The sequence below is a fragment of the Eubalaena glacialis genome, chromosome 1, assembly GCF_028564815.1.
Source record: "Eubalaena glacialis isolate mEubGla1 chromosome 1, mEubGla1.1.hap2.+ XY, whole genome shotgun sequence".
NCBI lineage: Eukaryota > Metazoa > Chordata > Mammalia > Artiodactyla > Balaenidae > Eubalaena > Eubalaena glacialis.
In genome coordinates, this window is record NC_083716.1 from 29,459,199 (window position 1) to 30,582,944 (window position 1,123,746).

General features: G+C 40.6%; 7 protein-coding genes and 1 long non-coding RNA gene across 24 annotated transcripts; 4 read left to right on the top strand and 4 right to left on the bottom strand.

Moving 5' to 3' along the window:
* Positions 1 to 1,563: 1,563 nt before the first annotated feature.
* On the bottom strand, positions 1,564 to 52,240 carry CNNM1 (cyclin and CBS domain divalent metal cation transport mediator 1). The gene is made up of 11 exons (XM_061194577.1): positions 50,677 to 52,240; positions 30,044 to 30,187; positions 27,031 to 27,171; positions 24,462 to 24,631; positions 22,371 to 22,470; positions 21,971 to 22,018; positions 10,800 to 10,963; positions 3,819 to 4,002; positions 3,516 to 3,665; positions 2,725 to 2,826; positions 1,564 to 1,693 (listed from the first exon to the last, which is right to left on the bottom strand). Exons 1-11 carry the CDS (start codon positions 52,238 to 52,240, stop codon positions 1,614 to 1,616), a joined length of 2,847 nt encoding a protein of 948 aa, XP_061050560.1. The 3' UTR covers positions 1,564 to 1,613.
* LOC133094067 (ATP synthase membrane subunit K, mitochondrial-like) lies at positions 23,050 to 23,382 on the bottom strand. Its single transcript, XM_061194565.1, has one exon. It carries the CDS (start codon positions 23,316 to 23,318, stop codon positions 23,112 to 23,114), a length of 207 nt encoding a protein of 68 aa, XP_061050548.1. The 5' UTR covers positions 23,319 to 23,382; the 3' UTR covers positions 23,050 to 23,111.
* An 85,090-nt stretch (positions 52,241 to 137,330) lies between the features above and the next one.
* HPSE2 (heparanase 2 (inactive)) lies at positions 137,331 to 769,450 on the top strand. Of its 3 annotated transcripts, XM_061194590.1 has the most exons (12): positions 137,331 to 137,620; positions 140,522 to 140,679; positions 192,832 to 192,993; positions 509,153 to 509,326; positions 521,684 to 521,855; positions 543,804 to 543,851; positions 600,915 to 601,008; positions 617,045 to 617,151; positions 621,210 to 621,324; positions 743,125 to 743,270; positions 750,208 to 750,354; positions 769,285 to 769,450. In XM_061194590.1, exons 1-12 carry the CDS (start codon positions 137,331 to 137,333, stop codon positions 769,448 to 769,450), a joined length of 1,779 nt encoding a protein of 592 aa, XP_061050573.1. The 3 variants fall into 3 exon arrangements, with proteins under 3 accessions (XP_061050573.1, XP_061050582.1, XP_061050587.1); XM_061194599.1 differs by lacking the exon at positions 509,153 to 509,326; XM_061194604.1 differs by lacking the exons at positions 192,832 to 192,993; positions 509,153 to 509,326.
* LOC133094096 (uncharacterized) lies at positions 671,746 to 783,325 on the bottom strand. 4 transcript variants are annotated; one of them, XR_009701363.1, is made up of 4 exons: positions 783,149 to 783,325; positions 781,823 to 781,857; positions 779,028 to 779,063; positions 671,746 to 671,781 (listed from the first exon to the last, which is right to left on the bottom strand). It is a non-coding gene; the product is annotated as an uncharacterized LOC133094096 (long non-coding RNA). The 4 variants fall into 4 exon arrangements; XR_009701360.1 differs by lacking the exon at positions 671,746 to 671,781 and adding an exon at positions 718,647 to 719,226; XR_009701362.1 differs by lacking the exon at positions 671,746 to 671,781 and adding an exon at positions 725,773 to 725,854.
* Positions 783,326 to 783,445: 120 nt separating this feature from the next.
* Positions 783,446 to 806,913, top strand: HPS1 (HPS1 biogenesis of lysosomal organelles complex 3 subunit 1). Of its 7 annotated transcripts, none has more exons than XM_061208187.1 (20): positions 783,502 to 783,715; positions 784,987 to 785,175; positions 786,803 to 786,919; positions 790,331 to 790,468; positions 790,689 to 790,831; positions 791,212 to 791,320; positions 793,626 to 793,786; positions 794,294 to 794,396; positions 795,028 to 795,123; positions 795,322 to 795,391; positions 796,829 to 796,884; positions 798,166 to 798,333; positions 798,428 to 798,607; positions 799,707 to 799,768; positions 800,260 to 800,394; positions 800,481 to 800,545; positions 801,565 to 801,710; positions 803,798 to 803,911; positions 805,552 to 805,634; positions 806,143 to 806,913. In XM_061208187.1, exons 2-20 carry the CDS (start codon positions 785,098 to 785,100, stop codon positions 806,303 to 806,305), a joined length of 2,187 nt encoding a protein of 728 aa, XP_061064170.1. In that variant the 5' UTR covers positions 783,502 to 783,715; positions 784,987 to 785,097; the 3' UTR covers positions 806,306 to 806,913. The 7 variants fall into 7 exon arrangements, with proteins under 7 accessions (XP_061064328.1, XP_061064170.1, XP_061064249.1 ...); XM_061208266.1 differs by having other exon boundaries at positions 783,502 to 783,704; XM_061208345.1 differs by lacking the exons at positions 783,502 to 783,715; positions 784,987 to 785,175 and adding an exon at positions 783,446 to 783,492.
* Positions 806,914 to 808,831: 1,918 nt separating this feature from the next.
* On the top strand, positions 808,832 to 840,440 carry PYROXD2 (pyridine nucleotide-disulphide oxidoreductase domain 2). Of its 3 annotated transcripts, none has more exons than XM_061208762.1 (16): positions 808,832 to 808,982; positions 813,355 to 813,374; positions 815,824 to 815,917; positions 815,999 to 816,072; positions 821,291 to 821,446; positions 823,409 to 823,562; positions 825,372 to 825,433; positions 825,526 to 825,623; positions 827,925 to 828,066; positions 828,451 to 828,585; positions 829,836 to 829,908; positions 830,171 to 830,327; positions 830,698 to 830,852; positions 831,569 to 831,675; positions 833,199 to 833,319; positions 839,876 to 840,440. In XM_061208762.1, exons 1-16 carry the CDS (start codon positions 808,856 to 808,858, stop codon positions 839,956 to 839,958), a joined length of 1,758 nt encoding a protein of 585 aa, XP_061064745.1. In that variant the 5' UTR covers positions 808,832 to 808,855; the 3' UTR covers positions 839,959 to 840,440. The 3 variants fall into 3 exon arrangements, with proteins under 3 accessions (XP_061064745.1, XP_061064803.1, XP_061064881.1); XM_061208820.1 differs by having other exon boundaries at positions 839,879 to 840,440; XM_061208898.1 differs by lacking the exon at positions 839,876 to 840,440 and adding an exon at positions 834,069 to 834,820.
* A 90,852-nt stretch (positions 840,441 to 931,292) lies between these two features.
* LOXL4 (lysyl oxidase like 4) lies at positions 931,293 to 951,295 on the top strand. Its single transcript, XM_061209001.1, has 15 exons — positions 931,293 to 931,398; positions 935,695 to 936,009; positions 936,592 to 936,770; positions 937,694 to 937,899; positions 939,327 to 939,365; positions 939,539 to 939,758; positions 940,588 to 940,771; positions 940,946 to 941,100; positions 941,866 to 942,033; positions 943,087 to 943,249; positions 945,484 to 945,727; positions 946,802 to 946,917; positions 947,600 to 947,736; positions 948,117 to 948,228; positions 950,313 to 951,295. The coding sequence occupies exons 2-15, from the start codon at positions 935,730 to 935,732 to the stop codon at positions 950,378 to 950,380; spliced, it is 2,271 nt and encodes a 756-aa protein (XP_061064984.1). The 5' UTR covers positions 931,293 to 931,398; positions 935,695 to 935,729; the 3' UTR covers positions 950,381 to 951,295.
* Positions 951,296 to 954,682: 3,387 nt separating this feature from the next.
* R3HCC1L (R3H domain and coiled-coil containing 1 like) lies at positions 954,683 to 1,045,804 on the bottom strand. Of its 4 annotated transcripts, none has more exons than XM_061194641.1 (8): positions 1,045,748 to 1,045,804; positions 1,025,338 to 1,025,446; positions 987,868 to 989,675; positions 970,636 to 970,811; positions 964,661 to 964,731; positions 963,682 to 963,777; positions 963,036 to 963,176; positions 954,683 to 955,170 (listed from the first exon to the last, which is right to left on the bottom strand). In XM_061194641.1, exons 3-8 carry the CDS (start codon positions 989,659 to 989,661, stop codon positions 955,103 to 955,105), a joined length of 2,346 nt encoding a protein of 781 aa, XP_061050624.1. In that variant the 5' UTR covers positions 989,662 to 989,675; positions 1,025,338 to 1,025,446; positions 1,045,748 to 1,045,804; the 3' UTR covers positions 954,683 to 955,102. The 4 variants fall into 4 exon arrangements, with proteins under 4 accessions (XP_061050624.1, XP_061050634.1, XP_061050643.1 ...); XM_061194651.1 differs by lacking the exons at positions 1,025,338 to 1,025,446; positions 1,045,748 to 1,045,804 and adding exons at positions 991,668 to 991,735; positions 1,045,208 to 1,045,246; XM_061194669.1 differs by lacking the exon at positions 954,683 to 955,170 and adding an exon at positions 961,591 to 961,648.
* Positions 1,045,805 to 1,123,746: the final 77,942 nt, after the last annotated feature.

Below are 1,123,746 nucleotides of genomic sequence, written 5' to 3' on the forward strand. Positions count from 1 at the left end.
ACTCTGCACTGCAGAAACTCTGGGCTGAAAGTTCCACTAGTTAAAATAGTGGGTTTTAACACTTTGTGGGTCTGAGACCTTTGAAAATCGTATGAAAGCTTTAGCCCTCTGGAAAACACACATAAGAACGCAGACACTAAATTCTGACAGAGTCAGGGGTTTCATAGACCCTCTGAAGTCCAACAATGGACCCCCTGGAGCAATGGACCCCAAGTTAAGGACCCCCTGAGTTAAAGGTTCCTCTGGGTATTTTCTTTTGAGATGCAAATGACCCAGAGGAATTATCAGCCTCCCCACTCCCCATGTGATTATTGATTGAATGGGTGGGGGGAGGTGAGGGTAATGGTTTTGGAGGAAGGGAAGGGAAGCCTGAATGGTATACCCCAGAGAAAAGTTAGGGAATGGTTTGGAGATCAGCAGGTAGCACTGGATCACTGGATCCCTGATCTAGGGGTGGGATATACATCAGAAAGGGGGGCAGGTGTCCCAAAGACAACCTTCACTTACTTCCACATTTTCCCTAAGGCTGGCTCTGTGGTTCCGGATCAGAACGAGTTTATTCTTCAAGTAGGTCTGTGCAGTCATCCTGCCATCTGGTGGTGATGCTTGGAATTGCACCTGCCCCAACATCAGGTGAAAAACCAGAGATCTAAGATCAGTACGTTCTTAGAATAAAGTACACTCAGCTGACTTGCTGGAGTGGAGTAATGGGTGGGGGTGGGGGGAATGGATGAAAAAAGAAGAGTGATTCTTCAGTGTTCCAGTGTAATATACACTGAAGTTCCATGAGAGCTTGCATCCTTCTTGGCCGACCTGGGCACTCTTTGGTTTGTCATGGCTAAAAACTTTCCACATATATATATTTTTTGAACTTAAAACCTGAAGTTCCATCTCTGGCTCCCAAATGGGGTTCTCTGCTCCCTGCTCCTCCTCTTCCAGAGCAGATTTATCGTTGGATTGATGAGTACTGATCAGGAGCCAAAACAGATGTGTCCCTGGGAAATAGTGACTTGAGGTTCCATCTCACATTCTTTCCATTCCAGCTGAGACACACCTCCCAGGCTGCTGGAACCCTTATCTAACAGGAAACTGGTCACTGACAGTTTTCTGTCCTGTAACTTCACATGCCAACGTGACTGTCCCGCTGCTCTAAAGTTCTGGAGGAATTCTTGGTGCATCTCCTGAACTAATCTTCCTATCTGCTGCTCCAGCCTCCTTTGTGCCCGTCTGCCAGTGGCACCTTTTGACCTAAGCTAAGTATGAAATATGGTGCCAGGGGACACCAAAGAACAAAAAAGGACATCAGGGATCCTCGAGTGGCACTGTCAGCCTGGGGTCATTTCTTCTCCAGTCCCAGACTGTGCTGTGGATAAGACCATTTCTAGCATGTTCCACTGAGGCACCTCCTTCCGTTATGGCTACCGCAAGGCTCTGAGTCAAACTGGAGGAACGAGGGAAAATCTGCCAAACTGACAGCTAGGGGTGAAGAGGTGGTAAGGAAAGCGGAACGCTCTGTCACCTGTGGGAGGCCTTGGGGAGAAGCAGATGATGGGAGGACGGGTTCTCCCCAAAGCTCTGGAATCTCACGCACCCAGCGAACGCTGACTGCCCTGTCATGTGATGAGAGGGGTTAAGTTGGAGTTCTCCTCAGAGGTTCTGTCTCCATCTGGTGACCTCTTCCTTTTTCGACCACCTGAAAAACACACCTTGTAAGGATCAATCTTCAAGACTGGGAGGACACTGATACTCTCTCGGTGGTCTAAGCTTTCTTCAAAATAGAAGCAGGAATGGAGACAAAGCCCTTGATAGTTTGTCAGAAGTAACCTGCATTGTCTCCTGGTGCTGACATCAGCATATTTACATCTTGAAGGATTAGGATGCACCTTCCACCTGAGATGACATCTCCAAAAAGCCACACACCCAGGCTAGTGCCAATGGAATGGAGATTTCCTGGAGGAGACTGAGCGAAGCCCACATAATGCCTCAGGATCACGCCTCCCCATCCCCAGCTCAAATGACTGCCAGACACCCTCTGAGAGAGGACTGGTCTCACGGACTTTGATGTCCCTGAGCCAGGGGTGGTGGTTTGGTTGGGAGTACCATCCTCCCAGGGACCTACATTCTCTAGATCAGAGGCAACCTCCCTTCTGCACTGGGGTACGTGGGGGTAATTATATAACTGCCCTCAAGGATGGAAGGGCACTCTGTTCCCAGCTCCATTGTTTTTAGGAAGGAGTATTTTTCACCTTGTTCTCTCTGCCATGGTCTTCCTTCCATGGAGGATATTGCTTTCCTTTTTATTGAGTGTCCCAAACACCAATTCTTTCCTTAAAGGACCAGATTGTAAATATTTTAGGTTTTGAAGGCCATTTGGTCCCTGTTGCAACTACTCAACTCTGCCATTGTGGCCATCAATAACAAGGGGGTTCTATGATCCAGTAAGTCTTTATTTTTTACAGGAATGGGCAGGGGGGGGAGGTCAGGATTTGATCTGTGGCCATGGTTTGCAGACTCCTGTCCTAGACGACCACCAACTAAGTGGGACAGTTCCCCAAAGTATCAAAGGTGCAGTACCGCCTGAGCCCTATTATGGGTTTCCACAATTGTACCTCATTAGGGTTCCCAACAGGAGTCAATGGTTCCTCCTCCAGGAATAAGATCGTAACATGTTTTTTGTACTAACCAGCTGGTGGGCCGTTTTCATCTGGGTGAAGAGCTACTCACTCAAGGTTCTCAGCAACTTCTGGCCCATGGTTTCCTCAAAGCTGCTACTGCAGCGGCTGGTCTCTGTGTCCAGGTTGATATGACAACATTCACTATCTGATGCTGAGAGAAAGGAAAGAAGAAAGAACACAAGCCTTTCCACTTACACACCCAGGGATCCAGGTAGGGTGTTTTGGTTGATGTTCCTCAGCAAGTGAAAGTTCAAAACCAGCTTACTAGCTAGATTCTGGGGCCCAAAGGAAGGGACGAGCCTTGTCAGTAAGAGTGATGGCTGACCTCAGTTTCCTAATCTGTAAATTAGGCCTAATAATAACTATTGATACCTAACATTTAGGGAGCATGGTACCAAGTACTATGATGTGCCCTCCTGTAAATGTTATCTCATTTATGCTCAAAGCTACTTCATGAGCTAGCCACTGTGATTTATATCTACTAATATAAGGAAACATATCTATTAAGATAAGGAAACCTAGTCTTAGGTTAAAGTAACTTGCCTAAAGTTGCAGAGCTCCTAAGTGGAGAAGCCAGGATCTGAATCCAGGTGGAAACCTAGCTAACAGTGTCCTACACACAGTTTTCCTAGGAGAATGGATTAAGATGGGTCTGACGCATGGTAGGTGCACAGTAAGCCTTAGTTTCCCTTCCCTGGTGGAATAAGGAGGTGGGAAGTTTTACATGGGGACAGGGGTCCCAGACTTCCCTCACATGGCTCACCCTGGGCCATCCCAGCACCTGGTGGCCTTGACACCCACCCCCACTTGTTCCTGCAGGGCCCAGTTTCCCTCCCTGACCTGCTCTCATGGGAACAGCTGCAGGAGACAGTGAGAGTTGCTGTGTGCTCTGCTCCTCGAAGTCTGTCATCTCCTCCTGGGTGAAGGCCATCTCCTCCATCCTCAGGTACACGACCTCACCGGGGCTTCTCAGCCCATCTGAACGGCTGCCTGGGGAGGACAGTGCGTGCGTCACCTCCCTGCTTTGTAGAAGACCTGGGGCCCCATGAGGACAAGATGGCAGCTCTGGGCAGGGCTGAGGAGGAAGGCAGGGCCGTCCCTACCCCACGGTAGCCCGGCCCAGCATCCTCCCAACTGACTTACACGGCAGGCTGTTCCTGTTGCTCAGGAGGGTGACAGCAGGGTCATCCTTGGGGGTCTGGGGCGTGCCCCGGGTCATGGGGGCCTTGGTGCAGTCCCCGTCAGCGAAGGCCTCCATGTCGGGGGACTGGGGTGTGCTGTCCATGCGGCAGGCGGTGAGCGCATTCTGGTACTGCTGCCGCGTGATCTGGAAGGAAGGGGCGGAAGATCCGGAGGAGCTGGGCAGAGCCCTCCCTGGATGTAGTCTGCCTCCCTGAGCTCAGAAGCAGCCCCACTAAGGTGCTTGGGAACCCCCGGCCTTGGTGGCCCGGGATCCATGATCTGGGGGCCTTACCCAAGTTGTAGCAGCCCAGCAGTTAAGGGACAATTAGGGGACCCTTTTGCTTGTTTGCCACCAGAGTTCCCTCTGTTCATTTTTATTGGCTCTGGACTCTGGCGGAGCCAAGCCTTCTCCCGAGACCCAGGAGAGGATGGAGGGCATCTTCAGTTAGCAGGGTGGTTGCCCACTGAGAGGTTTAAAACACAGGCTTATACTGTTGCCAAGGACCCTCTTCCTAAAGGGCAGTCAGTGGGGACTCGGCAAGAGCAAGACCCCCAGCTTGTGTCAAGGGCTGAAATAAGAACCCTCCAAATGAAGAACATAAACTCTGGCAAAACCACCGATGAAGCCAATTTATTACTATTATTTTTTTCTGATGCCTTCCATAGTCATATAGGAATCCATCTGATAAATCCTTTATGAAATTAGTGCCAGGAATAAGCTCCTTTCTCTAGATGAATTATATACTTTCTTATATTGGATGAGAACTCAAATATCCACTAGGTTTCTCCTTTTTCCTTTTATGACCAGGAAGCTCACAAATAAATTTATTTACTTGCAGTAACAAACTCATTCCTGATAGCGTTTTCATGAAATTGGTTTGCAATTTCTTTTCAATTTTTTATTTAAAACATCATTGGGTTATTTCTTTATTTTTGGAAACCCTATATATTACTGAAAGTTCTACAAATATCCAAAAGAGATGGAACTGATGATTAGATTTTCAGACGCTGGTGAAAGCTCTAGTGCTAGTGTTACCCAGGAGAGCTTGCTTTTGCAGACAGATGTTGGGATATGAGGATACAGTGCATTATGGCTCACAGAGCACTTAGGAATGTGTTATCTCCTTTGGTCACAATGACTGCATGGGGTAGGCATGAGAGGTCTCGTGATGCCCATTTTACAAATAAGAAAATGAGGTCCAGAAAGATGGGGGACTTGCCCAAGGTTTGACAGTTAGCAAGCCTTCAGAGTCCCAGCCATGTGATGTGTGTTCTGCCTGGGAAAGTGCTATTCATTCTTTGGGGCCAGGGAGATGGAAGATGAAGTGGGAATGTGGAACTCCAAGTTCTCAGAGGGGAAACTCCAGGGTCTGATAATGGCGCCCCTTGCAATCTGGGCATTTCACTTTAAAGGGCCTTTACTCTTGCTCTCCAGGGGAAATCATCTGAGCTCAGCTCTGTACACTGCAAACACACCTGGCTGCATTAGGCTGCCTTTCACATGCCCATGGAGGCTGCCTTTCACAAAACTTTAGGGGAGGTCCCCCCAAAACTGCTGTGTTTTTGGGGGGTCCATAGGCATCAGATGACTGCAGAGAAGCTGGCACATGGTCTGAGCCAAGGTTATCATCAAAACTCAATTTTCTAATGTGCCCACGGGTTTATAAAGGTGAAGCTTTCTTTGGAGTCTTGCAGGTTCTCCTGGCTTGAACAGGAAAATTTCCTAAATGACACTTCATAAGCCCAACAAAGCACTTGATATTATTGTTTGGGTTCTTTTAACTAGTTAGTTTAGATTTGGCTTCCAGTTTAGTTAAAGAAGACCCTTCGCCTAGAAAATATGGTGTGAAACACACTGCCTGTTCAAGACAAAGGCACTGCCCATTGGTTACCTGCTCTAGGCATCTCACAGCCTTGCTTTCACACTGCTTCCTCTTTTTAAGCTAAAAAAAATATCACAAATACCATGTCAATGTGTCACCTTGAAAGAAATTTGAGAAGGCACCTCTCTGGAAATGTATTCAGGGAATCTCCCCAGCTGCACTTCTAGATTCAAGCATCACTTTTTGTCAGTTCCCTCCCCTTGTTCAACTATGAAGCCTTTTCTACATACTACAGTACTGCCCAAGAGAAAAATAATGTGAGTCACATAGGTAAATTAAAATTCTCTAGTTGTCACATTTTTAAAAGGTAAAAACAAACATGTGAAATTAATTTTAATAATACATATATTTCATTTGACCCAATGTACCCAAAATAACTTCACTTCAACATGTCACCAATATAAAATAATTAATAAGGAATCTTACATTCATCTTCGTACCAAGTCTTTGGAATTCAATATGTATTGGGTTGGCCAAAAAGTTTGTTTGGTTTTAAGTGCGACTAAAAGACACATTTTTCATTTTCACAAAGAACTTTATTGAACAACATTTTCACTAAATGAATGAACTTTTTGGCCAAACCACTATTTTACATTTTACCAAACATCAATTTGGATGAGCCACATTTCATGTGCTCATCAGTCACACGTGGCAACTGGCTACTGTAACAGACAGTGACGGTCCAGCAGATCAACTAAACGGCTCTGCCCAGTTTTGATAATACAGCCTTGCATGGCCATAGTGCCCCACTGCTTGCCAGTCAGAACCACTGGTCCAGCTCAGCTCCTCTTTCACATTCCTTGAATGCGCCATGTTCACTTGCCTTCCATACCCCTATTTATCAGTGTTCCCTGTTCCTCGCTCTTGGCATGGCCTTCACTCTCCTCTTATTCTTTCCTGATTCTTAAAGGTCCAGCACATTCTCCAGCCAAATTAGTGCTTAAAATAAAGTGCCATACGATTTTGTAATCAATTAGATACTACCCTGCATCGCTTACTGTCATTTGACTTACGTTTCTTCTCCCCAACTGTATTTCTTGAGTATTGGTCATGGTGCCTAGAACCAGCCTTAATGCTCAACAAATACTTACTGATTGGCATTGAGGGAATCTAACCACTGTTCAAAAGACAATATGTTCTTATTCTTTTTTCATTACTGTAGCTACAACCATTTCTTAACAGTAGCTTGAGTTAAAGTTGCCTGATACTCTGGCCAGTTAAGAACTCAAGCATCCTCTAAATTACATAGGAAATGGAGACCTGTTTATCTTGAAACTAATAGGAGTTAAGGGTACCCTTTGGGACATTTTGACTTAGCAGTCAATGTGTCCAGAAGTTAACCTTTCAGCCAGTGTGATGTTTCCAATCATTTTATGATGTTCTGTTTACATTTTCAACTTTCAGGTGGTTTATTCATCCCTCAAAACAGGATTCTGCAATTTAGAGATTCTGCCACCGGATGGTGATGGGGCATCTTGGCCACGGTTACACAATTCAGTCTATACAACATCTGCTAAATATTCTTAATTTAAAAGTGATACTTACAGAATACATTTAAAAAATTCATAAGGATTCTTTGGTACCTTCATAACTTATTAACTACTATTAATCATGGCTTTAATACCTTTCCCAGATACTCATTGGATACACCTTTCTTTCTAATTTTATCTTGAACTCAAATTACTCCTGGACTTAATGAACAGTTCTAGAACTTAGTCTGTTGGACAGAAAAAGCCCTTGCAGACAGTCACAGGGGCTTTGGCCAGTGAAATCACCCCTTGAGCTTCCTCAAAAACTCTCTTCATGTTAAAAAAAGGCGGGTTTGAGGAGGTGAGTAAAAGAGCAGCCTGAACATGGCCCTAAAAGTCCATTCAGTCAGGAGGAAAAAATCTCAGCGTCAGTTGACTGTATCATCTTATTGATAACTTACATTAAAAAACAAAAGAGAAAATCAAACCCTTGTGTTAAACAAGAGCTTGAACTCACAACGTCCCCTTCTGTAGAACAACCCATTGCAACTGAAGTTTTTAAGAGACTAGAGCCACAAGTTGAAAGAGGTTTCTGAATTATGCTTTAACTGTTTCTGTCCTCCCCTCAACTTCTACTTTTGACATGTAGTCTTCTCAATTTCAAAATATCTAGGTAGAAAAACAGACCATGTGCTGTGATGCTCGGCTGCCCTAGTCACAGCAAGGTCCTCTGGCCTGAGAAAAAGGACGACACCTGCACCTGAGAATTGACCTCAGATTTGGAGTTCTCAACACCTCACTGGCTCATGTCAGGAAAGAGATTTGCCTTTTATGCTCCTTGTTATTTATAGAATGTTCCCTTTCTTTATGTTTTAGGGGTGGATATATGAGATCAACTGTAAGTTTTAGGAAAATCCTTACAATCTTAGTGTTAGGTATTCATCCTAACATTCCTCTTTGAGGAGTTGCCAGATCCAGCTCCTGAAAGTGCCCTCCAATCTATGCACTCCCAGAGATGTTTCAAAAAACTCTGGGCTCATCACAGTTGCTCATTAAACACCACTCCTCAAAATCTCATTCACTTTTCTCCTCAAAGCCTCATATGGATTTTCTCAACTTAAGATATAAATGGTGTTATGGACTGAATGTTTGTGTCCCCTCCCAAATTCATATGCTGAAACCCTAACCCCCAAGGTGATGGCATTAGGAGGTGGGGGTAATTAGGTCATGAGGAGGGGGAGCCTTCACGAATGGGATTAGCGTCCTTACAAGAAGAGAGCCTTCTTCCTCTCTCTCTCCTCCCCGCCATATGAGGATACAAAGAGAAGACAGCCATTTTCAAACCAAGAAGTGGGCTCTCACTAGACCAGAAACCACCTGGATCTGCCAGCACCTTGAACTTGGAGATGCAGCCTCCAGAACTGTGAGAAATAAATGTTTGTGGTTTAAGCCACCCAGTTGATGGTAATTGTTATAGCAGCCCAAATAGACTAAGACAAATGGAAAGACCTGAGAAACAAACTTAACAAAAATTCCCAATGCACTTAAAACAGAATCCAGACACCATACCCTGGCCTAAAGATTCCAGGCAATACTGCTGCCAGCACTCCATTCCCAACTCACATCGGCCTCATCTTTGCGCATAATGTGCCAGAACAAAGATCCTCCTTGGACCACCAAGCTCTTTCCTGCCTCTGTTGTTTCTATCTTGAACATTCTCTCCACATCCCCTTCCAGGTCTCAACAAAAGAGACTTGCTCTCTCAGCCTGCTCTGATAACCATTTCTAAAGCAGCCTCCTTGCCAACTCCGCCCAATCACTGTTTATCCCATGATCCAGTTTATTTCCTTCATAGCCTTCATCACTCCCCTAAATTACCTAGGTTATTTATGTAGTTACTTGTTTATCATCTTTCTCCCCCTATGAGCATGGAAGCTCTAGAAAGGTAGGAGCTTGCTGTCTTGTTCACCATGGTATCTCGCTGATGCCTATACAGTGCCAAGCACGAGCAGGTAGTCAGTAAATATCTGTTGAACCACTGACTCATATAGCGACATTCAGTTTCTTTTCCCACAAACCATGTGCCCAGTACTACAAACCACTAAGAGTTAGTTTAGCAGAATTTCTCTTCTCCCATTTTTTCCTACCTCCACTTCTGAGGAAGGTCTGCAATGAGAGGGCTTCAGGGCTGGAAGCAAGAGGGAGGAGAATCGTGGGCTGCGGTTTTCTGAGGTTCATTCTCACTGTCACGATAGACTAGTTAAGTGTCCACAGTCACACACACCGTGCGTGCTGTTGGGTTAGTGCCTAAAGCGCTTCTCCCGGGCTCTGTCAGCTCCGATTTCACTAAACTCTCCCCAAAGCCCAAGGACTCGAAGGCTTGGACTCTGGAGACAGAGAGACTCAATCTGAAGTTTGGCTCTGCCACGTCACAGCCACGTGACCTTATACTCCTCAAGCTCCCACGTCGTCTATAAAGTGGGGATGACACAGTACCTACCTGTTAAGGTGGCTGTAGGACTCAGTGGGAAATTCGTTCAAGGACTTAAAGTGCATGGCACACAGCACCCCACCAACAGTCATTGTCCCAGCCCACCCCCCAGGAGTGACCCCTCTTCTCCATGGTTACTTTTCTCAACGCTCTTGAGTTTTAATTCAGGGTGTTTGCAGAGCTCTGGAACATAGAAAGCCAGCCAGCACACACCACACTCAAATAATCAGGGTGAGTGTTCTCAACAGAAGGAAAGGACGTCCTCCCACCTTTGTGATTTCCATACACCTCTCACCCGGCCTGCAACTGGGATGACTGTTACCAAGTGAGCACGTTGGGTGTTTAGTTGGACTCGGGTAAATGGGTTCCCTTCTGATCTCAGGCCAAGTGTGTAATGGTTTGTGGAATGCTAGCAAACAAAACAAACAAAATAAAACCTATCAAAGCAAGAGAAAGGAGGGAATCTTAGAATGTTTCTGTCCACTACCAATCTCAATGAGGGGTATGAAGAAACAGCTCTCCTCCTTAATTACAAGGCGATAAGCACTGCTGCCTCTCTCTACTGCACTTGCAAAGCGGCTCTCTTCAAATAGCTCAGTGACAGCAAGGGGGTATAATAATATTTTCAACGACAAAATATTTTCAGCTAACATACAGACTGAATTGTGTTTTAGACTTTAAATATTAATACGTAAAATCTTATCCACATGTAAAATCATAGCATGGTTTCTTCTATACCCTTGGTTTATTAATCACCTGCAAATTTATCTTGAATAAACAAAATCAACCTGGTGCCAATGGCAGGGCATCCAAAGGAAACAGTTCTGCCGGCAGCTTGTCTCAGGCAAGCTAATTCCCTATCGCTTCGTGCCTCAGTTTCTCCACAATGAAAAATGGGGATCAGGAGATCTTAACGAACAATCATGGTTCAAACGAACAAAGGAACAATAACGGTGATAAATAATGAACAGAATAAAGCTAACCGAAACCAGGGCCTTTAGAAAGCCAGGGAGCAATTGCCACGCAGCATTATCTTGGAACAGGGGGAACAGGATGCTGCTGGCTGGGAGTGAGGGGACAGCCCTCCCTGCGGAGCTACCTTCACGAACTGCACGTCGCTGAGGATGTGGACTGAGTAGTCGGGTGTGTAGAGGTTGTTGCTGCTACTGCACAGCTGGGTGTTGCTTTCCCCAAAGTCGCTGCGCTCACGGCTCGGAGACTCGGAGCGGTTCAACCCGCTGCAGCGGGAAGGGGACCGGTTTACTGCAGAGGGTGAGAGAGAGGAGAGGGAGAAAAAGGCAAGGAGGGAGGGGTAGGGAGGAAGGAGAGGGGAACAGAAAGAGGGAGAGAGAGATAGGGGTGTCGTTTACCGAGGTCTCGCAGTACGTTCAGGTGATGGCAACACCGGGCGGCGGATCGGGCCCTCTCCCCTCCCACCAGAGCCCAGGAAAACGCCTGGCTGTTCCATTCACGAGGAGCAAATACCTAAGGCCTCACGGCTCCACTCAGCCCAGGCTCCTCCTGCTCCCCACGGCCTCCACCAGCGAGAAGCTGGGTGGGCCACTGCCTTTCTCGGTTCTGGGGTACGTGCAGGAGATGAGGACCCTTCTGTGAGTGCGGGTTGCTACCCCAGACCATGAGACCCTCTATTGGGGTGAGTTCTTTTATATAAACTCCATTCACAAACCTTCCTTTAGAAAGGCTGAGGCCTTAGGTTTGCCCTAAAAATCACCTGTCACAGCACAGGTAAGCAGCCCTCACCGTGGTGAGGCATTTCAGAGGGGATGACGCAGGCCCCAACACTGGCAGGGCCGGGGACAAGCGGAGGCCCATAAACCATGTGGATAGATATTTAAATCACATCAATAAACTGTTAAAATATGTTCTATCCTTGTCTTTGACAAATATAACTTCTTAAAAACCTAGCAGGCCGGATCAGGCTCCTGAAGAGTTTTGTGCTGGAAAATGGGCTGTAGGGGGAGAACCAGCTCTGCCCTAGGGCTTCCTGGCCCGGTCTCCCAGAGCTGTTTGGGTGGGGAATTCAGGATTCCCATATCTGAAACGTGGTCTAGAAGGAAGAACACAGCTCTGGGTGGTACATCCCTTTGGCTCTGTGAACTACTCACCCCACAGAGAGGCGTGGAGCTGAGGAGGGCCAAAGTGGGGCCCCCTAAAGGGTGGGTCTAGGGCAGGGCTCTTTCTAGGCTCAAAGGCTGGAAGCTGGAATAACCCTCCAGGCCTTCTGTCAAAGGCCTCTTAAATGTTCAGAGCCGGCTTCTTTTTCCATTTTCAAGAACCACTTCTTGAGAATGTTCAGTTAAGACCACATCACTTGGTTTCAAAGTGACCGTGTGAACTGCCCTCCCAGGATCAACAGAAGAGAAGAGAGGTTCTTAAGGTGACCCTAGCATTATCTCCACCACAGAATAACCCTGAATGAGAGACCGCAAAGCCCCTCCCACCCCTCTGCTTCCCAGCTGACGCCACTCTTCATTTCTTCCCAAAAAAAGAGAAATGGGAGGCTGTCAGCCTCTCCTAACACAGATTCAGTTCAGGGGCTCCAATGAAGAGTCTGATTCCTCAGAGATTCTGCTCCTTGGTTCTTTCAGGGAAGAACCTTGGGAATTTAATTCTGTCTCTTAAGATAATGCTGCCGTCCATCAAAATGATTAGCTTCTATTTGGAGTGACTTCTGGAGGTCTGTCAATCTGTTTAGCTGCCAGGCTGTTATTGTTGTCTGGCAAACCATGTAGCAGTGGAAAGACTAAAATGACAGTAGGTTGAATCATTTTCTCATTAGAGCCAGAATAATCACTGCCTTGATCGGATTATAGAATTAAGGGTTCCACCTCCGGTGTTCCCCTTCTCAGTGTCATTCACATACATGCTGTTACTTAAACCAGAAACCTGGGAGTCTCCCGTGACTCCTGCCAATCTGTCAGCCCCACATCAAGTCTCCACTTCCCCGACATAATAAACTCATCTGCCTCTACCTCTGTCTCCACTCAAGTCCCAGTTACCATCACCCTCGCCTGGACCACAGTCTGGTCTCCCCAGTTATAATCTCATAATCTGTTCTCACCTCAGCTGTCAAAAGCACATTTTAAAAACACAAATCAGCCTCCTGTTGAATCTCAATAAAATCCATACTCCTTGCTGTGACCCCTAAACCCCCTATGACTTGAGCCCTGCTTTCCTGTCTGATCTCATCTTGGGGCTCCCTCTCCTCGCCTGCTTGTTCCGCTCTAGCTTACTGGCCACCTTGGGGATCCTCAACCATGTAAGCATACCCACCTCAGTAGATGCCACTTCCCCTGCTCCCCTCCCCCCATTTTAGCACCATCCCCACCCCTGCTCTCACTTCTCAGTCATTAGGTCTCAGCTGAAACACTGCCTTCTCTGAAGACCTGGTCTGGCCACCGTAAGAAGATTACCCCTATTTTCCTCTATCACTGTCCCCTGTTCATCCCTTTAAAGCACTTTTCACAAGTTTTAATTAATTACATGTTTGCATTTATTTGTAATGTCTACTCAGTTCAATGATAAATTCTATGAGGGCAAAGACCTTGTCTTTTCTGGTCATTGTTGTACATCTGGTACCTAGCACAGTGCCTGGCCCAGAGTAGGCACTCAATAAAAAAGTACAGAATGAACAAATCAGCACCTAAGAATTCCTGAAGGAGTTTTTATTTAGAATCTAAATTTTGTTTTAAAAAGGTTTCAGGGCTCTCAATCACCCTGGAATCAGAAGGCTTTCCCCCTGCAACCTAAGTCATTTTAGGGAAGCTGACTTCTTGAAGTGAGGGGTGGGTAGAAGAACACTCCAGAAATGCACTGGAGCATTAAATAGTGTGCAGTGAGAATGCAAGGGCACCAAGAAGCCTCAGGCCTTGGCCCCATAACTTGAGGAAGAGGCCGCAGGGGGCATCAAGACCTTCTGTCTGTCTGTCCATCTGTTTAATAAGAGCACGTGAAACAGGGGGTCCTGGAGTCAGGTCTCCTACTTATCCGCTGGGTGACACCAGAGTGACCAGGGACCGAGAGGGACAGTGATGGTGCCGTGGAGAACAGAATGAAACACCAAGATGACTGTAAATAGCAGTAACATTGGGCAGAAAAATACCCATTTCACGTCTGGTCCTGATCCCTTGAAAACAAACCGACGAGGTCTGGCTTGCCTAGGCCCACTGTGGCTGTTCTGAGGTGGTGACTGACTAAGTAAGTCGGTGGTGTTTCCTCAGGGCTGTTTGTTGTGGAAAAGAGGGGCAGGCAGTCCTGCAGGAGTGCAGCTTCTTTGGTGTGACCAGAGTCTGGAAATCACACCTTGATCCGGTGGGTTTTATCCTCAACTCAGTTTGGAACAAAGAGAGTGTGAGCAGGTGTTTGTGGTTTCAGTTACCCTGAGGAATGAACATTGCTCCTTGATAATCCTCCACCTTGCCTGGTGGGACATGTGCTTCACATACCCCACATCTGCTGTTCTACATCCTCATCCCTTATGTCATAATTCAAGATAGGGTCAGGGAGGCTGATAGGGAACCACAACCCTATTGTATCTACTAAACAACTTCTGCCTGAATCACCTCTACTCCCTGTTGGAAACAGAGGAAACAGCTTCATCCCTGATCTCCCCAAAGCACTCATCTTCACTGGCACCCAGCACAAGCGTGTCACCCTGCTGTCACTCACAAGGACCCACATGTCAAACACAAGCGACATCCCTGTTGTGCTGGGAGGAAAAACATGTCTTTTTTTTTTCTTTTTAAAGTAAAAAAAATGCTATTGAAGCTTTATTCATAAAATCCCAAAGGATTCCCAACACCAGAAGATACAACTGTCTTACAAAGGTCGGGTATATAAAAGCAATTTTTAAATGAGAAAGGAATCCTCATTTCATGACAAAGAAAGTCCCAGCTCATCTGAGTGTTGTGCAAGATCAATGTTTTTGTGTCCCAGAGCCTTGCATTCCTCAACAGGTAGGATGCTGATGACTCGGCATTTTGGTAATTGTGCACATACACTCAGAGGTTCCTGAGCAAGGGAAATGGAAATGCTCTTCATAAAAAAAAGAGAAGAAATCAGTAACAGACGAGTGTCCCAGCAGCATGGCAAACTAGTTCAAGTTGTATAATTCTCCCTGGCATTTCCTAAGAGCACAGAGGCACAGCTTGGGGGAGTGAAGAGAGAAGGAGAATCCCAAGCACAGTGCAGAGAGGTCTAAGAGGCGACAGATCAGCGTGAAACTGACCACAGGACCCCTCAACAGGGCCCAGGACAAGCTTCCGACATATCCCTTGCCCACTCTTGCTCTTACGTCATACCCTCAAGCTGGCCCTGGAGAGACTGGCAGGAGGGCAACCCTGGGGGAGGGCAGGGTTTCCTGCTCTAGACCCCCAAGTGCTGTGGAGAAGTGTGGCAGACCTCATTCCTGCAGACTTCACATGGTCAGTCTGCAAGAGATATCTGTCCTGGATGGCAAGTTGGAGTTACTGAGGTTGGGTGGAGAAGACACTGGGGTAAAATTGGGTCGGGGTGGGAAAAGGGGAGGAAGAGGATTTTACACTGCAATTAGGACTGGATGGAATCTCCCTTCATTGTGCACTGCTAGGCAGGGGTCCTGAAAACCTATGCACAGCTCCGCTTTACTCATGACACCTGTGTCTGGAGAGCGTTCGCAACTCTATCACAGGAGCAGGACCCATGATACAGAAGAACATCCCACTCCCCTTTTCAGTCTGGGGATTTGAGAGGAGGTAGGGCTCAGCAGCTGCTCGCTTACATCTTTCAAAGCATCAGTGAGGGATGGGGAGCAACAGCTCACTTCGGTCATTGTCACTGTGCCACGGGGCATCTGTGTTCTCTAAACTGGATGGGGGAATTTAATTACATAGGCTTATAGGATTACAAACTAGGATTATTAAAATTCATCGTTCTGGGGTAATATTCAACATCAGACAACCAAATGCCAAAAGCTCTCTGTCAAAGCTACAATGTGAACTCTGCAAATCAGCCCAAGTTAGGAGTCCAGATGAACTCACTCACGTTACATGGAGCTTTAATGGTTCCCAAATGTTTACTATGCAAGAGTCGACCCAAAGGAATATTTCCACTTACCACATTTCACAAAGTAAAAAGATTATTTTTAGGTACTCCCTTTATGTTCTGGGAAAAAACTAACCTCACTGATCTCAAAGTACATTACAGATGGACAACTGGGCATTGAAAAAGGACCCTTGCTTGCGACCTCTCTCCTGCCTTTGTGCTTTTGTGGAAGGACTGTCATGGGGAACTTGGAATCATCTCCACCACTGGGAGAAGAAAAAAGGGATGAATCTGGGGAGATCTGCAGTGGGGCCGTGTACTCTCAGCAGTTTCATTTTAAAATGAAAGCACCTGCAAATCTGGCTAATTACACCACACTCTGGAGGTAATCCACACACCACTCTGCTCTCCTTATTTCAAATAAGGCTCAAATAGAAGGAAACTGCCTATGGGTAATGGTGGCAATATTTGGTGTAGGGACCAGCGGCCTCAACCCAGAGGGAGCACCTTAGTTCATTAGCACAGCTGTTTTCAAAATGCAAACAAGTCACAGCCCTCTAGAGGGCACAACACGCCCACGTTCAGAAGCGCAGCAAGGTCCCGGCCTAGAACAGGACCTAAGAGACTTGGAAGCCAGTCCTCATCCCTCTACCTTCTTACTACACCTTTGACAGTGACCCAACGGCTTAATTTCTCAGAGCTGTTTCCTTACCTATTGTTGCCCAGCAATAATTCCTAACTTCCAGGGTTTATCTAAGATGGGGGTAAGACATAATATACGTAAATTAATGTATCTGGATCATAAATCAAGTATGGGACCAGAGTGTGCCCAGAACTGCTTTCCATAAAAATCCAATGACTGAGGCTTCTTCTGCTGATATGGAACAGAAGCAAGAGCGACTGAGAAATACCAAATTACAGGTCCTGGGGATGTCACCCGGTCGCTAGGAAAGCTTGGCAGTTGGCTACAGAAAGAGATGAGACAGAAGGTGGGAAGAAAAGAGCCGAAGGAGAAGCAGAACGTTCCCAACTCTCATTTTCTCCTGCTGAGCCCATCACTGCTCCACTCTGCAGAGTTAAACCAAGGGTGGGAATAAGCTGGCCTTGCTCTCCCCTGCCTCCTATTGGGATGAACACACACAGTCATGGAAAAGCGGGGGAAGGTTAAGAGATCTCTCAGGAGCACATGGCACCAGCCAGAGTTGGATTGGAAGACTCAGTACCTCCTGGGGGACTGCACAGCAGAAATGAGTCACCTTAATTTTCATAATAAATACCGATGAACTAGAACTAACCTTCTTCTAAGTAGGAAGTTATAATTAACTAGGTTGTCTGGTTAACTGAGGGTTAATTAAAAAAAAATATACTCCTGCTCTCATGCTTTCATTCTTTTTTTCTTTTCTTTTTTTTTTTTAATGCTTTGATCCTTTTCGTTGAAAATCTTTTAAAAATGTACATCTTTCCTTTCTGCTGAAACTTCATAGCACGTTCTTCATTCACCAAGATTCCTCACATGGTAAGGATCTTGAAGGTCCACGATGTGGTCATTTCTAATTTTACGAGCATGTGGGGGTGACCACTTAGCTGGGGAGGGTACCAGACTGGCATCTCCCATTGATAGTACTCCTGTAGTCATCATGAAGGCATGAGCTCTCACAAAGCAAGAAAAAAATTTATTTCTTGGTGGAAAATCTCCACTAAGTAAGAGAGAAAACTTTGGTGAAATTTGAGAAGGTGATTAAGTCGTCTCGTACAGATAAACATGGGAACCAGATGGTTTTTGATGGAAAAATGTGATTTGTGAGAAAGTAGAAATCAACATAAGTAGTTCTGAAGTTGCAGATTTGGGGGTTTGAGGTCTCAGAACAGAGCCTTTTGAATGTTGAGGGTCTACTATACAGACAGTGAAACATAACTGGATTCTTGATGCCTGAGGCTATGGTGGGGCCTCAGAATCATCGCCAAAGTGTTGGGATAAGGGAGACAGATGTAGAGGGTATGGGAAATTGGGCTGTGCTTTAACTTCAAGGTAACTTAACAAACAAATTCTTAGTTTGGTCATTACTTGCTCCATGACCCTAAGAGATCAACGTCTAGGGATGAAAACAATATAAACACTTAACTGATTGTTCAGATTTATTACATTCTACTCAATCCTTGAGTTACTGTGTGGCTCTGTGAGGAGCTACTTTACCTGATTAAAAAAAAATCCAGTAACTTTAATTAACAAGAGAGGTTAAGCCTGATGAAAAGTTGTTTTGAAATTTTTACATATAGCATCCTTTGTATGAGCAGAGCTAGAGAGAATATGGTCACTACACAGTAACATTACTAGAAAGAGAGGGGTTAGTAGGTTAGCTAAAGGCAGAGACCACATAGAAGAAAAGATGGAGGAAAAATAGGAATAAAGCGTAGTCTTCCATTGTTTCTTCCTATTTTTCTTCTGCTGCACCCCTTATCCCTCCATTCTGCAGTCAGACAAATGATAAGGAAAAATTCACACCATCCCTCACCCCACCATTTCTCCATCTACGTACACAGATGTATCCTTCGGGGCCAAGTTCACAAGTGACACCATTGAACCAGCAATGCCTGGTCAGTAAGTACAAGTGAGTGTTAGCCGTGCAACGTGCTATGCCTTAGCCTGGGAGAGACTAGTTTTCATGTGGGACAGTGACAGAGACCAAAGGCCTCTTGCAAACCCCATGGATCTATGGAGACCAAGACCCCATGCATGTTTACCTGGGGAGCCTGCCAGAGAGTCCCCTCTGCTGAAGGCGAAGGTACGAGACACAGAGACGGGCACTAAAGAGTCAAGGATTTGTGAGTTGCGTAAGGGAAGATAAACATAAAAGGAGAGAGACAAAGAGCAAAGTGTGTGAGACAGTCTGTTCCTGGATCTTCACAACATCACATTTCTCTGCCAAAGTGAATCTTGCCTCTGGAAACATGGAAATTGCATCTTCTCACAAAGTCACTCTCCAGAAAGAAGAAAATAAAATAGACTTTGCTGAAGGTCTTCCAAAAAGATGCACAATAATTTCTGAGGGGATCAGACCCGCCAATGACAAGAACAGGCAGTGCCCCAGCAGGGAGTGTGTGTGGGCAGTGTTCTGTCTGAAGTGCCTTTTGGAGCCAGCAAATGTGCTGGGAGCTCAGCACTGCATTCCCGCCGGGCTCTCCCAGCTGCCTCAGGTCTCCAGCTCACCTGTGGGAGGGCTGAAAGCAAGCGCCTGCTCCTGCTAGGGGCATCCTCGAGGAAGCTGTCTCCTGCCTTGGCCTCCTAGGAGCTCTCTCTGTGGTCATAGGGCTGGGGAGGAACTGTGCGTGGCTAGAGCCTTGGGACACAGGAAGGGCAGCATTTCTAGCAATCTTAACGTAAATCAACTTGATACACTAAATCAGTCATTTCTTTGCAAGTACAAGTGCTTCAAAGCACCTCTCTTCCTATCCCCCGTTCCTTCTCTCTCTTTCCCCCCAGAGTCTGAAACGGTGCTGGCTATCACTGGGGCCTGGGTGGCGTGGAGTGTGTAGCAATACTCCAGTCCTTTCCCGATCCTGACCCTGATCAAGGAGTGTCTCTGCATGGGAATCTGTTTTCATCTCTCTTATCTGGTCATTCCCAGAGTCCCTTCCAAGGAGCTAAATGAAGTCAGAGTGCAGGTGACAGCACACTGAAAGAGGTGGCTTCCATAGTCTTAGCTGCTGAGCCCGAGGACTTGCCTGAAATTATCCAATAGTACAAAGGAGTGGGGAGGGGAAAGCCTTATTATACCTACCTGCTAATCATTTGCTTTGTCAAATCATCATATTCTTTGTCAAAGAATATTTTAACAGGCCCCTAGTGTCACGAGACACACTGGAATCAGAAACCCCATTGTCTCAAGAAGAATCCTAGCACTTCTGGGCCACAAATTAAACGTATACCCAGCCAAGCAGATAGGAGACTTGTTCTCTCTCCAATTGCACACCCCTGTGGGCATCTGTTCTGGTCACGCTGAGCTCAGGCCCCGTTCCTCCAGAGTGCCAGGCTCACCACGGTCCTCCTGGGTTCCCTGGCAATCAGAACCAAGACAAAGGAGATAGTGCTGACTGTGTTCCCTTTGCCCTGCACAGGAAAACCAGAGGGACTTACCTGTAACCTCGAGTTCAACTTTGAGGCATTGGTCACAGGGCCAGTGTTCTGGCAAACTCATTGTCTCCTTTATTACCCTCAAGGCTGACAAAGCTCTAGGCTGGCATCAAGGACAGGGGTAGTTTGGTAGACTGAGACCCTACAAGAGTTTACTGCCTTGTGGCTCAGCTTAAGTTCTTCCTCAACCTACAGGTGAGGTCCTTGGCCAGTGAAAGATGCTGGGTGACCTGGGCTGAGAGTGGACCTGGAACAAGGTGGGGCAGGGGGTGGTGGTGGTGGTTTTTGGAGTTCTTCACACTTCGCTGTATTAGGTAAGGAGGGCTTGGGGGGGAAGATGGAAAATGTCTCCATACCCCTACAGGCTAATTTAATTTCTTTTTCCTCCTGAAGATTGAGAAAGATGCTCAGAAGTGTGGGGAGGGAAAGAGAGGTTAATATTTCTTTTTAGTTAACCAGTTTTGAAGGAGAGATTAGTGTTGCAAGTTTACTGTGTCTCACGTATAAAATGGAAGGATTTTGATAGAAAGAACTAGAGACAGGAAGGAAGGAAAGGAGGAAACCAGATAACATCTTCCTACTACTTAAAAGACTTTTTTTAAAAGAAAGAAAGTCATCTAAATCAGATGGGCTTGGGAGCTTTAGGTAGCTCTTTTCCCCTAGAGTTCCCACCTCTTTTGGTCTTGTGGAAGAGCCAGAATAGGGCCAACATGTCTAGGTAACATTTCATATCCCAGGAGTTACTCTACCATGAGCAATCCCCAATGGGATGGATGGTGGAAATCTCCTTTAGAGAACCAAGGTTTACCGGGTCCTGTAGACCATCCCTCTCCCATCTAGACTTCTTGTTCTGAGAACTGACGCTTCCTTCATCAACCTTAATTGAGATTTGTTGGTTTATATAAGTATAATAATGTACCAGGATTTTTTATTTTACAGCTCTCCTTCAACTCATGTTGGACCACCCCTTGGGTGTGGGCAGCTACTTCAATTTCATTTCAGACATCTGCTGGGCTAGGATGTGAAGTTACACTGCAAATTGTTCCAATATTTCCACATAGAAATTACATTCTGGAACATGATGGATCTCAAATCTCTATTTCATTGTGCTGTGTGAACTAGTCAGGACACCGGAATGCATCTAGGTAAATCACCAACCTGCTGGGTGATTTGGAGCAAGTCATTTCTTTAGTTTCTCTGTGTTAAAATGGTATCTACTTTTCATGTGCCAGGGATTGTGATATCAAGCTTTGGGTCCCTCTGATAAATCCCAATATAAAGCACTATGTAAAATCTTTTTTATGATGAGAAAAAACACCCCTTTGGCATTAAAATGGCCACCATAAACACTAAGAGCTGAAAGCAATGCAAAATTCAGACTGGTGAATCAAAGAGAAATCTAGAGAAATAATGCTTTCTGGATCACACTTATATCACAATAAATGCCATGCCCTCTAAGCACAAGTGCAATAACTTATGCAGGAAACAGAGAGAAGGTAGAGCACAGAAGGCGCAGAAGACAGCCGCCAGCAGCCCCGTGCCAGCCCCCACCAGCATGCACGGCCAGCTGCAGACACTTCTCCACCAGCTGAGATGTGGTAAACGAGGAAAGAGAAGCAGGTAAGCAACATACGCACCAGCCTGGGACTTACATCCTAAGATCTTGCAGTCACTTCTTACTAACCGCCACAGACACAATAATAGCGTATTAGGGTTTGCAAGTAAAGGACAGTGGGTGAATTATCACAGCAGCAAAGGAAAGGCTGAACCTCCACCAGAGCACACAAACCACCTGCCTGCATTCCCTGGCAGGTGACAATAAATGGTGCCTCCCCTCACAACCTCCCTCCCGCGTCATTTGTCATTTGCACGTGAGCAGAGAAGCAGCAGAAAACATTCCAGACACGCAGAAACTAAGCCCCCTGTGGTCCGTGGGTACCTGGCAGAAAGCAGTGTTCCTGGCAGAGCATACAAAGAGGCTGCCAGCATTTGTGTTAGCCCTAGCCCAGGCTGAGAGTGCTCGGTCCAGGTCCCCAGAGTGGGCTGAGGCAGGACCACAGCAGGGAGGATGAGGGAGGGGTTTGAGAGATACATACGAAGGACAGAGGATCCAGCCAGACTTCCAACCTTCCGCACATCGTTATCTAAGGACAGAAGGATGCAGTGTGTTTCAGAGGCAATTCAGAAAACACACCTTCTTAAAGGAACTCTCCCTCTTCCACCCCACCCACAGCACCAATCAACCCTGTAAAAACAGGGCAATCAGGTGGAAGTGTAAAAAGTAAAATAAACTTGTCTTTTCATATTGAAAATTACCACTATCCATCCCTAACACTGGGTAATGTTACAGTCTACCATGTACTTCCACATCTAAAGCCCGGGAAGGTAAAAGGTCTTGTCCAGGGTCCATAACGGGAGTCACAACTTGAACCCAGATGCATTTTCTCCACTGTCCCACTGCTTCCCCAATAAACTATGGCTTGGAAACTGGAATACCTGAGCAAGCAGTGGTCATGATGGCTGGGACACCATAGTAGGTGAAGGCTCCGTTCTCGAAGCGAAGGCCTTCCTTACCAACCTCCACCTCCACTTTACCCTGGAGAAAGAAGGAAGTGTACTAAGGGTGTGGACAAGCACTTCCAGATCTACTAGTGACTACGACCCTAAGCACTTCTGCTTGGATAATAAGTGGACTTAAAATCTTATCACAGGGAAATGTGAATTCTGTCTGGATATGTTTCAGAAACAGCAACTCCAACTTCACAAGGCCTTGGCGGTAAATTACTTGCTAGTTCATAAAGCAGCATCCAGTCATGTACATCCAAGCTTTCCTTGCAGACTGTAATGGCTCTTCCATGAGGCGGGTCCAGGCACCAGCTAGCCCAGAACCCCGTAAACTGCCCCACTGGTGTAGTCTGAGACTAGACCACCTCTAAGTCTGGCTGAGATAAAGCTTGATTCTGTGAGAAGCTTGTGCATATAGTGTGCGTCTATGGGCCTGAAATCCACTGCATGGATCCGCCCACACCCTATGAGGCCTGTACTATTTTTATCCCCAGTTTATAGATGAATCAATTCTGAGGCTCAGTGAGGTTAAATAACTTTGTCAAGGTTAGTTAGACTTTAAAGCTAGATCTTTCCAATTTCTTTTTTTTTTTTTTTTTCCAGGTTCGTAATTTATTGTACAAATTGAGTATCACATGATGAGTTGACATTAGCTTCTTTAGGCATGGGAACTTAACAGATGAGGTACAGTTGAGAATCCATGTATGTTGCTTTCACAGCTGGAGTTTTTTTAGACCTTAACTTAAAGTATAAAACTATCAAAGCAATACCTCCGTATGTGGCCAGTACACAATTCATTCTCCCTGTGAGAGTGTAAGAGTTGAAATATTTTTTGATACCAGTGAATTGGTACTGGGCATCAGTTTCCGGACCTGCCATGATTTCAATCTTCCAAAACGCACAGACCTCGCTGCAGGTGTCCTTCAACTGACGAAGCTGCCCCTCTCTCCAATTTCTGAACCTATACTCTTGCCACTACATTTTACGCCTCCAAGATTTATTTGAAAATGGTTAAGTTTATATTAGGCATAAGGCTCTATGTGTTCCTTGAGTTATATAAACGATGTAACAGGATGCTTCTCCATTTCCAACAGTAAAGAATGCAACTCCATTTCTGGAGAAGAGAGGGCATTTCATTGAGGCTGTCTGGAAGGATGGGTGTGAGGCACACTACCAAGTCCGAGCAGACAGGCTGCAGGGGGACTGTAACAGAGAGGCCCTTTCTAAGTCAATGTGAGTTTAATGACGATTTTAAGACAATCACTGTATTTAGGGTTCACCAGATTCTCTTGGAAAGAGACAGGGAATAGGGACAGAGCTAATGGTGGAGCCAGGCCAGGACACCAGCACTACCTAGTGCTGGAACCATGTCTGACACTTACAGGCCTTTCCAGGCACCCAGGACAAAGGGTGACTGTACTCCTGTGAGTACCGGGAACATGCTGCCCCTCTTTCATTTGCTCGTTTATTCCCCTCCCAGTCTTCTTAAGGAGGAGAAGATTAAGGGACTGCAAAGGCTGAAGTGTGGTAGAGAGAGCAGATGTGTTCTGTGCACTTCCAGAGAGCAGAGCAAGGACCAGTGGGTGGAAATCAGAGATGGTGAGATTTCAGCTCAACAGAGAGAAGGGCCTGAAACAAGAAGTGTCTGAAGTTTGGGAGGCAGTGCACAGTTGCATTCCCGGGCATGGCCAAGCAGAGACAAGGAGGTGTTAGGGATTCTGCAGGGCAGCAGGTTTGGAAGTTCAGCGGCAGAACCCCTCTGCTGGGAGGTACCCACTGCATCCCACCACAAACATCGCTGATGTCAGATTAAATGCCATCAAGATCCCACCACTCCAGGATGCCAGCCAGTCACACCTGTCCCCTCTGAGCGTCGCGGACAAACACCCACACCAACTGGCCTTGCTCCCAGGGCAGCCAGCCGAGCCTTGGAACCTGGCACAGAGGAGGCATGGCCATTCCTCTCCAGTCTAGAGAGGTCCTGTCTTGCCCTTGGGGGGGGTCCGTGGCTTTCCCACTCACCTGCAGAAGTAGCACAAAGTAGTCCACAGGGCGGTTGCGCTGGTACAGGTAGTGTTCCGGGGCCTTCTTGTTCTTCTCATCACACTTCAGCTCCTGGATCACGTTGGGATGTTTCAGGAGCCGGAGCAGGATCTTCTCCGAGAGGTACAGAGACTTAAACGGCTCCACTTCTAGGGGAGACCGGGAGGCAGGAGGAATTGGCAGCTGGGAGGAGTCAGGGTGGGCACAGCCAGGGCCATTCATGCTCCCGGGCACCAAGCTAGCAGGATTCCTGCAATTCCCTTGGGTGGGTGGGGGTCTTGAGCCCACGTGTGTGTCTCAGGCCCTCTGGGGATGTGTGTCCCTGCACTGGCACCTCGGGAGAAACAGGTCACCATTTTGGCAATGTCAGTTTTGTTATTATTTTTCTCCTTGATTTTATTTAAAGCTGCACATAAACTTAAAAAAGAAGAAAATCCTGACATTTGTGACAACATGGAGGAACCTGGAGGATGTTATGCTAAGTGACATAAGCCAGGCACAGAGGGACAAATACTACATGATACCATTTATATGATGAATCTAAAATAGTAAAATTCACAGAAGCAGAGAGTAGAATGGGCTGGGGGAAGGAGGTAATGGGGAGGTATTAGTCAAAGGGTACAGAGTTTCAGTTATGCCAGATGAATAAATCCTAGAGATCTACTGCACAGCCTATAGAGCCTAAGAACAATACTATCCTGTATACTTAAAAATTTGCTAAGATGGTAGGTCTTATGTTAACACACACACACGCAAAACTAATAATAACAAATAAAGAGGGTGGGAGGAAACTCTTGGAAGTGATGGATATGTTTATGGCATAGATTATGATGATGGTTTCATGGGTGTATGCTTATCTCTCCAAGCTCATCAAGTTGTATACATTAAATACCGTTTTTTTGTATGTCAATTATACCTCAATAAAGTTGTTCAGAAAGCAACAAGAGGGACTTCCCTGGTGGTGCAGTGGCTAAGAATCCGCCTGCCAACGCAGGGGACACGGGTTCAAGCCCTGGTCTGGGAAGATACCACATGCTGTGAGCAACTAAGCCCGTGCGCCACAACTACTGAGCCTGTGCTCTAGAGCCCGTGTGAGACAACTACTGAGCCCATGTGTCACAACTACTGACTTGGACATGGATAAGTAAGCCATGTAAACATGGCTAAAAAAGTTTTAATGCTACAATCAAATGAAATACAGAGAATTTAATCTGACTTATTTGTATGATGTGTATCTGTTGAATGAAATGAAATTTCAAGTTAACAGGAACAGTTAATTATTTAAGTGGGAAGTTCTCAATAATGAGAAGCATCGCTGTATCATATTTACATATTAATAGATATTATTATTTATATTGTTATGTTATACTATACTATTATGGTATATCATTATATTAACAGATACAGCTGTTTTGTTCTAGGAAATCAGACAGCCAGTAATTAAAAGAAATCTGTATTTAGAACTAGATAACATGTTGAAAACCCTAAAGAAGCTCCAATTTATTGATGTATTTGTTTATTTATTTATTTATTTTCTTTATGACCTGAACTTTTAAAAAAAATTTTATTGGAGTATATTGATTTACAATGTTGTGTTAGTTTCTGCAGTACAGCAAAGCGAATCTGTTATACATATACATATATCCACCCTTTTTTGGATTCTTTTCCCATATAGGCCATTACAGAGTATTGAGTAGAGTTCCCTGTGCTATTCAGTAGGTCCTTATTAGTTATCTATTTCATATATAGTAGTGTGTATGTGTCAATCCCAATCTTCCAATTTATCCCTCCCCACTCTTACCCCCTGGTAATCATAAGTTTATTTTCTACATCTGTAACTCTCTAAGAAGCTCCAATTTAAAATTTTCTACTTTTTAGTAACTGGAACAGTACTAGCACTCATTATATACTCAATAAATACATGTTAGATTAATTAAATATTGAACTTAGCAATGTGTGTGATCATTCTAGGTCAGCACATTAATTAGGTATGGATGAGAAGGTTAGATGGTTCAAAGACAAACTTTACTTTCTTCACAAGAAGAAGTTTATCTTTGGATCCTCTCTTTTTTTTCTTCCTAAAGATTCCAGTATTCACAATCCACATCTGTATTTGAAGAACTCGTAGCTCACAGGCTTACATGGCCCCTGGAGGGTCTGGGCCCCAGGGCCTTTGTGGCTGCACAGGACATCACCTGTCCCTCCCTGATGAACCCTCTGGGGCCCACCAACTCCTGCCTTGAAGCAGGTGGAGGAAGGGAAAGTGCAGTGGTGAATTCCTCAGCCCTTTTCTCGAGTAGAAGAGAGAAAAGCAGAGTTGCATTATGCTCACTTCCCCACCTAGAAGATCAGGCCTGAGGCTGAAAATGACAGTATGTGGAGTCCTGTCGCCCCACCTAAGATGACCTCCTCTCCTGGAACAGTGGTTCTCAGTCCCAGAATTGGAATTAGGTCGTAAGGTATTAAAAGTGATTGGTGCCTGGGTCCCACCCTCCAGAGCTGCCTCGCCTGCCTGGGGTGGAGATGCGGGCGGGCAGAGTCATCATACCTGTGGCCATGAAGCGGTGCGTGGCCAGCAGAAGCTGTGGAGAGATCTTCACCCTCATCTCCGAGTCAGAAAGCTTAAACAAGGAGAAGTCGTGCCGCTTCCTCTCCCTGTGTGGAACCCTCTGCTTTTTCCGATTGTCGGCTGTCGGGACAGGGGACAGATTGCAGCTATCTCAGAATCGCTAATGGTTTTTGGAAGTTTCACCATAGTCACCTGAGACAGATAGTTCCTTTGGGACCACGGGGGATTTCTGGAAAGTGTCAACTGTAGGTGACATCGCAACATCTCCTTCCCAGAGACTGGAAGGATGTGGATAAGGGATAGAAGGTGGGAGCCGCTGCCATGTCTCAGTGTTACTTGCACTGAAGTGGTGAACAGTGGAAAAGGGGAAAGGCCAGCCTGGGGCTCCCAAGTTCAGGCTTCTAGGGCTGGCCCCCCTGCTTACAAGCTGTGCAACCTCTCTAAGCATCAGAGTGTTTGTGTGTTTTAATCTATACAATAAGGTTAGTGATTAATCATAATTTTTCTGCTCATCTCAGGAGTCTCTTATTATGAGACTCCAATCAGAACCTATCTGTGAAATGCTTACAAAAAGGCGTTCAAACACGAGGAACTTGCACTCTTAGCATCAAGGACTTTGGCAGGGCCCAGGGGGTTTCTGCCTCTGCCTTTCTCCTGTCCCCAGAGCTGAGCTCACCTGGTCTCTTCCTGCTGATTTAAACCACACTCTGAGTGGTACCTGAGGCATGCCACCCAAGGGAGGAGGGCAGTCACCCCCTCTTCCCACTCACAATTCTCTTGCTTCAACCCTGGCCCCTCCACGGGGAGAGAATTGGGGGAAATAAAGGAAAGAAGGAGAAAAAATGGAAATAGCTCTGTAATCCACAAAGGTGTGGTCTCTGGGTGGCGGCCTCAGGCAGGACTATTGTGAGTACTGATTGAGAAAATCTCTGCTTTTTCCAGTTTAATTTTTTCTTCCTGCTTTTTAAAAGCTTGTCTCAAAAAACATGCTTAGGGGGTAAGGGGAATGTTTTCTTTGGTCATGTCTCTTTTGCTTTCCCTTAGTATTGAGTAAAATTTTGAAACTTTAGCCTATCTTAACCTGCGCTAAGGGGAGCAGAGAAACAGATTTGGGTTTTCTCCAAAGTTGGTCTAGAGAAAAACAGGGCTGCAGGGAACTTTCAGTGCAGGCTGAGAGGACACAGTGGAAATGAAAGGGAATGAACTCCAGGGACAGGCGTTCCTTTGGACTCTCCCCCTCCCTTTGGAGCTCACTCCACCACACGATTGGGTTCCCTTCTAGAAGGGAGAAAGTGCCTTCCACCGCACTGCTCTCTTGTGGGCCTGCCTTGGACTCTGGGCCCTGGCTTTAACACTCCTTGTGTCTGGCTGCCACAGTGGTGAGATCCAAGCCCAGCTGCCCTGAGGGTCAGGGTCCGGGCAGAAGCAACACAGTATTCCTGGCTCCTTGGCCCTCTCAAAGCTCTTAAGGATTCATGCCAGAAGCTTATTTATAAGAGTGGGAAAACCCTCTCCTTTAGAGAGAGGATGGTTAGGCAAGACAGCAGCAAATATATGTATCAGACCAGTTCTTTTGTGTTACTAGTGAGTAACCTTCCGATTTGCATGACACGTTTGTCTAAATATCCCCTCTCCCTCCTCCATCAGAATGCCACCGAACAGTTCATCATTGGAGAATCAGTCTTCTGATCTCCCTCTTCATTCCTTCTATTTTATTAGTGAGCATTTGGAGTATTAGGTCGTTCAAACAAAGGCCCTAGGAAGAGCTTACTCATTTAGACCCCTGTCACTACTCTCAGCCACTAACACTTTAGTGTGAATGTTTTCACCACTATATCTATTGAAACACTTGGGAATTCTAAATCAGGAGCCATGGGCAGAGGTGGAGAAGGGAGAAAGGAATGGGGGAGGGAGAAATTAACCCCTAACTCAAGAAGATGAGCCCGGCCAGGGCTCCACAGCAATAGCAGACACTGGGACACTCCTGCTATGTTTCATTAAGGCCTGACCCACCTTTTAGGTCTGCTCTCCTCTCACCCCGAAGCGAAGCACTCTTTCTGCACCACTCACTGCTTTAGAGTCTCAAAACCTTTTCTACAGGGAGCTAGTCTCTGAACAGCTGCCTCTAGCAAACTAAGGATAGGGGTCCGGAATCGGTTATCTGAGGGGAGGAAAAGGGACTGCTGTCCTAGGTGATGATATTCATTCGGGAGGAGGAAACACTTCCTGGCCTAGGGACTCCCATGGATTTAGATAACACTCCCACCCCTGAGGAAAGCAGGCCTTTGTAATGTTTGCAAGCAAAGCTGTGATAAGGCTCAGCAACCGAAAGCAGTCACTATCTGCAAGAAGGAGTCCGTGTTGTTCCTGAGGGGGAGTGGGGAGGAGGGGGAGGAGGCCAGAAAGGAGGGAGCAGGGACCAGAGCCAGGGGTGGGAATGGGGGAGAGGGAGAAACCAGGCGGCAGGGCTGAAAACGCACAAGGGACAAGAGCGACTAAAAGGGCGACTTCAGGTTTAGCTTAAGTTGCGGTGGGTAATCTCATGAGTCTCTACGGCACTCGGATGTTTTGAATGAGTGGATCCTGAGTGGAACCCCAGGGGGTGCTGGGGTCTGTGTCTAGGTGGACGAAGAGACAAACCAGGAACAGCACGGGGGACAGAAACAAGGGCAGAGGGGTCATCCGAGGTGCACTTTATTTCCTTTGGTTCCTTTTCCATCCAAAGGCCAGGAGGTCTCCTTTTCATAGTCTTGGCTGTGTTCCTGAAGGTTCCCTCTGGATAAACATTTAGCTAGCACACTCTCAGTGACTCAGGGATGGTTCAAGTCAGGGCATCTTGCCGTGCCAGCTCCTGGCAGGAGGGGGCTGACACACAGCAATGCCTGGGGCTTGTTCTGACCCCCTTTTACACTGTTCACCAAACTAAGCCAGCTCTGAGAATCTCAGAGAAAAATATGATGGCCTTGGACAAGAGCCAAGGCTGTGCACTTACTGTAGAGGTCAGTTTCATCCAGGATCTCCGACTTGATGATCTCCTCTATGATGTCCTCCAGTGTGACAATGCCCATCACCTCATAGAAGGGGTCCCCTTCTCCCTCATTATTCACCCGCTGGACAATGGCCAGGTGAGACTTTCCTAGAGATGAAGGAAGTCACAGTTAAGCATCTGGGACATTTTCAGAGAACTTTCCTTGTGAGAAAATTATACTAAGTTGACCTCTGACCAGTCTTGGGACTCAACCCACCCCAGGACCTCTTTAAAATATGAAGTTTGTGTACAAGTTCTTATAAATGCAAACTTTATACTTTTACATCACTGTCTCTTCTTAAGAAAGTTACCTAATATACACAATGTCATTTAAATGTTTTTTTCTGTAACTTTCTTATGTTACCAAGTATATCTAAGCTGAAGGACGATGAATAATCTGAGAGAACAAGAATTTGGAGTCAGAAGAATTAGGTTAGAAGCCTTTTTCCTCCAGCAAACTTCCCTGCACCCCACCCCTTACTATCCCAGTGACTATCTGTGCAACTGATCCTGGATAAATCATTAAACCTGTACTGAGCCTCAATCTTCTCATCTAGAATTAGGGGATAATACCAGTATGGTGATTTTCAAACACAGCCCCCAAATTCTTTGATATGCCTCCCACTGAGGGGTGTGGTCTAATCCCTTCCCTTGAGTCTGGGCAGGCTTGTGACTGCTCCAACCAACAGAGAACAGGGAAGTGTCTGCTATGAGGCTTCTGAGGCTGCGTCATAAAAGGCATGTATCTTCTGCTGTAGAAACACTCTAAGAAGTCTGACAACTATCGTGAGGCCACCATGGTGCAGAGGTCACATGTAGGTGCTCAGGTGACAGTCCCAGCTGAGCCTGGCCTTTCCGCCATCCCACCAAAGTGCCAGACAGGTTAGAGAAGAAGCCATCTTGGCAGTGGATCCAGCCCCACTGCTGGTGTCCTCCCCAGCCATCCAAGACGTCTCCAGCTGGGGGCACAGTCACAGAGAAGCAGAGATAAGCAACTCCCACTGTACCTTGTCTGAATTCCTGACTCAGGAATCTGTGAGCATAATAAAATGGTTGTTGTTTTATGCTTCCAAGTTTTGGGGTGGCTTGTTAGCAGCAGTGGTAACTAGGACAACCAATATCCATAAGGTAATTGTGGAACTCAAATGACCTAGTGGATGTGTGAAAACGCTGTGTAAACTGTGATGTGTCATAGGCAGTTAGTTAACTGACTGCCCAACCACTGAATAATAGTTAACATTTATTGAGCTCTAACTACGTGCCAGGTACTATTCGGAGCACTTTATATGTATCAGTTCATTTAATCCTCTTAACAACCCCTGAGACAAGTACCATTATTATCCCTATTTTACAAGTGAAAGAACTGAGGCACAGATTGGTTAAGTAATAAGCCTAAAGTTACACAGCCTGTAAGTGGCAGAGCTGGATTGTGAACCCAGGTAACCGGGTTCGGTCCTAATCTAGCGACTGAGTCTTACCTAACAGTCCTGCTTCACCTTGATTTGTTTTCATCTGCTGATAGATGCATTTCCTGGATCTGTTTCTAAAATGTCAATCTGGGTGGTTCTTTTCCTTGGCTAAGAGAACATCTCCTTAAATTAGGAGAATATCTAGGGTACTGACTCAGATGTTATTCTTGCCAAAAAAAAAAAAAAAAAGGAAGTTCATGCCTTATCATTACTACCCTTTATAAACTTTTGCTTGGCCATTGCTAAAAATATCAGATAAGAGGAGTAGTCAGTTTGCCAGAGGCATAATTAACCATTAACATTTAAACAAATGAATTTCTGTATCAAATACCTCAAATCACAAGATAGCTACTTAGTGGGATTTTTAATGGGAAAGATGGTATCCATATCACTCAAGAATGGTCTCTAATTTCCTCTCTACCTTCAACCCATCTTTCAACTTACTCCCAAACTGATCTGATCAGGCCACTGCCCTGCTCAAACACCCGCCAAGGCTCCCTAGTGTGCACAAAATCAAATCTAGGCTCCTTAGTTCGGTATTATCAAGACTGTAAAATGTAGCTCTTCCCCGTCTTTCTGACTGCGTGCCCTGCTGCATCCTCTAATCATCCTGGACTCCAGGTGCACCAGGTTACCTCCAGCTCCTCAACTTCCTCCACTTCCACTCTCCAAGTCCACACTCACACTGTTTCCTTCTCCTACTCTGTCTCCACTGGCCCTTCGAGTTCCAGCTCAGGTGCCAGCTCCTCAAGAAAGCTCTCCCAGGTTTGCCCCATTTTGTATCTGAATCAACCTCTCCTTGCCTGTGTTTCTAAGGCCTTGATAACTCCATTAGCGCATTTATCACAATTTGCCGCTTCTCGTATCTTGCAATGTGTGTGTCCTCTACTGGACCACGTTTCCTCCCCAGATCATAAGCTTCTTCAGGACAAAGGCTCATACACTTAGACAGGGTTCTCTCCATATAACAGGCAGCCAATAAGTGCCTGAGGAACTGAACTAAAACTGAATAAAAATCCATAGTTGATGTAATAGATGGTATTAAAACCAGACACTAAAACCTTTTTTAAAAATAAAATACGATGTGTTTAAATTAACATTTAAAATGCATCAGTGGTTCTAAAATTATCCTTTGAAACAACTACATCCTGCCCAGTTGGACTGAAGTGTTTTGTAGCTTAAATTAGATTATGTTAACTGTTAGGATGTGCTCAATTTAAAGTTGTTTTTTTCAACACATGTTCTTAAACTTCTGCCACCTGTTCTCACTTTTCTGCTAACATGTGCTAGCAGATGACAAAACAAATGACTACCATAATGGAAAAAACTGGAAAAGTGATTTCTTAAAATTATTTTCTTTTTTTCTTATTGGGGTATTGTTGTTTTACAATGTTGTGTTAGTTTCTACTGTACAACAAAGTGGAGTTCCCTGTGCTGTACAGCAGGTTCTCATTAGTTATCTATTTTATACATATTAGTGTATATATGTCAATCCCAATCTCCCATTTCATCCAAAATTATTTTCTATAATTGGATAATTTTTGTTATGTGGAGCCCAGAATATACATAATATAGCCATACTTCCTGCCACTAAGAGATTAGCTCATATAATGGGATTAAATAAATTAACATCTTACGTTGTTTCACAAAGAGTGCCATAACTTCCATGTGAAAATCCACCATTTGTCTACATAAGGTCAATTTGAGGACAAGCTATGTGATCACCAGGCAGTAGAGATTTTAAGTCCTAATTGTAATATTCAAGACAATGTACTTATGTAATCTATTTAGAAACATTTTAAATTCATAATCAGCCTTTATGATTCCCTCAAATGCCTGTAGAGACCTACAAACAAATGAAGGAAGTCATTGTTTCTTGGGGACAGACTGGAACAGGAATCAGCAATCACATAACCCTGTTCTGAGCTGACACCGGGACAAGAAAACCAGCTGTTCCCATGACACACATACCCGAGGTCCTTCCCTCAAAAAGGCTGGCCTTTAAGAGACCTACCTCCTGGTACTCCTTCTGTTCCTGGGCCCCAGAACTGTTGGGGAGCTGTGGGCCCGGGGCATAGTAGGTTCACGGCTTTATCAGAGATCTTATCAACCCAGAGGGATGACTTACGAGTATTTAAAACTGGGGCAGTGGGGGCTCAAATTTCCCAAGTGTTTTCACCTTTTTCTGGGCAAAAGCTGGTTTCTAATATGCATTATTTCTCCTCCCACGGATGAGTGTTGCATTTACTTCCTAATGGCGTACTTGAGGGAGCGGCTTAAATCTTGGCTAATCCCCTCTTCTGCCCTTCCATGAGTTTCTGTGAATGGGAACTGTGGCCTTTTCTGCTGAGCTGTCCCTCTACAGACCAGCAGAATTTTTCAAGTTCCTTCTCACGACGACTAGTCTATTGATTTCAGTTTCCTTCCAACTTAACTAGAAAAGCGGGATGTCTGTGAAATAATTTAGGCTGACAATGACGATCACTAACATTTATATAGAACTTAACAATTTGTTAAGAGGTTCCATACAGGGTATAGGAGAGTCATAGAGATTGTGAGGAGATGCTCCTGAGAATTGTGAGAAGCTCTCATTTTGTGAATTAGAAATGTCTGGCCAGGTCCCCAGCTTTCTCCAGAATCTACTGAGAGACAATAAGAACTACTGTCTTATGCATGTTTCTTATGCATATTCTTAAGCAAGGTAGCCTCTTTTTCAACTTCCACTGAAGGGTGCTCTCTCATTTGGTGCCCACTTTCCTTGAAGAATTAAAAAAGACTATTTCTTTAGGAACATCACTGTAAACAAGATGGAAGGCGGGGAACAGCAAAGCTGCGTTGAACTGCTGATGTCGAGGAGCTGCTAAGTGGTTTGCTCTGCACTTCCTCAGCCCATAGGTAAGTCCAAAGCAACTGGGGCCCTGGAAAAATCACGCTTCCATTTGCTAAAAAAATCAAAGTGATAAACTTTAAGCTTGCTAATTCCAAGGGCCTATTGGATCTTATTAAGATATAATGAGGCAAAAGGTAATTTTTAAAATAGGAAAGTCGTGAATGCTACTACTTTATGAGGTATTTTTACATGTTCCTTGATCATCCTGCTGTGGTACTGAACACCAACAGATGGAAAATCTCTGGGCTGAGATGAAAGATAAAGAAACAGTGGCTTTTATGGCAATGCACTTTCTAAAAATTAAGGCGACATCTGTCTCTGTTGTAAGAGTATATTTTATTCTGGGTTCACTGGTGTTCTACTTCTGAACTGGTAACTACTGACTCTCTGACCTCTGGCTTGAATCCCTGCCATGTTCCTGGTATCCAGCCTCGGCGGAAGCCCCAGCCCTGTCCTGATGGCTTGGCCTGTTGACAAGCCTTTCCTGGCTTCTAGCAGCTGTAGACTCCTTAAGCCTTGGTTTGCTTCCCTGTAGCCTACTTCCTCTCAGCCTCTGATTTACAGTCTCCAGCTCCAATGCTGTCTACAGCCTGATGAGACACAAAGTGAAGAATACGCACCTATGGCTTGAGCCTTGTTTGGACCACAGTGTTAGGATGATTTTGGTTGGAACCGGAGAAGTAATCCTCAATGAAGCATAAGGGGTCAGATTATGGGAGTAAGTCATATTACACCCCTCCATTAAATAGGTAGGGCCACCTGGTGAGACCCTCCACCCCAATGCTTTGGAATACATTTCACCTAGTTCAATGACTCTCAACGCTGGCTGTACATAAGAATCATCGGAGAAACTAAATCTACTCTAAAGACTGGATCCCATGCCCAGAGATTCTGATTTCATTGGTTTGGGATGGGGCCATGGCATCAGTAGTTAAAAACGTTCCCCAGGTAATACCAATGTTCAGCCAAGGCTGAGAACTATTCTTTGGTTTATAGTAATGGTTCTCAAAGTGTGGTCCCTGGACCATCAGCATCAGCATCACTTGAGAACTTAGTTGGAAATGCAAATTCTCTACCCCAGTCCTAGTAAATCAGAATCTCAGGGGGTACAGTCCAGTGGTTTAATAAGCTTTATAGCTGGTTATGATGCAGGCTAAAGTTTGAAAACCACTGGTTTGTGCGTAGGCTCTATAGCACTCTGGTTATTTGTCTCATGACCTATACTGAGGAAGAGAAACAAGCACTGAGATTTCTAATAAAATCCTCATCCTTTTGGTGCACCTGGTTTAAGTCACAAGATGCTAAGTACTCATGAAAAGATAGGAAAGAACCTCCTGGAACAAAGGGTAGTTGTATGGCAAGCTGATGAATACTTTCTCTCATATGATGTTGTAGTTATGGTATTTTGTTATAGGGCAGAGAATAGTAGTTGACTGCTTAGTGCTGAGCTTGGAAACAGGTTTCTTGTAACTTTTGTACCAATCACCTCTGAGACAAGTTTGAAGTACCACACTATCTATTAGGCTCTTGGTATATCTGAGGTCAATAAAATTTCCCACTACTGAAAGTCAAACTAGTCTTTTCTGTTGCCCCAAGAATCCAAAGGGTGGTCCTAGTACTGGTTACTGGTAGTGCTCTATCTTATCACAACCTGGCATCAACATACCCAAACTACAAGTCAGATTTCTTAGAAGGGTGACTAGGTTTTCAGACATTGCTTTTGAAGCAGTTGTTCTCAACTGGGGCTGATTTTTGCCTCCCAGGGAACATTTGGCAATGTCTGGAGACAGTTTGTGTTTTCACAACTTGGGGCAGGAGATGCTATTGGTGCCTAGTAAGAAGAGGTCAGGGATGCAGTTAAACATCCTATACGACAGACCCACAATAAGGAATGTCAGTAGTGCTGAGGTTGGAAATCTTGCTTTAAAGAGACAGAAAGTTAGAAGTGGCAGCAACATTACAACTGTACTTTGGTACTTGAAGAAGTTGAAATATCTTCCAAAGGTCTTTAATAACTATAGCTTCTAGATGGTTTAGGCACATCCACAGAGAAGAGCTCCCGAGGACCCTGTTAGCATACCTCCCATGCCTTGAAAAAAAAGCAAATAATTGATCTGCTTTCTCTCTCTTTCAAAAACAGCTACAGCACTTTGGTAAGGTAATTGTTCCCAAGATAAAATATAGAAGCTAGGAGGAAAGCTTATTGCTTTGGAAGTACAGAACCAAGGAAAGCAGAAATCATTTTATGGTTTTATGGTTTCTGCCTCACTTATGACCTTCACCTTGTAAAATGTAGTGGCTTTTGCTACGTTCTTATTCTCCCTGGTATCCCTACAGCATCTCTTATTCATTTGGTAGACAGTATTGAGTGCCTCTTCTTTCTTACCTTGGTCTTGGTGACTCTCTACCACTTGAAGTGTGTCCCTTGGACCAGCAGCATTGCACATCACCTCGTTCAAAATGCAGGTTCTTGGGTCCTACTCCTGACTTACAGAATCAGGATCTTGGTGGGTGAGGGCCAGACAGCTGCTTTAATGATATCCCAGGTGGTTCTTATGTACACTAGAGTTTGAGAAGCACTGATCTTGACACTTGCTATGCAGTCTGGCCCTTGGAGCAGGCATCACAGGATCACCTGGGAGCTTGTGAGAGATGCAGAAGTTTGGCCCCCATTCCAGCAGTTTGAGTCAGGATCTGTACCTCCTCAAGATCTCCAGGTGATTCTTATGCACAGGTGAGTATGAGAAGAACTGGCCAAGACTACCCTGTTTTTCTTTCCACCAGTATGACTGATATTTTTCTGTTTCCATTGTAGATTCCTTTACTTTATCCTCACCTAATGGTAAATATATCTTAAAGAATCTAGCTCAGTGATTCTCAACCCTGGCTGCCTGTGGGAATCACCTGGGGAGCTTTAAGACATATTGATACCTGTGTCCCACCCACAAAAGTTCTGACCTAATTGGTCTGGGGTGTGGTTCCGGCACTGGGATGTTCCAAACTTCTTCAGGTGACTCTGAAGTGGGCAGTTGCAGTTAAGAACCTCCACTCCAGTCCTTGATCCTCTGCTCTTCTCTCGCCTCTCGATTAAAGATCCCAGAAGAGCCCATCACGTTAAACATCACATCACCTTTTTCCTGAGAACTAAATTTATATCTTAACATCAGTGTCTATTTTGAACTCTCATCCTGTTTTAGACACTGTGCTTGAGCTGTCCCCTTGTCTTGTCAACATCACTTATCCAAATAGGAACACACGATCTCCAAGACCCACTATCCCCACAGTGCCTCCCTCTCCACCTCAGTAGATGGCACCATCAGCTCTAGTTACCCAGAGTCATAACCCAGGAGTCAGTTTTTACCTTCTTTTCCTTTGCTCCTATTTAGAAAAAAGATCCCCACATTCTTCCAATTCTTCTTTTTTCCCTTCATTCTTTCAACAGGTATTTATTGAATATCTACTATTGCCAAGCACTCTTCTAGGCAATGGGCATGCAGCAGTGAACACGATGGACAAAATCACTTTCGTCCTGTAGCTTACATTCTAGTACATGGGGTGAGGCATAATAAGGCAGGTAAATACGTAAAATCTATAGCTCCATGCTATGGGAAAAGCAAAGCAGGGAAGATTGCTGAGGGAGTGTGTGGAGTGAGTGACCAGGTAGTACAGTTTTAGGCAGGGGAAGTCAGGGATGAACTCCCTGAGAAGGTGGTGTTTGAATAAAGATCGGAAGGCAGTGAGGTAGGGAGCCCCGTGTAGAGCAAGATGCAAAGGCCCTGAGTTGGAAGTGTAACTGACGTGCTTGAGAGGAGCAGCAAGGAGGCAATGTGGTGGCTGCAGAGTGTGAGAGAGGACAGTAGTAGGGGCCAAGGGCAGGGAGGTACGGTGTGGGGTGTGTGCCACTTTGATAGAGCCTGGAAGGCATTTGTCAGGACTTTGGTGCCTACTTTGAGTGAGGTAAAGCCATTGTAGAGTTTTGTGTTTGTGTGTGTGTGTGTTTGGTTTTGGCAAAAAAGTGATATGATCTAACTTATGTTTTAAAAGGATCTCTCTAGCTGCCGTGTTAAGAGCGGCCACAAAGTGGGCAGAGGTAGAAGCAGAGAGACCTCACGGAAAGCTCTGGCACTCATCCAAGTGAGAGATGGCTGGTGGCCTGGACCGGGATGTGGTGGAGGTAGTGAGATGTAGAAAGATTCTCTACATATATTTTGAAAGCAGAGCCCACATGAGGGACTGGATGTGGGGCAAGAGAGAAAGAGAAGTTTTGGCCTGAACAACTAGAAGAATGGAACAGCAATTTAGGGAGTTTGGGAATACTGTGCAAGGTGTAGGTTTAGCCAAGAGAGCAGAAGTTCAATTTTGGATAGTTTTAAGTTTGAGATGCCTTTTACACCTCCAAGTGGAGATGTCAAATGGCAGGTGGAAATATAAGTTTGGAGTTCAGGTTGGTGATCTTTGGGAGAATGAATGAAGTAAACAAGGGCGTGAGAATACACAAAGAGATTCATTTCTCAGCCCTGGGCACACGCAACATTTAGAGGTTATAGAAATGCAACATTCATGCAACAAATATTTGAGCGTCTGATATGGGTAGGTCCTGTTCCAAGTGCTGATGATATATCAGTGAGTATAACATAGGAGGAACAGTAAAGGAGACTGAGAAGGAGTTCCAGAAGGTAATGAAGTCTCATATTTCCCTCCTTCCAATTTTGGGTGTATAGTTCTTAATTTCCATGCCCTCATTGTATCCTGGATGACTGCACTAATATCCTAACCAGTCCTCCTTTTGTTTTTTTTCTGTCCTAAGGCATACTATCCACTAAAACCAGATTGACTGCTCCCAAACATTGCACTTATGAAGTTATTCCCCATCTCAATAACATGGACCAATAACCACGGAGGATCGTTTCTGAACTTTTTCCTGCCATTAGAGGCCTCCATGGTTTAGGGTATATACCTTGCCTTCTTTCCCACTACTCTATCAAAATATAGAGTATTTTGAATGCTTTTGAAAATATTTCTGAATGCTTTTTCCCCATTCAGAAAATAACTGGTCCAAGGATACTCAGCCAATAAATGGTGGAGTCAAAATGGGAACTCAGGGAACTGAAGAGGACCTACCCAGCTAGGATTTGTGGAAAGCTCTGAGACAAACTAAACAAGACTGGATATTTTAACCTCAGGCCTTTTAGGCACAGAACTGGCCTAGGAGGCTGCCCGTGGGGCCGGTTTGACTCTCTCCAGGTTCAGGCTAAACATAACCAGGATCCCCTGCTTAACAATCACCATTGGCTAAGCTTTGGCAGATGGTGTCATTCTCAGGCCACAAAGCAATCTCAGATATAAGGAGGATACATGGAAAGGCCTTTGTTGTCCAGCAGATCTATCAGTTCTGAGCCAGCCCAGGGGCTATGGCCAAACTTGGCTAGTCTCTGGGAAAAGAGAGAGATGTGGCTCTGGGGGCCCTATCTGAAGGAAGCCAGACACCTGAGGTGGCCTGAAAACCCGCCATTTTGAAGGTTCTCATTCCAGGTGAAGACCGCCTTCAGCTACTCCAACGTTCTCCAGACTGCTTCTGATCTAAACCAAGCTGATTCCTGAGAGCACAGGTCAACATCCACCCGATTTTCCAGTTTTTGCCATGGTGGTGATTACCATACCTACTGTAAACTGGGGTCATATGTCACCTCTGGTCTTCACCATCTCTCTGCAAAATGGGGATTGTTATTACTAATATGAAGATGAGGAAAATGACACTCAGAAAAATAAGTGACTCGCTCAAGGCCGAGAATGAGTACGCCATAAAGCCAGGAAACAACTCAGATCCGTCTGCCTCCATAGCCTGTGCTTCGCCCAGTACACCTTGCTGACTCCACATTTCAGGCCAGATCTCAGGTTTCCTGTCCCAAATGTGTTAAGAGAAATGGGAACTTATTTTGTAAATGGCTGAAAGTATGCAGAACTAATGCCCAGCACCTCACAGAGGCAGAGGAGGGCTTTAGACTGCGAAGGGGAAAGGAGGAATCACTGTCCCCCCACTCCCCGGCACAATACGTCTGCCTTCTGGCTCAACCCTTCCCATGTCCAGCCTGATATTTCATTTTGTGGGCTGCTTGCAGCTTTAAGGGGTTTCATTGATCTGGCTGTGATATTTGTTTGTAGGTTAGGTTTTTTTTTATTTGCCTGGGATGTCTGAGGAAGGGCAGAGTGATGCAGGAGGAAACCAAACTGATGACAGGATAAAAGAAATGTAAGGAAATTTCCACAAACAATTTTGGTCTCCTGGGCCCTATCCAAAGTAAACAGCTCTCACTTTTATTTTCTTATTATATACAATGACTTCTACATGGGCTGAATCAGAGAAAGCACTTGTCATACAAAACAACTAGCTAGACAGAATTCATTTAACTAGATCAGTGAGGTGAGAGGCAAATGGTGGAATGTCTTAAATGCTGTACAAGCATTATCTTTAGCCTTTGCGTTAAGCTTACAATGTAGGATCAATATTGCCATTTTAAGAAGAAGGAAGGTAAGCCTCATTCAGAGTGGTAGAGTGACCTGCCCCAGTCACACAGCTAGTAAACAGATGAACTGGGCCCAGACTATCTCTGTCTGTGGCTCCACAGTCTGAGACAGCAAGTCACAGATGTGGCTTCCTGTTCTGCCTCAGTCACTAACAGTGAGCAGGACACTTGTGTCTCCAGATTCCATGTGCCTCATACAAAATGGGGATAAATTCTACTGACTTCACATGCATGGTGAGCACAAAATGAGTTACTGTTTGGAAAGATCTTTGCAAAGGTAAATGCTTTGCAACCATAAGGGATTATCATCGCTATTTTATAATTTGTCTTTTCTGGGCCTCAGTTTTCTCCACCTTAAAATTAAAGGATGGGATCAGGTGATCTCCAGCGTGTTTTTTTCTGGCTCTAAAATTCTATGCTTTTATAAGGCTAAACAGTCCCGGGCTACAAAAACAGTTTGGCTGAAAAGGACGTTTCTTTGTGATGATGTATGACATACCAGAATTTTAACAGTGCCAATAGTTACAGCCTCTTGAGTTTACAAAGGAGCTTGAACTCCTAATGTTTGTACTTTAATTTTAAGAATAAAATGAGAAAAATTACCTTGACACATGCTAGACTTTAAAAAAAAATTTATACAATCAAATCAAATCACTTTCTATGAAATCAGGAAGAGAAACACAAAAAATGTTATCCTACCAGTCCTGCAGCAATCACCTTAATTTGGAAAAACAAAACAGTCCCTTTCTCTAGTTTAAAAAAAAGGCTGTACTTTGTAGTAATCCTGCTCTACTTCATCAGAAATAGAGTAATCAATGCCTTTATCACCAAAAATTTCTCAAGCCACTAAAAGGCAATTATAAAAAAAGCCAGGCACGTCACCCAGAACACCATGGTAACCAGCATCACCAGGGCATGAAAAAATAGTTGTTAGTCACTAGACTCTAAGCTGGTTGGCAGTTTGGCTTGCTAAGCAACACTGCAAAAATAGCAGAGTAATGACCCATTATCTGGAGGTCTGACTTTGCATGGTCTTGAATCTGGTTCCAGAAGGAACTATCCCAGGTCTATATATCAACCCCATACCTGAGGCTCCCAGTCAAAGCCTAATTAATAATTTATTCAACAAATATTTATTGAAGCCTATTGTACACCAGGCACACAATTCCCAACATATGTATTTACTTGGTTTCTCAGTTAAATAGAATTGACACAGAGTGGTTTTGTGATGAGTGAGGTGAGGGCAGGGATTTGCTTGAGGCCGACTCAAAGAGAACTAGCAGCTGACAGCCAGAGGACAGAGAAAAATGTAAAAGTAGATGGAGAACTGCTTTATAATACAGCATAAAATAACTACACTCTCATGACCATGATCATGCGTCATCAAGAAAAGATGGTTATATTTAGGATCCTTTGTTAAGGAAGGCAGGAATGGGTATAAAACATTTTAGAAATATCATCACCAAAAATGGTTAAAATATACAGTTTCGGCACTTGGAGGGAATGTAAATTATGTTTGACAAACGCCTCAATCTGCCTAGCTCCCCATTTAGCTGGAAGAAAAGCAACATTATAATCACGGTTTTACCAGCTTTTGAACGTTGCCTCGGTTCCCTTTCTGCCTTTAGTTTTCTAGCTCAAGCTCCCGCCTCAGCTAGAATGCCCTTTCCCTTCCTAACTGCTTATCAGAGCCCCTCTTCAGTTACTTCCTCAGAGAAGTTTTCCCAGGTCCTTCCAGGGAATTATTTCTCCCTTGCCCCCTCGCCCATAGATGTTGTCTGGATGCCCTTCCCTGTACCCCAGGCTGCTCTGTATCATTTTCGTCCCTCTTTTCAGCTCCTGGATATTTATATCCATGTCCATCTCCCAGAGCCCTGGTAGCCCAGGACTCAGATAATGTCGGCAGAGGGAAGGTTGGTGGCGCTTTCCCTAATGGGTGTTAAATGGCCTAGGAACCCTGCATGGCACGCACACGGCCCTCTTTTCTCAGAGCCTTTGGATGTCTGTTCCCTTCTCCCGGAAAGCTCTGGCGAACTCCTTTCCAGGAGTTTATCCTAACCTATAATACCAGGTCAGGCCCCCCTATTATAAGCTCTCATAGCTCCCTATACTTTTTATTCAAATCACTTGTCTTCATTTGTAATTATTTATTGATTCGTGTATATCTCTCTACTTGACTGTAAGCACCAGGAGGGCTGGAGGCCTCACACAGGATAATGTCACATGGAAGGAAGGAAAGGAGGGAGGGAAGGAGGGAAGGAGGAATTGAGAAGAATCTCAGTTTGGAAAGGAATAGACAACAGAAAATAGAGGATTGAGAGTTGTTATTGAAGGTCCAGGGGTGGCTAAACGTGGGCCTAGAGGTAAACCAATTTGAGAGAGTACTAGGAAAATCCACAGGCCCCCTGCCCTGAGACACCAAATGCTTTAAGGGAGCCAGAAACACAACCAAATGTATTTGGTTGTTAAAAAATGGAATTGAGGTGAGCTACTATATTCTCCAAATAAAAGAGGACTCACAAAGCATGATAAAAAGAGGAAATGGAATTTGACTGCAGTATGTGGGATTTAGATTACATAAAAAGAGAGTCTGATAACAAAGGCTGTTATGCCCTGGAAAGGATAACTAAATCTAAAAAAAAAAAAGTGTGAATTAGATTCTCTCTCAGGTTTTTCAGTGCCCCTTCCAGCTCAGATTCTCTTGTTACCTGGTATTTCTATTGCCAGGCTAAGAAAAAAACAAATATTGCATAACAATATTACAACAATCATAATGAAAAATTGTAAAGAAAGAAATATAAACCAGCAATGTTAGAACCTTGTATAATTTATTGTTTTTCACTTTTCCTTGTTTCCTTTTGTTCTTCCTCCCTGTAGGGGAGCATGATGGAGTATGCTTTGCTTACTGTTTATTCTAATTATTGTTTAGAAGGTAAACATCTCATTCTAAATTTTACTAATTATTATTTAGCAATGTTTAACACATTTTAAAGCATATTACATCTAATTATACCAGTGAAATAGAACTTTGAGTGAAATAACTTTTTATTTTCTTTTGTAGAAGACAAAGAATGCAGCACTAATGTTTTGGCAGCTTTTTATAGAATTAAGCAGTGGGAAGACTTTCTGCTAAAATACCTCACACCGGAATTTGGAGTGATAAAGCAAAACACTGACTGAAAAAGTGGTCCACATCAAAAACATCTTTAAAAAAAAAAATCCCTCTGAGGATTAGAATGGGATATTTGATTTGTGGAAGAAGGCAAGACCATAGGGTTTTTCTTTTTTTTTTTTTTTTCTGTTTAAGAATTTGATTAAGGTTGTTATTGCATGCAATATATTTTTAACATGACAGAGTATTAGAAGTTATTATTTCAGGACAGTGGGATGATTATCTTCAGGTGATTTTCATATTTTGTTCTATATTTTTCAATTTTCTATAATGAATAAATATAGAAATTTATAAACTTTACTATAAATTTTATAAAATAACCCTATCATAATTTCTCTCTTCTCCATGTTCTCATTGCATGTTAGTATTTCTATTATTGCATGTTTGCTTTAATGATTTATGTACCAGTCTGTCTTATCCACATTCTTATATGCTGAGCTATGACTTGTGAAATGTAACATTGTTGGAAGTTGGGGGGAAAGGTGAGTCCAGCCTGCCTTCTAGCTTTATAAAGGGGAAAGCTATTCTCCCATTAGGCTGAAGGCTCTTTGGGAGCAGGGATTGTGTCTCATACACCCAACTCTTAGCACAGTGCTTTGAAAAGGGCTAAATAATTGTTTCCTAAAGAAGTAAAGAAAGATAATACATAACACTTTTCTTCTAACATTTAAAATTTGACTTTGTCCTTCTGCATGGTCCAAAATGATTGGGCTGGAGATAATGAATGATTCATTTACTAGAGCTCTGCAGATCCCTTCCATTATATTAAAGTTTAACCCCTTCCAGTCATTCATTCAGTCATTCAATAAAGATTTATTGAAAACTTACTGTGTTACGGGCTACAGCTACAAAGGTAGGTAAGACAGCCTCTGTCCTCCAGGTGCTCATTATATGGATGGGCAGCACTTTCCAACACATACTAATAGTACAGCCTGTTAGTTCAATAATAGAGATATTGAACAACTGAGTTGGCCAAAACTGGGGTTTATAGGAGAAGTTTCGCAGAGGACGTGGCCCCTGTGCTGATGTTAAAGGAGGGGCTAGACTAGGGATTAGTCGGGTAATGTATATTCCTGACAAAGAGGACAGCATGCGTAAAGGGACAAAGGCAAGAAATAACACAGTGTGGCTATGGAGTTCGGCGTTGCTGGAGCATAAAGCTGTGGTAGTGATGAGTGATGAATCTGCAGGGGAGGGCGGGGAGCAGGTCATGACCGCACAGCTTAGACTTTATCCTGCAGGCAGAAGTGTTTGAAGCAGGGGATGATGACACCAGGGATTATTTATTGGCACCGGAGAGGATGGATTTGAGGGTGAAAAAAACTGGAGGAAGTAGAACTTCTCAGGAGGCATTTGCACAAATGAGTATGTAACAGATGTGTGTTCATATTTAATAATGAAAGCTAACATTTATTTAGCATTTATTATATGACAGTTACTAAATAAGCAGTATTATGCAATATTGTCTTAATATTTCAAACAACCCTATGAGTAAATACTATTATTACCTGCATTTTACAGCTAATGAAGCAAAGAGTTAAATAACTTGCCCAAGGCCAGGATGCAACCAGAGCAGTCTGGTACCAAAGCTTATGCTCTTAATTTCTATCTCATTTGTTTAATTTCTGTCTCCTGTATTAGAATGAAAGCTCCATTCAGACAGGGGCCCTATTGGTGGTGTTCTCCACTGTGCCTACACAATAGGTGTATAGTAACTATTTGCTGAATAAAATTAATGAATAACCTAAGTGGAAAAAATAGCAGACTAAGTTATGTATCGGTACAAGAAATATGCAATATTGGCAAATTTTTTGCAGACTTTGTTCCAAATATTTGGCCGACTTTGGAGATTATTACGGACTGAATATTTGTGTCCCTTCCCCTCTCCAAATTGACATGTTGAAGCCCTAACCCCCAGTGGGCCTCTAAGATTAAATGAGATAACAAGGGTGGGGCCCTAATCCAAAAGGATTGGTAGTTCTACAAGAAGAAGAGAGACCGGAGCTGTTTCTCTCTCTATGCTTGTACACTAAGGAGAGGCCACGTGAGGACACAGCGAGAAGGTAGCTAGCTGTCTGCAAGCCAGTAAGAGAGCTCTCATCAGAAACCAAATCAGCTGGAATCTTGATCTTGGACTTCTAGCCTCCAGAACAGTGAGAAAATAAATTTCTGTTGTTTAAGCCATTCAGACTGATACTTTGTTGTGGCAGCCCGAAAAGACTAAGACAGTGATTAGTAGGATGAGGGTGGGGAGTGAAGGAGAGGTTTCTCCCTTGGTAGACTGGGGGGCGCAGGTGTGCCACTAACTGGGGTAGATAAACTGGGAAGAGGAAGATTGATTATGGTCAATGGAACAACACTAATTATCCTGTACTTAAGGTTCACCTCACTCAAACATAGAAATACAATTGAAATTAGCTATTTAAGATCACTTGTTCAATAAATATTTATTCATCCTCTAGCCGTCAAGGTCACTGTGTTTGTCCTGAGTATACAAAGTAAGTAAGATTCATTCTCTGCCCTCAAGGAACTCACAGTCAGGTGGGGAGAAATATTGTTCCTTTTTGTAAAGCTAGCATGCTTGCTTTCCTTTTCCCCTACTTCTAAAGACCTGGAGCTCATAAGAAATATATATATATATATATAAAATCCCATATGGATAAGAGCTTTGGAATCACAAGACCGGGACTTGAATCTGGGCCTTGGAATATACCAGGTGAGTGATGTTCTTAGTACAAGTAACGCTTCTGGCTCTTATGGTCCTCACCTATACCTGCAGAGTTGTTTTAAGAATAAGAGAGGTAGGTAGGAATGTTTTGTAAAATGCAATATGCATGTTAGCAATTATTGTAATTATAAAAAGCTATATTTCCAACCTGCAGAAACTGAAGGGTAGCAAGTCATGGGCAGCAAGTCAGAGGTGAAAGGACAGCTTTGAACCGTCTGGGTGGCAGGAGTTTTGGGATGGGAGATGGAATAAGACTGGTGTGGTGGAAAAAAGAACAGGCTTTGGGGTCCTGTGATCTGGTTCAAATCACAATTCAGTCAGTTATTAGCTATGGAAAGTTGAGCAAGTCATGTAATCAATCTGAGCTTTAGTTTCTTCATCTGTAAAATGGAGGTAATAATACCTCCCCAGGAGGGTTGTTCTGAGTATGTAAAGGGCTTGGCGTTGCGCCTGGCAGGGCTGTTGCTCAATTAATGGTAACCGTTGTTCCTATTAAAATTACCATTTTCCTCTCCTACCTCCTAAGGGGTTTGTTTAGGTGGTTAAGTTACTTGAAGTGCAAGGAAATGAGGGAAATGGAAGGGCTATTACGACTTGCTTAAAACGTTATTTTTAAAGGTAAAGAAAAGTAATTCAACTCAGCTTTCCTCTCCTAACCTATGATGCAAACATAACTCTTATAGAAAATGACCACCGTATTATATGGCTTCGAGCCAGAGAACACCTACCTTGATAATTATACCTTGTATTTATTCTATTCTAAGTTAATCTACCAATCATTGTTAATAAGGGTCTCTGAAGACAATGCTTCTCAAAATTTAATGTACACATGAGTCACTTGAGGGCTTGCTAAAATGCAGATTTTTATTCAGTGGATTTAGAGTGAGGCATGAAAATCTGCATTTCTAAAACGGTCCCAAGTGAGGCCCATGCTGCTGGTTCACGGATCACACTTTGAGGAAAGAGCAAGGCTCTACAGGGGTATGGAAATCTCTTGGTGTGGTGTGATAGCCTGCTTCTCTTTAGGGATCTACCTAATTGCAAACTAACCACTTACTGGCAGAACATGACCGTGCCTTTTTTTAGACCAGATTTAGAAATTCTGCAACAGGACTCATTTCTGATCAATAGTGACTTTTTCCAGCAGCCTACTACATGCGAGGCACAGTGCAAGGTGCTGGAGATACAGAGGTTAGTAAGACACAATTTCTGCTTCAGAAGACTGCCTTTATTCTAACACTGTCCACCCTTGTAGACTGTTAATTTTTTCAGGGCAGTCTTATTGTTTCCCCTGTTGCTTAGCACTATATAGATGCCAGTAAGTACTAAATGAATGAATGAATGAGTTCCCAGGAATTTCATTAAAAATGTTGTCTGGCAGAGAAAAACAAATGCTGTATATCACTTATATGTGGAATCTAAAAAAATAAAACAAACTAGTGAATATAACAAAAAGAAACAGACTCACAGATATGGAGAACAAACTGGTGGTTACCAGTGGGGAGAGGGAAGGGGGAGGGGGCCCAATAGGGGTAGCGGACTAAGAGGTACAAACTACTAAGTATAAAATAAGCTACAAGGATATATAGTACAACACAAGAAATATAGCCAATATTTTACAATAACTGTACATGGAATGTAACCCTTAAAAATTGTGAATCACTAGGTGTACACCTAAAACTTATATAATATTGTACATCAAATATACCTCAATAAAAAAAAATCTTGTCTGGCAGCACGTGATAGTGAACTCTATCTTAGCTATCACGTGTAAGAGGTGGTTAAATTAAAAAGGGGCTGATAGGGTGAGCCTTAATCCAATCTGACTGGTGTCCTTATAAGAAGAGATTCAAATACAGAGAGACTCCAGGGCTGAGCACACACACACTGAGGGGCAACCATGTAAGGACACAGCAAGAAGGCAGAGCCATCTGCAAGCCAAGGAGAGTGGCTTCAGAAGAAACCAAACCGGCCAACACCTTGATCTTGGACTTTCAGCCTCCAGAACTGTGAGAAAATAAATTTCTGTTGTTTAAGCCACTCAGTCTATGGTATTTTGTTATGGCAACCCTAGCAAACTAATATAGATTTTCACAGCTTTTATGCCCAGAACCAATATTCCCTTCTGTAGGGTACACAAAATGTAAGAAAAATGCTAAAAGTGTATGGATGAACCTCTGAATGCAATGGCAATGAGTCGTGGAAGGACTGGGGGGAGACAGACAGAAGAGGGTGAGACAGTAGCCCAGACTGGGCTAAAACAGCTGCAGTATATATACATTTCCTTCCCCTTCTCATGATATCAACACAAAGCATAGGGCTGTTCTCTCCCCAAATCTGAGACTGAAAGTAGCTTTTTGACTTTTTCCCCTTTCTCAGGTTACTTTTTGATATTTAACACAATTTCACTTGTCTAAAAATATTGTGGCAGGAGGAAGACCCCAGATTTCTCTCTGTATGCAAAGTCTTTATATACAAAGAGTACCTGTGCTGATAATGAAATGAGATTGAATTTTTGACAAACAAAAAAATGTATCAAAAACACATAGTCAAATGAGATTCCTGCTGGCCACAGGGAAGCTACATTTGAAACCTGATTCTAAAGTCAGGGGATTAATTTTTTGCTTTGTTTTGTTTTCAATAAACATGCCAACTCATAAGTACAGATGAATGCCTCTTTCAAAATAGTTATTCTGGGAGGTTCTACACTTATTCTAACCATGTCACTGTTCTCAAATCATTTCTGGAATTGCTTTCAGGGTCTGTGAGATAGTTTTCTGAACGCTCTCAACTGTGATTCTGGAAGGCAGATTTGATTTTCAAAAACAACCAAGGGTCCTTCTGGGTCAACTCTGGTTACTAGGGGGACCAGTCAAACTGTGTAATGTCAAGAGGATCAACCCTAAAGTGTTCAGGCTGATTTTTCTGGAGTGAATTGTTCTCAACCTCAGAAGACAGTTTCCAAAGGCAAACCCCAGAAATGGAGTAAACATGTTATAGGCATGACGTCAAGGGCAGGGGATGTGACCGCTCTGAAGGAAGCCCCATTCATTTGGATATGCAGGTTTTTTAGTGATTCCCTTTACCAGAATATTTCCTCAAGTCTAGATCTACCTTACTTCATGGGACCAGAGCTCCCAGAAGTACAAGGACCTCACTGCCTTAGTCAACTTTTAATCTCCAACCTGGGTACTTGATGTGTGTCCAAGGCATAGTTGATGGAAAGATGAATATGGGGGAAGAATGGCTAAGGTGTCTGGGGCTTACTCTATGTAATTCAAAGGGCAGAACTAGGACCCACAGAGAAGCTCTGGAGACATAAATTTCTGCTCCTTGTAGGAAATACATTTTCAGCAGCTGGAGCTGTCCAGCAATGGAGTTTGCCCTGGAATTGGAAATGGTGAGCTTCCCACCGAGAGAGGAAGCAAAGACTGCTTGTTATGGGAACCCTGAGAGGTACCTCCTGCAATGGGGAGCTATGCAGTGCCCTCCAAGGGCTATCTCCTGAGTCCTATCCGCACAATACCCAGCAACTGGTAGGCCCTGAAAAAATACTGGAATGCAATGAATGAGGAATGCGGTGCATCCTGTGAGCCAAGTAAAGGGGAAGAGGCAGGGACTCAATCAGCCTCAAGGAAGGTAGGGAGAAGTGAAATGAAAAGACCCAGGGAGCCAATGAGATAGGGCCTTCCTTGAGTTTTTGGTACCATAGGAGAGAAGCTGCTTTGGGTACCTGAAGACTCACGTGTTTATGAGAGGGTAATACTTTTTAAGGGGGTAGGACTTGAGGGAGGAGATTAGACCACATGCTCACCCTTCTTAAACTCCTCCAACACCGTGTCCAGCCGGGTATCATTGAAGACGCAGTGCAGGGGCCGGTTGTAGAAGCGGGTGACCGTGAGAAGCGGCGTGCAGTCGTCGGGGTCCACGAAGGCCAAGTCCTTGACAAACAGAATGTCCACAATGTTGTGCCGCTGGTCGCCCTCGTACACGGGGATGCGAGTGTAGCCGCTGCGCAGGATCTCGGAGACAGTGGCGAAATCCAGCACAGCGTCGGAGCGCAGCATGAAGCAGTCCCCAAGAGGGGTCAGCACCTCTTCCACCACCTTGGTGCGCAGCTCCAGGGCGCCCTGGATAATGTTGAGCTCCTCTTTCACCAGGTCGCTGTAAGGATCCGCGGCCCGCAGCGTCTCCAGCAGCTTCTCCCGCGTGTAGAAGGTGCTGATCTCCTGGCGCAGCGCCCAGTCCAGCAGGCGGCTCAGCGGGTAGCACACGGGGAAAGCGGCCGCCATCAGGAGCCGGGTCAGGCACACGCTGTGGGAGGCGATGGCCAGCCCGTGCCGCGAACACACCGAGTAGGGGCAGATCTCTGCGCCCAGGAACACGGCGCCGGTGCACACGAGCGCCGGCAGCCAGGGGAAGTGAGTCCCCGCGTCGCCGTAGTCTTCCCCGGTGCCCCCGACGCCCGGCGGCAGCGAGGCGTACAGCCAGCCCGCCAGGGCCGCGTTGGCTCCGGCTTGGCCCAGGAGCAGGGTGCAGAGCAGATGGGTCCCCCTGCCGCGCACGGCCTGCACTCGGCGCGCCTGCTCCTGCTCGGCGGCCGAGCCGCTGTTCCGCAGCACCCGTAACTCCACCGGGTCCAGCGAGAGCAGGCTCAGGCGCAGGCCGCTAAACAGGGCAGACAGGGCGAGCAGCAGGAGCGCTCCGAGCGCCCGCAGCCACGCGGGGGGCAGCAGGTACCCGCCCGGGCCATAGAGCCGCGGGCGTACGCGCAGCAGGAAGCCGCCGGCGGCGCCGTGGTGGTGCCAGGCGCGCCCGTCCCAGGCGCACAGAGAGAAGAGCTTCCCGCCACCGCTCGTGCCGCCTCGCTCTGCCTCGCCCTTACGCAGTTCCCGCACCCGCACCTGGACTAGAGCTGAGCCCGCCACGCCTCCGGGGCGCAGGGGCCCCAGGACCTCCACGTCTGATGCCCAGTCGCTCTGCTCGCGGCAGCGCTGCGACCCCGGGGGGCGCGCGGGGACAGCGCTGGGCGCCGCGCCGCTCCCGCCCGGAGGCTCCTCGATAAACACGAGCCGTGGAGCCCAGTCGCCGGTGCCGTTCTCCCCTGGGGAAAGGGTGGGTGTGGGCACCGGCTCCACGGGCGCCGCGGGCCCGGGCTGGAAATAGACGCGCAGGAGGAAGCTGGTGCCTTCGGCGGCGCGCAGGGTGCCCCCCTCCAGGGACACGCGGCCTCCAGCGGTGTCCTCGGGCCGCAGGCCCAGCAGCCAAGCGGCGGCGGCCGGGGGCCGAGGGGACAGGGAAAAGAAGAGCAGGAGCACAGCGCTCCTGCTGCAGCAGTCTCGGAGCCTGACACCCACCGCTGCTGCCGCAGCCGCCATCCTGCACCCGGCGCGGCTGCACGTGATACTGCAGAAAGCCGAACAAGAGCTGGAAGGAGGAGGAGCCGAAGCCGGGAACCCGGCCCCAGGCAGGTCACCACGTGTACGCACCCCTGCGCGCGTAAGCTGGAGGCGGTGGGGGTTCAGACCCTGCCCGGGCAGTGGGTCCCGGCGGGAGGCTGGAGATGGTCACGCATCACTGCACGGTGCGTGACCCCGACGCACGTGGGTACAGCAGAGTTGCAGCCTCAGGCAGGCTTGTCTTGAAGCATGGCCTCCTATTCCAGCAGTAGGGCGCCCCTCGGCGAACTCCTACCGGGCAGAATTTCCCTTCTGGTCCTCCACTTCACCATTGGCCAGGGAAATTTCCCAGCATTTCGCCTCTCCTCCTGCCTCTTGCGTTCCCCCTTCTGGTCAAAAGATATTCTGGAGACGAGTCCTGAATCTGTGCTTGGTCTCAACTCCAGCTGACCTTTCATGTTTTAAAAATTTACAAATTACTTAGGTTAAATTCCTTGTTAAGATCCAAATATCCATTAATAAGAAACTGTTGAATTAAGTTATGATACCACTGTGCGATGGAATACTATGCAGCAGAAAAAAATAATGATGTGGATCCATGTGTTTGTGATATGGAAATATCTCCAAAGTAATAGCTGCAAAATATAAAGGTGCAGAACAGTGTGTATAACATGCTACTGTTTGTATTAAAAGTATGTAAGTATAAATGTATATGTACATATATATATATATAAAATACTAGATTTAATATGCAGAGCATACACAAGAAATTTGTAATAGTGTTCACCTCTGGGGAGCAGGCCTATTGTACAATGCCAAAAGCAGGAAACTGGCATTGGTATAATGTGTGTGTATAGTTTTGTCTCATTTTACCACATGTATAGATTTATATAATCATTGCTGCAATCAAAATGCAGAACTATTCTATCACCATAAAGAGCTAGGAGGGAGACATTTTACTGAATTCCTTGTATTATTTGAACTTACCATGGGCCTGTTACTTTATTTTTACTTTTATGCATTTATTTAAGAAATTTATATAGTAAAATTCACTTCCTGGCGTACTGTTCTATGAGTTTTGACAAATATTCATGTAACTATCACAATCCAAAATAGTGCCATCATTCTGCAATATCCCCTCTTGCTGTCTCTTTGTGGTCAGCTTTCCCCCCATTTCATCCTCTGGCAACTATTGATTTGTTCTCTCCCACAGTTTTCCTTTTCCAGAATGTCGTATTAATGGAATAATACAATACGCAACCTTTTGGCTCTAGCTTCCCTTACTTAGTTAGCAATATGCATTTGAGAGTCATCCATGTTGTGTTTATCAATAGTTCATTCCTTTTTATGGCTGGGTAGTATTCTACTACATGGATATATCACAGTTTATCCATTTACCAGTTAAAGAATTTTTGCGTTATTTCCAGTTTTTGGAAATTATGAATAAAGCTGCTATAAATGTTTGTGTGCAGGTTTTTGTGTGAACATATATTTTCATTTTTCTTGGGTAAATTTACCACAGGTCTGTATTACTTTTTAAAATAATTTTATTTATTTATTTATTTATGTTTATTTTTTGCCCGCGCTGCATGTGGTATGTGGCACGTGGGATCTTAGTTCCCCGACCAGGGATGGAACCTGCGCTGCCTGCCTTGGAAGCGCAGAGTCTTAACCACTGGACCGCCAGGGAAGTCCCTGTATTACTTTTTAAAATATAAAAATAACAATAATTAGGCATACTACCTTTGACATTTCTGACTAATTTTTTAAAAAATCATATGTGAAATCTTATTTTTCATAGAACTCCAAAGATATTGACTGAGAAAGACTTGCAAAGGATAAAGCTCAATACAAATGGTCCCAGCTAAAAGTTACCTTCTTTTCATAACAAACTCTTATCATCCAGAGTGGAAATAGCCCCTTCCTAGTTTGAGACTAAACAGGCCTTAGTGGGTTGCTGCTCACATAGGCTGCCTTTCACACTTTCTGATGGGAGTGTGAAACAAACCTGCTACTGCCTTAAAATACACCAGATCTTGTGCACTACAAGCTGCCTCTTGCATGGGCTGCTTAAGAGACAGAAGGAAGGTTTAATCTAGAGAGGGAACATTGAGGCATTTATTGGAAATGTAGGGGAAAGAGTGAAGAGATGTCAGGCATGTGATTGTTTCTGTTAAGTATTGGCAAAAAAATATTCTTACTTTTGTCCTGACACTTAGATGTCTCTCCTCTCCTAGCCTAAGCTCCTCAGCACAAAGGTACCTGTTATCCTAAGGGTTTTCCCACCTCTTTTTGGTCACAGGACTTAATCATCCTTTATCAAGGATGATAAAGGATCTTTATCAACCTAACACCTTTATCAAGCTTTAGAGTTACAAAGGGATTTCATATCTATTGCTTCATACACACACACAGAGCCCTGTGAAGCAGATATAATAATAACCATTTTACAGATCAGGTGAAATGACTGGTAAAACTTCTTTGGACTCTAGGTTGATGCTCCCTCACTCCACGGGGTTGACCTGTACCAAAACAGAAGCTTTCAAAAATATTCAATTAGGAATTTAAAAACCTAAATTTCTGATATAAAGTATTACATTCCCATTGAAAATAAAGTTTTAATGCAGAAAAGCTTACATAAAAATAAACTACAACCCCACCAACCAGAGATAAACACTGTTAATATTTTGACACATGTCTTTTTATCTTCTACATAGATAACCGAGAAACACACACACACACATATATAATTGAATACATATTATGCATACAAGTTTAGTCTGCTTCTGTCACTTAACATATCAAGAACATTTTCCCTAATGTAATAACAGTTCTTTCATAAACATAATTTTTTTTTTTTAAACAATGTATTTCATTTTAAGCAATATTTTTATTTATTTATTTATTTATTCATGGCTGTGTTGGGTCTTCGTTTCTGTGCGAGGGCTTTCTCTAGCTGTGGCAAGCCGGGGCCATTCTTCATCGCGGTGCGCGGGCCTCTCACTATCGCGCCCTCTCTTGCTGCGGAGCACAAGCTCCAGACACGCAGGCTCAGCAATTGTGGCCCACGGGCCTAGTTGCTCCGCGGCATGTGGGATCCTCCCAGACCAGGGCTCGAACCCGTGTCCCCTGCATTGGCAGGCAGACTCTCAACCACTGCACCACCAGGGAAGCCCCCCATAAACATAATTTTTAATGACTGATGCTGTTACATTATTGGATATATTATATTGACAGAGAGAGAACTGTAAGAATGATATCATTTCTAGTTACACCAGCTCTATTATTAACAATGTTAGGCTTTCAACTCACTTTTCTGGACCCACTTCCTTATCTGTGAAATGAAAGACAGTTTTAAGGTCCCTACCCTTTCATGAGTCAGTGAGTAAGGACTAATGTACACCAGGTGAAGATAATCTAGAGAGACTGAGTACTTTTCCTTTTCTGAACAGGAGGTTCTGGAAAAGTACTGGGTTTCCAAAGCTCTACTGTAGCTGAAAGGATTCCTGGGGACAGGTTCAGGCAGTGTGATTCTAGTAAGGAAGAGCTGCCAAAAACAGCTCCCCAGAATCTGAATGTTGACTATCTTCCTAGCTTACAAAATGAGCAACTCCTCACTTCCCAGAGAGATGAAGGAAATGACACTTGCCTTTAATCTCATGACTCTGCTATTTCAGAACGTACGTATTTAAATGCTTTTGTTTATTTCATTATCTGTTCATTCATCAATAAATACTTGTTAGTCAAAAAAGGGCCAGGCCTGTGCTAGATGTTGTACATAGACAGATACCATCCTTGCCATCACTGAGTTTAGTTTCCACTGAGGACGACAGACGTGAACCAGAAACTGCCTACCTATCTAATTAATTAATTACTCCCATGAAAGAGATGTCAAAGTGCCATGCAAGTATATAATCTGAGGACAAAGAGGAAGGTCTGGGCAGACTATACCCAAAATGAAATGAAATGAAAATGGAAGAATTTATACATTAGGAAGAACATGAAAAATATATTTTGTACCTTCTATTCTTTTTTGTAATACTTTTAAAACTATGACAATGTATTAATAATATCCCTAATAATATAACCTGTTGACATTTATCAAGTGCTTACCATGTGCCAAGTATATTATCCCTTTTAATCCTCACAATAGATGAGAAAACTGAGGCTCAGAATGGGTAACTTTGTGAAAGTCACGTTGCTGGTGGGTAGTGGAGCCCCGTTGGATACCCAGTCTGAATCCAGAGACTATAGTTTAAAAAGTTAAGAAAATAATGCCAGCTAACACTTACATAAGGTTTACTATGTATTAGGCATAAGTCAAATCATTTAATTCACATAAGAACTTTTGGAAGTAGCTGTTATTATTATTTTCACTTTATATGAGGAAGCTAAGCTACAGAGAGATTAAGTACCATGGTGGCCAAGATTATGCAACCAGTGGCAGAAGCACTGCCACTATACCACACAATTTTACATGATACTGTACTATAGCTACCTGTCATATTTTTGCCTATTTACATACATCATCTTACATAGTTGCACACATAATATTCCTAAAACTGTAGTATTCTATTTCTTTTCATTCATCATTATAGCATGGTTTCCCTCATTAAAACTATTCGTGAACATGTTTTTCCTTTTTTCTCCCCACCCCCATACTCTGTTGTTATTGTTGTTTATTTGTTGGTTTTATCACAGGCACAAAGGATTGAGTTAATCATCTTCCTCAGTTCATGGGCTTTGAAAAGGCCTCTTCCACTCCAGCCTAATCCCAATCCCATCCCCTCCCCTTTCAGGCAGCCATTCCAACTTTTTGATATGTCCTTAAAACAAGTATACAATATTGGTTTGTGTGTATTTTTTCTTTTATTGCAATATGACTCACATACCATAAAATTCACCCTTTTAAGCTATACATTTCAATGGTTTTTAGTATATTCATAAAGTTGTGCAGCCGTCATCACTTCCTAATTCTAGAATATTTTCAGGCACCCCCAAAAGAGACCCTTACCCATTAGCATGCTTCTCTTCCCCTGACCCAGCCTTTAGCAACCACTGATCTACTTTGTCTGTGCTTTTAATTTTCACTTGTTCTGTTTATCACATTTTCACTCAACACTATGCTTGTAAAATCTGTCCATGTTGCTGAATGTACGCCTGGTTTGATGTTTCTAAATGCTGGGTGGTCTTCCACAGTGGATAGCCATAACATTAATTTCATCCATTCCCTTAGAGATGGACACTTAGATTGCCATCAGCTTCCCACTACCACCAACAAAGCCACAGTGACATCCTTACCATTCCCTACTGGACCAGTGGGGGATTCCTCTGGGATGTACCCACTGTGGGACTGTTGGGTCACAGTGTATACATATACTTAATTTCACTCAGTACAGCCAGATTACTCTCCACCAATACTGCCTGAAGTTTCCTGTTTTCCTACATCTTAGCCTACACTTAGTATTATTCACTTTACAAATTTGGCCAAGCTAATGGGCATGAAGTGCTATCTCATTTAAAAAATTGGAATGTCTCTGATTTCTAACAACTTTGAGCATGTCTTTATATATTTGTTAGCCTTTCGGGTGTGAAGTTGAATGGAAAGGGCTGAAGTTTGGAGCTGGCATTAAAAGTACATCTGCTCTTTTATAGGACATATATTCAACAGTGCTTCATATCTGAAAACGTTAACCCATGCTTTACTCAGCTTGAAGCCCTGGACCAACTCAGACAGAAGCATGGAGATGGAGCGTCCTGATAGAGCAAGGGTAAAACAGCCTGGACTTGTTAATGTCTACAATAAACAGTTAATTGTGGGGACCTCCCTGGTGGCGCAGTGGTTAAGAATCCACTTGCCAATGCAGGGGACATGGGTTCGAGCCCTGGTCCGGGAAGATCCCATATGCCGTGGAGCAACTAAGCCCGTGCGCCACAACTACCAAGCCTGTGCTCTAGAGCCCGCAAGCCACAACTACTGAGCCCGCGTGCCACAACTACTGAAGCCCGCGTGCCTATAGCTCGTGCTCCGCAACAAGAGAAGCCACCACAATGAGAAGCCCGCGTGCCACAATGAAGAGTAGCCCCTGCTCACTGCAACTAGAGAGAGCCTGCGCACAGCAACGAAGACTCAACGCAGACAAATATAAATAAATTTTAAAAAATTATATTAAAAAAGCCTACACAAAACAGTTAATTGTGTGCACAGCATTTCTCAGATATAGGCATTTCTATCAGTTAATAAGAGAAGCTCCTGCCCAGGGCAGGGAGAGTTTTTTTCCCCAAAAAAGGTCAAGAGCTTTTTAGGGGAATGATTACTCTCTAGCATCTGGGCAGTCAGAAGCTTGGTCCCACTTTGGTCACGAACTAATCAGTTCATTCAACACCTGAATCAAGAAATCCAGTGGGGGGTACCAGCCTGGGTCACAAAGAGTTGAACGCGAGGGCAATAACCTCCAGTCAAACAGAAAAAAAAAGCCCACTGAAGATGTTTTCTTTACTGAGAGGGGGTGGGAATTGAAAGCTATTAATATGTAATTGGCTTGTGTATTGTTTTCCAGGATAATTTGGTTCTCAGATGGGTAGGAGAGAAAGTCAGTCTTATTAAGACAGTCTTTAATTCAGGCAAACGTTAATTTTTTTCTTTGTAGATCAATGATTCTCAAATTTTTTATGCATAAAAATCACTTGGGAGTTTCTTTTTTTTTTTTTTACAGATTCTAGAAGGATACACAGGAAACTGCTAACAGTGGTTGCCTCTCTGAAGAGAAACTGGTAGTTGAGCAACAGGGATAGAAGAGAGACTTTTCCCTTGTTTTTTTTTTTAAATAAATTTATTTATTTATTTATTTATTTTTGTCTGTGTTGGGTCTTCGTTTTCTGTGCGAGGGCTTTCTCTAGCTGTGGCAAGCGGGGGCCACTCTTCATCGCGGTGCGCGGGCCTCTCACTATCGCGGCCTCTCTTGTTGCGGAGCACAGGCTCCAGACGCGCAGGCTCAGTAGTTGTGGCTCACGGGCGTAGCCGCTCCGCGGCATGTGGGATCTTCCCAGACCGTGGCACGAACCCGTGTCCCCTGCATTGGCAGGCGGATTCCCAACCACTGCGCCACCAGGGAAGCCCGAGACTTTTCCCTTTTGATCTTTTAAGTTTTGTACCATTAACATACATTTCCTATTCAAAAACAATTTACATTTAATTTTAAAATGCACATTCCTATCTCTATTTTGATTCTGTGGATCTGGAATAGGACCCAAGAATCTGCATTTTAACAAGCATCTCGTGTGGTTCCAATACAGCTGACTATTGGTTCACTTTTTGAGAAACAATGATATAAAAGAGTGGTTTTTAAACTTTTTTGGATTTACACACCCCTATGAATTTCTAATGAAAGCTATGGGCCTCTCCCTAGAAAACTGCACATGTACTCAAGGACACAATAATGTGAACATGTTGTGAATACAATTGCAGGCATTCATGCCATCCAGTGGCATCGTGCCCATCCATGATCCTTATGTTAGGGGCCCCTGATATAGAGATTTTGTTCTATATAATGGCAAGGAGTTTGTTTGCTTTTTTTTGTAAGCGAGGGAAATTAATAGAATTGAGAAGATTTTTAAGTGGGTGAATGCGTGTGTGCATGTGTGTGTGGGTGCATGTGTGTAAGAAAAGAGCACAGGCAATTTCTACTTTTGATGACGGGGTTCCTTCTCCATTTCTAGAACCAGTTCCTAATTAATAAAGGAACAGAAGATGGATCCCTCAACAATTCCCTTCCAGCTACATCCTGTCCACAAATATGCTAAGGAAATTTGCAGATGACCCCAAAAGAGGATACGCTCCAAACACCAGGAAAGCCAAAGAAATTACATAAAACATTAGCAATATGGCAAAGAGAATGACACTCAACTTGGAAAAATTTCAAGTTGAGGCATCTGGGGAAAAGTAATTGGAAAGAAAATTTTTCATGGGGAGGGCAACACCTGGAAAATAGTAATGTCTGTAAGAGGCCCAAGGGTGATGCTAAATGGCAAATTAGATACATGTCTGTTGTATAATATTGTGAGAAAAATATAGCAGTGACCTTTTGTCACAAAGCACGGAGATAATGGCTCTTTCTGTTTGGCCCTAGTAAGATAGCACCTGGGATGCTGTTTTTGGTTTTGGACACTTCATTAGTGGAAAATTGTTGATTAGCATTTGGGAATTTGGAGGCAAGAAACAAGAAACAATTAAAAGCATACATTTGACACGATTCACCCATTCAAACAACAGCACAGAGCGAAAGAGGAAAAATGAAACTCCGCATTTAAATTGTGTTGCTGAGAAATCAAAGAAATCAAAAGTCTCTTCATTTCAACTTCAGCATAGAACCACTGATTGTTGGAGCTGCGAGGGACTTTGGAGATGAATTTTGCTAAACTTTAATTAAGTTCCTTTAATTAAGTGTCCTTTCATTTCAGCTTAAAGAAACCACTTCAGCAATTCTTGCAAGGAAGGTCAGTGGTGATCAATTCCCTTAGCTTTTGTTTGTCTGGGAAGAGATCCATATGTATATAACAGAAATCTGATTGTATCAATCCTCTGCTTCCAATGGCTCTCTATTGCTTATGACATGGCTTATCAAAATCCTTCTCGCTGCTTCATCACCCTGCTTCTCAAGGGTGGTAAGTGGCAGAGCTGGGATTTGAACTCATGGTGGTAAGTGGCAGAGCTGGGATTTGAACTCATGTAATTGACTTTCAGAGCCAATATTCTTAACTGCTTGCTTGCATTGTCCCAGCAGTCAGCCATATTGAATGTCCTTCATCGTCTCCCATGAACTATGCTTTTTCATGTCTTTAGGCTTTGCTACATGCTGTAGCTTATGCCTGGACTTTTCTCTGTCCACTCTTTTGGCTTGGAAAACCCCTCCATATTTATCTTTCAGATCTTAGCTTTGAAGTTTCTTTAAGAAGCTTTACGTGATTACCCAAGTCTGAGTCAGAAGCCCCTGCCCTATAGTCCTATAAATTCTTTTTCTTCCCCGACATATAACTTATTTGTTGTATTATAATTGCCAGTTTATTTACTTACCTCTTTGACAAGAATTTGAATTCTGTGATTTCAAGGACTGTGATTATTTTATACATCATTATATCCCCAGTGCATACAGTAGGCACTAGTAACATATTTGTTGTATAAACGAACAGAAGATTCCATTCTGCAAGTTTTAGAACTTAATACTGGGGGTTGGGAAGAGAATACTATAGTCATCTTCCTGTTTGGATCTCTTGCGGGGGTGATTCAAAGCACAACCTAAGAAGAACTCAAAGGCAGCGGAGATGCTCAGGAGAGATAGAAAAAGAGGGACCTGGGATGAGTGGAACCTGGTGCTGCTTTGCTTCTATTGTTTTCCTCTCCACGGCCCTTCTTTGCAGGTGTATCAAACCCCTATCAAACCTATTTGGGGTGGGTGGGGCCAGCTGCTTCCTCACAGCCGGGAACATCTCGCGGTGCCTCATCATCCGCGAGAGCGGTGTGGAGCCGCCTAATAGCCCCGAAGGCTTCCGCGCTGGGTCATTGAAAGTTCAGGAACTTTCCGTAGGTCGTCGAATGTGCAGTGACCTCCCAACACATGTTCCGTCTCTGCTTGACTTTCTGTGGGGCCCGGAACACGGGACTGGAACCGACGAAGCCTGCGGAAGAATGGTGGTCGCCTGACTGGAGCCCCCTGAGGGGAAGAACCTCCGCGAGTGAGGAAGAGCCGGCAGGGCCTAGCGGGCGTTGCCGGGAGTGGCCACCCCAGGCCCGATGCGGGCCTGTGCCCTCTGACAGGCGGAGGAGAAAAGGGAAAGCCGGTGTTGGGGAGCGAAAAAAGAGGCACCCAGGAGGGGAATATTTTTCTCGGTCAGCAGTGGGGAAGAGTCCCAGGTTCGATGGACAGAGGAGGCCACCGAGTCGACACATGACCCTGGGCTGCGGAACCCTGGGCTGAGGTCGGAGAGCAGCAGGCGGCGGCTCAGAAGACAGGTGAGCAGCACCCCTTTTGAGGACTCCTGGAGGAGCTAACGTAGGAGGGGGTATCCCGAGAAAATATGGACTTCCTGCTAATGAAGGGGTAACTGAGAGCACAATATTTGGGGTATGGCCCTGAGGGGATCAGATTTATGCTCACTGTACTGGAAGACCATGGAAAATACTGGTTGTATTTGGACCTAGACATGATGCAATCGGGTGACCCTTTATGGGACTGAGCGGGTGGGACTCAGCTGAAGAAACTACTTGTTATAAAATGTAAATATAAAATCACCATAGAAATAACTCCAGCACTGGTTGCGAATCTCCAAGCTTATTTGCTTAGTTTGAGTCCAGAGATGTAGCTGTATTTATTTCTTGCTCGCCCTCATTCTATTCTGTCCCCCTTCCCTTCTTCCCTTCCTCTTTTCACTCCTCCCCTTGCTTCGTCTCCTTATCACTACCTCCTTTCTTCCATCAAACCAGGAGTTCTTAACCTTAAAATTATGGTGGTCCGCGAACCACAATGGAAAGAAAATCATATTTGTTTAACATCTAAATAAAAATTTGCGTCTTCATCAATTATGAAAGTGATCGTAAACCACAGGAATATTAGCAGTACCCATGACTCATCAATAGAAATCAAGTGGTTTTGACAGTACCTGTACCTTTGCCATCAGAGAAATCACAGATGTCATTCACATTGTGGTATGTAGAAATATTTTTGCTCATTGCTATAAAATTATGTTATTTGATTGCCACCTGATGTTTTATTTAGTGCATTAACACTGAAGTATACTATATCATTAACTTAAAAAAATATTTTGACAACTTAGTACAATATAATTCATTTTCTTTGCATACTTCTTATCCATTCCTTATTTTGCTATGGTGCATTGAAGGAAAACTGGTGCTGATCTTGAGAAAGTGAATGACCCAAATCACTGGGCCACAAATCTTTTTCCAATTTAGGTGGTTTCCAGTTCTTTCTTTCAACAAAATAGAAGGAAGACCTAATGTAGTTTTTAACTGATAGATAATTAAAAGTAATTTTTAGTAATAGGTCAGTGTAGGATTTTTGGCACATAACTCTGGAGATCAAAGAACTATGTGCTGTTACCATAACAAAATGATTATTCCTAATTACTTACTTATGTAAACAAGCTTTCTCAGAATTTATATTTAAAAATAAATAAATATAGGAAAGGGATTGATTTTGTACATTTACTGTCAGTAAAAGCATGGATCCATAAAATAAAAGACACATTCCTCTCACTAAGAGATATGATGTGAATACGGTTTTTATTATTTATTTATATAAATTTATATAAATTTATATAAATTTTATTATGTTTACGCTGTTTTGCCCAATTGGGTGCTAATACTAATTATAATGACAGTGCAATTAAGAAGAAATTTTTTAATAGTCTGAGCCTCCAGAACTATGAGAGGATAAGTTTATTTTGTTTTAAGCCAACAAAGCTATGGTAATTTGTTACAGCAGCCAGAGGAAATTAATAATAGGGTCTATAGTGTATGCACTTGTTCAGTTTTAGTAGATACTGCCCAATAGTTTTCCAGAGTGGTTGTACCAATTTACACTCCCAGTAGCAGTGTATGAAAGTTCTGGTCCCTCTACATCAAGGGTTGGGGGTTAGATATTGAAGAACCAGATAGTATTTTAGGCTTTGTAGGCCGTATGGACTTGTGGCAGTTACTCAGCTCTGCTATGGTAGCATGAAAGAAGCCATAGACAGTGCATAAATGAATGAGAGGGGCTGCATTCCTATGAAACTTTATTTACAAATAAGGTGGTGGTGGGTCTTATTTTGCTGACCCTTGCTCTGTGTCTTCTCCAGCACTGTAATTTCTGTCCTTTTCATTTTAGCCATTCTTGTAGTGTGTAGTGGTATCTCATTATGGTTTTAAATCACACATCTCTGATGACTAATGAGGTTGAGCATCTTTTCAGGTGTTGACCACTTAGATATACTCTTTTGTGAAGGGTCTGTTCAAGTGTTTTGCTAATTTTTAAAATACAGTAAGTCCCCTACATGTGAACCTTCAAGATGCGAACTTCCAAAGATGTGAACGTGCCTGCCAGCCCCTGTATGCCAGCTGTTGTACTGCACTATTGTACTTTTCAAGGTACTGTACTGTAAGATTAAAAGTGTTTTATTTTTTGTGTTTGCTTGGTTTTATGGACGAATTATTTGTGTGAAAAGTATTGTAAACCTATTACAGTACAGTACTATATAGCCGATTGTGTTAGTTGGGTACCTAGGCTAACTTTGTTGGACTTAAATTGGACTTACGAATGCGCTCTCAGAATGGAAGTTGTTTGTATGTAGGGAACTTACTGTACTGGTATGAGATGTAATCCACATACTATCAAATTCGTCCTTTTAAAACTATACAAGTCAGTGGTCATAAGTATATTCACAGAGTTGTGTTACCATCACCACTACCTAATTTCACAGCATATTCATCACCCCCCCACAAAAGAAAACCCCATGACCATTAACAATTACTCTCCATTCCTTCTACTCCTAGCACCTGGAAACCACTAGTCTACTTTCTGTCTCTATGAATTTGCTTATCCTGGACATTTCATATAAGTGGAATCATAGAATATGTGATCTTTTGTGTCTGGCTTCTTTCACTTAGCATAATGTTTTCAAAGTTCATCCATGTTGTAACATGATCAGTACTTCCTTTTTTTTTTTGTTTAACAATTTCATTGGAGTATAATTGCTTTACATTGTTGTGTTAGTTTCTACTGTATAACAAAGTGAATCAGCTATACGTATACATATATCCCCATATCCCCTCCCCCTTGCGTTTCCCTCCCACCCTCTCTATCCCTCCCACCCTCTCTATCCCTGCCCTCTAGGTGCTCACAAAGCACTGAGCTGATCTCCCGGTGCTATGCGGCTTCTTCCCACTAGCTATCTATTTTACATTTGGTAGTATATATAAGTCCATGTCACTCTCTTACTTCATTCCAGCTTATCCTTCCCCCTCCCCATGTCCTCAAGTCCATTCTCTATGTCTGCGTCTTTATTCCTGTTCTGCCCCTAGGTTCTTCAGAACAATTTTTTTTTTTTTAGATTCCATATATATGTGTTAGCATATGGTATTTGTTTTTCTCTTTCTGACTTACTTCACTCTGTATGACAGTCTCTAGGTCCATCCACCTCACTACAAATATCTCAATTTCGTTTCTTTTTATGGCTGAGTAATATTCCATTGTATATGTGTGCCACATCTTCTTTATCCATTCATCCGATGATGGACACTTAGGTTGCTTCCATGTCCTGGCTATTGTAAATAGTGCTGCAGTAAACATTGTGGTACATGACTCTTTTTGAATTATGGTTTTCTCAGGGTATATGCCCAGTAGTGGGATTGCTGGGTCATATGGTAGTTCTATTTTTAGTCTTTTAAGGAACCTCCATACTGTTCTGCATAGTAGCTGTGTCAGTTTACATTCCCACCAACAGTGCAAGAGTGTTCCCTTTTCTCCACACCCTCTCCAGCATTTATTGTTTGTAGACCTTTTGATGATGTCCATTCTGACTGCTGTGAGGTGGTGCCTCATTGTAGTTTTGATTTGCATTTCTCTAATGATTAGTGATGTTGAGCATCCTTCATGTGTTGGTTGGCAATCTGTATGTCTTCTTTGGAGAAATGTCTATTTAGGTCTTCTACCCATTTTTGGGTTGGGTTGTTCGTTTTTTTGATATTGAGCTGCATGAGCTGCTTGTGTATTTTGGAGATTAATGCTTTGCCAGTTGCTTCGTTTGCAAATATTTTCTCCCATTCTGAGGGTTGTCTTTTGGTCTTATTTATGGTTTCCTTTGCTGTGCAAAAGCTTTTAAGCTTCATTAGGTCCCATTTGTTTATTTTTGTTTTTATTTCCATTACTCTAGGACGTGGGTCAAAAAGGATCTTGCTGTGATTTATGTCATAGAGTGTTCTTCCTATGTTTTCCTCTAAGAGTTTTATAGTTTCTGGCCTTACATTTAGGTCTTTAATCCATTTTGAGTTTATTTTATTTTTATTTATTTTTATTTTTTAACATCTTTATTGGAGTATAATTGCTTTACAATGGTGTGTTAGTTTCTGCTTTATAACAGAGTTAATCAGTTATACATATACATATGTTCCATATCTCTTCCCTCTTGCATCTCCCTCCCTCCCACCCCTCTAGGTGGTCACAAAGCACAGAGCTGATCTTCCTGTGCTATGCGGTTGCTTCCCACTAGCTATCTATTTTACGTTTGGTAGTGTATATATGTCCATGCCACTCTCTCACTTTGTCACATCTTACCCTTCCCCCTCCCCATATCCTCAAGTCCATTCTCTGGTAGGTCTGTGTCTTTATTCCCGTCTTGCCACTAGGTTCTTCATGACCTTTTTTTTTTTCCTTAGATTCCATATATATGTGTTAGTATACTGTATTTGTTTTTCTCTTTCTGACTTACTTCACTCTGTATGACAGACTCTAACTCCATCCACCTCACTACAAATAACTCCATTTCGTTTCTTTTTATGGCTGAGTAATATTCCATTGTATATATGTGCCACATCTTCTTTATCCATTCATCCGATGACGGACACTTAGGTTGCTTCCATGTCCTGGCTATTGTAAATAGAGCTGCAATGAACATTTTGGTACATGACTCTTTTTGAATTATGGTTTTCTCAGGGTATATGCCCAGTAGTGGGATTGCTGGGTCGTATGGTAGTTCTATTTTTAGTTTTTTAAGGAGCCTCCATACTGTTCTCCATAGTGGCTGTATCAATTTACATTCCCACCAACAGTGCAAGAGTGTTCCCTTTTCTCCACACCCTCTCCAGCATTTATTGTTTCTAGATTTTTTGATGATGGCCATTCTGACCGGTGTGAGGTGATATCTCATTGTAGTTTTGATTTGCATTTCTCTAATGATTAATGATGTTGAGCATTCTTTCATGTGTTGGTTGGCAATCTGTATATCTTCTTTGGAGAAATGTCTACTTAGGTCTTCTGCCCATTTTTGGATTGGGTTGTTTGTTTTTTTGTTATTGAGCTGCATGAGCTGCTTGTAAATCTTGGAGATTAATCCTTTGTCAGTTGCTTCATTTGCAAATATTTTCTCCCATTCTGAGGGTTGTCTTTTGGTCTTATTTATGGTTTCCTTTGCTGTGCAAAAGCATTTAAGTTTCATTAGGTCCCATTTGTTTATTTTTGTTTTTATTTCCATTTCACTAGGAGCTGGGTCAAAAAGGATCTTGCTGTGATTTATGTCATACAGTGTTCTGCCTATGTTTTCCTCTAAGAGTTTGATAGTGTCTGGCCTTACATTTAGGTCTTTAATCCATTTTGAGTTTATTTTTGTGTATGGTGTTAGGGAGTGTTCTAATTTCATTCTTTTACATGTAGCTGTCCAGTTTTCCCAGCACCACTTATTGAAGAGGCTGTCTTTTCTCCACTGTATATTCTTGCCTCCTTTATCAAAGATAAGGTGACCATATGTGCGTGGGTTTATCTCTGTGCTTTCTATCTTGTTCCAATGATCTTTGTTTCTGTTTTTGTGCCAGTACCATACTGTCTTGATTACTGTAGCTTTGTAGTATAGTCTGAAGTCAGGGAGCCTGATTCCTCCAGCTCCATTTTTCTTTCTCAAGTTTGGCTATTCGGGTTTTTTTGTGTTTCCATACAAATTGTGAAATATTTTGTTCTAGTTCTGTGAAAAATGCCATTGGTAGTTTGATAGGGATTGCATTGAATCTGTAGATTGCTTTGGGGAGTATAGTCATTTTCACAGTGTTGATTCTTCCAATCCAAGAACATGGTGTATCTCTCCATCTGTTTGTATCATCTTTGATTTCTTTCATCAGTGTCTTATAGATTTCTGCATAGAGGTCTTTTGTCGCCCTAGGTAGGTTTATTCCTAGGTATTTTATTCTTTTTGTTGCAATGGTAAATGGGAGTGTTTCCTTAATTTCTCTTTCAGATTTTTCATCATTAGTGTATAGGAATGCAAGAGATTTCTGTGCATTAATTTTGTATCCTGCTACTTTTCCAAATTCATTGATTAGCTCTAGTAGTTTTCTGGTAGCATCTCTAGGATTCTCTGTGTATAGTATCATGTCATCTGCAAACAGTGACAGTTTTACTTCCTCTTTTCCGATTTGGATTCCTTTCATTTCTTTTTTTGTCTCTGATTGCTGTGGCTAAAACTTCCAAAACTATGTTGAATAATACTGGTGAGAGTGGGCAGCCTTGTCTTGTTCCTGATCTTAGTGGAAATGGTTTCAGTTTTTTACCATTGAGAACAATGTTGGCTGTGGGTTTGTCATATATGGCCTTTATTACGTTGAGGTAAGTTCCCTCTATGCCTACTTTCTGGAGAGTTTTTATCATAAATGGGTGTTGAATTTTGTCAAAAGCTTTTTCTGCATCTGTTGAGATTATCATATGGTTTTTATCCTCCAATTTGTTAATATGGTGTATCACTTTGATTGATTTCGTATATTGAAGAATCCTTGCATTCCTGGGATAAACCCCACTTGATCATGGTGTATGATCCTTTTAATGTGCTGCTGGATTCTGTTTGATAGTATTTTGTTGAGGATTTTCACATCTATGTTCATCAGTGATATTGACCTGTAGTTTTCTTTTTTTGTGACATCTTTGTCTGGTTTTGGTATCAGGGTGATGGTGGCCTCGTAGAAGGAGTTTGGGAGTGTTCCTCCCTCTGCTATATTATGGAAGAGTTTGAGAAGGATAGGTGTTAGCTCTTTTCTAAATGTTTGATAGAATTCACCTGTGAATCCATCTGGTCCTGGGCTTTTGTTTGTTGGAAGATTTTTAATCACAGTTTCAATTTCAGTGCTTGTGATTGGTCTGTTTGTATTTTCTGTTTCTTCCTGGTTCAGTCTTGGAAGGTTGTGCTTTTCTACGACTTTGTCCACTCTGGGTTGCCCATTTTATTGGCATATAGTTGCTTGTAATAATCTCTCATGATCCTATGTATTTCTGCAGTGTCAGTTGTTACTTCTCCTTTTTTAATTTCTGATTCTGTTGATTTGAGTCTTCTCCCTTTTCTTCTTGGTGAGTCTGGCTAATGGTTTATCAATTTTGTTTATCTTCTCAAAGAACCAGCTTTTAGTTTTATTGATCTTAGCTATTGTTTCCTTCATTCTTTTTCATTTATTTCTGCTCTGATCTTTATGATTTCTTTCCTTCTGCTAACTTTGGGTTTTTTTTGTTCTTCTTTCTCTAATTGCTTTAGGTGTAAGGTTAGGTTGTTTATTTAAGATGTTTCTTGTTTCTTTAGGTAGGATTGTATTGCTATAAACTTCCTTCTCAGAACTGCTTTTGCTGCATCCCATAGGTTTTGGGCCGTGGTGTTTTCGTTGTCATTTGTTTCTAGGTATTTTTTGATTTCCTTTTTGATTACTTCAGTGGTCTCTCGGTTATTTAGTAACATATTGTTTAGCCTTCATGTGTTTGTATTTTTACAGTTTTTTCCCTGTAATTAATATCTAGTCTCATAGCGTTGTGGTCAGAAAAGATACTTGATACAATTTCAATTTTCTTAAATTTACCAAGGCTTGATTTGTGACCCAAGATACGATCTATCCTGGAGAGTGTTCCATGAGCACTTGAGAAGAAAGTGTATTCTGTTGTTTTTGGATGGAATGTCCTATAAATATCAATTAAGTCCATCTTGTTTAATGTATCATTTAAAGCTTGTGTTTCCTTATTTATTTTCATTTTGGATGATCTGTCCATTGGTGAAAGTGGGGTGTTAAAGTCCCCTACTATGATTGTGTTACTGTCGATTTCCCCTTTTATGGCTGATAGCATTTGCCTTATGTATTGAGGTGCTCCTATGTTGGGTGCATAAATATTTACAATTGTTATATCTTCTTCTTGGATTGATCCCTTGATCATTATGTAGTGTCCTTCTTTGTCTCTTGGAATAGTCTTTATTTTAAAGTCTCTTCTGTCTGATATGAGAATTGCTACTCCAGCTTTCTTTTGATTTCCATTTGCATGGAATATCTTTTTCCATCCCCTCACTTTCAGTCTGTATGTGTCCCTAGGTCTGAAGTGGGTCTCTTGTAGACAGCATATATATGGGTCTTGTTTTTGCATCCATTCAGCTAGTCTGTGTCTTTTGGTTGGAGCATTTAATCCATTTACATTTAAGGTAATTATCGATATGTATGTTCCTATTACCATTTTCTGAATTGTTTTGGGTTTGTTATTGTAGGTCTTTTCCTTCTCTTGTGTTTTCTGCTTAGAGAAGTTCCTTTAGCATTCGTTGTAACTTTTGCTTGTGTGTAAAGGTTTTAATTTCTCCATCGAACCTGAATGAGATCCTTGCTGGGTAGAGTAATCTTGGTTGTAGGTTTTTCCCTTTCATCATTTTAAATATGTCCTGCCATTCCCTTCTGGCTTGCAGAGTTTCTGCTGAAAGATCAGCTGTTAACCTTATGGGGATTCCCTTGTATGTTATGTGTTGCTTTTCCCTTGCTGCTTTTAATATTTTTTCTTGGTATTTAATTTTTGATAGTTTGATTAATATGTGTCTTGGCATGTTTGTCCTTGGATTTATCCTGTATGGACTCTCTGTGCTTCCTGGACTTGATTGACTATTTCCTTTCCCATATTAGGATAAATTTCAACTATAATCTCTTCAAATATTTTCTCAGTCTCTTTTTTTTTCTCTTCTTCTTCTGGGACCCCTATAATTCGAATGTTGGTGCATTTAATGTTGTTCCAGAGGTCTCTGAGACTGTCCTCAGTTCTTTTCATTCTTTTCTCTTTATTCTGCTCTGAGGTAGTTATTTCCACTATTTTATCTTCCGGGTCACTTATCCGTTCTTTTGCCTCTGTTATTCTGTTATTGATTCCTTCTAGAGAGTTTTAAATTTCATTTATTGTGTTGTTCATCATTGTTAATTTGCTCTCTATTTCTTCTAGGTCCTTGTTAAACGTTTCTTGTATTTTCTCCATTCTATTTCCAAGATTTTGGATCATCTCTACTATCATTACTCTGAATTTTTTTTTAGGTAGACTGCCTATTTCCTCTTCATTTGTTTGGTGTGGTGGGTTTTTACCTTGCTCCTTCATCTGCTGTGTATTTCTCTGTCTTCTTATTTTGCTTAACTTACTGTGTTTGGGGTCTCCTTTTCGCAGGCTGCAGGTTCATAGTTCCCATTGTTTTTGGTGTCTGCCCCCAGTGGGTAAGGTTGGTTCAGTGGGTTGTGTAGGCTTCCTGGTTGAGGGGAGTGGTGCCTGTGTTCTGGTGGATGAGGCTGGATCTTGTTTTTCTGGTGGGCAGTACCGCATCCGGTGGTATGTTTTGGGGTGTCTGTGACCTTATTATGATTTTAGGCAGCCTCTCTGCTAATGGGTGCGGTTGTGTTCCTGCCTTGCTAGTTGTTTGGCATAGGCTGTCCAGTACTGGAGCTTGCTGGTCGTTGAGTGGAGCTGGGTCTCCATTGAGATGGAGATCTCTGGGAGGGCTCTCGCTGATTGATATTACGTGGGGCCGGGAAGTCTCTCGTGGTCCTATGTCCTGAACTTGCTTCTCCCACCTCCGAGGCTCAGGCCTGACACCCGCGTGGAGAACCAAGACCCTGTCAGCCATACGGTGGATATATGATCTTGGATGACTTATTTCACTTCTTTCTTCCTCACTTTCTTAATATGATTGTGGAGGCTTGGTGAATCCAAAATCTGATGTAGTAGGCTAGTAGGCCGGAGACTCTGGGAAGAGTTGCACCCCAAATGAAGGTTGCTGGCAGAATCCCCTTCATTCCTTTTTATGGCCAGATCATATTCCATTGTTTTGGATACACCACATTTTGTTTATCCATTCATCAGTTGGTGGACATTTGGATTGTTTGCACTTTTGGCTATTTTGAATAAAGCTCCTGTGAACATTCATGTACACATTTTTGTGTGGACATATGTTTTTAATTCTCTGGAGTATATACCTAGGAGTGGAATTGCTGGGTCATATTGTAAGTTTTTGTTAAACATTTGAGGAACTGGCAAACTGTTTTCCAAAGCAGGTGAATCATTTTACAATTCCACCAGCAATGTCTGAGGGTTTCAATTTCCATTAAGAGAATTTTGTAAAGACCAGAATAAATGGAAATCTGAAGATGCGACGTCTGGTGAATATGGCAAATGAATCAGAACTTCCCAGCCAAGCTGTAACAGTTTTTGCATGGTCATCAAAGAAACATGTGGTCTTGCGTTATCCTGATGGAAGATTACACGTTTTCTGTTGACTAATTCTGGATGCTTTTCGTCGAGTGCAGCTTTCAGTTGGTCTAATTGGGAGCAGTACTTGTTAGAATTTATTGTTTGGTTTTCTGGAAGGAGCTCATAATAGAGGACTCCCTTCCAATCCCACCATATACACAATATCACCTTCTTTGGATGAAGACCTGCCTTTGGTGTGGTTGGTGGTGGTTCATTTCTCTTGCCCCATGATCTTTTCAGTTCCACATTGTTGTACAGTATCCGCTTTTCATCACCCATCACAATTGTTTCAAAAATGGAATGTTTTCATTACATTTCAGTAGAGAATCACACGTGGAAATAAGGTCAAGAAGGTTTTTTTCGCTTAACTTAACGTAGAACCCAAACATCAAAGCAATTAACATAACCAAGCTGGTGCAAATGATTTTCAGTGCTTGATTTGGATATTTTGAGTATGTTGGCTGTCTCCCATGTGGTATAACATTGACTGTTCTCAGTTGATGTCTTGATTTGATCTCTATCAACTTCATCTGGTCTACCTGACCATGGAGCATTGTCCAGTGAGAAATCTCCAGCATGAAACTTCACAAACCACTTTTGACACGTTTGATCAGTCACAGCACCTTCTCCATACACTGCACAAATCTTTTTTTGTGTTTCAGTTGTGTTTTTACCTTTCTTGAAATAATAAAGCATAATATGCCAAAAATGTTGCTTTTTTTCTTCCATCTTCAATATTAAAATGGCTTCACAAAAAGTCATCAGTTTTGATGTCTTTTTTTTAAATGTACGCTGAAGTGACAACTGTCCTATACAATCTAACAAAATTGTTTCAAATGAAGTTAAAGACAACTAAGTGCTACTAGAGCCATCTTACGGAAAAAACGAACAAACCTTTTGGCCAACCCAGTATATAAGAAACCATTGACTAATCCAAGGTTACAAAGATTCCCATCTATATTTTCTTCTAAGAGTTTTATAATTTCAGCTTGTACATTTAGCTGTTTGACCCATTTTGTTATTTGTATATATATGGTGTCAAGGAAGGGCCCAACTTGACTCTCTTGAATGTGGGTATTTAGTTGTCCCAACATTTGTTGAAAAGACTGTTCTTTCCGCATTGAGTGGTCTTGGCACCACTGTTGAAAATCAGTTGACTATACATGTATGGGTTTATGTTTGAATTCTCAATCCTGTTTCATTGGTCTGCATGTCTGTCCTTATGCCAGTACCACACTCTCTTGAATACAGTGGCTTTGTAGTAAGTTTTGATGTCTGGAAGTGTCAGTCCTCTAACTTTGTTCTTTTTCAAGGTTGTTTTGGTCCCTTGCTTGTCAGGTAATGCAAAAAAGACAGCTGGGATTTTGATAGGGATTGAATTGAATCTGTAGATCAGTTTGGAGAGTATTGCCAACTTAACAATATGAAGTTTTTCAATCCATGAATATCAGAACAGGGGATGTCCTTCCACTTATTTAGGGCTTTTACAATGTCCTTTAACAATATTTTGTAGTTTTCAAAGTACAACTCTTGCACTTCTTTTGTTAAATTTACTCCTAAGTATTTTATTCTTGTTAATGCGATTGTGGATGGAATTGTTTTATTTTCATTTTTAGGTGTTTATTGCAAGTGTATAGAAATACAATCTATTTTTGTGTGTTGATCTTGTGTCCTGCAACATTGCTGAACTTGTTTATTAGTTCTAATTGTTTTTTATTGGATTTCTTAGCATTTTCGTAGAATTTCTTATTTATATAAGATTATCATCTGTGAATAGAGATAAGTTTACTTCTTCCTTTCAAATATGGATGCTTTTAAATTCTTTTTCTTGCCAAATTGTCCTGGTTAGGTTAGAACCTCCAGTAAAATGGTGAATAGGAGTGGTGAGAGCAGACATATTTGTCTTGTTTCTGATTATTAGGGGGAAAGTTTTCAGACTATCACCATTAAATATTATGTTAGCTCTGGGTTTTATGTAGATGTTCTTTATCATGCTGAGGAAGTTCCCTTCTATTCCTAGTTTATTGAGTGCTTTTATTATGAAAGGATGTTGGAATTTGTCAGACGTTTTCAACTAAGATGGTCATATGGTTATTGTCCTTTATTCTATATATATGGTTTATTTCATTGATTTGCATATGTTTATAATATTTTTTATATGTTGCTTTTTGCTCATTTTAAAATTGAGTTTGTGGATTTTTTTTGCTGTTGTTTTTATTTATAGGAGTTCTTTATATCTTCTCTTGGTGTTATAGCACTCTTAATGATGATGTACTTTAATGAGCAAAAGTTCTTATTTTAATATAATCCTGTTTACCTTTTTTCTTTATTGTTAACACTTTTTGTGTCTTACTTGAGAACTCTTTGTCTACTTCATGATTATGAAGATGTTTTCCTATGTTTTTTTTTTTTTTCTGAAAGCTTTGTTGTTTTACTTTTCACATTTAGATCTGTAATCCATCTGGAATTGATTTTTAGGTGTTAGAGGACAAGGTTACTTTTATTTCCGTATGGACATTCAATTGATTTTTTCCTTACTGGACTGTCGTCTTTTTTTCATGAATTTGGTGGCCACATATATGTGGGTGTGTTTCTGGCCTCTCTGTTCTGTTCCAATAGTAATGAAAAAAAATGTTTTTTAATTCTTTATGCATTCAGTTCACCTTCTGTATTATTTCATGGCCACTCTTTCTAGTTTAAAATTATTTGTCATAATTTTAAAAGTTAAGGTGATGGGCTTCCCTGGTGGCGCAGTGGTTGAGAATCTGCCTGCCAATGCAGGGGACATGGGTTCGAGCCCTGGTCTGGGAAGATCCCACATGCTATGGAGCAACTAGGCCCGTGAGCCACAACTACTGAGCCTGCGCACCTGGAGCCTGTGCCCCGCAACAAGAGAGGCCGCGACAGTGAAAGGCCCGCGCACCGCGATGAAGAGTGACCCCCGCTTGCCGCAACTAGAGAAAGCCCTCGCACAGAAACGAAGACCCAATGCAGCCAAAAATAAATAAATAAATAGATAAATTAAAAAAAAAAAAGTTAAGGTGAAATTTACATAATATAAAATTAACCATTTTAAAGTGAATGAAGGCTTCCCTGGTGGCACAGTGGTTGAGAATCTGCCTGCCAATGCAGGGGACACGGGTTCGAGCCCTGGTCTGGGAAGATCCCACATGCCGCGGAGCAACTGGGCCCGTGAGCCACAACTACTGAGCCTGCGCGTCTGGAGCCTGTGCTCCGCAACAAGAGAGGCCACAATAGTGAGAGGCCCGCGCGCCGCGATGAAGAGTGGCCCCCGCTTGCCGCAACTAGAGAAAGCCCTCGCACAGAAACGAACACCCAACACAGCCATAAATAAATAAATAAATAAATAAAATTAAAGTGAATGATTCAGTGGCATTTAATGCAGGTGTTATGTAACCACTACCCCTGTCTAGTTCCAAAACATTTTTATCACTCCAAAATAAAACCCCATACCCATTAAGCAGATACTCCCCATTTTTCTTTTACCCTCTTCTCTTGAAAACTATCAATATGCTTTCTGTCCCTGTGGATTCACTTTATGGATCCATTCCAGATACTTCATATAAATTGAATTATAGAAAGTGTTACTTTTTGTGTGTGGCTTCTCTCACTTAGCACAGTGTTTTCTACTTTTATCTGCATTGTAGCATGTATCATTACATTAGTTTTTATTTATACTTGTACAAATATTACACTGTCTTAATTCCTGGAGTTTTATAACAGGCCTTGTTATCTGGTAGTTCTCTAATTTTATTCTTTTTCAAGATTACTTTACTATTGTTGGTCCTTTGTATTTTCCTACACATTTTAGAATCAGCTTGTCTATTACACAAACAAACAAAAAACTCCGAACAAACAACAACAACAAAAAAACCTGGCCAGATTTTAACTGGGATTGCATTAAATTTATAGATCTGGCTGGGGAGAACTGACAGTTTAACATTTTAACAATTCCAACTCATGAATATGGTATATGTCTCTATTTTAGTGTGTAACAGTCTCGCATGTCTTTATAAAAACTTATTACTAGGCATTTGACATTTTTGATGCTGTTATAAACAGCACCTTTTCTTAAAATTTCATATTTTATTTGTTGCTGGCATATGGAGATACAATTGATTTTTTAAAAATTTAGTTTTATTTATTTTTTTATACAGCAGGTTCTCATTAGTTTACAATTGATTTTTAAGATAGTGACTTTGTATCCAGCTACCTTGCTAAATTCATTTTTTTTTTTTTTTGGGGCCGTGATGCATGGCTTGCGGGATCTTAGTTCCCTGACCAGGGATTGAACCTGGGCACTTGGCAGTGAAAGTGTGGCGACCTAACACTGGATCGCCAGGGAATTCCCTAAATTCACTTCTTTTTTTTTTTTTTTTAATAAATTTATTTATTTATTTTATTTATTTTTGGCTGCGTTGCGTCTTCGTTGCTGCACGTGGGCTTTCCCTAGTTTCAGCGAGTGGGAGCTACTCTTGGTTGCGGTGCACTGGCTTCTCATTGCAGTGGCTTCTCTTGTTGTGGAGCACGGGCTCTAGGCACGTGGGCTTCAGTAGTTGTGGCACACGGGCTCAGTAGTTGTGGCTCGCGGGCTCTAGAGCGCAGGCTCAGTAGTTGTGGCAGACGGGCTTAGTTGCTCCGCGGCATGTGGGAATCTTCCCAGACCAGGGCTCGAACCCGTGTCCCCTGCATTGGCAGGCGGATTCTTAACCACTGAGCCACGAGGGAAGCCCTAAATTCACTTCTTAATTCTAATAGTTTACCTGAAAATTCCTTTAGATTTTATACATCACAGTCGTTTGGTGAATATTACAACTTTATCATTTCAATGCTTTTGCTTTCAATCCTTTTGCTTTTTAAAACTATTTGATTAATTAACTAATTTAGTTTATTGCATTGACACTGTTGAATATTTTTAGCTGGCATGCTTATTCATTCCTGATCTCATGAGGAAATGTTTCTCCATGCTCCTATCGGCTATGATGTTTACAGTGAATTTTTTGGATTATTATTCTTATCAGATTAAGGAAATTATTTTCTATTAGTAGTTTTCTAACAGATTTATTTATGACTGTGTATTAAATTTTATCAAATTATTTTTCTTCAACTATCAAGATAATCATATGATTTTACTTTATTCTTTTATTCTATTAATGTGGTGAATTACCTTGATTCTTATTTGCTTCTATTTTTATCTATGTTTTATTGAGGTGAAGTTCACACAGCACACAATTAACCATTTTAAAGTGTACAATTCAGTAACACTTAGTGTATTCACAGTGTTGTGTAACCACCGGCTCTCCCCAGTTTTAAAACCTTTTCATGACCCCATAAAAACAGCCTGTAGATTAAATAATCACTCTCCATTCTCCTCTCCTCCCAACCCCTGTTAACTCTAATCTGCTTTCTGTCTCTATGGATTTGCCTATTTTGGATATGTCATATAAAAGTAATCATACAATATATGACCTTTGTGTTTGGCCTCTTTCACTTAGTATGTTTTGGAGGTTCATCCAAGTTGTAGCATGTACAAGTACTTTTTTCCTTTTTATAGCTGAATAATTATTTCATTGTATGGCTGTATCACATTTTGTTTATCCTTTCATCCATCGATGGACATTTGGGTTTTACTTTTTGACTATTATGAATAATGCTGCTAAAAACACTCATGTACATGTTTCTTTGTGGAAATATATTTTCATTTATCTTGGATATATACGTAGGAGTAGAATTGCCGGTTCATGTGATAATTCTGTGTTTAATTTTTGGGATCCTATAGACATTAAAAAGAAAATTGAAAGATACTATGAACAACTTGATTCCAATTAATCTGAAAAGCTGGATAAAATAAACAATTTTCCTAAAAAACGAATACTCTGTAATCAAATATATATATATATTTTTAAAATTTATTTATTTTATTTTATTTATTTTTGGCTGTATTGGGTCTTTGTTGCTGTGCGTGGGTTTTCTCTAGTTGTGGTGAGCGGGGGCTACTCTTAGCTGTGGTGCACAGGCTTCTCATTGTGGTGGCTTCTCGTTGCGGAGCATGGGCTCTAGGCGTGCGGGCTCAGTAGTTGTGGCTCCCAAGCTCTAGAGTGCAGGCTCCGTAGTTGTGGCGCACGGGCTTAGTTGCTCTGCGGCATGTAGGATCTTCTGGGACCAGGGCTCGAACCCGTGTCGCCTGCATTGGCAGGCGGATTCTTAACCACTGTGCCACCAGGGAAGCCCTGTAATCAAATATTTTTATTTCATTTTCTCCTGTAGTAATCTGTTAATTATGTATTCTTTTCCCATTTCAATTCTAGAGATTACAGCATACATTATTGACTTTATATAGTCTAATTAAACTTATTGCTTTTATCCTTTTTCTAATGCTCGAATCTCTGGTAAATAACACTTCGTATGTGTTGGCACAACTTGTTGCTGGAAGAATTAGGTGTGTCTTTTGTGACTCCATGGAGAAGGTACTCTTGGGAGCTTGCACCTGGTTTCCTCTGGACTTTGCCTCATATACCATTTCTCTTTATTTTGCTTTGAATACTTCTGCTGTAATAAATTATAGCCATGAATATGACTATAAGTTGAGTCCTGTGAGCCCTTCATGCAAATCTTTGAACTTGGGAGTGGTCTTGGGGACCCTCAACACAGATGTTGAGACTGGTGGTGGCATACATGATCAAGAGGGTATGAAAAGAATTATTACTTTCTAGGGGGCTTTCTAGGCGGAGCAGGGCAGGCTCCCAACAGGTCCAAAAATGACTTGAGAGAACAAGGAGAGGTGATTGTCTTTTCTTGTGATTAGGGGGTTGGACTGGAGTGAGGGATCTCAATTAGCCTCTCTGCTAATGGGTGGGGTTGTGTTCCTATCTTGCTAGTTGTTTGGCATAGGGTGTCCAGCACTGTAGCTTGCTGGTTGTTGAGTGGAGCTCGGTTTTAGCGTTGAGATGGAGATCTCTGGGAGAGCTTTCGACGTTTGATATTACGTGGGGCCGGGAGGTCTCTGGTGGACCAATGTCCTGAACTTGGCTCTCCCACCTCCGAGGCTCAGGCCTGACACCCGGCTGGAGCACCAAGACCCACTCAGCCTCTCGGCTCTGCCTGGGGGCAACCTCGGAGAGCGTCCTGCGTCCCGCGCCGCCTCCCCGGTCTCCGGGGCGCCACCGAAGCCGAATCACCAGCCCAGCTGTGTCTCAGATGTGCGTGCCTGGCCCCAGCCGGCCTCCCCTCGGAAGACCCCCTCCCCCCAGTGCAGCTGCCTGCACCCCTCCCAGACCACTGCTTCTGGGTGGCTAAGCTTCCTAGCTTTAGCTTTTATTGTGGAAATAGTGTGTGGATGGGGTGATAGTAGTTACCCATGGGCCAGGTCTTCTGTGGTTTGGAACTTCTTGCCAGTGCCAAAGCGGGGAGCATGCAGGCTCTCTAGCTGGCTTGACTTTTTGTGAGGCACGAAGGTAAACAGGAGCAGTAAGGCTTGAAAGCTGCCAAAAACGGAGTCAGACTTTTTATTCTAGTGGATCTTTGATCAGTTTTAGAACATCCTCCATCATTATCTCTTCAAATATTGCTTCTGCCCCGTTTTATCTCTCTTGTTTTTCTGGAGCTGTAATTACATGTGTGTTAGATCTTTTGACTGTGTTCCACATCTCCATGTTCTGTTTATTCTTTCTCTTTCCCTTCATGTTCTCTTTCTCTTCTCTACTACCCCCAGCAGTCTTTTTTCTTTTTGTGCTTTGGTTTAGATATTTTCTATTGATTTCTCTTTGAGTTTACTTCCTGAGTTTGGCTAGGTAAATTTACTTTTAGACACATCCATTGAGTTCTTACTTTCATATATTTTATTTTTGGTTTTAGAATATCCGTTTGATTCTTTATGTAAATTTTACTTTGTTGAAATTTTGTGTCTTTCACCTCTTTGTCCATCTTTTCCTTTCTTTTATTTAATATATGAATCATTTAAAGTCCTTGTCTGCTAACTCCAATATCTAGATCACCTATAGCTCTGCTTCTATTGGTTACCAGTCAAGTGGTTATGTTTTCATATACCTAGTAATTTTTGTTTGAATGTCAGATGTTTTATATTAAAGACACACACACACACACACACACACACACACACACACACACACACACACACCAGTAACAACTTTAGAAGCTTCAGATAATGGAATCTTTTACCAGAGAAGTAAGATTTTAAGACGGTGGAATGGGGGTTACCTTAATCCTGTTGTAAACTTATTTAGGTCAAGACTGGTTTGCAGTTTTGGTCAGATCTAGTCCACCTTTGTTTTCCTTATTCCTAGGACATGATCCTTCATGGTTTTTCACTGAGAGCATGAGGGGAAGGGGGGAGTCCTCTGTTTAGAACCAAGACGCTGAAGAAGTTTTCACTCTACTTTCCAGAGGTATTTGGATTAGCCTTACACCCCGTGAAGCTTCAAAATATCTCACATTTTTGAGGAAGACACTGGCTGTGGGCTTGAGGTCTCTCAAGTCTCCAGTTTTGGTGCTCTGGTCCCCCACAACTGCCAAGACTACTGGTTTTTCTATTTTCTAGGAGCAGCTTTCTGAAGCCTGAATTCTTAGCCTCTAGCTGTGTCCATGTTGGAAAATGCGATGAGGAAAAAAGTGATAGTAGATGGCAGCATTAATCTATCATTCCCTCCAGGGCTTTTACCTCTCACTGGCTATATTCAAGGCCCTTTGTCTCCTAAGTATCCACAGACACTAGAAAATTCTACTCTGCTTTCTGGAAGTTTTGGCTTATCTTCAGAATTCAGCAAATACCTTGAGGAAGAAACTGGCCTTGTGTTTGAGACTTTTCAAATCTTCACTTTCGTCACTCCATCCCAAGCAATTGTCAAAGATTTGGCTCATTTCTCTGCCCTATAGTAGCATTCCTGTGCTTGCCCCAATTCCAGATCTCAGCCACTAGCTTGTGCCCAGAAGTGACAGATGCCCCCCAAACACCGTAGATCCTAAGATTACCTCTGAATGGTTCTCTGCTCTCTGAAATTTTGTCCCTGATATTCCTTATTGTCTTTGCAGCTCTTTTTTTTTTGTTTGTTTTTGGCCGCACTGCAGGGCATGCAAGATCTTAGTTCCCTGACCAGAGATTGAACCCGTGCCCCCTGCAGTGGAAGCTTGGAGTCCTAACCACTGGACCGCCAGGGAAGTCCCACCTTTGCAGCTCTTTGATGCCTTTAAATATATGATTTTTGTAATTTATCCAAATTTTAGTTGTTGTTAAGCGCTAATATTTACCTGACTCAGACTACTTCATCCTACATGGAAACATAAGTGTTCAGAGGCCCATATTTAAAAAAAAAAGTCTTTTGGAGGGCTATGGAGCAAACTTTGGAAGATCACTAAACTAGAAAGTGATTAAATAGATAATACTGTAGTGTGGTAAGTATTGTGACATGTTTAAGGGAGTAAGTGCTACCTAAGCCAAGGTTAAAGGAACTAGATTTGGGGGGTCAGAGGACACTTTCTGGAGGCAGTGTTGTCTAAGATGATAACCTAAATATTAAGCAGGAGTTAGTCAGACATAGTTGAGGGTAGATTTTTTGAAAAATTTTTGGGATCTCTTACCTTAGCTAACAGACTGCATCTGGCCAATACCTCAGACTTTCTGGATAGTTAGTCCTTAGCACTTGGAAACTGTATACCATGCTTTCCAGTGTTCTGAGGTCTGGATGTACCCATATCACACTTCCTATCTGCACAGTTGACCCACCTTTCCTAAAATCCTTATTATCTGACATAAATTTAGACATAAATTCTTGGAAACAGTGCATTTTAAATTGGATCTGCCAATGGATTCAACTTTGGGTTCTAATTCCACGAGCCTAAGATAGCATTATTTCAAAGGAACTTTACTTCCCAGTGGAGTAGTTGAGTTTTGTAGGACACTGGAATAAGGAGAGGAAAGGTTTGCTAAGGTCCCTTACCTGACCTTTGCTGTGTCAGAGAGGATGCAGCTTCTTTCAGAAGTCTGAGAGAGTGAAAGGTGTTTTCATAGTCCTTGAGGCTGTGAAGTTGAATATGGTACCTGGGAAGGTTTGTTTGTAAATCGGCTTTTTCTATATGTTCAGATACCTGTGTTCATCTTTCCATGCTTACAAGTTAACTGGGATGGCCATAGGTAAAGCTGTTAAGTCATTAGTAACTTCGATGCCAAAGACCTTCCTTCTAAATTCCTTTCTCTTCTCAGTTTTACTCTTTCACCATAGAGATCAAAGAAAGGAACAATAGCTGTCTTTACAACCAGGTAGCCCACCAACACTGATAAAGCATTTTCATGTATACTTTCTTTATAATCATCTTGTAAGTCTGGCATTTTTCTAGTGCAAAACAGCTCAGAGAAAGTAAGGGACTGCTTAAGGGACAATGATGGGCTTTTCTTTGTGTCCTTAGTAGGCCCAAAGTGGTCTGGTGGAGTCCAGAATATTTTAGACCCCATTTGGAAGATTTACTTTCATTGTAGTTTCTCTTATTCTGCCATTCCACAGGCCAGTGTTCTTAATGCATCTCCTACTGCTTTAAACCAAAGTTTGATCTGCTATCAGTCATTTATGAATTTGAATATGCTGGCTCAGCGGGGACTATTAGAGATCTGTTCCCAGAAATTACTTGGTGAGAAGACCTTCTGTAGATTTTAAACTGTTTTATATTTGTTGGTGTTTTTATTGCAGTCATACACAATTTTATCAATGTGGATCGACTAGGAGTTAACTGCCCATTTACGTTTCTGTACGAAAATGTATTTGACTTTAAAACAAACCAGTGAATACAGTTTATGTGTAAATTTTAAAGTGATCATAATTAAGGTTTTTTTTTTGGTTTGTTTTTGGTAAATATCTTGATTTCTAATGGGGATGCAGAGAAGGCTAGGGGAATTATGATCCTTGTAATACTATGTTGCTAGTGGTTAGGGTTGAGAAGGAGGAAGTAGAGGTACTGTTTGATACACAGATAAAACCTCAGTTTGGCTGATGTGCAGATCACTTTTCAGGATTGGCATGGTGGGGATTATCTGGAAGTGGGAGAGAGATCTCTTGGGCTTTGAGGCCACTGAACTAGAGAAGTAAAAATGGGTTCACATAGGGAAAGAGGAGAGAGATTTGCAGCTCAGCTTACTTGGAGAGGAGGAAGAAATACCTTGATCAAGGCTAGTAAATAATACCAAAATTCTTTCCAATTTATTTTCACCTGAATTATCTTACTTGACCTTCACAGTACAGTTGACCCTTGAACAACATGGGTTCACTGTGTGGGTCCACTTATGTGCAGATTTTTTTCAGTAAATATGTACTACATGATTTGTGGTTGGTTCAGTCTGCAGATGTGGAACTGCAGATACAGAACAGAGGGCTGACTGTAAAGTTATAGGCAGATTTTCGACTGGGGTAGGGGGGAGTTGGCACTTTTTATTTATTTATTTATTTATTTATTTATTTATTTATGGCTGTGTTGGGTCTTAGTTTCTGTGCGAGGGCTTTCTCTAGTTGCGGCGAGCGGGGGCCACTCTTCATCGCGGTGCGCGGGCCTCTCACTATCGCAGCCTCTCTTTGCTGCGGAGCACAGGCTCCAGACGTGCAGCCTCAGTAATTGTGGCTCACGGGCCTAGTTGCTCCGCGGCATGTGGGATCTTCCCAGACCAGGGCTTGAACCCGTGTCCCCTGCATTGGCAGGCAGATTCTCAACCACTGCACCACCAGGGAAGCCCCGGGAGTTGGCACTTCTAATCTCCAGTTGTTCAAGGGTCAACTGTAATTGTAGGATTTGTTTATATTCCCATTCTACAGATGAGACTGCTCTGCCTTGAAGGAGTTAAGTGAAATGTTTCAGGTTTTCCAGCCCAAGTCTTTCAATTCCAAAGCTATAATCTTTATCTGCTCTACCTTGCTGCCTTATTATTGTTATTTTTTTTTATAAATAGAATGTTGAAAATAAAGTATATCATTGGGATCTCTCTCTTTTTTTAAATTTATTTATTTATTTATTTATGGCTGCGTTGGGTCTTTGTTGCTGCATTTGGGGTTTTTCTAGTTGTGGTGAGCGGGGTCTACTCTTCATTGCGGTGTGCAGGCTTCTCATTGTGGTGGCTTCTCTTGTTGCGGAGCACAGGCTCTAGGTGTGCGGGCTTCAGTAGTTGTGGCACATGGGCTCAGTAGTTGTGGCTCACAGGCTCCAGAGCGCAGGCTCAGTAGTTGTGGCGCACGGGCTTAGTTGCTCCGTGGCATGTGGGATCTTCCCGGACCAGGGCTTGAAGCCATGTCCCCTGCATTGGCAGGTGGATTCTTAACCACTGTGGCACCAGGGAAGCCCCCTCATTGGGATCTGTTTTAAGTAGAAGTATGGGTGTACTTTACAGTTGTCCCTTGTTTCAAATAAAAACTTAAATACAGTATTATAATTTGGAAAATATAGAAAAGGAGAAAGAGGTAAAAAACCCATCTTTAATCTTTTTTTCTTGCCTTTTTTACATAGTTCAAATAATAACTGTGAGTGTTTATGTATAATTTTATTCTTGCTTTTTCCACTTAACATTACAACATAAACATTTTCAAAGTTTTAATAAACCATTCATAACCTAATTTTAATGGCTATTTGATAGTCCATTGTGTGGATATACCATAATTCCATTTTGCTGAGGGACAGTATGTATAATGGTTAAGAACACAGAATATGGATTACTTGTGTTGTAATCCTGGTTCTACCACCTTTTAGCTGTCTGTATGACCCTGGACAATTTAATTTAGGTACATCAACTTCTCCATATTAGATAGAGAATATCTAATGGAGTAATGGAATATACTTTTATTTCATTAAAAAGAATGAAATAATGCCATTTGCAGCAACATGGATGGACCTAGAGATTATCATAAGCGAAGTAAGTCAGAAAGAGAAAGACAGATACCATATGATAGCACTTATATGTGGAATCTAAAATACGACACAAATGAACATCTCTATGAAGCAAAAACAGACTCACAAATATAGAGAACAGACTTGTGGTTGTCAAGGGGGGTGGGGGAGGGAAGGATTGGGTGTTTGGGATTAGCAGATGCAAACTATTATATATAGGATGGATAAACAACAAGGTCCTACTGTATAGCATAGGGAACTCTATTCAGTATCCTGTGATAGACCATAATGGGAAAGAATATGAAAAAGAATGTATATATGAATAACTGAGTCACTTTGCTGTACAGCAGAAATTAAACACAACATTGTAAGTCAACAATACTTAAATAAAATTAAAAAATTTTCCATTTTAAAATTTAGAACATAGTATCCACCTGTTAGAGGATTAAGTAAGTCAACACATGAATAACCCTTCAAATATTGCCTAATACAAAGTAAATGCTATTTAAATAAGGGATATTATTATCATTAATTTTCTGCTGATAAATATTTAGCTTATTTCAGTTTCTCATCTGATAAATAATGCTGTTACAAACATCTGTTCTTATAGATTTTTGTGGGACTTTGATTACTTAAAATAGATTGGATTGGAATTATCAAGTTAGAGTATATATATTAAAGTTTTGGTAGTTTTGTTGTTTATTTATTTATTTTATTTATTTTCGGCTGTGTTGGGTCTTAGTTGCGGCACTCGGGATCTTCATTGAGGCATGCGGGATCTTTCATTGTGTGCGGGCTCCAGGGCGCATGGGCTCTGTAGTTGTGGTGTGCAGGTTCCAGAGCATGTGGGCTCTGTAGTTTGCTGCACGCAGGCTCTCCAGTTGAGGCGCACGAGCTCAGTAGTTGTGGCACAAGGGCTTAGTTGTCCCGCAGCACGTGGGATCTTAGTTCCCTAACCAGGGATTGAACCCGTGTCCCCTGCTTTGTAAGGTGGATTCTTTACCACTGGGCCACCAGGGAAGTCCCCGGAGTGTATTTTTTAAAGCTCTTGAGACATCTCATCAAATTGCTTTCCAAGTGTGTTGCTAATTTACAATTAACCCTCCCACTTGCAGTGTTAGAATGGTTGTAGCTCTGCCCTGTGAGTGCTGTTGGTAAAATGTAATAAATATAGCACAGCTTTTCCTTGACACACACACACACACACACATTTTTAATTAGATTTATCTTCAATTAGAAATACAGCCCCAGGAACTATCATATATATATGAAAAGCCATTCTCTTGTAGATAGACTAATGTAGAAGCCATGTTTTCTGAGCATAGACCCAGCAGAAAGGGAGTTGATGGACAAAACAAATGTTTTATGTCACTAGGCTGATATTGCCTGATATATCTATCTCCACAATGGGGATCATCATGTCAGTGGAAAAATAATGATAATAAAATCACATTGAGCGCTTACTGGGTGCAGGCCCTTTATATATGATAAGTAATTTATACCTATTGTGTTATTTGAGGCTGTCAACTTTAATAATATAATAGCTAGTTATTTTACCACCAAAAGTGAGTCTATTTGGAAATAGCCAGAAGAATTACATTTCGGGATATGAGAACTATGGGGACCATTGGCAAATCCAGAGAACAAGGAAGGGGAACTTGCTTTTATAGGAAAAGGGGGGAGTTGGGAGGGGCTGTAATAACCAAAGAGTCCATTAGAAGAAGCTAGGAGTCCAAAGTATGGAGAGGCTTCTCATTGGTTAGGCTGCTACAATCTCTGGCTGGACTGCCCTCTGGTGGAGAGTAGTTTTCTTCCTGCTTGATAGTAAAGTAGGCAACACCTTCCTGTCAGAGATGTAAGTATACCTCTCTTCCTGTTTGGAGTAGTTGATCTTCCTGTTTAGAGTAGTTGATGAGGGGCATGAGAGCTCCCCCTGCAGGCCAGTTCTGACTCCAATTTTTAGCTGACATTTCTTTAGTTAATTCCACAGGACTACAACAATTTATGAGGTAATATTATTACCACTGTTTTACACATGTGTAACTGAAGCTCTGACAGGCTGAGTAACTTTCCCTGCAAGTGTAATGCCCGTATCTGTATTCTTTACCACTACCCTATTTTGAGTATTGAAAATTGTTAGTTAAGAAAATTGTTAGTTACTCTTATTTGATATAATTTAAAAAACATAATCCACTGATCAGACAGTACTGTTGCATTCACCTGCGAGAAATATCCCTAGGGGTATTCTTGCTCTAAAAAATTTTGCCAGGAGGTGAAGACTAAGAAGGAAACCTGGAACCTCATTTGGAGTTTAAGGTGTTAGCCTTGCCCATCAGCAGTGGGCCTGGACAAGTATTTGTCCAGTCATATTGGCAAACGTTTTGGCTGGTGGACTTGGAAAATCACAGGGATAATCAGGGTTTGGACTGAGAGAGTAAGACATTGTTACGTTTCTCTGATCATATTTCCTTCTCCTTTCCATTTCCTGTAATTGGCCATAATCTGGGGCTGAGGTTTAAAAGATCATAACTGTTATATTGTTAGTTAAAATCTAATTTTCTGTTTTCTTGATCAGTTTTTCAATTATTCTTCTGTGGCTATATACGGTTTTACATTGTTTAAAGATTAAAAAATACTTTTCCAGTATCTGTGTTTTCTTTTAAAATCGGAAGCTGTAAAAAAAAAAGTTGTTTTTCACTTGAGCATGACCCTTAATTGACTCCCCGCCTCCCTTACCCCTCTTTTTATAGGAGGAGCAAAATGTTCTTATCCCCTTCCCTGAAACATACTTTAGGACTGGGTACACAGTCTCCTCAGATTTTTTAAAAATACCTTTTAAGTCATGGCTTGCTCAAGTTTTCACATTACTATTTTTGTATGACAAAGGCAAAGTATTTTAAATTTTATTTCTATGTGCATTATTCATCTTTCAAGACACAGTTCAAGTCCCATTCCCTCAATAAAGCCTTGCCTGACTGCTCTGGCCTATCCAATATTTCTCAATCCCAGCTCAACATTTGCTGTATAATCATGCACTGCTTTGTGAAATAGTTTACATAGTTTGCCTTTTTTTTGCTATTTACATCCTACAATAGTAGCACTATTTTATTTTATATTTGTGGCCCTTTAGATTTAATGGTGGCTCTCAGATAGGTGTTGTATCTGTGTGTGTTGGTAGTGGTGGTGGATGGTAGCTGCTTTTCAGAAGAGGGTCACATCTTGGAAAAGCATAGAACTTCTGGCCTCCTGCTTTAGCAAGTAAAGTAGAGATTACCAAATGAGTGGGGATAGACAGGGAAAAGTGAAAATGGAGAGGAAATTCCTCCTTGAACAAGGGTAGGGGGGAAGTGGGAGCAGGGAAGATACATATCAGAAACTTCAGAGGTATGTGAGATATTTAGGTTTATGGAAAGAAATTTGAGAAGTATCACTTTAGAACTCTACTCTTCAATAAGGTAGCTACTAACCAACCACATGTGGCTTTTGAGCACTTGAAATGCACTTGAAATGTGGCTAGAATGAATTGAGGTGTAGTATAAGTGTAAAATAAACACTGGATTTCAGACAGTATGAAAAAAAGAATGTCAGATATAAAATATCAATAATTTTTATATTAATTGCATGTTGAAGTGATAATATTTTAGATGCATTGGGATAATTGTATTATTAAAAGTAATTTTAACTGTTTCTTTTTACCTTTTTTTAAAATGTGACTGCTGGAGAATTTAAAATTATATATGTGACTCATATTTGTGGTTCTCATTACATTTCTATTGGGCGGTACTGCTCTAGAATGCAAATTCTGTGCGTACAGGGGCTGTCTCATTCATCTCTGTAATACCTAGCACCTAGCACAGTGCCAAGCACATGGTGAGCACTCCCTGAATGCTTGCTTAATCATATGTCTTTCCCTCCAACTAGATTACAAGCTTCTGACAACTCAGGATTGAATTTTAATGTTTTGAATACCTCCCCATAGGCTTAGTAGAGTGTTATACACATAGTAGGCATTCAGAACATATTTATTATTAGATGAATGAATAAAATAACGCTTTCTGATGGAAACTTCCCAAATGTTCACTTCCTCTGGTATTAGTTGGTTCCCAGCTGGTTTTCAAAAATTTCCAATGTGATATGTCTGGCTACTTGCCCCTTTCCTTTCCTCTCCTTTCCCCTTTCTTCTCCTTTCCCCTCTCCCTGTCCCTATAAACTCTTCTTTTTTTGGACATCTTCCAATCAACATGGTATGTAGGTCCTGACAACCTTTTATTTATTCCTTCTAAAGCCATTTAGTCAGCCCCCTCCTGTTTCTAGATTTTGTTCCTCCTTGCAAATTTCAATTAAAGTTCACTGAATCTTGCCAAGGGCTGAGAGGAGGATCTAGCTTTCCTCTCTCTCTGCCCAGACACCTGCACAGGCCTTTCTCAGTGGAGCTCACTACAGTGTGATTTACTTGGCAGCTTGGAACCCTCTACAGGCCATTATCTTTTATAAGTAAATAACTAAATGGGACTGAGAACAAGAGAGAAAAAAAGAGAGAATGTGAGCCAAGGAAGAAAATGCACACAAACACACAGATAGTCTGAAGATCTGGGTGGTGGTGCCAGCCCTAGTCCTTACTAGGCGTGTAATTTTGGGGAGATCTCTTCTCGGAGTCTCAGATCTTCATTAGAAAAAATTAAGGTGATAGGGTGATTTCTGTGTTCTCTTCTGGCACTAACACTCAGTGATTCTCTAACCACTAACCAGAGAGGGCAGAAAGAGAAACAAATGAAGATCAGACCATTGTGAATTCAGGATGGGAACTCCATTGGTTGACCCACCTTTTGTGACTTTGTGTGCTATATTATTCTAACATCCATGTTGTAAGTTCTCTTACTCTTTAATCCTACTTGTTATTCTTTCCTCCCTAGTATTACTTCTGGAAACAGAATATCTCTAAGAAGGGGGCTCCTCCAGGGTTCACTTTAGCTCTAATTACTTATGGTTGTTCCACAATTGCTTTTTTTCCTCTTTTTAAAAAAATTATGTTAAAATATACATAACATCCTTTTTTTTTAACCATATTAACCATTTTAAAATGTATAGTTCAGTGGTATTAAATACAATCACATGGTTGTGCAGCCATCACCACCATCCATCCCCATAACTCTTTTCATCTTGTAAATCTGAAACTCTGTACCTATTAAACAGTAACTCCCCATACTCCCCTCCCCCCAGCCCCTGGAAACCACCATGATACTTTCTGTCTTAATGATTTTGACTACTCTAAGTACCTCATATAAATGGAATCATACAGTATATTTCTTTTTTGTGACTGGCTTATTTCACTTAGTATACTGTCCTCAAGTTTCATCCATGTTGAAGCATATTGCAGAATTTCCTTCCTTTTTTTTTTTTTTTTTTTTAAACATCTTTATTGAAGTATAATTGCTTTACAATGGTGTGCTAGCTTCTGCTTTACAACAAAGTGAATCAGTTACACATATACATATGTTGCCATATCTCTTCCCTCTTGCATCTCCCTCCCTCCCACCCTCCCTATCCCACCCCTCTAGGTGGTCACAAAGCACCGAGCTGATCTCCCTGTGCTATGCGGCTGCTTCCCACTAGTTATCTATTTTACATTTGGTAGTGTATATATGTCCATGACACTCTCTCACCCTGTCACATCTCACCCCTCCCCCTCCCCATATCCTCAAGTCCATTCTCTAGTAGGTCTGTGTCTTTATTCCCATCTTGCCACTAGGTTCTTCATGACCTCTTTTTTTTTTTTTTTTTTTTTTTCCCTTAGATTCCATATATATGTGTTAGCATACTGTATTTGTTTTTCTCTTTCTGACTTACTTCACTCTGTATGACAGACTCTAACTCCATCCACCTCATTACAAACACCTCCATTTCATTTCTTTTTATGGCTGAGTAATATTCCATTGTATATATGTGCCACATCTTCTTTATCCATTCATCCGATGATGGACACCTAGGTTGCTTCCATGTCCTGGCTATTGTAAACAGAGCTGCAATGAATATTTTGGTACATGACTCTTTCTGAATTATGGTTTTCTCAGGGTATATGCCCAGTAGTGGGATTGCTGGGTCATATGGTAGTTCTATTTTTAGTTTTTTAAGGAACCTCCATACTGTTCTCCATAGTGGCTGTATCAATTTACATTCCCACCAACAGTGCAAGAGTGTTCCTTTTTCTCCACACCCTCTCCAGCATTTATTGTTTGTAGATTTTTTGATGATGGCCATTCTGACTGGTGTGAGATGATACCTCATTGTAGTTTTGATTTGCATTTCTCTAATGATTAATGATGTTGAGCATTCTTTCATGTGTCTGTTGGCAATCTGTATCTCTTCTTTGGAGAAATGTCTATTTAGGTCTTCTGCCCATTTTTGGATTGGGTTGTTTGTTTTTTTGTTATTGAGCTGCATGAGCTGCTTGTAAATCTTGGAGATTAATCCTTTGTCCGTTGCTTCATTTGCAAATATTTTCTCCCATTCTGAGGGTTGTCTTTTGGTCTTGTTTATGGTTTCCTTTGCTGTGCAAAAGCTTTTAAGTTTCATTAGGTCCCATTTGTTTATTTGTGTTTTTATTTCCATTTCTCTAGGACCTGGGTCAAAAAGGATCTTGCTGTGACTTATGTCATACAGTGTTCTGCCTATGTTTTCCTCTAAGAGTTTGATAGTGTCTGGCCTTACACTTAGGTCTTTAATCCATTTTGAGTTTATTTTTGTGTATGGTGTTAGGGAGTGTTCTAATTTCATACTTTTACATGTACCTGTCCAATTTTCCCAGCACCACTTATTGAAGAGGCTGTCTTTTCTCCACTGTATATGCTTGCCTCCTTTATCAAAGATAAGGTGACCATATGTGCGTGGGCTTATCTCTGGGCTTTCTATCCTGTTCCATTGATCTATATTTCTGTTTTTGTGCCAGTACCAAACTGTCTTGATTACTGTAGCTTTGTAATATAGTCTGAAGTCAGGGAGCCTGATTCCTCCAGCTCCATTTTTCGTTCTCAAGATTGCTTTGGCTATTCGGGGTCTTTTGTGTTTCCATACAAATTGTGAAATTTTTTGTTCTAGTTCTGTGAAAAATGCCAGTGGTAGTTTGATAGGGATTGCATTGAATCTGTAGATTGCTTTGGGTAGCAGAGTCATTTTCACAATGTTTATTCTTCCAATCCAAGAACATGGTATATCTCTCCATCTATTTGTATCATCTTTAATTTCTTTCATCAGTGTCCTATAATTTTCTGCATACAGGTCTTTTGTCTCCTTAGGTAGGTTTATTCCTAGGTATTTTATTCTTTTTGTTGCAATGGTAAACGGGAGTGTTTTCTTAATTTCACTTTCAGATTTTTCATCATTAGTATACAGGAATGCAAGAGATTTCTGTGCATTAATTTTGTATCCTGCTACTTTACCAAATTCATTGATTAGCTCTAGTAGTTTTCTGGTAGCATCTTTTGGATTCTCTATGTATAGTATCATGTCATCTGCAAACAGTGACAGCTTTACTTCTTCTTTTCCGATTTGGATTCCTTTTATTTCTTTTTTGTCTCTGATTGCTGTGGCTAACACTTCCAAAACTATGTTGAATAATAGTGGTGAGAGTGGGCAACCTTGTCTTGTTCCTGATCTTAGTGGAAATGGTTTCAGTTTTTCACCATTGAGGACAATGTTGGCTGTGGGTTTGTCATATACGGCCTTTATTATGTTGAGGAAAGTTCCCTCTATGCCTACTTTCTGCAGGACTTTTATCATAAATGGGTGTTGAATTTTGTCGAAAGCTTTCTCTGCATCTATTGAGATGATCATATGGTTTTTCTCCTTCAATTTGTTAATATGATGTATCACGTTGATTGATTTGCATATATTGAAGAATCCTTGCATTCCTGGAATAAACCCCACTTGATCATGGTGTATGATCCTTTTAATGTGCTGTTGGATTCTGTTTGCTAGTATTTTGTTGAGGATTTTTGCATCTATGTTCATCAGTGATATTGGCCTGTAGTTTTCTTTCTTTGTGACATCTTTGCCTGGTTTTGGTATCAGGGTGATGGTGGCCTCGTAGAATGAGTTGGGGAGTGTTCCTCCCTCTGCAATATTTTGGAAGAGTTTGAGAAGGATAGGTGTTAGCTCTTCTCTAAATGTTTGATAGAATTCGCCTGTGAAGCCATCTGGTCCTGGGCTTTTGTGTGTTGGAAGATTTTTAATCACAGTTTCAATTTCAGTGCTTGTGATTGGTCTGTTCATATTTTCTATTTCTTCCTGGTTCAGTCTCGGCAGGTTGTGCATTTCTAAGAATCTGTCCATTTCTTCCAGGTTGTCCATTTTATTAGCATAGAGTTGCTTGTAGTAATCTCTTATGATCGTTTGTATTTCTGCAGTGTCAGTGGTTACTTCTCCTTTTTCATTTCTAATTCTATTAATTTGAGTCTTCTCCTTTTTTCTCTTGATGAGTCTGGCTAATGGTTTATCAATTTTGTTTATCTTCTCAAAGAACCAGCTTTTAGTTTCATTGATTTTTGCTATTGTTTCCTTCATTTCTTTTTCATTTATTTCTGATCTGATCTTTATGATTTCTTTCCTTCTGCTAGCTTTGGGGTTTTTTTGTTCTTCTTTCTCTAATTGCTTTAGGTGCAAGGTTAGGTTGTTTATTCGAGATGTTTCCTGTTTCTTGATGTAGGCTTGTATTGCTATAAACTTCCCTCTTAGAACTGCTTTTGCTGCATCCCATAGGTTTTGGATCGTCGTGTCTCCATTGTCATTTGTTTCTAGGTATTTTTTGATTTCCCCTTTGATTTCTTCAGTGATCACTTCGTTATTAAGTAGTGTATTGTGTAGCCTCCATGTGTTTGTATTTTTTACAGATCTTTTCCTGTAATTGATATCTAGTCTCATAGCGTTGTGGTCGGAAAAGATACTTGATACGATTTCAATTTTTTAAAATTTACCAAGGCTTGATTTGTGACCCAAGATATGATCTATCCTGGAGAATGTTCCATGAGCACTTGAGAAAAATGTGTATTCTGTTGTTTTTGGGTGGAATGTCCTATAAATATCAATTAAGTCCATCTTGTTTAATGTATCATTTAAAGCTTGTGTTTCCTTATTTATTTTCATTTTGGATGATCTGTCCATTGGTGAAAGTGGGGTGTTAAAGTCCCCTACTATGATTGTGTTACTGTCGATTTCCCCTTTTATGGCTGTTAGTATTTGCCTTATGTATTGAGGTGCTCCTATGTTGGGTGCATAAATATTTACAATTGTTATACCTTCCTCTTGGATCGATCCCTTGATCATTATATAGTGTCCGTCTTTGTCTCTTGTAATTGTCTTTATTTTAAAGTCTATTTTGTCTGATATGAGAATTGCTACTCCAGCTTTCTTTTGATTTCCATTTGCATGGAATATCTTTTTCCATCCCCTCACTTTCAGTCTGTATGTGTCTCTAGGTCTGAAGTGGGTCTCTTGTAGACAGCATATATATGGGTCTTGTTTTTGTATCCATTCAGCCAGTCTGTGTCTTTTGGTGGGAGCATTTAATCCATTTACATTTAAGGTAATTATCGATATGTATGTTCCTATTCCCATTTTCTTAAATGTTTTGGGTTTGTTATTGTAGGTGTTTTCCTTCTCTTGTGTTTCTTGCCTAGAGGAGTTCCTTTAGCATTTGTTGTAAAGCTGGTTTGGTGGTGCTGAACTCTCTCAGCTTTTGCTTGTCTGTAAAGGTTTTAATTTCTCCATCAAATCTGAATGAGATCCTTGCTGGGTAGAGTAATCTTGGTTGTAGGTTTTTCTCCTTCATCACTTTAAGTATATCCTGCCACTCCCTTCTGGCTTGCAGCGTTTCTGCTGAAAGATCAGCTGTTAACCTTATGGGGATGCCCTTGTGTGTTATCTGTTGTTTTTCCCTTGCTGCTTTTAATATGTTTTCTTTATATTTAATTTTTGATAGTTTGATTAATATGTGTCTTGGTGTGTTTCTCCTTGGATTTATCCTGTATGGGACTCTCTGTGCTTCCAGGACTTGATTAACTATTTCCTTTCCCATATTAGGGAAGTTTTCAACTATAATCTCTTCAAATATTTTCTCAGTCCCTTTCTTTTTCTCTTCTTCTTCTGGGACCCCTATGATTCGAATGTTGGTGCGTTTAATGTTGTCCCAGAGGTCTCTGAGACTGTCCTCAGTTCTTTTCATTCTTTTTTCTTTATTCTGGTCTGCAGTAGTTATTTCCACCATTTTATCTTCCAGGTCACTTATCCGTTCTTCTGCCTCAGTTATTCTGCTATTGATCCCATCTAGAGTATTTTTAATTTCATTTATTGTGCTTGTCATCGTTTCTTGGTTCCTCTTTAGTTCTTCTACGTCCTTGTTAAATGTTTCTTGCATTTTGTCTATTCTATTTCCAAGACTTTGGATCATCCTTACTATCATTATTCTGAATTCTTTTTCAGGTAGACTACCTATTTCCTCTTCATTTGTTAGGTCTGGTGTGTTTTGACCCTGCTCCTTCATCTGCTGTGTGTTTTTCTGTCTTCTCATTTTGCTTATCTTACTGTGTTTGGGGTCTCCTTTTCACAGGCTGCAGGTTCGTAGTTCCCGTTGTTTTTGGTATCTGTCCCCAGTGGCTAAGGTTGGTTCAGTGGGTTGTGTAGGTTTCCTGGTGGAGGGAACTAGTGCCTGTGTTCTGGTGGATGAGGCTGGATGTTGTCTTTCTGGTGGGTTCGTCCACGTCTGGTGGTGTGTTTTGGGGTGTCTGTGGCCTTATTATGATTTTAGGCAGCCTCTCTGTTAATGGATGGGGCTGTGTTCCTCTCTTGCTAGTTGTTTGGCATAGGGTGTCCAGCACTGTAGCTTGCTGGTCGTTGAGTGAAGCTGGGTCTTGATGTTGAGATGGAGATCTGTGAGAGATTTTCGCCGTTTGGTATTACGTGGAGCTGGGAGGTCTCTTGTGGACCAGTGTCCTGAAGTTGGCTCTCCCACCTCAGAGGCACAGTCCTGATGCCTGGCTGGAGCACCAAGAGCCTTTCATCCACACGGCTCAGAATAAAAGGGAGAAAAAATGGAAAGAAAGAAAAAAAGAGGATAAAATAAAATAAAATAAAGCAATTATAATAAAAAATAAGAAAAAAATTTATTAAGAGTAAATTTATTAAGAAAAAAATTTTTTTTAATTTTTAAAAATAGATTTATTAATTTTTTATACTAAAAATAAGAAAAAAATTATTTAGAAAAAATTTATTAAGAAAAAAAATTTTTTAATTTTTTAAAATAAAAAATATGAAAAAACTTATTAAAAATTTTTTTAAAAATAGAAAATAAGGAAAAAATTATTTAGAAAACAAAAAAAAAAATTTTTAAGCCAAAAAAAAAAAAAACGGACGGACCTAACCCTAGGACTAACGGTGAGAGCAAAGCTATACAGACAAAATCTCACCCAGAAGCATACACATCTACACTCACAAAAAAAAGGAGAAGGGGAAAAGTTAATATATCCTGCTCCCCAAGTCCATCTCCTAAATTTGGGATGATTCGTTGTCTATTCAGGTATTCAACAGATGCAGGCACATCAAGTTGTTTGTGGAGCTTTAATCCGCTGCTTCTGAGGCTGCTGGGAGAGATTTCCCTTTCTCTTCTTTGTTCGTACAGCTCCCGGGGTTCAGCTTTGGATTTGGACCCGCCTCTGCGTGTAGGTCCCCTGAGGGCGTCTGTTCCCCGCCCAGACAGAACGGGGTTAAAGGAGCAGCTGATTCGGGGGCTCTGGCTCAGTCAGGCCGGGGGGAGGGAGCGGTACGGAGGAGGCGGGGCGAGCCTGCGGCGGCAGAAGCCAGCGTGACGTTGCAGCAGCCTGCGGCGCGCCGTGCGCTCTCCCGGGGAAGTTGTCCCCGGATTACGGGAGCCTGGCCGTGGCGGGCTGCACAGGCTCCCAGGAGGGGCGGTGTGGAGAATGACCTGTGCTCGCCCACAGGCTGTTTGGTGGCGGCAGCAGCAGCCTTAGCGTCTCATGCCCGTCTCTGGGGTCCGCGCCGATAGCCGCGGCTCGCGCCCGTCTCTGGAGTTCGTCCAAGTGGCGCTCTGAATCCCCTCTCCTTGCACGCCGCGAAACAAAGAGGCAAGAAAAAGTCTCCTGCCTCTTCGGCAGCTGCAGACTTTTTCTCGTGCACCCTCCCGGCTAGTTGCGGTGCGCTAGATCCCTCAGGCTGTGTTCCCGCAGCCAACCCCAGTCCTCTCCCTGGGATCCGACCGAAGCCCGCGCCTCAGCTCCCAGCCCCCGCCCGCCCCGGCGGGTGAGCAGACAAGCCTCTCGGGCTGGTGAGTGCTGCTCGGCGCCGAGCCTCTGTGCGGGAATCTCTCCGTTTTTCCCTCTGCGTCCCTGTTGCTGTGGGATCCGCGCTGATAGCCGCGGCTCGCGCCCGTCTCTGGAGCTCGTTTAGGCGGCGCTCTGAATCCCCTCTCCTTGCGCGCCGCGAAACAAAGAGGCAAGAAAAATTCTCTTGCCTGTTTGGCAGCTGCAGTCTTTTTCCCGACTCCCTCCCGGCTAGCACCGAAGCCCGAGCCCCAGCTCCCAGGCCCCGCCCGCCCCGGCGGCTGAGCAGACAAGCCTCTCGGGCTGGTGAGTGCTGGTCGGCACCGCTCCTCTGTGCGGGAATCTCCGCTTTGCCCTCCGCACCACTGTGGCTGCGCTCTCCTCCGTGGCTCTGAAGCTTCCCCCCTCTGCTACCCGCAGTCTCTGCCCACGAAGGGGCTTCCTAGTGTGTGGAAACCTTTCCTCCTTCACAGCTCCCTCCCACTGGTGCAGGTCTCGTCCCTATTCTTTTGTCTCTGTTATTTCTTTTTTCTTTTGCCCTACCCAAGTACGTGGGGATTTTCTTGCCTTTTGGGAGGTCTGACGTCTTCTGCCAGCGTTCAGTGGGTGTTCTGTAGGAGCAGTTCCACGTGTAGATGTATTTCTCATGTATCTGTGGGGAGGAAGGTGATCTCCGCGTCTTACTCTTCCGCCATCTTGCCCCTCCCTCCTCCTTCCTTTTTTAAGACTGAATAATTTTCATTTTATAAACCACATTTTGTTTATCCATTCATTTGTTGATGGACTCTTGGATTGCTTACATGTTTTAGCTATTGTGAATAATAGTATTGCTGTGAACATGGATATGGATGTACAAATATCTCTTTGAGACCCTGCTTTCAATTCTTTTGGGTATATACCCAGAAGTGGAATTGGGGGTCATATGGTAATTTTATTTTTAATTTTTTGAGGAGCCCCCATCATATTTTCTACAGTGGTTGTACCGTGTTACATTCCCACCTACAGTGAACAAGGGTTCCAGTTTCTCCACATCCTCAGCAACACTTGTTTTCTATATATTTTTTTAATATTAGCCATTCTGATGGGTGTGAGGTGGTATCTCACTGCAGTTTTGATTTGTATTTCCCTGATGATTAGTGATGTTGAGCATCTTTTCATGTGATTATTGGCCATTTGTATGTCTTCTTTGGAGAAATGTCTATTCAAGTCCTTTGCCCATTTTTGAATCAGATTGTTTTTTCATTGCTGAGCTTTAGGAGTTCTCTAAATATTCTGGATTTTAATCCCTTCTCAGATACATGATTTGCAAATATTTTCTCCTATGCTGTGGTTTGCTTTTTTACTCTGTGGGTAGTATCTCTTAATGTACAAAATTTAAAAATTTTCATGAAGTGCAATTTGTCTCTGTTTTCATTGGTTGACTGTACCTTTGGTGTCATATCCAAGAAATCATTGCTAAATCCGGTGTTGTGAAGCTTTCATCCTGTGCTTTCTTCTAAGAGTTGCATTGATTTAGGTCTTACATTTAGGTCTTTGATCCATTTATCCATTTTGAGTTAATTTTTGTATATGGTGTTAGGTAAGGGTCCAATTTCATTCCTTTGGATGTGGATGTTCAGTTTTCCCAAAACCGTTTGTTGATAAGACTGTCCTTTTCCCATTGAATGGATTTGGCACCCTTGTAAAAAATCACTTGACCGTATATGTGAGGGTTTATTTCTGGGCTTTCTGTTCTATTCTATTGGTCTATATGGTCTTTATTCCAATAGCACACTTTTTTGATTACTGTGGTTTTGTAGTAGGTTTTGAAATCAGGAAGTGTGAGTCCTCCAGGTGTGTTCTTCTTTTTCAATATTGGTTTGGCTATTTCTGGTCCCTTGAAGTTCCATATGAATTTTCTGCAAAAAAATTCTGCAGAAATGTCATTGGGATTTTAATAGGGATTGCACTGAATCTGTAGATTGCTTTGGGTAATATTGACATTTTAACAGTATTCATTCTTCCAATCCATGAACATGGGATGTGTTTCCATTTATTTATGTTTTCTTTAATTTCTTTCAGCAATGTTTTAACTACAAACCATTGTAGTCAAACATTGTACTAGTCTTTCACCGCCTTGGTTAAGCTAATTCTTAGGCATTTTATTCTTTTTGATGCTATTGTAAATGGAGTTGTTTTTGTAATTTCCTTTTCAGATTGTTCATTGTTTGTGTATGGAGATGTAACTGATTTTTGTTTGTTGACTTTGTATCTTGCTATTTTGCTGAATTTATTTATTCTAACAGCTTTATTGTGGAGTCTTTAGGATTTTCTATGTATAAGATCATATTAAGAGCAAATAGAGATAATTTTACTGCTTCCATTCCAATTTGGATGCTTTCCCCCCATTTTTCTTGCCTAATTGCTTTAACTAGAGCTTCCAGCACTATGTTGACTAGAAGTGGTGGAAGTGGGCATTTTTTTTCTTTATTCCTGATCTTAGAGGGAAAACTTTCAGTCTTTTACCATTGAGTATTATGTTTGCTGTGGGTTTTTCATATATGGCTTTTATTGGTGTGGAGATGGTTTCCTTCTATTTCTATTTTATGTAGTTTTTTAAAATTAATTAATTTATTTTTGGCTGCTTTGGGTCTTTGTTGCTGTGCGCGGGCTTTCTCTAGTTGCAGCAAGTGGGGGCTACTCTTCATTGTGGTGCGTGGGCTTCTCATTGCAGTGGCTTCTCTTGTTGTGGAACACAGGCTCTAGGTGCGCAGGCTTTAGTAGTTGTGGCACGCAAACTCAGTAGTTGTGGCTCGCAGGCTCTAGAGTGTGGGCTCAGTAGTTGTGGCGCACGGGCTTAGTTGCTCCGTGGCATGTGGGATCTTCCTGCACCAGGGCTCGAACCCATGTCCCCTGCATTGGCAGGCGGATTCTTAACCACTGTGCCACCAGGGAAGTCCCATGTAGTGTTTTTATTACGAAAAGGTGTTGAATTTTGTCAAATGCTTTTTCTGCATCAATTGAGATGATCATGTTTTTTTTCCTTTCATTTTGTTGATGTGATGTATTATTACATTGATTAATTTTTATATATTGAACTACCCTTGCACACCAGGAATTAATCCCACTTTGTTATGGTGTATAATCCTTTTAATATGCTGCTGAATTGTGTTTGCTAGTATTTTGTTGAGGATTTTTACATCATTGTTCATAAGGGGTATTGATCTGTAGTTTTCTTTTCTTGTAGCGTTTTTGTCTCGCTTTTATATCAGAGTTACGCTGGTCACAAAGAATGAGGTAGGAAGTGTTCTCTCCTTTTAATTTTTTTGGAAAAGTTTGAGAATGATTGGTATTAGTTTTTCTTTAAATGTTTGGTAGAATTCACCAGTGATGCCATCAGGTCTAGGGCTTTTCTTTGCTGGGAGATTTTTGATTACTGATTCAGTCTCCTTACTAGGTATAGGTCTATTCAGATGGTCTATTTCTTCATAATTTAGTCTTGGTAGGTTTTGTTTTTCTGGGATTTTTCCATTTCATCCAGGTTATCCAATTTTTTGGCATACAGTTGCTCATAGTACTCTCTTATAATCCTTTTTATTTCTGTAGAATTGATACTAATGTGCCCACTTCCTGATTTTAGTAGAGTCTTTTCTCTCTTTTTTTTTTTAGTCAATCTAGCTAAAGATTTATCAATTTTATTGAAATTTTCAGAGTATCAACTTTTTGTTTCATTGATTTTCTCTGTTGTTTTTCTGTTCATGATCTCATTTATATCTACTCTAATCTTTATAATTTCTTTCCTTCTGCTATCTTTGGGTTTAGTTTTTTCTTCTTTTTTGTAGTTCCTTCAAGTTGTAAAGCTAAGTTTTGGTTTGCGACCTTTCTTGTTATTTATTTATTTATTTATTTATTTATTTATTTTTGGCTGCGGTGGGTCTTCGTCGCTGTGCATGGGCTTTCTCTAGTTGCGTTGAGTGGGAGCTACTCTTCATTGCGTTGCGTGGGCTTCTCACTGCAGTGGCTTCTCTTGTTGCGGAGCATGGGCTGTAGGCATGTGGGCTTCAGTAATTGTGGCAAGTGGGATCAGTAGTTGTGGCTTTTGGGCTCTAGAGTGCAGGCTCAGTAGTTGTGGCACACGGACTTAGTTGCTCCACAGCATGTGGGACCTTCCTGGACCAGGGATTGAACCTGTGTCTTCTGCATTGGCAGGTGGATTCTTAACCACTGCGCCACCAGGGAAATCCCTTGTTTTTTTCTTTATTTTCTTTATTTATTTATCTTTATAGAGCAGGTTCTTATTAGTTATCTATTTTATACGTATTAGTGTATATATGTCAATCCCAAACTCCCAATTCATCCCATCCCCCCACTTTCTCCCCTTGGTAAGTTTTGGTATGTTGTATTTTCATTTTCATTCAAGCCTAAGTATTTTCTATTTTCCCTTGTGATTTCTTCTTTGATCCATTGGTCTTTTAAAAGTGTGATGTTTAATTTCAAAATTTTGTGAATTTTCCAGTTTTCTTTATGTTATTGATTCCTAACTTCATCCTGTTTTGGTCAGAGAAGAAACTTTTTATGACATTTATATTTTTAAATCTATTGAGACTTAATTTGTGGCCTAATATATGGTTTGTCCTGGAAAATATCTCATGTATACTTGAGAAGAATGTGTATGTTGCTGTTGTTGAGTAGAGTATTCTGTATATGTTTGTTAGATCTGGTTGGTTTATTGTGTTACTTAAATTCTCTGTTTTCCTTACTTTTGTTTGTTCAATCTATTGTGAGTGGGGTATTGAAATTCTGTCAGTTTTTGCTTCTCATATTTTGATGGTCTGTCATTAGGTGTATAAATGTTTATAATTGTTATATCTTCTTGCTGAATTGAACCTTTTATTAACATATAATATCCTTTTTCTCTTGTAACCTTTTTGACATAAAGTCTATTTTGTCTGATATTAGTGTAGCTACTCTTGAACTCTTTTGGTTACTATTTGCATGGAGTATGGCTTTCCATCCTTTTACTTTAAACCTTTTGTGTTTTTGTGTCTATAGTGAGTCTTTTATAGACAATATATAGATGGATCATGTATTTTTTAAATCCATTCTGCCAATTTCTGCCATTTAATTGAAGAGTTTAATCCATTTGCCTTTAAAGTAATTACTGATAAGGAAGAGCCTACTTTTGCCATTTAGCTATTTGTTTTTTATGTGTTGTATGTGCTTTTCATTCCTTGATTTTTCCACATACCTCATATTGTGGAGGAAATGAAAGTATCATGGTTTTAATACATAAAAGTACTTTTGGAATGTATACACATTATATGATTCAGTACCAAGGTGAGAGAGACTAGTTATCAAATGTTAAGTAGTCTTTAAGGGAAGTGGAACATTCTTGAAAAAGATGAAGTTATTTAAGAGTTCATTTTAAAACAACAATTTATTAGACACTTAATATTTACAAAATACGGTGCTTGGCTCTGTTGAGATATAAAATAAAATAATAATGACAGCCTCCATTTGTTTAGCAAACACAAGCACAACGTTAAGCCATTTAAAATGTGAGTTTATTTGATCCTTAAAATTATCTTTTGGCGTTAAGTAGTGTTATTATTCTCTTGTTCCCTCACTACATCAACCAGTCTTCTTGGCTCTACACTTCCAAAATATATCCCATTTCAGTCTACTTCTTGGCATCTTTACTGCTACTACTGTAGTCCAAGCTCAATAATTTCTCATGTGACCTGCTGATCTCCCTACTTGCATTCTTATCTCCTTGCTATGATTCTCTCGCCACATAGCAGTCATCATGAACTCCCAGTAAGTTTCTATAAGGTTATGTCATTCTTCTGCTTAAAACCCTTCAATGACTTTCTGGTACATGTAGAATAAAGTCCAAACTCTTTACCATGATCTACAGGGTCTTATACAATCTGTTCCTTGCTATCAATCTTAATTTAAATGAGACAGACTTTTTAAATAGGGAATCAAACAGAGTCAAAAGATTTATTACTTTAATGATTTCCTTTAATGATAAAGGAAAAAAAAAAGGAAATTCCAAAGCTCTTGTTCTTACTTAAAAAAGAACTCCCCAAGTACTATACTTTTCAGAAAACAGATAACAATTCACATATTATTACAAGGGCAATGAATTATTAAATGAAACAATCAGAAATGGAGAATTTTAGAACTTACAGGTTACATTCACAGGACAAGGGAACAATTAACTGGTTTCTTATGTTTTCATGAGTGATACTTTTATAATAACAGAAAACAGATGATACTATATATTTTCAAAGTCTCACAGTAGATAGCAGAGTAAGTTGGATATATATATTTTTAAATTTATTTATTTAATTTATTTATTTTTAACTGTGTTGGGTCTTCGTTGCTGCACGTGGGCTTTCTCTAGTTGCGGCGAGCGGGGGCTACTCTTCATTGCAGTGCGCGGGCTTCTCATTGTGCTGGCTTCTCTTGGGGCATGGGCTCTAGGCACGCAGGCTTCGGTAGTTGTGGCTCGCGGGCTCTAGAGCACAGGCTCAGTAGTTGTGGCACACGGGCTTAGTTGCTCCGTGGCATGTGGGATCTTCCTGGACCAGGGCTCAAACCCATGTCCCTTGCATTGGCAGGTGGATTCTTAACCACTGAGCCACCAGGGGAACCCTAAGTTGGATATTTTTGTGAGTGTTCTCAATATAACACCTTGTTAAATATAGTAATTACAAAAATAACAACAGTGATAAGTAACTTAGGTTATGTGCTGGGCACTATTCTAACTTCTTTATATTTATTAACTCTTAATCCTTCCAACAACTCATGAGGTAGGTATTTTTTTTTTTTAATGTGTTTAAAATTTTTTTTATCGTTTTACAGAGGATAAACTGAGGTAGCACAGGGAACTCTACTTCACCACGCTGTACAGTAGAAACTAACAAAACATTGTGAAACAACTATACCCCAATTTAAAAAAAATAAATAAAAGAAAGTTTAACTATATAGATTTTGTAATAGTTTAGAGCCTTCTTGTGGCTGTAAGGTAAGAGAGAACACTTTTCTTTATTGACTTTTTGAGACTTCCTTCTCAAGTAGTTTTGAGGGACCATAGCTTCAAGGCTAAGCACTGGAATTCCATTAGAACTGAGAGAGAAGAATCAGATAACTCAGACCTGAGAATTGTAAAACTGTTGGTACAGAAAAGGGCAGAATAGAATTGTAACAAATACTTGTTGAGTGAGTGAATGGAATCTCATTTAACAGATAAAGAAATAGAGGCTTAGGGAATTTTAAGTGCCTTGTTCAAGTTCTCAGAGCTATTAAGTGCAGGAGTTTGGATTTTGAATCCAGAGCTGCAATTTTAACAACTGCCTAGCTTGCAACATGAGAGTGGTATACTCACAGTTAACCATAACACAAGGAGAGAGGGATGTATTACATATGCAGGGTAGATAGTGATGGTAGGGAATGGTTCCTTAATTTGGCCAGAGGTTCTTTGCTTTTATGCTTCAAATTGTGGCTGTTTCACTGTTCCCCAGAGTCTGGGAATGGTTAAAGGGAAATTTTGTCATTGTTTAACTGCTGATGAAAGATGTGAAAGAGAGGTTGAAGTAATTATTAGATAGTTGAGATTTTGGAAATGAATCTCAAATATCCATTTTGTTTCTTTTCTGTATAACGGGACATTTGAGGTTCTACTGCAGATGTTAAATAAATACAGGTGTGTTTTAAAAGATGTGGTGGCATTCAGTACCCTGGCGATTTTGCCAAACTTCCCTTTTTGTCCATTTCTTCCATTGTTACCCTTCTTCAGATGATCTGGTTCATTCACTGCCTTTCTAATAGACCTTTCATTTTCCCTTCCCAGAGCTCTTGCCTAATGGAGACTATAATCTCTCTTGTGATAAATCTGGAATATTCACAAACTCACCATCTTGGAGCTGGAAGGGACTTGGAAGAACTTGTGATCCAGAAAGCTGAAGAGACTTGTCCATCCAGGGTTACACAACAGTTAATGGCAAGGCTAGTCAAGAACCCAGTTCTCCTGAACTTGCAGTCACAGGCTCTGTGCACAGCTCCACTCTGCCTCACTTCTGGGTTGCTAGGAGCAGTCTCTAAAGAATATGCTGAGAGGGCCTCTGGGCCTCCTCTGACATCAACTTCAAAATATGTGCCAGTGTGATTTTCATATACAGAGTATGGGATTTTTCAAGAAAGTCACGTCTGTTTTATTTACTCAGTGTAGTCCCTGACAGCAGTATGCAAATATAGAATTTATTTAGTCTGCCTCCTCTGGTGACTTGCCAGTCGCTGAGCGGGAGGAACACATTTCATGTTTCCCATGGGTTTTGTTTGTCATAGCCTGATTTCCCATAATGAAAAGAGCCCTGGGTAGCCCCATATGGGATGAAGCTGGAGATTATTAAATGCTTCTGTCGTATGTACATTGTGCATTCATATTTACTTATGAAGTTCCTCTATGTATTAAATTTAGAACTTGCCAAAATCTACCACTCAAAAATTGGTTTCTTGGGTATTCTGATGAACCACAGTATTTGACAAAGGAAAGTTTGCCTTCTAGTTACAGTGTAAGCAATTGGAACCTGGGTTTTATTTGCAATTTAGGAATCTTTCTTAGCGAAGTGTACTCCCTTGGGTAAAGAATAAAAGCCTTGATTCTTATTGAGAATTATGAATATTTTTACCTCTGTTTTTCCAGTACCAGTATATTCTTTTTCAGAATGGATGTTCTTGGTCCAAAAGTCCAGCATCATCCTACCTTTCTGTAAGTTGCTTGCAGCATTTCTCTAAGAGAGCTCATTTACGTGCTGTCACTTTCTGTGGTATCAGTAAAGAACAATGCAACCTTTTCATGAAAAGAAGCCATTTCTTCCTCATTTCTAATTGGTTCTGTCATTTATCAAAAAGAACAACAATTGCAACTCTGTTGTTCTGAAATGAGACTTTTTTCTGATGATAAACGAAGATCCAGGGAATTTATATGAGTTCAGTGACCAGGAGAGAAATAATGGTTTTTATAAATTGTGATTTTGATGACTTAATCAGTTATCTTTGGTATTTTGAAGTCTGGAATCTAAACAGGCATTTCTTTTTTTTCTTTTTTTTTTTAAAAAGGGAAATAAGTGCCTAGAACATAGTTTCTTTTAAACATTACAGTATTACTCTCTTCCCCTTTTGCAGAATACCTACTTGGTACTTCAGTAGAGGAATTATCTGAACCTTTCATATATTGAACACTACTGTGTGAGAGCCACTTTTACGTACTTTAACTCATTTAATCTCCTCAACAACTTTATGAAGTGGTTATTTTTGTACTAATTTTTACTGATGAAGAAATAGATGGTTAGAAAGCCCAAGTAATTTGCCTAAGTTCACATAATGTGATAGAACTGGGGTTTAAACCCAGATTTGTTGATTTCTGTGGCGGTGAATGCTAATTGCCTATTTGGTATTCATCCTCTCCTCTTTCTTATAAACAGAACCCCAACTTTATATGAAGCGGCAAAAGACTGTATTTTTCAGCCTCCTTTTCAGCTAGGAGTGGCCATGAGCTATAAGTGGAAATTGTTGGATAGGACTTCCAGGAATGACTCAGCGGACAGTTGTCTTTTCGCTCTTCTCATCTTTCCTGTCTAGAAATTAGATGTGATGGCTGAAATTCTAGCATGAACATGAGGGAACCTTGAAAATGGAAGCTACTTGCCAGTGCTAAGAAGTGGAAAAACAGAGGAGTCTGAGACCCTGATGACAATGTGGTGCTACCATAACAGCTCTGGACTGCCTACCTTCAGGCTATGTTAATGAGAGAGAGAGAGGGAAAAAAACCCATTTGTCAGATCTGTGTAACAAGCAGCTGAATGTAGTTTCCTAATTAAGACAGACTTCAAGAACCATTCTACATTTAGTACACTAGACCAGTATGGCTGGTCTGCCTGCCATTTTTTGAATAGCTGAGTGACTAACTTTTAAAGTTCAGTACAGTCCAGTGTCTTACTATTCAAAGTGTAGTGGGTGGACTAGAGCATTGGCATCACCTGGGAGTTTGTAAGAACTGCAGCATCTCAGGCATGGACCTATTGAATCAGAGTCTGTAGTTTAAGAAGATCCCCATTTGTATGCCTATTAAAGTTTGAGAAACACTGGTTGCCTTATGGTCACAAGAAGTTCTTAACGGAAAGTGAATTTGTAAAGTATACTTACAGATATGCCTTGATTTATGCAACAGATGTATTTATGGTAAACAGTAGGGCAATCAAAGTTTTGTAAATTAAATCATATTAAATACACCAGGACAGAGGGGCAATTCCTTTAAAATTTTTTTGGCTTGATATACTACTATGTGACAATTACTTGCATTAGTTCTTAAAACAATCCAGTGAATATAGGTATCATCATCATCATCATCATCACTACCATTACCGTTTACAAGTGAAGAAACTAGAGATTTGAAAGTTTAAGTAACTTGCACACTCTCCAACAACTAGTTTATGGCAAAACTGGGGCTTGGATTAAAATCTGTCAGATTCCAGAACCTGTATTCTTAAGCATTTAAAGTGATCTCATGGTGTAGTCCTTCGTAAGATCTCTCTCTTTTTAAATGAAATGCCCTTTGATCTTTTTCCTTACAGATTTTGATACACTGAAGCAAGTTATGTAATAAATATAAGAATATAATAATGCCATTGTTTATTAAACATCAGTTATTATGGCATTAACAGCATTATTTCTGCCAGAACCCTTTAATTGAACTTATATACAGTAATAATGATAATACTCAAAATAAAATCTGCATTTTGGAAGTTCCTAATTATCCTTCTTTGACCTTATAATTTAAATTTTATTTCTTTAAAAAAAGAATATATATATTTATTTATTTATTGGCTGCATTGGGTCTTAGTTGTGGCACGTGGGATCTTTCATTGTGGCGCATGGGCTCTTCTTTGTGGTGCATGGGCTTGTCTCTAGTTGTGGTGCGTGAGCTCCAGAGCACGCAGCCTCAGTAGTTGTTGGTGTGCGGGCTCTCTAGTTGTGGCGCATGGGCTTAGTTGCCCCGTGGCATGTGGTATCTTAGTTCCCTGACCAGGGATCGAACCTGTGTCCCCTGCATTGGAAGGTGGATTCTTAACCACTGGACCACCAGGGAAGTCCCTAAGTTTTATTTCTTAAACGATTATTTTTTCTGATTATGGAAGTAATATGTGTTTATTATAGGATGTTTTGGAAATATAGAAAATAAAAAGAATAACATAAAAATGTAAACCCTTGTAAACCCAGAAATAGCCACGTCTACCTTTCACAGTTTTTTTTTCTGATATTTGTATTGTTTTACACATATTCATTGTCAAAGTATTGTGAAGAGTCTTGCTGTTCCTAGTTTATTAAGTTCGGAGTTTTTTATATCAGTTTTTCTTAAAGTGAGATGCACACATATTAAATTGTATTATATGATAGACTTCTTGAAGATTCATCCTCTTCTTAGGAATTTGAGAATTTATATTTCATTGTATTGTGCATATGGCATTTACACTATTAAGAGTTAGCTAACTGTTCCAAAAACTACCAGGATTCCCAAGTGGTATTTCTATTATTAAATGTCTTAGAACATGGCGAATGGGGGTGGTATCTAAAGTACCCTCAGAAGTGGAAGGGCTTGTAGGGACTCTCACCTAGTGGGGAACCAACCCCCTTCCATTATCGTGTCTTTTCATGGTTTCATCCAGTGAGACTGAGCTCACTACCTCAGAAGGCATCCATTTCATTTTTGATGAACAACTTTGCTTGGTAGATTTTCTTTAAACTGGGCCCAAACCTTACTTTCCTTTGTTTTATACCCAATGGTCCTAGCTCTGCTCTCCACAGCAAAAAGAAGTACTTCAGCTTCTCTCTGATTTTTCTCAAAGTGGGGTGCAAGCATCTCAGGAGAATGAGATGATCTACCTTTTTATTTATGTTTTTGCATGCTTTTAATGTACATTCTTTGGTACAGGAATATATGTATATAATTCATAAATTAATAATGTATATTGATCTGTTAAAATATGGTCAGAAAGTTTAGAGACCACTCTTCTATCCTTCCAATCTCAGAAGTCTCTCTTTTATAGTCCTTTTTCCAGTTAAGTCTCCTGGGGCCTTTCTTCAACTGACCTTCCTAAGATGCTGATTTTAGACTTCTACCACCTGGTTTCTCTCCCCAGAAGGTCTATAGCTTATCAGTATCCTCCAGATGTGGCCTACCCTGGTAGAACAACATTTTGTGAGGATAGACTCTAATATTACATTGTACCATGAATTATTTAACTATCCTTTTATTGCTAGACATTTATGTTCTTTCCAACTTATGAATAATACTCTGTGCTCATATTTGTACTTGAATTCTTATGTATCATTCTGATTATTTCCTTAGGATAGCTTCCTAATTGGAATCATTCTATTAATAAATAACTATTTTAGGCATTTGATATATATTGTCAAATTGCTCCCCAGGGAGATTAAATCACTTTATTCTTTCACTAGAAATATGAGAGTATCCAGTTATTATAGTCTTGGCAAAAATTAGTTATATTCCTTGGCATTAATATTTTATTTTACTATTTTCTAATTAAATGGACAAAATGAAATTCATTGTTGTTTTATTTTTAACTTCTTTGATTCTTAGTGTTCTAATTGTTTCTGTAATGAATTTATATTGCACCAAGTTCTGTCTCTTCTGTACATCATTCTAAAAAAATTTAAAGTATTTATTGCATTAGACAGTTTTTTTCCAAAATTTAACATTTTAAGTTATGAGATTGTTATAGCTAACTTGCTGTAATGTTCATGGTAGCTAAGTGATACAATTAGAAAAATATTTTCAAACACCAGTTTCCAGAAGTCTATTTACATAGCATGAGTTTCTTTCCAGAAAGCAGTTAAGATCCCATTTGTTAAGATGTCAACCTTACCTTGAAGGTGGTGTGCGTGTGTGTGTGTGTGTGTGTGTGTGTGCATCTGAATATCAGCTATGTGTTTGTATGTTTTAATATATGCAACACATACACATTTAATATGGCTTTTAATAAAAGCCATAGCAGAATACTGATGGCTTTTTTTAATTACAGAAATTATCACAAAACTGGAACACTTGTTTTTTTTCTTTTTTATAATACTTTTCAAAAATTGCTTAATTTTTAAAGTTTGACAACATTAAACATGTTTGCCATAGGACAATTGCAAATCACTGTGTGATATAAAACGTTTTTATATTCATAACCCATGTTTCTTTTCTATCCCATTGTGACTTTTAAATTAATTTTATTGACATATAGTTGATTTACAATATTATATTAGTTTCAGGTGTACAACATAGTGATTCAAAATTTTTATAGATTATACTCCATATAAATTATTATAAAGTATTGGCTATAGTCTCTGTTCTGAAAATTATTTGTTCTGAACATTATTCACTATTTGTTAAATACCTTTTTTCCTTGATTTAATTTTTGGGCTAACAACAAATAAGTGAAAGAGTATTAATTAAGGCATCTCATAGAAGTAGATTTTGTCTCTGTAGGAATAAGGAAGAAGAAGCCTAGTATTTGCAGGTTTGAATCAGTTTACCCATGATTTTAAAGTGCAGATTATCTGAAGAGAAGTGCAGGAACATTTTACTGCTGTAAAGTCGGGGTTTACTTTCTTCCAGGATCCTACCTAGCAAAATTGTTTTTCCCTTTGTCACAATACCACCTTCTTCTTCTTTTTTTAAAAAAATTATTCGAGTTGCTGTGTAAGCTTTGGGTACGTGTGTGTTGTGTGTGTGTGTGTGTGTGTGTGTGTACTTTAAATGCCATAAAATGATAGAGATGATTGTTTTTATGCTATTTCTCCTCCCACCTCTTGGGGGATATCTTGGTTTGAATGGGGGATGAATTAACTTCCAGCAGTTTCCCAACATGTTTGCTTTAAATATTTTCCCTGTAATTAGATAAAAACTTACCAGATGATAGTCACTATCCATTTCTCCCTCTTTGTCTTAGTCTTTCAGAACTGACTTGGTGACTTAAAGGTTATGATTCTGGGTAATATAGTACCATAATTTAATATTTCTATTCCTAGCACATAATCTTACAATCATTGTAAATGGTTGTAGTCGTCAGTTTTGGCAGGTGTTAGTACATATATCACTGTCACTGGTTTAATAACCCCTGTAGAGAATAGAACTCAATATTGTTTCTTTTCTTCCTTTACTAACAGCAGTTATCCTATTTGCCAGTTATGGAATTTTTAAGACTCTAAATACAGATCAAAAACCCCCACAGATTTAAAAAAAACTCTGGAATGCATAAATGAGCATTATAAATATAATTTGGATGAAGTTATAAATGCTCAGGTGAGAGTACAGGGGAACAGAAGGAGCTAACAGGTTAAGACATACATATGTTAAAGGCATTAGTGTGTAGTGAAAAAACCTGGACTGGAAGCAAAATTCCTTTCGAAGTTATGACTAGAAATTGTGCTACACAAGTGCCCAATTATGAAATTTTAACACTTTTTTGGGGTTTTGTATGCCAATGAAATAAAGGCATTTAGTGATACATAGACGAGTTCTTGGTTTGTAGGTAAATAGGCATTACTATGAAGCACTGAGCATGGTGTCTGGGTCATTGTAGGTGTTAGTAAATGGACCTTTTATGATTATTGTTCTAAGTAGTAATATTGTTACATATATGTGGTAAAATAGTTCAAAAATTAGTTTTATTCATTTTCAACAAATATTTATTAGACATTTATTGTAGGCAAAGTACTACATGTGATAATAAGATGAATAAGATACTTTATTTTGGACATACAAGCTACTGTTACTAAAAATTACTTAATAAAACAAATTTTTAGTGTCTTTTTTTTTTAATATCTGTGTTCATGATACCATGAACTAGTATTCAGTCATTAGCATTATGCACATAGACACACACCTTCCATCCTATAACAATCTATTCCCTTCACTTCCAGTAAAAGGGTTCTCTTATAGTCTCATGTCCTGAGAGATATTCTGGTCTGATGGAGCCTATTTGGGCTGGTACCTGGGATGAGGTTGGTTGTTCTAGGGGCAACACTACAGTCATTTCGCTGGGGGAGAGAGGATGAACACCCAGGAAGGATGCTGCTCAGCTGGAAAAAGGCAGTATTTTTTTTTTTAACATCTTTATTGCAGTATAATTGTTTTATAATGGTGTGTTAGTTTCTGCTGTATAACAAAGTGAATCAGCTATACATAAACATATATCCCCATATCTCCTCCCTCTTGCGTCTCCCTCCCACCCTCCCTATCCCTCCCCTTTAGGTGGACACAAAGCACCAAGCTGATCTCCCTGTGCTATGTGGCTGCTTCCCACTAGCTATCTATTTTACATTTGGTAGTGTGTATATGTCCATGCCACTCTCTCACTTCGTCCCAGCTTACCCTTCTCCTTCCCCGTGTCCTCAAGTCCATTCTCTACATCTGCGTCTTTATTCCTGTCCTGCCCCTAGGTTCTTCAGAACCATTTTTTTTTGAAAAAGACAGTATTCAAAGTGAATGGGCTTTATGTATCCCTGGGATGGACCCTAGGAGCAAGAGGTGGGAGATGAGGATGGGGAAGATGGAGAGGAGGGGTTATTAAGATGGGTCAGGATTAAATAAAGAAGAAAGGAAGGAAGAGGGCTGTCCCTGGGATCCTTTCTGTGCCAGAAAATCTAAGCAGGTAATTATTAGTAGGGTGACCATAATACATTACAGTTTGTCCAGAGGAGTCCAGTTTATACCTTGGTCCTTGTGTACTTATTAATAGTATTCCCTTAGCTCTAAGTGTCCCAAGTTGGGTGATAAACTATATGGTCATCCTAACTTTAGGATGCTAAGGTGTAGGTGTCAAGAAATTTCTCATGGCTCATGCCATCTACAGGACCACCTACAGAGAGAACAGAGACATACTGGGGGAAATGATAACAAAAAGTTAACTGCAGTCAATAAGGTAAACTTTAAAGATTTAACTTCAACTTGTCCTCATCTCAATAGGAAAAATTAATTGAATTCAAAAGTGCTCCAATTCTTCAAGAACCATAATACTGGATTTTGGAGGAACTGAATTCTAGATCTAACTCAGTAACTTGCTATATGACTTTTCCTCTTTGGCCCTGCAAGAGCCTATGTTTCCACATCTGTAAAATGAAGGAGTGAATTAAAGAATTTCTTAGGTCCCTTGCATTTCTGATATTAAATGATTATTTTTTCATGAAAAGTGAACTGGAAAATAGTCCCCTTGCAGAATTTTGTTCTAGTTAAAAAAGTTATATCCATGTAAGTGATATCACTAAGTCAGCTGTTGGTGAAATATATTCCCCAGCTGAGTGTTGTGTGGTTTGACTTTATACTATATGAAGACTTGCTTCAGTTTGCTTTGTGGAAATTGAGGAAAAAAATTGTTTTTCAGACAGTGCCATCCTTGCTAGAGAATTTCATTACCTGCATTTAGCCTCCTAAGAAGTGATCTCAGACAGAAGGGAAGCTCTGAAAACATCTGGCTGCTCCCAGAGATGTTATCTCTTGCCAAGGCAGTTCTGATGAAGGAGGTGAAAGCCCCCTTTCTGTTTCCATGTCCATTGATTGATAGATTTCAGCTCAGGAGCTCCAAGCTTAGTTTCTGTTCCTGTCTCCTTGAACTTCTTGCCTCATACTGTTAAAAGGCGTTTAGCTATACTTTATACAAACGGTGTCAGAGAAGTTATATGACCCCAGATTGGTTAATGATCTGTTTGCCTTTATTTTCTATAAGGGCTTGCTTCAGACTGCATCTTATAAGTCATGTCCCTGGCATCAGATATAGTGCACATATCCTCACTGGCCAGAGCATCATGGCTTCCTTTTTGTCCCTGCCATTAATGGTTACTCCCTCACTCTGTAGCATTCATTTTTTAGAGGGTCAGTTACTGGATCATTTATCTGACACTCCATCCATCCATCTATCCATCCACTGGCTATCCGTTCACTTGCCCATTTTATATGTGCCCTGCCTAAAGATCTGTGTCAAGTAACTCCAGGAGAGAAAACTTACGTCCTTTGTTTCTCTTGGAAACTATTGGACCTGATTCTCCCAGGTTTTAGTGCCTAGATTTGAACCCTATTTTCTTGGATTCTTTGGATTTTCTTTGTCTATAATTTGTTAAGCATTTACCTTTAACCTGCTTTATGGTCATTAGATATTTTTAAAATTTTATTTTATTATTATTATTTGGCTGCGTTGGGTCATCGTTGCTGCGCGCGGGCTTTCTCTAGTTGTGTTGAGCGGGGGCTACTCTTCGTTGCCATGCACGGGCTTCTCATTGCAGTGGCTTCTCTTGTTGTGGAGCACGGGCTCTAGGCATGTGGACTTCAGTAGTTGCAGCACACGGGCTCAGTAGTTGCGGCACGTGGGCTCTGGAGCACGCGGCTTCAGTAGTTGTGGCATGCAGGCTCAGTAGTTGTAGCTCACGGGATTAGTTGCTCTGCAGCACGTGGGATCTTCTTGGACCAGGGGTTGAACCCATGTCCCCTGCATTGGCAGGAGGATTCTTAATCATTGTGCCACCAGGGAAGTCCATCATTGCATATTTTAATATTTTAATTTTTTTCTTTTTACTTTAAGAAACCTTTTAATGGAGAGTTTCCAAAAGATTCCCAGAATAGAATTATATAATGAACCCCATGTATCTATCACCTAGATTCAATAATTACAACATTTTGAGAATATTTTCAGCTATCTTCCCTCTCTCTTGTTTCTTCTAGAGTGTTTTAAAGCAAGTCCCAACATGAAATTTTACTTATAAATACTTCAGGATGCATTATTAAATCTGAGGATTTTTTTCGTTTTTTAAACATTACTATGACAGCCTGAGTTTTGTTCCATCTTTGATGTTCTAGTTTTTGCTTAAAGGGAACTTTCATAATGGGAAGAGTTTAAAGAAGGAATGAAGGGGAAGTTGGAATGTATATGTGGGGGCATGGGAGAGTAGCAGCGAAGGTCAGAGTTGTTGTTAAAGGGAATTTAAATCTGTCTTTTAAAATTAGATACAGGTGATCAGATGATTCAAACCCTAACTGGTTACCTGATATCACCATGTTACAGTTATTATTTAATCTCACTTGTAAGCAGATGCTTTTCTAGGGCTTCTCAACACTGGTCCAGAGCTTGATTATATTTTAATACATATTCCATTATGTACCTCTAAAAGATAAGGTCTTAAAAAAAAACTATAATTATATAGTTATATCACCTATAGAACGATATCACATGAAAGAATTAACAGTAAGCCATTAGTATCAGCAAATAACCAGTTTTCCAGTTATCTCATAAATACTCTGGATTTTTTTCATTTTATTTGAATCATGTTGTGATTGGTTTATTTATGTATATTTATATATATGTGTGTCTGTAATTGAAGTATAGTTGATTTATAGTTGTAAACTAATGTTACATTAATTTCAGGTGTACAACATAGTGATTCAATATTTTTATATATTATACTCCACTTAAAATCATTATAAAATATTAGTTATACTCCCTGTGCTGTACATTACATCCTTGTATCTTATTTATTTTATACTTAGTAGTTTTACCTCTTAATTTCCTTCTCCTATCTGGCCCCCCCCAATTTCCTTCTCCTATCTGGCCCCCCCCATCTCCCCACTGGTAACCACTAGTTTGTTTTCTTTATCTATCAGCCTGTTTTGTTAATTTAGTTCACTTGTTTTATTTTTAAAATTCCACATATAAATACATGTTTTATTTATTTTTAAAATTCCACGTATAAATGAAAATATATAGTATTTGTCTTTGTCTGACTTACTTCACTAAGCATAATACCCTTCAGGTCCATTGGATGACATATTTTTTGTCTCCTTTAATCTAAAGTGCCTCCCCCTTTACAGTTGTGTGTGTGTGTGTGTGTGTGTGTGTAGAAGAAACTAGATCATTTGTCGTGTAGAAAGAAAACTGAGTCTGGATTTTCCTGTTTGCATTTCCTTGATGTTTAGTGGATTCCTTTGCCCTCTGTATTTTCCTGGGAACTGGTAATTGAGTTTGGAGATCCAGGTTCTTTTTTTGTTCCCTCAAGACTTCTTCATAGATAACGCTGTGTTCTTCTACCAGGTGGCACATCATATCTGACTGTCTTTCTTCTTGTAGTGATATTTTCCCAAGGATCCATGATTCCTCTTGGTAGGGAAATCTTTGCATTAAGGGTGCTCATTCCTACTGGGTTGGTCATTGTTTCTAGGCTAGTTCAGTGGATAGAACTAGGAAATACGATTTTTAAAAAAAAGATAAAATACATCCTGAATTCTTAGTAATACTTCTAGTTCAAATTCCATACTATAGGATTTTTTACTTAACCTCATCTTTTGTTTGTCTTTTAGTATTACATGATATTCTAATTCTTTTTCCTTCTTTGCTGAGAGCTCTGGTTCTCATGAATGCTGGATTTGATAGAATAAAATAGAATATTACATGAAAGTTAATTTGCTTTATCCCACATTACACACATAACAGTCTAAGAAGAATAATACCAACACTACTGCCAATGATTATGACTACTATAGATGTATAAATTACTGGGCTTTAAAGTCACTTGAAATAGTTCCTCTGTGTGTAGTTATATCCCTATGTAGATACCTTTTAGGTTGCTTTGTTTCATTTTATTTTCAGTTTTTAATGGTTGCTTAAATTTTTTCTTTTATAATTAGATAAATTATTTACATGGTTCTAAGTCAAATCAGTAAAACAAGCTAATTAAAAAAGTTAAGAGAGAGCGATCAAGATGGTGGAGGAGTAGGATGTGGAGCTCACCTCCTCCCACAAATACATCTACATGTGGAACAGTTCTCACAGAACATCTACTGAATGCTGGCAGAAGACCTCAGACTTCTGAAAGGGCAAGAAAATCTCCATGTAACTGGGTAGGACAAAAGAAGGAAGAAAAGTTAAAAAGAGAGAAAGGAACCATGATGGGACCTGAGCCCCTGGGAGGGAGCTGTGAAAGAGGAAATGTTTCCACACCCTGGGAAGTCCCCTCACTGGTGGGGAGATCAGCCGGGATGGAGGGGGAGCTTTGGAGCCTTGGAGGAGAGCGCAGCAACTGGTTTGCAGAAGGCAAAATGGAGAGAGACGTGCACAGACAGTTGGTACTGGTGCCCTGCGCTCCCCAGCCTGAGATGCTTGTCTGCTGGTGCAGGCGGGGGCTGGGTGCTGAAGCTCAGCTTTGGACGTCAGACCCCGAGAGAGGACTAGGGCTAGCTGTGTGGAGACAGCCTGAAGGGGCTGGAGTGTGGTGCAGCCACAACAGAGGGTGTACGTGGAAGAAGCCTGGGCCCATCAGAGAGGCATGTTGACATTGTTGGGGGACACATGAGGGGAGGGACAGGACCGCCATAGGAGCTTCTTTACCTAAGCACATGCGCTCAAGCAAGAGGATACTGCCTACATGAGCTCCAGGGGCAGGCATGAGCTGCTGCTGCTATCACGAGCCCCAGAGGCGGGTGCAGGCTCCCACCATTGCTGAGAAAACCAGGAGCGAGTGCTAATTGCTGCCCTAACTGGCGCAGGCCCCAGGAGCACACGCAGGCCGCTGCATCTGCACACCCCCTATCAAGGGGATAACAGCCACCACATGGTGAGGAAAGAGGTGGAAAGCATCCAAACTAAAAACAGCCCTTGTGCCAAAAATGTTAAACCCACACAAGCTATGCCAGAATGCTCCTGCATATAAATAGCCTTCCAAGACTACAGTAGATAATCGTTTCTCCTAAACTCACAGAATAAGAGAAATATAAGTAAAATGAAAAAGCAGAGGAACCACTCCCACTTAAAAGACCAAGAGAATTCCCCTGAAGGAACAAAAAATGAAACAGACCTCTTCAGTCTAATAGACACCGGGTTCAAAAAGGAGGTAATGAAAATACTGAAGGAATTAAGAACGGCTGTCAACAGAAATGCAGATTACTGTAAAAAGGAACTAGAAACTATAAGGAAGAGCCAAGAAAAATTAGAAAATCCATTTGCCAAGACAAAAGCTGAGCTCAAGGCAATGAATAGCAGAATGAATAATGCAGAAGAAAGAATAAGTGACCTGGAAGATAGACTAGTGGAAATTACCCAATCAAAACAGCAGACAGAAAGCCAAATAAAAAAAATGAAAGCAATATAAGAGACCTATGGGATAATATAAAGCATGCTAATCTATGCATAATAGGGATTCCACAAGGAGAAGAAAGAGAAAAGGGGATTGAAAATGTATTTAAAGAAATTATGGCTAAAAACTTCCCACACCTAAAGAAGGAAACAGATATCCAGATACAGGAAGCACAGAGGGTCCCAAACAGACCTACGTCAAGACATATTATAATCAAGATGGCAAAAATTAAAGAGAGGATGCTAAAGGCAGCAAGAGAAAAAGAGTTAATTACAAGGCAACTCCAATAAGGCTATTAGCTGATTTCTCTACAGAAATGTTGCAGGCCAGAAGGGAGTAGCAAAATATATTCAAAGGCTTGAAAGGGAAAAATCTGAACCTAGAATACTCTACCCAGCAAGATTATAATTTAGACTAGAAGGAGAGATAAAGAATTTCTCAAACAAAAACTAAAAGAATACAGCAATACTAAAGCTATCCTATTTTCTCAGACAAGCAAAAACTAAAAGAATACAGCAATACTAAACCTATCCTAAAAGAAATATTGAAAGGTCTTCTCTAAATAGAAAGGAAGCAAGAAGATATAGGAAAGAGGAAATCACAATTGGAAAGTAAATCACTTAAATAAGTCAGCATACAGATCAAAAAGAAAAAAAAAGTATTTGTGAAAGTGATGATAAACACAAGGAACAGCAAAAGGATAAACATGAAGATGTAAAAGAGGACATCAAAATCATAAAATGTGGGGAGGAGAGTAATAAAATGTAGATTCTTCTTTTTTTTTTTTATAATGTGTTTGAGCCTATATGACTATCAGTCTAAAGCAAGCAGATATAGAAAGGGGTTAACATACTTGAGAAACAGGGTAACCACAAATCAAAAACATACAATAGATAAACAAAAATCAAAAAGAAGAGGGCACAAGCATAAAATAAAAGGAAATTATCAAGCCACAAAAAGAAAAAGGAAGAAACAAAGAAGAAACAGAATCAACTGGAAAACAAGGTTTAAAATGGCAATGAATACATATTAATCAAAAATTGCGTTCAATGTCAAAGGACTAATTGCTCCAATCAAAAGACATAGAGTGGCAGACTGGATAAAAAATGAGAGCCTATCATGTGCTGCCTATAAGAGACCCACTTTAGGGCAAAGGACACACATAGACTGAAAGTGAGGGGGTGGAAAAAGATATTTCATGCAAAAGGAAATGACAAGAAAGCGGGGGTTGCAATACTTATATCAGACGAAATAGACTTTAAAACAAAGGCCATAAAGAAATATAAAGAAGGAAACTATATAATGATGAAAGGATCAATACAAGAGGAGGATTTTACACTTGTCAACATATATGCACCTAATATAGGAGAACCCAAATACATAAAACAAATACTAACAGACATAAAGGGAGAAATTGATGGGAATACAATAATAGTAGGAGACTTTAACACCCAACTCACATCAATAGATCTTCCAGACGGAAGATCAATAGCAACAGAGATCCTAAATGATACAATAGAACTGTTAGACTTAATTGATATTGTCAGGACATTACATCCAAAAAAACCCAGAATACACATTTTTTTCCAGTGTACATGGAACATTCTCTAGGATTGACCACATACTAGGGCACAAAACAAACTTCAACAAATTTAAGAGTATAGAAATTATTTCAAGCATCTTTTCTGACCACCACAGCATGAAACTAGAATCAACCACAGGAAAAGAAATGAGAAAAAAACAATTACATGGAGATTAAACAACATGTTACAACTCACTATGGAGAACAGTATGGAGGTTTCTCAAAAAATTAAAAATAAAGCTGCCATGTAACCCAGCAATCCCACTCCTGGGCATATATCCAGAGAAAAGTATAATTCAAAAAGATACATGCACCCCAATGTTCATTGCAGCACTGTTTACAATAGCCAGGACATGGAAGCAACCTAAATGTCTCAACAGAGGAATGGATAAAGAAGATGTGGTACATATATACAATGGAATATTGCTCAGCCATAAAAAGGAATGAAATAGTGCCATTTGCAGCGATGTGGATGGACCTAGGGATTGTCATACAGAGTGAAGTAAGTCAGAAAGTGCAAAACAAATATCATATAATATTGCTTATATGTGGAATATAGAAAAATGGTACAGATAAACTTATTTGCAAAGCAGAAATAGAGTCACAGATGTAGAGGACAAACTTATGGCTACCAAGGGGGGAGAGGGGGATGGGATGAATTGGGAGATTGGGATTGACATATATACACTACTATGTATAAAATAGATAACTAATTAGAACCTACTGTATAGCACAGGGAACTCCACTCAGTGCTGTGTGGTGACCTAAATGGGAAGGAAATATAAAAAATAGTGGATATATGTATACGTATAACTGATTCACTTTGCTGCACAGCAGAAACTAGTAAAACATTGTAAAGCATCTATACTCCAGTAAAAATTAATAAGAAAAATAAAAAAATAAAAAAAGACATGAGACATAATATATACATCAAATGATCTATATGGAGGGGAATTGGACTTCTAGCTTGCTGCCGCTCCACATGAATGCCACTTGTGTATAGGGCATTCATGGGCACAGGTGTCCACTGGCAAAATGAGTCCCAACCTGCTCCCCAACAGGAAGCGTGTAATCTAAAAAAAAAAGGTGGAACAAAAGGAAATGACCTGAGAAAGAAGTGGTAGATAGAGTAGAAACTGAGAGACACTAAGTTAACCACAACTGCACAAAGTAGGCATTCAGTAGCTGCTTGATGAGTTGATTATTTGCTGAAAGCTTCATTTTATTTTCAGGAACATTTACTCCCATTTAGTTGGTTTAAATGAGTCTTAATGTAACTGACATTAAGCTATTGAACCAGCTAGCGGAAACAAACTCCTGCCTGTGTGCTCTGATGGATGAGATGAAAAAACAGCATTCCTAATTAACATTTCAAATTCCTGAGTGAAATATTCAACAAACTGTAATAAAAACTATTAAAAGAGTTCAAATTTCTACAAGCAAATTACCTCTTCTCTTGACCCCCTCTTTTAAATCAGGAGATAATAACTTTCTGTTTTTAAAGTTATTTTTTCTTGCATTTCTCACTCTGTAACCCAATATCCAATACTTGCTTTTCTGATACAAATATTGTACAGCTCATATTGATTTTACACCAGGAAAGGCGTAGATAATATTTACCAATTTGGCAAAACAAACAACTGAAAACATCAGTGGAGGTAAAATGGATAGTATAACACACTCATCATGTGTCTCCTTTATTTGGAGCGTAGGAATGGGCATATGCTTTAGGTTTTCTTGTAATGTTTTGTGGGTGAGGGTACTAATCATCAACTATCCACCTACTTCCATTTTTCAAATTAGGCTTGTTAATGGTTTGGTGATATATATATGTTATTTACAATGCATTTCCATATTTTGAAGAAGTGACTTGTGTCTCTTTGGAATTTGAAGTACTGATTTGAAACAAAGATTTAACTCTCTCTCTCTCAAAAAAAAATGCTACTAAAAAACCAATAGGTCAATGAGGAAATCAAAAAGGAAATGAAAAGATACCTTGAGACAAATGACAATGAGAACACAACCATACAAAATCTATGGGATGCAGCAAAAGCAGTTCTTAGAGGGAAGTTCATAGTGATACAGGCCTTCCTCAGAAAACAAGAAAAATCTCAAATAAACAAGCTAACCTACCACCTAGAAGAATTAGAAAAAGAAGAATAAACAAAACCTAAAGTCAGCAGGAGGAAGGAAAAAATAAAGATTAGAGAGGAAATAAATAAAATAGAGATTAAAAAAACAATAAAACAAAATCAGTAAAACCAAGAGCTGCTTCTTTGAAAGGGTAAACAAAATTGACACCCTTTGGCCAGGCTCACCAAGAAGAAAAGAGAGAGAACACAAACAAAATAAGAAATGAAAAAGAAATACAAACTGATACTGCAGAAATACAAAAAGCAATGAGAGTATTATGAACAATTATATGCCAACAAACTCGACAACCTAGAAGAAATGGACAACTTTCTAGAAACATACAGCCCACCAAAATTGAATCAAGAAGAAATAGATAATTTGAATAGACCAATCACTAGAAGTGAAATAGAATCTGTAAATAGATTGTATGTTTCTAGGAATTTATACATTTCTTCCAGGTTGTCCATTTTATTGGTGTAAAGTTGTTCATAGTAATCTCTTATGATCCTTTGTATTTCTGTGGTGTCATTTGTAACTTCTTTCTCATTTCTGATTTTACTGATTAGGGCCCTCTCTCTTTTTTTATTGATGAGTCTAACTAAAGGTTTATCAATTTTATTTATCTTTTCAGAGAACCAGGTCTTAGTTTCATTGATCTGTTCTATATTATTTTAGTTTCTATTTCATTTATTTCTGCCCTGATTTTAATGATTTTTTTCCTTCTAGTAAATTTGGGTTTTGTTTGTTCTTAGTTTTCTAATTCTTTTAGGTGTAAGGTTTGGTTCTTTATTTGAGATATTTCTTCTTTCTTGAGGTAGGCTTATATCACTATAAACTTCCCTCTTAGAACTGCTTTTGCTATATTCCATAGATTTTGGATTGCTGTGTTTTTATTTTCATTTGTCTCTAAGTAATTTTTGATTTCTCCTTTGTGTTTTCAGTGATTCATTGGTTGTTTAGTAGCATATTGTTTTTCCTCCACGTTTGTGTTTCTTATAGTTTTTTCCTTGTAATTGATGTCTAGTTTCATAGTGTTATAGTCAGAAAGATGCTTGATATGATTTCAGTGTTCCTAAATTTACTGAGGCTTGTTTTGTGGCTGAGCACATGATCTATCCTGGAGAAAGTTCCATGAGCACTTGAAAAGAATGTGTATTCTGCTGCTTTTGGATGGAATGTTTTATATTTATCTGTTAAGTCCACTTGGTTTAATGTGTCATTTAAGGCCAGAGTTTCCTTACTGATTTTCTGTCTGGATGATTTGTCCACTGATGTAAGTGGGGCGTTAAAGTTTCCTGCTATTACTGTGTTAATTTGAATTTCTTCCTTCATGTTTGTTAATATTTGCTTTATGTATTTAGGTGCTTCTGTGTTGGGTGCATATATATTTACAATTGTTATGTCGTCTTGTTGGATTGATCGTTTGATCATTATGTAATCATTATGTAATGTCCTTCTTTATCTCTTGTTACAGTCTTTGTGTTGAGATCAATATTTCATCTGATATAAATATTGCTACCCCAGTTTTCTTTTTGTTTCAATTTACATGAAATGCTCTTTTCTATCCCCTTACTTTCAGTCTGTATGTGTCTTTAGATCTGGAATGAATCTCCTATAGGCATCATAGATATGGGTTTTGTTTTTGTTTTTGTTTTTGTTTCCATTCAGCCACTCTTTGTCTTTTAATTGGAGCATTTAGTCTTTTGACATTTAAAGCAATAACTGATAGGTATGTACTTACTGCCATTTTGTTCATTGTTTTCTGGTTGTTTTTGCAATTTTTTGTTCCTTTCTTCTTCTTTTGCTCTCTTGTGAGATTTCATGACTATCTTTAGTAACACTAAAGATTTGGATTCCTTTCTCTTTTTGGTGTGTATCTATTACAGTTTTCTGGTTTCTGGTTACCATGAGTTAGATATATACTTGTATTTATATTTGTATTTAGTTGATGATTTCTTAAGTTTGAATGCATTCTAACAACCCTGCATTTTTACTTCTCCCCCCTCACTCCAATTTAATGCTTTTGGTCTCATATTTTACATCTTTTTGTTTTGTGTATTCCTTACCTTCTTATAGTGGGTATAGATTATTTTACTACTTTTATGTTTTAATCTTCCTCTAGTGTTATAAGTAGTTGATCTCCTACCTTTACTGCATGTTTGCTTTACAATGAGAGTTTCCTTTCATAATTTTCATATCTACTTTTGGTCTTTTGTTTTCCACTTAGAGAAGTCCCTTTAACATTTCTTGTAAAGCTGGTTTAGTGGTGTGAACTCTTTTAGCTTTGTTAAAAGTAAAATTCTTTTTTTAAAAAATATCTTTATTGGAGTATAATTGCTTTACAATGTTGTGTTAGTTTCTGCTGTACAACAAAGTGAATCAGCTATATGTACACATATATCCCCGTATTCCCTCCCTCTTGAACCTCCATCCCACCCTCCGTATCCCACCCCTCTAGGTCATCACAAAGCATCGAGCTGATCTCCCTGTGCTATGCAGCAGCTTCCCACTAGCCATCCATTTTACATTTGGTAGTGTATATATGTCAGTGCTACTCTCTCACTTTGTCCCAGCTTCCCCTCCCCCTGCTGTGTCCTCAGGTCCATTCTCTATGTCTGCATCTTTATTCCTGCACTGCCACTAGGTTCATCAGTACCATTTTTTTAGATTCCATATATGTGCGTTGTCATACGGTATTTGTTTTTCTCTTTCTGACTTGCTTCACTCTGTATGACAGACTCTAGGTCCATTCACCTCACTACAAATAACTCAATTTTGTTCCTTTTTATGACTAATATGCCATTGTACATATGCGCCACATCTTCTTTATCCATTCATCTGTCAGTGGACACTTAGGTTGCTGCCATGTCCTGGCTATTGTTAATAGCGCTGCAGTGAACATTGTGGTACATATATCTTTTTGAATTATGGTTTTCTCAGGGTATATGCCCAGTAGTGGGATTGCTGGGTCATATGGTAGTTCTATTTTTAGCTTTTTAAGGAACCTCCGTACTGTTCTCCATACCAGCTGTATCAATTTACATTCCCACCAACAGTGGAGGAGGGTTCCCTTTTCTTCACACTCTCTCCAGCATTTATTGTTTGTAGATTTTTTGATGATGGCCATTCTCACTGGTGTGAGGTGATACCTTATTGTGGTTTTGATTTGCATTTCTCTAATGATAAGTGATATTGAGGATCTTTTCATGTGATTTTTGGCAGTCTGTATGTCTTCTTTGGAGAAATGTCTATTTAGGTCTTCTGCCCATTTTTTGATTGGGTTGTTTGTTTTTTTGATATTGAGCTGCATGAGCTGCTTGTATATTTTGGAGATTAATCCTTTGTCAGTTGCTTCTTTTGCAAATATTTTCTCCCATTCTGAGGGTTGTCTTTTCATCTTGTTTATGGTTTCCTTTGCTGTGCTCTAGGAGGTGGGTCAAAAAGGCTCTTGCTGTGATTTATGTCATAGAGTGTTCTGCCTATGTTTTTCTCTAAGAGTTTTATAGTGTCTGGCCTTACATTTAGGTTTTTAATCCATTTTGAGTTTATTTTTGTATATAGTGTTAGGAAGTGTTCTAATTTCATTCTTTTACATGTAGCTGTCCAGTTTTCCCAGCACCACTTACTGAAGAGGCTGCTTTTCTCCATTGTGTATTCTTGCCTCTTTTGTCAAAGATAAGGTGACCATATGTGCGTGGGTTTATCTCTGGGCTTTCTATCCTGTTCCATTGATCTATATTTCTGTTTTTGTTCCAGTACCATATTGTCTTGATTTCTGTAGCTTTGTAGTATAGTCTGAAGTCAGGGAGCCTGATTCCTCCAGCTCCATTTTTCTTTCTCAAGATTGCTTTGGCTATTCATGGTCTTTTGTATTTCCTTACAAATTGTAAAAGTTTTTGTTCTAATTCTGTGAAAAATGCCACTGCCAATTTGATAGGGATTACATTGAATCTGTAGATTGCTTTGGGTAGTATAGTCATTTTCACAATCTTGATTCTTCCAATCCAAGAACATGGTATATCTCTCCATCTGTTTGTGTCTCTCCATCTTTTATTTCTTTCATCAGTGTCTTATAGTTTTCTGCATACAGGTCTTTTGCCTCCTTAGGTAGGTTTATTCCTAGGTATTTTATTCTTTTTAATGCAGTGGTGAATGGGATTGTTTCCTTGATTTCTCTTTTATTTTTAGTGTACAGAATGCAAGAGATTTCTGTGTATGAATTTTGTGTCCTGCAACTTTACCAGATTCATTGATGAGCTCTAGTAGTTTTCAGATGGCATCTTTAGGATTTTCTATATATAGTATCATGTCATCTGCAGTGACAGTTTTACTTCTTCTTTTCCAATTTGGATTCCTTTTATTTCTTTTTCTTCTCTGAGTGCCATGGGTAGGACTTCCAAAACTATGTTGAATAATAGTGGCAAGAGTGGACATCTCTGTCTCATTCCTGATCTTAGAGGAAATGCTTTCAGTTTTCAACTTATTTTCATATTGAGTCTTCCTCTGGCAAGAGCAGTTTTTGCCTGTTTCTCAGCCTACATGGTTTTGTGTGCTTACTCTTCCTCTTTAATTGTATGACTTTGTTTTGATTCTATCATGGCTTGTACACAGTGGGTACTAGGTAAATATTTGATAACTTTTTTTTGTCTTCATAGAGTATGAGTAGCACATTACTTGTTTTTTGATTATCTGGTTAAAGCTCAGGTGGACCATGCCTAATTTTGTTTTCATGAATCTCCTGATTTTTACCACCTGGACATTCAGACTTCTCAGCAACTGGGAGTTTTTCTGAAGCTGGTGCTGGCTGTTGCTACGTTTGAAATTGCTGCTTCATCTATCATTACTCTCACAAAGATGCGTAGACATATCTGTATAGATTAATTTTCATGATATTTCTGATTGGTCTATTCCATATTTTACAATTGCTTATTCACCATCAGTAACAGAAACTCTGTAACTCCGTATTGCTTGTAGTGTTTACTCAATTTCTATGTTCTTTGGCTTTGGAACTTCATTTTATTAATGACAGTAGTATCATATTTTCCTTTCTCCCTTCTTTCCATGGGCTATGTTAAGTGCTCTGTGTTATGCATAGATGAGTTTTACTAAAATTTTAAAGAACTGAAGAAGTTTCAATACTTAAACATTAAAACATAGATAAATTTAGCCAAGAGGAACAGAGCAGGGCTAGTTCTGGCAACCTCTCCTAAAATAATGGAGCTCAGGTTCTATTTGCTGTCCTGTAGAGTAATGCTTCTCAGACTTCAAATGTGAATTTTAATCACTTGGGGAACCTGTTAAGATGTAGATTCTAATTTGGTAAGTCTGGGTGGAGCCCGAGATTCTACATTTCTAATTGCTCCCAGATGCTAATGCTGCTGGATCTGTGAACCACACTATGAATAGCAAGGCCTTAAAGCAGAAGTATGATCTTCCTAGATATCCACTGAGCTATTAAAGCAAGTTTTGCCTTCCATTTACATTTTTATGGGAATTAATTGTATGAAATATCTTAGAGGCAGCTGATTATTTATATTAAATATAAATATAAAATGTAAATGACAGGAAGGTCCATTTACACTTTTTAGCTTCATTAAGGATGGATTAAGAAACATTTAAATTAGTATTAGGGGTTTAGTTTAGCTGTTAAACATTTTTCTGACATTACTAAGCATTTTATTGTTACATGTACTCCACAAATTACTGTAATATCCGTGTAAATTAGATTACTGTTTTTTTTTCACATATAAAGAAATTGAGATTCAGGGAAGTTGAACTTAAGGCTTCTTAGTAAATTGTAAAGCTGAGATGAATGTAAGTCTGACCTTGAAGCTCATTTGTTTGGCACTGTAGTAAGCTGCCTTCCTAAGATTGTTTTCCTGGGAAATGGGCTTTATATAAATGTTTAAACATGTCTTACGGACCCCTCTAAAGGAGTTTATATGTTTATCTCTTTGGGAAAATTAAGATAGTTTAGCTTTGTGAGTCTTTACAAAGTTCTATGAAGCTCACAGAGGTGATGAAAGAGGTATGTGAAAATGCACACACACACATTTACCTTAAATGAAATAAAATCTTGTAAGGAGGTATTTTCTAATCTCTAAATCAAGGACCTGAAATAGATGATCTCTAAGATTCCTTCAAGCCCAGATATCATATGATATGTGTGACATTTTTGTTTTTTAAAATGTATTGTAAGATAGATGGGGGACTATAAAACATTTCCACCAGCAGATGGCACTCCAACATTTCTACAGCAGGCAAGCCTTAGCTATTCCCAAAGTAGAAACTACACAATACTAGGAACAGATAAAGAGGAAAGAGGGAAAAAAAAACCCAAAACCCCAACTCATTAAAGTATGATATATTTCAGTCATTATTATGATGGAAAATTACATATACATTAAGTAATAGACCCCTAAATAAACACAAATTAATGTTAAGTCATAACCTCTTATAGTACTCCACGGCACTTTTCACCAAACTCTATAGGACTTACCAAATGGATTTTTGTTAACTTGTTCATTTTCCCAACTAGCCTGTGAGGTTTCCAAGGGCAAAGATATTCTTTGGATCCCAAGGTGGGAAGGCCGACAATACTACCTAGCCTATAGTCAGCACTCAATAAATATTTCTCCCTTTCACTCTCCAGAAAATAGGTTAAGAATGGCCTTGAATGCAGGAGAAGGTTTGTGAACATTGGTCCATGCAAAGCCTTTTGTTTTATTTTCCTCTTTCAGTGATTACCTTATAGGCATCAACTCTAATGTGTTTGATGTATGTCCTTTGATATTTTTGTATGCTTGTAAAATATATTGTTTCATGTGTGTGTGTTTAATTTGCACTAATGTTATAATGCTATAAGTATCCTTCTGGGCTTTTTTTTGGTTTGTTTCTCATGTATCATTCTGTTTAAAGCCCATCCATGTTGTTGTATGTACATTTAGTTTGTCACTTCTAACTGCTGCCTTCCTCATTTTACCTGTCCATTTCCCTTGTGCTGGACATCTAGGTGCCTGAAATTCCTTAGTATTAAAATCAGTGCTTTACTGACCATTCTCATTCAAGTCCTTTTATGAGCCTTTTATGAGTTGTTTGGGAATTTATGTCCAGAGTGGGATTGCCAGGTTGTAGGGAATACACATATGTAATTTCACTAAATATTGCCATATCACTCTCCAGAATGGCTCAACCAGTTTATACTCCCATCAGCTTTCAAGAAGTTTCCCATCTCCCCACATCCACAATTAGTTATCCAATATTCACATTTTGCCAATCAGATGCTGTAAAGTGAAAAAATTTCTTTAATGAAGGAATAATTAGTTGAGAATCCACTAAAGCTACTAGGATATATGGTATTTACTTGCATAATTTTCCCCCTTTGAGGATGGACCCTCCATATCTGAACTTGCATTGTCTAAACTAGGAACAGAATAGATTCAAAAATTTTTTTTTGAATTATCCCTTAGTATTTGAACTCTTGCTCCTCATTATCTGAAACCTAGAAATCAAATAGATTCAAATAATGTGGTATGCCTTATCAACTAAATTTACTCCCCGAAACTAGAAACCAAATAAAGTTGTATAGCAAGGTATCCAGAATATGCTGAGGCCCCACTCCAAATCAATTACCAGAATATCTGGGGGTAGGCCCAGGCATGAGTATTTTTAAAAAGCTCCTCAGGTGATTTTAATGTGCGGCTGAGGCTGAGAATCACTGACCTAAACCCTCAAATTGATTTTTATATCTTTCTGAAAGGGAAAAACATTTTTAAGTTTTTAAACATAGTATTATGATGGCTAGGCTTCAGAAGGTCAAAAGAGAAAGTTAAAATTTAAGTGTCTGATGAAAATGAAACATACTTTCTAAACGTCACGGCATGTCAATGTCTCTAGGTGACCAAAAGGAGTAGAAGAATTGGGAAATTTGTTGACTGTTTAGGTGGGTAAGGTTTAGCATAACTGGCATTCAATGAGGAAGGACTTGGATCTGCTTATGTGGGGACAAAACTACTCCAAAGAATTAGGGATCTAGATGTTAGTTCAGGCAGAGGCAAAATACTCAGCTGAGTAAGTATGTATAGATAGAGTGTATCAGCTGATTTTGATTATTGAGGAGTGAACTGAACCTGTGGTAGGCTTTCTATTGTCATTATTTGTTTAACTCCCATTATTATGAACTAAGCACATTAGGGTATTTAAAAAGGTCAAAGTGTGCCGTTAGCCTAGGGACAAAAGAAAATATAATCATAACTATTTACTTATGTGACACAGTTGTGTTCCAGGCAAATGTTTTATTACAGGCTCAACTTCTCAATGTTGAGACTAAAATAGGAGGTATATTGAGATAAATATATATGATTTATATATTTCACTTCTTTAGAAATTTTCTTTAGCATTAATTCTTAGGACTGTCTCACTAAGAAAGTGGTATAGTGGAAACTATATTACTCAGCCATAAAAAGAAACGAAATTGAGTTACTTGTAGTGAGGTGGATGGACCTAGAGTCTGTCATACAGAGTGAAGTAAGTCAGAAAGAGAAAAACAAATACGGTATGCTAACACATATATATGGAATCTAAAAAAAAAAAAGGAAAAAGGTTCTGAAGAACCTAGGGGCAGGACAGGAATAAAGATGCAGATGTAGAGAATGGACTTGAGGACACGGGGAGGGGGAAGGGTAAGCTGGGACAAAGTGAGAGAGTGGCATGGACATATATACACTACCAAATGTAAAATAGATAGCTAGTGGGAAGCAGCCACATAGCACAGGGAGATCAGCTCGGTGCTTTGTGTCCACCTAGAGGGGAAGGATAGGGAGGGTGGGAGGGAGAAGCAAGTGGGAGGAGATATGGGGTTATATGTATATGTATAACTGATTCACTTTGTTATACAGCAGAAACTAACACACCATTGTAAAGCAATTATACTCCAATAAAGATGTTTAAAAAAACCTTATAGTTATTTGAAGGTATGTATAAACAACTTATAATTAATGAAGCTATAAAACATTAGAAAGGCAATTTGAATTTTTGTCCTGGGACATTATCTGTGAAAGTTCTCAGGTATTTTCAATAACAGACGTACCAAAAGTGTAGTTTTCGGTCAGTAGAGCTGGCTTAGTCTCAGGTTCTTCAAGAAATGGCATTTTGAGTTTTTTGACTCTCAGTTTCCTTACCTGAATTATGAGGATACAGCTTGTCCTTCTATGCTATGAGCATAAAATGGGATAGTATATAAATAAGTTATTATAGTATTTTGAAACCTTAGATTTCAGGTGTAGGTGTATAAATTTCTTCCTACCTTATCCATGAAAATTATATTTATTTCCACGGTGAAACCCAATTAGTGACATTGATAGTTGAGTAGTAACTGTGTGTCAGGAACTAATACCTCATTTAATTCTCACAGCACACATGGAGGGAAGTGTATTTATGCATATTTTATAGATGGGGAAATTGGGGCTCAGCAAGAATAAATGACTTATTCACCAAAGGTTCACATGAGCAGACAGTAAGTTGTGAACTGGGTTTTAATCAAAGTTGTTTGAACTCCAGAGCTGGTACAATTTCCAGTATCACATGATGCTTTTCAGGACTTACCTGAATGTACAAAAGGCAGACAGGACATCTCTTCAATGAGTGTGACTAAGGACATGAATAATTTTAATGTATTTTTCTGTTACTTGGTTTTTTACCTATAGCAGTTTCTCAAATATCTGTCATCCCTACCTCCAAAAATGTTAAGGGATTTCAAACTGAACTCATTAATGAGTCAACTACATCTATTATGGTTATGATCTTCCTCACATAAGTTTACTGCTTGATGGTAACAGTGGGAACAAAAATCATCCAGCTCGAGTTTCTTACATAATAAGGTAGAACAATCATAGAGTTATAAATCCTCTTCCCCTTCAACTTTCCATATGGAGAAAGTGTTGCTATCCCTTGCTCCTCTAAGCAGGACAGAGAACACAGTCTTTCTCATTTCCCAGTACTGTCCTTTTTCCACTCCTGTCTCCCCTCTCCCAGTGGAAAATTGAAGGAGGCACATAAAACCTACTTAACTTTTCTTCCTTTGTCATATGCTAAACACAGGCAGGAGAGCCTGCAGGGTTAAAATATGTGGTACATACTCATTTTATTACTGCATTTATTGACATATTAGGTAGAGTTGACCTTTTGTTTCAAGTTTATCACTAAGTTATTTATATATAGCTTAATTCTTGCTCCAGTTTTCAATTAAGGGAATATATCTGTGGCAAGTGTGGGAGAAGGAATAAGAAATAACAAGAAACAAATAGCACAACTGTATAATATTTTAGGATTTATAAAGCACTTTCTCTATGCATAACCGTATTTGATTCTTACTCTAAGATATTAATTTTACAGGGTAGGCAGCTATGACTTAGAACAGTTAAAAAAAATTACCTAAGGTAACAAAGCTAGAATCTGCAAAGATAGGACTTAAACTCAGGTCTTCCAACTCCTATTCCAAGGTTTTCCCATGAAAAGTTGGAACAAGTTGACAAGTTGTTAGAGGGAATGCAATATTTTAGCCTAACAGTAGAGTGTGGTGGTTAAGACAGACATAATCTTTGGAGTCAGACAGCCCTGGGTTTCAATCCTTGCTGCCACTTATTAGCTGTGTACCATGAGAAAGTTGCTTAACAAGTCTGAGTCTCCATTTTCTTATATGTAAACTAGATGGTAATGAATTATAATATTATAATTATAATGAATTATAATTATAATAATTATAATTATAATGAATTATATCTACCTCTCAGAGTTATTCAAGAAGATCAGTAAGATAATGGTCCTGAGCACCATGCCTGGACCATAAGATCTCAATAAACAGTAGTCATCATGGACAAATACACAGGCAGCAATGACACAGTGGACTGGCTGCTATAGCTTCATGCTTCCCAGTCCCAGTTATGGTGGAAGGAATTTTTTTCTAGCTATTAGACATTTAGGTATAGTTCTCTCAGAAGGGGAAAGCGGGCATAGATATAACCATGGCTTTGAATGTTTAATAGAAGAAAAGGGAGTCAATGAGTTTGTGACAAGCTAAAAATGAGAAAAAAGCATAGGAGAGTGGAAAGAAATTATTGTAGTCAAGATGACCATCATTAAAAAGTATGTACACTGTATGCTACAAAGTAGAATTTGGCCATAAAAACAGGATATATCATTAGTCCCAGCCACCAGTCCTAGTACCCATGTTGGTCACTGGCATATTTCCACTGCTCTGAGATGAAATGATAAAACATTATAGTGATTTTTCATGAAGCTAAATTTATTCAGTTTACACACTTGCTCTTTATTTTGACATATTTCAGCTTTTTTTTTTTTTGGATGTTAAAACGTTCTTTTGGGAAAAAATAGTAATAAGTAGTTGACAGATTTAAGGTCCTTACTAGACAAAATAAAAATTTGGCAAATATTTGTCAGTTCTTCCACACTGATACTTATTTTGAAATCCTATTGTCTAGAAATCACTGGACCAGTTAATCTTCAAGATTTCTTACAAATCTGGGAACTTAGACTCCTAGATATTAAAAGAATTTATCTATAAGGACCATTCAGTAACACCAGGCAGAACATTTCCAAGGAGACTTCAGTGCATCTAGTTCCAACTAATTCACATTTTATACAGAGGCCTGATTCTTGTCCCCTAGGAAATTACAATCTAAGGCAGAACAGAGGTACAGATTGTTGTCACCTGGCACACAGAAGATAGGATAGAAACATCAATCTAATATACACAATAATAAGCTACTAACAGAATATAATTTAGGGTTAGATGAGAGGAAGACAAAAATCATGATATGGGGAGGGAGGTCCTATTTGTAAAGAGTAGCCCAGTGGAGAACTATACCCAAACCAGACTAAAGGACAAAACAATCAGGTCATCTCAGAGTCAACCAGGGCTATCTGGAACTCCTTAAATGTTACTGAATCACTCTATTTGCCTCGATGTCCCGAGGCTGGACATGCCTATAGAATTTCAGTGACCAGACTAGAGAGATGGTTTTCATCAGGAATTAGGAAAAAAGCACTGTTTTATTGGGTTTGATTTTTATACTATATACAGGTTCTGGTGAAAACGTTAAATACTGGTTAAAGTAACTTAACTAGGCCACCAAAAAATTACTGAATGGTTAAGTTAGTAGCAAAAACTGTGGATAAAATTCATAATTAAGCAGATTCTCATTATACCCAAGTTCATTCTTAGTCACAAGAGTAGGTATTTTTGAAAGGCATATTAACTATAGACATCTAGTGGGTGAGTGATGTCTTTATTTCATTCAGGTGGTCTTCCTCTGGTCGCAATTAATGTGGCTTCTAAAAATACATTCAGTTGTAATCCAGAGGGTGTTTAGGCCCTTGGAAAATCTGGCTCCTTGTTAAAAATATGTAATTAGTTTTAATTTTGAATATAAGCAATGAACTAATGGCTTCTGAATTTGCAAGATAAGTATTTCCTAAAGGAGATAACCAGGAAAATGCTAATAACTGGGAAAACAACTTACTGAACAGAAACCTAACAGTTTACTGTGACAAATAAAAGTATGTATTTATTGTCACATTCTTCTTGAGAGCAGTATATGATTTTAGTGTGTTGAGCATGATTTGATTTACCATTAATTTAGCTCACTGGCATTTATTGAATGCCTACTAAGTGCCTGGTTCTGGCGATACAAAGATAAATAAAAACCTTTGTTCACCAGGCTGTCACCATCTCTAGGCGGTGCTCAGTGCACATTTAAAAAATACAATAATTTCTATTGAAACTCACACCATACCACACACCCCTACACAGAAACGCACACATATTTTAGAGGATCTAGGTATGTTAGAAATTTTCAGAAATTGAAGGAAGCAGGCCTTAGGGCCAGAGCCCACATCTAATTCTTCAGTATATTAACATCTTGGTTTTAAAAATCATTAAATAATATGCTTTGGGTTTTCCTTCTCCTTTGGCCTCATTTTATGGAGACCTTTTAGAAGGTCTTCATGGTGCTTCCCAGTCTAACCCAACCTAAGCTCTGTATTTCCTGGTTGCTTAGTTTGGTAGAAGCTCCTCCGGGAACTTCAGTTGAAAGTCATCTACTCCAGTCCTTTTCAGATTCCTTAATCCTATCTGAGGGGAGGGAAGGAGAGGCAGGTTGCCATTTCAGTGTTTTTCTGTGGCTGTGATACTGCCCTTGGCTCACGAACCCTTGGGGGAAACCTTGGCTCTGCATTTTAAGAGTTTTGCCTGTTTGATATCAGGAGGCCCTGGGAGGCTCCTGCGTACCCACACTGCATAAAGTAGTTCTCTTCATCTGCCAAGTAGAAGCCCCATTTTGTTCCAGAAATAAGCTGAAAGTGGAGCCCGACGGTGTGACTGCAGCAAACCAGGCCTGGCCTCTTTCCCACGCTTTAATTGGGGACCCAGGGCTCGATCTGAGAGGTGCTGTGGGTCGGGGATCCATGAGCTAGGGCGGGTGGTACATCGCGCGGCTCCTGGCTGTTCTCCAGCATCCAGGAGCTACGTGCGGGCAGATTCTGGCTTCGGCTCCGGGCCGAGTTTGAAAACCCGGTCACTCTGTTCTTCTCCAGCACCAGAAAGGCGCAGTTCCCCTCGGGAGGGATAAGCCCAGGGTGACCTAGAGGAGGGTCTGGAGGGGTAGCTCTGCTGTTGCAGTGGAGTAGAGTGGGCAAGCAGTGGCTCAGATGGGCGCAGCGCCGCCCAGACTAGCCAAGCACAGACAGGGTTGCTTTGACTTGGCCTAAGTCAGCGTGTATAGAACCCCCAAGACACTTTCGCCTCAGCTGCAGGCAGAACGGAGCCACGCGCAGCCTGGGCCCTTTGCCCCTACGGGCGGATAAACCCTTTGACCTGGTCACTCTGTGTATTCCTTCTGGGACCTATCAGGTCAGAGGCGGCTTCTGTGTTGCTGCCCAGCGTGTCGCAGAGATCCATACTTGCGTCCGTGGAGTCTCCGTCTGCCCTTGGTGCTTTGGCAGGAATCACAGTCGCCACCGCAGGACCCCTCTGCAACTTAACCAGCCTTGCTATCGCTGCTTCAACCCAAAGGGAAGGGCCTGGAGCGGACGACATTCCTTGACGCTGTCAGGACAAACAGGCGCGCGACTGGTGCAGACCCTACTCCAGCACGCCCAGGACTGGCGCAGAGGCTTTCGCGTCGGGGTCGCAGCTAGAACTGCTCTCCCCAGGGCCTTGCCGGGAGGGAAGTAAAAACAAGACGTCCCGCCCGGTACCCCATATGTTACAACTGTACAGTTTCGATCCCTCCCTCCGCTTCCCGACCCTAGAGGGTTAAATAAGGAGGGTACAACGCCACCCCTTTCTCCTACTCCCCCTTCCCCCGCCCCGCCTCACCTTACCTTTAAAAAGTTAAAAAATGTCTGCAGTTGAAATCTCTTAAAGGGGCGGTGCTGGTGAACGAGTACTCTTGGCACGAGTCTCTGAGAAGGCTGGCTAGGGGCGTGAGTTCGCTCCACCAGCACCAAAACACTGAAGAAAAAAAAAAAAAAAAAAAAAAAAAAAAAGCGAGAGCGAGGGGGGGAAAAAGGAAGGGAAAAAAAGGGGGGAAAAAGGCAGACAGACACACACTTTAGATAAGGACAATTAGTCACCAGCGAGACCCTGTAGGAAGAGAGGTTTAAATCAGAGGGATTTAATGAGGGTGCTCTGTGCCTTTCCTGAAGCCATGCCCTCCAGCAACTCCCGCCCCCCTGCGTGCCTAGCCCCGGTGGCTCTCTTCTTGGCTCTGTTGCTCCATCTCTCCCTTTCCTCCCAAGCTGGAGACAGGAGACCCTTGCCTGTAGACAGAGCTCCAGGTTTGAAGGAAAAGACCCTGATTCTACTTGATGTGAGCACCAAGAACCCAGTCAGGACAGTCAATGAGAACTTCCTCTCTCTGCAGCTGGATCCGTCCATCATTCATGATGGCTGGCTCGATTTCTTAAGGTAAGGCAGGGGCTTCAATGGATCATTTTTTAAAAAAGTAGCAACCCCCACCCCTTCCTATCCCCCCATTCCAAAGGGGGAAGAAGAAGAAAATAAGCCAAGCGGATCTCTCAAAGAGAAGAAAGGTTTTCCTCCTCCTGGAATATTTGCTGTGAGGCTGTAACTGGTGATTGAGAAAAGCAGTGTTTTCTATTAAGATGCACATGTTTGCAATGCAGAAGGCATTTCAGAAACTTACCAGTTATGACTGAAAAAATGTTGTGCTTACATATATCCACAATTAGCCTCCCCGTCTACTTCCGAAAAGAAACAAGAGGTTCAGGGCAGTTACAAAAGCGAAGAAAAAGGTCTCGAACAACAAAGACCCGAGAGGGATGGGTGGGTGTGTGTGTGTGAGAGAGAGAGTGCCTGTCTGCGTGTGTCTGTGAGTGTTTAAGCGGGGATCGCACGAAAGTGGAATTTTCCACGAAAGATCGTTTCGTCAGTTCTCTCCCACTCCCAGACAGAAAATGAATCTAAGCAGAGGCTTGAGTGGTGAGCAAGTTGGTTCGGATTTTTAATTTTATATCCTCCTCTGTCCTTTCCAGACTTCAGGACTTTTTAAGATACTTTTTATAGACCGAATGGTCTCCCCAGTCCCTTCTCCTTAAATCTCCTGCGATAACTGCATAGTTTAGTTTTTCTTTAAAGAAAAAAAAAAAGTCCTCGCTCCGGTCATAGCGTATATAAGAAGAGCGGAAAGTGTCCTAGAAATACTCCTGGGATGTTTCGGAGATCTGAATCCAGCACTGGTGGATTAGGAAGCCGGGAGTTTTGTGATCATGGACCCTGCATTACTCTAGGGCTTGGACTCTAATTGGGCTCACCCTCTCCCCAGTTGTTACTGTTCAGCAGTAAGGCAACCACGATCCCTTCCCAACAGGGACAGAGTTGCAGTGTAAAAAAAAAAAAAAAAAAAAAAAAAAAAAAAATTCTACAATGTCGAATCCAAGTGTTGAGTTTAAAAAAATTCCCTCCAAATTGGAGCCTTAGCTGTGGGCTCCCTCGAAGAGCTCCGAGCGCTCTCAGTCTCACTTTTCTGTCCTGAGGCCGCGTCCGCCGTGCCTTTCCTGAATATCTTTCACTCTGCGAAATTCGAGTTTGCTTCTCGCGTGCGCCATCCCCTCAGCTCTCCAGGTCTCCCCTGGCCTCGGCCAGGTCAGCGGACGCGGCAGGTAGCGGGAGGCGCTGTGTGGGGCGCTTCTTCCACGTGGAGCGAGCGTTGCGGGAGGACTGAGTGGTTGCTGTGGCCGCCGCCGAGGCCGTTTCGGTTCCTGCCCGCGCCTCCGCTGGGAGGGCGGGAACAGCTCTGCGCGGCCGGATTCCTCCTCGGAAGCTCTTCCGTGCAGCAGCGCGCGTCTGTGAGCTCGTCCGGGAGGTGGGGGGCGACTACACGCCCTACTTGCATCGCGCTTCTCTAGCTACGCGGACTTCTTCGGGGTTCTTCTGCTTCTCACCTTAAAAGGAACAACAACAAACTTTCATGTTCTCGCTGAATGCTTGTCGCAGAAAAGATCGGGGAAGGCGGCTTTTCGGGGAAGAAGCCTTGGCGGGGCGCATTTGCATTGGCTGTGCAGGCTTCCGGCTGGAAGGTTGTTGGAAACGCCGTTTCTGCGGGGACGGACTCGCGCGGATGTCTCCTCGCCCGCTGTGGGCCCACACGACGCCCGATTGCGCCTGCCGGGTAACGCAGTGCCGGAGTCCTCGGCCAAGCGATCCTTCCCGCTACTGGACTTCTCCGGCGGCCACGACTTTTGTTAGAAACTCTAAAACTGGAGTCTCTGTTTTTTTCTTTGTTTTCTCCTATCCACCGCCTTTAAGATACTCTTTAGTACCATTTGGATTGGATATTCAGAACCTGAAGCAGCAAAGCGTTAAGAATAACGTAGAGACCCGGAACTTAATAGCTGATGCCCTTAGCATTAAGAGCATCTGATTGCTCCTTCTCTACCCCTTCCCGAATTAGCAGCGTTTGGCTTTTGAAAAACCTATTTATGGAAATCCTGAACCTAAATAGGTGTAAATGGTATTCTGATGCCCCTCGAGTCTCCTACTACGCGCAGGTTCCACATTTCGGCAAACTTCATTTTCCTCAGAGCTTCTAAATGGCCCCAAGTGGGAAGGAGAAAAGATGGAGCCCAACCCGGGGGGTGGAGAGGAGAACGTTACCTTTCCTGAGATCGGGCTGATTTATTTAAGGGGCCAAAGAGGCATTGCTTTTACTGTGCAAGGCGGGGCTGGGGAGTGTTCTCAGAAAGGCAAGGATTTACCCCGGGAATTTCTCTTGCTCAGGGATTTGGAAGATGCATACAGTTGTTATAAGGTAGTGGAAAAGGAAAATCAGCTTTGGCATTAAAAAAAATCAACTTGACCTCAGGTGCCTGCTCTGAGAGAAAGAAGGCGGGTTTCACCTTCTCCATGGAGGTTGCGATGCCCCTGGGGCAGAGGAGGCATATCCCGTCTTTCAGCCCAGAAGTTTGGCAAAAATCGGAGCCCGGGGTCCGTGCGCTGCGCGTCTCCTCCAGGAGAGCTTTTCGGGCAGGGGCAGAAGCCCCGCAACTGCGCCTTAGTCCCGTGTTCTCAGCAGAAGGGTACCCCCCACCTTATGCACACACTGTTAACAAACACAGTCTAACTCTTTGTAAATACTACCTTTGGTGAGCATCGTCGGGGTGCCTGAGGGAGGGGGCCACGACCAGTTGGGCGCCGGAGGCGTAGCTCCCGGAGCCCCACGGCCCAAGACTAGGCGGGCTGGGGCGCCAGGCACAACTCCACAGAGAGTGGGAAGAGGGCCTTGCTGGTGCCCCGCGCCCTCTCGCTTGTCCTCCGGATCCTTTCCATTCTCCTTCTCTATCCCTGCAGCTCCAAGCGTCTGGTGACCCTGGCCCGGGGACTTTCGCCCGCCTTTCTGCGCTTCGGGGGCAAAAGGACCGACTTCCTGCAGTTCCAGAATCTGAGGAACCCGGCAAAAAGCCGTGGGGGCCCCGGCCCGGATTACTATCTCAAAAACTATGAGGATGGTGAGAAACTTGCTCCCCACTCTTGTGGGGTGGGGGAAGTTTGGGGAGTGGGAGCGAGCAATCGATATGTGTGCGTGTGGGGTGCAGATTTGGAGGAGCGCCAGGTTGAAGCTCACCTGAAAAACTGGTAGCTGTAGGCGAGGGGAAACTGGAGTGCGGGATTCCTGACGTGATTACACAGAGGGGGCTCATCAGGTTGTCCTTGTCCAGGCTGCCGGCCTTTCTTGGGCGGCTGGGTCTCAGAGGCCAAGAACTAGTAGCCAAGCCTTATGACTGGCTAGTCCTATAGGGAGAAGGTGCAGTGGGTTTCTTGAGAAAATCCAGTCAGGTTCATAAAGGGGCAGGGTCACGTTTCCTTTCTAAAATTAAAGGAAGTGCCTTCTTGTTTTTCTTATTCTTTGCTTTCCTGAGATGAGGCTACGGAGGGCTTCAGCCTTTTTTGAATCCCACTCTAAAGTTTTCTGGAATAATCCTTTTTAGATTGGTCCATTGTTGGGAAGGTTTGAAACTTTTCACAGTGGGTTCTTCTTTAAGACTGCCTAATCTCAGAGTCGCACTTTTTTTTTTCTCAGTTTCAAAATGGGATTATAAATGCCAGCCTTTCCTGCCAGGATCAGATGAGTTAAGTGTTGGAAGGGCTTTTGAAAATGCCAGATCCTATTCCAGTGTGAGAGGCCAATCTTTTTACATTTGAACAGTCTCATTTTTACTAGGGAAAAATGAAAATGGTATTTAAGAAAATTGTTTAGAGGGTTTGGTGTTAATAACTATGAACTTTCTGTATGGGTAGAGGAACAGAGTTTCTTTCAAATGGGCAAGATGGCAATTGATGGGTCTTCACCCACTGAGGTTGTTTAGATTGGGTAGAAGAGGCATTAGTGTCCATTCCTGGAGAGCTATCTCTGCCCTGTTGTCCCTTCTCATAAATGAGCTACAGTTTTATTTTTAAAGGGCTCAGGGACATGTTCTCAGAGCTTCCTGGATTTTGTTACATCTTGTCCTTATAAATCAGCAAAACGAGGAAAAGCCCTTGTATTTTCTGGGGCTTTCACTGAACGGGAATTCTGGAGAGTTTGGATCTATTTCAAGGTTGGCTGAGAAACCTTTTTTTTAAAGTGCCAGACTGGAGAAAGAGGGCAAGGCTGAGGCTTCTTGAGTTTGAATCCTGAATTAGACTTACTCTTTTACAACATTGGCTAAGAGTGTAGGTGTTTAAGGCTACATCTTTTCAAAGGTAAATATCATTGCTATAAAAATGTGGGTTGCCAGTAGATTTTGCTGTCACTCATCATAAAATGCTGAAAGGTAAAAGATAATCCTGAACAGCAGCTCTAATGGTAATTTGACCTGGGGCTTTATAGCTCCCAGGGTCACTGTCAGCTCTGTGTTCGGATACAAGAAAGGAGAATATTAATGGTTTTCCTGATGAAACAGCTCTTCTTTGAGTCCATTTGAACTACTTCCTCTTTAGTTTGTGAAAAAACTTGTAAGAGCCCCAGGAACTACTGTGGGAAAAATAAAAGACTATTATAAGTTTAGGAATTAGCCTTTTTCTCCCAAACTTGTACCTAGGATTGTATTACCTATTCATTGAGAGTGGGAGATATGCTTAAAATGAAGGATACAATTTGTTTCCCTTTGTACAAGGAGAAAGCGGGCATCATGGGGAGAAAGGATATTGGCAGAAGGCCGTGCCCCATAAAACTTCATAGAATTAGGAAAAAACCAGAAATGGAAAAGATCTAAGAGGTCATCTTCAATCCTCCCACCACTTCAGGGTTCAGTACAGGATCATTCCATATGGAATCCTTTTCTTGTTTTGTCCAACATGGTATTAAATATCTCTAGGAGTGTAGTTTTCACCACTCCAGTGGGAGAGAGTTTTTTTGCCCCACAGGTTTTCACTGGTAAATTTTTCCTGAATTTTCCCTTTATATTCTCTAAATATTTGATTACTCCTCTTTGCATTTTTTTAGACATTTACCTTCAAAATAATTTCTTTGTTGTGTCAGCTTCAAAAAAAGGTTTCCTCATAGCTGTTTTTTATCTAGACTACCTGGATTTAATTCTTTTAAAACTTTCTTTAAAGTCAGTCCTTCCAGACACTAATCTGTTTTATTGCTCCTAGCTGAACTCCTTTTGATTTATGTCTCCTTGGTAATAAGATGCTCTGAACTATATCAGTATTTGAGGCCTTAGCACAGTTAAAAGAGAGTAGGAATGCCCTGTTTCTGCCCTTTGATGCTCACGTATCCTTAAATCACCCGTAGTGTCTTTGTTGTTGCATGTTGCATTGCAGAATTAAAGGCAAAAATGGTTTTTGTATAGTCTCAGCAATTTTGCAAATGTTATACTTCAGTTGTCACTTTTAATCCAGTGATAACTGTCATCATAATGAGCCTCTTAAAATAATTAGGTCTTCTCAGTAAACAGCCCTGTAATAGGCATTTTGGCATAAGTACCTTATTTTTTAGAAAAGGGATGTATTGGCTTAAACATAATATAGAATAATAACATACATTTTGAATAATTAGATACAACTACTGGCACATTATGAAGTTGAGTGACATAGGGAATAGCATGTGGAATTTGGACTCAGAAAGCCTGTATTTCAGGCCTGGCTCTATCACTTATGAATATGTGGCCCTGGGCTTGCTGCTTCTCTGTAATATATGGATGTGATAATACCTGCTCTGCATTGCTTCTGTGAGGGTTCTGAGAGGTATCTGTATAAAATATTTTGTCAACCGCAAAGCACTATGAAGGCTAAGTATTCCTACTTTTATTAAAGGCAGCTTCAGGAAATTTATAACATATATGTTTAATATTTTAAAGTGGGTTTAAAGAGTGAATAAGATGTGGTAGACCAAAGTTTATACAGAAGAAAGGAGATAGAATTAGGGAATTGTTTGAGAGGATTAAGAGAATGTAGGGAGAATTTTTAGGGAGAATTGTCTTTAAGGGAAGGAGGTGGAGAACATAGGGTGGCTATTTTTTGTGTGTGGTAATGAAAGAAGAGACTAATCTTTAGTTTTGTTATATACTAACATTAAAATGAACTGATAGTTCCAGCTTGGGTAACGTACACTTTTCTGGTTAATTCATTCATATTGCTACCTCGATGTGATTTTTTGTTGTTGTTTTCCCCTGAATTAATAGGGCAATTAACAAGTCATGTGGCTTATATTTTCCAAAAACTTTTAAAGCATATTAATGCAGCTGCATTTTCTCTTTCTAAAGTCACTGTTTGCATAAACTTTGGGAACTTCTCTAGTTAGTCCTTTAATACAGTTACCTATTCCACTCTTAGTGTAGGCAACTTGAACTTCATATAAACATGATGATGATGGAGGAAATAAAAAATAGGATTGTTCTTCATATTTTGGAGTCTTACCCTTTGCCTCTCTATGGGATGTTATGCTTTTCTTGCTCCTAACAAAGAAATCTTGGGTTAATCTTTTGTTCTTAAGTTTATTTTGCTACAGTCTGCCTCTCTTTGTTGTATATTCAGTGTGCTTTATTTGTATGCCTGTCCCTTTACTGCCATAACCATATCTTTAATCAAGATATATACCATTTATTATGCACATCAAAAGCCAGCTTAAAAAAAAAGCCAGCTTAATATTTCTAAAATATCATATTCATCATGTCACTTTTTTGCTGGAAAAATTTGATTATTTTTGGATTGCTTACAGAAAATGTTCAAACTCCTCACCTTGGCATTCAAAGCCTTTTTAAATCTCAGCTTACCTTTTGTACCCTATGTTTTCATATAACTTTTATTACAGCCCAGCTTGATTTTCACTGTTTCCTTAAAACACCTTTATCTCAACCCCCTTTGTTCAGCCATTCTATCTCTGCTTTAAATGCCTTTTTCTTGGCTCTGTTAAAATCTCACCACCCACTCCACCCAATTCTTGAAGACCCATTGCAAATGCCGCTTATTTTCACAAGCCTTTCCTGAACAGGTCATTTCATAGTTATCTCTTCTTTCTCTGGACTATTGCAGTTCTTTCTCATTATGTTGTTCTTTTGGCCCCTTCTGCCTTGTTTTGCTTTTTAACTTTTCATATATATATATATATATATATGAAAAGTTAAACATATATATATGTATTTTTGTTTTACCTTTTCAATTAGAATGCAAATTCTTTATAGGAAGGGACCATATCTAATTGTTGTATATCCTAAAATGTCTAGCATTATGTATGACACATAGTAGAACTTCCGCAAATATTTTTGGCTGCATACTAGGTTAAGAGCCTGCTAAAGGCACTGGAAAAATGGAGGTTACCAATGAAGAAATGAGTAAACACATACATAAAGATTCTATTCATTTTTCACCTTCAATGCATTTTCCCACGAAGTCCATTCTTAATATTTATTTTAATGACATACTTCATTATTTTAACTATGTACTCTTTATCTTTGGTAGTCTAAGTGTCTTGGTTTCATACTGTGCATTAAATCAACTTTACCACCTGATTTAAAGCCTTGCACTGGACCCACACTATTTTTTATTGTATCTGTTTCTTCTTTGCCTTTACTTTTGCTTTTCTTGGTTAGCCTTACGTAGTTTCTACACCTAATTTTCCAATTCCCAAATTAATAGTACCTTTTCACAAATTTAAATGTTTTTTCAATCTTTGTCTCCTGAAAATTTTCTCTTCTGAGAGCTTCTGAAATCCTAAATAATGAATGTGGAGTACACTTTGTAAACTTTAAGGCACTATACAACTATTATTACTGTTTTCCTTTCTCCGGGAAGTTTTCCTAGTTTTAGTAGAGGTGAGGTAGTTAATTCTTTATCTTTCTATTTCCATTCCATCAATCAAGACATATGACATAAGAACAGCACAACTGCCAAAATACATATTTGCCTTGAACTTATCCACCTTTCATTATCTCACTTTATTTTACATAAATGTTTCTTGAAATCCAATTACATTTAACAAGTGTTTATTGATTACCTGCTCTGTGTTTAGTTTCATGCTGGACAAAATGCAGATTATCAAATAAATAAAAGATACAGTCCTATATCAACCTTAGAGCACAACAGTAATCATTGCTGTAGGCAAGATCCACTAATCAGTGTTAAAATAAGTAGGCGAAGTTTAAGGCAAAGCAGGATATTTGCATAGCCTCAAAGCATCTCTCTCATAATGTTAATTAATTAATTAATTATTGTGGTGGTTTTAGCATATGACCACCAATTCTTTGATACTTTTAGGATGTGGAACTTCTGTTTTCCCCTTGAGTGTGGGCTGGATTTAACAACTTGTTTCTAAAGAAGAGAGTCTATAAAGCAGAAAATAGTAACTTTACAGTGGAAAAGCTGTCAGATACCATTTCAACAAAGTGATCAAGGTTAACATCAGCAGATAGGTCATGTTGATATCATGTATTCCCTGATATCATGTGATGAGAAGAGCACTTCACCTTTGTGATATTCTTTCCCCAAATCCATAACTCTCTGTAAATATGAGAAAACACTAGTCAAATTGAAGGATACTCTACAAAATACTTGACTTTTCTCCTTCAAAAGACACTGTCTCTGCTAGCAATGATCTAATAGCTTGTTAGTGAGATAACATTTATAATGATAAAACTGAAGAGTAACACAAAGACAATATAGAATGAAGTGCTAAGTGGAACAAAATAGTTTGCCAGGATGTGACAGGAAAAGTAGAGATGAATACTGGCCAGACTTAGGTGGGAGTTAGGTTGGGCCTTGTGAAAGATACCTAGACTTTGGAGAAGTAGAGATGAGAGAGGACATTTCATTCAAGGGAAAGAGCATGAGGCAAAGCCTAAATATGTGTTTGGGCCATAAGGAGACCACCTGCCTAAATAGAAGGTACATGTTAGAAATTATATTAGTTCATGTTGCTAGAAGCATAACAGATTCTTTTTTATAGAAGCCTATTTGCATATTTTTTGTTAATTCAGTAATGTTTATAATTTTAAAATTATGAAAAGCACATATTAGAAATTATTCTAAGAAAAGCTCATATTTCTAGAATTATGTCTAATTTGAATTTTAAGAAGTGCTAATGTATTTTTGTTAGCTCCAAAATATGTAATTAAAAAAGAAGAAAGTACATGTGTGAGAGTAAAGGTTGGTTGGGTAAATCCAGATCAGATGATGAGAATGTTGAATTTTAAGCATAGTAAAATGGAATTGGCCCTATAGGAAAATAGAGGCTAAGTTCTTTTACTCCATTGGAGAGGGGAAGGACATGTTTTCAACATGGATAATGACCTTGCCCTCTCCCATTCTTCTTTTCCAAATCATTGCACACATTCATATACTCTAGCTAAAGTGTGTTATAACTGAACTTGATGAGGTTTGAGTTATGAAGCATGTTTGAAGGACAGATAATTTAAAACTAAATTATTAATTTGTTTCTTATAGGGTATATAAAATAAAGGTTTTAGAATTTGCTTGATCATTTTTGTTACCCTTCCTTCTTTTACAGAGTAAAAACAGGCTACTACTTTGTAATATTTATTCATTCATGAGTTTACTCATTGAGCAGGCAGCTAGCTCCAGGCCCGTTTGATGCTGAGGCTGGGAGGATGAATGAGGCCCAGCTATGGTTGTCAAATTACATACTCCTGACCTCTTATCACTTCAGCAGCATCAGTCAAAAGCAGTTTCTAGAGATTTTTAGGCCAAGAAAAGCCTCCATTCCAAGGCCACTATTTGGCATTTCATGATTTGTCTGCCAGCAACTTTAGAAGGATTTGACACAATTTAATATTGTATTAAAGGGTGTCAGAAATCACCTGAAGTTTTATATATGTTTTATTCTGCCTTTTGGAAACAAAGTGGGTGCATTTTCTATAATGTTTGAAATTTGGTACCAGGTCCTGAGTGCTAGTTGCAGCTCCCTGTACCCCTGTGAATTTGAATGTGGTATCTAAAGATATAGTTATCATGCCATTTAGTCACAGTTTAGTCATTGTGGATCTATATAGTGCTGGAAGTGGTAGAGAGGAGATCTGGAAACTCTGGTCTACTGCTTGTAGAGGTGGCTTAATTAACTTCAGTGAATCAGAAAGTCTAGTAAATAGGCCTTTCAATCACAACCACATTTGTATAATTTATCACCTAATCATTGGGGCTAAAGGTAATCCACAAACAGTTATGTGTTCCTGTACAACACAAATTGTGCTGCTGTTGCCAATACCAAATATCACTGTTTCTCTTGCCGTATTTATTTATATTCTCTCTCCTGTTCTCCCAAGGCCTCCTGGTGGGATGGGTACATCATGGAAGAAAAGAAGTTTCTTTCAAAATTCCCTGGGCCTGTTTAGCCTGCCAGTCACATGGTCTGGGCTCGTAGTCAGGAGCCTCTTCTGAGAATCCTTCATCAAAATGGATTAAATGTTAAGACTCTTAACTTCTGTGCTTCTTAGTACCTTAATCAAGTTTTCAGCTGTCTAGGTCTATGAGGCAATGGACTGGAACTCTGAACAGTGTGTGTGTGTGTGTATGTGTGTGTGTGTGTGTATGAGACAGAGAGAGAGAGAGACAGAGACAGAGCATATGAATATATTAGTATGAAAGAATTTGGTGTGTTTTATTTTTCACACTTGTCCATGGTGGTGATGTAGGCAAAGTAAACACAATTTGTAGACTAGTGGTTAGTACTATAGAACGTATAGATACCTTGTTGAACTCCTGTGTCTTTTGGTTTCATGATCAGTTTTCTTCACTTTAGTACAGTGAAAAGCAGTGTAATTTTGCTTAATTCAATGCATGTTTTTAAAATTATAAACCAAATGCCAAGTTTAGTCTAGATACTGGGGCTACCCAAGAGGAATAGAACATGAACTGTACTCTCAAAGTGCTCTGGTCTTACATATTCAATAGAATTTCTCAATGGTCTTGAGTATCATCACTCTACTTTAGTCAGACTAATCTTTGCTAAGTATTTCCACTTTGCTCATAGTATACCCTCTACCTTGAACACTCATTTTCTGTCTTGAATTAAAATTTTTACTTGTCCTTCAAAGCTCTACCCAAGTCCCCTGTTTCATTAAGCCTTCTGCTGAGCCAATCCTCATTAATCCTCTCTCATTCTCTAAATTTTTCTGAAATTCTGCTCTGAATACTTGATCTAATTTAGTCCAAGTGCCCCAGAATTTATGTTTGATTGACTTAAGCAGACATCATTTTTGTCTCTAGGAATTTACAATCAAAACACACTGGGATTGACATACACATAAAAATCCATATAGATAACCATCATCACATTGCATGGAACAGACACATTAAGTCAAACAAAAATTTATGTTATTTACAAACCTTAATGCATGTGTTTTGTTTTTTGTGTGGTGAAGAATGAAGAGTGAAAAATATAAGCTGCATATTTAGAAAAGATGGGGTACATATCTGTATCTATATGTTTGTATTGAGGGAGTTGGGGATTAAACCAGTACCTTATTTTTTACATGTTCTGGAAAGGCAAAAACACCTTGAAAGATGGAAGATGAGAATGCAAAAGTTAAATTGCTCAGATTTGGGTCATTATCTTTGAAATACTATGGAAGAATGGATGTTCCCCCTGCAGCTTAATAATAGTAATAATATAATAATATTACCTAACATTGTTGGGTGCTTCTTATGTGTCAAGTACTATTTTAAGGAATTTACATAGATTAACATTTAATCCTCTTATCAACCCTATGAGGAAAGTAATATTTTCCCATTTGACAGATGGGGAAACTGAGGCACAGAGTGGTTAAATAACTTGCCCAAGGCCACCTAGCTAAAGAGTTGGGGAGCAGGGACTCAATGACATCACCCATTAAACCTGAAGGCTTAAGCGGAGCCTGTGTTAATGAACTTGTTTTTCTACTAACTAAATGTGTCATTGTGCAAGTTGTTAACCTTCCTGAAGCCTTCCTTATCCATAAAATGAAGAAAATGGACCACATTGTCTGTTTGTAGCATCTAATTCTGAGATTCTGTGAGTCAAAGATCTCAGACATACAAGGCATGTAGGAAATAATAGCAATGGGAACAAGATAGGATATATTCAAAGGTTAAAGGATGTAGAACAAGCTGTAAGGGCTATAGAAGTTCAGAGAAGGAGATTAAGTGAGAGCTGGAGTAGTCAGGACAGGTGCCTAGGAGGAGGGAGCTTGACCTGGCCTTAAGGGTAAATAATAATAATGCTAATAACAGCTACTGTTTGTTGAGTTCTTACTGTGTTTTACATATGGTATCTCATTTAATTCTTAAATCAATCTGTTGACAAACGTGTGAGCATGCACGTGTGTATGTGTGTGTATATGAAGAAATAGGGACTCAGAAGAGACATGTGACTTGCTTAAGATCATAAGATCAGTAGTTAGTACAACCAGGATTAGAACCCAGTCCTGTTCTCTCTTCACTGTGCTTAGATAAGAGGGATCCAGTCTTTGGTTCATTCACTATTTCATTTATTCATCTATTCATCTATCAGGCACTCAAAAGCCCTATACTAAGTATTGTGGAGCAGTAAAAAAAAATGTGTGCCATAGACCCTCCCTCAAAGGTCTAGTGGGTTAGGACACAAAATAGTTGTTAGGAAAAACAGCAAAAGAATAATCACAGGGAGACACATGAACAATTGAAAGAGATGATTGTCACACTTTATGACATTTGAAGGAATAGGACAGAAACTGATCCAATGGAATAGAACTTATTAGTTCTATCCAATGGGATAGAACTATTTTGGAAGCAGATGAATTGAAAAGAACACTAGAAATGGATCAACAGTGTCATTGATGTAAGGGAAATGGCAGGAAAAAAAGCAGAAAAATAAGAATATTTGAAAAAGTTGTTGGAAAGTTACCATTAAATTATTGGGCAATTTTAGAATTACTTTGTTTTTATTTATATACTAGAACCATACTCTGCATTTTTCTTCTTTCAAGTTCTGAGGCCAGAGAAACCTTGTGAAGGATAAAGGGAACTGATAAGGGTGAAGTTTCAAGAAAACCCTTCCTTCATACCTCTCTTCCTTATCTTTCTCTTTGAACTGAGAGTTTGTTAAACTCAAGTAGAGATCACTTTTATAGCCATTTAAAATGAAGAAACTATGGAGCAAAGAGGTTATATATTCTACACAAAGTAAGTAACTGTGCTGGTAAGTGGCAGAGCTGTGGCTGGATCCAGGACAGTCTCACTCTGAAGTTGGTGATTTTCACCACCCCCATTATAGCATAACAGCACAATATTCCTCATTCTTCTACCAAGACAGCTTCAAAGGCCTTTCCTCTAGGGGTTTATATTAACTTGAGTCTGATTTGAAAGTTTGAGAATGGGGCTAAATGAAAATTATGATTGTTTACCTCATGGCTGTTTGCATCTGGTTTGGGCAGTCTCCGTCTCCCATCTATTCTGTCATCTCTCTCTAAGGAAAATGGGTTCCCTTTCTCCAGCCTCTCTTCATCCTCCTGCCTCATTAATCTTTCTGAAGCTCCATGTTCTCCTGTCACTGCCTAGCTAGAAACCTTCAGGTTTATCCCTTGTCTAACTTAAATCCTCCTCATTCTCCTCCAGTTTTCCAAGGCCCTCTAGAGTCAGCCCACCTTCCTTGGCCAGCTTCTTCTCTCCTCTTCCCCACAGGAACCTGAGTTTATTCACAAGCAGATGGTGTAGCTTCCTGTCACAGAGCTCCTACTCACTCTGCCATTCTCTTAATTTCTAACCCTCTGGATTTCTCACTCCATCATCTGTCTGCCCACTTTTTACCCACTTCTAAATTTTTCCTGCCTTTCAGAACCCTGCTCAAATTTGTCCTCCTTCTCTATGAATTCTTCACGATCTCATTTATTCATTCATGAAGTGTTTATTGAGCCTGAATTTCCAAGGTATTTGTTGTATAAAAATCATTCTTTTGGCTATTTTCATATTCTGCCTCAATGTTCTCAGGTGTCTTTTTGTGTATGTTCATGTAGACTTGGCTCAACCCCTAGATTATAGGTCACTGTGACAGTAGTGATTTTATCATTTTTGTTGTTGCTACATCTAGTAGCTGTCTTTTGCCTAGTAGTTCTTCAGTGTATACTTGTTGACTGATTATTTACCATTTACTGGGTAGCTTAATACACTAAAAAGAATAATAGCTCTTCCATTCATTGTTTCTGCTTTTTAAAAAATTCATAGTGTATTTCTGGTTAATGCTTAACTTCCTTATTCATATTTTTACTTTTAAAGTTTTAGGCTTTTTATTTATTTTATTAATACCAATGAAATGCATGCTCATTAATATAAATGTAATAATACATATATCATAGATAGAACCACTTTTAACAGTCTGGCATGTACCTTTTTAGACCTTTTTCTGTGCATACATATGTATATAAAAATTTAAATGTGTAAGTGGAATTGTATTTTTGTACAACTTGCTTATCTAGATAACCTTTTAGTCAGAAATTATGGGCTGTTTTTCAGTGGCTAAAGAATAATCCATATGTGGATGAGTTGTAATTTAACCATTCTTTCTAATTCATTGGTACTTTTTTGCAAGAACTTCTCTGTTTGCTATTTGTCTGTAGTTTCTAACAAAGCAGTGCTGTAGAATCATATCTTTTTCGTATTGGAACTTGATCTAAATTATTTATTTTCCCCAATGTCTTTTTAACCACCCTTATCCATTTTAATCCTTTTAGCTATAATGCATTCTTTGAGCAAATGTCAAGGAAACAGTCACAGCAAAACTAACCCTGTGCATCAAAGTACAGTTTTCTTTTGTAAAACAAGTGATTTTAAAAGTTTTGGATACAGATAGAAAGTGACACTAAAAATATTTTGACTTTTTTGTTCAAATAGTATATCACTGTGTGATTTGAAAGAAATCCTAGCTGTCACTCATCTTGTTAAAGCTACTCTGTGAATTTGAATACTACTCATCCAAAGAAGAGACATTTATAAAGACCTCACATAATGTTTTGTGAGAAACAGACTAAAGAAGGCAGAAGTAGCCATTTTTGAATAGCTCCCTAATCAGTTTGCAGGAGAAAAATAATCACACTTTACATTTGTAATGTTCTTTAAAATTTAAAGAACTATAGAACTATAGAACTAAAGAATAATAGAACTATAGAATTATAAAAACTCCTCTGATCCTCACAGGAGCTGTGTATAGTAAGTTTATTTTAAATTTTGGCATTTCTATGTTATAAATGAGAAAACAGACTCAAGGAAGTTGCTCAGAGTAATACAGCTTTTAAGTGGCAGAACTGGGGTTAGAACTCAGTACCTCTGTCTTCAAGCCTGATACTCTTAAATGAGGTATACACAGCTAATGATAATCCCTCCACTCTACTTCAGTGAACCAGGTGGGTACTTGTGTTCTGCAGTGTTTGGGCCAATCTGAAATAGGAAGGCTAGAATGGGCCTGTTGTTTCTTTGTGAGAGGCTGTGTTTGCTTTTAGGTGTGCTAGGCTCTAGTTTAGTCCCCGATTCTTTTTGAACTGTTCTTTATTGACAAACTTCTGGACAGGCTGCAGGATGCCATTTTTGTAGATTTGACACCTGAAACTCAGACTCATTTGAGACTGGAATCCAAACCCAGGGTCAGGTTAGAACTAGTCCAGAGAATGGCACAGAGGGGACTTTTGAGAGTACTCTGTGGATGCCAGTATCACTGAGGAGACTTCCAACAAAGAATTTAAAAGCCTTTTAAGTTCAGACATTCATTAGCTATCACGGTGCATCCAGTGAGAGGGTTTCATTTACCACAGAGGAGGCCCATACTGAGTTAAGCAGAGGAGCTGGAAATAGAACATGAGCTTTTGGTGATAGTCACTAAACCATGCACACTTTAAACAATGTTTGTAATCACCATTGAGGTGAATCTTTGTGTATCTCTCGGTGCCCTAATAGGTACACTCTTTTCATCTGGGTGTTTATTTCTTTGCAATTGTTGAAAAAAAAAACCAGATTGTGGACTTATTTCCCTGGCCATTATGAATCCTCTTGGAGGAGTAGACTCAGGTTAAATTCACTGAGCTGTAGATTCAAAAGAAACTGTAGTCCAGGCTTAGCCAAGTTAAAACCCATAGGTGAAACTAAACATAACTTGAAACCATTAGAAAAATAAATGCTGTTGTTTCATAGAACAATTGTAGAAGCAAATGAATGATACCCCAGTCCAAAGGTCAGGATTTTCAACAGCTTGCAGCAGAAAACTTACACTTATTAAATGTCTTCACTAGGGGTTTTTGTGTTAGTGGATGAGTGAGGTCTTTTGTTTCTTCTGTTTCCCTCATGGCAATAAAGTTGAAATTTAGAAAGCTTTCAAAATGAAATTTCTCATAGAAGTTATAACCACAGGTTTTAAGTTTTCATCACCTAAATGTGGAACAGAACAATCAAAAATTTGGAGGGAGGGGAAAAGAGGTTTGAGGACACATGTGGTGTGTATCAAGAATCAGTGTAAATCAGGAAGGTGTGGTAAGGGGGATTTCCTGTGTTACAGAACTGCTGAAATAGTGCTCCCCCACCCTCCATCAATACATTCCAAATTAAGGTGCTGGCCTTTTCTGACACCTTGCAGAGATGGTGCCCCTTACCTGACACACTGTAGTTTCCTTGAAGCTTCAATCAACAGTTGGTTGCTAAGAGAGCTCATCCTGGGGATAATGAGTTCTTTGGTTGTGTCCTTTCTTTTGTACCTCATGAGTTTGGCAGGTACCTACCTGTAGGACGGGGCCAGACTAGTATTTTGAGTCTGTTCTTTTTTATCCCTGCTATAGGACAATTCATTTCCAGTTTTCCAGGTCTGATAATAATAACTACCAATTATCGAGCACTTATACATCCCAAGTACTGGGCCAAAAGCTCTTCAAAGGTGATCAGATTTTTTCCTCACAACCCCTTGAAGCAGGTATAAACTGTCCCATTTGATAGAAGCTTAGAGAAGTTAGTGATTCTGGCTGCATTCCCCTAGCTAGGGGAGCTTTAAAAAAATGTTGGGTCCTAGGCTAATTAAATCAATCTCTGGTAGAGCCAAGGCATTGTGATTTTTAAAAATCTCCCCAGATGGTTCTAAAGTGTACACCATGTTAAGAATCTCTGGGTGAAGTGATTTGCCTAAGGTACTTCAGCACGTTTGTTGTGGAGTTCAAGTCTAGACAGTCTGAATCTAGAGACCAGGTATAGCGAACTCTACTGAAGTAAAGCCTAGACTTTAATGTGCATGTGAATCGCCTGGGGATCTAGTAGTTAAAAATGAGATTCTGCTTTTCTAACAAACTCCCAGTCTTGCCATGCTGCTGGTCTGGGGACCACATTTGGAGGAACAAGGCTTTCCTACTGGTTACTAATATTAATACTTACGGTAGCCAGAAGGGGGAAATGTTCACTGAAAGGCAGCAGCAAGATCGGGAGCTGGGAGGGGCTTCTCATCCATTTTACTTTAGTAGTGATGGCAGGGATCATGGGTTGATTATGTAAACTTTTCAGGGTTTTCCTAGGGCTAAATAACCTGTTTCAGGTTATTTCCCTGTTCCTGAGATCCTTGGAAGTTTAAGACTGTGGCAAAACTAGTAAAACATCACTTGTTGAGGTGTTTTCATTTGTTAGTCATGTAGAGATGTGGGTTGTAATTGTTCAATTGGTCACCTTTCAAAACCCTCTCCTCCTCTTTTTTTAGGGAGGCCGAAACAGGAGTTCAGGCAAAAAATCCACGAATTTTCAGTTAAATGCTCAGTCAATAAACATTTATTAAGCACTTACTGTGTACGAGCATTGCAATATGCTCTCCCAAAGGATACAAAAATGAATGGACATAGTCCTTGCTCTGATAGAACTCACACTTTAGTGGGAAAAATGTCATATACAATAGATAATGATGTGATGGAAATACAAATAGATAAATTACAGAGGAAGAAGCAGTAAACTTCACCTGAAGTAGTTGAGGAAGACTTCATTGGTATCACCGTTATTATTTCTGATTGTTATAAATGTTATTATTTCTGATTGTTTTAAATATTTATAGGAGTTTAGGTTATTCGACCATTGCTGAGATTTCTTAACGTTTCCTCTGTATTACATAATGGTTTTATAATTTTGAGATTAAGGGTGTAGATGATTCTCATCAATTACATGCATGAAAAAATTGACATTAAATGTATTTTCTTCTGGAAACAACAATATTAGTAACATCATCAGCCTCCCTTTATTGAGCACTTCCAAGGTGCTATAAGCATTGTCTTATTTAATCTTTTTAAAATAGCTTTATTGTTATATAATTCACATTCAATACAATTCACATACCACTTAAAGTATACACTTCAATGGCTTTTAGTATATTCACAGAGTTTTGTGACCATCACAATCACATTTTCATCACTACAAAAGGAAACCTCACATCCTTTAGTTATCTCCCCCAATCTCCCCCATCCCCCAGATGGAGGCAACCGCTAATATACCTCTGTCCCTGTGGGTTTGCCTATTCTGGGTATTTCATATAAATGAAATTACACAATAGGTGGTTCTTTGGGAATAATTTCTTTAATTTAGCATAATGTTTTAAAGGTTCATCCTTGTTGTACATATATCAGTACTTCATTTCTTTTTATTTCTGAACAATATTACACTGTATGGATATACCATATTTTGGTTATCCCTAAAAGAATGTTTCTTTTAGTTCGTGAGTATAATGAAACCTTTTTTTTTTTTTTAACATCTTTATTGGAGTATAATTGCTTTACAGTGGTGTGTTAGTTTCTGCTGTATAACAAAGTGAATCAGCTATACATAAACATATATCCCCATATCTCCTCCCTCTTGCGTCTCCCTCCCACCCTCCCTATCCCACCCCTCTAGGTGGTTACAAAGCACTGAGCTGATCTCCCTGTGCTATGCGGCTGCTTCCCACTAGCTATCTATTTTACGTTTGGTAGTGTATATATGCCCATGCCACTCTCTCACTTTGTCACAGCTTACCCTTCCCCCTCCCCATATCCTCAACTCCATTCTCTAGTAGGTCTGTGTCTTTATTGCCATCTTACCACTAGGTTCTTCATGACCTTTTTTTTTTTTTTCCCTTAGATTCCATATATATGTGTTAGCATACTGTATTTGTTTTTCTCTTTCTGACTTACTTCACTCTGTATGACAGACTCTAGGTCCATCCACCTCACTACAAATAACTCCATTTCATTTCTTTTTATGGCTGAGTAATATTCCATTGTATATATGTGCCACATCTTCTTTATCCATTCATCCGATGACGGACACTTAGGTTGCTTCCATGTCCTGGCTATTGTAAATAGAGCTGCAATGAACATTTTGGTACATGACTCTTTTTGAATTATGGTTTTCTCAGGGTATATGCCCAGTAGTGGGATTGCTGGGTCGTATGGTAGTTCTATTTTTAGTTTTTTAAGGAGCCTCCATACTGTTCTCCATAGTGGCTGTATCAATTTACATTCCCACCAACAGTGCAAGAGTGTTCCCTTTTCTCCACACCCTCTCCAGCATTTATTGTTTCTAGATTTTTTGATGATGGCCATTCTGACCGGTGTGAGATGATATCTCATTGTAGTTTTGATTTGCATTTCTCTAATGATTAATGATGTTGAGCATTCTTTCATGTGTTTGTTGGCAATCTGTATATCTTCTTTGGAGAAATGTCTATTTAGGTCTTCAATAAGTGGTGCTGGGAAAACTGGACAGGTACATGTAAAAGTATGAAATTAGAACACTCCCTAACACCATACACAAAAATAAACTCAAAATGGATTAAAGACCTAAATGTAAGGCCAGACACTATCAAACTCTTAGAGGAAAACATAGGCAGAACACTGTATGACATAAATCACAGCAAGATCCTTTTTGACCCAGCTCCTAGAGAAATGGAAATAAAAACACAAATAAACAAATGGGACCTAATGAAACTTAAAAGCTTTTGCACAGCAAAGGAAACCATAAACAAGACCAAAAGACAATCCTCAGAATGGGAGAAAATATTTGCAAATGAAGCAACTGACAAAGGATTAATCTCCAAAATTTACAAGCAGCTCATGCAGCTCAATAACAAAAAAACGAACAACCCAATCCAAAAATGAAACCTTTTTGATGCAATGCTAAATGTCCTTCCTGCCTGTTTGACTGCCTTTGGTATTTCTTACTTTTCTTTTGGTCTTACTGTTGCTGTCCTAGTCTAGACCATCTACTAAAATGGCAATCTCTTTTTTTTTTATTATTAAATTTTACTGGAGTATGGTTGCTTTACAATGTTGTGTTAGCCTCCACTGCACAACAAAATGAATCAGCCATACACATACAGATATCCCCTCCCTTTTGGACTTCCCTCCCATTGGCAATCTCTTAATTGGTGTCAGTGGCCCTAATTTCTTTGAAAGAAAGACAATAAACAGTTCTTGAGCACCTACCCTCTGCAAGGCACTTTATAGTATATCTCATTTAATCCTTACCAGGCAGGTTTTCTCATCACTTCAAGTTGAGGAAGCTGAAGTTCAGGGAGGTTAAGTAACTTGTCCCAGCTTTACAACTAGGACTTGACAGAGTCAGAGTTTATGATTCTAAAATCTATGTTTTTTCAACAATACGTGGTTGCTTCCAGTACATTTTAGAATTTTATCATATCTAGTTCAGTGATGAGTACATAGTGGGTGGTCAAAAATGCTTGCTTACTTGTATTGAATTCCTGTTTTAACACATCCTTACCGCATTTAAAAGCCAGAGAAGAACTAATGATCCTCTTACTATAAAATAATGATGCCTAAGGACTCACTCCACACTTCATCTTAGAGTAGACCTCTGTCCCTGGTATCTCTGCCCTTCAGTGTGTGGTGGTGTTTTTTAAAATCACTATATACCCTGTGCCAAGCACAGGCCTGGCACATAGTAGGTGCTCGATAAATATTTGTTGAAAGAATAATGAATGAGTTAGGTTGTAATGGTCTCGAATCCATCAAAATTGAAAACGAAGGTCTTTAATTCACATACCTTGAGGGTAGTTGTCCTTTCAGTGGTTGTTTCTGGATCTGTGTTTGCAATCACCCCAGAGACTACAGAGAATCTATGAATCTAATGTAATAAAATATTCACATGCAGAAAATAGAGATCTTGAGGAGTTACAGCTTGCATGTGAAGAAGGAGCCCTCACATCTTGAGAGTCTTGCTGTCTTAGAGCAAGCTTGTTTACTCAGAAGGAAAAAAAAAAATACAGGGAGAAACTAAAAACAGACAAAAGCTAAATGGACAACTCTTAGTAATGGGATCATATCCTGGATTCTGTTCCCAGCCTGGCAGCTGACTTACTTGGCTGCTCCCAGCCCCTAGCTTACTCCCCCAGTAGTCTCATTTGCTTTACTAGTATAGGAGAGGGCTGTGGTGAGGGCATGGAGTGAGCATTGTGAAACCTTGATGACATTGGTAGGCTGATGAGTTACCACCATAGAGACCAGTGTCATGCTCATCCTTTGGCAGTCTTGGTGTTTTGGAAGTTGGAAGGGCTCTGGAAATACCTGTGAGCATAGTTTGAAAAGTGAAATTTTCTTGAGAATGAAGGAATATAGGGTGGGTTTTTGTTTTATGAATATTATCCGTTGATCCCTTTTCTGGGGTTTTTAGTCATGGTCAGGAGTATTTGGAGATGAAGGAATGCTATTCTTTTATCTTTTGTTTGTTTGTTTGTAACTGCTTAATATTTGGGAATTGATGAACTAAAAGTAATGATTATGTGCCATTGGGCCAATACCATTTCCAGTATACCAAGGCCATTTGGGAACCAGTTGTAAAAGGCATTCCTTGAGAGATGAAATTGGATTGGGATTTGGGATTTGATCGTCGAAGACAATCTGAGAGTTAACTTGAGAGTTAAGTCAAGGAGTTTGGGTTTTATCCTTTAGATAACAGAGAATCAAGGAAAGATTGTGATTAACAAAATTATATGTGATATTTTAGGAAGATTTATTTCATATCTCCTTACAGAACAGAACAGTGGTAGATTCCTAGCTGCAGAGGGACCAAGGAGAGGCTAGTGAAGATATCCAGGAGTGAGATGGGGACAGATTACATTAGTGAAGCAGCAGTGGGAAAGAAAAGGAATAGTTAGGGAGTCATTACAAAGGAAAAACTGACAGGACATGGTAATTGATTTGATATGGATAGTATCCTTTGCAATTACTTTGTGCTGTAGTTCTAACATGAAAGGGAGACTTTTTTTTTTTTTAAAAAGAGATTCATTGGGATCAAACAGTGCTTATAAACTGAGGGATTAATAGCGCTGGCATGGGCCAAACTTAATTTTAAAAAATTTAGTCAATGCAAAGCAGGCTTTTGGTTGTCAGTTCAACCGGAAACAATCCCCCTTTTCACTTCTTTTTTTTTTTTTTTTTTTGCCTGACTTTTCTTTCAAAAGTCAAATAAAGCCAGACAGTTGGATAGTTGAGGATGGGGTTAAAAATGTTTTCTAAGTATTTGTACATAAACAGAAAGCACTTTTGTATTTTTCAGCCTTCCCCAGGTATTTGTGATGTATCTGTGTGACAGTTATGAATCTAGTTAACATATAGGGGGAAAATCTTTCCTGTAGGTAATCTGCACTCTTAAACCTGCCCCGTTGTCCTACAGTTATATATTCTTGCTTATAAATAGGGACTAGGTGAGTGAGTGGATAGCTCAGTTAATTGTCATCATCATCATCGTCATTGTTGTTATCATCATATAGCTATTTTTATTACTAATGACTTGTATTAAACATTTAATGTGAGTCAGACATTGTACCCACATTATAACTACTATTTTATTTAATTCTTATAACCATCTTATGAGGTAGGCGCATTTTTATTATGGGCACAGATGAGGAAACTCAGGCTCAGAGTTGTTAAATAACTTGTTCAAGATCACACAGCTAGTAAGTGGCAGAGTGAGGACAGGAAAAAGAGATCACTTTAACTCCAAATCTCTATTATACGTGCCAAAACATTTCCAAGTGCATCTCCAGCAGACATGTGGGGAGCATCAGTTTTAGAGCTAAAAATCAACAGCATAATATTATTATATCTCCTAAAGAGAAATCTGGTTATAGGAGCAAGGAATTATTTACAAACTGTTTGACATCATTTTTCTAGGTGCCTATCACTTTGCTATATAGTGAACACATTTCAATAAGTCAGTGACTAATAGTAATGAGTTACTATCTGCCCAGGTAGGATTTAAAAAAAAATGGTAAAAAACATATAACATACAATTTACCATCTTAGAGCTAATATATTTGAATTTAGTAAAGTTGAAGAATACAAAATCAACATACAAAAATCAGTTGCATTTCTATACACTAACACTGAAGTATCCAAAAAGGAAATTAAGAAAACAATCTTATTTACAGTAGCATCAAAGAGAATAAAATGCTTAGGAATAAACTTAACTAGAGAGGTGAAAGATGTTTCACTGAAAACTACAAAACATTGATGAAAGAAATTAAAGACACAAATAAATGGAAACGCATCCTGTGTTTATGGATTGGAAGACTTAGTATTGTTAAAATGTCCGTACTACCCAAAGTGATCTGTAGATTGAATGTAATCCCTATAAAATCCCAATGGCATTTTGGCATCTATTTCTATATAGAAATAGAAAAAACTGCCCTAAGAGTCATTTGGAACAACAAGAGACCCTGAACAGCCAAAACTATTTTGAGAAAGAAAAGCAAAGGTGGAAGCATCACAGGTCCTGATTTCAAAATATATTGCAGTAATTAAAACAGTATGGTACTGGCATAAAGACAGACATATAGACCAATGGAACACAGTAGAGAGCCTAGAAATAAATCCATGCATGTACAGTCAACTAATCTTCAAGAAGGGTGCCAAGAATACACAATGGGGAAAGGATAGTCTCTTCAACAAATGGTGTTGAGAAAACTGGATATCTTCTATCCATATGCAAAAGAACAAAGTTGGACCCTTATACTGTAAATAAAATAAACTCAAAATGGGTTAGAAACTTCTGAGTAAGACCTGAAACTGTAAAACTTCTGGAAGAAAACATAGGGGAAAAGCTTCATGAAATTGGTCTTGGCAGTGATTTTGTGGGTATAACACCAAAAGTACAGATGACAAAAGCAAAAAGAAAAGACAAGTGGGACTACATCAAACTAAAAAGTTTCTGCAAAACAAAAGAAACAACAGGGTAAAGAGGCAACCTACAGAACAGGACAAAATATTTGCAAACCATATATCTGATAAGGGGTTAATATCCAAAATATATTAAAAAAGTCCTCACTCAATAGCAAAAACCAAACAACCCAATTTAAAACTGGGCAAAGGACTTGAAAAGACATTTCTCCACAGAAGATATACAGATGGCCAGCAGATATATGAAAAGATGCTCAGCATTACTAATTATCAGGGAAATGCACATCAAAACCACAGTGAGATATCATCTCACAGCTGTTAGGATGGTTATTATCAAAGAAACAAAAGATGACAAGTGTTGATGAGGATATAGAGAAACTGGAACCCTCGTGCACTGTTGGTGGGAATGTAAAATACTGCAGCTGCTACAGCTGGAAAATAGTATAGAGGTTCCTAAAAAATTAAAAATAGAACTATCAGACCTTCCAGCAATTCCATTTCTGGGTATTTAACCAAAAGAATTGAAATCAGGATCTCAAAGATATTTTCACTCCCATGTTCATTGTAGCACAATAGTCTAGATATGGAAGCAACCTAAATGTCTACTGATGGATGAATGGGTAAAGAAAATGTGGTATATACATACAATGGAATATTATTCAGCCTTAAAAAGGAAAGAAATCCTGCGATATGCAACAACATGTATGAATCTTGAGGACATTACACTTAAAATTTTAAGAGAGTCGATCTCATAAAAATATTTCCATCTTAAAAATATTACAAAACCCTAAAATTTATTATATGAATACATTAGGGTTTTAAAGTGTTCTCTGTGACTATTTTGGCATCCTTACTCAATTGTAAGATCTATGAAAGTGGAGCCTATGTCTTTTTTTTCTTCCATACCCCATGCTTTTAAAATGGTAGAGGACTATACAGTAGATAGTTAATATTTTGGTTAATGGCTAGATTTATTAAATATGAGGAAGGTAAAGACATTCAAACTAATGGAAACTGATATTTTCAAACATTTACTGTGTGCTAGACAGTGTGCTAAATGTTTAGTATAGTTTGTGTCATTTAATTATTTATAAAATTCAAGATGATGATGTTGATAATGACAGCAACAAGGATGACGGTACTGATTCTGGTGACAGTTAACATTTTTGGGTGCTTACTATGTACCAGGTCCTGTGTACTTTACAGGTATTTGCTCATTAACTTATCATAACTCTGTGAGCTAAGCACTTTTATTTCCTTATTTTCTGTGTAAGGAAACTGAGGCTTAACTTGTACCATAAATCAGCTATAGTCAGGTCATGAGTGGTGATTTGGTATTTCAATAAAATGACACCATTACATTAAATTGATGATGGTAGTTTAAATTTTATGGATTTTGGTGGGGGGGGGTTCTTTCTATTTAACTTATAAATTTGTTTTTTGTAGTCGTTAAGAACTATAGGCAGAAGCTGATTTTTATGTTTTTAGATGTTTAAAAAAATGATGATGAAAATAATTTAACTTAGAGAGTGGTCCATGAGCGTTTCTTTTCTCCCTGTTTGTCTTTAAAAGGAGAGATATGTCTGAAAGACACTACCAGGAAACGTCATAGATATTCTGACATTCTGTCCTCTGTCACAGCAGCATGCTACTCTCTGGGTCTAGAGATTAAAATAGTGGACTCCCAGCTTTTTTGACAGTGTACTTCTGTTAGTAAAAACTTTTGAGCACACCCACAAATTTTGTTTGTGTGTTTATTTATTTGTAAATTATATATTTGTATCATTGTATTAATTATATGCTATGCTAATGTATCATATCAACAAAAACAGAAATTAAAACCAATTAAAATGAATAAATAGATGTCACTTTATTTTATCCTCACATTCCCGGTGCACACATAATCCATTATGGAGATTTTGGTGTAGAAGACAGAGTGTTTAACTACGATTCAGAAGACTGGGTTTTATTCCTGGCTCTTTTGCCTCAGCCAAGTAATTTATTATTTCTGGGCCTCTATTTATTCTTAAAACTTGAATGTCATAAACTGTTTTTTTCTGTAAACAGGTTATAACTTTGCTCTTTCTTACCATAGAGTTGGTCTAGGATTGTAGGTAATAACTAGGGTACTTACTATTTGTAGAAGTCAAGACATTTGAACATAATTCTTGCCAACAGTACCCACATTTTATTTGTGATGGGTTAATTCCTTGGGTTTTTTGGCAAAGGATGGTCCCATGATCCTGAATATCTATGAAATAAAGTTTAATTGTCAAATATCTTTGTCAAACAGCAGGTTAAAGCAAGTTAAATAGGTATTTTAAAGGAGCTTTTAATATACTAGTGTGCAGTGTAAATCTCGGAGAGAGGGATAAAATACGTATTTCATGAGGCTAGTGTTCCACAGAACATGCTTTGAGAAACTTTGGAGTAAATGTGGTATAGCAGTTAAGGATATTGACTTTTAGAGTCAGACCCATAACTGAACTCTAGCTGTATGATCTTGAAAAAGTCATTTAATCTTGCTAGGTCTTAGTCTGTATATCTGTAAAACAGAAATAATAAATAGCTAACATTTATTGAGCACTTCATTTAATCTTCACAGAAATTCTGTGAAATAGATTCTCTCATTATCTCTACTTTATAGATGTAGAAACTAACGAACGAAGAGATTATGTAACTTCTCCAAGGTTACTCAGCTTATAAATGGTGAAGTTAAAAAATCTAGGTCACATAGTCTGACTCTAGATCCTGTGATCTTAATTATTACTCTATACTGCCACATTGTGTTATTGTGTATGACATGATATTATGTCATAACATTAAATGGGATGATATGTAAAGTATTAGCATGGTGCCCAATGCACAGTAGATACGTGTAACAAATGGTAGTTACTCTCTTCTTTTACATGAGTCATTACATGATTGCCCCATTAAGGGATCTGTGGCAGGAAGGACTCTGTACTGAATGAAGTTAGAAAAAAGTCCATAGGGAGGCAAGCATTGGGGGAAATAAGGGGTAACAGAAACATCTACCTAGGCTAGTTCTCAGAGGGTTGGAGGTACTCTCTTTGCTTCCTAAGCTGGCCAGAGCATCTCTTGAGCCTTCTGTGACTAAGAGAACAGTAAGAACTCCCCATCAGGCAGTGTGGTCAGTTAATTCAGAGGAAGGCAAGACATTGCTAGGATATTTCAAGGGTTTCCCTCTATCTCAAAAAAGACCCACATGCTACTCCCTTTAGAGCCATAGTCAGAGCTCATTCAGAAGAATATTTTCAATATTAACAAAATAAACAGGCAAACAAAACAACAGAAAAAATCATGCTTGACATGGAATTGGTTACCTGTACCATCAGTCAAGTCAGTTCTTTCAGGATACTAACTTAGGTTTAAGCTGCACTGTTCATGTGGGTTTGATGTCATTTTGTGTATAGGCCTCACTAGGCAATCATCAGACATTGCAGCAGAGAACATTTTATTAGAATCTTCGCACAATGTTTTTTTAACAAGGGCCTCTCCTCTCCTCCCAAACATGGATCTTTTCTTCCTCAATTGTCTATCTGATACGTAGAAAAGGAAAGGTAGGTGTCTCTGCCTTTTGGGGAAATGGAGAATCTACCATTTAAACTTGCTCTCATGTGTGTTTTGCTTTCTTGGCCTGTTTATACAAATATAAGAAGCCAGAAGCTAGTGAAAATAAAAGCCATGAAGCTATCCATGGGACATGAAGAAGCAGCCCCCTTGAATGATAAACAAGCTCAGCTGCAGGAAGATCTGTGGTCTGATATTCATTACTGAAAAACTTCCATTGGATGGACAGTTTGTCTAGATGAGTTAATTTTAAGAGCTCTCTGTCCTCTTAGAAATATACCATTCCAGATTGGCTGAAAACGTGTTTACTTTGAACATTCGTCAGTAATTCTGGGTCAGCCACCCCACAGCTTGGTTTGCTTTGGTGCCAGCTGCATGTGTCAGAAAAGTTAGTTAGATGGCTCTTGTTGCGTTAAAAGGAGGAAAAGTCATGTGGGGGAACAGGACTCTTGAAGAGAGAAGGGAGTGTGGAGTTTTCAGTTCTCCTCAGGATTGGGATGCTATGAGGGAAGACTAGTCCATATTAATCTGTAAGAAATTCAGGGGCTTTTTCCAAGGATAGCTTCTCATCTCTGCAAATGAACTTCCATTTTGATATTCCAAAAATATTTAAACAAATTATTTCACTTGTTCAAAGGCTCTTTTTCTACCCAGATTTACTCAGCCTTCCAAGTCCTATTTGAATCCTACCTTTACTCCTAAGTTTTCTCTTACTGCAGTGGCTTTGTTAAGCCTTCTCTTGTCTGAAGTTCTGAAGCAGTAGGAGATAATAACCATTGCTCTTTTCCAATGTATTGTACTATTTGCTGGTGTTTCAAGTGTATTTAGTAGGTCTCTCAATTAGATTTAGGTGAGGAATTACCTTGCGAGTGGGTAGAAAAAGTGACAGCCTTTGCAAATGATTTTGTAAAAAATGTCTTCTTCCTGCACCTCCTCTCTATCCCCCTTTTTGGAGATTCATCAATGCTGTTCCATTTTTCAGTAGTTTGTTCCTTTTCAGTCTTTTTTTTAAATTTATGTGGTCAGTTTTTTTAATTTGAGATATTCTAGTGAATGTACAGTGGTAACTTATTGTGTTTTCATTTGCATTTCCCTAATGACTAATGATATTGAACATTGTTTTATATATACTTATTCACCTTATATATTTTCTTTGGTGAAATTTCTGTTCAAGTCTTTTGTCTTTAAATGGGTTGTTTTTCTTATTAAGTTGTAAGAGTTTTAATATATTCTGGATACAAATCCTTTGTCAGATATTTGTTTTGTAAATATTTTCCCCCGTATCTAGTTTGCCTCTTCATTTTCTTAAAATGTGTCTTTTGAAGAGTAAAAGGGTAAAGGGGGGGGGGGTCAAAAGATAAAAATAAAAAAATAAAAAAATAAAAAAAATAATAACAGTAAAAAAAAAAGCCATGCATCCTTCAATTAGTTGAATTCAGGTACACATCACAAGGTTCCACTTTTGCCTTGAGGACAACAGGAAGCTCAGAGCCAGATTCACTGCTAAATCATACTAAGCCATCCTTTCCTTAACTTTTTGGGATGATCCATGTGCTTTGTGAGGGCAAGTGCTGATTGTGTTTTTGTATGTATTTTCAGCATGCCTGGTACTGCATCTGGTAATAGTAGTAACATTTATTGAGTGCTTACTACATGATAGGCAGTGTGCTAAGCATTAAAAAAGAAGTTTTTAATTTGATGAAGTCCAACTTATTTAAAAGCTAATTTGTGCTTTTTGTGTTCTAGGGTTTACAAAATGCATTTTAAGTGGTCAGAATCTACTTTCAATTAATATTACACAGTTACATGCATGGTGCAAGTACCATATTCTCCTTCCTCTCCCTCATGCCATCGATATCATAATTTCATTTTAATATATGCCATGCACAAAATCTGTTGTTCCTATTTTTCCTTGAATCATTCAGGTATCTCTTAGAGTAACTAAAAATATTTATTCCTTTTCTGACACTCATCAACTGTTTTTTTACATCCACTTTGCTTTTTTTCCTTCTGCCCAAGTACTTTCTTTAACATTTCTTTAAGAGTAGGTATGCTTACAATGAGTTTGAGAAAGTATTTCTCCTTTACCTTTGAAGGATATTTTTGCATAGTGTAGAATTCTGGGTTCTGGGTTGACCTTTTCTTTTTTTCTTTTAATACTTTAAAGATTTCAATACATTTTCTTCCACGGTTTCTGATGAGAAGTTTGATGTAATTCTTGTTCTTTTTTTTTTTTTGACCATGCTGCACAGCATTCGGTATCTTAGTTCTCTGACCAGGGATCAAAGCCGCGCCCCCTGCAGCGGAAGCGTGGAGTCTCTAACCACTGGACTGCCTGGGAAGTCCCCGTAATTCTTATTCTTATTCCTCTGTAAGCATTGTATCTTTTTTTTCTAACTGCTTTTGAGATTTTCTCTTTGTCTTTGGTTTTTAGCATTTTGACTTTGATATGCCTACGGGTGTGTGTGTGTGTGTGTGTGTGTGTGTGTGTTTGGTTATTGTTATTTATCCTGTTTAGTGTTATCTGAGTTTCTTGGATCCAGGCCTTGGCTTGTTGTCTGTCACTAATTTTGGAAAATTCTTAGCCATTATTCTTCAGCCCTGTTGTTCCTTTTTTTGCCTTCTAGGATTCCAGTTATGCATATAATATACCATTTGTTGTTGTTCCTCTGCTCTTGGGTTCTCCGGTTTTTTCGTTGTTGTTATTGTTCTTTTTTTTTTTCTCTTTGCATTTAATTTTGGTAATCTGTATTTGACTTGTCCTCTCTTGCTGGCTTGCATTGTTTCTGACAAAAAGTCTGCTGTACCTAATGTGTCTTTTTGCTCTACCTTTAAGATTTTCTTTTAATCTCCGTTTTTCAGCAATTTGATTGTGATGCACTTTGGTGTTGTATTCTTCCTGTTTCTTCTTTTTAGGGTTGTCTGGGTTTATAGTTTTCATCTAATTTAGAAGTTTTGACCATTATTTTTTCAAGTATTTTTTCCTTTTCTTCTCCCATCCTGTTTTGGCACCAGTTACTCAGAGGTTAGGCTGCTTAATATTGTCTGATAGCTCTGTGATGCTCCATTAAAATTTTTTCAGTCTTTTTTCTCCTTATGTATGTCATTTTATGCCATTAATTTTTTGCAGTGTCTAAGTTACTGATAATCTAATTCATATGCTTTTCATTTCAGTTACTATATTTTTTATTTCTAGAAATTAAATGTTTCTTTTTATATCTTTTATATCCCTCATTTTCACTCCTGTGCTTTCTTTTATCTTCTTAAACATATTAAATATACTTTTAAATAGTTTTTTCATATCTTTGGCTACCACCTTAATCATCTTTCTCATTTCTGTGTCTGTTTATATTTATTGATTTTTCTCCTGTTTATGGGTTATATTTTCTTGTTTCTTTATATGATAGTAGTTTTAAACTGGATGTCAGACATTTTAAATTTTACGTTGTTGGATGCTGGATATTTTGATGTTCCTTTAAATATTATTTGTCTTTTTGAGAGATGAAGTTAAGATCCTTGGGATCAGTTTGATTTTTTTTCAAGGCTTTCTTTTAAGTTTTGTTAGGGTAGTCTATGGCTAATTTGGCTTCTCTATTGTGGCAATACCTTTCTGAGGCAGTACTTTCTATATCTATACCCTTCTTACTCAATGCCTTGTGTGTTATGAGGTCTTTTCGTTCTGGCTGCCCAGAACATGAATTATTCCTGGCCCTGTGTGTACTGTGGTGATTGTTTTACTTACTCCTTCCTGGTGGCTCTTTTCCTTGCCTTGGTAGTTTTCTCACATATGCAAGGATGGCAGGAGACTCCACTGCAGATCTCTGGAGCTCATGTTCTTTTTGTAGCTCCTTCCTCTCCGGTACTCTGTTCTGTAAATTTTAGTTGCCTTGGCCTCTCCTAGCTCTGAACTCTGTCTCAACAACTCAGGAAGACTGCTGAGTTCTGTTTGGGTTCCCCCTTCTGTACTACAGCCTGAAAGCTCTCTCCAGGTTGTGAGATCAAGCACGATAGGGCTCACCTTGTTTGTTTTTCCTTCTTCAGGAATCACTGTCCTGTGCTTTATGTTTTTATGTCTGAAACCATTGTTTCATGTATCTTGGTCCTTTTGTAAAGTTATTTAAGGTAGAAGGGTTAATCCGGCTTCTGTCATTCTAACATGGCTGGATACTGAAATTTGTGATATGATTCTGAGTTTCCCAGAATGTCTCCCTGTCCCCAAATATCTTCCTTGCTGCCTTTCAGGAGGCTTATAATTCCACTGTTAACTAATCATTAATTTGGATCTTTAGGTATTTCAATATTCTATTAAGATACAAACATGTCCCATAGAAAAGGAAGCATAACAGCACGAGTAGCTCACTAAATATATATGGGGCATCTGAAAGCATAGAAATGTTATGGAAATAGAACTCTGGGTACCTGACCTCAGTCTGAGATCTACCATAAACTACTTGTGAACACTGGCCAACTTATTTAACTTGTCTGGGCCCAGTTTTATCATTTGTAAAATATAAGGGAGGTGGATTAGGTGATTAGTTGGAATAAGGATTAGTTGGCCTCTGGCTGAGAGCAGAAGTAGGCCAGTGCCTTACTCCTTAAGGAACTTAAATATAGTTGGAGAAATACAACGAAATTACCTTAAAACTCCAGCAAATCATAAAGGACAATGTAGTAGAATATTATCTATGCTAAGTGCTATGAGAGTTCAGATATGTTAACCTAAAAGGTTAACGTGTAAGGTCTGAAGGAGTAAGATAAGGCTTTGTGGCAAAGGTGGAACTCAGGTTGTTCCTTGAAAGATGGATATTTTTGGATAAGTCAAAGGGGACAAAAGTAAGGGGAATAAGATGTTCACCTTTGCTAGAAAATTTTCATTGTTTAGAGAGAGTTTAATCTTCTGAGACTGGATCAATTTCAGGATGTTATTTATGAAAATGGAAGTGATTGTTCTTTTTCCTATATCACTAAGAGATAACAACAATTAACATTTTAATAGTGGTTATAACTCGATTATTTTGAGATGGTTATAATTTTTTCAGGGTTAGGAGTTTTGCAGACACTTCCTAGTGTTTCTTAAACAGATATTAGATCTAATTTGTACCCCAAATAAAATTTACTAAAGTTCCTCATCATTACTCATCCTCTTGACTTCTCCTGTGTTCCGTACCTTGGTTAAAGGCATCACTCTCTACCTTGTCTCTTAAGGAAAACTTTGAACTATTTTTTGTTCTTTTCTGAGTCTAATCTCCCATATTCACTTGGCCATCAGGTATAGTAGTCTTTAACTTAGGTCTTTAACATAGGTATAGTAGTCTTTAACTCTGGAATCCTCTTTCTTGCTACTGCTGTGCTGCCAGCCCTTACCTTTCCCTTGGAATATTATGACATATTAATGGTCTCTCTGCTCCCCAGCTCCACTAATACATTTTTCATACTGCTATCAGAGTTATTCTCATGAATAACCTTCAATAGGTCACTTCTCTGATTCAGAGCCTCTGACATCTCTTCAGACTCTGGAAGATAAAGCTAGAACTTTAAAGGCACTTATAAGTTTGGTCCCACCCTGTTTTTCCAGATTTCTTTCCACCCTACTGTACTCTAGTCTTAGTATTCTAAGTATGATATGTGGAAAAGGGGGAATATTCCAAACAGGAAGTGGAATTAGCAAAGGCATGAAAATATATATGTACTTGGATTCTCTAGCAGATAGACTTCTGCTTATCCTTTAGTCAAGACTTGGCTAAGAAGTCATTCCCCTTTATTACACACTCCTGACTTCATCCTCTTTCCCTATTTATGCAGATTATAAGTGCTTACTACATTGTTTCAGAGTTATTTCTATTCTTACTTCTTTGCGTAGTAGGCTGTGAGTTCCATGAGGGTAGGGACCAACATTTATTCATCTTTGCATTCCTGGTGTTTAATATAGTGTGTTGAGCACATTGTAGGAGCTGATATGTTTGTGTGAATTGATCACCAACACACATAACGAACACTCTTTCTTGAAAGCCTGGTCTTTTCCAGGACTCGAGTTCTGTAGGTCCCCTGTGGCTGCCACTAGGCGGCTCCAAAGCCATCCACATGAGGAAATTTGGTTTGCTTCCAAGTTAGGCAAGGAACTGATGATGCTTGACAAATCCTTATCAAAAGTTCGGATGTTTAAACCTTTGTTTTGATTTCTTTAGAATTCTGTTTTGTTTTTTGGTTGACTTTGACATTTAGCAGCTTTGGATTACACATTACCCTTTGGAGAACTTAAACCTAAATGATGTAAGCCAAGGATATAAACATTCTAGTCCTAGTTAGTCTACCCATACCATGGGGGAAGTCAACTTTCAAAGAAGCTAAGTTAGTTTTTCCAGGCACAGAATGAAGGCAAGTGCTACTGACTCTATTCTAGTGCCTAATTATTTCTTCTCTTCATCAGAAAGCATGCATTAAGTGTAATTGTTGGCATCTGTCCTTGCCTGTCATTTATTTAGCTCAAAAGATTTGAATATATCAGATTCCAACAGAAATTGCCATCTAAGATTATTACTGCTCAGTGACCAAATATGCCAGACCATTGGCTCTTACTGGCATCATTACTGCTGCTTTGGTGCAGTAAATTCTAAATCATTTCTTAGAAGGTTATCTCTTCAGGCGCTTCTTGTTATTGGGATAACCTTAGAGCTTCTGAGTGGGTTTTACTGTTTGGATATGAGGAGGACGAGAGGAGCCCATTTGTACAGAGCTACATTGATCTCTTCATGCACCTCTCCCTTCTGTTTCTACATCTAACTTCTGTCTGTTCTTCATGCCTGAGTTCATCTTCTATGAGGGTTTCTCCAGGATGTAACATTCTCTCTTTTTTTTCTTTTTCTGAATTTAGACTAACTAAATCTTAAGAGTTGGAAGAACTTTAGTTCATGTAGTCCAGTCTTCTACCCAACATGTGAGTCATACCAAGTGAGGGTAAAAATGGCCCCAGATACATTGAGTAAACCAGCAAATGTCTTGGTTTTGGCCAAGGCTGATTATGTTGCTCTTCTTGTCTAAACCCAAGTCCTTTTCTGAGAACAACTGCTTTACTTCAAGCTGTGTGTATCACTGCTAACAGCTACTTATTATTACATAGTTCTTCCATGAGGCAATTTATTTAGCACTTTTGTGAAAAATCAGTCAGGCCAAACAAAATATCTTTGTGGATGTAATCTTAGCAATTGAAGATGAATGAAAAGTAGATGTTATATATTCTTATACTTTGTATAGATTAATATTAGATCCAGTTCTGCAGGGACTCTCACTTGAAAATAGACTTCAGGTTGATTGGGTATGAGCCCTGTTGTGCAGATGAAAAATCAGGGCTGTGGTCAATACTGTGAGGATAGACTTAGAAATATCTAGCAGATGAATGATTTATGCTGAGTTATTGTGGAAAGTCTCTGCTTCTGGGTTCAACCTTCAACCCAATTGTATTGCATGTTTTCATGAACATTCTTGGAATGGAACAATGGTGTTTTCATCTGGGAATGATGTAAAACTAGAGAAACACTGCACACCACAGAGGAGGGAGACAGCTGGAGCAGAGACTTAAATATTCATGGACATCTGCCAAGTATCCACATATATTTGCATACATTTAGTAGAAATGGATAAAAATACTTGCTGAGGCAGATTCTGCCACGGTGTCATTTATTCTGTTGGGTGACCTAGTAGGAAGAGCACCAGCAGTTAGGAGGCCTGGGTTCTAATCTTCGCTTGGTATAAAGTGCTGTGAAATCAAAATGCTGGAGAAATCACTTCATCCCTGACCCCATTTTCCTTATCTGTGAAACTTGAGGGATGGGATCTACCCATTCCTCTAGAGCAGGAGTCAGCAAAGTACAGCCTGAAGGCCAAATCTTGCTACCACTTGTTTTTGTCAAGTTTTATTGGAACACAGCCATGACCATTTATTTATGTATTGTCTACGGCTGCTTTTGCATTACAATAGCAGACTTGAGTAGTTGCAACAGAGGCTGTATGGTCCACAAAACCTAAATATTTGCTGTCTGGCTCTTTATAGAAAAAGACTGCCAACCCTGGCTCTAGAGCACATTTGAAAAAATTGTTGTGGGAAGAGGGGGTTCAATCACTGAGACTAGGGATGCTACTGGTATCTTGTTGGTTGAGGCCAAGAATGTCAAATGTCCTGCAGGGCAGGACATAAAGAACTGTCTTACATGAAATCTCAGTAGCTCCCTCCTAGGGATTTCTTTCCTATTTTTGATTCTAAGGAGAGCCACTTTTGAAAGCTGTGTCTCAACTCTTTTTAGGCCACTAAGGCAGCAGTTTCCCAAGTTAAGTGGGTTAGGAATTTTTTTAACCACTTCTCATAACATGAAAAAGAGTATCCACCAAGAATCTAAATCAATTGTTATGCTTAATGGTAAAGTGTTAGAAGCATTTTCTTTGAAATCAGGAAGAAGACAACAATGCCCGCAGGTCACCATTGTGCTGGAGGTTCTAGCCAGCAGAATAATGTCAAGAACTTTGAAGGTTCTGAAGTTTTAACCTACTTGCAAGCTAACAAGGTAGCCTGCCAGTTTCATGGATGCTGGCAAAAGATATGAAACTCCTGTGTCAGACACAAAGGGGTTTATTTTTTACAGCAATAGCAGTGGCCAGAGTATCAGCAAATCTTTTGCATTGCTTTCTTGAGTCCCATTTCCCATAGGACAACAGGAAGACTGCTAGGTGATACTTGAACATGCAGTGGGTTATATAACAGGAGGGTAACCCTGAAATTAGGAAACCTGAATCGTTTATAGTGAGAAGTAACAGGCCTGCCCTTTATTCTGGAGGGAAATATTATCTTTATTATATTGGACATTAAGCATGCCTCCTCTTTGCTCTGAAGGGAGGCCCTATCTCTATCTTCTAAGACTGTTTAATATACAAACATCTTTGAAAAAATAACCTGGAAAAAAGGCAGCCAGTATCTCTGATTGTAAGGTAAGCAGAAATGCAAGAGTTCTGTGTCTTCCAGCAAATAAGAAAAGTAAATAAATAAAATATATACGAATTAAAAAGGAAGAAGCAACCTTGTTTTTATTAGCAGATGTGTAATTGTTTACCTAGTGAATTCATAAACTTCAAGTCACAGATGTCTAGAAATAATAAGAGAGTTCATCAAGATTGTTGGATTCAAGCTCTATATAGCAAAACCATTTGCATTTTTATAAACTAGGTACAAAAATTAGAATATATGATAAAAATGGTACTCTTTATAAAATTAAAAGCCATAGTACCTTTGAACATATTTAAGAAATGTTGCACCAAATTTAAATAGAGGATATTGTAAAGCTTTATTGAAAAACATAAGAGAAGGTTTACATGGAGATGTAAAATGTCATGGGTAGGAAGACTAAATATCTTGAAATTGTCTCAAAATTAATTTATAAATTTAATGCAGTTTAAACTCCTAAACTCCTACAAGCTGTGTGTGTGTGTGTGTGTGTGTGTGTGTGTGTGTGTGTGTGTGGTGTCTAACTTACTTAACAGGTTGATCATCTCAATATATGTAGAGAAAGCATTTGATAAAATTTAACATTCATTCATGATATAGGCTCTTGGTAAACTAGGAAGAGTAAAGAACTTCCCTAACCTGATAAAAAGCATCTATAAAAATGCTACAGTAACATCATTCTTAATAATGAAAGACTGGAATATTATCCATCTGAGATTGAGAAGGAGGCAGGATGTTCACTCTCACCACTCCTATTCAACATCATACTTGCACGTAGTGCAATAAGGCAAGACAAAGAAATAAAAGGCATGCTGTTTGGAAAGGTAGACGTAAAACTGTCTCTATTTGCAGATAACATGATAATCTACATTAGAAAAACCCAAAGAATCGATAAAAAATTTCTAGAACTAACAATGAGTTTACAAGGCTGCAGGATAGCATGTTAATGTACAGAAGTGAATCACGTTTCTGTAGTAGAATGAACATTGGAATCTGAAATTTCCAAAAATACCATTTATAATAGCACCAAAAGGTATAAATCTGACAAAATGTATGCAGAATATTTATGCTGAAAACTATAAAAGAGAGGTGAAAGAAGTCAAGTAAATGAAGAGAGTGATAACATGTTCGTGGATTAGAAGACTCAATGTTGTTAAGACATCAATTCTCCCTAATATGTGATCAATATATTCAACTCAGTATAGAAAACCAAAGAAAACTCTTCTATAGGTGTATGTGTGAATGTATATATATATATATACACACACACACACATATATATATATATAATAATCTCTTGTCAAAATAAAGCTACTTAGATTAGCTGCTTTCTTTTCCAAGCCTTTAGTGTGGTTGTGTCATTCATTGTAATAGATTCATTTGTAAATCTACATTCCATCTTTATATATATATATATATATATATATACACACACACACACACACACATATATATATAATATATGTACATATATATTCTAATACACACAGACACACACAGGAATTAGAATAGGCAAAAAAATTCTGAAAAAGAAAAACAAAGTTGAAAGATTCACATTACCTGATTTCAAGATTTATTATAAAGCTACAGTAATCAAGGGAGTATGGTATTGGTAAAGGAAACACACAGATCAGTGGAACAGAATAGAGAGCTTAGAAATAGATGCACACAAATGTTGTCAACTTATTTTTGACAGAGGTGCAAAGGCAATTCAAGAGAAAGGAAGTCTTTTCAATAAATGGCACTGGAACAGTTGGAAGTTCTGCGAAAGATGAACCTTGATATATATCTTGTACTTTATACAAAAGTTAACTCAAAATTGATCCTATACTTAAATATAAAACACAAAACTTATACAATTTCTAGAAGAAAAAGTAGGAGAAATCTGTGTGGCTTTGGAATTAGTGAAAAGTTTTAAAATAACAATATCAAAAGTATGATCCATAAAAGAAAAAAGTTGATAAATTAGACTTTATCAAAATCAAAAACTTGCTCTGTGAAATACCCTGTAAAGAGAATGAAAAAGTGAAGCCACAGACTGGAAGAAAATATTTTTAAAAATCACACATTTGATAAAAGAGTTACATCCAGAACTTATAAAGAAGTCTTAAAATTAAAAAAATTAGAGACTGAATTAAAAAATGGACAAAAGATATGAACAGATACTTCACCAGAGAAGATATTTGGATGGAAAGTAAGTATATGAAAATATGTTCAACATCATTATCATCGGGGAATGGAAATTAAAACCACAATGAGATACTGCTACAAATCTATTAGAATATCTAACAAACAAACAAAGCTGACAATACCGAGTGCTGTTGAGGATGTGGAACAATAAGAACTCTCATACATTGCTGGTGAGAATGCAAATTAGTATACCCACCCTGGAAAAGAGTTTGGCAATTTCCTATAAAGCTAAACATACACTTATCATATGACCCTCTAGTCTTGCTCTTAGAAATTTACCCAAGTCAATTGAAAACTTATGTTCACAGAAAAAGCCGTATGTGGATGAATGGGTAAACAAAGAGTGGTACATCCATTCGGTGGAATACTGTTCAGCATTAAAGAAGAATGAACTATTGATTCACAGCAACATGGATGAATCCTAAATGCATTTTGCTAAGTGGATGGAGACATATCCCAAAGGCTAAATATTGCATGATTCCATTGATACGACATTCTGAAAAAAACGAAACTATTTTGGTTTTGGGACACAAACCCAAAACCAAAAAACAACAGATCAGTTTGCTAGGGGTGAGAGTGGAGAAAGGGATTGATAATGAAGGGGTGGCATGAGGGAGCTTCTTGGGTAATCAGACTGTTCTGTGTGGTGATGTGCTAATGGATACTTGATTCTATGCAATTGTCAAAACTCATAGAAATTTTATACCACAAAGAGTGAATTTTACTGTCCTCAAATTTAAAATAATCAACCAGGATGTTGGGAAACTAAAGATGGAATGTGGATTTACAAGCGAATCTTAATTCTGTTACAATGAATGACACAACCACACTAAATGCTTAGAGAAGAAAGGATTTTAAATAAGAAGCTTTCCTTTGGATTCTGCAAGGCTAATGAAAAAAGTACTGAACAGAAACACTGTACTGTAGTTGATAAATTTGTTTTTCATAGGAGTATGGAATAGCAATTCTGAAACTGCATTTTTTTTTTTTACTGCTGTTGAACAAGTAAGTAAATATAATTGATGACAAGCAGGTTTCTCACTATTATAGAAAGAAATGACAAGCAAATGGGAATTCTAGAATGAACCCTTTGGTACTGGATTGGATTTGGAGACGTCAGTATGAACTAACGTATTCCGTTTTTTCCTCCTTTTAATGATTATACAGATAGATACAGAAATAAATATAGACACGTGGGCATATATCAGTTAGTATGTACATATACACCTCCTATCTGTGTCTACTGAGAGGACCTAGAAGTAGTGATACCCTGATAGCAGCAAGCACATGTTGTGCCCAGATCTTGATTTTTAAATACTATTCTCAAAAGGAACCAGGGCTCCTTGGAGAAGTGTATGATTCCAGAACTGGAGCAGGGAAAATACAAGGTGATCCTGGAACACTTGCAGTGTTAGAAAGTAAGGAAGTGCTTTAAAAAAAATGATGGGAGGACTTGAAGGGAAAGGGAGAGAGAGAGGAATACAAAGTGAGTGGGGATCAGAGTCTAGAATATTAGGAAAATATATGGTTGACTAAGTCAGGGAAATTAAAGGACAGGCCAGTGGGGGGGATATGAGGGAGGTAATGAATACTTTGGCTTGGGGTTCCAGTCTCAGCACAGAGGCTCTTCTAGCATCTGTGAATCTTTTCAAGGGAATAGTTAGGATCTTCAGAATAGTTAGGATCTTTCTTTTCCTGCTGCTGTTTATAGTGGCTGGATTGAAGCTAGGAGGGGAGGGAGTGTCTCTAGTCTTACCCTTGGTCAGTTTGTGTGAGAACAGCCCCCATTTTTTTTTTTTTTTTTGGTATTTTCTGTAAATCTCAAACTCACGTTCTTTTGCCTTTTTCTTTTTCTTCCAAACTAAAAATTGGTCAACTAAAAAAAGAAGAAGAAAGGCCAGAGCCACAGGCAGAGCACAGGAAATACACTCATCGTCCCCCCCGCCCCCCCGCCCACTTCCCTCCCTCCGGTCTTGGTTTGGAAGCGGCTTCATAGTCTTGTTATGGAAGAGTCCTTATCCTGTCCATTCTGTTTGTGGTCTTCTGTTGCCTATGTCCTGGGCTGGATATGCTTGAGGGACTGGATTGTGACAAAGCTAGGCTGCTGTTCTTCAGGCCTGCACCTTACTCTTCTGGATCTGGCACTGCAATAGCAGCATACAAAATTCTATCAAAGCTGTGATATCTAAACTCATATAATCTACAGAGAAAACTGAACATGGACTATATAACAATAGCTTTGCAGTCCCAAGGTTTTACGGTGACTCATGTTTTGTTTTAATTTTTGAAAAACCCTATGTTTCTGGTTATTTTTATTACTTAAAAATTTCTAATTGTAGTAAAATACACATAATAAAATTTACCATCTTAACCATGTTTAAATGTACAATTAAATGGTGTTAAGTACGTTCACATTGTTGTGCAACCATCACCACCATCCATCTTCAGAACTCTTTACATCTTGTAAAACTGAAACTCTGTACCCATTAAAAAATAACTTCTTGTTCTCCCCTCCTCCCAGTCCCCTGGCAACCACCAATTCTACTTTCTGTCTCTATACATTTGACCACCCTATGTACCTCGTACAAATGGAATCATAGAGTATTTGTCTTTTTGTGACTGGATTATTTCACTTAGCATAATATATTCTAGGTTCATCCATGTTGTAGCATGTATCAGAATTTCCTTCCTTTTAAGCCTGAATAATATTCCATTGTATGTATACCACATTTTGTTTACTTATCTGTCAGCGGACACTTGAGCTACTTTTACCTTTTGGCTATTGTGAATAATGCTGCTGTGAACATGCTAGGGGTGGTTTTGTTGGGTTGTACAGTAGGTTTAAATTTATCTTTTTAAGAAACTGCTAAAGTGTTTTCCAAAGTAGCCATGGCATTTTACATTCTCACCAGCAGCGTATGAAGGATCCGTTTCTCTACATACTTGTTAACACTTGGTATTGTCAGTCTTTTGGATCACAGGGGTAGCACCTTGTTGTGGTTTTAGTTTGCATTTTCCTAATGACTACTGATGTATAACTTTTCATATACTTATTAGAAATTTGTATATCTTCTTTGGTGGAATGTCTATTCAGATATTTTGACCATTTTAAATTGGGTTGTTAATTTTTTTATTAAGTAGTATAATATATTTTATTGTATATATGATTTTCAAATATTTTCTCTCAGCTGTGTCTTTTCATTTTCTTAAAATTTTTTTTAAATTGAAGTATAATTGATTTACAATATTATATTAATTTCAGGTCTACAGATAGTGATTCAGTATTTTTATAGATTATACACCATTTAAAGTTATTATAAAATATTGGCTATATTCCCTGTGCTGTACAATATATTTTTGTAGCTTATTTATTTTATACATGGTAGTTTGTACCTCTTAATCCCCTATCCTTATTTTGCCTCTCCCTCTTTCCCTCTACCCACTGGTAACCACTAGTTTGTTCTCTGTGAGTCTTTTTCTGTTTTGTTATATTCATTCTTTTGTTTCATTTTTTAGATTATTCCATATATAAGTGATATTTGTAGTATTTGTCTTTCTCTGTCTCACTTATTTCACTTAGCATAAAACCCTCCAGGTCCATCCATGTTGTTGCACTATTAATTATTAATACTGAGTGGTATAAACTACTTATGTATTTTGGATATTAACCCCTTATCGGTCATATCACTTACAAATATTTTTTCCATTCAGTACGTTGTGTTTTCGATTTAGCGATGGTTTCCTTTGCTGTGCAAAAGCTTTTAAGTTTAATTAGGCCCCAATTATTTATTTCTGTCTTTTCATTTTCTTAATGATGTCTTAAAGATTAAAATCTTTTACTTTTGGTGAAGTTCAATCCATTATTTTTTTTTCACTGTGAATTGTACCTTTGGTGTTATAACTAAGAAATCTTCACCTAACCTAAGGAAGCAGACTTTCTTGTACATTTTCTAGAAAATCAATAGCTTTAGTTCTTATATTTAGACATATGATCCATTTTGAATTAACTTTTTGTATGTGGTATGAGGTTAAAAAGACTAAGCTCTTTTAAAACTTTATTTTGAAATAATGGTAGACTCATAAAAATTTGTAAAAATAGCACAGTAAGTTAACTAAACTACAGACTTTATTTGTATTTCACCAGTTTTTACACGTATTCATTTCGTGTGTGTGTGTAGTTTTATGAAATTTTATTACATGAATTTCTGTAACCAATATAACAATCAGAATACAGAACAATTTGCACCACATGAAAGCAACAACCTCATGCTACTTGTTTATAGTCTATTCTCTATTACTATAATTTTGTCATTTTGAAAATGTTGTATGAATGGAATTATACAGTATATAACCTTTTGAAATTGCCCTTACTCCCCTGGTTTTGATAATTTGTGTCTTTTTACTTTGTCAGTCTAGCTTAAGGTTTTCCAATTTTGTTTATTTCAGAGAAGCAGTATTTTGTTTCACTGATTTTTTTAAAAAATAAATTTATTTATTTTTTATTTTTGGCTGCGTTGGGTCTTCGTTGCTGCACGCGGGCTTTCTCTAGTTGCGGTGAGCAGGGGCTACTCTTTGTTGCGGTGCACAGGCTTCTCATTGTAGTGGCTTCTCTTGTTGTGGAGCATGGGCTCTAAGCATGCCGGCGTCAGTGGTTGTGGCTCGCGGGCTCTAGAGCGCAGGCTCAGTAGTTGTGGCACATGAGCTTAGTTGCTCCGCAGCATGTGGGATCTTCCCGGACCAGGGCCCCAACCCATGTCTCCTGCATTGGCAGGCTGATTCTTAACCACTGAGCCAGCAGGGAAGTCCTTTGTTTTATTGATTTTTCTCTGTTGTTTCTCTGTTTTCTATTTCATAAATTTCTGTCAGAAAAGAAATCAATAGAAATACTTATTATTTTCTTCTTTCTGCTTGCTTTTGTTTAATTTTTAATTTTTCTAGCTTCTAAGTGGGAACTTACATTATTGACTTGAGATTCTTCTTCCTTTCTAATATAGGTGTGTAAAGCTATAATTTTCTCTCTAAGCATTTAGGCGCTGTTCCATAAATTTTGATATTTTGTGCCTCCACTTTCATTCAGTTCAAAATATTTTCTAATTTCCCTTGTGATTTTTTGACCCATACATTATTTAGAAGTGTGTTGTTTAGTTTCTTAGTATTTGGGGATTTTCTAGAGATTTTCTGTTATGGATTCCTAATTTAATTCCAATGCTGTCAGAGAACATACTTTGTATGACTTCAGTCCTTTTAAATTTATGAGATGACTTTATGGCCTGGCATAGGAATATCCTGATTGTTTCATGTGTGCTTAGAAAGTATGTGTATTCTGCTTTTGTTTGGTGTATTCTATAAATGTCAGTAGGTCAAATTGGTAGATAGTATTTTTCATACCTTTGATACTCTTACTGTTTTTCTGTCTAGTTCCATCAAATACTGAGCGGAGTAGTGAAATCTCCAACTATAATTGTTAAATTCCCCTTGCAATTTAGTCAGATTTTGCTTCATGTATTTTGGAATTCACTTGTTATGTGTATATACATTTATGGTTGTTATACCTTCCTAATATATTGACTCTTTTATCACTATGATCTGTCTCTATGTGTCTCCAGTAATATTACTTGTCTTAAAAATAATTTTGTCTTGCACAGCAAAGGAAAGCATCAACAAAATGAAAGGCAACTTACTGAATGGGACAAAATATTTGCAAATATATCTGATAAGGGGTCAATATCCCAAATATATAAAGAACTCTTATAACTCTATAACAAACAAACAAACAGAAAACCCCCCAAAAATCTGATCAAAAAATGGACAGAAGATCTGAAGAGACATTTTTCCAAAGAAGACATACAGGTGGCCAGCAGGTACATGAAAAAATGTTAACATCACTAATCATTAGGGAAATGCAAATCAAAACCACAATGAGGTATCACCGCATATCTGTTAGAATGGCTATAATAAAAAAGAAACAAGAAATAACACTGTTGGTGAGGGTGTGGAGAAAAGGGAACCTCTGCACTTTGGTGGGAATGTAAATGGGTGCAACCACTGTGGAAAACTGTATGGAGGTTTTATGAGGAAACTCCATCCTCAAGTAGCTCTTTTCCTTATAGGACAGCTTCTGTTGCTACAGTTTTCTTATGTGTAATTGAATAGTATGTCTTTTGGTTATTCCTATAATGTTTGGCTTTCTGGATTTATACAGAATAAGTCTCTTATGTATGAAAGCAGGTCTTCTTTAGTTTTTTCTTTGCCAAGGTCAACACTCTCAGTTTTTTTTCAGCTATTTGAAAAATAAAATTATTTCCTCTCTTGGTGCTTTTCTTTGGATGCACTCCAAACGATTAGTATACTGCTGAGACTATTACAGCTGGAAGTGAATAATACCACAAGTAGCATACTAATAACAATAATAATACCTACCCTTTATAGAGCTCTTATTATGTTGCATGCATAGTGCTAAGTCTTCTACATCTCTACAATAACAGTAGATGAAGAAATTGAGGCTTACAGAGGTGCTTTTGTCTGTCACTTTTGCAACTAACAAGTGACCTTTATGCCAGAATTTGAGCCTAGGTTTGTTTAACTCCAACTCTTCACTATGCTGCCCTTGGCTGGCATAGAATGCAGTGTGGCCATGTTACCTCCTATATTCTGGATATTCTAGTTCTATTAATTTAGTCTGATTGCACTAATCCTGATTACAGTAATATCGTATTTGGTAGCATATCACTGACTTGTATTAAGCTTATATTCAACTAAAACCTACAGATCTTAATAAGATCTTAAATATTCAAACTTCTGTCTGATTTGGTCTTCCCATCTATGTAATTAACTTTCAGTATAAATGCAGTACTTTGTGTTCATGTCTTCACCCTACATTTTGGAGATTTCACTCTTAGTTTCTAGGGTCCCAAGATAATTTTGAATTTTGAGTCTACTGTCTATGATATTAGCTCTTTTTCTGGACCTGTGGCCTTGTACATCGTTGATAAGTGTCCTTGCTTTGTGCTTATCTAGTCTTTAATACAATTTCAAACAGATTAGGGTTGAATAAAGAGTCTATAGGGAGTTTGACCAAGATGGTGGAAGACCCTGAGCTCACCTCCTCTCATGGACACACCAAAATCACAACTATTTACAGAGCAACTATTGATGAGAAAGACCAGAATCTAACTGAAAAGATCTTCTGCAACTAAAGATATAAAGAAAGAACCACAATAAGATGGGCAGGAGGGGTGGAGTTGTGGTATGGTCAAGACCCATACCCCTGGGTGAGTGACCTATAAAGGAGAGGATAAATAAAATAGCAGAGGTTCTTCTGAAGGAGCCATGGGTCTGAGCCCTTGCCTGAGGGTCCTGTACTGGGAAGATGAACCCCCAGAATGTTTGGCTTTGAAGGCCCGCAGGGCTTACTTTCAGGAGAACGAGAGGGCTGTGGGAGATAGAAACCCCACTCTTAAAGGGCACACACAATATCCCACACCTTCCAGGACCTAGGGCAGAAACAGTAATTTGAAAGGAGCCTGGGTCAGACCCGCCTCCTCATCTTGGAGAGCCTCTTGGAGAGGCAGGAGGCAACTGGAGCTCACCCTGGGGACATAGGCACTGGCAGAAGCCATTTTGGGGAGCTCGTTATACCATGTGGACACTGGTGCTGGCAAATGCCAATTTGGAATTCTCCCTCTAGCTTATTAGCACTGGGACCTGGCCCCACTCCCAGCCTATTGGTACCAGTACTGGAATGCCTCAGGCCAAGCAACTAGCTGGGCAGGGACACAGCCCCACCCACCAGCAGGCAGGCTGCCTTAAGATCCCCTAAGCCCACAGCCACCCTGGGACAAGGCCATGTCCACCAGAGGGCTGAGAACTGGGCCTGACACACCCCTGTTGCAGGCACTAACCTTGGGACACCCAGGGCCCTGCAGCCAGAGACCCCGGGACCAAGCTCTGTCCGTCAGTGGGCCAACAGCAGCCCCAGGGCCACTGCAGCCCTGCAGCCTGCGTGGCAAGACCCAGCCCACCCACCAGCAGGCTGGAATAAGCTTTGGGACACCCTGGACCCTGCAACAAGCCCCACCCACCAATGGGCCAATACCAACTCCAGGACCTCCAGGGCCCTGCTTCCAGATATCTTGGACATGGCTCCATCTACCAGTGAGCCAACATTAGCCCCAAAACTCCCAGGGCCTTGGCCCCACCCATCAGTGGGCTGACACCAGCTATAGGACACCTGGGCCCTTCAGCCAGCGACCCCAGAACTCAGCTCTGCCTGTCAGTCGGCTGGCTTTAGCCCCAGGACCCAGCTTCACCCACTGATGGGTGAGCACCAGCTCCAGGATCCCCTGGGCCCCAACTCCACCCATCAGCAGGTGGACACCAGTCCCAGGACCACCATAGCCTTGCAGCCTGCTGTACTAGGACCCAGCCTACCCACCAGGCAGCCAACCCCAGCTCTGAGACACCTGAGGCCCCTCAGCCAGCTGTCCTGGGATCTGGCCCCACTCACAAGCAGGCCACAAGCTTTGGGACACCCTGGACTTAGCCAGATGCATCAGGAGCTGGCTGCCTGCCAGTGGGCCAGCACCAATGCCAGGGCCCTGCAGCCAGAGATCCTAGGAGTCGGCTCTGCCCATCAGTAAGCCAGCAGTCACCTCTGGACCTCCTGGGCCCTGACCCCATCAACCAGCAGGCTGATACCAGCCCTGGGATCCTCTGGGCCCCAGCCCCACCAACTAGCAGGCCAACAGCAGCTCTGAGATACCTTAGACTCCTCAGCCAGCCACTTCATTATCCAGCTCCACTCATCAGCAGGCCAACACCAGCTTTGGGACACCCTAGAACCTGCAGCCAGTTGTGTCAGGAACCAGCCCCACCCACTGGCAGGACACACTAGATCCAGGAACCCAGGTCTCACACCTATCAGCTCCAGAACCTGGCTCTGCCCACCAGTGAACCAGCACTAACCCCAGGACCCCCCAGGGTTCCACAGACAGCCACCTTGTGACCCAGCTCCTCAACCAGCAGCTAGCAACCTCCACGTAAGGCAGGGCCTGGCAACCAACTGAACTGTGGATAGCCATGCCTACAGGACTGCCCACAGCAGTCAGCCCTCCACAACAGAAGGACCCTTGCGGCCCACATAGGAGGCATGCCTAGAGCATACGGTTCTGGTGACCAGAGGGGAGTATGCTGCTGGGATGCATAGGCTGTCTCCTACAAAAGGCCACTTCTCCAAGGCTGGGAAATGTAACCAACCTACCAGATATATAGAAATAAAAACAGCAAATTAGGCAAGATGAGGCAACAGGAACAAGTTCCAAATGAAAGAACAAAATAAGACTTCAGAAGAAGAAATAAGTAAAGTGGAGATAGGCAATCTACCCAATAAAGAGTTCAAGGTAATGATTATAAAGATGGTCAAAGAACTCGGGAGAAGAATGGCTCAATAGTATGAGAAGTTTGAAGTTTTAAACAAAGAGTTAGAAAATATAAAGATGAACCAAACAGAGATGAAGAATACGATAACTGAGGTAAAAAATACACTAGAAGGGATCAATAGTAGTTTAAATGATACAGAGGAACAGATTAGTGAGTTGGAAGACAGGGTAGTGGAAATTATTGAAGCTGAACAGAAAAGAAAAAAAAGAAAGAAATGAAGACAGTGTAAGAGACCTCTGAGACAACGTCAAGTGTATTAACGTTCGCATTGTAGGGTCTCAGAAGGAGAAGAGAGAGAGAAAAGGGCAGAGAACACATTTGAAAACTTAACAGCTGAAAACTTCCCTAACCTGGGAATGCAAACAGACATCCAGGTCCAGGAAGCACAGAGAGACCCAAACAGGATCAACCCAAAAGGACAACACCAAGTCACATTGTAATTAGAATGGCAAAAATTAAAGATAAATAAAGACTATTAAAAGCAGAAAGGGAAAAGCAACAAGTTACATACAAGGGAACTCCCATAAGGCTGTCAGCTGAATTTTCAGCAGAAACTCTGTAGGCCAGAAGGGCATGGCATGATATATTTAAAATTATGAAAGGGAAAAACCTGCAACCAAGAATACTCTATCTGTCAAGGGTTTCATTCAGATTTGGAGAGATCAAAAGTTTTACAGACAAGCAGAAGCTAAAAGGGTTCAGCACCACAAAATCAACTTTACAAAACTGTTAAAAGGACTTTTTAAGTGAAAAATAAAAGGTTATAACTAGAAACATGAAAATTATGAAAAGAAAAAGTTCACTGGTAAAGGCAAATATATAGTAAGTGTAGTAAGTCAACGACATACAAAGCAAGTGGGAAGATTAAAAGACAAAAATAGTAAAATCATCTATATCCACTATAAGTAGTTAAGGGAAAAACACAAACATGTGGAAGGTAAACAGTATGCTACTAGACAAGCAATGTATCACTGAAGAAATCAAAGAAGAAATAAAAAAAATACCTGGAGACAAGTGAAAATGAAAACACAATGATTCAAAATTAATGGGATATAGCAAAAGCAGTTCTAAGAGGGAAGTTTATAGTGATTCAAGCTTTACCTCAGGAAAGAAGAAAAATCTCAAAGAAACAAACTAACCTTACACCTAAAGGAACGAGAAAAAGAAGAACAAACAAAACCCAAATTTAGTTGAAGGAGAGAAATCATAAAGATCAGAGCAGAAATAAATGAAATAGAGACCAACAAAAAATAGAGAAGCTCAATGGAACTAAGAGCTGGTTCTTTGAAAAGCTAAACAAAATTGATGAACTTTCAGCTAGACTCACCAAGAAAAAAAGAGAGAGGGCCCAAATCAGTAAAACCAGAAATGAAAAAGAAGTTTACAACTGACACCACAGAAATAGAGAGGATCATAAGAGATTGCTATGAACAATTATACACCGATAAAATGGGCAACCTAGAAGAAATGGACAAATTTCTAGAAATGTACAATCTCCCAACTGAATCAGGAAGAAATAGAAAATACGAAACAGACCAATTACCAGTAATGAAATTGAATTGTAACAAAAAATTCAAGACCAGATGGCTTCATAGGTGTATTCTACCAAACATTTAAACAAGAGTTAAAACCCATCCTTCTGAAACTATTCCAAAAAATTGCAGAGAGAGGAACACTTCCAAACTTATTCTATGAGGCCAGCATCACCCTGATACCAAAACTGGACAAAGATACCACAAAAAAAGAAAATTACAATAGTTAACTGTATGAACATAGATGCAAAAGTCCTCAACAAAATATTAGCTAACTGAATCCAACATTATATTAAAGGATCATACACCATAATCAAGTGGGATTTATCCCAGGGATGCAAGGATTTTTCAGTACTTGCAAATCAAGCAATGTGATACATTACATTAACAAATTGAAGAATAAAAGCCATATGGTCATCTCAATAGATGCACAAAATGCTTTGATAAAGTTCAACATCCATTTATGATAAAAAATCTCTAGAAAGTGAGCATAGAGGGAGTATACCTCAACACAGTAAAGGCCATTTATGACAAACTCATAGCTAACATCATGTTCAATGGTGAAAAGCTGAACACATTTCCTCTAAGATGAGGAACAAGGCAGGATGTTTACTCTCACCACTTTTTTAAAAAAATTCATGTTTATTGAGGTATAATTACATATAAGGAAATTCACCCATTTTATGTGTACAATTCAATGAGTTCTGACAGACCTATATGGTCATGTAACTACCACCACATAAAAATATGGCACATTCCATCACCTCCCGCAAACTTCCCTCATATCCCTTTGTGTTCAATAATCTCCGTTTCTCTTGCAATCACTGATCTGATTCCTGCACAATAGGTTTGCCTTTTCCAGAATGTCACTGTGATGGTTAATTCTATATATTGACTTGTGTGGGCCAGAAGCGTGCCTAGATACTCTCACCACTTCTATTCAACATAGTTTTGGAAGTCCTAGCCACAGCAGTCAGAGAAGGAAGAGAAATAAAAGGAATCCAAATTGGAAAAGAAGTAAAACTGTCACTGTTTGCAGATGACATGATACTGTACATAGAAAATCCTAAAGACACCACCAGAAAACTACTAGAGCTCATCAATGAATTTGTTAAAGTTGCAGGATACAAAATTAATATACAGATATCTTTGCATTTCTATATAACAACGAACTATCAGAAACAGAAACTAAGGAAGCAATCGCATTTACAATCACATCAAAAAGAATAAAATACCTAGGAAGAAACCTACCTAAGACCTGTACTCAGAAAACTATAAGACACTGGTGTAAGAAATTGAAGATAACACAAACAGATGAAAAGATATTACGTGTTCATGGATTGGAAGAATCATTATTGTTAAAATGACCATACTACCCCAGGCAATCTATATATTCAATGCAATCCCTATCAAAATATCAATGGCATTTTTTTCACAGAACTAGAACACAATTTTAAAATTTGTGTGGAAACACAAAAGACCCTGAACAGCCAAAGCAATGTTGAGAAAGATGAACAGATGCAGAGGTATTATGCCCTGACTTCAGACTGTACTACAAAGCTACAGTAATCAAAACAGAATGGTACCTACACAAAAACAGACACACAGATCAATGGAACAGAATAGAGAGCCCAGAAATAAACCCACACATTTATGGTCAATTAATCTATGACAGAAAAAGCAAGAATATACAATGGGGAGAAGCACTCTCTTCAATAAGTGGTGCTGGGAAAACTGGACAGCTACATGCAAAAGAATCAAACTTTCTCACACCATATACAAAAATAAATTCAAAATGGATTAAAGACCTAAATGTAAGATTGAAAACCATAAAACCCCTAGAAGAAAACATAGGCAGAACACTCTTTGATATTAATCATGGCAATATTTTTTGGATCTATCTCCTAAGATAAAGGGAAACAAAAGCAAAACTAAACAAATGGACTTAGAAAGCTTTTGCACAGCAGAGGAAACCATTGCGAAAATGAAAAGACAATCTACTGAATGGGAAAAAAATATTTATAAATCATATGACCGACGGGGTCAGTCACATGTGAGATTATATATATGTGTGTGTGTGTGTGTGTGTGTGTGTATATCACATCACATCTTTATCCATTCATCTGTTGATAGAACAGTGGAATATTACTCAGCCATAAAAAGATGAAATCTTGCCATTTGCAACAACATGGATGGACCTGGAGGGTATTATGCTTAGTGAAATAAGTCAGAGAAAGGCAAATACTATATGTTATCACTTATATGTAGAATAATCTAATAAACAAAAGAATGAATATAACAAAACAAAAAGACACAGATATAGAGAACAAATTAGTGGTTACCAGTAGGTAGAGGGAAGGCGGGGAGGGGCAAAATAGGGATAGGGGATTAAGAGTTACAAACTACCATATATAAAATAAATAAGCCGCAAGGATATATTGTACAGCACAGGGAATATAGCCAATATTTTATAATAACTTTAAATGGAGTATAATCTATAAAAATATTGAATCATGATTTTGTAGACCTGAAATTAATATAATATTGTAAATCAACTATACCTCAATAAAAAAAGATTCTATATTGCAAATCTATGTTTTCCCCAAACATTGTTGAAATGTACTTTTTAAGTCTAGGACGTTTGTTAGGCCATGCCCATTGTTTTCTTTTCTTACTATTCTTAATATTAGGTAATTTGTTCACTTTATTTCAAGGTTCTGGCTTAAATGACGTTGAGGATATCAGTTGTAATTATGCTTCTTCTACCTTCTGCGCAATACATTTGTTAGATAGGAAATAGAGAGTTTAGTAGATATTCTACCCTTTGAATTAGACTTCTATTAGAAGATATCAGGATAATTGAAACCTCTTTTTCCTCTTTGTAGTATATTTTGGTACGAGTTTTGAAATGTTTTTTGGGAAAGTATCATCCATATTTCTTTTCTGGATAGATCAGCTGTGGCATGCTACTGTATAGTATAAAAAGGTTTTCTATTTCCTCAGTTTTACTGTTTACCATACTTTACTATTAAGTTCTTGAGTTTCTGTATAGGAGTAACCTCTTGTAAGATCAGTGGATTTGGCTTTGAAAATTTCTGGATTTGGGGACTGACCATGATATGTGAACTTGAGCAAGTCACTTATGCTTTGTGGACCTCAGTTTTTCCATATATAAATTAGGGATAATAATATTACTCATTATCATTTAGGATTACAAAACAGATTAGGATTTCAAAAATAGATGACTATTAATGGTTCATACAAATAGTGCCTTTATGTTACATAACAAGAAACAAAAGATAAGCAGTCTAGCACAAGTATGGTAGCTCAATAATGACGTTAGGGGACTTAAGCTCTTCCCATCTTCCTGTTCACCACCCTTAGTGCGTAAGACCTTTCCCCTCTTGCTTCTTGATTCATTGCCACAAAATGGCTACTATAACTTTGTTTGTGTTTTAGGCATAAAGAATAGGAAGGACTAAAGGGCTGAAGGAAAAAAAACTGGTCTTAGTGAAGTTCTGTCTTTTAATTTGGCCAGGGAAGTCCTACTAGGGATGTGTGCCTGCAGCTCATTGGCCGGAAGCATGTTACATGGCCACTCTTTGCTTCAAGGAAAGCTGGAGAATTGTATATTTTAGCTCTTCAGTCTATGTAGTAGAGGAAGGCAAAGGAGAAGGGATTGTGTTTAGGATTTGGCTCAGCTAGTCAACAATGTCTGCTTTCATCGATGGTTGGAAGGATTCAATGATACACTATATTTAAAAAATTTTACAGAGTGTAATTTAAATAGATGTATACTGTATTCATTATTCCTCTTACCTTCTATTGATGATCTTATAAACTAGAGTGTATTCTTAAATTTATTCTAATTTTGTATTCAAGGCTCAGAAAATCTATGAGATTATTACTTACTTGATTGTTAAATGAGTGCACCTTATTGCCTACATCCTAGAAATTAGTATAAATATGTTTAGGCATAAATATTGCATTATTTCCAACCAGCTCCTCTATTTTTAATCTAAGAATGAGTGAGGACCATTCTTACATCTGGCTAATCTTTGTCAACCACACATCCTAATGCTCAGAAGGTAGAAGTTGTCATGGGTTTGTTTTTATATCTGATCTTCCCTTTTAGGGCTCTTTTGATGTGTTTGAAAATCTTTTGCACAGAATGATGATCAACCCTTCATGTCACATGCCCTATTTTCTCTTAGGTGTCATTGATATTGCTTAAAGAGCCAAATCTTTCCTATTGGTACCATTGACATGGGCGTTAGTTTTTCTTTTCCAAAGCCATTGGTGTCAATAGTGGCAGAGCAGTTTTTTTATTTTTAGCACTTTTTTTCCCTAAAATCCTTCAGTTTGTTATGTAAAACTTGAAAGTTTCTAGAGTTGTCATTCCGATTGCTGCTGATAATATCATTTGTCCCTATGATAATCAGCTGAGTTATCTTTTAATTTGTAAAAATAAACAAGTTACTTCAGGACATAAAAGGTCCCTGCTTTTTGGGCAGCATTCTAGATGAATGTTTGTTTTTGAGAAGGGCTGTTTTCTGGAGAATTCATATGCTTTTAGTGAAAATCATATTGAAGTGTGAAAGGCAGCCTATCACTAATAGGAAAATAATTGGGAAAGAGGCAGTTCTCCAAAGTGACTCTAGCCCTACTCTTGCTTTCTTCAGTGACCAACAAAATACTTTTATATACTTTATATATTTAAAGGGCAATTAATGAGTCTGAGTATACTCAGAGGTACATGAAAAATAGCAGTAGAAGTCCTAAGCAGCTATACCACAGAATGGCAGCTTTCATTTGAGCTGAATGGGCTGGCTGGGGGATAAATTTGAAAACAGGCCAAGTATCCTGAATACACATGCTGGTGCTATCACCCAGTCCTACAGCCTGAAGTAGAGGGAATGACCTTCATAGTCACTAGTATTCAGGCAAAGTCGTATTATTTTTCCCCATGGTAAAAGATGTTAAGAAAAGGGACCAGGAGGCACATAAGTCCTGGATGTGAGCTGAGAAGGGGAATGGAGGAGTGAGAATCTTAAATGAGGTCAGAGAAAGCTAAGAAACAGAAATCTCCAGAGAATTTGGAAATGACCAGAGAAACTTGTAGGATGCATCATGAAGTAGGAGACCCTTCAGGTTTATTATTTCTGAATCTCTTCACTTTGATGAAAATGCTGGTAGTTTATAAATTCTGTCATATTGGGTGCAACAGGACTTTGATGTGTATATGGCTTTTGTTTTGTTTTGTTTTTTGCTGCCTGTCTTCTTTCTTTCTTTTTTTAGACATTGTTCGAAGTGATGTTGCCTTGGATAAACAGAAAGGCTGCAAGATTGCCCAGCACCCTGATGTTATGCTGGAGCTCCAACGGGAGAAAGCAGCTCAGATGCATCTGGTTCTTCTAAAGGAACAATTCTCCAATACTTACAGTAATCTCGTACTAACAGGTAAGGTTATTGGCATCGGCTGGAATCTTAGAGCACTGTAGATTGATGGTCTCCATCAGTTAGCAACTTGATGCTTGGGAGACACTAAAGTGGGATTCAGATGAGCTGCATCTGTCTGTCTTTTCCCACTTATCCCTTTTAAAATTGTGATGACTCTTATATTCATATAAAAATATTTATTACATTTTGCAGATGTATTTTGGCTTGAGGTTATGGGCGGTTCAGCATGTGTGTTCTCAAAAGAGAGAACCAATGAAAACCTAATGAAGCCTTGTAAAAATATGACTTTTTAGATGTGTGCCAATAGATTTGAGAAAATTACTAAATTTGGTGTCTAAGAAGCAGCTATTTTCCTCTTTCTGTGTATGCCCTTTCTGTGAACCCAGTGAATATAAAGATGAAATGTAAAAGAGATAATGATCCACAGGCAGAGCTGAGAATGTTCTATTCTTGGTGGAGTTTGAAAATATCTAGGGAATTTGATTTTCTTTTTAAGAACAAAGAGGCTATGAGACTGAGCCATACTCCTTTACATCCTTGGTTCTAGGAGGGAAGTGAATATATGTGAGAGCTCAAAGGAGAAACAACTTTTTGCAGGGCTGCTGCAGACTTTGCTGGTAAAGAGCATGTGAGTTGCATGCCTTTGTCAAGCTTTGGAAAAAAATTCTAATAGCACACTCTAATGTGAGAATCATGTAGGACTTGGATGAACTAAGAAGAGCAGTCTGAGTTACCTCCATTTTCTTAAGGGAATGCAAGGCAGATCTGCATTATATTGATTCAAATAAATTTTAATAAACCAAAGTGTGTGTTTTCCCTTGTGTATGAATATTAAAAAAATAAAAAGATGGAATGCCTGACAGGCTGTGAACATCTCACACTTATTTTTGTAAACTCCAAGTTAGGAAAATTTAAAAATTTTTTACAGGCTTCCTGGCATTTCACCAGGTTGCTTCCAGCAACCAGGTTGTTTTGCTTTTGAAAAAGCACAAGTCTCTTCTGACTCTATATCTGTACCTGGTAGAAAACTCAGCAGCATGAGATGAAAGCCAGATTTAAATGTGGCTTTGGAGAGCAGAGAAGAGGATTATAGATTTCATAAGTATAGGCCCTATTTTTTGTTCTTTGATAGGTCATTAAGGAAGGAAAACTTAAAAGTGATTTATGGCTAATAAATCCTAAATTGGTTAGTGAAACTGTGTTTAAGTTTAGATGTTTGGGAAGAACATATTTTTCTCCAAATTTCTTCAGTCTACCTCAAATGTACAAATAGTACATGTATATAGTATTTTCCAATTCAGTTATTGGAAATGCAGTATTTTAAGTTATCCTTATTCTAATATTTTTAGGCATACATTAGAGATGTCAGACCCTGTGTTCTTTAATGTGGCATAGAAAGAGCTTAGGGTAATTCTGATCCTAAACTGTGCATCCAGAGTGTGGCTTGAAGGCATATTATCTTTGAAAACACAAGTGCTCTATTGAGTTCAATGGAATTTTTTCTATTTCTCAGTAACATAATCCCTTTGGATGTTTATTCTCAGTTCAAACTGTTGGAATCAACATTGTCAACTTTTACCCTGACAACTTGCTTACTTTCTACTAAACAAACTTACCCTAGAGAAGAGCCTCTTTCCTGCTCTCACTTCTCCCAAGCTGCTTCAAAGAGCCCTCAGGCATTTTCCACATTTTTCACCCAAATGCCTGTTGCAGAGGTGGTACCTTGCTGCAGACAGAGCATTTGGTGTGCCCTGGGTTGTTTACGTGAAAGTTCAAAAGGTTTTGGTGCCAGGTGTTGAGAAGGGATGGAGTCATTTCATTTTAGCACCAATGGTAAAACTATTTTAATATCCTTTAACTAAGTCTTTGATTTTACACAGTGTAGTTTTCTAATTGTTATGAAGTTTAATCCTTGATTTCTTGTATAAATTTTGAGAACATGGTCTCCAGACAGCTAAACATAATATTTAAACATAACTAAACTAACTTCTGTAAATATTTCCCTTTTCGGTGATGAATGTATATTGGTAAGGAGGGTGAGGTTGAAGGGGCAGAGACCTCTCAAATGAAGTGACTTTCTTTACCAACATGTTCAGAACACCTACCCTAGGATTTCTGCTTGGTGATGTTTTACTTATTTTGTATAACTCTGGCATAATGTTTGAAATGTCTGCCATGAAAGTATGTGGGAACAGGATGAGGAAACTGGGCCTCCAAAATCTCAGAAAGAGATCACTTTTTAATGTCTCTGCTCTCCCCTCAACCCCTCTCCCCAATTATTTACAGAATTTCATGTATATGTGTAGAAGTGTATCATGATTGTTTCCTGTTAGTGGTATAGTCTTTATTTTTAAATTGGACAACTAAGTTAACAGTAGAGGAAAAAAATTAATAAAGTGATTGAAATGTCAGTATAGTAAGAAATTAATAAAGTGATGGAAATGGCAGCTGCTTAAAAGCTTATTAAAAATGATGGCTCTTGCCCTTCACCTCACAAGCAAGCCCTCATTCTTTCTTAGGTGTTCCATCTTTAGCTGATCTGACTGTCAGCATTGAGGTGAGAGGTATGCCTTCGTATTCTGCATTCTAGCTTGTGATCTCTCTTAAACAGCCATCCTTCAGATGAGGGCAAATGATATTCTAGCTTTGAGGATCTTCTGAACATTTAATAAAAGGAAAACAACTCTACAGTTCTAGTGACAACCCAGTTAATGGAAACAAGTGGTCCTCATTATATAATATTTTTTAAAAAATGGATTGTATTTTTGCATGATATTAAACATGTCTTAATATCTTTATGTGAATGATTTACATGGTATTGGAAATAATGTTAGCCTCACCTAATCTAGAAGGTTTTTGAAGTAAACTCTAAGGTTATGTGAAGGTGATGGAGGAATTCCAGGAGAACATCAGTGATAGAACTGTTTTAAATATGCTGCAGTTTTTCACACTGACTCACCAACACATGCATGTAATCTTGTCCTGTAGCTTCTTGAATCTGAGAGTGTTAAATGTCACTGTGCATGTTACTCAAGGGATGATAAATGAAAGGGAGAGTTTGGTTGGTGACTTTAAGAAAGAACAGTGATCATGTCTTCTGTATCTTTGTGCTCTCATGATTCTTAATGTGATAATGCTCTATAAGTTTGTTGAAAATGTTCTGCTGTGTACACATTGTAAGTTCACTCAAAGACTACTTTTTAAGGGTTAATTTGGACATCTATTAAATAATTGTTTATAGGTATGAATTTAGTTATTTGTCTCCCCTCCCCTGGCGAACACCCCTCTTTTGAGGTATAAATTGAACTTTTGTGGCGGATGCCTGTACTAAATCAAATGAAAAACAGAAAATAAAAAGTTAAAAGCCAGCCTTAAGGGGCAATACACTTTCTAGGATTTTCTTTAGAACATAAACTCCCAGAAGGCAAGGAATATTATATTTGTGCTGCATTCTTCATAGTAAGTAGAACATAGTGTATGATCCTGTAATGAAGTCAACTTTTAAAAAATTTGTGTTGTGAAGTCATCTAGTCAACTCTTGTTTCCAGGTAGCCTGAACCGTATAGCTATTATAAATGGATGGCATTACTCAAGATGCTTTCCAAAATTCCTTTATGAGGAATTTATGTTATGTTATTGTTATTGTCTGCTACTTATGGTTTTGTACCTCTTCTTTCAGTCATTAGATTCCAAAATATACTGAGATTCCTGTGGTTAGCTTTATTTTATTGTATTACTGTGGTAAATGAATTGAGCAAAAGAGGCTCATACTTCCCTGTTGTGGCCAATCTTTCTAACTTCAGTCGAGCAAAGGGCTCAAATAAGTGTTCTTTCAGTTCTCAAAGGACTATATCCAGGTCTGTTTAATTATTTGCATTATATTCCATAGTATTGAATGTAACATACTTTATTTTACCATTTCCCTATTAATGTATATTAATTTCTATACATATTTACACATTTATTTCTGTAGAATAGATTTCTGAAAGTGGATGTCTGGGTCAAAAGATACATATTTTTAAATTTTATGAATTCAGGTTTATTGAGGTGTAATTTACATTATAGTATAAATAAATTCGGACAGGTTAATATATTATAGAGTCATATAACTGTCATCACCATCAAGATATAGAACATTTCCGTCACCCTAAAAATTCTTTTGTCTCCCTTGGCAGTCACTCTCCTTTCTCAACCTCCAGTCCTTAGCTGTGTCTGATCTGATATTTGTCCCTAAATGTCATATCAATGGAAAAATAAATTAGTTGTGTGTGTTTGATTGTTTTCACTTAGCATGATTTTTGTTGCTGAGTAATATTTCATGTTAAGTATATCCTACAATTTATTTATCCATGCATCTGTTGATGGACATTTGGTTTATTTCTAGCTTTTGGTGATTATGAATAAAGCCATTGTAGACATTTACTCTCAGATCTTTGTGTTGACGTATGTTTTCATTTCTCTTAGGTAGGTACCTAGGAGTTGGATTGCTTGATTTTATGGTGCCTGTTTATAAGAAACTGTCAGACTGTTTTCCAAAGTGGCTGTACTATCTGGCATTCCACCAACAGTGTGTATGAGTTCTAGATACTCCATATCCTTGCCAATAATTAGCATTGTCTGTCTTTTAAATTTTAGCTATTCTAGTGAGTATGTAGTAGTAGTATCTTTTGGTTTTAATTTCCAATTTACTTTATGACTAATGATATTGAGTATCTCTTCTTTGCTTATTTGCTATCTATATATCTTCTTTGGTGAAGTGTCTGTTCAAACCTTTTGCCCATTTAAAAAAAATAATGACTTTTGTTTTCTTACTATTGAGTTTTGAGAGTTCTGTATATATTTTGGGCTACAAGTCCTTTATCTGACATGCAATTTGCAAATACTTTTTTCCTCTGTGACTTGTCCTTTTATTTTTTAACAGCTTTTTTCAAAGAGTAGAAACTTTTAAATTTGATGAAGTCCAGTTTTGCTTTTATGGTTTGCATTTAAAATTTTAATGCATTCTGCCAGATAATTTTCAGAAAAGATTGTAGCAATTCCCATTCCCACTAGCCGTGTATGAGAGCAGTTATTTCCTAGCATTCTCATTAGCGCTGGGTATTAGTGCTCTTTTCAATCTTTTCCACTTTAACAGGTGAAAAATATTATCTCATTGTTGCAATTTTCTGGCCATAGCCAGGGCGAGTATATTTTCACATATTTATTGGTGATTTATATTTTCTGTTTTGTGAATTACCTATTCATATCTTTGCCTTTTAAAAAATTGGGTGTTAATCTGTTTCTTATCAGTTTATAAGTACTCTCTGTGAGTTAGGAATGTTAATCCTTTGTCCTATGTATTGCAAACCATTTTCTTCCCTGAATGTCATTTATTTTTCAACCCTTTTTAGTTTAGAGCTTTAATCTTTTACTATGACTGGAATTTATGTTTATATATAGTGTGATGTAAGCATGTAACATTGTTTTCTTCCAAGTAGCTAGCCAGCTTTGCATACACTGTTTTTTTTAAAATAAAACATTCTTTTGCCCCTGAGTTGGAACATCATATATGTTATATATTATACTCCCACATATATTTGTACCTATTTCTGAACTCTACGTTATGTTATTTTTTTATTCTTTATTTTGTGCCAGTGTTATACTGTTTTCATGTCTGGTAAGGCTTATTAACCTTTGTTTTTCTTTTCTAAGGTTTTTACAGCTATTCTCATATAATTACTTTTTGAAATGAACTTTCATTTTCTCTAGTTAAAGAAAATTCATTGCTGGATTTTGATTGGAATTATATTCAATCTGTATCCTAATTTGGGAAGGATTGATATTTTTCTGATGTTAAGTCTTCCACTTACGATGATATATCTTTTCACTTGTTCAGTTCTTTTTTTATGTTGTTTGATAATATTTTATAATTTTTCTGTACCTTTCTTGTTAAATATATTCTTTACTATTTTATACTTTTGTTGATGTTGAAGGTGAATTTCGTTCTCTTTATAACTTATTTCCAGTATAAAGAGAAACTATTGATCAAAGGCAAAGGTAGATTTTTTTCCATTTTCTAAATTTTTACCTACTGTTTTCCTTTTATTTTCTAAAAACCTCCCCAAAATATTGAAAGATAGTGGTGATAGCTGCTTTTCACAAGATTTTAATGAAAATGACTTCACTATTTCATGTGTATAAGCATCTGAATATCCACTAAAACCAATCCCTTGAAAGTCAAAATATATTTTTTTCAAAATGAGAATGACTTTATTATTATTTATCATTATGATAGAGGAAAGATATTTTGATTAACATTCTTCTAGGCATCTCTCTATCCATACACACACATATACATAAGCCATAAATGTATAGGAAACACACATATAATTTTATACAAACCAGTTTTATACAATATACATGCCTGTTATTTTGTAACATCCTTTTTCTTCCTTTTTTTTTTTTGGTAACATCCTTTTTCTTAACAATATTTTGTAGATGTCTTTCTATATCAAAGAACATAGGTTCATATTCTTTTTAATGGCTACATTAGAATTGCATTATTGTATGAATATTTTGTAATTGTTTAACTGATCTTCTATTGATAGACATCAGGGTTGTCCCTAATTTTTAATGATTATAAATAATGTTGTGATGAACAGCATTGCATATCTTTGTGCAATTCCTGTAAGTATGAGCGCTATGTGAAAGGAATACACATTTAAAATTTTGATGCATTTAGTAAATGGACTTTCAGAAAGGTCATGCCAGTTTATACAGTGTATGAGAGAACTGACTTATCTTGTCTTTTGCTCATGCTGATTATTTCCATTCTTTTATCTGTGTTATTGTAATAGACAGTGATTGATACGGCATTGTTTTAAATTACATTTCATTGCTTACTAGTGAGGTTAATGATCTTTTTACATTCTTTGCCATTTTTATTTCTTCTGTGAATTGTACATTTCTTTAGCCTTTTTTTAATTACGTTATTTGTCTCTTTCTTATTCAATAATAAGATCATTTTATATATTAGGGATAGTAATCTTTTGTCATGTATATTGCCAAAAATGTATTCTTGGGCTTTTAAAATTTGTCTTTGTTGTATTAATAGTTTAGTTGTTAAATATCGTATATTAACGCATGTATGTGGAACCTAGAAAAATGGTACAGATGGACCGGTTTGCAGGGCAGAAGTTGAGACACAGATGTAGAGAACAAATGTATGGACACCAAGGGGGAAAAGCCGCGGGGGTGGGTGGGGATAGTGGTGTGATGAATTGGGAGATTGGGATTGACATGTATACACTGATGTGTATAAAACTGATGACTAATAAGAACCTGCTGTATAAAAAAATAAATAAAATAAAATATAATTAAAAAAAAACCCACTAATACTAAACTTTCTTTGGGTTATTTGTATGGAAATATGTTAATATTAATGTTTCAGACATTACATGAAATTCCTAAAAATCAAAAAAAAAATAGTTTAGTTGTTTTTCCATTTTGTTTTTCTTTTTTCTCTCTCCCTCCCTCTGTGCTTATCCTGCCAGGCTACCAGTTTGGAGATTGTCTCTGTCCTGCCCTTGGTGTTACTATTCTAGAACCAGGTATTATAGCGGTGTTTGATTCTGCTCTGTGATGGTATTTGGGGTGTTGTACATCTAGTTCCTGGGCCACAAGGCCTGCCTGAGTCCTAGGTGTCCTGTAATCCCTCTGACTCCTTCTCTCTGCTACTTCCTATCAACTGTTGCCTCTGGCCCTAGGCCAGCAGTGCCTTTTTTTTTTTTTCTCCCATTTAGTGAATCTGACTTTAGTCCTCCATCTCTCCCAGGGCACCTTTTTATCTGCATTCTCTGTAAGTAGTTAAACTACTGGCTGCTACTGTGACAGTGATGAGGTTGGCAGGTTTGGAACACGGTGGTCCCTTGGTGCAGAAATGTGCAAGTGGTTAGGCAGCTTTTAATTCCACCTACTGTATTGATTCAACATGTGAGTTTTGGAATCAGACAGTCTGAGTTTGATTCTAGAACAGCCACTTATCAGCTCCCTTACCTCGGGAAATTTTTTTTATCCTCTCTTTAGCTTTAATTTCCTCAGGTGATTGTATCTTACATACTTCAGAGAATTGTCTGAGGGTTAAATGAAGTTTTGTACATAATTCCTTAGCACAGTGCCTGAAACACAGTAAGTATTCAATATATGTTAGATTTTATTATTGTGATTAATCTTACTATGCTTTCAAATGCAAATGTTACTCTTGGGTAACTTAGTTGCTTTTCTGGTACTGAAATCTCTCTGCTTTAAGACCTCAACTGACACAGTGTGGTAAGATTAAAACCAATCAGAAACAATTAAAAAAAATTTTTTTAATATCTTTATTGGAGTATAATTGCTTTACAATGGTGTGTTAGTTTCTGCTTTATAACAAAGTGAATCAGCTATACATATACATATATCCCCATATCTCTTCCCTCTTGTGTCTCCCTCCCACCCTCCCTATCCCACCCCTCTAGGTGGTCACAAGCACCGACCTGATCTCCCTGTGCTAATTTTGAACTCTGCTGTTAGCTTGTGGTAGTTTCATGATAAATCTCCCAACCACTCTGAACCTTAGATTTCGTAGTTATCTAGGATGTGTGTAAGAATTAGTAAAATAAAGCATGAGTCACTAAGTCCCCTGGAAAATAATGGTCTGAAAATGTGTCATGTGTGGGAAGCATTGTTCAAAATTTTTTGGTCAAGCATTTTGAGTTCCTTGAAGGCATGATATTAACTAGATGAATATTAGTTGGTATTAGAATTATTCCTGAACACCCTAAAATGAAGATCTGAGGCTGAGCAGCACGTAAATTAGATGATATTTTACAGATTTAGAATGAGCCCAATTCAACATGTGAGTTTTGGAATCAGACAGTCTGAGTTATTAGCAAAACAGTGAAACGTCTGCATAAAAGTCAGTGGCCATACACAAATGCATAGTCATGAGGTTATATAGCACATGACTAGCAGTTCCCCTTTTCTCCAACTTTTGGTTTTAAGTACAAAGATATTTACTCTGTTACTTGTAAGTCCTCTTATGAACCATCACATAAGTGAATTTTTCTTCAAACTCAGTTCTTATCATATTCAACAGACATAAAATTACATTTCAGTAAACATGATCAGAAAAAAAGATAACATGGGAGAAAAGGATATAATTGCAAAAACTTCATTTTGTACATTAAAATCATTGTATTGGCAATAGTATAGAGAATCACTAAAGAATATAGTTTTTTAAAAATAGTGGTCATGTTCTGCTTCTCTCAAAATTAAACTTGGGAACATTGATTGATTTGTTTCAAGTTGACGGAATCTTTGTCTTTATGAATCACAGAATGAACTTCCTTGTTTTCAGGAGTCTGTGTTAGGAGACTTGGGGAGATGATGATTACTTCTTGCTTTTCACCCATACTCTGCAGAAGATGACATTGGAAGGAGTCCTTTGAATTTATTTATACTTTAGCTCTCCTATTTTCCACTATGAGAAGCAGTTTCTCATAAGTTCCTTCAGTTAGGTTGATGACATCATATCAAAACATAATCGAATAAAAGCAATTTTTTGGACAGTGAATTAAGTACAGACAACTCTCTGCAAGTCTGGTTGAGTCCAACAGTGGATTTTAGAGTATTTAGCTAAGTGATATTTAAGGTCTATGTGGGTGTGGGAGAGGATGTATAGGCACTCCAGGAGATGTGCAAGGAAATCCATTGAGTGGAGGAGTTTTGCTGATTATTAATTAGACAGTCATCTTGTCAGAAGATTATTAGTTTTGTACATTTTTTATTTATTCTGAGAATAGGGTGAGATTTTTCCTAATTGGGAGGAACTGACAATGTACCATCATCTGTTAATTTATTTTCAGTGTATTTAAACATATTGCAGTTCACATGTGCACAGACAAGTGGACTTAGAGGGATTTTTGAAAAGAAACTGGATTAAGTATAATTCTAATAATGCCAGCACAAAGGAACAACAAGAAAATTGAAAAACCGACAGTTTATCTTTTAGTAAGAAATCTCTGTCAGCCACATAATGCAGTAAAAATAATCTTACAAGATGTCCAAAAAAATGCCTGAATTATCAAGAAGACTATTTGAAAATTGAAGTTGCATGTTATTTTTAACAATGTATCTTATTGAAAGTTTATATAATGCCCAGACATTATTATTAATACTATTTTAAAAATAGGAGCAAAAAGGTTTTGAACCATTATAAACAATAAATACAATTTAAAAATATTGCTGAGTAATTTAAAATTTCTATTTTGACCTCTGTTTTATAATGTAACTAAAATATTACTGCAGTAGGTGCATATATAATATATGTATGTATTACATATATGTAATTTTATGTTATTATACATATGAGTTATGATAAAAATATTTTACCGATATGCAATAAAAAAATTTAGGGACCAGAAACCTATGAAGTCCTTGGTTCCTCACAGCAGCGTAGGAGAGTAGATATGAGCAGGAACTTCAGGGTTCAACAGACCGAGGTTTTGATCCTACACTTACCATGTACTAGTTGTGTGAACTTGGGCAAACTACTTAATTTCATTCCCATTTGTAAAATAGAGAAAATATTATCTTACATGGTTTGTGAGACTAGATTAACTAATGTTATGAAGGGCTTAATAGAAAGCCATACACTCAATGAATGTTAGCTATTTTTGTTGTTATTATTTTAATTATTAATAAAGAGATTGTCCTTTCGGCAATCTTCCATAAATAAGCTCATGTCTCAGGTACTATCACAATGCAAAGTGAGAAAGAACTAAGTAGATTCCAGAAAGAGCTAAGTCCTTAATTTCATGATTATTGTCAGAAGTAAAGTTTTCCATGCATCTGTTTTGCATGTGTGTGTGTGTGTGTGTGTGTGTGTGTGTGTAAGGGTCTAGTTTTTGGAGGAAGTAGAGAGTTTATTGCAGAGATTATAGGGGCAAGAGCACACAAACACACTTGCCCACTTGCCACACTTCTTCCCCAGAGCAGCTCTTGTCTCTGTCAGGGTTCTGAAGAGGAGAAATGCAACCATTCTACAATTTCTTTAGTCTTTGGACCATTTCCTTTGAATGTAATGGCTTCAGCCCTTGTAGGTTACCTGTTCCTTTTCTTAGTATGAAGAAAAGTTGCAGATTTGCAGGTAAAACTTCATGCATTATCTGGGTAAGTGTGGAAGTATGGTGGGAGTAGTAAGTGATAAATTGTACTATGCAGCAGGGAAAAATAACAGTTTATTCATTCGAATAGACATTTGATTGTCCTGTGGCTTATATTGTAAAATATATTGCTATTACAGTGATTGATGGTTGATGTATTAGGGAGAAAATTTCAGAGTTGAGAGATCTGGATTTCAGGTTTACCATTTGCTTCACGTGTATCCAGGGTAAGCTTCATCTTTCTCATTCATAAGTTTGGAATCACAGTATCTGCCTTTTGTCAGTATTCTTTCAACTCATATCTGAACACCTATAATTTGCTAGCACCATGCTAGCCACTAGGGATATGTAGACGATAAGACTTGATCTGATACCTACCCTCCCTGGAAGTATAGTCCAATAAGGAGATAAACATGCAAACAATTATAGCTCACTGTGATTAGGGCTATATTAGAGGAATAGGAGTGTGAGTTGACCTAGGGGAATCAGAGGGGCCTTTATGAAGGAAACGGTGCTAGTGATCTCTGTTTCCTACTCTTACATTAAAATTCTGGTTAGCATGTGTTTCAGAAATTAAGGACCCTTTGGCAAACTAAAAGGCATAGGCACAGGAGAAGTTTTCTTCAAATTTGTTGGTAGCCTTTGATGCCTTCAGAAAAATGATTTAATCCATTTTGAGTTTATTTTTGTGTATGATGTTAGAGAATGTTCTAATTTCATTCTTTTACATATAGCTGTCCAGTTTTCCCAGCACCATTTATTGAAGAGACTGTCTCTTCTCCATTGTATAGTCTTGCCTCCTTTGTCATAGATTAGTTGACCATAGGTGCATGGGTTTATTTCTGGGTTTTCTATCCTGTTCCATTGATCCATATTTCTGTTTTTGTTCCAGTACCATACTGTTCTGATTACTGTAGCTTATCAGTATAGTCTGACATCAGGGAGCCTGATTCCCCCAGCTCTGTTTTACTTTCTCAAGATTGCTTTGGCTATTCGGGGTCTTTTATGTCCCCACACAAATTTAAAAAATTAAAAACTTTTTTCTAGTTCTGTGAAAAATACCATTGGTAATTTGAAAGACCTAAATGTAAGACCGGATACTATAAAACTCTTAGAGGAAAACATAGGCAGAACACTCTTTGACATAAATTGCAGCAATACCTTTTATGATCGATCTCCTAGAGTAATGGAAATAAAAACACAAACAAATGGGACCTAATTAAACTTAAAAGCTTTCAGACAGCAAAGGAAACCATAAACAAAATGAAAAGATGACCCACAGAATGGGAGAAAATATTTGCAAACGATGTGACCGATAAGGGATTAATCTCCAAAACTTACAAACAACTCATGCAGCTCAATATAAAAAAAAAAAAAACAACCCAATCAAAAAATGGGCGGAAGATCTAAATAGACATTTCTCCAAAGAAGACATGGAGATGGTCAACAGGCACATGAAAAGATGCTCATCATCACTAATTATTAGAGAAATGGAAATCAACACTGCAATAAGGTATCACCTCACACCAGTCAGAACGGCCATCATCAAAGTCTTCAAACAATAAATGCTGGAGAGGGTGTGGAGAAAAGGCAACCCTCCTACACTGTTGGTGGGAATGTAAACTGGTACAGCCACTATGGAAAACAGTACAGAGGTTCCTTAAAAAATTAAAAATAGAGCTACCATATGATCCGACAATCCTACTCCTGGGCATATATCTGGAGAAAACCATGGTTCTAAAGGATACATGCACCTCAATATTCATTGCAGCGCTGTTTGCAATAGCCAAGACATGGAAGCAATCTAAATGTCCATCGACAGATGAATGGATAAAGAAGGTGTGGTACATATATACAATGGAATATTACTCAGCCAGAATGAAATGCCATTTGCAGTAACATGGATGGACCTGGAGATTATCATACTAAGTGAAGTAAGTCAGAGAGAGAAAGACAAATATCATATATCACTTATATGCAGAATCTAAAAGAAAAATGATACAAATGAACTTATTTACCGAACAGAAACAGACTCACAGACATAGAAAACAAACTTATGGTTACCAAAGGGGAAAGGTAGGAGGGGGTATAAATTGGGAATTTGGGATTGACATATGCACACTACTATATTTAAAATAGATAACCAACAAGGACCTAATGTACAGCACAGGGAACCCTGCTCAATATTCTGTAATAACCTAAATGGGAAAAGAATTTGAGAAAGAATAGGTATATGTATATGTATAGCTGAATCACTTTGCTGTACAACTGAAACTAACATAGCATTGTAAATCAACTATAGTCCAATATAAAACAAAAATTAAAACAAATAATTAAATAATTTATAGGTAAGTAATATAATTTTGTTTCTGTACACTAAGTTTAGAGATATTACATGTAGGTACCTGCAGATATCATTTAGAATTAAAATTGTTGAGCAACTTGGAGGATCTCAACCTTTCTTCATTCTTGTTCTTTTTCTTTATCTCTTTCTTTTGCTTGTGTGAGGATGTACATCAGGGCCTCATCCTCTGCTTTCTCCCTTCAAGTTTTTATCCACCCTTATGGCTTGAACTGTCAGTAGAGGTGGGTCCTGATTTTGTGGGCTCTGTAGGTTATAGAATTTTATTTGCCCCCCTTTAAGACAAAGGATACAACATTATAAACTCAAAATTACACACAAAAATTTATATGGAAAGGCAAGAGACCCAGAATAACCAACACAATACTGAGTAAGAACAAAGTTGGAGGACAGATACCACCTAGCTTCAAGACTTGCTATAAAGCTACAGTAATCAAGATAATGTAGTGTTGGTGAAAGAATTGACAAATTAGGTAATGAGATAGAATAGAGAGCGCAGAAATAGACCCATACAAATGTCAATTGTTGAGAAACGAGGAAAGGTAATTCAATGGAGAACGAGTTGGTCTTTTCAACATATTGTGCTAGGACAACTGGACCCTTCACCTTTCACAGAAGTTAACTCAATGAATCATAGACTTAAATGTAAAACACTAAACTATGAAACTTCTAGAAGATAACATAGAAGAAAATCTAGGTGACCTTGGGTTTGGTGATGAGTTTTCAGATATAACATCAAAAGCATGATCCATGAAATAAAAAATTGAAAAGTTGTACTTCATTAAAATTGAAAGCTTCTGCCCTTTGAAAGACACTGTTAAGAGAATGACTATGTTGCTTCAGAAATACTCTGAATTCTTTTTTTTTCAATTTTTTTTTCTTTTTCAATTAAAAAAAAATCCTTATTGGAGTATAGTTGCTTTACAATACTGTGTTAGTTTCTTCTGTACAGCAAAGTGAATCAGCAATGTGTACACATATATCCCCTCTTTTTTGGAATTCCTTCCCATTTAGGTCACCACAGAGCATTGAGTAGAGTTCCCTGTGCTATATAGTAGGTTCTCATTAGTTATCTATTTTATACATAGTATCAATAGTGTATATATGTCAATCCCAATCTCCCAATTCATCCCACCCCCCACTTACCCCTTGGTATCCATACGTTTGTTTTCCACGTCTGTGTCTCTATTTCTGCTTTGTAAATAAGATCGTCTCTAATTTTTTCAGATTCCACATATATGCATTAATATATGATATTTGTTTTTCTCTTTCTGACTTACTTCATTCTGTATGACAGTCTCTAGGTCCATCCACGTCTCTACAAATGACCCACTTTTGTTCCTTTTTATGGCTGAGGAATATTCCATTGTTTATATGTACCACATCTTCTTTATCCATTCCTCTGTTGATGGACATTTAGGTTGCTTCCATGACCTGGCTATTGTAAATAGTGCTGCAGTGAACATTGGGGTGCATGTGTCTTTTTGAATTATGGTTTTCTCTGGGTATATGCCCAGTAGTGGGATTGCTGGGTCATATGGTAATTCTATTTTTAGTTATTTAAGGAACCTCCATACAGTTCTCCATAGTGGCTGTATCAATTTACATTCCTACCAACAGTGCAAGAGGGTTCCCTTTTCTTTATACCGTCTCCAGCATTTGTTGTTTGTAGATTTTCTGATGATACCCATTCTAACCAGTGTGAGGTGATACCTCATTGTAGTTTTGATTTGCATTTCTCTAATAATTAGTGATGTTGAGCAGCTTTTCATGTGCCTGTTGACAAACTCCATGTCTTCTTTGGAGAAATGTCTGTTTAGGTCTTCTGCCCATTTTTTGATTGGGTTGTTTGTTTCTTTAATATTGAGCTGCATGAGTTGTTTGTATATTTTGGAGATTAGTCCTTTGTCCGTTGATTTATTTGCAAATATTTTCTCCCATTCTGAAGGTTGTCTTTTCGTCTTGCTTATAGTTTCCTTTGCTGTGTAAAAGCTTTTAAGTTTCATTAGGTCCCATTTGTTTATTTTTGTTTTTATTTCCATTACTCTAGGAGGTGGGTCAAAAAAGATCTTGCTGTGATTTATGTCAAAGAGTGTTCTTCCTATGTTTTCCTCTAAGAGTTTTATAGTGTCCGGCCTTACATTTAGGTCTTTAATCTATTTTGAGTTTATTTTTATGTATGGTGTTAGGGAGTGTTCTAATTTCATTCTTTTACATGTAGCTGTCCAGTTTTCCCAGCACCACTTATTGAAGAGACTGTCTTTTCTCCATTGTATATCCTTGCCTCCTTTGTCATAGATTAGTTGACCATAGGTGCATGGGTTTATCTTTGGGCTTTCTATCCTGTTCCATTGATCTATATTTCTGTTTATGTGCCAGTACCATGTTGTCTTGATTACTGTAGCTTTGTAGTATAGTCTGAAGTCCAGGAGTCTGATTCCTTCAGCTCTGTTTTTTCCCCTCAAGATTGCTTTGGCTATTCGGGGTCTTTTATGTCTCCATAAAAATTTTAAGATTTTTTGTTCTAGTTCTGTAAAAAATGCCACTGGTATTTGATAGGGCTTGCATTGAATCTGTAGTGTACTTTGGGTAGTGTAGTCATTTTCACAATATTGATTCTTCCAGTGCAAGTACATGGTATATCTCTTCACCTGTTTGTGTAATCTTTGATTTCTTTCATCAGTGTCTTATAGTTTTCTGAGTACAGGTTTTTACCTCCTTCGGTAGGTTTATTCCTAGGTATTTTATTGTTTTTGTTGCAATAGTGAATGGGATTGTTTCCTTAATTTCCCTTTCTGATCTTTTGTTGTTAGTGTATAGGAATGCAAAGGATTTCTTTGCATTAATTTTGTATCCTGCAACTTCACCAAATTCATTGATTAGCTCTAGTAGCTTTCTGGTGGCATCTTTTGGATTATCGATGTATAGTATCATGTCATCTGCAAACAGTGACAGTTTTACTTCTTCTTTTCCAATTTGGATTCCTTTTATTTCTTTTTCTTCTCTGAGTGCTGTGGCTAGGACTTCCAAAACTATGTTGAATAATAGTGGTAAGAGTGGACATCCTTGTGTTGTTCCTGATCTTAGAGGAAATGCTTTCAGTTTTTCACCACTGAGAATGATGTTTGCTGTGGGTTTGTTATATATGGACTTTATTATGTTGAGGTAGTGTCCCTCTATGCCCCCTTTCTGGAGAGTTTTTATCATAAATGGGTGTTGAATTTTGTCAAAATCTTTTTCTGCATGTATTGAGATGACCATATGGTTTTTATTCTTCAGTTTGTTAATATGGTGTATCAAATTGATTGATTTGCCTATATTGAAGAATCCTTTCATCCCTGGGATAAATCCCACTTGATCATGGTGTATGAACCTTTTAATGTGTTGTTCGATTCTGTTTGCTAGTATTTTGTTGAGGATTTTGCATCTATAGTCATCAGTGATATTCATCTGTAATTTTCTTTTTTTGTAGTATCTTTGGTTTTGGTATCAGGGTGGTGGTAGCCTCATAGAGTGAGTTTGGGAGTGTTCCTTCCTCCGCAGTTTTTTGGAAGAATTTGAGAAGGATAGGTGTTAGCTCTTCCCTAAATGTTTGATAGAATTCACCTGTGAAGCAGTCTGGTCCTGGACCTTTGTTTGTTGGAAGATTTTTAATCATAGTTTCAGTTTCGTTACTTGTGATTGGTCTATTCATATTTTCTATTTCTTCCTGGTTCAGTCTTGGAAGGTTATACCTTTCTAAGAATTTGTCCATTTCTTCCAGGGTGTCCATTTTATTGGCATAGAATTGCTTGTGGTAGTCTCTTATGATGCATTTTATTTCTGCAGTGTCCATGGTAACTTCTCCTTTTTCATTTCTAATTTTACTGATTTGAGTCCTCTCCCTCTTTTTCTTGATGAGTCTGGCTAAAGGTTTATCAATTTTGTTTATCTTCTCAAAGAACCAGCTTTTAGTTTTATTGATCTTTGCTATTGTTTTCTTTGTTTCTATTTCTTTTATTTCTGCTCTGATCTTTATGATTTCTTTCCTTCTACTAACTTTGGGTTTTGTTTGTTCTTCTATCTCTAGTTCATTTAGGTGTAAGGTTAGATTGTTTATTTGAGATTTTTCTTGTTTCTTGAGGTAGGATTACATTGCCATAAACTTCCCTCTTAGAACTGCTTTTGCTGCATCCCAGAGGTTTTGGATCATCGTGTTTTTGTTGTCATTTGTCTCTAGGTATTTTTTGATTTCCTTTTTGATTTCTTCAGTGATCTCTTGGTTATTTAGTAATGTATTGTTTAGCCTCCATGTGTTTGTGTTTTTTACGTTTTTTTCTCTGTAATTTATTTCTAATCTCATAGCATTTTGGTTGGAAATGATGCTTGATTTCAATTTTCTTAAATTTACCAAGGCTTGATTTGTGACCCAAGATGTGATCTATCTTGGAGAATGTTCTGTGGGCACTTGTGAAGAAAGTGTAATCTGCTGTTTTTGGATGAAATGTCCTGTAAATATCAGTTAAATCTATCTGGTCTATTGTGTCATTTAAAGCTTGTGTTTCCTTATTGATTTTCTGTCTGGATGATCTGTCCATTGGTGTAAGTGAGGTGTTAAAGTCCCCCACTATTATTGTGTTACTGTTGATTTCCTCTTTTATAGCTGTTAGCATTTGCCTTATGTATTGAGGTGCTCCTATGTTGGGTGTATATATATTTATAATTGTTATATCTTCTTCTTGGATTGATCCCATGATCATTATGTAGTGTCCTTCTTTGTCTCTTTTAACATTCTTTTTTTTAAAGTCTATTTTATCTAAAATGAGTATTGCTACTCCAGCTTTCTTTTGATTTCCATTTGCGTGGAATATCTTTTTCATCCCCTCACTTTCAGTCTGTATGTGTCCCTAGGTCTGAAGTGGGTCTCCTGTAGACAGCATATATATGGGTCTTGTTTTTGTATGTATTCAGCGATCCTGTGTCTTTGGGCTGGAGCATTTAATCCATTCACATTTAAGGTAATTATTGATACGTATGTTCCTATTACCATTTTCTTAATTATTTTGGGTTTCTTTTTGTAGGTCCTTTTCTTCTCTTGTGTTTCCCACTTAGAGAAGTTCCTTTAGTATTTGTTGTAGAGCTGGTTTGCTGGTGCTGAATTCTCTTAACTTTTGCTTTTCTGCAAAGCTTTTGATTTCTCTGTCAAATCTGAATGAGATCTTTGCCGGGTAGAGTAATCTTAGTTGTAAGTTCTTCCCTTTCATTCCTTTAAATATATTGTGCCACTCCTTTCTGGCTTGTAGACTTTCTGCTGAGACATCAGCTGTTAACCTTATGGGAGTTCCCTTGTATGTTATTTGTCATTTTTCCCTTGTTGCTTTTAATAATTTTTCTTTGTCTTTAATTTTTGTCCATTTGATTACTATGTGTCTCGTTGGGTTTCTTCTTGGGTTTCTCCTGCCTGGGACTCTTTGTGCTTCCTATTTCTTTTCCCATGTTAGGGAAGTTTTCAACTATAATCTGTTCAAATATTTTCTTGGGTCCTTTCCCTCTCTCTTCTCCTTCTGGGACCCCTATAATTCTAATATTGATGAGTTTAATGTTGTCCCAGAGGTCTCTTAAGTTGTCTTCATTTCTTTTCATTCTTTTTTCTTTATTCTGTTCTGCGGCAGTGAATTCCACCATTCTGTCTTCCAGGTCACTTATCCGTTCTTCTGCCTCAGTTATTCTGCTATTGATTCCTTCTAGTGTATTTTTCATTTCAGTTATTGTATTGTTCATCTCTGTTTGTTTGTTCTTTAATTCTTCTAGGTCTTTGTTAAACATTTCTTGCGTCTTCTCGATCTTTGCATCCATTCTTTGTTGAGGTCCAGGATCATCTTCACTACCATTATTCTGAATTCTTTTTCTGGAAGGTTGTGTATCTCCACTTTATTTACTTGTTTTTCTAGGGTTTTATCTTGTTCCTTCATCTGGTATATAGTTCTCTGCCTTTTGATTTTGTCTGTCTTTCTGTGTATGTGGTTTATGTTCCACAGGCTGCAGGACTGTAGTTCTTCTTGCTTCTGCTGTCTGCCCTCTCATGGATGAGGCTATCTAAGAGGCTTGTTCAAGGTTCCTGATGGGAGGGACTGGTGGTGGGTAGAGCTGGGTGTTGCTGTGGTGGGCAGAGCTCAGTAGAAGTTAAACCCGCTTGTCTGCTGATGGGTGGGGCTGAGTTCCCTCTCTGTTGGTTGTTTGGCCTGAGGTGACCCAGTACCGGAGCCTAGAGGCTCTTTGGTGGGGCTAATGGTGGACTCTGTAAAGGCTCATGCCAAGGAGTACCTCCCAGAACTCCTGCTGCCAGTGTCCTTATCCCCGTGGTGAGCCACAGCCGCCCCCCACCTCTGCAGGAGACCCTCCAACACTAGCAGGTAGGTCTAGTTCAGTCTCCTATGGGGTCACTGCTCCTTCCCTTGGGTCCTGATGCACACACTACTTTGTGTGTGCCCTCCAAGAGTGGAGTCTCTGTTTCCCTCAGTCCTATCAAAGTCCTGCAATCAAATCCCGCTAGCCTTCAAAGTCTGATTCTCTGGGAATTCCTCCTCCTGTTGCCAGACCCCCAGGTTGGGAAGCCTGACATGGGGCTCAGAACCTTCACTCCGGTGGGTGGACTTTTGTGGTATAAGTGTTCTCCTGTTTATGAGTCACCCACCCGGCGGTTATGAGATTTTATTTTACTGTGATTGCACCCCTCCTACCGTCTGATTGCAGCTTCTCCTTTGTCTTTGGATGTGGGGTATCCTTTTTCGTGAGTTCCAGTGTCTTCCTGTCGATGATTGTTCAGCAGTTAGTTGTGATTCTGGTGCTCTCGCAAGAGGGAGTGTGTGCACGTCCTTCTACTCTGCCATCTTCTCAGGAAATTTTTGGAAGACATCCACTTCACAACATATAATAGTAACTGTTTCTCGCCTGCCCGCTGCCGTGCCAAGGGGAGAGGGCAGGTGGGCGGACTGGTGGTGCTGTGTGCTCTGAATTTTTCTAATATTGCCATAATAACCAAATGCCTCTTAAAAGGTAATATAGGCTTTGTTTACTCTGTAGGGATTCAGGTGCTATATAAGTTCTTTAATCAAAGAAGGATGACTTTCTTTCCTATGGGAAAGAAAAACATTTTATTCAAGTTTCTACAATTTATGAAAAAACACAAGTACTGGAAAATATTTCAATGTCCCCAGTATGGATTGTCCCTGAAGGCAAAAGTTTGATCAGTTAGCCCAGAAGTGATACACTAAGAAGTGTGTAAAATCTAGACTATATAGAAGGATGAATTAAGTAGAAGGGGACCACATATTAAGGGCATTCTTAGTTTTAACAAGAAAGTTATTTAGCAACGCTGGACCTTATTTTTTCATTTGTAAAATAGGCAACAAAATATTACCTACTCCACAGGATTGTTGTGAAGAGTAAATAAGTAAAACACTTAGAAAAGTGCCTGACACATATTAAGTACTCCATAAATTTTAGTATTATTCAAATTTAGTATTATTTTCATACTAAAATAATATAGTAGTGTGCTGGATAAAAGAACAATCAGATTTTAAAATTACATACTATTTGTTTAATTATTCAGTGGAGTGTTCTGCAGCTGTTAAATTCATGGGCTTGTTTTTTATGAAAAGAAAAAATACTTATGGTATGATACTAAGAAAAAAAGCACCATATACAAAACCAACTGTTGAATGATCTCAACTTTGCTTCAAAAAGGAATGTATATAATTTTGTGAAGATTTCAAGAAGATAAAAAAAAATACTGTGTATATCTGAGTCGTACATTATGGGTGATTTTAAATTTCTTCTTTATGTTTTTGCTTATGGACTTTAGTCATCCATTAAGAAAATATTGCACCATAAGGCAAAACCACATTATGTTGTATACAAGAAAAGTATTTTAAAATGTGATTCAGAAAGATTGAAAATAAAAGCATGCAAAAAGTATACTAGGATGTCCACAGAAAAACTTGTACACAAATATTCACTAGTCATAATAGTTAAAAAGTAGAAACCAAAATGTCCATCACGTGAGGAATAGATAAACAAAATGTGTTATATCCATACAATGTAATATTATTTGACAATTAAAAAAATGTTTCATGAACTTTGAAAACATCATGCTAAGCTAGTAACAAATGGCCACATTATTGTCTGAGTCCCTATATAGGAAACGTCCAGAATAGACAAATCAACAGAGATTAAAAAGTAGATCAGTGGCTACCTAGGGCTGGAGGCTTTAGAGAAAATGGGGAGTAACTGCTCATGAGTACAGAGCAGTACTTTTTCGGGTGAAGAAAATGTTCTAAATTCGAATGTGGTGATGATTGCATAATTCTGTCAATAAACTAGAAAACCATTGAACTGTATAATTTAAATGGGTGAATTTTATGGTATGTGAGTTATATCTCAATAAAGCTGCTTAATACTAGGAAAATAACAAGAAAAAATTAGGAGACACAATAGAAGTACCAGGAAAAAGGAATGTTAGGCTAAAATTTATTAAATGAGACAAAACAAACGTTATCATTCTAATAGATACAAAATGCAGTGACAGTTGTGAATGTCTATGTACCAAATAACCCAAAACAGTTTTCCTAAAGCAGAAATTTAAAAGACAAGAGATTTAAGAGATAAAAGGAAAATAATCAGAACATTAGCATTCATGACCACCTTTCAGTTCAACATAGATCACATAGACACCAAAAATATGTGTGGATATAGAAATGTGTATGTATATGTATACACATACACTTTTACTTTGAAATAGAGAATATATCATCTTTTGAAGTGCCCCAATGAACATTCTCTGAACTTGATTATAAAAAGTTCACAAAGAAAATCTCAGAATAGTCCCTAAAGAATAAATAGTATATAATGCAATAAAACTAGAAATTAACAAGAACAACAACAAAACCCTGCCCCAATGTGGAAATTAAAAAAAAACAAAACAAAACCCAAGAAATCTCTTTTAAACAATTTCTCAATCAAACAGAAAATGCGACCAAGCTAAAATTATAAGATTTCCAGAAAACAATGGTAATGAAAATACTAGATGTCAGAAACTATGGGATATAGCTAAAGCCGTGCTTGTAGGAAAATTTGGAACCTTAATTATCTCAGTAAAGAAAGAATGAAAATCAATGTACCAAATACTTAACTCAAAAAATTCAAGAAAAGAAAAATATATCTATACACTTTAATAATAGTATGTATTTGCATAAAGAAATTAAAAAACAAAACATAAGAAACAAAAGTGATTAGAGATGGACACAGGCAGGGGCATGGGATGAATAAAAGATAGAGAGGGAAACTTTATATGTCATTTATGATGTTTTGTGTCTTAAACTATGTGAATGCATAATTTATTCAAAACTTTAAGGAAATTTTAAAAGTTTGTGTTATTAGTCTTTTTTTTTTTCAGGAATATATTTTCATGTAAAAACTCTAACAAGACAACTATGATGAATAGCTAGTTAATAGATCTGAGAGAGTAATTCTTGAGAGGTGGAAAGGGCTGTACTTTTAAAGAAACATCCTTTTTGGGACTTAACCTTGTGGCACAGTGGATAGGAATCCGCCTGCCAATGCAGGGGACGCAGGTTCGATCCCTGGTCTGGGAAGATCCCACATGCTGTGGAGCATCTAAGCCCGTGTGCCACAACTACTGAAGCCTGCGTGCCGCAGTACAGATTGGAACTTCTAATGTTTACCATATAGTAAAGTCTATGGGATGTTTTAGGTGTTGAGTCAGGGGGAAAATGTTGCATGGTTAAGCTGGTTTGGGAAATACTGAGTTAAAACCATTTTCCACTGAAGGACTTACCAGAGCCTTCAATGTGCTTATATACATATGAATTTCAATGAGGGGATATTGATTATGGTTTTCCCTAAACTTATTTAACCAGTAACCCTTTCTCTACCCTCTTCCTTCCCACTTCCTCTACATGTCTTGAGACTTGGATGATCTGAAGAATGTACTTTCAAAAATACCATCTAAAAGTATTTGTTTGGAAACTTCAGGATTCTTAGCATTTGAAGCGCATGCATGTAACAAAGATGAGAGCAACTTTTGAGTTAAATTAAAGAGCCTCTAAAAGGAAAGCTCATAGAGAATTAAAAACCCGTAGTGAATTTTGTTTTAAGTTAATGAACAAAGTAACATTTCCTTTATTGAAAGCGAATATGATAAAAGGACCAGAAAAAAAAAGTTGATATGGCAGAACTGTGACATCAAGAACATTTGAATTAGGGGACATAGTAATGACATTCACGCCCCCATAAAAAGGTAAATTAAAAACATCTGGGGCAGAGGAATATACTGGCAGAACTATCAGGAAACATCACAATAGGGAATGGAGCACGGAATACCAAATGGAACATGTGTAGGAGACTTTGTGCCCTTCCTTTTTAAATTTTAAATTAGAGCAACTCCACTTTATAAGGAAACAGAGAATTGGGCCAAAATTATAAGCAAGTAGTGGTTGCGACTTTAAAGAATTTTGTTATTTATTGATCGATAAAATAATCATGGAGTCGGGGGTTTAGTTTTTGCTCTGCAGGTACCAGCGAAGTGATTCTGGACAAATAACATAATGTTATTTACCCTTATTTCACAAGGTTCAGGGTCAGTGAAGTAGTGAATGTGATTCTCTGTGCTACATAGTAGGAGCTTATTAAATTTAATTGTAGCTCTGTGTCTCCTTGAGTACATAAAAGTAGGTTAGGGTATTTTAAAACTTCTATTTCATTTTCTAATTTTATGGGATATTACAAGAAGCTGCTAAGGACTAATAGTTTAAACGGAACAGTTTTGTCACTGATAGAAATGTTGGTCAGTAGATAACATCTCTGAAGGATTATTACCATCAAAAGAAGAAAATATAGTTTTGGTTTTTTAATCCCTAGTTAAAGTAAAATCCAGGTGTTTGAAATAAAAGATCATCTTGATTTAGGGAGAGTGCCCTGGGAGGGAGGCTGAGACAGATGGCTGCAGTGGGTTTTGAGGACTGATGGATTAAAGCAGTAGTTCTCAAACTTAAGTAACCATAAGAATCTACTGGGGAACTTGTTAGAAAAGTACAGATTTATAGACCAGAGCCCCAGAGCTCTTGAGTGGAGGCGGGAAATTCCATTTTTACCAATAAACACCTCAGATGTTTTTTTATGCAGATAGATCTTTGATCACACTTTGAAAAAACTGAGCTATAGCCTGTATAAAACTGTCGTAATAATGGTGAAATAAGATACAATAATGATGTACAAGTGAAAGGATGGTTTTTAGAAAATTTATTAATATTTTTACATATTTGATCACCATGTTAAATTCTTTGAAATAGTTTTCTTATGCTACTCATCTATTTATTGATTTATGTATTTCTCATTGAAACATGTATACTTAAATATTGTGTAGCATTTATAGATATTTAAATTTATGCTTATGAAGGGAGATTATTCTGGTAATGATTTATTGCTTTGGGGAAGTCTCGTTGCAATAGAATTTCCCAAAGGCTCCAGGTTCTTGAGCAAGTTCCCTCATTTATTCAGAACATATTTATTAGGGATTCAGTATGTGCCGGGCACTGTTTTAGTTATTGCAGAATATAACAATGACCATATTAGAAAGGAAGAGAAAATAAGCTAAATGAATAAAATATATACTCTGTTAGACGGTGATAAGCGCTATGGAGAAAAATAAAAGCAGAAGGGAGCTAGGAGTGCTGAGATAGGTATGCCATTTTAAGCAGGGTGTTGAGAGAAGAACTCACTGAGAAAGTGACATTTGAGGAAGACCTAAAGTAGTTGGGAAGCAAGTCATACAGGTAACAGGGGAAGAGTGTTCCAGGCTGATGGAGCATCATGGGCAAAGACCCTGAGCCATGAGCATGTCTCCTATGTTCCAGGGACAGCCAGGAACCCAGTGTGGCTGGAGAGGTGTGAGCAAGGGGAATGTAGTAGTAGTGGGATATGTTCAGAGAATTAATGAGAAGGGAGGTTAGGGAATTAAAGGATGGGAGGGGACAGTTAATTTATGGTCTTGGGAATTTTTCAAGTTAAAATAGTGATCCTAAAATAATCAGAAAGCATTGCATTATTCTGAGTAGGTTTTAATAATCTGGTTTGCCACACAAGATCGTTACTGCAATAAAATAATTTTCAAGGGCACATAAAATGTCTTATTCCTCTTTGAAAATCTAGTGCCTGCAAAGTAAGCATTTAATAAATATTTTGTTGAGCTGAATTTCTGAAATGGCTTGTCAGAAATGCAGTTTGGGATTGAGATCTCCACATGAAGACTTTTTAGAAGAAATTATTCACAAGTTGATTTTGATAATAAATGCCAAAGTTCGTCAAGTTTTGATAATCAATTCTTGATGTGAACTCCTGGTCCTCAGATGAGTTAATTCAAGGCCTGCACAACCACAAAAACATTCCTTTTGGGTAAAAGATATGTCTTTCCCTTAGTAATTTTTTTTTAAGGGAATTTATTTATTAATTTATTAATTTATGGCTGTGTTGGGTCTTCGTTTCTGTGCGAGGGCTTTCTCTAGTTGCGGCAAGTGGGAGCCACTCTTCATCCCGGTGCGTGGGCCTCTCACTATCGCGGCCTCTCTTGTTGCGGAGCACAGGCTCCAGACGCACAGGCTCAGCAATTGTGGCTCACGGGCCTGGTTGCTCCGCGTCATGTGGGATCTTCCCAGACCAGGGCTCGAACCCGTGTCCCCTGCATTGGCAGGCAGATTCTCAACCACTGCGCCACCAGGGAAGCCCCCTTAGTAATTTTTTAAACATTGTGTTTATTTTAGTTTTTAAATTATGTTTTGTACCCATTCTACCAAACAGCATGTTTATGATCACTCAGGTTTGTTTTTTTTTTAAGTCTGGAACTTAAAAAATTGTAAAGAAATCAGAGCATAATTTTGAGTTTCTAAATCTTATTGAACTTGATGAATGGGTTAGTAGAAGGACCTATGTAACTTTATTGATTTTGCAGTTTGAGACAGTTCAAATAATGGACTGTTAGATATTGCCTGAAGCCAATGGAAAGCCATTGGATTATATTCATGAGAGTATCATTCTTAGATTTAGAATTTAAAAGTATCATTCTGCCACCTGTGTGAAGAATGGATAGTATTCAAGATAGGGGGACAGGAGGCCAGAACAATGAGACTATTGCAATTGTTTAGGAAACAAATGAACAGGGCTAAAGATAGTGGAGCTGAAGAAGAAGGGAGAGACTCAAGAGTTAAGGAGATAGAATTGAGATGTCTTGGTGACTGAATGCATATGTGTTTGTGTGTGTGCATGGGGGGGGAATGTGGGTAGGAGATCAGGCTAGGAAGAGTAAGGAGTATAGGATGAGTCTCGGGTTTCCAGGTAGTTCCAGTTTGCCACTTTACCAGTTTGTCTCCATTTGTATGCAGTTTCATAAATGTCCTGGAATTATTAGCATTTACAGTTCAGTTCAGTGAAAAATAAATAAAAAACAGGAAGACTATAACAACTTAGTAGTTAAGACGATCAAGTTTTGGAATTGAGTGCAGCTTTCATCCTAAAACTCCTAAAAACTGTTTTTAAAATTATCAGCATTAATTGTAATCTTAGTTTTTTTTCTCTTTAACTAGGACATGGGTCTGGAAACAAATCTTCCTTTGGGCTGGTCTTCAGGGTAATAGTACACCAGGGAACGTAGAGGACTTAAAATCTAGTTCTTTCCTTGGGTCAAAAGGCTACACAGGAACCCACCCGGCTCTGAAGCTCTTCATTTGATCACAGCCTTCATGCATCATTTCTGGTGTTGTGTGCACATTGAAGAGAAAGAGAGCCAAAATCAAACCAGTCTTAACAAAGAGAATTTCAGCAGTCACATTAGGAGTATGCAGAGGACCGTCGTCTGCCCTCAGATGCATACCCAGAATTTCCATTGACGTCAGTACTTATTGCTCACACGTATCCAAGGGCAGGATCTGGCCCTTAGAAATTAAATTAAATAATTCCCTGTGTGGGATGCCAGAAAGTATCATAGATCTGCGGAGAGGGACAAGCTACAAACCATGAAAGGGAACTTTTTCTGTGGTAATGTCAACATTGATGGATTAAGATGGCCCAGGGATGCAAAATATGGGCCTGGCTCATTACTGTTTAAGTTTACAAATATTTATGATCTGTAAATGTGTTTTCAAGAGTATACATGAGTTTTCAAACATGCAAGAGATGGCTCTAGTGAAGTTTTGATCCTTTGCCTGTTGTATGCTTTTAAATACAATGAAATTAAAATTCTAATCCCAAACATTCCAAAATCATTCTCATTTTATAATTGAATTGGAATAATACAGAGAAAGAAAACTAACCATTCTCCAAACAAGTGCTACATTTCATCTCTTGTTAGATGTATTTTCTACAATGAAGGTGTCTAGAGTTCGAGAATTGCTAGGGATCTTTTGGACTCTGGGAACAAAATGGGAAAATGGTACTCTGCATGGAAAATGGGAAACTGGTACTCTGCACGATCTTCTGATTTGCAGGTTGGTTGGAGATTGAGCTCTTGTCAACACTCAGAAGGAGAGAAATTGTCCTTTTTTTTACATAGTAGTAAATAGAAGGGAGTTTTCATTTTGTGATACAGATACAAAATGTGGAAAACACATTTGTTCTTTGAATGAAGGATTAGATTAGGATAATTTGTTTTCTGTAAGAAATTCAATTCAAATATGTACAGAGGTCACCATTTAAACTCTTCAGATGAAAGTACTCTTGTATATTACCATATTTAAGCTGTTTAATGCTGATTAATAATACTTCCTTTTCCCCAAATCTTCAATTCAGTTAAAGAAACATTTTTTGTGTGACTCCTTTAGGCCAGTCGCAGGGCTGGTACTCTGGGCTGAAAACCCAGTTCCAGCTATCCAGGTACTTAGCATCTGTTGATGGGGCAGACACAATACACTATGCACAGAAGACAAATGTGGTAAGTTCTATAATAGACATATAAACAAAATTCCAGGACAGAATTAAGTGGGAGGGGAAAAGTTCAATTTGCCTGCTGTTTTGGAAGGGCCTCAAGTAACTCTGATCATCTGTGATGCACTTTGAAAGTAAGTGTGGTTTTCACTGATGACAGAGGTGTGGATAGGATAATGAGAACCGTGTTCCAGGTGGAGTGATAAGCCTGAAAAAAGAATTATATGAGTGCTTGATATGAGTATCAGGGAACAGTGAGGCATCTTGTGTGGTTAGAACACAGGGTGTATTGAGTAGTTATAGTAGAGATGAAGTAGTTGGGACCAACCTTTGGCCCCTGAATGCCAAGCTGAGGAATTTGGATTTTGCTATGAAAGCACTTCACATTTCTTAGTGTTTTTTTCCAATCTCAGTCCATATCAGGATAAAATTCCAGTCATTTCTCTTAATAAAAATATTTCAGATGTTATCTTTAAGTCTCTTCTACTCAATCCAGTTTATATTTTCTCTTTTTCTTTTAATACTTTTAATAAATGTGATTCTCTACCCATTCAGGAAAGTTTTAATATTGAATAAACAGGCTTATGAACCAGGATGATGGATATCATAGAAGGGATTCAAGGTGAAAACAGTGATGTGAAAATCTCTGGGTGAGAAAAAGAGATGCATGATGCAAGTAGAAACAGATTTCAGCTCTTATCTTCTCATTTTAGAGATGATGTAGATTACTAGCACAGGCATGCAACTAAGCTCCAGCCTGGCATACTGTGGTGCTGGGAAATAATCTTGGGCCTCTGTGTTAGCCCCAGTGCACACACTTGGACAAATTACTCCACTTCTCTGGGCTTCATGTTCCTTATTTTGAAAATGAGGAGTTGGTCTAAATATTCTCCAGGATCCCTTTCTCTGCCATGATTCAATACTGAACAGTCATGTAGCAGTCTGTGTGTATGTATATAATGGTTGTTTTAAGTTTCTGGTCTCTTAATTTCAAATGCAGTTCCTTTCCTGCATTTGTACTCTCCTCACGGTTGCTGGTTTTGAATCATATTTGTGTGTGGATGATTTCCTACTTTTACTGTATGTTTACCTATACTGGTGAGCTTTCCCATTTGTGATTTTCTTGTTTCTAGTTGTGTTCTCTCTCTCTCTTTTTGCCCCCCGCCTAGAGAAGTTCCTTTAGCATTTGATTCAAAGCTGGTGTGGTGGTGCTGAATTCTCTTAGCTTTTGCTTGTCTGTAAAGCTTTGATTCTCTGTCAAATCTGAATGAGAGCCTTGCTGGGTAGAGTATTCTTTGTTGTAGGTTTTTCCATTTCATCACTTGAAATATACCATGCCACTCCCTTCTGGCCTGCAGAGTTTCTGCTGAAAAATCAACTGATAACCTTATGGGGATCCCTTGTATGTTATTTGTTGCTTTTCCCTTGTTGCTTTTAATATTTTTTCCTTGTATTTAATTTTTGTTAATTTCATTAATATGTGTTTTGGCGTGTTCCTCCTTGGGTTTATCCTGTTTGGGACTCTTTGTGCTTTCTGGACTTGGGTGACTATTTCCTTTCCCATGTTAGGGAAGTTTTTGACTATAATCTCTTCAAATATTTTCTCAGACCCTTTCTCTTTCTCTTCTTCTTCTTCTGGGACCCCTATAATGTGAATTTTGGTGCGCTTAATGCTGTCGCAGAGGTCTCTGAGACTGTCGCAGAGGTCTCTGAGACTGTCCCCATTTCCTTTCATTCTTTTTTCTTTATTCTGTTATGTGGCAGTGATTTCCACCACTCTGTCTTCTAGCTCACTTATTCGTTCTTCTGCCTCAGTTATTTTGCTATTGATTCCTTCTAGTGTATTTTTCATTGCAGTTATTGTGTTGTTCATCTTTGTTCTTTAACTCTTCTATCTCTTGTTAAACATTTCTTGTATCTTCTCGGTCTGTGCCTCCATTCTTTTTCCCAGATTTTGGATCATCTTTACTATCATTATTCTGAATTCTTTTTCAGGTAGATTGCCTATCTCCTCTTCATTTAGTTGTTCTTGTAGGTTTTTATCTTGCTCCTTCATCTGCAACGTATTTCTCTGTCATCTCATTTTGTCTAACCTATGGAGTTTGCAGTCTCCTTTCTGCAGGCTGCAGGATCGTAGTTCCTCTTGCTTCTGGTGTCTGTCCCCTGGTGGTTGAGGTTGGTTCAGGGGCTTGTGCAGGCTTCCTGGTGGGAGGGACTGGTGCCTGCCCTCTAGTGGGTGGAGCTGAGTCTTGTCCCTCTGGTGGGCAGGGCCACGTCAAGGGGTTTGTTTTGGGATGGCTGTGAGCTTAGTATGACTTTAGGCAGCCTGTCTGCTGTGTTCCTGTCTTGCTGTTGTTCCTGTTGTTTGGCCTGAGGCATTCCAGCCATGGGTCCTGCAGGCTGTTGGGTGGGGCTGGGTCTTGGTGCTGAAATGGGGACCCCCGGGAGAGCTCATGCTGATTAATATTCCATGGGCCCTCCACTACCAGTGTCCTTGCCCCCACAGTGAGCTACAGCCAACCCCTGCCTCCCCAGGAGACCCTCCAAGACCCCTAGATAGGTCTAGCCCAGGTTCCTATGGAAGTACTGCTTTTTGCTGGCTTCCAGTGCATGTGAGACCTTGTGTGCCCTCTCTAAGTGTGGAGTCTCTGTTTTCCCCAGCCCTGTGAATCTCCTGCACTCAAGCCCCACTAGCCTTCAAAGCTAAATGCTCTAGGGTTCTTCTTCCCAATGCCAGACCCTCAGACTGTCTTGGAGGGCTACTTTTATGTGGGAACATCCCTGTGTAGCCTGCGTGGGTTTAATTATTTTTTTTATTTGGTGTGAGGGCAGTTTTTAGTATGGATGACTGTCACCTCTTACCTCAGTGTATGCTGGCCATTACCCCCTTGATAAGGGGTTTGACTGGTATTGTGGTGAGCAGAGCCTGCCCTCCTACACTGTTGGTGGGAATGTAAATTAGTACAGCTACTATGGAGAACAGTATGGAGTTTCCCTAAAAAACTAAAAATGGAGCTACCATATGATCCAGCAATTCCACTCCTGGGTATATATCTGGAGGAAACCATAATTTGAAAATATACATGTGCCCCAGTGTTCATCGCAGCACTATTTACAATAGCCAGGACATGGAAGCAACCTAAATGTCCATTGACAGAGGAATGGATAAAGAAGATGTGGTACATATATACAATGGAATATTACTCAGCCATAAAAAGAATGAAATAACGCCCTTTGCAGCAACACGGATGGACCTAGAGATTGTCATACTGAATGAAGTAAGTCAGGCAGAGAAAGAAAAATATCATATGATATCACTTATATGTGGAATCTAAAAAAAATGATACAAATGGACTTATTTACAAAACAGAAATAGAGTATCAGATGTCAAAAACAAACTTATGTTTACCAGGGGGGAAAAGGGGGAAGGAGGGATAAATTGGGAGGTTGGGATTCACACATATACACTACTATATGTAAAATAGATACCTAATAAGGACCTACTGTATAGCACAGGGAACTCTAGTCCATACACTGTGACGGCCTGTGTGGGAAAAGAATCTAAAAAAAGAGTGGATATATGTATATGTATAACTGATACACTTTGCTGTACACCTGAAACTAACACCACATTGTAAATCAACTGTACTCCAATAAAAATTAAAAAAAAAATACTGAGCAGTCAAGGCTGCATCTAGCAAGAGAGAACCCCTTCTTGGATTTTTCTTTGCTGCTGTGGGCAGTGCTGAGGCACATTAGCATTTCACTCTGGATGCACTCACAGATCCCTGCCTCTGGCCTGCTCTGCTCCCTCCCCTTGTCTCATACCTACAGGCCAGGAAGGGTGGTGGAGAAGATGGGAATGAGACATCATAGAGAGATGTTGTACTAGACATAGAGAGGAAAATTGGTAGTCAAGGTGTACTTTGAGCTGGAGGTGTGAAGGATATGGACTGGTAGAGAGAGAACTACGAAATAGTTCTGATCTTTCTCACTGCTGAGTATGTTCCTTTTTAATGTACCTTCTGTGTGTCAGGCAATATTGACAGGGGCTGGTGGTGGGGGAGAGTTTGTCCACTGGCTTGTTTTTGCGGATTCTACTCTCAACTGCTTTGTATACAATCTGCTGGCAACCAAAGGCATGCATTTATAAGAGGTGCTATCTCTGGGGTTACCAGTTTTTTGTTTTTGTTTTTGTTTCCGTTTTTAGAATTTTGGTCCTTGAGAGATAAAATTCAAATGGTTGGCCTCATTCAAATCAGTTTCTAACCAGTGGGGCCAACCTGCCCAGCAAAAGTGGTTCCCCAGGGAGGCTTAGTTTTGGCTTGTTTGCAGAAATATCTAACTTTAAAATAACCCCCTGAGTAAAAGGGAAAACCCATGCCCTGTGAACATTTGGATCCTTCTTCTGTGAGTACCTTTGACCTACCTGGGAACTAATGGGCACCAAGTGGTTTGTTAGTGAAAGGGGCCAATACATATTTGCATAGAAAAAAGGCCACTTTATATCTTAATTTCCTCCAGCATTTTCCATATGGGGAAAAAAGCCTGAAATCATTGTCATTGTCCTTAGTTCTTTGGAATTAAAAATATGGACTTCAGTGCTCTTAAAACACGGGTTACCAAGAAAAGCAAATGCTTCTCTGTGGCATTCTGTTGACATTCTAGAAACATTACTCTGCTTAATATTTATTTCAGGATGAGGAGGAATCGAGTTTTATGGTCCTCTCTGCAAAGGGCATAAGCCAAACAAATCTCAGACTTCTGACCTGGCTGTGAATGGCAGCCTTTTCCCAATAGCTGTACCTTATGTTTCAGATTGAAGATAGGGTGACCAGGCCTGAAATGACTGTTGGGAGAAAACCTTGAGCAATTATTAAAAAAAAAAACCTTTTGCACATTCCCATACAGCTTTGCAGGTTTTTCGTTCAGACTTGCAGATGAACAATGCCTTCTGGATCACAGGCATTTTTCAGCCTTTCACAAATGTTCTCATTGTCTTTGTCATTTGTTATTTTTCTTTCCAGAAAAAGAAAAAAATTTTTTTCATTATTGACCCCCAAAGCGTATTTTTTGGAGAAAAAGAAACTCAGGGTCCCTCTCAACAAACACCTCTTTCCAAGAGAAATGAATGACAAGATAGTTGAGAAGGGATGGAGGGCTTTTCACTGCCTTCTGCATTGCCCATAGTGCACCCAGGAATAGTGTTGTCTGAATTGAGGAAGAAAAGATCTTTACTGCTTTTTAGTGTTCTCTGTGCCCTGGTCTATGTATCTTTGCAGTCTTTGTTCTTCTCATACTCTGTGAAACTACATTGTCCCTCATGTATGAGGCCTTTGTGAGTTCCTGAATCTAGGCATATTTAAAACCAAGACTTCTTCTCTCTTCCCTTCACCCTCTTTATCCTTCAAGCTTAGGCAGGAAACCTGGGGTACCATGTCATAATAAAAATAGAGAGGTGAAATAAATGAAAGTTTGCTGTAAATTGTGAAATGCTATTTAAATGTAAGATCTTATTAAAAATTTAATGGAGGGTTTGAAAAAAATCTCCTGGACATATTGCGTGATTTACTTTAAGTACTTGGAAATGCCCTATTTTTCACAGTTGCTTTTTATTCAGAAATTCTAATAGCGACCTTGAAGTTATCTAGTTCACACTTTCCTTTGGCCAGAAATCCACTTAAGTAATCTTAGAAAGATGGATCCTCTTTTCGTCAAAGCCTGTAGAGTACAAGAATCCATATCTCTTTTGGCAGCTTTTGCCAGTGCTTCACATCCCTTGAGATATGAATTCTTATCTTCAGTCTGAGGACCTTCTGCTCTAAACTGAAGGCTGTTTCTTTTGTCCCATTACAGTGGAAACAAGACAACCACTCACCATTATTAATGTAATATTCTTTTACATTCTAGAAGACTCGCTTCTCTGGATGAAGTATATCTATTTTCTTTTAGATTTTCGATATAGTGGCTGTTTCCAAAACTTTATTCTTCCAAACATGTTCTCAATCTCCCAAATCTTATTTTAATTGCAGAGCCCCAAAGTAGAGATCTCTAATTAAAGTCATGATATGTGCTGGAAGATTAATTTATTTCTTTGCTGTTCTTTCATGTGTGTTTCTATGTATAACAATCATATATATATATATATATATTTTTTTTTTTTTTAATATATATATATATTTTGCTACCAACTGATATAATGTAGTTTCTGACATTCAGATATTTTTCTGTTTTTCATGTTAAGGCCTTAGGATCTAAAATATGAACTTTGAGGTTCCTAGGAAATAGGGTGGAAGTAATGATATAGCTAATAGTATTTACACTCCTGTGAATTCATTTTTTAAATTCATTCAACAAATAATGTGTATTTAGTGTGTGCCAGGCACTAGAAATTTAGCAATAGACAAAGATGGAAAATATCTCTGCCTTCCTGGAACCAACATTCTAGTCAATAATTTCTCACCCCCCAACTTTTTCAGTTGAAATTTGTATGGGCTAAGAATATAGCTGAGACTGGATATGTAACGTGGGTGATAGCAAGTCACCTGCTCGGCTATAATACAGAATATAACACAGAATAGCTAAGGAAGCAATGTCAGTTCAACTGATTGCCCAATATTCAGGAGCTTAACTGGAGTGTTCAGCCTTAGCAAAGACATCAAATAGGCTGTGCAGTAATTCTTTAGTTTGCAGAATGATAGGCCCTGTTATTGTTTCTAGTCTGAAGGGCTGTGGGAGAAGGATTAACCATGGCCTTTAGGGTCTAGGGTCTTATGAAATATGATTGATGCAATTTAAAGGGAGACATGCTTTAGTTCACTATATGGAAGGGCTTTGTAATAAAGCTGCCTGAAAATGAATGGGTAGCTTTGAGAGATTGTATCATCATCATCATCACCACCATCATCATCATCATCATCATTATTTTTTTAAGTAGAATAGTACTCTCGTAGCTACTTATTGAATGACTGATATGTCCAGGTAGTGTCAAACCATCTTGTGAAGTATCATTATCCCTATTTTACAGTGAGGAACATGAGACTTACAGATTTTGTGATTTCCCTATTCTGCATCTAGGCTACATGGCTGATGGTGATGTTGTAGGGAGATTGAAGCAGTACATGGGAGGAGGTAGACCACTATTCATATTTATATTGTACAATATGAGTTTTAAATGCAAGTATAAGAGCATTTAACTTGTAAGCAGAACCACAGATAGTATATGATTTGTATTTCATAGCTCGTATATGTATATGTATTTTGATCTTACTGCAACAATGGAAATTCTGTGCAGTCCATCTCTACAGTTTTTCCTTCACTTTCTGATAATGCACACATTCTACCAGCATTCTCTACCTTTGGCTTACTGATGAATAAGGAAGAACTAAAAGGAAAAAGAACTGTAGGCTGTCCTATCTTTCCCTTTCTTTCCATGTCATCATTTTCATTGTAAGTGGTTGTATGTTAATACAGGGAAGGAATATGAGAAAGAAAGGATAAAATAAGCTTCCTTTGTTAGAGTTTCTTAGAATGCCACCTCCTTCTTCCTGCATTCAAAGCAGGTTCTGGTTTGAATGAAAAGTATGACTTCTCAAGGCTGTTAGTGCCTCCACTTAACTCTATCGTAGATGTAACATGCTTACTCTGGACTCACTTTGAGTCTTCCTGAACTCCCACATATTGTGGGTCCATCTGGGTTCTGTACTTGTAGAACAGCATGAAGGCTATATGTGGGGTGGCAAGGGATGGCGAGAGTTAGGGGTGGTGTGTGTGGGTTACACATATTGTGCTCTACTCGTGCACATACTGCATTGTCCCATGGACTTCACTTATAAAACACAAGTTCAAAGATAAAATTATTAAGAATTGGTAAGAGTAGAGGTTAAACCAACCATAAGGCCCTCTGAGTATGGGCCCTTTGTGACTGTTTAGGTTGCATGCCTGTGAAGCTAGTCCCGGATTCTTCACTCGCATTTATGATTCCTGGGATGGGATGACTCAAAGGTTGAACTCAATGGGGCCTGTTGACTGAAAGCACGTACATGTGGCTTCTCAATGTGAATTAGGTTTCTCCCAACATGGCTGTTGGGTACCAAGTGGTAGAGTTCTTAGAGGGACCTCTCAGAGGACAAATATTCCAAAAGAACCAGGTGAAAACTTTTTGGCCTTTACTGACCTCATCTTGGGTATCACATATCACTTCTGCCCTATCTATTGGTAGAAGCAGTCAAAAGACTCCTCTGATTCAGGGTAAGGGACATAGAGTCCACTTATTGATGGGAAGAGTGTCAACAAATTTGGGATCATGTTTTAAAACTGCTTCAGTACTTAAAATTATCAGGCGCTCAGGTGTTTTAATACTCTCCTTTTTTCTCTCCTCTCTGTTCCCATTTCTTCCCATCTAGGTCTTTCTCTTTCTTCACCTCTCCTCCTCCTTCTTTTATTTACTCTCATTGCACCACACTTTCTCTTATCGTTGAATAGGAGAAAACAATCAGAGAGTTGGAGAGAATCATGAAAGTGGGTGAGAAACTAAGAAGAAGAGAGAAAGTGGGATTAGCACTTCTCTCTCCATTTAGCTATGTGAATTTCCAGCAGTATTTTAAAATTCCAGACATGTAGGTTATTTCCCTTCACTTCATCTCAGTCCCACCTTCATTTCAAGAAAGGTTGGTGGTTACACACATTTCCATTTCTTACCATTTATTTCTCATCTTTTTGCCTTTGAATGTAAGTACTTCTGCTATCCCTGGTCTTGTGTTCTCTGCACTTCACTTCTCTCTCAAGTCTAATTACATTTCTTGACTCTTCTAGAATTCAAGAAATGGCTTCAAATATTCTATAACTAGCATTATATAAAAGAGATAGAAACTTATTCTAAGTAAACTGAAGCAAGATGTGGCTACAGGAGGAATTTTGGCCTATAAATGTGAAAAAAATCTCATTGTATATTCTAAAAGAATGCATTTGGCAAGAACATGGACTTCAGTGGAAACTGATAGAGCTGGTTTGTATAAAGCATCTTTAACCCATCTGCCACTTGAATGATGGCTTCTGACTCAGTCTCCTTATTTCAAAGGATACCACTTGAGTATTGCCTTAAATCTCAAACAGCACTCATAAAACAGCACTTTGATTTGCTAAATGGAACTAAATCAGAAACATGTAGTCTTGGCATCACTCAGATTTACGAAACGATTGAGCAGTATGAGGATAATGCCAAGTAAAACAATGTGATGAACTCTAAACATTATTTTCTCACATACCTAAGAGTACTTGGTTCCAGGCTCTCCAGAATCAATGCCAAAGATACCCTCTCTCTGACAGAATCTATGGCTGTAAGAAGAAAATGTATCATGGTGTTTGTCCCAAAAGCCATTATTTTCCACATGCGATAGGCCCAGTTTTTATTGTTTACTAGGTAATTAAGAAGCAACAAAAGCATTTCATCTTGGATTATTGTTTTTTTGGGCCAAGATAGTTCAACTAGGTACATTAAAGTTGTGTTCCATAAGGTACATTAGGCTAACAACTTAAAATCCCAATGAAATTTTTTTCCAATAAGAAATTATCTTTTATCTCAGCAACCTTAGACAAGTATTTTCATTTTTGCTGTATTTAGATAATTACAATATCATGTCCTTACCATTTTGTATTTCACTTTTCCCATGGATTATAACAGTGAGAAAGAACGTTAGCTTTGGAGCCAGACAGATATGGATTCAAATCTTGGCTCTATCATGTACAATCTCTATGGGTATGGTCAAGTTGTTTATCCACTTTGGTCATCAGTTTGTTTATCTATAAAATGAAGATGACAACTGACACCCAAATATAACTCTAATTCCACATGCCTAGTCTCTGTGTAGTATTCTATTCAAAGAAATAGCAATTTAGCAGAAAATTGTAACCAAAAGTAATTAAGATATTTAGTCTTTAAAATACAAAATAAAAAATTTAGTGGTTTATTGATATAAGTAAACATTTGATATACAATAAACTGCACATATTTAAAGCATAAAAGTTAATAAATTTTAACATTTATATACACCCATGAAGTCATCACCACAATCAAGATAATGAATACATCTATGTTCCCCCAAAGTCTCCTCATGCTCCTTTGTAATACCTTCCTTTCGCCCCACCCTGGCTCGCCCATACCTAGGCAACCACTGACCTGTTTTCTGTCATTATACATCAGACTGCAGTTTTAAAAATTTTATATAAATGGAATCATACAGGATGTACTGTTTTTTTGTTGGCTTCTTTCATTCAACATATTGTTTTGAGATTCATCCATGTTACCTTCCATTAGTATTATTGTATGGAAATTCTAATTGCTCCACGTCCTCGTCAATACTTGGTCTGGTCAGTCTTTGTAATTTTAGGCATTCTAATAGATAGGTAGTGGTATCTCACTGTGGTTTTAATTTGCATTTTCCTAATGAAAAATGGTGTTGAGCATATGATTATTTGCCACCAGCATATCGTTTTTGGAGAAGTATATGTTCAAATATTTTGCCCACTTAAAAAATTGGGTTGTTTATTTATTATTGAGATTTGAGGGTTTTTAAACATATTTTAGGTAAAAGTCCTTTATCAGATACGTGATTTGCAAATATTTTGTCTCAGTCTGTTGCTTTCTTTATATTCTCTGGACAGTGTCCTCCAAAGAGCAAAAGTTCTTGATTTTGATGAAGTCCAGTTTATCATTTTTTTCCTTTCATGGGCCATGATTTTGGTGTTTGTTACATTCTCAATGCACAGAAAAACTTTAAAAAAAGTCTTTAGACATCTCTCTCTAAATTGCTCTGGACAAAAGTACTGAAAAACCTTGCTCTGTACTTTCCCCAAATTGCCTCAATACCTTGATATGCAGATTCTTTTGTTTCTTTAGCTCTACCCCACTTTCCCTGTCTTTATTATGGACAAAATGTCCCAATTTTATTTGTCCAAGTAAGCATAGATTTTTTTTCCAGTTTACCAAATAAAAAGCTTCTACAGTTACAGTAGTTGCAGTGTCTACCTAACCCTCTTTAGATGAGAACAAACATGGAGAATGTGAGCATTATATGAGAAGATACATGACAGCGCTGAGTACTAAGTGAATGCTTGATAAGGCTATCATTATCATTGCCATTTTATGCTAATTTAGCTAAAGACTTTTCAGTATCACAACTGTGAAGTTGAGTATTGGTACTATATACCTATAACTATGGTGTACATATAATAAATGTACACATAAGAAGGAAGGAAAGAAAAAGTTCTTTTTTTGAAACATACTCTTAAATATAAGTTTTTTTTTTAAATTGGAAAATCACTTATTTTCCATAGATTTAGTAACCTTACATATGAGATGTCACCTAAACCAATAAGAATGTCCAAAATCTATAAAGTGATTGAGAACTGAGAGGTCCAGCTCTGGTGACTTGATCCCAATATTGCCCTGCAAGCTAAAATATTTCAGTTACTAACTTTTCAGGGCAGAGACAGGAAAAAAAGTTTTCTTTTGGCCTTTTTAGGTAGCTATTCTCAATTTCCCCATGAGATAGCCTTAAATATTTAAAGGACTTTTGAGATCCAGGCTGGTTCTAGAGCTTTCTTAAGATGTTCTTGGATGACATTTCTAGCTTCTCAGATGGCCTTAAGAATCCATCTAAAACCCAGAGGTATCAGAACTAACTGAGGTCTGTGATCCTGGGTTCTCTTCAGACCAGGTTTAGAGAGTACTCTCAGGGGAACACTAGCCTCATACAATCAGTTGGGAATTATTCCCTCTTCCTCCATTTTCTGGAAGAGTTTGTGAAGGATTGGTATTATTTATTCCTAAATCTTTAAAAGAATTCACCAGTAAATCATTTAGATCTGGTCTTTTCTGTGAGTAAAAAAATTTTAATTACTAATTTAGTGTCTTTACTCATTTATAAGTCTGTTCAGATTTTCTATTTCTTCTCAAGTCAATTTTGGTCATTTGTGTATTTCTAGGAATTTGTTCATTTCATCTAAGTTGTCTAATTTGTTGACATAAAATTGTTCATAATACTCCCTTATAATTCTTTTGATTTCTGTAGGATCAGTGGTGATGTGTTCTTTTTCATTCCTTATTCTGGTGATCTGTCTTCTCATTTTTTTTCTTAGTGGGTCTTGCTAAAAGTTTGATAGTTGTTTACCTTTTATGAGGAGCATATTTTGGGGTTTTTTTTTGGTTTTATTTATTTTCTCTGTTGCTTTTCTATTTTCTATTTCATTGATTTGCAGTCTAAATTGTATTATTTCCTTTCTTTTCTTTGCTTTGGGGTTGAGTTTACTCTTCATTTTCTAGGTTCTTAACGTAGAAGCTTAAGTTATTGATTTGAGATCTTTTTTCTAGCAGAGGCATTTAAAGTTATAAATTCCTAAGTATTGCTTAGCTGAAAATGGACAAATTCATTGCTGGCTATTTTTTTTTTTTTTTAAACATCTTTATTGAAGTATAATTGCTTTACAATAGTGTGTTAGTTTCTGCTTTATAACAAAGTGAATCAGTTATACATATACATATGTTCCCATATCTCTTCCCTCTTGCATCTCCCTCCCTCCCACCCTCCCTATCCCACCCCTCTAGGTGGTCACAAAGCACCGAGCTCATCTCCCTGTGCTATGCGGCTGCTTCCCACTAGCTATCTATTTTACATTTGGTAGTGTATATATGTCCATGACACTCTCTCACCCTGTCACATCTCACCCCTCCCCCTCCCCATATCCTCAAGTCCATTCTCTAGTAGGTCTGTGTCTTTATTCCCGTCTTGCCACTAGGTTCCTCATGACCTTTTTTTTTCCCCCTTAGATTCCATATATATGTGTTAGCATACTGTATTTCTTTTTCTCTTTCTGACTTACTTCACTCTGTATGACAGACTCTAACTCCATCCACCTCATTACAAATACCTCCATTTCATTTCTTTTTATGGCTGAGTAATATTCCATTGTATATATGTGCCACATCTTCTTTATCCATTCATCCGATGATGGACACCTAGGTTGCTTCCATGTCCTGGCTATTGTAAACAGAGCTGCAATGGATATTTTGGTACATGACTCTTTCTGAATTATGGTTTTCTCAGGGTATATGCCCAGTAGTGGGATTGCTGGGTCGTATGGTAGTTCTATTTTTAGTTTTTTAGGGAACCGCCATACTGTTCTCCATAGTGGCTGTATCAATTTACATTCCCACCAGCAGTGCAAGAGTGTTCCCTTTTCTCCACACCCTCTCCAGCATTTATTGTTTCTAGATTTTTTGATGATGGCCATTCTGACCGGTGTGAGATGATACCTCATTGTAGTTTTGATTTGCATTTCTCTAATGATTAATGATGTTGAGCATTCTTTCATGTGTCTGTTGGCAATCTGTATATCTTCTTTGGAGAAATGTCTATTTAGGTCTTCTGCCCATTTTTGGATTGGGTTGTTTGTTTTTTTGTTATTGAGCTGCATGAGCTGCTTGTAAATCTTGGAGATTAATCCTTTGTCAGTTGCTTCATTTGCAAATATTTTCTCCCATTCTGAGGGTTGTCTTTTGGTCTTGTTTATGGTTTCCTTTGCTGTGCAAAAGCTTTTAAGTTTCATTAGGTCCCATTTGTTTATTTGTGTTTTTATTTCCATTTCTCTAGGAGCTGGGTCAAAAAGGATCTTGCTGTGATTTATGTCATAGAGTGTTCTGCCTATGTTTTCCTCTAAGTGTTTGATAGTGTCTGGCCTTACACTTAGGTCTTTAATCCATTTTGAGTTTATTTTTGTGTATGGTGTCAGGGAGTGTTCTAATTTCATACTTTTACATGTACCTGTCCAATTTTCCCAGCACCACTTATTGAAGAGGCTCTCTTTTCTCCACTGTATATGCTTGCCTCCTTTATCAAAGATAAGGTGACCATATGTGCGTGGGCTTATCTCTGGGCTTTCTATCCTGTTCCATTGATCTATATTTCTGTTTTTGTGCCAGTACCAAACTGTCTTGATTACTGTAGCTTTGTAATATAGTCTGAAGTCAGGGAGCCTGATTCCTCCAGCTCCGTTTTTCGTTCTCAAGATTGCTTTGGCTATTTGGGGTCTTTTGTGTTTCCATACAAATTGTGAAATTTTTTGTTCTAGTTCTGTGAAAAATGCCAGTGGTAGTTTGATAGGGATTGCATTGAATCTGTAGATTGCTTTGGGTAGCAGAGTCATTTTCACAATGTTGATTCTTCCAATCCAAGAACATGGTATATCTCTCCATCTATTTGTATCATCTTTAATTTCTTTCATCAGTGTCTTATAATTTTCTGCATACAGGTCTTTTGTCTCCTTAGGTAGGTTTATTCCTAGATATTTTATTCTTTTTGTTGCAATGGTAAACGGGAGTGATTTCTTAATTTCACTTTCAGATTTTTCGTCATTAGTGTATAGAAATGCAAGAGATTTCTGTGCATTAATTTTGTATCCTGCTACTTTACCAAATTCATTGATTAGCTCTAGTAGTTTTCTGGTAGCATCTTTAGGATTCTCTATGTATAGTATCATGTCATCTGCAAACAGTGACAGCTTTACTTCTTCTTTTCCAATTTGGATTCCTTTTATTTCTTTTTCTTCTCTGATTGCTGTGGCTAACACTTCCAAAACTATGTTGAATAATAGTGGTGAGAGTGGGCAACCTTGTCTTGTTCCTGATCTTAGTGGAAATGGTTTCAGTTTTTCACCATTGAGGACAATGTTGGCTGTGGGTTTGTCATATATGGCCTTTATTATGTTGAGGAAAGTTCCCTCTATGCCTACTTTCTGCAGGGCTTTTATCATAAATGGGTGTTGAATTTTGTCGAAAGCTTTCTCTGCATCTATTGAGATGATCATATGGTTTTTCTCCTTCAATTTGTTAATATGGTGTATCACATTGATTGATTTGCGTATATTGAAGAATCCTTGCATTCCTGGGATAAACCCCACTTGATCATGGTGTATAATCCTTTTAATGTGCTGTTGGATTCTGTTTGCTAGTATTTTGTTGAGGATTTTTGCATCTATGTTCATCAGTGATATTGGCATGTAGTTTTCTTTCTTTGTGACATCTTTGTCTGGTTTTGGTATCAGGGTGATGGTGGCCTGGTAGAATGAGTTGGGGAGTTTTCCTCCCTCTGCAATATTTTGGAAGAGTTTGAGAAGGATAGGTGTTATCTCTTCTCTAAATGTTTGATAGAATTCACCTGTGAAGCCATCTGGTCCTGGGCTTTTGTGTGTTGGAAGATTTTTAATCACAGTTTCAATTTCAGTGCTTGTGATTGGTCTGTTCATATTTTCTATTTCTTCCTGGTTCAGCCTTGGCAGGTTGTGCATTTCTAAGAATCTGTCCATTTCTTCCAGGTTGTCCATTTTATTGGCATAGAGTTGCTTGTAGTAATCTCTCATGATCGTTTGTATTTCTGCAGTGTCAGTGGTTACTTCTCCTTTTTCATTTCTAATTCTATTGATTTGAGTCTTCTCCCTTTTTCTCTTGATGAGTCTGGCTAATGGTTTATCAATTTTGTTTATCTTCTCAAAGAACCAGCTTTTAGTTTTATTGATTTTTGCTATTGTTTCCTTCATTTCTTTTTCATTTATTTCTGATCTGATCTTTATGATTTCCTTCCTTCTGCTAGCTTTGGGGTTTTTTTGTTCTTCTTTCTCTAATTGCTTTAGGAGCAAGGTTAGGTTGTTTATTCGAGATGTTTCCTGTTTCTTGATGTAGGCTTGTATTGCTATAAACTTCCCTCTTAGAACTGCTTTTGCTGCATCCCATAGGTTTTGGGTCGTCGTGTCTCCATTGTCATTTGTTTCTAGGTATTTTTTGATTTCCCCTTTGATTTCTTCAGTGATCACTTCGTTATTAAGTAGTGTATTGTGTAGCCTCCATGTGTTTGTATTTTTTACAGATCTTTTCCTGTAATTGATATCTAGTCTCATAGCATTGTGGTCGGAAAAGATACTTGATACGTTTTCAATTTTCTTAAATTTACCAAGGCTTGATTTGTGACCCAAGATATGATCTATCCTGGAGAATGTTCCATGAGCACTTGAGAAAAATGTCTATTCTGTTGTTTTTTGGTGGAATGTCCTATAAATATCAATTAAGTCTATCTTGTTTAATGTATCATTTAAAGCTTGTGTTTCCTTATTTACTTTCATTTTGGATGATCTGTCCATTGGTGAAAGTGGGGTGTTAAAGTCCCCTACTATGATTGTGTTACTGTCGATTTCCCCTTTTATGGCTGTTAGTATTTGCCTTATGTATTGAGGTGCTCCTATGTTGGGTGCATAAATATTTACAATTGTTATACCTTCCTCTTGGATCGATCCCTTGATCATTAAATAGTGTCCTTCTTTGTCTCTTGTAATAGTCTTTATTTTAAAGTCTATTTTTTCTGATATGAGAATTGCTACTCCAGCTTTCTCTTGATTTGCATTTGCATGGAATATCTTTTTCCATCCCCTCACTTTCAGTCTGTATGTGTCTCTAGGTCTGAAGTGGGTCTCTTGTAGACAGCATATATATGGGTCTTGTTTTTGTATCCATTCAGCCAGTCTGTGTCTTTTGGTGGGAGCATTTAATCCATTTACATTTAAGGTAATTATCGATATGTATGTTCCTATTCCCATTTTCTTAAATGTTTTGGGTTTGTTATTGTAGGTGTTTTCCTTCTCTTGTGTTTCTTGCCTAGAGGAGTTCCTTTAGCATTTGTTGTAAAGCTGGTTTGGTGGTGCTGAACTCTCTCAGCTTTTACTTGTCTGTAAAGGTTTTAATTTCTCCATCAAATCTGAATGAGATCCTTGCTGGGTAGAGTAACCTTGGTTGTAGGTTTTTCTCCTTCATCACTTTAAGTATATCCTGCCACTCCCTTCTGGCTTGCAGAGTTTCTGCTGAAAGATCAGCTGTTAACCTTATGGGGATTCCCTTGTGTGTTGTTTTTCCCTTGCTGCTTTTAATATGTTTTCTTTATATTTAATTTTTGATAGTTTGATTAATATGTGTCTTGGCGTGTTTCTCCTTGGATTTATCCTGTATGGGACTCTCTGTGCTTCCAGGACTTGATTAACTATTTCCTTTCCCATATTAGGGAAGTTTTCAACTATAATCTCTTCAAATATTTTCTCAGTCCCTTTCTTTTTCTCTTCTTCTTCTGGGACCCCTATGATTCGAATGTTGGTGCGTTTAATGTTGTCCCAGAGGTCTCTGAGACTGTCCTCAGTTCTTTTCATTCTTTTTTCTTTATTCTGCTCTGCAGTAGTTATTTCCACTATTTTATCTTCCAGGTCACTTACCCGTTCTTCTGCCTCAGTTATTCTGCTATTGATCCCGTCTAGAGTATTTTTAATTTCATTTATTGTGTTTTTCATCGTTGCTTGGTTCCTCTTTAGTTCTTCTACGTCCTTGTTAAATGTTTCTTGCATTTTGTCTATTCTATTTCCAAGATTTTGGATCATCTTTACTATCATTATTCTGAATTCTTTTTCAGGTAGGCTGCCTATTTCCTCTTCATTTGTTAGGTCTGGTGTGTTTTGACCCTGCTCCTTCACCTGCTGTGTGTTTTTCTGTCTTCTCATTTTGCTTATCTTACTGTGTTTGGGGTCTCCTTTTCACAGGCTGCAGGTTCGTAGTTCCCGTTGTTTTTGGTATCTGTCCCCAGTGGCTAAGGTTGGTTCAGTGGGTTGTGTAGGCTTCCTGGTGGAGGGGCCTAGTGCCTGTGTTCTGGTGGATGAGGTTGGATCTTGTCTTTCTGTGGGCACGTCCACGTCTGGTGGTGTGTTTTGGGGTGTCTGTGGCCTTATTATGGTTTTAGGCAGCCTCTCTGCTAATGGATGGGGCTGTGTTCCTGTCTTGCTAGTTGTTTGGCATAGGGTGTCCAGCACTGTAGCTTGCTGGTCGTTGAGTGAAGCTGGGTGTTGATGTTGAGATGGAGATCCTTGAGAGATTTTCGCCGTTTGGTATTACGTGGAGCTGGGAGGTCTCTTGTGGACCAGTGTCCTGAAGTTGGCTCTCCCACCTCAGAGGCACAGCCCTGATGCCTGGCTGGAGCACCAAGAGCCTTTCATCCACACGGCTCAGAATAAAAGGGAGAAAAAATAGAAAGAAAGAAAGAAAGAGGATAACATAAAATAGAATAAAGCTATTACAATAAAAAATAAGAAAAAAAATTATTAAGAATAAATTTATTAAGAAAAAATTTTTTTTAAGTTTTAAAAATAGATTTATTAATTTTGTATAATAAAAGATAAGAAAAAAATTATTAAGAAAAAAATTTATTAAAAAATTTTTTTAATTTTTTAAAATAAAAAATATGAAATAACTTATTAAAAATTTTTTTAAATTTTTAAAAAATAGAAATTAAGGAAAAAATTATTAAGAAAACATTTATTAGGAAAAAAAATTTTTTTAAGCAAAAAAAAAAAAACCAAAACCAAAAACGGACGGACCTAACCCTACGACTAATGTTGAAAGCAAAGCTATACAGACAAAATCTCACCCAGAAGCATACACATATACACTCACAAAAAAAGGAAAAGGGGAAAAATTAATATATCCTGCTCCCAAAGTCCACCTCCTGAATTTGGGATGATTTGTTGTCTATTCAGGTATTCAACAGATGCAGGCACATCAAGTTGTTTGTGGAGCTTTAATCCGCTGCTTCTGAGGCTGCTGGGAGAGATTTCCCTTTCTCTTCTTTGTTCGTACAGCTCCCGGGGTTCAGCTTTGGATTTGGACCCGCCTCTGCATGTAGGTCGCCTGAGGCCGTCTGTTCCCCGCCCAGACAGAACGGGGTTAAAGGAGCAGCTGACTAGGGGGCTCTGGCTCACTCAGGCCGGGGGGAGGGAGGGGTACGGATGCGGGGCGAGCCTGCGGTGGCAGAGGCCGGCGTGACGTCGCAGCAGCCTGAGGCGCGCCATGCGTTCTCCCGGGGAAGTTGTCCCCGGATCACGGGAGCCTGGCCGTGGCGGGCTGCACCAGCTCCCGGGAGGAGCGGTGTGGAGAGTGACCTGTGCTCGCACACAGGCTTCTTGGTGGCGGCAGCAGCAGCCTTAGCGTCTCATGCCCGTCTCTGGGGTCCGCGCTGATAACCGCGGCTCGCGCCCGCCTCTGGGATCTGCACTGATAGTCGCGGCTCGCGCCCGTCTCTGGGGTCCGCGCTGATAGCCGCGGCTCGCGCCCATCTCTGGAGTTCATTTAGGCGGGCTCTGAATCCCCTCTCCTCGCGCACCAGGAAACAAAGAGGCAAGAAAAAGTCTCTTGCCTCTTCGGCAGCTGCAGACTTTTTCCCGGACTCCCTCCCGGCTAGCTGTGGTGCGCTAACCCCTTCAGGCTGTGTTCACGCCGCCAACCCCAGTCCTCTCCCTGGGATCCGACCGAAGCCCGAGCCTCAGCTCCCAGCCCCCGCCCGCCCCGGCGGGTGAGCAGACAAGCCTCTCGGGCTGGTGAGTGCTGCTCGGCGCCGAGCCTCTGTGCGGGAATCTCTCCATTTTTCCCTCTGCACCCCTGTTGCTGTGGGATCCGCGCTGATAGCCGCGGCTCGCGCCCGTCTCTGGAGCTCGTTTAGGCGGTGCTCTGAATCCCCTCTCCTTGCACGCCGCGAAACAAAGGGGCAAGAAAAAGTCTGTTGCCTCTTCGGCAGCTGCAGACTTTTTCCCGGACTCCCTCCCGGCTAGCTGGGGTGCGCTAACCCCTTCAGGCTGTGTTCACGCCACCAACCCCAGTCCTCTCCCTGGGATCTGACCTCCGAAGCCCAAGCCTCAGCTCCCAGCCCCCGCCCGCCCCGGCGGGTGAGCAGACAAGCCTCTCGGGCTGGTGAGTGCTGCTCGGCACCGATCCTCCGTGCGGGAATCTCTCCGCTTTGCCCTCTGCACCCCTGTTGCTGCGCTCTCCTCCGTGGCTCCCGCTGGCTATTTTTTACTTCAGAAGATATAGTAGCTGTTTTTAATCTTGGTTTGGCAGAGACTATCCAGATATTTGTTCTGTTTGGACATTGGGGTTGAATATTTACTGCTCTGCAAAAGCCACAATCTTTAGGGGCATATACACTGTTGCTGGGAATTCTGTTTTGTCCCAAACATTTGTCCTCCAGAGAAAGTCTTCAAAGCCATTTCTCCAGCTGTCTTCCTATACCTATTCACTTTCTGCCCTGCATTTGTGATTTTCTGTAACTTCTCATTTTACTAGTTCAGTTGTTTGCCATGATAATTTGAAGCTGAAGAGAGGAGAGGAAGTGAGGGATATAGTGTTCCAAATGATGAAAGGAACTGGAAGTTAGAAGACTTGAATTTTGTTCCCAACTTCACTAGTCACCAGGGTCAGACATTTATTTTGGATGGATGGGGTGACGTGATTTCAGAGGTGTCAAGAAGGCATTCTTCATACATTCATTCCTTCTTCCCACCCATTTTTGTCTGGTTGATGCCCCCTTACTCTTAAATCCTTGGCTTAGATATTTCTTCTAGAATTTCCCCACCCTTTGCACTTGGTGAGACCTCCCATCTTACAACACCATGTCTTAAATCTATCATAGCAGTTACCACACTTCAGTGTAGCTGCTTGTTTATTTGTTTTCCATGTTTTCTGAGGACAGGGCCCATCAATTTGGTTCACATTGTATACAGTACCTGGCAATACTGGCTACTCAAGTCAAACTTTAAAAATCAGTTTCTGAAATTTAGTAATTACAGCTTTATTTCTTTGTATGTTTTTCACTCATCAATGTAAATTTGTTTTTCAGATCCTTTCCTGAAAGCAGGCTTTGCTGGGAGGGAGCTTAGGGTGCCTTGGGAAGCAGCACCACAGGAGAACTGGGCACAGAAAGGGGTAAAGGGCACACTAAAGGTTCCATTTGCCTCTGAGCTTAACATGGTTTATTGGAATTCTTGTTTTTTGATAAATTTGCAACATTTTTATATTACCTTCAATGATGAAATGGAAGGTGCGTGTGTTTGCTTATCTAACAGAACTGAGCTGGTGATCTTGTTGTACATCAGATAAATATATTCAAATTTAAAATGATCTGACAAACTGAGAAGAGGGAAGATATTAAAAGAAGGGAATTTCAGTTTGGGGTAATTACTTTAGAAGACAAGTAGGTCAGAGATGGCGTCATGTTCTAGGAATAATATTAATGTCTGTAATATGCTTTAAGCATGAGAATAATAGTAAAAAATATAAGAATTGCTAAAATTTACAAGGACATTTTTCTCTGATTATACCCTTTTTAAAGAGAACTATAATTCTATACTTTAAACCTAGAGTTACCACATTTTTAAGCATATGGAATGCTTGACAACTTTTGTTTTCTTGACTTGAAAATAATTTTAAGTAAGAAATTTGGGTAAGAAATAATAACACTACATGTTTGTATATCACCTTAAATTCTTTTTGGTTGATAAAGTGTAACTTAAGAATCATAACACCTATAGGTTGCTTTCTAATCCGCAAAACATTTTCTTTTTTTGTCTTTAAAAATTATGAAAGAAGTTTATTTGGTTGGAGAAAATTATAGGATATACTGTTCATATATTTATTATATATAAATATATATAAAGTATATATATTATATATAAGTATATATAAAGTCTTTTCTCTATGTTCTCCAATGTCACTTCCTTGGAATGGATACCATCAACAGTGTGTAAACTTCTAGATCTTTTTCTAGTCACTATTTATACATACTTACATATGTGTATATAACATATATAGCAAAGGAATAAATGTAAAACATATATATATATGTGCACATTTATTCACAATTAATTTAGTTATTTTAATGGACATCCTGGACATATATTTTTAAGAACTTATGACAGTGTTTGATATTGATAGTTTACTAGCAGTATGATTGCCAGAGTAAAGGTTATTCACATTTTAAATATTACAGGCAAATTGTCTACCTACAAGGTTTATACTGTCTCCAGCTGTATGAGAGTACCCTATCCCCACACCCTTGCCAACATGGGTATTATCTTTTTACCTTTTTTTTCAAGTGGAAAAGTGGTATCTCCTTGTTTAGTTTGCAATTTCCTGATGTCTAACGAAGTTGAACATCTTGTATTTCTTTTGTGAATTGTCTGTGAATGCCTTGCAATTTTTTCTATGTGTGGGTCGTTTGTAATTTTCATATTGATTTGTAGAAGTTTTAAATTATTGGGATATTAACATTTTTGTTAAATATTTGTAATGAATATTTTCTCTCAGTTCAACATTAATCTTCTAACTTTGTTTATAGTGTCTTACAAATAATTCATTTAGATTTAGTCAAATATTCAAGATTTTCATATGTATTCTCATACAATCCTTAAAACAAATCTATAAAGGTAAGAAGCACTATCATCATTGTACACATGAGCTAGCTAAGATTCCTAGAGCTTAAGTGACTGGCCCAAGGAAGAAGGGATTACATTTAAGCCCGTACTGCTAAAAATGCACACCACAAGGGAAATTGTAGACGATAGGTGAATAGGCTAAGAAGCCACTGAACAAAGAAGTAGCCACAGAACAAACGGACTGCTCTTCAGGGCCCAGCCATTTGAGCAGCAATCTTTAAGAAGGCTATGCCTAAAGCAGCAGTAATAGTTTTGCAATGGCCTCTAGTTGGTTATGATGGTACGAGGTGTTTTTAATTCCTTTGGCTTAGATTTGACACCCATTTCCCTTCCTCGACTCTCCTTGCCAACTTTGTTTTATGGCTCTTGGCTCAGGTCTTGGACATTAACTTTGCTTTACTTCATAACTTCTGGCTCTGACCATTGGCTGTGCCTATGGACAGATTACTGGCTGCAATCTCAGTGGATCCCCTGGTTCCAGATCTAGGATTTTGCCCCTAATTCCAGGCCATGGTGGTGATACTGGGCTCTTAGATCTTTATATTAGTGAATGACAGAGAGATGGAGAGTTGCATTGGGGAAAATGCAACAGAAAATACTTTATTTCAAAATGCCCTCAAAATGTTTAATGAGGAAATTCAGCTACCAGATACCAAATATTAGTGAAGAAGTGGGGGTAGGTTGGAAGTGTGGTACATTTCATTCTTCTTTCTGACTGGAGAGAGCTCATTATAGGCAGTTTACTCTCTCAGCATGGATTGAAGTCATATAAATTCTCCTTAATCATTCTGTCACCTGGTGTTTGAGAGGAACAGGGGGACTAAAAGAAACTGGCATGCACCTCCTAGCCAATCTGAAATTTAGAAAGTAAAGTAAGTTATTGTCAAATAGAAAGCAAACTATGGAACATTGTGCATAGTATAATCCTATTGTTATAAAATGAAACGCTACCTTAGAATATTAATATCAGTTAGGATTCTAACTCATAAGCAGTAAAATCCAACTCTGGCTAACTGAGGCAGAAAACCTCTTGATAGGTATTTTGGTGACAGATTGATAGAAGTCCTGGAGCAATTTCTGCCCATTTCCCCTCCCAATCCCATTACCACCATGAGCTTACTATAAGCATATACAATCACTCTCTCTCATACCCATCAATGGGGAAAAGGCAAAATTTTCACCCTAATACCTCCCAGCAGATGGAAGTTTCTATCATGTAAGTTAATTTTTGTTAACAAACATTTCTATTTGTTTAGATATTGTTTGCATACAATGTCTCATTTAATCCTTACAACAACCCTATTTACAGATAGGGAGTGTGACACACAGAGTTTAAGTAATTTGCCCAAGCTCACACCTAGTAAGTGGCAGAGCAGGGGGCTCTAGAGTCTGCACTCTTTACCATCTTAACTGCTAGGCTGTGCTGCCTGTAATGGGTGAAAATATGGGAAAGGGTGAATGTTTTCTTTAACAATAGCTACCATTTATTATAGCTAACATTTATTGAGTGTTTATTGTATTTCAGGACATGTACTGTATACTTTACATGTAAAATGTTACTTATCTTCACAAAGTCCTTTGTGGAGGCATTATTATGATATCTGTTTTATAGATGTAAAACCTGAGGTTAGAGAGGTAAAGTAACTTGCTCAAGGCCGTACGATCAGTAATGTCAATGATAGAATTGAAGCGTAGATCTGTGTGATGCCAGGACCTATAATATTAGCAGTTCTTTATACTGATAAAAAACAAAACATAAAACCTAGCTGCATTTAGTCTTCTAAGTATTGAACTTATACTGAAAGGCAACTTTCAGAAATTTCTGAGAGAGTAACAAGAATGGACACACATCACTTAAGGACTTGGTGTGGAGGCAGTGTGGTGCAATGGACAGCATACTGGACCATCTGCGAGATAGGATACTAGGGTTGGAAACTTAGGCCTGCCACCAACTCATTATGTGAATTTGTGTAAGTTAATTTACCTCTCTGGTTTGAAGACTTATATATGAAATTAATGCATAGGATTAGATAATCTCAAAGGATCTAATATTCATTGATTATTACCACACATTGATTATAAAGAGATATTCGGCTATCTTACAGTTTGGTTTTGCTTGGCTCTCCGTTTGGACATTATACTGTCTGGGTCCTTTGGGGGTTATTTTCCAACTGATGGACTCCCTTTGCCATGGGCAGGCAGATTTCCTTCCTATCCAAGCTCCCTTCCTCCATCACCCTGTCTCTGGTGCACCACCCTTCCTCTGAACATTTGGGTTTCATTTGTGCTAGGATTTATTTGTAGGACTACTTTCTTCTGTAAACCATTACCCTAGTCCTCAGCCTTCTCTGAATTCCTGGATTATTTGTCATCTGTACCTCTTACCAGATACTTAGTTACCTTGAATTATTTATTATTACCCATGTTGGCATTTTCTCTAGAATTTTAAACACTACAAGCTCAAACTTTTAAATTCACATTTGACTTTCAACATAAAAGTATGTCCCCCAATGTATGCTGCTAGGACACTCATTTATGTCCATATTATTATTTTATTATGTCTTTTGTCATTTATTTCTTATATTTTACTATATTTGTAATGTGTTCTCTTTTTCTTTGGGGATAGTCCTTATTTTTTTATCCATAGTTTTTTTGGGGGGTGGGGTGGGTGGGTAGGGCGTTTTTTACATTTCATTATTGCCTTTTCTGGCATTTTTCTAATTTTGTTCTTGTTAAACAGGAAGTATTTTTTAAATATATTTTGAGGGTGGGGTTTTTCCTCATATAATTTCTCTAAGCTTTCACTTTATTATATCTTGTGGGACTCCATATTGCTATACATTTTCATATATACTGAATTATGTGGAGTGATGTGGTTATTATATTACTGTTTTGTGTGTCTCTTATGTCTTTACAACTAGATTGTAAGTTTTTGAGGGCAGGACCATATCCTTAGTGTCAGATCCTGACCTGATACCTTTATCTTGGAATGGTCCCTTCAGTGAAAACTCTGTGAAAAGTGCTATACCAAAACTTATAGTTATAAATGATAAACTGTTCCTGCCTACTTTTATTTGTACCCAGAAATTTTTCCTCTTTGAAAATGAATTTGTGATTCTCAGCAAATAAGTCTACAGTAGTAGAGATGCTAATTTATTTGGGTGGACATGTAGTGTTTTCATTAAAAAGAGAGAGATAAGAGAAAAGAAATGTACTGATATCTATACTAACCTTTATTATCACCAAAGTAAAGCACTAGTAGATACTTAAAAATGTTTGAGATTGTTAAGAAACTACCCTTTCTTGATGCCAACAAGAATGAAAGAAGATGCATAAGAATAGGCAAAGTAGAAAATTCTTGAAAGTTTAAAAGTGGAGAAGGAATTTATTTTAGATATACATTTATTTAGACCTCTGGCATGCTATACCTGAGAATGAAAAGTTTACCACAGCTACTCATGGTAGGATGTAACACTTCAATTTTTAAAAAATCTACTCTGAGTAAGGAATCATGTGAGATTCTTGCTGTAACCATTGCGCAGTTCTGGAAATGAACCTGGAATAATGGTCTTTATTGGTATTAAACAGGGATTGGCACACTATGGCCTATGGGCCAAATTTGGCCCACTGACTGTTTTTGTATGGTTTGCAAGCTAAGAATGGTTTTTATATTTTTAAATGGTTGAAAAAAATATCAAAAGAATAATATTTTGTGATATGTTAAAAGTATATGAAATCCAAATTTTGGAATCCATAAATTGAAACAAAGCCATACTCATTCATTTACATATTGTCTATGGTTGTTTTTATTCTACAATGACAGAGTTGAGCAGTTGTGACAGCACCTGCATGACCCACAAAGCCTGAAATAATTTCTATCTGGCTTTTTACAGGAAAAGTTTGCTTTTATACTCCTGGTTTAAAGCAAGATAGAATAGGAGACTAAAAAAAAAGTTGGTTGGGGCAGAAATGAGGATAGAAGATGGAGGCATAATCCCTTTCCTCTACCTTTTATTCCTTCCTTTGCCCTTCTTCTTCCCCAGCAAGCTCTATCTCTTTCTTTCACCCTCCCTTCTCCCATGCACCCCACTTCTGTTTTCACAAACATACATGTGAAAGAAAGAAAACCAAAGCCTTTCATTATTTTGAGGGTTTGCAGTTGCTCTTAATTTTTTAAATTATATTTTCCTTTACTGTTTTACATCTGGAGTTTGGACCATCTGGGAAAGAAAACTGGGGACCTCAGTATGTAGGCTCTCCATTTGGCAACAGCTAAAAGTAGTGCTAAGACTAGTCAAGAGGAGTGAAAATGAAAATGAAGCTTTGTTGGCCTGTATTGAGAAATTTGGACCAGATCCTACAGTTGGAGCACCATTTTTGACCATCGTGCTGGGAATCCTGTTTTGTTCCACTGCACAGAAAACCTTTGGGGTTAAACTCCTACATTCAATTCTTTGTGGGGAACAACAATGCAAAACTAGGGGCTCAGTTTGGAGGAGAAGTTGAAACTGATTCAAACAAGGTTTCATTAACTAATTTGGGGAGAATTTAGAGCTGTTCTGAGCTATACAATTACTCCTTTTCTCATCTCCACTGGCACTCTGAGAATCAGATCACCTGGGGAAAGCAGATTTAAAAAATTCCAGATGGTGTGTGCGATGCTCCAGCTGTGGAGAATCTCTCCCAGTCAGGCAATCTGCCTTTCTGCCGGAACCCTCTAAAACTGTGCTGCCCATTTGTCATGCTTCTCCAATTGCAGCCTTCTGGATAGCTTCTCTTTGCCTTGTCTGATTCTTCCTTTCCAGTTTTTATCATCCCCCTCCATGAGCTAATGTAGTAACATCTCTTCATTGGCTATAAATCCATAGAAGAACCTGATATAAAATATGGTTTTGTGAAGGAAAATTGGAAAACATCTGTTTTTTACCCATAAGATTCAGTGTTCACTTGTCTCATATGACGACGTGACTGTTTGTGCATGTGTGAAAAAGAAAAGAAACAGGAAGAGCAGAGGGAAAGGCTAGCATGAGGGTGAGCAAGAAAGAATTCATGCACATGTTTTTGTAGCCAGCTGGGCAAAATAAGTTAATCTCCTTGTCAGCTTGATTAGAATCCTGGGTTAATGTTGAGAAAGATCAGTCTCACTGACTTGAATGACCTTGATGGGGCTACCAAAGAAGTGAGTGCTTGTGGATTGGTCCTGGATATTGTCTTGATGATAAGCTTTGTCTGGAGTTATTCCTAGCTTATGGTAGCAAGGCCTGAAAGCTTATGGGCATCTTTTGGGCTCCAGAGGGTTCAGGTGGGCTTTCCTTGGAAGTTGGACCCTGTGGAGAGATGAAGGGAAGAAGCAGATAGCAGATGAAACTCCATGTAGTTGGCTGCCTGCTCTCTTTGTTGTGTCTTTCTATAGTGAATATGCCTTTCCTAATCTGTAGAATATTAGGTGGGTAGATTTTGGAACCTTTCATTATATCTATGTTATAGTTGATAACTGGGTTCAGGTAAGGTGCATGGGTCACTTGAGTTTTATTTTACTTGGTACAATACTTGGTACCTTTTCAAATCTAGATGGAAGATTACATCAGTTGGCAGGAACTGAAATTCCTTTTTCCCTATTGTCACTTAAAAAATTGAAGTAAAATTTATATATCATAAAATGCAAAGGTCTTAAGTGTACAATTTGATTGGTTCTGATAAAAGTATACGTATGTGTAACCACCACCTTAAACAAGATCTGGAACTTTTCCATCATCCAGAAAGTCCCCTATTGTCCCTTTCCTGTCAATCCCCATCTCCCAAAGGCAACCACTGTTCTGATTTCTATCACCATGGATTATTTTGCTTGTTCTTGAACTTCATATGTACTCTTTTGTGTCTAGCTTTTTAGGCTTAACATAATGTTTCCAATACTCATCCATGTTGTGTGTATCAGTAGTTCATTTAAAAATTTTTCTGAGTTATTTTCCATTGTATGAATATCCCACAATTTATGCTTTCTCCTGCTAATGAACTTTTAACTTGTTTTCAGTATTATAGAGCAGAAAGTTTTAATTTGGTAAGTTCAACTTATCAAAATTTTCTTATATGATTAATGTTCTCTGTGTGCCATTTAAGAAATCTTTTGTCTACTCGTAAGGCCACGAAAATTTTATTCCATGTTTTCTTCCAGACATTTTATAGTTTTAGCTTTTACACTGAGGTCTATGATCCATTTCACATTAATTAATTGTGTCAGGGAGAGGTTAATGTTCATTTTTCCTTATGTTTATCCAGTTATTTCATTAGCCTTTGTTGAAAACACTGTCCTTTCCCCACTTGATTATACATTTGAAGAGTTGGGTTGTTGGTCTGTAAATTTTTATTTTTGTAATGACCTTGTCAGATTTTGGTATCAGAGTTAAGCTGGCTTATAAAATAAGGTGGACGCATTCTTTCCTATTTCTTGAGTTTGTGTAATATTGATATTAAGTCTTCCTTGATTATTGATAGACTTTACCAGTGAACCCAGCTTGACCTGGAGTTTTCTTTATATGAAATTTTTATTATAAATTTAGTTTCTTTAATACATATAGGACTATTCAGTTTTTTTATTTCTTCAGTCATTTTTGTTGTGTGTTTTAAAGAAATTTTTTAAAATTTCATTTAAGTTGTTGAATTTATTGGCATAAATTTTTTCATAATATTACCATATTAATGTCTGTAGGATCTGTAGTGATGCTTCTCTTTCATTCCTGATATTGTTAATTTGTGGGGTTTTTTTTTTTTTCTCTTTTTTTCTTAGTTATTCTTGCTAGGTGTTTATTAGCTTTATTAATCCCTTAAAAGAAAAAACTTCTAGCTTTGCTAGTTTTCTCTATCGTTTGCTGATTTTTGCTCTGATCTGTATTATTTCTTTCTCATGACTTACTCTGGATTTAACTTGCTCTTCTTTCACTGGCTTCTTAAGGTGGAAACTTATAATTAATATTAAATCTTTCTCTTTTCTCTAATTTATGAATTTAAAACTATAAATTTCTCCTTCAAGCATTGTTTGCCTGCATTCCACAAATTTTGATGTGTCATTATTTTTCAGTTTGAAGTATTTTTTAATTTCTCTAGTGATTTCTTCCTTGACCAATGGGTTATTTAGAAATGTGTTATTTAAAGTCTAACTACTAAGAGATTTTCTAGATATCTCATTATTATTGATTTCTAACTTAATTTAATTTTTTTTGTTGGAGAACACACTGCATAAATTTTCAATCTTTTAGATTTACAGTTGGTGTTTTTCATTAAAATTGTCAAGTTTTGGGTCATTATTTCTTCAAATATTTTCTCTGCCCCAGTCTCCAGGACTCAATTATATGTATGTTAGATAATTTCATATTGTCCCAAAGATCCATGAGGCTCTATTAAATTTTCTCAAAAATTTCTCCTCCTTTGGATTGGACTGAGCATATATATATATATATATTTTTTGCATTTTATGACAAATACTCTTTTATTTCTGTCAAACTGAATATACAATTATTGTTCCCTAGGCAACCAACGTTTGCTTATAACTACAATTTAATTTCATGTTAACAAAACACAGACAGTGAAAAGACAACAAATTGGATTATTTTTATTGCTCTGTCTTTAGGTTCACTGCTCTTTCTTCTATAATCTGCTCCTTAGCCCATCTAGTGAATTTTTCATTTCAATTCTAAAATTTCTATTTGCCTCTTATTTATTTATTATTATTTTTTGCAGTTTCCATTTCTCTACTGAGGTTCCTTATCCATTAACTCATTAAAACTATATTTTCTTTTAACTCTTTACATATTTATAATAGGTGATTTAAAGTCTTTGTCTGCTAAGTTCAACATCTGGCCATTTCTGATCTGCTTTCTATTGATTAATTTTTGTTGTTTATTTATTTTTGACTATGGATGACATTTTCTTTTTTTTAATGTATCTGGTGATTTTTAACTGAATACTGATACTGTGAATAAAAATATTGTAGTGTCTGGATTCTGTTATCTTTTTCTGAATAGTATTGATTCTTATTTTAACAGACAATTCAATTACTTGCTGGCCACCTTAAACTTTTGTAGATTTTGTTTTAGCTATTTTCAGATCTGTGGAAAGTCCAGGATGTTTCTCTACCTTGGGAGGACTTGACTTTCAAACTCTCTCTCCCTTGTAGATCTCATTAGGACTTGGTTTCAGGCTTTGTTAGTGTGGGTCTAGAGTAGGTCGTACACTAAAGCTTCGTTTTTACTCCTGTGGTGTGGCCTTCTGGTGTCTCAACTGAATGCCAGGGATATTATCAAAGTATTAACAGTATCTCTCCACTCTGAAGCATCCAGGAACTCTGCTTTTCCTCCAGCATTTCTTGTCCTCTAATATCCCTAGTTCCCTCTTAACTCCATAGTAATTGCTATCTGGTAAATCTTGTATGGTCTCACTCTGAACATGAACAGTCTCGCCCTGGGTCAGAGATTTACATAGGACCTCCCACATGGACTCCTGAGGTCTCCTCTGCACAGCCATCCTTTCCTCTGTTACCTTGCCTCATAGATTACAGCTACCTCAACCAACCTGAACTCTGATTTCTGCCTCCTCAGGTCAGTGGAATCAATCAACTTGACCTGTTCAGCCTCCAGTTCTCTGCACTGCAGTTGGGAAATTATATACAGTTAGAGAGCTGGGTGATCATGGGGCTCACCTAATGAATTTCCTTTCTCTCAAGGGTCTCAGTCATGTGCTGTCTGTTGTCCACTACCTTAAAAATGTTGCCTCAAATAGTTTGTTCAATTTTATAGCTGTTTATGTCGGGAGGGCTGATTTACTACCAGTTACTCCAACATAGTTGGAAGTGGAATTCTAGGCCCACAATTTTGCTGTTTGTTTTCTATTTGTCCTGCCTTTTTCCCCTTCTCCCTTTTATCTCCTTTCCTGTTTTCTTTTGGATTAATCAAAGTTTAAATGTTTCATTTTAATTCTTCTAATGACTTTTTAGCTATAACTTTGTATTATTTTTAAATGACTTTACTAGAGATTACAATATGGATCTTTAACTTATCCCATCTTAGAGTTAATATAGTACAATTTGCAATAAAATGTAAAAGTTTGTAATACTACAATTCCATGTACAGCCCTATCCTTTTGTGATATTGTTGTTATATATTTTTACATCTACATATATTATAATCCCCATAATACAAAATTACAATTTTTTCATTAGGTAGTCAGTTTTTTTTCTTTATTGTGGTAAAAAGCACATATAAAATTTATCATCTTAACTATTTTTAAGTGTATAGTTCAGTAGTGTTATGTATATACAATCAGTTGTTTTTTCCAGAAATTAATAGAAGATGGAAAATATCATCTGTTAAAATTATCCACATATTTACCATTTCCAGTCCTTTTTATTTCTCCTTGTATGTATAAATTTCCATCTGATGTAATTTTTCTTCTGCCAGAGAATTTCTATTAGCATGAAGTGTGTGCCCTTTTGAAGACAAATCCTCAAATTTTGTTCATATGAAAATATTTTAAATTATCCTTCGTTTTTGAAGGATACTTTACCAAGCTATAGAATTCCAGGTTGATAGTTTTCAATTTTTTTAATTTTTTGTTTTTGTTTGTTTTTTTTTGGTTTTAAAAAATATTGTTTTACTTTCTTCTGGCCATCATTCTTTCTGTTGAAAAGTAAGCTTTCATTTGTATTATTCTTCCTTTATATATAATGTTTCATTTTGCTGTGGCTGCTCTCAAGATTTTTTTATTACCTTTGTTTTTCTGCTCTTTTACTCAGATGTGCCTAATATGGCTCTCTTTATGTTTTTCCTGACTTGGGTTAGGTGAGCTTCTTGGATCTAAAAGTCAGTGTTTTTCATCAGATTTGGGAATTTTTCATCCACTATATTAAAAAAAAATTTCCCCACAATTTCATGCTTCTGAGATTCTTATTACACATATGTTCAACTATTTGATATTTTTCTATGTAGATACCTGAAACTCATTAATTTTGTCTGATCTTTTATTCTCTGTGTTCTTCAGAGTTAATACTATTTATTGCCCTGTTTTTCAAGTTTGTGATCTTTCTGGGGATGCCTCCAATCTTTTGGTAAGCACATCTTTTGAGTTTTTAAATTTCAGATATTGTACATTTCTAGAGTTTTCATTTGGTTCTTTTTTATAGTTTATATTTTTCTGCTTAAATGTTCCATCTTTTCATCCAATATGATCGTCTTTTCCTGTAGTCCTTGATCATATTTATAATAGCAGTTTTAAAGTACTTGACTGCTGTGATTTATGTCAAAGAGTGTTCTTCCTAGGTTTCCCCTAAGAGTTTTATAGCGTCCAGTCTTACATTTAGGTCTTTAATCCATTTTGAGTTTATTTTTGTGTATAGTGTTAGGGAATGTTCTAATTTCATTCTTTTACATGTAGCTGTCCAGTTTTCCCAGCACCACTTATTGAAGAGACTGTCTTTTCTCCATTGTATATCCTTGCCTCCTTTGTCATAGGTTAGTAGAACATAGGCACATGGGTTTATCTCTGGGCTTTCTATCCTGTTCCATTGATCTATATTTCTGTTTTTGTTCCAGTACCATGTTGTCTTGATTACTGTAGCTTTGTAGTATAGTCTGAAGTCAGGGAGTCTGATTCCTCCAGCTCGGTTTTTTTTCCCTCAAGATTGCTTTGGCTATTCATGGTCTTTTGTATTTCCTTACAAATTGTAAAATTTTTTGTTCTAATTCTGTGAAAAATGCCACTGCCAATTTGATAGGGATTACATTGAATCTGTAGGTTGCTTTGGGTGGTATAGTCATTTTCACAATGTTGATTCTTCCAATCCAAGACCATGGTATATCTCTCCATCTGTTTGTGTCATCTTAGATTTCTTTCATCGGTGTCTTATAGTTTTCTGAGTACAGGTATTTACCTCCTTAGGTAGGTTTATTCCTAGGTGTTTTATTCTTTTTGCTGCAGTGGTGAATGGGATTGTTTCCTTAATTTCTCTTTCTGATCTTTTGTTGTTAGTGTATAGGGATGCAAGAGATTTCTGTGCATTAATTTTGTATCCTGCAACTTTACCAAATTCATTGATTAGCTCTAGTAGTTTTCTGGTAAAGTCTTTAGGATTTTCTATGTATAGTGTCATGTCATCTGCAAACAGTGACAGTTTTACTTCTTCTTTTCCAATTTGTATTCCTTTTATTTCTTTTTCTTCTCTGCAATCAGTCCTATGGCTAGGACTTCCAAAACTATGTTGATTAATAGTGGCGAGAGTGGACATTCTTGTCTTATTCCTGATCTTAGAGGAAATGCTTTCAGTTTTTCACCATTGAGAATGATGTTTGCTCTGGGTTTCATATATGTCCTTTATTATGTTGAGGTAGGTTCCCTCATGCCCACTTTCTGGAGAGTTTTTATCATAAATGGGTGTTGAATTTTGTCAAAAACTTTTCCTGCATGTATTGAGATGATCATATGGTTTTTATTCTTCAATTTGTTAATATGGTGTATCAGATTGATTAATTTGCGTATATTGAAGAATCCTTGCATCCCTGGGATAAATCCCACTTGATCATGGTGTATGATCCTTTTAATGTGTTGTTGGATTCTGTTTGCCAGTATTTTGTTGAGGATTTTTGCATCTGTATTTGTCAGTGGTATTGGTCTGTAATTTTCTTTTTTTTCATAGTATGTTTGTCTGGTTTTGGTATCAGGGTGATGGTGGCCTTGTAGAATGAGTTTGGGAGTATTCCTTCCTCTACAATTTTTTGGAAGAGTTTGAGAAGGATGGGTGTTAGCTCTTCTCTGAATGTTTGATATAATTCACCTATGAAGCCATCTGGTCCTGGACATTTGTTTGTTGGAAGATTTTTAGTCACAGTTTCAATTTCATTACTTGTGATTTGTCTGTTCATATTTTCTATTTCTTCCTGGTTCAGTCTTGGAAGGTTATACCTTTCTAAGAATTTGTCCATTTCTTCCAGGTTGTCCATTTTATTGGCCTAGAGTTGCTTGTAGTAGTCTCTTATGATGCTTTGTATTTCTACGGTGTCCGTGGTAACTTCTCCATTTTCATCTCTAACTTTATTGATTTGAGTCTTCTCCCTCTTTTTCTTGATGAGTCTGGCTAAAGGTTTATCAATTTTGTTTATCTTCTCAACGAACCAGCTTTTAGTTTTATTGATTGTTATTGTTGTTTTCTTAGTTTCTGTTTCATTTATTTCTGCTCTGATCTTTATGATTTGTTTCCTTCTACTAACTTTGGGTTTTGGTTGTTCTTTAGTTCCTTTAGGTGTAAGGTTAGATTGTTTATTTGAGATTTTTCTTGTTTCTTGAGGTCAGATTATATTGCCATAAACTTCCCTCTTAGACTGCTTTTGCTGCATCCCAGAGATTTTGGATCATCGTGTTTTTGTTGTTATTTGTCTCTAGGTATTTTTTGATTTCCTCTTTGATTTCTTCAGTGATCTCTTGGTTATTTAGTAACATGTTGTTTAGCCTCCATGTGTTTGTGTTTTTAACGTTTTTTTCCCTGTAATTTATTTCTAATCTCATAGGGTTGTGGCTTAAAAGGTGCTTGATATGATTTCAATTTTCTTAAATTTACTGAGGCTTGATTTGTGACCCAAGATGTATTCTACCCTGGAGAATGTTCCGTGTATACTTGAGAAGAAAGTGTAATCTGCTGTTTTTGGATGGAATGTCCTATAAATATCAATTAAATCTATCTGGTCTCTTGTGTCATTTAAAGCTTGTGTTTCCTTATTAATTTTCTGTCTGGATGATCTGTCCATTGGTATAAGTGAGGTGTTAAAGTCTCCCACTATTACTGTGCTGCTGTCGATTTCCTCTTTTATAGCTGTTAGCATTTGCCTTATGTATTGAGGTGCTTCTATGTTGGGTGCATATATATTTATAATTTTATATCTTCTTCTTGGATTGATCCCTTGATCATTATGTAGTGTCCTTCCTTGTCTCTTGTAACATTCTTTATTTTAAAGTCTATTTCATCTGATGTGAGTATTGCTACTCCAGCTTTCTTTTGATTTCCATTTGCATGGAATATCTTTTTCCATCCCCTCACTTTCAGTTTGTATGCGTCCCTAGGTCTGAAGTGGGTCTCTTGTAGACAGCATATATATAGGTCTTGTTTTTGTATCCATTCAGCAAGCCTTTGTCTTTGGTTGGAGCATTTAATCCATTCACTTTTAAGGTAATTATTGATATGCATGTTCCTATTACCATTTTCTTAATTGTTTTGGGTTTGTTATTGTAGGTCTTTTCCACCTCTTGTGTTTCCTGCCTAGAGAAGTTCCTTTAGCATTTGTTGTAGAGCTGGTTTGGTGGTGCTGAATTCTCTTGGCTTTTGCTTGTCTGTAAAGCTTTTGATTTCTGCATTGAATCTGAATGGGATCCTTGCCAGGTAGAGTAATCTTGGTTGTAGTTTCTTCCCTTTCATCATTTTAAATATATTGTGCCACTCCCTTCTGGCTTGTAGAGTTTCTGCTGAGAAATCAGCTTTTAACCTTATGGGGATTCCCTTGTATGTTATTTGTCATTTTTCCCTTGTTGCTTTAAATAATTTTTCTTTGTCTTTAATTTTTGTCAAGTTGATTACTATGTGTCTCGGCGTGTTTCTTCTTGGGTTTAACCTGCCTGGGACTCTGTGTGCTCCTGAATTTGGGAGGCTATTTCCTTTCCCATATTAGGGAATTTTTCAACTATAATTTCTTCAAATATTTTATCAGGTCCTTTCTCTCTCTCTTCTCCTTCTTGGACCCATATAATGCGAATGTTGGTGCATTTAATGTTGTCCCAGAGGTCCCTCAGGCTGTCTTCATTTCTTTTCCTTCTTTTTTCTTTATTCTGCTCTGTGGCTGTGAATTCCACCATTCTGTCTTCTAGGTCACTTATCCGTTCTTCTGCCTCAGTTATTGTGCTGTTGTTTCCTTCTAGTGTATTTTTCATTTCAGTTATTGTATTGTTCATCTCTCTTTTTTCTTTAATCCTTCTAGGTGTTTGTTCTTTAATTCTTCTAGGTCTTTGTTAAACATTTCTTGCATCTTCTCGTTCTTTGCTGCCATTCTTGTTCCAAGATCCTGGATCATCTTCACTATCATTATTCTGAATTCTTTTTCTGGAAAGTTGCCTATCTCCACTTCATTTAGTTGTTTTTCTGGGGTTTTTATCTTGTCCCTTTACCTGGTACATAGTACTCTGCTTTTTCGTTTTGTCTTTCTTTCTGTGAATGTGGTTTATGTTCCACTGGCTGCAGGATTGTAGTTCTTCTTGCTTCTGCTTTCTGCCCTCTTATGGACGAGGATATCTGAGGGGCTTGTGCAAGCTTCCTGATGGGAGGGACTGGTGGTGGGTAGAGTTGGGTGTTGCTCTGGTGGGCCAAGCTCAGTAGACTTTAATCCGCTTGTCTGCAGATGGGTGGGGCTGAGTTCCCTTCCTGTTGGTTGTTGGGCTTGAGGCGACCTAGCACTGGAGCCTAGAGGCTCTTTGGTGGGGCTAATGGTGGACTCTGGGAGGGCTCACACCAAGGAGTACTTCCCAGAACTTTTGCTGCCAGTGTCCTTATCCCTGTGGTGAGCCACAGCTGTCCGCTGCCTCTGCTGGAGAGCCTTCAACACTAGCAGGTAGGTGTGGTTCAGTCTCCTATGGGGTCACTGCTCCTTCCCCCTGGGTTCTTACTTTCATGCACACACTACTTTGTGTGTGCCCTCCAAGAGTGGAGTCTCTCTTTCCTCCAATCCTGTTGAAGTCCTGCAATCAAATCCTGCTAGCCTTCAAAGTCTGTTTCTCTGGGAATTTGTCCTTCCGTTGCCAGACTCCCAGGTTGGGAAGCCTGATGTGGGGCTCAGAACCTTCACTCTAGTGGGTGTACTTCTGTGGTAAAATTGTTCTCCAGTTTGTGAGTCACCCACCCAGCAGTTATGGGATTTGATTTTTTTTTATTTTGCCCCTCCTTTGTGGCTTCTCCTTTGTCTTTGGATGGTGGGGTATCTTTTTTGTTGAGTTCCTGTGTCTTCCTGTCGAAGGTTGTTCAGCAGTTAGTTGTCTGTTTGTAGATTTTTTGATGATGGCCATTCTGACCCATGTGAGATGAGACCTCATTGTAGTTTTGATTGATATTTCTCTAATAATTAGTGATGCTGAGCATATTTTCATGTGTTTGTTGGCCATCTGTATGTCTTCTTTGGAGAAAAGTCTCTTTAGGTCTTCCGCCCATTTTTTGATTGGGTTGTTTGTTTTTTTGATGTTGAGCTGCATGAGCTGGTTGTATATGTTGGAGATTAATCCTTTGTCAGTTGCCTCGTTTGCAAATATTTTCTCCCATTCTGAGGGTTGTCTTTTCATCTTGTTTATGGTTTCCGTTGCTGTGCAAAAGCTTTTAAGTTTAATTGGGTCCCATTTGTTTATTTTTGTTTTTATTTTCATTACTCTAGGAGGTGGGTCAAAAAAGATCTGGGTGCGATTTACATCAGAGACTCTTCTGCCTATGTTTTCCTCTAAGAGTTTTATAGTGTGTGGCCTTACTTTTAGGTCTTTAATCCATTTTGAGTTTATTTTTGTGTCTGGTGTTAGGGAGTGTTCTAATTTCATTCTTAAACGTGTCTTTTGAAGAGCAAAAGTTTTTACGATGAAATCCTGTTAATTTTTTTTCTTTTATGGTGTTTATCTGAGTATATCTTTATTTTACCTTCACATTTATAGTATAGTTTTGGTGGATATGGAAACTTTGGTTGGTAGTTTTTTTCTTCCCAGCATTTTATGTCATTCCACTTCCTTCTGTCCTCTACTGTTTCTGATTGGGGTCACCTTTAATGGTAATTTGTTCTTTATATGATGGATAGTTTTTCTCTTGATACTTTGAAAATTTTCTCTTTGCCTTTGGGTTTCAATATTTGACTATGGTGTGTCTAGATTTATGTGTTTATCTTACTTGGGTGTCCTTGCGCTTTTTTGATATTTATATTAATGTATTTCATCATTTGGGGGCCCTTTTCAGCTCTTATTTTTCTGTCCCTTTCCTCTTTACTCTCCTCTGAGGTTTTCTTTACAGTCTATTGATATGATTGAGGTTGTCTTACAGGTCTCTGAGACTTTCCTCACCTGTCTTCAATCTTTTTTTTTTCTCTCTCCTTCATATTGGATAGTTTCTAGTGCTCTGTCTGCTAGTTCACTGGTTCATTCTCTTGCTATCTCAAGTTTGCTGTTGAGCCCATTTAATGAATTTTTCATTATAGTTATTATACTTTTCAACTTTAGAATTTCCATATAGCTATTTTTAATATTTTCTATTTCTCTCTTGATATTTTCTGTTTGTTGAATAATTATCCTCATATTTCTCTTGAACTTCTTGAATAAACTTTTCAAAAATCCTTCGAATATATTTATAATTGTTACTTTGAACTATCGTCTGTACATGCCTGTTGGCCAGGGATATGTGATGAGTTTATGTAGCTCTTCAGTGTCTCTTTCATTTCCAGGCTAACCTTGCTCAGTTTCTGGCTAGTCTGTCACTTGCATCAACTGACATTGCTTTTGGGGGAGAGTGTTTGCTGATCTCTTTTCCCACCATAGCTGGAAGCATTACTTGTCTTGATGTTTTAAGATCCTTATCCATATTACTGAATTTATTCCATTCTTCTTTCAGTCTGTAGGTTTATGTCTGCAAGATATTTTAAAGGTTATAGTTGAGTGAATTATTATATTAGTCCATGAATATCTTCCTGTTTTATTTACATACGAATGACAAGTTGACTTGGTATAAAAATTTGTGATCCCAGTCATTTCTCCTTAAATTTTGTAATATGTGGCTGTCTTGCATTTGGTGTTGTAGAGAAGAAATATGACTTTTGTTTCTTTGTATAATTTGTTATTGCTTAAATGATTTTATTGTTTGTTTGTTTGTTTATTTATTTATTTATTATTTATTTAGGCCATGCCACATGGCATGTGGGATCTTAGTTCCTCAACAGGGATTGAACCTGTGCCCCCTGCAGTGGAAGCATGGAATCTTAACCACTGGACCACCAAAGAAGTCCCCTTATTGTTTTAATTTCAAGCTAGAATACATCTAGGTATAAGCATTTTAAAGTTAATTTGGTCTAAAACTGAAATAAATTTAATCAGAAAGACATGAAATCTAAATTTAAAGAACAATAAAGTTTTACTGAAGTTCATAAAACTAGATTTGAATAAAATATAAGCACACCATATTTTTGGAGAGGAAAACTAAATGTTATTTCTTCCCAAATGCCATGTATTTCACCTTTCACCATATTAGGTGACACAAAATGATATGTTTGTCCCACCATTAGTATGACAATTATAAATCTGAATCCCAAGAGGGTTTTGGGGGATGAAATTTGGCATGTTGATTTTAAAGCTTATTTATAATAAGTATATGAGAGTATCTGCGAAATTTATAATGGTAAAAATTTTAAAATACCAGATAGGTGAAGAAGATCAATGGCCTAGAAGAAGAGTCTAAAAAAACAAGTAATTGTATATGGAAATTTAATATATTGAAAAGGTTGTGACCTTTCAATTCAATGAAGAATGATAGAGTTAATAAATTGTACTGAATACCGGAGTATGCAACTTGAAGAAAATAAATTTAGAGTTAATTTTATACTTCATATAATGTACAAAAATAAATTCTAGATGAATTGAAAATTTAATATAGCTCCTTTTGTAGCTATAGAAATGTTACAAAAATGTGGAAGAATATTTTTACAATTTTGGGTATATCTCTACAACTCATAGGACTTATTGCTAATAAAGGAAATGATTGGCAGATTTCACTACATCAGAATACTTTTGTCTTACAAAATACTATATAAAGTTAAAAGATGAACAATAGATTGAAGAAAATGGATGTGAAATAAAAAAGGCAAGAAGTTGATAAACATGTGTGAAGATGGACACTGCTGGTAGGAATATAAATTGGTATAAAATTTAAGAGGCACATTCTTAGCAATCCTAAATCCAGGACCCTATCTTAAAGAAATAATTCCATGAGTATTTAAATATATATTTTCTTTGTACCATAGTTTAAAATAGCAAATTACTAGTATATGCACATTAATAGAATGATTAGATAAATTTGGTACATCTATTCAGTTGAAATACATACAGCTATTAAAAGGAATGCAGTAGAACTATATGTGTTGGTACAGCAAGATGCCTGTGATACACATTTAAATGAAAAATGCAATTTGAAGAACATCTGTAAAGCATGATCTAATTTTTACAAAAAGAAAAATATATATGTGAATATATATGTATATATATATGCATATATATATTACTCAGGAAAATATTGTGGAAGAATACATATTTTACAGTTAACAACAGTTGAATCTAGTATATGGTTTTTAAAGGATGGAGGTAGACATTTACACTTGAAAATCATTTTGAAGAATAATTAAGGATAAGTAAATATATTTAAGATATAATTAAAGTGTAAAAAGTACAACCCTGACTCTTTAGTTTTTTAGTTTGGCCAGGTCAGAAATAAGACAGCTGGTTCAAAGAGCCAACTTTCTTCCTTTTCTTTTATTCCTTCCACTCTTAGCATTAACTTTCCTTTTCTATTGTTTAATTCCAGGACTCCCAGAGCGCACTTCCATTGAACTTGCTCCTTTTTTCTGTGCTGCTGTCCCTAGCTTGGACCTGCTATAACCCATAGCAATATGATGATCTTGCTAAAGCTATAACCCATAGCAATAAGATGATCTTGCTAAAGCTAAAGCTTGCTAAAGCTATCTTTCTACTTGGAAAGGCCAAACACAGACTCATGGCCCAGAGTACCTGCCACTTCAGAGAGGAAATGGGAAATATATGTATTTACTGTCTTTCATTTGTATAGATTTTACATGCACTGTCTTGCTTGATTATTCCAATAGTTCTGTGAATTGGGAAAGGTAAGTATTCCCATTTTAATAGAGGCTAGACATGGTTGATGTGTTACTTGAGACAGCAAGTAAGGGAGTGAAACATAGATCTAGATATTTACTCTGTTAGAATGAGAGAATGACTGACACAGGAGGTGAAATAACTCTGAAGAGTAGGTAGAGCACTGGCTGGAATCAGAAACCTATGGCTTTGAACATTTCATTTTAACACTTCAGATCTCTGCTTCACACTATTTGAAAAGATTAGTGAGAGTGGCAAACTCAAATGTCTTTAAGGATTAGACAAGCATTTAAATGAATGGAGCACAGGGCATAAGATTATAAAGGAGTAGAAACTGGTGAACTAGAGCTCATATGCTCCCGCCAAAGACTTTGAAATAAAAAAAAAAATTAATACTGTTAAATTAAAGCAAGTCTGTTGACCAAATCCAGCCCATGGGCTTCCAGTTTATAACTCCTAGATTAGTTGATTTCTTTTCAAGTCTAGTATCATCTTGTAGCATAGAAAAGTGATTGAATGAAAGATGGGGAGCAGTTGGTAGAGGGTATTGAATTTATGATATGATTTGATTTTTTTTAAACATCTTTATTGAAGTATAATTGCTTTACAATGGTGTGTTAGTTTCTGCTTTATAACAAAGTGAATCAGTTATACATATACATATGTTCCCATATCTCTTCCCTCTTGCATCTCCCTCCCTCCCACCCTCCCTGTCCCACCCCTCTAGGTGGTCACAAAGCACCGAGCTCATCTCCCTGTGCTATGCGGCTGCTTCCCACTAGCTATCTATTTTACATTTGGTAGTGTATATATGTCCATGACACTCTCTCACCCTGTCACATCTCACCCCTCCCCCTCCCCATATCCTCAAGTCCATTCTCTAGTAGGTCTGTGTCTTTATTCCCGTCTTGCCACTAGGTTCCTCATGACCTTTTTTTTTCCCCCTTAGATTCCATATATATGTGTTAGCATACTGTATTTCTTTTTCTCTTTCTGACTTACTTCACTCTGTATGACAGACTCTAACTCCACCCACCTCATTACAAATACCTCCATTTCATTTCTTTTTATGGCTGAGTAATATTCCATTGTATATATGTGCCACATCTTCTTTATCCATTCATCCGATGATGGACACCTAGGTTGCTTCCATGTCCTGGCTATTGTAAACAGAGCTGCAATGAATATTTTGGTACATGACTCTTTCTGAATTATGGTTTTCTCAGGGTATATGCCCAGTAGTGGGATTGCTGGGTCGTATGGTAGTTCTATTTTTAGTTTTTTAAGGAACCTCCATACTGTTCTCCATAGTGGCTGTATCAATTTACATTCCCACCAGCAGTGCAAGAGTGTTCCCTTTTCTCCACACCCTCTCCAGCATTTATTGTTTCTAGATTTTTTGACCGGTGTGAGATGATACCTCATTGTAGTTTTGATTTGCATTTCTCTAATGATTAATGATGTTGAGCATTCTTTCATGTGTCTGTTGGCAATCTGTATATCTTCTTTGGAGAAATGTCTATTTAGGTCTACTGACCATTTTTGGATCGGGTTGTTCGTTTTTTTGTTATTGAGCTGCATGAGCTGCTTGTAAATCTTGGAGATTAATCCTTTGTCAGTTGCTTCATTTGCAAATATTTTCTCCCATTCTGAGGGTTGTCTTTTGGTCTTGTTTATGGTTTCCTTTGCTGTGCAAAAGCTCTTAAGTTTCATTAGGTCCCATTTGTTTATTTGTGTTTTTATTTCCATTTCTCTAGGAGCTGGGTCAAAAAGGATCTTGCTGTGATTTATGTCATAGAATGTTCTGCCTATGTTTTCCTCTAAGAGTTTGATAGTGTCTGGCCTTACACTTAGGTCTTTAATCCATTTTGAGTTTATTTTTGTGTATGGTGTCAGGGAGTGTTCTAATTTCATACTTTTACATGTACCTGTCCAATTTTCCCAGCACCACTTATTGAAGAGGCTGTCTTTTCTCCACTGTATATGCTTGCCTCCTTTATCAAAGATAAGGTGACCATATGTGCGTGGGTTTATCTCTGGGCTTTCTATCCTGTTCCATTGATCTATATTTCTGTTTTTGTGCCAGTACCAAACTGTCTTGATTACTGTAGCTTTGTAATATAGTCTGAAGTCAGGGAGCCTGATTCCTCCAGCTCCATTTTTCATTCTCAAGATTGCTTTGGCTATTCGGGGTCTTTTGTGTTTCCATACAAATTGTGAAATTTTTTGTTCTAGTTCCGTGAAAAATGCCAGTGGTAGTTTGATAGGGATTGCATTGAATCTGTAGATTGCTTTGGGTAGTAGAGTCATTTTCACAATGTTGATTCTTCCAATCCAAGAACATGGTATATCTCTCCATCTATTTGTATCATCTTTAATTTCTTTCATCAGTGTCCTATAATTTTCTGCATACAGGTCTTTTGTCTCCTTAGGTAGGTTTATTCCTAGATATTTTATTCTTTTTGTTGCAATGGTAAACGGGAGTGTTTTCTTAATTTCACTTTCAGATTTTTCATCATTAGTGTATAGAAATGCAAGAGATTTCTGTGCATTAATTTTGTATCCTGCTACTTTTCCAAATTCATTGATTAGCTCTAGTAGTTTTCTGGTAGCATCTTTAGAATTCTCTATGTATAGTATCATGTCATCTGCAAACAGTGACAGCTTTACTTCTTCTTTTCCGATTTGGATTCCTTTTATTTCTTTTTCTTCTCTGATTGCTGAGGCTAACACTTCCAAAACTATGTTGAATAATAGTGGTGAGAGTGGGCAACCTTGTCTTGTTCCTGATCTTAGTGGAAATGGTTTCAGTTTTTCACCATTGAGGACAATGCTGGCTGTGGGTTTGTCATATATGGCCTTTATTATGTTGAGGAAATTTCCCTCTATGCCTACTTTCTGCAGGGCTTTTATCATAAATGGGTGTTGAATTTTGTCGAAAGCTTTCTCTGCATCTATTGAGATGATCATATGGTTTTTCTCCTTCAATTTGTTAATATGGTGTATCACGTTGATTGATTTGCGTATATTGAAGAATCCTTGCATTCCTGAGATAAACCCACTTGATCATGGTGTATGATCCTTTTAATGTGCTGTTGGATTCTGTTTGCTAGTATTTTGTTGAGGATTTTTGCATCTATGTTCATCAGTGATATTGGCCTGTAGTTTTCTTTCTTTGTGACATCTTTGTCTGGTTTTGGTATCAGGGTGATGGTGGCCTCGTAGAATGAGTTTGGGAGTGTTCCTCCCTCTGCAATATTTTGGAAGAGTTTGAGAAGGATAGGTGTTAGCTCTTCTCTAAATGTTTGATAGAATTCGCCTGTGAAGCCATCTGGTCCTGGGCTTTTGTTTCTTGGAAGATTTTTAATCACAGTTTCAATTTCAGTGCTTGTGATTGGTCTGTTCATATTTTCTATTTCTTCCTGGTTCAGTCTCGGCAGGTTGTGCATTTCTAAGAATCTGTCCATTTCTTCCAGGTTGTCCATTTTATTGGCATAGAGTTGCTTGTAGTAATCTCTCATGATCGTTTGTATTTCTGCAGTGTCAGTGGTTACTTCTCCTTTTTCATTTCTAATTCTATTGATTTGAGTCTTCTCCCTTTTTCTCTTGATGAGTCTGGCTAATGGTTTATCAATTTTGTTTATCTTCTCAAAGAACCAGCTTTTAGTTTTATTGATTTTTGCTATTGTTTCCTTCATTTCTTTTTCATTTATTTCTGATCTGATCTTTATGATTTCTTTCCTTCTGCTAGCTTTGGGGTTTTTTTGTTCTTCTTTCTCTAATTGCTTCAGGGGCAAGGTTAGGTTGTTTATTTGAGATGTTTCCTGTCTCTTGAGGTAGGCTTGTATTGCTATAAACTTCCCTCTTAGCACTGCTTTTGCTGCATCCCATAGGTTTTGGGTCGTCGTGTCTCCATTGTCATTTGTTTCTAGGTATTTTTTGATTTCCCCTTTGATTTCTTCAGTGATCACTTCGTTATTAAGTAGTGTATTGTGTAGCCTTCATGTGTTTGTATTTTTTACAGATCTTTTCCTGTAATTGATATCTAGTCTCATAGCGTTGTGGTCGGAAAAGATACTTGATACGATTTCAATTTTCTTAAATTTACCAAGGCTTGATTTGTGACCCAAGATATGATCTATCCTGGAGAATGTTCCATGAGCACTTGAGAAAAATGTGTATTTTGTTGTTTTTGGGTGGAATGTCCTATAAATATCAATTAAGTCCATCTTGTTTAATGTATCATTTAAAGCTTGTGTTTCCTTATTTAGTTTCATTTTGGATGATCTGTCCATTGGTGAAAGTGGGGTGTTAAAGTCCCCTACTATGATTGTGTTGCTGTCGATTTCCCCTTTTATGGCTGTTAGTATTTTCCTTACGTATTGAGGTGCTCCTATGTTGGGTGCATAAATATTTACAATTGTTATACCTTCCTCTTGGATCGATCCCTTGATCATTAAATAGTGTCCTTCTTTGTCTCTTGTAATAGTCTTTATTTTAAAGTCTATTTTGTCTGATATGAGACTTGCTACTCCAGCTTTCTTTTGATTTGCATTTGCATGGAATATCTTTTTCCATCCCCTCACTTTCAGTCTGTATGTGTCTCTAGGTCTGAAGTGGGTCTCTTGTAGACAGCATATATATGGGTCTTGTTTTTGTATCCATTCAGCCAGTCTGTGTCTTTTGGTGGGAGCATTTAATCCATTTACATTTAAGGTAATTATCGATATGTATGTTCCTATTCCCATTTTCTTAAATGTTTTGGGTTTGTTATTGTAGGTGTTTTCCTTCTCTTGTGTTTCTTGCCTAGAGAAGTTTCTTTAGCATTTGTTGTAAAGCTGGTTTGGTGGTGCTGAACTCTCTCAGCTTTTGCTTGTCTGTAAAGGTTTTAATTTCTCCATCAAATCTGAATGAGATCCTTGCTGGGTAGAGTAACCTTGGTTGTAGGTTTTTCTCCTTCATCACTTTAAGTATATCCTGCCACTCCCTTCTGGCTTGCAGAGTTTCTGCTGAAAGATCAGCTGTTAACCTTATGGGGATTCCCTTGTGTGTTATTTGTTGTTTTTCCCTTGCTGCTTTTAATATGTTTTCTTTATATTTAATTTTTGACAGTTTGATTAATATGTGTCTTGGCGTGTTTCTCCTTGGATTTATCCCGTATGGGACTCTCTGTGCTTCCAGGACTTGATTAACTATTTCCTTTCCCATATTAAGGAAGTTTTCAACTATAATCTCTTCAAATATTTTCTCAGTTCCTTTCTTTTTCTCTTCTTCTTCTGGGACCCCTATGATTCGAATGTTGGTGCATTTAATGTTGTCCCAGAGGTCTCTGAGACTGTCCTCAGTTCTTTTCATTGTTTTTTCTTTATCCCGCTCTGCAGTAGTTATTTCCACCATTTTATCTTCCAGGTCACTTATCCGTTCTTCTGCCTCAGTTATTCTGCTATTGATCCCATCTAGAGTATTTTTAATTTCATTTATTGTGTTTTTCATCGTTGCTTGGTTCCTCTTTAGTTCTTCTACGTCCTTGTTAAATGTTTCTTGCATTTTGTCCATTCTATTTCCAAGATTTTGGATCATCCTTACTATCATTATTCTGAATTCTTTTTCAGGTAGACTACCTATTTCCTCTTCATTTGTTAGGTCTGGTGTGTTTTGACCCTGCTCCTTCATCTGCTGTGTGTTTTTCTGTCTTCTCATTTTGCTTATCTTACTGTGTTTGGGGTCTCCTTTTCACAGGCTGCAGGTTCGTAGTTTCCGTTGTTTTTGGTATCTGTCTCCAGTGGCTAAGGTTGGTTCAGTGGGTTGTGTAGGCTTCCTGGTGGAGGGAACTAGTGCCTGTGTTCTGGTGGATGAGGCTGGATCTTGTCTTTCTGGTGGGCACGTCCACGTCTGGTGGTGTATTTTGGGGTGTCTGTGGCCTTATTATGATTTTAGGCAGCCTCTCTGCTAATGGATGGGGCTGTGTTCCTGTCTTGCTAGTTGTTTGGCATAGGGTGTCCAGCACTGTAGCTTGCTGGTCGTTGAGTGAAGCTGGGTCTTGATGTTGCGATGGAGATCTCTGAGAGATTTTCGCCGTTTGGTATTACGTGGAGCTGGGAGGTCTCTTGTGGACCAGTGTCCTGAAGTTGGCTCTCCCACCTCAGAGGCACAGCCCTGATGCCTGGCTGGAGCACCAAGAGCCTTTCATCCACACGGCTTGAGACAAAGAAGCACAGATCCTGGTGTCAGCTCTGCCACCCTCCTGGAATGATGAAAGGAACAATATTTGTTGAGAGCAGAGAAAATGCAGTCCCCAAAGCCAGGCTGAGCTCCAAACTCCGGAACAGCACACTCCAAGGACGCTCCGTTTGAAGTGCTGCCTCTCCGCTTCTGCGGAGTTCCGAGGCAGAGGCCCTGCCTCAAGCTTGAATGTTGCCCCGCTTAGGCCCCGCCCCACGCTCCTGATTTGATTTTTAAAAACCTTTCATTTGAAAAAATTTTAGTGATTAATGATATATACGAAGTTGCAAAGGTGGTACAGAGAGGTCCTGGGTACCTTTCATCTAGTTTCCCCACTATCTACATATTACATAACTATAGTACAATATCAAAGGCAGGAAATGGACATTGGTGTGAAGTGTGTGCATAGTTCAGTGTCATTTTATCACATGGGTAGATTTGTGTCACTGTCACCACAATCAAGGTACATAACCATTCTATCACCACAAAGATCTCTTTGTGTTACCCCTTTATAGTCACACCTACTCCATTGTGCCACCATGGATGTACCGTGGTTCGGTTAATCATTCACCTATTATAGGACATTTTGGTCATTTCCAGTTTTTGGCTATTGCAGCTAATCTGTGAACAATTGTGTACAGATTTTTTTGTGTGGACATAGTTTTCATTCTGGGATAAATGTCCAGGAATGCAGTTGCTGGGTGATATGGTGAGTGTACATTTAATTTTTAAAGAAACTACTGAACTATTTTTCAGAGTGACTGTACCATTTTATACTCCTAATGGCAATGTTTCTTTGCATTCCTGCCAGCTTATAGTAATGTTACTATTTTTATTTTAGCTGCTCTAATAAGTATGTAGTGATATCATCATGGTTTTAATTTGCATTTCTCTAATGGCTGGTGATAGTGAATATTTTTTCATGTGTTTCATGTTTGCCATCTATATATCTTTCATGTCTTTTGTTCATTTTTGAAATTGGATTGTTTGTTTATTTTATTGATGAGGTCCCTTGGAACTGTGAATATGTCATCTTGTATGGCAAGGGAGAATTTAAGTTGCAGATGGAATTAAGGTTGTTAATCTGTTAATCTTAAGATAGGGTAGTTGTTCTGAATTGTCTGGGTGGACTCAGTGTAATCATAAGGATCCTTAAAAAAGGAAGACCAAAGTGCAGGTGTAAGTCAGAGAGATTAGATGTGACCTACTGTTGTTTGTTTTGAAGATGGAGGAAGGAGTTTATGAGCCAAGGAATGTGAGTGGCCTCTAGAAGCTGGAAAAAACAAGGAAGTGGATTCTCCTGTAGAGCTTCCAGAAAGGAATGCAGCCCTGTTAACACCTTAATTTTAGCCCAGCGAGACCCATTTCATATTTCTTACTGCTAGTAATATAAGGTAATAAATTTGTATTGTTTAAGCCACTTAATGTGCAGTAGTTTGTTACAGCTGAAATAGAAAAAGGATGTAAGTGGCAAGATAATTCTTCTACATCAATAAGTGTTCATCCCACTATAGAATTTTTAAAAACTTTTAAAAAGCAGAGACATAAATATATGTTAAAATAGGTAAACATGAATTTGAAGTAAATGGGAGAGAGAGTATGTGGGGATACTGAGGTACTTAAATGAAATCCTTAAGGTTCCATGGTATTCACTTTGAAGATTGATTTTTAATGATTAGAGAGTGGTGTGTTTTCTGCTTTTGTAAACCCAAAGTTTCTTATGTGCTGATGTATTTTTTCTCTCTGTCTTATTTTTCAAGCAGTGGGTGAACAGAATGGGGACCTCATGCTCTCAAGAAGTAATGGGACAGGTTGAAGACATTTTCTAAACATTGCCCTATGTGCAAATGTGTGTCTGCTGAATCTAGATATAACAGCTGTTTCTCACTTTCTTATGATGTGCTCCAAACTTTCAGCAGTATCTATGAAAAACACCTTTAAAATGTCTTATTTATGATGTGGCAAGTGGAGATTAAGATTATTGTGCTTATACTTCAGCCAGATATATGTGGTGTGATTGATGAAGATACTCAAACTAAGGCTAAAAGCCTAGGTTGACTCGTGCATATTTTGTGAATGTTGTGATTGCTCTCATACTTAATAAGGTACTGGAAATCACAGGAACAAAAATCACCAATACCTTGCCATATTTGAACTTCTGGCATTCTCTACATAAGCCTAAAAAATGCTGAGCCTATTCCTATTTCATTGCCAATATGTCACATTTACCTTAGAGAATGGACCTAGTGACTTAACTACAAATTGTTTAACCTTGGATTCTGGGACTTTCACAGCCTTCCCTGTTTTGCCTCCCAGTAGTACCCTATAAATAATCCAAGTATTATCAAAACTGGTTGTTTTCTGGTCCATACAACTGGTCCATACCTTTTCCTTTCTATACCTACCTCTACTTAGAATTCGCTCCCATCCTTCCTCCATCTTAGCCTACAGAAGTTTTAAGCATTTTTCAAGTCCCAGCTGAAATTCTGTCTCCTTACATGAAGTGTCCTCTTCTTATTCTTGGAAGGAATTTGTCACAGAGAGGTTAAAATACCGTGTCATGTATTATGGAAATTTGAGTATTTATAAACTCCTTATGATAGGGACTTTCTGAATTATTTTTCTAATTTCTTTAGGACCTAGTATAAATTTTAGGTTCTCAGGAGATATTGCATAAGGTTATATGAAATAACTGTTGGAGTAGGAAAACTAGGACAACTGACATGGTCCACCCACGTGGACAGTTCTTCACATTTGAAAACCAGCTTTTAGCATCTTATTTTCCGTGTTTATATGTGAGCCTTTTATTTTGCATTAATGTATTTTTACTCCTAACACACTGGTTTCATGTTTTTGACATGCAGAGTTCAAAGAACTAGACTATTTAAGAACAAATAGTATATTAGGTTCCTTGGTGATGTTAATTTAGAACAAAGAAGGGGACTATGACTATGCTACGTCTGAACTCATCTTATAATTGACGAATGCCCAAGAAATTATTATTCTTTCTTAAGCCTTGGACGGCTAAGAGGGGTAAAAGATGAAAATTCTTCCAAGGGTTCTTGTCCTATTATGGGCAAATTCGTTCTTGTTAAACATATTCTTATTTCTTCCTTCAGCTTCTCTAATTAACCAAAAACTAGCTTTCGAGTGAAACCAGATATATCTTCTACACATAACTCTCATTACCCCACTTCTATATATTCAAGGGGAAAGAATGGAGGGTTAGCCTCAACTATATTAATTCAACAAATATTCATTCAACATAAATGTTTATCGAGAACCTAGAACAGTGTCTAGCCCATATACCAGTGACTAAGACAAAGTCCTTGCCCTCACAGAGCAATCATGTTGTGGGGACCTTTTCCAGAACATTTTCTCATTGAAAGTCCATGCTCTCTTATCTTCCTATGCTTTCCAAATCTTTGCTGACTTCAGCTACCATACTGGACTTAATTCTACCTTCCTTTGTTAATTGACCTTATTTTTGCCATTATACTGCACTTTAGAACCCATGTTATCTAGATTCCCAACACTCTGGCCTCAATTCACTGTCATTCTTAATCTTCATTCTTCGTCACTGTTCTTCATGGTCAGAACATGGAGCTTGCTATCAAAAGAGATTGGGGACTTCTGCTTTTGACCAAGAGGGAGTAATAGGGACTGGATTTATCTCCTCACCTGAAATATCTACCGTACCAGGCAAAATACATGAAAAAAAAGTTATGAAGACATAGCACATCAGGTAGCTCAGGACAGTGATCTCTGACAAAAGAAAACAAAAGAGATAAGCTCTATAATTGCACCAGCTTACTGCTTGTAGAGAGTTTCCAGTCTTCAGTAGAAGGAGCAGGAAACCTCCCTCTTTGGTTTCCCTGAGATGAGGAGATTGAACTGGGAGTCCAGGAAGGCTAAGGTGGCTAGAGTTTACATCTGTACACAGAGATAGCTTCAAAGATATTCAGAGTGTCCCCACTGAGTTTTCAGCTGATTACTGACCAGCACATGTATGTGCTGAAACTGTCAGAAGCCAGGAATATCTACCCAAAAGAAGCAGAAGGAATAATATGTGGGGTTTACACAAATCTGGGAATAGTTAGTATTCTCACCAGCCATAGTTAAAAGCCTCATAATTAATGGGACACTGGATAAATTACTCATAAGGGTATTCCCTCATTGGTGGGGTAAAATCAGTATTGGATCAAAGGTTGCTCTGGTCCTGCTCAACAAAACTAAAAAGCAGGCATCAAAAGAATCAAACTGGTTCAAAGGGAGGGGCTCAGGAGAGTAACTGAGTTATTTATGTGCTCAAAGGCTCATCGCTGAGCTGGGTATTCATGAATCTGATCCTAAACACCATATTAAAAACTATCGGAACTGAACTGAGAACTATACCACTGATGCAGTACTGTGCTTGTCAGAGGGGCTGGGGAGGCACACATGCAGAATATATTAAATAGCACTGTAAAGGCTTTGAAAACAGAACTCTCGTTGAAACCATAACCTATGGAGGACTGGTTTGGACTCTGGCCTGAACTCATCTGTGTTGATTGACTACTAAAACAAAAATATCAGTATTTTCCATAGAACTGAACAAGACCCGGAGTCTTATATCATATTATTCAAAATGTCCAGGATATATCCAAAATTATGCAGCATACAAATAACCAGGAAAATCTCAACTTGCATCAACAGATGCAAATGACAGGATGACACAGATGTTGGAATTATCTGACAAAAACTCTAAGGTAGCTATTATAATAATTCTCCAACAAGTAAAGGTGGACACTCTTAAAATAAATGGAAATATAGACTGTCTCAGTGAAGAAATAGAAAATATAAAGTAGAAGCAAATGGAAATTTTAGAACTGAAAAATATACTGACTGAAATAAAAAACTAACTGCAGAGGCTTAATAGCAGAGTGGAGATGACAGATGAAAGTATCAGTGAATGTGAAAATAGATCAAGAGAAACTATCCAATCTGAACAAAAGAGATAAAAAAGATTGAATAATAATTTAACAGATCCTCAAGGATCTGAGGATCCCAAAGTGTTTAACATTTGTGTCATCAGAGTCTCAGAGGGAGAGCAAGAGAAGTGTAGTGCAGAAAAAATATTTAAAGAAATAATGTCTGAAACTTATCGCATTTGAGGGAAGACATAATCCTGCAGATTCAAGAAGTTCAGAGAACTCCAAACAGTATAAACATAAAGAAATCTATATGTCTACATCATAATCAATCTGCTGAAAACTTAAAGAAAGAAAAAATCTTCAAAGCAGCCAGGGGAAAATTATATATTATTTACAGGAGAACTACAATTCAAATAATTGCAGGTTTCTTATCGGAAACCATGATGGCCAGAAAGAAGTGGAACAACATTTTTAAAGTGCTGAAAGAAAAGAACTCTCAACTCCAAACTGTATCAGGTGAAAATATCCTTCAGAAAAAAGGTGAAATAAAGACATTCTCAAACTAATGAAAATAATTCATTTCTTGGAAACGTCTTAAAAAACTGCTACAGTGAGTTCTTCAGACAGAAGGGAAATGGTACCAGAAGGAAACTTAGAAGATCAGAAATGGAGGAATAGCAATAGAAATGATAATTTTGTTATGCATATTTTACCACAAAAAAAGCCCTAAAAGGATGGAAAAAATTACAGTCATTCCCAGTATCTGAGTGGTTCCAGGACCGCCTGCACATGGATACCAAAATCCAAGGTTGTTCAAGTCCCTTACAGTCAGACCTCTAAATCTGCAGGTTCTGTATTCTGTAGATTCAACCAACTGCAGATTGTGTAGTATTTTCAATATGCAGTTGGTTGAATCCGTGGACGCAAAACTCATGGATATGGAAGGCTGACTGTGTATTGTGAAAACACTAATAAAAAGAAATTTGCAGAGGCACATTAATATCAGACAAAGTAGATTTAAGAGAAAAGAAAATTACCAGGGATAAAGAAGGATATTACATAGCGATAAAAGGATCAATTTACCAAGAAAATATAACTATCCTAAATTTGTATGTACCTAATAACAGAGCTTCAAAATACATGGAGCAAGAAATTACTAGGATAAATTTATTATTTAGATAAGTTACATTAAACATGATTCTATTTATGGAAAATTGTACAAAATGTAGACTAATTGACAGCAACAGAAATTAGATCAATGGTTGCCTGGGTACAAGAGAGTAGCATTACCAAGGGGCACAAGGAAACTTTCAGGGATGATGAATATGTTCATTATCTTGACTGTAGTAATGGTTTCTTATATATATACTTATTTTAAAATTTATCAAATTGTATACTTTAAATATATGTTGTTTATTGTATATTGATTATGCCTCAATAAAGCTATACAGAAACTTAAAAGAGATAGACTGGAACAGCTCCAATCTTCCACATTTGCCTAGTTCATAGACTCTATATTTCTCCCTATTCCTACTCTTCTTCCCTACCAAATCTTCTGTTTATCTTTTTTGGATCTCTGGTATCTTGACCACTTTAAGTTCCTTCTTTGCTTCTTAGGATAGCCCCTTTCTGGGCATACATCAAAGAAAGTCAAGGGACTGAAGGAAGTTCTGGAATGTCTGACCTTACCATTCCAGCTGAGAAAAGAGAACCTAATCTAAGGGGAGAGGGTATGGGAAGGACCGATTGAAAAAAATTTTTTTTTGTTTTAAGATCTTGGATCTTGAAGTCACAAAACTGCCCAGTTGTTTATAAGCTTGGTCTACTAGAAGGAACCAAAAAAAAAAAAAAAAAACCCACAAAAACAAAAATACAAGCATATTAAAAGATGCTCAATATCATTAGTCAGTAGGGAAATACAAATAAAAACCCCAATGAAATATACTTCACATTTACTAAAGTGGGCATAGTAATAATAATTTTTTAAAATGGAAAATAATTGTTGGCAAGGATGTGAAGAAATTGGAATTTTCATACAGTGCTGGTAAATTGTATGCTTATGGTCTGAATGTGTGATGTGCTATCTCTGGGATATGATCTGTAGTTTGTTTGAGTTTGTGTCATATGTGCTTGTATTTGTGCTCATTGAATGACTGTAGAAGGACTTTGTAAATAAGTGCTGTCTTTAGGACATTGTAAATTAGGGAGTAATGCAAAACAGAGGGCCCAGACCAGTATTAGGACTCTAGAAGAGTCCTGGAAAGGAAAAAGTCTTCATTTCAGAAGATTATAATTAATTGGAAGAGTAACTTGTATAGCATAGAATATTAATAACTAATTAACACTTATGTGGATATTCTGAAATTTGAAAAGCATTTTACCATATATAATCTCACTGGTTCTTATAATATCTCAGTGATGTAAGTGGCATAATACTTATTTCACGAAGGAGAAAACTACTTACATTTTAGTGCACTTAAGGCTAACCTAACGTATTTTTTGCTGGGTTAAAAATCACTTAATGCTGCCATCAACAAGAGATGATCCTTTTCCTCCTAAATTTTTTCCATTCTTTGAAGGGTAAGGTCCCTTCCTAGAGCTTTTGCAGTTCAAGGCAAACACTTGTCCCTAACCCCTTTCATCCTTTGGGATGAAGAAGCAATTGGATAGTCAGTATTGATTTGAAGACTACAAATACTTGCAGGGAGAAAATAATGCTGAACCAGACACCCTGTGGCTCAGTGAGAGAGCTCTTCAGGATAGGATGTATAGAATTCATGGACAGGCAATTGTGTGTATCCATTATGATGTGTACTATGTCAGGTATAGAGATTTAGAGACAAAATGCTGTTGGGAAATGTGAACTTGTTGATATGGATGGTTTGATAGTAATCTTCACTCTCTGTGTAAGCCTTGGATATATTATTCTAAGTTGATGTTTTCTCGTCTATAAAATAGAGTTAATAATAGTGCCTACCTCAAAGGGCTTCTCTGGAGGATGAAAAAATATCATGTGTACAAATCATTTAATATCAGACCTGATGTGGGGTAAGCAATCGACACTTATTAACTATTAATATTAATAAATTTTCATGATGAAGACAAAGATTACATACTCTAGTAGTAGGAAATCTTTTAGAGGACACTTGGAAATGGAAGGAAGACTGTCATAGAGAACACCTTTAGATAGACAAAAAGGACTTGGAGGAAAGAGAGACTCACCCAGGGAAATCTCCATGAATGGACATAAGGACCACCAGCAGTGCAGCCTGATCTCAACTAAAAGGTCTTGGAAGAATAAGGGAGAAAAGATCTCTACTCCTAAGCAATCATGAAAGCAATGAGGTAGAGTATTCCCTGGGCTTGGGAATGGGACTTGAAGCAAGGGTGGAATTAGGGAAGGAAGCAACAAACAACAAACATCTTATCAGTGCATTCATCTTTGCCGGGCTAATTTAGGTAGTGAGATTCTGTACTTGAAAATCATTTATTCTAGATCATCAGACACCACTGTAATTAAATAGAATCAGAATTTAAATAAACAGACGTTTATCGAGCACTTCTTACTTGTAAGGCAATTTCTTGTGTAACTTTGTTACTCTTGATATGTTCAGTATAAGACAAAGCCCATGCTCTTCAGGCCATTGCTTAAATGAGCAGATGAGTATGCAATGCAGGTGATCAGTTTTGGATAAGGAGTACTGCGAGAATTGACAGGGAAAGAAGTTCTTCCAGCAGCATGGTCTAAAGAAGAAAAAATACTTGAAATCACTTTTGAGTGTTACTGGTAATAGAAATCAGTTAGGACAAAGTGCTTGGAGTCTTTGTTTTGGGGGACTGCCCAATTTGTTTATTCATATGCTTTCTATGTTGGATATAGCTACACTTTGAGCACTATATTGGTTTGCTGTTATATAACAAATTACTCCAAAATTCAGTGTCTTTAAACAACAAATACTTATTATTATTCATAAGTCTGAAGGTGAGCTGCCTGGGGATTAGCTGATCCTAGACTTGGCTTGGTTTAATCACTTCTGCTCTTTGGACCAGAGAAATAACCTGGGTATATTCGTATGGTGATGGTAGAATACAAGAGAGCAGACGGAAACATGCAAGACCTCTTAAGGCCTAGATTCAGATATAGGTCACTGTCATATCAGCCTAATTCTGTTGGCCACAGAAAGTCACATGGCCAACCAAACCTAGGATTGACTCATGGAAGTAGAGGACAGTGAGTGAAAATTTCTGAACAGTTATCTAATCTGTCAACCATAAGCTCTGAGAACACTGACAAAGGCTCTTCAAAAACCCAAATAGTTTGGGGCCCATTACATTGATTTCCATGATGTAAGTTATGCCCCTGGCTAAAATTGGAACTTTGAACAGAACTTTCTATTTGCATGCCAAATTAAAATTCACAGAGAACTTTCACATGTGTTATTTCAGAACTGCTTATTAATATAAGAAGAGATTATCATTCCTAAATTAAGGATCAGAGACATGAAATGGCAGTCCCAGGTTAACAATCTCTAGGGATGAATAGACAGGAATGGTTTCCACCTGATTTAATACAGAAGAAATTCTGAAGCATGGGTAGTTGCATACTCAGGAGCCATCTTGGGCCGTTGATGCAGCAAGTAGTCCTTTGTCTTCTGATCAAGGGCAGAGAGATTGGAAGAATGGCTTCTACATCCTTCCTTCTCTTTGTCTGGCGTCTGGACTCTAGACTTAGAGAGAAACCATGTTTTTCTTTCTGTGACATCAGATAGGTGGAAACATTATTTTGGTTGCTTCTACAGTTTCCTCTCATTCCAAAAGCCTAGAAGGTTGGAATTGATTATTATTTTGCCTTTGAACATAACTAGATTTGAAAGCATTTGTCAACTAGTATTTGGCAGTGGTTAGAAAATACCTCAGTTGATATAATTCTAGTTTCACTTAGGATTGGTTTGGGTATGTGGCAGTTACTATTAGTTTTCTACCCAACAGCCATTCCTGCCCTTCTTCTTGTCTAAAAGAACCTCACTTTTGTTTAGGAACAGGCAGCTGTATGCTTCAGGGGAAGCCAATTCCTTCTCAACCTTAGGCAGGTGGATCTTAATTACTTTAAGTCAATCCTGGTAATTCTAATCTCTTTACCAGTGATTGATTTGGGAATGGCCAATGAGGTAAAAATGGAAATCTACTGGGGGGTTTCTGAGAAAGGTTTCTTCACTTTTAAAAGAAATGCACTGAGGAAAACAGTCCTTTTTCTGCCTCCAGACACGACTGTGTGAGGAGTGCTGCTCCTCACACAGAGCTCACACAGTAGCTGCTGCAGCCATCTTGCTACCATTTAGGGATATGCCTGAAGACAAAAGCCAACACTCTAAGGACAGCTGAGCAAGAATTGGAAATGATTTACATCATAGAAAAATATCACTGAGCCATGGAATTAATCAACCCTAAAAACACCTTACTTTAAGATTCCTCTTTTTATGTGAGATACTACATTTACGTAGTGTTATACTACTTTGTTCTTGTTGTTTGCTGCTGAGTGTGACCTAATTAATTGAAAGTAGGACCCTGTAGTGAGGTACTCTACATCTTGCCTTGCCCTGACCCTCAAGGAGGCAATAAATATGGTGATCAGCAGCATGAGCTTTGAGTGTATTAGACCTAGGTTTAAATCCTGGATTTTGCCTTTTATTAGCTGAAGAACCTTGGGTAAGTAATCTAACCTCTCTAAGCTTCCTTTGTTTTCTTATCTGTGAAATGGGAATAATAATATTAGCTATTTTATAGGGTTATTAAGATTATGTAAATTAATGCATTCCAAGTCTTAAAATAGTATCTGTTACAAGCTATAAGTGCTCAGTAAATTTTTCTTATTTACTAACGTTTGCAAATGCAGATTGATGCCACTGTCCACACAAGGACAGCTTGCTTCTCACCTGTGGAGACAAAAATCTAAGCTGTGAGAGGAGTTATATTTATTGGAGAAAGTTTTAGAGTTTACAGGAAATTGTAAAGCTCTTAATGGAGGGATTGGATAGCTGAGAGTTCTTTACTTCCATGTCCTTTCCTTCTCCTCTGAGAAGGAGGAATTGGACTACCTGATCCTGCTACCTTGACTTTTGAGGTAATGCTTCAGAGGGTCCTGACTCTGCTCTCCTAGCCAAGAAGCATTGTCCTGTGCCATAGTTGGTTGTTCTGGTTTGCCAAGTTATGTTCATGGCCTCTGTGTTCCCTGGCCCTTTAAGCTGAGCTGAGTCACCATTTTCAGCCAGTATTTGAGAAAGAAGCTTGTAGTTCTTCTAGAAAATCACTTAGATTGCCTCCCATCACCTATCCCCAGGTATATCTCTTTTTCCTGTGGGGCAGGTTATCCTGGTCCCCCAAGAAACGCTATGTAGGCACTGCTGTCTTCTACTTTCACTAGTGTGGTCTTGGGTGTTCTTCATAACAACTTAGGAGACCTCCATGCTGATGTCACCTCTAGGTACCCTGCCCTCAACCATGCCTCCCAACACGCAAACATACACCCTCCTTGCCCTTCCTCCAGGTATGCCTTAGCAAAGAGCAAAGCATTTTATAGTTGTAGTAGAAGGTAAAAAGCTTGGAAAGCCCTGCTCTAGAGAAGCTGCTGTGAGACTGTCTCGGAAATAGAATGTCAGATCATCTTTCAGTCCAGGGGAAGAACTGTGAAATGCACTGGGGTATGGCCCGAAAGAGAACTGGGCTGGGAGCCAGGAGACCCGTTATTCTATAAAAGACTTACTGTGGGATTTTAGGAAGTCACTCTACCTTTCAATGTCTATTTACTCATCCTCAGTTAATACCTATACATTAACTGAATTAACTTATTTAATAAGTATGAATATTTAATTTATGAATTATACATTCATTTGAATAATTACTTAGTTAATGTTTTATTATTTAATTAAGTGCCTGCAAGAGATCAGGGACCATGTCTGGTTCTACTCATTATTGTAACTGTTAGCACAATTCCTGACTCAGAATAAGTGATCAAAAAATAATTATGACTGAAGAAATGAATCTATAGTAGAATAGGCTCTGGAAGAGGATCCCTAAAGTCCCTTTTGTTCTATAAATAAAGGGAAAATTATATTTCCTCATGCCCTCCTTAGTGTAAAACTGAATAGTGCTTCTTTGAGAAAGAATATAAATGCCAGTGTATTTGAGGGGGGAACCATCTCGGTCCCTGAAGCATCAAGATAACTGGGGCATTTGAAAGAACTTTTGAGGAAAATCTGGCTATTTTAACTTGACAAGAGTGAACTTGGCAGGGCTAGAAAGTATATGCATGCATGCACTTATCTTAAAGACCAAGGTAGGATCATGTAAAAGTAAGACCATTACCTTGGACTATCTGGTATCAATCAGAAATAAGAGAAAGTCCAATTCCCCATGTGTTGAAATAAATTTGGGAGCTTCTATAAGAGTAATTGGGAAACTGAAGAATTCTGTAGAAGATATCGACCCCTATATGTGAGATGCCTCTGATGCAGAGGACATCTTGAAGTAATATACAACACTGATAACACTTCTTCAACACTTAGTAGATCTGACCTTTCCTTTCATCTGTCATTTTGCTGAATCACATGGCCTAGCAAGCAGCTAACACACTGCAGCCAAACTTAACAATTGCAGGCTGGAAACATATGCTCCCTCAGATTGGTTAGTGATATTACCAGTGTTTAAACCCATTTCCTGTCACCTTGGAGGATGGAGGTTACTTGACAGGAAGTCATTCTGCTGTCATCCAGCAGGGCTGCCAGTGCAATTGTTTAAATTTGTCGGTGAGTGGAGAGGCAGCCGGCTTTACTCTGGTCTAAAGCTTTTGCACATGTTGAGTAACATAGCATTTAGCATATCATGGAAGCACCTAGTTTTGATACTAATGGAATGTGCATTTCCTTCAGATTTCTAAGTTCTCAAAGGTTTTGGCAAATGCTGACATGGAAACTGTTTTAGTTTAAAATGAGCCTTATTTTGTGCTTGAAGAGTCATTTTGCATTAGCTGTGTCTTGAAGTCGATTTTGAAAAATCACCTCTTTTGGGAATGGGCAAAAAAGAAGTCCCAAGAGGCAGCACATTTCCTCTAATAAATTCAAGCAGTTTTTTCTTTGTATTGAAGGTATTATTTGTCATACATTTTCCTTGTCATACTGAGCATTCCCAGACCATCATTTAAAACAGATTGGTAATTTGGCCCTTAATTTTGGCACCTGTACATCTTTTAAAGCTCTGGTCAGTGTTTGGATACTTAACTACTCTGTAAGTTAATACCCTTTTAGGGCCTGAACACCACCATTAACAGCAAATTGGCCTCCAGGATTCTGGATAGAATCATTTTTTTTTTAAACATCTTTATTGGAGTATAATTGCTTTACAATGGTGTGTTAGTTTCTGCTTTATAACAAAGTGAATCAGCTATACATCTACCTATATCCCCACATCTCCTTACTGTTGCATCTCCCTCCCACCCACCCTATCCCACCCCTCTAGGTGGTCACAAAGCACCAAGCTGATCTCTCTGTGCTACGTGGCTGCTTCCCACTAGCTATCTATTTTACATTTGGTAGTGTATATATGTCCATGCCACTCTCTCACTTTGTCCCAGCTTACCCTTCCCCCTCCCCATGTCAAGTCCATTCTCTACGTCTGTGTCTTTATTCCTGTCCTGCTCCTAGGTCCTTCAGAACAATTTTTTAAAAAATATTCCATATATATGTGTTAGCATACGGTATTTGTTTTTCTCTTTCTATTTACTTCACTCTGTATGAGAGACTCTAGGTCCATCCACCTCACTACAAATAACTCAATTTCGTTTCTTTTTATAGCTGAGTAATATTCCATTGTATATATGTGCCACATCTTCTTTAGTTCATTCATCTGTTGGTGGACACTTAGGTTGCTTCCATATCCTGGCTATTGTAAATAGAGCTGCAATGAACATTTTGGTACATGACTCTTTTTGAATTATGGTTTTCTCAGGGTATGTGCCCAGTAGTGGGATTGCTGGGTCATATGGTAGTTCTATTCTTAGTTTTTTAAGGAACCTCCATACTGTTCTCCATAGTGGCTGTATCAATTTACATTCCCACCAACAGTGCAAGAGGGTTCCCTTTTCTCCATACCCTCTCCGGCATTTATTGTTTGTAGAGTTTTTGATGATGCGCATTCTGACAGGTGTGAGATGATATCATTGTAGTTTTGATTTGCATTTCTCTAATAATTAGTGATGTTGGGCAGCTTTTCATGTGTTTCTTGGCCATCTTTATGTCTTCTTTGGAGAAATGTCTATTTAGGTCTTCTACCCATTTTTGGGTTGGGTTGTTTGTTTTTTTGATATTGAGCTGCATGAGCTGCTTGTAAATTTTGGAGATTAATCCTTTGTCAGTTGCTTCGTTTGCAAATATTTTCTCCCATTCTGAGTTGTCTTTTCCTCTTGTTTATGGTTTCCTTTGCTGTGCAAAAGCTTTTAAGTTTCATTAGGTCCCATTTGTTTATTTTTGTTTTTATTTCCATTTCTCTAGGAGCTGGGTCAAAAAGTATCTTGCTGTGATTTATGTCATAGAGTATTCTGCCTATGTTTTCCTCTAAGAGTTTTATAGTGTCTGGCCTTACATTTAGGTCTTTAATCCATTTTGAGTTTATTTTTGTGTATGGTGTTAGGGAGTGTTCTAATTTCATTCTTTTACATGTACCTGTCCAGTTTTCCCAGCACCACTTATTGAAGAGGCTGTCTTTTCTCCATTGTATATTCTTGCCTCCTTTATCAAAATTAAGGTGACCATATGTGCATGGGTTTATCTCTGGGCTTTCTATCCTGTTCCATTGATCTATATTTCTGTTTTTGTGCCTGTACCATACGGTCTTCATTACTGTGGCTTTGTAGTATAGTCTGAAGTCAGGGAGCCTGATTCTTCCAGCTCCGTTTTTCTTTCTCAAGATTGCTTTGGCTATTCGGGGTCTTTTGTCTTTCCATACAAAGTGTGAAATTTTTTGTTCTGGTTCTGTGAAAAATGCCATTGGTAGATTGATAGGGATTGCATTGAATCTGTAGATTGCTTTGGGTAGTATAGTCATTTTCACAATATTGATTCTTCCAATCCAAGAACATGGTATATCTCTCCATCTGTTTGTATCATCTTTAATTTCTTTCATCAGTGTCTTATAGTTTTCTGCATACAGGTCTTCTGTCTCCTTAGGCAGTTTTATTCCTAGGTATTTTATTCTTTTTGTTGCAGTGGTAAATGGGAGTGTTTCCTTAATTTCTCTTTCAGATTTTTCATCATTAGTGTATAGGAATGCAAGAGATTTCCGTGCATTAATTTTGTATCCTGCTACTTTACCAAATTCATTGATTAGCTCTAGTAGTTTTCTGGTAGCATCTTTAGGATTCTCTATGTATAGTATCATGTCATCTGCAAACAGTGACAGTTTTACTTCTTCTTTTCCGACTTGGATTCCTTTTATTTCTTTTTCTTCTCTGATTGCTGTGGCTAAAACTTCCAAAACTATGTTGAATAATACTGATGAGAGTGGACACCCTTGTCTTGTTCCTGATCTTAGAGGAAATGGTTTCTGTTTTTCACCATTGAGAACGATGTTGGCAATGGGTTTGTCATATATGGCCTTTATTATGTTGAGGTAAGTTCCCTCTATGCCTAATTTCTGGAGGGTTTTTATCATAAATCGGTGTTGAATTTTGTCAAAAGCTTTTTCTGCATCTATTGAGATGATCATATGGGTTTTCTCCTTCAATTTGTTAATATGATTTATCACTTTGATTGATTTGTGTATTTTAAAGAAACCTTGAATTCCTGGGATAAACCCCACTTGATCATGGTGTATGATCCTTTTAGTGTGCTGTTGGATTCTGTTTGCTAGTATTTTGTTGAGGATTTTTGCATCTATGTTCATCAGTGATATTGGCCTGTAATTGTCTTTCTTTGTGACATCTTTGTCTGGTTTTGGTATCAGGGTGATGGTGGCCTCGTAGAATGAGTTGGGGAGTGTTCCTCCCTCTGGTATATTTTGGAAGAGTTTGAGAAGGAAAGGTGTTAGCTCTTCTCTAAATGTTTGATAGAATTCACCTGTGAATCCCTCTGGTCCTGGACTTTTGTTTGTTGGAAGATTTTTAATCACAGTCTGAATTTCAGTGCTTGTGATTGGTCTGTTTATATTTTCTATTTCTTCCTGGTTCAGTGTCGGAAGGTTGTGCTTTTCTAAGTATTTGTCCATTTCTTCCAGGCTGTCCATTTTCTTGGCGTGTAGTTGCTTGTAGTAATCTCTCATGATCCTTTGTATTTCTGCAGTGTCAGTTGTTACTTCTCCTTTTTCCTTTCTCATTCTATTGATTTGAGTCTTTTCCCTTTTTTTCTTGATGAGTCTGGCTGATGGTTTATCAATTTTGTTTATCTTCTCAAAGAACCAGCTTTTAGTTTGACTGATGTTTGGTATCGTTTCCTTCATTTCTTTTCATGTATTTCTGATCTGATCTTTATGATTTCTTTCCTTCTACTAACTTGGGGTTTTTTTTGTTCTTCTTTCTCTAATTGCTTTAGGTGTAAGGTTAGGTTGTTTATTTGAGATGTTTCTTGTTTCTTTAGGTAGGATTGTATTGCTATAAACTTCCCTCTCAGAACTGCTTTTGCTGCATCCCATAGGTTTTGGGCCGTCGTGTTTTCATTGTCATTTGTTTCTAGGTGTTTTTTGATTTCCTCTTTGATTTCTTCAGTGATCTCTTGGTTGTTAAGTAGTGTCTTGTTTAGCCTCCACGTGTTTGTATTTTTTACAGATTTTTTCTTGTAATTGATACCTAGTGTCATAGCATATGTAGTCAGAAAAGATACTTGATATGATTTCAATTTTCTTAAATTTACCAAGGCTTGATTTGTGACCCAGGTATGATCTATCCTGGATAATGTTCCATGAACACTTGAGAAGAAATTGTATTCTATTGTTTTTGGGTGGAATGTCCTATAAATATCAATTAAGTCCATCTTGTTTAATGTATCATTTAAAGCTTGTGTTTCCTTATTTATCTTCATTTTGGATGATCTGTTTATTGGTGAAAGTGGGGTGTTTAAGTCCCCTACTCTGATTGTGTTACTGTCGATTTCCCCTTTTATGGCTGTTAGTATTTGCCTTATGTATTGAGGTGCTCCTATGTTGGGTGCATAAATATTTACAATTGTTATACCTTCCTCTTGGATCGATCCCTTGATCATTATATAGTGTCCTTCTTTGTCTCTTGTAATAGTCTTTATTTTAAAGTCTATTTTGTCTGATATGAGAATTGCTACTCCAGCTTTCTTTTGATTTGCATTTGCATGGAATATCTTTTTCCAACCCCTCACTTTCAGTCTGTATGTGTCCCTAGGTCTGAAGTGGGTCTCTTGTAGACAGCATATATATGGATCTTGTTTTTGTATCCATTCAGCCAGTCCATGTCTTTTGGTGGGAGCATTTAACCCACTTACATTTAAGGTAATTATCAATATTTATGTTCCTATTACCATTTTCTTAATTGTTTTGGGTTTGTTATTGTAGGTGTTTTCCTTCTCTTGTGTTTCTTGCCTAGAGAAGTTCGTTTAGCATTTGTTTTAGAGCTGGTTTGTTGGTACTGAATTCTCTTAGCTTTTGCTTATCTGTTAAGGTTTTAATTTCTCCGTCGAATATGAGTGAGATCCTTGTTGGTTAGAGTAGTCGTGGTTGTAGGTTTTTCCCTTTTATCATTTTAAATATGTCTTGCCACTCCTTTCTGGCTTGCAGAGTTTCTGCTGAAAGATCAGCTGTTAACCTTATGGAGATTCCCTCGTATGTTATTTGTTGTTTTTCCCTTTTTAATATTTTTTCTTTGTATTTAATTTTTGATAGTTTGATTAATATGTGTCTTGGTATGTTTCACTTTGGATTTATCCTGAATGGGACTCTTTGTGCTTTCTGGACTTGATTGACTCTTTCCTTTCCCATATTAGGGAAGTTTTCAACTGTAATCTCTTCAGATATTTTCTCAGTCCCTTTCTTTTTGTCTTCTTCTTCAGGGACCGCTATAATTCTAATGTTGGTGCATTTAATGTTGTCCTAGATGTCTCTAAGACTGTCTTCAATTCTTTTCATTCTTTTTTCTTTATTCTGCTCTGCAGTAGTTATTTCCACTATTTTATCTTCCAGGTCACTTATCCGTTCTTCTGCCTCAGTTATTCTGCTATTGATTCCTTCTAGAGAATTTTAAATTTCATTTATTGTGTTGTTCATCATTTGTTTGTTTGCTCTTTAGTTCTTCTAGGTTCTTGTTAAGTGTTTCTTGTATTTTCTCCATCCTATTTCCAAGATTTTGGATCATCTTTAGTATAATTACTCTGAATTCTTTTTCAGGTAGACTGCCTATTTCCTCTTCATTTGTTTGGTCTGGTGGGTTTTTACCTTGCTCCTTCATCTGTTGTGTGTTTCTCTGTGTTCTCATTTTGCTGAACTTACTGTGTTCGGGGATCCTTTTTGCAGGCTGCAGGTTCGTAGTTCCCGTTGTTTCTGGTGTCTGCCCCCAGTGGGTAAGGCTGGTTCAGTGGGTTTTGTAGGCTTCCTGGTAGAGGGGACTGGTGCCTGTGTTTTGGTGGATGAGGCTGGATCTTGTCTTTGTGGTGGGCAGAACCGTGTCTGGTGGTGTGTTTTGTGGTGTCTGTGACCTTATTATGATTTTAGGCAGCCTCTCTGCTAATGGGTGCAATTGTGTTCCTGTGTTGCTAGTTGTTTGGCATAAGTTGTCCAGCACTTTAGCTTGCTGGTTTTTTAGTGGAGCTGGGTCTTAGCATTGAGATGGAGATCTCTGGGAGAGCTTTTGCCATTTGATATTACGTGGAGCCAGAAGGTCTCTGGTGGACCAGTGTTCTGAACTGTGCTCTCCCACTTCAGAGGCACAGGCCTGACACCTGGCCAGAGCATCAAGACCCTGTCAACCACACGGCTCAGAAGAAAAGGGAGAAAGAAAGAAAGAAAGAAAGGAAGGAAGGAAGGGAGGGAGGGAAGGAGGAAGGGGGGAAGGAAGGAAGGAAGGAAGGAAGGAAAAATAAAAAACCAATTTATTAAAATAAAAAAATTATTAAAAATAAAAAAATTAAAAAGTAATAAAAAAGAAAGAAAGAAGAGATCAACCAGACCAAGAAACCAATCCACCAATGATAACAAGAGCTAAAAACTATACTAACAACAAACAAACAAAAAAGACAGACAGAACCCTAGGACAAATGGTAAAAGCAAAGCTATACAGACAAAATCACACAAAGAAGCATACACATACACACGCACAAAAAGAGAAAAATGAAAAAATAAATATATATTTAAAAAAAAGATGAAGAGAGCAACCAAATTAATAAACACATCTACCAATGATAAACTCTAAATACTAAACTAAGATAAATATAAAACCAGAAATCAGTCAGTTGCATACAGCAAACCCCAAGTCTACAGTTGCTCCCAAAGTCCACCGCCTCAATTTTGGGATGATTCACTGTCTATTCAGGTATTCCACAGATGCAGGGTACATCAAGTTGATTGTGGAGACTTAATCTGCTGCCCCTTAGGCTGCTGGGAGAAACTTCCCTTTCTCTTCTTTGTTTGCACAGCTCCTGGGGTTCAGCTTTGGATTTAGCCCTGCCTGTGCGTGTAGGTCGCCTGAGAGCGTCTGTTCCCCACCCAGACAGGATGGGGTTAAATTAGCAGCTGATTGGGGGCTCTGGCTCACTCAGGCGGGGGGAGGGAGGGGTACGGAATGCGGAGCGAGCCTGCAGCGGCAGAGGCCAGCGTGACGTTGCACCAGCCTGAGGCACGCAGTGCGTCCTCCCGGGGAAGTTGTCCCTGGGTCACCGGACCCTGGCAGTGGCGGGCTGCACAGGCTCCGGGGAGGGGAGGTGTGGGTAGTGACCTGTGCTTGCAAACAGGCTTCTTGGTGGCTGCAGCAGCAGCCTTAGCATCTCATGCCTGTCTCTGGTGTCTGCGCTGATAGCTGTGGCTTGTGCCTGTCTCTGGATCTCGTTGAGGTGGTGCTCTGAATCCCCTCTCCTTACACACCCCGAAACAATGGTCTCTTGCCTCTTTGGCAGTTCCAGACTTTTTCCCGGACTCCCTCCGACTAGCTGTGGTGCACTAGCCCCCTTCACGCTGTGTTCACGCAGCCAACCCCAGTCCTCTCCCTGGGGTCTGACCTCCGAAGCCCGAGCCTCAGCTCCCAGCCCCCGCCCGTCCTGGTGGGTGAGCAGACAAGCCTCTCAGGCTGGTGAGTGCTGGTCGGCACCGATCCTCTGTGAGGGAATCTCTCCGCTTTGCCCTCTGCACCCCTGTTGCTGCACTCTCCTCCGTGGCTCCGAAGCTTCCCCCCTCCGCCACCCGCAGTCTCCGCCTGCGAAGGGGCTTCCTAGTGTGTGGAAACTTTTCCTCCTTCACAGCTCCCTCCCAGAGGTGCAGGTCCCTTCCCTATTCTTTTGTCTCTGTTTTTTCTTTTTCTTTTTCCCTACCCAGGTACGTGGAGAGTTTCTTGCCTTTTGGGAAGTCTGAGGTCTTCTGCCAGTGTTCAGTAAGTGTTCTGTAGGAGTTGTTCCACATGTAGATGTATTTCTGATGTATTTGTGGGGAGGAAGGTGATCTCCACGTCTTACTCTTCCACCATCTTGAAGGTCTCCCCTAGGATCATTTTTTATATTTATTTATTTAATCTTTATTAGCCAAAGGTTGTCCAGCAGCTGTAAGGGAGTGTATAACCCATGAAGCTTGGAGGCGTGTTTAAATCTTTCCTTATAACTTCAGGTTGAGGAGGGCGTTTGAGCATTGTAAGTACTTTGGGCTGCTTATGATTCTAACCTTTGTTTCTAGGCAGCCTTTAAAACCCAGCCACAAGTTGTTCCCATTCTCTGGCCTGTAGGCCGAATAAGTCCTAGATTTTCATAGCTGGAGGATACCACCGAGATCATCTGGTCACAACCATTTATTTTACAGGTAGGGAAACTGAAGTCCAAAGAGGGGAAGTTATTAAGCTGCTGGAGTCTTAAGTTATTTCTCTTAGGAGGTATTTGCTTTTCAGTGGAAGTCGCGTAATACAAATTCTTTAAGAACCAAGAGAAAGAATTTTTATTAATGGAGTTTCATAAACTATCAGATGGTGGGGAGCTATTCCTGGACAGGGAAGCTCTTCAAGTAGATGCCTATTTCTTCTACTGTTCCTCTTTATTGGTACTAACTCCTCCACTGCTAGGGAGTAAGACTCTTTAAAATTAAAGAAGCTTCATTCCACATAATACCTGGGTATGCATATTTCAGGAAAACACTTAAGCACAGTGCCTGGCATGAAGTAGGTGCTAAAAATGTGTACTGAAAGCATATATCAAAATGGTTTCAGGTTTCCCTGGTGGCACAGTGGTTAAGAATCCACCTGCCAATGCAGGGGACACGGATTGGAGCCCTGGGCCGGGAAGATCCCACATGCCGCGGAGCAACTAAGCCCGTGCGCCACAACTACTGAGCCTGTGCTCTAGAGCCCACGAGCCACAACTGAAGCCCGCGTGCCACAATTACTGAAGCTTGTGCGCCTAGAGCCCATGCTCCGCAACAAGAGAAGCCACCACAATGAGAAGCCCGTGCACCACAATGAAGAGTAGCCCCTGCTCGCCACAACTAGAGAAAGCCCGCGCGCAGCAACGAAGACCCAATGCAGCCAAAAATAAATAAATAAATTTATTTTAAAAAATGGTTTTAAAGATTTTAATGTAATGAAAAGTAACATTCTATTGAAGAAAGAACATTTTAATTGAGTCCAGATTCCCAACCCTAATAATAGCTTATCCAAGCATGACTGATGATTGCTGAGTTGTCAATATTCTGAAATTTGTGTAATTAACATTCGTCCTCATGAGGGTTTTGTGTCTATTCTGAAGTATCTGACTAATCTTTTGCTGATTCTTGGTAGGGGTTGAGATGAGAAAGGAATCTAGATTCTTAGCATTAGATGACTTCTTAGAGGTCATCTAGGCCAAACGGTTATCGAAAGCTTGCTTGATTTCTCTTTGCAGTAAACCTGCCAAATTGTTAACCAGGTTTTGCTTAAAGCACTTCCAAGATAGGGTGGCTCCTCATATCATGAGGTGATCCAGCAATCTTTGAACAGACTTATTAGAAAGTTATGCCTTTAAAAATAAGTTCTTATCTTTAGCAATATTATTAATCCCTTAAAATTTCTACCCATTGATGGTAGTTCTGATCTCTGCAATCAGGATAAGAGATTCCTCTTCCACAAGACTGCAATTCACGAGTCTGTTTTTTTCCAAACTTGGAGGATGTATTGTTAACATTATTCCTGCTTCTAAGGGAAGATGAAGATTCCTAGTTAGGCTGATTTGACGGTAATTTTTCTTCCCAAGTATGTTTTATTTACATTTTATAATATTTTGTGCTTAAAGATTTTCAAAGTAGTAGTTAATAAACACATCTAGTTTCCTTCCTAGTCTTTTGACTTTTCAAAATCTTATTCCCCCAAATTCAAACCCCACCCAAAACTGAGTTTTGGTTCATTTCTTTATGGGAGAACAACTGTGGTCACAACAGAGAAAATTCTAAAGGTCTAAAATTAATAACTGGTCTTTGGATAATTCCACTTTTCAGTCCAAAATAAGTGAATAAATAGATAAGGATAGAGTGTATCACTTCTCTGCTTAAAAAGATTCAGTTAGTTGTGAATGTCTTCCATTTATGTCTAAATGTTACTGAACGTAGTGTTACTCACAGTGTGATCCACAAATGGGCATCATCAGCATTACCTACGAGCTTATTGGAAATGAATTCCCAGGCCTCACCCAGACCTACTGGATCAGAATCTCTGGTCTCCCAAACCTGTACTCTGATAACTTTTCAGGGGATCCTTAATGCACACTAAAATTTGAGATGCATTGGTGTAAACTTCTTAGACTGACATTCAACATCTACTGAAATGCACAAACAACCTTTCTTGCTCTTTCCTTATTATCTACTCCTAAGGTTTGCCCAAATCCAAACACTTGATATTCCTTCATAGATCCTTAACTTACTTTTCTACCAATTTTTGCTCACACCATTCACTCCGTTATGTATGTCCTTACTGCCTTTTTTTTCTTAAGGCCCAGTTCAAATGTGGCCTGTTCTATAAAGACATCAGGAAGTCCCCAACTATAAGTGGTTCCTTTTTCTAAAACTTTCATAGCAATGCAATTTGCATCTCCCTGCATATTACATTCTTCTCTAAATTAGAGTTGTTACTTATCTGTTCTCCAAACCTCCATTTACCTCCCTATTCCACCCTGACCATAAATTTTTAAGGAGAGCTCTCTTTTTAAATTTTTCCATAAGCATGTATTCAGGGATCAGGGAGTTTGCTGAGCAAATGACATAATCTGCTGTCAATGGAAAAGCAAAATACTCAGAATTTAGAGATCTGGGTTCTGGTCCAGTCTCTGCCATCAGTCAATTTGATTTCTGTGAGCAAGTCTTCATCTCTCAGGAAGTCAATGTTCTCATCAGTAAAGTAAAAGGGTTGGACTAGCTGGTTGTTTCCCAAACAGTGGTCTATAGATGAACGTCAGTCAGTGTGTGATGAAGTTTTCAGCAATTGAGGATGAAATGAGAAAGAAGAAAAATGTAGTGAGTTTTTAATGAGGCTAAATTTATTTAATTTTTAAGTTCCAAGTTTATGTCCTTCCCACATTTTTGGTATTAAAATATCTATAACATGATGAAATGAGGAAGAAGAAAAATGTAGTGAGTTTTTAATGAGGCTAAATTTATTTAATTTTTAAGTTCCAAGTTTATGTCCTTCCCACATTTTTGGTATTAAAATATCTATAACATTATGAAATGGTGCTGATAATTAGTGGTAGTAGCTATTTTAAATGACTTTATTTTGTTAAAGTAAATGACTATGAATAAATGAGCAATCCTATTTTGGTGCCCTCAATATTTATTTTTTTTGAAACGTTACTGGCCCATGAAATCTGTAAGTATGTGAATCACTGGCTCAGATGCTCTCCAAGTTTCCTCCCAGGGTTAACACTCTATAGTCTGTGAATTGTAGTTGGATCAGGTTTGGACACGAAACCCCTATGGAGAACCCAGGTGCTACAGCAACTGAAGTTTGGAATTCTACAAGAGACTGGCTGCCTTTGTCTCTGTGGTCCACTGTTGAATCAGTACTTCAGGATGGTGGCAAGGACATGTGGCTGCCAGTAACCCTGCTCTGGGGGGAGATAAAAAGCTGGCCCTAATGCTCTGGCCTCTTTTAAGATCCTAAGAAAAGCTCTGAAAAACTACATAATTGAACTAAAATGTAGATTTTAATAACCTCCCCCCTCCCCAACCTTGAAAAGTTTTTAGTTCACACTTGACAGGGCAGTAAGGAATTTAACAGGTATAAGTTAAGGAAATAGTGTCAGTTAATAGTAAGGAGCAATTTTTCTAAAAAGATGTATGTTTTCAGATATAGAACTGAATTCTATTGCAGTAATGAAAGGACCATTTAAGAAAAGCTTATCGAACTGTCCTCAGAATTGCTTCATTCTATTTGCATTTCAGTCTTTATATCCATTCCAGTCCCCCCAAGCACTGAGTCTGGCTGCTTTAGTGTTCAAGCACACTGACTCAAGAGGCTTTCTGTATCTAATTTTACAGTAGCATATCTCTCGATTATTAACACATTAAAGGCAATATACTTCTAGCTTAGAAATGTGATACTAATTGGCTTTGGGATATTTTATTTAAAAAATATTTTCCAAATGGGTCTGTGAATTGTTCAGTTTCTTTATTCAGGACTAAAGAAAACATTAATTCTGGCAGAAAAAGTTTGTCCAGCAGGGCAGAAATATTAGCGTCTTGGAATTTACCTGTCAATCTTATATTTTCATGTCTTTTGCCTAGAAACAAGCCTACAAGCTAATTGACTTCTGTTCCTTTCCTCTTGGCCTCTCATTTTTCTGAACATAGAGACTCAAATTAAAACAAAGATAAAATTCCAGGGGAAACTGGCATTGATCAAGATTTGGATTAAATTAAATTAAGTGCTTTTTATTGAACTCAGCAGTATTATTAAAACCAGAAGGCTTTACCCTGGCTAATGTAAAAAAAGAAAACAATGACTCATACTGCAGCACAGATTTTATTGGGAAATTAAAGCACTCATTTTCTCTTATTTAATTAAAACTTTTGCAGACAAACACATGTAAACAAGATCAGGAGTTGGAAAGCAGTGAGGAGTCACTCTTTCTGGGCTCTGGTGCTTTGTGGGTTCTAGCTTTCAATTATAGGAAATTTAGGGAAAAAATCTTATCTGGGAAGAAAATAGGAAGGCATAGTAGGATTTTCTTTTTTGGAGAGCATAAGTCAGACGAGTTGCCAAAGTGCTCCCTTATTTCTGTAGTGACTCGGAATTATGTATATAGGGAAAGGGGAGAAGGCAGCAACATAGTGTAGCATAAAGGGCATTAGCCAGGAAGTTAAACCCCCAAATCCTAGCTTTAGGTTCACTACTTAAAGGCTGGTTGGACTTGGGTAAGACACTTAACCTCTGTGCTCCTGTTTTCTCATCTGTAAAATAAGGGGCTAGATTGGATAGTCCCTAAAGGCCCTGCTCTCATTCTGTCATCTATTTCTATGTTTTGTTTTGTGCTTTGGGTGACCACCATGACCTACACTGAATATAGCAATTAACCCAGGCTGGCCCAGGCCAAATCTGGCCTGCCATCTATTATTGTTATTTTTTTAAATTAACTAAAAAAGTCCATACTTTATTCAGATTTCCTTAATTTTTACATATGTTCTTTTTCTGTTCAGGGTCTCACACAGGATACCATATTACATTTAGTTATCATGCCTTTTTAGGCTCCTCTTGATTGTGACAGTTTCTCAGACTTCTCTTTGTTTTTGGTAACCTTGACAGTTTTAAGGAGAACTGTCCTATTTTATAGAATGTCTCTTTATTGGGATTTGCCTCATGTCTTTCTCATGACTAGATTTAGGCTACCAGTTTGGGAAAGAAAACCACAGAGATAACGTGCCATATTCTCATTGCAGCATATGAAGACTACACACTGTCAACATGACTTATCACTGTTGATGTGGACCTTGATCACCTGGCTGAAGTAGTGTTTGTCAGATTTCTCCACTGTAAAGTTACTCTTTTTCCTCCTCTTTCCATAATATACTTTTTGGAAGGAAGTCCTTATGTGCAGCCCACACCTGAGTGGGGCGTTTTAATCCACCTTCTTGAAGATGGAATATCTACATAAATTATTTGTATTCTTCTACATGAGAGATTCATCTCTTCTCCCTCATTTATTTATTCATTTAGTCATTTATTAATATCAGTATGGACTCATGGATATTTATTTTATTCTTTTGATTATAATTCAATATTACTTTATTTCATTGCTCAAATTGTTCCAGCTTTGGCCATTGCAAGCTCTTTCAGTTGGCTCGCATATCCCTTTGACATATTCCATGGTTGAGTTTGTGTTGCTATTACTGTTGTTGTTGAACACTTCCTTTTGCCACCTGTTTTTGTAAATAAAATTTTAATGTGACACAGCCACACTCTTCTTTGACAGATTCTCTGTGGCTGCTTTTGCATGACAAAGGCAGAGCTATGTCAGTGCAATAGAGACTCTATGGCTTGCAAAACCTAAAATAGTTACTATCTGACCCTTTACAGAAAAGTTTTCTGACTCTTGATTTAAACCATTCTCTATGTTTTCCAGTGATCATTATAGCTGTAACTTGATGGAGTATAATTTCCAGCATTTTCAGATTTAACTTTGTGTTATGTTTTTTTACTCAGAACATGATCTTGACCCTGAAGTATAATCACTAATGGTATCATCAACAAGCCTTCACTAAACACTCATGGGTTTGGGTAGCTATGTTCCTTTGGCTATGACTGTTTCCTTACCAGGGTACTTGGCTAGTTGCAAGGTGCCTTTTCTGTCAGCAATTTTTTCATTGAAAGGAAAAATTTAAATACCGAGTCTATTGTGTCTTTATTCCGTTTACTAACGTGGACTAAAAGAATTCATATAACCAAGGTCTGAGTTATTTAAATGGCTATGTCTTTGAGAAATTCCTTGATGATAGCACTAGGTCTGCCCCCATGGAAGCAGATAGGTAGAGAATTTGATGTGAAGTGAAGAATGTTGAGTTTCATGCAAGTTCATCAAGCTTATTTCATTGGTAAATTTACTCAAATTGGAACCAAAGGTTTCAGTAGTGAAATATGAGTACACTAGCTCACTTCTCTTAAGTGTTCTCTAAGCCATATGTTCTGACCTATAGTGAGAGAAAATAAATCATCAGGCTCCATAGTGGTGTCATATGTCTCAACATCTGGATTTAGACATAAATCTTATTTCAATATGGTTTTCACACTCCAATATCATCATCTCACCAAATTAGTAAAGTTGTCAATAGTGGGTGATTAGAGAAATGGGGTGATTTATTTCAAATAATAAGTATATTAAAGTCCCAATGAAGCAACATTAGTGTTATAAATTCAAATTTCAGCTCAACCGTGTAATAACACAGATAGGAGTGGAGTGGACGAGGATAATACTCACATGCTTTCTCTGGTGTATTGAGACTGATATCCTATATAACACCAGGCACACAGGGGACAGGATTTGACCCACAGTATAGCCTGATTCAGATGATAGCATAGTGGTGCTTTATAATAGAATTTTACTATAAAAATAAAAATAATGGACTGAGAAAGTTAAAATTCTCCCAGGTACATTAAACTTAACACGTAATATAAAGTCCTATTTCTTTTTCCTTTCACTGCCAATCTTTTCAAATATGTAGTCTGTCCCATAGCCTCCACTTTCAATCCACACTCTCATTAGTTCTCTGAAATCTGCCTTTTTCTCTGATCACTTGCCTGAACCATAACACTTGAAGATCACTATGACCTCCTAATTGCCAATTACAATTGTTTTTTTTCCAGCCTTAGTTTCCTTGATTTGCATGCAAATTTGAGAATGTTTTGCCCCTCTGAATATGTGTGTGGGGTTTTTTTGTTTGTTTTGTTTGTAAAGTCTAGTTCTTAGACATTAGCTTTTGTCACTCTATGCAATTTTTGTGGCTGATTTTGTTCCCTACTTGGCTCATGGCAGATGGTGGTCAAATCTAAATCTCCAGCTTGATTTTTTCCTGGGTGATCATCTCCATCAAACATTTTCATGTGGTGTCTTGAGTTGTCTTAAGTTCAGTGTATCTTTGACCTGCTATGCCCTTTGGGCAGAATGGAAGGAAAGAAAGAACTTGTCCTTTGATAATGATTAATGAGTTTACAAGGTTGGAGTCTCTTTAGTATCTTCTGGTGTCCAGGAGGTGTTACTACAGCTTTATATGCACTGTGAAAGGGTAGAACGCATCTTTTGCATGAGTGGACCTCTTATTGTAGTATGGTAGTCTGGATACTAGGTATCTTTATCTGGCCTTTCAAATAGTGCATGCATGACTATCAAGGGGGAAGCATTGAAATTCAAGGTACAAATCCTTATGTACTCCTGAGAAGTGATGGGGAATTTCTGGAAGGCTGAGTGATCTGGTTCAATTGTTGGGTATGGGAAGAATGATTTGAGGTCTAGCATTCAGAACAGTTTAGAGCTAAACAAAGGAGGATCTATGTTTCCATAGATGTGAGACCAAGGTATGATGGTTATTTACAGTCATGTTCATGCCCTTCTTACAAGAAGCTTTCATAGGCAGATAGTGCTGGCCAAAAGCACATGAAGAAATCTGTGGTCTTCTTTCATGTCTTCTACATCTAGAATTTTCCTCTAGGTTCAACAAAAACTAGATGAGCTTTCCATCAGGAAGATATTTGAAGGCTATCACAGGGGGGAAAAAGCACTCAAAATTTTCTCATTTAATTTAGCAAAACTAAAGAAATAAAACCAAAAATTTCATAAAGTACCTAAAAGGAGAGTCTTTGGATGGCAATGTGTTTGTCTGTACTCCCTTAACCCAAATTACAGCTTTCTCTGTTCTTCTGGCCTGTGGTGAAATATATCTAACTAAGTGCTGGCTTGACCTTCTGACATCAGGATAAAGACCTTGTTATATTTCAGCAGAGTTAAGCTCATGTGCAGTTTAGTACCTGCAGGAAGGAATAGACCTCAGGAAGGAATGATTTGAACATGGATAGTGGGAGCATTTTTCTTGTTGTATTAGAAATAAACCAGTACTCCTGATGGAAGGGAAAGGTCACTGTGCTGTGGGATGTGCCTTCTGTGAGATGAGGCTCTGACCACCAACGACACTTGTGCTTTTCATTACGACAGAGGTGTTAACCACATCGTGCTGGCTGTGCTCCAGCCCACGCCATTGCAGCCTTCTGCTTCTGCAGCCTTCCTTGTCTTCTCCTCAGTTGGCTGTAGAATTCTTCACTTCCTGTCCTAAACTATTGTGAGGTGTCATGGCTGTTAAACAGCTGCCATGTTGCAGACCAGATGTCGCTGCACTTTAGTGTGCCTGAAGTGTTCCTCCTATGAAATATTAGATAGTTTAAAAATCTGTTTTGAAGGTTTGTAAAACACTTAGGATCACTTCAGATAAGAAGTCTATTTGTATATTATTAAATTGTCCGTGAAAAATATGCCAAAGTATAAAATACAAAGGGTGGAAATACTGTAGTCCCTCAGTCTCTTGATTGTGAAGATAAGTTGACAGCTATTTTGAGGGGAACGAGTAGGTTATAATCCAATTAAGACTTTAAAAAATCTATAGCAAGGATTCTAATCAAAGACCTTTAAAATATAGTCACTGCATGGTATTTGGAGTGAGAAGGGTCTGTTTAGACTGAAGAAGGGACTTTATTTAGGAATAGGAAACAAAAGGAAGGAATAATGCATACTTATGTTATTTAAAAAATTGTTTTATTGAGGTATAATTTGCACAGAGTGAAGGACAAAGATCTTAAGAGAGCAAGTTTGATCAGTTTTCACAAATGCATACCCTTAAGTAACCCCATCCGTATCAGCACCCAGCAATTTCCATCACCCCAAGATAGTTTCCTTATACCCTTCGCCAGTCACTGGTCATACTGTCCCACCCTCAAACAACCTCTGGTCTGATTTCTCTCACCATAGATTGAGTTTGACTCTTTTAGGACTCCATATAAATAGACTTATGCAGCATGTACTTTTTTGCATCTGGCTCCTTTCACTCAGCATAACGTTTTTGAGATTCATCCATGTTGTTGTTTGTATCAGTGATTTGTCTCTTTCTTTTACTGCTGATACTTCATTATACGAATATACTACAGTTTGTTTATCCATTATCCTGTTGACGGCTATCTGGATTATTTCCAGTCTTTGGCTACTATGAATAAAGTTTCCATGAACATTCTTCTGGAAGGCTTATTTTAGACATACATTTTCATTTTTCTCATATAACTATCTAGGAGTGGAATTCTTGAGTCAAATGGTAGATAAATGTATGTTTCATGCTTTAAGAAACCGTTGAACTATTTTCCAAAGAGTTTCTACCATTTTATACTCCCACCAATAATGTACAAGATTTCTGGTTGTTCCACGTTTGCTCCAACATTAATTCTTTCTCATTTTATCAATTCTAGTCGATGTGGAGTGGTACCTCATTTTTTAAAACTTTTTATTTTCAAATAAGTTTGGATTTATAGAAGTTTCAAAACTTCTGTAAGTTTGGCTTCGAAAGTTCCTATAAACCCTTCACTTAGCATCCCTTAATGTTAACATCTTACATCTCCCTGGTACCTTGATCAAAACTAAGAGATTAAAATATAGTGTTATGTCAATTATACTTCAATAAAAAAATTAAGAGATTACACTGTTACAGTACTATTAATTGATCTATAGATTTTATTTGAATTTTCTCAGTTTTCCACTATTGTCATTTTGTTGTTGTTGTTGTTCTAGGATCCAATCCAGGATACCATATTGCATTTAATCTCATCATGGTTTCGATTTAAACTTTTCTGGTGACTAATGATGATCGTTTTCTTGATGTGTTTATTGGCCATTTGTAGATTTTCTTTTGTAAAGTGTCCAGGTGTCTTGTCTTTTTTGAGGGGGGATTATTTGCCTTTTTATCATGGATTTTTAAAAAAAATATTTTATTTATTTGGTTGCGCCGGGTCTTAGTTGCAGCAGGTGGGCTCCTTAGTTGTGGCTTGTGGGCTCCTTAGTTGCAGCTCGCCTGCTCCTTAGTTGCGGCTCACCTGCTCCTTAGTTACAGTACGTGTGATCTTTAGTTGTGGCTGGCGGGCTCCTTGGTTGCAGCTGGCAGGCTCCTTAGTTGCGGTACATGTACTCCTTAGTTGTGGCACGTGTGCTCCTTAGTTATGGCATGCGAAGTCTCAGTTGCAGCATGCATGTAGGATCTAGTTCCCTGACCAGGGATTGAACCTGGCCCCCCTGCATTGGAAGCTCAGAGTCTTAACCACTGTGCCACCAGGGAAGTCCCTATCATGGATTTTTTAAAGAACTCTTTATTTGTTCTGAATATGGGTCTGTTGTCGGATATACATGTTGTGAATATTTTTTTCCGGTCTGTGGCTTGTCTATTTATTTTCTTAATGGTGTCTCTTGATGAGTAGAAGTGAATATTTATCTTAAGAGGGAAGTATGTTAGAGTTCCTATGGATCAGAAAAAAGACTCAGATTTAATATTTTAAAAATTAATCTGGAGAGAAGAACATACAGTGACTTCTTCAAAGATATAGGTTGAACTAAGTTTATCTGCACATTGAGATATAAACCTGAAGGGGGATATTTTAGGAATGGGCCTAATAATAATAATAGCAATAGTAATTGCTAGTACTTGTTAGGTGCTTACTATGTAGCAGACGCTTTGCTTATTGCTTTATAGGCATTATTTCATTTTATTCTAACAACAATCCTGTGATTATCGGCATTTAAAGGCAAGGAAACCAAGGCTTAAAGAAGTCAAATAATTTGTTCAAATTACAGTTAGAAAATGGTGAATTCAGGTAGTCTGATTCCAGAGCCTGCAGGCTTAGTTTCTATACTATCCGGACAGAAAGAAAGAATATCTGTGAACTTCAGTGTGTGTGGCTATGGTCATAGAAGCCAAATAATACTGCTTCCTGATATCACTGCTGTGGCAAAAGGTGTATATTGATAATTTTCTGGAAAACACTATTTTATCCTTGGGTAAAATAGATGATGCCCTTCTACCTAGAGCACCATGTGTAATTGTTTTGGATACCAAACTTCAAAATGATGGAATCAGAAAGATCGACTAAAATAATAGAGAGGGGAGGAGAATGTAGTGATGGAGATGTTCAAGGCCAAATTATGTAGATTGGAACTGATATATGAGGTGGAGAGGGAATATAACCAATATATAAAAGCATCCAGAGTATCAACAAAATGAGCATGGTCTTAGTCATTGAATCCCAGGACTGTAGCATAAGAAGACTATCATTGAAGCTTCTTCCATGAATGGAATCTCAAGTAAAATAAAAGGAAGAGTGCTTTTATACAACTTATGGAACTTGTTAACTGAAGGGGTAGCAAAGGGTGAAAATACGTTCAGAGGAAAGATTGAAAGGTTCAATGAATGACAGTTCCATGGATTATTTAGGGGAACCAGGCTGTGACAGAGAAGGGACAGGGCTTTGACGCTGATGTCCAAGAGGACAACTATGTTCACTTTTAACAAATCTCAGTGTAAAACTTTAGGACATTCTGTATGCCTGAACAACTTGTCTTTTGAAGACAAGAATATGACACTGTATTTTGGTGTATGGCTCAGATGCCCTAGCCTTCTTCATCCTTTAAGACTCAGCTTTAAAAGCACCTCTTCTGTGAAGCCTTGCCCAACTTTTCCGGGAAGTCAGTTCCTCCCTACACAGTGCTTCTTCTTCTTTTTTTTTGGCTGCACCACATGGCATGTGGGATCTTAGTTCCCTGACCAGGGATCGAACCTAGGCCCCCAACATTGGAAGCATGGAGTCTTAACCACTGGACCACCAGGGAAGTCCCACTCCCTACTCAGTGCTTCTTGTAATTTTCTCTATTTTAGCACCAATTACAGTGCTTAGGCAATCTTACAGCCTAAATTTTTACTGGTAAATTGTTGGATGGCAAATCTTGAGGTCAAAGAGATCAAAATGGGGACAAAAAGGTATAATCGTCCTATGTATCCAGAACTAGAAAACTGAATATTGGTTAACTATAGTGATTCCCACCACAACTATTATCCCTATTGTGAACTAAGGCTCAGAGAACTTAAATAATTTATCCAAGGTCAAACAGCTGCAAAGAAGTATAGCCAGGATTGTAACTCTTTGCTGTCTAACTTCAAACCCCATGCTTTTAATCAGTACAATATGAAGACGTTTTGACTCCTGTATCGCATTTTAATTTACTCCATACCTGGCTATCATGGAGAATACTTGTAGGGAAGAAGGATGTTACTCCTTTCCTTTAAGTCCTTTGTGCCTCCTTAACAGGCATCATTCTACTCTTTCTTATATATACTTTCTTGTTTAATAAGGCCCTTGAGTGTAAGACTTTTCTTATCTTCATTATTTACTCTGTAGATCTAGCACAGCCTTGCACATAATAGGTGCTCAATGAAAAATTTATCAAATTGAATTAAATCTTTCTGTGCTCCAGTGATCCAACACAGAGGCTGGGCTGTGGCTTAGAAATAAAACTCTCATTGGCCTCAGCTTCCTTATAGATTTCTCCAGTAAATGATTGGCAGCAACATAATCTCCTGCCCGTGTTCTGGAATACATTAACATTTTCTATTTTAATATGTCTTATTTTGGCTCTTTTAGAGAATTATTGCTAAAGAAGTTCTATTACAAAACAGTTACCATGAAAAAACATCTGTTTAAATTATAGAATTGGTTCTAAAGAAGGCAGAAAGTTAAAGGGAAAGGGGCTATTCTAGTCCCCTGAAGCCCAAGGGAACAATAAAATATTTTATACAGTAAATTTTATTTTTGTCACTTTTAACATTCATTTTAAAAAAATAGCCTTGCCTTACATATGAGTTTATCCTGTATTTAAGAATATGTGGTAACATATTGTTCTGTTTTTTGAAGAAATTAAAATCTGATTGGGAGCACAAGATAAAGTTAAAAGATGCAATTGATGAAAGATGCAATTTACTTTTTTTAACATGTATTTTATTTATTTATTTTCTTAATTTTTTTGGCTGTTTTGGGTCTTAGTTGCGGCACGTGGAATCTTCTTGGAGGCAGGCGGGATCTTTCATTGTGGTGCACGGTCTCTTCGTTGCAGCGCTCAGGCTTCTTTCCAGTTGCTGCTCCCAGGCTTCTCTCTAGTGTGGTGTGTGGATTTTCTCTTCTCTAGTTGTGGCACACCAGCTCCAGAGTGCGTGGGCTCTGTAGTTTGCGGTATGCAGGCTCTCTCCTTGAGGCGCATGAGCTCAATAGTTCTGGCACGTGCAATTTACTTTTTTCTACATGAGTGGAAAGCAATGTATGTGTCTTTAGAGAAATATCTGTGGAACTGATGAAATGGAAGAGGTGGTTGAAACCTGGAATGGTCAGGGAGGGTTTTGTAGAGAGTGGAGTTGTCTGGGTGCAGCCTGCTTCAAAACTGCTCCCAAGCAGCTTTATGTGGCTGGAGAAAAACTCACCACATTGGTAACTAGTTTCACTTTAATATCATGATTATTAAGCTGAAATAGGTTTTGTTGATGCCCAGCAATCTTACTGTTTTTCTTGTCCATTCACTCTCCTATTCTCACTTTCTCTTCTCTCCTCAAACCAACAACACTTCTTTTTCTCCCTTTATCCTTTACTTTCATTGGCCATGTTTCATACAAACATGGATCCTTTAAACCTAAGTCAGACCATGTGATTCTTCTGCTCAAAATCTCCCAGTGGCTTCCCCTGTCTCTGAGAGTAATGTCACAGTTCGTAGAGTGGCCTACCAGGCTCTGGGGTCTGACATCCACCCTCCACCCCACCCCCTTCTGCCTGGTCACCATATGACCTTTCTCTTACTATTCTCCCATTTGTTACCTTCACTGGCCTCCTTGCTTTTGCTTGAAAATACAGAGCATGCTCTTATGTAAGGGCTGTTTCATTAGCTATTCTTTTCCTTAGAAATTTCTTCTCTCAGATGCCTGTGTGGCTTGTCTCTCAGTGTTTTCAGGCCTATGTTCAAATGTTAAAGAGATTTCTCCTGGCCACCTATATAGAGTCCCAATCCCCACTCTCGCTACGGCACTCTCCAGCTCCCTTACTGCTTTATGTCTCTCTCTCTCTCTCTTCCTCTCTCTCTCTCTCTAAATATATATATATATATATATAATATATATATATATATATATACTCACACTTGTTTATCCATTTAGTGATTTAGTGTCTGTCACCTCCCCTTTAAATGTAAGGGACTTTGTTTCATTTTGTGTTATATTCTCAGAGCCTACATGTTGAACACACTAAATTCTGAATGAATGAATGAATGAATGAGCTAATAGGCATTTGAAAAATGGGTAGACATTTGATAGATGAAGGCTAGGAAAGTCATTTCATGTTAGAGAAATGGTATGAGGAAAAAGTAGAGGTGGGAATATGCATGATCAATTGTAGAGATAGTGAGTAGACCAGTATGACTGAGGCATTGGGCTTGAGTTGGGAAATGGTAGTACAAAATTTAGAAAGTTATGCTGGGGTTCATTGTGAAAAGTTCTGAAAAACAAACTAAGATGTTTTATTTGTATGTGAAGTGATGTCAGGTTTTAGAAGAATGGAGTGTGTTTTTCCTGCCACAGGGACAGAATCCATTTTAGGCACATCCCATGGAAGCTTAACAATCTGTCCAGTGTCCCTATTGCCAGAGCTCCAGAAGCTTGCCTTATTTTGGAATATAGATGAACAGATTTTAATTAATTTTCAGTTTTGAGCTGGAAGATAAATTTGACATACTGTTCAAACTAATACATGATGCTGTAAGTACTTTTGTGGCAAGAACCATTGTTTAGCACATTGTCTAGTGTTTAGTAGGAGCCAGTAAATATTGTATACAAACTATTTGTTGAGTGGAAACAAGTCCCAGAGAATTTGAGTGACTTACCTTAAGGTTACCTGACAGAGTAATTCCCAACTCTAGTCTTTTGGCAACTGTTCTTCATGGTTTCTTTACAGCAAGTAATTCAAGAGATTAACCACATAATCCAGACTCTAGACTTAGATTTTTTTCCCCCTTAAATGATTAACTATTAAAAATACAACAGGGGGCTTCCCTGGTGGCGCAGTTGTTGAGAATCTGCCTGCCAATGCAGGGGACACGGGTTCGAGCCCTGGTCTGGGAAGATCCCACATGCCGTGGAGCAACTGGGCCCGTGAGCCACAACTACTGAGCCTGCGCGTCTGGAGCCTGTGCTCCGCAACAGGAGAGGCCGCGATAGTGAGAGGCCCGCGCACCGCGATGAAGAGTGGCCCCCGCTTGCCACAACTGGAGAAAGCCCTCGTACAGAAACGAAGACCCAACACAGCCAAAAATAAAATAAATAAATAAAGAATTATAAAAGTATGTGCATTAAAAAAATACAACAGTATTTGTTTTATTTGAGGTAAATAACTAAATGAAATATACTTTGGATTAAAATGGAATGGAATAGAACTGTAAGCACAAGTTACTTTTCCCTAGTTGATTGCTTGTTAGGATTATAAACGTATCTAGAATGCATAGTGAATTTTATATACCATAACTTTTATCTTGGCCTCTGCTTGGTTAGTTACTGGCAACATTGACATTAGAATGCCACATCTGTTTCTAGGTGCTTAAAAACTCTTTTCTTCTGATTCTTGACTTTCTTTTATTCCTTCTTATCAAGAAGAAATGCAGTCTATTTCCTTTGCTTTAAGATATCAGACATTCAGTGACTTTACCCTAAAAACTGAGCCAGGAATCTGTTTGTCTCTATGAAATCCGTTTGTCTTGTGTTAGGAAATCTATTGAGTTCATAGAGAAAACTTACTCCATAGAGCTTCCCCCTTGCACCTAGCTCTTCATCTGTTTTTATTGTTTTTTTGTGTGTGGTTAATTTAAACATCTTATAACTTGGCTACTTTACATCCATCTCTCTTCTCCCTGCCCCAGATTCCTTACAAGACAGTGTCTCTGTTTCTCTGTGGGTATATTCTGTAGCAGTTGAAAGAGAGATTTACATGACACTATTCAGATCAGCATACATTTTCATTTTTTATGACCTTTTATCTCTTTACCAGAATTTCTGATGGGGGCTAAGCCTTTTTTCTCTAAAAGATATTTTGAAACATGTATTGGTCAAGATGAAAGAAAACCTAATTTTTGAGGAAAAAAAAGGGATAGAAGAGGTATTTTCTAATGTTAGTAATTTGAAAACAGTTATTTAAGATGAGCATGGAGTTAGTGACCAGTCAAGTGAACAGTTCGAGGGAAGGAGGCCAGTAAGGAGGGCATTGTATAATCCAGGACTCATGTATTAGTGTTAAGGACATTTTAGAGAAATAAGAAAGACTGTATGAATGTAAGAATAGGATTGAGTTTTTTTTGAGGAGTAGTAAGGGAGAAATAAAAATAGTGGTAGACATAAGGTACTTAGGGCAAACTGGTTTTAGATATATTGTGGGGGAAGAGGAGATGGGCATAGAGGTAGAAATAGCCACCAGGTAGATGACAATATTGGACAGGAAATTAGAAGAGATGTTAATATTGAAAATAGAGTTTTGAACTTTCAGTATTCTAGTGTTCTTTTACCGAAAGACTGTTTGGATCTCCTGGTGGAGCCATAGTGAGAAGGAACAGGAGGACTGAACATTTTTTGAGCCCATCAGTAAACTGGTTACTATACTAACCTTTCATAGCTGTTATTTCAATGACTCTTACACTAATTCTGTGAGGGTAGGAGCCTCATTTTCCAGATGAGGATGTTAAGGGTCTTACTAGCATGTGGTGGAGCCAGGGTTAAACTCAGTATTTTGTTTCCAAAGTCCACACTTTTCCTATTTATATCACACTGATCTGACGCCTAGGAATGGGAGAACTGGAAAGCAACTTCGGGGATAGAGATTAAGAAATACACAAGGATAGTAATTTGGGTTTTAGAGGGGTAGATGGAGAGCATGAAAGAGATGTCTAAGAAAGAAAATGGGGTGTTGCTTGGGCAGTGTGAGAATCTGATTGTTTCACTAGTAATATTTTATTCAAAACCAGGATATATAAATGTGAAATTGATTCTACTTGAGATCTTTTTTCAGTTGTCTGGTGGCTGGTATGGTTGAGTTTTTTCCTCAATATTTCAATATTTTATGTTGCCACCTAACATAAACATATTCCCATCTTTGGCTGAAGATTCCATGAGGGAAGTCTAAACATTCTCTGACATAAATTGCATCAGTGTTTTCTTAGGTCAGTCTCCCAAAGAAATAGAAATAAAAGCAAAAATAAACAAATGGGACCTAATCAAACTTGCAAGCTTTTGCACAGCAAAAGAAACCATAAACAAAATGGAAAGATGACTTACGGGCTGTGAGAAAATATATGCAAATGATGTGACTGACAAGGACTTAATTTCCAAAATATACAAACAGCTCATACAACTCAATATCAAAAAAACAAACAACCCAATCAAAAAATGGGTGGAAGACCTAAATAGGCATTTCTCCAAAGAAGACATACAGATGGCCAATAGGCGCATGAAAAGATGCTCAATGTCACTAATTATTAGAGAAAATTAGTAGAGAAATCAAAACTGTAATGAGATGTCACCTCACACTGGTCAGAATGGCCATCATTAAAAAGTCTACAAATAACAAATGCTGGAGATGGTGTGGAGAAAAAGGAAACCTCCTACACTGTTGGTGGGAATGAAAATTTGTGCAGCCACTATGGAAAACAGTATGGAGGTACCTTAAAATACTAAAAATAGACTTGCAATATGATCCAGCAATCCCACTCCTGGGCATATACCCAGAGAAAACCATAATTCAAAAAGATACATGCACCACAATGTTCATAGCAGCACTATTTACAATAGCCAAGACATGGAAGAAACCTAAATGTCTATCAACAGATGAATGGATAAAGAAGATGTGGTATATGTATACAATGGAATATTACTCAGCCATAGAAAAGAATGAAATAATGCCATTTGCAGCAACATGGATGGACCTGGAGATTATAATGCTAAGTGAAGTAAGGCAGAAAGAGAAAGACAAATACCATATGATATCACTTATATGTGGAGTCTAACATATGACACAAATGAACTTATTTACAAAACAGAAACAGACTCACAGACATAGAAAACAAATTTATGGTTACCAAATGGGAAAGAGGGTGGGGGAGGGATAAATCAAGAGTTTGGGATTAGCAGGTACAAACTACTATATATAAAATAGATAACAAGGTCCTACTGTATAGCGCAGGGAACTATATTCAATATCCTGTAGTAAACCATAATGGAAAAGAATATGAAAAAGAATATATATATATGTGTGTGTGTATATATACACATATATATTTATGTATAACTGAATCACTTTGCTGTACACCAGAAACTAACACAACATTGTAAATCAAATATACTTCAATTAAAAAAATTTTTTTAAATAAAAATAAGAATCCATGAGGGATAGCTACTGAAATTGTCAGAATTTGGAAAGTTTCTAATTATAATATCCCATCACACTCCAAATTAGCAGCCAAATTGCAGCAGAGATTGAGCCATAGAGGAAGAACATTTTGATTTGTCAGCCAGAATATATAGCTACTAGATAATAATATTGCCTTAACTGTTTATTTAATGTTAAAAGTTGAGCTGCACAATATTAGGTTCAGCCACATGAAATTGCCAATATTCCACCATTCTTAACAAGAATAACAAAATAATAAAAGCAATAATTTAATGACATTACTAAATCCTTGTGATTTAGTAGGTTGGATGGTAGCAGAGTTTATATTGTGATTGAGGTCTCTCTGACTGTAAATGCCCTGCCTTTCAGTATACTAGATTGATTCCCTATGGAGAACTATGAAAATGAAGACACTTGTAGTAATAATTACCTGTCTGTGGTATTCTTCTCACATGGAATGTGTTATTTACATTTTAATTAAGCCATGCAGAAATGGATATCTTGCCTCTCTAGCTGCAGGTACCTTCCTAATGTGGCTTCAAGTTTAGAATAACTTTCTTTATTCTGAGACCAATCTAATGTGGTTTTCCCTTTTTCTTTGCCTTGCAAACTCCTTCTCTAGACATTTTTTGCTTTTGTTGCTTAAATATCCTGTTGGAAAATAGGGAGGATGTCTGAAAGAGTGTATCAGTAAGAAAGGATTTCTTTCTTTTCTTTTCATTATTTCTTTTTAAATAAGCTACTGTAGTATAGTAGCTGTTTTTTTTATTTTTTGTTTATTTTTTATTTTTGGCTGTGTTGGGTCTTCGTTTCTGTGCGAGGGCTTTCTCTAGTTGTGGCAAGCGGGGGCCACTCTTCATCACAGTGCACGGGCCTCTCACTATCGCGGCCTCTCTTGTTGAGGAGCACAGGCTCCAGATGCGCAGGCTCAGTAGTTGTGGCTCACGGGCCTAGCTGCTCTGTGGCATGTGGGATCTTCCCAGACCAGGGCTCGAACCCGTGTCCCCTGCATTAGCAGGCAGATTCTCACCACTGCGCCACCAGGGAAGCCCCTGTAGTAGCTGTTTTATAAAGTTGCCAGAAACATTGAATTAGGGAACACTGAGCCATTGCTCCTGGGGGAAATAAAAGCTCCTGTGAGCTTCTGGTCACATTTTCATCAACCAGTCAACACATAGCCTTGTTTTATATGTGTTTCTGTTTAAAGAAAGTACATATTTAATATGTACTTCCTACAAATAATTGTGTTGCCAAACTGAACTCAAGTCTACTTCCCCATGCACAGCAAAGCCAATCTACTGACACGTGGTTGTGGTGAAGGAAAGTACAGCATTTATTGCAGGGCACCAAGCAAGAAGAATGGGCAGCTAATGCTCAAAAGACCCAAACTCCCTCATGGCTTTTAGGGAAGGGTTTTTAAAGAAAACATTAGGATGAGGGTTGTAGGGTGTGTGATGAACTCATGGGCTTTCTTCTGATTGGTTGGTGTTGCAGTAACAGGGTGATGTTTTGGGAATCTTAATCATCAACCTTCTGGTTCCAGCCAGTCTGGGGTCTGTGTATTGATACTTGTGGTCAGCATGTAGTCACCATCCTCCACCTGGGTGGGGGGCTTAGTTTGTGTAGAACAACTCAAAGATATGCATCAGATTGTTATGTAGATCCCTTGAGGAAGAACTAGGACTCTGTTTTATTGCTGAACTATTGTTTAAGCCATCATTACTTTTCTTGATTGACTTTTTCTTTGTTTCTGCATTCCCTCACTTCTCTAATTGTTAACTTCTTGTGTCTGCTCTTTAGAACTTGTGGAAGGCCTAGGAGACTAAAACTTTTTTTCTTCAAACAAGAAACAGGGGACATGGAGGGGCTTTTGCACCCAGGAAGGCCTTACAGGGTCCTGCTCAATTTCAATTGTATCGAGTATTTCTTTATAATAAAACACTAGCTGAGAAGGTTGTAACATTTTCCTGACCCTGGGTAACGTGACTGTAAATTTCTTTGGCTTTCAGCCTCACCACTACACTTTTTAAAAATTGGTTGTCATCTCATGAATCCACAAATTTACTCACTTTTCCATCTTTTCCAGAGCTTCACCACACAATATTGATATATTTTAGCACTGTCCAGAGTGGCCTTTCTCTTGAGGTACTGTATTACTGATTTATTAACATTGAACTCAAGACCAACAGAACCAGAACTCACTGCCTGATGGAAGCTTATCTGCTACATGTAGTTCCTCTGCAAGGCACATCACAGCTTTCTTGCACTTAGGTACACCGGAGAGCACTTTAGCGCCATGCTTGGGGGCCATGTTAAATAATGGTATCACCAACAAAAAGCACAAGAATGAGAAAAAAATGGCACAAAGTAGACTGAGAAAAGCATACTTGTTTACAGTTTGAGAGCTGAAACAAGGAGGCAGACCATCACCTTCTTTGACCTCAGTTGGGAACGTGCCAGTGGGACATCTAATTTTTTGCCATTATGCACATGTCCGCAAATGCACACAGGAGCACCCTGAGTATTGACTTTGGGATTACAAATAAATTTTAGCAAATAGACAAATGTGCAAATACAGAATCAGCAAAAATAGCATCAAAACTGTAACTGGATTTATCACAAACCAATTTTTGTGCATTGCAATTTTCAGGACTTTTATGCTGCTTTGAATGAATTAGGTAACATCTTAAAGTTACCACATTCTTTACTACTGTGTATTTCTCAGAGTATCCCTGTAAAGAAAAAAATTTTGAATTTATTATCAGATTACTATTAGACAATCAGAAGCTGAAATAAATTAGGTGATTATTTTAAAATCACAGAACAATCCACTGGTTAGTCAAAAAGCAACTGTGGCAAAACAGCACCAGACTGGCAGGGTGTTTTTTTTGCCCACTTCTGTTGGTACTACCCTACATATCTGTTTTGTTTTTTTTTTTTTTGAGATCTTGCTGATGGAAAAAATCGTTTCTTTGAGACTATAGCCTTTTTTCCTTTATTTCTTATGCCTGCTCAAGGGTACATGTTTATTGAGCAAGTTCTCATTGAAGGCTTTATCTAACAATATTTGCAGTTTTTAACATTTGTAACAAGTATGATGTAGTGGTTAAAACTTCAGGCTATGGAATTAAGCCTGGTTCAAATGCTGGTTCTGCCTTTTACTAGCTATGTGGATTTGGGCATAATATTTATCATCCCTAAATCTGTTTCTCCATTTGTAAAATTGGTGAAATAATAATAATATATTTTTATATATAGTAATTAATATATAATATATATATAAATAATCATTAGGTTGTAAGAGTTAAATGAGATAATTTGTATACAATGCACAGTACAGCGCTAGGTACACATAAACATTTTATAAGAAGTATGTACAATATTATTATTACAAAGAACCTATTTTAAATGAGAACACAACAGTTCTCTAAAGCAGGAAGTGTTTGTATCACCTCTGTTATTTATTATTTGTTTTACAATGAAGTCTCAAAGAAGTTAAGGACGTGCTTCCCAGACTCCACCATCATGGAGCTGTCCCTCCTGTAAATATATAGTGAATACTGTTCTTCCACTGTTAGAGTATTAATTACAGGATAATATGATAAGTCACTCAAAATGAAATGTGGGCAAGGATTATGTTCATGTCTTCATAGTTGACTGCCTGATTGCCCAATTCATTGTCTGGCACATAGTAGGTCCCCAGTGTATGGTTACTGAATGAATAGATTAAATGCCAAGGTCACAATTTTTATGTCATAAATCTGCCTGCTATTTTCTATTTCCACTATTACTTCCCAAAATTATTGCCATTGCACCCATGCTTCTTAGGCACTACATTAGACTGAAAAAGTAAAGACTATAAAGATACACAAAACACAGTTCCTGTTCAAGGAGCTTGCATTCTGTTGCAGATAGCAGATGGATAGTGTATTAGCTTCCTGTGACTGCAGTAATATAATACGACAAAGGAAGTGGCATAAGACAATAGAAATTTATTCCCTCACAATACTGGAGCCCAGAAGTCCAAAATCAAGGTGATGGCAGGACTGGCTCCATTTTAAAGCCCTAGGGGATGTTCTGTCCCTTGCCTCTTCCAGCTTCTGGTGGCTCTAGGTGTTCCTTGGTTTGTGGCTGCATCTCTCCAATCTTTGCCTCTATGGTAACATTGCCTCCTCCTCTTCTGTCTGTTCTCTGTGTGTCTCTTATTCACTTCTCACTGGACTTAGGGCCCACCCTGATACTCCAAGATGATCTCATTTCAAATTGTAAGTTACATCTGCAAAAACCCTTTTTTCAAATAAGGTGACATTCATAGATTCCAGGGATTTGATGTGGATATTTTAAGGGGCTATTTTTAGCCTTTCACAGCTAGCAGCAGCTGTCAACTTTGTTTTTATGAGGGTACAAACAGTTTCTTACTTCAGGTGTGAGAAATGATTATGTTGCCAACTACAAACAGGGAGATGGCAGTATGTACAAAACACAGCTCAGCCACGCTTAAAAGTTGTCTTTTTAAAGTATATTAAGTTTTGAATATATTCCTAGCTACCCATGCTAAGTTCTTATTGAGAAATTTAATACGCAGTTCTCCTCCTCACAAGCCCCCCACAGCCCCCAGGAAAGATAGTGGAGTACAGGCTCTGGTATCAGATAGCTTGGCTATAAATCCCTGGCCTTACCCCCATCATTTACTAGCCATGTGACCTTTTGTAAGTCTTGCCTGTGAAATGGGAATTATAATAGTAACCTCATTGGGTTGTCATAAGGATTAAATGAGTTAATACATGTAAAGCATTTAGTATAGTGCCTGGCACAGAGTGAACGCTTAATTAGTTAATATATATTAACTATTATTAGCTATTGTACTTGCCTTTGTTGGGGATACAGGAGAAATGTAAGACGTGGTCATTTTCCTTGAGGTCTCTAAAATGATGTGGAAAATACACGACTAACATAGCTGGGTTCTAGTTGTAGGATGAGAGACCAAAATTAAGGAGTCTATACTAGAGATTGTTATGGTAAATCTAGTGAGATGAGGATGCCTGAACTGGTGCTGTGGTAGGGAATGGAGTAGAAGGGTGGGATAAATGAAGAGTTTTAATGGAAACGTGGACTAAGACTTGGCAACTTAATTTTACCTTGTTATGGGGGAAAAACAATCTTTCTTAGTTCCACTCTATTTCTAAAACCAGTATTGGTTAGCCTTTTTTTCTAAGGTGAATTAATTATAAGATTCCTTTCAGATCTCAAGTTTTCTGAATCTGAACTCTTCTGATTTTTTAAGAAATCCACCAGATCCAACAATTTGTTTAGGTGAACAAAGTGCCAGAAGCCCAACATAGTTCCAACCTCTACTGTTGTCTGAACTATTCTCTGTTGAATAATCTACCCATATACCTACTCACTCGCACTCTTGTAGCTCTTGAAACACATGAACTGGGTCTCAAATCCCTCTATATGAGAGAAGACTAACTGAATAAATTATATGTGCATATGTTTTTCTATAAATACTTCTCTTTCCAATCCCTTTTTCTGATAGAAATACAGAGAAATAGTCAAGAATAAAGAAGAGCAAAGACCTTATGAAAGAGGTGGCTGTTGTTTCTTTTCTTTGAGCAGTTAGTGTGATCTTACAGTAGTTTTCTACTTTGTAATTATGCAGGAAAATACATACTTATTCAGCCAGATAGGTGAACATTATATCAGCAACTGTTGTAGTTTCTCTGTTAAATCTAATAAAATTTCATGAAAAGCAATCACCCAAACAAAGTGAAAAAGAAATCAATTTAGGAAATAAAGTCGAGGATAAAATTAAAATTAGAACTTTATTTTCATAGTTCAGCCTTCATATAGTTGTTATGCAGTCAAAGAAGATAAATCTAATACTTCATCTGCTATAATGAACACCAGAATAACAAAACTAATAGTATTAAATTTTCCCATTAATAAAGGTTTGATGTTATCTTTATTTAGCATCAGTTCCCTGCCTCCAAAATAGTACATCTGTAGTCAATCTTAAGTTAGTGTTTGTAGCTGGAGAGATATTTATTAACAGTAAAAGGGAACAAGGCAATAAGATTTTATTTACTTTATAATGAGTATACTGGTGCCTAAAGTTGAATTACTGTACTTAATATAATTCGGAATTTTTCATGATCTCTTTCTGTGATCACTAGGTAATTTTTTGTCTATAAAGTTGCTTCAGGCTTTCAAAATGTCACATTAAAGATATTTTATTTGGGATTTCAAATCATTCTCTTTGCTCACTCAAGCTCCTATAGACTTTGAACATCTCTTTTGTCACTATGTATATGTTTGGTAGTGTTGGTGGTGGGGATACGGAAGATGATCAGGATGAATACAGTTTTTTTAAAGAAATTATTTCATTTTTTGTTTATTTTGCTCATTAGAGGAAATTTGCAAAATACATAAACATAGAAAGGAAGGTTAAAGACATTACCCAAATATCCTTCTGAAAAATTCCAATGAAAAACACAAGGCCCTTATTTTTACTCTTGGCAAAATGCTACATTCTTGTTTTTAGAACTTGTTCACATTTGGTAAGGCAAATTTGAAGTTTACCTTTTGTTATTACTAAGATGTGATCAAGACCATCTAGTTCAGAAGTACTATTTATACAGCAGATGCTTTTTAAAGTTTTGTAGGCCTGGGTATTTTACTTTGGAGGCAGTATCTTTACTATACATAAGAATTTACCTTCAGAAACAAAGGCATTTGTGAGCAGGAAATTCTTTGAACATTATCAGATGGTGATACGTGGGAGGGATATTCTGAAATTAGTGAATGAGTTTGGATGGCAGCTTTCTTCTGAAAGATATTTCTTTCTTTGTATCAAAGTTGTGACTTGCAGTTGATCTAAATGGAAGATTGCTTATCAATTAAGGTAATTTTGACATGTAATCATGGTTATATAGCTCAAAATGTAGAAAATTACAAACACTGTCAATTTTGTGTTACTACTTTGTTGAGGGCTTTCTTGGCAAGGGTTATTACTATAGCTACTGATTGATGGAAGGCACAATAAACCTTAAGTTTATAGTTTATTAATGTAGTTTATTATCATTCTCACTTGATTTGTACAAATTATTACAAAATTATATTGTACAGTGGAAGTCACTGGAGGCTTTGTAAGAAAAAAAATTCACAGATTTTTTGTTTTTTGGTTGCTTAGTGAAATCTAGAATATATACACAATTCAACACAATGGTGTTACTATCACATGACTTAGGAATTAATATATAAATTTATTATCTTAAAAAATGATCATTTGTATCAAAAATGTTTTTGATCTCTAAACAAAGAACATGCCCACATGGGGTTGTCCCCCCAAATATGTATCTAATAAATACATTAAGAGATAACTGCATTAAATGGGACTATATTTCTGGGAACTAAAATATTTTCTGTGTTGCTGATTAGGGGTAGGACTTGATTAAATAGAACTAGGATGGTTGTCTTCCTTCTGTTGGAAATATTAAGCTTTTTGGGATAGGGGTTTAGGGGGTCCTTTGAGCTAACTAACAGAAGAGAGAAAGAAGGAAAGACAGTAGCAAAGTTGTTTTATTTATTGCATAAATAATGATGCAGTGTCATATAAACAGCTCAATGGAGCAGAATAGCGATCTCAAGGAAAGACCCATGTGTATGTGTTACTTATATGTGATAAGGTGGCACCACAAATCTATGGGCCTATATGTGAAAGATAAGTCTATTAGATTAATAGAAGAAAGTTTAAGTGAATATCTGTGTGATCTAAGGGCTCAATAAATGACTTCTTAACAAATTTTAAACATAACCCGTAAAGGAAACACTGATAAATTAAAATTAAGGATTTTTGTGCAATGAACCCTCCAGGGCCAAAATTGAAAGATAATAGAAGGAGAAAATATATTGGCAAAGTCTATGATCAACAAAAGGTCAATATTTTGGGTATACTCCTGGAATCAACAAAAAGAGGAAAATAAGTGAAGGTACAGAAAATCTACTTAGGAGAAAAACCTAAAAGCTAATAAACATGTGCTCAAAATCATTAGTAATTTTGAAGACACACATTGTAAAAACAATGAGCTATTACTTTCTACATACTAGACTGGCAAAGTTAGAAAGTTTAACAAAGCCAAGTGTTGGCACGTGAGGGATACAGGAACCCTCGTGCAGTGCTAGTGGGACTGTAGACTGGGATAGATGTTATGGAGAGCAAATGAAAAGTATTCTTCCTCTCTTATTTTGAAATTCCACTCATGTGTTTTTACTCCCATTGAAATTCTCATGTGGATCCATAAAGGGGCATGTACTAGGGTATTCACTGCAGCTGTTTTTGTGGTGGAGTGATTTGGGTGTTCATTACTGGAAGGGTGCATAGGTAAAATTAGTACAAAGAGTATTATGCAACAATTAAAAGCAACCAGTTTGTCGTTATACATAGCAACATGGATGGATCATAAAAACATTGTGAAAGAAATAGTGATATAATAATACCATTTATGTGAATTAAAGATACATGCTCACAGGATAATACACATTTATAAAAGCATGTGCAAAGAAAAATATATAAAACAAATTTAAGTGGTTGTCTGTGTTCAGGATAGGGGGACTTTAATGTAGTATGGGTATAAAGAGAAATAAAAAAATAAATGCGGGGGGCTGTGGGAAGATGGCGGAAGAGTAAGACGTGGAGATCACCTTCCTTCCCACAGATACATTAGAAATACATCTACACGGGGAACTGCTCCTACAGAACACCCACTGAATGCTGGCAGAAGACGTCAGACCTCCCAAAAGGCAAGAAACTCCCCACGTACTTGGGTAGGGCAAAAGAAAAAAGAAAAAACAGCGACAAAAGAATAGGGACAGGACCTGCACCAGTGGGAGGGAGCCGTGAAGGAGGAAAGGTTTCCACACACTAGGAAGCCCCTTTGCGGGCAGAGACTGCGGGTGGCAGAGGGGGGAAGCTTCGGAGCCACGGAGGAGAGCGGAGCCACAGGGGTGCAGAGGGCAAAGCGGAGAGACTCCCGCACAGAGGATCGGTGCCGAGCAGCACTCACCAGCCCGAGAGGCCTGTCTGCTCACCCGCCGGGGCGGGCGGGGGCTGGGAGCTGAGGCTCGGGCTTCGGTCGGATCGCAGGGAGAGGACTGGGGTTGGAGGCATGAACACAGCCTGAAGGGGTTAGCGCACCACAGCTAGCCGGGAGGGAGTCCGGGAAAAAGTCTGCAGCTGCCGAGGAGGCAAGAGACTTTTTCTTGCCCCTTTGTTTCGCGGCGCGCAAGGAGAGGGGATTCAGAGCGCCGCCTAAACGAACTCCAGAGACGGGCGCGAGCCACGGCTATCAGCGCGGACCCTGGGGACGGGCGCGAGCCGCGGCTATCAGCGCAGACCCCAGAGATGGGCAGGAGACGCTAAGGCTGCTGCTGCCGCCACCAAAAAGCCTGTGTGCGAGCACAGGTCACTCTCCACACCGCCCCTCCTGGGAGCCGGTGCAGCCCGCCACTGCCAGGCTCCTGTGATCTGCGGACAACTTCCCCGGGAGAACGCACGGCGCGCCTCGGGCTGGTGCAACGTCACGCCGGCCTCTGCCACCGCAAGCTCGCCCCGCATCCGTACCCTTCCCTCCCCCAGCCTGAGTGAGCCAGAGCCCCCGAAGCAGCTGCTCCCTTAATCCCGTTCTGTCTGGGCGGGGAACAGACGCCCTCAGGCGACCTACACGCAGAGGCGGGTCCAAATCCAAAGCTGAACCCCGGGAGCTGTGCGAACAAAGAAGAGAAAGGGAAATCTCTCCCAACAGCCTCAGAAGCAGCGGATTAAAACTGCACAAACAACTTGATGTGCCTGCATCTGTGGAATACCTGAATAGACAACGAATCATCCCAAATTCAGGAGGTGGACTTTGGGAGCAGGATATATTAATTTTTCCCCTTTTCCTTTTTTTGTGAGTGTATATGTGTATGCTTCTGGGTGAGATTTTGTCTGTATAGCTTTGCTTTATAATAGCTTTATTTTATTTCATTTTATTTTATCCTCTTTCTTTCTTTCTATTTTTTCTCCCTTTTACTCTGAGCCGTGTGGATGAAAGGCTCTTGGTGCTCCAGCCAGGCATCAGGGCTGTGCCTCTGAGGTGGGAGAGCCAACGTCAGGACACTGGTCCAGAAGAGACCTCCCAGCTCCACGTAATACCAAACGGCGAAAATCTCTCAGAGATCTCCATCTCAACATCAAGACCCAGCTTCACTCAACGACCAGCAAGCTACAGTGCTGGACACCCTATGCCAAACAACTAGCAAGACAGGAACACAGCCCCATCCATTAGCAGAGAGGCTGCCTAAAATCATAATAAGGCCACAGACACCCCAAAACACACCACCAGACATGGACGTGCCCACCAGAAAGACAAGATCCAGCCTCATCCACCAGAACACAGGCACTAGTTCCCTCCACCAGGAAGCCTACACAACCCACTGAACCAACCTTAGCCACTGGGGACAGATACCAAAAACAATGGGAACTACAAACCTGCAGCCTGTGAAAAGGAGACCCCAAACACAGTAAGATAAGCAAAATGAGAAGACAGAAAAACACATAGCAGATGAAGGAGCAGGGTCAAAACACACCAGACCTAACAAATGAAGAGGAAATAGGTAGTCTACCTGAAAAAGAATTCAGAATAATGATAGTAAGGATGATCCAAAATCTTGGAAATAGAATAGACAAAATGCAAGAAACATTTAAAAAGGACATAGAAGAACTAAAAAGGAACCAAGCAACGATGAAAAACACAATAAATGAAATTAAAAATACTCTAGATGGGATCAATAGCAGAATAACTGAGGCAGAGGAATGGATAAGTGACCTGGAAGATAAAATGGTGGAAATAACTACTGCAGAGCAGAATAAAGAAAAAAGAATGAAAAGAACTGAGGACAGTCTCAGAGACCTCTGGGACAACATTAAATGCACCAACATTCGAATTATAGGGGTCCCAGAAGAAGAAGAGAAAAAGAAAGGGACTGAGAAAATATTTGAAGAGATTATAGTTGAAAACTTCCCTAATATGGGAAAGGAAATAGTTAATCAAGTCCTGGAAGCACAGAGAGTCCCATACAGGATAAATCCAAGGAGAAACACGCCAAGACACATATTAATCAAACTGTCAAAAATTAAATATAAAGAAAACATATTAAAAGCAGCAAGGGAAAAACAACAAATAACACACAAGGGAATCCCCATAAGGTTAACAGCTGATCTTTCAGCAGAAACTCTGCAAGCCAGAAGGGAGTGGCAGGATATACTTAAAGTGATGAAGGAGAAAAACCTACAACCAAGGTTACTCTACCCAGCAAGGATCTCATTCAGATTTGATGGAGAAATTAAAACCTTTACAGACAAGCAAAAGCTGAGAGAGTTCAGCACCACCAAACCAGCTTTACAACAAATGCTAAAGGAACTTCTCTAGGCAAGAAACACAAGAGAAGGAAAACACCTACAATAACAAACCCAAAACATTTAAGAAAATGGGAATAGGAACATACATATCGATAATTACCTTAAATGTAAATGGATTAAATGCTCCCACCAAAAGACACAGACTGGCTGAATGGATACAAAAACAAGATCCATATATATGCTGTCTACAAGAGACCCACTTCAGACCTAGAGACACATACAGACTGAAAGTGAGGGGATGGAAAAAGATATTCCATGCAAATGGAAATCAAAAGAAAGCTGGAGTAGCACTTCTCATATCAGACAAAATAGACTTTAAAATAAAGACTATTACAAGAGACAAAGGACACTATATAATGATCAAGGGATCGATCGAAGAGGAAGGTATAACAATTGTAAATATTTATGCACCCAACATAGGAGCACCTCAATACATAAGGCAAATACTAACAGCCATAAAAGGGGAAATCGACAGCAACACAATCATAGTAGGGGACTTTAACACCCCACTTTCACCAATGGACAGATCATCCAAAATGAAACTAAATAAGGAAACACAAGCTTTAAATGATACATTAAACAAGATAGACTTAATTGATATTTATAGGACATTCCACCCAAAAACAACAGAATACACATTTTTCTCAAGTGCTCATGGAACATTCTCCAGGATAGATCATATCTTGGGTCACAAATCAAGCCTTGGTAAATTTAAGAAAATTGAAATCGTATCAAGTATCTTTTCCGACCACAACGCTATGAGACTAGATATCAATTACAGGAAAAGATCTGTAAAAAATACAAACACATGGAGGCTACACAATACACTACTTAATAACGAAGTGATCACTGAAGAAATCAAAGGGGAAATCAAAAAATACCTAGAAACAAATGACAATGGAGACACGACGACCCAAAACCTATGGGATGCAGCAAAAGCAGTGCTAAGAGGGAAGTTTATAGCAATACAAGCCTACCTCAAGAGACAGGAAACATCTCGAATAAACAACCTAACCTTGCACCTGAAGCAGTTAGAGAAAGAAGAACAAAAAAACCCCAAAGCTAGCAGAAGGAAAGAAATCATAAAGATCAGATCAGAAATAAATGAAAAAGAAATGAAGGAAACAATAGCAAAAATCAATGAAACTAAAAGCTGGTTCTTTGAGAAGATAAACAAAATTGATAAACCATCAGCCAGACTCATCAAGAGAAAAAGGGAGAAGACTCAAATCAATAGAATTAGAAATGAAAAAGGAGAAGTAACCACTGACACTGCAGAAATACAAACGATCATGAGAGATTACTACAAGCAACTCTATGCCAATAAAATGGACAACCTGGAAGAAATGGACAGATTCTTAGAAATGCACAACCTGCCAAGGCTGAACCAGGAAGAAATAGAAAATGTGAACAGACCAATCACAAGCACTGAAATTGAAACTGTGATTAAAAATCTTCCAAGAAACAAAAGCCCAGGACCAGATGGCTTCACAGGCGAATTCTATCAAACATTTAGAGAAGAGCTAACACCTATCCTTCTCAAACTCTTCCAAAATATTGCAGAGGGAGGAACACTCCCAAACTCATTCTACGAGGCCACCATCACCCTGATACCAAAACCAGACAAAGATGTCACAAAGAAAGAAAACTACAGGCCAATATCACTGATGAACATAGATGCAAAAATCCTCAACAAAATACTAGCAAACAGAATCCAACAGCACATTAAAAGGATTATACACCACGATCAAGTGGGGTTTATCCCAGGAATGCAAGGATTCTTCAATATACGCAAATCAATCAACGTGATACATCATATTAACAAATTGAAGGAGAAAAACCATATGATCATCTCAATAGATGCAGAGAAAGCTTTCGACAAAATTCAACACCCATTTATGATAAACGCCCTGCAGAAAGTAGGCATAGAGGGAACTTTCCTCAACATAATAAAGGCCATATATGACAAACCCACAGCCAGCATTGTCCTCAATGGTGAAAAACTGAAACCATTTCCACTAAGATCAGGAACAAGACAAGGTTGCCCACTCTCACCACTATTATTCAACATAGTTTTGGAAGAGTTAGCTACAGCAATCAGAGAAGAAAAAGAAATAAAAGGAATTCAAATCGGAAAAGAAGAAGTAAAGCTGTCACTGTTTGCAGATGACATGATACTATACATAGAGAATTCTAAAGATGCTACCAGAAAACTACTAGAGCTAATCAATGAATTTGGAAAAGTAGCAGGATACAAAATTAATGCACAGAAAGCTCTTGCATTCCTATATACTAATGATGAAAAATCTGAAAGTGAAATTAAGAAAACACTCCCGTTTACCATTGCAACAAAAAGAATAAAATATCTAGGAATAAACCTACCTAAGGAGACAAAAGACCTGTATGCAGAAAATTATAGGACACTGATGAAAGAAATTAAAGATGATACAAATAGATGGAGAGATATAGCATGTTCTTGGATTGGAAGAATCAACATTGTGACAATGATTCTACTACCCAAAGCAATCTACAGATTCAATGCAATCCCTATCAAACTACCAATGGCAGTTTTCACAGAACTAGAACAAAAAATTTCACACTTTGTATGGAAACACAAAAGACCCCGAATAGCCAAAGCAATCTTGAGAATGAAAAATGGAGCTGGAGGAATCAGGCTCCCTGACTTCAGACTATATTACAAAGCTACAGTAATCAAGACAGTTTGGTACTGGCACAAAAACAGAAATATAGATCAATGGAACAGGGTAGAAAGCCCAGAGATAAACCCACGCACCTATGGTCACCTTATCTTTGATAAAGGAGGCAAGCATATACAGTGGAGAAAAGACAGCCTCTTCAATAAGTGGTGCTGGGAAAATTGGACAGATACATGTAAAAGTATGAAATTAGAACACTCCCTGACACCATACACAAAAATAAACTCAAAATGGATTAAAGACCTAAGTGTAAGGCCAGACACTATCAAACTCTTAGAGGAAAACATAGGCAGAACACTCTATGACATAAATCACAGCAAGATCCTTTTTGACCCAGCTCCTAGAGAAATGGAAATAAAAACACAAATAAACAAATGGGACCTAATGAAACTTAAAAGCTTTTGCACAGCAAAGGAAACCATAAACAAGACCAAAAGACAACCCTCAGAATGGGAGAAAATATTTGCAAATGAAGCAACTGACAAAGGATTAATCTCCAAGATTTACAAGCAGCTCATGCAGCTCAATAACAAAAAAACAAACAACCCAATCCAAAAATGGTTAGAAGACCTAAATAGACATTTCTCCAAAGAAGATATACAGATTGCCAACAGACACATGAAAGAATGCTCAACATCATTAATCATTAGAGAAATGCAAATCAAAACTACAATGAGGTATCATCTCACACCGGTCAGAATGGCCATCATCAAAAAATCTAGAAACAGTAAATGCTGGAGAGGGTGTGGAGAAAAGGGAACACTCTTGCACTGTTGGTGGGAATGTAAATTGATACAGCCACTATGGAGAACAGTATGGAGGTTCCTTAAAAAACTAAAAATAGAACTACCATACGACCCAGCAATCCCACTACTGGGCATATACCCTGAGAAAACCATAATTCAAAAAGAGTCATGTACCAAAATGTTCATTGCAGCTCTATTTACAATAGCCAGGACATGGAAGCAACCTAAGTGTCCATCATCGGATGAATGGATAAAGAAGATGTGGCACATATATACAATGGAATATTACTCAGCCATAAAAAGAAATGAAATGGAGGTATTTGTAATGAGGTGGATGGAGTTAGAGTCTGTCATACAGAGTGAAGTAAGTCAGAAAGAGAAAAACAAATACAGTATGCTAACACATATATATGGAATCTAAGGAAAAAAAAAAAAAAAAGGTCATGAAGATCCTAGTGGCAAGACGGGAATAAAGACACAGACCTACTAGAGAATGGACTTGAGGATGTGGGGAGGGGGAGGGGTGAGATGTGACAGGGTGAGAGAGTGTCATGGACATATATACACTACCAAATGTAAAATAGATAGCTAGTGGGAAGCAGCCGCATAGCACAGGGAGATCAGCTCTGTGCTTTGTGATCACCTAGAGGGGTGGGATAGGGAGGGTGGGAGGGAGGGAGATGCAAGAGGGAAGAGATATGGGAACATATGTATATGTATAACTGATTCACTTTGTTATAAAGCAGAAACTAACACACCATTGTAAAGCAATTATACTCCAATAAAGATGTTTAAAATAAATAAATAAATAAATGCAATAAGAGAGGGGCTTTGCAAAGATCCTTGATGGTAATGTGTCATGAACTGAGTATAATTAATTCTACCCTCTGAACTTGAGATCACAAGTAAAATAAACAACAACAAAAACAATAACAGAAATTAAAAATAAAATCGACCATAATTCCCCTACAAATTATATATTGTTTGAAAGAATGAATTTTGTTGTTGTTTTGTTAGTCTTTGTAACTCTGGTGCCTGGCACATAGTAGTAAGCAGTAGGTAAATTTTTGTTAGTTAAATGAGTAGAATGGATGGATGAATGAATACAACTAATTATTTTTCAGTGATCTTATGTTCCTTACAGTTATCTCCATGTTTTAAACTGCTCTGAATCAGGGAAATAAATATAGCCTCTCCATTTTGGTGGCTCTGCACATCATATCACAAACTGTTTTAATTAAATCAGAGGCTTTGTAAAATACAAATTTGATTACTTCCATGACTAAATGCTTTATTGGCTCCATTTAAGCTTTTAGGGGGAAAATGACTTTTTAAAACTTAACATGCACATGATTTCTTTTGACTATATCTTTTTGCTTCATCCCTTTCCTCAAGCACCCTGAGCTCCATGCCATCAGAAATTTATTTCATTTCACAAATGTGACATGTTTTGTGACCATTTGCCTCTACACAGTCTGGTCCTAGAATAATGCTCTTTCACCCAAGAAATTTACAAGGTGGTTTCAGATACTTGTGACAATCAAAAAAGTCTGTTTCAAGCCAGTTATTTATGTTAAGCACTGTCCTGGATTCAAGAGATGCAATGATAAGAGAAAAGAGTACATTGCTTAAATCAGCATGCTTTTTAGTATTAGCCCACTTTGTGCAGGGTTACCAAATCGTTAATTTTACACTAATCTAACCCTATCCTTGACTTCATTGAGCCAGAGAACATCCTGTAATAATAAAATGTCAGAGTTGCAAGGGGCCTTTGAGGTCACTCTAATGCAAACCCTCATATCACTCGTCAGGGGCTGAAGGCAATAGGGGGACATTATTCTGTCTTCAGAATGTCATAATGTATTCTGTCTTCAATCAACGGTACTTTCTAGAAACCACATCATGCTGCTTCTTAGTTAACCTCAAATAAGGACAAAACATAAACACTTACCTGGAAAGATAAAGACAGGAACATAAAGAAGGTTAAAGTGCAGACTTGTCCATTTGCCACCTTGAGGCTTATGGGATTTTTCCTTTCCTATGGATGGGGGAAGTGGGCAAAAACATAGTTGGCACTGGGCATCAGACCAATGCAACCATTAACTATCTGAACTACAAATGAACAGTGGATATTTTTTTTTCTGATACTGAAGAGCAGGTGGAAAAAGGAAGGGTTAGTGCAGAAAGTCCTCGGGTTACTAAGACTTGACTTATGTAAACTTGGCTTTACAGTTTTCCATAAGCCAAGATAAATTTTTCATGGTGCATAAACATATATGTCATGCTTACCCTTGAGTAGTTTGTTGTGTGAGGGATGAAAAGACCCAACAGGAGTCTCATTAAGAAGTCATATTCTCTCTCTCTCTCCTCTTTTAATTGCAGATAGTCAATTGTCTAGTAATGTAAAGTGACTTTGATTTATGCAAAAAAAAAAAAGAGTTTCCACAATAGTTACTTCATAAAAGTCAGGGAGATTTAATGATAAGAAACCCAAACAATGTAGCTATGGGGATCCAGACAGTGCTGATTACCCCAAAGGCAAACTAAACATATGCTTAGGGTGCTAGTGAAAATAGGTGCACCAGTTTTTAAAAACTAATAATATATTTTTTGAAAGTATAAAAGTGGCCACCATGGGGGAAATCAGAAATTTGTTCAGCTTTCTTACACTTTTTTTTTCCTTTACAGGTTGGCGTTGGTTTTATTTTGAATCACATGGTGGAAGATGTATAGGGAGGGGGGAGTCCATAATTTTTCAGTCCTACAAAGGTTTTAGTCCCTAATCTGAAAAAATGATTATTCAAGCCAGGAGTAAATGAATTGAGTGTGTGATAGACTTGTTTCTAGTATTCCCAAAGACCTCAGAATTTCAATCTTGAGTGGATCAGGTACTCCTTCTCATCTTGCTTCTAGCCTCTGGTCAATTTGGAAAGACACCCACCATAATTGGGTTGTTTCTGAACTCTCCCAAGTTAAAAATCTTAACAAGGCATCTATCCATAACAAGTGGCGGTTTGGGGTCACTAGTGGTTACTCAACTGAATCATCATCCAAATATTTTACTTTATTTGCTTTACCAGTTCATTATTTAAATTATTTTTTTTTCCCAAACTTGGCTTAGAGTCTGTCTGAGGCTTGACCACATGTGAAGGTCAGCTGGTTTGAATTATTTGTGTGTAAGAGTCAACAGATTTGTTTTTTTTTTTCTTTTTAAACAGGGAAATGTCTATTGTTTTTTCCACTTGAAAAACTAAATAAAATGTACAAATATCTCATGAGCTTTCCTCAGACTTTCCCAGAAAGGTCTGTATTTGTCCTGAGACAGAGCATAGGGAAGTTACAACCTCAGATGGTTTGGAGACAGTTCACATTGCAATAGCTGAAGGGTTAGATAAGGGGAAACCTATGGAAGGAAGACTTCCAGTGACTTAAGTGGAGAGAAGAAAATATCACTTCTTCGTGTCTGTGTTATAGCGTTCTACAATGTCATAAACTCCAATACAGAATCACATTTGGGACATGGCTGGGGTGGGCCTAATATGGTAATATGTGCTAAGCTGTTTCTGGGATATTCTGTTACCTTTTGGTTTACAACTAGCTCTAGAATCCATATCATCTTTTTGAGCTTAAGTCTTCATGGAACTCTTGGCTAAAACTCAGAAGAAAACAGTTTGGAGTCTCCCACTTTCTTCTAACTGCTCTCTCCTATAAAGCATGATTCACATGGCAGAGGATGATCTTATTAGAATGCAAGCAAGATCATATACTCCCTTGCATAAAACTCTAACTTGTTTCTCGTAGTCTGGGAGAGCTCAGCTTGATCTGAATCCCAGCCTGGAAGGATTTAAATGTCAGCTGAGATGGGGAGAGGATTAGGGAGGGAGTGGACCAAGGGAGGCTGGCCATTGGTTGATAGAAAAGCTACACTTCAAAAAAGCACCATTTAACTACTCTTTTTGTCACCCTAGCAGCTTTCATATTGCTATCTTTGAAGTCTTTTCATTGTAGTATTAACAGCTGTAATTTAATATATTATTAGTACCTTAAAAAATGGCACTTTGGTAGAATATGCTGAGGGGAAGCAACTGCTTCCCCTTCTCTCCCACATTACTGTGTTTCAGTCCAGTCTCTTTCTGTTTCTCTACCTCATCTCTTTTTTCTGTTACTTTAATGGTCAAACTGTTTCTGCCTCAGGACCTTCACACAAGCTATTCCTTCTGCCTGAAGCTTTCCCTCCCTCTCTTTGCCTCGTCAACTTCTACTCGTCCTTTAGAACTCAGTATAATCCAGTCCTCATCAAAGAGGACTTTCCATATATGATTGAATAAATGCTGAGAGATACAAAGAGGAACAATGCAGAGTAGTGGCCCTCAAGGAGCATGTAATATTGCCAGATGATACATTCTGAGTCCATGAAAAGTTTATGATACAAAACAGCTAATAAATTAAGAGACCTGAGTGCTTAAAAGAGGCAGTGACTGTTTTTAGCTGAGGTTTTTATTATGGACATTACCAAACAGGTAGGTTTTGAAAAGAATTGGAAGGTTGCTAATATTGGTGTAGGTGTTGAAGAGGGGCACAAGAAAATGGAAGAATTCCTATTTGGGAGGGGTGAATATGGGAGTTGGACTGGAGTGGAGAGACTGATTGGGGAAGAGAATCATTGAACTTTAGAGATAGAAAAGACCTTATATTCAGATTCAAATGGCTTTGAATGCCTACCGTGTATCAAGCATATTAATATTTGTTTACCTAATTTGTATTTACCCCAGCTGTATGAAAATACTATTACTTATCTTTATATTCTAGATAAGGAAATTGAGATTCATAGAGATTAAGTGACTTGCCCAAGATCACACAACTAGCAAGTACCAGAAACTGGAATTTTAACTCTTACTTAGATTCTAGTTCTCTTTCTACTTCCCCATGCTACTTCTTACAGACAGTCCCAAAATAATAATCTTGGGTTAGAAATAGATTGTAGAGGACCTGAATGTGGACTCTGAACTTTATTTTTTTAGGCAACAGTATCTTAAAAAATCTTTAGTGATTTTTTTTGATCATGGGAATTTCATGATGAAAGTAATGTTTTAGAAGATTATTCTAGTAGGCATGTGCAGTGTAGGTGAGAAATGGAAGAGTTGAAATAATATGTGGCCCTATCTGGAAACTGGAAACAGGGGAAGCAAGTTACGAATATTAGGAAGAGGAGCAAGGAAGAATCAACAGTACTTGGTGAGGATTAAATATAATGAGCTGGAAAGAGAAGCCACGGGTGATTCCAAGATTTTGAGTCATCTATAGGTGAATGGTTTACCTCTATTAAAAAAGAAAAGGAAACCAGGGATTGATGTTGATTTTGGGGAAAATGTCATGAAATTGGATTATTTATATGATGCTAGCAAGACATATAATTGGAGATGTTCTGCAAGCAGCTTAAGAAGATGTGACTGGAATTTGGGAGAGAAGTCAGAGCTTGAGAGATTTAATTAGTAATTGACTAATAAATAGGTAGCAAATGTCATGAATGCAGAAGAATTCTCTAGTAGAAAAGTTTGGATAGTGAAGGGGAGTAAAATATGCCACTTTAACTTATTGATTATTTTGGATTAAAGTTAACTTAAGAAACGGCTGGTGCAAGAAGGACACCTGAACTTCCTTTGTCCCTCTGAAAGCAGGAAATAAATCTTCCATATGAAAGGTACCCTTCCTATACCAGGAGGGTAAAAGGCATCCCTTACCACCAAACATAGGGAATTTAGGTTCAAGAAAGCTATATAAACGAACTTTGTTACTTTTTCATTAGTTTGCTACCCCAAACCCAAACTCCTTTGTTCTCATCAGTCCTCCACAAATTTGTTTTCTTGTCTGAAATGTATAAAAGCTGGCTACTTTGGTCACTTCTTTGTTCATATTTTTATGGGCTTCCATATGTACAAAATTAAGTTTGTTTTTCTCTTGTTAATCTGTTTTATGTCAATTTAATTATTAGACCAGCCAAAGAACCTAGAAGGGAAGAAGAAGAAGGTTCCCCCCCACCACACACACACACATAATAGAGAAGAACAGAGGACTGGGAACAAATCCTTGGGGAATACTAAGATCTAGAGGGAAAAAGTGCAGGGCAGTACCTGAAGTAGTAGTAGAGTGATTAGAGCGTGGGAAAACCAGATGAGAGGAATACAGTGGAAGGTGCTTTAAGAAATCAAGTGTAATTAGCAATATGGCAGTGTCAGATGCTGATACTTGCAGATGATATGGTTTCTAAGTTATTATTAAAACAATAATCAAGTTATTAGCTAGGAAAAAGGCCAAAATTAAAGTAATGCCAAGGAATATCAAGTACCTCAATCTAATTCCACTTTCAATAAACTCATTTATTGATAATGTATAGCAGCTATTTTATTCCGAAGAGCTTAGGTCTCTGCTCAGAAATTTTGAAATAGGGATTGCTTATATTACACATTCACAAGAAGGGAAATAGAAAATAACTGAAATATAGAATAAAACACACAAAATTAGAAAAGGCTTGGTGGCTGAGAGAAGAGCAAAATCAAAATTCAGGAAGATGATGGTCACAAGTCCCTGGATGGGCACTGGGATGGGGAAAAACTTTCATGTGGATTCATTTTGAGCTATGCAAGTGTTCCTCATTTAGTAATAGACATGCTTTTCTCAAACTGTGTGAATATTCACCTGTGTTTCCCATTGACTTACATTATAATGTGAAATATTTAATCTCCATCTGGCTTTGAATCTAGATAATAGACCCTGCTGTTCCTAATGAGTATTCTTTGCTAAGTCATTAATTTTATCTTGACCTATGGTCCCCAGTCTATAAAGGCATTTCTGAAGCCTTTTTCTAGCCCCCACAGTCTGTGGTTCTGTGACTAATTCTTAATTGGAAACTGCCACCATTGATGTTCTTCATCTAAAGAGACATTTGACACATCTTTTTTGAAACCCCTTAATGTATCTTTTTAAGTCATGGAATCCCCTACTAGGCAAAAGGCTATAAGAGGGCATTTGTACCCATACTTATGTATTTCTTGATGTTTCTACCTTTCTAGTCATTCATGTGACTGGTACATAGAAACCAAGTACAAGACAAGGTGGCACAAGAGTGAATGTAAGGATTAGTGAGATTAAAGGCAGGAACACAATTTCATACACAAATGCATTTTCAATGCTGAAAACAAACAAAGAAAAGAGACTGGAAGAAAACACTCTAAAATATTAATAGTAGTTATCTGCTGGTGTGGGAATTATGGTTTATTTATTTTTATATTTTCAGATGTTTTTTTTTTTTTATTTTTTATTTATGGCTGTGTTGGGTCTTCGTTTCTATGCGAGGGCTTTCTCCAGTTGCGGCAAGCGGGGGCCACTCTTCATCGTGGTGCGTGGGCCTCTCACTATCGCGGCCTCTCCCGCTGCGGAGCACAGGCTCCAGACGCGCAGGCTCAGTAATTGTGGCTCACGGGCCCAGTTGCTCGGCAGCATTTGGGATCTTCCCAGACCAGGGCTCGAACCCGTGTCCCCTGCATTGGCAGGCAGACTCCCAACCACTGCGCCACCAGGGAAGCCCTATTTTTATATTTTATACCTTTTTTTGCCTTTGCTTTATGTATTGTCTAAATTTTCTGCAATTATCATATTTTAACTTTGATAATCACAAAAGTGTCTTGTTAGTTGTTTGTACATATCCTAAAGGGCTTGCAAGATGGACTGTTTTTTTCCCAAATTTTACTGAGAAATACTTGACACACATCACTGTGTAAGTTTAAGGCATATAACATGATGGTTCAATTTACATATACTGTGAAATGATTACTACAATAAGTTGAGCTAACATCCATCTTATCATATAGCTACAATAAAAGTAAAAGAAAGGGAAAAGGCAAAAAATTTCTCCTTGTGATGAGAACTCTTAGCATTTACTCTTTTAACAACTTTCTTATATATCATATAGCTGTATTAGCTACAGTCATCATGTTGTTCATCACATCCCCCATTCTTATTTATCTTATAACTGGAAGCATGTACCGTTTGACTACATTCCTTCAACTCCCCCCTCCCCTTCTGCCTCTGGTAACAAGTCTTATCTCTTTTCCTATGGGTTTGGTTTCCGTTTGTTTGTTTGTTTTGTTTTGTTTTTAGATTCCACTTATAAGTAAGACCATACAGTATTTGTCTTTATCTGACATTTTTTTTTAACATCTTTATTGGAGTATAATTGCTTTATGATTGTGCGTTAGTTCCTGCTGTATAACAAAGTGAATCAGCTATATGTATACATATATCCCCATATCTTCTCCCTTTTGTTTCTCCCTCCCATTCTCCCTATCCCACCCCTCTAGTTGGACACAAAGCACCCAGCTGATCTCCCTGTGCTATGAGGCTGCTTCCCACTAGCTATCTATTTTAAATTTGGTAGTGTATATATGTCCATGCCATTCTCTCGCTTTGTCCCAGCTTACCCTTCCCCATCCCCATGTCCTCAAGTCCATTCTCTAGTAGGTCTGTGTCTTTATTCCCATTCTGCCCTTAGGTTCTTAATGACAATTTTTTTTTTTTTTTAGATTCCATATACATGTGTTAGCGTACTGTATTTGTTTTTCTCTTTCCGACTTACTTCACTCTGTATGACAGACTCTAACTCCATCCACCTCATTACAAATACCTCCATTTCATTTCTTTTTATGGCTGAGTAATATTCCATTGTATATATGTGCCACATCTTCTTTATCCGTTCATCCGATGATGGACACTTAGGTTGCTTCCATGTCCTGGCTATTGTAAATAGAGCTGCAATGAACATTTTGGTACATGACTCTTTTTGAATTATGGTTTTCTCAGGGTATATGCCCAGTAGTGGGATTGCTGGGTCGTATGGTAGTTCTATTTTTAGTTTTTTAAGGAACCTCCATACTGTTCTCCATAGTGGCTGTATCAATTTACATTCCCACCAACAGTGCAAGAGTGTTCCCTTTTCTCCACACCCTCTCCAGCATTTACTGTTTCTAGATTTTTTGATGATGGCCATTCTGACCGGTGTGAGATGATACCTCATTGTAGTTTTGATTTGCATTTCTCTAATGATTAATGATGTTGAGCATTCTTTCATGTGTCTGTTGGCAATCTGTATATCTTCTTTGGAGAAATGTCTATTTAGGTCTTCTGCCCATTTTTGGATTGGGTTGTTTGTTTTTTTGTTATTGAGCTGCATGAGCGTTTGTAAATCTTGGAGATTAATCCTTTGTCAGTTGCTTCATTTGCAAATATTTTCTCCCATTCTGAGGGTTGTCTTTTGGTCTTGTTTATGGTTTCCTTTGCTGTGCAAAAGCTTTTAAGTTTCATTAGGTCCCATTTGTTTATTTTTGTTTTTATTTCCATTTCTCTAGGAGGTGGGTCAAAAAGAATCTTGCTGTGATTTATGTCATAGAGTGTTCTGCCTATGTTTTCCTCTAAGAGTTTTATAGTGTCCAGTCTTACATTTAGGTCTTTAATCCATTTTGAGTTTATTTTTGTGTATGGTGTTAGGGAGTGTTCTAATTTCATTCTTTTACATGTAGCTGTCCAGTTTTCCCAGCACCACTTATTGAAGAGGCTGTCTTTTCTCCATTGTATGTTCTTGCCTCCTTTATCAAAAATAAGGTGACCATATGTGCATGGGTTTATCTCTGGGCTTTCTATCCTGTTCCATTGATCTATATTTCTGTTTTTGTGCCAGTACCATACTGTCTTGATTACTGTGGCTTTGTAGTATAGTCTGAAGTCAGGGAGCCTGATTCTTCCAGCTCTGTTTTTCTTTCTCAAGATTGCTTTGGCTATTCGGGGTCTTTTGTCTTTCCATACAGATTGTGAAATTTTTTGTTCTGGTTCTGTGAAAAATGCCATTGGTAGATTGATAGGGATTGCATTGACTCTGTAGATTGCTTTGGGTAGTATAGTCATTTTCAAAATGTTGATTCTTCTAATCCAAGAACATGGTATATCTCTCCATTTGTTTGTATCATCTTTAATGTCTTTCATCAGTGTCTTATAGTTTTCTGCACACAGGTCTTTTGTCTCTTTAGGTAGGTTTATTCCTAGGTATTTTATTCTTTGTGTTGCAGTGGTAAATGGGAGTGTTTCCTTAATTTCTCTTTCAGATTTTTCATCATTAGTGTATAGGAATGCAAGAGATTTCTGTGCATTAATTTTGTATCCTGCTACTTTACCAAATTCATTGATTAGCTCTAGTAGTTTTCTGGTAGCATCTTTAGGATTCTCTATGTATAGTATCATGTCATCTGCAAACAGTGACAGCTTTACTTCTTTTCTGACTTGGATTCCTTTTATTTCTTTTTCGTCTCTGTTTGCTATGACTAAAACCTCCAAAACTATGTTGAATAATAGTGGTGTGAGTGGGCAACCTTGTCTTGTTCCTGATCTTAGTGGAAACGGTTTCAGTTTTTCACCATTGAGAATGATGTTGGCTATGGGTTTGTCATATATGGACTTTATTATGTTGAGGTAAGTTCCTCTATGCCTACTTTCTGGAGGGTTTTTATCATAAATGGGTGTTGAATTTTGTCAAAAGTCTTTTCTGCATCTATTGAGATGATCATATGGTTTTTTCCTTCAATTTGTTAATATAGTGTATCACATTGATTGATTTGCGTATATTGAAGAATCCTTGCATTCTTGGGATAAACCCCCCTTGATCATGGTGTATGATCCTTTTAATGTGCTGTTGGATTCTGTTTGCTAGTATTTTGATGAGGATTTTTGCATCTATTTTCATCAGTGATATTGGCCTGTAGTTTTCTTTCTTTGTGACATTTTTGTCTGGTTTTGGCATCAGGGTGATGGTGGCCTCATAGAAGGAGTTTGGGAGTGTTCCTACCTCTGCTATAATTTGGAAGAGTTTGAGGAGGATAGGTGTTAGCTCTTCTCTAAATATTTGATAGAATTTGCCTGTGAATCCCTCTGGTCCTGGACTTTTGTTTGCTGGAAGATTTGTAATCACAGTTTCAATTTCAGTGCTTGTGATTGGTCTCTTTACATTTTCTATTTCTTCCTGGTTCAGTCTCGGAAGCTTGTGCTTTTCAAAGAATTTGTCCATTTCTTCCAGGTTGTCCATGTTATTAGCATATAGTTGCTTGTAGCAATCTCTCATGATCCTTTGTATTTCTGCAGTGTCAGTTGTTACTTCTCCTTTTTATTTCTAATTCTGTTGATTTGAGTATTTTCCCTTTTTTTCTTGGTGAGTCTGTCTAATAGTTTATCAATTTTATTTATCTTCTCAAAGAACCAGCTTTTAGTTTTACTGATCTTTGCTATTGTTTCCTTCATGTCTTTTTCATGTATTTCTGATCTGATCTTTATGATTTCTTTCCTTCTGCTAACTTTGGGTTTTTTTGTTCTTCTTTCTCTAATTGCTTTAGGTGTAAGGTTAGGTTGTTTATTTGAGATTTTTCTTGTTTCTTGAGGTAGGATTGTATTGCTATAAACTTCCCTCTTAGAAATGCTTTTGATGCATCCCATAGGTTTTGGGTCATTGTGTTTTCATTGTCATTTGTTTCTAGGTATTTTTTGATTTCCTCTTTGAGTTCTTCAGTAATCTCTTGGTTATTTAGTAATGTGTTGTTTAGCCTCCATGTGTTTGTAGGTTTTACAGATTTTTTCCTGTAGTTGATATCTAGTCTCATAGTGTTGTGGTTGGCAAAGATACTTGATATGATTTCAATTTTCTTAAATTTACCAAGGCTTGATTTGTGACCCAAGATATGATCTATCCTGGAGAATGTTCCATGAGCACTTGAGAAGAAACTGTGTTCTGTTGTTTTCGGATGGAATGTCTTATAAATATCAATTAAGTCCATCTTGTTTAGTGTGTCATTTAAAGCTTGTGTTTCCATATTTATTTTCATGTTGGATGATCTGTCCATTGTTGAAAGTGCAGTGTTAAAGTCCCTTGCTATGACTGTGGTACTGTTGATTTCCCCTTTTTTGGCTGTTAGCATTTGCCTTATGTATTGTGGTGCTCCTATGTTGGGTGCATAAATATTTACAATCATTATATCTTCTTCTTGGATTAATTCCTTGATCATTATGTAGTGTCCTTATTTGTCTCTTGTAACAGCCTTTATTTTCAAGTCTACTTTGTCTGATATGAGAATTGCTACTCCAGCTTTCTTTTGATTTCCATTTGCATGGAATATGTTTTTCCATCCCCTCATTTTCAGTCTGTATGTGTCCCTAGGTCTGAAGTGGGTCTCTTGTAGACAGCATATATACGGATCTTGTTTTTGTATCCATTCAACCAGTCTGTGTCTTTTGGTTGGAGGATTTAATCCATTTACATTTAAGGTAATTATCGAAATGTATGTTCCTATTACCATTTTCTTAATTGTTTTCGGTTTGTTGTTGTAGGTGTTTTCCTTCTCTTGTGTTTCCTGCCTAGAGAAATTCCTTTAGCGTTTGTTGTAAAACTGGTTTGGTGGTGCTGAATTCTTTTAGCTTTTGCTTGTCTGTAAAGGTTTTAATTTCTCCATCGAATCTGAATGAGATCCTTGCTGGGTAGAGTAGTGCTGAATTGTCTTAGCTTTTGCTTGTTGGTAAAGGTTTCAATTTCTCCATCAAATCTGAATGAGATCCTTGCTGGGTAGAGTAATCTTGGTTGTAGGTTTTTCCCTTTCATCACTTTAAATATGTCCTGCCACTCCCTTCTGGCTTACAGAGTTTCTGCTGAAAGATCAGCTGTTAACCTTATGGGGATTCCCTTGTATGTTATTTGTTGCTTTTCCCTAGCTGCTTTGAATATTTTTTCTTTGTATTGAATTTTTGATAGTTTGATTAATATGTGTCTTGGAATGTTTCTCCTTGGACTTATCCTGTATGAGACTCCCTGCGCTTCCTGCACTTGATTGAGTATTTCCTTTCCCATATTAAGGAAGTTTTCAAATATAATCTCTTCAGATATTTTCTTGTCCCTTTCTTTTTCTCTTCTTCTTCTGGAACCCCTATTGTTAGAATGTTGGTGCATTTAATGTTGTCCCAGAGGACTCTGAGACTGACCTCAGTTCTTTTCATTCTTTTTTTTTATTCTGCTCTGTGGTAGTTATTTCCACTGTTTTATCTTCCAGGTCACTTATCCGTTCTTCTGCCTCAGTTATTCTGCTATTGATTCCTTCTAGAGAATTTTAAATTTCATTTATTGTGTTGTTCATCATTGTTTGTTTGCTCTTTAGTTCTTCTAGGTCCTTGTTAAACGTTTCTTGTATTTTCTCCATTTTATTTCCAAGATTTTGGATCATCTTTACTATCATTACTGTGAATTCTTTTTCAGGTAGACTGCCTATTTCCTCTTCATTTGTTTGGTGTGGTGGGTTTTTACCTTGCTCCTTCATCTGCTGCGTATTTCTCTGTCCTCTCATTTTGCTTGACTTACTGTGTTTGGGTCTCCTTTTCACAGGCTGCAGGTTTGTAGTTCCCATTGTTTTTGGTGTCTGCCCCTAGTGGGTAAGGTTGGTTCAGTGCATTGTGTAGGTTTCCTGGTGGAGGGGACTGGTGCCTGTGTTCTGGTGGATGAGGCTGGATCTTGTCTTTATGGTGGGCAGGACCGCATCTGGTGGTGTGTTTTGTGGTGTCTGTGAACTTATTATGATTTTATGCAGCCTCTCTGCTATTGCGTGGGTTTGTGTTCCTATCTTGCTAGTTGTCTGGCATGGGGTGTCTAGCACTGGAGCTTGCTGGTCATTGAGTGGAGCTGGGTCTTAGTGATGAGGCGGAGATCTCTGGGAGAGCTCTCACCAATTGATATTACCTGGGGCCGCGAGGTCTCTGGTGGTCCAGTGTCCTGAACTCGGCTCTCCCACCTCAGAGGCTCAGGCCTGACACCTGGCCAGAGCACCAAGACCCTGCCAGCTACACGGAGGCCCGGCAAAGGTGGAGTTCCTTTCCCTTGTAATTTGTAGACAGAGTTCCTGAAACTTGACCAAAGCACCAGCTGCCTTTCATTTCCTCAAGCTCTGCTCTCGCTGTATAAACCCAGTGATGGAAAAGGCAGTTTTCCAATGGATCACAAATAGATAGCAGGCATTTGGAAGTACAGTTTGGAATGGGCTGCCTCTTTCCTCAGTCACTCCTTACACTCCATGTCCAGGCTCCAGTTTGTGAACTGTGAGTAGAGACTGGACCAGGCCCAGGAGCAGCTGAGAGGCCTTGGCTGTGGTGTGCACTCCTGGGGCTGGCCAGCTAGCCATGGGCTTGTACATGGCCGTGGAGACCAGTGACAGGAGTCGAAGTTTGCTGTGTGCAGATGCAGAGCTACAGATGTAGCTGTGGGCACAGGCGCGAGCACAGTGTCCGGATCTCCTTTATCACTTTTAGTTTACAGTCTACTTTGTCTGATACAAGTAGAACTACTTTTTGTTTGTTTGTTACCATTTGCTTGAAATGTCTTTTTCCATCCCTTCACTCTCAGTTTATGTGTTTCTTTAAGGCTAAAGTGAGTCTCCTGTAGGCAGCATATTGTTGGATCTTGTTTTTCTTTTTTAAATCCATTCAGCCATTCTATGTCTTTTAATTGGAGGACTTAATCTGTTTACATTAAAGTAATTATTGCAGGTAGGAACTTACTATTGCCATTTTGTTAATTGTTTTCTGGTTGTTTTGTAGATTCATTGTTCCTATTTCTTATTCTACTGTTTTTTTTGTTTTGATGTCTTTTGGTATCAGTATTCTTTGACTTCTTTATTGTTTTCTTTTGTGTAATTATGACAGGATTTTCCCTTGTGATTACCATGAGGCTTACATAAAATATCTTAAATTTATAACACCCTATTTTAACCTGGTGACAACTTAACTTCAATAGAATTTATAAACTTTACACTTTTTCTTCTTCTCCCCCTCACATTTTAGGTTTTTGCTGTTACAATTTACATGTTTTTTTAAAAATTGTAAAACTAATAACAGATTATTATATTGAATATTTATGGTTTTTTTTTACTACTTTTTAAAAAACACTTTAAAATAAGAGTTGTAAGTGAATTATATACCACTACTAGCATATTGCAGAATCTAACTATGACTATATATTTATCATTACCAATGAGATTTACACTACCTTTTTATACACTACCTTTTTGTTTTACTGCCCCTCAAAGAACTCCCTTTAGAATTTCTTGTAAGGTAGGTCTGCTGGTAATGAACTCCCTCAACTTTTGTTTGTTCAGGAAAGTCTTTATCCCTCCTTTGTTTCTGAAGGACAGCTTTGCTAGGAATAGAATTCTTGGTTGATAGTTATTTTCTTTCTATGTTTTGAATATGTCATCCCACTCTTTCCTGGCCTGAAATTTTTTGTTGAAAAATCTGCTGATAGTATTATGCTGTTCCTTTGTATGTAACTTCTTTTTTCTTACTGCTCTTAAAACTCTTTTTTTCTTTTTTTTGTCTTTAGTTTTAGACAGTTTATTTATAATGTGTCTTGGTGTAGCCTTGATTGTGTTCAACCTATTTGGTATCCTTTGGGCACATGGATCTGGATGTCCATTTCTTTCCCCAGGTTCAAGAAGTTTTCAGTCATTATTGCTTTAAATATACTTTCTGTCCCTTTCTCTCTCTGAAATTCCTATAATGCAAATGTTTCTTTTCATTGTTTTCTATAATTCCTGTAGGCTTTTTTTCACTCTTTTTCATTCTTTTTCTTTTTGCTCCTCTGACTGTTGAATGGGCTGTGCAGTTCTCTGTGTGCTCTGGTTAGGTCCTCTGGTCAGACAAGCTGAAGGCTGTGTTCAGCAATGAGTGGGGCTACAAATTAGATTTCCTGCCTGGGTGAAGTGGGAGAAGCAGCTCTAAAGCCAGTAAAGCTCTTTGCTTGTTGTCTTAACTCAAACTGACCTGCAGCCCAAGTTTCCTGACCAAACAGGGCCACTCACTTTGCTCTGCAAACTATCAGTGCTGCCTGCCTGCCTCTCAGCATGAGTGCTCCTGGGCTGTACAGCTTTCAGGAGTTGTCTCCAGCCCTTTTGGTCAGATGGGGCTATGTTTCCACACTCTCAACAGTGGTTGGGGCTATGTGTCAGCTCCCTTGCCTGGGTGGGAGGGGGAGGGGCTATTTCAGGCTTCTCTCAATTTACCAAACAGGCTGTCTGGTTGGGAGGGGCTGGGAGCTACTCTTAGCCTTGGCTATGAATTAATCCCCCTGCCTGAGCATAACATGGAAACACTCCATGCCCCAGAGCAGCTTTGCTCTAGGGGACGATCAGCTCTGCCCACCCACCTCTTGGCTTGAGTGCCACTGGGCCACACTGCTTCCAGGAGTTGTCTCCAGCCCTTTTGGCCAGATGGAGTGGAAGTGGTTGGAACTGTGATTCAGCTCCTTGTCTGGGCATATGTAAACTGAGCTCTAGGGCTGGCAAAACTCCTCATTTGAGGATCCAAATTAGGCAAATCTGCATCCCACTGAGTTCCCAGGTCAGAGTGCACCCCTGACTTGGTTCTGCAGATGAGCAAAGCCACTGGTTGGGATTACTACTTGGGCACTGCAGGTATGAACTTGGTCTGCCAAGACCGTGTGCTGGTTGTTGCAAGCCCCTCCCCTCTTCTCCATCACAGTCAGATTCCCAGTTGTTGAGCCCCGCAGATTCCCCTGCAATCCCTGTGGTACAAGATCAGAGTAGGGACTCCCATAAAGTGACCCACAATGCTGGAGGCAGTGCTCTTTGTACCCCTGGGTTCTCTTTTCCCACTGGAGGAACTGGGGGCTTAGTGGTGCTGCACTGGTCTGGAGGAGGGACAATGCAGTCAACATGTAGCCACTTCTTTTACCCTTCCAATACAGTCTGTCTTGGTCTCTGTGGTTCAGGGGGGTGCTTTAGTCTCACCCCCATGTTCTAGGATTCTCTCAGTAGTGTCTTGTTCTTGAATAGTTATTAGTTCTTCTTCTTGTGAGGGTAAGCAATGTCAGGAACAATCTATGTCTCCATCTTGGTGATGTTACTCTCCCATGATAGAAGTTTAATAAGTCTATCTTTACTGTTTATTGACTGATATTTAAATAAAGTAATGAAGACCATGTGGTATAGAGAAAACCTTATGCTATTTGGGCCCTGAGGATCCTTAAAGTGACTACCAGTATTCTGCAGGTGGGATCAAGGTGAATCAGGTTCCCCATTCAACAAACATTCACAGAGAAATGTACTCTGTATAACATAGAGGGGATCTACAAATATGAGCAAGACTTCCAGGAGCTAACTCTATTTAGGGAAAATGAGAAATGTACATGACTACAATTCAAAGAGGATGAATTCAGGATGTATTAGAGGCACAAACAGGGTAGTAGAACTACAGATGAGGAAGATATTAGCTCTGGCTTAGGGTAGTAGAGGGATATATTTTTAAATGTTCTGTTTTCAGATTATATAATAACTAGTATCTCTTATTTCATCATTTTCAACCCACCTTCATAATTTCCTTTTTATCTGTATACCATTTTTACAGTTGATCCATCTTTTTAACTTTAATAATTCAAATAAATGAATTAAGAAAGTAAACTTTATCTTAGTACTATACATGGAAAACCAGTTCACTCGCCATAAAAAGACAGTAACTAAAAATAAAAATGGTATAAACAAAATAATGTTATTAAATTCTATCTAGGTAATGTTGCCTGTTCCTTGGCTCTGAGTCTAAGTCCTTATAAAAAAAAGCTTAGCAAGTGTTGGAGAGATGCTAATGACATATTAGCATGGCACTGAGACTTGTTTCTTAACAAATCAGAAAATCAGAAAAAGAATTGAAAATATTATAGAATGGCTTTCTCACTATGTGATTCAATGCTAATGATTTCTCTTACCATTCTTGGTACCAGTCTCACTTTTTTTAGAAGTTCTTTGGTGAAGCAGCAGTCCAGGTTTTAGGTCTGGTGGATATGATCCCAGTAGAAGAGAGGCAGATTTCATGGAAGAAGCCTCGTGTTTGAGGCTTTTGGTTGTCAGAATCTAAGGCAAGGATATTCCCATGGACAAACTGCACAGAGTCATACTGGTTTCTATGGTGGCAATAGAAAGAGGAGGAGGAAGACTTGCTTCTATTTTACAGTCTTATTTTTCTGCCCCTAGAACTTATTCTGGGTCTGGAAGTTAGGATGAACTGAATGCCATTTCTCATTTCTAATGAGATGAGCTCATTTCTAATCCCTTCTTTTTAGGTGTCTCCATCTAGATGAAGGCTTCCACCCCCAATCATGAGTCTGCTTTAGACTATAAATGCATTTACAGATGTGAATAATGGGTGCCTTTTCAAATGCAGATGATATTTATATACTGAAAATGGATATTTTCAGTATATAAGTATAAGCTGAGTTTATCAGCTTCAGAAATACAACCTCTCAAATGTAGATCATTGAACACATTAGTATCATTTCACAAAACATTCTGGGGACCAACAGTCCTTTGATGCTTTGAAATCCAAGATAAATGCTGTCAGTCAAGATAGAAAATGATATTTCTTTATGGGCTAGACCTTTGAAGAGATACGGGTGTTGAAACTTGGCAGCACATCAGCAGCCACTGGAACTCCTTTCCACTAGCCATTTTTTTCCAGAGATAATTTTGACAAGAGACTGGAAAGAATCCCTCTCAGTTCCCTGGGGAATATGAAATTACTAGATTTATAAGATTTATCTTGTTTGCCGCAGAAGAGCCCAACTTTGAGCTTGGTAAGAATTATAATTAGCAGAATGCAAAGTAATAATGAAACGACTTCCTTAGAAAGTGTGCATTCACAACTCATGCTAATGTTCAGAAAACATGATCAATATCCTAGTCACCCTTCTCTCAGAATAATAATAGTAAATTTATTGGCTGCCATATTTTTAGTGCCTTTTCTGCTTAGTCTATTCCAGACACTGTGTTTTTCACTTCACACACATTATCTTTAATCTTCACATCAGCTTTGTAAAGTAGATTCTTTTCCCACTTTAGATGGAGAAATTGAGGTTCCTATGGAACTGGCCAAGATCATATAGCTAAGAATGCTGGGAGTCAATACCTCCTGATTTTACAAGTCTGTGTCATTAGATTTGGCTCCTAAATTTGACATGATACTACAGGTGAGGTGTGATAAGAATATAATCCAGTAGAGATATTATAAACTTTCAATATTAATATAAGTTTACATTTTAAATTAAATTTAAAATTTACATTTTAAATTAAGTTTACATTTTTCTCTCTCCTCCTTTCTACCCCCTCTGGCATATTAGCATCATGTAAGCATAAGAAGTTGTTAGAGCACAGGGTTTAGAGTGAGACAGATCTGGTTTGAGTCCAGCTCCATCACTTACTAGTTCTCAGACTTGGCAAGAGATTTAATCTTTCCAGTACTCAGTTTCTTTAACTATAAATCAGGTGTAATAATAGTGCCTCTCTCTTGAGGTTGTTATTATTAAATGAGATAAGGTAATTTAAATGCTTATTAGCACATTGCCTAACATGTAGTAAATGTTCAATAATTGCATGAATAATAATCATTATCATTATTAATTTATTTAATCAAAGTTTGACTTTTCCTCTTGTGCTTCTCTTTTGTTCCATAGTTCTTTGAGTGATCTCCTTTTCTGTGTATATTTTTTTAAACTCCATTATCTGGTTGACTAATCCTTGACTTAAACTTGTTCTCTAGAATGCCCAGCCAGGTTCTACAAATGTGTTAAAATGTGTCATATGCCAGTTACTTGGCCTGGTTTAGCTACTGTATATGTATATAAATATATACAAATGTGTGTGTGTGTGTGTTTGAGTATGTAAGTGAGTGACATATAGAGAGGCAATGAAAGGCCTTTGAGACACTAACCTTATAGGGCATTATTTTGTTAACAGCCCTACTGATCTCCTCTTGGAAATCCAGATCCATCTTTAAACAGCTAAGCTTTCTGGAAGGTCTGTGACTCAAATTGTCAAAGCTTACAGAGAGCAAATGCTGGAAGAAGAGACAGCCCCTCCAGCTGTTCCCTTTCCCCTCTTTGCATATGTGAACACTTCCCACAAACCCCTGTATGAAATGTGGGAGAAGCAGAAGGGAAATTGTTGAGCTGTTTATTTTATTGCAAACAAAGGTTAAGATAGTCTTTTCTGAATATTTTTCTTGGGAGCCAAGAATGAAATCTTATATTACTCCACCAATATGTTTATTTTGAGGGAATTTAAGATTAAACTACCTTGAATTGTATCTCTGTTCATGACACGCCTACATGATCTTCTTTAACCCAAGCACTCCAATGCAACAGTTGGGAAAATCTGCTAAGGAAGTAGGGGGAAGAGGAATGAGACTCAAGATTCAGAAGTCACTTTACTGATGGAGCATGTAGAATCAGAAGACTACTCATGACAAGGGAACTAAGATAAATCAGTTGTTTGATGGTCTCAGATCTAAGGATGACCTTATCCATCCTTATCACAATAAGGATGGCCCTTTCAAGAGGACTGAAAATACTCCAGTCCAAACTTATTACTCTGGACTATTATAAGGTCTAATATGCCAATCTCCTAACTTCATTCTGTAGCACCCTTTCCCTCATTCAGTTTTCGCCAATGCCCTAGTTTTCTTTTGATTTCGAAGATACACAGAGTTCATTCCCACTTTAGGGATTTTGAGCTTGACCTTCCCTCTTATTGAAATGTCTACTTCGAAATCTTTTCATGGCTGCCTTCTTCTCATCACTGAGGCTTCAAGCCATGTGTTAGCTCCTCAGAGAGACCTTCCCTGACCACCTTTGACAAGAATGCTATTTGCTTCCCAATATTCCTTTTCCCTTTCTCCCCTTGTTAAGCACACTGGCATACAGCCAAACAACTATATTACCCAGGCTCCCTTGCAGCTAGATATTGCTCTGTTCTGACGAAAGAAATGTAAGCCAAAGTATAATGTGGTCCTTTGAAAACAATCCCTAAAAGGAAGGAAGTTCATCCTTCTTTCTCCCCATCTCAGTCCTGTTCCCTGGAACAGCAAGTGTGGTGACTGGGCTCTAGCAGCCATCTTCAATCATGGAGAAAAGGACATTCACTAGGTATGTTGGATCAGAGATCTGGAAAGCCTGAGTGCCTGATGAATTTGTGAGTCTCTAAAGTAGTCATGAGTTGTCTACTTCCAGGCTTCTTTTAAATAAGAGAGAAATAAACTTTATCTCATTTAAGCCACTGCTATTTTTGGTTCTTTGTATATTCAGTCAAACCTACACAAAATTGTAGATTGCCTTGGGTAGTATGGTCATTTTGACAATACTGATTCTTCCAATCTAAGAACACAATATATCTTTCCATCAGTTTGTGTCATCTTCAATTTCTTTCATCAGTGTCTTGTAGTTCTCAGAGTACAGGTCATTTGCTTCCTTAGGTAGGTTTATTTCTAGGTATTTTATTCTTTTTGATGCAATAGTAAATGGGATTTTTTCCTTAATTTCTCTTTCTGATCTTTCATTGTTAGTATATAGAAATGCAACAGATTTCTGTGTATTAATTTTGTATCCTGCAGCTTTACCAAATTCATTGATGTGCTCTAGTAGTTTCCTGGTAAAGTCTTTAGGATTTTCTATGTATAGTATCATGTCATCTGCAAACAGTGACAGTTTTACTTCTTTTCCAGTATGGATTCTTTTTCTTTCTTTTTCTTCTCTGATTGCTGTGGCTAGAACTTCCAAAACTATGTTGAATAAAAGTGGTGAGAGTGGACATCCTTGTCTTGTTCCTGATCTTAGAGGAAATGCTTTCAGCTTTTCACCATTGAGTATGATGTTAGCTGTGGGTTTGTCATACATGGCCTTTATGATGTTGAGGTAGGTTCCTTCTATGCCCACTTTCTGAAGAGTTTTTATCATAATTTGATGTTGAATTTTATCAAAAGCTTTTTCTGCATCTACTGAGATGATCATATGGTTTTTATTCTTTGATTTGTTAATGTGGTGTATCACACTGGTTGATTTGTGGATACTGAAAAATCCTTGCATCCCTGGGATAAATCCCACTTGATCATGGCATATGATCCTTTTAATGTACTGTTGTGTTCGGTTTGCTAGTATTTGGTTGAGGATTTTTGCATACTATTTACAATAGCGAAGACATGGAAGCAACCTAAATGTCCACTGACAGATTAATGGATAAAGAAGATGTTAAATACACACACACACACACACACACACACACACACACACACTGGAATATTACTCAGCCATAAAAAAGAATGATGTAATGCCATTTGCAGCAACATGGATGGACCTAGAGATTATCATATTAAGTGAAGTAAGCCAGAGACAGAAAGGCAAATATCATATGATATCACTTATATGTGGGATCTAAAAAAAAAAATGATACAAATGAACTTATACACAAAACAGAAATAGAACCACAGACATAGAAAATAAACTTACGGTTACCAAAGGGGAAAGGTCGGGGAGGAATAAATTAGGAGTTTGGGATTAACATATACACACTACTATATATAAAATAGATAACCAACAGTGACCTATTGTATAGCACAGGGAACTATACTCAATATTTTGTAATAACGTATGAGGGAAAGGACTCTTAAAAAGAATATATATATATATATATATATATATATATTCTGTGTGTATAACTATATATACTATATATGTATTATATGTGTATGTGTATTATATATGTATATAACTGAATCACTTTGCTGTACACCTGAGACTAACACAACATTGTAAATCAACTGTACTTCAATTAAAAAAAAACCCTGCATAAAACCAATTTAAAGTATCACTCTCCTGCCTGCACACACCCTGATTTATCGACCATTACTCTCTGGCCTGTCTTCTTTTTATTTCTTTAAATTTTTATTTCTTTATTTATTTAATTTTATTGGCGTGTAATTGATTTACAATGTTGTGTTAGTTTCAGGTATACAGCAAAGTGATTCAGTTATACATATACATATATTCATTCTTTTTTAGATTCTTTTCTCATATAGGTTATCACAGAATATTGAGTAGAGTTCCCTGTGCTATACAGTAGGTCCTTGTTTGTTATCTATCTTATGTATACTACTGTGTGTATGTTCATCCCAAGCTCCTGATTTATCCCTCCCCCCACATTTCCCTTTTGGTAATCATAAGTTTGTTTTTGATATCTGAAAGTCTGTTTCTGTTTGGTAAATAAGTTTATTTGTATCATTAAAAAAAATTATTTATTTATTTATTTATTTTTGGCTGCATTGGGTCTTCGTTGCTGTGTGCGGGCTTTCTCTAGTTGCGGCGAGCGGGGGCTACTCTTTGTTGCAGTGCAGTGGCTTCTCATTGTGGTGGCTTCTCTTGTTGCGGAGCATGGGCTGTAGCGCACGGGCTTCAGTAGTTGTGGCACGCAGGCTCAGTAGTTGTGACACATAGGCTCTAGAGCGCAGACTCAGTAGTTGTGGTGCACGGGCTTAATTGCTCTGCGGCATGTGGGATCTTCCCGGACCAGGGCTTGAACCCAAGTCCCCTGAATTTTCAGGCAGATTCTTAACCACTGCACCACCAGGGAAGTCCCAATTGTATCATTTTTTAAATTAGATTCCACATATGAGAGATATCATATGATATTTGTCTTTGTCTGTCTGACTGACTTTGCCTTATTAGTATGATAATCTCTAGGTCCATCCATGTTGCTGCAAGTGGCATTATTTTATTCTCTTTTATGACTAAGTAATATTCCATTGTATATATACCACATTTTCTTTATCCATTCCTCTGTTGATGGACATTTTGGTAGCTTTCATGTCAATGAACACTGGGGTGTGGACTGTCTTCTTCATGGCACTTTTTAACAATTGGAAATTCTCATTTCTTTCCTTCTTTATTGTTTGTACCTCCCATCTAGAATGTAAGGTCTGTGCAGGAGGGACCTTATCTTCTTTGTTAACTATGGTGTCCTCAGAACTAAAAAATGTCTAGTAGGACACACAGACATAGAGAACAGACTTGTGGTTGCCAAGGGTGAGGGGGCGTGGGGGAGGGATGAATTGGGAGTTTGGGGTTAGCAGATGCAAACCATTATGTGTAGAATGGATAAACAATAAGGTCCTACTGTATAGCACAGGGAACTATATTCAATATCCTGTGATAAACCATAATGGAAAAGAATATGAAAAAGAATGTATATAAATGTATAAATAACTCACTTTGCTATATCGCAGAAATTAACGCAAAGTTGTAAATCAACTATACTTCAATACAATAAATTTTAAAAATGTCTAGTAGGTACTCTATAAAAAAATTACTGAGTGAATGAAATCTGTCGGCTAAAACTCCTACTCAGATCTGCAGTTGTCTCTGTAATTCTGTTTCTATGGTTGACCAGTCTTCCTGTGAATCATACCTTCTTTCTTTGGATATAGTAATGTATTGCATAACTCTTTCTAGACTTGGCATACCTCATTTTATTGTCCTTCACTTTACTGCGCTTTACAGGTATTGTGTTTTTACGAATTGAATATTTGTGGCAACTCTGCATTGTTAGATGATGGTTAGCATTTTTTAGCAGTAAAATATTTTAAAATTAATGTATGTTCTTTTTTTAGACATAATGCTATTATGCAGTTAATAGACTACAGGATAGTGTAAACATAACTTTTATATGCACTGGGAAACCAAAAATTTGTGTGACTTGCTTTATTTCAAAAATTCACTTTAGAGCTTCCCTGGTGGCACAGTGGTTAAGAATCCGCCTGCCAATGCAGGGGACATGGGTTTGATCCCTGGCCTGGGAAGATCCCACATGCTGTGGAGCAACTAAGCCTGGGCGCCACGACTACTGAGCCTGCACTCTAGAGCCCGTGAGCCACAACTACTGAGACCGTGTGCCACAATTACTGAAGCCTGCGCGCCTAGCGCCTATGCTTCCCAACAAGAGAAGCCACGACAGTGAGAAGCCTGCGCACTGCAACGAAGAGTAGCCCCTGCTCGCTGCTAGTAGAGAAAGCCTGCGCACAGCAACAAAGACCCAACACAGCCAAAAATAAAAACAAATAAATAAATAAATTTATTTAAAAAAAAATTCACTTTATTGGAACCAAACCCACAATGTCTCCCAGGTAGTTTATCACTGATGATTTGATCCACTGAGTATGTGATACTCAATTTAACCTTTATTTCTAATTTTTTGGGGGGCATCCATTTTAATCTCTAAGTACTTTAAAAGATCAAATTTGAATTATTTTTAGTTTCACTACTATGTAACCTAAACTACATACATTAGAAAGAAACAGGGTGGAAAATGCTGTGTTTATGTTGTATTCACTTCATGTTTATAACTGTTGCCTCAAATAGAATGAAAGGTTTTTATTTCCTTTGTTTCTCACTAATGTGCTAAATGGGACAAAGTTGGTACTTTCTAGAGCTGTGCTCCCAGGATCTCAGCAACTACATGTTGCTGACTTGTGTTCAGCTTGCCATCTCTTTTGACCCCATGCAGAAAAACACAGACCTCCCTAAAAATGAGTCAAAGGCAACAAACTGGTGAGATGAGAAAATGTTTAGAATACTTTGCAAGTAGTGGGAAATCAAGGGATACTTGTTAACTTTGAAATATTTTTAATGTTTTTTTTTCTATTGCCTATATTTAATTAAAAAATTACAATGAAATTTCCTTTTGGCACCAGAGGAGGAAAATGAGCAAGTACCTAGGACCAATGGTATTAACATGTATACATAGTCTCTGAGGAGAGATGATAAAATACGATGCCCTATACTCACCTTATAGGATCCAGAATGAGACCTCTGTACACATTACGGTAAGGGTAGATTGTGAAAGATAAGAGATTTCACAGTTTTGTTTGAGAGAAAGGGTTGTCAAGGAGGATTATGAGAGTAGAAGGAAAGGCAGAGAAAATGGAAGAGGATATTTATTACTTCAAGTACTGACCTGGAGAGCACAGCTCTCCCGCGAAATACTCCTTCATTTCAGTGCCCTCAGCATTCATGCAGGGCTGCCACTTAAGGGTGTTCAGCAAGTGGTGAATTGAATAGAAAAATTGTAACCTGTCTCCTCTGTGTGGGCACCTTCAGCGTTACACCTTATCTCACATTTCAAGATGAAAGAAGCAGTCTCATTCATTATATTCCTTCATATGAATAAATAGGCTTTCTACACCAAAGTTACAATAGCCATATTAAAATATCTATATTAAAATCAATCTGTAAATTACTTTTCTATTACAGACAAGTAAAAGCATAGGAAATTAAGAAACTTCAGAAATGTTGGAAAGTAATTTCAACCAATTGATGACTTCTAAAGCTTAAAGCTTATTATGTTCTTCCTAACAAGTTAATGTTGTCATTTTTTAGGAAACCTTGGTATCTTGCTATCATGTTTAATCAACAAGATTTTTAGTTACATATTTGGTGACACTAGGGCTCCCAATAGAAGGGAAAAGGGAATGAAGATTTGGGGGCCTTCTCACTTTGCTGCCTGTAGCCCTTTCCAAACTCTTAGTGCTCTTTTCTTCCCACACCAAGTCTCTTCTTAATGATAATAACGACTGTTTATTGAGTGCTTATTATAGATTTGACATTATACTCAGCACTCTGCTTGCATTACCTGTTTAATCCTGGCAAAAACCATGTGAATTTAGAAGAGGGAGAGAGATGTCTCTCTCTGTCTCTCTCCATGCACACCCACCGAGGAAAGGCCATGTGAGGACCAAGAGAGAAGGAGACTGTCTGCAAGCCAGGAAGAGAGCTCTCACCAGAACCCAACCATGATGGCACCCTCATCTTGGGCTTCCAGCCTCCAGAACTGCAGAAAATAAATTTCTGTTATGTAAGCCACCCAGTCTATGGTATTTTGTTATGGCAGCCTGAGCTGATGATTCAACTACTTTATCATCACAGCCTTTGTCCTCAGTGTCTGATTATTTTCTTTGGCCAGAGCAGCAGGAATTCTTTCAGTTCTTAAAAGAAAAGCAAACTGGGGACTTCCCTGGTGGCACAGTGGTTGAGTCCGCCTACCAATGCAGGGGACACGGGTTCGAGCCCTGGTCCAGGAAGATCCCACATGCCGCAGAGCAACTAAGCCCGTGTGCCACAATTACTGAGCCTGTGCTCTAGAGCCCATGAGCCACAACTACTGAGCCCGCACACCACAACTACTGAAGCCCACACGCGTAGAGCCCATGCTCCGCAACAAGAGAAGCCACTGCAATGAGAAGCCTGCGCGCCGCAACTAGAGAAAGCCCGTGTGCAGCAACGAAGACCCAACGCAGCCAAAAATAAATAAACTAATTAATTAATTAAAAAAAAAGAAAAGCAAACTGATCAATGTAATTCACATTGAGTTGTGAATGACTGACAAGTTTAACCTGAGGGAGGAGGTATTTGTCATTTTAAAGTGAGATTTGTTGCAGTCTCTCTCTCACTCCTTCTGCACCCTCTACCCCCAATCCTGGCTCATTTTGTCCAACTACACACACACACACACACACACACACACACACACACACACATCCTTTTGAGCAAAGAATCCTTCCTCAATGTCCTTGACTTTCTTGACCACCCTCTTTTCACACACATGGAGGTGGTGGGACATGGGAAAAAGAGGTGATCTGCTTAGCATCTCACTTGTGAAAGAGAGTCCACCTCTGACAGTAGAGTGTTCTTTTCTGTCCATGACATATAAAAAACAAAATCTGGTAAAACATAATCAGGAAGAGGTCACTTGTCATCCCCCTCTATAACGAAGACCAGCAATTCAGGTCAGCAATTATTTGGTATAGGGTTAAGAGTGGTTAGGCTTTGGAATCGGCTACTCGGGCTTGAATCTTGGCTCCACAGATTATAGCTATGTGAACTTGGGTAAGACTTTACCTCTCCAAGCCTTCATTGCCTCATCTATATAACATGGAGTTTATGATAACTCTTCAAAGGGATGTGGGGATTTAGTTGGATAATCTATATTAAGCTTGTAGCAGAGAATCTGGTTATCTAAGTAGTCAATAAATGTTAGCTTTATTATTATTTACTAAGCACGTCCTGTAAAGGACACTTGGAAATACACAGAGAAATAATGCTCTGTTCCTGCCTGCGGGGAGCTTACAAATATGAATAACAGCATGCAGGATTCCTGTGTGATTAAGGGACTCTCATAGACACCAAGCCTTTTAAAACATCTTCAAAATTCCTGTTTTCCAGAAAAGCTACTGTCATGCTTTTCTGCACACTCAGTTTATCTGTCTTCTTAAGCCTTTTGATGTCAGTTACACTAGGCTTTTTTGCATCTTTACTCCTAGCCCTGTGTACAATGTGGCCAAATATTATACCTCATGTATTATTTATTTTGTCACTTCCTTGGTGCTTCTCCAAAGCCGACCCTTTCCTTGCATGCAAAGGAGGGAGACTTCCTTGGAAGAACATCTAGTCCAAAGCCTCCACGTATCACATATGCTGACTTAGTTGTTCACAAAGGTAGTATATTATCTCGAAACAAACAAACAAAACAAAACATCTCTGTAGGAATGATCGGAGTATCTTAATGGTACCAGTTAGGATAAAAATACTTTTCTTCTCTTCTATGTTAAAGCTAAGGCTGCAGTATTTCTGTAGTCATACTACTGTTGTCCAGACAGGGTTATTGCAGTGTGCTTTTGGTTTGAAAAAGAAAAGGAGCCAGTGCTTATCTCCTCATGCATATAAAATGTCTCTTTCACCTTCTAGCTCACTTTGCATCCCTCTTCCTTCTGTATTTAAACTAGTAGTATGCGAAAGGGGCTCACCACCACTTCTTGTCACTTGTATACTTAAAGGCCTGGTTTAGATAGCCTTTATGTGAACTTTCTTTCATTTCAGTCTCTAATTTAACGTGGCACGGAAAGCTAGACAGAGGTCGGTGCATGTGTAAACAGTGATGCCAGTATTTAGAACAACTAAAGGGGGAAAAAGTCTAACCCACTTCTTAATGGGCTAAAAATCACAATGATACTATGTGGTATTTGGAAGAGGGATGAAAGCATGCTCATGACTTATTTGAATTGCTTATCCTCTTGAATGAGTTATTTCATGACTTATTGAATTGCTCATCCTCTTGAGTGAGTTATTTGAGATGGAAAGTTTGATTCGTTTATTGAGTGAGCACATGCCAATATTGCAGTGAAAAAAAAAGGTGATGGTACATTCTGCCATCATACACTATCATAACAAAATGCCAGTTTGATTATATTGTTTCTGGGATTTTGTAACTTTTAGAAAATCAGTTTTAGGGAAGTCAGTACAGCCACAGAGATAGTGAGAAACATTTGGAAATATTGATTAACATATGCAGGAAAATTATAACTGATTCTTTGAAAAAAGACATTATCATTTTAGTATCATTTTTTCTTAATTCTTTTTAATCATTCAACAAGTATTTACTGAGTTTCTCCCAATGAATCTGAGACTTTATCCATTATAAGATGCATTATCATTTCAGGTACCACTAGATTGGCAAATAACCTCTGAGGTGGCTCTCAATGATCCCCACCTCCTAATATAAATGCCCTTGGGTAATCCTTGAGTGTGGGCTGGACCTAAGGACTTGCTTCTAAAGAACAGAGAGAAAACAAATGGGATGTAACTTCATGACTAGGTTACAAAAGATCATGACTTTAATCTTGCTAAGACTCTCTCTATTTCTGGCATTCTCCTTTGTCTTTGTGCTTGTTTGTTCTGGTAAAGCAAGTTGTCATGTTGTGATATGCTCTATGGAGAGGCCCACTTCAGAGACCCTGAAGTTCAGAGACCCTGAGGCAGAAGACCCAGTTAAGCTGCTCCTGGATTATATATATATATACACACACATATACACATATATATACATATATATATGTATATACATATATCTGGTATTTTTACAGCATATTTCTCCATTTGCCATACTTCTCTGCCTTTCTGTTTGATGTTTTCACTTTTTATGACTTTTACTTAGCTGTTTGTTTTTGTTCCATGGCATGTAACTTGTCTTTAAAGAAAAGATATGTGCTTTGAGGCCAAAGCTTATTGACTTTGTAATCTTACTTAATTTTTCTGAACCTTAGGTTTCCTATGTGCAAAATGGGAATAATAATATCTGATATATTAGGCAGGACCTTTTTAGTTCAAGTGACAGAAACCCAACTCAGACTACCTTAGGTAAACAATAAAAGTAGAAATTTAAAAATTTATTGTTTAGGTAATTTCAGAAGGGGTGCAGTTGAAGTTCAGGGATTACTGACATCTGGGACTGCAGTGTCATAAGAACTGTCCCTTTTCATCTATAAACTCTACTACTTTCTGGTCAGTTTCATTTTCTCAGACTGACTTCTTTCACAAGGCTGGAAACTTGGTTGCCAGCAGCTCCTACTTCTTATATCTCTGACCCAGCTTTGCCACCAGAAAGGGACTGAATTTCTTTTCCAAGATCCAATTTAATACCTGTCAAGGAAAGGCTGATTGGCTCACCTTGGGTTACACTGGTTGTGGGAAAAGGCAGAAGCCTATATTTGGTAACTCTCAAGGAAATTACCTGGTTATAATGTGTGAAGGGGGCATTATACCATTTTTTGAAGGATTATTATGAGTTGCAAATAAAAATTCTTCTGTCGTACCTTGCTTACATTATTGTTGTTATTTTTCTATGAGTGTGAAAAGAATAGTCTCATCTGTATATGTGTAAAATAGAGACTGTAGTATGTGCTCTAGATTCATCACCAGCCAATTTTGAGAATTAGGCAGAATGAAATATTACAATGTCAGTGGTAAATGTAAAACAAGAGTTTAGGGTTATCTAATTGTCTCTCCTTAGGTACTATTAAATGTCCTCTAAAAAGGGTTTTGACATTGAAAACATTCAATATAAGATTAAAGAAAAACTGAGGAGGGAAAATAATTACCCACAATCCCATTTACTTAAAGTATTTTTGCATATTCCCTTCCAGGTCTCTTCCACATCCCCCAAACATCCACAGAGTTATAACTGTATTTACCTATACTTTCTATCCTGCTTTTAATATTATGTAATAAATATTTCCCATCTTTCTAGGTAGCAGTCAGAATGATAATGTAATGGCTATATGCTATTCCATTATGTTGATGGAATCATAATTTACGCTGTACTTCCTATTTATTGGTTGGAGTGTACAATTTAATTTAATTTAATTTAATTTTTGCTGTTATAGATAATGTCACTTTACATTCTTAGTGTACTGTATTAAAATAGGTTGCATGAGCATAATATTGTTCACAAATAGGCAATTACAATACTGGCTAAGTGTTTAATAAATACTTGTTGCATGAGTGAATGTGTCAAAAAATGGATTCATGGAAGTAAGTAGACTTTAACATGTAAAGAACATTTGGCTGAGGTTAAAAGGAGAGGGAAAGTTATGTACACTTGAGAATTGTGGTGAGGGAGAGATGTGTTGCAATTAAGATGCTTTCTCTGTCAAGAACATTGACTTCTGTATCTGCCTGATCTGTGACCTTGGACAAACACTTTACTCTCCTGAGCCTCAGTTTCTAGAGGATATTTAAAGTTACTTTAAAATAAAAAATTATTTGACTGCCTGATGTTTAGTGTGTATAGACAGTCTGACCAAAGAGAGTTTATCAATAATGCTTTCCTAAAACAGATTACAAAGAGCAAACTATAGTAATTGTGAGCAATTTAACTATCTTGATGGCTGCTGGAAGCTAGTGTCTGCCAAAGGCAGGATATCTTATGAATCCTTTGCATGTTTGATTGATTGTTTTATATCTAAGAGAGTAAAGAAAGAAAGCAATGAAAGAATCTTTCTGTGTCATTCACAAATGTGATAAGTAGGTAAAGCTATCAGAAGATCAAGTGTGAGCAAAATGTCATTTTTAAGGGAAAGGAATGAATTCTGGAAACAATAGAGTGATTTATATGTTCCAATATATGTAAAAACAATGTAGAGAATTATAAAGCTTGTACTTTGTGAACATTTAGAAGAAAAACTGGTGATCAGTAAGAGCCAACTTGTGTTAAGAAGAAAGCCTGCCAAAGTAAATTTGGGTCCTTATTGGGTGGGGTTAATGGCTTGATATATTGGAAAATCTCATACACAAAAGGTATATTGGTTTCAGAAAATCAGTTTACAAAGGCTTCCATGTCATACCTCTTGTAGCTAAAATGATGAATTTGTACCTGAGTGAGTTTGCAGTCGATTGAGCAACCATTGTAGTATGACAGCAAAACAATTTAAGCAATGTTACGCTCCATTAATAGATGTGTAATGTCCATAAAAAGGGAAATAATGGTCCCCCTGATTATTAAAATTAACAGTGCTCAGGAAGGTCCTTGCCTCTCCAGGTGCTCTTTCCTTCTAAAGACAGCACTGTGGAGAAGATAAAAGAATAGATGTGCAAGCTTAAAAAGGTCAGGGATGAAGAAACTGAAAGCTAATTTAGGATTTTAGAGATGGATGAAGGCAAGATGGATGAAGGCTACTTAAGCCAAAAGGCAGGTATTGTGATAGTGTCAGACCAGGCAGTATGAGTGTATTATGGGTTTCCTAAGGAATGTTATTGTATCTCATTGACCTTTGAAATCCATTCTCACCCCTAGAGCCTAGCACATTATGCCTGGAACAGAGGAAATAGTAAACAATTACTGAATATATGATAAATGCAAATACATGAACAGGGTTGACTTCCAAGCTGAGAACATGCCCTACCAATACCCCCATCTCTCAAGACCACTGAAACAGTGTAAATTATAATTTGCCCAAGGCAGTGCTACTGCCTCTGGCATTGTGCAAAGAGAATACTCCAATGGTAGTTTATAGATGTCTTAACCAACTCTCCTTTTTAGATAGGGAAACCAAATCCCCAAAGAGACTAAGAGGCTTGTCCAAGATCTCATACCTAATTAGAAACACAGTTGGTTTAGGAAATGCTTATCTCTTGATCCTAGTCCAACAAAGCTTTCCCTGCCTCTTTCCTGCCCTGCTGATCTCTGCCTCAGCTGCTTCATAGGCAAGTCTTCTAATACATTTTCCACTTGAGCACTTGATGTAAATGGATTCCTGTCTATCACTCCTGAGCTCATTCCCTACCTCCACTCTTTGCCTGCGAAACTGATTTTCATTCTTATTCTTGTGCATATTTTGCCTCTTAGTAGTGGCCTGCTGAGAGGCCTTTCCTGTACCCCTCACTGCTCCCAGTCTTGGATTTTAGTCGTCAACACTATCCTAATTCTTTTTCTCTTAGAAAGACAAAGATAATTGTTTTATTAGTTATGTATTGCTGTGTAACAGACTACCCGCAAATTAAGTGCCTTAAACTACAAACATTTATCATCTCAGTTTCTGTGGGAAAGGACTCTTGGAGATGCATAGCTGCATGGGTCTGGTTTAAGGTCTCTCATGAGGTTTCAGTCAAGATATTCACTGGGGCCGTAGTCTCATCTGAAGGCTCGACATGGGGAGAATCCATTTACAAACTCATTCGCATGGAGTTGACAGGCCTCAATTCCTCACTGGCTGTTGGTCAGGGGCTTCAGTTCCACACCACATGGACCTTTCCATAAGTTGCCTGAATATTCTCATGACATGGCAGCTGGTTTCTCCCAGAGGTGGTGAACTGAGAGAGAGAAAGAGAAAAAGAGAGAGGGAAAAAAAAAGCCACTGTTTTTTATAATCCAATCTTGGAAGTGAAATACCATCTGCTACATGTTATTTGTCACACAGACCTTCCTGGTACAGCAAGGAAGGAGAAGACTACATAAGGGTATGAATACCAGGAGGTGGGGATCATTGGGGTCCATCTTGGAGGCTGGCTACCACAAGAGTACAGGAGTGCTCTTTGGCAATGAGGTCCAAAAGCAATTAAAATTAAAGCTATTTTATGGGAGAATACACTCATGTAGTACAAAAATCAAAATAATATAAAAAATATTCAATACAAGTCTCCTATTCTTGCCCTCGTCCTTCCCCTTCTCGTAGGTAACCAATTAAAAAAGTTTCTTATATATTAATTTAGAGCAGAGGTTGGAAAAAGATTTTTATAAAGGGTCAGATAGTAAATATTTTAGGCTTTATGGACCATACAGTTTCTGTTGCAACTACTTTAATTCTTTTGTTGTAGGATGAACGTACCCAAAGACAATAGTATGGAAGAGATCATGTCTGGTTGCCAATAAAACTTTATGGACACTGAAATTTGAATTTAAAAAATTTTTTCTGTATCATAAAATATTATTCTTTTGATTTTTTTAGTCATGAAAAATGAAAAAAAATGCTTAGCTGTGGGTTGTATTAAAGCAGGCTGATTTTGGCTACTAGCATTAGTTTGCCAACCTCTGTTCTAGATTTTCTTTATGCAAATACAAGCAAGTATGAATATGTAGTTTTATTTTTTTCTCCTTTAGGGACATTAAACAATTCTGGGTCACTCCAGAGCAAGCCTCCTATCTGTAGTCTCTCAAATTTTGGTTGTTGGAAATTCTTCTGGCAACTACCCTAGGTCTTCAACAGCCTTTCAGCATGTATACTTCTTCACAAAGCTGGGCCTCTCCTCCCCTTGTTCAGAATGAGGAAACTTTTAGCATGTATCTTGGATCAATAGGGCCAGAGGAGACCTTGGATATTATCTTGTCAACCTTCCTAATCCTTTATCCATTTTATAGGCAAGGCGTCTGAAGTCTAGAGTTTTAAAACTTTTATTCTCTTCAAGGTAAGAGCTAGTACTACAACCCTGGTCAAGGAAATCCTTACTTTGTTACAGGTCATAAGCAGTGGGAAAATGGAAGATTATAGAATATGCAGTGTCCACTGTCATTGAAGCTTTCAGTTTCTCTGTTCTGTTGGCATAATGACAGTGTTGTGTGTTTCTGGAACTTTGTGTCTGCTATGTGTGTTTACAAGAGCACGTTCAATGTACCCTGGGTATTAATGAGAATGTGGAAGGATGTTGATGGCTGCTAGAAGGCATCAGCGTCTAGGGAGAACTCAAAGGAGGGGGGTGGATTTGTGGTAGAAATATGGTATTTAGTGGTAACTGGGTAAATAAAAGCTTGTTTGTACGTCTGGTTGGCTTTTTAAAAAAATTTAATTTGGGGCCAGGCTTTCAATGTCATGGAAAGAATAAGGATGACTAAGGGTGAAGATGTATTATAACTTTCACTTAATGTGTCTTAATAGCTGCCGTTTTTTCACCTTGTGGGCTTGGTGGAAACAGCATACCTCAGATTTAGTGGTGCCTTGAAGACATTTTGATATATTGTTGTCATGACCATTGCTGTCAATGGTGGGAACATTGGGTGATTAGGAGGGAAGGCAATGAGAAGGTATTTAGACAAGTAGGTTGGTGATGATTTAAATGGGCCAAACTTTTTCCACTACCTAAAGAGCTAATATGAAGCATGCCTCCTTTTTTCATGCTTCACACAGTGCTTGCTTACCATGGGGTACACTAAATCAGGATCTGTCTCCATAAGTGTGTAATCCTAGCTGTATTACACCATTGCCTTCCCTTAGTTCAGCTCTGTGTACTTTATCTGTTACACTGTTCTCTGGTCATATATTATTTTAATTTTGTTTCCTACCTTTAATTCTTATTTAGATCTTTTCTTGACTCATCCTATCAACTTTTAAACCTCCTCCCACTGGCTAAGAACCATTAAAAAAATTAGAGTTCTTTTATTATTTCTTTTCTGAGAGCAGTCATTTTATGGCTTCATAAATTCATTCAACAAGCTACAACTACCATGCAAAAAGCTTGCTCTTTTGAGCCCTGTTTTTTAGCAGGGGAAGATGGAAAATAAATAATAAACATTATTGCTGAATAAATACAGTATTTTAAAAGGTAATGTAGCCTAATTCCACTTCCAGGAAGATAAGGTAGATATATTTTCCCCTATTTCTCTTGTTAAGTACAACTAAAAACCCTATAAGAAGATTCTGTAAGGTGGCGAGAAGAAGGCAGACAAGGACCCAAGGAATGACATAGTGGTGAGTTCCCTGTTTTCTTTTGCCTCATCCATCCCAGACTTGGAGTTGAAGAAGCTAGGAACCTTGAAAATGCCAGTGAAGGCAGTCCAAAAAGACCCAGCCAGTTTTCTCTAGCCAAAGGACCAGTAAAGAAATAACCTAGCCAGACAGAAAACTTTTAGATATTAACTGCTCTACTCCACCCAAACACCACGGAATAATTGTGCCTTCCCTTCCCCACCATGTTATCAAATGCTGATTGGGGAGCCTATACTTTCATCCTTGTGAAGCTCTAATACTATTCCCCAACCCCCTTGCCAGAGTGATGTCAAGTCCAAGTAGGGAACTTGGACTTTCATCCCTACTGACTAGTAATGAGGCACTCCTCTCCTCCTCCACTGTGGTGTCAGTGGAGACTGTGGGAAACTAGAACTTGCATCCCCACCCAGCAGCAACAAAGAGCTCTGCTAAGATGTCAGTGGAGGCTAAATGCATAACCTGGACTTTTACTTCCACCTGACAGTAATGAGGCAGTACCCTCATTTCCCCTATCAAAATGGTGTCAAAGAAAACGAAAAACAGCTAGTTAAAACATAAATTTTAAAGAAGAGTCAGAGTCTCATAACAAAATATGAAAGTGTCCAGGTTTCAATGGAAAATTACTTGTCATACCAAGTACCAGATCTTGAATGAGAAAAGATAATCAGTAGGAAGTGTCTTAGTTTTTTATAAGGACACTAATCACATTCATGAGGGCTCCACCCTCATGATCTAATTACCTTTGGAAAGCCCCATCTCCTGATATCATCACATTGGGGGTTAGGATTTCAACATATATATTTTGGGGAAACACAAACATTCAGTCCATTGCAGATGCCAACACTGAGAAAGAGGAACTGTTAGAATTATCTGACAAAGATTTTAAAGTAACCATGATAGAAATGCTTCAGTGAGCAATTAGGAACATACTTGAAAAAAATGAAAAATAGAAAGTCTCTGCAAAGATATTGACAGTATAAAAAAGAACCTAATGAGGAATTCCCTGGCAGTCCAGTGGTTAGGACACTGAACTTCCACTTCAGGGGGCCCAGGTTCGATCCCTGGTTGGGGAACTAAGATCCTGCAAACTGTGTGGTGTGGCCAAAAAAAAAAAACCAAATGGAAAATTTAAAACTGAAAAGTGCAATAACCAAAATAAAAGGGCACAGTGTATGTGCTCAAGAGCAGAATAGAAAGAACAGAGGGAAGAATCAATGAACTGGAAAAAAGCAATAGAAAATACTCAATCTGAACAAATGGAGAAAATAACTAAAAAAAAAACCCCAGAGCCTTGGGGGCCTGAAGGATAATAACAAATGAGCTAATATTCCTGTGATTAGGGTTTTGAAAAGGGAGGATAAAGAGGGTGAGGCTGATAAAGTACTCAAAGATATAATGGCTGAAAACTTGGCAAAAGGTATAAACCTAGAGATTCAAGAAGCTATGTGAACCCCAAACAGGTCTAGCCTAAAGAAATGCACATCAAGACACATTGTAATTGCACTTCTGAAAACTAAAAACAAAGATCTTGAAAGCAACCAGAGAAAAGAAACACTTAACAACTACACAGAAAATTAGCAGGGTATAAAAGAACTCACTAATACCATCACCCAAGAGGATCTAATCTGCATTTATAGAACATTCCACCAACAGCAGAATACACATTCAAATGCCTGCAGAACATATACCACGGTGGATCACATCCTGGGTCATAAAGCAAACTTAACAAATTTAAAAGAATTGAAATCATACAGAGTGTGTTATCCAACCACAATGGAAACAAACTAGAAATCAATAACAGAAAGATAGGAGGAAAATCTCCAAATATTTGGAAACTAAACAATAAACCACACAGGAAATAATTCATGGGTCAAAAAGGAAATTTCAAGATGCTCAACATCATGAATCATAAGGAAATGCAAATTAAAACCACAATGAGATATCACCTCACACGTGTCAGAATGGCTATCATCAAAAAGAATACAAATAACAAATGCAGTCCCTGCAGACACCAAAAGTACAAAGGAATAATACTAATAACTCTATACACATAAACTTGACAACATAAATTAAATGGACCAATTCCTCAAAAAACATAAACTACCACTACTCACCCAATATGAAATAGCTAATTTAAATAGTTGTGTAACTATAAATATAATTGAATTCATAATTTAAAGACTCCATGTAAAGAAATTTCCAGCCTCGAATGGTTTCACTGGAGAATTCTACAGGACTTCTATGCAATTTCTCCGGAAAATAAAAGAGAAGGGACCATTTCTCAATTCATTTTATGAAGCCAATATGCCCTGATATCAAAACTAGAAAAACAAAGTACAAATAAAACTACAGACCAACATCCCTCATTAATACAGATGCAAAAATTCTTAAAATATTAGCAAGTAAAATTCAGCAATATATAAAAAGAAATATACCCTGTGATCAAGTGGGATTTATTCCAGGCATGTAAGGCTGATTCAGTATTCAAAAAGCAATCAGTGTAATCCACCATATTAAGGTACTAAAGAAGAAATATGATATATCAATTGATGCAGAAAAAGCATTTGTAAAAATTCAACACTTTTTTCAAGGCAAAAACTCAGAAAAATAGGAATAGAGGGGAACTTCCTCAACTTGTAAAGAGCATCTACATAAAAGACACAGCTAACATTATACTTAAAGGTGAAAACTAAATGCTTTCTCCCCGAGATTGGGAACAAGGCAAGGATGTCTGCTGTTAGCACTTCTTAATCAAGATAATGCTGAAAGTTCTAGCCACTGCAATAAGGCAAGAGAAGGAAATAAAAGCTATACAGGAGAGAAAGGAAAAATAAAACTATCTCTATTTGCAGATGACATGCTTACCTCTGTAGAAAATATTAAGGAGTTTACCAAAAAAAAAAAACAACAGCAAAAAACTAGAATTGAAAAATGAATTCCGCAAGGTAGTAGAATGTAAGATCAACATATAAAATCTATTTTATTTCTTTATACTAACAACGGACATGTGAACATTGAAATGAAAAATACAATACCATTTATAATTACTCAAAAAAGTGAAATGCTTAGGAATCAATTTACCAAAACATGTACAGGACTTGTATGCTGAAAACTATAAAATACACATGAAAGAAACAAGAAAAGATCTAAATAAATGGAGAGACATGCCATGTTTATTGATTGGAAGACAACATAATAAAATGTCAGTTCTCCACAAATTAATATACAGATTTAACATAATTCCTATCAAAATTCCAGCAAGGATTTTTTGTAGATACAGCAAGGTTATTTTTAAAGTTAAATGAAAAAACAAAGGAAGTAGAATAGCTGAAGTCATTTTGAAAAAGAAAAGCAAAGTGTGAAGAATCAGCTTACCAATTTCAAGACTTACTAGGTAGCTGTAATAATCAAGAATGTGTAGTAATAGCAGATGGATAGACACAGATCCGTGGAAGAGAATAGAGACTCTGTAAGTAGCCCCACACAAATATGCCCAATTGATTTTTGACAAAGGTGCAGAAGCAATTCAAAGGAGGAAAGAACCTTTTCAAAAAATGGTGCTGGAGCAATCGGACATCATAGGCAAAAAAATGGGCCTTGGTCTATCTCACATTTTATACAAATATAACTTGAAATGGATTATAGACAAAATACAAAACATAAAAATAAACTTTCCAGAAAAAAAAAATAAGGAAAAATCTTCAGGATCTAGGGCTAGGCCAACAATTCTTAGACTTGGCACCAAAAGCATGATCCATTAAAAAAATTATTACATCGCAGTTCATCAAAGTTAAATGTTTGCTCTGTAAAAGTTCCTCCTAAAAGGATAAAAAGACAAGCTACACACTGGGAGAAAATATTTGCAAATCACATATCTGACAAAATAGAATATATAAGGAATTCTCAAAATTAAACATTAAAAAACCAAGCAATGCAGTTAGAAAACTAACAGAAGACATGACAAATACTTCACTTGAAGAGGATGTATGGATGGCAAGTAAGCAAACGAAAAGGTGTTCAGTACCATTAGCCAGTAGGGAAATGCAAATTGAAAGCACTACACACTCATCAGATTGGCTAAAATTAAAAACAGCAACAACAAATGTTGGTAACAATGTGAAGAAACATACATTGCTGGTGGTAATGTAAAATGGCACAGCCATTCTGGAAAACATTTTGGCAGTTTCTTAAAAATACTAAACATGCAATCACCACTCAACCCAACAGTTGTACTACTGGATGTTATCCAAGAAATATGAAAACATGTTTACACAAAAACGTGTACATGATTGTTGATAGTAGCTTATTTGTAATAGCCCAAAATGTGAAACAAAACTTCCTAGATGTCCTTCAATGAGGCATCCAAAGTAGCATAGGATACTACTCAGCATGGAAATGAGCAGATAACTGGTACACACAACAACTTGGATGAATCTCCAGAAAATTATGCTGAATGAAAAAAAGTGAATCCTCAAAGATTACATATTGAATGATTCCATTTGTGTAACGTTCTTGAAGTTACAAAACTATAGAAAGCAGAGCATATTAGTGGTTGTCAGGAGTTAAGTTGGGAAGGGGGTTGGCATAGAAGCGAAATGGGTATGGCTGTAAAAGGAGAATATGAAGGATCCTTGTGATGATGGAAAAGTTCTGTATCTTGACTGTACAGGGAGCTCAGCTTAGTGCTCTGTGATGAACTAGATGGGTGGGATGGGGGGGGTGGAAGGGAGGTCCAAGAGGGAGGGGATATACATATACAAATAGCTGATTCACTTCATTGTACAGCAGAAACTAACATAACATTGTAAAGCAATTATACTCCAATAATTTTTAAAAAAAATGGATTACTGAAGAAGTCAAACAAGAAATCAAAGTATATTCTCATCAAAATGAGAACACAATGATCCAAAAATCTATGGGACATAGCAAAAACAGTTCTAAGAGGGAAATTTATAGCAATACAAGCCTATCTCAAGAAACAAGAAAAATCTCAAATAAAGAACCTAACCTTACACTTAAAGGAACCAGAAAAAGAAGAAGAAGAAACAAAACCCACAATTAGCACAAGGAAAGAAATCATAGTGATCAGAGTAGAAACAAATGAAATAGAGACTGAAAAAAACAGTAGAAAAGATCAATGAAACTAAGAGCTGGTTCTTTGAAAAGATAAACAAAATTGATGAACCTTTAGCCAGACCCAGAGAGAGGGCCCAAATCAATAAAATCAGAAATGAAAAAGAAGTAACTACTGACACCACAGAAATACAAAGGATCAGAAGAGACTACTACAAACAACTATACACCAATAAAATGGACAAGCTAGAAGAAGTGGGCAGATTCTTAGAAAGATACAATCTCCCAAAACTGAACCAGGAAGAAATAGAAAATATGAACAGACTGATTACCAGCACTGAAATTGAATCAGTAATTTAAAAAACTCACAACAGGTAAAAGTCTAGGAGCAGATGGCTTCACAGGTGAATGCTACAAAACATTTAGAGAAAATTTAACACCTATCCTTCTGAAACTATTCCAGAAAATTGCAGAGGAAGGAACACCTTTGAACTCATTCTATGAGGCCAGCATCACCCTGATACCAAAACCAGATAAAGGTATCACAAAAAAAGAAAATTACAGACCAATATTACTGGTGAATTTTACATAGATGCAAAAATCCTCAACAAAATATTAGCAAACTTCATTCAATAATACCTTAAAAGGATCATATACCATGATCAAGTGGGATTTATCCCAGGGATGAAAGGATGGTTCAGCACCCACAAATCAACCAATGTGATATACCACATTAACAAATTGAAGAATAAAAATCATATGGTCATCTCAATACATGTGGAAAAAGCTTTTGACAAAGTTCAACATCCACTTATCATAAAAACTCTTTACAGTGTGGTTATAGAGGGAACATACCTCAACATAATAAAGGCCATATATGACAAACCCACAGCTAACATCATACTCAGTGGTGAAAAGCTGAAAACATTTCCTTTAAGATCAGGAACAAGACAAGGATGACCACTCTTACCACTTGTATTCAACATAGTATTGGAAGTCCTAGCCACAGCAGTCAGACAAGAAAAAGAAATAAAAGGAATCCAAATTGGGAAAGTAGTAAAACTGACACTGTTACAGATGACATGACACTATACATAGAAAATCCTAAAGATGCCACTAGAGTGTCTAAAAACTAAAAACTACTAAATCTAAATCTAAAAACTAATAGAGCTCATCAATGAATTTGGTAAAGTTGTAGGATACAAAATCAATATACAGATATCTGTTGCATTTTTATACACTTAGTAACAAACTATCAGAAAGAGAAATTAAGAAAATAATCCTATTAACAATCACATCAAAAAGAATAAAATACCTAGGAATAACTCTAAGGAGGTTAAAGACTTGTACTTGGAAAACTATAAGACACCGACGAAAGAAATTGAAAACGGCATAAACAGATGGAAAGATATACAGTGTGCCTGAATTGGAAGAATTAATATTGCTAAAATGACCATATTATCCAAGGCAATCTACAGATTTAATGCAATCCCTATGAAAATACCATTGGCAAGAGCAGCCAAGATGGTGGAGAAGGACCCTGAGCTCACCTCCTCTCATGAGCAAACCCGAGTCACAAAAATCTGCAGAAGAACCAGCATTGAGAAGGACTGAAATATACCAGAAAAGATCTACAACTAAAAACATAAGGAAGGAACCGCAGTGAGACCAGTAGGAGGGGCAGACTCATGCTATGATTGAATCCCATACCCCCTGGGTAGGCAATCCACAAACTGGAGAATAATTATATTACAGAGGTTCTCCCACAGGAGTGAGCATTCTGAGCCCCATGTCAGGCTCCCCAGACCAGAGGTCTGGCACAGGGAAGAGGAATCCCCAGAGGATTTGGCTTTGAAGGACAGCAAAGCTTGATTGCAGGAGCTACACAGAATTGGAGGAAATACAGACTTCACTCTTAAAGGGCTCACACCAAATCTTATGTGCATCAGGACCAAGGGCAAAAGCAGTAAATTTGATAGGAGTCTGGGCCAGACCTACCTACCGGTCTTGGAAGGTCTCCTGGGGGGGACAGAGGGTGGCTGTGGCTTACCCTGGAAGCATAGACACTGGTGTTAGACATATTGGGAAGTATTCATCTGTGTGAACTCTTCTGGAGGCTGACATCTTGCTTGGGTTATTAGCACCAAGACCTGGCCCCACCCACTAGCCTGTAGGCTCCAGTGCTCGGACGCCTCAGGCCAGACAACTAGCTGGGTGAGGACACATGCCCATCCATCAGCAGACAGGCTGCCTAAAGACTTCCTGAGCCCATAGCCACCTCTAGACACTCCCCTAGACACAACACAGGCCACCAAAGGGCCAAGACCGAGTTCCTCCCACCAGGAAGCCTGCACAAGCCTCTAGACTAACCTCACTCACTGGGGGCATACACCAGAAGCAAGAAAACTACAGTCCTGCAAACACAGGCCAGACACCACCCTGGGATCAGCTGGCCCCTGGCCCTTGGGTGATGAGACGAGTGTACTGTTGGGACGCATGTATTGTCTCCTACAGAGGGCTACCTCTCCAAGGTCGAGAAATGTAACTGACCTGCCACAACATAAAAATACAAATAGCAATTTAGACACAATGAAGCAACAGAGGAATATGTTTCAGACAAAGGAACAAGATAAAACTCCAGAAGAAGAACTAAGTGACATGGATATAGGCAATCTACCTGAGAAAGAGTTCAAGTAAGTGTCGTAGGGTGATCAAAGAACTCAGGAGTAGAATGGATGCACAGAGCGAGAAATTAGAAGTTATAAAAAAGGAATTAGAAAATATAAAGAATAACCAAAAAGAGATGAAGAATACATAATTGAAATGAAAAATACACTAGAAGGAATCAATAGTAGACTAAATGAGGCAGAATAATGGATCAGTGAGCTGGAAGACAGGCTAGTGGAAATCACTGCTGCCAAGCAGAAAAAAGAACAATGAATTAAAAGAAATGAGGACAGTTGAAGAGACCTCTGGGACCATATCAAGTGAGCTAATATTCTCATTATATGGGTCCCAGAAGGAGAAGAAAGAGAGAAAGGGCCTGAGAAAATACTTGAAGAGATAAGAGCTGAAAACTTCCCTAACCTGGGGAAGGAAACAGTCACCCAAGTCCAGGAAGCACAGAGTCTCATACAGAGCCAAGACACCTTGTAATTAACGTGAAAAAAATTAAAGATAGAGAATATTAAAAGCAACAAGTGAAAAGCAACAAATAATATACAAGGAAGTCCCATAAGGCTACCAGCTGATTTTTCAGCAGAAACTCTGCAGGCCAGAAAGGAGTGGCATGATAAACTTAAAGTGATAATAGGGAAAAAACCTACAACCAAGAATACTCTACCCAGCAAGACTCGTGTTCAGATTTGATGGAGAAATCAAAAGCTTTACAGACAAGCAAAAGCTAAAACAATTCAGCACCATGAAACCAGCTTTACAACAAATGCTAAAGGAACTACTCTAGGCAGAAAAGACTACAACTAGAAACAGGAAAATTATCGAATGGAAAAGCTAACTGCTAAAGGGGAACATGCAGTAAGGTAGGAAATCATCTGCACACAAAGCTAATAGGGAGGTTAAAAGCCAAACGAGTAAAGTCATTTGTATCTACAATAAGCTGTTAGGGATACACAAAACAATTAGATTAAAATATAATATTATAAACAGTAATCATGAGGGGAGAGTGTACAAATGCAGGGTATCTAAAATGCATTTGAAATTAAGAGATCAGCAACTTAAAAGAAGCACGTATATAGACTGCTATACAAAAACCTCATGGTAACTGCAGACCAAAAATCTATAATAGATAAGCACACAAAAAGAAAAAAGAATCCAAACATAACATGAAAGATAATCATCAAATCACAAGAGAAGAGAACAAAAGAAAGGAAGAAAAATGATCTACAAAAACAAATCCAAAACAATTAACAAAATGGCAATAGGAACATACATATCAATAATTACCTTAAATGTAAATGGACTAAGTGCTCCAACCAAAAGACATAGATTGGCTGAATGGATATAAAAACAGGACCTGTATATATGCTGCCTATAAGAGACTCACTTCAGATCTAGAGACACATACAGACTGAAAGTTAGGAGATGGAAAAAGGTGTTCCATGCAAATGGAAATCAAAAGGAAGACGAAATAGACTTTAAAAGAAGACTGGTAGAAGAGACAAAGAAGGATACTGCATAATGATCAAAGGATCAATCCAAGAAGAAGATATAACAATTGTAAATATATATGCATTCAACATAGGAGCACCATAATATGTGAGGCAAATGTTAACAGACATATAAGGCGAAATTGACAGTAACACAATAACAATGGGGGACTTTAACACCCCACTTACATCAATGGACATATCATCCAGGCAGAAAATCAATAAGGAAACACAGGACTTAAGTGACACATTAGACCAGATGGACTTAATGGATATTTATAGAGCATTGGATCTGAAAGCAGCAGAATACAGGTGCCCATGGAACATTCTCCAGGATGGATCACATGCTGGGCCACAAAGCAAGTCTCAGTAAATTGAAGAAAACTGAAATCATGTCAAGGATCTTTTCCAACCACAACATTATGAGGCTAGAAATTAACTACGAGAAAAAAACCTGCAAAACACAGAAACACTGGAGGCTAAACAATATGCTACTAAACAACCAACCACTGAAGAAATCAAAGAGGAAATCAAAAAATACCTAGAGACAAATGAAAACAAAAACACAATGATCCAAAGCCTATGGGACACAGCAAAAGCAGTTCTAAGAGGGAAGTTTATAGTAATACAAGCTTACCTCAGGAAACAAGAAAAATCTCAAACAACCTAACCTTATACCTAAAGCAACTAGAGAAAGAAGAACAAACAAAACCCAAAGTTAATAGAAGGAAGGAAATCAAAATGATCAGAGCAGAAATAAATGAAATAGAAACAACAACAACAACAAAACCCCAAAAAGCCGATAGAAAAGATCAGTGAAACTAAGAGCCAGTTCATTGAAAAGATAAACAAAATTGATAAACCTTTAGCCCGACTCAACAAGAAAAAAAGAGAGCCCAAATCAATGAAATCAGAAATGAAAAAGGAGAAGTTACAACCAACACCACAAAAATACAAAGGCTTGTAAGAGACTACTACAAACAACTATATACCAATAAAATGGACAAGCTAGAAGAAATGGGCAGATTCTTAGAAAGGTACAATCTCCCATGACGGAACCAGGAAGAAATAGGAAATATGAACAGACCAATTACCAGCACTGAAATTGAATCAGTAATTTAAAAAACTCACAACAGGTAAAAGTCCAGGAGCAGATGGCTTCACAGGAGAATTTTACAAAACATTTAGAGAAGAGTTAACAATATCCTTCTGAAACTATTCCAAAAAATTGCAGAGGAAGGAACTCTTCTGAACTCATTCTGTGAGGCCACCATCACCCATATACCAAAACCAGATAAAGATATCACAAAAAAGGAAAATTACAGACCAATATCAATGATGAACATAGATGCAAAAATCCTCTACAAAATACTAGCCAACTGAATCCAACAGTACATTAAAAGGATCAAGTGGGATTTATCCCAGGGATGCAAGGATTTTTCAATTCCTGCAAATCAGTCAATGTGATATACCACATTAACAAATTGAAGAATAAAAACTGTATGATCATCTTAATAGATGCAGAAAAATCTTTTGATAAAATTCAACACCCATTTATGATAAAAACTCTTCAGAAAGTGGGCAAAGAGGGAACATACCTCAATATAATGAAGGCCATGTATGACAGACCCACAGCTAACATCATACTCAATGGTGAAAAGCTGAAAGTATTGCCTCTAGGATCAGGAACAAGACAACCGATGCCCACTCTCACCACTTTTATTCAATATAGTTTTGGAAGTCCTAGCCACAGCAATCAGAGAAGAAAAACAAATAAATGAATCCAATTGTATGGTGATAGATTGTAACTAGAATTATTATGGTGATTATTTTGAAATGTATAGAAATATCAAATCGCTGTGTTATGTAACAGGAAGTAACATAGTGTTGTAGGTTTATTTCTCAAAAACAATAAACAATGAAACTCATAAAAAAGAGATTATATTTATGGTTACCAGAAGTAGGGATGGGGGGAGGGAGAATTGGATGGAGGCAGTCAAAAGGTACAAACTTCCAGTTATAAGATAAATAAGTAGTAGGGATGTAATGTACAACATGATAGATATGATTAACACTGCTCTATGTTATATATGAAAGTTGAGAGAGTGAATTGTAAGAGTTCTCATCACAAGGAAAGAATATTTTTTCTATTTCTTTAATTTTGTATCTATATACAATGATAGATGTTCACTAAGCTTGTGGTAAGCATTTCATGATGTATGTAAGTAAAATCATTATGCTGTACACCTTAAATATATGTATGTATGTCAGTTATATCTCAATAAGCCTGGATGAAAAAATGATTAATTAATGCTATAGAAAAACAAAGTAGGGCAGGGTAAGGGGCAGTGAGAATTCTAGATTTGCAGGGAGAAAGTATGATTTTAGAGTGGTCAGATTATGCTTAATTGAGACAATGACATTGGAGCAAAGATTTAAACAGGTTGGGGAGTTAATCATGTGCCCATCTAGGACAAAAACCATTCAGATGGAAGGAAAAGCCAGTGTAAGCAGTAGCTTGATTGTAGGATTTATAATAAACTGCTTATATATTGTCTGCCCCTAGAATCTGAGTTTCCTGAAGACTAAGTCTATGTCTTATTTGCATCTATATTTCCAGTGCCTAACCTGGCACATAGCCATAGAGTAAATACCTTAATTTTGTTCTTAAACTTAACTTTATTTTTCATTATATATAGATCCAACTCTCCCACTATTATCCCTAGAATTTTATTTATAATATAACAAGGAGTGTTACGATGTAACTTTGTTGTTGTGCAGGCATATTTCATTACCAGAAACAAATAATCTTACTGTTTGCCAATCATAGATGCACTAAGAGCCCCGAGGAGGGGGCAAATCATTTTTTTTTTTTGTTCCCTTTAGTTTTCCTGTCATTTCATAGAATATGATTCAGATAGGTGCTCAGAAGTATTTCATTTGTTTTCCTCCTTCCCCTCTTTTCTTCCTGACTCCTTCTTGTGGGTGTCTGTTTCATGTTGCTGCCACGTTTGTGCTCAACAATTGTGAGAATCCTCTCCCTGTGTGTCCATTCATCCTATGTTTCAGAGTGGGACATCTCCAAGGCAAAGGCAAACATACTTGTTTTGCTTAGCCTGGTGGCCTTTTGTAGCTTAACTTCAATTTGTTAGGCTCTGAGACACCCTACCTTCTACTAAGAAGTGAGGAGGGGTTACAAAGAAGTGGATAGAGTACACTATCCTGTCATTTTTGATAATCATAATGGTTGGATGTGCTTTATATGAGCAGGAACAATGTACCAAGCACTGTGCTAAGAACATGACACACATTATCTCTAGTAATCCTCAACTGCCTTACAAGGAACATACTGTTATGGTTCCTGCATATACTGATGAGGAAATGGAGATCCAGAGAGACTGAGTAGCTTGTTCAGGGTAATAGGGCCAGTAAATGGCAGAGCTGGGACTTGAACTCTTGTCTCCATAATACCAAAATCCGGATAGGACATCTCCAGATTTGTTTGTCAAGTTGGATTCATAGTTGAAACTATAGAAGTCACTCTAACTAGATTAAGCATCAGGGGCATTTATTAAAGGATATTAGGTAGCTCACAGAATCTCTGGGAATGCTGGAAAGGTCCTAGATTTAGCCCTTTTCTTACAGCTGATCACTTGCACATAAATCTAGCACATAAATCTTTCCTCACAAATATTCACCTTACTAATTTATAGTGACCAACCCTTACCTTAAAAGAAGAACATGAGCGTAGGTGACAGAACATCATCGAAAGTATTTCCTTAAGGTTCTTTTGCACCCATGGGAGGAGGTCTCTGCACTGATTTCAGAAAATTTCCTCACAGGACACTGGCTCCAACTACTAGAGAATAGACTTTGAAAAGAGAAAGTCTGTGCTGATAAGTGATGTCACAGTTGGGCAAAGGAGTATGTGCTAATGAACCATGTAAAGCCCTAGTCACTAAAGTTGGGGTTTTACAGATGCGTTTTTATGGATCCTTATTTACCATGAACATTTAGATGGTAATTGGAGCACAAACTGTCTGTTAAAATGGTTATTTCAGCTTTCCCCAGACCATCATAATCTTTTGGTAGTCCCTCTTCTGGCCCTCTCCAGCTGGCTGCCCCTTATTCAGAGAGAGGCCAGCTTCCCTTTTGCTGTCATGAGTGAAGGCTGGGTCTTAATGTGTGGCCACTTACATAGCTTCTTAGCTTTCTAGTCAAAAAAGAGGCCAGATCACTTTATATGGTCACTGGCTTCGCAGATGTGGAGAGCAACTCTGTCCATTCCCAGAGCAGGTGTTCCCACTGACAAGAATGACATAAATAATAGTAACTTCCAGTTACTGATTATTCAGTATGTGCCAGCAACTGTGCTAAATGCTCTATCTGCCTTGGCTCATTTAATCCTCACAAGTGCACAAGATAGGTACTGTTATTGTAATCAGTTTACAATTGAGAGAACTGAGGATCAGAGAGGAAAAAACACTTGCCTAAGGTCACCCAGTTTGAGCACCTAGTGAAGCCAGGATTTAGACTCAAGTGTGTAGGAGTACAGAGCCTGTACACTTAACTATCATGCCAGGCTACTCCCCTTGACTAGAATACTTGTGCGCTGACTGTGAGGCAATGTCATCCAGATATTCTCCTGGCAGCTGGATGAAGCTTCTTGTAGCAGGAAAGGCAAATTCTCCGGAGAAATGGATGAATGTTGTACTCAAGAGAAGACTATGTTGTCTGCCTGAATTGCTTGTGCTCCTGGGGCTCAAAGAGGAGGCTATGATTATTTAAGTTGAGAATTCACTTGGTTTAAAATGAAATTCTTATGGATAGAGTTTTCACTATTTTTAGTTCAATCTGGTTTTTATGGGAAGTTTAATCTAATTTAATTAAATTATATGAAATGTTAGTAAAAGATGTTCTGGAAGTTAGAATGGAACATATGACCTAAGGGAGGTGGGTTAGTCATTAGGAATAAAGTGTTTGTCTGTGAGGGCTGTTCAACACTGGGCTGTTGTATCATCTCTGGAAAATCCTGAGGACTAGCTACATTTCTGTCTCCTGGAGATGGTTTAGGTGTGAGATTCTCTGTGGTAGGGCCTCATGTTTTCTTGTGATTCCTATTCTTTGTTCTTATAGTGTCTTTATTTGTTTTCTATATCAAAGATATTCTAATTCTAACCTTATAAACTGAGTTGGGTTATTTTCTCTGTCTTTCTAAGCTCTGAAACCATTTCATAGGGTTTGACTTTCTGTAAAACATTTGAGTCTGGTGTCTTTCATGGGGGTAGATATTTCATTAGTAGTTCAATTTCTTTAAAGGTAACTGATTTGGGGGATTTATAATCCTTCTTGAGTAAATTTTGGTAATTTAAATTTTTCTTGAAAATTGTTCATTTCATCTGTTTTCACATATATTGGCATGGCTCATGTTTCCTAATTAAAAAAAAAATTGAAGTATAATTGACCTACACTGTGTTAGTTCCAGGTATAATTCTTATTCTTAATAAAATTACGTAAACAATTGTCTCAGTTCAGGTCCTCTGCGAAGCAGATAGCAAGAGAGGAATTAGATATGTATGAGGTTTATTTGGAGAAACACCCATGAAGAGTAAGGGCAAAGGAGCAGGAGTAGGCAGGGAGAGCCTTCAGACAGTGATGCAGGTCTGACACTTGTGAAAGGATCAGGAGAACGGAAGAAAATTGGTCAGGAAGAACTCAGACTGCTATGCAGTTCTGAGAAAGTCTTGACCAGGCTGATGGGAGTCTTTAGGCAAACATTCCCTGTTTGAGATAACAGCGTTGGGGAGATGGCCTAGCTCTGCTGCATCTTCTGTGCTTAGTCATTGCTTGGGAGCAGAAGGTGGGGGATGGGGTTGGGAGCATGGCCTCAGAGTGAATGCTGTCGTGGATTTAAAGGTGCGGCAACTGGAGGCTGTCAAATCGCTAGGCTTCTAGCAGTAGGTTCTCTTGAAGGGAGAGCTGAGTGGGGCATCTTCATGTCTGCCACAGTTACATATTGCTTTGCCAAACTGGGGTACTTCCCCAAAATTTACTGCTGCTGTCAAGTGAACCAAAAAGCAGACTTTCCATTTCAGTGATATTTTCCCCTACTTGCAAATCCTCTGGTATCAAAGTACATTGTTCATAAAAATCCCTTCATGTCTTCCTTTCTAGACACCATATCCAACTATCTGACTTTTTAGTTTCTGAAATCTATTAAAGCTATGCCATTTTGGTATCTAATAATTTTTCTAAGTGCTTCAAATTTCTGTTCTGGTATGAGTAGAAAGAATACTCTTGTATATACTTTTCATTTTCACTTTTCCATAAATACTGATTAATCTAGAATGATAATTTTGTCTCTTGAATATTTTTAAAAATTGTTCTTTCTCTCCATTCCCCGTGCTATTAGATTAGCTCAGATCCCTCCTCCTCACTTCCTCGGATCATTTTAGTAGCTTTTTATCTGTTCTCTCTGCCCCTGTCTTGTTGCTGTTTCGTTCACCTTCTCTATAGGTACAAAACGCAAATCTGACCCTTGTAGAAAACTTTAATGGCTTACTAGCATTAAGAGGAAAAAATTCCAAGCCACCTAGCATGACAAGTGAGAGAGGCAATTTATAACTCAACCCTCCTCACCTTGCTAACCTTATCACTTTCTCTTCTCCCCCATGTGCTTTCTATTCCAGTGCTACTGAAACGTTTGTAGTTCTGTGCACTGCATGCCTGTGTAATTCTCTTTTCTTTGTCTAGACTGTACTCTTTTGTGTCCATTTGGCATACTGCTACTAAAAATCTGGCCAGGTATCACATTTTCTTTGAAGCTTTTCCTGATTTCTTTCCAGAATTGATCACTTCATCTTTTGTATTCCTACTGAATCTCCTACCAGTCTCCATGTTTTGTATCATAATTATTTGTACCCTTTCCTCAAGGGCCCAGGTTGTGTCTTATTTTTCTTTACAACTCTTGTACCTAGCACAGTGCTTGGCCCATGAGAGGTGCTCATTAAATATTGGTGAACTAAACCAAAATTGAGTTACATTCTTAGTATTGCTCACAGTGTCTACCATAGAGTCTCCTTGAACAAATATTTGTATTATGGGATGTAAATGAATAAGATGAAAATGTACTTAAGGAACCATTAGAAACCTCAATTTCAATATTCATTAACTGGACTTATTGTTGATGATGTTTAAATCTTATCATTTTCATTATTTGAAAGCAGTTGCCTTACTTGCCTTGCTAAGAGATCAACACCATTCATATATGTGTCACATGTGTATATATAAATATGGTGATGCAATAGGCAAGAATTCAGGGCCTTAGTTATCTGGCAAGCATGGCCCTGACATGATATCATTTTCATTTTCATATAATCTGTACGTTAATATTAGGTTGTATCTGCCGAAAAATGTCACTAATGATGTGTGACTGCTCTTCATTAAAATTCCTGTGGGCATTGCCATCAGAAAGACTGAAAAAAAGAAATGAAACTTCCTTGCTAGGTGCCTACTAGAGTCTGTCCTTTACAATTGTTACAGTATGTTTATTTGCTCCTTCCTTCATTCATTTCCGTCATTCATTTATTCATTCATATTTCAGCCTACAGTGGTAAGTAAAAACAATCCACCAGAAAAATAATAGTAATAATAAGACTAGACGCCAGTTACTGAGTGCTCATTCAGGTACAAACTAGGTGACTTAATCCTCAGAACAGCTTTATGAGGTAGAAAATATTATTTTCATTTTAAAGATGAAGAATTGGATGCTCAGAGAAGTTAAGTGGTGGAGCTAGGATTTGAAGGCAAGGGTTAGTGCCTTGAAATAGCCCTATTCCATGATTGATTTCAGAATCATCTATTTCAGAATCATTTCCACCTACTCATCTGAAGATTGTTTATATTATTTATATTGCTGAGGTTTTTTTCCCACTCAATCCAGGAATCTGATGATACCAACTTCTAAATTAGATAATGGCATACAAAATTAAATCCTGAATCATAATCATATTTATTGGACAGCTAATATATATATAGTTAGAACATTTGTAATTTAGCTCTTATTTTACCAACAAGAATTGTTTCTTTTAAAAATGCTAGTGATTCTTCCTCAACTTTTCCCAGTTTTCAACCAGCTAATGGTAAATTGGGGTGGTGGGGATGATGTCTGCATTTAAACTGACAATGATAGAATAGTCTTGTGTGGATCTGTATGTGTATAACATTTATAAATGGCTTCCTTCTTCCCTACTTCCCCCACCAAAAAAGCAAGAACCGAAAAACCTGGCACAGTCTGGAATAGTTGCCAAGTCCCCAAGTGAGGCGCTTATTTTGCTTTTAATAAAGATAGACCACAGTATACCCCAAGGGGAACTTGAGTCAGACCTATGGCAGCCTTATTTCTTCCCAGTAGGAGGCATAGCAAGGAATGTTTCTGAGGATAGATGCTCCAGAGATATAGCAATGCTAATGTGGAAAGTGCTGACTGAGGAGGGGAGCAGGGGCAGAGCTCTCTGTAGGGGCAGGGGCCAGGCCTATGTGTTAAGGCTAATCAGAATAGATGATCTGATGATCTCCCAGAATATAAACACTCCCAAAACTTAGTGGTTCTATTTATGTTGAAAGAAATCAAGAAACAAACTTTATTATGTTATTTGGAATAAATCTGTGCAGATGGTAAGCAGAACCAGAAACTGTTTGAAGTTTCGTGACAAGCCAGGGGAATACATGAATATGATAACCTTTCCTTTTTGAATGCACTTGATTTTATCAGATTGTTTACCTATCTGTCACAATAGAGTATAAAACCTAAATGCTTGTATAGACTGATATCTGATAAATGTGTTCCTGGTAGCTGAGAAGTAACGAGAGAGTCATATATCATTTTTCTGCTCTTTGTTAAATACAGTAATAAACTAGTTTTTCAAAAATCACCTAACTGGTTGTCAAATAGAGTGTGACAGTGGACAGTTTTATAGCAAGGGGTAGACATTGTCTTTGAAACAAATTGCTCTCTTGCACCAGTATGTCATGCCCTGTGCAGATAAATCAAAAGCAATTTGTCACATTCTCAAAAATTCACTCCCATTAAGTTGTTAAACAAAGCAAGTAATTGCAGTACAGAGTTTTCTATTTTCTACTCTTCAACCGAAGGACACCATCTAGGCCTCTGACAAACCTGGATGGTTACTGTAGCTGGAGCAGAACTGGTTAAATCTTATTCTGCCTTCCAAAAGGGAGCTAAAAGTAATTGCAAAATATTTCGTCCCCCTTGGCTCTGCCTGTAGATTTAAAATTAAATTGGTTCTGGTTAGCAAGCTAGAACAGGGCAACTAAATTAAATTTTCTGAGGAATGTTGTGAATCCTATGTGAAACACACACACACACACACACACACACACAACACACGCACACGAAGTTTGTATGTTTCCTGCTGTGCTTTCTTTTATACTCTGCTCTCTCCTGTCCATTATAATCTTTCTATACTCTCCTCCCTGTTGGTAAGGCCCGCCTCAATTTTATCTCATTTGGAGTTTTATTTGCACTTTTACCCATTCATATATCTCCAAAAGTTTGTCACTCCTTCTTCACACCCTTTCCAAACGCTCTTCCTCTCCTTAAGGGCAAATTTCTCCCTTTCTTTCTCTTCTCACTCACACACTTTTCATAGAATGAGATTTTTGTTAGCATTTCATCAAGTTTGCACAGAGAAAAAGCAAACACAGAAAGACCAGTGACTGGAGCATGCGAAATTTTAGGCTGTTGGTTATGTTTTTAAAGCATAATCACAGACTTTTGGTGATGCTAACTTCCAGAGTTGATGATGACATTCTAAAGAAGATTCTAGAATTATCCCCTTAGAACTAAGTTTTTCCCGTCCCTCTCATTTTTCTTTTTTCCTTTTAACATTTTTTGTTTTTACTGTGAAACTAATGCTTGCTCATTGTAGAAAAAATGGAAAATTCAGAAAAGTATAAAATTGTATCAAATTTTATTGAAGTATATAGAAGTGTATAGAAGAAAAATAATAATCTTACCATTAAAGATGAAAACAATGAATGTTTTGTCATATTTCCTTCCACTGTTTTTGGTTTTTTGTTTGTTTTTTAGTGTATAATACTTTCTATGCTGTTGAGATTATACTGTGTATATACTTTTTGATATTGCTTTAACTTTGGAAAGTTTTATAATAGTTTTAATTGATCTTTGTTGAAGGGCCCTGGCCTTGGGGTGAAGTCTGCCACAACCTCCCTTCTATTATTTTCTGAATGCTTATCTAGCAGGACATCTGGAATGTGATAAAATTGACTTCAGTTTGGCAGCAGATGGATGTCCATTTTCTAAGCTCTTCTTCCTTCGCCCCTGAGAGTAGAGGGCAGGTACCTTAGTGCTGCCACAGTTCACATTTCTCAGCTTCCACTAGGGTGCTTTTTCATAGGACCTGGGCAACTTTTCTTATTAGGCATTCATTCTGTATGTAAAAAGATACTAGCTCAGACATAACATCTGATGTTACAGGAAGCTACTAAGTGTGGCTGCCCTGGATTAAGAAATGTTTGCTATTTGGCCTTTAGGCAACATATTGGAGCAATCTTAATTTTTATTTTATGGTTCCTTCCAGGAAGATAAATGCCCCAACTGATACTAAATTGTGTGGCTTTGAGGAAATCATAGTGTTTTTTGTTTTGTTTGTTTTGCCTCTTATTTTTCTTGAAGAAATAGCACTAGGTCTCACAATACTGAAGTCCTCCATTTTCACCTACTAAAATTTCATTTCCTTAACTGATCTTTTTGAGAAAGAGGAAAAAAATATTAGATGTTTACTTTATTCTCCTCAATTATTTGTGGATTTGAGGCTCCACCAGTCATTCAGTATGGTACTTTGCTGGCTTTTATTAAGAAATCATCCCCTTCTTTTTAAGTTCTTAAATACTTCTCTTTCAAGAAATCTGTTTAAAAATTTTGAAGATCCATCTCAGATTCCACCAGTGAGAGCTTTAATTTCATTTTATTTGCTCTGATTCAGGCATTTCCAAGCCATGGTGGGCAGTCAGTTGTCCACATCCCTGGGCTTTGTCAGTGGCATTTGGGTTATTCATTTGGGAAAGTTTCAGACTAGTTTTTCTCACAAATCAAGTGTCTTTAGGGTGACATTTTATGATATTTCAGAAGGAAACCAAAAGCCAGAAATAGTTCAGTCTTCTCTGAGGGCAATTCTTTGTCCAAGTATTGTTGGGTCCTCCTTTGCCTCTACTGTGCACTAACTAAAGAGCCTTAATTGTTTATGTGTCTCTTACCCCTTAAGAGGAGGGGCCAAATCTTAATCTTTGTACTATCTCCTGTAGCTCCTAGCAAACAGTTTGGCAATGGGCACCAATTAATGTGCTGCCCCTAGAAAGCTGGGAACTACATTATGTCTTGGTCAAAGAAATACAATCCAAGTCTAGAGCAACATTTGGTGAGGTTCTTTTTCCTCTCCAAGCCACTTCTTCTATACCCAGTAGACTTGTTTCTCATTGTTGTCTGATACTTTCCCCTCTGTCCCTCTCTTCTTTCTTGGCTAAGCTTTTCTTGCTTTTCTTCTGGTTTAATTCTATCTTCCATTTCTGATTCTTCATCTTCTGCATCACAAAGACTAGAAAAATATTTTCTTGTGGAGATAGAAATTTCTTCAGCATGAAGAAATGTCTGATGGAAATTTAAATCCACAAAAAATTGAGATGAATAAACAGCTAATAAATATTTTTCTCTTTCTCATATAATCATTGAGGGAAATGAAATTTTAGTAGGTGAAAATCAGAGACCTGGTTCTATTTCTTCAACAAAAGTAAGAGACAAAACAGTACAAAAAACACTATAAATTTCTTAATCCCACACAGTTTACTATCAATTGGGACATTTATCTTCCTGGAGGGTGGTCACATGAAGCTGAGCGGGCAAAAACTTAATACCTTTCAGTTAAGCAAGGTCATAAAGGAAGACTCAATGCTCATGCCTTAAGACTTTTTTATTTTTAAAGATCTGTGATGTGGACCATTTCTTAAAGTCTTTATTGAACTTGTTACAATATTGCTTCTCTTTTATGTTTTTTGGCTGGGGAGCATGTGGGATCTTGGCTCCCTGACCAGGGATGGAACCCGCACCCCCTACGTTGGAAGGTGAAGTCTTAACCACTGGACCCCCAGGGAAGTCCCATGCCTTAAGACTTTTAACAAAGTAACCAATGTATTTTGCGTTGAATTTGGTCTATTGGAAACATCACTGGATGATCAGCTGACCTGGGTTTAAGGTCTCTGTTCTGGGTCATTCTGAGTCTTAAATGTGGTATGTAATGTAGAAGCACTTTGCAAGCTACAAAGCAATACACTGACATTGAGTGATTACTCTTCTTCTGGGCCTGTCATCAGTAAATATTATCTATTATTATGTATGAAGAGGCTTGAACTCCCCAAGTAAACTATCAGTCTTAGGCTTTTACTTTAGTATCTTAGGTATGTTTTGCACCCCTATGTGTTTGATATTGAGTTTTCTAAGCACTTTTTAAGTAATTTTTATTCACAAAATAGGGTGATCTCTATCATATAAGCTTAGCTACAGTGGTGAAAGAGATCTTCAATAAATACTCGGCGGTTGTTGGGGTTACAGGAAGGGAAAAGGAATTATAGTTTGTTGAACACCTACTATATGTCAGGCACTGTTTTGTACTTTTATACCATATCTCATGTAATTCTCCCAACAACTCTGTAAAGCAGGTATTATTATCCAGACTGATTAGATAAGGAAAGTGAGGTTCAGCTAATTAATTCAAGATGACAAATGCTAGTAAGTAGTAGGATCAAAACTTAAACTGGATCTGTCTCCCGTCAAAGTCTCTCTACTATTCCCGGATGCCTCCTATTTCTACCAGGATGCCTGTTGCACTTGTGATATGTTACTGTGGAATAATGTACAGTGTTTAGGCAAGGCAGTGTCAGAGCAAGTCCAATGACTATTGTTAATCACCCAGAAAAGAAGACTGAAGTGAGAGTTCTTTAAGGCTGAGAGCTGCTTCTTTACTTCTCCATCATCTTTTTTTTTCTTCAAAAATTTTCAATTGAGAACCAGAAAGAGCTCTTAACTTTAGTTTACAAACATTCAACAAATGTACTAGTGTTAAAAATAATGTATAACATTCTACCTCCTTACTCTGGGTGTATTGGCCACATTGCCCTGAGACCCCAATTATGAATATATACAAAAACACAAATCCAACTACCCTTCAAAATTTTCTGTGTTAATTACTTACCTTGCTGTCCATTTAAAACTCAGTCTGGATTGATACAGAAACTTGGGGAAGTTTGAGCACAATTATCATTTAAGCTTCTTTCTCCTCTCAGTTATACTCCTACCACCCTAGGTGGGTCTCTTAACCTTACTAATGGACTGCTGTGATAACCCTATGACAGGTCTCCTTGCCTCTGGTCTTTTTTCCTTCTGCTTAATCTAGATCAGTCTGTGGACCAAATCTGGTCTGTGGCCTGTTTTTGCACTGTCCTGAGAGCTACAAATAGTTTTTATGTTTTTAAAGTGTTGGGAAAAAAAAGAAGATGTGACAGATCCTGACAGCCAAAGATATCTACTATCTGGCCTTTAACAGAAAAAAGTTTGCTGACCCTTGATCTAGATGATTTCTGGCAGATCAATCTATGGAAAAACCCCTCACAGAGACAATTAGGTATATGACATAATGGGATGAACAGTAGCCCTGGACTACGGAGTCTTGGCTTCCAGTCCCAGGCTAACCTTCCTCTGTTTTGTTTCCTCATTTAGAAAGGGAAGTGGAATAATATGATCTTTAAGTTCTTTTTGTTTCAACATTCTAACATTGGTGTTTTTTAATTTTTAAAATTATATTAGTAATTTGTGTGAGAAATGTTTAATGTAGTATAGAATATATATGTATATATGTGTGTGTATTTTTAAAAATCTAGATGAAACTTTTCAAGCCTTTTGCACACATATGTGTATATACACATATAAATATATATCTACAATTTCTTTCCAACTGAGAAATACATTGTGGATATCCTAACTTGTCAGTGCATAAAATATTTCATTTCTAAAAATGGCAGTACTGTGGTCTATTAACCCTCCAGGTGTGTGCCATGGCAAATGGAAATTTTGCACTTGTGCCTTGAAACAAAAAACTTTGCAAAGCACTGATTTGGGTTATTCCCCAGCCTTAATAAAAAGATGGTGTTAAGTTAATCCATATGGATGAGGGTTATTCTTTCTTTTCAAAGTCTTATCTTCCTCAAACATGCCATGCTCGTTCTTGATCCTTGTTCATGTTATTCTGTCTTGCTTAAATGACCTGCCATATTACCTCACATCTATCCTGATCCTACCAGCTCTTCATCTTTATCTCTTTCTTTCTGGAAAATTTCACATCCCATTGCTTAATCCTAATTTACTCTGTTTACAGAATTCCTACTCTTTTTATCTCCTCTGTCGTCCAGAAGTATAAGACTTGCCTTTTAAAGGGATTGCATATAAGGATGTTATTTCTGCCCCCAGTTTTTCCCAAATCACTTACTCAGAACAGCTTCCTCTAAGTCAATAATACTGTTTAGTTTATTAAAGGCATATAACATTCTGAAAATTTTTATTCTATTCAACAAAAAATTATAAAATCCTAGATTTTATTGACTAGGGACATCGAACAATGATTTGTTTTTCTGAATGCTTTTAGGCAAAAAATGGCATCATTATCTCTATTTGACACAAATAGCAACAGAGCCTCCAGAAGATTCTGATTTGTCAAAATCTATGTAAACTAGCCATTCTTCCCTCTGGATTAGAGAAAATTAAGCAGGTCCTATCATCTTCTCAGTTTCTAACACAGCACACAATACATATACGTACACAGAGGCAGTAATTTAGGGCACGAGTTTTGTTTTTTTTTTTTAAGATGAGTGTTTTATTTAGATTTTTTTTTGTTGTGGAACATTTTAAAAGTCTTTATTGAATTTGTTACCATACTGCTTCCGTTTTACGTTTTGGTTTTTTGGCCGCAAGGCATGTGGGATCTTAGCTCCCCAACCAGGGATTGAACCCGCACCCCCTGCATTGAAAGGCAAAGTCTTAACCACTGGACTGCCAGGGAAGTCCCGAGCATGAGTTTTAGAGTCAGAAAGACCTGGGTCTGGATCCTTACTTCATCATTTTCTAGCTGTGTAACTTTAGACAAGTTACTTTATCTTTGTAAGCCTTGAGAATTTCTTTATCTATAAAATGGGCATAATAATAGTACTTCCTCATAGCACTGTTGTGAAGATTAAATACTTAAATACGCTATATGACATGATCAGCATAGCTCTTAACATAGAGTGAATTCAAATTATTGTTATTATAAATAGTATTATATGAGTAATCTAACTTCATTACCAAGTTCTAATATTCTAGCACTTTTAATTATTGGCAAAATCTTTTTATGTCTAATCTATATCCTCTACACTAAAATTTTACTTTCTATGCTTATAATGTTGGTTTTCTCCCTTTCAGTTGTCTTGAAATAATTCCAATTCCTATCACTTTTACTCTAATGTTCCTTTGGCACCTCCGACTCTCCAGGTTTTCCATAGCTTGATATTCAGTTGTCAAGTACTGAGTTGAAGACCGTAAATGAGCAAGAATTTGATAAACTGCTTAGTGTACTGGACTACCTAGAGACCTATGATGTTCCTAATATCATAATTTATTCATAGTGAAACTGCATGGCAGTGGTTCAGTATCTCCTTGGCTTGCTGGTTGGGTTTCCTAGAAAGCAGATTCTGAGATAGAGATTAACACAGACAGAGTTCTCTGAGAAGTGCTCTCAGTATCAACACTTTGTGGGGAAGGAAAGGAGTCAGAATTGGGCAGAGGGAGAGGTTGGTCTGTGATAACATTCCAAACAAAGGCTCAGCAAACTAGACCAAAGCTCTGAAGCTGGGATGGTCTTTCAGAATTGAGGTGAGGGAGTTAGACCTTCAGACCCTAACTAACATCAACCAATCATTGGATGCAGGCTGTCTGACCTTGGAAGAAGCAGCTCTTTTCAACCGAGGACAATTCCTGGAGAGAGCAGTCAGCTGAGGGTTGTTAGCTGGCAGCACTCCCAGCAGTCAGGGAAATAAGTCCTTCAGTCCTGAAGGGGGATCTAGTAGGTGCAACACAGCATCCATTACATCTTGTTTTGTTCAGTTGTTTCTCATAACCCTGAAGGGCATTGTCTTCCATTGTCTCTATCGAATGTCATTTTTTTTTAGTTTCCAATTCTGTCTTCAGCTGTGTCCTTCTGGTCTTGGCTCAGAAACTCTGCAGTGCATCTGAACACAACAAAGGGCTAAAAATCTAGGGCAGTGACTCTCAACCTACTCCTTTCCAGCCTTTATTGAATAGTACCATGTTAGCACTATTTATAGCAACTAATTGAAAAAATCTTTATAACCAGTTTTCTAATGCTAATCTAAGAGGGAGGGCCACCAAAATGCCATGGGTGATAGTAGCTACCGCCATACCTATAGGCTAGATAGATAGGAATCATTGGGGCCTGAACATTTACATAACGTCTAGGTTGTATAAATGAAATGCCTCCCTTTTCCTAAGTTTAATTTTGTTTTTTTTTTTTTTTCTCCCCTTTCATCTATCAGTTGCTGGGCTCCAATCAGAAGTACCTGTTAGTAACCATGCTAAGTATTATATAGGAATAAATGCAAACATTTAGCCCATATATGTGATTGATGTTATTTGTGGTCTCTAAATATTCCTGTCTCTTATTTTATCCAGCTAAGTGAGAACTTGCAATAATGAATTAAATGTTAAAGACTTTTTTGGAAATATCTTACATTTGTATGTCATTAAGATTGAAATATATATCTATCTCAATACATAAGAGTTGGGACATTGAAATATTACATGTCAAATAGTACTATTAACTATGTTATATTACTCTATTGTTTGAGATTGTATTTTAAGTTATTTGCCTATCTTTATTATTTTTTATTTTTTTTATTTTTAAATTTTTTTTTAAAGAAAACACTTTTAATCTTACAATACAGTATACCTTGAAAAGTACAGTAGTACCAGCTACATCACCGCTGCTTTTACGCTTGCCTCCAGACATCCTGGGCTTGAGATAAAGATACTGTACTCTATACAATACTGTACAGTAAAGTACACAAAAGCACAACCACTTGTAGAGGATGCACGCACGTGACAACGTACACCAGACACGTGAACTAACTTACGTGATTGGACATGGGAACGCACATTGGCACTTACTGTATTTAGTGTTCTGTTATTGAGCATTAAAATTGTTCTCAATTTTTCCTATAAAACAAATACTGTTATGAATATCCTTGTACATTAATCTTTCCTCACATCTTTATTTTCTTAAGATAAATTAATTGAAGTGGAATTGCTAATTTTTTTTTAACATCTTTATTAGAGTATAATTGCTTTACAATGGTGTGTCAGTTTCTGCTTTATAACAAAGTGAATCAATTATACATATACATATGTCCCCATATCTCTTCCCTCTTGCATCTCCCTCCCTCCCACCCTCCCTATCCCACCCCTCTAGGTGGTCACAAAGCACCGAGCTGATCTCCCTGTGCTATGCGGCTGCTTCCCACTAGCTATCTATTTTACGTTTAGTAGTGTATATATGCCCATGCCACTCTCTCACTTTGTCCCAGCTTACCCTTCCCCATCCCCGTATCCTCAAATCCATTCTCTAGTAGGTCTGCATCTTTATTCCCGTCTTGCCCCTGGGTTCTTCTGACCATTTTCTTTTTTCTTTTTTTTTTTAAATTAGATTCCATATATATGTGTTAGCATACGGTATTTGTTTTTCTCTTTCTGACTTACTTCACTCTGTATGACAGTCTCTAGGTCCATCCACCTCACTACAAATAACTCAGTTTCATTCCTTTTTATGGCTGAGTAATATTCCATTGTGTATATGTGCCACATCTTCTTTATCCATTCATCTGTTGATGGACACTTAGGTTGCTTCCATGTCCTGGCTATTGTAAATAGAGCTGCAATGAACATTTTGGTACATGACTCTTTTTGAATTATGGTTTTCTCAGGGTATATGCCCAGTAGAGGGATTGCTGTGTTGTTTGGTAGTTCTATTTTTAGTTTTTTAAGGAACCTCCATACTGTTCTCCGTAGTGGCTGTATCAATTTACATTCCCACCAACAGTGCAAGAGGGTTCCCTTTTCTCCACACCCTCTCCAGCATTTATTGTTTGTAGATTTTTTGATGATTATTTGCCTATCTTTAATACAGACAATCTGTAGAGCCAACTTACTTTTACCATTATTATTTTTTTTTATTTTTGACTTTATATGGATTTATTGGTTAACTTGTTCTTTAGCTTATAATTTGTTTGGTATATTTTTAAAGATAAGGGAGGGGTAGAAAATATTCAGAGAATCCACAGTTTTTACCAGAAGCCACCATTGTATAGATAAGCAAAGATTAAATCAACCAGAGAACATACTGTTCTTATGCCTGTGCATGTAGCTGCTTAGTTCTTCGTTTGTGGGAGACTTGAAGTACAGTAGAACTTTGTGCTTAAATTATTCTGGGAGAGGACATTATCCTCACTGAGATAAATTCACTTTTACCTGTTAAAAGAAAATGCATGTGACTGATAAGAGTATGGCAAGCTTATAACTCTCACTAAAATTCCTCCTCACTTTCAAAGTCCTGCCTTCAATACCATGTTTTCTACCATACCTATGTTCAGTTCAAGCTTGCTGTCCAGTTGGCCTTTGTCTCTTCCAGCCATGATCTAACCCTTTGTCCATGTTATTCTCCATCTTCTCAGTCAGTCTTGAAATCATTACATTTCAAGATGTTTCCTTTTCTTCCAGAAACTATTAAAATTCCATCTGTTACTTTCAGTTACAAGAAAAATATTGTATTTATTTTTTCTCAGATCTTAGAGCACATTACTAACTTTATCCTTACTAATTTACAAAGAAAGTAGATGAAGCAACAATTATTTCTAAAATATTGTTATTCATTGTGTACTAGAATATATAGTTTACAAAATATTGTCATATTATGTTTTCATTTAATTATCACAATAATCTGGTGAGGTGGGTGGCATTTTCTCCATTTTACTGGGCCTCAGGGTAATTAAGTGACTTGTTTAAGATCACAAAGCTATTAAGCTACTTCCTTTAACCCAAGTTTTCTGGCTTTAAGTCTAACAGCAGTCTGTTCTCCCTTAGCACTTTTACCTGCTTCAATTATGGTACATGTTGATTTATATCTTAATTATGTGTTTACATATCTGCCTCCCTTAATAGACTGCAAACATTTTGAGGGCAGGCACTGGGACGTCTTATTTGACTTTATACCTTAGGTGCTTAATAGAGTGTCTGACATGACATAACTGCTCTATGAATTTGTCAAATGAATGAACGGAATCAGGAAAGCCTCACAAATTAATGTAGTTCAAGAACAAAGGTGAAATAAAACCCCAAAAGAAATCTGAGGAGTAGTTTTCCAGGAATATATAAGAAAACTTAAGTGCCTCTAAAACAAAAAGGCAAGAGAAGGAGTTGGTGAGACACTTCTTGACCACAGAGCTGATGAAGCATAGAGTGGAGAAGAGACCAGAGAGACTGGATAATTTTTGACATGGTTTCTAATTTTTTTAACAGCTTTTTTGAGGTATACTTTATATACCATATAATTCACTTATTGAAACTGTATAATTCAGTGACTTTTAGAAAAATTGCAAAGGTATTCATCTATCACCACCATCAATTTTAGAACATTTTTACTATTCCCCCCCCAAAACCTGCACTCATTAGCCATCACCCCTCAAACACTCATCTCATCCAGCCTTAGGGAATAACTAACTTTCTGTCTCTATAGGTTTACTTATTCTGGACATTTCATATAAATGGAATTATTACAATAAATGGTCTTTTATGATTGTCTTTGTTCACTTAGCATAATGCATTCAAGTTTCGTCCATTTTGTACTATGTGTTCATACTTCATTCCTTTTTATGGCTGAATGATATTCTGTTATATGGATATACCATATTTGTCTATCCATTCATCAGTTGATGAACATTTAGGTTGTTTCTACCTTTTGGCTGTTATAAATAATGCTATTATGAACACTGTGTTCAAGTTTTTATATGAGCATATGGTTTTATTTCTCTTGGGTATATATCTAAGAGTGGAATTGTCAGATCACATAGTTACTCTGTGTTTAACCATTTGAGGAATTGTGAGACTGTTTTCCAAAGTAGCTACACTATTTTACATTTCCACCAGCAGTGCATGAGAGTCCCAATTTCTTCATATCCTTGCCAATATTTGTTGTTGTCATCTTTTTATTAGCCTTGTTTTTTTAATACAAAGGACTAAGGAACTGTGCTGAAAAGATTAAGGAAGAGAACATCTCCATGAGACAGGGATATATAGGATTACCAATGTTATTTGAATATGTAAGAAGAAATCAACATCATAGACTATTTTTTCTGATATTTAAAAGATTACTTAACTGCTGGTTTTTTCAACATTGTATTATGAATATTTCAAACCTAGAGCCAGGTTGACAGAATTTTACAGTGAACTCTCATATACTCACCACGTAGATTGTACCATTAACATTTTTATATACTTGCTTTATCACCTTTCTATCCATGCATCCATCCATTTATCCGTCTTATTTTGGGTGCATTTTAACATAAATTGCAGAAGTCAGTATATTTCATTCCTAAATGTTTTAGCATGCGTATCATTAACTAAAGTTTATTATTTGTATATAGAATTTTCTTTAATGTCACCCAAAATTTGCATCTAGAAATACACAAATAATAAGGATATATTGACTGAGTTTTAACAAATGCATACACATGTGTAACCCAGGTTATAGGGTTTTAAGTTAGAAAAGACCTTGGAGATCATTAGACTCCCTCCTCCCATTTTACATATAGGAAAACTGATGTCCAGAGAAGGGAAATAACTTGGTCAAAATCAAGGGAGGAATAGAGCATCCCAGCTTATCATGCTTTGACTCACGTTGTCATCCAGACCTTAGGTATTGAGGTTGCTATGATCCATACGCAGCCCCCTAACATGATAGTAATCTTAGACTTTAATCTCATGCTTATCGTACATAGGCTTAAATGAAGCAGGGCTTTATATGTCAAGTAGTAAAGTTTCTTTTCAGAGCACTTCATGAAAAGAAAATAAGTTAAGACTCTGGGAAGTCTAACCAAGATCACAAATTAAATTCTTACTTCTTTCTCTAATCAAATACACCTTTATTTATGTACTTCCTAGTCTGCAAAATCATATTCAAGTACTACTTCTGCTAAAACTTTATTCCAAATCTCTTTTCTAATCCTTTTACACTTATTGTTTGTATCAGATAATGAATACCTCTTAAGTCAGCATTTAATGATTGTGAATTGAGATCCTAAGGCATATTTAATGCTGAAAGAAAAAAATGGATGACTGTGTGGATTGTGATTACATTAATAGTATAGCATTTTCAAGCAACCTAGATGTCATGTGCTCTGGAATTAAGTCTTAACAATTGACGTACCTGTGTTGATTAGCCTGGTTAAGAAAGATAAGGAGAGCTGGTAATAATAACTGAGGATGTGCCATATGCCAGGCATTATGTGAAGAGCTTTACGTGCATTATCTCCTTAATTCCCATAACCCTCTTAGAGCTATTATTATGAATATTTTACAGCTGAGGAAACCGAGGCCTGGCAAGGTTAAGCAACTTGCTCAAGTTCACTATTAAATGATATGGCTAGAATTAAATTCCAGACCTGTCAGATCTCAGAGCCAATGTTAAGACAGCTCTGTTATACTCCAAGACAGGTATCTTTGAATATTCTAAGGCTGTCAATAATATTATATTAGGGCAACTGCTGAGGGTAGAACTTGGACCAAATATGGTCATTAGAGGGAAGTATATTTAGACTCAGCTTGGGAAGTTTTTCTGACAGAGCTGTCAAGAAGTGGACGAAGTAGCCTGTGTAGCTGCAAGCTTCAGACATGAAAAATATTCAGGCAGAGGTAGGTGACTGTTGTAGAGAGGATATTTGCATACAGTTGGAGATTGGATTTGTTCAGAGATTTCTTCCCCAGTACTGGAGTCACTTGGAGGAAATTTTTTTTCAAGCCAACTTTATTGAGGTAAAATTAACATACAATAAATGTACCTGTTTTAATTGTACATTTTGGACAAATTTATACAATCATGTAACCACCACCATAATCAAGACATAAAACATTTCAACAAGTCTTCAAAGTGCCCTTGTGCTCCTCCCCAGTGAATGCCCCCTCCATTCCCAGCCTCAAGCAAACAGGAATATGCTTCTCTTACCATAGGTTAGATTGGTCTTTTCTAGAGTTTCATTATGAATAGAATCATAGTGTATGTTGGGTTTGGCTTTTCTCACTCAGCATAATATTTCTGAGATTCATTCATGTTGCATGTATCAGTAGCTCATTCCTTTTAATTGCTAAGTAGTATTCTTTTGCATGGGTATACCACAGTTTCTTAATTCATTCCTCTGTTGATTTATTTCCAGTTTTTGGCTACTATGAATAAAACTACTATGAAGATTTATGTACCCATTTTTGTTTGGGAATTTGTTTTCATTTCTCTTCAGTAAATAGCTAAGAGTGGAATTCATGGGTTGTATGGTAAATGTAAGAAACTGCCAAACTGTTTTTGAAGGTGGTTGTACCATCTTACAGTCCCACCAGCCTCATCCTAAAAATGAGGGTGATAATGATACCTACTTCATAGTATTGTTTGCAGGAATTATATGAGATAATGTACATAAAACACTTGGACCAGTTATGGCATTTGATAAGTACTCAAGTCAGCTAAACCCCTCCTCCCTGCTCCAGGAGAGGGGGTGGCTCTACAAAGGTTTAACACCCAAAAATAAAAGTGTTAATGGCTTTTTCAACACTGTACTTCTTACTTCTGTTACAGAAGTTAGTCACAATTCTTGGCTACAGAGATAATTAAAATCATTCAGGGGAAACGAGACTTATCATAAGGCAATTTATTTTCAATGTCAGACAATTAACTCATTGATGAATTAGTTTGTGGTTTTTAGAAGTTGGGACTGAAACTGAACTCAGCAGAGAAGGCACTGGCCCAGTTGTGAATATCTTGTTTTTTCCTAAATTTATCTCTAAAGGAGAGTGGAGGGTTCTTCTACTCAAGAAAGGCCTGAGAGTTCATAAATTGGGAAATCAGGAGATAAAGGTTCATATTTGCTCATTTCTGATAGGTTTCCTGTACTTACTTCCATGCCTTGCACATGATAAGCCCTCGATAAATATTTGTCGAATTAAGTAGAAGACTGACTAGGTGGTGTAAGGATATATTGAAGAATTTTTATTCCAAAGCTCATTTAGGATCCTTGGGATTGTGATGGGGCTATATTAGGTTGTTTGTCATATTAGGTTGTGACCTTGGACAATTGAGGATTTGGATAATGCAACAGGGATATAGTACGCCTAATCCCGAGCGCCCTGTTATTTTCTCTAGCATTTGTTTTACTTAAGTTTTTCTTTTTTCTTTTCACTTAATTTTGAAAAGAATATTTTTCAACTTTTTGCTTATCTTGTTTTACGTTCCCCATCCCTAGTTTTGTGTCTGAAAGATTTGTGGCGAAATGCTAGAAGTATAAATAATTCTCTCACACTCCCCATTTAAGAATGTAACAACTGTTAATTCCATTACTTACATTCCATGAATCAGTTAGAAATGAATGTTCTACATCTATGGGCTTTCAGCTGTACTGATTCTGTATGGTTTGAATTATTTATTCAGTTTATTTTTAACCCTTCTATGCTTATGGGATTACTTTGAAATTTTGATGACCTGCTTGTCAAATGTTTTTTGTGGGCTATTGTTACTAATTTGGATATGATTCTCTTTTTTTGTTGTTTCTAAGTTCAGTGGATATTCAGTTGCTATTGGAGCAAATGGAGTGACCAGAAGAGTTTAAAATCTAGCTCTGTCAGTAAAATAGCCATGACAAAAGCATACCTTCTAATTACCCTGGGCACACAGTGTAGAAATGTGTAGGCTATTAGGATGTCCTGGGCTTGATGCCCCTTTTACAACCCCAAATGAGCCCAAACTGTCATTTATTAATGTTATCCTTTACCTGGAAGGTTTTTTCCTTTTGTTTTGTTTTATTCATATGTTTTTATCTACTGAATTAATTTTTAAAGTGCATTATATAACAATACCACGCTAATATTGAAAAAAGTTTTTAAAAAGAAAAAAACAGGATAACTCGATTTATGCAAATATATTTATCAACTCATTTTATTTTTCTGTGTTCTTTTCTAGTCCTTATATACATGTATGCACATTATTATATAGTTGAAATCATAATGTACAAGCATTTGGATCATGCTTTCTTAGCTTAGCATTATGTCATACACATTTTCCCATGATATCATCTAACCCTTATGATAATAATTTCAGTGGCTTAATCCTCTATCAGGTTTTTAACCACTTTTCATTTATTGAACATTTAGATATTTTGCAGTTTTTTTCCATACTACAGTCAGAATTACCACAAATTATCTCATCAAATACCTTGTTTCTTCTTTATAATTATTTCTCAAGGATAAATCCCCAGGAGTGAGGTTATTGGGCCAAAACATAATAAAAAATAATGACATATGCCTTCGGCACTTTACATGTGCTGGTTTGTCAGTGGAGCAGGCCTCTACCTGAATTTAATCTTCACAGTAACCCCCTTCAGATAGCTATATTATTATCTTTAATTTACAGATATTATAACTATGTTAACTTAATAGGCATCGAAATCCTGCCACTTTGAAAACAACAAAACTGCAGCTTGTAACCACTATCTGAGTCTCATGTTCTGGATGTATTTTACCCAATTGCTCTTCTTAAGAGTTATATTAATTTGTAGTAGTTCTCCACGCTGTCCTGTCCACCCAAACTGTGAACCTTAGAAAACTTTATGCATTCCCCTCCCCTCTGTCCCACTCTCTACTCAGTCTTGTTAATTTATTAAAAGCAAAAGATACCCCATAGGTAATCTATAATATTAGAGCTGGAAGAGAACTCCTGGAATATCATCTTACTGATAAATAAATTGAAGTTCAGAGTGAAGTAACTTGTCCAAGTCCAACCTGGGATCCTTGATTCCCGGGGCTAGTGCCATGTGCAGTGTACTTTGCTGCCATCCAGCTGTTCATGTCTTCCTTCTGTGTTCTGTTTCTTGTTCTCACTTGGTCCATGCCCACAGATACCAGCTATAAATGTTGCAGAGTAAGCCCAAGAATAAAAGTGTAAAAACCAAAACAAATCCAGTCTGTATGACTGAATCTCATTTCCAGTTCATTTTTATTGGAGAAGAGCCATGAGAAAAAATCTAAAACAAAAATCCATGTTGTTTTAGAAAAGAAAGTGATAGATATGACTAGATATGGAACTGGTATCACTGGTGAGATTACTAGTTCTGAGGATGTGGCTCCAAATGACTAATTTTCACATATCTTTTAAGCAATTCCAGATTGAAAGGCATATCAAATTTAATTGGCTTCCCACAGTTCCTTGTTTTTAGTTAACAAGAGATTTACTAAGGCCTCATGGATTATAGAGAAACACCTTTTGCTATACGAATGAATTATGTGTGTTTCAGAGTGTTTATGCCACTTGGTGTGAGGAGGAGAAAAGGAGAGGGTAATTGAGAACTTAATATGTGCCAGATTTGTGTTTAACATACCTTTACTTACATAATCCTTAAACAGAGGATATTATCATTCCCATTTTACAGATGGGAAAACTGAAGCTCAGAAAAGTTAACTGACTTAGGGTCACAACAGATAATTAAGAGGTGAGATGATATCTATCTGATTTCCCTATGGTTTCTTCTCATTGACACTCACTGACATTTTTGCCTTAATTTCCTAGTACAAAAATTGGGATAGTCAATTTTAATTATCATTTATAATAAGTAGACAAAAATATCCTTTTCTGACTTCAGAAAGGTGATTTCTGGACAATGATTCTAAGAGTTATGCTGAAGCAATTTCCTTAAATATGCAAATGTAAGTGATGAGAATCCATCAACAGATTTCAATGGAAAATAAATGTAGAGATAATGGAAAGAAAAATCTATTTGCTAAATTTCCTTCAGGGCTAATTACCATATACTGCTGGGCTTTCTTTACCCTGATATGTGTGTGTGCGCGTGCGCACGCGTGCGCATGAACGTTTAAAGGTCTGTCTCTATTCTTTAACTTCTGCAACTGGTCTTTTTGTGTGTTTGAACTTTCATTTTAAAATTACTTTCCTTGTATTTCCCTTTGTCAGATTGTTTTCACCAAGGCTTACGTTTCCTGTTTTCTAAAGGATACATTTGCGCCAAGTTTGGCAAATGCATGTTTTTCATCTCTCCCCCATGCTGCTTCTCTTACTTTACCCTCTGTAGGTTCTCCCTTTATATCTTCAAGACTGCATCATTTCTGACCCTCCTCCCTTTTTGCTTTTTCTGTTAGCTTCTGGTAGCTGAATTGTTTTTCTTCAAAGCCCATCCCCGTGAATATTTCTTGGATTAATCCTATTTTACTTTTAAACTCCCACCACACCTCAGATGCCCTTTCTTTCCTGACCACATGGCTTCACAGTGCCTCTCTGTTTAACCTTCTTGCTCCCCATTTACTAGACTCACTGATCCTGTGTTGTCCCACATGGTTCACATCTTTTAAACCAGAAACATCTGCAAGGGGAGGAGATGCTAATAATAAATAATTAAATTTAGCTCTTTCCATGTCTTAGACCTCTTTGCCAATGCTATTTAGTTCTTTTACACAACAACAGAGTGGGTGTATAGCATCAATTTTTTTCCCACAGCAGAAACAGAGAGGGCTAGTGACTTGAAGAAAATGAGGTAAATTGAGATCCAACCCTGGAATTCATACAGTATTAAAGGTAAAATTATGAGTCCTAGCTTTGACTTGAAAAAAAAAACACCATACTGTATGATTATGTTCTATAGAGCATGAATCAGAGGTGATACAGATTTTGTGATACAGGAAAACTCATTGTTTAGTATCTTAATCATTTGAAATTTGTGACTTTTTAAGCAATTAACGCTGAGGCATTCCTTTGTGCTATCTCTATTAATTTACAAAGGAACCAAAACCGTTAATTCTGCTTTGCCTTCTTTAGAAAGCAGAAGATTGAGAAGGATCTGACCATATTTTTTGTCTTTATATAAATATGAATAATTGCAAATGAGACCCATTGAAATTGGAAACAATTTTTAGACAGTTAGTTATACTATTATACCTTCCAAATTCATGATTCATCCTATCACTTGCCTCCTTAAAAATACCGTTCTGGCTTCCCATGCCCTGCTGAATTAAGGAAGTACTCCAGGAGCCATACCTGGCTGGCTCTGCATTAAATATATCAATCTTTTCTTATGCTTTTCTGATCCTCTCAAACCTTTTCTCTTCCCTAATCTCAATATTGATAAGTTTACTCATCAGGCCATTCCAGTATTTAGTAGTAATCCTGGAACATGTTAAGAAGTCATGTTCATTCAACTCTCTCTTCTGTGTATGGATGAACCTCACTATCCCTTCTAATGAATCCTTTTATCCCTCTCCTTTTATCCCTCTTTGTAGTCTTTGTGTTTGATTCATTAACATGCATCTCTTCTGTCCCCTTGTAGACCTTTAACTCCTTGTTAAGGCATTATACTTAATAGATGCTCTATAAATTTATGTGGAGTTGGGCTTTTGTGAAAATATTAGATCTTTTAAATATTTGCTACTAGATTAGATTGGCATGCCTTTTATTTAGTCAAAGCAAATGTGGTTTTACCTTATATGTTTTGGATGTATCTATGTATATAGTTCACTATGCCCACTTTACAGATGAGAAAAGTAAGTATCAGAGATTAAATAATTTGTACAAGGTGATGGATTAAAACCTAAATTGATCTAACATTCAAGCCAACGACCAATCAAAGGAAACCCTTCGAGAACTTTTACTCAGAGTAATAGAATATGCCTTTTCATCCTATCCCATTTCTTAAAATGATAATATCTGAATATACAAAAGTAGTCTTTAAAATCTGATACTTCATTTATAATTATTATAAAATATTTCCTATGTTCCTCATGTTGTACAATAATAACTATAACTGGAGTATAACCTTTTCAAAAATTTTTTAAATTTTATATTGGAGTATGGTTGATTTACAATGTTGTATTAGTTTCAGGTGTACAGCAAAGTGATTCAGTTATACATATATCTATTCATTTTCAGATTCTTTTCCCATTTAGGTTATTACAGAATATTGAATAGAGAGGTCCCTGTGCTATACAGCACATCCATGTTGATTATCCATTTTATATATAGTACTGTGTAAATGTTAATCCCTAACTCCTAATTTATGCCCCCCCCCACCTTTCCCCTCTGGTAACCATATGCTTGTTTTCTAAGTGTGTGAATCTGTTCCTGTTTTGAAATAAGTTCATTTGTATCATTTTCTAAGATTCCACATATAAGTGACATCATATGATATATGTCTTTGTCCGTCTGACCTACTTCACTTAGTATGATAATCTCTAGGTCCATCCATGTTGTTGCAGGGGGCATTATTTCATTCTTTTTCATGGCTGAGTAATATTTCATTGTATATATGTAGCACGTCTTCTTTATCCATTCCTCTGTCGATGGACATTTAGGTTGCTTTCATGTCTTGGCATTGTAAATAGTGCTGCAGTGAAGATTGGGGTGCATGTATCTTTTCGAGGTATGTTTTTTTCTGGATATATGCCCAGGAATGGGATTGCTGGATCATATGGTAGCTCTATTTTCAGTTTCTTAAGGAATCTCCATACTGTTCTCCATAGTGGCTGTACCAATTTACATTCCCACCAACAGTGCAGGAGGGTTTCCTTTTCTCCACACTCCCTCCAGCATTTATTGTTTGTAGACATTTTGATGATGGCCATTCTGACCGGTGTGAGGTGATACCTCATTGTAGTTTTAATTTGCATTTCTCTAAAATTAGTGATGTTAAGCATCTTTTCATGTGCTTTTTGACATCTGTAGGTCTTCTTTGGAGGAATGTATGTTTAGATCTTCTGCCCATTTTTTTTTTTGATTGGGTTGTTTGTTTTTTTTGATATTGAGCTGCATGAGCTGTTTATATATTTTGGAGATTAATCCCTTGTCAGTCGCATTGTTTGCAAATATTTTCTCCCATTTTGTGGGTTGTCTTTTTGTTTTGTTTTTGGTTTGCTTTGCTGTGCAAGGCTTTTAAGTTTAATTAGGTCCCATTTATTTATTTTTGTTTGTATTGTCATTAACTCTAGAAGGTGGATCTAAAACGATATTGCTGTTATTTATGTCAAAGTGTGTTCTGCCTATGTTTTCCTCTAAGAGTTTTATAGTATCCAGTCTTAAATTTAGGTCTTTAATCCATTTTGAGTTTATTGTTGTGCATGGTGTTAGAGAATGTTTTAATTTCATTCTTTTACATGTAGCTGTCCAGTGTTCCCCAGTACGACTTATTGAAGAGACTGTCTTTTCTTCATTGTATATTCTTGCCTCCTTTGTCAAAGATTAATTGACCATAGGTGCATGGGTTTATTTCTGGGCTTTCTATTCTGTTGCATTGAGCTGTATTTCTGTTTTTGTGCCAGTACCATACTCTTTTGATGACTGTATCTTTGTAGTATAGTGTGAAGTCAGGGAGCCTGATTCCTCCAGCTCCATTTTTCTTTCTCCAGATTGCTTTGGCTATTCAGGGTCTTTTGTGTTTCCATACAACTTAAAAATTTTTTTTATTCTAGTTCTGTGAAAAAGGCCATTGGTAATTTGATAGGGATTGCATTGAATCTGTAGATTGCCTTGGGTAGTATAGTGATTTTGACAATATTGCTTCTTCCTATCCAAGAACATGGTATATCTTTCCATCTGTTTGTGTCATCCTAAGTTTCTTTCATCAGCATCTTACAGTTTTCAGAGTACAGGCCTTTTGCCTCTATAGGTACTTTTATTTCTAGGTATTTTATTCTTTTTGATGCAATGGTAAATGAGATTGTTTCCTTAATTTCTCTTTCTGATCTTTCATTGTTAGTGTATAGAAATGCAACAGATTACTAGGTATTAATTTTGTATCCTGCAACTTTGCCAAATTTATTGCTGAGCTCTTAGTAGTTTTCTGGTAGCATCTTTAGGATTTTTTATGTATAGTATCATATCATCTGCAAACAGTGACAGTTTTACTTCTCCTTTTCCAATTTGGATTCCTTTTATTTCTTTTTCTACAGTGATTGCCATGGCTAGGACTTCCAAAACTATGTTGAATAAAAGCAGTGAGAATGGACATCCTTGTCTTGTTCCTGATCTTAGAGGAAATGCTTTCAGCTTTTCACCTTTCAGTATGATGTTAGCTGTGGGCTTGTCATGTATGGCCTTTATTATGTTAGGTATGTTCCCTCTATGCCCACTTTCTGGAGAGTTTTTTTTTTATCAGAAATAGGTGTTGAATTTTGTCAAAAGCTTTTTCTGCAACTATTGAGATGATCATATGTTTTTTATTCTTCAATTTGTTAATGTGATGTATCACACTAGTTGATTTGTAGATATTGAAAAATCTTTGCATCCCTGGGATAAATCCCACTTGATCGTGGTGTATGATCCTTTTAATGTATTGTTGGATTTGGTTTGCTAGTATTTTGTTGAGGATTTTTGCATCTATCTTCATCAGTGATATTGGCCTGTAATTTTCTTTTTTTGTGGTATCTCTGTCTAGTTTGGTATCAGCGGGATGGTGGCCTCATACAATGAGTTTGGGAGTGTTCCTTCCTCTGGAATTTTTTTTGGAATAGTTTCAGAAGTTTAGGTGTTAACTCGTCTCTAAATGTTTGATAGAATTTGCCTGTGAAGCCATCTGGTCCTGGACTTTTGTTTGTTGGGAGTTTTTAAATCACAGTTTCAATTTCAGTACTTGTGATTGATCTGTTCATATTTTCTATTGCTTCCTGGTTCAGTCTTGGGAGGTTGTACCTTTCTAAGAATTTGTCCATTTCTTCTAGGTTATTCATTTTATTGGCATATAGTTGATTGTAGTTGTCTCTTATGATCCTTTGTATTTCTGTGGTGTCCATTGTAACTTCTCCTTTCTCCTTTCTAATTGTATTGATTTGAGCCCTCTCCCTTTTTTTCTTGATGAGTCTGGCTAAAGGTTTATCAATTTTGTTTATTGTTTCAAGGAACCAGCTTTTAGTTTCATTGATCTTTCCTATTGTATTCTTCATCTCTGTTTCATTTATTTCAGTTCTGATCTTTATGATTTCTCTCCTTCTACTAACTCTGGGTTTTGTTTGTTTTTCTTTTTCAGTTGCTTTAGGTGTAATTTAGGTTGGTTTTTTTTTGAGATTTTTCTTGTTTCTTGAGCTACAGTTGTATTTTAGAATTGCTTTTGCTGCGTCCCATAGGTTTTAAATCATTGTGTCTTTGTTTTCATTTGTCTCTAGGTATTTTTTGATTTCCTCTTTGATTTCTTCAGTGATCCATTGGTTGTTTATTAGCATATTGTTTAGCCTCCACGTGTTTTTGGTTTTTACAGTTTATTTTCTTGTAGTTGATTTCTAATCTCATAGCGTTGTGGTTGGAAAAGGTGCTTGATATGATCTCAGTTTTCTTACATTTACCGAGTCTTGCTTTGTGGCCCAGCATGTGATCTATCCTGAAGAATATTTCATTTGCACTTGAGAAGAATGTGTATTCTGCTGCTTTTGGGTGGAATGCTCTATAAATATCAATTAAGTCCATGTGGTCTAATGTGTCATTTAAGGCCTGTGTTTCCTTTTTGATTTTCTGTCTGGATGATCTGTCCACTGATGTCAGTGGGGTGTTAAAGTCCCCCACTATTATCATGTCACTGTTGATTTCTCCATTTGTTAGCATTTGTCTTATATATTGAGGTGCTCCTATGCTCGGTCCATATATATTTACAATTGTTATATCTTCTTCTTGGGTTGATCCCTTGATCATTATGTAGTGTCCTTCTTTGTCTCTTCTAACAGCCTTTATTTTAAAGTCTATTTTGTCTGATATGAGTATTGATACTCCAGCTTTCTTTTGCTTTCCATTTGCATGGAATACGTTTTCCCATCCCCTCACTTTCAGTCTGTATGTGTCCCTAGGTCTGAAGTGGGTCTCTTGTAGACAGCATATATATGGGTCTTGTTTTTGTATCCATTCAGCCAGTCTATGTCTTTTGGTTGGAGCATTTAATCTGTTTGCATTTAAGCTACTATTGATATTATATGTTCTCATTGCCATTTTGTTATTTTTTTTGGATTTGTTTTTGTAGGTCCTTTTTTTTCCCCTTCCTCTTTTGTTCCCTTCTCTTGTGATTTGATAACTAACTTTAGTGTTGTGCTTGGATTCCTTTTTCTTTTGTGTATGTGTATCTATTGTAGATTTTCAGAATGTGGTTACCATGAGGTTTTGATATAGCCGTCTATATATATACACACAAGATAGTTTTAAGTTGCTGGTGTCTTAATTTCAAATGCATTTCCAATATCCTGTGTTTGTACTCTGCTCTTCTCACAATTGCTGGTTTTGATATCATATTTGTGTGTGGATGATTTCCTATCTTTACTGTATGATTACCTTTACTGGTGAGCTTTCCCATTTGTAATATTCTTGTTTCTAGTTGTGGCCTTTTCTTTTCCACCTAGAGAAGTTTCTTTAGCGTTTGTTGTAAAGCTTGTTTGGTGGTGTTGAATTCTCTTAGCTTTTGCTTGTCAGTAAAGCTTTTGATTTCTCCCTTGAGTCTAAATGAGACCCTTGCTGGGTAGAGTATTCTTGGTTGTAGGTTTTCCCCTTTCATCACTTTAAATATACCATGCTTCTCCATTCTGGCCTGCAGAGTTCCTGCTGAAAAATCAGCTGATAACCTTATATGGATTCCCTTGTATGCTATTTGTTGCTTTTTGCTTGTTACTTTTATTATTTTCTCTTTGTCTTTAATTTTTGTTGATTTGATTAACATGTGTCTCGGTGTGTTCCTCCTTGGGTTTATCCAGTATGGGACTCTGTGCTTCCTCACTTGGGTGACTGCTTCCTTTTCCATGTTAGGGAAGCTATTATCTCTTAAAATATTTTCTCATGGTCCTTTCTCTTTCTCTTCTCCTTGGACCCCTATAATGCGAATGTTGGTGTGTTTAATGTTATCCCAGAGGTCTCTTAAACTGTCCTCATTTCTTTTCATTCTGTTTTCTGTTTCATGGCACTGATTTCCACCATTCTATCTTCCAGCTCACTTATCCATTTTTCTGCCTTATTTATTCTGCTATTGATTTTTTCTAGTGTATTTTTTCATTTCAGTTATTGTATTGTTCAACTCTGTTCTTTATATCTTTCAGCTCTTTGTTAAACATTTCTTATGTCTTCTGGGTCTTTGCCTCCATTCTTTTTCTGAGTTCTTGGATCACCTTTACTATCATTTCTCTGAATTCTTTTTCAGGTAGATTGCCCATCTCCACTTTACTTAGTTGTTCTTCTGGGGTTTTATCTTGTTCCTTTGTCTGGAACATATTCATTCCTTTGTTGTCTCATTATGTCTAACTTTCTGTGATTGCAGTTTCTGTTCCATAGGCTGCAGGGTTATAGTTCCTCTAGCTTCTGGTGTCTGCCCCATAGTGAGTGAGGCTGGTCTAAGAGGCTTGTCCAGGCTTCCTAGTGGGAGGGACCCGTGCCTGCCCACTGGTGGGTGGAGCTGGATTTTGTCCCTCTGGTGGGCAGGGTGTGTCAGGGGGTATGTTTAGAAGTGGCTGTGGGCTCAGGAAAACTTTAAACAGCCTGTCTGCTGATGGGTGGGGCTGTGTTCATGCCCTGTTGGTTGTTTGGCCTGAGGTGTCCCAGCACTGGAGCGTCAGTCTGTTGCATGGGGCCAGGTCTTGGTGCTACTATCCCAAGCCAGATGTCAGTCTTTAGATGAATACTCCCAGATATGTTCGCCACCAACTTTTATGTTCCAAGAGATAGCCAGGAGACCCTCAAAGACTAGCAGTTAGGTCTGGCCCAGGTTCCTATGAAGTCACTGCTTTTTCCCTGGGACCTGGTGTGCACGAGACCTTGTGTGTACCCCCCAAGAGTGGTCTTTCTGTTTCCCCCAGTCTGGTGGAGTTCCTGCGATCAAGCCCCTCGGCCTTCAAAGCCAAATGCTCTGGTGGCTCTTCCTCCCAGTGGAAGACCCCCTGGCTGGGGAGCCTGATGTGGGACTCAGAACTCTCACTCCTGTCAGAGAACCTCTGTGATATAATTATTTTCCAGTTTGTGGTTGCCCGCTTGGCAGGTATGGGATATGATTTTATCTCAAACGTGCCTCTCCTACCATCTTGCTGTGTCTTCTTCTCTGTCTTTGGGTGTAGAGTATCTTTTTAGTAGGTTCCAGTCTTTTTTGTCGATGGTTGTTCAGCAGTTAATTGTGATTTTGGTGTTTTTGTGAGAGGAGTTGAGCTCAAGTCCTTCTACTTCATCATCTGGTCTCCAGCCAGGGGAGTATAACCTTGATCGTGGTGATGGTTTCACAAATGTTTGCATGTGTCCAAACTCATTGAATTGTATACAACCAGACCTCGAAGACATTGCAGGTTTGGTACCAGACCACTGTTTTTTCTTTTCCTTTGTGCTTAGTCTAGTTTCACTGGCTCATAGGGTGCTGCGTACAGAGGCCTCAAACCCAGCGCCTTCAGACCAAAGTTTCTACTGCAAAATGGTTAGTGTATTTTGATATTAATACCTCAAAAGAAAATTTTCAGATTCTTTTCATTCTAAAGTTTTAACAGGATACTCATAAATTGGTTCTGCTTTTTTGCAGATTATGTGGATATTAAGGGGAAGTTTATTGTTCTGTAGCTGGTCTTTCATCTAAACTTTCAACAGCTTTCAGGGTGTTTGTTCTGTCTCTGGGCTATCACCATGGTCCCAGATGTGAAAATAATTTGGATAGTTTGAATAGAAAGACAAAACCAAGAATAAAAAACTACAAATATATCGTATATATATTTATATATTAATATACTCTGCAGAACTGAGTAGGCAGTTCCCAATTCTCTCAGACCTTACCTCTGTCAATGTTATAGTGTATTTTTTCAGCCTCTATTCTACATATTTTAACTTCTTTTCTTCTAGCAAATTAAACCTATGTTTCTAAGTCCTGGATTTATTTTCTATAGTTTGCTTTACGTACTTCAAAGCATCATGGCAAACATTTCTACTCCTGCTTTACCACCATTTTAACTATCTTTTTCATTCCCAACACCATCCTTCTTTTTCTCAAGTACTTCTCAACTCAGCTGTTCATTATGTGCATATCTTTCAGTGGTTATGGATGTAGAATTTAACAGCTATTGGAACCTCCCCACCACTGCTCTTAAATTCACTTGGTCTAAAGCACCAGTGAATAATGTAGACTTTGTTGATTTCCTGAAGGAGTAGAGGAGAGAGTTTTTATCACTCATTCCACTGCCAACACCTTCAAAATCCCTATTAGATATTTCTAATCTTTAAAATCTCTCCTTAGCCTCGTTGCCATCAAGGATTTTCTTCCCTTATTTTTTCTCCATACATTACTTAGTTTTCTTGTCTCCTTTCTCTACCAGAATTTCCATGAGAATTCTCAGCTCCTCATCACTTTATTATGCAAAGTTATTGAGGTCAGCTCTAGCTCCTGTCTGCCAATTTACATATCTAAATCCATCACAGTGTTCAAAAAAAATAACCAAAGTACCTTTAGTAGTAGGATCTATGTTGCTTACAAGGCATGATCTTCTTTTAATTCTTGACGGGTTCTTGCTCCAAACTCTAAGCATATAAAATATTTCTTTCAATTAGGTTCTGTGCTCTCCCCAAAAGAAGCTGTCTTATCATTTGCTAAGAGAATAAACAATTCTCTTTATTGTTATTACACCTAATATCTCTAATAGGAGGAGGTTAACATTAACATATTTTGGAATATATTCATTGGAAAAGGAAAGATATGCAAAAATCTGCCAATACTAGAATTTTGTCCAAAGTATTAGCTGTTGTGGAGGAATTCCTTTTGAGAGTGTTAGATAAGACAACATGTTATTAAGTGCAGTGTCTGGTTATTCTTATTGTTATTTATTATTCTTGTTTATTATTTTGTTTTGTAAATTTTTAATATTTTTAACATTTTATTTATTTAATTTAATTTAATTTTTAAAAATCTTTTGGCCATGAAGTGTGGCATGTGGGATCTTATTTCCCTGACCAGGGATCAATCCCACACCACCTGCATTGGAAGCACAGAGTCTTAACCACTGGACTGCCAAGGAAGTCCCTGTTGTTGTAAATTTTATTAGATACCAAACTATGATATGCAACAATCTCTAAAAAAAAAAAAGAATTTAAAACAGGACTCAGGTATGATGGAAAAATTTGGGGGTGATGAAAAAAATTTGGAAATAGTGATGATTGGTTGCATAGCATTATGAATGCAATTAATGCCACTGATTTGTACACTTAAAAATGGAAAATTTTATGTTATATACTTTACTACAATAAAATTTTTTTTAATTAAAAAATATTAGAACACTAATGTCTAAATGAGTTTTAATCTCTTTAAAGTAGCTCTTATTAGAGGTCAGACACATACTACAACAATATTGTTATCATGCTAAACATTTTTGTCCAGGGGAATTAGCTTCAGGCAGTTTTGTTAAGCCTTCATCAGAAGAAAATCAATTTCACTATAATGTAATTAAGAATTGTTCTTTTCTTTTTACTCCAAATGTAATTAGGTCATTTAGTCACAAACTTGCGTTACTAACTTGGCTCCAACTTGCTTTTGATTTATCACCAGTGAGACTGTTTGTTTAAAACAATATGCCTCAGGCTCAGAAGGCAATGTCCAAGGAGAACCAATGGTAGCAAATTTGTAATAAATATACATTTCTTAAATACTTGTGTGATCTTGGACAAGTCATTTCTCTTTTCCTCTGGGCCTCAGTGTCCTTCTTTAGTCTATTGTGTGGGGTACTGTCAGACTCTATCATTTAACGATCACAGTAGGAAATCAATAGTATATAAAAGTAATAACCTGAGGCAACTTGAGTTAGAGCTTCAAGACAGGGAAGAGATGAATGTTTATGAGGAGTATGACTTTATTCTATACTCTTGATTGTTTTTTAATGCTATAATTTAAATTTTAACTCTTTGGATTTGGAAAAATAGTTCTTGCAACCGCCATTTTATTAGGAGAGGCAAGTCTAAATTATATAGCTAAGAATAGGTATTGTGTTACGCAAAAGGCTATCAGGAAGGAATGACCTATCCAGTGAAAAATGGTTAATTGTGAATTTGAAACTCAAGTAGAACCCAGGAATCCAATGCTGTCCTTTTTTGTTACATTGCTTTTCAGTAATCAGAACCCAAATTCATGAATAAATAATTTAATTGGCAACCAAGGCAGCTGAGATGGCCTCATGGTCAGAAGGGTGCATAGCCATGAAGATAGGAGCTGGCTTTCAGGTTACCAGTTTAGCTGCAGCCAGAGCTGAAGCCACAGTGTCCTTGAGGATCTCTTAGAAACAGGGTAGAGTAGTGGAAAAAGTACAGGCTCTAGAGTCTGATATGATCTAGGTTTACATCCTGGCGCTGCCATTTATAGTTCAGTGACTTCAGGAAAATGATCTCACTTTTTTCAACCTCACCTTCCATATCTGCATGATGGGAATAATTCTACCTACTTTGCAGTGGTGTTGTCATGAGAAAGTGTATGCAGAGCATAGAAGCTCAATAAATGGGATTTTGATTATGTACCTGGTTTATTCTTTAGGGTTCATGGAAATGTAATTCTGATCTATACACCCCCACAAGCGGTTAAGGACGGGTAAAACATAACCCTCTTGGCTACATCCTAGCATAGTTGATATGGAAAGCACAGTTAGAAGCTGCATGCAAATGAGGGCCTTATCCTCTCACAGCAGGGCTAGACGGAGGCAGGTACTTTTCTTTCCTACCTTCACAGAAGTGTTGGTATTCCTGGGTCTTGGTCTTTAAAAAGAAAAAAAAAAAAAAATCCTGTGTACCTGTGTACTTTTTAGCTAAAATAACTTAGATTCTTAGGCATGTTGGAATAGCTTAATAGTTTATAATGTTATTTATAATTTAGCAAATATTTTAAAGTTAAGATAATTATGTTACATAATTGTATTTAAGATCATTTATTCCTTGCTTAAACAGATATTTATTAAATTCATGCTGAAAACATGATACTGTAGCGTTTAATTGGTACCTTGAAGGAAGGATTTAGACATGCAAATTTAGCAGGGCAGGTCATTCCAAGCAGAAAAACAGCCTGAGCAGAGGATTCCAGGAAACTGGCTACTGTAGACAAGCAGGTAAAATGTTGCCTATCTTTGGTACAGTTGACAACACTGTGAACAGTAATCCACTGTGCCTTATTAGTAAAATCGAAACAATTTCTATTTTGAAACTAGTCTTAGCTCTTCAAGTTGAAAACCTGAAAAAGATGGGAACTCATTGAAGATATAAAATAATAAATACAAAAATGTAAACATGTTTATGGCTCAAGCAATAAAAATCTATGAATCTGCTTCTCTCTCTTTGTTTATTTCCCTACCTCTATTCAGGAGAGAAAAATTAAAAAAATCTAGGATGAATCCTTTTCTCTTCTATCTACCATTATATCAACTATTTAGGCATTTTGTTTAGATTTCTTACTATGGGCTAGAATTAAAGACTAGTTAGGAAAAAAGTATTCAGCCTGAATGACAAGGAAGAACTATTTTTCCCCCACTAAAAAATGGAATACAATCAAGTGCCTCTAAATGTACTGAAATAAAAGGGCATCTGCTCCACTCTGTCTCCATCTCTGTGGATAGAATGAATGTCCTCTTTTCGTTCCTGTGATGGAGAGATTACTAGGCTAAATTCTGGTGGTCAACATGAGATATATAATCCCAGCATTAGCCTGAGCCAGAGTTTCCCAAACTTCGGTCATTTATACCATCTTCATGATTTTTGCCATATCTACTCAATATCTGTTTATTTGTTGACTTAATATTTTTATTTAAAGCAACTTACATTTTTTACTTAAGTACTTATATTTACCTCACTTATATCTAAAAATCTCAGGTTTGATATGCTAGTTATATTTTAAAATTCACAGTAAAATTTAAAAGTTTGCCTATTTATCACCCAGAATCATCTCATGAGCCACCAGTCGAATACATCCAACATTTTGAGCAGTGGTTATTTCAAGTCACCCACTGACATTGCTGACTGGAATATCTCAGAAAATGATACTTGAAATGCGCCAAGAAAACTACAGCAAATTCTAGATATTATTTCTTGCCATGTCAGAATATGAAGCTGTCTTGTTTATCACTGTCACTTAGTACCTAGAACAGTTTCTGGAATGTGATAGATTTTCAATAAAAATCTTATGAATGAACTTATGAATAATTGAAGACCGAAATTCTTTCTTATCCTTTTACCCAGAAAATTTTAGAGTGTGGTTTCCATTGAAAGGATACTAGGTAGCATCTGCTTGTTTCATGTAGATTAACCAGAAAGGTCGAACTCGACCACAGTTTTCTTGGTGCCATCATAGTCAAAAGGGCCCCTATTTGACCTCACTGAATGCTGGAGTTTTGTTTCCCAAAGTATAGGACATATAATTTTAGGTTTTATATGAATAGATTTCACATGGTTCATGTACATGACATTAAGAGATTGTCATACTGATTGAAGTAAGTCAGATACAAAAAGACATATCATATGATATCACTTATATGTGGACTCTAAAAAATGGTAAAATGAACTTATTTACAAAACAGAAATAGAGTCACAGGTGTAGAAAAATAACTTATGGATACCAGGGGGGGAAAGAGGGGGAGGGATAAATTGGGAAATTAGGATTGACATATACACACTACTATATATAAAATAGATAACTAATGAGGACCTACTATAGCACAGGGAACTCTGCTCAACACTCTGTAATGACCTATATGAGAAAAGAATCTAAAAAGAGTGGATATATGTATATGTATAACTGGTTCACTTTGCTGTGCACCTGAAACTAACACAACATTTTAAATCAACTATACTCCAATAAAAATTTTTTAAAAAAACTTCTTTCTGGCAGTAAAAAAAAATAACATTTGAATCACATAGTGAGGAAGTTATTCTAGTTTCAAGCCTCCTTCAGTTCTGTTTACATCAAGTACATCTTCTTAGTTTGGCTAAGAAGCTGAATATAAATACTTCAAAAGTCAGGCAACAATATATAACTAGATTTAAGAGCATTTTTTTCCCCTTTGTATCTTATGTATACATAAGTATATTATGGTGGTTAGGCAGACAGGCTTTGAAGTTACTCAGCCTGGACTGAAAATATCAGAGTGTGCTACCTATTTGCTGTTAGGTGGATTACTTGTCTGTGTCTCTGTGCTCTCAATTTTATGTGGATCTAACAGTCACCCCCCTTCGTGGGGTTCATGGGAAGATCAAAAGAGCTAATACACGTAAAGCACTTAAAATAGTACCAAGTACTAGCAAAATAGTCACTGTTAACTGTTGTATTTATCAATATTTCTGGCAAGTGATAATAGTTTTCCATTAGAGTAGGAAATTAAATTTGTTAAAATAATATTTAAAAAGCGTCAATATAGAGAAAAATACTAAGTAGATACTAACATAGGTAGTAGGAAGCTGTAGCTAAAATCATGAGGGTAGATGACTAAACTTTGGAAAGTAGTATGCTAGATTATTAGTTACAAGTGAATTAACCAGTTCTGGTAGAGCCATCAAGAGGTAGTGCCTCCCAAAATAAATGTTCCATGGAACTACTCCTAAGTTTACTGTGACCAGTGGACTTAGCACATAGCCTGGCACATAGCAAGCAAGAACTCTATAAATATTTGCTGAGTAATGAATGAGTGCAGATAATTGGTACATAGACTAATAGAATCTCCTTGGCTAAAAGTCATCTTTTCTGTTTTACTTTTTGAGGAATATGTTGAGCCTATTTTCAGTTAATCTGTAACCCATCTCTAAGCAAACTTAGGGTGGGTTTTTTTTCAGTTATTTTCATAATAAAATGACAAATTTGCCAGCTGTACATTAATAGTCAAAGCATATGGATTTTCTGGCAAGCAGCAGCAATAGAATATCTTCAGTGCAGGCTCTCACTAGAGAGCTTTGTCCTGAAATGTCACTTACACAACTGTTGCCACATAACTTAGCTGAGATCATTAAGAGTTGAAGAAGATGGGCGAAAGAATATGCTCTCTGTACCTTTCTATGAATTTTAAGTTCTATTCTCAGTCCAGATAAAACCAACAGATGAAGATTTATCTGAATCTTATTTCTTATTATCCTGTATATATGCTTTCATTGAATTTATATGTTATACCTCTGGACTTTAGTGGACATGACTGTATTAAAAAGAATGCTATTGAATATTTTATAAAACCATCCTCAAAAACATTGTTTATTTTGTTGTGAAATATTTATAAGAACATACTGTATAAATTTCTTTCAGAAGATGAGTTAGCATCCTTCATTTTATTATAAAATAAAATTTATTTGGTGGACTCATTGAGTTTCCCTTTTACTCCTAAGTGATAGGAAGTTTGGAACTAAAATTAATGTTCTTTTATAGTTACATACAGTAGCCTAGATTTTAAAGGAAATATATGCTTCCTATCATTATTAATTTTATTTTAAATTTCTATTTTAATTAAATATTTTGTAGATGTCTTTTACTGTAAACCATCCACAATTCTTTTTGCAAGTAGGAAGTACTAAGAAGCAGTTTAGGTAGTGATAAAGTGCACATGCTCAAACTATCTGTGTCCAGATTCTGGCTCCATTGTGTCCCAGCTGTGTTATCGTGACATTTTACTTAAGCAGTCTGTCTCAGTTTCTCATCAATTGAATGGGAATAATAATAGACACCATCTCATAAGTTTGTTGAGAGGATTAAATCAGTTAATGCTTAGTATGGTGCCTGGCAAATCATAACTGAAAATAAATGCTAGCTGTTTTTCAAAAGTAATAAATGTATTAAATAATAAGTAGGATTTAATCATGGTGAAGAGTAAACCAATAAAGAATTTAAATAGTTGAAAATCAACTGTGCAGTTTTTTCACTTTTAAAACCAATGTATGAATTATTTGTAGGATTGTGATTTGCCAAGGCTTGTGCCCTACTTTAGGTTGGGTAGCAGATATGAAATGAGTAAGAATATTTGGGGCAACTTTTAATTTATTCAATGTCTACCATGTTCCACATGTTGCTGTGGGCTCTGGGGATTCAGAAATGAACAAAATAAAATCTTAGCCCAATGGAAGTTAGCATTAGGTTTAAGAGCATATCAAGGGAAGAAGGATAGCTTTGGGGGGAAATAGAATCTAAACCACAGAGAATGCTAATATGTAGTAATTGCAAAGGAAAGTATGTGAGTTCTAGTCTTTAAAACTAACCTGGAACGTCTGCTTCCAGCCAAGATGGAATAATAGGAACCAGAATTATGCTCTTGATTTAAACAACTAAAAAGCTGGACGAAATATAGATAGGTTTCAGATTTTGGACAACAGGTAGTACAGGACTATCACTGAGAAAAGGGAAACAAATGTCTCCAACTCATTGCCTGCAAGTAGTTTCTAGGTCACAGCCGTGTATATGATGCTATAGGAATGTATAATAAAGGGATATAATTTTTTTCTTGGGAGTCATAGAAGGCTTCCTTGAGGAAGTGATATTTATGCTGAGATCTAAAAGATTCATTTATTCATTCAACACATATTTATTGAGCATCTGTCATGTTCATGAATTGTTCTAGGTGCTAGGGTGGCAGAGCTGAACAAGATGGACAAGGTAGGTAACTTGCTCTCATGGACTTATTTCTTGGTGATGAATAAGAGGTTAGGGGTAACATAACCATCTTAACATTTTAGACTAAAGAAAGAGAAGCTTCAATGACCTAGAAGTGAGAGAGATCTGAGTATGTCCAAGCAGTTAAACATTTAGTTTGATTAGAATGGAAATAGAGGACAGGTGAAGAGCTATGATGAAGCTGGAGATTGATGCAACTTGTCTTGATGCAGGGGTCAGAGCGTGAAGAGGGTTGTAGGCCATGCTGAGAATATGATGCTTTATCCCTGTGGTAATAGGAAACCTCTGATAGGAAACCTTCTTTGAGCAAAGAAGAGATTGAATCAATTATATATTATTAAAAAATCACTCTGTACGAATTGTAAGATTTTTGTTCTAATTCTGTTAAGAATGCCATTGGTAGTTTGATAGGGATTGCACTGAGTCTGTAGATTGCTTTGGGTAGTATAGTCATTTTCACAATATTGATTCTTCTAATCCAAGAACATGGTATATTTCTCCATCTGTTTGTGTCATCTTTGATTTCTTTCATCAGTGTTTTATAGTTTTCTGAGTACAAATCTTTCACGTCCTTAGGCAGATTTATTCCTACGTATTTTTTCTTTTTGTTGCAATGGTAAATGGGAGTGTTTCATAATTTCTCTTTCTGATTTTTCATTGTTGTTGTACAGGAATGCCAGAGATTTCTGTGCATTAATTTTGTATCCTGCAACCTTACCAAATTCATTGATTAGTTCTAGTAGTTTTCTGGTAGCATCTTTAGGATTTTCTGTGTATAGTATCATGTCATCGGCAAACAGTGACAGTTTTACTTCTTTTTTTCCAGTTTGTATTCCTTTTATTTCTTTTTCTTCTCTGATGACGTAGAGGGGTGGGATATGGAGGATGGGAGGGAGGCTCAAGAGGGAGGGGATATGGGGACATGTGTATGCATATGGCTGATTCGCTTTGTTGTGCAATAGAAATTAACACAGTATTGTGAAACAATTATACTCCAATAAAGATCTATTTTAAAAAAACAGAATAAAAAAAAAAAAGATCACTCTGGCTCCAAGTCAAGAATGAATTGGAATGGGCAAGAGGCAGGGAGATCACTTAGCAGGTTAATGCAGATGCCCCAGTGAGTAGCTATAGAGACTGGATTACAGTATGACAGCGGGATGGAAAGAAGTAAATGAGTCAGACAGATTGGGTGCTAGATCAACTGTCTGGGGAGGGGTGAAAGGGAGAGAGGGATGTGAGGGATTACATCCCTGTTTCTGTCTTCAGCAACTGGGAGAATGATGGCTTTTATTTATTTATTTATTTATTTCTGAAGCGACAACTCTGAAGAAAGAGTATATTTGGGGGAGAATAAGTTCAACTTTTACATACCGCATTTGAGATGCCTATGAAATATCCATGTGGAGTTGTCAAGGTAATGAATACACAAGTCTAGATGTGTAGACTCATCTAGAGACTACACTCAAGTGTAGTCTCATCTACACTCTAGATGAGAGTGCCAGCAAGATATGGGAGACTTCAGCATGTAGACACTAATAGAAGTCATGGGTGTTGGTAAAAGTAGCTCTGTCCCCAACAACATGCATAAGCATCTATTGTTTTGTTTTGTTTTTACTTCTCTGTATGCTTAGTAGTTGTTTTAAGGTATTCCACCCACATCTGTATTCTGTGAGAGATGCTCTTAGTTTTTTATTTCCTTTAGAGTACTTCCTACTTCTTCCTAGCTTCTTGTATAAACTTCTATACATAGTGCACGCACCATAAACACTTTTGATAGAGAAACCAGGAAGAACTATTCCTGTACCAACTGGTGACTGGCAAGGATCCACTTTTCTCTCTAACACGTATATCATTCCACATTTGAGGCAATAGGTATCTTAGGAATTACAGGAATTTTGAAGGATTTTTTTTCTTCTACCATGATGTGTATCCTAGCAAAATAAATATGCATTCCCTTATTGGATCAGGAAGCCAGGAATGTAGAGCTCTGGGAAATCCCTGAAGTAATGAGCTCTGCTGTGGGGAGACCCATGTGAATCATTTTCAGGCACATTGTTTGAGCTTGTCCCCAGATTGGCAATGATTTTATGGAGCAAGCATCTGTGGCCTTGGTGGACCTCAAGAAAATAGACTTAAAGCTGAAAAATTTTGAGTTAATACTGGGGAACAACTGTGGCTCTGTGTGTGTGTGTGTGTGTGTGTGTGTGTGTGTGTGTGTAAGATGCATTTCTGCAGAATTCTCTTCCAACAAGGAACATGAGTTTTACATTACGGTTGTTTGCCTTTCTGTACATGACTTTGCCTTCAGTCTTTCTCCTGCTGAAGCTTCAGTGCTGGTCTACTCTGATGTTTCTTCAGTGCAGCTGGAGGCATGTCTTTTGGCAAGGTTCTGTGTTTATTATAATCTCTGTGATGTGCAGAAGTAAATTCTTCTTTAACTTTCTCTTTAAATACTTAGAATTATGAATGCAGTTTTAATTAAGGATTTCAAATTGAAACATTTCCTTTTTCTTAGGACAGTTTTTAGTTAGAATATTTTACAGTTTTGAGAAATACTAGATCCCCAACATACAAAGTGCAAAAAAAATGTCATCAGTCCCTCCTTTAAGCTGCCATGATGTAGCTAAGGTAATAAGGTATGGGTTTGGGTCATGGTCACAACTAAGTAACTCTTTTTTCCCCTTTAAATGACTACAAGCTCTTGGCAGATTTGGAAAATCTTCCCTAAATAATATGTTGGGTGCTCCTTTATGTAAACTCATGCCTGTTAGGCTTAGGTCTTACTCCAGGTCTGGCTTTTCAGATCTGATACTTTTCCTCTTATAAGCTTATGACCTTGACAAGTCAGTTAGCCTTTGTAAACCTCAGGAGCTTCATATGTGTAACCTAGATGTTCTGCTCTTACCAACTACAAAATGAATACTCAAAATTAAATAACTCTATATGCTCAGCTTCCTTTTGGTTTTTAAATCCATCTATCTATCATCTATCTATCTATCTATCTATCTATCTATCTATCTATCTATCTATCTATCATCTATCACCTATCACCTATCTATCATCTATCCATCTATCTATCTAAATACTCTTATAATTACATTGAAATAACTCTGCAGAGCTGTTACAGAATCTGAGTAACAATTGTTGCCTCCAGGGGTTGGCCAGAGGCAAGAGGGAGACTTATTTTTCACTATATGCTTATCTTTTTGTACCATTAAATTTTTTTCCATGTTCAAGTATTACCTTTTAAAAAACAGCAAAGCAAAATCAATATGAATACAAGCTTCTATCTTGTGAATTGTGAGAATTATTTTCTATTCTTTTAATCTGTCTTTTCAGATATTCCTAAGATTACCCTCCCCGTCCTAAGTGGTCAATCCTCTTTGCTTTCAATGGGAAGTGTGCCATGCCAGCAAAGGATTTGTACCTGCTGCTGTTGCTGCTCTATCTCATAGTGTTGCTACTTTATTCGAGGACAGCTTGTAGGACCCACTAGTTCCTGCCCAGAAGCATTGCTTTGTTTGCTTCCAGATTTGAGCCCCCACCTTTTTCTCCCCACAGTCTCATGGCCTCAGCACAGGCTGCAAGCAGCTGCTTGGGAAGAACGCAGAAAGAATGATGAACTCATGGAATTGTCAGTGTTTTCAGGAGGTCTACTCTTGTAGAAAGCTGTCAGCTCCTTTTTTATGGGTAGGGATTCCACAGCTTCCCTGGATAGATATGGTCTAGTTGAGTCCTTCCACCCTATGTTGTCAGTATAACATTTCTCTCCCTGACTTGGATGAAGATAGAGTACATGTATGACATGAAGGTGATAAAATCAGGATCCAAAAATATCTGAGTAGGCTGCAACTAAACTAAATGCAGCAAGATGGACTTAAATATACATATAGCCAAATGATCTATCACTTACTGGGAAGAGATGTTTGAGCATCAGTCTGTATGAAAGAGAATTAGGATTTTAGGTGAAAGTGATGGGCTACCAAAAACGTTAATGCCCAGGCTCTTTTAAAATAAGAATACCTAGAATGAGAACTCTATAATAATCCCATCCTGTCAGATCATAAATAAACTGTTACTTTCTGTAGCAACATCTTATTTTTGAGGGGTATAGTAACAAACTGCATTTATAGGAGAGTAACAAAAATGGAGAAGAACCTGAATCATTGTGGTGATGTTTATTTTGATAGCTAGCATTTGTTTACCAGTTGCTATGTACCAAACATTCTTTTAAGAGCTTGTATTAGTTTTTCTTGTGTAACTGTGGTAGATTAGATTATCATTTAGTAAATATTCACTCCTCCCTCTCCCCAAATCCATTAGGAGAGTAAACTTTCCCACCCCATTGATTTTGAGCATGGCTATGTGACTTGCTTTGGACTCACGGTCTGCAGAGTTTACTTCCTTTCCTTTTGACTTTGGACTTGGGCACATGACTTTCTTTGACCAATGGTAAGCTAGTAGATGTGGTAGGCAGAAGCCCAGCTTTTTGTGTGTGTTTTCTTAGTTTGGTTTCCCCACTTACACTCCGGCTTTTCACCGTGACATGAACATGCCTTGGGTAGCTACTGGTCTGAGAAGGACAGGACATATTTGGAGCAGACCAAGACTCAATCAGCAGCTTTTGGAGAAAATCCCAGCTAAGACTAGTGTAGATCAGCTGAACCTGAGTCAACCTGTAGATAAGAAAGCTAGAAATAATTGCTTATTGTTGTATGCTATTGAGTTTTGGGGTGATTTGTTATGCAGCATTATTGTGGCAATAGTTGATCAGTATTGTAATAGACAACCTCAAAGTCTCAATGGCTTACAAAAAAAAACTTTTTTTCTCAAAAGTCTGTGAATCAATTGTGGTTCTACTGGATTTGGCTGAGATAGGGTAGGTTTGGCTTCATAGTGAAGGTTGGGTTCAAGTCTGCTTTGTGTGTTATCTTACTTTCCTTGTATTAGTGACTCCCTGGTGCCATATTCTTATGGAAGATCATTACAGCACAAGAGAGCAAGCAAACCATGCAAGCATGTTTAAAGTTTCTGATTACGTAACTTCTGCTAACATTACATTGGCTAAAGCAAGTCATTTTGCTAAACCCAACACCACTGGTACAGGTAAGTATGCTTCACCCACAGTATAGGCCCTGCATACATGGCAAAGAAGATGAATGTATACTTCTAACACAGAGAGGGTATGAAAAGTTGGGAAAAATGATTGTCCAATCTGCCCCAGTACTCTGCGCATAATTTATTTTAATATTTACAACAATACTATGGAATCAATACCATTACTATTTCTCTTTTACAGGTTGGGCAAACTGAGATACAGAGAGGATATTAAGTATCCAAATATCACACAACCAATAGGTTGTTGTTATGGGATTTGAACCTTTGGAGTGTGATGCCAAAGACTGTACTCTTTACCACTATGATTCACATCTTCCCAAACCTGTCATATGAGCAATGTGTAAAGGAATCAGAGCTGCTTTGCTTGGTGAGGGGAAGCCATGTGTTCACCATCCTCCTAGCTCTGAAGGGCTATCATATGGAAGAGAGAGATAAGATACCTTTCATGTGTCTTCAAAATGTAGTGCCCTTGGTAGGGGTAGTGGGTAGAGGGATCAAAGGGGTATAAATTTTGGCACAATTAAAGAAAACCTTTTAAACAATGAGAACTTCTCAAAGATGGAAGGTATCCAAGCAGACACCTAGGTGACTACTAGGTATGGATGTTGTAGAGAAGATTCCAGGATCATATGGAGGATCAGGTTAACTTGAGAGAGGATTGAAACTTCAGGATCCTTCTAGCCAAAAAATTCTGTAATTCTATTAAAATGTAAATTGTTCTAAAAGTAGATATTCATTCACAGTTAATAAAAACTGAAAATGTAATAAAGCAGTAGTAATAAAGCAGAATTTGCCAATGTTTAAAATGGCTAGAAATTTAAAAAAATTTTTAATTTTATATTGAAGCATAGTTGATTAATCATGTTGTGTTAGTTCAGGTGTACGGCAAAGTGATTCAGTTATACATATACATGTATCTATTCTTTTTCAAATTCTTTTCCCATTTAGGTTATTACAGAATATTTAGCAGCATTCCCTGTGCTATACAGTAGGTCCTTCTTGGTTATCTGTTTTAAATATAGCAGTGTGTACATGTCAATCCCAAACTCCCATTCTATCCCTACCCCCCCACACCCTTCCCCCCTGGTAACCATAAGTTCATTCTTTGAGTCTGTGAGTCTGTATCTGTTTTGTAAATAAGTTCATTTGTATAATTTTTTTAGATTCCACATATAAGCAATATCATATGATATTTATCTTTCTCTGTCTGACTTACTTCACTTAATATAAATCTCTAGGTCCATCCGTGTTGCTGCAAATGACATTATTTCATTCTTTTTAATGGCTAATATTCCATTGTATATATGTATTACATCTTCTTTATCCATTCCTCTGTCGATGGACATTTAGGTTGCTTCCATGTCTTGGCTATTGTAAACAGCACTGCAGTGAACATTGGGGTGTGTGTATCCCTTTGAACCATGTTTTTCTCCAGATATATCCCCAGGAGTGGGATTGCTGGATCATATGGTAGCTCTATTTTCAGTTTCTTAAGAAACCTTCATACTGTTCTCCATAGTGGATGAACCAATTTACATTCCCACCAACAGTGTAGGAGGGTTCCCTCTTCTCCATATCCTGTCTAGCATTTATTGTTTGTAGATTTTCTGATGATGGCCATTCTGACTGGTGTGAGGCAAGACTTCACTGTAGTCTTGATTTGCATTTCTCTAATATATAGCGATGTTGAACATCTTTTTATGTGCCTATTGGCCATCTGTCTGTCTTCTTTGGAGAAATGTCTATTTAGGTTCTTCTGCCCATTTTTGATTGGGTTGTTCGTGTTTTTTATATTAAGCTGTATGAGCTGTTTGTAAATTTTGGAGACTAATTCCTTGTCGACTGCATCTTTTGCAAATATTTTCTCCAATTCTGTGGGTTGTCTTTTCAGTTTGTTTATGGTTTCCTTTGCTGTGCAAAAGCTTTTGAGTTTAATTAGGTCCCATTTTCTTATTTTTCTTTTTATTTCCATTACTCTAGGAGATGGCTCAGAAAAGATATTGCTGAGATTTATGTCAAAGAGTGTTCTGCCTATGTTTTCCTCTAAGAGTTTTATAGTATCCAGTCTTACATTTAGGTCTTTAATCCGTTTTGAGTTTATTTTTGTGTATGGTGTTAAAGAGTATTCTAATGCCATTTTTTTTACATGTAGCTGTCCAGTTTTCCCAGCACCATTTATTGAAGAGACTGTCTTTCCTCCATTGTATAGTCTTGCCCCCTTTGTCATAGATTAATTGACCATAAGTGTTTGGGTTTATTTCTGGTCTTTCTGTCCTATTCCGTTGATCTATATTTCAGTTTTTCTGCTAGTGCCATACTGTTTTGATTACTGTAGATTTGTAGTATAGTCTGAAGTCAGGGAGCCAGATTCCTCCAGCTCCGTTTTTCTTCTTCAGGATTGCTTTGGCTATTTGGGATCTTTTGTGTCTCCATAATTAAGAAGCTTTTGCACAGCAAAGGAAACCATAAACAAGACAAAAAGACAACCCTCAGAATGGGAGAAAATATTTGCAAGTGAAGCAACTGACAAAAGATTAATCTCCAAAATATACGAGCAGCTTATGCAGCTCAATATCCAAAAAACAAACAACCCAATCCAAAAATGGGTGGAAGACCTCAATAGACATTTCTCCAAAGTAGACATACAGATTGCCAACAAACATATGAAAAGATGCTCAACTTCACTAATCATCAGAGAAATGCAAATCAAAACCACAATGAGGTATCACCTCACACTACTCAGAATGGCCATCATCAAAAAATCTACAAACAATAAATGCTGGAGAGGGTGTGGAGAAAAAGGAACCTTCCTGCACTGTTGGTGGGAATGTAAATTGATACAGTCACTATGGAGAACAGTATGAAGGTTCCTTCAGAAACTAAAAATAGAACTACCATATGACCCAGCAATCCCACTACTGGGCATATACCCTAAGAAGACCATAATTCAAAAAGATACATGTACCACAATATTCATTGCAGCACTATTTACAATAGCCTGGACATGGAAGGAACCTAAATGTCCATCAACAGATGAATAGATAAAGAAGATGTGGCACATATATACAATGGAATATTACTCAGCCATAAAAAGAAATGAAATTGAGTTATTTGTAATGAGGTGGATGGACCTAGAGTCTGTCATACAGAGTGAAGTAAGTTAGAAGGAGAAAAACAAATACCGTATGCAAAGATGTTAAAAATAAATAAATAAATAGCTATTGTAAGTAAAAACAAAAACAAAACAAATACCGTATGCTAATGCACATATATGGAATCTAAAAAAACAGTACTGATGAACCTAGTGGCAGGGCAGGAATAAAGATGCAGACCTAGAGAACAGACTTTAGGATACGGAGGGTGGGGAGGGGAAGCTGGGACGAAGTGAGAGAGTAGCACTGACATATATACACTACCAAATGTAAAATGGATAGCTAGTGGGAAGCTGCTGCATAGCACAGTGAGATCAGCTCGATGCTTTGTGATGACCTAGAGGGGTGGGATTGGGAGGGAGGCTCAAGAGGGAGGGGATATGGGGATATATGTATACATATAGTTGATTCACTTTGTTGTACGGCAGAAACTAACACAACATTGTAAAGCAATTATAGTCCAATAATGATATTTAAAAAAAAAAAGAATCTTATGTCATGGTTTAAGTCAGCTATGCCCTATTCTATTATATTCCAGATGTGTGCAACAGATAACTTAGGCATGGGTTATTTATAACTGTGAGGTATAAAGGCAATTCACTGAAGTCACTAACTAACCTCCTTGTCCCTCGCTGGATCTCAGTTTCCTCTTATATAAAATAGGTGGTGTTAGGCTAGATACTCTCTAAAGACTTTAAACTTGTCTCTGATAGTCAGTGATTCTATATATTAAATATGAAGAATTTAAGGATTTGTTATTTGCTTATTTTAAAAATAAAAGTAGTTTGGTGCATCCAAAATTTACACTGTTGTTCTTTTTTTTTTTTTAAATAACCCCATTTATACTCAGGAATCTAGAACAAGTGTGCAAAACAAAGTTTGATTCCGTGTCTTTCTAGGTAATACACAGAATCTATCTTTTCTCCATTTTTCTCTTCTCCTGCTCATTCCTCTTCTCCATTGGATTTGTGACAAACTTTTAAGTTTAAAATTGATAATTAAAACTAAAAACTCATAATAAAGATAGCATTTAAAGTTGTTACTAACTGCTTCAAGTTTTAAAGACTATTTTTTAACAGGAAAATATGCTAAAATATGTGTCTGATAGCAAATTCCAAATTCTCATGGAATTCTTGCCCAGGAGTATGTTCTGTGATGTGATAAACTGTAATTTGTTGACAGGTCACAATGCTAATGTCCTCCTGGATTGAGGCCACATGACTATTGCATATGCATGTAAACAGGGGCTGTCAGATGAAAGTCAGAGGATGTCCCAAGACAAAAAAAAATAAAGTGCTTTGTGGCAACAAAAGCCACTACCCTACACTTTATATTTTTCAGGAGAGAGGTCAAGGGACCAGCCTGTGTAATGATATTTGAACCTTCTCTTTCTGCGGAGTGTGTTGTTTAGAGTAGAAATATCAATTTCTTTTAACAGATGTGACTTGCTATGCTTAAGTGGCATTGTCCGTCACAAAAATTACTTATTACAGCAAATTATTAGCGGGATAGCTTCCTGAATTCTCTATATATTTAAAATTACATAGTTAATTATATAATTTCCCATAGAAATAAATGTGAAACTTTGTAACTATTGTAGAAAAATTTTGACTTTAATGGTGCTTTGTGTTCTCCTAACCTTATCTCTACATAATAAAAGTAACTCAGGAGAAACTACACTCTCCTAAATTAGCAGCATGACATACTGTGGTAGTTGTCTAACATTCTTCAAAGCATTTTATCAGATCTAATTTTCTTGAATATACTTTTAAACATGAGTTCCACTACTAAGTGATGGGATAAACTTGTTATAAATAAAAATTATTTTAAATTGCAAAGATGGCCACTGTTAAAATAACTACACAGTAGTTACCAAAACATCTTACCCAAGTTTTAATGCACATTAACACTGTAGTTCTCACCTTACTGATATCATTGGCTGGTCTGTTTACCAGCTTAAATTGCATCACTAGGTAGCAAATTATCAACTGTTTATAATTCACTTGGTCTGACAGCTTAGAAATTGTGTTTCTTGACCATTTTTTTCAAAGTTTACACATCAACTGAGACTTTATTTCTATTTTTATATCAAACTTTTTCAGATTTAAATAATTCGAAATGCAATGGCACTGTACCTACATGATGCTCATAAATGGATGTATCCAGTAGTCAGGTTGGGATTCTTTGCTGGAAGATCTTAAGAGGCAAAAAAAAAGGATTTGAGGTTTCTGTGGGAGCTTCAGGGTCACAGAGCTTTCCCACCTTATGTTTCACATGATGGGCTCCAGTCTAAGGTAGAAGGTAAGCCCATTTATACTTGCAGAGAGAATAGCACAGAAATTGCATTCTTATAACCAATAAGTGGATTTAATTGATCATCCTCGTTGTATAAATGACAGCTTATACAAATGCACATACTGATAACTTCTTGTTGAAATGAAATGAAATACTGATGGACACCATTTTTCAAATGAAGATCTGGAGGCAGTGATATGGGCGTCTTCCACCAATGATGTAGAAAGCTGGAAAGAGGGTCACTTCTACCCTAATAAGAAAAGGGCAAATAATATAAAAAGTCATAGCTTTTCTTGAACCCACTTGTGAGCTTAGGTTGCAAGGAAACCATCTAGTTTTAAATCTGAGAGAACTGACCTACACGCAGAAGAGGGGGCCATCATCAAGTGGGTAAGATGAATTCAGGTAAAATTCTTAACAAATGGTTAGGTGTTGAATGTGGGCTAGGATGAGAGTGTAGAATCTCTGGGAGCTTCGGACACAAGGAGAGTTCAGACTCACTTGCTGCCTCTTCTCCATGGACCTTTAGTGAGTGCTCACAAGAAAGTTTGGGAGTGTGGTGAAGTGGAGACTGAAGGAAGGGAGAGGCAGACACTGCAAGAAAGGTAAAAATTCCCAGTTGGACCCTTTTCCCCTAAGGAACAGGAGCCTTAAGGGGAAAGGGCAGCAAACTTTGTTACCACAGGGCACAGGCTAATCATACCTGACAAATAACAAGAGGAAAAAAGATTTTTACTTTTTGGTGTAGGGATAGAAACTATGTTGGGTGCAGACTTCTAGAGGTCTTCTACCATTAGGGGAAGGGCAAGATCACTGAGAATTCTTTGCCTCTGAGACCTAGGAACACAGGGCTTGCCTAAGACCGAAGCTGGACAAGGACAACAGAGAAAACTATTCCCGTCCTCTCATCACTGTGTTGTTGTTGTTGTTCGCTACATTTCCTACACTTTGGGGCAGGCATTTTGGGTCAGTTCCATTTTTTACGTCACTGTCCCTGTTCTTATTACTGAATAATAAACCAGTATCACCATACTCCTAGGGGTAGGGATGGACCTCTCTAAAGCTGAATTTAGAGACTTTCCAGAGATTCTTTCTGAGCCATAGGAGCACAAAGAAGGCCTAAAGCCATGGGTGGAGCAGGAACATTGAGAAAAGTTTTCCAGCAGATCAGCCCCACCTTAAGCACAAGGTAAAGCTGGAGTGATTTGAAACTGGTGTCACCCTGATAGTAACCACCACCACAACAACAAAATCCCAACTCAACTCAGTTCCCTATTAGATTGACTCACCTAACCCCTCACCACTCTCCTAGCAAAGAATGGCATGCTCATTTCTAAGCATAAATGCTGTTTATCTCAGTCTCTACAGTTCTACATACAATGCCTGGAATTTAGTCAAACATTATGAGAGACACACACACAAGCGAGGACCAAATAGCTCTCTGTGAAAAGACAAATCAATCAGCAGAACCAGATGCAGAGATGATTCAGATGTTTCAACTATCAGACAGGAAATTTAAAATAACTATAATTAATGTGTCTAAGTGTTGGTTGGAAATGGTGGATAGTGTGCAAAAACAGATGGGGGAATTTTAGCAGAGATGGAAACTATAACAAAGAGTTAAATGGAAATTCTAGAAACTTTAAAAAAATTCTAGAAATTAAAAAAAAAAAAACCCATGGTAACAGCGGTGAAGAATGCCTTTGATGGATTGATCAGTAGACTCCACACTGCCAAGGAAAGAATCAGTGAACTTGAAGATATGTCAATAGAAATTACCCAGACTGAAACACAAAGAGAAAAAAATGTTAATAAAAATAGAGCAGAGCCTCTGAGAGCTGTGGGATATATCAAACAGTCTAACATGTGTATAATTAAATTTGGACTGAGAAGAGGGGGAAAACAGGGCTGAAGAAATATTTGTAATGACTGAGAGTTTTCTGTACTTTCAAAGGAAACAAAGACGTTCCATTTCAAGGAGGACATTGCATCGAGAGAGAAAGGGCACTGGAACCATCAATTATATAGCTGTCTAGCCCTAGTCACTTGGATGTTTGTAGGGGATGTTTGTAAGGATGGCACGGGTGGCAAAGGGATGAGAAAGAAATTGTGGGGAGGAGCTATTCCTTGGACTGAGATGAATGCTGTAGTTTAGGCCCAAACACTTCCTCAGTTGTCCTGTTATATACTAATTTACATCTTAGAGTTACATAATTTTTTTCTCAGATACTTAAAAAAAATGGAAATATTTAAGTAGATAACTTAAAAATGGTACCCTTATTGTATACATGGCACTATACCATGACTGAAGACTCAAAGATGAATGAGCCTCAGGTTCTACCCACAAGAAGTATATAATCTCTTAGGAGGGAGAAAGCATACTAGTTTTTAATCTCTTTTCTCTTTAAGTGCTACAAGAGAAACAATAATCTATTCCACTTATTCGATGCACACTATATACCAGGCACTTGGTTAAGCATTTTATGCTAGCTTATTTTTTTAATTGTTATAAAAATTCCCTGGGACAGATATTCCCATTTTACAGAGGAGGAATTAAAGGGAAGAGGTGTTTTTTTGTTTGTTTTTTGTTTTTTTTGGCCACGCTGTGCAGCTTGCGGGATCTTAGTTCCCCAACCAGGGATTGAGCCTAGGCCCCCAGCAGTGGAAGTGCAGAGTCCTAACCACTGGACCGCCAGGGAGTTCCCAAGAAAAGAGGTTTAAATTATTTTTTCAGTGTTACACAGCTAGTGTAGAGCCAGGATTTTGATCCAGACAGTTGAATTTAAGAGCTTCACCTTTTATTCATTATGTCATACTTCTCATCTTGTACAAAACATCATGTAAGATTTGAAAGAGAGATACCATATAATTAGTGGGCATATGAAATGATCACATAAAGAACTAATATTTGAGCTGGGAACACTTAAGAATGTGACATTTGAAAGAGGTGATATTTGAGATGATCTTTGACAAGTGTACCATAAGATTTGGACAGATTGGGGGGATTGGTTTGGAGGGAATGCCACAAACCAAAAGATGGAAGTGGGAAAGTACAGATCTTGTTCAGTGATTGGATGCTGGGCAGAGACTTAGGATACACATTCCTAAAGGACAATGCCATTAAGAACACTGTACAGTTATTGGGGTCTATAATGTAGAGGGTCTTGAATGCTACCTTAAGAAATTTTTTCTTGATTTAATAGGAAGCAAAAGAATCCAAAGAAGACTTTTAACTAGCTTGTGGAATTTATTGTAGTGGAGCCCAACATATGTAGACATCATCACAGAATGTGGGAGCTGAAAGGGATCTCAGAGATCAGCTAATTCACCCTGTCATTTACTAGATGTGGAGACTGAGATTTAAAGAGGAGAAATCACTTGCTTTACATCTTCCACACATAACTCTCATTCATTCTAAAAAGATCTTATGAGAACCTCTTATGTACTGGGGAAAGAGACGTGGACAAAATAGGTAAAGTCCCTGCTTTCATGGAATTTAAACTCAGAGATAGAGTTTAAATGAAGGAATGTTTATAAAGCACCCACCAGAGTGCCTGACACATATTATTACTATTATTTTGTAGCTCTTGTGTATATAGTATCTATAACCTTGTTCTGTCATCCTCCTTCTTTAACCCTAGAAAGGCAGTTGTACTCCATTTATTTATTGATCTTAGAGGGTACAGCAGGATTTTGAAGTCACTCAATACTGCATTCTCTTAATAAATAAATAACTCATTTGTGATAGCCTTTTCTTTTAAATATTGTGTACTAAGAACAGTATAACAAATAAGACCTTCTATCAGTTCTCTGTCATTTCTCAAAACAAAAATATCTGAGATTGAGCTGGAGGAATCCATGCTCCCTGACTTCAGACTATACTACAAAGCTACAGTAATCAAAGCAGTAACAAAACAGACATCCTGATCAATGGAACAGGATAGAAAGCCCAGAAATAAACCCACACACTTATGGTCAATGAATCTATATAACAAAGGAAGCAAGAATATACAATGGAGAAAAGACAGTCTCTTCAATAAGTGGTGCTGAGAAAACTGGACAACTACATGTAAAAGAATGAAGCTAGAACATTCTCTAATACCATATACAAAAATAAACTCAAAATGGATTAAAGACCTAAATGTAAGACCAGATACTATAAAACTACTAGAAGAAAATATAGGCAGAACACTCTTTGACATAAATCTGAGCAATATTTTTTTGGATCCATCTCCTAGTATAATGGAAATAAAGAAAAATAAACAAATGGGACCTAATTAAACTTAAAAGCTTTTGCACAACAAAGGAAACTATAAACAAAATGAAAAGACAACCTACTGACTGGGAGAGAAATATTTGCAAACAATGCTACTGACAAGGGATTAATTTCCAAAATATGCAAACAGCTCATACAGCTTAATATAAAAAACACAAACAACCCAATAAAAAAATGGGCAGAAGACCTAAATAGACATCTCTCCAAAGAAGACATACAGGTGGCCAAAAGGCACACGAAAAGATGCTTAACATCACTAATTATTGGAGAAATGCAAATCAACACTACAATGAGGTCTTGCCTCACACCAGTCAGAATGGCCATCATTAAAAAGTCTACAGGGACATCTCTGGTGGTGCAGTGGCTAAGAATCCACCTGTCAATGCAGGGGACACAGGTTCGATCCCTGGTCCAGGGAGATCCCACATGCCATGGAACAACTAAGTCCTTGTGCCACACAACTACTGAGCCTGCACTCTAGAGCCCGCAAACCACAACTACTGAGCCCGCGTGCCACAACTACTGAAGCCCGCACACCCTAGAGCCTGCCCACTGCAACTACTGAGCCCACGTGCCACAACTACTGAAGCCCGCACACTCTAGGGCCTGCGTGCTGCAACTACTGAGCCTGCGTGCTGCAACTACTGAAGCCAGCATGCTTAGAGCCCGTGCTCCACAAGAGAAGCCACCACAATGAGAAGCCCATGCACTGCAACAAAGAGTAGCCCCACTCGCTGCAACTAGAGAAAGCCTGCGTGCAGCAACGAAGACCCAACGCAGCCAAAAAAAAAGAAAAAGTCTACAAATAATAAATACTAGAAAGGGTACGGAGAAAAAGGAACCCTCCTACACTGTTGGTAGGTATGTAAATTGGTGCAGCCACTATGGAGAACAGTCTGGAATGTCCTTAAAAAACTAAAAGTAGAGTTACCTTATGATCCTTCAATCCCACTGCTGAGCATATATCTGGAGAAAAATCTAATTTGAAATGATACATGCACCCTAACGTTCATAGCAGCACTGCTTACAATAGCCAAGACATGGAAGCAACCTAAATGTCCATCGACAGAGGAATGGATAAAGAAGATGTGATACATATATACAATGGAATATTAGCCATTAAAAAGAATGAAATAATGTCATTTGCAGCAACACGGATGGACCTAGAGATTTATATTAAGTAAAGTAAGTCAGACAGAGAAAGACAAATATCATATCATATCAACTTATATGTGGAATCTAAAAACATTATACAAATGAACTTATTTATAAAATAGAAACAGACTCACAGACATAGAAAACAAACTTATTGTTACCAAAGGGGATAGTGGGGCAGGGTGGAGTGGGGGAGATAAATCAGGAGTTTGGAATTAACATATACACACTAGTATATATAAAATAGATAAACAACAAAGACCTGCTGTATAGCACAGGGAACTGTATTCAGTGTCTTGTAGTAACCTATAATGGAAAAGAATCTGAAAAAGAATATATATATATATAATCACTTTGCTGTACACCTGAAACTAACACAACATCGTAAATTAACTTCAATTAAAAAATGGTTAATTGGGACTTCCCTGGTGGCACAGTGGTTAAGAATCCTCCTGCCAATGCAGGGAACACGGGTTCAAGCCCTGGACCAGGAAGATCCCACATGCCACAGAGCAACTAAGCCCGTGCGCCACAACTACTGAACCTGTGCTCTAGAGCCCTTGAGCCACAACTACTGAAGCCCGCGCATCTAGAGCCTGTGCTCTGCAACAGGAGAAGCCACCACAATGAGAAGCCCGCGCACCGCTACCAAGAGTAACCCCCGCTCACTGCAGCTAGAGAAAGCCCACACGCAGCAATGAAGACCCAACACAGCCAAAAATAAAAAATAAATTTATTAAAAAATGTTTAATAAAAAATCTGAGTTTACCAAGTATTTTTCATCTTATCTACAATTTGTTGATAACTATTTCACAGTTTACATTATATTGTTCTTTCCCATGTTTCCATATTTATCTTCTAGAATACATTTACAGACTTAGTTTCACAGCAGAGAATCCATCATGCTCTATACAATATTCTTCTCACAAACTCTTCTTTATATCCATTCTTGTGTTATTGTACCAACTTAATATATTGTCACCGTTGCTCAACTCTTAGTATTCAACATCTCTTTCTAGATTTAGTCTATTTCCTTTCTTAAGTGCACTCATTAAGTACCTGTTTTCTCTTACTGGTTATTGGTTTTATCCATTTACTTCCTTAATCTTGTTTCCTAGGAACACAATAGACTTTAATAGGGAATTTTGCAATTCGCGTGTTATTAGTGGTGAGCTCTTATATTTGCATAGAGTTTTTCACTTTGCAAAGCCCACTTCTCATACATTGCTCATTCAAGTTTCTCAGCATCCCCATGAAATGGGTATTAATAATCCCCTCCAATATCAGCCATATTCTACCATCATATCAACTCACTTACCACAAGTGGTAACAGCATTATTAGGATAAAATGGGAGAAGAAAACTCACTCTCATCACCTACCCTATCAGTTTGGAAAATTTTGACTTTGTAGTGTAGTGTCTACCTAGTTAATCTTATCTTCTTGTGAGGCCTTAGGATCTTGTGTTATGTGTACTCACCTATAGGAATATAATTGTCTCATTAGGTCTGGTATTTTCTTGGCACCAAGGATGCCACATATAAAAATAAAAAGTACAGCAAAATTACATAAATCCTACATATCAATTAAGTCAGAGTCTCCAAAAATGTGTGCAGTGGAACAGTAACCCTAAGAGATTCTCTACAGAAAGAGGTTCTTTGGCCAACTAAACATGAGACTGGCTACAAATGACATTCTCCTCTTGGAAATTCTCAATGTTTGTTCATGTATTAAAGGCTCTGAGAAGTGCTATAGTAAGAGACTAACATTTTCTTTATTCTGTTTCTTTCAATACTTTTTGACCACAGACCTTTTTTTTTAACACAATACCTTTAACATTCTACAAAATTAATATATTAATAAATACATCTTAGGAAACAGTGAACTAAGAGAAACGTGAAGGCAAAACATTCTAAGATATGAAGGAATGTATATAATAACCACTTGGCCCTCTCCAGTGATATGGTAGTTTAATAGTGGCCCCAAAGATGTCCACACCTTAGTCTTCAGAACCCATTACTTTATATGGCAAAAGGGAATTTGCAAATGTGATTAAATTAAGCAGACAGGCACTAAATGTGATCACAAGTGTCCTTAATAAAGGAGAGACAGAGGGAGATTTAATACAGAAGAGAAAGTAGAAGATGTGACAATGGAACCATGAGGTTTGAGTGTCTTGAGGAAGAGATCATAAACCAAGGAAGGGAGGCGACCTCCAGAAGCTAGAAGACAGCAAAACAGTTTCTCCTTAGGGCCTCTAGAAGAACCAGCCCTGCTGACACCTTGCTTGTAGCCCAGTGAAACTGATTTTGGACTTCTGGTCTACAGACTGTAGAAGAATAAGCTTGCATTGTTTTAAGCCACTGTTTGTGATAACTTGTTTCAGCAACAATAGGAAACTAATACAACTGATAAGGAAAACAGGATAATAGAGATCTAGAAGTAGTCTAACCTGGAGAAGGAGAGGCAGAGAAACATTGACCAAGGAAGCTTTGGGTCCAAATTCCATGCTTTAAACTGGGAACTGGATATACCTCACTCCAATTCCATTTTACTACACGCTTTTATAGACTCCCTCACAAAAACTCCTGCCTTTTAGACTAGTTATCTTCCCCTCCAGTTGGATGGTAAATGGAAAGAATATGTGCACAATTATCAATATTAACATAAGCAAAATAAATACTTTTATAAGGATGCTTTTAGATTCATTTGAGACCTCAGTCCCCCATTGCAAAGAATCCTCAAATCCATATTACCATTAAGTATTGTCTGTGCACTAAATAAGCAATATTCTTCTCATATAAATGTGAGAATTATGTTTTGAATGTATGTATTGCTGTGAGCATTCTGAATTCTGAGAGGCTTTTTATTATTGTACAGTTTCTCAATCAACAGAACTAAAAGTGTTCTTGGGTTTAATATCCTAGCTCTGCCACTTGCTAGTTCCATGATATTGGCCAAGTTCTTTAACTGCTCTAATCTTCAGATAGCTTATCAGTAAAATGAGGAGAATAATAATATTACTTCATGGCCTCAGTGACAGATTAAATGATAAAATAGGTGCAAAATGTTGATCATGGGGCCCAATTTATAATAAATCCTCAAACATGTCAGCTACTATTGTTATTAGTCAAATAGTTAATTCTCAATAAACACCCACTAGGTACCCATATTCTATTTATTGGCATCTAACTTATAGTACTGATTTCCTATTGGAAACCATGGACTTATGGATCTTAGCGGTGACCCTATGGCTGTTCACTAAGAATGTTCTGCAGTGTCACTTTAGCTACTTAGAAAGAACATACTTCTCCTTTATGTAATTATTTTTATAAAACTTTGACCTGCTTTTTAACAAAATATTACAATGTGGCACAAATAACAAATATAATAAACAATGTGTTCTGCATTTATTCTTCTGTTTTTCAAATTAAAATTCCAGTTGGTTAAACTTTAATGTAAAAAATTTAATTTTTATAGAATTCCAATTAAAACAGGGTAAGGTCTGCCAAATCCTTTAGCTTTCTGAAATGCCGCCTAGAAATGACTCCTTTTGGGGCCCATTTTCTAGAATACAAGCCAGTTAGAAAAATAAAAACAAGCAAACAAAAACTTTCCTGTCAATGACAATTCTCTATGTGAAATCTAAATTTTTAGAGGAAAAAACAAACCTCATCTTGAAGGATCAGTGGCCCTCAGTATCTATAAATTTATAGAAAAGGAATTTATTGGACGCCACACTTTTTGTTCTAAAGACTTAAGGCAGTTTCCCATTTAAACATTATTAAATTGTTTTCTGTTTTGTTTTTCAAATTTCCTTTGATTGCTTTCATTAGAAAAACACATACAAAACAAAACATTGCTATTTAACAAATATCTAGTAATCTCAAAGTGAGCAAGCCTTCCTAAGATAAGAAATACTAAACTACATTACTACTCCTATTAGTAAATGGTTTATTTGCTTCTTAAATTGTTTATGTATTCTTCTTACCCAGATTAAGTGCTGTTTATTCACATCTTTGAAAGAAATAGCTTTATTGAGGTATAATTGACATGCAATAAACTGTACATATCTTAAGTATCTGATTTGATAACTTTTAACATATGCATGTACCCATAAAATCATCACCACAGTCAAGATAGTCAGTATATTCATCACCCCTAAAAGAAATCAGATGGTGTTAGCCCTCCACCTTTGTACTTCTCTTCCAGAGCTGTTTTGGCTAATTTTGGTCCTTTGCATTTCCATATGAATTTTAGAATCAGTTTATCTATTTCCCCAAAAAGCTTGTTGTAAATTTGATTGGGATTGCGTTGAGTATATAGATTAATTTGTGGAGTCTTGATGGCCTAACAATATTGAGTTTTCTGGCTCAATAAATATCTCTCCATTTATTTAAGTCTTTCTTAATTTCTCTCAGCAATATATTGTAGTTTCCAGTGCACAGATAATTTATAGATTTTTGTCAGATTTATCTTGTTATGGACTGAATTGTGTCCCTCCCAAATTTCATATGTTGAAGTTCTAACCCCCAATGTGACTGTATTTGGAGATAGGGCATTTAAGGTGGTAATTAAAGTTAAATGAGGTCATAAGAGTGGGGCCCTACTCCAATGGGACTTCTGTCCTTAGTAAGAAGAGGAAGAGACACCAGGTGTGTGCGTGCACAGAGGAAAGGTCATGGGAGGACGTAGTGAAAAAGTGGCTGTCTGCAAGCCAGGAAGAGGTCTCACCAAAAACCAACACTGTTGGCACCTTGGTCTTGGCGTTCCAGCCTCCTGAACTATGAGAAATAAATAAATTTCTGTTATTTAAGCCACCCAGTCTATGGTATTATGTTATGGCAGCCCAAGCAGACTAATATATGTACCTAAATATTTTGTATTTTGATAATATTTTAAATATTATTTTTAAAATTTCAGTTTCCAATTGTTCACTGTCAGTATGGATTCCTTCCTTCCTTCACCATTAAGTATATTGTTATCTAGTTTATTCAGAGATGCCCTTTATCAGGTTGAGGCAGTTGCCTTCTATATCTAGTTTGTTGAGAGTTTTTATCTGGAATAAACGTTGGATTTTTGTTAAATTCTTTTTCTATGTCTATTGAGACAATATCTATGTTCTTTTTTAGTTTGTTAATGTAATAAATTTTACTGATTGATCTTCAAATGTTAAACCAGCTCTGCATTCCTAGGATAAACCCTACTGGTCATGGTGTATTATCCGTGTAATATATTGTTGAATTCAATTTGCTAAAAATTTGTTTAGAATTTTTGTGTGATGTTCATGAGGGGTAACAGTCTGTACCTTTCTTGTAATGTCTTTATTTTGATGTCAGGGTAATGCTGGCCTCATAGAAGAGTTGGGAAGTACTCTCTCCTTTCTATTTTCTTGAATAATTTGGCACTATTTCTCTTTAAATGTGGGTAGAATTGCTAATGAAGCCATCTGGACCAGTTTTCTAGGGGGAAGGTTTTTTTAACTAGTTTAAATTGCTTTAATAGATTTAAGGCTATTTAGGTTATCTACTTCTTTTACCTGTAGAATTTGCAGTGACATTTCTCTCATTCCTATTACTAGCAATTTGTTTCTTTCTCTCTTTTTCTTCTGATTAGCCCGGCTTGTGATTTATCAGTTTTATTGATCTTCTCAAAGAACCAGTGTTTAGTTTCACTGATTTTTTTCTGTTATTTTTCTGTTTCATTGATTTCTGCTTTGATCTTTATTATTCCCTTTCTACTAGTTACTTTGTCTTTAACTTGCTGTGCTTTTTCTAGTTTCTTAAGGGAGAAGATGAGATCTAATGTAGGTATTTAATGCTATAAATTTCTTCCTAAGTACCGCTTTAGTGGTATCCCATAAATTCTGATATATTTTATGTTTTTCTTTTCATTCTGTTAAAATATGCTTTCTAATCTCACTCTCTCTCCCCCGAGATATATATATATATATATATATATACACACACACACACACACACATACACACACACATATGTGTGTATATATATATATATATATATATATATATATATATATATATATGCATGCTTTATTTTTTAGAGCAGTTTTAGGTTCACAGCAAAATTGGGTGGAAAATACAGAGTTCCCATATACCTCCCTCCCCCAACAGGCACAGGTTCCTCCCGTGATCAAAGTCCCTCACCAGAGTGGTACATTTGTTATAATAAATCAACACTGACACATCATTATCAAACCAAAGTCAATAGTTTACATTAGGGTTCACTCTTAATGTTGTAGTTCTGTGTGTTTTGACAAATGTATAATGGCATGTATCCACCATTATAGTATCATACAGAATCATTTCACTGCCCTAAAAATCTGCTGTGTTTTACCTATTCATCACCCTGCCGCCCGCCAATCCCTGTCAACCACTGATTTTTTTTTTACTGTCTCCATAGTTTTGCCTTTTCCAGAGTGTCAGTTATATAGTTGGAATAATACAGTATATGATATTTTCAGATTGTCTTCTTTCAGTTACTAATATGTATTTAAGTTTCCTCCATGTCTTTAGCGGCTTGATAGCTCATTTCTTTTTTGTGCCAAATAATATTCCATTGTCTGGATGTACCACAGTTATTTATCCATTCACCTATTGAAGGACATCTTGATTGCATCCAAATTTAGGCAATTATTAGTAAAGCTGCTATAAACATCCACGTGCAGTTTTTGTGTGGAACTAAGTTTTCAGTTCATTTGGGTAAATATCAAGGAGTGCAATTGCTGGATTGTATGTTATTAAGAAATGCTTACTTGGGTTTCCAAATGTTTAAGGTTTTTCTAAGGGTCTTTCTGTTATTGATCTCTAATTTAATTCCCTTGTGGTCAGAGAACATACTTTGTAATTACTTGAATTTTTTTGAATTTGTTGTTTTATGGTTCAGAATATGGTCTATTTTGGTAAATGTTTTGTGTGTACTTGAGAAGAATGAGTATTATGCTGTTGGATAGAATGTTCTATAAATGTCAATCAGGTCAAATTATTTGATAGTATTGTTCAAGTCTATTCTATCCTTGCTAATTTTTTGCCTACTTTTCTATAAATTATTGAAAGAGTGGTATTGAAATCTCTGACTATAATTGTGGGTTTGTCTATTTCTCATTGACATTCTGTCAGTTTTTGCTTCATGTATTTTGAAACTCTGTTATTAGGCACAAAAATGTTTAGGATTATTATTTCCCTTTAATTTAGTGACCTCCTTATCATTATGAAATCACCTTGTTTATCCCTGTTAATATTCTTTGCTTCGAAGTCTACTTTGTGTGATATAAATATAACCAATCTAACTTTCTTTGACTAGTGTTGACATGGTAAAACTTTGCCCATCCTTTTGCTTTTAACCTATTTGTTTCTTTGTGTTTAAAGTACAATTCTGGTAGGTAGCATATGGTTGGTCTTGCTTTTTTATCCAGTCTGACAATCTTTGCTTTGTATTAAGGGTATTTAGAGAATTTATATTGATTATTGGTACGTTTAGGTTTCAGTCTGTCATGGTATTTTTTTTCTGTGTGTCACACCTTTGATTCCTTTACCCTCTTTCCCTGTCTTCTTTTGGATTAATTGATTTATGATTCCTTTTTTTTGTCTTCATTGGCTTCTTAGCTTTAACTCTGTTTTATTACTTCAGTGATTGCTTTTGGGTTTAAAATATGATACAAATGACCTTATATATGAAACAGAAATAGACCCACAGACATAGCAAACAAATTTATGGTTAGCAAAAAGGAAAGGTGGGGGGAGGGATAAATTAGGAGCTTGGGATTAATGTATACACTCTATTTTATATAAAATATATAACCAAGCAACTCTATGCCAATAAAATGGACAACCTGGAAGGAATGGACAAATTCTTAGAAAGGTATAACCTTCCAAGACTGAACCAGGAAGAAACAGAAAATATGAACAGACCAATCACAAGTAATGAAATTGAAACTGTGATTAAAAATCTTCCAACAAACAGAAGTCCAGGACCAGATGGCTTCACAGGTGAATTCTATCAAACATTTAGAGAAGAGCTAGCACCCATCTTTCTCAAACTCTTCCAAAAAATTGCAGAGGAAGGAACACTCCCAAACTCATTCTATGAGGCCACCATCACCCTGATACCAAAACCAGACAAAGATACTACAAAAAAAGAAAATTACAGACCAATATCACTGATGAATATAGATGCAAAAATCCTCAACAAAATACAAGCAAACAGAATCCAACAACACATTAAAAGGATCATACACCATGATCAAGTGGGATTTATCCCAGGGATGCAAGGATTCTTCAATATACGCAAATCAATCAATATGATACACCATATTAACAAATTGAAGAATAAAAACCATATGATCATGTCAATAGATGCAGAAAAAGCTTTTGACAAAATTCAACACCCATTTATGATAAAAACTCTCCAGAAAGTAGGCATAGAGGGAACCTACCTCAACATAATAAAGGCCGTATATAACAAACCCATAGCAAACATCATTCTCAGTGGTGAAAAACTGAAAGCATTTCCTCTAAGATCAGAAACGAGACAAGGATGTCCACTCTCACCACTATTATTCAACATAGTTTTGGAAGTCCTAGCCATGGCAATCAGAGAAGAAAAAGAAATAAAAGGAATACAAATTGGAAAAGAAGAAGTAAAACTGTCACTGTTTGCAGATGACATGATAACTATACATAGAGAATCCTAAAAATGCCACCAGAAAACTACTAGAGCTAATCAATGAATTTGGTAAAGTTGCAGGATACAAAATTAATGTGCAGAAATCTCTTGCATTCTTATACACTAATGATGAAAAATCTGAAAGAAAAATTATGGAAACACTCCCATTTACCATTGTAACAAAAAGAATAAAATACCTAGGAATAAACCTACCTAGGGAGACAGAAGACCTGTATGCAGAAAACTATAAGACACTGATGAAAGAAATTAAAGATGATACAAACAGATGGAGAGATATACCATGTTCTTGGATTGGAAGAATCACTATAGTGAAAATGACTATACTAACAAAAGCAATCTACAGATTCAATGCAATCCCTATCAAATTACCAATGGCATTTTTTACAGAACTAGAACAAATCATCTTAAAATTTGTATGGAGACACAAAGACCCCGAATAGCCAAAGCAGTCTTGAGGGAAAAAAAAGGATCTGGAGGAATCAGACTCCCTGACTTCAGACTATATTACAAAGCTACAGTAATCAAGACAGTATGGTACTGGCACAAAAACAGAAACATAGATCAATGGAACAAGATAGAAAGCCCAGAGATAAACTCACGCACCTATGGTCAACTAATCTATGACAAAGGAGGCAAGGATATACAATGGAGAAAAGACAGCCTCTTCAATAAGTGGTGCTGGGAAAACTGGGCAGCTACATGTAAAAGAATGAAATTAGAACACTCCCTAACACCATACACAAAAATAAGCTCAAAATGGATTCGAGACCTCAGTGTAAGACCAGACACTATAAAACTCTTAGAGGAAAACCTAGGAAGAACACTCTTTGACATAAATCATAGCAAGATCGTTTTTGACCCACGTCCTAGAGTAATGGAAATAAAAACAAAAATAAGCAAATGGGACCTAATGAAACTTCAAAGCTTTTGCACAGCAAAGAAAACCATAAACAAGACGAAAAGACAACCCTCAGAATGGGAGAAAATATTTGCAAACAAATCAATGGACAAAGGATGAATCTCCAAAATATATAAACAGCTCATGCAGCTCAATATTAAAGAAACAAACACCCCAATCCAAAAATGGGCAGAAGACCTAAATAGACATTTCTCCAAAGAAGACATACAGATGGCCAAGAAGCACATGAAAAGCTGCTCAACATCACTAATTATTAGAGAAATGCAAATCAAAACTACAGTGAGGTATCACCTCACACCAGTTAGAATGGGCATCATCAGAAAATCTACAAACAACAAATGCTGGAGAGGGTGCAGAGAAAAGGGAACCTTCTTGCACTGTTGGTGGGAATGTAAATTGATACAGCCACTATGGAGAACAGTATGGAGGTTCCTTAAAAGACTAAAAATAGAATTACCATATGATCCAGCAATCCCACTACTGGGCATATACCCAGAGAAAACCATAATTCAAAAAGACACATGCACCCCAATGTTCATTGCAGCACTATTTACAATAGCCAGGTCATGGAAGCAACCTAAATGCCCGTTGACAGACGAATGGATAAAGAAGATTAGTTACATATATACAATGGAATATTACTCAGCCATAAAAAGGAACGAAATTGAGTCATTTGTTGAGATGTGGACGGATCTAGAGACTGTCATACAGAGTGAAGTAAGTCAGAAAGAGAAAAATATCATATATTAACGCATGTATGTGGAACCTAGGAAAATGGTACAGATGAGCCGGTTTGCAGGGCAGAAGTTGAGACAGAGATGTAGAGAACAAACATATGGACACCAAGGGGGGAAAACCGCGGTGGGGTGGGGATGGTGGTGTGCTGAATTGGGCGATTGGGATTGACATGTATACACTGATGTGTGTAAAATTGATGACTAATAAGAACCTGCAGTATAAAAAAACAAACAAACAAAGCAATTAATGCAATTATTTTGAACTCTGGGCATAGGGAATCTGGGGGAAAGGCTTCAGGAAAGAGGCTGGCATTTGAAGTAAGTCTTAAAAGTTGAGTTTTCAAAAGTTGAAAAAGGGAATATAGCCTCATGGTTAGTGGATAACAGTACAATATCTGAGATTGTGCTAGATTGCCAGGGTTTATATGCCGGCTCTAGCACTTAATAAACGTGTTACTGAGAGCAAGTTATTTAACTTCTCTTGGTCTCAATTTCCCAACCTGTAAATGGGCACTGCCTAAACCCCGAAGAGAGATGATTGTTGGGGCTTCTATTTCTCTGGTTAGATCATATATGAAGAAAAGAGTTTCTTCAAGCCCTGTATTTGGCTATACTTAAGGCTTGCTTCGGATGGTTATGTGAGTCAGAGAAGAGTGTCTTGATTATGCCTCACTTGGAACAGCAAATGAAACCAAGCTTCCTACCTTTCATAATGAGAATATTTTAATATTTTTACCAGCTGAGGAATTTTCTTCATTAGAATGTTTTGTTTTAAATCAGAAGCCAGCTGCTTCTGCATTCATCCACTTAATTAGAATGCCTTTATGAAGCACCTACTATATATGATATAGTGAACTATGTGGTCCCTGCTGTCAGTGAACCTAAAATCCAAACTTTGTTAATATATGTGCCTGTGAGGGTGGGGTGGGGACATAAAAATTAGAATACAGAGTAAAATGAACTGCATGCTTTTATAGACATGAAGAGGGCTGATAAAGCAATTAATGCAATTATTTTGAACTGTGGGCATAGGGAATCTGGGGGAAAGGCTTCAGGAAAGAAGCTGGCATTTGAAGTAAGTCTTAAAAGTTGAGTTTTCAAAAGTTGAAAAAGGGAATATGGCCTCATGGTTAGTGGATAACAGTACAATATCTGAGATTGTGCTAGATTGCCAGGGTTTATATGCCGGCTCTAGCACTTAATAAATGTGTTACTGAGAGCAAGTTATTTAACTTCTCTTGGTCTCAATTTCCCAATCTGTAAATGGGCATATTAATAGTAATGATTTTATTGATTTGTTGTGAGGATGAAATAAAGAAATGCATGTAAAATTCTCAAAACATAGAAAAAATGCTCAGTTTCGTGAACTCATAAATGTTAGCTATTTTATTTCGGGGGGAAGGGTATTCCAAGTGGATTGAATAGCATAAGCAAAAGTAGGAAAGTATGACTCTGAAAGTTTACTGTGTTCTTGTGTGTGTATCTATTGCAGAGTTTTGGTTTGTGGTTACCATGAGGTTTTGATATAGCAGTCTATATATAAACAAGATTGTTTTAAGTTGCTTGTCTCTTAATTTCAAGTGCATTTCCAATACCCTACATTTGTACTCTCCACTTCTCACAATTGCTGGTTTTGATATTATATTTGTGTGTGGATGATTTCCTACCTTTATTGTATGTTTGCCTTTACCAGTGAGCTTTCCCATTTGTAATATTCTCGTTTCTGGTTGTGGCATTTTCTTTTCTGCCTAGAGAAGTTCCTTTAGCATTTGTTGTAAAGCTGGTCTGGTGGTGCTGAATTCTCTTAGCTTTTGCTTGTCTGTAAAGCTTTTGATTTCTCTGTTGAATCTGAATGAGAGTATTCATTCTCTTCTTGGCTGTAGGTTTTCCCCATTTATCACTTTAAATATATTGTGCTACTCCCTTCTGGCCTGCAGAGTTCCTGCTGAAAAATCAGCTGATAGCCTTATGGGAGTTCTCTTGTATGTTATTTGTTGCTTTTAATATTTTCTCTTTGTCTTTAATTTTTTTCAATTTGATTAATATGTGTTTCGGTGTGTTCCTCCTTGGGTTTATCCTGTATAGGACTCTCTGCGCTTCCTGGACTTGGGTGATTGCTTCCTTTCCCATGTTAGGGAAGTTTTCAGCTATTATCTCTTCAAATATTTTCTCAGGCCCTTTCTCTCTTCTCCTTCTGGAACCCCTATAATGTGAATGTTGGTGCATTTAATGTTGCCTCAGAAGTTTCTTAAACTGTGCTAATTTCTTTTCATTCTTTTTTCTTTATTCTGTTCTACAGCAGTAATTTCCACCTTTCTGTCTTCTGGCTCATTTATTCATTCTTCTGCCTCATTCATTCTGCTACTGATTCCATCTAGTGTATTTTTCATTTCAGTTATTGTATTGTTCATCTCTGTTTGTTTGTTCTTTAAATCTTCTAGATCTTTGTTAAACATTTCTTGTACCTTCTTGGTCTGTGCCTCCATTCTTTTTCCAGCATCTTGGATCATCTTTACTATCATTATTTTGAATTCTTTTTTGGGTAGTTTGTCTATCTCCTCTTCACTTAGTTGTTCTTCTGGGGTTTACTCTCGTTCCTTTGTCTGGAACATGTCTCTCTGCCATCTCATTTTGTCTGACTTTCTGTGTTTGTGGTCTTCATTCTGCAGGCTGCAGGATTGTAGTTCTACTTGCTTCTGGTGCCTGCCCCCTGGTGGGTGAGGTGGGTCCAGTGGCTTGTTCAGGCTTCCTGGTGGGAGGGACTAGTGTCTGGCCACTGGGGGGTGGAGCTGGGTCTCATCCCTCTGGGCCATGTCAGGGGGCATGTCTAGAGGTGGCTGTGGGCTCAGGGTGACTTTAGGCAGCCTATCTGCTGATGAGTGGGGCTGTGTTTCCACCCTGTTGGTTGTTTGGCCTGAGGCATCCCAGCACTGGAGCCTGCATGCTGTTGGGTGGGGCCAGGTCTTGGTGCCAAAATGGTGACCTCTGAGGAATATTCCTGGGGCCTCCACCACCAGTGTTCTTGCCCCTGCAGTGGACCACAGCTGACCTCTTCCTTCCCAGGAGACCCTCTAAGACCTGCAGGTAGGTCTGACCCAGGGTCCTATAGGGTAATTGCTGTGCCCTGGGTCCCAGTGCAAGTGAAACCTTGTGTGTGCCCTCCAAGAATAGAGTCTCTGTTTCCCCCATTTCTGTGGAGCTCTGGCACTCAAGCCCCTCTGGCCTTCAAAGCCAAATGCTCTGGGGGCTCCTCCTCCTGATGCCAGACCCCCAGCCTGGGGGGCCTGACGTGGGGCTCAGAACTCTCACTCCTGTGGGAGAATCTCTGTGATATAATTATTTTCCAGTTCATGGGTTGCCCACCCGGTGGGTATGGAATTTGATTATATCGTGAAAGTGCCCCTCCTACAGTCTTGTTGCAACTTCTTTTTTTGTTTTGTTTTGTTTGTTTACGGATGAGAGAGTGGGGCCCAGGATCATGCAGCTGCTCATGGGCCAATTTTCAAGTCCAAGCCTGGTTCTTTTTTATTTGTTTGTTTGTTTGTTTATTTATTTATTTATTTATTTATTGGCTGTGTTGGGTCCTCATTGCTGCACGTGGGTTCCCTCTAGTTGCGGCGAGCAGTGGTGCGCGGGCCTCTCATTGCGGTGGCTTCCTCACTGTGGTGCACGGGCCTCTCATTGCGGTGGCTTCACTTGTTGCGGAGCATGGGCTCTAGGCACGCAGGCTTCAGTAGTTGTGGCTCGTGGTCTCCAGAGCGCTGGCTCAGCAGTTGTGGTGCACGGGCTTAGTTGCTCCGCGGCATGTGGGATCTTCCCGGACCAGGGATCGAACCCGTGTCCCCTGTATTGGCAGACGGACCCCCAACCACTGCACCACCAGGGAAGCCCGTGACTTCTTTTTGTCTTTGGATGTAGAATATCTTTTTTGATAGGTTCCAGTCTTTTTTGTCAATGGTTGTTCAGGAGTTAGTTGTGATTTTGGTGTTTTTGTGAGAGGAGGTGAGCTCAAGTCCTTCTACTGCGCCATCTTGTCTCCCTTCAACCCTGAAAGTTTACTCTAATATTCAGTGCTTCCACAGCTGGATTGCCACTAGAGTTCTCAAAAGACCTCAAGGCATAGACTTGGGGATGATTAACACCATAGCACAACCACATTTTAAACGATATCACTTTTTGCCAGGTAATCTGGGAATGTACTAATCATTTGTAATGAAACCAGCAAATTTTTACTGTAAAGGGCCAGATAGTGTGAGTCCATGTATTTTAGGCTTTGTGACCCATATGGTCTCTGTCACAACTCTGCTGTTATATGTGAAAGCAGCCATAGACAATACGTAAACAAATGAGTGTGGCTATATTCCAATAAAACTTTATGGACACAGAAATTTGAATTTCAAGTAATTTTCATGTGTCATGAAATATTAGTCAAGTTTTAATTTCTTTCAGCCATTTAAAAATGTAAAAATCACTCTTAGCTTGTGGACCATACAAAAACAGGTGGTGGGCTGGATTTTGTCTGCAGACCACTGTGCTGATCCCAGATTTGGAACATTGTTCCCTTGGTGAAATGAATTCTGCATTCTAAACAATTGACTTTGAAACAGACTTTTGTAATACAACCTATTGGCAAGGTAGGGTCTACGTAACCTCTATGTTCTTTTAGCAGCCCCCTCTGCTGGTTGATTTTATTCACAAATGTCTTCATGAACACAGATTCTCAGGAATTCGTTCCCCTTACAAATAATTGTAATACCAACTCACATTTACTAGTAATATTGATTTTCTCATCCTTTCACACAATTCCAAAGAGGCTTTTCACCAACTTTTCATCTAGCTTTTAGTCTCTGATAAGGACCACTCTTCCTTCTCCAAACTTACTTTTCTCTAACTTCCTGTTGATTTGTTAATAAAGGTTGTAGCTGTAAGACCATAGAAGTCAACCTACCAAGAACAGGAATGAAATTCATTTGGTTTTCTATTAGTTGCCCTAAAAATATCACAGATCTTTAAAGTTGCCGAGGAATCAAAGTTTATTATGCCTCAGGGTTTTGTTGTCGTTGTCTGCTTGTTTGTTTTTTGTTCTTAACAGGCTGCTAATTGCCAGCACTTACTCTATTCCAGACAATCCAGGTCAAGAGTGGCAGAATTTACAGTTTCTGGGTCAACCCTTGTCTAAACTAAATATCAGCCTCCAGAGGTAGGGATGCTAATGATTAAGACAGATTCATTCATGTAGGCATTCAACAACCATTGTTGTAGCATTGGGCAAGCTACTTAAGCTTTTTGAATCTCAGTTAGCTTGTCTGTAAAATAGGAAGAATAGTTATTTTGAAAGATTGTTGAGGATTGAATGAGAGGATATGTGATACCTGATAGCTACTGATAGCTGTGATTATTATTTAATAGCTATTACTGTTTGCCTCTAAGATCAGTGTTTTCCTTTTATGAAACTGTCTCTTTCTCAAACATTTCAGTCTCCACATTTTTTTCTACTCACGATGTTTTGTGAGATCACATTACATTTTCTCATCTTTTTGACATCTTACAATCTAAAAAAGTTTCTGTACTCCACAAAGTTTCCACTATGCATTCCCTGTTTCAGATAATGCATAAGAACGCTAAATAAAACTGTCTTAGATCAGATCCCTGGGTAACTCCATTATTAATACTTCTTTACTAAAAGTCATATACATTTAACTTTCATCTTTGCTTCTGATCATTAGTGTAATTCTCTTTCTAGTATAGGACACAACTCCATTGAGATCCATACTGTACATTTTTTTATGTCTTTGGGAACTCAATTTGGGGCGTGTGTGCACGTGTGTGTTCACTAGTCTGTATTTCAAAACCTTATTTTTATGTTGCAAATATTGTACTTGTATTAATATACTTTGGGGAATGATCTAAAAATTTATGGTGTTCAGTGTTCTCAACCAATAAAGAGGTATTTTTTGCTCCAAAAAGATCATACTGTTCCTACTCCAACTAGCAATTACAGAGCTGAATTGCCTTCACATTGAATGAGCTATTTTTCTAGCTTATATAGACATGTGAACATGTTTTATTTCTTTTATTATATATATGTCTGGCTACAAAATACAGACATGAAATCCTCTCTACCTGTGTAAGTAAGGTACTCAATGGGAACTGTAAGTACAACAGATCATCCTGGAATAAATAGGAAGGGCCTATGAACATAATTAGAAGGTCCAAGAAAAGAAAAGAAGGTCCAAGAGGAAGAGGATGAATTAGCCCGATTCCAAAAAGGGAGCTGACTGCACATATTTGGTCTGATATCTTCTGAGAGATGGACTCTACTAATTATAACATTTTATGATCAAGACATGGATCTAGAGATAAGAGTCAGCTGAGGAGAAACTGAGTTTGAAGAAGTGACAGAGAGGAGAAGGAAGCGTTACCTACATTGTGGAAAAGCTAGACTACTCACTGGGTCACTGAGTCTTAGCCAGACTGCAGCTGATCATGGGCTTCCTTGAGTAGCAAGGGTTCTCCTGTGGGAATAACAGGAGACATTGTACCTATTACAATGTTTCTGATTTTTACTGGAGACAATAGACAGCTACATTGGGATGACTGTATGCTTGGTAGCTTAGTCAGGAAAGGCAAGGGACAGAAGGTTCATTCTCTGTTGTCCTGGTTCAGCCTTACACTTAGATAGGCACTGTGTTCCTGGGTCTTAGAGGTGGGACTTTCTTATCAGTGATTCTGCCTCATCCTGGGTGATAGAGAATCTATAATGGTCTGAGCTCAGGACAGTTTCCTGCCCCACCCACAGGGGTAGTGGATTATTTCTGTTCCTGTTCCTCAATTGCAGTGGGTTTTCAACTGTACTCTAAGAGCAGTAGGGTGTGCTTCCAATCCCCTAGCAGCTTAGACCTTTCCTACCTTAGAGGTGATAGGGGAGAAGGACCTAGACAGGGCTTTGTGCCTTTCCCAGAATGACCGTTATTCTCTTCACCTCCTCTCACCCTTTCCAGGCCTGAACCACTGAGGAAAGCTCCCCCTGTTCTCCTGTCTTGCCCTCCCTGCCACCCCACCTAATCATTTTCATGCCTACCCAGTGAGATCCAGAAGACCCTGAAAGTGGTTGCAAAACTCCCTGTGTATCTCAGACCCCCAGGGATTGTACACTCTCCTGCTAGCCCACATTCTGCATTTTGCAGTTTGTTTAACTTTTTAACTGAGTTCTTCTTACCAGCTTGTATGGTGTCTGGCATCTCCTGCTCTCATGTTCTGCCCCAGGTAAGCAAGTGCAGGCATCCCATCTCTCCTTGGAAGTGCCTGTCTTTCCTTAGAATTTAGGATAGTTGGTTACCTGAGATTTTTTTAACTGTCTCTGATTGGTGCAAGAAATAATTTTGTAGATTATCTGGCTTTTTCTTGTTGCTAGTGTGGGAATGAAGCTTCCTGTATTTTAAGAAGTTATCAAAAGCCCAGTGAGTTGACACCAGAACGTTTAAAGATGTGGAATAGATTAATTTCTCTCCTTTTGTTAGCTTCATTGATTATTATAGGTGAATGTTGTATATAAGGAGCCTTAGTGTTTTAGAATAACTCTTTATAAAACTAAACCTCAGGGATTTCCCTGGCAGTCCAGTAGTTAAGATTCTATGCTTCCACTGCAGGGGGCATGGGATCGACCCCTGGCTGGGGAACTAAGATCCTGCATGCTGCATGGCGTGGCCAAACAAACAAACAAAAAAACCAAAAAACTAAACCTACAAGTACAGAAAGCTTGGTTTTCTTGCCCCTCACTAGTAGCAAGTGTCTCTCCCTCTTTAGTGCCCATGGATCCTTGTTTTCATATATTTCTCAGTATGCTCCTTATATGTTGTATATCCTTCCTTTTTCTCCCTACTAGAATTTCTGCTTCTTGAGGGCAGCAGTTATATTTACTTTTATCCTTCCCCACCTCCCCCTAGCATGCTGCCTATGTATAGCAGTATGTTCATATGTGTTTGCTATATTCCAATTTTAAAAATTTGCCCTCAATTATAGATCACTAGATTACTGGGTCTTTAGAGACATTTCATTCCCTGAATGGAAAGTTGAAATGTCATGAGTTGGCCTTGACAAGCAAAGATATGCTGACATTAAAAAAACAAAAAGACGAGTTTCAGTCTTCTCTGTGTGAGTAGTACATTTAGCAATTCATAATTGAATTTCTTGTAAGTGAACCTCGAGACAGTTCCCTCTCTGCTTGATTACATAGTAAACCATTTCTCATAAAAGAACCATCAACTCATAAATTAGTCATTATGATGCAAAGCGTGCATGAAATGTGCAATATAAGGAAGGCAGTGTAGAGGAAATTAAGAGAAAGAATTGAAGACATTCAAGAAACCTTCACTTTTAAATTCTCATTCTTGCCTTTAACATCTTCAGTTCCCAGAGTAAAGGAAAGGAGGCAACTTGTTATATTATTCTAGATTGCTTTTCTTAATATAATTTAAAATTATTGAGACACACAAGTCTTGCTTATTGTTTTGACTTTTCTGATGAGCGTACTTAGAAGATGAAGAAGATAATAATATTCCCTTTCACTTGTTTAGCACTTTACAGTCTACAAAACAATTTCACATACCTCATGTGTGAGGCAGGGCCTTTAGTTCTATTTTACAGATAAAGCAACTGAAGCTCAGAGCAGATATATGAGTGGCCCAAAGTCATGCAGTAAGCAGTAGAATTGGACCATCTCCTCTGGCTTAGCATAAGAAATTACCTCTTTCTAACTTCTCTGTTTTTTGTTAGGATTCTTTTATATCTGTATTAAAGTTCACCAATTGAATAGTTGGTGCTAAGGAAGAGATTACTGTGCATAGGTGAGGTTCATAGCAGAGATAGCACTTTTAGTTTTTCTTGGCCATTTTACTATGAACCATGTTACCTCACTATGCCAAAACATTTTTCCTAATGATATATGTGGAAAGGAGAGGAGATGAAAAGAAAGGAGAGGTGATATGGAGATGAGACCAAAAAAAAAAAGAGAATGAGAAAAAGATAAAGATAGGAAGCTCAATTTTTTTTTCTGTCTACTGTCAGTGTCAAAGGCAGTAGCACTGCCTGGGAGAACTTAGATTAGAGCTCAAATCTTGGGGAGCCATTTTTGCTGAAGCACCTTGCTTCTCAGGAGAGGAATGGAACAAATTGCCCCAATACCTCATTTGGCTTTGTGACAAACATAAGAGGGAAAGCATCTCCCTTTGTCTGTGTTTTCTTTACAAGCCCTTCACAAATTCTCAGAACTTTTAGGGGAAGTTTTTCTGTTCCTCCTCATTTAGCTCTGAGAATAAAATGGTTCAGCCTTCCATAAATTGCCTATTTCATAAGAATTTTTCAAAGAAGATTAATGACAAGGATATTTATGAAAATGTCTCTGTGACTTTCATTTGTAACTATTCAGATATGTGGCTTTTGCCATTTGTATTTAATTTACATTCTAAAACTTTTGTGTTGGAGCTCATCCAGACAACATATAGCCCTGCAGAGAGCTTTGAAGCTGTATAAACAAATAAATAAGTAATCCAATGAATGTTATATGCATATAGGAAACTTTTCAGCTCTTGTTCAAGGAAGTCAGCAGCTCTCTAGTTGCAGGTGTGTAGAAAAGCTCATCTAGCTTTTCCCGATTTCTTCCGTTTCTTCCTTGAGTTTGTAGGTTGTTAGAAAAGATGCAGGGTTATAAGGTTTGTAAAATGAATTAGGAGATTAGGTTTGACATAAATACACTACCATGTGTAAAATAGATAGCTAGTGGGAACCTGCTGTATAGCACAGGGAGCTCAGCTCGGTGCTCTGTGATGACCTAGATGGGTGGGATGGGGGTGGGGAGGGAGATCCAAGAGGGAGGGGATGTGTGTATGCCTATGGCTGATTCACTTCGCTGTGCGGCAGAAACTAACACAACTTTGTAAAGCAATTATACTCCAATAAAAAAAAATAAAGCGAATTAGTTTTTTGAATGTAAGCGGGGGCTACCATAGCTGGGCAGTCTTGCTGACCTGGGGAATTCATGATAAACCCTACATTTTTGGAGTCATTTTTAGTCTCTCTTTCTGGTTTACCGCTCAAGTATAGCATCTTTTTCTCCTGACTCTCTTAGGAGGCAATGTAAGGGAGAAGGATTACCAATCTGGCTTTGTTGAGGTAATTTTAGGTGATCCTGGTTTCTTAGGACACTTGATTGTAGAGAAAAGGACTCCAGAAATAGCTGGTTAGATCCCATATAGAAGCTTCCTTGGAGGTAGAACTGAGCTTATTTGCAGCACAACTAAAATAAAAACTAGTTTACTCTTAATGACCTCAAGTAGCCAGCATTCTCCAAGGTTTTAAGGAGGATGAGTGCAGGATTAGAGAAATTTTTAAAGAAAGAACTCAAAATATGAAGGAATCTGGGAAATAAGACCAAAGTGCTGAAATGCCAGGGAGAAACTACAGAGAAAGTGTTGTTCTGTATGAGAGACACTTGTTCTTTTCAGAAAGAGGAAGAGAAAAAGGATCTGGGAAGAGGCTACATGAGAGGCGTGAGTTAGTTATGGGACATATTTTCTTGAGGAATACCTTCCTGGCTTTGTGTCAAACAAAAATATAAAGCCTTTTCACTTTGTAAAAACCTATGTAACATTGAGTTTAAGAACAAGTGGGAATGGGGTGGGGGGAATTGAGGCATTCCAGAAAAATAGCTGCAACCACCGCATCACTAAATTTCAAGGCTTCCTCTGTTCAGCCAGACTCTCTAAGCTTCAGGTAACATCCTGCCTCTGTCATCAAGACTTCTTGGGATTTCACTTTCAAAGATTTTATAAGGTCCAGATCACATGACTATCTCTCCTGAGATACCTCTTCTCTTCCAAATTTACCTCTACTCAACATATATGGTTGGCTGATTAAGTCATGTTATTACCGTGTAGAACAATCTCAAAATACAGACTATGTTAGTTTCAGGTACTTAGTTTTACTTACATTTCCAACTGAGTTTGACATAGATTCACAATAAATCCTACGTTTTAGAGTCATTTCTAGTCTCCCTTTCTGGTTCACCTGCTAATTAAACATCTGTTTCTCCCAGCTCTCTTAGAAGACAAATAAGGAAAAAGCAGTATCTACCAGGTTTTGTCTAGGACAGTTATTCAACCTCTCTGAAATTTCTCACCTATAAAATGACAGTAGTATCATCCACTTTGCAGGCTTGTTGGGAGGATTAAAGTAATAATTCTAACCCATTTAGCATAATTCCTAGTTCCCTGTAAGTAAGGAATCTACCAATTTGTTCCAGATGGTTACTTCCTCTAAAGTTGATAGAAACTATTTTTATTAATCATTTCCTCATGACTTCTAAGCTGTATTTCTCATTTATATAAGGGTTTGGGTCATCTGTTGAACAATGTCAAATAGACATGGAATGTGCCGTCCACTCTATATGGGATGATTTGTGTGGTACAGAGAGGCCTTTTCTGTCAGGAAACTTCTATCATCACTAGCTTGTATAAAACTAGCCCTTCATACAAAAGTGATGTCATTGGTATATTTGAATTCACTTCTTCATATATTAAATAAGAACAAGTACTTGTAAATTTGTATTTCCTTATTTTTACTTTTAAAATAAGGCAACATTGCTAATTATCACTTCTTTATATTTATCTATATATTGAGAAAGAAGAATGAGTCTTTCCAGTTTTCTAGTTCTCATCTTTCCTCTCCCTTTAGAAGATCTTATGGCTGTATTAAACTCTTGACTTTCACTTCTAAAGCCTTTGGAGTATCTGTTCCATAACTTCCTGGTGATGAATCCACTACTTTCCTACATTGGTAGACTTATTTATTTATTTGATTTTTTTTTTAGACTTCTTCAGCCTGACTCGGTTTCTTGAATGGTTGATCCTGAGCCTTGAAATGTACTGCCTTTTGCAAGCATAAGAATGATTGCCAGATATTTCAAATCTTAGCTTTTTCTTTTGTTTATTTACTCTGATTCTGTGTAATAATGGTGCTGACATATTTTTGCGAGTACTTTCACATATATCTACTGTTGTCTTTTACACACGTGTGTGCATATGTGTACGTGTATGTGTTTTATACACATATGCAAAGTGTGTGTATATTAATTATGTGGCTATGGTGAAACTTAATAAACTGGGAGGGGAAGAAGGTATCCTTCACTTTCTTTTCACTCATTATTTCCTTCCCTGTCTTTTCTCCAGCACCCATATTCTATACTAGAGGATCGATATTAGACAACTCACTTAACCTCTTTGGGCATCAGTTTCTTTGTTTGTAAAAGGGAGATAGTAATTCTCTGCCCTGTGTGAGAAAGTGTTTTGTAAAGTGCTGTGTAGTTACAATGGATTTTTTTTCTTCCCCACTGGACTGTGAGCCTTGGAATGGCAGAGAGTGAATCTGATTCACTCGTGTAAACCCAAAGTACTTGAAATGTAGCAGGCCCTCCGCAATGTCTTGTGAGAGGAAGGAAAGGAGATAGTAAAGAGGGGAGGGAAAGGAAGCAAAAGGAAGGACAGAAGGGAACACAGAATTATGAGGAAAGGGAGAGGATGAAGGAAAAATCTTCAGTGCATTTTGTATTTTCTTATTTTGGTTGAGTTTAGCAGGTGAGACTGTGTTGCAGCTATAGGAATGTGTTGGAGCTAAAGGAATACTAACAACCCAACTTCCCTGCCATTGTCTCAGGACCTGGGCACTCTCACCCATTTCCATGGCCTCTGAAATGTACATTCTATTCGCTGCATCCACAAGACTAACTTTGACTCATCTGTTTTGGTGCAGGGATAAAAATTACCAGATAAGGAGTAAGTAAATAATTCTTTCTTTAGAGTAAGTCATGGCTTTTATGAGTTTCAAGCTTTGATCTGATTCTTTTTTTCTCTAACCTTGCTGCTTTTTGGCCTTTCTTAGTTTTTAATACCTTTACGCTCCTCCTGCTAAGTCTATTTTCTTTTTCAGTCTCAAATCCTGAATTAACTCTCTTGGCTGTGGACAAGTCTGCTTCATCTTAGTCTTAATCTTTTTAAGACTATTTTTTTTCACCTGAATTATTTTATGAGTGATAAGCACAGAAAACATCTAGCTAGTGCATAAAGGTTTGTTAACATTTAAAAAATTAATATGCAAAAAAATAATTAATATGCTGGTTCTTATTATTCTCCCACCCAATTGAGCCACCAAATTCTTATGAAAAACTCAAGGCCAGTCCTTGTTTCCCACAAATAGTACAGTGATCATACAGCCTGGATATTCTAATAAAGTACTAATTAAAGAAATTCTGTCAAGCTGACAGACAAAGTGTTCTCTTATTAGTCTGGCAAAATATGTTTGCACAGACATGACACAAGCTGGTCTACAGAGTAGATCACATATCATATGTAGAGTGATTAATACTTCATAGAGGAAGCATTACCTAGGGCAGAGTTGGCAAATACCTGATATGCCTGTCACTGCTACCACTTCTCACCTCTTACTCATAGCAGACATCAATAAATGATCACAATTTTTTCCCCACTGAGGTTACACTTTGCTTAAGAATCCAGGAATGTATTCCTAATCCAAGAAAATTGGCATATAAAGTGAAATTCAATAGCCATGTCTGGAGTAGTGGTTAAAACCACTGGCTTTAGTGTTTAGGCAAATCTGGATTCAGTCCCAGCCCAATCACTTATTAGCTGTGTAACCTCTCTTAGCCTTAATTCCCTTAGCTATTAAATGGGGATAATAATAAGTGCCTCGTAGGGTTTTATAATTATTAAATGATATAATATGAAGCACTCAACAAATACTTGACACATAACAAGTGTTCAGTAAGTGGTAGCTGCTATTATGATTAGAATTAAGAGTTACTAAATGCATTTTGGGAGGCAGTATGACCCATCCCTGACTGAAAGGCAAGGGGACATAGATTACACTCTTAATACAGCATCTACATAGCTCTGGGAAACCTTTTAATAATTTGGAGTTTGTGTTTCCTGTCAACTGTTTTCATTGAATCTGAAGGTGGATGGTGAATTGAAGAGATGAATGTGTCAGACTGTCAAGGATATGCTTGGGCTAACTTCGGCCATTAGTATTCTTATTCTGTATTTTATACTTGCTTGGAACTTCTCTGAGGTCGTTTTTTATCTGCAGATACACAGTCACTGACTTGCCCAGGATATTGTGGAATTCATCTCTTGCACTCATCAGTGTGAACCCTGTCATTGAAAATAATGTGCCATTACAGCAGTTTGCAACTGCCTTAAAGGCAGCTCATTTATTTGTTTACTTTACATTTGCTCATTTATTTGTTTATTTTTTTTTATTTTTTATTTTTTAAATTTTATTTATTTATTTATTTATTTATGGCTGTGTTGGGTCTTCGTTTCTGTGCGAGGGCTTTCTCTAGTTGCGGCAAGTGGGGGCCACTCTTCATCGCGGTGCGCGGGCCTCTCACTGTCGCGGCCTCTCTTGTTGCGGAGCACAGGCTCCAGACGCGCAGGCTCAGCAATTGTGGCTCACGGGCCTAGTCACTCCGCGGCATGTGGGATCTTCCCAGACCAGGGCTCGAACCCGTGTCCCCTGCATTGGCAGGCAGATTCTCAACCACTGCGCCACCAGGGAAGCCCTATTTGTTTATTTTAATCTGTTTATTTGCTTGGCTTGAGTTTCAGTAACTTTTTGATTTTCCAGATTTTATTAAGTTTTTTTCCTTGAGGATTAAGATGTTTAAATTGTACATCAGTTATTCCAGAGATATCTCCAACAGATGCTACCCTAGTCCCAGGGTTTCCTAGACAACAAGGAAAAAATATACACAGGAGATGTGTAGCAAGGCCTGTCTCCATGCTCGGCATACTCTCATATAGATTTGTGCTGTATTTTCAGGTTCTTTTTTTTATCTAATAATAAACTTCAAAACCCAGGTCATGAAAAAGAAGAAATATAACCAAGTGCAGGAAGTAGCATAACATAACTAAAAGATCCAGGAACCTTGGATTCTAGTCCCAGATCTGGTACTAACTAGTTGTCTGACCTTTCTTGCTTAAATCACTTAATCATCCTGGACCTTATTATCTTTGTCTCCTGTATGAACATGTAGGTCCACAGTATTGATTCTTGGTGGCTTGAGGGAGCCTCTGGGGCATTTTAGAATGCCATGTCATATGAGTAGTCTGAAAATGTATATTCAGTATTGTAATGTTATAATTGAAAAACAAAAAATATATCATTCCCATAAAGAAACAGAAACTAAAACTCAAAAAGCTCTTCTTGGTTGGTAGGACATGTGTTAGAAAAAAATTAAGAAACCAAAGTTTGCAGTTATCTCTGACCCATTCTACATTTATTTGCCATGTTAGAGATGCCAGAATCTGTTAGAGTTGGTGTGTTCAAATGTGAATAAAACAAAATTTCTCGCGTTTAGGAGCTAGTTAATTGAACAGTAATACCCTTCTATCCGTACTTTCCAGTCTCTGCTCCTTGAACTCTTAAAATTTTTTAAATTATTTCTTATTAATTTTAAGTGATCATTTCTAGATAATATAACAACTGCCATTTCAAAGTTTTTTTCCAAAAGCATCCCTTAAAATAGTGCTCTATGTTTTCTATTTCAAAAATCCAAAACATGAAATCCGAACATAAGATAGCAGTTATGCTTTTAAATTTCTAACTAATGTTAAAGAATGTTCTACTTGAAAGGGGTGAAAAGTCTTCACTTAATATTTCTTCATATAACTATCAAAAGAGAAAATAATTCATATATCACCTTGGTCAATAAAGTCATTAGATTTAATTTTCTTCATAGTCAGGTAATTGTATGTTGGATCTAAACAGATCATTTTGTTTTTCAAAGCACTTTCAGATGAATAGATCTGTATAGTGATCCCAGGAGGTAAGCAGGCAGGGCATTATACAGCTATCAAAAACTTCAACTTTGACTTGCTTCTTTTTTAAAACTCTCAAAAGCTGGCTTTTTAGCTTGGTTTATTTTCTGTATAAAAACAAAATGAAATTTTTCTATCAGTAAGTTTATAATAATATACTTCTCTGCAGAATCAGCTATGACAAACTCCCATCTGATGGTGAATAAACTCTAGCTGTAAAAGAAAATCTGCAAAATTATCTTGCTTGATAGGAAACAGAAATCCCACACCACATGCCAGACCTAAGGCCCCTTATTCTGTATCTGTTCAAGAGGGAAATACTTGGGATGGAAAAGAATTCCTATTGGTTGGGAAAAACCACTACTGGTAATTAAAAATTCTGATTCCTTTACTGAACATTCCCAAGGCAATCAGCAGAAGCTTGTGCTCTAAAGACTCCAGCTGCCTTTAGCCTGAAAATGACCCAGTTCCCAACATGATGTTAGTCCATGACACACCTGTGCACTGGCCAGGACACACTGGAGAGTAGACGGGAAGTCCCTTGTCCAGGCTGCTAGCAGCCACATCAGAGATATACACCAGGTGTGACTGGAAAGTAATGAGACAACTGGACCAAGAACAGGATTTATGCATTCAATTGAGGATTGTTTCTCAAAGTGGTCACCATGGAAAACATGAAATGCTGCCATTGCACATAGCACTTTTAGAATGTCTCCTTGAGAATGGCCTTTAGAGATTATGATCTTCTCAAGAAAATTTGTCCATTTCTTTAATACTCACATGTCAGTCTTTTAACAAAAAACTTTGTGATTTGCTATATAGATTTGGTGCTCAGAAAAGAGGTCTACACAGGAGATATACACCACCAGAGATGCCATCATTGCCACAAACTACCTGTTAGAAACAACGAAAGGAGATGAGAAACTGATGTTGAAAGTCATCTTTAGGCTATTCACCCAGTCTTCATCACTGAAACATTCATTTGAGAGGAATAAAGTACTGAGCCCTCCTGCCCCGACCCCACGCTCCTAACTTACTTTGGCAAATTACTTTTTATTTCCCTTTCTCTAAGTCTTCCTCAGCCCTGACTAGCTCTGAGGAAACTTCCTTGTTACTAGCCATCCCTTACCACCTTTCCCTTCCCAGTTACAACTTTAGGAGTTACCTCCATTTCATTTGGGTCACACTTGGCAACGCGTTCAGCCAGTAAATTAAAAATCTTAATGGAATTTAACAACTGCCTTACCTTGCACATAATAGAAATAAATATTCTTGATTTGATGTAATTTGTTAATAGAAAGAGGTTGGGGTTATTAGTCAGAAGGTGAGAGTTAGAATCTTGGTATTCTCAAGTAATGTCACCACTCTGAGTTTCAGATTCCTCATGGGAATAGTAATACTGATTTTTCAGATTTGTTGTGAAGATTAAGTACTAGGAATATATATGTAATGTAAACCTACATAATGCCTAGAACATAGTATATATTTAATATGTGGTAGCTATTATTAAAAGTAAATGCTAAGTTCTCAGCGGCTGAGTTTCCCAAGGTCACCTGACTGATTGGTATCCTGGTATGGACTTGGATTCAAGTGTGTTGTACCTCTGATTACTGCTAATCTATGTACTGATTTTTTCATTTCATTAATGTTTATCTGTCTTTGTCTCTGAAGCACAGGTCAAAAATAGACAAATGTCTAAATTCTTCAATCTACTGTCTCGTTCTAAGGAAATTATTTTTAGACATATGGCTATCATTTAAATAATTATCAAAAGCACAGAAGAATATGAATAGCTTAATATCATACACTCAAGCACAGCCCACAACCCCAAAATGTAAGCAGTTCTAAATGAAGTCGAGAGACTGACCATTCCATACACACTGAGTTGTTCTTACTGAAAGCTTTAACCATGGAGATGCCGTCTGAGGAAGCTCTTCTCGCTTTTAAACTCAGAGAATATCAGAGCTGGAAGAGACCTCAGAAATCATCTAGCCTACTTCCTCAGTTTACAGATGAGGGAACTTAGGCCCAGAGAGGGAAAGTGACTTGTCTAAAGTCACATAACTTAGAAATAGAACCAAATCAATTAATGCCTAATTTAAATGAGCACTTGCCACTGGTAACTCCTTAGAAACACTGAGGAATTCCTGTCTTCCAATGAAACTATCATCCTAGGAATGAAAGAGAATCCTTTAGCCAAAATTACAATCGAGATAATAACATTTTCTAAAAATATAAGAAATATATATATATCTAAAATTAAGTCAGAAGACTCAGGATTTTATTTACCTTTGCTCACCAGATAGTAAACTCATCACTTGAAGGCTTTAGAACCAAAACATTTGAATACTCTTTCCCCAACCTGGGGAAGGAGTAACGTACTAAATATAAATATTTAGAGAGAACGGAAGATTTTTTATTTGTAGATTTGTGTAGAATGCAATTGTTTCATGAGATGTGATGTTATGTTTACTTTCAACGTGAGAATGGGGATGGAATAGCTGTTAGGAAAAAGGTCAGGGAATTTGAAGAACTTTTCTCTTCTTTTTCCACTGGTCTTTATGTTATGGTTTAATTTAATTATTGAAATTTGATATAGTTCCATAACCTCTCCATATTCAAACAAGCCAAATACAAATAACTTTTGAATTAGCTATATCACTCCAGTTTCACTCCAGTTTTGTCATAATTGAGAATGTATTGTATTCTGTATTGGGTTCTTCTTTCTGTTATCAACCATTTCCTTTATATCCCAATGTAGAATTTTAAGTTAGACGGGATTTAAATCTCAATGAATCCAACTTCACATCACTGACATCACTAAAATAATGAGGCAAATTTTTGGCAAACTCAGCTAGAACCAGTTCATGCAACTGGACACTGTCCCTTATAAAAGTGGACTTGTGGAGGCAGAGACCTTAGCCGTGAGGAACTTGGAGTCTGCACAGGGTTGTTGCTCCTAGATAAGCACATAAAAAGAGAGTATCTTCTGATGACCTACTCTGTCTTTAGATCACTAATGTTTCTGTGTACTAGTTCCCATTGCATCAGCGTATGTAAGTAGATGTTTCTTGACTATCTATTATGAACCAGGCAAGGAGATACAGCATGGAATAAGGAAGACTAATCCTTGCCAAAAATCATGGAATTCACATTCTACTGGAGGAAGACGATGTATTTTTTGTCATATCCTTAACAACTCTTAGGTTAGCATATTACGTGAGAATTATTGAAAAAGAAAATGATCAGGGGAGCAATTGCTGCCCCTATTTCACTCACAGCTACAATTCTGGGGGCAAGACTAAATAGGATTTCACGGATGCATTTTAGCTACATAGAAGTGAGGATAAATATTAGCAACGTGAGTGAAAAAAGTAAGTTCCAGAAGATTACTTAAAGTATGAGCATAAAAAGTCATGATATCTTTTTAAATGATGCTAAATTACAACCAAAACTAAGAAGCATACTTTTTTTTTTAATATAAATTTATTTATTTATTTATATTTATTTTTGGCTGTGTTGGGTCTTCGTTTCTGTGCGAGGGCTTTCTCTAGTTGCGTCAAGTGAGGGCCACTCTTCATCGCGGTGCGCGGGCCTTTCATTGTCGTGGCCTCTCTTGTTGCGGGGCACAGGCTCCTGATGCACGGGCTCAGTAGTTGTGGCTCATGGGCCTAGTTGCTCCGCGGCATGTGGGATCTTCCCAGACCAGGGCTCGAACCCGTGTCCCCTGCATTGGCAGGCAGATTCTCAACCACTGCGCCACCAGGGAAGCCCAGAAATATACTTTTTAAGAATATATGTATTATCAACCTACATTTAAAAAAAAATTTATTTATTTAGCTGCGCCGGGTCTTAGTTGCAGCACTCAGGATCTTCGTTCCCACGTACAGGATCTTAGTTGCGGCACGCTGGATCTAGTTCCCTGACCAGGGATCGAACCTGGGCCCCCTGCATTGGGAGCACGGAGTTTAACCACTGGACCCCCAGGGAAGTCCCTCAACCTTCATTTTTAAAAAGGCTAAGGGGATCATAAACAGAAGATTGGGTTAGTAAAGATTGGGGTAGTAGTTACCTCAGAGTAACTACTCAGAGATACTATCAGAAAGGCAGAAGGAAGGGATAGGAAAGGAGCGTATAGGTAAATGTATGTTATTATCATTATTACACTTCTTTTGTTGAGTTTTGAGTTCTTAAGTGTTAATTAATTGACTAAATAATAATTAGAGTGTGTCATGAACCAAGAATTATGATTAATTCAATACTGTGTACAGTAGATTAAAACATTTTTTCTCTCTTAAAGTTAAGTGACAGACCTTTAAATAAACATGGCTATCTTGACTTCCTCTCATTTTCTTAGTTCCAGGCTAGATGTGCTAATTTCTTTAACCACTCTCACTTATCTCAGTATGACTAAAAGTCGACTTATCATCTTCCCAAACATTTTTTTTCTTCTGCATTTCTTGTTTAGGTCAATGACACTATCCTCCTCTGAGCCACTCAGTCTTGAAAATTTGGAGTCATCTCTGGAGCCTACTTTTTCTTTTGTCTCCTCCCAAATCCAGTCAGTTTTCAAGCCCTGTACAGTCTTCTCTGGCCCCATCTTCTCTATTCCCACTGTCATCCTCACCCAAGCTCTTATTATCTCTCTTACAATACTGAAATAGCTCCCTACTGCTATCTCTTCCTCTAGCCTATCACCTCTCCCATCCATTTTCATGGTGCTTTCAGACTTATTCTCCCTTTATACTTTCAGACTTCATGGCACACCTCTGCTCAGAACTTTTTAACATTTAAGGATAAAGTCCAGACTCAATAGTTAGCTCTTCCAGACCTGCAGTCTACCCCTGCCTATTTTCAACCATATTTTCTACTCTTCTCCTTTTACCCATTATATAATACAGCTGAACTATTAACTCACTTTTCCTTGTAAATGATTTCCTGCCCCATCCTGATAGGAGATTTTCTTAATTAAAGGATAATTTGTCTACTGGAATGAACAATGAACATGAAATAAGACAACTTGAGATTAAGTTCACCAGCTGTAGGATCTTGAACAAGTCACTGAATTTCTCCAAGCCTCAATGTCCTTATCTGCAAAAAAATGAAATCCAACTGAAGATTGTCATAAGGTTTAAATAAGAATATATTTTTAAATTCAAATGTATATTTTTTAAATGCTTTGTAAAATGTTTTAAAATGTAATTAGTTCCTCCCATTTCTGCTTCTCAAAGATGATCTTGAATGCCTCTCTTGGAAATTTTCTTTTACCATCATCACCTCTTCCTCCAACTGAAAGTAAGTCCTGTCTTTTTTGAACTCCAGTAGCTTTTTCACTATACTTTACTTGGGTGACTTAACCAGCATACCTTTCATTATAAAGATGTATGTTTATGTTCTATCTCTCCTAATAAATTGTAAGGATCTGGAAGACTGGGTTCCAGATCATATTTCATCTTTTTTTCTACCTCCTAGAACTTAGTATGCTGTCTTGAACATTCTGAATGTTCTATTATACTTAATAGATGAATGATGAATTTCAATTTATGGTTACAAAAGTATTATTCACCTTTTTATAATGTTTCTTTTTTTAATCTCCATCATATCTTTCAAGAACAGAATACCAGTGAGGTTTGGGAAGGGTTTGAATCTGATAAGAGTTTAGAGCCTCATAACTATTATCAAATGCAACAGCTATGTGAGTTGAGTTACTAGATGTCAGTAACAGGAGAAAATTACCTCTTCTAAGTTCTGCATTCAAATTTTTAGGCTTAATGTTGCGTGGCTTTGGTTTTGGCCATTTAATCTATACAGTTTCTGTATTTTAATTATGTCTAGATGAATGAAGTGAATGTTCTTTATATGGCTCATTACCTACATTAGTAAAGACACTGTAGTAAAATTTGAGTCACATATTTTTCACTGGTCTATTTCTAGAACTTATCTATTACAGTTTTATATTAACTTCTCTAGATGGTTTATGAATTTTAAATATAGACTAGATCCTAAATTTCTAAATTCTTGTAGCCAGCTGAAGACTGTATATGTGCCCCTATGTGCATTGTCAGGAGAGCTCTGCCTAAAAGGAGGTCAGCTGAGTGGTTAGGAGGCCAGTAGCATGGATAAAATAGGGGAATGGACACTTTCCCACATTCTTTTATACTGTTGTCTCTGTCTCTGTGTCTGTCTCTCTGTCTGTGTCTCTCTCCTACTGGTTCTGCCTCTCTGGTTGAACTCTGACTGATACATACACTATATTGAAAAAATTCTGCTAGGGCATCTATTTTTTTCTTTCTTTGCCCTTTCTTTCTTCTTCCCTCTCCTCTCTCTCTGTCCCTCTCTTCCTTCCTTCTTCCCTTCCTTCTCACCTTCCTCCTTCCCTTTCTTTTTTTTTTTTTATAAATTTATCTATTTTTATATATTTATTTTTGGCTGCATTGGGTTTTCATTGCTGCACGCAGGCTTTCTCTAGTTGTGGTGATCAGGGGCTACTCTTCGTTGTGGTGCGCGGGTTTCTCATTGCAATGGCTTCTCTTGTTGCAGAGCACAGGCTCTAGGCACGTGGGCTTCAGTAGTTGTGGCACGTGGGCTCAGTAGTTGTGGCGCACGGGCTTAGTTGCTCCACGGCATGTGGGATCTTCCCGGACCAGGGCTCGAACCCGTGTACCCTGCATTGGCAGGCACATTCTTAACCCCTGTGCCACCAGGGAAGCCCCTTCCCTTTCTTTTTAAATATTAGGTATGTTCTTATTATTCAATCATTCAAAATTTATTATTTTGGTTTGTTTCTCTATTTCCTCTCTCTCTCTTTGAGGCTGTTATTTTTATCTTCCATCATTTAAGTGTATTGCACATAACAGGTACACAATACACATTTGCTGAGTTGACAGCCTATAGCCATCCCTCTCTGTTTCTAATTTGTCAGGTCTAACATACTATAAGCTTATAAACCAGAGAAGCAAGTTTTTAAGAAAAGTGCATGAAGAAAGAATAGATAGGCTCTAGGTTGGAGGAACAGAATGAATGGCATGAATTTCCATGCATCTGGCTCAGAAATCTGTGAATTCTTATCAGACGCTGCTTTAAAGTTTGTCAGATCATTGTGTAATTGGTTTCCTGAGAACCTGCTTTGTGCCAGTCCACTGCAAGGAGGCAGATAGATTGTAAATGGATAAAGATAGCAAAGTATGCCAGGGTCTGTGCCCGAGATTTGCATGGGATACTTCAAGGGTCTCAAGGAGGCTGACTAAACATGTGAAACATTATTTCATTTTCAAAGGTGGTTTAGGTTCCAAAGTAAAGGTGTGGGAACCCATGATTAGAGAGTTACAGGCAGAAGAACTCGAGAGGCATATAGTTAGCATTCCATTTTCTTTTAAATATGTAGTTGAAGAGTGGTCTTTTCACGTTAACACATCAATCAGTATAGCATAATGGTTAAGCCGACAAGCTTTGTACTCATTCCTGCACTGGAGAGGATTGGGTGGTGCAGGAACCTGCCATACCTTATTGTTTCTAAGATGGGCTCTTTAGGGTTTGATGAGTTATTATATGGTGAACACCCTTATAAAACCACCACTGAGGTCAAGAAATAAAACTTTTTAGTCATGCTGAATCTCTTCAGTGTGCCCCACCACAATTAACCGCCTTCCCTCCCTCCAAAGTAACCACTATAACAATCACTTCTTGTATTTTTTTATATTTTTGTCATCCAAGTGTGTATCCCTAAATAATGTAGTTTAGCCTTGCCCCATTAAAAAAAAAATTCGTGTTTTTGAAGTGTCTTTTAATAAGTTCTCTCTTCATCCTTTTCTATTCCTTACAGTTTGTCTGTGGAAGAATCCAGGGTATTTGACTTATAGAATTTCCCATAGTCTGATTTGTGCTGATTACATACTTATGTTGCTGTTCAACATGTTCCTCTCTCCTCTGTATTGCCTGAAAAGTGATAGCTGGATCCAAAGGCTTGATCAGATTCAGGTTTGATCTCTTTGGTAAGACCAACAGTTCTCAAACATTTTAATTTCAGGATTGCTTTATTTCTTAAAAATTTTGAAGAGAAGAGCCCCCCAAAAGCTTTTGTTTGTGTGAGTCATATTTATCAATATTTGCTATATTCGAAATTAAAACTGAGAAATTTTAAAATATTTATGTAATATTCCATTTAAAAATAATAATAATTACACGTTAACATATAGATAAATAGCATTTAAAAATCATAAATAACTATATTTTACCAAATAAAAAAATGGTGAGAAGAATGACATTGTCTTATTGCAAATCCCTTTAATGTGTGGCTTAATAGAAGGCAGCTGGATTATCTATCTGCTTTTGCATTCAGTCTGTTGCATTATGTTGTTTTATTTGAAGTGTATGAAGAAAACCTGATATTTCCAACACAGATATTGTTGGAAATGTAAGGACCTCACAGATCCCCTGAAAGGGTACCAGGGTCTTTAGAGAATCTCTGGGCAAGTCTATAGGTGGTTTTGAGATTTTTTTCATCAAGAGGGACATGATGCCCATCTTTTTTATGGTGATAACAGCTATTGATGCTCAGTGCCCAAATGCATTAAATCACTGAAGGCTGCAAACTGGTGATATTCTATCATTTATTTTAAATTTATTGATTGGAATACTTTTATAAAAATCTGTTTCCCATATCTACTGTGTACTTAGTGGTACAGTTAATACAGAAAAGATAGAATAAATGATTCTTTTCCCTTATTTACCAATTTTCAAGATAATTAATTGGTCTCTATTATCCTCCAAAGTTGATCAATTGGTTTTTAAAATATTGCTATGGATTAATGGACTTACATATATTTCATGTGTTCCAATAAATTGCAATTATTATCCTTTTTGAAGCTTATATTGCTCTATCTTAACTAGTTGGAGCCTCTTGAAATTGCTTCCTGAGTCCTGGTAGTGAGTCCTGTCATTTTTTCACAATCAGCATTTCTGAAATAAGTGTGTATCTTACAATTAGTTGGGTGTCATTGTTTATTTGGAAACATTATTTTTTCTTTCTGTGATATATAAAATAATTGTGGATAATACAGTCAGTATCATCTTAGATTTGTTGAAATACTTCAACACAATTAAGTTTATTTTTTGCTTAAAGTCTGATTGAGGCATGTTAATCAGGGCATGTCCATCTTGTTATATCATCTGATGCACTGGACTCTAAGTTTACTGTGACAGGATTATAAAAAATTTGAGGATTGTACCAGATGCTTTAAAAGTCTAGGCCCCAAAGTAGTATATATCACTTCTACCCACATTCCTCATTGGCTGAATTTAATCACCTGATTGCAACTTAATTGTGAGAGATGCTGGGAAATGTAGTCTTCCATTGTGCCTAGGAAAAAGTGGTATGTTGAATACAGCAATGCCTCTGTAACATTAGGTAACTTGCTTAACATCTATGTCTCAGTTTTCTTATCTATAAAATGAAGACAATAACAAGACTTACTTTACAGGGTTATGTTAAGGATTGAATAAGTTACTACATAAAATATTTCATTCTGTACCAGACATATAATAAGTGCTCAGTAAATATTACATATTAATAACAATATTATTTCAATAGCAATGTCTTAAATGCCTACTATATTCCAGAAGTCTGAGCATGGTTATTCCTTAAAAGGTATTCTTCAGAACATGTTCAGATTTAAGAAGCACAGAAGGTTTTGGCAGATATATCCATGCTCTAAACTTGTCCCCTAATGAAGCCATCTTTTTTGAATTCACCTTGAATTGTCAGGTCAAAGAATAAAGATTTCTAGGAAGAAGACTAGTTGGTAGTCATGGCTTGATTTTTGCTTCTTCCCTAAGGGATCTTGTTCTATTTTTGTCTCTCTAAGAGCCTCATGGATTGTTAGGTGTTTGGAGAGCTGTCTGCCTCTTGACTATTTCAGTATGCTTTAAAAAGTTTCCAGAAACTGCTGTTTGTTGATAAATTGGAATAATCAGAAAGAGGAGTATTAGTGAAACTGTAAAAGTAAGAACAAGATTTTATGCAGTGGTGCCAGCTGTCATCCCACTTAGGAATACACATCATAGATTTCAGTGCTTTTCAGACATCTGCTTTCTTAGCCATATAAAACAGTCATTCTGTCAGCAAAGTCCTGGCACAAGAGCTCCATTATTTCAGGAATCACATTTCCAGGCCGGGTGCCTGTGTCTCCATGGTTATGGATCTGGAGAAGTCCCATAATATTCTTTTGCGATACAGCCACTATGGAGAACAGTATGGAGGTTCCTTAAAAAACTAAAAATAGAACTACCAGATGACCCAGCAATCCCACTACTGGGCATATCCCCTAAGAAAACCATAATTCAAAAAGAGTCATGTACCACAATGTTCATTGCAGCACTATTTACAATAGCCAGGACATGGAAGCAACCTAAGTGTCCATCGACAGATGAATGGATAAAGAAGATGTGGCACATATATACAATGGAATATTACTCAGCCATAAAAAGAAACGAAATTGAGTTATTTGTAGTGAGGTGGATGGACCTAGAGTCTGTCATACAGAGTGAAGTAAGTCAGAAAGAGAAAAACAAATACCATATGCTAACACACATATATGGAATCTAAAAAAAAAAAAGGTTCTGAAGAACTTAGGGGCAGGACAGGAATAAAGATGCAGATGTAGAGAATGGACTTGAGGACACGGGGAGGGGGAAATGTAAGCTGGGACAAAGTGAGAGAGTGGCATGGACATATATACACTATCAAATGTAAAATAGATAGCTAGTGGGAAGCAGCCGCATAGCACAGGGAGCTCAGCTTGGTGCTTTGTGACCACCTAGAGGGGTGGGATAGGGAGGGTGGGAGGGAGACGCAAGAGGGAGGGGGTATGGGGATATATGTATATGTATAGCTGATTCACTTTGTGATACAGCAGAAACTAACACACCATTATAAAGCAATTATACTCCAAAAAAGATGTTTAAAAAAATATTCTTTTGCGAAAGTAGTCCATGACCTAGTACTTGTATATACATTTTCTAACCCCATGGTTGGAATTCAAGCTTCTTTCTACATTAGTTAAATATGTAACCCTAAGTCAGTGGTATATGGGCACCTTCTCTCTCTCTCTCTCATAATCAGAAAAGAGTAGCCACTATCTAAATCCTTTCCCCATGTGGATCATGACCACGAGTTGTCTCTAATCATCTGGTGCAGATTCTTAGCTACCTCACCTAGACTTTAGAATCCTCTAAGCTGAACTCATTTCTCATGACAATTTTCTAAACCCTTAACATTTTGAGATTGAACCCAGATCTTGCAGTTTATTTCAAGCTGTTTGTCAGCTTTCACTTGAACCTAGAAACCATTGTTGTCATTTGAACTCTTTACCATCTTACGATTGAAACCAGACCCCCAAGCTAGTCTTCCAAGCTTTTTAATGACAAGAGATTGAACCCAGACCTCACTCCTGACATCCAAAACTCTTACCATTTGAGGATTAAATTCATTCTCAAATATTGTCCAAACTCCACGCCATTTGGGGACCAAACTTTAAGTCTTAGAAGTTTTATCTAAGTTCTTTACAGTTTCTGGATTTAACCCATGTTGCTCATATGTTTTCAAAGCATTGTATCAATTGGAGATTGACGCATAACAGAATGCGGATGGCCAAGCTCTTTAGCAGTTAGATATTGAACCCAGACCTCATTGAAGATTGTCTTCCAACTTTTGTGCCAGCTGGATTTCAAGCCCCATCTATGGCTGCCTTCCAGCCTCCTTATTGATGGGGGAGAAATGGAAGTCCCCAAACCATATTAAGCATTCTATCTCAAGGGATAAAACCTATCTGTGGTCATTATCCAACCTCTTTACCAGCTGTGGATTGGACTCGGCTATCAAAAACCAAGCAGAAAGATTGGTTGAAAGCCTATTTATCTTTTTCAGCTGCTAAAGATTTTGAATGATGATATCAGTAACTCTGAGGAGCAGTACTTCTCAAACTGTGATTTACCACCACCTGCATCAGAATCACCTGAGGCTGCTTATTAAAAGGCAGATTTCTGGGTCCTCTCCAAGTTCTTCTGGCTCAGAATTCTCAGACCCGTGACCATGGAATCTGCATTTTTAGCAAGCACTCCAGCTGATTCCATGCATACTAAAATTTGAGAACCATTGCCCTTCAGTAAGGTCTCCTTTATCTGTTGGAGAACAATCTCAGATCTCCCAGCTGCCATTCAGCTGCTCACCAGCTGGGTCTAAAATGCAGGTTCTCATTAATATACTCCATCAGTATATTACTTTATTAACTTGGGTGTATAAGCCAAGTTTTTCCTAACCGTTATTCAGTTGTGCTGGTTTTATAGGATAGGACTTACTCCCCTGGTTCAATAAATATGGGGGCAGGGGAGTAAGCTGAGTTGTGGACAGCACAGCCAACTCTGCCACAGGGAGTTTATTTCCCACTCAAAGAGGACCACCAATACAGTATGCTGCCTTGGGGGAAGCATACCAGCAGCCCTGAATGCATTTCCTTAGGACCACACTATCCTGCAAATATAGAAAGGCCAGTATAACTTCTGTGAAGGTAAAAACTGGTCCTTCCCCAGCTTCATTCCAGCAGACAAGCTGGTCAAATTGGCACAGCAGGTGAGACCCTAGTTCTTGCCCACACTACTTCTTCCCTCTTTCTTGCACTCCCCAATAAAAAAAAAAAAAAAAAAAAAACCAGAACATTTACAAATGTACTGTTTTGTAAGGAAATGCAGAGGGGTGGAGAATGAAAAACAAACAAATCTAGATGTTAACATCTGGAGCAGACCAAATTAAGACATAAGAACTCATTACTGTAGCAATTACTTACTAAGTCTGGGAAACTTAAACCTAAATCTGGGTTGAAATTTTTCAAGCATGCCTTAATATAAAAATAACTTGGGAAAAATCTGCCTGGACTATTGTGAATCAAATTGAATTTCATGTCCACTATTGAAAATACATGGCCTTGCTTTCCCATTGATTCTGAGGGGAGAATCATGCTCTCTAGGGCTGACATGTGTGTGTTTGCTTTTAACCAAGGGATGTTAAGTTAAAGACTATTCTAAAGCATCAAGTCTTTTTCCCATACACAAGATGGATGTTTATTTTTTTAAGCTTCTTTGTTAAAGTGAAGCAAAATTCTCATAATGTTTGAAATTTTGTTAATAAGCCTTTCTTGTGTCTACACGAACACTTTTACCATGGAATTAGATTCAGCAAGAGTCAAGCATAATTCTTGTAAATTCTTCTCCTTCTTCCCAGGAAGGTATAAGCCCTGCGACTCAGGGTTCTGTCACTGAACCTACTATTTTCAGACTGAAGCCTTTCATTTCTGAATTGTAGGTGTCTTTTGCCCATGAAATAGAGGAAGGCATGACGCTAATCTAAAATAGTCCCCTCCTCTCCATTAAGTCCTATTCCTTATCCTGCTTTCTTTTTTCCTTCATCTTCCACGCCTCCTCTTCATTCCCCTTCTTCTCTTCCTCCCCTTACTTCTCCATTACACTTATTATTATCTGTTTTCTGTCTTATTATTGTTTTCTGTCTTCTTAGTGTAGAATGTAATCTCCATTTAGACAGGAGCTGCATCTGCCTCATTCACTGCAGTTTCCTCAGTGCCTGGCACAGAATAGACAATAATATTTATTGATTGAAAGACTACCTGATTAAATAAATGAATGAATGAGAACATGCAGAAAAGAAACAAGTTACTTTAAAAATTCCCAGTGGTATTGGAGAGTAGTGAGAGGTAAAAATTTCCTAAATCAAGGTGATGTTGAAAAATAACTTTGAAAATGCAATCTAAGGCCTTATAATAAATGCTGGATGGGATTTTCTTGTTTGTTTGCTTGTTTGTTTGTTTTGAGGGATTTTGGTATTCATTTTTTAAAAATTTATTTTTAATTGTGGTAAATATATATAACATAAAATTTATCATTTTAATCATTTTTAAGTGCACAGTCCCTTAATGCAGTCCCTGTCCTAACGAAGATTATATTCTAGTGGCAAAGACAAAACAATTGCATTAAGATATTCACATTGTTGTGCAACCATTACCACCATCCATCTGCGGAACAATTTTCATCTTGCAAAACTGAAACTCTGTAGCTGTTAAACAATAATACCCCATTTCCTACTCCTTCTAGCCCCTGGCAACCACCAGTCTACTTTCTGTCTCCATGAATTTGACCACTTTAAGTACCTCATATGAGTGTAATTAAGCAGTATTTGTCCTTTGTGACTGGCTTATTTCACTTAGCATAATGTCCTCAAAGTTTATCCATTCATCAGAATATGGGCTTAGATTGAATGAGAATGTGTCAAAGTTCATATAGAAGGCAGGATGATACAGCACCAATAATCTGTACCAAGAATCAGATGATTATGAGTTCTAGCCCAGGCTCTACCGCTTAGCAGCCTTGTGACATTGGAAGAATTCTTTAACTTGAAATTTTCCTTCTGCTACCTTTCAAGATTGTGGACATCCAATAAGAAAATACATATGAATAGTCTTTGAAAACTACAAAGCTTTATGCACAGAGGAAGCAATTTATATTAGTAAGGGGTTTCCAGAAAAACAGAACCAGTAGGGTGTGTGTGTGTGTGTGTGTGTGTGTGTGTGAATGATAAGAAAGAGAGAGAAGTTGAGAGAGATTGGCTTATTTAAAGTAATTCGCTCTCACAATGTAGAGGCTGGCAAGTCCAAAATCTGCAGGGGAGGGGCTGGCAGGCTGGAGATCCAGGGAAGAGTTGCAATTTAAATCCAAAGGGGGCTTCCCTGGTGGCTCTGTGGTTAAGAATCTGCCTGCCAATGCAGGGGACACGGGTTCAAGCCCTGGTCTGGGAATCCCACATGCCGCGGAGCAGCTGGGCCCGTGAGCCACAACTACTGAGCCCGTGCATCTGGAGCCTGTGCCCCGCAACAAGAGAGGCCGCGACAGTGAAAGGCCTGCGCACCGCGATGAAGAGTGGCTCCCACTTGCTGCAACTAGAGAAAGCCCTCGCACAGAAACGAAGACCCAACACAGCCAAAAATAAATAAATAAATGAATAAATAAAGTAAAAAAAAAATCCAAAGGCAATCTACTGACAGAATCCCTTTTGCTCGAAGGAGGTCAGTCTTTTTTCCTATTAAGGCCTTCGACTGATTAGATGAGGCTCACCCACATTATAGAGGGTAAGCTGTTTTACTCAAAGTCTACTGATTTAATGTCAATTTCATGTAAAAGAAATATCTTTACAGAAGCATCTAGAATAACGTTTGACCTAATATCTGGGTACCATAGCCCAGCAAATTTGACACACAAAGTTAAAGGCCACATGGTGATATAGTGGGCAGATATATTCCTTGGTGGGACCACTGCCCCAACAATCTCAAAGCAGCTTTTAACTATTAACTTTCACCACATGATAAAATATATAATTCATTCACCCTTTCATTTCTCAGTCCTTCACTACCATACTTATAACTACCATTGTTTCCCCTTTGTAACCAAATTTAAGCTGCTCTTCTCTAAGCATCTTTCTGCCCTTTTCTGTTGAAGGCTGTTACAGTTATCTATTGCTGCATAGCAAACCACTCCCAAACCTAGTGGTTTACAGCAATAATCATTTAACTCACAGGTTTTCAATTTGTTCAGTGCTTGGCAGGGAAGGCTCATCTCTGCTCCAGTTGGTATCAGCCAACTGGACAGATTGACCTGGGGGCTGGTGGATCCACTTCCAATGTGGCTGACTCACATGGCCAGTAAGTTGGAGCTGGCACAAATGCCTGCTGGGGCTGAGGGCTGGGGGCCTCATTCCTCTCCACATGATCTCTCCATGGGCTGCTTGTCTTTCTCATGAAATGATGACTGGGTACCAAGAGTGAACATTACAAGAGATATGAAGTAGAAGCTGCCAGTTTCTGAAGAGGCCTAACCTTAAAAATTGGTACATTGTAACCTCTGGAGTATTCCATTGGTCAGGTAGTCGCAGAGTCTAGATCCAGTGACTGGAGACATAGATCCCACTTGTCAAAGAGAGGAGTGTCAAAAAACTTGTGGTCATGTTTTAAATCTGCCACAAAGGTACTTCCATAAAACTCACAGTTGGGTCTTGTCTCCACCCTCTTTTCAGTGTTGCTATTTTAAATTAAAAAAAATTTTTAATGTAGCAAAATTAGTGTTAAAAACATTAGAAATAGAGTCAGTTTGTTTTAGTTGCTCCTACACAATGTGGACACTTAAAATCCTTCAGAGTTTTCTCATGTATTCATTCAACAGATATTGATATTTGCTGAACATCTACTATGTACTTGGCACTATTCTAAACACTTTAAATACAATGGTGAACAAGATAGACAAGGTCTTTGCATTCTTTGGATCATGTATTTTAGTGGGGAAACCACATGAAAATCAAATAATGATAGATACTATTCAGAGAATTAAACTACAATAATGTGGTAAAATGACTGGAAATGAAAGCGTTCAGCTGCAAGTAACAGCTTGTAATTTGTTAAGAGTAATTTAAATAATGAGGAGTCTGGAAGTAGGGTAGTTCTGTCTGGTTAATTTAGTGGTCAGAGACATCATCAAGAACCAGGTGTTTTCCCTCTGTCCCTTCCCATAGTCATAAAATGGCTGCAGCTGTACTAGCATCACATTCATGACTATGTCTGATAACAAAGAGTTAGAAGGAACGGATGTGCATGCACATCTTCTTTCTTTTCCTTTTGCATAAGTGAGGGAAATTTTCCCAGAGTTAGGTTTCCTTCATGTCTCATTGGCTGGGATTGTGTTACGTGCCCAAATTTAAACCAATCATAGTGATGGACTGAGACCACTATACCTGACTTAGACCATAAGATTCATCCCTGGGGATGGTGTTTGTCTGCCCTCAAGCACCAGTCTGCTCAAGAGAAAAGGAATGAAGTTAGAGCTGGCTTATTTTCAGTGACTAAATTTTAAATTGGGAGGTTAGGAAAGACCTTTCTTGAATGGGTAACATTTAAGCTGAAATCTGAACGACAGGAAGGAGTCATCCTTGCTAGAGGAAAAGGAAACACATAAGGAACTATTGGCACCTTACCTAGTTCTCCAGTCTCTTCTCAAATAGTTATCCACATATTCATTCCAGCCTTTGCTATGACATTCCTTGTGGCTGTATGCTTTCTCCTTTCTTTCATAATAGTAGTATCTATTTTTCTTTCAGGTAAGCTCAGCTCAAGTATTATTTCTTCAGTAAAACCATTTTTGCCTCTCCACCTCACATACATCCAAACACCAGATCAAATCTTCTTGGATTAATAAACTCTGAAGAACCATGTATCTTTTGTAAGACACATGTATCTCTCTTTTGTTGTAATTATTACGGTGGAGCTTTTTGAGTATGATTACTTGAGTAACATGTGCTACTCCTACTATGCCTTTGGCTTCAAGAACACAGACACTGTATCCATTTTTCCTTTTTATCATATCCCTAATGCCTAGCACAAAGCCTGACACATACTAGGTGTATCATAATGTTCTTGAGTGAATAAAAGGGAGGGAGGGAACCCCTACCCTTAAGAAACATACAGACTACTAAGGAAAATAGAGAAATAAACAATTTTAATGTGGCCTGCTGAAAGCTTATAGTAGAAGTAAGATATTAGAAAGGGTTTTAAGAGCCAGCAACAACTGACTCTGCCTGATTGAAAACAAAGCTGATTCATTAAGTGGTTTTTATATTCTAGGCAATTCTCATCACTTAATTCTGTCTTCAAAATGGCCCAACTGAATAGCTTGAGGGAATAAAGTAATTTTAGTATGAGAATCAGAATGTGACTAAATCTTTCCCCTAGTTTAGAGAATCATAAAAGATTAGAAATGAGATGGACATCTGATGTAACCTAAAGACTAACTCCTTCATTTTAAAGTTAAGGTAAATGAAGCTACATTTTGTTAACCTTGTTAGTTCTCTATAATGATAAGAGGCATTAGGACACATGCAAAATCTTTAAGTACCACAGGAAGTAAAAAGGAAGGAATATATTCTGAGTGATTTTTAATAAAATTTTATTGAATTAAAACTTAAATGCAGAAAAGTACACACAGTATTAGTGAATAGCTGGATGCATTTTTACAGTGAGCACAACTGTATAACAATTACCCAAGTGAGGAAGTAGGTCATTACTACCACTGAGAAGGTCTCACCATGACCACTCTCTCACTAATCTCAATCTTCTTTTTGAAGATAACCACTGTTCTGACTTTTAAACACCATAAATTAGTCTTGCCTAGTTTTGAACTCTATATATATGGAAACAGAGTATATCAGAGTAAATACTCTTTTATGTTTGGCTTCTTTCACTCACAATTATTTTTGTGAGATTCATGTTCCATATAGCTATAGTTCGTTCATTGTCATTGCTCTATAGTATTCTATTATTTGAATATACCAAATTTATTTAATCTGTATATTGTTAATGAACATTTGGATTTTCCAGTTTGGGGCTATTAAAAATAACACTTCTGTATAAGAATGTCTAGAGACATTTTCACTCCTAAGCATGTCTAGAGACATGCTTAGGAGTGAAAATGGTAGGTCATAGAATAAATATTGCACAACAGTTTCCCAAAATGATTATCCAATTTATATATCCATTGGCTGTTCCAGTTTTTCTACATTCTCATCAACAGTTGGTATTAACAGTCTTTTTCATTTAGCCATTCTGGTGGGTATATAGTGTTATCTCATTGCATTTTCCTGATGACTAATGAAGTTAAGCACCTTTTCAAATATTTAATAACCATTGGTTATCCTCCTCTCTGAAGTACCTTTTCAAGTACACCCAGTTTCTATTACCTGTCTTTTTCTTATTGAAGAGGTGATCTGTCTTTATATATTCTGAATACACTCCCTTTGTGGATTATGTGTATTACAAATATCTTTACCCACTCTGTTCACTCTTCTGTTCACTGGCTTAGTGGTGTCTTTTGATGAAAGAAAGTTTTAAATTTTATTGTAGTTCAATTTATCAATCTTTTCTTTTCCTGGTAGTGCTTTTCTGTTCAAGAAATTATTGCCTATCCCATGTAATAAATAGTAGTCTCCTGTTTTATTTTTGAGAAACTTTACTGTTTTACCCTTTACACTTAGAGCTACAATATCCATTGAATTGATTATTTTGTATATGATGTGGGAATAGGGGACTACATTAAAACTTTTTCTATTTGCATATCCAGTTGACCAAACACCATTTTTGAAAAGATCATCTGTTCCCTGCTTGTCTTCAGAGTAGCCTTTATCATAAAGCAAGTGTCCAGATATTCTTCTTGATTCTCTGTTCTGTTCCATTGGCCTATTTGCCTATCCTTATGCCAATATCACATACTCCTAGTTACTATAGATTATAAGTCATGATATCTGGTAGAATAAATTCTCCAACTTTGTTCTTCTTCATAGTTGCCTTGGCAGTTCTTGGCCTTCACAATACCATATGAATTTTAGTGTTTGCTAATCAGTTTCTGCAAAAAGCTTGCTCATGATTTGATTGCAAATGCATTCAATCTGTAAATCAGTTAAGGAGAATTAACACTGAATTTTTCAGCCCATGAACATGATGTATCCATTCATTTATTTATCTGTTATTTTCAGCAGTATTTCATGGTTTTCTGTGTAGATGTCTTATACACGTTTAAGTTTATTCAAATTTATTCAAAGCAATCTGGTTTCATATGCATTATGCTATTGGAAATAGTCTCATGTTTTTTTGAATTTCATTTTCTCATTATTTGTTGACAGAATATAGAAATACAATTGATTTTTTATATGTTGACATATATCGTTACCCTGCTTAATTTACGTATTCATTCTAAAATTTTATCTGCAGATTTTTTTGATTTTTCATGTACACAATCATGTCATCTATGAATAATGACAGTTTTGTTACTTCCTTTCCATTTCTTATACATTTATTTTTAATTCTTGGCTTATTAGATGATTAGGACCTCCAGTACAATGATGATAAGAAATGGTCCTAATGGGCATACTTATTTCATTACCAGTGTTGAGGAGAAACCTTTCACTTTTCTATCATTAGTATGAGGTTTGTTGAAGATGTCTGTAGATACTCTATCATATTAAGGATATTTCTTTCAATTCTAATTTGTTCAAAATTTTTATTGTAACTGAGTGTGGAATTTTATCTAATGCTTTTGCTGTGTCTATTGAGATCTTCACATAATTATTCTCTTATATGGTGAATCACATTGATTTTTGAATATTAAACTAACTTTACATTACTGGGATAAACTCAGTTTGATTTTTATGTACTATCCTTTTAATATATTGGTAGATTTTGTTGGCTAAGATTTTATTTAGGATTTTTACATTTATATTCATGGGAATGCCTGACCTGTATTTCTTTTTGTTTCTTGTAATGTCTTTGTTAGGTTTTTGAATCAAGGTATGCTGGATTTAAGAATATCAAGGTTATGCTTTATCAAATAAAATAGATTGGGAAGTGCTCCCTCTTTATTTTAATTCTCTGAAAGACTTTGTGTAAGGCTTATTTCTTCCTTAAATCAATGGGAGAATTTACCAGTGAAGCCATTTAGCTATAGAGATTTTTTGTGGGAATATTTAAGATTAAAGATTAAAAATTTTGATAAATATTAGTCTACTCATAATTCTATTTCTCTTTTTCTTTTTTAAATTGAGGTATAATTGACATATAAGACTATATTACTTTCAGGTATGCAACATAATGATTTGATATTTGTATACATTGTGAAATGATAATCACGATAAGTCTAGTTAGCATTTGTCACCTTACATAGTTACAAAAATTTTTTTTTCTTGTAATGAGAACTTTTAGTACTCTCTTAGCAACTTTCAAATATGCAGTACAGTATTATTAACCATAGTCACCATGCTGTACATTACATTCTCATGATATATATTTTAGAACCGAAAATTTGATACATTTTGACCCCCTTCACTAATTTCTCTCATCCCCCTCACTCCATCTCTGGCAGCCACCAATCTGTTCTCTGTATCTATGAGCTTATTTTTTGTTTATTTGTTTTGTTTTTATCACATATAAGTGAGATTATATGGTATTTGTCTGATATTTCACTTAGCATAATGCCGTTGAGGCCCATCCATGTTGTCACAAATGGCAAGATTTCATCATTTTTATGGATGAATAATATTCTATTTTATATAGAATATATATATACACAGAGATATATGTATATATATGTATATTAATATATACACACCACATCTTCTTTATCCATTCATCCATTGATGAATAATTAGGTCATTTTCCATATATTGGCTATTGTAAATAAGACTGCACTGAACATGGGGTGCATAAACCTTTTTGAGTTAGGGTTTTTGTTTTCTTCAGATAAACACCCAGAAGTGGAATTGCTGATGGTTCTATTTTTAATTTTTTGAGAAACTCCATACTGTTTTCCACAGTGGCTGCACCAATTTACATTCCCACCAACAGTGCACAAGGGTTCCTTTTCTCCACATCATCACCCACACTTGTTATTTCTTGTCTTTTTGATAATAGCCATTCTGACAGGTGTGAGGTGATATCTCATTGTGGTTTGATTTGCATTTCCCTGGTGATTAGTGATGTTGAGCATCTTTTCATGTACCTGTTGGCCATCTGTATGTCTTCTTTGGAAAATGTCTATTTAGATCTTCTGCTTGTTTTTTAATTGGATTGTTCATTTTTTTTTGCTATTGAGTTGTATGAGTTCTTTATATATTTTGGAATTACCTCCTTTATCAGATATATGATTTGCAAATATTTTCTCCCATTTGGTAGTTGTCTTTTCATTCTGTTGATGAAAACCACCTGTTGGTGGTTTCCTTTGCTGTGCAGAATCTTTTTAATTTGATGTAGTCCTACTGGTTTATTTTTGCTTTTGTTGCTTCTGCTTTTGGTGTCAGATTCAGAAAATCATCACCAAGACCTGTGTCAAGGAGGTGTCAAGACCTATGTCAACCTGTGTTTTCTTCTAGGAGTTTTATAGTTCCAGGTCTTTTGTTCAAGTCTTTATCCCAACACCGTTTATTGAAGAAACTTCTTTTTCTCCATTGTATATTCTTGGCTCCTTTGTCATATATTAATTGACCATATATGTGTGGATTTATTTCTAGGCTCTCTATTCTGTTCCATTGATTTTATTTATTTTTGCGTTAATTCTGGTAAATTGATTTTTATTGGAATTTGTCCATTTCATCTATAGTTTCAAATCCATTGAGAGAAGTTGACTATCATTCTATCCTCATATGTTACTAATGTATGCAGTATCCAGAGTGATGGGCCAGTTTAAATTCCATATTGTTATTTGTGTGTTCTCTCTTTTTTAATTGTTCAGAGCTGCCGAGAGTTCATCAATGTTATTAATGTTCTCAAAGAACTAACTTTTGGCCTTGTTGATTTTTTTCTTTTTTTTTTTTTCTGTTTTATATTCATTGATTTCTGCTTTTACATTTTTCTCCTTCATTGTACTACTTGGGTCTAATTTACTATTCTTTTTATAACTTCTTAAGATGGAAGCTTATCTAATTTCTTTTAGACTGTCTTTTCTAATACATAAGTGTATTTAAGACTAAAAACTTTCCAGTCCTTCTGTATACTGCTTTAGCTACATCCCTTGAGGGTTTTTTATATTTTATTTTTATTATCTCTTAATTCAAAATATTTTATGACTTCTCTTTTGACCTATTTCTTGACTCGTGGATTATTTAGAAGAATGTTGCTTAATTTCTAGTTATCTTTTAAGGTATTATTTTATTTTACAGGACACATTCTTAAAATCCTTTGGAATTTATTAAGAGTTACCTTGTGACCTAACATATGTTTTATTTTGGTAAATGTTCATTGAAAAGCATGTATTTTTCTGTTTGGGGTTCTATAAATATTTATTATGTAAAGTCTGTTGATTGTGCTCTTTAAATATTGTATATCCTTGTTGATAGTTTTTACCTGCTTCTGAAGGTTACTATTAGAGATATATTAAAATCTCCCACTGTGATTGTGGACTTGATTATGTATGCTGTTAGGTCTGTTAACTTTTGCCTTATACATTGAAGCTATATTTTTATAGTCATGAAAATTTAGAACTATTATATTTCTTGGTGGATTTCCCCTTAATCATTATTTCTCTTTGTCTATAGTAATCCATCTGTATTAGTTTCTATTGCTGCTGTAACAAATTACCACAAATTTAATGTCTTTAAACAACATAAATTTATTATCTTGCAGTTCTGGAGATTTGAAGTCTAAAATGGGTGCCCCCAGGCTGTGTTATTTCTAGAAGCTCCAGGGGGAATCTGTTTCCCTGCCCTCTCCAGGTTCCAGAGTCTGCCTATATCCTTTGCCTTGTGGTTCACTTCTATCTTCCAAGCCAGCAACATAGCATATTCAAATCTCTTTCTATCTGTCACTCTGTTGCTACTGTCACATTGGCTACTGTTTGACTGCTATTGCATCCCTATTACAAGGAGTCCTGTGATTAAATCTGGACAATCCAGGATATCTCCCCATGTCAGGATCCACAACTTGATCATGTCTTCAGTATCCCTTTTGCCATATAAACTAACATTCACGGGTTCCTGGGATTGGATGTGGACATCTTGGCAGGAGGATCCATTATTCATCCTACCACATCATTTTTAAGTTTTCATTGTCTGACAGAAATACATAGGTACATATAACTTTTGTTTCTTAATTCCTTTTTTTTGGAAATATAGTTGATATGCAATATAATGTTAGTTTCAGGTGTACTACATAGTGATTTGATATTTGCATACATTATGAAATGATCACCATAATAAGTCTAGTAACCATCTGTTCCCATACAAAGTTATTACAATATTATTAACCATAGTCCTTATGCAGTATATTACATCTCCATGACTTATTTATTATATAACTGGAGGTTTTTATCTCTTAATCCCCTTCACCTATTTTGCCCCCTTTTCTTTCTTTTAGTTAGCATTTTCAAGATATACCTTTTTCACCTATCTCTTTTATCCTTTCCCTGTCCTTATATTTAAAGCTTGTCTCTTTTTAGTTATATATAGTGGGTTTTGTTTTTCATTTCAGCTAACAGTGTTTGTCTTTTAATTGGAGTTCTTAATCCATTTCCTTTATATGTTTTTATTTATATATTTGGGTTTACATCTGTAACTTATTGTTTATTTTCTAATCATCTTGTCTCTTCTATGTTCCTTTTCTTTCTTAAATTTTAAAATTCACAACTTTTATTATTTCATTTCCCCCCTGCTGGCTAGTTTTATAAACATTATTTTACAACTCTTTAGTGATTATCTCTGTAATTGTAGCATGCATTCTTGACTTATGATATAAATTAGTACTTTCATAATTTACTGGGCAATGCAAGGACTGCAAAATACTTTAAATGCATTCAAATAGTTCATCTTTTGTGCTGTTGTTGTCATGTGCTTTACTACTGTGTGTGTTTTGAGCCCCACACTCCCAGAAAGGAGTAAGCGTAAGTTGGAACGCACTGGGCACCTTTAAATCTGTCAATAACCACTTTTCACCATGAAAAAAATCCTTTAGAGTGTAATGGCTGTTGCTTACCTTCTGCCTTTCAAATCTTCCATTAATTCCTTTTTGGCCAACTCTAACCCAGAACTATATGGAGGAGGAGATTTGGGAAAATGTTTCCAACTTAACCAAGTTAGCACAAAACAAACATCACACTCAGATTGTCATTTTCCTCCAGAAACTATTTACTTTTGTTGCTGTCAGGCAGAGTAGGAGCCAATTACCTTAATTCATTTTGGGACTGAGCTGACTTGAAACTTGTTTCAATCTTTGTGAGGACTTCTATTTCTTGTTAATTCTTACAACTAGGATGCGTCCTTTCAGGGTCCCAACAGAAAGCTCCGGATAAGTGTTACATCCCAGCACGGTGAGACTGTGCTCAGGGTCTCAGCCGTTTAGCTGCTGCTTTCTCCTTGACTCTGCAACTTCTTATCTCTGCACTCATGTGAATCAGCAAATGCTTTGAGAGGAAGGCCATGAAAGAATATTCAGCTAGCCTCAATAAGACACTCTTCTTTCATAGATCTACGTCTCAGGTCCTGACTTTTCTTGATAACTCTCCAATGCCTTCAAACTGATTTTTTAAATCCAGTTTTTCTAGCAACAGGAAGGATAGTCTGATATAGCATGACTCTTCATAATCAAGAATGGAAGTCTTGGAGTTATTTTTAAATTTATTGGCCCCAAGGGTATAATGTAATAAGTTATATTGGGTGATAAACAAGAAGAGGCAGAGATAGCATTAAGAAACAATAAATAATGGTTATTTTACTGGCTGACTTCCCTATTGCTAAAGATAATTGTTTACAATAGTGAAATAAATAAATCTCTGCTGCTTCTCACTATGGAGCATCATAATACATAAGAGTTGCCCAAATGAAAAGCAGGTCATAAATTGCAGTTTAGTATGTCTGCCCTTAATGTGCTCCTTAATTGGTTGTTTTCTCTGTCCCTGGTATTTTAATAAGCGTGGCCTTTCCCTTTGGTCGTTTTTGGATAGATTATTAGTCTAGTCCAAGTCATGGCCTCCAAATTTGGTAAAAACCCATAAGGTCATTTTTACTTGACATAGCATAGAGAAATAAACAGACAATTAAGTTTATATGAATTGGATCTGTATAATCTACAAAAATACTGGCAGGACTAATGAGTGAATTTAGCCGGATTGTAGGCTATATGGTGAGAATACAAAAATCAATTATAGTTTTACATACTAGCCACAGACAACTGGAAAATAAAATTTAAAAAATACCATTTTCAATAGCATCAAAAGAAAATATACATAGTAACAAATTTGATAAATTAGATCTGTGAAAATTTACATAAAACATTTTCATTAACTTGTACGAGCTTTTTGGGTTAAACAAATCCAAACTCTGCCTCTTAACCAATTACTAGCAGGGTAATATTAGGCAGGTGTTTAACCTCTCTAGACTTCGGTTTTCCCTTTTGTGAAATTAAGATAGTAAAAATTACCTCAGGGGGTTGAAATGAGTCAACATATATGGCACATAGCAGGTGCTTAGTAAATGTTAGTGATTTCTCTCTTCTCTGCATAATAATATAGGGACCATGCTCTACTTCTGAATTTAAAATGTTTTATCTCAAATATGGCCAAATTGGCTATCTTAGCTTTTTCAGATACTGGTTGATTTATTAAAACAAAAACACATGGAAAGAAAGAATACCATTAGAAAATATAATGAACATGACCATTTGTATATCAATTAGTTCACAAAACAAACGCCAGGGAATTGTCATATGGAAAATACTGCCTTATAAATACTGATAGTGACAAAGAAGGTTGTTTATGGAGAGATGATAGTAATTTGGAACCCATAAGATAAAGTAAAGCATTTTCTATTTTAATAGCAATATCTAATAAAGTGGACTTAATTATCTTAGGGGTATCTATTACTCCTTTAGAGAAATAATAGTTTTTTATAAACTTTAACTCTGTCAGGCCCAAAGCATATTATTATAGCATTATGTCCCAAATTACCTAAAATATTTTTAGTTAGCAATTGATTTCTAGGAAAGCTGATTGTGAATTGCAGCATGAAGACAGGACCAGATATAAGATAGCTTGCAGTAGGTCATTACATCCAATAGATCATCTGGCTTCTTTTAGACTGGTGACTATGTGAGAACCTCAAAACACAGTAGCTATAGTTATATATTTTATTTACATATGTATATTTATGTAATTTCTATAAATATATAAATAATTAACTAAATCTTATAAATAATTAAATCAATAAATAATCCTCTTTATATAATTTGTTTCATTATATACTATATATAATTATATAAATATGTTTTATATGTTACAAATTATTTAAATAAATATATTTTTATATTTGATACATATAAACATTTTATAATTAATAATATATAATAATATGTATATGATATATAATGTATATGATAAATATTTTCTATATATTTATATATGAATATACATAATATATTTATGTAATTATGTAATATATAGGTTCTATATAATATATAAGTAATATATTTATGTAAAATACATATGTGATACATTTATATAAAATACATATGTGATGAATTTATATATAAATATATAAACATATAAATATATAAATATATATATATATATATATAAAATTTACCTCTCAACAATCCTGCAAAGCATTTTTCAGTTGATAAAAATGAGGCTTAGAGAAATAAAGAAATTAGCCTAGGTTATAAGCTGCTCAGCAGTGGAGTTGGGACCTAGTCCCATGCTGATTGATTCTAGAATCTGTGTCTTTAAACATTATATTTTACTCTTGCTTAGCATTCCTTTAATTGATCTGGTTCTATTAGACTCTTGCAGGGGCAGAGCCACTTTTATACCTAGATGAAGAAGGAAGTGAACTTAAGGATTCTAAGATCAACAATTCCCCCTCTTCAACTTCAAAATGCTTTGGAGCTAATGAATTGAAGCTTCTTGTTAAGGTGACCATATTTAAGCTAATGACTGGGACACTGCCTAAAAAAGAGACATCCTGCTTTTACCTAGGGGATGATATAATTTAGAGACCAAAAATGCTGGAATTTCTGGGCCTTTTCATGACTTGTAGGAAGAGAATATTTAAAGTTCTGTTCATGAGTTTGATCCAGGTTTGTGCTTAGGTGGCTCAGGTCTCATGCTGAGTGACATTATTATTTGTTTGTCTCGATAGGAATGATAGATCAGAAAGCAATTTTCCTTGGAGGAAGAAACCCCAAGTTTTCATTGGGGTAACAGAAATACCCTTGAGGTAAGGGGAAGTAAACAGAATTGGGAGGCTGGAGAAAGCCAGGACTGACCACCAATTCTTTAATGTTCTGGGATCTCTTTATCATGTGTTTGGCCCCATCTAGCCCATAGAGAATATTTGCCTGAGAGTGCATGTGAGCTGTGGTCCATGCTCTGATGCCATTGAGTCCCAAACACCCCTGAAAATAAGAATCACCTGAAGTGGCACAAATTCTTGGGGTTACCCACACAAACCTACTGAAGTAGAATTTTCAGGGGATAAGTTTATTAATTTATATATGTAGTAAGTATTCAAAGAAAAAAAAGAAAGAGAAAATGCAAGGTGACTGTCATCATCAAAGAAGTTGAGAAAGAGTGATTTAAATCTGTACTGTTCTACACAGTTGCCACTAACCATGTGTGGCTATTGAGTGCTTGAAATGTGGCCAGTACCACATGTCAAAATAATATTTTGGACGTATTGGGCTGAATAAAATGTATTATTACAATTAATTTCATCTGTTTTTTCTTTTTTTAACTGGCCTACGAAAAAATTTTAAATGAACATATGTGTCATGTATGATATTTGTTTTTCTGGACAGTACTACTTTAGAGAGCACAGAATAGTGATTCTCAAGTATGGCTCATGGACCACCTGCATCAGACTCACCTAAGGTGGCTTGTTAAAATGGCACAGTCCTGGGTACTAGTGCAGGAATCTCTGAGGGTGGGCCTCAGAAATTCCTGGAGAAGTCCTTCATTTCTGTTTTTCTCATTTCCAAATCATAAAAGTCAGAACAATTCATATCAATTAGGGATTACTACTGTATAATCTCCTATTGGGTAACTCTTGATCCATTCATAATCCTCTGTGAACAATATTCCTTGTGGATTGAGGTTGAAGCAAGAGTTACCCCTAAGAAGATTGTCCTGTGATTGAAACCTGTCTGATATTAATGTAGCATTTTCCTTGGCTAGTGCTAGATAAATTTAAAGAAGAAAAATTTAAACCTAAAGTATGAGAAGGAAGGAAATAGTGACAATAGTGATGATAAGAACAAATATCAGTGAAACTGAAAGCAGAAAAACAATAGAGGAAATCAATGAAACAGAAGCCAGTTCTTTGAAATCAGTAAAATTGACAAACCACTAGCCAGACTGACCAAGGGAAAAAAAAGAGATAAGACACAAATTACATGCCCCCAAATTTGAGAACTTAGATGAAATAGACAAATTCCTTGGAAAACCTGAACTAACAAATTCACTCAAGAAGAAATAAGTAACCTGAATAGTACTGTATTTATTAAAGAAAGAAATTCAATTGATAGTTTAAAATCTTTCAACAAAAAAACTCTGGCCCTTATTGTTTCATTGGCAAATTCTACCAAACATATAAGAAAAAGATAATACTGATTATGTACCAAAACTTCAAGAAAATAGAAAAGGAGGAAACACTTCCCAACTCATTTTATGAGACTAATATTACCCTGATACCCAAATCAGACAAAGTTATTAAAAGAGAACTACAGACTAGTGTCCTGCATGAACATAGACTCAGAAATCCTAAACAAAATATTAGTAAATTGAATCCAACAATATGTCAAAAGGATCAAGTGGCATTTATCCTGAAATGAGGCTGGTTCTACATTCAAAAATCAATCAATGTTCTTCAGACTAAATAAGAAAAACCAACAGATGCATCAATAGATGTAGTAAAAGCATTTGACAAAGTTCAACATCCATTAATTATGAAAACTCTCAGCAAACTAGCAATACAAAGAAATTTCCTTACCCTGATAAAGAGCATCTGCAGAAGCCACTGTTATTAATGGTTAATGGTGAAAGACTAAATGATTTTCCCTTGAATAAAGAACAAAGCAAGGATATCCACTTTGACCACTCCTATTCAGCAGTACAATAGGCAAGAAAAAGAAATGAAAGGCATCCAGAGGAGGAGACAAGATGATATAGAGTAGAAGGATGTGAGTTCACCCCTTCTTACGGAAACACCAAAATCACAACTAACAGCTGAACAACCACTGACAAAAAAATGCTGGAACCTACAAAAAAAGGTACCCTACATCCAAAGACAAAAAGAAGCCACAATGAGACAGTAGGAGGGGTGCAATCACGATAAAATCAAATTCCATACACACCAGGTGGGTGACCCACAAACTGAAAATAATTATACCACAGAAGTTCTCCCACAGGAGTGAAAGTTCTGAGCCCCATGTCAGGCTCCCCAGCATGGGGGTCTGGCAACGGGAGGAGGAACCCCCAGGGAATCGGGCTTTGAAGGTCAGCAGGGTTTGATCTCAGGAATTCCATAGGACTGGGGGAAACAAATTCCATTCTTGGAGGGTGCACACTGGGTCTTGTGTGCACCAGGACCCAGGTAAAAAAGACCTCTCTTATGAGGTCTCTTATGATCTCATAAGAGACTGGGCCAGACTTACCTGCAGGTATTGAAATTTCTCCTGTGGAGGCAGGAGGCAGCTGTGGCTCACTGTGGGGACAGGGATACTGGTGGCAGCAGTTCTAGGGAGTACTCATTAACATGAGCCTTCTTGGAGGCCGCCATTTTCTCACCAAGACCTGGCCCCACCCAACAGCCTATAGGCTCCAGTCCTCGGATGCCTCAGGCCAAACAACCAACAGGGCAGGAACACAGCACCACTCATCAGCAGACAGGCTGCTTAAAGTCTTCCTGAGTAAACAGGTGCCTGATAAACACACCCCTGACACAGCCCTATCCACCAGAGGGACAATTCCCATCTCCACCCACTACTGGGCAGATACCAGTCCCTCCCACCAGGAAGCCTGAACAGGCCTCTTAGACAGCCTCAAGCACCAGGGGGCTGACAGCAGAAGCAAGAAGAACTACAACCCTGCAGCCTGTGGAATGGAAACTGCAATCACAGAAAGTTAGACAAAATGACATGATAGAGGAATATGTCCCAGATGAAGGAACAAGATAAAACCCCAGAAGAGCAGCTAAGTGAAGTGGAGGTAGGCAATCTACCTGAAAAAGAATTCAGAGTAGTGATAGCAAAGATGGTCCAAGATCTCGGAAAAAGAATGGAGGCACAGACCAAGAAGATATAAGAAATGTTTAACAAAGACCTAGAAGAACTAAAGAACAAACAAACAGAAATGAAAAATACAATAACTGAAATGAAAAATACACTAAAAGGAATCAATAGCAGGATAACTGAGGCAGAAGAATGGATAAGTGAGCTGGAATACAGAGTGATAGAAATCACTGCCACAGAACAGAATAAAGAAAAAAGAATGAAAGAAATTAGGACCATCTAAGAGACCTCTGGGACAACATTAAATGCACCAACATTCACATTATAGGGGTCCCAGCAGGGGGAGAGAGAGAGAAAAGACCTGAAAAAATATTTGAAGAGATACTAGTTGAAAACTTCCCTAACATGGGAAAGAAAATAGTCACCCAAATCCAGGAAGCACAGAGAGTACCATACAGGACAAACCCAAGGAGGAACACACTGAGACACATAGTAATCAAACTGACAAAAACTAAAGACAAAGAAAAAATATTAAAAGCAACAAGGGAAAAGCAACAAATTACATACAAGGCAACTCCCATAAGGTTATCAGCTGGTTTTTCAGCAGAAACTCTGCAGGCCAGACGGGAGTGGCACGATATACTTAAAGTGATGAAAGGAAAGAACCTACAACCAAGAATACTGTACTCAGCAAGGCTCTCATTCAGATTTCACAGAGAAATAAAAAGCTTAACAGACAAACAAAAGTTAAGAGAATTCAGCACCACCAGACGAGCTTGGCAACAAATGCTTAAGGAACTTCTCTAGGTGGAAAAGAAAAGGCCATAACCAGAAACAGGAATGGATTAAAGACTTAAATGTAAGGCCAGACACTATCAAACTCTTAGAGGAAAACATAGGCAGAACACTCTATGACATAAATCACAGCAAGATCCTTTTTGACCCAGCTCCTAGAGAAATGGAAATAACAACAAAAATAAACAAATGGGGCCTAATGAAACTTAAAAGCATTTGCACAGCAAAGGAAACCATAAACAAGACAAAAAGACAACCCTCAGAATGGGAGAAAATATTTGCAAACGAAGCAGCTGGCAAAGGATTAATCTCCAAAATTTACAAGCAGCTCATGCAGCTCGATATCAAAAAAACAAAAAACCCAATCCAAAAATGGGCAGAAGACCTAAATAGACATTTCTCCAAAGAAGATATACAGATTGCCAACAAACACATGAAAGAATGCTCAACATCGTTAATCATTAGAGAAATGCAAATCAAAACTACAATGAGATATCATCTCACACCGGTCAGAATGGCCATCATCAAAAAATCTAGAAACAATAAATGCTGGAGAGGGTGTGGAGAAAAGGAAACCCTCTTGCACTGTTGGTGGGAATGTAAATTGATACAGCCACTATGGAGAACAGTATGGAGGTTCCTTAAAAAACTAAAAATAGAACTACCATACGACCCAGCAATCCCACTACTGAGCATACGCCCTGAGAAAACCATAATTCAAAAAGAGTCATGTACCAAAATGTTCATTGCAGCTCTATTTACAATAGCCAGGACATGGAAGCAACCTAAGTGTCCATCAACAGATGAATGGATAAAGAAGATGTGGCACATATATACAATGGAATATTACTCAACCATAAAAAGAAACGAAATTGAGTTATTTGTAGTGAGATGTATGGACCTAGAGTCTGTCATACAGAGTGAAGTAAGTCAGAAAGAGAAAGGCAAATACTGTATGCTAACACATATATATGGAATCTAAGAGAAAAAAAAAAGGTCATGAAGAACCTAGGGGCAAGACGGGAATAAAGACACAGACCTACTAGAAAATGGACTTGAGGATATTGGGGAGGGGGAAGGGTAAGCTGTGACAAAGTGAGAGGGTGGCATGGACATATATACACTACCAAATGTAAAATAGATAGCTAGTGGGAAGCAGCCACATAGCACAGGGAGATCAGCTCGGTGCTTTGTGACCCCCTAGAGGGGTGGGATAGGGAGGGTGGAAGGGAGGGAGATGCAAGAGGGAAGAGATAAGGGAACATATGTATATGTATAACTGATTCACTTTGTTCTAAAGCAGAAACTAACACACCACTGTAAAGCAATTATACTCCAATAAAGATGTTAAAAAAAAAAAAAAGAAACTTAAAAATGGGAAAGCTCACTGGTAAAGGCAAACATACAGTAAAGGTAGGAAATTATCTGCACACTAATATGGTATAAAAACCAGCAATTGTGAGAAGAGGAGAGCATAAATGCAGGATATTGGAAATGCATTTGAAATTAAAAGAAAAACTACTTAAAACAATCTTGTTTACATATAGATTGCTATATCAAAACCTCATGGTAACCACAAACCAAAAATATAAAATGGATATACACACAAAAAAGAAAAAGGAGTCCAAACACAACACTGAAGTTAGTCATCGAATCACAAGAGAAGAGAACAAAAGAAGAAGGGAAGAAAAAACACCTACAAAAACAAAGCCAAAACAATTAACAAACTGGCAATAAGAACGAACATATTGATAATAACCTTAAACATAAATGGATTAAATTCTCCAACCAAAAGACATAGACTGGCTGAATGGAAACAAAAACAAGACCTGTATATATGCTGTCTATGAGACCCACTTCAGATCTAGGGACACATACAGACTGAAAATGAGGGGATAGAAAAATGTATTCCATGTAAATGGAAATCAAAAGAAAGCTGGAGTAGCAATACTCATATCAGACAAAATAGACTTTAAAATTAAGACTGTTACAAGAGACAAAGAAGGACACTACATAATGATTAAGGGATCAATCCAAGAAGAAGATGTAACAATTGTGAATATATATGGACACACCATAGGAGCACCTCATATATAAGATGAATGCTAAAAGCCATAAAAGGAGAAATTGACAGTAACACAATAATAGTGGGGGACTTTAACACACCCACTTTCATCAATGGACAGATCATCCCAATAGAAAATCAGTAAGGAAACACAGGCCTTAAATGACACATTAGACCAGATGGACTTAATTGATATTTATAAAGCATTCCATCCAAAAGCCCCAGAATATGCATTCTTCTCAAATGCACATGGAACATTCTCCAGGATTGATCACATGGTGGGCCACAAAACAAGTCTCAGTAAATTTAAGAAAAGTGAAATCATATCAAGCATCTTTTCCAACCAGAACACTATGATATTAGAAATCAACTACAAGAAAAAAACCTGTAAAAAACACAAACACATAGAGGCTAAACAATATGCTACTAAGCAACCAATGGATCCTGAAGAAATCGAAGAGGAATTCAAAAAATACCTAGAGACATATGAAAATGAAAAAAAACAATGATCCAAAACCTATGGGATGCCACAAAAGCAGTTGTAAGAGGGAAGTTTATAGCAATACAATCTTACCTCAGGAAACAAGAAAAATCTCAAATAAACAACCTAACCTTATACCTTAAACAACAAGAGGAAGAAGAACGAACAAAACCCGAAGTTAGTAGATGGAATGAAATCATAACGATCAGAGCAGAAATAAATGAAATAGAGATTAAAAAAACAATAGAAAAGATTAATGAAACTAAAAGCTGGTTCTTTGAAAAGGTAAACAAAATTGATAAACCATTAGCCAGACTCACCATGAAAAGAAGGAAGAGGGCTCAAATCAATAAAATCAAAATGAAAAAGGAGAAGTTCCTATGGACACCACAGAAATACAAAGGATCATAAGATACTACTACAAGCAACTATATGCCAATAAAATGGACAACCCAGAAGAAATGGACAAATTCTTAGAAAGATACAATCGCCCAAGACTGAACCAGGAAAAAATAGATAATATGAACAGACCAATCACAAGTTCTGAAATTGAAACTGTGATTTTAAAACTCTCAACAAAAGTCCAGGACCAGATGGCTTCACAGGCCAATTCTATCAAACGTTTAGAGAAGGGTTAATACCTATCCTTCAGAAACTATTCCAAAAAATTGCAGAGAAAGGAACATTCCCAAATTCATTCTATGAGGCCGCCATCACCCTGATAGCAAAACCAGACAAAAATACCAGAAAAAAGGAACTTATAAGCCAATATCACCGATGAACATATACATAAAAATTCTCAACAAATTACTAGCAAAATGAATCCAACAGTACATTAAAAGGATCATACACCTTGATCAAGTGGGATTTATTGCAGGGATGCAAGGATTTCTCAATGTCCGCAAATCAATCAGTGTGATATACCAAATCAACAAATTGAAGAGTAAAAACCATATGGTCATCTCAATAGATGCAGAAAAAGCTTCTGACAAAATTCAACATCCATTTACAATAAAAACTCTCCAGAAAGTGGGCATAGAGGGAATGCACCTCAACATAATAAAGGCCATATATGACAAATCTACAGCTAACATCATACTCAACAGTGAAAAGCTGAAAGCATTTCCTCTAAGATCAGGAACAAGACAAGGATGTCCACTCTCGTCACTTTTATTCAACATAGTTTTGGAAGTCCTAGCCATGACAGTCAGAGAAGAAAAAGAAATAAAAGAAATCCAAACTGGAAAAGAAGAAGTAAAACTGTCACTGGTTGCAGATGACATGATACTATACATTGAAAATCCTAAAGATGCTACCAGAAAACAGCTAGAGCTCATCAATGGATTTGGTAAAATGCAGGATATAAAATAAATACACAGAGATGTGTTACATTTCTATACAAAAACAACAAAAGATCAGGAAGGGAGATTAAGGAAACAATCCCATTTACCATCGCATCAAAAAGAATAAAATACCTAGGAATAAATCTGCCTAAGGATGCAAAAGACCTGTACTCCAAAAGCTGTAAGACACTGATGAAAGAAGTTGAAGATGACACAAGCAGATGGAAAGATATACCATGTTCTTGGGCTGGAAGGATCAGTATTGTCAAAATGACTGTATTACGCAAGGCAATCTACAGATTCAAAGCAATCCCTGTCAAATTACCAATGGCCTTTTTCACAGAACTAGAACAGAAAACCTTAAAATTTGTATGGAGACACAAAAGACCTCGAATAAACAAAGCCATCTTGAGAAAGAAAGCCAGAGTGGGAGGAATCAGGCTCGCTGACTCCAGACTATACTACAAAGCAACAGTAATCAAAACAGTATGGTACTTGCACAAAAACAGAAATACGGATCAATGGTACAGGATAGAAAGCCCAGAAAGAAACACATGCACCTATGGTCAATTAATGTACAACAAAGTCTCTTCAATAAATTGTGCTGGGAAAACTGGACAGCTACATGTCAAAAAATGAAATTAGAACATTCTTTAACACCATACACAAAAATAAACTCAAAAAGGATTAAAGACCTAAACGTAAGACTGGATACTATAAAACTCTTAGAGGAAAACATAGGCAGAACACTCTTTGACATAAAATGGAGAAATATCTTTTTGGATCCACCTCCTAGAGTAATGGGAATAAAAAGAAAAATAAACAAGTGGGACCTAAATAAACTCAAAAGGTTTTGCACAACAAAGGAAACCATAAACAAAATGAAAAGACAACACACAGAATGGGAGAAAATATTTGCAAACAATGTGACCAACAAGGGATTAGTCTCCTAAATTTAAAAACAGCTCATGTGGCTCAATATAAAAAAAAAAAATCAAAAAATGGACGAAGACCTAAATAGACCTTTCTCCAAAGAAGACATACAGATGGCCAAGAGGCACATGAAAAAATGCTCAACATTGCTAATTATTAGAGATATGCAAATCAAAACTATGAGATATCACCTCACACCAGTCAGGATGGCCATCATCTAAAAGTCTACAAACAATAAATGCTGGAGAGGGTGTGGAGAAAAGGGAACCCTCCTATACTGTGGGTGGGAATGTAAATTGGTACAGCCACTATGGAGTACAGTATGGAGATTTCTTAAGAAACTAAAAATATAGCTACCATATGATCCAGCAATCCCACTCCTGGGCATATATCTGGAGAAAAACAGGGTTTGAAAGGATACATGCACCCCAGTGTTCATTGCACCGCTGTTTACAATAGCCAAGACATGGAAGCAACCTAAATGTCCATTGAAAGATGAATGGATAAAGAAGATGTGTATATATATAATGGAATATTACTCAGCCATTAAAAAGAATGAAATAATGCCATTTGCAGCAACATGAATGGACCTGGAGATTATCATACTAAGTGAAGTAAGTCAGACAGAGAAAGACAAATATCTTATGATATTGCTTATATATGGAATCTAAAAAAAAATGATACAAACGAACTTATTTACAAAACAGAAACAGACTGACAGACTCAGAGAATGAACTTATGGTTATGGGGGGAAGGGTGGGGGGTGGGATAGATTGGGACTTGGGGATTCACATGTACACACTGCTATTTTTTTAAATAGATAACCAACAAGGACCTACCGTATAGCACAGGGAACTCTGCTAAGTATTTTGTCATAATGTAAACGGGAAAAGAATTTGAAAAAGAATAGATACATGTATATGCATAACTGAATCACTCTGCTGTATATCTGAAACTAACAAAACATTGTTAATCAACTATATTCCAATATAAAATAAAAATTTAAAAAAAGAAAGGAATCCAGTTTGGAAAGGTTAAGTAAAATTATCTCTATTCACAGACAACATGATTGCATAGAAACTTTCAAATAATCTACAAAGACATCACTGGAACTGATAAGTATGTTTAGCAAGGTAGCAAGATACAAGGCTGATATAAAAAATTTGTATTTCTATATTCTAACAATGAACAATTGGAAATTGAAATTTTAAAAATAATGTCACTTACAGTAGCACCCCAAACCATGTAACTATTAGGTACAACTCTAGCAAAATATGTGTTTACATAGCCACGCCATGGAAGCGTGTGTAAGATTTGCATGCTGAAAATACAAAACTGCTAAAGTACATTTTAAAATACCTGAATAAATGGAGATATTTTTTGTGTTCATGGTTTGCAATACTCATTATTGTTAAGACGGCAATCTAATCTTTAGAGTGATCTGTAGAATGCAATCCCAATCAAAATCCAGTGGGATCTTTTATAGAAATTAACAAGCTGATTCTAAAATTTACTTCTTTATAAGGTTGTTCTGAGGATCAAATGAAATAACTACATATAAAGAGTTTACTACAAAGCCTAGCATACAGAAAGCAAGAAATGTTAACTATTATTACTCAATCTTTTAAACCATTTTAAATTGAAGTATAGTTAATTTACAATATTGTGTTAGTTTAGGGTGTATAACAAAGTGATTAAGTTACACACATATCTATGTGTATATATATGTGTATATGTGTATATATATATATATTCTTTTTCAGATTCTTTTCTATTATAGGTTATTACTAGTTATTAAAATAATTCCCTATGCTATACAGTAGGTCCTGGTTGTTTATCTATTTTATATATATGTGTGTATATGTTACAGTCATTTCATTGCTCCTTTTGGCCAGTGGATGTCTTTGATCTTAAACACCACATTTTCCTCAATATATAGAGAGTTGTATTCTTTTGGGCATTCATCGTCATTCATTCATTTTTTTCTTTCATTCTACAAATATTTACTGCGCACCTACTCTGTACACAGCATTGTGGTAAGCTGGGGAAACAATGAGTAAATAGGCAAACTATGACTGCTACCTTCATGAAGTTTTCATTCCAGGGACAAAATAGATATTAAACTACTTTTTACACAACTCTTCAATTAAACTGTGAAAAGTGTTTTGAAGAAGTAGGGAATATTATGAATGAGATGACTGGGAGATTTAACCTAGACTGGAAGTAACATCTGAACTGAGATAGGAGAATAAGAAGAAGGATCTAGACAGAGGGACCACCACAGACAGGTCCTGAGGTGATGAGAGAAAGCCAGAGTGGCTAGACATATAAGGTAAAGAAGAGAGGTGTTCAAGAGGCTATTGGAGAGGAAGGCAAGGGCTAGATTTTACAGTAGACTTTTCTCTTAAAAGTAGTAGAAGGGTTTGTAAAAGGTATTTGGTAAAAGAAGGATTAATACATCCATCCTGCTTTCATGCATCACAGTTTTATTTTTGAAGACCTAATATGTATAGGACACTAAGCAGATTGCTGAGAATTCAGCAGTGAAGAACCCAGACATAAATTTATGGTGAAGTTACTGAAGCTTACACTTTAAGATCCATCACCTGTTAGTGTGTGAGTACCAGTAATGGGAAAGGAAAGCCAGGTTGCAATCAGGATGCATTTCTAAGTAAGCATTTCTAGTAAATTGCCTAAAGAAGTCTCAGAAGAGAGGGATCTTAAGCTCTAAAGCCTCAATAATCTGTTGTGATTTCTTTTCTCATTCTAAATAATATACATATTTATACATAATTTTGTATATTTTGTATTTATAATTTATATCCTTCTCTTAAAGAAGGCTCCCTAAGTTGCATTAGTTTCAGAATCCACGAAACCTGGATCTACCCCTGGTTACAGCTCTCTTACAGTCTTACAGGGGAGGCAGTTAAATAAACAATTTTAGTATAATATGACAAGTACTTTGATAGAGGAAAGCACTAGACCCAGACATGGGTGGAGAGATAGTGGAAGGCAGGGAAACTAGGACCTGAAGGTTATAAGAATTAGTAGGTACAAAAACAAGGAGAGGTGCAGATCCCTGAGTTAAAAGTAGAGAAGGAATAGTAGCGTCTTTGGGCCAAGCACAAAGTTAGTAGCTACTGGTTGCCATGGAAATCGACTCCGATCATGATTTTGAAGAAAATTATGAATTTGGACCAGACTAAAGAGCAAAAAAATCTTTTATGGCTTTCCTCCATCTGTTCTGCCTATAACAAGGGAAGATCAAAGAAGTAAGTAAAACCTTGCCAGGAAGTAACAGAAGGCGGTCCCAGATAAGGTTGGTAGGGAAAGCATTTAATTAAAGTCAGTGCCTTGAGAGAGTAGGTCAGATAAATGGATTGGATTTTACCTTCAATATGTTGCATGCTTTGAAGTATAGACATATACCTCTAGTATTCCTCAGTATTTAATACTCCCAAGAATATAAGCCTCTAGGTCCCTGTAGCACTAAAGATTTTAGTTGTTAATATTATTATTACTATTATTATTTTCTTTATTTTTCAAATTTACAGATGCTGGTAAAAATTCAAACCTTATTGCAGTATATAGAGTAAGACATGATCATCCACTCTTATCCCTCCTAATTCCCAGGGTTATCTGTTAGTTTGGTGGGTCTCTTTTCAGACCTTTATCTGTGGATATGCAAATATATGTACTCATAAACATACAGAGAGCTTTCAAAATCCTAAAAAGGAGCCATAGTATACTTATTGTTTATTAACTTGTTCTTTTTCACTTAACAGTGTATCATAGCTCTATTTCTGTGAGTACAGATCAACCAATTAATTGTTTCATGTTACATTATATTCATAGTAGGTTTATACCTTAATTTAAAAAATTTTTATGGAAAGAATTTAAACATATGCAAAAAAGCAGAGAGACTTGTATAATGAAACCATCACTCAATTTCAACAAGTAACAACTCATGGTAATTTTGTTACATCTATATACTCACCCACTGTCCTACCCACTTATGAATAGACACTAAGGTTATGTCTAAGACTTTACTAAACAAATGGGACTATAATGTGTATTTGTAATTGTATCTGTGCATGCATATTATAAAAACTTTGAGCCCCAGAGCACCAGTGAGTGAATGTCAATTGGGGTATTCTCTGATAGAAGAGCCACCTGGGAAGGTGGATGTTTGGACTGTACTAAACTGCCTGAGAAAAACTTAAGTAGAAAACTAAAATCTGGAAGTTAGCTGTTTTGTATAGCTGGGGGCTTGGAATGGAAACCAGTCATTAGAGATAAATGCTTTCAGTTAAGATAAGCTCTAGCTTACATGTTAAGCTAGTAAACTGGAACTTCAGAGCTACGTAACTAGGACGCTAATTGGAGATTATCAAGACTGGAACTTTATGGCACCTTTGAAGGGCTCTCTAAATGTAATAATGGGAATATAGGTTTTTATGTAGAGACTGTAAAATTAGGGAAATGTGAGCTGTATTTAAGAGGGCCCAGATTGCACTCAGATTTTGTTAGTGTGATTTCTCTGAAGATTATCAGATGTTTGCATTATTCAGACCTAGTTATAAAATAACATGCTTTACCAATAAAGAGAACTTTGTTTTATCTGGCTCAGAAAAAGGATTTATGTCTTTTTAAACTCTCCTAAGTGTTAGTTGAAGGGTTGCTGAAGCATGATTGATTTCTAGAAGAGTTCAGAATTCTGATTTCTTGATTAAGCATTATATGCTAGAAATCATATATGATTGACCACATAAGCTATTGCATTAATTAGGTTGTGAAGTTGTAATGTTTCCAATTAGTGGAGTTGAGAAAAGTGTGGAGCAACTAAAAGATATTTCTAAGGAAGAATCTCTCTTCTTTGGAATTGAATGGGGTATAGGATATAGGGATTTAAAAAATGGAAGGATGAGGCTTTTGTTTAAGACAGGATGACCAGGAGAGTGACGGTACCATTGACAGAAACAGGATTTCTGGGAGGGAAAAAAGAGTTTGGGGGGTGGGGGATGATGATGAGTTCAGAAGATTCTTGGAGTCAGAGAATTGTGGTCCAGAGATGTTCATTTTAGAGCGGCTCATATAGAGCTGTAGACTGAAGCCATGTAAATGAGTCATCTGTTGGAGCTTGTAAAAGAACTCAAGGCTGAGGAGTAGTTCTTAGAATATCTCCCCATTTAGTATGCAGAAAGATAAAGTGAGGCTGAGAAGAACCTGTCAGAGATGAGAGAGCCTAGTCAGAGCTGTGACCCAGAAAATGGGAGTCAACGCTTTCCTGTGTCTTCCACAGTGACTCAGTCATTAAAGGGAAAACAAAGGTGTTTTTGATTTTCTCATCAATACACTTGAATAAGTTACTGCACTGAGTTGAGAAACTCCTCATTTAGGCTACTGGAGCTTATTTTATTACTCTTATAATTAAATACTATCACCAAGATATAAAGAACTTCTTCATCACTTTTCTACAGAGACAGTTATCATACTGGAAACTTAATTAGGTTTATATATCCCACCTAGACAGGGTACAAGGGAACAATGAAGAAATATCAAGAAAATATTCCAAATAAAACTTGAGAGTTATCACATATGTGAAATGGAATCCATTGTGTTAGCAGTACAGCATCGCTAGGATCAGTCATACCGTATGAATGGTGTGGGTAAGTGAACTAAGTTATTGAGTGCCTGCTATGTAATAGTACAGTGCATCCTTTAAACTTCACAGCAACTTTGAGAGAGAGGTGTTATGATACTCATGAAGGGGAACTGAGGATTAGAGCAAAAAAATTTCATGTGAATTTGGACAGAAATTGAAGTGTTAGATGTCTGATTTAAAACGTGAGATTCTCATATCATGGAGTGAATAGATGGGGAGTAGGTGCAGGTCTAGGTGACATAAGAATGGCAGACACAACATGTGAATGTACTTATTGCCACTGAACTGTTCACTTAAAAATGGTTAAAATGGTAAATTTTATGTCTTGTGTATATTACCACAGTAAAAAAAAAAGGATGGCAGAATTTTAAAGATATTAATGCTGTGTGAAAGATACGTGGGGATTTGTTATATTCTATTCACTTTGTATATGTTTGAAATTTTCCATAATCAGAAGTTTAAAAATTAGGATTCTTTAAAGTCAGATTTAAATGTATGCAACATCTTTCCTGAAACATGGGGATTAGGGATATCCCCATAACCACCTACTTACTTGAAAAACATTACATCTTTTTAACCAAATTGTGACTATGAGATCATCATTATAATAATACATCCCAATAGCTTTAATATTTAATGTTTTTTACAAACCTTTTTTTGCATTGAGTATATGTGACATTTTTATGTGGCAGGTCTTATCATTCCATTTTTACAGATAGTCGTAGTGATTGCCCATGGTCTCATAGAAAGTAGGAGGCAGGGATTCAAATACAAGTTTTCTGACTCCAGGTCCAGTGCTTTGTTCCCTGTGCTCCCTGGGTGGTGTTATTTTGGTAGTGGCTTCTTCATGATGTCTTCTGGGGTTCCAAACCTGAACTGTTTGCTCACTAGTAGTATTACTGTTGGATAATTTTGGGCAAGTCAGTTAACTTTAATCACTTCATTCTTCTCATTTGAAAACTGAGGAAACTGAACTAAATGACAGTCTTGGTTCTGCTTCATCTCTAAAATTTCACAGATTAGGTTCGATGGTAATTTAGGCACTAATAGAATAGAGGTGTAGAAATAAAAAGGGAAGCAGCAGTCCTGTTGTATGTGCTAGGTCATATACAGTTTTAATTTAATTTCTGGATACCATATTTTAAGATAGGCATTGATAAAGAGAACTATAACCAGAGAACAATCCTAGTCGATGCCCTCAAGGCTCTTATGATGCAACGGTCTAATAGCTAAATTCATGTGACAGTACTTCTTGCTCAGTCTCTACCACTCTCATTCCTTATATTTTCTATACAGACTTTGGATTTTCCAGTCTTTTCCTTCTCCATCATTCCTAGTGACAAACTATCCAACCGCACCTTTCTTGTTTGTTTGCTTTTAGTTAGTATTTGTGGCAAAATAAACTATACTACACTACAATTGAAGGAAAGCTACACTACAGCGGAGACTTTGTGATTGCCACTGGGTGGTCTACACAAATTTCAATTTCATAAATGCTTAACAATTCCTTTTCACATTACCTATGTAAAAGCACTTATTTATTTACCTAAGTATTTCGTCTATTTTATTTAAACTGTATAGATTTATATTCAGTCACAGTTATTTTTATTTGTTTGAAGTTTGTAAACGTATCTTTGTTCTTATTAATAACTCACATTCTGTTTTCCATCTCATTCTTCCTTAATTTTTTAGTGACTCTTGAGATTTTCCTAAAGCTCTGTATTCAGGGTTTTGAACAAGTAAGGAAAGCCTTCCTGCATTTGCATCTAATTCATAGGATTTGTCCACATGGTACTTCTATTTTTAGAATTGACATTTTTGCTGCCATCTGAAGGATAAACATACATTGATCTCTCCCTAGCAAAAGATACATTTTTTCATCCCATCCGCCTTGCATATTAGCAACGAAACAACTGATATTCTACATTGAAAGGACAAACTTTTTATAACCTGCATAACATGAATCTAATCTCAAGGAAACATCAGATAAACCCAACTTAAATACTACAAAACGAATGGCCAGTAGTTTTAAAAATGTCAATGTTGTGAAAGACAAAGAAAAGATGGGGAACAGTTCCAGATTAAAGGAAACTAAAGAGATGTGAAAATTAAATGAAATCCGTGATCCTGGGCTGGATCAATAAAATTTCTATAAAGGACATTTTTGGGGGGCCATTAGCAAAATTTAGGTCTATAAATTGGATAATAATGTTGTTATCTAATTTTTGTTAATGTTATTTTCTGATTTTGATTATTATTGGTTATTTTAGTGAAAATTTCCTGATTTTGATAATTATACCTTCATAATTGTCCTTGATCTTAGGAAAAACACACAAAAATACTTAGGAGTTAAAAAAAACTTTACAATTCTTGAGATCCCTCACATATAACTTCTTCATGATTTAGCAGTGTGACACTTCAGCACCTCACCTCAGGGCAGCAGCCTCTGACTACTCAAACAAAATAGTTTTTCACCCAGTCTCCATTACATTAACCTGATTTCTTTTCTTCATAGGACTTACCACCATCCGAATTTATCTTGTTTATTATTGCCTATCACCTCCTCACTCCCACTCTTCCTTTCCTACTTATTTAGAGTATAGGTCCCTGAAAGCAGGGACCTTGTCTGTCTTAATGATTGCTATAAACCCATTGTCTAGAACAATATCTGGCACATAACAGGTACTCGGCAATATTTGTCAAATGGATGAATGCACTTATATGTACAAAGACTAGAGATGAATAGCAGCAGGAAAAAAATCGGTTTTAGGGAGTGATGTTATGGATAACTAAAAATTTTATTGAATACCACTAGCCAGTTGATTTTATAATAGAAAGTGCCTGTGACTCCAAAATAGTTAACACCTAGAGTGCTGTCTGCTGTAATGGTAGCAGTGATGGGTTACTTTCTTCCTAAAGCAAAGGCCTGAGGAGATAGGACATGGTATAAGGATTAGGGAAAATAGGGTTTCCAAACTTAACTGGGGAGAACATCTGACTTCCAAACTATCCTGGGCTGTTCTTGGAGCAGTAGATATGCCCCTGAGAGAGGAAGAGTCTCCAGGCTGATGGAAATAGAACATTCACACACTTTGAGAACAACCCAGTGGCTTGAGGGCCCATCCTAACGAAAAATTTCCCATTCCAAGTTATTTTTTTGTCTGTGAAGTGAGCATGTCATTATTACTTTGCCACATTTTGAGATGTGCTGGAGAAGAGCTAAGGCAAGCATTTGTTTAATACAGGCACTAAGTAACAACATTCCTCATTTCATCTTCTTCCGACCTTTTCAAAGCCCTTCTTCAAAGCTGTCTGTTTGAGGCTGTATTTACTCCATATTAAATGTCTCTCTGAGTAAACTCTTTGGGTAAGAGCCAGTCTTCATGGTGTTCTTGCTAATGCAAGACTTTGGAGCTATCTATAAATGACAGGTCTCCTTTGTACAGTTGGTTGGAGCAATACCACCACTCTGACCCCCGAGTGGCAGAAACCATTTCCCATTCTTCATTATTTGTAGGAATTTGTAAGGAGCTGGGCTTCATTGGACTCTTTTAAATGCATAAAAATGCCAACCACACTTTGCAGACATGATGTTTTCAGACACTTGTGAATTCAAAAATACCCTTTATTCTTTCCAACTCAATAAGAAGACTGTTCCTCCATGGAGGCCTAGCCACAAAGCAAGTTTGAAGTTTTCTTTTGTTTGGCTTATACAGAATTATTGGTGAACTAGCTATAGAAGCCCCTCCACCCTTTTTTATGTTTGAGGTGGGGGAGGTGAATGGTAGAAACAAAGCTAAAGTTATCTTCATTTCACTCTTCTTTATGTCTAAAGGGTTCAAACAGATTTAGATACAAATAATGTTTTCACTTTGATGATCAGAAAAAGATAAAAACAAATAGCTAATGATTGGTTTATTGGCTGAAAGGAAAACTGTTTTGGATTGTTTGGTAGGACTGTATTCTAGCAAAAGTATACACCTGAACCAACAGGCACAGGATTTTACCTCTTCAATGGTACATTAATTTATAAGTTCTTCTTTAAAGTTCAGCTCAAGGTTATACTCAGTTTTTTAAAAAATCAGAGATGATAATGAACATATTTTCCCATACTATTCTGAAGATAGGTAATTTTTAACTGTTACATATCTGGTATAACATGGGAAATATTCAAAACAGGGTAATTTCAAAGAGCCATTTTCATTTTATGCATGCCAGAAAAATAAAATTAGATAAGTGGAAAACTTGAAATAGAAATTGAGTGACAGGAAGAATAATTCAATAGAAGGGGTACAGAATTAGGCATCGGAAAACTGGCCCATGGTTCTGTTTCTGTGCAATGTTAGTCAAATCTTGTGATCTCTCTAGGCCTCCATTCAAACATTCACTCTGTGGGCAATATAATATGACAAATAGATATGAAGTTATTTTGAAAAGAAATAAGTGCTATAATATTGGGGGACCAAAAGGGTTATTTAGTTAAGTAGATGTATCTCTGCAACACAAATGCATTTTTTTGTAGAGATATTATTATATGAGGTCAACTGCTATTTAATAGGTATTTCGGTCAAGTATTTGAAACTTATGAATAAGGCAAACAAACTCTGATTTGGGAAGTAATTACCTATAAGGAAAAAGTCCACCTGTCTTCCATCCTATGTTTCCCAGCAGATGTGCTAAACACATAGTCTCTACTTTCTCAGCACGTTATCGGTCCTCAACACTAAGCAATCTGGCTTCCATTTCTATCTGTATTAGTTTTCTTGAAGCTCATCAGTCTTCGTTTGATGGCCAGTCCTTTTGTTAAGGCTTTGTACTGAGTATCTGCTATGGCATTACATTTGTTCCTTCCTCCAGGTTCTAATGCCTCCCCCACCCCCACTCAATTCTAGCATTTATTATGTCTTCATATTCTAAAGGGAAAAACAATGATAAGCTGTGGAAAAATGATAGAACATGAAACAGAAGGTTATATGTAAGTTTTGAAACATAAGATATTCTCTTTGTTCTATGACAATAAAAATTTTGCAAAATGTTTATTGATAGAAACTCAGAAAAAGAGGAACTATGAGTGCCATCTTGTGGCAAGGCATGCCGTACCACAGCTAATTAGACATGTCTCACTCGCCCCTCTTCCCCCCAAATATTTTAGCTGTGCTCTGCGTGTCTGTGTCATTTGATACTGGGGTCCATTCCTTTTTGAAGCTTTTTAAATCTCTGTTCTGGGAGTCACTGCAGTAATTCTCAGTCTTTATCTTCCTTTATGTATCTTCTTTACTTTTCAAGATTCGATATTATATTATCTTATTATTTTGAAAATCACCTTCTTCGTTGGATCTCATTGCTATTCTTTCATCTTGACTCTTGGATCATTCTATGACTTTCTCTTATCTCTTCTTGACAATTCCACTTACTTCTCTCCTGACAACTGTGGCTCTACTCTAAGACTCAGCCCTTAGTAGAGTTGTCAGATAAAATACAGGACCTCCAATTAAATTTGAATTTCAAATAAACAATGAATAATTTTTAGCATAAGTATGTCCCAAATATTAATGGGACATACTTGTATTAATGCAGTAGCATTATTTGTATTTGTATTTGCTAAATCTGGCAATCCTAGCCATTAGCTTTCTGTTCTTTCCTTATTTGTGATAGATACGGAGATGTATTGCTCAGATTTCCCTTCAAAGAAATACTTGCTGCCCAGTGGTGGGGAGTAAAGTCAGCAGACAACAGCCTCCAGCTGTCATTTCCTTCAGGATCTGTCTGCCTAGCTTCCACTAGAAATTCCTCTGTTCTTCCAGTTTCTATTGAATAGTCACATATGACTCCCCAATATTATTCATTCCAAAATGAACACTTAAGGTAATAAGTAGAGTATTTGAATGCATTTAACAGCATGTAGTAATAGACATAATCTCAAGGGAATTTGCTACAATGAATAATGGTAATTCAGGTTGGGTTATATATAGGGTGCAGACAGATTGCAAGTGGTATTGAATGGGCCTAAATAACACCTGCAGGAGTCAGACATTTATTAAGGCTTATTGTGTGTTGGATACTGAAATGGATGCTAAAAAAGCAGACATGGTACCTTCTCTTTGGCAAATGCTCCAGTCTGCCTTTAGAGAGGGACGCAGAGCTGAACAATGATAGCATGGTTGTCTATTGCTGTAACAGGAGCCAATAAAAAGCTGGTAGAGATGAGAGGAGGGAGCTCCAATGTCTCTACCTTGGAGAATAAGGGAAAACCTCACAGAGAAGGCCATAGGCCTAAGCTATGAAGAATGAAGAAAAGAGGAGAAAGGATATTCCAGGCAGAGATAAAAAGCTTAGAGCAACGAGAGCCATGGAATAATGTGGTTTGTCAAGGAATGGTGAGGAGTTCTAACATGACACAAAGTTCATCACACTAGTGTTTGAGAAACTTTTTGGCCAGTCTAAGCAAGTATCAGGCAGAAAAAATAGTTTACTTGTTTTAAGGACTCAGTCCAATCTTATTCATTTCTAAATTGGCAAAAAGGACAAAAATACCCCTTGGTAACTATTTGTTCTTTTGAAAACTTCATGTGAAGGGAGAGTGCTTTTTCTGTGTGGCTAAGGATTTACACATGTGTTTCTTACTCTTAGCTCTTAGAGGACAGTACTGAACTTCAAAAGGGGAGATGGGTGCTGAGTTCAACAGCGTAGTGTCAGCTTATTCTAATTGTGAGCACATGAAAATATGAACAGATTATCAAATCTCATGAAAAACAAAATGTAGAAATGGGACATACTTGAGCAGAGCTCAGTTGATACTTTGACATCCTCTGAGGCAGCTGCCTCCTGCCCCACCCAACCCCTCCAAAGAAAAAAAGCACTTAATGGAAAGGAGCCTGTTTGGGGTAGAGTTAATACTTGGGATGCTTTCCTAGGTATTGAGTTATGAAGAGACTTTAATGCCTCATCTTGACAGAATTCTGGGGAAGCACAAATTGGAAGCCAGAATCACTTAGCAAGTCACTATTTAATTCCCAGGTGACATTTGTGCCTCCGTAATTTCTATAGAAGAGGAGTTTAGAGGTGGCTATCAGTTAGGAAGGTGAGGGATGAGGCCGCATCTATAAGATTTGTTCAGACAGCACTTTACATAAGATTAAGAAAATGTTAATTGTTCCTGTAAAATTAACAGGGGCTGGGATACGCTGCTTTGAGGACAGTGGTTATCTGGAAATCAGAAAATCCCTGTGACAGTTCCACTCTCCCTCCTTTATAGCTCTGTGTGTCTCCCAACCTTTCAAAATGTTTTGCTTAACCAGATTTATATCTTCAGTCAAAACTTCTCCCCTTAACTCTGGATTTGTATATTCTGATCACTCAAATTCTTTACTTATGTGTCAGTTAGTCATCTCAAACTTAATGTAGCCAAAACCAAAATTCTGATCTTTGCCTTCCTCTCCTTCCATCTCCCAATCTTCTACACTTCTTTCTTAAATGTCATTTTCATCTTTCTGTTGCTCAAGTCAAAAGCTTGAGTTTTCCTTGACTATTTTTTTTCCCCTCAGACCCCATATCCAATCTTCAGTAAATCTTCTACCTTTAAAACATCCCAGGAATCCAACCACTTCCACCACTCTGCTGCTACCACCCAGGTCCAAGCCACTATGATCTCTAGCCTGAATTATCACTATAGATGCCCAGCTACTTTCCTCGCTCTCACCTTTGCCCTCTATTCACCCTGTAGTCTCTTTTTGGCTCAGCAGCCAGGGTGATGCTTTTGAAATGTGAATCTGGTCATGTTCAAAACCATCCAGTGGTTTTCTGTGTCATTTAAGATAAGAGCCAAGGTCCTTACAATGGCCAGTAAGGCCCTACACAATCTGACCCTGCTGCCACTCTGACCTCATCTCCTATTTGTCTCCCTTATGTTCATTCTGGGGCAGCCATACTGGCCCCATTGCTCTTCTTCACAATCATCAGTCTCTTACCTGTCTCAGGCCTTTGCCTTTACTCTACTCTCTGCCTGGAATTCTTTCCGTAGTTATCCCCTTGACTTGCTCCCTAACCTCCGTTGGGTCTCTGCTCAAATGTTAATCTTATCAATGAGGCTTATTTAAAATAACATACCACCCCCAGTGGTTCTACTATCCCCTACCCTGCTTTACAGACTCCATCAACCCCCACTACAGCCACATTAGAGGTAAACTCCATGGCACAAGGACCTATTTTCTGTTTTGTTCATGGCTATAACCCTGGAGACTATAATATTTCCTGGCATATAGTAGGTACTCAGTAAATATTTGTTGAATAAATGAATGAATCCTACTTGAAATTCCAGCCATCTCATTGCTTAGATTAATGGGAGCCCTATTTTTTGTTCTTTGGATTGTTGTTTGTCTATTTTGTTTTTAAAGTGCCAAGTGCTGAGGAAACTGAGAAAAATGACCATCATTTATATCTTAGTGTGACTTCATTGACCTTATCCATTTGTAATATAGAGCTGAGATTAGCCTCATTGAAAAAATGGTTTTTGACAGATTGCAGTCTTGGTTCTTGATTTTTTTACTTTAACCTATCTCTGGTACTACTCTAGTCATTATTTTGTTTCTTTTCTTCCTTTTGTTGCCACAGAACTTCAAGAAGTAAGTTCAGTGTACCAGAGTCTATTCTTTTTTCTCTACCATTCATTCTTTAAGTTCACACCCCAACCTAAATCTAGAGTCTAATCTCATTTTTTGATTAACCATAATAAGTTTACTTCTTCTTTCTCCTTTTTCTCCTCAATTTCTCACCAACATCTACTATAATTGACCAGCACCTCCTTGAAACTGTCTTCTTTTGGGTCCCTTAATTCTACATTTCTGGTTCTCCTCCTTATTCTCTGTCCCCCCCTTTTTTTCCTTCTTCCTGACCTTTATATGTGGACACTTCTTAAGGTTTTGTCCTACCATTTTGTCCTTCAAAACTCTCAAGAAGTTTCACAGCATCAACTTTCTCAGCACTATATAGATGACTCCCAAGCCTCTCTTTTCCATCTCTCTAAGACTCCAGCTCCTCATCTTTAATTGCCTGCTAGACAAGACTCCTTAAAGTTCTGTTCCTATGAGATGCCTAGACAACCTGACCATAGGATATAAAGGCATTGGCACCCTCTGGTGGAGAGAGTAGAAGTCATCTTTAAGTATCTGCTTGCTTGGATGGAACCTGACAGGAGATGTTACAAGGAAGATTACATTTGTTGAGCATCTACTGAATGCTCTATATTCAAATATATGTCATTTAAAAATAAACTTCATGGTATATTTCTTGAACTAGCAATAATAATTATTATACATATCTTTCATTGGGAACTTTCAGTTTCTTACTAGACCATTTTTATGCAACAAACAGGATTTGGGCTGTGTGAACTCCTAAGCATGATTTTAAGGCAGGAAATTGTTCTCTGATAGATGCTGTGAAGCATATAATGAGATACAGTATCAGCCTTAAGGAACTTGACAGTTTAACTCGGTAAACATGCCATTCACTCTGGAGAAGTGACTAAATCAAGAGGTAATCCCAAGGTAAGACAATGTCACAGGCGCTCAGATGCCAACAAATGGTGTAAATCCTGAGTTTAAAGAAGGCTGAGGTCACTGTAGGCGGATTGGTGGGTTCACTGAGGAATGGCTTCATGGAGGAGGTGGGACTTAAACTTATCCTTCACAAAGTATTTCCCAAACTTCTAGCTCTCTAGTTCTCAATTTTTGCCATATTAACAAACTGTCTATATTGTTATTTTTCCACATTTTTCTTTATACTGACACTTTTTTGGTAAATACCATTTTCCTTGTCTTAAACCATCAAATCCATAAAATCACAGGTTTGATGTGCTTTTCTGTTTGACATATGTTTTTCTATTACATATGAAACAAACACAGATAATCCTCATCATATGGAGACAATTAGGTCTAGAAAAAGGCCACTTAAAGGGGATTAATCTACCTAAAAAGAATATCATTCATATGAAATTTTGATGCAAAAGTTTGATTAGGGTTTTAGTTTATAAATAAAACTAAAAATTATGAAAATAAGTGTATTTCATTTTATACTTAAATTATAAGCTGTTATTGCAGCTATGAACAATTTGAATGAACTAAATGATATTTAATTGAATATTGAGTATTTTTCTGATAAAATAATTTAACTTTTGTGGCACAATCATAAGTATTAAAAAACATCAAAGTAGACCTCATATGATCTTTTAATAAAATTATTTTTTGAGCAACCTGTTTTATTATCACTCTTGTGAGGTTTCTCTTGTTCAGTTAACTGATAAAATTCTTCTAGATCCTTACTTATTAGTGGATTTGCATGTGATTTAAGCAATTATCAAACATTATTTTCACTGATCTCACGAAACCCTGTGTCTTTTTCTCACATTTGCAACTTGGCTTTCCAACAGATTTGTACTGAGTTTGCCTTATATTGGAGAAACTAAAAACATCATTGCTTTGATTAGTGAGGATATTGCCAAGTGGAAGGAATGTTTAAGTCAGTTCTCAGCTCAACAGTGAATATTTTAGTGTTAGGATTACTTTTATTTTCCTATGCATCCTTTAACTCTAGGACAGCCTTCTCAAACTTTATATCAGAGAAACACTTGAAACATTCTCAAGTCTCAGGGAACTTCTGGATAAAAATTATATATAAAGCTCATGGTATGTCAGTGTAATCATTTAGTTGTAGATATTATAATCCAATAATAATTGCCAATGCTCTTTTAAATAGAGTGATATTTTCCTGAGAATCTGTTTAGTTTGGCTGACATTTTAGCCTATTCTTTTGTAGGTTCCCCCAAAAAGGTCAGTGATATGGATAGAATAAACTTCAATTTTTCTTTTTAAAATGTTCTACTTGATTTTTTGGTGCCTTACCCAAGTAAGGCTAAAACATTATCACAAATTTCTATCATATAAATGCTGTTGAGGTATGGTACGTGATATATGGTAAGCTGTAAGCTTAGTTTTTTTTCCTTCCTATTTAAAACTGAAAATGACCTTTTAGACAACCTTTCTAGAAAGAAAAAGTAATTAACTTTCATTCTTGAAATTAATCCCTTTTTTCCTTTTTATGAATTTGAAAAATTATAAGGCAAACATAGTATGTTTTTGTTAAGTAACTGGTTTAAACCAAAATGGGATATAATTTTTCTAAAGATAGGCTTGTTAGGTTGTTTAAATAAGGTTTATGAATTTATGTTAATGTGGTTTTCAATATGAAAATAAATTTACAGTATTGAATAGTAAAGTTACTAAAACTATATGTCAAAGCAATAGGAATAAAATTATAGCCTAAGAAAACATTTTCTATGAGACTTTGAAAGAAACCATTTTCTTACTGAGTGGCATGGTCAGATTATGTAGATAATTATAAGATCAGTATACACATGTGTTAGTTTCATGATCATTTTAATAGGCCTAAAAATGCATTTTAATCTTAATTGCTATTTTGGAAATAAAAATAAATAATTAAGTTTATTTCCTTTTCTTTTAATAATTAAGTTTATTTCTTTAATGTGGAACTATTCTGTTTGTTGTTGCTTAGTTACTTGATTCTGGGTTTCATGTGAGATAAGTTCCCATGGATTTTATTTTCAACTAAAATGAGACAACTTCCATCCTTTTTCTTGATGCTTCTTAAAAAACACTTTCTTGTACATGTATGGAGATAAAAATGGCAGCAACCCTGTATCCCACTTCAAAAACTGATAATGGATTCAACCAAATGATCATGGTCCTGCTTCGTAGGACTAAAAGACCTATAACAGCTGCTATGAGACACCTTGGTCACTCTGTGTCATCTTTTGCAGAACCCCCTAATGATATCTTATAGAGCCCCACATGGTGTTCCACAGAATCCCATTTGAGAAACCCTGCTCTAGGGACTTGGATAATGAGTACTAAGATAATGTGAACTCCTGTACATAATTATTAACCTAAAATTTTTTTTCAATCTGTATACCACTTAAAATCATGTCATCCATATTTTGTGAAAAACTGTATAAAAGGACAAGTAAAATCTGGATATGTTTAAAAGAGAAAGAAAAGGCGCGACGAATGAGAATAATCAGAACAAAGGCCAGTGGGGCAGGGGATTCTATAATAAATAGAACTGGATAACACCTGCAAAGAATTCTTTGACAGTAATAGAGTGACCTGAAGTTGGGGAAAAATTATAGTTGAGTTGTAGGGGCCTTGAACTAAAGAAAACAAAGGTCTTGCAAATCCACTAAGGTTTTGAGGAATAAGTGAAACTAATGAAATTGATTGGGAAAAGATGAATCTGGCAATCTGGGAAGAATCTAGCGGCAGACAGGCAAGTACATTCTTGTAATAATTCATGCAAATGGAAATGAGAGCCAGAACCAGAATGGTGGCAATAGGAGTGAAGGAATGGGATGGATATGGGACATATGGTAAATAGCATTCATGGTATCTGGGATCAACCTAACAATGAACATATTTCTATTAGTAGTTGTGGTATTTCCATTCTCAGAAATATTAGAAATGTGAAATTGAGTGAGATTTGTTTTGGAAGTGCTGCTAGGTTGAGCTATTTTCTGACTCCCCAGCCAGTCATTGTTTCCTGGCCTTGTCTCCTGACACTATTCCTATCATTTCATAAAGGAGTACAGATCCAGCAGTGCCAGATTTTCTGATTTTTTGAGAAAAACTATAAATCTAGCTAGTTTGTGATATCTCCCCATTTCTAAATGTTAGCAATTCAATTTTTTGTTAACAGATAAAATATACTATAGACTAGATTTGGTTGTCAATTTGCAAACTTTATCTGGAGTTGTGTGTGCTGCTTTTGAAAATCACCTTGAAATGTACCCTGAACCAAAAGGTAATAGTCCCTTTTGGAAGCCTCTGTGTAATTCCTATTAGCAGGAAGCTCATAGAAAGGCTTTTTGTAGTAGCTAATATTTTCCTTTTGTTGGGATGTTGATTTGAAAGTTACAAGCCTTTCTCTGCTTCTTCCCAGCCAGGTCTCTAGACAAACTTTATAACTTTGCTGATTGCTCTGGACTCCACCTGATATTTGCTCTAAATGCACTGCGTCGTAATCCCAATAACTCCTGGAACAGTTCTAGTGCCCTGAGTCTGTTGAAGTACAGCGCCAGTAAAAAGTACAACATTTCTTGGGAACTGGGTAATGGTAAGTAAGGATGTTGTTTCCTCTGAATTGACAAGATAAAGGGTAAAAAATAAGATGGCTCAGACCATCTCTAGTACAGTGGCCCAGAAAACACTTGGGTTGTTTGACCACTGAGTTGACCTTCCAAATGGTAAAAGACCAAACAGTTGGAGAGTAGATTTAGTGAAGCCCACCATTTGCATCTATAGTTATCTCTGGTTCCCTTATTCCAAATATAGGGGAAATGCCAAATGTGACTTATGATTAACAAATTGATATTAAACCAGATACAACCTATCTGCTCAGCCTAAGCTGAAATTTACAATCTTCCATAGAACAGTGGTCCTACAAGATGACCCTTATAATAATTCAAAAGAGTTTGGTCAAGTATATTTGGGAACTGGTCTACAGTATATGTACTTCTTGAAGGTTCATAATGCACATTAGCATGTAAAAGGCTTGAGAAGTCCTGTTGCAATAAAATCTGTATAACATTTTTTTAACCCAGCATTTCTTAAATCATTTAACCAGGGTTGGTCTCAGGGGCATGCAACCTGTGCAGTCACATAGGATCTCATGGTTAGAAGAGACCCATGCTTGGTTTAATGCTCTGCTATCGCCATCTTAATTTTTAAATAAAGGGATCCATGTTTTCATTTTGCATGGGGCCCTGCAAATTATGTAGCCAGTCCTGTTTAATCATTGCACTGTGTGTGTGGGGGTGTGGGTGTGTGGGAGTGTGTGTGTGTGTGGGAGAGAGAGAGAGAGAGAGAGACCTATTATCATCTCATGGAACAATGTTCCATGAAACACACAATGTTCCTAAATCACACTATTTTTCCTAGTGATATATATGTATGTATGATACATATGATATTCTGTAGATTCCATGAGTCTCTAATATTATTGAGTCAACTACTATGGGTTATAGTTAAAATTACGGATAGTATAAATTTGAAAATATTCTGATTCCTAATAAAAAGACATTTTAGTAAACCTTAGAACAAAAAAACCAAGAATTCTCTTAAAATTACTGTTACAAATTGATAATAATATTTTTGTCCATGGCCATGTATATCTGTAGCTAACCCATGTTTGTTTGGAGCACCGTGTGTGTGCGGGGGGGTGGGCAGTGTACACATACACAAGCACATGTGTGTATTTATGCACTCCACTCTAGAATTTGAAGTTCTCATAAGGTAGCAAGTGATGAGGATCTTATAAGAACAAGTGTCTTTTTTCCTATCACTAGCCATTAACTGGAATGTAGCTCTCTCTTCCTTCCCTGGAGTGGGGGAAATTGGGGGAGAGTTAGCTACCAAATGGAGACTTGAGCTGAACTGAAGATAATTTGGTTACAGGGGGCATAACTAGGGTAGCCTGAGATTTTTCATCTTCCCAACCAGTCTAGGTATCATACATTCTAGGACAAGAGCAAGAGTGATGTGATCAGCTTAGAACGAGGCAAAATTATTACATAGTAGACAAAGCCATTTACTGATCCCTCCCCGTCATATCTTCTATTTCATGCTCCTTGACATTCTTTGGTATTTTATGTTGTCTACTCATGACTACCCCACCTAACCTTACCCTGCTCCAGTGTCAGACTCCACCCAGCTTAGCTCTTTTCTCCAAACACAGCAAAATATTCTTCAAACAATTCAAACAATGCATTCCCCAAACAGGGCATTATACCTGTCATGAGGGACCAATTAGGTGTAATGTTTAAAACGGGTGTGTGTAAGACAGTAAGGAGTGGTAGGGCCTCTGATGAGCTAGAGAATACATGCTGTGCCTAAAGCGTTTGTTTTCTTTCTAAAATATTTCTAAATAAAATTGGTTTGTAAAAGAATCTCAGCTGGTTGTAGATACGCCCAAAGCAATTAAAACTTACTTACAAATGACTGATGGGAATAATTCCTCCAGGGTTTGTGGCATCTCTGAATTTGGGAGCTTATTAAATTAAATAAATCTTTAATTGGTATAACTGACGTGATTTGGTGGGGGTGGGGAGAGTATAGGCATCTTTCTGTATATATGTCTGTTCCAAATAACTGAGAGTCTGCCCCTTTCCATCCTTCCCCCAAATTATGCTAAACAGTTTAGAGACAGAGCTAATTACATTTTTAAAATGTTGTTTAGTCACCTTAGCCACACAACACTTGATTCCCATCATCATCAATCCATCTTCAAGGATTAACAAAAACAAAGAATCATTTTTGAGGAGGAGAAAAGGCACAGTCATAGACAAGAAAATAGATAGGGATATAAATAGCAATAGATAGAAAAATAACCAAATTTATGAATTTAAAAATTCAATAAGGTAGAAAGTATCTGGTAATGTTCCTGTGAGCATTTCTATCAAGGTAGATATAGATGGTTTTTGAGTCTCTAGTCAAGAAGACTAGAGTTGGTCTGTTTCCCCACCCCCTTGCTTTTATTTTAAAAATTGCATTTCTATTTTTTGATATGACAAATAAGTAGTTTGCCCAAATAAACACACCTTTTAGGGTTTGAAGATTTATTTTGCTGATTCTTCTAATTCATTTTACAACTACTGATAGTTTTTCTTGTGCTAGCATCATATCCCTTAAGATATCCATTGTATTCTGTTCACAACGATTCTGTGTTGTATATTTAGGCCCTTGCCCCTCAAAAATTATCTGATCATCCTCCTGGCTTGGACTTGTCTCTCCAATCTTTTATCCATTTTCTTTTTTGTAACCATATCTTTTTGGACAGACATAATAGTTTAACTTTCATATCCACATTTAGGGAGGGACAATAGAACTGGTCAGTTCTCTCATCCTCCCATATACCCACATCCTGTTAACAAGTACTTTACCTCTAGAGCAAATCTGGCATTGGAAAAACTAAAGTAGATATTTCTTTGGTTGTTTCTCCTGGAGTATCTAAACTTAAAGTGACTAAACTTTTTTAAAGTTTAAAGTATCTAAACTTTTTTGTCCTTTAAAATCAGTGAATAGTGTGGGCTACAGACCATGAAAGCAAAATATACCCAGTATCAAGAGGTGAAGATTAAGAAAGTTTAGGATGTCAAAGTCAAAGAATGACTCTCTTGATACAAGATTTTTAACAACTATGTTTTGTAAATATAAATGTTTCCTTAAATGTCATAAATTGTAAACTCTATATTTGATTAATGCTAGGTGATGATTGTAATTATTTGCATTTCTATTAATCATTGGTGAATCTAAAGTAAGGAAGAGCAGGGGGGAATTTTGAAGCCGAGACTCAAGTCTTGAAAGTGTAGAATAAGAAATTTAATCCAATTCTGCTCCAGAGAGATGGTGTTTGTTCTATAGAGGACTATCCTTAACAAAAATTTTCTGAAGATAATGCAGCATCTCTAATTGAACACTACATTATGAATTGCTTCCCAAATTAGGTGTGTTCCCCAAATTGATCTGCCCACTTCTGAGAACAAATAAAAGCCACTGTAATTAATTACTGAATCAGTGTCATATATTTATACCTATGCCTGACCTATACATTCACCAATTATTCTTGTTTGATTTTAGTTATATGAATCAGTTCCCTGGAACCTGATGTCTACTGAGCAATTTCATAAAATCAAAATTATGACCTTATAAAACTTAGCCCCTTAGAGATGATGATTCTGGCAGCCCAGCTTTATTAATTCATTCATTAACTCAATATTTATTAAGCTTTTAGTCTGTGTTTGTGTGGATAAATGTATGATGTATTTATGTATAGCCATTTATACAGTTTTATTATGTATATTTGTGTGTATATAACAGGTATAGTCTTGTGAAGGCCAAACACAGGGTTAAGCCACAGTGTTCAGACACACTTCCAGTTGTTTATGAGGCTAGATCATAGCCCATAGCTTTAGAGAACTGTATTTTTGTTGGAGAGAGTTTGGTGCTTAGGGAAGGAGAAGAGGGGGAAAGAGGAAGAGAAGGGAAGATGAGAAAACATATATAGTTTCTTTACCTGCTTACTTTTCTCCTTTCCCTCTCCCTGCCTGCTTCTCACCTTCATCACACTTATCTTCTCTATTCTTTCTCCACGTACTCCCACCTACATAATACTCTCATGCTATTTAGTAAGTTTATAGACTTGTACAACCATCTCCACAGTCCAATTTTAGAACATTTCCGTAACTCCAAAAAGATCCCTCATGCCAGTTTTCAGTCAGTCTCTGTAACCATTCCCAGTCCCAGGAGACACTAATCTGCTTTTTGTCTTTATAGATTTGTCTTTTGTGGACATTTCATATAACTGGAATCATACAATATGTAGTCTTTTGCATCTGACTTCCTTCACTTAGCATGTTTTTGAGGTGTATCCATTTCGTAGCATGTAAAAGTAGTTCATTCCTTTTAATTGCTGAATAGTATTCCAATGTATGAATATATATATTCATATATATGTGTGTATATGTATATCTCTCTATATATCTACATAGAGATATATCTATATGTATATCTATCTATATATATATACATATATATCTCGCATTTTGCTTTTCCATTCACCAGATGACAGACATTTGGATTGTTTCTACTTTTTGACTGTGATAAGTAATGCTGCTGTAAATATTCATATACAAGTCTGTGTGTGGATATATACTTTCATTTCTCTTAGGAAGATACCTGGGAGAGGAGTGGAGTCGCTAGTTTGTATGGTAAATTTAAGTTTATTTTTAAACAAACTACCGCACTACTTTTCAAAGTAGCTGTACCATTTTACATTTTCCCCAGCAATGAATGAGGATTACAGTTTTTCTACATCTTTGGAAACACTTGTTAATGTCTATTTTTTTGATTATAGCCATTTTAGTTGTTTTGAAGTAGTATATTAATATGGCTTTAATTAGCACTTCCCTAATGACAAGTGATATTGAGCATCTTTTCATGTGGTTATCAGCCATTCTTACATCTCCTTTGGTGAAATGTCTACTCAAATCTTTTGTCTTTTTAATTGGGTTATATTATTCAGTTGTAAGAGGTTTAAATATATTCTGGATACAAGATCTTTATCAAACATATGACTTGCAGATATTTTCTCCCAGTCTATAGCTTATTTTAGCATTTTCTTTATGGCATCTTTTGAAGTTCAGATGTTTTGAATTTTGATAAAGTTCAGCTTATCAATTTTTTATTCTACTCCTTGTGCTTTTGGTATCATATCTTTGCCTAACCCAGGATCACAAAGTTTTTTCCTATTTTTTCTTTTAAAAGTTTTGCAGTTTTTGCTCTTACATTTGGGCATAAGATCCATTAGGAGTTAATTTTTGAGTATGGGGAGAAGTAAGAATCTAAATTCATCTTTTTGCATATGGCTATCAAATTGTCCCAGCATTGTTTGTTTAAAAGATTATCCTTTCCTTACTGAATTCTCGTGACACTTTTGTCAAAAATCAGTTGACCACAAATGGGTTTATTTCTGGACTCAAGTCTCTTCCACTGATCTGTATGTCTGTCCTTGGACTACTATACTAGGACTACATTGTCTTTTTTTTTTTTTGATATATGTATTTATTGCAAAATGATCACCACGATAAGTTCAGTTAATATCCATCACCTCACATAGTTACAAATACTTTTATCTTGTGATGAGAACTTTTAAGATCTACTCTGTTAGCAACTTTCAAATATACAATACTGTATCGTTAACTATAATCACCATGATGTACATTACATCCCCGTGACATTTATTTTATAAGGTAAGTTTGTACCTTTTGATCATCCTCACCCATTTTGCCACCCTCACACCTGCCTCTGGTAACCACCAATCTATTCTCTATGTTTTTTTTTACATTGTCTTGATTACAAGTTTTATAATGAGTTTTGCAATTGGGAAGTGTAAGTCCTCCAACTCCATTCTTCCTTTTCAAAATTGTTTTGGCTCGCCTAGGTGTTTGCATTTCCATGTAAATTTTAGGTTCAGTTTGTTAAATTTCCTCAATAAAGCCTGCTGGAATTTTAACAGAGAACATTGAATCTGTAGATCAGTTAGGGAAAATTGCCATCCAATAATATTGACTGTTCCTATCCATGAGCATAGATTACATCCCATTTATTTAATTTTTAATTTCTCTCAGCAATGTTCTGTAGTCTTCATTGTACAAGTTTAGCACTTCTTTTATTAACTTTATTCTAAGTATTTTATTCTTTTCGATGCAATTGTGAATGGAATTATTTTAATTTCATTTTTGTATTGTGCATTGCTAGTATTTAGAATTGATTTTATATATTGATCTTTTATCTTGCTGAACTTGATTTTTAGATCTTGTTTATTTTCCCCTACCTGTGTGAATTCTTTAGGATTTTCCGTATACAGGATATGTTGTCTAAGAATAAAGACAGTTTTACTTCTTCCTTTCTAATTTAGATACCTAAATTATTTTCCTTGCCTGATTGCACTGACTAGAACCTCTAATACAAATGTTGAATATAAATGGTGAGAGCACACATCCTTGCCTTGTTCCCAGTCTTAGGGGGGAAAACATTCAGTATTTCAATTAAGTATGATATTTGCCATTAAGCATTCAGTATTTCACCGGTAAGTATATAGATTTTTCTTAGATACTGTTTATCAGATTGAGGAATTTCCCTTCTATTCATAGTTTGTTGAGAGTATTTATCAGGAATGGGAGTTGGATTTTGTCAAATGGTTTTTTGTTTTGTTTTGGTTCGATTTTTTTGCATCTGTTGCGATGATAATGTGGTTTTGGTCTTTTATTCTATTAATACAGTATTTTACATTAGTTGGATTTTGGTATTAAATCAACCTTGCATTCCTGGTGTAAATCCCAATTGGTCATGATATTATAATACTTTTTATATATTGCTGGTTTCAGTTAGTAAATATTTTGTTGGGCATTTTTGAATCTATATTATGAGAAATATTCATCTGTAGTTTTCTTGTGATGTCTTTGTCTGACTTTGCTATCAGGGGAATATTGACCTCATAAAATAAGTTGGGAATTGTTCCCTCTTCCTCAATTTTCTGGAAGAGTTTATGATGAATCGTGCATTATTTCTTCCTTAAAAACTTGGTAGAATTCACCAATTAATCCATCTGAGTCTGGGCTTCTTTTGTGGAAATAATTATAATGACTAATTAAATGTTTTTTGTTGTTATAGGCCTATTCAGATTTTTTTTTGAGTTTGTTTTAGTAATTTGTGTCTTTCTTGAAAATTTTTTCATTTCATATACATTGTGTAACTTATTGGCATAAAGTTGTTCATTGGCATAAGGTTGTAGTCCCTTATCCTTTTAATTACCGTGAGATCCTTAATGATGTTTCTTTTCATTCCTAACTTTGGTCATCTGTGTCTTCTCTCTCTTTTTTATTTTTCTTTTTTGGTCAGTCTAGCCAAAGGTTATATCAATTTTGTTGATCTTTTCAAAGAACCAACTTTTACTTTAATTAGTTTTTCTCTATTTTTTATATCATTGGTTTCTTCTCTAATTTGTATTATTTCATTTTTTCTTCTTGCTTTGGGTTTAGCTCCCTCTTCTTTTTCTCCTTTCTTAAGATAGAAGCTTAGATTATTGATTTGAGATCTTCTTTTCTAATATAGGAGTCTAAGGCTATAAATTTCCCTGTAAGCATTGGGGTTTTTTTTCCTAAACAACAAAAAATAGCTAGAAGTCTAACATATAGTTATCAGCAGATCTTTTTTTTTCCTGAGGTCTCTCTTCTTGGCTTCTTGGCTCACTATGTCCTCACATGGCCTTCCCTCTGTGTGTGCATGCCTAGGTCTCTTTGTGCTCAAATTAACTTTTTTCAAGACTTTTTTAAAGAGTGGTTTTAGGTTCACAGCAAAATTGAGAAGGTATAGAGATTTCTCATATATCCGCTGCCACATGTGCACAGCCTCCCCCACTATCAACATCCCTCACAGAGTGGTTCATTTGTTACAACTGATGAACCTACATTATACATCATAATCACCCAGAATTTATGGTTCACATTATGGTTCACTTTTGGTGAGCACATACTATGGGTTTGGACAAATGTATAATGACAGGTATCCATCATTATAATATCATGTAGAGTATTTACTGCCCTAAAAATCCTCTGTGCTTCACCTATTCATTCCTCCCTCCTCTCCCTAACCCTTGGCAACCACTGATCTTTTTACAATCTCCATATTTTTTTCCTTTTCCAGAATATCATATAGTTGGAATCATACAGTATATAGCCTTTTAAGATTGGCTTCTTTCACTTAGTGAAAGACATTTAAGTTTCCTCCATGTCTTTTCATAGCTTGATGGCTCATCTCTTTTTAATGCTGAAAATTATTCCATTGTGTGGATGTACCACAGTTTGTTTATCCATTCACTTACTGAAGAATATCTTGCTTGCTTTCAAGTTTTGGGACTTGTGAATACAGATGCCATAAATCCATATGCAGACAAAGTGAGGACATAAGTTTTCATCTCCTTTGCATAAAAACAAGGAGCATGATTGCTAGATTGTATGGTAAGAGTATGTTTTGTTTTGTAAGAAACCATCAAACTTCCAAAGTAACCATATCATTTTGCATTCCCATCAGCAATAAATGAGAGTTATGTTCCTCCACATTCTAGCTTGTATTTGGTGTTGTTAGTGTTACAAATTTTAGCCATTCTAATAGGTATAGAGTGGTATTTCATTGTTGTTTTAATTTGCATTTCCCTGATGACATATAAAGTAGAGCATCTTTTCATATACTTGTTTGTCATCTGTATATCTTCTTTGATGAGGTATCTGTTAAGTTCTTTAGCCCATTTTTTAATCAGGTTGTTTGTTTTCTTATTAAGTTTTAAGTTCTTTGTATATTTTGGATAGCAGTCCTTTATTAGATATGTATTTTGCAAGTATTTTCTCCCAGTCTATAGCTTGTCTTCTATTCTCTTGACATTGTCTTTTGCAAAGCAGAAGTTTTTAATTTTAATGAAATCCAGTTTCTTAATTACTTCTCTCATGGATTGTGACTTTGGTGTCATCCCATACATTTTTATATATTATAGTTTCATTTTCATTTCATTGAAAATATTTTCTAATTCCCCTTGTGATTTATTCTTTGATTCATGGATTATTTGTTTGATTTCCAAATACTTATAGATTTCTCAAATTACTTTCTGTTGTTGAATTCCAATTTAATTTTGTTGTGGTCAGGGCACATACATTATATGAGTTAATCCTTTTCAATATACAAGACTTGTTTTATGGCCTAGCATAGATGGTCTATCCTGAAGCATATTCTATATGCATTAGAAAAGAATGTGTTGGGTGCAGTGTTCTATAGATAATTCAATCAGGTCAAGTTAGCTGATGATGTTACTCAAGTTTTCTATATCCTTACTGATTTTCTTTCTAGTCACTCTATTCATTATTGAGAATGTGGTATTGAAGTCTCTTTCTGTTATTGTTGAATTTTCTATTTTTATTTTCAGTTTTGTTAGTTTTGTTTCATTTATTTTGGTGTTCTGTTGTTGGTATGTATATGTTTGTAATTGTTATATCTTCCTGATAAATTGGCCCTTTTATCATTATAAAATGCCCCACATTGTCTCTAGTAACATTTTTGTCTTAAAGTCTATTTTGTTTGTATTAGTATAGTCATCCCAGCTCCCTTATGTTTACCATTTGCATGGCATATCTTTTTTAATCCTTTTAACTTTCACCCTTCTGTGTCTTTGACTTTAAAATGTGTCTCTCTAGTTGGATCTTATTTTTTTTATTTAGCCTGATAATTTCTGCTTTTAATTGGAGTTTTTAATCCATTAACATTTAATGTAATTGTTGATATGGTTGAACTTACATCTGCCATCTTGCAATTTTCCATATATTTCATTTTTTTTATTCCTCTGTTTCTCCTTTACTGTCTTTTCATTCAAAAGGGATATTGTATAAGGTACCATTTTAATTTCTTTTTGTTTTGTTTTAGTTATTTTCTTGGTAGTTTCTTATTATAATACATCTTAACTCATTACAATCTACTTTAGGGTAACACTAACTTAATTCCAGTTAACTGTAGAAACTGCTCCAATAAGACTCCATTTCCCCCTCCTTTGTGCTATTATTATTCTAAGTATTACATCTTTATATGTTATAAGCCCAACAATACAGTTTCATAGTTTTGTTTTATGCAACTGTCATTTAAATTAGTTAAGAGCTGAGTAATGAATATTTTCAACTGTCTTTTATATTGATCTGTGTAACTGTCTTTACTGGTGTTCTTTATTTCTTTGTGCGCTTTTGAATCACCATCTGCTGACATTTCCTTTCACCCTAAAAGACGTTCTTTCTTATTTCTTGTAAGGCAGATTTTCTCACAACGAATTCTGTCCTTTGTTTTTCTGAGAAGGTCTAAATTTTGCTTTCAGTTTTGAAGGATAGATTGCTGCATGTAGAATTCTTGGTTGACATTTTTTTCAGCGTTTTGAATGTGTCATCCCACTGTCTTCTTCTGGCCTCCATTATTTCTGGTAAAAATTCAGCTACTAATTTCATTGTGTTCTTCTGTATGTGAAGAATCATTTCAGTTCCAAAGTTTCCAATTGATAATTTTTTTATAATTTCTATCTCTTTATTTATATTTGATTAGTCAATAAAATCATACTTTCCCTTAATTTTTTATTCTTCCCTTTAGTTCTTTAAACATATTTATACTAACAGTTTTGAAGTCCTTGTCTGCTAAGTCAAACATTTGGGTCCCCTAAGAGATAGTTTCTTTCTTTCTTTATTTTTTTCTTGTTTATGGGTCACACTTTCCTATTTCTTTGCATGTTGTAATTTTGTTGTTGTTGAAAACTATACTTTTTAGATAATATGTTGGAGCAAATCTGGATTCCAAATCCTCCATTCCAGAGGTTATTTTTGTTTTTTCTTTTCTGTTCATTTGTTTGTTTAGTCACTTCCTGGACTAGTTCCTTAGAGTCTGTCTCCCTTGCATCATGTAGCTGCTAGTATCTCTTAAGTTTTTTATTTTCAAATTTTTTTTTATTTTTAAGGCCAGCTTCCTAGGGGTTGCCCCTGAGTCAGCATAGCTTAATAGTGAGATGACGATTGATCAGAGGTTGTGTTTACCTTGAGCTAATAAGGCTTTCACCCTTTGCCAGTAGATCTGTGTGTGGGTTTGGGAACACTTTCAAAATTTAGGCAGTTTACAAGTCTGATTGGCTTTTACTTTTTGACATGCCTTCTCATGTCTCCTTTATGAGTGTACTAGGTTTCACATTCATCTGGGAATGCATGGATAGCTAGTGCCCTCTCCAGTCCCTCCTGAGCATGCACAGCCTTCCAGACTACAGGGGGTATTTGTGGGCTTATCAAAATCCTCAATGGCTTTCTTATTCCCCAAATCTCCCTGTTACATTTCTTGCAAGTCTGCTGGTCTATTTCTTGCCCCTACCAGTGTCAAAACCTGAAGCTAGCCAAAATGTTGGCCTTGCCTGGGATATGTGCTTCATTCCGAATCAAGTTAGCCCCCTCCAGCAGTGGAGCTGCTCATTTTTAGGACTTTACTTGTCTATTTAGAACTACCAAGTTAATAGAAACTGGGGGAGAGGATTTTGCTCTAAGTTATTTCACTCAGCCACTTTGCTATTATTGAACATTAAGGTTTTTCTAACTTTTTGATACAAGGACCATCTTTATGAAGCTTTCCTTTCTTACCATTTGTATTAGTTTCCTAGGCCTACCATGACAAGCTCAGTGGTATAAAACAACAAATATTTTTCAATCACATTTCAGGAAGTCTGAAATCAAAGCATTGCTAGGTTTAATTCCTTCTGGAATCTCTAAGAGAGAATCTATTCCATGCCTCTCTCTAGCTTCTAATAGCTGCCAACAAGCCTTGGCATTGCAGCATCCCTTCAATCTTTGCCTCCATCGATACATGGCCTTCCTCCCTGTGTGTCTGTGTACCTGAATCTCCCTCTCCTTTCTCTATAAAGACACCAGTCATTGGATTTAGAACACATCCTAATTGCATATGACCTCATCATAAATAATTACTTAAGTAATTACTTCTTCAAAGATCCTATTTCCAAATAAAGTCACATTCTAAAGTTTTGGGTTGACATGAATTTTGAGGGACACTATTCAACTCAGTACACCATTTATTATAAAGTATCATTTGAAAATCAGTATGGTCTCTCTGTTGTGGATTAGGTGATCTTTTGCGAAGATTGGTTTGAAAATAAATAGAATGGTAAAATGGCACTTGACTTTTTAATTGGGATAGTTTCTCAAGTTAAGCTAGCTTGCACCCTCTTTTTGGTTATTTTGTTTACATTGTTAAGAAAAAGGCAGAGAGATCTGTGGACAGGAAAGTGTTGGCAGAACCTCACTCTTCTCAACTCTGACTTGCATGTCTGCTTTTAATCTAGAGCCAAATAACTATCGGACCATGCATGGCCGGGCAGTAAATGGCAGCCAGTTGGGAAAGGATTACATCCAGCTGAAGAGCCTGTTACAACCCATCCGGATTTACTCCAGAGCCAGCTTGTATGGCCCTAATATTGGGCGGCCCAGGAAGAACGTCATCACCCTCCTAGATGGGTAGGTCAGATTATTTAACGGTTTTTAAAACATTGTTCATTAAATATAATGAATTAATGTATTTGTATTTTTCCTGGTTATTTCTGGTCTTAAGAAGGGCAGAGAGACTTTTTCATAGTGACCTCTCCCACCATAAATCAGGGATTCTCTACCAAACAGTGGAAGAACTTATCTCTCCAGGCCTTCCATAGTCAGCAGAAGAGGGTGGGACTGGGAGGGATATCACAACCTCCAGAACAGGTTGGAAAGGATGTGTTGTTTTAAAAAGCATATTTAATATTACAGCATTGCATAACATCACTTAATATTTTTTAAAAGGCAAAATATTATCTACTGTATTCTTGGGACCTCTTACAGAAGGTAAAACTTGACAAAATCCTGGACAGTGGATCTGGGTTAAAAAGTTGAGAAACACTACAAAAAAATGCTTGTACATTAAAGCACAGCTTAACAGATAGATTTATTAGGTATTCTAGAGAATTGCTATCATGTGATTTATTTAATTTTGACTGAATCTAACAATCATTTTTTAAGCAGTGGTTATAGATGCAGCACTATGTTAAATGCTCTCTTCCCCAGTCCTGCTGGTGGGCCAGGCCCAGATTAAATAAGTGGAACATACATGCATGTTGGGTCCAGTTATGCAGGGTTGGAGTGGATGTCTGAGGGAATAGCATGAGGAAGACTGAAGATATATGTTGAATCAAAGACTCAAAGAGGATATGTAACTACAACAGAGAGGGTAGGAAAAAGAAAGTTGGGAGAGGCAGGAGTTCATGTGGCATACAGAGTATGCACCAAGGCACACCTTTTGTGCAGCATCCTGTCATATTCTGGGATTATTATCCTGTCATATTATGGTTATTTCTACAAATTCAAAGACAAGTAAGATGTTTTCCAGTGAAGTGTACACCCCAAGTGAGGTTAGATAAATGCTGTACAAGTATAGACAGATACGTTCCAGTAGAAAGAAACCTCTGGCCAACCTCCTGAATGGCCCTTGTGGCTTGATGGCTCTTATGACTCTCTCTCTTCCCTTTTGTGGTAGCTTAGTCTTGATCTAAGCTAATTAACATAGCAGACATTATTGAAGGCTTGGGAAGCTGGAAGGATTTACACTGTAACAACATTAACAACCTGAAGTTTAATTTTAGGCATTTTCGTCTTTACAAAGAATCCCCAAGCCCTTATTTTAATTCCTATCCTTTCCCCATCCTTCTTTTTTCTCTCCTTCTCTCTAAGTAGGAACTTCCGTTTTTTCCTGCAGAACAATTTTCTGACCTTGACTCCTACCTACAAATGCAGCTCTGGGCTTCCCTTTGCATACTTTTGCTGAACTTTGAAATTACTCTGTGTGTGTGTGTGTGTGTGTGTGTGTGTGTGTATGGGATGGTGATGGAGAGGTTGGTTTTATTTTACATGTTTTAATTAGGGGATAAGAATCACATGTGTAGAACATTTTCATAGTTCATAATACACAATCAAGCAAAGCCAATAACTATCACTTAAGTCCACATAGTTATTCTTTTAGATTATATCTTTTCTTTAATGATTTGATTAATATATTTTCATGGGACTGACAGTCTTCTCAGTAGCATGACCCTGTATCAATCATTCATTCATTCTGCAAATACTTGTTGAATAATTGCTATGTTCCAGGTACTATGTTAGGAACTGGGAATGTAAAAATAAACAAAAATAGATACTTTCTCTGCCCTCATGGAGTATATAATATGGTAGGGGAGACATAGACAATAATCAACTTATCTTAAGACTAAAACAGTACCAAGGAGAGGTACCAGGTACTATGAATGATTGTAAGTGCTGGGATTTGACTAAGTTAGGTGGTTGGAAGGGTTCCCTAAAGGAGTCACACTTAAGAGGAACAAGCACATGAAAAGATGCTCAACATTGCTAACCATCAGAGAAATGCAAGCCAAAACCACAATGAGATATCACCTCACACCTGTCAGAATGGCTATCATCAAAAAGACCACAAATAATAAATGTTGGTGAGAATGTAGAGAAAAGGGAACCCTAGTAGACTGTTGGTGGGAATGTAAATTGGTGCAGCCACTTTGGAAAACAGTATGGAGGTTCCTCAAAAAGCTAAAAATAGAGCTACCATATGATCCAGCAATCCCACTTGTGAGTGTATATCTGAAGAAAATGAAAACACTAATTCAAAAAGATATATGCACTCCAATATTCATAGCAGCATTATTTACAATAGCCAAGATATGGAAGAAACCTAAGTGTCCATCAACAGATGAATGGATAAAAATGTGGAATGGAATATTACTCATCCATAAAAAAGAATGAATTTTGCCATTCACAACAGCATGGATAGACCCAAGGGGTACTATGATTAGTGAAATAAGCCAAACAGAGAGAGACAAATACAGTACGTTATTACTTATATGTGGAAACTAAAAAATAAAAAAATGAATGAATATAAAAAAACAGAGTCACAGGTACAGAGAACAAACTAGTGGTTACCAGTCAGGGAGAAAGAAGGGGGAAGGGGCAAGATAAGGGTAGGAGATTAGGAGGTACAAACAAACTACTATGTATAAAATAAAAAAGCTACAAGGATATATTGTACAGCATGAGAAATATAGTCGATATTTTACAATAACTTTTTTAAAAACTTTTTCAGTTTTGACAGTCTAGGGTTGTATTTTTTTAAATTTATTTTTGGCTGTGTTGGGTCTTCGTTGCTGCGCGCGGGCTTTCTCTAGTTGCAGCGAGCGGGGGCTGATCTTCATTGCGGTGCTCTGGCTTCTCATTGTGGTGGCTTCTCTTGTTGCAGAGCATGGGCTCTAGGCGCCCGGGCTTCAGTAGTTGTGGCACGTGGGCTCAGTAGTTGTGGCTTGTGAGCTCTTGAGCGCAGGTTCAGTAGTTGTGGCCCACGGGCTCAGTTGCTCCACAGCATGTGGGATATTCCCAGCCCAGGGCTTGAACCCGTGTCCCATGCATTGGCAGGTGGATTGTTAACCACTGCGCCACCAGGGAAGTCCTACAATAACTTTAAATGAAGTATAATCTATAAAAATATTGAATCACTATGTTGTACACCAGCAATAATGTAGTATTGTAAATCAACTATACTTCAATTTTTAAAAATTCATTAAAAATAAATAAAGTGTAATCTGAAGAATGAGTAAGGTGTTAACTAGACAAAATGAGAAGTAAACAGTATCAGTGTTCTTGGAAGAAAGATAAGCATGTGCAAAGGCCCTAAGGATGAAAAAAGGGCCAGATTACCTAAAGAAAGGTATAGCTAGAGAAGTAATTAGGAGTCATATTATATAGGGACTTACAGGCATAGTGAAGGGCTTAGAATTTCTTCTAAGTGCAGTGAGACAAATATTGAATGTTTTTAAGCTGGGGAGAGAAATAATTTGATTTATTATACAAAAATTATGCTGTGTCTCCTCTATGGAAAATGGATTGGAGAGGAGGCAGGGAAATCGGTGAGAAGGCTGTTGTAGGAGTGCACATAATGACGGGAACCTGAATTGGGTTGTGGCAGTGGAATATATTGTTGGAGGTAGAAACCACAGGACTTGATATATTGGATAAATGTATGGTGATGTGACACAGGGATGTGTAAGTAACTGGGTGGATGTTATTATCATTTACGAAGATGGGAAGATTGGGGGAATAACTGATTCTGGGGAAAAAAATCATGACTTTAGGTTTCATGTTATGTTTATTGTGCTTGAATCTAAATGGAGATAGATGTCAAGTATATCCTTGAATATGAGTCAAGGGATCAAGGTCTCTGCTAGAGATATTAATTTTGGTGGTCATTAGCATGCAAATGGGATTTAAGGCCATCCATGGGAATATAAGAGATCTGTTAGAATATGGAAAGAAAAGAGACAGAGGCTTAGGAGAGAGCCCAGAGGAACTATCGCATTTAGAGATGTGAGAAAAGAGGGATAGCCTTAGAGGTAAGAGGAAAGGGAGAGATTGAGGTGTAGGAACCAAGAAAAGAGAGTTTTAAATAAGGAAGGAGTGCTGCTAGAAGTCCAGGAGGTCAAGTAATAGGAAGACAGAAGAGTGCCATTGAACTTGGCAACATGCAGGTTGTTGGTGACCTTGAGAAATATAGTTCAGCGGAGTGGTGGAACAGAAGTCAGATCACAATAGTTTGAAGAGTGAATGGAGGGTGAGAAATTGGAAACAATAATGTGGACAACTCTTAGGAGAATTTTTACTGTGAAGGAAAGTAGAAAAATGAAGGGAGATTTGGGGTCATGGAAGATAATGGCATTTTTTCCCCTTTAATTTAATGTGAGAGACAGCAGAACAGGTTTGTATTTTGAGACTTATTCAGGAGAGAAGAAGAGCTAGATGATACAAGAGATCAAGGATATAACCAAAATGAGAAGTTCTTTAAGGCTAGAAGAAATGGAATCCAGAGGCATTGGCCTTCATTAAATGGAGGGACAATTATACCAGGGTAACAGAAAATAAGAAACAAATATTTTTCTATGTCAGAGATTAAAAAGTCATACTGAGGAGACACTTCTACCCAGTATATAAGGTATAGTTAAGGCATCCCAGTTTGTGTACATGGTGTAATTTTGGGCACATAGATGCTAGTTTGTTGTGAATAAGTCAAGAACTTGGACACAATAGTTGGCAACAGATGAAAGAAATGATTATGTGACTGGGTGGTGTGGTGACAAGTTGTGAGGCCTACTTCCCCATACATTTGAAAACTAATAGCACTCAAGAGACTAGAAAAAATTACATAGGGCAAGAAGGAAAGGTACTGATGAACATTGTTTTTCTTTTATGTGCCAGAAAAAATGGGTATTTACCTTTCTTAATGTATATGTACTAAATATACAGTGAAATATAACTTTAAACACATAAACATTCCCAGTGACTCAACCAACAATAACAAAAATGTCAGCACTCTAAATTACCAGCTCTGTAGTTTTTCCAATCCTCCTGGTTATACAGATATAATTTTATGTAGTTGTGATCATTGTATATGCATCATTTTGAATTCTGCATTTTTTGCTCATTGCTTTATATTGCCCCTTCCTTATTTCTACATAGTTCTCATATTTGTCGTTCTTAATACCAGTAAAATATTCCCTTGCATTAATGTACTGAATTCTGCCTAAGCATTCCCTCACTGCTGGGCATTTGGGCTGTTTCCAGTTTTTGTCTGTAATATATAGCACAGCTGTAAACATCTTTATACAAATAGGTTTTTAAAAAATTTCTTTTGAATTACAACCTTGGGCTATATTCCAAAAAGCTGGGTTTCTGGGTCAAAGTACTGTATATAATAATTTTTATGGCTCTTGTATTTGTTGCCAAATTTCTTTTCAGAACAGTTTCACCGGGTTGAAGGGCAGCAATGTATTAGTGTATCTTTGTCCCAATACTCTACAACAATGAGTATTATTTTTATTAATTTACTCTATTTTAATTAATGCAAGATTGTACCTCATGGTCATTTAAATTTGAATCCTGTTAACTGTGAAAAGAACCAAACATTTTCCAAAACTTTATGTTGTCTCCTTTCCCCTTATTCCACATTTGACTAATGACACAATAACCATTTTGCCTGAGGCACAGACCAGGAGGTCATTTTAGATTCATTCCTCTCCTTTGTTCACAGTCTCCATTAGTTAGTTATTAAGTTTTGTTATTTCTGACTTCTTAGTATCACTCATATCCCATCTTCCTTTCATTTTTATTTTAAACCTTATCATTTTTCCTTCTAAACAATTTCTCCATATCTAGTCTCAGACTCTAATTTCTCCTTACAGATTTCTGAGTAATTTTTTTAAAATGCAACATGTGGTCAAGTCACTCTTGCTTGAAATCCAAACCCTTTCACATGTACCCCTGGCCTTTAGGGTCCAGTACCTGCCTTCTTTGCAGCTAGTCAGTAGCTACACACCCTTGCACAACCTGCACTTAGTACATCAAAGTATATGTCCATCTTAGGAGATGCCACACTTTTTTACCTTTGCACCTTTTTATTTTGTGTCGTTTTCTTTGGAATACCACTCTCTTCCCTTATTTTTCTTCTTTCCAATAGATCTTCTCTGACATCTTCAGGCAGGATTTCTTATCACCTCCTCTGTCCTTATATGGTACTTTATTTTTCTGCTATAGCACTTATCAAATTGATGATAACTTACTTATTTACCTATCTGTCTCCCCTAACAGACTGTAGACTAAGGTCAAGACTTGGTCTATGTTTTATTGATTCTGTAGCCTTCAGAATCTAGGAATAGCTTTAGTTTTATAGAGCCAAACTAATTTTTAAGCTTAGAAAAGCTTAAAACTACTTAGGTATTTACTGGACTATATAGGACTATCTTCCCAGTTAGGATATGAACAAACAGAGATAGAATCTTCATGTTTGTGTCTTCAGATACTACCATGTTGCCTGAAATATGGGAAGTACTTAATAAAATGCTTGTTATATTATTTCCATTTCCTCATTCAGGAACTGGCTTTTCCCAGTTATTGATTTTTATCTAAAGGCATAAGTAGTGTTCCTTAGGGTTTTATTATTTTCCTCTGCTTTTCTTTTGTAAACTTTTATGCATCATCTATGTAATGACAATTTTATCTTAATGTATTGCTTTTCTTATTACTTTGAAATATGTTTTTATTGCTTCAGAAGTTACTTTTTATTATAGTTGTTCTTATCCATTTTCTTGTTGGTTGTCTTTTCTGTTTCTTTCCTTATACAGTTAGGATAAAGTTACTATTTCATTTTCACATAGCCTTTTAAAATGTTTTAATTTTCAATGTTAGGCTCTTTAACTTATTTGGAGTTTATTGCTGCATGTACTATAGAGTAAGGACCTAATCTATTTTTTGGTGATGTGACAGTGTCAAGAAAAGCAGGTATTCATTGAAAGCATGTTTACTGAGGCTTTTTGGGGGGCTTTCAAATCATAGGGAGATGAATACTAAATTATCTCTCAATAAACATTTATTGAACAGCTATTTCATGTTTGATCCTTGCTTAAGTGTTGGGTTTATATTGATGAATAAAGCCAAAGTAACTCTTATCCTCTTGGAGCTTAGCAAGACAGAGCCACAGTAAATAAGAAAACAAATTATCCCAAATTGTATATAATTCTATGAAGGAAATGATCAGGATACCTGGAGTTGGAGGATTTATTTGGACAAGGTGATCAGAGAAGACTTATCTGAGGAACAATTTATTTAAGCCAAGAACAAAAGAATAAGAAGAGGCCAATTGTTCAAAGATCAGAGTGAAAAAAGTTTTAGATAGAGGTGGTAGGTCGTGTTTGTCAATGTCCTGAATCAGAAACAAGGTTAAGGCATTTGAGCAATAGAAAGATGGGAATTATAGTGAGCAAAAGGAGAGCAGTAGGAGATGAGAATGCATAGACAGGCAAGAACCAGATCATTACTGAACCATGTATACCATGGAAAAGAGGTTGTGTATTTTATTCTCTGAGCAATGGAAAGCTATTACAGGGTTTTTATAAGGGCAGCAACATGTACCAGAGTCTACTCTGTTTTGTGTGCCAAATAGATTTTAAGGTGCAAAAGTAAGAAATCAAAAGAGTTCAGTAAGGAGGGTTTTCACTATGAGGTGTGTGTGTGTGATTGGGTTAAGGTAATGGCAGAAGAGATGGAGAGAAGTTAAGGTAGACTTGCTTTGTTGATGGATATCCCAGCAAGGTGGGGGTGAGAGAATAGGAGGAATTAATAAAGGATGACTTCCACCTTTTGAACGTTAGCATCTCTCTTTCAAGAGCCATCACATGCAGAAAAGGGAGGTTTTCAAAAGGAAGTTACACCAAAATGAACACATATTCATACTCAGGAAACAGTATCTCTGGAGCAACAAAAGATGACTTTAAACTGCATTGGCGGGCTTCCCTGGTAGCACAATGGATAATAATCTGCCTGCCAATGCAGGGGACATGGGTTCGATCCCTGGTCCAGGAAGATCCCACATGCCGTGGAGCAACTAAGCCCGTGTGCCACAACTACTGAAGCCCACGCACCGTGCTCCGCAACAAGAGAAGCCCGCGCACCACAAGGAAGAGTATCCCCTGCTTGCTGCAACTAGAGAAAGCCCGCATGCAGTAACGACGACCCAACACAGCCAAAAATAAATAAATAAAATAAAAATAAAAATAAATAAACTACATTGGGTGTGCTTCAAGTTCAGGATAGTGATCTGAGCACAAGCTCCATTTCCTTCTGGAACATCATCCCAACTCCTATTAAAAACTGATAAAGAACAATTCTGTAATAACAAGCACACGAAAGAGGGATCATTAGCAGATGAGAGACTTCTGAAAGATTTCTATAAGACAGTAAACAGATGGAAGCCTGTTGACAGAGTAATCAGAGTGAGGAAGTGGCAACCCAGAGAACATGGGCTCTGAGAAAAGATAGAGAATCTGTCTTGCAGATAGGCTCAGAGGCCAGAGAGGGTGAGGTGGGAAAGGGGGACCAAGCCAAGGGGTTAATATGAAAGTCCGTCTTCAGAGGGACTACACCCACAACTCAACTCTCCCCTCCATCGTTTTAAGTCCCCTACCCTGCCTACAGAGCAAAGACAGCTCAGTCTGTCATCTCCTAGCAAATGCCAAACCAATAGTTAGGAACCTTCACCAAAAAAATACTGCCGGAATACCTGGGGATGAGCTAGTATTGCTAAGGTGGAGGTGCTTCTGCATAGTAAAATGCTGAGTAGAGCACTGTGGGATACCCTAGCCCAAAGGCTATCTGTGCCCTCCCTCCTCCCTCTCTAAAGGGAAGTGTGTTGGTCAACATGCTCTGACCACAAAATAGAGATCCCAGGGAAAGGAGAGACTTATCAAAAAACCCCCCATATATTCAACAGCTTAGAAAAATCTGCACCTACTACCTAGAAGAATCTATTTAGTCCTCAATTTTAAAAAATAAATAGATAGGCAAAGATCACAAGATATAAGAAGGAAACAAGTAACATAAAAGAGAAAAAACAAGACAAATACATTTAAAAAATTGACCCAAGAAGAATTATAATTCAAGATCAGAACTAGAAAAGTAAAAAGCTATAATTAGTATCCTTATAAAGATATAGTAAGATACTGTATTTATATATACTGTATTTTGTATACAGAGCAAAAAAATATTTTTTTAAACTAAATATATAATTGCTGAAATTAAGCCCAATAAATGTAAGGTAATGATTTCTTAGATATAACACTGAAAGCATAAGTGATAAAAGAAAACACTGATTAGCTGGACCTCATAAAAATTAAGAACTTTTGTGCATCAAATGATACCATCAAGAATGTGAACAGACACACATAATAGGAGAAAATATTTGCAAGTCATACAGCTGATAAGGAATTTATATCCAGAATATATATATATATATACACACACACATATCAATTCTTACAACTCAACAGTAATATGACAACCTGTTTAAAAATGACCAAAAGGGATTTGAATAGGCATTTCTCCAAAGAAGACATACAAATGGCCACTAAGTACATGAATAGATGTTCCACATCATTAGTCACTAGGAATGTGCAAATCAAAACCACAGTGAGATACCACTTTACATCCACTAGGATGGCTACAATCAAACAGACATACAAAAGCAAATGTTGGAGAGGACGTGGAGAAATTGGAACCCTCATACACTGCTGGTGGGCATATAATATGGTACAACTACTTTGGAAAACAGACTGGCAGTTACTTGAAAGGTTAAACATAGAGTTACCATATGACTTAGCAATTCCATTTCTAGGTATATACCCAAGAGAAATGAAAACATATGTCCACACAAAAACTTGTAAACTTATTTATTGTGGCATCATTCATAATAGCCAAAAAGTAGAAACAACCCAAATGTCCATCAACCAATGAATGGATAAATAAAATTCAGTAAATCCATACAATGGAATATTACTTGAAAATAAAGAGAACTGAAGTACCAACACATGTTGTCAGAGATGAACCTTGAAATCATCATGCTAACTGAAAGAAGCCAGTCACAAAAGCCCACACAGTGTATGGTTTCCTTTATATGAAATGTCCAGAATAGGCAAATCTATAGAGACAAAAAGTAGACTGGGTTGCCTAGACTGGTGAAGTTTTCAGGGAAATGGAGAGTGACTGCTCATGGGAATGGGGTTTCTTTTTGAAATTAAATATTCTAAAATTAGATTATGTTAATAGTTGCACAAATTTGTAAATATAATAAAAACTATTGAACTGTACAGTTAATGAGGGGATTATATGGTATTAAATTTTATCTCCGAAAAGCAGTTAAGAGTCCAATAAAAGAATTATAAGATAAAATCAAGGAAATCTCCCATACACAGAGTGTTGGACAGAGACAAAAAATTGGGGATGAAATCTTACTGGTATAAAAGATCAGTTCAGGATCCCCAACAGCTGTCTCATAGGATAACCAGATCCAGAAACAAGGAAGAAAATTATGGTTACAGAAAAGATTGAAAACCTTATCAACCTTTACAATGGAAAATTAAGGGGACAGTTGACAGAAAATAGGCGGTAAAAATGGAGAGAAGAAATATGACCCACACGGCTGATATCCTCTTATAATATGTATGGAGTTGGAAAATATTGTCTAAGCCATTGAAATAATAAATTGAGATGTGGAGAAGAGGAAGCCCAGTAAACCACGTACATGGAGTTAACCCTTGGTTAGAATGGATTATGGCAGCATTTCCTTAAATGTGCTCTGGAAAATATCAGTTCTGCAGGATAACAACATTATGTGGAGGGGGAAAAAAGTAAAAGGTTCCATAGTCAAGTAAGTTTGAGAAATACTGGGATATACAAATGTACTGAAACACTTTCCAGCATCTTTATTACATTAGCTTACATTCTGAATCTCCAAAAAGGGGATTTAGCACGCAGAATTTTAAAAATTTATTTGACCGTAGTCTTATTTTCCGAGACTACCTTGAGGGACTAGTGTTCCACTAACATGTTTGGACATCACTGACTTGGAATATGAGCCCTGCTTCAGGTGAGATATGGCCATAGAGCAAACAATAGCAAAAGAATTACAATTTGGAGAACTCAGGACTTGGACCATTTCAATAGCCCCATTACTGGTCTATTTGCTTCCATTCTTGTCCTCTCCAGTCTGTTCACCACTCAGCTGCCAGAAAATCTTTTACACACATAATTCACATGATGTCAGTCATTTGCTAAAGACTCTTTAATGACTTTTCATTGCTCTTAGAATAAAATTTAATCTCCTTACCACATCCAACAAGGCTCTGCAATGAGCAGCCTGGCTGCTGCCCAGCTCTTCATTTTTATCTTCTCCAGATTTCCCTTTTCCTTACTTCACTCAGGCCTCACTGGCCTGCTATGTGCTAAGTTTCTCTCTCTTTTTTTTTTTTTGGTGGGGGGCGGGGGTTGCACAACACATGCTTGTCTTTCTACCTAGAGTGTCCTCTCAGCTTGCCGCATGGCTGGTTTCTCCTCACCCATCGGAGTTCTTTCTTGAATAGCCTAGCTAAGTGATTCTCTATCAGCGCACTCTGTTAGTTCTCTTTATGGCATTTATCACAAGTTATAACTGCATATTTACTGTTTATTTTTTGCTTATAGATCATAAACTCCATGAGAGCAGGAAGTTGTCTGTTGTATTTACTAATATATATTCAGTGCTGGCAATAAGCCTAGCACACGGTGGGTGCTCCAATTTGTTGAATGAAGAATGGAAGTTATACTAATATTTTACAGAGTTGCTAGTGGCATATTCTAACCTGAACCTAGGTTAGAACAGAAAGCTATACAGGACCTTTAACTCCCATGGTGGCCCAGAGAGCTGTGGAAAGCATTCCAATTTGGGCAAAGAGGATAAAAGCAGGAGAATTAGGAAGGAAATAATGGTCTTTTCCATCACAGCAGACCACATTATGTATGCTGTGTGCTCAATGATCTACAAAACAGAAACAGAAAAATTGCCTTTTTATATCCAGAATTTCTATCTTTAGTTCTGTCTAATTACCAAAACTTCTACTAAGTGCCTAATGCTGATTTATAGACTCCACTGGTACTCAAAGCATAGACAGCAGTGAAAGCGGTATGGGTGGGTAAGGATGGAAAGTTCACTATGTTCCTATACACAGGCTCTCACTATGACTTTTGTGGGCCCTGGGCATTTTTGACCTCATGGGTCCCTTCCTCCATAAAGACATATTAAATCAACAGCCTTCTGTGTTCTACTGTAGTAAGTCAATATAGCAGGATTGGGGGCAAGGGTGGAAATAGCAGGAATGTGAAGAGCATACACTTTAGAACTAGATGAGACCCAGATCAGCTTCTAGCTAGGTCACCTTGAATTATTTAACCTCTCTAAAACCTCGATCTCCTCATTGGTAAAATGAGGCTACTGAAATTATCTATTTCTTAGGCTTGTTGTGAAGTTAAATGAGATAATGAATTGAAAGCGCTTAGTGTAGTTCCTGGCACAGTCCACACCTAAAGAAATGTCAGCTACAATTGTTAAGGACAAGTGAATTTCAAGTTGAAAAGGCAGGGTTTTTTTCTGACTTTTTGCCTATGACTCAATGTAGCCTTCTAAGCAGTTCAGAGAACTGAATGAGATTGAGAACTAGAAAGATTAGCTACAGTAACATTGCATTATAATGAGGGTGATCACAGCTCCTGCCTACAAACCTACTTACACCACATTCTTGTTTGGAGTGGGAAATTGCACAGTGGGGAACAATTTGGTGCACAGAGAAATCATCACAGTGTTATTCCTAATAATTGTTATGTTTTATTTCACCTGTGAAAGAGTATATGACTTAAACTACAGGAGGCGAGAACAATTTATTCCTCTTAGTTTATAAGAAGAGAGTTTCCTTCTCTGCCTGTAGAGAGAGGCAGGGCCTCCCAGCAGCTGTTCAGTGCTAATTAACAAGGAAGCAGTGGCTACTGTAAAGGTCTGCTCCCTAGCTGAGAATTATGCTAATGACTGCTTACTTCTAAACTTGCTTTTTTTTCTTTTTCTTTTTTGTTCCTGGACAGGACTTCTTTCTTGATTAGAGAGACAGCCTAATTCCTGACCCAAGCCCAAGGATATCAGTTATGGCTATTATGATGAAGGGTGTTTCTCTCTTCTTCTGTTGTCAGAGAAGTCAAATGGGGGTTAGAAAGAACATTGGAGAAGGAGACTGGTGTCCTGGGACATAGATTTAGGTTTGACACATACGGTCTTGGGAAATATCTTCCTCACTTTCTTTTTTTCCATTCCTTTCCTCCCTTCCCCATTCTACTTTCCCTAAGAACCCTACTTTTCCTCCAAGAATGACCTACCCTAACAGGTGCTGCTAAGATCACAATCTGTAAAAGGTGTGGCCCATGATCCTCCCTCAATGGAAGCACCTGGAGAGCTTCTTTAAAATGCAGCATGAGATATAGTACAGAGAGGTCCCGAGTCCCCTTTATCCAGTTTCTCCCAACAGTGACATCTTGTGACACTATACGACAATATCACCACTAGGACATTGGTATTGATACAGTGGAGATACAGACCATTTCTGTCACCACAGGGATATCTCATGTCACTCTTTCATCCTTCTCATTCTCGCTCTTTACTTAAAACTCCGGCCAACCACTAATCTGTTCTCTATTTCTATAATTTTGTCATTTCAAAAATGTTACATAAATGGAATAATATAATACGCAACCTTTTAGGGTTCGATTGTCCACTCAGCATAATGCCCTGGAGATTCAACCAGGTTGCTGCATGTGTCTATAGTTTGCTCCTTTTCATTACTGGTAGTGTTCCATGGTGTGGGTAGACTACATTTTGTTTAACCATTCTCTCACTGAAGGACATCTGGTCCTGTTGTTGTTTATTATGAATAAAGCTGCTATAAATATCTCTGTAAAACAAAATGCAGCATGATTCTTAGGCTCCAGCCCAGACCTACCCAACCAGAATGTGTGGGGATGGGACCTAGACATTGGCATTTGAACAGGGACTTCAGGGATTCTTTGCACCCCAAAGTATGAGAACTACTGCCCTATAATATAGACAGAGCAGGTCTTATTATCTTATTTTACAGATTAAGGAATGGAGGTACACAAATGCTAAATTATTTACCAATCTCACATTTATTGAGTGCCAGCAGTGTGCCTGGCAGTACCCTTGTTTCTTCATGTATGTTACCTTGTTCATCTTCACAATGCCTTTGGGAAGTAGGCTCTCTCCATTTGAAAACATTCAGGGAGGTTAAACAACTTACCCAGGGTCACATGGCTAATATGTTGTGGAGCCAGGTCTTAAATCAAGTATCTATCTGACTCCTAGGCCCATGCTCTTTCTACCTTGTGGTGCTGTTTTCCTGAATTTTCATCTTTGAGTGAAGCCACATGGTCTAGCATACCGGAAAAAATATATAATACTCTTCACCTTAGTTCCGTAGTTTTCACTCTCATAGACTCAGCTTCATACTGGGACTTGACCTTTTGGAAAGTCTGCTTTTCTGTGTGAAATTCTTCATGATATCTTGATGCATTTTTCCTCCTTCCCACCTGGCTCCACAGCCAGGACAAATCATATCAGGTCAGTTATAGCCTTCTTTGCCTGAATCCAGCAGCATTTTACACTGTCAAGACATGTCTGTCATAATATTCCCCTAACCAGCACCTTCCAGCTCCAGCCATAGCCTTCCAGATCTGTTTCAACATCTTCTTTCACCATCCCTCATCCCCCTGCTATTTGTCTTCATTCTAATCAAGCAAACCTATTTTGTCCTTTCTGTATTATTGTCTCACATCTGCCTCCATTTTATTCCAGACATTGTTCTATAGCCTCCCTCCTCCCAAGTCCCCATTAGCAGCATGAAATAGCCTTCATCTTGGGGGCCAGTTCCAGGTAATAGTGCCTGGCACCCTATCTTGAGAAGCATTCTTAGGCCAATTCTGAGATTAGGGAAAGAGTATTGAGATCTATTACCAAGGTCTACCATGGGTTCAGAAAAAGGGAGCACATATCATAAATTTGCCATCTCTGCATGGTTAAAGCAAGGGATTTAAAGTCAGAAATGGATTTGATTCTTAGCCCTGCAACTTATTAGTTGGGTGATCTTGAGCACAGTTTCTTCATCTATAAAATGAAAGTAATAATACCTACCTTATAAAATTGTACATTATGTAAACTGCTTACCAAGTGCCTGTCAATCAGTAAGTGGTAGCTAACTTATCTTTTCCTTTCTTCATTAAGATCCTTCTTAAATTAAGCCTCATGGATGTAACTTTTATTGGCAAGAGAGATTCTATGGAGAGTCTCACCCCTCTCAAGTCCCTGTATGTTAAAAACTCTATAAATCTATCAAATTAAGGGAATTATAAGTTAGAAGAGAAGCCTAAATAGAGCTGCACTAGCCATTAAAGTCAATGAACATATAGCCATGCTATTTATCAGCCTACTGCGAGTGTAATATTATATATAAATAGGGGTGGGGAGAGAAAAAGGAAGGGAGGGAGGGAGGGAGAGAGGAAGGGAGGCTTGAAGGGAGGAATGGAAGGAGAAAGAGAAACGGAGAGAGTAAAAAGAGAGAGAGAGAGGGTGGGGAAGAAAGAGATCAATATTTTATTTCTTCTAGAGCTTAATATATAGTTAACCTAGTATAGCTTATTATATAATTAGCCATGGAAATGTAAGTGACTTTGGACCAAATAGAAGATGCCTGGTTTGCTGTAACTCAAAATGAATAATTTCCTCACAAGTTTTTCCTAGCTTTTGTGTAGAATGGCTGTCACATCTTATTCATGTTAGTTACATAACCAAAGATCCTCCTTGTGGACAAGGAAAAGAAGGATCAGGCTGCCACACTCTTACTGAAGTTTGTAGTCATTTGGACATCCAGTTCCCCATGAAGGGTTTATCCTCTTTCCTGGGAGCAAAATTCAGAAACCAGTTTTCAGGGTTGCACTCTGTGGTCCAGAAGCAGAAATCAAACCCCAAAGACCATGAATAAAGATGTGCCTTATTATAAGAGAGAGCTGTGATATGCACTGGGAGAGAAGGCTCCACAACATTTCAGATACGTCATATGTGCAGGTGGATAACAAAGGAAAGAAATTCTCCCAGATTTGGGGTCCCTTGGGGGAGGAAAGGAACTCTCACAATGAAAGGGGATATTTTGTTCTTTTCCATAGCAGCATATTTGCTCCAGTGGGAAAGGTTTCCCAGTACTGAAAGGTCTGCCTGGCACTGGCCAATTTCCTTAGGTACAGGTCCTTGCCCCTTCCCTCTCTTATCCTTTTTTGAGTGACTGGATGTCAGCATGAGGACAGACATCTTCTGTTCTCTGAAATAATCATCCAAGATTTCTGTCTTCATAATTCAGGTATGGAGACATCCAACCTTGGAAAACCAAGATCTTTCCTTTTTGTCATTATTCACATCCTGGGTCTTCTTTTACTTGTTAATTCATAGACCTAAATCTAGGGATTAGAATGGAGGTGGATGGTTGAAAACGCTTGGATAATACTGGACCCTAAGCAGAACTTCGCTTTCCCGATGGTATTTCACTCCTGACAGCACTAGTCTGTGTGCATGTTATTCCACCTCTAATATTACTGCTGCTGAGCATTCTGCAGCTGTGTGGAAGTTATTCATTTATGTGGTTTGGGCCAGTTTCTGAGAAACAGGCAAAACTAAGGAGCAGAAGGATCCATCAATGTTAGATTTGAACAAAGAAAATTATAATCTTTTTGGACTTGTCCTCCGCAGTGCCAATATAGATATAAAAACAGAGTATGGAAATGATATAGATACACGGTAGATACAGAGAGCCCTAGTGTTCAGAGAGGGAACATGGGGCTGGAGAGAATTCACCAAATTCACTGGCTATAATATCTATTCCATGGAGTTTTGTCTAATCAGTTTCCTTTATGTGTTATTTCTGTCATTTGTTTTTGTTTTTCTAGTTTTTTTTTGTTTTGTTTTGTTTTTCTAGTTTTGTTTTTTTGTTTTTCTAGTTTTTTTTTTCAATCATTCAAAGACTTCTGAAAACAGAACATTTGCTCCATTTTAGATGAGTTTTATACACGTCTCAAAAAAACAAAGGTATGTTTAGTCAGCCTGGTAGTATTTGGAAATGCATATTTTGTTTGACATTATTCCTGAATTAGATTCTTCCTCGTCAGAATAAGTGTAGAAACGCTTCCATAATGTTCTCATCATTTTGCCAAGAGGGAGAAAGGAAGAATGTAGTTTACAACAGTTTTCATATGAACATATATTTAATAATTTTTTCCCGTAAAGTTAGCTAAAACAACTTTTCTACTGCTTAAATATGCTACTAAAGTTAAGATAATAATATCATTGGTCTAAACATATTAAATAGTGATTGACAAATTTTTTTAAATATTAAAATGAAATGAAAGTATATTTTACTATTTTGATTTCTTTTACAAAATAAGACTTTAGGTAAGGATCTGACTTTACTGTTTTCCCAAATAGCTACAAATCACATAGCACTATTAAAAACATGCTTCAGTTTTTCACATACTAAATTCTTTTCCATGTAATAAATTCTTATATATAAATTTTTGTAAAAAAATCTCTTCTGTTCCATAGATATCCTCACTAATTCCTGGTCTCTTTACTGAGATCTCCTGACTAATGCCTAGGAACGTTTTAATAATTGCAGGTTTTATGGTATATTTTAATATATGGTAGATCAAATAAATGTCTTTTCAGTATTACAGTTTTTTCAGACCATTCTTGGCTTCTTTCAGATGAATGTTAGAATGATTTTGCAAAGTTTCAAAAATAGAATGATTTTGCAAAGTTTCAAAAATATCTGATGGGATTTTTTTATTACCATTTCATTAAACCCATAAATTAGGTTAGGAAGAATAATTGATTTTCCTATCCAGAATCATGGTAGGTCTTTTCCTATATTCAATTTAAAAATATTTCTCTGTAAACTATATAATATTCTATATATGGGTCCAGTATATTTCATATTTAATTATAGATATTATAGATTTTCTTTGTGGGTGGGGGAGGGGTGTGGGGAGAAAATATTAGCATTACTTTAAATGTTCCTAACTCTAGTTTTCCCATTCTTTTTATAATGTAACTTTTGATAATGGAAGGTTATTTAAAGACTTAATTATCAACCTGTAGCAGAACAAACTATTCAATGCATATGAGGATCTCCAGATTATAGTATCATACATAACAAGTTTCCAGCTTCTAAGACACCAAATTAGATGTGTTCTTAATTGCCTGTCCAGAGCCTTTTAGCCAGGCAGGGCATTGATGATTATTTTTTCCTCCTAATTTTCTTGTGAATGTGTAACTGTTATCATCAATGACTATTTACTTCAAGTTCTTTGAGGCATTTTCAGAAGGATTGGAGTACATTCACCAACACCAGCATTAAAGTCTATTCCTGGATTGCCCATCTTAGGCAATGGCATTACCACAGTTAAAACTTAGGGGTTCTCTCTTACACCGCTTCCTCACTTAAACTCACCTGCCAAGTCCTCTTGAGTGCTCCAACAGTGTTTTTTTCAACTGTGTCTTTTTTCGTTCCCACATTTCAAAGCCTCCCATCACTCTGCGGTCATCTCCCTCCAGCTTTTCCACACCACACTACCTTTCACCTTTACCATAGCCAGAGTGATCTTCCTAAAACTCAAGTCTGATCATGACACACCCTCACTTGCTTAAGCACAGGATAAATCCAACATGCAGGAGGAGCTAGCTGTATTTTACAATATTGTGTTGGGTGCTAATCATACAAAGATAAATAAGACCTCGACTTGTACCGAGATGTTAAGGAATAAAGGCCAGATGTGTTAGCATCACAGGCTAGCAACTAGTTATCTGACCAGGCTGACTTCCTACCACTCCCTTACCTGTCCCCTGATATCCAGATATCCTGGGCTCCTGAGAAAACACTCACCTTGACTCTATCATGCTTTGCTCAAGCTGCTCTATGCCTGGCTTGCTCTTCATGGCAAAATCCTACCCTTCTTTCAATGCCAGATTCAACCTCTTGTGAGATGTGAAGCTTTACTCAATGCTTATCCCTCTTCTAACACCATAGAAGGTAGAGCTAGCTACTCCCTTGACTGCTCTCCCACAGCAGTTAGTTTGCACCAGTAATGCAACACAAAGAGACTAATTTGTCTCAGTGTCTGTCTTCTTGGCTTTACTGTGATTGTCTTATAGCAGAGGCCCTGAGTCAGTCACCTTTCGACACCTGCTCCAGCACCTAGTCTTACAAATAACACTGAAATGCTCAAGTCTGTGAGAGGAAGCCACAAGCAAAGAACGTGCTGAGGCCTTTTATTCTTTTTCTAAAAAATAGGGTAGTGTTTTCTCAAGGCAAAAATTCAACTTATTTTTTGCATCTTAATAATTCTTGGCCTCAGTGAAAACAGCTTGAAGGCAACATAGGGTTTGGAATCAGAAAACCTGAGTTTAGTCTGCACTACTCTATGAATTTGAACAAGTCGCATAACCTCTATGAGACTTACCAACCTCCACTATAAATTAGAAATATCTGCCTACCAGGGCTGTTTTGAGAGTTATATGAAATTATATACGTAAGAAGCTGAAAACAAATTTTAATGAGAAAGCACTCTAAATGTCAGTGTAATTTTTATTATGGTTATTTTTATATGTAAATGGAGGCAGTTTTACTTTTCAGAGATTTTAGAAATAATTTTGGAGGAGTAAAGCCCATGTAAATATATTTTAATATATATATATACTTTTTAATGACACTTGTATCTAAGTTTGCCTAGGTTTTCTAATTTTTAAAATATCCTGGGGAGAGGGTACAAAATTTCATTTCCCCCTCTTAATTTTTGGGTTATCCTACTTCTAAGATTACCATCAGGTTTCCACAGCTTAGAGTGCTTATGTGGCAGGTATAGCATTTTGGATCCTAATCTGTTTTCCTTCTCCCCGGACTTTTCCATTTTTCTCCTGTCTATTCAAGCAGATAGCTGGTTGTGTGCTTATTGACTCAGGGGTGGCACATGACAGGATGGAGAAGAGAATGCACAGCTTTTCCAGCTTTTGAATTTTAAAGGAAGAATCCTGGGCATAGGGCTAGAAATGGTGAGGAGAGTGGAGCTGCCCTCCCAGAGTCAAGAGATTTTTCTGGGCTAGAGAAAGGAGAGGAGAAGAGAAAGAGAAGTCCGTGGGCTCCAAAAGCAGAGGGTTGCTATGTCCTGCTTCCTAAGAAGTACTGCTAGGAGGGGTGGCATGATCCCATAAAAATGAGCTGGTTAGGGTGTCTGGAAATACTACTTCTCTAGCCAGTAGGGAAGTTAGTAACCTGTATAATGTGATTAATAATATCCACCTCACCAAGCAAAGCAATTTTGAGAATTATATGAAGGAATTACATGTGAATACCTGGTACTAAACAGGTATTCAGTAAATGTTATATTCCCTCCAATCCCCATTTATGTTTTGGTCCTGCTCAGCAAACCACTTTCATTCCTCAATCAACCCTATGCTCCATTTCCCACGTTCTTGCTCCTGGACTGCTGAGTGGTACTAGACAAAAAGAGGCAAAACCATACAGGCAAGAGCCAAGCTGCCTCCCCCTCCTGTTCTTTCCCCTTCCCCTCTCCCTCCCCCTTCTCCTTCCCCTCCTCATTGTCTCCCTACTCTCCGTCCTCTTCATCTTCTTTTATGAACATCACTCTGCTACTAAACAGTAGTCCTGGTATCCCTTCTCCTTCTCTCACCCAGTCCTGCAGAGACTCACTCCTCTTCCACCATCAGGGCAAAACAGAGACTCTGTCTGGGCAGCACAGCACGCCCTTTGCCCATGTGTCCTCCTGGCAAGGTTAGGCTGGAGTAGGGCAGGGATAGGGCATTCTTGACAAAATACCGTCCTTCTCCCTTCTCAGTGGACAAATTCTTTGTTTATGAAGTACTGATGGAAGATTGTTTCTGTCTGAGGAAAAGTTCCCTTCCAGGGTCTCAGAAAAGAGAATTGAAAGTAAGATCTGAAAGAACTGAGATGTTCCTTTTGATTTCCTGTGTCTGAGTGGTAACTCTCTCAAATAGTAACACGAGCCATGACAGCACATGGCCTCAGAACATGTGGATGGCTAAAAGGAGGCAGGTGGATAATTGAGTTATTCACAGACTTGCAGTTTATGATACCTTATGGAATCTGTGCGGCCTTGGATGCTTTCTCCTGTCACCGTGTTTCTGGTGGAACCCCAAGGGGCACAGGAGGGTGGCAAATTGCTAGCAAGACTTTGCTGAGTGCTTTGCAGGGAAACACGTCTGGTTTCCGTTTTGAGCTGAGCATCCTGGTCGAGACACTCAGTTCTCTACTTAGCTGCTCCAGAAATGGTTAAATTTCTCTATGTGGTGCTCAGGTTTCTACACTCAGACAGGTGTGGCAGCCCATCACTAGGGCATATTTGTTAGTGCTTCATACTTATATACTTATATAAATAAATTGGGTTTTCCCATGCTCTCTATAGAAGGAGAGGCCTGAGGTTTTTCAAAGGCATACGTTGTGTTGTCATCCTTGGAAAATATTATTGTTTGTCTCCTAGTAGATCTCAGAATCCTTAGAGAGTAGAAAATGTGACAGATAAGTTTTGATCACAGGGAAAGTGATGTGGGAGCCATCAGGCATGGGATTGGAATGACAGACGTAGGTATAATGCCATCTTGGGGTGTTGATTTCCACATGGTAAAGGATGTGTGGAGAGCTGAAAATGTGATTACTTTCACCTTCTGTACCTTTTAACTTCCAATACCTATGGATAGGCCATGGCTGTGGGCCCTCTCAGAAAGCATAGTTGCCCAAGGATTGGCCTGATCTCTGTCTCAGCTTATTTTATTTTAACCCTGGGGATATGGTTTACTTTAAGTTGCAATATCTTTGTTCTTTCTGTTTCCTACAGATTCATGAAGGTGGCAGGAAACACAGTGGATGCAGTTACCTGGCAACAGTAGGTATTCACCATTTTTGCTCTTACTTATTATCAGATGCTGTGAAATGAAAGATAAGTAGTTGTCATGAAGTTATAACTGAAATTTAATAAACTATCTTTCGTGCTCCAAGAAAAAAGTTAAAACTAACTCCAAAATTAGTTGTTGGCAATCAATAACTTTAATCATAATGAAAAATATTTTATTCTGCATTTATACTCTTAGTTTCTGTAAACAACAAGTTCAAAATATTTCCAGAAATTCTTATCCTCCTTCAGTTTGTCGTTGTGAGTCATGGATTGAGTGGGTCTGAGGATCTTGTCATTCCCTTGCTTAAAACCCCTCAGTGCCTTCCCTTTGCATGTAGACCACAAGCCAGACTCTCTACTCTGGCCTATAAGGCTCTTTGTGTTTGGCATCTGCTCTCGTCTGATGCCACCCTGCCCTTACTCATTCTGTCCCAACACACTGGTGAGGACTTTCAGTTTGTAGAGGGTTCACATGCATGTCTGCCTCAAGAACTTCTATGTGTCATTCCCTCTGCCTGGAATGCTGTTATCTTCATATTTTGTGTAGCTTACTCCTTCTCATCTCTTAAGATTCAGCTTACATGTCACCTCCTTCAAGAGGCCTTCCCTGATGATCCTATCTAAAGTAGACCCCCTATTTAATTCTTTTTCTTAGCTCGTTTTTCCATAGCACTTACCATAACTTACAATTACTATTTTTTATACTTGTTTTTGTAATTTGTGTGTTTTCTCTTTTACCAGAATAGCACTTATTCAGTTCAACAAGTGCTTATTTAGGCAACTGTTAATTGGGCATTTACTGGGGGGGAAAATAATGACAATGATAATAATAAGAATGTGGCAGGAACCTTTATGTGTCTTACCATATCTGATCCTCAGAACAACCAAATGAGGTCAGGACTGTTTTTATCTATATTTTTCTACAACTTAGAGGAAGGTGTATAAAATCCAAAGATTACACAGAAAGTGGCAGATTTTGGACTTGAAGTTGGGTCTGTCTCACTCCATGGGCTTCTCTTAACTGTTACTGCTTTGGTAACAAGACAATGATCCTATACTGGAAATATTACATTCTACTGGTGGAATTCAAATCCTCTTCAGTGTCCTCACCAAAAGCTATCTGGATAATGTAGCATAAAGACAAAAGACCGGAGAATTTATAGTGTTTATAAAGAGAAGTAATGAGATCAGTGTACAAAAATTAGTGGGTAAGAAAGTAAGCATTGCTCAATTATCATGGCTGACAGGGAGGGATCAGAGAAAGTGTTTTTCCCTTACTCAAGTACTCTCCATAGTACAAATGCAGTGAAGTGAGCACAGTATTTTTTTTTATAAAGGAGAAATATGTTTTTGTAAATACATTTTGTTTATTAGCTATTTAAAAAAATATTGGCCATCTCTCAAGACAAATATCATGTGTTTGTAACTACTCTAAAAATACCCCCACAGCAGGCATGGGGTTGTGTTTCTTTTGGCTGCAGGATCAGCACTCATTTGGGGACAACAAGTAGCACCTGGACTCTAGCACTTATTCCTTTCAGCCTTAATGTTCAGGCCAGACTTGGAACAGTCATGGAACAATTCCAAGAAATCTTGGCCAGGAGGACTCAGCGAAAATTAAAGCCAAATGCCATGTTTCTCTAACCCTGAGAAATGCTGAGGTGAAAATTTCTTAATAATGTAAAGGAAATCAAGAGTCACTGTCAGGAAAAAAAAAGGAGAATAGAATTTGTCGGTATACATCTAGCCAAAAGAATCAATTCAATACTAGGATATTGAGCTTGGAGCTTGAACAGCCAGAACTCTGAGTCTGAAGTCATAAATAAATAAATCTATATAGTTAGACTATTTTGATTTGGACTTTCATGCTCTTGGATTTTCAGGACCACGATACACGACTTGATGATTGGTCCTGCCCACCAACCCATGCAGAAAACCCAGAAAGAGTTAGTGAGATGAAATTCCAATTACAGGAATGGTGGAATAGCTTGTATCAGATATCAATGATAAATCTGGACAATAATTAAATACACACACACACACACACACACACACACACACACACGAGTGATCAAAAGGCAGCAAAAGCTAGAGGAAGTTATTCAATTCCTGAAAGAAGTGAATGGCACTGGTGAGATCTGTGGTTACTTAAGAATCCATACAGTATGAGGTGGCTTTAAACTCAAAAGAAATACATGGTCATATTGATTTGAGGTGTCAGAAAAAAAAGTCAGAAGGTGGAAATCTCAGAAAGATGGAGCTATGGGGCAAAACACCAAATATGCATATAAACTTCCTTTCAAATCTTTGCATGATTCCTGAACTGTGCATATTTAAGGGAGACTTCAAGGAGCCTGGCAGAAAACAACAGCTGGAAGCCTGAAAAATTTGAACAGAAATTTCAGCTGCTGTCTGTCACATGAGGGACAGAGATTGGAATTTGAATCTCACAAATTGAGGGGCTTGATAAACACCTTGTGCTTTCCAGTGAAAACTAAAAGACATGCCTCAGGAGTAAAGTCTGTGTCCCAGGACTAAGGATCTGCCTTAAGTCTAATGTGTAACCACAACAGACTCACCCTAACGAAGTCTGAACTGCAGCTGCCACAAGAACAAGATGACCAGACGTTCATCCAACTGCCTGCTAGATCCCAAACCAACACTCTTCTGTCTCTACAACATATCAACCACACTTTCCAGTATGCAATTTAAAAATTACTAGACATGCAAAGAAACAGAAAAATGTGGCCTATGGCCAAGAGAATGATCTATAACTTGAAACCCTGAGATGACCCAGATAATAGGATTAGCTGACAAGGATTGAAAAGAAGCTATTGCACATATATTCAAATAGTTAAGGGAAAATGTCCATATTGAGTGAATACATAGGGAAATATCAGCAGTGACATGGAAACTATATATATATATATATATATATATATATAAAACAGAAGCAAATGAAATTATTAAAGAAAAAATAGAAAACTGAAATGATGGGAATTCCGTGGTGGTCCAGTGGTTAGGACTCCATGCTTCCAATGCAAGGGGCACAGTTTCGATCTCTGGTTGGGGAGCTAAGATCCCACAAGCCATGCGGTGCGACCAAAATAAATAACTAAATAAATAACTGAAATGAAAGACGCACTGGATGGGCTTACTAAGAGATTGGAAAGTACAGAAGAAAGGGTTAGTGAACTTGCATACAGATCATTTGAAATTATACAATTAGAGAACAGAGAAAAAATATTGGGAAGAAAATTGTCAAAGTTTCAGCAACCTCATTGCCAATATTAAGTAACATCTGTGCAATTAGAATCCAGAGGACAAGAGAGAGAGAATGAGGCAGAAAACTTTTTTTAAGAAACCAAAGCTGGGACTTCCCTGGTGGTCCAATGGCTAAGGCTCCGCATTCCCAATGCAGGGGACCCAGGTTCGATTACTGGTTGGGGAACTAGATCCCTCATGCATGCCACAACAAAGAGTTTGTATGCTGCAACTAAGAGTCTGCATGCCGCAACTAAGAAGTCCATATGCTGCAGCTAAGGAGACCGCATGCCGCAACTAAAGATCCCGCATGCTACAACTAAGACCTGGCACAGCCAAAATTAAATTAATTAATACGTTAATAAATAAATATTTTTTTTAAAAAAGAAACCAAAGCTGAACTTCTCTCAAATTTGGTGAAAAACATTAACTTATAGAACCAAGAAGCTAGGCAAGCCCTAAGAAGGATAAATACAAGGAAAATCATACCTGGACATAATATTTAAACTGTTGAGAACGAAAGGATGGAGAAAAATCTTCAAAGCATTCAGATAAAAATGACACTTTACATAGAGAGCAAAGACACAAATGATGGCTAACTTGACATCAGAAAAAATAGAGAACAGAAGACAATGGAACTGCATCTTTGAAGTGCTAAAGAAGAAAAAGTCAAACCAGAATTCTCTATCTAGAAAAATGTTCTTTTAAAATGAAAGAGAAATAAAGGTGTTTTTGGTAAGTGAAAGCCGGCAGACCTGTGCTACAAGAAATACTAAAGGAAGTTCTTCAGACAGAAGTAACATCAGAAGGAAAGTTGGATCTCAGAAAGTAATGAAATGCTTTGGAAAGTGTAAATTTATAGATAAATATATTTTTTATCTTAATTTCTTTTAAAAAACCTGACTCTAATACAAAAATATAACATTGTATTATGGGGTTTATAACATATAGAGTTGTAAAAATATACGGCAATAATACCACAAAGGATGATGAAGGGAAGAGGCTGTAAACGGAGTTATACTGATCCAAGTTTTTTTAATGTGAAGTAATACAATATTTACTCTAAGAAGACTGTGAAATTGTATTCCTAGAATTAAGGTTGTGGATAGAACTAAAGTTGCTGACCTAAAGTAGGGAGGTTATCTTGGATTATCCAGATGGACCCAACGTAACCATTAGAGTGGAAGAAGGAGTCAGAAAAGAGGAGGCATGGGAAGATTTAACCACAGAAGAGGAAGTCAGAGTGATGTGATGTGAGAAGGATTTGACCCACTATTGTTGGATTTGAAGGTGGAAGAAGGGGGTCATGAGTGAAGGAATAAGGGCAGCCTCTAGAAGCTGGAAAAGTCAAGGACATGGATTCCTCTCTAGCACTTCCAGAAAGAATACAGCCCTCCTAATACTTTGATTTTAACCCAGTGAGATCCATGTTAATTTCTAACATACAGAACTATAAGATAATAAATTTGGATTGTTTTAAGCCACTGTTTGTGATAATTTTTTAGAGCAGCAATAGAAAACTATAGAAACAATACATAATAACAGAGATTCGAAATACCCAAAGAAAAAATACCCAAAGAAAACATACCCAAAGAAAAAACTAAAAGAACAAAAGGTGGAAAACTAGATAAATCTACTTTCGTAGTTGGAGATTTAAAAGTGTCTCTTTCAGTAATTAATAGGACAACTAGATTAAAAACAGAAAGGATATAGAAGATTTGAATAACACTATCAATCAGTTTGACCTAATTGACAGTTGTAGGCTGAGTTGAACATACATTCTTTTCCAGTGCCCATGGAACATTCATCAAGATAGATCATATATGCTCAGCTATAAAACAAGTCTCAATAAATTTGAAATGATTGAAATCATACAGAATTTTTTAATTAAAATATAGTTGATTTGCAATATTGTGTTAGTTTCAGGTGTACAGCAAAGTGATTCAGTTATATATATATATATATTTTTTTCAGATTATTTTCCATTACAGGTTACTACAAGATGTTGAATATAGTTCTCTGTGCTATACAGTAAATCTTTGTTGCTTATCTATTTTATATACAGTGGTGTATATCTGTTAATCCCATACTTCTAATTTATCCCTCCCCCCTTTCCCCTTTGGTAACCATAAGTTTGTTTCCTATGTCTGTGAGACTGTTTCTGTTTTGTAAATAAATTCATTTGTATTATTTTTTAGATTCCACATATAAGTGATAGCATATAATATTTGTCTTTGTCTGACTTACTTTACTCAGTATGATAATCTCTAGGTCCACCCATGTTGCTGCAAATGACAATATTTCATTCTTTTTATGGGTGAGTAATAGTCCATTGTGTATCTATATATATACCACATCTGCTTTATCATTCATCTGTTGATGGACATTTAGGTTGCTTCCATGTCTTGGCTATTGTAAATAGTTGCTGCTATGAACATTGGGGTGCATGTATCTTTTCAAATTAGAGTGTTCATCTTTTCTGGATATATGCCCAGGAGTGGGATTGCTGGGTCATATGGTAGCTCTATTCTTAGTGTTTTAAGGAACTTCCATACTGTTTTCCATAGTGGTTGCACCAATTTACATTCCCACCAACAGTGTAGGAGTGTTTCCTTTTCTCCACACCCTCTCCAGCATTTATTGTTTATAGACTTTTTGATGATGGCCATTCTGACCGGTATGAGGTAATACCTCATTGTAGTTTTAATTTGCATTTCTCTAATAATTAACGATGTTGAGCATCTTTTCATGTGTCTGTTTTGATGACAAAGAAATTAAGTTAGATATCAGTAAGAAAAATATCTATAAAATACCTAAATATTTTGAAATTAAATAACACACTTTGTAATAATCTATGGATCAAAGAAGAAATCATGAGGGAAAGTAAGAAATATTTTGAAATGAGTATGATGATATATTTTATCAAAATTTGTGGAATTCAGCAAAAACAGAGCTTAGAGGGAAATCTATATTCTAATATGCTTATATTAGAAAAGAAGAAACATTGGTATCAATGACCTTAGTTTCTATCTTAAGAAACTAGAAAAAGAACAAACTAAACTCAAACCAAGTAAAATAAAGAAAATTACAAAGGTAAAAGCAGAAAGCAATAAAACATAGAATAGACAAGCAGTAAAGAAAATTTACAAAGCTGGAAGTATTTCTTTGAATAGGTGAACAAATTTGAAAACTTAGAGAGAGAGATTGAGAGATAGAGGGAGAGAGAGAAAGAGAGAATGGGAAAGAAAAAACAGAAATTGCCAGTATCAGGAATAAAAAAGGGATTCTCACTATAGATCACATAGATATTAAAAGTATAATAAGGGAACATTATGAACAACTTTATGCCAACAAATTTGACAATTGAAATGGACAAATTCCTTGAAAATATAACATCAAAACGACACATTAAAAATTCTTGATATCATTATAGTATATCTGGTTCATTTTGGAATATCTGGCAATTTCTTATATAAATAAAATATACCTATCCTATGACAGAGCAATTCCATCACGAGGTATTTACCCAAAGGAAATAAAAACATGCCACACAAACACTTTTATAAGAATGTTCATAGCAGTTTTATTAATGATAGGTAAAAACTAGAAACAGCCCAGGTGTCCATCAGCAAGAGAATGGATTAAACAAACTGTTGTATAGTCATATAAAGGAATGATACTCAGCAAGATCAAAAAACAAAGTAATGATACACTTCACAACATAAATGAATCTCAAAATCGTTATGCTAAGTGGAAAAAAAGCCTTATATAAAACAGCATATTTGTGTTTTTCCAATTATATGAAGTTCTGGAATAGATTGTGAACATTAGAAAATTGCCTCTGTAGGTGTAGGGGGTAGAGACATGGATCGAGAGCGAAAGGCACAAGAGGGAATTTTCTGGAGTAATTGTAATGTTCTACACTTTGATACGGATTTGGGTTACACAGGATTATGTATGCTTTTGTCAAAATTCATCAAATGATACATTTAAGTTTTGTGCAGATCATTATATGTAAAATTTACTTAAGAAAAAGAACCATAACAGATATTAGAGAACTCTATTAAAGAACTCTAGTTAATAGTATGATTGATGAAGTGTTTAGGATGAAGTATACTAAAGTCTGCAACTTATTTGAAATGCCTCAAAACATAAAATGGATCAATGGATGGATAGAGGGATAGATAGATTGATAAATGTGTGATGAAGCAAATGTAGCAAAATGTTAATGGTAGAACCTAGGTGGTGGATATATTTTTTTCACTATACAATTCTTTCCATCTGCTTCTGTTTGAAATTTTTCATAATAAGATATAGGAAAAAAGCCTAAATTGTTACACCTAAATATATTATATAATATTAAATAATATATTGTTGTGAAAATAGTTATGAAAAATAAATAAGAAAATGCTTTTAAGTGAATCAAATAGAATATAAAATATACAATTCATACCTCAATAATATAAAAATGCACAGAAACTCAAAGAAAAGTCACTAATAGGTTAATAGTATTAACCTTTAGATGTAAGGAGTATAGGCATGCTTTTATGGGCATCTTTGCTTTTCTGTAGTTTCCAATTTTTCTGTAATAAGGATGTATTTATTGCATCCTTATTACATCCTTATTTTTGTTTATAATAGAAATCATCAATACCCAGCTCCACCCTTCCCAACTCCAATTCCCCCTCCCCAGAAGCAATCATCACAATTTTAGCCACTTCTTATATTTGTTTCCATATTTCTAAATAACAATCTGATGGTATTTTAATTTTTTTTCCAATTTAAATATTATCTATTAATTTCCTACTATGGAAGATAAGAATTTAGCTCTCATACCTCCCTAACTCATCACACACTGAAACATACCTACATTTCCCCATCCTCCAATATTTTATATCTTAAGTTTTGGTTAGATCAGAATTCAGTGCTCATATTTTTATTCCTATGTAAATATGACTCGCAGAAGAGAATGTGTGTGCAATGATTACATTTTCTTTCTTCCACAGCTTTTTGTTTTCCCTGCAGTTAATAACTTTTTCATTTGCTTAATTCCTTGTTAGTCTTTCCCTAAGTCATGCCTAAATTCTGTACCAGAGGAGTAGATCTCTCTCTTTGTGCAAACACTCCAGGTAGCCATCAGTTTCATCTTGTTCTTGGAGATGTTCTCCTGGAGCAGTCTCTCCTCTGGTCCCACCTGGACTAATTGATCTCCGTGCTTCCTGCACAGCTGTTGTCCCTGGGATCTCCCTTCGCCATCATCCTAGGGATTCCTTTTGGCTCTCTTATTTGTTGGATCCATACCTTTTTATGAAGTTTACTCCTTCATTTTGGTGGAACATTTTTTTTCCAAGAATTTCCTGAGAAAAGATAAATGAGAGGTAAACTTGTTGAGACCTTGTATTAGAATTTGATTTATATTTTGGATGCATACAGATTTCCCTTGGATTTTGATGCTTTGGCTCCATTTTATTCTAGCTTTTCTTGTAACTATTGAGAAATCTGATCCTTTTAAATTTCCATTCCTTTTATTTGCCCTGTTTTTTCTCTGTTGGTACTTTTAAAATCTTCTTTTTGTCCTCAGTGATCCTTTGTGTGACTCTCTTTTTATTCTGTTTACTAGGTATGCGGTGGACCCTCTCAATCTGAAACTCATACCCTTCAGTTTAGGGAAATTTTTCTGAATTTTTTTCTTTGATGATTTTCTTCTCCTTCTTTTGTGTGCTCTCTCTCTCTCTGGAACTTCCATTAGTCAGATATCAGAACTCCTCAAACAGTAGTCTAATTTTTATATATTTTTCTCTCCCTTGTTTTTTCTTCTGTTTTCTGCTAAATCTCCTTAATCATCTAAGTTTTCTGTTGAAATTTTCATTTCTGTTATCATATTTCTAATTTCCAAAAACTATTTTTCAAAGCTTCCTTTTTATGGCTTCTTTTCTTGTTTCTGGATGCAATATCATTTTTCTCTCTGAAGATATCAATTTTAGTTGTGTTTGTTTATTTTGTTTCTTTTCGTATTTTCTCTTCCCTCCCTCTTTCTCTCCCTTCTTTTTCCTTCCTCCCTCTTCCTTCCTCCCTTCCTTTCCTTTCCTTTCTTTCTTCTCCAATATTTTTCTTATGATTTCTTCATTAAACTTTTTTCCCTCTATGTTCTTCCCTCCTCCCCCCATTTCTTTCTTTCTTTCTTTTCTTTTGTCTTTCATATTAAAGATTTTCCTCAAATGTCAAATGATGCTTAGATCTCTATTCCTATTTAAGAGAGAGGCATGAAAAACTGATTGGATGTTTTTTTCCTCATGGACATTTCTTCTCAACTATTTGAGGGTCTATGTAGGGTGATCTGCCTGGGTTATTACATTAGGGGATTCCTAACTGTCCATATCTGTTGGTCTTTTCTTATGTGCAGTTTAGTTTTTCCAGAGAAGAATCCTCTCTTCTGCCAACTTGGAAGTATAAATCTGCTAGCATCCTCATATCTAAGAAAGGAGCTGGATATCTCATTGTTTAGTTGGTAGCCTTTCACTTAATCCTGTTGTTTTCAGTGTGGTTGCCCCCACCTCAACTATGTTTGGTGGCCCTGACTCTAGCTCAACCTCCAATGCTCTGCTCTCTTGGAAATAGGACAGTTTCTCAACTATGTAGGGTACTGGATCATATTTATAGATACCTACTGTATTAGAATTAAAACAGAAATTTTAAAAACGTTTATTTTAAAATAATAAATTCATTACATTTTACCACAAATAATGTATTTTTATAAAATAACTATATTTTCCAAAAAAAAGGTTAGTGAGAAGAGTGGCATTATTTTATATTCTTGAAAATCTCTTTAATACCTAGCTTAATTGAAGATATGTGGATTCTTATATCTTCTATGTTTTGTGGCAACATATTGTTTTGGTTTAAAAATATGAAGACAATTTGCCCTCACGGAGATATGTAGCTTAAAAAGGGAGGAGTATTTAAATAGTCTTTTTCAGTTTATTGTGGCTGTTCTTCTCAGATACTACACCAAAATTCAACAAGTGATAGCTTCCTAAAGGTTAGTTGCAATATGGACTATGAAGCCATATCTATGAACTTTTCATACTCTGATGCATTAAATTTTTGGTTTTGCATTTTGAATGTATCTTTTACCCATGCATGATTTTAACGTCATGCATTGATCATTTGGAAAATATTGTTTTATTGAGTTGTGAGTTATGCAGATCTTCCAAATGTTGATACATTTTATTATGAAACATCAAAAAAGCACATTTATTAATATCACCCCTGACCTAATCAGAAAAAGTCTTTAAGTTTTGGGAAGCTGACAACCTCATGGTGGCAGATACAAATATTCCAAAATTCTAATTTTCACTTAACAGTTCAAAATTTATAATCAGCAACAAGTTCTATCAGTTGTTATCCTTGAAGTGACAGGCTTATTTTGTTCATTTTTGAGAAAAATGTCTTCCAAATACCCAAGTCTGAATAACCATAATTTGTCTGTTGGTCACTCTTTCAAGTAAAAATTTTGCTCATGAAAAAAATGACCAATTCAGTTTGCAACTCAAACAATCATGTAAGTGTTTATCCTCGAAACAACCATCATCGTACTTTGCTGTGGAAGTGACGTCTTTTATGTATATTTCTCATTTAGTCACGTAGAATATTTTTAAAATGTGTACTCAGGGGTTAAAATTTAATAAAATTTATAATTTTTATTACTTTATCAAGGGAATTATTAAGTAAAACTGACATTTTTGTTTTATTGCAAGTATGTGACATGACCACCAGCACAGTTTGACGTTCCTGCCTTGATTTGTGTTAAGCTCTTTTGCCCACTGTTGCTTTGGTACCATCAGTCCAAATGTCAAATAGTTTTTCCAAAACAAACCATGACAGTCAAATAAATTATTTAACACTTTATGTATTTCATCACCATTTGTATTTAGTGCCAAGCATTTGTGTTTAGTACCAATATACCAAGTGTATTTTACTGCTATTCACATAAAAGATCTTTATCAGTGGTTAGTTGGTGTTTATGTTGGATGGATACAAAAAAAAGCTATGTCTGTAGATTTATCAAGATATTAATATCCTGAGATATTAACTTTGTCTTCATGTTTGCAGCTAAATCTTTAACAAGTTAATGTATTTTTGGGAAATGGTCCTGGGGTGATTTCTTTTAGTAACTTTTACTGACTTTTCATCCAGCAGACATTCAGCAATGTCAACTGTAGAAGCCTCTATCGCTCTTTTAGCTACCTTGTGTACCTTTCTAGCCAATGCAGTATGATAAGCTACTCTATAAGATGCTTTTCTGAATTTAAAATTATTTTGAAGACTTTTCTAGATTTTAAATTTAGAAAAGCCTTCAGAATAGTTTTAAAATGTTACTTGCAAAATAAGACAACAAAATGTTCTTACTTTCATATAGGCATAAGAAAAACATTGGAATTTCAAAATAACTTATTGGATGATTTTAAGGTTATACAGATCATAGCAGGTATAATAAAAATAGCTTGTAAGAACACAGTAGAAGTATTGAGAACAAACTGAGTTAACCTTTGTAAACATACATATTTATACCCAAAAAAATCATACCTTAGAAAAGTCTAGAAAACAAGAATATACAAGCATACATTCCATTAGTTGTCAGAGCAATGACATTGTCACATGTTATATAGACACTGGGAAACCCAACTGTACACTTGTGAGAAAATGAGAGTGAAAATGGCAAATAATTGTCATAGTATTATTATGAAAATAGCTTTGATCTTATGGACTCCTGAAAAGGTCTTGGGTATCCCAGGAGTCCCTGGACCACACTCTAATAACCACTGATATAGAGTGAGGGTAGGGATCTGAGGGTCTAGTTGTTTCTCAGTTCTCTTGTTTCAGCCCCCCTTTCTCCCCCATTCACAAAGGCACCTGGTGCTTCCAGCTCCTGAGACTTTCTGGGGTTCCACAGCAAGAAGCAAACTCCTTTTAGGTTTCCCTAAAAGGATTCATGGGTGTAGAATTCAGCCTCCTCTGGTCAGCTAAGTCAGTTATCACTCTTCTGTTTTCTAATATCAACATTTTTATTGTGGTGTTTTCCTATCCTATTCTCTTAGATCTTCTGGGTTAATGCCTTTTTTCTTTTTTCTTTTCTCTTTTTTTTTTTTTTGTCCCATTACCATTGTTTTAGTGGGGTTTTGGGAGCGAGCTTAGTAAATGCCTGTTTTTTAACCACCATATTTAACCTGAAATCCTGCTGTCTGCTCTTTTGTTCTTCTAGGATTATTTTTAATAAGACAAAATTTAAAAATTAATTTTAAAATATGAAATTAATGTTCATATTTATCAATTTAGGCAAACCCAGGTGTTCTCAATGCCTGGGCCTCACCAGAGACAAACAGAAAAAAAAACTATAGCTGTGTAGCCCAGACATCAGGATTTTGAAGAAGTTCATTATGTGATTCTGACATTTAGTGAGGATTGAGAACTACTGCCCTGGAGCCTTCTGATTGAGCATCAATAGCCCCTCGGCACTTAAACTCCAGAGAGCACACTCAGCATACAGCTTCTAGACCACCACCAGCAGCAACAGCATCACCTGGGAGCTTGTGAGATGCAAATTCTCAAGTCCCATTCCACACCCACTGAATCAGGACCCAACAACCTGTGGTCTGACACTCCCTCCAGGTGATTCTGATGTGCTCTAAACTTGAGAACCACAGCCATAGAAGATGACTGCCTTTTTTCTAAGAATACATCCATCACTGAATTTTTTGACATAAAACTTTTTTCAGTAGCTTCTCTTCTGACATGTCAATGGGAGAAAAGATGTAAGAAAAATTGCCCTGGGAATTAGCTTTTAGAAAATTCCTGCCCCGGGACTTCCTTGGTGGCACAGTGGTTAAGAATCTGCCTGCCAATGCAGGGGACACGGGTCCAATCCCTGGCCAGGGAAGATCCCACATGCCGCAGAGCAACTAAGCCCGTGAGCCACAACTACTGAGCCTGCGTGACACAACAACTGAAGCCTGCACACCTAGAGCCCGTGCTCCGCAACAAGAGAAGCCACCACAATGAGAAACCCGTGCACCGCAATGAAGAGTAGCTCCTGCTCGCCACAACTAGAGAAAGCCCTTGCACAGCAATGAAGACCAGTGCAGCCAAAAAATTAAAAAAAAAAAAAAAGAGAGAGAATTCCTGCCCCTTGTAGTCAGAGTCAGAACTTCAAGTCATCTAATTTTCAGTAAGTTTTTCTCTTATATAAAAGTCAGTGCTTTTCTCTCTTTGGTCTTAGTCTGCACTTATATACCTCATTCCTCACTTCTGCTGTTGCAGAAAAACAAAATATGGTATGTATACTACAGCTGTAGGCTTAAATAGATCAATTTTAAGAGATCAATTTTATAATTTAGATTTTTAGCTATATTTAAAAGCATAAAAATGAACATTTTTAAGAAGTCATTGTAAGGGCAACTATGGGTTTGCCCACAATATAATTAAATGTGAGCAAAATGACTCTGAGAATAGCATCTATTGGAAATTCATGAATGTTTCCAGGGGTGACCAGTCATTAGAATGACTTGTTAAGCAAAAATTCTGCTTAAAAGAAAAAGCCGAAGGAATCCGTCACATAGATAATCAGTTTTAGAGAAAAGAGTGCTGACGAAATGTGGACTTTATTTGGAAAAAAAGACTTAATGTGATTCACAAGAGTGCTAAAACTTATTTAAAACACTATTTTGGAAAGGAAGAACCTATAGAGCTGCACCTTATGGTTTGGTAGAAAGAACAAGGGCTTTGAAGTCAAACAGGCCTGGACAGAATTCCTCTGACCCTCAGTAGGTTTGTGGCCTTGGGAAGAAAGTAAATCTTTCAGAGCTCAGTTTTCACATCTATAAAGTAGGGTTAATGCCTACTTCACAAAACTATTGTTAAAACTAAATGAGGTAATGCATGAAAAGCACTTTGTACAGTACACACAATATATTGAGCCCTCACAAAATGTGAGTTCCCTTTTTCCTTCCCTTTCTGTCTTTCTGTGATCCCTCCCAATCTCTCTGTTTGAGTGTCTTGCTATAGAATATACAGATGTTTAGCACGTATTTTATTACTGAGCATTTTTATAGTACCGTGTAGATGCTTCAGGTCTTTTGCTTATGGTCTTTTCAACCAAAGGAAGAAACCGGGTGGTTCTGTGGGGTCACCCTGTTATGTTTTATATTCATTCAAGAGATATTTATTGAGCACCTATTATATTAGGCACTGCGCTAGATGTTAAAGATAGACTAGGGAGAAAAAAGAGACAAGAGCCATCCCCGTGGGGAGCTTAGTGGGCTTCTGATTAGCAAAGAGTTTATCCCTATAGTGATCACTTCTATAAGTCATGCCTATTCTTCATCTGGAAGAGAAGGTAGAAAGGGAAAGGTACTCCTGGTGGAAGAAATAAGGATGACAATAGGAAGACGATCTCTGTGGGCCCCAGAGAGAGCTATGCCTAGACAAATATCTGCTGCAGATGATTTTAAAAGGAAAGGATAAGGAGGGAAGGGAGCCACAAATGACATGGAGCTTGGCTACAAAAGAATTAGAGAAAAAGAAAGAGAGAAAAAAAGAACTTTCTAAAAGAGAGTTGAAGAATCAAAGAGCTCTTTATTTTAGGAAAACGAAGATTGGGAATTCCCCAGCAGTCCAGTGGTTAGGACTCCATGCTTTCACTGCTGGGCTGGGGTTCAATCCCTGCCCGGGGATCCCGCAAGACGTGCAGCGCGACCGAGAAAAAAAAAAGTGAAGATTATACACACACATCTATAAGAGTGTATTTTATTTAATTGAGCACCTTCTGGTGTCAAGCTCTGTGCTAATAAGTTCGTTACAGAAGTGATTCAGAGCATGGGTTTGCTGTCTAACAGACTGAGTTCAGGTCCTTCGCGCTTACTGTCTGTGTGACCTTGGGCAAGTTGCTCAGCACCTCGTTGAGCCTCAATGCCTTCTTTTGGAAAGTAGGCACAATAATACCTGTGACCCAGGGGGTAGGCACCTTATCATTGGCCCAAGGGGTGTGCTTATAGCTTTCTGCTCAGCCTAATTCTGAAGGCTGCGTAGTCTCCATTAGTGGCTCCCTGTTACCTCAGTCACTACCAGGAAAGCTGTCTCAAGTGTCTACTGTTTATTTGGGCAATAGAGAGTGGGCTACACCCTTCCCATTTCAGAGCATACACATATACAGAAAACCCCAAAGAAGGCTAGATCTGGCATTATCTCCAGGTTCCCTAGGGGGTCTCCTCTGCCTAAGGAGGGAAAGTTTGAGAAACGATGATCTAGGGCCTTGCACATAGCTAATAACATCTGCCATTCATTAAAGCTACCCAAGCATGATATACATTATATCAAGGGTATCTGCTACATGTATGGATGTTAAATGGGCTGCATTTAGGGACTTACTAGGCTTGAAATTCTAAGATCACCCCCTCTATCTTTGTGCCAGGTCCCAATTGTCCTTGTCTCAATCACCCTGAAGCTCACCCTGGAGAGGTGCTGGTTGGTTCTAACTATCCATCCTGTAGCTGCATGGGAAATCAAAGGGTCTGGGTACCAGCTTAGACTTAGAAATTCCTGACCCTCACTTTCTTTACTCTTCTGTTAAGCAAGTGTTGCACTAGTCTGGAGTCAGACTGCTGGTTTTGAATTCTGGCTCTAATGCTTACTTGTCTTGTACAAGTCATTTAACTGCACTGTCTCAGGTTTTGCATCTGTGAAATAAGTACTCATTCAAAAACAATTTACTTTCTGCCAAGCACTGTTTCAGGTTCTTGGGATAGATCAGTAAACAAAACAGACAAAAATCCCTGCCATTATGGAGCTTAGATTCTGGCAGGGAAGTGGGGGTTGGTGGGAAGGAGATGGGTAAGTAGAAAGACAATAAACAGTAAGTATAACAAGCAAATTATATAGTATGTTAAAAGGTCAAAAGTTGGAATAGGGGCTTCCCTGGTGGCACAGTGGTTAAGAATCTGCCTGCCAATGCAGGGGACATGGGTTCGAGCCCTGGTCCGGGAAGATCCCACATGCCGCGGAGCAACTAAGCCCGTGCGCCACAACTACTGAGCCTGCGCTCTAGAGCCCACAGGCCACAACTACTGAGCCCACGTGCCACAACTTCTGAAGCCCGCTCACCTAGAGCCGGAGCTCCGCAACAAGAGAAGCCACCGCAATGAGAAGCCCACACACCGCAATAAAGAGTAGCCCCCGCTCGCTGCAACTAAAGTCCGTGTGCAGCAACGAAGACCCAGCACAACCAAAAATAAATAAATAAAATAAATACATTTATTAAAAAAAAAGTTGGAATAAAGGAAGTACTGTAGGGAGGAGGCAGACTGCAGTATTAAATAGAGTGATCTTTGAGAAGGTGAGCTTTGAGTAAAGATGTAAAAGAGTTGAGGGAATTAGCAAAGCTGATACCCTGAGGAAGTGTGTTCCAGGCAAAGGAGGAGCTAGATCAAAGGCTCCAAGATGGGAGTGGGTCTTAGGTGTCATAGTCATTCCCACCACATAGGGTTATTGTGAGGATAGATGAAATGATGCATGTAAAGCCTTTAGCTTAATACTTACAATCACGAGTGTAAGTTGAGTGTAAGTGTAAGTTTGGCTATGATTATTATTTATCATTTTTATGGAAGTCACATTTCTAAATATTCAATATGTTGTAAAATCTTTCAGAATGATCCACATAGCACATGAATGGAATGGTGCCTCTTTGCAATTGCTGTTTTCCTCCCTACATATTCTTGACTTCTATACGTATTACTTTGAGATAAAAAATATATTTATTGTCTCTGAATAATTTCCTTCCTTGGCAAGAGTCATGAAAAAGGTGTAAACTGTGTTATATTAAAATTTTTTTGAAGCTAAATGGGAGCTGTGACCACTGTTTCCATGTATTCACTTGCTTTATTAGTCTCTCAGTGGTTACTGTCTGAAAGGTCAAAAGCACAACCATTTACTAAGGAGGACTTTCCAATATTCCCAGCCAGTCTAACCATTTTTTCTTTCCATGTCTCTTTTCTTTTTAGAAGAAAAGAATGGGAGATTTTATGTTATTAGAATTCTATTTTGGCTGTCTCAAACTGCAAATCCTCAGAGGAATCAGTGCTCTGTTTACATAGTGTTTTATGTAATATATTGTGTGGGGTAAGGATGATGAAAATAAAAGGGAAGAGCACTAACTGAATGCCTTCCATCTGCCAGATATCGTTGTAGCTGCTTTATATAAAATTAAATCCTTGAAAAACCTGACTACTTTGCTATTCAAACTGTGGTCCAGACCAGCAGCATCAGCACTGTCTGGGAGTTGCTAGAAATGCAGACTCTTGGGCCTCACCCCAGACCAGTTATTGAGGCAGAATCTGCATTCTAATAAGAACCCCAGGTGTTTCACATGCACATTAAAGTCTGAGAAGCACTGCCCTGACAAGACAAATATCACTAGCACCATCTTTCTCAGATGAGAAGAGTAAGCTTCAGAGAGAGCAGGTACCTTGTCTAAGTACCGCAAGTAAATGGTAATCCAGGATTTAACTGAGGTCTGTTTGCAGAGTCCAAACGCTTTCCACTACATTATTTCCCTCACAAGTTCTTTTTAATAGGTATTTTTCATAGCCTATGTTATAGAGAAAAAAATATGTTAGCTTCTATTTGAGCCTACTTTGAAAGCATTTGCCCAGACAGTCTGAGTGCAAACAACTGGTCCAAAGAAGCAGGCCTAGAAGATGATAACGGAGTTTGTGTGTGGCTGTGGGTAGATGAGTCACATGCCCCCTGGCTCTTCAGAGGTTACCTGCCTTTCTGTTGAATTAGGGAACCCACGTGTAACTGTTGGCAGGATTCTCCCCAAATCCTATTCTGATGAGCAGAAGACAAGAGCAAATGGAGAAAGGCAGACCATGGCCTGAGGAGATGAACAATCTGGTGTACGAGTCAGGGAATGTCTTATTTTATGAGCAAGGAGGTATTTATATGGTTTGCCTTGAGTGAATCGCCTCTGATGTTGGGAAAACAGACCGGGAACAGCTGGACCACACTTTGGATCAGTTGCCACAACAACGTGATACATTTGTCTCTGGTGTCATTTGATCCCTTTGAGTGCTGTTATTACCTCAGTGTGGATGTTTGACTTTCAGGCTTACTTTGTGCAGTGAGTACGTCTGTTTGATTGTGTTCCTCAGATTACATGGAGTGTTGATTATATTCATTTGGGAGTTTGGATTCTAGGATTGCAGAACATGGCAACCTCATAGGTGACTGTATCTGAGGATCTCATAGAACCACTGTTATATTTACCACCATCAGAACTCTGATTTCCAGGGGTAAACCATACCTGATGGCATCCGAGAAAATTATATAAATATCCAAATTTCAATTTCTGGTAATATATTCCACTTTCTCCTCTCAGATGATCTTTGTGAGCAACACTCCGCAAACTTGATCTCAGCACAAAAGTTATGGTTATTACCATTGTTTAGTATTTACCTTTTTCTTGGAAAAATTAAGCAAGACAGTCACCATTTGGAGGTTTGCAAAGTAAAATTGAATGCACTTGTGTGATTTCAATAGCTGCTTAAATCTTTCCTCCTAAGAAGTTTAGAAATGACTGGTCTCTTGATAAATTGAAAGTGAGCCCAGCTACTGTCACCAAGAAAGGGCTGAGCGCTCTGCTTGAATCATTTACCCTGACAGACATTTGTTCTCCTTAAGAAAATTGGCTGTTTTCTCCTTTCTGATAATAAATGATCCAAGCTCCCAAATTTATGGCAGCTGAAACTGAAGGTCCTGATAAACTTATATTACCAGGCGGGTGCCCACCATCACAACATTCTCTGAAAGTCATAGTTAGGCTTCTATCTAAGGAACAAAATCTCCTCAGAGTTCAAGAAAGCAAAGAGAAAAAAAACATTACGTTGTTAGAAGCTAGGGAGGATAGTTTTGAGCATGTGCAAGATGTAATTTCATTATTGTCTAGATTTACATGGCTGTTTCTGGAATCAGGGAGTTTCCTAAACAGAATATATTGTTGTTAGATGGCAGCATAACTGTGGTTTCCTGCTGGTATTTTAGTGCGGAGGTGGATAGCTGTTTCCTATATTTCCCCCCAACCCTGGCCCCCCTTTTTTCTCTCTTCCACTTCATTTCGTGTAAGTAAAAGGAAACGAAGTTAAGAGTAACAAAGGAAGCAGCACCAACAAACGCTTCTGTTAAAGTTCTAAACTTGGCCTATAAAATTCAAGGAATTCAAATTTTCTATCATTTGAAAAAATTCATTTACATTGTATGTAATTAGTATAGTTTTTTCAGTGCTTGTTCAACTTTTACATAAGATGCTTTAATGTGAGTCACATGAAAAATGTGGCCAAGTATTATGAGCACTTTAACATTTGCATTTCCTGTTCTGTGTGGGTAATTTTGTAAATTTGGGGTTAGCCTAACAGACTGGGAGGGGGCAAAGAGGAAGTTGGCCAGCTGGGTTTGGAAAATGCCCTTCCTTATTGAATATTTGGCATGCTCTATGTGAAGGGATGGTGATTTCCCTGTGGCATGGGGGACTTTTTACTTCATGAAGAGCCAAGTTTTGCCATAAGGAGAGCATAAAAAGCCTCTGTTCCAGACAGGGCAGTATTAGTAGTGTCATCAACAGCAGCAGTCTTTCAGTGCGTGAGAAAACCAACCTAGTGAGTGGGCAGACCATGGACTGGTGGGACTCAAAATTACAGGAAAGATCTCCAGGTCTTAAGAGATTTCCTAGATCCTTATCCACTTACCACAGAAGCCAAACCTACAGTGCTATTTCTTTGCACTTAAGGCACTTTTAAGGTAATCAATCCTTTTACAATTCTGATGAAGACTATTGATTTTCTTAGAAAAATGCTTGTGTATATGCAAAAATACACCCACACACGCACAATTTTACCTGTGATTTCAAGGTTTTTACGGATCCCCTGAAGCCCATCCATGAACCTAAAGGAATCCAAAGACCCTGTGTTAAGAACTAGGTTTGGGCAGCCTTCCTCCTGCCTTCACACCATACTACTAACTCCCATGCCCCCAAGTCCTCTTTTAAAATGCCTTTGAAGTAGAAAACATAAAGGCCCAACAATCTTAATATAAATTAATTTATTACTGTATAACAAGAGGAGAAAGGGGTTGTGGGTACCAGAAGAAAGAAATCTTTCTTAGTCTTCCCTCCATTACTTCACCCGATGTTTTGTATATGACTAGCGTTCATTAAATCACTGTACAGAGAAATGGAGATGACACACAGAAAAAGACACGTGAATGTCTGAAGACATTTTATTTTGATCTTATTTTATTTTTCCTGGACTTATATTTGTCAGAGTTTGGGTGTGAGAGAAAAAGAGGCAGTGAAATGTTTGTATAATCTCATGATCCAAACATTTTCTATGAATTCCTCCCTTATAGATTCATGGAACATTGCTGGTTGGCATATATTCCTACCCAGAACTTCTGGGGACATCTGTAAAGACAAGCATTTTTACTACAATTGTACTAAGAATTTTAATTAACAGAAAATAATGCACAACCCATATATAACAGACATTTAGTGGGCAGATTGCAAAAAGCTGCTGATTATTCTGGCACAACATCATTTTGCATGATCTATAATTAACAATTGCTTTCTGCTCTCTTGCTTCTGTGATTCAGCTTTGGCTTTTGAATTTGGCGGGTAGACAGGAAAGTCCTCTTGACTCTACCCCAGTCTCATTGCTGTCTCTCCTCTCCACTCAGTGCTCTGTCTACCTCCATTCCTCAGATTATGATCACTTACTGCCTCCTGGGAACCCTCAAGTCACGTGTCAGCTGTCACTGGCCTCCATGCTCTCTGCCCAGGGCACATACATAATTGAAGCTACAATTCTAGTGTCTCCAGGTGGAAGGGTACATTTTTGTCGGTAACTGCCATTTTATTTCACTTCCCTACTTCTCAACTTTTTTGGAGCCTCTTAGGGCTTCTCAACTCACTCAGTCTTCCCAACGCACCTGCCCACTTTTATTACTAAACACTGTCTTTTTAATTTATGTATTGTTTTGTAGTATGGAAGATATGCCATTCTTCTTGGAACACAGAGATCTTAGGCTTCTATCTGTAATCTGCTATTGACCAGTTGTAGGGCCTTAGGCAAGTCAATTTAATTTTCTGAGCCTTGATTTCTTCATACATAAAATGAGGGTAATACCATCTACCTCAGAGAATAATTGTACGAGAAAAGGGAGTTAACATACGTTAAAGTATAGAGTTGAACCATATGAAATTGCCAATATTCAACTATTTTTGGCCCACAAGAAAGGCAATTTCATGTGGTTCAACTAATATCGAGCACAGACCATTGTAAATGGGAAATAGTCAATAAGTGTTGAATCTGAATCTGTTTCAATTGGGGGAAATGGAACAATGATTACAATTGGGGGAAATGGAACAATGATTCAATTGGGGGAAATGGAACAATGATTGCTTTTCAGTTATCTTCCCTGATCATACCAAAAAACACATGTGAAGATTCCTGAAGAACACCCTTAACAATGCTGTGGGAAGACAATTCAGGTCTATTCTATATCACAACTTTCCCCTGAGGATAAAATACAAAAGTTTCAGGGCCACAGTGTTAGGTAACAGGAGGGTTTTCAGGCCCTTTGGAAAAGAATAACCTTAAATACAGTACTTTTAAACTTTTCAACGGTCTTGCCAAAGTTATATTGTTATTTAATTAATAAAAATTATGTTACAGCACATGTACTAAGAGTATCGTTCCTGGAACTATGGTTTTGGTCAAAACAATATTATTATTCAATTTTGTAGATGATGAAAAGAGGTTGAAAAAAATTAAATTTAATCAATTTATCTTTATTATAATATGATAATTAATCAATTAGTATATTTAGTTAATAGCAAAACCTTTACTAGAACCTAGATTTCTAGAATTTCATGTCTTCCTTTATTTACTCAACTGGCACATATTGAGTACCTTCTATGTGACAGGACCTGTGCTCCTTCTTTTTAGACCTGTGGTGTGGTTTATTGGTTGGAACTGCCAATCCTGCTCTCCACCTGCCCCTGAATTCACCCTGGGCAGGTCCATCTCTCTGAAGTTGTTTCTAATTTATAAAATTAGGTGCTTAAGTGGAGTCATCTCCAGGTTCCATTTTAGTTCTAGATACAATTCTATTCTTAATTGAAACAAGGCAAATAATTGTCAAATATTTATGTGATAATGATGCTGGTGCTGCTTTTTTATACATTGCCCAAAGAGGTGAATTAAGCATCTGTAAATAGACTGGAAACAAAATTGGTCCACTGTCAAATCCATGTTTTGGTGACACAATGTGGCACTTTGTAATCAGGTATTATATTTACATTGGATATTAATATATAAGGAGGTAAAATGGAAGAAGATAAAGGTGCAGAGGAACAGGAACAAAGATAGAAAACTGACCATTTATGATGCTTTTTCTTTTAGAAGATGCTTTTCTTTTTTTTTCAACACTCACTAGGAGGACAGTTAAAGGAAAATGAAAGCTGGGAGTGCTGAACACAGACTTATCCCATAAAAGTGACCAGTTTTCTCAGGGCTGGGCCTGCCTTTAGTATGCACATTAGGAGATGTTGGATTTGGGGAGAAATTGCCACCTCAAATTAGTTGGAAATGCACCCACCTCAGGTGGTCCAGAATAAAAGTTTTACATGTCCTAGAAGGATATTAAAAAATGAAATCAGTGGGTTACTTTCTGTCTTCAAGTGGTAATTTAATTAACTAAAATGTGAAAAATCAAGGAGGCAGAAAAACAGCTAGTGCCAACCCTTCTAATGTCAATTAGCCGTCAACTAGATTTTCAGGGCCAGTTGGCACCGTGACTAGCTCCTCTATGCTATGTATCTCAAGACCCGAGAACCTTCACAGTTAATTGACATGTTCCTAGAATGCTCATTGCCAACACCCCATGCTTGTACTTTTAAGAGCCTTAATACGTGAATTTTACCACTTGAATGCCAATATGGTTTATGCCTTGCAGGGCTGGCTACATGACTGTGTGACCTGTGCAGTTTCACATAGGGCTCCATGCTCAGAAAGGCCTTGCACTCAGATTAATGCTCTGTCGTCATTGTCTTGAGATTCTTAATTATTTTTTAACAAAGGGTCATGCGTTTTCATTTTGCACTGGTCCCTACAAATTATGGAGCCAGTCCTGATTCCTTATAATCACTTTTAGGCTTTTTTTGCTCTGTTTTAAAATTTTCATGAAAATGCTTAACTTTGTTGGGAAGATCATCAAATAATCTATGTAACCTGATGCAGTAAGGGGCATGAAAGATTAAGAAATGAATAGCGTGATTCAGTGTGATTCTGCTGTGCTTCCAAAATGTCAAATACTAAAATTCCCCTGTCTGACTATTACCTCAGGTTAACCTTTCCCAAGTCCTTTTTACTACAGAACTAGCCCTTTGCCTTCTCCCTGATTGAATTAATAGCTATGTGTGTCACATACTTATTACGTACTTTGTACTTTATATGTATCATCTCATTTAATCCCTCGTAAAACCCATGGAAAGTTGGTAGTATTATACCATGAGGTATATTGAGGAGGAAGGCAAAGCTCAGAGGGCTTCACTAATTTGCTCAAGGTTTAAAGCTAGGTCTGTCTAATTTTTGGTTGGTTGGTTGTTTGCATCACCAGCATCTACTACCTAGTTACACAAAGATCCTTTTTTATGTAAGACCAATGTTTAGTTCTTTTTGAGTCCTTTCTAAATCTCTCTCAATCCTGACCCCTTTCATTTCCTTTGTCTCATCTCCTGACTTCTCCCATATTCTCATTCCTTTTTTCCCTTGGTTCTTTCTCCTTCTAGACCTAGACTCCCCTTTCTCTCTGGTTCTCTAGTGTTAATGCAAATTCTCTTTCATTGTAAAGAAATTCTTACTCATCTGTAACCTTTTCACAAACAACCCCTTTGCCTTCTTGCCTTTTGCAATTTTATGACTTTTTGATATCATCTTGTACATAAAAATTATGTAAACCAGGCATCACTGTCAGAAAGCAATAACTATTTTTGCATACATCACAGAAAATATTCTTTTCCAAAGTAAACTAATCAGTTACAGCAATTTTGGTATCGTTATCTTTGCATATTGATTGCTCTCTCAGCAAACAAAGCAGATTAGATACTGTAGAATTAATTAATGCCTTTTCTACATTAATTTTACAAATATTTACTGGACACCCCTGCATGCTAATATTTTTAAACAAAATACAGTTGTTATTAGTACTCAATTATTTAAATTCTATTCAACAAAGTTCCTCTTGATTATAATAAAGACCATTGTATACCTGGCCTATTTTGTCTCACCTAGACTGTCAATAATCAGCTAACTAACTGGTCTCCCTGTCTCTTGTCTTTCTCACTTCCCAGTCCCTTCTCATCACTATCACCAGTTATTTTTCCAAAATACACATCTAATTATATCATTCTCCTGTTTAAAAATAGTGATTCATTTAGTAGCTATTTATTGAACTCCTATGTGCCAGGCATGTAATGGCCCCTAGGAATACAAAGGAAAACAAGATAGGCATAGGACTTGCTGTCATGGTGATTACCTTCTAAGGATAACTTCCCATTTTCGCCTTGGTAATATCAACACTTTAGAACAACATGCTGGGTTTATCATAATCCTGATGTCACTTATTGTTCCAGTTTTATCCTTCTCCATTCTTCTACCTCCCTCACTCCTGGACATGCTGTGTTCCAGTTGAGATAATGGTTCTTTTTCCACAGTATGCTCTTTCATGCCAGTGCTATTTCTTCCCCTGGAATGCCTTTCTTTCCCTTCTCTGTCTTACAAATTCTTACCTGTCCTTTAAAGTTGAGCTCCCATGTCAAACTTGCAACTTCTAAGTTTTTCTTAAGTAATCTACCTACCTCAAAATAGCAACCATTGAATTGGAATTTCCTTCTTCTTTGCCCTTCCTTTCTTGATCTTTGAAACTGAGGCTTGTTCTTAATCGCTAAACTTAAAGATTCACAAGAAAAGTAAAAGAAGTAGTGGAGGATAAAGAATTACAAAATTCATTAGTAAACTGAATGCAGGGTACAATTCACATAGGTTTATTATCTGAGGATTGGTTATTTTCAATCAGTTGATAAACACTGGATGACATGTAGGGATATTAGACAAGGTCTCAGCCTCCAAGAAATTTACAATATAGTTCTTTACATCAAACTAAGTGAATAGTACGAGTAGATAATTACATGCTAATTTTGAGGCACAGATTAACCAAATTTATAGAGCTTACAACTGAAGGCAATTCATGAGATCATTTGACTTGGCCCTGTAACTCCAAGCAAGAACTTAATGAACTTAATTTTACAATGGGGTAAGAAAGAACCAAAGGGGTATGTAGCTTGCTCAAAGTCACATGACCAAATAGTAGCAAGAGAGACCAGAACCCAGGATTTTTCCCTCCTTGTGCAGATCTCTTGGCCCTACACTACCATCAGACAATTCATCAACAAATTCTGTTAGTTCTACCTTGAAAATGTATCCAGATTTCAAACACTTCTAACCATTTTGACTACTACCATCAAAATTCAAAACAATTTTCATTTCTTAACCAGACTATTGCAATAGCCTTCCAACTGATCTCTTTGCTCCCACCTATAGCCTATTGCAACAAGCAACTAGAATGATACTTTCATTCCTCTGCTCAGAATCCATCAATATCTCTTCATCTGGCTTAGAAAAAGAACCAAAGCCTGTAAGTTGGCCTATAAGGACCTACATTAACTGGGTCCCTGAATTCATCTCCTGCTGCTGTCCTTCTACTCACTGTCAGCTGTACTCCCACCTGCTTAATATTCCTTCTCCTATCTTTGGTCTTTTCATTTGCTTTTCCCTTTGCCTAGAATCCTCTTCCTCCAGAAATCTGCATGACTCTCTCATTTCAGGATTCTGCTCCAATGTCCCCTAATGAAAGTGGCCTTCTCTGGCCACCTTTTGTAAAAGAGCAATTTCCCCCAGCCCAATACTTCTTGTATCCCCTTTTTCCTGCTTTATTTTTTCTTCATAGTATTTATTCCCAGTCTGATACATTTATAAGTTTATTTTTATTTTTTTCTCCCCCTTCTAGAATGCAAGTTCCATGGGAGCAGAGACACTGTCTGTCTTATTTACTGCTGTATCCCCAGTACCTAGAATGGTGTTGGGTACATAGTAGATCCCCCATAATGAATTGTTGAATGAGAGAACTAAAGGAATCTTGGTGAAGATTGGAGGCCTAATCAAACTGGTTTCCATTATGCCCAGACCATGCCTTCTGTTTTCTTGACTTTTGGAATGTCTAACCCTCACACCTCTGCCATTGAATCTGTTCATTCTTTGTGACCCATATTAAATCTCACTTCCTCTGTAAATGTTAAGTGACCCTCTATAAATGTTAGGTGATCTCTAAACTCTCATATTCAACATGGGACAATTTTTTGACAATTCATCATACACAATCTTAGTCACTTCAAGTTCTTCTTTACTTTCTTTAAATCTTTTAAAATTTATTTTACAAATCTGTATTATCTTCCTATCCAGATCACTGTGTAAAACAAATCAAATAATATTTGTTGAGCAATACTGATCAAGCATGTGTTAGATGCTGAACATACAACCTTGAACCTCTCTGATTCCATAGCTGTAAAATAAGAGGAGGTTGGACTAGGCTCTCTTTTCTCAAAGTGTATTTTAAGGAACATTAATTCCACAGCATGTTAACAGTTGGTTGGTCCTTATATTAATCAGAACCAACAGGATGTGTATAGATACAAAAAGAGATTTATTATAAGGAATTGGCTCATGTGATTATGGAGACTGGCAAGTCTAAATATGCAGTGTGGGCTGGCAGGTTCAATACCCAGGAGAGCTGATGGTACAGATGAAGTCCAAAAGGCATCTGCTGGACTGCCTCTTGCTCTCTTTCACTCAGCGAAGCCAGTCTTTTTGTTCTATTGGGTCTTCGACTGATTGGACGAGGCCCACCCACGTTATGGAGGTCAATTTGCTTACTCAAAGTTCACTGATTTAAATGTTAATTGCATTCAGAATTACTCTCCAAGTGGACACATAAAAGTAACCATCACAGACTCTGAAAAAAAATGACCCCATTATGAAATAAATTTGTGAAAGCCTGGATTAATGTTTGTTTGCTGTGGTCCTCTCAGACTCTAAGGTGTACTACTAATTTTCAGGGTGTGCACTCTTTGGGACTAGTGTTGCATGCACATGCTTTGGAAATATGCTAGAGCAAATGCTCAAGATCCTTTTCATTTCTAGAAGGTCAAAATCCTTGAATTGCCCAAGGCCACAAGGCTGAATAGTATTAGAGTTTAGACTAAAACTCAGTTCTCTTAGACATCCACTGCACAGGATTATTTATTGCAACTTTGTAATAGCAAAAGATTGCAAACAACGTAATGCTTTATTAAGAGGGAATTGGTTAAATAAAAATCATGTTATATGTGCATAAAAGAATAATATGCAGCTTAAAAAGAAAGAGGAAGCTCTTTGTGCACTAATATGATACAATCTCTAAAATATATTATCTAGCTGAAAAAGGGAAAGTCAAGAACGATGTATATAGAATATTATCTTTTGTGTAAAAATGTGTGTATGGCATGTGTGTGTGGGAAATATATGCTTTAGTTATACACGCTTAAAGTTATCGATAACATTTTTTGCCTCCAAGGAGAATAGGGTCACTAAGACATAGAGGTGAAAAGGAGACTTTTCATTATGTACCCATATACTCTTTTTTCCTTTTGACTTTTTGAAACTTGAGAACCTATTACTTATTCAAAAACAAAAATTAAATAAATAAAAAGTAATCTCAGGGGATGCTAATGAAGCAGGGATTTGGAAGCCACTGGACCATATGTTGTCCTCCTATATCAGAATCCTTTGAGACTTCATTAGTCCAATCATGCTACTTCTGGTGACTTTCCTTATGCATTCTTTTTGAAAAAGATAATCATGCCCCCTCCCTTCTCCTGCATCCCCAAATTCCCAGCCCTCAGGCAGGCTTGTGATTCTCAGGGGAACACCAGTGCTGGTTATTCTGTATCTGCCAGGCTTAATACAACCTGGGAGGAATGCGCTGTCAGGGCAAGGAGGGGCCAAGGAATGACTAGCAGCCCAGATTCAAGGTGGGCTGCTATGAGCCCTGGCCTGTGGTGCCAATTTAGCGTACTCCGTTTTTGCATTTCAACTTTCTCCTCTGGAAAATTGGAATAACAAGGTCTGACTTACTTGTGTCAGGGGGATTTTGAGGCTCAAATGAAATTATAGATGAAAATGTATTTGGCAAACATAATGGATTCCATATATATGGAAGAGGTGGATTTGTTGTGGAGAGTAAATTGCTCCAGGTGCATCCACTTACATGACAATAAAGCAGTATTGTTCCTGGTGCTGCACCGCCATCCCTCATAAAGGCAGCAGAAAGCAGCCATATTTTCTTCAGTCTCTGGAACCTCACCCTGAGTATATAAGGGACATTATGGGGAAGCTGAAGTTCAGAGACCCAGCTGATGGCAGGCATTACCTCCCCTGTTCAACTGGGCTCACTTGCCAGTCCTTTGCCAAGGTCTTTCCTGTGTCCAAGAGAGGCTATGGTGTGTCAAGGGTGCCTTTAAAAGCTGCCTTTTTAATAGGGATGGAATAATTTTAGAAGTAGAACATGGAATTATTTTCAGAGGCATTGGAAGGAGACCCAGTAATGAGTTGTATGATCTTGGACCAATGATTTCTGGGTCTCAGTTTCCAAGTCTGTAAATGAGAAGGTCCTTAGGACCATGTAGACCTTTCCAATTCTAAAGTAAGAAAACTACCCAGCACAACTGGAAGAAGGAAAACAGAAATCCCAGGCATTTGTGCAGTTCTGTGCTCAAACTGTCATCAAATTTAGAAAATAAATTTGCAGTGAGACGACTGTGCTAAGAACCGCTCCAGGATCAGTTCCCTAGTTCTTTAACACATGAGCATTCTTTTCCTCTCACGTGTAGTTCAATTTGATCTGCCTTACCAGCAGCACTTCCTCTTTTCATTCAGACAAACAAATAAATAACCAGCCTAGTAGCCAAGAATGAAATTAGTAGCAGGTGGAACAGCTTAGTTTTAACGATGCTGCAACCAAATTTTAATTGAGCAAAGACATAACTTTCCTGTTTTTAGCCCATTAAAGCCTCACAAGCACTCAATGAAGTTGGCCACACCTAGCTCCCAGGGAGGAAAATGCTAACACTATTGACATCTATTGTCAGTTCTCCTTTCCACCTCTAGAAATGAACCCATTTCCCTGTAGAGTTTCAATTTCTCTTTGGCCTGGGTTTTGTTTGTTTTCTTTATCTTTTAAATTTTTTGTGTGGAAATTTTTTCAGAGGAAACTCTTTATTGACTCTTTTCCTGAGGTAAGAGGGTGATTTCAAAAGAACCATCCATAGAACCTTCTTTCTGACTTGTTTTATGAGAAGTCAAAAATGGCCGCAGAAAGAATTATATAAAAACATTCATGTACCCACACTCGTAATTAATGTTTTAATATTTTTTAGGTTTTGCTTATGATATTTTTATATAAAACAAAATATCACAGATGTAAAATTGAAGTCTACTTGTCCTGCCTTGTCCCATTACTTCCCCGAGATACTTATGTAACTTTAGATTGCATGCTTCCAGTCTATATTTTTTTATAGTTTTACTAAAGCCATGAGAATCTTTATCTTTTGTATTGCTTTGTATGCTTTAAACATTTACATAAATTAGGTAATTGAAAATTATATAAAATTACATAAATATAGAGTGATAACACTCTACATATTCTGTAGATTGCTTTCTTTGCTTAACATGTTTTTAAGATCTATGTATATTGTTAAATATAAATTTATTTCATTTATTTTCTCTCCTATACAGTATAATAAAAAACATTTCCTATTACAAGATCATAAAGATATTCTGTTTTCTTTCCTTAGAGTTTTAAAGATTTTTTTTTAATACTTAGGCCTAATTCCATCTGGAATATATTTTTATTTTTGGATATAAATTAAAAATCTGATTTGTAATTTTCTTCATATAGTTCCTGCACATTTGGATAAATTTATTCCCAAGGATCTTACAGGTTTGCCACTGTTGTGAATGTCATATTTTCAATATGTTTCTTAATTAGTTGTTTTTAGTATTTGGGAATGCTATAGATTTCATATGTTCATCTTTTAAGTTACTACCATGATAAATTTTCTCTCTAGTTTTCAAGTATTTTCTATAGTTTCTTTTAGCTTTTCTATAGACCATCATATTGCTTGCAAATAATGATAGATTTGTTTATTTCTGATAGCTATGTGCTTTTTTGTTTTTGTTTTTTTTGATTTTTGAACTAGGTAGGATCTTCAGTATACTGTTAAATAGTAAGGGTGATGGAAGACATCCTTGTTTGTTCTTGACGTGAATGGGAATGACAGTTTTCACCATACAATATGATATTTTCTCTGCTTTGGTAGATAGCTTTTATCAGCTTAAGAAGATCTTCTTATCTCTGTTAAAGAGTTGTTTTATTACTTTTTAAATTATTTTTATTTTATTTTTTTTGGCCTATCAAGGAATAGAGTTTAATGTCTTTGAATAAATGAACAAGATTTAAAGAACCTTTGGTATAATCAAAGGATAATGAATGATTATCTTTTGAGGGATTCATTTGGAAATGGTTGAAATGACAAAGCTTTCTACTAAAAACAGGAATATTGAAGATATTTATTTTTAAATGATGAGGAAATGCCATTTGATAAACTGTTTTGAATCCACTTGTTTTTGGTGCAATATCATTTCAGCATTCTCATTTAGTCAAAACTTATAATTCTAAAACTCAAACTAGGTTTTCATGTAAGTAAATTAGCATTATTTTGTTTATTTTAAATATTTTTCCTTTTATGTAAATATGACACAAGTATAATGTTCATATTTCTTTAATGAACTGTATGTATAAAAAGTCACCAGTAATTTAGCCTGTGTATGGAATATTCTTTCTTTTTGGTCTTTTAAGCTTGCTATAGTATTCCTCTTGAGCTGTTCTTTTCTTTTTTTTAAAATTTTTATTGGCGCATAGTTTATTATTATTGAATATTATTATTTTTTAAGTAACAGAAAGTGTCAAATTTTATCCAACTTCTTTTCTGTATCTATTGAGATGATCATGTGATTTTTCTCCTTTAACCTGTTAAGATAGTATATTACATGGACAGAGGTTTTGGCATTGAACTATGTTTCTATTTATAGAAAATGCTATCTACACTGGAATATTTTTAATACATTGCAGGATTCTATTTCCTAATACTTTATTTTAAGATTTTTGTTTACATATTCATAACGGAAATCATTCTATAATTTTGTTTTCTATTTTTTAACATCTTTATTGAAGTATAATTGCTTTACATTGTTGTGTTTCTTTCTGCTGTCTAACAAAGTGAATCAGCTATACGTATACATATATCACTATATCCCCTCCGTCTTGTGTCTCCCACCCTCCCTATCCCACCCCCTAGGTGGTCACAAAGCACCAAGCTGATCTCCCTGTGCTATGCCACTGCTTCCCATTAGCTATCTATTTTACATTTGGTAGTGTATATATGTAAATGCCACTCTCTCACTTCCTCCCAGCGTACCCTTCCCCCTCCCCATGTCCTCAAGTCCATTCTCTACATCTGCATCTTTATTCCTGTCATGCCCCTAGGATCTTCAGAAGCTTTTATTTTTTATACATTCCATATATATGTGTTAGCATACGGTATTCGTTTTTCTCTTTCTATTTACTTCACTCTGTATGACAGGCTCTAGGTCCATCCACCTCACTACAAATAATTCAATTTCGTTTCTTTTTATGGCTGAGTAATATTCCACTGTATATATGTGCCACATCTTCTTTATTTCGTTCATCTGTTGATGGACATTTAGGTTGCTTCCATGTCCTGGCTATTGTAAATAGAGCTGCAATGAACATTGTGGTACATGACTCTTTTTGAATTATGGTTTTCTCAGGGTATGTGCCCAGTAGTGGGATTGCTGGGTCATATGGTAGTTTTATTCTTAGTTTTTTAAGGAACCTCCATACTGTTCTCCATAGTGGCTGTATCAATTTACATTCCCACCAACAGTGCAAGAGGGTTTCCTTTTCTCCACACCCTCTCCAGCATTTATTGTTTCTAGATTTTTTGATGATGGCCATTCTGACTGGTGTGAGATGATATCTCATTGTAGTTTTGATTTGCATTTCTCTAATGATTAACGATGTTGAGCATTCTTTCATGTGTTTGTTGGCAATCTGTATATCTTCTTTGGAGAAATGTCCATTTAGGTCTTCTGCCCATTTTTGGATTGGGTTGTTTGTTTTTTTGATATCGAGCTGCATGAGCTGCTTGTAAATTTTGGAGATTAATCCTTTGCCAGCTGCTTCGTTTGCAAATATTTTCTCCCATTCTGAGGGTTGTCTTTTTGTCTTGTTTATGGTTTCCTTTGAGGGAATCTCTCCGCTTTGCCCTCCGCACCCCTGTGGCTGCGCTCTCCTCCGTGGCTCCGAAGCTTCCCCCCCGCCACCCCCCATCTCCACCAGTGAAGGGGCTTCCTAGTGTGTGGAAACCTTTTCTCCTTCACAGCTCCCTCCCAGAGGTGCAGGTCCTGTCCCTATTCTTTTGTCTCTGTTTTTTCTTTTTTCTTTTGCCCTACCCAGGTACGTGGGGAGTTTCTTGCCTTTTGGGAAGTCTGAGGTCTTCTGCCAGACCATCTTGAAGGTCCTCCTATAATTTTGTTTTCTTATACTATTCTTTAATGCTTTTAGAACCAAGGTTCTACTATCATAAAATGATTTGAGTAGTTTTTGTTCTTTCTATTCTTTACCTATTCTTTGCAACAGTGTATTTAATATAGGGATTATTTGTTCTTTAAGGGTTTTGTTAAACCGGTTGTAGAGAGCTTCTGGTCTGGCCATGATGGAATACTTTATATTGGACTGACCCTCCCACCAAAGACAACTCTAAAAGGTGGTCAAATAATAAAATAACCTTTCAAAGGTACTGGAGTATAATCAACACAGGGAGACTTGAGGGGCTAGGATCCTTGAAAGAAGGGAAATCTATGAAGTGAACCACATATCACCACCATCTCTAGATTTTTCCCTAAGGGCATTTTCCAGATTATCACCTAGAGGAATAGAGTTTAAACAGAAACAGCATTCTTTTTGTGCTGGGGAGACAGAGTCAGATTTTGGGGCTGCCAATGTGGCGTATTAAAGGGAAAATCCCAGAGAAAAGCAAAGCATAGAGAAGGAGCCCAAAAATATAATGCAAATTCCCCACAAGTGATTGGCCAACTCCTCAGCTGCATGTACAAGTGGTGAGACCCCTAGAAATGAAGCAAAAAACAACAGCTAGAGTACTGCACAAAGATTTCAGCAACCACATAATGATAGAGAAACAGATTAGAGCTCAAGTCCTGTCAGTGGGTGGGGGCTTTAATAAATGCCCCTGATTTTCAGTTGAGACTCTGCAAGGCTTATACCCTAGGAGTAATGACAATGCCCTGGAAGTAAGGACAGTGTCTTAGCAGTAAAGGCAAATCTGAAAAAGACCAAACCTATCAAAGCCTTAAACCAAACTTTAATAAGATCAAGGTGATCTGCTGGTATTCTCTGTTCTTTCCAGGAAAAGCAATAACTGTCTTTGGAGAATGGCAAATCGTCCATAGCCTTTACAATTTTTAATTCACAATGTCCAAGATCCACTTGAAAGTTATGAAGCATGCCAAAAAATAGAACTAAGTTGTCAGAAGCTAAGAGAGGAGAAACACACACACACGTGTGCGTGTGTACACTTGCGTGATTCTGGCATTTGGGTTATCAGACAAGGAACTTTAAATAACTCTGATCAATATGTTCTGGAAAGTAGAGGAAAATATGAATAAAAGGTGAAAGATAGAGGGTTTTAACAGAGAATTGGAACCTATTTTACAAAAATCAAATGGACTGGTGCAAAAATATCTGAAATTAAGAACTCTCTGGACGTGTTTAACAAAACAAACAAGATATAGCAAAAAAAAAAAAAAGGATTAATTAACTTGTAGACAGGTTAATCACAAATATCCAAAATGAAGCACAAGAAAAAATAAAAAGAATGGTAAAAATTAGTATATGGAATATGTGGGATAGAGTCAACTTTTACTGAGAATTGGAGTACCAGAAGAACAGAAAATGCAACAGAAGCAATTTTTGAAGACAGAATGACCAAGAAAATGCCACAAATTGAAGAAGCTCACATTGTTAAAAAGTTAAACTAGTATATGACTCAGCAATTCTACTTAGAGTTATATACCCCAAAGAACTGAAAACAGGTATTTTTTTAAATTGCAAACAGGTATTCTTTTCCATGAATACTTTTCCAAGTATTTCCATGGAAATACTTTTCCATGAATATTCATAACAGCACTATTTACAAAAGCAGCTAAAAGGTGGAAGAAGTCCACCTTTTGAATGTGTAAACAAAATGTGGTATATCTGGAATAAGTCTGATACATGACATGACATGACATGGATAAACTTTGAAAACATTATGCTAAGTGAAAGAAGCCAGTCACAGAGGACCACGTATCAAATGGTTCCATTTATATGGAATGCCCAGAAGAGGTATATCCATAGGGACAGAAAGATTAGTGGTTTCTAGGGGCTGGGGAACAGGAGGATGGGGATTGACTGCTTAATGGATATGGGGTTTCCTTTTCAGGTGAAAATGTTTTGGAACTAGATACTGATGATGGTTGCACAGCATTATGACTGTACTAAATGCCGCTATTGTAAACTTTAAAATGGTTAATTTTATGTTACACAATTCAAAAACATTTATAGAAGAATCTCAGCAAATTGTAATAAGGATACATACAAAGAAAACCACACCTAGATAAATCTAGTCATACTGCGAGAAAACAAAACTAGCTGTTGAAAAAATATATTATTTCATTATCTTCTAGCTTCTATAGTTTGTGTTGATAAGTCAAATGTAAGTAATATGATCACTCTTTTGAAGGTAAAGTCTTTTTTTTTTGGCTACTTTTAAGATTTTTGCTTGATTCATATCTCACACCATAAACAAAAATTTTAATTAAATAGATCACAGAAAGATAAAACAAAGCTTCAGAAGAAAACAGCATATTCTCATGACCTTGAAGTAGGCAAAGATTTCTTAAATAAGACATAAAAATCAGTAACTCTGAAAAAAAGATTGATTAATTGAACTTCTTGTCAATGAACAATCTCTATTCATTAAATTTTTAAAAAGACACCATACACAAGTGGAAAGGCAAGTCACAAACTGAGAGAAGATATTGGCCATATATATACAACAAAAGGTTTGCATCCAGGATATATAAAATATTACTGCTAGTCAATAAGAAAAAACAGGGGATTTGATCTTAAAAAGGGCAAAAGACACAAACAGGCACTTCACAAAATGTCCTGTTTTGTGTATTGAACAGCCCTCTGAGATTTCTGGTATAAGTTGTAGCTCCCGGTCCCCATTCTTGAGGCCTATGCTTGATCCAGTTTCTCTTGATTCTACTCAGTTACCATTCTGATTTTGAATCTCTATTTATTTCTACTATTTAGAGATTTTTCTTCATTTCAGAAAAGTTTAGCTGATATTCTTTGTTTTATTTGTGCAGCATTTCTACATCTTTAAGATTGGAGGCGGGATTCCTAGCATCCACTCAGTCATGGGTGTTTACTTAGAAGTCCAAATTCCATTTTCATGAAGTCAGTTTAAATTAGAGTGGGTGATATAGCCTGGATTGTTTCTGGATTCATGACTATATTACTATAAGTCATTGCGGGCACAGTAAGTTAAAAGAGTTCACAGAGCAGGAAGCTATTTAGAGTAAGAAGAGAGAAATAGAGGGATCTGGAGGTTTATACAACCATTGGAAACAAATGTTGGCAAGCCAGTGTACTTTTAGCACTTTCTTTTCTGGTTGACCTTATTTTGAGTGCTTGCTCTTTATCACTAGGGACCTGGTGGGGTTTTGTTTGTGTGTTTTATACAAGCAAAGTATCTAATAATTTACAGTGATCCAGTGAGTCTCAAGGATTTGGATCTATTCACAATTCATATCACCTGGGATGCTGATTAAAAAGGTAGATTCAAGAGCTCCACCCAGAGCCAGGGAATCTACATTTAACATGCTTTCTATGGTGGTGATTCATATATTCAAGTGTGAAAATCATTACAGATAGGTACTAGAGATATGTATGTTAATTAACACTGCGAGTAGTGGTTGTATATCAACTGTGGGAAATCTGGCAGATAATGCTTTAATCCAAGAGAATAAGTGGTAGTTTTCTAGCTTTGGAGAATTTTAATTGTTTAGAGCATCAGGGACTGGCAATCTATAGCCTGTAGGCCAAATCCAGCCCATCGTGGGTTTTTGTTTGGCCACCAAGTTTTACAGAATGCTATTTGCATTTGTAAATGGTTGAAAAGAATCAAAAGAAGAAAAATACTTTGTGACGTGAAAATTCTATGAAATTTAAATTTTAGTGTCCATAAATAATGTTTTATTGGAACACAGCTATGCTTATCATTTATGAATTGTCTATGGCTGCTTTTGCATTACGATAGCAGAGTTGAGACGTTGCAGCAGAGACAGATATATCCCCCAAGGCCTAAATTACTTATTATCTGTCTCTCTGAAGAAAAAGTTTGCAGGCCCCGAGCAAGGCTGTAGACTTTCACCATATTGTGCAGGCCTGTTAATCTCCTCATAACCCCAAGGCTGCCTCCACTTCTGTACCTCCCCTGGTAACCGCCCCCCCACACACACATACATTCACACACACACACACACACACACACACCCTGACTGAATGTCCAGCAGTGAAGCCCCGGACTGTCTTTTTCATTGTGAAAGAAGAAAGCAAAACTGCCCTGTTCTCATTCAGAAAGATTCTTTAAGTTTACCTTTGAAGTATTCTGTGATCTTTGGGAAATCTGTTCTGGAAATATCAGTAACTCTCATTATATTAATTCAACCCTTAGTAATTCTTGGTGCCACTTAGAAGGGCCAATTCTAGCCCCAGGAAAACATAAAAAATGTCTAAAAAGTCTTAAAAGGGGAAATCTATTTACGACAAGCTAAAGGTTAATGGATTCATTATTCAACCTCAAACTGCATTGTATCAAACAAATCATTTGATATAACAAAGAAAAGAGTGTTTTTAAACTTGATAAGAGAATAGGGCTTCCTGAAGCTTTCCCAAATGTTTGATAAGATAAAAGATAAATTTTGGAGAAAAGAAAATAAAGCAGGAATTAAAACTAAGGAGCTTTTCTTTTCTTTGTGTATATAGAGGGGCAGATATATAGTCTGTGAATTACTGAGTGCCTTTTTTTTCACAGCTTCTCTCAACCTTCTTTCTGGTCACTTTTCTGTCCAATAGCAAAATGATAAAAATAAATAAATGAGGAAGTAAGGGTAAATGGAAAACGGGGTTAGAAGAATAATAAAGCAGTGGGAAAGATTAACATTCTAATGTATATCAGCTGGTTTTATTCTCTTGTTAGAGATAGGCTACAAATTCGATTCTTTGCTTTAAGTAGCCAAAGCAAAGTGGAAAATAAAATTTAGTGTCCATGAGTCAAAAACCAAACTAATTTTTCATGAGAAACATCATTTTCCTGTTACTAAATCTTGAGATAAACGTTTCTGGTAGGTCCTCATAAAAAGTCTTACTATGTGATGACATGGATGCTCTTTTACACACACACACGCACACACATGTGTAATACAGACACTTTTTGTCTATCCTATTCTTTCAAAAGCATGGAAACGCACATTAAGGAAAAGGCATGGTATAGGGTCTGAGTGCAAAATAGCAGTAATTTCTAGATCTCATAAATAAATGACAGTGTGGAAAATTAAACTCAAATAGGAAACTTACATGAGACCTTTGGGCAAGTCATTTTGTTTTGCTTTCCTCATATGTTGGATTTACTCCTGTGTGCATCTGTTGGACGACGTAATACGCAAATACAATTTCATTAATACCATCTGAAATGTAGTAGTTTCACACATATTGAGGGGACACCCAGTGGTATCATTTCACTTTGTGTCAAAGAGGAGACCTTGAGCCTTGGATCTGGAAAGGGCCTTAGAAATCATCTTGGTCAAATATGGCAAATGTGTGGCATATGTGCCTACATTCCTTACTCTCATTACCATGGCAGCCATTACTAATTGATTACATTAATACATGGATGGATAATACGAAGTGGAGATAAGGCTGTTTCTCAACACAACCCTTAATACAAGTACTACCAAAAGATCAGTGCTGGCATGCCCAATAAGAATGCTTTTAATGGATTTCTGGTTTTAGTCCCAACATGTAAAGAGCTTGGAAGTTGTTACTCTCATTCATTCAACTAGAAAAAGCTGAACAATTTGATAATGAATGAATTTTCTTAGACCCGTCAGAGAATTAAGATTGCAGGGCAAACCATCACCAAGAAATCTGGAAAGACAGGTGAATCCAGAGAGTCACCACCAAAATTTGCATACCTGGAACAGAAAATATTGAAGCCATAAACTGATAGGAACATTTAAGTGGTAATTTTGATGAATTACTAGAGACTTAGTGTGGACTAGCTTGAGAGGGAGAAACTCCTGGAGGCTGCAGTCTTAGGCCCTCCCTACACACACTTTTGTAGAATCCAAGAAAAATCCCCTAGCAGCCCTTGCAGGGAGAGGCTTAGGGTAATCATTGTAAAATATGACCTAAGCATTCTCTATAAGAAAGGCCAACTCTCCAAGGGAAAAGACATAACCAGAGCCTTATCCCATCTGGGGAAAGGCATTCCTCCCACTCTAACCCACTCCAGACTTCCTATCTCACCTAGGGGGGTAAAAGCTATACCATTGGGAAAAAATTGTGAAGCTTATAACCCAGAGATATAGACCCACTAAAAGACTGAAATTCAGTCATAAAGTTATGGAACACTTCTCTCCCTCTATAACCAATGACTACACCTACAGGGTTCTAATATAATAACAGTGAATTACAGCTGAAAGAGATGCAAGACACAGACCCTCTCTCTGAGGAAGAGTAACTAAGGAAGCCTAACGTTAAGAGAGGAAACATAAAGACATTAGAAAAATTTGAAGTCTCTGGTACTTAAAGCTTTAGCAAACATGAAACATACCCCAACTTCTAGCCCAAATGTTCACACTAGTGGTATATTTATCTCAGTTTCATTACCTGATTCAGCATATTGGTTTTCAAGAAAAAATTACAAAGTTTACTGAAAGGCAAGAAAAAAAACACAGTCTGAAAAAAACAAAGCAAGCATAAAAGCTAGATTCAGATATGACACAGATGTTGGGATTATTAGACAGGGATTTTAAAATAACTATGATTAATATGTTAAGGGCTCTAATGTAAAAAGTTCACAACATGCAAGAATAGATGGGTAATGTAATCATAGAGATGGATACTCTACAAAAGAATCAAAAGGAAATACTAGAAATGAAAAATACTATAACAGAAATGAAGAATGCCTTTGGTGCACTCATCAGTAGACTGGACACATCTAAGGAATCAGTGAGCTTGAGGATAGGTCAATACAAATTTCCCAAGTGGAAATGAAGAATGAAAAAAACACAATATGCAAGAACTGTAAGACAGTTTCAAAGTGTATAACATACACATAATTGGAATACCTGAAGGAGAAGAAAGAGGGAATAGAGCAGAAGAGTAATGAAATAATAATGGCATGAACTAATTCAAGTATTGAAGTAATATTGGCTAAAAAGCATTCCAAGACTAATGATATACACAAAAACCACAGGTCCAGGAATCTCAGAGAATACCAAGCAGGATAAATACCAAGAAAACTACACCTAGGAATACTATCTTATTCAAACTACAGAAAACCAAAGAGAAAGAGAAAACCTTGAAAGAAGCCAGGGGAAAACAGCACTGCTTATAGGGGACAAGGATATGAAGTACAGTGATATGAAGCAATATAAACAAAGATAAGAAACCATGCAAGCATGAAGAGAATTGAGTGGAATAAAGTTGAAAGAAAAAAACTCACCGAAGTAGAGTTTTATATACAGCAAAATTATCCTTGAAACATGAAGGGGAAATAAAGACTTTCTCAGACAAAAACTGAGGGAATTCATCACCAGTAGACTTGCTCTGCAAGAAAGATTGAAAGAAGTGTTTTAGAGAGAAGGAACAGGATATAGACCAGAAATTCAAATCTGCATAAAGAAAGCAAGAGTGTCAGGGAAGGAATAAATGAAGGTAAAACAATATCTTTTATTTTTCTTATTTTTAATTGATCTAAAAGACAGCTGTTTGTTTAAAGTAATAATAACAACAATGTATTGGGTGATCATAGCATATGGATAAAGGAAATGAATGACAGCAATATCGTAAGAGATGTGAGTGAGGAATTGAGGATAATATTTTATAATGTACTTGTACTGCATGTGAAGGGGTATAGTGTTAGAGTAGTTTAAAACATATATTGGAAACTCTAGGACAACTACTTAAAATTTTTTAGAAAGAAGTTTAATTGCTTGCTAAGAAAGGAGATAAAATGTAATTATGTACAATGTTTAGTTAAAACCAGAGAAACAGAAAAAAAGGAGACAAAAGAGAAAAGAACAGATGCATGAAATAGAAAATACTTACACAGCAAATATTAATCCCAACTGGGGCTTCCCTGGTGGCGCAGTGGTTGAGAGTCTGCCTGCCAATGCAGGCGACACGGGTTCGAGCCCTGGTCTGGGAAGATGCCATATGCCACGGAGCAACTGGGCCCGTGAGCCACAATTACTGAGCCTGCGCGTCTGGAGCTTGTGCTCTGCAACAAGAGAGGCCGCGATAGTGAGAGGCCCGCGCACCGCGATGAAGAGTGGTCCCCGCTTGCCACAACTAGAGAAAGCCCTCGCACAGAAAGGAAGACCCAACACAGTCATAAAAATAAAATAAAAAATAAATAATTTAAAAATAAAAAAATTAAAAAAAAAATTAATCCCAACTATATCCATCATCACTTTAAATGTGAATGGTTTAAATACACCAATTAAAAGACAGAGACTGGGGCTTCCCTGGTGGTGCAGTGGTTGAGAATCTGCCTGCCAATGCAGGGGACACGGGTTCGAGCCCTGGTCTGGGAAGATCCCACATGCCACGGAGCAACTAGGCCCGTGAGCCACAACTACTGAGCCTGCGCGTCTGGAGCTTGTGCTCTGCAACAAGAGAGGCCGCGACAGTGAGAGGCCCGCGCACCGCGATGAAGAGTGGCCCCCGCTTGCCACAACTAGAGAAAGCCCTCGCACAGAAAGGAAGACCCAACACAGCAAAAATAAATAAATAAATAAATAAATAATAAAAATAAAGGAATTCCTTAAAAAAAAAAAAAGACAGAGACTGGCAGAGAGGATACAAAAACAAAACCCAACTATATATTGTCTACAAGAAACCCAATTCAAATATAAAGACTCAGATAGGTTAAAAGTAAAGAGATGGAGGAAGATATACCATGCTAACATGAATCAAAAGAAAGCTTGAACAACTATATCACTTTCAGTCACAGCCAACTTTAGAACAAGGAAAATTATTAGGAATAAGGAGGGGCAATACATAATAATAAAGGGGTCAATTCTCCAAGTTATAACAATTCTAAATGTGTATGTACCTAATATCAGAGCATCAAAATACATGAGGCAAAAACTGACAGAGTACTGTTAGCTATCCTTGATTTAGGCCAACCAACTACCTTGATAGATAAGATGATAAAAGAGGTTAAGTGACTTGCTTATGGCCACAAGACTAATGATTGGCAGAACAGGGGTCTCCTAGTTCCTTGTCCAGATCACTATCTAATAAGTGGAAATTTTGTTTGAGGAGCTATTATCTTCACTAATTAATACAAATGCAGACAGGATTAAGAACCACTGGGATAAGGGATAGAGTCCAGGTGACACATTAGCCCAAGACACCATTCAGTTAAGCCTGGGCTTTGTGTGGAGAAGGCTGATCAGGTAAAGGCCTCCAAAGACCAATTGTGTAGGTAAACATTGCAGTTTTGTCAAGAATGGTTGCACAAGATAGGGAAAAAATCAGAGGTTGAAGCTTGGTTTGCCGGTCCAAGTGATAGATCATTCAGGAAGTTAGAAGTAGGGACTAGATAGCAGGAGACTGGGGAAGGAGGGGGGGGGGGGTTGCTAAAAACTGCTCTGTTGTGGTTCATTGATAGAGGTGGAATTGGACAGGTGATGGTTAGAGTTAAAGGAGCAGGAGAGGTGGGTTTAGGAACTAATGATAGGAAGAAGTAGGTGTCTAGAAGTGTGTATGTGGGGCTAGTTGTTGAGTGGTGAGGCTTGGTAGGCTGTGCAGAGATAAAGAACAGAGAAGGAGGGTGAGTTGAGTTTTGGAGAAACCAAAAGATCCCTGACAGGGAGATCCAGCTCTTGCTTGTTCTTTCCCCCTATCTTCCTGTTCTTATTTTCTTTATACAGTTGGCTCTCCATATCCATTGGTTCTGTATCTGTGGATTCAACCCACTGTAGATTGAAAATATTTGAAAAAAAAATTCCAGAAAGTTCCAAAAAGCAAAACTTGAATTGTCATTGACTGGCAACTATTTACACAGCATTTACATTGTTTTAGGTATTATAAATAATCTAGAGATGATTTAAAGTATAAGGGAGAATGTACATGGTTATGTGTAAATACTGCACCCTTTTATATAAGGGACTTGGGCATCCACAGATTTTGGTACCCCTCAGGGGCAGGGGGTAAGGAGGAGGGTTCTGGAACCAGTCCCCCCCAGATACCAAGGGATGACTGTATACTTCCTTCTACTCTAATTGTCCAAATATATAAACAGAATATATTAAATGAAAATTTACCATTTTCATTCTTAATTTAGAAAGCCAACTATCATTGAGTCTCTCAAGAAAAAAAAGAAACAGAACTTATTTGCTTTTTATTTCTGTCTTGTTTAACTCATGATTGATTAACTCTTTAAAATGTAAATAATTCTTTAAAAGGGGGCTGTTCTTCTAAAAATCTTTGCAATGATAGCAGTCAGTTTGCTTATTCTTCATGTTCAAACACATGTTCTTAACCACAGGGAAGACAACATGCTGATGTTTACCCTGGTTCTCATGCCCTTTTGAGGTCAATAATCAAACTGAATTTGTAGGAGATTCCAGGGAAAAAATAGGATATTTTAGGGTACCATGAAAATTTCAATTCTTTGAAATTTTTTAAAGGGTAAGATGGTAAGAAAACATTCCTTTGTGGAGAGATATGTGAAATTTTACCTTGAAATTATGACATTAAAATTTCTATTAGCTAAATAAATCTAACCAAACCCTCTGTCAGTTACAAATAATATAATTATACATTCTGAGCTCTAGTCCAAGGAATTTGAATTTTATTTCATGGTACTGATGTATTTATCATATCTACTCAGCTGTAAAGTAAGTATATGTTGTGATTAAACATCATACAGATCTCACTTCAAATACTGGCTGGTGCCATTTTACTAACAAGGTATTTAACTTCTCTGAGACTCAGTTTCTCTGTATGTAAAACATGAACACTAATAGAACTCTACCTAGAATCTAGAGTATAGCTAGCATATAGTATGCACTCCATAAGTGTTTACTGGATAAATAATTATCTCATAATACTATGTGAAGATTATATAATGTATGTGATGCATGACACATACTAAGCATTCAATAGCTGTTAGTTTTATACTATCATCATCATCCTTATCATTAATTTCTCTATTTTAAGGGGGACATTCTGTTAAAATGGTGGAGGGAATTTTATTGTTTCTAGGAGAGTGATATCTAAGTATTTCTCCTAAGCAATCATAACTAGCTGTCTTCTGGTTATAATCTTTAATGTAGTCAGAGATACTTAAAATTGAAAATCTGATATTTAAGCTCCCTCATTTATTATGGAAGACTCTTATATCATCCAATTCTATGCACCTGATTTGTCAAAAGGAGCAGATAGCAGTTTTCAAGCACACAGAAACTTAGGGAAAATTTAGTTATGCATGAGGCTTTGTAGAAAAGTCTACTTGAAGATGAAGCAGCCAAACAAAAAAAGGAGTCATGATGGAGAAATTATGATAAAAGGATTGGTTGTAATATCAAATGAATTTTCTATATTTAAATATTAAGATTAAAAATTACAATTCAAATTGTTGGAATTACAGTTAAAGATAAACATAAAAACTTTCACTTCAAGAATGATGGAGTATACATACTTTTCCTTATTCCTCTGATTAAGTACAACTAAAAGCCCTAGCCATTATTTATAAAACAAACATGAAAAAATTCTGAAAGGTGGAGAGAATAAGGTAGACTGGGAACCAGGGAACAAACAGTACAGTGGAGAGCTTCCTGGTTTGGGGTTTTTTTTGCCTCATATATCCCAGAGTTGGTTCTAGAAAAGCTGGCAACCCAGAAGCACCAACGGATACAAACAAAAAATGCCCCAACAAAAGCCAGTTCTCTATAGCCGGAGGACCAGAAAAGGAACAACCTAGCAAAACAGAAAACTTTTATACAATAACCATTCTATTCCAGTCACACAACCACTGAAAAAAAAACTGTGGTACCATCCCCACCCCTACCACTGCCAGCAAAAGCCAAGCAGGGAGCTGAGACTGTCCCCCTGGCCAGGCTATAATAAGGTATCTCAGTGCCCCCATTTGTGAAGACCTAGTGAGGAGTGCCGGGACTTTCATTCCTGCTAGGTTATAACAAAGACCCTCCCCACCATCCCCACTCATTGTTGGTGGAGACCAAATGGAGAGCTGGGATTCCCACCCCCAGCTGTTAGAAATGACGTGCCTCTTCCCCTCCCCCCTGGGATGCTGTCAGAGGATACCTAGTGGAGACTCAGGACTTTTACCACCACCCAGAAGTAATGGGGTTACTCCCCACCCACGTGAGTGGGGGCCACATGGGGAGAAGTAACAAGGTACTCCTACCCTTGAAGTCAGGTTAGTATATCAATGGAGGCCTAGTGGGGAGCTGAAACTCCTACACCCATACAGCAGTAAGGAGGTTCCCTAATCCATGAGCGTCAACGGAGGCCAAGTAAACCAGGCCTGTCAAACCAGGCAGTAACGAGGCAGTATTCCTTCCTTACCCTGCCAGAGTGGTGTCATAGGAGGCCAACCAAAACATAAGATTTAAGATCCAGAGTCTTATAATGCAATACCCCAAATAACAAGATGTCATGTGAAAATCACTTGTCATACCAAGAACCAGAGAAATATCAACTTCAATGAGAAAAGGTAATCAATAGATGCCAACATTGAGATAACAGAGATGTTCAAATTATGAGGATGTTAAAGCAGCTGTCATAAAAATATTTCAATGAGCAATTACAAATAATCTTGAAACAAATGAAAAAAATAGAAAGATAGCAAAGAAATAGGAAGTCTCAACAAAGAAATACATGATATAAAGGAGAACCAAATTGAAATTTTAGAATTGAAAGTACAAAAAACGAAATAAAAAATTCAGTGGATAGGCTCAACAGCAGAATGGAGGAGACAGATGAAAAAAATCAGTGAACTTGAAGATACAATAACAGAAATTACCCAATCTTAACAACAGAGAAAAACATAGACTGGATTCAAAAAAAAAATGAATGAACAGAGCCTCAGGGATCTGCAGGACCAAAACAAAAGATCAACATTTATGTTGTTGGAGCCCCAGAATGAAAGCAGGTGAGACTAAAAAAATACCTAAAGAAATAATGGCTGCAAACTTCCCATATTTGGCAAAAGACATAAACCTATAGATTCAACAAACTGAGTAAACCCCAAACAAATAAACTCAAAGAAATCCATACCAAGATACACCATACTCAAACTGCTGAAAGCTCTGTAAAATCTTGAAACCAGTAAGAGAAATGACAGCTTAATTATAGGTAAAAAGCAATTCAAATGACAGCAGATTTTTTTCATCAGAAATCATGGAGGCCAGAAGAAAGTGGCACAACAATTTTTTAAGGGCTGAAGGAAAGAATTGTCTACCTATCATTCTATATCCAGCAAAAATATCTTTTGGGAATGAAAGGGGAATCAAGACATTTTCAGATGATGGAAAACTAAGAATTTGTTGACAAAGACCTACCTAAAAGAATGGGTAAAGTAAGTTTTCTAAAAAGAAAGGAAATGATAAAAGATGGAAACTTAGAACATCATTTAGGAGGAAAAACAAACAAAAAGGCAAAAGGCAAAAAAAGGCAATAGACTTTCTTTCTCCTCTTGAGTTTTCTAAATTATGATTGATGGTTGAAGCAAAAATTATCACACTGGCTGATATGGCTGTCAATGTTGTAGAAAAATAGGAGTAATACCCTTATCTTTCACAGAGGCAGTTGATATATACTGTCTAAAGTTGAACATAGTTAAAGCAAAAGCATAATGACTCCATCTTTTAAAATTTTTTATAAAAAACATTTTAAGGAACTAGTATCTGATATATCAGATAACGTTGCTCTAAAATTATTGATATCAGTACTTTATTATGCATATATGTATGTATGCATGTGTATGTATGTATATAGAGATATATGTATACAGACATACAGAGCTGAATGGCATGATTTTCTCTGAATGTTGATAAAGGTGGTGCATTGAGATTTGGTTTAATTACTAAATTCTTTGTACTATTTGTTATCATGTTTAAGTTTTAAAATGAGTATGTATTTTTGTAACAGAATGATTTTTATTGTATTTTAAAATTATGAATCAAAAGAATACAGCAATTAAAAATAATCTGTTTAAAGGAAAACTGTAAAATGTTAATGATACTCAAATTAAATTACACAAAAATGCAAATACTGAAATTTAAAATATCCTACCAGAAATGGTTTCTTTGGGGGCTCAATTCACATACCATACAACACAAGAGGCAACGTTATATTTACCCCGATCTTGAAATCTAACTAGTAGATGGATACCTCTCTCCGTCTCAATCTCTATCTGTCTCTCTTAACACGTATATACACACATACACACACATGCATGTGTGTACGTACACATATATTCATGATATTGATAAATAGTTCCTTTTAATGCTTTATATGGTGAGAGCTAGCCTTTCTTTTAAAACGAAGACATGGCAATTGTTGTGAAAAGAATTATATTGATGTAAGGTTTTCTCCAGGTGAAATATTCTACACAGTGAGTATACTTCAAGGAGGTGTAGCTCTACGACATCGAGTTTGCTGGGAATAAAAGTTAGATGCAGGAACAAAAATATACAGAGTATTGGTGAATGTAGCTAGAGAAGCAGTTTGGGGTGTGTGTGTGTGTGTGTGTGTGTGTGTGTATGCACACATGCACAGTTATGAGTGCTGGGTGCCTAGAAGTAAGCAACATCATGCAGGGGAGAATTGAACCCCTGGTTTTCCTGCTTGTCTGATACATGCAAGTTAGGACATATGATTTCACTGACAATGATGATGCCTAAATGAATCTACCTCAAACTATGGCTATCCCTCAGAGTTAATACTCAAGCTTTCACCAGAGGCCTAGTGGAGAATACTGGATGTAGAGTCAAAAGGCCGCCACCCACTGATATGTGACTTCCATTAATTGACCTCCCTTCCAATATTCTAGATTTCATTGTCCTCTCTGGTCATTAGTAATCACCTTAGTAATCACCATGTCATTGTTTTCATCCTGCACTCAGTTTGCCTAGATATAGAAGACTAAGAATGATCTCTCCCCTCCTCAGCTGTCCTTGCATGATATTAGAATTCAGCCCACTGTTGACAGTTACCCAGTCAATTCAAACTAGAATTAACTAGAGTTCTCTGGGTTAATCTTTTTATTTTCATACCAGGGACCATTTCCTCTCAAAGGACAACCTTTTTATTATGCACTGTTGGTCAAACAGATCAGTTGGTTGAATGGAGTTTTGTTATAATGAATACCTATGCACTAGGAAATCTAACACGAATTGCTTTTATAAATAAACCCCCGAATCTCAGTGGCTTAACAATAGAAGTTTGTTTCTCACTAATGTCACATCCAATGCTGAGGTACCTGGTGGATGGCCTTTTATGTGATATTCCAGGACCCAGGTTTTTTCTGTCTTGTGGCTTCTCCTTGGAGACTCTTCCATTCATCTGGCAATGGAGAAAAGAGACTATATGGAAGGACATGGCTTCTTAATTTCTGTTCAGAAGTGATACACATCTCCAACTACTTCAGCCTAACGTGACACATTACTTCTGCTCACAATGCTTTGACCTGTTTAGTCTTATGGGCACCCCTCTTGTGATGGAGGCAGAGGTATAGTAGGTTCTGGCTAGGCAGCTGCTTCTTGGCAACAGCTCTGCAATGTGGAAGGGGGGCACAAAATTTTGGTGGTCAATAAATTGTCTCCACCCTATCCAGAGGAGCAAGCCCAGGTGAATGCGGGGCTTACCTCATGTACCTCTCCCCTCTCAAGGATCACAGCTTGAGTTGGCTGCTGTCCGATTCCTTCAGACAGTTGTTTTATATATTTTGTGTTGGATTTCAGGTTGTCTATGACAGGAGGGTAATTCTGATCTATTCCATGATGGCTAGAACAGGAAGTACTACTTAACTTGGTTTTAACCTAGCATTTCTTAAACTTATTTGACCATGGAGCCCCTTTTCTTCATGTAACAATTACTAATAAAATACTTTGAAAAACATTTTTGCAAGGAAAAGAGTAAAGTTATACCATCTCCATTCCTTTACTTATCTCCCCAGGTTTTTGCTTTTGTTATTGTTTTGCTTGTGTTTTTATTTGTTGTAATTGTTTTGTTTTCTTGAGAAATTTGAGTTTAGCTCAGTATTGTTTAAGTGGTCGAGATAGTTGAAGTAGGCAAGACTAAAGGAAGTTGAAAAGGACCTGTACTTGATTACAGGACAAATGAACTAAGCGCAGTAGTCTGCATAGCTCTCCCACTTGGCAGAACAGAGAGGAAAGTTTTTGGTATCTGTCGCCTAGTACCTACTTGGTCTCTGGTTTCCTAGTTACTGTAGGAGCCACAGTTTATAATCTGCAAACAGAGAGTGTTCACGAGGTTAAATGAGACACTATATGTAAAATAGCTAGCAAATAAGAAGGAACTTAATACATATACAGCTCCTCCCTTCCTCATTCTCCTTTCTGTGTTCTCCTAGTTAGTAATGCACTAACCTAATTATAGTTAAGTTAGTTGTGCTATTCAGCTACAATGACAATTATATGAAAAGAGGTCAGGGAAAGGATGTGGTAACTGTATAAGCTCCCAATTTACAAACCCTGAATTAAAATAAATACTGCACATAGATGGTTAGATTCCAGTGACTTAGACCCTGCCATTCCTATTATTGATGACCCACAATTAGATTGACCATGAAGCTAATGACTTAAGCTTCAAGCCCTTCACTTGCATTGGTTCCTAGGAGTGCTGGGAGTTGATGAGAATTGCAAAATGTTCTAGGTGGTGAGGGGGAAGCACTGCTGTGTAGACATTTCTGGTAAATTGCCTAAAGAGCTCTGAGAAAAAAGGGACTTGAAAAAAATTTTCTGGGAATTTGTTGTGATTTATTTTGTCATTCTAAATAAATATTTATTTTTGTACCTAATTTTGTGTTTTGTACTTTTGATTTCCTTTTCTTAAAGAGGGTCCCACAAATTGTTTACATTTCAGACTTGAAACACACGGATCCACTCCTGCTCACACTTTTGGTGCCATCACGTGCTGCTACCCTGAAAATTCCCAGAGGTGCCCTGCTCAGAGCCCACTCCGATAGCTGGAGCTGCAGATGGCTTTCCTATCCCTTTCCTTCCCTGCTCCCCTAGAGCTCTCCTCATCACTGCTAGGATCAAGGGCCAGCTGCTTGAGCCCCTGCCAAGACAAAGTGTCTCTCCACATGCACTGTGTTCACAGGGGAGAATGATTAGGGCCCGAAGCTCAGGACCCAAAGTGTGCAAGGAATTAGGAGAGAGAAAAGTTCAAGAAAATGGGGCCCTTGGGACAGTACTTGAGCCTCAGGGCCACCCTTTTGGCTCATTGAGGGTTAGATTATACAGATACTCATGCTTTCATTAAATATATTTTTTGAGTACCCATTATGTGCCTGAGGGATTGCCCACCACCCTGACCTTTACTTGTATAATTTTTCAATGATAACATTTTTCCAGGGTACAAACTCTTTGAAATTCCTGCACCACAACCCTTTAGTCAGCTGGGTGGCTCCTGTATGGATTATATAGGAACTGGTTGAAGAAAGCCAAAGAAATATCTATATTTTGTAGGATTTTTTTTTCTAACAGTATTCATTTCATTCAAGCTCTACCTGCTCAAAGTAGTTCTGAACACAAGATGGGAAGACTGACCCATAGCAAAGGAGATGAAGAATAGTGTAGCCTCAGAAAGAAAACCTAAAGGCATGTGTGAGAAGAACGTGCTCAGTAGGAACCCAGAGTGAGGGCTTTGGAGGAGGGGCAGATACAATTTATAAAGCTTTGGAGAGACTAGGGTCAGCCTCTAGTCTGACTGATTTCAAGGTGTCAGAATAGCTTTTATAGGTCAACAGCGTTGTTCTAATGATTATCCAAGCTTCTCCTCATCCAGTGGGGAAGGCCCCAGTTTTATGGAATTACCTGCCCAGGCAGGAGGTTGGGTGTAAGAATTCTGAGCAGACTGCCCCTCCTCCCTGAAAGCAGCAGGCAGCAAAATAGGTCCGGAAATTCCTGAGCATTGGGAAGCCAGCACTAATGCAATTACCTGAAATAAAAGAAGAGGTCAGATAATAAGGGGCAAAGGTTTTTCCTTTTAAAGTAAAGAGCCGGGTAAACAAAACCAGCTGCCCCTGGACAACAAACTCTCCTCATTAAATGTTTTAAGAGGTTAATGGGCATAAGTGGCTAATTGGAGTACAATCCTGAAGACTAAATCTAGGGGCCTAGAGAAAGCGGGGAGGGGAATCAGGGTTAAAACCTGGCTGGCAGAGAAGAAAGGAGATGAGACCTGCCCCTGGCAGAAGATCCCTAACTGGCCAGAATGGAATTAAAATACGAGTGAGATGATTTCACCTGGAGTCTCTAATATTTCTGGCAGTATCTCTGCGATATGGGCTTGGGAATCTCAGCTGGGACAGTTTTAAGTTTATACACTAGTGGAATAGGATCTGGAGTAAGTTTTTAAAATAACTAATTATGGGAAATTTTATGTGTATTTACTATGGAAAGTCTGCAAGGGTACAAGGCAAAATGTTAACAAAGTTTCTCTACGTGTTGGGTTTATCAATGATTTTTCATTTTCATATTTTAATTTTGTTTATGTGCATTTTCTGATTTGTCTATAATGAGCACTTGTTTCTTTTATAATCAACAGATAAAGGGCAAAATTTTAAATACAGTAAGTCCCCACCATACAAAAGAGTTCCGTTCCAAGAGCATGTTCATAAGTCCAATTTGTTCGTAAGTCTAACAAAGTTAGACTAGGTACCCAACTAACCCAACTAACACAATCGGGTATAGAGTACTGTACTCTATACCTGTACTCTAAGGTTTATAATACTTTTCACACAAATAATACATAAAAAATAAACAAATACAAAAAATAAAGAAAACATTTTTAATCTTACATACAATACCTTGAAAAGTACAGTAGTACAGTACAACAGCTGGCATACAGGGGCTGGCATCGAGTGAACAGGCAAGAAGAGTTACTGACTGGAGGAGGGAGAGGAGGTGGGAGATGGTAGAGCTGAAGGATTGTCAGCAATAGAAGACGGAGGGCAAGCTGCAATTTCACGTGAACTAACTTACGTGATTGGACAGGCGAATGCACAGTCACATCTTTGAAAGTTCGCAACTTGAAGGTTCATATGTAGGGGACTTACTGTAAGATGAAAGGTATTAAACTAGAAATAAAATTTAAAACTAAGAAGAGCAAGAGAGTTGGTGAATGAATTGGTAAGTAGTTCCATTTACCTTGTATACTCTGCCATCTTTGCCACCTCCCCAGGTATGTGCTTGATATGACCTGCCAATCTAGAGGCCAGCCGAGGAAGGAATGATGGTTGCCAGTACTGAGCACAGGCTGTTTGTCCACACACAAAGGTTTCAAGCTCATTGCATTGGTAGTAATAGTTCACAGAGAGGTTATTTCTGCACAGCCTCTCCTGGCTTCAGCTTTTAGTTGAACAGCTCAGCCACTTGTGGTGTGATCCTAGGAGATGCTGAAATTTCAAGAGAGCTTAGAGGAGGACTATGATTTACCTAAAATGATCAGTCTAAGTGTTTCTAGAGCCAACCATTCTGCCAGGGTTTATGTGGAAGATGCCAAAGCACCTCTAATTGGCAAATTTCCTTCCTCTCTCTTTCCTTCCCTCAATCCTTCCTTTCCTCTCTGATTTGTTTGGTCTTCTGGTGCCTTTGTATCCATTACTAAACTAGTTAACTCTTCAGGAGAGACCATTTGGTAGCTCAGAATCATCTTTATCTTCCCAGTGAAGAAGACAGAGGAAAGCAGAGAGAGTTGCCCCCAGGTCACTGGACAGTCTGGTGGAATCCAGACCTACTTCCTCTTACCCAGTCTTGGTTAGAAATCACCATCTTTACCATTTTTAACAATTTATTCTTACCAAGTGTCATCACAGGCTATCATGTCCAAATCTAAATGATGTATTGAGCCCTTTACTACAGGCAGCCACTATCAGAGAATCAAAGCTCTGTAACAGGCAGGAGTTTTTCAAATAACCACAGACTGTTGACATTGAATGTTTTCTTAGAAGCTTCACATTTACGAAGGGTAAGTGCAGCAAGCTAATTGTCCAGGGTTACCCATGAAACAGGCTCAGGTATTTATCAACTCATACCTATGGTTAAATTATCCCCTCTCTTAAAAAGGAATACTAAATTCTGGAGGACCAAAGTTCTTATTTCCATAGTGCAATATGAATGTGGGTTTATGTTTGCAAATAAAGTTGCTGAAACTTCACAGTATAATATGTGAATACCTTTGGCATCCAAGTGTGAATCTGACTCAGACTGAAATTATTAATAAGACACTGTGATGGTCAGGCTGGGGAAGGAAAGGACTCTTATTTGGGCCAAAGATAGAGGCAGTGTCCAGGGCCGTATTTGAGAATTTTAGAGGGTCTCTGCCGTATCTGTTAACTTCTCTGATTCTCTTAGAGAGCTCATCTACGGCCGTGGCTCCATTCATTACTTACAAACTGAAGAAAACAACCGGGTCAACATTTTCTGTCTCAATTTTTCTCTGTGCTGACTTCTCACATCTCCAAGTACCTGTTGCATATTTTCTCTTTGATATTCTCTGGGTCTTTGATATCTCAAACAGAATAATTTATCTCCTTTGACAAAGCTAAAACTGAGTCTGACTAGCCTACGTGTCCTTGGCACCAATGTTCTCGAAGACATTCTCTCTTATTAGCTCGTGGTCATCATTGACTCCCTTCCTGTCTCTCTTATGCTCTACAGAAGCTTTATTTTATTAGTTCTTTCTTCACATGCTCTCACTTTTACTTTTTCCGTGATCTCCCTTACTTAGACCCAGATTTCTTCTTGCCTGCACTGTTGAGATAAGATAACCTTGTCACACTGGTTTCCTGCCTGGAGCTCTCCCTGCTCCAGTCTAACTCATGGCCCACAGGAATAGCCTGAGACCAACTGAGAATGATTGAATCCAGCTTGTTAGGTTAAAATTGGGGCCAAGAATAGGCTCTAAAAAGCTTAAGTTTTTACTGGAATTCCTCCCCCACATGTCACATGAAGGAGGAATTGGACTATTCCCGGGTCCAGGAAAACAGCCATTGAGTGAACAGTAAGAGGGAGCCAATTTTAGACCCGTGGTAGAAGAGCCTTCCCTGGATCCGAGCTGTGGTACAGTGGAACAGTACTAGTAGTGTAGGAGAGTGTGTTCCCTGTCCTAGATAATCACTTCTCAGGGATGTTGTCACAGGCTTATCTACTTCAGACCACATGACCACTAAGGTCTTTTCAAACTCCCGATTTTTGCAACATAATCACAGCCCTCTCCATCTCTCTCTCTCTCTCTGCCTCCCACCTACTGGAAATCCAGAGTCCGTTTTTGCTCCTCCATAATTCCCTAATTCCAAATCCTACGGTGGATGAACATACTGTCTTTCTCCAGACAGATGTTCCCCTGCTCACCCCATCCCATGGCTTTTCAGTCTAGGTTGCTGCCACCTTGGGTACTTAAGTAACCTGGAGGGTAGTTTTGGTTACTGAATACCTTTTATGTGCCAGGTTCTGTGCCCAGAATTTCTTCTCATTTTTATCGGTACAGTAACCCTGTGAAAATACTGTAGGGTTGGGGTTCTTTTTTAACTGATTTTAAAGAAGGGGAAACCCAGTATCATATAGGTAGTATGTGGCAAAGCTGGGACTGAACCAAGGTTTTCTAACTCCAAGTTTCGTGTACTTGAGAAAAGAGACCAAAGGAAGGAGAGGAAGAGTGAAGGTCCCTCAACCCTGGGCCGTGGATTTTGTGGGATAGGAAGCATGTTCACGGGGAATCCTACATATTGAAAAAGTACATCTGGCACTTTTATCTCAATTAGCATTAAACTATATGTGTTGCCAGCAAAACTTATAAACTCTGCTGTTTAAAATAGTTACTGGGAGCTAACAAAGAAAAAAGAGGAAACTATAATATATTTGACTAGAACATAAAAGAACACTAATTACAGTACATTTTTATCATATGCGTAATCATCATGTAATATAGTACAAATGTTCATGTCCTTCAATGTGTGTTACATAAACATTTCATGAATTATTTTTAATTTGAACACTACAGTGTTTTAATATGCCTAGCTTTCAGGTAGTATACTATCTAATCACAACTTTAAAAAAATTGGAGGTGCTGACAGTGGAGCACTAATAGAAAGAGGTTTGTGAGGTAATGGCCATGGACATTACCAGCTCTGTGTGTTGCACATAATAAATGTTTATTGGATCTAAGTCTAGCATCTGTACCAGGAATGAGGTGAAAGGTCATGTCATTGGTTTGTTTTATTCCCTAATATAAGTAACCACCCAGATTTTCAAAAGCATGTACCCTTTGACACAATCATCTCACTTTTAGAATTCTATATACACAGTCAAGCCCCTATTGTTTATGACCCCATCTTTGTGAGCTGAAAATTAGAGAAATCAGAAAAGAACTAAGAGTTGTTGAGTGCCTACTATATGCCAGACATTTTAGGTTTATCTGCTTGATCTTCAAACAATCCTGAGTAGTAGATATGTTACCTCTCTCTTAAGAATAAGAAAACTGAGGCCCATAAAGGCCAAGCATCTTGCCCAAGATCACATAGGTAGTAAATACCTGACTTGGAATTTGATCTCAGATATCTCTGGCTCCAAAACCCATACTCTTTCCAATATACAAATGATTTAAACACTGGATTCTGTGGAAATGTGTGAGGTGGTGAGGGAGGCCTAGGGGAAGGCTGAGTGGGAGGAACTCATCTCCCACCCTCACTTCAATCAGAGCACCTGGTTGAAAGTACAATTACAAAAGAATTTTAACCATTCCTCTACATCACATATTAGTATGGGAGTTTAACATTAAAAGGAATTTTTTAGTACTAGAATTAGAATTATAGTTCTATAATACGTACTGAGAGGTTGGTGTCTTACTAAAAATTACATAATCTATCATTATCCATCAGCCAAGGAGACCTAAGTGGATTGGAAAAGGCACCCAGGAGTCATAAGCATTGATTTAAATTAAATCGATTTAATTTGGAATTTTGCAAAGATGAGTGTTGGGAGGTTTGAGTTAATAAAGGTCCCCTAATCCTGGGCTTAGCCTTCAGAGTAAAGATTCACACAGAGAGTCCCCACAGAGCCAGATGGACATGTTTTGGTTAAATGTTAACAATGTAGTATCAGCACAACTTGATGTTTCACTTAAGCTACCTAACAAAACCGGAGACACCACCACACTGATGTGTGCCAAACTTGTTGCTGTTTTAGGAGAGGGCACCTGGACTTTAATCTGTCTGACTTATTTATTTGTTTATTCATTTATCCGTTCATTTATTCTGGAGGTGGAAGGAGGTTGACTACAAGGTATTTTGCCCAGGGAAGTGAACTGGAGATGAACTCTTTGAGACCTGCTCACTGCACTAAATCAGATTTTTGTGGTTGGTGTTTTCTTATTTAAAGGTGTGGAAACCTTTCACAATGTTTGAGTAGTCTTTCAAACCTCTCACATACCTTTATTACTTTAAGGTGGGCGTAGGGATGGTATGGGAGGGGTGTTAAATTACTTTCCCTAGGGGGGAAAACAACTAAGCTTTTCCCCATTACCCAATTGTGTTACAGATTCCTGTCAGTTCCTATAGAGCAATAAATGCAGTTTCAATGGACAAAGGCTGAAAAAAATCACAATATTAGCCCACAAATGGAGGTGAAAATGAAGACGATAAAAAGTATATTATTTGTTTGAAAAGTACCCAGGATCAAAACTTCTTAGAATGTAAGAGCCCAAGTGAACCCTGGGCTCTTTCCTCAGGCAACAGAGACCTCTGGCTAGAGAAATATATTTGTAGTCTCCTGCTCGAGATTTTCTCTGATTCTTATTTTATTTTTATTCCAGTTGCTACATTGATGGCCGGGTGGTCAAGGTGATGGACTTCCTGAAAACTCGCCTGTTAGACACACTCTCTGACCAGATTAGGAAAATTCAGAAAGTGAGTAAAAATCTCTGGGGAAGAAGAGGAGTGAGTTTGGGGGTAAGGCGAGGAAAATGTCACAGGGTTCCAGCTGGATGTTAGCACTGTGGGTAGAAAAATAGTGCAGTCTGGATTTGCATGGCCAAGAGGTACCTCTCACAGCTGATGATTGCCATTTATTGCTTTTCAGATTAAGAAGGGTTTGAATGTACCATATCCAAGTTTAAAAGCTTCTCTATTTTAATAACAAACATTTTGTAACAGTTGGCTTCTAAATTGTGAGTGTCTTAAGGTAAGAATAGGTTTACTTTCTTTTGCAGGAGTTTATTTTGGGTTAGTTTAAGGAGAGAATGATTACATTCATTCAGTGGAATTGTGGTCTGGGGTATTGGCAATTCTGAGCCACATTTACACTATTCCTAGGTGTCTTAGAATCAGCCAAGTAACATCTTACTTTTGTAGAGATGTTGGGGAAGATAAGATTAAATTAAGCAATTGCATGTAGGTCCTACTGGCACGACACCTGTGGTTAGTAGTTCTCAAACTTGAAATCAAAATCACCAGAGATTGCTTGTAAAGTTTCCAGTCTCACTTCTGATGTTCTGATTTAGTATGTCTGGAATGGATCCCAGACATCTCTATTTTTAATAGTCATCTGTCAAGTGATTCCACCCAATGCAGATCACGTTTTGAAATACACTAGATTAGTTAATTCTGAACTGTGAGGATATTATGTCTACAATTTCCATCTGCCTCTACAAAATGGTGATATCTCATCTTTAGTTTCCTAGTCAGGTCCTTTTCCAGGGAATGAGGACCTTTTGAACATTCAAGTTTATTTTGAGCAAATTAAACACATCTTTGCAGAAAAATAGCAACAGGTAAGCCCCCATTAATATGGGATGAATGAGGGGAGTTCTCTGGTGGTCCAGTGGTTAGGACTGCATGCTTTCACTGCCAAGGGCATGGGTTCAATCCCCGGTCCAGGAACTAAGATCCTGCAAGCCGTGAGGTGCGGCCAAAACCACAAAATATATATGGGATGAATGAATAAATGAATGGGCAAATAAATGAATGGCTCATTATAAAATTAGTTGTGAAAACAAAATACTATTTGGAGCAATCATAGAAAAGCACGTTCGATTGCTAAAGGGGAGGTCTGTACACTTTTCTGTATTCATACCAATGCCATACTCAGATTACAAAATAGCTTTTTGAGTCTTTAGAGGCTGGGAGGCCTCAGGACTTCTGAATTTCTACATCCCAGTCTGATCCCTCTGGGGATCAGGTGCACTGACCAGCACCCTTATCTGTCACTGTCTCCTACTAGGCAAAGCCTAGGAGAACTAAATGATTTGAAATATCTCTGTCAGTCCCTTTGACATTCGCTTAGTTTTTAATATTTAAATATTTAATATTTACTGAGCTTTTAGCAAGTACCAGGCAAAGTGTCAGGTGCTGAGGATACAAAATGTAATAAGACATGGTCTCTGCCCTCAAGGAACTCACAGGTTTAAGGTTTAATACTTACTTTGAGCAGGTTGAAAAACATATTACCTAATGGAGTAGAATGTCAGCCTGTTGAACACTACAGTTTTCTAAGCACATTATGCTAATCCAATATTAGTTATTGGTCTCTAAAAAGAGGGGAGGAAATTTCTTTCATTCATTCATTCTTTCTTTCAGTAGATATTTATTGAGTGTTTACTGTGTTCCAGGCACTATGCTAAGTTTCTGTATTACAACAGTGTACAAGACAACAAGTCCTTATATTTTTGGCTTTTCCAGTTTTGAGCCTAATGATCTGATCAAAGGATTGTCATTGGAAGTAAAATGATTCAGTGGTATCATGGCACTGTGAGTGAAGGTTCTGTGTTCATGTAATTCTTTAAGTAGAATAGGTAGCTCTAGGTCAAAGCCAAGACAAGTGGATTAGGAGTTATGTTCTTCCCTCTCCCCACTACCCAGTACTCTCCACCACGGCATACACCTTCACCATCACAGAATGTTCAGAGACTGAAATAAGTGGCTAAACTCACCTCCTGAATTGGCCAGGCAAGGCCAAAGAAACTTAGAGTAAAGGGCTCAAACCCTGTGCTCAATTGAAATTCAGACCTTTAAAAACATGTTTGATGGACTTGGAAGGGGAGAGCTAAGTGCGGTTGCAGGGAGGAGCAGTGGAGTCCCCAAGAGAAATAACCTGTATCCAGAAGGCACCTGGCAGGGGACGGCTAGAATTAGCAGTAGGACCTGGAGTCACCTTTTGGCTGTTGCAAATACAACATGCTCAGAGGTCCCCTCAGGCTTATGTTCCTGTTCCGGTTATGTCTTGCTGTGCAACAAATTACCCCAAAACTTAGTGGCTTTAAACAATCATCTATTATGACTATGAATTCTGTGGGTCAGGAATTCCCATAAGGATAACTTGACTTTGCTCCATTAGCTTCAGCTGGAAAACTCAAAGACTGGGGTAATTCAAAGGCTGGCGACTGGAATCATCAGAAGGCTCGTTCACTCATGTGTCTGGCAGTTAGTTGATGTCAGTTGTCAGCTAGTACCTTTGTGGGGCTGATAACTGGAATGCCTCTTTGTGTAGCCTGGGCTTCCTCCCAAGGTTTTAAAGTCAGATGCCCAAGAGAGAGAGCCAGGTGGAAGCTCTATCACTTTTTCTATCTACCCTCAGAAGTCATAGGGCATCACTTCAACCACAGTCTATACATTGAGACAGTCACCAAGACCCATAGGGATTTAAGACAAGAGGAAATAAACTTCTCTGGATGGGGGAGTGGCAAGGTTCTGGAAGGGCATATAAGACCAGAAATATTTTTTCAGTCATTTTTGGAAAATACTGTCTGCCAAAGTTCCATGCTCCTTGTTTCATTTAGTAGCTCATTCAGTTATTTCTCTGACTGGTTTTCTTTTTCCAATTCTCTTTTGCAAAGCTCTTGCCAGATATTGCCTTAAATGGGTATCTGCTAGGGGTGTTGCTGGATCACAGATTCCTTGAGGTTTGATTCATGGGATAGACCTTCTATTGGCTACAGCAGCCTGGACCCAGTTGTTAGGGCCTCGAGGATGAGAGTCTCTACCACAGCCCAGGATATGCCAGGTACTGGCCTGACTTGGGGAGATGAGGGCTGGGAGACCAGAGAAGGGTCACCAAGATTTTCCAGTTGAAAAGTTACTTTGGCTGTTCCTGAAGTCCCCTGTGGATGGGTGGGGGTTTGGGGAATTAGATTCCAGGGTACAAACTGGGGCAGAGTGATCAAACTTCTTTCTTTCGAGCCCCCAAAACCAGTTTGGAGATGGACCAAGTAAGATTTTAATATGTATATACCTGGAACTCTCATCCAAAAACTAGAAATGGAATCTTTGTTTCTTTTCTATTTTGAGAAGTTCAGAGAAGTCCTAATGACCTCTCCTTAGGTCCACAGTAATGGAAAAAAGGGCAAATTTCCCACCAAAACAGATTCATGTGAGATTGGTTAGATAAACCAGTGGTGAGGCTGTTTGAAGAAGAGATAGGATACAGGATTTGAAGTCTAGTGGCTTGGGTTGTATGACCTTGGGCCATTCACGTAACTTCTCTGATTTTGTTTCTTCATCTGTAAAATGAGGATGCTAAGAATACAGTCAGCCCTCTGTATCTGTATCCATGTGTTCTGCATCTGTGGATTCAACCAACCACAGATGGAAAATATTCAAGAAAAAAATTTGCAGAAGGTTCCAAAAGGCAAAACTTGAATTTGCCATGTACCGGCAACTGTTTACATAGCACTTACATTGTATTAGGTAGTATAAGTAATCTAGAGATGATTTAAAGTACATGGAAGGATGTGCATTGGTTATAATACAAACAACATACCATTTTATATATGGGACTTGAGCAACTGCAGATTTTGATATCCACAATTGTTCCTGGAACTAGTACTCGACAGATAGGGACCACTGTACTATCCTCCTTCCCTCTTAGGGAGATTAGGAAGGTCACATGAGGCCCAGGTCACATGTTTTGTTAATTGCTAGTGAATGCTAGTTCTTATTGCTATTATTATTGTTGTTTCAGTTATTGTGGTTATTTTTAATAATAATTTATGTAACTGGAGAAACTCCATGTTACCTTTATCCTCAACTTGTTCTTTGCTTCTTTCCTCTTTCCTCTTTCTTTGAACCCTGGAGAATATGATAGGTGATATTTTTGGCACCTGAAAGGCAGTGCCAAAAACAGTTGTGGTTTCCAAATTTGGACTGCCACTTAAGAATTTTCAGTTTTCTGAGCAGTGGGTGAATTCTGGTTATGTGAGAATCTACATGATGCATTTGAAAGCCTAACAGAGACAATGTTTGGACAACCCCACTCCTTTGGATGATCCACACACTCTCTCCCTTCCATTAGAATGAGGATAATCATCTGTACTTTGGGAGATGAGTCAAGGGAAAGAGTTGAGAATCTCTCAATGCAGGCAAGAGTCAGACGGGAAAGTGAGAGATGTTCAGGATACAGTGCAGATGGTATAGCGTGGATAACTGGGCTGACTCCAAAACAATAACATAAGAACCAAGATGAACCACTTCGGCTTAAGTCACTTGGACTCTATGATTTGTGTCTTCATCTCCTAGAGGAATCAGAGGAGGAAATAACACTTTTTGATATTATTTTCAGCAATTCAATAGGCACAGGAAGGAGTTGGTGAAATCCCAGTCATAAGGGAAGTATTTCCAAAAGTACTGTCCTTATGATTGCATTTTGAATACTAACTAAACTGAACAGTTGGCTTCCCTAATATTTGAAAATTTCCTTCCTTCCTCCCTTCCTTCTTTCTTCCCTTCCTTCCTTCATTTATCAACTGTTTATAACATTCTTGTATCTTCCAGACTCCTGAGGATAAAATGAAAAGCAAGACTGATGTGGTGGTTATCCTCAAAGACCTCATGGTCTAATGGGAAAATAGTTAATGAAGCAAGCAATGATAGTAAGATGCAATGATTCCTATGACAGGGGATGTTTAGGGTGCTACAGGAGCCCATGGTGAGATGTATCTACCTTAGTTTGTAAAGGAAGGGAAATTGGGCAAGTCTTCCCAGAGGAAGTGACATTTAGGCTAATTCTGAAAGGATAGACACCTTCTAATTTATACAGTTCTTCTTAGGGTGTGATCAGAGGACTCCTGGTGGTAGATGTATATGGTGGAGGGAATGGTTTACATGATTTATAATATGACCATGATCATTCTTTTGTTAATATCATCATTGCTTATGATTGCTTATAATACTTAATAAAGATTAATTCTTTTGAAATCTCAATAAATGCAGTGACATTATACCCCTTTTTCCAATATATCCTAGTTGCAGTATCATGGAAGTAAGTAAGGCAGAGGAATATTTAATCCTTTGGAAGTAACGAATAGATCAAAAAGGAAACTTTTTTCTCAGCCAACTGCTGGTTTACCTACTTATTATATCAAAGTATATCAAAGGGGGAGAGGGTAAAAGAATAACAGTTATTCTTGAGGATCATAGAATAACTGGATGCACAACTAAAGGAAAATGAGGACAATGGCAATGTTAACCTTCTCTAATGAAGAAAACTGGAAAATGAAAATACATTAGTAGGGTAAGAACAGTAGTATCACTACTGGAAGAAAAATCACTGTTTCATTGATTGATTCATTCATTCACTCATTCATTCATTCATTCATTCAATAATGTTGATGGCTTATTTCAATGTGCCAGTGCCTACCATAGTGCCTGTCACTTGGCAGGTGCTCAATCAATATTGGAGGGAGGCAGTTAGGGAGTGGAAGGTGAATGAGCAGAGTAAAATAGTGGGAGAAATGTAAAAGAAACAAAGTAATGTCTATGTCTCAATCGCATTTGGATCTGCTATCTCAGCTGTTCACATGCAAAAGAATCTAGTCTGCTACTAACTTCGTAGCATAGTGTTGAATAGATAGATATTGATTTAGGCAACCAAAAATAGGCTATGCCTATATGTAGGCACAGTAGGAGAGTATCTTCTGGGTATATGCTTAAGGGTGAAAGAAAGTTCTCTTTGTGGCTCAAAGTAACATTTCAGTCAGTTTGCTAATGCCAGATATTTCATTTTAGAAAAATAATTTTTCATTCTACATTAGGGGGAGGATGCAGAATGAAAATAACTTGAGAAGAGCAAAATGCACTGATTTAAAGTCACACTAAGGTGTTAATATCAAATAATCCTTTCCCAAGAGCAGGGTTTTTTTTTTGCAATAATTTTAGTTTATTTAAAAAAATTTTTTTTAATTGAAGTATAATTGAATTACCATGTTGTGTTAATTACTGCTGTACAGCAAAGTGACTCAGTTATACATATTTGTGCATTCTTTTTCATATTCTTTTCTATTATGGTTTATCACAGGATATTGAATATAGTTCCCTGTGCTATACAGTAGGACCTTGTTGTTTATCCATTCTATATATACCAGTTTGCATCTGCTAATCCCGAATTCCCAACCCAACCCTCTCCCACCCGCCTCCCCCTTGACAACCACCAGTCTATTCTCTATGTCCATGTTTCTGCTTCTGTTTCATAGATAGGTTCATTTGTGTCATATTTTAGATTCCACATATAAGTGATATCATATGGTATTTGTCCTTTCCAAGAGCAGGTTTTGATGGAGAGGAAGAGAAACACAGGGCAAAGAAATACTTAAGAGAGTCAGAGGACCCTAAACACAAACTGTGCCACAGTAATACCTTAGGTGACATCCAGGTGTGAGTCTAAGTTTTATGGGGCTGGAAGCTTATACAATGGGGACCTCTTTAAGAAAAAGAAAACAGAACAAATTTGCATGTTTTAGAAATATATCTGACCATATTAACACATTATCAGGGCCCTTCCCAGGACATTAGTAGAGGCCTGTGAAAATGGGGAGCTGGAAGTTGATGAGCTTCCCAGTAAATTAGCCTCTGTGACTCAACTTGGCTATCTGAAAATGGGAGAATATGTCCCAAGGGAAACTTCGGCTCTTCTCGTTCAGATATAAGACGCTGATGATAAATAGGGGAATCTAGCTGGAAAGGTATGTTTACCACAAAAGAGCTCCAAAGTTTTGGTCAGTGTCATTCCAAGAACCACATTTCCTTGATTCTTAAACACAAACAATTATAAAATGTAGCATCAATTTAATAATAGCTGAGGGGAGAGAGTAAACAGCTGGCAAGTTTCTTTTGATGAAAAACATTCTGATTTCAAAACCATTAAAATGTGGAAAATGCATCATCAACTGACAGAAATATAGTAATTGTATCACCTTTTAGGCTACAAATGCCATCTATTGAGTGCATCATATATTACTAACCCATTGAAGAAACCAGTAATTTTTTTTAAGGCCACACTTGCTAAGTAGTAAAATTAGAACTCCTAACTCCAGGGCCCACACGCTATCCAATACACCGTTCTGAATCTCCCATGCTTGTTAACCATTAATTTTGTAGCCCATGGAATATTTATATTCCTGACCATCCAGGATTAGGAAACCTTTTTAAAAAGAAGAATACTGAATGTTCCTGGTGAAAGAATATCAAATTGACCTCTTGGCCAGTTGATATAATCTGGGGTGGGTGTCCTAGAAGTGAAAGCTGAATGAAAGTTGGGGGCCACAGTCTTAGGTGATATCTAATATTATCACAATATTAGATAGTGGAAGCAGACAAGGATTTTCAGGGAGTGATTTGCATTCATTCACTGGACTCCATTCGTATGTTTCATGTGCACATGTATAGTGAGGTCCTGCTGTGTGGAAGGCAATGACCATATGAAGGACATATTGGGGGAAGGGCCCTGAGAACAAACTGCTACTTGGGGCAAAAATCTTCTTGAGGAGGAAAAGGCAGCTTGGGGTGACCTTCTAACATTTCCACATGGAAGTGGGGGAGATTACAGGGTTTGTCTTGAGCGAGAGGAAATTGCCTCTGAGGCTGGTGGAGCCTATGACTCGTCAGTAGGTAGACAGTAAGCCTGAGGGGTTGGTTAGTCATAGAAGAGGACTGGAGAAGGGAAGAAGAGTGTTTTCTGTGCAGGTAGCTGCTGTCCAGTCTTTCCCTCCACCAGCACTTATCCTTGAACATAGTCATTGCTTTGGGACTGTGAAACTTTCTTCCTCATTTTCTTGCATTATGGTCATAATTTCCTTGCCTCCCCAGTGACTTTCTTTTTTGTGTATTTTCTTATTTTAATTTTATGTTTAGTTGCAATTACACTCGATTGCTTTTCTGCGGTTTGAGATGACAAGAGCAGAGAATACAATTTTAAATCCTAAAAATGACACAGAAACAGAAGCCACGAATTAAAAATTGATCTGATACCAAAAGAAAATGGGCAAATATGGCACTCCGGAACAGGAAGATGATAAAAAGAAATTATACAGAAAAAATTAATGAAACTGACAGGAAGTACATTAGACAGAAGAAATAAATCAGGAAGAATGTGATGAGATATTGGAATGGCTGAGCTCAGAATAGCTTGGCTTGTCTAACCTGAGAAGGACATATTAAATATGGAGGCAGTTTAGTGAACCAGAAGCTTCTAGGTCTCCTCAAACAGGAAAATTCAATTAGAAAGTGAACAGAGTCCCGAAATGGAACTGTGAGGATTTGATGGTTGCTCTTATGGTTTTGAGGGAATTAGTTATCTTCTCTGATATCTACTCAGCCTTTCCATTGGTACAATATTACCTCTCTCACTTATTAACAAGTAAACTACTTCATTGTCTCATTATTTAACAAGTTTTTAATAAACAAAGTGGCTGACAAGCATTTTATAGGGCATGCAAAATGGGAAAAAATGTGGCTTTCTCAAGCTGCTTATGGTGTAGGAGGGTTAGGCAAACAGAAAATTACAACTCAGTATAATAAGGTCAAGGATAGCGATAGGTTCCAAGAACTTTGGAGGCCAGAGGAGAGAATTAATTTTCTGAAGTTTTGAGAAAAGTTTCACAGAGGAGGTAACATTTAAAATAAGCCTTGGAAAAAAAAAAAATCAGACAACATGGATGAGGAGTGACTAAGGGAGAAAGTGATCAGCAAAAACCTAAAAGAAAATCATGTAGTTGAAAAATGGTGAGTCCATTTTGTGTGGTGAACCTCAGATCTTGTGGGGACGGAGAGGAGAAAAGGTAGCCAAGCGGTAGTTATGAAAGGTCTTAGATACCAAGTAAAGGAGTTGGTATCATATCCCATGGACCAGTGTTTATCACCACGATTTCACCATGTTTAACATGCTCCCATGGACAAGTGGCTACAATAGACTATGGGGCTGTGTGTAGTTTACTGGCTCCTTTGCTTTTTTTTCCATGTTAAGGAAACATTTCATAATTCTGGCGAATGAAAAGAATATTATTGTGATAACATTGAATCTACTTTCTTTTATTTTTAAGTAAATCATTTCCCAAATCACTGCTTTCAATATTATCTGAAACAAGTCACTCATAGCACATCTGCCAGATAGTCGCACAGACCACTCTGTGAGCACATGATTGAGTTCTGCTGCTGGTAATGGAAAGCCACAAAGGTTCTAAAGCTAGGGAGAAACTTGTCAAGTTCACAGACAGCAGCGCTGTAGAGGATAGTCTTGAGAAGGATACACTTTCAGGAAGACCAAGGGAGAAATGATAAGATCCGGAACTCAGGAAGGGACAGTGAGTGAGAAAGGAGAGGGCAGAATGGAATGATCCTATCCTCTTCTAATACAGTAGGTAGCTTAGAGTCAAAAACACACAAGAAGGATGGAAAGAAAAATTGGAACATTACTGAGCTCTCACCTGGACCTCTTATAAATACAATAAGGAACAAAGAGGCAGGGGCACCCCCAAGAAGAGCGATGTGCATTGGTAAGGTTTAAGAAGCTCCCTAAAGCTATTCAGCTCCTTTTAACCAGTGACATAGGGGACCAGTTCTGGCTGCTTAAAGAGCTACTGCTCTTCCTGAAGTCCTGGGGGAAGTCGATTTCCAACTATATGAGATGCTGGAATTAATGGACTCCAGCATCTTTTGGAGGGTGGGCCTCTTGCCAGGGCTGATTAGCCCCGCTGGCCTGTCCACTGTTCCTGTTTTATTGCTTCCTTTCTCATTAAGTAAGGTGCTGGGTTTGGATAACCATAAACAACATGTCTGCTGCTACAAGGCTACCATCGCTTGCACAATGAAACCAGGCTCTCAGGATTCTTTTTTAAACAGATCACAGATTGAGAGAAACAGGAAAAGGAAGCCCAGGTTTGAAAATATGCCACAAAAATGGTTATTTTCCTATTTTTACTGTTTTCCTTTTTAAAAGATATTCAAAGTGGTAGGGAAAATAAAACTTAAAAAAAAAAAATCAATACTGTTTTTCTCTCTCACCCCTCCTCTCTCAGTATAGCCACACGAAGCAGTCCTGATGTCCTCAACCCCTGAAATGAGAGGGAAGGGAGTTTGAGGGTTTCCCTTCGTACCACCCTGCCCCCAGCTGGCCTAAGGATTCTGCGCAGCCACTGGCAACTTGCTAAGCTGTTCTGTGGATGCCTCAAAGCTCCCTTGTCCACATGGGCCCAAGGGCTGAAGTCTACTGGGGACAAAAGAACTGCTAAAAGGGAGCCAACCACTCAACTCCCCTCTCCCTTCACTTCAGTAATCTCAGCATTTGTACTTCTTCTCCCTCCCCAGACAATGTGTTCCTTAAAATAACCTTCATTGGCACATCATTTCTCACCAGGAACTGTACCCTTGTTCTTTCCAGTCCTCCAATTTTCTCTCTTCCAGCACAGGGGGAATCATATTTACTCAGAAAACCACAGTGTTGAACTATAGCCCTCAGCTTCTTAGAGTTTCGCTTTCTAAGGGAATTTTGCAGCTGGTTCCATCTGTTCTTCCTGATTTTTTTCTCTTCTCTTCTGCCCATGCTAATTTCCTCTACAGTCCCAACCATCACCTAGCCTCAGTACCTCCCCTACACGTTACTATGATGGTCTTCTCTGCTCATAGTAGACACACAGTTCATTAAGCCTCTCACCACGTCCCAAACAGTCAATGCTCAGAAAATCCTTTTTGATTCATACCAACTACTCCCAGAACTTTTATCATTGATACTTTCTAGGAATCTCTACCCCACATAACATTTCATATAACTGGTTTGGTTTTGTATCAAAGTACTACCTCCTTGTGTTTTTTGTTCATGTGGCTTCTCCAGAAAAACAACAAGAATCGCTCCTGTGCTGAGTGGATAAACGAATACTCTGAATGCTAATTACATTAATGTGAATTATACATGTGCATTTTAAATTCGAAATAGGCCTTTCCCTGCTACTTAGCATACATCTGGTCTATTACCTACCACCACAAACATATCCAAAAGAAAAGCAACCAACTGTAATGTTAGTTGATCCAAACACAATCTCATGTGCTTTGGACAAAGAGAGTGGTCTAGGTGACATTTGCTTTACTTTAAGCGCAAGAGGGAGGAGATATGGGGATATATGTATATGCATAGCTGATTCACTTTGTTATAAAGCAGAAACTAACGCACCATTGTAAAGCAATTATACTCCAATAAAGATGTTAAAAAAAAAAAAAGAGCTTACCATATGCCAGACACCTTTCCAAGTGCTTTACAAATATTAGGTCACTTAAATATCAGAAAATGCTCTCTTTTTCTAATTTTACAGCTGAGGAAATTAAGGCACAGTGAGGTCAACAGTGAGTCAATGATAAAACCAGGATTCAAACACAGGCAATGTGTGTAGAGTCCATGCCCCTAACCACTAATCAATTCTGCCTCACCGATTACAAGAAGTTTTAGATTGTTTCCTTCCAAATCTTCCTGCAAGTCAGAAGACAATTCAGATGCACTTTATTTACACAGAGTCTGTGTCCTTGCTGAGTCCTGTGTACACAGTAATTTATAAATCCAACCATTTTCTGGAATCAAGTCCTCATTTAAAGGAACTAGACTTTAAAGTCCTTATATAAGGAGCTAGAGGGATCTTTCCTGACCACTGTCTAAAATATCGACCCTCCCCTCCCGGCAAGGCACTTTCTGTCAGATTACTCTGTTTCATTTTCCTTCTAGTGCTTATTATTTCTAAATTTATGTTTGTGTGTTTATTGACTAAAACATAAGCCAATGAGAGCAGAGACTTGTTTCATTCACTTGTCTGCCCCTAGAGCTCTGCTTGGCATATAGCAAGTGCTCAGTAAGTATTTGTTGAGTGAATGAATAAGTGCATTCGATAATGCCTTAATGTTTTTGGATGGACATCCTTAGCCCTTTTTTAGTCTAATTTAAAATATTCCTCTTAGGTAATTTCACCTACTCCTGTGGCTTTTTCCACCACTCGCAATATTTACCTCTGGCCCAGATCTTCAGATCTTTGTTTTTGAGATGACCAGCTCTGACCAGCTCTGGCTTTTTTTTTTTTGTCCCCCATATTTGTTGTTTATCTAATTTTAATTTCCATAATCAAACTTACGCTTGACCTTTGAGGGATAGGAGCCAAGGGGACCTGCATAAGCATTACAAAATACTAATACATTTTAACATTTTGTATTTGGAAAGGACTTAGATTTCATCTACTTCAAATTTGTGGCTTTACGTGTTGGTGAAGAAATTGAAGTCCAAGATAATGATGAGCCAAAAGTCTCACAGCTGCTATGTGGTAGAACCCCAGATTTCCAGGACGTATTCCTCTTTCCACATCAGTTATCTGCCTATTAGAGTCTACCTCTCCTTTTGCTAATGATACATACACAGAAACACACACACACACGGCTTTATTGAGGTATAATTCACATACCATAAGATTCACCCTTTAAAAGTGTGAAATTCAGTGGTTTTTAGGATAGTCACAGAATTGTGAAACCATCACCACTAGTTAATTTTAGAACATGTTCATTACCCTCCAGAGAAACCCCATACCTATTTGTAGTCACTCCCCATCCTCCCCCCTCATTCTCCCTCCCTTTTTCCAACCCTAGAAAACCATTAATCTACTTTCTGTCTCTATGGATTTGACTATTCTGGACATTTCATATAAATGAAAGAATATAATATGTGGCCTTTTGTGTCTGGCTTCTTTCACTTAGCTCAATGATTTCAAGGTTCATCATCTTATACTAGTTACCTTTTTATTTTGTTTTGTTTTGTTTAACCAAACCACCTTTCTCTAACTGCCTCAATCATTTCAATATCTTTGAGCAAAAATTAATCTTTGACTATCCTGGAAGCCAAAGGCAAAAAAGAAAAACACAAATATGTTACTCAGTTCCAGTTAGTCACAGCTCCAGATCCCATCCAGGCGCAGCCTCTCTGCACACGGCCTGCCGTCGCTGCCTCCATCTTGAGTTGGGAAGTTGTGCAGCCACTTTGCGCTAGAAACTCTGGTCTGAAAGTGCTGGGTTTGAGGCCTCTGCCCGCCGCACCCTATGAGCCAGTGAAACTAGACTAAGTGCAAAAGAAAAGAAAAGAAAAAAAGTGGCCTGGAACCGAACCAGCAATATCTTCGAGATCTGCCTGTATACAATTTGATGAATTTGGGCATATGCAAACACTCATGAAACCATCACCATGATCAAGGGAGAAGATGGCGGAAGAGTAAGACATAGAGATTACCTTCCTCCCCACAGATACATCAGAAATACGTCTACATGTGGAACTGCTCCTATAGTTCCAGTTAGTCATAAAGGAAGCACAAAGTTTATCAAAAGCATGGATGTTTTAAGGGGAATCATCACTGTAGGCCTTTAATTTCACCATATGACTCTGTCTTCTGATCATTTAAGGTGTTTTTCTCGCTTTCTTATTTATACTATTTCCAGCTGCCCTTGGGTTGGGCTCTCTGAGCAGCGTCAAGAAGGGGGAGAGGACCACCTTGTGGTGTCCTCAATGACTCTGGGTGCAAGGGGAAATTCTTATTTAATCTTTAACAGTTTCCAGTTTGACCTCCACTATTAACTTTTCCTTCTATTCTTGATCATAATCCTTACTTACATCTCAAATTTTTGAAATATATTTACAACTTTAACCCTGAAAGGGTCAAGTACTTTACCAACCCTGATTTTAAAATAGGTCTCAAATAGTGCATATTCTCTAGTAGACGCAGGGGAGAGAGCAGAGGGCAGGGAGCTATACATAGGGAGAGATGAAAAGAGGAATATGATTGCTTGCTAATGTCTGCCCATGGGTCTGGGAAAAGGAAAGTTCTGGCATATATGTTACAACATACATATGGTTTTTTTTTTTTTTTGGACCTGAGGTGCAGAGAATTAATTACCCTCCTCAACTACAGCAAACTATTATCATCAGCTCATGCAAAGCCCTCCTTTTGTTTTAATTTTCACCTTCATCTCTAACCCCCACTTACATTCACCTCCATTTTATACATGCCTTCCTTATGTCTTTGATATATGTCCTTAACAGAGATGTATCTTTATATACTTTTAGTGTTATTGGGTATGAATGAGTAATTACATAAATAATATTGTGCCATAAACCTCATTCTGTTTCTATTTTTTAAAAGCTCACTAAATCTTTAAAGCCTGTTCATGTTGCTGGACTTACACTGAATGTATTGCTCTAACTGCTGCATAATATTTCATGTATGTATTTTACTTTTTCATTCCTCTAGCAATGGACACCTGCCACAAACAGTGACACAGTAAACATCTTCATACTTGTCCCCTTAGAGACCTGAGGCAGAATTGCTTTGTTCTATATGTCTAGGAGAGGAATTGGTGGGCCGTAGGACCGAAATACACTACTGTCTTTGTCCAGCCCCTCTTGTGCACAACCCGCATCCTCTCAGTCCCACCTCCTACTTTAGCCATCCCTGCAGAGACCAGAGCTAGGCAGCTGCACAGGCTGCAACCAGCTTGGTGCTGGTGCGGTGCGGGAGGACCTCTCATTTTCTGCTCTGGGACTTCTCTAAGGCAGAGTGTGGCATGGTGGGAGCCTGCTCAGCACTCATGCCTGCACAATGAAATGGGGTGATAACAGTCACAAGGCTGCTCTTGACCTTTGGAGAATAGGAGCCAAATGATGAATGCTTCCCCTGGTCACAACCCCCCACCCCGCCGCTTGGGGGACAGTTCTGAGACACAGTTCTTAAGGCTTTTACCAAGATCCCTGTAGAATTGAGTATAAGTTGCCAGTAGTTACCAACTTGAAAACTCATTCTTGTACTGTTTTTTCCTTCTTCCTTTTCACAGTCCCCAGTTCCTCATTCCTGCTCCCTGTTATTTCTTCCCAAATGAACTATGTATAGACAAGCCTTTGTCTTAGACTCTGCTCTCAGAGATTTCCCAGCATACAACATTATCCCTAAGTACTGCCAGATTGCTCTCCAGAGAATCTGAGACCAGATCTAGATAGTCTGGCCAATCTCCAGCTTGTGGATCAGAGACGAGGACATTTCAAAATTTCAGAGGGCCACCTTTTGACAAGAGGCTTTGTGTATGCTTAGAAGGCAGCTCCCTGTGTAGGATCTTTCACGTGTGAGTCAGTGATTTTTCTTTTTACACTTACTGCAGTTATTTTCAAAATGTGGTTGTAATATACATACATGCCTTGGTAATGATAATATACCACTCCCAAACATTGATCTCTGCCCTCTCTCATGATTCACAACTGCTGATGCGTGGACAGTACACTCATTCATGGATGTGCCATAACAGAGTATTAAGAAAATTTGCTTCTCAATACTTGTTAATATGGAAACGTCATACCACCTGTATCTTCCAGTGAAGGGTGTTGCAGTCAACTTATGTCCTAGATAAGGATGCATTGTTCTTCTGTCACATTGTCACTTGGGTTTTCTTAGGGGAAAAAAATGATCATTTCTTTGAGTGGACATGTATCAATATTAATTCTTTTGTGTGTGTGTGCCAGCTATCTGTATGGGGTGCATCACCATGAAAAAAGCACAGGTCATGACCACCTGGGAGCAGGGGATGAGAGGAACTTCTTTAAGGGAATGTATGTTCCTTCTCATTTGGGAACAGCTTTTTAAAATCTCATCATCTCCTTCTGCTTTTGTTGTGTGAACAGGTGGTTAACACATACACCCCAGGAAAGAAGATTTGGCTTGAAGGTGTGGTGACCACCTCAGCTGGAGGCACAAACAATCTGTCAGATTCCTATGCTGCAGGATTCTTGTGAGTAACACTTGCAATTTCACTCCCAAGGGCTTTGAGGAAAGGACAGTGAAATTGTTCATTATTCTGCCCATTGGAGGGGGTGGGGGTTCGTTTCCCACTGAAAATTCTTCATCCATTTCTTTGTAAATGTGTTTAATCACTCAACAAACAGCGATTAGGGACTTGTCTAGTTACTAAGATCTCAGGTACAAGCATTACAGCAAAAGTAATAATAGTAGTAGTAATCATGATAGTAATAATAGCTTTATTTTATGTCTTCAGTGCAAAATACAGTACAGACAACATACATTTTCTCTTCTAATTTTCACCTGAGTCCTGGGAGATAGGTAAGAGTAAGACAGCGGTTTTGCCCTTTAGAAACTTACGAATGGAGGAATGGAGATGGGGAATAAGAAAAGCTGTAGGAGACAAGTGTCATAATAATAAATTTTAACTGCATGGTGCTTACCATGTGCTAAGGACTATCTGATGTGCTTTATATGTATTTAATAATTTAACAACCAGTGTATTAGATACCCTTATTATACCCTTATACCCTTATAAGAACCCAGTGAGATAAATGTGATTATTGGTTAGTGGCAGAGCTTGGGCTCAAGCCAAGGCAGTCTGCTCCAGAGTCCAGCCTCTTTGCCACTACAGTATGCCATCTCTCTTTCTGCCTTACGTGGGCTATCCACAAAAGGGGTAGACACGCAAAAGAATCAAGAATTTCTGAGTGGGAGGATCAGGAAGGGCTTTGCGGAGGAAGAGGCATTTGAGTGGAACATAGATTTCTCTAATTTCTATAGGTGAAGATTGTTGCTGATGGTAGTGGGGAGCATAGAGGCTGAAGGAACATTATGAGGGGAAACGATTAGTGTGAGAAAGCCTCAGTATCTGCACGGGTGTAGTGAGGGCTGTGATTAAGGACAGAGTTTTACCACCAAATCATGGAAGACCTTGGAAACCAGGCAGGGGAAATGAGGCCTTGTTCTATACTCAGTGGCAAGCCATTGATGATTTTGGAGGAAGAGAGAGACCCATCTGACCTGTATTTAAAACGTTGGCTTTGATAGTAGTATGCACAAGAGTTTGGATAGGCAAGAGGTAGGGAAATGAACTTGAAGGCTACTGCAATCATCTGGAGAACAACTTAAGCCAGAAGCATGAGGGCCTCTGGCTGGCCTGCCATTGTCATGGACCACAGATTAACCAAGTGACCTGTTCCTGGTCCAGTCTAGTCTGTGGTCCTGGTTTTTTGTCTGAGCAAGGTTCTAAGAACTGCAGCTCTGCCCTCAACTATGCGTTTCACTACTAACAGCTGCTCCTAATTATACAGCTGCAGCTCTTCTCCATTAAGGCAGCTTCTTCAATACAGTTGTGAAGGACAAATCAGGCTGGTCAAGTAGATTGTCTTTAAGATGGCATCCTGGCAGATGCAGATGAAGATAATGAGTCAATGTCTACATGATGGTGGCTGGGGTCTTCCAGCCCTGTGTCCTCACATGAGAGGCACAGAGAGATTGTTCAGTGAGCATGGTTCAGTGAAGGAAATGGAGTGAATCAGCATTTGCTACAGTGTTGCTGAGGGTCTTCTTTCAAAAATACTCTCCTCACGGGGTTTCACTGTGAGAGACAGGTTGACAGTCCGTACTGCAGGAGGCCTCTGGAATCAGAAGAAGAATGACCTTTGCTCAGCCTTCGCAGAAGGACTCCTCTGCAGGGCCCAGCAAGCAGCCCTCTTGTACTGTTTTCGTGAACATGCTTCCCTTTAGAGAGTGATGTGAAACGAGAAATACCACAAACCTTCATGAAGAGAGCTAGAGAGAGACCAGCCTTTTCATGAGCGTCAGCCAAATATCCATAGATCTCTGCGTCGCTTTGCAGACACAGATTAACATTGTAGTTTAGATTTTGGTTGTAGTTCAGATGTCCAATGCTTTGTTGACACATCAAATGACAACCAGCTCATTCTGCCCCTGGTCTTCTCTCTTACCTCTTTATCACCCATTTCCTCTCAAACCCACTGGCAGTACCTAGATATATGCCCTTTGAGTCCAGTTCTCCAAGGCGCATAAATTGCTTCCTGAGAAAAAAAATGTAAAGCATTCTAGGAAGCTCCAGAAGGCTAGCAAGGAGTTGGAAAGAAGGCATTTTACAGCCCTTTTTCAATATATGGCATAACTATAAGCTTACCAGGGCATATACAAATGCATGCACAAATTAGAATTCTCTGCTGCCAAGTATTCAAGGGTAGTTTTCCCAATCAGAGCTTTGAGATTCTTTGATGCCCTACCCTTGGCATACTGCTGTGTCTGCAGCACCTAGTAATGTCTGCCATGTAGTAGATATTCAATAAAGTTTTGTGGATGAAAGATAATGGCTGCAGAATCATCCTTGGTGAGATATACCAGTTATCTTGCCAGTTTTCTCTACTTGAACATAAAAGGGAGACCTGGAACATCATTTATTTCCCCTACTCAGGAGATATATTATTACAGGAGGAAGATGAAACAACTCCAGAACTAACCATCTATTCTGAAAAGCCATGGGGAAACAAGGGCTCTGGCCATAGTCATTAATTAGCAATGGTCTTCATGTCAGTAAGGTCACTGGTTTGGAACTCCATATGGTCTCGGATTTGGGAAATCATAACTATGCATTATTTGTCCCTAGTATGCTGAATGGTGATTCTCAAAGTCCTAGAATCTAATTTTATCCAGATCAATTTCAACTTAGAGTATTGAGCACCTATAGCGTGCCAGGAACTGTGATGGTTGTTTTGGGTACAAAGCTAAAATGTGTCTATTTTTGATGAGCTCATACCAGCTGGGAGAAGACAGAGAAGTAAGTAATTATTATTCAGTGGGCCAGCAGAGGGTATGAATAAGAGTTCTGGGGAAGTACAGAGGAGAAAGGTACTACTATTGGCTGGGGCAGCAGAGTTTAGAAGGAAATGACACTTGACTTGGAGATTAACAGATGGGAAGAAATTTGCCAGGTGAGGTGGGTTAGTGGAAGAGAGGAAGGAAATTCTAAGGAGAAGTTAAAACATATAAAGGCTCAGGTAAGTATGTGAGAGCAGCCAAAAGTAGTTTTATGTGGCTTAGAGCCTGGGGAATAAAGTTTAGGGTGAGAGAAGAGGTGATAGGTGAAGCCAGACAATATATTCTTAGGAAAGATTGTGAAGTGCCTTATCTTTTACACTGAGAAGACTGAAGCTCTAAGTCACCTTTCTTACACACATATATTATTACAATTGGAAGTTTCCTTGCATTTCAGAATACAAAGAAAGAAAATGAAATCAATTCACAAATGAATGAATGAGTTAAACGTGTAAATGATGAAGGCAGAGTTAGCAGTAGGTGTTGGAAAAACCATGAGGGCAGTATTTTTGAAGGATAGCATGCCCTGGAGAGTGGGTATTTGGCATGATGGGGTATGTAATAAGTGTGTGAGCAATGCAGGTCCTCCACTGCAACATGTGTGTGATGGTAGCATACTCCAATCCCTGTATAGTTAGTTATAGTGCCAAGGGAAATTATTACTGCATTGCCTACTGACAGTGATATATGAGGGATGCAAATGACTGGGCCATAGGTCACAGGAGTATGTGGGTTAGCGTCACATGTAAAGTACATGTACAGTGAATAGGTGCAAGCAGGGGAGTTTGAGTGATGGAAAGTATAGTGTGTGTGCTTCTGTGATTGTGTGTCTTGTGGTCAGGGGGGATGACTTTAGGCTTACAAGTGGCTAGGGTGTTCATTTTATTTGTTAGTATTATAGGAATAAGAGATAAGTCATTAGCAACAAGCTATTTTATGACCAAGGGCAATTCATTTTACTCCCCTGGACCTCTTTATTTTCTTATAAAATGAAGAGGTTAGATTGGATAATCTCTAAAGATCTCTTCCATCTATGTATTTAATGCTTAAAATAGTTTCCTCTAAAGTACTAGGTAAATTTGATGGGTGTGGGTGGTGGTGTGTATGTGTGTATGTTGGCCAATTTTTATAGAGCTTGTTATATGCTATTTTTACAATGTATTGATGTAGCTTTTTTCCCCTGCTTTTCAGATGGTTGAACACTTTAGGAATGCTGGCCAATCAGGGCATTGATGTTGTGATTCGGCACTCATTTTTTGACCATGGATACAATCACCTCGTGGACCAGAATTTTAACCCATTACCAGTAAGTGTAAGATAAAGGTTCCCAACTCCTTTTCCATGTCCTTCAGTTCTTTTGATCATGCTTTGTTCCACACTGGTAGAATTTTTCTCCTCCTTCTGTTACCAGTTAATTTCATAAATTGAACAAGAATTCTTGACCCATTTTACAGACTCTTGGCTTCACCTCCCACACATACCCCAATACATACACACACGTATGTATATATGGGTTTATGCATATACACATATATACATTTATATATATTTATATACTTACCACTATTATTTTAACAAACCTTGTGCAGTTGAGATTCCAAATCTACTTGTGGCCTGTTTGAACTCTGCTTGAGAGTGAATTTTTCCAGATTGTTTTCTTTTAATGCTAATAGGAGACATTAGTTAATGTCAGATGCAACATGTTGAAAGCAGATGGGAGAGTGCTGGCCAAGATCAGATACAGTAGGAACCCATCCCTTGGAGAGTGGCTGAAGTGCACTTACACTAGATGCTGATTCCTATGTGACAATGAGGGGATTTGCCCAGGGTATCACCTTCTCTAGGAAAGCAAAGGAAAGGGAAGGCTGAAGATGAATGGCAAAAGCAGAGATCTGGGTTTGTCCAGTGACTTTATTGACCAATCAAAGAAATCCCACTTAGTCCAGAAAAGCTGTGCTTATCAAAAATATTACGTGAGTTATCCTTCTTACAGACATCTTAGTCATGATAAAAGGTCAAAGTCCTCTCATTAACCCATAGAATGTCAGAGCTGGCATTCCCCTTCGAGATGATCCAGTTCCACCTCATATAACAGAGGGAATGATAGCCTGGGGTGGGGGGGAGGGGCATGTAGTGCCAGCCCTAGAACGTGCTCCTGTGCCCTGGTCCAGTAATCTTCCTACAGAATTACTGCTGCCCTGGGGTCCACAGTAAACAAACCCAACTGGAACCAGTGAGTGTTCCTGCCATTTGCTTCCCTCTGCCCATTTCCACCCCCCTATTCTTCTCACTACCCAGGCCTCCAAGCCCAGAACAGAGAACATCTTGGCACCCAACAGCACCATGTCCATGTCTCAGAAGAGTCCCTCTAGTTAGAGTACTAAGTAGTTATTGTGTCCCTGATTGTACATGACTCCAATTAAGTCACAAATATTAAAGCTGACTGGCACAGTTGCTTTTATTCACAGGGCCAGGATACCTCTCTCTCAGTGTATGTGGGGCTGGGGTATGGAGGGGTGAGAGGGAATTTTCAGTTTGCAACCATAGGGGGTTTCATTTGTTTGTTGTTTGTTTTGAGCTCTTAAACTTGTGGTGATAAAATAAATAATAATTAGAAAAGCATCTATGAAATGTAAGCACTGAACAAATATAATGTCACACAAATGTAAATATTTATTGACCATCAGGCACTGAGGAGGAGACTAGTAGTAGATACCTGAATAAGTAGATAGTGGATTACTATAAGAGGGGGTCAGTGAGGGCTCCTTTAGTGTATATACAAGGAAGGCCTCTCTGAGAAGGTGACCTTTAAGCCAAGAGCCCAGTGACAAGAAGGAGCCAGACATGCAGATTTTTGCAGAAGAGCTTTCAGGCCGGGGAAGGGGCTGGCACAAAGACTCCGAGGCAGGAACAGAGCTGGCATGTTTGAGGAAACATAAGAACACCAGAGTGCTGGGGGCCTGGCAGGGAAGGGGGAGACTGGACATGAGGCCAGCCCGGGTCAGATCACGAAGGGCTTTGAAAGCTAAAAGGAGTTTGACTTTTACTGTAAGTAGTATGAAAAGCCATTGGAGGGTTTTCTACAGGGCAGTAACATGATCTAACTTATATTTTTAAAAGATCACCCTGGTATAATTAATGCACCAAATATTATTTATATATTTAATAATGTGTATAATACTTAACAATTTACAGACCACTTTCATATACCACACATCAGTAAAACTCCAAACACTCTGTCCTTCCTTTTTCCTGTCTTTCCTTTATTCCTTCCTTCACACATTCAAATCTCTTTCACTCCTCTTGATCATGTACTATATGCTGATCACTATTCCTGGCAAACAGCCACTGTGATGAACCAAAAAGACAAGGTCCTTGAACTCCTGGAGCTTATAGTCTAGTGAAGTGAACTGAGAAATGGAAAGTATATAAACACATAAATAAGATAAAAAAAATTTGTCATAATTGCTCTGAAGAGAGCCTGGTGAGATGAGTATGACTATTTATACTTATTTTGCTGAAGAGAAACTAGGGTTCTTTGAAGTTGTTAAGTGACTGATCCAAGGTCAGACAAGTAGTAAGAGCTGGAACTCAGAGTTTTTCAGTTCTAAATGCTATTTTCTTTTCACTGTGCCACACTACTTCTTGCAGTACTCTCTTTGGTGTCTGTGCTGTGGTCTGAGGCCACTGTTTGTCTCAGAATTGGGTCTGGAGGTGGGAGCTGGCATCTTGAGGAACTGGAGAGAAGAAAACCTAGGCTAGAAGAAAACCTATGGTCTGTGGGTGACTAGACAGGTTTGATTTCCAGAGCTGGACAAACTTGGATTGCATATCAACTCTCTATGTACCTTCGCATGTCCATGTATTAGGTTAAAGATGCAAGTTCTCATGGCTTTGTTCTCCCCAAGTGAGCGATAATACAGGTGACTTTCTTTAAAAGCTTACCATGAGACACCTTGGTTGATAGGTAACAGCAGCACAGAGGTTCATTGGAAGCTAAAACAAGTCCTATTGATTTAGTACAAAGGCTCAAATGTTCTGCACAGCTGTATTAATGGAAATGCCAAGCTCTAGTAAAGAAACTGTATGTAAAAGCACTTTAAAAGGTAGCAGGCTTTCTTTTTCTCTTTCTTTGGGCTAATAAATTCTGTACCTTATAAGCAGAGAACTTTGCAGCTGGGAGAGTGTGTCCTAAGTCTCCCGGAAAGAATTTTCTAGGCTAGACCCGGGCACCAATCTGACAGACCTTGCCAGCAGGCCCCTGAGATGTGCAATGGTCACAGACCTAGGATCATACTGTTGCCACTTCAGAGAGTTGTACAGTTGATATCCAAACACTGCCAATAAAAACTTGTGGGTTTTACACTGTGATTAAATCTTCAAGCGTGTTAAGAGTTTAGGGCATTAATGAGTTATGTTTTAGTTGCCTCCCAGAAAAATCAGTATTTTCTATTACAGTCCCTTCAAATTCAGCTCAGTGCATTTCAGGAAAAGATCCTATTAGCAGATACTATTTTTTTTTCTGTTGTTGTCGCTATCGGGTCTTAGCCTAATGGCACCTCAACCCATATCCCATATTACCCCTCCACCTACCCAGTCAGCTTTTGATTCGAGTTTGTAGGATTCCAGTCCAGCTCTGGCAAGGCCATTCCAATCTAAGATAAGAGAGAATATTGAAGGTAGTCCTTTCAAAAAGAAAAATTTGTCTTGAGAAAAGATCATTTTCAACTACAGCCCATGTTCTTTCTGGCTGTTCCTCTAGAAAAGTGCCAACTCTCCTCCTGTTGTGAGATTTTCCTTCTCCTGGGAAGAGGAGAACATTTAGTCCAGCAGTGTTTCATCACTCGACTCCCACCCCTTTCCCCTGACCCGCTCGCCATTGGGAAAGAGGGAACATGTGAGTCTCCACAGCCTGTCGGCTAGTCATGGGCTCTCTTGGGAGTAAGGGATGTTTGTGCAGAAGAGATCTGCACATTCAGTGGACATAGTCCAGACCCCACCAGCCGTGGGCATTTCTCCTAAGAGAGGGTTTTGGAACTTAGCTTGCTGCTTTTTTTAAGAGCTTGATTTACAGAGCTTTCAAGGAAAGGAATAGTGAATTACTAGTCAACATCTTCTTAACTCCCACACCGGCCTAGCAAATATAATTCAATTCAAAAAGCATTGACACTTCAAATGTGTCTGGCTCTAGGCTAGGTATTCTGGGGACATGAAGATAAATAAGATTTGGTTCCCTCATCTGTAGAGCTAACAATCTGGTGTGTGTTTGAGGGATTACAATTTAGTCCTTTGCTTAGAATAAAATAGAAAGCTAGTTCACATTGGATAGCCTTTTCTATACTGGGCGTAGTGGTAGGGATATTTATATTTGCTGGCAACATTCTTTTTTGCTGACTGCCCCTTATGAATAACTATAAACATTCAATTCAGCCCAATGCACACTTATTGAACACTTGCTGTGTACGTTGTTCTGGAATACAGTCAGTGGTCATAGAAAACTCACTAGTCTATGATGTGATTGAACCTATAGCTGTGGTTCCCATAGCAACATGCTCTGAGCCAAGCCATCACTGTTCAGATGTCATTTGACTATTGGAAAGAAACTCTGCATCTTAATGATATCTGCGTAGCTCCACTTCTTAGCCTATCACAGGGATGAGATCCTAGGTGCTCCATCCTTGTTTCCCTTTGAAACATTAGACTCTTTATGCACTACACAACCATGATGTGGAAACAGGATCAGCTTAAATCTGTCCCTTTCCTGAGGAAGAACATCCAGTTGCAAACCCATGTCCCATTGATGCTGGATGTTGCACACTCTCTTCTTGCAAGAAGAGCACCACCTAATGAGGAGGCCTCAGGGGAGCAGCCGGAGCCTGGTACTGTGACAAGAGTCACCAATTCTAGTCCTAGCTCTGCCATCCACTGATGTGTATCTTTGGGTTCCAGTTTTCTCATCACTCAAATTGTGATAAAAATGTCTCCTCTATCTGCCTCCAAAAGATACTGTTATAATCCTTGAGAAAACTAGATATGACAGTAGGATTCTGATTTCATATGTACATGTACACATAGAAAATTACTGGAAGGGACTACATCTAAATGTTAAAAGTGGTTTTCTTTGGGTGGTGGGATTACAGATAGTTTTTATTTTCTTCTTTGTGGATTTTGTATGAAAAATTGCTGCAATCGGCATTATTGCTTTCATAATCTGAAAAAAAAAGGCTATTTTTAAAAGAAAAAATAGAGTGTTTAGAAAGAATTAAGTGCTTTATTACACTTGTGCTTTGTGCTCAATACTGTGCTGGACCCTGGAGACAGTGTCCCTGCCCTCAAGGAGCTTACAGGGTGGATAGGAGATGGATCCGTCAGCAGGGACGGTGGCAGAAGTGCTTTAGCAGGACAGAAGAGGAACAGATGCCAGCCTGGGTAGAGGGCAGGCATGGGGCATCAAGGAAAGCTTTCTGGAGGAGACAGTGCCTGAGCTGGATCTTGAAGGAGAAGGGCAAGTTAGCCACAGGAAGAAGAGTTTGAGGTCTGGGGAGAATCTTCCAAACAGAGGCAATATCATGTACAAAGGGTCAGAGGCTTTAATTTTCCAGAGAGTCATGGTGGATGGATTATGAAGAATTACTTAGGAAAGCTTTTCCCATCGCTCTCTGTTGGCCACACAGGCTGTGTAAAAGCTAAGGAATCTCAAAGTTACAAACCTGGAGGTGGTGGGGCAGGGGTGGTACAAATTAGCCTGTGACCTGTTTCTTGGCATAGCTTCCTTTCTCTTTCTTTTCTTTCCCGTGGGAGCCATCAGGAAGATGAAAGAAGCAGAGGGTACCTGTTTAGGGGTAGCTGTGATGTGAAACCCAATCCTCTCATTAGAGTCCCTGACAAAGACTTCTCCACGTGCAACCTTCCTTTGTGGGAACCTGCGGCTGCTGAGAGAAGGACATCCTCAGCTGCAGGATCAATCACTGGGACTCAGGCCGGCTCCATGTCAGTGGCTGAAGCGCCTGGGCTGCATGCCCAGTGGGCATGACTTGCTTCTTTCCTCCTCTGTGCCTCTGAACCCTGGCCTCTCAGATCAGAGCCTGCACCTGCACCATGTGACCAGGCACGCAGCTCTTTTGCTCCTGATGCTTTAAAGAGAAGCACCTCTGATTTTTAACTACCAGTCTTCATCCGTTGCTTATTTATCAACCTGAGTGGTGCGCATGGGATGTCAGTGACACATGTCCGCAGTTGAACAGCTCGCCCTGGTGGAAGCTGTCTCAGGAAGTAGAAAGAGCTCTGCACCTGGAATCAGAAGATGTAGGCTCCAGGGCAGCACCACAGTGTTCCAGTTGCTTGAGTTTGCATTTCCTGCTTTGTAAAATGGGGCTAACTGTGCTGGGGTCAGGGAGTGGGGAGTATCTGAATGTAGTGCTTAAAAGTATTGGCACTGGAATCAGACTGACCTGAGTTTCAGACCCAGCTCTGTCATTTACTACTGTGTCCCTGGGCGGGTTACTAAACCTCAACAATCGTCCATTTCCCTTCGTAAAATGGAGACAATAATGGTGTCTATCTCAGAGCATTGTTGGAAAGGATTGAATGAACCAATGCGTATGTATCTTTTACCACATAGTAAGCACTCAACAAATGTCTGCAGCTATTATTATTTTATAAAGTCACTTTGTAAAATTCTGTAAGTCAGTAATATCAGTAATTATCATTAATAACGAATATAACTGTGGCAAGATAATATACATTTGAATATTCATACAGATACCTGGAAATCAACCAAGTAATGATAACCAAAGTATGAAAAGTAAATTTTTTTGCAAAAATTAAGTGACTGGAGAATTAGAAGAACAAAAGAGGAAAGCTGTGATTCCTGCACTTGAAAGGAATTGACTGCAAATGGTTAAAGACAAACTAAAAATTACATTTTATTTTCCTCCAGAGAAGATGCTGCCAACCTTTCCCACTGAAGGCAATTAAGACAGTAACCACACTGCAACACGAGCTCTAATACCTTCATGTGGTATTTATAAATGGCCCAATAAGCCCTGGAAACCATGATATGTCACATAAAAAGTGCTAATGACAGCACATTATATGAATCACTGAGAAGCAACAATTGAAAATCTCACTCTACCGTCAACCATTTATATTGCTCCCAGATTGCAATACTGAGGGATTACAGTTACAGTAAATTGTGCAGCAACCTAAGTAAATCAGGGAGAGGGAGAAGAAGCAATTGCAGCCTCACTGTGCTTGAGCTTAGGAGCATAGTGTGCCATCCTCGAAGCAACCTTCGGATGACGGAGGAGCAAGGCCAGCCCTGGAAATGAGAAAAGCTGCACCTTACCTAACTCCGTCGGTTCACCTAAAACACTAGAATATTATCTAAAAATAATCTGACTAGAAAGAGAGGAAGGGAGGGAGGGAGGAAGAAAAAGAAAGAAAGGAGGGGAAAAGTGGAATGCCCTTTGGTAGGTTGGAAAGATCTTTTGCGAGTGCCACAATATGACAAACTTGAAGTTATTTCACCTTAAATATTATATTTGCAAACATTAAGGGCACAATGATGTCTGTTTATGACATTTAGGAACCAAGAAATAGGCCTCTGATAGAAGTGACCATGAGAGCCAAACATAATACATTGTCTTTTCTAACTCAATTTTGATTTTTTTGTTTGTTTACATAAAAGCAGAAGTCTTTAAAAATAGAAATAGAATATTGTTTTTAATTCTTATTTAAATGCACTGCACTATTTATAAAGTTTTAAAAATCTATCAGTCATTAGGTACTTCACTCACTAACTTTCAACTATTATCAATCTCTGTTTATTTCATCTCTGATTTGGTTTTAAGCATTGAAAGGATTGAATAGAACACGTCATTTTGACTCACTCTAAACCTGACTTGAGCAGACCTGCCTTCTGCTCCAAATTCACTGCCCTCATCTTACTGTCAAAATCCTTGTAGTGTTTCTTCATTAGAGCGGTGATTCTCAAGTCTATGCACATTATAGTCACCTAGAGGGCTCTAAAAAAATACCTACGCTTAGGAACCACTCCCCAGGGATTCTGATTCAGTTTGTCTATAGAGGAGGGCAGGTGTTTGTATTTTTTAAAACTCCCGGAGTGATTCTAATGTGCAGCCAGAATTGAGAACCACTTAGTTAGAGGGTGCCATTTACCCTGATTAAATTAGAAATTACCCTTTCGTTTTCCTGTACTCTTTTGTACCCAACTTGTGCTTCAACAATCAAGATATTAACAAAAATTTAAAACTGTCATTAATTCATTTGCCAAATATTTATTGAGTATCTATTATGTGTCAGACACTTTTCTAGTTTCTGAGGAGATAGAGGTAAAGGAGGAAGACAAGATCCCTGCCCTCACTGAAGATTACAGTCTAGCAGGGGAGACTAAAAATAAACAAGTAAACTAACACTAACATAATTAATTACAAAATTCAGAATGGTGTGTAGGAAGTTGAAGAATAATGAGGAGAGGATACCTCTTTAGAAAGTGTGGCCGAGGAAGTCTTCACTGAGAAAGCAGCCTTTGGAGAAGCTGGTGGAAGAGCAGAGCGTCCTAGCAGAGGCAGCAGCATCTGCAAAGGCTGCGGTGGGGAGAGGCTCCGTCACTCATCAGAGGCTGCGCGGTGTCTCTAAGACTACCCTGAAGCATGCACCAGGCACAGAGGCAGCCAGCCAACTGCTGGGTACAATTTATCTCAGGCTCCCACACCTGATTCCTGACCCTACCTGTGTCACCAGCACTTGGCAAACTGCTTTGCTTCCTGTCTCTTCGTGTGAATGATGGTATCCCACTGCCTGCCCCTACGTCTGGGGTCCTTGACCAAGCCTGATGCCTACTGCGTTTCCCTGTCACCGACCTGGCCATTTCCATGTGCACCCTCTGTCACCTCTCAGCAGGCTTTGAAACAAGAATGGCAGGATAACAATACTTGTGGAAGCTGGTGATGAACATTTTGGAGTTTGTCATACAATTCTGTTTTTGTGTATGTTTAAAAATTTCAGTGATTTTTTAAATGTCTTCATGCTAGTGTGTTGTGACATACAATAAAGCAAAGCACTGTTTTGGTTGTTCTGGGACGTAAAAAATAAAAGTCAAATTCCTTCTCTCCATGTTCACAATCTCTTTGGGTTGACAAAACATAGAGCCTTTGAGAGAGAGCTAACAGATGATGCCCTAAGGTCTTTCTTGTTCACTCAGTATCTCCAAAGCCAGACCTCCGAGTAGGAGATATTACTGTTGGCTGGAAAGAAAGCGCTAGAGGGGAGAATCAGAGAAGGCTTGTACAACAAGATGTCATTAGTGGACACTTGTAAGATTAGTTACCCAAAGAATACATGTTCCTGAGAAAACTCCTTGCCCCAGGGCACTCTCTGCTGAGACAGTGGGAAGGAAGGAGTGCCTTAGCATGGAAGGAAGGCCAGGAGTTCTGTATCTGATCCCAGTTTTTGCCACCAGCTCACTCATCCCGGGGCACTGGGTACTCTGGGTTCACCTCAATTGTGGGTGTTGAACTCGACCATTTGAGGTCCCCTTCAGCTCTGATGTTTTCTTATTCATTGTCAAGATTTCTATACCAGTATCTTCAGACATACCTCCCAGCTGAACTGGCACTAATAAAACTTTTAAAAATAAAACTAAACCACACTTTTACTTTTAAATCACACAGGGAGTAAGTCCTCTTTTCTCAAGGCTCTTGTAACCCTGTTACAGCAGTTATCACTTTTGTTATTAGAGTTGTTTGGGTACATCTAATTTCCTCTCTCTGGCAGTAAGCTCCTTGAAAACACAAGCCATCTCTCATGTCTTTATATCTCTCACAATGCCCTGATCATAGTCAGTCCTTACTGAATTCTAAAGATGCTCAGTGACTGGGAATCTGGGGGCTGCAGTGCACTACTTAGTAATGGAAATATGGAAGGCAGGTGTTTATTGTCAGGTGTTGCATGCACACTGTGTAAAAGAAGATAGTTAGCTTGGTCCTTAAGAGACTGGGCTCTGGAGTCAGATCTGGATGTGAATTCATCTCCACTGTCTACTTGCTGTGTCACGTTTGGCAGATTTTCTCATCTTCCGTCATCTGTATAATGAGGATGCCTGTAGTTTGTACACCACGGGGTCCTCGTGAATGCTTAAGAAAGTGCCTGACACCAAGTATATAATAATGTGACTGTTATTCTAAATATATGAAAATTATTCTTTGGACATAAATTGTAGTAATATTTTCTTAGGTCAGTCTCCCAAGGCAAAAGAAATAAAAGCAAAAATAAATAAATGGGACCCAATAAAACTTATAAGCTTTTGCAAAGGAAACCATAAGCAAAACAGAAAGACAACCTATGGACTGGGAGAAAATAGTTGCAAATGATGCTACTGACAAGGGCTTAATTTCCAAAATATACAGATACCTCATACAGCTCAATATCAAAAACAAACAAACAAACAAACAACCCAATCAAAAAATGGGCAGAAGGCCTAAATAGACATTTCTCCAAAGAAGACATACAGATGGCCAGTAGGCACATGAAAAGATGCTCCCCATCTCTAATTATTAGAGAAATGCAAATCAAAACTACAATGAGGTGGGACTTCCCTGCTGGTCCAGTGGGTAAGACTCCATGCTCCCAGTGCAGGGGGCCTAGGTTCAATCCCTGGTCAGGGAACTAGATCCCACATGCATGCTGCAACTAAGAAGCCCACATGTCACAACTAAGAAGTCCACACGCCACAACTAAGAAGTCCACATGCTGCAACTAAGAAGCCCACATGCTGCAACCAAGAGTCCACATGCCACAACTAAAGACCCCACATGCCACAGTGAAGATCCCACCTGTCGCAACTAAGACCCAGTGCAGCCAAAATAAATAAATAAATATTTAAATATTTTTTTTAAAAAACAATGAGGTATCACCTCACACTGGTCAGAATGGCCATCATCAAAAAGTCTACAAATAATAAATGCTGGACAGGTTGTGGAGAAAAGGGAACCCTCCTACACTGTTGGTGGGAATGTAAATTGGTGCAGCCACTATGGAAAACAGTATGGAGGTTCCTTAAAAAACTAAAAATAGAGCTACCATATGATCCAGTAATCCCATTCCTGGGCATATATCTGGAAAAGATGAAAACTAATTTGAAAAGATACATGCACACCAATGTTCATAGCAGCACTATTCACAATAGCCAAGATATGGAAGCAACCTAAGTGTCCATCAACAGATGAATGGATAAGATGTGGTATATGTATACAATGGAATATTACTCAGCCATTAAAAAGAATGAAATATTGTCATTTGCAGCAACATGGATGGACCTAGAGATTATCATACTAAGTGAAGTAAGTCAGACAAAGACAAACATTATATCACTTATATGTGAAATCAAAAGAAAAAATAAAACAAATCAACATATTACAAAACAGAAACAGATTCACAGACATAAAAAACCAATTTATGGTTACCAAAAGGGAAAAGGGAGGGGGAGGGATAAATTAGGAGTATAGGATTAACAGATACACACCACTATATATAAAATAAATAAATAACAAGGACTAAGTGTATAGCACAGGCAACTATATTCAGTATCTTGTATAATAACTTTCTTCTTTGGCTTCTTTGAATTTATTCTTTATGTTCCACCATAAGTTCCACAGCTTATTTCCACCCACTAAATCATCTGGCTTTTCAAGCTCCCTGATAAGGCAGGTAGATAGCACAGATAAACTCATCCTGTTTGGCAGAGAAGAAAACTGAGGCTCAGAGAGGTCCAGCAACTTATTCAAGGGGACACAGCAAGACCGAGCCAGTTGTTCTGAGTTCTGTGATTCTTCATTACTACTTCATCTCCTCCCTCTGGTTGGTTCTGCCACAGCTTTGTCAAGTTAAGAATTCAGGTTAACCATATCCGCTACCGGCCAAGGCAGATAGAAATGGCAATGAGGAAGCCAAAAAAAAAAAAAAGCTGGCTTCAGGGTAAAATAAAATGATTCAGGAGATAAAACCTGGGATTTAACAGTGACTGACTTATAGATTTACATTTTTACTGAATAATGAAAGAACAAAGGAAGAAAGGAACAAATTTTCAATTTCATGCAGCAGCAGGTTAGTTTCACTGCTTATAGTGACTATATTATAGAGATATAGAGTTTACCTGTCTTATGGCAGCTATCATTTTCCTCATTATTATTTATGTATATGTCTACCTCCTTGATAGTGGGGCTACTTTAAAACCTTTCCACCAGTGCAAGAGCTGAGCCATCCCCTGATGTTTAGCCGTCTGATGATGGATGGCAGATCCAGTTCCAGAAGTCAATTAAATTGTTTGGGAAAGCCACAGCAGGGCATTTTCCTGAGGAAAGTTCCAAGGTGGCTCTGAAAGACAAAAGATAATTAATGTCCCTTCATTAACCTTACCTCCTGAGAAGTACTGCAAACATATATTTGAAGATTTGCCATGAATGCAAACTGGTCTGGACCCTTGCCCTTGGGGGCAAATAAAGGAAAGGTGTTGTCAATGTCCAGGACAGCATACCAAGTGCCATCAGTCTGTGCAGTGGATTCAGCTGCAGCTACAATGTCTGGAATAGCGGGGGCTGCAGGAGTAACAACTTAATTCAGTTGGTGATAATCTATCATAAGTCTCCAGTTCCTGTTCCTCTGGACCTACAGAGCTATAGTATTGAGATATTACATCTCTTAGTATCCCTGCTACCTTTTAGACCTTAATCAAGACTGTGATTTCCCTTTCTCCTCCTGGGACCACCTGGAGATAGAATAGGGAGGTGGGCTGGGAAGTGATTAACATGTCCCACTAGATGTGAATATTCCCACTGCATGTAAACATCCTAATACATGTCTCATTACTTCTCTACATGTGACTCTTCTAGATCAGGAGAATAGCCTCTGGATATTATGAGCATTCACAGCACAAACATGTAAAACATCAATGCCAATACACATTCTATAGGGAATATACATTGGAAGCCACAAAAACAAGACATTGAATTGGTCCAAAGGGCCTCACCCACAAGATCACTTTAGATTTATTTTTCCTACTGGAAACCCTGCCCAAACCTTATTAGTTGAATTCAGGAGCCTCCTCCCCAATGAAATGGGTAGAATGGTGACTTGGGCACCTGTATCTAAAAGAACCATAAGAGTTTGAGTTCCTTCCTCCCCAAAGTTTCCCAACTTACTTGAATGGATGCATATGGTCTTTGGTCCTCATGGAGAGAGGGAGACCTCAATTCTACCTCTAGTCATCTTCCTCCTTAAAACAGCTAGAACCAGGATAGAGGGGAAGGGAAGGATCAGGGATGCTGAGGAAGAAAGCAGCTCCACACCAGTAAGCAAGGCTTTGCATTTACATTAATTTAGGCATCTTAAAAATAACAGCTTTTTGAGGTATAAATTCACCTACCAGAACATTCACCCTCTAAAAGTGTACAGTTCAATTGTTTTAGTATTAATATATTCATAGAGTTGTGCAACCATCACCACAATCTATTTTAGAATATCACCCAAAAAGGAAACCCCATGCCTATTAGCAATTACTCCCCATTCTCCTTTTCCCCCAGCCTCTGGCAACCACTAATCCACTTTCTATCTCTGTAGATTTGCCTATTCTAGATACTTCATATAAATATGATCATACAGTATGTGACCCTTTGTGACTGGCTTTTTTCACTTAGCATAATGTTTTCAAGGCTCATCTGTATTGTAATATGTATCGATACTTCATTCCCTTCTATTGCTGAATAGTATTCTGCTGTATGGCTATACCACATTCTATTTACCTGCTCGTCAGTTGATAGACATTAGAACTATTTCTACATTTTGGCTATTATGAAAAATCCTGCTATTAAACATAAGTGTACAAGTTTTTATGTGGCATATGTTTTCATTTCGCTTTGGTATATACCTTGGAGTGAAATTGCTAGGTCATGTGTTTAACTTTTTGAGGAACTGCCAAACAGTTTTTCAAAGTGACTTCACCATTTTTCATTCCCACCAGCCATGTATGAGGGTTCTAATTTCTCCACTTCCTCACCAACACTTGTTATTGTCTGTCTTTTGATTATAACCATCCTAGTGAGTGTGACTTGTATCTCATTATGGTTTTCATTTGCTCTTCCCTAATGACTAATGATGTTGAGCATCTTTTCATGTGCTTATTGGCCATTTATGAATCTTCTTTGGATAAATGTCTATTCAAATTCTTTGCCATTCTTTAAGTGGGGGTCTATTTGTCTTTTATTGTTGGATTGTAAGAGTTCTTAATAAAACAAATGCTTTATTGGATATGTGATTTGCAAACATATTTCCAATTCTGTGTGTTGTCTTTTCATTCTCTTGATAGTGTCTTTTAAGCACAAAAGTTTCTAATTCTGATAAAATCCAACTTATATATTTTTCTTTTTGTCACTTGTGCTTTTGGTGTCTAATCCAAGGCCACGAAGATTTACTCCTATGTTTTCGTCTAAGAGTTTTATAGTTGGCTCTTACATGTAGATCTCTGATCCATTTTGAGTTAATTTTTGTATATGATGTGAGATAGAGATTCAGTTTCATCCTTTTGCATGTGGATACAGTTGTTCCAGCACCATCTGTTGAAAAGACTATTTTTTTTCTCATTAAATTGTCTTGGCATCCTTGTTGAAAATCAATTGACCATAAATGTAAGGGCTTTTTTCTGTACTTTTAATTCTATTCTATTAATCTAAATGTCTGCCTTTATGCCAGTACCACACTGTCTTGATTACTGCAGCTTTGTAGTAAATTTTGAAATTGAGTATGAGTCCCATAAAGAAAATGTTCTTCAGTTACAAAATTGTCTTAGCAACTACTTTCAGTTTTGAGCATTGTGTCAGCTGCTCATAGCTCAACCAAATGAACTTCCAATGTTCAGTCCACCCAAAGACCCATATTGGGTGGCAAGGTCATCATTACTGGCATCACCTATTTCAGCTTTAGGAACCCCTTAGCTCAGTAACCTCAGCCACATTGACTTTAGGTTGGGGTAACAGGACTCACTGCCCCATTGTCACGATAATATCCTTTCCCTCACCCACCTGGGGAGAGTGAATAATAGTCATGGTACAATTTTGGTGGCTTGTTTCAATCCTACCTCTCACTGCTCAGCCTCTAAATATTAATTCAACTTTTGTTCATTAATAGGCAGGACACTGGGGGACCCTTACTCCCCAACCTCACCCACCATTTGGGTGAGAGCATTCACCACCAGATCCTGGGAAGGCTTCATATATCCCTAAACCTGGCCTGCAAAGCCCTTGTCCTTCCTCTTCCATAATATCATGCCACTGTCAGCATCCCATCCTCATCACTATAGCTGTCAAGAACTGTGAAGGGCCTGAGATTTTACCCTACTTGCAAACTAGTATGTTAGCCTTTGCTGCTTCATAGATGTAGGCAGAAGACACAAGACTCCTGGGTCAGCAACAAAAGACTATGTACTCATGCACAGCAAGCATCATGAACATTAGCGTATTTGCACTGGTTCTTCTGGCCACCAGGTCCCACAGGGGCAGTGCAGTGGGCCCATGTGTATGCTCCCCATGCAGTGGGTTTGAGTTGCAGCTGAGGAATTCAGGACCAAGGACCCAGGGCTTTTTGAGCAAGCAGCAAACATTGTAGCAAGCAGTACACAAACCAATGTTCCTCCCCCCAGAAGCATGCATGGTAGTTATATACTGTGGTCACTGACCCATTTTATTGCCTATGTGAGTAGCTACATAAACTGCTCTTTATCAGAATACAGATAAACCTTGTAGACTGGCACACTCACCAAGAACATGCATGACAATCAGGGCTGGTGGCCACCAGGTTGGTGGCCTCTCCCAAAATTCCACCCCTTGGCCCTATATGTTCTTGGCTGAGCTCAAATTTACATCTAAGTGTGACAGTCTGTCAGTCACTCTGGTTAATCTGACTGACAGAAGTCTGGGACCAAATTTGTTCAATTTGTCTCATACAGTATGATGGTTAATTTTATGTGTCAAGTTGGCTAGGCCATGGTACCCAAATATTTAGTGAAACATTCTAGATATTTGAGTTAAGGTATTTTTTTAGATGAGATTAACATTTAAATCAGTAGACTTCAAGTAAAGCAGATTGTCCTCCATAATGTGGGTGGGCCTCATCCAATCAGTTGAAGGCCTTAATAGAAACAAAACTGACCTCCCCTGAGCAAGAAGGAATTCTGCCAAGGAATTCCGACTCTAACTGCAACATAACTCTTCCCTAGGTCTTCAATCTGCTGGCCTACCCTACAGATTTTAGACTTGCCAGCTTCCACAATCATGTGAGCCAATTACTTAAAGTCAATCTCTCAGGTAGGTAGGTAGATAGGTAGATAGATAGATAGATAGATAGATAGATAGATAGATAGATAGATATAGATAGAGAGAGATATACACACATAACATCCTATTGGTTATTGGTTCTGTTTCTCTAGAGAACTCTAATACATATAGCATTTAATTAAAGTTACTATCAGAAGGACCTTTATAAAATACTGACAGTATTGTATTACAATTCACCTGTTCATCTTTCTTTCTTCTTCTTTCCCAGGAGAGGAGAAACTTTTGAGTTGAAAGAGATTGTGAAACTTTGGGTACAGAGACTCTATTTTAGTAATCTCTCTGTTCCTCAAATATAGTAGGCACTCAATGAAGGTTTGTTGAATGAGAGGGACTGAGTGTGTGAGCACATGATTGGAGTTCTTCTATTGCCTATGGTTGGCTTCCCTAACATCTCCATCCAGCAAAAATGTCTAGCTATCTTTCAAGCTTCATATCACCGATCAACTCTTTCTCAGAGCTTTTCTTGAATTCTTCTAAGTGAACGTTTTCTCTCCTGCTTCTAAATTTCATTAACATTTTATCTGTATCCCTTTATGCATTTAGTAGGTATGATGTTGTCTATAAATATTCATAGTCTTTTGCAAACTTGTCATATTTCCCTTCCTAGAGTATAAGTTCCTTGAGAGTAGACTTGGTATACTGATTCTTACATCTCCTCCAGCACCTAGTACACAGTTGGTACCTAATAAACAGTCAAAAATTGTCTGCTGACTTGGGCTGTCTCAAACCAGAGTCGGGAATCAGTGGCACAAATGTGCTAATTATCCACATCTGGTCTTAAAGGTGTTTCTGATTATTAGTTAGCAGTTCAGTTTCCCTTTAGGAAACATGGCCCTTTTGCTAATGATCACTTTAACTACCACACATCTCTGTAATGACTGGTTGCCTTTAAAATGAGCCAGTAACTAGATGTTTATGGAGAGCATACATGTGAAAGACCTGTGAAGAGAATACACAAAAGGTTCAGAGACCCAATAGAATGGGTGGTGAATTTTTCTAGAAATCCTACTTCATATATCTCATTATCATCTTCATCTTCTGAGCTACCATGAAATGAGAGCCTGCTATATGCCAGGAACTAGGTCATTTCATACCATGTTTTTTAATCTTTAAAATAACTGGAATTTTTCTTTAATTGTTACTTCTTAATTTTAGATTTATTTTTTATCAAGGTAACATTGGTTTATAACATTGTGTAAGTTTCATGTGTACCCTATTGTATTTCTACTTCTGTGTACCACACAGTGTACTCATCACCAAAGAACTGGAAATACTATCTTTAATCTACTATTGAGGAAACGGAGGCCTAAGGACTTTCGGTAATTTACCCAGCGATCACTCACAGCCTACCTAATCTTCATATCCTGCTCATATCTAAGCTCTTTGAAGTCCATCTCAGCAATATTTCTCAAAGTCAAGACATCCACTGTCATTACTCCAGTCTCTCTGTCATTGTTTAGTCCCTCTTTAGCTCTTGTCTGGGTCATCACAGGGGGCTTCTCATGGTTCCTCTGCCTGTAGTTTCTTCTACTTCCAATATGTCTTCCACAGTATTAGACAGAGACATAGTCATGTCACTCACCTTCTTCAAAAACCTTTGTTAGATTCCCATTGCCCTCAACTCCTAAGCATGGCATTCAAGGATTTTTGTAACCTGGACTTGCCCTCACTTCCTAGTCCTATTTTGAACCATTTACTCCCAGATTAATATCCGCAATAGGAATCCCTCACTCTGGTTTTCTAGTAGCACTTTAATTATGTTGCACCTGGTTCTCCAATACTGTCTATCATAGTTGTAAATACACAGGAGAGTCTCTCCTTTTAGCCAATGAACAAATTTAAGGCAGAGAATATTATGACTTACTGTGCCTAGCACATAATAGGTGCATAAGGAAAGATTATTAAATTGGCTGAATTAAATTGAAATAAGCTTGAATTTGGGGTGAATAAGCCATTAGAAGCCATACCACATTTTGAGGAACAATTACAGCTGTGGCCTAAAGGGACACTGATTATAAATTCTTAAATCGCTCTCTATACTGTAAGACGCCAACCATTCAGGCAGTTGTGTATCAACTACAATATGGACAGAATGGATCTCAGATACATTTAGGACAACTTTTCTAAGTGTTTTGCTAGCTCTGAAAAGAACCTGGGTGCAGTGGTTCCATACCAACTCAAATAAGACTTGAGAGGGGATTTGAAGGGTGAGAGAGAGGTAGCTTGCCAAATGAAATGTCTTAGAAACACCAATTTAATGACTTACATATAAATTAATCATAAACACATGGATTAAATATCCACAGAAAAGGCAGTTTTGGCTCTCTGTGGACCACAAATGATTGAAAAATGGTTGGAGATATTTCCTGAGCCCAAAAACGAAGAGAGAGCAGGTCTATACTTCTTTAACTATGAATATTAGTGCAACAGATAAATTATCCAGGGGGTCTGGGGAAGGTAGAAATATGGACAGGAAATAAGAAAATGAGATTCAGCTTGAAAGTATGCTCCAGGTACATCTGGGGCAAAATAATCTGAAACAGAGAGATTTTGTTTGAGGGAGAACCCAATAAAGTTATGGAGACTACAAGACATTCAGGGTAATTTCTAGTTGGCATGGCCATTGTGCTTTTTACCTGGCAGAAGAAAGGTTTTGCTAAAATTGGACTAACTCTTCCAGATAACTCAAGGAAATAAATGAACAAAGTCAAAACTGTACTCTTTGAGCATACAGTCCAGAGGCAAGATGGAGTCTGAGATCCAAAGCAAGAGAAAACTGAAGTTCAAGTTCAAATGAGATACCTTTGCTAGGAAAGGACACAATCTTTGTCTGAAGCCATGAACACATTATGGACCATCAACAGGAGACCTTCCTAGAGGTGTTTATCCGTCCTTATAATTTGAAAACACTTTTTGAAGAGATCAGACATCTGAATAGGCCAAACTAAAGTCCAGTCATGATAGGCAAGTTCTGACCTTGGAAACTGGGCCATGCAGTGTTATACAGGTACACTGAAGTGAAGACCAAATGCTCTAATGACAAGGAAATACAAAGATGTTTTCTTCAAGTCTAGAAAAGAGTGTTGAAGAAAATAATCTATTGCTTTCTAGGAGGCAGGATATCTTGATCTTATAAAAATCTCTGGATGCCCAATCAAGTATGAGAAAAATAATAATGATCAATAATAATTATAATCTTTTACATTTGTACAATGTGTTGCCATTTACCTGGTGCTTCTTACTCATTGTCCCATAATCTTCTCAGTAACCACCAGACAATATTACTATTTCATTTTTACAGGTAAGAAACTGAAGCACAGAAATGATAATTTGCTAGCTAGTGGCAGTGTCAGGGACTCAAGACTGGTTCTTCTGAGCCCTAATTCAGTATTCTTTCTGTATCTAGATAATTTTATAGCTTATTGGTATAACTCTGTAGGGAAGATTACTATAGCTTGTTGAAAGTTTCTTTACATAGTTCATATCTCTTGTTGATTGAATTGATTGGATGGTCTAAGCATTTTACTATACTAACTCATTTAATATTCACAGCAATACTGTGAGGTAGACCTTATTATTACCCTCATTTTAAAGATAGAGAAACAGGTAAAGAGGGATTAACTTGCCCACTGGTTAGTAAGTGGAGGGGCTGGAATTCAAATCCAGGCAGTCTGGCTCAAGGACTTACTCTTTACTACATTTTGCTGAATTTAGAAGCTACTTTATCATAAATATCATTTTTCCTGGTGAGGGGAAATCCATAACAAAAAAGAAGTTGGCATCTAATTCTGGGTGTATCTAATCCTGAAGTACAGATTTCAATTAACTGCATGGTTCTGTACTGCAGAAAAGCTAATGTGACATGCCTATCAGCAGATGACACACTGTGACTCCAACCTAGGCATGTAGCTCTAGTCTCAGCCACTATTGTGACTGCTAAATCCTGGGTGGAAAGAGAATTCCAAAGTGTAAGAAGAAGGAGTGAGAGTCTGTGCGAACCCATTGAGAGAACGGGCTGAGACAAAGCAATAGCCAAAGGTCCCTGAGACAATAAGGCCCAGAGGATCTGAACTGGTTTGGTAACTGTGGTGAGCCACAGCCAACCCCCATCTCTGCGTGAGACCCTCCAACACTAGCAGGTGCTACTGCTAACATCTGCAGAAGATTTGGACTGCACTCCTCGATTTCAGCAGAAATTGTTCTATATCAATCAGCCAGCAGAATTTATCGAGGACCAGGCAATTCTAAACTGGTCTTGGTGCTCTGGCAGGGTGTCAGGCCTGAGCCTCAGAAGTGAGAGAGCCGAGTTCAGGACATTGGTCCACCAGAGACCTCCTGGCCCCTTGTAATATCAATCTGCAAGAGCTCTCCCAGAGATCTCCCTCTCAACGCTAAGACCCAGCTCCACTCAACGACCAGCAAGCTCCAGTGCTGGACACCCCTGCCAAACAACTAGCAAGACAGGAACACAACCACACCAACCAGCAGAGAGGATGCCTAAAATCATAATAAGTTCATAGACACCACAAAACACACCACCGGACCTCATCCTGCCCACCAGAAAGATAAGATCCAGCCTCATCCATCAGAACACAGGCACCAGTCCCCTCCACCAGGAAACCTACACAACCCACTGAACCAACTTACCCACTGGGGGCAGACACCAAAAACAATGAGAATTACGAACCTACAGCCTGTGAAAAGGAGACCCCAAACACAGTAAGTTAAGCAAAATGAGAAGACAGAGAAATACACAGCAGATGAAGGAGCAAGGTAAAAACCCACCAGACCAAACAAATAAAGAGGAAATAGGCAGTCTACCTGAAAAAGAATTCAGAGTAATGAGAGTAAAGATGATCCAAATCTTGGAAATAGAATGGAGAAAATAGAAGAAACGTTTAACGCGGACCTAGAGGAAATAGAGAGCAAATGAACAATGATGAACAACACAATAAATGAAATTAAAAACTCTCTGGTAGGAATCAATAGCAGAATAACTGAGGCAGAAGAATGGATAAGTGACGTGGAAGATAAAATAGTGGAAATAACTATGGCAGAGCAGAATAAAGAAAAAAGAATGAAAAGAATTGAGGTCAGTCTCAGAGACCTCTGGGACAACATTAAATGCACCAACATTCGAATTATAGGGGTCCCAGAAGAAGAAGAGAAAAAGAAAGGGACTGAGAAAATATTTGAAGAGATTATAGTTGAAAACTTCCCTACTGTGGGAAAGGAAATATTCAATCAAGTCCAGGAAGTGCAGAGAGTCCCATAGAGGATAAATCCAAGGAGAAACACACCAAGATACATATTAATCAAACTATCAAAAATTAAATACAAAGAAAAAATATTAAAAGCAACAAGGGAAAGGCAACAAATAACATACAAGGGAATCCCCATAAGGTTAGCAGCTGATCTTTCAGCAGAAACTCTGCAAGCCAGAAGGGAGTGGCAGGACATATTTAACGTGATGAAAGGGAAAAACCTACAACCAAGATTACCCAGCAAGGATCTCATTCAGATTCGACAGAGAAATTAAAAACTGTACAGACAAGCAAAAGCTAAGAGAATTCAGCACCACCAAACCAACGTTACAACAAATGCTAAAGGAACTTCTCTAGGCAGGAAACACAGAAAAGGAAAAGACCTACAATAAGAAACCCAAAACAACTGAGAAAATGGTAATAGGAACATACATATCAATAACCACCTTAAATTTAAATGGATTAAATGCTCCAACCACAAGACATAGACTGGCTGAATGGATACAAAAACAAGACACATATATATGCTGTCTACAAGAGACCCACTTTAGACCTAGGGACACATACAGACTGAAAGTGAGGGGATGGAAAAAGATATTCCATGCAAATGCAAATCAAAAGAAAGCTGGAGTAGCAATTCTCATATCAGACAAAATAGACTTTAAAATAAAGACTATTACAAGAGACAAAGAAGGACACTACATAATGATCAAGGGATCAATCCAAGAAGAAGTTATAACAATTGTAAATATTTATGCATCCAACATAGGAGCACCACAATACATAAGGCAAACACTAACAGCCATAAAAGGGGAAATCAACAGTAACACATTCATAGTAGGGGACTTTAACACCCCACTTTCACCAATGGACAGATCATCCAAAATGAAAATAAAAAAGGAAACACAAGCTTTAAATGACACATTAAACAAGATGGACTTAATTGATATTTATAGGACATTCCATCCAAAAGCAACAGAATACACCTTCTTCTCAAGTGCTCATGGAACATTCCCCAGGATAGATCATATCTTGGGTCACAAATCAAGCTTCAGTAAATTTAAAAAAATTGAAGTCGTATCAAGTATCTTTTCCGACCACAACACTGTAGGACGAGATATCAGTTACAGGAACAAAACTGTAAAAAATACAAACACATGGAGGCTAAACAATACACTACTAAATATCCAAGAGATCACTGAAGAAATCAAAGAGGAAATCAAAAAATACCTAGAAACAAATGACAATGAAAACACGACGGCCCAAAACCTATGGGATGCAGCAAAAGCAGTTCTAAGAGGGAAGTTTATAGCAATACAATCCTACCTCAAGAAACAAGAAACATCTCAAATAGACAACCTAACCTTACACCTAAAGCAGTTAGAGAAGGAAGAACAAAAACACTCCCAAAGTTAGCAGAAGGAAAGAAATCATAAAGATCAGATCAGAAATAAATGAAAACGAAATGAAGGAAACGATAGCAAAGATCAATAAAAGTAAAAGCTGGTTCTCTGAGAAGATAAACAAAATTGATAAACCATTAGGCAGACTCATCAGGAAAAAAAGGGAGAAGACTCAAATCAACAGAATTAGAAATGAAAACAGAGAAGTAAAAACTGACGCTGCAGAAATACAAAGGATCATGAGAGATTACTACAAGCAACTATATGCCAATAAAATGGACAACCTGGAAGAAATGGACAAATTCTTAGAAAAGCACAACCTTCTGAGACTGAACCAGGAAGAAATAGCAAATATAAACAGACCAATCACAAGCACTGCAATTGAAACTGTGATTAAAAATCTTCCAACAAACAAACGCCCAGGACCAGATGGATTCACAGGTGAATTCTATCAAACATTTAGAGAAGAGCTAACACCTATCCTTCTCAAGCTCTTCCAAAATATAGCAGAGGGAGGAACACTCCCAAAATCCTTCTACGAGGCCACCATCACCCTGATACCAAAACCAGACAAAGATGTCACAAAAAAAGAAAACTACAGGCAAACATCACTGATGAACATAGATGCAAAAATCCTCAACAAAATACTAGCAAACAGAATCAAGTAGCACATTAAAAGGATCATACACCATGATCAAGTGGGATTTATCCCAGGAATGCAAGGATTCTTCAATATACGCATATCAATCAATACACCATATTAACAAATTGAAGGAGAAAAACCATATGATCATCTCAATAGATGTAGAAAAAGCTTTCAACAAAATTCAACACCCATTTATGATAAAAACCCTCCAGAAAGTAGGCATAGAGGGAACTTACCTCAACATAATAAAGGCCATATATGACAAACCCATAGCCAACATCGTTCTCAGTGGTGAAAAACTGAATGCATTTCCACTAAGATCAGGAAGAAGACAAGGTTGCCCACTCTCACCACTATTATTCAACATAGTTTTGGAAGTTTTAGCCAGAGCAATCAGAGAAGAAGAAGAAATAAACGGAATCCAAATTGGAAAAGAAGAAGTAAAACTGTCACTGTTTGCACATGACATGATACTATACATGGAGAATCCTAAAGATGCTACCAGAAAACTACTAGAGCTAATCAATGAATTTGGTAAAGCAGCAGGATACAAAATTAATGCACAGAAATCTCTGCATTCCTGTACACTAATGATGAAAAATCTGAAAGAGAAATTAAGGAAACACTCCCATTTACCATTGCAACAAAAAGAATAAAATACCCAGGAATAAACCTACCTAAGGAGACAAAAGACCTGTATGCCGAAAACTATAAGACACTGATGAAAGAAATTAAAGATGCTACAAACAGATGGAGAGATATACCATGTTCTTGGATTGGAAGAATCAACATTGTGATATTGACTATACTATGCAAAGCAATCTACAGTTTCATTGCAATCCCTATCAAACTACCAATGGCATTTTTCACAGAATTAGAACAAAGAATTTCACAATTTGAGTGGAAACACTAAAGACCCCAAATAGCCAAAGCAATCTTGAGAAAGAAACAGAGCTGGAGGAATCAGACTCCCTGACTTCAGACTATACTACAAAGCCACAGTAATCAAGACAGTATGGTACTGGCACAAAAACAGAAATATAGATCAATGGAACAGAATAGAAAGCCCAGAGATAAACCCACACACATATGGTCACCTTATCTTTGATAAAGGAGGCAAGAATATACGATGCAGAAAAGACGGTCTCTTCAATAAGTGGTGCTGGGAAAACTGGACAGCTACATGTAAAAGAATGAAATTAGAACACTCCCTAACACCATACACTAAAATAAACTAAAAATGGATTAAAGACCTAAACGTAAGGCCAGACACTATAAAACTCTTAGAGGAAAACATAGACAGTACACTCTATGACATAAATCACAGCAAGATACTTTATGACCCATGTCCTAGAGAAATGGAAATAAAAACAAAAATAAAAAATGGGACCTAATGAAACTTAAAAGCTTTTGCACAGCAAAGGAAACCATAAACAAGGCAAAAAGACAACCCTCAGAATGGGAGAAAATATTTGCAAATGAAGCAAAAAAGGATTAATCTCCAAAATTTACAAGCAGCTCATGCAGCTCAATATGAAAAAAACAAACAACCCAATCCAAAAATGGGCAGAAGACCTAAAAAGACATTTCTCCAAAGAAGATACACAGATTGCCAACAAACACATGAAAAGATGCTCAACTTCACTAATTATTAGAGAAATGCAAATCAAAACTACAATGAGGTATCACCTCACACTGGTCAGAATGGCCATCATCAAAAAGTCTACAAATAATCAATGCTACAGAGGGTGTGGAGAAAAGGGAACCCTCTTGCACTGTTGGTGCAAATGTAAACTGATACAGCCACTAAGGAGAACAGTATGGAGGTTCCTTAAAAAACTAAAAATAGAACTACCATATGACCCAGCAATCCCACTACTGTGCATATACCCTGAGAAAACCATAATTCAAAAAGAATCATGTACCACAATGTTCATTGAAGCTCTATTTACAATCGACAGGACATGGAAGCAACCTAAGTGTCCATCGACAGATGAATGGATAAAGAAGATGTGGTACCTATATATAATGGAATATTACTCAGCCATAAAAAGAAACAAAAGTGAGTTATTTGTAGTGAGGTGGATGGACCTAGAGTCTGTTATACAGAGTGAAGTTAAGTCAGAAAGAGAAAAACAAATACCATATGCTAACACATATATATGGAATCTAAAAAAAAAAAAAGGTTCTGAAGAACCTAGGGGCAGGACAGGAATAAAGATGCAGGCATAGAGAATGGACTTGAGGACAAGGGGAGGGGGGAGGGTAAGCTGGGATGAAGTTAGAGAGTGGCATGGACTTATAAATACTACCAAATGTAAAATAGATAGCTAGTGGGAAGCAGCCACATAGCACAGGGAGCTCAGCTTGGTGCTTTGTGACCACCTGCAGGGGTGGGAAAGGGAGTGTGGGAGGGAGAGGCAAGAGGGAGGAGATATGGGGATATATGTATATGTATAGCTGATTTACTTGTTATAGAGCAGAAAGTCGCACACCATTGTAAAGCAATTATACTCCAATAAAGATGTTAAAAAAAAAAAAAAGAATAAGGAGTCATATTTAAATTGTACAATATTTAAATGATATGACCTGGAAGCATAATCAGAGATTCACATTGGCAGGATGGTTGCTTCTTCCTTCTTAATGGGGAATGGAGAGAATGTAGTTCTCTTTTTTTGATTAGGAGAAAGGGGAATAGGCTTTTGGGATTTGATGTTGGGACATGCAGATACCCCTTGCCTTACTCTCTTATTTTTCTATTCTTGCTCTGTAGAGAAGTGGTGACCAGGGGACTTGGACCCAATAGCTGACCTTCTAATTCAGCTCCTCTTTGTTTAGATCTACCAGCTTAATGGAGACAAGGCAGGGAAAATCGTGAACATCTGGATAGTTGACTCACAGCTGACAGAAGGCCTTTTCCTAACAGGCTGAATAAATTCTGCAGTAATTCCATAAGAGGTTTAAGTCACAGATGAGGATTCAAAGGGAATGAAAAGAACCATTCCAATCAAGGCTGAGGTTAAAAGTGTAGTGTTATCAAACAGTGACATGCAGCAATGTGGAATGAGTGTGAAGGGAATATAGACGACTTGCAAAGGCTTCTAGGCAGAGCCATCTGGATGGTGAAGGGACTCCAAGTCGTATAATATGAGTATGGGTTGAAAGTCCTGGAGAAAGAAGGTGAAAGAAGAGCAAACTCACAGGTGATGTGACGGTTGTCTTCCAACATCTGAAAGGCTGTCATGTAAGAGAGTTTAGATTTCTTCTATAAGGCATAGATTTCCTGTAATGCACAGGACTGCACCCCTGGGTGGAAACTAAAAAGAGAAGGATTTCAGCTCCTGCCAGAAGTGATGAGCCAGGATTTGAAGCCCAAGTCTGACCCCAGAGCACTTCATCTTTTTTTTTAATTTAATTTTTATTTTATATTGGAGTATAGTTTATTTACAATGTTGTGTTAGCTTCAGGTATACAGGAAAGTGATTCAGTTATACATATACATATATCCATTCTTTTTCAGATTCTTTTCCCATAAAGGTTATTACAGAATACTGAGTAGAGTTCCCTATACTATACATTAGGTCCTTGTTGATTATCTATTTTATATACAGTAGTATGTATTTGTTAATCCCAAATTCCTAATTTATCCCTCCCCCCAGCCTTTCCCCTTTGGTAATCATAAGTTTGTTTTTGAAGTCTGTGTTTCTATTTTGTAAATAAGTTCATTTGTATCATTTTTTAAGATTCCACGTATAAGTGATATCAGATATTTGTCTTTCTCTGACTTACTTCACTTAGTACAATAATCTCTAGGTCCATCCATGTTGCTGCAAATGGCATTATTTCATTCTTTTTTATGGCTGAGTAATGTTCTGTTGTATACATGTACCACTATGTTAACCACCATATTATTTTAACAGCAGGGCTTGAATTTATACTCTACAACTCAGATATTTTAAAAAATCAAACTTTATTTTACTAACTGATCCTTCTGAGCCGCTGCTTGGGAGTAATAGAACAACAACCAAAAATCAACTTGCCGGGCTTCCCTGGTGGCGCAGTGGTTGAGAATCTGCCTGCTAATGCGGGGGACACGGGTTCGAGCCCTGGTCTGGGAGGATCCCACGTGCCGCGGAGCGACTGGGCCCGTGAGCCACAACTGCTGAGCCTGCGCGTCTGGAGCCTGTGCTCCGCAACAAGAGAGGCCACGATAGTGAGAGGCCCGCGCACCGCGATGAAGAGTGGCCCCGCTTGCCACAACTAGAGAAAGCCCTCGCACAGAAACGAAGACCCAACACAGCCAAAAATAAATAAATAAATAAATTTAAAAAAGAAAGAAATCATTTAAAAAAAAAAAAAAAAAATCAACTTGCCAGTTAAAGGTAGCTCAGTCTTTTCTTCCTGGTAATTTTGCAGACTTTTCAGAGTTTCTATCTCTTACTCCTCCTTCCTTGCTTCCTCCTAGATGCCATCAGAATACAAAGGGATGCTGACATTTTGTTCTGGTAATGGGGAGGGGCAGCATGGTTCATGTGCTATCATCTGGTTACTCAGTCATCCCCCCGATAACATGACGCACTACCCTGGTATTTACTGAGGTGTAGGGGGTGCTGCCATTGGCTTCATGTTGGCACTTGCCATTGAGCATGGGCATTACCATTGCTCCATGCTAAGTTTCCCATACTTTGGGACTTCCTTGTACTGTCACCAAGATTCTTCCAGACACCAGTCGCCTCAGCAGTTCTCCATGACCTAACAGAGCACAGGGGAACTTGTGGGTCCCCTGAAGCCAAATGGAAGCCAAGGCAGACAGGAAGCACTGACTCAGCCTCTCTTTTTGCAGAGTCTCACTAAGCCACTGTTTCTGTGCCACTGTAGCTGCCCATGTTGGTATGTGAAGCCTCCCTCCTGAGTTTCATATGAAAAGCGGAACACACTACCATCTTCTTTCAGTTTCTCCTTCCTGGCCTGAGAACTAGGGGATGAACACAGGGTCTCTTTTCTGTGATCTAGGCAACTTCCTAACCCTGGTCTCTTTACCTCCAAAATTTCCGTATGTCATACTCTCAATCCTCTCTACAGTAAGAGCTCCGGTGAAACTTTTATGTTCAGACCTCTGACCTTTGCTATGTCAAGACTAGCTTTAAGAACTTGGGGGGGGGGGGGGAAGAAATTAACAAAATCTGTTTTCCAAGACTTTACCTCATGAAGCTTTCTTACGCTAATTTGAAACTCAAAGCTGAGCGCTGACCCTGTTGTTTTAAGTGGTTTCTGACTTTCTAAAGAAACTTGAATATCTTTGATTCAATATATAAAGATTTATAGGGAATGAAAGCTAAAATTGGTTATAGAGAATGAAAACTAAATTGGTTATTTTATGTATCCTCTGTTTCAAGAAATATTTTATAATAAAAAATTTAAATACATTGGTTTAATCTTAAAATATCATTCTCATTATACTTTACTGCCTTCTATAGTAAAGAAAATCAACCCAACAACCTGTTAGCATAAGTCTTTTTTCAAAAATGCCAGGCCAGAAAATGTTCCACAGGAGCTAACTTAGGGAAGAAGGGCAGAAGTTTTCCATAGGGCTTTAGCAAGAGGGACTAGCCGAAGTTCAGCTAATTTCAGTAATAGTTGGATCAAGAGAGTTCTCAGAAGAGGGAGGAATTGCACTTGTGAGTTAGCAGCCATTGCTTGGGCAATTTGAATTTATTAAGAGTAGAGAGGAACAGCTGTGGGAGACAAGGACACACTAGGGTCATAGTGGAAAATTCTCTGGACTTAAGCATCTCTTAATTTGCAAAATGGAAAAATATACCAGTTGCTCTTTTCAGCATGTAAAAGGCTGTTTTCTGAGCAACTGTTCTAATGATGTGACCATAACCCACCCTGAGTACTCTGTCTTTTAGTAACCAAATTTGCAAAATTTCTCCAGATAATGCTATGGTTCAAAAGCTTTGAACACAATAGGCTTTCAATCAATGTCTGCTTTGCTGGGCTGAAAGGAGGCCCTGCATTTCAAGAACTCACCAAACAACAAGTGAGACAGATGTAAACAAATTATTCTATCAAAATGAAAGAATATTCAGAGTATTGTGATTTCAAGGAAGAAAGTGGCATTTTTGCCAAGCGAATGACATTTGATTTACACCTTGAAGGATGGTAGTGATAATGATGATAAAGATAATAATATTAATATAAACTACTGTTCATTTAGACCAATCATGTGCTAGTCACGTTATCTCAAATCTTCAAAATATTCCACTCTCTTCATTAATTTTGGCTGCTATAACAAAAATCCCATAAACTGGCTAGCTTACAAACAACATAAATTAATTTTTCACAGTTCTGGAGGGTCAGAAGTCCAAGATCAAGGTACCAGCAGATTCCACATCTGATGAGGCCTGCTTTCTGGTTCATAGATGGCTGCCTTTTCTCTGTGTCATCCCATAGAGGAAGGGGCGAGGGATGTCTCTGGGGTCTCTTTTATAAGGACCCTGATTCATTCATGAGGGTGGAACCTCCCAAAGGCCCCACCTCCAAATACCATCACATTTGGGAATTAGGATTTCAACACATGAATTTTGCTGGGGGGGACACATTCAGTCTGTAGCACCCACTGAGATAGATTTTATCTGCAGTGCTTAATAAGAAGTAAAAAGTAAGCTCACAGAGGTTTAGTGACTTGTCTAAAGCCAAATTTACTAATGGCAGAGCTCAGACTCAAACCCAGAACAATCTAGCCCCAAAGCCAACCATTGTTCTCAATGCACCAATGTTCCCAAAGTGGGGAACAAGCATCAATGGTGATGAGGGAGATAAATCTAGGTGTGCTGTAAAACAAGGAGAAACAAGGCATAGGAGAAACAACACATAGTATTACAAAACATTGAATCCCATAGTGGGGGAATTATTCCCATTTCATTGTTCTGTTAAAGTCTGGGAGGAAGTTTCAATTTGATGGAATATGTCCTTACAGCTCTTTAATCTTTTTTTTTTTTTTAACATCTTTATTGGAGTATAATTGCTTTACAATGGTGTGCTACTTTCTGCTCTAAAACAAAGTGAATCAGCTATACCTATACATATATCCCCATATCTCCTCCCTCTTCCGTCTCCCTCCCACCCTCCCTTTCCCACCCCTCTAGGTGGTCACAAAGCACCAAGCTGATCTCCCTGTGCTATGCGGCTGCTTCCCATTAGCTATCTATTTTACATTTGGTAGTATTTATAAGTCCATGCCACTCTCTAACTTCATCCCAGCTTACCCTTCCCCCTCCCCTTGTCCTTAAGTCCGTTCTCTATGCCTGCGTCTTTATTCCTGTCCTGCCTCTAGGTTCTTCAGAACCTTTTTTTTTTTTTTTTTAGATTCCATATATATGTGTTAGCATACGGTGTTTGTTTTTCTCTTTCTGACTTACTTCACTCTGTATGACAGACTCTAGGTTCATCCATCTCATTACAAATAACTCAGTTTTGTTTCTTTTTATGGTTGAGTAATATTCCATTGTGTATATGTACCACATCTTCTTTATCCATTCATCTGTCGATGGACACTTAGGTTGCTTCCATGTCCTGGCTATTGTAAATAGAGCTGCAATGAACATTGTGGTACATAACTCTTTTTTTTTTCTTTTTTTTTAAACTTTGGGTTTATTTATTTATTTATTTTTGGCTGTGTTGGGTCTTCGTTTCTGTGCGAGGGCTTTCTCTAATTGCGGCGAGTGGGGGCCACTCTTCATCGCGGTGCGCGGGCCTCTCACTATCGCGGCCTCTCTTGTTGCGGAGCACAGGCTCCAGACGCGCAGGCTCAGTAATTGTGGCTCACGGGCCCAGTTGCTCCGCGGCATGTGGGATCCTCCCAGACCGGGCCACGAACCCGTGTCCCCTGCATTGGCAGGCAGATTCTCAACCACTGCGCCACCAGGGAAGCCCCCATAACTCTTTTTGAATTATGGTTTTCTCAGGGTCTATGCCCAGTAGTGGGATTGCTGGGTCATATGGTAGTTCTATTTTTAGTTTTTTAGGGAACCTCCATACTGTTCTCCTTAGTGGCTGTATCAGTTTACATTCCCACCAACTATGCAAGAGGGTTCCCTTTTCTCCACACCCTCTGTAGCATTTATTGTTTGTAGACTTTTTGATGATGGCCATTCTGACCAGTGTGAGGTGATACCTCATTGTAGTTTTGATTTTGATTTGCACTCCTCTGATAATTAGTGAAGTTGAGCATCCTTTCATGTGTTTGTTGGCAATCTGTGTATCTTCTTTGGAGAAACATCTTTTTAGGTCTTCTGCCCATTTTTGGATTGGGTTGTTTGTTTTTTTGATATTGAGCTGCATGAGCTGCTTGTAAATTTTAGAGATTAATCCTTGTCAGTTGCTTCATTTGCAAATATTTTCTCCCATTCTGAGGGTTGTCTTTTTGTCTTGTTTATGGTTTCCTTTGCTGTGCAAAAGCTTTTAAGTTTCATTAGGTCCCATTTTTTATTTTTGTTTTTATTTCCATTTCTCTAGGACGTGGGTCAAAAAGTATCTTGCTGTGATTTATGTCATAGAGTGTACTGTCTATGTTTTCCTCTAAGAGTTTTATAGTGTCTGGCCTTATGTTTACGTCTTTAATCCATTCTGAGTTTATTTTAGAGTATGGTGTTAGGGAGTGTTCTAATTTCATTCTTTTACGTGTAGCTGTCCAGTTTTCCCAGCACCACTTATTGAAGAGACCGTCTTTTCTCCATTGTATATTCTTGCCTCCTTTATCAAAGATAAGGTGACCAAATGTGCGTGGGTTTATCTCTGGGCTTTCTATTCTGTTCCATTGATCTATATTTCTGTTTTTGTGCCAGTACCATACTGTCTTGATTACTGTAGCTTTGTAGTATAGTCTGAAGTCAGGGAGCTTGATTCCTCCAGCTCTGTTTTTCTTTCTCAAGATTGCTTTGGCTTTTCGGGGTCTTTTGTGTTTCCATACAAATTGTGAAATTTTTTGTTCTAGTTCTGTGAAAAATGCCATTGGTAATTTGATAGGGATTGCATTGAATCTGTAGATAGCTTTGGGTAGTATAATCATTTTCACAATATTGATTCTTCCAATCCAAGAACATGGTATATCTCTCCATCTGTTGGTATCATGTTTAATTTCTTTCATCAGTGTCTTATAGTTTTCTGCATACAGGTCTTTTGTCTCCTTAGGTATATTCCTAGGTATTTTATTCTTTTTGTTGCAATGGTAAATGGGAGAGTTTCCTTAACTTCTCTTTCAGATTTTTCATCATTAGTGTATAGGAATGCAAGAGAATTCTGTGCATTAATTTTGTATCCTGCTACTTTACCAAATACATTGATTAGCTCTAGTAGTTTTCTGGTAGCATCTTTAGGATTCTCTATGTATAGTATCTGTCATGTGTAAACAGTGACAGCTTTACTTCCTCTTTTCCAATTTCAATTCCTTTTATTTCTTTTTCTTCTCTGATTGCTCTGGCTAAAACTTCCAAAACTATGTTGAATAATAGTGGTGAGAGTGGACAACCTTGTCTTGTTCCTGATCTTAGAGGAAACTGTTTCAGTTTTTCACCATTGAGAATGATGTTGGCTGTGGGTTTGTCATATATGGCCTTTATTATGTTGAGGTAAGTTCCCTCTATGCCTACTTTCTGGAGGGTTTTTATCATAAATGGGTGTTGAATTTTGTCAAAAGCTTTTTCTGCATCTATTGAGATGATCATATGATTTTGCTCCTTCAATGTGTTAATATGGTGTATCACATTGATTGATTTGCATATATTGAAGAATCCTTGCATTCCTGGGATAAATCCCACTTGATCATGGTGTATGATCCTTTTAATGTGCTACTGGATTCTGTTTGCTAGTATTTTGTTGAGGATTTTTGCATCTATGTTCATCAGTGATGTTTGCCTGTAGTTTTCTTTTTTTGTGACATCTTTGGTTTTGGTATCAGGGTGATGGTGGCCTCGTAGAAGGATTTTGGGAGTGTTCCTCCCTCTGCTATATTTTGGAAGAGCTTGAGAAGGATAGGTATTATCTCTTCTCTAAATGTTTGATAGAATTCACCTGTGAATCCATCTGGTCCTGGGCTTTTGTTTGTTGGAAGATTTTTAATCACAGTTTCAATTGCAGTGCTTGTGATTGGTCTGTTTATATTTGCTATTTCTTCCTGGTTCAGTCTCAGAAGGTTGTGCTTTTCTAAGAATTTGTCCATTTCTTCCAGGTTGTCCATTTTATTGGCATATAGTTGCTTGTAGTAATCTCTCATGATCCTTTGTATTTCTGCAGCGTCAGTTTTTACTTCTCTGTTTTCATTTCTAATTCTGTTGATTTGAGTCTTCTCCCTTTTTTTCCTGATGAGTCTGCCTAATGGTTTATCAATTTTGTTTATCTTCTCAGAGAACCAGCTTTTACTTTTATTGATCTTTGCTATTGTTTCCTTCATTTCGTTTTCATTTATTTCTGATCTGATCTTTATGATTTCTTTCCTTCTGCTAACTTTGGGGGTTTTTTTTGGTTCTTCTTTCTCTAATTGCTTTAGGTGTAAGGTTAGGTTGTCTATTTGAGATGTTTCTTGTTTCTTGAGGTAGGATTGTATTGCTATAAACTTCCCTCTTAGAACTGCTTTTGCTGCATCCCATAGGTTTTGGGCCGTCGTGTTTTCATTGTCATTTGTTTCTAGGTATTTTTTGATTTCCTCTTTGATTTCTTCAGTGATCTCTTGGATATTTAGTAGTGTATTGTTTAGCCTCCACGTGTTTGTTTTTTTTACAGTTTTGTTCCTGTAACTGATATCTAGTCCTATAGTGTTGTGGTCGGAAAAGATACTTGATACGATTTCAATTTTCTTAAATTTACCGAAGCTTGATTTGTGACCCAAGACATGATCCATCCTGGAGAATGTTCCATGAGCACTTGAGAAGAAAGTGTATTCTGTTGTTTTTGTATGGAATGTCCTATAAATATCAATTAAGTCCATCTTGTTTAATGTGTCATTTAAAGCTTGTGTTTCCTTTTTTATTTTCATTTTGGATGATCTGTCCATTGGTGAAAGTGGGGTGTTAAAGTCCCCTACTATGATTGTGTTACTGTCGATTTCCCCTTTTATGGCTGTTAGCATTTGCCTTATGTATTGAGGTGCTCCTATGTTGGATGCATATTTACAATTGTTATAACTTCTTCTTGGATTGATCCCTTGATCATTATGTAGTGTCCTTCTTTGTCTCTTGTAATAGTCTTTATTTTAAAGTCTATTTTGTCTGATATGAGAATTGCTACTCCAGCTCTCTTTTGATTTGCATTTGCATGGAATATCTTTTTCCATCCCCTCACTTTCAGTCTGTATGTGTCCCTAGGTCTGAAGTGGGTCTGTTGTACACAGGAGATGTACAGCTCTTGTTTTTGTATCCATTCAGCCAGTCTATGTATTTTGGTTGGAGCATTTAATCCATTTAAATTTAAGGTGGTTATCAATATGTATGTTCCTATTACCATTTTCTGAATTGTTTTGGTTTTGTTATTGTAGGTGTTTTCCTTCTCTTGTGTTTCCTGCGTAGAGAAGTTCCTTTAACATTTGTTGTAAAGCTGGTTTGGTGGTGCTGAATTCTCTTAGCTTTTGCTTGTCTGTAAAGGTTTTAATTTCTCCATCGAATCTGAATGAGATCCTTGCTTGGTAGAGTAATCTTGGTTGTAGGTTTTTCCCTTTCATCACATTAAATATGTCCTGACACTCCCTCCTGGCTTGCAGAGTTTCTGCTGAGTGATCAGCTGCTAACCTTTTGGGGATTCCCTTGTATGTTATTTGTTGCCTTTCCCTTGTTGCTTTTAATATTTTTTCTTTGTATTTAATTTTTGATAATTTGATTAATATGTGTCTTGGCGTGTTTCTCCTTGGATTTATCCTGTATGGGACTCTCTGCACTTGTGGACTTGATTGACTATTGCTTTTCCCACATTAGGGAAGTTTTCAACTATAATCTCTTCAGATATTTTCTCAGTCCCTTTCTTTTTCTCTTCTTGTTCTGGGACCCATATAATTCGAATGTTGGTGTGTTTAATGTTGTCCCAGAGGTCTCTGAGACTGTCCTCAATTCTTTTCATTCTTTTTTCTTTATTCTGCTCTGTGGTAGCTATTTCCACTCTTTTATCTTCCAGGTCACTTGTCCGTTTGTCTGCCTCAGTTATTCTGCTACTGATTCCTTCTAGAGAATTTTAAATTTCATTTATTGTGTTGTTCATCATTGTTTGTTTGCTCTTTAGTTCTTCTAGGTCCTTGTTAAGCGTTTCTTGTATTTTCTCCATTCTATTTCCAAGATTTTGGATCATCTTTACTCTCATTACTCTGAATTCTTTTTCAGGTAGACTGCCTATTTCCTCTTCATTTGTTTGGTCTGGTGGGTTTTTACCTTGCTCCTTCATGTGCTGTGTGTTTCTCTGTCTTCTCATTTTGCTGAACTTACTGTGTTTGGAGTCTCCTTTTCACAGGCTGCAGTTCATAGTTCCCGTTGTTTTTGGTGTCTGCCCCCTTCGGTAGGATTGGTTTGGTGGATTGTGTAGGCTTCCCCGTGGAGGGGACTGGTGCCTGTGTCTGGTGGATGAGGCTGGATCTTGTCTTTGTGGTGGGCAGGACCACATCTGGTGGTGTGTTTTGGGGTGTCTGTGACCTTGTTATGATTTCAGGCAGCCTCTCTGCTAATGGGTGGGGTTGTGTTCATGTCTGCTAGTTGTTTGGCATAGGGTGTCCAGCACTGTAGCTTGCTGGTCGTTGAGTGGAGCTGGGTCTTAGTGTTGAGATTGAGATCTCTGGGAGAGCTTTTGCCGTTTGATATTATGTGGATCCGGGAGGTCTCTGGTGGCCCCGTGTCCTGAACTCGGCTCTCCCTTCTCAGAGACTGAGGCCTGACACCCAGCAGGAGCAGCATGACCCTGTCAGCCACACGGTTTTGAAGAAAAGGGAGAAAAAAAAAAATTAATTAATTAATTAAAATAGTTATTAAAATAATTTTTTTAATTATTAAAATAAAAAAATTAAAAAGTACTAAAAGGAAAAAAGAAAGAAAGAAGAGAGCAACCAAACCAAAAAACAAATCCACCAATGATAACAAGTGCTAAAAACTATTCTTAAAAAAAAAAAGAAAAACGGACAGACAGGACCCTAGGACAAGTGGTAAAAGCAAAGCTACACAGAGAAAATCACACAAAGAAGCATACACATACACACTCACAAAAAGAGAAAAGGGAAAAAATATGTATATCCCAAGTCTACTTTTGCTCCTAAAGTTCACCGCATCAATTTTGGGATGATTTGCTGTCTATTCAGGTATTCCAGAGATGCAGGGTACATCAAGTTGATTGTGGAGATTTAATCCGCTGCTCCTGAGGCAGCTGGGAGAAATTTCCCTTTATCTTCTTTGTTTGCACAGCTCCTGGGGTTCAGCTTTGGATTTGGCCCTGCCTCTGCATGTAGGTCACCTGAGGGCATCTGTTCTTCACCCAGACAGGAGGGGGTTAAAGGAGCAGCTGATTCGGGGGCTCTGGCTCACTCGGGCCAGGGGAGGGAGGGGTACGGAATGCAGGGCGAGCCTGCGGCGGCAGAGGCCAGCGTGACGTTGCAGCAGCCTGAGGTGCGCCGTGTGTTCTCCCGGGGAAGTTGTCCCTGGATCACGGGACCCTGGCAGTGGCGGGCTGCACAGGCTCCCGGGAGGGGAAGTGTGAATAGTGACCTGTGCTTGCACACGGGCTTCTTGGTGGCGGCAGCAGCAGCCTTAGCGTTTCATGCCCATCTCTGGTGTCCGCGCTGATAGCCGTGGCTCGCGCCGTCTCTGGAGCTCGTTTAGGCGGCGCTCTGAATCCCCTCTCCTCACGCACCCCAAAACAATGGTCTCTTGCCTCTTCGGCAGGTCCAGGCTTTTTCCTGGACTCCCTCCCGGCTAGCCGTGGTGCGCTAACCCTTTCAGGCTGTGTTCACGCCGCCAACCCCAGTCCTCTCCCTGGGATCCGACTGAAGCCCGAGCCTCAGCTCCCAGCCCCCGCCCGCCCCGGCGGCTGAGCAGACAAGCCTCTCCGGCTGGTGAGTGCTGGTCGGCACCGATCCTCTGTGCGGGAATCTCCCCGCTTTGCCCTCTGCACCCCTGTTGCTGCGCTCTCCTCCCTGGCTCCGAAGCTTCCCCCCTCCGCCACCCGCAGTCTCCGCCTGCGAAGGGGCTTCCTAGTGTGTGGAAACCTTTCCTCCTTCACAGCTCCCTCCCAGAGGTGCAGGTCCCATCCCTATTCTTTTGTCTCTGTTTTTTCTTTTTTCTTTTGCCCTACCCAGGTACGTGTGCAGTTTCTTGCCTTTTGGGAAGTCTGAGGTCTTCTGCCAGTGTTCAGTAGGTGTTCTGTAGGAGTTGTTCCACATGTAGATGTATTTCTGATGTATTTGTGGGAAAGAAGTTGATCTCCACGTCTTACTCCTCCGCCATGTTGAAGGTCTCTCTCCAGCTCTTTAATCTTGCCAACCTCTCATTTTACAAAGAGCCTCAGGCTTAGAGCATTTGGTAACTTTCTATCTAGAATTTAATAATGCATTTTTTCATAGTGCTTATTTTTATGGTTAACTTCTAAGTATGGAAAATGTTGCTTTTTAAAAATTTACGTAATTTGATATGAAGTTTCCATTTTATACACTTAGTTAAGAAGTAAGTAATTTTTAAAATATTGGGAAAGTGATAGTGGAGATGGATGGTGAAAATGTGATAGTGGCCTGTCGCTCACACAGAGTGACATTTGGGACACTAAGGCACTGTATCTTACTGAATGAGATTTCACTAGATAAGCAATGATTGTGGGAAATAGCTGCTAGTGGTAAAGGGAAAAGAGCCCTCCAAGAAGAGTTAATGACTCATACAATGAGGAGTATATCAAAATATGATGTATTTGGAAATAGTGAACAGTTTGGGAAACTAAAATATGTTATGGTAGAGATTGAGACATGAAACTGGCAATGTTATTGTTACATATGAATCCTTTACTTTATAATTTCACAATAGAGATGTGACTGATATTAAATACCATCCTTGTCTTTCTTGTTGTCTATTGTGAAATCTCCTTTCCTCTTTTGTAAGAAGGTGCCATAACCTTGATTAAAAATTTGAAAAGCTTCATTCTATATAAGCAGGTAATAGATGAAGATGAAAGGAATCAGAATATGCCACCCCAAAATATGTCACTTTAGCATAAGGATTGTTTTGGGCTAAAGGCAGTTCAGAAGGAGAAAATGCAGAAAGAACTATCTGCCTCCCTCTATTGGCCTAAAAGCAGGACATAAATTTTCCATTATGAAGGTCTACCCACCTCCCATACCAGGAGGAAGAAAAACAATGATTATCACTGAAAACAGAACATCAGCACAAACAAACCTTACTAAAATAACCCTTATCTTCTGTTATATATAGTTTCCCCTATATATTTACCCTCCCACAGTTTACCACTCCTAGAAGCCCAATATCCTTTTCCTTAGTCTTACTCCTTCCCCATAAATCTTTCACTTTTTGCTAAAATGGTATATAACCTCTGAGACTAACTGCTTCTTTGGGTTTTCACTTCTTTTCTATGAAGACCTCCATGCATGTAAAAATTAAAATATTAACATTAAATAAAATTTGTATGACTTCTCTCCTGTTAATCTATCGTTTGTCAGTCTAATTCACAGGCCCCAAATGCTGAGCCTAAGGTGGTAGAGAAAAAGTTTTTTTCTCCCCTACAAAGGCCTTTTAAGCAAATAAGCCCTATCACAAATTTCTCAGAAAGGAGTGTGGGGGAAGAATTAGGCTGTTTTTAGTTTGAAAAATATGCCCCCATAGTGAGGTATGCCTATCTCCTTGAAAGAAATGTACTTTAGGAAAATTCATGACATTTTCCAATCCTCTGCCTCCAGTTATTTCAAGTAAAATAATAGTAAAAGAAATATGTGGTAATTTATACACAAAGTAAGATTATACTCATTTCCAACTAAATAAGTTGAATAATTTCTGAGAAAGACAAAAAAAAAAAAAAGGAGTTTGGTTACAGTTAAACCCTCTTATGTCGAAAGCAAAGCCTGAGAGACCATTATGCTCCCTGAAGCAAACTTCCCTCTTTCTCTTTGTTTCTTCTCTCATCTGTGACTTGTACAGAAAAGAAGGAGAATCTTTGAGAGAGGGGAGGTAGGAAAGAGAACTGAGGCTTAGGTGAGGTGAATAGAGAAATACAGAAAAGCCATAAATGACAATATCCCTATGTGTTGTATTACTGAGCTGGCCTTAAAGGTGAGGACAAAAAGGACAAGTAAAGCTTAAGGTAGAGGTATGTCTTTATCCCAGGGTGGTGGCAGCTTTTGCCCTCCTCATTGAATCATTGTCGCTTACCAAAAATATACCTCTTTAATATAAAACATTAAGCCTCAGATTAACATCAGGCAATCATTCCTTTTAAAAGACACCACTTAAGAGAAACTTTTAAAGCAAAGAAATGCTTATGGTATAATTTGGCACCATTTTTTACTGATGATAATGTTCCATGTAATGACTAACCCAAGATTCAGGGCAAACTGTATTACTTAAGGCATTCTAGTCATGGCTTTGTCACACTACCACCACGTGTATAGTAACAGACCAAACTGCAGGGGGTTTTTTGAGTGATTAAGTCATTAAATTATTGGAACTCTCTAACAGAACTTGTATTAGATTTAAATTTGTTTTCTGTGTTTGCTTTTCTCATTTTACTACCACAGTTTTTTTACTGTCACAGTATTTTGTGACTTTTTAAATATTCTTCTTATTAATACAGGAGGCTTTTACTACTCATTCCTAGGCAGGTCTGGCCTTTCAGGTAGGAAGACAAGACACTGTCTACATACGTACTTAGGGTTGCTGGCTTCCTTTCACAAATATCCACTGTTGAATGCTAGCTTTCCAGAATATCTCCAAAGTATCCCATTGATAAGACAAAACTGAGTTTGTTTTAGCTGGTAAGGAAAACACTACCTAAACTGAATCTTGGTATACTAGTAAGGACAACATTACCTAAACAGAGTCTTGGTAGCATCTCATAGTGGGAAGGGCAAAGTCGGGATATGTATGAGACTTTAGAAGTCTGGCTTATGGTGGGTCTTTCAGTGTGGGAGCTTGGTTAAGACTGGGTAAGAATCATGATATAATAGTTCAGTATTGGTGGACAGACAGGTGAAGATTTTGAGGTGAGGAGTTCAAAGGAGTCTTGGGGAATAAATTGTTGTTTGCTACTTTCTGTTGAAGGATTGATGGGTCTTCCAGGAAGTTCCTGGAATGCACAATTAAATTATATCCAACTTCTATCATTCATTCTTGGGCAAGAATTTCCTGGTGTAGTAAAGTTATATTGATAACTGGTAAAGTCAGGTTACTGTGGACAGTAAGCTATGTAGGTACAGTTTCAATTCTTACCGCCCAACTACCAATTCCTTATTTCGGCCCTTACACTGCTGAAGATTCATTGAGGCTTTTTGGTCGTCAGGGTAGCACACTGAAAATTGCCCAGGATTAGGAGTTAATATATTTTGTATAGCCCAGTGCTCAGCAAATGTTCCTTTCCTCCACCCTTCCTTTCCTCTTCCTGCTTCCAAAGGCTTCTGTTAAGATGTGGACCAACTGGAATGCTCATATATTTCTCATGGAAATGAAAAATTGTGCAGCGACTTTGGAAAACATTTTGCAGTTTCTTTAAAAGATAAACATAAACGTACAGTACAACCCAACAAATCTACTGCTAGGAATCTATCCAAGAGAATTAAAAACATGTGTCTGTACAAAAGCTTGTGCACGGATGTTCATAGCAGTGTTATTCACAATAGCTAAAAAGTGGAAACAACTCAAATGCCCATCAGCATTTGAATGGATAAATAAAGTGTTATATGTCCATGCAATGGAGTATTATTTGGCAATAAAAGGAATAAATTATTATATATGCTACAACATGGATGAAACTTGAAAACATTATGCTCAATAAAAGAAGCCAGTCACAAAAGACCACATATTGTATCATTGCATTTATATAAAATGTTCAGAATAGGTAAATTTATAGACACAGAAAGTAGAGTAGTGATTGCCTGGGGCTGGCAGGTGGGAGGGAGAAGATGAGCTGGGGGGAATGAAGACTGACTACTGATAGTCATGGGGTTTCCTATTTGGGGTGATGAAAATGTTCTAAAATTGTGGTGATGGTTGTACAACTCTGTGAACATAGTAAGAATAGGATGGTACATTGTAAATGGGTGAATTTTGTATATGTGAATTACATTTTAATAAAGCTGTTTTAAAAAAATGTTCCCATAAAATGTAAGTATTCTTTAGAGAGACTCATGCTGTAAAAGAATAGAGCATGAGTGCTGAGAGTGAAATGTCAGAAAAGGAATCTTGGATTTGGTGAAAAATGGGCTGGGGACTGGGAAGGAACAGGGCCTGAAAGAGGAAATGCCTGTGGAGCTAATGAACTGGCACCACCAACCTCTCTTGGTTCAAACACCGCCTGGACCTGCCCGAGCGGCCGGCCAAGTCACACAGCAGTTGTGCTCCATGTGCTTTGGCGCTCAGAGGAGGATCATTTTTTAAGATCCTCATTCCTCAATATGACAGTTATTAGTAGTGATAATCAATAATAGCATTATTTTCTTGATTCTTTTTTTAGTATTAAAAAGTTGACAATGTAAAAGAGTGAATATATTTCTATTTTAAAGATATTTCTATTTAAAAAGATTTTTCAAATTCAGAAAAGATTTTAGTATAAATTAAAATTTGCATTTATCAAACAGGAATAGTACACCTTACAGCTTGTATTCTGTTTTACTGTTTAAATTTTAAACAAAAATCTCCAAGTGGTCACATAAAATAACAGCATTGAAATAACTCTAGTTATGTTTTTTTCATCTTTAAGATCACCATGCAGTCGCTGTTTATTTAGCATCTCTAGTTTAAATGTAGGAATATGTAGTACCACAGGGGTTGGAGATGTGAAGTTCTGGCTGAAAAAGAGTTTGCGCAATTCCGAACAGCTCCCACTGTTCTGAACTGATTCTCAAAAGGAACATGTGTTGCCAACTCCATGTGTGTAGGGAACCCACTGAATAACTGAGGGCTCTCAGAATAACTTCCATGTAGAATACAATGTTTACTGACAGTTAAATTATTAAAATGTGATAATTTGAAGCTTACACATACATTATTAAAATTCAGCAGTAACCATTGTGGTTGTCTCAAAGTTAGGCCAACAAAAGACTTTTCCAGGGAAGAGTACTTTATCAATGACAATGTTTAGAACTGTTGGCACATGGTGATAATAAAAAGCAGACTGACTTTTAGTTGGTTTTATCACTGTTTTTGAAATCTCTATAAATAATGCACCCCCCCGGATGCCTGTACCAGGGCAGACTGCCCCCACTATCCTACACTGGAACACCACTGTTGTTTTTGCGTAAGTCTGAGTAGATGTAACTGTATCCATGGTAAGTGATGGCTTATGTATTCTAACAACTATAGTTACTGTAAATAAAATATGTAAACCTAAGAGTAAAAAATTGTATCCTTTAAATCTAAATTTGTTGTAAGACTGTTATATAAGCCTAGCACTGGAATTAAATGGTTAACTTTTAGCAAACCTCTGAGCTCACGGAGGTTCTAAAGCCCACACCAAGTTGTAATAAGTTAAAATGGATTTCCCAAGGTAAAAATTGGTTTTGTTCACTAAGAAGAAAAGACTGATTTTTTTAATTTTATTTTTTTATTGAAGTATAGTTGATTTACAATGCTGTGCCAATCTCTGCTGCACAGCAAAGTGACTCAGTTATACACATATAGACATTTTTAAAATATTCTTTTCTATTATGATTTATCACAGGATATTGAATATAGTTCCCTGTGCTATACAGTAGGACCTTGTTGTTTATCCCTCCTATATATAATAGTCTATATCTGCTAATCCCAAACTCCCAGTCCTTCCCTCCCCCATCTCCCTCCCCCTTGGCAATCACAAGTCTGTTCTCTATGTCTGTGAGTCTGTTTCTGTTTCATAGATAGGTTCATTTGTGCCATATTTTAGATTCCACATATAAGTGATATCATGTGGTATTTGTCTTTCTCTTCCTGACTTATTTCACTTAGTATGATAATCTCTAGTTGCATCCATGTTGCTGCAAATGGCATTATTTCATTCTTTTTTATGGCTGAGTAGTATTCCATTGTGTATATGTACATCTTCTTTATCCATTCATCTGTCAATGGACATTTAGGTTGTTTCCATGTTTTGGCTATTGTGAACAGTGCTGCTATGAACATATGGCTGCATGTATCTTTTTGAATTATAGTTTTGTCCAGGTATATTCCCAGAAGTGGGATTGCTGAATCATATGGTAATTCTATTTTTAGTTTTCTAAGGAACCTCCATACTGTTTTCCATAGTGGCTGTACAAACTTACATTCCCACCAACAGTGCAGGAGGGTTCCCTTTTCTCCACACCCTCTCCAGCATTTCTTATTTGTAGACTTGTTAATGATGGCCATTCTGACCAGTGTGAGGTGGTACCTCATTGTAGTTTTGATTTGCATTTCTCTAATAATTAGTGATGTTGAGCATCTTTTCATGTGCCTACTGGCCATCAGTATGAGAAAAGACTGACTTTTACAAACTACTGTTGAGATCTTGGGGCACCCGACACACATTTTGTTTTTAAATGTTGAAAATATTTTAATATAAAAAATAGCTAGAACATGAAAAGAAGAAAATAATAAGCAAACAATTATAACAATGCTGTATAAGAGCATTTAACATAGTAATGACATATTGTCTGGATTTACCTCTTTTTCAACGGAAAGGTGTATGAAATATAAGATAAATATATACACGGAAAACAAAACCAGTTGACCCTATACCCTGAATCATTAAGACTTCTAGAGACTTCTTATATAATTTACTCATATATTAGAGATCTAAAGTTTGTTTAGAGAACTAAAATATCCCATCAACCTATCCATCCATTCTTTTTCTTACCTGTCTGCCTTTCCGCCCTTTTTTCTTTCCATTTTTTTAATTCTTCATTCATTCAGTTCCTCTTATATTCCAGGCACTATGCTAAGTAATGAATCACAAAGATGAATGTTATCATTTCTGCCCTCAAAACTCTCTCAGTCTGGTGGCAAAGACAGACAGACAAACAACTTATTATCATTCAGTATGGTTAGTGCTGCAATATAAGAATGTACAGAGAGCTGCAGGAGCATCAAGGAAGGGTTAACTAGCCCTATATGGGCATAGAGAAACTCTATAAGAGGTGACATCAAACTGAGTGTTAAGGGCTTCAAGAGTTCTACAGGTGGTGTACACATGTGTGGTGGGAGGTGGTGGTGGAGCAGAGGGAAGACATTCTGCAGTGAGAGTTCAAGACTTGTTTTGCTTTCTTCTCATGTTCCTCAATTTTATATTGAAGTAGTTTAAAAACTAATTTATCCTCAGTGTTTTACTGAGCACCTCATATGGGCAACATTCAATTAATGGGAAATTCCTGGATTATTGACAGCTTACAAGACATTAACTGACTTTGTAGAACAGGTTGTCAAGCTCACTTAAATAAGACCTTCACAAATTTGAATTTTTACTCTAAAATCTTTTCTTTCTGCTCAGCTCTATACACAAGAGTGAGTTTGGGATAAGCAATACTTTATAATTTTTCCCCATCTCCATTTTTCAGGTTTAAGAGGTCCTATTAATTCTAATAGTCCATAACAAAACCTGCTTACACTGGTTGATTCCCTTGAGAACAGGGTTAGGGAAGCCAATACACCTCGCCCTGAGAATTCCTTTCCTCAGAAAGCTGTTTTAGGGTGAGAGGCCTGCTCAGCCTTATTAGAAGAAGTGCCATCAGGCCCATCTAGGGGCTACTTTCTCCAGCCCCTGAAGTTCCCAACCACAGCAAAATCAGACAGTCGAGAAAAAGCTGCTTCTACTCAGAAATAGAGCTTCTCCCGTATGGATTTAGGTCAATGAAAATTCACTCAACTAAAACCCTAGATGTATGCTTGAGCCTTATTATTTTCTAAACTACCACAATATCATCCATCCCACATGTTCTTCTTATACTGTGACCTTGACATTCTACCTGTAGAGTAGAGGGCACTGTGTTCCCTCTTTTTATCTGGGCACACCGCTGTGACTGCCTCCACTGATGGAGTACAGTGGAAGATACACCACGTGACTAACAAGACTAGATCACTAAAATACTAGGCACTCTGATTACTTCTTAGAACACTTACTCTTGTATCCCAGACTCCAGGCTGTGAGGAAGCCCAAGCTAGCCTAAACAGAGAAACCACGTGGAGAAGCCACATGGAAGTGCTCCAACCACTGGCCCATCTGAGGTCACAGCCAACAGCCAACTCAGTCAACAGATAAGTGACTAAAAATGCCTCCAGATAGCTCTAGTCCCCAGCCTAAGTACCTGTAATTATTTTGTTAACATTTTATTTTCTAAATTAACCTGATACCAATAACCTATAAGTCCATTTGACCTAGTATGCTAAAATAGCCTAGTGTATGAATCTACCATGACAAACATTATACTTGTACGTTTGTGTTGGGTTAATTTAAGTAGGACACACTATAATGGGAAATGTCACCTAAATTATTTTATTCATGCCTTCCCTGTTCACATCTGAGGGGAAAAAAAAACAAAAACAAAAACAAAAAGCTAGTCTAGCTATTCTGCCCCCACCTGAGATTATAATGTTTTCATCATGGCTGGGAGTCTGAGAGCTGCAAATGGAATCTAATGTGAATGATTTAAGGTCACCCTGCCTGTCATACTATCAGCCCAGGATTTGAATTGCACTCTTCTCTACCTCCCACTTCCTGGCTCTACTCAGCATGATATGTTGTCCCATTATCCACCCGGTTTCAACATAACCACACAGTCTCCTATCATTCTGTTTTTCCTGTCGGTCAGCCTAAGAGAATGGCCCAATACATAGAAGTTTCAGAAGCTTAGAAGAGAGAGAAAATTGGCATTTCTGCAGTTCTGTGAATATTAACAACCTACCTCAGATTTGTGTACCTTTTGCAGTTTCAATTGCTTTATATTGCTGCTGAGGATGCAGAGAAACTGGATCTCTCACACCTTGCTGTGAAATGGTACAGCCACTCTGGAAAAAATTTGGCAATTTCTTGAAAACTAAATACACACTTCCCATGCAACCCAGCAATCATACTCCTAAGCGTTTCTCCCAGAGAAATGAAAACTTAAAACTTACATACTGTTGTTCATAGCAGCTTCATTAGTAATAGTTAACAACCTGTTAACAACCAAAATGTCTCTCAATAGGTGAATGGTTAAACTGTGAGACAGCCATACAATGGAATACTACTCATCAATAAAAATAAATAAATAAATAATGAACTATTGATGCATCCAACAACTTGAATGGATTTCAAGGGCGATATGCTGAGTGAGAAAAGCCAGTATCAAGAAGTCAAATAATATATGATTCTATTTATATAACATTCTTGAAATAGCAAAATTATAGAGATGGAGAACAGATTCATGGCTGCCAGGGACTAGAGATGCTGGGAGGTTGTGAGGTGGGTGTGACTATGCAGAGGTAGCATGAGGGAGATCTTTGTGGTGGAACAGTTCTATCTCTTGATTGTGGTGGTGGTTGCACTAGTGTACACATGGGATAGAATGACATATAGCAATACACATAATACTTATGTCAAATTCCTTGTTTTGATATTGTATTATCATTACATTAAGATGTAACCATTAAGGAAAACTTGGTGAAGGTTACATGAGACCAATCTGTACTATCTTTGCAACTTCCTAAGAATCTCTAATAATTTCAAAATAAATTATTTTAACTGAGTTTTTGTCTCACTCTCTTAAAAATCCTTTCAGACATACAAGCATTTGATCTTTATCCCCACCCCATTTTACAAATGAAGAAACTGAGTCTCAGAAAGGTTTTGACTTTCCTAAAGCCACATGGCTAAGATGATTCTGGAACTGGGTCTTTTGATTCCAATTCCAGTGCTCTTTCATTCAGGTTTTAGTAGAGCCAGCTTAGCTCTAAGGATCAGAAGCTTAAGGCTTCTGTTCTTATTTCACAAATGCTATATTAGGTAAACTTCTCATGGTTTATTCAGTTGAAAGTTTTAACCATCTGAATTTACTAGATAGTGTGTCATTTTATGAAATGGCCATTTGTAGCTCTGTAAAATTAATTCCTTATTTATATGAGTGGAAACGTCACAGAACCAAAAGAACATGAATTATCTATTTGAGTACTAAGATTGAACTCAAGATCTTTTTTTAAAACCTATACTAGATATATTTGGAGCTTTAGGGCTTAGAAAATAGAAGATCTCAAAATATTTGGGAGTTTCTTTCTGCAAAATGGCAGGTCAAAGTGCATTTGCCCATCATTTTTGTAGTCTCAGTATTTATACAACTGAAAAAAGAACACAGAAGTTGCTAATCCAAAATGTATACAACTTCATATAAATTTTAGGATTATTTGTTCTACTTCTGTGAAAATGCCATGGGTATTTCAATAGGGATTGCACTGCATCGGTAGATTGCTTTGGGTAGTATGGACATTTTGACAATATTAATTTTTCCAATTCATGAGCATTTATTTGTGTCATTTTCATGTTCTTTCATCAGTGTCTTACAGTTTTCCCAGTATCGGTCTTTTGCCTCCTTGGTTAAATTTATTCCTAGGTATTTTATTCTTTTTGATGCAGTTGTAAATGTGATTATTTTCTTCATTTCTCTTTCTGACAGTTTATTAGTATATAGAAATGCAACAGATTTCTGTAGATTAATTTTGTATCCTGCAACTTTATTGAATTCACTTGTTAGTTCTAATAGTTTTTTGGTGGTATCTTTAGGACTTTCTGTATATAGTATCATGTCATCTGGAAATAGTGATAGTTTTACTTTTTCTCATCTGATGTGGATGCCTTTTATTTCTTTCTCTTGTCTGCTTGCTGTGGCTAGGACTTTCAGTACTATGTTGAATAGAAGTGGTGAGAGTGGGCATCTTTGTCTTGTTCTTGATCTTAGAGGAAAAGCTTTCAGCTTTTCACTGTTGAGTATTGTTAGCAGTGGGTTTGTCATATATGACCTATATTATGTTGAGGTATGTTCTTTTTATACCCACTTCGTTGAGAGTTTTTATTATAAATGGGTGTTGAATTTTGTCAAAAGCTTTTTCAGACATGAAAGTCCAAAAAGCACCAGCTGTGTAGCAGATTTACAGAGCAGATGGTCCAGATTAGAGCCATTGGAAGATGGAGGACTCCAAGAGGATGGTTTCAGGGGAGAAAATGGCAATTTGATGAAACAGGCAGAATGTTGGAGATTTTAGCAAAAACTGAAGAAAGGTCTTTTAGAAACTCTGAGGTGGAGAGGAAAAGTGAGGAGAAAGGAGCGAATCAAATGAGAAAGTCATGATTCAAATACGAGCAAACTAAGAGTTGATATGACCTTCAGCAGTTGATATTCAGTGTTTAGAATACACCAATAGACAAATAATAAAAGACAATCATGGTTATAGAAAAGACCGTAAATATTGTTGGCCTTGGAAAAATGTAAAAAACAGAGGCCTGGCTGATAGAAGTTGGAAAGTGGAAAGTGAGAGGAGAGATGGAGGGAAAGATGAGAGAACTAATGACATTCTCTTACAAAGTGGAGTTGAGTGTCCTGCAGATACCACCCAAATGACCTGTTGATGTGGCAAAGATGAGTACATTGCTTACTGCAGTAATGGAGAAAATGGAGAACACTACCTTAGCAAATCTTATTCTGTTTTTGTTCTCAAACTCTTTTTTAATATGCAGTGAGGTATTGATGGTCTGGCAACAGGACTCTTTCCCATTCTAGATTTTGGTTGCATATTAAATCCCCTTTTTCTGGCTTAAGGCTATTCACAAAAAGTGAGGAGAGAGATAGAGTCACCTCTGCTTCAGGATCTACTCCTGAATGCTGTCTAAAGGTGCTAAAAAGCTTATCCTTGAAGTTTCAGATAGACTCATTCTTTCTTTACTTATAGGACTGAATCAGAGCTTCCGATGCAGTTCTAGATCTTTTTTTTTTTTAATTTAAATCCACTTTATTGTTATTTACTTTTCCCTTTTTTCAGTTCTAGATCTTTTAGGTCATCCTCAGAGTCTTCCCATTCTGCCTTCTCCATCTGTTTGTTTGCAGCTGAGGTCCCCACTAACAAATTAAATATTGGGTGTGGATTTGGGAACCCTAGATTATGCACAACCAAAACTACTCTAAATTCCTCTGCAAATTTCACTGTATCTTGTCTAGACTTTGGAAAGTCTTTTTACAATGGCTGTCAGCTCAGGTTGAGATCAGAAACTAAAAGCTGGGGATTTTCCCTGTTCTGAAAAGGGTTTAACTTTAAGGAGATTTGAGCGTTTCTGGCCAGCAAGGAGAGAAGTAGAGTGGGTGAAGAAGAGATACAAACAGAGGTAAATGGAAGAAACTATGGTGAAATCATGACATTTACAAAGTAAGTTCATGAATTTGGACTTTGTATAAGTACATGTAAGAAGCAGGAGTATAGCCTAGCAGGTTAAATCATTAGATTTAGACTGAGACAAACACATGAGAGGCTAGAAACAGTTGGTTATAAGTGTCACTGTGCTCCTCATGACCTAGGTCCCCATCTAAACGGCTGGGCCATTGCCATTGGAAAATTTGATGGATTTCCAGTTCCCAAACAGAAAGTTTGAAGAGAAGATCTCTCCCAGAATCAGAGTCTCACAGACAAAATAGCAAGAGTGAGAAAATTTCTTATAAGGTTATGAAAACTTACCTGAAGCATAGTTTACCCAAAGGATGGTGGTCAAGAAGAAACTGCTGGGGTTCAGGACACATTACCTCGAAATACGGCACCTTGGCATGTTGAATATTTTAAGCTGAAGGAGTTGAAGACCACAAAAGAAGCATAAAGTTCACTCTGACCTTTCTCCCTCTCTCCTTCTTTCCTGGAGCAGGGAAGCCAAGAAGAATTCAACAAACAGGACTTGCCTAAATTTCCCCACTTTACTACACTTATCTCATACTCTTTGACCGATCACATTTCTCCATGACTATCCACTCTTCATCAAACCCAACATAAAAATACTCAGGTTTTAATGTTTCCATGGGTCTTCATTTCTTTATGAAGGCCCATGTGTCATGCAAAAACTTACATTAATATATTCATTTGCTTTTTTGCTGTTAATCTGTATTTGTCAATTTAACTTTTAGACCCAACCAGGGACCCTAAGAGGGTTGAGGAAAACTTTTTCCTCCCTAACAAAACCTCCTGAACTTCTTAGTTCTTGGGGCCAGCTTGAGGAACAGACTCTGAGTCTTTGTCCTGTCCCCTCTGAACTTTCATCTTAAAGATGCCCAATAAAAAATGGGAAGGACAGAACTAACTGCTGAAAAATCATCGACAGGAAGACACTGGAACTCACCAAAAAAGATACCCCACATCCAAAGACAAAGGAGAAGCCACAATGAGACGGTAGGAGGGGCACAATCACAATAAAATCAAATCCCATAACTGCTGGGTGGGTGACTCACAAACTGGAGAACACTTATACCACAGAAGTCCACCCACTGGAGTGAAGGTTCTGAGCCCCACGTCAGGCTTCCCAACCTGGGGGTCCGGAAATGGGAGGAGGAATGCCTAGAGAATCAGATTTTGAAGGCTAGCAGTATTTGATTGCAGGACTTCGACAGGACCGGGGGAAACAGAGACTCCACTCTTGAGGGCACACACAAAGTAGTGTGTGCATCAGGACCAAGGGGAAGGAGCAGTGACCCCAGGGAAGACTGAACCAGACCTACCAGCTAGTGTTGGAGGGTCTCCTGCAGAGGCGGGGGGTGGCTGTGTCTCACCGTGAGGACAAGGACACTGGCAGCAGAAGTTCTGGGAAGTACTCCTTGGCGTGAGCCCTCCCAGAGCCCGCCATTAGCCCCACCAAAGAGCCCGGGTAGGCTCCAGTGTTGGGCCGCCTCAGGCCAAACAACCACAGGGAGGGAACCCAGCCCCACCCATCAGCAGACAAGCAGATTAAAGTTTTACTGAGCTCTGCCCACCAGAACAACAGTCAGCTCTACCCACCACCAGTCCCTCCCATCAGGAAACTGGCACAAGCCTCTTAGATAGCCTCATCCACCAGAAGGCAGACAGCAGAAGCAAGAAGAACTACAGTCCTGCAGCCTGTGGAACTAAAACCACATTCACAGAAAGATAGACGAGATGAAAAGGCAGAGGGCTATATACCAGATGAAGGAACAAGATAAAACCCCAGAAAAACAACTAAATGAAGTGGAGATAGGCAACCTTCCAGAAAAAGAATTCAGATTAATGATAGTGAAGATGATCCAGGGCCTCAGAAAAAGAATGGAGGCAAAGATCGAGAAGATGCAAGAAATGTTTAACAATGACCTACAAGAATTAAAAAGCAAACAAACAGAGATGAACAATACAATAACTGAAATGAAAAATACACTAGAAGGAATCAATAGCAGAATAACTGAGGCAGAAGAACGGATAAGTGACCTGGAAGACAGAATAGTGGAATTCACTGCTGCAGAACAGAATAAAGAAAAAGGAATGAAAAGAAATGAAGACAGCCTAAGAGACCTCTGGGACAACATTAAACACAACAACATTTGCATTATACGGGTCCCAGAAGGAGAAGAGAGAGAGAAAGGACCCGAGAAAATATTTGAAGAGATTATAGTCGAAAACTTCCCTAACATGGGAAAGGAAATAGCCACCAAAGTCCAGGAAGCACAGAGAGTCCCATACAGGATAACCCAAGGAGAAACACGCCAAGACATCTAGTAGTCAAGCTGGCGAAAATTAAAGACAAAGAAAAATTATTGAAAGCAGCAAGGGAAAAATGACAAATAACATACACGGGAACTCCCATAAGGGTAACAGCTGATTTCTCAGCAGAAACTCTACAAGCCAGAAGGGAGTGGCATGACATATTTAAAGTGATGAAAGGGAAGAACCACAACCAAGATTACTCTACCCGGCAAGGATCTCATTCAGATTCGATGGAGAAATCAAAAGCTTTACAGACAAGCAAAAGCTACGAGAATTCAGCACCACCAAACCACCTCTACAACAAATGCTAAAGGAACTTCTCTAAGTGGGAAACACAAGAGAAGAAAAGGACCTACAAAAACAAACCCAAAACAATTAAGAAAATGGTAATAGGAACATACATATCGATAATTACCTTAAGCATGAATGGATTAAATGCTCCAACCAAAAGACACAAGCTTGCTGAATGGATACAAAAACAAGACCCGTACATATGCTGTCTACAAGAGACCCACTTCAGACCTAGGGACACATACAGACTGAAAGTGAGGGGATGGAAAAAGATATTCCATGCAAATGGAAATCAAAAGAAAGCTGGAGTAGCAATAGTCATATCAGATAAAATAGACTTTAAAGAATGTTACAAGAGACAAAGAAGGACACTACATAATGATCAAGGGGTCAATCCAAGAAGAAGATATAACAATTATAAATATATATGCACCCAACATAGGAGCACCTCAATACATAAGGCACCTGCTAACAGCTATACAAGAGGAAATCAACAGTAACACCGTAATAGTGGAGGACTTTAACACCTCACTTACACCAATGGACAGATCATCCAAACAGAAAATTAATAAGGAAACACAAGCTTTAAATGACACAATAGACCAGATAGATTTAATTGATATTTATAGGACATTCCATCCAAAAACAGCAGATTACACTTTCTCCTCAAGTGCGCATGGAACATTCTCCAGGATAGATCACATCTTGGGTCATAAATCAAGCCTCAGTAAATTTAAGAAAATTGAAATCATATAAAGCATCTTTTCTGACCACAGTGCTATGAGATTAGAAATCAATTACAGGGAAAAAACGTAAAAAACACAAACACATGAAGGCTGAACAATATGTTACTAAATAACCAAGAGTTCACTGAAGAAATCAAAGAGGAAATCAAAAAATACCTAGAGACAAATGACAATGAAAGCACGATGGCCCAAAACCTATGGGATGCAGCAAAAGCAGTTCTAAGAGGGAAGTTGATAGCAATACAATCGTACCTCAAGAAACAGCAAACATCTCAAATAAACAGTCTAACCTTACACCTAAAGGAACTAGAGAAAGAAGAACAGACAAAACCCAAAGTTAGTAGAAGGAAAGAAATCATAAAGATCAGAGCAGAAATAAATGAAATAGAAACAAAGAAAACAATAGCAAAGATCAATAAAACTAAAAGCTGCTTCTTTGAGAAGATAAACAAAATTGATAAACCATTAGCCAGACTCATGAAGAAAAAGAGGGAGAGGACTCAAATCAATAAAATTAGAAATAAAAAAGGAGACATTACAACAGACACTGCAGAAATACAAAGCATCCTAAGAGACTACTACAAACAACTCTATGCCAATAAAATGGACAACCTGGAAGAAATGGACAAATTCTTAGAAAGGTATAACCTTCCAAGACTGAACCAGGAAGAAATAGAAAATATGAACAGACCAATCACAAGTAATGAAATTGAAACTGTGATTAAAAATCTTCCAACAAACAAAAGTCCAGAACCAGATGGCTTCACAGGTGAATTCTATCAAACATTTAGAGAAAAGCTAACACCCATCCTTCTCAAACTCTTCCAAAAACTTGCAGAGGAAGGAACACTCCCAAACTCATTCTATGAGGCCACCTTCACCCTGATACCAAAACCAGGCAAAGATACTACAAAAAAAGAAAATTACAGACCAATATAACTGATGAATATAGATGCAAAAATCCTCAACAAAATACTAGCAAACAGAATCCAACAACACATTAAAAGGATCATACACCATGATCAAGTGGGCTTTATCCCAGGGGTGCAAGGATTCTTCAATATACGCAAATCAATCAATGTGATACACCGTATTAACAAACTGAAGAAGAAAAACCATATGATCATCTCAATAGATGCAGAAAAAGCTTTTGACAAAATTCAACACCGATTTATGATAAAAACTCTCCAGAAAGTGGGCACAGAGGGAACCTACCTCAACATAATAAAGTCCATATATGACAAACCCACAGCAAACATCATTCTCAATGGTAAAAAACTGAATACATTTCCTCTAAGATCAGGAACGAGACAAGGATGTCCACTCTCACCACTATTATTCAACATCGTTTTGGAGGTCCTAGCCACGGCAATCAGAGAAGAAAAAGAAACAAAAGGAATACAAATTGGAAAAGAAGAAGTAAAATTGTCACTGTTTGCAGATGACATGATACTATACATAGAGAATCCTAAAGATGCCACCAGAAAACTACTAGAGCTAATCAATGAATTTGGTAAAGTTTCAGGATACAAAATTAATGCACAGAAATCTCTTGCATCCCTATACACTAATGATGAAAAATCTGAAAGAGAAATTAAGGAAACACTCTCATTTACCATTGCAACAAAAAGAATAAAATACCTAGGAATAAACCTGCCTAAGGAGGTGAAAGACTTGTACTCAGAAAACTATAAAACACTGATGAAAAAAATCAAAGATGACAAACAGATGGAGAGATATACCATGTTCTTGGACTGGAAGAATCAATATTGTGAAAATGACTATACTACCAAAAGCAATCTACAGATTCAATGCAATCCCTATCAAATTACCAGTGGCATTTTTTACAGAACTAGAACAAAAAATCTTAAAATTTGTATGGAGACACAAAAGACCCCAAATAGCCAAAGTGGTCTTGAGGGAAAAAAACGGAGCTGGAGGAATCAGACTCCCTGACTTCAGACTATATTACAAAGCTACAGTAATCAAGACAATATGGTACTGGCACAAAAACAGAAATATAGATCAATGGAACAGGATAGAAAGCCCAGAGATAAACCCACGCACCTATGGTCAACTAATGTATGACAATGGAGACAGGGATATACAATGGAGAAAAGACAGTCTCTTCAATAAGTGGTGCTGGGAAAACTGGACAGCTACATGTAAAAGAATGAAATTAGAACACTCCCTAACACCATACACAAAAATAAACTCAAAATAGATTAGAAACCTAAATGTAAGACCAGACACTATAAAACTCTTAGAGGAAAACATAGGAAGAACACTCTTTGACCTAAATCACAGCAAGATCTTTTTTGATCCACCTCCTAGAGTAATGGAAATAAAAACAAAAATACAAATGGGACCTAATGAAACTTAAAAGCTTTTGCACAGCAAAGGACACTACAAACAAGACGAAAAGACAACCCTCAGAATGGGAGAAGATATTTGCAAATGAATCAACAAAGGATTAATCTCCAAAATATATAAACAGCTCATGCAGCTCAATATTAAAAAAACAAACAACCCAATCCAAAAATGGGCAGAAGACCTAAATAGACATTTCTCCAAAGAAGATATACAGATGGCCAAGAAGCACATCAAAAGCTGCTCAACATCACTAATTATTAGAGAAATGCAAATCAAAACTACAATGAGGTATCACCTCACACCAGTTAGAGTGGGCATCATCAGAAAATCTACAAACAACAAATGCTGGAGAGGGTGTGGAGAAAAGGGAACCCTCTTGCACTGTTGGTGGGAATGTAAATTGATACAGCCACTATGGAGAACAGTATGGAGGTTCCTTAAAGAACTAAAAATAGAATTACCATATGACCCAGCAATCCCACTACTGTGCATATACTCAGAGAAAACCATAATTTAAAAAGACACATGCACCTCAATGTTCATTGCAGCACTATTTACAATAGCCAGGACATGGAAGCAACCTAAATGCCCATCAACAGACGAATGGATAAAGAAGATGTGGTACATATATATAATGGAATATTACTCAGCCATAAAAAGGAGCAAAATTGGGTCACTTGTAGAGACGTGGATGGACCTAGAGACTGTCATACAGAGTGAAGTAAGTCAGAAAGAGAAAAACAGATATCGTATATTAACACATATATGTGGAACCTAGAAAAATGGTACAGATGAACTGGTTTGCCGGACAGAAATTGAGACACAGATGTAGAGAACAAATGTATGGGCACCAAGGGGGGAAAGTGTGGGGGGGGGCGGGGGTGGTGGTGTGAGGAATTGGGAGATTGGGATTGACATGTATACACTAATATGTATAAAATGGATAACTAATGAGAACCTGCTGTATAAAAAAATAAATTAAATAAAATTCAAAAAAAAAATGGGAAGGACAGTCAGAAACAAATAGTAGTGTTTTTACTAATAAGGCAGATTTCCACGAAGTGTAAAAGTTTTGCCAATCTGATCAGGTAATCAAAGGATTCTTAAAATGGATTTCTTAATCCTGGGATACAAAATAAACTCAACATTTGAGGAGCTCAAAGAAATGAAATAAAAAGAAGTCCAAGTCAGTCCAAATGCAAGACTTATAAACTTCAGTGTTAATATCAAAGAGACCACAGCAGGAGGCTGAGGGGGTCTGGGAAACACTGTTTTTGAATTGAGAGCCTTGGGTCCTGATGATGAAGAAGTCTCAATTGGATTTCAGTGGGAGTGTCAAAATTATTGAATGCTGACTCCAAAATACCACCAAATTGACCTGTTGGTAAGGCAAAACTGAGTTTATTGGTTATCGTGATAAGAGAGAAAATACCTTTACAAAGTCTAGCAGCTTCTCAGAAGAGCAAGGACAAAGTCAGGATATTTATGAAGATTTTGAAGTCTGGTTTAAAGTAGGTCTTTCGATGTGTGAGCTTGCTGAGGTTTGGGTATCATGACATAATAGTTTAGGATTGGTGGATACAGCAAAGCAAGGGTTTTGAGGTGAGGGTTTCATAGTGTCTTGGAGAGTTAACAATCATTTGATACTAACTATTGAAAATTTGAGCAGTCTGATGTTCCTTTAAATGGGTTTTCATAAAGTTACTGAAACAAACAAACTTTTTTCAAGTTGTATCTGCCTGGGCAAGAGCTTCCTGGAGTAGTAAAGTCATGTTGATGAAGACAGTAGTTGGTTTCCTTTCTCAGGGAGGTATCAACAGATAACTGTGTGTGGTTGCTAACAAAAGAATTATCCACTTAAATGTGTTGTTGGAAATTACAGAGGTGAACAGAAGAGGAAGCGAAAATATAATTTAATCCTATTGATAGGAGGAAGGAAGGAATGGTGGTGGGGGTGCTTTTAAATACCTAAACCCTTGGGCTTCCCTGGTGGCGCAGTGGTTAAGAATCCGCCTGCCAATGCAGGGGACACAGGTTCGAGCCCTGGTCCGGGAAGATCACACATGCCACGGAGCAACTAAGCCCATGCTCCACAACTACTGAGCCTGCGCTCTAGAGCCCGCAAGCCATAACCGTTGAGCCCTTGTGCCGCAACTACTGAAGGCCATGCACCTAGAGTTCATGCCCCAGAAAAAGAGAAGCCACCGCAATGAGAAGCCCGCACAGTGCAACAGAGAGTAGCCCCCGCTCACCACAACTAGAGAAAGCCCGCGCACAGCAACAAAGACCCAACACAGCCAAAAATTAAATAAATAAATAAATTTATAAAGAGCTAAACCCTTATCTTTCATACAAGGAAATCTGGGATAATTTCCAAAATTGATAATTAAGAAATGGTGGTATATTTGGTGGGAGAGGCAGTACTCTTCATTATGAACCTTTTGTTTTTTTTAACTATGTGAATATATATTACTCTGGTAATTAAAAAATAATAATAATGAAGGAAAGGCTAATTAGCAATTGATTGTTCAGTAGAAAGACTAGAGAATAAGGGCTTTGGTTAGACAAGGGGTCATTGTATATCTTCTCCAAGTTTGCTCAGAGTGGTGAGGGGGGAGTGTTAGGGACAGCATGGGGGAGGGGAAGAAAGTAGAAGCAAAGGGAGTGCTTGAGAAGTTTAGGCAGCAAGGAAACAAAGAAATGGGAGAGTCAGGAGGAGGGCACTCAGAGAGGGAAGGAGGTCTGCTTGTGACAGATGCAAAGGTGGCTGGGACCCAGCTGAGGGTCCTCTTTTCTGTCCCCTGCATTCCCTCCCTCTTTGCTTCTCCTTTTCCTCTTTCACCGGCTGTAACATGGACCTGGAGTAGTTTTTATTACAATTTTTGGTGTATTTATTGACTATAGTTTTATGTTTCCTGTTCATAATTGAAAAAGCAGATGAGTTAAACATTTTCTGTTTCTCACGAGAAAAAAAAATCAAACTAAATTGAGTTGCTTTTTATTTTTCTGTGGTCTTCAGTTGACTTCCTTCTGTGGGTGACTATTCTTCAAAGCCTTTCCCCTCCCCCACCCCTCAGCCTACACTATTCCCTTTGGTAAATGTAATCTGCCTTCTCATATGCCAGAATGTTTATTGTTTCCCTGGTGATTTGTGCTCTTCTATGACACTTTTCATTATTTTAACCTACTCTAGGTTTTATCTATGAGGTCATAAGTTGGTCACTTTGTAGTTTAGTATATAATATTCAAATTATTTCTAAACTTACTTTTGACCTTTACATATATTTTCCCAGTAAAAAAGTGAAGCAGGGGTTTCATTCCACTTAGAAACTCAGGAGTCAATTTCAAGTTTTAGTTAAATAGTGATAATAAACACTTAGATTTTAAGTGTCAGCATATGAAAATACTAACTGGAGGTTTACACAAGATGAGCAAAATTCCAGCAGTTAATTATTTACTGAAATAACCTTTTGTCTTTATCAGATAAATTTAGCTCAGATATACAGTTAGAAATGATGAGAAAAGATTAAGTAACCTGTATTCAATTTGAAAACTTCTAAGGAATTAAAGATTTCAGTGGTTGTAGGAGGCCTAGGGCAAGAAAGTCAAGAATTGGCATCATGGCGCAGCAGGGGTCCTGGACTGGAGTCGGAAGACATGAGGTGTACGTCTAGCCTCTTATGAGCTGTGTGACCTTACTGGCTAGCAAACTACTTAATCGCTCTGAGAATCTATTTCTTTATCCGTGAAATGGGGATAATGATACCATCTACATCATAGAGCTATTGTGAGGATTAATTGAAATAATGAATATGAAATGCTTGGCATAGTGCTTGGCACATAGTAAGTACATAATAAATATTAACTTATGTATTATTATATATGTATAATATTTATAATTTATTATATATAATATTTATATTATATATTTATATATATGGTGACCTTTGAACAACATGGGTTGGGACTGAATGGATCCACTTTTACGTGGTTTTTCAATAGTAAGTACGACAGTTGTACACGCACGATACGCAGTTGGTTGAATCTGCGGATGCAGAACCACAGATATGGACAAAGTGCATATAAAGAGGGCCAGCTATGAGTTACACATGGATTTTTGACTGCATGGAGGGTTGACACCCCTAACCCCTGCATTGTTCAGGGGTCAACTGATTATATATTATATTTAATATATTTTAATACTTTATTAAAATATTAAAATTTTGTTCTATAAATATAATTAATAATCTATCATCAATGTTAATATGACTGCTGCTGCTACAAATTCACCATTTCGCTTCAGGCAAATGATTTTACCTATCTGGGTGTCTGTTACAATAGATGAGTTCTCTTATCTCTGTTTTTATGTGACACTCCAATTCGGCTCTCTTCTGCCTAAGACCCACCACGGACCACCCATCATGTGGTGACCTGTATTCTGTCCACAGGTAGGGAAATAGCAGACATCCCTTCTAAGGTTATTACATAAGCAAATTCAGTTATGCTTAGGTCTTAAGCAACATCAGAGTCTGTTGACAACAAACCTAAATTCTTTTCATGATCCATACATAATTAGCTGCTGAAACCCAGGATCCTATCTGAGGTCTTTTCCTTGTCAAGGCTGCTCCGCCTGTTTTCCCCTATTACTAGCTGCAGAACTAACCTGCCCAGCTTCTTTCTTTCCTGCTATCCCAGAAAACAGTTAAAAAAAAAAAAAGAAAAGAAAAAAGTTCCCTTCCTCTTTTTGTTTTAAGAGCTATTCCACTAATCTCTGTGGAGACTCCTGAGGTTGAGGTAGTTCCCAAGGTTCTAGCAATTGGATCCTGGTTTCTGTGTAATTGTCCTGGGAACTGAGTTCCTGCCCCCCTTGTATTTCCTGGATCTTGGTGGTTTCTCTCAATGCTCACAGTCCCCAGTCTCCCACTTCCCTTTAAATTAGTAGAAAACTTGGGATTGTCCTGAGGTTGAAGTAGACCTTGTTCCTGACTCCCATGCTCAAAGGAGAGCATCTCATTCTGGGCTTTGCTCTGGGTCTGAATGTTATCCTAGGAGTTGTCTGCACATTGGGGCAATTGAATGGGTCTATGACGTCAGAATGGTTCCAAGTTCTTCAGGATGCATCAGCGCACCTGTGACTTCCTGTCCAGATTCTGAGTCTTTCCAAGGAAAGCTCCCACTTCTCTCTCTCTCATTCCTAACATTCTCTTTTCCAGTTTTTGTTCTCTTTGCTTTTCAGTTTTTGAGGATTCTGTTGAGATACCCTCTAGCTCAGAGATTCTTTCCTCAGCTAGGTCCAGTCTACTAGCAAGCCCATCAATGGAATTCTTCATTTCTTGTCACAGTGTTTTTGATCCCTAGCATTTCTTTTTGGTTCTTTTTTGGGATTTCCATCTCTCTACTTACATTGCTATCTATTCTTGCATGCTGTCTACTTTATCTGTTAGAGCCCTCAGTACATTAATCATAGTTGTTTGAGATTCCTGGCCTAATAATTTCCAACATCCCTGCTGTGTCTGATTCTGATGCTTACTCAGTCTCTGGTGTTTTTTGCTTTTTGGTACTCCTTGTAATTTTTTATTGATAGCTGGACATGATGTACTGAGTAAAAGGAACTGCTGCATATAGGACTTGAGCAATGTGGTGGTGAGGTATGGGTGGAGGAGAAAAATGCTATAGTGCCGCGATTAGGTCTCAGTCTTTTAGTTAGCGTGTGCTTCTGGACTGTGAACTTCACAATGTTTCTCAATTTTTTTTCTCCTCCCCTTCGGTGGGACAGGATGCCCAGAGCGGGTTGGAGTTGGGTATTTCCCTTCCCCAGGTCATTTCGGCTCTGATGATACCCCAGTAGATTAGGCACTGGTTAACTAGTTTCCCCTGAGGGTGGGCCTTGTTAAGAACAACAGCGTACTCTGCTCTATTTCAGTATGGTTCCTTTTCTCCTCCTCCTGCTGGAAGCATGAGGGATTTTTCTCCATTATTTACTGTGGGAACCTGGTCGAGCTCCTGGTGCTAAATCTCACAATATTGGGGGTGGGGAGGGGGGAGCCATGACTGGGCCCCCCTGGAGTTTTGTTTTTGTTTTTTTATTTTTGTTTTTACATCTTTATTGGAGTATAGTTGCTTCACAATGTTGTGTTAGTTTCTGCTGTATATGAAAGTGAATCAGCTATATGTATACATATATCCCCATATCTCTTCCCTCTTGCATCTCCCTCGCTCCCACCCTCCCTATCCCACCCCTCTAGGTGGTCACAAAACACCGAGCTGATCTCCCTGTGCTATGCGGCTGCTTCCCACTAGCTATCTGTTTTACATTTGGTAGTGTATATATGTCAGTGCTACCCCCTAGAGTTTTAAACTCTCAGAGTCAATCACAGTTCAGGTTTCCCTGCCCAGGCACTGGTTCCCAAGGTGGTTTCCATTCCCAGGTCTCTACTCCAGTTAGCGGCAATGACCTGTATTTGCCTGTCTGACTCTCCAATCTTGGGAGCAGTAGTGTGCACTGTGTCCTCCCCTCTCTTATAGATCCAAGAAGAGTTGTTGATTTCTCAGCCTGTTCAGCTTTTTACTCATAGTTAGGATGGGATGGTGACTTCCAAGCTCCTTACATGTAGAACTGGAAACTAGAAATCTAATGTTCTCTTTTTAATTAATTCTTAATTATAAAAGTAATGCATGAATAAACTATCCTTGAAAAAAATTAATATATTCCAAGTAAGAAGAGCCTTCTTTGTATTCCATCCCCAGTCTTATTCCCATCTCTTTCTCTTTGGAGGTTTCCACTTTTATCATTTTGATGTGTATTTTTCCAGATTTAATATGTATGTGCATATACTGGAGACCTTTATTAATATATGTAGATCTACCTAATGTTTTAAAGTGCTACAGTAATCCACAGTATGGCTGCACTCTGCTTTATTTAGCAATTTCCCTTCTGACAAACTTTGACGTTACTTCTGCCTTCAAGAAATAAAGTAGTGCTAAATGAAAGAAACCAGTCACAAAGGACCACGTATTGTAGGATTCTGTTTATATGAAATATCCAGAATAGGCAAATCTATAGAGGCAGAAAGTAGATTAGTGGTTTCCTGGCTGGAGGTGGGAGGGAGAGCAATGTTGGGAAGTGATGGCTGAGGGCTACAGGCTTTCTTTTCAGGGTAATGAAAATGTTCTAAAATTGATTGTGTTGATGGACACACAACTCTATGAATATACTAAAAGCCATTGAATTGTACACATTAATTGATGAATTATATGGTATATGCATTATATCTCAATAAAGCTATATAAAAGAAAAAGAAATATATTAATAATCTCATTAGACATGCTTCTTCAGGCCTGATTGAATCAGAGGCCGTCTCCAAGGACTGCCTACTGGTGCTGCTGGTTTTTAACCTCAGATCCTCATCTATACAGGTAGCGTGTTCTGTGATAAGCCTAGCCTCTTTAGCAGTTAAAGTGTTTTAGGTTTGAGCCATGACCTATGTGACCTGTGACCTTTGTGGAGAAGTGAGGAGGGGGTAGACAGGGGCTGCGCGGTGCAGAGCTCCTGGTGCTTTCCATCATCTATCCTAAGAGCAGGAGTCAAGCGGGAAGCTTGCTCTCACCCCATATCACTTGTGAGTCTAGAATGGAAGGCAACAAACTCAATGTCCTACTCTTCATCCTTGTGGGCCTGAGCAATAGACAATACTTCCCAGAGTGGGCTCCCCAAAGAGCTCTTCAATGCCTCCTGGTAAAAATGGGCCCTTTCCGTAGGAGTACAAAGATGTTCTATATGCCAGGCTCAACAGTCAGGCTTACCAAAGAGGCTGGAGCAATTTCTGTCTCCTCTGTACTAAAGGCCTCTCTGTGAAGGCTCTTCTACAATAGAAGTGGGTTTCAGCTTTTGTATTGCTGACTCAGGGCACTAATAGTAAACACTGCTATTATATTAGAAAACATTAAATAATCAATCACCACATGTTGAATGCCTAGTATATACCACTCGCACTAGTAAATTCTCACAAGAAACCCTATGACAAAGGTATCATCTCCTTTCACAATTGGGGAAGATAAGGTTAAGTAGCTAGCCTGAAGTCATGCAGATCTATTGCCCCAAAGCCTATGCCCCTTCTACTACATTATGCTGTCTTCCGTGTGTTTTAGCCTTGAATATCATGCTAAGGACCTGAGAGCACGAGGTCGGAGAGCTTACTCGATTAATCCCTGTCTCATTCACCACCTCTCGCAGGCTGCTCCACACACAGTTGGTTTCTGGTACATGTCAGTGGAAATGTACTCTTAGTACCTTCTGCCTTACATCATCTGTGCAGGCCTTGTCTGAGCATGGCCATGTACTACCTGAGGCATGAGCTCCCTATCGGGTTCACACAGGAGGCCAGGTGGAGCCTCTGACTAACTCTGAGAAGCGGATTTTTTTTTAAAAAAGAGGATGTTAAGAAGAGTCTAAAGGGAAATCTTAGGAAATTAAAATCTGTGGAATCAGCATGAAGGCTGCCTACGGATTGCATTAGTCATGGAAGGTAAATTCACTCTCAAGAAAGCAGAAAAGTGGAGAGATAGGGAGGATGCAGTTGGCAGGATGCAAATGATAGGTACAGGAGTTAACACAGTACCTTCAGAAGGAAGAAACCCAACCCCAGTCCTCCCTAATGCACATGAGCTTGTGTGGGTCAGATTAGGAAGGAGAGAAAATTAGAGGATGGCCAAAGCAGAATGATGCACATTGAGATATGGTTACATGTTCATAGAAACAAATAAAACTGACCTCTGGAACACGCAGATGCTATCTCAACACAAAAAGAAAAATCATCCACTAGAGTGTCTTGCCTCAATGGAAGGGAGATACTACTGTATTTGGAAAGTAGTTTTGTTTTGAAATTAGATGTAAGGCCAGATAAGAACGGAAAAGGATTAAAGGAATCTTCTTCCTCTGGATTAGAACTTCAGGACTTGGAGCTCAGAATAGATAGATAAAAGTCCTTGTGAGACAGACAGCTTTGAAAATAAGGCTGGCCTAACTGCCAGTGCCAGAAATGAATCAGGCTGGACTTGAGGACCCTTTCTTGCCTACCAATTATTTTGTGTGAGATATTTTATATAACTTTGTTTTAGAGGGACTTTTGAATGCCCTCTATTCTGCTTGTAATTTCTTCATCTCATGAAATAAGTCAGCGGTCCATGAACATTTTAGCTTCAAAACTGGAGTCGGGTCTCTGGAGTAAGTAAATCTTGAATTCACTCCTAGGTCTACTATGGACATGTTAGGAGACACGAGTCAGTTCCTCAATTGTTCCTCAATGTCTCCTTTTGTAACAGAGATAATGTAGTTTTATTGGTCAGTGACCTCAAGATAAATGCTTTTAAAAATATAAAATTATTTTACTCCTTTGAAACCCGTTCAACAATCATTCATTAAATATTGGTCTCCTTTGTGCAAGGTACAGGGCTAGAGTCTCTGGAACATGATCCCATGCTTAATCCACAGGATTATTGTATCAGGCAGCAAATGGACCAAGCAGTGACATGCATTAGGTCTCTTCTACTTTCTTTTCTAGAAATATTTCTCCTGGAGTCCGCCTCTGGTATTTCCTGAGTTTTCCAAGTTTAGATAATAAATCTTCCATTGCACTAGGATAACTTAATGCCTTTATTTGCCTGAATTATATTTTTAAAAGAGAGTTGTATATTCCTGCTGCCCTCAATGAGGCCACAATAAGCATATTTCATTAGATTTATACACTTGAGATTTTATACTATACAGTACCAAGAACTTTAAACATACAGTAATTAACACTATACAACTGAAAACAGAATCTGGGAAGGAATAGTATTTATTAAATTACGCAGGATAGATTATTTCAAGCCTCAAACTTTGAGTCAGAAGATCCAAGGTACAGTTTGGTCAAGATCCAGTTGACCAATGCTGGTTAGTTGTCTACCCCTGGACCCCTCATCTCTGGCCACAGGGTCACATTGTACAAAGGGCTGCTTCTATAGTAACCATCAGATGGCTCTGTCTTAATAAAAAAATTAAGGGAATTTGTAGATGGGGGCTGAGCAGACAAAACAATGAAACCAACTACCAGGTGACCACTAACTGCTGGATTCCTGTTCTTAGCACATGGACAATTAAGAGCTAATTATTAATTAACAGTTTATTTTAAAAAGCAAAACAAACTTTCTCATAGTCCAGAGGGAGAGCTCTGAAGCAGCCAGGACATATTTCTTAAAGAAGAAAAGTCAGCAAACATTCATTCAAATACCTACTGGGGACAGTGTATCTTACTGTGTGGTGAGGGCATTAGAGTGATAGAAGCCATGCCACATAGACATTACCAGCTAGGGCAAAATAATGGACCATAAGCTGAACAAAGAAAGATCAGGTAAGTGTGGAATAAGGCTCCTTAGGGGAGGACTTCCTTCAAGGAGAAGGAATGTTCAGACCTGGCTTTGGAAAGAGGTGAGGGTCAAAGAAGAGGCAGCTTGGAGAAAGGATTCCACCTGCCAGGAAAAACCCTTTGAGACAACAAGCAGGTATATTGGGAAGTGGCAGTAGATGCCAGTGAGATATAAAGCAGCTGGTCCAGAGAAGGCCTCTTAGCACTTAGATGGACACAATTAGCAATTGGGACCATGTTGGGCTCTCAATTCAGAGAGGAAAGTCAATGGAAGTGGTGTTTGAGAAAGCTTCTTTTGCAGCAGCTCTTTGGGAGTCAGTGGAGTAGGAGAGTCCAGGAAGCAGGAAAGTCTTCTGGGCATCAGCCAAGGTCTGAGTCGGAGATTGGAGCTCTCCTGGAAGAAGTGAATGGGAGAGACTTCTAGGTGGAGGAGTCTCCAAGAGTGATCCTGTTAATATCCTCCTTCACCTCCTCATCTTTACGCCCCAGAGCCTGGTTCCATGCGGACCAGACAGGAGTAACCACGCACAGGTTTTATACATGATTAGAGAGAGGAGACTTGCTGGTGGAGACCAGGAAAGGCTTTCTGGGATAAATTTGGAAAGATGAATTGAATTTTGACAGGTACATGGTACTTGATGAGGAGGAGAGAGAGAGAATGAGAAGGAATATATACTTGCAAGAGTAGAGGTAGTATTTTAATCTTGGTTCAAAATGCTACATGGTATGTTATGGCTCTTTATAATTTAATTAAATTTGTATTTTATAATTTAAATTTGTAATTTAATTTTATAATTAGATTATAATTTATATTTCAATTAAAACTAGAGAAAGAAGAATGGAAAGCTAGATAGTCTGAACTATTTTATTTATAACAGCTTTATTGAGATATAACTCACATAAGAGAAAATTCACTTTAAAGTGTACAATTCAGTGGTTTTAGTATATTCACAGAGTTATGCAACCATCACCACTCTCTAATTTTAGAAATTTTCATTACCCTAAAAAGAAACCCCATACCCAGGAGCAGTAGACGCACCTATTTTAATTTAAAACTCACGATCACAATGAGAATGGAGGTTCTGATTGCCAGGAATTCTCTCTTTCTTAGCTGGATAGATACCTCGAATGACTCTCATTAATCTTTGAGTCCCATGTCACGGCTGCTGTAGGGAAAAACATCCTGATGTGACCAGGCTGCAGGGATGAAGAGGAAAGGGCCTGGAGCACTGGAGCCCAGAAAGGAGGGACAGGTAAGAGAACCCGGGGAGAGAAAGGGAGCTCTTGGGCCCCGAGGGAAGGAGAAGCCAACTTGGGTTAAGGTTGTGGAGCAGAGAGCAAGGCAGCACTTCCCAGCAGCCCTGGTAATGCAAGAATCTGATAGGACAATCGTGCAACTGCTCTTGCCCCGTAGACCTTCCGGGGCTCACCTGAACAGGAAGTTATTTCCCTGTTGCTGTGCCCCCTCCCTGGAGCCTTTGAGCGTGCTCATCTCCACCTTTCTGCCCTGGTGCTGCTAAGTGCCAGGCCTGAACTGGGGACTGTCTCTGAGTTATCTCCCAGAGGTAATTAATCCTCACAACAGCCCTATGAAATTGAGATGGCTATCCCTCTTTTTGAGAGATTAACAAACTGCAGCTCATAGAGTTAAAGTAACTTGCTTAGAATCGTATACCTGACAGGTGCCAGAGTGTATTTCAAACCCAGGACTCCAACCAGGACTCATTTAGCTTCTAGGTCTTTACTGTCACTTCCTCAGTGGGGTCAACGTCCTTATGCAACCCTCTTGACTCCCCAGGACAGAGAACCAAGGTATAAGAAAAAGTCTACTACCCAAGACTGATAAAAGCACTGTGGTGACTAAGGATAGAAAAATCTTTGAACCCCTCACTCATGTTTTTGAGAGCGATGTGATCTTCCCAGCCGTGTCTTTTCTGTGTTAGCCCTTTGCACATCTGGCATGCTAGATCCCAGATGTGTGATTTTCATCCCATGTGGTGGGGCCATAGTACTGGGGATCCTGCCTGTTCAGCTGTGCTCGTGAAGGCCTGTTTCTTTGACGGGGCCTGCAGGAGGTGGCTAGTGGTGCTTTTGTAGCCCCTGATTTATTACTGTCTCCAACCAGACACAAGTGCTACACAATTTTGTACACACACACATGTGCATGCTTGTACACACACACACACTCACACTCACATCCCATCCATTTGGAGAGGAACACAAAGAAAGAAACATTCACAAGGCATCACCATTGACTTCTCTTTTCTCCCAGATCAACTGGTCTGACTTCTCCCTGTTGCCTCCTTTGCCTGTGGTCTGTCAGCTGGAGGTGATGACAAGGAATATTTCAGACTCTTTCCCCATCTGCTCCAAACACCAGGAAGCTGCAGGCCTGCTTCCCTCCAGGCCAGCTTAGAAATCCTGGTGTCAGGATAGAGCAGCCTTCCAAAAGCCAACCACAGAACATTTAATACCTGTGCAAACCCCACAGAGAATTCATGTGCCATAGGGTCATGGCTTTATGAGTGTTTCCATGACATGGTATTATTACACCCCAGATCTCTCACCTCATATGTCACTCAAGCATTCTCTGTCAGGAAACCAAGGAATAAACATCCAAAAAGAAGATTAATATTAGAGAGACTAAAAGAGTAAAGTTCACCCAAACCATATGGTTCAGCTCAGAAGGGATGTGTATCAGCCCTACTCTCTCCCCTCACCCCTGCCTTCCACCTCATCTCCTCTCACACTCCAGACAGGAACCCCTTTACAGCAGTGTTGCTTGGCTACCTGTGTCAGAGTCAGCAAGGAAACTTGTTAAAAATGCAGATTCCTGGGAATCATCATTATGGGGAAATGGCCACAAGAAGCAGACCATCTACCCCTGTTTTATGTACAATAGAATTCACTATGCACTTTTATGCGTTTTGTCATGTACAGTAGAATTCACTACTTCCTTGGGCAGCTGAGTCTAGTCTAAGATAATTGTAATGAGGGGAAAGATCTCTTTCATTGGGCTGAATTTGACCTCCTATAATTCTCACCCACTTTTCTTCCCATTTTTCCTCTTCCCTCTGGAGCCACAGGGACTAAGTCACCTCGCTTCCATGGGAGAGCCTCTAGCTTAGACCCTTCTGAGTCCCAGCTCAAGAAGGAGAGAACTGAATCCACTCACTGGACTGGTATAGCCAGTCAGGGTAGGGCACTGAAGCAAAAATCTTTGACCTTCTGGGGTCTTGCAGAGGCCTGGAGCTGAGTGTCTTTGTTAAAAGCCCAGCCTCTAGAATCCTGTTAGGGGCAGATCCTGGATGCATGCCCTTGGGTAAGACGTTCCCTCTCTCTGTGGCCCATTTCTTCACCTGCAAAAATAAGGATGATGATGATGATGATATTATAAGTTTTGTGAAGGTTAAATAAAATAATACATGTAAAGCTCTCACAAGAGTGTCTGGTATATATTAAGTGCTCTATAAGTATCATTATCATCATCATCATCGAGTGGGAAGACAACAAGGAAAAAAATTCTTCCAGTTTTCCTACTTAGGTTTTCTGCTTCCTATTTTTCCATTCCACAGATTGACAAAAAAGGAAAGGCTTATGAATATAAGGCTGTTACGTAGACCATGAGAACCGGTTGTTCTGCTCCACTGAATATCAAGTAAAATGATGTGGGCAGCACTCATAACGGGAGGGATTGCCATTAGTGGGGTGACTGGAATGCCCAGCAGTTTGCCCAGAATTGCCCCACTTTTTCCTGTTGTAATTATTAATACCCTTAAAAATGTCCCAGTTTGGATGATAGTTGTTGAGTCTCCCCAAACATTAGATTTTCAAAAGACATTCAATGTAGGTTAGAAGCATTAAGACAGGTTACCAAGAGAGCTTGTGAAATCTCTTCCTTGGAAATATTTAAAACATGCCTGGCTAGGATGATTTAGAACAACTGCAAGTAAGTACTCATTTATAAACCCCTAAAATGCTTTGTTTGGTTTGGTTTAACTAAACTGCCTTGCCCTGCCCCCAGGAGGTACGCAGGTAGTAAAATTAATGTAAACAACATTCTTAACTACTCAATTCGCCAAACAAAAATTTCTCTGTGCTGTGGGCTAGTGGATGTGAATGAGCAACCATTGTGAGTTTAGAGCCAGTGACACTCTGCCTCAGATTGTGGAAAAGAGATACTGTAGGTTTGGAAATTAACAAATTCTTGGACAACTAAACATTTGAAATAAGAATGCAGACTACTACTTGGGTAAGAATATTGTAATAATTAACAACGTGCCAGGTACTGTACAGATATTAACACATTTCATCCTCAAAAAACCCCATGAATTTAGTACTACTATTAAGCATAGTTACAGATAAGAAAACTGAGTCACAGAGAGATAAGGAACTTGCTCAAGTTAACGGCAGAGTCACAATTTGTCCCAGGCGGTTTGGATCCAGAGCCTATGCTCTTCACCACTGTACTGCAAACTTCCCGGACAGATAGAACGCTTCCGTTTAAATGAAGTGGGGACAGTAGTACCAGTTAGCTTCTAGTCTATCTGAGCTGGTTACTGGTGAGATTGGACTGCCTTGCAACTGAGGGAAACAGACTGATCTTCGCTGAGGAATAAATGAAGAAAAATTGTATTTAATCCTCCTGACATTTAATCCTCATGACATCCATGGAAAGTAGGTATCACATTTACATTTCACAGTTAAGGAAAGTTAGGGCTTAGAGAGGTTAAGGAGTTTGCCTGGGCCTCATAGCAAGTTAGAGGCAGAAGCAAGATTCTGACTCAGGAACCTATTATGGACAAGTACCTATTATGGACATTTCGTTTAGATTTGATCATACAATATATGGCCTTTTGTTAATTGCTTCTTTCACTTAGCATAGTGTTTTCAAGGTTCATAAATTTGTAACATGTATTTGTACTTTATTTCTTTTTATTGCCAAATAATATTCCATTATATGGATGTATCACATTTTATTTATCCACCCAACAGTTGATGAAGGTTTGTGTCCAATTTTTTGTCTATTATGAATGTTTTTGTACAAGTTTTTTGTGTGCACATATGTTTTCATGTTTCTCTTAGGCATATATGTAGGAGTGGAATTGCTGGGTCATATGGTAACTCTACGTGTAAACTTTTGAGGAACACATGTATCCTTTTAATTTTTTAAAAAGCCAGGACCCCCGGAACCACTTATATGATAGTTGGAGCACAGAAGATTATCTTAAAATTAGTTGTTCCATGTCAAGCCTCTTATAAAATCAAATAACAAAGAGAAAAATAGAATAAAAAATACGAAACTCATCCTCAAGAGAGATTGAAATATACATTGAATAATTTGTTCATATTACAATTTCTGTGTGTGTGTATCTATTATATACAAGAAAAGACCAATGGATTTGAAGTTAAAAGATCTACTCACTGCCTTTCCAAGCTCTCTTGAAAGGTGTCTGTGAGGCTCCAATGGGATCGGGTGCTTAGTGTACTGTAAATGGCTGTTCAGTCGTGAAGGAGTTGTAGTTGGAGTGTTCTCAGGGAGGTGAAGTTCTCCTGAGGTGCACCAAGAAAATGCACTCAGTAGAGAAGAAAAGGCCTGAGAGGCAAAGAGGAAGGTGGACCCTACATGGGGACAGGACTAGGCTTTTGTCTCAGGCTGCTCAGGGCTTATCAGGAGGCCCCAAAGAAAGGGGCAGGGCCCAGGACCACCTGTGAGGTGCATCTCAGGGCGGAGACAAGTCCTGTGTGGCTTCATCCCTTCCTCTGCCTGCTCTTTATCCCAATAAAAACTGGCTGGGAGAAGAAGGTAGCACATGACCTCATACTTTAGGAGACTGCAGTCTCACTAGCAAAGGAATAGGGAGAAAGAAGCAAGTTGTGACCATCATTCCCAGTACCTAGGACTGCTGTGGTGGTTGGGGGAGGAGACTTTCAAGGAGATTTAGGGATGCAATTGGGAGTAATGATAGGTAGAGCTTCAGCGGTGGCCAAGGGATTTAGAGAGAACGAGAGAAGTGAGCATGGATGAAACAGATTCTTTATAACCCCAGCTCTGCATTCCATTTTTCAAAACCTTTCAATAGTCTGAACTACCTATAAAATGAAGTCCTTAGTGAGACATCCATGACCCTTCAAGGTCTGACCCCAGCTTTATTTTCCAACCTTACTTCCCATTGCTCCCCTTCAGTACCTCTAGGGTACTTACTCTCTCCCAAATGAAACCAGAATCTAGCCTTTGTCTGGAATTATCTCCTTTAGTCTCTGTGTAGCCAAATAACTGCCAGTTCTTCAAAGCTCAGCTCACAAACTATCTTTTCCACAAGTACTCTCCAAAATCTCCACACCCTCCTTCCCAGACAGAATTAATCTCAAACTTTCCAGGATACATATAATGCTTTTCCTGCGTAATGACACTAACAGGTTGTCTTTATTTCTCATCAGAGGGTAGGCCTATCAGGGGCAAAGACTGTCTCTTAATTCACCTGTCCCTGATATAGGGACTGGCATGTAATAGGTATTCAATAAATGTTTGTTGAATCAGTGGGTGGATGACAATGAAATAGAGATGTGGATAAGGGGAGCACGAAGGGAGTTGGGGGATGGGAAGCTGGACATAATCAGATAAGTGCCAGTGCAGGCCAGGAGAGGAGGCTTCAGGTGAGATGATAAGAGGTATGCTAAGGTATAGTCAGCTGGGAGTGGAGATTGGTGGTGGAGAGCACAAGTGGGCAGAGGAGAAGGGAGTATTCAGGGCAAAGAGGGAGCTCTCTCCTAGGACTCAGACTTGAGCTAAAGAGCCAACTGACAGAATGGCTTTTAACCTCAGGGATAAACTCAGATGCCTACAGAGGCTGGACAGGGAGCATGGATGAGTGAGGTGAGTGGGGAGCAATGCGAGCCTTCTCTGATGGGCACAGCATCTGCTCAGCCACAGTGGGTTCTTGCAGGTGAGCCACCATGGATAGATCTTGAAATGTTTTCAAGAGAAGCCAGAAATATGTATTTTTGGTAAAATCTCCCATTTGTGAAATATTAGAAACTAATTAGAGTTCTTAAAACTTTTTACTGGAACATTATATATATATATATATATATATATGTATATACAGAAATGTACACATATCCTAAGTGAATTTTCACAAACCAAACACATCCATGTAACCAGTACCCTGATCAAGTATCAGAATATTATCAGAAACATGCCTCAGATGCTCCCTTCCAGTCCTTACTGTCTCTTGACTTCCAATATCACAGAATAATTTTGCCAGTTTGATATGCTATATAAATGGAACCATGTAGTAGTTCATTTTTTGTGTGGCTAGGTTCTTTCATTCAACATTATGCTTGAGGGTGTAGTTGTAGATTGCTCATTCTCAGCTGTATAATATCCCACCGTGTGAGTGTGCCACAACTTATACGTCTGTTCTACTGCTGAAGGACATTTAGTTTCAGTGTTTTAACTACTACACACAGTGCTACTAGGAACATCTAGTAGATGTCTTTTGGTAAACATATGTGCACATTTCTACTGAGTATATACCTAGGAATGAAGTATAACGGTCATAAAATAGATATATGTTCAGCTTTAGTAGATACTTCCAGAGTGTTTGTATAGATTTACATTCTCACCAGCAGTGTATGAAAGTTCCAGTTTCTCCACAACCTTGTCAACCGTGATTTTTTTTTCATTTTAACCATTCTCATGCATGTGTAGTGGTATTGCATTGTGGTTTTTATTTATATCACCCTGATGAATATTGAAGTTGAAAACCTTTTCCTATGTTCACTGGCCATTTAGATAGCCTATTTTATGAGGTGACTGTTCAAGTTATTTTCTCATTTTTCTATTGAGTTATCTATCCTTTTCTTTCTATATTCTGGATGTGAATCCTTTGAGAGACAAATGTACTCGGAGTATCTTCTCCCACTCAGTCACCTGCCTTTTCACTCCTGAGTGTCTTTTGATAAACACAGGTTCTTAACTTTAACATCATCCAATTTATCAATTTTCTCTTTATGTTCAGAATTGTTTGTGTCTTGTTTAAGAAATATTTGCAGACTTCACTGTCACAAAGATGTTATCCTATGTTTCCTCTAAAAGCTTTATTGTTTTACCTTTCATACTTAACTCTGCAATCCATCTGGAATTGTTTTATTGTATGATATAAGGTAGGGTCAGTAAATATTTTTCCAGATGGATATCCAATTGTCTCAACACCATTTACTAAGAAAGATCATCCTTTTCCCAATGCTCTACAATGTTGCCTTTGTCATAAATCAGGTTATCATATATGTGAGGGTCTGTTTCTGGATTCTGTATTACATTTCATTTGTTACTTTGTCTATTCTTGCACCAAAACCTCAGTGTCTTAATTACTATAGCTTTGTAATAAGCCTTCATATCTAATGGTGTAAGTCTCTTCCAGGTTTGTTTTTCTTCTTCAAGGTTACTTTAGATATTTTTGGCCCCTTGCATTTGGTCTTTTTCATGTGAATTTTAAAGCCAGCTTGTTAATTTCTGCAAAAAGAACCTCCTGAAGATTTTTTTTGTTTTTTTGGTTTTTGGTTTTTTTTAAATAACATCTATGCAAGGGTTGAAATTTAATAAAATCAATAATTAAAAAAAATTTTTCTTTTATATTGGACCATAGTTGATTAACAATGTTCTGTTAGTTTCAGGTGCTCAGCAAAGTGATTCAGTTATACCTGCTGAAGTTTTGATAGAAGTTACATTATATTTGTAGTTTAATTTAGGGAGAATTAACACCTTTTCAGTGGTCTGTCTTGCATTCCATTACTATGGTATATCTCTTCATTTATTTAGATTTCTTAGTTCCTCTCAATAATTTCAGTTTTCAGGGTAGAGGCCTAATATTTCATTAGATATATTCCTAGATATTTGATATTTGTTTAAGTTATATCTTTTATAAATTTTTTTCTATGTAGTTGTTGCTAGTATATAGCAATCAAATTGATTTTTGTATGTTGACCTTATATCTAGTGATCTTGCTAAATTCACTTAATTCTAATAGTTTGTAGATTCTTTTGGATTTTCTACATACACGATAATATTATCAGCAAATAATGACAGTTTTATTTCTCCTATTCTGATTATTACTCATCTTTGATTGGGGCCATCTCTTTCCTGAAGAAGTATGTTTATGGGGGTGATCTACCATTCCTATTGGGATTCGTTGTTCATACCTCCTTCTGCCAAGTTCATAGTTCCTTTGCTCTGGAAGTATGCTCCTTCCTCTGTTCTCTGCATCCCAGGGGTCAGTGTAGCTCACAGTAAATTCCTTTAGATCTAGACTCTGTTAATATCTGGTAAACTCACCCTTCCCATTATCATCACCAGTCTCTTTTGGCTAGAAGCCCATGTGGTAAACAATAAAAGTGAGAAGTCAGCATGGTTTATTATTCACTCAGTCTTTTCTGGTTAGGGAGCTAAGTCCCTAGTAGGAACAGTCTCCACTTCTCTGGTGGCCCACCTGTGCCCTTAGATTTCTTAGTGCTCACAAGAATGTACTTTCAAGACTGTGACTTTATTCTACCTCAAGCAAACCAGCCTAATGTTTGTAAGGATGCTAATTATGGTGTATGGTACTAATGATGAATTATTGTGGTTGTTTCCTTGTTTCGTTGATTATGGGCCTTTTTCTTTCTTTTTTTTTTTTTTTTTGTTTAAAGATGAAAGTTACTTTAATTTATTTTTATTTATTTATTTATTTTTGGCTGTGTTGGGTCTTCGTTTCTGTGCGAGGGCTTTCTCTAGTTGCGGCAAGCGGGGGCCACTCCTCATCGCGGTGCGCGGGGCCTCTCACTGTCACGGCCTCTCTTGTTGCGGAGCACAGGCTCCAGACACGCAGGCTCAGCAGCTGTGGCTCACGGGCCTAGTTGCTCCGCGGCATGTGGGATCTTCCGAGACCAGGGCTCGAACCCGTGTCCCCTGCATTGGCAGGCAGATTCTCAACCACTGCGCCACCAGAGAAGCCCGGGCCTTTTTCTTAATGCTGCTTTTCACTCTGTTTTTGTCGGTAGGTTTTGAAGGAGGGTAATGAAGTTAAAATGCCTTTATTACATCATCTGCAACCAGATGTCCTCTTCACATTTTTAAAAACTAAAATTTATAGTTTTTTATTATAAACTTTATAGAAGCTCATTGTAGAAAGTATAGAAAATAAATGGAAATGCACAGAAGAATCGTTAAGAACAGAATAATAAGGACTTATTTGCCTGAGGCGAGAGCAGCAAAGACTGGTATAACTGCAAGACAAGAGGTGTTAATGGACAAAAGAATCCCTTAGAGAGCTAGACTGTGCCAAAATATACAGCCCTCAAAGGGGAGTTTAGTTAGACAAGTCCACAGGACAAGCCGGGTGTGCAAACATAAACAGCCCCCGGAGGAGAGATCTGGGCAGGCAAACACAGACAGGGCCTGCAGGAAAGGGGAAGCTGCAGAAAAGGTAGAATATGCAAACAGCATCGCTCAGAGGGGAGACATAAAGGGTGGAATCCCAGGCATTAGAGGTGCTGGAAGTCTTATTAAGTTACATTCCATTCCCTGGGGCTAATGCTGAATCCTTCCTAAAGATTCATTTAATGCATTTTGCTAAATGGCTCAAGAGGGGCATGACGTCCCCAGAGAAGACAGAGCTGGGAGGGACCTCAGGGAGAGTTTAGGCCAATACCTTGTAAAGCGTGGTCCATGTGCCACTACTGGCATAAGAAGTTATTTTAATGGTACACAGTTTTTTTTTAATTTTTATAGTTATATTTATTTTAATTTGTGTTAGAAACAAAGTATAGCTAATACAATGAAACCACAATTTCACAGATATCCTTATTTAGGATAAGGCTAAAGTTGGTAGTAATGTTAGGCCTGGGTTGATTTAAAGATAACTAATAAACAAATAAAGCACAGGTATTGTGCAGATATTGCAAAAATCAAGATGGTCTGGGAAATACTGAGCTAGAGCAACCCCCTCATCTCAACTGTGAGGAAACTAAGCCAGAGAAGAGACAAGGCAGAACCAAGACAAACACTCAAGTTTCTTAATTCCCAGACCAGTGTGCCTTCTTTTGCAACTGACAAGATTTCCTAGTTAATTTAAGATAATTCAAAATTAGAAGAGTTGCTAGGTATTCAACTTACCCTTCTGCCTACTATTTACCCTTATGATACTTGTTTAACTATAAACAAACTCTCTGTCTTTATGTAGTCATTCATTGAATAAACATTACAAAGCATTGTGGGGAGTAATACAAGGAATACTGAGATAGGAAGATGGGGTTCCTGACCACAAAGAATGTAATTTTATGGGGAATTAGATGGTTAAGTAAAAATAATTATTCAAGATACAGTAGAATAAGTGTAGATACAGCAATACAAGAAAAGAGTTGTAGAAGAACAGAGGAAGAGGCAGTTACTTCCAGGTGGAAACTGAGAGACTTCATGAAGTAGGTGCTACTTAAGTTAGGCTTGGCATGATGAATGGATTTCAGTGGGCAAAAAGGAGGGAGAGGATCTCAAATAGATGTTTGTACATCCATCCATGTTCATAGCAGCATTATTCACAATAGCTAAAATGTGGAGGTGACCCAAATGTGCATTGACAAATGAGTGGATAAACAAAATGTGGTATATGCATACTATGGACTATTATTCAGCCTTTAAAAGGAAGGAAATTCTGACACATGCTACAACATGGATGTCGAGGACATTATGCTAAGTGAAATAAGCCAGTCACGAAAAGACAAATATTGTATGAATTCACTCATATGAAGAAGTACTTTGAGAAGTCAAAATCATAGAGACAGAAAGTAGATGGTGGTTGCCAGGGGCTGGGGGAAGAGGCAAATGGGGTGTTATTGTTTAATGGGTATAACATTTCCATTTTACAGAATACAAAGTGTTCTACAGATGGATGGTGGTGATGATTGCACAATTTTAATGTACATAGTACCACAGAATTATACATTTGAAAACGGTTAAGATAGTAAATTTTATGTTCTATGTATGTTACCACAATAAGAAAAGTATTGGAGAAAAAAAAAAGAAGGAACTAAGAAAATCCCAGGCTTAAGTAAAGAGCAGGAACAACGTCTGCAAGATGCCTGAGTACATGGTGAGTTTGGGAGGCCTATGTAGAGGAGTCAGTGTGTAGGACGTTCTGAGAGGTAAGGCTTGAAGGACAGGATGAGTCTGAGTCTTGGTGGGCATTGGTTGCAGTGCCAAGAAATTTGAATTCTACTCTGTAGATGATGAGACAAGGTAAATGGGACTGAGGAGTCACATATTCTCATAGTGACCATTACATGCATATATCCCCATTTGCTTAACACTAAGAGTACCTGAAGTACCTGAATCTTTGGTGAATTCTGAGGAGGACGGAGCACTAATGAGCAAGGTCATGATGCCCAATTGTACTATAAAAAGAAACAGGGGCTAGAGGACCGACTAGACAGAGACACACTTGGCTGTCCACCTGGACAAAAGGAGTTTCAGTGGGACTGAAAAGCAACTCCTCAACTAGCACAGGAAGAGCCACAGAGAGAAACAAAATAGCAATCATTGTGAGGACAAGTAAGTTCCTCTTTTCTGTTGTGACTCTAGAGAGGCTTCAGCAACCTAAGGCCTTGGGAAAGAAGGAAGGCTAATGACTTCATGCGATCTGAGGATCCAGAAGGTAAGAGGTGAAATCAAGGCTTGAGCAATGGGATGGCAGGGCTAGAAGTGGTAGAGAGAAGGCTGGTAGAAAGATCAGCTGCAACAGACCAAGAGAATTTACCCAGCTATTGCCAAAGCTTGAAGTTTGCTCTGTGCAACGGGTAGGTTTGGGGGAGAGGTGAGCCCTTTACTTCACTTAAGGATGCATGTCTGAGCATGTAATTGACCCCCGGGGATCCTGGGAGACTGAACACACAGGTAAGGGCCATCCAAAGTCCCACATCTCAAAAAGGAAAGGAATAAAGCTTCATTAACAGAAAGAACAGACAATGCAAATTGAGATCACTCAGAAAGAATAAGCATCTACTACAATTACATAATTAATCATTAATATCTGTGTGAACATTGTACTCTGTTCTCAATATAACTTTGTGGTAAGATTTCTGGTCCTATCTTTTAAATTTCTAGGAATGACAAGAATATGTTTTCTTGAAATAGTTCATATAATCAGCTACCTGTGGAATTCATGTGACAGATGCTTTGAATCAGGTGCAATGTTAGTAATCTGCAAATAAGTGCGTTTATGCATGTCAAATTAAGGGATGGGAACAGTGATGAGGCTAATTGCAAAATATCAGAAATTCTAAAAATATTGATATCCTGCTTTGTAATCCAGTTTAATTCAAGTATTTTTATTGTTGTCCTTCTGCAGGCAGAACCGTTTAGTGTGTCCTTAGAGAAACTAAAAGGAGAATCAGGGTTTTCTTGATCCCTGGGGACCTCACAGTCTAGTAGTCAACAGACATCTCTAATATAGGAAAACTAAAATAAATGTTATAGGGGAAGCTCATCTAGTATGTCTTGAAGGTTCAAAGAAGAGAGATCATACTCCTTATATCTCATTAAATCTGGATGCTGTCATTTGAGAGACACACCACTATTTTATGCCCCACTAAGAAAAAAAGAATTCTGATAATTAAATTAATTAAATTACGACATGTCATTGATTTTAAGAGGCATTCCTTTTCAGGAGATGTTAAATCACTTTAGAATTGATGAATTGTGGTCATTGAAGAATTCTGACAGGTTGAAATAAGAGAAAAAGCCCACCAAGCAGGGGTTCTTCTTTTTTTTTTATATTACATACTTTCTTTGATCATTCACATGACTTCAATCACTCCCTATAGGATCATAACTCACAAATATTCATCTCCTGCCTGAATTTCTCCCCTTAAATGCGGATCCTTATATCCAACTTTATTTCATTCATTTATTTAACACTCATGTAGTAGTACCTATCATGTGCCAAGCAGCATTCTAAATGTTTTATATTGTGTCATAAAAACTCTATGAATAAGAATTATTATTATTATCCCCATTATATAAGTTAAGTACCTTGCCCAAAGTCATACAGCTAGTAAGTGGCAGAAATAGAAAAAATGGACATGAGAGACATTGCAAATCCATAGGATTTAAATCTACAATACTTGTCAGCTGAGTGGGGATGGAAGCTGAGAGAGAAGGTTTTAAAAGGGGACAACAGGAAAAATCACTGTCATAGTTCAGACTGCTATAACAAAACGCCACAGACTGGGTGGCTTAAACAACAGAAATTTGTTTCTCACAGTTCCGGAGCCTGAGAAGTCCAATATCAAGATGCCAGCAGAATCAGTTCCTGGCGAGAGCCCTCTTCTTGGCTTGTAGATGGCTGCCGTCTCACTGTGTCCTCACATTGGTGGAGAGAGAAAGAGCTCTGGTCTCTCTTCCTCTTCTTTTAAGGACACTAATCCCATCATGGGGCCCCACTCTCATGACTTTCATCTAAACCTAATTACCTCCCAATGGCCCCATCTCCAAATACCATCACATTGGGGGCTTAGGGCTTCAACATATTAATCTGAGGGGGACATAAACATTCAGTTCATAACAATTATCAACAGGGATAAGGAGGTCAAATAAGAAAATTTCCCTTGGAAGGAAAATATTTAAACTGGACAAGTTGAGTTCTTAAGTGCTACAAGAAATGCAGGTGCAAATATCCTCTACTCAGTTGGAAACACTAGTGTGTAGATTTTGGCAGATATTGGGCCAGGGGTATTGATTTGGGAGTGTGGGAGTAGATGATATTGCTGGTAGAAACAAGCTAAGGACAACTTGAGAAAACTCCACATCTAAGAGAGATAGAAGAGAAGGCTCAGTCTGAGGTAGGAAGAGTACTGAAACCGTAGACGGTCTCAGAAGGCAAAGAAGAAAGTTTCAAGAAGGAAGAGGTTGTTGGTCAATGTTAAACTGACAATGTTAAATGCAGAGGTGGAGAAGAATGACTAAGTGAAACCCTCACATTAGGTAATGAGAATCTCACTGGTGATGAGAAAGAGCCCTGGCTTCAGATGGATTAGATGGAAACTAGCGGGTAGGTGATTTTAAAAGAAAGCAGGAGTTGCAGATATTTTTTCAAGAAGTTTGTCCATGCTGTGAGGAAGAGTCACAGTCCTATAGCAGGAGTGAGGAAACATGTTTTTAAAATGAAATTTTGATGTAGTGGGGGAATTGACTTAATGGAAATAAGTCAAGATATAAGATGCACATAATTAGAGGAGTTGACTTCTGAAGGAGGCCAGAGGAAAGGGAGATCCTTAACAAGGAGGACACTTCATTCTCTGCAATGGAGGAGTAATAATAATAACAGTATTATTATTTTGAACTTTAGCTAAGTATCAAGAATTATTCTAAGAAGTTTATAAGTGTTTAATCTTATCTAAAATTCTGTGAGGTAAGCACTATTATTTTCCTCATTTTACAAATGAAAAATTTGAGGCTTAGAGTTTTAAACAACTTTTCTGAGGTCTCAAAGCCAGTAAGTGGTATATGCAAGATTTAATTCCAAGTAACTTGATTCCAGAATCTCTAGCCTAAACCAACACACTGTAAGACAATAAAGATTTTGAGGTTGCTAGAATGGAAGTTTAGGATACTTGTGTCAGATGACCTAAAACTATGTAGTAAAATAGAACTTGAGGCCATCTGCTGCAGTTGGGCGAAAGAAGGTAAGGTTGGGGGCCTCTGTGGGAACAGAGATAACTTGGGAATCTACTGTAAGGAATTCAACAGAGAGCTATCAAGAGATGAATAACAAGATTCATATCCTTCTTACCCGCCATAGTGAGAGAAGTGATTATCACAGGACAATTAATGTGTTTATTTTTCTTGACCCTTCCAAGATGTATCCAGATGCTAAAGTACTTGATTGTAGAATTAAGGGTGGGGGAATGGGCCTAATGTCTCAGCTTCTCAGTGTGCTAAACAGGATTCTGACAGTGGTAGGCCCATATCAGTGTGCAAAGGAGCTCTTGCACCCCCCTAACTGAAGGTTAAAAATAGTAAGTATCCATCTCTGAATCTCTGAATTTCTACAGGAAGATAGAGGGGAAAGGGATTTGTCCACCCATTGTCAACAATATATTTTTTGTTGACACTGTTCACTAAGTCAGAGAATCAAGATGATGGCAAAAGTTTTATAAGAACTATTAGATGTGAGTAATATATCCTTCTTCTCTGTGGCCTTAATGCTTTGTCTTATAGAATGTATAACTTTCATTACATTATACTTTTTTGTGGGAATTTTTTGTCCCCCTATGAGACCATCAGCTTTGGAAGGCAGGGACTATGTGTTGTCCATATCTGTATTTCCAGTGCCTAGATTCTCATAAGTGCATAATAAGTCTTTAAATTGAATTACTGTAGGGGAGAAAGACCTCTTGCCCTACTTCTTGGAAATTATGTCTGGTTCAAATAATTCTGAACTTAAATGAATTCTTGGACATGGACATGCCAGTTTCAATATCCTCACTTTAGTTACTATTTAAGTAATCTGCAGAGACAGTTGCAATGTTTCAGTAAATATAATGTTTCTGTATGGTTCAGAATTTGACACATGCAGCATATTTCAGGGGAGTAAAGTTCAACTTCGAAAAATTAAATTTTAGCAATTAAACCCTGCTGTAGCAGTATAAGGATATTCTAATGTTAAAGCCTTTTAAATTATGAAAAGTAGAAAACTATTTTCCAACTGTAATGACTCTAAACATTTATACCACAGTAAATTATTACATTGAAACACTTTTTTAAATTATATGAAGGGAATTAATAAAAAGTTCTCTAAGTAGTCATCTGATACTAAATAAGGATTATTTCTAGAAGAACAGCTATTCCTCTTCTTCACATTGTTCTTGCTTCTCCTTTATAATTTGATTCAGTTTATGTTACAGTCCTTAAGTCTATACAACCTTAAATTTAATTATCCTGATATTTCCTTTTTACATCTAGAATCCAATTATATCATGGTGGATGCATTTGAAATGGCTGTGCATTTCAAACTTGCTGTTTCCTAACTGGATTATAAGTCTTAATGAGCTATGCTTTAGTTGCTTTTGTTTACTTAATTTTCTTGCCGTTTAACTTTTGCTCCATCTTGCAAACTATATTTTCAGAGAGAAAACATTATCTATTTAAGTTATTTATGTGCTTTTGAAGGAATTTATGTTTTATATCATTGTTTTATTGCTCCAAGATCCTTTGGACTCTGTTCTCTATTCATGTAGTCTAAAAAGATTCTTTTGCTTTCTTCATATGCTCTTGATTTCCTCAAAAATGTGTTTAAGGCACACTTGTAAATGGTTTTAGAGAATGGTCAAGCCAACCATAATTGCATTTGGCCCACTCCGTCTTCGTCATTGTCCAGTGATGGTCAAGGTCACAAGCCCTTTACCACATGGGCCAGTTTATATCGCACCATTTACAGCTCACAGCCCTTGCTCATGACCTTGTTCAAAATTCACACAAATGTATATTTTTAGGCAGAAGAGAAACTAGGGGAAAACATATGTATGAATAAATCCAAATCCAACCCACTGCTTAAAAAATGGTTCAATTATGTGCTCTACCATTGATGGCCTATTCAAGCAAAAAATTTATTCATTTATTCAACAAAAAATTATTAACTTCTTTCTATATTTCCACGTACTCTTTTAGCTACTGGAGATACACAGGGAACAAAAGGGACTATTCTAGCCCTCATAGAATTTTTATAGCCCCCTCCCACCGTATATAATAAACATGATAACTAAGTAAGATATATAGCATGTAACATGATTTCTAAAGAAAGTAAGTAAGATGGTTAGAAAGTGCTAGTGAGAAAGTTAAAATCTTACAGAGTGGCATCTCTGCGAATATCTTTTGGACACCTGCTCTGTTCCATGCATTTGGTGAAGAGGCAGACACAGTTCCTGCCTTCAGGGAGCTAACAGTCCAGTAGGTATGACAGATATTGAACAAGAAATTACAGTCTGATAAGTGTCCTAAAAGGGGAGAGTACAGCTAGTTATTATAAGGGATGCCAACCTGAGGGTCAGGGGAAATCCATTTGAAGAAGTGGCATTTAAAAAGAAACCTAGTGGATGAGGGGTTAGCTAGGTGATAAGAAGGGCAACATTCCAGGTAAATCAGTAGGGTCACCTTGAAAAGCCCAGTCAAAATTATAGAATCATAGAATTCAGGGGGCCCTTAGATATCACTCTCTCCAAATTCTTCATTTCATGCATGGGAAAACTAAGCCCTAGGAAGATCCAGTTATTTACCCAAGTTATGCAATGAGTTAGGGACAGGATTAGGACTAAAACCCAAACCCCCAGAAGGAAAGCTCCACCGAAAAGGGATTTTCATCTGTTTTCTTCACTACTACATTCCTAGTACTTAGAACAGTAAACATTTCATTGAATTAAAGAACCAATGAGTTGCCTGGTTGGTTTGTCAGTGTTGTTTTTTCCCCACTCTATCATAAAGCGCATACATAATGCTGTACTAGGCCCATAAGGCTGAGTGTGATGCATGAAGTTAAACAGATATATTTCCTGTCCTCCAGTAGCTTGTCGTATTAGACAGCAGGTGTCAACCTTTTTGATCTCGGGTTCCCTGTACACTCTTAAAAATAATTGAAGAACCTAAAGATATGTGGGTTAAATCTATCAATATTTACCTTGCAGAGATTAAAACTGAGAAAAAAATTTAAGTATTTATGTATTAATTCATTCAGAGATAATAATAGGGCTTCCCTGGTGGCGCAGTGGTTAAGAATCCGCCTGCCAATGCAGGGGACACGGGTTCGAGCCCTGGTCCGGGAAGATCCGACATGCCGCGGAGCAGCTAAGCCCGTGCGCAACAATTACTGAGCCTGCGCTCTAGAGCCCGCAAGCCACAACTGCTGAGCCCGTGTGCCACAACTACTGAAGCCCGTGTACGTACAGCCCGTGCTCCGCAACAAGAGAAGCCACCGCGATGAGAAGCCTGTGCACCGCAATGAAGAGTAGCCCCCGCTCGCTGCAACTAGAGAAAGCCCGCGTGCAAGCAACGAAGACCCAACGCAGCCAAAAATAAATAAATAAAAATATATAAATTTTAAAAATAATAATAATAAATTCCATTATATGTTAATATAAATAACACATCTTACGAAAAATAGCTCTATTTTCCAAAACAAAAAAGTAATTAATGAGAGGAGTGGCGTTGTTTTACATTTTTGCCTATCTCTTCCTGTCTGGTTTAAGAGAAGATAGCTGAATTTTCATCTGCTTCTGCATCCAGTTTTTTTGCCATGTGTTGTTTTGGTTGAACCATATGAAGAAAATCTGTACTTACACAGACATGTAGTTGGAAAAGGGAGGGTTGTTTAATAGGCTTTTCAGGTAATTCAGATATTCCTGTTTGATACTATATCAATTAGCAGTGATTTTTCAAAGGTTAATTGCAATGTGGAATCCACACCTCACCAATGAACTTTTTAATACTCTGTTGCATTAAAATCCATTAGTCTGTCTTGTAGTTCGAATGGATCTTTTACTCATACATGATTTTGTAACATCATTCATTGGTCATTTGGAAAGTATTGGTTCACTGAGCTATATGGATCGTCCAAATATTTTATTATTGAATTATACAATATCCAAAAATCACTTTGTTGATATCTCTACCAATCTCATCAGGAAACTCTTTAATTAGTGGGAAGCTGTCACACTCACAGAGGTAGATTGAACTTTTCTACAATTCTGATTTTCACTTGAAAGCTCAGATTTTTATTTTTGGCAACAAGTGCTGTCAGTCATTTTCCTTGAAGTGACAGACTCACTTCATTCATTTTGGAGAAAATGTCTGTTAAAATACCCAAGTCTGAATAATCATAGTTTGTCTCTTAATCATTCATTCAAGCAAAAATTATGTTCCATGAAAAAAGCAGTTAGTTTAGCTAGGAGTCAATCACATTAAGTCTTCTCCTTGAACTCTTCTCTTTGTGCTTTGGTACACAGTAGAAGTACTTTATGTGTACTTATTTCGTCACATGGGATATTTTAAAAAGACATGCATTTAAGGGTCAAGAATTAATAAATATTTTTACTGCTTCTTCAAGAACATCCTTAAGTGAAACTGATTTTGTTGTTATTGTTGTTCACTGCGAGTGTGTGGTGGTGAAGAATACGACTGCTAGTACAGTTTGGTGGCACTGCCTTGATTTGTGCCAAGGCTCTAGTAGTTCTACCCTCTGTTGCTTTTCCACCATCAATCCAAATGCAACATAGTGAATGAGGCAAGTAATGTCTTAGTATTGCAGAAATAGTTTTGACTTCACAGACCCCATGAAAGGGTCTTGGATCCCCTGGGGTTTGCAGACCATCCTTTGAAATCTGTTGAATTAGACGATCCCTAACTGTTCTTCTAGTGTCTCTGTATCAGTAGTTCTATAAAACTGAAATTCTTGATTTTTTTTCAACATTTTAAACTTTTTATTCATGTTAACATTTCTGATGGCACTTAGATTAGTGCTTTACCTTCTCTTTGAAGTTTTCCATGCGCATATCTTACTCCTTTTCTATGCTCCTTTACTGTGTGACATTTGCTTCATACAAGTCATTACTGATGTGGTTAAATTAAATGTGCCTTCCAGCCGATCCTTTCAGACTCCTTTTTAATTGCATCCTTAGTGCTATTTGCTCATCCCCATTTGTTCTCACTCAGCCTTGAAAACCTAGAACTTTGGAACTATGAAATTGGAAAGCTTCTCCAAAGCAGAGCCAGAACTGATATAGGCAAAAAAAGATGGGACGAAATTTTGGAGGTTCTGAGAGCAATCTCCTTATAACTCTTTAGGCAGAGGAAAGTGAACCTGGCAATGGTTTCATCAGCACATATTTTGATTTCACTGATCTGGAATGTGACACTGACATTGGAATTTGTTAAAAAGCTTTCCAGATGATTCTACCCTATGCAGTCAGGGTTAAGAACAGATGAGGAAACTGAGGCTTATCAGTGTTTAAGTGGCTTATTCCAGTTAATACAACTGTCAGGGTGGAGGATGAAATCCAGGTTTCATACTCCTCCACTCAAGGTCTTTGCTGCCATAAAGCCTCCTCTTAAAGATGTAGTGAGACTTCAAGGGTCCAGGGAGAATTGTGGAAGACAGAGCTAAAAAATAAGTGCTTAACAGTGGGTAAAACCAGGAATGAATATGGAGGTTAAAAGAGAGAGAAGAGGCAAAGAGCTTAGGGCAAAGTGCCAAGAAACTGAAAGAAGCAGATGTGTGGGAGACAGAGAAGAAAAGAGAAGGAAGTGGAGGGAAAGAGTAAAGAAGGGAGGTATGGAACAGACAGAGCCGGAATCAAAGAAAGAAAGAGAGTGGTAACAAGAAAAAGGGAGGTGGAAACGCTGCTGAAGTAGAATGCCACCTACACTCTTCTAATAATATGAGTAAAATGTTAAAAGTAGGATCACACATCTTTCTTAACATGCCTTTTAAGGATGGGTAAGCACCATGCCGTGCACTTAGCAGACTGTTAAATATTGTGGAGTTGATTTGTTGATAAAAGGGTTGGACAAGAGAGGGCCATCAATTTCCTGAGCCTAATATTAAGCAATCACTTATTGCTTTCCCTATGTAATGAGTCAGTAATTCGAGAGAGCAATATTCTAGTTCTCTGTTTGGTGCTGCTACTAGAGAGCCACTCTATGTCGCTTCCCAACAATGGACAATTTAGACAAGATATGTCAAAATACTTGGCATTTCATAAGAAACCATCTGCTGTGGGCCCACCAATGTCTTCGCTATCCCCAGAAATGGGTATGCTCACTCCATTCACTTGCATTCCTGAAAAGCCTGCCCAAACTTTTCACTTCTTCCGTTAAGCTAAACCAAGCAGTTCTCTAGAGATTAATGCATGTCCTTTATTGGGAAACACTGATGCAAGATCAGAAGCCATCTTAATTAAGGTCAATTGTTCTCAGTCTTGGCTACACATTTAGGATCACCTGGGGAGTTTTTAAAAATTCCGATTCCTAGGCAACATTCTAGACCAATTAAATCAGGGAGCAACGAGTAAGACCCATTTATCAGTATTTTTTTAAACTCCCCAGATGATTCTAGTGTACAGCCAAGGTTCAGAACCTGGGCCTTCTTAATGAGATATACTGGGGGACATTACAGAGACCTAGAGAATAAACAATCTGCCTTGTTCACTCCCAGCTGCCCCAAGAAGCAAACGTAAAATTGTAATAAATACATTCCCAAATCTACTAGTAATATTAGGCAAACCAAGTTTCAGGAAACTTCATGACTGTCAGGACCCACAGGAAGATGATGAAAGCCCCATGGAGGAGAAGGCTGATGGTAGATGCTTCACTTTGAGACACCATTCTTTCCTAGCTTCTTGCCTACCTCTCTGGCAATATTTCATTTCTCTTTGCAAGCTCTTCTTCCTCTATTCATCCTATAAACATCAATATTCTTTAGGGTCCTTTCCTACTCTTACTTCTTTTCTTATTCTACACATACCCTATGTAAGCTCATCCACTCACATAGCTCCAATTATCATCCATTCATTGCTCATTCATAAATGCATATGTCTAGCCCATTTCTCTCTCCTAACTTTGAGCTTCCTACTGGATATATCTGATTGGATGCTTCACAGGCATGTCTAAATGTAAACTCAACATCTCAGCTCCCCTACCTCTCCACTCCCGTGCTGTAAGTTTGAATGTCCTCCTGTGCCACATCTAAAGGAATGGCACCAACACCCACCCAATTGCTAGAAATGAGCTAGAAATCTTGACTTCGCCCTTCATCTCACTCCCCAAGTCTTCTTAATTTGTCTGTCTTTCTGCTGTGCCTCTCTTCAGTCTATTTTCTATAGTGCAATCAAAGCTATTATCTAAAACACAATGTCTGTTAAAACTTTCTTAAAAACCCTTTAACTCATTGCCTCGGGAATAAAATTCAGATTCATTAAAATGGTGCCCAGGGAGCCACATGATGTGGTCTCTACTCATACCTCTATTCCCATCAACTGCCATTATTTTTCTTGCCCTCTGTGCTCCAGCCAAATTGAATTTCCTTTAGTTCCTTGAATGTTGTATTTCTCATCTCTGGGTAAACTCTATCATGTTCATTGCTGCAATCCCAGTGCCTCCCACAGTACCTGGTACAAAGTAAGCACCCAAGGAGCACTTGTGGCTTGTGTGTATGTGTGCATGAGAGACTGAATATGTTTTCAGGCACTCAAAGCCTTAGAATGTTCTCCTCTCTGATAATGGGCTAATTCACTAGCACTAATCTATTGATTCGGAATAATAATGCTCCTCTTACCCTACCTGATCCTGATCTCTGTTTTTCTTAGCCTCGGTTTAGCAAACCTGACTCTGGCCTCTTATCCTACTGACCTCACTTCTTGATGTTTTACCACCAACCCTGACCTTTCCCTTTCTTCCCCTTCTCTGATAACCAGGTCCATCTCTGCTTAATTCTGCCTAGTAGTTCAGTAGGAAGGACATTAATATTCGCTGTTCACATCAGAAGCACTCTCTCTTTCTAGGATCACCTCAAAGTTTCCTACCAGAACTGCTTCTTTAGCAGTTTTGTTTGGGTTCTCTACTAACCCAAAATAAAGCAATAAAGAAATAGTTATGTCTGAAATGATTTTCCTTTTCATAAACTGAAAACATCCTTTCATTCTGCCTTGGCTCTGATTCTCATTGTGCCTCTTCTTGTGTAACAAATGGGACTTTTCTGTTGTCCATTTCAGCTGAGACCCCAAAGCTGAGGTCAATGGGTATAAAGTGCCACACATCTTAAAGAGAGATTAGAGTTATTTAGACCATCCATGTAGGACCTCCTACAGGATAGCCCCAAACGAGTTCTGGACCCAAACCAAAAGGGATCCATTGTCCATATCCTGTCTACATGTAAGAAGAGGCTAGGAGGTTGATGAGAGAGAAGATTATTTCTGTGTATGAAGAGAGTTTTATCAGCTCGGAAGTAGGGACAGGAAGAAGGTTCTTCCTTTCTACCCCAAGCCAAGTGAGAGGGCTCTTCGGCCCCAGATGTGTCCTAGAAGAACTAAAAGGAGAATTCTTAGGAGGACTTGACATATGTTCTCTGAAGTTTGGCAGGCACAGAGTCCAGAGCCTGGTCCTCCCCTGGAAAGGTCTAATGAAGAGGCTGGCTGGAGATGTCCTTGACAATTGAATGAGGTGAGAGAGCTTGGACTACAGTGGACACCACAGAAAGCAACCAAGCTTCAGCTGTCTTTAAAGAATCACACCCCAGCAGAAAGAGGTTGTGAGAGATATATCATCAGGGTAGAAGCTTAGAGGAGTTTTAAGGGGTTAGTCGTAAAGCCTATTGCCTGTATAAGAAAACAGTATAACGTGGCGGGTCCCAGCAGGAAAGCATTGGAAGAACCCACAAAAATGTCCCAAAAGAGAAGGATCCATTACTTGGGCATCTCCCTCCGAGAGTGCACCAAAGCCAGATTACTATAACACTAGTCAATAAAGCATTTTTGCCCCCATTTTACCTTTCTTCTTTACCTCTACTCCTTCAGGAATTACTGGAGAAGAGGATTAAAGAAAAAACAAACAAACAAACAAAAACATGTATCCCCTTCCTCCACTACAGTTTCTGATTTATGTCAAGCCTACACTGGTCAAGATATGAATCAAATTAGATGAAAAACTAAAGTTTTGATATAAGATTAGGCTGGTATTTTTAATACCTGAAAAATGAAATTATTTATTAATATCCAAAAGCTAAGAAATAAGATTTGAGATGAGATTCAGGGTTAGGAAACTGGCTTTGAAAGGCAGTGGTTAAAAAAAAGCATAAAGGTGTTTGCTGTGGGTATTCCACCAAGTTGAGCCCTTTCAATAAACCATTACGCTTGTACTCTTAATGTCTAATAGGGTGGGAAAAGGGGCATATGAAGTAAGCTTAGTAGATAGTATGCTAACTTTTTATCAAACATGCCAGAACTAATATACCCAAATGGAGCTCTCTTCAAAAGGAATCGCTTCAGAAGGCTCTGCAGTTCTTTTACTGATATTGCCGTTGCTCAAAGTATCTCTGAAACATCTCTTTACGAATTGCTTCCTGGGTTTATGGCACATTCTTTTGTACCTATCCATGGATAATCTTTATCCTGTAGTGGTGGGCTGGATTTTTTGAAATAGCTAAATGTTATTTGGAGCCAAGACTAATGACTAGAGTGGATAATTTAGCTGAGAAATTTCACTTGCAGTGAAAAAATTCCCAGGTTATGATTATGAAGTGGATTTCTTCCATGACTTTTACTGGCTGAAAAGAATTTAAGTATCCAAATGGTTGTGAGTCATGGCAGTGTTATTTGAAGCACCAAGTGACCAAGTTGGTGTCCAACGTTAAGAATCAGATTGTCCCCAATCTCTTGGTAGGACAAAACAGGTGGTAGTTTTCAGATCTTCAGAGCAGATGCCACCCATCCCTCAGTATGATGGTTTTTGTCAGTTCTTCTAATTGTGATATCCTGGAATTTAAAGCTTTGTGTCTGACCCTTATTTCTGTTACTTTTTAAACTATAAATTTCTTCTTGTCCTGAAAAGCTAAGTCATCTCACAGCCTCCTTTTCTTTAGACAAAACAACAAGCACAGTCGTTGGACACCAACGAAAAGTCTGGTTAATTGCTCTCTGAGGACTGAGTAAAACTGTTTCACATCATTAGAAAAAGATGAAAATGGTCATTTTGAAATTCAGAATGACTATTAATGACCAACAGAATCAGTATGTTCTCCATCTGCAGTTAAGGTCCCCATGAAAGGGTTTACACATTGGCTTTCATTGTTCTGTCCAATTTTGAAATTTCCAGAACCTACCAAAGTCTGCCGGACGGCTTTGTAACTCCCTCCATTCCTCAGAGTGAGCAGTATTCACTGAGCTATCCCAGACCTTCATGCTTTGCTTCAGGAGGTGCCTTTGCAATTCCTTTGCTGACCCTGTTGCTGGAGTGATCTGAGGAGTTCTCCCCATCTTGAATACCAATCAGAACCACCACTGAAAAATCAGACCCTAACTTCATCAAAGAGTTAACTGGTGCTTGGAACCATTCAGGTCTATTCAATATAAAAAACATATGTTTAAAATTGACATTTGGACCAATTTTTGCATTCATTAGATCCCAGATTTAGAAGAATTGCATGTGATTAACATTACGAAACATAAACACTGTGTTCCGGTGATTCAAAAGAAAGCCAGGAAATTTTGTATTACGGTGTTTTTATATCTTCAGAATGTCCTATTGTGACTCCCATAAATATCTCCCAAAATCTACCTTATTCTATAAAATTCTACTTTACACTGTTTGAGCCGCAAATTATAGTGATGCTTCTTGACATCACAGCAGCTTCATTTGCAGTCTAGCCCATTGGCTGAAGTCTTTGTTGCCCACTCTGCCTTTGAACGCATCCAGCTTTGTGGCAGTCACAACCAAATACCCACTGGAAAAGGGTACGAGCTGAGGTTTGCAGACTCATAAAACACTGAAATTAGAAGTGTTTAGAGATCATCCAGTCCCTACAACTGAGAATACTGAGGCTCCAAGAAGGGGCATATCTGGTCCTAGGTCTTCAGTGAACATCAAGATACCAAGGGATCAGAGTAAGTTCAGAGCGTCTGAAAAAATGGAAACAGACTCAGACCCATGAAGAGAAAGAACCAGATTAGCCCTTGTCCCTGAGAATCAATAAGGTCAGAAGCAATAAATGTCAAAATAGACAGACAAAGGGAAACTTTTCCAGGGTCTGCAGTCTGTTCTCTAAATACCAGAGAGAGAGAGGGCTATATTGTTCCACCCTCTGAAAGGTAAGATGATAGGCTAAAATCAGCTGATTAGACTTGGGAAGAATCTTTTGAAATCATCCTCTCCTGATCCTTTATTTTATCTTTATTACTTTAAAAAAATATGAAACTAAGGCCCCAGGAGGTTGCCTAATATCATAAAGATTATTAGTGGCGCACCTGGACTAAAAATCTATTACTTCAACTTCCAGTATAATCTTTCCATTATGCTACAAGACCTAATACTATTGAGTGCTTGTTATGTGCCAAGCTTTACCTAAAATGTTATTTTGGTAATATAAAATCTTCCTGACAACCTCTTGAGGGTAGGTACATTTATCATCTCCATTTTTTCAGATAAGTAAAGTTGGGCAAGGAGAGGTTAAGGTACATGTCCAGGATCACAAAGCAGAGGCAGGATCCAGACCCACGCTGACTCAAGACTCAGTAAACTTGCCATTCCATACTCCCTTTGGAGAAAGAGGCAGTTCAAGATTTCTGTGCTCATCATTGTGTTGTAAATTGTCCCTTAGGACCTGATGTACCTTCTCTGTTTTTTCTAACTTTGTACCTCATAAAAAGTTTGGGAGAAGTATTAAAGATATACTAGAGGCTGACAACATATCAGAAAGAGGAGAGTTTTCTTCCCCCAAACTCTCATATATCTGAAGAACTGCTCAGCCATAGAACTTAATTAGGTGCCTTCCATGTTGAAAAGGCAAACATTGCACATAGCATGTCTAGGAAGGGCCCTTAGGAAATCCAGATAGCATTCTGAATTAAAGATATGGAAAAAAAAAAAGTGGAAATTGGCCCTAGAAGGGCCAATTCACCTAAAAATACATTTGCTTGGCTCAAGTGTCAATAGAAAAAGAAAAGAAAAACAACTAATAGTTATTGAGTGCTTACACTTATTAATTCATTTAATTCTCACAACATCCCTATGAGTGTAGGTATTATTATGATATCCATTTATGGATGAGGAAACCTGCACAGAGCGATAAGGCAACTTACTAAGGGTTACATAATTGGGAATTAGATAATAGAGTGGAAGTTCAAAGTCACTAGAAGGCTTTCTGTGTTGCATTTTCAATTAAATATTCAGAAAAATAACTACTCCATTTCCTATGTCACGGGGTCTAAAGAAAGCCCACGTGTCTAGTAAGGCCATGTCTGAAATGTAGGTACATATTTGAAAATGAGATGTATAAGACTGATCTTGCTGTTCTACATTTGGAAAACTGGGCATCTTTCCCTAGGAAGACCCCCTTTGAGGTTTTAAGCTATGAATATTAGTCACGGGCTCTCTGCCCATTTTTAGCCTACATATGCTCTAAAGTTGCTAGGCCCAGAGTAAAACAGATCTCGGGGCAGCTACAAACTTAGGAAGCTTACAAATACCCCTGGAGGGCAGAGCTACAGTTGGAAAGATCTGATGCTTTTGTTGGCACCAAGTAAAACCTTGGAAATACACTGTTTCCCATCTTCTGTTCCCCAAAGCAGGCTCCTTGCTCCTCCCATACTCCTCCTGTGGCCAGCTGAAATGGCAACCTCTTTCTGAAGTCTTACTTATTTCTCCAGTTAGAAGCAATTGTTCCTACTTCCGCGCTCCTTGTTCTGCCACAGATTTGCATTTTAGCACTTGCTGCTTTTGATCTTCCGTGGTAACGACTTAGATGTCTGTTTCCTCCACTGGGGTATAAACTGTTTGAGGGTGGGGACCAGAACATCAGCATCACCTCGGAGCTTATTGGAAATGCAATTTCTTGGGCCCACCCCAGTCCTACTGAATCAGAACCTCTGGGGATGGGGCTCAGGAATCTGGGTTTTAGCAAGCCCTCCAGGTGATGCTTTATGCACCCTAAAATTTGAGAACCACTAGAGGATTTAAAGCCCTCCAAGTGGGGGATGGAACACACAAGTGAACCGAAGTAAGCTGGCTGGGCTTAGTACCTTTGAGTGGAAGAGACCACATACCTCACCCTGCCCCATCCCCACCTACATACACCCCTCCATTAGGTCTGTCTATAAATACAAATGAAGCAGCCAGAAGGAAACCAAAAGAAGCCAGTGTGCACTAATGTGGTCTGCAAGTTTTCAAATCAGACAAAGCCCTGGCAATTGGTGAGGATCGCGAAAATCTGTGCCAGAGGCATTAGGGCTGATTCTAATCGTCTAAGCAATTTACAACTAAAGGCAACTCCGTGTTATTACTGTTAGCAGAGGAACAACGGGAGTGTTACCTGGTTTGTGGTTTTTAAATCATAAAATGTTATAAAGAGGTTAAATTTGCTCTGGTAGAGTAGTCTTCCTGGCTGCCCAGATTGAACTTTTTAAAGCTCAGAGTCTTCTGTGATCCTCTAGTTCCCATCCAGTTAAGTGCAGACCACTTGCTCTGCATACAGGGTGCTCCCTGATCTGGTTACAAATCCACCTTTTCTAACTGTCACATAGAACACAGTTATTTGTAGCCACCTCGAGTTAATTTTTTGGAACAAGGCAGAGCAGGTGTCCATGAATGCAAGTGATTTCTTACACCTGTGTCCTTTACCCCAGTAGCTTCTAGCAAATGGGGACTAGTGCCCCTTGGAGCAGGAGCACAATACATGGCTAAGTTTTTGTTAATTAATATATGTTTATATTTTAATTTTAAGAAGTTTTTCAAATTATAAAAGTAACACATAATTATGGTAGGAAATTCAAGTTGTATGTGAGGACATAAATGATTCCTTTAAACAAACAGAAGTATCAGCTGTTAACAGTTTCTCATGTTGGTTTCAGAAACTTTGCATGCATATGCAGTAACATATTTATGTGTATCATAAACCTTTTTAAATACCATGTTCTGCAGTTTGCTTTTTTCACTTACTTTATCTTGGACAGCTTTCTACCTCTGCAAATAGTTCCACCTCTTAGTATTATAAAGATATGCCATCATTTATATAACTTTTCACTTTTTAAATGACATTTAAGTTGTTTACATTTTTGCTGTTATCACAATGCTATAACAAACATTCTTGTATTCATTAATTCATTTACTCAAATATTCATCAATATTATTGGTCTCTTTATGTGTAACATACTGTGGGAAGGACTAGGTATACATATCTGAATAATATTCCTTGCCTTATAGAGCTTACAATCTAGCAGCAGAAATATACAGACTAAGTGAAGATATAGATATATAATTACAAATTATGAGAAGGGCTATGAGAGAAATGAAGTGTGCTAATGTAGAGTTAGCTAGGAACACTTACCTGAACACAGAACCAGGGAAGGACTTTTTGAGAAGTTGACATTTAAATTGGGACCCAAAGATGGTAGAGCATTCCAGGCATAAGGAACACCATTTGCAAAGCCCTAGACGGAAAGAAACTTAGCATTTTCAAGGAATTGAAAACAGGCCAATGTGGCTAAAAGATGATGGATGAGAGAGAGTGGCATGAAATAACATTGGAAAGGTAGGGAGAGACCAATCGTAAAATATCTTGTAAGCCATGGTAAGAAGTTTGGGTTCTATCTGAAGAGTTAAGGGAAGCCAATGGAGAATTTTATTCAGGGGAGTAATGTGATCAGATATAGATACAGATATAAGTATAGATATAGGTGTATAAAAAACTACTCAGATACTCTGTGGAGAACAGATTGTAATGGGACAAGGGTGAAGCCAGGAAGGAACCTGTTTCAGCAGTATAGGCAAGATGGTGATGGATGGTTTGGGCCAGGCTAGTGGCAATAGAGATAGACATATTCAAAATATATTTAAAAGGCAGAATTGACACGAATAACAGGAATGGATGTGGGGATTGAAGAAGAGAAACCCGGACAATTCACTGCATGGGGAAGATAAGGGGAGAATCAGTTTGGGGGGAAGGCTGAATTGAGGGTCTATTTTGAGCATGTTAAGTCTGAGATGCTTGGGAGACATCCAAATGTAGCATTGAGTATGCAGATTAATCACAAGTCTGGAGCTCGAAGGAGATGTTTGGACTGAAGATATAAATTTGTCAGTGTATTTATAAAGCCAGGTGAAAGTATGAGGATTGACGACGCACAAGAGAAAGAACAAGAGAGATAGAGACTAACCTTCTTTAGGAAAAGCAGCACTTCTGACTTGTACAGGAAGAGTAGGGTACAGAGACAACCATGCATAGATTGGGTGCGGGAAGAAAAGAGCTCCCAAATCATGATTTCTTATATTGCTTAAAGCATAACGCAAGGTCATGGACTGAGAGGAAGGGAAGTGAGTAGAGAAGAGGATTTGAACAGAGAGGAAATGTACAAAATAGTCATCTCAGAGATTAGAAAAGCGAGCTTGATAAAGAAACTAGAGAAACATCAAAGGATTACTGGTGGCACCAAGAACACATCTGAGGTATGGAATCATATTTAAAGTGAAACCTGTCTGCCTGATTGTATGCTTTTCTTCAGCTACATTCAGCTGCTTGGGTACAAAAATGAAGAAGACAGGTGGTTAAGGATGTCTCTGTGTATTGCTGTAGGTCTGTAGTGAAAATACCTGGAAATAAAGTTACTTAATAAGGGTAGGTGTATTTTGAATGTTGATAGATATCACTATCAATCGATATATTTGCAGATTTAACTGGAATTTTTAAAATTTTATTTATTTTTGGCTGCATTGGGTCTTCATTGCTGTGCGCAGATTTTCTCTAGTTGCGGCGAGCGGGGGCTACTCTTAGTTGCGGTGCGCGGGCCTCTCATTGCGGTGGCTTCTCTTGTTGCAGAGCACGGACTCTAGGTGCACGGGTTTCAGCAGTTGTGGCTCGCGGGCTCTAGAGCACAGGTTCAGTAGTTGTAGTGCATGGGCTTAGTTGCTCCACGGCATGTGGGATCTTTCGGGACTAGGGCTCAAACCCGTGTCCCCTGAATTGGCAGGCGGATTCTTAACCACTGTGCCACCAGGGAAGCCTGGAATTTTAAGAAACAAAACAAAAACACTGTTTTCATCTCTGTCTCTTTCAACACAACAAAAACAAAAGCACTAACTGGATAGTAGTGTCATGAAGACCAATAACTCAGAAGTTTCAAAACAAAAAAGTTTAATATAATTTAAGGAGAAAAACAATTTACTTGCATAATTCATCTTGCGTGTATGAGTTTTTTGCTGCATGTTTGTTGGTTGAGTAAGGGTTTGGGGTATGTGTGTGTGTGTGTGTGTGTGTGTGTGTGTGTTTGAAAATGGAAGGTGACCTACCTCGCCCTGAACAGACCCAAAGACATCATGATTGAGCCCAGAGTGTACTGTAAGTGGTTCGCGGTTACTACCACTGATTTTTCACAGTGCCTTCCCATTGTGCATGTCTATGTCAAGAAAATAGAGTGGTTTGGCTAGATACGATTGGGATTTGCTGTGAGTGGGGTGGAGCTGTCAGATTTATATGGCTTTTTCTCTTAAAAATATATGGCCTTCCTTTTTCATTCCCAGTAACTGTAAAGCTCATTTGGAGCTGCTGCTTCCCAATCACTTGGCTCCGCATGTTCTAATGAATGCACAGCACAGTTCTCAGAGGGACTACGCTTCCGGCTGACACATCAGACCGGAAACTCAGAGTGGTTTGATCCCAAAATTCTTTCTGTGTATCCACAATTTCATAGGTCTCTCCTTTCACTTACCAGTCAGAGGTTATTGTAACTAATTGGGTGTCTGTCCTCCACTGGCTCTTAGGGTTTGATTTGCACACACTTAGCTCCACTGATGGAATCACCACGTGGCCTAGGGAATGAGCGTTGATCAAAGTACCATCCATCCTCTTGCTCTCCAACTTTTTTTTTTTAAATTCCAGCTCTGCCTCTGGAAATGCCCTCTAAAACTCACATCACATGTTTTTTGATAAAATGACATGACTCAGAGAATGTAAGCGTCTAGAATTATATCTCATAAAGCTCAGCTTTCAAAACTTAAGTGTGTTGAATTGAAGCCAGTCAAGTGAACTAAAAGCTGGCTGGGGGAAGACAAACACAGGAGAGTGATGAGTGACTCTGGGCTGAACAGAGGGATGCCTGCTGTGAGGCTGTCAGGGATGAGCAACCATTTAATTGTTATCTCTCTCATCATCATTCACAATCTAGAAGGCAGATGTTAAAGTCACCTTAATGAGAATGTAGGTGACACTAAATTTAGAGGCATTCTCCAAGGCATAGAAAATGTTGGTGGAAAGTACACAAAAGAAAAAAATGTTTTCTCCAAAGCTGCCAGTACTGTAATAGAAGGTTCAGAGGTTCAGAGATCATCCAACCATGCGTGATACCTACCTGTCCCACACATGAAGGTCCTCAGATAAGCAACTTGGGGGCTTACAAATATGGTTAATTTTACTGTCCAAGTACGTTCATCCACTCTTTGGCTGTGGACCATAGGATTCAGAGGTCCATGCTGGGCACTGCACTGGCCATGTGATAGGAGATGAGTTTAGTTATTCAACACATACTTATTGAGTACCAACCAGCCTTGTGCTAACACTGTGCTAGTTTCTGGGAATATAGCTCTGAAGGAAACAGACATGATCTCTTGCTCTCAAGAAGCTCAGAGTCTATCTAGGGAAGAGACATAATAAATAAGTAACCAGATAAATAAAATAACTACTACAGATTGTGAGAAATGCAATAAAGGTTTGGGGAAATCTGGTGAAGTGGCTATTTTGGATAAAGTGATAAACATAGGTCCCTTAAGAGGGACACTTAAGCAGAGACCTAAAGGATGGGAATGAGGTGGTTTCAAGAAGAGCTAGAGGAATCACTTTTGTGCTGGGGCCTTAGAAGGGAGCGGGTCCAGAGGATTCACAGAACAGAAAAGGAAGCTAGATGTAGTGAGGCAGGAGAAGAGTGACAGGATGTGGGACTGGAGAGCTAAGCGGGAGCCAGCTGGTAAAGAGCATGGAGATCACCATGAAGAGCTTGGATTTTAGTCTAAGAGCAGTGAGCAGCCACTGACGGGATTTAACGAGGAGCTGATATGATCCGATTTAAGTTTGAGGAGGATGACTTTAGCTGCTCTGTGGAGAATGGATTGTAAACAGTCAAGAGCAGAAGCAGAGAAGTCTAGATAGAAGGCTTTTGCAGACCAGATGGAAACTCTGATGACTCAGACTAGGGTAATGGCAATGAAGAGGGCAGAAGGGGACAGATGAGAGATGGAGTAGGAGGCAGAAATGAAAGGACATGTGGATGGACTGGATGGGAAGTAGTAAGGGTAAGAAAAGAACCATTTTTACATTCTACCTCCTTTTATGCAAACCCCCGGCTAGTATTATCCTAAATCACAACAATGCTGTACAAACCCCAACATGGGTTTGAACTCTCCTGAAAACATGTTTCCACCCCTCCCCAAGCAAGGGTAGACTGGCTGAAAATCTTTGCAAGGGACTTGAATTGATATTAGCACAGTTGGACACTGGTCCCTGTTCCAGGGTAGTAGGCCCCAGAAATTGATACCAGCTTCATCTCCCCCAACCCCAGTGAGCCCTGACCCTAATCTAGTCATGATCACACAAAGGCAGTCCTTCACCATCATTCACTTTTATGGTTGAGGTTTTCTCTCCAGGCCTCTACCCTGCATTTATTCCTACTTGAATTCCTAACCCACCCTTCTTCCCATTAGTGTCATCTGTAAACTTAATGATGACCATGTTCTGTATTTTAGCCTCCAGGTCCTTTAGAAACAATGTTCTCTGTATTTATTTTTGAAGTCATGAGCAGATGCCCATGCTGGATGAACACAGACACTGAAATCTGAACCAAGGAAATGGGATTTTGGAATGAGACTGGTTCCCCATGACTAGTGCTAAACTTTATACTATGGAGTTTAATTTAATATTGGAGTTAGTGTTGTAACCAAAATAAAACTTACATCAGAGTTGATCTGATACATCTAATAATGTGATTGTTACTATGCTACGAGAAATGATGTTTGTGTAAATGACTTACATACGTTTCTATTTCACAGTCACACCAAAGCTATAAAGCTGTAGTTTTCTTGTAAGAATTGTCAATTATTATCTCTATCACCCACGTGAACACAAACTCATAGTAAAAGACAATTTCCTTACTTCTAATCATTGTACTCACAGGGCTGAGGTTTCCCTTGCTGCACCCAGTCCTATCCTATACCTGCCCCCTACACTCCGGTCCTTAAGTAGCACACATAACTGATTCTACTCTAACCATACTAGAAGGATTGACATAGCAGAAACTCTAGCTTCTGTGGCTGTGGAGTTTTGCCTGAGGCAATTATAATATCCCAGTTCTGTGGCATGACTTAGGGGTATGTAATGTTGCAAAATTCCATTTTAGACAATGCATTCTTAGACAACTCTTCATGTAATTTTGCCTTACCATCGTGGGAGCATCTAACCTACAGGGTAGGTATTCTTACAGGAGAGTTACATCAAAAATTTTAAGTTGAAACATTCATAATGGATGTCAAAAGCTGCCAAATGCTACTTCTCTCATGCTGCCAAATTCCCAAATCCTTTTATGGAAGTAAAATATTGAAGGATTTTTCTGCCAGTCTTGCCCTTCTGAGCTCACATGCTCCCCAGCCCACCCTACTCCTAATGTTCCATTTCCTGTTCTTCTGAGATCTGGAGGCCACAGAGGTAGGTGTAGGTCACTACAGCAGCCCACAGGCCTGCTTTGCTTTCTCTGAAACTTGTGGGCTTCACCCGTCAAACCCAGTTTTCACCAGAGGAAGATCCTTCTATCTCCCTTAATTAGCAGCTGCTATCTTTTCTCCTCCTTCTATGGCTTTTCCTTTTATAGTCAAAAAGCCACTTTGGATCTCCCTTAGGCCTGTCTTCCCAGAAAGTAGTCCATCATTCTGTCTTGTGTTTTTGGACTCCCACCCTATTTTATAGTATCTGACTGTGAAATATACAAGAAGAAGGAGATATTACAATGCTGTAGCGTTGTTAAGAAAAGTGAGGACTGATCATCCCACCTACGTAATTTGCAGGACCCCATGCAAAATGAAAATGTGGGACCTCAACTTTTAAAAAGTGCTATTAAACGTACTAGAATGCAAAGCTTTTTTCCTTTCTGCCAGTCTCTCTCTTGACTATGGTATTTTTTATTTGCTATTTAATGTTGTTCTAAGTAAAGAAATAAAGTTTTAAATAATTAGCATGAATTTTGCCTTTCATCTTTTTATTGTGCACATGAGACTTAAAAGCTAATATAAGAGCATTTAGGTTGTGTGTGAATTATCAAAATTATACAATTTGTATTTCATAAGTTGTACATACATATGTATTTTGTTCTTACCAGAACAATGGAAACACTGCACAAAATTAACTCAACTGTTTTTTAGTTCACTTCGTGATGTGTGGACATTCTACCAATATTCCCTACCTTCAGATTTTTGATAAATAAGAAAGGACTGAAAGGAAAAGGAACTGTGAGTTGCCCTATCTTTCCCTTTACTTCTGCTTTCATTTTCAGCAAAAGTGATTGGCTAATACAGAGAAGTAATATGAGTAAGAAAGGATATGATAGGACTCTTTTCTGTTTCATAGAATGCTATTGCCTTCTCCCTGTGTTTGAAACGAGTTCTGGTGTGAACAGAAAGTGTGGCTTCTTGAGGCTGTCAGCCCCTCTGCTCCCCACTTTCACACACTCACGTTGCACTCCCACGTGTCATGGATACACCAGAATTCTGTGCTGTGGTACATCACAAACACTGTATATTAACTGGATAGCAAAGAACTATAGACACATATATTGGGTATATCTCCTCTGCTCACATGCATGCTCCCTTGTCTCATTAGACTTCATTTACAAAACAGGAGTTGAAAGACAAAATTATTAAGAATTTCAAGACAGCAACAGTAGAGCATTAAGCCAAATGCAGGGCTTTTCTGAGCACAGGGCCCTTCTGAGAATGGGGACAGACAGAGGGTTATAAGATTGGGTAGTTAGGAGAGCAGGTAGAACAGAACCTTGACTTTGCCAAAGGAAATGTCTTATTATGAAAATCCCCTAACCTATTGGACTTTATGCTCCAGTTTCTGTCAGGAACATCTGAAAATTTTGTTTATATCTTTGGTTGAGAAAGTAGAGAAGATAGGAGGGAACTCTGCCAATTTTTTCATTCCAGTTGACAAGGAAACTTCTCTGAGGTAAAAGTGAGAGACCAGGTATTGAACCTATTTGACACAGACTTTAATTCCTAATTATAAGGGAAATTTTAAATGCATTTTCAGTGTCCCACTTATACTTTTAAAAGACCTGTTGTCACTTAAAACTAAGAAATCGTTATCAGAGCAAAATTAGAATAAAATTTTCCATCCGGCTTCTTTTGTGTGGAGAATTTGATTTTGTGCAATTCAAGACTATGTCAGTGTGCTTTTGCAAATGTCAGAATTATCAAATTATGTAATGAGATTTATAATAATGTCTTCATTCAGGGTTCAATAAGCTGTTTTCCAGCTGGCAGTTTCCTGGAATTGGACTTTCTTTTGAACTTTGAAAATTGTGCACATTTCTAAGAGTCCATATTCTATTTCATACTGGGTTTCTGCGCCAAGGTTGCTGTTGTTTCCAGCTTCTCCATCAACTAATATTTCTTGGTGCAAAGTCTGTAAAGCCCTGTAAATGAAGCTCTTTGGGTTTGTAATGATTGCTTTCCAACATGTGAGGAAATATCAAAAGTAATTACTGAGTTGGTACTGTGGCTTCCCATTTGCACTTACTAAGAATTATAATATATATTGGCAAAGTACCTACTCCAAAGTGTTCCTGTCACTAACCCTCAATCACTCCCTGAATAGTAAGGATGAGGTAATGGCTGGAAATAAAAACCTCTTCCAATGGTTCTGTGCTGTGTCCAACCAGGAGGACGGCTTGTTGTCCCTGGTCAGAGGGCAGCACCCATCAAAAAAAAAAAATTAAGCCCCAATCCAGAAAAATTTTGCTATACGAATGACCACTTTGGTTAATCTTGTTTCTAGTGTATTTTCTGTTGGGAATGATCCAGGTTGGCAATATGGGTTTGCTAGTTAATTACCAGATCTTCTCTTCACTTGATGTTGACAAAAATGGTCACCATAATGAGAACTAGACTCAAGGCACAGGATAGATGCAGGTCTTCTGCCTTTTCTCTCTATTGCCTCTGTCTCCTCCTCTCGAGATTCCCTGATAGAGGTGGGCTTTTTTCCACAAGACCTACTTACTCCCATCCCAGAACTGCCTCAAAACCTCACACACTTCTTTGCTTTTCATAAAAAGGGAGCAAAGTACCTACCAGCTTCTATTATAGGAAATGAAGGGGAACAAAGATTCTCTGTCCTTCCCCAGCTTGATTCTTTATCTTTTTCACATGCCCTGGCTTTGGGGTAGTAAATATACTTTGGTGACTGCAAAGTTAACTATTCTTTTAAAATCACATAAAGTTTGATATCAATGAAAATATCCTAAAAGCCATTAGATATATAGTTTCGCCTTAAAGGATGGATCTTACCTTGCACCTTGAAGTCCACTTTACTGGGAGGCCTGGATCCACTTGAGATGGGCCTTGTAGAGCAGGGTCTGGACTCGAGACAACCTTAACGGACCCCACACAAACACAGACAGCGTATTGTATACTTAAAACAGTAAAATGTGAGGTTATTTGGGACAATTTCCTGAAAATCAGTTTTTAAATCTCTCTGTAGGTGATCCTAGGGTCTATAAGTTGTGGTGTTCATAGCAACTTAACTTCTGCCCAAGAGCAAGGGGAGAGGTAGAGAGACTAATCTAGTTATCTGCAGCCAGCATTTCTTTTCCTCAGGAAAGATCTTGACCTTAGAAATTCCTGAAGCATAGAAAACCCTTCTCCAGTGTTCAGAAAAAGTAAAGGGAGCTAGCCCCTTCTGCTAACCCCAGCTGAGTGTGGGGTGTATTTGTCCTGCAGAGGGTGGATTGATAGAACTGTGTTGGTCATGCTTTCCCACCAGTTACACATTGTAGCCATTTCAGGTTCAGCCATGTGTGCCAGATTGAATTAAATGCTTTTTTAAAAGTCTCCAAAGCAGGAAAACATCTTTCTCCGACTGGTATTTTTTTTTACATATTTGCTAATGAGTGTCTGCACAATAAAGATATGGTCTGTAGCTTGTTTTGCCAAGGAGAAATCCAATTTGGCTCTGGTGGATGTTGCTGCTAGTCAGATATAGTTTAATTCTTTAATTGAAGCAGCTTCAAAATAGCTTGTGGACAATGCAGTGTTCCACAGGCTTTCCTAGACCTGTCTGGGTGGAGACCACCTTCACTTTGTGGTTCTGAATCCCCTGAGCTTGTCAGAGTGTCTGTCAAGAAAATGTCTCCTCTGCAGCTGGTTGACCCTGCCGTTGGCCTGTTGGAGCTGTGGTTAAGTCTGTGGCTGACTTCACGGACTTTAATTCCCTCCTTGTCAGCCAGAAAGGTGCTAGCGTTCTGCCACCCTGGACAAAAGAGTGAGCCAGCCGCTCCCCACATGCTTCCAGGCATCTCTCCACTGGCTCAGCTTCTGTAGCCTGCCCAGAAGGCAGCCTGGTATTATGAAGCCTCTATGCTCTAAGTACCTTACGTGCACTTAACTTTCCTGATTTGTACAAATACTTTGGGGACAGAAAAGTTTGGTGTAAAAGAGGACAAGTTTGGGGGAAAGAAAAGATCTGCTCCAGGTCACGGGTGCTTGTGCCCCTCTGCCTACCAACACCCAAAGGATGAGTCAGTTAAGGAGAGAGAGATGGGACCTCAGAGTTTGCTCGAAATCTACTCAGAGACCTTACTGGCTTTGGCCAAGTAAACGCTAAGCTCTTCAAGGTGTGAAACTGTGTCTTAGTTATTTCTACTTGTCCGGTATATCACAGGTGCTCAGCAAATGTAGACTGATGATAATAATGATGATGATGATATCTAGACAAAAAACACATATCTACTACCTATTCATTCATTTCTAGTGAAGGCAGGACCTTGTCCCTGGCCTGATTCTCTAAGACTTTGGTGCACGCAAGTAATTGCCCCCAGCTTTTTCATAAAAGTGCCACTGTTCACTTGTAACCTGTATCTTTTTTGCCCACTTTTTCTTTCTATCTTGTTTCTGAGTTTTTCTCCGTATATACTTTATCCTCTGCTTGTTCTCTTTTGATTGGCTAGTTGTTTGAGTTATGTCTTATCTACCTTGGGCCATGCTTTCCCCATCATTCATCCTTTCTAGAATATATTCAGATACCATACATACAAGCACAGGCATTTATAGAAGATGATTATTAATAGTAATATCAGCTGATATTTCTCTGTGTCTGTTACTCACCAGGCACTGGGCCTTTGCATTCATTATGTTAATCCTCATAACATCTTCAGAGGTAGGCACAAGTGTTATCCTATTTTACAGATGACAATCCTGAGGCTTAGAGGGAGAGTAACTTGCCCAAGGTAGTAGTCACACCCAGGAAGTGCTGAAGTTGAACTAGAACCCAAGTCTGACTTCAGTTACTGCCACCCACGTTATAGGTCACAAAAATGATGTCAATGAGGTCTCCTGAGTGAAAACAAACCTCTGTACCAGTAGCCCCCTCACTCTGTGAGGACATTCTCCTTGACAAAGCCCTAGCCACTCAAGCCCAGTCTTCACTCACTGCCTCTCAACTTCTGACCAACTCCAGGTGAAAGCTGTAAGTCACACTCGAGAGCCTTCCTTGATTACCCCAGCATGACTTTGCCACCTGCCCTCATTGTGTTTTGAGAAGAGATGAAGGAATATTCTGGGGCACTAGACACTGGGATGGAAGCTTTCCCTTACTCTACTTCCTGAGTGATAAGCACCAAAAGAAAGAAAACATTCATGGGTAAGAACTGGTTCTACCTTCCAGGACTGGGCCAGGCACTTTCCCAGACCTCGTCTTATTTAAAGTTCATCATGATCAAGCAAGAAAGGTTTTCATGGTTGAGGAACTTGTGGCTTAAAGCAGTTGACTGACTTGCAGTGAACACAGATAAATGAAATTTAACTGGAATTCCAATCCAGGATGCCTGACTCCAAAGCTCATGCTTTTCTGCCTCTGCTAGGATCATACACAAGTGTCTGGAAACCCAAAGTAGTCCAGGGAGCCAACACCATTGCAAAAGCAAAGAGCATAATATAAGTTTTCCATGCTTGGAAATAGTTGACTGGGGTGAATGGAAGGAAAGTTCTTAAATGATTCTTAACAAGATCTTAGACGTTCTTACATATCACCATCGAACATAAAATGTTAGGTTTAATGGGATATTATTTACTTCCACTCCACATAAATAAACAAGTATGGGTGTGTCCACATGTATATTTATGAGATACCCTATGAAATGTGGGAGGGAGATGCACCAGTATTTTCTACTTTCCACACTCTAGGTCAGTGGTTTGCCAAACAAGGAGCCCCAGGGGAGATTTGGCAATGTCTGAACAAATTTTTGGTTATCACAACTAGAGGAAGGCTGTGGTACTGGCATCTAGTAATTGTAGGCTGGGGATGCTGCTAAATATTCTACAACGCACAGGACAACCTGCCGCAGCAGAGAATCATCAAGCCCAAGCTACCAAGAGTGCTGAGGCTGAAAGACCCTGCTCTACATTTTAAGATGAGGGAAATGGTACACTTTCTCCCAGGTTCCTGGCATTGTAGAGAAGGGCTTATTCCTAGCATATCCCCCCTGCATCCTGGGTAAAAAAGAACTGTGCCTGGAACCAGGAATCTGTTTAGGAAAAACTCACTGTTTTTTCCTTTACTCTCACACTACTGCCATACTCACAGCAATTCTGACACCGGCTGTGTGGATTTTTTTCTCATACCAACCAATTATCTGACACCAGCTGGGTGTCCTACGATTCAACGTAGTTCTGACACTGTCTACCTGGAGTGAGCGTCAGATCCCACAACTTAATGGCTCAGTCTCACAAGACTGCCCCCACTTCAGATGCCAGTTACAAGTCTCAGGTTGTCCCTGGTACTTTTGACCGACAACCTGGTATAAATCAGCATTCCTGTGACTTCCTCCTCAGGTTTGATAATTTGCTAGATCAGCTCACAAAACTCAGGGAAACACTTACTTAAGTTTATCAGTTTATTATATGATAAAGATACAGAAGAACAGCCAGTTGAAGAGATACATAGGATGAAGTCCAGAAGAGTTTTGTGCATAGGAACTTCTGTCCCTATGGAGTTGGGGTGCACCACCCTCCAGCACATGGATGTGTTTACCAACCCAGAAGCTCTCCAAACCTCATATTTTGGGGATTTTATGAAGGCTACATCATGTAGATATTATCAATTATTAACTCAATGTCTAGTTCCTCTCCCCTCTCCAGAGAATGGGGGAGTGGGGCTGAATGTTCCAAACTTCTAAATATGCTTGGTCTTTCTGGTGACCAGCCTCCATCCAGGAGCCCAATAAGAGTAGCCACATTAGAGCAAAAGATGCTCCTATCACCCAGGAAATTCAAGGGGTTTAGGAACTCTGTGTCAGGAACCAGGGTCAAAGAACTGAGGAACTGAGGGTAGATAATAATAATGTATAACATTACTTCAGAGACTCTCTCAATCAAGGAGAACCCAATGAATTTAGGAAATTTGACAATCCTAGTGAAATCAGATTACTTATCACTTACTTTTCTGTTTGCTGAATCCCAACTTAAATTGAGATTCTGGCAGCCTGATCCTTTTCTCTTCCCTGCAGTGCTCAATTGATTATCACATTTGTCCCAGGTTAGTTCTTCACATTTCAGGCCTATTCTGAGCCTGCTCGGGCTCTGCTCAGGTCTTCAAAGTGCAGCAAAGAGGGGTACAAGGCATCTTAGGGGGTAGTTCAGCAAGGAGTGTGCTTGCCTGTACCTGATTCAGCCAGTGACGTGTGGCCTCTATTTTACTAATTCAGAGCATTCAGAGGAGGCGAGAGGATGGGGCTGATTTTTATCTCCAGGCAGCACTAGCTCTGAATTTTTAAGGGCGCTTCAGACTGAATTCACTAATCAGTGAGATAAGGTGTTTCGCTGCGTACTGACATCTTACCCATTTGATCAGGCCAGTACTTTTAATTCTAGCAATACTTTTGAATCACAGATTCAGAGAACTGCAGTAGTGAAATTTATCTACAAAATTTTAGTATTTTCATTCATTAATTCAACAAACATTTATTAAGCACTGGTGCTGGGGCTATAATTCTGTCACCTCAGTACATTGCTTTATATCTATGTCTATGCCTCAGTATCCTCACCTGTAAAAAGAAAAATAACAGTGCTTCCTCATAGGATTTATTGGTGAATTCAGTGAGATAATACATGTGAAGCACATATTAAGCACTCAAGAAATGTTTGTTGACATTGTTGGAAGAAACATGGACCCTGATCTCACGGAAGTGTCTAGGGGAGAATACACTAGTACATAGGCAATTAACAAACACTGTGAAAACTGCTGAGGGGGTTACCTCAGTGTTCACAGGATCACATACAAGAGAAACCCTAACCTGGACATGGGGCTTCAGAGAGGTTTCTAAGAGGAAATTTCACTTAGGCCGAAACCCAAAGAATGAGAAGGAGTTGGCTAGGCAGGGCATGGGCGGAAGAAGTACCCTAGACAAAGGGAATGGTATTGCTAAAGGCCCAGAGGTGTGGGAGAATAGGCCTTTCAAGGAACTGGAAGAAGGAAAGCAATAGTACTCAGAGATAACTACTGTCTTCATTTAGGTGTATATCCTTCAAGTTTAATTGCACAGAGACACTTATTTCCCCTCAAAAATAAGATCACCCTATTTTAGAGTCTGTTCATTTTCTACACACTATAATGAACATCTTTTGACATCATTATATATGCTTCTAAAATAGAATTTCTAGTGACTGAAAACTATCCATAGTTGGATCCACCACAATTTGCTTATCCAGTAATTTATTTATTGAACATTTAATTGTTTTGAAGCTTTTTCCCCAGTAAAAATAATGCTGTGATGATCATGGAACCAATTAAGATTCTTTGGTCATAAGAAAAAAAGGGAGAGAAGGAATCTAGGGAACTTAAGCAGAGAAAAAATGGGGTTGTTGAAAAGCTGAAGCACCCAGCTTGGAAAGGATAGGATTCAGGGCAATGAAGAATCCAGGTGGCAGCACCAATGAACATTCAGTCCCCTCAAGTTGCCACTCCATAGAGTAAATCCAGTCCAGCCGCTCTTAATATGCTTGGCCATCCCATTCAGTTTCCAGATTCCCTGGAAAGAAAGTCCAACTGGCCTAATATGATCAGTTACTCTCCTCAAGGAAGATCAGGGAAACTTGATAAACAGTATGCAATCATGGCTGAACCATATCCTAAAAGAAAATCCAGATGCTGTAATCAAAAGGAGGAAGAATTGATATTAAGGCACAAAACCAACGACTACTACAACCATCTTACTGATAAATCTTTGCACATATCTATGATTATTTCTTTGGAATAAGTTACAAGAAGTGGAATTGTTAGGTCAAAGGGTATACAGCAATTTGAGGCTTTTGATGCATATTACCAGGTTATTCTCAAGAAGGATTACTTCTGGCAATTCATTCTTTTTTTTTCTTTTTTTTTATTGTGGTAAAATATATATAACATAAAATTTGCTGATTTAACCATTTTGAAGTATACAATTCAGTGGCATTAAGTACAGTCACAATGTCATGCAACCATCTCCCATGTCTATTCCCAAAATTTTTCATCACTCTGAACCCATTAAGCAATAACTCTCCATTCTCACCTTCCCCCCAGATTCTGGTAGCCTCTATTCTGCTTTCTGTATCATGAATTTACCTATTCTAGATATTTCGTATAAGTGGAACCATACAATATTTGTCCTTTTATGTCTTCACTTAGCATGTTTTCAAGGTTCATCCATGTTGTAGCATGTATCAGAACTTCATTCCTTTCTATGACTAAATAATATTCCATTATATGGATATACCACATTTTGTTTATCCATTCTTCTGTTGAAGAACACTTGGGTTGTTTCCACTTTTGGCTTTTGTGAATAATGTTGTAATGAACATTCACATACAAGTTTCTGTTTGAGTACCTGTTTTAAATACTTTGGGGTATATACCTGTATACCTAGGAATGGAATTGCTGTGTTAGGGTAATTCTGTGTTTAACTCTTTGAGGAACTGTCAAACTGTTTTCCACAGTGGCTATACCATTTGGCAAATCATTCTTGATACTAAACTCTGGGAAATGTTTCACTGATATGCTAAACTTCATGACTGGACTATTCAAGATAAGCAAGAATAGTTCAATTGCATTTTTTGCCAAAAGTAACTCTCATTAAAAGCATGTAGTTTGGCATTTTTATAGCAAACTTATCAGTTTTGCCCCTGCCATTTTGAACCCAGACAACATCACCTATCTTGTTTCATTGAACAGGTGAAGGCAGGCCTGTATAATTCTTTGTGGGAGCTTGTGATTTCCTTCACTTGCAGCATGCCTAGAATTCTGATTTCATATTCAGTGCTTCTGGTGCCCCTTGTATGATGACCTTCTGGGCTGCATTTCTAGGTTGGAGGCTTCCTGATTCTCCATTCCACTCAGTTCTCTGGTTTGGGCATCATCCCCACTGGATTGGGCTAGAAATTCCTCACTACTACTACTGTGCACCACGGAACCCCAGCTGAGCCAGTGCTTCCTCCCACCCTTACTCAGGTCTGGGATTGATGGGGCTGAGTACAGAAAAACTCCGTAATTTGTTTCAGAACACATTACCTGAAGTCCAGTTGTAGATAAGACTGGCTAAGAGAAGCAAGGGGCAGGGGACCAGACTGGGGGATATGGGTACCTTCAGGCCCTTCTAGTTCCAACTGTTTATTGAGCACCCTTATAGGTGTTCAGGTTCTAGGTGCTGTATTAGGCAGCTGTGAGAAAACACAGTCCTATCATCATTGAATTCATAGTCTAGAAAATAAGACACACGTGAATCAGAAAATCCTACTAATAAATGTGTAAATATAAACTGAATCAAAAGTGTCCTAAGAGAAAGAAATTGTTTTCTGAGGACACATAACAGAAATGTGGTCCAGGAAGACTTCCCTGGAAAAGTGACCCTAGAGTTAACATCTGAGCTAAGAGTTAACAAATTGTGTGTGTGTGTGCACCCACGCATGCTGGGGAAGGGTGTGCGGGATAGGAATGGGAGATAATTAGAGAAACAGGAAGGCCCTGTCCATGGTGGAAGGGATAAAAAAAAATCAATGTCCTTGAGGATAAAAGGCCAAGTAGAGAAAGGTGGTAAGGGACCAATTCATGGTAGAACCACTGGTTTTAGCCACTGTCTCTAGCCTGCAAGCAATGGGGAGCCATTTGGCAGTTGTAAGTAAGGTGGTCAAAAAATGGATTGGAGGGGATTTCATTCCCTCTAGAGAGGACAGCAGGGAAAACTGTAGCTTTTAGTATTATTTCCAAAGCTGCTTCAGTCACATGGAAACTTTCTAGATCTGCCCTGCAGCTCCCCCTCCGTGGAGGAAGTTGGAGCAGCAGGGTTCTTTCCCTTACACGTGAGCTCTGGCCCACCGCCACATCTAGAGCAAAACTCCATGGGGATGTTCCACTTCACTTGTTCTTGGCTCTCTAAGGTCAGCTATCTAGATAAAGAGTGGCTACTGGGGTAGCCTCGTGCCTACTAGAGCTATGTTTTTGTGACTTTGGAAGTCAGGCAAGAGGCTCCACGATGGAAAAATATTTGTCATTTGGCTGTCACACTTCAGTGCCTGTACACTTCCCAGAAACAGAAAATATTGAGATTAAACAAGTTTAGGCACCTGCAGCAACGCCTATCAGTGCTCAGGAAAACCAAGACCTTTGAACCTTGTGAAGTTATAATTTCACTATCATTCAGCCCTGAAAAACCTCCCATCAGTTTCAGGAGGTGAATCTTGATTTGATCATTCTTTCAATCAAATATTTACTGAGTACCAATATCTATGTTCACAGGCACCAGATATGCAAAAGTAAGCCCTGATCTCAAGGAGTTTCCTTCCAACCATCCTTAACCTTCCCAACACATGCACACGTGCACACACACACGTACACACACGAGTTATATTTATGTTTTCAGGGCAACTTAGAGCATAATTGTGTATATACTAGAATACAACTATTTTCATGAGGCTAAAACACATCTTTCAAGGAATAAAGAGAAGAAGAAGCAACGTTTATTAAATATTTCGATATATCAGGCACTAATAGATATTTCCAGGTATATTATCTCATTAAATCCCTATAAGGAAACTGAGTTTTATTTTATTTTATTTTAAACATTTTTTATTTCTTTAATGTTGTATCTATTTTATTTATTTATTTTTGGCTGCATTGGGTCTTCGTTGCTGCGTGCCGGCTTTCTCTAGTTGTGGCGAGCGGGGGCTACTCTTTTTTTTTTTAACATCTTTATTGGAGTATAATTGCTTTACAATGGTGTGTTAGTTTCTGCTTTATAACAAAGTGAATCAGCTATACATATACACATATCCCCATATCTCTTCCCTTTTGCGTCTCCCTCCCTCCCACCCTCCCTATTCCACCCCTCTAGGTGGTCACAAAGCGCTGAGCTGATCTCCCTGTGCTATGCAGCTGCTTCCCACTAGCTATCAGTTTTACATTTGGTAGTGTATATAGTCACGTACCACAATGCTCATTGCAGCTCTATTTACAATAGCCAGGACATGGAAGCAACCTCAGTGTCCATCGACAGATGAATGGATAAAGAAGGTGTGGTACATATATACAATGGAATATTACTCAGCCATAAAAAGAAACGAAATTGAGTTATTTGTAGCGGGGGCTACTCTTCGTTGCAGTGTTCTCATTGCGGTGGCTTCTCAGTGCAGGCTTCTCTCGTTGTGGAGCACAGGCTCTAGGTGCGCGGGCTTCAGTAGTTGTGGCACACGGGCGCAGTAGTTGTGGCTCACGGGCTCTAGAGCACAGGCTCAGTAGCTGTGGCACATGGGCTTAGATGCTCCGCGTCACGTGGGATCTTCCCGGACCAGGGCTCGAACCCGTGCCCCTTGCATTGGCAGGCAGATTCTCAACCACTGCGCCACCAGGGAAGCCACGGAAACTGAGATTTAGAGATAATAAATAACTTTCCAGGATGTGAATATATATCTTTCAACTCTAAGCAAATTAATTCTCCACTTTTGTTTCTCTGTGAAGCCTTCCCGGAATCCCTTGGTCATAAATAATTGTTTTGTCTTCTGAATTCCGTAAGTTCTACGAGTGGTTCCCACTTATGTGGTGTTTACTTTAGTCAGCCTCGTTTTACAGAGAATTGCTTACATGTATCTTGACCCCTAGGTTCCTTGAGGACAGGAAGATGTCCTGTTCATCTTAGTATCACTTGGGCTGAGCAGAATATCTGCATGCCACTAGTATGTGCTCAGAAAATGCTTGTAGAATGGAAGATGTATTCGCAGGCCTCACATGGGTGGTCAGAGCCTAAGGCCACAACCCAGCACCCCTTCCCACTCCTAGTTCTGTAGTGTATCACCAAGGGTCTCATGGTCATGCAGTGTGGACCACCCAGGCCACAAGCCCAAGCCCTGATCACATTTCCATCAGCAGCTGCCCCTTGCCACCTTTCCAGCCTAGTGGTGCACACTCCAAAGCTACAGTCCACTCCCAGGAAGCCAGACTCCAGGTTGAGGTCCACGCAGGTTCTGGCAACAAGACTCCTTCCCTGACCATACACCCCGCCCAGACTGGGTCACATGTATGATACTACACGGTCTCATAGATTTCTCCATTACCATTAGTTCTATTGAAATTAATTGCATAATTCATTGGCTTAAGGACTATTATTCTTGATAAGAATATAAACTTCATGATGGCAAGAACTGTATTTGTCTTATTCACCACTATGTTCCTAATGCCTAGCATGGAGCCTTAAACGTAGTACACATTCCATAATTGAATTCTAGCACCTCCTATAAGCCAGGCACTCTACTAGGCATGGGCTTTAGGAATGAGTTAGTAGTCTTAGACCTTGAGGAACACATGGTTCAGTGATTAATCCAGTAAATTCTGCAACCCTCTGTCAGTTTCTTTCTTTTTTCCCATTTATTTTGGTTGAACTTACTCTATATACTGCGTTTTCCAGCTTTCAGACCACAATTGACTTTCTGACAAATACTAAAGAAAAAGAAAAGATTTAAAACCTCTGTCTTTTTAGTGTCATCTGTTATTAGTTTTCCCTCTCCAACTAATAAATGGACTCTATTTTTCTTCAACCTCTTCTCATGTCTGATACACTTAAAGAATGTTTGTTCGGGTCTCTCTTTGTCCCTTGAAAATTGCAATGCATTCCTTGCTTTGGATTTTTTTATTGTTGACATGAAAAGCTATTATATTTGCCTTCCTTCTTTATGACTGTTATTGTTTGAAAAGTTCTCTTTCTATTGCATCTTTCATGCACTGTCTTTTTGTTGTTGTTGATGTTGTTAGATATATATGTGCATTCTTTATTTTTTTCCTATCTCATCTATGCATAAAGATAATTTTTTCTGCATTTTCATGTCATTGCCTTAAGAGATATTCAGGAATTATTCCATTTGTTTAATTTTATTTGTGATTATATAAATGGCACATATTCATAGCAAAATAAAAGAAAGGAGAAAGGGAGGGAGGAAGGAAATATAATTTGATTCTGCTGGTTTACATGAGGGAGAGATAAGGACAGTGAGAGAGGGAAAGTGGAGGTTTTTTAAAAAGAGGTAGGCTAAACATTGTCCTCAATGGTGAAAAACTGAAACCATTTCCACTAAGATCAGGAACAAGACAAGGTTGCCCACTCTCACCACTATTATTCAACATAGTTTTGTAAGTGTTAGCCACAGCAATCAGAGAAGAAAAAGAAATAAAAGGAATCCAAATTGGAAAAGAAGAAGTAAAGTTGTCACTGTTTGCAGATGACATGATACTATACATAGAGAATCCTAAAGATGCTACCAGAAAACTACTAGAGCTAATCAATGAATTTGGTAAAGTAGCAGGGTACAAAATTAATGCACAGAAATCTCTTGCATTCCTATATACTAATGATGGAAAATCTGAAAGTGAAATTAAGAAAACACTCCCGTTTACCATTGCAACAAAAAGAATAAAATATCTAGGAATAAACCTACCTAAGGAGACAAAAGACCTGTATGCAGAAAATTATAGGACACTGATGAAAGAAATTAAAGATGATACAAATAGATGGAGAGATATACCATGTTCTTGGATTGGAAGAATCAACATTGTGAAAATGACTCTGCTACCCAAAGCAATCTACAGATTCAATGCAATCCCTATCAAACTACCACTGGCATTTTTCACAGAACTAGAACAAAAAATTTCACAATTTGTATGGAAACACAAAAGACCCCAAATAGCCAAAGCAATCTTGAGAACGAAAAATGGAGCTGGAGGAATCAGGCTCCCTGACTTCAGACTATACTACAAAGCTACAGTAATCAAGACAGTTTGGTACTGGCACAAAAACAGAAATATAGATCAATGGAACAGGATAGAAAGCCCAGAGATAAGCCCACGCACATATAGTCACCTTATATTTGATAAAGGAGGCAAGCATATACAGTGGAGAAAAGACAGCCTCTTCAATAAGTGGTGCTGGGAAAATTGGACAGGTACGTGTAAAAGTATGAAATTAGAACACTCCCTGACACCATACACAAAAATAAACTCAAAATGGATTAAAGACCTAAGTGTAAGGCCAGACACTATCAAACTCTTAGAGGAAAACATAGGCAGAACACTCTATGACATAAATCACAGCAAGATCCTTTTTGACCCAGCTCCTAGAGAAATGGAAATAAAAACACAAATAAACAAATGGGACCTAATGAAACTTAAAAGCTTTTGCACAGCAAAGGAAACCATAAACAAGACCAAAAGACAACCCTCAGAATGGGAGAAAATATTTGCAAATGAAGCAACTGACAAAGGATTAATCTCCAAGATTTATAAGCAGCTCATGCAGCTCAATAACAAAAAAACAAACAACCCAATCCAACAATGGGCAGAAGACCTAAATAGACATTTCTCCAAAGAAGATATACAGATTGCCAACAGACACATGAAAGAATGCTCAACATCATTAATCATTAGAGAAATGCAAATCAAAACTACAATGAGGGATCATCTCACACCAGTCAGAATGGCCATCATGAAAAAAATCTAGAAACAATAAATGCTGGAGAGGGTGTGGAGAAAAGGGAACACTCTTGCACTGTTGGTGGGAATGTAAATTGATACAGCCACTATGGAGAACAGTATGGAGGTTCCTTAAAAAACTAAAAATAGAACTACCATACGACCCAGCAATCCCACTACTGGGCATATACCCTGAGAAAACCATAATTCAGAAAGAGTCATGTACCAAAATATTCATTGCAGCTCTGTTTACAATAGCCAGGACATGGAAGCAACCTAGGTGTCCATCATCGGATGAATGGATAAAGAAGATGTGGCACATATATACAATGGAATATTACTCAGCCATAAAAAGAAATGAAATGGAGGTATTTGTAATGAGGTGGATGGAGTTAGAGTCTGTCATACAGAGTGAAGTAAGTCAGAAAGAGAAAAAGAAATACAGTATGCTAACACATATATATGGAATCTAAGGAAAAAAAAAAAAAAAAGGTCATGAAGAACCTAGTGGCAAGACGGGAATAAAGACACAGACCTACTAGAGAATGGACTTGAGGATATGGGGAGGGGGAGGGGTGAGATGTGACAGGGTGAGAGAGTGTCATGGACATATATACACTACCAAATGTAAAATAGCTAGCTAGTGGGAAGCAGCCGCATAGCACAGGGAGATCAGCTCTGTGCTTTGTGACCACCTAGAGGGGTGGGATAGGGAGGGTGGGAGGGAGGGAGATGCAAGAGGGAAGAGATATGGGAACATATGTATATGTATAACTGATTCACTTTGTTATAAAGCAGAAACTAACACACCATTGTAAAGCAATTATACTTCAATAAAGATGTTTAAAAAAAAAAAGAGGTAGGCTAAATAGAGAACTGAGAAAAGAATAAGGGTGAGAGAGGAGTCTGAAAGTGGCACACGGAGCTAAGTAAAGGTGCAAATTTCACATTCACTTTGGCTTTAACCTACCGTCAACTGACTTACCAACCCAAATCCTAGATTCCCGAGGGGAATCTACATTCTACTTTGATTAAAGACTTAACTATGAAAGAAAAAACTCTAAAAGTTTTAAAAGAAAGCATAAAATATCTTTATGAACTAGACATGAGGAAGGACTTCTTAAACAACACAAAAAGAAATAGATATTTTATGCCCACTAGATTGGCAAAAATTAAGAAGTCTGAAAATAACAGGTGTTAGCAAGGATGTGGATCACAGGGAACTCGTACAGACACTGCTGGAGGAAGTGTAAGTTGGAATAATTGGAATCACTTTGGAAAACAGTTTGGCATTATCCTGTAAACCTGAATATTTTTATACCTGCGTGTAACCCAGCAATTCCAGTACTACAGTTTGTACTATAGAACCGTGCTTCTCTAACTTTGACAAGCATCCGAATCACCTAGAGAGCCACACAATTTGGGGGCCTCACCCCTGGAGATTCTGATTCAGTACATCTAGGATAAAGTCCGTGAACTTGCATTCCTAAGAAGCACCAGGTGACGAGGCACTGCTGGTTTCCAATCACAATTGGAGTAATGCTTCTCCAGATTTCTTCACCTGGGTCTTAGGAAACAGGAACAAGAATGTTCAAAGACACATTGTTCATAATAGCAAAAATCTGGACACAACTCAAATATCTATCAGCGAATAATGGATAAATAAATTGTAGTATTTTTACACAATGGAATATCATACAATATTGAAAATGAATAAACTGTAAGTACGCGTAACTACCTGGATGAATCGTTGAAGCATAATGTTAAGTGAAAATGGTAAATCAAAGAAAACTACATACAGTGTGATACCACTTTTATAAAGCTAACAAATTAAATAATATATTGCTTAGGAGCAAATATATATATATGGATAAAACTAAACTATGAAGGAAGGGAATGAAAAACATAAAAATGAGAAAAGGAAGACTCACATAACTAAATGCAACAGTGTGGGTATTATGGTAGCTTTTAAGATGGATGGTGGGTTCTCATATGCTTCAGAACTGTCATTAAGTTACATATATTCTCCTGTATATGGAAAACATATACATAAGAACTTGAAGCTATATTTAGAGAAAATTCTCACACGTTGAAGAAAGGGCTTAGTCTTTCTGATTAAAAGTAGTCCCCAAATACAGGCAAATTAATGCAGAAACTCACATTGACACATTCCTGGTAAAAATTCAAATATCAAGGATAAAACATGACTCCTATAAGCATCCTGGCAGGACACAAAAGATAGAAAACAAACAGGCTAACCAAACATAGAAAAGAATTCATGCTAGCTTCAAACTTCTCTGCAACAACTACTGCAAAAAAATAATTTCAGAATTTATTTGGAAAAATAAATGAATATGACTAATTAAGGAACATTTGAACAAAGAAAGGAAAATTATAATGAAATGAACTTGAATCTCTAGATATTAAATGCTAACTATAATAATGAAAATGATGTGAAACTGATTTTTTTAAAATAGAGAGTTCAGTGGAAGAGAATAGAAAATGCAGACACAGAATTATATATAACATTTCTTATCAGTATATGTATCATGATATACATATCATAAACTATTATATATGACATATGCATATATTTATATATGTTTATATGTGTTATATATAACATGATTTTAAATATGTTATATAATACACATATATATGTTATATAATATTATATATCATTTATATTATATATCACAATGTATATTATATTGTATATATGTGTGTATGTATTATGTATCTGTATATGTATATATAGTATATATGTATTATAATATATATACACATTATACCATATCATATATTGTATAATGTATACAATATACATTATAATACAATATAGTATATACAGTATATTATATATTAGATAATGACAGACATGATAATGTATAATATTATATAATATAAACATTTATATTTCATATGTATAAATTTTAGTTTGTGATAAAGGTGGGTTTAGGGATAGGTTATTCACTATATGATGCTACAACAACTAGTAGATAATTTAGACAATAGTAAAGTTAGTACCATACACCAAAATATTTTTCAGTGAATTAAAAGTTTAAATTTTTAAATGATAATATAAAAAGAACTAGAAAAAATATCAGTGAAGATTGATCTTACCCTTGTGTGAGGAAGGACTTTCTAAGAATAAAAGAAAAGGAAGAAATCAAAAGAAAAAGATTGATATATTTTTCCATAAAAATTTTTGAAATTCTTCACGTCAAAAAAATCATAAAAAGTGATAAAAAGCAAACTACAAATTTGGACAGAATATTTGTTTCATAAATATTCCAAAGGATTCTTACCACTAATATTAAAAGATATGTTACAAATCAATGAGAAAAAGGTGGACATCCCATTGGAAATACTGTGACTGTGATAATCTCTTCACAAAGATTACTTCAAATCAAAGACACAGAAATTGTAGTCAAGTAAGAGCAATGAATTTTTTTTCATCTATATGATTGACAATAATGAAATATTTGCATTTTAAATATAAGGAAACCATATTTAACAGCCATCCTAAGTCCACTTAAAGTTAATTAAGGTAAATGGGCAAGGCTTAGTGCTCAGAGCAGATTTGGAGCTATTCTGGCGACAAACGAGCTCTGGGACTTTGTTCTGATTTATTCAATTCACCAGACATTTTTAAGCAGCTGATGTTATAGATGACCACAAAAGGGGGGAAAAAAAAAAAAGATTATTAAAAGATGAAGGCTGAGAAGACATGATTGATGTCTTTAAGATCTTGAATAGCATGCCTGCACTGGAGAGTATGTTCACTGAATTCCAGAAATGGGGGGAGGGGGGAAGCTCCTAAACAAATTAGGAGGCCCTATTTACATGGTGAGTTAGAAACACTGAAGTCATTACCCCATAATAGGATTTAAGAGCAAATACAAAATATGTTTTGTATCCAATATAAAAATAAAACATGATAATAGCAAATACAGTAGAAATTAAGGTGGTGGTAAATAGGCATTTGTAAGTTCAAACACCTGTGTGGATTACAGATTGAGTATTTATTAATCAGTTACAAATGGACCCTGGAATGTTTAAAAGCACCACATTGTTTTTAGTTTAGAATTATTGAGGATGACCAATAATTAGCACCATGGTTTGCAGACATTCTTCTGTTTGTATTTTCGCCTCTGGAATCAGGACTCTGGTCTCCTGTCTGGAGGAACTTCATCCTCCTCCCACCACATTAAGAGTGGCAATATTTGGAGGATGATATGTTGGATTCTCACATTGGTGACAATCCTAAAGATTGGAAATCTTCCATTCTATAATTAAACAGAAGTCATAAACCAGTATGAAAGTAAAGTCATAGGAAAAGAAAGTTGAAAATTCAAGGCCCAGCTGGTTGGTCTTTTATATGTGAAAAACTGATTCATTTGCTTTGTATGCCACTCGGGGTTCGCCCCACTGACATTTCCTCATTTGGCCAGTTGCAAAGGCCACTTTAGATAATGCCCACTTCATTATGAACCGAAGATGAGCGCTTCATTGGGGTGACCATGCTTACAGGGTTAGGGTCTCGCTGGTCCTGATTCATCATACTCCTGGTAAGTAGTGGATTCTGGCCTGCGTGTTTGTATGTTTACTCAGAACACCCGAATGTGTGTCTATCTCTGACTCTCTGCCTCTCTATTCTCCTCAGGACTACTGGCTCTCTCTCCTTTACAAGCGCCTGATTGGCCCCAAAGTCTTGGCTGTGCATGTGGCTGGGCTCCAGCGGAAGCCACGGCCAGGCCGAGTGATCCGGGACAAACTAAGGATTTATGCTCACTGCACAAACCACCACAAGTAAGTCTGCAGAGAGATCGCACAGAAAGCCACCCCTGGGGAGCTTCAGGCCCCTTTGAGAATTTCATACATGGGACCCCTTCAAGACTTATTGAAAACCACTTCTGGATTCACTTTACCTGCTCTTTGCAGGTTTCAAATGATTTCTGATAAACAGCTTTTTCTCCAAGGAAACCCCCTTTCTCACACTTAGAGGATTTATTCATAAAATGTTCCTAAAAATACATGCCATTTGTTCATTTACTTCTTCATCCAACAAATTTTTACTGTGCATTTTCTCTCAGCCAGTTGATGTAATGTCCAGGAGGCTTATTTGTATGCCTATGCCTGAACCAAGGCTAGAGATATAAAATCTGTTCCTAAGATACACCAGGCGAGCTTGAGGAAATAAGTCTACATCTCTAAGATGCATTTTGGAGAGCTATACCACTAGAAACCTAACCATATACCAGTGCATCCCAAGCTGAGAGTGCCCAAACGTAGTCAGGCCAGCTTTAGAGCTATTTCAGTATTTGGAAAACCTTTTCAGCTATTTTAAAGGTTAAATAAAATCTAGGCTTCCTTTTTTTAGGGGGCCGGACTTTAAACAATCAGCACGGTAACAGGTATGATTATCCTCTTTTTCATCTGAAGCTCTGGTTGTCAGAGTTGTCTTTTAAAAAATAGGAAAAATAATTAGTAAATAAATAAGTTTGGCAGATAAAATATTTTAAAACGTGAGGTTCATAAGGTAAAAACTTAAAACTGAGCCTAAAGCAAAACCCATCAGACCAAATATGGCTTTCTTACATCACTTTCTATTTAAGGAACAGAGTAGGCAGCTCTGGAAGTAAGAACTTTTCTCTTCCTGCAGAGAAACCTTGTGTGGAGTGGGAGTGAGGGAGAAGGAAGCAAGTGCCTCCAGCCAGATCTTCATTACTGTGAGCCTGTCAGGAGCTGATCACGGGTAGTGGAGGCACAAAGAGCTCCAGTGGTCAGGTTACAACAGATGCTCCTTCCCCTTCCTTGATGACAGAGGAGCCAAGCCAGTTAATTTATCATGATAAGATTTTTCAAAGAATCACTCTGAGCATAGCGGGGTCAGGGGCCAGTTGTCTTGTCTGTAGATACAAGTGCCTATTGTGGATGAGCGGAGGCTGGTTTGGGCAGAGGCCAGAGGCTTTCAACGTCCCTTTTGCTCAACAGGAAGCTCAATCCAATACCTGACAGAGAGTGACTGCTTTATGGCCTTGGCTGGAGTTATCTGATCACCACACAAGGAAACATTGTATTCCTTGTCTCCACCCTGGCCTTGAGGTAACCACCCAAAAGGTGGACCCCCATCTTCAAGAGAGAAAAATTACTCTTGGCACCTTTTGTCTCTTTTGGGAAGCACATCAGTATGTGCCCTTAATACTACAGGTCTGAGGACACGGGGGAAAATGTCAGTAGCCAAGCCACGGGCTTAGCAGAATTTGAGGGTCTTCACAGAGGTCTCCTCACATTGTTTCATCCCAGTGTTCATCCTGACATTCTTTGACATTCTTGTGGGAAGTTGTCACTAATATTCTGAATATACCATGCCCTCAGGGCCAGTGCCTCATGCATTTTTGTATTCTTGGTGTCCAATAGAGTGACTGGCCTGAGGAAGGTCTCAGTGAATGTTTGATGAATGGGCGAGTGAATGAATGCAGAAATAGGGCATCAAGACATCACTGATGATTTACAGTTCTAGCTCTCTTTCCCTTTGCTGTTACCACACTGGCCAGAAGGAAGGGGTGTGGTGGAATGGTTAAGAATTCTGCCATTCACTAGCATCAAATCATTCATTGCATTCAATATTCTCTCTCCATCACCAGGTCTCCTCTGCTTTCTATGGGAAGTCACTCCAGAACCTCTCTGGGGAAACGGTGCCACTGTGCTTCTGTCAGTTCCATCCCTCTTTCTCCCTGTTACATAAAAGAAAGAAATGATTTTACTAATCTATTCCACAGATGACCTTAGTGATTACTGGAGTGAAGGTCTTTTTGTTCCTATTAGAGAAGAAAGCCCACAGTGGATACGCTGAGCTGGCTGAGTTTGCAGATCTTCTCCATGTCAGTGGGTGTCCGGTGCCTTAGATAGGTGGGCACAAAGATAGAAGTGTCTCTGCTCCTTCTCTGTGGGAAGCCACGTGCCCTGTCTGTGCCCTCTCATCCTTCACAACAGTCACGAGGAAGCACTCCTGGTTCACTTAGTTTATTTGTGGCCAAAGAGGCCAAGGTCACAGAAATGTCCCAGAGTGGTCATATTAGCTTCACGCTGTCCAGTCTTGACCAATACTCTGAAAATATATATCCTTGGTCAGAACAGGGAATTGGGTGAAAAAGTATAAGTTTACCAGTAGAATAAACCAAAGAAGGGGTCTTTTAAAATAACTCCTGCACTCCAGTCTGTGTTGAACACTTGCTACGTGCCAAGCATCTTGCCAGATATTCGCATTTGTATTATCGTATTAAATTCCAAAGGTTCTATGGTATCACACGTATAGGCAAGTAGCAACATTAATAATGTAAAGATTTTTACATTTGGAAAGAACCCTTAGAGATCTTTGGCCTGGTGTCCTATATAACACAGAAATGCCCTTTACAATCTCCCTGACAGTCACGAACCTCTACTTGAATACCTCACTCCCTCTCATGGCATCTCTTACACTGTGGGTCATTTCTGACCTAGTAGAGCACTGTCTTTTATGACTGATTTAGGATAAAGAGTTAGATACTCATACCAACACTAGCAGGTGCTTTTCTGCTTTCTGTTCTAGAGCCAACAAATTAGGACACTGGCAGCATAGCAGTTCTCACCCTAAGTCTTCTTATTCAGAGAACGAGTAAGTTTTGACTAGGAAACCTTCTTTTTCTAAACCATTCTGCTAACACAATGTATGTTTCTGGGAGGAGCTGAGGTCCTTAGCCAAGTTCAGAACCAACTGGAGCCTGGTGGATACTGAAGCAAAATTGAGCCTTTTGGGGTTCAAGTTCGTTTATTATTGGCAAAGCACAACTTGCTGTTTCTCAGAAGAAGTTTTTTTAAAGACTCATAAAAAGGTTCCTGAGGCTTCTTGGACATCAAATAGCTCTTACAAAACAATATTTTGATGAGTTAAGTGTAAATGAATCAGAAACATGTGGATTAAATTTCCCTTAAAGTACACAGGGGCTTTGAAATTAGGGAAAAAGATGTTTGGCAAAACATGGCCTGACTTTTACCGAACCCAAGAACTTTGAATTAGATTTGGAGACAATGGACCAACACAGTTTTCAAACACATAGACTTTCACTAGAAATGGCCACGGATTTCAAAGCATCACCCTCCCTTCCCTTTCCTAGTCTCCCGGCTTCACCAGAGACATTTCTAGAACAGGGAGTGTTTTTCATCTGTAAGTCAAGATGCCCCTCCCCATAGGACTCCCCTCGCCTCTTCTATCCAAGATACTCCAGTCCCCGTCCCCGCTTCTGACTCACTTCCTCCCCCTCCCACATGGCAACACAGGGATGGCAGGCAGCAAAAGAACAGCAGAAAGATGAACTCCAGATACATGCATTCTCTGCTGGTGACAAAGTCTCACCATGAGGGAGACGTGGAACAAGACAGATGTTCTACCAGACAGAAGGGGCATTAACTACGAGAAGCAAAAGCCCCCTGGACTTGACGACATCAGAAGGTCGGCACTTGCCTCCAGTCCACACCTTCAGTAAGACCCCATTTCCTTAGGGAACAGATAGTCCTCCAAGATTATTTTTCTGTCGGCAGAGAATGTACATTCTTCAGGAATCTGGATTCTCAACATAGTACTTTCAGGTTGGTGCTGCATTCCCCAGCCAAGAATGTGTCTTCACAGCCAAAGGCCTCTGCTTAATGTCCTTGCCCATCAGCCAAGCAGGGAAAGGGATGACCGAGGGGGTCTTCAATGCCAGTTCCTACCTGAGGAGGCTCCGTGAGCTCTGTGAGAGCCTCGGCAAGTTGGTGTCTGGGCTGGCTTTCAGTACTGGCTTGTCTCCCCCAGTGGAACTGTGTAAATGGAAATCAGACCACTGCCAAGCAGCTTGAAAAGATAGCTTTCCCTGAAGCAATGGTGTGATTTCAGGTCTCCCTCCCACCCACCGCTTCCCCACATCCCTCCCTTCTCCTCTGCGATCTCCAAGGGCTCATTCTGCCCCAGCTCTGCAGAGGAGAAACTCCTAAATGCAAACACGCAGCTCTGGCCGCCTCTGCTGCTAGCCTTTGAGAAGGCTGTTTGATGGGAGTTAGCAGAAGGCTTTACCACAGTCTGTGAAAATTGGTACTCACGCATGCCTGCTTTTGCTCACACGCTGAAGCCCGCAGTGCCTGTAGTTAATGATGTCTTCCTCAGTTTTGCACAGAGCTAAGCTAAGCTTAAAGCCCACCAATGGAATATAGTTGGTGTTCTTTAACGATGGTAAATGCTAACATTGGCTAGCAGCATCTTTCTTCAGATCTCTGATGACACAAGTCTGCGCAAATAAATTGGCATGCTCTTCTGACCTAACTCATTGGCTCCAAAAGCTAATTCACATGCTTCAGGGGATTGAGAAGAAGGACCAGAGGAGGAGGGGCCAAATAGAAGAGTCATTTAATAATTTATCAGAATATCAATTCAGGTATCCAAAAAACCTTGAATGCAATAATGTACCCTCCTACAGATGCAAGAAAAATCATCGGACACACAGCCAAAAGGGTACACTCTGGGAATTCTTCTCATAACCTTAATGGATTGCTCTAGGCAAGTGGTTCCCAAACCAAACTCATCTGCCAAATATCCTGGGAAGATTTTTTTTTTAATATTGATTCCCAGACCCCAATCACAAATGGATTAAATAAAGGGATGAGACCTGGAAACTGTATTCTGTATTTTTTTTTAATCCAAGTGATCACAATGACTGGCCCTTGGTCACTCAACTCTTAATTAGCACATTTAGAGGCATAGACGAGTGACCCAGAGGCTGAGGTGTGCTGTTTCTGCAGAGAATGATATTTTCCTGTGGCCACAGTTGACTTAGAGTTGCTCTGAACTTCTCCTTTGAAAGCAGGACGGGGCCATTTTTTCTGTTTCCTCTCATTAACCCATCCAGATGGGGCCCTAAGGGACCCCTTAGAAACAAAGTCTTTTTTCCTACAAGAGAGAAGGAAATCATTATAGTCTTGTTGATACATGCTAAAAGGCTCTTGCATGTAGGCATGTAGTTCTCTCAGGCTCCTGAACGTCCTGTGCTGGTTTAAAAGGATTCCAAAACAGTAAATAGTTATATAATCATGGGGTAGGTAAAGCAGCAAAAGTAGAAATCAAAAAGGTCAATAAATTTGACTGCCTAGAAGTTGTGAACTTTTATACATCAGAATACAATGCAAACAAACTGAATCAGTCAAAGAAAACTGGGAAAAATTTTGCAATATACATGCAAACAAAGGATCACTATCTTAAGTAAATAGTTTTTATACATCAATAGAAAAATGGGCAAAGGGCATGAACAGTCAGTTTACAAAAGAAGAAATGAAATGGCAAAGAGGCAAATGAAAAAAAATACTGTGCCTCAGTGTGCATTTTTTAAAAATACAAATTAATACGACATTGAAATCCCATTATCACCTCTCAGGTTGAGAAAGATATTTTAAAAGGTTAATATCCAGTGTTCTTAGGGGTATGAGGATATGGGTGCTCTCATACATAGGTGATCAGAGCAAACTGATACAAGCTTTCTAGATAATATCAATATTATCAAAATGTGTATATTAGTCAGGATAGACGAGGTTATGCTCTGATAACGAAGGACCTCCAAATCTTATGGCTTTCAATAAGAAAATGTATTTCTCTTTCACACTACTTGTCTGTCATGGCTCAGCTGTAGCTCTGCTCCACATCATCCTCATTCCAGGATGCAGATCAATAGAGCAGCCTCTATCAAGAACATTGTCAGTCTTCTGGCAGAGGGAAAAGAGACATGGCAAAATATGGGCTGCTTACTAAAGCCTCTGCCCCAGAGGTTTTAACATGTCCACCCACACTGCATTGACCAAAGCCAATCGTGTGATCACTCTAGTGTTCAACAGAGCAGGGACAAAAAAATCTTCCCACAGAGAGCGGCACCAACTGGGTATGAACCAGAAGATTTGGTGAGGAATCATACACTGCATTCCCTTTGACCTAGTGTTTCCAACTTCCAGCACTTTATCCATCAGAAATAATCATGAAGTGCAAAAAGTTTATATAAATGAAGTCCTGCATCACATAATTTATAATGGCAAAAAATTAAAAACAATATAAGTCCCCAAAGGAGGAGCCTAGTTAAATAAATTTCTATGATTGAAGAACTTAATATTCTTTTATAAGTGAAGAATATATAATAACAGTAACATGGCAGCATGTTTAAGATGTTCACAAACTAAAAAAACTGGTGAACAATGTGATCCCAATTATATAAAAACTGAGAAATATTTATGTATGTGTCAAAGAACTCAGTAAATATTTGCTGAATTAGTAAACTAAAAAATACTGGAAGGATGTCTACCAAAATGTTATCATATCTTAAGACACTTGGATTATGGGGGATTTTTCTTTTTCTTCTTTGTGTTTCTCTATATTTTTCCTTTTTTTTTTTCCAATCAGCATATTTTACTTCCATATTCAGAAAAAGATATTTTGTTTTCTAAAATTATTGCAATACATTTAAACAAAAACAAAAGGGGTGTGGTGGGAAGTGGGTATCTTCTTTGCAGGACACCACAGTAACAAGGCCTTCCTGTCTTTGAAGGGCTAGGATGGCCAAGAACCATAAAATAAGTGCCCTTTCCTGGGGTAGTCCTGTTTCGTGCAGCCTATAAATGATCTAGAAGCATCTAACAGACCACTGTGTTTCCATCTTTCCCTTTCTCTCTCTCTCTCTCTCTCTCTGGATATCAGCCACAACTATGTTCGAGGGTCCATTACACTTTTTATCATCAACTTGCACCGATCAAGAAAGAAAATTAAACTGGCCGGGACTCTCAGGGACAAGCTTGTGCACCAGTACCTACTGCAGCCCTATGGACAGGAGGGCCTGAAGTCCAAGTAAGTGCCGACCCGGAAATAGCTTAGGAGCGAGTGCAGCAGGAGCTGGGTGTGGAGGAGCTGGAGTGCCGCTTTGCTGAGGGCACCAAGGCTGCTGCTAATTCACTCAGGGACTGCTTACTCCCTTTAGGACCCTGGTCAAGCCCCTCCCTGCCTCTAGGCTTAGAGTCCCCAACCATAAAGTCAAACGATGGACAAAATATATCTCAACAAGGGCACTCTTGGATTCTGGACCACAGGATTCTTCATTATGCAGGATGATCACAGTTTAAGCTATTTAGCATCCTTGGTCCCTACCCACTAAATGCTAACAGCCCCCCAGTCATGTGACAACCAAAAACAGTGGTAGTTAAGAACCACATCCATTCCAGCTGTAACATTCTGCAATGCTGTAACTCCCTGTTTGTCTCCATCTACAAACCTTGTGGGGCTTAAAGGAAGGAGCACTGGACAAAGGATCAGAAGTTCAGAGATCAGGAGTCAGTTCTAATGAATTAAAAATTTGGATTTAATTAAAAGATTTAATTTGGGGTTAATTTGGATTAATTTTTAATTTGATAAAAAATAAATGTAAATAAAACCCTGGAGAAATAAATAAAATAAAATCACTGTAAGAATAAAAAAAGAGTCAGTTCTGCCCCTAACTTTATAGCTTTGGGCACATCACCTCTCTGGAACTCAGTTTCCTTATCTGAATATTAGGAGAGAAATTATATTCTGGGGGCTCTGTAGTCTCTTCAAACTCTGTAAGTGTATGATTCTGTGATACTCTACCTCCCTCAGTCTCTTCTAGAGACTTTGGCAACACAGAAAGCAGCTCTAGGCCACCCCATCCTGCAGGAAGACCTCCCAGGAAGGGTATGGGATGCTGTACAAACTGGGAGCGCTCCCATTCCATTTTTAATGTTTACCAAGTTTAACAAAGCTATAAACTTGGAGCAGGTGGCTTGTGTTCCCACAGCTGCCCACAACTATTTGCGCTATAATTGTTTGCTGTTTCACTGCAACCTTGGTGGCTTGCATTTGGTTTCCAACTGTATGCAATGGGAACAAAACACAATCTGGGAAGTCACTTAGTGAGCCTCTTTAGCCCACGCTAGATCTGTATTCAGTCTTGTTTCACATACTGGCTCTTTTTTCTGGCTATAAGTACATTGCTCCCACTTTCTTTCCCCTCAATCCTATCTATCCCAGCAGAACTCCCGTGAGCATTTCATCCCCTCGCTCCATTTCCCAGCAGTTCATGACTGGTGTGCTGAGTTCCTGGTCTTCATTCTAGGCAGGAGACTCGGTTCTGGTTCACTAAATAACCTGGGCAAATCCTTTAATCCTAACCCCTGGGCCTCAGTTTCCTCATCTGCAAAATTCAAGAGTTGCTATATATTTGGTAAGGTCCCTTCCGGCTCTAAGATTCTCATCCTGGTCTGATCTTCTGAGGCCCGTATGTTTAAGTCTCCCACTGCCATTCAGTAATGACTCACAAAGTCACGACTGGCAAAGGGACTGACTCCTCAGCAGTGATTGTGACAGTTCAGGGTCCTCTAGAACCCAAGATATTAGGAGCCGAGCCTGCCCAATGTCAGGAAGACCACGTGTACCACGTGGAAGGAACCGACCAAATGCCTTAGTCTAACAGGCTGAGGTGTCAATCCCAGCTCTACCACTTGCTGACTGTGTCCTGAGGCAAGTTACATCGTCTCTATGAGCCTCAGTTTCTTCAACTGTAAAACTTCTCCTGTGAAGAGAAGTAAATGAAGTCATCTACGTAAAGTTCCTGACACATAGTAAACACTCAGTAAATGCCCATTGCCTTCCTTTTCCTCAGCTCAGAACTCTAGCCGGTTGGGGACGAAGAGGGGAACAACTGCTCTAAGAATGTTCTTCAAAAGTGGCATCTTCGCAGACTTTTAAGATAATGTGTGGATAAGACAGTTGTTAAGATTATGATAAAAAGACATAAGAACTGCATAAATGCAAAACCATGAAATGTGAGGAAATGATGGTCCAGGGTGGCACCATTTTATGAGCTTTTTTCTCCATCAACCAAGGGCACAGGCCTCTAACCCTATTTACCCAACTCTATGTCCCTGCCTCCAGGATCACAGCTCTGATCTTTGAACCTGGCCACACCTTGGCCCCTGTCCTGCTTATACGTGTTCTTTAGAGTGACTGAAGTGACTCTCACTAGCTTACCGATATGCTGCATTTCCAATTATGCTCTCATGCATCTAACCTTGTCACCATCTTGGTGAGGAGCTACGTTCTGGCTTTGTTGACAACGTCAGAGAAGGACAGGGAAAAAGAGAATTTCATTCCACAGGGGTCCTGAAGAGGAATTTGGTAACACCCACTGAAATCAAATAGCAATGTTATGCAATTAGAAGAAGAGGGAGCTGGAACCCGGAAGCCTGGATATGAATCCAGCTGCTACCATTTACCTGTGTGACCTCAGCTCCCTTACCTGTCAAGTGGGGTTATTGTGAGAATCAAATTAGAGCATATGGGTGAAATGAAGCCTTCTACAAATGAAAATTTCACACATCCATGCATACACATACATATAGAAGTATAAATACAGACACACACATATGATTTTACATATATTGTATTAAAGGGAGTTTTGGATTAGAAGTCAACAGAACTGGATTCCAGCCCTATTCCTGCCAGTACTTCACTGTGGAACTCTGGGCCCTTCACTCACTTCTCCAAGCCTGTTCCTCTTCCTGTGAACTACTGCTGATTCAACACCTCTCTCGTTCTAGAGAGAACGTGCTGAGCCATCTCTGACTGTAACCTGCCAGACAGGGACTGCCGTGCACGCATTCAGTGGCACATCCCACTCTCCTGCTCAGTAACTGCTAATAAGAGCAGGAGCCCCCCATGGTTCTGGGATGGGGGTCTCACAGGAAGAGTGTGGTTTTGGTGCAGCAGACTCTGCAGGAAAGGATGAAAGGAAGTGCTAGGAAGTGATTTCAGCCTTTGGTGTCTCCTTCTCTCTTTTATAAACCTCTGGGGCCAGATTCTGTGTTCTGTGCCTGCTAATTCCTTGCTGTAGCCTGAAGCCATGTCAGTTCAGAAGAGGATGGAAAGCTCTGGGAACCTGTAACTGCTTCTGTCTTTAGGAACCAGGAAGAGGCTATAAAGCAGATCAGTGTGCCGTTCAAGCCACCAGTTGGGCCTTTTGGCCTGGGGTTTTAAGATTAGGGAGATACCGGCAAACTTTTTTGATGGGTAGAGAACATGGGGTAATTCTCCTTCTCTTAGAATTGCCATCAGGGTTGCAAATAGTTCAGATCTCTGAAAGGGTAGCTGCATGTGAACTTGGGGCTCAGGGATGTTAGGTATTGTACAGGAAGCACCTTTGAGGCCACTCATCAGGCATAGTCCAGACATCCAGGTCCACAGTGAAGGTTCCTGTTTCTGATATCAGTGAGTGAACCAGTCGTAAGACCCACCACTCAAGTCTCAACTCTTTATGTAAGAGATAGTTCTCACTCTGGGAACCAGACAAAAGGTGGGTGCCCTATACCCTATGGGACAGAAGAAGGGAAACTTTTAGAAAACTGCAGTGTGTACCAGAGAAGGGTATTCTGTGTCTGGAATATATATTCTTCAAAGATGGCTGAAGAAAATGGGGAGATTTAATTTAGACAAGAAAAATAAGGTAAGTTGTGAGGACTTTCTTCAGATATTCAAAGGGCTGCTAAGTAGAAGAAAACAGATTTGGCCCAGGATCCTCTAAAATGACAGAAAACTGGGGACTACAATTTAAAAGAGAAAGATTTCACCACAAAACGAGCTCATTTTCCAAAGGCATGCCTGGCTTAACTGAGGACAGGACAGGCTTTCTCAGGAGGTAGACTATTAATCAAGGAATGAGTGGCCATGGCCACCTCAGAGGTGCTCTAAGATTCCTTACTCAGTGGGAGGTTGAGGTGAAAGATTACTGCTTCCCATCAAACTCTAAAATTCTATTATTCTCTTCCATTTCCCTCCCCCCACACCCACTTCACTTTTGGAGCCTATTGTCTCTATGGTCACCAGAAAAGTAGCTTCTTCAAGCCACCAAAAAGCCACACAAAGAAACTGGTGCTACAAGAGAAAGTGGTAGTTATACCAGGCTAGTTCTCTTCCAAAAAATCTCCAGCTGTAGGTCCCTCCCCTGTCATTTTCACTGCTTTCTCACCTTTCTGGGGGAAACACTAACCATTCACACCTAAGACAGTAATATTTCCCCTTCTAGGTAAGTCTAAGAGCACCTTTGGGGCAGCTCTACCGTCTACGAGAGAATCTGCCCAATGCCTCATGTGATCACAAATCAATGAACATTGTCCTTTAGGGAATCATCTCTACCCAAGACATAAATATCTCCAATGTCTTTCAGCAAACAGAGAAGCAACATAAAGTTGGGTCAAACAAGGCTATTTACATCAAAAAACAGGAAGACTCACTTTGTAGGGGAAAGTCAAACCAGGAGCAGGTGTCTCATCAGATCCCAGCATTCTTCCCTATGTGTCATATTCAATTCCATTTGGAGGGAAAATGATCCAAAAATTGGAAAAGAAGGAAACAACTTTCATCACACTGGCTCTTCTATTCTGATGCACTGATGCTAAGAATCCTGGGATGGAATAATGCTTTGAGGAGGTCTGGTTCACTCCCCTGCCCTCAGACAGTCTGTGGCTAGGACATCTGGACCAGAAGATGCTCTGTATCTAAAGACCTCTAGGGAAGGAGTGCCCCCAGTTTCAATCCTGTCTGAACATTTAATTTTATAGGAACACTGGGGCTGACCGTGCCTGTGGCTGGGACTTTATATATAATAAACAGCACCATGAAGCATTTTAGAGTTGAAGAAACTGACTCATTCAAGAGTCACACAACTATTAAGTGACAGAGCTAGAAAGTACCTAGCATCCAGTTCTCCTGACCCCGAGTCCACTGCACTTTCTTCAACACTGTGCTACCCTAAGAGTCCAGTAATGTAAAATTATAATGATATTGAAAAATATACATTATGTATAGCCGAGCTCTGTCATGATACTGTCTGAGTTCATTTCATCTTAGGCTTAAGAATACAATGTATTATGTATTCATGATACATTATGAATATATTTGAAAAGTACTAGGTGACCCACCAGTTTTGTCTCCTTTAGGCTAACTCATCCCTTTTCCATTAACTTTTCTTCACAAGTCCTAATTTCAGATCCTCTGTAAAAGTTCTTCTTTGAGCTGCTTCTAAGATTCCATTTCCCAATCACAGAATTTTAGGGAAAACCATTTTTTTCTCAGCAAAATCAGGGAATTCCCTTCTGTTTCTTCTATGCTCTTCTCAAACAAAAGGATTATTAAATACCAGGAGTGCCTGTAAGTTAGTTTAACTTGAGGTCTCTAAAAATCAATCTCAGCATTTTATATTCTGACACCATGCACACAGACACTGCCAGATCCCCTAAACCTAATGGAGCCCACCCTCAGAGGGAAAGATGCTGTCATGGGAGGATTCCCAGGGAAACTGGAGAGTATGTATCTTCATCCATTCATCAACTTTGATTGAGATCCTACTTTGTGCCAGACATAACTCTTCCTCTTCAGCACTCTAACTTTTAGTGGCAATTAATCTGGCTAAATTCTTAATGAATTGTGGTCCCATAATTAATAAGAACTCGGGAAACCCAAGTAGACAAATTAGGAAAAAAGTCTGAACATAAAGTTTAATGTGATGTTTCAGATCAGAATGTCTCTTGATTGTCCTAATGCCAGGCCACGTCATCACCGGACCTTCAAGAGCTATTTAATAGGGATGTTTGGAGGGGAAAGGGATTCTGAGGTCTCTGCCCTCAAAAAGTTCATCTCTATTGTTAGAAGCAAAAAAACAAACAGGAAGCAGACTGTGGGTGGTGCCATGAGAGAGGTGCAGAATATTTCTGCTTTGGGGCTAATAGGTTTCATATTAAATGTTTAAATTTCATATCTGCATGAGCCTCTCCTTCAGCTGCCATGATTTTAGCTGAAAGAATTTCAAGCCTCCTATAAACCAAGAATCTTATTGCCTGTTCTGTGAAGAAATGAACATCTTTTTCTTCTTTTTCTACGTACTGCTTGTTTTTTCCATCTCTCTGGGATATAACTTTTGCTTTGATTTCAGCCTCATTAAATCCTATATCAAAGGAAAACATTGGCATCTAACTGCATGCCTTTAGAGAGGTGTCATTTGATGTTAGCCAAACAGAGAGGTTCTGAAAATACTGAAGTAACTCCCAGGTGCTAAGACTTTAAAAATATCTTCATGTCCCTGTTGGAACAGACCACATTATGATACTTCATCTCCAGATTCAGAGCTTGGCTAGTACGAAAAGTCCTGAGGGCTGAACTGGCTACCACCTGACCCACCACAGATATCGGGAAGCATCACATTTATTTTGGGACATGGACAGATCTGGTAAAAGGAGCTTTAGGAAAAACCTTAACCTTAAGAATTCTATACCAAGAATTCTCACTCAGAAACAAAACCTGAAGACCTGTCTTCTGGGACTGAAGGGGCCATTACTCCATATATCTCAGCAGATTCAAGACATCTAAGTGTTCAAGTTCTATACTGCTGATATTAGTTGGTACTTGGAGTTTTTGAACTCTGGTCGACCAGATGTACTCCCTGCAGGTTTCCATTATCCTCACTTGTCTGGGATCATTTAAATTAGTTTCTTCTTAAAATAAACCACTCTATAAAAGTTCTGAAGTTATTAAAAGATGACTTTATAGAGGAAAATTTTGGAAGTACTCTTAGAGATCAAGAAGTTTCTTCTATAACATCCCTGACAAAAAGCCCGTCAGCTTCTGCTTGATAAGACTCTTCATCTCATGAGTTGGCCCACTTTAGGACTAGACAGGTCTTATTGTAGGAAAGATCCCCTTACTTGTGGCCAAAGGGTGTTTTCTTCCCATTTCTATCCTTGCTTTAGAAAAATTAGGCAGAGTAAATCTATACCGTCCTTGTAACAATTTTCCAATATGTGTTCCCTTAGAGTTCTAGTCTCCAAGCTAAACACTCTCAGCTTCTTCAGCCATTCCTCAAATAGCAGGTTCCCTGATCACTCACTGTCTGTTCACCTTGGAATCCATTGAGTTATATAAACTTATCTCATATGATTAACTGTTCAATTTTCTTACCTCAGACAAGCTTAGTTGTGGAGGTCTGAGAAGGACTAGGAAATGTGAACATTTTGTTCTTACAATTTACCTCAGCAACACAGAACAGTAGTATTTTAAAATCTTTTCCAACTTCATAATGAATAATAGTATTATTATGTTAAGTTGTATTCTTTAAGTATTAGTGAGGTTGAAATTTTTGCATCTATTAGCATTTTATTGGTTTTGTGAATTTTCTACATCTCCTTTGTTTATTTTTCTCTTGGGCTGTTATCCACTTTATTAATGATTTGTAAGTTTTTTCTAATATAAGGCAATTTCCCCTTTGCTACCTATCATATGTGTTGAAATATTTTCCTCAGCATTTTATTTGCTATTTTTCCAACTATTTCATTTTCAGGGTATTATCTTGACATACAGAAGTGTTCCCTTTTTATACAGTTAAATCTATCTTTTGCTTTGTGGTTCCTTCTTTCCATTTATATGGTTATCTACTTATATTCCTGAAATCAGATAAATACATATCTTTATTTTCTCCTAGTTTCTTTTTTGTTTCATTTGTTATATTCATTTCTTTAATGCGTTTGGAATTTGCTTTGATGTTCTGTAAGAGGTAAGGAACATCAATAGTGCTTTTTAAGCTGAGAGTGTGTGAGGAAACCTGTTAACCTCTGCAGGGCTTCAGGTGCCATTTTTAAAATGTCAGAAAAAAAGATGATGGAGACCTCTTTTTCCTGGAGGAAAAGGCCCTGCTGTTGCACATGTAACCACATCACCTGCAGGCCTTTTGAAAGGCCACTCAGAGCCCCTCAGAGAAACAGAGGAGCCGCAGAGGCTGGGAGCAAGGAGAGGCAAGAGAGATGCCTGGGATTGGGGAGATTTACGAAATGGTCGAAGGCGAACAGGAGGGTGGTACTTCTAACCAGCAAAGTTCAAGTTAGTGTTCCAGTTCAGAAAGTCTGAAATAGATGCTGTGAAAGTATAAATATAAATATATATGACTATATGTATTTATAAGAATTCTTATACTTAAGGCTCAGAGTCAGTCTGTAGAAAAAATAAGGAGAAGTAAAAGTGTAGAGAAATAAGCCTTCCAATTTTTACTCAATGTACGCTTAGTCAACAAGACTTAGAGGAGTTTGGATTCTTTTCACCCTTGTGCTCATTTGAGGGTTTTCGGTGGCTCCTAAAGAGATAGTAGCTATAAGCAATGCATACAGCATTATCTAAGTAACTAATTATATACATATCTGGAAAATATAGTGAAGATACTGAATGATATATTTAACCCCCTTAGTGCCTTCTGCCTGAAGAGAGCTTGAACTGCTCTTTGTCTGTGTCTGTGACACAGCCCAAGACCTGAGAGGAATCTAAATGACTTTAGCGACCTTGCCTTTCAAGAAAAGCACACTTTTTCTTCTCAGTGCTAAAGAAATACAGAGTTTTTTATCTGTGCAAATGCTCCATTGGATTTGGTTCTGAATTCCTGCTGTAAAGTGCCACACATACACTTCCCTGGTACATACTGAGGAGCTCATCCAACTCACCAGAGTACTCACTACAGGGAAAACATTAAATGCAGCAGTTCCGCAGAAACAGCAGAAGTGCTCACTCTACACTATTCAACAAAAAATTTGCCTTTGAAAAGCTCACATCTTCTTTTTAGTTTAAAAAACGTGGCCTCTTACACGGTACTCCAAAAGAGTAAGGAAAGACCTGTTTATTCAAAATAAATTCAGAACGTAATGGTTAGAAAGCTATTTGGTTCCCCCCACCCCTGCCCCACCTACCAACATATTCCCACTCTTTCGTCACCAGCTCCTGCTGACCAACCATGGCTGCACTTTGAATTACCTGGGGATCTTTAAAAACCCCAGTGCCCAAGCCGCACCCCAGACCAATTAAATCAAAGTCTCTGGGCTGGGACCCAGACACCAGTATTTTTTAAAGCTCCCCAGGTGATTCAAATATGTGGCCAAAGTTGAGAACTATTGTCCCTCTAGAAAATGCTGGAACAAGATTCCAGCTGATTTGCATCTTTGATTTCACCCAGATTCTATTCTTCATTCAGGCACTAAGCCATTTTGCCAAAGGTGCGAACATGCCAGGAGCCCCTGGGAGTTCTCTATGACTAGGTGGAAAGATGTGTACGGTTCCCAAAGGTTTTATTGTTTGTTTTGTTTTAACTCCATTAGTAATGTACAGATCTCTGTGCAGATTAGAGGACTATAAAATGCTTTTCTATTTTACAGTGACCTGACATCTTAAACCAAGATGTTTAGGAATCCAGCATTTTCACTGTTATTTTCTGAGAGATTTCATTTGCTCTCAGCTCCAGAATACATTTTCTTCCAGATCACTCCCAGCAGCTGGAATCTCTCTGCATAGCTGTCCATCAATACTGTGGTGTCTCCACCCCAGCTCCACTCACTTGGGGACCCTCGTTGCAAGCAGAGATTTCCATTCTGTTCCAGATGACCCAGATGAAATCCTGGTAAATGAGCACTTTAGAGTAAAGCTAACACGTTTCTGGGCAGTTGATTCTAAACTGAGGGGCAGGGAAGCAGAATACATAGGCAGTTCTGGTGGGCAGAGAAGAAATGGTCCTTGTCTTCTCCTTTCTCCACATCCTCCAGAGGCTGTGGTTTAGGTGATGGACAAACATAAGCCTCAGGGAACTGAAAAGTCCTAATTCACCTCATCCCTATAGCAGGGCCAGGGCCTTGAATCAGTATTTCTTTGGCTGCCAAGCATCGGGAACCCACAACAGGATGTGGTTCATTCAGACAAGGGGTTGGAGCACCAAACTGTGGACCAGCTGCCAAACACCAGCAATCACTTGACAGCCTATCCTCCTCCCCACTCACCTTCTCTAGAACAACTCAGAGTCACCACACTCTTTGTACTCTGACATCTGTGGACCCTGGAGCAGAACCTGTGCCACCAGGACATCTTATTTTTCCCTTTTGAGGGTACACCAGTGCACCTGATGTTATAGGGAACACTGTCAAAATCTGATCAAACTGAGCTATTTATCCCTTTGGTTTAACGTATTTGAATAGGTTTCCAGGAAGCTGTGACCTTACAGTAATGGAACTCATTTTGGGCATGACTAATGGACTCTATTTCATACCCTCACATATGGAAAACCTGTCTGTACACACACACGCCTGCCCTTTTACCTGACTCTCTTGATCTCACCTGCAGACTGCCTGTAATAAAGAGAACGCTTCTGATCCTCTACTGCCCCTTCCAGCTCCACACAATTAGGACTGGGGAACCTGGTCCCTCCCTACACAGGATACTTTAAGACAAGACCGACCACAGAGGGTAAATATAGGAGAATGCACGCGTAAGGAAGGGAGAGATGAATTCTAACCTGGGAATCTGGGAAATCCTCAGGGCTGAGGACCATTGAGCAGGAGCTGTAAGGATGAGCCATACATCTAGGAAATGCTGGAGGGAAGGTGATTCCAGGCAGTGGAATGAGCTTACTAAAGGTTTAGAAGTACAAAAGTTCAAGGGCCATTTTGTTTGGGGCCATAGCATATCGTCTCACGTGACTGGAATAGAGGATGCTTTATGAGGTGAGGGGAGACGCCATAAAAATACATTAGTGCCAGAATGCAGAAGGCCTTGAAATCCAGGCCATGACGTTTGATTTTCTTTCTCTCTCTCCCCTTGTGTAATGTGTTAATTATAGTGTCTCTGACCACACATTTGCATATTTCTGTGTTTTCTGTCATAGTGGGTAAGGACTACATCTGTTATAATTGAATTAGTACAACACAAAGAAAAGTAGGACTATGAATAATGCCCCTTTCATACCATTTGTGGATGTCGGTGATCATGGCACCAAGTCTTTACAATGGGAGGGAACAGAGTTAACCACATGGTAACGTCTCCATGATTTTAATAGCTGGTTCCTATTGTGGTTTGAGTGTGATATGCCTATGACATGAGCTTTGAGATGGTCACAGAATCAAATTGTCTTCCCAAAGTGCCCCCAGATGACTGCCTCATCTGTTGGAAGTTAACAATATCAGTGTAAATCCAGGTTCCTTAGCTGGGCTCTCACCTTGTTTGCCAAGTGTGCTGTTATTTTAAACCACTAGAAGCAGATGGTAGGATCCCATGATGGCATAAGCCATTATTACACAGACTTGGATAGAACACAGATCAAACCATGACCCCCAAACCTAACTGCAAACAGGAAAAGCTTACATCCCTAACAACTTGCCTAAAAATCCCCAGCTCTGCTTGCATAGAGGAGTCCTAGTTCAGTGATACAGAAGCTAGATTGAAACTCCTCATTATTTCAATATGCTCTCAAAGAACAGGACATAGGGCAAATGATCTTATCAGCCTCAAATTGTCTAAGTGGCCAGGAACTTCATACATAATGCGGGCTTTTCAAGGGGTAAGGGGAAAAGGAAGCGTTCACCTCCATTTTTCACTTCGTCTCCTCTCTTTAACAACAGCAGAGTAAGGGATTGGAGTGTCCAACCAACCACATGAGAACCCCTGGAGAGGCTGACTGAGTGGAACCCGACAAGCATTAATTTGAACTACTGTCATGCGCAAGAAGGCACTGAACCACGTGCCACTGAAAATTTAGAAATGAGAACAATCAGCCTAGCAGGAGAACAATCCCCTAACACATAGGAGAAAGCTTCAGGACACACTTGGGAGGAAGTAATGCTTCCAATGACCCCTCAGGAGTAGGAGCTCCCCTGAGAGGGTCATGAGCATCCTACAGCTTATGCTTCAGCTGGGCGAGTGGGGACGGGGACGAGCCTGCTGCGGCCACCTCTGAGCAGCCCTCCTCAGCGGGTAGCATCACTCACGGCCATTTCAAAGGAACCTCCTCTCTAAGCTACTCCAGATGCACAGCCTCTCCCGGAGCAGGGAAATTGAGCAAGGCCCCTCCGTCCTCAAACCCGGCCGGGCTCCCTCCCGGCTCTAACCTGCCCCTGAGCTGGAGAAGGGCAGGGCAGCTGCACACACCAGCTTCCTAACTCAGCGAGGGGGCCTCCAGGGGCAGCTGGGCCTCGGGGGCCTGTAAAGCGCACACAGGTGCGGCTGGCGGGAGGGCGGGGCGCCGGGACCCAGGCAGGAGAGCCAGGCGCCGAGTCGCGCGGCGCCGCCAGCCCCGCACCTGCGCCCCCCTTCCCTGCACGCCAGCCGGGAAGCCGCACCCCCGGCAGGAATCGCAGCCCGGCCTCGCACGCTTCCTTAATATTAGCCACATTGCGGGGGCGCAGGGGTGCCGAGTGCACCGCAACGAAGTTTTTGTCGGGACTGGAGTGATCCTGCGGTTTGTTGCTCCAGGAGGCCAAGGGCCGCGCACGTCTCCGGGCCTCGCCGGGACCGGAGAGCAGGCTGGAGGGGCAGAGGCAGGAGCTCCGCTTCTGGGGAGCCGGCGCGCGGGCTCTCAGCACCGTTGTGAAGAGCAAGGGGGACCTCTAGTGGCGCGCGGGGAAGCACGCTGGCACCAGAGTCGAAGCCAGGAGGTTGTGCGGGTTATTGAGCAGCGAAGGGAGCTGATACTCTCCCCGCCCCACACTACTCAGATTATTATACCTTCTCCCTTCTCTCCTCCTTCCTCCCTCTCTTCTGTTCCCACTCCTGCTTTCCCTCCCTCCCTCCCTCCCTCTCTCCCATTTAACAATCCAGAAACCCAGACCAGAGCCAACTGTGACATTTCTAGGCCTGCACACGTCATGCTCAGATGTGGGCTCTAACTCAAGTCTGTCCTCCCACCGCAGTGTCTTTTCCTTCCAGATTGTAGTTCGTCTGCCCATGTATTTATATCCCATCCTTCTTTTACTGAGCACCTGCTATATATGGGTTAGTGGACAGGAGAGCGCGAGATGAGCAGGGCGGACACATGGTCCTCCTGACCAGGGGAGGGGCTGACAAGCAGTCAGCGATCCCAATGCTGTGACGAGTACAGAGACAGGAGAAGTACTGGGTGACAGGGAGTGCTTTGCGGGCACCTGACCTGAAGGACAGGTAGGAGTTAGCAGGGCAAAGGAGGCTGGAAGCAGGGATGGAGTACGGAGAAGTTTCCAGGGAGAGTGACAACGTGTACAAAAACAGAGAGATTGTGACTGGAGAAAGCGCAACACAGAATGCAAGGAGGTGGGAGGTGGTGGGGAGCTGCAATGGGCAGCAGCTAGAGGGGCCTCTACGGGCTGCAGACGGAGGTAAATGGCCTCGCTCATGGGGTCTTGTAAGGACTTTGGAGAATGTTCTAAGATCAGCAGGAAGCTACTGAGCATTTAGACAGGTGAATGTCATGATCAGATTTCTATCTGCGCAGGATCACTCTGAATTTGGCATTAAACTCTGCTTCAGGCTAGCTATTAGGTTGTGGGGAGCCAACCTGAAAAATGTGGGAGCCAGAAAGAATCTTAGGGTTCATCTAGTCTGTCATACAGATGGGGAAACCCAAGCTCACAGAAGGCAAATCACTTTCTCAAAGTGGCTGAGGTAGAACTAGTTATCTCTAAGTCCCATTCAAGGCCCTAAATATGCCAGCAGAAACCAGACACTAGCTCCCCAGGCTGTTCCTGATAATACGCGGGCTTCCCTTGCCTCTGCTCCCACAAAAGTCCAGCCAGGGCCAGGCCAGAGACCAGCAAAGCATCTTCAAGACTGGCAAAGAGCATGCTCACTAGACTTGCTTCCTTGAGACCTCAGAACAGCTGAAAGCTTGCTTCAGTATCCATGGCTAGCAAGAACCATAAAAGCCATGAAGACCAGAGATTGTAGACAGGTGGTGGGGGAAGGAGGGTGACCCAGCCAAGGGGATCCCACAGAGACCTGGGAAGCAGAGGGCTTGACTCCAATTTGAGACACTGAATCCCATTTCAAATAGCATGCAAAGAAAACAAGTTTAGGAACAAAGCAATTCAGACTTTGAAAAAACAGATGGTGATAAAAACTCAGTTGTCCTAATATTTGGATAATTTAAAAGCCCTCAGCAGCTAGGGAATTAAGAGAAATAGCTCAACATAGACTGGATCATTTAGCATTTGGTTTGAAAAGTCACAGGCCAGGAAGGAGGTCCCAGAATGTGATGAAAATATGATAAGAAAGGTTTTCAAAGAAAGAAACATGATCCTAGTGAGTGCCATCTGGAATTGGGGAACAACACGAAATAGTAGAAACAGGTATCAGGAGGCCTGAATCCAAGACAGAGCTTAGCCACCTATTAGCTATGTGACCTTGCCCAGGCCACCTAACCTCTCTGACCTCATCTCAATAGTGAAGTTACAAAAATAATAATAATAATACTTGCCTATGTACCTCACAGGGCTCTTTTAGCAGTCACAAGGGAGGCCAAATAGGACTATGGTGAGGGGCTGCAGGGCAAATCTCAGCTCTACCACTTACCAGCTATGTGACTTAGGTGAATCTTAGACCCCTCTAAACTTTGATGTCTTCATCTGTAGGGATGCTAACACTTGCCTCAGTTGGTAGTTGTGAGGACTAAATGTGATAGAATAAATCACAGCATCCTGCCTTTTGCATAGACAGTGCTCAGTAATCAGTGATTTTTATCATTAACATGATATGTTTGCAAACTTACAAGTTGTTCAATGCATAGGAGTGGAAGATAATTGTAATATTTAGTGTGATATGACTTAACTGGGTAATAGGATAAATATTAAAATTAAAATGTAAGCAGGAAAAATAGAATGGAGGTGGTAAAGCACACTCTCCATCGTTACAGTGACGGAACTTTGTAGATAAGGATGTATGAGGACTTAAGTTCTCACAAAATTAACTCATGTTGGCTTAGCTAAGAGGTGGTCATATAGATCTTTTTTAAGGATGAAAAAACGCTATCAATGATCAATGGCCACGTGTCCAGTTGGGATAAGGTATCTAGTGAGTGACTGTGCGAATCAGCGATAATTCAGGTCTTATCTAATATCTCCAGGGCCACTGAGAGCAAGAGTAATTGGTACATTAATGAAATCTGTAAAGACACTCAGCAAACCTCCAGGGAGCCTCTTTAGAGCTGGAGAAACTCAGTCCAGGAATACCAGAAATAATGTGACAGAGCCTCGAAAGTCCATTCACTTGTTCAGAAAATATTCCATCCCAATTCTATGGCACTCGGTTAGGCACAGAGTATTTAGGGATGAAAGGCACTATACCTTTCCTCACCAAGCTCACAGCCCAGTGAGGGGCAGAGTGGGTAAGTCCCTACAATTCAGTGAGGTGGCTATATGTAAGCTTTGGGTGCAAGAGAGTCCAGAGTTGGGGCTCCTAACCCAGGGGTCAAAGAAGGTTCCCCAGAGGGGACAACACGAGAGCAGGCTCTGCAGGGACCCAGGGCGGTTAGTCCCGCAGAGGAGGAGGACTGGCTGTGCTCCAGGCGGAGGGAGCACCGCACACAACAGCCCAAAGTGGAGCTACAAGTCATTTACTCTGGTCACGCTGGGGCAAAGGTGCCCTCAGGTTCCGAGCTTCCTTTGTAATGGCAACAAATGTCACAGCCCTCCCACACTGTAGTAATCGTCCCTTTAAAAACCTCTTGCTTGAAAAAAGCACATGATGCCCCCTTCCTCCCAAAAAAATCTATTAGGAATTTTATAACAGTTTTAAAGGAACTTGTGTCTTATTAATCCCAAGTGTCTACAGGCATTAACATTTGAAAAATATTTACTTTTTTAAAAAATGAACTGGTGTATTTTATTCCCATCAGGATCTACTGACATTTTCATTTGAGAAAGATCTACCTCATTTATGGGCAAAATTTAACTGTTTTTCATTGGGAACAATCTGTTCATGCATATACTGATGATGTCCTTACAATGACTGCCTACTCAGCCCAAGCCCACCCCCAGAGGTCTGTGATCCACAGGTAGCACTGGAGTAAGGGGCACTGGCAGCATCTGAGACAGGGAGGTGGCCGGGGCTTGGCTTCATCATCCGGATTAAGGTGGAAGGGATGGCGCTGCTGGAGAGTTTGAAACAGGGACAGCAGCAGATGGCTCTGTCAGCGATGTGGCCAGCACAGGAGAGGCAGGCAAGGCCAGGGGCAAGGAGATAGGTCACAGGGCAAACTCTGAACTAAAATAATAGCAGTGAAGGGAGAGAAAGAAGCAGACCTGAAAAATACTTAAAGGTAGAATTGGTTGGATTTAGCGACTCCATACCTGGGACCTGGGGGAGAAGATCCAGATGACCGCAGCCTTCTGACTTAGGTAATCTTATAGATGGTGGTACCAGCCCAAAGATAAAAAGGCAGAGAAAAGGACAGAGTTTGAGGAGAAGATCTCGACTTTGGACACGTGACTATGAAGTTCCTGTGGAACAGCCAAGTGGAGATATATAAATTAGAAGAAGGATTCAGCCTTGAGATACAGGTTTGGGAAGCATCGACATGCAGATAGTAATTAAAGTCCTGGGTGTTGGTAACAGCACCCAGCTGGAGTATGTAGTGTGGGAAGCAAAGAGGTCCCAGGACCAAGCACCAGCAACCCCAGCATCTGAGAGGCAGGTATAAGGGAACAGTCCCCCAGAAAGGAAACAACATGCAGAAATGAAGGAGGAAAATGGAGGGAAAGAGAGAGAGAGAGAGAGAGAGAGAGAGAGAGAACGCTACCACGGGAGCCAAGGGAAGAGAGGGCTTTAGGAAAGGAGCCATGAAACTCGTCAGTGCCGCAGTACAAGGACCAAGAAGTTTACCTACCCAGAATGACAACGAAAAGAGTAACAACAAAAAACACCATCTCCCACTTACATGGCTCACTATGCTTTCAAAGCTCTTTCACATTTTTTATTTCATTTCATTCGTACTACATCCTATATAGCCTATATTCTCACAGATGCAAAACTGAGGGAAGTGAGGTAAAGAGAGTTGCCAGAGTCGTCTAGGAAGTTGGTGGCCGGCTCCTGGAATTAGCGATCAGTCCACAATCTCGATCATGCTCCCTGGTTCCAACCATACCTGAGTCAGCTTTTTAACCAACCAATAAGGAAATCAGAATGGAGCCTGTTGCAGAATAACCACTCGTTATTAGTATGGAAACGAAAAGGCTTACTTCTCACACTTTGACTTCCTAGAACCCAGAGATGGCAATACTCTGGGATCATCTGAATCTAAGAGGGTGTTGCCTAACTCCTCAGGGGGAGGGCTTGCACCTAACTCCATATATAGGAGGGACCACTGAAGGTTTTCAAGTGATAGCAATTTGAGTATGCTTTGGAAAGAATAATTAGTATTATTGAACTAGTATTTGATAGTGCATATGTCTGGTTGTTGGATATTCACACCACCTAGAACCAAATAATAAAAATACACTGTGAAGACCTGTCCTGGCCTTTTTTGCACCTGAACCCCCTCTCCTCACCCTGCCCTCCACTCCAGTGAGTATGCTGTATTCACCAGAGAGGGTCGCAGAAGGTTCTTGCATGTTTGGTGAGGTCAACACTGACCTTTAGATCTCAATTCTCACAACTCCACATCTTCCAGAGGCAGGCCTGGCTCTCCACCCAGGAGCCCCCTGCTTGTTCATTCATTCCTCAGTCATACCAACAAGAGAGGGGGGCTGCCCCCTGGCCTGTCAGATCTGGACTGGGCCCAAACTGATCCACGTCGGGCCGGGCCTGGAGCTGTCTCTCTGCCCAGCTCTCCCCTGGGAGCAATTTACATTGCACTTATCTCTGGGGGTTCATGGCTCTACTGAGCAAGGGGTCTAATGATCTCTCTCTAAACCTGTCATTCATAGCACAGAAGGAACACTAAACCAAGACCTCTATATCAATTTCTAACAGTTTATTCTCTTCACAGCTCAGATGATACCACTGCAATGTTACCACATTGGAGGCTGGGCAAGACCCAGAAATAGTCATCACTGTAATGCTGATTTTCCAAAGTGACTTACAGCCTTATTTCCAGCTAGTGGCCTGGTTCTGGCCTTTTCTACTGACCCATAAAACTGAGCTTCAGTCTGGGTACTTGGCTGTCCGAGTCACTCCCCCGTCAGAAACAGCTGGGAGACTGTCTGGGTTCTGCACCACAGGCCTAGGATGGGTGATGAGCCATTCCCCTTTGCTCTCTAAGTCCTTCTCAGGGCTGAAAATGACTGATACACAGGAAGGATAAAAGCAAGCGAACTGAGATCACAAATGCCTGCTTTATCACCTACTTCTTTGTGTCTCTAAGATGTAAACATACATTAAATATTAGATATGGAAACTCATGCTCAGATTAGAGAAAGGAAGGTTGTTACGTAAGTCTCTGTCCTCCTCCAGAACTGCCCTAGACAAGTGACACAATGTCAGTTCTCTCATCTCTCAAACTAATGAAAGATGCCAGTTAAATAGGAATTTCTGAAGTCACCTTAAGCCTATGCATCATTCCACACTTTAGGCAGAAGAAAATTCTTTAGGTAGAAGAGTCAAACTGCTCTGCCTCAGAGACATTTAACTCGTCAAAGTAAATGATGTGTCTCTGGAACTAGACTACCTGTGTTCAAATCCTGGCTCCCAGGACTACAAGCTGTATAGCCTTGGGCAAGTCATGTAAGCACTCTAGGTAGAATGGGACAAGGACGGTTTCTTCCTCAGAGCATTGCTGGGATGTTCGAGTGTGTCATCAAAGCACCCAGCTGAGAGCCTGGGCAGAGTAAGTATCAGTCAGTGATAGCCAGCTGGGCACGGTCAGCAGACGGGGGCAATCTGAGGCTTCCCAGGCTTTGCTGCAATGGCTTCCTTTCAATGCAATAACGAGTCCCATGCTGTTTTTCCTCACTGTAGGTCAGTGCAGCTGAACGGCCAGCCCTTAGTGATGGTGGACGATGGGACCCTCCCAGAACTGAAGCCCCGCCCCCTGCGGGCCGGCCGGACATTGGTCATCCCTCCAGTCACCATGGGCTTTTATGTGGTCAAGAATGTCAACGCTTTGGCCTGCCGCTACCGATAAACCCCCTCACACTCACAAGTCACCAGCAGGCCTGCTGGACTGCTTTCCACTCTTCTGCCCTAATGGTATCAGTATTTTTCAGGCATCTTCTGAGCAACAAACCAGTCTCTGCCGCCCCATCCTGCTGGAATCAACACTAACTTGCTCTCCAAAGAGGCAAATACCCTAGCATGAGCTTAGCCTAGGTAGGTCACTTCTACCCCAAAGGAAAATGTAGACCTCATAAGCACAAAGGTATGTGTGTAGAGCTGTATGCACCCTTGTACATGCACCATGAGAACAAGCTGACAGTGCACTTCCAGGACAAATGAAATAACTCCCCACAATCCTGGTCACATAGCAAAATAACTACAGACCTTAGCCTGTGGCTGCTGCCCTCGGCAGACGATGAGGAAGGAAAAAAACCTGGTGGACATTTGAGAGCACAATCCCCCCTAACTCCTTTCCTTTGTCTGTTCCCTGCTGTTGCCCTGGGTTTCGTATCACCTCTCCTCCCAGAGGGGAGCAAGTGGGTGAGTCAGTGCTGGCCTGCTGGGCAAGCTGTTAATGTAATTTCCTGGCTGATGTATGAGTGTGTGCATCTGGGTTTCTGACAGTGGCATCAATCACTAGCTATTCCTCTGGGAAGCGGGTGCTTCAAAAGTAAAATTGCAATCATACTCCAGATTTTGTAAGAAGGTTCTATTCCTCTGTGAATCCAGATTCCCCCAGGGTTGGAATGGAAGTCAGGTGACAGTATTCACTGAGTGGACAGCAATGTATTAGGCAGCACAGGAAGCAGTCATCATCTGTCATGTGGCTGCGAGGGAGAGAGTTTTAGTACAAAGAGAAAGCACACCCAACCACCAAACACGGACACACACACAAACACACACACACGTGTCCCTCAACTGAACAAAGCAAATAATTAGACCTACCTCAATTTTGAGAGAATATTAAGGGCTTGATAGGGTAAGCCCTTAATGGTTTGGTTGACCAAAACCATTTTAAAAAAAGGTATAAATCAAAGGTCATCACAACTGTAAGACACAACTGAATCTAACCTTTCTGCTTCTTCCCAAGTATCTGAGTGCTCTCAATGGCTTGTACTAGGCAGAAATCTAATGTGCTCATGAAAGATGACCAGGTCCGTGCTCTCCCAGACCAGCTTATCTGAGCATAGAACTAAGCTTTCAGTTCGCCACGTTGGGGAAGGGGGATCTGGAGACTGAGGTCTGATGGGGAAACTGTGGAATGGGAGGTGGGAGGCCCCCGAGTTGGGCAGGGGGGAGCAGAGTGGTTTAAAGTTCACGATGAGGACCTTCTGTATGATTCAAGAGGTTTGTGTGGGTCTTTGCAAACAAGCTGCAACTGAAATGACTTTCTTTTCTGTGGATATGATTTTCTTTTGCAGGATAAATGACACAAAGGATGCTTTTTTTTAAGGAGGAGATATTAAACAATGTCACAGGGTTCCAGTAGAGAGAGATACAACTTCTGCTGATGTGAAAGGTTAGAAATGGAGGAGAGGGGCAAGGTGGCTGAGGCCAGAGGCCAGGGAGACTGCCTAAGGAGGAGTTAAGGAGCAGGGCCAAGTCTGCAGAGTGAGTGATAAGGAAGATCAGACGGGAGCAGGGAGGGACTCAGCGTGGAGAACTGGGAATTTGGGAGAGGGAAACCAACAGGCTCATTTCACACGACAGGAAGAGAGTGGAGTCAGTTTTGACCTAAGCTTCTTATTAGGTAGAGGAGGAACAGCACCAGGAGGTGTGGAGTGGGAAAGGGGGAGACCGAGGACCGGGCTGGCCTCGCTCAGTGGTGGCTCAGCCTGGAAGCAGCTGCAGAGACAGCAGCAGGCCCGGCACATCCCCGCAAGGCTGCCCAGAGGGGCCCCTCATCTCCGAAGCAGGCCTCTCCCACTGACGCTTCAGATCTGGGAGAGAGGGAAGTGCCAAGACTGGGGGGTAGAAAGGCAGGGAAGAAGCAGCAGAGGAAAGTGACGAAGAGAAGGGAAAAGAGAAACAAGAGACAAAGAGGTTGTTTCCCCCAATTTTAAAAACTTTGTGCAGACAGCAAAGTCTCTTCTATATACTGGTACAGCTGCAGGCCCCTCATAATAATGGGGGTAACCAGAGGTCCCCGCAGGCTGGCCCTGGGCTAGTTTGCTTTACATACATAGCCGCCCCTCAGGGAGTTACTATTCTTAGCTCCATTTTTCCTATGAGGCCTGGAGAGGGTCTGTAACTTGCTCAGGGTCATCCAGGGGAATGGGTTGCTGAGATCAGAATAGTCCAGAGCCTGTTCATTTGACCGCCCAGCTCAGTGGCTGCCCAATTCACAGACCCACCTCTTTACCTCTTCATAAGTTCTGCTAATTCAGTACAGACAGGACCTCCGGAGCTCCATTCAGACACACTTTCTCTAAATAAGTGTTAACTCTTCACTAAGCCTCTAGACTTGCAGAATATAGGCAGTCCCTGCTTCTTTTGTCTTTATATCTTAAATACTGCTCCTAAGAGGTTTAAGGTTTGGGTTTTTTTTTTTTTCTTTTTTAATTAATAAAAAGGGAGGAGGGAATCAATGAAATTTATCTTTGGAGTCCTACAATTCTAACTTTGCAACTGCCTCATGGAAGAAGTATTTGCATTTTTCAAAGGATACCGAGAAACTCACTATAACATCACATTCTGTAAGGATTTTAGTACAGGGCATCTGTCCTGGCTTTCTCATTTAGGGGTGAGGGGTAATTACTAAGTCAGTAGGGATCCCCCCTTATAAGGGACTGTCCTACCACACTCCCCCCAAAAGACAGCTTGTGGCAAAACTCAGCATCACGCTGCACGTCAGGGGAGCAGCTTGCCAGGCTAGGCCCCAGGACAAAAGAGCTCATCAACCAGCTTCCCGCCATCAGATTTTTCCTCCCAAAGCAAGACATGGCCAAGATAGTCTTAAGACGTAAGAGCCACTTTATTTTAAACCAAAGAATATGCTTGCACAAATGCTTCTTTGAAAGCATAATAATGTATAATGAGAAGTTTGTGCCTTTTGTTGAGACGGTTTTCTGCTCTCCCTGCCTCTAGGAATGATTTTCTTTCTCCTTTCTTATCGCAAAGGCTCAGAACAAATGCTCATTGTTATTTGAAGAGAAAGTCTCAATCTTCCAGTGCCCGGAAAAAGCTGCAAGTGTGGGATGTTAGCATTATCTCCAGCTGGAGACAAGCTTGAAAACACCAGACCTGGGCTACATTGAGCCTAAGGCTGGGGACTCCCAGAACCACAATTCCCAAAGGCCGACTTGCCCTCTGTAGTCCCTGCCCCTCCCCAGCTGTTGGGCAGTCCCTGGGCAGATGAGTCCCACCCCTGTACCCTCCAACGGGGCAGAGGTTGTGGGCAGATTCTGCCTGAGAGGCCTCCCCCACCACAGCTCTCGGCACCAGGGACCCTCAACGGTGGGGAGGACCCAGCAGGACTGAACTGCTGAGCAGCCATGTGGTCCAGGCCAGGCCCAGCATCTGCAGGTGGGCCCTGCTGCCTGCACTCAAGGCCCCTGTGTTTGGGATGGATGCAGCTGCAGGATTCACTGTGGAAATGCAGTGAGAGCTTTACTTCTGAAAACAAAACAGGAAGTGTTTCATCTCTGCAAAAGCCAAGGCAAACCAGGTGGGTCAGTCGGACAATAAAAACACTGGGACAAAGAAGGACTTTAAAATTTTGAAATATCAATAGAGCAAACAAAAGTAATAAAGATATGGCTTGGAGAATGCAAGGGAAGGGGGGCATAAACACTTCCCCCTCTCCCCAACCTCAACACCACTGCCCCAGCCTGAACACTGCCCATTGCTCTTTTCCACACCTTCTCTCCAGTTCCACAGCCCCACCTCTGCCAGCCACTCTATTCCCCAACCCAGAGCCCAGGGAAATCCGCTGTACTGAAAGGGAATTAAGTTTTGATTGTAGAATAGTTCACAATCTTTTTCTTAAGATGTACCAGAATTGCAAATAAGATAGTAAGGAGGACTCAAAGAGAAACAGTTATTATAAAGCCCAAGAGCATTAGAATCAGTGCCTCTGAGTTCCACCAACAGTTTCTGTAACTGCCTTCCTATGCCCCGTCCCGGTGGCGGTGACTAGTTGGGGTGTTTGGAAGAACCAGAGTGGCGTAACTAGAACTTGAACCCGGATCTGTCAGAGTCCAAATTCTGCTCTCATCGCACTGGGCTCACTCTTGCTGGACTGGCTGTGGCCAACTTCCTGTCACCTCTGCTGCCCACAGCTAGCTTTCGTGAGGTCCTGGGTGTGTCTACACAGAATCCTAGCGGTGCCTTCGCCCAGGAGAGGTGATCTCAGGGTTTGGAGGAACTGACCAGTAGCTCTGACGAGTAGTGAGTCGAGCTGTGACCAGCCTTAGCTGTAGAATTTTGAATCCAGGCTCACCTTGGCCTACCAGTGGCCCTCCGGGTCTGCTCCGCTCCTACGTTTGTCTGGAGAACAATTTAAAGGGCCACTCCTACCGCTACCACCCACCATAGGTGATGACTCTTGGTATTTAAAAGTCCCAGAGATCAGCACCCACACAGGCACTGCCTCTGAGCACTGCTCCTCCTCGCCCACCACCCAGAGCTTTGGAAGTTTCTCTTCACCTTCCCAGACTAAGTAACAAATCCATTAACTACTGCCCTAGGGGTAGTATTTGCAAGTATCACTGTAAAGCAAGAAAGCCACAATACAGCAAACTGCTTCGACATCCATTTCCTTCTAAACAGCAGAGCAACCCCAGGGGCCCTGGGAGCATCTGGGGGAGCCGATCAAGCTCCACATGACTGGCTCGAGAGTAAACCCCATTGTCCTGTGCACCCAGCAGAGAAAAGGGGGGCCCTTCTTTGTAGCCCACGTCAGGCACATCACTCTTCTAATCATTATTCATGAAAATAGTCTCGGATTCTTTTTCAAGTTGTAAATGTTACATAATAAATTATTTTGGGAATAAGCAAAAAGAAACCTTAGTTTTATTCATCTGGAAATTGGCAAAATGAGTGCAGGAACACCCCCCAGGGAAATGTTCTCTGTGCAGGGGATTTTAACAGGTGTTAATATTTTCTTCCAGGGAACGGATTATATTAAGGTTTATATGAGCCTGGTGATGGCAGAGAGTTTGGGTCCCTGAGGTAGTTCATATTTTGAGGTAATGTTCTGTATGTAATAAAATGTGGATACTCTAACTTTCTGTTCTCAGGGTGTTCTGTGGGGAGAGGGAGGCCGCTATTGTCCACACGACACCTCGACCTGAAGACTGATTGCCTGATGAACTAATATACTCTAGGGATCTTTGATTTCACGGTGTGCTATGCTCTCCCTCTACTCTCTTCCCCACAAGTGTTGCTTCAAGTATTCCAAGTGGAAATTTAATTTTATTATTCAAATTAGATGTCACTATGTTAAAGTAACCGTTAGCTGCAATACCAGGTAAACACTAGTATCTCAATGGCTTAACACAATCCAAGTTTATTTCTTGCTAATAGATCATGTAAAGTTCAGTTGGTGATAATGGATAAGGTAGGCAGTGCTTCTCTTCTATGTAGTCCTTTAGGGATCCAGACTGATGTAGGCTCTCTGCCACCTTCAGCACTTGGCCTCCAAGGTTGCTATGGCATCAACATGCAGTTGGCAGACAAGGAAAGAGAGTATGCAGATCATACGGGAGTATTTTAGGGGCCTAACCTGGCATAAATTCCTTCCCTTCAATTCCTTGGCCCTAAGTCAGTCACATGGTCCCATCAAATGCTGGGGATCGAGGAAATGTAGTCCCTGGCTGGGCAGCCACTTCCCAACAACAGTTATATCTCCTTCCTATAGATTGAATGTCTGTGTCCCCCCAAAATTCACATGCTGAAACCTAATCCCCAACATGATAGTAGTTGGAGGTAGGGCCTCTGGGACGTGATCAGGTCATGAAGGTGGAGCCCTCATGAATGGGATTATAAAAGAGACCCCAGAGGGCTCCTCTGCCCCTTCCACCATGTGAGGACTTTTCCAAAAGGACATATCCTATGATCCAGAAAGCATGTTCTCATCAGACACTGAATCTGCCGGAGCCTTGATCTTGGACTTCCCAGCCTCCAGAACTGTGAGGAATAAATTTCTGTTTATAAGCCACCCAGTCTATGGTATTTTTGTTATAGCAGCCTGAATGGACTAAGACATTCATGAAAAAGGAGCACAAAACTTCGATGGACAGCTAGGAGACCAGAGAATGAGCCAATGCTATTGGGTCCCTCCAGTTGATTTGCCATCAAGTGAGTGTTACACACTATGTGTGGTGCTATCTAAATTCAAAGGATTTTTTTTTTAGCATACTTCATAATGACCTAAAGGAGCTTTCTTCTCCATCTCTCCCATTCCTTAAGTCCCACCCCTCCTAGTACTTGGCTGATTTTTAGCAGAAAATAATTTCTGTGTTGTTCCACTGCTATCCAGTTAGGCTGTACCTAGCACTAGACACTGTGCCCTCTACTAGACACATCAAAAAAATCATTTAAAGCCTCAAATAGCAAAGTGGGTTAATGGTTCACTGGAGAATCATAGAGGTCTCAGCTATTGACCAAATGGGTGAGTTCCCATACCTGCAGATCACAAAAACACTATCCCACTGACTGAATCCATCCGAGGAGAGCAGGTAATTGAAGGAGACTGCTCTGACCAAGAGACCTTGATTCCAGTCCCAGCCCTCCACCAACTAACGGTGACACGTCAGACAAGTCACTCAGCCTCTCTGGACTTAAGCGTCCCCATCTATAAAATGAGGACTTTGGATTAAGTGAACTCTAGGGTCACGTAAAACTACCCATTGTCCAGCTATGTTAGATGGTCCCTGTTCCAGGTGCTATTGCTATTGTCTTCCTATTTCCTCCTCATATATAACACGTATGTTTTATATATATATATTTATATATATATATCTATATATAGATATATATAGATAGATAGATAGATAGATAGATAATCAACTCAGATATATCTTTTTGAGAGGTTTCAAAGTTAGCCTTAAAGTTTTTGGCGCTATTTCTACATGAATGCAATGTGCTTTTCAGGATGCATGCATGTGAAATTCAACACAAACAACACATTTTGATGGTGGTTTCTTTTTTTCTAGAGATAATGTCATGATTTTTCTTTGAGTTAATGACGTGACTCCTTCCATCCAAGTTCTTCCAAGCAGTGATTTAGTGCAAATTTAATGTAGATGAAGCATGCCCCAAGGTACACTCACCTTGTTATTAGTTTTTGAAAGAAACAGATTGACCTCACTTTTGAGAAATTAGTTAAATCAAACCTTAAGACACATACATGGGATTACTACAAAAGCATCTGATGTAGCATAGTAGAATTTTATCATGTGTGTACCTAATGTCCTGGAATTCAACTAATTACAGGTGGAGGCAGGCAGTAGGAGATGGGAAATTGGAGGGACAATGAAAAGAAAGATGGGGGGGAGCAAAAGAATGAATAATCACAAAAATGCTAAGGGAGATGCAGGAAAGAACAAAGAGCAACATAAAGGGTAAACATGTAGGAAAGTCTAAATAAATATAAAACAATAATAGTAATGTCTCATGAGATTTAATATAGAGAGAGAATTTAAAATGCATTACAGCAACAGCATACATATTGAAAGCAGGTAAATGGAAAGTATTCTAACGTCCTTCCATTTCTGAGGAAGAGGTAAAAGCACCAATTTATATTAAACTTTGATAAGTCAAGGATGCATGTTTTAACCTCTAGGGTAACCACTAAAAGAATATTAAAAGAGTTCATTACTTCTAACTGAATGGTGGGGGGTGGGTGGAATCATAATAAAAAATAGTTGATGTAAAAGAAAGCAAGAAAGAAGAGAAAGACAACAAAGAACAGGTGGGACTAACAGAAAGTAAATAGTAAGATGATGAATTTAAACACACATTTATTTGTAGTGTTATTGTCAATAGAACAAATGCTCCAATTAAAAGAAAAAGATTTTCAGATGAAATAAAAAGAAACAAAGTCCAACTAAATGCTGTTTCAATAAAACATCTAAAATATAAGAAGGTAAAAAGGATTAAGGAAAAGCTATGTCATGCAACAAAAGGTAATTAGCTACACTGATATGAAACAGCAAATGCTTTTGTAAAACAAAAAGCAGTGTTAATAATAGAAAGGGATATTTCATAAAGAAGGAAATTTAACAGTAAAAATTCTAAATTTGCATGCACCTTATGAAGTACCCTATATGTAAAGCAAAACCTCACAGAAATAAAAGGAGAAATAGGCAAATTCACAATTATAATAGGAGATTTTTAACATACTTCTCTCAGAAAATACAATAAACAAATTTCACCTAAGTAATATATATATAGAACAGCAGAGCCAACAAATGAATACAGAGCATTTTTTTCAAGGGCACGTGGAAATACTTACAAAACTTGACTATATGCTGTGACATTAAAAAAGTTTCAAAAAACTTCAAAGAATGATAACATATAAAGTATTTCTCTGACAATAGTGAAACACAGGTGGAAATATTTTTAAAAAGACAACTGGAATATCTACCTATGCTTGGAAATTAAGAAACAGACCTGTAAATAATCCATGGATCAAAAAAAAAATCAGAAATCACAATAAAAAGTAGAAAATATTTCAAATTCAATGAAAAATACTACATATCAAAATTTGCAAGAACTCCCAGCTTCCGGTAATTAACATTATTTTTTCAGACTGACCCTTTTGCCAACAGCAATTCTAAACTGCTGACAAGATACAAAAAAACAAAAAACCACACACACACACACACACCCCCACACCCACACACACACAGCTCTTTGAAGGCAATAGCAAACAGCTGAACAGCTAAAAGCAGGCAGAAACTACAGGAGACATGACCCTTGAATGACAGGAATCAAACAGGGTAAGAACCACATTATCTGGCTTTTCCCCTGAAGGAATTCCCCCAGTTCACAACAAAAAGGGGACTGAGGTCAAGCAGAAAGCAGCTGTGTATTGGACTGTGGAGTAAGAGACTGGTTTTCAGGAATGACAGAGCAGCTGAAAATGAAAGGGGGTAGAAAAAGGAGAAATAATGGGAGAAGCCAACAAAGCCGGTACCAAGTGACCTCAAATATTTGGCTGACCTCTGAACTATGTACGTACAGAGTGAGACTCCAAAAACCCTGGTAGAAAGAAAGAGCCGGAAGGCTGAGAGAGCAGCAGAGATATAAACTGCTGCCTAGTGGGAGAGAGTTTGAGTTCAGGTCCTACCAAGTTAGAGGAGCTTGGTAAACACTTCAGACTTCCCACTGAAACCCCAAGAAGGCCACACCTTAACACTAAGGATCACACCCTCTTAGGATTAAGGAAGAAAACGAAATACATCCACTCTAACAAAGCCAAAAATCAAGCCTCCACAATGAAAACGAACTGCCATTAATTCAACTGCCACCTAGAACAAAACTCAGCACTTCAGTGGAAGACAACAGAATCCAGAGTCTTTTCAATGCATCACTTACAATGTCCAGTATAAAATATAAAAATTAATAGACACACAAAGAAGCAGGAATATGTGACTCACCGTCAGTAACAGTGTCGTGTTGAGCTATGCCGAAACCTGAGGCAAAAGGAAAAATCAGAAATAATGATCATGTTTATATTTAATATTTTGATATTTTATTTATCATGGATTTTTACAGTAATTTTGATTTTAAAAACATTAATTCATATAGTATTTATCTTGATTACTAAGTTTTTTGACATCCCTTTAAATTTTGCATTCAAGGTAAATATCTCACTCTCACCCCAGTCCTAGTCCTGAAGCCAACAAAGGATAGAAAACAGAATCATAAAAATACTCAACACGTTTCTTGAAAAGGCATTAAAAAGATGAAAGAAGGAACAAAGAAAAGACAGGACAAATAGAAAACAAATAGCAAGATAACAGACTGATAAACTTAAACCAAACCATATTAATAATCACATTATATGTAAGTTGTCTTAACATACAGTCTGACAATTTAGTCTGGCAGAGATTGTCAGTCCGCATAAAAAATTAGATCCAACTACATGCTGCCTACCAAAAAATGCACTATAAATATGAAGAAAGAAGTAGGTTAAATATAAAAGAATGGAAAATTACATATGTAGGGGAGGTAAAATTTCTCCTCAACCCTCTTAGGATTTCTGGCTAGGACTGACATAAAACAGATTAATAGGAGAAAAGCATACAAGTTTTATTTAGTAATTTTTCACATGTGCATGGGAGCTCCCACGAGAAAAATGAAGACCCAGAGAAGTGGCAGGGCCTAAGTGCGTATATACTAGGTTCAACAAATTGCGGCAATTGTGGAAAAGTAAACTGTTTGGGGAGACTAAAGAAAGATAAGAATTATTTTAACGAAGTCTATTTGTACAGATTTCTCTCTGCCTGGATTCCTCATCTCTGGTAATAAGAATGTTTGTTTCTCCTGGTATAAGGAGGGTATCTTTCACGTGGGAGTTTCATGCCTGCTTTCAGGAAGAAAAGGGAAGGTCAGAGCACCCTTCTTGCATGCACCTGCTGTTTTTTCAAGTGCCTTTAGCTCAAAATAATCAATATACCAAAGTGGCATGTTTTGGGGTGGCGTGTCCTGAACTCCTTCACGTGCCATGTTAACACTAATCAGAAGAAAGCTGTAGTAGCTATACTATTCTCAGACAAAGTAGATTTAGTGCAATAAATATTGCCAAAGATTAAAAGATAATTTCATAATGGTATGGGGTTAATACACTGAGAGAACATGACAATCATAAATGTTTATGCATCAAAATAATATGAGCTTCAAAATAATATGAAGCAAAAGATGACATAACTACAAGGAGAAACAGACAAATCCACAATTATGATTAGAGAGTTCAATACCACTCTCTCAATATTTGATATAATAACTTCACAGAAAACCATTAAGGATATAGAAAACTTGAATACTGCTATCAACCAACTTAATTGACATTTATAGATCCCTCAACCCAACAAAAGAAGAATCCATATTCTTTTCAAGTACATATGGAACATTCGCCAAGATAGAACATATCCTAGACCATCAATAAATGTAAAAGTATTCAAATCACACAAAGCATATTCTCTGACCAAATGGAATTGAAATAGAAACCAATAACAGAAAGATACATGGAAATCCTCCAAATGTCTGGAAATTAATAACACACTTCTAAATAACTCATGGGTCAAAACAATCAAAACAAAAGTTAGAAAGCATTTTGAACTAATTAAAAATGAAAAGACAACACATCAAAAGTTGTGGGTGCTGAGAAGCAGTACCTTGGGGGAAATTTATAGCAGTAAACTCCTTTGTTAGAAAAGACAAGAAGTCTCAAATCAATGGGTCAGTTTCTACCTCAAGAAACTATAAAAAAAAAAAGAGCAAATTAAAACCAAAGTAAACAGAAGAAAAGAAAGAGTAAATATCAGTGCAGAAATTGGTGAAATAAAAACCAGGCAACCAATGAAAACTGTTGAAACCAACAGCTGTTTCTTTGAGAAAAATCAGTAAAATCCTTGGTGTGACCTGAATCCCTCTAAATTTATTGAACAGAATAGAGTCCAGAAATATATCCACACATATATGTTCAATTGATTTGAGACTAATGTGTCAAAGTAATTCAGTGATGAAAAGATATTTTTTCAGCAAATGGTGTTAGAAAAACCGCACATCTATATGCAAAAAAAAAAAAAAAAAAAACTGAACCCTTCTCTCTCACCACCTACAAAAATCAACTCAAAGTGGATCACCAACCTAAACACAAATCTTAAAACTATAAAACTTCTGGAAGAAAACACAAGATAAAATCTTTGTGACCCTGGCTTAGGTGAAGACTTTTTATCAATAGACAGTACACAAAGAAGCACAAAGATTTCTGTTCTTCAAAAGTCAGCATAAAGAGAATGAAAAGACAAAGCCACAGATTGGCAAAAATAATAAAATAATAATGCAAAACAGATATCTGATAAAGAATTTGTACCTAAATACATAAAGGAACCATACAAATAAGAAGAAGAAAAACGATGCAATTTAAAAACGGGCAAATGATTTGAATGCTTTACTAGAGAAGAGATACAGATGGCATATAAGCACATGAAAAGAAGTTCAACATCATTAGTCCATTTTCCATTTTCCAGGAAAATGGAAATTAAAACCACAATGAGATGCCACTATATACCTACTTGAAAGGCTAAAGTTAGAAAAGGACAATATCCAGTGCTAAGGAGGCTACAGAGCAGCTAAAACTCTTAGTATTGCTAGAGGGAATGTAAAATCGTTCATGCACTTTAGAAAACAGTTCAGCAGTATAATATAAACTTAAACATACACTTACCATACAGCCCAGCCACCCCATTCCTAGGTGTTTACCTAAGTGAAATAAAAATTTATGTTGACACCAAAGCCTGGACATAATTACATATAGATAAACTGAATTACATCAAAATTGAAAACTTTTGTGCTACAAGTGATACCATTAAGAAAGTGAAAAGACAAACCACATAACGGGAGGACATTTTTGCAAATCTTATATCTAAAAAGGGACTTGTATGCATAATATATAACAAACACGACTCGATAATAAAAACACAATTAATTTTAAAACAGGCAAAGAATCTGCATAAACATTTCCCCAAGAAAATGGTCAAAAATCACATGAAAAGATGTTGAACATCATTAGTCTCAGTATCAAATCAAAATCATAATAAGCTATCACTTCACACCCACTAGGATGGCTAAATTATAATAGACAATAACAAGTGTTGGTGAAGATGTGGGGAAACTAGGACGTTGATGTTGCTGGCAGGAATGACAACTACTAGTAACAGAAGTGAGTACGTAAACAGCAGCATATTCATTTGATGGAATTTATTCAACCACTGAAATTCATGCTCAGGAAATGTTCGACACAGAGAAACATGGTGAGTGAAAATAGCAGGGTAAAGAGTGCGCAGCCAGAATGATCTCAACTGTGGGCTGCAGAGATGCCTGCAGAGGGGCTGTGTGCTGTAAATGGGGAGCTGGAAGGTCTGGGGCTTAAGGTGGGCTGGGAGGGGTGGGCGGTGAAGGGGGAGGTGGAGAGTGATACTCGCTTTGTCTGCAGGTGGTGGAGGCATTAATTCTTGGCCCCTGCCTTGCCCCAGGTGGCGCTCAAACTGCTGTACCCCAGCCAGTCCTCGAAATTCATCCCCTGCTGGGCTGTGCTCAAAGCTCGCAGGTGGCACCAGGGCACTAAGGGGTGGCTTGGGTGGGAATTTCATCCCTTCCATTATCTTCATCAGCTCCCCCCACCTTCAGCCACTACAAAAACACATACAATTTAAGAGACTAGCAAACACAGGTTCAAAACAAAGACCCTGATGTGCACCCCCATCCCCAAAATGGATTGAGAACCCTTATTAAGAAAGTCCAGCGTTGGTACTCTGGGGGTAACTGCGTCCTTCTGCAGGTTGCGTCCCCTCCCAAGGAACTCAGGGAAACCGGTCACAGAAGGGCAGCTCCCACCCAGAACTGCAGCTCAGCAAGAAAAGCCAGAGGGTGGGGAAGAGCCCAGCGGGGCGCCGGGAGACCTGCGTTCTGATCCTAACTCGGCCCCTCAGCAAGTTATTTCTTCTCTCTGGGCGTCAGTTTCCTCTTCTGTAAATGGAGACTTTCCTAGTACCTCGGTGGGGAGTGGCTTGAGCTAAGGCAGGTTGCAGGGCCGGACGCAGCAGGTGCCTCTGACGGCTGCCTGCGAAGTCCCCCACACTGCGGGCCTCGGTGCCCCCCTTGTTGACGGGAGGAATGTGGCCACCGCCCGGCAGGAGTCAAAGCGCAGGAGTCAGTGCTCGCTGGGCCCGGCCGCCGAGCGGAAGCAAACCGAACGACAGGCAGAGGCTTAAGCCAGGCAGGGGCGGGGCGGGCTTCCAGTCCCTCCCCGGGCTGTCACGTGGGCGGTCAGGTGGCCACACCCGGAAGCGCGCCCGCGGGGTCCTGGCAGGCTGGGCGGTGTCTGGCTACTACGCGGTACGTGGGCGTCCCGCACTGTCCGAGGGCCTCGGTAGTCGGTGGGGCTTCCTCCGGGACCCCGGCGCTGCCCTCCCGGAAGTGGGGGCGTCTCCACCTCCAGCCTCACCCACCCGGCGTGGGGCCGTAGGCCCGTCGCCTAACCTCTCGGAGTCAAAGTTACTGCAGCTACGAAGTGGGGCAGTAGTCACAAGCCGGGCCTTCTTCCCAGGGTATTTGTGAGGTTCGGGAGACTTGGGGGTGAAACTGCTGCATAAACTGTAAAGTGCAGGGCAAACTGGAAGGCTGCCATTCGGCGGGCGCGCCCTGCAGGTCCTCACTCCTGCGTCCTCCAGCCCATCAGGGGCAAGGTCGAGGCTCTGAGGGAGTGGGCTGCTGGCAGGCAGGGGCGTCGGCCATAGGGGCAGTTTGCTGGGAGGATGGCGAATATGGGCGTGGGGGCGTTTCCCCAGGTTGCCCCGGCGCCATCTGGGGCTCCAGTGAGTCCTGCGTTTCCTCAGAGCAGGATAGAGAGAACAGGGAAATCAGAAAATAACACCGGTGAGGTTCTCTTTCCACCAACCTTGTGGAATAAAAGTAGAACCTAACGTCCACTAAAGAGCATTTCCATTTTTCTGGGAATATGGCGTTAAGGTCAATCATGCCGGTGATGTAGTGAGTCTCATGTTGGGCAAGATGCTGAGCCCCTAACAGCCCTTTCTTGTCTCTTGTTTGTTTACAATGTTTGGTTTCCTAATTAAGCTAAAGCTTTATATTGTTCCTGCTTTTTATCGTCAAAATATGAGTGATTCTGAAACCAGTTTAGTTCACCTGTTATTTGAGGAGGGGAAGCTGGGAAGTAAGAATAACGAGCCCCCACCTCTGTGTAAGAAAGTTTGCTAGGGGTGTGTCTGCACTAGAACCCTGGAGGGAGGTGGAGCCAGAGGCTGAGGCTCAGAGAGGTTTAAGTGTCTTGGCAAAGACAAAACTGGAACCGGGTCTCCCCTGCCTGTTGTATTGCTTTACTGCCATTCATTGCATTACCCTAGGATACCTCCTCCCTTCCCCAGGACTGCTTTTCTGTCTCCCTGGGATGTGCTATGCTGTTTCCCAATAGTCACTCATAGCAGGCTTCCCGGGGCTGCTCAGGGTGGGTTTGCTGACCACACCATGGCTCAGAGTGACCCACGGGGAAGTGAGAGTGCTCAGAAGGAAACAGCAGGTGAGAATTAATGTTTGTGGACACCTGCTGTGGCCAAAGGACTGTGCTTGCCGGGTTCGTGTTCTCCATTGTGGGAGGGCAGGGGTGGGCAGAATGTGGGGCATTTGGACACCTCCTGGCCGTGGGGAGTATATTCTGAGCAGAAGACCTTAGAGCCAGAGAGAGACCTTTGACCACTCCGTCCTCCTCCAGCTTGACCACTCTGTCCTCCTCCAGCTTGTCCACTCCTGGGAACAGGCAGCAGCTGGAACGAGAGCCTCTGCTTGCCCTCATGACCTCCCTGTTTTAAGCAGGACCTGGGATGCTATGCCACTCTCCATGAACTGGTCACCGAGTCTGTCTACCGCAGCCCTTTCTGAATCTTTGGCTGTCTGGAAGCTCCGCTGTGCTCCTTGCCAAGGCAGATGATCCTGCCTGAGATGGAGGCAGGCAGCAGCACCCACCCTGGGGCTACTCGGGCTCTGGGAGGTGGACAGGGTGAGGTAGGCAGTAGACTGAGCTCTCGCGGGCTGTGCAGAGTCATCTCGTCTCCATCCCCTAGCCCAGCTCTACATCCTGATGTCACCTTTGCCTGTTCTGTCCTTCATCCCTTGCATCCAGGAGGTCATCATGGCCTACCAAGTCTCTAAGCTACACCTCTTGAATCAGCCCCTTCCTCCCCTGGCCTCCACCAAGGAGTGGACCCACATTACCCCACACCAGGACAATAGCCTCCGTAACCTTGACCCCACCCATCCATGATCCACACCCTCACCAGCCTATGGGGGCTCCCTGCTGTTCACAGCCTCCATTCTACAGCCCACTGTTCTCCAGCCCATGCACTCCCTTCCCGTCAAGCCCACCTGCCCTCGTCTAGCAACCTTTCCTTCACACTCCATTGCTCTCCCAGTCTCTGCCTAGTGTTTAGCAATTCCATGGGAATAGGATACATTCTTTGTTTTTCACTGTGCTGGAAACACCATCAAGCTAGGTTCTCTGAGTTAAAGTTGATAAACCAACTAGAGATTTGGGAGGAATTCAGTAAGTACCACTAAGCTGGTCACGTAGGGGATCCTGAAGAATGTTACTGAGTCCGAGACCTCGAGATGCCATGATCCTGTTGAGGAAACTGGGCATCCACCATGGAAGAGTTAGAACAGAGCTTCCTCATCATTATCACATCCTAGCACGTGGGTAACGTGCTCATATCTGTGTGACATGCTGAGGTATAGGAGAAGGTTTGAAGCCCCTGACTGGAGCAAGCAGCTGGCCTGACAGCTCTGGCTTCACCAGGCATGGTCAGGCTTCCCTAAGCGCTGAGAAGGTCAGTGTCTTGCTGCACCTCACAGGGCTAAGGCCCAGCATGGGAAGCTCTGGATTAAGAATCTACCAGTTGGTGAATATGAAAACACATTGTATATAGTCAAGCATTATAATGTGTGGCACAGAGGGTGCATGTGTGGGTGCTGGGGAAGGAGGTCCGGAAGGGCAGGAGATACTGGTGGAGGTGGCTGAGGAAGCAGCAGCTAAGCAGGAGTGAGAATGAGCCGTGGGCAAGGTCACATAGCCTCTGTGTCCACCAGAGCAGGAGGAACTTGTGAATGAAACTCCTGTAATACTGAACCCGCTGCCTGTGGGCTTTGAAGCTCGTCCTCTGGAGCTATTTGTGACTTGAGGAGAAGCACATTTTTTCTGGACTTCCTGGAGGGAGGTGCACCAGCCGCCCTCCATTCCAGACCAGGCCCTGACTGCCTGCCCACCTTGTACAGTTGACCCCGTGTTCAGATCAAGAGCTGGGTCCTTCCTTGCCTTTGGTCCCAGTAGGCTGGTGGTGGGTCTGATGCTGTGTTAGAGAGGCCGGATAACACAGGAAAGAGCCCCAGCCTTGGCATTAGACAGGCCTGGGTTTGGATCCCACTTCTGTCACTTAAAAATAGGAGTAACTGAAGATTCCTGCTTTGTCCAGTTGCTGTGAGGGTGCCGCAGAGTAACACCAGGAAGGTCCCCGTGGTGCCTGGCACACACTAAAGGCCAGTAGGTGTTTGCGGGATTATGATCCTGTTCATTACTCAGGCCGAGCCTATGGATGTGGGACTGGGAGGTGACCTTGACCTTGCTTCTCCCTGGCAGATGAAGTGCGTCTTGGTGGCCACAGAGGGCGCGGACGTCCTCTTCTACTGGACGGACGAGGAGTTTCAAGAGAGTCTGCGGCTGAAGTTTGGGCAGTCGGAGAATGAGGGAGAAGGGGTGAGTGCAGGATAGGAGGGACAGATGGGAGGGAACAGCACAGAACTACCAGGAGGCAGGAGAGCCTGTCCACCCGTCCTGACCCAGCCAGAGGGATGAACAAGGCATTGTGTGTGGTCCGGCGCCCCTCACACCTGTGCATCCTTAGAGGTCAGCCCTTGATGCTCTCCAGGGCAGTGACCCACCCCCACCCTATGAAGAAATTTTCATTTCCTTCATGACTAATGATTTTGAGCATCTTCTCATGTGCTTATTTGCCATCTTTTTGTCTTCTTTAATGAAATGTCTGTTCAGATCTTTTGCCTAGTTTTCATTGGGTTGATTGTTTCTTATTATTCCTACTGAGTTTTGAGAGTTTCCTAGATATTATGGATATGTCCTTTTGTAGATCTATGTTGTGCAAATATTTTCTTTCAGTCTGTGTCTTGTCTTCGCACCTACTTCACAGTATCTTTCAAAAAGCAGAAGTTTTTAATTTTGATAACGCCATGTTATCCATTTTTTGCTTTTATGGATCACACTTTTGGTGTCATATCTAAGAAATCTTTGCCCAACCCAAGATCACAAAGAGTTTTCCCCAAATATTCTTCTGGAAGTTTTATAGTTTTAGGTTTTATATTCTGTCTAATGATCCATTTTGAATTTTGGTATGTGGTGTAAAGTATAAAGTTTATTTTTTTGCATATGGATATCCATTTTAACGCTTTATATCACAACTCAGAGACAGTTGTCATTTTCACTTAGATAATTTCTGCTCTACATTCTAAAGGAGTCATTTATTTTGAAATTTTTTCCAGATTAATTTTGGATTAAAAACTTTTTTATTGGGGATGCAGTAGACAGTCCTTGCATTTCTGCAGCCACACAGACTGGTTGCCTCTTAGTGCCCTTCCTGCTCCAGTGAGCCTGGTCATCAGCCGGACCAACTCCACATCAGCACGTCAGATCACCTCGACATCACTGATACTCTTTAGGAATGATACAACATATCAGAGATCATAGACATTTAAGCGGTTTTATTTAAGCTAAGAACAGGTCTATCTGTTAGGCTCTTTTATTTTTTAGCAGTCAATATGTATAATTTTTTAAATTAAGAATTTTAAAGTATTTTAGTTCTTAAACCACTATATCAACTTGGTCAATTTAAGAGGCAAACTATTTGATAGTGTTTCTCTTCCTCTTTATTAAAAACCTCATAAAGGAACAAACTCCTGACTTTTCAGTTCCTAAATGACTAAGGTAAAGAAAAAAAGTCTTCAAAGTTTTATTTTTCAAGTATCCAACACTTTTTTTTCCAGATCCTATAGATAATGTGAACTAATTGTAGAAAATTTGGGAAATAACAGAGAAATAGTTTTTAAATGACCCATAATACTACTACCCTGAGCTATTAGCTCTTCAATATATTTTCTTTGGGTCTTTATCGTTTATAAATAGTTGGGATCATACCACACTTACGTTTTATTCCTGTTTTTTTTTTTCACTTGCCATTATAGGAAAAGCATTATTCCATTTTGTTAAATATTCTCAAAAGCATAATCTTAATGGAAACATTATATTCAGTATATGAATAAATGTAGCATCATTTATTTAACCATTTCCCCAGTACTGGACATGTATATTGCTTTTAGTTTGCTATAGCTATTGCCGTAGGGAACATTTGTGCTTGAATTTTATCCCACATCTCATTATTTCCTTAGGATAAATTCCTAAAAGTAGAATCATCGATTCAAAAGCCATTCAAAGATACTGTACCACTTTATAATCGCACCAAGTAATATAGGAGAATTCTCTTTACATTCTAGCTACACAAAGATTGTAATTTCCCCCCAACCAAAAGAATTCTTGCTACACCTATATCCCTACAGAAAAAGCTACTACTTTTAAAGTGAGTTGCTATATACCATCTAGGTTTTTAAGTGACATTTCTATTAATATAATTGGTTCGTGATGGTTCAAGAAAATTGTCGTACATGAATAATTCAACCAACGTTTGCCTATGTGAAGGGATATTCATTCAACGAATACTAATCGAGAATGGACTATTTACAGTGAACATAGCAACATGACCCTGCACTTGTGGGATTCAGAGTCTAAAGAAGATGAGCCAGATGGCAAATAAACACCATGGGTTTATTTCACTGGGGTGTGGGATGGGCAGGCTGGGGTGGTGTGGCCTGGGGGTGGTCAGAAGAGGAGCTGCCTGAGCGGGGATCTGTCGCAGGTGACTGACAGCCTCCACAGCAGTGGACACGGCGCTGGGCTCCTGAACATTGAGTCTGTGGGAGGAAACGACACCCCTTGTGACGCGGACCCCCTCGTATTTTAAGTGCCGCATGGTACCCCTGGCTGCTTGCCTGTTCTTCTCAAGGCAAGGTCTTACTCAGCTCCTTGTGTACAAGTTAAAATTAGGACTCCGCTTTCTCCCTGTTTCAGCCAAGGCTCCTGAGATCAGAGTGGGGAAGGTCAGCTGTCTCTTCCTATCTTTACATTCCAGTGTTGAGAACTTGAGTTATTACCATTCCCCTGGCTTTATCCCATTTTTATTCCCAGACCTTCAGCAAATTTGTCCAGTTTCTTTTTGGTTTTGTCTGTTTGTTCTGTTTCTTATTTGGAGGTCAGAGAGAATGGATGAGTGAAGAGATTATAAAAGTAAAGGCATGCTTGTTACTGAAATAGGGAAAGTACAGAAAGATGTAAAAAGTGGGGGGAGAGATCATTCCTGATCCTTCTCTTCAGAAGCAATAACTTTAATAGTGTTGAATTTCTCAATGGTTTTTCAATACTTTGGTTTTTTTATCATTTGAAAATACAGAGCATTCACAACCATTTTGTTAAACATTACATTGTATCATAGGAATTTTCCATGTCACTGAAACACTCTAATATTTTAAGTGCTGTATATTTGCCCATCATTCAGATGTACTGTTGTTTATTTAACTCTTTCCCTGGTACTGGACATTTACATTCTTTCCAGTTGCTTCTACTATAAATTACGCTGTAGGGAACATTTTTGCGCATGTATCTCTGCCTCATCTCTGATTATTGTCCTTAGGATACATTCCCCAAAGGAAACTTAACTGCAACAAAGGGCATGGACTTTGGTACACATACTGAACTTTCTTAGAGTTGGCCAGCTCTCTATTAAATGCCCCAAGCATTCCTCTGTGGAAATGTGGCCTAATTCCTTAACATTTCCTTCTAGAATCAGAGCCTGAGCAGCACAATTGGCTGCCTGACCCTTCCCAGCCTTCCTACCTACTACCCAAGTGTCTCCCTGTCAGGACAGTGATAGCCTCCCAGGTGGGTCTAAAACTATGGAGCCCTTGATGGCAAGGCCTGGGTCTTGTCCATCCCTTTGTCCCAGGGTCTGGCCCACTAAGCAGTATTATTCTCTATCCCCTCTTGCAGCTTCCCGCCCTGGAAGACCAGCTCAGCACCCTCCTGGCCCCAGTCATTATCTCCTCTATGACGATGCTGGAGAAGCTCTCAGACACATACACCTGCTTCTCGACGGAAAATGACAACTACCTGTACGTCCTTCACCTGGTGAGTGTGCAGCCCTGGGGCCCGTGTTCCTCTTCCCTCGGCTCCTTGGGCAGTCCACACGCCTCTTCCTCATCTTGAACCTCAGGCTCTTTTAGAAGGCAGAAGCTGCATCTTAACAAAATCCCCTGGGATCTGAGCCCCCCTCGCTGTCCCCAGTGATCAGGGGAGGTGAGGGGGTCCCCTGGGGCTGGCTGACATCCACTGACCGCCGTGCCTGCAGTTCGGAGAATGCCTGTTCATTGCCATCAATGGAGACCACACAGAGGGCGAGGGGGACCTGCGGCAGAAGCTGTGCGTGCTCAAGTACCTTTTCGAGGTGCACTTCGGGCTGGTCACCATGGACGGCCAGCTCATCCGAAAGGAGTGAGTCCCCTGGGTGCTGTGCTGAGCGCCTCTCAAGGCCAGGCGGTGTGCGCCCAGCCTCAGTGAAGCTGCCTGTCACACTCTGCCCCTGGCCTCTTCCTGGGTCTCTCTAGCTGGCTGTTGTCATGTGTGTGTGTGTGAGAGAGGTTGAGAAGTGAGGCGATTTGCTCAGGCGCCCACCTCTTGGTTCCGTGCCCATCCCACTTGGCTCCACAGAGAGGGCAGAGCCCGACACGCCCCCTCTGTGCTGTGTGGGCTCCCCCAGGGGTTTGGTCATGTCACGTGAGCTTGCCTGGCTCTGGCGGTGATGTCAGGCTGCTCCTTTGGTTGAAGCTGGGGGCAGCCGGCTTTTTTATGGGTCTCCCCTGCTCTGCCCCCAGGCTGCGGCCCCCAGACCTGGAGCAGCGTGTGCAGGTGTGGGAGCACTTCCAGAGCCTGCTGTGGACCTACGGCCGCCTGCGGGAGCAGGAGCAGTGTTTCGCTGTGGAGGTGACTGCTGGGCGCGGGAGTCCTCGGGCCACAGGGGTGTCAGGTCAGAGGGGCCGGGCAGCTTTAGGACCATGTTTTGACGCCACCCTCCCCTCCATGAGTGAGGGCACAGGCAGCCCCTCAAGCCCATGCATTTCAGAGGGCTGCTCTTTCTGGCCACATGGTGGGCTGGGCACTCTGATGGGCCTCCCTATGTTAACACAGCTAGGTTTTGGATAAAACGAACTTTTTAATGCAGTTTTTGGGCTCTCAGTAAATTATGGAAATCTCTGAAGATAGCCCCCTCAACTCTGATCACCCCCCAAATTATATTGAGCTGAAACTAGACTGGAAAGTAGTGAAAAATAAGCAGCACTAAAGGCAAGATTGCCTGAGTACAGATGATGGTACCAACACTACAACCAGAAAACTAAGCCTTAGGCCAACAGCGACAGGAGAGCTGAGCCTGCAACTCCTCCTTAAGCCCAGACCTGAGGAGTAAGGTGGTCGTCAGTAGCACCCCCTTGCTCCTTGTATAGACAAACACAGATTCTCTCTAAATCGGTGATTCTCACACTCCGTGTGCATCAGAATCGTCTGGAGGACTTGTTAGATATAGGTTTCTGGGCCTCACTTTTCTCATTCACTGTGGGGGTCAAGGGTGGGAGGCTCTACAGTGTGCATTTCTAACTAGTTCCCAGGTGATGCTGGTTATGCTGGTCTGGGAACTGCGTGTTGAAAGCCATTGATTTGGAGGACAGATTAAGAGCAAACAAATATGAGCTCACAGTTAACAGTCAGATGCACAAGAGAATAAGCCACCATGAGTAGGAGTCAGGGAAATCAATCACCAGCAGATGTAGATCCCAAGGAGCTTGATATACTAGAATTTTTAGGTACAGAACATAAAATAACCAGGAAGTATTTGAAGACATAAAAGCTAGGGGAAAACCCCATATAGATGTTTTAGGAGCGAAAACATAATTGTTAAATAAAAACCTTAAGGGATGGGTTAAATAATAGATGAGACATAGCTAGAAAGAGAATTAGTGAACTGGAAAATAGATCTGAAGGAATTCATTTTCACACCCCACTCATTCACTCTTCCAGTAAACATATAGTACCTCCCATACGCTAAGAGGTGTGCCAGGCCCTGGGAATACAGAGATGAATAAAGTCTCTGCCCTTGAGGGGAAATCAGCCATTCATATGTACTGAAAACAATAAAGTATACTGGGTGCTGCCAGGTTGGGTTTCTCAAAATCCATGGTGGCACAAAGGTTGACGTGGTCAACTCCTTCTGAGGCATCAGCAAAAGGCTTCTTGTAGGAGGTGACCTAATGCAGTTAAGATAAAATCCACAGTCCTTACCAAGCCTATCAGGCCCTGTATGATCCACCACTGCCTATCTCGCCCCAGCCTCATCTCATGCCTCTCTTGTCCTTACTCACCATGCACTGGCCACCCAGGACTTCTTCCCATTTCAGGGGCGCTCTATGTTTAACTCTGTCCAGTGTGGTAGTCATTAGCTACATGTCTCTGTTGAATATTTGAAGTATAGTTAGTCCAGATTGAGTTATGCTATACATGTAAAATATACACTGGATATTGATGACTTAGGACAAAAAAGGAATGTCAAATGCAAAAAAAAAAAAAAAAAAAGGTGGTACCAAAAAAATAAAAAGAATGTCAAATAGGATTAATTATCCCATTAATAATGCTTTTACACCTTATGTTGAAATGATAATATTTTAGATGTATTAGGTAAAATCAATTATTAAAATTAATATCACTTATTTCTTTTTACTTTTTAACGTAGTTACTAGAAAATTTTAAATTACGTGTAGGGGTTGCCTTTGTAATCAATTAGGCAGCACTGCTCCAAACTCTGTCTCCACCTCAAGGCCTTTGCATGTGCTCTTTCCTCGGCTTGCGGCATTCGCCCCCTCCCTCCTTCTCTGGCGGGGTTTCTTGTTCTCTAGATATCAGTTTAAAGGTCACCTCCTCAGGGACATTTTCTTTGAACACCCTACCCACTTAGGTCTCTGCTCTTCTTCTCTAGTCCAATACTGTATATTTCCTACACAGCAGTTGTTAGCACTTATTTTCTCTCTTTCTCTGCATATTGTCTGTCTCATCCACTAGAGTCTAGTGACCACACTAAGCCCCAGAAGGGCAGGCTCTGTGCTGGTCCGAGCCTCCCTGTTCCCAAGCATCTGGCACGTGGTGTGTGCTCACTGTGGCCTGAATGAATGTAGTGCCAGCCTGGGGCTGGAGCGGGAGGGGTGGGGGTGATGTCACTTCCTCTCGCTGCCCGCATGCCCAGGCTGTGGAGCGGCTGATCCACCCTCAGCTATGTGAGCTGTGCATCGAGGTGCTGGAGCGGCACGTCGTCCAGGCCGTCAACTCCAGCCCTGGGCGGGCCGGCGAGGAGGCCCTACACGCCTTCCTGCTCGTGCACTCCAAGCTGCTGGCTTTCTACTCCAGGTGAGCCCAACGGCCCCAGCATGGGGTGGCCCGGAGGACCTGGGTCCCCTCACCTTCACCCTTTCTTATTCCCCCTACCTCAAAAGCACCACCTCCTGGGCCAGGGAAACCTTCCAGACCCATCTCTTCCAGGAAGCCTTCTTAGATTCTTCAGTTCTTCTCCCCCTCTCAGCTCACTTCCTTCTCTGAATTATTTCTTCCTGGAACACTGTCTCAGAATCTTAATTTAGGGTTTCCTGATATGCTGTTACTTGTCCCTGGTGGTTTTCCACTGGTAATTTTTATTTTTCAACACAACCAAGTTTTATTTTTAAAATGGATGAGTTAACTAATTTTGTACATAGCTTGTCTTTCTCCAGAAAGGATGAAGTCAGCTGGCACATTTGTAAACTCCTTGAGGGCAGGGATCGTGTTCCAGACTCCCTTAACTTACTTGCCCCTGTCCACTGCCACCTGTGGGCTGGGGGCAGCGGGCACATGCTGACCTGCTGCCTGTTCTCTCCGCAGCCACAGCGCCGGCTCCCTGCGCCCAGCCGACCTCCTCGCCCTCATCCTTCTGGTGCAGGACCTCTACCCCAGCGAGAGCACGGCGGAGGACAGCGACACCCAGGTCTCGGGGCAGCTCTCTGGGCAGCAGGAGGCCTTCAGGAAGGCGACTCAGAAAACCAGTCTGGAGAGTGCTGGGCAGGCTGCTGGGGAGACTGTGGTTTCCAAGTCACAGCCCTGGGCGTGTGGTTGGGCATGACTTTTTCCCAGCTGCTTTCAGATGTAAGGGGAATTCTAGAATGCATGTAGTTTAGTGGGTTAAAAGTGCAGATTTTTGGAGTCCCAAAAATAGTCCCAACATAGTCCCAACTTTACCGCGTAGCTGTTTGCTGTGCAAGTACTTACCCCATCTGAACCTCGATTCCCTTATCTGTGCAATGGGACAACGATGGCATCTACCTCTCAGGGTTGTCATGAGGAATAAAGGAGACAGTTTACCTAGAGCCCAGCAGTGCCTGGGGTGTAGCAAACACTCTCAGTAAGTGCTGGCAGTGGTTTGGGTGCCAATGTGTTGGACTTTCTGGAACTTCTAAAATTGAAACATCCCTAGAAAGTGAGGGCGCACACCCAGGGCTGCACAGTGGAGTGTGCGCAGGGGCTGGCGGGCCGCCCCCCGCCGAGGGCTGCGCTGTGAAGTGCAGGAGGCAGAGGAGCCAGGCAGGCAGCTCTAACTAGCATCCCCGGACCTGTTGCAGCCTTCCCCACGGAGGCCCCTCCGCAGCCAGAGCATCCCCGTGCAGCAGGCCTGGAGCTCTTGTACTACAGACCCGACCAGGAGTTCTGCAGGGACTGTATGTGCTGTGTTCCAGGGAAGGGAGGGAGAGGGGTGGGCGGGGAGGGGAGGGGTGGGGGGGAGGGGAGGGTGGGGGGGAGGGGCGGGGGGGAGGGGAGGGGCGGGTCGGCCTCTCCCCAGAGAGCAGGGACCAGGGTCGAGCCCCCTGGGAGAACCTCTCTGAGCCCTCAGCCCAGCTGCCCCTTCTCCCTCCCAGGAGACAGACAGCCTCTCCCTCCCTGAGGAGTATTTCACACCAGCTCCTTCCCCCGGGGAGCAGAGTTCAGGTGAGACCTGGAGACGAGGAGGGGCACGGGACAGGGACGGGGAGGAGGCGGATACCAGTGGGCAGCCCCGGGAGAATCTGTCTTAGGGTTCAGTGGATCCCGACGCCCTGTAAGGGCCCAGGCACAGACACCCAAATTCCTAGAGCCCAGAACACTGTCTGCAGCAAACCCTGTCTACCCTCCCGGCTCCAGCTTGAGTTCAAGGACTGTTAAGGCCACTCTCAAATGATCCCTAAAATTTTTCATGACAAGTTGATTTCATTTAAAAATTCATCTCTCATATATGTGCTCTCTGCCTTTTCTTTCTTTTTTGTAATTAATAAGTAATCAAATAAGTAATAATCATTTTATTTCTAGTACAGTGATTTAAAATATAAATGTTCAGTCTATATGGTTTATAGCTTACCTGTTTTTCCAAAGTATGTGGGTAAACAATAAAAAGAAACGAAAAATATTGGAAATATTATTAACAAAACAAAAAAGGAGCCTGGGACCCCTGGGACCATGTGCCAATTCATCCCTGTTTGTCCATTTCTCTGCGGCCAGGGTCATAACTGTCCTGGGTTCTCTAAGCTCTCCACGAGCCCAAAACACGTCAGAAAGCACTGCTTTGGGGGTAATGGCTGAAGTTCCATTTTCTTCTCACTGCTCCCTTCCCTCATTCCTCCTCCTGGCCCCTTTCTCTCAGTAGTTTGTTTTTTCATGCCTCAAAGCTGTAAATAATGCCTGTTCCACAGTGCACGGAACTCACAGCTTACAAATGGGTGGAGTTGCATTCATCCATTCGTAAGTCAGGTGTTTGAAGCACAGACACAGGTTTCCCCAGAGAAACATTATAAATGATAGTTATTTGCAATGAAATATACGAGAGAGCGCTATTATTACAAGCCTACAATATTTCAAATATGCGATCGGTTCAGCTGGTTTTTGTGAGCTGACCTAGGAAAGGAAATCTAGTTCAGTTCCCAGCACATAGTAGATACTCAGTTAAAGTTTGCTGATTGACTAAATAAATGGGGAACTGTAGACAGTGTGTGCTGCCTCCCAGTGAAGAGGCACTGTTATAGCCAGGGAGGGGCCTGAAGGGTTAGAGAGGGCAGAAACAAGGAGGGGATTGGGGGCCGAGGAGGGGGTTCAGGGACACCCCCCCACCACTGCCAGGTACACGTGCAGGAGCTCCTCCCCGCAGCCCACTGGGGCGGCAGGGAGCCTCTCTTCCCTGGCCCAGGCTGCTCTAGCTCTGGTACCTCCGAGCTCGCCCTGCACTCGCCAGCTTGGGATAGGATGAGAAGGGGAAGTCTCTCCAGCTCACACTAACGTGCTGTGAGCTGCTGATGGCATGGGGCCATCTCTGCTCCATCCTGCCCTGCTGACAGGCTGTTGGGCCAGTACTTACATTTTGCCATTATTTATGTTGTTATTACCTATGGCCTGCAGGTAGCACAGTCTGGCTGGATGGGGGTACCCCTCCCACTGATGCTCCGCACGTCCAGGTGAGTTTCTCTTGGGGGGCTCGGGGGGTGGGGGGTGTTGGCCGGGGCACCAGCTGATCTGAGATGCTGCAGTGAGCACTGGGGACTCGGAGGGCTTCTCCTGGGGTGACTCTCCAGCCACGCTGGCCTTCCTTGTGCCCTCTCGCGGCTGGCCGGCCAGTGCAGGGGCGGGGGGAGTGGTGGATGAGGGTGACCGCCTCCCTCCCCCTCCCCCTCCCCTCCCCCAGACACCTGGCCTCCACTCCTGAGAAATCCCCACCCTCACTGTTCTTGGGAGTGAAAGTCCAACTTAATTGTTAATGTTTTCTAGAATGAGAAAGTAAATACGTTCATTGTAGAAAAATTGGGAAACACAAAAGTAAAATATGGAAAAGGAAAAAAATCACTTTCAAATCCCAACCCCAGATGTTAACTACTATTAAGATTTTGGAGTGTTTCCTTCTAGTCTTTCCTATGACTTTATATGTGCATTGACACATACACACACAACATATATATTTTTTCTTTTACCAAATTTGAATCCTGATGTACTTCATTATTCTTTTTTTTTTCCGTTTTTTGAGCGTTTTCCCATTAACTAGGCACTCCTCGGCTGTGTGGTTTTTAACAAGACTGCTCAGAGTGCACTGCATGCGTGTGTTATTATTTATTTAGCAAATTCCTGGAACAACCAGTGTGTTGTATGGAGTCTTCTGCTGTTATCGTAAGACTACAGTGACTTCCTTATAGAGAAGTTTCTGTGGCATCCCTAATGATTTCCTTAATTCTCTGCTTTTGCCCGTAAAGACTTTCTTACTCAGAGCCCTCGTAAGGCTGGAGTCTTGCTTGTTTAGCCCTGTTATGCCTCACTTGCCCCCCTGGAATGACTGTCAGGATGTCCTGAAGGTGGTGAAATGACAGGTGTTAATCAGCTTTAAATGCTTCGTGTACATAAAGCTGTAGAGGAGCCTCCTCCCCTTCATGCCACCCCACCCCGGCTGCTTTTCCCACCTTTCCTGTCCCTTCTTACCACCCGCCACCCCTGTGTGGCATCCAGTCCTGACTCCCGGCAGAAGGGCCCCGAAGATGTTGAGGGAGAGAGGGGCAGCAGGACGGGAGCTGCCAGGGCAACCGCAGCAGAGTGCAGGGATTTAGGAACTGGGATTTCTTGGGGCTAGAAAAGTTTATGCCTCGTGGTTCACAGGGAGGACGGCAAGTGGGCAGCCGTGGGTGGACCCGACGTGGGGAGGAGGCCAGACGGCTGCCCACCCCTTCCCGCTGACAGCTCCTCTTCCTCCGCAGATGGCTGAGGACACCCTCCACACGCTGGTCCCTCGCTCCCCAAGGCCCTCCAGCCCCAGAAGGATTTTCCTGGATGCCACCGTGAAAGAGAGCTACTGCCCCATGGTGCCCCACACCATGTACTGCCTGCCCCTGTGGCCAGGCATCAACATGGTGCTCCTGACCAAGGTACGAGCACTCCTGCCTGCCCTGGCAACGCCCTAGCCTAGATGCCCACCCCACGGCTGCCCCTGTCTGCCCTGCCCTGCTCTTCTTCCCTTAGAGCCCCAGTACGGCCCTGGCCCTGGCCCTGTACCAGCTGCTGGATGGGTTTTCTCTACTGGAGAAGAAGCTGAAGGAGGGGCAGGAGGCCGGGAGCGCCCTGCGGTCCCACCCCCTCATGGGGGACCTACGCCAGAGGATGGACAAGTTTGTCAAGAATCGAGGTGGGCAAGAGCTTCAGGTGAGACACAAGCCCTGGACACCCCACCTTAGGGAGAAGGGGCAGGGCCCATTCTGTCCACACCAGGTGAGGCGCCCAGGCTCTGGGCCCTGCCCCACCCCACCGTGGGCTTGTGGTCCTTGTTTCCCCCATTAGGAAACAGGAACAGAAACTTACAGCAGTGGCACTTGACATTTCCAAAATGTTCTTGTGTGACGAGTTATAGCTCCCATTTTTCAGATGAGGAAACCCGGGCTCAGATAGATGGTGATTTGGCCAAAGTTACTGGACTGGTGAGCAGTGGAGCCAGAGCCCAACTCCAGGGCTCAGTGACGGCCAGCGGTCTGCCAGCCACACCCCTCACCACCTGGCTGGTCTCAGACGTGCAGGACACAGGGAGGCCGCTGCACCCGCAGGGGGTGTAGAACCCAGGTTGGGAGATGAGGCCAAGACCCTGGGACAGTGCGCGAGCAGAGCAGGAAACGGGGCACAGCCCAGGCCAGAGCCTGGGGGGGAGCTCTCAAGGGTAGAACACTGGCTGAGATCTGAGGCCGCTTGTGTAGCTGGCCGGGCTTGAGGAACTGAGATTCTCTGTGCACGGAGTCTGCACTGGTCTGAAAACGGACAGAGGGATTAGAAGAGGCAGAGCAGCCAACTGAAGCCCAGACGCAAAGTACCCGTCAGTCCGCAGCGCGCAGCATCTCTCTGTGCCCAGCGCACTCCAGTGAGCGCGTGTTAGGATGCAAAGCTCCCCTGAGGGGGGTCAGCACCCCAGCTCTTGCCTGCGTCCGCCCCTCCCTTGAGGCGCCTGCCTGTCACTTTGACAGCATTGGTTTACGGTGTCTGCCAGCGAGGCAGTGAGCCCGGTACTTGGCACACAGAAACTGCTCTTTAAATAAATGCCTGCTGAATGAGTAGACTGGTGTACAGCGGGGTGCAGGGTGCTGGGGGACCTGCCAGAGACCTAGCTTGGCCGTGGATGGCAGGTGTGTGCTGGGCCTAAATAAGCCATGGAGGCGGGGGGCCTTTTGGAGCCTTTCAGAGCCCAGTGTAGGGTGTCCCCTGGACCTCGCTGTGGGAATGTTGTCAGGAAGCTGCCTGTCACCTGTCCTCCTTACAGAGCACCTGGCTGGAGTTCAAGACCAAGGCCTTCTCCAGAAGTGAGCCCGGATCATCCTGGGAGTGAGTGGTGGGCTCTGAGGTCACGGGGGGGTGGGGGTCATCTGGACAGAGGAGCAGGTTTCCTCCAGGCCCGGAGGGAGAGGATGCTCAGGAAGGCGCTTCTGAGGGCAGAGGGGGTCCTGGGAGGGCGGGTCCAGCCCACGGATGCCAAGGGGAGGCTGGGAGCAGAGAGGACAGAGGTTGAGGAGCAGGGCCTGAGGACCCGACACGACCAGCAGAGGCCCGGCTTCAGTGTGTGACCTCGGGCGAGTCACTGCCCCTCGTTTCTCCATAAAATAAACCATGAGTTTGGATGAGATTCTAAGTACTCAGAGCACACATTGGGGGAAAACTGGGAAGCTGCCTCCTGGCTCAGTGAGGGCCAGGGTGTGGGGCATCAGCTGTGCTGTACGTCAGTCCAGGAGGAGGGTGATCACAGGGGATGGGGTACCATCCTGGGCGTGCCCTCCTAGGGCCCTTCCGGCTGTGACATCTCACCTCTCTGTACCCAGGCTGCTCCAGGCATGCGGGAGGGTGAAGAGGCAGCTTTGCGCCATCTACCGGCTCAGCTTCCTGACCACGGCTCCGGGCCGGGGAGGCCCCTACCTGCCCCAGCACCTGCAGGACCAGGTCCAGACGCTCATGCAGTAAGTGTGGGTGTGGCCCCTCGGTGGCCAGGGCAGGAGCTGGGGTGCACCTGGCCCCAGCCCTGTTCCCCCTGCTTCCTCGGCAGAGAAAAGCTGGCAGACTGGAAGGACTTCCTGTTGGTGAAGAGCCGGAGGAATGTCACCATGGTGTCATATCCTGGTGCCTGGCCCTGAGCAGGCACTTCGGGACTACCTGCCTCCTCCACCCACTCACTTGAAGGACTGTGGCTTTGGGGAAAAAGAGCATATATTTCACCACCTCAGCTTCCTTTCTCTGAAGAAAAATGATAGGAGGTAGTGTCCCAGGGGCCTTGTCTGTAGGAATGCTCCACAGCTGGAATTTCAGAAATTCCTGATCTCCCACGGTGACTTCTGAGAGCCCTGGGGATCGTGTATGTCGGCGTTGTCCAGCCAGCTAAGGGGCAGTGGGTCTCCCACGAGGGGCAGGGGTCTGGGGTTGGGTAGGTTTGAGGGGCCACGTCCTCTTTCTTAGAGGTCACAGTACACAGTGGCGCGTGAAGGCTCTGAGAAGGCCTGCAGTAAATGTGTTTATTTGTCCCCATTTAAAAAGCCACCTCCAAGACTTACCCTTTTATTACAGAACTAATTTTATCAAATACTGATTTTCCCTGGAACTTTATATGAAGCAGCTTTTTCTGTGTTAAAATCTCTAAAGGGTGTGGCCTCCTGTCTCCGGAGACTTCGGTCTTCAGTGCGCAGGTGAGAAGGCCTTGCTAGCCACCAGCCACTGCCCTTCCTCTCAGATGGGAACCTTCCAGCCTCTGGAGGTGAAGTGTAGAGGTGAACAGGATCACGGCGAGGCGTGTGGGTGGGTGGCCAGCTAGCCTCACTCTTTAGCTCTATAGCTCTGCTCTCATACCAGCCGCAGCGTGTGGATCATTTAAACTCATCCCGCATGAAAATGGTAAAACATGAACATACCGTGTTCCTGTTGGGACCAGAACTCCCTGCATTAAATGTGCCAGAGCCAAGGATCCGTTGTACTTGCATCTTAGACCTTCTCAGGGTTGGGGGTTCGACGGTAAAGAGAGACCTGGGAAAGAGGGGGATCCTGGGGGCGGGGGGCGGGCCTCGGTGGAGGCCTAGGTCGAGGACAGAGGAGCTCCCTCCCTGGTTCTGGCTTAACGAACACCTTAACTCAGACCCTCACCTACCTGGAAGACTTCCCGGGCCTGGTGCATTTCATCTACGTGGACCGCACCACCGGCCAGATGGTGGCCCCTTCCCTCAGCAGCACTGAAAGGATGTCATCGGAGCTGGGCAGGGGGCCCCTGGCCACCTTCGTCAGAACCAAGGTAACCTGGCCTGGCCCGGGCCCTCTCCTCGCGCATCAGACGGGGCCTGCTGACCCCTGCCCAGAGGACTATCCCCGCCCTCGGGCTCCCGGGGGGCTCTGAGCACCCCCGCCAGAACCCTTTACGGCACTCCTCCTGGTGTCTGCACCCAGCTCTTTAGGCTCCTAGGAATAGTGCCCACCTTCGTCACCACAGGATGCCGGTCGGCACTCAGGGCCGCCTTCCCGGGTGTGTCAGTGTGCCTGGAGCAGCGGAGTCTGGGCAGCGAGTTCAGGGGAGGAAATGGCCTGGGCCTAACTCAGTGCCTGGCATAAATAAGTGCCCGGTAAGTGTTGGTTGAGTTCACTAAAACAGAAAGAAGACACACGGGTTAATCAGCTTGAGTATCAGAATGTAAAACTAGGTGGTTTCTACGAAGAAAACAGTCTCCAGGGGTCCTTTGCTTTGATTCATCTTCATAGCAAACTAGTATTTTTGGTGGGGAGAACGGAGGACCTCTGCCACTTTCTAAAAACCTATACATTTTTATATACATTGTGTATCCAAATAAGGTGTATCATAATGGTTAAAACAAGATCCTGACAAAAGGCTCGTTGGAGACCCAGCTCTGCCCCTCACAAGCTGTGTGGCCTGGGGTATTACGAAGTCTAAGTTTCAGTTTTCTGATCTGTAAAAGAGTATAGTAACACTAGTGACATCATAGAATTGCTGCAGAGATTACAAATGTATGAGGTGATGCATGTAAAATACTCAACACAGCATGTGGCACAGAATGTAGCTGGAGGTGGTTGAGCATTTCCTGGTACCACCCATACCGGCATCTTCATCTCTTCTGGAGATAATTGGGGTTATCTTGGTACATTTCTTTTCATTGTTTTTCTGTGCAGTTTGTTATAGTTGAGATCATTCTGTGTAAGCAGTGTGTTTACCACATTTCCACTTCACTTTATATCTGGTGCATTTCCTCATGTCATTAATTCTTTATCAACGTGATTATCATCAGCTCCACAATAGTCCATCATGTGAACGTAACATCATGTACTTAGCCGTTTCTCCAATGTTGAACATTTAGATTGTTCCCAGGCTCTTGCGGTTGTAAATAATTCTGCAGCACATACCTCTGGGCATACATCCTTGTCCTCATCTCTGATTATTTTCTCAATATGGAATCCCAGAAATGGAATTACAAAGTCAAATGGAAGGAATGTTTTTAAGGTTATTGATACATGTTGTCGAATTGCTTTCCTGAAAAACAGAGCAAACCCATGTATTTGTTTGCAGATTTCATTAGACATTGCATTGTGGTCAGGTTTGAAGTAGCTCCTGTATGCCTGCCACTAAGCTTTTTCTAAGCTCTTTGGTGAGAGCGCAGCAGGCCTTTCCAGGCCCTGGGAGGTGGGGGAGCAGAGCTGCCCCTGCTGCCAGCTTCCCTAGGGCAGTTTACAGGCAGCGTCAGAAGTCCTTGAATTAGGCAGGAGAATCTCGCGGAGGGGATCTGAGGCGCGTTGTCCCTCGGTCACTGTGTTCCCGTCGGTGCCCTTGGTGAGCCCTCGTTCAGACTTCGCCCCGGAACAGAGGACGTTCCTGGACCAGGGCACTCTGTGCGTTCAAACACTTTTCCAGCAACTTTCTGGCATAGGGCCTGTGCCAGAGATCCTCAGTCCTGAGGGGCCCAGGTGAGTGGCTGGCCCTCGACAGCAGGAGGGTTCCAGGTGGCCAACCCCTCATCTTCTCAAGTCCCTGGCTCTGTTCTGGCCTGAAAGATGAATCTACTCTTTATGGCTTGTGTGTATAGTCAAGGTACATAAAGTGTTTATACGTATATTTTGTCGTCGCAGTAACTGGAGGGGTGGGTAGTCCATCCATGCATCCATCCCTCATCCATTTATTATTAAGCTCCTGCTTTGAGCCAAGGCTGGGCCCGGACACTAAGGAACAAGATGAGCAGGAGAGGCCCCCGGCCTTCCAGGAGCTCCTCCTCTGAGTGCTTTTCTCCCCTCGGGATTTGAGAGCCTGAGCCCAGCCCCTGCCGTGGGGAGAGGGCCGCCCCACAGGCTGCAGAGATGAGCCCTCTCTCCTCTCCCCAGGTCTGGTCTCTGATCCAGCTGGCGCGCAGATACCTGCAGAAGGGCTACACCACGCTGCTGTCCCGCGAGGGGGACTTCCACTGCTCCTACTTCCTGTGGTTCGAGAACGAGATGGTGGGTGTGGCCAGGCCGGGGCAGGGCAGTCCTGAAATGCTTTCTTTCCCTGTGACTCTTGGATCCCTTTCTTCTGGATTCTGTTCAGTCTGTGTCTCCAGCTCTTCTTGTCCCTGCTGGAGCTGACAGCTAAGCCCAGCTGGTTGGCACCCAGAACTCAGGTCCCATTTGCGCTCAGGCCCCTCCACCCCAGTCTCTGAAAAACTCATGCCATTGATCAAGGCAGCATCCCGGTGACATGTGAACAGACGTGCGCCCCGCGTGGGCGAGGCCGCTCAGCCCGCGCTTCCTCAGTGGTGCTTCAGTGTCATCAGCTGCACTTACAGAGCCCGGCTCCCTGTTCCCATTGTAGAGGCTGATAAACCGAAGCTCAGAGCAGTTAACCAACCTGCCCAGGGCAAAGGTAGCAGGAAGGCTCAGATCTCTTGCGTCCGGCCGTGTTGGCCAAACCTCAGTGTTGCTGCAGCATGAGCGCAGGTCACGGGAGTTTATTATCTATGTCCTCCCACCTCCTCTCGCTGTTGCTCTGTCTCACTGTCTCACTCTGTGTCTCCCCTCTTTCCTCTGCTTTCGTTTCCTTTTTCTCTTTTTGTTTCCTCCTCACTTGTCACCCTTGGCCATCATTCCAGCTCTCTGAGGGCCATTGCTTCTCCGTCCCACATTCCCTTGGCCCCCCGTCCTGTCCTCTCCCCTGCTCGTGCCCTCCCCTCTCTCTGCCCCTGTCAGCGAGCCCTCCTTCCCCCCTTCCTGCACGGCGCAGTGCAGCCGTCGGGGTCTCTCACTCTGTTCTCACGGCCTCACATCCGCACAGCCCGTGTGATGGTCAGGGCAGGTGTCACTGACCCCATTTTGCAGATGGAGACACTGACGCCCTGTGATCAGACACCATGGCCAGGGCCACCGAGGTCCTAGGTGATGATGTCAGAACCCAGGCTCGGCTCTCCTGACCTGCAGGCTCCCATCTTTGCCCTGTGCCCGCCTCAGAAGTGCCCAGGATGTGGGCGTGACCATCACCTTAGCTTCTGGGGAGGGACAGGGCTCCGTGTGTGTGTGGTTAGCCCCACAGGGCAGTAGGCTGTGGTGCGGGGAGACCCGGGTGTGAAGTCTGGCTGCACCTGGGCCGCCACCAAGTCCTCCTTCTCCCCTGCGGGGTGGGCCCGCGAGCCCGGTGAGCACAGCGCCGCAGGAGCCCCGTGAGGGCGCCTGGCACACAGTGGGAGCCCAACAGAGCTTGAGTCCCTTCCCTGCCGTGTCCTACCCTGGGAATACCCGTTGCTTTCAGAGAGAGACTTGGCCTTTGGTAACGCTTTGTTCTTCATGACACGTCCCCGGGTCGTCCTCCCTCACGTGTGCCTGTCGCTGACCCAGGTCCACTGGTTGATGGGGATGAGAGCTACCAGGTGCCGGGCACGACGCTCGGAACTTTACATCCATGTCTAATGTTCTTTGGGAGTTTATTCTTCTTCCCGCTTCACAAGTGAGAAGACAAGGTAGAAAGAGGCCAGTGCATTTTCCCAGCACCACGCACACGCCAAGCAGGGCTGAGCCTGGCCTCAGACCGAGTGTGTCTGACTCAAGCCCACGCTCTTCCCCCCACACCCACTGCCTCCCCACTCAAGACGCCCTGCCTCCTTCCCCAGGGGTACAAACTCCAGATCATCGAGGTGCCTGTCCTGTCCGATGACTCGGCTCCCGTCGGCATGCTGGGAGGAGACTACTACAGGTGACGCCGATCCAGAGGGCCCTGGGCACAGAGGGGAACAGATGATGGGCGATCAGTGCCAGTCCCCACAGAGGGTGCAGCCCGTCCTTCAGGAACGTCCCCCTGAGCCTGTGCCCCCTTGTTAGAAGCTCCTCACAGGCAGGCATTCAGTGAGGGGAAGAGAGTGGGGCGCTCGTTGGGGTTCTTGCCCTTCTTCCTGCTGGCACATCGAGGCAGCATTTGCAGACATCTCTGCTGGGCTCCTGAAGACCTTCCCTGCCGGCTCTGTGTGCCCCATAGATGGGGACCTGCCATCTAGTGGACCCCATTCCAGGATCAGGAACCCAGAGGGTTGGGCCGTGGCGGCCTGGGGCTGAGCCTTGTAAGGTTGGGTCAGCGAGGGGCAGGGAAGGCCTCTCTGGCCCGGTGCCGGGGCCTAGTGAGGTGACCTTATACCTGTGCAGTGCCAGGAAGGCCCCTGGCCTGGCTCCCTCCTGAATCCTGTCCTCCTTCCCCCTCCCTCCCCCAGGAAGCTCCTGCGCTACTACAGCAAGAGCCACCCGGCTGAGGCTGTCAGGTGCCGTGAGCTGCTGACCCTCCACCTGTCGGTCATCCCCACGGACGTGCTGGTGCAGCAGGCCGGCGAGCTGGCCCGGCGCCTGGGCGAGGCCTCCCGTGTCCCCCTGCTCTAGGCCAGGGTGGGCTGTCCCCGTGCATCTGCCCGTGCACCCCAGTTCTCCAGGCCCACCTGGCTTGCAGACATCCCCATGGTGAGAGCCTCCTCCTGTGCACGGCAGCCTCCTGAGGATGGCACAGTCCCCAGGGCGGCCCCAGAGCTTCTTAAAGAAACTCCACTTAGACCAGCCTCCATTCCGGGTAACGAGCAAACCCCCAAATCCTTCCCTCTGAAGGGAGAGGAGGGCCAGAGGGTTTCTTTCGTCTCTTTAGAACAGCAGTGGCTGTGAGCTTAGACCCGGGGCAGCCCCTCTTTCGGAGCTGCCTCTCGGTTTACCCCTAGGAGACAGAGGAAGTCCCCACTGCCTGTGGGTGTCTGCTGTTCTCAGAATAGAGAAAGCTTCCCAGGAAGCCGTTTCCCTCCCCAGATGAAAGGGGCTCTCCTGGCCGGGTTGAACTCCAGCTCTGCCACGCCCCCTCTGCGGCTCTGGGCAGGTTTCCCCACCTCTCAGCCTGTCTCCCCACATTCAGCGTGGAGGCACCCGGCTCTCAGGGTGGTCGTGGGGCTGCCGGCCGTGGGGCAGCCACTCAATAAATGCTGGTTATGGTTATCGTGACTGTTCAAGCCCCTGGCCCTTCTCAGTGGCCTCTTTGTGCCCTTCTTGGTTCTTGGCTCTTGCCCCAGCCTCGCCCCAGAGATTCGTGTCACTCGGTCCAATGGATCCCAGGCTTTAAGGTTTTTCAAAGCTTCTCTGGGGGTCCTGGTGTGCCCTGGATTGAGAGCACTGCCCCAGGGGTACAGCCCTTCCTCTAACCTGAAAGTCCCCCCCAAACGGACACAAGGACAAGAGGCCGTCAGAGCCCTGGGACTTGGGAGCATCCACTGCTCTGGGGCCGAGAGGCCACAGCTGGGACAGAGGGAAGTGAGGAGGCAGAGGTACACGGTCAGCGAGCCGGTGGGTTCGCATGTGACACCAGACAGCGGCCAGGCCTTCCGTGCCTTCAGTCTCAAGCTGAAATTCATGAGAGCAGACTGATCTTTCCTGTTGAGTGAACAGCTTGCCGGGACAGAGGTACCGAAGGAGCTAGAAGAACACCGCGGACTAAAGTCCGCAGAAGGTGGCAGTGAGGGACAGAGTCGCGAGGTGACTGGGACTGCCTTGCTCCTTCATACCATGACTTTATGGACAGGAATTATGACATGATCGTGGAAAGTACAGAGGAGCGGAAGGGGAAGACTAAGTCTAGAAGCCCACTGCTGTTTAGGATCCTCACTCCTGTCACCTAATGTTTTTCCTTCACTTTTAGCAGCTGCATGATGTGACATGTCTAGTTTAACCAGTCCCCCTCGTTTTTCAATATTATAAATAACACTGGAGGGAAGATGCTGACTCGGATTTTAGCAGAGACACACACGGTGTAAACTTTACGTGGCATGTGGAGGGGTGTCTGAGTCGAGAGTAGAAGTGTCCCCAGAAGTCCCTCTTACCTAGAAGCAACATACTCTCCTAATTTTGAGATGCACTTCTAATAACGGGTTTCTAGATGTCAGAGCAGTACAGAAACTCCCAACCCCTAGGGTGCTTTTTCCTATACGAGGAATGTCCTAACCAATGGATAGGGAGCAAAAGGGGCTCCTAATTCAGGACAGGCCAAAGGATAATAAGCACTAAGCCAAAGATATTTACAGATGCGGTCTTTAATCCTTGAGGATTCTTGGAAAATGGGAAAGGTACCAAAACACAGAAGAGAAATGGTCAGGCCTTCAAAAGAAACAGGCGAACCCCCAAAATCACGAGGACTGAACTGGCCCCCAGACCTTTCCAGCTGTGCGCCAGCCTGTGAAGTGGATGGTGTTTAAGCATTTGGGCAAGGACGTGTGGCTCTCTGGGGGCCCCAGGAGCAGATGTCCCCCCCCACCGCAGTGTCGCTGAGGCCCCGGTGTCGGCAGTGCTGAGGGCCCGCCCCAGAGGCCTTCAGGCAGCGGGTCCCTGAGCCTGCTGTGGACATAGAGCAATTACCCCCCTACAAGCCGGAGGGACGGGAAGCTGGAGCAGAGTCTGACCCAAGTTCCTCTCTTTACTTGGATTCCCACCCGCAGCTCATCCCGGACCTTTAATTCCTTAACCAGAAGCAGGACAGCACAGGGGAGGAGATGGGCCCTTGGAACACTCATTTGCACGCACACACACACACACGCACGTTCTCCGAGCCTCAGTGCCCCTCGTCTGGGGCTTACACGAGGGGCTGCACGACCGTGGTCAGACAGGGCCTGGCACACAGGAGCCCTAGAGAATTAGCAGCACGGTGATTACTCTCCGGAGGCCTGGAGACGCAGGACTTCTGCCTGGTTAACAGGCGACCTCCCGCGACTCGGCCCGGTGTGGACGGGGCCAGGCTGGGCTGTGGGCAGCTCAGCGTCCCCTGTTTAGTCATGGCCCAGGGCCAAGTACGGCAGCTGGGCTGCGGCTCCTCCTCTCTTCCTGCTTTCTCCCTGCTCCTCCCCCTGCCTGGAGAGGCACGAAAAGCTGCTTGCAAGCAAATTCTTGGCCTAGTCCGGGGCAGAAATGGCTGCATGTGGCCGAGGGCTCTGCAGGGCCGTGGGCGCCTCTCCCCGCCCGGCTTGGAGACGAGCTCACTCCGACGCCAAGGGACGTCTGAAACCGGAGTACGATGCGGTGGTAATAGGAGCAGGTAAAGTGGGCTGGGCCGGAGGTGAGGGGCCGAAGGGCAGCCTGGAGGGGCCCCTTCCAAGCCCCTCGTGTCCCTCTACTCTGGCACAAGCTGACCAGGAGTTGGGATGAGAGCAGGTGCTGGTGTGGAAAGCCCACCTGTCTGCGAGCAGATGCCGGGGTTCTGGGGTTGGCTTTGCTGTCGACTCACTGTGTGGCCTGGGGCAGATTCTTGCCCTCTCCAGGCTTGGGTCTTCCCATTTAGAATGACCAGGGAGGACTAGGTGAATTCAGGGGTTTCCACGTACCTCCTGTGAAATTAGGTAGTTGCCACCATACTCTTGGACAGCATATGGTACGTAAGGTTTGGAAGGAAAGAGCCCTGGGACAACAGACGTGTGAAATCCAGCCGCCCCAAGTGCCCTGAGTTCTGGTCACCACCACCTGACCACTGAGACCACCCCCCCCCCCCCCCCCCCCCCGCCGAGGACACTGCAGTTGCTCCATAAAGGGGAGTTAGGAAAAAATAGAAATGAGTCCCAGAGATCCTCCTGCCTATGCGCAGAGGGTGACAGCCCCTGTTGCCTTGCCTGCCTGGGCACGTGGGAGACCTGCTGCAGTGACCCTGCTATGCTTTGCTGAGCCCCAGGCTGCAGGGCACCTGATTCCACCGTGAGTGTGTGAGGCTGCGGGCCAGGACCAGGCTGCCTTTCCTCGGGGCCTTCCACTCACACTCACACACAGCCCCCAGTTTCAGCTTCTGACATTATTTCCAACTGGGTTTATACAGAGCGACCGTGACAGGCCTGGAAGGACATGCTCGTCACACAGCTTTAAAGCTGCGTCCCTGTTGGGGCATTTCTTCACTTTTACCCCTACAAAGAGCAGCCGTGTGCTGGCAAATGTTTACCAGTCACCTCTCAGGGAAAATGTGTGCATATATATCCATACGTAAGTTTATTATAAATACGGAAGTAAAAGAAGTGTAGCACACAGTTTTGCAGATAAAAAATACAATACTCTAAATTCCAGGTAGCCAATCCATTCTTACCAAGTACCTGTGACTTCTGCCAAACTCAGTAACCAACCTGTGGTTGCAATTTGACAAATGAAAATAGTTCTGAAAGGAATGTTGTTTGATATTTTTATTTAAACAGAAAGAGAGTGAAACAAAGATTTATGTCAACTTCACTCCTTCCTCAACGACGGGAATGACTTTGCTCAATCAGATGATGTTTTTCGAACACTGGAAGAACAGTTCCTCGATTTTTTGCACCATTTCACAATGTAACAGCTACAGACACAACTGCCGTTAAGTTTAATCTACATTATTAGCAGGTTCTCCATCACTTTCTTAAGTCTGACAACCAAAAACATAATAACTCAAGCCCTGGTATGTAATGTTTGCAGATTTCCATAGTGTGAATACTCCCACTGTGGCCTTTTTCAAAGTTACCAATATGATGTCACCAAAGGTGAATTTGGGAGAGAGATGCAGCCAAGGGTCATCATGTTGCATGGCCCCTGTATGGGTCTATAGAGGGAAATAACCGTGAAAGCATAGCCAACCGTGAAAGCAAAGTAAAACAATTAGGAAGTGACAAGCTTTGAGTATTTATTACCTTTGTTTTTAATATAATTATTTCATTGTAAGTTGATGTAATTTAATTTTTTACCGGGGGCTGCGTTTGACAACTATCTCACCAACTTCCAGGGCTGGGGGACTCCTGCTCCAGCCCCCACTGACTGGGCTCAGGAAATGGAAATGCCTCCCACCTTTCCTGCCCTTGGTGACAGCCCAGCCCTGCTGTCTCTTGGCAGAGAGGGTTGATCGTAGGTCCCCAGATACCTGGGTGAATTGCCACAAGTGTGTGAGTCTCAGGCCTGAGTTTTTCTTTGACATTGCTTCTCTAATTGCTGGTTTGAAGGCATTTCCAGCCTGAGTGAGGAACACAGTGGCATCTTCTAAGATAAAGATTATCTCTGCTCCCTGAAGTCACACTGGTAACCTGGGAGCCACCTTAAAGAGGACCCTGATTTAGTCATTTGACTAAATTTGCCTAAGAATGACCCAAGGAACTTGTTAAAATGCAGTTCCTGGGCCCCCTACCTGGTGATTAGGATTCTGAGGAAGTCAGCACATCTAACCAACACTTGGAATGGATCTGATGGAGGCGTCTGCAGCCCACACATTCAAGAACCCACGTTCAGAGCAGCTTTTCTCCAGAGCTCCCCTGTGCCTGCTGCATAAGGAACCCTGCAGTCTGGCCTGGAGATAAGCTGAGCCCGAGCCCACCCCTTAAGACTCCTTCAAGGGGAAAGGAGAGGTCACCAGAAGCCGCAGGAAGGCTCAGCCAGGACTGGGGGTGGGGGAGTGGGGGAGGGCAGAGGAACTTGGGCTGTTGGATCCTCGACATTTGCCCTTTGAGGTCTGTTTGTGCATTTGTGGGCTTACATGTGATGATTGAACTGGACCTTGTTGCCTGGAAGCCTTTATTAGTTTTCCAAGATTTATGATCAGCACTGATTAAAAGACAGCTACGTTTTATTGTCTGCTAAGGGACAGGTGCTTTACATGCATTACTGCTTATCCTCCCTTCAACACTGCAGGTCCGGCAGGCCCTCTGTTTTTACACGTGAGGAAGACAGCAGAAGCCAGGATGAGCCCAGGACAGTCTGCCTTTAATTTGTCATATGTATTTGAGAGCAGAACTTTCCAAATTTCAGGTTGCAATCCATGCATTCGTGATTCCCTTTCGTCATATTTTTTAAACTTTCTTAAGAAAATTATCAAAAACATATTAAAAATAGTACTATATCAATCAGCATTTTTAAATGAAATATAATGAAGTAGATCATCACATGCTTATCACATGATGATTTAATATTAGTTCCTGAAACTTTTGTTTCTGTGAAATACATTTATTTGGTGTGTGGGGGGGTATCAGGTCACAGAGTAAAATGCATTTCTTCCTCAGATCATGGTCAAAGAGGTTTAAAAAACTCCATTTCAAAGATTCCTTTAATGGATGATAAATTGGCTCAATGACCTCGAAAATTCTGGAGGTCTCTATGTGGAAAGTGTAAAACAAAACCAGTTCAGCCATGAGAAATCCATCATGTGGGTCATTGCTGCCTCCTATTTGGGGATGTTTGTCAATTTAATGGCTGAGCCTTTTATTAGAGTCAACGCTTGGTTCAGGTTGGCGCTCAGAGAACATAGTTATCTTCTGGCATCTTTGAAGACTCAGAGTGACTTTCCACCACCAAAGAGAAGCATGTGCCATGTGTCCCGGGGGAGGCCTGGCCCCCGTCCCTGAAAGCAACCAGGGCCTGTTCTCTGCCCATCGAGGACTTCTCCAGCTGCTGCATTTTATTCTGAGACTAAGGAAAGGGGAGGCCCCAACCCCAGGGCCCCATGTGCTCGGCCTGTGGGTCTGAGACCACCTGCATCAGGATGACCAGGGAGCTTCTGTGAAGTGCATCCTGGTCCACGCCCCCAACCTGCTGAGTAGATTCTGGGGAGGGGTTGGGGAATCAGTGTTTACCCGAGTTCTCCTGTGAGCCTGAAGCTTCTCAGAGCTGGAGAGGCACTTGCTGGCAGTGGGCTTGGTGTGGAACATGGGATCCCAAGCCAAGTTTCAGGGCTCCTACCCCAGGGGCAGCCTGCCTAAAATTTTTGGAAAGAAACTTTATAATAGACAAATCTGCCCAGTCAGCTGGCACCCCTGAAGCGCGCTGAGCTCCTCTAGCGCACGTCAAAGCCGTATGTGTTTCATTCATTTTGAGCTTTTCCTGTTTTATTTGGGGAACGCTGGGAATTGACAGAGACGCCCCTTCTGGGGCACTGTTGTGAGCCACACTTGGGCACAACAAGCCGTGCCTGGCAGCAGCTGTCCACAGGACCGGCACTCACCCGGACGGCTGGTGATTCCATGCCAGCCAGGGACGTCCGGCATCGTCGTACAGCCTCGCCTCCTCCTCTTCCCTGCTAAGTCAACTGTCACACTCCCTCTGACAGTCACCCGCTCATCCCCAAGTGCCAGAAGTCCAGCAATGTGAGGCTTCGTGGGATAGTTTTCATCCAATGACTGTGGATTTCTCCCTGTCCACACTCCAGCATGAGCCACTGGCCAAGCCAGGGTGACAGGACTTTTTTCAGTTCAGGGCAAGAACCAGGGTTTTCTGACTCCCCAAAGACTGGTGTCTTACAGCATTGAGCTAGATGCTGTTCCAACATCGAGGTACAGGTGAGGGGGTCCCCCAAGTTCTGCTACCTCTCCAGGATCTTCATGGGCATGGGGACGGGGTGGGTGGCCACACTCCTCAAGGAATGTGTCTGTCTGCCCGCTGACCACTGTTGCTTTCCTCCCCCCTCCTCCTTCTCGTTGCAGGACACAACGGGCTGGTGGCTGTGAGTCCTTCCCACTCTGCCCCGCTTCATTGGTCCCTGGGTGTGTGGCCCTCAGCAGGAGTGTAAGGAAGCCAGCAGGATGAAGGCCGAGGGGGAGAAGGAAAGGCCGGCTAGTCTTTGCGCCCTGGTGCTGACCAGTGGCTGGCTCGAATGGACATCTGCAGTTGCTAAGGAGGATATCAGGGGCTCCCTTGTTCTCCTCTCCTTAATGCTCATAGGTTTCCCCCATGACCTTTCAAAAGCGAGGTGATACATAGCTGGGAAAGTGTGTAATGGGCATAGCCTGGGAGGCAGGTTGGAGCCTGGGGGGTCAGGTAACTGGGGCTGGGGGGCCTTTGACTCCAGATGATGGGCTGTCCTTGTGTACAGACCCCATGTTCCCCAGCTAGGTTTAGGCCAGGTACCAACCTGGGGAACACAGCAGCTATACACGGTCCAAAGTGTGCCCTGGAGACAACGAGGAAGCCGAGCTAGCAGAGGAAGCAGGGCCCTGCCCCAGCACAGGTGACTTCTGGGTCCCAAGCTGAGCCAGGCCAGGGTTACCCTAAGGCTGTGCTTCTCAGACCAGAGTCCATGTACCCCTAGGAGGCCACAGTGTGTGCTAGAGGGGTTCAGGCCACAAGCCGAACATGGAGCATCTTCCTGAAGCAGCGGCCGCTCTAGAATATCAATGCAGGGGGCTCAGCAACATGGAGAGCCAGGAGACCTGTGTTAAATCTTAAGACTTTCCCTGACATAGCAGTTTTACTTGAACATTTCACAGGGGACATTATTTAACTCAACCGATCAGTAATTTAAAACATTGATTTTGTATTAATACCAACGTGGGTTTGTCCCCAGCTCTGCCACTTTCCATTTGAGAAGGTTAAGGCGAGTCAGTTTATCTCTCTGAGCCATGGTAAAATGAGAATTAAAATGCCCACCCTCACCGAATTGAGGTGAAGGGAATAGATGATGTGCCCCAAGGACCCGGCTCATAGAGCCTTACACAAATGGTGAGCATGGGGACACCGTGGGGCGTCCCAGGATAAGAGGTATAGGAAGAACTTACTCTAGGACGTGCACTTCGGTTGGCTGATTTGGGGAGAGCCTAAGGAAGTAGGGGTTGGCTCTAGATTGGATACTGTCAGAGTGGGGGCAGCCCTGTGAGCAGGCATCTCAGTAACCGTGTGTGCGGGGAGGGGAGACTAGGGTGAGGAGAGCAGTCACGGTGCACACATAGCATCACTCATCTTGGCCGAGAGAGGGGGCATTTGGTATTTTGTGGTGGCCCAGTAGACCCTGTCTCGTTTGTGCTTAGACACAATTGTGAAGTGGGCTTGCTCTGTCCCATTTTGCCGTGGTCTAGATTATCCCTGTCTGCGGTCATCATTGTGAGATTGTTCACGTCTAATGGGAGAAACAGGGCTTACCTCTGAGGGCCAGGCCACCTTCTGAATGTCAAGTTGGGCTGCTCTTTTCTCCTTTCTCATTAGGATGTGTCAGGAGTGTAGATTCTGGGTCCAGACCGCCCGGGTTCAGTTCCTGACACCTCTACTCATCAGTTCCGTGATCCTGAGCTATTAGCCTCACTGAGCCTCGGTTTCCTCCTCCGTGAAATGGGGAGAACCACAGTGCCGACCTCTAGGGTGGATCATATGAGATGATGCTCGCACGGTGTCTGCAACATTGTAGTCGCCAAGCGAGCTTTTTAAAAAGTCTGCCTTCAGCGCTACACCATCCCTGTTGTCACCTTGGGGGTGGTAGCTGTCTTGGTGTGAGGACCAGCATTTTAGGTCTGTAGACTCAGGACTAGTTCGGTTCAACAAATATTTATTGATTTTCCACTAAGTGCTAGAGAAAAATTAATCCCCCCCGCATCATTTGTTCCCCAAAATAAGGCTGTGCTATAATCATGGCTTCATTGATTGGACACGTCCCATGTGCAAGGGACCCCGTGTAAGCCCCTTCTAGGGACCAGCTCAGAGAATTCTCACAGCGGCCCCATGAAGCAGTCAAAGTGGGTGTTATTATCATCAGCCCCATTTTTGCACATGAGGAAACTGAGGCTGGATGGATTAGGTACTGAGGCCGCCCCAGCAGAAAAGAGAAAGGGGAGTGGAACCTGGGCGGTCTGGCTCAGCACTCACAAGGCAAGCTCACCGTGCTGCCTGCCTCAGGCCAGTGAGGAGAGCGAGGCTTGCCACCCCACCTCCCCAGGAGATGGGCAAGAGTTCACAGAGGCACTGGACCTTGCAGGAGGGAAGGTCACCTCAGGCTGGGAAGTGGAGGGGCAGGGGCAATCATGTCAGGTCTTAGAGAACATCGGGGGGGGGGTAAAAATTTATGGGTGGCAGGGGGAAGGGCATCTCAGAGGCAGGAGCAGCTTGAGCCAGCCCTGTGGTGAGGACCCTGAGACTGCGGGTCAGCCCCCAGGGGTAAAGGGAGGGCCCTGTGTGCCCCGCCCCAGGCGGCATACCTGCAGAGACTGGGGGTGAACACGGCAGTCTTTGAGCGACGCCACGTGATCGGGGGTGCAGCTGTCACAGAGGAAATAATCCCAGGTGAGCCAAAGAGGTGGGTGAGGGTCATGGGGGTGACCACTGGTGACCCCTGGTTACTGTCTTCATCCAATTCATTTTCAGGGTTTAAGTTCTCCCGAGCATCCTACCTCCTCAGCCTGCTACGGCCGCAGATTTACACCGACCTGGAGCTAAAGGTAGAGCGTGTGTGTGTGTGTGTGTGTGTGTGTGTGTGTGTCCACCTCCTCCATGGCTTGGGGGCTGGGGAAGTAGGCAGTTGCTATTCTTCCCTCCGAGGGTGTGTCTATTTCCCATGGTCTCCGTAGTGCCTGCCCACAAATGGGCTTTGTCTGGCCCACCCGGTGTCTTAAAGATCAGGAAATTTCATACACAAATCAAACCTCTCGAAGAACAAGCTTTGTCAACATCAGGCCCATGTTCCTACATGCTGTACCGGCTGGCCCTTTACATGGATTCGGTCCCAGCTCTGCTTTGTCACATCACTTCCCGGGGTCTGTCCAGCCCCCATAGGAAACCTGCTAGGACCCTTGGGCATCTGAGTTTGTGAAGCTGCCTTAGGACCTGAGCTGATTTCTGCCCTCATTACACATGAGAGCCTGTCACCGTCCTCGGCAGCTTGAGCAGGAAGTCGGACTCGGGGACTTTCACCTCTCTGGGCTCCTGGGCCATTTTGAGGGCATCCTGAGAACTCACAGTCTGCCTCTGTCGACTCCTCTTAGCCTCACCTTGGTCCACAGTCTTGCCCCCCGCCCTTTCAGATTCCTTCACCCCCTCACTTCCTCTTTGACAAACTTGGTCATGCATTCTGGGAGCCCACTTAGCTTACCTGCTCGGTGCCTCTGTCACCCACCACTTGGAGAAAAGGTCCCCTGTGCCATCTGTATATGACGCTGATGGCACTTCAGCACCAACTTTGCCCTAAATTTTAAATTAGTAAGACATTAATCCACTGCCACCCATTAAAGAAATTATTCTTTGAGCCCCTAAGAGAGACACAGAGAGAGAGCACACACCTGTCACCAGCCAGGACTGGATAAAACCCTGCCAAGGCCTGGGAATGGGTCTGTGGACTTCAGTGCAAACCAGACGATAGCTGAAGGCAATTTTCAGACACACCAATTATGCAGAGTGGCAAGTGTGAGGGGAGGGGTGGGGGTAGACCCTCCTTTTGAAAAATCTAACTTACGAAAGCTGAGGATCACAGAACAGAAATTTTCACATAATTATTCTCTTTATTTTTTAAAAAAAGTTACTGATTTGAAAATGGTATTCTCATAGGGTTCCTTTAACTAGCAGCTCCCAAGTGAATTGAGTATATCCTTTGACCTCTGATCTTGGGCTGCATTAATAGGCGAACGATGCTCAGATCAAGGGGGGAAGCAGTCCTGCTGCATGATGCACAGAACTAATCCCATCCGGAGTGCGGGGTACCTTATTTTAACAGGACGTTGACAACTCAGAAGATACCTATAGGAGGGCAACTATTCCTCTTTGTAGGAATATTCTGTTTCCAAAACAATAAGAAAGAGCATATATTTTACCAGTGTCACATCTTGGGCTACGAGCTTTCATGCTCTGTCAATTGGTCCTCGTCTATGAGACAAGAGCAGGTAGTGTCCCCATTTTATGATGAGGGAACCAAGATTCAGGGGGGTTAAGTTCACACACTAGGAAGTGACCAAGAACTTGAGCCAGGTCTAACTGACTCCTCTTCCTTGTTCTGTGAGGTGCCGCCGCCGTGGGCACCTTGATAGCCACCCAGCTCAGCCTCGTGCACCTCCAGGCACTTTGCCGATGACCGTGGACCAGGTCACAGACATAAGCTCTTCCAGCAGTTCTGGCCTCGGTAGAGCACGGGACTGAGATTGCAGACTCCGGAACCTAACTGGTCGGTTTTGAATCCCTGCTCTGCTCTTACCAGCTTCATGACTTAGCCTGGTGGTGCCTCATCTTCCTCATCTGTAAGATGGAGATGTAATAGTACCTGCCTCATAAGGCTATTGTAGTGTCTGGTGTTTGCTAATCATTAGTGCAGTGCCCGGGGCATGGTCAGTGCTCGACAACTGTCAGCTAGTATTATTGGGTTGGCCAAAAAGTTCATTCGATTTTTCCATAAGATGTTACGGAAAAATCCGAGCCAACCTTTTGGCCAACGCAATATTACGCCCATTTGTCAGCTGAGAAAACTGAGGCTCCAGAAGGACCTGTGGCCTGCTACTTCCTATCAGACCTTCCCACTGTGGGCCTGTACCCGATTAGACTGAGCTCTACTTGAGCCAGAGGATGACTCCACCAACCTGCTTGGGACCTCACTGGGCCTGTTTTCCAAGTCTCAGTTTCCCCAGCTGTCGATGAGATCATCTCCCAGTTCTATCCACCTGGATAGTAAGCTTGCTTTTACAGTGGCCCCACAGTGAGTCGTGGGATCCAGACAAGGAGGGCAGAGCTTTTGCCCTGGGTGTATGTGGCGGAGGGGAGGGGGTGTCTTTCATCCTATATCAGCCAGCAGCTGCCTTCCCCAACTCTCCCTGGACCAGCCTTGACCTCATTCAAGTGGCACCCCCTCGTCCTCCCTCCCGCCCTGCACTCACCTTCTGGCTCCCAACCCCATCCCTTTGCTCCTGCTTTCCTCGGAAATCTCTCTAAGGCAGGGCTCTCAAATTTTCAGGTCCCTCAGAACAATCTGGGCAACTGGTGGGAAAGTGGTTCTTGCTCAGAGGAACTAAGGGTGATTCTATGGGACTGTGGTGGGCCCAGGAGCCAATGATTCTGAAGCAGGAGGACCCCAGAGCACAACTCTGAGAAACACACCCCTTAAATCTCCCATTTCTCTGGTCCCTAATACACAGCTTGTCCCTTCCAGCAATTTCCAGCCGGGACGGCTGTACATGCTGAGAAATCCCATGGGTAAATCAGAAGCGTTTTGTTTTTTACAAGAGGGGAACTGCGTGATCTGAGCAAATCTGACAGGGAAAACCTAACGGTGGTTTAACGGCTCTTTCTTATTCTGACACCACATCATCAAAACCATCAAGAATAACAACGGCTCCCTTTATGAGAGAAAGTCCTGGAATCAGATAAAGAAATTAATCCTGTTCAATTATTGAGACTTGAAACAACCCTTGGGATCCCCTTGGGTCCCTATTTCAGTCGGGGGAGGTTATTGATTCATTCATTCAGCAAATGCTTCTGAGCACCTGCCCTGTGCCAGGCCCTGGGAGAGGCGTGTGGGGAGACAACGGTGAGGGAAGCGGGCAAGGCTTCTGCTCTTAGTGAGAGGACTTCAGGGCGAGGTAAGTGCCACCTAAAGAAAGGAAAATAAAGCAATGTGACAGTGAGGAACTGGAGGTCCAGCCTGGACTGGTGACCAGGAAAACCTCCCTGAAGGGGTGACGTTTGAGCTAGCATTCGAATGCCAAGAAGTCACCAGCCCTGTGGACATCTGAGCAGAAAGCGTTGCAGTCAGAGGGAAGTGAAGGTGGACAGGCCCAAGGGGAAGGAAGGTCATGTGGCCGGAGCAGACAGTGCCCGGCGGAGAGGCAGCAGATGGTGTGAGAGAGGGGCAGGGGCCAGAGGAGACAGGGCCTCGCGCGCCGTAAGGAAGGGCCTGCGCTTTATCCTGAGCGCGGGGGGCAGACAGCAGAGGTGTTCAATCGAGAAGTGGAGTGATGGGATTTATGACTTTATGAAAGGTCATACCACCTGCTGGATGGTGTGGATTGTGGTGGAAGCAGCCGTGGTCGCAGGGTGGTGGCTCACGAGGTGGTGGCTCAGGCTGAGTCAGGGCGGGGAGATGTGGACCAGGTCTGGAGGCTGAGCTGTGAGACTTGGTGATGGATGGGATGCCAAGGGTGAGAGACACAGAGGAACTAAGGACGCCACCTGGGTGGTAAAGAGTTCACTGTATCGAGAGGAACCAAGCTGGAAGTTCCTCCAGTTTGGAATCGAAGGCATTCCCCATCTTAGTGTTAGAAAGGATCCTGCGGGTCTCCCAGCCTGCCGCTACCAACGCTCAGACTCACCTCCACAGAACGCTCAACCGTGGAGATCCTGCCGTCTGGAACGCCTGTGGTTTGGGGAAACTTCTGCTGTAATTATTGGAAAGATCTCTTTTGGTTTCCTCGTGTTTTCCTAAAACTTCTGCTCACAGATCTCATTTCGGGAGCAGGGGATGGGGGTGGGGAACTTGCTACTCAGGTGACATTTGAGCAAAGACCTCAGAGAGGTGAGGGAGCAGACCAAGTATCTGGGGAAAGAAGTCTCTAAACGCCAAATTCGTCAAGTTGAACACATTAAATACATACAGCTCTTTGTATGTCAGTTATACCCCAATAAAGTGGTTTAAGAAAAAAGAAGTCTCTAGAGGGAGCAGTAAGTCTTATTTGTGGAGGTAGCACAGGCCCTTTTTGTTTTATCTCCACCTTCTTTGAAGAAGTAAATGTACTCTTGGAAAGTTCTGTGTGCTAGTCAAATATTTGTAAATCAAATCATATTTTCAACGCATCAAGGGAACTTCCATTTAAAGTGACCCTGGAGTAAATGAGTCTGCAAAGTAAATAAGTTGGTTTTTTTTTTTTTAATTTTATTTATTAATTTATTAATTAATTTATGGCTGTGTTGGGTCTTCGTTTCTGTGCGAGGGCTTTCTCTAGTTGCGGCGAGCGGGGGCCACTCTTCATCGCGGTGTGCGGGCCTCTCACTATCGCGGCCTCTCCCGTTGTGGAGCACAGGCTCCAGACGCGCAGGCTCAGTAGTTGTGGCTCACGGGCCCAGTCGCTCCGCGGCATGTGGGATCTTCCCAGACCAGGGCTCGAACCCGTGTCCCCTGCATTGGCAGGCAGATTCTCAACCACTGCGCCACCAGGGAAGCCCAAATAAGTTGTTTTTGATGTGAATGATTTATCCACCTTGTAAATATGGATTTTCACATGACCGTGGCTTTCTTGTGTCTTTCTCAGTTTTAATTATTTATTTCTGAAATGCGGGCATTTAAAGACTAGCCCTGAGAGCCAGGGCTTTGGAGTCACAGGGGTGTGGTTTCGAAACCAGGATCCACCTCCCCATGTGACCTTGGGCAAGTTATTTCACTTCTCTGAGCCTCTGCTGTTGCATTTGTACAATGAGGATGATATACTTACAGAGCTGTTGTGATGTAACCATTGTAAACCCTAGTACAGTCCCTGGCACTGGGTGGGGTGGCGTGGCGTGGCGTGGTGTGGTCTGCCATAGGGTGCCTGCGCAAGAGGGCTTTTTATACACATATCAAAAATAGGAACCAGGACCACAGGCCTTGGGACCCTGCATGCAGGTACCTAAGTGGTCACACAAACACAATCAGAGAATGGTCATGGGCAGATCCCTTCAAAAGTTACCTGTGCTCTCTGTGTTCTGCAGAAACACGGGCTGAGGCTTCATCTTCGAAACCCCCACTCATTCACACCTATGCTGGAAGAGGGCACAGCGGGCAAGGTGCCCAGGTCCCTTCTGCTGGGCACAGACATGGCAGAAAACCAGAAGCAGATTGCCCAGTTCTCACGGAAGGATGCCCAGGTAGGGAAGGTGACCAGAGACTGATCTCCTCCATCTCAGCCTGGTGGCCGCTCTTGAAAGAAAATGGGCTTGGTTGGAGTTGTCCTAGAGCAGGTTGTCAAAGGCCACAAGGGCGTGGACAGGCCACCTCATCCACCCTAGGAGGGCTCCAGTCTGTGCCAGCCTTTGATCTTGGGCACTGCAAAGAGAAGGGGTGGAGGACAGTTGGTTAAGACCGCTGAACACTGGAGACCCTCAAACCTGTGTGTGTTCAGCCTGAGGCCACTGTTCAGGTGGCCTCCGCCTGAACTTCAGAAGGGAGTCCGCTGATATGTCCTTATGCTCTATGTGCTTTCTACCTCTCCTGCTTTCGGACAGAATTCCAAGTGCTCATCAACATTAAAGCACATGAAGGCCAAAAAGAAGAAGGGGAGATCAGAGACAGTTAAGGATAGAACACACTGGATCAGGAATTTAGGACAAGAGCATCGTAATAAATATTCATTTATTTTGGCATCATCCCCTGGCAGCCCAAGGCAAGCATGTGTCCATGATGGCGAGCAGGTCTGGAGAAAGGGAGCACACACATCTGATGGAGAAGGCACATTTCTTTTCCTAGGATTGCACTGTGAGGAATTTGCTGGGTAGCTTTGTCTAGATGAGTCATTGAATGTAACGGGCCCGGTGTGATTGGTTTTACAGATATAAAAAGATTCTTTGAATGGCCATTTTTTGTACCAAGCCTAGATACAAGCTGAAGGCATAGCATTAACTCATATCTTGGTGGAAACATGTTTATAAGAAGAACCTGGGTTAACCAATCCATGTGTGTTACTTTTTGTTGTGTTAATCTAGTATTGGGTAAAACCAAGAAAACCACAGACACAGCATCTCTCTTCAGCCAGTGGTTTCCAAACACTGGCTGATGATCAAGTCAACCAAAAATAGTGCTTTTCAAGTGATTCTTTTGTGCAGTGAGTTGGGGTCCACTGCCTACACCCTCTCCTCCAAGTCCTGCTTGTCTCAGATGCACTAGAGAGGATTCAGGACAAGGCCAGGTCCCTGGGCCTATAGAGCGGTGGCCTTGGCCGTGTGTGGCCGTGGCCCTGTGTGCTGCTGACCACAGGAGCAGGAGGCAGAGGCCACATCCCACTGTGGAAAGTAAGGAGCTAAATTCTGGTTTTGTCTTTGCACATTGTCACATTAAAGACCTGCTGCAGAGAAAGCTGTTTACCTTCATTTTAATCAAGATTCTCCAATGTACTTCAACACAGAGCTTTTCTTTATGTAAGAGTTGTTAAAGTTCCATGGGTATATCTATGAGTCTAGATGAACCAAAAATTAAAAGCTCTTGGCTGAGAATTAAGGTAGGGCCTCAGGTAGCACGGGTGTCCATCCTTGCTCCTGTTGCCCATCCAGGGAAGGGGGTGTGGGGGTCATAACCAGGCTGTCAAAATGGATTCTGTTGCAGGAGGTTGTGGGGTGAAGGGATGCAAGTTTCTGTCCCTGCTGATGACAAGAGGATGCGGGAGATTTGCAGCCCAGGAAGGAACAGTCAGCGTGCTGGAATACAGGCAGAGAGATCTTACTTTTATCAGTAAGATATAGAAAGACAGGACAGAGAAGAGAAACTTTTAAGTGGTTTTTGGTTTATCACAGAGACCACTTCCTAGGATACTTGAGGTTTCCGTGGCTGACGACTGGTCTTGGCCCGCATCAACCCCCTTGTCCCTGCCACTACATGGTGGCCCTCCTACTACCCAGGCTCTCTCTGACCTCCCCTAGTGTTGACATCAACGCACAGACCTAGAACTGGGAGTAACTCAGCACAGCCAGGCTGAGCCACGCTGGGCGTGAGGCCTGAGGAATCAAGGCTCAGCTGGGGGGCAGCAGGCCACATGGGGCAGCTGGAGGGCCAAGCATGGGGACAGTGTCTTTGTGGGATTCTAGGCAATGGGGCCTTGACTCGGAGCTCTGTTCCAGGCCTTTCCCAAATATGAGGCCTTCATGAATCGCTTGGCGTTAGCCATTGACCCTCTGCTGGACGCAGCCCCGGTGGACATGGAGGCCTTCCAGCGGGGCTCCCTGCTGCAGAGGCTCAAGTCGCTCTCCACCCTCAAGCCCCTGTTGCAGGCGGGTAAGTCCAAGGGCAGGCATCTGGGCATGATGAGCGCCTTCATGTGATTGAGCCCATTTTCTCCACAATTGGACGTAAGCCTGAACCTCCAAGGCAGCCTGCCAACTGCCATCGATTAAAAGGGGCCACCTGGAGCACTTTAAGTGACAAAGTTTTAGGATGGCATGCTCTGAAAATAGAGCCTGAGCCAAAGGCTTATGTGCAAGTAGTTCATTTTGAAGGGGGATCCCAGGGAAAGGAGGAGAAACGGGAAAGAGGGAGAGTCGATACCAGGGTGCGTTACTGAGCTGGCCACCACTGTGGCTGATGAGGTCCTTCTCAGAGGTCCTTCCCTCTGAGAAGCCTTAGGAAATGCACATGAGGACATGCCCAAGAGAAGAAAGGGGAAACATTTACCCATTGGGTTCTGTCCCCCAGTGGTCAGAGGTTGCCCCCTGGGATATTAACTCCCACATGAGGCATTAACTTCTGGGTTGTGCATCCATGGGTGCCAAGCGGGTTCCCGTGGTGTCCTGTCGTGGTGCCAGAGAAGCCCCAGGGAAGAAACGAAGAAGCGCATCTTCAGGACTGAGGTGGGATGCTGTCAGGTTGCACTGTGTGAAGCTGACCAGAGCCTGCACGGAGCTCATCACCATAGGCATGGCTGGAATGAGAGGTGGGGCCAAGAGAGTTTGAAGAGATGCCCCCATACAAGAAGGATGCTAGATTATTGGGCTCAGCAAGAAAAAAATCTGTGATGAATTAGTGATGTCTGCCATGGGTATGAGAATGGAAGTTTTGCCAAGCCTGCTATTATTTTCTGCCACTCCTCTAGGGTACAAAAACCAGTTTAGCTTCTATATTCTAGAAAAATACTGAATCAGTTAGCTGTGGTCACAAAATTGCTGCATAACAGACTACAAAATTCCAGTGGCATATAAAAATAAACATTTATTTCTCAAGTGTCTGCATGGTTCAGCTGATCCCAGCTGGGCTGAGCTGATCTGGTCTGGTCTCATGCACGTGTCTGTGGTTGGGGCAGCTCTGCTCCAGGTGCCTTTAATCCTCTTCTTGGAAGCCACAGGTTAGTCCAGGCGTGGCCTTCTTATGTCAATGACAGAAGCACAGAGGGCAAGCCCCAATGTGCAGACTAGTTTCAAGCCTCTGACTGCATCACATCAGTAAACATTCCACTGGCCAAGCAAATCATTTGAGCCCAGAATCAAGGGGCAGGGCGGTCAACTCAACTAGGGAGGGAAGCAGTGCAGAGTTACATGGCAAAGTGTGCGGACACGGGGAGGGGTGAAGGGTCAGAGCCAGTAGAATCTACCAAAGATGCCAAAAGTAGACATCGCCTCCCAGATTACCAGTCCAAGGAGCGTCATACAATAAACATTCATGTAGTAAATATTTATTGAGCATCTGCTATGTGCCAGGCACCAAGCTGGGCACTGGGGCTACAATGCCTTGGGTTCATGACCTCTGCCTTCAAGGTCCTAGTGCCCAGTTACTCTCGGAGATAGTTTGAATCAGTATCAGAGGAATGGATTAGCCAAGCTGCTGCCTCCCAGGGTACGGCCTTATAGAACTCAAAGTAGGGGAATAAGATACAAATTAAAAATTGCCCAAAAATAATTCTAACAGGTAAAATGTATTAAGTGCCTATGGAAATGCTTTAGAAATGCTCTACATACCTCGTTTAATCCTCACAATAGCTCTTAGGGGTACAGAATATTTTGTACTCCCATTTTACAGGTGCAGAGACATTACGGATCAGAGTATTCCCTTCTCGCCTGTCTCAGTTTACATTTTATGGATCTCCTCCTTCAGGTCGCATCCTGGGAGCCCAGCTGCCCCAGTATTACCAGGTCCTCACAGCTCCAGCTGTCAAGGTGAGGGGCTCCCCAGCCTCAGGCTGGACCTTGCAGTGAGGGGGCCTCTGCTCCCGAGGTAAGCCCTTCTCCTGGCTGTCTTGCTGTCCCAGGTGCTGGATCAGTGGTTTGAGTCTGAGCCTCTAAAAGCTACTCTAGCAACGGATGCTGTGATTGGAGCCATGACAAGTCCCTACATTCCAGGGAGTGGGTGAGTGTGGCAGGTGAGGTGGGGCAGCAGGAGTGGAGCAGATTCCCCCACGAGAGCGATAACTATCATTCCTTGAGCTCACCCAGTGAGCCAGGCAGGAGCCAAGCACTTCGCACAGGATTCATTTAAGCCTCGAAGCAACATCTGAGAGCCGTGGTTCAGAGAAGGGAAGTATCCCTCCCAAAGTCACACAGCTAGTAAGTGGCAGAGCTGATTTCCAGCCCAAGTTGTCTGACCTCCCCCCAACCCCACCCCGAGTCTTCCTTCTTAGCCACTACTCCCTACTGCTTCAGTAGAAACACCTCTGTCCTGCTTCCTGTGATATCTCAACATGAGTATCTTCTTCCCTATCATCTACCTATCTATCTACCTATCTATCATCTATCTATCTATCTATCTACCTATCTACCTACCTATCTATCTATCTATCTACCTATCTACCTATCTATCATCTCTTCCCTTCCCACAAAGCCCCGTTGCCTGTCCCTCTCCCGCAGATCCTTTCCCTGGCTTCCAGGACTCGCACACACACAGATACCTTCACATGAATGGGAAGCTGCCTTTCTCCTTGTGAGCGGGAGGTGTGCTGACAACCTCATCCGAGAGGGGGCAGTCAGACACAGTGAAGTGTGTAGTTGCGGTATGATTTAATGAGCCCCTATAGGAGCAGGAATGGAGGGGTGTGTGTGCGTGTGTGTTGTGTGTGTGTTTTGTGTGCGTGTGTGTTGTGCGTGTGTTGTGTGTGTTTTGTGTGTGCGTGTTGTGTGTGTGTTTTGTATGTGTGTTGTGTGTGTGTTGTGCATGTGTTGTGGTGTGTGTGTGTGTGTGTGTGTGTTGGGATAGAGGATGCTGCCAAGTCTTGGGCCATTTCCAGTGCACCACCAGAAGATGCAACTAGAAGCTGTCAGTGTGGCTTATCTCTCAAGGGATAAGAGCACACTTTGGAAGTGGTTTTTCAACACACACTAAGCCAGCCCCAAATTCCCCAGGGCCATGGAAAAGTGGGAGTTGGCAGCAGTTGCAACATCTTGGCCAAGATCAACCAGCCAATTTAGATTTTCCAGCTGGGGCCTCTGGTCCTTTTCTCTGTGGGTGTTCAGGAGGCTTAGCTACTGCCCAGTTTGTGAAATGGGCCTTTAAGTCATTTGTTTTTTCATTAATTCTTTCAATAAATATCGATGGAGCACTTGCCTGGGGACTAGGTCTGGGGACGCGGTAGTGAATGGGGTTGAAATCCTAATGGGGGAGGTAGACACAGAGCAAGGAGTGGAATGGAGAGATGTGGGCACTGTGATGGTGGGGCAACGTGGTCCAGGCTCAGAGAAGCCCCCCATGAGGAAGAGATGTTTCAACTGAGACTCTAAGGACAGGAGGAATTAGCCAAATAAAAGAAGAGGGAGGAAGGGGCGTCTAGATTCCGGAACAGCATGTGCAAATGTAGGAGCTGCAAGTGGATTATATGATCTATTCAAGGCACTGAGAGGTTTGGCTTAATAGGAGTGCGGGGTATGGGGGGAGTGTAGGGAGGGACGAGGCTGACGAGCAGGCAGGAGCCCTGAAGGCCAGTTTTGGAGACTGGCCATTGCCCTCAGAGCACCGACAAGCCAGTGAAGGCTTGAAAAGAGCTGAGTGACGGGAGCATAGCTGAGTTTTGAGACTGGGCTCCAGGTTCTACGTGGAGAAAGGTCTACAGGGAAGAACGAGTGGGAGAAGGTGGTCCAATTAGGAGGACGTTACTGCAGCAACTTAAGAAAGAGAAGAGAGTGGCCTGGACCAGGGAGGAAGCAGCAGGGAGTGGGGCCTTGGAAAGTTCCGTGGGAGGCACTCGACGATGTAGGTGGTGAGGGCCTAGTAGGAGGCAAGACTGACACCCAGTTTTCTGTTGGAAACTGAAGGTGCCATTCACTGGGATGGAGAAGACTGATGGAGAAACAGGTTGGGGAATGGGGACAAGGGGATGGGTTTTAGATGCCTGCCCAAAGCCATGCCAGTGGAGATATCTGTGGGTAGCTGGGCATACAGGCTGGCACTCAGGAGAGAGCTGGAGAGGCAGGTTTGGTCATCGCTGCCACATTGTTGGAACCAAAGCTCTGCCCCCAGACGTTTACAGGGGGAGAGGATGCAGAATGGGAAGCGAAGGGCTCTTGCAAGAGTCTCGAGCTTATTTAAAGGATAGTTGGACAGGGCTGGATGGGGGCAGGGAGGGGCTGAAGATACGGGACGGGAAGGACTCTCTGCACCTAGAGCTCTGAGGAGATTAAACCCCACCTCCAGCCACTGATTCTGATGATCTGTCCTCAGGTATGTGTTACTCCATCACGTGATGGGGGGTCTGGAGGGGATGCGGGGGGCCTGGGGCTACGTCCAGGGTGGCATGGGTGCCCTCTCCGACGCCATCGCAAGCTCAGCCACTGCACACGGAGCAAGTATCTTCACTGAAAAGGTGAACAGCCCCTCTACCCCACCCCGATTTTTGGCAAGGATCTTAGAATAGAACAAAGTCTCGAAGTTGGAGGGTCCCTCACTTTACTGATGGACGAGGCTGGGCTCAGAATCGAGGAGCTCGGGCTCTGCAGCCTGTACTGCTGTCAACCAGGTCCCAGTTCCTCTGCCTACCCCCTTTGAATTCGCAGCCACTATCCCACATTTGGGCTGAGCCTTTGCATTGGAGGGGTGGGCTAACGCCTCACCAGGAGCTGCAGAAAATCGGGGCCGGGGTTGAGGAGGCTGTGAGTGCCTAGGAGCAGCATGGACAGCGGAAATCCCCCACGACTCAACCTGCATTTCCCTGCCCGGGGATCCTGGGGGCTCCTTCCCGTGGCTTTAGACAGTGGCTAAGGTGCAGGTGAGCAGTGGAGGGCGCGTTCAAGGAGTCGTGCTGCAAGACGGCTCGGAGGTGAGGAGCAAAGTGGTGCTGTCCAACGCGTCACCACAGATCACTTTCCTGAAGCTGACGCCACAGGTGAGGCTGGGGGTGGAGGTGAGATGTCTGCCTGGGGTTGGAATGTGGAGGGATCAAGGGGACCAGGGCTGCATCAGGGTGGGAGATGCGAGTGCCCAGTCTCTCCGCATGTGGGGAAATCTGTCTTCTCTCCTTACCTAACGGGCAGGGAGCAAAGAGCAAAGAAGCCTCACAGGTGAGGTGAAAGGTCTGGGGAGGTGAGGTGACCGAGGCCAGGCAGTTGGCAATTGACAGAGCCAGAGCTAGAACTCAGGTCTGACTTTCAACCCAGAGTTACTTCTACAGCTTTCCTACTATCCTGATTTCTCCCCTCTAACCAGCTCTAATTCCACTGTTTGTGTCAGTGATCTGTTGCCACATGAATGTTGCATAACAACCACACAGCTTCTGGGCATATAACAAGAAATACGGGTTTAGCACACAGAGCGGGAGAATCAGTTGATCCTGGCTGAGTTCAAGGGATCTGGGCTCACTCATGCAGTCCTCCAGCAGCTGCGCGTCACTAGTGGGCCCTGCTGATGGCTGTGGCTAATCCAGCGGTCTCTGTCAGAATGTCCAGGATGACGCAGCTCTGCCCCATGTGTCTCTCATCCCCCGGCACGGTAGTCCAGATCTGGCGAAAGGCAAAATTGAGCAAACTCAATCACGCAAGTGCTTCTGTGTGTATCCTATTTGCTAACATTAGCTTTGTCTCATGGCCAAGCTCAGTCACAGTGGGAGGGCAATAAAAAGAGGTGTGCATACAAGGAGGGTTGGGGACTTGGGGCAGTTTTTGCAATTGATCACACCTTCCCTGTCCCCCAAAGATATGATAATATGTGTATGAGCATGGAGCTCCCAGCGATTTGGGGATTATTCTTGGGGGCAAGGCACCACTTTTTCTGAGTGATTCCACTAATCAAATTCAGCAAACATCAGTTCAAAAGCATCTTGAGACAATTTTGAAATCATCAAGACTTCCAAGAGCTTACAGACCAGAGGTGAAAGACGCTGCAGCCCACGGGCCATATCCATAGCAGGAGCTGGTGTGGGCCGTTTACAGCCAGGATGCTGGCAGACTGCAAAGGAAGAAGTGGTTAGCGCTGAGCGGGAGGGGTCCAGGAGGGCTTCACAGAGGAAGTGGTTTGGCCGAGCTCTGAGGGAGGGAGAGGGTCTCCAGCAGTAGAGATTGAGGGACCAGTCTGAGCAAAAGAGTAAAGCAGCCCCCTTGGGGCCTTGGCCACCCCCAGGGTAGAACTTTCTTCTTTCAGGAGTGGCTTCCTGAGGAGTTTGTGGAGAGAATCTCCCAGCTGGACACCCAGTCGCCTGTTACCAAGATCAATGGTAAGAGGCACACCAGATTGTAGAGCTGTTTCTTTTGAGGTTATCTGAGTGAGAAATCTCCATGTCTGGGAAAGACTGACCTGCATCATCATCTCTATCCCCTGCCCCACAGCCTGCCCCCCAGTTTGAAGGTGAAACACTTCTTCATACTTTTTCTTTCCAGTCCACCATGTGGGTGAGCAGGTGATGGGTAGAGATAGAGGACCCTGGGGGGCTGAGGACACAGGCCTTTGGGCCCTGACCCTCCTCTTTGGTCCCTCAGTGGCTGTCGACAGGCTGCCTGACTTCCTGGCGGCCCCCAATGCTCCCAGGGGCCAGCCGCTGCCCCATCACCAGTGCTCCATCCACCTCAACTGTGAGGACACCCTCCTTCTCCATCGGGCTTTTGAAGACGCCATGGATGGCCTGCCTTCCCACAGGTGGGGGCCCTGGAGACACTTGAGCCCCTGGTTAGAGCACAGGAGGTGTGGTGGGACGGCAGGGACCGCTGCTCATTCACCGCCCTGGCCTGGGAGGGACCAGAGAGCCTGGAGCCTGCATGTCTGGCTGGGGACAGGGGCCTGGAGATGAGGGAGCTCCCCGTGGGTGGTCTGGACTGTCCTGGTGGTCACCGAGCCCGTGCAGGCAAACACCACCATGACCTTACAGAGATCATCGGCCTGGCCCCAGCATCCTCCCATCTCAGGCCTTCATTTTGTCCCGTCATCTCAGAGTGGCCCCCCAGCCCCTTCCCTCGGGCAGGTGCTGCTCTGCAGGCCCCACCCTCTCTCCTCCCCGTGTCCCACGCAGACCTATGATTGAGCTCTGCATCCCTTCCTCGCTGGACCCCACGCTGGCTCCCCCCGGCTGCCACGTCATCTCCCTCTTCACTCAGTACACGCCCTACACACTGGCTGCAGGCAAGGCCTGGGACGAGCAGGAGAGAAACGCTCACGCAGACAGAGGTAAGGAGGGCTAGACCGCCCTGGCTCCACAGTGACAGCCGGCCGAGCGTCCCGAATGGCCTCCTCTCCTCCTGACTGCCCAATTCAGGATTAACACCTGCAAGTTCTATGCCAAGGAGAGAGGAGTGCCCAGGGAAACCTAAATCAACACAGTGAGTAACTGCTGGGGTCAGGCCCTGGGCGAAGAAAGCCAAAGAGACACAGTTCCTGCGCTCAGGTTGCTCACAGACCAGCGGGGGAGACTAATAAACCAATCTCACAGTACAACGGACTGTGGGAACCAAAGGAGGAAGCTGTGAGCCAGACAGACAGGAGAGCTTTCCAAAGGAAGGGACATTTGAGCTGGGTTTTAAAGGATGAATAGGAGTTGACCAGGCAGCAAAGTGCATTCCAAGCAAAAGAAATAACTTGAGCAGAGCAATGAGGTGAAGAAATTTTTGCATGTTCAAGGGGAGACAAGTGTTTAGGGTTGGAGTAAAAAGGTGGGAAAGAGTGGGAGGCTCTACTAGCCTGACACCCATAGGCCTCTGTAATGAATTGTTTATTTGCCTGTGGACTGTTTTTGTTTTTTTGCTTATTGAGGTATAATTTGCATGTGAAGAAATATCCATTTTAGGTGTAGAGTTTAATGAATTTAGTAAATATGCCGAGCTGTACAATCGTAACGCCTCTTCTTTCTCCTAACACCATGTTGTTTCCCTGTGTTTGGCACCCAGTGTGTGATTGCATTGAGGCCTACGCCCCTGGCTTCAAGGGCTCCGTGGTGGGCAGAGACATCCTCACACCCCCTGACTTGGAGAGAGTCTTTGGGCTTCCTGGGGGGGTGAGTACGGGACTGGGGTCTCTCGTCACACTCTCCCTGTACCCCGACTCCCTGGCATGCCCACTCGGCTTTATCTTGTCCCTCCACACCCAGCCTTCAGCAGGAAGAGAGGACAGAGGCAGAGACCACAGCAGAGAGGGGACAGAGACACGGTCAGATTTAGGCAGTGAGGGAGGAGTGAGGGGAGGCAGCACCCGCTGAGCAGGTCACCAGGACTGCGGCCCTTCTGCCTGGATGTCCATGTCAGCCCCTCCCATCTGCCTCTCTTCAGAGAGACCTCCCCTTCCCCAGGCGGCATGTGCTCACACTTCTGTTATCAAAAACTCACTGAGCCTGGAGGCAGGGGGATGGGGCAGGAGGCCAGGTCAAATACAGCAGTGACTAGCTTCGTGTGGCTATTGAGCCCTTAAATGCGGCCAGGCCAAAATGAGATGTGCTTCGAGTATAAAATGCACCCCAGATTGCAAAGACCGAGCACAGAAAAATGTAGCATGTCTCATCAATAATTTTAATACCAACCACGTGTTGAAATGATAATACTTTGGATCTATTGGGTTAAATTAAATATATCATTTAATTGGGTTAAATTAAATATATTATTAACATTAATTTCACCAGTTTCCTTTTAAGTGTTAATGTGGCTACTGGAAAATCTAAAATTACATGTGTGGCTCCCGTTATATATTTACTGGACAGCGCTGGGCCGGATAGAGAGTGAGGGAGGCCAGGCAGTGGGAAGGGAAGGGAAAGGGTGGAGGCGGAAGGCTTGGGCAGGTGGATTGAGAAGTCTTGATAAGTGTGTGTGCAGAGGGCGGGTGGAGGGGACGTAAAGGGTCCACCTGAAGGCCAAGGAGGGGGAGGTGACGCCATCCACGGAGGCAGGGAAGACGGGACAGGAGCCGACTCGAGGGAAGAGGACGAGCTCAGTTTGGGACACGTTGATGGGGCAGGTGAAGGTCATCCCCACGGTGATGTCCAGCAGATGTTGGTCTTCTTGTCCAGACCTGCCCCGCAGGTGTGCCCTTCCCCTTCCCCCACACCTCCTCCCTTCTCGGCTGGTCTGACCCAGGCCAGTGGGGCAGAACCGCGCTCAGCTCCCAGTAGCCATCTGCCATTTACTGTGGCCTTGGAACCCCAGGGCACAAGCTCAGCTGGGTGTCTTGGCCAAAGAAACATGTGCCAGCAGTCAAAATAAATCAACTTCCTCTGTTTTTCAAACAGAGTGAGGGGGATTCATAGCCCACAGCAACATCGTTAAAATCTCCCTCTTCTTTCCCATTCAGTCCCCTTACCCTCTGAAGATGCTCCCTACCCTTCTTCCTTCTTGAAAAATGCCTCTAGGAAACTTCACCCCCAGCCCTGGGACTTGTGCCTATTCTCTCTCTTCCCCTCCTCATTCTGCATCACAAGAGCCCGAGAAAACATCCTGGAAGGAGAAGAACCTTCCTTGGAGAACAGGGGAGGGGAACGGGGTGGAGACTGTAACACTCCTATGTTAACGACCGTGGCCCTGCCTCCTGCAGAATATATTCCACTGCGCCATGGCCCTGGACCAGCTGTACTTTGCCCGCCCTGTGCCCCTGCACTCCAGCTACCGCTGCCCTGTCCGGGGCCTGTATCTCTGCGGAAGTGGGGCCCATCCTGGTGAGTGACCCTCGGTTCCACTACCCTGTGCCGGCATCAAGGGCTGGCAGAGGCTTGCAGACAGCGGAGCAGTGTAAACAAGGGGGGAGGTGAGAGGAAGGGAACTCCCAGGAGAACAAGCCATCTCCCACATTGAGAATTCTCCGGCCACAACCCTTGGGTTAGCTCACCCCCTCCCCACGAGGCCTGGGGATACGTCCCAGTGGAGGCATCTCTCCAAGTTCCCACGGTGGGTTGTGTAAGACCCACGCCTCTAAATTCCCCATCCATATTTGAGACCAGTAAGGATCGGCAAAGTCCAGTTTCTCAATTTTAAAATTCTTCCCCTCCCAGGTCTACTGACCCAACGGAAGCTCATCTCATATAGATGCTTCCTCTGAGCTATGTGGGCCCCGGCCTCCCAGACAGGGTCCATACTTCCATGACTTCCCCTCGAATCTTTAATCCCTCATTCTAGTTTCACGTGCTGGGAGTCTCGCCATCTGGCCCATTGGCTCTCAGGCTGGGGGGTCGGGGGGAGGGGGCCACTTGCTTGGACCAGGCACCTGGCCCTTCCTGCACTGATGCAGGGGAGTCCAGGATCTGTCTTAATAATCATCCCAGGTGGCTCTGATACCCACGGCCCCAGCATCACCCTTCAGGCGTCCCTGCTCTGCTTTGTGGCTGGTGCCTCAGCAAGTCCCATGGTGGGGGCGGAGGGGTGGGAGGGGTGTGAGCACAGCTTTGTTTCATGGGAGACTCCCTTCCAGGAGGAGGTGTCATGGGAGCCGCTGGACGCAATGCAGCTCACGTGGTCTTTACGGACCTCAGGAGCATGTGACCCCCAAACCAACTCTGACCCAGGAAGACGAATTCATCCTTGAGATGTTAAGTCTCCATTGGGTCAGCTTCCCAGGATATGGCTTGAGACAGGCAAGTCCTCAAGGCTCAAGCCACTATTCTAGAAAAAACGTACAAGTTACATTGGGTCCTAGTTAACCTCGCATCTATGGCTTCTTGAATGAACTGGTTTTGTTTTATATCGATAGTTTGCATTTTTCTGTGTATTAGTACAATAGGTAATATGTAATAACCGGATGGGATAAACTTGTCTGGGATACTCAGTAATCTCACAACATCAGCTCCAAACAGTCCGTCTGATCAACAAGCATCCTCTCCACACTGTCGGGCCCCCTCTACCAGCTGATTGAAGGACTGCCCTGGGGAGGCCCAGTCTACTGCTGTCACATTTCTGGCAAACTGTATAAGAAAGGACCCAATTCCCCAATGCCCCACAAAGTCACTCACAGGGGCCTTGGCCTGAGCAGTGCATGCCTCTCAGGCCGTCAAAACCGCCAGAATCAGGCAAACAGCAGTCAGGGTGAGTGCAAGGTGGGTGTAGCTGAGGGCCATCTGGGGACCCACATTCCCAGTTCTGGAGATTCAACCTCTTACTTCCCATGAGAGAGCCATACCTGTCACATCACTAAAATCTTTCCACATAAACCTATGTTATTCTGAAGTGAGTTGGGTTGTCACTTTTGATCAGAAAGTGTCACACAAATGTCCCCGTGGTAATCCAGCTTCTTCCATCCCAGCAGCCAAGGCTGTGGTCCAGAGCCCCCATCAGCAGAGGAGGTGCAACGTTCCCTGGGGCATCACCTCCCTCCGTTTCCTGGGCAAATTTATACAGATTAACAAATACCTGCCTTATTACTTAACCTCGATAAACCCAGATTTGTCATCTGTAAAGGAGTTGTTTTAAAGATCAGATAAGACAATAGATCATGGTTTAGTCCACTATCTGGCACAAGATAAGCATTTGGTACACGGTGGTGGTCTTGCTGCTAATATTGTTGGTGGAGATATTATTATCATTTCTGGATTCTGCAGAAAGCAGTCTTTTTGACATCCTTTTTTTAACCAGGCACCAGATTGAAACCAGCCCACTAGAAGCAGTGTGACCTGGGCAGAGCAGAGCAATCTTTGGGTCCACCAAGCTCTTCCCACAATAAGGTGCTGTCAATCTTGTCCCCTACCCCTGCTTCATGCAGCATTGGTACAACTAAATTTTTGAGCTTGTTGAAAATTTGGTTTTGGTCTGGTTTCTAAGATTTGCTTTTCTCAAAAGACTTGCCAGGGCCCAAGAGGGGGAAAATGTAAGGAAGAAAGAAAGAAGGAAGGAAGGGTGGGAGGGAGGGAGGGAAGAAGGAAAGCTATGGGGTGAGGGCAAGCACATCCATCCCTAACACTCGCTTAAGGAGAGCAGAATTGAATAACAAATAGCAACTTGTGAAATCCCAGGGGCCTGGGGCAGATCGCGTCAGACTTGGTCTTCCAAAATATTATTTTTTTTTGTAAATAAAAGTTACAAATGCTTAGCGTAGGAAAATTTTTCAATATAATAATCAAGAACATAAAACTCAAACCTAATCTTACCTGCAGAGATCATCAGTCACCATTTTACAATATTTCCAGCTAGTCTTAACATAATCGGAATCATATTTTATATTCTACAGGTGGGTTTTACACCTTTCTTTCCTTCATTTTACTTCATGTCATGAGCATTTTTCAGTCTCATAAAAATTCTTTGACAGCATTCTTTTTAATGGCTGCCTAATATTCTCTTGTAAGGGTTATACCATGACTTACTGGGCTGACCAAAAAGTTCATTCAGATTTTTGTATGCGCGTACAGACAAACCCGAACGAACTTTTTGGCCAGCCCAATATTTGGGGCCATTGAGTGCAGTCTTGGCCTTGATTGCTAAATAGCACCAGCCGAAAGCTGGAAAGCCTCTCTTTTGTCATGTCCACTCCAACTCGAATGACTCACTCTCACACCTACCAGGGTGCAGCTGCGTTCTGGCAAACATTCCCTCTGAATGAAGGAGGAGGAACTTGGCTCCAGGAGGCTGGGGGGTGTGAAAGAGCAGTGTTAGCAGTGAGGGGGAGAAGTTCCCGCTGTTTGGTGACTTCCTGTCTCTGTCTCGCATCTCTGGAAGATAACATTTGGTTCCAACTGAGATACAGGACCGGGTCTGGCCCAGTGGGGTGCCTCGGCCCCTGCATGCCCCCTGCATGCCACCCAGCTGAGCAAGGAGATTGAGCTTTCCCAAAGTGATGACTGAGAATTGGCCGTGGATCGGGCGATGGGTCCCCTGCTGACTTCAGAATGTAAAACTCTTACAAGGATAAATAAGTCAGTGCCATATTGTTACCTGATTTACAGTTGCCTGTTTCCCCAAAGCAGTAGGGAACACTCCCTCTGAGGCACCATCATGCACACGTGAACCTCACCTGGTTAAGTCATTAGGCACCGTGGCCAGCCCCTCCTGCTCTGACGGTCCCTGGGTGAAGGTCCAGAGTCTGGGTGAGATGTGAGGTTTACAGCTCTGGGAGGGATTCGGGGATCCTAATGGGAGGAATGACAGATGTGGCTGGCCAAGCCACCTGCGGGCCTTGTGAATGTGCATTTTTCTGACACATGTTCTGTTTGCAAAGCATTTGACCATGCCGAGTTCTGTGGGACACTAATATGACTCCCGTGGTAAAGGCAGGGATGCAGCAGGGAAAGAGGCTTGCCCGAGCACAGGGTGGCATTCTGTGGAGGAGTGGGAAAACACATGGCATAGAAAGGAACACAAAATGCAAAATAAAGAGAAATGCAAATATTTTTCAGCAAGTCTGAAAAAATATTTAACCTCACCAGGAATCAATTAAAGTCAAACAATCGTGTTTTACCTATAAAATTGAGAAAAATTATTTATAATAGAAAATTACCAGGGTGGGCAGAAAAGACACTCTAGTACACTGTTGGCGGCAGCATAAATTTAAATTTAATAATGAGACTCAAAAGTCAACATCCAAAAGCCAACCCATTTGGTAGGTTATTCAACATCTTGTCATTTAGCCTAAGGAAAATATCAGGAATGTCCCCAAGGATTTAGGTACAGACATTCATGTAGTGTTATTAGCAATGGCAAAATATTAGGAACAGCTTAAACATCCCCAAATAGAGAATTAGTTAAATTAATCATGGTAACTGCATGTGATGGAATATCAAACAACAATATTTTTTAAATCATGTTTTTGAAATTACTTTTTTAATCGCATGGAAAAAATGCTAATAAAAAGTAAGATACCGTGGGATCCCAATTTTGTTGATAGAGATAGAGATATATAAAGATAGATGTCTTTCTTTCTCTCTAATATATATGTAGATATTACATATGTATATATACGGGAGATATATGTATATGAGAGAGATTTGTATGGTATATATATCATACATACACATACAGAGAGAGACACACTGAGAGAGACAGAGAAAGAGAGACAGAGAGAGAGAAGAACAGAAACAGACAAAGAGGAAAGAACCTAGTACTCCCACATGTAAGCAATAGCCTGAAGTCTTGCTGGCCGCTTGGTGGCAGTTTGGAAAGTGTTCCTTACTATCTTCTTATAACCTATCTTAGTTTAAGAATAAGCCCATAATAAATGCTTGGGGCTTTGAAATTTTGTTTGAAAAGATGAGCTAGGTGTAGTCTGAATGATTTGTGAATTACTTATGCATTAATGTATATTTATTGACCATAAATCAGAGGATTTCAGACAGGGTCTGGGTCTTAGATTTCCTTAGTGGAAGGCTGGGGATCTCCATCACCTGGAGTTCCCTCACATCACAAGGGGAAGGACAGCAGACTGTCAGTGTTTCCACAGCCCTGCAGAAACCCTGTGTTCTTGTAAGGAGGCTACAGAGGTGAACCCAAACCAGGACTTCCTTTGTCTTTTTCTGAAATTATATCAGTTCTGTTATACATGTTGTTGGATCAGCCACACTGCAGCTGGTTAGATATGTCTTTGAATAATAAGAGAATTGGAAGATGAATTAAATGATAGTGAACAAACGACGTTTGCTTGGTAGCTTGATGTGCAGAACTCTTCCAAAACGATGGGTCTCTTAAAAAAAAGTAATAAAGAGGGTTGCCGATAGTGAAAAAGCATTAGAGCCAGACCTACACTTTCTCCACTGTGCCCTTCCTCCAGTCTAATCTTTCAGGAGCTCTGGAAGAAGTGCGGGTCTGGCTCAAATGTTGTCGTGCATAATGGGGATGATGATGGCTTCCTCACAGAGGGGATGTGAGGATTCTATATAGAAACATAGCCCATGGAAATATGCACACCCTACGACCCAGCAATGCCACTCGCACAGAGATTTCCAACAGAAGTGCTTACAGGTGTTCACCAAAAGGTACATAATACACTGCTCACAGCAGCACCATTTGTAACACCTCCAAACTGGCGACAACTCAGTGCCCGTCAACAGTGGAACGGATAAGCAAATTGTGGTATATTCACACAAGGGAATCCTGTTCAGTCATGAGAACGAACAACCTAGAACCACATGCCACAGCACTTTGTTGAGCCAAGAAAGCCAGACACAAAATAATACAGGCTGTAGGACGCCGTTTATAAAATGTACAGAAACAGGAAGAGATCGTCTATGCTGTTAGAGATTCACCTTTGAGGGTGTAGGGACTGGAAGGGAGCTTGCGGAGGGCCTTGGGGTGCTGGTAATATCCTGCTGTTTGATCTGTGGGATGGTTACACGGGTATGTTCGGTCTCAAACAAATTCATCGAACTCTCCACTTTGGATGTTGCAGATTTCTGTGTGTATATTATACTTTAAGAGAAAGTTAAAAAGAAAACTAGCTTGGTGCAAAGTCATATTACTTGTTAACGTCATTGCTGTAAAGCTCTTACTTACTGGCAAAGCCCTAGGTCTGAGTCTAGATGGGGATGATGGTGAAATGAAGAAAAAGAGAAAGAAAGAAGAACAGGGAAAGGACAAGAGGGATATGGTGGGCAGACCCCCAAGGTGCCCCCAACCCATGATCTCTGCTTCCTTGTGTCCATGCCCTTGTGTGACTCTCTCCCCTTGAGTGTGGGCAGGACCTGTGACTTGATTCTAACCAACAGACTATGACAAAGGTGATAGGATGTATGTGATTATGTCACAAAAGATGGTAGCGCCCATCTTGCAGGAATCTCTCTCTCCTGGGCTGACTGTGAGGAAACAGGTGGCCACACTGGGAACCCCCAAATGGAAAGCAGCCTCTAGGACCTGAGAGCAGCCTCCAACCAACAGCCAGCAAAAAACAAGCTCTCAGTCCTACAACCTCAAGGAACTGAATGCTGCCAACAGGCATGTGAGCAGGGAAACGGATCCATCCCCAGTCGAGCCTCCAGAGGAGAGCCTCCAGTGCAGCCCTGGGCAACATCTTGATTGCAGCATTATGAGACCCTAAGCAGAGGATTCAGCTAAATCTGCCTAGAGTCCTGACCGGCAGAAACTATGGGATAATAAATGTGTATTAAGCTGCTAAGTTTGTGGTAATTTGTTACACAGCAATAGATAGTACAAGGAAGGGCAAACAGCCATGCACATGGTGGGTATAAAATATGTCTGATGATATGAATGGAAATTGTGACCCTACATTTCAAAGTATTTCTATTTAAGGTGACCCTGTGATCTAGATGTCCCTCCTGTAATGGCTGGCCATTTGTCCCCCAGCAGGGCTAAGCTTGGAGTCTGCCATCACTGAGGTCATCACTCAGACACACCTGGGCATGGATCCTGGCTCTCCTGCCATTTGACCTTGGGAAAGTTCCTTAACACCTCTGAGTCTCAGTTTTTTTTGACTGGTGGGGATAGTGATGTTTTGCCTGGCACAAGGCACACAATGAAGACTAGGTTTCTTCCTTCCTTGGAAAAAGACATGTTACTGCACGCAGAAACAGAAGGTCAGACAGAGTGAAAGGAAGTCTGGAACATTCTGGGCCCACCTGAAGCAGATGAATGAAATTAAAGTTACCACATGAAGAAATGGAGCAAGAGACCTTCTAGTTTCAGGTTTGGCGATCCCTCAGACAGAGGACCCCCAAGCCAGGAGCTTCCATCCTGGGACAGCAGCACATACACACAGACCTCTACAATAAACTGCACCAACTCAGACATACAGATCAATATATCAGAGCAAGAGAGAAGGAAGCAGGCAGGGCAGTTTGCCAAAGGCAGATTCTGTGCGTGGGCTGTTGAGCTGAATTTCTGGTCCAATAAATCAATCTGCCTTAAAAGAGCTCTTCCAAGTCCATGACTGTAATTGGAGCTACCTTCCTCACGGGCTGTTTGTTATGTTCAAGGTCAGGTGACAAGTACAGGTCTTCAGAGTCACACATAGTCACTCTTTACCTGCCTCTGGAAAAACTCTGCAATATCTGGAGAATCAGCTAAGAGCTAGTCTGTCTGCAGGTGGTTGAAAAGTTGGGAGAAATAGGGTTGGGTTAACCCCTGATTTCTCTCCTTATTGGATCTCCAGGCCTCACTTCAACATTCTCACTAGGATGCCTCCCCTAAAACCAACATCTCCATTAATTTGCTATTTGCTGAGTCTTGCTGTAGCAGAGATACCTGGGCACCAGCCCAAAAAAGAATCAGATAATAATAACGGTTGCTGTTTATTGAGACCTGATTCGGTGCCAGCCAATGCACCAACCATGCATTTCACATGTGTTACTTCGTTTAAATCCACAACGAACCCGAGAGCCAATTCCACTGGATGTCTGTTTTCACAGATGAGAAACAAGCCCAATGAAGTTAAATAGCTTGCCTAAGGTCACAAAGCTGGGAGTTGACACAGTCAAGATTAGAAGTGAGGTCTTTCTGACACCAAAAGCACTTTCTAAGCAAGAAGCTACACTCTGGATCCGACTAGTAGATAACTGGTTGTATCATCATCAAGTCTCACTCATTGTTGGCCTACTTATGTGAAGGGCTGTGCATGAATGTGAAGCAATAGTCCCTAGTCTCACAGTATCCACAGGGTACTGGGGGAAGGCAGAGAACATGCATGTAAGGATTATTAACATCTCCAGTGCCATATGAACCTGTACCGAGCACACTAGTGGAATTTGATGGAGAGAGAGCTGCCTGGGGACAGGTAAGGTCAGGGAGTATTTCTTCCAGCAGAGGGGACCTGAGCTAGAGTGAGGTCACTCCAGACTTGATGGTTGAAAAGGATGAGGAGGGCGTTCTAGTCCTGCAGGGTGCCATGCGGCAAAGGCAAGGACGTAGCAATGGGCAGAGAGCTCAGGAGCACGCTGTCGGGTGGGAAGAGGATTTGTGAAAAGCAATGATGGGAAATAGGCAGGACAGAAGGCTCAAGCCTGGCTGAAGGCTGATTTCATTCTACAGCCAACACGAGGTTTATCTGAGAAGACACCCGCGATTGTATACAAGTTGGAAGGTGACCAGTCCCTTCACTTGTTTAAGTGACCACATTCACGTGTCGGCAGCGCCCCTCCAAGGCAAGCTTTGCGGCTGCCTTCTCTTGGCTTCTCCTAGGCACCCAAATGAGCTGTTCAGAGATGGAAGTGACTTAGGAATGGGGCGGTGTCTCCAGAAGGCTAGAACCAGATCTTCAGACCATCACCCCCACTGTCTGCTCAGGCCAGGAGCTCGATATGGGGGTGTCCGCAGGGGGCCAGCATGGATCTTTCTGTTCTCAGTGGAAGAGCCCTGTCACCAGCAGCCTCAATGCCAACAGTTCCTTGCTCACCCCTACCACAAGAATGGTGAAAGACCCTGGCCATGGGGACCTTTATTGTAGAAGCGTTAGTGAGCAGACCCTGCTTTTTAGAGATGTTTGTAAAACCTGGTAAGTAACGGCCCCCACAAGGTCTTTATTCTAAGAGCAGCCCGGACACCTTGGCCGTGAGCACCTGCTTTGGGACTGTGCAGCTGACCTGCATTTCATCAAGGATGGAGTCAGGTGAGAACCCAGGGGCCGGGTTTGCGCTAGAGAAGGTGGAAAGTCATCTGCACACTGTATAAACTGGAGCAGTCTGCACTTGGAGTGGGGAAGAAGTTTAATAATAGTAAACAAACTTCCTTGGAAAGGGGTGACCTAAAGGGGAACCAGTTATTAGGGGAAAAAAAACACCACCACTGCTTTTATAGTAACTCTCCTCAGTCTATAATGAGAAAACCTCTCTTCGGTGTAAACAACCTCCTAACATGAGTCACCCCAAGACCAGCTCCCAACCCTCAGCCCAGGAAGCAGGGCACAGAGAAGCAGTCAGGTGTAAATTATGGGAGCCCTTCAGGGCAGGAAGCAAGGGGAGTTATAATAGTAAATTAATTTCACATAAGTGGTATTAGCAGTTAAATAAATAGCAGTCCCACTGCTAACCCTGCCTGGAATGCTGAGTGTCTGTCCCTTGCCAGAAGACAGAAAAACCTTAACGGCTGAGCAGGAATCAGGTCACAACACTGTCGCCTACCGGCGCTTAAGGACACCTCTGGAAATATAAGGCAGAAAAATGTTTGTGTTTGAAAAGACATTGCAAGTTGGGAAGAGATGTACGTGGGGGGAAAGCAGCCTCCCACCCATGGTTCGGCCACCTTTTATGGTGGCCATGATGCCCCATGAGCCAATGGAACCCTAAATGCAACCTAAACAGTGGCAGAGGGGTCGCCCAGGGCTTGGGGTGAATCGAGGGCAGTGAGTTCTAAGGACGGACCCATCAGGAGCTTCCATTCCAGGCTCAGTATGTGTTGGTTTTATTTTTAAATTGTCAACCTCTTGTTTGTTTGAGCTTCTTAAGGCTTCTGCCCCTTTCACAGTTTGAGAGCGACCTCTGCTCAGGCAAGAGGAGTGCTCGGGTCTTTGGGACCCTGGGGGCTACGGGGCACAGTGGGGAGACCCGGGTTTGAGGTATGTCAGGCCAGCTAGGTTCCTCATCTGCAAAGTCGGGTTAGTCAGACTTCATAGAGTTGCTGCGAGGACTAAAGTAAATTAAGTTAGAAGCAAAAAGCCCCTAACCCGAGCTCTGCCATGCTGAAGGTGAACACATCAATTAATAGCAGCTCCCTTCCCCCCACCCCTGCTTCCCATAAAACAGTGGACCCAAATAAGAGGATCTGTACTGGACACTATCCAAGGAGTCTGTCTCAGTATCAAAATCTTCCTAAGGTGGTGAGAATCACCCTTCCTTGAGGTAATTCTCAGTCAGGACCTCAGGGATACTTCACGAGGCTGTGATTCTCGCTCTGCCTTTGCCTAGAACCTTGAGCTGAATCAAGGTGGATCTGCAACCCGAGGCAGCGGGGAGGAACATTCTTCTGAGTCCTTTAACCAGGAGTTCCTAAACTTTTTCGACTATACCCACTTGGGCAGCTCCAAAGAACACCAACGTCCCACCTGTTTATTCCATGCCTCTCCTGAGTTTGGTAATTGGGGGAATGAGATTAAAGGGAAGGAGGTGAGAATCGCAGAGGAACCCAATAAATTTGTTGCACTGAACTTCTTGAACATGTGACATCAGACTCACTTCTCATTTGTATTAAAAGAGAAGAGCCTGACATACACTGGATTTTACGTCGTGAGTGAATGGCCTCTGGTCTCAAAAACAACCCTACTTAGGTTTATTACGTGAATCTAAATTGCGAGATGCAAGTTACTAGAATAGCATAAATCCACAGGCAAGCAAGACACTAAGGAAGTGTGCCTAGAGTGTGGCCAATGGTGCCAGGTTGCCCAGATTTTCCCAGTTTTAGCACTGAAAATTCCACATCCTGGCAAAACCCTCAGTCCTGACCAGACTGGGATGGCTGTTCACTCTACCATACAAGCAAACTGTAAGGGATTGTGCGTCCATCTCCTTTAGCAACTGGGATCTATAAGGGATTACTTACTAAACTACAATTCATTTATATCCACGTCTGAATGGTGGACTATTTTATAGGACCAAAATACCCACTCTAGGACAAACCAAAATCTCTCATCAGACTAAAATGGATAATGAGGGCACAAAACCAATAGTGACTTATAAATAAAAAGTATGAATAACAGCTATTGGAAACCACAACAACTCAAATGAATGCCAAACAACTAACCAAAAAGCATCCTTCCAAAAACTGGAGAAATTCCGCCTGTGTATAGCCTGGAATAACAAATTTGAGTCCTTGGTGAACCCTGCAAACACTAATTTTAGCTTATGAATACCAAATCCTTGAGGGTTACTGTCAAGCAGCCTTTAATTGTACATGAGAAGGAAAGTGTATGAGCCGCCTGCAGGAACCAGGAGAAAGACTGGCATTCCTGGGTCATTAATAGTCATCAAAACAACACTTAGTTCCCACCAGTGTCATGGCCAACGCCTTCAAAGGCACTGCATTAACTCATTTAATAAATGAGAAAACTAAGACCCAGGGAAGTTAAATGACTTTTCAAAGCTATGATTGTCATGGAGACCCTAAAAAGATTTTCTGAGTATTATAGAGGTGTGTTGGAGAGCAGAGTTGTAGGATTTTCAGATACTTAATCTGTCCTATTTAGTCACTCCCTCCAGATACATCTAAATAGTGAAAGAGGATTGATTCAGTTGGTCCCCAAAAAGATATGTTGTGGTTCTAACCCCCAGTATCTGTGAATGTGACCTTGTTGGGAAATAGGGTCTGTGCAGATGTAATCCAGTTAAGACGCAGTCATCAGGGTGGGTCCTAATCCAGTATGACAGGTGTCCTTATAGGAAGAGGGAGAATGAGACACACACAGGAGAACACCACGTGAAGACACAGACACAGAGGGAAGACGGCCATGTGAAGACAGAGGCAGAGATCTGAGTGATGCTGCCACAAGCCAAGGAACACCCGGGGCTACCAGAAGCAAGAGGCAAGGGAGGATCCTCCCCTAGAAGCTTCAAAGGGGGTACAGCACTGCCCACACTTTGATTTCCAACTTCTAGCCTCCAGGACTGTGAGGGAATACATTTCTGTTGTTTTAAGCCACTTGGTTTGTGGTACTTAGTCGCAGCTGCTCCAGGAAACTCATACAAGACCTCTAAGTGGCTCTCAGCCCCCAGGGGCTGGGTATCTGGGGAACAAAAGAGGGAGGGGCAGTTCGTCATCAGTGTCTTCACTGTGTCTTTCCTGTCTCTGTGCTAGCAGCATCAGAGTGCTTTGGAGTCTCCCTCCCTGGGGGGGTGGGCACACAGCTCAGGCATGGAGAGGGTGGATGATGTCTGGGCAGCAGGAGGGTGGGGGGCCCTGGCAGGCACGCTCCCTTGCTCACTGAGGGTGCTGTTCTTGGTCAAGTGCTTCCAGGAGGACCCCTTGACATTTTCCTGTCCACACGCCATTTGGCAAGGGCACTGGATTTGATGAGCCATACTGCCCTTCTGTTTTTTCCTAGGACAAAAGCAAATTGCTCATCAGATTACCGCGGGAGGGGCTACCTCTGTGGAAACTAAGAAGTTGCACATTATTTTGATTTCAGGTTTAACATCTTACAAAGCAACATACGGACTTGGTTGGGTTACGAACTGCTCTGTGATCTGACTGCCTGTGAACTTCCACCCAGAGGAGAGAGGAAGCTTCCCAGGGCCAGGATGGCACCAGCCAGTGCAAGGTCGATGGTTATAAATATTCACCAGACACAGAGTATGATTCCAATTTTATAAAATAAATGTACTTACATATGTATCTGTATATGAAAATACCTGGAAAGGAAACACCAAATGCTGTCTATCCAGGGTAGAATTATGAATGTTTTTATTTTACTTTTATCACTTTTCTAATATTGCTACAATAAACTCTAATGGAAGGAAAATTGTAATAAAACAAACAAAAGGAAAACCACCCATAGTTACAGCTCCTGAGCACAAAAGCTGTTATTATTTTGATGCCTGATGGACAGCTGAAAACACGCAGAGAGCGATAATGATGTAAGTACACATAATACATAACATTAACCCTTTCTTACTCTGTAAAGGAATAAAGAGCTTTTTCCAGTGAAGCACTTTTTTTCCTAGCTGGAAACACATTATCCTGTGTTTACAAAACTGTGGTTTCACTTGAAGTCATCACAAGCATCTCCCCATGTTGTTCTAAACCTTTCATTCTTAATAATAACAAGATTTAATAGGTGCATAATAGTCCCCTAAGTGTATAAACCTTCATTTACTTAGTCCCTATAATTGGACATTTTAATTTTAGGTTTGGAATTTTAAAATTAGGAATTTTGTGTTTCACTTCTAACATCAAAAATTCAGAGCGCCAGAGAATTTACAGGTTGTATTGTGTCTTTTAATCCCTTTGGTTTATTTTTATTAATAAGCAGTCATTTACTCCATAACTCTCTGTGGCTCATATGCATGTGTTTATTTATGTCTCATCAAAGTGTTATCCCCCTTTCTTTAAATTACAGCTTTTTAAACGTCTCTAGCATTTTGTGTCCCAGGATACACTTTGATTTGCCCTCCCCTGTGGGATGGCAACTTCCCTTCTGCTGAAGCTAAAAGAGGGTTTGCAGAAATTGGTTTAGAGCTGAGATTCTCCTAACATGTCTGGTCCATGAAGTCGGCTGCACCTGGTCCGAGGGAGGTGGGGCTTTGCTGGTCTGCCACCGCCTTGTGCTCCCTGCAACACTCATGATCTGGAAATCAGCCGAGTTGCAGCTTTGGTTGTTTGACGGAAGCTTGGGTTTGGGCCTGTTTTGCCCCATACCAGCTGGGTGGCATTCGTGCCACTGTTTTGCACTTTGCTACTAGTCTTGTTGGAATGAAAGTGATTTGAATATCAGTTGATATTGAGTAAAAGAATACTGTTTCTGCCACCATGCCTCCACTTTCCTGAAACCCCAGGGCTATTTTCAACTTGAATCCTGCCCTTCCTTCACCCATATGACTCCCCTGCCTTTCTGCAAGGAGGCAGATATGTGACATATGTCACTCCTCATCCCGTGCCTGTGGCCAAATCACCGAATGGTCACTTACATTTTTTCCGGCGAAGCCTGGACACAGCGCTGGTTGGCAAGACACCTGAGGAAGAAAACTGTGATCCTTGGACTCAGTGATGTTTCGTGTCCCTTCCAATGATTATATTCTGTGAACCTCTATCCAAATCTTTCCACTTTCACCTTTTTAATTTAAAATCTGGATTGTGTAGGATTGCAATCAGAACACAAGAAGTCTCTGCAGTGACACAAGTCTTTACGTGGGGAATCCTGGTGTAGGGAGCAGAGCCTCCCAGGACCGTGCAGTGTGAAGCAGAAACAGTCTGGAAGATGGAGGAAGAGGATCTGTGAGTGGCACGCTGACAATAAACCCAAACCAGGTGAAACAGGCACATTTCCTTAACCGTACTTGGCTAAGGATTTTCACCAATCCTTGGTGAGGAGCGAGTGGAAATTAATATCAGAATCCCACTGTATATCTGTACTTCACAGTATATAATTATGCTTGTTTACTTTACAATAAGCTGTCTAAGATTCTCATTCCAGAGTGAAGATTCAGACCGTCTCAAACAATTCTTTTGCTGTCTTTAGAAGTCCTACAGTAAAAACGTTATTGGATATCATTATAATTATAAATCTGTAATGGAGGGTCCCCCAGGTGACTGTCCAAACAAGATTACAACTCCCAAAGTGAGACAACGAGGTTAACAGAACCCTTTCCAGAATGCTGCTTTAATGATGCTTAGTTTCGAACCAGGGGTACTACATGTTACAGCAGCGTCAGAGGGCTTATCCATGCAGGCATGGCCTGCATTTACTGAGCATTTACGATGGGGTGGGCATGTGCTGGGTGTTAGGGATACAGACGAAAATAAAACAGAGTCCATAACCTCAGGAAGCCTCTGGGAAGTAAATAAGCAATAAAAATGTGAGTGGGAATAGGATTTTAAAGAAGAGAGGGTCCGGAATAGTCACTAAGGGACAAGGATATGGAAGACAATGAGAAATTAATAAAAAGACTATGTTAGACCAAGCCCATCTTGTGACAGACCAGGTCCATGGAACTTGTATGAAACATTTAGAATAAAGAGATGAGAGGGCTGCTTTCTGTTTCATGCTCCGAGGGCATAAATAGCACAAGCAGTGAGATTCCAGAGGATTTGGATGGTTTTGAACATCAAGATGTCAGGTGGCAAGTGTCCTGTAGTGCGTGCAGATGGCTTGAAGTGGGGCATGTAAGCGAGGAGAGGAATTCACATCCCCCTGGAGTAGGGGGAGATGAAGCTATTAAGGAGCGACGATTGAAATGTTCATCTTGGAGCACAGCTGCAGGAAACACGGCCAGCGAGATATAGGCAGACGATGGAAGAGGGAGTGTTTTATCAGCTTCCATCCTTGCGTGATGCCAACCTGTGAGAGGCAAGGAAGGGAGTCTGGAGGCAGCCCAGCTTTGTTAATGCTCAGCCTCAAGAAGCTTAATTGCCAGGAAGGCTTCCGCAGTTGGGGTCTCAGTAAAGGAGACAGAGCTTAAAACAGAGCTGTTAAAATTACTGGTGGAATTTATAACTCTACCCTCAGGCCATTTGGCCTTGGGATGTGTGACAGCATCTAGTGGAGCCTCACCTATTCATAGCGCTTGACATTGAGAAGAATCGGAAAGCCTAGATGATTGCCCTCTAAGCTCCCATCCTCCACTCCTCAAACTTCCCCTCAGTTACTGTGGTTTCCAGCTGCATTTCCTGCCTCTGTCCACTTATTCAAGCAGCCTGGCCTCACTTGATAATAATGAAAATTATAGCATGCTTCCTTGTATCTGTATATAGCTCACAGCTTACAAACTCTGACAATTTTTATTTCATTTGATAGAATGACATGTAGATGGAGGCAGAGTACATGTTATTATCTCCCCATTTTACAGCAGAACAAACTGAGGCTCAGAGAGTGTATAGGTATTTTCTCAGAGTCTCATAACTGGTAAGTAGTGCTAGATGTCCAACTCAAGTCATTTGACCATAAAGACCACTGCATTATGAGTGGTCTTTGTAAGACAGTGTGTCTACACAGTTGATTGTAAGTCGCTGATTGGTCTACCACCTTATAGCTGGATCTTATGTTTTTGAATGAGGACTACTTCCTGAGAGAAGAAATGCTCCCCCCCCAGCAGCCAGGTTTGGAGGATGTAGGGGCCCAGCCCATCTTTCCTAGGTAGAAGGAGATGGTGGTAATGATGGCGACCATCCCAATGTCATGAATAAGACTCAACCTGCAGGGCCCTGCCCCAGCCCTAATCCAGTTTGGGGTGGCCAGAATCTTAGTCCCCAACACCTAGAAAGTTTTGGCATAGTAGTCATTTGTCGTTTGGGCACTCAGCATCCGTTTCTCCTTGATTTGCTAACAGCGTGTAGAGAGTTAGATGTCTCCCCTGCACTGTGTGCCATCTTGGGGCGCTTCTCTTTCCTGGCCTAAGGTACACAAGTAGTCCTAGTACAACCAATCAGGCTCTCTCCTGGGACTTTGACAGTTGCTCCAAGTGAGACAGAATTTGTGGGAGCAAATTTGTTCCAGGGACAGAGCCCCAAGGCAGCTATTAATTAACTCGTTTCTCCTGCGCAGACCCCAGTACACTCTGGCTCCTGTCCTTTTTGAAGCCCTGTTCTTGGACTCGCCACTGGATTCTGAAAGCTACCTGGTGCCCCTCTAATAAAATCCTTTCCTGTCTAAGCTAGATGTCAGTTTCTGTCGCTTGCAACTAGAGACAAACACCACCTCCCTTCTCTTCCCTATGTCCTCCTTCTCCTCTGTCTTCCTCTTAGGGGAAGAACAATAGCATAAAGGGAAGAGCCATAGCATCAAAGTAAAAATCTGAGTTTGCATCTAATTATGCCAAGGCCTCGACTTAACATCAAATTAACAGTGGTTTACATGCACACGGGACACTTTTAGTGGTGCTTTTATCAACAGATCATGAGACATCGGGTCAATTAAAAATAGCTTCTAAGATAAGTAAGAATAAGGAAGGAATTCATAAAGCTGAGGGTAAAGCTGTTTATCCTGGGGGAAGGCACGGAACCGGAGCAGGAACCACAGTCCTCCCTCCATCTGTAAGGGGAGCTTTGTCCTAGATAGTGTGGGAAAAAAGAGGACGGGCCCAGAAATATTCTCTACAAAGAAGAGTAAACATTCTGGGGACCCTGGGCACCAAGTGAGACAACCGTCCCTTTTCACTTGGGATAAAGAGGGCACTGAGTTGGTGAGCGCGCTGAGGGTGAAGGCGGAAATTCCGGCGACATCAGGCTGGCCCCGACTCCGAAGGTGTGACGACCCTTTCCTGTTGTGCATCATCTCCCACTTCACACTGCGTGTGCAAAGAGGGGTCTGGGGCTGTGCGTGGGCCTCCCTGCGTTACCCAGAGGGTTGTGTGTGTCCCCTCCCCCCCAGGAGGCTGTAATTAGGCTTCAAGAAGTCAACAGGCGGCTAAAACATCATGGGTTGACTCAGGCTTTTGAAATGTGGAGGCAAAGCCCAAGGCTGCTTTGCTTCAGCCCCGCCCGTTTTGGTCGCTTGGAGCAGTTCCTGCTCTGTGCTCAGCACTCGGAGTCCCCTTCCGTCAAACTTGAAAGCAGCATTTTGGGGGTGTTTTAAAAAATTTTTTTGGTCTTAGATGATAATTAAGCATTGACTTGGCTCCACGCAGCTTCCACCAGACCTGGAGGCTGGAGCCTCTCCTGCGGGAACGGCAGAAGTTCCAGTGGGGTGACCTGACCAGCCCCACCTTTGTTTGGAGCCAGAATTCAGCTCAGATCCCTCGTCCATCAGGTGATTTGAGTGCCTGTTCAGATGCCTGTGCCCAAATGAGCTCTACAGGGTGGGCCACATCCATAGGCCTCCTGGGATTTTCTATCAGATGAGAGCTGTCTGAACTAGGCCCACTGTGTGGCCTATCTAGAGTTGAGTTTATAGCCCGGAACTTTCAAAATTGTTAAAAACCTGTGTCTGAAGGTTTTGGTGACCAGTGATTCCTCAGAGAGCCAAGCCTGACATTGGACAGGGCAGGAAAGAAGAGGTCTCCTTCAGGTCTCCTCACTGCAGGGGTGTCAGCTCTGGGACACTGGTGCCAAAGGACACCTTGCTTCCCTTCTCCCTCTTTTTTCTCATCACCTCCAGTAATGAGGGTTGGAGAATCCTGGGCACCCATGGATACCATTGCTGCTGGCTAATGTCTGCCCAGAGAGAGGCTGTGCCTTCTTAGGTGAGGAGCTGGATCTACTTGGTAGCTTCATTCACGTGTTTGATTGAGATGGACTTCTGTGTGGTCTTGTGGCATCTTTTCACTGTGATTAATTTGTATTTCTCTCGGGGGTCAGGTTCCACCCAGGTCCCCAGCTGCACAGGTTTGAGTCTCTGCTCTGACATTTGCTAACTGCATGGGCAAGTGACTCAATATCTCTGAGTGATGCTTCCTCAGCCCTAAATGGAGATACTAGTGCTTAGAGAATTGTGGTGTTTAAATAAGATAAAGGGTAAAGCATTTGGCACAGTCCCTGGCATATAGTAGGTGTCTAATAAATGTTAGTTTCCTTCCTGTGGTTGATTGATGGTAGTAACAGCCACCATCTCTTCCCTGGGATCAAAACAGGTCAGTATGAAAGAACATCCTGATGGATTAGTGATGTCTGCATGAGCACAGGAATGGCAGCATTATGATGACCATTTACCATCTTCAGCCTAGATGATATTTAAAGTCCCTTTGATCTTTAATGGTACATGACTAATGGCATTTGTTTCAAGACACAGCCATGCCACCCAGAGTCTACGTTACTTAGGGTGGTGATGGGAGAGGGAAGATGGGTATTAGACTTTTCTTGTCTGGATTTTCCACCCAGAAACCTGAAAATGGTTAGTCTGGTCTAGAATCCTCCCCACTGCAAACATGCTGGCCACTATGGGCAAACAAACAAACAACCAGAAACCTTAGAAAACAATAGATGGAAAGAAAAGTAAAGGAAGGATTAACATAAAATTCAGAGTTTCCTTTGAGAAAAGGAAAAGAATTCCACTGGAGTGAGTAATATTCTTGGTAATATTCTAATTTTTAAGCTGGCTGGTAAGTGCTTGGGTGTATAGTATGTGAATATTTTTAGGATATTCACAGAGTTGAGCAACCATCACTATGAGCAATTTTAGAGTATTTTCATCACCCCCAAAAGAAACCCCATAACCATTTCTCCCCATTTCTCCCTAAGCCCCCCAGTCCTAGACAACAAGTAATCCACTTTCTCTCGTAGGGAGTTACCTATTCTGGACATTTCATATAAGTGCAATCATACAATGTGGTCTTTCACGATTGGCTTCTTTCACTTAGCATAACGTTTTCAAAGGTCATCCTTTTGGTAGCATATATCAGTACTTCATTCCTTTTTAGTGCTGAATAATATTCCATTATGTGGAGAGACCACATTTTATTTATCCATTTATCAACTGATAGACATTTGGGTTGTTTCCACTTTCTGGCTGTTATGAATAATACTGCTATGAATATTCATGTACAAGTTTTTGTGTCAACCTGTGTTTTTACTTCTGTTGGGTATGTACATAGGAATGGAATTGCTCAGTTATATGGTAACTCTATGTTTAACATTTTGAGAAACTGCCAGACTGTTTCTCAAAGTAGCTGCACTGTTTTACATTCCCAATGTATACAGCAATGTATAAGGGGTTGAATTTCTTCACATCCATGCCAACACTTGTTATTGTCTACCTTTTTTATTATAGCCATCCTAATGGGTGTAAAGTGGTATTTCAGGGCTTCCCTGGTGGCGCAGTGGTTGAGAATCTGCCTGCCAATGCAGGGGACATGGGTTCGAGCCCTGGTCTGGGAAGATCCCACATGCCACGGAGTAAATGGGCCCGTGAGCCACAATTACTGAGCCTGCGCGTCTGGAGCCTGTGCTCCGCAACAAGAGAGGCCGCGATAGTGAGAGGCCCGCGCACCGCAATGAAGAGTGGCCTCCACTTGCCGCAACTAGAGAAAGCCCTCGCACAGAAACGAAGACCCAACACAGCCAAAAATAAATAAATAAATAAATAAAATTAAATTAAAAAAATTTTTTTAAAAAAGTGGTATTTCATTGTGATTTTGATTTGCATTTCCCTCATGGCCAGTGATGTTGAGTATCTTTTCATGTGCTTATTGGCCATGTGTATATCTCCTTTGGAGAAATGTCTATTCAGACCCTTTGTCCATTTATTTGTCTTTTTATTATTGAGTTATAAGTGTTCTTTATATATTCTAAATATAAGATCCTTATCAAATATAATTTGCAAAAGTTTTCACTTTCTTGATCAAGACTTTGGTCTTGAAGCACAAAAAATTTTAATTTTGATGGTGTCCAGTTTATCTCTTTTTTCTTTTGTTCTTTTGTGCTTTTGGTGTCATAGCTAAGAAACCATTGCCTAATCCGAGGTCATAAAGATTTCCCTAGGTTTCTTCTAAGAGTTTTATATAGTTCTAGCTCTTACATTCAGGTCTTTGACCCATTTTGAGTAAACTGTTTGCATATGGTGTGAGATAAGGATCCAACCTCAATCATTTGCATACAGATACAATGTATTTTATGACCTAATCTCAGAAGTGACTTTCCATTATTTCTGCCATATTCTATTGACCACACAGACCAATCCTATGCAATATGGAAAGACTACACATCCCCCTCTAGTCATGAAGACCAGGAGTCCCTGGGCATCAACTTGGCAGCTGGTTACCATACCACAGACTTTCAATATTCATAAATCAGAGAAATACCTTGATATTACCCTTACTGAATAACAAAAACGAGATTACAAAATATTCCCTCAGCTATAAATGATAGCTAACCTCTTCCTCTATTATTGACTTACTTTCTTATGTGTCCTGGTAATAATAACATTTATCATTTCTTGGGCAACTACTTGGTTCTTGGCATAGTCAGTTTTCCTAACCATTATTTCTAGTCTCCACCTATTACTGGGTATTAGAAACAAGGGATTTTTATACCCATTTATTGATAAAGGAAACACAGGAGATGTTAAATGACATGTCCAAGGTCACCCAGCCAGGAAGTGGTAGTCTAGTTCTAAAACCTTGGCTTACGAGACTTCAGAGTCCTTCCTTACCCCCTCCCCAGCTTCTGTCCAAAAGGCTCCTGGGTGTTCACATCAGGGCTGGGCCCTGCCTACTTCTCTGCTCTCTCCACGCCACATCAACCTGCTCATTCTTAAAATCAGCCTCCTCAAAACACTCAGACATGGACACTGAGGAGCTCTCAGCATTAGTTTGCATTGGATCAAGCTGCAGGATGTGGGGAGTGGGTGCCATGGTGATGCTGGATGCTAGGCCCCGTGGGGTCTGCTCAGTTCAGCTGCCATTCTTGTTGCCACAGCAGAGCTCTAAGGTATTGGTGCCAAAATGCAAACATAGTCCAGGTACATTTCTATTTGCATTTTATAGTTTATTTTGAATAGCTGAACTCCTTAATAGTCATCCAAAGTGTATTATTTTCCTTTAAAAGCACACTTTAAAATGTTTCACAGCATCCAATATGGTTTTATTACATCCTGGAATCAAAGTGTTTCCTAAAATTAATGTCTCATTTTATGACTCAAGACTACTGGAAAATAAGCCGAGTTACACATTCAGAAATTACATTACTGGATACTTTTATGTGTAAGAGGTATGCTATGCTTCTCTTTCTTTCTTTCTCTCTCTTTCCTGCATTTCAAGGAGAGTCGGAGACTAGCTGATGGGCATACAGGCAACAGGACTATTTCTGGTCCCAAAAGTGATTGGAAACCATTTTCAAACATTAAGTTTCTGGTACCTTTTTAGTAGGATGAGAGATTGCAATCTGGGGCTTTTTCACTGTTTAAGCATTTGCTAGTAAAAAAACAGCTGCTGTTTTTCTCATTTAAAACACACACAGCAAACCACACAGATGGGGGTTCTCGGCTCCATCCCTCCTCCTAACCCCTGGGGATTTTATGTTTCTGGGGAGGGGCGGCACATTGGAGATATAATTCACCTAGCAAAGCTTCAGAAAAAAAGCAAACATGGCCATAAAAGTGGCTCATTTCTTTTGCTGTATTTAGTTGCTTCATGCACCTCAGGTGGCTCTCAAGTCCCTCCAGGTCACAAAAACGAGCTTGTCGCTTCAGAGGGTTGCCCGCAGCTCCAGTGGGCCTTCTGAAATGCAGACACGAAGGCAACCCTTGTTTACAAGAGATCATCTGCAAGGCTGGAAGGCAGCAGCTTGCTGAGATCGCTGCAGGAGCTTCCCAACTGGCCGGCCTGCCTCCAAGTCTCCCTAACTCTGCCCAGACTCCACTCTACAGAGAGCCTTTTCTGAAATGCCCAGCGTTTCTCTTCCTGCATAAAATCATGCTGATGGCAGGAAGGGAGACGACCAGGCATTATGACCCTCCTGAAGTAGTCTCGGGGAAAAAAAACCCAATCAAACCTGAATCTGATGACATCTCTAGCTCTAACTCCCAATTTACAGGAGACACAGATAGAGGCACATGTTAAATGACACCCTGGGCACACCTGCAAAATCCAGATTGTGAAAAGCTCTGCAGGACAAATGACCAGGTTTCTTCACAAAAAATTGCAAGAGGAAGAAAAAAAAAGAGAGAGAGAGATGAAAGGGGAGCCTATGAATTAAAAGAGACTTTAAAGACCAATTTACAAGCTTTCTATGGATCCTGAATCAAATAAGCAAACTGATAATAAAAATAAGGGAATGTAAACACTTGACTGGATAGTTGATGATATTAAGGAAATATTGTTAAACATTTTAGATGACTTAAGCTTGTGGGGTTTTTTTAAGAATCCTTATCTTTTGGATACATACTGAATGTTTACAATTGAAACAATATGATGTCTAGAATTCATGTCAAATTAATTTGGGAGTGTGGGAAGAGGTGGAGGAATAGCTGAAAGAAGACTGGCCATGAGTTGGTCATCACTGAAGGTAGGGCATTTTGAGTCCATTATATGGGGTCCATTACTTCTGGTATACTTGGAAAATCTCTATAATAAATAATTTTTTAAAAGTTCTGATGGGTCCCCTGTGGTCTAGATCAGCAGTGAGGTATCTCACTGAGTCCCTGATAAAATGTATAGTCTCCCCTTAAAAAATGCATGTACGCTCAGATATTTCCGTACCATATGGGAGATCAGACTCCTGATGCCCTTCCCTGGCCGTCAGGTTTGAGTATTAACCAGTGCTCTTTGTGGTCTGGTCCCAACTCCCTCTCCAGCTTCTCTCCCCACCTGCCACAGGCTGCCTGCACCCGCTCCTCTGTGCCTCTTCTGTCTGAAGACCTCCTAAGAAAGCCCACTTCAAGGCTCTTCTCTGTAGTTCTCTCTAACCAGCAGCCACATACAGCCCACTAGTCCCTGTGGAAGGAGTTCTCCCGCCGCCCTGCCCTCCGGCGGGCTGCTCATTCCCCAGACCTGCCCCGCCCGGTACTGGAAGCCTGGGCTTGCAGGTTTGTTCCTGTTACACTGGGAGCTCCCCCGGGGCCAATTCACCATTAGCTTTTCTGTGCTGAGCCCAGAGCTTTGCACACAGTCAATAAATGTTGGTTAAAGTGAATTCAATGGAAAATGTAAAGCCCCAGGGTCACGGGAGAGCTAATGGGATCTCACAGCTCAAATACTACATGTCACAGCAGGGAAATAAAACGCTGAGCTCACTGCGAGCGGGTCTTGGCCACATTTGTCAGGTGAGAAGTCTGTGCCCCAGGGCGGCGGGGGTGGATGTGGGCAGCTCAGCCAGGTCCACTGGCCGGCAGGGACTCAGCCCACAGGGCCTCCACCCTTAATCTCAGCTAAAACGTTGAGGCTGCCAAAGACTGGGGGCCAACAGGAACCCTACATCCAGTGCTTCATCCTCTCCCCCGAGCCTGGGGAGAATGTGTCTGTGAGTGAGGAGGGGTCTTCTTGGGCCAGGGGCAGTCACGCTGCTCCTGAAGGTGTGTGCTGGCCTGCAAACCTGGTGACCACACACCCACCCCTGCACACCCCCTCCTGCAGCCCTCACACCTCACCCCTCCTGTACTCCTGAGCTGCAAATATATTCATGAGTTCAGCCTCATTCGCCCCTCAGTGTGAATTAGTGCAATCTACTAGGCCAAGGTGAAATGGAGGACTTTTTCACATTCAGGAGACAGCCTGAGACCCAAGGCTTCTGGGACTACAAAAGCAGACGTTAGAGAAGAGTTCAGAGGGATGGGGAAGGTTTAATCCAGGGCAAACGGAATGGCTGAAACTAGGAAAGAAGCCACCAGGCCCCAGAGGAGCGAATACAGGGCAGAGGTGGATCCCAAGGGCTAAGACCCTCACCCGCCCACCACGACATTTGCCTGGAACTTGGTATTTCTTTTAAACAGTTTGCCTTTCCTGATTTTTAAAAGGCACCCCTGGGCTTGAGAAAGATGGGAGTGGGATAAAGGAGAATACGGTGACTTCTCTGAGCTTGCCTCAATGGCTAAATGACAATGTTAGGTGCAGTCTGGGCAGCTGCAAGCTAAGACTCTATTTGCCTTGGTTTCCCTGAATGCCCTGGAAAGGAACTGCTTTCTTGAACACAGTACTGCGGTGTAGCCCTGGGCACAGCACCTGTTATCTTAGGTCATCCACTTGATCATCCTCTGGGGGACGTAATGTCATTCCTGTCTTATAGCTGAGAAAACTGAATCTCAGCAAATAAACTGAGTAGTTAAGTCCCTTTCCAAGGAGACAAGTTTAGCAGGTAGGGGCCCCAGGATCAGAAGCCAGGCCTGACTTGCTTAGAAGCCCAGGTCCTGTCACACCATTCTTTTCCACGTGTGGTCCTTGCGATGCGACTCCAAGCTTCTTCAGGGAACTTTCTATGCCTCGAGAATCACTCCCTCAGCTCTCACCATTCATAGTAATGTGGCTCAAACATCAGCTGGCGTTAAATACAAATTATTGCAAATGTTACGTGGTATGGACCGGGAACTGGCCTTCCAGGCTGTAAAGGGAGCTGGCAGGGAAGCTGACCCCAGGAGCTGAGTGGGGTCACGCCTACCACTGCAGGTTTGGTCAGGATTTGCTCTCTCCATCCCTCTTCCTCTCTGAACAATGAGGTGAGAATTGCGAGGAGAAAGTTCTTTGATATCTGTTCCGGACGTGGTCCTTCCCCTCCAGGGCAAGGTTTCTGATCCTAAAATCCCCCCGCTTCCCCTTCTGTCAGTAACATCTTAGAGGGGACCCCCAAATCGTGTTCCAGCCTTAGTCACGCCCACATTCTCCGACAGATCTGGAAATTGCTCTTATTAACCTCTCATTATCTCATCAGCCATGTGGTTTCGACTTGCCCCGTTTTGTCCTTCAAAGCTGTGCACTGCCCCTCCCTCCTTCCCAGGGCGGAAGAAGGATGTAATGAAGGATGTATGTGCAGGGAGGGCTGGGGTTCCTTCCTCCCCTCCCTTTCTTGTCTGCAGAACTTTAATTCTCGTTATTCATTTTCACATTTCTTCTTTAATCATAGATCTCTGTAGCCTGACGTGCATACTTACCATTTTTCTTCTTTGCTCTTTGAAGGCTTTCGTGGTCACTTCCTGAGTCTCCTGAACCTGTTCCGTCCAGAGCTCTTCCTGTGTGTATTTTCAGTTATTTTCCTTGTTGCAATTTTAACTCCTATACAACAACTCCAGCATCTGGAGCAGAACCCACCGTCCTAGCCTCTTTACCCCTTCCTTCTCCCAGGAAAATGGCCCCAAACTCCAAAACCTCTGCTTCTTCATGTCATAATAGCAATGCCACCTGCCATTGGAGAGGTGTGTTACAATTTTCAAAGCCTGTTTGTTGTCCCAGGTAATCTTCCTAGTAACCCCATGCTTGTTTCACAGAAGGGGAAACTGAGGTTTAGAGACTATGGGAGGTTGCACTGCTGTGGGAGGAGGCTACCCTCCGGGGTCGGGCCTTCAGGACCTGGGGAGAGCCCTGCTCACACAGCGAGATATTCCTCCCTGACACAGGATTCTCCCAGTACAACCTTTCCTCTTGTCCTGGAGCTTGCCTGAGAAGTCAGAGCACATGAGGTGTGTGTCTTGTTGCAGGTAGGGCAGGACTGGAGGGACTTCCTGTGGGAGTGACACACCAGGGAAGTAGCCCAGGGGAACGTGGCTCCAAGACAGTCTCCAGCAGAGCCAGGAGGAAGGCTGAAGTTGTGTGTCTGAGAGATAGTAATGTATGTTAAACCGAGGGCCATGGTGATGGGCAAAGGAGAACAGGCAGCAGGGTCAGCACACAGAGTTTTGAAGTTACAAAGTAGGGCAGTTAAGGAAATTAAATCTCCAAATAATAAGCACCTTATTCACAGCTTTTCCCACCCCACCTCTTTTTTCCCTTTCTGGTCTGGCATTTGTTTTATCTTGAAATAACTATAGATTCAGAGGAAATTTCGAATTTAGTACAAAGATGTATAAAGCTTCATTTTGTAGGTCTTCATTTCAAAAGATAGTACAAAACATCACCCAGTTTCCCCCAGTGGTTATGCAACTATAATACAATATCAAAATGAGGAAATTGACACTGGGACAATGTGTGTCTATAGCTCTATGCCATTTCCTCACATGTGTAGATTTATGTAACCACCACCACAATCAAAATACAGAACTACCCCATCACTACAAGGAATATAGCTTCCCCTTTTACTGGGTCCTAAAGATGTTCCAATTACTATGCTAAGCATGATCTCCTTTACTTCCTGTAATATCCTACCAGACAGGGACAATAATTATCTCCATTTCTCACATCAGAAGACTGAGGCTCAAGATGGTCATGTTCCTCACCCAGGGTCTCACAGCAAGCAAGCAGCAGAGAGAGAGGACTCGCTTGAGTGGGGTCTCTGTGTCCCCATCACATACCCAACCATGTGGTATCACCTCCGGGCATGGGTCAGGAGGCCCCTTTAGTCTAAGTCAGTTGGGTATCAAGCTGAGCTGGACACTTTGAACCCAGGGACAAAGGAGAACATCATCCGTGCACCTGCCTTGTCTGATTCCATCACCAGAAACTGACCCCCTTCTGGTTCACGTTAACAAACCTTTAGTGAGGAAAGTGGTTTGTGGCAGACAATGGAAGAACTACACAATTTAAGGAGAAGTCTGGAATATCAACTCTAAACAAGAGAGCGGATTTGTAAGGGAACAAAATTGAGCAAGAAGAATGTTTTCTCCAGGACAGCAAGGAAGGGCAAGCATTAGAAGAGATGTGAGCCAGAGGCTATCACAGAAGAAGGGCGAGCCATGTAGCATCGAAGTTGGGAGGGCATTGCCAAAAGTCTCTGGAGGGGGGAGGGGTGGGAGAGCTGGAGCCCCTGCAATGCATGCTCAGGCAGGGGCCATCGATACACAAGGTCCTGCAAATCTCAATGTTTCTCCTACCGCCACAGCAGTGATGCTGCTCAGAGCAGACTCTTGGAGTACTTGCCCCAATTTCTGCCTCAATGACTCTATTCTGTAACAGAAGAACTTTCCACCTGCAGCATCATTTGCCTTGGAGGTATCAAAACTGGATGCCATGTTTCACCCCTACTGGGTCTAACCAGACAAAACTGATACTGGACCTAAAGGAAGACTCTCCTGAGCAGTGAAAAGTGGGATTTGTTTTAACTCATCATATACAGACTTATGGATTCATCATATATTTCATAGTATGCACGCATGGGTTCATAATATGGATATGGATTCACACATATGGACTTATGGATTCACACATATGGACTTATGGATTTACACATATGGACTTATGGATTTATTCCACCCTACCCAAGCTATAAGCTTCAGTCCTTAATTAGCATAATCACAGAGAAACTCCCTTTTCTAGAACGTGAAATCCCCAGGCTATTATTAGACATCCTAGACCCATTTGGTGAACTTCCTCCCTTTTGTGAGTTCCCTCAAGAGGCAAGCGGTTTTTCTCTCATTTAGTTGATCACTGTTGTGGTCTTTGTTTCCCCTTTAATAACTTCTTTCTCTCTCCCTCCAGGAAATCAGTTCAAAATGTAAGTGAGATGATGATGTTTAGTACAGAGAAATCTCAGGTATGTTTTCTCTCTTTTTCTTCCCAGCATGAATTCTTTACTTTCGAAACAAATGAGTTGTAACATGTCACACCTGATTATGACAATGCAGTTTGAGAACCAACCAACCAACCCCTATCATTTTTCCTGCAGGATGCGTCATATTTTTTAAAGTCAACTGCAAGGACATCGGAGACTCTAGCAAATTGACTGTGCTCAGAATCTCCGTACAGTTAGTGTGGCTGCTGGCAGAATGGTACTAATTTTGAGATTCCTTAAGGCAGTTTCCACTTGGCAAACAAGATGACTGCTCTTTGGCGAGATGCAGCTTTTGGAAGTGGCTTGATGTGGCCATTCACACAGCCCTTACTTACGCATAACTTCTTTCCCTTCTCTTTTTATGGCTGCAACATTTTATAGTTACATGTTAATCACATTTTCTACTTCCTTCTCCGCTAAGCTCAGCCAAGGCAGTGATCTGTTTAAGAGCTTCCTCTCAGCACGAAGCAAGGATGCCTGAATTCTTGGTTGACAGCAGCTTGTAGACTTGGAAGCTTTCCCTCTGTTATCCTGGAGAATGTGGGCTTGTTTGAGTTCAGGATGTGGGAAGTGTCTGTGTTGGCCAGACCTGCTGGGTCCCCGGGGAGCCATACTTCAACAGCAAGAAAAATGTATAGCTCTTGCTCTTACTTGGGAGTCCAGATGTGCACACTCTGATGAGACGGCACGCTGAGAAGTGTTCAAGGCAAGCACTCAGGGCAGCTGCTCCTCAGAAGCGAGGCCTGTAATTCGGCACCAAGTACCCTCTCCTGCCGTTTGTCTGGAATTGACATTGCTGTCCAGGGTGTTTTGAGATAAACTATAAATCTCTCCCTGCTTCTGATTTGATCTAACAAGCTGCCAATGCTCATGGGCTGAGTGGGTAGGTTGGCTCCTCAGTGGGGGACCTCCAGGTGTCCTTCAGGGGGTGGCCTCAGGGAATGAATTATAGCCCCGGGGCCATGATCGTTACTTGGAAATTGTGCACATGGAATTATGACCTATGTCTGCAGGGCTCAGGAGGGCAGGAGAACGTAAATGTTCCGGCAGACTGGTTGATTCACTTAGCTGTGATTCCAAAATTCTACGGAGAGGAGCACATGAAGGACTTCTTGGATGTGGATGTTAGGAAAGGCTGGTGTTGGTAGACGATGCACACTCTTCCACCAACCCAAAGAGTAACTGATAAACAAGTGGGAACTTCAAGTTCAATGTCCAGAGGAGGCAGCTTTGATGGGAGCAGGTGGTTTATGTCATGGGTGTTGTTTTTTTCTTCCAAGGGATCACACCAAGAGATGCTCATGCCTCAAGACAAGGGTATCTTCCTTTAAATCTAACATTTTCTAAGGTAAAGTTTTACTGTGTCCCACATACCCTACATAAGACTCCTCCCTTAATCCTCGCAGTAGCTCTCTATGATAAATGTTGAGATTCACATTTTACCAACGAGTACACTGCGGCTCAGAGAGAAAAAACAATGTACCCAAAGCCCCCCTGGTAGTAAGTGGCAGAACTGAGGTTCAAATCATGCCTTTTTCTTGAAGTTACTTTACCTCTAAGAGGGTGTATTCATCTTCTTGGTCTGCTATAACAATATATCATAATGGCTTAAACAACAGAAATTTATCTTCTCAGAGTTCTAGAAGGTGAGAAGTGCAAGATCAAGGTGCTTGGCTGATTCAGTTTCTGGTGAGGACTCTTCCTGGCTTGCAGACACCTACCTTCTCACAGTGTCCTCACACGGGAGAGAGAGAGAGAGAGAGCACGAGTGATCACTTCGGTGTCTCTTCTCATAAGGACACTAATACTATTGGATCAGGGCTCCACCCTTATGACCTTATTTAACTTTAACCATTTTTTTAGAGGCCCCATCTCCAAATATAGCCACATATGAATTTAGAGTTAGGGTTTCAACATATGAATTTTGGCGGGACACAAACATGCAATCCATGAGGGCTACCAAATCCCACTCGGTATGAGTATTTTGAGGTCATACATGAAAAGCCCCTCTTATGAAGTAAATAGCTGTCTTGCTTATACTAAAGGAGAACAGGTGGAGAGCTGCCCCTAGGACCGTCTGATGGGAGGGGTGACTAAGGATTGAGGTGACTGGAGCTGAGGGCTAGACTCAGGCCATATGACCCAGCGAGAGGCGTAGATCTGGCTGGAGAAGGAGCATGTGAACCACGGGTTGTTCTGAGTTGAGTGTGGGTGGTGTCTGAGGTTCCCCAAGGGGGACCTGGGATTGCGGATGAAAAAGATTTTCAAGGAAGCAAATAGCAGAGGTCCCCATGTCTTCCCCTCCTTTCCCTGCTCCCCTTTCCTTTCTTTCTCTTTCCCTATTATTTTATATTATTTATTTATATTGGACTTTGCCTCCAGAGCCTTACAGGCAGGATTAAATAGGGCCATGGATGCCATCTTATATCTCATCTAGCAACATAGTAACTCATCCACCTACAACATTAGTTCCACAAATACATCCAGCCTCTTCTTGAATACCTCCTCTGACAAGAAACTCATGCCTCCTGGGCCAACCTATTTTCAAATACCTTTAACTAAAACAAACTCCATCTCTCTGCAGGTCCCCATCTACCTTCTGGGGCAACCCAGAAGGAGTCAGCCCTTTAGGAGACATTTAGAACAAATGTTTTCTCTCTACTCAAAATTCACAATTCTCTTACCTGTTCCTCATGCTCGGTATTTCCATCCATATTTCCATCTCTAAGAGATCTGGTCGCTTTCTAAGGCATATTTTCATTTCTACACCAGCAGCAAGCTCTAGTTAGGTAAACATGCATTCACAAGAATTAAGCCCATTTTAACTACTCCCTCCATTGCTTCCCTCTGAGCCAGAAAGCTGTCATTCCTCCACTCCAAAACTACTTAATTATCAATGTACCAAAACCACCCAAGGCATAAGGACTACAGCTCTGAGTTAAGATGGTCAGAATTCCTGCTCTCATAGAGCTTTGAGTCTAATGGAGGAGACAGGTAATAAAGAGGCAAACAGATAAGAATGTCAGGTACAAAATGCCATGAAATAATAGCATTTTCTTTCACAATCAAACTACAGTTCTAAAGTCTAGTGAGCGCTTATTTTAAGCAAGGCACTTTGCTAATTATGGAACTAATAATCTTGTATGCAAGCATAGTTTTTTTTATAGGCTTCATAGAACTTTACACTCTTTGATCCTCACAAGAACCTCATAAAGTAAATAGGATGGGCATTGTTTTTGACTATTAAGCCCATTTTGCAGAAGAGGAAACTGAGACTTATTCCAGCAGCAACACAGCCAGTGAGTGTGTGAGAACACACAGCCCTCCAACACCAACACTCTCTTCATGGTGTCCAGGTGCCACAAATTAACGAGTTTGCTAATAGCTTATCTGTGTTTCCCCAGCCAGCTCTGATTCAGTCACTAGCAGTATTGTGTGCCAGTTTTTAACAAATGTATGCATTCATATATTTACGCAATGCCTTTGGTGGTTTGAAAAATGTGTCTTGCATCTTACTGTCATAATCAGCCTTTGTAGGGAGGGACCGATGTGGGGAGCCAGGAAGAGGTTTGCCAGTATCAAGAGACCGCAGAGCAAGAAGGCTGGTTTCCCGAGTCAAGAAGTGCGGGGTGAGACATCTGGGGAGGTCACGCGGCCACTCGTTCAATAGCCAGGACTCAGGGGCAGCTGGGGTGCCCCAGGCAGGTGCGTCACGGTGCACGGCTGCAGGGGGACAGCCGAGCTGGGCCAGCAGGTTTGTGGGGCCGTGGGCATGAGCAGGATGAAACGTCTCCCAGCAGCTGAGGAGGTGGCTGCCTTTGGAAGTCTGCTAAATGAGGTGGCCAAAAGTGCTCTGGCTCCACTCCCCGCCCTCCCCCGCCCAGCGCTCTGCCTTCCTGGGACTCAGCACTTCCTCCCTTCTGCTCGCTCGAAAAAGGACAAACCAAAACAGAATGTGCCCATCTTTCTTCGGGTTTCTCATTTTTAGTCTTTTTGTTTAAAAAAAAAAAACCCCACACAGGACATGTTTTATTCGTTCTCGGATCGGTTCTGTAATCATTCCGCTATGTAACGTCTCTATGACATACACGCACACGGCTACGTATCAATCCCTCGTGTTTGCGGTACCGTTCGGTTAGACGAACCAGCACCCAAACAGGGAAGCTCAGGTGGATTTGCCATCGAATTGGGGCTGAGCTCTGTCAAGACATCAGGTAAAATGGAGGGGTGGCAGGAAGCAGGCTCCAGGCAGGAAACCAGACAGAATCGAAGGAGACTTGCCCTTGGGCAAGAGAGAGCTCCGTGATGCTGCAGACACGGGGGAGCAGAGGCTCTTTATTTTTTCCTCCTGCCTTGACCAGTGGGATGCAGACCCTGCAGAAGGTCATCCTTTCCAAAGTAGCCTGGTCAGAGCAGCAGAGAGTCAAGGGGTCTGAGCTGCGGTAATTATCATTACTAGGAAGACAAGAGGTCTGGGGGCTGCTGAGTGAGCTTCTCTGTCACACACTCAATAGTTAGACCCCATTTTTCTATAGCGATCAGGATGTCCTTAAAATGACATGTGGGATGAAAGTAAAATGTAAACTAGGGGAGTAAAGAACAAAGCAAACCTTTAAATTAGAAGAGTCCGATGCTGACAACCTTTGATCAGTTTGATACCATTTGATTCGTTGCCTTATTTTTTTTTTTTTTTTTTTGGCTGTGTTGGGTCTTCGTTGCTGCACGCGGGTTTTCTCTAGTTGCAGCGAGCGGGGGCTACTCTTCGTTGCGGTGTGTGGGCTTCTCATTGCGGTGGCTTCTCTTGTTGCGGAGCACGGGCTCTAGGAGTGCGGGCTTCAGTAGTTGTGGCATGCGGGCTCAGTAGTTGTGGTGCATGGGCTTAGTTGCTCCTCAGCGTGTGGGATCTTCCCAGACCAGGGCTCGAACCTGTGTCCCCTGCATTGGCAGGCAGATTCTTAACCACTGTGCCGCCAGGGAAGTCCTGATTTGTTTTTTAATTAGCCGCTTGTGACTGAATCTCTTGAGCCCATTTCCTAGTCTAGAACAGGACAGCAACGGGCCAGAGGAACTCCAAGATCCTCCATCTCAGAGATACTGGGTTCCTGGGAATAAAACTGCGGGAAAGGGGTGGAGGCAGAAGAATACTTGTAAAGAATTCTGCAAGGTCACTAGATGCGTTCAAATCTTGCTAATTGGCCTTTTCTCTGCATTGCATTTCACAGTGTATAGTGTTTTCAAATATATTAGCTCCCTCATTAAATCCTCACACTGACTAGGGGCCGCCTCGTTTCACTGATGAGGATGGGGCTCAGTGGGTGGGATTAACTGAGTTACCCAAAGGGATGTGCATCACAGAACAGGACACACATGAGCCCAGGGAGTCTGACTCGGCCGCCCTTGGGCAATGTCTGGCCCTTGAACCTCTCACATGACCCTCCTTGGCTGTACATGCCTTCATCTGTTCCTCGTCTCACACACTCTCAGATTCTTACCTTGACTCCTGCCTATGGCTCATATTCCTGTCCTAGCCCCCCACTCCCGTCCTTGGGGTACATTTGTTATTGTTGATCCAGACAATCCTCAGCTCAGAACCCGAGGCTTACCCTGGTGACGCGCATAAAGCAAAAGGGTCTTTCTGCCACATCTCTGAACGGGAAAATCAATTCAACAAATATTTATTGAGCACTTACTCTGTGCAAGGCACGATCTGTATATTAAAAAGAAAAATGGTATGGCCTTGGGGTAGTGGAAAAAATAAAAACATGGTTCAACCAACTTGTAAATGTCTGGGACGGTACAGGGAACAAGGGGGGCTCCACAAAGTGCTTGTCCAATCAGACTAATCTCTCTATTTATTCTAGAATAGGAATAATGACATCTCGAAGGATATGTCATCCCTTTGGATGGCACTATGACTTCCGTTCCAGAAGCCGTACAAGGAGCTACATCAGGGAGTGGTCTGTGCCTGGGGAAGGAGCTGGGGTCAGAAAGTGAGCGGCCAGAGGCAGCGGGGCACACACACCGGGAATGGAGTTACAGCAAAGTAGCTTCTAGGGTTGAAGGTGAGATTAGCAGGGAATGTTGTGCTGTTTGCTTCTCCTTAGCTACTTTTCCAGGATCCCTTCTTCTTTCCACTTTTAGTACCCAGTTTGGATCCATGTACATCTTATGTGTGCTTTTTTCCTCGCAGAAGGATCATCATCCATAACCTTCTTGGCACATGAAACTAAGAGATTAATTGAAGGCTTCTAGAAATGCATTTGACTGATAGAAATTGGAGGTAGAAAAGAAAGAAAGCAGACAGTGACTAAGGCCCCTGGAGAATATCCCCTTAGCAGTCAGACTAAAAAAAATCTGCCTTCTGGGGCATCACGTGGAATCACAGAACTACAGGAACCCTGAGGGCATGTGACACTCAAGTCCCTGACACCACTTCCCAGCAGAAGGCACCCAGCCTCAGCCCAAACACCTGTCCTGGCCAACACCACCCATGCTGGCCAACAAATGAATCTTCGGGCAGCTCTGCCAATGCAAGCTCCCTCTTAAAGCTCACATCCTCTATCACTTACACTCTGTGATCACAGCTTCTTCCCTGTGAGGCCATAACAAACAAGCATAATTCCTCGAATTTTCAGTGTCTAGGACTCTAATGCAAGATTAAGTGCTCCTAGCACGTAGGGACCAAATTAAACATTTGAGATCCTTTCAAAATCATGAAAGCAATACAGCTCACTGTAGAAAATTCCAACCACACAGTAAAAACATTCAGGTCCTCCTGCACCCCTTCCCTGGGGACACCCACTATGAAGAGTTTGGTAGGATAGGTATGCTTCCAGATCTTTTACTATGCATTTCTATTAATCAAAGGTGTGATTTGGTCCAATTTCCACTTTTGAAAAGCTCTCTCTGTAAATAAGATCATCTAGACAATCTTACTTACAAAGCAGAAATAGAGACACAGATGTAGAGAACAAATGTATGGATACCAATGGGGAAAGGTGGGGGGCGGGATGAATTGGGAGATTGGGATTGACATATATACACTATTGATACTATGTATAAAATAGATACCTAATGAGAACCTACTGTGTAGCTCAGGGAACTCTACTCAATGCTCTGTGGTGACCTAAAGGGAAGGAAAGCCAAAAAAGAGAGGACATATGTATACGTATAGCTGATCCACTTGCTGTACAGCAGAAACTAAGCAACTATACTCAAATAAAAATGTTTAAAATAAATAAATAAAAAGCAAAACTATTAAAAAAACAAAAAAACAGGAATGAAAAACTCTCTCTGGCTGCAGGATGGAGAATGGACTCCTGGAGGAGCCCCCAGCGAAAACAGGAAGTCCACTTAGACAAGGTGAAAAATAATGGCCTCCTGGACAAATAAATATGGCAGCAAAGGAGATGGAGCCAAGTGGGTAGATCTAATGTATTTCGGGCAGTAGAACCAGTAAATAATCGTTAACTGACTCACTGAACCAATGTTTGAGGTGACCTTCCTTTACTGTGCTCCTCTTTTGTCCACCTTCTCCCTGGCAACAGTCAGAAAACCAGAGACCTTTAAAAATAGACCCGCGCTTCCCCTCATCTGTCATCAAAACCCAATCCCTGGAGAACGGAGCAAAGAGCAGCGCAGGGAACCGCCACCGCTAGACATGGAGGAGACTTTTCCTTCTAAATCCCTATTTTTATAAACACTGAGCGCTTACTAGAAAGTGACCCTCCAACGTGCATGTATATTTAGCTCATGATGGTTTCCAACCCAACGGTGGAATTCAAAGAGGCCGGATATTTTGGAAAATAACCAACTTGCACTACCTTTTGAATTACCCCCAGGGTTATCCCTGGTGTGTGAGCCTATTTGCAGATTTCTTTTCTCTTCCCACTTGTTTTTAAGTTGCTGAGTCGTCCCTATACATAACTAGGGAAGAGGCTGGCTTTGCCATGAAAATAGCTGCTTAGAGAAACAGAGCAATTTGGAATAAGCAAAAATAGGTCTTTGTGGTAACTTGAGTGTCTCATTTTCGATACTGATTTCCGTGCCCTCTCGAGTGTGGTTTTCTGGAATCCCATGTGGAGGCAGGTGATGGCACCACCCTTGTTGATTTCCTGGTCCACACAACACTCGGTGGCACTCTGGTCACATATGTTTAGAAGACTGAAATAAGCCCAGGGAGCAGATTTCTTTTCACGTGTGGTCATAAAACCTGTAGATACCACATTCATGATGCCCCACAGATGTCTTACAATGTATTTCAGACACTACAGAGCATCTCATTTTTGTCTATGAAATGTGATTCTTACCACCAGGTGCTGCCCTAATTCCTTCCCTTTTGCTTTAATGTTTACTGCCCAGGTGACTTTTGGAAATTCGTGCCATTACTTGAGAACAGCGGTCTTCAACCACACCACCCCTCAGACCTATGAATCCTGGGGATGGGGTCTGGGCACGTGTCATGTGAGAAGGCTGCCTGGTTTGTGCCCTTGAAGTCCTGCTGCATTTGAGCCACCTGCACTTGCCTGCTACTGGGACACAGGGAGCGAGTGCTCAGACGCAAGTGTTAGAAACCTCAGGCAGCCGCAAGCGTACGCCTAGAAACCGTGGCCAGGACCTTGAGGAGGAGCTCCACTGGTCCACATCTCTCGCTTGGAAATACTTTGTCCATCATGTGAGGGAGAAAAGGACGACCCCCCCCCCAAAAAAAAAAGTCAATAATAAATAGGATAGATGAATCTCAAAATAATTATGCTGAGCAAAAGAAGCCAGACCAAAAAAGCAAGTGCATACAGTAGGATTCCATTTATAAAAATTCTAGAAAATGCAAGCTAATCTATAGTGACAGAAAGCAGATCAGTGTTTGCTGGGGGACAAGGAGGGACGAGGCGGGGTGGATTCTAAAAGAGCACAAGGAAACTTTGCGGTGCGATGGATATGTTCATTATCTGGATTGTGGTGATGGTTTCATGGGCATATACACATGTCAAAACTCATCAAACTGTACACTTTATGTGCAGATTATTGTATGTCAGTTATACTTCAAAAAAATTGAAGGAAAAACAAAAGATGACTTCAAAAGAATGAGATTGGGAGTATTATTCGTGAGCCATAGGAAGAACATTAGACTACAATAACAGTTCTTCTGCAACACCGCACCAGGCCCATGCTAAGCCTTCACAGGCATTATCTCATTTAATCCTCATAACAGACCTAGGAGGAAAGAGAGGTGTAGAAACAATGAGTAGTTTGCTCAAATTCCCTCAGTGAGTGAGTGATAAACCTGGGATTGGACCCACATCAAAACAATCCCACAGGCCAAGCTCCAAAGTCCAAAGAAGTATTTAGTCCTGGCTCTGCCACTAAACAGCCATGGAACTGAGTTGAGAGGGTCCCCAGCAAATATCCTTTTGGGGGCTTGAACATCCTCCAAGCAATATTTCTTTATAATAAGATTTTCTTTTGGGGGGAGGTCACCAAATTGTCCTCTAAATTAGTCAAAGCCTATAAGTCTTACATAAAGAACTAGCTGATGCCATTTCATTGTAACATGGCAATATGAATGTAGAAGACACTCTGCTTGAAACGTAAAAGTGCATCTTACTTGCAGTGCTATGCTTTTAAAGGGTGGTGATTACTTGTGCCTGGGCAGCCCAGCCACTCAGTGGGAGCCCCTGAGGGGCACGCTTCTGGGGCAGCTGAGGTAACAGGCCATCCTTGGGTTGACACTGCTGATGCTGGCCTTCTGAGTTCCACAGACAGAAGGGCTGCTCCTCTCCTCACCAGAGGAGGAAGTACCAGAATCTTAGAGCCCTTCAGCCCTTCTCCACACCCCCGTGCTCCAACCTGCTGGGGAAAGGATTTGAAAGTTTTCTTCCCCTCTTATCGGATCTTGGGCTTATTCTGCCCACCCCTCATAAGCCTCCAGTGTCCTCCAAGTCTCAGCTTTCCCCCTTTATTGGGAAAAGAACCTGCTGCTAATTTCCCCTTGAAACTAAAAAGCTATCCCTTCATCAGACTAATGCCGTGACCTTGAGCAAGTCACTTCAGTCTTTTCTGAACCAGTGTCTTTGAATGTAATAAAAATAACAACTAATCAGTTAAATGACCTTGGGCAAATCATCTAACCTCTCTGTGCCTTAGTTTCCTCATTTGTAAAATGGGAATAATAATACTTGTATGTCATATGGTTAGACATGTGATTGTTGTAAAGATTAAATGAAATAATGTAAGTGCTCAGAACAGAGCCTGATACATACATAATACATAACTGTTAGTGGTGGTTGAATGATTGTTGTTTACTTTGCTATTTACAAAGAGCTTTTGGTGTTGATTTTACACCCATTTTATAGAAGAGGGACCCCAATGTTCAGGAAAGTTAGCCAGTGAGTACAGTTAGAACTTGAGCCAGGAGTTGCCTAGATAGTGAGAAAGCTTCCTCCTGTTCTAGCACTGGGTGGTGTTTCTTCTTTTTGACATCAGCAATGTTAACTTTGCAATATCCTTCCTAAACGGTCCCCCAAATCACTAACAATTCTTGGATTGTATGGGAGAGGAATGGGAGGGAGGAAGAGGAGAGTGGGCCGGAGGGACCCCTCCCTCCCCCCCTTCCCCCCCCTTCCCCCCCCCCACTCCCGTTGGCAAGTCAGCTCACCCTGGGGAGCTTCACTCATTAGCAGTCCGCTTTTGCTCACCTGGGGCCCACTGCCTCCTGTAAGGGGGGTTAATTTTTACTTCTAAAAGTTATCTCCTGCTAGCGAGTCTGTAAACTTTTTCTGACATGAACTCTGAAGTTATTTGGAATTGCATTTAAAGCATGTCCAGTAATCTTGAATCAACAGTAATCCTGAAGGACACTCAGACACTTGATTTAGAGGGCATTTTCATGAACCAGACTAAAAATCTGGGGTAGTGATGCCAAAACTATAAATTCTGATTCTTCTTTGTTTACTGCTGCAAAATCCCAAACCTCATCTGGCAATTCAGTGGTCTAGTTAAGAGGAACATTTTTCAGGGACAAAAACATTGAGCTGAGTTGGCCTTCAAAATCGAAAGAAAAAAAATAGCTAGTGTCTGCTCATTGTCAATGCTTTAATACTCGGAGTTCTGGCTTCTTGGTGCAAGAATCAGAAAGCCATTTGGGCTAATTTAATTAAAACAGTAATGGAAAGAGCAAGGAATATCTAAAACCTACAAGTTTATATACTCGTATCCATAATCTTTTTCTTAAAGCGGACCCCCAAGTTGTAAGAGCATCATGCTCCATGCAAGCTGGACCCATGCCTATGCTCCTCGGCTCTCTCTGCAGACTGGCCACCCACCTGTGTGCAGTGGCTGCCACGTCATTCAGCACAAGCCCCAGCTTTGTTGCCTAGAGTCCACCAGCTTTGACTCAAGTCATTGATAGAAAGGACTCAACCATCTCACCGATTGTTGGCCAACCAATGCCTTGACTCTCCCCCATCCAATCACCTGGAAGACTGGGAGTCCTTTAGTATAAAAATAGGTCCATCCCTTTAGCATAGCCTAGGAGTGAGGGTGATTCCCAAAGAATGTGGCCCCAGACTGGAATAAGTACAGAGCGAAGCAAGACAGAACGATCCTGAAGAAAATAACCAAGTTCACAAATTCCTCCTCCTCGTCTTCTTCATCTTCCTTTCTCTTTCATTCCCTTGGAGGTACCAGTATGGCTGGGGGCTGCTAGGCAGCAGGGCCAAAGAGGTGATGCAAGGCCCTGGACCCAGGAATTTGCCGTGGGCTGAGATGGTGGTGACAGGGCTGGAAACTCTGCAGGGTACAGAAAGAGGAGTGAGTGAAGAAGTAAGTATTTTGAGGCTAATTGGAGCCAAGTTTTTCACTGTGGGAGAAGGAATTTACAAATATGGAAGAGGGAAAGATTAGAAAGAATCCTGAGGTGACAGACTGTAGCTGGAAGTGTTGATGTAAACTTGTGGTTAGATAGATAGATAGATAGGTAGATAGATAGATAGATGATAGATGATTAGATAGATGGATAGATAGATATAGATGATAGATAGATAGATGGACAGATAGATGACTAGATAGATAGATAGGTAGATAGATGATAGATGATTAGATAGATGGATAGATATAGATGATAGATGGACAGATAGATGACTAGATAGATAGATAGATAGATAGATAGATAGATAGATAGATAGATGATAGATGATTAGATAGATGGATAGATAGATATAGATGATAGATAGACAGATAGATAGATGGATAGATAGTTAGATAGACAGAAATAGACAGACAAGTAAACCAGAAGACATAACTCTTCTTTACCACAAGATGTCAAAAAACAAATGTAGAAGGAATGATGGAAATCAATTTTCACTGTTCGGCAACCATCTTAGAGGTCGTTGGTACAGGCATGCACAGATGCTAAGTCTGGGTAGAGGTTTGATGAGGAATAAGATATGGCATAGACTTAGACTATCTCCCCACAAAATATTTGTCAACCACAAAGGGGAACTGGTGAGCTTACAGTAGAGAAGTCTGGCAGACACCTCCTTGACCAGATGACAGAGGGTCTATCCCAGTGAGGTGAAGGGTTGACAATGTGAGCCTCTGATGAGATGCACTGAGAAGACCTCAGCCTCGTTTCTGTGGTTTTCCTGTCCAAATGCATGGCTTGGGTCTACACGTGAAGAAGCGTTGGAAAAACCCAGTGAGAGAGCTGTACTCTTTTTAAACTGCCAAGGTCAAGAAAGATAGGGAAAGACTGAGGAACTGATCCATATTGAATGGAAATAAAGGAACGTGACAGCCAAAAGCAACATGAGCTCTTGGACTGGTCTTGAACCAGAAAAGAAAAAGAAACAGTGTTGGGGCATTTGGCAAATTCTGAGTGAGATCTGTGAATTGGATGGTCCTATTGTAGCAATGTCATCTCCTGATTTGGAGGATTTGTGGTTGTTACCTAAGATAGTGTCATTGATTTGGGGAAGTTACACACTGAAGTATTTAGGGGTGTGAGGGATCATGTCTGCAACTTGTTCTCAAATACTTCAGAAAAAGAATAATGATAATGGGTAGATACACACACACACACACACACACACACACAGAGAGAGAGAGAGAGAGAGAGAGAGAGAAAAGAATGGAGGAAATGAAGTAACGTGTTAACAAATGGAGCATCGGGGTGAGGGGGTGATGGGAATTCTTGGTACTCTTCTTGCAATGTCCTTGTTCGTTTGAACGTACTTCAAAATCAATTACAAAAATCTGTTTCTTAAATAACCAAGCCCTGCAATTGCTATCCATGGCCCCCAAACCTTTGATAAAGGGAAGGGAGATCTTCACTGTGATGGGCAGAGCCCCTTAAAAAGGTCCAGCCATTATCCTCTCCAGTGAAGCAAGTCCAGCCCCCTCTTCTGCTGACCAGTGCAAAATGCCAAAGCAAAATAAAATAAATTTAAAAATCTCTCACAAGAGTAAATAGGAAACCGGTCCTGCTTTGGGAAGACACTATGAAGTGACCCTTTGTATACAATCTCAAAAGCAAACAACTGATCCATGGCAGAAATAGAAAGTCTTTAAAGTTTTCAAAACAAGTGCTTCTGGGACTTCCCTGGTGGTCCAGTGGCTAAGGTTCCGCACTTCCACTGCAGGGGGCGTGGGTTCAATCCCTGGTCAAGGAACTAAAATCCCACATGCTGCGAGGTGCGGCCAAAAAAAAAAAAACGAAACGAAAAAAAACAAGTGCTTCTGGCAGATAGTTGGAGCTGACCGGTGCCAAGACAAGAGCACTGTCCTAAATATTCTCATCTACTTTTGTCATATTATAAATATTGACACTGAAGGAAATTGCATGGCAGAGTCAGACCTGTGTGGGTTCAAATTCAGACTCCTCTGCTTTCTAGCTGTGTGTCTTCAGGCAAGTTCTTCAACCCTTCTGAACCTTAATCTCTGCACCTATTGGGTGTGGGTAACAACAGCTCCTTCTTCTCGTTGTGGTGAGGCTTGATGAGATATCATATGCAAAGCATCCTGCATTTGGGGGACCCTCAATAAATACCTGTTTCCTTGTTTTCTGTGAAACACATGGGAAACCTTCACGGCCCACCCAGATCCCTGGGTCATACTTTAAGAATCATCTCAACAGACAATGAGGCACTTGGCCAGCTTCATTTGTGTCTTGCCAAGCCCAGGACTCCTGTAGTCTGTGATTTCTTGCCTTCTCCCTAATGACATTTTTCCTGCCTGTCTTTATTTCGACCAGACATCCCTTTCATCTCATGGCCCCAAGTCCAGACAACACTTCTGACATGGCCAAATTTATTCTTTCCCTTGAAGACATTTCCCGTCGCTCCTCATGGCTTATAAGCTAGGGAAAGCAAGTGGAAAAATGCTCGTCTGTCTTAGCCTGTCTGCAAAGAGGAGAAACACGGTAAGAAACTGGACTGAGATGAATTTTTCCAAGGGCTGAACTTAATAGCAAAAAGCCAAATAAATCTCAAGGAGTGTATACACAAGACACAGGGGCACTGCTTTTGAGTCCTTGTCTCTGAGAAGCTGGTTTATCCTGAGAAGAACATGCCATCTTTTAAAAGCCAGCCTGATGTCAGGGTCAGCAATTGTTCTTGGTCTTTCCTCCTGTCACTTCTCACGCACACTGCAGTAGGGTGCTTCACCCAGAAGCCGCTGTTTCAGGACAAGCCTCATAATCATCTCCTACCTAATCCTTTACCATCATGTCCATTGGGATGGGAAGGGAGGAGAGAAGGATGGACCCGCTGGGCTTTCAGGCTCTCAAATTAATTGCTTCAAGCCAAGGGAGGACGAAAAGGAAAAAACAGAGGAGATAAATGGCCTAGAGACGCTCTGATTCTATTCAGCTCCAACTTCCTGTCCTGAAGCCAGCAAGCCTGTTCCAAACATGCGTCTTACAGAGCATCACAACACAAGAGATGTTCCTCTAGTTTTCCTCCAGAAAACAGAACTATGAAATAGTACTGCTTTGAAAAACAAAGCTTTCTTCCCCTTTTTTCTTCTTACCAAAGAAATACATAGTCATACTAGAAATTTTAGCAAATACAGATAGGCCAAAAATAGGGCGAGGGGAAAAAAGGAAAATCGTCTATAATCCTTCTGATATATACATTTTTCCTTCTTCCAAAAATAGAACGGTCCCTGCAGTTTTCATTTCACAGAGAACTACAAAGCATCATCCCTTGCCATTAAGAAACCTTCCAAGCTCTTCTCTGTGATGGTTGTATTGTGTTCCTTAGGACCACAGTTTATTTAACTAAATCTCTAATGGTGAATATTTAGGTTGTTCCCCACATTTTACTATTTTGATAATGCTGTCAGGGATATTTTTACTGCGCAGTCTTCACAGGTAGCCATGATTATTTCCTTAGAATAAGTACCCACAGGTAAACAACAGTATGCACATTTTTGAGACTTTTGCCGTGTATTGTCAGCTTTCCTGCCAGAGAACTTGTACCAAGGAAATAACACATTCTTATTTTCAGGAGATCACAGCTGTCGAGTTCTTCCATTATTTCCTTTACCCCATTGTGAAACTAACACGTGATTTATTTACACAATTTGGAAAGATGGGTTAGGTTTAGTAGCTTGTGGAGAATCAGAAAAAGAAAGAAGAGAGTGCTCTAAGCATCTGTTCAAGAAAACATGGGTTGTTGTTGGTGATACCTCTCCACCACTTAGAGACCTCAAAAACCAGGATTTAGAAAACAAATCTTTTCTTTTGTCATTCTTATTGTAAAAGTTACACAAGGTCAATCTAGAAGATTTGAAAAGTAAAGAAAATCATTAAACATCCTCCAAATGTCCACAACCCAAAGGTTAGCACTACGAACATTTTGGCAGATTTCCTTTCAGTCTTTTTTCTTTACATATATGTTTTGTTTGTGTAAACGAATAATATATTCCATTTTGTAGTCTGGTTTGTCTTCTTTTGTCCAAGGGCTTTCGTGACCTTCCCCTGCCTTGCTTATCTCTAATGCCTTTCGGGGAACGGGCAAAGCGGTGTCCCAGACAAGGTGGTGTCCCAGGCAAGGGGAGTGCATTCTCAGTCTGGCCTGCAGGAGGAAAGCCACACATCTCTCCAAGCATTTGACCTCTGCCTCCAGACTTTTAAGCACTCCTAACTGGACCTGCCTCTACAACAATCCATAAGCCATTAGCTGGGGCTATATTAAATCCAGAAGGGTTCATCCGTAAGACCTCAGCTTTTATTCAGGGTCGATATAATAAACGACCATCTGAAGGATGTTTCTGCTTCTTCTGCACAAGTCTTTGGAGGAACTGTCTATTATGTGCCTCACTGTCCTTATATTGAGATTCTCATGATGAATTTGTGCTTACATTGAATGTCAGGGAAAAGTTTGCCTCTCCTGACAAATGGCTATGCTTCCTTTTATCCAATAACTCATCACATTTCCCCGTTCGCGTTAGCTCAATTTAATGCACAATTGTAATAACTATCTTCTGTTGGGTTTCTGGTTTAATCATTTCCTCCCTTCATCCATATGACTTTGGAGATTTCATCTTTAATTTCACTGTCCTGGGGCCTCTATTTTTAAGTGTCAATCATCTCAAATTTGTTTGGAAGTTAGCAGCAACGCAAATCATAAATAAATAAATCACAATCTTGACCCCTAGGCCATGTCTTTAAAGTCATAGGTGCCTTAGTAATTAATAATTCCTTTCATTAATTCCGAGTTCCTTCCTGATATTTCAAGGCAACTGTGCCCAGAGAGCTATTATAAGATGCAGTTGAAGATATTAGGCCTGACTGAGAAGAATGGGATTTTTTAGGAATGAATTGCAATATGCTGGTGTCACTTAGTCCTTTTCCTATATAACTAAAGTCCTGGTAAGCCTCTCTGATCGAACACGGCCTCTTACTGATATAACAGTAGGTTATTTCCCGGCAAGGATGATAGCCATGCCACTTCCATGCCGGCCCACTTGGCAACTGATGCAGTGGAATGGAGAGAGGGGCTTCTTGGCAGTGCCCACGGACCCATGAGAGGGGGTGTTCGCTGCCTAAGAGACTTACTCCTTGCAATGGAGACCAAAGGTAGGCTCTGTTTCTGGTTGAGAACGCTTCATCTATCTTTTATCGATTTCCTGGGAGCAAGGAGAAAAGAAGGTCCCTCCATTCACATCTTTACCCCCCGCACCCCCATCCATCCCTCCACACTGATGACCTACCCCAGGTCCCTCTCAGAGAGGGAGGCCGAGATCAACCCAGGAAAGTCCCCAGAGGTCACCACCCAGCTGTCTCTCGGCAGAGACGTGTGTTCTCACTGCCTTTCGACAGGTCTGGGGGGGCGGACAGCCTCGCGGTCTTCTGTCTTTCAGAGCTGCCCTGTGCCTCTCTCACCTCTCCTCTGAGGGCTGTAAATTGGTTCACAAATGCTGCAATTCCTTTAGCTCATGCTCCACTGAGTTTACTCGGTGATTTTCTGGTTTATTTCCCGTTGCCTGGTTGCTAAGATTCCTTGTAAATTGCATCGCCCTCTGCTTGGCTCTGCTCTGCCATTCGTCCAGGCTTGCGACGTGGAAGCTCTTATCCCGGCATTTGCCATGTACCGGTCATGAATCGATCTAAAGCAACGGCTCTGCTGCAGGCAGTTCCCCCACCTGCACGGCAAGGAGGCTGCACAGCAAGGGGACGGCACAGCGGACAAAACCCCAAGGGCACAGAGCTAATTTATGCCACCAGGCAGAACTCATCTTTCATGCCTGTCTCATTCCGGAGGAGGAATCAATATATTGAGGTAGTGGGACTGATCAGCGCTCTTGAAATATTTCTTGACACCACCCCATCACACCCTGGGGACTGCAGGTGACTAAAAGACAGACAGATGGCCCTCCTCTAGCGCTACAAAGACAGATAGAGAAGATGTGAGTGGGAAGAGGTGAAAAGTGCAGGCTCTAGTCAGAAAATCTAGGTTCAAATGCAAACTCTGCCACTTCCTGGCTGTGTGACCTTGGAGAATTTCCTTAAGCTCTCTGTGCTTTAATTGCTTTTCTATAAAATAGAAATAACAAGCACACCTACTACATTGGATTGTCGTGAGGTTTAAATGAGATATTTGTAAAGCATAGTCCCTGGCAAAAAGTAAGTGCTCAATAAATGTTAACTATTATTACTATTATCATCATCAACATCATCATCCCAGAGCAGCATGCCTGCAGCCAGTGAACACTGCACCCTCCGCAGCCCTTTGCCCGGCTGATCTGTCTCCTTGCAGCAGCACTGTTATTCTGACCACACCTTTGGCTTGGTGTTTCTTGTTAGTTCCCTCCCTTGTCTGTCTTCCTCTCCAGTTCCCTCTGGTTAACACGGTGGCTTTATATTTTCTTGCACCCTTTAATTGGGAGAGACGACGAGCCACTCATCATAATGAAAAGAGGGGCCCAGGCTTTCTCAGCAGCCACCAGTGGCCAATGTGCTGATGGAAGCATCATTCCACGTTGACCTTCCTCTTAGCTATCTTTACAAAAGAGCGTTGCAGACCTTGGGGGCTTAGAAGCCTCTACTTTTGCAGAGCCCTTCATGGAAACTCAGAGGTGGAAGGAACCTTAGTGGTCATTGAATCCAAACTCCTACCATGCCTAGGAATGCTTTTCCAGCAACCATTAGTCAATGGAGACTGCAGATCTACAGAGGAAGAGCCTGCTCCGTTGATGGGAGGGCAGGTCAAGATGTTAGACAGTTATTTTTCAAGTTGAACTGAAATGTGTCCCTTTACCATTCCTCATCCTGTACCTCTTGGACAACATTGGAAAAGACCAGACCTTGTAAACACAGCAGGCTTTTCAACCATTTGAATCTGCCCTCCCATCTTTCCTTAGCCTTCTCTTCTCCAGGCTAAATAGCCCATATTCGCTCATACATTCCAGGCGTGGTTTCCTGCCTCTTCTCCATCCCAGTCATTTCCCTCGAACCACACCCTGGTGTATTAATATGCTCCTTAGAATGCAGAGCCCAGCCTGGGATGCCTTCTTCTACCTGTGGTCTGAGCAGCCCAGCAGCTCTCCCTGTCTCCCACCAGCATGAATTTAGATTGCTTCTGTAATCGAGCATTTGAATTGGTTTTTCAGTTGTAGCTTTGACAACTAAAGCCTCTTCAGAGCTTCCTCTCTGGGACTTGATGGTAAGCCATGACTCCCCTAACCTGTGCTTGCAACACTGATTTTTTTTAATGTAAAAGTGGAGCTTTACATTTGTTCCTTGTGATCTTTGGCTCAGCATCTCCGTTTCCTCAACCAAGCCCGGATGCATGCAAAAAGGGGGTGGACTCAACCACACCAAACACTTCGAGAAATATGAATCTTTACAGTGATCTTGGGCCATTTGTTTCTCTTTCACCAGCATCTCTCATGGCGCTGTGTACACAGTAGGCACTCAGTAATAGCTGAATCGGCATCTAGCCTGCGGTGTCACCCCCCCAAAGTGTAAGCTCACATATGTGCTGCGTGTGAAGGCACTTTGAATATCCTCAGGAACTGTGCAGATATCAGTTATTTGAATATTGCTATTCTTACGGCTGCTAGAAGCTTATCGAAGGCAAGAGTCATAGGTTGTTTTTCTCCATCTCCATAGGAGCTGGAAGGACGTCTTTTATACAGTGGGCACTCCACGAAAGCTGTTGGTTGAACTGAATTGAAGGAGCTTGCCTAGCATCTCAGACACAGAAGTCCAAACGTGGGATAGAAGTTTCTGGCTAGGGTGTGACAGGAGATGAGGGCACAGCACAAAAGGGGAAAGAAAGATGGGAGGTGGGGGCTATGCTGAATCTAAAAGTAATCATTTCCTGCGTGTCTACATTGCATCAGCTATGCCTACACAACTAGCCAGTCCATGGCTAAATGGCTTAAAGCAACAAGCATTTATTACTGCTCACTAGACCACGGGTCAGCTGGGCAGATCTAAACCAGGCTTGGCTGACCTCGACTGGGCTCAGTTTTGCATCTGCGATCAGTTGGTGGGTCAGCTGGAGGCTCTTCACACACATGCTGATGGTTGGCTGGCTGTAGGCTGAGGTGATGGGCTGACTGGGCCATGTGTCTCTCATCACCCGGAAAGCCAGCTCATGCTTATTCGCTCTGCCGCTTAACAGAGTTCCAAGAGAAAAAGCAGAAAGGCACAAGATGTCTTGAAGTCTTGGCTTATCACTTCCACTGCATTCCATTGGCCAAAGCCAGTCCCAAGGTCAGCCCAGATTTAAGGGATGGGGGAGGAAAAACCTCCACCTCTTCCTGTGAGGAGCTGAAAGTCACATTGCGAAAGGTGTGGATACAGAAGAGTATGAAGAATTTGGGACATTTAAATCATCAGTTTATCCCATCCTCACTTCCTTCCCTGCTTCAGTCTATTCTTCCCTCCCTCCCTGCATCCATCCAATACACATTGACTGGACACCTACTACACGACAGCACCATGCCAGGTGTTGGAGGCGTGGCTGGAGAATGTATAGGTTGGTGACATGAACCCTAGACTTTGGAAGAAAACCACCACAGAGGCAGACTAGGAGGAGGACTACTGGTAGCCACAGAGTTGCTTTCACAGGCATGAGTAACCTCTGTCTCACGGTGGCCACAACAAGATGGTCCTTGGGCAGCTGATTCGTCCATGTGCATTTGCTTTTGTGACCAGGCTGAACCCAGATGCCTGCCCAGGATTGCTGCTGCAGCTGCCAGAATCCTGAACAATTTACGAATTCAGCCTGTCACTGCACCCTGCCACGCCACATGTCAATCCAGCCCCAGTGAGGACATAAACAATCTGATGGGCCTCTGGAGGACTCAAGACGCCTGGCAGCTTTCATCGGCCACAGAACTCTCCCAGGGTGACTTGGGACAAGGCTGGGACCGCTGGGTCAGGTGCAGCCCAGGATAGAGAGCCCCGTGCAGAGGTGTTGGCAGGGCACCGTTATAGCTCAGTTTTATGAGCCCTTAAATCTCAACATTTACTAAAATGATGGAGTCCGGCAGGAAGATTAAGCACTGCTGGGCCCTTTAAATCATCAGCACCAGCCATCCTGGGGGCTAGATTTGTTTTAGGCCCCGACATGATCTCTGTGTCCAAGACCAAGGGAAATGGGCAGTGGTTAAGAGCTTGGGTTCCTCGCCAAGTTCTGTCACTTACTAGCTGTGTGACCTTTAGCAGGTGACAGGACTTCTCTCTGCCTCAATTTCCTCTTCTGTAAATGGGGCTGTAAGCACTTGAAAGAGAATGCCTCTCGAGGTTCAAGCACACTGTTATAGAATCCAGTGACTCGGGGGGCTCGTGGTGGCTTCCAGTTCCAGGAAGAGCCCCTCCACTCCCAGCTCACCCTGCAATGACTTGGAACTACCGGAGGCCTGGGACTCAGGTTTCTGTAGGAGCCAGAGGCTTAACTCTTAATCAGCCAGAGTCAGAAGAGATGCCCTGCTCCATACTTAGACGACCCCGACTCTGGAATACTCTATAGTCACTCAGAATTGCCCTGGGGCCGCTTCATGCTGCTAACTTGCCAGGTAACTCTGGACAAGTCATTTAACCTCTCTGAGCCTCTATGAGGTACCATAATGCTCCCAGGGGCTTTGGTGGAACAAATAGTGCATCAGGGATGAAAATCCTTTAGCAATTGTGTATCTCTGTGTAATTTATTCATTTGTTCAACACACTTTTACTCAGCACCACGAACCAAGCACTCTGCCAGGCCCTGGAGAGAGAAAGATGAGTGAGTCTCATCCTAGCCAGACGCTCACAGCCATGTGGAGAAGCAGGCAGTCGACAAGCTCCACACAGGCACAGGGTCTAGAGGAGCCGAAGGAGAGGTAGCAGGTGCGCCTGCATGTCAGGGAGGCTTCACGGAGAAGGCAGGAGCAGTTACAACATGATGACCCAAAGGGGCCAGCCAGGCCAGAGACGCCTGGAGGCAAGCGTACCCCCAGTCAGAGCAGTAGGGCAGGTGACAGTGTAGCCTATGTGGCCATGATGGGCAACTGCAAGCTGTCTGGCTGGGACCTTATCAGCAGTGAGGAAGGAGGTCAGGATGGGAGAGGAGAGGGCCAGCTCGCAGAGGGCCTTGTGGGCCAGGCCGAGGGGGCTGGAGTCTAACCTGAAGGTCACAGGTGTCCATTAGCAGCCGCAGCAGCTGCTCTTGTGGGATCTAACTTGGGCTCACCAGGTGGGAGAAGCAGTGCTGTCTGCCAGGCCCTCCTGAGCGCTTACTCTGTGCAGGACGCTGTGCTATGGGCACACCTTCCCTGGCAAGTTCACCTAGAAGGTAGGGTGGTGATTATCTGCATTGTGCTCACAAAGCGACCTTGTATTTTGCCTGAGGCCATCCAGCGAATCAGAAGCGGCTCTGGCTCTGCCGAAATGTTTTACCTCCTCTCTGGGAGCCTGGATGAAATGCAGCCTCCTCCGCTTTCCCGGGACCCCCAGGACAGGTCTCTGTCTCCTCGGGCCCCCAGCATGGGCTTCTACATCTACACCTGCAGTTTCACACTCCCAGCCTACCCATCTCCCTCACCGAGAGCAGGCACCTCCTGATCTGAATTTAACCTCCCCCCCAAGGCCTAGACTGGACCTGCCGGGAAACCCTGTCCCCGGAGAGCGCACCTTGAAATCCTCTTCATTAGACTCCTAGTGCAGGAAATTAAAACTGTGAGCTGGGGCGGAGATATGGGGATGTATGTATATGTATAGCTGATTCACTTTGTTACACAGCAGAAACTAACACACCATTGTAAAGCAATTATACTCCAATAAAGATGTTAAAAAAAAAAAAAACTGTGAGCTTGAAGCTTTTCAGGGCAGCAACTATTATTTACGGTAATACCATTTTAGAAGATCAAATATTTATAATAGAGTAGACTCCATCATGCTACCTGTTGTCTGAGCTTCTGGGGCTTCTGGAGCTGCATTATGAATGGGCCCAGTCATTAAAATGCTTCCAAAACCATTTGTGCTTCTGGTAGCTCCTCTGCGAGGGGCATGGTGTGGCCCAGTGTGAGAAATGCCACCAAGGGCCATGTAAGGCAGGATTCCGTCTGTACCAGTGACCATGGAGACGTGCACCCCTATGCCTATCCACCCCCTGCCTAGGGGAAATGCCCCTCCTTTGTTCAGATGCTGGGTTTCCCATCATGACCCTTCCCATCATTACACGTGATGTTGTAATTACCACCTTTCTTCCTGGATTCCCATCAGGGAGTTCATTTCTTAAAGGGCAGACAGTGTCTGCCTTCTGCACGGCTGTTTCGCCAGGGCCCAGCACAGGACCTGACACATGGTAGGGACTGAATACATTATAACTGAATGAACAACATGCCCTAAACTCATAATTTTCTGTAAGAGCCAATTGTGAATCCATTGAAGAGGGATTTTCCTTAATCTTTTTTTTTTTTTTTTAAGCTGTTCTCTGTGTATGCTTTCTTGTAATCTACTCCAGGTTACAAAGGAATATTTTTTGTCCGCTTGATTTCAAGTCACCCTTTCTAAGTCAAAAGTGTATCACTTGCTTACTTGCTTTTTCTAAACCATCTTCTTCTTTCTCATCCTCATCTAATATTAATAAAACAAGAATTTTATTATTTGCATGGTCTAATTGTTCTGTTGATTTTTCTGTCCTTCGCAGCCCAAATCACTACCCCGTTGGTCTTCCAGAAACTTCCTGTTTGAACTGACTCTGATGTGGGCGTGGCCAGTGACCAAGATGCATGCCACACTCCCCTGTGGCTAGTCTACTTCTGGGTTCAGAGGGAGAGCAATGCTTTCTGGCAAGAGGTCAGTCAATGTCCAGGCTTCTTGGCCTTTACAGAATGTCTTCTTAACCATAACTGCTGGGCCTCCAGGTCCCTTTTCTGGGTTTTATCTGATAGCTCAGTAGAATACAACGCAGGCCAAGGAGACAATGGCCCTAATCCCAGGAGATTGCCTTCTCTGGAGGGTGCTTCCTAAATCAAGGATGAGAGGTGGGGTGTGTGGGCTGTGAGGCTGGGGACCAGTGCCTGTGATGTGGATTCTACACCTACAGCGTCTATCTGCACAGACTGGCTGGGACGGACAAATCAGAGTGTGGCCAGGAAGTCATGAGGCTATGTTTGGCTCATGAAATAAGGAGACTGATTTTCTGGCTTAGCTCTGAAGGCCAAAAGAGGTCTTTGAGAGGGTTTCGTATCAATTCTATTAGACATGAAGTCTAATCAAATATTCTTTGAAAAATTTAAATAACTTACATTTGTCAGTTTGCCTGTACCCGTATTCAGTTTCCACCTCCCAGGATGCTGATGGATTAGTGACAAATGGCTTCTTTCAAACATCCTGCTTACTGTGTGTTCAGTGATTTTACCCTTTATTATAGATCAGTTGTTCTCAGACTTGTCCCTGTGGCTGAGCACCTGGAAGTTATGGGGCTCTTTGCGGAACACCATGAAATACTGACATATTTAATCCCATTATATGAGCCAGCAGCAATTTTACTAGCAGCAAATATGACTATATTAATGTGTGCAGTATAATAGGTAACCACAAACACACGTGTCCTGGAAGAAAAAAAAAAAAAAGCTGCCAAGCTGAGATTGGCTGTGCGCGCTATTTCTCTTTCATATTTGTTTGCTGCTTGTTCATTCATGCTGTTGTCTCCTGAGGCTGCCCAGCAGTCAAGGAGCAGTAGGTACCAAAGTTTTAAGAAAAAAATCAAGAATTGGGATGAGAATACTGAGCAGGGGTGAGCAGGAATCTGGGCCATGAACGTCAGAAAACCCCTTCCAGATGCCCAGACATGGGGCTCTGATCTCAGAAGTGTCCCAGGGACTTGGGCAGCCCCCAGCACTGTCCCAAAGCCCTATAGCTGCTGACACATCTGGTTGAAGCACTAGATTCCAGGGTGAGTCGGCTGCTGCTCAGTTGATATTGCTGCTACTTTACGTTCTCAGCATCCTTAAGTCACCCGGGCAAATCTCTTCCTTGTGACCATGACAAGCCAGGTAGACACAACTGAAAGGATGGAGAAGCAGGAATCAACGGAAGTCACCACCTGACCATCCATGTCACCCAGGAGAGGCCCCGTCCATTTAATACAGCATATCTCACCCCTGGCCTAAGCTTGTGCTGCCTGAGGAAGAGGATAAGAGGCTCTTGATCTCTATTCCCTTCTTTCCCTCGACAACCCTGCCTGGGCCCATTGCCTCTAAAGGTCCTACCTATTTGAGAGCCGTGATCTTCATGGGTTCCAGTCTTCAACCAGTCTTTCCACCACTTCGTTCTGTACCCACTGTATCAGTTTCCTAGGGCTGCCATAACAAATTACCACACACTTGGGGTCTTAAAACAACAGAAATGTATTCTCTCACAGTTCTGGAGACCAGAATCCCAAAATCAGTATCCCTGGGTCAAAATCAGGGTATCAGCAGGGTTGCACTCCCTCCAAAGGCTCTAGGGGAGAATCCTTGCCTCTTCCAGCTTCTGGTGGTTCCCAGTGTTCCTCCAGAACACATGTAATCAGGTTACATGATTGTGATATCTGGCCTTCTGGCTCTTATAAGGATTTAGGACCCACCCAGAAAATCCAGGATGATCCTTAATTTGACCACATCTGCAAAGACTCTTTTTCCAAATAAGGTCACATTCATAGGTTCTGGGGATTAAGACGTGGACATATCTTGGAGGGGGTGGGCCCATTCAACCCACACCCCCCAAGACAAGATCATTCTAGTGGGAAATCTCAAACCAGGCACGATGCTAGTTCACTTAAATATCCCTCCTGGATTCCCTTTCCTCCAATCTGCTTCTTCATCCTCCTCTTGCCCACAGGGTCTCGGCTAAACCGTATTGTCGTGTCTAGATCATGCCTGGACACGACAGTAGCCGCTTCAGGGAACCAACAATCCTGCCAGCAGGCAAACCTAACACTTACACTTACCTTCATTCCCATCTCATCCTAACACCAGCACACCTGACCTCTTAAAAGGAAGTAGCTTTTCCACACAGAGTGTGATTTATTCCCAAATGATAATTTTTTAATAATTAAAAATTTAAAGCTAGCTCCTAAAGATGACCTTTTGGGTATAAGGTAGACAATACGAAAGAAAAAATTTAGAATTGTTTATTTTCTACAATTAGGATCAGAGAGTGAGATTCTCACAAGTTTAATTAAAGCTGAGAATTTCTGGGGGCCACTGGAAAGTCTTGTCTCCTCTGCCTCTGGAGAAATATTGTCCTTAAGATCATGAATATAATAAAGCAGGTGATACTTGAGAACAGAGTGACACCTCTGGGTGATTCTTCCAGGTGCAGCAAAATGGAAAGACAAGCCCCCTACCAAGCCCAGCCGGCTGACCCAACCCCCATCCCCAGAGGAATTCCTCTAGGCCCGGGAGTGAGGGTCCCCAACTTTACCCCACTAATCCCTTTCTGCTTTATCACTTCCGAAATGCTTATCATCTGCCAGAGGATTATCATTTCATGTGCTGCTTGTCATCAGGCTGTTAAACTTCTTGCTATTATATATTCATTTTGGCCATTTGGATTTTCCATCTCATTGTCTCTTGTCTGCAGTGCAGAATTAATTGTAAAGTATCCTCTGCAACTGTTTCCAAACCCAAGGCGTTTTTTCTCTCCTTTCAGAAGGTGAAACTGAACAGGAGTAAAGGGGCAAGCGAGGCTCCCTGTCCTGGATCCTCCCCACGCACCCCACCGGCTCAGATGGATGCATCTCTGGAGCGAAGCACAGAATAGGACCTCAGGGCATTTCGTAGAGAGCAGGGAAGCAGGAAATTCTGACACCGCTACTTGGTGAAACTCAGCCTCACTTCCTGGCCCGAGTCATTAGGAAATTATCTGTTTCTTTTCATGTCTGTGTCTCACCAGACTGTGAACTCCCAAGGACAGAGATAATAATAGCACTGATAGCCACCATTTATTCAGCTCTTACCTATGTACCATGCACTGTTCTAAGAATTTAATGTACCTAATCTCATCTAATCCTCCATTGCGGCTTGGTGAGCTGAGTGTTGCCACTGTTTTCAATTTGGAGAGGAGGAAGCTGATACACAGAGAGGTTAAATGACTGGCTCAGGGATGGAGCTGGGGTTTGAATTCAGTCCAACATGCTCCAGAGCCTCTGTTGCTTAACCCCGGCACCAAGCACGGTGCCTGAGACACAGCAGGCATTCCGTACAGTGTGGTGAGAGGAGCGAGTGGGTGAATGAATGAATGCCTGCTCCTGGCTTCCCGCTTGGCCCAGGCTCAGCCTGTACGAGCATCCCCCACCGCCCGGTCCCGCCCCATCAGCTCTGCCCAGCGGGGCGCCGCAGCCTGGTGCTTCCAACCACGTCCCTGATCTCTGCTGCAAAGACCTGGGCCTGGTGCCTTCTGCATTGCTATGAGGTACCAGTGGGAGCGTGCGGTTCCGGAGAAGAGGGGCTGGTCATGACTCTGCCCCATGAAATGCCCAGAGGATGCAGGAAAGAGAAACCTAAATCCTCTGCTGACACTCTGGTGGGTGTGGCATCACGGGTGAAAGGCAGATGATTTGGTTCACCCCGTCAGGGCTTTTGTCCCTTTCATGGTTACGCTTTTTTTCCCAACCATCTACCCTTGGGTCTGGGCTGCGAGGAAAGAGGTGGAAAGTAGATGTGAGCAGAGCCCTGGTTCCCTGAGTGTCCCACTGAGAAGGACACGGTGCCCCTGGGTCTTTTGTGGACTCAGAGCCTCAGAGAGCAGAGGGCACCTAAGGGTGACCAAGGTGTAGAGGGACAAGGTGGGCTTTGGAGCCAGCCAGGCCTGGCGCCCCCTCCTCGCTGGGTGGCCTTGGACAAGCCTCTAAACTCCCTCATCTGCAAAAGCAGGACAGTAAGACCTACCTTAATCCTGCGGATTAATAAGATGTCAGTATGTAAAGGGCCCACCCGGTTCTCTCCAAGCCTGGTTAGGAACTGGCTGTGCTTCCCTCTTTGGCCCTTCAGTGGGTGTGAGGCAGCAGCATTATGCAGAGTGGTGGTGAGAGGCACAGGCCCTGGAGCGGGCGTCCTGGCGTGGGTCTCAGCTCTGAAGCTCACTAGCTGGGTGACGGCACAGGTTTCCCCTGTACCTCAGCGTTCCCAGCTCTATGTAAACGAGGAGTCCGTCGCCCTTCCTCACAGTTGTTGTGAGGACTGAACAAGACAAAGGGGTCAATCAACGTTCCTGTAACCAGTAACCTCCCAGCAGAGTAAGCGGCAGTGCCTTTATTACGACCCCCCTCCTCCTCACCAGGAGATGGGAAGTACTGTCACCTGCAGGGCCAGAGTGAGAAGAACCCTCCTCCCTCCCCACTCCTCGCCCTGGGACACCTGACCAAGAAACCTCAGGAAACAATATGAAGCCCTTAGAACCCTGTGCCCTCCTAGAACGTTCAGATCCCTGTTCCCCCCCCAGCAAAGAGATGCCCCAACAAAGATTTAGAAACTGAGGTCTGGGGCTCTGCACAGACACACCTGGGTGGGAATCCCAGCTCCATTACATGTAACCTTAAGCTAGTGACATAACCTCTCTGGGTCTCAGTTTCCTCATCTGTAAAATGGAGAGAATCTTAGGATCTCCTAAGGGAGATCGCATAGGGTTTTGAGACTTAAATGAGATAATACATGTAACTCAATTAGAACAGACCTTGGCAAAGAGTGAGCACTCAGCAAAGTTTAGCTATAACCCTTTCTACTGTACAGCGCTTTACAGTTTATGAAACTTTCTCACATACATTCTCTTCTTGACAATCCAGTCATAATGGCAGACCCGGGGAGGGGGGCCTTCAAATTCATCAAGCGCTAGACATGCCAAGGCAGGAATTATCCCTGTTTGACAGAAGAACCCCAGGCTCAGAAAGGTCACATGACAGTCCCAAGGCAGGGCCAAACCTGCATAACACCGAAGAGCATCCTTTTAATCACGGCGCCAGGGTATTTCCCCACCTAGGAAAAATGGCACCACACCCATGAAGGCATTTAATTTTGTTACAGCCCTAGGCATCTAGGTCACTTCTTTGCATGCACTGGCTCTGCTGGGTAAACAGCTCTGCTACGTGCCACCCCCAAGAAGAGGCCACTGTTACAAGGCCAAGGGTGTTGACATGCTGGAAACAGTTGCCCACCTATTTTCATCCTGCAAATAAATGCCTGGATTCTGGCCAGGGACAAGGTGACCTCAGTATAGATGAGAGCAGAGCCCTGTTGACAAACCCCCCAAGCTGGAGGCAGAGGGCCCCTCCTCGGTTGTTTTCCAGTATGTTCTCCTTATTAAAATGCAGGCTGTGTCAATCCCCTGTTGGAAATTGTGCTCTTGCATACGTTATGAAAGCCATGACCGTACTCATGTTCCCTAAACACTTGTTTCCAACCCAAGAGATCCCTTTAGCTAAAAGGCACAAAGGCTGAGTAATCCCTCAATTTCAAAAGACACACTTTTAAGAAAGCAGCCAAGTCCAAACCCAAGCAGCTGCAGACACATCTTCTCCCCAAGAGAGCAAAGAGTGAGAAAGACCGATAGCCCCAAAAGGTAGAACCTTCTAGTTTATTTTAAAAGATGAGAATGTGTTCATCAGCCTTCCAGCCCCACCATGGAGCTGCCCCAGGCCACCCACTGTGTCCCAAAATGTGTTCCATGGAATATTCTGAGGATGTTAATAAATAATTTACCGGCGTCAACAGAGCATTGGGGGAGGGGGCTCCATTGCCAAATAAGTTTGGGAACCTCTGGACTAAAGAAAGTTAAACCAATGTCCTTCCTTCTCAAGCCTTTGAAAATGCTGATGTGGATGAGCTACAAGAGAAGGGTCCAGAACGCAATGCTCCCCAAACATGTTTGAAGACCATCACCCGAAGACTCCATTCAATATGATGATGCCAGAATCGCCCCCCACCCCTCCCCCACCCCCTCCCCCTCCGGAGAACTCCATAAAAGCAGAGGCCTGCCTTATTCATCTTTGCTTCCCCAAAGCACCAGGCCCAGCACCCCGCCAGGAGTAGCAGTAATAAAAGTTTGTTGAATTGAATAGAATTCTAAAGCCCCTTAATTCTAAAGCTGTTTGTCAGCAGCTTTTGAAGGACTCTGTCTTTGGAACTCTTGACACAGATTTTAATGTTCTCAAGTGTCCCTGATTTCTTGGAACAGTTTCTACTTTTGCCTCAGTTAAATAAAGCTTAGATTCCTGCCCAGGATGTTACTGGTTTCTGAGAACTCCTCTCTGGGATACCAGACCCTTACCCTTAGAGGCAGGAGAAAGGCAATCAGCCTCACACAAGCTCAAGACCCAGCTCCTCCCTTCCGTGGTGTAAGGCCCTGGGCAAGTCTCCATTTCTCATCTGAAACCTGGGCTTGATTACGTCTCAGGCTCACGCAGAGGATTTAATGAGAAAATGGAAGTGACATACCTGGCGCATGGCAGTCCCTTCCTCAATATTAATTCCCTTCCCTGTCACACTTCCAAAGGCCTGAGTTACAGAGACAGGTTTAGCCTAAAGGCCGGGGAGGGCCCTTGCGGAGGGGAAAATGCAAACGTTTAACGGACAATTATTACCAATGCCAAGGAAGAGCTTAGGAACTTCGACTCCACAAACAGCAAAGTTATGCACGTCTCAGAACCCACAACTCAGACCTGGATTCCCAGCCAAGGAAGCCCAGCTTACAAAAGCCCTCTACTCGAGGGAAGGCGTTTACACTTTGTCAAAAACCACAGAACGCCTAGTACTTAGCCTGAGGTTTTAGCAAATAATTCATAACCCCCATCACCAAACTCGGCTTCCCATTCAGGGCACTTCCGCTTATGCTGTGCAGCCTCAGCTCACAGCCAGCAGAGGGTGATGGTGGGGGGGGCATACCTGGCCCAGGGCCCCTACTCAGCCACTGAGTAGCTCTGTGATTTGGGACGAGCTAATGTCTTTGAGTCTCAGTTTCCTCACCTATAAAATGAGAACCTTAATATCTACCTCCTGAAAATGTTATTACAAAGATTAAACGAACTAGAGCAAAATGAAAGGACTTTACACACTGCATAGTGTTCAGCCGGGGCGGTCTTGGCCCTGCCCTGCTGACAAAGACTCGCTGGGAGAACCTCTGCTTTTCCCTGGCCTGCTGAGTGATTCTGAAAGGGAACTTCTCGCCCATCCAACCTGGGCACATGGAGCAACCTTCCCTTTCACATTCAATTCCACGAGTGCTACATGAGCACCTACTGTGTGCAAGGCGCCTGGCCAGGCTTGGGGATGACCAGGACCCAGCCCCTGGCTCTCGGGAGCCCTGTTCCAAAGGCAGAGACAAGGCACATGCATTCTCCAGAGGACCACAATGCCAAGGCAGAAGAAAAATGCCGAGGAAATAATTTTAAAAGAAGAAAAGTCTACATGCACAGAATCATTCTTTGAAATGACGTGTTCGGTTAGATATATAGTCATTAATTTACCTCTTTAATTTTTAAGTGTTTTAAAGCACAAAACTTTTTTCCAAATAAAATCTGTCCCAGAGCTCCAATGTATTACAATGACAGCAAGAACGACAAAGAGGCTGTGAAAAAGATAAAAGCAGAGTTCCTGGGGTCGAATGAGAGGTCGGATGTCACCCCTTGGACACCCCTAAACCCAGATTGAGAACTCCTAGTCTATATGACAAGAAATCATGGAGCCATTACATTATTGTTACAGGGAATAGGTAGCAACCAAAGAAAATGATCCTATAATGATGAAAAATCAAGAACAAAATGCCAGGTGCGCCTTGGTTCCTACTGAGGGGCTACACATCTAGGTGTGAGTAGTGGGGTTTCAGGTGGATTTTAACAGTAATTAATTGTGTCTTGTCAGCGGGGACACGCACCCACTGTTTGGGGCGCGCCGTGGAAGTAGGAAGTAGGATTTCCCAGGTGGGACTGGAGGTGCTTCGGGGCAGGAACCAGCATTTGCAAGTAAAGGGACTGAGCAGAGATCTGAGGACTGCTGAGTCTGGAGGGTTTAATGGAGTGCAAAGTAGGAGGAGGGAAATTGGGAGAATAAGAGGGAGGGAACTGGAGTGTAGAAGTGCTCCCCCAGCACTGGTGTTTTTCTTTGATTTCCTGGTAGCAGAGGGCTGTGTTGGGGGCCGGGGGGGACGTGGAGCTGTCTCTGTCCCCTGGTGGAAAGAGGGTCCAAGGGTTGTCCCCAACATGGTCCCTTGGAGAAGGAGCTCTCCCAGCTCCCCTCTCTGAGGGAGAATTTGAGCCCTCTGTCTCTCCTAGGAGCCAGGGCCCTGGACATCCTTGCCAAGGTCATTGGTGAACCCCGGGGAGCCCTGTAGCAGAGACTGGCTCAGGGGTGGCCATAAGAGGGCAGGAGAGGGCTGGTAATGGGCCGACACGCAGCCCCTCCTGGTGTGCTGGCTGGGCCTGCAGCTGGAGGCCCTGGGAACCTGCGCTGGCCTGGAGTCCGGGTATGGGTGGGGTGCGGGCAGGGGAGGGAGAATGGAGGAGGAGCAAGGCTAACACTGCCCTCTGGGGACAAAGGCCATGACAAGAACTGGACAACGTCAGACGGACCTGGGCTGGATTCCCAGCTGAACCGCTTCCTGGCTGTGTGAGATTGGATGAGTTAACTGACTTCTCTGTACTTCATTTCCTCTTTGGCAAATTGGGAGAGGTTAATAGCAAAATTACGGAGGTGTTCACATGAAAGAAGGTGAGGGACAGCCTGCATTAATCCTAATGCACTGGCAGTGGTTGTCCTACATACATGTGCATAGACTGAGGGTTGAGTGTGGTCAGGGCTGGAGTTTCTCTCGCCTTTACTGGAAGAAAGTCCCCTGGGGGCCGCTCGCCAGCACCTGCAGCCTCCCCAGAGTCTTTCTCTGAGGCTGGACCACACTCCCCTCGCCCTCTTTCTCTCTCTCCACCCCCATCACTTTCTCAGTCAACACCAGGAAACAACTTGCCCACCCAACCCCCTGACTGCTAGGAACCTAGCCTCCAACCTGCCGGAATGTGCTACCAGGTGTGGGGTCCCCTCCAGGGTTCCCTCCAGCCTTAGGGCCCCACCTGTGACCTAAGAACCCTGCATGGGTCGCTTCCCCAGAATAAGTTCAGAGTCCACGGAACGCACGCATGCATGCACACACACACACACACATACACACACACACACACACACACACACAGGGTCTCCAAGCACAGACCCCAGAAGGAGGCCTCTCCAGGGAGTTGCCTGAAACAATCAAGACCCCAATCTTATCTTCCTCTACCCTACCCTTCCCCACTTTGTCCCTTCGGGACTTTGCTATAAAAACTACAGGGTTAGGGAGATGGGCACCGGATCCCCCTTCACTGACTCCCCCAGGGTATGGAGGTGAGGACCACCCTGCGTCACTCTCCTTTGGGTTCCCAGCCCCTAACAGAGGGTCTATCTCTCAGTTCACACTTGATATATATTTGTGGGCCAGAGGTCATCAGATTATGCTCCTATTACCTTGTGACAACTGGGGACCGCTAGCTTCCCTGAGTCTCACACAGATGCACCAGCTGCTCAGGCCTCCTCCCCTGCCCTCACCCCAGATCATGCAAACAGGAGCAGCCAGCCCTGGGTCCTCTCTAGATCCTTACCATCAGGGGGTCATGGACCCCTTTGAGAATCTGACGAAAGCAATAGAACTTCTTCCCAGAAAAAGCCACCATTCTTTTCTACATGCATTTTTAGAGAATTTAATGGATGTCCCCACCCTCCTGCCCCTGCAAAGGCCACTCATGAGCCCTCCTGGGCAAGATACCCTGCACCAGCTCCTAGGATAGCTCCTCTCACACTGAGAATCAGATCAGGACTAGAACTGACTCTGCAACCCTAAGCAATTTAGTTTGCCTCTGTGGGCCTCAGTTTCCTCATCTGTAAAATGGTGGTGAGGATAACCACAGTGCCAGCCTTATGAAGTTGTTTAAGGAGCAGATGTGCTCATGTGCAGATCAGAAGCACAATGGCTTATTCTTTGGGGGCAGCCTCCCTTCTAGGCTCTGAGGGGGGCGCATAGCCCTTACCCTTGCAGAGCTATTGTTAGAGGTCCAAGCTTCTCATCTAGGACATTAAAAGAAGGACTATATCCTTGTCCCCAATTCCCTCTATCCCTTGAGCTCTCTATCTCTAGGAATGCCACAGTCCACCCAGGCTAGAAGCTTGGGCTCTTTTCTCCCCAGCCCCCCGTAGCCTCTCCATCACAGACGTGCCTGTTTTACCCCTTAGATATCTCTTAATTCTGTCCTGCTCTCTCTCATTCTCTTGTCTGGATGACTCCAACCATCCCCTGTCCACAGCCTTGCCTCCCCAATCGATTCTCAAAAGAATATCAGAAGGTCTCCCTAAAACACCAATAGGATCATGTCAGTCCCTTACTTAGCACTCCTCAGTGGCTCCCCATCACCCTCAGAATAAAAATCACACAGCTTACCCACGGCCCCTGAAGTCTGTCCGACCTCACCAGCCTCATCAGTCCACATTCCCTAAGGCCTTGAGGCTCATGAATGCTTGCTGCTCTCTCTGGGCCCTGGACCTTTGCACATGCTGCTGTTCTTCCCAGCATGCTCGTCCCCAGCCTTCCTGCTCTTCCTCGTCTCCTCCCCACCTTCTCCAGCCAGCTCCTAGGTGTCCATCACCTCTCCACGCAAACCTCACATGCTCTGGGAAGCCCTCCTGTCCTCTCTCCCCAGGGCTCAACTAGGAGCTTCTGCCCTGTGCCCCTCTGCTTCCTCTGTCCCCCTAAAGTACCAACCACTCTCGTTTTAGTCACCCATCAGCCCACTCAGTCACAAGCTCCACAAGGGCAGGGACCAAGTCAATACTGTGGCAGCCTCAACCCACAGCAGTACCTGGCTTGTGGTCGATGGATGTTCCTGAATAGAGTGCTGAATGAATGCATGAACAAATGTACACATGGGGTGAGAGAGATACAAGGAACAGGAGCCATGGCCTTGGAGGACTACTCTCCACCCTGGAATGCTCAAGGACAGTGCAGTTGCCTGTCCCCTTCCCTGCTCTCCTCTGTGGCACATTCCTTGTCCTATAGAAAACCCCTATCCCAGCACCGAGCTGCGAAGAATCTTGGAATCCAATTAACTGATGTACTAAAAATATCCAGAGCTAACATCTAGATGCCCCAGGCATTGTGCTGAACTCTCTACAGCGGGCACTCTACTTAATCCTCAACAAAAGCCGTATGAGGCTGCTGTCCCATTTCACGGATTAAGAAGCCAAAGCATGGAGGAGGTAATGCGTTTTTCAGCAACACCCCGCTGGCTCCCACAGCCTGGCTGTCGGATCTGAGAGCCCAGTGCTTATCCCTCCATTCACTCCCTGTTCTTATCTGAGTGTGTGTTTCAGATAAGGAAATTGAGAGCCAACCCCTCCACGGCCACACAGCGGGTTTACAGAGGTCTGGGATTTGCAGCTCAGACGTCCACACTCCGGGTCCAGGACTCTCACCTTCACCACCCTGCCCCTTCTGGGCAGCCCCCAAGCCCAGAGGATGCCAGCAATTTCCTTCTACTAGCCTACCACCTGGACACCCTGAGGTGCTCCCTGAAAGCTGTGCTCCTCTCCAGACCCTGCGAACACCACAGGCACGCGCATGCGCACGAGGTCCCGCACGCCATCCCAGGTTCCTGCCCCCAAGACTGCCGCTGTCCTTGAGCTGCAACTCACGACGTAATGAGCTCAGTTCTTCAGGTGGCTTGATTGGGACTGTTTCACAGCCACCAGGATCTCATCCCAAACCCCTCTCCATCCAGTGGCCCTGTTTTGAGCTGCTTCCCATCCCCCTGTCTTTGTGCGTGCCCCCTCCCCCCCCCCCCCCCCCCGAGCTCCTGCCTGCACACTGTCACTCCCGAGCATGGGCTGGAGGTTTGCCAGCTAAGCCCTGGGAGCCTGGGAAGGTGCCTGCAGCGGTGGGGGCAGAGAGGGGCCCTGTGCCCCTCCTCCACTTCACTCAGGAGGCTCCGCTGTGGATCTGTTCACCGACTAGAATTCCCTGTATGCTTTTGTTTAAACAAAGGATTCTTTCCGACTGTGAGAAAAAGTCTTCAAGTACAAGCAGGTTCTGTACTCCCTCCAAGCCTCCAGTCTTCACATTAGTGCCCAGCGAGACAGATTCCATCCTCTCTCCCTTGTTGTCACCTTGCAGATATTTATAGCATGACCGTGTCTACCAGAGAGCATAATGGGCTTTTTAGGCTAAACCAGTTAAACTCTCCTCCCGTGAGTCATGTCTCCTGGATTGCTTCTGCTGCCCTTCTCTGAACTTGCTCTATCTTCATTATCTAGGCTCTTCACGATGGGGGAGGGCAGGGCCTGGGAGTTCACACATTGGTTACTGGAGAATGTCTGCCTCTCTTTCTAGCCCCGCCGGCATCTTTCTGCCCCAACTGCCACTTCTCATTCCCTGGTGGTGTGGATATGCTCCAGACCTGGGCAATGCTGTCAACCCCCTTGTAAACTGGGAAGCAGAATATACTCAAAGAGGGGTCATTGGTCTTTCCCTCCTTTTTATCTTTGCTAGCTCCAATCCACAGCTATTCAGCATCTAAGCCTACAGCAAATGCACTGGGCTGGCACCACAAAGGGCGAAACGTGCAAAGATGATTGAGTTCTGGGATGTGCCCAGGCCCCGCAGTCTGATGGAAGCTGCTGCAAAGCATTTCCCAACGGTTGGTTGTGATCCCAAGGGCTCGTGAAGATAGTGCAAGGGATCCACGAGCTTAAAGGCAATGATACTATGTTCCCCCTTTTTTTTTATTTGACTTCTATTTTATTTATTTATTTTTTATACAGCAGGTTCTTATTAGTTATCTATCTTATACATATTAGAGTATACACGTCAATCCCAATCTCCAGTTCATCCCACCACCACCCCACTCCCTGGTTTCCCCCCTTGGTGTCCATAAGTTTGTTCTCTACATTTGTGTCCCTATTTCTGCCTTGCAAACTGGTTCATATGTACCATTTTTCTAGATTCCACATATATGAGTTAATATAAGATATTTGTTTTTCTCTTTCTGACTTACTTCCCTCTGTATGACAGTCTCTAGGTCCATCCACATCTCTACAAATGACCCAATTTCATTCCTTTTTTTTTTTTTTAATAAATTTATTTTATTTATTTCTTTTGGCTGCGTTGGGTCTTCGTTGCTGTGCGCGGGCTTTCTCTAGTTGCCGCGAGCGGGGGCTACTCTTTGTTGCGGTGCACGGGCTTCTCATTGCAGTGGCTTCTCTTGTTGCGGAGTGCAGGCTCTAGGCACGTGGGCTTCAGTAGTTGTGGCACGCGGGCTGAGTAGTTGTGGTTTGTGGGCTCTAGAGCGCAGGCTCAGTAGTTGTGGCGCACGGGCTTAGTTGCTCCACGGCATGTGGGATCTTCCCAGACCAGGGCTCGAACCCATGTCCCCTGCATTGGCAGGCGGATTCTTAACCACTGCACCACCAGGGAAACCCCAATTTCATTCCTTTTTATTTTATTTTTATTTTTTATTTTTTAACATCTTTATTGGAGTATAATTGCTTTACAATGGTGTGTTAGTTTCTGCTTTATAACAAAGTGAATCAGCTATACATATACATATATCCCCATATCTCCTCCCTCTTGCCTCTGCCTCCCACCATCCTTATCCCACCCCTCTAGGCGGTCACAAAGCACTGAGCTGATCTCCCTGTGCTATGCGGCTGCTTCCCACTAGCTATCTATTTTACATTTGGTAGTATATGTAAGTACATGCCACTCTCTCACTTCGTTCCAGCTTATCCTTTCCCCTCCCCATGTCCTCAAGTCCATTATCTACGTCTATGTCTTTATTCCTGTCCTGCGCCTAGGTTCTTCATAACCTTTTTTTTTTTTTTTTAGATTCCATATATATGTGTTAGCATACGGTATTTGTTTTTCTCTTTCTGACTTACTTCACTCTGTATGACAGACTCTAGGTCCATCCACCTCACTACAAATAACTCAATTTCGTTTCTTTTTATGGCTGAGCAATATTCCATTGTATATATGTGCCACATCTTCTTTATCCATTCATCTGTCGATGCACACTTAGGTTGCTTCCACGTCCTGGCTATTGTAAATAGAGCTGCAATGAACATTGTGGTACATGACTCTTTTTGAATTTTGATTTTCTCAAGGTATATGCCCAGTAGTGGGATTGCTGGGTCGTATGGTAGTTCTATTTTTAGTTTTTTAAGGAACCTCCATACTGTTCTCCACAGTGGCTGTATCAATTTACATTCCCACCAACAGTGCAAGAGGGTTCCCTTTTCTCCACACCCTCTCCAGCATTTGTTGTTTGTAGATTTTCTGATGATGCCCATTCTAACTGGTATGGGGTGATACCTCATTGTAGTTTTGATTTGCATTTCTCTAATAATTAGAGATGTTGAGCATCTTTTCATGTGCTTCTTGGCCATCTGTATGTCTTCTTTGGAGAAATGTCTATTTAGGTCTTCTGCCCATTTTTGGATTGGGTTGTTTGTTTCTTTAATATTGAGCTGAATGAGCTGTTTATATATTTTGGAGATTAATCCTTTGTCCATTGATTCGTTTGGAAATATTTTCTCCCATTCTGAGGGTTGTCTTTTCGTCTTGTTTATGGTTTCCTTTGCTGTGCAAAAGCTTTTAAGTTTTACTAGGTCCCATTTGTTTATTTTTGTTTTTATTTCCATTACTCTAGGAGGTGGGTCAAAAAAGATCGTGCTGTGATTTATGTCAAAGAGTATTCTTCCTATATTTTCCTCTAAGTGTTTTATAGTGTCCGGTCTTACATTTAGGTCTTTAATCCATTTGGAGTTTATTTTTGTGTATGGTGTTAGGGAGTGTTCTAATTTCATTCTTTTACATGTAGCTATCCAGTTTTCCCAGCACCACTTATTGAAGAGACTGTCTTTTCTCCATTGTATATCTTTGCCTCCTTTGTCATAGATTAGTTGACCATAGTTTCCCCTTTCTTTTCTAAATCAATAAAATATTTACTTTTTAATATGGGATGGTGCGAATGCTCTGAAGGCATGCCATGAGAGGGCACCCACCTCGAGTCCACTGAGATCAGATAAGTCTGCCCATGACTCAGTCTCCAGACCATTGGCTCATCGCTCAGCCGATCGCCGAAAACCATCCTGGTGGTTTTCACTATCATGCAGTATTAAATTCTTTTTATGTTTAGTCATACTCAGTTTAATTTACACCCAGTATGGACCATTGGTTTAAGACAAGAAGCATAAGGAACTCTGAGATGGAAATACAATATCAAGTTAATGAGGAACATAAAAAACAGAATAATTCTCAAAATCTTCCTAGGACTCCATAAACCAGTGCTAAAAAGGGAAAATACACAGTGGCAATTTTAGTCAATTTGGTTTTTTATTTATTAAGAATAAAGATGATCCACTTCTATAATGTGTTTTTGAAAAGCGCTTACAAATAGCACTTTCAAACTTTCTCTTTCATCTCAAAATCCAATGGAAGAAAACTCTTTACATTTAAAAAACTAGCTGATTTTTCAAAACACAAAAATTTCAGTAACTCCAAATAAGAGGTCCTAAGAACGGTTTTTTATACTGCAACTATATTTACAACCTGCATTTTAAAATATATTTGGTCCCCAAATGAAACATATATCAAATTAAAATTTGTCAATAAATCACCTTTTCACATAATTAAAGTAAATTAAACAACATTTATCACTGGTTCAATGGGGAAAATGCCCAAACATACCCAAGCTTTAAACATAATGGATATAATTAAAGAGTGATTAAAATAAACTTTATAGTACAACCTTTAATAACACACTGAACTAAAATTACATTATTACATTTAAAAATCACTCTCTTATATATCACAGAAAAATTACAAAATGATTTTAAAATATTTGTTAGTTTTTCTCTAAATCTTTATGTTTTTCCTCTTCCTGGTTCCCATGGGAGAGTTGCATTTTTTGGGCCCCTATGGTTGAATAAGGTTGTGTGCTTACTTCTGGCCAATGAGGACTGAGTGGAAGGTTCTATACCTTCCAAAGCTCCTTTCCCTCTGGCACAGTGACTGGCAACATTTGAGTTGGTGGCTGTTGCATCAGCCCAGCTCCCTGAGCCAGAATGATGAGCATAACATCCTGTTGACCTGTAATGGACATGCTGACACAGCAAGAAAGAAAACTCTTTTAAGCCACTGAGATTTTTGGGCTTGTTTGTTACTGTATCTTAACCAAGCCAATCCTGACTAATACAATTCCCACGTGGGAATATGTTAGGTTACCTATCACCTTATTCCTAGTGATAGATAATCTCTATCACTAGGAATAACAAGGCAATGGGTCAAGCTTGGGCCTTGGGGGAAAACACACCTATGTCTGAGTCCTGGACTAACTACTTACTAGCTACGTGGCTTGGATAAGTTACTTAACTTCTCTGAACTTAGTTTCCTCATCTTTAAAAATAGGGTGCACCATACCTGCCTTGATTGGCTATTAAAAGATTAGAAATAGCAAGTGGAAAAGGTCTTGCACCAAGTCTAACACATAGACACTATAGAAATAGAAGCCATTAAAAGATATTTTAGTAAACTTCTTTATCTGCCCAGCACCCCTTTTCCATGTCCCTTTCTTAGGCAAACTTCTCCTCCCCCTCTCTGATCATGTGATTCTAGTGAGGCTGCCAATAACAGTGGCCTGTGCCTGGCTGAAAGGATGTGCGTGTAACCAAGGCCTCATCAATTCCCTTCCCCATTCACAGTGACTGGTCAAAGGGCTGGGCATGTGACCCAAGAAGGGCCAATTAGGACACTCTGGGGGATTTGATATAAGGACACTGGAAGAGAGGTTCATCCTCCATGGACAGTGACTGATGATGCAATAAGCCTGGCAGTGACAGTGGTCATATTCCCATATTCCCTACCACACAGAGAAAACTCTTCAGTGAAGAAGAATGAGGTCCCTGTACAGAGAGAAGAGCCAAGAGATGGAGTAATGAGGAGAGGGGTGGAGAAGAAAAGAGAGATGTAGGAGAGGAGAATGAGAGAGACAGTCAGGAGAGAGAGAGAAGAGCTCCCCTCATAGTTGCCCTATATCCATCCAGCCAAGTCCAATGCTAGCGCCTCCTCTTTATTCCTAGTTACATGAGTCAATATATTCCACTTTGGTTATGTTAGTTTGCATTGAGTTTCTGTTGTTTGCTATCAAAAGCATCCTGATGAATTCAGAGATGCACACATAACACATAAGACATGTGCACACAAATGTAGCACAATCCAGGCAGAATGTAGTAAGCACCATAGAAGACATACCAAAGGTGAGAAAAAAATACAGGGGAACGAGCAGTCATGTCTGACTGGCTAAGGTAGATGGTGATCAAGGAGGGCTTCCTGAGAGAGGCAGCTTTTCCAACAAAGCCTCGAAGAAGAGTAGCCTGTCAATGGATGTTGTATTTATTATTGTACCTTTTAAGGAGCAGCAAGAGCATACCTCTTTTCCCCCACGTCATCTCTTTCCGAGCCGGACAATAAAATCAGAAGGCGATGTGAACTTTCCCTACTTTCCCATGACTGAAGATTGAATTCGTGTTAAAGAAAATGTTTCAGAAAAGTTCCCAGAGAGGTTTTTACTCAGCCTCGCAGCTTCCCAACATCCCCCACCTCCCCGAATACTAATCAGGTGCCAGCAAAGTGGGAGGTGCTAAGGATATACAGGTAAACAAGACTGACTCACCCCCCCCCAGCCTCACGGAGCTGACAGTCCATTGGGAGTGGGCGGGGGCAAGACCTCACAAATACTGGTGAGAGCCATGAAAGAAAGCAACAAGGAGAGAGATGGAAAATGGCTGTGGGGTAAAGAGTGCAGGCAGCCACCTCAGATAGGTGGTCCAAAGCTTCGTTCAGGACTGGATAGAGAGAAGGAGACTGTCACTGGCTCATCAGGGCAAAGGACCAGCGTGTTCAGAGGCTCGGAGGTGGGGAGGAGCGTATAGTGGGGGAACTAAAAGAAGAGCAATATGGATACAGCAGGACAAGGATGAGGAGCCTGAAGGGGGATGAGGCCCAAGAGACAGCCAAGGGCTCGATCACGCAGCGTCGTGACGGTCATGGAAGGTGACTAGGTTTATTCTGTAGGTATAGGGAGCCCCTAAAAAGTTTTAAGTGGGGAGATGACACGTCCAGCCCCAATCCTAACTTTTGCCCCATCAGCCCCATGTGGTGGGATCTGAGGACCTCGCTCACCTGGCAGGAGGCACCTCTTGGAGGCCCAGTGCCACTGTCCTGGTGGCCGGCCCCTGTCTGGCACCCGGTGCTCCAGCTCCAGACTTTACTTGACCCAAAGCCCATTTTCTCCGAGATTCGGGCCTTCCCAGCTCTCATCACTTCTCCTGGACTGGAGTTTCCAGAAGTATTGCCATCCCCTTCCCACCCCCACCCCCCCCACCAAGCATCTGAATCAGAACCACCCAAGGAGCTTGTGTAAAACCAACTCTAGAACCCTCTCCCCAGAGAGGCTGATTGGACAGACCTGGGGTTCTAAGTTTATAAAAGCTTTTGAAGGCTTTAGAAGAATCCCCAAGTGTGAGGTGGGGCTCCCCCTCCTGGCATCCCTCCCCAGGGCCGACCTCTGCTTGCTGGCTCACCTGTTTGCTGTCCTGCTAGACGTCCAAACATGGACGACCTACCCAGAGTTCCCCCGCCTCTCCAGACTCCAGATAGCAGAGGCCATCTGCCAGCCCCGTAACCTGGTTATTTCCTGCAGGACATCCCCCCGAGTGCTGGACATCTGTCTGAGCCACCAGCACCTGTCATCACTCTGTCCTCCTCTCCATGGCCCCTGGCTGCTCAACTTTCCCTCTTTGCAGCTTGGGATCCACAAGCCCCACAGGCAAGTCTGCTCCCCTCACCACCAGGTGGCTAAGCACGTGGGCTTTATGGCTGCACAGACCTGACTTGGAATCCTGGCATCACTACGGACCAGCTGGGTGGCTGCAGACAGTTACTCTCTTTGAGCTTCCATTTCTTGTCTGGGAAATGGAGCTAATAATAACAGCTTATACTTTTGCTATGAAGATTAAGTGAAAAATACATTTAACAGTTCCCAGCATATAGCCAGCACTCACTAAATTTTAGCTACTATTGCTACTATTACCATGATTACTATTATTATTCCCGGCCAGGGGTGATCTGCTTGACAACCATTCTCTTAAATAGCGATAGGAGCCTTCCTCCTGACAGGAGCTTCTTCTCCCTGTTGTCCCTCCCTGAGTGAGGATGCTGGTCCATGCACTGTCATATCTGGTTCAGGAGATGGGAGATGGCAGGAAACTATTGCTCCAGGAAACAGATGTCCCCTTCCCCTGGCTGGGGCGCATGCCCTGTGATGAATTTTCAGGAAGGAGAGGGTCTGAGCCCCTGTTCCCTCCTCCCATTTCTGATGCTCTGGCTAAAGTCTATTTTTATCAGACTATTCTGTAGTCCCCTGAGCTGAGATGTTTGGCTGCAGAGAACAGCTTCTCCAGGGGGAAAAAAAACACATAACCTCTAAGCTTCTCTCTAAAATCAGTTGCTTGAGTGGTTCTGCTGCCCTGGCACCTCTGTGTGCTCCAGCTGGGGGACCAGCTGTCAAGGAGCGGGGGCCACCGAGCTGGGCTGAGGCATGCCTGGCCCTGGATGGGAGGGGAGTGCATTTTCTTCCAACCCAACTGCCTGAGGGTGGCCACAGAGCTCCAGGGACAGGGCCAAGACAGGCACAAACCCACATGTGAGCCATCCCCTTACCTGGCACCTACAGGCGGTGTCAGGAAGAGAGGTGCCCAGAACCACACCTATTAGAGTTGGCAAGGACAACAGAGATCATCTCTTTCAACCCTTCCATTGACCAGCTGGGGAACTAACATCCAGAGGGGGAAGGCACTCTGCGTTCTCAGTGAGGCAAAGCCACAGCTCCTGTCCTTACAGTGATCTCCCTGGGGACTCGCTGGCTGGGCTGTTCAGCCGGGTCATCTGTTGCCTGGAGTAACAGCTCCACACTTGGCTTGACCGGCGCCCCTTTCCAGCCATATGGTTGGCCCCCCCCCCCCCCCCCCCCGTCCTACTCTGTTTACTGTCAGCATTGCCTTCCTGTTTGTTTTCTTACGGGAAGAGCCAGAGGGGCCAGGCAGGGCCACAGCTACTGAATGGCTCTTCTGAAAAGCTGACTGTTATTCCAGCAGCTCTGGAATGTCTAGAAGGATGAAATGGAATTGCTGTTTGCAGCGGTGGGGAGTGATCTGGCCCCTGCTTCAGCTCTGTGTATTATAGGGTCAGAGTTTTTAGACAATGCCAAACTCCAGATTCCAAAGCACGTGCGTGTCATTTTCATGCCTGTGCCTCCCAACGACCCTGGGAGGTTAAGGTCAGTGGGCTTTACAGCCACCACAATCTGTAGATGATCAGCTGAGTTTTGCCCAGTCAAGCGAGCAGCCCGGTCTACAGCTCCCATACTTCCTACACTGAATTGAGGGTTTGGAAACCAGTTTAGTACCACGTTCCCAGGGCCAGGCACAACTGGTGGAGTGAGATTTTCTCTATGCATGATGCAGCAAGTCCCTCAAAATTTATGGGGTTTCCAAATAGAGGATACTCCAGCCTACACAGCATCCTTGTGCAAAGTAGAAAATAGTTCCCCTTCCACGACCTGTTGAGAATTGTGGTAACATATCGATTTTGTTAGTACAAGACACCCGATTGCCAGGAAACTGTCGTAATTCATTTACAAATCTGCAATGTATATGATATGAATGGGGCCTCCACAGTTGTGCGATGCATCACCTGCGCGGCGGTGTGAGGTGGCCTGGGCTGATAGCTCTGCTTTGCCTCTTATCTCAGATCCTCCCAAACTGGCCCCGTCAAGACCTTTGATTGTCTCCTTCCATTCCCTGAACAGCTGGCTCAGCCTGGGATGGACAGCCTGCAGTGCCCCATAAATTCGGACAGTCTATTGATGGGGCCCTAAGTGCCTCCTCCACCCTCCCCAGCACAAAGAAATGGCCAGAGGCCCCAGGGCAGAGAAAGGAGCCCAGGCCAACATCTGCTTGGAACGAGAAGAGCTGGACAGGAGGCTGAGAGCTGCCCCTGGTAGTGTAGGTAGAGGATGCTGTTGGGGGTGATAGGTATAGGGAGGCAAGACAGCGTGGGAGAGAAATAAATAGAAGCACAAAGCCAAATGCGTCCAAAAAGCATCCAGACCTTGCCTCCAGGGTCTCTCTGTAAGCTGGGAAAGGAAAACTCTAGCTAACTTCCCCTCCAGAGGGAGAACATGAGAGGGGAGGGCTGGGAGAGCTGACTCCTGGGTCTCATCCTCCTACACAGGCTGGGGAAGAATAGCCTAAACTGTTGGATACTCTCCATCAAAATCTCTCCAAATCGGGGAAGAAGAGAAAAGTCAGACCCGGGCGGGGGTGGGGGGTGTGGTGGTTAGTTAATTTTCCCCTTGCTTTAGGAGCCAGAAAGACAGCTTTGCTCCCACTTCCTTTCATTCACCCCACTCCTCCCCTTCCCTCCATCTGGGCCCTTACCCTGGTCACCGCCTCTGGGTTCATTATCTGCCCATTGATATTCAGAATGATTTCATTAACGTCATGGCAGATGCAGTCATGGAGAACTTATTAAGGAAGTTTGAACTGGCCAACGCTTCCCACAAAAAGCCAATTTAAATGCCAAGCAAAGGATCCATTCATGGTGTCAAAGAAAACTCCCAATGCATAGGGTCAAAGAAATATTGTTGCTCTTGGTTGATGCAGATGGTGCTGCCAGAAAGCTGCAGGAAAATTGTTAATATCTATTTTGGGAAAACGTGGATTAAAAATAAACAGCCTTAGCTGAGGGCAGACATGTGACGATGGAGCAAATGTGAAAGGCAAGTGCAAGGATGCTCAGTCACAGATTTCGAGCCTGAATGATCAAGCTTTATTTGTTCCCTGTACGGCTCATAATTTTATTATACAAAGCAGCCAGTCTGGTTTTACACTGCCAAAGAAGGCTTGGCATGAATAACAGATCACATTTGCCAATCACTTCATCTATGAAAAGGTGGGTTAGCTTGAAAGAGATTAAGTTATTTTCAACTCTTTAAACATGGAGACATGGGCAGCCTAAGTCATCATTCTCTCCCAAAAGCTGATGCAGAGAAACACTTACGGTGGGTATGGGAGTGCATGGGCTGACCCAGGATAATCCCTGGGGTCCTGAGGAATAAACCCTCCCTGTGTATGCCAGTGAACAGCTTTCAGCATCCAGAGGTTCATGACAGAGGCTGAGCTACCGGGCAGAAGGGGTTAGGCTTTGTTGGTCTTTGGGAGCTCTCCAGGGTCCTGGACAGCTTCTGCTAAAACTCTTTGTGACCTAGTGGACCCTCAGGCCTTGAGCTGGGTCCACCACCTCTGCCTTCCTGGCTTTGCCCTCCAGATACCAGCTACACCGAACATGAACAGCTTGCCAGTGTCTGCATCCTCCTTAATCTCATACCACATGAAAAAGCTGCGAGGTGTAGTTGAAAGAGGCTAGAGTTTCAAGTCAGACAGACGTGGGTTTGAATCTGTTCTCCACTCATTGTGTGAGTTGGGAATGTTATCTCTTCTCCTTGAGCCTTGGCTCCCTTTACTGTAAAATGAGATAATAACATTTGTCTTTTAGGGTCGTTGTAAATATTTTAAAAGTTGGTGAATATAAAACACTTATCTTGTGTCTGGCATACAGTAGGTGCTCAATAACAAATGCCTAACATTATTATCTAATTAGCTTCAATGCTGTGCTTAGGCTGCTTTAGCAGCCTGTCAATCCCCGGACCGGTGACCCCTTTCCCTGTTCATGAGTTGGGACTCAGTGGTGGCAAGGAACAGAAAATGGGCATTGGCTTATGTAAGAAAAAAAAAAATCGAGGTTGCATTACGAGGACATGGTAGTGTCTGATGGAAGCCAAGAGCCTGATGCACCAACCTCACCAGGACGTGCCACCATCTCCCATCTCTGCTCCTCTCCTTGTTCCATCTGTAGGCGGTTGTCTCTGTTATTCCATCCACCTGGCAGAATATGCCCTCCATTGTTTATAAGTATTCACTTTGTAGGTCCAGAGTAGAGACTGGGCCAGACAGGCTCCATTCTCTCAGTCCCAATTCCAGTTTATTAGAGGGGAAAAAAACTGGATCGGACCAGTTTGGAATGATCCTTGACCCAAACAAGCCAAACTAGGGGCAGGTCACCCAACAGGAAGATGACTACCGGGCAGGGAGAGCCATTCCCAGGGGAGACAGGGTGAATGCACATCCAGTAGCATCATTTGGATTTCCAATCCAAACCACTTTCAGATGCTGGTTGATGCATTAAAGCTGTTAAATTGTTGTACCATAGATACATAGATAATAGATGATGATGATAGATAGATAGATAGATAGATAGATAGATAGATAGATAGATAGATAGGGCTTTAGGAGTGATAGACACAAAGGTACTTTAGTCACATATATTTTACTTGTGTTTTTCTTATCATCAGACACATGCAAAATAAAGAGCTAATGGTCTTGTCAAAGTGGGACTTACCAATGCCATCTGATAACTTTCACTGTGTAGGGGCTGCAGTGGGAAACACTGCAACCTTGTACTTTCACAGAAGACCCCAGAGTCATCCTGTGTCCCTGGCAGGGAGGATGTCAGAGTGACTGGGCCTCTGTCGGTGCTCCAGAGGCAGCATGACCCCAAACGAGACGCTCCTGACCAAGAAGGGCTGGTCATAGCTAGAGAGACCCAAATCTAGCATCTGCCCCCATACAGCCTGTTCTAGGAGAAGCGTTCCGCCCAAAAGGGCCTAACTGCACAGCCTCATCCTCCAGGTTCTTCAAACCCTTCCCTGCATCCTTTTTTCCTACCAATGTGTCCTAACAGCCTTGCAGCAGCCTCTGTTATTTGTCTAGGCAGTGCTTCTCAACTTGGCTGAACATCAGAATCATTTAGAGAGTCTTTAAAATATAGAGATCCTAAGACCACCCACCCCTCCCCTTCCCAGGGACTGTTTTGAAAGCTCAGTGGTGCCGGGTCAGGGGGTAGGGGGACAGAAACTTATTTTTAAACAGCTCCTCCAGTGATTTGGATTCACTTCAGACTTGACAGCCCTGAACTAGGGTAAACAGTCTCACGGCACAGACATTAAGTTGAGGCTTTATTGTGCTATGCCCGGGTGTAAAAGCTTTAGATGTGATTTCTAAGAACTGCCTCTGCTTCACTCCTCAAAGGGAATGATGGCTTTCCTTTTTCTGCCCTGGCAAGCTCGCCAGAAAACAATGCCTTGGGGAGCACCCCAGGCTGATCCACAGGATGATGGCATCTGTACTCTTAAGGGCGTCATCCCATCTTCCCAAGAACCTTCAGAAGAATGGTACCCACAAGCCTGCAATTTGAGAAAAAACAGTATTTGAGGAAAAGACAGCTAAATCAATGCCCATGGGGCAGCGGGGCAGGGACTTGCTGTGATTATAGGGTTATACTCTGCGTTGAGCCACTGTTTACATAACCCAGCAGCCAAGACTAACTGCTAAGAGTTCATTGGGAATGGGAAAGAGAGAGCTCCCAGCCCCCCTAAGAGGGACAGAGAGGCCTGGGCCTGGGTGGGAGAGGGCAGTTAGGACCATCAGAGAATCAGGAGAGCTGGACCAGAAGCAGAGAATAAGAAGAAGCTAGAGGGACAGGGAAGCTCAGAGGAAAATCAGGGCTAAATCAGGGGAAGGAGAGAACTAGATAGAAAATGCTAATTCTCAGGAAGTCTTGGAGAGAAGGATACTGCGCAGAAACAAGCTAACCTCAGCTGGCCTGCAAAGACTTGCAGGCTAAGTAATTTCAGTGTAGCTCATGGAAAGACCTTGGAACTCCCCCACATAGACAGAGAATTTGGCCTTAGCCATGGGCTTGTCTCTAACAAGCTGTGTGACCTTGGGCAAGCTGCCTAACCTCTCTGGGTCATGGTTTTCCCATCAGTAGAACGGCAGGGTGGGAGCGGTTGGTCCCTATGTTCTCTTCCAGCTCCAAGACTGTGGATGCTGTTGCCGCCAAGCTGGGAAAAACTCATCCCTGGCTGCCGTGTGTGCTGGAATCTCCCCCTCAGCCCCAGTCTGGGCCCTGTGACGACCCTTCCACCACACCGAGGGGACCACCTGTAATGACTGAGTAGGAGGACGGAAGGTGGCAACCTGGGAGGGTGCCATGGGAGTCTCGAGCCTGGAGGGGTGTCACCGCCATCTGGGGAGCAGAGAGGTCTGCAAGAATTAGGAGACCTGAGTCCAGATCGATGTTCCCATCAGGGTCTTCCTCCCCCACCACTCAACCCCCCAACCCCAAGGATCTCAAGGGACCCTGCAAAAAAGCCTCACCACTTCTAAAGACAGAAGGGAACACATACTCTGCTCATGATCAGGTTACACAGGCTGACCAGGGCATCGGGTTTTTTCGCTTTGGGCTGGAACGGCCTCATTGCAGCGTAGTAACTGGGTAAGCTGGCAGACACCTACGCCTTTGATGGATGAAAAATGACAGTGAATTACAACTTCCTCGTGTAGTCTGTTGGCAGCCGTGGGGTCTGTATCAGTCAGTGTCTGGTCCGGAAAACAGAAACCACAGCAGTTATTTTAACAGAGAGAATTTGATCTAGAGAATTGCTTAAACAGGTATTGGATGACTGAAAAGGAGGAGACAAAAAGGAGGGGAGACACATTGAGAAAACAGAGTGAATAAGTGCAAGAGTAGCTGCCACCCCAGGGCAGGAACAAGGAAGGTTTGGGGGTGTGGGGATACTGAAGCTAAAAAGAGGGGCTCAGGGGGAGGAGCTGGGCCCCGGGCTTCTGAGGAGGGGTGCTGCCCAGCTGGCCTGGCATATCTGAGTGGCCACAAGGAGGCTGATTCTAGAAGTGAGCCAGAACAGCTGGAAACTGGAACTGACTTCTGCTGCCAGGATGTGAACCACCGTTAGGGTGAGGGTGACCAGAACAAGAAGCAAATCCAGTCCTAGAGGAGCAAGTCCCAGCTCCCTCCTCCTCCTGCCTCTTGTTTCCCCGGGCCTCCCCATCAGCAGAACCTACCAGGGACCCGCTGGTGTGCAGGGTCCCAGCCTGGGCGCCCCAAAGCCCCAGCTAGAAGAGGAGGGTTGGGCTGAGAGCCTACATTTGGCAGCCGTGGGGTCTGCGGCAGGTGGGGAGAGTTAAGAAGGCCTGGAGTGCAGTGTGAACACGGAGCTACAGTCTGCCGGGGGCCCGTGGGACGGCAAGGGCCCCCCAGTAGCTGGGTTTGAGGTGAGGCTCAAGCTCGGCATGGCCATGGGCTGCTAGCCGGCGCCCCTGGAATTCAGGGCCAGAAAACCCCACTCTGGAGACAGGAGACCAAGGAGAGGCCGGCTTGCAGGCTCATGGCTTTCACTTCCAGCACCTCTCCTTCCTTCCTGTGGAGGAAGAGGGGCAAACTGAGCAGCTGACGCCTCGATGCGGACGCAGGGAGAGAGGAGCGAGCCCCGCTCCAGCAAAGTCTCCCCCTGAACAGCGTCCCCTCGGGGGAAGGGGCACTGCCTCTGCCTCCACCAGCTGCTGTCCTTGCTGGGCCTCAGCCACTCCGCCCACTGGAAGGAGGGAGGACGGGAGCTCTCTTTCTTGTCACAGAGAGGCCAGCAGCGTGTCGGGGGCGTCGGCCCATTTTCACGGCTGCAGCACTGTAGCAGTGTCAGCCTGGGAAGCGGCTGCCTGCGTGGGCCAGGCGCAGAGATGCAGCCCAGCAGAGCTGCCACACTGTGCCCGGCCGCTGTCCCTCAGCCTCCACTGCCTCCGAGCAGGCAGCCCAGCCCCCACGGCTGCCAGCACCGCAGCCTGCTCTGCCGTGGAACACGGAATCGCCCTAACCAATGCCTGGTGGAGCATAAATGCCCCAGTTCCCTTGCTCCCGGAGGGGCTAACTCTGAGCGGCCGGTCTGTGCTGTTTCCCAGCAGAATTCAACCCCAGATGCCCACGGTAGTAACTCGCTCGGTCATCCTGTCCTCCCTGCCGTGCCCCCTTCCTGCTCTGGCAGCAGTGTTTCCTGGGACTACCTCCAGGTCTGCGGGAATGAAGAGACCGGAAAATGGGAAAAAAGGAGAGGGGCCTCGTGTCCAGACGGAAGCCAGCCCCAGGAGAGGAGCCAGCCGGGGACAGTGTGGTGGGCTGAAGCCTCACCCTCTGCAGGCGGCCCCAGAGGCCCCCTCCGCAGCCAGCCTGCCCTTTGGAGTCTGGCCTGACCCTCAGGCTTGAAGTTTCTCTGAGCAAGGCTGCAGCTGTGCCTGATTGCTGTGTTTTCCCCAAGACTCTGTCGTGCCCGTATCTACATGACACCCTGGGCTTTGAGCTCTGAGCGTACTTTTGAAAAGGGAAAATCTGGGTCAGGCAGTCACCATCCAAGTGAGGTTTCAAAGGACTTTCTATCCCCCAAGGCTTTCCCTTTGAACTTAGCGAAAAGTTTCCTCCCAGGCTGATATTTCTGCCACAGAATTGTAGCCCAAAGGTGAAAAATGCAGGACCTCGTTCACCACCAGTGGGTGGGGTTGTTTTTGAGACTGATGAGTAAGCGAGGAAAAGTACTGGCAGCTGAGACGCCGGCGGCCCAGGCCCGCCTGGGGTTGCCCCACTCTGTGCCAAGCCCTTGCCTTCATTCATGACACGAGCTGCCTCACACGGAGCCCCCGTCTTGGAACCGCAGCTGGTTTAAAACACCACCTTGGCCTTTTCTCCTCGTGCTTCCAGTACGGCCCTGTGGTATGTGGGTCACCCCAAGAGCTCCAGCTCAGACAGGGCCAGAGGGCACTACCAACGTCGGTGTCACCACCCTGGGGGCCCTGTCCTGCATCCTCGGGTCATCCGAGCCCACGTGCTCTGGGCTCCTGGCTCGGTTGGCCAATCCAGGCTAACTTGATTCTGGAAGGCTTTTCCCATTAGTAGGGTGGAGTGACTGGGAGTTGGTGGCCCTGTGTATGCGTGTGATTTGGGGGTAGGGAGTAGGGTGGAGGGTTGGCTTCCTTTCTCCAGGACCCCAGCAGGGCTCAGAGGGACAACAGTATGTCAGTCACACCTCAGTCCCCACAGCCACCCAGCTGCTCCTCAACACCCAGGGGAAAAAGGGCCTTGGAGCTTCTTGGCCAGTCCAGGGAAAGCCTCGGGGCCTGCTGCCCTCACACCACCCCAACTCCATGAGGGGGAAGGAGGTGGACACTCCTCCGAGAGCTGAGGGGAGGGCCACCCAATAGGTCAGAGCCCAAAGCAGAGTCAGAGCCGGAAGCAGGGCTCCATCCTGCTGGTTTGGAGAGCAGAAAGGCAGCTTCCACGAGGACGTCCCAGAATGACCCTCCTCCACGTGAAGTCCCCCGTCCTGTTGCTGTCAGAGCTGGATGTGTTCCAGCAGTGGTGGATCTTCTTTTTTATTTTCATTTTGTTTTGTTTTGGGTATAGAGTTCTATGAGCTTTAGCACATGTATAGCTTCACATACCCTCACCACTATCAGGATACAGGACAGTTCCAGTTCCCCCAAATTGGTTCTGCCCTTTGTAATCATACTCTCCCTGCCATATCCACAATGACCTCCTGCCAAGGTCAAGGTAGGGAGAGGGGAACCCAATAAATGGAAATGAAAAGGAAGTCTAAGATGGAGTAACGTGGTGGGCCAGGGTGCTTGTGAACCATCTGGGACTTTCCACTAAATCCCAGGTGTGCTTAAGGCTGAAAACACCTCAAGTTGAGGCTTCAGGTGGACGCAGGTGGACGTGAGCATCATGGGGAGAGACTGGGCTTGGTCACAGGAGCCCTGGGTCTCAGCCTGGACTCGGCTGTGTGCCTGTCGTCAGGCTTCTTGGCTTCCCTGAACTTCAGTTTCCTGGATTGACTCTTGTAGGTTTGATAAGGGTGCTTCGATTGTGAAGTGGCCAGGCTTTGTGCTGAGCATCAGAAGAAGGTCTAAATAAAGGCTTAGGCCCTGCAAGTAGCTGACCTCCAAACCATGCTGAGGCAAAGAACACCTCCTGGAATATTGAGTAAAAGTTGTTTTGTAGCTAGACAAAAACTGTGCTGCACGGCTCAGAAGTCTCTGGTGCTGTGGGAACTGTTCTCAGACTTAGGGGACAGGGAACCCTAAGGGGGACAGATGTGATGCAGAGGATGGAGACCCATTCTGGCACAAGTGGCGAGTATATCTATGGTTGTGTCTGGACTTTCTCTCTGGACCGTGCCACGCCTCTGCCCTTGCCTGTCTCCCTAGGTCTGGATCTCAAGAATCTAAGCCTCCACCCCCTCCCCAACTCAACAACAGAGGGCTGAGAGCTTGGGCTTGGCACCAGGGGGACCTCATTCAATGCTGAGCCCCTCTCTGGCTGGGTGACCACGGATAAATCACTCACCTTCACTGGCCTCAATTTCCTTGGTTGTAAGTGGGGTAGTAACTGTGCCTCCATTGTGGGGCTGTTCTGAGGGTCAAATGAGGCAAAGTCAGTTTTGTTTGTTGCCTGGTTTTGGTTACTGTTGTTTTTTAAACTTCAAAGATGCATGTTGGACCTCAAATCTATAAAGTCTCTCCCAGCTCTTGTGTTAATTAAAACAGACTGGGTCCTACTTCAGCCATTCTAGAAATTTAAAGTTATGCAAAATTGATTTACTGGAAACAAGAGCCGCTCCAGAAGAAGGGCTAGTTCTGGCCCCGTTTTAACCACTGAACCCAAACTGACTCAGCATCAGTTTTGTTGACTGTAGAAGACCAGGAATTCCTCAGCTCCTCCTCCTCCTCCTCGCAGGTGGAAATAGTCACTGCGGAGAGGTCAGGGCCCCAGGGCAGGGGCTTCTGGAGGCTGAACGAAAGAGCAAGAGGGGAGCTGCGTGTTCCTATCGCCTCCATCCCCCATCCGCACATGCATCTATCCCTCATAACCCACTCCGTTCCTCAGTGACCCTCCAAACTCATGTTTTAAGTCACAGAATTTGCTTCTGGATGTTGTTTCGGCCACATGAGGTGAGGGGACATTCAACCACCCCCGACCTTGTAAATATACAAACAGACTCCGTTTTGTCTCAACAGGTACCCGAAAACTGCATAATAAAATGGATTGTAGTAAAGCAGCCCACATTTTCCCAGAGGCCCAGGGTTGTAATTGGTGGTCACTGGTCTGATCAGTGGTGACTTAGCAGCAAATTTATACCACCACCAGCATCATAAAAGCAAACACCGTATGTCTCCATAATCACCTGCAGTACTTCAGTTATGCTCCAAGTCCTATAAAATGGGCATAAATATACCCAACACTTTATTACATGAGACGAACCAATGGTCTATATGCAATATATGTGTAGCTATAAAAAATACAACCATGTCATAAATTTGAACTAATATTATTTAAACTAATATTATTGAACAAAACCAATATTCCGGCCTTAATGGGCATCAATTAAATATTTAGTTAATGCCAGTTTTCCCCCACTTGCTTTGAATTCCAAATGAATTTGGGAAGGATGATTTCGGTAGCTCAGATCTCTTTTAAAAACTGCCCAGGGAAGTTTGAGTGGTTACCTTTGTCCCTCAATATATATGAAGGCCCCAGAGGCGGCAGCGGCATCCAGCTCAATGCAATCGGCTCGGAGCTGAGTGACTTTGGTTGTTAAGAATGGTGTTTATGGGCTTCCCTGGTGGCGCAGTGGTTGAGAGTCTGCCTGCCAATGCAGGGGACACGGGTTCGAGGCCTGGTCTGGGAAGATCCCACATGCCGCGGAGCAACTGGGCCTGTGAGCCACAACTACTGAGCCTGCGCGTCTGGAGCCTGTGCTCCGCAACGAGAGGCCGTGACAGTGAGAAGCTCGCGCACAGCGATGAAGAGTGGCCCCCGCTCGCCGCAACTGGAGAAAGCCCTTGCACAGAAACGAAGACCCAGCACAGCCAAAAATAAATAAATAAAGTAAATTAAAAAAAGAAAAAAAGAATGGTGTTTACATGAAAAGATGCTCAACATCCCTAATTATTAGAGAAATGCAAATCAAAACTACAATGAGGTATCACCTCACACCAGTTAGAATGGGCATCATCAGAAAATCTACAAACAACAAATGCTGGAGAGGGTGTGGAGAAAAGGGAACCCTCTTGCACTGTTGGCGGGAATGTAAATTGATACAGCCACTATGGAGAACAATATGGAGGTTCCTTAAAAAACTAAAAATAGAATTACCATATGACCCAGCAATCCCACTACTGGGCATATACGCAGAGAAAACCGTAATTCAAAAAGACACATGCACCCCAATGTTCATTGCAGCACTATTTACAATAGCCAGGTCATGGAAGCAACCTAAATGCCCATTGAAAGACGAATGGATAAAGAAGTTGTGGTACATATATACAATGGAATATTATTCAGCCATAAAAAGGAACGAAATTGGGTCATTTGTTGAGACGTGGATGGATCTAGAGACTGTCATACAGAGTGAAGTAAGTCAGAAAGAGAAAAACAAATATCGTATATTAACGCATGTATGTGGAACCTAGAAAAATGGTACAGATGAACCGGGTTGCAGGGCAGAAGTTGAGACACAGATGTAGAGAACAAACATATGGACACCAAGGGGGGAAACCTGCGGTGGGGTGGGGATGGTGGTGTGCTGAATTGGGCGATTGGGATTGACATGTATACAGTGATGTGTATAAAATTGATGACTGATTAAAAAAAAAAAAAAAGAATGGTGTTTATCCCACTGGAGAGTATGTGCCAAAGGAAGGGTTGCCCCACACAATACTCCCCTGGCCTCTCCACCTCTGAAGGGGAAGCCACCCTGCCCAGTTCCCCAGCAAGGCTGGGGGCCAAGCACCCGAGCTACAGGAGGGAGGGCAGTTTTACAGAGTTGCCCCGGGAGTGTTGCGAGGGACCATTGGCATGAGAATCATGGGAAGATGGGTAAAATGCAGATGTCTAGGCCTCACCCTAACATCCTACTCATTATGGCTGTGCTGGGGCCGAGGAACCTGCATTAAACCAGACCCTTGGTAACTCTGGTGCACAGCGGGGTTTAAGAATCCCTGAAACGGGGGTCATTCTCATCTCACCCCCTCCCGGCCATGCATTGCAGGCCACCACTGTTCCCCAGCTCTACAAAAAAAACGGGGCGTCAGGGCCCTCCTCACACCGTGCTGTAGCTACCCTCCCTTCCTTGGAGGTAACCCCATCAGTCCTTGGCTGTGCATCTTTCTGGACCACTTTTTAAAAATGTATCTGCACACTCACATATGACAAGAGGTTCTTACCATGTACACCAATGGCATCGTTCCACAGGCATTGGTATGGAACTTGCTTTTTTTCACTCTACGAAGTGCAGGGAAACCACTCTGCATCAGTGCGTGGAGATCGGCCTCATTCTTTTTCTCTTGCATCATATTCCACACCAGGGCTGTGCCATGGGTTATTTCATCTTCCCTCCTTCCTTTCCTGGTAAACTACCATGTTTCTCTGCACAGGTCCTTAGGTTCATTCACTATGTGTCACTTCCCAGGCCTGGGCCCTGGGCCGGGGGCAGGAGGAGGGAGCAATGGCCCGTGCTGTTGATGATCCACACGTCAATGAAAAACCTTTACATAATCACCAGGCCATTAGCTCAGATGTTAGCTTCTCTCGCTGACTTGCCCCCGCCTTAACTGAAGGTCCTCATCACTTCATACCTGGGGTAACCTCCCAGCTATTTCTCCACTCAGGGGTCCCCAGCCTGTGCTGCCAAACTGCTCTTCCTGACCCACCACTTGATCGTTGCATCCCCACTAAGCCTGCAGCCGGGGGCAGGGGCCCGAATCCACACCGGGGCTGTCGTGCTCCCTCAGCCCAGCACTGGACCCTCCTTTCTAGCCTTACCTCCCTTTGGTCCCCTGCACTGATCTGATGCTCCAGACAGGCCGGGAGTCTCTGTGTTCTCAGGTCTGTGTGGGAGGCTGTGGAGATGCCCGCCCGCCCAGTTCGTATCCGCATGGGAACCGCTCTGGGATTGCTAGTAGTGCAAGACTACCCTCCATCCTTCCCAGACACTCCCCAGACGCTCATGTCCCCTCCTCCACTGAAGTTCTTCCCTCCAAACAGGGCTGCTCCCTGCGTGCAGTTCTCCTCTTCCCAGCTGGACGCAGCCCCTCAAGGGCAGGATTGCCCCGTGCTGCAGACATCAGGGCTAATTCAGCACCGTGCAGATGCTCTGGGCCCCGGAGAGCGGGTTCTGAAGGACTCGGATTCTGCACTCAGCTCCTTCACCCCTTCCCACTTCCCCTGCAGGACCTAAACCGACTTGCTGATGAGTAAGTACATCTCTGGCCCTGCATCTCCCAAAGTAAAGACGACACTCCTTAGTTGGCTGCTAGAACTATCTATACGGAGGTCTCTGTGTGCCTGAAACAGGATATAGAACTTGCTGCACTCCCCAGCCTCCGTGGTCTCTGATGCAGCAAACGAGCATGGCCGCCCAACCCTCTTCTCGCCCAGCACAGGCCTCTGAAGTATTTTTATTCTCAGCCTCCGCTGAGCCTGTCTCAGTGGGAGTAAGGAGGCTCTCAACCTACTGGATCAGCCTTGCCAGGGCACTCAGCTCACCCAGAACAAATCCATCAACAAACGACGAGGTGCTCACTCCCCGTGGCAGTGGTTCTCCACTGTAGCGTGCATGAGGCTCATCCAGGGGATTTGTTAGGACACAGATGGCTGGGCCTCGCCAGAGTTTCTGATTCAGGAGGCCTAGGGTGGGGCCTGGTAATTGGCACTTCTACTAAGTGCTCAGGTGATGCTGAAGCTGTTGATCTGAGGACCACACTGAGAACCACTGCCTTTCAGGGTTTGGAACTGGTTCCTGCTGCCCTAATTTTGGGTCAGAGGAGCCTGAGGCAGATCCCTAGTTACTTCACATCTGCCTCCAAATCATCTTGTCCTCTTTTTGCAGATGGTTTCAAGCAGCTGATAGAGAAGTTACCCGGCAGGGCTGGTTGCCAGGCTACCTGGCTGCTGAGCTAAGGGCGGAAGGGCAGTTTTGTGGGGTCATGATAGGAGGGCTTCAAGGGACTCCTGGCATCAGAATCACCATGGCTCGAATCCCCCCCTCCTCTTCCCTGGCTCAGGCCCTCTATCCCCTTTATTTCAGTGCTTTGTGTCCTTTGCAAGGTCACAAGACTGTGAGAATCTGATGAAAGCAATAAATTCCTCTCCCTGGAAAAGCTTATATACAGATAATTTTGCATCAGGGGACATCAGAGGTACCCCCAAGGCCCACCAAAGATCTCAGGTTGAGGACCATGCTAACTCAGTGATTCTTAACCTTCGGTACTCAATAAAATGTCACCTGGGAAGTTAGAAAATACAGATGCCCTGAAACGCCCCCTGTCCCAACCACAGAATCCCAGCCGAGATTCTGATACAGTGAGTCTGGGCTAGACTGAGGCATGGGTCTTTTTTAACGTGCAGCCAGGTTGAAACGCTGCAACTCGCCTCCTTGCTTTGACCTAGCGCTTCTTCCCCTTTCTACACCGCCTGTGCCTGTGGCATCTCCCGGCCTTCTGCTCAGTGGGGCTCCTGGACAGGCCTGAGCCCCCGCTGCTGCCATGACGATTATGGGTGGATGGGGTGACCTGGTGTCTGTCCAGGGTCACCTCTTCTCAATTGCCATCCTCACAAGGATTCACGGCCAATCTCTAGGCTGCGTCCTGTCTCTTCTCTGCGAGGGCATCTGGAAGAGCCAACCCCATCCTTCCCACCTGGGAACATCTGTATGCACCATTAACTGGGCCGCTCCTTCCCACTTAGATTCAGATTAGCAAGAGGAGCTGCTATTTTGTCCTGTCGTCAGAAACAACTAAGATGAAAAAGTATCTCAAGCAACCACATGGAAATGTTGGCTTCAGCACAGGGTGTTCACACGCCTATGAGACCCCCAGCGTCTGTGGTAGCATCCCAGGAGGATGCTCTAAGATTTCCAGAAGGCAGGACTCTATAATCAATACCTGGAGACAGCATAGGCGATTGTCATTGATTAAGTGAAATGCTTAAATAGACCGATCACAGTCTAATTGTCGCTCATCGCTGACTCGAGGTATCCTCTGAAGCTATAAAAAACAGTCTGTGGCTTCTCCTTACTTCTTCTGAGGAACGGAGCAGGAAGGAGTAGAGATTGGGGGAGGGGAATCAGGGTGGGAAGAGGAACAGGGAGCTGGCTCTTGCCCCTTGCCTGGGCAGCAGGGGTTCCTGCCTGCCTAGCGCCCTTTCCCCTTTGTGGCATCAGCGCTCCAGTTTCCCTTTGAGGAACTACCCGCCCCCTCCATCCCATGATGCCTTGGTAGCGCTGTCAAAGTGCCCCCTTCCCACCACCCCGCCTTGTCCCCGAGCAAGCTCTGGCACAGGACAGCATCAGCCCCAATCAGACCTTCTCGGGCTGAATTTACACTTGAGTGAGATGACCTGAGGCCATTCCACGGGCAGCAACCAGAGTCAACTGCCCTTTAGTTCCTGCTAATAACCAGGTCCCCTGAAGCTGTTAGCCTGCCTTTTACCAGCCTGCGTTATTTAGCTTTTCCTGTTTCTTTCCAATAAGTCCCTTTCTTGTTTAAGTTAGCGGAAGTTGGTGTCTATAGTCTGAAAGGTCAGAAGGATGACAGATAAGAGGCTGTATCCCATGTCTCTGTCAGGGCAGGGTCTGGGCAACTAAGCCACTTCAGGGTTACCGAAAGTGGGGTCGCCATGCAGGTCAGGGCCATATTGCCTCTGAGTCCTTGTGGGATTTTCTTTTTTTTTAATTCAAACAGAAAGCCACAAAAATTATAATCATCCTCATCAGTTCACTCAGTCCCATGTAATTAATTTTTTTTTCACCTTGATCTTTTGTTAGCACTTTTATGAATTCATCAGTTTTTCATTAGAGTTCTGAAAATGCTTATTCATTCAGTTCAGCAGTAGAGTCAGTTACCAGAAACCTGTACTTGTCAGAGTCTTTTCCATGAATTTCTTGAAGATGAAACCCTTTTATAGGAACATTTTTGCAGGTCAAGGTCATATTGAGTGGGTACAAAGACCACAGATATGGCCAGCTGAGTCACATCAGGGATGAGGTCCATGAGGCCAGCAGACTACAGAGTGGCCGCGTCCCAGCAACCAGAGGTGACACAGCAATGGGGTAGCTGCTACATCTTTGGGGTACTTGGTCGTCTCACAGCAAAAGTTTCAGTCCGTGGCTGGTGTGCTAGCTTCCCGTGGCTGCTGTAACAAATTACTACAAACTAGGTGGTTATAACAACAGAAATTTATTCTCTCACAGTCAGAGAGGCCAGAGGTCTGAAATCAAGGTGTCGGCAGGGCTACACTCCCTCTCAAGGATTCTCAGGAATCCTTCCTTGGCTCTTCCAGCTTCTGGCAGCTCCGGTTCCTTGACTTGTGGCAGCCTAATGCCAATCTTTGGTTTCATTTTCACATGGCCTTCTTCCCTGTCTGTGTGTCTCAAATCTCCCTTTCCTTTCTCTTATAAAGACACCAGTCATTGGATTTAGGGCCCACCCTAAATCCAGGATGATCTCATCTCTAGGTTTTTAACTGAATTGCATCTGCAAAGGTTCTTTTTCCAAATAAGGTCACTTTCATAGATTCAGGGAGTTAGGACTTGGACATATCTTATTCGGGGCCAATTTCACAGGATACAAGGTCAATATGTAAAAACTGATTGTATTTTTATATGCCAGCAAGGATCAAGTGGAAATTTAAAAAATTTTAAGTGCCATTTACAATAGTACCAAAATGTGGAATACTTAGGCATAAATCTAACAAATGTATGTTATATGTGGGATCTTTATGCCAAAAACTATAAATTACTGATTAAATAAATAAAAGGAGAAAAATAAATGGAGACCTATACCGTGTCCATGGATTAGGAGGCCCAATTTTCTTAAAATACCGCTTCTCCTTACCGACTTATAAATTCAGCACAATCCCAGTCAAAATTCTGGCAGGCTTTTTTTGGTAGAAATTGACAAGCTGATGCTAAAATGTATACGGAAGGGCTAAGGAATTAGAATAACTAAAACAATTTTGAAAAAGAACAAAGTTGGAAGAGTCACTATCTGTTGTAAGACTTACTCTAAAGCGATGACAACACAGTGTGATATTGGTGAAAAAATAGGCCAGAGGCCAGGGAAACAGGATAGAGTACGGGGAACACAGCACAGCCCCGTCCGGGAGAGGCGTTGCCTCACTCTGAGGGCAGGTAGCACCATTCTGTGCCTTGAGAGGCGGCAGCTTTAGAAGCATCAACAAGGAGCCCCTCTGGCCTGGAGATCAGCATTTTTGGCCCATGAGCACTAGCTACAAATATGTGAAAAGTTTTTCTAGAAGCTTCTTAGGTAATGGACATCAGTGGTGGTGGTGGGCAGGGTTGGGGGGTGTAAAGCTGGGTGGAAGATTGTGGAAGATGCTGCAACCTAACTGTAGCTTACAGCCTGCTTTATGAGCGCATGTTGACCACACATTGAAAACTCCTAGATGTAAACTGAGTGAGATTGGTTGGGGGTGGGAGGGGGGGCGGTGTTGAATGTGTTACCGGAATAATAGAGAGAAGAGCCTGGAAAATATGGCCTTTACCATTACTGTGACCCCAGTAGTACACTGGAGCCTGGGAAATTGGGTTAAGTTTACTTTTCTAGATTTCCCAAAGTGGCTACATAAATAATAGGTGCTCAGTAAATATCACTGAACAAATAAGTAAATGAACCATCTCATCCACACAAACAGATTGCACTGGCTGATGTAATTCACATAACTCACATAAGGATATAAATATAATTCATGACTTATATTGAGGGCAGGAACTGGGTCTTTATGCCTTTGTGTCTGCCCCTTGCCTGTACCTAGCAATGTGTTCTCTGTGCAAATATGACAGATCCATGCCTAATATTTCCTACAGGATAATGCTCCCATCTGAATGAAACATTCACCGATTAGCTCCGGTTTACAGATCCTTGCCCAAAGCATAAGGCGTTAACACCAAGTTCCCGTCACACCACCTCACCACAGTGACAGTAATTCAAAGAGGGCTGGTGGGCAGAATCATATGCTCTTTAATTGGTAATGAGGAGAGGAAATTATTTCCCCTAAGAAGTTAAGTTTCTGCTGATATCTTGGTGGAATTCCTTCTCTCCCACCTTGTTTACTAGCACTCAGTGCTAAAAGGAGACATCATTTATCTACATTTTTTCTGGATAGTTCAGTCAACACTTTAGGGGTCAAGCTGTCCTAAGAGTGGTTTTCAGTTAATGGCTAGGAAATGAAGCTTTTGTTGTACTTTCTGGGCAGTTTCCTTTGTGAACAAATCAACAGCCTTGTAACTGTGTAACTCCTCTTTGGCCACTGGTGTATCCAGAATGGTCCAGGACTAAGAATTGTTCCTGCAACTCAGGGTTCACTGTGTATTATGAAAGCCAAGACCTACAAGGGGAAGGAGAGGGCATTTGGACTGGGCTCCAGGTCCCTCTGCCTGCCCAGAGCTGATGGGCGTCAATGATACCTGTTGGCCAACCCCAGACATTCAGTCTATGTTCACCACAGCGTAGATTTTTGCGGGGTTAGAGAGATGTTGAACTTCCTGTCATGGAAGAAGATTCTGCCAGAATCTAGATGCTGGCCTGACCTCCCACCCCTGGCCCAGCACACGTAGGGCCTCCTGAGGACAATAACGAGGAATCCACCACCACCACGCCAATGATGTGCTCCTCAGGGACACGGGGGTTCTGGTAGAACTCTACATAGGACAGACGATATGGCCCTCCCACCCCACCGTGAAGGGATTGAAATCCCTTTGGGAATAACTGCAATATAGAAGACTGTGATCCTCAAAAATCAGCCCATCGTACAAGGAGGGGGTCCTTCATAATGCAGGAGGGCCGCTGAGAGGGCTGACCCACCAGACAGGTCTGAGACTCTTAGGAAAATGGCATCCACAGGGCTCCAGACTCCATCAGGCAAACATTTTCTGAGGGTGTGGTCTAGAGAGCTGGTTCTCAAATGTTAGCAGGCATTAGAATTACCTGAAGGACTTGTTAAAACACAGATGTTGGGCCGCATCCAGGGAGTTCCTCATGGAGTGGGTCTGGGGTGGGGCCTGATAACTGGCATTTCTAACAGGTACCCAGGTGGCGCTGATGCTGCTGGTCTGGGACCACACTCGGAGCACTGCTGGGCTGGAGGTGAGATTGCCAGCCTGCTTCCTGCCCCGTCTGGTGTTGTCTGAACAGGCCCGTCAGATTAGCCCTGCCTTCTGGTGTGGCTTGTCTCTCACCCTAGGCCCCCAGACTCGCTGGTTTGGCCTTTGACTGCCCGTGTCACCTCTGGCTCTCAGCCCGGTCTTGGCTCAGCTCCTGCTTCATCCAGGGATTTCCCTTGACTTCTATCATGGCAGGTCCCACCCTCTGCCCTGGGGCAGGCCTGGTCAGGGAAATTCCCCACCGGACAGCTCCTTGCTGCCCCCTCCTGGCTCCTGGAAGCTGGACATTGGCTGGTTGCATGGAAAATTAACCCTTCATCGTAGTCTGTCAGTCCCAGCCTTGATCTTACATTCTAGCTTGGGAGATAAAACCAATTCTTCACAAAGAACCTTAAAAACGTGTGCAAAGCTCTAGATCAATAGAGTCAAATGCAAGAGAATACAAAACCGTGTTTAGGTTGTGTGTACCTCTCTCTGATCAATAGCTCTGTTCCAGAACTCATTCATATTTCTCACTGACGGCCTCAATTAATTCCAGAGATAATTCACAAATGGTTGATCTGGGGCTGTGAGTGGCTCCTAATACTTTCGTGTTCAGTTTGGCTCAGCCCCCAAGTAGTCAACGATCTTCCCAAAGGGGCCAAGAAGAGGCAAGGCCCTGGGTTAGGGAGTGTTGTGCAAACTGCGAGGTTCCCGGTCTAGCCCACTAAGGCCAGCTGACCTCATCTGCCACAGGAAACCTGGCGAAGCAATGAGGTTGCTGTATTAGTCATTTTAAGAGATCCAGGAAAACAGCACGGAATAAGAAATGGTTTTTAATTTAACTTGTCTGGTGTCACTTGAGGAAAAAGTGGTTCAATTACTGGCGGGTGAGAAGGTCAGCGTAGTAGACTTGCGTGAGATTCTGAAGGGACCTCGGGGGCTTCGGGACCGTGGCACCGAGTCTTCATTGCATCTCATTTCCCCCAGAACTTATGACTTTCATTTACCTGAGTAGAAGCACATCCAGGCACTGTGCCCATGTTTAGCTGCTGAGACAGGGAAACCTGGGTTTTGCAGGTGGAACTGAGGGGAAGAAGGAGAACAGGAGGGGGGCATATTCTTAAGGGGCCTGGAGAAGACCCATCCCGGGCCCTTGGCAATGAGAGCGTGGAGTCCTAACCACTGGACTGCCGGGGAATTCCCTGGGGGAGAGTTTAGAGAGGGGTGTGTGGCTGAAAGGGAAGAGGCAGGGAGAGAAAAGGAAAGGGGGGAGCGGAGTGTGGGGAGGGGTCTAGAGGGAGAGGGAGGGAATGATGATGGGTGGGGAGGAGGAGGAAGACAAGGATGACAACCTTCCTCAGCCTAGGACTTAAACCTGAGACACGAGGTAATGAGCTGAGAGCATGTATCTTCCTGGGGAGGGAGGTGGCAGAAAAAAGGCTACAGGGCAAAGATGAGGGAAAGCTATTGGTATCAAATCAAATGAACAGCCAAACATCTATGGGAACTCAGGGCCTTTGTGCTGGGGAGGCAGAGGTGGAGGTGGAAACGGGGGGAGTCTCAGTCGGGCTCTCTGCCTTTTAGCAGCTTACTGGTTACTAAGATCTCCCCTGTCCTCGCCCCAGCTCCCCGCCTTTCCCAGGCCCTACCCCCTCCCACCAAAAGATGCAAATCCGTGAAGAGTTATACCAGCTCAAGATAGTACCGGAAAGATTAAGGTTCCTATGGCCCAGTTCTAATCAAACCCACCCCAGCCCTCCTGGGAAAGCTTCCATGGCCCCATACCTGCGGAGGTAGGGCGGGGGCCCACACCTGGCTCTGGGGTTGGATGGCCCGAGGCTTTCTTTTTATTTATTTATTTATTTATTTATTTATTTATTTATTTATTTATTTATTTATTTATTTATTTATTTATTTATTTTTGGCTGTGTTGGGTCTTCGTTGCTATGCGAGGGCTTTCTCTAGTTGCGGCGAGTGGGGGCCACTCTTCATCGCGGTGCGCAGGCCTCTCACTGTTGCGGCCTCTCTTGTTGTGGAGCACAGGCTCCAGACGCGCAGGCTCAGTAGTTGTGGCACGTGGGCTCAGTAGTTGTGGCTCACGGGCTCTAGAGCACAGGCTCAGTAGTTGTGGCGCACAGGTTTAGTTGCTCTGCGGCATGTGGGATCTTCCTGGACCAGGGCTCGAACCCGTGTCCCCTGCATTGGCAGGCGGATTCTTAACCACTGCGCCACCAGGGAAGCCCGGCCCAAGGCTTTCTAAGCAGAACTTGAGTGACTTGATACCCCATCCGCAGCCCCAGAGCCCACCTCGAAGCCAAATCCCCGCCTCCTCATGGCACCTCCTCCCCCACGCCAAGACTGTCCTTAGACTGGGCAAGGACTCCCTGCTTCAGGGGGCATCACTGTGGCCCTTGGCCAATCATGGCCCCCCAGAGGACGTGGCACTCACAGGGCCAAGGGGATGTGCCCACTGGAGCCCACACCCAATTTCTAAACCCATGCTCGGGGAATTCTTGCCCAAGAGGCCCGAGCCAGCTCCCAGCCCTTCCTCCTGAGGGTAGACTGCACCTCCAGGCTGTGCACCCAGGCTCAGGGGGCCAAAGGGCCACTGTTGCAGAGGTCTGGACAGGGCCTGGTGTGCTCATGTTTCTGTCACAGCAGAAGGACCCTTGCTGTGTGGGATGGAGCAGAGGGTGGGAGAGGGAGGCAGGTGGGCCATGCCGGGGCTCAGGGCCAGGGGTAGATGCTCTCTGTAATGACATGTTTGACACAGAACTCCAAGAAGTAGAAAGTTCTGGATTCACAGCTGGCCTTTCCAGGGCTTTCCAAAGGTGTATTTGTCAAGGCAGGAGGACAGACCATGTTTTATTTGACAGTGAGTGAGTTTGATATTTAACTCTTAGATACGTGGACATACGGTATGAGGCCCCCTTTGACTCATGCCCAAGCCCTGCAAATGTTATTGAGTAACAGAGATTTTTCGGAAGTTTTCAGAGGAACAGGGAGGAAGATGACATTACATATCACAAAGCAAAGCTTGCTAACGTTTCCACTGAACCAGCTCTTCCCTCACATGTCCTCCCCTTACCCGGCTGACCCTTCGCTCCTGTCTCCCCAGGGCCCATCTCCTTGGTGAGCCTCTCCAGCCTGGCTAGATCCACGTCCTCACTCCCCCATCCCCAAGATTTCTTAAGGTCCCCTCAGCTCCCACTCCCCAAACCCCACTCTAAACACAAGCCTAATAAACAGCTCTCAGCAAAGGGAAAACCTGTCCTCTGTTGAAATGGTCTCTCCTCCTCCATCTGTCCTGCTTTGTGTTATCACGGTCTGCTCTCCACCACTGCTGTGTCTTCGAATCATCTCTCCCACTAGGCGGTGGGCAGAGACTGTGTCTGGTTCAGCTCCGTGACTCGGCCAGCGCCTTATATTTTGAGACCATTTATGCAAGGTTTCATGGACGAATTCGTGAAGGAGTTAGAATTGGAGTTGGGCCTGAAGAACAGGTAGAAGGTGGAAAATGAAGTCGAGGGAGAAAGGAGGAGAGGGAACAGGAGGAGCAACAGTGGAGTCACTGTACCCTGTGGGCAACAGTGAGCCACGGAAGATTCTTGAGCTAGGGCATGACAACACGTTAGGAAGGTCCATCTGCGCAGGATTTACTGAAGTCAGGGTCAGCCGAGATGCAGGGAAGAGAGGAGAGCAGTTTGGCCCTGGGATGTCAGAGGGCAGGAGTGCAAAGGCAGGACCAATGGATCCTGGAGGCCGTACACTGGCCTCAGCAAAATGGCTTGCCTGACGCCACATGGGTCAGTCAGTCAGAACTAGAATTCAGGTCCGCAATTCCCAAGATGTACAATTTCCTCCATACTGAGTCTCAAAGGAGGTGGGGCTGAGTCCCAAAGGCTGCTGAGGAGGAAGTTTTGCCCAGCGGGCATGGCACTGGGTACTCTAGCCAGGGTCTCCCCGGGGGCTGCTGGCAACGTCCGAGGTCACAGCTTTGTGCAGGAGATTCGGGCCTTCCCACTTGGGAGGAAAGGCCAGGCTCTGATTTGGGCAGGGGTGAGGAACACCCCATGGGGAAGGGATTCGTGTTAGCTACTGTTTAATCTCTCAGCTCCTCACTCAGAGGGGCAGGCAGATGGCAATGCTTACACCTGGGGCCCTGTGGGACTGGGTGAGGGGTGAGGGGACATGGGAAATTCCTGACATCTGTAAAGTGCTCCATGACTTCCAAAGCTTTATTCATGACCACCCCACTTTCCCACCTCTCTAGCTAGTGAATCATATCCATCCTTCAAGGCTCTTCTTCCATGAAGCCTTCAATCCTCAGACTTCCCTCCTCTGTAACCTCACAGCCCTGTGCTTAGGCTCCAATCTACCACTTGCTACCCTCTGCCAATAGGAGCTGTGTGACTTTGGCCAGCTCACTTAACCTCTCTGTGCCCCAAGTTCATCATTCGCAAAAGGAGGTTATGAAAGTATTGTCCACAGGGATTTTAAGATTAAATAAGATGATACATAGAACAACGGCTCCACACCTGCAAGCTGTTATGATGATGACGATGATGCCTCATCTGTTTGGTTGACTGTGGGTCTGTCTCCCTCACTACTCTGCAAATTCCTTGAGGACAGGGATCTCACATCCAGCTTGTCTGCTTCTCCACCAGGTCTGGCTCAAAAAGCACAGAGCAGCCCATTTATTCAATCCATCAGCACTTATTGAACACTTGCTATGGGTGCTAAGCCCTGTGATAGAAACTGCGTTTAGAGATAAATAAGAAGCTCAAGGGGGGCCCCAGAGTCGAGGTGGACACAGACCTGTATATCAAGAGTGCAGCAGAGGGTCTCGGCGGCAGCTGAAGCTGTGAGCACAGTCAGGCACGAAGGAGGAAGCGGACAGTCTTCATCAAGTCAAAGCTTATTGAGATGAACTGAATTGTCCCATTTGACCCCCAGAGCAACAGCATTTAAGGATGAGGAGATGGCCACTCAGCTGAGAAAATCCCACCGCTAGTAAGTGATGGAGCTGGGCCTGGGACCCGAGCCCCTCACTTCTGAAGCAGGGGGCTCACAGTGACCCCTGGGAAGTCCCTCCTTCCACTGCTCCCCAGCCTCAGCCTCTGCCCAGAGACTTGTAGGTTAAAGGACTTCTGGGCAGCATCCGTTCATTCCCTGGGCTCTAGCCCAGGCCAGCCCCTGGCCTCCAGGGTATTTTTAGTTCTGGGCGGCCAGGCCTGGGCGGGTGATGGGCAGCAGATGGAGCCCATGTTTTTCGAGCTTCCCGTGTTGTTCCTGGCTCAGCATGAGAGGTGGCTGGGCATGGGGAGGGGGCCGAGGCATACCTGGCACCCCAGCCCACAGCTGGCTCATTGTCCCTGGGGGAGGGGCTGGGCCACTACTGCTGCCACTGACCAAGGCTGGAAGCATTCTTTGCTGTTGATTCATCACAGGGTCCTCTTTGGGCCCAGCTGGGGTGGGGCAGGGCACTGGGGGGACATCTGGGACATGGGCAGCCAGGGGTGAACACTAGTCCTCCACTGGCTGTCACCCAGGAATCAAAAAGGTCTACCTTGCCACCCTAGCCCTTATCACATTCTGCCTTATAGTGCCTTATAGTGATGTTTGTTTACGTGCGTCTGCCTCCGGGACCAGACCGGGAAGCCCCTCCCATCCACCCCCTGCAATGTCTAGCACTCTAGCCCCCTGTCCAGCAAGTAGGAGAAAATCAAAGATGTGCTGAATGAAGGAGCCTTTGGAAGACAGTCAGGCAAGGTGGGGGGAAGAGGGAGAATCAGACTGCACTGATCTGGGCCTAGGGAGGAAGCTGGGAGGCTGGAACTCTGACCATTTTACAGACCCGGGCACTGAGGAACTGGGAGGAACCAGGACTGGGGGAAAGAATCTGGACGAACCAGGCTGGGATTCAGGCGTCTGGGTGCCCCCCAAAACTGATGGGACTCCCCTCTGTCAGCCCCTCCTACTTTTGTCTTATTCCACCGTCTCCCCGCACCCCACCCTCCGCATACACTCTCTGCCTACCAGCCTGTCAAGGGCCAGGGCTGCCTCATTCAGCTCTGTAAAGGGGTTGTAGTGGAGGGTTTCAGCTTGCTCCATTACGGTTTATTACGTTGGGGAGCAAGTCGTGTCTCTTGGGGCTCAGTATTCCCAACTGTACAAGGGGCCTCATGCCCCCGCAGTACTCAATAAACTTCGAGGTACCAGGGCTATGGAGAGGACCGCCTGTTACCCCAAAGACAGCACACCTACACCCCACCATCCCGACCTCATCTGAACAGAGCCCCCTCGCCCCCCTGCTCGCCCCCGCCGAAGGGAGACTGCGTTGTCCGAAGTAACCAAGCCGGTGGGACAGTGAGGCGCTACCACGTGAAGGGCGCTGCGCACCTTAGGGACCCACTGAATGTAACCCCCAGGACAACTCTGGGGGTGGCCACACCACCTGGCTTTGCAGAAGAGGAAGCTGCGCCTCCGACAGGGACTCACGAGGCCACAGCGGCACTCGGGCAAACGCAGCCCGCTGGCGCCGAGCCGCCGTCCTTTCCCGGGAACGCCGATCCTCCCACACAGTCCCTCCTGCTGCAGCGCGCCAGTTCCTTGCACGGAAAACAGCTGCCGCGACCCCCGCAGCCTAGCGACCCCGGGACTTCCCGGGCCGGCGGGCTGCGGGTGGGCGCCGGGCCGCCCCGGGCCGCGTCCCGGGGAGGGGGGCGCCGGGCCCTCGGAGGGGCGGACAGGGCGGGGCGCCCGCAGAGTCCAGGTCCGCCCGGGGGCGGGGCCTGCGGACCTCCTCGGCGGCTGGAGGGCGGGGCGGGGTGCGGACGCCCGCGGGCCGCAGCTGGATAAAAGGGCCCCAGGGTGCCCCAGGAGGCCCGTTAGCGCTGCCCGGCCGCGGAGCCCCGGCCCCAGCCCCGCAACGTCGCACTCCAGCTGGTGAGCCCCTGCCTGGCCCCTGGCCAGGTCTCTCGCTGTCCTGTCTGTCCGACTTCTGTCTCTCTGGGGGTCAGCAAGTCTCTGAGGGTTCCTGAAGGCCGGGAGTGGCAGGGATGGGGGTCCCATGAACAGTTAGCCTAGACCCCTAGTCGCTCACCAACCTGCTGCCAATGGAAGTGACCGAGTTGGGGAGCTTGGCCCCATGCCCGCCCAGGGTGGTGCGTCGTGGCCTCGGGGTGCCTGCGTGTCTTGTTTGTGGACACGCTGCGTGTAGTGTAGCCATTTCTCTGGCCTCTGCCGGGGAGGGGAGGGGGAGGCAGGGGAAGGGGCAGGTGGGTTCAGGCGTCATTCCTGTGACAGGGGACAAAGAGGCAGGGTGGAGCCGGGCTCTCTGAAAAAACAGACCAAAACTGAGTATGCTGGGGGTCGGGGGGGAGACTGGGAACAGAGATGGAGGGTGGGCAGAGGGCTTCAAACTCTACATGTCCTGTGCCCGGACAGGTGGACATTTGCTGGCACTGTGTCAGGTCACCACAATCAGTGGTCCCAGGGAGGCCATCAGGGCCGAGAGGGGAAACCCCACCCCCTCCTCAAAGAGCTAGAGAGAAGAGGCTTCCAGTGATTCCCGAGCCTGGTTCCCACCAGGACAGCACCCCAGCGCTCTCTCCTGAATACCCTTGGGCACTTCCAGCCTCTCTAGCAAGGCCAGGTCAAGCCAGGTGCCAGAGTCCCCTGGCAGCACCTGGATCAGGTGCCTCTCTCCTCCAAGCTGGCAGGATCCTGGATCTGTCACTTGGTTGCACTCAGCGCTGGCATCTAGCCCAATGCCCTCACACCACGGCTGGGTCATAAATCAACCAGCAACAGGGTGGAATTTCATTCATCTCCCTGCCTGCCTGCCTTCTTCCCCTCCTCCCGTGTCCATCTCTCTCCTGACTGGGAGCCTGGCACTGGAGCCAGGCTGCCTGGGTTTGAATCCTGGCTGGGCAAGTTACTTAGCTTCTCTGGACCTCGTCTCTTCAACTATAAAGTGGACATAAGTATTCAATAAATATTTTTAAATGTATAATAAACTTATTATTAACCTGCGCTCCTCCTCAGCCTCACTCTATCCCTTTCTCCTTCACTTTGGAAAAGATCCACTTTTGAGGCTGTTTCCTTCTCTGAGGGAGGCTTCTCAGCCTGGTCCTCTTTTCTGCGCTCAGCTCTGGGGGAACAGTTATGGGAGACACTCCACTGGGTTGTGCAGACAGGAAGCAAAGACACCAAGTGCTAGGAAGGTGGGGGTCTGGGCGGGGGACTTAATGGAGGGGGTGGCGTTTGAGCTGGGTGTGGAAAGATGTGTAGGAATTTAACAATCTGAGATTGAGGGAAGGGGTACCCCAAGTAGAAGGAACAGTGAGAGCAAATGCTTGGAGGCTGGGAACTGAAGGATGTGTTTGGGGAACGTGAGAAGACAAGTGTGATGTGAGTGAAAGCTGCAGAGGGACGTGCAGTGGGCAGGAAGGCTGGGAAGAGGGCTCTCCCTATATGTGACTCGGTTCCTGCTACCGCCCATCCACCTCCTGGGCGGCTTTCATAGAAGGGAGCTGATCTAGCACCAGGATCCTTCAGCAGAAGGCCACCCCTGTCCCCACGGAGGCCCCTTGGAGGGGAGGGAGCCTGTAGGCCCAGGAGTGTCCACAGCCTCTAATAAGACCTCCACAGTACTCTGGGGATGTCAGCCACAGCTACACAACTGACCTGCCCAGCCCACCCCCTGGCCCATCAAAGCATATCATAGATGGGGGACCTCCAGTGCCACCCCTCATTTTAGAGGTGTTGCACCTGAGTCTCAGAAGAAAGCATCTGACTCATGTCACATAATTTGGTGGCAGAATGAGGAGCATCCTGACTCCTGCTGACAGGGAGCGGGGTCATCTCTCAGGCCAGACCCAGTGTGACCCCTGGGTCCTAACAGCTGGTGGGCCCTGAGCCCAATCTTTCTATCCTCTCTTGTCATCTGGGGGAGGTCTCTACCCACAGTGGCTTCAGGTTGGCTCAGTCCTTAGCTGTCCACCTCCTCCTTAGGGGTGCAGGGAGGAGGGAATGGGGACATCCCAAGCAGCAGAGAGCACTCTGCGTGTGGTGACAGCCGGCAGGGAGCCTCCACCGGCTCCTGAGTGGGGAGGGACATGAAGAAGACAGTGCTTAAGTCTGAGAAGGAAGTGTCGCAAAGAAAGGTGGCAGTACTGGGGACTTGATGTTGAGTTGGGAACGTGGCCTCCATTCCTTCTTTATCCAAAGAGAGGCTGGGACCAACCTAGACCAATGGTTCTGTAGTAGCTGTTTCAGTTGCTGTTAATAATAGCTGTCAGATGAGAGCTTGCTCTTCTAAGGGCTTAACGCGTATTCATTCATTTGATCTTCACGAGACTCTTACCCCCATTTTATAGAGGGGATAAACTCTATAAGAAAACGAAATCACTTGAGATTGAGAAACTAAATCACTTGCCCAAGACCACCCAGAAACCAATTGGTGGAGGCGGGATGTGAACTCAGGCAGCCTGACCCCGAGTCTGTACGTTTAAGCGCAGTGCTACGCCACCTTGCATCCACGCATCTGCAGATATTTACGGGGTGCCACCTACATGCCTGGCACTACTCTGGGCACTGGGGGCACAATACAAAGTCCCTGTTCCCGTGGAGCTTCATTCCTGAGCTCATCATGTGCACTTTTAGGAGCCTACTGCCCCCAGCCCTGGGCTCACCAAAGCAGGCGGATTGGTAGCTGAAGGGGGTGGGACTGGGTGCGGCCAGGAATAAGGACCGATTCTCAGCCAGAAACCAGCTTGTGGGGAAGGGAATGGCAGGGGGCCCTGTAAGACGCTCCCTACTGAGACTGACCAGTTAAGGAATCCCCCCAAGAATAGCAGTGGCCATGGGAGAAAGGGGGGTCTCCCCAGAATGAGCCCTTTTAAGACTCAAGCACTGAAGAGGAAGCCAAGGACCCAAACTTTCTCCATCCACTCTTCCGGGCCAGCCTCAGCTTCCCATCAGCAGTAGAGCTGGCCGTGGAGGAGCTTCAGCACTGGTGGCTGCAGATACTCTAACAGCTCTAACCAGGGGTGACCGTCCTCTGTGCTCTTCCCAACCCTGCTCTTAGGAGCAAGGCTGCTAATGTATGAGGGGGAGAGGACCAGCCCCCAACTCGTCCCCTGTAAGGACCCAGAGAGCATATGACGACAGCTTCCTGGAGATGGGAGCCCTCTCCTGTGTATGGTCACTGCCTAAAACCTTTCCAGGGCCCTTTACTTCCTACAGGATGAAGGGCAAACCCTCTGCATGGTGCACAAGGCCCTTGATCATCTGGCCCCAGCCTGTTCCTCCACCTCAGTCCCTTCCAAGCCCCCAATATTGCAGTACAGGGTTAAGAAAGGGCACTCCCTGCTCTTGCACAAACTCACCTCTTTCCCTGTTTCCTTCTTTCCTCATCCTGTTCTCTCTACCTGGAATTCCCCTTTCCCACCCAAGAGAACTCTTATTCATCCAACAAGGCCCTGGTCAAGTGTCCCTTCTCTGATTCCTCATCTCTGAGCTTCATGAGGGCAGAGAGTAGTGTCTGATGTGTTCACTTCTGTGTCCCTCCCAGCACCTGGCCTAATAGTTGGCCTGAAGCAAATATTCCAAAAATGTTTGTTGACTCAATGTACAAATTATGCATGTAGGTGGACCTAGAGGTGGAGCTTGCTGTGTGGCTTGGGCAAGTCTCTTAAACTCTCTAGATCCCAATTCCTTATTTCTAGAGTCAGGAAGTTGATCCAAATATCCTCTATCTCCTCCAGTTCGGACCGTCTAGCCCCTGGGGGCTCCCCATGACTCAGTGTAGGCACCCCCACCTTCTACATATAAGACAACATCAAAAACAGCTGTTCATTGAGCACTTACCATGTGGTAGGCTCGTGATAAGCACTTTACGCAGGCACTTTACATCCATACTTTATTCAACACTCACAACAACACTAGGAGATAAGGATTACTACCCCCACTTTACAGATGAGGAGACTGAGACTCAGGAAGGCTAAACTTAAACTTCCTCAAGGTCATATGGCCAAGGAGTGGTGGGTTTGAACCAGATGGACTAATCTCAGAGCCCAGACTCAATCCATGCCACCACATACACACACACACACACACACACACACACACACACACACACTCTCGGGGGGACCTGTGCTACCCTTCGTCTCTGCTAGCAGAAGAGACCCGAGGTCAGGGGTGGACGTGGTGATCATTGTCACATTTACTCGTTCCCAGGTGCCTTGACCCCAGCAGCCCTTGAAGTCACCACAATGTGGTCCCTACCAGCTGCCTTCCCCCTGCCCCTGCTGCTCCTGCTGCTGGGCCAGACCCCGCCCAGCAGGCCGCAGTCACTGAGCACCATGAAGCTACGGCTGGTGGGCCCAGGGAGCAGGCCGGAGGAGGGCCGCCTGGAGGTGCTGCACCAGGGCCAGTGGGGCACCGTGTGTGATGACGACTTTGCGCTTCAGGAGGCCACAGTGGCCTGCCGCCAGCTGGGCTTTGAAGCCGCCTTGACCTGGGCCCACAGCGCCAAGTATGGCCCAGGGGAGGGTGAGTGACTGGTGCTGCCCTGCAGGATGACGAGGACATGGTAGCGGGCTTCTCTCAGGGGCTGGGCTCCCTGAGGCTCCAACAGAACCTATCACATTCCCACCAGTCCTTTAATACCCAGCTCAAATGACCACCTCTGTGAGGCATTTCCTGAGTGCTCCAGCTGCAAATGACCTGTCCTACCCTCCCATTCTCACTTGCAGTGAGGCCACCACCATTGCCACCATCACTACCACTCAACTCTCAGTTCCTTGAATATAGCAATCACACACAATAGGTGCTCAGCAAATGCTGTTGAGTGAATGACTAGATGGATGAATGAGGGAACAGGTAGACCTAATTAACAGACCTACCTGGCATTTTCCAAAAGCAGATTCTATGGGACCTGAGGCCAAGAGGAGACACTAGGCAGGGATGTAGGTACCAAGCTCCCAGGAGAACCAACTCCTCTCTCCACCCCCATTTTCTACTCAGGCTTTCGAAGAGGAAAGTTGATAACTGTGGGGTCCTATCCAGGAGATAGAGCCCGTGACTTGCCTCTCTGTGCCTGTCCCTGAGCATCACTCGTCCCCTCCCACACAGGACCCATCTGGCTGGACAACGTTCACTGTGTGGGCACAGAGAGCTCCCTGGACCAGTGCAGGTCTAATGGCTGGGGCGTCAGTGACTGCAGCCACTCGGAGGACGTCGGGGTGGTGTGCCACCCGCAGCGCCAGCGTGGCTACCTTTCTGAGAGGGTCTCCAATGCCCTTGGGCCCCAGGTGAGGAGGCCGTTCAGGCCCTGGCCTGAGCTGAGGAGGGGGTCAGGGGACAGAGGGCCTCCAGGTGGTGAGCCTGGAGGAGGAGGGAGGGGAAGGGGAGCAGAGCACGGGCTGAGAAGCATCCCTGGGGCCCTGAGGCCTGCTTGTGGCCTGGAGCAGGTGCATGGGTAGAGGGCCCCAGCTTGAGAAAGGGCGGGCAGGGAATCAGAGGCTGGGCCTGCCGGGAATCACTGAAGCTGCTCCCCATGAGGGAGGCAGCAGCGGGTAGGGGTTGCCTCACCCACAAGGCCCAGCCACAGTTGCTGTCTCTTCCTGGCTGAGACAGCTCCAAGCTAAAAACAGCCCAAGCCAAACAGCAGGAGCAGGCAGGGCAGGTCTTTGACTCTACCCTCTGCTGCCAGACAGCCTCAGCCTGAGGACAGCTGGCCGTGGCCCACTGAATGTGGCGGGCCATGACAGGGGGCTTCGCACTGGTCTAAGTCATCCAGGATTAGGGAGGGGGTCTTGTGGGCCAAAAGATCCTGCTGGTGGTCTCAGGCAGCTGGTCTGTGCCCATCCTCTGCCCTCCCCAGGGTGGCGTGAAGAAGGCCCCCTTGTGCCTGGTGGAAGCCTCCCAGACTCCAAGGGCTCCCATCCTGATCCCAGGAGAGCATGGATCTGCTTGGTTCTCTCTGGAGTTGAGGAAAAAGGACCCTAAACAAACCGAGCTTCTGCCTCCTACTCACTGTGTGGCCTTCAGCAAATGCCTCCCCATCATCCCCAAGGACGGAGCCACGTGGCCTCCGTTTCCTGGCCCGTCCAATGAGGGCGCTGGGTGGGGTGATCTCTAAGTGCTCCGAGCCCCAGCTTTCCCACGTGAAGACCTGCAGCGGGCTCAGCAGAGGCAGGAATCCTGGGGCCCACGGTGACCACGCATCCCACAGGGCCGGCGGCTGGAGGAGGTGCGGCTCAAGCCCATCCTTGCCAGTGCCAAGAGGCAGAGCCTGGTGACCGAGGGAGCTGTGGAGGTGAAGTACGAGGGCCACTGGCGGCAGGTGTGTGACCAGGGCTGGACCAGGAACAACAGCAGGGTGGTGTGCGGGATGCTGGGCTTCCCCAGCGAGGCGCCTGTCGTCAGCCACTACTACAGGTAGGAGGACGGCTGGCTGGAGGGCCGCGCGGAAGGCGGGGTCGTGGAAGCGGCTGTGTGTGCGCGCGCGCGCACGTGCACGTGTCTGTGTGTGACGTGGGACCTTGCAGACTGCAGTGAGATTGGCAGGAGTAGTGTCTGTGGGAGGACGTTCAGTGGGTGTTGGGATTGGGAGGGAAACAGGCCCAGTGGAGCAATGTGCCTGGGTTTCCTGGGTTATGGATCCCTCAGTAATTAAGACAAGAGTGAGGATGAACTTGGAGACCCCGGGAAATGTCTAGAAACAATCAGAAAATAAACATCGTCCTGGCCAATCAGATAAAAAGAATTGACTATAGTACAGAATACTCCCCAAATGAAATGTAAATAAATGTAAAATTGTGTCCCTGATTAAAAAATTAGACCTAACTAGTAAAGTAAAGGTACAGTGCTGCCCACAAGTCCAGATGGCCTGGGTTCTGGTCTAAGCTTTGCCAACAACGAGCTGTGGGCCTTTGTAGGGCATCTGGGCCTCAATTATCCAATCCGCAGGGAACTGTCTGAACTTTGTCTCAGTGAATTTCCTCAACTGTGATCCAAGCCAGGCTCTGACTGGGTTGCATCCAAGCCAGACGTGGGGTGGGGCGGCATTTGGAAGAGGAAACATAAAAATATTGTCAGAAACGTGACAGAACTGTCCCAAGATTGCATCAGCATATAAATGATGATGAGTCATAGTCCTACCAGCTCTGTCAGTGAAAACGTCGTATGTTTCTCATCAAGGGATAAACCTCCCACAAAGCATCTGAGTCATCTACCCTTGCCCATCCCCAATCACTTTTAGTTGTTCTGTCCTGTGTCTCTGACTTAGATGACCCTGGTTTCCAAGCCCAGCCACGTGGCCCCATCCTTGAGGATGACTGGGATCTGGGTCACTGACTCCCTGCTGCCGGGTAATTGCACATCTGGGCCTGGCTGGCTCGCCTACCTCCCCTGAGGAGGGCAGCCCTGATTATAGCCTCAGTATCTCTGCCGGGGCAGCCCCCACCAGAAAGGCCTTCAACTTCCACCTGTCCCCAGAGGACTTTCCCCAGGGCCTCTTTTCTCCGGTTGCTCCCTGAAGGCTGCCCTTCCTCTGGACTGGGGGAAGGGCGAGCTTGGAGCTGCCCACCCCAGGGCAGCCCGGTGCAGAAGAGACACCCACTTTGGGCTTAGTCAAGGGAACTTGCTCGCCCTGCTTTCCTTCCCTGTAAAATGGAGATCATCGTTATCTGTGGGGTGGCCACTCTCTCAGGACTGTGGTGAAGCTCAGCATTGAAATAAGATTAATGAACAAGTTTACAAACTGTGAGTCTAGTACAAACTCAGGGACAACTATGAGGAGCCAGGGTGACAGCGGGTAGGGCTTCTGCACCCACTCGACTCCCCACCTGTTTGCTCCCATCCAGGAAAGTCTGGAATTCGAAGATGAAGGATCCCAAGTCTAGGTAAGGAGCAGCCCCCTCAGGGGAGGATGCGAAGGGGTGTGGCATGAAGGGCCTGCTTCCCCTCCCTTCTCCTCCCCTCCAGTCCCCTCTCCCCTCCCCAGTGCCTTGGCCTCCCTGAGTCCTGAGCACAACCCTCAACCCCTCCCCTGCCCTCAGTCTCCCTTGTCTTCCAGACTGAAGAGCCTGACAAAGAAGAATTCCTTCTGGATCCACCGGGTCAACTGCCTGGGAACAGAGCCCCACATGGCCAACTGCCAGGTGCAGGTGGCACCAGCCCAGGGCAAGCTGCGGCCGGCCTGCCCGGGGGGCATGCACGCTGTGGTCAGCTGTGTGGCAGGGCCCCGCTTCCGCCCTCTGAAGGCGAAGCCCGGGCGCAAGGAGTCCTGGGCAGAGGTGGGTCCCATGCAGGCCTGGAGGCACAGGCCCCACTCACAGGACCCTGCCCCACGGGGAGGCACTGACGGGGAGGCAGGGGAGGAGCGGCGAACCACCCCTATCAAGGGGGCATCCGTTCAGACCGGGAGGAGGAGAGCAGCTCACGGAACGTAGAACTTTGGGATTTACTTAAAAGGGACATTTATAACCCTACCATAAACGGAAAGCTGACATCACTGGCCACAAATAGAAGGTAACCATAAAAACTGTAATTACATTGTAGCTACATCCCGCTGAGGGCCGAAGGTATGGAGCCCGAGCCTGGCCCTTCGTTATAAAAAGTAATGAGCAAGTGCTGGTGAGGCACTGGGGCAGGGCAGCACCACGTGAGATGGTCTCGATGAAATCGGAGTGGGCGGGAGGGCATTAAAACGGAAATGACTTGCCCACTGTGCGTTTCATTGACACACGTCCCCACGGGTCTCTAAAATCACAGATCTGCTGGGGAAGTGTTGCTCTGGGTTCAGCCCCAAAGGACAAAGCAGCAGTGAGGCTGGGCAAGAGGAAGGGACTCGCCTAGTGAGCAGGGGGCAGGTTGTGAAGCCCAGGGACCCCAACTCCTAAGGCTCTGTTGTTAGGGCTGGAATTTGTTATTACTGTGATTACCGTGGCCGCTCTTTGTCACCGAGGAAGGGGGAGGTCGAGAAAGACAGCTTATTCAGGGCAATAGCTACAGAAGTCAGAACTCCAGGCCTTGGCTCTGCCTGTCCTGAAGGGGCTCTGGCAGGGGTGTAGCCCCTACCCCTGCCTCCTCGGCCCTCCCTGAGGCCGGGTTTTCTCCCAGCAGGAGACGAGGGTGCGCCTCCGCTCGGGGGCCCACGTGGGCGAGGGCCGGGTGGAGGTGCTCATGAACCGCCAGTGGGGCACGGTCTGCGACCACGGGTGGAACCTCATCTCCGCCAGCGTCGTGTGTCGTCAGCTCGGCTTCGGCTCTGCTCGGGAGGCCCTCTTTGGGGCCCAGCTGGGCCAAGGTGAGCGAGGAGGCCTGGGGTGGGGTGGGAGAGCCTGGATGTGCCACCGATCCACCCACTGGTGGCCCTGGGGTGCCAGGGCCCAGGCCGGTTCTCCCCTCTGTGGAGGGGGAGCCGCAGGTGCGGGGCTGCAGAGCTGGAGCCTCCCATGGCCTCTCTCCCTCCCTTCTGCAGCGCTGGGGCCCATCCACCTGAGTGAGGTGCGCTGCGGGGGATATGAGCGCACCCTCAGTGACTGCCCCTCCCTGGAAGGCTCCCAGAATGGTTGCCAGCATGACAATGATGCTGCCGTGAGATGCAACATCCCTAACTTGGGCTTCCAGGATCAGGTGAGCCCCGAGCTAGCCTGGGACACTGCTTGGAGCCAGTGGGGAGCGGTTCATGAGAGGCAGCTAGTGCTCTGGGCCCCAGAGCCTGCCTGGAGCCAGCCTGGAATGCCCTCTCCTCTGTGAGTCTCCCCTGGCCTGGCCTACTTCCCCTCAGGGCCAGGTTCTAGCCTTCAGAGACGTCAGAATATCAATGGGAATATCATGAATATCATGCATCTTCAGAATATCATGCATCTTCAGATGCATGGGCTCTCCCACCCCACCCTCTCAGGTGCCCTGTGAAGTTGAGAGAGAAGGCGCCTAGGGCAGAGGGCCACAGGATGTCAGCACCTGGGAGTGGGGCACTGGGAGGCTGAGCGGGGTGGTCAGAGTTCAAGGGTCACGCTAACATGGACTGTGGGTAAGTCTCTCGCCTCAGACCTTGGTTCTCTTCTGTAAAATGGGGTCAGCTGTCCCATAGGGTCATTGTGAACGGGACGATAGATACGAAAGCCCTTGGCAATAGGCACATTGTCATCAGTGGTAGGATTTCAGGTAGCAGGAGGGCAAGTACCAGAATGGGAGCCCCGGGTGCAGGCACTCAGTCAGATTTCTCGAGCGGGCAGGGACATTAGGGACTATCTGATAAAACGGCCTCACTTTACAGAGGAGACTAAACCAGAGAAGGGGAGTGTCATGTCCAGGGCCGCAGGTTTCCAGGCCGGCAGCCCTCAGCTCTCCCCTCCTAAGGCGGCCCCGCCCCTCACACACCCCTGACCATTGCAGGTGCGCTTGGCCGGCGGACGCAGCCCCGAGGAGGGGGTGGTGGAGGTGCAGGTGGACGTGAACGGGGTCCAGCGCTGGGGGGCTGTGTGCAGCGACCACTGGGGCCTCAACGAAGCCATGGTGGCCTGCCGACAGCTTGGCCTGGGCTTTGCCAACCATGCCGTCAAGGTAGGTCCTTGCTGTGCTCCCAAACTTCCTGTGCTAAAGCTGCTGACCCTTCATTCGTTCACTCTACAGTTAATTATGAGTGAAACTATGTGCCAATATAATGCTGGGTGCTGGGATACTGTGGTGAACAGGACACAGTTCCTGCCTAACGGGGCAGTCCGTCGCCACATACAGTCAAGTAAGGGATGCAGTCATTCATAAAACGTTCACACAACAGGCACATAATTGTGTCTGTAGGAAAAATGAGTAGAAGTGAGCCAGACGAGGCGGGGGAGGAATAAGGAGCCCACGCAAAGACCTTGTGGCCGGAGAACGCCTGACTCTGTTGAGGAAATCAGGGGTCGGGGTGGAGTGCGGCTATCAAGAGGGAGTGGTGTGAAGTGCGAGGGTGAAGGAGGAGACGGGCCAGACCATTCAAAGCCTGCAATGCAGATTTTTAAAAGATTTCTTCCTTCCTGTTCTGCAAACAGTTGGGGTGGAGATTAACATGAATACAGAGAAACACACTATTGCAGTAGCCCAGCTGAGAAAGGTGCTGGCTTGGACCGGGGGAAACAAGTGGATAGATTCGAAAGATATCAAGGAAACAAAATCAAGAGGCCTGGGGCATGGCCGCCATGGAGAAACCTCTTCAACTTCGCCCACACTGGCCTGCCGGGCAATACTGGGCATACTTCACCCGGGAGAACTGGGCTCAACCCCGAGCACAACCGACCATCTAGGGTTGTATGAAGAACAGCTGGGGACATGGGACAGGCCTGAGTGAACAGGAAGGGAACAGGACCATCCTCTTCAAACAGCTGAGGGCCACCGTTGGGGAGAGTGATGGGAACAGGGCCAGCGGTGGAAGCCATAGCAGTGGATTTTTGCCTCAGTACATGGAAGACGTTTCTAATACCAGAGGGGTCCAAAGTAGCATCACTAAAGATTTCAGGCCAAGGCTGGGCACAGCCCGGTGTGGGTGGTCTGATGGGGTCCAAGCCTCAGATGGGAGTCAGGTGACTCTAAGAGCACGTCTCAGCCCTGACTGGGCGATGCTGGCTGTTTTCTTAGGACACCTGGTACTGGCAGGGGACGCCGGGGGCCGGAGAAGTGGTGATGAGCGGGGTGCACTGCTCAGGCACAGAGCTGGCCTTGCAGCAGTGTCAGAGGCACGGGCCGGTGCACTGCTCCCGCGGTGCAGGGCACTTCTCAGCCGGAGTCTCCTGCGCAGACAGTGAGTAATGGGAGGGGCCGGTGGGACAGGCCGGCCCGGGCTCCCCGAATTTTGCAAGCCCACACCTCCTGTCCTCAGGGAGGGACCTGAGTGCTGGTCCCAGCTCCAAGGCCAGCAGGGTTGGGGAGTGGAAGGAGGGCTGGATGCAGAACACCAGCTCCGCCATTTACCACGTGTGTGGCCAAATCACCTGCCACACGGGGATACAAACCCTGCCCTGCCCATCTCATGGAGTTACTGTGAGAATTAAAACAGAGAATACGTGAAAATGTAAGGATACACGACAGCGTTTTCCAATTTTTGCGTCACGACCAATAGTTTAAAAAAACAGGATAGAAAACAATGATGTGATACATTTAGTAAGGGTAATATTTTTCTCTTGGAATTATTTATGTGTGTCACAACATTAAATATATTTCTTACTACAGTCTGTAGTAAGAAAAGAGTTTGAAAACTGTTGTAGAGGGTATGGAAATGTGAGGACACATGGGGCCTATGGTGAGCTGTGGGATTTACCCAAAAGACTTTAGGTCAAGACCATTTTGAGGCATCGGTCTGCCCCACACCCCCAGATTCTTGGGGTAGAAGTATCTGTTTGACATCTGCCAACTGGGTCTGGGCCAGGATAACCGTATCCAGTCCAAAGGCTGCAGGCTGCCACCAACATGAGTGGCCACCTGACCTTCTTCCCAGCCAGGCTTCAATGCCAAGACATCCTTAACTCTTGTCAGCGAGCTCTAGGGCTTCCTCTCTGTCCAGCGCAAACTGGAAGAGTGCCAGCCCTTACAGCACACCCTCCCCTGCAGGGTGATGGGGCTTCCCATTGGGCCTCCAGAATCAAGGCTCCCAGCACACTGGGGCCTGCTTCCCCGTCTCTCCCCTCCCAGGATCCTGTTCCCCTCTGTTCTACTGCCTGGAGTGGCAGCTCTTCTCCTGAATGCATTTGATGCTTCACAACAGCTGAGCACAGACAGCCGACCTGCCATCTCTGTGGTCATCCCCATTTCTCCTCTGTAATTTTTCTCATTTCTTTCTTGCTTTTACCCTCTCTTCTTCTCTCTGAAAGCACTCTTTTTCCCTCAGGAATTCTGGGGTTTGTCAGTGGGCATACCCTTAGCTCTCTCCAAAATATGCCTCAGGAATTCCAAGAGCATTTAGTGGTAGTACAGACACCATCCAGCAAACCAGCTCCCACCCTCGACACCTGTCCCCTGAAATAAACCTGGGTTCCCATCTCACCATCGTCAGTGCAAGGCTCACCCATATGATAGCTCTGCCCCAAATCTAAAGTGTAACCCAGTTTTTGCATGAACAAACATTGAGAATTGGCAAATTTCTCTCTTGACGTTACATGGCAAAAGCTGTGGATCTCCTCATTTCTGTACTGACATAGTGAGGGACAACACGCTGGCTTCTGAGGAGGGTAAGAGCCCCTGTGACAGGAAGGGAACGGGAGAGGCACTGAGCAGCTTATGGAGACACAGGCTCTAGCATGTTGGAGTCTTACCCACCAGAATGTCTACGATGCCTCAGAGGAGAATGCACAGGATGCCCTGGTATGAACACCCCTGATAGCAACCAGGGTAGAACAGGAACCTTGGAAGAAGCACAGGCTTAGGAACTGCAGCAGAATGCACCAGAACGGCAGAACCCAGGGGCAGGCTCAGAGCTTAACTCTTCCAGCTCTCCAGCCCTCTCCCTCTGCCCCTCGCATTGTGGGAACTGAGGCCCAGAGAAAGAGTGAGCTGAGGTAACAAGCTAGGGGTCAGCAGAGCTTACTGAGGGGTTATATGAGCTAGGCTACAGAGGCACTTATGGGCTGAGACGCATTCTACAAAAGAAATACTAGCTTACATCAACCGCATGCTTACCGTGGGCCAACCATGATCTAAGCACGTTACAGGTACTATCACACTAATATTCTTCTTCTTCTTCTCCCCATCATCCAGATGAGGAAAATGAAAGACAAAAGGTTGAGCAAGTCACAGAGCTAGTTAATGGTGTAACTAAAAATCAAGCCAAGAGAGGAACCCAGGCAGTCTGGCCCCAAAGCCAGCAAGCTTAGGCTAAGGGGATAGATCTTTCCTGTTATTAGAACTCACATCTCCTGACTCCTGAACTGCCCTACTCTTCCGGCGCCTCCGAAAGAGCTTAGTCTGGAGGCAAGGCTGTCCCCCTAGGCCAGGGAGCCAAACCGGCTGCCTTCCTAGCCTCTGGGTCTCCACCATGCCCAGGTGCTGCAGACCTCGTGCTGAACGCCCAGCTAGTGCAGGAGACGGCCTACCTGGAGGACCGCCCGCTCAGCCAGCTGTACTGTGCCCATGAAGAGAACTGCCTCTCCCAGTCTGCTGACCGCATGGACTGGCCCTACGGACACCGGCGCCTCTTGCGCTTCTCCTCACAGATCCACAACCTGGGCCGGGCCGACTTCCGTCCCAAGACAGGACGCCACAGCTGGATTTGGCACCAGTGCCACAGGTTAGTGCCTGCTCAGGCCTCGGCTCTAGGGGGACAAAACCAGGGTCCAGGGAGCCAACCGGTCTGGTCTCTTCCGGGCAAGCCTTCCTGGGAGGGGCGTGCGCTCTGGGAAAGAGCCTTCCTTCCTAGACGCCTCGCTGGCCTTGCCTCCGGGCGGCAGTGAAGAATCTTAGGAGCATCAACCTGCGCTCTCCATCACTCCCTCGCCTGCCCAGGAGGTACCCACATGTCCATCTCCACCACAGTGTCCAACAGAGCAGTCCTTGCCAGCAGAGCTGGTCTCTGTTAGAATGATATTGGACAATTTTTCTGTTGGCCCTGAGGCCTTGTCTTTAAAAGCCAGGTGAAGTGGGGACTCCTAGAAACCTGGAGACCCAAAATAGCCATCCCATCCAGGATGCTGGCTGTGCAGAAAAAGCTTGCTGGTTTCTGCAGCAGCAAAGCGAGGCCCGCAAGGAAGAGCTGCTGGCGCTGCCAGGAGACAATGAGCGTTCTTTCCTATCAGGAGCCTCCAGCCCAGACAGAAGGGGAGATGATGTCTGTGACAAAGGCAGAACGGAGAAGGGTGGTTTTTTCCTTCAGGACACAGCCGTGGCTGGGGAAAGCTGAGAGGAACGGGCAGTGACTTTGGGACTTGGCCTTGCTGAGATAATAAGTACCTTTCCCGGCAGCATGAAGAGCTGTCATTAGAACTGGATTGGAAACTATGGTAGCAATTTGGGCCCAGGCTGGCAGGGAGCAGAGGAAGCATCCCTCCTCACTCAGCAACCCCGCTCCTGGGCTGCTCCCTGCACGTGTCTCTTCTTTCCACCTGCAGGCCTCAGGCCTTGTGGCCAGGCAGTCTCCTGGAGCTTTTACCTCTTCTCACCCGGTGGGACCCTAGGTGACGAGGGCAGCTATGTCTTGCTGCCTGGCAGGGGTGCCAGGAAAGTAGGCCACGGGTCACACTCATCTTGGGTGCACTGCCCTGCTATTGCAACGTTCCTCTCTGGGTAATGATGGGGCCTAGTGCCTCAGTCTTCCCTGAGGACCCTCTCCTGCTGCTGCCAGGCTGACAGCTCTGCCCCTCTGCAGGCACTACCACAGCATCGAGGTCCTCACCCACTATGACCTGCTCACTCTCAATGGCTCCAAGGTGGCTGAGGGGCACAAGGCCAGCTTCTGTCTAGAGGACACAAATTGCCCTAAAGGTATGTGGTTTCCTGTCAGAATATCCTCCTCTGTTATATTCCTCGGCCCCTTTGGGCTCAGGATCCCCTCTGCCCTGCGTAACAGCCTCAGGCAGCTGAAGACTCTGGCCTGGCAACAGTCAGCACTCAAGGCGATTCAAAAAGAGAAATTTCTTACCCTCTCTACTTCCTCTGCATTCCCAACATACCGTGTACCACTTTTGAAATGCTAAACGCTTTCTCTTTTGGATAATAGTTGCAGACCTGTTTCACTTCTGCTAAGTCCTTTGGGACTTAGCATGGATTGTCTGATTCCTATTCGCACACCCACAGTTCCTAGCCCTTAGAAATGGCATGGTAAAACACTGGCTCTTCTCAGGGTTGGATGGGCAAATGAATTAGCATAGTAGGGCTGGAATCTTCTAATCACATTTCCTAGGCCAACAGGAATTTCCACTAGTGCATCCAAAGAAATAATCTCTGCCACAGATGGGCTTTCCTATGGTGCTGGATTCATGCTTAGTAGGAATTCTGGCTCCGACAGGCAAGATATTTAGCTGAAGCTCAGGCCCCTAGTCTGATTGCATTTAATTGGCAAGGCTGGTGTGAGGATTAAATGGTAAAGGATGTGAAAGATCTAGCAGGTGCTTGGTGCCGAGCACCTATTCAGGGCCTCAATAACTGTCAGCACCCTCCATTACAGGAATGCAGAGGCGCTACGCATGTGCCAACTTTGGGGAACAGGGCGTGACCGTTGGCTGCTGGGACACCTACCGACATGACATTGATTGCCAGTGGGTGGATATCACAGACGTGGGCCCTGGGGATTATATCTTCCAGGTAAGTGGGCTTAGGGATTCCCCACAGGAGCTCCATTTCTTCCAGATGTTCCAAAAGCTCCCTGAGGTCAAGTGAAGAAAGAAAGCTTCATAAATAGGATCTCTGACAGGTCTGGCGCTTGAAGGAGCTACACCATAGGGGAAGGGATCAGAATCCAGGACCTAGATTTGAGTCCTCATTCAGTGAACAAGGGGCATGTCACAACTCAGTCCCCATCTATAAAATAAGGACCTTAATGCCTACTTCCTGGGGTGACTGTAAGGATTAATGAAGAACAGGAACACAGTTTGCAAGACTACATGAAATGTAAAGGATACCACAGCCACTGTCAACTCAGAAGCCAAGTCACCTGTTTTCAGCTGGCCCATCTCTCACTCCAGGTGGTCGTGAACCCCAAGCTCGAGGTGGCAGAGTCCGATTTCTCGAACAACGTGATGCGGTGCCGCTGCAAATATGACGGGCAACGGGTCTGGCTGCACGACTGCCACACAGGTGACTGCGGGCCACTGTGAGACCAGCCCCATGCGAGCTCGGGGAGCTGGAAGACCCTGTGTCCCTGTGTGTGACTTCAGTGTGTGTGTACAAGGCTGGGGAGAAGGACAGAGATGAATTGCCTTTGACAACTTCATAGAAGTTCATAGATTTCTGGAACAAGCTGCATCAGCACCACCCAATAACTATTTCTACATCCCTCTTTGTCCTTAAGGTTGTTTGGATTGTAATTTCAGTCTCCCATCTGTCCTGGAATCTTTCCTGTTACTTCAGGCCATGTCAGGATTTCCCCTTTCCAGTCTGTTATTTTTCCCCTTCCTTTCATAGGGTCTTTCTTAGTTGCCTCCATCCCAGGCTGACTGCCTCACAGGCAAACGTAGAAGTCCCCCAGATCCGTGTTGCTACCGCCAGCCCTGATCACTGCTTACAGGACGCGGACCATGGAGAACAGGGCTCAGGACACTTGCAGGATTGGTAGTTTCAGGCAAAGAAGCAACAATCCAGTGGGAAGCAGAGTAAGGAGGCGGTTGCCTCACTTGCCTGTACAGAAAGGTAGCAGTTCCTCTATCTTAGAGTTTAAAGTGCTTGTATTTGCTGTGGGGTGTGTGCAGTCACACCCACGCCTTGCACACAGAGGGTGGAGCAGGCTTGTTCGTTTAGTCAGCAAACATTTATTAAGACCTACCTCTGTGCTGAACACTGCCTGGCACTAGGAACATAAATAGGAGTAAAATGCAGAGCTGAGCATCAGGTAGGGTAAGCAGACATGCAAATGGATAACCCCAACCCTACTGGGTACCCCAGCCCGCTGTGAACTACTGCTGAGCAAGCAGAGCGCTCTCTGAGCGACCACCTGGAGGCCAGCCGAGGTTTCCCAGAGGAAGGGACATCTGAGCTGGTTGCAAAGGAGAGGCACAAGTCAGAGAGGGGACGAGGAGAAGGAGCGTAGGATTTGGCTTCAGAGGGCTTCACTGGGCACCAAATCCAGTCCCACCACCTTCTGGCTTTAAGACAGTGAGGAAATCTCCTCCTCAGAAGTCTTCTCTTTTGTAAAATAGGGCTATGTAGTCGCACCCACTAGAGCTCTTTGCAGGGAGGGTTACGGTGGTTCCTGCTGAGAGAATGGACTTTATCCCGTGGGCTTCTGGGAGCCACTAACAAATTTCAGCCAAGGAGGCAGGAAGGTCAGATTTATGTTTTCAAAAGATAACTCTGGCAACAGATGGAAGACAGTGAGAAGAGGAATAAGGATTTGAAAATCGTGAGACTGAGTAGATTCTGCTGCCATTAAGTGAGACAGGAGCGTGAGAGCGATCAGGGGTTGGAACCTAAGGCTGCCGGCGTGGAGGCGCAGCCTCCGTGATGCTGCTAGCAGGCTGCAAGGGGTCCAGGGCAGCAAGGAAGGAAAGAACACTACGCAGCTCTGACCCCTCCAGGGTCCTTGCAGGAAGCACAGGGCACACTCAGGTGAGAGCAGGAGGTTACTTAACGAGAGGACTATACTGAGGTGTGAGTAGGACTAAGGAGATGAGGAGTGTTGAGACATCCAGGGATAAGCAAGAGTGGAATGTTGTTATCACTTTGGGCCTGAAGGGGCAAAGTGTGTCCTGGAGCCAGGCGAGCGCTAGCACTGAGGAGGAGGGAGCAGCGGGTGGGAGACCATCACTGCACAAACAGGGGAAGAAGTGCCCCGGCCTCTCTCCTTCCATCCTCTAATCTCGGGCTGTTTCTTCCCAGTGACCTACATCAGTCAGAAATCAGAAGATGAGGGAGCCAGGGCGAGGCAATCTCTAGGGGCCAGGTCTCCAAGGCATGAGAGAACAAGAAGGGTAGAGAATGAACCTGGGGAGGGGGCAAGGGAGAATAACCAGCACAACCCTTTCCACTCAACAGCCTATCTTCCCAATGTCCCTGCAACTACGCATCTGTTGGCATCTATTTCCATAAAATGGATTGTTTGTGCCCACGACTAACCTGATGGAAAGGCTGAGCTGGGCAGGATGTCTTGGTGTTTGTGAAGTTGTCAGGGAGGGGATGAGACTCTGGTCAGGTCAACTACTTACCTGTTCTCCTTTGGTCCACAGGGGACTCATACCGCGCTAACACAGAGCTCTCCCTGGAGCAGGAGCGTCTCAGGAACAACCTCATCTGAAGCCCCCCCTGCGCACTCCCAGCTGCTGCCCACACACCAGATACCTCAGCTTACTGGAGCCATGCCCTTCACAGAGCCCTAACTCAGAGGGTAAGCGGCCAGTGCCAAGGGGCACCAAGAACCTGCTCAGGAAGCCTTTTGATGGCAAGATCACCAAACCAGGATGGCACTGCTCCCTCAGGATGGCTCTGGGTCTGTCCCCTGAGGGCCTTTGGTCTCTGGACTATGGCCTTCAGGCTTTGTTCAGCTGAGCTCCTCTCCCATAGGAGACCCAGTCTTTCCCGGATCTTGCCCCCAGAGTTCCTGGTTCAGGAGCTATCAGTTCCTTAGGAATGGACTATGGCCCAGCCCCCATCTAAATGGTGCTTTGCCAATGTCTTGGAGGAGGACCAAAATACACAGGAGGAGAGGTCAGCTCTCTGCTAGGAGCTCTGTGCAACACAACTTGTATCAAAGTCACAACTGGCAAAGAAGCTGGTGAATTCAGTCCCTTGCTTGATATGTCCCCATTTAGAATTCAGCTACCATACTCTCTTAAGAGTCTGTTCTTTAGTGCCCTTACCTTTATCCTACTGCACATATGGGTGTTTCTAATATCCCTGGAAGCTTAGGCCTCAAGCATCCCCTTGTCTCCTGACGGGCCCAAACCACCAGTTACTGAGTGCTTGAGACGGGGCAAGATTCACAGGAGTAGCCAGATATGGCCTTCCCGCAGAGGAGCAAGAGGAGGCCGAACAGAGAGAGTCCCGGGGCGCTGTGGACCCCAGCTGCTGCCAGGCCCTCTGCCAAGGGAAGAACACTCACCCTAACCCCGGCAGGCAAGGTCACTGTGCGCCTCAGGACCGGCCTAAAGGTCGGGTCCCCCAGGCTTCTGGAGTGAATTTTGCATTGAATAAAGTTTTGCAGTGGAAAGAACATGGGTCAAACAGGCCGCTCATCTCTGCAGGAAAAAGAAGACAGGTCTGGTACAGTGGAGGACAGGAGACTACGGAGAGGTCAGAAGGGGGAACATTTAATTTAGTTAAGGGCTAAACCTAGGAAAGGCCACCATCCCTGCTTGACGTGGCTGTGGTATGCCCTTGCTCAGTTGGTATAAAGTCCCATGGTCTTCCCGGACATGATTCTTAATCCTGTCTCCACTAAGACACACTTGAGAGATGACCCTTACAGGTCTGATGCCCTAATGCCAATAAAGGTTGCTCACTATGGACTGCTACAAAGACAAGACTGGCTGTGATTCTTGGCAGTTCCCAGCACCCTAACTCTACCCCTTTTCACTCCTGGTGACCTGGTTACTAAAATGTGTGGAGCCCACATATTACTCACAACAGCCCCACTGCACTTCTCCGACGTCAGCCTATAGTCTGCTTCGCAATTCCCTCCCTAGGCTCCGTGGTGAAACGTGGGTTGGAAAGGTTAAGGGATGAAAAGTAGGAGGAAAGAAGGAAAAGTCCAAAGATGGTAAACTTTTTACAACCAAGGCTGCAAGGCCAGAGTGAATGGTGGTAGATGGGGCAAAATTACAATAGTCCTCCCGTCCTCACACATGAGAGCTGCCCTTCCTCAGCCAGTAAAAAGGGACCTGCTCTGGGGTATCCTCTGTGAATAAAAAGAAGTGCGCTTTTCCTTCTTCTCCTCTACCATCCCTCTTCTCAACTCCCTCACCTCCTTCATTAGGGCAGAGGGAGCACTATACTTTGGCATGGCAGTTTAGGTAAACAAGGGAAGGACTGATTTCCTGTTGGATCCAGCAAACATCTCCCAAACAGTAACAATATTATACTCACACATGCACCCAATGGTCTGTGAAAGAATGTGTAGCTGGCGGGGTAGTGTGTGGTGACTGATGACTAGATTCAGGCAGGGAGGTTACCCACAGCTTCTGGCTGGATCCAAGTTTCCAAGAAGGCCAGAAAAAGCAGGCCAGGCAGCCAGCCACCGGCTCTGGTCTCAGTCTTGCTGCCCACATCACACATTTGATAGGTGCAGCCAGTTCTAATTCTTGGAAAAAGCTATACAAGGGTTGTGCTGTTACACCTCTGACTTGAAAGGGAAGGATATGGGAAGATGCGGCTGGCATGACTTGTAACTAGATGAGGAATGTTAACAGAATACCAACCACCAAATTCCAGACAGAACCAAAAATGTCCGATGATTTTCGCCTCGGCATTCTTGTCTCAGAGAAACTGAAGTACTAGGAACCTCAGCTTACCGTTCAGATGCCTAATGTATTCCTATCCCACAAAGACTTCCACTCCATGAGTATACTGGAACTCAAGGGGAATGTATCTATCTACTATAAATTCCAGGTGATACTGGGATTCAGAAGTTCAACATACAGGAAGCAACATACAACACACAGCAGAGTGCGTTAGCTGTCTTCTCTTCTCAAGTATCTACCAAAGGAGCCAGTGGCAGCTACAGGGTGCTCTCCAGTCAGCTCAGTGTGCAAAGGCACGGTGTAGATATGACCAAGGATCTGGTTCCCGTCTGGACAAGCTCAAGTAGTCCGTGCTGGGTCAGGGCAGGTCCTCTTTCTTACCTCCAGCCAGTATACATCAATTCCAGCTACTGGAAAAATACAACTAAAAAGCACATTCTCTACTAAGGGCCGAAGCAGGAGCACTCCATAGCTTTCAGTTTCGGCTAAAAAAATCCTTTCTCTGGATCTACTTATAAGGATAAATCTGAAAGTTAGAGGTGGCTGACTGTTATCCGAAAAAAAGTGTAAGTTACTAGCCACCAAGTACACAGCATTAGAATGAGGACAAAAGTAACTTCTTGAAATTATGAGTACTACAAGAAAACTGGGTAATAAACACGGGACTATATGTTACCATTAACAATGCCCTTAGAAGCCAAAATGCTGCCAGAAAGGGGAAGCACCCTCAAAGGCAAGTGATAGGAACAATCACTTTTTTTTTTTACTGCCCAAGGCCATTCTCAGCCTTGAAGAATCAAAACAGAGCAAAGGTCTACCTCAGAGGTATACTGTTCAGTATGAAACCTGGCTAGTTTCCTGCATTTCCTTTCAAATGCAGCCTTACTGTTCAAACAGACTTCCCTCTGTTCTATGATGACAGCACAAGCTGTACAGCCAGAGCCAAAGAGAGGGGCCCTGCCCTAAGTAGTACTGGGGCAGAGGGTCAAGAGGACTTAATGACCCCTCCAAACTTGGAATGGAGGTATTGAACATGAACAAGGGACAGTTTCAGAACAGACAAAGGATGAGAAAAACAATGCTGAGGAACTGTAAGAGGGCTCTAAGACCGGAACAGCGGCAGGGATCAAGACCCAAGGCCAGTGTCATTTGAGAAACGTTTGGACGGAGCCCCACTACACCATCTTCTAGGCAATGCTAATCATCCATCATTGTCATGGGCACTAAATCATACAAAAATGAGGCTGCTGCCCTCACTGAAAGCACAATGAAACACCATTTCTTGCTCTCTCAGCATCTGGAGGTCTACCACTACGATTTCTTCAGAAACACTGAGAATGCAGATATGAGAAGGATAAGGCCTGAGCTGACTGCTCTGACTTGTCCATGTCTTTTAGGAATCCTCTTACTGCCCAGAGGTGTGTGTTTGACTCTGGCTGCTCTTTACTATAATGGACGATCTGGTGTGGCTTGCCAAATGCCTCTGGCAAAGGCAGAGAAGATCATACCAAGAACATGCTGTGTGCCAGATGCCTTCTGCAGGATGTCACATTGGACAAAAATGGCAAAAGGCAAGAGGGTGGGGTGGGGATGTGCAAAGAGGACAAGAAGGGGAGAGGCGCCACCACATACCAATCCCAGGAGAGTATTTCTGTAGTATACTCTGGGGCGCAGAGATGATCAGCAGTCTACTCAGCGGGATTCGATAACACCAGCAGATCCACCGAACCCACGCACAGCATTACAGGGGTGAAGATACGGGGAGAACTGCTCTCCAGTTTCTTTAGGGGAATGACAAAACTGACAAACAGCAGAGTGATGTATGTCATAAAATGGGCTTTAATGTCTTTCTCTTACAACATGATAGTACTGCTTAAACTGGAACTGGCACACAGCTCCCAACACCGGCTTCCTATAAGGAATGAAGCGGGCACGCCCCTGGCTGCCATGCAGCTGGAGCAGCCCCAGGCACTCAGCTTAGTACAAGCTCTGGAGTCCAAATACCTACACCTGCTGCAGTTCACCAACTTTGGGGTTCTGGAACCGGCAGTGTAGATTCTGTGAATACCAAGTACACCAGATACCGTCCCAGCTCCTTGTACTAACAGCTCCCTCCCCTCTGACCGCCCACCTCACCCGCCCCCTGCAATACTGCTGTTCTCAGCTTTGTGAGGTACTAAGGAACACCCTGCCTTTGCGGTGCCTTAATCTCCCATCATCACAGGTTTGAATCCTCTGTTTTGCATTTGCTTAAAACATCTTGGAAGTGTGACTTGCCCTGTCCAGAGGACTCTTGGAAGTCACATCTTCCAAGTTTCTTCCTAGCTGATGGCTTCCTTCCACATCCAACACAGTTAAGGCAGTTCCAAAGAACTGCATTTAGGAGTGAAGACAAACAGGAGCCTATCTTCCTCCTATACCTAGTCAGCCCTTGTCTTGATTGCTTATCTCTTTCTTTCATTAACATGCACATCTGCATGTACACAGAGCTCTGGAAAAATCCTCTGAAGACTGGAAATATTTTCTCAATTCCTGGAATTATCCCTGTCATCAAGTGATGTTCAAACTGCAGACTGGTCTCTGCCTTCCCAGATGTCTTCCCGTTGCTTGGCTTCCAATTGTTTTCTCTCTGTAAATAAGGGCAGTGTCAAGATGGTAGTATAACTTCACATAACCAGTGACTTTCCCTTAATCTGAATTACAAGGCAAACTTTAATCATGAGACAGGTGAATTCCCTGGTTTTCTCTTACCTGATTCCAAGAGTTAATATTTTTAACTTTCCAAGTGTTTTGTAAGTGGGAACAATGTTTCTATTACTATATAATAAAAAGAGAAAGATCTGTGGCTAATAGAAATAAAAAGCATATGGAATAAGTCAGAACCGAGCAGGATCCAGATTTCTGTCTTGCTGATAATATATTTATTTTAATTCTCTTTCTAAACTGTGTTAGTGCTTCAGTAAAATTGCCCATTATTCCCAGTCTACTGATCTATATAAATATTTCAATAGGCATCAAGAATATGTTTCAATATTTTTCTTCTACTTTCTTGCTCAAATGGAAATAGTAGCCACTGGGCTTTAGTCATATCTCTCTACTACAATTCTACAAAAAAAAAAAGAAAAAAAAATTTCACAGGAAAATCAAGTTTCAATATTTTCAGAGCACTTTCAGGAGTCAGAAATCTTCTGGAATACCAATTCCAACATGGAAAAATGACCACATATAATGGAGGGAAACTAAGAACTATTTCTAAAAACAAAAAATGCACAAATCTGGGCAATCCATCTTCAAATTTTAACACAGAAGCTTAGTTTCCATTTAACACTTTCACCAATACGTGAGACAATAAAGACCATACACGGTTTGGTGACCCAAGTACTTCACTAGGTGCCACAATACCAGTTCTAATTTCATGGCTAGTCAGTCATTGATCTTGACACCATAAAATGTAGATGATTAAGCCTAAGTGCTTCTTTCCAAGGGCAATTATTTCAGACTAAAAGATTTTGCAAGTCATGAACCAGGGGGATTACAGAAATCAAGGTGAGTTTAGAGTTAATTCTTGCTATTCTGACATATCTTTCCAAATCAGCAGAATCCCTTATGAAATTCCTGTACTATATTTGACTCAACTTTAAGGGCAAAGAACTTGATAAGGAAGCTAACTGGCACTTGGAAATGTGAGAAAGAGAAATTTGCTGCTATTTGGGCACCATCTTGTGGCGTTATCTGAAAATAGCAGCAAAGTTACAAGAGGCAAAAAATGGGGGTCAGTAAATTCCAAACTGAAGGCTCAGTGTCATGTGACTCAGCTTTAAGCTTAAATTGGGTTGGGAGTCTCCAGGGAGATAGCACGAAGGATAACTGGCTTGTCTAAAGGATTCTGGGATTTCTTAGGAAGGCTGACTGTGGTTCTGATTCTCACAAACAGAGAAAAGTTAGGAGAGGATCTAAAGGCAAAGGCAACCTTGGATGAAAACAATCAAAAAGTGGTTCTGGGTTCCAAGAAAAAGTGAAGAAACTAGAAAAGTGAATTATTAGAACTCAGATTTTTCAATAAACTCAGAAACTTAAACCAGAAAGGCAATTTGGAAAGCTTTAGGAAAAGAAATCCAGGAGCAGTAGAAAAACAGAATGACTGGTCCATAATCCATGATTTCAAAATCGAAGTTGCACTGAAAAAAATGTCTTTAGTTTTTTAAAAAGTCTGGGGTCAAAGCTCCTTTGGTGGTAAATATAACCTGAAAGGACATAAGGCCACAGAAATATTAATGCTAATGTGTTCGATTTTGGTGTTATGAAACATGTATTAACATATTATCTTTCTAAAATTGGAAAAGTTTAGAATTCTGAAACATTTCCTACCTTAATGCTTTCCAACAAAAGACTGTAGATCTGTATTACCAAATATATGTAAATATAAGAGGAAATTCTGGTGGTAAACCATATGATAAAGTCAGCAAGAATAGGGAGACAAACTGAGAAGCACAAAGAAATAGTGAAAATGTGAGGCTTAAGTTTATAAATATAGAACATGAACAGAATACAGAAATACAGGTTAGGATGAGACCTAAAAATATTTTCTTCATTTTAAAGAAAAAAATGGAAGCTTGGAGGTGTTAAGTAACTTGCCTAAGATTACATAATCAGTGAAAACCTGAAGCTGGAACCCAGGTCCTTAATTCTTAAATCAGTATACTTTCTACTGTCCTGACCTCTGAAGAGAGCATCTGAAAATATTTACACAGAAAAGGAACAAATGTGGGGAAAAAAAAATGTATTCTGCGAAAGATAAAGAATAAACATGTTGCCCCTTTATCAAAGAGAAAAGAAAGTAGGTAATAGCTGATAGACTGTATTAAAAAAGCTCCTATTAACTTTAACTCCACCAATTAAAAAAGGTAAACTAAGAGAAAGCCCAACAGCAGCCATGAGGGCAAGGAACTAAAGAAGAATATAGTGTTAGCATGAAATGATTAACCTAAAGCACTAACATAAGCTGGCCCTGAAGACTTTTATTTCTCAGTATAATAAATAAATTGGCAGAAATGATTACATTAAATGAGTTGACTTCTCACTGAGGGAACAGAAAGTGCTAAAGATGAAAAAGGGCCCAGTTTGGTGTCATGTTTAAAAAAATAAAGAAAAGGGATGGAAATTAAAACCTTCAAAATTTACTTCTACACCTAAGAAAATAATGAAGAAAAATCATCACAAAATCCACTTGTAGCCACCTACAGAGTAATAATCAACCTGAAGACTTGAAGTACAAGTCTGGTCAAACTAATCTAATTGCCTTCTTTTATGGATTGACAGACCTGGTAGATCAAGGAGAGGTAACATAAATAACCTCTTCATTTTAGCAAGTTTTAGATTTCAGGCTTACCAAGTATGTATTAATCATTAATATACTGGGAAAAAACAGAGTCTGGCTCACATAAGTGTTAAGGGAGCATTTAACTCTAGAGGGTGGAATGATTATCAATGTATTAAGTATAACACGTGTTATTTACTTAGCAATAATTGGTGAAATGGTCAGTCAGTCCATAAACATTTTCATCTCTGATCTAGGCCAGAGATGTAAGTTTACTAAACAGCAGGTGACACCAAAAATATGGATAAATACTGCAACCCACAGAAAAAGGTCAGATTAAAATGAAAGGAAATGTGGTTAGAAATGAAGGGAACTTCACGTCCGGGGAGAAAAGACACCAAGAAAATGCCGTAAGACCTAGATTATGAGTCAGCAACGCAGCACTGTTCTTGAAGGCAGAATAATGGAATTCCTAAAAAGGATTTCAGAAGGCAGCTGACTGTGATTAAATTTTTATTACAGTTGACTAAGTATCCTATAGAGATGATTTTACTTTTAAGTTCTCAGTGATTTCATTAATCAAACTAAGGGATCAAATTATTGTTTACTTAACTCTGCCTCTCAGGCCTATGACCCAAAAGATGGTCTTTTAGAACCAGCCAATTAATCATATACCCCCCCAAGAATAAAATGGAACAAAGTTATGAAATAAAATTATGGCAGGCTTTGAAAATGAGAGTAGCTTATTCTGAAAACTTTGATTCCAACTTTAGGTGGGAATCAAATGTTCTGATAAGTGGAACATGGGGAAATTTTACACGTATTCCTGACTTTGGTCTTTAAAATGTGGGTTTATCATTTAGTGTGAATCCTTGGTTTAAAACGTGATTAAGTCAAATACAAAGTACTCAAGGACAATCTATGTTTTCATTTCCCACTCTTAGTATAGTTCTAATCTGTCATGCGTTCTGCTAGACTAAAAGATCTATCTGTTCCTCACACTCAGAGACTTGTGACTAAAGCTCTTATCTTCCAGATATATAAAATATGATTTGCTTAAAATGATTTGAGTACTTCCTTTTTCTTGATTCTCCCCAGAATAGCTTTAATTTCTTAATCTCCTTTTTAAGAATTAAGACAAAGACTTCTCAATAAAAGGGTAAGAAGACCAAAGTAGGGTAAAGGAAGTTATCAGGAAAGTATTTATACCTCAAAATCCCAAATTCCAAATTCATTAATTAGAAGGGTTCCATATGCAATGTTCAACTCTGGATTTTATAAAGAAAATCATGGAGGACTTGAAAGGGTTCAGAGTAGGATCATGAGTGAAATAAGACTTATGAAGAAAAATTAAAGTAACAAATGTCATTCATGTATTCAATGAATATGCACACTGAGTATCTCTTTATGAACTAGGCACTGTGCCAGACAGAACTCTTGAAGTGGGAAAAAGAAAGGCTAGGAAATTATTCTACAGTATTATTAATAAAAGTACCTATATCAGGATGGCACAAAGATTTCGATTTCTATTTCTATGCTAATTCTGATCTATTGGCTATGGTCATGTCAAAACTCACCAAGAAAGAGTGTCATGACTGATTAGCACTGTCTGTCACGGATAATGAATGGGGAGCAACAGTACATAGTACACATTTGTCATTACTGGCTTATATTATTATAATGAATACTAATTTCCCAAGAGTCACATAGATAATAGTATTCTAAATATGTAAAGCACCTTTCTAAACATTTTTATACATGTTAACTTATGTTGCTCAAAAAATTCTCCATGGTTAGGTAAGTCAGGCATTGCTTTCACTTTGTTGGAAACTGGGGCACAGAGAGGTATAAGAAACTTGCCCATGGCCACATAGCTAGTTAATGGCAAAAACTCTATTATAGCCCAGATCCTCTCACTCCTAAATGATCTGCCCTGATCTTTACAGTTAAAGGCTGTTAGAACAGAATGGTGTCCAGATGTTCCTGATTTCTACTAAATAAAAAAGAAGAGGAAACTGTTTTAAACTATTGTACAGATTTAAGTTAGACCTATGGAAGAATTTTCTGACAGTAAAAGCTCTAACCATTGGAACAGATAACTAAAAAGAAGCCTGTCATATTTTATTTTCTGAAGACCTTAAAATTTTTAAATTTTTTTCTTTTGGAAAAAAATGTTAATTACCCCAAAACTCCTTCAAATGGGATTACAGTATTATAAAAGGAACATGGGTTTTAATTAGAGAGGCCTAGGTTCAAATGTCTCCTTTCAATTTACCAGCTGGGTGATCTTAGGCCAGCTACTTCACCTCTCCTGGCCAGCTCTAAACTGGAGATAATACCATCCCCATCCAGAGTTATCGTAACATGTTATATTGCCAGGAATTTCCTTCCAATCCTTTTAATTGCAAAAACCTTTATGTGGCTTTTAATCTTAAAATCTTCAGAACTGAAGAGAGAGGAGAAACAACTGCTTAAAATATCAGGTTCGGGGCTTCCCTGGTGGTGCAGTGGTTGAGGATCTGCCTGCCGATGCAGGGGACACGGGTTCGAGCCCTGGTCTGGGAAGATCCCACATGCCGCGGAGCGACTGGGCCCGTGAGCCACAACTACTGAGCCTGCGCGACTGGAGCCTGTGCTCCGCAACAAGAGAGGCCGCGATAGTGAGAGGCCCGCGCGCCGCGATGAAGAGTGGCCCCCGCTTGCCGCAACTAGAGAAAGCCCTCGCACAGAAACGAAGACCCAACACAGCCATAAATAAATAAATAAATAAATAAAAATTAAAAGTCACATTGTTCTTAAAAAAAAAAAAATCAGGTTCATATTTTCTTTCTTACTCAAGGCAGATATCCCCACCAGACTGCAAGTCTTAAGGAGAGGAACAACATCTTGCCGTTTCTCTAACTTTCCTAATTAGTGAGCACAATGCCTTGCACAGGGTAGGCACACAGTGAATTCCAAATGTAGTTGATAGTGTATCACAGGCAATTGAAAATAAAAAGAGTAATGAAAAGAAAAAAGTATGCACTGGCATCTGTGCTGTACTCACCGTAAGACGATACTGCTACTACTACTAAAACAGCAGCAGCTCATATGTACCACACACTCACTACAGGCCTAGAGAAACAGGAGGGAGAGTGCTCCCATGGGTTTTAAAGATGACTAAGTATCTTTTGTGGGTTATCTCACTTGATTTCCATTTTATGGATGAGGAAACAGAGGCCTCCAGAGAGTAAGTAATTTGCTTAAGGTGACATAGCCAGTAAATGGCAGAGCTTAGATGTAGACCCAGGCAGTCTGATTCCAGAGTTTATAATGTTATTTCATATGCTGTACTGACCCCTTTCCCTCCAGTGGAAGAAGAACTGGAACAGAAGTATCTGTTCTGTTTAATACCTAAACAGTACTTTTAATTTCCACAGAAAAAAATCTTTAAGTGAGAAGTCTTGGGCTCCATGCAGGCAATTATAAGAGTATATATATGCTCAATGCATAAAGAAGCCAGAAAGCTATATCAGGAATTTTCCATACGCATTTTCTCAGATATAAAGAATGGGAGAGTTCTGAGACATAATAAAGGAAGAGTCCTCTATAACCTGTATAGATTCAGGACCAATGGATAGGAGAAACTTACCACCGTGGGTCTCTATTCACAACTAAACGCCTTCTTTAAAAAAGTAAGTAACAGGGTACCCACTTAGCCAACAGCCTCATTTTTAATTTCATCACTGAAATGTCCTTTGTATAGCTGAGCATTTAAAACAAATTCAAGTGGAACAGTATGCTGATGTGCCTACAGAGAAACAGAGGGGGATACTCAGGTGACAGCCATACAAAACTATTATTGCAGTACCTGTAGAAATACAGGTGATATTACACGCATAGGGAAGCAGGATACATTGCAAAAAGAATCACATCTCCTTTTATAGATACCATTGTTATTACCCTCTATTGATTTTCTGAGATAACTGTGGTTATCACAGAGAAATCATCTTCCTCAGAGATAACCAATTAATAAAGGGTTAAGGACACTGCACATTCTACTTTAATCTAGCTCTGACAGTGCCATATATAAAAACCAGAGGAATCCTCCCCTGTTTCTATAGTCTGTAGGAAGCCTTTGAGTCAAGAATGCATGGAAAAAATCAAAACTGCCTCATTATAATCATTAAGGTTTCAAAAATTAGTTGGGTTCAACTCTGAAACTCTAGCACCTGCCATGACACACTCTGTCACTGGTTATCTGGCCAGTGCAGCTGAGAGTCTGCAAGCTGCCTGCTATCACCAAAGCAGAGTGGACAGGAAGTATTAATGGCCTTGTTAGACCGGCAATAAACAAGGAGTTTGAAACTTCCATTCGTTTAATGGAAAAATGAAGTTACTTTTCGGTAAGTGGAATTTTCAGAATAAATTGCCTTCACGGATTCCACAGATCGAGGGCTAAGGCAATCAGACTGTCTAAAGCCTGAAGGTTGATAAAAAGCACTTAAGTGCTAACCAGAGTCCCAAGCCTTTACGTACAAGTCAACAGCCTATAAAGGGGAGAGAGACATTTAACCTCAACTACAAACTATAGGGAAAGAAAAACCCTGCTTGTGGATCAGTTGAAATATTCTGAGGACTCTTAAGTACTGGAAAATAATCAGAAGATTAGGCTAACCTAGATGTGCTCTAATGGAGCCACTCAGGACTGTCTTTAAAGAAAAAATTACCTTCTACAGTTATTATCATCAATGTCAGATGCTGGCTTTTCCTTCATTTGTCTTCTATCTAAGATCTAAACCATTTGATAATATCATGGCAATCATGGCCCAGTAAAACCACAGCAAATAATGTTTTCTGCCTGGGAGACTACTATGTCTTCATAGGAATATTTTTCTGAGAGTCGGGAGCAAGAACTATAGAAATAGCCATGGATAAGCTGAAAGGACTGAACCTATCTCTTGGAAAACAACAGTAGGAACATGGATTAGGATGCCTTGGTGTGTGGAACAGGCAGACAAATTCTAAAATGTCTTCCTCCTAAATATAAGGCATGAAAACAATTTCAATATATGTAGGAGGCTTCTAGGAAATGGAAATGCCAAAATGGAATGGGCTTCATTCTTTTTTTTTTTTAACACATGCCTTATAGTGAGCTCTAAAGGGACTAAAGAAGAACACCATCAACTTCAACTCACCACGGGCTTCTTGCAGTTTCTTAAGTTCTGCTTCCCGTTCAGTTTTGCTCTGCTTACTTCGAACCCCAAGGGCACTGATGACTAACCTTCTGGCTAGCGCTGCTGAAGTCTCAGGACGCTCCTTTGCTGGCTGGAGAAACTCTGAATGGGAGAAAGGGAGGGAGTAGGAGGGAGTAAGGAAGAGAAAGCACTCTAGCTCCAAGTGATTTAACTCAGTAATTAACATACCAAATAGACTAACAAGGGCTGCATCAGCAGTAATTAATACAAGCCTGATAGATGAAGAGCAGAGGAAATTAACATGGCAAAGCACAAACAACCCTGCCTTCATTATCTGTATTAACACAATTTCTTACAGTGACTCTATCAAACAGCTAAACACAGAGGTAAACTAGATAAGGATGTCATCAGAAAATGGTTGCTGCATTGCTTGCAGTTAGTATCTCCCACTCTCTCCAAGTGGCTACTCCAGTGCTATATTTCCAACACAGCCTTTTCTATTTTCTTTTTTCCTTAAAATAGTATTTCCTTTAACACTAAAAATAAAAGTGATATGTCCTTAGAACTCTGGATGCTATACAAGTGCTGGAAAAAACAATATCACCACTATCAACAAGAAAAAGCTCCTGAGATTATATAGGCTTACCAGCATAAGCTCTAGCTTTGGCCTTGGCTGCTCTCGTGGCCTGTGACAAGGGCCGGATCTTCACCATGGTATGTTTACTACCCAGAGCATCACGAGCTGTAAAGAGAATAAATATAAAGAAGTAGAAGACATGAAGAAGAGTGATGCAAAAATTTAAGGCTAGTTCTTAGAAAGTATTTCCTAGATGTTATGCTTTATTTTTCATCGTGAGCAAAAGAAATGGTAGGCTCTAGAAAATCCATAAGGAACAAAATGGCAGTGATTATTTTAGAACAGGGATCAGTAAACTATAGCTTTGTGACCAAATCCAGCCAACCACCTGTTTTTGTAAAGTTTTAATGAAACAGAGCCATGCTCATTCATTTGCATACTGTCTAGGGATGCTTTCTGGCTAAACACAAGAGTTAAGTAGTGACAGAAACCTCATACCCTAAAATATCTACTATCTGGCTCTTTACAGAATAAGTTTGCAGACCCCTATTTTAGGTGATTCAGACAGGAATCAACATCTCTAATTTCTTTGAATGCCTCTGCATCAGATCTATCATGAGGCCAATGATACAAGTGAAAAGGCCAAATCATATATTCAGAAAGTAGGTATTACAAATGCTCACTGGACAGGTTAAAGGGCTACGGCAAATTCATTGGTCGGGGAGGGGGGTAGAATCAAAAATATTTTAAGATTTAGTCATACTGGCTTCTTAAATCTTTACCTATAATCTGTTTATGCACTATGATAACTGACAGCTATGCAACAAATAACCTTGGAAGGGAGCTATCTCTCCAAATACCACTGGATTAGGATAAAAAGGGAGAGGGGGAGCAAATGGGTACCAAAGTAACATGCCTCAAAAACCTCTACCTGCCAATTACCTGTATTGACTGAATAAAATGTCAGGTGGCTGGAACAGAAAGCAAATAAGGACAAGTAGTAGGAGAAAACGGACAACAAGCACACTGAAATCCATTGGGTGAATACCTGTAATTGGACTGGAGAATACTCCCAGGGCGTGTGTATCATCCACCCATTTAATATCAAATCCTTTCTTTCTGCAACAAAAGAACAGAATTTTATTCCTTAAAATAAAATCTACTTTTCAAATACAGTCTCATAAAGCATTTCATGATGAGATAGAAACACTCAACAAGCACACAGGTGGAATGGGGATAATGACACACAAAATGGCTTGGGGTACAGAAGAAGCCACTGAATTTTAAAAGCAATAATACCATCATAAAGAACTACCTGGGAGCATTTTACATTGTCAGCCAGTTTATAGACATCAACTAATTAATCCTCACATGTTCCCTGGGGAGGCAAAGTATTTATCACACTATTTACAAGAGATGTTTTTAGGAGACTGGAACTAGAAGAGGTGGAAAGAGGAAGCATGGGAGGGGCAGAAGAATATTAGAGGAGGAGGTAGGCAGGGAAGGTCACCTGGATTTAATGCAAATGTAGGCTCAAGGACAGAGACAAGAGACAGAGAGGAAGAGGGAGACAGGTCATTCAAAGCAAAATCAATCAATCAATCAATCAAATAAGGGAGAAAAGGGACAACTCTAATCAGAGTGGCTGACCTATTCTTTCTTTCCAGTTGTAGAAGTGAAGTAAGAAAGGGAAACTCAGGTTCTGCCACCTTCAGACCACGGGCAGGTTTAATCTCTCTGTATGCTAGGTCTGCTCATCTGTAGAAATGGGTACAGTTCCTTCATAACAGAGTTGCTGTGAAAACGGAAGTGAGATCATCCATGGCAAGGCAAAGGGCACGGTGTTGAGCACTTAGTGGACATCTAATAAATGAATGGTGCCCATTATTTTTTATTATTAATAGCAATATTCATCAGGAAGATGATTAATATTGATGAAGATGTGATTAAAATATGAAGTTGACTCTGGTGTTTGACTCAACAGGCATTATTATTATACGCTTTTGCACCGTGACCTTTTCTTTTTTTTATAAAGCACTATAAAGAAAAAAAAAAAGGCAACTGCTAAAATATCTTCCCTCTTTAACAACTAGTCAAGAAAAAATTTCCTTTGAAGGAAAAAGGAATAAAGAGGCTTTGAAGGTTAGTTAGACAATTTCCTGAATGTAAGGGTCAGTTTGACCATGGCATAAAATGACCACAGGGGTTGAAGACTATGAGAAAGTTCAATAGTGGAAGTCTATATTATAAGATAGTCGACAAAAGATAGAGAAAAACTTAGATGGGCTCTGGAGGGCCTTTTAGACTTCAGAATTTCATAACCCTTTAAAATGCTTCCCCCTTTTGAGAATGTTTTCCTGTTTCATAGAAAAATGATCTGCAGGTAAGATTAGGAAGAAACAAAGCAAGGGAAGTTAATAATTCTTAAGAAATAACTAATCTTCAGGAAATTCCAGACATTAACAAAATCAATCCTTGGTCTTAAAAAATCATCATTATTAGTGACAACCTAAGGTAGTTCTAATTTTGGATTTAATCTCATTGACTGCTTTTTAAAATCTATTATGCACTTTATCTGGAACAGACCCTGATACCGGGTCTTAACATAATTGTAATGAATTAGACTGACTGATCTACACTATATGTTTAGTGTAAGATCTATGGCAGAGAGTGTTAACTGTCCTCCATGATCTAGTCACTCCTCCTCTCTTTTAGTTACATAACTGATAAGTGCTGCCCCTGTCCCCTCAACCAACAAAATTTAAGCGAGATACCTGGCTGCTAGTTTTGCCTGTTCTAGACCTTTACAGAAAAACAGGGTGCTTGTTTTTGTACATCAAGTTTCAATGAATACAGCCACACTCATTGTCTGTAGCCACACCTATTGTCTATGGCTACTTTTGTGCAACGATGGCAGAGTTGCCTAAAATAATTACTATCTAACCCTTAAGGAAAAGTTGGGAGCTATACCCTAATTCAAGATGTACATGAATTGAATTTTAAGTTTAAATTTGTATGTCAGACAGTAGACCTGGTTCATTGTTAGACCTGGTTCACTGTTAATGTCAGGATTGGAGCATTAAAGTATAATCCCTTCTTGGTAATGACTTTCTTCCAGACCCTGAAAATCTTTTTCTTAATAACTTATTTTTGGGATTATTTCTTTATTCCTGAAGCTTATTTTTTCTTATAAGCTAAAGATACAGAGGTATACTTCTGACTCTTTTACCTTCTCATACATATGTATGAATTATATACATATATAAGAGGTAGTGCAATTATTCTCAAACCCACTTATATCAGTTTTAATTTATATTTTCACTACATAATTTAATTTATTAAATAAAATTAAAACGATGAAATATGAGTGTGAAAAAGAAAAGTTGTGTCTATGGTTTGGAAGACTAGAGAAAGATAAAGTCACTAAAAAAACCCAAACAGCTATTATCTATTATGTTTGGGCAAAAGAGCTTAAAAAAAAAAAAGAGAGAGAGAGAGAGAGGGAATTCCCTGGTGGTCCAGTGGTTAGGACTTGGCACTTTCACTGCTGTGGCCTGGGTTCAATCCCTGGTCAGGGAACTAAGACCCTGGAAGCCACGCGGTGCAGCCAACAAAAATTTTAAAAAGAGAGAGAGAGAGAAAACATTTTAACCTATAAGGAATTTGCACTCAGGTGACTCTGAAGGGACATTAAAGTTCTTGCTGGAAGTCACAGGTGATATCAGGGTGACATATAAGAACTCAGTAGAAGATAGTCTGCCATCAACAGACTAGTTACTTAAAAAAAAAAAAGGCCTTGGCACCACATCAAAGACTGGCAAGTAAATGGACATTTATACGTACTGTTAAAATAAACTGGTTGAGACATATAACAATCATTTTTTATCATTCTCTACTTGACTATTTCTATCTCGGTGGTCAGAATAACCTCAAATCAATAATTTAATTTACAGCTCTTTTGGACCGTTAGGGCCCTTGGTGCCTGGCAGAAGAAAACACATATCCTCTCAGGAGATATCCTCTTCTTTTACTGTAAGCCTCAATTCCCATAAGTAAAATTCCAAAGGAAATGGCCAGCTGTACAGTTTTAAAAAAGAGTAACTAAACCTCCAAAAAAGAAGCAAGGCACTATGAGTGAGAATTTGCAGAAAGAGAATTACAAGGGCTTCAGGTAAAGAAATTACCAGACATAGACTATAGAAGGTCTATGTTCAATATACTTCTTGAAAATATTTGGAGAAAAAAAAAAAACTAATGACCATACAGATTTGAAAAATAGAGAATTTTGAAAAATGAGAAACATAAAATGAAATTTAAAAATTCAATGGACAGATTTAACAGCAAATTAAACACAGCTGAAGAAATCAGAAAGTGGAAATTAGAGCTAAAAAAATTATTCAGCATGTAATGGAGACAAAGAAATGGAAAATATGAAAGAGATAACATGAGGATTAAGTGAGAAGGTTTAATCTACTTTTAATTGGCATCTTAGAGAATATAAAAGAGACTAGTACAGAGGCAATATTTGAAGAGAGAGTGTCTAGTGTTCTCCAAAACCAATGAAAAATACTAGCTCAATAATAAAAAGAAACACAAAGCCACATCATACTGAAAATGCACAATACCAAAGACAAAGAGAAAACATTAAGAGCACCCAAAGAGAAAAGACAGATTACTCTCAGAAGCAATAGTTAAGACTTTCAGCTGGCTTCTCATCCTACACTAAGAAAGCCAGGAGAAAGCAGAATAAAATCTTCAAGTTTCTGAGAAAAACAACTACCAACCTAGGATTCTCTACCCAGCAAAAATGTCTTTCAAGAATGAAGTTGATCAAAATGGATTAAAGACCTAAATGTAAGGCCAGACACTATCAAACTCTTAGAGGAAAACATAGGCAGAACACTGTATGACATAAATCACAGCAAGATCTTTTTTGACCCAGCTCCTAGAGAAATGGAAATAAAAACAAAAATAAACAAATGGGACCTAATGAAACTTAAAAGCTTTTGCACAGCAAAGGAAACCATAAACAAGACCAAAAGACAACCCTCAGAATGGGAGAAAATATTTCCAAATGAAGCAACTGACAAAGGATTAATCTCCAAGATTTACAAGCAGCTCATGCAGCTCAATAACAAAAAAACAAACAACCCAATCCAAAAATGGGCAGAAGACCTAAATAGACATTTCTCCAAAGAAGATATACAGATTGCCAACAGACACATGAAAGAATGCTCAACATCATTAATCATTAGAGAAATGCAAATCAAAACTAGAATGAGGTATCATCTCACACCGGTCAGAATGGCCATCATCAAAAAATCTAGAAACAATAAATGCTGGAGAGGGTGTGGAGAAAAGGGAACACTCTTGCACTGTTGGTGGGAATGTAAATTGATACAGCCACTATGGAGAACAGTATGGAGGTTCCTTAAAAAACTAAAAACAGAACTACCATACGACCCAGCAATCCCACTACTGGGCATATACCCTGAGAAAACCATAATTCAAAAAGAGTCATGTACCAAAATGTTCATTGCAGCTCTATTTACAATAGCCAGGACATGGAAGCAACCTAAGTGTCCATCATCGGATGAATGGATAAAGAAGATGTGGCACATATATACAATGGAATATTACTCAGCCATAAAAAGAAATGAAATTGAGTTATTTGTAGTGAGGTGGATGGAGTTAGAGTCTGTCATATAGAGTGAAGTAAGTCAGAAAGAGAAAAACAAATACAGTATGCTAACACATATATATGGAATCTAAGGGAAAAAAAAAAGGTCATGAAGAACCTAGGGGCAAGACGGGAATAAAGACACAGACCTACCGGAGAATGGACTTGAGGATACGGGGAGGGGGAAGGGTAAGCTGGGACAAAGTGAGACAGTGGCATGGACATACATACACTACCAAACGTAAAACAGATAGCTAGTGGGAAGCAGCCGCATAGCACAAGGAGATCAGCTCTGTGCTTTGTGACCACCTAGAGGGGTGGAATAGGGAGGGTGGGAGGGAGGGAGATGCAAGAGGGAAGAGATATGGGAACATATGTATATGTATAACTGATTCACTTTGTTATAAAGCAGAAACTAACACACCATTGTAAAGCAATTATACTCCAATAAAGATGTTAAAAAAAAAAAAAAGAATGAAGTTGAAATAAAGCCATTAAGAAACAACAACGACAACGACAACAACAAAACCCAACTGAGTGTGTTACCAGCAGACTGTTACTAAATTAAATGCTAAAGAACATGTTTCATGCAGGAGGAAAAAGATTTCAGATGAAAGATATAAGACACAAGAAGGTATAAATGAAGAATACAGAAAGTGGATGAATCTGAATGCTGATAATATAAAACAATAATGTAACATCAAATGGAGTTTAAAAAGAAAAAAAGATTCAAAATACTAAATCACAATAGCATATTAGTTGGAGGGTGGGGAGACATTGGAATGGAATTGGGGAATGGAGTTTAAAACCCTTAGAATGTTTGGAAAGGGTGTAAAAATATTAACTTTAGCCATTGATAAATTAAGCAGGCATTTTATAATTTCTAAAGTAACCACCAAATAATAGAAACAGGATCATTTCCCAAAAATATGGAAGGAGAAAAAAATACCTCATCAATCCAAAAGAAGGCAAGAGAAAAGAGAAAAAGATGGGACAAGTAAACACACAAAAAAAGATGGCAGGCATACATCCAAATATATCAATAATTACAATAAATATAAATGGACTAAATGCACCATGAAGACAGATTCCAAAGTCATTATTGATGACATTCTTCTTAAATGCTAAAATGGGGTCTAGAAAGACTATTTAGCATTTTTTAAAGGAACTGAGAAGAAGAGTGGTTTGATACGGATTTCTAATGGACTTGGAAAAGACAATAAACAAACTTGCTAAAGTAAACGCCGGGAATAGAAAAACAAAAAAGATGATCTTTCAAAAGACATTTTAAGAAAACTTCATTCCACCTTCCCTAACATCCCCAATCATTTGCAAGTACTTACTGATAAGTGCAGAAAATCCGTAGGAGATCTTCAGTACGAAATTCTTGGGGGAAGTCATAAATTTCAATGACATGTGGGAATTCACAATCACTGAGGTCAATATCAGGAACTTCATGGTTGTAATAATCAAATATAGGTTCTTGGATGCTTTCTCTATTCTTCATATTCCCTGATAACTAGAGAGGAGGAAGCATATATGTGACTGTTACATCAAGCCAGAGCATTGTAAAATATCCTCCCATATATAAACAATCCTCTTTGTCTCCATGTTCCTATTCCTTAAACTTTATCATTTGTCTCTGTTCATGAACACAATAATGACTGGGCTCTATCACCCAGCTTATATTATACATGTGGAATACTTTGATTAATGTGGTGAGTTATAAACAACACATCTTAGAAAATGAATTTCAGAAAATAGCTGAAGAGATGAATTAATAACATTTGTTTTATTTGAACTTATTGATCAGACCCATAGTTTCGTTTCTGAAAGTGAACAAAAATAAAATTTTTAAGAATAAAAACACTTTGTTAGTCTACCTTTCGTTGACAGTAGCTTACAAAGAAATTTGTTATAACAAATGTAAGTGGCACAAGTAATTATATTTAAGTTCCCTAGCATTAGAGCTACCTAAAGGAATTTCCACAGCAGGTTAATACAGGAATTAATAGTAATGAAGAATACTTAAAATTCTACTATTCTATGAAAAAACTGAAGGCTATTAACTATTTCACATGAGAAGCAGGAGAATGGAAAAGGAAAAATGGAAAGTGGCAGCAAAGCCATGACAGTCATTTTGTCATTCACCTAGAGCCTAGTACTGACCACCCAGAGCCTTCAGACTCAAAAGTGTGTTCTCTCTGTTAATCAAAAGTCCAACTAGAGCCCTTCAAACTTTCTCTCTTTCATACTGTGCCTATTTTCCCATCAAATGAGAAAATGAGAATTTGCAATGTCAAGGATGTATCTCCTTTCCTTGGAGAAGTGAAAAATGGATTTGAGAATTTTATTCGGGAGGGAGTGAGGGAGGAAGGCGATTTAGGTAAAATCGACAAAAATGTTTATTTATTGCTGGGCCTCTAGTTCCTTTTCTCCACTAAGCTTCAGTTTCACATCTTAAAAAATGGGAATAATAACAGTACCGACACTTTATTGATAGGTGTGCAGATTAAATGAGATGATGCAGTAAGTGCTAGCACACTACGTGGCACCTAAGTAAGAATTCAATTTCAACCCAATTTAATTATATTTTAACTAGGTGCTAAATCTATTATAGGCCAAGCACCATGTTATTTCCACCCTGCTTAGGAGGTAGAAATCAGGAAGAGAATACTCCTCACACCGTAACAATGAGAAAAGACCAACTGACCTATAAAATCATAACTTTTCTGGAGTTTACCATACAGCTGAGTATGCAACACAGAGTACACAAGGAAATTGAAACCCACAGGATGACATGTCCCTCCAAAGAGAAACAGAATATATAAACTGTTTTGCCTCTGGCACATCATGGGAAGAAGTGGCCACAACATGAGTGGGCAAGAAGATATCAGCTAAATGTTTAACAAATTCTTAAAAGCCTAGAGCGGACTGGTGTATCAGTTTAGAATAACTCAGAGCCCCAGAAAGGAGGGTAATCTGCAATTACTTGCAAGTCCATCCTTATGCCAGTGCCACACTGTCTTGATTACTGTTGTTTTATAAGTTTTGAAATCAGAAGTTTGAGTCTTCCTACTTTGTTCTTCTTTTTCAAAATCATTTTGGCTATTCTGAGTCCCTTGCATTTCCATATGAATTAGAGGATCATTTTGTCAATTTCTGCAAAAAATACAGGACAGCTGGGATTGAGCTGGATGTGTTAATCACTTTCGGTAGTATCTTACCAATATTAAAGAAGATAAACATGGGATGTTTATTTAGGTCTTATTTAATTTCTTCCAAAAATGTTTTGTAGTTTTCAGAGTACAAGTTTTATACTTCTTCTGTTAAATTTATTTCTAACTTTTTTATGCTACTGTCACTGGAACTATTTTCTTCATTTCATTTTTGGATTTCTGGCATGGACTTTTTGAGTTACTTTGCAAAAACCAAACCAAACAAACCACTGCATGTCCATGCATTTATAAATTGGGGCTAAATTATGCATTGTGAGAGGTAAACAATGCCTAACTACAAATACCTTGGAACTATAAGAACTGATTATAAAGAGGAAGAAAAAAGAGAGGCAGGATAGTCTGGCAAGGAAATTTGATTATGGCCCTTTGCTCTAATCTGGTCAGCAAATTTGAACTTGTATACTTACATCCCATTTTTGAGGTAACTATTAAGCATTTCAGCTTCTGGCACTGATTAAATGCAAAGTGTAAATAATAGCAAAACACACAATTCCTACTCTACATTTCATGGGAAAATAAATATAAAGCCTACAAGTAACATACTCCTGACTAGTTTTTCCTATAACACTCAAGACTCCACTATTATCAGGGACTCCTAACTTTTCTTAAGAGGAGAAGAACTTTGTTTCATACTCCCATGGTACTGATATTGTTAGAATCAGCTTACATGTCTACTGGCAACACATTTTTTGGGGAGGTAGGCTGATAGGTAGCAGGCCATACTATTAATGGTGTTTTCTCCTGAGAATTTCAACAAAACATTCAAGGGGGCCTTGACAGGGTAAAGGAGAAAGGAATATGTGGCACAGAAGGGGGAAATGTCTAAGAGAAGACAATATGGTATAAAGTGAGGATCAGAGCATGATTGTGAGAGGGGAGTGGGGGCGGGCAGGGTAGAAACCACTATCAGACAGGGGTTAGACACAGTAATACAGATGTATTTCAAGAAAGGCCCTAAGATTTGATGCAATGACTTTTTTGCAGTAGACCTGTACTGTCCAACAGTAGCTGCCAGCCACATGTGGCTACTGAGTACTAGAAACATGGCTAGTCTGAATTGAGATGTGTTTTATGTATAAAATACACATCGAATTTCAAAGACTTAATACAAAAAATAAAAGATCTCACTAATAATTTCTTATATTGATTACATGTTGAAATGATATTTTGGATATATTAAAAATACGTTCTTGACTTTACCTGTTTATTTTTACTTTTTAAAATGTGGCTCATAGAAATTTTAAATTATACACATGGCTCACATTTGTAGTTTGCATCATATTTCTACTGTAGACAACTGAAACATTTACTGTTAAGAGTCACATGTATTGAGACAATACTTGTCACAACTGTCAATGTGAAACCTTCATATTTTATGACCAACCTTCATATATTTTTCTTTCATATGGCTAATAAATGTTTGATAGAGCAACAATAGAGGGGAAAGGTTTACAATTTGATTCATTCTAATCTATTACAGTCCACAGGAAAGGAAAGTTTGCAAACAACTCAGCAAATAATTTTCAGTTATGAATCACAAATATTTTATGATTTTTACCAGTGGCCTGTCTTGCTGTTTATAAAGCATAAGTGAAATCTGAGTATTTCTTCATATGTAGAACCAGCTTCCACAAAACCATTCAACTAAATTAAATTATCTTCCCAAAGTGAGGGTTTTAAGACTCTTATAAGCCTAGTAATCTGCTCTTGAAAACAAGTCTAAAAAATAGTACCTGTTCAGAGTTAGGAACACATACAGACTGAAAGTGAGGGGATGGAAAAAGATATTCCATGCAAATGGAAATCAAAAGAAAGTTGGAGTAGCAATTCTCATATCAGACAAAATAGACTTTAAAATAAAGACTATTACAGGAGACAAAGAAGGACACTACCTAATGATCAAGGGATCAATCCAAGAAGAAGATATAACAATTGTAAATATTTATGCACCCAACATAGGAGCACCTCAATACATAAGGCAAATGCTAACAGCCATAAAAGGGGAAATCGACAGTAACACAATCATAGTAGGGGACTTTAACACCCCACTTTCACCAACGGACAGATCATCCAAAATGAAAATAAAAAAGGAAACACAAGCTTTAAATGACACATTAAACAAGATGGACTTAATTGATATTTATAGGACATTCCATCCAAAAACAACAGAACACACTTTCTTCTCATGTGCTCATGGAACATTCTTCAGGATAGATTATATCTTGGGTCACAAATCAAGCCTTGGTAAATTTAAGAAAATTGAAATTGTATCAAGTATCTTTTCAGATCACAACGCTATAAGACTAGATATCAATAACAGAAAAAAACTGTAAAAAATACAAACACATGGAGGTTAAACAATACGCTACTAAATAACCAAGAGATCACTGAAGAAATCAAAGAGGAAACCAAAAAATACCTAGAAACAAATGACAATGAAAACACGATGACCCAAAACCTATGGGATGCAGCAAAAGCAGTTCTAAGAGGGAAATTTACAGCAATACGATCCTACCTCAAGAAAGAAGAAAAATCTCAAATAAACAACCTAACCTTACACCTAAAACAATTAGAGAAAGAAGAACAAAAAAACCCCCAAAGTTAGCAGAAGGAAAGAAATCATAAAGATCAGATCAGAAATAAATGAAAAAGAAATGAAGGAAATGATAGCAAAGATCAATAAAACTAAAAGCTGGTTCTTTGAGAAGATCAACAAAACTGATAAACCATTAGCCAGACTCATCAAGAGAAAAAGGGAGAAGACTCAAATTAACAGAATTAGAATGAAAAAGGAGAAGTCACAACTGACACTGCAGAAATATAAAGGGTCATGAGAGATTACTACAAGCAACTATATGCCAATAAAATGGACAACCTGGAAGAAATGGACAAATTCTTAGAAATGCACAACTTCTGAGACTGAACCAGGAAGATATAGAAAATATGAACAGACCAATCACAAGCACTGAAATTGAAACTGTAATTAAACATCTTCCAACAAACAAAAGCCCAGGACCAGATGGCTTCACAGGCAAATTCTATCAAACATTTAGAGAAGAGCTAACACCTATCCTTCTCAAACTTTTCCAAAATATAGCAGAGGGAGGAACACTCCCAAACTCATTCTGCAAGGCCACCATCACCCTGATACCAAAACCAGACAAAGATGTCACAAAGAAAGAAAACTACAGGCCAATATCACTGATGAACATAGATGCAAAAAATCCTCAACAAAATACTAGCAAACAGAATCCAGCAGCACATTAAAAGGATCATACACCATGATCAAGTGGGGTTTATCCCAGGAATGCAAGGATTCTTCAATATACACAAATCAATCAATGTGATATACCATAGTAACAAATTGAAGGAGAAAAACCATATGATCATCTCAATAGATGCAGAAAAAGCTTTCAACAAAATTCAACACCCATTTATGATAAAAACCCTCCAGAAAGTAGGCATAGAGGGAACTCTCCTCAACATAATAAAGGCCACATATGACAAACCCACAGCCAACATCATTCTCAATGGTGAAAAACTGAAAGCATTTCCAGTAAGATCGGGAACAAGGCAAGGTTGCCCACTCTCACCACTATTATTCAACATAGTTTTGGAAGTGTTAGCCACAGCAATCACAGAAGAAAAAGAAATAAAAGGAATCCAAATCGGAAAAGAAGAAGTAAAACTGTCACTGTTTTCAGATGACAAGATACTATACATAGAGAATCCTAAAGATGCTACCAGAAAACTACTAGAGCTAATCAATGAATTTGGTAAAGTAGCAGGATACAAAATTAATGCACAGAAATCTCCTGCATTCCTATACACTAATGAATAGGAATAAATGAAAAATCTGAAACACCCCCATTTACCATTGCAACAAAAAGAATAAAATACCTAGGAATAAACCTACCTAAGGAGACAAAAGACCTGTATGCAGAAAACTATAAGCCACTGATGAAAGAAATTAAAGATGATACCAACAGATGGAGAGATATACCATGTTCTTGGATTGGAAGAATCAACATTGTGAAAATGACTATACTACCCAAAGCAATCCACAGATTCAATGCAATCCCTATCAAACTACCAATGGCATTTTTCACAGAACTAGAACAAAAAATTTCACAATTTGTATGGAAACACAAAAGACCCCAAATAGCCAAAGCAATCTTGAGAAAGAAAAACAGAGCTGGAGGAATCAGGCTCCCTGACTTCAGACTATACTACAAAGCTACAGTAATCAAGACAGTATGGTACTGGCACAAAACCAGAAATATAGATCAATGGAACAGGATAGAAAGCCCAGAGATAAACCCAGACTCATACGGTCACCTTATCTTTGATAAAGGAGGCAAGAATATACAATGGAGAAAAGAGAGCCTCTTCAATAAGTGGTGCTGGGAAAACTGGACAGCTACACATAAAAGAATGCAATTAGAACACTCCTTAACACCATACACAAAAATAAACTCAAAATGGATTAAAGACCTAAACGTAAGGCCAGACACTATAAAACTCTTAGAGGAAAACATAGACAGAAGACTCTATGACATAAATCACAGCAAGATCTTTTTTGACCCACCTCCTAGAGAAAGGGAAATAAAAACAAAAATAAACAAATGGGACCTAATGAAACTTAAAAGCTTTTGCATGGCAAAGGAAACCATAAACAAGATGAAAAGACAACCCTCAGAATGGGAGAAAAGGGGCTTCCCTGGTGGCGCAGTGGTTAAGAATCCACCTGCCAATGCAGGGGGCACGGGTTTGAGCCTTGGTCTGGGAGGATCCCACATGCTGAGGAGCAACTAAGCCCCTGCACCACAACTACTGAAGCACGCGCACCTAGAGGCAGTGCTCTCAACAAGAGAAGCCACCACAATGAGAAGCCTGCACACCACAACGAAGAGTAGCCCCCGCTCGCCGCAACTAGAGAAAGCCCGCGTGCAGCAACGAAGACCCAACACAGCAATTAATAAAATAAAATAAATTTATCAAAAAAAAAGAATGGGAGAAAATATTTGCAAACGAAGCAACTGACAAAGGATTAATCTCCAAAATATACAAGCAGCTCATGCAGCTCAATATCAAAAAAACAACCCAATCAAAAAATGGGCGGAAGACCTAAATAGACATTTCTCCAAACACACACAGGAGGAATTAGAGAAATGCACATCAAAACCACAATGAGGTATCACCTCACACCAGTGAGAATGGCCAGCGTCAAAAAATCTAGAAACAATAAATGCTGGAGAGGCTGTGGAGAAAAGGGAACCCTCCTGCACTGCTGGTGGGAATGTAAATTGATACAGCCACTATGGAGAACAGTATGGAGGTTCCTGTTAAAAAACTAAAAATAGAACTACCATATGACCCAGCAATCCCACTACTGGGCATATATACCCTGAGAAAACCATAATTCAAAAAGATACGTGTACCACAACGTTCATTGCAGCACTATTTACAATAGCCAGGACATGGAAGCAACCTAAGTGTCCATCGACAGATGAATGGATAGAGAAGATGTGGCACATATATACAATGGAATATTACTCAGCCATAAAAAGAAACAAAACTGAGTTATTTGTACTGAGGTGGATGGACCTAGAGACTGTCATACAGAGTGAAGTAAGTCAGAAAGAGAAAAACAAATACCGTATGCTAACACATACATATGGAACCTAAGATAAAAAAACCAAAAAACAAATGGTTCTCATGAACCTAGGGGCAGGACAGGAATAAAGATGCAGACGTAGGGAATGGACTTGAGGACACGGGGAGGGGGAAGGGTAAGCTGAGACGAAGTGAGAGAGTGGCATGGACATATATACACTACCAAAAGTAAAACAGATAGCTAGTGGGAAGCAGCCGCATAGCACAGGGAGATCAGCTCGGTGCTTTGTGACCACCTAGAGGGGTAGGATAGGGAGGGTGGGAGGGAGACGCAAGAGGGAGGGGATATGCGGATATATGTATACGTATAGCTGATTCACTTTGTGATACAGCAGAAACTAACACACCATTGTAAAGCAATTATACTCCAATAAAGATGTTAAAAAAAAAATAGTACCTGACTTGCTATGACATAATTGCCTGATTCCTATTTGTAGAGGCGGACAAAAAGGGTGCAGAGAGTAGAAGGTCAACTAGGCATGGATCACTGAGCTTTTTATTTTTTGTTTGATCCTAGGTTCTTTAAGATACAAAAGGAAAAACAAAAAGTTCTGAAGTCACAAGTTACTCTCTACAAACAAAAAATAAATATATGCTACATTATTTTGGGATAAAGTTATATTTATATCTGTCAGATGGGCATGTTGGATCAGCTGTTATTGTTATCCCTATTATAAGGATGGAAAATTGCATCACAGAGAGACTAAAGGACACCCCTAAGGTTACAAATCAAATTACTGATAAAGTTTGAATCATAACTCAGGTCTCCTGACCGCTAGTCTAGTATTCCTTCCGTAACATGATGAAATGGCCTTACAGTGAACAGAATCAGAAACGGTGGCTATATCAATGTTCAGGACAACTAATTCCCTCTGATTAAGGATTTATGGATACAAGCAGTTCTAGGAGGAAAGGAGGGAGGGAGGGAGGATCAATGGCAAAGCTGAAAAGAACTCAGGGGTGCTGATTTCTTTCCAGTCCTATATTCGAGATACCATAAAGCTTATAGATTAAACTTCCCAAAATACTGCTTTGATCATGTCATTCCTTTGATTAAAAATCTTCAATGGCTGTATTTAAAGTTCATAACCTGGACCCAACCTACCTGTGGTTGGCAGAATGACAGCCTCTCAAAGATGTCCATGTCCTAATTCCCTCAACTTATAAACATGATACATGGCAAAGGAGAATTAAGGTAGCAGGTGGAATTAAAGATGCTAATCAGATGACTTTAAAATAGAGAGATAATGCCGGATTATCTAGGTGGGCCCAATATAATCACAAGGGTCCTTAAAAGCAGAATTGTTTCAGAGACAGAAGAGTCAGTGTGTCAGAGTGAGGCAACATGAGAAAGACTTGACTGGCCACTGCTGGCTTTGAAAACGGAAGGGGGCCATGAGCCAAGGAATGTGGGCAGTGTGTAAGAGAAACTGAAAAAGGTAAGAAAATGGGTTCTCCCCTAGAGTCTTCAGAAAGGATCACAATCCTGCCAATACCCTAATTTTAGTCCAGTGAGACCCATTTTGGACTTCTGACCTCCAGAACTGTAAAAGACAATAAATTTGTGTTGTTTTAAGACAGTAGTTTGTGGTAGTTTATTACCTCATTAACAGTGTACTAAAATATATACTACCTTTCTAGCTTTATGTCATGTCATCCTGCAAAATATGCTACATTCCAACCAAAGAGTAATACTATGCCTAAACACATCTTGCTTCTTCCTGCCTATTGCTTTGATCACATTATTTTTGGTCACATGTATAATCTGACTCTTCCTCTAGACTTCTACAGCGTTTACCTCATCTGCACTACTTTTACAGTACTCACTGTATAACACCCTATATTAATAAGACCTGTCTCTTCCTCCAACCTCAACCTGAACACCTAACCAACAAACATTTAATGTATGTTGAACATAACATTAGAGAAAGAAATTGAACAAAGAATTTTAATATGTAATAAAGTTATAAGAATGAAGAAGGTATCACCAGTGGGTAGAGGGGAATGAACTTTGTTTCCCTCACTGCCCAAGTAAAGAAATTATACAGAGAAAAGTACCATAGGCAGAAGTGTGCAAAGGCATGCAAGGAGTGTGGTATTCATTAAACAGTTCAGTGTGGTTACACTAAATAATGTGAGGGCTTGGGGGAGTGCAATGGGCTTAATTGTGTCCTCTCAAAATTCATGAGTTAAAGCCATAAACCCCAGTACCTTAGAATATGACTGTATTTAGAGATAATGCCTTTAAACAGGTATTAAGTTAAAATAGGGTAGACCCTAATCTGAGTGGTATCTTTATAAAACGAGGAAATTTGGACACAGACACAGAGGGAAGACCATGTAAAGACACAGGGAGAAGATGGCCATCTACAAACCAAGGAGAGAGACCTCAGAAGAATCTAATCCTTGCTGCCACCTTGATCTTGGACTTCCAGCCTCCAGAATTGTGAGAAAACAAATTTATGTGGTACTTTGCCATAGTCAGTCTAGGGTACTATGCTCTGGCAGCCTTAGCAAACTAATACAGAGAGTAAGGCTGGAAAGAAAGGCTGGAGTTTCAGTCTCCTCATCAATATTCTGATTCTATAATTCAACTACAAGGGACATGTCATATTTATCCCTATATTCCCCCCCTGCACACACTATCTTGCACAAACTAGGCATTCAAAAAATACTTGTGGAATGAATAAAACGCACATGCCCCAAGTTAATTACTTTGTCCAAATGCATGCTTATCAAGACTGATTCTACACAGAGCCCCCATCAATAAGAATTTGATTTATGCAACATATACTTTTTAAATGATTCTGGATGGCATTCTGAAATTTGGGGGGGAAAATGACACTTTTTTTATTTCCCTGTGCCAATAAACTTTAATTGTTCTGGTTATATAAATCATGCAGAAAATCCAATTTAATAAATTATAAAAGGAAAACAACAACAAAAACAAAATTTCAAAATAGATCATCTAAACTTCTGATAGTGACAAATTCAGGACCTAAACCTGGGAACATTCCATATTTTTTACAAGCTCTCACAGCCTGGAATGCCTTGTCTGCTCCTGATCCTTCTCTTTTAAGACCCAGCTTCAATCTTTATCTCCTCTTGAAGCGTTCCCTATTGACTCCATTTTGATGGTTTCTCCATTCCCTATACTACCGTATCATAACCCTTGGCAGTTGGATATATACCGTATTTCATCAATTCTAAGATGCAAATTTTAACATCTCCAACATCAGTATGCATCTTAATCATGCATATTGTCACTGCTTGTCTGCATATGAATGAGCACCAAAAGCACCAGTACCAAAATTTGCAGAAAGGGTGGTCAGCAGGGTGGAAGAAAATCTGAATATAAGAATAGCCCTATATAAGTGCAAAGATGGCTTAAGAATCGAGCAACAATGATTTTTGCTTCTTTTATGTATTCTTTTAAGAAATGCTGTATCATCAAAGTTCTTGATGGCACAGAAGATGGTAACAGGATGGAAAGACATCAGTATCAATGACTGAGTCACAAAATTATTAGGACTTCCCTGGTGTTCCAGCGGTAAAGAATCCACCTTCCAATGCAGGGGACACAGGTTCGATCCCTGGTCGGGGAACTAGGTTCCCACCTGCCATGGGGCAGCTAAGCCCGCACGCCACAACTACTGAGCTCGCGTGCCTCAACTAGAGAGCCCAGGTGCCACAAACTACAGAGCCCACGTGCCCTGGAGCCTGCAGGCCACAAGTAGAGAAGAGAAAACCTGCACATCACAACTAAAGAGAAGCCCGTGCTCCACAACGAAAGATCTCGCATGCCTCAAATGGAGATCCCACGTGCTGCAACTAACACCTGACGCAGCCAAAAAAACAAATAAATAAAATTAAATTTAAAAAAAAAGAAAAAAAAGGAACACTTGGGTTCTAATTCAAAAAAAAAAAGAAATCATTAGAGTTGGACTATAAACACAAAGTTTTAGGAAACGAGAACCAATTTATTTCACCTACATTTTCTTTATGTAAGAAATATGTGATAAAAAATTTATGTCTAATTAAGAGCTTTCAGTATGTATAAAATAAAAATTCTAAAGGGTAAGCATTGTGTAAAAGTTTAATTTCTTTCTTAGTGATACATAAAATAATGATATATTTCACAATCAACAGCATTTTCAATTCAATGAGATAGAATACTTCTTTATTTTTTTCTAGACATTTCTGAGAATAAGTTTCATCAGCTCCACAAGACTATAAACTCCTTAAACATTCTTATCCTTCTCTTTTATCCCTCATATCACCAATATCAGAGCTGGGCACAGTATAGCTGTACAATGTCTGTTGATTGACTGAGAGCTTTAGGTAGAGGCAAAGGCTTACTGTCATGGAAAGAGCCCAGGGTTAGAAACCAGGAGACTGGGATTCTAGTGCCAACTCTGGCACTAACCTTAGCTAGGTCAGTAACAACCTTTCTGGGCCTTACTTGCCTTATCTATAAAGCAAGAGGTAAACATAAAACATTATGTTACAGGTCCCTTTCAATGCTAACATTCCACTTTTTAAAAAAAGATGTACAGTTTTCTCTCTTAGACAGGTTAAAGTTCCAGGTCCTAGTCCTTATTGTTCAAGGCCCATGTTATAATCCTGCCTCTGATCTTGGAAGGTAGGAATAAGAATACTTCTGTAGGTACTTTTAATTAAACGTAATAAACCACTTTAAACTATAGTTGTGGCTATAACAAATTTAAATATTGGGGATATCAGGAGGTTACAGGGACATGGACAACAGAGACTTGACCAGGAGTTAATGGTATAACATTACTGCGGTTGCTTCAAATATCACCATGTCTATTTACATAATTACTTACAGAATTAACCCATATAGCTAATTCTCAATTATGTAGGTTAGGTTATTCAAACCTTTTGTTTCTATTTTCTCTTCCACTGTTATCCTGTAGCTACTTAACTGCTTACTAACTCAGTTTCTACTCTTCAGTAGAAACTGAAGAAAATAAATTTTTCATGTTTGTCCATGGTAATGTGAATAAATCAAAAGCTAGAATTAAAATGTTTTACCCATTTAACTTCCTATCTTTGGCAAATAGGGAAATAACACTATTTTTTTTTAAAGTATTTCAAGCCTTTTCAAATTTTTCATGACCTAAGTTCAAACACATCCAAAAAGAGTTCCCTTAAAAGATAATAAAACTACAGTGTATAATATACAGCATAAGTTATGGCTTCCATCCCTTTTCTATACTGCTTTGGGCATAAATCCTTTACAACAGCAGAAGGATAAATTCAGACTTTTAAACTCTAATTTTTTTTAAAATTAATTTTTATTGGAGTATAGTTGCTTTACATAACATTTTATATATTAAATATAAGAGTAGATAATGTCTTCAGTGGTGTTCCTTATCTGCAAATGAAATTATCTAATATATCTAGGCTATGCCTCCACTGACCTTATCAAGAAACCAAGGCCAGAAATGCAAACTTTGACTTCATAAAATTTATTAACACAGAATGAGTAGAATGCCATTCAAGGTGCCATCTAAAGATTTCTCTAGGGATTTCCCTAGTGGTCCAGTGGTAAAGAATCTGCCTTATAATGCAGGTTCGATGCGGATTCAATCCCTGGTCAGGGAACTAAGATCCCACATGCCGCCGGGCAACTAAGCCTGCGTGCCACAACTACTAAGCCCGCGTGCCACAACTACTAAGCCCACGTGCCACAATTACTGAGCTCGTGTGCCTCAACTAGAGCCCACATGCCACAAAGTTCACAGCCCACTCGCTCTGGAATCTGCGTGCCACAAACTACAGAGCACATGCACCCTGGAGCCTGCGTGCCACAACTAGAGAAGAGAAAACCCACATGCCACAACTAGAGAGAAGCCCACGCCCTGCAACAAAGAGCCCACGCACCACAAGGAAAGATCCCGCATGCCTCAGTGAATATCCCATGTGCTGCAACTAAGACCTGATGCAGCCAAAAATAAATTAAATAAATAAATCTTTAAAAAAGATTTCTCTAGAATAGGTATCAGCAACATCTCAATATCACTGATTATCATCAGTGAGAGAAATCCATGGCCATAGCTTTGGATTAAGGCATAGTAAAAGAGAAGAAAGGGCAAGAGTGAATAAGAATGCAGAAAAGGAAAACAAAAGGAAATAAGAAAAAAGAAAGCTACAATAATGAAGCATGTCAGATGATCACTTACTGACCCCAGTGCCAGAGGACACATTTGAGAGCTCTAGTTTCCTCTAATGAATAGTAACGTATGGTACATGAATATATGGGCAGGGACCAAGTGAATATCCTGAACCAACTTGGACCTGGCTCCTATTTAGACAGTACAGAAAGGTTAATATGGCAAACTGACGCTGGCATTCTTGGGAAGATGCTATCCAGACTGAACAGTGAAAACACTGTAGTAGATTAAATTTTAGTCAAGAGGAAGACTGAGAAAGCCGGGGAGACATATCTGGATTTCCTCATCTTCCCAGCATGATTGGGAAGACTAGATGGAAAGATACCACTGATGAAGTATGAACATGAGTAGGCACACACAGAAGGAAGATGGTTTGGGAATGAATGGTGTTCCTTTTTCTCTTTTCCATGGTCATACATTGTTAGCAACCTTCTATAACAAAAGGAAACTCCTACCTAAATATTTACCGCTATCTAAAAACACACATCAGGACCAGAAATGGCCAATGAAGGGACCAGATGTCAGTGTCTATCAACATCAATGCTGCTGGTATCTTACTAACCCTCCTACCAGTAGGTTTGCTGATCAGTACAGGAGGCATCAGAGGAAGTTTTATCTAGACAACAATAATTCCTGTGTGCTGGTACCAAGATCTCAAAGGGTTAAAAGAAGTCATGCCAACATCCTTTTCTTTATCAATTATCAACTTCAATTTCTGGGCATCCCATACCACGGTTTTAGGAGATGTGTAATCTGTGGAGACTCATCAAGAGTTGCAGTTCTGGGAGCTCAACAATGACCTAACCCCTTCAGGCAGTTTTAGAAGTTCAAATGTCACAGAAAACTGCTTCACATGCCAATGGCTACCACACCCTGCTCTAGAGCATACTTCCCTGCCTATTAGAAGTACTAGGTATACCTCTATGGCTAGCCATTGTCAACAAAGAAATAGGCCAGCTGGGAAAAGAGCCAAAAATCTTTGGTTGGAAAGTTTTCAAGGTAGGCAGACACTCTGGTTTAGCCTTTAATAACATACATTTGGAACAGTATAAATAATAAATTAGGAGTAATAGTCACCAAAGGGCTATTAATGTTCTTGGATTTGTGACATCTTTTAATAACATTATTATTATTACATCTTCTAAAACCCAGAGCACAGGAGGCAATAGCTTGGAGTTGGATCCACTACTTGCATTCTCAATCCAACTTCTTTCTTGCTCTCATCTATCCTCATGCCTCAACACAGACCCCAATCCCTACCAAACACCTCAGAAGATATCCAAACGCAATACCCAGGCACTGGCTGTCTTCAGCTTAAAACACTACCTGCTCCGTTTTCCTGCCATTCCCAGCTTTAGGTCAGGCTAGTGTCCTCTTTGGCTATATTACTATGCTCCTCAAAAGACTCAGTTGCCTAAATTCTTTTGCACCTAAACAGTGTTAAGAGTTGAACAACAGAGTTGCACACCTAAACCTCCCTCCCGCCAATACAGAAGCCATATCCCTAAGCTACCACACAGGATCCAAGTTCCAGCAGCAATGATGTTTTGAAAGCTCCTGGAGGCTAACCTAAAAAGGCAGAAAGCAACTCTACCCTACTGCCTACATCCATTCAGTAAATATTTACTAGGTCTACCATGTACAAAAGGCCCTGTGTCCCATGCCCTTCTTTTGTAGGAAGCTGCTTCTTCTCTCCCATGTACACCTGTGCTCTCCTACCCCCTTAAGCAGTCCCTTTGCCAACTCCTAAGAACACTGCTTCCTTCCCCAGACTAAGGCCTTCTCCCAATGCTTGGATCCTTAATAACTTCTCTATATTCACCTAACTTACCATATTATTGGTACATCTTAGCCTGATTTGGGTCTAAAACCTCTGCTGAACAGTGTTTTGCTTTCTAATTATGAGCTGACAGCCACTTCTGGTTACCACACTCACATCTTGATATAATATAAGTCTGTATGTTGTCTTTGAGCAGTGATTCTTACTTTATGTGCATCAGAATCACCTGAAAGTCTCGTAAACATAAAGACAGCCTGGCTGAAGAGTCTGCATTTCCAACAAGTCCCCAGGTGCTGCTTACGCTGCTGGTCCAGGGACCATACTTTGGGGAACTATCACCTTTGAGAATCTGATAAAAGTTATGAAAGACTGCACTTACATATAAAAGTGTGCATGCAATTTCAAAGGATTCATGAATGTTAATTTGTAGGTGCCTTCTGCTCTATATTCTTTTAAGAAATGTTTAAGACCTGCTGTCTCCTGACTTGACCATAGGAAGTACTAACTGTGGTACAAATGTGCATGCAAACACCTCCTAAGAATAAGGAGGAAGTGCTTGGTACTGGGAAGTCAATTCTGTCCAATGGGCTGCCCTCTTCAGTCTCACGTGTCTCTTTTATACATGCTTGTGAACATTTTTCCGTACTTCTGGTTCAACTCTCAGAATCAAAAGACTCATCACTTAGTATTTAAAAGGCTCTATGGAGTCACTCAAACAAAACCATTTTATAGGGGAGGAAGTGGTCTGGTAGAAAGAACATAAATACTGGATTAAGACAGAAGTAGATTGAAATCCTGATTCTGCTTTTCTTAAAGATACAACCATTAACCTTCAATTTCTCCATTTACAAAACTGGAGATTTTATAGGGAAAATCATTTTTTCCCCTTCTGGGCAAAGGTATAAGGAATAAAAGGGGAAATGATTCTACTATTCGAAGCCAATGATTCTTATTGATGGTAAGGAATTTAAATGCTGGAGGAGGGAATGTCTAAACTAAGAAAATGAAAAAATTGAACTAAATAATTTCTAAGATGCCTTCAAATCCAACATTTTGTATTTATGAACTCTAACTAGCCAGCATATTCAACAATCATTTACTCTTCAATTCAGCACAAACTCCTTTAAAAAACAATCATACCTTCCTTTATTACACCCTTCCCTTCCCTCTATAGTGTCTAACATCATTCCAACACCTGCTGGAAAAATAAAATAAATATGAATAATAAATTATTCTTCTCCCCTCAAATAGGCCAGTGTAAAATACATCTTGTCAACACAGAAAAGCCCTTTGGAAGAAGTTTCCCTCTGTATTTTCTCAACAGTTAGCCAGAATTCATTAAATTCATCTTTAACCTATACAGTAAGATCTCTCAGGATTTGGCTATAATAGATATAGTTCAACACTGTATGCTTTGTTTCTTAACGATCTATCAGATATTCTTTTCTCAATCTACAATCCTATTACTGGGTTGGCCAAAAAGTTTGTTCAGGTTTTTCCGTCAGATGTTATGGAAAGACCCGAACGAACTTTTTGGCCAACCCAAGAGTTCGTTGCAGAACTGTTACATTGGATGTAATGTGTATGAATGTACAAATATGTCTATCAAAATTACCCCCAAAATCCTAGGTCCTATGAATTGATGAACTACCTAAGAGCCAAGCAATTTCCACTAAAACATACCTCTTGCAGAAGACGTGGGTCCAGGCAGTCACCATCATCATTAAACATAGACTCCCAGCTCTCCTCAGCAGCAGCACTTGCTTCTGTGTGAGATGTATCAGTTGCTTTCAATTCCATGGATGTTTCCACAGATACTGATTCTATATCAGGAAAGGTTACACCAAATTCTATAGTCTTTGAACCATCTTCTTCTTTTGTTTTGAACTCTTCAGCAGTTTTAAGTTCATGCAATGCCTCTGTTATATCACCAGTACAATCTTGACCACTGCCCAAGGCACCGTCTGAAAATACTTTTGTCCCATTTAACATACTGAGTTCAGAGTCCAAAAAAGTGTTACAATTACTACCAGCAATCTTCTTTATAGGTAAGGAGGAAGCACAATCTGACAAGCTCTCTATCAACTTTCCTGTTGACTCTGTGAAACTAGATGAAATACTCTCAGCATAAATATCTGAGCAAGCAGTCAGGTTGCTGAAATGTTCAGTGTCATTCCCCCTTTTAGCTACATGAAGAGGGGCCGTATCTGCAGTCATTTCTAAATAGTCTGAGAAACTACTTGTGTTGCTACAGGCCTCATGAGCTACTCTAACAGCAACTACAGTTATCTGATCAGTTATGGTATCTGTAATGTCCATCATACATGTCTTATTGGTAATGTCACCTACACTCTTAGACCCACTATTTGTATATGTTTCATGAGCAAGGACTGCTGTATCAGAAGATTCACGCTTTACACATAACTCATCAGCAGTGCTGTCATTCTCCTCACACTCTCTAATCATTGTTGGATCAAAAATGTCATTTGTGCTCTCTAATTTGCTGACTATAGTCATCAGATGAGAGATGTGACCCATAGTCTCAGGAATGGAATCTACACCTTTCTGACCCAAGATGAAATCTGTACTGTTGGCTGTATCACCAACATTCTCAGCATCCAAGTCTATGCAAGTCTGATCAATGATACCAACTGGACTTCCAGGAACAGAATCAGTGGTGATGCCTCCGTTGCTGCGCTTCAGCATTCCACCCGATGTCTGCATGCCTTGTTGTACAATGCCAGAATCAGAGCTTGGTTGTACTGGTGCAATCATACTCTCAGGTTTCACCACAGAACTAAAATCTCCAGGAAACTGGGATAGTATCTCTGCAACCCTGGCATCAGTTTCCATTCTGCTTTCCAAATTTCTATCTTCAAATGTTTCCCCATTTAGTTCATGCCTATTGAAATCACAGAATTCCACATTTTGGAATGGTTTGTTTGGAACCTGAGCCTTACTGATTTCTGAACAAGACTGAGATTGAAGCAACCCATCCTGTTCTGTCACATCTCTGGTTTCAACCTCCAAACACTCTATCTTCTTTGGTTTAAAATGTCTTTGTAAAGGTACGATAGGTATAATCCCAGGATTTGGGACTCTTTGCTGATGTCCTTGGGATAATACTTCTTTGGATTCTGTGGTTGCCCTCTTAGTACAAACATTATCTTTATTTCTTTCTTGAAGCCACGCATCTTTATTAAATTTTGTTGAAGCTTTCTTTCCTTCCCTACGATTGTGCTCCTTTTTATCAGGATTAATACTTAGTCTTTGAGCCTCAGGCTTCTCTCTAATGATCTCCTTTTGAGAGAAAGAATCTTCCTTTTGTTCTTCTTTCACCATGGAGTTAGGTGGACCACAGCTTTTTCCCTCCTCACCTGATTTGTGCACTACTATACCCCTTCGAGCTTTGGGTACATAAAGCGCCATGTCAGGCCTCCTGACTCGAACTCTGCATCTCTCTGCTTCTTGCTGCATGGCACCACCTCAATCTGCAAGAAAAAAGAGAGAATGATTCAATTACCAAAACCTAATTACAATGTATTGAGCCAAGAGATTTTTAAAGACTAGGTAGAGGGCCTACTAATCCATCCTATAGAAACCCTCAAGTTAAAAAAAAAGTAAAACCTGCCATAAAATAATTAATGCAATCAGGTAAGCAACTAAGGAGAGTAAATTCCAAAATAACTCATGAGCCCATGAATTTTATCCATATAGCCTCTTTCCTCTACCTTCCAAGTCCTCTCTACTTTTTTTTAACAAGTAGCCTTGTCTTCAGCTGAATTAAAACAGATGAGAAAAGTGATTACAGGCTATCAGGTACTCATAAAACACAACCATCTTAGGAGCTCAAAATTTACACTGAAGAATACATTCAAGGAGAACCCCTAAAAGCACATTTGTTCAACATAAATATATATACATAAATATGATTTTAAGAGTAACATATGAATGAGAGTAACTTGAATGTGGGCTAGAAAATGAGACAACTAATCATGGACTGCTTTCTAGAAGATGCTGCTTGTGAACTATGATTTTTAGGAAAGAAACAGGTAGTGGGAAAGAGAAAGTCATCATTCTATTAACACTATTTAATCAAGTGACCTACTATAAATTTTTCTTCCTTCTAGTAGCAGTAAAATGGGTCTGGGTAGGATAAAGGAGGGTGGAGGCCAAGGAATGTGATGGGACAACCCACTGGTAACTCCCTGACAACCTCTACCGTGGTTGGTCGATGGAATTTAACAAGGAGAAAAAATTTAACAAAGGTTAAATAAAACTTTTTTAATATCTACAAAATACGAGGAAATGTACTAGACAATTTCATACTGAGTTATTCTTTTCATCTTTAAAATAATACTGTGAAGTATATACTAGTTTGCCCAGAGCAAAGAGAATAAGGTCCTACACATAGCAAAGAAACACCCATATACACTCAGAAGCACCCACTGTTAATATTTCACCACATACCTTTCAAAGGAAAAAGACAGTAAGAGGGAAAGGCTAACAAATCCTGTCCACTCTATTACAGATCCCTAAAATTTCACCTGATCAGAATACTTCCTCAGTGAAGAAGCTCCACTTTCATGGCCAGGCTATTTTCTTTTCAGCCCAGGGATATACCATGGCCCTGATCATCAAGTGTCTCCAGTGATCCACCTGTCCCTTTTCTCTTTTGATGTCTTAATTATTATCGAGCTCATCATTCTGCATGGATTTTCTATCTTTCCATTTGTGGAAGAATATGACTTCAACATTTAGCCATGCCAAATCTTTTTAAAACGTCTGTTTTTCAAAAATAGAAGTACTAAAGTATATTTCATTGGAGGGGATGCCACAGACACAGTGTATCTTGATCTCAGGTAGCAAAACATCTGACAAAATATATCATGATGAACTGTAAGATGGTAAAATATGGGCTACAAAGAACTGGTAGGTGGACTCACAATAAAAAGTAATGATAATGGGTAGAAGCAAATTTAGAGAGCATTATGTAACGGAGAACTATGTCCCCATTGACCTTTAAAATTCAACATTTTAAACAATAATTTGGATGCAAACAATGAACACTGAGTATTCATCAAATGTGAACCGACACAAAATCGACAGGATTAATAAATAACAAAAATGATAAAATTACATTTAATATCATTTCTATAATCTGGAATGCTGTGCTGAAAGCAATATGAAGACTAAGAATGAATAAATACAAAGACCTGCTTTGGGTTAATAAAAAAAAAAAAGAATCAAGCAACACAGAATAAAATGTACAATTTGCACAGAAAAAAAAAAAGATCTGAAGGCTTTTACTTCATCTACAAAGTCAATAAAAGCCAAAAGATAGTGATGTGGATGTTTAGAAAGGCAACAGTCTTAGATTACAAAGTCTAGAAAATATACAACACAAGGTATGGTTAAAGGAACTAAAGGTATACTCCTTGCCCAAAAAGGTCTAAATGGAAACATCCCAGCTACCTTTATACCTGAAGATTGGTTGCTCTACAGGATCGGTTGCTTCCATATTTCTTCAGAAGTCAGTTACCAGAACCAACTGGTAGAAATTAAAAGAAAACAAAGTTTACCTCAATATAAAAAAGAACTCTACTTCTAGAGTTCTCCAACGCCATTATCAGGTATTCTGTCTCTAGAATAATTTAAATACAATCTAGACGATGGACTAATACTAGAGAAAGAATTTCTATCTGTAAGGCAGATTGGTCTGGATTAATTTTAAGTGTTCTTCAAACTCTAAATTATGATTCTATTTGTCATACACAACAGACATATATCAAAGGCTTCAAATTTAAAATTATTTTGTGCTACAGCAAATGGCTTTTAAAACTCAACCTTCTTTTTTTCTTAGTTAATGCCTACACGTCATCATGGTTATTTCAAAAGCTGAATAACAGTATCATAAATTTATAATATTATCTATTTCTTACCAAAGCACTAAATTCAATTATGCCTTGTCCAGCACTGTGCTGGTAAATGTTTAGCAACTGGCTTTCCAAGTGTAGTTTGGAGTATTACTTTCATTTACATCAATGATGTCACCAATGTGAGTGATGTGACTTCTTTGTGGAAGTGGATAATCATTTTTGAATGAAAGAATATATTCTCAATTTTTTGAGCTATGCACAATAAATAGCTAAAGACATAGCACTTTTGTAAGTCAGCATTATTAGCATTTCTCCATCACTTTAAGTCTAGAAAATCAATAAGCAATAAATCAAACCCTGATTTATGGCATTTGCTGATCTCTGTGATGTAAATATTCCTACCGTGGCTAATTTCAAGCTACCAACGTGGTGTTATCAATGAACCTGGAGTTGGGAAAAGGACACACAGTAGCCCACCATGACACAGTATTTCAACCATAAAGGTACACTATACTTAAATAACTTCAAGAGCACAGATCATAGTAAAATGAAATAATTAGGAAGTGATGAATTTTAAATATTTATTAACTTTTTATAAATGTCACTTATTTAATAATGAGCTATAATTTAATTTTTAATAATGGATATGTTTAATAATCAGTTTGAAAAATTCCTAAACAGTTAGCTCTTACACCAGTAGAAGATGCTCCAATACACCACCACCGGCTGTTTTGTTAAAATCAGTATCCAAAAAGATCTACACACTGCATTGGTCTTTCATAGGTGCCTGTCACACTGGCTTTGTTTTTGTTTTCCTATCTTGCCATTCATTTGTTAAAGAAACTGGGTTACATGTCCTTTAGAATTTCCCACATTCTCGAGTTTGCTCATTGTACTCTTTAGCATTAATAAGTTTTTATATATAATCTCTGTGCTTCCTAAAAAGTAGTGGTTGATCTAGAGTCTTGATAGAATTGGGGTTTAATTTTTTTATAGCAAGAATATGTCATATATGGTGCTATGAACTTCCTACTGCATCACATCAGATAGCAATAATGTCTGATTATCTCCTTTTTGTAATAATACACATTGATCAGTGGGTTCAGGTACTGTCCATCAGCCTGAACCGTCCACTATAAAGTTCCCTCTCAGTCTTTTACCCAATGGTTTTAGTAGCTTTAGAGGAATACTGCCAAGATATACTATTTCATCAGGGTTTGCAAAATGATGACATTCTAATTCTGGCACTCACTGTGCATTTGTTAGCTGGAATTCTTTTACAGTGAACTTTCCCTCATCAACTATTCTGTGATTCTGAGGTACAGTTTATATAGATAAGACAGAATATTTGATTATTTATTTACCAGTGTCTGAATGAATTGGTTCCATAACCAACATTTTGTTGTTGTTGTTGATTTTAACAAAACAAAAAACCTCAGATTTTCACTTATTTTGTTTCAATCCAGTGCAATAATTATTCTTCTTGAAGCTCAAACTATCTTTGGCCAATGGCAGCCCCTTCAAGGTCCTTTTTACACAAGCCCAAGTTATCCTTGATAGTTCCTTGCTTTGTAGTATGACAGCTTGTCATACTAGACCAGAGCTGGAATCAGCCACTTTTCTCAAGAAGCCCTAGTTCACTTTAGTGAAAAATAGTATTTTAACACGGGCACTATAGGAATTCACTGCTACTTGGTTCGTCACTGTGTCTAAGCCTTTTCAGATCTCATAGTCAATCTCACATTGATTTTTGCAATGAAATGATAATGAAAATACATATTTCCATGCTTTTTTCATCTCATAAGTTATTTAGAAGTGTCTGCCAAATGTATATATATATATTTTTAATTACTTTTAAATTGATTTCCAACTTAATTACACTGTGGTATAAATGAGATCAAGTCTTCAAAATGTGTTGATTTTGTTTCATGGTCTAGTAAATGGTCAATTTTGGTAACTGTTTCATCTGTGCCTAAAAATAATGTATAAGAGCTAAATTTTGGGGTTCTGTGTATGTGTATTCATAAAATCAAGTTTATTAAAGTATTGTTCAAATCACACTACTTACTGTCTGTGCTTAATCACTGAGAAGTATGGATAAAATACCCACTGTGTTTGTGGATTTATTGATTTCTCTAAGTTTGTATATTAATTTTTATATAATTTGTCAAAGTAATGTTATCAGATATTTATATTTAGGATTGTTCTATCTTCCTGGTAAATTGTTACTTTTGCCATTATGAAGTGATCCCTTCTACTGGTGACCCTAAAGGGGATCCCTTCTATTGGCGGGGGAAGGGGGGGACGAACCAAAAGTCTATTTTGTCTGAAAGTAATATAGCTATAGCAACTATATTACTTAGTTAGGTATCTCTTCTTATCCTTTTACTTTCAGACTTTCTGTGTCATCATGTTTCAGGTGTCTCTTGCAAACAGTATACAATTGAATTATGAATTCTTTAATGTCTGTCAAATTGTCAATCAAATTTGACATTCTGTCAATGTCAAACCGTCAAATTTAGTCAATTAACATTATTGTGATTATAGATACATCTGGAAGTATTTCTACCTTTTTATTTTGTGCTTCCTTTCCATTTATCCTACTCTTTGTAGTTTTCTTCTTTTCCTGCTTTCTTCCAGGTTGATGGAGTTCTTCTTCTACTGCTCAGAAAGCTCTATACTATATTCCTAGTCTGTTCTTTATCATTTTATCAATTAACATGAGTACTTGTCTGAATATCTCAAGTTGATCATTATTTGTATCTGTCTCCTAGACAACTGTACAATGGTTTTATTTTACAATCCCTTCATACATACTCTTAGTTTTTGTCTGAAAATATCTTTACATTGCTCCCATTCTTTAATGGATTTTGACTTCTACTGTTACTGTTAAGAAATCTGTTGTCAGTTTGTCACTGATTTGTAAGTGATCTCTCTTTCCTCTCTGATGATTCTCAAGATATTCTATTATGTGTTTGGTGTTCTCAAGTGTCTACTATGTGTTTTAGTTTGTGTTTAGTATTATTTTTCTACTGGGATAACACTATGCTTTTGAATTTTACCAGTTCTATTTACTCAGGGCAGTATCTTCAGATCCATCTTCTAAATCACTAGTTTTCTCTTCACATTTGTCTGTTTTGCATTCTATCCTATCCAATCAGTTTTTTTATTTTTATTTTAATGACTAAAGTTTTATTATAGAAGTCCTATTTATCCTCCACCCTGCCTCTGATCTCCCTGGCCTTATGTTTTTAACAGTTTTGTCGTTCTTCTTCTATTTGTTTTCTTCTTTTATCTTTAATCATTTTTAACATTTCTATTTTATTATTTAATGTTCATTATTATAAATGTGGCATTTACTTTTAAATTAATTTTATAATTAGTTTTAATTATTTAATATTAAATATTTATTATTCAATAGTTCTACTTTGTGAAGTTCCTGAGGATTTAACTCTGCTGTCTCTTATGTCTCTGACTTTTACTTAAAGCACTGTCTTCTTTTGTTGGTGGTGGCGGTGCTGTAACTTTGGGTAGTGAGTTCAACATCCGTGCGCCTTTACCAGTGGGAATTCCATACAGCCAAACTATAAGTATTCCTCTATACAGTGATTCTTCATTAATGTGAATTTTTAAGTTTGAAGTTTTCTGAAGGATGCAGTAAATATAAATATGAAACACAAACCCAGATGAGAGTAAAACAGTAGCTATACAATCTCAGGAAACGTTCCCCCCTCACTCAGAACCCAGGTGAAAACAGACAAGCATCCTTATTTTCTTTCTGTAACTCTGAATAATTTTTTTTCCCTAGTCTACTCTTTGAGTGAGGGTATAACACTTTGAGACTTAAGGCTTTAAGTGGTGAACTCAGTTCCAACTCATCTCTCTCAGGCCCAATGCCTCCACTCTTATTTCCCACAGGGCTATTAAAATCCTCTTAGTTACCAAGAACGTCAACATTAGTAAAACAAAAAATAAATAAAAACTGTAAAGAAAATCGAAATAGGGGAACTTTCTTAAAATTACAGCCCATCCACATAATGGGTTGATATCCAAAACATAATACTACCTGAAACAAGAAAATTACAATCCAATTCATTTTTTTTGTTTGGTTTTTTTTTGGCACAGAAGTGTACAATCAAGTATAGGCTATGGTTCCCAGCCCAACGTTTGACTAGCCCTTATATCAGACAAATTACTTAATTTTATTGTGGCAAAAGTTACCACTTTAAGCCTCAGTTCACTCAAAGTATAAAATGAGGATAACAACAGACCTATTTCATAGACACATTGAACAGATTAATTAAACGATGCATATATAGAAACTTGCCAGTCATGTTAAAAGTCTCAATAAAAGTTAGCTATTATTTAAATAGGCAGTTGAGTTCCTTAAGTTACAAGTTTACACAAGGAATCAAAAGTCCTTATAATACAATAATATTCAAAATGTGCCTTGATCACATATAAAATCCATTTCTACTTGACACTAACATCTACTGCAACTATGTATCCTGGCTTTGCCCATCAATCTCTCACTAATAGTCTAATGTTGTAAACATCCAATAATACAAAGTAAACACAATGCAATTCAACTGTAAAGTGAAAATACAAATATTGAAAAGAATGCAGGATTTCATGAAGTCTATAAAAATACTGAAGCAAGTACTCATCTCAGAGCAAAACCCTTGGGGAATGAAGATCTGGCAGAATCAAACCAGTGAACAACTGAAGAAGGGAAAATCTAACGAGGATGATGACAGAACAGGAATCAAGAAAGGAAATGTCAAGGGCTAAAGAAAAATCTCTTGAGAAACTGTTAAAGCTCTCAACAGTTTTGGTAAAACTGAAGCTCTTGTCTAATCTATATGATAAATACTAAGAAAATCAAAGTAAAGGATGCTATCAGACTATCACACAATTTTAGTGAAAAAAAATTATACCAAGAAAGTACTTATATCATTCTTTGTTAATTCTAAGAATTAGCACAACTGTAATTACAACCTAAATTTTATTAAATATGTGGTAAAATAAACATTTTCATGTCAGAAAATTGTCCCTAACAGGTTTTTTTTCATTAATAACTATGAAACTTTAGTCTCCATTTTAAATAGGTCCACTTTAAGACATATTTTCGAAGTACCAATTTTTTCATTTAACTAAGTTTTCTCATAAATATATATTCCTAAGGGGAGAAAGGCTATCATCTAAACTGTTAACAGTGGTTACATCTGGGAGAGCAGAAAATGAGAGAGGGAAAAGAATTAAGAATTACTATCTTTTTATACATTTACCTCAGTTTGTTTGAATTTGTTACAATAAATGTAGTTATTTTTGTAATTAAAAACAAAATCACTAAAATTTAAAGATACGTTATTGCTTTAGTATAAGAGGCCATTACCATAAATTGGTGTAGGAGAAAGCAAAGGCAAAGAAAACTGACAAACAGATCTTTATTGGACAAAATTACTGTAAGTAGGAAAATGATGAATGGAGAAAAGGGCAACTCTTTAATATACTTCATAGGATAATAAAACAAACAGCACAGAAATTACTTGACGTTGGAAAGATAATCTCACAAATGTTGCAGAATGCCGAGCAACCTCTACTTTTTGGTCTAAGAATAATCTAGAACTACATTGTCCAATACACTAGCCACTATCCACATGCAGTTACTGAGCACTTGAAAAGTGGCCAGTCTAAATTAAGATGTGCTGTGCTTGTAAAATATGTCTCGATTTCAATGACTTGGTATAGAAAATAAAAAGTAAAATGCCTCATTAATATTCTTAAATTGATTATATGTTTAATAATACTATTTTGGATATAATGGATTAAATAAAACACATTGAAAGTAATTCCATCTGTTTATTTTTATATTTTTTAATATGGCTACTAGAGAATTTAAAATTACATACGTGGCTCAGATTTGTGGTCTGTGTTATATTTCTAACAGAACAGCACTAGTCTAAGATCTTGCCATGTCCTTAATGCCACAAGAACACAGTCTGGCTTTTCCTCTTGTGTCTTGCCTGTTTCAGATTTTTTCACTTTCAGCAAAAAGGGAATGTACCAAACCAAGGAATCAACTAAAACATGAATGCATAGATAAGCTTATCTCGGCACAAACAATTTAATTTTCCCAAATTTCATAATGATAAAAAAAATAAAGCATCAAAAGAAGTAAAGTCTACTTATATTTCATAAATCAGAAAATAAGACTGATTGGACGACATTCCCATGTGGTGAAATCTACCCTCGACAAATTTAGGAGCATTTTTTCATGTATGTTTAAAACTGTGCAGGGCCTTAGATTTAGAATCATTTAACAACTGCCTTGTTTTACTAGACTATCAAGAGCATTCTTATTCTCACTGGTCTACTTAGAAGCGGGCAAAACTAAGAAATGCCAACATCCTTCAGTTCGGTAGTGTATATGTGCATCTGTAAGGGAATAAAAGTATCCTAAAAGCAGATTTAGTACGTTTATAATTAAACGTAATATACAAAATATATTAAGTGACATAAGTAAACCAATAGATTTCTGAGCACTGAAATATAATTATACACTTTTAACTTCCAGGCATCCCCTCAGAAAGATTCACTGTCCTTCCCCCCCTAATTTCATAGTCTGGTGAATGGTATCACTATCAACCCAGTAGTTCAAGCCAGAAACCTGGAAGTCATTATCTATGACATTTCAATCAATTAACAAGCCCTGTTCATTCTAATTCTATACTGCTTCCCGTGATTTTCTAAACTACAAGTCAGATTTGGTCATTTCCTTGTTCAAAACTCTTCAGTGGCTCTTTATCACGTACATAAAGTATCTCACATAGCAGATTTGGCCCTACATGATCTAGCTCCATTGCCACCCTAAAACTGCCTAGCTGCCCAGTCTCATCTCCAGCCGCTCCTAATATCAGACTTTAGAGTCCATCGATTCCAACTCCTGATAGTACTAGAAACATGCCCAGCTGCCTTCTCACACCTGTGATTTAAGACACATTATTTTCTCAGTCAGATGTCTGCCTGATACTCTCCTACCTGCCCTTCAAATCTCACCTTAAAGGTTACCTCCTCTAATTTCATCACTGACTCCCCGATATACTACGGTCCTACCCATAAGTTCCCACTACATATCGTTACAAATACCTTCATTAAAACAATTATCATATTGTTTTACAGGTATGTGTTTGCATGTCTGGCTCTCTTCTAAACAGTAAGTTCCTTCAGTGTAGGGTTAGTGTCTTTTTGTCTCATAGTACTGCATTTGGCACTAAATAAATACTATCTGTTAAAACATGGCAAGTGAGACTTCTCAATAGGTGATGCTCTCCCAACCCCCAGTTGAGATTTGGGGTCCCATTCACTCCACAAACATTTATTGAATACCTAGTGTGTGCTAAGTCCCCTCTCAGACACTGGGAACACAGCAATGAACAAAACAAAGTCTGGCCTCATGGAGCTGCTCTCCACTGTAATGGTGGAGATAAAAAATAAACATTTAAATATATATTATAATGTTTGACAGTGGTAAATGTGATGGAGTAAAATGAAGGAGGGACAAGAATACAGAGTGATGGGGTGTGTGGCTATTTTAGAAGGGAAGACCATATGGAAAAGTGGGGAAGACCACTCTGAGGATTTAATACCTGAGTTTATACTTGAGTTGAATCAGTGAATCACAGAAATTATCTGGAAAAGAGAATTCCAGGAAAAAAAGAAGAGCAAGTACAAAAGCTATGAGGCAGGCCAAGCTTGAAATGTTCCAGGAATAACAGGAAACAAGTGCGGTAACAGAGTAAAAAGGGACACCAAAGTTGGTAAGACAGCTAAGGGCCAGAACAAATAGGGACCTGCAGGCCAAGACAAGGTCTTTGAATTTTATTTTGAATGTGTGGGGAAATCACTGGAAGGTTTCAGCAAGAGAATGACATGATCTCACTTAAACTTTGCTAAAGATCATTCTAGCAAAAATGTGAGGAATTGACAATAACGCATAAGAACTGAGGAGGAAAATCTGGAAGTCTAACAACAGACGTGCAGCAAGTCCAGAGTAGTAACAGAGGAGGTCACAAGAAAAGGTTGGATTAATGATATATTCTGAAGGCAAAGCTAACAAAAACTTGGTGGTATGGTTCTACGGGATGTAACGGGAAGAAAGGAGTCACTTTGAGAGTTTTGGTCTGATCAACCTGGGTGATGATGGTTAAATTTACTAAGATAGGGAAGACTGGGGAAGGAAATAAGAAAAGAGGAATCAAGAGTTATGATTTGGACACTTTAAATTTGAATGCCTGTTGGACATTGTACGGTTGTTAAGGAAGCAACTGGAAATGTAAGTCTGAAGCTCAGAGGAGGTGTAAGAATTGGAGATAAAAATTTGGAAGTCATCACCATAAAGATTCAAGCCAAGAACAGAAATAAAACTACCCAGGGAGTGACAGAGAGAGAAAAGGTCGGGGGAACTGAGTCATGGGGGAACTACAACTCTAGAGGTCAGGAAGAGGAGATGCAGCCAAGCACAGGAGATGGAGGAAGAAAATAGGAAGAAAACAGAAGCATTTAGTATCCCAGAAACCAAATGAAGGAAATTTCTTTAAAAGGCAAGAGTAATCCTTTGCATTAAATGTTGAAAAGTCAAGTAGTAAGAACTGAGAATTTTCTACTGGATTTGACAGGATAGAAGTTGTTGGTGACATTGGAATAGTTTCAGTGGAGTTGGGGAGATAAATACCTCACTGGAATGAGGTGAGGAAGAATGATCCAATAGGAAGGGAGAAACTGATGATGAAAATAGGAGATGGGGAGTTTAACTGTAATAAAGGCATATTTACAATAGTTTTTAAATCCTGTAACAAAAAGTTAGCAATTATAAGATTAGAAATTCTATCAATACCAGCTTTGTCATATTATTAGAAACACAAGGGGAGTATTAAATAGAATATGATACTCTGAATTGCTCAAATATTCACCTAAGGACAGTTAAGGTATCTTGAGCCTCAGTATTTCATATATAAATTAAGCTTACATACTCAACATCTTTCTTTAAAGTTATTTTTGCCTTAGCAAATTTCAGGATTTATTAAAGCCTATTGAAAATCAGTCCTTCAGTCATTTGAATTCAGTCTAAGAAACACAAACAAATGAATTCTGCTTCTTTAGCAATGGCCACTATACACATACATACGTTTTTGGAGTATGGGTAATCTTGTGAATGTAGCAGTAAAAATTCATTTACAAACTTTTACAGAGTGTTCAGTGTTCTGCTGACAAAACTAGATTACAAAGTTCTTTTACTTGGCCACTATGGCCTGAAGTCTCCAGGTAGGAAAAAATGGCATTTCTTTAAACAGGCCACCCTTTCTTAAAGGATAATAGATGGCTCAAAGGTCTATAAAAGAGGGGAAATCTAGTTTTAAGAAAAAATTTAATGAAGTGTAAAGCTAACCAAAAAAAGTGATTTTTTTCCCTTAATACAAAAGCATCATGCAATAAACGTAAAAATAAATTTTAAAAAAATCTGTGTTCTCACTTTACAGAGATAAGCACTATAAACATCTTGCTATATATGCTTCTGGATCTTTTTATATTTTTTAAAAAGCTTTGTGAATGAAACTGATCGGCTATGAGCACAGATTCCTGTATAGAAAGACTTTCTAAGCCAGGTTTTTCAAACTCTTATCTGCACTCCAGTTAAAAACATTTCACATCATGACACAGTACACACAGATTCACGTACTTATATGTGACTGAAAAAAGTTTCATAAAATACATATTTACCCTTACTATTCGCACTGCTCTTATTTTTTTTTAATGTTTATTTATTTATTTGTTTTCTTATTAGTCATCCATTTTATACACATCAGTGTATACATGTCAATCCCAATCGCCCAATTCAGCACACCACAACCCCTATCCCCCGCCGCTTTCCCCCCTGGGTGTCCATACATTTGTTCTCTACATCTGTGTCTCAATTTCTGCTCTGCAAACCGGTTCATCTGTACCATTTCCTAGGTTCCACATATATGCGTTAATATACGATATTTGTTTTTCTCTTTCTGACTTAACTTCACTCTGTATGATACTCTCTAGATGCATCCACGTCTCTACAAATGACCCAATTTCGTTCCTTTTTATGGCTGAGTAATATTCCATTGTATATATGTACCACATCTTTAGCCATTCGTCTGTCGATGGACATTTAGGTTGCTTCCATGACCTGGCTATTGTAAACAGTGCTGCAATGAACATTGGGGTGCATCTGTCCTTTTGAATTATTGTTTTCTCTGGGTATATGCCCAGTAGTGGGATTACTGGGTCATATGGTAATTCTATTTTTAGTTCTTTAAGGAACCTACAGACTGTTCTCCATAGTGGCTGTATCAATTTACATTCCCACCAACAGTGCAAGAGGGTGCCCTTTTCTCCACACCCTCTCCAGCATTTGTTGTTTGTAGATTTCCTAATGATGCCCATTCTAACTGGTGTGAGGTGATACCTCATTGTAGTTTTGGTTTGCATTTCTCTAATAATTAGTGATGTTGAGCAGCTTTTCATGTGCTTCTTGGCCATCTGGATGTCTTCTTTGGAGAAATGTCTATTTAGGTCTTCTGCCCATTTTTGGATTGGGTTGTTTTTTTTTTAATATTGAGCTGCATGAGCTGTTTATATATTTTGGAGATTAATCCTTTGTCCGATGATTCATTTGCAAATATTCTCTCCCATTCTGAGGGTTGTCTTTTCGTCTTCTTTATGGTTTCCTTTGCTGTGCAAAAGCTTTTAAGTTTCATTAGGTCCCATTTGCTTATTTTTGTTTTTATTTCCATTACTCTAGGAGGTGGATCAAAAAAGATCTTGCTGTGATTTAGGTCAAAGAGTGTTCTTCCTATGTTTTCCTCTGAGAGTTTTATAGTGCCCAGTCTTATATTTAGGTCTCTAATCCATTTTGAGTTTATTTTTGTGTATGGTATTAGGGAGTGCTCTAATTTCATTCTTTTACATGTAGCTGTCCAGTTTTCCCAGCACCACTTATTGAAGAGACTGTCTTTTCTCCATTGTATATCCTTGCCTCCTTTGTCATAGATTAGTTGACCATAGGTGCGTGGGTTTATCTCTGGGCTTTCTATCCTGTTCCATTGATCTATATTTCTGTTTTTGTGCCAGTACCATAGTGTCTTGATTACTGTAGCTTTGTAGTATAGTCTGAAGTCAGGGAGTCTGATTCCTCCAGCTCCATTATTTTCCCTCAAGACTGCTTTGGCTATTCGGGGTCTTTTGTGACTCCATACAAATTTTAAGATTTTTTTTGTTCTAGTTCTGTAAAAAATGCCATTGGTAATTTGATAGGGATTGCACTGATTCAGTAGATTGCTTTGGGTAGTATAGTCATTTTCACAATATTGATTCTTCCAATCCAAGAACACGGTATATCTCTCCATCGGTTGGTATCATCTTTAATTACGTTCATCAGTGTCTTATAGCTTTCTGCATACAGGTCTTTTGTCTCCCTAGGTAGGTTTATTCCTAGGTATTTCATTCTTTTTGTTGCAGTGGTAAATGGGAGTGTTTCCTTAATTTCTTTTTCAGATTTTTCATCATTAGTGTATAGGAATGCAAGAGATTTCTGTGCATTAATTTTGTATCCTGCAAGTTTACCAAATTAATTGATTGGCTCTAGTAGTTTTCTGGTGGCGTCTTTAGGATTCTCTATGTATAGTATCATGTCATCTGCAAACAGTGACAGTTTTACTTCTTCTTTTCCAATTTGTATTCCTTTTATTCCTTTTTCTTCCCTGATTGCCATGGCTAGGACTTCCAAAACTACGTTGAATAACAGTGGTGAGAGTGGACATCCTTGTCTTGTTCCTGATCTCAGAGGAAATGCTTTCAGTTTTTCACCATTGAGAATGATGTTTGCTGTGGGTTTGTCGTACATGGCCTTTATTATGTTGAGGTAGGTTCCCTCTATGCCCACTTTCTGGAGAGTTTTTATCATAAATGGGTGTTGAATTTTGTCAAAAGCTTTTTCTGCACCTACTGAGATGATCATATGGTTTTTATTCTTCAATTTGTTAATACGGTGTATCACATTGATTGATTTGTGTATATTGAAGAATCCTTGCATCCCTGGGTTAAATCCCACTTGATCATGGTGTATGATCCTTTTACTGTGTTGTTGGATTCTGTTTGCTAGTATTCTGCTGAGGATTTTTGCATCTATATTCATCAGTGATACTGGTCTGTAATTTTCTTTGTTTGTAGTATCTTTGTCTGGTTTTGGTATCAGGGTGATGGTGGCCTCATAGAATGAGTTTGGGAGTGTTCCTTCCTCTGCAATTTTTTGGAAGAGTTTGTGAAGGATGGGTGTTAGCTCTTCTCTAAATGTTTGATAGAATTCACCTGTCAAGCCATCTGGTCCTGGACTTTTGTTTGTTGGAAGATTTTTAATCACAGTTTCAATTTCATTACTTGTGATTGGTCTGTTCATATTTTCTATTTCTTCCTGGTTCAGTCTTGGAAGGTTATACCTTTCTAAGAATTTGTCCATTTCTTCCAGGTTGTCCATTTTATTGGCATAGAGTTGCCTGTAGTAGTCTCTTAGGATGCTTTGTATTTCTGCGGTGTCTGTCGTAACCTCTCCTTTTTCATTTCTAATTTTATTGATTTGAGCCCTCTCCCTCTTTTTCTTGATGAGTCTGGCTAATGGTTTATCAATTTTGTTTATCTTCTCAAAGAACCAGCTTTTAGTTTATTAATCTTTGCTACTGTTTGTTTCTACTTTTCTGCTCTGATCTTTATGATTTCTTTCCTTCTGCTAACTTTGGGTTTTATTTGTTCTTCTTTCTATAGTTCCTTTAGGTGTAAGGTTAGATTGTTTGAGATTTTTCTTGTTTCTTGAGGTAGGCTTGTAGAGCTATAAACATCCCTCTTAGAACTGCTTTTGCTGCATCCCACAGGTTTTGGATCATTGTGCTTTCATTGTCATTTGTCTCTAGGTATTTTTTGATTTCCTCTTTGACTTCTTCAGTGATCTCTTGGTTATTTAGTAACATATTGTTTAGCCTCCGTGTGTTTGTGTTTTGTACGTTTTTTTCCCTGTAATTCATTTCTAATCTCATAGCATTGTGGTCAGAAAAGATGCTTGATATGATTTCAATTTTCTTAAATTTACTGAGGCTTGATTTGTGACCCAAGATGTGATCCATCCTGGAGAATGTTCTGTGCGCACTTGAGAAGAAACTGTAATCTGCTGTTTTTGGATGGAATGGTCTATAAATATCAGTTAGATCTATCTGGTCTATTATGTCATTTACAGCTTGTATTTCCTTATTAATTTTCTGTTTGGATGATCTTTCCATTGGTGTAAGTGAGGTGTTAAAGTCCCCCACTATTACTGTGTTACTGTCGATTTCCTCTTTTAGAGCTGTTAGCAGTTGCCTTATGTATTGAGGTGCTCCTATGTTGGGTGTATATATATTTATAATTGCTATATCTTCTTCTTGGATTTATCCCTTGATCATTACGTAGTGTCCTTCCTTGTCTCTTGTAACATTCTTTATTTTAAAGTCTATTTTATCGACATGAGTATTGCTACTCCAGCTTTCTTTTGATTTCCATTTGCATGGAATATCTTTTCCCATCCTCTCACTTTCAGTCTGTACGTGTCCCTAGGTCTGAAGCGGGTCTCTTGTAGACAGCATATATATGGGCCTTCTTTTTGTATCCATTCAGTGAGCCTGTGTCTTTTGGTTGGAGCATTTAATCCATTCATGTTTAAGGTAATTATCGATAGGTATGTTCCTATGACCATTTTCTTAATTGTTTTGTGTTTGTTTTTGTAGGTCTTTTTCTTCTCTTGTGTTTCCCACTTAGAGAAGTTCCTTAAGCATTTGTTGTAGAGCTGGTTTGGTGGTGCTGAATTCTCTTAGCTTTTGTTTGTCTGTAAAGCTTTTGATTTCTCCATCGAATCTGAATAAGATCCTTGCTGGGTAGAGTAATCTTGGTTGTAGGTTCTTCCCTTTCATCTTTAAGTATATCATGCCACTCCCTTCTGGCTTGTAGAGTTTCTGCTGAGAAATCAGCTGTTAACCTTATGGGAGTTCCCTTGTGTATTGTCGTTTTTCCCTTGCTGCTTTCAATAATTTTTCTTTGTCCTTAATTTTTGCCAATTTGATTACTATGTGTCTCGGCATGTTTCTCCTTGGGTTTATCCTGTATGGGACTCTCTGCACTTCCTGGACTTGGGTGGCTATTTCCTTTCCCATGTTAGGGAAGTTTTCGACTATAATCTCTTTGAATATTTTCTTGGGTCCTTTCTCTCTCTTCTCCTTCTGGGACCCCAATAATGCGAATGTTGTTGCGTTTAATGTTGTCCCAGAGGTCTCTTAGGCTGTCTTCATTTCTTTTCATTCTTTTTTCTTTATTCTGTTCCACAGCAGTGAATTCCACCATTCTGTCTTCCAGGTCACTTATCCGTTCTTCTGCCTCAGTTATTCTGCTATTGATTCCTTCTAGTGTAGTTTTCATTTCCGTTCTTGTATTGTTCATCTCTGTTTGTTTGTTCTTTAATTCTTCTAGGTCTTTGTTAAACATTTCTTGCCTCTTCTTGATCTTTGCCTCCATTCTTTTTCCAAGGTCCTGGATCATCTTCACTATCATTATTCTGAATTCTTTTTCTGGAATATTGCCTATCTCCATTACATTTAGTTGTTTTTCTGGGGTTTTGTCTTGTTCCTTCATCTGGTACATAGCCCTCTGCCTTTTCATCTTGTCTATCTTTCTGTGAATGTGGTTTCTGTTCCACAGGCTCCAGGATTGTAGTTCTTCTTGCTTCTGCCGTCTGCCCTCTGGTGGATGAGGCTATCGAAGAGGCTTGTGCAAGTTTCCTGATGGCAGGGACTGGTGGTGGGTAGAGCTGGCTGTTGCTCTGGTGGGCAGAGCTCAGTAAAACTTTAATCCTCTTCTCTGCTGATGGGTGGGGCTGGGTTCCCTCCCTGTTGGTCATTTGGCCTGAGGTGACCCAACACTGGAGCCTACCTGGGCTCTTTGGTGGGGCTAATGGCAGACTCTGGGAGGGCTCACGCCAAGGAGTACTTCCCAGAACTTCTGCTGCCAGTGTCCTTGTCCCTTGGTGAGAAACAGCTGCCCTCCACCTCTGCAGGAGACCCTCCAACACTAGCAAGTAGGTCTGGTTCAGTCTCCTTTGGGGTCACTGCTCCTTCCCCTGGGTCCCGATAGGAGACTACTACTTTGTGTGTGCCCTCCAAGAGTGGAGTCTCTGTTTCCCCTAGTTCTGCCGAAGTCCTGCAGTCAAATACTGCTAGCCTTCAAAGTCTGATTCTCTAGGAATTCCTCCTCCCATTGCCACACCCCCAGGTTGGGAAGCCTGACGTGTGGCTCAGAACCTTCACTCCAGTGGGTGGACTTCTGTGGTATAAGTGTTCTCCAGTTTGTAAGTCACCCACCCAGCAGTTATGGGATTTGATTTTATTGTGATAGTGCCCCTCCTACCGTCTCATTGAGGCTTCTCCTTTGTCTTTGCATGTGGGGTATCTTTTTTGGTGAGTTCCAGTGTCTTCCTGTCGATGACTGTTCCCGCACTGCTCTTATTTTTTAAAATCTATTCCATTTCACTTTTTTAATGTAAAAAAATTTAGATTCTTATAACTTAAAATCGATTTATTCACTAAGTTGTTTCACTTGATTGAAAAACTATTCTAAAACAGCATATTCAATGTCAGAAATTTTCACAGCAGGGATAGAAAACATGCTCTATTTCAACTGATTTGCAATTCTGGCTGTGGAGCAAGATACAAAAAAAGTAAAACATGAGTAAAAAATTAGCCGATTATATCACCTGACCAGAAGTCTTTAGTAAAATAATAAAATGAGGGATATACCCAATCTTTCCACACTTTCAAGTTCCTGCACTCCCAGTGTCAAGCACATTTCTACAAACAAGAAACCAAGAAATGTCCTCCCTTTGCAAAAGGGCTTCACTTAAAAAACAAAAAACAAAACCTGATCCAAACACAACAAAGAGACACTTGTGTGTGATATAATAACATGATAAATTATACTTGGACAGCAAAGAAATGGTTTCATATTTTAAAAACTATAAAATCTGTAAATGAACCACAACTGATTCTGCTGTAGTTTTCTTAATGCATCCTTCCATAAATGCACTTGCACTAGTTAATACAATGAAATATTTCGCACTTGAAAACACAAAATAATTTCTACATCCACTTGGAGGTTTATTCTTACTTCCATTCAAACCAGGTTTATAAAATATATGCTGTGATTTAAATTAACAGAATAAAGACAATAATGTGTGACATTAGTGAATCTAGGCCTTCTCTTTAACATACCTGGACTGAAGAGAAAAAAGTTTTAAACCAGGTAGACATTCATTTAGAGGCCCTTACTCAAAGGTAAACAGATTCACTAATGGGAAGCAAATGAGGAGTCAAACAGCCCTATTCAAACTGCTAAACTGGCCACTTGTTGAGTGACACATCAAGGCCTTATTCATTGTGAAAGAATGTTTTCTCACCTCACAGACAACACAACTATATTACGACCTCAGTTTACTATTTTTTAGCAGAGTACAGGATTTTTATTGTCTCTGTCTCTTCACCACCTGTCACTTCTTGCCACTCTAAGCATTTTTATTTCTTTGAATCTAACGGGTACTGTAAATTCCAGTGTGTTCAAATGATATACAAAATAAGAATAAAAAGGCTTCTCAGTAAGGATCTGAGATGCTTCTTATTTGAGCAAAGTTTATGAACTTTAATATATGAACTTTATGATACCTATTTTGGCCACTTACCAAATCTTATGTAGCTTACTTGATGACATTCGAAATAGTTAACACCCTCACTGAAGCCTCCCAACAACCCTACAAAGTGAGATTATTACCAGTCCAATTCTACAGATGAGAAAATGAGGCATAGAATGTTAAATAATATGTCGAAGGCCAAGGACCTAGAAAGTGCCTGATTCTAATCTAGATAATATAACTCCAGCGTTTGTGCTCGTAACTGCCTTACGGCAATATGAATACAACAGTGTTTAATGTCCTCCACTTTAATATCTTACAGTGCTCTGGGAAAGAAAAATATTAGGAATAACTGCATCAATTAGTTGATGTCTCGGAAATGAGAAACCTTAACCGCCCTCCTTTCTCTTCAAAAGCTGCCCCAAAAGACGTAATGGAGCCATGGAAGTGAAAAGCCAGAGGAACACCAGTGGGTCAACAAAACTGATCAGAAAGTTTTCAGGGGTCTAACCTTGTCTAGGATTACACTGTGCCTGTCCTATAGTGAATCCAAACCCAATACTGCCCATTGCCATTTGAAGACCTACTTGCCTAGGATGGTTTTGGACTGTTCCTTTTGAGATACAGCCCTAAATGATCTCTGAATGCTTGCTGCATGTTGTATATTTCAATAAATATTCTTTGAGAAAATATGGGTTAGGTATTTTCAACTCCCTACTGCCATACCAAACTGTTAGCTTGTCTGACTCCAATTATACCTTGAACTCCTTGAAAGTAAGAAATGCCTTATCATTTTTAAATCCTCAATGCACAACACCATTCCTGGCACATGGATGTCATTCAATAAATGTTTGGTAAAAAAATGAGGATAAAAACAAATGTTCCTAACACAAAGTAATATCAACTTTCTCCTTAACTTGAGACTGTGAATAGATGAAAGGTATGTGTATTCTTGATCAAAGTTAAGAATTCTTTACCGTTGTGTATTTTTTTTTATTTCAACTCATTAGCTATTTTCCTACTAATATAGACCCTTCTTAACTTGTATATGTGACACATGATATAAATATATTTACAGAAAGAGGCCTTATGTGCAAACTAATGGTGAGAGCAAAATCAAACTATAGCCAGATTAAAGGCCTGTCCCCTGTACCTGGTTCACTCTTGAAAACCGCAATGTCCTGCCACCATTAAAGAAATGATGCTCTACATTTTTAAGTATTACCCATTTTTACAGGTAGATACAGAGACATATCCCAATCACAAGAAATACTGGAAAGCACTAAGACTATGAATATTTCTGAGATTATAAAAAATCTTATAGTATATTGGATTTTTAAAACTACAGAGTATTTGTCCTGCACTAAAGAAGTCAATGAGTGGAAGCACTGTGCCAAGTGCTCATATATTATCTCATTTAACCATCATAACAACTCCTTGAGGTATGTATAGTTATTATTACCATTTTACAGATAAGGTAACTAAACCTCTAGGTCACACAACTAGCTAATAAGTGTAGGAGCCATAAGTGAAACCAAGTTTTGACTGCTTACAAGTATGCCTCCCATAGTATATCCTCAACAGAACAACTCTGAATTTTCTGAATCATAGATGCCTAACTTTAACACTGTGCTAACATACCATGGTTATTGTTAACTTCATCACTTTGAGAAGTAAAATTGTTTACCTTTATGAGCTCCACACATACCATCCCACCTTAACCACTGAAATGTTGAATCACAGGGGGGCTGTTTATCACTAACTTTCCCTTCTCTGAAAATTAGACTTTGCCCCTCCTATACCAGGAAAACACTGTTGGCACCCACCACACTGTTCTGTATAAAACTTGCCACAGCTATTAGTGGTGCTGGTCACTACCTCAGATAACTCTGGAGTCTTAGAAGACTTGAACTCTCTAACACAGTTTCTAAAATATCCACCACTATAAATGCTGAGTAAAAACGTCTGGGAAAAACAAGGAAATTATGTGATTAAATACAGTAAGTTTCTCTCTGCATGGACCAGCTCTTTGAGAAGATCAATTGTATGCTATTTTTGTTCCAGAAGAACAAGAAAGCCAGTTTGCAGATTTTATTTGTTTATATGCCAACAGGCTAAACATCAAAATTGAAGGTATCAAACTGCTTCTGTTTTTCTCAACACTCAAAAACGACCAGGGAAGAGAATTGTATTTGTCATGACTTAGATATTATTTAGATATTGTTTCCTTTTCCCCTTTTCTGACTTACTTTCACCCAAAATCTCAATGAATGTGGAATCATGCATGGGCCATGACTGGTGGTATTTATTAAAGCAAACCAAGGATCTTTTCTTCTACTCTCCCTCTCAAAAGAGGAAGAAGATTTGGAGGTTCTGCAGAAACATATCAAGACTTACTGGATACACTTCAAGTCTTCCCTTGCCCTCACCCTCCACATTCAATCGACAAATTCCACTGATCTTCATACCTGATTATCTCTTTAATCTGTCTAGTTTTCCCTATCCTAATGCTACCCCAGGGTAAACCAACACACACAAATGCCTAGATAGTATTAAAACTGGTCTCTCTGTTTAGCTTCCTGTCCGCTCATTCCTCACCTTGCATCTAGAATGACTCTTTTAAAACAATTAGCCACTCAGACATCCCCCTCCCTAAAACCTTTCACTACCTTCCCATTATTCTTATGAGAAAATCAACTTTTTAAACATGGCTTACAAGACTCTTTCTAACCTAGCTCCAATCAATTTCTCTTATCTTTTGTCACTTTTGTCCTTATATGCTATAAGATCACATCAAACTTCTCTCAGATTCTTGAATTCTCCATGTTGTTTCTTTTGTGGATTTTTTTTTCATCTTAGCTCCTACAGAGTCTCTTTCCTCTGCCTAGTCTACCCTCCTACAGCCTCCTAATCACCTTCACCTAACTAATTTCAATATAACCTGTAAGTCTCCATCATAGCCCTTTCTTTGAGAGCGTTACCTAATCACTCTAGATTAGAGTGGGTGCCTCTGCCATATACTTCTTCTATTTCAGCTCTTATATTTAATTATAATTACTTCTTTAATTATCTGGTCTTCCCCCACTGAACTATATGCTCATTAGAGGAGGGATTGTATCTTCATGCTTATCACTGTAACCCAACACTGGGCACATAGCATATACTCATTTTTTTCTGAATGAATGAACGAACACATGAACAAAAATAATTTGGGGATAGAAACTGAAAGGGACAAATTTAAATGGTATTCTTATCAACAAAAATACCATATCAAAATCATCAAAATCACATCCTCAAGTAAGTAAGTGGGACTTCTGGATTCTGCCTAGGATGTAGAAAGCTGGAGAATGTCCTTCCCACCCTTAAAACAAACAAAATAAAACGTGGACAATGTGCAAAATCGCATATTTTTCTGAACTCATCAGGTAAATTAACAAGCTGATTCTAAAATGGATATAGAGAGGCAAAGGAATTAGAATAGCCAAAACAATTTTGAAAAAAAGAACAAGGCTAGAAAATTCATACTACCTGGTTTCAAACCTACTGTGAAGTACGGTAATCAAGCCAATGTAGTATTGGAGAAAGGGTAGAAACATAGATCAATAGAATGGGTGGGGGCGGGAGAAGAGTCCAGAAATAGACGCAAACATATATGATCAACTGATTTTCAACAAAGGTACAGAGGCAATTCAATGGAAAAAGGACAGTCTTTCCAATAAATGGTGCTGAGATAATTACAAATTCATATGCAGCAAAAACAAAAGGATAAATTTTATCCATACGGCATACCATATACAATAACTAGCTCAAAATGAATTATAGACCTAAATATAAAACCTAAAACTATAACACTACTATAAGAAAATATAGGAGAAAAAAATCTCTGTGACTCTGGGTTCAGCAAAGATTTCTTAAATACAACACAACAAGCATGATTCATAACATTTAAAAAAATTAATCAATAAACTGGACTTCAGCGAAATTAAGACCTTCTGCTCTTCAAAGACACTGTTAAAAGAGAATGAAAAGACAAACCACAAACGGAGAGAAAATATTTGCAAACTGCATATCCGATAAAGAACTTTTATCCAGAATACATACTGAACTCTTAAAACCTGATATCCGAAAACAAACAACAATTTGAACAATACTTCACCAAAGAACATATAAAGACCAAAAAATGCTCAACATCATATATCAGTAGGGAAATACAATTCCATTTATATGACTTCTGGAAAAGGCAAAACTTTAAGGACAGAAAATGTATCTGTAGTTGCCAGAAGCTCAGGTTCAAGTAAGGGGTTGACTACAAAGGGGCACAAGGGAATTTTTTGGATCGATGAACTGTTCTGTATCTTAACTGTGTGGGAGTTATATGACTATGCTTTTGTCAAAATTCACAGACTGTACTCTAAGAAAAGTGAACTTTATATAAATTATATCTTAATTTTTTAAATGAAAAATAATCACATTCTCTAGAAATTCCTATCAAATCATAGCTGACCCCACTGACTCTTTAATTTCTGATTCTTGCCTTTAAAATATACCTATTTTATACAGTGAGTAAGCAGTACAGCCTCAGTGATGTTATATTTGCATGACTAAAGATCAATTTCTCTCTTAGAATTTCAGGCTATAGTCTTTCCTAATTTAATTGTGCAGTCATTACTTAAAAATTCCATTGTCTTCTCAACTTCGCATGAGTAAAGACTATAAAACTTGGTCTCCTTTGACTGTCAACTCTATTATTTACTCCATATATAACCAAAACACAATTCTATGCATTGCATTCAGGGAGATATATAAATCTGGATATTCTGATTCTGAACAACCTTAGAAAAGAAAGGAGTATTCTAAGATACTCTGGCAATTCCAAATGACATTGGCACATGAATATATAATAATTTTTTCTAAAACATCTTTTTTCATAATTCCTTGCTCAAAAACCTTAGTGACTCACTAGAGTCACTAAACTTAGCTGGCATTCAAGGTTCTCCATGATTTGGTGTCAATCTGCTGTTCCAATCATATTTCTACCACTCTCAGACACAAATCCTCCATTCTGTACCAAATGGCCTCATGATCTGTTCATTCCAAATTCTGAAATATTCTCTGTGAATTATCTCAGCTTAAACACTCCTAGTTACTATTCATTCAAAAGACTTATATCTTTATTTGAAGACACATTGATTTTACCCTTCTGTGAATTCATGTACATTCATTACCTATGGTATTCATTTGTCATTATAAACAACCTTATATTCCTGTTTTACTTATGAATGTCATTCTCATACTCTGTAAGTCTCTTGAGGGCAGATACTGTTTCTCAAATGCTTCCTGTATCCTCAGGAACACAAAAGGTACTCAACAAATATTTAGAGAAAAAAATTAATGTGGAAGTTAATTATAAATTAATTTTTTTTTTTCACACACACTGTATTTTATTTTTACAAGAGATAAATAGACTGACACCAAGCATTGTACATGGATGACCACAACAAAAGCAACAATGATTGCAATTACCAAACATGAAATTAAATCCCTTTAATTTCAGATTAATTTAATTTAAAATACTTACACAACGTTCTGGAAAAGCTTACTTTATAGCTTGAGAAGCTAAGGCTAGGGGCACTAGACTTTGCTCCCTGAGATCTGCTGCTATATCACATTCATCTTCGTATTTCCAGAGTTGAATACAATGTCTGACACGTGAAAAACGCTCAAATATTGAAATATTTAACTAAATTTCACTTTCTAAGGCCACAAAGTAGGAAATGGAACCCTGGAGTTCTATCCCAATCCTCCCAAGATTATATTAGTGCTTTGAAATGTTCTCTAATTTCTCATATTTCTTCAGATTCTCCCTGAACAGACTACAAACATCAAAAAGACAAAACTGTGCTTTCTCCCCTCTTTAAAGCTCACAGAGCAATTATCACAGGACATGCACAGTAGGCAGGCAATATTTCCATCAGATTTCTTAAAAGTAACAGAAAGGCAGCTTATATATACTTCTCTGCCCCATGAAAAAACATACCAGTTATTACTCTTCTTACTAGGAAGATTTATTTTTCATCATCTTTAGCACAAATTCTAGAATGCTATCTGCCAGGTCCCATGCCCCAATAAATATGCATCCACAAGCAATTATGGAAATAGATAGCTTATGCGGAGGGGGCACTCTTTGGTCAGGTCCCAATGCTGGCCTGTGGTTAGGCGGAAGCGTAAGTGGGGGTGGGGGGGTGGGGGGTGGCCCTGTGATAAATCACTGCCCACTCTGCTTAGGGGTATTTATCACAGCCCGCTGTCAGGTAAATCACTGGAAAAACACCTCTTCGGTAATTAATGTGAAGTGACGGATGGACAGCCCCTGGGCCCATTAATCAGGAACATCAGCAGCCTACTGAGATTATGAATGTCAGGATGCATAAACTGCCAGTGGATCAATAGGCCCAGGAATTCATCCAAGGCTCTCATTTCCGAGGCATCTCCGGTACATTAGGCTCCCTCGACCCCTCCCCCAATCTAAAATGAAAAGCAAGGCTTCAGAACAAAGAGCAAGAGCTGAGGTCTAAAGTGACCACTGCAAGAAAACAGTCAAGGAACCTGGCCATGGCTAGGGAAGTCACCAGGACAGGTAACATGGGCACAGAGCTATACTGACCAAGAGGCTCTCAGAACTCTCAGTGCACTGGAAAAGCAGGAAGATAACAGTTAACATTCAATACTCAGAGCCTGATTATCCATTTTAGGGGTAATCCAGCTTCTTGCTTCTAATCTTTTACCCTTTTTCCTGTCCACATTTTCTTTTCTTTCATATTGGCACCACTAATACAGAGTAGAGAGAAATAAGCAATTTCTGCTCTCTAACAACCTAGGTAAAAATTTCAATTTTAGAGGAAAAAGAATCTGTACAAAATAAAATCATTGAATTATCCTTGAATTTAATTTAGCCTCATCCCTCATTACCATGACGAACTGGGAATTGCCAGCAGAAGTACCCATAGTGTTTACAATTGAGAAAAAGGTGGTCTTCCTGATTCATTAGCATTTACAAAGCCGCCTGCCAATATACGACATGGGTTAAAGGCTAAACTGTGTGGTAGGATTCCAGAGAAATTAAATCAGCTCTTAATTCTATTTCTTCTCCAAGTCAAACAAAACATTCTCCATCAAAAGAGTCTGCTCAACTTGTAAAACAGAATAGACCTGAAAGAGAATTACGGTTTGCTCGTCACCCAAAGTTTAGCCAAATTTTGTATGGGAGAGTCGGCTGTGCTTCAGCCTCGTATTGAACACACTCTAGGCTGGCAGTGGCGGGAATGAGACTGCACTTGCTGTCACATCCCGCCAAACCCCAGCGCAGTGCTCTGTGGTCAGACTAAGGCCAGGGCTGCAAGCGTTGGTTAGAAAGTGTCTCAGAGTTACGGCTGCCTGTTCCACTAAATCTCATTTCATCCTACTGATGGATGGATGGACAGATGGCTGCTTGGTGAAAGCAGCATTATCAAGCAGCTTCTATGGAGCCTCTGAATGATGGATAGCCCTCTTTCTACTTTCTCCAAACCACCATCGATCCAAGCCGTATTTCAATGGTCAGAAGCCCAGTAATATTAAGACACGCAATCAGGTTAAGTTACTTGCAGTGTAAACCTTTAGAACAGAAATTCTAACACCTCTGCTTTGCTGTCAGGAACTAGGCTGAAAATGTTACAGTCCTTTCTTTCTAGATGCTAACCCAATGAATTCCAACAGCTCAAGGCCCAAAGGGAAGAGCTGGGCTCCATTCCTAGGAGCACTTGAAAAGCTAACTTGCCTGCCAAATTTTTTACTAGCCAGTTCTGTGAAATGAATTCTGCAGTTGTAGTGAGCAGATCTGTGACTATGCGTATCCAGTGGAGTGTGAAGCTATTAGAAGCATACAAACCATGCAGAGTTTGTCAGTGATATATAATCACTAGCCTCAAATGTGTGGCGCCCTGGATGTACCAAGTAGGCATGACTACCAACATCAAGGAGGGTGATTAAAACCAGGACAGATTAAAATTTTGTCTTTTGCACATAATCCTAAAATGCTGTTTCTATCTAGTTCGCCTGCTGGCTTCTACTCTCTTGTGTACATATCAAATCATAAGTACTAATCCTTGCCTGTTTTCACAAGTACACTTCTGCATCCACTTGTCTGTCACCTTCTAGACACTTATCTCAGCTTGTTTATTTGGACTACATGCCCTCTTTGTTCCTTCCATGTTATCCTGTGCCCTCAGACTCATACAACTGGACTCTATATCAAAGTTACTTCCATTCATGTGGTTAAAGAAATGGACTCTGAATCCAGCTTTGTGATATAGATTCCTAGACCCCACATGCCCTCTCTTTCTAAGCTCATGCATCCCCAGATGACTTCTCTAAATGCTTCACTACCAACTATACCCCAAATCAGCTTGGCTTGGCTCCTGGTCCTGCCCTTCTTGACTGACTCGCTGTCACTCTGAGCCAATGTTCAGAGAATTTGTTTGTATTTGTTTTGGGGGTTAGAAAAATGTCTCAGTGGAGTGGCAATTGTCGTTCTTCTTGCCATAATGGTAGTTTACTTTAATACTTTAATATTTGTGCCTTAACAACACCTATAGTTCTATTCCTAGCAAAAAGAAAAAGAAAAAAAAATCATGTGCTATTTTTATAAGATATTGCTTAATTATAATGTCTTATCAAGAATAGCACTGTCCTTCACATAAACATTAAAGAATTTTTACAGGATCTTAAATTACATTATTGAAAAAGATTGTATAGGTCAGAATTCAAATAAGGAAATTGAGGATCTGAGCTTGTAATGTGCATGGTTAGATAGATACTAAGTAGCAAAGCAAGACTGGAACCTAGATTTCAATTAAAAGTATTGTGCTTATTTTATTATATTTCTCAGACATCCCACTTTCATCCTTGGGATTTCAGAGGGAGTGAGGGTAATAAGGATTGAATGTCATTTGTATGTGTGCCTGTGTGTTTGTGGGGAGGAAGGTGTCCACAAGTAATTTAAATTTAGCCACTCATACTATTGTGCTTCCCATCAAAGTTGCCAATGGGTCATCTGAGAGTCACTCTCTACCTTAGAGAACAAAATTAGATGAATCCCTGACAACTAGAAACCGCTACCTTTCTCTTCTCCTTTCTTTATCTAGAAGGTTGAAAAGAAAAAAAGCAGAAAGATGTCTAATTCAAGTAGAATCAGAACAGCAAGAGGCTCCATAACTTAAATTAAATGGATAGAGGAGCAATGTGTCCTCTTCATTTCCAAGGATGTCACATACTGGTCAAATACAGAGCACAAGCTGACTGATTGGACTTCACCCTCTGTTGGTCAAAATGTGTCACTGCTGCATTTTCTGATTGTCAAGCTACCTCCATACAGATCTTTATACCTTACAGCTAGCTGAAAAAGACCTTGGAAAATCATGTCGTATAACCTCCTCATTTTAAAGATGAGGAAACTGTTTGAGGAATTTACTTAAGACTTGTAGCTATCTGAGTGGTAAGTGAGACCAGAATCCAGATCTCCCATCAACTAAACTAAGTAGTTTTATCACCATCATAGCTGCCTTAACCAGTTTTCCACCTAGTATATATACTCAGGATATACTAGCTGAGCAAAGTTTAATCAGGAAGTCAATTGTGCTGCAAAAATAATCACATAATACACATCAAAACCAAATATATTATCCACACTAATGCACATCTTCATTAGTGTAAATGATCAGGATGACTTTCCCCTCCCATTCCCACAAAAATGTCCTCAAACATTGGACAAGAACTCTACTACAACTATTCTTAGGACCAAACAAAACATTTCTCCTAGGAATTCAAAAAAAGGCACCTCCTCAGAAAAAATAACTGGTGCTAGGTGAATAATAAGGAATGACAATTCTTTAAACTCTTATTTTATTTCTATATACTCCCTAAGTTCATAGAAAAGCTGTTTTATTTGCATTAACCAAATACACTTTAGAATAATCAATTGTTTTACAAGGCTATCTCAAGCCAACACAAAGATCCTTTCCTTTCACTAAAAAGTCTTTTTATAGAGTTTCTATTTGGTTAAGAAAGATCTATTAAGCAATAGATTAAGCAAGAGAACAGTGACATTTTTCAAAATCTGCTGCTGTGAATCACATCTAATTACGTTTTCTGTTCCATTAAGGTTTAGGCTCTACAAGCGAAAGTGAAGTAGTGGCAGAGTAGTACCAATAGTAGTAGCAGAGGAAGAGAAAGAAAAATTAAACAGCTACCTACCATTCAATGAGGACTTAGATGTGACAGGGACCGTGCTACATATTTCATATATCTACTTTCTCATTTGATTCCAACTATAATACTATGAGGTAAATATTATTACCTCAATTTTACAAATGAGAAATCTGAAGCTTAAATAACTCAAGATCACACAGCTTCTAAGTGTTGGTTAGGATTTCAAAGTCCCTGCATTTAACTACTACACTAGACTGCCTGATATTCAGCAAGATGATCTCTTACAATCATCTATTAATTTCATAAATATTAACAATTTGCTTAGAATCTGTATAAATGCATAGCAGCCAAAGAGAGCTCAAAGACTGCTGCAGTAAAACAGGAAAATCAACTAGGATAAGAACGAAAGATTAATGCTTTCATGGCATGACTATTCCCAATAACCTTCCAGACTTAAAAGTGCTGACAGGGCTTCCCTGGTGGCGCAGTGGTTGAGAGTCTGCCTGCCAGTGCAGGGGACACGGGTTCGAGCCCTGGTCTGGGAAGATCCCACATACCGCGGAGTGACTATGCCCGTGAGCCACAATTGCTGAGCCTGCGCGTCTGGAGCCTGTGCTCCGCAACAAGAGAGGCCGCGACAGTGAGAGGCCCGCGCACCGCGATGAAGAGTGGCCCCCACTTGCCGCAACTAGAGAAAGCCCTCGCACAGAAACGAAGACCCAACACAGCCATAAATAAATAAATAAAATTTAAAAAAAAAAAAAAAAAAAAAAAGTGCTGACAATAATAATCTACTACTATCTCTGAAACTTCCTCATTCACCTTGCCTCATCCTCAAAGCCATATGGTGAAGAAACTCACCAGGTGTCAGGAGAGGAACTCCCTCTCTTCTATTCCCCGTAAGAATAATCTCTATACTTCTTTCTGCCAACTCCCCTGACCATCTGAAAACATTACCCTTCTCTACATACTTCCCTTTCTCCAGAGGCACATGGGAACATGGGAACAATGACCAGTGAAACTGATAACACAGTTCCTAGACTGCAGGAACCTTCAAAGCAGAATATAGAGTGCACTTTCAAATCTGAATCTAAAGAGAAAAGAAACTTGTACATAAAATACCTGCTGCAGAAGGTATTTTCAGATGTCATCTTAAACAGAATATAAGTTACAGTATTTTAATATTAGTCTGCTTCAGACATTTACAGCCTTCGCCTCTGTGCATGCAGTTGAACAAAGAATATAGCTTGCATAACTGGAAGGAACATTTCACAAAAAATCTGAGTATCAAGACAATGAAAGACACTGGATAGATAATTTCAATGGGATCTTGAGGGCCCCAAAATATATAAACAAACTATGGCATGAAAAGGTTTTTCTTACAACATAACACAATTCACGCTCCCAACTTATTTTACACTCCACTGGCCACAGTCGCCATGCATTGGCACCAACTAATTTCATGCTTTACAGGCTGGGAAACAGTCCGCAGCTTAGTCTCTTTCACACTCCACTGATGTGGTAACCCCATGGTTCACCAACTTAACTGTTCCAAATTTAATGTTTGCACCTACTATTGACCACCTCAAAAGGTAGTCAGATCAAAGCTTTAATATAACTGAACAACAGCAATATAATATGTAACAGAAAGGTAGAGAGAAAAGTCTGCTACCTGCTCTGTATATATACCTGGTGGTAGGGAGGAGAGAGGAAAACTCCCTCCTAAAATTTCTTTCCCTTACTATACATCTGGAGGTTGGTCTGTGTTTCTAGACTTATTTGAAATTAGTTCCTCTCCTGGGTCTATCCTGGGTTGCACTGATATCCTATACTTGACAATAAAAGAGTTGAAACGAATAAGGCTTTCAGGGCTGTGCCTCAAACCTGACATACATTAAGCTTGATTTTTTTCCCCTTTAGGATTCACAAACTAAAGCTAATAAACCACTAAGTAAATTTTGAAAGTAGAGACTACTAGGCTTAATCTGTGCTAAGTGTCTTATATATGTTATCTCATTTGACCCCAAGTACATACTAAGGTAGCTATTATTTTCTCAATTTTACAGATGAGAAATCTGAAACTTACTTAAGATCACACAGCTTCCAAGTGTTGGTTAGGATTTCGAAGTCCCTGCACTTAACTAGTACAGTAGACTAGAATACATGCCTTCTAAAAAATGGGGTAAAACAAAGCATAGCATAGTTTTAAAAAATAGAAATACCAAAGTGCAATAATAACAAAAGAGAATAATTGTAAAGGAGATGGAGTACTTATGTTAGAGATATAGTTACAACAACTCTATGTCTCCTTCCTCTTTGTAGCTACAGTACCAAGTGTGAAGGCCAAATGTGGCTAAGAAACAGACACCAAAAGAAGCAAGCTTCATTTTAAAGCAGGCAAAGAAAACATCAGATAATTAATAAAAGCTTCTCTTATATGCAGATTAAAAGTTTACTAATTAGAGTTTCAAGAATAACAAACAATTATCTTAGAATACAGTGATATCTTCAGAGAACTGCCCCTTTAAGGATCAGGAAGACTGTACAGAGTGCTACAAAAGGCCTTCAAAGTAGAATAATCTACTGAACAAACATGGCTCGGGTACTAAACTGTATTCTAATCTATTATTTTTATGATACAAAAAGCAAGATAAATGTTAAAGGTTGGTAAAAGCTAACAATAGGTGATGGTATTTTCTTGCAGCAAACAAATATTTATTAAGTGCACATACTGTACTGAGACCTATGCTGGGACAGTGGAAACTGTAAAGTTGGACCACAGGTAAGAACATGGTTTGAACCACATGAATAATGTAGCCTCCTCTTTAAGTTATCTCTACCTAATTGGGAAGATAAGAAATTTAAAAAAAACAGGGGCTTCCCTGGTGGTGCAGTGGTTGAGAATCTGCCTGCCAATGCAGGGGACACGGGTTCGAGCCCTGGTCTGGGAGGATCCCACATGCCACAGAGCAACTAGGCCCGTGCGCCACAACTACTGAGCCTGCGCGTCTGGAGCCTGTGCTCCGCAACAAGAGAGGCCGCGACAGTGAGAGGCCTGCGCACCGCGATGAAGAGTGGCCCCCACTCGCCGCGACTAGAGAAAGCCCTCGCACAGAAACTAAGACCCAACACAGCCAAAAATAAATTAATTAATTAATTTAAAAAACAAAACAAAAAAAGTTGTTTTAAGGTAGTATATAACTGCCAAACAAAGAGAAAAGTTGTAAATGATAAAAAGAGAGCTATCACTTAGGGCCTGGAATAGCTGAAGAAGATGTCGTAAGGTAGGAGGAACTGGAAGCTGGTATGTAGACTGAGAATTGAAGGGAGATATTCCAAGTAAAAGGAATAGCCTGAACAATTTGAAGAGGCAGCAAGTTAAAAAGCATTATTTTGGGACTTCCCTGGTAGCGCAGTAGTTAAGAATCCGCCTGCCAATGCAGGGCACACGGGTTCGAGCCCTGGTCTGGGAAGATCCCACATGCTGCGGAGTAACTAAGCCCATGCGCCACAACTACTGAGCCTGTGTGCCACAACTACTGAAGCCCACACGCCTAGAGCCTGTGCTCCACAACAAGAGAAGGCACTGCAATGAGAAGCCCGCGCACCGCAACAAAGAGTAGCCCCTGCTCGCGGCAACTAGAGAAAGCCTACGTGCAGCAACGAAGACCCAACACAGCCAAACATAAATAAATAAAATACATAAATTTAAAAAAAGCATTATTTTGGAGACAGCTATAGAAACTACTAGAGCCAAAGGTTCAATATAGGAAACTGTGGAATATTCTGCCACAAAGATTGTTTTCAGCCTGGAGGGCCTTCAACACTAGGTTTAGACATTCAATACCCCAAGCAATGGAGAGTCAAGTCTAGACCCTACAGACAATTCCTGAGAAATGATACTATTACTGTGTCTCTAGTTCTCCATACCTTCCCTTACGCCATCTGCCCATTCATTTACCCTGTCATCTTTTTTAATAGGTACCATCAGGTAAAAAGTGGTAAGATAGCACACAATGTTAACACTGACATCTCTCTTATGCTTGCTTAACCCGATGGTATCGATGAGCAAGTGTAACATTTAACCAAAACCCAGAAACAGGATCAACAGGAGTGATGGGCTCCAAAACAATGTGCCCCAAGTCTAATCCCATACTCAGTAACAAACATTACATCTAGGGGAGCAATCAAATACACTTATTTTGTATAACCATTCTCACAATCAGAGAAAGAATTGAACCAAAGCTTGCCCCACATTATATTCTACTGCACAATCCAAATAATACCCAGAAACTCATGCCTTGATACCTGATGAAGACCCCTATAGTTGGCCAAGTGTTTCTGAAACAAATAGCTGGTGATATATGTATATGTGTATAAAATCTAATAAACAAATAAGTAACAGGATATACATTTGTCTGAGATAAAAGCCCAGTCATTTTGGATCTAGATATGGTAACTGGCCTTACTACCACTGCAACAGTTCCTAGAAAAGATAAGACCCATCCCCATTACCCTGATTTTTATAGTTTCATTTTCTAGCATGAAGTGATATTTCTAGTCTCTTCAAAACTTTTCAATCTATCCAATCCCTACTCCCATCAACAGAACATCTAACCTTACAGTTTTGTTTTGTTTTTTTTTTTAACCTTACAGTTTTGAAGACAGAATGAAACAATAACAGCTTGAAAGGAAAAGTGAAACACACTACTTCTACCCCACCAAAACCAACTCCAGCTGTTCGTTTCACAGTTGTATCAGCAGAGCTAACAGGGAGAATAGCTAACATTCTAATTGCCCACAGAACCTGAGTTGCTCTGCTCTTCTCTCATTTCTCCCCCTTCCCATCTCCTCTGTAACTTGCACACGACCACCTCACTCTGCTGTCCATCCTCCCCAACTGCTGCCCAACAATTCACAGGCTGCCACAGATTGTCAGTACTGTGTTTGGGGACTTGAGAATTACCCCTGTGGGACAGCGCAGTGTGTTAGGACAGCATTTGCCCGGACACAATGTCGCTCTTTATAGCCAGTTGCAAATTAGTTTCTTCTTAAAAAAAATAATACTCCCAATAAGACAGGTACAAGGAGATTTTAAATAACCAAGATTAAAACTCACTTGGTTTGCTCTGAGATCTGGGCTGTTTCAGAGTCAGGTACAATAAAATCCCATGCCTCTACTCACATGAGCCACGCACATCATCTAGGAACATCTGAAGTCAGCTTTCCGATGCTAACAGAAGCAAAGAGGCTACCAAAAAAACATATCAAAGGAGAATCTTCCTTCCCCTTTTTTCTGTGCCTATGGCTCCTCATCCTTAAATTTTATTTGACAGTACTTTGTTTTAAGCTCAGCTCTCAATATCAACATTTACCTCTCACTATGTTTTGCTGTGCAAAACCATTTAAAAGGAAATTCTGGAAATCACCAGTATCGTTTCATTATAGTTTCCATCCAATTCTTTGCCACGTGCTTCAGCAGCACACAAGTACAGTCATCTTCTGACAGTTGCTGTGACTGACCCTCTGAAAAATCCTTCATCTTATATATCAGCTTCCCGGTTGCCACTGGCTACACATGAGAGTCAGAAGCTGGAACAGACTGAAAAGATCATCAGAGGATGTGGGGAAGAAAAACCTCTCACAAAACAGCAGGTCATATCAACTTAAGTCTTCTTAGAAAAAAGAATTAATTAAAAATAAACACCTACAGAGTAATATTTTAAAAATTAAAATCAGTTTCACTAGTTATCTAATTAGTTTTCATTTCTAAGTTCTTTGATAGCATTACTCATTCTGCTTTATTATGCTTTACGGAGGATTTAATTGCCCATCTAGTCTTCCCAAATCAGTTCATCAAACCCCTACAATAAAACTGCATCTTTGCTGCTCCCTATCTGAACTACAGGGAAGCTAGAGCTGGACAGGACGGATGTTAATTCCCAGTTCTTACAGTAGAAAGAGACTGAAAAGAGCAAAGATAGTAATTCAACTTTGAGAACTAATTCCAATATTTAACCGGCCCCTGTTCTCTCTACAACAAAACCAAAATTTAAGAAAGACAGTGAATAGAAGCAAGAAAATCTTCAAAGACCCTGAACGTCTTTCAGGATACTGCCACTTTCAAACTTGTTTTACATGAGAGTTACAAAATAAAATGACACTTAAAAAACAAACTATAAGCAAACAAATAGAGTAAATAAACAATATTTCTAAAATATGCATAAGTATAGTTAACTGACTTACCAAATAAGTGACATTTATTTTTTGAATAATAAAACTCTAGAACGTGCAGGTAGACTGTGTCTGAGGCAAATGGTACAAAAAGTTCCCTTCTGACAGATAGCAGCCTCACCTGGAAAATAATAGTAATAAAAGTTATTTTTATAAAAATATGTAGTTATCACTTCTTTGACACCTGTCTGTGCATTGAACTTTCAGGATCTCATTTCATGAATAATAACAGTTTAACACAATGATTTACCATAGAATGTGCAATGAAAATAAACACACACACTTTTTAGAAGCTCAACAACAAAACAGAAAAAGGAAATGTCATCTTCTCTCTTTCTCAACCCTCTGAGAACTAGTCTGAGGGGGACAAAACATCTACTAACTGCCATCAAAAAAAAAGAGAGAGAGAGATAAGAAAATAATACAAATGATCAAAACACAAAAAGATGTTCAACTTCTAGTCATTACTATAGTTCTAACTTTTAGGATGGCACATGGTGGATGTTCAATAAGAATATGCTGAGTGGATGGCTGGCTGGATGAATAAAAAATAAACCTTATCAGTTAGCAAAGAAATCCAAAATAAATATATTTTTTTACCCATCAAACTGGCAAAGATGAAAAAAAGAGCAATAAGGTCCTGTTTTGGTAAGTACAGACTGAATGGGACTCCACACTGTTCATGGAGGTACACATTTTATTAATGTAGAAAGCATTTTAACAATATTTCAAACTCTTTTATATATCAAAAGACCTTTGGACCAGGCAATTCTCCTTCAAAGAATTTATCATAAGGAAATAACTGGATTTCTACAGGATACTTATTCCAGAACTATTTATAATAGTGAAAAATTATAAATAACTTTAATGTCCATCTATATGGGCCAGGTTAAATTATGGTACATTTATACTACGTAAAACAATACAGACATTAAAAAGAATAATGTGGGGCTTCCCTGGTGAAGCAGTGGTTAAGAATCCGCCTGCCAATGCAGGAGACACGGGTTCAAGCCATGGTCCGGGAAGATCTCACATGCCGCAGAACAACTAAGCCTGTGTGCCACAACTACTGAGCCCGTGTGCCCCAACTATTGAAACCCGCACGCCTAGAGCCCGTGCTCCCAACAAGAGAAGCCACCACAATGAGAAGCCTGCACACCACAACGAAGAGTAGCCCCCACTCACCGCAACCAGAGAAAAGCCCGCGTGCAGCAACAAAGACCCAACACAGCCAAAAATAAAATAAATTTATTTTTAAAAAAAAGAATAATGTAGTTCTACAAATATTGGCATAAAAATCTACAAACCATATTAATAAGTTTTTAAGAAATGGAGAATTTAACAAGAAGTGTTCAAAAACAATATAAAGAAAACTTTAAAACATTCCTGAAAGACAAAAAGTAGATTTGAACAAATGGAAAGATATTCCTCATTCTTGGATGGAAAACTCAACATCATAAAGATGTCAGTTCTTCCTAATTTATAAATTTAATGTAATCCCAATAAAAATCTCAATATGAACAAGCTTTTTTACAGAGACAGACAGCTGATACTAAAATTCAACAGAAAAATAAACTTGTAAGAATAGCCAATAAAACATTAAAAAATTTTAAAGTTAGCCCTTGATATACTATCAAGCCTCTATAATTAAAACAGTGTGATAATGATGCAGGAATAGACAAACTGGTGTAAAAGAACAGAAGTCCAGAAATAAACTCAATGGAAACTTAATATAGGATAAAGGTGGCATCTCAAGATATTGGGCAAGATTGTACTTTTTAAAGAAAATATGTAGAAACAACTAATTAGCATCTAGAAAAAGATTATTAACTCATACATTATGCATTAAAATAATTCCAAATGAATCAGGGATCCAAATGTAACAACTAAAACCATACAAGTACTAGAAGAAAACGTGTGTGAATTCCTCTTTACCCTGGGTAAAGGGAAAGGTTTTCTAATTACAACCCAAAATTCAGATGCAACAAAAGACTGAAAAATTGGACCACATAAAAGCTCAAACACATGCACACACGCACAGACACACAGACACACAGACACACACACACACACACACACACACAGTAAAAGATAACTGACAAACTGGGAGAAAATATGTGTAACATATATCACTATAAACAGCTAATATACCTAATATATATATATATATATATATTTATATATATATTTTTTAAAAGACCCTTAAAAATTGAGGGAGAAAACATCAAAAACCTGATAGAAAAATGAATTTAAAAATACAAGACAATTCACACAAAAAGATATTAAAATGGCCTTTATATATTCTATGAAAAGATCATTAACTACTACTAAGTGAATATTAAAACTATATCGAGATACTATCTAACTATAAATAGGTTAGCAAAAATTTAAAAGCATACCAACATACTCTGACCTCTGATGAGGTTGTGGGAAAACTCATGCATTGCTGGTGGGAATTCAAATTCGTACAACCCCCACAGAAAGGGATTTAGCAATACTTAGGAAAACTATATTTGCTTTTAAACTTTTGACCCAACTCTCCTATTTTAGGGATTTACCCAAACATATATTTCCAACGTACAAAAATATATATAAACAAGGTTAGTACTGCAGCAATGTTTATAAATTCAAAATACTGGAAACGGCCATAAGAGAATGGTTAACATCCTCACAATAGAGTACTATGCAACCGCAAGAGGGAGGAAAAGACAAAGGGAGGGAGGGAGGGAGGGAGGGCGAGCTCTACAAATTTTTCTACAAATTGATATGGAATGGATACCAAAATATATTTAAGTGTAATGTTAAATTAAAAAAGCAAAGTACAAAAGACTATCTATAGTATGCTAAATTTTGTGTAAAAAGTTAAGAAATAAGAAAATAAATGTGTATCTCCTCATTCCTGGGGGAAAAACACACAAGAAGGATAATTCAGAGAATGATAAGATTGGTTACCTATAGAGGGTGGGTGGAAACAGGGTGAAAAGGAAGAAGAAATGGGTGACAATGCTTTGAGTATATATATATTTTTTTAATACAATTCTGACTTTTGGAACCATATTAATGTTTCACATGCTCAAAAATAAATAAGATCAATTAGGATAGGGAGAAAAACTTAGAATACAATAGAAATGAACTGTATTTCAAATAACTACATAACCACGTTATAGGAAGAATGTTGGGGAGAGAAGACTAATCCAAGTAACTTTTGAACATGGTTTCTTGCTCAGTGATGTCCAATAGAAAGACAATGGATGCCACATATGAAATTTAATATTTTCTAGTAGCCACATTAAAATAAAAATAGGTAAAATTAATTTTATCAATTTATTTTACCTAACATATCTAAAATATTTCAACATATAACAACCATATTATTTAAATATTAATGAGGTATTTCACATTTCTTATTTCATACTAAGTTTACAAACTGTGTACAGTTCACACTCACAACACAACTCAATTCATGTGGTTATTGGCTACTTTATTGGCCAGTGGAGATTTAGACTATATGCCCATAGGCTACAGGAAAAAACTATAAACAAATATTGAACTCTACTTACTAGGTGTCCTTTAAGTAGTGGTATGAGTTAGCAATTCTTAAACTATTTTCTAGTATTCCAGGATTAGGCCAATAAGTAAAAACATGAATAATGGGGGCAGGTTTCTCACTTTTGGAAGAGGGAGTTATAAATACAGAATGAATAAACCCTGTAGTGTTGGACTGGAATCAGAGGTATCAATATAAACTCATTGCTTTCAGGAGACAGATAAAGATTTATATGAGTGTGTGTGGACACACACACATATCACATATTTCTATTTCCTAGATGCCTACTGAAAGGACCTAAAAGCAATGATACTGACACCCAGCAGCACTGTCAATGGACATCTAGAGTCCAGATCCTGGCTTATAGAGCCATTCTCTACTAAAACAAACCAGAGCTCTTTGAGGAAATAACTTACTGTAGGACTCAGGCTGGGAGAGTGCAAGATAAGCCTAGAACATCTTGTGGTAAAAAGTGAGGAAGTGCTCCAAGAATGACAAGGGCAAGGCCAAAGGAGACAGGAATCAGCTTGAATGGGGCTCCCACTGACCAAATCAGGAACAGCGTCAAAATAAATAATGAAATAAAGTATTATAAATAAGTGTAGAAGACATGATGGAATTAGAAAATCACCATTTAGGAACCATCATGAAAATGATTCAGGCAGAAATCACCAATGGATACTAAAGTTAGTGAGCAAAAGTTCAAGGAGTAACAGGATATTTATAAAATCTCGAAGTATTTTTGCAAAGATGCCTCAAAATTACAAACAAAATGTCAATGCACTTAATCCCACTGAACTGTACACTTAAAAATGGTTAAAGTGATAAAATTTTATGTTATGTATATTTTACCACCAAGAAAAATTATAAAAGGAAAAATAGTGGAAAACCTGGCAGATACTACCTTAATGAAGTGATCCAAGATCACATTACTAATATTTCAACATCCTGTGCCTCCTGACATGATGCCCTGAGAAACATAACATTACTTCTGTGGTACTCCTGCCAGAAATGGATAACCTGAATCCAGTCATGAGAAAACAGCAGATATACCCAAATTACAAGCATTTTACAAAATAACTGGCCTGTACTCTTCAAAAATGTCAATCTCATGCAAAAACAAAGACTGAGGAAATGCTCCAGATTAAAGGAAACTAAAGAGACATGACAACTGAATACACTTCATGGGCCAGAATTTTCTTCTGCTATAAAACAGTACATTATTGGAACAATGAGTGAAATGTGAAAAAGTCTGTGGACTACATAATAATATTAAATCAATGTTAATTTCCTGATTTTGACAACTGTACTGGGCATTCATACAAGAATGTCCTTGTTTTTAGAAAATGCACTCTGAAGTATTTAAGTATACAGGGGAATAGGTCTGTATCTTACTCTCAAACAGTTCAAGAAACAAATATTGCAGGTTGGGGGAAAGAGAGGGAGAAAGGAAATACAGTAAAGTGTCAACATTTGGGGTATCTGGGTAAATTTTTTGTATATTCTTGTAATTTTCTGTAGTGTGAAATAATGTCAACATAAATTAAACAGAAAAAAGACGTTAGCACAGTACCTGGCACATATATCAAGTACATAAATCAAAACAAAGAAAGACACGGGATATGGAAAACAGGATATCCAACACAAGAGAGAAGTGAAGGAATATTGGTGAATGGGAATTCCAGGATGCTAACTGTGAGCTAGAAGTAGAATGCAACCATTTCAGATTAAAGCTTTGTGACAGAGACAGGCATGTTGAAGGCAGTCATCCCCAGGCTCTCTGCCATAGTACCATATTTTTAATACAACACAACTACTAGAGGATGTGCTCCACTCAAGCAAGAGGGTAAATGAAAAAGATAAGAGTTCCAACAATATTGGGAATCATACCCAAAACAGAGAAAAGTCTAAGGACGACAACAAAGGAAAATCATCCCAGGAAAAGAGCTGTGCAGCAGGCCCAAATAGTAGGCTCAGACAGGAGGACAAAGAAAGTCTCCAGAAGAGAAATTTCCAAGAATTTTTTTAAAAAAGAAAGAAAATTTGAAATGACAGATTACTGTCACTGACCTTGTGGAAAACTGCACTTAGAGGCCACTATTTAAGACACTATAAGCAAATAAAATTTGCACAGACATAATAATGTAAACACAACATTAACTATTTGATTTAACCAAATATTGTAACAGAAACTGGGAGGCCAGGGGAGGAGTAGCAGTGGTGATTGTGGTTTAAGAACAATAAAACTGGGCTTCCCTGGTGGCACAGTGATTAAGAATCCGCCTGCCAAGGCAGGGGACACGGGCTCAAGCCCTGGTCTGGGAAGAACCCAACCTGTCACGGAGGAACTAAGCCCATGTGTCACAACTACTTTATCTGCGCTCTAGAGCCCATGAGCCACAACTACTGAGCCTGCATGCCACAACTACTGAAGCCCACGCGCCTAGGGCCCGTGCTCCGCAACAAGAGAAGTCACCGCACCGCAACGAAGAGTAACCCCCGCTCACTCCAACTAAAGAAAGCCCGCGCGCAGCAACGAAGACCCAATGCAGCCATAAATAAATAAATAAATAAATTTATAAGAATAAAACTTTCTCTATCATAATAGAAACATAACATATAATGAATAAATTGGTGAATCAAAAGACAGCATTACACACATATTATTTTAAAATATGGAGATATGTAAATGCAAGAAGGAACAGCTTAAGGAATTGAAAGTGGTTACTAGAGAGAGTGGGCAGGAATGACACAGTAACTATTCACTATATTTTGTTATAAATCCTTTTTAAACTACATCTATTTTAAACTATATGTCTGTTGACAAAATATAAATAGCAACATATGAACTTCTCATCTTAAATATATTGTTCATCATTCAAAAATATATAAATAAAACATTTTCAATTGAAAGGGACAAAAATCCTAGGGAAAACATATCCCCCTTTTTGTTAGAAGACCTTCATATTTCCAACAGTAAAAGAACATAAACATACAAAATATGGAAGCTTTAAAAATAAAAAAAAAACTTTAAAGCAAATAATTACCAATTTAGTGGATAGAGAGAATTCAGTCATGGTAATACTAGGAAGACTGTAGGTCTGACCTTACTTACAAATTCATTAATGATCAGGAGAGTGCAAATAACACATTTAATTAAATATGCTCATTTATCTATTTTGGGAAGTATTAACAGCAGTGAGAGAGAGTGGTAATATAAAAGGACAGAGACAGATTAAAAACAGTGGCCCAAAACAACCAAATTGGAGAGTGGATAGAAGGCTAGGTAAAATTAGAAGCTTAAAACAACTAAAGAAAGATATCAGAGGCTTAATTATCATCAATTTTACTGCATGCTGTTGCCATATGAAGAAATTCTGGCAAACACTAATGTTAAGTGAGAAGATATATATATTATATATATAATATATATGTATATGTCACACGTGCATACATATATATACATACCCATAATCTTCTTCATTATAAGAGACTGATAATCCTAATTAAGTAGGGATTCATGAAGGGAGTACACCCTAAAAACAAAGTACTGTTGATGCAATTTGATAAGAGTAGTTTCATACTCATAGTTTTCCCAAGTACTGAAACTCTTATCAAGGATTACCAATAATGAATTAAACTATCCTAAAGACAATTAACTCTGTTATCTACCCGATAATCCTCATCTAGCTACCCTTGGATTATCCTTATTGTTCCTGTTTTTTCTTCCCAGGCACTGACCATTCAAAATAGCTTACATTTCCCAACCTCTCCTGCAGGAAGATGTGGCTATGTGACCAATGGAATATGAGCAAAAGTGGTACATATAACTTTCAGGAAGTATCCTTAAAGGGTATGTTCTTAAAGATATGTTCTTCTCTTCCTCCTTTCTGCTGGTTCGAACGTGGATGAAAAGGCTGGAACTCCAATAGCCATCTTAGACCATCAAGTGAATCCATGCACAGTGGAGCAACAACATGACACCATGATAAACCACAACAGTCCTAGACTACTCCTGGAATTCGTGACATCGAGAGAAATGAAATCTATCATGCTTAAGTCTCTGTTATTTGGTTGCAACCAAATCTAATCCTAATTAATATAACCTCTATACTAATGTACACTCCTTGTTTTCTTTCGTTCTCTAAACAATCTTCCACTGCCCTTCTGCTGGCTCATTTTCTGCCTCCCACTCCCTTACTAAGAATATTCCCCAATATTCCATCCTTGGTCTTTTCTGCTCTTCTCCCACTAAGTTCTAGATCAAACATTCTAAAACACCTCATCACTATATGTCTGATCATTTATCTTGAGCTCTACTTTTATCTCCAGCTGTCTATCATTCCATTTGTACAAGACATAATTAAACAGGAACACAAGTGATTTTTAAAACAAAAAAGATAAATAGCCAAAGTGGTGGTGGTAGCAGTAGTGGTAGTTGTTGTGATGGTAATAAACAGCTAATATTTACTGAGCTTTTAGTATTTGCCAGGCATTGTCCTAAGAGCTAACCCTCACAATAATCCTATGAAGTAGGGCATATTATCACCATCCTCATTTTAAAAATGAGGAAACTGAGACCCAGACAAGTTAAGTAACTTACTCAATACACAAGACTAATGTACTAAAGAGATCATTCAAATCTAGGCTTCCAGAACCCACCCTCTTAACCATCGTGCACTAGCACCTTTTCTAAGGATGCTATCACAGCTTTTTAAGGTTGTCCTCAGCAACGATGATAGTTATTTAAATATCTACCATGGTAATAAATTTCATGCCTCTGCAGATTACCTTTTAGGAACTGTCAAATATCACTTAGAAATAAAAATGGTAAATAAGATGAGTGATCAAGCAAGATAATACTCTTGGGCACAAAAGATATGACCATAAAGTAATGAGACTGGTTTTCTTATATGGTTCTATTGGTTCTGAAAGCAGTTCCAAAAGACAAATTCCAAAGAATATTTATTTGCTAGAATAAATGCATGGTCTTAAAAATGGATTACTTTCAAAGGGACAGCATTCATTTATATTATTAAGTTCTTTATTTTTAAAGCACCAGATTTTTTCAACTACCACTCAAATTATCTAATACCTAAAACTTGTATTAGAAGTTGAACCCATTATCTTTCTCCCTAGACCTATCTGAGATCCTTTCTCAGATAATGTCATTATCAAGACACCACAATAGGGACTTCCCTGGTGGTCCAGTGGTTGGGACTTCGCCTTCCAATGCAGGGGGTGCATGTTCAATCCCTGGTCGGGGAGCTAGGATCCCGCATGCCTCGAGGCCAAAAAACCAAACATTAAAAAACAGAAGCGGGGCTTCCCTGGTGGCGCAGTGGTTGAGAATCTGCCTGCCAGTGCAGGGGACACGGATTCGAGACCTGGTCTGGGAAGATCCCACATGCCGCGGAGCAACTAGGCCCGTGAGCCACAATTACTGAGCCTGCGCATCTGAAGCCTGTGCTCCGCAACAAGAGAGGCCGCGATAGTGAGAGGCCCGCGCACTGCGATGAAGAGTGGCCCCCACTTGCCGCAGCTAGAGAAAGCCCTTGCACAGAAACGAAGACCCAACACAGCCATAAATAAATAAATAAATAAATAAAACTAAAAAAATAAAAAACAGAAGCAATACTGTAACGAATTCAATAAAGACTTTAAAAATGGTCCACATCAAAAAAATCTGAAGAAAAAAGACACCACAATACACTTGATTTGTCAGGCTCAAAACTTTGAGGTATTCCGACTCTTTCAGCTTTTCTAACCCCATTCTTATTGCTCTTCCTCCACAAGAGCTATCATGTTTTCTATTTCCATATTATTCCATGATTGTCCTATTGAGATACCCTAGAGCCACTCCCTACTTGAGGTTATCCCACAAAGCTACCGGGACAATCTTTCTCAAATACTGTTTTCATCATATGACTTTCAACAAAAATACCATCATCTATAGGATCAAATCTAAGTTCTTCAGCCTAGCCTTCAAAGCTTCCCATTAATTCTTCATTATCCCCATAGACATGTAAACCTAACAAATCACATCTCTTTACTACTCACCATCATCAGTAAAATCAAACCTTCCATTTGTGCAATATTGTTAAAATACCCTTTTTGTCTCATTCAGTTCACATATATTGTACCTTTTTGCTTCTAACGTCTCATCACCCTATGTGGAATTTTCTTCTGTCCTCTCAAGTCAATTTGTCATTCTATCCCTCTAAAGTCAATCTGTCATTCTATCACTTCCTTCAAGATCCTCCTCTTCCATGAAGCCCTAATAACCTCAAATAGATACTGCTATATTTTGCATTCCTCAACATATAGTTCATCTAGTAGAATGGGAAGAATTGCAAAGATTGACCAGACTATGTAACAAAATAGAGAGCCCAGAAATAAACCCACACTTATATGGTCAATTAGTCTATGACACCGGAGGCAAGAATGGGGAAAATATAGTCTCTTCAATAAACGATGTTGGGAAAACTGGACACCCACATGCAAGAGAATATAACCTGACCTCTTTCTTACACCAAATACAAAAATAAACTCAAAATGGATTAAAGTCTTAAATGTAAGACCTGAAACCATAAAACTGCTAGAAGAAAACACAGGCAGCATGCTCTCTGACATCAGTCTTAGCAATATTTTTTTGGATCTGCTTCCTTAGGCAAGGGCAACAAAACCAAAAATAAACAAATGGGACTACATCAAACTCAAAAGCTTTTGCAAAGCTTTTGCAAAGCATCAGCAAAATGAAAAGGCAACCTACTGAATGGGAGAAGATATTTGCAAATGATATGTTCGATAAGGAGTTAATATCTAAAATATATGAAGAACTCGTACAACTCAATGTCAAAAATTTAAAAATGGGCAGAGGACCTAAACTGACATTCTTCCAAAGACATACAGTTGGCCAACAGGCACATGAAAAGATGTTCAACACCACTAACCATCAGGGAAATGTAAATCAAAACCACAATGAGATACTACCTCACACCTGTCAGAATAGCCATAATCAAAAAGACAAGAAGTAACAAGTGTTGCGAGGATGTGGAGAAAAGGGAAACCTCGTGCACTGTTGGTGGGAATGTAAATTGGTACAACCACTATGGAGGTTCCACAAAAAATTAAAAATAGAACTACCATATGATACAGTAATTCCACTTCTGGGTATTTATCCAAGGAAAACAAAAATACTAATTCAAAAAGGTATATGTACAATGTTCACTGCAACCTTATTTACAACAGCCAAGACATGGAAACAACCTAAATGTCCATCAACAGATGAATGGATAAAGAACTTGTGGCATTTTTACAATTAAATATTATTCAGCCATTAAAAAAAGAATGAAATCTTGCCATTTGTGACAACATGGATGGACATAAAGAGTATTATGCTAAGTGAAATAAGTCAGACTGAGAAAGACAAATACTGTATGATTTCACTTATATGTGGAATCTAAAAAACAAAACAAATGAACAAACACAACAAAATAGAAACAGGCTCAAAAATATAGAGAACAAAATGGTGGTTGCCAAAAGGGAGAGTGGTGGGGAGTGACGGGTGAAATAGGTGAAGGGGATTAAGATACAAAATTCTAATTATAAAATAAATGTCACAAGGATGTAATATACAGCATAGGGCATACAGTCAATAATACTGTAATAACTTTGTATGGTGACAGATTGTAGCTAGACTTATTATCATGATCATTTTGTAATGTATAAAACTGTCAAGTCACTATGTTGTATACCTGAAACTAACATAATATTGTTAGTCAATTATACTGCAATTAAAAAAAATTTGACCAAAGACTTCTTTTGTATGAGTGATTTTCCAAGGAGTGGGTTAACTTTCATCAGATTGTTGCATCAAATACCTTGAAAAGTTCATTTGACGGCTGACACAATGGAAGCCCAGAGATATCCTATAACCTGCCCCAGTTTTCAGTGCGGCAGTGGCAATGCCAAAATTTGAACCTGTCGCCTAGGTTCCTGCACAAAATGAATACAAATTTAAAGGTCACTGTCCAGTAATATAATTCATGCTCACTCCAGAAACAGACCTAGACACTATTAATAAACATGTTATGTTTTTTAAAAAGCAGAATACAAAATTTATGTACAATAGCAAGAGATTCCAATGTAAGTCTGTGTGTGTGTTACATTAATATACATACACAGAAAATAGAGTGGAAGGAAATAAACCTCAATGTTAACAGTTACTTCCAAGTTGTGAAAATATGGCTATATTTTCCAAATCCTTGATAATGAGCACATACTGAACTTGTGATAATAGTAATAAGAAAATACTTTAAAAATTAAAACTATCTGACATTATGGAGTTAAAGATAAATTCCTCAACCTTGAACTCAAGTGTCAGAGGCAAAGAAAAGTTTCAGACTACTCAAGGAAACAAACAAGAAGCACAGTACAAAAAAAAAAAAAAAAAAAAAAACACTATGGCAAAAAAGGAAAGAATAGCAATGTCACATTAACAATATTGGTGGCAAAAACCAAGACCTACTGGGCTCGTCAAACTCCAGTATTCACTACATCACTGGCTCTTACACCAGAAGAGTCAAGAGGCCTGGAAATTCTGAATGTATTGAAAGATGGTCACCCTGAGTTTGAAACAGTTATCTGGGATGGATGCAGAGAACTACCGATCATATAAACAAATCAAGACTATTTCTTTTTCTTCTGGGTCTTCTCCTAAAATAAAAATGTGAAATGAAAGCAGAAAAGTTCTGAGAAGATTCATATGATAAAAAAGTTTAGAACCACTAAAGGAGGTTAATAAATTTATCTTTTCCTAGCACTAGGTTTTTAATTCCAGTCCAAAAATCCCCTATCCAAAACTCCTGGGGGTCAGACAGGCTTCAGAATTCAGAAAAATTTTTCAGGTTTTTAGAAAGGTTAACATGGTACATATTCTATGTGTTACAAAATATTCTAACCAGCGTCTGGGGCAACACTCTGTAATTAAACAAGTTGAAATTTTTGTGGAAAAAAGTGTAAATCACTATACTACATATGATAAATAAAGACTACAAATAGCCTTATATCAGTGCAGACTGGCTTTTGCTGCCAACTGAGGTTGCTACAAACTTCTTAAAAACTTTCCATCTTCACAACAGTTTGAATTTAGGAACCATGGATAAGAAATTATGTACTTCTAATTGATTACATCTGAAAGGTGAGATTATAAGTTTATTTTGTTTCTTTCCTGATTTTCCAAATTTTCTACAGTATCATATTATTTACATGTAACTGATTATTTACAAAATAAGACTCCGTTGCATTTTAAAAGGGGATAGAACAAAGTATAGAAACTCACCAACTTGCAAGCTGGGTTAAAGAAAGAAAGAAGATTTTGTTCAGAGTCTAAAAGTCAAGGAAGTAACTTGAAATAGCTTTGAGTTTAAAAGCCTTTAAAAGTTTAGTGTAAGTTTTTAAACTAAACACAATTAACATTACTAATATGCAATAGGATACTTACTCACTAACATTCAGAAAGTGATGTTTTATTAACTCATTTTTTAACTTACTATTTCCCAGTCCGGTAACTGCTTGTGACCAACCGTCTTTCCCAAAGATGGCACCTATCCCCCACTTCCATTACCTCCAATGTTTTTCTTACAAGGTTGACTCTGACACTCCTCCTGTGAGAAGTGGGTTCAGTGTAACCACTGCTGCCTCCTTGAATATGGCAAACTTGTGTCACTACATGACTTCCAAGTCCAGGTAACAAAAGGCAACACAGCTTCCACTTGGTTCTCTTGGGATGCTTACTCTTAGAAAACAGCCACCACCATGCTGTGAAGAAGCCCGATTAGTCTATGTGGAGAAACCATATGTAGGTGTTCCAGGGGACAGTCAACTTCAATCATGAGGCACATGAGTGGAGAAGCCTCCAGATTCTAGTTTCCAGCCACAAAATTACCACCAGCTTTCAAGCCTTTCTAGCTAAGGTTCAAGCCATCTCCACACTGCTCTGTCTGAATTCTGGCAGAATCCATAGTGTAATAAAATGCTGTTTTATCGATACATCACTAAATTTCAGAGTGGCTTGCTACATGACAAAAGCTAACCGGAAAAAGCACCCCTTTTCTAGTTCAGTAACTTCATATTAAACACACACACACACACACACAGCCTAAAATCAAGCTTTTCTCAACATTAAGGAAGACCAGTCTGCCAATGAGAAATTGGACAGACTATTTAAATAAGAAAGTTTCTAATTAGAGAACTTAACAATTCATCTCAAATATATTCTGAGTACTTACTATATGTAAGACACTTTGTTAGTCTAAAACACAAATACGAATAACAGATAGTCTAGTTATTAATCTAACCTAGGGAGGTAGGAAATAAAAATAGGTACACAAATACTATAGTTTATGGAAGTACCTAAGTGCCAAAATAGGAATATAAAGTTAACTCCACCACAAATAGTTAATTTAAAAATGATTTTGGAGACTTCCCTGGTGGCACAGTGGTTAAGAATCCACCTGCCAATGCAGGGAACACGGGTTCGAGCCCTGGTCCGGGAAGATCCCACATGCCACAGAGCAACTAAGCCTGTGTGCCACAACCACTGAGCCCGCCAGCCACAACTACTGAGCCCGCGTGCCACAGCTACTGAAGCCTGTGCGCCTAGAGCCCGTGCTCTGTAACGAGAAGCCACCACAATGAGAAGCCCGCAACAAAGAGTAGCCCCTGCTCGCCACAACTAGAGAAAGCCCACATGCAGCAATGAAGACCCAACGAAGCCAAAAATTAATTAATTAATTAATTAATTTTTAAAAAATGATTTTGGACTTATAAACAGCTTTTTGGTTCTGTTAGGAAAGAAGAAGAGCTTTAATAAATACCTAAAAAAAAAAAGACTAAGAAAACATGAAAAATGCAGGCCTCATTATGTGTTGCTTAGATTGCAAGATTATGAGTTTTGTTGTTCTTTAAATTTTTCTGTATCTCCCAAGTTTTCTACAGTAAGCATATATTAGATTTTTTTAAGAAAAAATATTTCTAAAAAAGAAAATAATCATTTTATTTCATTTTTTAAAATGTGTTTAAACTATACTATGAAGGGGTCAAGTAAGTAGTCAACAAGCCTGTAACAAAAGTTGGCTTGGTGTTTATATGTTTAATATGCAAAATAAAGTTAGTGTTTAAGGGAAAATTTTAGTGTAATAAAAACTGCATAAACATGTTACTTGATTTACTATTAATATCTGCATTTCTTCCCTTTCCTGGCTAATTACAAATGTCTACAAGATCTCCCCAAATAACAGACAAAAACTAACTCAATAAGCTCCCATCTCTTGGTCATGCTCTCCTGGTTGTTCCCCCTCACAGTCTCTCTTTCTCCAGCTCTCTCCCTGCATCCACCTGTCATTTCTAAGTCAGCCCTTCTCTCTACATCTCTGATTACCCTTCTTTCTAACTCTAAATGTCTCAGTCTGACTGTCCCTCTCAGTGTTTCCGATGTCCCCTCTCTATCTCTGACTGACCCTCACTCTCTGCCTTTGGTGTGTGTGTATTCCTCTTTCTATCTCTCCCTAAGTGACCCACCCCAGTGTGTGTGTTTTCCCCTCTCAGACTCTGCCTTTCTATAAGCCTCTCCCCTATAGTTACCCCATTTCCAAGAAATTCTTGTTAACTTTTCCCTCTAATCTTTATAAATAAGCAGGCTTGGTATTATTAACTCTATTTTACAGATGATAAGAAAAAACAAACAGGATTATTGGTATCAATTTGAGAGGTGAAGATTTAAATCCAAGTGCTTCCCTTCTTTAATACTCTTCTGGTATTCCACGGCAAAGAACTTGAAACAGCCCAGATGCAAGCCAGTATTAACACTACACATATTTTTTCCTAAGAGGCAAACCTGATATTAAGGAGCACCACACACCATTTGCCCGTATTTTTGCCTCTGCACCAGGTTTAACAGTCATGAACTGTCAGCCACTTGCCCATTCCAGAAATCCATTATCATCATATGCACAGGTTAACCCGTGTTATTTGGGAACCTCAGAATACTAGACACCAGAACCTGCTGTTTCCAACAGTGCTTCTCTGTTTTTATCCCTAGTCCAAAACCAGCCATGTTTGACATTAAAAAAAAAAAAAAAAAAAGATACAAGAGGGACAACAGATAGTAATGAAACTGAAGAGCAAATCTGAAGAATGAAAAACTAGACAGAAGGCTAGCATGAGATCGTGAAAAATACACACCACAAACTGGGAGCAACTGGTCCATGTTTTATTGAGAGGAGAAAATCCTCTTCAAATGCAGGCTTACCGCTGCAAAGCAATACCCTATAACTTCTCTCCTATCTAAACCTCTGACAACTGGAATTTCTCTGTAATTCAATAAGCTCTTAGGAGTTACCCGGGCTTCATCCATCCTACTGGGCTCATTAACAGAAAACTCTAAATGTTTTTTTTCCCCACTAGGTAAGAGCACATTTTCTGGTGGGTGGCAATAGTAGAAGTAGGGTTCTCTTTCAAGACATGAACAGCCTAGTTCCATTTCTTCTCACTTCTCCTGTGGGTGGGAAGCCTGCAACCAATACAATTCAACAACTAAAAGAAACGTCTAAATTATAGTTCAGGTTAGTGATTGTCAAAGATCATCCTACAGGTCACCAGTTTTATACACAGTGTGAGGGCTAGTCTTGTATTATAGGTTTATAATTAAAAATCTATACTTTTACTTCTGGCACTAGTTCATTTACTTCCATTATGTCTAATGAGTGCACAAGTGCCAAATCAACAATATACCAGTCTCACCATTCATTCTGGTGAGATATTTTGTGAACACTGAGCTTATGGAGCTAATGAGGACAGGGTCACAGATTCAAAAATATTAGCCAATTAATTTTGTTGTTTTTCAGGGTTCAATGGTCACAGTCAACAAACTTAACCTTGACTAACAAAAAAATACAGTGATCATGTGAAGCATTTTGGGAATGAATATATATGTATCACCAAAATTCATGACTATAAGAAAAAATATAATAATAAAATTAAATATAGTAATAATAATAATACCATCTTTCACTAAGCCTGAAAATGGGTCTACCTTCCAAAAACTCAAGTAAAAACCAATCAAGAACAAAAATGTTTAAAACATTTAGGAAACATAAAGGAAAAACTAACACATTATAGCACACAAAGTAGATTTTAATGGAAATGACTCTCTACTGTCATAGTTTATACACAAGTCTGTAGGAAAAAAAAATAGTTATCTTGCTGATTCTTAACTATATAAGTCAGGATGAAACTGGCAAAGTGGAGCCAGGGAAAACCACATAATAAAAGTAAAGGAAACATTTGCATCTGCAGACATCTTGTAGTCAACACAGCATCTGAAGGAATGAAAAGTAAACATTTCAATTCTTAACTCTAAGACTTTGCTTTGACCAACACATCAGTTTTCTCTCTTAGGCATTCCTCCTTGGTTTCTCTGAACTCTCACTCCTTGCAGATACACACACACCAGTGCCACCATCAGCACCTGTCACTGTTTCCACTTTCAAAAATGAGGGTCACCAAATCTTCTGGACACTACCCACTAGATTGAACTTTTACAGTCAAATACTCTGGCTTTTAAAAAAAGAAAGGCGGGGAGGATGCGGAACCAACAAAAAATGCTCTATAAAACTCGGTCCTACATAAATCACAGCAAGATCTTTTTTGATCCACCTCCTAGAGTAATGGAAATAAAAACAAAAATAAACAAATGGGACCTAATGAAACTTTTGCACAGCAAAGGAAACCATAAACAAGACAAAGACAACCCTCAGAATGGGAGAAAATATTTGCAAATGAAGCAACTGACAAAGGATTAATCTCCAAAATATACAAGCAGCTCATGCAGCTCAATATCAAAAAAACAAACAACCCAATCCAAAAATGGGCGGAAGACCTAAATAGACATTTCTCCAAAGACACACAGGTTGCCAACAAACACATGAAAAGATGCTCAACATCACCAATCATTAGATAAATGCAAATCAAAACTACAATGAGGTATCACCTCACACCAGTGAGAATGGCCAGCGTCAAAAAATCTACAAACAATAAATGCTGGAGAGGGTGTGGAGAAAAGGGAACCCTCCTGCACTGTTGGTGGGAATGTAAATTGATACAGCCACTATGGAGAACAGTATGGAGGTTCCTTAAACAACTAAAAATAGAACTACCATATGACCCAGCAATCCCACTACTGGGCATATACCCTGAGAAAACCATAATTCAAAAAGAGACATGTACCACAATGTTCACTGCAGCACTATTTACAATAGCCAGGACATGGAAGCAACCTAAGTGTCCATCAACAGAGGAATGGATAAAGAAGGTGTGGCACATATATACAATGAAATATTAATCAGCCATAAAAAGAAACAAAACTGAGTTATTTGTAGTGAGGTGGATGGACCTAGAGTCTGTCATACAAAGTGAAGTAAGTCAGAAAGAGAAAAACAAATACCGTATGCTAACGTATATATATGGAATCTAAAAAAACGGTACTGATGAACCTAGGGGCAGGGCAGGAATAAAGACGCAGATGTAGAGAACAGACTTGAGGACGGGGTGCGGGGGGAGCTAGGACGAAGTGAGAGAGTGGCATGGACATATATACACTACCAAATGTAAAATAGATAGCTAGTGGGAAGCAGCTGCATAGCACAGGGAGATCAGCTGGACGCTTTGTGACCACCTAGAGGGGTGGGATAGGGAGGGTGGGAGCGAGGCTCAAGAGGGAGGGGATATGGGGACATATGTATACATATAGCTGATTCACTTTGTTGTACAGCAGAAACACAACATTGTAAAGCAATTATACTCCAATAAAGATGTCAAATAACCCAAAAAACTCTGTCCTAGTAAATAGTCAATATCTAAGTCATAAACACAGATAATTGTTCTGCTACAAGCTCCAATGTGCAGAAAGAAAACTTCATTCTTACTATGGGTTATAAACGAAGCACCAGTCCAACAGCACACCCCAACAACAAGAGCATTTTGGAAACTTCTAAAAGTAAAAAATAGCCTAATATAATCTTTAGATAAAATGCAATTGCTTAAAAAAATTAAAAAAAAAAAACCTGCAATCTGAGCACTTCTATTTACAGCTTTTTTTTTTTAAGTTTATGAGTTAAGGATAACTATCCTCATTTTACAAACAACAACAACAAAAAAGAAATGGAATCTCAAGAAAATACTTTACCTAAAATTATCACCATCATTTTTTACCATCATCATAGTCATCAATTACAACAGCAACAAAATAATGAGCACGTACTCACTCCAGCACTACTTTATATTCACATCTCATTTAATCCTTATAGACACCTTGTGAGGTAAATGCTATCATCTCCATTTTAGAAATTAGTAGACAGGCTTAGGGAGAAGAAATAATTTGCCAAAAGTCATAAACTAGAAGTCACAGCACCGGGATTTGAACTCAAATTTGTTCAACTTTGTACATTCAACTAAGTCACTGTACTGCCATCCTCTTTGTTTTCAGAACCACATTCAGGTATTCTTCAACCAATGACTGCAGAATAAATACAAGATTACCTCATTACTATACCTCCAAACCCACAAACAGTTGTTTGTAAAATCCTCTCTCTCTACAAGGGGAAAAATAACACAAAAAGCCACCTGCTTGGAGTCTCAGAGCTGAACTGCCAGAATAAAAACTAGACTGGAATATTGGCTGTTTATATTCTGAATTCTAACTATAAGGTAACACAGACTCCTAACACATATACCTAGGGTAGGTGAAAATAACCCCAATATTTCTTGTTTCAGCTAGTATACACAGGATAGTGGTACCGTATTAGAATCAGAGCTAGGTTTAGCACAAGCAGTATCTGAAAACGGGGAAGAGACACCAGACCAGCTGGAGACAGGCATCAGCTGAGCACATGTGAGGAACATTAAGCGCTTTCTGGGATACTCGTACCCGTGTAGCACTGAAGAAAGGACGGCTATAACAAAGCAAGAGGGGAGCGAGAGAGAGTGCGTGTAGACAGAAAGATAGTGAGCTTGCTGTGTTTGAAACGTGCTTTCTCCCACATGTCACTTCTGCTGAACCCCATAACACCGGAAGGCAGGCAGGCCAAAGACGATTACCCCCATTTTTCGGACTGGGAAAACGAGGCTGCGGTAAATGTGCTACAAAGGATCACAGGTCTAGCAAGTGGCATACCCAAAACTCCTCCCAGGACATCAGATTCCAAATCCCGTGCTTCTTCCCTACTCAACCCTGAGAGGAGGCTTTATTGATAAAGAAAACTTTAAAAATCGGACCTGGAGTTTTCCGAAGGCGGCCCAAGAAAACCAGGAAGTACACCCTCTCTACTAGACTGCTCACTCCCAGCCGACAGCCCGAGGCTCCCTGGCAGCGCGGCAGACTCGCTCCAGAGAAATCGCCAGCAGCCCCGGGGTCGTCTCGGGCGGCCCCCGCCGTCCACAGCCCCGTACCCCTGGGGAGAGAAAGGGGTCGCCACGTCCCCGCTCAGTACCTGTTGAAACCAGGAAAGGAACGGCCCCTCCGCAGACAGTAACTGGGGAGAGGGCCCCTAGCGAGCACGCAGCCCTGGGAAGGAAAAAGGGCCTTGAGAGGGTCGCCAGCAACCCAGGGCCCTCAGGGGTCGAAGGGCGGGAGCTTCCCAGTAACCTCCGCCCCAGGAGGGGGCCGGCCCCACGCCTCAAGTGAGGAGAAAAACACCGGTAACAAACAAAGGGGAAAGAAAGCTTGTGCCAAGTGTGGAGAGAGAAGTGGAAGCGACGAGCCCCAGCTTAGGGTGCGGAGAAAAGGATAGACAAGGACGCGGAGCGGATCGTTACCGGCGGCAGAGTCACTCTCCGCATCCGCCGCCTCCTCAAAGTTCCAGCTCTTCCGCTCGCACCGTCGGGGCGCGCGCCAGGCCTCGGCTCCGCCCCCCCACCCCCAGCGCCGCGGGGCCTTCTGGGGGCTGTAGTTTCCGCGAGGCCGGCCTCCGCGGGCCGTCTCCCGGTCACGTGGGAGGAGGAGGCAGTCAAAATGGCGGGAGGGGGGAGATGTTTGCGCGCCTGTCTGCTCAACCCGTCTCCTGCCTCTTAGCTGTAAACGGGCACAAATCTCCTCACATACAGCTCAATCATACCATCCCTCCTCTTCTTTTCACAGACAAGTTTCTTGAAAAAGTTAGTCTAAACTCGCTGTCTCCGCTTCCTTCGTCCTCTACCCGGCAGCTTCTGCCCCCACAGAACGTGGTCTTGTTGCCATCACTCATGACATCTAACTTAAGCTTTAGGCACCATTTGACGCTGTTGGACATTGTCACTTATTTTATGACACTATTCAGGTTTTCCTTCTTCCTCTCCGGTGATTCTTCTCAGTCTCCTTCAACAATTCTTTTTCTAACCTGCTTCTTAAATATTAGTGTTCACCAGAATTCTTGGAGAACACTAATATTTAAGTGTCCCTTCGTGTCCCACAAGCATCTCAAATGTAGCAATTTCAAAGTGACTCTTCCCTCCTCCCTATTCACTAATATTCACTCCAAACTTCAACCTTAGATTCCTCCCTCTGTCTCACTTCTTCATCCACTTATGTCCAAATGGGCACAAAATTGTGTAGCTTCTATGTCCTGAGTATCTCTTGAATCTGCTCCCTCTTCACACCACTGCCAGAGATTTAAATCAGACCCGTCTCATTTCTTACCTGGTCACAGCGTGGGCTTCCTTACTGGTCCCAGCACTTCAGCACCTCTGAGTCCTCCCTACTGCCATCAGGCCTATTTATGCAGCCAGCAAAATTTAATCATATCACACTTTTGGTTAAAGCATTTAAAGGATCCACTTGATTGGCTTTGGGAAGAGAAATGGAAGTGAATCTCCTAAGTGGTTTTTACAAAATATGGACACCAGCCCCACTACTTACTCTCCATCCTTACACATGTTGTGGTTCAGAGGTTCAGAGAAGAGAGATTTATAGCAGATCTTATTTCAGGGTAGGTGGACATCGGTATGTTTTAAACATTCCCCAGATGATTCAGTCATTCAACAAGATGTATTTGGTTGACTGCTATATACCATGCTTTGTGCTGAGTACTGAGAAAATAATAGTGAACAAGACAGTCCCTGCCCTTGTGGAGTTGACGGTCTCTTGGAAGAGATAGATATTAATCAAATGATTCCATACCAAAAAAATGAAACCAACAAAACAAAACCCCACAATTACCAGCTGTGAATTATGCAGGAAAAGTAATCAATTCCTTTCCCTTTCCCTTTGCCACCCACCCTATGGTGTGAATCAGCATACGCTCCTCAGCCTATCAAACAAAGCCTGTCAGGAGCTAATCTCCTCCCACTGCCTCCTATATACTTCTAGATTTACCGAAATGCTGAACTGCATAAATTGTTCCTCTGTTTGGAAAACCTTTCCCTTTCTCCCTTGACTAACTTCTGTCTTACTATGCTGCATTCGAAGCAAACCAGTAGAATACCAGGCACATGGAAGGATTTTCTGAGGATTGGACTACGTCAGGTGATAACTCCCGGGCAAGCAGAGATGAGCTAGCTGAGTAGAGGAGCCAGGCACAGTTGAACATGGGCTACTGGCAGCAGGGCTGTGCTAGCCGCTTTGGAGGCAAAGGGCCTGGGCCAACATACCCAACCTTCAAAACACAAATCAAGTGTCACCTCCTCCAGGAAGCCTTTGCTGAGCTCCCCCAGGATGAACTAATTGTTCTTTCCTGGGTTCTCATTGCACCCATGCTGACCTCTCTTTCAGTGATAAGCTAGAGCCAGCTCATTCCATCTTTGAAAAGCTAACTGTTTAATATTCAGGAGTATTACAAGTCAGTTTTTAAACCATTGGTAACTTGAAATCAGCTGTGATGGGAGTATTTACACCACCATGGAAATCAGCAAATGACAGATCAGGGGGGTTTTGTTTGTTTGTTTGTTTTTGAGCATCAGTTTACCAGCGTATCACTGCCTGTGCCTCAAAATGCATCTCTACACTGTATTGTAGTGATTACTCCCATATGAGCGACAAATTCTTTGTAACGACTTCATTTAGCAAATATTTATTGATATTTATCACTGTGCACCTGAGACTAGCAAAATGCTGAAGGGATTTACAGTGAAGAACAAACAAACATGGTCCCTACTGTTATGGAGCTTACAATCTAGCAGATATGACAGAATGTAAACAAAGAACTGTGTGCTTACAAATTGTGCTGGGCTGCTTTGTTGTAGAACATACTGGCAAGGAGTGGCAGTGGACATAGAATACTATGCTACTTTAACAAGGTGGTCCAGGAAGGCTTCTCTGAGGAGGTGACATTTCCAGTGAGCACTGAAGGATGAGAAAGAGATGATCAAGGGGAGAACCAGGGAATCAGTGTTCCAGCCAAAGGGATGAGATCACACAAAGAATGAGCTAGGCTGTTTGAAGGACAGTATGGTCAGTTTTGTGGAATGGTATGAAAGGTAATTTTATGTGTCAACTTGACTGGGCCACTGAGTGACCAGATCAAACATTATTTCTGGGTGTGTCTGTGAGGATGTTTCCAGATGAGATTAGCATTTGAGTGGGTGGACTCAGATAAGTAGCTTATTTGCCCTCCCTAATGTGGGTGGGCATCACCCAGTCTGCTGAGGGTGTGAATAGAATAAAAACTGGGGAAAGGGAGGAGTCCTTCCCTTCTTGCCTGCCTGCTTGAGCTGGGACATCAGTCTGTTGGTCTTCTTCTGCCCTCAAACTGGGATTTACACCATTGGCTCCCTTGGTTCTCAGGCCTTCGGACTTGGACTGGAATTACACCACTGGCTTTCCGGGGTCTTCAACTTGCAGACAGCAAATTATGGGACTTCTCAGCCTCAATAAGATCACATGAGCCAGTTCCTCACAATAAATCTCCTTTTATATATGCATATATACAAACACATACATATATACAGCTATATAGGAGATATATATTTATCCTATTTATATACACATATATAGGAGATACATATATATCCTATTGGTTCCTATTTCTGTGAAGAACCCCTGACTCATACAGATGGCAAGAGTGTGGGTTGAGTGATCCAGATGACATGACAAGGTAATTAGGACCAGATGTGCACAGTCTTGAGGACATGATGAGGACCCTGGACTAAATTATAGCCAACAAAAAGTTTAAACAAGGGGGTAATGTTATCTGATTGACATTTTTATACAGTCACTCTTGCTTTTGTTCGGAGGACCAGAGTAGAAGTAGAAGCCCATTTGCTGCAGTAGTCTAGGTAAGAAATTATAAAATGAAGTGCTGGCAGTGAAAAAAGGTGAGTGGTAGACTTCCCTGGTGGCACAGTGGCTAAGAATCTGCCTGCCAATGCAGGGGACACGGGTTCGATCCATGGTCCGGGAAGATCCCACATGCTGCAGAGCAACTAAGCCCATGTGCCACAACTACCAAGCCTGTGCTCTAGAGCCGGAGAGCCACAACTACTGAAGCCCGCGGGCCCTAGGGCCTGCGTGCTGCAGCTACTGAGCCCGCATGCCGCAACTACTGAAGCCCACGCGCTCTAGGGCCCATGCTCCACAACAAGAGAAGCCACTGCAGTGAGAAGCCTGCTAGAGAAAGCCTGCGCACAGCAATGAAGACACAACGCAGCCAAAAAATAAAAATTTTTTTAAGTTTAAAAAACTTTTTAAAAGACTTAAAAAAAAAAGAAAAAAGGCGAGTGGACTTGACATGTATTTTGCAGTTTGAGTCTACAAGACTTGCTGATGATTGAACGTTAGGGGAGGATGGGCTGGTGAAGGAAAGAGGACCCAAGGGCAGAAATTGTTTACATTCATCTCCATATCCTCAGCCCCTAGATTAGGGCCTGGCACATAGTAGGTGTTCAAAAACTGGGTGTTGAATAAATGCATCCATTCTATGAGCTGAGCTCTGTGCCCTATCACTATCACCTTGCTTCACACAGGGCCTCTACGAGCCCATATACTACTTTATGCAAATTAGAAAAAAGTGTCCCTTTCTCCAGGTGGACCCTGTCCATCACCAGGGTGCACAGATTGATGAGCAGAGTGTGGGCTACATTTCAGCCCCCACTTACCCCCTCAGTTGGCACCCTTGTGCACTGCATAGTCTGTAAAACCACATATGGCAGCCCTGGTTTAACATCCCTGGGAGACGGTTTTGTGGAATTAATCCTAGTATTCATGGGGAGAATTTGAGGTCCAGGGAAAGGAAGCTGCCTGCCTGGGGTCACCAGAGCTGCTGCTGTGACTGAGATTCAAACCTTTGCCCTCTTAATCCCTGTGGGCTCTTTAGCTTTGGAGCCACACTGTCTCTCCCAAATCACTCAGCCCATCAATAAAGAGCTAAACTCAAAACGGTAACTTTGCTTCCTTGAGTTTCTCATCTGTCTCAGTTACTATTGTTAGAGTATTTCACATTTACATAGCATCCAATATGTGCTCGGTGCCTTACAAAATACAATAAAGGAATGTGAAACAAAAGGACCTTGATTTTTTTTTAACAGAATAAATAAGGAATGGCTGGTTTAAAGGGCCCTTAGCTCTTGGATTAAAATGAACTGTGGTATATTGGTTTAAGGTAATGCTGTAAGCAATACAGAAGAAAATATGCCCATGTGCAAGCTGTTTTTTCTTTGCATCCCTGACCAGAAGAGGAGGGGATGTTGGAGCAGCTGGCTTCAGAAATATAAACTAGGGGGATGGGCGGTTAAGGACATAAGGAAGAGAAACACCCTGGAGCAGGAAAAGAATTCTCCCTTTAACAAATAATAGCGTTTAACACTTAATGTGTGCAGGAGCTGTGCTAAGCCCTTTATATGCCTGATCTGAGTCAATCCTCACACAACCCTACAAGGTATCATCTATTATTACCATCATTTTAGAGTGGAGGCAGCTGAGAGCCAAGACTGTGCAGCTAATAACTGACAAACCTGAGATTTGAACCAAGACAATCTGGCTCTAGAGTCTGAGCTCTCAACCACTAAATTACATCACCTCTCATTCACATTCTCCTGATGCCAGGTCCCCTCTTTAAGTAGTGTGACCCTTCGGAGTCCTTGAGTAATTAATAGAGGATATCTGGTCCTCGGACTCTTGGAGATTCCATGTTGCCTGTCTGTTCAATGATTAGGGCTTGGTCATCTACAGCCTAGCTTCAAAATGGACAATTTGAACAAGGCATATATGAGGGAAGAACTCTGCTGGGGACATTTCACAGTCTCCTTGGAGTTTCAATATCCTCCTAATATAATTCCATAATTACCCAGATGGCATGGACGGTGGAGGAGAAAATGTTATTAGGAAAGAGGGATTAAATGAGCCTGCGCCTTGGAAATGTGGGCTCTATTGGTCCCTCCTAACTTGAGAATTCTTTCCTTTAATGACCTGCAGCCAATAAATGCAGAAGGATCCAAATTTTATTGGGCTTTTGGGTACTTGGTTCCTTCCCTCATGACTAGCATCAGTAAGTGCTACTGTCTAGAACTGTATCAGTCTTGGGTATCAACTGGAGGAAAAATAAGACTTTTTAGGACAATAGCAGGGCAGAGTATCAACCAGACAGCTCCCATTTAATTCATGAGGAAAACATGATAGAGGACTCTGATGAGCAACAATGACTTCAGACCCCAAGCCTTAGTTAGGAGCCCAGAAAAATCTCCCGACTCTAATTGAAACCACCTTTAAAAGGGCATGGCAGGGCTTCCCTGGTGGTGCAGTGGTTAAGAATCTGCCTGCCAATGCAGGCGACACGGGTTCGAGCCCTGGTCCGGGAAGATCCCTCATGCTGCGGAGCAACTAAGCCTGTGCGCCACAACTACTGAGCCTGCGCTCTAGAGCCCATGAGCCACAACTACTGAGCCCACGAGCCACAACTACTAAAACCCATGCGCCTAGAGCCCATGCTCCACAACAAGAGAAGCCAGCGCAATGAGAAGCCCGCACACTGCAACGAAGAGTAGCCCCCGCTCACTGCAACTAGAGAAAACCTGCACTCAGCAATGAAGACCCAACACAGCCAAAAATAAATAAATAAAAATAAATACCTTTATAAAAAAAAAAAGGGCATGGCAGCAACTTTTTTTTTTTGATTGACTGTCTGGGCTGTGAGGTCACACATCTGATGCTCTAATCCAACAGCAAGCTGTGCCAGTACCTCCAACACAGACACACACACAACACACACACACCACACACACACGCACACACAATTAGCTTTCCTGCACCAAGCCTATTCTACCTGCCTCTTGACCTCAAGGCTTGTCCGGCTAAACTATCCAAAACCACAATGTCACTTGGAGGGAAGGGCTAGGTGATATTATGTCCATATTCATCCTGATCTGAGGGCAACTTGACCCCTTGGAGCTATAATTGAGAAAATAGTCTAATAACTTCTGCCACTTAGAATTTCCTGGCTCAGCTCCAACTGAGCCAGATATTTACAGCTGGGCTTTAGGTTCTAATACAACACCATCTGTGCCTTGATTTTAACATTCTCAATACCTACCTCAGGATGTACAGCAAGACACCTCCCACCCCAGGGTGCCATTGGGAACCCCTGGCATGCACAGCGCAGAGGCTGTGCTGACCGCTGACTTAGAAGGCAAGGCGGTGTGTGTAATAGAGCAAACATGAGATCAGGATGGGGAAACTTTCTACTGCTATAAAGCATGTAACCTTGGATAGTCACTAAACCTCAGTTTCCTCATCTATAAAATGGAGACCAACCAAGGCCACCTACATCACTGGGTTATCATGAGGATTAAGTCATATAATGGATGGGAAATGGTTTGGTAAACTCTAGAGAGGCAACAAGGAAAAGGGACATACACATTACATAAAGTTTTGCTCATAAGGGACAGGGGTGAGTAGGGAACAAAGAGATTTTTTAAATTGCAACACTAATTCTTTTTTCCCTTAGCAGAGTAGTTGGGGCAGAGTGACCCTTTTACAAAATTTCCTTCCCGGCATACAGTCCCTCGGCCCCAGACTCTTTCCCACGGCCCCAAAGCACTCAGAGTCGTGATCCCTTATCCACAACACCCAGCACAGTGCCTTGCATACAGTAGAACTTGCTAAATATTAGCTAAACAATCGTCTTTTCTACTCAGCAGTAGAACACCAAGAATTTGGCTAGACAAGTCACAAAGGCTAGACAAGTCACATTCTCAGGGTTAACCTAGAATTGGTAACCTGGCCCCTCATCTGGGGCAGTGGGACCCCAAATCGGCTTACTCAAATCAAGAAAGCAAGAAGCCCATTTCCACATAAACAGAACTTGTTGCACTCCAAACTGCCATGCTATTTCACATCTCCCTTCTTTTGTACATGTTCTCCCCTGTGCCTGGAATGCCCTTTCTCTCCTTCCTCCATCTCCACCAGAATCTAACTCACGTCACCGCCACAAAACTTCCCCAACTTCCCTAGACTAACAAGTCACTTCTGCCTCCTCTGTCCCATGAGCTCTCATACCGCTTGGCTGTAGTGCTCCCGACCCAATCATGATGATTTACGTGTGTCTCTACCCCACCAGCGCGAGTGTCATAACTAAGCACAATGCATGGCACATGGGCCCCGCCCTTGCTTATTGGATGAACTAGTCCTCTCTCTGTCCTTTTAGGCAGGGCTGGGAATGTGGAGCCAAGGGTAAAATCAAAGGAAATCAAGCAACCAGCAACTTTTGTTTACACTCTCCTTCCTCAAGAACAATTTCGCAGACAGCTCCTCACCCCCACCTAATTCCTTTACCTCCAGAAATAATCTTGCAAAGCATATGATGAATCGCCTGGGAGTAGGCAGAACTTCAGCAAGAGTAATTCCACTTTACTCGGTCCCTCTACCCACCCTTAGCCTGGTTCATATTGGTTAAAGGTCTCTGAAGAAGAATAGCTTGGGTTTAAATCCTGGCTCTACCAATTACTGGGCAACTTTAAGCAAGTTACTTAATCTTTCTGTGCCTCAGTTTTCTGATGCGTAAAATAATAATAGTAGTGACATCACAGAGGTGGGCAAGTGTTGTGAGAACTAAATGGTACATTCTATGTAAAGCACCCAGCTCTTGGCACATAATAAGCGCTCCCTAAACAATAGCTGGTTTGTAACAGTCCAATCTTAGACATGACAAGCCCATTCTATTTAAAACTTCAGAAGGCTGGATTTGTTCCAAGACATCCTGGGCAGAGAGGGGGCTCTGGGGCCACTCTGGAGTTCCACCTGGAGGCTCAGACAACTGGTCTCATCGACCTTTGATTCTAATCTGGATCCATCACTCCCCAGCCATGGCCCTTGCCTAAGTGGCTTATCTTCCCAAAGCCTGAGGTCCCCAGTAGGGCTAACAGTACTGAACTGCCTCACAAGGGGTGCCAGAAAGATCAATTTGTGTTAGCAAAGTGCTTTGGAAATGTAACATGCTAAATATTAATGGGTCTCTCAGTGTCGGGAAATGTGCAATCTGAACTCTGCTCAGGGCAGCTGAAGGTGGGGAGAGCAATTCTGGGCAGCCCGATTGCCATATCCTCGGCCTAACTGGGAGGTGGTACTGATGAAGGAGTGAGTGCAGAGAGCATCTGGGGGCTGGGCTCCACTGCAGGGTGAGCGCTCTGGAAGGAAGGATGTTCTGAGGAAGCACCTAATCCACAAATCGACAGAAATCCAGGGTAGGTTTTGGGCAAACCCAGAAATGTCCTCAGGCTTTCTTTACAAAGAGCAAACACAAGCTCACTGCTTGCTGTTCTCTCTTTCATGACTCAGTTCTGGAGGGAACAGAACTGTGAGGACGTCAACCCTCTGAATTCTTGCCGTGCTCTCAGCCTCCCAAACCCCACGTGTAGAGTGATAAACAGATTTTTTTTTGATCTTAGCCAGAACTCTCAGTGCAAAATCTTTAGTGTGACCAGACAGCAAAGACTCTGCCCCAGACATTGCTGAACAGCTCTGGAGTAAGGCATCGTTTAGGACCCTGCTCAACTGTCACCTCTTCCAGGAAGGCTTCTTAGATCTAACCAGATTGAGTGGAAAGCTCCTCTTTACAGCTTCTGTAGTGCTCTGTAATTGTTCCTATAAGTGCATGCAGCAGATACTGTCAGTGCTCTGCTCACATCCTATCGATGCCATCATTTCTACACACCCATGGCTTTCTATTGCCTAGGGCCATGCGTGTGCATAGCCAGAGGTCAGGGCAGACTAGAGGGTGGGAGTCAATGGGCAAATACCCCAGATTCTCAGCCTCAGATGGGGCAACACTGAGACAGCTTCCACACTAGCTGTGAGACATCCCCAGTGGGACTGAGCCCCCTTTGCCCTCAGCAATAACATGTTCATTAACACACCCGGTATTGGTTTTCTTTACTTCCCCATTTCAGCTTCAGCTCCTCTACTGGTCCTTCTCGGATTGCCACCTGGGACAGCTTCTGGGGCACCCGACTTAACACACGGTACTTACCCTGCTGTAGGAACATTATCTGTTTGTGCTTTTCTTTCTCACCAGACATAAGCAACCTAAGGGAAGAGACTGTGTCTACTTCATCTTTTTTACCCTCAGTGTTTTGCATCATGCCTAGTACATAAGTGCTCAGTAAGTATTTGCTGAATGAATGAACGAGTCCAGTAAGGAATCCTGTCCCAGGGCTTGGAAGGAAAGCAAATACCTGTAATAACTGAACCTTCCACATGTGGTCAAAACTTGCTTGCACACCTGGTGGGAGTGCCCCCAAGAGCCCTGCATGCTTCCTGCAACTCTGGCCCCAGGGAGTTCAGCACATGCTGTAGGACAGCAGCTTCTGCAGATATAACAGCAAATGCTCCTTTCTCCTCATGCCAGCTCCTCAGGCCTCCACTCTCTTTCCTGCTCTTCACATTAAAAAAAAAAAAAAAAAAAAACTGGCTGGCTATTTTTTATGAATTTTCTGCAGTGTTGCCTTTCTTCCTGACTTTTTTACTTTCTCAGTGCTAAAAGAAAGGGAGAAACATGAATATGTAAGAATAGTGTCCAAAAAGCTAAAGCCAGAGAAGGAGTCAGTGCTCCAGGAAAAGCTAAAAGCAGTCAAAGGGACTCAATACCCATGTTTGCAGGAGAACATTAAGAAAAGGCTAAGCCACTGTTGGCAGAAAGTGTGGGAATATGTGGATGACAGAGACAAGGAGGTCACACTAGTCCATGTTTGTTTTTTCTCACCTTCTCCAGTCTTTACAAAGGTGTTCAAACTAGAAATGGTACGGTAATCAATATAAGAATGCATAGAATTCCAGCAGAAGGAAAGCGCCTAAGCAATTTACAGTGCGGGCACATCATACAAATTCAACTATTGGCATTTGGGGAAAGAGAGAAATAGAGACAAAGAGAGCAAGAGAGAACGAGCAAGCAAGTACAATTTAAATAGTCTAGCACATTCTGCTTGCCTTTCCACCCACTGAGCATATGCCCCAGTATGAACATGAAATGGGAGATAATAAAATAATCGCTAACATTAATTGAAATACTATGTGCCAGGTGCTAGTCTAAGGACCTCATATATGTTAATGAATTTGGTCCTCAATATAACCCTATGAGACAGGTATGTACTGTTATTATCCCACTTTACAGACGAAGAAATGGATGTGTAGAGAGGTTGAGTATAGGTTGTGCCTATATTCACATAGCAAGTGGTGGAACCAGGATTCAAAGTTAGACAGTCTGGCTCCAGCACTCACTAGACTTGGTTCCCAAACACTTCCTATAGGAAAAGCATCTAAGGGGCTGAGAGTGATTCAGGTAGCCAGAGATCCATATTTTTCATACTACTGGGTTCCTAATGCAAACAAACCAATTCCTTGGGTGCAGAACTACAGAATCAGTGATTTGTTGCGGTGCTAAGGATATTCAAGGAAAATTCCAGTATGTCACTTTGTAGCTTTCTATGCTGACTTGAGAATATAACCTTCATGCTAGATGTGCATCCTTTGTGCCTGCAATTTGTCTAGGTCCCTAAGCCTAGGAGGAAAATCTCCCCGACAGCTGAAAGAATTTGCAGATCTCAGAGCCACCATCAAAATCTCTGAGAAATCATAAAAATTAGGAAATGCCACAGGATTTCAAATGAGAAACTGTTTGGGCTCCTTTTCAGAAAGATTGGACTTGTTCTGAGAAACTATAGGCAAGAACACTGGATGGTACTGGGAACGGCTACTAGAATAGGTTTTCGAGGAAATTAACTCATTTGTTCACTCCACAAATATTTATTTGGTACCTGTTATGTGTCAGGCCCTATTCTTGGCACTGGGGGTATAACAGGAATAAAACAGATAAAATCCATGCCTTTGTAAGCTTACATTCTACTAGGAGACTGTCAGTTAATAAATATAAAGATAATTTCAGGTAGTTATAAATGTCATTAAGTAAATAAGGCAGGATAAGAGGATGACAACATCTCTCTGCACAGTGGCAATGGGACAGAGACTGGGTGAAGTGAGGGATCAAGCCATGGGGAGGACCAAGGGACGGGGTTCCTGAGATGGAACACCCAGTGTAGAAGTCCTAACATAGCAACTAGCGGGTTCGAGGCAAGAAGGTCTGTGTGGGGACTTCCCTGGTGGTGCAGTGGTTAAGAATCCGCCTGCCAATGCAGGGGACACGGGTTCGAGCCCTGGTCCGGGAAGATCCCACATGCCGCGGAGCAACTGAGCCCATGAGCCACAACTACTGAGCCCGTGTGCCACAACTACTGAGCCCGTGAGCCACAACTACTGAAGCCTGAGCGCCTAGAGCCTGTGCTCCGCAACAAGAGAAGCCACCGCAATGAGAAGCCCGCACACTGCAACAAAGAGTAGCCCCCGCTCTCTGCAACTAGAGAAAGCCCACGTGCAGCAACGAAAACCCAAACACAGCCAAAAAATAAATAATTAATTAATTAATTTTAAAAAAAGAAGGTCTGTGTGATCAGAGTGGAAAAGTGCACGTTCATGTGGGCAAAGAGAGGTGGCCACTGCCAGGCCACACACGATCCTACAGGCCACAGTAAGGACCTCGGGTCCATTTCTGTGTGTGATGGGAACCTCGGAGGGTTTTGAGCAGGAAAGTAATGTGATCTGATTTTGTTTTTAAAGAGAGAACTCTGGCTGCTGTGTAGACACAAGAACAAACCATCTCTACTCTCTTCATTGGAAGTAACTACCTTTTCCTCTGTATTTGCACACCATTTAGCCCATGTCTTGATGATAGTATTTGTTTTACTCTTTTGTGTGTCTGCCCGCTGGACTGTAATTTCCTGGGAGACAAAAATATGAGTTTATTTGTCCTTGTCCTTCCTTCCACCTCAGTTACCCCTGTGGAGCGCTCACATTCCCCGGCACACATGTGGCCATGTACACACAATGCCTAGGACAATGCTGAGCAAATAAAATGCTCGATAACCCCCCAAAATGACTAACATTACAATCAGGCAGGTTTCAACTGAAAAGGAGGAACTTTTGAACACAGAAGTCAAAAAATTGAATGCTCTGCCTTCAAAAATAACAAAGTTCCCTATTAGAGAAGATACTCAAGACCTCCAATCTTTTGCAGGGAATGTGGTAGCCTGGCGACTACATCTTCCAGAGGGTGATCGTGTCTTTTAAAGATCTTTGGAACTCTGATGTTTTGTAATTCTAACAATACTGGTTAAGTCATGAAAAATAAAATGGTCTGGTCCATACGAGAGTTTGCATGATCCACCCCAAACAAGTCATGGTCACACTTTCATAGACGTTCTCATTCTCCCTGCCTAGAGACACCTTGATGAGTCTTGTCAACTTGACCAACTCCTTTTCACCCATCAAGACTCAACTAAATGTCCTTCTGTGTTGCCTTGTGCTCTGATTTAGTAAGATGACAGATGAAGTACTGTGTGCGTTCTGGGCACCACAGTTTAAGGGGAATGCAGACAAATTGGGGCATGACCATGGGAGACTAACCAGAGACTGAGGGGTCTGAAAAACCAAATACTATAAGAAATGGCTAGAAGCACTTAGACGATTTCCTCTAGAAAAAAGAAAGACTAAGGTGGAATGGGGGCGGTGGGATGGAAGGCATGGCAGCCCTCTTCAAGTAGTGAAAGGAATGTCATAGGACATAGGGAGAGCCTTACTGTGTGTCGTCCAGAAGGCAGGTATAGGACCAAAGGGATGTAATTAAAAGGAGGCAGATTTCTGTCCTGCTTAACACCCTCTTAACACCCAGCCCCAGGCCTTTCCTGTAGTAGGAACACAACAGTGTTTTAATTGGATTGGAGTTCAACAACTAAATAGGCTCACAAAGCTTCTAGAGCAGCCCTCTAGAAAGCCATGGAAAGTAGTCCTACTGAAATGATGTTAGACTGGATTAGACCAGAAAAGGCAAAAAGCATTCACATTAAGTCTCAGCCATGAACGCTGCTTGGCAGTGGCTGCCTGAAACACTGGTGAGAACATTTTGAGGCTGCATCTCTGCTTGGCAAACAAGTGTGTGGATGCCAATGGGCAATGTCTGCTGTGGGTAGAGGAGTAGGGAACAGCAGCAAGAATGCCAGCCCCGACATTGAAAGACGCTTTCAATGTTTCAATTGTGTGTTCCTCTGTTGCTGTAGCCTTGTATAGTGGGCTTTTGGTGGCTCAGGTAACATTGCAGGTATGAAATTCAATAAAGTGTCGTTCAGTCTCCCAAATGGGTACATGTTGTTATATTCTGCAAGATCAACATGGAGCCTCCACCCATGGGCCCCGTGGCTTTCAGATCTGCTCAGTGACCTGGGGCAGCCAGCATCGATCCTGTTTGCTTCTTTAGAAGGAACGGTATTGATCTATTGGGCTGTGAAAACTGCTCTTGGGTCGCCTAGTTCCAACAAGCAATTCCCTTGTCTTCAGCGGCCATTTCAAAGTCCCCTAGACACTCTACTTCTATTTGGCTTAGCCTCCAGCTAACAATCTACTGATGCTGGGCATCACTGAGCAGCCCCCGCTTACTCAGTATGACCCTCCTTTTTCACCTTCAAACAAAGCCACATTGAACACCTACCTCTTAGGTGCCAGGAACAGCGCTGGGCACCTGGCATAAGGCTGGCTCCAAATCTCAGTCCGGTGTAGACAACTGAAAAACAGACAAATTACCAAGTCTGCTATAGACAATACTGGCAAAGGAAAGTGAAGTTGGGGCTAGGCGAAAGCAGAGGAGGGGAGGCGAGCTCTGCTGGGGCATGGCGTGGGCTTGCTGGCAGCTGCTGGGTGTGCCTTGAGAGAAGGCTCAGCAGAGGAGGGCGGTGAGTCCTGAAGAATGAGTGAAGATCCCTCCTGAAGCATTTAGTACACTGTTGTAGTTTGGAAGTCACCTCCAGTGATCTGACAAGAGTTCTAAAGATTGATAAATGAAGTGTGAAATCAGGGCCAGGGCTGGGCAAATTGTGAGGAAGATAAAGTCTGGCATTTCCCTTCCTTCTGGACCCTCTCCTGCAAACATGGACACACTTCCTCAGGCCCAGGAAACCATCCCTTCCACTAACCCCAGCCCACCCCAGAAGAGGGCACTCTGAACGCTCATGTTGCCCCTTCAAATGCAGGGCTTGTCCATTTAGGGTTCTACTTGGGCCCTACCTCATGTGAATTCTGCCAAGCTCCAGAACACTTGGGTTCCTGCCATCAGAACCAATCTTCCCCACCAGGTTTGTAGCAGCGTTATTCACAATAGCCAAAAGGTGGAAGCAGTCCAAGTGTCCATCTATGGATGAAGGGATAAACCAAACATGGTATAGACATACAATGGAATATTATTCAGCCTTAAAAAGGAAGGAAGGGGCTTCCTTGGTGGCGCAGTGGTTGAGAATCTGCCTGCCAATGCAGGGGACACGGGTTCGGGCCCTGGTCTGGGAAGATCCCACATGCCGCGGAGCGGCTAGGCCCGTGAGCCACAACGACTGAGCCTGCGCGTCTGGAGCCTGTGCTCCGCAACAAGAGAGGCCGCGATAGTGGGAGGCCCATACACAGCGATGAAGAGTGGCCCCTGCTCGCCGCAGCTGGAGAGGGCCCTCGCACAGAGGCGAAGACCCAACACAGCCAAAAATAAATAAATAATTAATTAAAAACTTAAAAAAAAAAAAAAAAAAAGGAAGGAAAATCTGACACACACTACAACGTGGGTGAACCTTGAGGACATAGTGCTAAGTGAAATAAGCCAGAAGGACAAAAGCTGTATGATTCCACTTATATGAGGTACCTAGAGTAGTTAAATTCATAAAGGCAAAGTAGAATGGTGGCTGCCAGGGGCTGGGGGAAGAGAGAATGGAGAGTTGTTGTTTAATAGGTAGAGACTTTCAGTTTTGCAAGACAAAAAAGTTCCAGAGATTGGTTTCACAAGAATGTGAATGCACTTAACACAACTGAACTATATACTTAAAAATAGCTAAAAGGATAAATTTTATGTTTATGCATTTTACCACAATTTAAAAATTTTTTTATTACAAAAACAAACAGAAACAAAACAAACAAACAAGCCTGATCTTCTCCAGAACCGAGCACATGCTCTGAGGGAGCTGGCCTTACAAGTCCTTTCATCCCACAGCCTCTGATTCTCTGATCTCTGCCAGTTCAGCCAGCAAACGGATTGTGCTAAGTGGGTGATAACAGGATAAAGTGAAGCTCCTCCCAGTTAAAACACTGTGACATTGATTCTTCTGGAAATCATTACTGGAAGCCAAGGGTCACAGTTAGAGGAGAGACCTTACGAACTGTGGCAGCTCATGCAGGCAGAGGTTTTGAGCTCCACCAGAGGAAACCCATGTTTGTCTTCATCACCACTTTACCCCAACCCTTGGCACTGGGCCTGGGGCTTAGGACACTCTCAAAATGATTTTATTTTCCCCAGTAACAGTGAATGAATAAATTAATAAGTAAATGAAGCTGGGCCCTTTAAATGACACAAAGTAGGCAGTCTTAAACATAGAACATCTTATGGGAAGTGGTGTATTTTCTACTTGTGTGCTGAACAAGTTGGTCTTGTCTGCTGACACCCCTTCTTTTGGAGGAACTACCTCTCCCTCATTCCTGTGGTCTGAAGGACTGTCAACCACTGTGTCCTTCTGCATGGGCCACAGGGGTGGGCATGTGACCCAGGCTGAGCCAACTATCGTACTTCATCCTTTAGACCCACTGACTGGTCCTAATGTGGGCACAGAACCCAACCAGAGTCAGTGAGAATCCTTCCATGAGATTTGCATGCAACACAAAGATAAAAAGGGCCTCTCTTCCTTTCAGCTTGCAAGCCAGTAGCCATCCTTCCCACAAACTGGAGAGATCCTGCCTGAGGATGAAGCCATTGAAGCAGGGCCCAAAGCTGGAGCAAAAGAGACAGAATCCTGACTTCAATATTTTAACCCCTGGGTGCAGCTGTGCTTAAAGCCAGATGCCCTCCAGAACTTCCCAATTATGGGAGTCAATTAAAATTTTTTTTCCTTAAGATTGTTTGAATTGGGTTTATGGACCTTGCAACAAAAAATCTTGACAAATACAGTCCTTTCATTTCAGTTTGAGTGTTTTCCATATGTGTTTCACCTTATGACATTGACTATTTTTAAGAGTCCACAGAATGTATTCTGCACATCTTTGTATGCAGGGCACCAAGACACAGCATACAAACCCAGAGAGAAAGAATTAGAAAAGCCAGTGTTTGTCCTAAGGGACATTCTAATGGACATGAAGAGTTGGGGGAAGGGAAGAATTTCATTTAACTAGCTTTCTAAAATTATCTGCTATGTGCCATAAATGTGGTACATACTTATTCCACAGATAATTGCGGTTCATCATTACCAACCCTAAAAATAAGGTATTATTCTACTTTACAGATAAAATATGGTTCAGAGAGGGTAAACAATTTGCCCAAGACTACCCAGCTATTAAAGAGGTAGAACAAGTTTTCAAACTCAAGCTTCTGACTCCAAGGTCAGTGGCCTTGCCACTGTGCAAACCTGCCACTCGGACAGGAGATAAGACGATCTCAAGAAAAGGATAAGGGAAGTAGAGGAATTTGTTCATTGGTCCATTCAGTAAATACTCGTTCAGTGTTTGCTATTCACTAATGTCTGTGACAATACTTATTAAACTAGTGTACACTACATAAATGTAAAATATCATCATGTGCAAGGCACTAGGCTGGGCACTATAGAAGGGGTGTGTGTGTTTGTGAATAAAACAGCATTTTTCCTCAGGGGCATACAATAGAGTAGACCTAGAAATATTGCATGGCAAAGTATGATTAATGGCATAAGATTGGTTCAAAGTGCTGTGAGTGTTCTGAGCAGGAAATGCTCATACCTGATTGAGGGAGCCGGAAAGACTTCATCAAAAAAAAGTACATAGGTAAGTGCAAATAAATGTATTGCTTAGGATGTGTATACTCAAGTGCTGATGGGATTTTGGAAGGACTGGAAAAGAAAAGAAGGAAAGAAGGAAGGAATGGAGGGAGGGAAGATAGAGGAGCGAGGAGAGAAGGACAGGGAAGAAAGAAAAGAATGAAAAAGGAAAAAAGAAAGGGACAGAGGGAGGGAGGGATAAGAAAGGAGGCAAGTGGGCAGACAGGCATCAGCTGCAGTGTAGTCCTGGGGCTGTGGCCTGGGTAGCAGGACACGGAACAGGGGTTCTCTAAGCTTCCTTTCATAGACACGGTTAGGGCAAGATGTCTTCTCGGTTACTCACTCGGCCATTCTACTGATCTCTGCAAAATAACTCAAATTGTTACTTAATCCAGTAACCCTTACATTTTAGAACAGGAGGAACCTTGTAATTCCAAAATTCTAAAGGTATTTAACTTGAATGGAACAAGAATCACCTGGGCAGTTTGCTCTAATGCAGACCCCTAGACCCAATCCGCAAAGATTTGTTTTCCTCAGCACTGGTTTGAGTCCGGGGAATTTGCATTTTTAAAAGCCACTCAGGTGAATCTGATGCAAGTGTTCTGAGGACCACATTTTGAGAAACATTGTAGTTTAACCCTATTGTTTCACAGGTAAAGAAGTAATAGAGCCCCAGAGAGGTTAAAAGACTTGTGCGAGGTCACACATCTAATTAGTGAAAGATCCAGGCCCAGATCAGGACTATGGACTCTTAGTCCATTGCTTTTTTCCCATTAGCCGTAATTGCTCTCCAGCTCAGAATTTGCCCTAAATATTGATACTGTAGGAGGGTAGATCAGACCTCAGTTGCCAGGAACATCCATATGGACCATACTCTGAGAACCACAGCTCTGAGTCATCTCAGGGTACAAGATTTCAAAGCTAGCTTCTCCCAGATCCCAGTGTTAACTTGCACATAGTAAGCACTAAATATATATTTGTTGACTTGATAAATCCCTAGCTGGAATATAAAAAAGAAAATAGAGGTTCTAGTGAATCTTTTCAAGCACCCTCTTGTGGCATATCGTTCCCATAAGGTTGCCCTTGATTCAAGCTAATCTAATGAGTATTTATTGAGCACCTACTACTTTCAAGGCCCTGTGCTTCGGGAAAACAAAAATAAAAGTCAGTTTTTCTATTCTTATGTGTGACACAAGAGAGACGGGTTGGAGGTGTGTTCAAAAAAAGAAGTATCTATTCAGGGAAATCAGAGTACACTTTATCTAGATTTCTTTTGAAAGGAATCTTAAAGGCTGAGTAGGATGTCAATAGATGAAATATGAAGGGAAGGTGGTCCAGATGGGATTCATCTCATTGGCAGCAACATGTGGAAGAAATAGAAAACAGCCCACTTTGGCTGTAGCTTGGGCACCAACGAGAGAGTAAAGAGATTATAAGACGGGGAAGATAATGGAAAGACCCTGTCGTGGAAGAATTAGATTTTGCTTGAAAAATCTGGACTAAATCTGAAACATATTGAGAAATCATTGAAAATATTTGACTGCTTTGAAGTTTTAGGAAGATGTTTTTGATAAAGGTGTGTAGGGTGATCAGAAGCTGGGGTATCCAGGAGGCAAGAAGACCAACTGGGAAGAGAGTCAGTTTGAGAGAGAGGTACTAAAGGTCAAGAAGCAGCCAGAGGCAAAAGTGCAAGCTCATGGCAGCCGGCTGGCTGTGGGGTATAAAAGAGAGAATGATATGGATGACTCTAAAGTTTCAAACTTGGTCAAAGGAATAATCAGATATAGGGGAATAGGGAAGTGAGGTTGATCTGGCTTGGGTGGTGGTGGCGAAAATCTTGGTGTTAACATGTTAAGATTAAAGCTTCATGGACCACATACAGCTACCTAGCAAAAAGCTAGTAGTGCTGGAGTTGGAGGTGAGGAGACAGGTGTTAGGTAGGAGTGTAGAGGAATCATCCACATAGATGTGATCATGGAAGCTACTGGAACGGGTGAGAACAATGAGATATAAATTATAAAGGGAGAATAGTGAAGAGGGCTATAATGGTTACATGTTTCAACTGCAAATAACAGAAAGTTCTACACATTATGATGTAAATAATACAAGGAACTTCAGGCTGAGCACAAGATCCCTGGAGCATTGCCCTGTTACCTCACCACCAACCAATCAGAAGAAAGTAACCCACTCTGTAGCCCTCACCCTAAATTTTGCCTATTAAAAACTTCTCCCCAAAAACCATCAGGGAGTTCGGGTTTTTTTGAGCATAAGGCACCTGTTCTCCTTGTTTGGCCCTGTGATAAACCTTTCTCTGCTCAAAATAATAATAATAATAATAATAAATTATAAATAAATAAATAATACAAGGAATCTATTGACTTCTGTAACTGTAAAATCCAGTAAAGTGGGCTTCAGGCATGGTTCAATCAGGAATCTGGATCCATTATGCTTCAGTTTTCTAAACCCTTCTCTATTCCGTGTTTTGGCTTCACCTTTACACTAGATTCTCTCAAGGTTGTAAGCTGGTGGCCAGCAGCAATTAGATCTAATGCTTTATCATTCATACCAAGAGGAGAGAAAGAACTGGCTTTCCTCAACTATAAAACTAAAGTCTTGAGCTTTGTTCTAGTTGAATCACCATAGGTCACATGTAAATGTCACATGTTGATTGCTTTGGTCTTCTTTTCCCTGAACCATCACTGCGGGAAGAGGAATGGGTTTATACTAAAGGGCTTAGATCAGTCATAAGCTCACCATGAGAGCTGGGAATGAAATCAATTCCATCCAATTCTCCTGGCAGCTGTACAATGGGAGGTAGGGATAATTCAGAGTTCACTAAAAGGTCCCAGACCAGATTCTTCTGGAGGTACAACACAGGTAGGATGGAAGGAGCTCTAAGGAAATTGCTCTGCCATGGAACCCCAGACCAGAGAAAGTCTCAACGAGGACACAATAGCCAACAAGGTGGTGGGGATGATGACTGATAAAAGATCATTTGTTTGGGTGATTAAGAAAATGACTGGTGGCCTTGAGTTGGCCGCTTTGGTTGCGTGTTGGGCATCAGCTAAAGAGAGCAAAAGGCTGAGAAGGAACTGGAAGATGAGAAGGTGACATGTAGACTATTCTTTCAGCAAGATGGATGGTGATGCAAGAAAAGTCCACAGCTCTGGACTAGGGATGGTGATGCCTACCATACCAAGATGGATGGTAGTTCAGGGGGAGAAAGGAAAGCTTATTGCTTTTAGGAAAAGGATATTTGCAGGCTGTGGGGAAAGAGCAGGAGAAGAGGGAGAGGTAGATGATGTGAGAAGAGGAGAATAACTAATGCAGCATGGTTTTGAAGAGACAGGAGGAAATGAGGTCAAATATGCAGGGAGGAGGTTTGTTTGGAGAGGAAATTGGACACCTCTCCCTTGCAGATCAGCCCAGGAGGGGAGCTAGGGTGAAAACAGAAAGGTTGCCTTGGAAGGAAGCTGAGGAAACTCAGGGACACATGCCTATAACTTTCTCAGTAAAACCACCTCTGGAGGGTGAGGGTAGCTGAACACCCCAGGCAGGCCCAGAAGATTTGGAACAACCCCTGGAGGAATACACTAGGAGGCTACAAAACAAGAATAAAAAGACTGGGGAATTGCAAATTAGTACAGTCTTTCTGGAGAGCAGCCTGGCACCTTGCAACAAAAGTCATAAAAGTTTTCCTAGCCTTTGACCCAATAATCCTCCTTCTAGGAATATACACCATGAAAATAACTGAAAAGCAAATAGACACTATTTGCAAGAAGATGTTTATTGTTGCCCTGTTCATTATTGGAAAACCCTGGAAATTGCCCAAATGCTCCACAACTGGGGAATGGTTAAGCAAACTATGGGACATTAATATAATAGAATATTATATAACCATTTCAAATGATAAATATGAGTTCTCAATACATGAGAAAGTGTATACAGAAAAATGTTAGGTGAACAAGGTAGAGTATGAAATGGGATGGATAAGTTGATTTTTACCCTGGAAAATGATGCTTATACAATGATGGTTCACAAAAGGTCACTGAATTACATAAACAGTTGGTGTGAGGAGGCGAAGAGATTTTTTTCTCCTTTAGAAAATTGTTTAAATACACATTTTTTAAAGAGGTGCCGAGCAGCTGAAGCTAGTCAGCATGCCTTTGCAGTGAAGCTGATCTGCAGGGCTCTCAGGCAATCTCCTTTCGCAGGGAAAATGAAAGTGGGGGGCATTCAGAGCCAAAGACTGATAAAGTGGTGGGTCAGGAAGGCAGGGGTCACCAAGAGATGACTAAGTTCTTTGCTGAAATGGTTCATTGTGGGGCAGGCTTTGTAGCGACGCGAGCAAAGACAGGACACATGGGGCTATTCAGGAAATTGGGAGGAGGGGAGAAACTGAAGATCCCAGGGGCTGAAAAGTTGTGCTGATGGAAGTGGATGAGTGGGAGCTTTGGGGGTCCTCAGAGGGGTGTCACAGAACTTGGGGTCATGGGGTGATGAGAAGGTGAGAACTGAGTGTGGTTGGGGGGGGCGGGTGGAGAGAGGTCCCTGGAGTAAGCAAGGTAGAAGGATGGTGATATTAGAGAAACTTGTCTGGAATGAACAGAAAAATACAAGAAACACAATGGCCATTCATTCATTTATCCACCCAACAAATACTTATTGACCTCTAATTATGTACTAGGCACTGTTTTAGGCAGTAGGGAACCAGCAGTGAACAAAACAATGAGATTTGCCCTACTGGCGATTGCACCCCACGGGGTAGCCCTGACCCACATTTCCTCTTGATTGCAGGTCCTAGTTTATGATTGGTGTTCAGTTACCTTTCGTTAAATGAACACAGAAATGAGATGAATCCTGTTGGTCTTTTAGAGAGGGGTCCATTCGGTATGCTAGAGCCCCGGAAGCATGGGGAGGGCAGGTCCTCAGGGCTGCTGACCTGCCCTGGAGCAGCTGGAGAGTTGCTGCCCCAGGAAGTGGGACAATAACGAGGAAGGGGTCAGCTGGAGAGGAGAGGAGACACCATCCTTTCTAGAACCAGAGGGAGTGACAAGAAGATTGATGCAAGGATAGGCTATTTCACGATGAAGAGTATATTCATGGAGTGTTCTTGGGGTTTTCCGTGGAGTCATTCATTCACCATTTACCGGGCATCACCTGGGTGCACAGCTCTGGACTAAGGATGGTGGTGCCTGCAGAGATGAAAGAAACTCAGCTGCTGTTCTCAGAAAGCTTACAAGTTGTAAAATCAGAGTTGGTCTTGAAAACTGGGGCTAAAGAAGAGAGGCATTCCTCCTGAATCCCCCAGTAAAGGAGGAAGCTGTGAGACAGCTGGGCTCTATCCCCTCCAGAATTACCTGAAACCTGGGGCAGAAACCAGAACACCAGCCTGTGCAGGTTTTCCAGGGCTTAGCCTGAAGCCGGAGGAGCACTGGGGCGTGGGATGCAGGAGAGAGAAGCTGAAATACTGCTCAAGGAGCTGAGGATGGGGAGGGCACAGAGAGGGATGGCCAGAGGGGCTGCTGACTGGGGAGAGTGAGAGGGGTGGGGTGATGGGGGCTCATTCTGGGGAGGTGACAGAGAACTTTCTCCAGAGCCTTACCTTGTCCAGGGGAAAATGGATAAAAGACTTCAGAGCAAGTAGTATGATGCCCTGGAGGCAGAGAAAGCCTGAGCTCACAGAGACGCGGAAGGGCATGGATGGATGGGATCTGGCTCGGGAGCTAGACACCACCACAGGTCCCTCTGCCAGTCTACCTAAGGGGCTGCTGGCACCAAAGCCAGGGGGAGGGGGTCATTCAGCCCATCAGCAAAATTTATTGAGCTCAATCCCTCCTGGTTTCTACTTCCTGCTCTGCCATAAGTTAGCCGTGTGTCCTTGGACAGGTCACTTCACATCTCCGAGCCTCAGTTTCTTCATCTGCGAAACAGGTTTAATAACCTGGAGGATCACATGAAATAATGTACATGAAGGACCTTCAGAGTGCTGAATAAGCCCTCAGTACATGCTAGCTAGTGCATGTTTTTATTAAGAACTACGCCTAGTTCTGTGGGAGGTACAAAAAGGAGCAAGATACAGCCCTCCTCCTCTTCCTACTAGAACTCCCCGTAATGAGGAGAGACAGATATAAACAAAGGATTACAACCAACTAGAATATAGTGGGGTCATTGTTAAAAGAGTAGCGTGCCTGCTACGGGAGCCTGGAGGAGGAAATCATTAGTTCTGCCTGGACAGGTCAGGGAGGACTTCCCAGAGGAGGGGACGTTTGAGCTGGGTTGTTAAGCGGATCACCTAGCAGAGAAGAAGGAGAAAGGCACTACAGGCAGAGCAGCCGCCTTGAGCAAAAGCAAGGAAGCAGCAAAAGCAGCATGGGATTGGGGAGCAGTGACTAGTGCAGCTAGCCTGAGGCCCAGCAGGGGAGATGGGTAGAGGGCTGGAGGGTCATTTGGGGTCAGTCTGGGAAGAGCCTTGAGCCAAGGGCCTGGGCTAAGACGTGTAGCTGGATTCCTGCCGCAGTGGGCTGTTTCTGAGCATTTGTCAGCAAGGGAGTGACGTGCTCAGGAGAGATGTCTCTGCGGGGTGGAGGACTGGAGGAGGGAGGTGAGAGCAGGGGCAAGGACGCCCATGAGGCGGCTGCGGCTGGGATCCGCCCCGCCCCCGCGGCCATGCAGCGGGGCTCCTCCCAAACAGTTTCTTGTTTAGGGATCCAGGGCCCCTCTGCAGCAGTGTGTCATCCCTGGCACCCGGAGCATCCAGGTGCTGCCACCACTGCCACCCACACTGTGTTCCCTGCAGCAGGGGACAGGTCTCCTTTGTGAACACAGCACCAAGACACTGAGCTCCATAGTGGCTCTCCTGCCATTCTGGGGGTGCTCTGTGAGCCCCGCACCAGTTTTGAAGCTGCCAGGGGGCAGCCTTGGACTCTTTCACAGGAGGAGTGAAAGGTCAGTCCCCACCTGTTAAGTTGATTTTCCTTTTCAAAAAGAGAGCGCGTTGGTGATGAAGAATGATAAGTGTCTTTCACTGGTGAGGAAAAGATTTTAATAACGGCTGCCGATGACTATTGCTCTTCTCCGCTGAGATACAGAGGCTCATTCTTCTTCCCTTTAATAACCCAGGGCGACTGCACCGGGGAGGGAGCCAGAGCTGGCCACTTCTCGCCCTAGTGCCACCTGCCTTCCCCCCCTGAGCCCAGGCATTTTCCTCTGTCTCCCCCTCTTCCCTTCTGCCAGATCCCACTCTCCTTTCTTCTCCCTTGCCTATCATTTTCCCCAGAGGCTCATGAGGCTGGGAGGGACCTTATGAAAAGGACACTCGCTCCAATGAGCTGGATGGTCTGACCGGTGGGGGATCGAGCTCCCTGTCACCTTGGTGGTGATCATACAGGCTGGAGATCTTGCCAAGGAGACTCATGTTAGCACATAAAATGTGGTTCTCAGACTTTCATTTGGTTTAGAATTTCAGACTTCAGGTATGTTATTAAAAACATAGTTCCTGCCCTGCGCCTGAGCTTCAGCTTTCCAGGCCTGCAAAGGGCCAGGGAATTGCTGTTTCCATAAGCCCCTTGGGAGACCTAGGCAGGAGGCCGTCAGCCACTGTTCAAGAAACTCAGGGGTGAGCTCGGACAGGTTGCCACCTCAGACTCCTGCTAACCCCATCCAATAGCTTTTTATCCAACTCCACTTTTTTTCATAATCCACGTGTTTAAGTCCTGAGCCATTTTGGTGGTTTGGGAACTTGAACTGTATGGTACGTCAAAGTTGGTTTTGTCATCCCAGTAGCTCACGTGTATTGAGCAAGTGTGGAAGGAATCCAGGTAAGCACTTTGTAAGCCTCTCATCAGATCCCCTGCCTACGCTCCGAGGTGGGTCTTATTCCCTTCACTGCCGTTATGTGACTGGCCCAGGGCTCCAGGCCAGTAAAGGCAGCGCAGGGGCCAGGCCTGAGCTGACGGTCTCCCCATCCCATGCCCCAAACTCTGCGACACACGCTCCACTCGGGAAACTTCTTTTCCCACAAGAAGTTCAAAGGAAAATGGTCTTCAGGAGAAAAGGCCTGTTTTCCCAATTGTTTCCCTTCCCCTAGACCTTCCTGTGTTTGGCCTGATAGCCCTCATCCCAAATAACTCTCTCCTTTCTCCACCCCACGCCCCTGAACTCAATTCCCAAACTACCCAGTTTGCCACCATGCTCCAGGCCTGTACGCGGATATCCCATTTGACACCCTCCGTCTTTTAGCCCTTACACCAAACCCTGGTGACCCCTTCACTGCAGCCTCTCTGGGCTTCACCCCTTGATTATTTTCTGACCTTCACACCAGCCGCCGCTACCACCACCACTCCATGCCTGGAAGACTTCCTTCATTTCTCTCCTCTCTAGAATTCAGTCCTCCAAACTTCCAATATTCCTGGATGGCTGGCGTCATTTACGTCTTCCTAAACTCGCTGCTGTCATCTTGCATTACCTCGCTTAACCGTCTACCTTGGCTCAGCATTGCTTTCCACGCTGAGTCTAAAATCCCCTCCCACCCCAGCCCACATCTCCCTGCTTCAGCAGCATAAATTTTCTTTCCTACAGATCCAACATATTATACCACGTTCTTTCCAGCCACCAGGCCTTTGCTTCTGAGGTTTCTGCCGTCAGTCAAGCCCTCCCTCTCGTTTTCCCTAATCCCAACCCTTCCTTCCTTTAACAGCCCAGTTCCAAACTCCTTGCCTCCACGAAGCCTTCTCTTTTACCTTTAATTCCCTGATGCTCGGTGTGCACGGTTGGCATCGCATACTCTCACACTTATTTATCTGTTGTCTTACAATTAGTCTAAGGCTGTTTCAGGTCTGCGTGTTTCTCTCTCCCCAGCCAGATGCTATTGCTGTTGAAGAACAATGACCAGATCCCTTGCTCTGCAGCACCGCCTCACCCAGAACACAGTGAGGGGCTTTAGTAACTTTGCACTGAATGGAAACAATTCCTAAATGACCATCCCTTTAATTACAATGAATGACTCCAACGTCCAAAGCCAGTGGAGTGTGTGCTTTGTGGATGGAAATGATCAGGTGATAAAATGGGGACAAAGAACACAGGACTAAAAGGTAGGACACCTGCTTTATAATTGCACGTTTTCTTCTGAGCAGCTGTGTGAATCAGGGCAAGTCACTTTACTTCTCTGTCCTGAGGGGTCCGTGCAGATGTCCTGTGGGACCCTTTTCAGCTCTCACATCCTAGGATCTGTGCTCATCCACCCACTTCTCACCCAGCTGATGATCAAGGGCACATGTGTCTCTCTGGGCCTTACTTTACTTACATATGAAATGGAAACTACAGTAATAGTAGCTAATTTATAGAGTGGTTGTAAGGATTAAATGCAACAATTCAGAAAGCTCTTAGCCTAGAGCCTGGCCCACAGAAAGTGATCAATAAATGGTAACTATTATTAAGTCACTTGGCCAGGGTGAGGAGAGTAGGGTGTGCCCACAGGAGACAAGAAGGTCGTCCCCCAGTGTTCTGACCCAGGTGGGAAGTCCCAGTGTCCATAAAGCCATCTGAGCTCTGAAGCGGTCAGGATGGGGCCCTGGTTCTGTCCAGCAGCCTTGCAGTGGCTAGAGCACCAACTGCCCCATTAATGACAACACTGTTGGCAGTTGGGGTGACCCTGTTGTAGAGTCCCATCGATTTTCCCATTACCCTTTAACGCTGTGTATTAAAGGCTTTGCAGATCCACTCTCTTACCTTCTTTCTTATTATCTCCAGGGCCTGCCCAACTGCTTGGGAGGATTAAATTGCCTGGATGCAGTAAACCTCTCCTCAGGGTAAGACACCTCTTCCTGGGCAGAGCTTGGAAGCCAGGAGCCTTGGAGTCCCTCCTGGCTCTCCCCTCAGGTCACGCACACACTGACAGGGACCCTACAGGGATCACAGGCCGTGCTCCTGGACCCAGCACACAACCCAGTGCCAGCTGGAGGAAGGATGCCCGCAGAGCCAGGCCCTCACGCCTCTGCTGGGTGTCTCCTCTGCTCTTACCTGGCCTCAGCCTGCTCCTGGTGAGTCATTGCCTTTGCTTGAGCCTCCCCTCCCATGTTCCTCATCCTGCTTCCTGCTGGCCCCGCCTCTCCCTGCCCAGATCCTAAGATTCATCTTCTGGCCCTGCCTCTCGGTGATTCCATTTAGTGTTCTGGATACTAACACATACATGGTTTCACCTCATTCTGAACTTAAGTTTGCCTTCATTGTCTTATTTGTGAATGGGACTCTAAGTCCTCTCATCAAGACTGGGGGAGATGGAGTCCATATCGTTCTCTGACAAGAGGTCAGAGGAACAAGCACTGCTCTTATCTTGAGGTATGACCAAAGGTAATGAGGTTGATATTTCAGATGACAATCCATCTATGCAAAAAAGATTCACTTCAAAAAGCAAAACACCACTTCAAAGATGTACCTGCAACCCATTTTCAGCTGGCATCCTAGTGAGCAAGTCTCCATCTTCTGAGGGTAGGTTTGAGTTTTAGATATGGTCAGTCAAAATTAAGTCTGGTATGTAAGGCCAGACACTATAAAACTCTTAGAGGAAAACATAGGCCGAACACTCTATGACATAAATCACAGCAAGGTCCTTTTTGACCCACCTCCTAGAAAAAGGGAAATAAAAACAAAAATAAACAAATGGGACCTAATGAAACTTAAAAGCTTTTGCACAGCAAAGGAAACCATAAACAAGATGAAAAGACAAGCTTCAGAATGGGAGAAAATATTTGCAAATGTAGCAACTGACAAAGGATTAATCTCCAAAATATACAGGCAGCTCATGCAGCTCAATATCAAAAAAACAAACAACCCAATCCAAAAATGGGCTGAAGACCTAAATAGACATTTCTCCAAAGAAGACATACAGATTGCCAACAAACACATGAAAGGATGCTCAACATCACTACTCATTAGAGAAATGCAAATCAAAACCACAATGAGGTATCACCTCACACCAGTCAGAATGGCCATCATCAAAAAATCTACAAACAATAAATGCTGGAGAGGGTGTGGAGAAAAGGGAACCCTCCTGCACTGTTGGTGGGAATGTAAATTGATACAGCCACTATGGAGAACAGTATGGAGGTTCCTTTTAAAAAACTAAAAATAGAACTACCATATGACCCAGCAATCCCACTACTGGGCATATACCCAGAGAAAACTATAATTCAAAAAGACACATGTACCACAATGTTCATTGCAGCACTATTTACAATAGCCAGGTCATGGAAGCAACCTAAGTGTCCATCAACAGATGAATGGATGAAGAAGATGTGGCCCATACATACAATGGAATATTACTCAGCCATAAAACAAAACAAAATTGAGTTATTTGTAGTGAGGTGGATGGACCTAGAGACTGTCATACAGAGCGAAGTAAGTCAGAAAGAGAAAAACAGATACCATATGCTAACACATATATATGGAATCTACAAAAAAATGGCTCTGATGAACCTAGGGGCAGGACAGGAATAAAGACGCAGATGTAGAGAAGGGACTTGAGGACACGGGGAGGGGGAAGGGTAAGCTGGGACTAAGTGAGAGAGTGGCATGGACATATATACACTACCAAATGTAAACTAGATAGCTAGTGGGAAGCAGCTGCATAGCATAGTGAGATCAGCTCAGTGCTTTGTGGCCACCTAGAGGGGTGGGATAGGGAGGGTGGGATAGGGAGGGTGGGAGGGAGGCTCAAGAGGGAGGGGATATGGGGATATATGTATACGTACAGCTGAGTCACTTTGTTATACAGCAGAAACTAACACAACATTGTAAAGCAATTATACTCCAATACAGATGTTACCAAAAAAATTGTCTGGTGAACAAACTAAGTGATCAAACAGAAAACTCTTCTCCTCCCTCACAACAACATAAAGTAAGGAGATGCCATTCTCATTGTATTGATACAAGTGTTGTCTCAATGAAAAGTTCTGAAAACTACTTTGGAGTAAGTGTTGCTTCCCAAGGTGACAGCTTTGAAAGGAAAGGCACTTACATGATTCAGCTTTGATCTACTTGTATATTAAGCAGGACTTTTTGGTGGCAGGTGAAAAAAATCCTTAAGGCAGAAGAAATAATTTATTGTCTCAGTGATTAAAACACACACAGTTAGGTCTTGTTTCAGGCATACCTGGATCCAGGGGCTGAAATAATATGTTCGGGACCTGGCCTTTCTTGATCTCTCAGGTCTTTTCCTTTGCTTTCTCTTCACTCTCAAGCCAGTCTTCCAAACATGGTGGTCCCCAGCCACTCAATCTTCAAATCCAATGGAAAAGAGAGCTTTACTTTCCCATCAGTTTCAACAAAAGCCCCAAGATGGACTGTCATTGGCTGTCTTATGTGATACCCTTCCCTAAACGATCACCATGGTCAAGTGGTTGGAATTCATGAATGACCAGTTCTGGGTCATATGTGTATTCTTAAAACCAGATTATCCCACAAGGACCAAGAGTGGGAAAGGAATGGTTCCACAGAGGAAAAAATGAGATGCTGGTACCAGAAGAAGAGGGGCAAATGCTTGCTTGTCAGACAAAAACAACAGATACCCACTGTTTTCTTTTTTTAATGTGTTTCATAGTTGCCATATTAAAAGGATAGGATCATGAAGGCTTTTCTTTTAAAATTTAACTTGATTCTTTTATTACAGCTCATAAAATAAATAGGTATGTAGATATCCCTTGAAAGCAATTTATACTTGAGCAAAACAAAAATGAAACTGCTTCATTCATTTCTGGTGGCATCTTAAACGGTGTCCTTTCACTGAAGTGTAGGACATTTGTCTGGAGAGGTTTTCGGGAAGGTCTAACCAATTAGCATGGATATGTTCTCATTTGTTCTTCCGTTTATACAACATCTGGCGGGCATGATGGGCAATACTCTGTGGTTATAGAATACAATAGTGGTTTTCAAACCCTTTTTAGAAGCAGAACACTGTTTGCAAATGCCATCCCCCAACTTATCAAACAGTTGAGGGCAGAGCTGCTCTGGTTGACCGGGGTAGAAAACCCCAACCCCATCTGCTAAGCTCCCTTCTTCCCCTGTTCTCCTCCCCCTTTCCCTCAGCCTCTGATTCATGACCGCAGAGCTCTAAGGTTCCAAGAAATGCAATTTGAAAACCACTGGAATATAACAAAGTACCCGGCTCTCTTGAACAGTTTGGGGCTTTGGCTTCAGAACCACAGTTGGGAGGAGCACAAAACGGACATTTATCGGGCACTTACTGTTCACGTACTACACCTTCTCTATCTCATTTAATGGCTATGACAACCCTGTGAGGTAGCAATTATTATCCCCTTTGACAGATGGAAAAATTGAGGCTCAGAATATTACAAAGCTGGCAAGACATGGAGCTGGTTTCGAAGCCAGGTCTTTCTGATTCAAACCACCCCATCTCCTTGGATATTCATGGAGTGCCTACAGGATGCCAGGTACCATCCTAGGTCCTTTGATATGGACTGTTTCATTTTATTCTTACAAGACCCTTTCCCCAAGGGAAAAAATCCAGACACCAAAGAGCACATGCCGTATGATTTTGTATAAATTTAAAAAATACATCTACCTAATCTATAATGATAGAAATCAGAAATAGTGGTTCCCCTTGGTGGAGCAGGGGTGGGTAGATGGGTGGTACTGACTAGGAAGGAGCCAGAGGGAGCCCTGGAGAGCACTGGCAATGTTCTGTGTCTTGACCTGGGTGATGGTTACATGGGTGTACTCATGTGTAAAAACTCATCAACTGTACAGTTAAGAGTTGTGTGATTTATTACATGTGAGTTAAACCTCAGTTTTTAAAAAAAAATTAGAACCCTACTATTTAAAAAATTATCGGGCTTCCCTGGTGGCGCAGTGGTTGAGAATCTGCCTGCCAATGCAGGGGACACGGGTTCGAGCCCTGGTCTGGGAAGATCCCACATGCCGCAGAGCAACTGGGCCCGTGAGCCACAACTACTGAGCCTGCATGCCTGGAGCGTGTGCTCCGCAACAAGAGAGGCCGCGATAGTGAGAGGCCCGCCCACCACGATGAAGAGTGGCCCCCGCTTGCCGCAACTAGAGAAAGCCCTCGCACAGAAACGAAGACCCAACAGAGCCAAAAAATAAATAAATAAAAATAAAATATTTTAAAAAAAAATTATCATTGTAAATATGAGGAAACTATGATTCAGGAAGGCAACTTGTCTAGAATCATACATCGGAATGGGAACCTTCCAAGGTCTTTGTGGTGCAGTCCTCCTGACCCATGGGCCCATCTAGGGCATTTTCAGTGACCCTCGGGTGGGAGCAGTGATGTCCACGGACTGTCATCCAGAAAGAGCTGTGTGTCGCTCAGGATGGTGGTCAGTCACTTCAGATTCCCAGAGCCATCCCTCCCTCCCCTGCCACCGCACCCCAGCCTCTTCCCCCCTGTTTGGCTTTGGTTTGGTGGCTCCTTAGCTCTCCCTGATGTTCCTGTGTTGGTGTGATGGCTGTGCGAGCCCTCCCTGGGGATGAGGACAGGGCACTGGCCAAGGCCTGGGCTCAGAGCCAGGAGAGGCGTAGGAAGAGGGGTCGTGGGCAGGTGAGGAAAGGGAAGCCACTCCCTGCCATCAGGGACACTGTGTCTCCTGCCAGAAGGCCCGGCCTCTGCTCCCTCTCACACTCAGAGCCTCCTGGGCCGGTCCCCATGCTCTCCAGAGAGCCCTCCCGGTGTCACGTCTGTCTATTCAAACCCTGCCTGGGTCCTTTGCCTCTTCCCTTACACTATAGGAGAAGCTTCTATTTTTAGGCTCCATTGTAAGGGAGACCCTGGGATTCAGGCCAAGGATCCAGGGAGCTGGGAAACCACAGTCCCAGGGGCTGGATTAGCAGCGTAACTCTGTGGATAGAAAGGCAGCAGCCTTGGCATTGACTGGGTATAAATGCAAGTCTGGTGGTGAATCACCGTGAGGCCCGAAGCAGGCCCCTGGCTCCCCGGATCTGAGGGGTGGGCTAGGGTCATGACCAGAGTGAAAGGCCTGCCTCCCTTCAGTCCCCTCCCCCTCAGACCCATCCCTCATGACACTTTCGGAACAATCAACCCCAAACCCAAATCTGCGCACATCACTTTTCCACTTAAAACACTTCAATTCCTCCCCTTCCATTCAGTAGCAAAGGGGAACCATCAGAAGTTTTTAAGCAAAGAAACAGTGCCAAACTAGAGTTGGCATCCGAGCCAAGTCATGAAGGATGAGTGTATTTCAGGAAGTGAGCAGAGAGCCCACTGAGAGGACTCGTGAGACAGGAAGTTGGAATGACCGAGTAGGACAGGTTGCTGCCGTCAGGGCCAGGCTGGGATATTTGGATGTCACACACAGGCACTGGCAACGGGTGATAATTCCTGAACAGAAAAGTCTGGCCATGATGTTCACACACAAAAAGTTATTCTATATAGGATGATCCAGAAAGGAAATAGGTTGGAGGCAGGAAGATCATTTATTTATTCATTCAACAAGCGTTTACCAAGCACCTACTATGCGCCATGCACTAGACTGCGTCTTGAGGAAACAGTGGCAAACAAAAAAGATATGGATCTTGGCCTCATTAACTTTATCACCAACAGAAAGGAAACGTATTGAACAGCAAGTTTCCAATGTCATGTGTGACATGAAAGAGAAGTGCCAGGTGTGGTAGGTAGGGGTGCTTATCAGGGACTTCATACCAGGCTGAGGCAGGGAAGATATTTCAGCTGAACCTAAGGATGGGTGAGGAGGTGCAGGGGTGGGGAGGAAGAGCACTCCAGGTAGAGGGGACCCATGGAAAAGGTCTGAGGCTGCAAAGAGGAACACGACACCCTTGGACATTTTTTACAAGTTGAATATGGCTTGAGCTGACAGAGGAGAGGAGTCCTGGTAGATGAGGCTGGAGAGGCTGGGGGGCGGAGGGGGAGGTATTGAAGCCAGGGGCCTGTGGGAAGCCCACCTGTCAGGTTAAAGACCACTCTCGCTACAGGAGAATGGACGGGGGCAGGGGGCAGGAGGGATGCAGGGCAGCCATTTAGGAGGTCATTGTGATGCCGGCAGAAAGATGACAGAGCCCTGACAGAGGCTGTAGTGGGGAATGGAGGGGAGGGGATGGATGCCAGGGCCCGTGGAGACAGAATCTGCAGGACTCAGTGGGGAGGATTACAGTGCTCCTGGCTTGGGGATGACCACAGCAGAACCCTTTCCCCTGAATTCAGTCCCTCCTGAACACCAAATCGCGTGTTCCATGCTTTGCCCTTTAACTGGATCATAAGCTCCTTGAAGCCAAATACCAGGTCTTGCTCTGCCCTGGACAACACCTGCCTGGGACCTTCCAGGTAACAGATACTCAGTAAATAGCTGGTAAATGAATAATAACCATTGAGGAAGCACTTGACTTAATCCTGTCCATGGCCCGCCATGGCCAGACCTGGCCTTCCCTCCCCTCTCAGCCCTTACTCCCCCTCCCCTTGCCTTATCCATTCCCCACTAGTGGCAGGCCGAACCCAGGGGCAAGGGGCAGAAGTGGCTTGTGAGCCTGGTGCCACCTGGAATACTTAAAACATGAATTGTGAGTCAAGGGGCCCCTCTCACAGTTAATCGATGGCAGCATATCCTGATCGTTTTCATTATTATTATTTTCTTATGCATGTGTGATCGGGAGATTTATTGTTGAGGCTACAGAGGCAAAATCAATTATTCATGTTATAAATTAGAAAATGATTTATGCCTACAGGAGATGGGGCCTCAGCGAGCTGAGCCCATTACAGATAAGCTTTGCTGAAAGAACCAAGATTTATCTGTAAAATTCACAAATTGCAGCTCCAGTCCTGTTCCCAACCCCTCCCCCAGGGCACCCATCCCTCTTCCTGAGTCATTCTGTCTTTCTCTGTCGTCCACCATCCCCTTGACTCCTATTTCCTCTCCCTGCTTCCCACCGACTTTTTGTTCTTCTCTCCTGTGTTTTACCTTTGACAAATGCCCCATCGCTTGCTCATATCTCTTTCGGGGGCAGACACTCTTGAAGCTTCTAAATAAACTTTCTGGTCTCTGGGTACAGCCTGACCTGTACAGGAAGAGATAGGTAACAGCTGGGGAAAAATCCTCCTTGTTCGGTTTATCTGTAAACCTGTCGAGAGGATGAAGAACCGAATCACATCTCTTGGAGTAGCTGACTCCTGCCTCCAGTTCAAGACAACTGGTACCCAACATCTGCATTCCATCTTCTCAAGGGTTCTTCCCAGAGAACATGGTAATGAGAAGCAAAGTGAGGATGTGGAAAGCCCGTGGGCTTTGGAGTCCAATGTAAAGGGAGTTGAATCCCAGCTGTGCAAGTCACTCACCCTCTCTAGTCCTCAATTTTCTTCTCTGCAAAATGATTTTCCAGCATTGGCCCTACTTCACGGGATTGTTGAAGGAGTAACAAAGATGGAAGGCAGGAAGGAGTACAAGCACGGCAGCCCCAGCACTGTGCCTGGCACACAGGGTGTGCCCCCAAGATGTTAGTTTCATTTGGGTGGACAGTCTCTCTTCTGTCAAACAACAACTGCCCTGGATTCAAAGATGAGTTGAACTGGGAGCCTGAGGACAGGGAAAGGTATGTCCCGATGACGATCACCTCCAGTGAAGGCATCGTGGACACAGGGAAAAGGGGTCTAGCCCCAGGAGTAAGAAAACCAAGGTTCCAGACTTGCTCTCTCTTACAAACCTGTGACCAGGGCAAGTCACATCACTCTCTGAGTCTCATTTTCCCCTCCTGTCAAGTGGGGATGAAATACTTGCCCTTCTGACCTCATAGGTCTTTGTATCAAATAAAAGGAAGGCTCTAGAGTTGCTTGGAAAACTCTGAACTTCTCAACAATCTTGATAATAATCACAGCAGCACCTTAGAGCATTCTTATTGGATGATGTTATAGGAGAAAATTGGCAAAAAAGAGATTTTGGTCGGCTGGAGGGCAACCGTGAAAGAAACGTGCTTAGGAAGAATGAGTCTCTTGAGTGACTGAGTGACTGCACCTAGAATGCTCTGAAATGGCCCCAAAGCCCCCTGAGGGATCTTCACACTTCACTAGGGGCTGTGCTGGTCCTGCTGGCCCACTGATGCCCGAGCCCCTGGCCCCAGCAGGCCCCCAGGTCCAAGGCTAATACGATGGCGCAGCACAGTCTCATGGCTGACTTGGTGCAACGGCAGGAAGCGCTGACCGCAGAGAGCTAACCCTTCTGAGTGCCCACGTGTGCCAGGCACCGGGGATAGTAGTGAGCACACCAGGCACAGCGGCTGCGCTCAGGAAGCGTGCAGTCTAGCGGAGGAGACAGACATGAGACAAAACCACACACACACACATACACCTGTAAATCGCACGCTGCAAAAAGGTGCTATGATAAGGACATACAGGGAGCTATGAGATCCAGGCAGGGGGCCTAGCCCCAGTCTGGGGAGTCAGGCAAGTCCCCCATGAAGAAGTGGGTCTAGGCCAAGACCCAAAGGATCAAAGGACAAGTAGGCGTAATGAGGGGAAAGGGATAGGTTGGGGAGACTGTGTGAATCCCCTGGAGGGAGGGGAACAAGGAGTTAGAGGAAGGAAAGCAGCCAGTGTGGCTGGAGCATAGGACCCAGCAGGCAGTGACCGGAGGTGGGGTGGGGAGGCCGGCATGGGAAACTTTGAGAAAGAATCCAAAACTGTCTCCAGCTCCCCAGCCAAGAACCTGCCTGCATTTGGGTGATTGTCTAACTGAAGCCCAGGACCCGAATCCCGGGCACATAGTCCTGACCTGGGAGATTCAGCCACATCCTCTTCCAAGGGGCTAGAATCCTGGGATCTGTTGAGCCTCCTCCTTCAAGGGATCCCATGTCGAAGGACAGAGCCCTTCCCCCTGTTCCTCGGAAGATCATGGGAGACCAGGCCCCGGGCTGCCAGGGGGAGTTCCACAGAGTCCACTTGGCACTGCCCCCAGAGTCCCAGACCCTTTCCCCAAATCCATGGGCAGCTGCCCCCATGGAACCTGATGCCTGAAAGTAATTTTTCTCACCCCTATGGCTCCTTCTTGAAGTCCTGACACCTGGTCTTTCAGCTGATGGGAACCCAGTGAACCCATCCTCTCCCAGTGCCCCATGAGACAGCCCCTCAGCCCCCTGCCCTGGCCCAGGGAAGGACCACATCCCTGTTGACCAAGAAGCCTCAGACTGACCCCAGCTCCAAAGATATTCTCACTGGATAAAACCACTAGATTCAACTTTAATTCTTTCATCTGATTCTCCAAGGACTGGTGCCAGCGTTTTCCTTGGAGTGTCAGATAATTCCCTCAGAAATTCCACCTACCTTAAAGCCCAGATTAGATGATCCTACTCCCTGCCTCCAAATTCCAGTGGCTCCCCATTGGCCATATCTGTAATGAGGGTCAAAATCATTAACATGGTAGGAAAGACCCTCGAAGTGGGCCCCCATGTCCCTACCACATCCCTAACCTCGTCTGTCCTCCAGCTGTGTGTGCCACGCACTGTCCCACATTCACGGCTTTCACACACACAACCTCACCATCAAAATCCTGCTTGTGCACCATGGCCCAGTTCAAATATTGTCCCCCCCACCACGGCCGCCGCCCCCGGGGCAGGGGGGCGGCCTACAGGCATGGAGAGAGCACAGTGTAGTAGAGAGTGCCCCGGGCTTGAATCTTGGCTTCTCTACTTAATAGCTGTGTACCCTCACTCAAGACACAATCTCTTTGGGTGTCAGTCTCTCCATATCTTAAATCCAGGTAGTACCATTTCCCTCCCAGGTAACAGGGTCTATTTTGGGGCAGGAGCTAGGATTTGGGGTTCAAACCTGGCTAAGGCGACAGATGAAGACTTGAACCCAGGAAAAGAGCTGGGGAGCAGCATTTCAGAATGTAGTCTAGGCCTTTCAGGGCCACAAAGCACTCCAGAAATAGGGCCTTATTACTAAGGTGGAAATGAGATGACGCCTATGAAAATGCACCGTAAGTGTTAGATTGCTGTACATATCCTAGTTATCATCATCTCTGGATTATCAAAGAAGGAAACCGAGGGCTTTGGAGGGAGAGGAGGTAGCAGACTCATGACAGGAGCCAGCAGCTGCCCCTGGGACGCCAACCAGCTTCTATCAGGATGGAAGCTTCAGCTCTTGCCGGAGAGGAAAGTGCAGGAGGTTGATGAACTAGCTTTGGCAACGCTTGGTTACCTTGTCCTGCCAATAAAGTCACCAGGATTGAAAAATGGAACCAACTCCCTCCCTTGCCCTTGTACTCGGGTGTTCTATGTGTCTGAGCTCTGTCCTTTTTGCTGCCAAATTACCTTTGCTCCCCTCGCTCCGAAAAGCTGGCGGTGAAATGACCTCCCCATGTAGGTAATAAAGCTAAACTGGATGCATTAGGGTGTGGATGGTGCTGGAACTAAAGGTGCCTCGACTCACAGGGGAGGGGACATGGGTCTGAAGGAAAGGCGCCATCTGCTCTCTCATCACAGGTGAGACACAAAGCCTCTGAGGCTTTTGTTTAAAGACTAAAGAGATCAGTCTAAAGTGGGATTTATTAGCACAGGTTCAGAATCAGGTAAACCTGGAATGGAATATGAGCTCTGCCACTTAGTAGCTGTGTGACCTTGGACAAGTTAACTTAACCTCTCTGAGCCTCAGTGTGCTCATCTGAAAAATGGGGGGAATAATATCTACCTTACCAACTTGTTGTAAGGATTAAATACACTTACTTGTTTAACTTAATGCCTGACGTTATTATAACCGTTCAATAAGTGATAGCCGTTATTATTATTAATAACCTTCCCAGCTGAACCCTCCAGCTTTCTCTCAGAACTATGTGAGAAGGCCAGGAAGTAAAGCACCTGGGAGAAAGAAGGTAAGATTGACATTAGGAAGATAATTATGGCTGAGAAGAAAATAAGCTTGTGTAGGGAGAGGACTTTGCCCAAGAACTTGAGACCCCTACCTCAAATCCCCTTTGGCATGCCATCAGTTGGGGGAGTGGGCATAAGAATAGAGCAGCCAACAAGGTTTACCCTGCCTGGATACAGGGTGCAGGCAGGGTCTTGCAAAAACTCTGGACAGGGAACCAGGCTAGTGTAACTATAACTGAGCCTGGGTGTTTCCTCTTTAAAAGGATCTCTAAGGCTCTATGCAGAAAAAAAAAAAGCCTAGGGCAAATGTAATAAATGCTTAATAAATTTTTGTTGAAAGGAAGGGAGGTGATAGGGAGGATGAGAAGGAGGAAGAAGGGAGGAGAGGAGGAAAGAGGAGGCAGGCTCTAAAGGAGGAAGCCAGGGGAGCTGTAGGGGGGTTGGGCTCGCACCTGTTCCCTGTCTGTGATATCTGCCAGGTAAGCAGCCTGCATCTGGTCAGCAGCACTGCCTCAGAAGCTCAGCTGTGTGTGGTACAGTCTGATCACTCCCCACGCTGCTCAGAGGCCTGGAGCTGGCCCACAGCCCCTCTGTGTAGGTCCTGGAAAGCCTGCGTCCCCCTCACCTCCAGCCCCAGGCTCAGGCGGGGCAGCGTAGGTAGGAACTAAGATCTCCCAGGCAGCTTACTGCCGCCCTCCTCCTCTGACCCCACGGATCTTTTCAGCTGCCATCCCAGCTCCTTTCCTTGCTTCACTGACCAAGCAGCTCATCAGCGCCCTGTCCCTCTGGCTCTGAAACCTCCCACATCCTCCCGCCGGCTGTAACTGCCTCTTCCCTCACCTCCCCGCTCACTGACTCTCCCCACTCCTCACCAAAGTAGCTTCTCCCATCCTCTGCATGGTGGCCCCACTTAGTTCTGAATTAAATCAGTATATCTGGTTATGGCCTGTATGGGTGTTTAGACATCCAAGGTCATGTTAGGAGATCCCCGCCCTCCCAAGCCACCTCCAAATTCAATCACATCCTTGGTCCAGAACATTCTCCACTCCCCAATCCACCCTCCACCCTTCTCCTCCTGCCAAAGTCTGCAGATGATGCCTCCATAAGTCCCTACATTTAGCTTACCTCTTCCGACGTGGATGGCACATAAGGCCCAGCTCAAATGCCACCTCCTCCATGAGGTCTTCCCAGAGCTGAGCCATCAGAATTCATCACCAGCACTTTGCTAACAACAGTGTTTTAAGCACAAGTCACAGGCTGCCTGCATTAGGCTCAGCCATGTGGCTGCCTCCCCACTCGGCCTCTACTCTAATTTCTTAAACAGGAAGCTTCACTCATTCATTTCTGCCTCCTCCGCACCTAGCTTGTTGCCTGGCACATGGAAGGTACTACAATAACGTTTATTGAGTTGACTAAATGGTAGACACTACGGTTTGGCTGGTTTACCAAGCACTCAGCTCCCTCAGAAGATGAAAAAGTGTTTGTTTAGAAGGATGTCGCTTCAGGCTCACAATCCCCCAAGGATGGTGCAATGACCTGGCAGTTTTCCTCTCCAGGCCTGTGGCCTCCAGTGCCCATAGGGAAAGATCCCTTGATATCCAATTCCCATCTGTCATTGCACCACCACATTGCGATTGTTTTCTATAGCAGTCCTGATTTCTGGTTCGGAGTCAGCTTATTCTCTACTAGGACCTCTGGGTCTTTTTCATCCGTATGAATAGATAGACACTGGGTACTTCCCTCACCTCCCCCACACTCCTTTTCATTCATATAGTTTATTCCTCTCTCCTTGGAGAAAAACATAGTTTTGATCCGTTTGCCTGTATAAATAAAAATACAGAAAATAGTCTAATTTGGGCGAGCAATCATCTTCGTCCCTTTCCTAATTTCCATTTTCCTTGTGGATAACGCCTTCAGGTTAAAAATCTCAGACATCTTTGCCTCTTCAGATTTACTCCTTCCCCATAGCTAAGGAGCTAATTCATTCTTAGGAATGTTTCTGGGTTCATCCCTCCCTTCCCATTTTTAGAAGTTTTAGTCCTCAACGCCTCATACCTGAGAGACAGCCCTTACGGAATGTTCAAGCAGGAAAGGACATTAAAAATCATGGTCCAGGGGCTTCCCTGGTGGCGCCGTGGTTGAGAATCTGCCTGCCAACCCAGGGGACACGGGTTCGAGCCCTGGTCTGGGAAGATCCCACATGCCGCGGAGCAACTAGGCCCGTGAGCCACAACTACTGAGCCTGCGCGTCTGGAGCCTGTGCTCCGCAACAAGAGAGCCCGCGATAGTGAGAGGCCCGCGCACTGCGATGAAGAGTGGCCCCCACTTGCCGCAACTAGAGAAAGCCCTTGCACAGAAACGAAGACCCAACACAGCCAAAAATAAATAAATTAATTAATTAATTAAAAAAAAAAAAAAAAAAAAAATCATGGTCCAGACTTCTCGTTTTAGAGATGGGGAAACTGAGGCTCTGGCATGAACCAACTGTCCAGTGCCATGTTGAAAAAGAGTGGTTGCCCCATGAGGGCAGGGCCAGGTCTGCCATATTCACCTCTGTATTCTCAGCGCCCGGCAAAGTGGCACACAGCCTCATACTCAATAAGAACAAGGCTTGACTGATGGAAGCAGATTCAGAACTGGGTCTTCTGACTCTCAGCCCAGGGCTCTGTTCACCCCGCAGTACAGTGGCCACCTGACTCTCTCCCAGCTGCCAGCTCATCTCTTGCCATCTAAACTGTGCCTCAACATCCAATCAAAGCTTCCTTTGACAGGCTATTTTCCTGCCTCAGAACTGAACACAGGTCCTTATTCATTGCCTTGTAATGAAACATACTTTCCCTCCTTTCTCAAATTATAGGGGCACTAATATTTTTCTTTCCAAAAAAAAAAAAAGATCAAAGTATATATTGTTGAGGGTGATAGAAAGGAGAGAATGGGCTTTGACATTCTAAATTCGTGAAAGTCCAGACCTGATCTCCCAGCAATAGGATCCCAGGCCAGGAAATGAAGAACCGCTTGAACTGGCCTGATGGGGAAGAGGAGGGGAGGGACAGAAGTGGGTGCAGGGCCAGGCAGGAGAAGGCAGAGGGGCCAGAACCGAGGGAACCTTAGCCTTGTCTGAGGGAATCAGAGGTCAGCTCTGACAGGGGCTCATCAAGTAGCATGGTCAGGACATGCGCAGTCTTCAGAAAGGAAACTAGGAGGTGGTCTCACACAGAATGGTATCTCCACTGAGTGCTTCCGTGTCTTGGGGTCTGGAGCTACCTTATTGAAGGGAGGACTATCTCCAAGCATCCTGATATCTTTAGTCAAACATCCAAGACTGGGTTTCTCCCTCTGTATTAGTTTCCCAGGGCTGCCCAAACAAAGTACCACAGACTGGATGGCTTAAACAGTGGAAATCTATTTTCTCATGGTCCTGAAGCCAGAAGTTTGAGATCTAGGTGTTAGCAGGGTTGGTTTTTTTCTGAGGCCTCTCTCTTTGGCTTATAGATGACTATCTTCTACCTATGTCCTCACATGGCCTTTCTGCTATGCTAGTAAGTGTCTGTGTCCTAATCTCATCTTACAAGGACCCAAGTCACATTGGATTAAGGCCCCCACTAATGACCTCCTTTTAATTTATCTACTTCTTCAAACGCTCTGTCTCCAAATACAGTCATATTGTGCGGTGCCAGGGGACTTCAACACATGAATTTGAGGGGACCAGAATTCAGCCCATAACATCCTCTCCGGGGACAGAGCCCAGGGTGGAATGGACATAGGATAAAGGCTGCAGAGGACCTACCTGGCTTCTCCTTGACAAGTGTCCATGGGCAGGGAAGGCTTGGAAGTAATAGCAGCTGATGAATGCCCACGGGTTTAGGGGTTTCCAGTTAAAGAGCTTTTAGAGCGTACTGCTTCTGAGACTGGCAGCAGCAGACAGGTTTTGGCATGCAGTGTCTTCTTCACTGTCCTAGAAAAGACAAACTCAGCCTAGATGGAGACATCCAAAAGTCTACCTGCACAGAACCAACGTACAAGACTCAGTTTGTTGTCCCAAGCTGTCCCAAGCTCACCCAGCAGGACCAAAATGGTGAGAAGTAGAATAAGGCAACAGAACAAAGACCCTGAGAATGGAGGCCTGGTGGTAGACTGATTGTGCTAATAGCTCCAGTTAATGGTCTTGCTGAATTACACCCCCTAACCTGTAATTTTGTAGTCCTGCCCACTCTGACTCTGGACTTGGCCATGTAATTTGCTTTAGCCAACAAAATGTTAGCCAATATTTGCAAGCAGAAACTTGAAAATTGGCTGTGTGTTTCCATTCCTTGTGTGATCAGGCTTGTGGACATGTACCTCTCCCATGCCATGAGAATATGTCTGGGCTTGACATATTCTGTGTGGACACTTGACAGAGAGCTGAGTCACTCCATTCATTGCAGTCATCCAAGCCATCCAGTCATAGCCATCCTAGATCAGCCGACAGCAAGCCAACCACCCCACAAATGCAGAAGAATCCAGAATAAGAAAACCTTCCAGCTAAGCCCAGTCACTGACCATAATAAGCTAAACAAGTACTTATTGTTTTTAACACACTGAATATTGGAGTAGTTTGTTAGCATTATTGTGGCCACATAAAACTGATGCAAGAGATGAAGCAAGACAGCGAGCATCCAAGCACCAGACAACAGTCAGTGATCCAGAGACCCTCCAGAAGACCAGAGACCAGAGCAACAGCCAGACTTGAACCCTGATGTCAAGGCAGCTTCCTCCTTACCTTGTATCCCTGACCCTCCCCAAGTCCTGCTTTTCACCTTCCTTCAATCAAGGTTATATGTGCATTTGCCTAATTCTCATACTAGGTTTTATATGTCTTGGTTTATCCATCACTCTCCCTCCCCTTCTCTCCATCTCCCAAGGGTGCCAGAAAATCCCACTGAACCAAGAGCCAGAGTCTGACTCTTCTAATACCAACTGGGTGACCTTGGGCAGCTCACTCCCCAGTCACCGATCCTCAGTTTTATTGTTTGTAAAATGAGAGGTGGGGACGGATGACATCTAGGGCCCCTCCAGCTTTGATAGTCTAGGTTCCTTGTCATCCTCATCCCAGATCTTTAGTTCCATGCAGCCTCTTTCCCTTCACCTTTTACTCTCCAATTGTTTTTTCTTGCCTCTGGTCTGTATGCAGTTTGTTCCAGCTACCCGAGGAATAAAGCATTAAAAACCTATACATTTCTGGTGTCATCTATTATCAGCTTTCCCTCATCATCTATTAGGAAGAAACATTCCCCCTTATCTTCCTCTTGTTCCTAGTGTATTTTAAAGAATGTTTTTCTATTTCCTTTTATGTGTTTTTAGGTTGCATCTCATTCCTTTCTTTGATTTTTCTCTTCTCACACCTATAAATTCTGGCTATTTCTTTGTTCTTTTCTTGGGGGATCGGGCCAAGCTTCCTGTTTTTGCCTTTCCAACTGGCAGATCTGTTCCCTCTGCAGCTTTTTGTCTGGCCAGTGAGATTTCTCCTCATCACTTACCAATCTTGTTCATGCTGGAGGTTTTGGGGGTATTTTTGTTTTTTGTTTTTTTTCCAAAGGACTGTAATTAATCCTGTATACTGGAGAGCTGGTTGACAGTCAGGACTCTGCAACTTAACTAACTTGAGAGACCTTGGACAGATCATTTAGCATCTCAGAGCCTCAGTTTCCTCACCTGTAAAATAGGGAAGTGACACGTGCTCTTACTACCTGCCAGAGTTGTTATGAGGCTCTGAGGAGATGGTAAGACAGACTTTGGTAAACTGCAGAGAATTGGATAAAGATAGGGGTTATTGTTTTTGTGGATATTGTTTTCTGCCTCATAAAGGTGAGCTCTGCAGAATAAAAACAGAAACCAGAACTACATTTTATCCCAAAGAGCCCACTGAGTAGGGCTGCTCAGCTTTCCTGAGCCCTGTTTCTCACAGCCTCCCCACTTCCCTCTCAGAAGATAAGACCCCTAGAGACTACCTGACCTAACTGCCTGGGGCTGTGTGTTTCTACTTAACATTTTTATTGTCCAGTCTGATTCCCCATCATCTTTCTTCTGGTCCTTTAGGAAGGTCCTCCCTCACTTCAGCATTTGAGCCGTCATTCTCATGCCCTGTTTGCCCTTCTACTCCCAACAGGTGAAGCCATGAGACTCAGGCTGATCAATAAGATTATATGCCCATGACCTAAGCAGGGCCAATCAGAATCTTACCTGCGATTGATACATGGATATTGGGAAAGAAGGTATTTTTCTGCTGGTGCTGCAAATCAGAGATGGTGTGATTCTGGGACTCCTGACAGCCATCTTGTCGTCAAATGAGAGCCTGTCTTCAGAATAAAGCAAAGCAGAGAATGAGGGCTAGAGGAAGGGGCAGAGTCATGATGACATCATGCGATAAACATCCTCTCCTCCTTCCCTCTACCCCCCCTCCCCCACCACTGAGTCAGCATATCTGAACCTGGATCTATACTTATACCTAAACTTCCTAGTCCTGTGAGCTAATTACCTACCTTCCTGATGAGGCTTATTTGAGTTGAGAAACTATTATGCTACTGAAAGATCTAATACACCTCACGCATCTCAAATAATTCTGGGGACTCTCTGCTCCCTCTCACCACCAGTTGGTAATGTTCCAGGGCCAAGATGGCAAGGAGACACATAGAGGAGGAAAGGGAGCAGAGGAGCTGGTCTTTCCCTCATACGCTTGAGTAAGCTGTGTGCAGACTGGAATGTTGCTTCCTCTGTAGTGGCCTCATAGGGGGAGTCATGAGAATTTAGAAAGACCCCAGGCTTTAGAGGGAAACAGGTATGGGTCTTGATCCTGCTCCTACTTTCAAGCCATGTGATTTGAGACCCATACCCTCTCTGGGCTCCCATCTTACAGAACTATTTAGAAAGAATGAACATACAGACCCTGGTTTATAGTAGTTGCTCAATAAATGGTATCTGTTATGGAAAGTTTCCTACTCATTCTGAATTCAACTTTCTAAACTGAAATTGTCTTTCTTTTGTGTTTTCTTTCTTGTTTTTCTTGGAAACCTATGTTGTAACAGGTTTTGGTGGTTTCCCCTAAGGTTATCTTCAACTTTAAAATACTCAAAGTCTTCTTCTTCCCTACTGTACCTAGATGCTGCCTGCACATAATAGACCTTGAATGAATGACTATGGGGTAAATGAGTCAGTGAACACTGAATTAGAAAGTGCATTCACTTCATTATAGCTCTACCTTCAGCACCACGGAGCTGTCCGCAGTACTCTGGAAGTGGGGAGTAGAGTCAGAATTTAGAAGTTGAAGGTGAGTTGTCTAGCAGACTTCTTTAACTATTTCAGGTGTATTACCTGGTCTCTCCAACCTGGAAGTAGGTTCCTTGGTAAGAGGGAACTTTTCATATGTTTTATTTTTCACCTCATTCATTCATTCCTTCATTCATCCAATAAAACTTTATACAAGTTCCTAGAAAGATACCTATTTTTCTCAAAGAGCCTATAGACTCCCAAAAGTAAACCTAAAAAAAAAAAAAAAAGACCTTTCCTCTACACATTTCTAGGCACATGGCATAGGCTCTATGGGGATGAAAACAGAATCTCATGATGTTAAAAGTGGAAAAACCATTAGAAATCATTAAATTCCACTCTCAGCACCACAACCCACCTTCCCCACCACAACTTATTTATTTATAAATGTAGAGACTGATGCCCCATGGCTTTCCCAAGGCCACACTTCTGGTTTGCTGTTTGTTTTTCAACAAATTCCATGGGCCTCTATTCAAGTATTAAAAGATTTCCATCTTTGGGTTTCTAGAGGGCAGCCCAAAGTTCTTCATAATTTTCCCTCTGAACAACAGCCCTCTGGCACTCCTCACCATAGGTCTACATTGTTCTTTCCCCCTCCATCTTCCCCATGAGATTGCCTGTGCTTTGTGTTCAAAGCCACATCACTGCTCTATCCCTTGCTCTCAGATTAGTCTGGCTGCAGAGCTAGCCCAGAATTTCAACCATCCACATCACATCGTGGTCACCAACACCAGGAACACCTCTGGGGAGGATGTGTTTTGCAGATTGCCTCTGGTAAGCCAAGATGCCTCTGTCAGAGTATTTCGTCCTCCTCCCCATCACCTTTGGGTATAGAATGTATTCACCATTCTCCCCTCCCTTGTATAGAGCAGAAAAACTCTTCCATCCTCCTATAGTTCATGTCATTCAGAGAGGGATGTTATTCAGACATGAGACATTTATCTGACCATCAAAAATGGAGATAGGAGGCACCCGATAGGGTCAGAAATATGGGAACCCAGGTAAGATTTTTAAGACCCTTTCAGACTACCCTTTACACTCTACCACCATCAGACTGGTATGCTTAGAGTCCTTTTATGCAGATATATTACCCCCACCCCTCTCTACCCATTTCTGGAAAGAGGCTTCCTGAGGGAGAGCTGTGCATGGAGGAGAGTAGGGCAGAGGAGAAAAGAAGTATGTGTATGGTTGTTAGTTGCTGGCTTTCACCCCCACCAGACTATAAGCTCCATGAGAACAGAAACTAAGTCCATTTTGTTCACATTGTTTACCTAGGACCTGGCAACAAGTATTCAATAAATACTTGTTAGATGAAGAAATAAAAAAAAACCAAAGAAGAGAAACTGAAGAGGCAAGCAGAGGAGAGGCACTTCCCTGCGCACATGTCTCTGTCTTATAGCTAATGGAATGGGATGGATGAGAGGGCAGCCCGCCCTCAGAGGCTTGTCTGAAGGGCCCTTGTACTCCCTCCCCTCACCCAAGGGCCAGGGTTGCTTCCCATGATTTCTGATCCAGAGCTGACATTAGTCCTCGGGGGAAGACACAACGGGCAGCTGACTCTCTCTCCTTATCCTTGTCCAATCATCTGTAACTGTGACAGATGGCAGGGAGGGCTGCATGTGAAAAGGGGCAGAGGCAGTGAAAAGACCAGGACAGAGAGAAAGGAGCTGCCTCAGGGTTTCAGATTCAGGTCACTTCTGAGTTCTGAATAAGCAAGATGGACAAGCCTTTCTTTGGCCTTCTAACACAGACTGAGCTCTCTCTCCAGCCCACCATGCAGGCTCTGGGGACATGGGTGTTCTGGCCAGTCTGTGGCTGTGGCAGTCTACGTGCAAGGCTTGGCAGACAAGTTTCTTAAGCGGGGGGGAGTGGCAGGACGCCAGAAGTTAGCTCAGCTTCTTTAGAAATGCCCAGAAGTGCTGTGGGCTCTGCATGTCTTGGCTTGACAATCTAAGCCTCCATTATTTGACCTTCAAGCTACTTTACCAACCTCATGGTCCATTACACTCTCTCTATGTCTCATGGCATTCCATTCATGCCCCCTATGATTTCTCAGGGAATTTGATTAGCAAGTTCTAGAATTCATACAGAGGAGTCATTGTGCAAGAATAGCCATAACTGTTTTGAAAAAGAAAAATGAGACTTTGTCCTACCAGATGTCAAGACATATTACAAAGGTATATGAATTTAAATAATGTGCTACTGGCTCAAGTACAGAGAAAGAGGACAATGAAATGGAACAGAATCCAGAATGAGACCCAAGAATTTAAGGGAATTTTTTATAAAAATAAGATGTTATTTTTAACTATTGGGGAAAGAATTGGAGATTAATTAAATTGTGTTAGGGCAATTAACCATCCATATGGAGAAAAATAAAGTCAGATCCCTACCTCACACCACATAAATATATTCCAGGTAGGTTACAACTTTTAAACACCCTTAATTCTACTGCTTACATTTCTTTAAACATGGATTTTTTAAAAAATGCACTTCTACATGTCTCTGCCTTTGCTTACACTGTTCCCTTTGTATAGAATATTACAAGTCCAAACTCTGCTCCTTCTTTCCTCCAAACTCCCTCCTGAAGGCCCAGGCTACATGCACCTCCACATAGAAGATTTCCCTGATTGCCCCTTTGGATTGGAAGCACCTCAAGGATACCTCTATATATCTATCCCCAGAATCTAGAAAAGTTTCTTGCAAGAAAAAGGAGCTCTGTAAGTATATACCAATGATAATGTTTATGGTGATATTAATGGCAGCGATGATGTTGATGAAACTTAGCTGAATGCCCAGGGAAATAGGACTGATACTCATGGTTTGCAAACAAAATAATCTTCATCAAGCTCTCTAATTACATCAAGAGTCAGGACTCCAATTTCAGTTCATTCTCTGACATCTATCTATTAATTCCTGATTTGGAATCCAAAACTTACAATGATACTTGTCAGTCAAGGCCATGCAAGATCTTCAATGGCTTATACTCAAAGAAGTTAAAATGCAACTATTTGGAAATAAGTAGTTAAATCATAGGAATCAAAAAGACTTTTTAAAATCCTCACACCTAATCAATTAATTAAAAAGCACTTATTGAGGCAGAGTCAAGATGGCGGTGTAGGAAGATGTGGAGTTAGTGACTTCCCACAACTAGGGCACCTACCGGCCACTGGTGGGGGACTCTGATGCCCAAGGAGACAGGAGGAACCCCAAAGTGAACCACTTGTGGGATCTTGGTTCTCAAGCCTGGGGTCGGGCTGAAGCTCCTGCAGTGGGAGCTCCGAGTCTGAACCGCTGGACTAACAAAGAACCTCAGACCCCAGGGAATATTCACTGGAGTGAGGTCTCATGGAGTTCCTCATCTCAGCAACAAGACCCAGCTCTACCCAATAGCTTACAAACTCCAGTGTTGGAAGCCTCAGGCCAAACAACCAGTAAGACAGGAACACAATCCCACTCATAAAAAAACAAACAAACAAACAAAAAAAACTGAGATGGCAAAAAAATATGTCACAGATGAAGGAGCAAGGTAAAAACCTACAAGACCAAATAAATGAAGAGGAAATGGGCAATCTACCTGAAAAAGAATTCAGAGTAATGATAGTAAAGATGCTCCAGAATCTCAGAAATAGAATGGAAGCACAGATTGAGAAAATACAAGAAATGTTAAACAAAGATCTAGAAGAACTAAAGAACAAACAGAGATGAACAACACAATAACTGAAATGAAAAATACACTAGAAGGAAACAATAACAGAATAACTGAGGCAGAAGGATGAATAAGTGAGCTGGAAGACAAAATGGTAGAAATAACCACTGAGGAGCAGAATAAAGAAAAAAGAATGAAAAGAATTGAAGGCAATCCCAGAGACCTCTGGGACAACACTAAACGCACCAACATTCGAATTATAGGGGTCCCAGAAGAAGAAGAGAAAAAGAAATGGTCTGAGAAAATATTTGAAGAGATTACAGTTGAAAACTTCCCTAACATGGGAAAGGAAATAGTCACCCAAGTCCAGGAAGCACAGAGAGTCCCATACAGGATAAATCCTAGGAAAAACACACCAAGACACATATTAATCAAATTCACAAAATTTAAATTCAAAGAAAAAATATTAAAAGCAGCAAGGGAAAAACAAAAAATAACATACAAAGGAATCCCCATAAAGTTATCAGCTGATTTTTCAGCAGAAACTCTGCAGGCCGGAAGAGAGTGGCAGGACATTTAAAGTGATGAAAGAGAAAAACCTATAACCAAGATTACTCTATCCAGCAAGGATCACATTCAGATTTGATGGAGAAGTCAAAAGATTTCAGACAAGCAAAAGCTAAGAGAATTCAGCATCACCAAACCAGCTTTACAACAAATGCTAAAGGAACTTCTCTAAGCAGGAAACACAAGAGAAGAAAAAGACACACAAAAACAAACCCAAAACAATTAAGGAAATGGTAATAGGAACATACATATCAATAATAAGCTTGAATGTAAATGGATTAAATGCCCCAACCAAAAGACACAGACTGGCTGAACGGATACAAAAACAAGAACCCTATATATGCTGTCTACAAGAGACCCACTTCAGACCTAGGGACACATACAGACTGAAAGTGAAGGGACGGAAAAAGATATTCCATGCAAATGGAAATCAAAAGAAAGCTGGAGTAGCAATACTCGTATCAGATAAAATAGACTTTAAAATAAAGAGTGTTACAGGAGATAAGGAGGGACACTACATAATGTTCAAAGGATCAATCCAAGAAGAAGATATAACAATTATAAATATATATGCACCCAGCATAGGAGTACCTCAATACATAAGGCAAATGCTAACAACCATGAAAGGAGAAACCAATAGTAACACATTCATAGTAGGGGACTTTAACACCCCACTTTCACCAATGGACAGATCATTGAAACAGAAAATAAATAAGGAAATACAAGCTGTAAATGACATAATAGACCAGATAGATCTAACTGATATTTATAGAACATTCCACCTAAAAGTGGCAGAATACACTTCTCAAATGCACAAGGAACATTCTCCAGGATAGACCACATCTTGGGTCACAAATCAAGCCTCAGAAAATTTAAGAAAATTGAAATCGTATCAAGCATCTTTTCTGACCACAACGCTATGAGGCTGGAAATCAATTACAGGAAAAAAAACTAAAAAACACAAATACATGGAGGCTAAACAGCATGCTACTAAATAAAAAGAGATCACTGAAGAAATCAAAGAAGAAATTTAAAAAATACATAGAAACAAATTACAACGAAAACACAATGACCCAAAACCTATGGGATGCAGCAAAAGCAGTTCTAAGAGGGAAGTTTATAGCAATCCAATCTCACCTCAAGAAACAAGAAAAATCTCAAATAAACAATCTAACCCTACACTTAAAACAACTAGAGAAAGAAGAACAAAGAAAACCCAAAGTCAGTAGAAGGGAAGAAATCATAATGATCAGAGCAGAAATAAATGAAATAGAAACAAAGAAAACAATAGCAAAGATCAATAAAACTAAAATCTGCTTCTTTGAGAAGATAAACAAAATTGATAAACCCTTAGCCAGACTCATCAAGAAAAAAAGGGAGCAGACACACATCAATAAAATTAGAAATGAAAAAGGAGAAATCACAACTGACACTGCAGAAATACAAAGGGTTATAAGAGACTACTACAAACAACTATATGCCAATAAAATGGACAACCACAAAGAAATGGACAAATTCTTCAAAAGGTACAATTTTCCAAGACTGAACCAGGAAGAATTACAAAATATAAACAGACCTATCACAAGTAATGAAACTGAAACTGTAATTTAAAATCTTCCAACAACAAAACTCCAGGACTAGATGGCTTCACAGGCGAATTCTATCAAACATTTAGAGAAGAGCTAACACCTATCCTTCTCAAACTCTTCCAAAAAATTGCAGAGGGAGAAACACTCCCAAATTCATTCTACGAAGCCACCATCACCCTGATACCTAAACCAGAAAAAGATATCACAAAAAAAAGAAAATTATAGACCAATATCACTGATGAACATAGATGCAAAAATCCTGAACAAAATACTAGCAAACAGAATCCAACAGCACATTAAAGGTATCATATATCATGATCAAGTGGGATTTATCCCAGGAATGCAAGGATTCTTCAATATATGCAAATCAATCAATGTGATACACCACATTAACAAATTAAGGAATAAAAACCATATGATCATCTCAATAGATGCAGAAAAAGCTTTTGACAAAATTCAACACCAATTTATGATAAAAACTCTCCAGAAAATGGGCATAGAGAGAACTTACCTCAACATAATAAAGGCCATATATGACAAACTCACAGCAAGCATCATACTCAATGGTGAAAAACTGAAAGCATTTCCACTAAGATCAGGAACAAGACAAGGATGTCCACTCTCAGCACCCTTATTCAACATAGTAGTGGAAGTCCTAGCCACAGCGATCAGAGAAGAAAAAGAAATAAAAGGAATACAAATTGGAAAAGAAGAAGTAAAACTGTCACTGTTTGCCAATGACATGATACTATATATAGAAAATCCTAAAGATGCCACTCGAAAACTGCTAGAACTAATCAATGAATTTGGTAAGGTTGCAGGATACAAAATTGATGCACAGAAATCTCTGGCATTCCTATACACCAACAACGAAAACTCAGAAAGAGAAATTAAGGAAACACTCCCATTTACCATTGCAACAAAAAGAATAAAATACCTAGGAATAAACCTGCCTAAGGAGGTGAAAGACTTGTACTCAGAAAACTATAAAACACTGATGAAAGAAATCAAAGATGACACAAACAGATGGAGAGATATACCATGTTCTTGGACTGGAAGAATCAATATTGTGAAAATGACTATACTACCTAAAGCAATCTACAGATTCAATGCAATCCCTATCAAACTACCAATGGCATTTTTCAGAGAACTAGAACAAAAAATTTCACAATTTGTATGGAAACACAAAAGACCCCAAATGGCCAAAGCAATCTTGAGAAAGAAAAATGGAATTGGAAGAGTCAGGTTCCCCAACTTCAAACTATACTACAAAGCTACAGTAATCAAGACAGTATGGTACTGGCACAAAAACAGAAATATAGATCAATGGTACAGGATAGAATACCCACGCACATATGGGCACCTAATTTATGACAAGGGAAGCAAGAACATACAATTGAGAAAAGACAGCCTCTTCAATAAGTGGTGCTGGGGAAACTGGACAGCTACATGTAAAAGAATGAAAATTAGAACACTGCCAACACCATACACAAAAATAAACTCCAAATGGATCAAAGACTTAAATATAAGACCAGACACTATAAAACTCTTAGAGGAAAACATAGGAAAAACACACTTTGACATAAACCACAGCAAGATCTTTTTTGACCTACCTCCTAGAGTAACGGAAATAAAAACAAAAATAAACAAATGGCACTTAATTAAACTTAAAAGCTTGTGCACAGCAAAGGAAACCATAAACAAGACAAAAAGACAACCCTCAGAATGGGAGAAAATATTTGCAAATGAAACAACAGACAAAGGATTAATCTCCAAAATATACAAACAGCTCATGGAACTCAATATCAAAAAGACAAACAATCCAGTTAAAAAATGGGGGGAAAACCTAAATAGACATTTCACCAAAGAAGACATATAGATGGCCAAGAGGCACATGAAAAGATGCTCAACATCACTAATTATTAGATAAATGCAAATCAAAACTACAATGAGGTATCACCTCATGCCGGTCGGAATGGCCATTATAAAAAATGTAGAAAAAATAAATGCTGGAAAGGGTGTGGTGAAAAGGGAACCCTCCTGCACTGTTGGTAGGAATGTAAATTGATACAACCACTATGGAAAACAGTATGCAGGTTCCTTAAAAAACTAAAAATAGAACTACCATATGACCCAGCAATCCCACTACTGGGCATATACCCTGAGAAAACCATAATTCAAAAAGAGACGTGTACCACAATGTTCACTGCAGCACTATTTACAATAGCCAGGACATGGAACCAACTTAAGTGTCCATCAACAGATGAATGGATAAAGAAGGTGTGGCACATATAAACAATGGAATATTACTCAGCCATAAAAAGAAACAAAATTGAGTTATTTGTAGTGAGGTGGATGGACCTAGAGTCTGTCATACAGAGTGAAGTAAGTCAGAAAGAGAAAAACAAATACCGTATGCTAAGGCATATACATGGAATCCAGAAAAAAAGAAAAACAATGGCACTGATGAACCTAGTTGTAGGGCAGGAATAAAGAGGTAAACATAGAGAATGGACCTGAGGACATGGGGTGGGAGGGTGAAGCTGGGGCGAAGTGAGAGTAGCATCAACATATATACACTACCGAATGTAAAATAGTTGGCTGGTGGGAAGCAGCAGCATAGCACAGGGAGATCAGCTCGGTGCTTTGTGATGACCTAGAGGGGTGGGATAGGGAGGATGGGAGGGAGGCTCAAGAGGGAGAGGATATGGGGATATGGGGACATGTGTATGCATATGGCTGATTTGCTCTGTTTGTGCAATGGAAACTAACACAGTATTTTGAAGCAATTTTACTACAATAAAGATCTATTAAAAAAATAAATAAATAAAATAAAAAGCATTTATTGAGCTTTTTCTATGTGCCAGGATTTACAGAAAACACAAAGAGCTAAATTCAAAGCAGCCAGTTATAAATGATATACACAGTGTATGCCAAATTCTAGTTCTGTGATTAAGCACATGCATTTGAAATTAGAAATATGTGGGTCTAAGTCCTGACTCTGCCACTCGCTATCTGTGGGCCTGAGTGAATTATTTTACCCCTCTAAGCCTATGTTTCCTCATCTATAAAACTTAGACTATAAGTACCTATTTTATAAGGTTGTCATGAGAATGAAATGAAATGTACATAAAGCACTCAGCACTTAGCATAGTGGCAGACAAGTAGGAGATGCTCAGTATATGATAACAACACATTTTTTTTGTTGTTCTAAAATAGCCATTTCCAATCTGCAGGCAATAGACCTTAGTAGGGCCCCAGAATTATTACAAGGGAACCCCAAGTCCTGCATGACAACTAAGAAAAAGCCATAGAATGAATAAATACTATGCTTCTCACATATGTCTTACTATTTTTTAAATGCTGCTCTAGTGGGGGAAAAAAACTGATCTAAGATAAGAAGGGAATATCATTGTTCACTTTATCACTTGATATTTTGCCAATTTCTAAGCTACCCTCCCCCCAACATTAATCCAAAGACAGTAAGAAGGTTTTGCTTCTTTTCCTTGGGAAAAAGGAAACTCAGAAGCGTGTGCATGAGTGGTAAGCAAAGGATTCTAAAAGCCCACTCTCTGTATAAGAATTTTGAGAGAAAATCCCAAAGTTTGGATTTGAGCTGGAGGTTCTACATTCCTCTCATTACCTTTCCTCCCATCTGTAACTGCTCACAGATGGGAACTGAATGACCAGGATCCTTCCTGATATCAATGCTTAGTGCAGGGTGGTTGTACCATCGCTAATCCTCCAGTTTTCCCATAATTGTCATTACAGAAAAGAAGACAAACCCCAAGCAGAAGTGGATTGGGTCCACTTGGGGAGGGTGCTGGTGAAGAGAGATCCAAGGAAAGGTTAAAGGGCCACTTCTTAATAGAGTGTAAGGGACTTGTAATTGTGAAAGGCAACATTAAGATCGATTTCCCAGCAAAGTGCCTTTTTCGTAAATGCTATCATTGGGTGTTTAACTGGATAATCTTTATTTTCAGGAACTTTTCTGAGGGAATTAGACTTGAATCTTTTAAATGCTGAAGTTTCATTTATTGAAACTCCTGTTGGTCTCCAGTGGCCCAATATTTAGGTCTCCTCTAAAGTTATTGCCAACTTTGGATTTCCCAACTAAAAACTCCAAGCATCTACAGGAAGGTGTGGCTGAGAGGGTACGTATACAGGGCAGGGGCCGGGCCAAAGAGATGTAAGCAGCTCACAAGGCAAGACCCAGACACAGAGACCAAGTGTTCAACTTTCTCAGCAGAAAGAGAGAGAGACACAGAGAGACAGAGATTCATTTTATCAGTTTCCAGAATTATAGAATCAACAAGCCACTGAAGCTCAGAGAAGGAAGACTCTTTCCCAAGGCCAAGGATTGAAGGTCTGAAAATTCTGTAATTAGAATTCAGGTCTCCTGGTTCACCAATGACTCCCCCTGAATCTGCCACGTAGCCCATTCCCATGGTGGCATCATGGAGAGGGGGACCAAGGAGCCAGGAACCCCAAGAGCTGAAGGTAGGAAAAGAAGACTATGTTGACATGCCTTGTGCCACACAGCTTCTGATTGGTGCCAGAATACGGACTTGGGAGAATCACAGGACAGAGAAGAAAGGAGACTGAAAAACCTTTCCTGTGGAATGCAGTTAGGAATTCTAAACAGGACAACCATGGAGTGCTGGTCTCTGTTCCGTCACCACCAGCAACACTGAAGGCTCAGGCTTACTCAGTGTTCAGCTTTCCTCAGCCATGGAGACACTTTCCCAGTCTCTGTTCAGGAGCATTGCATCCGGAGATGGAGACCTGAGAACAGATTCAAGGAGTCTGATGATGAAAGAGTAAGTTGGCTCCTGGCTCAGCAGCGTTTTGGTATCAGGTGTCCTGAGCTCGTTTGAAAGATAACATGATGTCTTCTGGTTGGTGGGTGAGAAGGACAGCCAGTTGGACTTACTTTGGAAGAGGGGGCACCTGAGCAAGCGCTGCCCGCTGGGGCCTTGTGTAATTACGGAATAATCAAGGATATGCTGAAGTGCTTCTAAAGCCCATAAATTGCCTCTCCCACCCTAACTAATTCACCTCCATAAAAGGCAGAGTTGGAAGAGAGGCACCAACAACTTCTGCCACCAAATTAAAATATTTCAGAAGAAAGGTGGAAATAGGAAATGTTGTCTCTGTTACCTCTTCTGGGTCTAGCCTCCCAGGAAGGCACCCAGTGTTCTCGTAATAGGGGCGAGGCAGGCACGCGACCATTAGCGCCCGAGTTTAAGAGTCCCGCTCTGCCAACAGTCAGCCTGGCAGTGGTCCTCGGGGCAGAGAGAGTGCTGAGAGGTGGATCATGGCCTTCTCCCCAGAGCCCTCCAGGCCCTGCGGCCTCAGGCCGGCAGGTGAGCCGGGTGGGGGGGTGCCGGGGGACAGGCTGAGGGCTGGGTCCCACAGAGCTCCAGAGCCCTCGCCACGGCTGCCCACTGGCCGGGCCCAGGCCTTGAAGCAGCAGCGAACCTCTCCCCCATCCCCACCTCCGCGACCCGATGGCGGTGGCAGTCTCCATGGGTCGCGGTCCCCAGGACCTGGCCCCTGTTTGGGCGGCCTGAGGAGCCTGAGGGCTGGCTGGGTCCTGGGCGCCTGTCTCCCTCAGTGATGACAGCTGGGCAGAGTCTGGGGACCCGGCCCTGAGGGCACCGCCAGCTGAAATCTGCCTCCTCAGAGCGCCTGGGCACTGGCGGGGGGACCCAGACTGGGTGCTGGACAAACGCTCCCAGGCAAGGTAACCAGCCCGTGCAGGGACCCTCTCCTTCAGGGCCTGGACTCAGAGGGTGAAAGTTGAATCTCGGGACCTTACCCTTTCTTGTCAGAACAGAGAATGACATTTATTTTGGTAGAGACTTACAGGAACATTGTGACCTTACCGTGACCTGACCTCAGGAACGAAGAATCTGACATCAAGAAGTTTGCAACAACTAACCATGCCCCTCCCTCACCTTTCCTATAAAAGGGCTTTGCTGAAAGCTTTCGGGAAGTTCGGGGTTTTTTTAAGGCATGAGCCACCCGTCTCCTTGCATGGCCCTGCAGTAAACCTTTCTCTGCTCCAAACGCCCATGCTTTGGTATTGCTTGGCCTCGCTGTCCGTTGGGCACACAGACATGAGTTTGGTTACATCCTCACCCCTACCCAGCCCACCTTGCCCCCTTTGAATGGAGCTGACCCCTATATCAAATGCCAAACTGTGGGTACTGACTCCTGTCTCCAAAATCCATCTAGTCACCCCCCCGTCATTTGCCGGTTTTGACTTCTCTGTATGAATTCTTGCTTTTTCTGACTTTCCATCCCCCATTTGGTTCCTCACTCATATCTGGATGGTAACATCAGCACCCATCCACTCCTTGCTGATGATCATTGTGGATCTTTCTTGGATCAACTTCCATTCTCTTCTTCATATGTCATTCTTATGTTTTCCGCCAAGCCCCTTGCACGATGACACATGTCTTTGGGGAAAAGAGACACGTGTCTTCAGCCTGCCTCGCAGAATAGACCATCTTCTTGTTCAAGACCAGCTTGCTCAGAGTGTACTCTCTCAGCACCTTCTCCTTTTGGCTGCTACAGTTCAGCGCTGAAGTTCTACTCTGGTAGATACTGAGGATGCAAAGATGAATAAGACAACAGTCCCTGCTTTTGGGAAGCTTAGCGTCTGGTGAGAGAGAAAGAGCAGTTAACAAGCAGAATGAATCAGTCAAGGTTCAGTTTTGGGTGACCAGCTTAGGCAAAAAAGCGAGGGTGGCGGGGAGTAAGGAGAGATGAATTTAATAGTTTGTTGGCTCATATAACTTAAAAGTTGGAGGGTAAACTGGATTCAGGCATGGTGTCATCCAGGACCTCAAATGATGTCCTGAGGAATGTGTCACTCTCTTCTCTCCATTCTGCTTTCCTCTGCCTTTATTCTCAGACAGCCTCTCTCTATATTATGTCCTCCATCCCCCACCCAGATGCTCCAGCCCTACACCCTTGGGGGTAGTTTAGCAACCCCCAGGAATATAACTCTGTCTCAATAGCTCCTGCGCAAGTCTAGGATAAGCCTCCTATTGGCTTGATTCAAGTCACATGCTTATTCTTGAAACAATTACAGTGGCCAAGAGAATGCAATGCTCTGATTGGCTAAGCCTAGGTCACATGCCCAGTGAAATTCCATGGATGAAGATTAAAGGTGAGATGGTTCCCCAAATAAAAATCGGGATCCCATGTCTAGAAAAAAGGCATTGGGCAGGCACAACCAAATCATACCTTCTTCTCACCTGTATTCTCACAGCTTTTCCAGGTCATCAACTGGCTGGCTTGACACCTAAAATGACTGAAGTGTTATTGTGCACCAGTGCATTAATAAGTCACCACTTTCTCATCACATATTTATACACTTGGTCTTTAATGGAAGGCCCAATGCCACACCCTCTACAAGTGACCAATGGTGAAAAATCACCAACCCAAAGTAGGAGAGGGTACAGGAACTCTGAGAAAGAATAGCCTTTGAGGTGCCTCTCAAACACCATACCCCATCAGCAGCTCTTCCCCGATTCTCAAAGAGCTGACCCTAGCTTATGCCACACTCTACTTATACGTGACACCATTTTAATTGCATCCTTTACAGGCAAACACAGCTGTTTGTACAATAAAGTTTTTCATCACAGGGTATTCGTGTATTTGTGTGCATGCCTGAGTCTTATTTCAAGCACAAACAACCCAGCTTGAATCGTTAAAAGACTTCATCATTTGCAAATATGTAAACATACCCCCCTCTGTCTTCCAACTACCTCCACCCACCCTTGAGACTTTGAAAGCATTCTGCCAGATTAAAGAACTGCCACCACTCTTTCTAGACTGTCTAGAACAGGGTTAAACTCTGCACCGTGTTGAAAGAAAACCTATAGGTTAGCTAACTAAGCTATTTGGCCCCCATCAGCAGTCCCAACTGCCACAACATTGGCAATGTCCTGCCAAGGAATGACTCAACATTGTCAAGAATTCAGAAGGAGCTAAAAAAACTGAAGAGAGGTCTACTATCTGCCAGCCAAGGATGATTCATTCAACCTGGAAAAAAACGTGCTGGCAATAAAAGTCAGTGGGCTAAAGGCACGATGTTTGTGAGGCCATACTGTCCCCCAACACTGAACTGGAATTCCCTGAGACTTCCTATAACCAGGGGGCTGGATGAGTCTGGAGACCATCATGAGTCTGTGCCTGCATCCTGGGGTCTTCCCCTGGGGATTATATAAAAGAACCATCTTCTTCAGGCAGCACCACAGAGTTGAAAACTCTCAGGTTTGGAGATCAGACAGATCTGGATTTAAGTCTTGTCTCTACCACTTACTTGCTCTGTGGCTGTAGGCAAGCCTCAGTCTCCATATTTGTAAAATAGGGATGATAATACCAACCTTCCAGTTGGCTATCATTTAACAAATATTTACTGAGGACCTACTCAGTGCCAGACCCTGGGTGGTATAGCAGGGAACAGATATGTGGTCCCTGTCATCAAAGAGCTCTAATTATTTAAGTCATGGAACAGTGTATGCAAAGTAATTGCCCCATAGGAAATGGTAGTTATTAGTATAATGGAGACCCAGGAATTCCAAAACTTTACCTCAGTTTGGGGGGGGGAGGGGGTGTGACAGAGGGAAAGAGCATGGGAAACAGCCCCAAAGGACTTGGGGAAGTGGGCTGAGCTGACGCCCTCCCTCAACTAAAGAAATAGTTTGTTAACAAACTATTAGTGAGTGCTGACTTTTAAGTAGAAAAATCATTTTCAAGCCTGACTTGGATGTAATCAGAACCTTCGCAACCTTAAAACCATCCTAACAGTGGTAGGTCATTGTCCTCATTTCACCCATGAGGGAGCTACGGCTCGGAGAGGTTAAGTGCCTTGCTCAAGGTCACACAGCTGGTAGATGATGGAGCTGGGACCAGTACCTGAATCTGTCCAATGCTAACCCCCATGCTAGTAATCCCTTAACCATATCGCCTATCTTTCCAGCCTGGAAAGGGATGTGAAGACCTCAGGCTCCAAAGAAGGTAACCATTTTCCCATGGTCCACACAGCTACTAGAGAAACTGAGCCCAAAGTTTACTCTGAACAATAGTCATTCTTGTATTCATTCAACAAATATTTATTAAGTGCCAGGCATTGTTTTGGCTTTAGGGATACAACACTGAAGAAGATAGGCAAAAATCCCTGCCCTCATGAAACCTAACCTCGTAGGGGTAAGAGACAATAAACACAATCAATGAGAAAAATGTATGGTAGGTTCAATAGTGATAAGAGCTAGGGAGAAAAATGAAGCAGGGAAGGAGGCAAGGGGGTGCTGGACAGAAAGTTGCAGTTCTAGCTGGAATAGCCAGGGAAGGCCTTGTAGAGAAAACCTGTAGATGAAGTAAGCTATGTGGATATGCAGAGGAAGCCTAGAGAAAGAGTAAGTGTCCGTTGAAGTGCAGAATCAGGCTGTGACTTGGCTTCAGGCATGCCAAACTAGACAGGGTCACGGTGCCCATGAAAATGTGCCCGACAGACCTCTAGCTGCAGGATTGACCAAGTCTCCCAGTATCTGGCTCTGAAGCCCACTGCCCAGTTAACACCGAGGCCCTGCTTCCCACAAGCTGCTCCCAGCCAATGACAGAGCACAGCAGGGATGCCATGGCAGGCCCATTCTGGAGACATCAGACTCCTCCAACGGCCAACCCAGGCTCGAGGATGCCCCGACAGCCTTGCTGAAACTTCCCTAGGTTGCAGGGGAGTCGAACACACTTCTGCCCAACCTTCTCCCACTGCACTCGAGGTCAGACTTGCATTTCTTCTGCCAGCCTTTTTTCAGCTCCCTCCCTATTTTCTCTCCCACAGGTGCTTCTCCCAGTAGAATTGATGCCCCTTTAATCCCATCTTGACATCTGCTTCTTGGAAGACCCAGACTAACACAGGGTGGAGACAAAAAAGAAAGAAGGAAGGAAAGGAGGGAGGGAGGGAAGAAAAAGAAGAAACGGGGAGGGAAGGGAAAAGAGGAGAGGAAAGGACAGGAGAAGAGAGGAGACAAAAGGAAAGGAAGGAAAGGGAAAAAAGGAAAAGAAAAGGAAAGAAAAAAAAGAGGCCCGCATTTTAAGTAGGCTGTGCTCACTGAGCTGGTCTTGAGTGATCTTGAGTTGAAGAGTCCCTGCTCTGCAAACTCATCCATTTCTAGGCCTTTGTACTTTCTTTTCCTGATTTGTTTTGGTAATTTACTAGTGGAGTTCCTTTTAAGTAAATGACAAGGACAACAATAAAAGCTCCCGTGCTATCTCGGCTAACCTAGGGCGAGAAGGCGCTCATCCACATCCCGACACACACGCAGCAGAAGCCTTGATGACAGTGGCAAGAGAGGATCAGAGGCCAGATGTGGTGGCAGCAGCCAGCCCGGTGGGAGGCTGAAGAAGACATTAACACTGGAGGCCCTCTGAGGATACGAGTGGGGAGGACCGTGCAGGGGCAGCAGGGGGTACCGAACCCATCTCCCAGGCCCGGGCTTCCGTGTTGTTCTGGTGCTTGGGTTGATGTGTGGGTATTTCTGGGAGGGAAGGGCAGGGTTCAGCAAAGTCTGTCCTAGACTCACTGACTTCAGTTTCCCAATTGTTTTTGAAGGCAAGTAAGTCATTTCCGGCTGTTCTGCAAACATCAGCTCCAATCGATAGCATCAGAATTGTTGCTTTGCCCCATTTGTTTTCAACAGCCTGCCACTGGCGGTCCCCCACGCTGACTTCCTCCATCGGCAGCTGTGCTCTCTGTGCTCTCAAGGCTCCCTGTTGGTGAATGGCAGAGGTTCCCCGCCGAGCAGCAATCACAAGTTCAGGCCTTTAATCTCCTGCTCAGAGGGATAAGGCCCCAGTTCCTCTCCCTGAGCAGGTTATAGGCACTTACTGTGCAAACAGACAGCCTTCCTTTCCCTTGTTCTGTCTTTGCTCTTGAGAAGAGCATCTCTAGGTAGGCAGGACCTTCCCTCACTCACAGACACTCCCCAGGACTTTGTAAACCTCAACAGTTTCAGGCAAGGCTAACAACTAGGTTTCTAGGAGGAAGAGACTCAGCAAGAAGAAAAGGGCTCATGCTCCATCCCCCCATGTGAAGGATTAGGTCTGGTCCAGCCCTGCCACTGCCAGACACCCCGCACCAAAGCAGATGCCTAGAGAAGCTGGTCCCACCCTCACTCATTTACCCATCTACCCACATTTCTTCAGCAAATCTTTCTGAGCCCCTACTGTATGCCCAGCACTGTGTTACCCTGGAGCACACCAAGCCTGATCCCACTGACCCTGCAGAACAACAGAAGAGAGGGCTGTGTGGACAGCTCATTTAGCTGAACTGAAATGGCCTTCAAGTCCTGGAAGTCCACATGGTGGGCCTTGGGACCTGGGGAGGAGGTGTTATTTGCTTTGCCGCTTATTCTGTTTTCCTTTATATGTTGATTTATAACCAAGTCTGACCATACCAGGTAATGGATTTCAGTCATGGAGGGGACTGTTCTATATGGCAGCCCACTGATTCACAAAAACATATCAGCCAAGGAAGAAAAGTGGTAAAAATAGAAACTAAATATATTAAGTGAGCCGGGTGGGTGGAGGTGGGCAATCAACCCCTCCATAAATAAGTTCTATATGAGCAGGAAATTTAAACTACTTTTTTCACTGCTGTACCCCCAACTCCTGGCACAGTGACTGGCACATAATAGATGCTCAATAAATGCTTATTGAATGAATGAGTATTGAATAAATTGACACAAAGAGAGCTGTGATTTTAAAATCAAGCATAATGTATTATTCATTAAAAACAAAATGATGATGAGTATATTTTTTAATGGCTAATTAAGAGTGGTCATAGGAGGAGATGCAGGAAGGAATGTCATCAAGGTGGTAGCCAGAGAGAAGCAGCAAAAGGGGAGGAGGAAAGTGCCACCAGCGAATGGGAAGGTCCACATTTCCCTGTTACTTCTCTGACCCATCCGTGTTCTTTGTTGCATCTGCTACCCAAATACTCACCAAAATTCAACTTCAAAATGACTCAGATTATTAATATTTCAAGCCTCTGGATCCCTCAGATGGCAAGGTTGCCCAGCCTGGAAGATCAGTGTGTGCAGTGGAAAGGACAAGGATGGCGTGCCAGCTGGATTATCTCATTTAGGCCTCAGAAAAACCCTGCAAGGTCAACATTACATCCCCACTTTACTGATGGGAAAACTGAGGCTCAGAGGGTTAAGTAAGGTGCCCAAGGTCACACAATTAATAGGCATCAGAACTGGGAGTTACTTCCAGGTCTGACTTGAAACCCAGTTGTAGTTTTCGCTCTGCCACTACTCATGCAACCCTGTCAAGCCATTTCATCTATTTGGGCCTCACTTTCCCCAACTGTAAGACAAGGAGTTCATGGGACACCCACCCAATACAGTCCCATTTCCAGATCTGTCTTTGCATCAGGGCAGCCCCTCCCACCCCCACCGGTCTTCCTTTGTACTGCCTGGACACCCCACGTCTCTCTGCAGCTTGGACCCCATCCAGCAAACAGTGGGCCAGGCAATCCCACCACTCACCTCCCCCCCTCTGAGCCAGCCTGACTCCTAGAGCTACTGCCGGTCATCAGCTTCCTCTCTCTTCCACACCAGCTTCTTTGCTGAAACTACTTCCTCTCTCCATCCTTTAAACCTCAACCAACCAAGAACCGCTTCTCCCTCTAGAAGCCTACCAGCTCAGAGTGAGAGAAAGGGGATAGAGTGGGCCTTCCCCCTTCATTTGCCATTAGAATTGTTGGCCAAACAGGCAGATGCTCAACTGAATTGATCGCTGTAAATAGTGGGAAATGGGCAAGAAGCGACAATAGAAACATAACATGACATAGGCCACCCATTCTTCTTTCTTCTCCACACCTTTTCCCTGTACCCCATGTCCTGGGACCTGGAGTTTGGTCTTCTCAGAAGTGGAACACAACACCTATTTATGACCCACAATGTTATGTGGCAGGATGGGGTAGAGGGCAAATGAGAACAAAGAGGGTAAAGCTGCAGCAAGTGGGCTGGTAGAGGTTGGCGATGGTTCATTGCCAGCGTTGGGAGCTGGCCAGGGCACCTGGGCAAAAGCACTGGCAAAACAAGTCAGTGTCTTGGTACATCTTCTCCTGGGATTTGGGTCGAGCTCTGAGCTAGAGGACAAAATGCCTCCTCTGATTTCCTCTGAGGGAAAACGGGGTTGTGGGAGGAGGAGGCTGGGCCTTAGAGGAGCAGGTGGAGAGGTCTCTAGTCACCAGCTCCAGCAGAATCATAGGCTGCACATCACCCCAGGCAGCCGGGACGCTTAGAGCCACTCAACCAATAATGCTAATGGCGATGCCTTTTATTGGGCAATGCTCAGTGTTTGTAAAGCCTTTGCACCCGGGATCATTTGATGCACACTATAATTCTGTAAGAGAGTAGGGCATGAACAGTCCCCACTTTACAAGTGAGGAAACTGAGGCCAGATACGACACTCGAACCAGGGATTCATAAATTCTTCCTTGGCCCAGGCACGCCTCCTCCCAGCAATGACCCAGGCATGGACAGATGCACAAGTGAGACAGGGCCAGGGGAATGGTGCTCTCATCTTGGAGAATATGGTACAGTGGTTAAGTGCATGGATTATGGAGCCAGACTTACTAGATTTGAATCCTGGCACCAAGACTTACTAGCTGTGTGACCTCAGGCAGATCATTTGCTTCCCCTCCTCATGCCTCAATGTCCTTGTCTCTGAGAAAGGGATTATAATAGGATTTATTTGCTAGGTTGCTGGGAGAATTAATTGCATTTAATAGTTGGCACCGCACTACATAGGTGTTAGCTGTTATTGCCATGATTAAGTGGGGCTTTGAACTCATATCCCAGTAGGCTGGACTGTGCAGGGACACACTTTCCTTGTACCAAAGGAGGCCATTTATTCCCTTCAACATTCAAACTCAGGACTGAGAACATGAAGCCCCTATTGGATACAAGCCAAAGGATGGGTGAGAGGGCAAGAGAGGGGGCTTGTCCCAATGCCCAGAGTGAAGCTGACTTAAGGGTCCTCCCCAAGGCTCCTCAGGTCTGGGGAGCAACCCCAAGTATGATGGCCTCTGGGAGAAATGAAAAGGAGAAGAGATAATGGCACCTTCTCACAAGAGTTGTTGATATTGGACCATAACCCAACTTCAGCATCCTCAGGGGTGGGCCAGAAAGTGAGGTGGCCAGGACCAGCTATATCATCTGACAAGGGGTTTAACCTCCACTGCCCTCTGTTTCTTCACCAAGCCTCTGTAGTGGCCAAACAGAGCCCTTGAATTGGCCTGTTCCATCAGCTACATAGAGGCAGAACCTGGTGTATAACTCAGATCCTCTGACTCTTGTCCTGACTGCCCACAGTGCTAATTTCACTCTGCACATCAACTCTGTTGGCCACTGTCCTGAGCATCTCTGAACCGTTTTCACCAGTGACAAAATGGGGGTCATAATTCTAAATGAGCTCACAGACTTGTTTGGAATTACTCTGGGAACGGCATGAGAGGCCTTTGCAAATGGGCAGGACTATTTAGATGGAATGAATAGCTAGCTCAGACTCATGTGCAGCGCTTATCAAAACAAGCAGGGTCTGGCAGGATAGGACCTTGGATTCCTGGGTGCTGGAGAAAGATACAAGGGAAATGGACCCATATCTAGAATTGTTCCAGATGTCCACAGTGTTGACTCTATTCTCTCTCCACACTATAAGGAACTCCACACATCCAGAGTTAACAGCAATATTGGGAAACTATAGTTTTCCTAAAGTTTCATGACCCCAGGGCAGCATTTCTTAACCTTTTGGGGACTATGGACCTCTTTGAAAATATAATTAAAGCTACGGGCTCTCTCTCCAGAAGGATATGTTGTCTGATGTTACTCACATTTTGCAAACAGTTTTGAAGCCATCACAGTCCCCTCTGAAGACTGTCCCTGTATCCCTGACTCATGGCACATCCTTGGGTTTGGTAGGTTTAAAGAAGAATGAGATTTTCCTAAGCTATCTAAGCAACCTGTAAGAAATAAGAATTTTTACATTTATCGAGTACATCCCACTTTTAAAAATATTTTCCATTCCACATCCTCACAGTTCTTACAACTATTATGTTCATGATGAAAATGAGGCTCAGAGGAGTTAAGTGACTTTTGCCCAATGTCACACAGTTAGTACTGATAGCTAGAGTTTACTACAAGTACCTGCTAGGCATTTTAGATATGTTAAATCTAATTTCCCAACAGTGCCATAAGGTAGACATTATTATTATTCCCAGTTTGCAGATGTGGAAACTGAGGCTTAGAAAAGCTGAATGGCTTACTCAAGATCACAGGTGGCAGAGCTGGGATTTGAACCCAGGACTGCCTGATTGCAAAGCCCATCCTGGCCATATAAGGGATCCTTAGAATATGAAGCAAGCATTTTTGTAATAACAAGTTGTTTGGTTAACAAAGGAAGCTTAAAAGGAGCATTTGGTTAGTGTATATATATTAGTGTTTCTCCAATATGGAACAGGAAAAACTGTGTATGTCGATACACTTAGCTGTCATAATAGCCTGCCCAGATCTGGGTCTTTCAGCCAGGCCTAACCACCCCAGCTGGCCCCAGTCACAGCAAGCTCTGGGCTTACCAGGCCCATTTGCCAAAAGCCCTGGACCCTCTCAGAGCATGCCCACTTTTGCTCCTTGATTTTTCTAGTGCTTACTTGGTACCTGCCCTCTTGGCTTATCTCCCATGCCAAGCCCCATGCCTGCCCCTTAAACCTGATGACCAACTGAGCTTTACTTCTCATGGAGCCCTGGCCTCTCTCACAGATGCTGTTTGAGCTCATCCTCTGTCCTTGCCCCTGCCCCCTCTGGGGTCCCCTGTCCCACCCCCTATTTGGTCAACATTCTCCAGCCATGCATGTACCTCTTCCCTCCAGGTGGGGTCAGACAGTAGTTACCAGAGTAAATATATATGCTGCATTCTGTTTAACAGTCAGTCTCTTGTCAAGTTGGTTTGTTGGATATGAATCAGACATGCACTGATTAGTCTGTCACTATGTCAGTCTGAAAGCCAGGGAGATATGAGACAGCCATTCAGGCATATGCATCCATTCACACATTTATTGAGCACTTACTGAGTGTAAGGCCCTGAGCTATGTGCTGTGGACACACAAAGGGAACTCATATGTTTTGGGTACCTACATTGGGCGGAGCTCTGGGCTGGGTGTTTTTCATACATTCTTATTCAATGATTAAGGCACAGACCCTGACTTAAAGTATGTACTTTTTAAAAAATATTTATTTATTTAATTTATTTATTTGGTTGCACTGAGTCTTAGTTGCAGCAGGCAGGCTCCTTAGTTGCGGCTCGTGGGATCCTTAGTTGCAGCTCACGGGCTCCTTAGTTGCAGCTCACCGCCTCCTGAGTTGTGGCATGGGAACTGAGTTGCGGCATGCATGTGGGATCTAGTTGCCTGACCAGGGATCGAACCTGGTCCCCCTGCATTGGGAGCGTGGGGTCTTAACCACTGAGCCCCCAGGGAAGTTCTAAGGTATGTACTTTTTTTTTTTTAACTATTTTATTTATTTATTTATTTATTTTAATTTAATTTTTTTTATTTTTGGCTGCGTTGGGTCTTCGTTACTGCGCACGGGCCTCCTCTAGTTTTGGCGAGTGGGGGCTACTCTTCTTTGCGGTGTGCAGGCTTCTCATTGCGGTGGCTTCTCTTGTTGTGGAGCACGGGCTCTAGTTGTGGCATATGGGCTCAGTAGTTGTGGCTCGCAGGCTCTAGAGGGCAGTCTCAGTAGTTGTGGCACACAGGCTTAGTTGCTCCAAGGCATGTGGGATCTTCCTGGACCAGGGCTCGAACCCGTGTCCCCTACATTGGCAGGCAGATTCTTAACCACTGTGCCACCAGGGAAGCCCCCAAGATATGTACTTTTGAACACATTTGGTAACAAGAAATATAAAAATGACTTGAGCAAAAGAAAAAAAGAAGAAAAAATTCAGAGGTTCATGGGGGAGATAAAAATACATGCAATCATTACCGTATAGGATAGACCATTATAACAAAACAATATGAACATTTGCAGGAGCAAGATGATACTTGCTAGTGGGAGAGGTTAATGTACTAACCCTTCAACTTTAAAGGGGCTTCCCTATATTTTCCACAGTGAATCCTCATATTCTCAGTCATTTATACACTTATTTTTCTTTTCCACCCCCCAGACAGGTAAATATCTCGTCCATCACATGTCAGCAGTAATTCGACTTGTTCTCAGAGCAGATCAAGGCTGTGATATGAACCCAATGCATCTTGATTTCAGCGTGGCATTTGACAAATGCTTACCTGGTGCCCTTGAGGATGTGATGGGGAAATGAGAATTGGGTCAGAGGACAGGAAGTGGAGTCATAGCTGGATGAGCAACCGCAGTCAAGAATGTTGATTAGTTTTTCTGTGCCAACCCCACGGAGGTCTCTAGTGGCATGCCACAGAGCTCTGTCCTTGGCGCTGACCTCATTGGCATTGTTACCTGTGACTCAAAAGACAATATACAAGGTGTTCTAATCAAGTTTGCAGCAGACGCAAAGCTGGGAAGCGTAGTTACCACTACAGATGACAGAATGGAAATAAGAAATGACCTCAACTAGTTACCACTACAGATGTCAGAGTGGAAATAAGAAATGACCTCAACAGGAAGGAACACAGGGCTGAAACCAACATGATGGAATGAGAAGAGAGAAATGCAAAGTCCTGCATTTAGGTTAAAAATTAATTGCATGAGTACCGGATGGGGTAGACCTGGTTTGGCAGCAATCCATGAGAAAATGCCCTATTTGTTTGTTATTCTGTAAATTGGCCACTAGCTCAGCCTGGTCCAACTGTGTTATGCGGCTGATACATGATCCACAAAGTGAACACAATCTTGGGTACATCAAGGGAAATAGAGTATCTCTGGGCTAAATCATAACATGACCTTAACGTGCTGAGAACTGGTCAGTCCTGTCTGGGGCACAACACTCAGCCCTGGACATTATAGGGTAAGAAGGACACTGAGAAATTGGGGCACTTCCTGAGAATGGCAGCCAGATGCTGCAGGAGCGGAAAGTCATGTCCACCAAGAAGGCTTGAGGGAACTGGAAAACGTTGGTCCAGGAGAAGGGGCAAACCAAGGGGCACGTGAATGCTGCTTCCAACACGGACAGGTTGTCACGTGGAAGCTATGGACTTCCTCAGTGGGCACCTCTAGACCAGCCATTTCCAACAGTGTCTATCTGCTGGGACCCACGGGACAGATAAAGTTCACATACCCAACACACTCCCATGGCAGATCCTCATTTTTAGACACCGCACCCTCCCCCAATTCTTGCAGGAAAGTAAAGAACTTACAATAACTTGTCATTGTCACAACAATCGAAATCTGTGAGTTGTGGAGACTTATCGGCCTCCAGCAGGAGTCTAGTGGTCAAGAAAATGTCTCAGCTTCTCTTCCTGCTTCCTCAATTCCCAGGAAAGAGTGTGTTCGGCAGCCCATCAGGTCTGAGGGTGTGCTGACTGGGGCATCCTGCTACGGGTAGAGCCTGAGTGGGGTGGGGAATAAATAAATTCACGGTGTGCAAAGATGCTCGTGGCCTCTCAGGCTCTTGTCTACTTCTAGCCAGCAAGTATGGCCTTTCCTTGAGCTGAAATGTTAAAAGCCAAGAATTGGGTAGCATTTTGGCATGCAAGTCAGCAGAGTGGGCCTTTCAGCTGGCTTTGGTTCTAGGGTGTCCTCACTGAGGGAAACGAGTTCTCTCCAAGGTCCAGCATGGTTCACTGGCACCCGCAATGGGTATCCGGGACAGAGTCCCAACAGGAATAACCTGTTCCTTCGCTTTGCCTTTTTCCCCGTCTTCTACGATTCTGGGGACTTCTCATGGAGAAGTGGCAGGATCCCCCTGTTTGGGCTCCTGGACAAGGATTCTACAAGTCTTCCCAGCTGTCTCCAATAATCATGGGACAGTTAGAGACTACTGAGATAGACAGACCTACCTACCGGTTCAAGATCTTGTTCTGGTTTGTTTGTTTGTCAGCTGGGTGACCTCAAGCACATGACCTAACCTCTCCTCTCAGTTTCCTCATTTGTAAAATGGAACTAATAATGGTTCCTCACTCTCCTAGGATTCGTGTAAGCGGCCGTTAACACCACATTCTTCTCCTCTAATCAAGAAGACATCCAGAAAGCGAGTAAAGGCGACACTATTACAGGAGCAATCTTGAATCTGCACAATTCAATTTAAGAAGTCAATAATTTGCAAATTTTGCCACTTTATTTTTAGTAAAAATTACTAGCAGCATATGTCACAACGGATCACACGGTTGGACACTGTGACACCAAGCTGAGAGCCCCTGCTTGTGGGCCTGGTTCTTACGGCACTGTGTGTGTGTGTGTGTGTGTGTGTGTGTGTGTGTGTGTGTGTGTAAGAGGGAGAGGGAGAGAGACAGAGAGGGAGAAGAGAGCGGGAGCAGAAGATGGGGTAGAAAGAGAGGGAGAGAGAGAAAAAGGGGAAGGGGGAAAGAAACAGAGAGAGATGCAAATTCCTAAGTCCTACCCCTTGGAGATTTTGATTCTGTGTATCTTGGGGGACACTGAGCTCCATGCCATGTTTTCTGCAATATTGAGAAGCACAGTTCCAGAAAATAGAACCAGGAGTTATTTATGGAATTGAAGCATCATGTAAAGGGAGGATCAATAAAAAGAATTTTCTATAAAACAAAAGTTTCCACTGGTGGGCAGACAGGGGCCCTGGGCTCCCTGTCATCGGAGGTATGCACACAAGGACCCACCAGAGCACCCACAGGCAGAGCAGGTCAGCAGTGACCCCGAGCAGAGCAGCACTGGCCGAGCCTGCCTCCCTCCCTCTCCCCCCGCTGGGGTCTCTAAGCAGCTGGTTGGGATGTCATGGAACTAGGTGTGAGTCCCCACCACACCCTGGGAGAACTGAGAACTGAGAAGAAAAACTGGTCTTGGACAAGCTCTCTTTCCTTTCACTGCTCCCTCCAGTTTGGGTGGCAGGGAGGGGGGTAAAGACTCAAGGTCAAAGACTCGGTCTCTGCTAGGCCACTCCTGGACTGCCCTGGGGAAGGCTTGGAGCACCCCTTCTCTCAGAGGTGTCTACGCCTTAATAAGGGGACTCCTGATATTGGCAAAACCCGATGAACCTTCACTGAGGAGTGGGTGGTGACTTTTCTATCATGTCAGAACCTAGCACTTCAGTATTTCACATACTCACTGGAGACACATAGTAGGTGGTTATGAGCAGGGGTCCTAGGCCACACAGTTCAGGAGGAAAATAATGTGAGCCACTATGGCATTTAAAATTTTCTAGAGGAGACATTCAAGATGGCAGAAGAGTAAGACGTGGAGATCACCTTCCTCCCCACAAATACATCAGAAATACATCTACATGTGGAACAACTCCTACAGAACACCTACTGAACACTGGCAGAAGACCTCAGACTTCCCAAAAGGCAAGAAACTCCCCACATACCTGGGTAGGGCAAAAGAAAAAAGGAAAAACAGAGACAAAAGAATAGGGACGGGACCTGCACCTCTGGGAGGGAGCTGTGAAGGAGGAAAAGTTTCCACACACTAGGAAGCCCCTTCACTGGTGGGGACAGGGGCTGGGCGGGGAGGGGGGTGGAGGGAAGCTTCGGAGACACGGAGGAGAGCGCAGCAACAGGGGTGCAGAGGGCAAGCGGAGAGATTCCCTCACAGAGGATCAGTGCCGACCAGCACTCACCAGCCGGAGAGGCTTGTCTGCTCACCCGCTGGGACAAGCGGGGGGCTGGGAGCTGAGGCTCGGGCTTCGGAGGTCAGACCCCAGGGAGAGGACTGGTGTTGGCTGCGTGAACACAGCCTGAAGGGGGCTAGTGCACCACAATTAGCAGGGAGGGAGTCCGGGAAAACGTCTGCAGCTGCCGAAGAGGCAAGAGACCATTGTTTTGGGGTGTGTGAGGAGAGGGGATTCAGAGCACTGCCTAAAAGAGTTCCAGAGACGGGCGTGAGCCGTGGCTATCAGCGCAGACCCCAGAGACGGGCATGAAACGCTAAGGCTGCTGCTGGAGCCACCAAGAAGCCTGTGTGCAAGCACAGGTCACTATCCACACCTCCCTTCCCGGAAGCCTGTGCAGCCCGCCACTGCCGGGGTCCCTGTGATCCAGGGACAACTTCCCCGGGAGAACACACGGCGCGCCTCAGGCTGGTGCAACGTCACGCTGGCCTCTGCCGCCGCAGGCTCACCCCGCATTCTGTACCCCTCCCTCCCCCCGGCCTGAGTGAGCCAGAGCCCCCTAATCAGCTGCTAATTTAACCCCATCCTCTCTGGGTGGGAACAGACGCCCTTAGGCAACCTACACACAGAGGCAGGGCCAAATCCAAAGCTGAACCCCAGGAGCTGTGCGAACAAAGAAGAGAAAGGGAAATCTCTCCCAGCTGCCTCAGGAGCAGGGGATTAAATCTCCACAATCAACTTGATGTACGCTGCATCTCTGGAATACCTGAATAGACAATGAATCATCCCAAAATTGAGGCAGTGGACTTTGGGAGCAAATGTAGACTTAGGGTTTGCTTTCTGCATCTAATTTGTTTCTGGTTTTATGTTTATCTTAGTTTAGTATTTAGAGTTTATCATCATTGGTAGATTTCTTTATTGATTTGGTTGCTCTCTTCCTCTTTTTTTTTAATATATATAGATATATATATTTTTTCCTTTTTCTCTTTTTGTGAGTGTGTATGTGTATGCTTCTTTGTGTGATTTTGCCTGTATAGCTTTGCTTTTACCATTTGTCCTAGGGTTCTGTCTGTCCATTTCTTTTGTTTGTTTGTTTGTTTGTTTTTAGTATAGTTTTTAGCGCTTGTTATCATTGTTGGATTTGTTTTTTGGTTTGGTTGCTCTCTTCTTTCTTTCTTTTTTTAATTACTTTTAATTTTTTTTATTTTTAATAATTATTTTTTATTTTTTATTTTAATTACTTTATTTTATTTTATTTTACCATTTCTTTTCTTTCTTTCTTTTTTTCTCCCTTTTCTCCTGAGCAGTGTGGCTGACAGGGTTTTGGTGCTCCAGCCGGGTGTCAGGCCTGTGCCTCTGAGGTGGGAGAGCCAAGTTCAGGACATTGGTCCACCAGAGACCTCCCGGCTCCATGTAATATCAAATGGCAAAAGCTCTCCCAGAGATCTCCATCTCAACGTTAAGACCCAGCTCCACTCAATGACCAGCAAGCTACAGTGCTAGACACCCTATGCCAAACAACTAGCAAGACAGGAACACAACCCGACCCATTAGCAGAGAGGCTGCCTAAAATCATAATAAGGTCACAGACACCCCAAAACACACCACCAGACACGGTCCTGCCCACCACAAAGACAAGATCCAGCCTCATCCACCAGAACACAGGCACCAGTCCCCTCCACCAGGAAGCCTACACAACCCACTGAACCAACCTTAGCCACTGGGGGCAGACACCAAAAACAACGGGAACTACGAACCTGCAGCCTGCGAAAAGGAGACCTCAAACACAGTAAGTTAAGCAAAAAGAGAAGACAGAGAAACACACAGCAGGTGAAGGAGCAAGGTAAAAACCCACCAGACCAAACAAATGAAGAGGAAATAGGCAGTCTACCTGAAAAAGAATTCAGCGTAATGATAGTAAAGATGACCCAAAATCTTGGAAATAGAAGAGAAAATACAAGAAACATTTAACAAGGACCTAGAAGAACTGAAGAGCAAACAAACAATGATGAACAACACAATAAATGAAATTAAAAATTGTCTACAAGGAATCAATAGCAGAATAACTGAGGCAGAAGAACGGATAAGTGACCTGGAAGATAAAATAGTGGAAATAACTACTGCAGAGCAGAATAAAGAATGAAAAGAATTGAGGACGGTCTCAGAGACCTCTGGGACAACAATAAATGCACCAACATTCAAAATATAGGGGTCCCAGAAGAAGAAGAGAAAAAGAAAGGGACTGAGAAAATATTTGAAGAGATTATAGTTGAAAACTTCCTTAATATGGGAAAGAAAATAATCAAGTCCAGGAAGCACAGAGAGTCCCATACAGGATAAATCCAAGGAGAAACACGCCAAGACACATATTAATCAAGCTATCAAAAATTAAATACAAAGAAAAAATATTAAAAGCAGCAAGGGAAAAACAACAAATAACATACAAGGGAATCCCCATAAGGTTAACAGCTGATCTTTCAGCACAAACTCTGCAAGCCAGAAGGGAATGGCAGGACATATTAAAGTGATGAGAGGGAAAAACCTACAACCAAGATTATTCTACCCAGCAAGGATCTCATTCAGATTCAATGGAGAAATTAAAACCTTTACAGACAAGCAAAAGCTAAGAGAATTCAGCACCACCAAACCAGCTTTACAACAAATGCTAAAGGAACTTCTCTAGGCAGGAAACACAAGAGAAGGAAAAGACCTACAATAACAAACCCAAAACAATTAAGAAAATGATAATAGGAATGTACATATCGATAATTACCTTAAATGTAAATGGGTTAAATGCTCCAACCAAAAGACATAGACTGGCTGAATGGATACAAAAACAAGACCCATATATATGCTGTCTACAAGAAACCCACTTCAGACCTAGGGACACATACAGACTGAAAGTGAGGGGTTGGAAAAAGATATTCCATGCAAATGGAAATCAGAAGAAAGCTGGAGTAGCAATTCTCATATCAGACAAAACAGACTTTAAAACAAAGACTATTACAAGAGACAAACAAGGACACTACATAATGATCAAGGGGTCAATCCAATAAGAAGATATAACAATTGTAAATATTTATACACCCAACATAGGAGCACCTCAATACATAAGGCAAATGCTAATAGCAGTAAAAGGGGAAATTGACAGTAACACATTCATAGTAGGGGACTTTAACACCCCACTTTCACCAATGGACAGATCATCCAAAATGAAAATAAATAAGGAAAGACAAGCTTTAAACAATACACTAAACAAGATGGACTTAATTGATATTTATAGGACATTCCATCCAAACACAACAGAATAAGCTTTCTTCTCAGGTGCTCATGGAACATTCTCCAGGATAGATCATATCTTGGGTCACAAATCAAGCCTTGGTAAATTTAAGAAAATTGAAATCGTATCAAGTATCTTTTCCAGCCACACGCTATGAGACTAGATATCAGTTGCGGGAAAAAAATCTGTAAAAAATACAAACACATGGAGGCTCAAAATACACTACTTAATAACCAAAAGATCACTGAAGAAATCAAAGAGGAAATCAAAAAATACCTAGAGACAAATGACAATGAAAACACGACAACCCAAAACGTATGTGATGCAGCAAAAGCAGTTCTAAGAGGGAAGTTTATAGCAAAACAATCATACCTCTAGAAACAAGAAACATCTCAAATAAACAACCTAACCTTACACCTAAAGCAATAGAGAAAGAAGAACAAAAAAACCCCAACATTAGCAGAAGGAATAAAGATCAGATCAGAAAGAAATGAAAAAGAAATGACAGAAACAATAGCAAAGATCAATAAAACTAAAAGCTGGTTCTTTGAGAAGATAAATAAAATTGATAAACCATTAGCCTGACTAATCAAGAAAAAAAGGGAGAAGATTCAAATCAATAGAATTAGAAATGAAAAAGGAGAAGTAACAATTGACACTGCAGAAATACAAAGGATCATGAGAGATTACTACAAGCAACTATATGCCAATAAAATGAATAACCTGGAAGAAATGGACAAATTCTTAGAAAAGCACAACCTTCTGAGACTGAACCAGGAAGAAGTAGAAAATATAAACAGACCATTCTCTAGCACTGAAATTGAGACTCTGATTACAAACCTTCCAAAAAACAAAAGCCCAGAACTAGATGTCTTCACAGGCAAATTCTATCAAACATTTAGAGAAGAGATAACACCTTTCCTTCTCAAACTCTTCCAAAATATAGCAGAGGGAGGAACACTCCCAAACTCATTCTATGAGGCCACAATCACCCTGAATCCAAAACCAGACAAAGATGTCACAAAGAAAGACAACTACAGGCCAATATCACTGATGAACATAGATGCAAAAATCCTCAACAAAACACTAGCAAACAGAATCCAACAGCACATTAAAAGGATCATACACCATGATCAAGTGGGGTTTATCCCAGGAATGCAAGGATTCTTCAATATACGCAAATCAATCAATGTGATAAACCATACCAACAAATTGAAGCAGAAAAACCACATGATCATCTCAACAGATGCAGAAAAAGCTTTTGACAAAATTCAACACCCATTTATGATAAAAACCCTCCAGAAAGTAGGCATAGAAGGAACTTACCTCAACTTAATAAAGGCCATATATGACAAACCCACGGCCAACATCATTCTCAATGGTGAAAAACTGAAACCATTTCCACTAAGATTGGGAACAAGGCAAGGTTGCCCACTCTCACCACTATTATTCAACATAGTTTTGGAAGTTTTAGCCACAGCAATCAGAGAAGAAAAAGAAATAAAAGGAATACAGATCAGAAAAGAAGTAAAGGTGTCACTGTTTGCACATGACATGATACTATACATAGAGAAACTTAAAGATGCTACTGGAAAACTACTAGAGCTAATCAATGAATTTAGTATAGTAGCAGGATACAAAATTAATGCACAGAAATCTCTTGCATTCCTATATACTAATGATGAAAAATCTGAAAGAGAAATTAAGGAAACACTCCCATTTACCATTGCAACAAAAAGAATAAAATACCTAGGAATAAACCTACCTAAGGAGACAAAAGACCTGTATGCAGAAAACTATAAGACACTGATGAAAGAAATTAAAGATGATACAAAGAGATGGAGAGATATACCATGTTCTTGGATTGGAAGAATCAACATTGTGAAAATGACTATACTACCCAAAGCAATCTACAGATCCAATGCAATCCCTATCAAACCACCAATGGCATTTTTCACAGAACTAGAACAAAAAATTTCACAATTTGTATGGAAACACAAAAGACCCTGAATAGCCAAAGCAATCTTGAGAAAGAAAAACGGAGCTGCAGGAATCAGGCTCCCAGACTTCAGACTATACTACAAAGCTACAGTAATCTAGACAGTATGGTACTGGCACAAAAACAGAACTATAGATCAATGGAACAGGATAGAAAGCCCAGAGATAAACCCAGGTGCATATGGTCACCTTATTTTTGATAAAGGAGGCAAGAATATACAATGGAGAAAAGACAGCCTCTTCAATAAGTGGTGCTGGGAAAACTGGACAGCTACACATAAAAGAATGAAATTAGAACACTCCCTAACACCTTACACAAAAATAAACTCAAAATGGATTAAAGACCTAAATGTAAGGCCAGACACTATAAAACTCTTAGAGGAAAACATAGGCAGAACACTCTTTGACATAAATCACAGCAAGATCCTTTTTGACCCACCTCCTAGAGAAATAGAAATAAAAC

Bases quoted from the DNA above. Each gene is read 5' to 3' on its own strand.
- LOC133094067 (XM_061194565.1), bottom strand. From the start codon at position 23,318: ATGGCAGGTCCGGAAACTGATGCCCAGTACCAATTCACTGGTATCAAA.
- CNNM1 (XM_061194577.1), bottom strand. From the start codon at position 52,240: ATGGCGGCTGCGGCAGCAGCGGTGGGTGTCAGGCTCCGAGACTGCTGC. The intron at 24,632-27,030 runs GTATGATGACTC...GGTCTCCCCTAG, and splicing joins GCACCGCTTCATGGCCACAG to AAGTGGAGCCGTTTAAGTCT. The intron at 10,964-21,970 runs GTATGTATCTCT...CACCCTCTGCAG, and splicing joins GGCTGGATCCTCTGTCCTTC to TAAACCGGTCCCCTTCCCGC.
- HPSE2 (XM_061194590.1), top strand. From the start codon at position 137,331: ATGAGGGTGCTCTGTGCCTTTCCTGAAGCCATGCCCTCCAGCAACTCC. The intron at 137,621-140,521 runs GTAAGGCAGGGG...CTATCCCTGCAG, and splicing joins GGCTGGCTCGATTTCTTAAG to CTCCAAGCGTCTGGTGACCC. The intron at 621,325-743,124 runs GTAAGTGTAAGA...TATTCTCCTCAG, and splicing joins AGAATTTTAACCCATTACCA to GACTACTGGCTCTCTCTCCT.
- HPS1 (XM_061208187.1), top strand. From the start codon at position 785,098: ATGATCCTGCCTGAGATGGAGGCAGGCAGCAGCACCCACCCTGGGGCT. The intron at 785,176-786,802 runs GTAGGCAGTAGA...TCTCCCTGGCAG, and splicing joins TGGGAGGTGGACAGGGTGAG to ATGAAGTGCGTCTTGGTGGC. The intron at 793,787-794,293 runs GTGAGCCCAACG...TTCTCTCCGCAG, and splicing joins CTGCTGGCTTTCTACTCCAG to CCACAGCGCCGGCTCCCTGC.
- PYROXD2 (XM_061208762.1), top strand. From the start codon at position 808,856: ATGGCTGCATGTGGCCGAGGGCTCTGCAGGGCCGTGGGCGCCTCTCCC. The intron at 808,983-813,354 runs GTAAAGTGGGCT...TTCTCGTTGCAG, and splicing joins TGCGGTGGTAATAGGAGCAG to GACACAACGGGCTGGTGGCT. The intron at 825,434-825,525 runs GTGAGGGGCTCC...TTGCTGTCCCAG, and splicing joins TCACAGCTCCAGCTGTCAAG to GTGCTGGATCAGTGGTTTGA.
- LOXL4 (XM_061209001.1), top strand. From the start codon at position 935,730: ATGTGGTCCCTACCAGCTGCCTTCCCCCTGCCCCTGCTGCTCCTGCTG. The intron at 943,250-945,483 runs GTGAGTAATGGG...CACCATGCCCAG, and splicing joins CGGAGTCTCCTGCGCAGACA to GTGCTGCAGACCTCGTGCTG. The intron at 946,918-947,599 runs GTATGTGGTTTC...CCTCCATTACAG, and splicing joins GGACACAAATTGCCCTAAAG to GAATGCAGAGGCGCTACGCA.
- R3HCC1L (XM_061194641.1), bottom strand. From the start codon at position 989,661: ATGCAGCAAGAAGCAGAGAGATGCAGAGTTCGAGTCAGGAGGCCTGAC. The intron at 970,812-987,867 runs GTATGTTTTAGT...CCTCCTCTCTAG, and splicing joins ACCCACGTCTTCTGCAAGAG to TTATCAGGGAATATGAAGAA. The intron at 963,177-963,681 runs GTAAGCCTATAT...TCTCCCATTCAG, and splicing joins CAAAGCTAGAGCTTATGCTG to AGTTTCTCCAGCCAGCAAAG.